The sequence below is a fragment of the Triturus cristatus genome, chromosome 3_1 (genome assembly GCF_964204655.1).
Source record: "Triturus cristatus chromosome 3_1, aTriCri1.1, whole genome shotgun sequence".
Lineage (NCBI taxonomy): Eukaryota > Metazoa > Chordata > Amphibia > Caudata > Salamandridae > Triturus > Triturus cristatus.
Window position 1 is genome coordinate 855,236,172 of NC_140583.1, and position 1,153,433 is coordinate 856,389,604.

The 1,153,433-nt window shown below is 44.8% G+C and overlaps 3 protein-coding genes across 10 annotated transcripts in view; 1 reads left to right on the top strand and 2 right to left on the bottom strand.

Moving 5' to 3' along the window:
* Positions 1 to 91,572: 91,572 nt before the first annotated feature.
* Positions 91,573 to 930,825, bottom strand: MAP3K20 (mitogen-activated protein kinase kinase kinase 20). 6 transcript variants are annotated; one of them, XM_085645276.1, is made up of 20 exons: positions 930,659 to 930,825; positions 818,659 to 818,851; positions 734,374 to 734,461; positions 623,044 to 623,145; positions 568,974 to 569,039; positions 527,383 to 527,411; positions 527,152 to 527,289; positions 452,895 to 452,981; positions 417,519 to 417,593; positions 372,948 to 373,054; positions 310,345 to 310,480; positions 218,607 to 218,651; positions 215,948 to 215,978; positions 215,705 to 215,844; positions 198,654 to 198,716; positions 195,681 to 195,773; positions 156,762 to 156,878; positions 155,817 to 155,891; positions 122,337 to 122,487; positions 91,573 to 93,864 (listed from the first exon to the last, which is right to left on the bottom strand). In XM_085645276.1, exons 2-20 carry the CDS (start codon positions 818,815 to 818,817, stop codon positions 93,146 to 93,148), a joined length of 2,421 nt encoding a protein of 806 aa, XP_085501402.1. In that variant the 5' UTR covers positions 818,818 to 818,851; positions 930,659 to 930,825; the 3' UTR covers positions 91,573 to 93,145. The 6 variants fall into 6 exon arrangements, with proteins under 6 accessions (XP_085501402.1, XP_085501404.1, XP_085501403.1 ...); XM_085645278.1 differs by lacking the exon at positions 930,659 to 930,825 and adding an exon at positions 818,997 to 819,126; XM_085645277.1 differs by lacking the exon at positions 930,659 to 930,825 and adding an exon at positions 818,966 to 819,126.
* On the top strand, positions 824,733 to 871,911 carry LOC146861184 (uncharacterized). Its single transcript, XM_085646214.1, has 3 exons — positions 824,733 to 825,459; positions 869,773 to 871,107; positions 871,716 to 871,911. The coding sequence occupies exons 1-3, from the start codon at positions 824,733 to 824,735 to the stop codon at positions 871,721 to 871,723; spliced, it is 2,070 nt and encodes a 689-aa protein (XP_085502340.1). The 3' UTR covers positions 871,724 to 871,911.
* A 166,461-nt stretch (positions 930,826 to 1,097,286) lies between the features above and the next one.
* Positions 1,097,287 to 1,153,433, bottom strand: part of RAPGEF4 (Rap guanine nucleotide exchange factor 4) — a 1,002,526-nt gene continuing 946,379 nt past the window's right edge. For all 3 annotated transcript variants that reach the window (XM_085645283.1, XM_085645282.1, XM_085645284.1), the window contains one exon: positions 1,097,287 to 1,100,316. In XM_085645283.1, coding sequence (XP_085501409.1) covers positions 1,100,189 to 1,100,316 — 128 coding nt within the window. In that variant the 3' untranslated portion in view covers positions 1,097,287 to 1,100,188. The remainder of the gene's footprint in view (positions 1,100,317 to 1,153,433) is intronic.

The window sequence follows — 1,153,433 nt, forward strand, 5'->3', positions numbered from 1 at the left end:
CAGAATTCAGGACAGACACGTATGTAAATCCTCAGTGATATTGAGTCCGCCGGGATTCTTGGAGTCCAGCTGAAGAATATATCTAGTTTCTAGCTTGCGAAACTTGGACTCCCTATCACCCCCTCTTCTACTTGCAGCGACTGCATCAATTACAAAATACTTTAAGTCCTGATTGTCACTATGATGTATCTCCTTAAAATGCCTAGCCACAGGATAGGTATTGTCCTGATTGGCTATTGCCCGAAGATGCTGCAATATACGTTTGTGCACCGCATGCTTGGTACTTCCCACATATTTAAGTCCACACGGGCACATAAGTACGTATACTGCAAATTCGGTTTTGCAGGTAAGTACTTTGCTAATTTGATGTTCTCTATTGCTAAAAGCATCTTTGTAAGTTTTCATATTGATGCCATGTGTGCAAGATTTACACGTTCTGCATTTGTAAAAGCCACTGTTTGTTTGGAGCCATGTTGTTTTCTCAATTATTTTCAGGGCTAGTATTAACCAGGCTGTCTTTCATAGAAGGCGCCTTGCTGAAAGTAATGGAGACCTTTCGGGGTAGAGGTGGGCCTATGACTGGGTCACTTAAGACCGTGGGCCAATTACGATTGATGATTTTATACAGATCAGAATGCTGTCTACTATAGCCCGTGATGATTCTAAATGGGCTAGGTTGGATAATTGCCTGGTCTACATCTGTTGGGTTGGTTTGTATCTCTGTAAACTCAACCGGCCTGTACGTGTTAAGGAGCTCCTGTCTGATAAATCTCATGGATTTGACTGTGGCACTCTCAATAGTGTGTTCTGTATAACCTCTTTCAAGGAACCTGAGTTTACTGGCCTGTTGTGCCAGTTTCAAATTGTGTTCATTGCTGCACACCCTTCTAAGGCGGACCATCTCCCCATACAGAATACTTGTTATTAAATGTGCTGGGTGAGCGCTACCTGCATGTACGATTGTATTGCCAGAGGTGCTTTTTCTGAATAGCCTGGTCTCCATCTTGTTATTACTAATATACACCTCCGTGTCCATGAATGAAACAGCAGACTGACTCAGAGTTACTGTGAATTGGAGATTTAGCTAATTGACATTATATAGGTAGCAAATGCCTCAGCCTGTTCCCTAGTGCCCCTCCACACTACAAACAGGTCGTCGATGTAATGCAACCAAACAATTACATTCTCATCGAAGATTGATTTAAACTGGACATTAAGGACCAGTTCCTCCCAGCTACCCATATGCACACAGGCGTAGCTTGGGGAAAAACTGGCCCCCATTGCCACGCCCTGCAGTTGTCGGTAAAGCAGATTGTTATACATAAAGATGTTTTTCAAACAGTGCTCCAACATGTGTAATACCATTTCACTGTGATCTTTAAACTGCTCGGGTCTCTGGGATAAATAGTGACGTACTGCACGTAGCCCATCATCATGTTTGATGCTCGTGTAGAGCGATGTGACATCTAAAGCCATCATTCAGTAGGCCTCCTCCCAAGTCACCTGCTGTATCTTAAGTAAAAGATCCCCTGTATCTTGTACATTTGATTTTAAGGATCTCACATACACTTATAAAAAGTAATCAATATATATAGAAGTTCATTCCAACATCCCTCCGCTGGCAGAAATAATGGGCCTACCAGGTGGTTTGTCCATATTTTTGTGAACTTTGGGGATGAAATAAATCAAGGGGGTTACTGGGTTGTCAATCTTAAGGTATTTGTATTCATTCTCTGAAATCATTTGTTTATTCCTCCACCTGGCCAGTTTCTGATAGTACTGTTTGTGTGCTATTTTCATTAAAGCTGGGTTAATACGTTCATAGCATTGTCTATCATTGAGCTGCAAATATGCCTCCTTATCGTAATTTGTACGTGTGAGCAGGACGATATTGCCACTTATCACTTCTCCTGATGATGATATCTTTCTCTTTCCTCAATTTCGCCACAAGTGCATTGTACTCTTGTGATTGTTTATTGTATTTCCATTTTTGATTCTGGATTTGTCTCTGTAGCTTCTTTAGTTGTATTGTTACGTTTTCATGAAAAATGTCTACCATGTCCCAGGGCATTAAGGGGTTAAAGGTTGACAGAGGTTTAAACTGTGTGCTTGGAGCCATTTGTTTAGTATTTTGTGTTTCCATCTCCGCACTGGCGTCCTGCCTATAAAGTGTATCGTAACCTGCCCCTTCAGTTACCCATAGCTCTAGTATTTCATTGGACACGGGTGTGCCCGATGGTGTTAATTCCTCAGTAGTTTCCATGTTGTGAGTTGTTGCATTTTTGTTTGCCTTCAGCATGTGGAATTTACGCAACTTTAATTTTCTCACAGCTTAATAGACATCCAGCCTGGTTGTTGCGTAATCAAAGTTTGTATGTGGTACAAAGGATAAGCCCAATTTCAGTATATTTTCTTCTTCTTTTGTGAGCTATATATATATATATATATGCACTGAAAAACCACAAGCTACAGGGATGTTGTAGTTAGGCTCAAATGTCACTTGTACAAAACCAGTAGATTTCAGCAGCTATAGTTAAGTGAGCTAACTATAACTTATACCTGCAATGTACTGCTTATGACCTTACATATTACATCACTCAGACATGGTCAGTGACAACACTGATGAAATCCCAAATTACATCACTGATGACATCATCAAGTGATTGTGAGTTTTTTCTAAAGGTTTATGAGTGTTAAAGATATATATTAAGGTACTACAAAACTTAAATTACTATACTTTGTGTACTACTAATGATTGATACTATTTCTAGCATATATTGTGTGAACAGCTATGTGACCGTGTGTATCCATGTATGAGTAGATATCTGAGTGGTTGTATAGGTGTGTGAGTGAGGGTGTGAGCAGCTGTATGTGTGAATAAGTAGGTGTGTGAGTACCTGTAGGGGTGAATAAGTGGGTGGGTGAGTACCAGTGTGGGAGTGGTTGTCTGACTGGCTGCATCAGTGAGGGAGTGGTTGTATGAGTAGCTGTATGGGTAAATGAGTGGCTGCATGGGTGAGTGGGTATCTGAGTTACTCTATGAATGAGTGAGTGGTTGTAGGTATATGTTGATGAGTGAGTGGATATATCAGTGGCTGTATGGGTAAATGTGTGATTGGTTGCGTGGGTCTGTCAGTGGATATATGAGTGGATGTATCAGTGACTAAGTGACTGTGTGAGTGGCTGTTTGGATGAGTGACTGTGTAAGTGGCTATATGGGTGACTGAGTGGCTGTTTGAGTGGGTGTTTACTTAACTGATTGGTTGTGTGAGTGGCTGCACTGGAGAGTGAGTGTCTATGTGAGAGGCAGTATGGGTGACTGAATATCCGGATGAGGGGTTGTATAGGTATGTGAGTGGGTGTCAGTGATTGTATGGGTGAGTGAGGGCCTATGCTGAGAGGCTGTATGGGTGTGTGATTGAGTGTCTGAGTGGTTGTATGGGGGAATGAGTAGCTGTATGGATGAATGAGTCAGTGTGTGAGTGGCTATATGGATGAGTGAGTAAGTGTGTGAATACATGTATGGGTAAGTGTAGCTGTTTGAGTGAAGGTATCCATGAGTGAGAGGGTGTGTGAGTAGCTTTATGGATGAGTAAGTGGGTGTGTGAGTGGTTGTATGGGTGTGTAAATGGGTATATGAGAGATTTTGTGGGTGTGTGAGTGGATGTGTTAATTGTTCTGTGGATGAAGTCATTAGTGATGTCATTTGAGATATCATCAGTGATGTTATGAGGGATGTCACTGACCATGTCATGAGTGGTGCAATTTGTGAGGTCATAAGCAGTGCATTGTGGGAGCATAAGTTATAGTCAGTTCAGGCTACTATAAATGTTGAATTTCACTGGTTTTCTAAGAGTGAAATCTGAGTCTAACTATAACATCCATGTAACCTTTGTTTTTTCAGTGAATTTCTAAGGTTTTTTAAAAATTCTATTTCCTAACTATAACATTTCTGTAACTTTTATTTTTTTTCCATTAAATCTCTAAGTTTTTAAATAATATTTCCTAACTATAACATCCCCGTAACCTTTGTTTTTTATTTTTTATTTTATTTCCTAACTGTAACCTGCAACCTTTGAGAGTGGGTGTGTGAGTGGCTGTATAGGTGGGTGAGGGGATATGTGAGTGGCTGTATGGGTCTGTGAGTGGTTTTGTGGGTCTTTGAGTGTCTGTATGGGTATATGAGTGGTAGTTTTGAGGGTGTGATAGTGAGTGTGTGAGTGCATGCATGAGTTGATGAGTGGGTAAGACTGGCTGCATGGGTCTGTCCCTGGGTGTGTGACTGTTGTATGGGTGTTTGAGTGGGAGTGTGAGTAGTTTCATGGGTATATGAGTGGCTATATTAGTCTGTGAGTTACATACTAGAAAGGCTGAGGGGGCAGGGCCAAACAGGCGATGCCTCCAGGTGATTTTGCACTTTTGCATACTCGTAGTCATTTAAAATGAGAACCATGGACTCTGCTCTCAACAGGAGAGGCCAAGAAAGAACCCACTTGTCACAGTCACTATAGATTCCCCTTTGGTAAATTAACAATGCATTCACCTTCACCTAGGATTTCAGATCTTTTTCAACATGGAATTGTCAAGAAAACATACTTCCTTTGCCTTCACCAAGACCAGGAAGTTAGGATAATTTGTCCTTTACAGAAGTGGAGCTTCAACTGGGGCAGCTGCTCTATATTGTTCCTTGTGCGGCTTCATTCAGAAATCTGTGATAACATGAATCCTCCTATAGAGAACCGAGCAAGACTACAAAGAGGTGGAACTTCACCAAACAATGGTACTTCCTCTTATCTAAATGGAGCAGGTGCTTATTCTTTTGAAGAAGCTCTCCTATTTTTCTGTGGCATCTAGAAAGAGTCACCAAAATCAATGGGAAACACATGGGGGCCTTTTGATAAGCTCGCCATCATCCTGAAGAAAGGCGGGAAGACCACTGCATACTACTAAGGTGGACGGGCAGGCCCAATTGGGTGGAGCTTCCAGGTGACTGTACACATTTGAATACCCATAGTCATTTAAAGGGAGAAAGATGGACCCTGCTCTCACCAGGAAAGGCCAAGAAAAAACCCACTTGTCGCAGTCACTACAGATTGTTCTTCGATAGATGAATGATGCATTCACCTTCACCAAGAATTTCAGATCGTGTTTCAATGTGGAACTCAAAAAACACATTTGTTTTGCCATAGCAAAGACCAGGAAGTTAGGATAATTTGTACTTTACAGAAGTGGAGCTTCAACTGGGGCTCCTGCTATGTTTATGTTTGTAAGTGCTTCCCGTTGAGGTTTAATTTCTGTGAAATGAGCCTCAGGGCCTAATTGAGCCTCACCTGTCTGTTTATCCAACAAAAGAGTGAGAGTTTTGCACAAAATTTCTACCCAACTAGAGCGGGTGCTTTTTGTAAAGCTGTCCATCATCCTGACAAAAGTAGGGAAGAACTTTGCATACTAGTAAGATGGATGGGGTGGGGCCAAATGGGCAGAACTTTCACATGATTTGCACATTTGCATACTTGTAGTAATTTAAAGGGAGAACTATAGACTCTGCTCTCACCAGGAGAGGCCAAGAAAGAACTCTCTCATTTTAAAAAAGAGAAGGGGGCCCCCTCCTCAGGCCTATTATCAAAAAGGAAGGGGGGGCCAATCAGCCCCCCTGCCTGGGACGATTTTGGCCCCAGGGACCCCAGCTCCCAGGGCCTGGCAAAGTAAGGCTGGGTGCCATGGTGCCCACTGTTGGGGACTGTCCACAGTCCCTGCTGGTTCCCTGCCTCCAGCATTCAGGAAGCAGCCACACATGCTGCTCCCTGCATGTGGCACCTTGGGAGAGAGCAGAGCCAGCCCAGTGAGATGATGGTCCCCAGTGCCAATAATGACTCCGGAGGGGCAGCGCAGTCCCCCTCCTTTAACTGACATGTACCAGCACCAGGAGGTCATATTTGGCATGGGAGTGGGGCGACATGGCTCCCTCCCACTTTTAGATATTCCATAGGGCCCGGGGAGGTGGCGGGTTCCAATGCCCAGCTGGTCCGCATGGTCCCCCTTTAAATGTTTTGTTTTAGCCCCGGGGAAGTGGTGGTCTACACGGCCGCCTGGTGTTTCCAGGGCTCCCTAGAGGCCATGGAGGGGTCTGCAAGGCCCCCCCTCAAATGCAGTTTTAAAGGTCGGGGGATGTGGCGGTCCCGGGGCTTAATAGAGCCTTAGGAGGAGGGACCCTTGCAACCCCTCCTCTTTTTTAAAAAATACCATATGGGACCAGTCTTACCAGGGCATATGGGATTAAACAAGCACCGGAGACTGTGCTAGTTTTTTTGTGTGTTATTTTTGCTCAATTCGCAAATACTCCACAATTTTCATCAACATTTACAAAAAATGCTTTTTTGACCTGGTGGAGTCCCAGTTGGACCCAGCTACCAAAGCTATGAGGTGAGGATATTCCTACCCTGGACCCTTTTCTTTTTTTTACCTTTTTGTTTGGGACTTGAGTCCCAAAATGGCCATCAATGCTCCTGGTTGAAGTGTTGGCAGCTAATCAGATCTCTCCACGAGATTGAGAGTATTTATGAAGTTGTCGCGACCATAGTTATACAAATTTGGATCTGTTTAAATAGCTCCAAAACTACTGAACGGATTTACACCAAATCACATAATAAGAAAAGTGCTTATCAAGCACTGGCAGTTGATCCTATTATTAGGGAAAGTATCCACTAAAAGACCACAGCTCACATTTAGAAAGGCTAGGTCTCTGAGGCACTTCCTAGCAAAAAGTGAGGTATTCACAACTACACATAGCCCAGCGGTTGACCAATGCTCCAGGTGCTAGGCTTGTGTGAATAGAAAAATATCACTGAACTCCACACACCTTTCCACAAAACACTTGTTAGACTGGGTATGTGTTGTATGCATTATCCTGTACATGCCATAGATGACACAGAAGGAGTACTATCCTCCAGGTACATAAGCATATCCTCCAACATTTACGGGCCATAACAAAATGTAGATAACAACTATCCTGTAGCAAGACACTTTCAGAAAGTTCATGGAGGGGATCCTAAGTTGCTCTCCTACAGCGTGATTTACTGAGTGCTGAAAAGACTAAGAGGGGTGACATACAGAAAGTGCTAAGAAGGCTTGAATCAAGATGTATTCTTAAAATGGATAGCAAAGAACCAATAGGATTGAATATGGATGAAGAATCATGTGTGGATCTATATTCCCCTGTTTTGTATTCCTAGCTGCTATTTCTAGAGACTTTTGAAATGACAATCTGTTTTTAATTATGTGTGTGTGTGCATATATATATACATATATATATATATATGTGTGTGTGTGTGAGAGTGTGTTTTATAGAAACGCAAGCTCAAGTATATTTCAGCATAGGAAGTTTATGCAATGGCATGTGCAGAAGCACCTCGTCTTCTACCTGTACTTTTACAGAGAATAGAGAGTTGCAGTTATAGAGTTGGGTTGACTTCTGGTCTATTTACAAATATAGTGTGATTAGGGACGGTTTCGAACATGACTAGAGGCATGAATAATTGTGTGAAACTCTTTTAGTGTAATTCCCTTTGTATGGGAACACCCACTTGGGTTGAATAGCTACAATTGTGTCCAAAAGACTCATCCCACTTGGGCAGGATTGGGAATAATACCATGTCAGGGCACAAGTCTGCATAACTGGCAGTGGTGCCCATGAGGACAACTGACTGTAATATGGATATTCTGGTATCACCTACTAATTCAATGGAATAGTGCAAATTAACTCATTTAAAGATGGTGACAAGTGTAAGTTACATTTGAAGGAACTTTCCATTATGAGTGACTGGAGTGGTATAAAATAATTTAATTCAATAGACCAATATAATGAATGCATAAATCTGGAAACTAGAGTTATTGCCATGAATACATTGTGTTTTATACATGTTAATGAGCGAATGCTGTTACAAAATGTCTACTAAGCGAGCTTGTCCGTTCTTGATGTTTGTGAAATTGATCACGGAGGGAGGGTTTAAAATTTTGACTTTGAGAGATGGTCGGCGTTGTGACCAAGGTGTTCTGTAACACCGAAATGCGTTGACGCATTTCTTCTGTTTAGATTGAAACTTTATATCAACTGCCCTGGAGTGCTGAGGTGTTCTTCATTGAAAGGAAGCCGTTTTATTGAATTTAATTCACCGCGATGCGTAGCATGGAGTACAAGCACTGCTGGTAGTAAAGCAGCCCAAAGACAACACTCTAAAACCAGGGAATTATAAGTATATATATATATATATATATAAAACTTGTACATTGGTGCTGAACACACCGAGAATCGCCTTTTCCCTGCCTCTCTCGATGGCGGTCCGTGGCGAGGAACCGAACCTCAACAATACACACCAAAGCTGAATTCTTCGGAATATGAAAGTAACAGCTACCACGGACTCTTCAGGCTTTTGAATGCATAGATTTATTTTGCAAAAAAACGTCCCACTCAACGCGTTTCGGGACTTGCTCCCTTGTTCACGAGTTTTTTTGTTTTGACAATAACTTTGGCGCCATTTGACGAATCCTCGTAGAATTTTCAAAATTAGTACGAGCCTCACTTCAGCTGCTGTCTTGAAAGTTTTGAGGTGATCCGTCAAGCGTGGACTGAGAAAAAGGGGGGTCCCAAAACAAGTTTTCCCCAAGTAAATTCCAAAAGGGATTTTAGGCACGACTACAGCCCGAACTGCTGAATGGAATCACACCAAATTTGGCAGAGAGGTAGTGGTTCGCCCAGAAACCGACTTTTTGTGAATTAGTGTAAATCCATTTAGTAGGTTTTGAGATATAAAAAGAAATTCTAATTCATATTTGTAGGAACGTGGATCCTCTGAGGATCTGTCAGTCCCTTTGCTGAAATCTGAATGGCTGTCAACACTTCAACCAGGATGTGTTGGCAGTCTTCTTGGGACTCTGCTTCAGCCAAGTCTCACAAAAAAATGTTTCAAAAAAAGAAAGGGGGGCAGGGTAGGAATACTCTGACCCCCAAACCTTGGCTAAAAAGCACCTTTTTAAATTTTTTGCTGCAGAACCGCACACCCACGGCATGGATTTTTAAAAACCACGCGCGGTCTGCCACGCTTGTTTTCAATAAAGCCCCTGGGTGGGCCAGGACCCAGGTGGATGCCACGTATAGTAAATATAATAGAAGTGTGTGCACATAGCCCCCCTCCAAGGTAATTTTTATGACCCCAGGGACCACCTCCTCCCCAGGGCTACATAAAAATATACATAAACATAAACATATAGGATTTTTTTTAAAGGAAGAGGCTGCACGAATATCCCTCTTAGGGCTTTGAGAAGTCCTATTGACCACCACCTACCCAGGGCTAAATGAACAAAATGAAGGGGCGCCGCGAGGACTCCCGGCTTCGGGGACCACTACCGCCCCAGGGCCGGCCCATGCAGATCAAAGGAGGGGGCCACTGGTCCTCCCTCTTAGAGCCAAATGGACCTGAGGACAGCCACACCCAGAGCTAGCTCCTGCTATGTCCCAGGGTGTCAACCTCTGCCCACAGACATGCGGGCAGGAAAAGAGATGAAAGAATTGCTTCTCTATGGAGAAAGCTGCCTTTCCAGCAGCTCCTTCCATGCAGCAGCAATGTCGGACACCGCAGGAGATGGGGATCCAGCTGGGACCGCAGGCCTTGAGGATTCCCCCCCCCCCCCCATGGTCCCAGGCAAAAGAGAAGAAAGAGACAAAATAAAGGTCAGAAACAGGAAAAATAAAGGTAAGATAAGAGCAGAAAGAGACAAAAAAGGTGGGAACTAGCAGAAAGAGGCAAGATAAAGGTGGGAAATGAGCAGAAAGAGGCAGAATAAAGGTCAGAAAGAAGCAGAATACAGGTCAGAAACTAGCAATAGAGGCAAAATAACAGTCAGCAAAGAGCAGAAAGAGGCAAGATAAAGGTGAGAAACAAGCAGATAGAGGAAAAATAAAGGTCAGAAACAAGTAGAAAGAGGCAAAATAGAGATCAGAAATTAGCAGAAAGAGGCAAAATAGAGATCAGAAATTAACAGAAAGAGGCACAATAGAGATCTGTAACTAGCAGAAAACTAGCAGAAAGAGGCAAAATAAGGATCAGAAATTAGCAGAAAGAGGCAAACTAAAGGTCTTAAATGCATAGAAAGAAGCAAAATAGAGATCAGAAATGAGCAGTAAGAGGCAATACAAAGGTCAAGAATGAGCAGAAAGAGGCAAAATAGAGATCAGAAATGAGCAGTAAGGAAAATTTAAGGTCAGCAATGAGCAGAAAGAGGCATAATCAAGGTCATAAGTGACCAGACAAAAGGCAGAAAATAATCGGAAAATTAGCAGAACCAACTCAGGCACTTTCGCTCTCACTCACAGAGCAACTAAGACACACAGACCCACTAAAACATGCATACACCCAGTGAAACACTCACTCATGCACTCACACACCCACTGAGGCACCCATGTACTCACACACTCACTCTCAAAGGTTGAAGGTTACAGTTATGAAATAAAATAAAATGTAAACTTCGAAATTCCCTGAATAATTCAAAGGTTACAGGGATGTTTAGTTAGGAAATAGAATTTTAAAAAACCTTAGACGTTCACTGAAAAAAAACAATGGTTACATGGACGTTATAGTAAGGAAATAGATTTTTTTTAAACTTAGAAATTCACGTAATAAAATAAAGGTTACAGAGACTTTATAGTTTGGCTCAGATTTCACACGCAAAAAATATAGAAATTCTGCAGTTATAGTTACCTGAGCTACCTATAACTTACACTCCAGCAATGCACTGCTTATGACATCACATATTACATCACTCATGACATGCTCATTGACATCACTGATAAAATCTCAAATGATATCACTGTTGACATCATCCACAAAACAACTCACACACCCAATCACACCCCCATGCAACATCTTATACTCCCTCTCACACACCCACACAATCACTCACATACCCATTCACAAACCCATACAAACACTCATGCATAGAGCCACTGATAACACCTACACACTCACTCATACAGGCACTCACATGACCAGTCACTCACCCATATAAATACTCACAGACCCACTCATGTATTCATACAGATATTAACACATGCACTCAGTCACCTAAACAGTCCCTGAGACAACCACATAGCCTTCCAAAGAGCCTCTCTCACACTCACTTACTCATTTATACAGGGACTCACACACCCACTTACTCACCCTTACAGCCACTCACACACTACTCACTCGCCCATGCACCCACTTATACACCCATTCATGCAACCATACAGCCACACATGTACCCTCATACTCACCCATACAGAGACTCATGCACCTACTCATGCACCCATACAGACACTCATGCACTCTCTCAATCACCATTTACAGCAACTTCCACAGCCACTCACTTGCTCATTAGCCACTCACACAGCCATTAGCTCACACATACAAAAACTCACACAACCGCTTACCCATCTATATAGTCTCTCACATACCCACTCACTCATCCATACACCACTTACACCCCCACTCACTGCCCCATGCAGACACTGACACAGCCACTTATTCACTCTTACAGCTACTCACACACCCAATTATTCACCAAGTCAAACACACACCCACTCACACACAGAGATACACAGCCACACAGACACTAACATAACCTCTGTTTTGAAATAGAATCACTCCGTAGAAGTACACAAAGTAAACTAATTTAACTTTTATGATACCTTAGTGTAAATCTTTAACACACAGAAACCTTTAGAAAACCCTCCCAATCACAGATGACTCACACACGGAGATACACAGCTACACAGACACTCACATAACCTCTGTTTTAAAATAGAATCACTCCGTAGAAGTACACAAAGTAAAGTAATTTAACTTTTATGATACCTTAGTGTATATCTTTAACACGCAGACACCTTTAGAAAACCCTCCCAATCACTGATGATGTTATCAGTGATGTAATAAGTGATATCATTTGAGATGTCATCAGTGATGTCACTGACCATGTCATAAGTGATGAAATATGTAAGGTCATAAGCAGTGCATTGTGGGGACGTAAATTATAGTTAGGTCAGGCAGCTATAATTGCTGAATTTCTATGGTTTTGTGTGTGTGTGAAATACCAACTTAACTATAACGTCTCTGTAACCTTTGTTTTTTTCCATGAAAATGTATATATATATATATATCTGTATAGATATATATATCTATCTATATAGAATTCACAATCCTCACATTCTGGGACAAAGAACGAGCCACTCCAGTTGAGGTTTGATGTTCAATTTATCAGGGCAAAAAGACAACACGTTTCCACCTCCAGCGGTCTTGCTCACGATGCCTCTTTCGTTTGGATATATATATATGCACACACACACACATCCATATACACACACATATATATATATAAAGCCACAGTGGAATCACCTGCTGGAATCAGAAGCACCAATTATAAGTCATATCATACTATATGATATTAGAACTATAGGTAGTGAGTCACAAGTCTGTGGATCATGGTATACTAAATTAAAAGGTTGCCACATCAATGACATTTTGAGTAAACCTGAATTATAGAATTTTTGAAAGAGTTTGACAGGCCAGAAATGACAAAACATGGGAAGTTCTTGTTTTCATAGATTTATAATACTTGGGAGCCTTCAATCCCAATATAAAAACGTGTCTGTAATTTCCTTATTGCAGTTGAGTTGTGATATCTCTTGTCACCATTAATAAGAATATCATGTTATGTTTTGTTATGTTATTTGTTATTTAAAAAGCGCACCATCCCCTACAAGAGTATCCTGGCACTGAGCAAGTGTGTGTGCCTTGACTTGCCTAGGGCAGGTAGTTAATTAAAGAGCTAGGCCTTTCATAATTCAAGATGAAAGAAGAAAGGAGGAGACCCTGATGTGGAGTGGTAGGGCGTTCCATGGATTAAGAGTAATGTACGAGTTCTCCTGTTCTGGTTCTGTGTATGCGAGGAGTGTGTGCGAGTAGGTGTCCTGCTGAGTGTAGGTGTCTGGTTGGTTGGAGGAAGAAGGTGCAGCTGTTCAGGTAGGAGGAGCCTAGATTGTGTAGAGCCATGAACGTGTGTAAGAGGAGTTTTATGAGGATGGGCTGTGAGACCATGTCAAATGCTGCAGAAGATAATGAGGGCTGCCATGTCTCCTTCATCCAGGATCATCCTGATGTAATCTGTGCAACTATGAGTGTTACCAAACTGGGGGTGCACCTAAAGCATCTCAGAAGCAAGTGCGCCTGGGTCATCCACTGCTGGAATTGCCTAAATTGTCACCTATACAGCCCATTAGCAGAACCAATACTGAAAGTCCTGATAGCAAAACTGATCTTAGCTCTAAATTACGGACACATAACCTTCCCTGGCACACTGAACATATATCTCATGATCTCTCAAATTTCATCATACAAAGAAATCTTCCAAGCACCCCGGCAAGCCAGAAGAACAAGGCTGAGATTGGAGCTGGGCCTCAGGAGTCCAGACCTCATGCGACACGGGGACCTAGTAAAATACTACATTAGGACCCAACGGACCCCAGAGATCACACCTAAAGCACAACTTTAATCAATCTTTGAGGAGTAGGGCTCCCCATGGCAATTACAACTTGCGGAGGCCACCAGCAGTTTGAAAATTGAGGCCGACAACTTGCACAACCAGGACCTACTGTTCTCAGCCAGGACAAAAAGAAGCAACTGGGCAGGTTATGAAAACCTCGTTTGAACAGGACATCGAAAGGATTCATGGAATTTTCACCTTTGTGGCACTTGACTCCTCCTATACACTGGGGAAGGCCCAGCCCAATTTTCAGCAAGCTCTCACAGCCCGAGCATGTAGGAAAATCATTTTCACAAGGCTCCTGGCCCTACAAATCATGGACTTTAACCCTGCCCAAGTGAGGCGGGATGAGGCAACATCCTGCTAATTATGCAACTACGGCAGAGAATCCTGGCTCCACCTCTTGTGCTGCTGCCTCAAATGCTCTATTGATCTCCACTATTTGCTAGTTCCTTCATGCCGGCCAATGGCATCAGACTTTGCAGAGAAGCCGCGGACCTGTGTTTCTCCGTCAAGTCACAACAGACCCTTGCTAGGTTGGGAAAAGTCAAATTCGCTTTTTGATCCACACTTCTTAAAGACTCAACCGGGTGATGACGGTCCAGCCTCTGTGTGTCACATGCATTTTTTCTTTTCCCTCTCACGGGCCTAGTGTTAGCTCATGTTGAATATCCCAAAATACTGGCCCTTGCGGTCAGGCGCATTGCAACATGACCACTTCACTTTCTCCTTCTTTTTTGCACTGACCCTAAAGACCTTTCTACACAGAGCAAATGGGTTGCAAGACCAGAACAGACAATACCCACAATGCCCTATCTTTTAAGAATTTTAAAGTTATTAACAATCAGCAGGGTGACAATGGGCTAGTTTCATGTTGTTTTATGTACTTTCTCTTGTTATCTTAAGGCACATCAGCAAAGTTAGTCCGCCCTTGTGGCCTTATAGGCGGCAACAAAAGCACCTCGCACTTTCTTTTCTTTTGCATTACTCCAGCGGCCTTGCTTAGAGCAATCCAGACGTATGAATAGATGAGTCAATATCCTTGATACTCTTTCGTTTGTGAATTTAAATGTTGCTCACAAACTTTGCTTTTCCTTTTAAGAAATATTACAGACTGCGGACATCATTTACAATATTTGACGCATGGCAGTGCTGCCGTGTGTCAAAAGAAAAGGAGAGAATGTGCCGTACCTACAAGATACAGTTCATTCCTGTCCTCTTCCCCTACGCTGGTACACAATGAGCTGCCATGCGCCAACGTAGGCACCCTTACGCCAATGCAGGCACCCTTGCGCCATCGTACAAGAATGTCTGTATTGTAGAAGTGATTGTTTGTGTGCAGGAAGGGACATCTTACTGCACACAATCTCAAGAGGTGTTTTCTTCTTTCACACATAGAAATTGGAAAAACAAGGAGAAATAAAGGTATTTATTCTAGTTGCACCTCTCTTTTGCCTCCCCTGGAGAGGCGTAGGAATCTGACGCATTCCAAGGTTTACAAAACTTTGTAAATCTTGGAATGCGTCAGGTTCCATGAAGGTTATGTGGGAACACCTACAGCATCACCCATGAACCGCACCTTTCGCACAGAGTAATGCATGAAAGAGGCCCTATTTACAAGGCCTTGAAGAGCCACGCAGGGTGGCTTTATGTGCCCTTGTAAATATGGGATGGCACACTGCGCCACCGGTGCGTCAAAAAAAAGTGACCACCGGCTGCGCAATGGGCTTGTAAATAAATAAGGCCCTGCATTTTTTCTACAAGATTCCAAATATTTTTATTATTGTACTTAGGAAATAGCTGTGTTCTGTTGTTTACATGTAATGATTTAAGGTAATCAAACATGCATAAAATTCACTTCAGTATAGGGAATAAAAATAAAATACCCTCTATGGCATGTTAAAGGATATTGCAAGTTACCTTAGTGTGCCAGGACCTTAAGGGCACTCCTCTGCAGCTTGCAATATCCTTCTAATGCATGGCACGGGGTACTTTATCGCATATAAAATCATATCCTTTAGTCTTCAAGCCAGGTATTTGTAGTACATGCATCTTCTGATTCATGGGGGGTCTATGTTACCCCACACACCTTAAGATGACATTACAACACAAACAGCCCACGGTAGCGTTCTCAGAACCTGTTACAGTCAGATATGATATAATTATGAAATTCTTTCAGTACAATTGGCAGTGTAAAATGAAGAAATAAACACTTTTTGAACATTAACTGTAGAGGGATTTGGTATCTCGTCCTACGTGTCCATCAATGTATTGTGACTAATTTAGCAAATATTTTGAACAGAACAGTTTGCTGTTGAGTGTTGCACAATGCCCTCCGAGCCGTCTGAATTACAGGCTCCCAGCTGAAAAGATGTCTCACTCCAATAAACGGCAGAGCGCACTCCCCGGAGGTCTCTTGGAGGGTTGTGATTCCTGGAGATAATGATTCATTGGAGCTGGGGAAGCAGATGACACAAAAGCCAATGGCGGCTTCTCGGCACTGCTCTCTGTGCCAGATCACAATTGTTCTCTGTAGGCTCGGATGGAATGAAGCTGCCAGTCCGGCTGTCTGCCCTTCTTTCTCTATTGTCTCATCTTCTTCGTGTCCATGGTGGATGCAAATAGCTTCACACGCCATACAATTTATCAACTCCAACAAATACAGGGTTCCTGTCCATGTAGCTAGCCAACGTGCAAAAGCATTTTATAAATATTACAGAAAAACTATTTTAACCCCTTCGCTGCTGCGGACATTCCGCTGCAGCGCTGGGGGGGTCAGGGGGGCAGCGCGGCGGGCCTGTGCTCATGACGGAGCCGCTCCGTCATGAGCCACAGTTGAGCTGTGCTCATGACGGAACGGTTCCGTCATGACTCCGCCCATTTGCGTTGTCGCCCCGCACAGGCGGGGAAACAGCGCCGCGCAGGCGGAGCGGCCGCCGACAGGATTGTCATGACGGAACCGTTCCGTCATGAGCACACGGCAACCGTGGCTCATGACGGAACGGTTCCGTCATGAGCAGGGAAGGGGTTAAGTACTCTCTTACATGCAGTTGTAAATTAGCTCCGAAAATTGCAACTCCTTCTCAGTAAAAACGCAAAGTGCCTGTTTTGTAATCTATATGGACTCATTTTAAATGAGGATTCCGATTTTAGATGTTTTTAGGCTAATGCAGGAAGACATGCAGGGGCTTATTTACAAGCCCCTTGCGCCGCCCGTACGTCACATTTCTCCATTTTAAATGTGACACACCTGCGACTCAAGCAGCCACGGCCATGCAGGTAAGAGCAGTGGGGCGGTGGGGCCGGGTGGGGGTGGGTGGATTTCAACATGCCATGACAAGGAAAAATTCATTATTTATTTCATTTTCCCTTGTAATCCCCCCTATCCGGCCCCACAGCAAGCCCGGCTCCAGGAATTTTTATTTGGGTGGGCCAAGGGTGCATTTGGGTGGGCCACTGAGGGCTCGATTTGTCGCATATATGTCTGGACAGGCCTGCTTCAGGGCCCTCCTTTATCTCTTCTTAGTCTTACAAGGCCCAGTAAAACACACTCTTTTCCAAATCTCTTTCTAAATGTTATCACTCTCAAAAAGTGTTTTTTCCATGTAATGTTCCTTTGATGGGAAGAGGAGGTTTCTGAGGTGGGAGTATCGGGCAAGTGACACTTCTCGGGCTCCCTCTGTGCGAGCCTTCAGGGAGAATCCCTCTTCATTACTACCTCTACCTGACCCCGGACTCTGCAACGCACTCCCTTACAGGCTTGATTATCCACTGATCCTCTCCAGTGCACCTTATCTCACAGCTGACCTTGGGCCTCAGCCCCATATCAGGTACCATTGGGCTCCACTTTCATTTTTCCCCGTAAAAACATTAGTAAAATCACCTTCAAACTTAAAACATTTGAATATAGCAGTAAATATAATTAGCATGCACTTTAAAGTATGTTCTACCGTAGCCCTTATTACACGACTGCTAATTAAATAAACAAAAACAGAAAGGCCATGACAGGGCCGGCTTTAGCGCTGAAGCAAAAGTTTGTTTGGGCGCCACACCAATAACCTCTTACTCCGTAAATACCTTTACTACCACCTTCCAACAGTGCCCCTCATCCCTCCATGGCCCCCCCTATTGACCTCCTCCTCGGATTCCCTCACTGCCACCCTCCACTAGTGGCCCTCATCTCTCTGTAGCCCATCCCCATCATGACCTCTCATTTCTCCCTAGCTCCCCCTCCACCCCATGACCTCCTCCTCGGATTCCCTCACTGCCACACACCACAAGTGCTCTTCATCTCCCCATAGCCCCTCCCCCTCATGATCTCCTCCTCGGATTCCCTTACTGCCACTCTCCACCAGTGCCCCTCATCCCTCTGTAGCCCCTCCCCCTCATGACCTCCTCCTCAGACTCCCTCACTACCACCCTCCACCAGTGCCCCTCATCTCTCCCTAGCTCCCCCCTCCACCCCATGACCTCTTCTTCGGATTCCCTCATTGTTACCCTCCAACAGTGCCCCTCATCGCTCCATAGCCCCTCCCACTACCTCCTCCTCAGATTCCCTCACTGCTACCCTCCAACAGTGCCCCTCATCTTTACGTAGCCCCTCTCTCATATGCATTTCATTTGTTGTACAGCGCTACTCATATCAGTGTAGTGTGTGTCAGTACTTTACACCACGCACACATTATACTGAGACAATGAATCATACAAGTATGTAAATCAATCTGCAGGGAATGTCACATAAGCCAATGAGGATTACAAGGTGTAGGAATCACATGTCATCCATACTGGTGGGCAGTATATTTTAAAAGGGTTTGGTCTTGGGAAACACAATCTTAGGATTTAAAGAGTATTCCATGGGGGTCAGCTTTACTGATAAAAATCTATATCAGCCCAAACATACTCATTTTAGCAACATTAGAATAATGAAAGACTGAGGAAGTTCTAACTATAAAAAGCGAAGTTCTAACTATACCATTCATCTTTGTTTGCAGCTCTTTGGTGCCAGTTCATTGGTCACTGTCCTATGTTAGGATTGTAACTTCTGAACTGCAAGTAACACAAGGATCTCTGTGACAAAGGTAGTAACCTACTGAGCTATCCACATAAAATACAGTTCATTTGCATTTAAAAACTACTAACAGACAAATGATCATTAATCACCAGAGTTATCTGGGCATTTTGTATTGTCTTATTGTTGTCCTGCATCGGCCATGATAATGATAAAAACTGTTTAAATGAAGCACACACGAAGTATGTGCCCTGCTGGGCCTGCGCAGATTTTAAAAAGAAAAACAACTAGTAACACATTCTCTTACCTACTCCATTAGTCAAACTTTGTGTCACAGCCTGATCTGATAAGCAGCTGCAGGGGTCAGGAAAGGTGAATAGGAATAAACACACTTCTTTTCTCCTGCACTACATAGAAAAAGAAATATCCACGCACGGGGCAGTAGGCAAAGGTTACCGTTGTCAAAGAAAGGATTTGTCACCTTTCGCCATGTGGAGATGAAGGGGAGAAAAAATAAACAAAGCCTCTTTAACATGTAAATGGTCTTTTAAAGACCTGTGCAGTACTCGGTGCGGCTGCAATAATCTCAAAAACGGTCTGTGTGTGTGTGCGCCCGGGAAGCTGTCTCAGCCCGGGCACACACACACAGACAGCCCTTTGGGCGCAATGCCATTGTGCGCCTGCCTTCAAGCCTCTTACTGCGAGGGCCAAGACTCCTGTTTGGGTGGGCCAGGCTCATGTTTGGGTGGGCCTGGCCCACCTGGCCCACCCGCTAGAACCGGGCCTGCCCCACAGCCTCACCGCTCTTACCTACATGGGCCGCGGCTGGGCACAATGGGCTAGTAAATATGCACTGAAGTTTGTAAAAGACTACTACAGGAGTACTGCTTTATGTACCCCAAAATGCCTTTGGGACTAGGTCCTGAAATATTTTGCAAGCATAACATTTTGAAAAGATAACGGCATTTTCCTTTCAATGGGGCTTATTTACAAGCCCCTTGTGCCACCGGTACGTCACATTTTCCCTAAATAAAAGTGACGAACCGTCGGCGCAAGGGGCCTGTAAATAAGCCCCAATGTTTCTTCATCTTGTGACTGTGGGGTAAAACAGAAACCCTTTTTTGATTTTCCCCCCTCTTTCTCATACGTGCAATGAGGTCTCTTTGAAATTTAAGAGTATAACAGTGTGCCAAATGAAAGTAACACTCTCCGTTTTTCAGGAAAATTCTCAAAACCCTCACGGAATCGTGATGCTATTAGGTCTTATTAATGTTATGGTATGTCAGCGTTTAAACATCACACAACTCGCAGACGTGGACAAATCTTTCAACTCCGTCATCTGGGATTACCTATTTTTCCTTCTCCGTAGACTAAATCTAGGTCCCAGATTCCTTTCCTATGACTGCTATTATATGCTAACTTATCGGAGAGGGTAAGGATTGCAGGTGCAGTATCTGACCAATTCAAAATCCACTGGAGTACCAGGCAGGGGTGTTCGCTCTCCCCATTATTATTCGCACTGGCTATGGGCACATTGGCTGCGTGGGTCAGAATGAATGCCCAGGTGAGGGGCTTTGAGTGGAATGTGGAGATACCTGATAGGATTGCCCTCTATGTGGATGATGTCCTGTTCATCCTTACTGACCTGGAGACCTCAGGGCCACGCATCCTACAAATTATGCATATTTTTGGCAAAACCTACGGGCTCTATATGAATGCCTCGAAAACCATAGTGTTCCCCTTGAATGGCCGTGCAGGGACTGTGGGATGGGCGCCGGTGCTGACGTTAGCTGATAGTGGCTTTAAACTGTCATGGTCCCATAACCTGGCATCAGCACTAACCCGTGTATAAGAGGAGGTGCAAGTCTGTTGGCTACTTTTGCTGTCAATGACGGGCAGGTCAGCAATTTTCAAGATTGTTTTCCTGCCCCTACTCCTGTATCAATTGCAGAACTATCCCTATGCTGTCTCCCCGTTGTGGTTTAGGCAGGTCAATGCCATTTTCGGCGGGTTCTTGTTGGGGCTGCCAGCATTGCCCTCAGACTGTGCTTCCAATCCACGTATTGTGCAGGTATCGCCACCGCTGATGTATACTCATATTATTCTGCTTCTCATCTCTTGATTATAAATGATTGGTGGTATGACCAACAAAGCGACCCAGCGAATGCGTTGAGAAATGGCCAGTGGGTGCTACCTCCCTGCCTGACTACCTGTACTGTGCGAGGTGTCCCTTCCACCGGCAACACAAGTGGTCCTAAACACGTGGGGTCACTCCCTGTGGTGGATGGAATGGTAGGGGTAATTAAGTGAGTAGACACAGCTATGGCAGGGCAATGTGCTAAAACAAGTGACCTGGCTTGTGGGCTTTCAGATGTGGGACACTATTGGAAACTCCACCCTTGGGGATGTGATGCAGGTCAAAGCCTTGAAATCATTTCAAGAGATACTAAATGAATACCAATTGCACCACAGCCAATTCCACCGGTACTTGCAACTCAGCCACGCTCTTACCCTCTACATTAAGGATCCCATGATCCTTCCAGAAATTTAATCCACTGTAAAGTAAGCTCCTTCTGGGAGACCTGAGAACTCACAAAATAGTGAAAATATACCAATCACTTGTCACAAACAGTTCAAACACATTGCCTGCAATCAGAGTGGCTTATGATGCTCATATTGACATGCTAGATGATGATGACTGGACAAAGACCCTGTGGGCGCCGAAAGGCGAATATTTCAGCCCTCCACTGATTGATACAATTAAAATACCTTCACAAAGCTTATTACACCATACATCGCTTGTGGTGCATGGGGGTGATTGATTCCCCGATATGCCTCCGCTGCAGGGCGTATAACGGTACCATCATCCATACAGTGTGCAGCTGCACAGCACTGGATAATTTCTGGCATGGTGTGATGTCTTGCCTTGGAGAGGCACTCTCCTAGGCAATCCCTCTGGACCCAAAGTAGATTCTTCTTCATAGTGCAGATGGCAGATGGGGAAATAGAGATAAACAGCTGCTTTTGTTTCTGGGTCTAACTCTGGCGAAAAGAAATATAGCCAAGGCATGGAAATCTGATGTTCCTCCATCTCTTGGGGTGTGGAAAAAGGAAGTGGACCATTGTATGGGGCTAGAGATTACAGTGTACCAGACTAGGGGGTGCCCCAAAATCTGGCAGAGGCAGGACGGGTTAAACTTACCTTCTGCCGGCAGCCTTCTGCATCGCAACTCGGTGCTGGGACATCCCTGCCCCAGCAGACACTGTGACTACGTGACAGACTCCCTGTCCTAACAGCGCTTTGTTCAGGTAAGGGAGTCTGTGGAGTTTCGCTAACCCGGCTATTCAATACAGCTGGGTTAGAGAAACCTAAGTGTGCATGTGTGTTTTGCAGTCGTGGCCGGCATGCCTCGTGGGTGTGGGGTCATGCGGGGAGGGGGATCATACGGGGGTTATTTTTAATTATATATATTAAAAAAAAACCTTACCTTAGACTGCCCTATCCGGTCCCGCGTCGTCTCTGCTTCTCTGCTCCTTGCAGGAAGCAGGCAGCCTCCCTCCCCTCCACTAAGCCATTCACAATGCTGCAATGGCAGATTGGTGGGAACGGCGACCAGCCAGGCACCTATGGGGAGGCCATTTTCTCCATGTAGGCTGCAGTAGGCAGAGTGCGCAGAGGGCCGACCAAACAGTCAGGGCCCGCAACATTGGACTAGCCACTCCTCCCCTGCTCTGTTGCAGGACCACCCGCCCCCTTCTACTTTCTCGCAGTGCGAGAAGCAGTAACATAAAATGGTATATGGTTTACATATATTCCTTGTTTTGGTTTTACCTCCCTGTCTGTCCTCCTTTGTCCCACTCCCTATTTACATTGTTTTCTTTCTTCCTTTATGACTGACAGTTTTCCACTCTTTTCTCTCATCTATGCTTTTTCTTTACCACTGTCAATGCTCCTGCCTACACCCTAGTGCATCTACTGTTAATTAAGCCCTATAACTTTTATCCTCACCTATCTCCTAATGTCTCTACTACAGCCCATACCACTGTAATTCTACCACTACCTAACCCTACTACCTCCGTCCCAATTGAAAACTTTGTACCAGCCTAGACCCTTGTATTTCTCTTCATATGTTTACTCTTTTGCCACTATACCTCCCTATAGCCTAGTGCTTCTACCACGTATGTTCTAATGCCTCTACTCCTGCCTAGCCTACAATTACTCGATTTCCTGCCTACACCAGTGTACCTCAAACCCTACCTTTGCATCTCTATCCTTGCCATCGCTATCCCTGCCTTAAATTTACTGCGTGTATTCCACCTATACCCCAAACAATCATCCCTCAACCATTGCCTCTAACCAAATACCCTTATTTCTACCTATACCATTTTACTGCTACCTCTACATATACCTTTTCAACAGCACCCCACCAACCTCTGCTACTTCTAACCCTATAAAAAACCCTGGACCTCTATTACGTGTGGTAGTCAGGCTACTAATATGATTTTTTTTCTTCTATGAAAGGAGGCCTCTGAAGTATGGAGGCAGTTTTCTTTTGGTGTGACTTACTCCAACATTTGGAGGTAAAAACGAAATCATCTGATGTTGAAAAGTTGAATGATGGCAGTCTGTGTGTAAAACAAAAGTTTCTCAAGAAGCAAGAAAACGACAAGAGCTGGCATGACCAAGTGCAGAGAACGAAGAGCAAGCAGAGTTGTGTGGGGTGTTGGGTAAAAAAAACAGTACAAAAGGGAGTACTTGTTTTTTTCATCACTTGTGCAAGTGTTGAGAGTGTTTGAGCATGCGCAACTTCTGAAAGACAAGGGCTGTTGGAATAATAGTTCCGTCATGTTACATAAACTTGGGCAGGAAAATTATATATTGAATAATAACCACGTACATAACGATGCTTGTGATTACTCTGATTTTGAAGGTTATAGTAACAGACAAAATGAGAGTATGCTATTCCCAAATGGAAGTGCCTATGAGAACCATTTAAACAGTCCTCAAGAATACATTTTTGACAGCCATTTTTAGGTCTCGGCTGACCCAGCGCTAGGGTGCTGGTCTGGCGAGACCTTTGAGGGCTTCAAAAAATGCTACCGCCGGCACCAGCTTGCAGTGCATGTGCGCGGGCGCGCGCAAGCTGTGGCCGGCGGTAGCATTTTCCCCTCCAGCTTTTTAGCCAGCTTGCTAGAACGCGCAACAAGCGTGTTGTAGCGCGTCATCGCGATCACTTTCACTTTCACAGCGATCGTGATGACTTTCGTGGCCAATGCTTGTTTCCTCCAGTTTCCTCCTTTTTAGTTTTATTTATTCCAGTTCGCGTGTCACCTCTTTCTTCCTTTGCCCATCCAACCTCCATTTTTGTTCTTCCTTTTTCGTTATATCTCCTGCCCCCTTTCCACCTAGTGTGCTTCCTTCCCCTCCCTTGTTCCTCCCCTGCTTCCCGCGTGCACCATGCAGTCCTTCTGCGTCTCACCTCTTTCCCCACATTTCTACCTGCGCCGCCTCTAATCCTATAACCATCCTCCCCACTTTGCTGTCTCTTTCTACATGTGGTCTGTCTCATTTCTCTTATTCTCTGACTGCCTTTGTCCCAGTACCTCCTGATGCACACCACCACACGTCCCTCTCGTAACCTCTCTCTTACACTCCTTCTCTCCTACGTCACTCCCCCTCATTATACCATGCCATTGCACCTACTCCTCTACCCCCATCTCAGCCTACGTCTCACTTCTTCCACGTCATTACTTCCCCAGCCCTACCTTTGCTCCCTCTCACCACCTTTACGCATCTTCAGGTGCACACTCTTAAGTGTGCACACACCCTTTTCATGCCCTGTACTCCCTTTCCTCGTGTCCCCTCTAGAGCAGCACTCTCTTTTAATGTTCTCTCCTCCACTTCCTTCGTTCCCATCACTTCTCTTTGCCACCCATTTCTTACAATATCCCACCGTTGATCCCCCCACTTTCTTTTCTTCCCTTATTATGCTTCCACATTTCATTCTTTCACCTCTTCCCTCTGCGCCTCATGGCCTTCCTCTTCTCCTCTCCACTATTCCCTCGGAATCCTTTTCTCTCCCTTTTCCTATGCTCGCTCCCCCACCCTTCTCCCGCCCTGCATGCCCTTCACTTCTCCAGCCTCCGTCTCATCCTCTCATCCGTATCTCATTGTTTTCGTCTCCACCGTCATCATCTCATCTGTATCTCGTTATCTTCTCCACTCTCGCCTCATTGTCCTTATTTTCTCTCCCTCTGCTTATCCGTCCTCATCGCCTTGCAGCGTCCTTCTACCCCTCTACCTGTGTAAAACCCTTCTCTTCTCCACACCTCTTTTATTCTCTCCCTGCTCGCTTCTAGCACGTTTTCCGTCCCCACCACCACATATTCATCTACTCTTCACCCTCTCCATACTCCCTTCTCAACTCTTTCTGGCCTCACCCTGACCTCGCACCTTATTTCCTTCAGGACAGTCTGGATGCTTCACAGCTCATCTGGCCTCGCTAACCCCCCCCCAAACTCCTCATCTCTTTCTTGCCCCCTCTCCAGCCTCCCTCTCCTCTGGCCTCACTTCCCTCCCTGCCCTCCACATCTCTTTCTTGCCTCCCTCCTCTCCAGCCTCCCTCCCCTCTGGCCTCGCCCCCTCACCATCTCTTTCTTGGCTCTCTCCTCTCCAGTCTCCCTCCCCTCTGGCCTCGCTGCCCCCCCACCCTCCTCATCTCTTTCTTGCCCCCTCTCCAGCCTCCCTCTCCTCTGGCCTCGCTTCCCCATCTCTCTTTCTTGCCCCTCTCCTCTCCAGCCTCCCTCCCCTCTGGCCTCCCGCCCTCCCCATCTCTTTCTTGCCTCCTCTCCAGCCTCCCTCTCCTCTGGCCTCGCTTCCCCATCTCTCTTTCTTGCCCCTCTCCTCTCCAGCCTCCCTCCCCTCTGGCCTCCACCCACCTCATCTCTTTCTTGCCCCCTCTACAGCCTCCCTCTCCTCTGGCCTTGCTTCCCTCCACATCTCTTTCTTGCCTCCCTCTTCTCCAGTCTCCCTCTCCTCTGGCCTCACTACCCCCCCCCACCCTCCTCATCTCTTTCTTGCCCCCTCTCCAGCCTCCCTCTCCTCTGGCCTCGCCTCCCCCCACCCTCCTTATCTATTGCTTGCCCCTCTCTTCTCCAGCCTCCCTCTCCTCTAGTCTCATTCCACTCCCATCTCTTTTTAGTTTCTTTCTTCCACCTACATCCTCACCCTTATCTAAGCCACTCCCCCCTCTTTTCTCCACCTTCCATCCTTTTCTCCTGGTCCTTTTCTCCCACTCTTTATTCTCTCACATCCCCATCTCTTTCCTGCCCCCTCCCCATGCTTCTCTATTTCTATTTTCTTTTCTCTCCTTCCACAGCTTCTGCTCTTTCTGTACTCGTCCCTCCCAATCCTGCCTCATCTTATCACCTTTTAGGTCTCCACCCTCCATCTTCCTCTTTTTCCATCGATGTTCACTTGTCTCCCCCGCCCTTCTATCATCTTTAGATCCCATTTCATCTCCTCTAGTATGCCCCCACTTTCCTTCCCCCTGTCGAGTCCCCTACTAAATCCGACACCTTTCTACTGCTGTCCTCACTTCACTTCCCCTTCACTTTCTCTTCTCTCACAATCTATCCCCACTGAACCTCCTGTTCTCTTTATCTCTCTCTTTGCCTTCCTGGCACACTTCTCACTAATTTTACGTCCCCTTTCCTCTTCTTTCCTCCTTCCATTCTCCTTCCCTACCTCTGCCCTCCCCAATCCCCCCAACCACAACCACACACACACAACCACAACCACAAACACAATAACACAAACACACAACCACACATACCACCACACACAACCACAACTACACACACAACCACAACACACAACCACAACCACACACACAACCACAACAACACACAACCACAACCACACACATAGAACCACACACACAACCACACACTCAGCCACAAACACACACAAAACCACAAACAAACACAACCACAACCACTCACACACACAACCACACACAACCACACACACACACAACCACACACACACACAGCCACAACCACACACACAACCACAACCACAATAACACAAACACACAACCACAACCACACACACACAACCACACACACACAACCACACACACACAACCACCCACAGACAACCACACACACACACACAACACACACACACAACCACAAACAGTTTGTTTGGCTGTCAGCATAAATACGCTGTCACCAAACACGATGAACACCTCGGGAAAGTTGAAACCACTTGCTGTTGCAGAGTGTGTGCTGTACACATTTCAATACCTTGACACAGCGAACTGTTGCAAGGAATGCTTTGAGCCTCGGAGACTGACTGACCTCAGTCTGTGCATTAGTTCACCCCGTCTTGGCACTGCATAAAAACAGGGTGCCCACTGTCCAGCATGAAGTGAGACATTGTGATCAGGGCTGGAGATGCTGTTTAGCAATCTGCTTAGAACACTGTGTTTCATTTAGGGCATTAAACATAAAGGAGCACTGGCAACACTGATAAAATGGATTTCATTTTCAGAAGTGACTAAAACTTTTAAAAAGCCTGCAGTACTGAAACAAGCATTTGCAATGCAATAGGTCTCGGATTTGCAAAAGTTTCAGCTATTGTCATTGTTCATGACAATGCCTTTTTTATCTATTTTATAAAACAAACACATAAATAGCATAGTTTACAATGCCAATAGCTAGTGTTGCATTATTATTATCAATGCCAACTGCTCACACTTTTATAATGCGAGACCTATTGCATTGCAAATGCTTGTTTATTTTTGCTGTCTTGTTATAGGAAGGGCAGTGATGTGGAGGGTTTGCTCAGTTAGAAGGTTTGGTATACAATATTCAGAATGTTTTCTATGTAAAAAGCTCACGAGTAGAATGTTGAGAGATCATCTCTGATGGAGCTTGAATGCATAATGGTTCCTAGGTATGCTTATGCTATGTTCTCTTGGGGGCCTTCAACTGATCTACAGTAAAGTTTGTTATCTTTACTCAGCTGCCTCCTGTTTTGTTCTTTAACAGCTACACAACAATATCCAATATTGCAGTATAGAATTCTGCGAAAATGTCCTCTTGGTAGGCCACGGTAACCTAAAATAGAGATAAAAATGAAAAGTGCTTACAATGCACCATTTGCTACATACTTTTCCAAAAATATCCTGACTTAGTTGCACAACAACTAGATTAAGCCAACGGGTGGCCCAAGTGCTTTACAATGTACCGTTGCTAATAATATTGCTCAATAACTCCATATTTAATTTCTTATACTTTTTCACCAATCTTATGGTATAGTGTGCTGTAACGAAAAACAAATGTACCATTGCAAGGTTCCTTTACATGCTGACCAACTGCCACATTTCGATAGTTTGGTTTGAGACCAGGACGTGTATTGGGAAGAGTTGGGGGCACATTTACAAGGGGCTACCGCCACCAGAACATCACTATTTTTAACCCCATCTCCTTATTTACAAGACAGCGTTAATCCACTTAAAGTGGCTTAGCACCGCCTTGTCAATAATGCACCTATTCACGCAGCACTTATTGTGAAAGGGGTGGGCAATGGGTGTTGCAGTGGGCATTCCACTGCAATACCCATTGCTTTTTGATGCTACCCAAGATTTACAATGCTGGCGTAAATATAGGGCAGTGCCAAAAATAAGACCAGGGAAAACCTGCTCTTAAACTGGCTCACTGGGGAGAAATTATTAATTTCTCCTTGTTTCTCATGTTTCTTTGTGAGCTCATAGAAGTTGCAAATCACCATTAGTAATGGTTTATGTGCAGGAAGGGACACCTTATTGGACATGAACAATCATTCCCTGCAACGCTGGCACCCTTGCACTATTGTGCAAGGGTGCCTGATTTTGGGCTAGGCATCTAAATTTAGTGCCAGTGCTAGGGGAAAGGCAGGGGTGCGCCATATAATTGTAAATACCACACATCTTGCATTTTCAGAATGTCAATCTGGGACCATTGGTGGCACTAGATGCACCTGGATATGCTGTGTATGGGGTAAAGAGGCTGCAATGTTGGAGTAAATTCAATAGTACAAAAAAATTGAAGAAATGTAATTAAAAAGGAAATTGTCCAGGGTAAGGAAGTGTGATAATACAAAAGTTTGAATGCACCCATATCTTTATCTTTATCACAGGAAATTACCTAATATGCTTTTGTCCCTGGTGCCATCACAAACAGTGATATAACTGAAGTAAACAAAAGCATATTAGCAATAAGATTAACTAAATAACTTAAAAATCTACTTTTTTTTATATTCGTTTTATATCAACTGTTGAAGTTAGATCAGACAACACAAAAAAGGGATAGAAACAGCACCATTTGCCCATAACATATACTGTGATGCATTTCTTGCCACAAAGTACAGGAGTGTAACTTAATAACACAACACATCTATATTAGACTACTGGTCTGACAAAGGGCTTGATTTAAATTTGGGCGGTCTGGCAAATTTTGAAATGTCCGTTGGTCCAGTGGAAATTTCAGGCATTCACAGGAACTGCTGTCAAGGGCGGTTCCTACCAATGCACTGTAACTTTGCCAGACGGCTCCATCAAACATGACGGAGCCATTTGGCAAACTGCGATTTTTTTATTTAAAAAAACAAATAACAAAGTGGGATTTTCTATTGAAAATAAAAAAACAATACCCCTCCTTGCTACTGGTGAGGTGGGCATTGAGCACTTTTCGTTGACCCTTACTGCCAAGTTTTTCCTGGTGGTGACAAACATAGAAAAACAACTGTATCAGTGGCCTTCCCCATGGGAGAGGGGGATCAGAACTGGGCTCGGAGCTGCACCTTTCGGTGGGTAACCCAGGGGTTCCGCTATTTGGGTAGTTCTGTGACACCGGATCGGGATTTGTTTCTCCGACAACACCTGACAAAAACTCTGGAGGACTACTGCAGTGATGTGGAGAGGTGGAGGAAACTTCGGCTTTCACTCCTGGGCCGTGCAGCCCTCTACAAAGTAGTCTACTTACCGAAATTTGTATATCTTTTGCAGAACACTCCCTTCCCAGTCTCAGACAATTTCTTTCACAAGATGGATGGTGTCACAAGGGTGCTGCTGTGGGATAGAAGGGTTCTGAAATGTGCCCTCTCGCTATTGACAAGATGCATTTCCCTCCTGATTCTCCGGCTCTATTATTGGCAGTTTTGTTCTAACATGAACCATCCCTGAGTGCCTATCGCACTGCCAGGAAGATGTCACTTCATACACAAAAACAATCATCCCTGTGACATAGGCAACCTTGCACCATGGTGCAAGGGTGTCTGCATCGGCGGATGGCAGCTAATTGTGCGCAAGTGCTGGGGAGAGCAAAGGGATCCGTCATATCATTGTAGATATGACGCATTCCTTTGCTTCGGAATTAACGCAGCCCACGGAGTGAAATGGCTTGCGGCACCACGTTGCATTCATTTCTCGTAAATAAGGTCCTGTGTCTTTACAAACTAGGGATCACATTTATGAGGTTTTGCCGTAGGGCAGGGCTGAAAGCAAAAGAAAAGGGCAGGAATGCGCCCTATCTTTTAGATATGGCACATTCCTGTCCTTTTTCCCTGCGCCGGCGCGCAATGGGTTGCAGTGTGCCAAGGGTGCAAGGGTGCCTGATTTGCCGTAATGATTATTTTTGTGCAGGAAGGGGAACCTTACTGCACAAAGACAATCACAAGAGGCTTTTTCCGTTTTCTATCTGTGCTGCAGCACACATAGAACGAGGAGAAATTAAGATATTCCTCCTCGTTGTGCCTCCCTTACGTCTCCCCTGGGGAGGTGTAAGTTTTTGGCACTGCCTCAGATTTAGGATTTCCCGTAAATATGGGGCAGAGTCAAAAAGCCATGGGTGTTGCTGGGAACGCCCCCAGCAACACCCATTGCACGCCCATTCAATGCAGAAAACCGCGTTAAAAGGTTTGATATTTGCGAGGCAGCATTAAGCAAAAAAAAGTGGCTTAGTGCTGTCTTGTATAACCCCCGCACTTTGCCCACTCTCCAACTTTCCATCATCGCATTCATGCCACCAGCCGTCGAGGCCCCCTTCGGGGTTGGCCTCTGCGAAATATGGAGCAGGCTCCTGCGCCACGGAACAGCACAAAAAGTGACGTTCCAGCAGCGCAAGGGGCCTCATAAATGGGGCACTATCTACCTGACTTTGTAAGGAAGATCCTTCTAAAAGGACGAGCATATTTTTTTTTATTAACAACAATGGCTGCTGGGGCAGACCTAGGACTTCAGGTCATAGAACGTCCACTTCCCTGACACCCCCTCCCGCTCTCCTTCCATGAGGTGCCTCGTGAGAGCGGTGTTACCTTTTGCTTTGTTTCTGTCAGCGTGTAAAGCTGCAGTCAGCCTTGGTGGATGAACGCAGAGCCAAAGAGGAACAGTTTAGCAGCGTCTGCAAAATGAAAAGTTCCGCGTATGAAATATAATGAGCAGGGTTGTCACCTGTCTGTGTTTAGTTCAGAAACGCTACTTTAGTCTAGGTCTATGGGTGTATTGTACAGTGGCTGTGCCCCAGGCGTTTCCGTCTCTTGCCTTACAATGTCTCCATGCACTGACACTTTTCTTGCACCGAGGCTGTGAAGCATTGTCGGTCGCGCTGAAAACAAGAACTTTGCTCATTTGCTGCTTTTCATCTCACCCGCTGTGATATTGTTGGCTCAGCTGTTCCTTACTACCTTCTGGACCTAATATTTTTTGTACCCTTTTTTCATCAAACGATGTGAAATCATGTTTAAGGTTCAAACAGCAACCCTTCCTCTAAAGGTCCTACAGATGCTTACTGTCATCAATCCAACTTTTCTCTTTTCTCTTTTGTATGGGGTATTAAACTTGCCCGCAACATCTCAGCGGTGCTGACGCCCTTCACAGTATTTGGAAGAATGATTGCGCGTCCCTTCTGATAGAACTTCGGAAAAACAGAACTCTGCATTAAATACCACTGAACTAGCTGTTACTCTGGGACAGGATGGTACCATTTTCCTTATCTGTAAATAATTGAAGCGAGGAAACAGGCCTCAGAGTAATGCAATTAGCAGTAAGCGCTTGGAGCATCATTGTGGCTTTGATGTCGGATGACGTGTCTGGATCTGTTCCTGACAGAACACAATTGTAGACTAACTTCTCATTTTCACTCTGTTGACATTCTGCTCTTTGTAAATATTATTTTCATGCTCAAAACTAATTTATTACTGGAAATCTTTTCTATTGAGGACTTTAAAAAACAAGGGGATAGGTCATCTTTTTGCTTACTTTCTTAGAAGGTTAATTGCTGCTGAAAAGTTTTGTATGGCAAGGACTCAGCATATCATGGATGTAGTTTTCGAAAATGGCTGGGCAGTGGAAGTTAGGACATATGTATATATATGACAGACGACGGAAAAGGGCAAATTAAATAAATAAATAACTCCTATCCCGTCATCTGTTGACATCCCCCTGCAGCACCCCACCCAACCGCTCCACCGTGCTTACCTGCACCGGCCGCTGCAGTATATATGTAAGGCACAGTTTTATACAGCGTTGTAGGACATTACCATCTTTTGTGTGATGCCTTCCTAATCTTTGGCTTATCTACTATGCTGGTTTTAGAGCTCTTTGCACTTTACTGCAGCTCACCAGGAAGTTGTGTCTGTGCTTCCCTTTAAAACATGTTGAAATAATCTTAACTATGATTAACACATTAAACTTTCCTGTGTGGCCATAGCACATGGTGTGAAAATATATCCATGGAGTGGAGTTAAATACCACTTGTAGTTTCCGGCGCCTATTGATTCTATCCGCTACAGTGACAAGGAAAACATGACTTCATGTCCACCTGATATAGCCTGACAGAAGCCTCTTGAACTTTGCCATACCGACCTATCAAAATCACCCTTTTTCAGGGTAGGAAAACCTGATTTTACATATTATATGAGTCACTGCTAATGCACAAGGCAGGGTGCATAATATTTAAAAATAAAACATGTGTGACATTACAAATGGCATGATATCCCCAGTGACTGTGCCCAAAACGAGATTGTCACTAGTCAGAGTGTAACCAGCACATAGAAAAAGTTAATGTATAGAATATGCACTTTAATCTATTGTTTTTGACTTGGACCAGCTACTGATGCGAAAGACTTATTTTTATATTTATTACTAATCAAATATAATGGTAAAGTAGGATTATTATTAAATATATTGGAAATGCAACCTTTAGGAAGTTTCCTTTGACCTGCCTGAGCTTACATAAGGCTAATTAGCATTAGCCTCTGCCAGCCTGACTTTGGGGCATATTATCAAGGACAGCGTTAAAAATTATCGCCGGTTTAGCGGCAGAAAAATGCCGCTAAAGCAGCGATAATGGGCTTGATGATATGCCCTTGAGAATTCCAAAAGAAGTCCATGTTCTGGTGTGAACATGGGCTTCTATTGAAATTCTCCAGGGCATATTATCAAGCCCATTATCTCCGCTTTAGCGACAGTTTTCTGCCGCTAAACCAGCTTTAATTTTAACGCCGTCCTTGATAATATGCCCCTTCATCTCTTAATGAGGTATGATATTTCTCCCCGAAACCACACATAGGACACTGTGATTGAAAGATGAACCTGAATGGGCAGAGATGACCATCTGAGATAAGTAAAAGGGTGGGTCCGCCAACTTGCTGGCAGAACTGCGTCAAATCCTGCTCGACAGGTCTGCCTAAGTAACAACTTTGGTACACATGAAAAGTAGGAAACTGGATGCCAGGACAAATCTTTTGCATCCTCTGTCTAGGTGCAGAAGGACCCTGCTTTTGTCCTACTAAAAGTCTGTCTCCTTGTTTGTTGTGGATACAGGGCCTGCTTCTATCTGTATTTTAGGGGTAGATGTGGGAGGACGTTAATCATTTTCCTATGACACAGAATATCCAAGCGCAAATGACAGCCTCGCACCAACAGAGCCCACAATGGCACCATGGTGCAAGGGAGTCCATGTGGTAGGAATGATTGTGTGAAGGAAGGGACACATTCCTGCATAAAAACAATCAAAGGAGGTGTTTCCCTCTTTCTATGTGTGCAGAAGAATGCAGCACACACAGAAAAAGGAAAAAACAAGGAGAAACAAAGTTATTTCTCCTCGTTATGCCTCCCCTAGGGAGGTGCATGGTTTTGACGCATTCCCAGATTTATGCTATGCTGTAAATCTGGGAATGAGTCAAAATCCATGGGCGTTGTGAGGGAACACCCACCTCAACACCCATAACTCGCCTCCCTGACGCAGTGTGAGGCAGTGCAGTGACTTGCGCTATGTTGCCTTACATCATATCTACAAGGCCTCGAAAAACCACGCAGGGTGGCTTTGCATGGACTCATAGATAATGGTCTCAACTCTGCTCCACGAGCGTGTAAAAAAAATGACACTCTGGCGACGCACGGGCTTGTAAATAAGCCCCTTAGTTTTGAACCTCTTGAAATTATATCCTATAACATTGAAGAGTAATCATTCGTTCCCACTTGTAACAATTATCATCATGTGTTTTATTTCATTCTTTGTCATAATTTACATTCTCCAAATTGTATTACACATCCGTGCCCCATATCCCCAGTGCAATACGGACCCCAATTGGTCCTTCATCAGGGGGTTTCCTGTTAAACACAAAAAGAAGGTAATGTAGTCTCGCTGATAATTACATTTACATATTACCGAACTCATTTCCAAATTTCATAAATGCATTTTATAATGTCATAAATCATTTTTAACATTGACAATATTTGATATACCTACAAATGAATTATCAACAAAGCCATAGTGTTTTATGATATATTCTGGTGCCTGGCCTATAGTATTTGCTGGAAAAAAGAAATCACCCAAGCACTTAAAACTGCCTAGGAATAAGAAGTCAACTTCCCAGAGGTTCAATTGTACACACAGCATTTTGGTAAACTTACAAGAATTTTTAAGTTGTATGGCATGTGATAATCAAACCCTCTCTTATGTAATAGTAAGTTACTCTGTATTTTGGTACAGTTACACGGCGCCACAAGACTTTTTTTGTGTTACACAGTGTGTAGGGAACTCTGTTAGAAAGTAATGCTGAGACACTCACCGGGAGCCCAATGTCACCACGCTGCTCATCAGCCTTCCCTGATCATTGCTAACAATCTGTCCTAGTGTAGTAACCCAACTCTATCTGAATAGTGAGGCACTCACCGGGAGCCAAAAAGTCAACAAGCTCATCATCTATGCTAGAAATCTTCGCTTGACCGCCATCCTTAAGAAAGAGAACAATAATGGAAATAGGACTTGACCTAAGGTAAAAATGATGCCACGTTGAGAAGGCTACTAGATAAAGTAGCTTGGCTAATCTGACATTACAACTGATGAAGTCTACAGTTTTGTAAAATTTATTGACTAGAATGCCTAAGTTCAAAAATTATAAATGTATGTTTCTTGAAATAGTTCTACAAATGGTATTAGAAATGGGACATGGAGACCCACAATCAACACAAAAATATGAGTGACTCACAAAAAAACCTAAACCATATTCTAAATGAACGAACGAAATTTGTGAAAATGACCCGAGGTGAAAATAAAAAACATGTCAGACTTCACTAGTGTAAAAGAACTACATGAGTGCACGGATCCCAAATATATGTATTCCCTATGACACCCCCCCAAACATACCTCACACGCACCCCCAGCCCTCAGAGCCCAAGTTTAGTGTGGCCAAAGACTTTCACCACCATGAACACGCCCTGGCACAAGGCATCTTGGGCTAGTTTGCAGTGAAGCAAACAGGAACTGCTAAAATAGTGGGAAGTGTGTCCCCAGCAATGTTCACCACATTGGTAAGAGAGTGCCCAGGAGTCACTCCTACCCAAGAAAATTGTGGCACCTGTTTGAACTCTCCTCAGAACACTTACTGCACCTGCGAAAATGAAGAGGACAAAGCCTGCTGTCTGTGACCTTAGAGGAGCCTTGAAGGATTGGGCCTGCCCGCCTGTACCCAGGAGAAAGAAGTGGACTCCATAAGTCAGTTGATTGACTTCCTGTAGGGCTAACAAGTTACAAGAATCCTTTTCCCTAAGGTGTCAAGGCAAACTAGTGGCAACCGAACCTGGACTGTGCTTTGCCGTTGACCTCGGCCTGGCACCCTGAGAGTCTCAAAGACCGTCCCCTGAGGTCCTGGTGGCCTTAGAAGTGTATTCCTGAGTGCTTGGACACCAGACGAAAGTTTGGAAACTTAGAAAAAATCTACGGGGATCTCTGGGAAAATGCATCTGACTTGTAGTTCCACAACGCCATATTCCCATTCTCCATTGGGACTTGGAAAATTTTCAGCAAGAAATCTCCAAAGCTCTAGTGGTACCAACCTGTTTCAAGTATTCCGCCTTTGGTACCACAGTGGTGGATACAATTTCAACGTTAACCTGCTACAGGATGATTTTTCTTCTCAAAATGTGAGTCCTTATATGTGTTTGAACTTAGCAATTTTTTTTTACTTTATGCCTTACAGGCTATAACCAGGACAATCCACTTGTTCTATTTGACTAGGGCTCCACTGCGATTGGCCAAAAATTGCACCTATGTTCGGGCCTTCCGCTTCCATAGACTATCGTTTCTCCTTTAAATGTTAAAAAAATTATATCTCTGGTTCTTGTTACTGTATTTTTGCCATTTTGGTGGTGTTTTGCTTATTACATTTTCTTTCACTCTATTATTCTAATAGGATTTGGGACTCTTATTACTTGCATTTTGACTTTACTTCTGTTTTGATACTGCAAAAATACTTTAAACATTGCCTTAAATTAAGCCTTATCTGCTCCATGCCATAGCTACCTAGAGGATTGAGCTCAGGTTAATTCAATGACTTTGAGGGGTCAAAAGAGAAACACAAGGCAGCAGAAACAATGTTTACTTACTTGTTCTGCCACCAACTTCAATGCCCACGTACTGCAGGAGGTCGGACTCGCTGCCCAGCGATGCATAAATTGTGGGGTCTCACAGTCCACGCCAGAGGTCTGCTGCACCTTTTACCTGATGCGCTCCCACCTCATCTTCCAGACCTTGAATGGGTAGCCGAGTATCACTAGGCCCCATGTGCCAACATATTCAGCAGGTAATGGCAGACCAGCCACAGGTAAGTGACCAACTCCGAGGAATTCAAAGGCTGAGTATGTTTCCACCCTGGCATGATCCCACCCACAAACAACAATACTACCTGTAACAAAACAACAAATAAACGAACCTCCAATTAAAGAATACACCCAACAGGACATTTAAAAACAAAATAGAACAAATTCACACAAATTTGGACTAAAGGCATACAACAGGAACAGAAGGCACAACACACAAACTCCTCAAACTCCAGAAACACTCCCCAGCACAATCCACACAACACACAACACCACTCCCAAGCACAGACTGGAAAATTGGGACTGATTGTGAAAGTGAAAATTACTTTACAGTTCCTGGTTTGCAGCATGCAGGACTCATTCTATCACTTCCCTTACTGAATTACTTTATTTTCTGGGTGGATGCAGGATGTTTTCAGCCTATGCATTGTTTTTTTCACACTATTGCTCATTGCCTATATTTCACTAGAGGTTTTACAATGAAAAACAATGATGATATTGCACATCCGTGACAGACCGTCATTTTGAATGTAGGTGGCAGAAAAAAGTTTTCTCACTCAATGATGTGCCATAATTTTTTGGATGCGAGAGCTAAATGTTGTCAATTTTTTGTTTTGGGATGTGCAGTTCATGTTCAAATTAACGGTGAATGCAGTGTTCTGTGTGATGGGTGTTGTTGGCCTGTTGCAACTGTTTGCACATGTGTCATATGTGAGTAATTAAGTATACACATGTGTGTGATGGTCTGGCTCATGCATCAAACGATGCATAATGCGCAAATATGGTGGTAGCACGTTGACGCTCTTTCCCATGGGTGCTATGTGTGCTAAGTTGTTGATGTCTAGCATTGCCATTGTATCTGCTGCCACCTGGGAAGCTAGAGGCAATGGAGTCAGTGAAAACAGATCTAAGACTACTCTGAGCAAGGCCAAGTAGCACCATGTAGCACAGTGGAGGCATCATGTTGTAGTCCAAATGCAAAAGTATGCAGCTATTGCCTGCACACACATTGTAATTGAAAGCATGTGTAACAGGTTGAATGACTCTGGGAATAACACCCTGAAACCAGCATGAGTCGAAAAAGTAGTAATGTATCTACAGTTCTCTTTCAGCTCGAGTTGATGATGTCCTTTGTTCAGGTAAAGACAGGAGAAGAGTTTGGCTCTGTTCAGTTGCATGATCATGTCCGCTATGTGAGTACCAGCATGTCTGTCTCTCTCAATTGCTTTGTTGACGTGGCGTATATCATTACAAATGCGCACTACACATCCACTGTAATTTTTTGGCACCACGATTATGGTGAGACCCATGGCACAGGACCGATGGAGCGTTCGATGATGTTATGCTTCAACAGTGTTTCTAGTTCTTTCTCATCGGCTACTTGTAAGTGAAAAGTGACTCTGCTGTGCTTTTGGGCAACAGGGCAAATGTCCTCATTGATATGAAGTTGCACTTTCATTGTCTTGAGTCTTCCTGGCCATGAAACAATGACTGGAACTGATTCCCAATTTCAGATTGAGCACAGAGGTTGTAGTTGAGCGATATCAATCCCATGTCAGCAGCATTGGCAAAACTGAGCAGACATGCACTCAAAGAAGTTCCCTTGAGGACATGAATTGTTGCTTGCACTTACATAGTTTTATGTTGCACGGTTGCTATAAACAAGCCTTGACTCTAATGCTTTAGAAGCAGCCCAACAGTATACCTTTGTGTTTAACGGGATAAGACATAGCACAGGAGATTGGCTATTAAGCTTTGCTACTGGCATGATATTGCTACTCGCCAAAAAAGAAGTGCTTCAACACCCCATCACAAGTGCTATAGAAATGCAAACCTTTTCCCTCTTCTATCCCTTCGCTATCCTTCTCAATCCAAATAACTGACTAACCTATCCACCACTCAAATTACTTTCATATTTCACTATACTAACTCAACACTAATCCTTTATGGGTCCCGGAGCAGCGTGCTACTCACAGAAAAAGCGCTTCAGCTCCTCATCAGGGGTAGTAAGCGCCATCTAAATGCAATTACAATACATGCTAGGGGCAGTATGGATGGGGCTATTCCATTGTTATCATAAGTGTCATTTCCATCCAAGGGCCATATCCCACAAGGTAGTGACAGTGACTTAATTTGTGGCCACCATGACCCTTATTCACGGTGATTGTGGTATGGTAGGTCACCATGCATGCCTTGGTGTGTCTTCCAACATATAACTTACAGTACGGCTATCTAAATGACTCCATATGTACACTATGCAACAAGACGGTTTTGCTAGTGCATAGCAGTGGGTGTACACATGCAACACTGCGGCACTGGTAAAGTGTGAAATGTACATTTTGTATGTGTTAATTAAGGCAAATATCTGGATGTTACATGTGGGTAAGTTATGTTTTTGCAGCATATGTAGACTGTAGTTTTGGAAGTGTGTTCCCATGCACATCCTATGTGGAACACTGTAAACTCATCATAAAAAGTGTAGCCTCTACCATCAGCCACAAGCATGAGGCACAACACTTATTTAGCATCAGGAGAGACACACACAGTTGTTGGCCACTATCTACGTTACCACACCATGGTCATTATGGCTGGCAATGGAGAACTGTCTGCTACAGGTAGCTGGCATGCACACTATTTCACTTGTAACAGATGATGTGCAAGGGTGTTTTGAACACATTGCTGGATAACTACCATGTGTGACAGATATCAGTGGTACAAATGTTGTATGTCAGTAGTTTAGTGTGAGTATGGAATACAAATGCTTACACAGTGTTCGTGCTCTGAAAGTTTATTTATAGACAGATGTAAAATGAGCAATTTTTTAAATTTTCCTTTGACTTTTGAAAATCATTCTTCTGTAAAGAAATTATTTATGATATGGTCCCTCTGCGTTATTGCTGCAACTGATGCTTCAGGTTGCTGAGTCTCCTCATCTCCTTCCTCTCCATCATCTGACAGTTCCTCATCCCCGATGTCATCTGGCCAAGGCACATTGGTCCTGACATTTATATTATGCAAGATACAGCAGACCAAGATGATCTTACAGACCATATGTGAGGATAGAGCAATGTGCCCCAGACACATCAAGGCAGCGGAAGCGTGATTTGTGGACTCCGAATGTCTGCTCAAGGATGGACCTAGTGCGGCACAGGGCATGGTTGTAAGTCCAATGGGCTTCGTTTTGCAGGATCTTTACATGTGTCATTCCCCACTGCATCAGTGCCTAACTTTGGTCTGCTGCAAATAAAGGAGGTGTATTAGTAAAGATTCATGATGAGTGTTAATCCAACATTTATATCCGTTATGGCCTGTTTCCAGCATGATACATTCACCTTGAAAACTGTCATGAACATGATATGACAATGTGTGGCTTACAGGCAAGTTGGAATTGGCAATGGCTCACACTGAGCTACACATACAAGTGTGCTGTCCTCTGTGATACACTTAGTATTTGTCATTCAGCTGAGTGCCAGTACCATGCAGGTGATAATTTGTCACCAATGAGGTTAGTCTCTTTGCCACTAAGTAGGCAAATGCCTCACAATCATCTATTGTGTCAATTTGTGGGTACTATGTCAAATCTTGAACCAATACCTTTCTGACTAGATAACAAGTAGCAGTAGCTGGTGATGTGTCTTCCTTCAGGCATACATATTTTGTAATTGTATTTTAAGCCTATAGTTTTCAATGCGTCAGCCATGTGAAGGATAGTGGGTGTATGTGAATATGTGCCATGGCAGTATACACATGGCAGTGCAAGAAGTCCACTATAGTGTAGTCCACAAGAGTTAGTAGAAGTGTGGTAATGTTGCACTGTACAATGCAACAGGTAAACTGTGTACACTACAGCGCCACACGTCTTCGGGACAGTGTAGACCATATTTTCCACATGATTCAGTGTCCATTGTTTGTGTGTCTGCACAGGCAGATGCAGTGCAGCATATCTCCATGACAGTCACAATATTTTCCTGACAACTGTATTGTTGGCTGTCATGGGGTATGTGCTTTGTGTATGAGGGGGCACCTTGCTGCACAGTCTGGCAACTTGGATGACTGCAGTAGTGGATTTTGCAACAAAAGTTATACATACTGTGCACATTGGATTTGATATGTGTATATGATTTGTGACGTGATGTGATGCAGCGTTGTTGAGGGTGACCAGCATAGTTCATAAATGGCCATATTTCTCAGTTTCACAGATGTGTGATATATCTTCATGCATCTTGCCCATGGGATTGACTTGTGATAGATAGACTTCACACAGTGATTGCTGTGCTTCACTATGTTTTTTGCTGCCTCATTGTACTTATTTCTTCATATATGAGGGTCTTTGCCACAATTACATGCGCGCATCGGTCCTCATGTAGCAATATGGTACGGCTGAGCTAACCTGCATCCAAAGTGATGTGATGGAATGTGTATTACATTTTACATACAGTATATCCATAGTTTTTTAACGTTCACCAATTCACATAATGGTCCTTAATGGCAACACCTGCCGCCACCACGAAGCACATTGCACGTGTGTCAGCATAGTGTCCTGAAAAGGTTGTAATTTTTTAAGGGACAGATTACAGCACCTGCATACGATCTATGAAATTCCCTCCTTCAAAGCATAATGCTGAATGTTGGTTACATAATAGTTGTACATGATCATGAGACGTGTGATTATGTATCCGCTTTTCACCTCCCCTTGGGAGGCACACTACTTGCTCACTGTCACAGGGTCATTTTACATAGGATGTGTGTAAAAGTCTGTGATCTTCATTGGTGTTGGATGGGAAAGGCCACCACAATGTCCATGGTGTACATCCTTAACATTCGGTGAATGAGAGATACACTTTGTTGTGGCCTACAGTACTGCATACCTTTGAGGCCTTACAATGTCATGCAGACACTCTTAGCATTGCCACATTGACATTATTTTGGTATGTGCGCCACCAGAGCATCATGATTGATGATACTCCATCAGGGCATTTGACTTGTACTTGTGGGCCACAGTGGCTTAGCCATTGTCAACATGAGTGACTTTTTGGTAATTTGTTCCACATTTGCCATGTAGTATGGTAGAAGTATATGGTGCCACACCAACAATGTATGCATAGTCTAATTCAACCAATAACTGATTTGCTAATGTTACATGGTTGAGTGCCTTGTGGTCTATTGTGTGCTTGAGGTCTACTTACCGACCAGCAGGCCATTGCCATAGGTCCCATTCTGAAAAAGCTCATTGATGGGGGAATGCTGGAAGACAAAGGAGTCATGTGCACTGCCCAGGTACTTGGCAAGGACGTTGATGAAAAGTCGTAGATGGTTAACAAATGCCTGCACGGTCATGGAATAGGTGTGGTTCCTGTTGCGGTAGATATGGGATGTAGCTGCAGGAAGCACACATTGCACAAGTGTGGAGTCCATTGCCCCCAACACATGTGGGAATCCTGCAATGGCATAAAAGCCTTGCTTGTTGTCCTGTTGTTGCTGCGCTGTGTTGGGGAAGTAGAGGTACTGCTGCATGAGGCTTATGATGACATCTAGAACAGTGGGGAGGAACCTTGAGAAGGATACCTGGGACATTCTTGCCACTCTGGCTGTGGTGGGTTGGAAAGTTCCAGACAAAAGCATGTGCAGAACAGCGAGTAGTTTGACCTCCGGAGGTACGTTGGTGCAGCACTGCGATGTCTGCAGTCTTGGCGCTATCTGGTGCAGGAGGTGGACAATGGACTACCTCTTGAGTCTGTAATGAATAATGACCTCTTCCTCCCTGAGGTCAATGAGGGTTATCCTCTGGGGTATGTCTGCTCCCTTTTTCTGTACTGCCTCTGTGGTGGTGGTGGTCTCCTTGGTGCTCCTAGCTGCAAGAACAATAAATCCATGGCGCAGTTTAGCTTGCCAAAGTGATTTTTTTACAAGTATGCTAGTGTCATTTTTAAGACTACCTTTTCCCTGGCTGTGAAAAATTGAAGCTAATGGGACCTAGCAGCAGTCATGAAAAATTTGCGGCATTTAGGAAACTCCTTGTACACATGGTGGCATCAGTTTTGCAGGTGTTTTTCTGAGGTAATGCCTACCTTGCATAATATTTTAAGTAAATGTCGCTTGACAAACTGGTTTTGGAAAAATTAAGAGCTAGTAGTGGAACGTGATGCTTTTTCAACTTTTTACAACTATGAAAATGTACTTTAGTTATAAGAAATTACCTGGAAGAAATGCAGGTGAAACTTAATTTTAAATAGGCAATAATATTCACCTGACATAAAGCGCTATGCCTTTTTCTAAAGAAAGTATATTAACATCCAGTCAACAAACATTACCTACTCTTCTTTCATATATCTGTACTTCAGCTATTATATAGACTTCAGCAGTTCTCTATGAACACTTATGAAGCAGGAACACAGCAAAAACTACAAATGTTATTTTAACCTTTGCTGCTGAAATATATGTTAAGTTATGTTGTGTCGATTTGTATAGCGCACTAATCACCCTTGAGGGTACCCAGGCACTTGAACAGGTGTGTGGTCCTAAAGTTATTCGAAGAGCCAGGTTTCAATCTTCTTGTGGAACTCCAGAAGTCAGGAAGAGGCCCTGATGCATTGTGGGAGGTCACTCCATATTTTGGGTGTGTGATGTAGACTGAGAGACCACCCGCTCTGCGGTTGAGCGTATGTGTCTGGTAATCTGGTGAATGTGTATACGGCTGTTCATATAGTCTGGGCCAGACTTGTGTTAGGATTTTCATGTGTGTGAGGAGTTTGAATCAGTTGCATTTGTGAATGGGGAGCCAATAGAAATCTAGACATTTTGGCAAAGAATTGAAAATTAACATTCTGGATTTGATGTCTTTTTTGCAGAATTTCAATATTAAAAGATAGCGAAAATAGATTATCAAATTCTAGCTATCATTCAGAGACTTTCTAAATTTTTTCCACTGGTGCATAGAGAGTTAAAGGATCATAGTGAATATATACAAGTTTACTTGCCCCCCTCCTGCTCCACACGGTTCCAAATTAACAACATTTCCTATCAAGTTATGGGGCTCTTTGAAAGGAACTGTTGCTAAGGTACATACTTTGGATCCAGCAGACCTACGTTTTTTAATCTCAGACTCACACTTTATCAAATTATGTGATATTAGCAAAATATTAAGTGCCAGATTCACTTGTGGTGTCCTCATGTGACGCAGTTCCACATAGGGCAGCACAAGTCCTTAAATGGGATTTATAAAGCCACATAAAGGGCAATTTGTGCTGCCTTGCATGACTTTGTAAATAATTGTAATGCAATGCAGCAGCTTGCGTTGAATTGCTTTAACTTTCATTGTTGTAAGCATTTGATGGGTGGAGCATGGGCGTTCCCGTGCATCCACCCATGGAATCTGACACAATCCCAGATTTACCAAAAGCAGTGCACCTGCGATCATGCCAAAAAGGTGTGCCTACCACAGGGAGGTGTAGCGAGGAGAAAAATCTTTACTTCTCCTCGTTGTTTTCTTTCCATGTGTGCTCTGCAGCACACACAGAAAGAGGATGTGACCTGTAAGGATTGTTTTTTTATGCATAAAGATATTCCTTCACGCATAAAAACAATACTTCACATAATGCAGGCATCCTTGTGCTATGGTGCAAGGCTGTCTGTGTTGGAGCTAGGCAACCACAAGTGTGCCAGCACTAGGCGAGAGGTGAATGCTGCCAAATCATTGCAAATATGGCGCAGTTCAGCTCACCCCCTTTAATGCTGCAACTTTTCTAGCTACACTGTGTTGCATAAAATTTTAATAAATATGCCCATGAACATCCTTGTGTCTCAGTTCACCCTGGGCCTAATATGTTGCCATGGCATCATGGATTGGGAGGATGTGGGATGGAACTCCTCTGGACAGTATGCTTTTGGCATTTGATAGTAGGGTACGAGGACTCTTCTCAGGTGTGGTAGTGTCTCTTTTGGGTTGGAAGCCTTAATTTATTGCGCTCCAGGTCCTAGGAAAGATTTCAGTCTGTCATTATTAGACTTGCTTTCCTTCTTTATGCTACATGCTGACAACTTTTTTTTGCTGAGGGACTTACATTTCCTTGGGAAGGATGCAGAAGATAATGAAGTCAATCAGCTGTTATCCAATTTGTGTACAGCTGGATTGATACTAAAGGTGTGTGGTCTGACACTTGTAGCCATCCACAAGCTTGACTTAATATTTAGTAATTCCTATCAGCTTAAGACTCAACCCAGACCACTTACTTGGACTGATCACTATTTGGTCGGATTTTACATTTCCTTGCTTTGGAACCCTATCTCTCGGCATATGCAGACACAACATCTGCCCCGGCATATGCAGACACAACATCTGACATCTGAAATAAATCAACCAGAATAATATAGAGAATTGTTTACAATTTTCCGACTTGGAGAACATCACTCATATAGACCATGCAATCTCAAGATACCATGATCCTCTCACTAATGTCTTGGACACAATTGCCCCACTTAAACTGTTCATAAACTGGCAGGATAAACCTCGGGTTGTGTGGTATAATGAAGAGCTTAGACAGGATAAGCAAAACTATAAAAAAAAAACTTGGTGGACTTGGTGTGTAGTCAAAACTCCCCAGGATAAAGGGGTTTATAAATCTGCCCTCATGACTTATCATAAACATCCAAAGAAGGCACATATGGGTTTTTTGGCTGTTAGTATCCAGAAGTCAAGATACTCTGCTAGAGACATTTTTAAGACCTTGAATGAATTTATAAAACCTGACTCCTGTCTGATATCGGTCCCTGTCTCTGAGAAGAAGTGTGAATCACGTGCCACCTATTTTCAATGATAATATCATTCAAATATATGAGGATGTTGATGTTCAAACAGAGACTTTGGTCAATCAAGTACAGTACCAGTCTCCATCGGCGGTAGCACTAAGTCAACAAGGAAGGTTCGACCCCATTGCCCCGGGAGAGATTCAAGAGCTATTACTTACAATCAAATCGGCGTCCCTGGATGATCTTTGTCCTGCACATATATTTGCCTCCCTGTCCCCTCTACTGGTGCCAAATTTTATGGATTTGTTTAACTTATCCCTGGAAATGGCTAAGGTACCAAAAGCCTGGAAATTGGCCTATGTCACTACTATTTTTATAAAACCTACAATCAATCAATCAATATGAACTTCATTCGGATAAAAACAACATATCCATAAAAGTACAATTAAAAACATGATACAAGAAAAAAGAAGTACGAATATTTCAAACACTTCAGATAATAAAAATTAATCTGAATACATGGTATTGCGGATACGTACCACCATTTTTAAAAAGGAAAAGGATCCAACTCGAAAACATAATTCATCATTGTTAATAGCTAGCACCATCCCATAAGCTACCTTATAATCGGTAACACATTGTGATTTAAAATACGGAATCAGAAATTTTTTAGTGGGGGATAAATAATAAGAACAAAAAAATAAAAAGTGTAACATTGATTGTTTTTGAGTGTTACTACATGGACAAAAAGAAAGATCGAGGTTGGCAGAATAACCAGTGGGGAATGACAACAAGTATTTCATTGTGTCTGTCCTTAGCCTGAAAAATAAGCCCCTTTCCCAGCAACCCACAGGTTGTAAAAGATATTTGGGCATAGCTGGGGTTGCATGCTCAATTTGCATATATCTAGCAACTGAGGTTTTATTACGCTAAGTTGCTAGTCTTGTTTCTTTGTAGGAAACGTAGAGTAATTTTTCCAAGACTTTAATGCTGGTAGAGCTATGGTCTAAAGGGTTTAAGAAAAGATGTTCCAGGTTCAAGCTATTTAAACTTTTACGAACTCCTGCCAACCACGGTATGTCCATCCCTTTGTCACATTTTAAACAATCCAAAATTATCTCCCTAGTCAGTTGTGCGGCCGGATTCTTCCAGATTCTTAGCCAGAACAATGTCGGGCGAGCCTTAATAAAATCTTCTACATAAGATAGATGAAGCTCACTGTGGCTAGCGTATGTGGAGGAAAAGAATGGGGCTCCCAAAATTTTACGGCAGAACCTGTTCTCTTCACACTGAATAGGTGTACTGATGGTGTTCCCCCATACCTCTGCCCCATATGTGGCGGTTGGTGTGCATTGTAGTCTGTAGATTTTAATAATGGAGGACACTGCCTCTATATTTTTTGGCTTGGGTAGCCTAAGAATTATATTAATAGAGTTGATAAATTTCCTTTTACAGTGAACTACATGGTCATTCCATAATCCATTGGATGCAAATACCAACCCAAGGTACGGGAAAGTGCAAGTGCTTAACAATTGATTAGATTGACATTAAAAACGATTTTTTTAAATTAGTACATAAGTCCAAAGTTGCCATAAACTCCACAAGCCATGAACCAAAGCGCGTAAGGCTTTAGGGGTGCGCCCCATTAACACAGCGTCGTCGGCATATAGCAACGCAGGAATCTTGTTTCCATTAATGTTTGGGACGTCTTCGGTTGAAATCAGAAGAGATTTGGTTAAGTCATTAATATATAAAATGAATAGGAGGGGGGCCAAGACGCAACCCTGTCTGACCCCCCTTCCAATTTCAATATCCTTCGATGTCTCACCGTTCCTACCTATGCGCACCCTGGCTTTTAGGTCTCTGTGCAGATATGCCAAGAAGGAGACTAATGGATCGTCAAAACCAAGATTTAAAAGAGTTTGCCACAGCCGTGATCTATTTACAAAATCAAAGGCTGACGTAAGATCCATGAATGCCAGGTACACTGGTGTTTTCTTAGATGTGTTATATTTGCTAATAATCAACAGTGCCAACCTTACTCCTAAACCCCAGCTGAGATAGATGCAAAACCTGGCTTTCCTCAGCCCATGAATTAATCCTGTTGAATATCACCCTACCCAGAATTTTCAGAGTGTTATCGATCAGTGAAATTGGCCTGTATCAACTCGGGTTTGACCGGTCCCCCTTCTTGAAAATTGGGACTATGGTACAATAGGACCATGTGTCGGGAATAGATAAGTTAGTGAGGTTATTAAAAACATTTGTAAGGAGTGGTGCCCAAAAATCAGGTTTACTTTTAATGAGGTCAATCGGGAGACCATCTGGTCCAGGGGCTTTACCCTCCAGACTTTGAGTTATAGCTTCTTCGAACTCGGATAATTCAAACTGAATCCCAATAGTATATGTGTATTCTTTTTTGGGTTCATTAGAAACCGGGACAGCATAAATCTTGCTAAAATGAGCCTCCCAAGATTCGCTGGAAATATTACAGCTAATCGGTGAAGAAATATTACCCACGGATTTCATGTATTTAACAGCCCTCCAAAAATTCTTACCGTTTTTCAATACATTTTCCTGCATAATGTTAGCTCAATGATCATTAATAAGCTCCTCCTTCCTACGTGTAATAGCTTTTTTGTAACTTCTCCTGAGTGATGATACAAGAGAGCTTACTCTAGGTTTACTTACAAGAGCCTTTCTTAATGCTCTGTTAGCCGCGGAGCAATCAGCATTAAACCAGCCAGGATCAGGATTTGTGTTCCTAATCGGTTTAGACAGTATATTTTTAATGCCGGAGCATAGCCCTGAGAAGGCGTCAACTACCTTTGTATTATGTGTGCTAAATATCAGACAGGTATTGACCAAATTCAGATGGGATTTTATCATATTTTCAAATAAGGCGTTATTGTCGATATTACGCCAAACAAGTCTGAGTTTGTCAGTTTTTTTTTTTTTTTTTTTTTTAAACATGTTTTTTATTGCAACATTTTCAGCAACATAACCATCGGGGCAACCGGCACCCCCTACAGTCTCCGATCATATTCTTCGATTCAGTAATGCACACAGCCATTCAGCCCACATCCCCGGGGCCGGGCGGCATATATAGACAGTTAAGCAATGTAACACAACTATCGCCTCACAGCGGTGCCTGGATCATGCCCCATGGGAGCCTCTGCTTTTCTGTCCCAACAGCTACATTCCTCATCCAACTCAATATAGCATTACCCTCCCACCTCAGGGAACTCCCCCCCCCCTCCCATCCCACCCCCCAACTCTGAGTTTGTCAGTTGATGCCGTTAAATCACATGCCCCAAGCGTACGATCATACACTGGGCGGCGTGAGAACCTTAGGATGGTACTAATAGGGTTATGATCTCCTTGTATTGTTGGGATTACTTCAGCCCTTAGTACATGACTTTCTAAGGGAGCGGTTACAAAAATATAATCGATAGTGGAGGTGGAACCTCGGCTTCTGTAAGTTGGAATTATACGTCCAACGGGAAGAGGAACAGCTGCAATCTCCATAACATTCAAGAAGTTATGCGAGCTTAGGAGATTCACTAACTGTTCCCCTCTTTTACTCAGTAATACATTGGTGACAGGCCGATCGGCAGAATGGATGCCCCTTGGGATTTTGGCATTAAAGTCGCCACCTAAACATATGCCCTTAATTTGGGTACCACAATTAGCTGATTGTAATTTTAAAATAAAATTAAACAACAAAGAAATGTTCATATTAGGCACAGTTTTAAAATCATCATTATAAAAATTAATCAAATAAATTGAAGACAGAGTTCTGGAACGGCCGCCTGCCTTAATATTTATCCAAGTTGAGAGACCGCCAGCAGGTCTACCTGATATGGGAATGGGGGACAGAGTGTTAAAACATTCAAAGCCCTCCATATACAACTCCTGAGTTGCCCAAGTCTCTTGGAGCATCACAATGTCCTGACAATTGATTAGTTCTTTCCAGTCTGGTAAATTTAGCTTAGATGCCAGACCGGCTACATTCCAACTCAATATTTTAAGTGTCTGTTCATCTTTCCTTATAGTTAGTGTATCAGGTTTAGTGGCCTGAAAACTTTTTAGGATTGGTACTGAGACTGATGCATCAGTTCTTACTTCATTCATTGCCAAGGTGGGCAGTCAATCTTGACAGTCCAGACCAGATAGTGATGTGAATCTATTAGATGTTGGAATGTGGTTATACAGGTTACAGGGCGGTGTCTCAAATGTGGGTTTATAAAAATAGTCTAAGGGTAGAGCCCATATACTGGTATTATGGCCTGTCTGTTCCATCTGTGATATTAGAATAGTTTTTACCACTGATTGCCTCCGAAAATTAATAATTATACAGTCCCCCTTGATGATTTGGGGGGATGTGCCCAACCAACCCACTCGTCGTACCATAATGTTGTTCTCAATTAGCGAAGGTCTAAATCTCCTATGTTTGGTGAGCCAATCAACGCACTTGCAGCGTAGTTGCTCCCAGGACTCTGTCTGATCTTTTCTTAAAGGAGGGACACCTGCTAAGATCACAACATATGGACACGCCTCAGGAGACAGATTTAATACCACATTGTTGCCCTCAGTGTGATTTATAGGGCTTGGATCAATATCAGCTTCTTGATTGGTCTTAACCAAGCTATCACTATGGGATATATTGGTAGGTACATTAGTGGCAAGTGTCATGTTGTTTATCAAGTTACCTTCGTTAATTTTAGTAATGTGGTCCAGAGGCCTACAGAAATTGATTAACAGACAATTATCCAAATATTTAGAGAATAATCATGTACTAGACCAGGGTTACTCATAGTACGGCCCGCGGGCCGCCAGTGGCCCGGCAAGCCTTCCTCGGCAGCCCGCGGACCTTGCAGACATCCTACATGTGTTTTTAAAAAAAATTAAATAGTGTTAGCAGCCCGGACTCTGAGACTCTGCTCTGTGGGGGCCGGGGGATTCCAGTGATTGTCAAAGTGGAGATGCAGGGGCCTAAGAGGTGAAATACAACAAAGCTTTATTAACATGTAAATGGTCTTTTAAAGACCTGTGAAGTATTTGGGTGCGGGCTGTGTGTGAGTGCTGGGAAGCTGTCTCAGTGTGGCTGTGTGTGTGCACGCTGGGAAGCTGTCTCAGCCCAGGCTGAGGGCTGATCCACACACGGGGGAAATGACAGAGGGTGACGGAGGAAGGGAGAGAGAGGGAGACAGAGGTTGACAGAGGGTGACAGAGAGAGGGAGACAGAGAGGCGCAGTCTGGGGGAGACGGAGGGAGATGGAGGGAGGGGAAGGGAGACAGAGAGAGGCAGAGAGGGAGGCAGAGAGGGAGACAGGGGGAGGGAGACAGGGGGAGGGAGAGGGAGAGAGACAGAGGGAGAGGGAGGGAGAGACAGGGAGATATAGAGGGAGGGAGACAGAGAGAGACAGAGGGAGGGAGACAGAGGGAGGGAGGGAGGGAGACGGAAGGAGACGGAGGGAGACAGAGGGAGACAGAGGGAGGGAGAGAGAGGGAGAGAGACAGAGGGAGAGAGACAGAGGGAGGGAGACAGAGGGAGAGGGAGGGAGACAGGGAGGGAGGCGGAGGGAGGAAGATGGAGGGAGGGAGGGAGATAGAGGGAGAGGGGGTGAGGGAGACGGAGGGAGGGAGGGAGACGGAGGGAGACGGAGAGAGACGGAGAGAGACGGAGGGAGAGGGAGGGAGACAGGGAGGGAGATGGAGGGTCACAGAGAGAGGGAGGGAGACAGGGAGGGAGACGGAGGGTCATAGAGAGAGGGAGGGAGACAGAGGGAGGGAGAGGGAGACAGAGGTAGAGAGACAGAGGGAGAGAGACAGAGGGAGGGGAGGGAGACAGAGAGACAGGGAGGGAGACGGAGGGAGGGAGACAGAGGGAGACAGAAGGAGGGAGGGGGAGGGAGGGAGACGGACAGAGGGAGGAAGACGGAGGGAGGGAGATCGAGGGAGACAGACAGGGAGGGAGGGAGACTGAGGGAGGGGGAGGGAGGGAGGGAGGGGGAAGGAGGGAGACAGGGAGGGAGACGGAGGGAGACAGGGAGGGAGACGGAGGGAGACCGGGAGGGAGACGGAGGGAGACAGAGGGAAGGAGGGAGACAGAGGGAGGAAAGGAGACAGAGGGAGACAGGGAGACGGAGGGAGAGTGGGAGAGGGAGGGAGAGGGAGACAGAGGGAAGGAGACAGAGGGAGGGAGACAGAGAGGGAGAGGGAGACAGAGAGGGAGACAGAGAAGGAGACAGAGGGAGGGCGACAGAGGGAGGAGGGAGGCAGAAGGAGGGCAACGGAGGGAGGGCGACGGAGGGAGGGAGACAGGGGGAGAGACAGGGGGATAGACAGGGGGTAGACAGGGGGATAGACAGGGGGATAGACAGGTGGAGAGACAGGGGGAGAGAGACAGGGGGAGAGAGACAGGGTGAGGGAGAGAGAGGGAAGGAGGGAGGGAGGGAGGGAGGGAGAGAGAGGGAGAGGGAGGGAGGGGGAGAGAGGGAGGGAGAGAGGGAGGAGGGAGGGGGAGATGGAGGGGTAGAGAGAGAGAGATCTGTGTATGCTGGGTCTGGTGGCTCAGTGGACAAAGGCGTCTGCTGCAGGGACCTGTGTTCAACCTCATGGTCACAATTCTTTTGTGCTTTAGCCCCTCCCCCTCCCCCTCTGACCCCGCCCCCACCGGTGCGGTCCTCGGCCGCAAACCGCACTGTAAATTTGGCCCCCGAGAGAAAGTTTGTGAGGACCCATGTACTAGACCCTTCTCAGTCCAGGTTTATAGCAGCCCATAGTACGGAACCAGCTCTCCTGGCTGTCACTGATACCATCATGGTAAGTGTAGATGAAGGCAGATTGGCCATGCTAATTTTATTTGAACTTTCTGCAGCATTCAATATGGTGTCACATACAGTTCTGATTCAAAGACTTTATGCCATCAGGGTGCACACGCAGGCATATGCCTGGCTCAGAGTCCTTCTTGGAAATGGACCCCAAGTGGTCTCTATCCCCTCTTTTAAATGTAGGAATATGATTTATACCAGTGAGTACCTCAGGGATCTTCTTTGAATCCCACACTCTTTAATATCTGCATGACCACTTTGGCAAAGATAGTGGAGCCCTATGGTTTTGAGATCTTGTCGTATGCCGAAGATATCCAATTAGTGATGATATCATTTGGCCAAACCCATGAGGAAGCCCAAGCCAGGTTACTGACTGCGTGCAGAAAGTGGCATATCAGGTGAAATACAACTGTCTTCAACTTAATAGAGGAAAGAGGGACATTCTACTATTTGGCAAAGCTAAACTGATTTGTTTGGCCTCCTGAATTGAGAACTGCCCCTTTCCCAAAAGGTGTGGTAAAAAATCTAGGTACTCTAGTGGATGAAAAGCTTTTTATGACTGATCAAGTCAAGTCCATTTGCAGCTCCTGCTTTGGTATTTTCCCTGGAAAGGTTTTTCCCTGTCTTCCCATTAATTGTAAAAAGTCCAGCGCACAATGTTGTAAGGAGCAACATGAAGAAAAGCAGAAAGGATTTATATTACTTTATTGTGGAAATACGGACAGCACATGGCCACTTCACTAGTCTGTCCCAGCTCTCGCCAACTGCCCAGCAGTCACGGACCACTGGAACAGAGAATAAAAGTTGTGGTTCTTCTTCAGAACCATGCTGAACATAGCACCATCTCCCCCTTAACAAACACAAGGAAAAGTGGCAAACACAAAACAAAAAAACAAAAAAACAAAAAAGGAAATAAAATGGAAAATTAAACTATAAACAACAGAAAAGGATACACTGTAAGAATCAAGCAAAATTGTAAGTAGCAAAACTATATCCTAATGGGAACAAAAACAGAAGATGAAACATTCTAAATTATTAGAACATTGGAATGTTGGGAGCTCCATTGAAAACAATGGAGCGCTCCGGGCTTATAATGGCTGGTATAAGCCCGGAGCACCAACATTCCAATGTGTCTTTGTTCACAGCTCTGGCCGGTATAGCCCGCTACGGCGGGCTATAAGGCTATATTAACATAGTTCCATAACAATTTACAATCTATAAGAACATCAAGCTTCCAAAGGTGATCACTGTAAAAAAACAGCAATCTCCATCAATCTAAAACATATGGACATATTTCCAAGGATTGCTGCTAAGCATTTTTCACACTGCTTAGCGGCAAATTTTTTACCGCTGCCAATCACCAAATCCTAATGCTATGTTTGTGACGTATTTACAATACATCACTACATGGCATTAGGATCAGGTAGCGGCAGGAAAAAATGTCTCTAACACTGGCATCAAGGCGATAGAAAAATACACATTAGCATGGAAAAAGTGCCAGCTGGCCAATTAGCGGCAAAAGAATTCATGCTAGTCAGCCCAACGTCACTTTTCAGGGTCTAGCGGCAAAAAGAGCTAACAAATACATCTCTAAGGAATTTTTTTTTTAAAACACAGGAATGCAGAATGGAGCAGCCAGGACTAAGTTCAGCACAGGCCAACAACCCTCCCGAACCCCCCAACAGCCAGGATGACTAGCCAGAGTCCTAGGGGAAGAAGAAATGCAGATTCTGGGCCTCATTTATGAAAAGTGGCGCATCACTGGGAAAAACAGTGAAGCGTCACTTTTCATTGCGCCATCCTTGCAACTCCATGGATGCGCTGTATTTACAACAATACCGTGCAGCCCTGCGTTCCCCTTGCGCTGGTGCAAATTTCAGATGCCTAGCGCCAGTGCAGTCACCCTTGCACTAAGCGTTGTGGGGATTGATTGGGTATGTGCAGGAAGGTGTCCCTTCCTTGTCTATGGGCCCCTCGGCCACCACCCACGATTCACCGATGCCATTGTAAACCTCATCGCTCCCCAGGCTCTCACATCCAACGATTACATCCTACTCAGAGACCTCAGTTCCCACCTGGAAAACCCCAGCGACCAGAACACAGCATCCCTACTGGAGAACCTCGAGAACATTGAACTCAAGCAGCTAGTCACCGCACCAACACACACAGCCGGGAACATGCTTGTCCCCGTTTTCTCCGCTAGCGGGAACTTCACCTACAGCCACACCACCAAACTCTTCTGGACCGACCACTACTGCCTACATCTCGCTTTTGCTATGCCCACCACATACCACTTCCCTCATCACCCCTGTTGGAGCTGGGACAATGCCACCAAAGAAAGTCTTGTCGATTTCCTCCGCACGACCACTCCACCAACACCAACAGACGTCAACACCGCCGCGTGCAACCTTCACCGATGCATCTCCAACTGGGCCGACACTCTGGCACCCCTCAAGACACCAGGAAAGCAACACTCCAAGAAAGCCAGCTGGCTCACTCCAGCACTCCACAAGTTCAGACGCACTTGCAGATGACTCAAGAAGAGATAGAGGAACAACAAAACTCCGGAAACCCATACAACCTTTAAATCTGCCGTCAATGCACACCACCTTCTCCTCAAACCAACAAAGAAAAGGGCCTTCCAAGACAGAATCAACATCAACGAACACAGCAGCAAAGAACTCTTTGCCATCATCAAGGAGTTCGCCAGGCCCGGCAGCAAGACCACAGACGTCCCACCCTCCGAAGACATTTGCAACAAACTCAGCACCTTCTTCCACCACAAGATCAGGCAAATCTATGACAGCTTCAACACCAATGACCCTGCCACTATGCCTGTCACCACTGCATGCAACCAAGCCGCACCCCAACAGATCGTGCTCAACTAGACTCCGCTCACCACAGATGACACACTCAAGACTATGAAGAACATCCACTCAGGAGCCCCATCGGATCTCTGCCCGTACCACATCTTCCATCCTCCATCGCCCCCTAGCTTCGACGCCCCATCAACTGCTCCATCAAAACTGTCACCTTCCCCGAAGACTGGAAACACATCCACATCAACCCTCTGCTGAAGAAACCGTCTGCCGACGTGACAGACCTCAAGAGTTTCAGACCCATCTCCCTCCTTCCCTTCACAGCCAAGGTCATCGAGAAGGACATCAATGCCCAACTCTCAGGCTTCATAGAAGAGAACCACGTCCTGAACACCTCCCAATCCAGCTTTCGAAGCAACCACAGCACCAAGACTGCACTTCTTGCCGCCACAGACGGCATCCCCTCCCTCCTCCACTGGGGCAAAACCACAGACCTCATCCTACTGGACCTCTCGGCCCCCTTCTACACCGTCCCACTGCACCCTAATCATGAGACTCCATGATGCTGGTGTCTGTGACAAGGCACTGGACTGGATCTACTCCATCCTGAACAACCGAACACAGCAAGTCAGACTACCCCTGTTCCTCTCAAGACCTGCAGAGATCAGCTGCGGCGTGCCCCAGGGCTCTTCCCCAAGCCCAACCCTCTTTAATGTCTACATGGCCCCCCTTGCAGCTATTGTCAGAAGCCACGGATTCAACATCTTCTCCTTCACAGACAACACCCAGCAGATCATCTCCCTCACCAAGCAAATCAGAGCCACCAGAAACTTTCACAATGGCATGAAGGCTGTCCCTACCTGGATGAAAGACAGCTGCCTCAAGCTCAACTATGCCAAGACTAGGACATCCTGTAAATATGGCGATAAAAAAAAGCTGACGTAGCGTCGAAAAATTGACAGCATTAAATATGCCCCAAGGGAGCATATTTAAAGGACTCAACACCGCTGCAGTGTCATTTGAGATGCAAGGTAGGCGTTCCTGCAAAAAAACTCCTGAAAAACACACAACGTGATATTTACAAGAATTTCCTTGTACGTCGCTAAAAAAGATAAACTCCCGCTAAGTGACAATAGCGGCAGTCTCCTGCACATAAATAATCACGCCACACAACGCAGTCACCCTTTCACTATGGTGGGTGCCTGTGCTGGTGCTAGGTAGCTGAAATTAGTGCCAGGACAGGGGCATAATGCAGGGCTGCACCGTATTGTTGTAAATGGAAGACGCAATGAAAAGTGATGCATCACTGTTTTTCCCCAGCAATGCACCACTTTTCATAAATCAGGCTCTGAATCTGCATTTCCTCTTCCCCTCAGACTCTGGCTGGTCATCCTGGCTGCTGGGGGAGGGGTTGGGGGGCTGTTGACCTGTGTTGAACTTGGTGATGGCTGCTCCATTCTGCATTCCTGTGTTTTTATTATTTTTTTCCTTAGAGGTGTATTTGTAAATCTTTTTGCTGCTAGACACTAAAAAGTGACGTTGGGCTGACCAGCGTGAATTTTTCTGCCGCTAATTTACCAGCCGTCACTTTTTTCCCGCGAATGTGTATTTTTCTATCACATTGATGCTAGTGCTAGAGACATTTTTCCCTGCAGCTAGCTGATTCTTAGGCCATGTAGCAATGTATTGTAAATACATTAGCAAACATAGCGCTAGGATTTTGCGATCGGCAGCGGTAAAAACATTGCCGTTAAGCAGTGTGAAAAATGCTTAGCGGCAATCCTTGTAAATATGCATCGTAGTCTCTTAAATATCAGGGACAATTGATAAAACTCCTCCCTTCCCCCATTCCCTCTTGTGAAGACTGAGGAATCAGTGGTGTCAGTGACTGCTCCTTGACAAATACTGGAACACTCTCCCAAGGAACCGTCGCCTCCAATGTAATCCACCAAGAATAACGCTGGAGTCCCCACCACCCTGGTCACTTAAACCCAAATTAATCACTTGTCTCTATGTCTCCTCGGTCCTTCCATGCTTGCTGCCCAGCCACCATTTACTGCCCATGCTCACACTCACAGATGGTGTCTCTTTCACATACTCACCCATCATCTTCACCAGAGCAGCGTTCCCCTTGCTTCACCACTTCCCATACTCCACCAACATAGCAAGGCTAGAAACTTTTACCACCCGCATGGCTGGGAAGAATTTGGAATCTTTCTTTTTCTGGCTGTGTGGCCTCTTGATTTTCACTGCATTGCCAACCCAACACCTTATTTTACTCTGTTTAAAGCATCATGTCTTTCTTTGCTCTTATTTTGGCATTCTCCCACCTTGGAACAAACATCCTCCATACCCAGTACCTTCTTCCCATCCCCAGTCTTGTCCAAGACCCATGCTGGAGACAAATCACAAGAGAAGAAATCTACTTTTAACAAACCAACAGGGAGACCCCATGGAACCATGTGGCTTGTTCACTTAGCTCCATAATGTATCCTGTACTGATTTCAACACTTTCTCCCCAGATGCCAAAGCCACTTTAAGGTTTCTTTCAACATTCTGTTGACCCTTTTCACCATTCAGTTCCCTTGTGGGCTGTAAAGGGCAACAGATAGATGATTGATACCATGACAACTGAAAAACATTTGCATTGCGCTAGACTTCAGTTGCACACCATCATCAGTGGCCAATGCTTGGGGAATTCCTTCTCTTCTGAAGATAGAAAATCAATGACAGCCATAATGTTGGGTTCCCTCATAATCTTGCACTCTACCCATTTAGTAAAAAATAGTCCAACCAAAGCATACATCATTTTTGCTGGCAAATCGTACATGGGTCCCACGAAGTGCATACCCAGTTTTTCCCATGGACCACTAGGAAACTCGACCGGACCAAGGAAGTTTTATAAACTCGCAAGTATTTCTCTGCTTGATTACAACTACTACACCTCCCTACCATTACATCAATTTCATTGTCCATTCAAGGCCACCAGTAAAAATTATGTACTCTTTTCTTTGTGCCTGTCATACCCATGTGTGCCATTCTCAGCAACTGAGCTCTAAGGGTAACTGGGGGAATCAACAGACTACCACGCAGCACCAACTCACCCTCTATGGACAACTCCTTCTTGATCTTATAATACGGCTTCAGATCATCACTCACATTCCTTTCATGGAGGCAACCTCCAATGATACATTTCTATAGCAGGTGTTGCCAAATGTCAAGCATGGCACATTCTTCCCATTCCCCGAAGGATACTGCCACCCCAGCTGTCACAATTCCATCCACCTTCCCAACAACACATTTGATGTCATCATATTCAGAACCACTATCACTGTGGCTGACCAGACATATGGACAGGAAATCTGCCCTCGAGTTCTTTGCCCCGGGAATGTGTTTGACATGGAAGTTAAATTCATACATCCTAGCAAGAAGTCTTACTAATCGAAGATTAGCCTTGTTCAAATTCTTTGCAGACAATAGATAAACTAGGAGTTTATGGTCTGTGATGAGCGGAAATTTCTGTCCCCACAAATATGTCACAAGATGCCTGATTGACCACACACATGCCAGTGCCTCCCCTTCTATGGTGCTGTAGTTGCGCTCTGTCGGGGATAGGCACCTTGAAGCAAATGCCACGGTGCTTTCCTTCTTAACCACCGGGGCATATTATCAAGCACGGTGTTAAAATTATCGCCGCTCTAGCGGCAGAAAACTGCCGCTAAAGCAGCGATTATGGGCTTGATAATATGCCTGTGAGAATTCCAATAGAAGCCCATGTTGACACCAGAACATGGACTTCTATTGGAATTCTCAAGGGCATATTATCAAGCCTATTATCGCCGCTTTAGCTGCAGTTTTCTGCCGCTAAAGCGGAGAAAATTTTAACGCCGTTTCTTGATAATATGTCCCCACCATCTGGGAAAGAAAAGCACCCAACCCAATTCCACTGACATCTACCATCACAATGGGCATGTTATGTTATGTTAAAGCGATTTCTAGAGCGCGCGATTACCCGAAGGTGTCCTGGCGCTAGTTACTTCTCTTGATGCTGGGCCTGGAGCATGGAAAATTATTTGTCAAGAAGCCAGGTCTTTAAACCCTTCCTAAAAATTAACAGATTATTGGCATTACTCAGATGAAATGGAAGCCCATTCCAGAACTTCGCAGCGCACAGGGTGAAGCTTCTGCCCCCCCACTGGGCTTTTTTAGTTGAAGGGGCTACAACCAGTTTTGCTTCTGAAGATCGCAGCGTTCGCATTGGTTTATACCATTGGAATTGCCGTCTGAAATGATCAGGTCCCCATCCTTGCAGTGCTTTAAAAACAATACATAGTGATTTAAACTGCACCCGGTTCCTCACCAGGAGCCAGTGCAGTTTTTTTATTAGGTCTCGTCTGACCCAGCACATGCGCTGGTCTGGCGAGACATTTAGTAGGTGGGTTTAGAAACTGCTACCCACATTTTGGTGTTGGCTACAAGCTTCAGTGCACGATGGCATGCACACGCACAGCTGCTCCCCGCATTCCCCGTCCCTTCTCGCCCAGCCATCTGCCTTTCCTGCGCCAGCCTTCAGCACCATGCCCCTCCCCCCCGCTGCTGCGCGCGCATCCCTAGCGTGCTTTACCGCGTCATCGCGATCACTTTCACTTTCAGAGTGATCGTGATCACTTTCGCTTAAGTCTCATGCATACTCGCGTGTTTTTTTATTTTTATTTCCCACTCCCGGGCACCATTTGGAGCCCAGCAGAAAGGGCGCATTGCAACCTTGACCGCTTACAGTAAATTCATCCGTTTGTGGCCATTAATATATGTTTACGATGACTTTGTGAATCCGTTCCCGTGCTTTTAGCATGTGCTTTTCTGTGACCAGTCATTGTCTTCAAGTGCACGAATCCAATTGTTGTGTGTAATTGAAGTGAAATAGGACTGAAGGTCCCAGAAGGCACTCTTTTGCCAAACGGAGAGGTGCAGCTGCTGAGCTAGGTCAGCACCACGGGCCGGGGAGGTGGGGCACCGCTCAGCCCAGCAATGAGCTGACCCCCCTGTTAAGCTGGGGACTTTAGGCTAGTTTTGTATTTTGTAGTTAACACCACCCGTCATGCTTGGGTTTCTAATGGGGAAGGAGCACTTTGGTCCCAGCAGGCGTATGTCTCTCTTTGGAAAACCGTGACTTACTGACTGAATTCTATTACGACTGTATAGCTGTGGACATGTTATCTTCAGTATAACTATTTTAGCACTGGCGTACGTTAAATTGGCGATAATGTAGTACCTATGTTTTGTGGATAGAGGATTTTATTTATGTATCACCCCTCATACAGAATTCAAGGCGTTTTTATTAAAGACGCGACTCTGTGGCTCTTGGTTGTTTTTCTCACCAAGTTGCACTTCCTTTGTTTTCGAACAGTCTCGCTCTGACTATATGCTGAATAACACTGTGTCTCCAGGCAGGCACCAGTACCGCCTTTTCTGCCATGCTCCGCTCCAGCAGAGCTTGGCATCTCGCTGCGGTTTCCATGACACCACCAGTTTTGCTGAGCACGTGAGCTCAGCTAACCGTGGATCAACGACGCCTTTGTGGTACTTAAAAACATCACAATGCACTTTGAAGCTAAGTTTCTCTGTCGGCAAGACATTATTTCAGCACACCTTTGGTGAATTAATACCTCCACGACGTCTAGATCTTCAAGTAGAACTGCCACACCACTATTTTGCTATTATCAGTTAGAACTAAGTGTCTTTTTTTTCTGAAATGAAATACTTGCAGCCCCCTCCTTAGAGTGATCAGGTTTTGAATACCAAAAACGGTGACCTTTCACAAAAATAAAAGGACAACAATTTTTCATCAACCGAGTGGCACAGATTCACAGCACCTAGAATCACTCAAGAGGCACTAAGAAAATAAATACATTGCAACTTTAAAAAACAAGCATTGGCATAGCCAATAGGTCTTGCTTTTGGGAACTTATAAGTATTTAGTTTTGCAGTACAATATCGTTGGTGCAACAAAATCTGCTGTTGCATGGCTAAGCCTTGTACCTTATAAGTGTTTAGCTATGCAACAGTTGATATTGTTGCACCAACGATATTGTGCTGCATAACTAAATACTTATAAGGTCCCAAAAGCGAGACCTATTGGCAATGCCAATGCTTGTCTCTTTAGAGATTGGGGAAAATTTAGGAGTTCCCGTGAGAAGCCTGGCTGCGGCATTCTGGAGCAACTGAAGTTTGTACAGAAACTTTTGCTGGATGTTCAAATATAAACTGTTACAGTAGTCCAGCCTCGATAAAACCAGGGCCGTGACTACTGTTTTTCGGCAGTCCAACGGGAGAAGACTCACGACCTTCTTCACTGTTCTTAAAATGTACCCTGTTTTTGAGACTACAATATTGACTTGGGCTCCCATGGACAGTTTCTCATCTAACAGAATACCCACATTTTTCACCTTTTTTGAGGGAATGGGGAGTGACCCAAGGGAGGCCGGCCACCAGGAGGGGGTCCAAAAATTAGGGTCATTCCCAAACAGCATCACCTCGGTTTTATCCGAGTTCAGCTTTAAGCAATTACCCGCCATCCATCTTCCAACTTCTTCCATGCAGGACTGGAAGCGGATGTCTATTCCAGTTTCGTGGCCTGGTAATAATGATACCACGATTTGCATGTCATCTGCATAGGAGGTGATCCCGAACCCATAAGCACTAATAACAGGCGCCAGAGACGAAACATATACATTAAAGAGTGTTGGGCTCAGCGATTGAAACTTCCCCAGGGCTACAATCTGGCCTCTGTCAGAGAGAAATGAATTGAGGAGATCCCAGGCTTTGCCCTTTACACCACATTCTCTGAGACGGTCCATCAGAATCCTGTGATGGACCGTGTCAAATGCGGCTGAAAGATCCAATAGGATCAGGGCTTCCCTATCACCCTGATCCACTGCTATTCTGATCTCATCTGTAGCCTTAATAAGGGCAGATTCTGTGCTGTGTTCCTCTCTAAAACCATGTTGGGAGGAATCCGACACTTGGGCTTCCTTCAAGAAAGCACTAAGTTGACCGTTCATCGCCTTTTCATCCATCTTCGCAAGAAGAGGAAGGCGTGAAATCGGCCGAAAATTATTGGGATCATTAGAGTCAAGGCTGGGCTTTTTTAGCAGAGGTAATATAGAAGCCATCTTTTATTGTTTTGGAAAAGGGCCACATTTAAACATAATTTTAAAAATAGATGTGAGAAATAATGCAATTGAGTCAGGGGCCAGTTTAGTAATTTTTAGTGGGCATGGATCCAAAGGCGAGCCTGATTTGACTCCTATAAGGAGTTCCAACGTGTCCTGCACAGTCAGTGGTTTAAATTCCTCCATGGCCTGCGTGGAGAGTATTAAGTGTTCAGGACCTTTCGCCTTGAACAGACCACCCTTATTTGAGTCACTGAAGGCTGAAAATATGTTTGTCACTTTTGTTCGTAAGAAGTTAGCAATCTCCTCGCAGAGGTCAGGGCTAGACTGAATAGTAGAGACCGTTTGGAAAAGCTCACTGGGTGAGTTCACAGCCAATTCAATTTGGGTTGAATAGTATTTCTGTTTAGCCGACAGAACAGCTTGCTTGTAGATTGGCAGGCTACATTTATACAGTGTCTTCTCTGCGTCAAGATAGCCTTTCCTCCAATTGTGTTCTAACCGTTTGCAATAACACTTATGAATTTTTATCTCCTCTGTATACCATGGGGTCGAAGAATGAACTCTTTTCAGTACAATAAGTTTACGAGGAGCCAATACATCACATGCCTGTGTAAGCCATCTGGTATAGGAGGCCGCCGCTTCCTCTACTTCATCATCATCTCTGAATGGATAAAGTGCAGGGGCCTCCACAATAAATTTCTTTAAACCTACAAAGGCTTCACGCTCCTCAACTCCCCACTCAAAGATTTTGCCTTTGCTCCAAAGTTTCCTGAGTGGTTCTGTTTCAAAAGCAAAGTTCTTTATGAACCTGGAGTAGTACTCACAAAGGCCCTGACATGATTTTAGTTGGTCCTTATCTGCAGGCTAAGGACTAGATTTGATTGCATCTACCAAATTTGTTTTTTGGTTTGATGCCTCCTCCAGAGAGAACATGTCCAAGATAATCGACCTCTGGTCCATGAAACTACATTTTTCCTCCTTCACAGTGAACTCTCTGGACTTTTAATGGGCCCAGAACCTCGTCCAAAACCCTCAAGTGTTCCTCTTCACTCTTAGTAAATACAAAGATATCATCCTCATATGGCAATGCTTTCTTACAGTCCCCAAAACTGGAACATTAACTTCTAGAAGACAGATGCAGCTGACTCTAAACAGAATGGTATCCGCAAGTATCTAAATGTGCCAAAGGAGGCATTAAACACAGTTAATGATCTGGAGACCATGCTTAATTCAACCTGTTGGTAAGCTGCCTTTTGAGCAATGCAAGTCATCAGTGATATTGATTGGTGACCTTGAGTCCACTGTAACTCCAATTTTGACTTTGCTAATGCCAATGCCAAAAACAGGGTCACCGCTCTTGGATGATCTTTGACTAGCCCTTACCATTTTGATGGGCAGAAGAACTCTGCTATCCAAATCCTCCACCACTGAGTCAATGTGGCTCCCTGGGATTTTCTCATCCTTGAACGCTAGCATCTGCACATTCTTGCATATCCTCGCAAAACGTCCCACTATTTTACATTTTAAACAAGTTTTACTAACAGCAGAACAGCCTTTTGCATTAGCCTAGTGAGTGCTGGAGCCACACCTGAAGCACACATTGGATATATTAACAGTTTTCCCTCCTTTCCTATTGTCCTTTGTTGCTCTGTATGTTAACTTGGGGTTTGCACTTGCTGCATTTGCTTGTTCGGTCACAACCTGCTCCTTGCCTTTATTCAGTTCTTTGGACGTCTGAATTGACGTTTCTATCCTCCTGACTATTTCCAATGTTTCAAGTAGATTGGGGTTATGACAGCACAATAGTTTCTCTTGAACGCGCTTGTGATAGCAATTGACTACAATTTGGTCCCTAAAATAGTTGCCTAAGTTGCCATCAAACTCACACATAGATGCCACAATTCTTAATTCTGCAAGAAAAGCATCAATGGACTCAAATTGTGACTGTCTCCTAGTGAAAAACCTATTGGCGCTCTACAATTATGCTGGTGTCATCATTAAAATGATTCTTAAGTCTATTGGTAGCTTCAGTGTATGCATCCCACTCTGTGTTGGGAAGTGGAATGACAGTAGGTAGATGATTAAATATGCGTTGCCCTTGTGGGCCTGAACACTCATAAAGTAATGCAAATTTCCTTCTAGCATTGAACTTGTCTCCATCAATGCTATTAAGTAGCTATCAACATTTTTGAACCATTGCTTTCACTTACATTTTATGACTCCGGGCGCTGCTCATAAAAGGCGTAGGGATATTTGCATTCTGCATGTCGAAGAGCTAAATAATAACTTTGCCAGGCACAAGTACCTTATATATCTCAGGTAAAAATATGACCACAGAAGATAAATAAAACAGGTACCAAGCCGGCACTAGTGCAAACACAGGTGAGGGGCTGCCAGCACCAGTAAAAGATCCAAGAGGTGAAGTGCAGCCAGCACCAGTGAAGTGCAGGAAGCCATTGTGATGTGAGAGGCTTACACTTTCACAATGTGTTCACTCCATCACATGTGCGGTGTGTAGATAACTGCCACTAATAAGCGTGCCTGTTGCTGGTAAACAGGCAATCCATGGTGGAACATAAGCGTCCCTGTCGCTGACTCAAACTGCTAAAAATCTGAGCAACTTGCTGTGAAAACGGAATCCGTAAAATCTTGCCAGTCGCCTAACACAAACTCTTCAAAAATGGCCACCAAACTAACCCAGGGAAAAGCCTGCCTGTCGCAGAGAGAGAGAGCAATCAACAGCAGAATATAGTGTGCCTGTCGCTGAACGAAATCGCCACCAGCACCCAGGAGGGCATGCCTATCGCTGACGTGCCAGCGCAGGCTAAACTTTGTTTCCCAAAAGATAGCTGCTGAGCGCGAAGAACGTGGTTTCTATGGTGGTTAGTGCTTGTTTTCTAAATGTGGAGAGGGCACACCCTTGCTCCAGCGAAACTATCACTGGGAGTGAGCAGATAAAAATGTCACAGGGCAATGTCGCTGTGGGGCTCCAGGAATCTGCTGCAGGATTAAGTTCAAATGTGCGCCGCTCACCTGCTCGCCACACAACTTCAAACCTCAAAGTCGTTCGGTAAAGGCAGAGGTCATACTGGTGCCATCCATGCACTACTGGTTACTGTTCCCCTTGTCGCCAAAATGTGCTGTAAGGAGCAACACGAAGAAACAGGGAAAGGATATTGGGGGCATATCATCAAGGGCCGGCAATAACTATCGCAAAGCGCGCTTAGTGTTGCATATTTATCGCTGGCTAACTCTGGAATTTATCGCCCGGTTAGCGTGTTATCAACAACGCGCATCGCCGAGGCGATAAAAATTCCAAAGATAGCTGCCAAATGTGTGATTATCGCTGGAAATCCAGCGATAATCGCACAACGATTGGCGATACGTTGTTGATAGGGCAGGGCAGACTTAGCCATTATATCCACCTTCCATTGGATATAATGGCTATGTCAGCCTGAAAGCAGGCGTAAGGAAAGTAGCGATAACCGAGGTTAGGGCTACTTTTCTTATCGCTCTTCAGGTTAGCGTTCACATTGTTGATAGGGGAAATGTCGGTTAGCGACATTTCTCACGTTGTTTTGGGGAGGAACGCCCACTTTGCATCTCATTAGAGATGCAAAGCTGGGCGTTAAGGGAAAGGGCGCTGCGGCAAGGAATCACGCAATAGCGTGACCTTGCTAATAGTGCGATAAAATTATCGCCGCTTTTGGCCCGAAAACGGACGCTAAAGCGGCGATAATTTTATCTCGGGGCCTTGATGATATGCCCCTAAATTCCGTTATTGTGGGGATACGGATGGCACACAGTCAATCCCGCAGTACCTCCCAGCTCTCAACATCTGCCCGAGTCGTGACGGACCGCTGGAACGGAGAATGAAGGTTCGGGTTCTACTTCAGAACCATTCCGAGCATAACACACACACTTTAATAATGAGTCATTTAGACTCTGCAAATGCGCTCTTGGTTGCCACTAATCAATCATTCATGTCAAGATTGCTGCTGATACAGAATGAGGCGGCCCAACTGGTCTGCCACCTTCCTTCTGACTCCTCTTCAGGGTTGATGTTAAGATCATTACATTGGCTCCCGATTAGGAAGCACTGTATTGCCAATCTTCTTTTGCCATGCCCATAGACCTCTGTAAGGTGAAGGTCCGGCCTATCTCCACACAAGAATCAGGTTCTATCACCTGGCTAAGAACCTTATATTATCCAACACTGCAGTGGCACCCCCCTGTTGCATTTGAACCGATTTGTACTTGTGAAAATTTCACAACCTTTAAAAATTGTTAAAACCACAGTTATTTTATGGTTTTAGACAGCCGGCCCTTTTTTTGGTAAGCGCCTGGGTACTCCTGTGGGGGTGCGGTACTTGAGCTATACAAATGCCATTAACATAGCATCTGATAATGGGATGAATAGGCATGTTTCCTTGAACCTGCAAGATGATGTTCATGATTAATGCGATTAATTTGCATACATTGAAATGTCATGGCTCTTCCCCCCAGAGAACCTTTTAATTTTTATATTCTTTAATCAGGTACCTGGAGACACATCTCCAAGGGATGGAATGGACGGGAAGGAGAGAACAGTGAAGATACCAGTGGTCTCCCTGTTAGGATATGTTGTGTTGTTGCTTTGTAAGGAGGGAGAAGATGGAATGGCAGAGAATGATAACAGTGCATAACCTCCATCCGTGCATTTCTTGGTGGAATTAGAAAATGTGCAGAGAGCATATCATTTGCCAGCACATTTTTCCCACCTATCCATCTTTACTTGTTTCTTCTTATAAATCCAACATGCCAGTGTTGGAATGTACCTTTTCTATTGTCCCAGGTAGGAGCGTGTACCAGATAAGATGTCAGCTAACCACAGGATCTGAGTCCTCAAAGCGACCTCCATGCTTGGTTAGATTTGAAGTGGCTCCTCTGGGTGCTAGCCCCGCAGACTGGCCTGAATGTGGAACAAATACACACAGTAGCCACAATATGTGCTTTTATTTCTTGTCAAGGTGTTAGTCGCCTGTAACTGCTGCAGGAAACCCAGCAACCTGAAGTTGGTTTCACTAATGTGATAAAGGCAATCTGCAGGCCTTTCTTCCCTAGTCGGGGTGCAGGAAGGCAGCATTTGGCAGCTCTCACTTTCATTCAGTTTCAGGGGTCTTTTGCCCCATTAGTAAGTGCTACAGCCAAGCTACTGGGTAAGTACCAGGTGAGTTGATTTAATGATAATTTTAGGCCATTTGTGAGGTTGTAAAGAGGCGTGAGTCATGGCAGAAGTTCAGATAGGGTGACAGGATGGACTGTTCTGTCAGAAGATTTTTTAAGTGGGATTCCTGTCAGGAGCAAAGTGCAAGGAATTTCCTGCTTGCTCCCCAGACCTTCTCTCACTTTTAGCAGGAGAGGGTCCCCTACCTCCTGTTTCAGGCCCAGACTGTCCAAGCCAATCCCTGGGATACTGTATCAAAAAGGTGAGAGGTAAAGCACAGGAACCTAAGCTTAAAGGTAATTCTCAGCATCCAAATAGACACCACTGTCTCAATGAGCTCCTTTGCTGCTGATTGATGACTGGCAGCAGGTAGGATGTATGGTTGTAGGTGTGAATGAAGGCTGGCTGCTCTCTGCAGGGTGCAGGGTACCACTGTACCAGATGCGGCCAAGAAGAAGACTCCAAAGAGTCTCATGATGACCTGCCCTGGGGAAGACAAGCTCACACAGTATGGTGAAGTTCAACGTGGAAGGAAGAACATTGGAGTTAGAAGGTCCTACAGAGAACCATCGAGTCTATCTAGAGGGGCAACTCTCTGCGGCCACAGAAAAGAAAGTCAGACCCCCCTCAGGGTCTCAGGAAATCATTTGTAGTATTTTAGCTAATTTGACCTGTGGCCCTAAATGTTCAAAATTGTGTATGGGATTACTCATTGCACATGGTGAGACTGAATATTGTTGTTGGTATACATCATTGACGAATTACATCGAGTATTCCACAGGCATGGTTATTAATATTTAAACAGTGTTCGGACGGTAAATGCAAGCTTTAACTTCTGCATGGGAAGTCATGCAAGGAGAGAACCCCACCAGGTGCCAGCAGAGTAGGAAATGTATACTCCTTGGAACGCGGTCCCCCGCCCACGGGATTAACTGCGCGGGAAATTCTGTGTTCAATGAGAGAGAGATGAAAAGCAATACAATTTGGAAAGGGAAGCATGAGGAAGTTGAAGAGGTTAAATGTCACTCAATAAACAAGGAAGCCATAAAAATGATTTATATTGGTAAGGTCCATGAAGGAAAACAATGGGACTAAGTGATTAACATTTTCCTGGGCCAGAGGCCTTGCAGTTATATTGTTAGGGCTTGAATGTGGTTACAATTCTGAAAAGTGCACCCCAAGTCTCAGAAGTGGGCATTGTTTTCAATGAAGTAAGATAACAATTCGACTAGTCATGTGCAATGACTTCACCCAGCCCCATAACTTAGGAACGTTGTGGTACTATAATGTACACACTTTAAGAGATTTACACACTTCAAGAGGCCTGTTTAGCTGAGTCTCCGCTACCTACAATGTGCCTTCTGGTGTTTGGCTGCAACTACACTGGAGGCTGCACACTCAGGGGCATATTTATAATAACTGACGCATCCCTGCATATCAGCAGGGATGCGCCAGTTATTTTGCGCCCCAGCTCCGCCATCATGGATGCGCCGCATTTATAATGCGGCGCACCATGGGGCAAAAACGGCACAGATGCGTCACGCATTTGTGCCGTAAAAGTGGCGCATTGCTGGAGTTGCGTCGCAAGCGCGACGAAGCTCCAGCAATGCTCTGGGGGGCCCTATCTGCACAATGCTGCGTCAATCCTTACGCCTGCTTCAAGCAGGCGCAGGGTTTTGACGCAGCATGGGCTCAAAAGTGACTGAGTGAAATCTTGTAGATTTCACTCAGCCACTTTTAGGAGGCGTTCCTGCGCCGGAACGCCCCCACCTGCCCTGGAATGCCTACATGTGGCGCAGGGCTTTACAACGTGACGCATCTCCTAGATGCGTCACGTTGTAAATACCCCGCACCATGGCGCAGGATTTGCGCCGCTGCTGCGTCACAAAAGTGACGCAACGGCGACGTAAATGAGGCGCAAGTCAAACATAAATCTGCCCCTCAGTGTTGAGGTTGCTGATTGCCACCGTGGTCTGAAATTGAGAAACCCCCCTCTCTCCAGTGGACCAAGACTGCGCTGAAACCTATGCGCGCAACAATGGGACTGGGAGCGCTTGCCGTAGGAACAGTCCTCGGCCTACACATATTTGGACTTATTTTGTTCCAAAAATTTTTGAACAGTACTACCCTGTGTCAAAACTGCTTAAAATGCAGAATGTCTTCACTGGGCATTTTTCACCGATTCCAGAGAGAAAACCGGTGTAATTTACAACGTACTATGAGCAGATGGAAAGAGTCAGCAGGAGGGCCGATGGGGGAGGGTCAGGGGTAAGGTGTGAGGTGTGAGGTCAGGGGTATCAGGCAAGATTGGGCTTGGAAAAGGAGCATTGTCTGCTTCTCCTACACTGATGAAGGGGCAGGTAGGGACCAAGCAATGTTGCTGCCCTGCAGCTCCTGCAGCATCTGAAAGGCTCTGGTGTCTCTGGATCCAGAATTATCAGGTCTGGAGTTTGTAGCCTCGATAATTCTGGGCCTGGAGACATTCAGAATTGCAAGCTGTGGAACTTCACTTGGGTTAAATACCATAACATTTAATGAGGGCCTAGGTGGCCTGATGCTGACAGAGTAGCACACAGAATTGAGTGGTTCCGGTTGGAGCTCGTCATCCTCGAGATCCTTGAGTGATTTCCCAAACTGCACCCTAGGGAGCATTGGAGGCTGAGGAAGCTGCGGATGCAGACCAGGAGGTGGCTGAGGTTCAGCAGGAAAAGGAAGTAGAGCCGTCAGATCAGCACACCCTGCAGAAAATTGCAGCTGCTAAGTTTACAGAGAAGCTATAGCCTTGGGGCTGCACCCCTTCCCAGCTGGCACCCCAGAAAGATGGAGGAGCTGTCCATGGGCCTCCAAGGTTAGAGGGACCGGGGGCCGTATTACACATGACTACGCGGCGCCAATTTTCGCTGCGCACCAAAGTATGGGCCCAATGGCATTGCAGAGGATCGGTCTGTAATGCGCTGTGATTTTGGCACAGACTTTGAACTGAGGGGCAGATTTACAAGAACTGGCGCATCTCTGCATATTAGCAGAGATGCGCCAATTCATTTGCGTGACCGAAAAATAGCCTTGCACCACCATGGATGCACTGCATATACAATGCAGCGCACTGTGGCGCAAGGACAGACAGATGCGTGACGGAAAGGCAACGCATTGCCGGAGTCGTGTCGAAAGCACGACGCAACTCCAGCAATGGTCAGGAAAGCCTATTCCGACCATGCTGAGTCACTCCTTACACCTGCATCAAGCTGGCGCAAGGTTTTGACGCAGTGGCCTCGTAAAAGTCACTCACTGAGTCCCTTTTACGAGGCTTCCTTGCGACAGAACGCCCACCCTGCATACATTATACCTGACGCAAGTATAATGTAGCGCAGGGCTTTACAACGTGACGCATCTCCCAAGATGTGTCACATTGTAAATATGTTGCATCGTGGCGCATTGTTTACAATGACGCTGCGTCACAGAAGTAACGCTACGTCAGCGTAAAGTTAGCGCAAGGGCTTGTAAATCTGCCCCTCTGTGTTTATGTGCGTTTGCTTCTGTGCGCATATTGTATTAGCGCACAGACGCAAACGCACATAAACACAAACATACTCTGAGACAATTAGCTCCAGCGCAGTCATCTGTAATACGGCCCTGGGTGTCCAGGTTTGTTGGAACAGTCCCAGTATTTCACCAGCTCTGCCGGCAGATTTTGGACATTTTATTATTTCATGACCTGGTTTTTCTGAGAGGGTCAGACGAAAACAGAGGGATGCACTTTTTTATATGTTCCAAGACAGGACGAGCTAGTAGCTCTTATAAAGTGATTTATTTAACATGCATGAAGCTGGGATACAAATTTGCATTTAATGGTGTCCAGTTGTGCCCTGCTTTCTGTGTTGATGAGCGCTGTCATTTAAGTCAATCAGTGACCTGACCTTCTTCTATGTTTGTTAAATGTCCCGGATTTTTGTTTTTCAAAATCTGGTCTCTCTGACCACAGTACATCTGCTCAATGCAAGTGTGGATAGAGTGGGTTGACCTGGGGACAGAGACTGCAGATTGGAGTGGCATGGGGGGAAAGTGGCCCGAGCTATGTGACCCAGCTCACAGGGCCTAGCAGAGCGCAGGGAGGAAGAGCGCCTGTGTTGCAGTGGGAATACCAATGAAGGCCGGCAGCTGTTTTCCTTAAGCAGCTCGAGGGAGTTGGTGCCTTGAAGCATTGTTGCCTGCTTGAGAGAAGCAGATGTGGTGTCCTCTGATAGCAGTGATAGGAGTGCAGGAGTACATGGGGGCTCACTAGATGATGGGACTGGCATATATATGGGCTAATCCTACTTATGGAAGCCCACATAAAAAAAGACATTGGCGGATTTGTGGTGAGGCCTCGCTGAGCCTCTCTGACACCTGGCTGCAGCACAAGGACTGCAGACTGATTCCAAGAGGGGTGCTGAGTAGCACATTAAACAAGCATGTGCTTTCCAAACTTGTGAACAGAAAGTGACGCACGCCAGACCCAGTTGCTCATGACAAATGAGAGCGATAAGGCCTAGCCTCCCTGGAGGTCCATTTGCGGCGGTCCTGCTCCTCTAGAGACTGGCAACCTAAGTGCAGGAAGCACCATAAAATGTCACCTAGGAAGATGGGGGAAATGGGAAGGGGTGTGGCGCAGCGGCCAGGGCGACTGACGCCGGACGCTAGGGATCATGGTTCGATTCCCGGCACTGGTGGCAGGCCAGCCCAGCACCATGTGACTCTGGGCAATACCTCGCTTAATCTCTCCAACGGCCCCCAGCGCCGGGATGCCTAAGGGTAGCTGTGCGCTTTACAAATTCTGGATTTACATTTACTCTAAGATTAGGGCGATACCCACCCAGGAGCCTTCACCAATCATCAAAGACTTGCAGCTGCCCTCTTTGGAATGACCTGGAAATGCAATTGGATCTGACAATATTTGGCAGCTATATTGGCTACCAGAGATGCATTAGAGACACAAATAGACACACAGTAGATGAACTTATATGAGGAGAACGACACAGATGATATTGCAGACTCTTTGAATGACACAGTAACGTGTTGCGGTACCTCACTTCAATGTTGTTTACAGTGTGTTAGCAAGGTGGGTGGTTGGTTGCCGACTGGGAGCTGCCACTGCAGCATAATTTGTTGGCCACTCCTTCCACCTGAGTATTCGATGCAGATCTAACAAGGGAAACTAATCATAGTTACTATGCTGTTAGCGTTATATATTTAGATAGCGACCATTGCCCACCGGTCTAGAGATGCATGAGTTTGGTATTGTTAATGTTTGCAAACTATTACTGTTATGTGTGCAATTCCTAATGGATCAACCAAGGAAGAATGAACATTTTAGCAGAGAGCAGAGTTGGAATGGATGCCACAATGAATGCAGTTGCTGAACTCACACCATTTTGAGGGAACTGCTACAGGCTATGGGACAACAAAGTAATAAACTAATTACTTGAAATGTTTGGGGCTCAATAGCATGACTAATCAGTGCCATGTGCAGGCATATATAAAGAGGGGGCCAACTTTCTTTCCTGCAGAACAGCCACTTGACCCTTAAAGAAGGTAGGGCACTCCAGAAATGTTGGAGGCCAGATTTACTTTACAGACTAATCAGCATTTGTCTAGAGCAGCATCTCCCAAACTTTGAATCGTGAACCACAAATGAGTCACAAACCGAGGAGCATATGTACAAGCCCCTATCGCCACCACGTCACTTTTTACGATGTTGTGGTGGCAATAAGGGCATTGCCTTAATTACACGGCAGCGTTAAGCCACTTAAAGTGGCTTAACCCTGTCTTATAAATAAGGCCCCTTTTCACGCTATGCTTAGCGTGAAAGGGGTGGGCACTGGGTGTTGTGGTGGGCGTTCCACCACAACACCCATTGATTTTGACGCCACACCCTATTTACAAGGGCAGCGTAAATAGGAGGCAGCGCCAAAATTAAGACCTCACTCCGCCACTTCACTTAAGACTTGGTCTTAAGTTGGCGAAACGAGGAGAAATGCATTATTTCTCCCCGTTTTTGCTTTTTCCTTGTGTGCTACCTTGTGCAGCACACATGGAAAAAGCAAAATGGCATTTAAAGATTGTTTATGTATAGGAACGGGAACCTTCCTGTACATAAACAATCTTTATCCTGCACGCAGACAACCTTGCACTATGGTGCAAGGGTGCCTGTGTTGGTGCTACACTGTTAAGTGTAGCACCAGCAGGGTGAAACGCAAGGCTGCACCATATCGTTGTAAATATAGTGCAGCCTTGCGTTTCTGAAGTGGCGGAGTGAGGCATTAAGCCATGACGGCTAACGCCTCATTCCGCCACTTCCTTGAACATATGCCCCGAGTTTTGGTGGGCTGCGAAAGTCCAGACAAGAAATAAAGATGTCTTTAAATTCGTGCTTCAACGACATAGGTCAAATGTCAGGCTATGTCTTCTGACAAACTGCTGCTTTAACATCGGAATCGGTGTTACAAACTCCTCTCACTTTGCAGTGAGAGAAAGAAAAGTAAAGTGAATTATGTGACAATCTTGCTGCGTACAAGGAGTGTGACAGGAAAGGCTGTAGGATGTAATTTTCTGTAATTCACATCAAAATGTAAACACCTGTAAATTAACTGCACACATTCAGCAGTTGGGAAAGCAAAAATAAAGCACATTTGTTTGTAATTCTGAAGTGTGACAGAGACAAAGATTTAAATAGAATCAAAACAAATCAAGACACTTTACTTGGTGATGAACAAATGATAAATACTCACTGAAACCCGATTTTCACACATTACCGTTTGTGTGCAACATAGTTTTATTAGGAGAACTGTATGTCTGTGCAAATTTAGTGGCCATTTCAATCGAAAATATGAGGTGCAGTCTGTAAATAACAGTGCTCTACCACACAATACTTTATTTACATTAAATATTAGCCCACCTTATGTCCATTAAAGATGGGTGGGTTACAAAAGTTTGTCATACTAAAGATTGGGTCATGGTTCTAAAACGTTGTAAAGCACTGGTCTAGGGGTTCTTATAAGGGTTAGCAATGTTTCCCCCTTGGAAATAATTACCAAGATTAGGGACAAAGAAGGTAGATATGTCACAGTAGGGGTGGAGAATAGATGGGAAGGATTCCTAGCCATTTAGATAGAACATGGATAGCTGATTCATGCAAGCATATGAGTAATTAGAAAGCCTTAATATATAAGAAAATAATTACAGACAGGAAGCATCTTAAGAAGAAAGTATGGTAGAAAAATTGGTTTCCAATTCACAACTTAAACACTTTGAGAATAGTGAGAATTTAGGATGAATATTAGCCTTGCAGGTTAAGGAACAGGTGGGGGTTAAGTTAATTCAGGACATTTTCAATAAATAGTGTGAAAGATGAAGGTTGGGACTTGAGATCTGATATATGATTAGATGATACCAGCTATTAAACCCAAAGTGACTCCTCTTCAAGTTCAAGTGCTGGAAGTTTTCTTTACCCTACAGGATCTAGGTAGGGTTATATCTTGACTTGTATTATGTAATCTATATCCATCCATCAACATTTGATAACATTTTTTCAGTCATACATATGCCAGTATTTCTCAAATTAATAAACTAGTCTGACTCAGTGTTGGCATTTTCAACCTTCCTCTGGGGAAACTTACATTATAATTTTTTTAAAGAAAAGACAAGACCCCATACAGTGCAGCTGCTATCGCCCCGTATTGCTTAGAAGAACAAGTTACTTACCTTTGATAATGCTTTATCTGGTAGATACTCCTAATCTAGCTGCAGATTCCCTAGCTTAGAATTATCCCCAGGCGTCAGACTGGATCCGGGACCAGGGCTCCACATGCTAACGCAGTGGTCACAGTCATGGCTGTGGTGGAATGAGCGCGCAAGCCTTCAAGGGGTTGCTTCTTGATCAATGCATAGCAGATTTTAATACCAAGCACAATCCATCAGGAGATGCTCCATTTCTGCGCTCCGACATACCCCACAAAAAGTTTGTCATTCACCCTGAAACTCTTTTTTTGCGGTCTAGGTAAAACAACAGCGCTCTATTTAGGTCCAGATGGTGAAGTCGCTTCTCTTTCTTGGAGGTATGTGGCAGCGGATACAAAGTAGGCAGGGCGATGGACTGGCCTTCATGAAAGGGAGTGACAATTTTCGGCAGAAAGGAAGCTCTAGTAAGAAGAACCAGATTGTCTGTGTAGATGTTCAGGTAAAGAGGCTTGGATGATAAAGCCTGAAGCTCAGTGACCCTCTGGTATAAGAACAGTGGCTCTGCTACCTCAACACTTATTTATTTTGTTTAGTACCTCTCAGGTCAGACCCTCAACAAATGTTAGATTGGCACAACACTGAAACAAGAAGACAATTCTTTAACAAAATATATTGATATATTGAAATCATATGTTTGAACACTATTAAACCAAACACATATCCTACATACACAACAAACATAAGTGATTATCTACAATAATAATATACAAAGGTGATAGATTGTGATCCCCAGGTTCTGTGCATTACTGGGTTACGCCATTGAGATTAACAGTGACCCTCTGGGCATTGGTTATTGCCACAAGAAAGGCTGTCTTGATTGTAAAGAGCCTAAGAGGACAATTGCGCAATGGACCAAAGTGAGAAATCGTCAGAAAAGTTAAGACCAGATTAAGGTCCCACTGAGGCATGATGAAGGGCGAAGGTGGAAACATGTTGCAAACTTTTCAAAAACCTATTTACAAGAGGGGATTTGAAGAGGGATGGCTGATCAGGCAACCACAGAAAGGCTGAGATGGCTGAAAGATAGTCCTTTAGGGTGCTGACATTGCATGTTTTCGGTGGCAGCAAACAGATCTAACCAAGGCTCTCCCCACTGCTGAAAGAGATCTTGCACCACTAAGGGATGAACACGCCACTCGTGATCCATAAGGCATCTTCGTCCACCCTCGCATACAGAGAACCCGCCAGGTGTTAAACCAACAGGGATTTGCCCTGATGTTCCAGCCATGTCCAGAGATACAGGGCCCCCCGACATAGGGTCTACGACTCCCCCCACCCTGTTTGTTGCAGTACCACCATGGTGGTGGTGTTGTCTGTGAACACCTTCACTAGCCTTCACTTGATGGAGAGCAGAAAGGTTTTTAATGCCAGACAAATTGCCTGGAGCTCCAGTAGGTTGATGTGGAGTATTTATTCTGCCAGAGACAGAGGCCTCTCCCAAATTGCTGCCCCATCCCAGGAGTGACACATCTGTCATCTCTGTCAGATCTGGTTGGGGAAGGCAGAGCAGTCTGCCTCAGGCCCAATCGTGGTCCATTAACCACCACTGCAGATTGTTTGCAGTTTTTTTTTAAATATGGACCATGTTGGAGAGATTCCCCTGATGCTGCGTCCACTGGAACTTCTGGTCCTACTGCAGAGCACGCATGTGTCACAAGCAGGATGCAGGATGCCAGAGGCCATGAGGCCCAGTAGTCTCAGAGTCAGTCTCATTGAAGTCCTTGATAGAGGCTGAATCATCAGTATCATAGCCTTACTATCCTGGACTTGCCGTTTGGGAGGATAGGCCTGAAACTGCATTGTGTTCAGAATAGCTCCAATGAAAGGAAGCATCTGAGAGGGAGTCAGGTGTGACATTTGCACATTGATAGTGCAGCCCAGTGAGTGCAGGTAGTCTGCCATAATCTTGAGGTGGGAGACAGCCTGGGGCGAGTCCGCCATCAACAGCCAATCGTCGAGACATGGGAAGACTGGCACCCCGATATGCACAGATGAGCTGCAACCACCACCATGACCTTGGTGAACACCTGAGAAGTGCTGGTAAGGCCAAAATGAAGCACAGTGAACTGAAAGTGCTCATGGCCCATGGTGACACGCAGGTAATGCCTGTAGGCAGGCAGTACGGGACTGTGGAAGTATGCGTCAAGCAAATCTAACCCTACCATCCAGTCTACCGGGTCCAGAGCAGACAGGACTTGAGCGAACGTGTGCATTTTGAACTTCTCCTTTTTGAGGGAGAAATTGAGAGGGCATGGTTCTAGAATAGGACGAAGGCATCCATACTTCGTGGGCACCAGAAAGTAGGGTGAGTAACAACCTAATTCTGGCATCTCCAGCCTCTATATGGCTCCCTTGGCCAACAGAGCTGTCACTTTCTGATTGGGCAAGGAGAGATTGTCCTCTGTCAACCTGTCACAAGTGGGTGGCATGGATGGAGGGGTAGTCACGAAAGGGAGGGAGTAGCCCCTTCAGACAATCTGAAGAACCCAACGGTCTGATTTTATAGGCCTTCCTGTTCCCCAGGTGAGCTTGTTTCAATCCCAATTCCTGCTGCTCGTGAGTGCAGATCCATACAGCCTAAGGTAGGAAACCTTCTTGATTAGGTGTTCTGAGTTGACACTATGGTAAAAAGAATCACTACAGAGAGACTTTTACTTTCACAGGATTTACTCCCAGAATCCCCTGTCCTAACCCCAACTCTTCTATAGCTGCCACAGTTTGCCTTTGATTATCCTCATGGCTGCTGAATCAAGTTTTGATAACAGAGCATTACATTCTGTTTCTGCATAAGTATCAGGATCTGACAAATGGACTGCTAAGATGTGAATTCCGGCCTGCGCTAGGAATGGCATCCTGTGCAGGATGGATTGGTTGCAGCTCCAACAACTCTCCTTCTGTGTTGGTGGGAGCCACAGAGTGGATGGGAGGGGGGAGTGTGGGCATGTAAAAGGTGGTATAAATGGTTAAAAGGGATGGCCAAAAAGAAAACCAAAAACGTTATTTGTTGTATAAATAGAGTAACAAGGGTGAATGTCAAAATTATTTCAGTCTCTAAAACATGACAATGAGTTGTGAATGGGCTTCTCAATTCTACAAATTTACAATATCTGAAAAATACAGGGGCCATTATTATTATGCTGCAGGAAATATTCACTTCCGTGAGAAAACTAGAAGAAAACGTATAGTTGGATCAAAGAAATTATTGATTCCTTTTTGCCTGCAACTCACAGAGGCACTGCCATTATCCAATAGGGGATACAGGGCTTCCAAATGGTAAAGTATGAGACTGACTCAAATAGCAGGTGGATTATCCCTCATATGAGAATACAGGGAAACTAGTTGACATTGGTCTCTTGCTATGGTCCTGAAGTCAATAACCCTACTGCTTTATTCCAAATGAAAACAACCATAATGATATATCCACAGAATACTTTTTTTAGGGGGTGGGGGGATCTCAATATCACATTATCTCAGTTAGACTGTTTGGAAACTCATACATGTGTCAAATCTGTGAATAGAGAGGTAAACACTCGAGAAGAAGAAAACATGCTTTTAAGAGTCCTTGATTCGTAACCACAGCTCAAATTAATTTTGTGTTAGTCATTTCAGATATAAGGGTGTCATTAATTCATATTAACCCTGCCATTTCTTCTGAATTGCTGTAGCATTATATTTGATGTGAATTTTGCTTGCTTGGAACTCAAAGACTCTCTTCCTGGAGATTCAAAAGCTCTTAATTGGAACAAGCAGAATTCCGAATAGGAAGAGTCATCCTGACATTCTTGAAAAAAGTAGTAAAATTGTTGGGTAGCCATCTTGTGAGAATTCTTTAAAGCAATCCTGTGGGAGATCTGTATTGCAGGGGAACCCACAGAAAGACAGAAACAAAGAAACATTATACATAATCTACTGGTGATATTAGAAGGGGCAATATCTGAAAATTAACCAAATCAGGCCTTTTCAGAAATGTGTACCTTATTCAATTAAGTACAAGCTACTAATGTGGCAAAATATAAACAAGTATATGAAGAAGGTGGTAAGATAAGAAAGCTTCTGACTTGGTGCCCAAAAGATAAAAGAGCGAGGGAGGAAATCATCAACATTTAGCACTCCAAAAATAAGAGCTTTGAAAAAGGACAGGAGAAGGTGGCTTCAGTGCTTAATCTGTTTTTTCTCAGAAGTACATACCAAAATCCTTTACCCCTTTGCTGAGTAGATTGATGCCTAGTTTAAAGGTCTAAGATGTTCCACGTATTAACAGTAAATATCTTGCAGTTTTAGAATCTCCAATAACACAAGAGGAGACCCATAGGAAGGGCCCCGGGACCTGATGAGCTTGGCTCCAAAATGTATAATATATTTTCAGAAGCACTTGCCCTCCATCTTCATAAACTCTATAATTCAATTTGGGAATCAGGAGACAGCCTGAACATTTAAATTACCATTATGCTTTTTTTGATTCCCCATAAGAACCCAAAGCAATGCTGTTTATATAGATCCATTGTGTTCTTGGAGTAAGAGTTAATTACCTTCGGTAACAATATATCTGTAAGAGACATAGGTTAGTTATAGATTCCTTACCTTAGAATTACAGCCAGGCGTCAGGCTGAATCCAGAGAATTATTTCTTAGCAGTACCCCTGTGCGTCAGTAGGTGGCGTCGGTCGACTCCGCGTCCATCGTCGGCATCGTGGTCGCCGGGATGACTCCGCGGTGTCTACTTAGCCGCCGTCCCTGCGCGCGGACGTCAGTTCTGACACGACTTTCCATGCTAGAAGCGCAGAGCCATGCAAGACACTGACCAATGGTGCGCCACAACTAGGACCCTGTAAGGGAGTCCCTATCCCTAGAACTCAGTTCGCAGAGGGGGAGGGTGGATGTAGCGGTAAGGAATCTATAACTAACCTATGTCTCTTACAGATACATCAAAAGAGACAGTTACTTATAGATTCCTTACCTCAGAATAGATAACCCAGCAATACCAACCCTAGTGGGGTGTCCGCGAACCAAGTTCACACCAGAAAATCGTGGCGGACAAAACGGGCAAAATAGCCGTCCCTCTGGACTTGACTGTCCAGACAGTAATGTCTGGTGAACATGTGCATAGATGCCCACGTTGCCGCCTCGCAGATGTCAATGAGCGGGACTCCGCATGACAATGCAGTAGTTCCTGCCGTGGCCCTAGTTAAATGAGCACGCAGCCCCACTGGAGGTTTCTTTTTCTCTAAAGCGTAACAAATCTTTATACAAAGGACAACCCATCGGGAGATGGCACGTTTTTGAACAGCCTGACCTTTCTTGGCACCTACATATCAAATGAAGGGTTGATTGTCCACCCGGAAAGCTTTAGTGCGGTCGAAATAGAAATACAGCACACGTTTTGGGTCTCTCCTTGAAAGGGTGTGGAGGTGGGAAAAAGGTGGGCAGAGTAATAGTTTGTCCTCTGTGAAAAGGAGTAACTACTTTAGGAAGGAACAAGGGTCTCATCCTAAGCACCACTTTGTCCGGATACACAGAGAAGAAAGGGGGGTTAGAAGAAAGAGCCTGAAGCTCACTCACTCTGCGAGCAGATGTGATAGCAACAAGAAAGGCAGTTTTCAGAGTGAGCAGCCTGAGAGGACAGTTGTGAAGAGGCTCGAAGAGAGCGCACATAAGACAAGATTCAAGTCCCACTGGGGCATTATGAAAGGCGATGGAGGAAAAAGATGAATAATACCCTTAATGAATCTTTTTACAATAGGGGACTTGAAGAAAGAAGGCAGATCTGGTAGCCGAAGGAAAGCAGAAATGGCTGCTAGGTAGCCTTTTAGAGTTCCCAGAGCAGAGCCCTGCTGGGCCAAAGAAAGAATGAACAAAAGAACCTCATGGGCACCATACCACAAACTTATTCCATCAACAGAATTAGAGGCTGGTTCCCTTACTGGCGCCGACCACTTTGCTGCTCACAGTTTCAGCTAGCGTCAGTGAACATTTCAAAGCGCCTTTTAAACAAACTGCTATTTGCACACTTGGGGTACTTAATTCAATCCGATTTTAAAATAAGTTTTTTTAACATTTACCTGCATTTTAATTTGAGTGTGCTGCCTTCTGGTTTGGCCCTGCTTTCCACAGAGCCCCTTTCGATCCACCGCAGCTGTGTGCTGTTTGTGTGAAGGAGGCATTTGGCTACACTTCCGCTTTGGGGAGGGTTAGCGTGCTAGTTGCCGCCTTACTCCTGGTCATTAGACCGATGCTGCGATAGACGCGCAGCTGATTAGAGGCTGGTTCCCTTACTCGCGCCGATCACTTTGCTGATCACAGTTCCAGCTAGTGTCAGTGAACATTTCAAAGCGCCTTTTAAAACAATTGCTATTTGCACGCTTGGGGTACTTAATTCACTCAGATTTTAAAATAAGTTTTTTAACATTTACCTGTATTTTAATTTGAGTGTGCTGCGTTCTGGCTTTGGCCCTGCTTTCATGCCCGCTTTCCACAGAGCCGCCTTCCGGTCCACCACAGCTGTGTGCTGTTTGTGTGGGGGAGGCATTTGGCAACACTTCTGCTTTGGGGAGGGTTAGCGCGCTAGTTGCCGCCTTACTCCCGGTCATAAGACCGATGCTGCGACGGACACGCAGCTGATTAGAGGCTGGTTCCCTTACTGGCGCCGACCACTTTGCTGCTCACAGTTCCAGCTAGCGCCAGTGAACATTTCAAAGCGCCTTTTAAACAAACTGCTATTTGCACGCTTGGGGTACTTAATTCACTCCGGTTTTAAAATAAGTTTTTTAACATTTACCTGCATTTTAATTTGAGTGTGCTGCCTTCTGGCTTTGGCCCTGCTTTCATGACTGCTTTCCACAGAGCCACCTTCCGGTTCACCGCAGCAGTGTGCTGTTTGTGTGGAGGAGGCATTTGGCTACACTTCCGCTTTGGGGAGGGTTAGCGCGCAAGTTGCCGCCTTACTCCCGGTCATACTACCGATGCTGCCACAGACACGCAGCGGACGCATGCTGAAGGCACGCCTAAGGCAAGCCCGTCTGCGCCCATCCGCGCCCATCCGGGCCCAGGGGCCAGGAACCCTGGGCAAAAATTGGTTTATTCCATGGAAGAACTCAGGAAATTAAAAAGTATACCCCACACGCTGGCCTCTTCGGACTCTCTGGCAGAAAGGCTCAGTTTAAATAATTTGCTAGTGCACATCGGAGATCCACAGAGGAGCGGTGTGCTGGATGAAAGGGCTAAGGACAAGGGGTTAGAGGTGCCCTTTGGCTTAAAGGCCACTCTGCTGAACACCCGGTCCCTCCAAAAGCACAATTTAGAAGTTTTTACGCTGCTCCAGGAAAAGGAGCTTGATCTCCTCGCATTAACAGAGACATGGTTAGAGGAGACCTCTGGCCCCTATGTAGTGGCCTCCCTCCCCCCAGACTATGACGCCCTGACGTACAACCGGCAGGGGAACAAAAGAGGGGGCGGAGTTGCAGTATTTAGCCGCAGGACACTTATCATCGAGAAAATAGTTGAGGAGAGCCTAGCTGTGGCAGAGGTACTGGGGATTAAGGGCCCGATTACAGAACTAACTTAAGACAAAATCCTAAACTTACTACTTTTGGTAAAGTTAGGATTTTGTCTTAAGTTTGACTTAAGACAAACTTAAGACAGACTTAAGTTAGAATTTTGTCTTAAGTCTGTCTTAAGTTTGTCTTAAGTCTGTCTTAAGTTTGTCTTAAGTCAAACTTAAGACAAAATCCTAACTTTACTACTACTAAATGCCTTCTGTGAATACCAAAAGTAGTAAGTTTAGGATTTTGTCTTAAGTTAGTTCTGTGAATCGGCCCCTAAGATCGGCCTCAAATCATCTTGCCTGACAGTGGTAGTGGTATACCGCCCCCCTCAGCCAACCCCGCTATTTAATGATCTGTTCCACAAAGTGGTTAGTGATCTGTGCTCAAGAGACCAACAGATTCTGGTATTAGGGGATTTTAACTACCATTGGGATCTGATACCAAGAGACTGTGTCTAGTAGGTTTGGAGAAGCTATGACCATGTAGGGGATGCAACAAATCGTGGAGTCCCCCACTCACGAGAATGGTTATACTTTAGACCTTATCTGGACCACGTTATCAGCTAAGTTACATACAGAGTGCAGGACATGTAGTTGGTCAGACCACTATCTGATCAGCTTCGAATTCCCTGTGGGTAGCCGCCCTACACACTTACCCCCAGTGTGGAGGGCGGTACGGAATTGGCACAAGATAGAGGACGCCAAGCTGAGGGACGCACTGAATAAGACAGTACATACGGGATCACAGTCCGGGGATCCGGACCTGGTGTACAAAAAATTCTCATCCGGGTTAAGGACAGCCTTTGATTTGGTGGCTCCTGCTCGAAGGGAAAGGAGAACAAACAGTATGAAGGGTTGCCCATGGTATATGCAAGAACTAAGAGGGGAAAAGCAGGCTCTCATATCATATGACCTAGAATCCCAGGAGACGTATAAGGCAAAACTAGCCCTCTATAAAGCATCAATCATCAGATCCAAATCCGCGTACTAAGAAGTGAGGATTAGAGAGGCTACAGATATTCAGAAAGAAACCTTTAACGTACGCAAGGAGTTGAGTCGCATGATAGAACAAAGGATGGTCGTTAATCAGGCTGACTGTAAAAAGGTACAGAATTTCTTTCTAGCTAAGGTCAAAGACATTATTACAGAAATAGGCAATACCCGTATAACCCCCTGTCCTCTATCAGTGGTGGACTCGCTGGAGTTTAAGGGCGGTTCTCTCTCAACGTTTCCAGCACTTGATTCAAATGGTCTAGCTCATATTGTGGCCAAAGTAAAATCCGGGTCACCAGAAGATCTCTGCCCACCTATGGTGTTTAAAAGGGTCATTCCGGCGGTAGAGCCAGAAGTGTTGTCTTCATTAAATCTCTCCTTGGCTACAAGGAAGGTACCTCAGAAATTTAAGGAAGCTATGGTGATTCCATTGCTGAAAAAATTTGGGGCGGACATCAACAATTTGAAAAACATCCGACCCATTTCCCGACTTCCTTTCCTGGCTAAAGTTCTCGAGCAACATGTGCTTAGAGTTCCCTCGTCCTTCTTGGAAGAGAATCAGCTCTTACATACACGGCAAGCAGGATTTAGGGCCCATAATAGCACTGAGTTGGTGATGCTCTCTGTGCTGGATGACCTGAGGCTCGCAGCTGATGAGAAGAATCCCTCAGCACTGATACTATTAGATCTCTCAGCCGCGTTTGACACGGTGAACCACCGCGGAGTTGTTGGCCTGTGTCCGACGGCTGTGAGTCACCGGGACGGTCCTCCAATAAATTACCTCCTTCCTGGAGCATCAGTCTCAAAAGGTCCAACTAGGAGAATGTAGGTCCAGGCAGGGTGGCTTGCGTTGGGGGGTTCTGCAGGGCTCTGCGTTGTCCCTCCTGTTATTTAATATCTACCTCCAGCCGTTGGTAGAAGCACTGGCAAAATTAGACTGTCAGGTGTTTAATTACGCGGACGACACCCAGTTAACTGTATGAGTTGATAACTCTCCCCAGGCACAGCTCAATGTCTGAAATATCCTCCGGCTCACTATGAACTGGATGGCTTCTAACTCACTTAAGGTAAACCCGGATAAGACAGAGGTGCTTGCTCTCACTACAGGCGCCTCGCCCTGGGGGGGCGGGCTTTCTCAGTTGTGATTCCCCAGATCTGGAACAAGCTACCGGATAGTATGCGCAGGGAAACCACCCTACTTCCGTTCAGGAGGAGACTCAAACCCATCTTGTTTACTGAGGCATTTGGATAAATCCACCTTACTGTCAGCTGAGTATCATCGGGATTAAGGGACTTCCGGGCTCTTGGTCCATTCTGCAAGTGCCTAGAGACCTTTGGTGATTGGCGCTCTACAAATATAATCTAACATAACATAACAGGCATATACCGTTTTTGTGGAGGGATACCTGGCTGCCAAGATGACATTACAGACTTTGAGTAGAAGGTCAAAAGCCGTCAACTGTTGCTACTCAATCTCCACGCAAGGAGGTGGAGGCTGAACAGGTTTGGGTGGAGGACCATCCCCTGCTGCTGCAACAGAAGATCTTCCCGGAGGGGCAGTCTGATCAGAGGATTGATGGCCATGCTCAGGAGCTCGGGGTACCAGACTCTTCATGCCCAGTCCGGAGCCACAAGAATGGCTTGAGCCCAGTCGCACTTGATCTTCTTCAGCACTTGGGGCAGAAGTGGTACAGGCGGAAAGGCGTACAGGAGGCAGCAGTTCCACTCATGATGAAAAGCGTCGCCAAGTGAGTGCCGCCTTGGAAACTTCAATGCGAAGAAGTGCTGACATTGCGCGTTCTCTTTCGGTGGCGAACAGATCTAACCAAGGCTCTCCACACTGCTGAAAGAGACCTTGTTCCACCTCTGAGTGAAAACGCCATTCATGATCCATAAGGCACCAACGTGCCAGGAGTTGAACCACCAGGGTCATGCCATGTACAAAGGCGAAGAGCCTCTTGACATAAGGTCCACAACCCCACCTCCCCTGTTTGTTGCAGTACCACATGGCGGTGGTGTTGTCTGTGAACACCTGTACTACTTTCCCCTTGAGGGAGGGAAGGAATGCTTTCAGTACCATGCGGATCACCCGAAGCTCCAACAGGTTGATATGTAGCCCGGACTCCTGTGGAGACCAGACTCCTCTGATCTCCGCCTCTCTCAGATGGCCACCCCATTCCAGAAGTGATGCATTGGTCACCACTGTTAGTTCTGGTTGGGGAAGGGAGAGGGATCTACCGCTGACCCAATCCTGGTTCTATAACCACCACTGCAGTTGTTGCGCAGTTCCCTCCAAGATCTGGATGTAGTCTGAAAGATTCCCCTGATGCGGTGCCCACTGGAATGTGAGGTCCCACTGCAGAGCGTGCATATGTCACCTGGCATGATTTGCCAGCAGGATGCAGGAGGCCGTGAGGTCCGGCAGCCTCTGGGTCATTCTCACCGAAATCCGGGATAGAGGCTGAAACATCGGTATCATAGCCCGAATATCCCAGACTTGTTGCTCAGGAGGATAGGCCCGAAACTGAACTGTCTCCAGAACGGCTCAGAAGAAAGGGAGCCTCTGAGAGGGAGTCAGGTGTGACTTCAGCTCGTTTATAGTGAACCCCAGCGAGTGTAGTCTGGAGGTAGGAGACAACAGCCTGGGGTGGGCCCGCCTTCAACAGCCAGTCATCGAGATAGGAAAAGACTGGAACCCCTGTTCTGCGCAGATGAGCTGCAACCACCGCCATTACTTTCGTGAACACCTAAGGTAAGGTAAGGTAAGGCCAAAGGGGAGCACGGTGAACTGAAAATGCTCATGGCCTACCGTGAACTGCAGGTAGAGCCTGTGGGCGGGCAGAACGGGAATATGAAAATAGGCACCCTGCAAGTCCAGCACCACCGGTCAGTCTCCAGGGTTGAGGGCAGAAAGAACCTGAGCCAACGTGAGCATTTTGATAGTTGAGGGCCTGGAGGTTTAAGATAGGACGCAGGCCTTTGTCCTTCTTGGGCATCAGAAAGTAGCGGGAGTAGCAACCACAACCTACTTCTGCCGCCGGTACCCTCTCTATTGCTTCTTTGGCCAAAAAAGCAGAGGCTTCCTGGCAGAGAAGCGCTAAATGGCTGTTGCTCGAGAACACTTGAAGCGCTCCACCGCAAGTCTACCTTGTCACCAAAAAGGCGACGGCCATTGAAGGGCATATCCAGTAAGGTTGTCTGGAAATCCCTCGAAAAGCCAGATGTTCTCAACCAGGCGTAGCGCTGAATGGCTACCGACGTGGCAATCGTTCTGCCCAGTGAGTCGGTGGTATCTGCCATCTTCCACTGCTTGGGAGTGAACGGCCCGGGCTTCCCCCGGGCACTGAGGCAGCACTTGTGCAACCGTATTCCATATTGTATGTGAGTATCGGCCCAAGAGGCATGCAGTAGTCACAGACCGCAGTGCGAAGCTGGAGGAAGAGAACATTTGCTTCCCAAGATGATCCAGGTTCTTGGATTCCCTGTCTGGGGGAGCAGAAGGGAATGCGCCCTTGGAGGAGGAGGCCTGGACCACCAAGCACTTGGGGAAGGATGTGAGGAAGACTGGGTCCCCCGGGGCCGGGCGGTGGCAGCGGGCAATCGTCCATTCCACAGGAGCTCCTGTGCTGGGCTTGGACCAGGTGCCCAGAAGGATGTCAGTGAGGGTGCGTTGAAGGGCAAAAGGGGGTCAGAGGAGGTTGCCGCAGGCTGAAGCACCTCTGTTGGGAGTTTAGTCCTGACCGCCACTGAAGGGAGCTCAAGGCCCAAGGCCTTGGCCACCCTTCGTACCACCACAGCGAAGGACGCTCCCTCCTCCATAGCCACGGTAGGGAGAGAAAGCATGTCAAGGTCTGGAGAAGTGTCCAAACCACTGCCGTCACCCAGGTCCTCTCTCAGTCCAGCTCTTCAAGCTGGTCTGCTAAAAGGTCAGATGACCCCTCCCAGACCTCATCACCACACTCTGGGCAATAGGGAACACCAGGGATTAACAAGGAAACAAAAGTACCCTCCGGCATTAGATTCTACATCCGCTCACATCGGTCCAGCTCCGGGTCCATCTCGGGGATGAGGATGGGGACGGCATCCACCAGGGCACAGCTGATGCTGGGGGCATCAGGATCGGTGCCGGGGAAAGTCGAGTAAGATCGACTGGCGTCGGTCCGGATCCAGGCCTGGATCCATGGGGGCCCTCAGGCGCTGGAGCCATCAGTATCGAAGACCCAGGACCCCCAACCGGCTCTGCGGGACCCAAAGGCGGGCCGGTGAAGTCAGGAAGCCCAAAGATATGGTGGAGGGCTTCGTAGAATGTACGAAGTTGGGCAGGGGATGCCCCAGCTCCCGGAAACGGGGGGAGGTGCGGAGTCATCCCGAAATCAGGCACCGGAGACGGAGCCCTAGAGCGACGACGCAATGGGTCCCGCATAAGCCAATCGATGGGGAGAAGGTGAAGAGCGCCGGTGCTTCTTAGACTTCTTCTTGTGCTTCAACTTACCCGCAGACTTCGAGGACTTAGAGTGCGAAGAGGTGTGGGGGCTTCAACACCGGTCTCGAGACCTTCCCCTCGAACGAGACTGGGAGCGACGCGGAGGTGACCACCAGGCCTCCAAGAGCATTCGGGACAGCTCCCGCAAAGACTTAGGATTCATGGCCTGGCAGTTGGAGCACGACTTCGGGTCATGATCACGCTCCAGAAACCAAAGGCACATGAGGTGAGGGTCTGTCACCAACATCAGCCTGTGACAGGCCCCGCAAGGATTGAAGCCGGTTTGATGATGAGACATCCCTCATGCACCAGGAGTCGAAGACTCGAAAAAGAGGTCGACAAAACGTAGAAAAAGTTTAGTCAAAAAGTGACGACAGGGGTAGCTCTCTCCGGATCTGCGCGGAAAAACAAAGAACTGATGTCAGCGCGCAGGGCGGCATCTAAGTAGACACGGGGATGTCATCCCGATGACCACGACGCCGATGACGGACGCAGAGTTGACCGACGCCACCTACTGATGTGCAGGGGTCCTGCTAAGAAAAAATTCTCCGGATCCATTCAGACACCTGGGAATAACTCTAAGATAAAGAATCTATAACTAACTGTCTCATCAGATCATTGATTATAAAATGTTCATGAATATATTAGCAAACTGGTTGGTAGTGGGGCTGGGGCCGGATCAAACTGTTTTTTCCAAGGTTGCAGATTGTCATAATTGATTTTTAGATTTATAAGGGGCATTTGACCTTGTGCCCTGGGATTTTCCATGGTTTATCTTGAAGAGAGTGAGAATCTGTACTATGGTTCACCAGGTCCATTTCCCCATTGTACACTGCCACCTGGACCCAAATGCTTACAAATGGAGTTCTAATGAATAAGGTAAGCATCCAATGCAAGTCAAGACAGAGGTGTTCACTGTTCCAGCTGCCTCTTTGAAAAGAGCAAAATCATCCTATATACAGAGGAAGTGGCCTTGTGCTGGAAGGTGATACATATAATATAGACAGAACCTTTAAAATAATAGCAGAGTTCTTGGTGGTCTATGATTACAAAATCAACACAATTAAGATGGAGTTCTTAAATCTTAGTACTATACCCGGCAAATAATCCTCCAGGGCAATGATTACCACAAATCTAATTAGAATTTTAGTATTTAGAATCACAACAGATTCCTCTAAAGGTCATCAGTTAATTTCTATTCCCCTGATCGGACAGGGTAAGCAACAATTTAAATCTTGGAAACGATACCCACTCACGTTAATTGGCAACATTTATCTCATTAAAAGGACAATCTTACCACAATGCTGGGTTTTTTCATATTATCATCCTGTTTTATCCAAAAGTTTTTCTAAAGAGATAATTACTATTTGCACCAGATACCTACTGGCGGGGAAAAAGGTGGATTGTTTGGAACTAATTATGTTGTACTTTATTATGCGTTGGCACTCTCTGATATTGGGATATATTACTTGGCTGTCTTTTGAGACTTTTTATGGAGATTAATCAAACCAGAATGGGCAGTAGAGATGGACAATAGTTTGATAAAACTTTGTCAGGTCAGTTGGTAATGAAAGGCTTAATATTTACATTTGTCAAGCCAAAATTCTCAAAAGAATTACATTTTGCATCCCTATTACTTACCTCAAGATTTTCAGTATTATCTCCAAATGGAATTGAATCCCTAAATAACAAGGACTGACAATACTCTGTTGAGCCCACGTGACCCCTGTGGAGCTGGCTTTAGCCACATTTGGCAGCCAAAAGGGATCATTGTTATTAGGACAAATAATGAAAGATAGTTCAATCCTTTTCGAAAACCCAATCTGAATATGACCGTCCCCGTAGAGGAACCTTCTTCAAATACTGGCACTTTCGAAACTTCCTTTTGCCCCTCATGAAATACTTCAAACTTAACAAGATTCACTCTGGACTCATCAATATTTGTTTTCTAGAGAAAATCTCAACTCGACATGCCAGCTTGTTGCAAAATAACATAGGACAAGATCCCTTTCTTGAAATTCAAGGCAGAATTTAATATTTTGGAAGCTTCAATTCTGTTAAAAATTGCATACCCTTTTTCGAGAATTCATTGATCCGTGCTCTTTGTATTTCACTTTTTTATATCCAACACTCATTCAAGAGTGGTTCCCTGAAATTGACCTACAGTTAAAACACAACTGGTACATGGAAACATACGTTTATAGATTGTCCCCAATTATTATACTAATGGAAGCAAGTTCAGGTCACACAAAGAGAAAGTACTCATCAAACTTTGGCAATTGGGGTCCAAAAATACTCTGGCTGGTCTACCTCCCAACATTAAATCAATTGGATCTAGCGATGATCATGCAGTCTTTCTCAGATCCCTAGAAGTCTAGAGATTAGTCACTAAACATATAACAAACCAAGACACCTTATTGACTCAAGAGTGGAGCAGTGAGGCGAGGAACATCACAGACTGGGAGATGTATGACTATGTCAGAAACAGCATATCCAGTAAGATGAGCAAAGTATGGAGTCCATTCTTCCACTTCCAATGAATACACTGAGTCAGGCTCCCCGAAAAGGGTAGAAAGACATTAGTAGGACCGGGAGAGACTAGGCTAGGATGATTATACTGGATCAGTTTGAACTGACATTTGATTGTACGCCAATGATGAATCAACATAATGCACTCATTCCGTAGTTTGCTCAATTGATCCAATTTTATACAGAAAGAGAAGAAGGAAAACGAGAAAGGGAAAGGGAAAAAAATGTTATTCCTTTTTGTTTTTCTTCTCTTTCTAGGAATTGCGTTCATAATTTGTGGAGCTCAGTGCCAACTAAATAGCAAATATGTCAATGTGCTTAATTAACTATTATTATACAGACTACTGAGTCATTCATTGTACCCGGTCTCTCTTTTTAACCAAACCCCTTTTTGAAGCAATAGAAATACCAATAAAAATCTGCGCTGTTGTGTTCCCCCCCCCCCCAAAAGAGCAACAAAATGACCCCTTATGACTCACATTTCTGAAACCAGAGCTCCACATAAGTAAAGTGTGAGCTCAGAGCAGACCTGCTCAGTTTCCCCACTTAAGGACAACTCCAGCGCCATTCTAGTGCTTCATGTCTATGATTGGTCTGGTGAAATTTGCCTTTAGAGTGGGGATACAATATGCGTATTGTAGCATGGGCTGCTCGGGATGGTGGAAGCTCATTGGTGTCTCAGGTGGACTTAACGTCCAAGATAACATACTTTGCTAGACCGGATGTAGTAAACACATACATGTACTGCAGTAATTTGACTTGGTTTTATTGGGACAAGATACATTATTTTAGGTAGAAAGTACTACTGCTTGAAGTGCAGATGCGGAGAAAGAGAAGATTTTACACTGGGTTAACCTTTAGATGATAGTAGACGTGATCATTTCTTCTGTTGCAGACAAGTTCTTCATAGTATTTTAAAGTCTTGACAGTGCGGATATGCCCAACGAGACAAGCACCATAACATACCATAATTGAAAGTCCAGCACGATGTTGAGGCAGACTGGTGGTGGGCATTATAGTTGTTGTACACCATTTGTGGTAGTTTTTGCTGTCTGCACCCAGGAAACACTAGTCATTAATATCAGCACTAGGCAGACACTAGGAATTGGTGTGAATACTCCGATAAACAATCTTTAATTTATGTAATCAACAAATACCAGCAATGAATGTCTGTACAAACAAGTCATTATAAGTTGTTGGTTCTTAGTTTCACAAACATCAATCATTCATTTCTGCACTAGGTAAACACCAGTCATTGAGGTCTGTGCTCTCCAAAGACAGGTCATTTGTTTGAAAAACTCTTTCATTTAGTCAACATTCTTCTCTATATTGTAAAACCCTCTCAGCTCAAAAATGAATACCTAAGGGGTGTAGGATGCTTAATTGTTGTTCTATAAGTTGTGTCATTGTAGATGTCATTTTGAGCTTCGTTGATGGACACTACTGTATGCTCCACCGCTATATTGTTTGTTATACTTGTATAACTTAAATGCCAATAAAAAATGTATTAAAAAAAAAAATGAATACCTAATCTCTTTACACCTACAATTTTATACAGTTGCACTGTGGAGTGTCCTCTGTTGACACATGATAAATAATATCAATAAATAGTATGATATATGATAATTAATTTCGAAGTATTTACTCTTTGCTTTCAGTTTATATCCCTGAACGACAATACTGCCTTAAAACCAGCCTCCTTGAAGAAGGCACACCATACAAATGAGAAGGTGAAACTGACAGCACATTCAGGGATCTACCTATCATGTCTGTCATAAATAGGGCCAAAATATACAACGTTTGTTCACCTGAGCTCCCCACTGGTTGAGGCCTGAACATTCTTTTGCCACAACATCCCAGCCTCCAGTACAGAAACTACATATCAGATACAGCACGTTTTCCACAATATTGTGCAAGAGTGGTATTTTCAAATTAAGCACCATAGAGTGAAAAATACACATTATGCAATGTAAGGATGGGATAATAGTTACCACAATACAATGTGGCACATAGGAGTCAGGTGCTGCTTTAAAAATATATTTTAGTAATCTTCCTTTGTAAAAAAAAATAATAATATTAATTTAAAACACAGAGAAATGGGATTCCTCCTAAAACAAAGTTAAGAGGAATCAACTTCCCTATTTCAATATTTGCTCTTAAGTCTTGATGCCACAGTTGCATGACGGAGGCAATTTGAAGTATGATATATTTTCAGATAAATAGAATAAAAACCCATTACCACAGTTCATTCAACATATAAAACGTATTCATACACACTGAAGTCATTCAATGCGAGGCGCTAAAGTGCGCATCCACAATTATCTCCGTCCACGGCCAGCTCCCTTCGCCCTATCTTTATTTGGCTTGCTGCTAGCTGGTTGTCTATGATGTTTTTTAGAATGTTCTACTTTGATCCAACCACCTTCATTAACCTTGCTCTCTTCATCAACTTTTGAGTCACTCTCTGGCTTAAAATTCATTCCAGGTATGTGCCTTGGTGGAAGCTGGCCAGGCTTCTGGGGTTTGTGGTCACTGGTCCTCGGCTGTGAGGGGTTGTGCAAGGTCTGAAAAGGCCTGTACAATTTTCCAGATGGTCTTTGTGTCGGGCTAACACGTGGGCTGCTTCCGCCACTCTTTCTGTCCGTGGGTGATCTGTATGAATTTGTACCGTAGTAATAGCCATTGCTTCGTGTACCAACTGATCTGTCTCGCTCTGAAGGACTATCAGACGCTGTACTGGAAGCACTACTTCCCTTGGAGTTTAGATGTAGTGAAGACATGTTTCGTGACACTAGGAGTTGAGTGGGCGATGCACTCCTGGAATAATTTATCGATGTGATCTGGAAGCTGGTTGGAGCTCGTGTCCGGCGCACAGCTGCAGAATACGAGGCTTGGTCATGGAGGTATGGCATAATGTGAGACAGGTTAGACAGACTGGAGGCACTGGGGGAGTGACGTAAACCACTGGGATGTTGTAATGAGGCCTTTGTTTGCATCTGACGCATTCTCAGTGTGTATATCCATTCACAGTCAACACCTGCAACACAAACAGAAAGATGCAAATAAGTCACAGTATTGGCTACTGGTCCACTTGACAATATGTATGGGCTGATTGTAAAGAGGGGATTGTGGCTATCATTGGCATTACAAAATAATTACTTAATAACCTACAGGCGCTAGGGCGTAATGGTAGGGTGTAAATTTATTGGGTATTAATGAGCACTGAGATGAACAGAAATTGAAAACCATCTTCCTCCCCAATGTTTAACAACCTTCATATTGAAATCTAAATACCCAATGAGACTTCACGATCATTCAATCTTAGGCCTCTCTGCTGAGACACAGATTCACAGGTAACTTGAATGAAATTACCAAATGATTTCACAAAGGCTAGTGAACCTTGAACGACTTGAGGCCAAAATGTCTCAATTATTCCATAAAATCATCAAATAGAAATGTACTAATAACCTTTTATTAAATACATAAAAAAAGAGAATTGGCTGGATTAGAATGCCCCATATAACGTTCAAAACCAAGTTTGCAAATGTTATCTTTCTATTCATAAATATTATCCTTATAAATCTTGTAGGGGCACACTTCAGAGCTAGGCGTACACAATCACAAATATATTGCAGAGCTTGCAACCTAAAATTACAGTAGATCATAAATACAGTTACAGAATATTTTGCTCTGCCATATCACCTTAATTTTTATTTGTGGACTGTCACTCCACAGACAAAAATAAAGCTTCCTTAAATGATATTCTACAAGATTTTAAACTGTGGCTGGATTTTACTCTGTATGCCCTCTAACTGAAGCTTTCTGCACTATCAATTTCATAGATTTAAAAAGAATTATAGTTTAACAGCTTACTTATTAGTGTCTCGGAGACCATGATGCAAACATTTCTAAATCCAAGGTATCCCATCTGCAAGAACCCCTCATTACAAATAAGTTTGCCAGAGAACCGATGGGAGCAGTTAATAAGTGGAAAGCCCAATGTACTACTGCAATGGTTTTATGGTAGCCACTTGTGATTCCCAATTTAAGGCACATACCTTCAAAGAGAAAGCTTTTTCAGACAGACAATTAGGTTTTCAGAATTGTTCTTGTCCATCAAATTTAAAAAAAGGAGCAGCAACTGAATAAAATAATTCTATACTGGAACCCAGTGTTGCTTGTACTTCCACTTCATATACGTAATGGTGGTGCAGCAAATGTCTGTGACCTAGTGCCCTTTATAATTATTGACTTCATCTGCATGAGCCATCACCCTCCAATACTGTTACTCGATACGTGCTATTATATTCTGTAAAGTCTAAAATGTGTCTGTCCGTTCTCTAATTTCGTTTTCAATACATTTACTGTAAGAAAAGTAAGGTTGTAAAGGAAGGAGTAAAATTCACAAGTAGGTCTTGGGATCCCAACCATGCAGTGCTGCATCCCTTTGTGTCACTGTCCTTCACCTGACAAATTCATGCTCACTAAATTCTGGGGGCATGACGTCTAAGGGTTCTAGGGGTACCATGCGGTCAGACGTCACACTACGTGCCCAAAAACATTTGGTCATGTGCAAATGTGCTGGGACTACGTGGGTAAGAGCAAGAGTGCTGGATGCCACACCCTTTGCCCATGGGATTACTATCTCAGGCCACAGACCATGCTCAAAGGGCTGTAGAGACACAGACCAGGACATTTGCTGAATAATAACAATAAAAAAGACAAGACATTAACAGGAAATACTTTGTCAAATGGGACTTATGGTGCTTGTACTCAAGAGTGAATGTTTGCTAAAAGATAAATCATATTTCTCTATAAATCAGACCGAATGATTAGAATGTCAAAACCAAATAAAATATGAAATTCAGAAGTTACACCAAAAATGTCATTACATTATCAGTAGACCATTTTAGGATACCAATCAAGAGACGCAGAAAACAAACGTACACTTCTGCACGTCTGTGTGCTTAAAGCAAACACCTTTTTTATGGAGATTTTTCGACCAGACATTTTATGGAGTTATTGATACAGCATTGCCAAACAACAGACAGGTAACAGCGCTATACATTAGATATAATTAATCTTAGCACAGAAAGACATTATGGGAAATCACAGTAGTAGGCAAAGGACATAGCTTGAGAGCTGTATGGCGACAGAAAATTATGATTAAGAATACATGCACAATACTGAGAATGTTAATGCAACTTGTTATAGACAAACATGGATTTATAAGTGTTAAAAAGCGACAGATGTAAGATTATCGTTAGGGAAGAAAGAGGAGGTGATGGCTTCTGACGGGTTATTGAGAATATATCTGTCTGGTTAAGTACATTTTCTATGAGCTTAGATTTATTAGATTTAAAGATGTGGAGCCCCAGTTTTTGTGAGGTGGGGTAGTTGTGGTGAACGGCATTAATTGTAAGACGAAAAAGGCTTACAGGTATATCGAGCTTCAAGTGTAAGCCATTTTAGAGACTTAAGAGCAGGTGTCCCTCACATTTTTTTGTCCCAGGTATAATTTCAGTTGTGGGGTGGAAGATGGCTTTGAGAGGGGCAAGGTGAATTTTAGATAATCTGGTTACAATGGTGTTCCCACATTCCGTGCCAGATATCATCAATGCCTGTATGCTATTTCTGAGATATTTTGGGGGACTGAAAGTCAGAGCTTCAGTTGAAATCTAGCAGTTCTATTGGTTTTCCTGATGTGGTTATCAACGTTTAGTTGTGTGTCCAACGTGAGGCAAGCAATTTCTCTGATTTTACTATGTTGAGGCAAATGTTAAGGGTCTGGGGTTTATCAAATTATTCTTGTGGGAGAACCACGGAGCTCTGTGGTGATAGTGTAAGATTCTTGGGGCATATTATCAAGCACGGCGTTAAAATTATCGCCGCTTTAGCGGCAGAAAACTGCAGCTAAAGCGGCGATAATGGGCTTGATAATATGACGCAGAGAATTCCTATAGAGGCCCATGTTCACACCAGAACATGGGCTTCTATGGGAATTCTCAAGAGCATATTATCAAGCTCATTATCGCCGCTTTAGCGGCTGTTTTCTGCCGCTAAAGCGGCGATAATTTTAACACTGTTTCTTGATAATATGCCCTCTTGTTTTTTTGCTCATAGAGTTTGAGTTTCATGTGGAGGCTTCTGATATGAGAGTACACATGCTGAGCAGAGTGAAACAATATATGGTTTAATGTTTGTGGGGGCACTCTTACCATGGCTTTACAAATATAAGGCTAGTTGGGATCTAGATACAAGGCATGTTAAACGCAAAACAAAAATCAAAGAAAATAAATCAAAACAAAAATCAAAGAAAATAAATCAAAACAAAAATCAAAGAAAATAAATCTTCAGTGATTAACAAATTAAAAAACCTTGGCTCTTGTAATCGGCAAAGATTGAATCAAAGTTACATTGGTACGCTTCCAAGAAGAACCAACAATCATCAAATGAGAACAGCTCACGACCGCCCATGTGGATGCAGCAGTCCTATATTGACTAGGATAGACAGCTAGATTTCGACGCTACATGCAAATCTTTGCTAATTTGCTAGCACTTTCACCCCAGAAACATAGGTCTTCTTATAATCCATCGCCCCATTTTCCCCATATATTCACTAAAGTAACGATCCCAACTATCTTGGACTTGTTCCCAGGATGCAGACAATCATCGAAACATGGCTTGTTCTTCCTAACATCATTCTATTTTCCCTTTTTTTTAAAAATTGAAATCCACAGCAGCAAGATACATAAAAATATCCATCTCTGATTATTACAAACAATAACCGAGGACATGGTCCTACATGATATAACGTTACATCAAAATAACTTAAAACATGACAAATTTCATATGGCCATAGCACGTTATCCTGCCATTTAATCTCTCAAGGCCCCGAAAACCTATAGCCCCAATTTTCTTTTTCTATGTCCTTTAACAGCATATAGACTATATTCCATATTAAAAATATTGAACAGCTTGGCTCGCCACATTTCGAAAGAAGGAACCTCTTGTTGTAGCCAGAAGGCCGCTATTGATATCCGTGCCACCGCCGTAGCCATAAAAATTAAGTAACGGCATTTATACATTGGTTTCCCCTGGCGCAGTTCTTCCCCAATCCCTAACAACATCATAGATTGAGAAATGTTAACAGGGGCCCCCGTGATCTCTGATAAAAATCTTTCTATGGATCCTACCAAGGAGTTTAGAGCAATACAAGCATGAAAAACATAAAGAATATCTGCACTATCTGCTCCAAACGAAAGCATTTTCCATGAAGCGCTCTGACACCTTCGGGTAAAGTCCGCGCTATATAAAAACGCATAAAATAAATAAATAAATAAATAAAATCATGCTGGCCCCCCGCTTCATCATCTTGGCAGGAGTATGGTACAGATTAAATAGCATTTTATAATGTTGACTTTTTAAATTAGCTGCTATTAGAATCCTCCCAGACAAATCAATCGATTTCTCCAATGAGATTGCAGGGTTTCCCAGCCAGGTTCCCCATTTAGTATTATACTTTTCCAAGTCATCTGTTCTTCCCTCTAACAATATTTTGTATATTAACCCAATATTTCCCTGTCGTCTAATGGTTTCTACAATTTTAAAAGTTGTAGTACAAATTGGATGTTTTCCTAAAAAGTCCCTTAATTGCAAAAACTTAAAAAATTGGGTTATAGCTAAGTGATATTTATCCACCAACTCTAAGAACGAATATAGACTCCCATCCACCTGATACATATCGCCCAGTCAGATAATGCCCTTCTCCCTCCAGATGGTAGCCACATGATCCCAGAAGATCGATGGTAGCAATCCAGTGGCATCCGTAGGTGTATAAACAGAGAGTACAGGAATCTTAAAACTTCTACAAACTGTGTTCCAAACTTTGAACACAGCGTTTAGCACTTTAAAGCAGGTACTTTTAAAATAGCTGCCATCCAATCTCTTAAACAAAAAATTCTTCACAGCAGGGCCCAGATTCATCTGATAGATTGAGGGGGCATCAGCTGCACTGCTAACCTCTTCCCCAGTCAACAAAATACGTGCATTAACCAAAATACAAGCATAATAATAAAAAGCAAAATCAGGTACAGACCACCCTCCTCTTTCTCGAGAGAGGGTCATATATCACGCAGCTCTTCGCGGTTTCCCTGGAGCCCATATATACCTAGCACAGAGTGATTGAAAATATTGAATTTGTTTACCTGATACCTCCAAAGGCACAGCCCTAAAAAAATACATAACCCGAGGCAAAACATTAATCTTCAATACATTGGTTGTGTCTACTAATGACAAATGTAAATTCTCCCACCTCCCAAGTGACCGTTTTACTCCCACAATAATATCGCCCCAATTGACCTCTACAATCTCTTTTACCGAAGTACATATCTTAATACCCAGGTATGTGGCTTCACTAACCACTCTAAAATCGCTACCCATTATTTGACTTGTACATAAGATTTGGGTTTTGGCTGTGTTCAATTTATATCCTGATGCCGCCCCAAATTTCTGCGCTAAATATTCTATTTCAGGTACTGCAAGGCCTGGATTTAAGGTAACGATCGCAATGTCATCGGTGTACGCCAGTACACAAAAATGATCTTGTCGTACAGTAAAGGGTATAATCTTTTTACTCCATTCTAACATAATAATAAAGGGGTTAATATAAAGCGCAAATAAAAGGAGTGAGCATGGGCAACCTTGTTGTGTGCCTCTAGAAATCGCGATAGTCTCAGAAAAGCACCCCATTGAGCATATTTTAGCCGTGGGGAGGTGATATAGGGCCTGTAAAGCTTGAATATGTCCCTGCCCAAACCCCATTTGTTGTAGGCTCCTCCATAAAAAATTCCAAGACACACGATCAAATGCTTTTTCAGCATCGAGTAAGACCAGCCCTAATTCTCTAGCTTCTACCTGTGCTATATCAAAAAGGGTCACTACTCTGCTCACATGATCTACCGTCCCCCTTCCTGGTATAAAACCATGTTGTTTTAAGGATACTAAGGGTGTTATAACTTTTGCCAACCGTGTAGCCAAGATTTTTGCATACATTTTACCATCACAATTAAAAAGGGAAATTGGACGGTAGGACCTGGGTACCTCAGACGGCTTCCCCTTTTTCTTAAAAATACAGATATTGCCCTCAGCCCAGGATCGCGGTATCTCCCCTTTTTGTGCCGTTTGAAACACCTTAAGCATATCAGATTTAACGTCTTGGAAAAAGGTCTTATAAATTTCCAGCGGAAGTTTAACCGGTCCTGCAGCTTTCCCTACGCCAAGAGTACTGATAGCTTGTTCTAATTCCCCTAACGTAATAGGCTCATCTAGCATCTCGGCATCCGCCTGATCCAGTTGGCCCCACAATGAGGCTGGTAGTCCATCAAAGAACACCCATTGTCCTGCCCTGTATACAGTTCTGTATAACAATAAAAAAAAACATTGAGGATTTCCTGAGGGTCAAACACCATAACCCCGGACACATTTTTAATCCCAATTGTTCTTTGTTCAACCTCCTTTATGCCTAATTTGTGGGCTAAACAACGTCCAGTGGCCTCCCCATATTCATGGCACTCTTTTTTATAAGTTTGATATTTTATGGCAATTTCTTTACTCCATTCCAAATTTATTTTAGCCTTACACCAAGCTAAGTTATTCTGTAATGCTGCAGTATTATGTCCTGCAGCTAGTCCGTTAGCCAATTCCTCTTCAGCAGTTTTAAGTTAATTATATAATACCTGCAATGCCAGCTTGGCTAGTTTTTGTTTATAAAACCCATAGCTCTGAGTTTCCCCTCTAAACCCGGCTTTGAATGTATCCCAAGTAACCCCCCAAGACGCAGAGTGCCAATTAATCTGAAAGAACTCCTTTATCCAAGCCTTCATATGCTCAATAAAAATATCATCCAGCAAATGCTTTCTATCAAACGTGAAGCTCTCAGGACTACACACTGCCAAAGTGCCGGGATTTCTGCTACCACTGGCGCAAGATCCGATGTCACCCTTGGATACACACAAATTTTAAGCCCTGTAAATAAAAGCGAGGATAAAAACCAATAACCAAGACTTACAAGCCTATCGTGTGGGTATGAATAGAACGTATATCCTGGGTCTTGCCTATGCAGATTACTCCAGGCATCCATCAACCCGTGGTCAGTTAACAGTTGACATAAGGCCTTGCATACCCTGGGCTCCCTGCCTTTATAGTTCTGTCCACGGTTTTGGAAATCTTCATAAGTCATATTTATATTGAAGTCCCCACAGAGATATAACGGGGTGGGCCATGTAGCAAGCTCGCCATTTAGATATTCCAATTTTGGGGCTTCGTCAAAGTTAGAGCCATATACTGTACATAGGGTAAATGTTACTTCCCCTACCCTACATTCCACAATGGCCCACCGTCCATACGTATCAGCCAGTATACGTCCAGTTGTTTGGATAGAAGGTCTTGCTAAAATCGCCACCCCTCTAATCATATTTGACTGCCGTGAGGTTACTAATACTACATAGCCTAATTCTGACAGTCTTCTGTTTCCCCCATGGAATGTGCGTCTCCTGCAAACACACTACATCAGGCTGGATCACCCGTAGCTCTGTAGCCAGCCTCTGCCTCTTATTATGGTTATTTAACCCACACACATTCAGTGTACATATTCAAAGTCCTATCTTCGCCATATATTCCACATTAGTATTATCGTTTGTTCAGGACCATATATAAATGTTCTCAAGACTCTACTCCTTTCTTTGCTGCTATGGATCATTTTCCTTCCCCCCCACCATCCCCCTTCCTCCCATTACTACCCTTACCCCCATGAACCCCCCCAAACCCCCCACCCTACCCCTACAGTGAGCCTTTAGGACTGCTAGTCCTAGCGATGACATGCTCCCACCACCCAAAAGTGCCTCCCACACCCGTGTAATACCCCATGTGTAGTAGCCGGTCCACAATTTCTCCGATTAAGCACAAAATAGGAAAAGAAAAAACGGAAAAAGAGAAAAACATCTAGCAAACACAAAAACATTCCAAAATTCCTTACTTATTCGCTTCCCCCCTGTGCGTATATGAAATAGTAATGCTCTTTGGGTATAATACATCATAAGCAGAAAAGGATAGTAAACATAAACAGATAGGCTCCGAAAAGACTCTGACAAATACAACTATTAACCCTAATGTGTAGCCCAATGCCCCCTTTGACCAAACTATCTACTTAGTCTCTTTAAGAGATTGCAAATATTCTTTCGCTAAGATCTCAGATGTAAATAACCTGGTATTTTCTTTATAAACAATTTACAGTTTGGCTAGATTAAGTAGAAAAGCTTGGGCCCCCTTAGCTTGAAATGGTACAATAAGTTGGCGAAGTTGCCAGCGCTTTTCTACTGTCTGATGACAGTAATCTGGTCTGACAAAGAACTCCACTACCTTCCCAGCTCTTTTTCTATCAGGCTGTGCCAATTCAAATACAGCTTCACGTGCCAAAAAGTTATTAAGCGAAATCAATATAGCCCTAGGTTTAGTCACTGCTGCAGTTTGAACAGGCTGGGCCCGAATGGTAAAGGGGAAACGATGTGCCCTCTGCACCTCTCTCTGCCAGTCTCATTGGGAGAGTTCAGGGAACGCCGAGGTAAATAGTTCAATAATTAATTTACGTGGAGCCTGTCCTTCCAGGCCCTCTGGAATTTGAAGGACTCTCAAATTATTTCGCCGGGCCCTGTTCTCTAAGTCGGTGAGGTTCCACAGCATGTCATCATTCCCTGTTCGCAGAGTCTCTGTCAGCGTTTTTTGTGCTACTAGCTCATCCTCCAGACATGAAATGCGTGCTTCTGCTTCAGTAATCCTTGTAGTAAACTCTGTACACGTTTTGGCAATGCATCGAACTGAATTTTGCATTTTACGACAGACATTTTGTGTCCTCTGGCTCTCTGCCCGTGTTTCCTCTCTGTGGATCATTATCGTTTGGTATATGAGAGCCAAAGATACATCTTCTGCTGGTTCCGTCGTTCTCCGTGCCAAAGAATCTGTCCTATCTGTCTCATCAGGAGGTCTAATCCCTATATTTACCTCAGGTAAAAAGGAGTTAACTGGGTGCCTAAGATCCTCTGTCAGCACCCTATTCTTACACAATGTCTGAGGGCTGCCCTCCGATGAGTCCCCTCCCGTGTCCTCTGGGGCTGTACTGCTGTGTTCACTCAACTCATCCCTTTGCTGATTCATCTGTATCTTCCCTTTTCCCAGTGCCTCATCACTGGATACATCTGAGTGGTCAGACAATGAAAAGAACTTTTCTACTAAGTCCACCAATTCTGCCTCCTTCATAAAAGGCCCACCACTCTGCTGTTCAGCGCCTTTAACAATACCAGCGCACCCAGCATCGCTTCTTTCCTGAATGTCAGTACTTGCATTAGGAGTTATAGTTATATCAGGCCTCACAGGCATCTCGGGCTCCAGCTCACCATTACTCAATACTGTCCTGGCTGGTGATGCTTCTACAGGTTGTGCCATGCCATTGCCATTGTCCATATCATTATCATTATTATTACCTGGTGTAGGGCTAAAGTCACTCACTGCAGTAGATTGGGTAAGCAGGGGTGTACCAGAACCCTCCTCCACTAACCCCTGCACCCCCAGACAATCACCAACCTCCTCATACCCCAATGTCACAGAGGGTGTTTCCATTTGGGTGGTCTGAGCCTCTTTTTCCTGCCTTTTCCCACCGAGAATAATTAGGGGATAGTTTGCTTACCAAAGCGGTTAATGGTGTCTCTTCCATTTAATACAGGCTTCTTGCCTGCGCCGGTAATGGTGCTGGCGCTGGTACTGGTACTAGTAACGCACTCCCCCTTGGTTGTTTTGCCGCTTACGTTTGAGGCATTCTTGCCGCTTGGTGTCTCAGTGGTCTTTGCTGCAGCGCCGGCATCAGCCTGAAGCCAGGGCTTCCCTCTTCCGCCTTTTTGTGGCATTGTCAGCGTTCTCCTGATTCCTCCTCCCGAGCCTCCAATTCTCTTGCCTGCAACTGTTGCAATCGGGCGTCCCAGTCTCCACTGCCAGCCCCTTGCAGACACAATGTATCCGGTGCGAAGACCGCAGTGACGCGCACACCGAGCCAGGAATGCAGCCGCAGCGAAACCCAGCAAGCCAGTGAGTCACAGCTGCGCTCAGGGCCCGGTCTCGAGCAATATTCAGAGCCCGCCTTTGTCCTCTTGCTTTCTGCTGCGAAACAATCCTCTCACGGGTGTGGGAGCATAGGAGCAGCCAGCTCACTCGTCACCATCTTGCCTCACCCATCATTCTACTTTCCTGTGTCAGATCATTCCACAAGTACACAATTGAAATACATTATTTAATTTTGTTTCATAAATCTGTTTTTCTTAAAATCTGTTTTATTGAGCTTTCTGTACAATTCACATGACGGAAAACAAAACTAACCCCGTATCTTATGGTTTATATGTTGGGCAATCATCAGTAGGATACAATCAACAATGAGATGAATCAAATCTACCAGGATTCTGGCCCATATCCTCCAACCTCGTCAGTAACCCCACACAACAAGTTATACTGTGAACAGCTTATGCACATCAACAAACCACAATGTGATTGTGGGTGTCCCAGGACAGAACGACCCATAAATCTATTTTTGTTGTACTCACTGAAAAGTGGATCCAAAGAAAAGCTTTTTGTCAGCTTCTATCAATTTCCAGATGACCAATTAGGCCATGAAGAACAAGGCGGTGCAATATTCAATTAATTTCAGCACATCACATCTCAGTGAGAGCTGTTCCTGCTCCTGTAATTTGAGGCAGGGTCATGATCACCACACAAAACAAACGATGAAGGGTGTTAGTGTTTTGTCTGCTTAAACTATTCACAGGCTGTGCTTAATGGATTGGTTCTTTCTGATTTTTTCTAGCCTCGGATATGGATGTGATGATAACTCAAAATATGCAACAATAGAGTAGAGATCACGGGTGGCCTCAGATTTCATGACACAGAGGTGATAAATGCTTCAATGCATAGTGCTGAATTCTCAGAAAGCTCTCGCTCTGCAAGCAAATACCTCAAGACCTTCAATGGCAGGGTGTTTTCAGAGGTTTTTTCCTTTAACATGCTTAGATAGCTCATTAAATTGTCAACCTATTTAGGCTGTGCAAAGGCTAGAGCTTCTTGAAAAAGTGAAAGGTCTGGTTTATTTGCCTTCGACCGAGATACAGATGAGCACCTGCTCCATTGCAGTTTGCACTAAGCAGACCCCGCAGCTTTTCATGAATCCTGATTTTACCGCAAAATTCTCCAAGGTGCGCAATGCCCCCAATTTCATGCACAGGTGTCGTAAAAAAGAGCAAAAGTGTTTACATGCCTGCTCCTTCTCCGTAGTGCGGGAGCAGGAAGGTTACGCCTGGACTCCTTCCCACAAAATGCTTGTTTGCTTTTTCACTGCTAAGTGGTCGAGCAACTGGGGGTCTGACATGAACAGCAAGGAGACGTCAGCCGTAGCTCCATGCAATTCCTTGCCTTATACAGGTGTTCTCGCGGCGCAATGAATGTTTTTTAACCCTTTGTCTCAAAACAAAGGGAATGGAACCGTGCATAACACTCTGAGGCGAAGTGGGGGTTGGGGAAGGGGAACCTGCTCCTTACACTAAGATTCGGACATGGAGCCTTGGTCCGGAGTGGAGGAGGCAGGTCATTGATAAGAAACCTTTCACAGAGTCGGGAGACACAAAACTGAGAACGCACCCAGCAAACTTCTATTTTTTAATACTTTCTCATTGCGCCCATAAACGTCGCTCTAGATTCTGACTTTTATTCAAGGAGCCATGCTCTTTGAAGTTCATTGCAAGATCGTTTTTTCCTGCTAAAGGAGCAGTGGGCAATTTAGGATGAGTCAACCTTCATGGTGGGGGAGATAAGGGACAGGGCAGAAAGTACCCAGGAATTGAAACCATCATTATTAGTTTAAATATTCTATGCAAAGTTACAGGCAGAAGTTTTGACTGAAGAAGTAAGGCCAGCAGCATTAATATTCAAGAGTTTCTTCCAGAACAATTTATATTGTGATTTCTACAATATCAAAAGAAGAACAGCACTTCAATATAGGCATATTACGTGGGCGGGAGCTAAGGGGTCTGACACACAATCTTGTAATGTGAATAAAAGATCGAAAGAATGTCCTTTCGCATAAGTGGATCCAATCATCATTTGATTGATTTAAATGGGCAGATACAGGGGCATGGCCAAGACCTGGAGCGCAATGGCCGCTTGAGCTGATCGCTCTGTGAGCCCTTTCCTTCCCCCAGCTATCCGGAATACAAATCCTGACTCCTCGTAGCAGGGAAACACACCCGATTGCGAGCGGAGACTTCTAGACCAAATCCCGCCGCCGCCGACCTACGGAACCCGGAGTTATTAGTCCCGTTTAGCAGTGGGCCTATAAGGGAGGTGGAGCCAGGAGCTCAATTGGACGGTCACACCGCTGAGGGAGGGCCTGCTGTCCCGGAGGGCATCGAGCATACACATCCCTGCGGACGGAAGCCCAGACTAAGAGAGCTCCGGCGGTCCTCCCGAGGCGGTACCTGCCCCAGTTGTGGTGTGCACAGTGCCGATTACGCTCACAGGAGCCAGTGTGCGGTCGCCGGACTGACGGCCGCGCCCGGCGAGAGGCACTCGGCAGCTTTTGACCGGACCCGGGACAGCAGTAGTGAAGCGGAAGCGGGGGGGCCCGGAGGAGTAGCGAAAGCAGTGTGATTCGGCCACTAATCTCCCCCCTGCCCCCTAGCTGACTACTCACAGAGGAGGGCTCCAGTGACCCCCGAAGGGGCCCTGCATACAATGGAGACATGATCCCATCCTACAAAGTATGCTGAGGCCTGGTGACAGGCGGCGAAGGACGGGAGCCCTGAAAAGCTCCAGTACCCCATAAGCCTGCCGGCAAGATTAGAAACCGCCCTGACAATCCGTGCCGCTCCCCGCCTGACAATTGGCTATACAAAAGCTGGGAGAGAGCAGTGTGACGCCAAGGCAGAGTCGTGAGTGCCCTGACTCACCGGCCCTGGCCACCACCCGCGCGCCAGCCTACTTATCCGGGGGAAGGGTGACGGTGTCAATGATCCACATTGCATCTCTGCCCTAACCCAACCGGTGGCAGACAGACAGAGACTTGATCCCGTTGATACGCCGTGTGTGCATACTACCACTATTGGACGCTGAGGCACGCTGTTCGGGGAACTATCGTCAGAACACCACAATGGCGACGGACAAGGGCAGGGCCACTGTCGCGAAGGGACAGAGGGAAGTTCAAACAAACAGACTTGACCACCACCCCCTCCCTAAAGACATGCTCCATAGCCGACAATCAGGGGGTGGCTCCGACGGCGAGCAAGGATGTCATGAAGGTGATCACCACCGGCCAAACTGCGCTGGGGCATAAGATGGACACAATTGCCATTGAGGTCAACCTGATTCGAGCCGATCTCACCAAACTTCATGGGAAAGTCAAACAGGTACAACTCACCACTGCCAGTCTTGTAGACGACGTCGCCCAGCTCCAGGGTCAAATGCAAGACATGCAAACGTTTCGTAAAACCTCTGAACTCAAGCTGGATGATTATAAAGGGCGTTTACGCCGTAATAATCTGCACATCTTAGGTGTGCCGGAGAAAGCTGAGGGACAGGCCCCTGACCTTTTCGTTGAAGACCTTGCTCTGCAGCACCTGAAACCCAAGGGCCTCAGTAAGTTTTTCGTCATAGAAAGGGCGCATACAGTCCCTGGTGGTCGGCCAAAACCGGGAGCCCCCCCACGCCCAATGCTGGCGAGAGTGCTACATTTCCGGGACAGAGATGTGATCCCCTAAAACGCCAGACTGGGAGCCCCACTTCGCGAATGCGGAAATCTCCTTTTTCCCTGACTTCACGCAATGAGTGCAGCGTCAACAGTGATCCTTCACGGCGGTGAAACAGAAACTCAGGGATAAGGGTCTGAAGTACTCTATGTTATTTCCAGCACGTCTTCGGGTGGAAGCTGAGGGGAAAATCTGGTTCTTCGACCAACCGGAGGAGACAGCAGACTGGCTTGAGTGTCATATGGAGCGGACCTCACAAGATCGTAATGCCGGGGGTGAGGCCACCTTACAGAGCCCCGCCTGACGAGGATGACCTGGACAGAGGCCTCCCTCATTCTAGCTAACTATCGGGTTTGGCTGGGCAGGTAACGGGCTGTGGTGGGATGGGGTCCCAGAGAGACGTCTCCCCTTTTCTGACACTGACTTTTGGAACTTTGGTGTGAGACCCAAGTTGGGGACTATTTACTTGTAGCATCGGGGGGGAATACTGGATGCCACATCCTTATATGGGTTTTTTTAGTGCGACAGGCACTTTGCAAGTTTCTTATGGGCAGCAGGGTGGGTGGCTGTTTTGGCCAGGAGGGAAGGGGGAGGCGGGCTGTTGGGTTGGGGGGTTGTATTTATGTGTTGTTATGGTTCACACATCGGTAACTTGTTTCACTTCTATTACAGAGGCAGTAGTCAACAGTAATCTGAGCTGTGAGCGTCATAGGAGACAAAAATGTTAACATTTTGAGCTGGAACATCAATGGGCTTGGGGACAAGATTAAGCGTAGCGTGGTTCTTCAGTGTATCAAGCGGCAGGCCCCAGATATTGTTCTCCTACAGGAGACACACCTGGATGGAAATCTCTGCAAAGCAATGCACGGGGGGGTACAAAATGGTGGCACACGCAGGATTCACATCTGGCTCCAGAGGGGTAGGCATTATGATTAAGAATTCATTCCCACTTGAGGTGGGCTCCGTCTGGACGGATGAGAGAGGCAGATACGCTGGAATTTCGGGTGCATGGGAGGGTCGCACAGCCACGTTCATGTCAATCTATGTACCCCCGGGACAGCAGTGCTCCACCTTTACTGATCTTGGCTCTTTCCTGCTCACAGTACCAGATGGCCTCCTGGTCCTTGGCGGCGATTTTAATGCCGTAGTCTCAGGCACATTAGACCGCTACCTCCCTAGGGAAATAGGACTCTCTGCAAGCTGGCTTCCTTATTTTCTTGACACTATGGGCTTGGTGGATGCCTGAAGGGCTTATCACCCAGACCGGATACAGCACACCTTTCACTCCGGAGCCCACCATAGTCTATGCTGCCTGGATTATTGCCTGGTCCCAGCAGCCCAAGTCACTCACATACACGAAATCAGACACCTAGCCAGGGGTATCTATGATCACTCTCCGGTATGGATACACATAGCACTCAATCAAGCCACGGTTTGTAGGCTGGCTCCTATTAACCCCTGGTACCTTCGGGATCCAAAATTTCTTAAAAACCTCCTCAAGGCCATAGAAGATTACTTCACAGACAACGTAGGGTCAGTATCCTCATACCAGTGCCTATGGGAAGATTTCAAGACCGTAATTCAAAGTCAGGCTCTGTCCTTGATCACAGGGGCGAAGAAAGAAAAACAAAAAGGTAACCTTGACATAGAGGCGGACATTTATCGGCTGGAGGGCGACCTACAACTCAGAGTGACACCGGAAAAGCTCCATCTCCTGAGCCTGAAACAACACGACTACAAAGCCCTGGTTACAGACAAGGCCAAACTCCTGAGCAGGGAATGTCAAGGTAGAGTATACAAATTGGGCGACAGAGCAGGGAAGCTAATAGCATGGTTAGATAAAAAGGACTGGGTGAGCAGATTAGTCCCGGAGCTTACAGACAAAGACAGCACCTCTCACAGAACCCCAAGACATAGTTGATAGATTTGCCACTCATTTCCAAAGGGTATACTCGACAGTGACCCCACACACGGAGGAAGACTCACAGGACCTCCTTTGTGACATCAGACTCCCTTGCCTCTCCTCGGTGGATCGTGACTTTACGGAAAGCGACTTGACCACAGATAAAATTGCGCAAGCAATACGCACATTGAAACTGGGCAAGGCTCTGGGACCAAACGGTATCCCCATCGAGCTACACAAATTACGGCCCGATAAACTCGCACCATACCTGAAATTGATGTTTGAGGAATCTTTAGAGCTTGGGGCTCTACCGAGGGAACAGAGAATCGCCACAGTAGTCACCATACATAAAGAAGGGAAGCGCCGAACTGAGTGTGTCTCTTATAGGCCGATTTCTCTCCTAAACGCCGAACCCAAAATCCTGGACAAACTTCTGGCTGCCCGTCTGCTCAGGGTGATAAGCACCCTGGTGCACCTAGATCAGTCTGGCTTTATGCCGCACAGAAATATGGCCCTGAACTTACGCCGGATTCACGGACTGCTGGGCAGAGCGTCAACCATCCAGGAGTCGGCTGTGATAGTGTCCCTTGATGCAACCATGGCATTCGACACGGTTGAGTGGCCCTACCTTTGGGCAGTACTCACAAAACTGGGATTTGTCCCAAAGTACATACAGTGGGTGCGTCTCCTGTACCGGGAACCTCTGGCTCAGGTAGTGGTAAATAACAAACTGTCAGCCACGTTCCCACTCAGCCGTGGAACCCGTCAGGGCTGCCCACTCTCTCCCCTCCTTTTTGCCCTTGCCCTTGAGCCCACGATCCCTCAGCCTGCTACGCCCAAAATCTCCTTCCACCCCTACGTAGACTCAAGAAAGATATTAAAAGTTGGAAGTCACTTCGCCGCTCCCTCCTGGGCAGAGCAGCCCTTTTAAAATGATGTCCCTGCCCAGATTTCTCTATGCATTGCAAAATGCCCTCGACCCGGTACCTACACAATATTTCAGGGACATAGAGGGTCTCCAGAGAGAATTGCTTAGGGACGGGAAACCTCGTATCGCTCTAAATAAACTGACCCTGAACTGGTATGATGGCGGAATAAGTCTTCCAGACATTAAAAAATATTACTGGGCAGCACACCTGGCCGCCATAAATCATGGCACCCATGGACGAGGCGACGACCCGGGCTCCGCCATGGACAAATGGCTCCTCCCCGGAGGCAATTATAACAGGGCACTCTATTCGCGACCCAAAAAATACGCCTTGACGGGCCCCACCAGGCATTCGGTCCAAATTTGGCACGATGCAACTAACTCTCTTGGCTGGGGATGTAAACTGACGTTGGCGGCCCCCGTTTGGGATTCGGAAAAACTGGGCAGCCTATGGAGATCAAAAGTTTTTGACAGATGGGATCTCATTGGCATTACACAAATTAAAGACATTTGGGGAGAAGGGGGAGTCAAATCCTTCAGCACTACAGGACACTTCAGATAGGTTCAAATTCTACACTCACTCCAGATGCTACTACCTAAAGTGACAATCCCACCTGAAGCCTCACCCTTAGAGGACAGAATCTTAGATGGCCACCTACCTGAAAAGGCGATTTCCCTAAAATACAAAAAACTGATAAACAATATGACCGATCCCCTACTGGCATTGAGGGAGAAATGGACGGGAGACGTGATTGAGTTGGATGACGAAGATTGGCAAGAGGCAGTGTCTTCTCCTAGAGTAGTCGCCATACCGGCACGCCTTAGACTGGTGCAGCTAAAAATCCTTCACCGCGTCTACATCACTGGGCCACGCTTGATCCATATGGGGATAACCGACAAGGGGAATGTAGGAGAGGCTGTGGTCAACTGGGAACCTTTCTACACATTATATGGGAATGTAAGTTTATTAGTTCCTTCTGGTACGAGGTGCACGAGGCAATATTTGCTGTGCTACGCACCCGTCTTTCACCGGAGGTGCAGCGTTGCCTCCTCAACATATAGGAGCTCACAGACTTAAACACTCACCAGGCACAATGGGCCACCCTGGGATTCATGATAGCCAAGAGAAATATTGCACAACTATGGGGAGCTGCTAAACCGCCTTCGCTGGAGGCCTGGGAGAGGGACCTTGACTGGTGTATGTTTAGGGAGAAGACGGTCTATGTAGCCAGGGGATTCCCAAAATGTGGGCACATATTTGGAACCATTGGAATAGATATTGTGGAGAAATGTGTATGCCTCCTGTTTGTCCTGAACCAAATGTCCCCCTTACCCGTGATTTTCCCTTCTTATGTTGCAATGTGATCCTCTTCCTCTGTACGCGTGATTATTTACTCATTATCTGTGTCCTCTGTATTGTTTATTTGAACCGATGCACGTTTCAATAACTAAAGAAATATCAACAAAATAAATGGGCAGATACTATCAGGTATTCAGTACTAGCACGTCTTTAATTTGGGAGGGATAGTTCCAGCAATTGTCAGCAATGCTCCCATGCTTTGAATGGATAGTACAGGCACTCCTCAGCAGTAAACTTGTACTCTGGGACAAGGAGTACCTTCACTTCTGTATTTCCACTTCAAGCGGTGATTAAGTCTCAGGGTGGCACACGAGGATAGAAGCTTACTGGTCGCAGTGGGGGATGCTGAATCTGCCCAGTTATTAAAGTCCCCTAAAATGAAAAGTTTAGAAGCATACAGAACTAGTGGAGTGATGTTTTTGGCAAATTCCAGACCAAATTCTGAAGGATTAGCAGGGGGTGTACACGTGTTGTCTGCTTTGAGACAACAAGATGATGTCAGGTAGCTTTGGTACCTTTTCAGTCCAGAGGGTGCACTCACTCCTGGGCACGGGGGGTATATGGCCCATGGACGTGTGACTTAATTGCATTAACGGGGAACAAGGGGTGCATTGCTCCCTTGCTGTACCACTGTAATGTATGCCTGTGGCACACCGTCAGCAACGTTAGTGTACACAGCTGACTGCTGTGTTGTGGCACTGTACGAGAGTTGGTAACGTATTAATTCCAGATATTTCTCGCAGGCATAGTTTCCTCTTCGTAGTGCTCTAAATAATGGGTGTTTCATTAGCCACCTCTGTGCTTGTTCAGTATACGTAGTAAAACGAGCATTGAGACTACGTGAAACTTACTACAGTATTCTGCAAAGTAAGAACCCTCCTTTGGGAATCAACACGATACAAAACTTGACCCTTATGAGGACAACACAATATCTTTGCAGTTTTTTGAGCAAGTACTTTTTGTAGAGTGGCAGAAGCCGTTGCTAAATGCTAAAATGCACAGAGGGTCATCAAATTTGGCCTTTGACCAAGGAAGAATTGTAGAAGGGTGGGCCCGCCACTGGGGCCTTGTTAGAAATGGGATTTCTGGTTGGCTAGGGCTTGCGCCTAAGCCAGGCAGAAACCGCCACTCTAGTCAGGGCAAGAGAGTTACACGCTGAAGATAACCCCTGCTTACCCCCTTGGTAGCTTGGCACGAGCAGTCAGGCTTATCCAATGTGTAAAGCGTTTGCGCAACACACTCACACAGCAGCGACACACTAGGCACACCATGAAAGAAATTCCACACAAGGTTATGTAAAAATAGCCTTTGTATTATCCATAAAACACATTAGAACACATCACATATGTACACTGTGCCACCTGGCACTGGGTATCACTTTTCAGGGGATTATAAACAGGACAGGGCCAATCGGGCCACTGTGAGAACCATCAGAACAGGTAAGTAGTAAACAACCAGTAATTACTGGTACAGACACTTTGCATAAATCACATTAGGCATAAATCACAGTATGCATAAATCATATTAGCAATGCACCTCAGTAACACTCCCCAGGTGCATACATCACCTTAGGGTCTTGCGCTCTACCAGCACACCAGGTGCTCACAGGCCAACTGGCCTTCCTCAGGGGGCCCGTCTGGGACTTCCCTGCAATGCCCTATGTCCATCAAAAGTCAGGGCTCTAAGAGCACGGGGCCTCCACCGGCCCATGCTCTCATGGGGCGAGGGTGCAACTCACCCTTGTTTCTAATTTGCCAGAAAAGAAATGCCCCCATCGGTGGAGAGACTTCCCTCAGTCCCTTTTCCACCAGAAAAGAACGATGGCCAGTGGTCGGCCACCTGCTACTCCGCGGTGCGGCTGCCTCCGTGTAGGCAAGGAGTGGATTCCCCCCTCCGGTCAGCCCCTCCAGACTCACCCTCACTCCGGGGAGCCTGGGAAGCTTCTCCACGCATCCTTCACTCGCCAGCCACACACACGGGGCTCTTCACTTCCTGGCTCCTTAACCTGCAGGAAGGCTCCTGTCGGGTCTCGCCGGCCGACACCTCGACGTCTCTCTCCTCCGGGCGCTGTCTCCTCGCGCTGCCACACTCTGGCAGCCCACGAGCCTCAGCTTCTCCTCACTGTCCGGGCCACACCTTCAATCAGGCGAAGACTGTGCCTGACTACCGGTGGCTCCGCAGACTCTCCGGTCGATCCGGCCCAGAGTCAGGCTCTCTTGTTTGAAGCTCCGCCCCCCCCCCCCCAGTCAGGCAGCACGGAGAAATCCCCACGTCAGGATTCCTCCTCAGTGGAATTCCGCGATGAAGCGGGCTGCACAGCAGGCTGCGTGTAAAGCGCAAAACTCCTGGCACATTCCTCACGCCTTGGCTCCGATCACATTGGAGGGGGGGCACTGCCCACGCTGCAGGGCACAAAGCGCCCCTCTGTAGATCAGCCAATTCCGCAGGAAAAAGAGCGTTCACCACGCACTTGCACAGGGCAGAGCTGGGCCCAGGCAGGCCACCTCACAGCAGAAATAAAAGTCCTTGGTGCTAGGGACACCCCAGCAGGGCGCAGCCAGGCAGGCCAGCACGCAGGGTCCCCAAGGAAACAGCAGCAGGGTCCCACGGCGGTTCCTCCTGGCAGTTATTATTTTATTTTATTTTAAGTATTTATAGAGCGCGACTGATACCTTGCAGGCTTCCTGGCGCTGGAGAATACTCTGCTGAAGGATAGACCGGAGTAGTTGGCAGGTGGGCAGAATTTAGGGGAATAGCCAGGTCTTGATGCGCTTCCTAAATGGAAGAAGTTGTGAGATCTGGCGTATGTCAATAGGCAGACTGTTCCATAACTTGGCCGCTGCGACCCTGAAGGATCTGCCCCCGGTTCTGGCTTTGTTGAATCTGGGCACCTTTACCAGACGGGCTGATGATGATCGTAGGTCTCTGGTGGGAGTGTACCACAGGAACAAAGCTTGCAGGGGCTGGGCCCGAGTCCATGCAGAGCCTTAAAGACAATGCAGAGGGACTTGAATGCCACACGCTGCTTTAAGGGTAGCCAATGTAGCTCGGCCAGGGCTGCTGTGGCCGAAGACCTTCTCGTCCAGCCAAGAGCCAGCTTGGCGGCGGCAGATTGAATTCTTTGAAGTCGGTCCATCAGCGTGACTGGAGATTCAAGGAGCAGGGAGTTACAATAGTCAATGCGACTGAGTATTGTGCATCTGACTATCGACGCCCGGGCTTGTGCTGGGAGGAGTGGCATGATTTTACGCAGGGAGCGTAGCAGGGCTGTACAGATCCCCACTGTTATTGCTACCTGGGTTTCCGTACTCAGCTTGTTATTGAGCATGGCTCCCAGGTTGCGGACCGAGGAGACTGGCAGAGGTTTATCCCTAGTCTCAGGTGGCCAGAATTCACTCGGAAAGGGGCGGGGTGTGTTGGTGGCCGCACAGAACAGAACCTCTGTTTTGGAGGAGTTGAATTGGAGGGAGTTTCTGTGGAGCCACCCAGCCGTCTCTCTTAAGCAGTCGTGGAAGGTGGTTAAAGGAATGGAGTCTTCTCCTTCCCAAGAGAGAATGAGCTGCGTGTCATCAGCGTAGTTGATCGTTTTTATCCCGAAAGACTTAATTAACGTGATCAACGGGATGAGGTACACGTTAAAAAGAATGGGGCTGATGGAGGAGCCCTGGGGAACTCCCTGAGGCACCGGTGCGAAGGTGGATTGGAATGGGGGGAGGGAGACAGCCTGTCTCCTGTCCCACAGGTAGGAGTGAAACCAGAGCAGCGCTGTGCCATCCACGCCTGCCTCACCTAGTCTCTGCAGCAGCGTGCTGTGGTTGACCGTATCGAATGCGGCAGACAGGTCCAGCAGTATCAGTGCTACTGGCTGGCCCCTGTCTGCACGCATGCGAAGGTCTTCCATGGCTGTCAAGACCGCTGTTTCGGTGCCGTGGGCGGGACGGAATCCGAACTGATGATCGTCTAGAAAGTTGTTCTGTTCTAGATGACAGGAAAGGCAAGAACTGACCCATCGTTCAGCGACTTTCGCCGGAAATGGTAATCGGGAGATGGGTCGGTAGTTAGATAGACAGTCTGGACTCAGGGAGGGTTTTTTTAGGAGTGGGGTGACCAGCGCCTGTTTCCATGAGGTTGGGACATAACCACTGTGCAAGGACTGGTTACATATTTGGCGCATGGTGCCGAAAAGTTCAGTTCCAAAACTTTTCCAAATTTTAGGGGGCAGGGGGTCGAGTGGGGAGCCCGAGGTAATTCCAAGCGCCAGTCTTTCAAACTCGGAGACCGGGATAGGAGGAAATTCCCGTAATCTGGCCATCAGGACGGAGCCTGGAGGCGTCAGGTTTTGAGAACTGGTGCTGGATCCCTGAATGTTAGGTGCTCCCAGAGAAGGGGGTGTTTTCAGGTTTTGAATGATGGTGTTTATTTTGTTGATAAAAAATGCTGCGAGGTTATCACAGAGGGCTTGGGTGGGGGGCTGCGAAGAAGTTACACAGTCTGGATGGGTTAAGTTTTTAAGAATCTGGAAGATACTTTTCGAACTGTTGGTGGCATTGGTGATGGTGGAACAGTAATAGTTAGCCTTATTATGGGCAATGGCAGTTTTGTACGCCCGGAGGTTGTCTTTCCAAAGAGATTTATTGGTGGCAGAATAGCCTTGCCTCCATCTTCTCTCTGCTTGTCTGCAGGCTAGTTTGAGTGCTCTCAATGAGTCGTCGAACCAGGGGGCAGGTGCTCGTCTCTTTGGTTTGCCCTTTTTCTGAGGGACGAGGCGGTCGGAGATGTTGGAAATCCTTGAGCAGAGGGACAGATAGTTGTCCTCTACCGACTGAGCGATGGAGAAGCTGTCTTCCACCTCAAAAACCGGGCCGGTCAGTCTTAGTTTATCCAGAGCTTTCGAATCTCTGAACAAAAGATCGGTGCCGGAGCTGAGTGACGATCTGCTGGCCCTGCTGTCGGCTATGTGAAATTTAATGAGCGCATGGTCGGTCCAGCACATAGGCAGAATGTCGCTCAGGAGTACTAGCTGGGGGGAGGAAAAGATTAAATCGAGCTGGTGCCCTGTGGAGTGTGTAGGCTTATTGACCAGCTGGGAGAGTCCCATACCTTCACAGGAAAGTAGTAGATTGTTAAGAGCGGAGTCTAGGCTGCCGTTGGGCCATAAGTTAAAATCGCCCAAGACGATCAACTTGTTGTGAGAGGTAGCCATATTAGTAAGGGTGGTGAGGAGCGACTGCTGCTGAGTGGAGTTAAAGGCTCCCGGTGGGCGTTAACAAATCACAGCCGTGAAAGTTGTTCCGGAGTGGCAGTCGATTGAGAGTCCAAGTATTTCCGTGCCGGCCACTGGGTCCATATCAAGAGTTTTTACGGTCCAGGAGGCTCTATATATTATACCGACTCCACCACCCCGACCCTTAGGTCTAGGGAGATGCAGGATTTTAAAATCTTGAGGACAGGCCCAATCCAATTCAATATTACAGTCGGAGTGGGTCCAGGTCTCCGTCAGGAATAGAGCATCAAGATGGTGATTATCGATCAACTGGGAGATTTCGTTAGCATGTTTAGGCAAAGACCTGACGTTCAGCAGGCCACCCGACAGTAAACCTTTGCAGGCAAAGTCGTGCAGAGGATAGGCGGTGTCAAAGAAGGACAGATGGCCTTCATGAGCGTGGTCTCTGAGTCGGATTAAAGACTCGCGCGCCAGAGGCGAAGGGCTAGTGTTGGATAGGGGGGCTGGAGCCTCAGGGGTCGCTCCGGGCGCTACCGAGGCGCGGACGAGCGCAGACGAGCTTGCCTTATGCGCGCCTTCGGCGCGCATTCGCCGCGCCCGCTGCGCTCGTCCGCTGCGCTTCCTGCAGGGGCTCATGTTTTATAGTCGATGTCAGTGCGTAGGAAGGGGGCGTGGCCAGCCGCGGTGGGCGTGTCTGGTGGCGACCAGGAAATGGCTGCAGGACGCAATGTGCTCTAAGAGCGAAGCGACAAGCTGTCTGCCGCTAAGCTCAGGAGCAGGTAAGGCCAAGGTTTTTTAAGGGTGCATATGGTTTTAAAATCACACACAATACACAAGTATACAAAGTTTAAAATAGATTAGCGACTACCGGCTTCCGCCTCAGTAGTGTTCTCAGGTTGTCAATGAAGCGCTGGCGCTGTGGCGCGCGATTTATACAAACTGGGCGGAGGGGGCGTGGCCAGCCGCGGTGGGCGTGTCTGGCGGCGACCAGGAAATGGCTGCAGGACGCGATGTGCTCTAAGTGCGTAGCGACAAGCTGTCTGCCGCTAAGCTCAGGAGCAGGTAAGGCCAAGGTTTTTTAAGGGTGCATATGGTTTTAAAATCACACACAATACACAAGTATACAAAGTTTAAAATAGATTAGCGACTACCGGCTTCCGCCTCAGTAGTGTTCTCAGGTTGTCAATGAAGCGCTGGCGCTGTGGCGCGCGATTTATACAAACTGGGCGGAGGGGGCGTGGCCAGCCGCGCTGGGCGTGTCTGGCGGCGACCAGGAAATGGCTGCAGGACGCGATGTGCTCTAAGAGCGAAGCGACAAGCTGTCTGCCGCTAAGCTCAGGAGCAGGTAAGGCAAAGGTTTTTTAAGGGTGCATATGGTTTTAAAATCACACACAATACACAAGTATACAAAGTTTAAAATAGATTAGCGACTACCGGCTTCCGCCTCAGTAGTGTTCTCAGGTTGTCAATCAGTCTGCCGGTCACCAGTTCCAGGTCTGCACATAGCAGCACACATTTTCATGGGGTCACAGCCCCAATATTTATACTAGGTTCAGTCTTTGTTCTACCCTGGCTCAGGGCTTGGGGACCCAGTCAAATCCAGTTCTGGGGGGCACTTAACAAGTGCACAACAGTACCCATTGACAGCGTAGGTCCTGGCCCCAGACACACCATAGGGGGTGGAGCCAGCATTGTGTAGGGTAGGCACAGTCCTATTCAGGCCCAGGTGCTACGCTTCCCACTACTCCAAATGCAGATCAGCCTATTCAGCCTAGCGCTGACTCACCCAGCCCCTCAGGAACCACGGCCCCTCCCCAGCGCCTGTCACTCCTGAGCCAGACATGCAATACACATCAGGCAGGCACAAAGACACATAGCACACAGAAATGCCAACTTCTAAAAGTGGCATTTCTAAAATAGTGATAATAAATCTGCGAACACCATTACGCAGCATTTATTATTACTATTCCAAACATACCAAACTTGACCGCGCTTCTCCTCTCATATCAGGAATTATCACTGAAACACTTATCAGATAATCCCCAATGCATTCCTATGAGAGGGCAGCCTCACAGCAGTGAGAAACCAAAATGGCTGTTTGTCACTACCAGGACATGTCACACAGTTAAGGCACATGTCCTACCTTTTACCTACAATGCACCCTGCCCATAGGGCTAGCTAGGGCCTACCTTAGGGGTGACTGATATGTAGTAAAAGGGGAGTCACAGACGTGGCACCCATTGTATGTGCCACGTCACAGCGGCAGTAAACTGAGCGCGCAGGCCCCCGCAATGTCAGAGGCCTGAGACAGGCTTCAAAGGCTACTTTGGTGGGTGGCGCAAGCAGTGCTGCAAGCCCACCAGTAGCATTTAATTTACTGGCCCTGGGTATCTGAAATACCACTTTACAAGGAACTGACAGGTAAATGAAATACGCCAAACAGGTGTAGACCAATCTTACCATGTTTACCACAGAGAGCACACGCACTTTACACTGGACAGCAATGCTAAATTGCGCAGAGTCGTAATACCCTTAACACCAGGCCACAAAAAAGACTAGGAGAAAGGCAAAAAGTTCAGGGATGGCCCTGCAAAAAGGGCCAAGTCCAACAGGCCTACATTACGATCCTGGGCAGAAGTGGAGGTGAACCAGGGGTGGCACTTTTTGGGATGCCTCATTTTGGATTGGCTGCCCTATGTTAACAGTGCCATGTGCAAAGACACTGCAGTGCTATTGTCATGCACACTCACCTCAGTATAGAAGGGCGTTAAGGAAGCTGCTCATCTCCCTCACACCAGAGGCATTTGGTGCCCTACAGCAGAAGGCTCTGGGATTTGGAACCGCTAGCCGCAGGCAGCACAATGCTACAGAAACCAGGATGACTAGCAACCCTTGGCTATTGTGCTTGGCTTAACCTTTGCTCCAGAATGCTACTACAAAGGAGAATATAGGAAATAAACACTCTCAGACACTTTAAATATGCCTATTCCGAAGTGGAATACTCTGCTAAAACAGTTTCCATTATTAAAGGCTGAAATGGACTGATTATGAGTAAATTAAAGAGCTGCACTAATACCGCAAAATTTTAATTTCTGTGCCTCAAAATTTCCAATTAGTTAAAACTCTAGCATTTATTCAGGTTAGTTATTCTGGGATATATTTAGCAAGCCTCCGATTTTCCAAGTTCCACAGGATTACCTTTGGCAATGGCAATACATTACATCGCTTCGTAGCCATTGTCATATGCTGTGTGACTGCCTGAATTATTGGGAATAAAGTAGGTCAGTACTCTTGAGGAGGCAATCTTCAGGTTCTTCTCTTCCTGAAAAGGAGGACGAAAAAGGTGGGCACTTCTGAAGAGATTTCTACTGTTAGCCGCTGTGGATAAAGGGAGACTGGAAGTTTCTCCAATGCAATATTGTAAAGTGTGTGGAATGCAATTTAGCTGACTTTGCCCAGCATCACATAATTCTGAAGTTGTAGTCTGACTGAGATCAAACATCATTACCTTGTGGAATGCTATTCTTTAGCTGAATTTCCTTGTGAACAGTCCCCTCAAATGAGTCCAGTGTATGAAAAAGATTTGTCTTAACTTTGGTTCCAGAGTTAACAAGAAAGCAAGCTGGATTCCTCAAAGAATCTGTTTCAAACAGATAAAAACTGGTTCACTACTTCCCTCTTTGTTAAGGGTTACTTTTGCCAATGGAGTAAGTGTTCAGAGAGTTTATTCTTTTTTCTAGTTGGATATTCTGAAACCCAGCAAGTGCTGTTTTCTGTTTCACGTTTCCATACAGGCCTCCGAGATTTAAAGAAATATTATCCAATGTATCTCTTAATATACTTTATTTCCTAGTTTTGGGGAGCACATAAATACTGCAGCCCTACGTTGTGTATGATTGTAACATACACATGCGCCCTAGAGGTGGTGCAAGGGTACAGGCCTTCACACAAAGGACATAATAAGCCCACACGTATTTTAAAAAACAAAATGTCATGTGACGCAGAAACATTGGCGGTCAATCAACCCTTTCATGACCACCGATAAGACTACATATCTTCACAATATCGATCACAGCTGCACCAAAAAAAATCTTGTTTGCTTATTAGTCTATTTTTTGCATAATTTATTTGAAATGTGAAAGTTCAAACCATAAATATAGGGAGAACTGTATTTAAAAAATGATTCATGAATAAGTATATCATTGGTGTATCTGAATAGCTGCATCTTTAAAAAAAACTTGCGGCTAAATTTAATATTTTTTTCATGCAACGTAGCAGTGCAAAGAAAGATGCTGTTATGCGTGAAAATGAGGAAGCAGGAAAGCCCATATTTGCTATGTTATGGGGCTGCTTCCGTTATCCTCTGCCTTGGCATTTCTACCTGCCTAACCCCATGCCCACTCCTTTGCACTACAGTACAAATATGTCTGCGTGAGTCTAGAACAGGTTTTACTATTCTCAGACTTTCTTGTAAACTTTTCCGACTTTGTATGTGTGCTGCACAGTGCATCACACATGCAAACTTTGAAAATTGTGGTGAAATAAAACTTTTCCCCAACTTTACGTCTGCCTTGAAAAGGCATACATTCCTGGGGCAAAACCCTGTACGTTTTGCATCAAAAACTGAATGGTTGCATGGGAACGCCCATGTACTATCCATAGCACTTGAAGCAAAGTATCGCATAGCACTACCTTGCCCTACTTTAGGGCTACTTTCCAGAGGAAAATAAGTTTTGCGCTGCAAAATAAATCCTAAATCAACACTCTGTGCTGGTCACTTTTGGTGACTGCTGCGGTGCAAAGAGTTGATAAATCTAGCCTGAGATTCATCTTTTGTCCGGTGACAGTGACTGTTTCCCTTGCCACTTTGCATGTCAGCGATATTTATCGCTAATGACATGCAAAGTAGGGGTGCCCCATGAAAACAACAGGAATTCACTTGCAAACACACCTACCTCCTATCAGCAATACGGCTGTGGGACCCGGTTAGCGACGATGAAAGTCGCGCTAACCGCGGTTATCACAGGTTTTTTACACCTGCTTAACATACTGTGGCGTCTGTATGTGTTACAGTGTTTATAATAACTTGGAAAAGAAACTATGTGATAACACATAAAACCAAGCATTGCTACAAAGAATAAAAGTCCTAATTAGACAATGAATTAAATCAACAAACACACCGAGGCTCGGGGCCATTTGGGCTTTCAAACACTGCACGATGCTAAAAAAGCACACACAGGTACATTCCATCCTGAAGCTTACTTGAGTTGGACCTGCTGTTTTGCTTGCTGTCGGAGATTAACGCTGGTGTCTGAATTGCGAGCTGAACTGACTTGACCGCATCTTGCGCTTTCCGGTTGTTGTGCTCAACAATGTGGACGTGTCTGGTCGTCTTTGGAGATTTGACATCACTCTGTCAACATGAAACGAGAGTGACTTCTGTGCAGGAGACATTGCTTCATACACTATGTGCTGCCGTGAATTAATACTGAAGCTCTAACATGCAAGTCAGTTAAAAAAAACTGCAATTATGCAAGTGCTTATTGGCAATAATATTACTAGCAATCAATTACTTAGGCAACTTTCCATATCTAGAGCAAGCACAGTAGATCTCGCAGTCCGACCCACATTACTTTGAAACGTAAAATAATAATGTCATTTGATGACATTATTTCACAATGTAACATTAGCCAGAGCACCTCAGTACAAACTATAAGTGAACTATTGCAGGTTGTAAACATTATGCAAACAATGCAATATTTTATGCATGATAACAGGCTAGTGAAAATGAATTATCGCGAATAATTCAAATATTAACTTAATGTGCTTATCTTATTATAATGTACCAAACTTCCCATTCTAATATATTACACGGTATTGAAAACCCGAATTTGTAAGAACACCAACTCCATCCACAAGATGGCTACATGCATAGTCCCACTGATGGGAAGTGTTCAAGGCTATGTGAATCAACACCAATTAAGCAGGTCTTTATATGACAGTAAATCTTCCTGTAATTAAAGTTAATATGAGACATATTTCAAAGTTAAAGAACAATTTTCTCAGTAAAGATGACTGACATATAATTTAAGTAAGAACAATCTTAGTGTGTTCCATGATTTTCAGGGATTGGTCACGTTTTGCAGGAAACCTTCATAACAACTGTGCATGATGTAGGGATGACCAAGAATCTCTTGCAATGGGGAGTACAATTATTGTTAGTAATACATGGGCAGAAAACTTCTTGTAAAACTTATGAACTACAAATACATTGTTATATTTATTTAGTGTGGAATAATTGAGGACCAGTGAGTTCAGGAGGTCCTGTTGGAAAATAATGTCTTCAGCCAGGTTCTGAACTCGATCAGGTAAGTTTCTGCGCCCCGATTTAATGAATTCTTTGAATTGCTTATCATAATAATGTCAGACCAATGGTCCAACCAAAAGCAGCCCTCGCAATATGAACTCAGGGGCATAGGTACAAGAACTCAACGCAGCCGTAGCATAATTTTTTTCACGTTACGGCAGATTTTTTTTTAATCGCCATATGTACAATTTGCCGCTAACTGCAGTATGCGGCACCTTTCCGATATAAACATTAATTTTTAAGATCGCCACTTCTGTTAAAGGAACTTAACAAAAAATGAGATGCAAGGTGGGCGTTCCCGTGCAAAAACTGCTGCTAGCCCATCTTCGCAATATTTACAATGAAATTACCATATGAAAAAAACCTAAAATTGTCGCTAAGTCCAGTTAGAGGCAGTTTTTCAAGACAAGAAAATAGCTGGTCTTGCAATTGGTGCAAACACTTGGGGCCTAATTTTAGAAGTTTTGGTGCTGGGCAGCGCTGCAAGGAATGTTGCTGCGCTGTTCTGCAACAAAACAAAAGGGCAGAAATACGCCCCATCAATAAGATAGGTAGTATTCCTGGGCCTCAGTCATGAAAAGTGTTGCATCGCTGTGACAAAACAGCAATCCAACACTTCACTGTGCTCTCTTTGCGATACCATGGATGCGCCGTATTCAATGTACGGTGCTCCATGTCGCAATCAATGCCAGATACGCCTGAAATCCTGACATAACTGGCAGTGCTAAAGTCATGCATTGCTACAGTTGTGTTGCAAGCATGAGGCAAGTTCAGCTATGCATGGGGCCAGCCTATCCTTATAGCACTGCGTCACCCTTACACCTGCCATGAGGCAGGCGTAAGGTTTTGACAAAGTGGTGTCCTAGAATTGTTGCAGTAAAATCTGTGAGACTTCACTGCGCCAATCCTGCAAGGCTTTGTTGCGTGGGAATGCCTACCCTGCATACATCATACCAGACACAGGTATAATGTGGCACAGGGTTTCACAAAGACACGCATATGCCTGCATGCGTCGCTTTGTAAACAGGGTGCAACGTGGTGCAAGATTCAAGCTGCAAGTACACCAAGAAAATGACACACCGGCGGCGTTAATCTGCCGAAAGGGACTCAAGATTAAGCCTCCCTGTCTTTTTCCTCTACGATGGCGCACAATGGCTACAGTGTTATGTGGCATGGCTGTAGTTGAAGTTCACGCTGGCGAAGAAGACGGGTTCGAGTGTGTGTCCAGCTATGGGGGTTAGTGCGGTGACTAGCCGCTTGAGTCCGATATTGGCGAGGATCCCCAGGAGGGGTGTGGTGTTCTGGTCACTGGAGTTGTCCAGGTGGATCTTGATTTCTCCGAGTAGGATGTAGTCGGCGGATGGGAGAGCCTGGGGTGCGATGAGGTCTACAATGGAATCGGTGAATGGGGGTTCATGGCCCAGGGGGCCTGTAGAAGAGGGTGCCATGGAGGGTGGTGTTGGTGTTGATCCGGATCTGGAAGTGGAGGTGTTTCATGGTCGCCGTTGGGTCATTAGAGTGCGTGGTCAGTCAGAGTGTGTTTTTGTAGATGATGGCAATGCCACCTCCTGGATGGTCAGGGTCGTCCTTGCGGGTGATTTTGTAGCCGTCGGGGATGGCGATGGTGATGTCTTGTCTGGAGCAGAGGTTGGTCCGGGTTTAGGTGAGGAAGAGATGTCTGAAGAGGTGGTATCAAGGAGGTCCCAGATTTCTGTGGTGTATTTGTGGAGGGACTGCACATTGAGGATGCTTCAGTTTAACCAGTCGGGTGAGCTGTTGGTCGGCTGGGCGGCAAGAGGCGCTGATGTGGCAGGAGGTGCACTTACAGTTTCGGCAGGTGCAGGATGCAAGGGTATACTGCGGTGATGCTAGATGGCAGGCGGAGTGGCGTCCAGGGTATAGGGCGGGAGGGTGCTGGTGTCATAGCGGTAGAGTGTCTGAGAAGCAGGGTCCCTGGTGCTGGGCACGGTACAGGGGTGGACGAACGCAGACGGCCTTGCCTTTGACTTGCTTTCGGCGCATCAGTGCCATGCCCACTGCACATAGCCGCACAGTGTCCACCATTAGGTAGTGCTGCAGGGGGGGCTGGACAGCTGGGAAATGGGAAAAGCGGGAGTGGACACAGGAGGGGGCGGGGATGCGGGGCAACGAGGGAGAGGATAGGGAAAAAGGAACGGACAAAAGCACCAGAAAAACAAAGCCAAACAAACCAAAGTAAAAAAAGACAAAGGTAGAAAAGCAACAGAGAAGAGCAGAAAGATGAACAGGAACAGCAGAAAAGAGGGAAAGGAGGGCAGTCAAGCTGCAGTGCAGTGACGCTCTACCACTGGACCACCAGGGATGAGGCACAGGTAGGAGTCTGCGGGTGGAAGAGGGACTCGAACACCTCTTCTCCGGGTCAAAGGAACCAGCAGCAGCAGATGGGGACAGCAGCAGCAGCAACCAGATGGCGCAGCACTGTGGGAAGAGGCAGTCCACTAAGGGTTAGTCCCCTGTACAGCCAAAAGCAAACAAACAGGGGGCAAGGAAAGGCAGCACCACGCGGTTGCCTCTTCCGACTAACAATGGCAACCAAATTCCGGGTTCCCCAGTGAGTAACGGCAGATCAAGCTGCATTTCCAAGGGCCTGAGCCAGAACCGGCCCCCGTGCCCCTGCCACCCACTGCCACCAATGGCCGATCTCGGTGACTTGAGCCAGTAAGTGCAGTCGCCTACCAGTCTTGTGGGGTGCCCTTAGTGATGTAGGTCAGTTGCAGCGCTGGGATTGCTCAGGGCACGGTGTGCGTCATCCACAGAACCTAGGCCTGGGCCAGACTCACCCCAGGCCTCCTCCGCTATGAGTCCCACCTTCTCCTCACCTGGATATTGCCACTGGGGCTCAATGCACTGAACTCTCTCCAAATCTGTGACTCAGACAGCAAGAGCCTCAGCCAGGTGGGATTTCACATGCCTGGGTATACCATTCGCCACCAAGTCAGCTGTGGAACCTCCCGATGCAGGTGATGCAACAGGGCCCCCTTAGGCGTGAATTCGCAGCTCTCCCGCCACACAAGTTTGGCGCAGCTCAGGGGCCTCACTGTCCACAGTGTCTGGCCAGCACTACATCCTCCGGCCTGTGATACAGAGAGACGTGGCCCACCATTGGTAATCTCCTCTGTGCACCCGGTGTAGTGGTTGTACCTGGTATGTGATACAGACCTACCTACGTTGGTGCACAGGAGCGCCTCTACCATTCACAGCTCCAAGGTATGCCAGGCGGTCTTCTCACACAGGTCAGCAACGTGTCTCCAGGCGACCTGCCAGACTTCGCCACCAGGTAAGGCCCATCGCCGACGCCTCAATGTCTACCGCCATGGCCCAGCAACTCCACAGCACCTCTGACTCCCACTCCAGGTCAAAGATGCAGGCCCAGCGAGGTCCACGGGCCCCGGGCACTGTCCTCACTTTTAAGGTTCCGGCTGCCATGATGTTCAAACGAGAGCGCTATAAGTGATGCATCACCTTGTTTCATAACTGTAGCCCTGAATCTGCATTTCCTCTTCCCCCGGGACTCTGGCTGGTCATCCTGGCTACTTGGGGTCTTCAGGGGTTGTTGATCTGTGCTGCACTTGGCCCTGGCTGCTCCATTCTGCATTCCATTGGTTTTATTTCCTATTTTTCATTGGAGGTGGACTTATAGGCTATTTTTGCCTCTAGAGGGAAATTAAGTCATGTTGGGCTGACTAACGTGTGTTTTTGTGCCGCTATTAGGCCTTTCGTCACTTTTCACCCGCTAACGTCAACATTTTTATCACCTTTACACTGGTATTAGTGGCGGTTTTCACCAAGGCAAGCTGTTACTATCGCCATGTGTATTGTAAATACATCGCTAACAGGGTGATAAGCAGCGTAAAGAAAACTGGCACTTATTAACGCTAAAGCTAGTTAGTGGCAGTTCTTGTACATATACTCCTCAGATTGACAAAATGAAGAATTTCGTGGTCTCTACAAAACACCCTTTTTTGCAGATCATAATATTCTGCACCTCTGATGAATCCTGCATGTCCTCTTTACCAGTTATTGTTCAGTTACCCCCAGGGTGGATTCCAGATTCACCAGCACATGTCCCATTGCTTACGTGAAGCCTCTGCACAGATATTCATTGAAACACCAAGAACACATAACTGTGCATTTATTGCCACGTTGTCCAGCTTAACTGATCTAGAATCTATTTTTATGAAACTCACCTCCACAATATTCTTGAACATTGCTTTTTTTTCAAAAACATCTTATATACCAGTTCAATTCTCTGGTCTTAATTGTAGCAAAGTCTACTCTACTCCACCACCAAGTTCCATAATATTTCTAGTTGTAAATCTTGGACTTGCGTTCTACCTATTTTCAGCTTCTCCACGTCTGTTACGTGTATTGCAAGTTCATTATGTCTGATTGATATATTGCCTCTTGAAGTCTTACTGAGTGTGCTTATTTTTAGGTCTTTTTAGGACAGCGTTTATTCTTCCTTTCTGCCACAGCGCCAAACTGCCCCCCACAAAAGCTGCCTCAAGATCAGTATTCTAATTTTTGGAATGCAGTCAGCTTCTGTCAGTGTTCAGGGATATGAAGGTGGAATTTCTATAATTTTGCTCTAAAGGTAACACTCTAATCTTGGAGACAAAGCCAGGCCTGGCATCAAGGAAGGGGATCACTGACATAATATTGATCACAACACTATTGTGATACAGAAATATGGTGTCACAAAAATATAGTTTCTCCATACTTATAAAGTTAAATAGAAAAATATAGAAAAAATATATATTGTTTCACACTAATATCATTAAAAAACATACCAACTATAGTATATATATTTATATAGGGGTATATATATATATATTATTATATTAATGTTATATATTAAAATATGTAACATGTAATATTTATTTATTATTTATTTATATACACACATATATATATAGAATCAAATAGTAAATCTTAAATATTTTAATAAATAACATTCATATAATGTAAATTAAATAAATTTAAGTAACATCTGATGCTACATATAATTATATACATATATAAAAATAGACACAAATATATTTGTGTATGTATGCTTATATACACATATATATAATAAAACACTATTATTAATAAAATATATTTTACATGCTATTACATTTTTGTGATTTATGAATGTACTACTATAAAAAGCATATATATATTTATGAATGTATTCATATATACATAAAACAAAATATATTAACAAATCAAATGCAAAATATTAAATAAATTGTCAAATTCAATAAATAGAAAAAAGACATTTACTAAAAATATATATTTGTAATTGTCTAATATATATAAATATATATATATATATATTCACTTAAAAAACCATAGGTTTCACACACGTTATAGTTAGGATTTAGCATTTAAAAAACCTTGCAAATTCACTTAAAAAACCATAGGTTTCACACATGTTATAGTTAGCTGGACATTTCACTCGTAAAAAACCATTGAAATTCCCCCGTTATAGTTAGTTCAGATAACTATAACTCGCGCGCCCGCAATCCACTGCTCATGACGTCACATATTACATAACTCATGACATGGTCAGTGGCATCACTCATGACATCACTGATGACATCATCCTTGTGATAGAGTGGCGGCCGTGCGAGTTATAGTTATCTGAACTAACTATAACGGGGGAATTTCAATGGTTTTTTACGAGTGAAATGTCCAGCTAACTATAACATGTGTGAAACCTATGGTTTTTAAAGTGAATTTGCAAGGTTTTTTAAATGCTAATTCCTAACTATAACGTGTGTGAAACCTATGGTTTTTTAAGTGAATTTGTAAGGTTTTTTAAATGCTAAGTTATGTATGTTTTATTATATTTTTTATATATTTATTTTACAATACGCTACCTATGTATATAGTTATAGATTGACTGTATCCTGTAATATGGAATGGCTCGTTTAAAATGTTTTTTTTTTTTTAAGGTTTTTAACCGTATGCGCACAGTGCGCGCACCGTGCGCGCATCCCGCGATTTTTTGAAAATAAAATAAAATGTTTTTTTCACCCTTCGGGGTCCTTCAGGGACCCCCTGACAAAGGCTAGGGGGTCAGGAACTCTCTACCCTGCCCCCTTTTCACGTTCTCCACCTTTCTTTTTCACTGTCACACACAAAACACACAAAATGGCGGCCGACACTTCCTGATTTCGACCGATTCGAATGTTGACTGACATGTAACCACCAATCAGAATTACGCTCGCGCACGTTATGGTGCGCGCACCGTGCGCGAACGGTGCGCGCTTATAGATATTTATGTACTTTTAACTGCAATTTTCTCAGGAACTACTGAACAGATTGACACCATATATGCAAAAGGCACATGCCTGACCTGAGGACTACCTCTTTGCCAAATTTCAAGTAATTCTGTTCAGCCGTTCAGGCTGTACCTTCGACTAAAGGTCCTATGGGAAAATGCATGGGAAAAACGCGTTGTGGGACCCCCCTTTTTTCTCAGCCCCCGCTTGACGAATCATCCCGAGACTTTCAGGGTAGGAGCTGAGCGGAGCGCCCCATTAGTTTTGAAAGTTTCGCAAGGATTCGTCAACTGGCGCCAAAGTTATTCAAAATAGAATTTTCAGATTTCCTATGGAAACTCGGTCCTAACTATAACTATCTACTGGCGACCGCCAGTAGATAATATATATATTTATATATATATATATATATATATATATATATATATATATATATATATATATATATATATATATATATATATATATATATATATGTCACCAGGAATCGCCTCATCAGTTACGCAGCTTCAATGCGCAGAGACGAACACGGACCCAAAGTAAGTGCTGCAAATCTTTATTCGGACAAAAACTTTTACACAGCCGCCATGACGCGTTTCGGCCTACGGGAGACCTTGATCACATGACGCTGCTGTCAGAAGCCTGACCTTTTAAAGTGCAAGTGCATACATAATTGATGACATCATAACAATGGACATAGAAAACAGCTTGGGAATAGCGCTGTAGGATGAAAAATGACCGTGCAAAATACACAAACAACTATACATCTGTTGTTTAAGATAGTCCTCCTTATATATGTAAAATACGTGATAATTCCTGGATAGGACCACAATCAGGAGTCAAATTTCATACGTAAAAAATTGTTGTTCCCCTACTGTTGAAATTATATGAGGCAACATGCTAGAACCCCAAAAGGCCGAGTAAGGTTTATAGATGTAAAAAGTTAAAAACTTAAACATAAACATCAACATAGACATAAGCGCCAAATAAACGTCACTCCACATATGTAATTTAAATGATAGGAGAAACTGGCTACAGATGTCTATTGCAATAAACTAATGCAAATTAGGGTTGCTCTAAATGTCTGGTTGAATCCAGTGCCAAAAACCCGCATGGTGCCCCAAGGTTAACCCGATTGATCATAAACGTTACCCACACATTGTATCGTCCACTGTACCACATGTCATGATTCAAAAGAACACACGTTAAAAATTCGTGAAAAAACTATAATAAGTGAAAGAGGAAGCAAAAACATATAACAATAAATTATAAAGTATAAAAAAAGAGACAGTTCAACCTGTATAGATATCGGATACATCATAATTCATGTTTCAAGATTCAGGAGAAACCTGTGCCACACAGCATAGTTATTCAACAACAGGAAAACTCATAAAGTAACAGGAACTGACCATGCAACAAAAGTGAAGACTTAGAGCCAAGTGAAGAAGTCCTCGCTAGAGTTCAATCCATTAGGGACCTTGAAGTCTAGCTCCAAGATATACCTAGTCTCTAGCTTTCTAAGTGAGGCTTCCCTATCACCACCCCGTCTAAGTGGAGGCACTGCATCTATGACGAAGTAGCACAGATGTTCCAGGCTGCTGTTATGCTTGTCACTAAAGTGCCTTGCCACCGGGTAAGACGCGTCATGATTGGTGATAGCCATCATGTGCTGGAGTATACGTTTGTGTGCCTGCAACTTGGTGCTCCCAACATATTGCAGGCCACAAGTACACTCCAGCACATAAACTGCAAAGTCTGTCCTGCACGTAAGTTTCCTGTTGATCTTGCAGGGGGTACTGAAGAAGGGAGAGATGTAAGATGTTGTGCTCTTGCCAAGAACACAGGCCTTATATATATATATATATATATATATATATATATATATATATATATATATATATATATATTCACTGAAAAAAACCATAGAAATTGCCCCATTATAGTTAGTTCACCTAACTATAACTCGCGCACCCGTAATGCACTCCTGATGATGTCACATGTTACATCATTCATGACATAGTAAGTGACATCACTGATGACATCACTGATGACATCATCCACATGAATATCTGATGCACCTCCTCACACTCTAATATAACCTTTGATAATCAATTACAATTTTAATTAACCAATTAATTAATAATTAGGTCCATCCAACCCTATACCCCTACAAACCCAGCAGCCTGAAACTAATATATAACTTAAAAAATAATTTGCACAATTTACAAATAATAAATAATACATTGTGAATTGATTGTTAAATACTATTTAATTACCTTCCCTCCCTATACCCCTACAAACCCGTCCACCTGCACCTAAGACATACATTAACAAGTATAACTCACATAATTTACATATTTACTAATGAATTAACTAATTAAAAATAAATTGATAATTAACTGTAAATCAATTATTACATAAAAAACTTCCCACCCTGTAAACCCAATAACCCGCACCTAATATATGACTTACAAAATATAATTATTGCATAATGAGCATATTCATTACTCAATTAAATAATTATAATAAATTGTTAATTTATTGCTAATTAATTATTACTAGCAGGACCTCCGCTATAGGGCCAGGGTGCACATGTGGTGCCCTCCCAAACATCCATGTACTGCGTGCCAGGCACCAAATGGTGCCTGACACACGGTGCATGGATATTTGTAAACATTCCTTTTTCTTTTGCGGCTTGTGCTGCAGTCCTTTTCCAGGCCGCAGCACAAGCCACAATAGAAACAAGCGTGTTTATGACCGCATGCAATACGGTCGAATCCCAGTTGGGCAGTCGGGACCGCTGACACCTTCTGTGCCTGAAACAATGGCTGTTAGACGCACGTCATGAGGCCCTAAGTGCTTAATGTGTAAAAACAAAAAAGTACCTCAGTCCACTTTTTGCTCATAGGGCCACCATGCATCACTGCCAGTACCGCCCACTAATTTGGATTGGCACTGTACAACTTCATAGGATGTTACAACTCTATCATACCTCTGAGTGTACTGGGTCTATTTTACAGCATATGGCAGTTGAATAATGTGTGTAGTCACATATGAAGAATTTTGTCTGATATATTGATAGGAATATGTTTTATATAATTCCACTCGTACAGCTAGGAACATACATTTTTTTCAGAGTTAAAGTTTTATTATTTCACATAGTGCCCATCTACGTAGACTTCAAGGTATTTGAGAAAAACATCTGAAGTTTACAACAATTCTTGATTTCAGAAGGATTGTCTAACATTTTAGGCAGACTTTGATCTCAGGATTTTGGTTTCTTTTTTGTTAAGATTATAACAGTATCACAAACTACTTCTTGAGCTTGCGATAAAGGGCCTTATTATGACTTTGGTGGCCCTCCTGCAGCGCCACCACTGAGCTATCTGCTGGAAGACCGCCAAATTCGTGGTGCACCTACACACTGGATTGCAAGTTAAATCCTGGTCAGGCGGGCATTTGTTAGGCTCATAGGAGGGTGGGTGGTGCTTTGATGGTCTCAGAGCGGTGGGCTGTTAGGCTCATAGGAGAGCCTAACATGAAGCCTGTTGCCATGAGAGTGCTGACTGCATGTTCCTGCATGGTGTGGCATGCATGCCACGCCGTGCACAAACCAGGGTTGCAATCCCATGGACCACAACATTTGTCCCCCCCAGCATGCACCCCCAGGCCCAGAAGTGGCACTGGGCCTTGTTGGGTCCCCTGTGTGCCTCTTTGCCACCTTTTTCATGGCAGGCTCACTGCCCTGAAAGATGCGCGGACAGGTAACTTGTAATATGTTCGAAGGTGCTGCAGCGGCACTGCCAGCATATTGCAGCAACCACTGCACGACCGCCATGGGATCCTGGATCTCCACTCCTAGGGCGGGATGACTTCCCAACCCATAGTATTGCAGGCAGGCCCGCAGTGTGGCGGTGGGTGCACCCCCACTGCGAATACGGCGGTCCGTATGATAAGGCCCAAGGGGTTATGGTGAAATCTCACAGTGTCCTCAGTAAACAGAAGCGAGTGAATGTTATAAGAGTGAGTGGTGCGGTATAGAAAAGGGCAGCTGCACCAGGAAACCCATTATTTTGACTGGAAATGTGACCATGTCATATGCCTTTCTGTTAATGTTACTTCTTTTCACTTTACCATCGTATTTTATTCAGTGAAATAGGACACCACCCACTGGATAAGAGAAAAAGGGGCACTGATAGGGTTAGCACTGATGAACAAGGAAGAGAGTGTTAGCGGACAAGGCTGTGCCAGCTTCTCGGAGATGCAGCAGGTTTATAGCTGCTGCTAATGGGAGGAAGAAGACTGAGGTATCAGTGAGGATGCTGAAGTGGATCTGCCATACACAAGTATGTCAAGGTGCTCAGTGAGGATGCACTGTGTGGAGTTGGTCTGGTGCCACCTGCTTCCACCTTCCTCTGATGCTGTTGCTCATCTTTACTGGCTTCCCATTGGCCCACTGTCACATTTTTACAGTGGTTTGGGTCCTTAAAATAGATGGCAGAATATCGATGGTACCTAATATCATTGTCATAACATTGTGGGAACCATAATATCGAAGTTAAGAATATCAATACTAAGTATATATGTTTTCTTTTTCTAAATAATACTATCAAATTTTGAAATATCTTTAATATTGTGGTTGGAATTTCACTTTTATGTTTTTTATAATGTGCCATTTGTTTTATTGTTTTTAAAAAAAATATTGTTCATTGTTTGAATTTTTTGTTTTGATAGAGTGTTTCCATAATTTGCGTAGTTTATTATTTTAATACATTTGAAATTGTAATGTTTTTCAGGTTGTTTGGTTTTATATTTGTTTTGGCTGGGTATTGTTTTTAATTAATGTTTTTCAACTAAATTTAAAATGATTTTTATACGTTTAATGCTATTTATGTTTCATGATGTTGGGTTCTATATAGGTTTGGATGGGTAGTGGTTTAACGTACAGAAAATTATATTTTTGAAGTTAAAGTTATATATTCATTCTTGTTTACTATTTAAATACATCTTTTGGGTTATGTTTCCAGTTCTTGGGTTTTACAGAGGTTTTGGGTGGTATTTGTATTTTTGGTTATAATGTTTTACTCTTGTATTGTTTTCAATTTGTTTCTGTTTTTTTAAAACACTTGCCTTTTTTAAGGATAACTTTCTTTATTGAGTTTTCAATAGAAACATAGCAATGCACTTTAACAGGTGTACATTCACAAAATGTCTGCATATAAATACAGTTCGAATAGACTCGGTATGTGTCCCCATAGGTTCGGATTGTTGATATAGCCCATCTCTTTTTCTTGGGTTGCTGGTCAATATGTATATAACATATATGTGCAACGAAGACCACAGGTCACATTAAGTTTGTAGTCAAACAAACGATATAGAAGTGCCATAACGGGCCCATTAGTACAGCAGGCACCCCGCTTTGTATACATATGCCCAACGTGACAGTACAGGTTTCATGTTTGTATATTTTCTGGCCTATTAACCTACATGAAAGGGTTCAGAGGATAGTGACTTCTATCAGGTGTCATTCGCAGCACTGCAGTCAGAGCCCTCCCTCAGATATGTCTGCAAGTGGTCCCAGATGTCTGGTGGATGTGAAGTCAAGGGTAGTAACTCATATGTGCTCAATTGATCTTTACAGTATATGAAATCTTCCAGTCATTGCTTAAACCTGAGAGCCCTCCCTCGTCTGCATCTCATCTGCATGCCACCTTCCACTTTGCTAATAATAGCCCCAGTGATATTAACTTCCTGTATGAAACTTCAAGTTTATCAGTATATCCTAGCAATGCCACAACTGGGATGAGATGGATAAGGGTGTCCACCATTCGTGACAGGATGGTGAACACCTCCAACCAGAAGTCTTGTATCACTGCACATTACCATACAAGATGTAGGAAATCTGCCCTGCACTGCCCGCACCTGGCACATCACTCTTCAGGTCGCAGCTTACATCTGTAGTGTCTTGCCAGCGTGTAGTAAATGCGATGCTTGAATTTAAAATGTATGATGCAAAGGCGGCTACTAGCTGTTATCATGCCTGTCTCGTTGCAACAGTAGACCCATTGTTTATCTGTGAGTAGAGTTCCCAACTCTAAATCCCAGCCGGGTTGTGAGCTACCCTGTACCTCAGGACGTTCTGCTTGGGCAGTGCAGTAAAGCAGAGAAACCACATGCAAGGGATTTGTAGTCTGCAATATTACATGTAACATGTTTAGCGTGGGGGGTTCCTGGGGAAAGGTGGGAGTGGCGGCCTTCACATTGTACCTAAGCCGAAGATACAGGAAGATCTTCAGTGTTGTGGGTGCCTCTCCACCCAGTAAGGTCATGCAGTCTTTGAAAACCTCTTTGTGATAAAGATCCCACCAGGTAGTTACCCACCTTTTTGTAACATGTTAATGCAGGATGTTTCATGTGTGAGAGGAGTCCAGGGGTGGGAAAGGAGGGGAGCATCAAAGCCACCTCTCAAAAAGGATTGAGTGAGTGTAGTCCAACGAACCCTAGGTTATTTGCCAACCGGGTTCAAATGAATCAGTTGTGTTTGCAAAGTTTTGAAGAAATGTGGATCTGGAGGGTATGGTATATTAAGGAATAAGTATAGAAGTTTTGGCAAAATTACCATCTTAATTTGAGAAATCTGAACTGCCACTGATAGGAGGCAATGAGATCCAGCGAGTGATGGATCCCGTGAGTGAGACCATTGCAGAGCCATAGTTTGCCCATAGTGTTTTCTCTCTATCTCTGGAGACAACAACTCCCAAGTATTTTATTTTGGAGTCACACCACGCTAGGGATAGTCAGGTAAGAACCTCTAGGTATTACATGTGAGAGGAAAAATCTGGGTCTTGTCCCGGTTGATATTAATACGCGATAGTTCTCCAAAGCGGATGAATTCATGGCGCACCGGGCTTAGACTGATTTGAGGGTCCCGGATGTAGAGGGTGATGTCATTGGCGTACAGCGAAACTAGTAGATGTCGTGTGAGGTACTGAAGTGCATACTCCCTATGGTGTTGTCGAAGTTTCGTGGCAAGGGGTTCTATCGCCAATGCAAAAAGGAGAGGTGACAGAGGGCACCCCTGTCTGATGCCTCGAGAAACGAGGAATGACTGAGAACGGCTACCATTAATCTTCACCTTAGCCTGGGGTTGGCAATACAATAAAGCTATCCAGGAGAGAGAAAGAGGGGGAACTCCATCCGCCGCAGTACCGCAAATAAATAGTCCCATTCCAGAGAATTGAAAGCTTTGGTGGTGTCTAAAAAAACATCCACTGCAGCCAAATCAGGATCTATATCCTGTAGTAACACAAATAGGGTGCGCAGGTTATGAGAGGTTGCTCCTCCTGGTATAAATCTGTATTGGTCAGGCATCATACGTCCATCAGTAAGCTCAGCCGATTGGCCCAGATTTTCGCCAGTATCATCGCATCACAGTCGATCAGTGACAGTGGTCTACAGGCCTCGCATTTAGTGGCAGTCTTTATCGGTTTAAGGAGAGAAATAATCATCGCCTTCCACATAGAGAGTTTTAGCATTAGCCTCCGCATAAACATTTTAAAGGATAGGAACAAGCGCCTTTACATAGCATTTATAAAGGTCTGCTGGTAGTCCATCTGGCCCTGGAGTGCACCCAGACCGCAACTGCATTACGGCTGTCCATATTTCATCTTCCTCAATATCCGCAGCGAGAAATTTTCTCTAAACATCACTGAGCCATCCTAATCCCACATCTTCAAAATAAGATGCCACTGCAGCTGATTGAGTTTTGTGCGTTGTGTAAAGAGAAGGCAAGAAGGATTTGCAGGGACCCATCAGCGCCTTCAACCTCCAAAACATAGTTAAAAAGCCTGATAGTAAGCACTGCCAGAGCTCTCTCTGGTCTTTCGCCCTCACCATACCGACAGGCCCAAAGGTATTTAGTACAGAACAGACACTTGTGCTCTGCTGTAGATTGGTAGTCAGTGATCAAGCCTCTAAGTTTGGCTCTCAAATCGCCATTGGGGGTACTAGCGATCTGGGCCTCAGTCTATTTGATGTCTGCCTCCAAACGCCGGAGTGTGCCTCAAATATCTCGCAGGATACCACCCCCTTTTGCGATGCAAATGCCTCGCACCTTTACGTTGAAAGCTTCCCAGATTACGGTCAGGTTCGGGGCCGAGCCTATATTCCTACGTTTGCATTTTTATTTAAGAAACAATGTGATTCATTATTACAAATGTAAAATTACATTTAAAAAAATTAAATTATTGTGTTAAGCAGAATGTATATGTCATATATTATATTTATGAAATTATTTATGTTAACTGTAAAGACTATATTAGGTTACATTTAGGTTATGTTGTTAAAATATTTTGTAATTTAGTTGATAATAGATATCTGACATTTGTTTGTATTTTATATTCATTTACATACATTTTGTTATACTTTTGTTTTTTGTTAACTTTGGTTAGTTCCGAGTGGGAACAGAAAATGTGGCACCCTGGGGTTCCAGCTTTCCCCAGTGTTGTCTCGTTTGGAGTAGGAGTAGGAAATTTGAACTCCTCCCGTCCCTTCAAGTCCAATGCTTTCCCTTGTGCTGCTAAGTTTAAAGTGGGAATAGTAAATATGACCCCCTAGAGTCTGATGCTTTCCCCAGTGTTGCTTATTTTGGAGTGGGAATAGTAAATCTGAACCCCAATTAGTACGATACCTTCTGCAATGTTGTTTAGTTTGGAGTGGGAATACTAATTTTGATTCCTCTTTCCCCTAAAATATATCTGACATCACACCCCCAAATATATAATGTATTTAAAATGTTAATGTATTGAAAACTTTTATATTTTGTAAATTTATATTAAATTATTTTATAGTTTTAAAACTTTTAATTTATGCTTGAAGATATTTATTCTTTTTTCAGATAAATCAAAGCTCCCAAAAATTATTGATTTTTTTTTCACTTGATCTATATTTTGTAAATTAACATTTCTTTAATGTCGAAACAGGTTTTTGATTAATTATATTTAAATACATAGTTTTTTAAAGAATAACTTCAAAATAAATTCATTGCAATTACATAAAGGTGCGGATTCCGATCCGGTACAAAAAATTCCCGTACGAATCGTATCTGTATTTTTTTACGTATGAATCGTACAAGTCCCGTACTAACGGGCAAGTACAATTTGTACGTGGAAAATACATACGAATGACATCGGGAAAAGTCTACGACAGTCCGAGCGCACAAGTACGATCCGTACCGTCCGTCCGAATATACAAACGCATGTAAAACGCTCCGTCCGAATATACAACCGCATATAAAATGTCCCGTACGGAGCGAACTGTGTACCACCCCTACCCCAGGCACACCTGGGCGAGGGGTACGAGTCGTACGGCCCCCCCAGCCTCCCACCCCTCCCGCGTACATCCGCACCGTACCCCCAGCCCCCCATGTACGCACCGTACCACAGCACCCATACCTGTATGCACCGTACCCCCACCCCCGTATGTACGGTGCGTACCCCCCGTATGTACGGTGCGTACCCCCGTAGGTATGATGCGTACCCCCGTATGTACGGTGCGTACCCTCACCCCCCGTATGTACGGTGCGTACCCCCCGTATGTACGGTGCGTTGGGGGTACGCACCGTACATACGGGGTGGGGGTACGCATCGTTCATACGGGGGTGGGGGTACGCACTGTACATACGGGGGTGGGGGTATGCACCGCACATATGGGGGTACGCACCGTACATAAGGGGGTACGCACCGTATGTGCGGTGCGTACCCCCACCCCCCGTATGTACGGTGCGTACCCCCACCCCCCGTATGTACGGTATGCACCGCACATACGGGGGGTGGGGGTACGCACCGTACATACGGGGGGTGGGGGTACGATGCGTACAGGTATGGGTGCTGGGGTACGGTGCATACATGGGGGGGCTGGGGGTACGGCACGGACATGGGGGGACTGGGGGTACGGTGCGGACGTGTAGGGATGGGGTACGGGGACCCCTTTTTGCCATGCATCATGGCGAATTTAGCTTTTCAGGCACTTTTTGGGTCCCGTAAAAATATTGCCGTGCGAAGTGCTGTGGGTACGAATCGAACTTGCTGGTCCGTAAAACGCTGCCTGACTCCGTGCGAATGTCACGTACGCGGTGTCCCGGATCGGAATTGTGGGTATATTTTAGCCGGTCTGTGCTTTTTACGATTCGTACGGAAATGGTGTTTCTGTATGAATCGTACTTGCGGGTTTGTAAGGTGGTTTTCCCGGGTACGAGTCGGACGGAGAAAACGCTCCGTCCGACGGTTCGTACCCGGGTTTTACCGGATCGGAATGGGCACCAAAATGTTTCTAGAAGCATTGCAACTTTTTAAAAATGGTAATTAATTTTACTTGAATACATTGAATATTGTAAAACTCTATTTCCCTATTTTTACACTGTATTTTGGTTTTCAATATTGTTGTTAATTTGAATGTCAAATTTAAACACAATACTATTGCAATCTATATATTTGCTTTAGATGTTTTTTAACATTGCGTTATTTGTTACCTTAATTTTAAGTATAGGGTTGTTGGTATTATTGTTGGCTATATTTTGACCTCAGTATTAATGCCAGTCGATATTTTTGTGGTCAATATTCAGGATTACAAACATATCCAATTCTTATGAGGTTCATTGTTTGCTCTGACCCAGTGTGGCTTTTGAAGTGTGTCTCTACCATATCATAGGCAAAGAAATGGCAAGGGGTGCACTTGTGCTCTACCATGGCATCTGTCATCTTTGAGCAGACTTACGAATTGGGTGTGGTACAATAAGTGGCATAGCCACGACGCTAGGAATATGTGGCTTGTGGCACATCAAAGTGTAGTGTCCAAGATTATTGGCTAGATCAGTGCTCTCCTGCTGCACTACACCTGTAAATATAATCAAGAGAAGGAGTGAAGAGGTTCAGTAAGTTGTGGACTCGCACTACACCTGTAGCCAGACTTGTTCAAGGCTGCACTAGGGTTTTAATCCATTTTAGATCAGCCACCACAGGACAGTCAAAGCAATTCCGTCTGAGCCCCACACAAACATGACGGGAGAGTCTGGAATATGCAGGATTGGTCACACACAGGTGTTGTAGTGCCAGTTGGGCGTGACATGGACTGGGGTATGGTGTCAGCAAGATGGGACTCAACAGGAGGGCTTGCTTCGGTTTTCATTTTCAAGGAGGAGCAGAAAACAATTTTGATGAATAGATCTTTCCCACAGTAAATCTCCCTAACCTATGAAACCATCCTGGTCGGTCGGTCACCTGGAAACCCAAGGCAGATGAGCAGATTCTCCTCACTGTAACATCCTTATCCCATGAGACCTTCACAGTTGGCCCGCTACCAGGGACACCCAAAAACAGATGAACAGAATATTCTTATAGCAACCGCCCAACACACAGAGAGAACATCATGTTAGGTTGGTCACCAGGAGACTAAGGACTCACTAGAAAACCATGGAAAGAGACTATTCCAGGTAGGAAGAGCCCATGTCATCAGATGGAATGTTTTTGATTCTCAGGACAGGACCTCTCTGCGCCACAGTGGTTTTTGCTGCATATTTATGTTCCGATCAGTGCCAAACTGTTGGACATTCAGCATACTACTGCCAACCCTGCTGTATTGTGCTGCTGTATGTTAACCAATTGATTACCTTGTACAGCACACTGACACCTTTGGAAGTATACAGAAACATGATGGATGGAATTCTTTAACTAATCTAAGTCACTGGCAATTACTCTGGGCCTGTCCAATATTATTTTGCACACCACGGCACCTTAGTTTGGACCCAGCCATATGCAAATCATTCTTGACCCTGCTCCAATGCGAAAAGTTCTGTTCGAAATACCAAGCAAGGTACTTCCTGAACCGGACCTCAAACACCACAGGACCAGTTTCACCATAGTTAGGTCTCATCAGCCAGGTATAGCTTGGTTCCAGTGACACAGTGCGCACAGGACCCACATCTGGGCATAAGCGGCCAACTTAAGGTGACACACGAAGTATATAGAAGAGTGATGGATGAAATTCTTGAATTAATTAATTGGACTGCATACCTGCCCATCGTTACCTCGCCTGGTAGTTCGGCCAGACTATTACATTAGGAGCAGGGTCAAGAATGATTTGCAGAGGGGCGTGGACTAGCGAGCCATCATGGCGGTCGCACTGTAGGCGAGCTCCGCTGAGCCCGTCACTAAAATCCTGTAATTATCCTGCTTCAACAATTTGTGCCGCTGTGGAAATGCTGTGAGGTGGGCTGAGTGCCGCAAGTACTCGGCGGCGGTGTCATCGACCGGACCCGTGCATGCTCCTGCCCCTTCTGTTGTGGTGCGTGGCCGGAGGGCCCTGTGACGAGCCTGAGGCGGTGTGGCGTGACTGGGCCAGGCGCGAAAGGGACTGAAGCCGGGTGCGGCCCTGCCCTGTGGTACCAACATCGAGCCCCGCTGGGGGCCCCTATCTGCGGTGAAGCGGCAAACTGTGCAGTGCTGACATGCTGTTACGGAGGGGGTGAGGTGGCCTGGTGAGACTGCGGAGAAACCTTACCCCTGCATCCCTACTGAGCTCTGCCTCTCTCAGGCTCTGAGGGTCCGTTGCTTCGGTGAGGCTCCTGGCCAGCTGTTCCTGGGTGAGTGTGTGCACCCCGTCCTTGTTGCCCTGCCCCCACTCGGGTGGTTGGATCGGGCCACGGGCGGGAGTTGAGAGGGTGGCGGCGCTAAGTGTGACGCACGTCAAGGAAGACTGTGTGTGTTTCAGCCGGCCTCTGGGCTGGGGTTCTCTGGCGTTTGCCCGGTGGTGGCAATATTGAGCCCTGGCTGTGGGTCCTTGCTTGCAGTGGAGTGGCAGAGGGGGCGATGCTGGTGTGCCGTTGTGGAGGGGCTGAGGAGACCTGGTAGACCTGCGGAGAGCCCTCCCCCGCATCCTTACAGGGATCTACCGCTCTCAGGTCTCGAGGGATCCGTCGCCTCTGTAGGGCTACTGGCCGGCCTATCCTGGGGGCGCGTGTGGACCCCGACCTTGTCGCCCTGCCCCCACATTGGTGGTCAGTTCGGGCCCTGCGAGGGAGGTGAGGGGGTGGTGGCGCTGTGCAGAGACGCATCTTAGGGGTGACTGTGAGCATTGTGGCCGGCGTCTGTGCTGGGGGAACCCGGCATTGTGCTGTATCCTGTACTTTCCCCCCTCCCCCCAACTGTACTGGAGTACTCTCTACGGTCATATCGGGCCGTGTGCGCATTTGGGGAAGTGTGGGTAGCTTTGGGGGCTGCACTGTGGCCCACTCGGCCTTGTGTGGCAGAGCCACCTCCGGTGGGGCTGTGGCCTTCTTCTCCCCACGTGTACTTTCCTCCTCCCGGAGGCCAGGTTGGGCCGCCACTGGAGTGAGTGCGTGGGGGCTCCTGCAACATCCTGTGTGGCCCGGTCGAGGTGGCACAGTTAGTTGACTGGGGGCCTTCTCCTGTGTGTTGGTGACGTGCCCCTCCCACATAGGTATGGACTTGTTGTGGCCTCTTTTCATTTGTGTTGTGCATACTGTGGAGTGGAGGTTTCACCTCAGGTTGGGGTCCTAGCACCATCATGACAAGGGATAAACACACGGGGAGCCGGCTAAGCAAAGCACCATGGACCGCTTTACTGGTGTCTCGGCTGCGGAGCAGGAGGGTGCGCAGGGAGGAGTCCAGGACAATGCTGCCCTTATGGCGGCAATTACGCAGTCCCGAATGGCCCATGAGACCAAAATAAGGGAGGTAGATTCTTAGGTCTTACTCCTTCACCAGGACCTGCACAATGCTACTGAGCGCATTACAGCAGCTGAAAACAGGGTCTCTGGTGTGGAGGACTCGGTCAGTACATTGCAAAAGAAAGTAGCATCATTGGAGACCCTCACTAGGGGCCTGGCATCTCGTATTGAGGATGGGGAAGAGAGGGCATGGAGAAGCAATCTGCGCTTTGTGGGGTTCCCAGATGTCTGTGACGGGGATATGGATCAGTTGTAGACCAAATGGCTAGTCAGTTGGCTTCCCCCAGAATCTATGTCTAATTGCTTTATCATTGAGAGGGTGCATCGGGCCCTCATGCAGAAGCCGCCACCGGGAGCTCGACCACGACCACGACCAGTCATAACGAAAATCCTAAATTTTCATGATCGGGACGCTATCCTGAAACAAACCTGCCTTAAGGAACCATTGCATTTTGACAATGCTCGTATACTTATATTTCCAGACTACACTAGCCTGGTTCAGCAGAATCGCCAATCCTTTATGGCGGCGAAGGCCCTCCTGCGTGACTTGAAGCTGCCGTACGCTCTCCTGTATGCTGCTAAGCTGATGGTGGTTTACCAGTCATGAACAGTGTTTTTTGATTCCCCTGAGGACGTCTTCCAATGGACAGATGATACAGTAAGGGTGCGTTCGAATACATTGCCAAGACTGAAGTCGGACTCGTCAAAGAGTGAATCCACCCGCAAGCCACCTAAACCTAAAGTTAAAGGGAACAGGCACTCAAGATCCGGACGCCGCTCGCAGTCCCATAGTGATGCCAGTAGATCGGCCTCGGTGCCCCGCTCGGGGAAGCAGACCTCGTAACTTCTTCGGGACTTTCCTGGTGGACAAACATACATACATATTTGTGTAGGCTGTCGAAGCATATGAACGGCCTACTATGCCTCATCGGCCTTAGCGGACAGGAGGATAGCCCGGGTTTCATGGGGGGGCTTATGGGGATCCATTGGTGGAGGTGGGCCGGGGGCTCCCGTTAGGGTCATCAAGCCGCCTTCACCGCGACAGATACTTCAGTGGTTTTGAGGTAATGGGGTGGGAGGTTGGGGTTTGTGGGGTAGTTTTTGTTAATTATTTGCAGGTTTTCTAACCGTTCTTCAACTGTTTTTTGCTCTAATTGTTACGTTTTGGGGGATTGTTTTCACTGCACTGTCATATTGCTGCTATGTGCCGCTGTGTACTTACATGCCAAAGCAGGACCTGTTCATTTTGTTAATTGTTTCTCTGGATGTCTGCCCTGTGGTTAGCCCGCGGCCTACTGCCGGGGTTCTTCGGATTGTGAGTTGGAATGTCAGGGGGACGCTGGATAAAGTAAAGAGGGGGCTATCCTTCACCAGGCTAAGCGCTACCAGGCTAATGTTCTTATGCTGCAGGAGACACATTTATTCGGGACCAAGGCCCTTTGCTTATGGAGATATGGGTATTCCCAGGTTTTCCACTCTGGGTTCACAAGGGGTTCCTGCGGGGTGGCTCTTCTCATCCATCGCAGGGTCCCATATGTTCATTCTAAGACGTGGGCAGACACCCAGGGGAGGTATGTCTTTATCCAAGGCTCTATTTATGAGGAACGGGTGGTACTGGGTGGTGTCTACACCCCTCCCCCCCTGTCCTGGACATTTGCTAAACCCATGATGACTTTGTGGACGGATGTTCCGGATGGAGTGACAGCTGTGGGTGGTGACTGGAATGATGTGATGGATGGGGCTCAGGATAGATGGCGACGAGGGGGAACTCCAGCTGCTGGCCAAACAACTAAATTATCCTCCTTGGTGTCGGGTCTGGACTGGGTGGACTCCTGCCGACGACAGCATGCGGAGGAGCAGGGTTATACCTTTTTCTCTGCTGTGCATGAATTGTTTTCACGATTGGACTATGTCTTTGTACCAGCTGCAGTGGCTGGGAGAGTAACGGATGCGGAGATCCTACCCAGGGGTCTGTCGGACCACTCCCCAGTTGCGCTCATGCTACAGTTCGACCCCGCAAGGCCACCTTTTTGTTGGTGTCTCTTCCCCTGGCATCTGCAAGATGACCAGTATAGGGATCATTTGGGACAGGCCATTGATCAATATCTGGATCTTAATGTGGGCTCAGTGGCGACCGCTGCACAGCTGTGGGAAGCGATGAAGTCTACTATTCGGAGAGTGGACATATCTTAGTGCTCCGCAGCACGGCTGTCTAAAAGGAGTCCTTGGTGCGCTCGGAGGCCCACATGTTGGAACTAGAACGACCAGGTAGGAAGAATGGGTGGCCCTGGCGCGTCGACATTTGCTAGTGGAGAGACAAACGCACGCAAATTTATTGCTGGATGAGGCTTGATTGGCATGGTTGGCGTCCTGTAGCAGGATCTATCAATGGGGCGATAAGTCCAGTAAATTGCTCCATCGTTTGTGTCAGGGGGCTGCAAGTTCCTTGGTTCTCCCTGGGCTTTTGGGGCCGGATGGGCGGGCATTGGGTGATCCCTCAGCTTTGGCTGAGAGCTTCGCGCACTACTATGCTGATCTGTATACCCCACGGGAGTCCCTGTCAGAGGACATGGTCCGACGATTTATTTTGGATCTTCCGCCTCGGTCTCTCTCCGATGAGGCTCGGGCAGAATTGGTGGTGGAGGAGGCGCGGGAGCATGGGTGCCTTCCGCGGGACTGGAGACACGCCGAGGTGGTCATGTTCCAAAAGCCGGGCCGTCCTCCGGACCAACACTCTTCATACTGCCCCATTTCGCTGCTAAATATTGAGGCCAAGATTTTGGCCAAGGCCTTGGCCACTCGCCTTCGCTCCCATATCAACTCGCTGGTCCATCCGGACCAGGCGGGCTTCATGCCTCAACGGGCGACACGGCACAATATTTGGCAGGCGCATATTGCTATAGACATGATTCGGAGGCTGGTTGTGCCAGCGGCTCTTCTGTTGGCAGATATGGATAGGGCTTTTGATTCCCTTAGTTGGACGTATCTCTTTGCGCTCTTGGATAATTTGAATTTTAGCCCACGCTTCTTGGCCTACTTAAAACATCTTTATACACATATCACGATGTCGGTTCGGGTTGTGGGAGCTGCCTCCTTCACTTTTGCTATTGGGCGGGGCACCCGTCAGGGATGCCCGCTGTCACCATTTCTTTTTGCCCTCGCGATGGAGACCTTGGTGGCTTGGGTGCGGATTGATGCACAAATGCCGGGCTTCGAATGGGTACAGAGACTATCGGACCGTATCACGCTCTACGCAGACGATGTTCTTTTCTTTTTGACCGACGTCAATAGGACGGGCCCCAGATTTCTGCGTATTATGGAAATATTCGGGGAGACTTCCAGTCTATTCATGAACGCGAGTAAATCCGTGCTGTGGACGCTGTGGCGTCAGGAGGAATTACCTGGGCCTCTGCGGTGCAGATTACCGGGGTCGGTTTGAAAAATCTGGGTCGTTTTCCATCCGATTCATCAGGGGAGTCCTGGGACCGTAATGTTGCATTGTTTTGGGCGCGGGTGCACGATGAATTGAAAACTTGGTCTCATATGCCCCTTTTCCTTCCAGGTCGGTCGGCCATCTTTAAAATGGTCTCATTGCCGTGTTTGCTCTACCAGTTACAGAGTTATCCATTCCCTGTTAGGCCCTCTTGGTTCCGCCCGGTTAATTCGGTTCTGGTACAGTTTCTTTGGGCAGGGGGGCACCCAGAGGGGCGCAACAGATGTGTTTTCAGTCCACATACTGTGGTAGGCAAGTCACCTTAGACGTCCAGTCGTCCTACGTGGCCTCGCAACTCCTGATATTGAACGAATGGTGGTATGGGGATCGCTCTGATCCTGCATGTGCAGTGGAGCGGTGTCAGATGAGATCCTATACCCTACACACGGACTTATACGTGGCTTCTATCCGCAAGACACTGCCATCCGCCACAAGGGTAGTTTTCCAGGTGTGGAGGAACGTCCTGCGCAGGATGGGGTGGTGGGGCAGGCTGACAAGGGAGACTCCCCTTTGGTCCAATGGTAGATTGCCACAATTTGCGGGCTTGAGGGGTTTCTGAGAATGGGATAACATTGGGATCTCTACTTTGGAAAAAGGGAAAATTATTTGTAAGCTGTATGGTTTATACCCTATCCAGAAAGGAGCAAAAAATAAACCAAACTATAAAAACTTAATTATTTAAGAATAAAAAAGATAACAAAATTATATATTTTTCAATTTTATTTCTTTTTGTTGGTTATTGGATCTCTACATTAGGGGACTTTATGCGTGGCACGGTTTTAAAAACTTTCCAGTACCTCCATCATGAATATCAGATGCCGAAAACACAATTTTTCAAATACTTGCAGTTTGGACATGCCATTCTTCCCAGCGTTGCAAAGTAAGAGTCTCTTCCCGAGTTCAGTCCTGTTGAAGCTAAACTGTTTATGGGTGACCTACAAGACCATAAAATCTCCAAGATATTTCAAACACTGGTGACAAATAACCCCACTACATAAGATAGGGGAGGCGGGAGGAGGACCCTGGTCCCCTGGATGAGGAGGACTGGACGGAAGCGCTGGCGTCCCCTCGAGTAGCGGCGATAGCCATGCGCCTTCAGTTGATCCAATTTAATTATCGTCATCGTGTATATTATACTCGCGCAGGCTGTAGAGGGCGGGCTTGATAGAGACCCCGGTATGCCTACGATGGGGCTCTGCGGATGGTACCCTGTTTCACACAATTTGGCAGTGCGCGGTGCTCGAAAGGTTCTGGCGGGGGGTTTTGGCCTTCCTTGCTGAGGTATTGGGGTGGGAGCTCCCTTATTCCCCAAAATTAGTGCTGTTACATATAATGGAGGGGGTGGGGGGAAATATTTATAAGCGCCATCTGATGCTACTGGGCTTTACGCTGGCTAAACGGGAAATTGCTCGTAAGTGGAAGGCTGGGGCTCCACCTTTGCTCTCGGCATGGAAAAATGGTTTGGATTTCAATATGGGTCTGGAGTTTCCTATTTTCCAAGCACGAGGGTGCCTGTTGAAGCATTTTAAGATCTGGAAGAGGTGGGTGACATATCGGGATTTGGACCTAGAGCCTCCTGTTGTGAGGGATGTGGCAGTTGAGGGTTAAATTGGGCAGGAGTTGTGGTTCTGGACCTATAGGGTCCTGCGGATAATGTTCTTTATGTGCGGGCGAATTTGTGTTATTAATTGTGGGGTGCAAAGACAGTGCAGGGGGGGTTGTTTCTTTATTATTTCAGTTTTTGCATAATGTACATGTTAAAAGTCAACGCAATACTTCTTGTGTATCATGTGGCAGCCTGTCTCTGGGTTACAGAGCTCTGCATTGTATTTGACAATTGACATAATAAAAACAGTTGTTAAAAAAAAAAAGAATGATTTGCATATGGCTGGGTCCAAACTGAGGTGGCATGGTGTACAAAATAGCGATGGACTGGGTTGCGGCCACATCTAATTACCGGTGGCTGAGATATTATCTTGTGCCCTAAAGTAACTGTAACTCGCACCCTCGCCAGGCGCAGTCTTGTTTTTATTGATGTAATTTCAAAAGTTGCAGTGATGTTATCAATGAAGTTATAGAACATGCCATGAGTGAAGTAATATGTGGTGTAATTAGCTGTGCATGGCAAGGGCGCAAGTTGTCTTAGGCCACCAGTTATAGTTACTAGAGATAACTATACCTGGTGATCATTTGTGTTTTTTTTTTGTTTGAAATATTACTTTGTCACAGAAATTTTCAACTAACTATAGTGTCACTTTAACCTTTGATTTTTTCCGGTGAATTTCTAGTTTAAAAAAAATGTAAATTACTAGTTTTTTGCCATATGTAAAGTGGATGCACGGCCGGCCTCCCCGACCCTTTACAGGGTGCCAGGCCTTTTTTTATTTTAAGAGAAGGTGGGAATGCGACGCCCCCTCCCTGAACCTTTACAGTTCCAGGGACGTCATCCCCAGGGATTTTTTTATTTTGAGGGAAAGTGGCCATGCAGCCCCTCTCCCAGAGCCTTTAAGACCCCAAGGACCCCATTCCCCTGGACCTTTTTTTGTAAAGAAGGGTGACACGTGGCCCACCTCCCTGAGCTGATACGGGCTACAGGGACCACATCCCCTGGGGCATAATGGGGGTGTCCTGGTACCCACCCGGGGCGGCCACAACAAATAACATTGGGGACTGCGGGGGGAGCCAGAAGGCCCCTGCAGCCCTGCTGGCTGCCTGCATGCAACCATCCTGGGTACATCTGAACCTACATTGCTAACGCCCAGCTCGAGGAACTGTTTTTCAGTTTCAGAGTGAAGGCAGGGTAATAAATTTCTTCTTCCACCCGGCCGGAGAATTTTTCAAACTTCTGCCAGGTGGGAGCATACAAGAATTCTCAGTCCCTGCTCTTACGGGCAGGGAAATGATCTCCCAAGGTGGGCTTCGCAGGACATCACAGTGGAGCCTGCCCCAGGGGATGGGGTCCCCGGGGCCTTAAGAGGCTCCGAGAGGGAGGCTCGGCCCCCCTTATCTTTATAATTTATGTAGGACCCTCAGGGGATGAGGTCACCAGGGCCATGATCAGCTTGGAGAGGGGGGCCAAGAACCTCCTCCCCTTTAATTTTAATGCCGGGCCCAGGGGAATGGGCTCCTTAGGGCAGTGATCGGCTTAGGGGTGTACATCTTCCTCCCTTTGAATATTATTCTGGTCTGTGGGGGAAGGGGTCCCTGGGGTCGCAATGGCCTCGGGAAGGTGCGATCTCCCACGTCCTACCCTTTGCTAAAGTTCATGGGCCCTGAGTGATGGGGTATCCTAGGCCGCAGTCATCCCCATGCACGACCTCCTCCTCTAAAAGAAAAGACATTGACCCCCCCAGGCCCTGATCCACCACAAGGGTCAAATATATATTTTTTTTAAATGGCAACCACCATTCTTCCCCCACGATTCTGCAATTTATCTTTGGCCTTGGGAGGAGGGCCCACAAGGACTAGGGGATTGGGTATCCCTACCATGCCCCCTTTATATCTGTTTTTTACTCATTTTCAAGACATGGGACTAAGTCTCTGAGTCCTGTAATGTTGCAGCTAGCCATTCAGAGCACTCGCAGGATAGAGATGGCCCAAGGGAAGATAAGCCCCCTCGACCAATCAGCAGGGTCTATTTTTTTAAGTTGAGTTTGCAGGACTCTCGTGAGAGTCCCTCAAACTCAACCGTCCAAATATACAATAATTTGTGTACCTTTATTTCTCCTAAACTACTGATCAGATTCACACTGAATCACTAAATAGCACACTTTCTGTACCAAGATCTTGATTCCTACCAAATTTGGTGTAATTACGTTCACCCGTTTGGGCTATACCCCTTTTAAAAAAAGTCTATGAAAAATGCATGGGGAAATTTGGTTTTGAGGAATCCCCTTTTTTGTTGGCCCCCGCTTCACAGATCACCCCTAAACTTACCAGGTAGAAGCTGAGTTGGATTAACATTTTTTGGGACATTTTCTGAAAATTCGTCAAACAGCACCAAAGTTATTAGCAAACCCAAAAATACTATGGAAATGCAGGTCAAACTATACCTACCCAGTGTCGACCACCTCTGGATAATATATAATAAAACCACAGAACCCCCTGCATACATCAAAAGCAGGGTCATGAGGAAGTGGCGGCTCCCGGGGCCTTCATAAGCCGTAGGAGAGGAGGCCCCGTCTTTGTTTTATGGTATGCTCCTGGACCTGGCCCACCCGTGGAGGTAATTAAAAACAAGTTTGGGAGTCCGTGCTTGTTTTTTTAAAATTATTTTTCCTGCGAATCTGCGAATATTGCAAATTTGCAGCAATTTTTTTTAAATGCTGTTTTGCCTTGGCAGGGTTTTATGGGACCCCTGGACCAAATATAAGGGGTCAGGGTATTCCCACCCTGTCCCCTTTTCGTATTTTTTAATGGTTTTTTGTGGGACTTGGCTTAAGGCAAGTCCCACGTTGGCTGTCAACACTTCCTGGTTGAAGTATTGGCAACCACTCACAGCTCTTCATTTCCCTGCACAAGTTTGTAATTATTTGTGAAATCGTCACGGCCACTGATTTCTCTAAAACTACTAAACAAATTTACACCAAATAACTGAAAGTGTGATCTGTAGAACCGCCTCTACCTTTCTGTGAAATTTAGTTTAATTCTGTAAAGCAGTTCGCGCTGCAGGTTCGACTAGAGGTCCTATGGGAATTAATATGGGAAAAAAAGACACACTATGACACTTTATCTAGAACATTTAGTGAAGATATGTCAAACATATAGGCAAGTCAAAAAACACTTTCTCTATGGAAACATGGTCCTAACTATAACTACCTACTGGCAACTGTATGTATTATATATAAATACACATTCACAAAAAAAAAAAAAAGGGTACAGGGACGTTACAGTTAGGTTCAGAATTTACATACAAAACAACAGAAAGTTGTAATAGTTAGAGTTACCTCGAGTAACTATAACTAACCCTAAGATAACTATAACTCGCACCCCCACAGAATCTAGGGTTCCACAGGACTACAATATCACTTTCAAAGGTACTTAAATACAACAGTTAAAGTCTGATAATCGGCTACAAGTGTTTCAAGGGTCCCCCTGTAAGGACTGAACCACTACTAATCCCCACCTCTGGACTTCAATAGACTTTCATAATAGATTGCATTTTCTCCCTCCTGTTTAGATTCTTATCTTTCCTAACAACTTAAAGCCTCACCCGGAGTACCAAGAAACACAATTCACTTCACTAAATGTGTTCTGCAAATTCATTTTTAAAATTGAAGTACTGTGATTTTTTTAGGTATTTTTTTATTTTTATATAGTAATGTGTGGTATATGTGTACACTGGCACATCTATACTAAGTGTATTTTAAAAAGTGAGAAATGCTTAATGTCTTTGCTGAACTTCCTTAAAATAAGTGCAAAAGATGTTGATTGAAGTCGAATAAGACCATAATTAGCCAGTGTCTTTACTTTCCATAATTGGCTTTTTAATCCATGGTAGATGGGCGACCTCAGTGTGTATACTTGTATATTTAAGGCCCTTTACCTTTCTCTGTCTAATTACCCTATCATTGACATGATCTTTCAGTAATGTTGCATGAAGGTAAGGATGGCGGAACTCATCTTCACTACTAGGGGTAAATTCGTCCAGTGGATTTTCAAAAGCATAGGACTATTTCCAGTGGTGCATGGTAAGTTTAGCAGTTGGGTGATGGGTGGACTACACATGCATAGATATGCACTCACTCAAAGCCATGGATTCACAAACGCTCACACACACACCCATTCACAACACTCGCTCAAAACAAATTTATACATTTGTACATACATGCACACAACAAACATTCAAAAACATAAAACGTACCTGCCCTGCAGCAGTCGGACATGAAAGCCTCAAAGGTCAAAGGAGGGTTGGGACTGCTGCCTTCTCTGAGGTTAGCCAATGAGGAAAGGTAGCAGTCCCTCACTCATCACAGAGTGGGATGGGGTCAGTGAGGCTGCTGACCCCACCCGACTCTGTGACGAGGTGTCACTGATTGACACTCAGCCCAGTGCATTGAGTCTGAGGCAATCAGTGATGCTTCCCCTCGTCATGAGGAGGAGGGCCTCAAGGCACTTTTTGCCAGCCTGAGGAAGTCACGCCCACAGAGCTGTGAAATCCTCAGCCTGGCAAAGTTCAGCTCAGGCAGCCAGAATCCTGCACATTTAGCACATGTCTAGTTCCTAGCTGCCTGACCTGAACTAGAACTCTTCTCCGTGGAGTACCAGTAGTCACAAAGAAATAAATTAGCCTTATACTATGAAATCTATAACAAGCTATTCCATATTGCTTTAGAGAGTCTAATCCCATACTGTCTAAGACAGTGATACTCAAAGCATGGCCCGGGGGTCGCTTGCCGCCCACATGACCTTTACATGCAGTCGGCTCCCTGATCAACAGTAGCACTGGGCTGCTGTTAACTCCACTCAACACTAACATTAAAAAGAATTTAAATATACAGGCACACCTTCTTTTAAAAGGTTAACTCTAGTTAAGGAAAGGAAGTAACTAGGTTGTCCTGCACCACCTAACTGTAGGAGCACCTTCATTTTCAAAGCCATCTTGCAGCAAAAGTGTAAAAATATGATAAGGTTTCTTCAAAAGTTCAAAGAGTATATTTCATTAAAATGCATAATCATTTCACCTTAGTATATCAGATTATATCAGTGCATTGAAAAGTATTTTTTGGAGTGAAAGTTTTCAAATATGTATTTAGAAACATACATTCTTCCCCCACACTAACAATGCCAATAGTGAACTAAGAGTTGGTATGTGCACTCTTAGGGTGGCCTCCTATTATAAATGAACAACATTTTAGTTTATTAAATCAAGCAGAGGAGAAAGTTTTCTGCAGAGCACATTCTGAATTCATGCATTTTGAGGTCCTCTTATATGTGATAATAAAAGAAAAAGAAGTGAAATTGAAACAAAACATTTGGCTAGGATCACACAATTTGGTAAAGTGGGGAAGCTGGGATTGATCCCAGGTTTTCTGTTTTCACATTGTGCAATTCAGCCACTAGATGTATATGCTTTGCTTCCACTATACCTACCTTACCACAAGCCTCCCCCACCCAGGCTCGCCAGCCTGCTAGCATCGATGCAACTTGTGGTCAAATTACAGACCGAACTTTGCGACCCTTGGGAAAATGTTTGTGAGTACCCATGGTCTAGAACTTCCATTTTAACATATTGAGAAATCTCTACAGAATAAGGACCTTATTACGAGTTTGGCTTTCCTCCTGTCAGCCCACCACTGCCGCGCTGACAGGAGGACTGCCAAGCACGTAGTGCGCCCGCATGCCGGATTACGAGTGTCCTCCATGGCAGGTTGGCAGTGCTGCGGCGGTGGTCTGTTAGGCTCATAAAAGAGCCTGTGACAGAGCCTGTAGCACGTTCCTTCACAGTGTGGCATGCAACATGTTGTGCATACCATACCTTGCAGGATTAGGGTGCAATTCCGGTGGGGCACAACATGTGCCTCCCTGCATGCACCCCTGGGCTCCGAAGTGGCAGGAGGCCCTGTTATAGCCCCCTTACTTCCATGTCCGTCACCCTTTTCATGGCGGGCTCACTGCCCTGAAAAGGGCAGTGGAAATGAAAGTCGTAATATGCTTGACGGTGCTGCAGCGGCTCTGCCAAAATATTCCTGCCCATTTCCAGACCGCTGGCACAATGGGATCCTTGATTCCGGCAGAGCTGGCCGTCTCATGGCAGTCTGACTGCCACACTCATAATACGGCGGGCAAACAGCCAGTGTGATGGTGGCCTGACCGTCACCACGAGTACGGCAGTTATGTTGACTGCCGTACTCGTAATAAGGCCCTAAATGTCCTCGCTGCATTTCACTATAGGCCTTTGTAGTGCTCTATTAGAATGCTAAAATATCAACAAAGGCTCACTGGGATACATCTGACTCAACAATTTATAGCTTGCCTGAGCTGAAAGTGCTTCTGGAGGTTACCTGCTGTGTAGAGCAATTACACACAATATAGAACAGTTTATGAGAAAACAAATGTAATGTCCATTGATGGTTGGGTGAAGTATAAGCCACGCTATATATTGACCAGGTTGCAACCCCATCAAACCTAAAGTTTGCTGTCTCAGTTAGAGGTGGGGGTACTGCCACGATTCTGATAGCAGGGTTTGAGCTAACTCCACGGTCGGAAACAGAACCCACCAACTTATCTGACACAGGACTGTCTTGTCACTGTGACAGAGGCCCCAATCTAATTAGTGATGGAGCTGCAGGCACAGATTTTCCTTTCAGCGACAGGCATCTCCATAATGTCCACTACGCCGTCTTGTCGACTTCCATAGCTGGGAATATGTCCCTTCTCCCGTTTTCATCCTCTGAAGCTGATTGTGTAATACCTCAAAGCAGAATTTGTAAAAAGCTTCACATCTCTTTGGAAGTCACGAAGCCCGACGATTTGACCTTTTGGAGGGTCCGTTTGGAAGGATGTTGGATGTGGTATGCCCTAGATCAATTAAAACATGGCAGCAATTACCGCTGCATGTGGAGGGGGTGCAGAGTGCAAGCACATGGGTTTGTAAGGAGAGGTACATCAGCTGCCAACGGGTGGTCGTAGGTGGCTCACAAGTGCGTGCCTGTAGGACATATTCTTTACCTATATGTAGTACCCTTACCAATCTGCTTGAAAACAGAATCACTTAATTTACACTGAGGCATGTTTTTCAGAAGAAATCTTTAAAACATGTTTCTATCATTAGCTATGTAATCAAAATGCGTTTCTTACATCATTCTGTAGTCTGGAGCTGGGAACTGACCTCATACATAACAGTGCATTCCACTCTCTGCTTCTCTGAAATTCCCACAATCCACTTCTCCATCACAAAAGGGGGCTGCAAACAAAATGGAAATTATGGTGACTTCCCACAGACTGCAACTTACTGTGCAAAATCAATTTTCCTATTCTCGCTGGTGACACAGACGCTTGCAAACTATTACTGTGTAATGTACAGTGCTCAGAGAGAATTAAGGCAGGAACAGTGGCTTTTGATTGGTTACAATTTTCTCTTTTTTATCATGTAAAATATGCTGCTACTAAATGTGTTTTTCAGCTTAGGATAACAGCTGATTTCGAATTGGTTCCTATTGTAGTTAATAACTGGTTTGAAAAAGTATTAACTTCACATGGGGGTCTCCCTTCATACTAGCATGTTAACTCTGCGTTGCCTGCAATAGAGAAAATATATTCTCTTACTTCTTTAGAAAATTAATCTGAGACAACGCTAGACATGAAATGGTTTCTTTCTATTTACTTGAAGTACCCATACAGGATCAATTTTCATAACAGTTGTGATACATGAACGGAAACCGTTTATTAAAACATGCATTCTTCATAAGATTTAAAAAATCACACATGGAGAAATGACATTCTGAAATGTATTTCAAAAATATTCCCTATTTTATACCTGCTGACATTTTTTACATCTTGAAATTATGTAAATCGAACTCCGAATCTCGAAATGCGCAATGAAATGGGCCTCGTTCCTGAATATTGCGGCAGACACAAAAACAAAAAAAATCTGAAGAAAAACCTATTAGGGCTGGTCTGATGAGCAGAATTTGCCCTTCGTTCAGTCAACGAGAGACTGCATTTATGCGCATCTCCGCGCCCGCGGAAGCCTTCCTGATGGGCATTTTAACTTGCACGCTTGAATTGGTAGCGACACATTTGTGAGGCGTTTATGTGGCGGATGCAAGTTTACCTTTGTCATCTTCAAGACGTCCACATCAGGCCGGCCGGCGTTGAATGTCACTTCCTTTATGTAGGTTATTGCAATTTCGTCTCCGTCCATTTCCATGTACATTTTCCATTTACAGTCCTGGCGTTAAAAGCAAAATGATAGTTTCAAAACAAAAGCCAGGAAAAATCAATTTCCCAAAGAAATCCTGCATGTTAATAGGCATAAATCACTCACGGAAGTCAGGCTATGTGCCACCAACCGATAGTGTGGCTGGGCCTTTGTTTGACGTCATTCCTTTGTATTGGCTGAAGTTTAGAAAACACAAAATAGCCCTCAAGGGGAGTAAGGTCTGACCCACTCCAGCTTGCAGGCTAATCCCAGGCCCGGAAACACCTTGTGCGGGGGGGGGCAGGGCAGCCGCTGCCCCCACCCACTCCTGCACCACAGGGGTACCAGCAAATGCCCCCCCAGCTCTCCTCTCACCTGCTCTGCCCGGAGAAGTCAGTAATTGTGCCGCCACCAGTATCCCCACACCACCATACTAGGCGCTGGTAATAATGGTCTAGGTGTAGAAATTCAATTGGACTTTCATTACTAATGTCCTCTCCTATTAATGGACTTACATCTTTTTTCCTTTCTGGTATGTCATTTCATTTTGAACTTTGTTCAGTCCAGACCCTAAGGGTCAGATGTAAAGAATACTGGTTGCAAAATACTGGTTGCAATTTGTGACCAGTATTTTTGTTACCAGTGTGTTATTTTGCGAACCAACATTGGTACTAATGGGTTGGTTTGCAAAATCACGAATCGTAGTGGGTCGTAATTTGACTTACCGCATGAATATTAATTAGGCAGGTAACAAAACTGCAACCAACTATGATTCCCAACCATCACCAGGGTTAGCAGACCACCAGGTCTGTAAGTGCTTTTAAATAAAGCAATCATTTTTCTTAATGCATCCTGAAGACGTGATACAGAAAAAAAAAAATATATATATATAAGTTTAATTAACATTTTTTAAGCATAGGCAGTGGTCCATGTGACCTCTACGTACTCTTAAAAATGTTTTTGGCAACATTCACAAAGTGGAAGGGCTCCCTTTGGGACCTCACCCATTACCTTCTACAAATGGGTTACCACTACCATTATGTAGTTGCAACCCGAATTTCAATCACAAAATATTAATACATCACATTCTGAATTGGTATTTGAAAGGGACGCTCTAAACATGCTTGTCCCAAATAATGATTCTATATTTAGGTCCCTATTATGATGTCGGTCGGAAAGCCTCCTACTGCAGGCCAGAGGCTTTCTGTCCGAAAACCCTGGTTTGACTTCTGACCACCTAATTACAATGTAGGCGGTCGGAAGTCAAACTGGCCGTTCATTCCGGCTGGCTTCCAACAGGCTCAAGGACCCCTTCGGCCAGTCGGAACAGCAACGTAATCTCTTTAGAATGGCATTTCTGCTGTCGGGATTACGATGCCGGTTCCTTTCCGACATGGAAAGGCACTTGTGAAGCAACTTTGGGAGCCCCTTGCATGGCCCCCTTGCCTCTGCGGACTGACTACGATTGTGGGCCTGGGGAGCACCTATGGTGCCCCCTGTAAACTCCTGCACCCTGTGGCAGGCACCGTGAGAGATTTACATAAACTGCCATTTCTTTATGGGAGCTTGTGCTGCTGCCGGTTTCCGAATGCAGCACAAGCTCCCATAGGGAAATGGGAGTGTGGGACCGCACCATGTGCGGTCGCATTGCAATACCGCGGTTGGGACCGCCGGCCTGAGGTCAGTCCCGATTCCGCGGCGATGTCGGTCAGAGACAACTCCGACCGACATCGTAATCAGGCCCATAGTTGCAAACCCAAATTGCAATTCGGTGATGTGTTACCTAATCTCAATTTGGGTTTGTTACATACCAAAAGGCCTTTTTGCAAATTGTTACTTTTGTAAATGCAAAATGCCTTTGTACATCTGGCCTTGTGTCTCCCTCGTCACGCACCTCCTCTGCACAGAGGTTTAGGGTTGCCTGAGTGGATACGCAGGGGTTCAAACAAGTTTGGCTCTACACTCCTGGATCTGTTTTATTATATGAGTGCCTATGCCTCAGAGGCCATAGCATATCTTTGCCAATGCAATACAGAACAATCTCATACATTCACCCCAGTACAGAGATCTGGGCCTAAATCTATCGTATTTTTGCTCACCATGTCATTCCAGTTTGAACCCAGCCATATGCAAATCAGTCTTGACCCTGTGCCCAATGGGAACAGTCCAGCCCGAACTGCCAGGCCAGGTCCTCCCTGGACTGGAACCAAGCATCCTAGGACCGGTTTCGGAGTTTCACCCCTCATCTGCCAGCATAGATTGACTCCAGTGGCATGGAGAGCACGGGATCCACGTCTGGGCATACCCGTCCAACTCTTGGTGACAAATGCAAAAAGAACAATTGATGGACAGAATGCAGAACAATCTCATACATTCACCCCAGTACAGAGATCTGGGCCTAAGTCCATCGTTTTTTGCTCACCATTCTGAACTGAGGTGGCGAAGTGAGCTAAAGAACGATGATGGATTAAACCCAGCTCTGTGACTGAGGTGAGTGTCTGAAAAGTTTCAGCGCTCCGTCCATCATCTCCTTGTGTTTGCTTTGTTTGCGCTAAGTTGGCAGGGTATGCCCAGACGTGGGTCCCTTACTCACTTTGCCACTGGATTCAAGCTAGCCTGGCTGAAGAGGAGAGTTACCATGAAAACGGTCCCAGGATGCTTGCTTCCGGTTCAGGGAAGACCTGGCTTGGCAGTTCGGGCTGGACTGTTCCCATGAGGCACAGGGTCAAGACTGATTTGCATATAGCTGGGTCTGAACTGATGTGGCGAAGTGAGCTAAAGAGCGATGATGGATTCAACCCAAATCTGTGACTGAGGTGAGTGTCTGAAAAGTTTCAGCGTTCCATCCATCATCTCCTTGTGTTTACATAAAATGCCCTCAGGAAGCAATTGGCATTTCCACTCACCTTTCTCACCCTGGAGCACTTTGGTATTATGGAAGGGGCTGCTTATGGTGGTGTGGTCCTTCCATAATATGAACTATGTTGGGGGTCATTTTGAGCCTGAGCTAAAAAATGGGACATACCCTTATTTGCCTGGGTGTATGACCCTATGAAAATGAGGGAACACTTTACGGCTCCACCTTATAACAAAACGGTGGTGCAGTTAGTGCACCCCCGGAGGCCATCTCTAACTAGAGGGACACAGGGGCTAGAAGACCCTGTCTGTAACTCATGCACTCTCCTTAGTGCAGGCACCAACTATTAGAGTTTGTGCCTGTGCCTGGGACTGTATATTTTTTGTATAATCGGCATTCGGCCAGAGCTGCGCCAGGGGCACCTAGTTAAAGGTGTGAAGCTGCGTAAACAGGGACAGCGCAACCAATATGTAATGCAGGCCCTGGTGTCTTTATAATATCCAATTCAGACTTATCAATGTTTCCTTTCAGCACTTCCTCCCAATTATTCTTTTCAATATAGTTTCTATATCTAAATCAATTATTTACCATCTATGTCCCAACAATCCAAAACATCTAGATACCAAGTGACGTGATATGCCTGCATCAGTATGCCAAAAGGGGTGCAACAGAACATAAGCTGAACAGAGCAGTCATCGCAGTAAATAATGTGTCAAATTGTTAATGGAGTAAAATATCTTTACTCATTTATACAAACGTTATCCTACTTCAAAAGATTCCAAACTCCTTCTTGGACTATGTTATTAAACCTTTGTGAGTATTCAAAAACGTATTTTAATTCTTGAAAGACAGTTCAATGCTTTTTGGAGCTTTATGCAGCTTTTTCATCAGGAAAAGTTCCCTAATATTGTTCAATTTCTTGCAGAGAGGAGCGAGGGAATCACTGGAGTCAAGTGAGAGGGAGACTGCTGTCTGCAGGATCTTAAGACAGACAGCTCTGTGCCCCCTCTAGAGGCTGGCATGCTGCGCCTGGGCCCAGCTCATCCATTCCAAAAGCCAGTCCTGACAGTGAGCATCTTGCACAATGATCATTGTTAAAATCCATGTCTTCATTATGTAGTCTACATTTAAGTTGCCTACCCTAAGAAGAGTGTAACACATAGAAAGTGTGCAGCTAATGTGTTATGGTATGGGAGCTAGTTGGCAAAGGTGAACCTGATACACATTTGCCTGTTCTAGCAAAAACAGTAAATAGGCGTCGGTTGGGCGGGATACAAAAAGGTGAACACACACTCACATAGGTTACCGGCCAGTGGCACAATTTACCATATCAATCCCAAACAAAACATCGGGAACCACACAATAAATTGCTCTTACTAGGGTTGAAATGTCTATTTTTTTAACTGTTTGCTGTCATTTTGTGATTAAAACAATGACGGTTTTGTAATTGGGATAGAGCACTTGGGGAGAAATATGGAGAGGGCAGGCCCTGATGCCCTTTGTCGACGTTCACCAGGAATTTGACCTGGCAGACACAGAATATTTCAAATATAAGCAATTGGGACATGCCCTCCGAAAGCGTATGGTAGAAGGGGAGCAGCTCCCGGGGCGTCCCCTTTAAAAGACAGGCTGCCGGCAGACCCTATGCTGATAAGTGTATGTCTCTCATCTATAAGAAGCTGCTTAATAACTCCCATGACCTGCTGGTGAGGTGAAGAGAGGTGTGGGAGGGAGACCTGGGGGAATGAAGGACGGCGAATGGGCAGATGGAATGCAAAGCCCGAGAGAGGTCGCCATCAGATCCAGTTTCCGCCTGGTGCAATTACGCATTCTTCAAAGATCCTACTATTCCAGGACAGCACTATGTAGGATGGGAAGGGTGGTGGCTTTTTATCGTTGTTCTTTGTGAATGTCCGAAGATTCAAGAGTATTGGGCACAAATAGTCGATGGTTATGACCAAGGTAAACTCACGGTCGGTCCCACTAGACGCCAAGAAGCTCCTCCTAAATATTAGTGGTGTGGAATCATGGTCTAAATTTCAGAACATTTGCTCACACTGGTGGCTGGGGTGGAAAAGCGAAATATAGCAAGGACATGGGGCCGATCGCCGATCCCAAACAAAGCAGTAAGTCACTTTACCCACAGGTACAAATTCAGTTTTTTATTTATGTAATGTTGAAATAGGATATTTCTGCAAGCTTAATGTCCCAGAATCTTTTATTTTTTACTACTCTATCAATGTACACTCATGATACTTATTATGGGTGCTCGCACACATTTTCCCAGGGGCCACAAAGTTTGGTCTGTGATGTGACTGCACGCTGCACTGATACCAGCAGGGTTGTGATCGGGAGTTGTTTTGACCAGGTCATGCGTAGGTAAATTGGAAAGATGTTGCAAAGTTAAGCAGTCAATACTGAGAAAGATCTGCCACCTTGACAGACTGTGGCAAACCTGGGAACGTCCATAAGTCGGAGGTGGTTAGATCTCCGTGATCACTCCTGTTGGTACCGACCCAGTCTATTTTTCAAGTCCTGAGCGCCCTTGCCTGCAAAAGTTCTGAATGCCAAGGTCAGAGCATTGAACTCGATTCTTTTTGGCACCAGAAGCCAATGCATCTGCTTCAGATTCGGCAAGATATGATGACAGAAAGAGAACCTGTCGATCAGAAAGGTGGGAAGACCCAAATAAAGGATGCTTGAGTAATCCAAATGTGTTGTTGCTAAAGCGTAGATGTAGCAGCTTCCCGGCTGATTTTAGCTTCAGGAAGCAGATTGAAGAGATCTGCCTGATCTGGGAGGCAAAAGAGAGCTTGGAGTCAAACCAGTTCCCCAAATTTCTGGCCGAAGAGGCCGGTTCTGGTGGTGGATTCAATTCGGCTGGCCACCAAAGATTAGCGGGGGGACTTCTGGGACCTTAACTTTATCAGTATCCAACTTAAAAATGTCTGAATCCATTCATTTGACTATGCCATTTGAACTGTCTTTAAATTTGTTGAAGGCAGCTTCTGAGTGTTCTCAAAATGTGAACACCAGTTGTATATCTTCTGCATAGGCTACAACCCTCGCTCTCCAGGACTCAACGAGGGTGGCCAGGGGGGCAAGTAGAGGTTGAAGAGCAGAGGGCCAAGCGCAGAGTCCTGAGGTACCCAGCAGACCAGGGGTTTTGAAGAGGAGGAAAAACAGTGGAGGAAAACCTGCTGGGAGTGCTCTTCCAAGATCTATCGTATACAGGACAGGACTGTGCCCTGAAAACCAAAAAGGCTTATCCTATTCAACAAGGTAGAGTGTGTCACTGTATCGAATGCTGCCAATAAATCGAACACCACCACCATAGCAGCAGAGCCGTTGCCCACCGATTCTCTTACAGATTCTGACACTTCCAACAAGGCGGTCTCCATGCTGGATAAGCTGGACTTGGTGTCGTGCAATAGATCGTTTGCCTCAACAAAGTAACAGAGTTGGCGATACTCAGCCTTGTACTAATTACAAGAGACTGGGGCCACCACTCCTGTTGATTTTATGCAGACAACACCATGCATGGGGTTTATCCTACAAAAGAGAATGTAATGTTTTGGGTAGACATTATGGGGCATATCAAACGCTCATGCAACACAGGGAAGCAAGCAAAGTTGCTGCACTGCATGAATGCACAAGGGCCACACGAAGGCTTACTAAATCTGGGCCATGGTAACTAGCACCTTGAAGGATGAGAGACTAGTAGCTACAAGGGAGTCACCACATTCAATACAACACCTCGTATTGGACCCAGTGAGGAGGGAGGGGGCACTAACTGCGTTGGTTCCCCTTCACCTCAGTGCAGCACCTCATGCATGCCATTTATGCAAGGAGAAGGTGAAGTGGATGACTGGGTTTGTGAAGTGTCATGCCTCATAAGCAGGGGCAGATGAGGTAAACTCGAGTGGAAAGTACATGGAAAATTGCTTTGTACACAGTAATTAGCAAAATTATGGAGCTCCTGCCCCTCAAAGTATCTATACACTTGCTTTCAAATCCTGGTGCTCGAACCACTAATATATCATGTACAATGAGAAAACTGGGTGCCATGGAAATCCTGTAACTTGCTTGTAGAACATTAATGGCAACTGTAATTTTAAGTGTAACATGTGATTGCCAGTTGACAATAATTCTTTGATTAGGGAAGATTTAAGCGGGTGCAGTGTTAACAATTGCTTTGCAAAATACGCAGCGTTGTGTATAATTATAGGAGACGGAGAAACAAATGCAAGTGCTTACTTCTAACAATGTGTACGTCCCTTCTGCAAAGCAGCCACCAAATAAATACATAACTTGGTTCCCTCAGCACTCGACTGTTTACAGTGATTGCCCAGCTCGTGTTATTTACTCATTATCTGTGAAGCCGAAGGATGGATTTGGGGATGCATTGTAATGTTCTTTCAGAGCATGTTCTGAAAGTCCGAAACTGAAGTCCATGTTTCTCATGTGACAGACATTGATGATGATTTATACTTTTCGAGTTCATTATCTACCCATTTAGAAAGCCTTTTCGTTAATTAGAAATAATATTTATTTAGCTGTATTTAGGTTGGCATAACTACGCCACAAATTGACATCACTGGGCCTCAGCCTGCTTGCATTGGCATCCATTTTAAAGCTGTTGAAGAAAAGTATTGCTTTTATTTTTCATGATTAAGCTTTCACTTTCACATTTCTAGCTGATGTTTTTCATTTTCAGAAAATAAACAAAATAGATTTCATTTTTATCGTACTGCCGAAGTTGCAAATCAAATGTATTAATTTTTGTTCCTTGAGCAGGAAACTTGTATCAGGAAATGGGCGGCACACATTTCAAGGGCTGTCTGCCCAGGCCACAACTGTGCTTCATTCATTGCTTAGAAGGTGTGTTGGATTTTGTTTGCTTCAATAGTGCATTGTCATTTACCTTGTTTGTAAAGGGTACCCAGTTATTTATTAATAATGTAGGTATCTTCTGATTGTTTCTTATTTCATGTATCACAATTCATCCCGAACGGATTGGTTCATGTTGTGTATCATTGTTAGTACAGCCCTACGATCTCAATTTACACCATGTTGACTGTGAGATCTTTTATTGTCTGAAACCTATAAAATGTGCACTTTCGGGATGTGTGCCAGACTGTTTGCTCTCACTATCAAAGGCAGTCTCCAAGTTTTTATACTGAGACCTTTCGGCACATTTCCTTAGAGGCTGACTTCATGTCGATCCTCTTACTGATTTAAATTTTGAATTTTCTTGAATTAATTAGATTTAGGCTAGTTATTTGCAGAACTACAATTTGGTTTTGACTATTGTGCTAGAAAATTGCCTTATGTTATGACCTCACAAAATTGCATTACTCTGGCTAACTATTTTTGCCTTCTGTAATTAATCTTACATTTTGAATGAACTTTTATGGTTTTGACTTTGACATTTGTCCTGCAAAGGTTTTCTTTATTTGCACAAGCATACCCATCCTTTCAGACTCACACGGTGCAGATTCTGCACATTACCCCTTTTAATTTATTAGTTAAAAGCATTGACAGCATCAGATTAGCTCATCATGTTTATCACTTCAGTAAGCAGTTCAGGATCATAGGTAATGAAAATAAATCTTGCATGACATGGCAAAATATACTCACTACAGTATTAGTATATTTCACAAGAAAAGCTGATGTGTAATTGAAAATGGTGTTGGACAGATGCATTTTTAGCAAGAATGGTTTTAGAGGAATACACAGAGCCAAACAAAATATGACTTATGATAATACAGCTAGTGACCAAATGAGTGGATGATCACCAGCAGAATAAAAGTGTTAGAGAGGCTAGAGACAATGCCGGACTGGGAAACCAGAGCAGTTCTGGCAATTTTGACAGACCAGCCCCTCAGCTGATTTTGTTACTGAGGGCCAATATAGCAGCACCGCTGCAAAACCGGCCTCCAGTAACAACAATGTCCCCCACCACTGCAAAATGCGACCCCACCCTTCCAGCCTCCCGGGAAAACGCCTGATGCCTGCTACGGACAGTCTGGCCCTGGCTAGAGATCTAACTTGCCTGAGGTGAGTCTCAACAACACACTAATCCACCAATTTATAGCGGCAGCTCAACCTTCTTCTTGAATGGCTCCTGCCTCAACTGGGGTAGTACAGGTCAACCTTAAGGTAGAACATGACAGTCCTTTCTCCACCGGGCCATGGTTCATTCCAACGCAATCCAGGATGCATGAGCCGATTTAGCACTGAGAAAGTTATCTACATTCTCAACTGCAATAGCACAAGCAAGAATCATCATTGGGAGACTAAAGAGGAGGGTGCTGGGGGACTGGCACAGATAGGCAAGCATGGCCTATATCTGACAACATGGCAACTTGCTTATGAGACTGAGACCTAGAGACGTTTTCAGAGAACCACAGAATAATCATTGCCAGACAGCATTAAACAGTACTGCATCCCATTGGGAATACACACAAACAGAGCGGGAGCCCCACACAAAGATAGCTGATCAGGCATCACAGGAGGGCCAGGACTGACAGAGGTGCAAAGCACCAGAAAGTGTTGAAGAAAGGAGGCAGGAGAAGGCTGAGGTGAGCCGCTGGCCTGGGGCACAACTAGAGGTAAACATAGAAGGTGGAACACTGGGTGGGGGGCTATAGCAGACCAATGTCTGGCTACAAGTGGGGGAGCATCAAAAAGACTGTGACAGCCCCAATACTCAGAAAATTCTAGAACCACACAGACAGTGCTGCAGAGTGTCCTTGATCAGAATGACGTAAAAGCCAATGCTAGAGAAGTTGGAGGTAAAGTGAGGACCGGGGGTACAACAGGAGGCATCTACAAGTGCTGAACATAGAAAATAGACTGCCTGGCGGCCAGAGTAATTCAAATGGCAACAAATAGACAAGATGAAAAGGGCTGGAATGGCTGTACCAGGCATCGGGCGTTTCCCCGGGAGGCTGGAAGAGGGGGGGCCGGTTTTGTTACTGAGCTCCAGTTTTGCAGCAGTGGTGCAATATTGGCCCCCGGTAACAAAAGCAGCAAGCAAACATAATCCAATTACTTTTGTTTCCAGTCACCAGGGCCAGCCAGTGCTTCACACTTGCACACACACCATTCTCCCAAACTCCATGTAGTGGTCCGGCTCGCTAACAACGCACCGTGCAAGGGTTAGTCCAACAAAATTTCCAGGGCTGCTTTGGGTTCCCAGTCCGACCCTGAAGGTGTCTGAGACAGCCCTAATGCATGGACGGTCAGAACTCTATGGACGTGAGCCACCTAATAGTGGGGAAAAGCTTGTACACCTGATGACAAGGGGAAACCAGTGAGACCTCAAGTAATCGACTTACATTGCTATTATTCATGAGCTAGGCCGCAAATTGCAACTGACTCCAATTGGTGGTTATCGCAAGGATGGTGGATGCAAGGGTCAGCAGACTACCCTGTTTGTATTTTTTTTTTAAAGCACCCTGCTTTCCTTAATGGTAACCTGGAAATTAAACAAAAAACATTTTCTTTTTGTAAAGTTTCTTTTAAAGTGGCCAGTGGCCCCCTGGATCATTGCCTACTACACCTGAAACTTTTTCAATATTCACAAAGGGAAAGGGGTCCAAGAAGACCCCTCCTCTTTTGTAAATGATTGACCACATTGCAAGACATCTAAGTGATCCAGCTTATAGAAGACACTTAAGGATTGACATATATGTTAGGATTATTGTACAATTTGTTGTACGGATTCAGAATACATTAACTTGTGAATCATATTCATAAACTCTTTAGGCTTAAAAACTCTTATGTCCTTATTCTAGTCTGGATACTCTGTGGCTATTTTAATACCAATCTATTTTAATAAATAAATACATTTTTTAAACATGTTCAAGATTTGTTAATTTTAACATTACATGTCATAAAGAAAAAGGGATTGTTATATTCTATGCACAATATCATCCAGAGAGTATTAAACTGTAACTATACTGGTTCATTTTGCTGGTCAGCCTTTACTTGAGAAAGCCATAATTAAAATATGAACACCAATTTTTTACCGCTTAATCAGACTCTGGACCGCTAAGATTGGACCAGCGTTTATTTAGCTCTCTGCCTTATCCTGAGAAAAGTTTACTGTCTGGTCTCGTCCTACGGGTTCATAGTAATGCACTGCATATATACATACATAGGCATTTGCACAAAGAAATACACCTATACATCCACACCCGCACACACATATATATCATGACATGTAAATCTGGATTCCTCAGGTTGAGAGGGGTGCATGCAAGAGATCCAGGGTTTGATTCAACACAGCATGCTTCCTTGAATGGGCTTATGATGTAGATTATGGTATCGGGTGTCACTGCCTGGGACTTCAAGTTCCTTTCAATGGCCTCTCTCTTGAGGAATGGCCTCTCCATCTTCTACAACAAAGACCCTAGTTCTGCCTGAACCATGACTTGTCAAAAAATTAGCAAATCACAAAAGATGTCAAAACATGCAACATAAGCCATCAATTGCCTACAAATTGCTTATCATAATAAACACGTATCTCTATTACTACTCCTCAGCCACCTGGGTATGTACTACTGTTGACCATGCTATTCTGCTTTCTATGCATAAACATCTCAAACCAAGCACTCACACAGATTCCTTCTTATGTATCTGATATATCAATTTCTGTTTCTTGGTCCTCTTTTTGAGGGCTTAACAAGAGCATGCGTTTTGCTATTTTTACATAAACAAGTTATTAGACGCATGTGTGCTAGTTATGGATTACTGTGCCAGATTTTTTCTTATTAGGTCAAGGAAATCAGCTTCATCTACATGGTAAAACACACTTGGGGCCTGATTTAGATCATTGAATGAGGCACTTGAGGTGAAGCGGTGTATTGATTAAGTGTAAACAGCAAGGCGCCCTGGTATGAGATTGGCTTGTTAGGTCTTGCCTAGTTAAAGCAGCCCATGCGCTGCTCTCGCTATTGCGAGAACCTTTTGGAATCGATTCTGCCGACGGCTTTTATGCACGCGTCTGCATGGACAAACATGGCTGCTCTTGCCATTTGTCCATAGCAGACAGCATGCGCGTGCATGTAAGGACAGTGGACAGTCCGCTGCCATCTTGTTAAACACGGCGTGCTTTCACTTTAAACACAGTCTAAAGTGAAAGCACGCCGCCATGTGCACGCTGCACTTTCAATGTTCATCTAGAACGAAACCAAATGTGTTACATGTGCCATCTCTGTTCCAGCACGTAGCTGTATGCTCTCTGTTATTCATCTAGAACGAAACAAAATGTGATACATGTGGTGTCTCTGTTTCTTCCAGCACGCAGCTGTATGCTCTCTGTTATGTGCCGGACTGATTCTAAAGCGAATGGTCGAATACAAATGCACGGTTTTGTTTAGTTCGGGTTGTTTCTAGTTTTCTAACATTCTTTGCGAGCAGAGAGAACCTGCCAATTAAGATGAGCATTGGTATGTTATGACGCTGCTTTTGACTGGGCAAACGTGGTCGCTCGTCGCTTACCGTATGTCTTGTAAAAGACTGGCAATAGTATTGCCTGTAGCTGTGCAGAATGTATGTGACCGGAGAGTCGTAATGTGTTCGCTTGGTTTGTGAGCCCTAGAAGTAATTAAATATTGTATTCCTCAAAGCTTCAAACCAAGCACAAGCAAATCTGTACCGGGGTACCGGTCTGTCAAAGCGCGTATCGGCGCCTTTGCAGGAGGAGTTTGAAAGTGCTATATAAACGCAACACCGACTTCTGATCTACAACAGTTTAACAGATTAACCGTATTGTTTTCCGTAACCTCATACTCTTTTATTTTTCCATCATTGTTAAAAGTGAACACAGGCGTTGTTGAAGCAGTGCAGCTCACAAGCACTGTTGTCTCCTGGTTTAACCCCTCAGGCTTTATGCTGAATCACAGACCCTGTTCACAAGGATTAACACCTTCCTCACTAGTAATCCATGCTGTTTAGCATACACGGTGCTCCAGGCAAAGAAGCACTTCGTAGCAGGAACGCCGTCTATTTTCGTGGCCTTTCCTTGTATTATTGCACCACCTAGTGCTAATGCCCTAACGCTGCTGCCTCACTATGCCTTGTGCAAGTCATGGTCCTGCTGCATCGAACTTTATGCAGGGCTTTAAGTGGGATAAAAAAACTGGGGGGGGGGGGGGTCTCTCAAAGGGGCGTGACCAATATAATTAAGGGCGTGGTTTAAAAACACGTAAGCCAAATGTCTGTGAGTAGTATAGTGTGCCGCTCGACTTGTATTTTGCTGTTTCTGTCATTGCATTCAGATATATGATACAACAAGTAACATCATACCTACAAGTCAGGACTATTGGCTTTGTCAATGGTTGTTAGTTGCATAAGATAAATAAGCAGAAACTGTGGTTTGTATATAATATTGAAAAAGCTTCCACTTAAAGCCCTGGTGACACCATGACAATGTTGCTGCTCATGAATCTCAGAAAGAGAAGGGATTTCCAGAAAGAGAATGACTCTCGTTAAAAGATTTCACTTCCCCTACAACGCTCCCCTGGCATGACGTCATGCTGTAGCTTCTCCACTAGCAGGCGTGAGCAGTGTGAGCAGCGCACATCGATGTGCCTGCTGTCACTGCAGGACCGCCCATGCCAGGGCACAAAACAGAGCCCGATAGAGACCGTTTCGAGGCCTCCTTTAAACAAGCATTGGCATAGCCTATAGATCTCCCTTTGGGACCTTATAAGTATTTAGTTATGCAGCACAATATCCTTACTGCAACAACATTAACTGTTGCATGGCTAAAGACTTATAAGGCGAGACCTATTGGCTATGCCAATGCGTGTTATTTTTTTGCAATACCATAGTTGTGACTGTGGGTAATGTGTGTGTTTGGTTGGAATGGCTGATGATGTATGCAAGTGACATCAAGCATTTGGCAGTTAAAAGTTAAAAGTTAGCAAGTAAGGTATCTAGTTATCAGTCATTTTAGGAAAGAATGTAGGGTTGGAGCTGAGACAGTGCTACACCAACAATTCGTAGACTGAAATTTACTTAGATGTCTTGCAATGTAGTGCAGCATCCAAAGTTTCTGCACGCTATTGTGTGAAAGGGAAAACACAGCGCGGAGCAACATCTACTAAGACTGACCGGAGGTTGGTGTCGTAACCTGCACTGGTGCACAGAGAGGATAACTTGCGCAGCACACCTCCTCCCACCATTGTGCAGAGGTGAATGTGTGCTGCCCAGCGTAGTAAACATACAGGAACTCTACCCTTCCAGTACAAGTTACTATGCATGGACAACTGAAGAAGGGTCAGGCGCATTGATTGTGTACTCTGCACTGCAACACAGATGCAACGCGTTTTAGGGGGAAATCAATGCTCTCCCCTTTTTTGCACCTACCTAAACCAGACATTAGCTTTTGATGCAATGCACGGCGAGGCTACCTCACTTTGCTGTGATCCATCTCCAAGGAAAGTAACACTAAGTCAATTTGTTGCTGTGAAAAGGCTCTCTTTTCAAGCACAAAACACCTTTTGTGCTGTAAGGTAATTCACTGCTGCTGCTTTGCATCACACTAACACAATGCAAAATATTATGAAACCTACGTCAGAAGACTGTGGAGCATCCCAAAGAAGCTGTCCTTCTCCAGTTAGCTATAGGATTCCAGTGTTGATATGTTGTTATGTTAATTACATTTGATATAGCGCGCAAATCACCCATAGACATCTCGGCACGGCAAGACAGAAACAGGATGCATCTCCCAGAAGGGGTTGCTATTGGAAGAGGGAGGCTTTCAATAATTTCCTACATCAGCAATAGTTCGAACAGATACGGATAGGGCAGGGAGCCTGTTCCAACAGACGAGAGTCAGATAGGAGAAGGATCTCCCCCTACATTTTACCAACCAACACACAACAGGCCTTTTCCTTAGATCTTAAACTTCTGGTGGGGGCATATGCTTTAACTCTATGTTGAAGATACCTGGGACCATTTCACTTTAAGGCCTTATAGGTGAGACAGCATTTCTTGAAAAGGCTCCTTTTACACACTGGCAGCCAATGCAGAGCTTTCAATGAAGGGGCCGATGGGGTGCCCGACAGTAGATTAAGTAAGGATAAGTCTGGCTGCCGTATTTTGCACCACCTGTAGTTTAGCAACAAGAGTCTCATTAACTGAAGCCAGTAGAGTATTCCTGTAGTCTAGCCTGCTCGCTACCAGGGCTTGGACTAATGTTCTTCTGGCAGAGATCAGAAGGTAGGGAATATTCAGTGTAGAAGTCGCATATTATGATAGCACGCACCCATGGAAGTCAAAATATGATCTTTCATAGAGAGAGTTTGGTCAGTTTTTATGCCAAGGTTCTTCACAGATAGTTTGGGAGATGGGGCAGATCCTAGTTGAGAGGGCCACCATTCGCTTGACCACAGAGAGACAGTTTTTCCAAACAGCATAATCTTTGTCTTATCTGTGTTCAATTGTAGGTAACTGTCAGTAATCCAACACGAGATAGCTAGCATTCCCTTAGCAAAGCGTTCTTTGGTTAAATCTAGATCAGAATCAAAAGTAATGGTCAGCTGAGTATCGTCAGTGTAAGATTACAAAGCCGAAAGGCTCAATGATCTTGGCAAGGGGTGCCATATTTATATTGAACTAAGTGGGGCTCAAGCATGAACCCTATGGCACCCTCTTGTCCAAGCAATTCTTGCGGAAGGTATAGGAGCCGAGAGTGATTGTTTGGAATCTGTCATCCAAGAAGTTGTATAACCATTTGAGAGCAGTCTCTTGAACACCTATCTCACACAGTCTCTTCCTCAACCTAGAATAGGAAGCCATATCAAAAGCTTCAGAGAGATCCAGAAGCAAAAGCAGGTAAGTGGTTCCTGCTAACCCTGGGCGTAGTTCGCGAAGTAGCGCTACGCGTAGCTACGCAAAGTGCACTTCGCACTATGCGAGCTACGCGTAGCATTTCGCGAACTGCGTAGTACCCTGTTCGCACTGTGCAAGATGCAGTTTTCAATGATTGCACAGTGTGGACAAGCATCCGGCACTGTGCATACAGTGAAAACGGCATCTTGCACAGTGCGAGCTGTAGTTTTTTGCCGCTCGAGTTGATTTTTCCTCGAGCTGCAGCTTTCTCAACGCGGACTGGTAGTTTCTCATCGCGAGCGGTCACAGGCATACGCGACCACTCGCAATGAGAAACCTGACCTCCCCGCGTTGAGAATCTCGCCCGGAGGTTTATTTTCCACGCTCGCGATCGCCAACTTGATGTTGCTGATCGCGAACGAGGAAAAAGTCTCACCGGGATGTCATTTTGCTTGCTCGCGGTCGCCAACTTGACGTTGAGGACCGCGAGCAAGCAAAAAATGACCGCTGCACTACGCTACGCGTGTTTGCACTGTGCTATGTGCAATTCGCGTAGTGCGAAGTAGCGCAAACTTCGCAAACTACGCGAGCGTAGCGTAGTGCTTTGCCCAGGCTTAGTTCCTGCATCCAGTGAGAGTCTCAAAGAATCTGTAACTGCCAATTGGGCTGTTTACGTGCTATGGCCAGGTCTAAAACCAGACCGCGAACAGTCCAGAAGTTGATTCTTTTCAAGATAGGCTGTTAGTTGGCTGTTAATTAGGCTTTCTAACAGTTTACCCAAAAGGGGCAGCAGAGCTATCGAATGGTAATTTGATACAATTATAGTGTCCAGATAAGTACTCATGTCCAGGACACAGAACGGGAAACTGTGTCTATACCATGAGAACATGTGGTGTGGTGTCTCGCACAAGATTTAGAAGGGGCATTAAACGCAGTGAAGATGTTATCAAAAGAAGTCAATAATGTTTATTGGGACTGCCTCAGACTCCGCCTACCAATGTGGAGTCACCAGATTCTATATCGATATCCTGTGCACTCTCCTAAGCATTGACAGAGTTAATGACAGTCACAGCAAATTATATTGGCTATGGTCCACATGGCTCCAGAGCGTACAAGAGATGCCCGTTTTGAGAATGCATATGTCCAAACTGAGGTTATGCACCATTTTTGATATTGTGGCCCCAGAAGGTCAAACAAGAACGAGAAACAAGACAGCTATAATGTCACTTGTTTACTAAACAATGCATGTGTATCACTTTAGGTGTAAACCTCTGTTATTAATCTGTGCAGCCCTTGCTGACCCCAATAATTATGAATGCTGACTTGAAAAAAATGTGGGGATTTTAAAAAGTTCCTTTGTTTCTGAGGGGATTCTGGAGCTGGCTTCCACACTTCCTTTTTACCTCAAAGGGACATCAAAATCACAAAATATTCAAAGAAAGCTCACCATCCTTCCCCCAGCTGTAGGGAAAGACTGGTGTGGATGCTCATGTAGGAGAGTAAGCGCCAACACCACCAGTAACTTTTATCACCCTGAGTGGTAAGGGGCCAGTTCACAAAAACATTTATGAGTAGGGAAGTGATACTACAGACGTACCCTATGCGTGACTTTGTGAATCGCTCTTGGAATGTCCATCTCCCCTTTCACTGCCATTTCAATCCTATTTTATGTGTTTTGGGGACAATTCACAAAGGTATGTAAGAGTCAGGGGTGCAACTAGAGCCAAATTTCGGGGGGGGGCTAATACTTCCAGCAATGTGTCCTTGTATAATGTAACTGGTGCTCATGCAAAATTGCCTCATTACCTTTGGGTGGAGTTCGAGCTGTATAAAACTGCAAAAAAAAACCAAAGCCTAAGGTTACATTTCAGGAAATGCATACTCTGTGGTAGCAAAAGTAATTTGCAACTTTAAGGAATAGGCAGAGTGGAGATGCAGTGGCTCTAGAAGCGGTTGAAAAAACAACAAAGCCTCGTTATCAAGTAAGTGGTCTTCTAAAGACTTATGAAATACTCTGGTGCGGATGTGATAAGACGCCAGACCAGCCAGCCCACTGCAGCTCAAGAACTGTCTGTGAGTGTGTGGGGAAGCTGTCGCAGCCCGGGGTGACACACACAACGAGGGAGTTGAAGCCCTTTGAGCCCTATAGGCATTGCGCACCTGGTAAGAGTACGTATTAGAGTACTACAGGAGCTCTCTTTTACATACTCTGACACACCTTTGTCAATTAGCCCCATAGTACATGTGCCACTCGCCTGCCATGCTCTAATCATCCCGCTGAGCAGGGAAATAAACGTGATAATGCAGTCAATTTATGAAGATATTTTACTAACTACCACAAAAACAAGTATTATTTATTTCAATTATATAAAGTGCTTCAAAAGCAACTCCAGACTCTTATCAAAGCTCTCCGACCTAACCAAAAATGCCTGAGACTAGGCGTTGTTTGCAACTTTGGAAGAAGCTGATGTAGTATAGAGGCCACCTCATGGAACAGCACTTTGCAGGCAGGACTGATCAAACTGAACCAGACCCAGAACAGTGGGGCTCTGTTATGGGAAGGCGGATGACAAGACATTGAGGCCAATTCACAAAGGCATTTATGAGTGAGTAAAGTGCTACCAAAGGAATACTACATCACGTACCCATAAATACCTTTGTGAATTGGTCCCAAAATATTCAACTCCCTACAAGTAAAAGTGCAAAGAGGGCACAGTCCTTTTCAGGTGTACAGCTGTATATGAATATTCACTGAATATTCCCATTCTAGCTGTTTGGGGCCAATTCACAAAGGCAATTATGAGTACGTACCTTTGTGAAGTGGCCCCAAAATGTTCAACTCCCTATGAGTAAAAGGGAAAGAGGGCACAGTTTTCTTTTTGTTGTACTACCTGAATATGAATAGTCGCTGAATATTCCCATTTAAAATGTTTGGGGCCAATTCACAAAGACATTTACGAGTTCAGGACGTAGTGCTAAAAAAGTATTAATTCTGTACTCAAAGTAACTTTGTGAATTGGCCTCATTGAGATTTTACTCCTTGCATTCATGCACGGATACATCGCCAAAGGAAGTTTTAGCTAGCCCAAGGATGTCCCACCTGTAAGGAAATACTGGTGAATAGCTGACAGGTCAAGAGAACATGGGGAAGGCAACCAAAATAGGTATCATGGGCCTAGTTTCCGCTTTAACTTCCTAGAAAGGTTACAAGCAAATTCTAAAACCCAGTTAGAAACTGCCCCAAAGTAGAAAACTCTCCAGTGGTTGTTAATGAAAATGATGTATTTTCATTACAAGGGTCATGGAATTTTTGTTAGTGTAGCACTATAATCTTCATATTAATGTGAAAGTCATACACGAAAATACTGTACACATAGGGGTAGATTCACAAAGGCATGTAAGGGTATGTCAAAGAACACTTCTGCAGTACATTTTTAAGTAACCTTACACACGGTCAGACTGAGGCAAAAAATAGGCCCGGGAACTCAAATAAATGGGGCCCCCATTAGTGAACCGGATAGCTAAAAAAGTGACCCACATTAGCAAATCAGGGCAGTTTTGAACTTGTACAGGGGCATTTTTCCAAATTATGGGAGACTGCATGCATTTGACATTGCTGCAGTCCATGTCTGTGGTCATATAAGGGAAACCAACAGTAAAAACCAGACCTCCAGTTCAAAAAACCACCCCACAAACTCCTACAAAACGGCCCACACACTGATCTGTCTGACCAGCCCATCGGACACTGCCTGACTGCCTGATAGGCCAGTCTAACCCTGCCTTTACATTCCTTTGGCCCCAAAAACATTTAAAATGGGCATATTCATGGAATAAGTATGTTGAATTAGTATGGGTAGAAAGGACTACTGCCCATTTGCACTTTTACTAACAAGGAGTTGTACTTTTTGTGGCCAATCAAAAAGAAATATGTAAAATATTCCCTTAGCACTACTTCCAATTCTCATAAATGCTTTTGTGACTCAGCCCCACAATATGGTATTTTGCAGTGAGATAAACTATAGTGAGGGCACACAGGCCCAATTGAAGACTTACAATTGTGGATCCATGCAGGAGCGGCACGTGCAGGTAAGAGCGGTGTGGTGGGGGATCCAACAGATGACGACGAGGGAAAATTAAATAAATAATTCATTTTCCCTCCTCGTTGTCTGTCAAATTCGCCCCCCCCCCCACCACTCTTACTTGCACGGGCCGCTCCAGGATCCATGATGCTTGTATCCCTCTCAGGTGGCAGGGGAGTAATCTTGGCCTGGCTGATGCTACAGCCTTTTAAAGGGCTGGAAAGCTTGCCCCGAAGCAGTAGATGGCAAGTGTTGCATATACTTGACTCCAACTACATGCAGCTGTGTGTTCTCAAGATATGACACACTTGCCCTCTAGTGCCAGGAAACCAGAATTTTGGCTTTGTATTATCGTGGTATAAGAAACTAACTAGTTACAGATATCATTTTCTCAGTAGATATATGTATGAATGAGCATATACATGTTTTACCAATGTGTTTATTCAGGCCAATATATATGTAAAGCTTACTTCTAGGGCTATGAGCATTTTTGGTGTCACCGGCGCCATCTCGCCTAATTCTCTAAAGTGTAACATTTTCGCCATTCCACAAAACGCAAAACTTTTTTTTTCACGCAAGATGGTTCTTGTATGAAATGTGTTGCCAAGACACATTTTCTCCTCAGAGGAGACATTTTTCTCTCAAACCGGTAAATTTCACAAAACAAAAATTGTGCATACTTTGCAAAACAAATTTTTGCAAATGTTGACCCACCTATAAAGACATATATATGCATACATTATATATATATATGTGCGTATGTATGTGATTATATATATGATATATATGTGAGTGTGTGTGTGTGTGTGTATATATATATATAATGAATATTATAAATAGCTACACAGGAGAAGGATCAGGGCTGCCAGAAGTGCAGTGTCATGACCCCAGAGAGCGCTTTGTCCCACGAGATATTTTTAGCCAGAATGAAAGCCGAGCCCATCTTTCCCCTGAAAACCTCCCTGACAGCCCGGTTTCACGTGCGCAGAAGAAGGTTGCCGGGTCTGGGGCTGCGGATGTTTTAATCTCTGCCGCAAAACAATGTCTCATAATGATGTACAGCACTATTGCTGCACTGATGAAGAATCATACATAATTCAGCACCTTTCACTTGGCATCGCTGTGATATCCTCATTAGTCGTGGCGCACAGTGGCTGTCAGATGGTGTCCATGCGAATGCCGGCATTATATTGTCTTTGAGATGTGCAGCTGCTTCCCTGACACTGCCAGTATATAAAAACATGACGCCAGTTTGTTTTATTTAGTGCTAAACCTTCCAGTTTGTAAAAACAAGGCTGACACAGAGCCTGACATGAGGCAGGGAAAATAATTAGCTCTCATTTTCTCAGCCTCCTATTTCCTTCTCCCTGCTGTGTTCTCTTTCCACTAAACCACCACATGTCAGTCGAAATGGGAGGCAATTAGTGGGCTCATTTCAGTCCCCACAACTGTGCTGAAAAGAAAGTATTTATGATGGCACAATGAACAGCTGAAAGATTAAATAACATTTGCCTTTTGAAAAGAAAATGACTTCTAGCTAAATGGGCAATTTTTGATTATTCTCAAACAAGCTTAGAGTAGTTGGTTTTTAAAATTCAAGAAAGGAAAATGAGTCATTTTTAGGTGAAAGAATCAAATAAAACTTGACACAGTCATGCAAATGGCTGATGTTTTATTGCAAAATATGTAAATTTGTTATACCCTTAACAATGGCGGGCGCCTGAGGTCAGGGCAGATTGCTACTAACTAGACACTAGTCCCGACACGGTTACCTCTAGATTGCCTCATCCCCGGATGCGCGCGGTGGAAGGCTTTTAAGGTTTTCTTGAAGACTGAATTGCATCAAGTCAAATGAAGCATACTTTTAATGACATCACATGACACGCATTTAGCTCCACAAAATGGCTGCGAGCGGTGATTGGCAGACATGTTTATAAAGGTCCTGACATGTTTTCAAGATTACTTGGCATTCGATTTAAATCTTAGGTGACAGTATAGCGCGTTTATTTCACAAAGTATGTTTAATTAACAGCACAAGTCTCAAGGCAGCAGGATGTCAGTTTGGATAGGCGTCCTTTGTTAGTTTTCTTTACATGTGAAGTGTGGAACTGAGGTCTGTCTCAAAGCGCCATCCAGCTAAGGGCCGCGCCTGAGAGCCAATTCAGGTTTTGTTTGCATATTTCATGCACGCATGACATCTTTCCTGCTTGGGACGTGCGCGCTTTACTTGTCAACTAACCTCCTTAATACAAAGCAGTCTACTGGCCTCATATGTGTCACCTTCACAGGGCTGTTTTTTTTCAGGCATCAACACAAAGCAGGACGGGGCGTGTAGTTTTCACTTTTCCCATTATTCACACCGGCTTACACACGCCCCAGCATGCAAGTAGTGTAGAGCGTGTTCTCTTTGCAGTGGCTCAGCGCCCTGTTCTTGAAGGTGTACTGGGCTGGGATAAGCATACTTTCAAAGAGTGATGTGGGATGCAGCTGGGTCCTGAGAACACACGTATACTATGAATGACTTTCCTAATGGATACAGGGATGTTGTTTTAGATCCTGGGTGCACAGATGGAAAAGGCCTGTTGCCTTCTTTGTACTTGTGCTGAGGACCACCCGAGACTGCGAGTTGTCTGCAGGCTATGAAAGGGTGCTGGGCGTGATTGCTTTTTAACTGATGCAACAGGATTTTAAAATGGTGCAGCCTGGCAATGGACATCCAGTGGATTGCCATCATGATGGGGGTGATTTGATCATATTTCTTCAGGTCCTGGATAAAGTGTGCTACCTCGTGTAGGATGCCCTCAATGGGGCCAATGTGGAGTCCGGAGGCTATGGATTAGGATGTTACAGCCACCCTACTCCATAAACTCCTTCTCCACCCCTGGGTTGGAAATGATAATATTTCAATTAGAAACCACCTCCAATCTAACCTGGAAGGGGGCGTTGGTATATCGGCCACCCGGCGAAAAAAAAGATTTTAGTTAGAAACTCATGGAACGGCCAGCCCCTCATATCTTAGCAGCAGATCATTTTCTGCACTTGGGGGACTTTTATTACCATGTAGATAACCAATCCAACCCCAATTCCACTCTTGGCAGAAATGGAATCCCTTGGGCTTTACCAAAAGGTATTACGTCCCACCCATATAGCTGGGCACACCATTGATTTAGTATTCACTGATGCCCCGGACGTAGTGGTTAACCCACCTGTGGCCCAGGTGTGGACTGATCATTTCTCCTTAGAGTTTCTTTTAGCGGGCCAGAAACCTATTCGTGCCCCTCGTGATGCCATGAAACTCACAAGACCTTGGAGAAAGGTGGTTCCCTCCACCCTTTACCCCTCTTGATATAATGGACTATTACGACATTTATCTTGCATTAAAAGCATTTGAGGTCTCATTTATACAGGCCTTAGATACCATTGCTCTGCTGAAATTATGCAAAATAAAAAGGAAAAACCCTCCTGCTCCCTGGTATACAGAATCCCTAAAAAAGGAGAAATCTGCATGTAGAAAACTGGAACGTAAATGGAGAAAATTAGACAAGGGAAAATTTGCTTACAAAACAGCCTTAAGGATCTAAAAAACTGTAATATTGCCAGAAGGACCCATGTAGCAGACAGAATTATTTCTCCTAAGAATTCCCCAAAAGAGCATTTTAAAATCTTAAATGAACTCATGAATCCGAGCATTTGCAGTTCTGTTACACCTGTATCTCAGCTGCACTGTGATAATCTTGCAGTGCACTTCACACAAAAGATTAATATTATCTACAACTCCTTCTCAAATAATGTGATACCAATAACATTAGAACCACCGGAAGTAAAGGTTAATTCTCAATCTCCTAAAATGGAATTTTTCAACCCTGTCAATGCTGACCAAGTACAGGTCCGAAAAAAACAATTAAAACCAGATCCCCGTTGGACCTTTCCCCCTCTAAGTTATTGCCACTCTGATTCCTGTTCTGCTTGCCCCTATTACAGACCTATGTAAAATCTCTCATTACATTTGGTTACCCTACGACTTAAATAGAATACAGCCCGGATCAGACCCATTATAAAAAAATCTATAGCTGATCATATGGGTATGCTAAATTATAGACCAATATCACTACTTCTTTTTATGTCCAAAATCTTAGAGTCACTGGTGACTAATCAACTGGTTTTCTATTTTGAATCCAACTGTCTGTTGAATCCCTTTCAGTCAGGCTTCCGCACTTCTCACAGCACAAACTCAGCATTAATGGAGGTCACCGGTACCATCAAATTTGCTTAGGAAAAGGGGACATCAGCTATGTTAATTCTTTTGGCTCAATCAGCAGCTTTCAATACCATCTCCCATCAAATCTTAACTCAAAGATTGGATTGGGGGAGATTGGTCTGAAATAGGTGGAAAGTTTCTTATCAGAACGCACCCATTCAGTGCAGATGGACGCCTTCACTTCAAAACCTACAGTCCTGGACAAAATGGTGCCTCAGGCTTCAATCTTGAGCCCTACTCTTGTTATTATCTATGTGGCCCCCCCTGGCAAAGCTCATTAGGTCATGTAGTTTTGGTACCATATCCTATGCTGATGGCACTCAATTGGTCATCACTAAGGATTCTAATCCTACACTTACTAAAGTCAGATTTAAGGATTGTATGTTAAAGATCGCTTCATGGACGACTGCAAACTTTCTTCAGCTTAACACAAACAAGACAGAGATCCTTCTATTTGGGAAAGCTCATTCAGATCGGTCTGCAGACTGGTAGACATCAGAACTCGGACTACCACTGACACCTAAAAACTAAGTTAAAAATGTAGGTGTCCTATTTGATAATAATCTTTTTAAGAGCGAGCATGTGAAAAGTATTTCTGGAACATGTTTCGGCCTGATGCGCATGCTTAAGAAGGTTGTTATAATCTCCCTTCAGTTCCTTATCCTCCCAGATGGTACCTTCCTTCCCCCCCCCCCCCTCCTCCCTCCGCTTGGTACAATCGTAATATGGGTTTGGAAGTGCACGTTAGAATGTTGACAGTGAGAACTGAGGAGCGCCAGGCTAGGCACCTTGAGATTTGAATAAACCTTCTTTTACACCAAGGTTTATGTTTTTATTCATTTCTCAACAATTTTGGCGACGAGGATGGGATAGATGGGTTAAAATGCTTCATTCATATTTAATTGCGATAGGAGGTGAAAAATCACCATCACCATCATCATCAGTATCAGCCAGGTCCTCGTAAATTTTCCTTCCTTGCGTGCCCAAATTATGCAATAATATATGTTGTTTCCTGACTTGGGAAAACTTTTCACCTCCTATCGCAATTAAATATGAATGAAGCATTTTAACCAATCTATCCCATGGGATTTCTGGCTCCCCTTCATCGTTCAGGAAAGGAGGCGTTTGATTCATATTAGTAATAGACATTTGCGCACCCAGGTAAATATAGGGCTGAAAGAAAAGTAAGGGACCCCCAGAAAAACAGGATAAGAGATGTATACTACGGTAAGTAGCAACAAATGAAGAGTGATTGCTCTAATGCGAATTAAGTCTTACAGAACAATAAAGTCAAAAACAGGAGGAAAATATGCTCCAGAAAATGGTCTGAAGAGATTTTTTTCTTTTTTTTCCCTTTTTTTTGAAAAGTTACTGCAGGCAAGCTGTGTCTATCAGCGTGAATAGACAAAATTTCCAATTTCTGCGCTATACTATGAAACACCATAAAAAGAGTTCCTCCAAAACATAAGAGGGCGGGGAAAAAAAAAAAACTCAGAGCAAAAATTGTCAATGAGAAGCACAGTTCTGGGAAGCGCTGTAAAGAAGCTTAAGAGCAAAATGAGACAAAACGCTTCCTCAAAAGAAACACCAGCAAACACTGCTCACAAAGTTATTTTAACAGCACAATTTAAGGTGCTACTGAACACTACCTTACTGAGGAGGAAAAGAAGAGAAGCGCGCTCCCACTCCCAAGTTGACTGAAAACACGGAGCTTTTGAAGGATGGAAAGGACGATGACAGAACAGACGCAGCTCCAAAGGACTACGAAATGGATGAGATCACGCGATGGCCAAGAACACTACATTCATGAGGCGAGTTGCGTGAAGAAATGCGCCCCATCGGTGACTGAGAGACACTCCTCCCATGACAGGGAACGCTTCTCACTACCTCGATGACAGGGAAGACGCTGCACCACAGGTCCAACGATGATCACAATCTCCGGAGAAGCAATGCAAATGCTCCGAAGATAGACACTGCCACAGGCAGTGTGACGAGCGAGAGCAGCCGATCCTCCCTACCGCGATGACAGGGGAGACGCTGCACCACAGGTCCGACGCTGATCACAATCTTCAGAGAGGCAAAGCAAATGCTCCGAAGATAGACACTACCTCCAGGCAGTGCGACGTGCGAAAGCAGCCGATCCGGAAGACAGCAGGTTCCAACAGCTCTTCACTCTTTTGAAGTACACGGACCACAGGCTACAGGAAAGCTCCTTCAGATGAAAGGTCGCAAGGCTAGGCACCTTGAGATTTGAATAAACCTTCTTTTACACCAAGGTTTATGTTTTTATTCATTTCTTAACAAAGGTGTTTCAGTGGACCCCTTTGCATGAGAGGAGAACCCTAGTCCACGCTCTGATAGTGAGTCACCTTGACTATGGGAGCGCCCTAATGGTGGGTGTGAATGAAGGCCTCTTTTCCAGACTTCAGGTGGTGCAGAATACAGCAGCACGCCTTATCCACAATCTTCCTCCACGATACCCATTAGAACCCTTCATTGGTTGCCTGTAAAAAAAGCGTGCACTCTTCAAACTTTTTGTTTGGTTTGTAAAACTTTGCATGGAAAGGGACCTTGTTATCTGAAAAACAAACTACAGCCGTATAGCCCAGTTAGCCAGCTTAGATCCCATGATCCACTACTGCTGTGCCTCAAACGTATCCATATGACTAGATTTGGGAGCCAATCCTTCTAATTTCTAGCTCCGTATCACTGGAATTGGCTGCCTTTGTCCATACTTTCTATCCCTGATCTTATTCTCATCAAAACTTCTGAAAATCTGGTGGTTTAATCTTCAAGCTCGATATTGTACTACAAACTGTCCTCCACGGAGATGGCGCGGAGAGAGATTCCCTCGGGATGATTTGTGCGCCTAAGAAATAAATAAAATAAAATAAATAAATAAGATGCAAGAATGCTTGAACAGCCGGTCTGAAGTTGCTTTGTAGAATAAATGGTTTAACTTTCTTCAGAAGAAATAGCAGGTAACAGACTGTCTTTGTTTTTGGGTGAATTTCCAGAAATGTCATATTTATGCATGTGAGTAGCCATGGAAAACTATGACTGTTGAAGTTTTCTAGAAATACTCCAGATGATCCTCATGAAGATCATAAAAGTCAGAAAATTGTTTCAAACTCAAATTCAGACTCAGAGTGAATTTCCATATCACCTACAATATGTGTGAATTGAGCTGTCTGAGTGAAACCCTTACACTTTCTTGAAATTATTTTTCGAAAACAGTTAAAGGCTAGGGAATGTCCCACTTTGTTATTGACTACAGTAAATGTCTACATTCCTCTAGTAGCACCTGAAAAACGTGATGTTAATGAAAAACCTAGCCTCCTGGCAAAGATTGACGATTAATTTGTTTGTGCTAAAACATTAATGAGTGATACTGGACACTTAGTTTTGTACCTATTGTAGCTATTGTTGTATACGAGAGCATCTATGAGAGCATCAGCCCAGGAGGCCTTGACAGTCAACTGCTAATGCAAATTCAAAAAGATCCTATAAATACACTATAACCACTAAGGGATTAGGTTTGGACTTTCATATGGCAAGTTATGTGGTGTTATGCTATGCTAAAGGGCATTTATAAAGCGTGTGTTGTCTTGTCACTATCACATCAAAAAGCGTAGCACAGAAGTCATGAGATTATACATAAGTATCAAAAGACTGCTTAAAAAGCCAGGTCTTTAATATTTTTCTAAACGTTGCCAGTTTTTGATTGAGCAGATCTAAGCTGGAAGAGTAGTCCATTCCCTTGGTGCCAGTGTTGAAAATCTACACCCGCCAGTCCTTAATTTTCAAAATCTAGGCATCACCAAAAGGTTAGCAGTAACTAATGGGAGAGCTCTCCCTGTAACATATCAAAGGAAACCGTCTAGGGCAACTCCCTGGAAGTTAGGCAACATATTTTGAATTTAATACGCTGTCTGATCGGCAGCCAATGAAAGCTCTTAAGGTAATGTGTAATCTCTGTTTTCTATAGGAATTCTGAAAATTAGCCTGGCTGCGGTGTTCTGGATCCGTTGAACTCTTTTTCAATCACAATCTTCGAAGCCAAAATACATATTCTTTTTACATAGTCCAACTTTTCACTGATAGCAGCGACAGTAATAGTCTTCATAGCTTCAAAAGAAATAAAAGGTTGAATCTTCCTAATGGTTCGCAAAATAAAAGGGATAATACAAGGAGATAAACAATGGGAATTTAGTTAGAGTTTGATTAGAATCTAGAGAAAATGTGGCATGAAACTTGGCTGCCACGTGCCTGATGTAATAGGACTTTGTCTTGTCACATTGTTGAAAACTGGTGGTTGACATCAATCACTGTGAAATAGGAAACTAGAAAACAACTGGGCTTTAAGCTCCCGCCAACCCAGAGAGACACATATCCTAAAAATAGGCACGCCTGTGATTTACTGCCTTTTCTTATATATGGATGTAGGCGGTCTTCTTACTAAGCGGAGTCAGTGCTTTTCTCACTGCCTGATTACTGCTGTTGCCAGACCTCAGAGAGCACATTCACTCATTAGTTCCCAAGACCAGACATGCAGTCACTCTCCTCCTTTCTGTTTGCAACATAGGACGACCTAGCATAATCCTAAGCCTCCAGCATTCCCTGGTCCTTTGTGGAGCATTTTCATTGCCAGAAAGACACTTTCAAAGAGAGCCGCCATCCAAAGTCTACAAGGCTATGGAACTGTCAATAGTCCTTGACAATGCACAGCACCTGCAGAAGAGTTCTATGCCCCCGATAAACCCCTACTTCGAGAACCCTTGAGGCAAACCCACTGCTTGTATCAAGTGGGTACTTTTTTCAGCCTCTAGAGGTGCTTTCTACCGCCTGTGTTTTTTTAATTAGCTTGTACCTTCCCTGCTGCTCAGCCAGGATGAGTGCTGGAGTGCTTGGTGATGTAATGGAATGTTTGAGTGTCTGGTGACGTGTAGAGTGTCAGTTGGAGTGTGTGGGCAGAGCAGCAAGGAGGCTGCTCCTGGTGGGGCTATCTGCTATGTACTTACCAGCTATTTAACTGAAACTTACCATCTTAATAACTTGTAACTAAGTCTTAATGAGCCTTCTTCATATCTTCATATCATACTCTAGGGCTACCTGGACTTCCTTCCTATACAACACTGGAAACGATTTGGAGAAAGAACGTGCGTGTTGTGGGAAATTGAGGGAACTGAAGTGAAGAAACTTGAAGCTTGAAGGAAGAGAAACATACTACTAGCCCCACCAGTGTCCTTTATCATCTAGACAGTCTGCAGTCTGGGGCGTTTGACCTTCTTTACATCAATGGACTTGATGAACTGATGACAACAAGCCTACTTGCCTGTTTGCCCTGAAGTGCTAAAACAGATGTAAATACGTATGGGAACACAAGGAGTAGCCTGCATTCTTCTGAATTTTGGAAAATTCATTTGGAGGCACGTTAATGATCGTGTTATTGACTCCAGTCACAGAAGTCAATAGGAGAGACCTAGCAGCATTATAGTCTACTTGTGATCAGCTGAGCTGGATTGGTAGCAACTTAATTTTGTTCCAGTTTATTATCTGATTAAACAGGCCTGGATATTGGTGAAATTGTTTCAATGACCCCCTTTGACTGTGAGACATCGCAGTGATTGTCTTTACATTTACATTCTGCTTTGGGAGGCGGCGTGCGCAGGAGCATGTGCGATTCAGCCAGTGCAGCTTTTGTATTTGAAATTGCCTGCGCGGCCGTGTGGCGTTGCCACCCGAGGCAACGATTGACCCTCGGCAGCATTGGTTAAAGGCAGACTTGGGTCACGTAGCTTCACTGGCTCACCAGTTGTGCGGGTTTGAAATTTTAAAATACGTGCTCCCACCTTCGCGAGCAGAACTGTCAAAGCTGAAGTTGCCTTGGAGGTGCCGCTGTTATGTCATGAAAGGCAGTGGACGCTCTGTGTAGCCAAGCTGAGGTAGCCAGGTGCAAGGTGAGCCATCATCTCTACGTTATTTCCTACCTTGTTGAAGGCGCGTGTGCAACCGCATGTGGAATGTCACAGTTAATTGATTTGCCCAGTTTGTGAAGGCCACTGTCTGATGCTTAGAATACTGACAGGTCTGGAAGTACACTGGGCCCTTTGTTGTAACGCAGCGCATTGATGGACACCACAGAGTGTAAAGACTACAATGCAGAGCAGCGGGACTCTTTTGTTGTGACGCTCTACCATTACGTTTCTGGTTGCCCCACGTAGCAATATTGGATCTGGCTGCAGTGGGATTTACTTACACCTGTGCCCATGTATCATCGTCTTTTAACATTTTCACCACAGGAGTATCAGGGATGCGACAGGAGCGGGTGAGAGGTCACTTACTGGAGACATTAAGTATCACTGCTGGTAACTGTCCTGTTCTTTCAAGAAATGCTGCCATAGTGTTTCTTTTTAGTCATCATGAATTTGCTGCCAATTGTATACTGTTGTAGGCCATGCTTAATTTGATGCCATGGTTTTTTTTTGCCATGTTTTGTCTGAGTGCGTTGTTATGTATGCCATGCTGTTTTATTGATACTATCATTAATTTCTTGCCTAAGTGTGCAATATCATGCTTGTGTGGGGGTCTAGGGTTTTTACCCCTGGTCATTTAAGGTGGGTAACCTGTATTATGTTGAATGCTGTTAAGCTGTAAGGGTCACGTACCCTGGTGTTCGTTACCTGATGTGTATGGTTCTGTCAGGTGTTCAGAGTTTGTACTGTGTTGTAGGGTGAGTACCCTGGTACTGAGTTGTAGGGTCATGTACCCTAGTGCTGTGCTGTGTGGTGTAGGGTCAAGTGCGGTATTGTAGGGTTATGTACCATAGTGCTGTGTTGCAGGGTTGTTTACCCTATTGATGCGTTGTAGGGTTGTGTACACTAGTGCTGCGTTGTAGGGTCTTGTACTCTGAGATGCATTGCCTGAGACTTTAGATCCCATCAGGCAAACCAGTATGTGTGTGCGTTGTAGGGTCATGTCCCCTGAAGTGCATTGTGATGTAAGCAAAGACTTCAGGGACACGAAGGTCGTTTACAGGTAAGCAGGTGTGGATTTATTCAGATATCAGCAAACAGCAACCTCTCTCCAGCTGGCCAGACACATAACTGCCAAGCATGGAATACAGCTTAATAGATAAACACTCTAAGAACACCCTACAGCTTCTAGAGTGATAGAAGGGGAAAGGACACAAAGGAAGGGCTACCAAAACAGACAGATAAGTATTTACAACACATCTTCTCCCTTACAGATGAATTTGGATAAAGATTAGACTAAAAGCTAGAACAAAAATAAATAAAACATGACTAAACTACAACACCAAATATAATGTTCCAGCCACTACTATTAACACAAATAATCATTCAAATACGCAGGAGGTCTGCGAGGTCTAGCATTTCTGGATTCTACAGGCGAAGAACATTCTTGAATGTTGACACTCTGAAAAGCATCACCACCACCCTCCTCCCGCAGAGAACTCGAAGAAGAGGATGGAGTGATGTCACATGGAATAGATAACATATACCCCGAGTTAGACACAGGGTCCAAGTCACCCTTAGTAGAAGTATCACCCACACCAAACTTTTGATACAATGCCACTCTCCTCAGATTCCACCTGTCACCATTATCTAGTACAACGTAATTTTGAAAAGACTCCTTAACCCTATAGGGACCTCTGAAGTTATTGAGTCCCTTAGTTATTCTACCAGGTTTAACTTTCACCAAATCCCCAGGTGAAATAGACACGGTAGATGAAGGAGAACAACTCCCATTTTGAGTGTTGCCACCCCTGTTTTTGATCCAAGAAGGATTCAACTTAGTACCAGGACGTCTACCCCTCATTAATTCAAAAGGAGACTTCCCACTCGAATCATGAGAAGTAGTGCGATATGCCCATACCATATCCTGTACCATTTCGTCAGCAAAACCACCAGATGTGCACGACATTTGAATGATTCCTTTGACAACCCTGTTGGCTCTCTCACAAACCCCATTACTTTGGGGATTGTAAAGAGAAGTACGGTGATGTGTTACACCACAAGAGGATAAAAACGTGCACATACTATGTGAGGTAAGCTGAGTGCCATTATCAGTTATTAAAAAGGAAGGGCACCCCTCCTCATGGAATAAGCCCTTAAGAAATTTAATGGTGCATTCAGTAGTGATATCTCTAACAAAACTTACTGTGAGCCATTTAGAAAACAAATCAACAACTACAATAGCAAAACGTTTTTCTGAAGGAAGCTCGTTCATGGGACCAATAAAATCCAAACAAATACTATGCCATGGTTGTTCAGGAATCGATATGCAACTCTTAACTTGGGCAGCTGCAAGTTTTAATCTTTTTTCACTATCCTTGCACCAGGAACAATTCTCTACCCAAGAAGAAACCTGTGCATCCAATCCTGGCCACCAAAAATCAGCTTTTACTCTACGTTGGGTGAATGTCTGGCCCATATGGCCTTCGTGGGCCAAACTTATTAGCTTAGGTCTCAAGCTAAATGGAGGAATAAACCTGTCTCCCCTCATGAGGATATGGTCACCACAGACTGATAATTCATCAAATACTTTGACATATGGCCTAACAGAGGGTTGGACGCAGCTCTCCCTTCTAACACCCAATTTAACCATGTCCATAACATTCAACAAAACCGTATCTTTAGACATCGCGGAATGCCACTCCTCTCTATCAAATGTACCTTCGCCTAAAGCTAATACATCCTGGACCCATGCAATAGCCACGTCATCTTGGTCTTCAGACTTATCCACATTACACTCCACATCCTTAATACTCAACCTGGACAAACAATCGGCCTGTATATTACGCCAACCTTGAATATAGGAAATATCATACTGGTATTCTTGCAGCTTGGACGCAAGTCTCGCCAACCTAGGAGATCCTTTGCCAGCACCACCTGGAGATAACACTCTTACCAATGGTTTATGATCCGTCATAAGCTTAAATCTAGTACCCCAAAGATACGTCCTGAAGTACTGCACACCCCATGCTGCAGCCAAAGCTTCTTTTTCAATTACCGAGTAATTTTTCTCTGAACTTGACAAAGTGCGTGAGGCAAACGCAATAGTCCTGTCACCATCCGGATACCTTTGCAAAAGAACAGCGCCTAGACCCGTTGCACTTGCGTCAACCATCAGAATAGAAGGGCGTTTTATGTCAAAAGACGCCAACACTTTCGCCCCACACAATTCACTCTTAATGGCGTTAAAGCACTCTGTGTGAGAACTATCCCAAACATACTTAACACCTTTTTTTAAAAGAAGTCTTAATGTCAATGTTTTGTCTGAAAAATTTTCCACAAACTTTGAATAAAATTCAATAAGTCCCATGAAGGAGCGAAGTTGATCCTTATCTACAGGACAAGGCGCTGAACGTATCGCTTCCAACACATTTTTTTTTGGTTTAACGCCTTGTGCTGAGATCTCATACCCTAAATATTCAATTTGTTGCACCAAAAATAAACACTTCTCCTTGCGTAATGTTAGCCCCGCACTCTCAACCCTGTGTAACACCTCTTTTAGAACGTAATTGTGGTCCTCGATGGTTTCACCGAAGATCAAGATATCATCCTGAAAGAAGACTGCCTTCGTAATACCTTTAAACAATTCAGTTACCATCCGTTGAAAAACACTGGCAGCCGAGGTTAATCCAAAAGGAAGCCTAGTGAATTGGAAAGTGCCCTCTGTGGTAATGAATGCAGTCAAATTTTTTGATTCGTCATGTAAGCGAATCTGGTGGTATGCACTTTTAAGATCTAGTTTGGAGAAATATTTTGCACCATTAAGGGTAGAAACCAACTCACCAATATTGGGTAGGGGAAAGGTATCTGCTATGACATTCTTGTTAAGGGATCTAAGGTCCACACAGAACCTAATTTTCCCATCAGATTTCCGGGAAATCACAACCGGAGAAACCCAGGTTGAAGCTTCTACTGGTTCAATAATTCCCCCTAGTTGCATTTCATTAATCAGAGATTTGACTTCATCTCTAACTGTAAGCGGAACTCTTCTGAGTTTGTGTTGGACTGGCAGTGAATTATCCTTTAACAAAATCTTATGTACATAGCCTTTCAATTCCCCTAACTCTTCTCTGAACACCCTGCTTGCTCCCTGAATTATATCCTCAATGGACACCTCATCTACTACCATCACCTGACAAGATGCTCTAGGGTTCACAATGATATGTAGATCATATTGATGAATCCATCCAAGAATAGGGGGCCCGTCCATGGCAACGTAAACTTTGCCTTGGATAGATTTGCCTGAAAAACTAATAGTCGCATCAAAATAACCTAACATGTCAATCCGTTCACCTTGGTATCCTGTGGGACAAATATCACATTGTTTTAGAGGTTTATCTACCCATTCTTCCCTGAACAGTAGTTCGGGAATTATGGTGTACCTCGAACCAGTATCAACCATCAAGGTCACCACATGACCATTAATATCAAATTCCGCCTTTGGGCGTCTTTCACGCATCTCATTGATTACATTGGTATCCGTGTCAGTTTCATTTACAATCAAAATTTTATCATTCTCTCGTCTAATCTCAATATTGTTTTCTTCCACTACCGCTACTCTCGCTTTCCCTTTATATCTGCACATTTTTGAAAAATGTCCCATTTTCCCACACTTTAAACATTCTTTGTTATTCGCAAAACAGAATTTTGCATCAGATGAGTGAGCATTACTCCCACATCTTGAGCAAAATTTTGTTGGAACCTTTACAAATTGACGTTGTCTCTCAGGAAATTTTGATTTCGATTTTAGCGCAGCGATAGATTCATCCTCCCCACATTCGCTCTCAATAAGATTCTTTTCAGACACCTCGGATACTTGTGCTTGAGCACCAGACTTTTGCAATTCCTTCATGCAAATTTCAGACTGTTCCACAACTTTAGCCAAGTCCACGGCAACCTTCAAAGACGGATTCTTGGCTGCCCAGAGTCTCTCCTGGATTTTTTTATTGTTGCACTGAACGATTAGTTGGTCCCGAATCATTTCATCTGCCATAGTCCCAAAGTTACACTTGACAGATAACTCTCTCAAACGAGACACAAAGTCATCAATCGATTCCTCAACACGTTGTTTATTTTTATAGAATTTGTACCTATTCATCACCAAGTTTTCCTCCTTTGAAAATCTAATCTCAAGTCTGGTCATTGCATCTTTGTATACATCTGGAGATGATTGACCACTAGCTTGCAGCGCTTGAGGAAGATACTTAAAAATTCTCTGTGCTTCTTTCCCTAAAGCACTTAACAACAACGCTTTTTTCCTCTTAGCTGGAAATTCTTGACCATCCATGGCATCCAGATAGTTGTCAAACATAACTATCCAATCTTCCCACGGAATTTCAGGCGTGCCAGCTTCCTTTAAAAAGGGTGGTGGGAGTGCAACAGTGACTTGCTGTGCCATATTTACGGCTTACTGTTATTAAATATTATTATTTTTTTTTAAAGTACACACACAACGGTTAAAACCCAACTGTTACTCTTCCAATTCACCACTATAATGGTCACACCTGAGATTTGTTGCCCTTTAAATTACGAGCTGGATTGAGGCCACAGGATGCACTTACTAGCGTAACACCGGTTGCTCCTAAGCGCGTTGCTGTAGTACACAAAATGAGCTCAGGACGTCATGTAACGCACCCTCTAAATTGCGTAGAAGGTAACGATTCCTTTGGCTTTAACACACTAGCGTTACGAGCGCTGAATGTTTACTTCCCGGTATCCAGGCAACCTTCCGCTGGAAGAAACCTTCACGCGAACGCTGACAAGGTTGCGTCTCTACGTAGAGAGACGATGTTGATGCCACGGTATCCAGGCAACCTTGTGAATCGGCGCATGCGTGGAGAAGGGCTTACTGTCGATGACGTGAGCACAACGCTTCTCAGCAACAGGCGAAACCAGCCAAAAACGATGAAAATTACGGAAACATCCTGCGAGGCCACAACAATGTCTCTCAGCACGCTGGATCCAATCCGCTTTTGAAAAGAAATTGCTGCCTGACGATATTCCGAACCACGCTGTAAACACTGTTGAGTCAGGATCCAGCCAGCTACTAAGATCGTCGCCAAATGATGTAAGCAAAGACTTCAGGGACACGAAGGTCGTTTACAGGTAAGCAGGTGTGGATTTATTCAGATATCAGCAAACAGCAACCTCTCTCCAGCTGGCCAGACACATAACTGCCAAGCATGGAATACAGCTTAATAGATAAACACTCTAAGAACACCCTACAGCTTCTAGAGTGATAGAAGGGGAAAGGACACAAAGGAAGGGCTACCAAAACAGACAGATAAGTATTTACAACACATTGCCTGAGACTTGAGGTCCCATCATGTGTACAGTATGAGTGTGTGTTGGAGGGTCGTGTACCCTGAAGTGCATTGCCTGAGACTTTAGCTCCCGTCAGGCATACAGTATATGTGTACATTGTAGGATTGTGTATCCTGGATTGAGTTGCCTGAGGCTTTAGGTCCCGTCAGACATACAGTTATGTGTGTGTGTGAATATATAATTTCTGTCAATAGTTTCCCTAAGGGGAGGGGAAGGGTGTGATTTTAATGTATTTTATGTCTTAGGACTATTGATCTTTTTTTTTCACCTCCAGTCCTTTGCATTAGCAATTTGATAGTTCAATCTGTACTTTCATGTCTCATACTTATGATTTTGGATAATATGTATTTCTTTTGATACTTTATATAATTTATGTCAAAGGTTTCCCTAAGGACAGGCGATGTGTAGTAACTTTAGTCATTGCTATGCACCCTTTCCTTAGTAACACCTTACCTGCTGCTCAGCCATGATGAGTACTGGAGTCATTGGTGATGTAATGGAATGCTGGTGTGCTTGGTGATGTAGTGGAATGCCTGAGTGTCTGATGAGGTGTAAAGTGTCAGTTGGAGTATGTGGGATGAGCAGCAAGGAGGCTGCTCCTGGTGGGGCTATCTGCTATGTACTTGCCAGCTATTTACCTGAAACTTACCATCTTAATAACTTGTAACTAAGTCTTAATAAACCTTCTCCATATAACCTACTATAAGGCTACCTGGACTTCCTTCCCATACAACACAGATCTCCTTTAGCTGATTCAAGGAGGGTGTTAAACCTGCCTCAGATGTTCCCAACAACCAACTTCTGAAGGAGGGAATAGAGTTCCAAGACATTTCTAACTTAGAATGTCAAACCTCTGTTCACAGGCAAAGCTTTTTGTGTACAGCTTGATCTACCCAAAGTTTCAATCCTGCTGAAAGGTCCCTTCTAAGAAGAATTAGTTAACTTTTTAACATCCTTAGTAAAATTATATGAGACACCACGGATTTACGTTATGTGAGTTATTCATATAATTTATTCTAAAATGTGTTTAATCTATTTTTATTTTTGTTTCTACATGTTTTATAATTGAACTTTTAATCATGTCTAATTATTAATGCTTTATTATTTTTAAATCAACCTTAGAGTGGACTGTAAGCTTTTTACCTCTGAATTGCTCACCTCTGAATTGCATTTTAATTGCTGATGCCTGCTTTTTCATCGCCTGTAGCAGAGTAAGGAAATACACTTTTTCTGCAGTACCCTAAGGTGAGCCAAAGTTGCTTCAAGTCAGCTTCCTCGGTTGGTGAACTATTGGAGCTCAGTTCAATTGCTTTAAGCCTGCAGCCACTCTCCACCGCTATTCCGAGGATTTTATTTTCACAAAATACTTGAAAAAAACATGCTACTTAGAGATGTTTCCCGAGTGTAAACACAAGATCCGAACAAGAATTGAGAAAGCATATAGGTCTGGATTTAATACATTAACACAAAGACAGTCATTAATGAATGTTGTTTGCATGTGCTGCAAGCACAAATGCTATTTAACATGCTAAAGCCAGACTTTTGGTTATGCCAATGGCGAGGAACAAATTAGCAAAACGGTTTGATTTCTGTGAAGAATGCATACAACTTATATAGAACTGAATGTGAGAAGCAGTGTTATTATTGACTGTACTTTTTAGATGTAAAATAGTACCACTTGTATTCCAATGAGAGCAGTTCAAAGAAGGTGGAATGATACACAAAACAGCCAATAGCATAAGGTGAGAAAGTGAAAACTCTTCTGGATGGAGCCAAAGCCCACACTATCTCTATTTTAAAGAATTGAAATCCATTGGCCATGCAGACACCTGTGTCATCAATCCAGACCTAAAACGCACTTACTGTGCAATTAGTTTCTCTGTAGGAACAATATCTGCTAAACAGACACAGTTCTAAGTCCTTTAGAGATTCTAGAAAGTACAGCACAGAGGACCTGATATTATAAATGCAGTCCTACATCTCTACAAGCAGGCAGATACCACACCCCACCTCACATCTTCCCATTTCATTTTGACCATTTCTTTCTCACCACACAGTACACACGAGAATAGTCTGTGGTTTTGTTTTAGACTTGAAACCCTCTAATTGTGCTTAGGACTTCATATCTCCTTTTTCAGGCAGAAGTGTGTCCTCCAAACAAGCTTAAAAAAAATAAGGGGCATCAACCTTGCTCAACTAACAAGTTTAGAACGTCCTTTAAAACTTAGCTCTGCATCCGGCTGGCCTTTTTACTCTCTGGACAGTTTTTGCTATGCTACGAAAGGGCTCAAACACCAGGATGGCGCAAAAAACTGCTTACTGTTTAAATACAATCATTTGATTTTGACCAGAATGATCAATTTATATTAAGTAGATTCAAAAATCGCTTAAATTAGCATTTGTTACTCTTCCCTTTTTTTTTTTTTTTACCTCAGGACTAGTTCCAGGTTTTAAGTGATAACCAAAAACAAGCTCCAAATTCACGATTTTTTCTTCATTTTCATCTTGTTCTGCTTCAGGATCCTACGCAGAAAAATATATTAAAAAAAAAAACAACTTTAATAAAGCTAGTTTTAATAATCACAAGATTAAAAATGTGATGCTTAGGAAATGTTTTATGGCTCTTCGGGTATAGCCAGACAACAAGTAATATTCAGATCTGCTAAAAGACAAGCTATAGAAACTTAAAGCAACTTTTTAACGATTATTTTTTTTAATTTTATGTTTGAAATTATACTTTTCTAGGTAACACAAGCAATTGAAAAATACATTACAATTTTAAAATAAAACAATGACATAAATAAATGAGTAAATACAATTTTTATTGATGCTGAAGATCGAATGATTGGTGATAATGAAAAACATGTTTTGTGGGGCTAGTGATACCTCACATATTGTGATTAGTAAAGCGCCTATAGTGTGTCACATGCCACAAGAGATCTTCAGAGAATGTATGAGATTGCTACTGAGGAGTGAGATAAAAATGCCACATAAGGTTCAGATCAATGGCACGCAGGAAGCATGTTAGAATTCAATTCAGGGAGCTGCTCAGTGTGCGGTAGCTAAAATCATAACAAAGCTTCTTTTTAGAAATAATTATGTATCATTGATGAATAGTACAACTCAACACAGTAAGATAATCAAATGATGGATAACAGGCCTTTATAAAGATAAAATGTTTTATTGTCTGCTCGAACTGTAAAATTGAACAGGACATCTGGGCATAGGCATAGACTAGTATGAGAGAAGCAATGGACGATGCATGTGATACAATCAAATAGCAAAATGTACAAAAATGGCAAGACTGTTTATGTCTACTTAGTTTAAAGATGGCAATTTATTTTCAGACATTCATGTGGTGCGCCTTTCTCCTTTTCCTCTTTGGCAAAAGTCTTTGCACATATATAGAGAGAGTATCAGCCTGACTGGGTAAAGTGAATCTTCCCTTTGGGTTACTAAAGGGACTCCTATGACATTAACAGCAGAACTAGTCAATTGTGCATCAGGAAATGCCAGACAATATAAGTCCTTCCTTTCACAGTCTTTGGTCTCTTGGGTGGCATGAGGGCTGACAGTGCAAAACCTGTCCACTGCTTGACCCAGCACATCTCGGAAGCAACAGTCAGACACAGTACATCTGGCAACCAACCAAAAGGACAGGCTTCTGATGTCCAATATCACTGAAAGAAGAGCCATCATCTCCACCTTCTCCATTTGGACTGATGAGAAGCTTGAGCCCCCTGCAGCTTCAACAAGCTTAGCTAAGGGATTTAGGAGTTACAGAAAACAGTTATCAAAACGACTCCTCCAAAAGTAAGTGAGAGTGACATGCAGAGCGTCCAACTGAACCTTGGGTACTTCAGGGTTACTGCAAGAACTCTGCATGTCTCAGGTAAGTCTGATCTAGAAATGAAGCTCCTCTGCAGGGTCTCTCTTGCTGCAGCTACTGGATCTCTTCTTACAAGGAGTCTATATCACGGTAACATAAGATAAAGAACAGCCCTTCTTAAAATGTGACATTCCTCAAGAGCGAATGGCGGATGCAATTGGTTCTCTTTCGTAGGAAATCAGGATTCACCTGGGACTGGACAAAGCATGTTCTTAGACGAGAAGGAGTAGTAGAGGACTAACTGGGTAATGTAACCCTCTGCTTTTTTTCCTACTGCAGCCCGGGCTTTCAGAATCACACCTTTTTGAAGTTTATGGTGAGTCGCTGGATCAATATCGCTACTACCTGATTAGCACGTGGCCAGACAGAACATGCTCTTGCTTTCCCCAAAGAATCGATTTGCCCCTTCCTTAGAAGTTACCCAGAATAGTCTCCTCTTTCAAAGACCAAATAATTATTACAGCATGAAGATCAGTTCTGGGCTCCAACACCCACACGCCATATGAGAACACACTTCCCATTTGCCACAGTTCAGTGTAAAAGGGGATTTGGGGCATCAGAGTGCTCAGGTAGTGGTGGCTCCTCCAAGAAGTCCTTTGTCTCATACTACCAATCTGGTGTGTCTTCAATACACAGCCAGAGCAGAAGGGAGACAACAACAAAAGGGGGGGGGGATTTGGGTACTTTACGACCAAATACAAGGTGCTAAGGGGAAACAAGAACTTCGATCGTTGTCTCCTTCAGCCAGGAAAAGTAGAAAGATGTTCTCATGCAATGACCTAAAAACTTCCTGTCACCACATACACCGTTCCCCTGGTCCAGGAAATATTCAAGGAGATATGCTAGTTGCTGCTTTTTAATAGGAAAATAAGATCAACAGAAGCCACTCCATGCTTTGTCGGAATGATATATGTATTCCTGATATTTGCAATATTGGTTTGTAGTCTGGATAATCCAAGCTAATTTATAAGGAACTGTAATCACATTTTATCCGATTGACATCAATCAACCTTTTCATAATCTCCTACATTAAATAAGGAATTAAAGTTTCTTTGGTGGTGATCAGATTGCTAAATTCAGCATTCACTTTCATACAGTGAATGCCTTCCGTTCACTAACAGGCCATGTTAAAGAATGTTACATGCATACCAGTACACATTTCTCTCCAGTCATCAGTGGCACATACACCAAAAGAAAATTACGTTGCTGAGTCTATTTACTAGACTCCTCCCCTTCCCTCCTTTGTTAAAGTCAGAGTTAGTTTTTTATCACTCTTCTTTCAATAAGTTTATAAACCTCATAACTGAGTGCACTTAATATGTCAAATAAGATTGACGGACTATCGGTTACAATTGCTTTAGAGTACAGCAATTTGCTTTGGTTTCAGCCTAAAAGTAACTTTGTTCCAGTGTACAAGTCATGAGTAATGTGCCAAAATAGAAGGCTCATATAAAAGTGTAAGAGAACACATAGTGTACTTTGAACAACTTTGGATGAAAAGCAAACACACTTACCTTGGTCAACGGTGGAAAGTGAAATAAATTTAAATAATCATGAGTAAGCTTTTCAATTGCTGTCTGTAAAAAAGCATATGACTGTTAGTAAACAATAATAAATCAAATAAATTACTAAATTAATCAGAAAATGAAACAAATATAAATGAAAATAAAGTGGTTTCTTTAAAATATACTTTACATTTCATTTACTGACGATCAGGTAAGTGGCTGGTTTACAAAACATTCAGTTTTCACATTTTATTCTTACATGTAATTGGCAGACAGCATTATTAGACAAAAGTGTATAAATAAACATGGTAAAGTATCAGGAAAAGATTTCTGGATTCCATGTCAACAGAGATATTCTTTAGAATCCCCAGATAATTTGTCTCATTATTTTTACACCATTTAAGTAATTTCATAGTGATATGTAAATGGAACCTAATCCTGCCTAGTGCTTTTTGTGATGACTGTAACATAGTTAATAATTATACAAAAAAACAATATACACTGTGTTAAAAAGTCAGTTAGGATTCTAGAACAACATGAAAGGAAAAACGTTCATTTGAATTTCCAAAAAGTGTATGAAGAAAATCTTAAGTCAATACAGTTTTAAGCCACTATATGAGAAGGCCAGAAAATGCTGATAACAAAATTGATTGATCTGAATTGATTTGAAGATTCAGATGCCTAAACAAGAGCCAAAATGTAATTTCTTTTATATATTACAAACACTGTCAAGAAGAAGTTAGTTAGAAATGTGAAACCAACACAATTTTTATAACTAATAAATACATCTAGATTAACAAATATTTTTAAGAAAACTGATTAGTAAGGTGAAGTTAATGAAAAAACAATGTATAAACAGAGTATGGCTCTGTCAGATGAAGGCTTCGCCTATACATTTGAGGAACATGCTTTACTTGTTATTATATGGGATACATTGAAACAGCCATTAGAGGCAAAATAATCATTGGAAAAGAAAGGGAAAAGAAGAGGGCACAGCAAATTCACCAAAGTATAATGGACCTGGAAGTGCAACATGCAGAATTTTCATGCCTGTATTTCCAGGCTCTTAGAGTTTAAACGATCAGATTCAAATTACTGAGTAATAGTACAAGGCAGGCCTTAAGAATGGTATTCTACATAAGTAACCAATGATCTGGGAAATTGGCTTGAGGGCCATAATGTGAACAGATCTTACATAAAGAATAGCAGTTACTAAGGACTTTAATCATTAGACTCTAGTAGCAAAGCCTTCTGTGAGGGAGGAGAACATGGAAGGATATTAAGGCACTCCCTGGTAACGAGGCTGCGTGCCTGGATTATCTTACTGATGAGTTACAAATGGCCTTCACTTAAAAAATGTCTCTAGATTAGGTTAAAATGAATAATTTTGTAAAACAAGTTGTGGACTCATAATCCAACTGCTTTTGCGGGATAGATTCAGATTTGTCCCGATAAAATATACAGTCTATTGCACACAGGAATTCCGTTGTAGTAATACTGCACCTCTTTTTGTTCATGATGGGGCCATTAACTCTTGCTACCAGCCCGACTTGGAATTAAAGGCACTCAGAATGAGAGAAAAAGGATTGCTATCTCAATAACAAAACTGAAATCAGAACCCTATAAGCCCATTTCACTTTCAAACATAGATAAGAGAGTGTTTGCAAAGATAGTTGCTAACCACCAAGGCTCCACAGTGACCGAGAGTGTCTGCCAATCCCAGCATTGTCTATCTCGGGGAGATTACTAAGATCCACAGTAATGCCTTGATAGTCATGCCTGATTGGTTGCATAACAATGAAAAAATTGCAAATTACCTAACACGAAAGACTTTTGCTTGGTCATCTGGAGGGCTTTTATCACATTTGGTGGGAATCAGCACAACGTTTGTCAGCTTGGTCAGAAGACTGTACGGCACACCTACAGACTGTCTATGTGAATAGGTGTTTGACAGAGGACATACTGTACTAGTGAGGAATCAGACAATTCAGTCTTTTACCCTCATTGGTTATTACCATCTAGATGAAGGGGTTAATACTATGAATTCTAATTAACCTATTACTCCTTTCACAGCTGTCACCGCTCAGGCCTAAATTAAAGTATTACTGCACCACCATGGCACTGCATTAAGAGCACAACATTAGGAAGCATCAAATAAAATTATTATTATATTAAAAATATAGTAAGGAATTCATGAGACTATTTGGCTACAAACTACATTTGAACAAGACCAACCAAAGCAATTTAACGATGTGGCATCTTGAGCCGATCATTTTTATGAATTAACTATGGTAAAGACGGAGGCCCTTCCCTTATATTTAAGCTATCCTGTTTTAGGTTTAAACCTATAATAACTGATAAAACCCCACGAAAGTAAAATAGCCCTCACTAGTGTAAACATATGAATAATTAAAAAAACCTATGCAACCACAAACTAAATGCTGTTCAAAGAAAGAAAAAGGTGAGTTAAATAGTCATTTTTATTTCATTCTAAAGTGGCCAATACATTGTAACTTTGTTATACAAGGCAGCAGCAAGAAAGACTGGGATAGCATTATTCTGTTTGAGTTTTGTTGTTTAGGGATGTCACAAAAATATTGTTTCTTGTTCCTTTGGCTTTTTTAGGTTTGTTGTCTTCAGTCTAAAGATGCAGGGTTTAGAAGCATGTTTTTAGGTCTCATTTAATTATTTTGTAAACTGTAGAGAATCAGGACATATCAAAATCATATGTGATAATTTAGCTATGTTTGATTCTTTAACTGATAGGTAAAATGGCTGGTTTCATAAGAATCTTTCCCAATATGTACCATCACATCTACCCACAGGCAGAAAATGGGTGAAACCCTTTGAAGTACCAGCCCCCTTTTCTTTTGATGGTATGCTGAAAGCATTTTTACAATCTTCAGAGTTAATGAAGAATGCTATTGACTTTGTAGTTCATTCTGGTGCACCGGTTCATTATGTGCGGGAACTAAAACGCAAATATTTCTCATTATGTGCTTTGTGTGGCATCAAAGAGTCTTCCCACCTGTGTCATTTAGATGGTGGTTCTCAGTTCTAGAGGCCATGAATGCTATATTATCCATGTGGAGACCATTTACTGAATTTTTGCTTAGTGATAATGCCAAAAGCAAGAAATGTCGGATCTTTGTTTGCATATTTATAGTGATGTGAAAAAATGTACACTCTACTGCAGTCTTAGATTTTTACAGGAAAACATGACTGCTGTAGTGGGCATAATCAAAACACTAGAGTTTTAAAACACCCTTGTATACCAAGTGTTCAGCATAATTGGTATAGATGTGAAACATCTCTTTGAGAGTAGGCTGGGCAACACTTTTAGTGAGATTGGCACTGAAACATGTTCCATGATAGAATTCTTGCCACTTGGTAAGCAAAAAAATGTCGAGGAGCAATTGAGGAAATGGCTTGCAATGATGCAAAGAAATGTCCCCTCACCATCCCTTGGCATTTGAAGTCAATGAAGCCTCGCTGAGGTACTCTGTACAAGCTCTACATCCCTTCCGTAAAGGGGAATTTTCTCCGGACTTTAAAAAGTACTGCTTCATTCTTGACTGCTTCAATAACTGAAGGCATATGTGCCCAGTTCAATGCATATGTTGCAGAACCTGTCCCAGAGAATCACAATCCTCAGGTGCATAAGTATTGGAAAGCTATGTCTGTGGCCAGAGTTAGCAAATTGTGTACTGGCTGTTTTGGCATTGCCCGCCTCAAGAGTCAATGTTGAGAGGGCCTTTTCACACATAAACGTTTACATGGGAAGCAAAGAGCAAGCGCGCATGACCAAAGACTCACTAAAGAAGTATTGTATGGTGTACTACAATAAGTTTGATTTGTAAACATTTATTTAGACCTCATATATACTGTGCGCACACTGCCTATACACATGCACTATCAATTCAGAACGTAAGCAATAATAAAAGCAAAACATTCCATAAACACTGGAAAAACACTGTTTCTGTGGTTTTTAATAGTGCGAAAATTTGTAACCACTGATAACCACTGTTTTTTAAAGGTATTGAAAACACAGAAAAAAACCCCACCGGAATTAACCAAAAATGGAAATTGAAAACAGGAAAGCCTATTTGTATTTATACTTTACCTCACCATTGTTTGTTGGATTGGATACTACAAGAACCACCAGATGTGTAACTCCCAGGTCAATGTGATGCCAGTTCGATTAGAACACCTCAGAGATGATTAGCACACTGGCAGTGATTCGACTTTTATGACTCTGAGGCTGAAGTGCCTTCCTTTGCTGAACTATGAGGAAGTAATAGAACACACACTTCCCTTTGGTCTTTATTTTTCATTTTACACATACTACTATCTGGCCCGAAGAACACATCTGACCACTTTGCAATTTAATTGCAAAAATCATGTCAGACACTACAGGATTTAATGTAAATCCTACTCTCATTTTTAGGGCTGGTGTTAGGCAAGACATCTTGTTTTTAGTAAACTAACATATATAATAAACTTACTTCAAAGGGCTTTACACCAGTCCTCTTCATAAATTAGTCTGTTGTCGAGTAATTCCCATTTTTCTTCTGCTCACTGCAGCATACAGCATGTGGCAGTGGGTCAGCCCACTTCAGACACTGGCTAACTTCTCTGCAAGTGCAGGCATTCTGTTCTTGCACAATGTGCCACGTTCATAGAAAAAGTGGTCTTTTTAGTACCAGGTAATACTGGCCCAGTGTGTGCCGTTAGATGACACACAATGGTTTTTGTAATAGTTTAACCAATAAAACTATTACAAAACAAAAACGCATTGGCAAATCCAAAATATGGGCATCCAAAGTGAGCCATTTTGGCTTCGCCAATCTATAGCAACAAGCATAGGAATAAAATTGTGATGGTCCACACATGCAACATTTTAGACTATTGGTGAGCACATTGTGGGGCATATTTACAAGGGGATGGTGCAACCGGACCTTCGCCTTTTCCAAATTTCTGGTGGCGCAATGCCCTGCACCATATTTGCAAAGCAGCGTTAGCCACTTTTTGGGGTTTAACGCAGCTTTGTAAATATGGTACTCTTTCACGCAGAGATCTGCGTGGAAGGGGTGTGCAAGTGGTGTTGCTGTGGGCGTTCCACCGCAACACCCATTGCTTTTTGACCCTGCCCCAGATTTACAAGGATGTGTAAATATGAGGCAGCAACAAAAACTAACGCCATGCAATAGCAGAAGTTTGCATGACGCAACAATCTCCTTGTTTTTGCTTTTTGTATGTGTGCTGCAGAATATAGAAAGGGCAAAACACCATTAATGATTGTTTATGTTGCGGAAGAAAAACAATCATTAAATAATGGCGATTTGCTACTTCTATGCGTGCTGTAGAATGCAGCACAAATAGATGTACCAAATAGAAGTAACAACTCGCCATTATTGCCCTTGTGCCACAGTGCAACACAGGCACCCTTGCACTATGGCACAAGGGTGTCTGTGTTGGCGCTAGGCAGCTATTTTTTAGAGTCAGCGCTAGGGAAAAACACAGAGGTGCGTTGTATTGTTGTAAATATGGCGCATCCCTGCATTTTGGAAATGGCGGAGCACGGCACTGTGAAATTTGCTGCAGCGCCACACTCTGCCATTTCCTTGTAAATGTGCCCTGTATACTTGTGGCTAGGTGGATTAATGCATCCACTCCAAGCATATGTGTTTGACCTCAATGACACAAGTTAAAAATCTGTCAGGTCCATTCAGCATTCCATCTGCCCAAGGTAAATAAAATAAGTATCACTGAGTTGGATAACAACAAACATCTACTATATAGTGCCAAAATATCCTGAGGCAGGCTTCTACAACACGTCTAGTGCGAGCACCAGTAGCTCGCAGACTGAACCCAGTTCTGTGAGGCCGAGCTTGGGTGCAGGAGCAACATTCAGGCCACCTCTTTTTAAATAAGCAAGTGTGCAAATGCTGTCTTTTACACGCCTGAAAATAAATCAATGTCTCAGCGCATATTTTTTTTAAACCTTTCTGAAAACCACCTTGAAAAAGTATTGCTTCAATGACTACATACACAGAGATATTATTAAGAGTATCACTACGTTATTTTTTTTAATTCTTATTTCTTCATCCCAGATTTCACTTTCTTTCACTTGCTCTCTTTCCATATTTTTCTTTCTTTCTCTACTCTCCACTTCTTTCTTTCCTTTTCTCCATCTTGTTTGCTCTCCTTCCTGTGTTTCTCTCTTCTCCTTTCCTTGGTTGTTTTTTATCTCTTTTATTATTTTTCCTGCTTGCTCACATACTACTTTTTTTTCTTTGCTTCTTTCTTTCGCATCAGCATTTCTTCTTTCCATTACAACATTTTTCCTATCCACGAGTCCTTTCTTTCATCTCATTCCTGCCTTCTTTCATTCTCTCCATATTATCTCCCCTTGTCTTTGGCTCATCTTTTTTGCATCTTTCATTTTCTCCTCTGTTTCATTCCTTCCCTTACTTTCTCTTTTTAATTTCTTAATTTCATCGCCCTACGTTTCTTCCTTCTTTCCCATTTGTTCTTACTTTTCTTTCATTATCTTCTTCTTCCCTTTCTTCTCTCCTTTTTACATCCTTTCCTTCTTTCTTTTTCTTTACTCCCTTTCTTTTTCTCCTTCCTTCTTTTCATTTTTTCCTTGATTCCTATGTTTCTTCTTTCCTTTCAGTTATTCCAACTTTCTGTTTTCTTCTCCTTTGCTTCCTTCCTTTCTCTTTCTTTCTTTCATCCTCTTTCTTGTTAGCTTCCAAGCTTTCCATTTTCTTCCCTTATTTTCTTCCTTCTTCCCTTTATATATCTATATCTAATACATTAATAAGGCAGTATCTCAGCATGTTATTTTAATTTTTTTTAATCAGAAGTAGATCTCATGATTGAAAAGGTTGGAGATGCCTGCCCGATGAGGCGAACCTGTGCCCTAAAAATAGACGTTATGTTTGTAGTAACAGCATTAATTAGAAGGTACAGATAAAAATGTATAGGGCTACTGTAGGTCGCACAGGAGGCAACATCACCGTGTGGGAAAAGGACTAGTAAACCGTCAGGACTTAGGTAAAATGTTACAAGAAGAAACAATGCCACTAAGTCTCTCCTATGCAACCTTCCCCATTGTAAAGGTGAGTTTGTACTCTGCTTTGGTTTATTATGGAATTGCCCTAGAAAAGTACATGAATTAACTTTGTAACTGGGCAGAGCAAGTAGCTACAGGTTAAGTTGCTTTTGAAAGAATTCCAACTAATGACATGCTTAATTGCTGTAAATTTTGGACGGTGGAAGAAAATACCGGAGGCCATTATACTGCTAAGATTTAGACCTCCCCTTTTTTCAAGGGCACGGCTCCACCTAGAGTCTGCAATGGATGATGAGGGAAGCAAGGAGCCATCCCCACAGCTTTGCATTGCTGACAACAGTGTTTTATGAAACCTGAGCCCCATGATCAGCAGATGCATTTGGAATACAAAAGGACAAGTGGGGAACCTAAGTTCATGACCTTACCGACTCCCCAATTTACAGTTGTGCTCCTAGAGCAGCAGCGGCCCTTCCAGGTAAGAGCGGTGAGCCCGGTTGGGTGGGATTCGACAGACGAGCACGAGGGAAAATTAAATAAATAATTAATTTTCCCTCTTTCCCTCGTGGTTGTCTGTCGAAATCACGCCCCACCCCACCCTACCTCTCTTTCCTGCAGGGGCCGCTCCTGCTAGGATGTTACCGGGGAGGACAAAAAACATAGACATTTCAGACCTGTTTAGTGTTTTGATAAACAGTTTCTGTGCACAGTCTGCTGTTTATATACTGGAGATGTACGTTTTACAAAATAATCTGCTGTTGTATTGGAGATGCTTTCATTAGAATCTGTGCAGTTCTAGTTACCAAATAGTTTGAGTTACTCCCTGTTGTGGCAAAATAGCGCAAGGGTGTTTTTCATGCTGCGTTTGATTACAGATGGACTTCAGTGTGGGACTGTACTGTATTACGTAGACAGCAGTTGTAGGGAAAAGGCGTTAAAGCATCAATTGATCAATTGAACCCTTTGCACAAACATAGCTGCCAAGTTTCCAGGGTTTAAGGATGACTATCTGCTATGTTCCAGATTTATTCGTTGCATTCTGGGATTTGAAGTCCTGGCTATCATTGACAAAAAAAGATTACAAGGTCTAGAACACAAAGAAAACAACTTGAGTAGATCAAACTTGCCAGATGTGTATAATGCTTCTTCAAACAATTTCCTGATTGTATTATTGAGTCAACAAGCCATGATTATGAACAGAGGGAAGAGCAAAAAGGCTTGACACACAAATTAAAAAAGACAAAATGTATGAAAGACACAATTTCACAATCCTTTAATGCACAAGATCTTACTGTGGGCAAGTCTAATCGCACAGCTTTTTCAAACCATTGTCACCCTATACTGTATACTGCCATGGTTGCTTAGACGGCACTCTGACAACTTCTAACTGCAGGGAAGTTGAATGCCAGCGTCTAATATAGTAGTTATGTTGATTGGCGGAATGGATATGGTGGAATTCTGGAATGAAATATTTGGAGAAATCTGAAAACTCTTCAGAAGCCTTTTCAGGCTCTTTCCAAGAGCTCTTTCGTTTGGATTGGTTTTGGTAGATGCATAAAGTTGATCTTTATGAGAGAACTTATCTCAAGGTTCAATACAAATTGTGATGAGCAACATCTCTCCTAGTGTTGAATAATAGAAAGGCAAATTGTGGGAATCTTATTGGCCGAAATTATTTGTCTTTTTTACAAAGCCTGCTACCCAACTGAGAGTAACCTCGGAGGAGGATGCAGCAATCCATTGATGTACCAATGTAATTAAGAATTGTGGGAAAACCTCTCAGCAGAAAAAGTGATATTAATTTTTGGCAACATACAAGTAAGGTTGGAAGGAATGCGAACCACGCTCCTCCTCCTTAAATATTATGGCCGAACTGGCTTGTCTTAATACTTGAAGAAAGAAATAGGGGCAAGATAGATGCATAACTCATCTTTTCCATCCTGGGCGCATTAATGTGTCTTCTTTAAGCCTGAACCATTTCTATGTATCTACTGGTTTTTAACCCATCTTATCTTTCTTCTCTCAGGAATAAGAGTGTCCCTAACAAGTAACCACATAGTTAGAAACTTTAAGAAAGAAGATAAGATTGATCATACATCCACAACTCCCTTAAACCACATGCCACATCTATACTGACTTCGAGCTTAATCTCATTGAAAACATTATCTCTGTACATAAGTGAGCAAATTACGGTGGAGCAGATCCCTCCATGTGTGCATTTGTGTGCAATAAATAAGCATCTCAAATTAAGTGACACAAATATAACTATATCTAACCCTGAAACCTTGCCCGATATTTCAAACACCCTATTCCAAAAGGTGACAAAGTTGGCAGCTCCAAAACAAATGAGGGGACCCACGTCTTTTATCTCAGAAAAGAGTTCAGAACACTTGTAGCTCACATATTAATACACTTTGGAGTAAATTTGTTCACCTAACCAGACATTAGATGCTGGCACTAAACATTGCAGACTTGTGATAATATCATCATTACCTTTAGAACTCCTTCCTTCTGGGAAACCACCTTTAGTAGAGTAGACATCAAGCAGTGGCTTTTGCCAATGAGTATCCGAGTCACTCAGTACTGGATATACTTGTGATAGTTGATGAGTGTTAAACTCCTTTTAGAAACATCCTCTTCCAAAAATTGGTAGTCCCTTCCACCTTTTATGTTGTGCTAACTCTGTGGAAATAAACTGCAACTAGACATAAAACAGGGGGGACTTTACCATTTCTTGATCCCTGGGATTACCGTAATGAGATGTCATCGCCTATGTTTAACTGAGTTCTCTTTAAAACCTGAGAATGTACCGAAGCAATGCAGCTCTTCATTCAATATGGGAAGCTTCTAATTTAGGTGTTAATATTAAGAGGTAATTCACATAAAGTTGGATTTTGCGTTTATGGAGAACATCAGAAAATATGGGAATTTCGACTGCATTTCTCATCCTCTCTGCTGAAAGGCTTGATATAGAGAGTGAATCTCAGGCACAATAACAGATTTACGTATTAGTTACCACAACCATTTTAACCTGTTGCAAACATCTCAAGATCACCAGCAGTCATGGTGGAGGGTTCAAAGAGAGGGACAGATTAGCTCATATGATTTTGTCCGGAATCTGCAGATAATATCTCATAGCCCATAATAATTAACTGTGTAGGCTATGTAAAAGTTTGCAATATTTATGCCTGATAGCAGATCAGAGATATTGCTACCAATCTACTTACCAGAGATTATGCCATAATGATCATGGTGAATAACTCAGGAACCAATCTCTACCAACCTAATCAATATTATTTTAACAAATACTTTTGCCTGGTTGTGACTTGCAACTTTTTCATTCTCCGTATGCTTGTCAACAGCTGAGACAAGCCTTCATAACCAGTTCTCCTCCAGCGGATAAAAAAAAAGTGCTGGATTGTCGCAGACATCATGTCAAACATGGGACTTGTCATGGAGCTCTCTTGAGTATCTGCCACACCTGCCTTGGCTTATTTCTGTCATATTCTTAGAAATAGCCTGGCACTGGCTCCTAAGGTCTAATCCAACGTGTAACCTCCGGTTATAGCTCTTATAACAGAGTACCTCTTCGGAAGCAGCTTGTTATCTCAGCAATATAAAAATATCTTGGTCTTTTGGATGTTGACTTGGTGACTGCTTTCTGACTTTACCTGTGGTATCTCTGCAGTGCTGTAGGATGAATCCCAGCATTTATGGGCGAATGGGAGGCTTGGTTCTTGGAAGACCATTCTTTCCGGGTATGTTAATCTCTAAGAAAATTCTGAATGAGTCTGATCCATAAAAGCAGCCTGGAGTTCTCCAAACCCCTAATTTCACTGCTCTCTAATCACTATTCACCCAACATCAATAGACTATTGCTGCACCCCAGCCCTTGTACCGCAGTGTTCACCTTGTCCTGGTGGAAGCGAGGTTAAGGGATGGAGCACCGTGATTGGTGGCAGATCATGCTGGTCCCTTTACACACAACCATCATAACAGCCACTGTATGCCAAACACACATAATCTAGAAATAGGTCTACAAATTAATTACATTTGAAGAAAAAACAGACAGCCTACAACTCTTCTGGAGGGAACTCCTCAAATGGATTCTTTCACAGAAATACTTTACTGTACATGCACAAAGAAGAAAGAGGCTAACCTTCAGCGCCAAAGTGGAAAAAGAAAGAGTTATACATGACTGTTACATTGTAATAGCACATTTTCTAATGTCACACCTTCAAGAATACTTTGCATGTGTGTATTGTACTTTTATGTCGTTTCTATTTATAGCTTGAGACTTTATTTTGTAATCTTTAATGACAAATGTAGACCATGGACACTTGGAGGAGACTGGCACCGTTTAAAAAGTACATACTTAGATGTGGGAACTAGAAGATTTCTATAAGTGGGATTGTTTAGGACGCTGTACAAAGCAATTTCGTTCATTTTAAGACACCCATTAATTATAAACACCAATGTTGTGGGAAACAGGGCCTAGTCGGCCCAATAGACGGAGAGCCTGTGTTCACTAGTGTTGGTCAATAAATTAGAACTTCTTTCAGGAAACCTAAGCGGTATAGCTCAAAACAAGACTAGTTTCTCCTTGAACACAAAGCTTGCTACCTTCAAAAGCTTGATGGAGCAGCCTTGGCCAAAGAATGCTGAGAAATGGAGTTGCAAGATGAAACAGAATCACCCTATCACCATTTATTTGTCTCATGTTCAAGTCTTCATTTCTATTGTGACCCTAGTAGATAAATACATCATAGAAATTAGCGACTGGTGACCAATCTACTGTAGAGATGAACTGTGGAGGACTGCTCGGATTTGGGTTAGTTAGCACTGCTGCTAATGGAAAGTAAGCCCAAACTTTCAGAAGATAGATAGCTCAACTGGGTAACACATTCCTTCTCACTTAGGTCTATTGACTCCAGTGTGGGGACTGTGCCTGGGTGATCTTCCCCTTTCCAAGCACTTGTTGAAGAATCTTTTCACTGATCAAGAAGTGTGAGCCAGACTTGGAACTCTGGTACTGGGGTTTAATCAAGTACTCAAGGTATAACCTCAAGACTTCACAATGACAAAAATCTAAACACGACAGTGAAAACCCATGTTACTGTGTGGGCACTAGGGAGGTGCAGACACGATATTGGCACATACTTGGTGGCAATCCAAGGGTGGATGTACCCTTGTTTTCCTTAATTGGATAAGTCAGGCCTCCACATGATGTGCTTCATATATGCTACGCACGCATGGGTGGAGATAAACTGGGTTTGCTGTATTGGATATGTCATTAACTCTACATTAGTGCCATTCCCTTTGAAGTAATATCTTCTGTTTAGATTGGGTTTATCTACAGACGATTTTACCATGAATAATCCCCATCATTAGATGAATGAATTACTGACATCATCATTGCAGTTCTTTCTTAACAATTGCCCTTGAAGAAGTCCAATGTCTTAGATGAAACGTGTTGGCTGTTTTCCACTGTATATACATTCCACATCTGATCCAATCTGAATAAAGAGAAGATTTTAACCGCATCTTCAGAAATTGAATTGTACTTCCTGGTTATTAAAATGTACAATTGTTGTGTGGTGCACCGGATGAACTTTGTTTAAGACTTCACAATGACTTTGTCTTGGTGACTTCCCTTCCTAACATTATAAACAGTGGTTTTGTCACTGAAGTGCCTTACATTCCCTTCCACAGCAGAGTATGGACGTTCTCCGTTGACATTCTAGTGTCTGAATGCCTGGCCCTGCTTCTGAGGCTATGGGTTCAAGCTGACAAATGGAGCTTCAGATTTTTTTAACATGCTTACTAGGCCAAACGGGGTCCTAGAGAAACGCTGCTAACTTGTTATGCCAAGGTTTTACATAGGATCTAAATAAGCCCATCTGCACAAAAAGTAGTGTTTCTCTTTTCATTATAATAATATGGGAGGTCCAGGACACCAGGGAAAGTTGAATCCAAGACCCTTATCCTTGACGCTCCTTGTTGCCTTATGAGACGATGATAAAAGATTTGTAGCGTGCACACCTACATTGGAGCAGTGTGTCCCTGCTGCTCGAGTCTTCCAATTGGATGGGACTGGGACCAGAGAATAAGAAGAATCACATGAAGATCCTGCTACGTATTCAATCAATTGTCAGTTGGTCACTATAATGACACAAATCCTAGTAGGATAACAAACATTGTCCTCTCTCCAGGTATTCGACCGCTATACAAAACTTCATAACATAACATAACATTTACAAAGGAAACAACACGTACATAATTTGAGACACCACAGAAATAAGCGGACTGAAGTATGTTTTGCAATATCTACATTTCATGAATTCATATCTGTCAGTGGGCATTGTAATACATTGAACAATAATATATAATTCAGACTTGATGGAAGAACACTCTCAGTAATTGCGAAAAAGCACTTATTTGTCCTACACAATGTTCTATTATTTTTAAATTATATTTCTTATTAAAATAATTGTGTAATTTTCAATAATGCTTAACTGTCCATACATATTTAATGCCTGCTTCCTATGTAGTACCCCTGGTCCTTGGTATCAAGTCTAAATTAACAAAGTGAGTTGCTCATGACAAGTCGTAGTAGAGGGAGCCGCTTCCTGTCAATTAACACTTTTGTTGAATATTTCAATGATCGCTTCAATGTAGTTAAAAGCATTTAGTCTTTCTTATTTGATAATTCCTGTGTAAATATCCTATGTTTCATGCAACTATCAGTCTGTTTCATGATGTTAGGTAACTTATTGAATCCATACAGTCTATAGTTGTTATATGCCAAGTTTGTTCTGAACCCTGTGCCTCCACAACACAGGACCCCAACACTTCAACGAGAGAGTCGCCTTCCACGTACCCAAAAGAAATCTCCGCTCCACCAACCTCGCCCTCGCCGAAACCCCACGCATCCGCAGAGCAAGAACAGGGGGAAAAGCCTTTTTCTACATCACTTCCAAAACCTGGACCAAGCTCCCTATAGACATCAGACGCGCCCCCTCCCTGGACACCTTCAGGAAGGCCCTCAAGACCTGGCTCTTCGACTAAACGGAATTGCTGCTCCCCCCCCTCCCAGCGCCTTGAGACCCTCATGGGCGAGTAGTGCTCCTAAAACCCCCTGATTGATTGATTGATTGATTGATTGAACCCCATTGCATTTCGAGCCACCGGGCAGTTCCTGACAGGAAATTCCTATAAAAGTTCATTACATTTGTCATGCCTGTTTGTGATCCATTTTGCACAATGTTTCTCTCTCAGTGTCAGAAATTACTTTACAAAAGACCAACAGAACGTGTGACACAATTCATCAAAATACAGGAGAGAAATCAAACGTTTGCTACCTTTGGATACTCCTACTTTTCTAGCACATTTCTGACATTTTGGGGATTTACAAATATTCCCAATAATATTCATGGAAAATCACGACAAACTAATTTTCCCAGAGTACTCGCAGTCACAAGCACAAGATTTATGCATGCGGACTTGTGGGTTGTGACTCAGCATTGTGATTGTGTTCTCACAACTACGTTTGTGCATCCTCCTTTATATAAGCTTAAGATCACAAGTAGACTTGCCCATATGGCCATCGTAGGTGGTTTCAAATCGAACCAAGCCAGATGGAACACCACCCAGCCTCACTGCCTCCCAAGTTTAACCCACCATAATATATCATTTCAATACATGTTGGTGGGAGGTTCTTTCTGGTGTTGGAGGTGTATTGTGCAGAAATTGTGGCTCAGGCAAGGAAACAGTTGACTAAAGAATGGCAATGCTGTGCACTGTTCACTAGGCATGGTCGTACACCTGGTTACTGACGTAACTTTTTCAGCCCCAACCAACTTCTCAGGCACGTAGAAATTTACTTTGAAACTTCTTGGCTGCGCATTCCCCTACGTTAAAATGATTTGGGGCAGGTCTTCCCAAGTACAGGGCACAACCCTTTTCGATCTACCTCTTTCAGCCACTAAGAGAGGAAATAGCCTCCAGAAAGTTTAAAAGTTGTTCTTAGACTTATCTGTTCAGCTCCTATTCCACCCGGGATCAGCAGACATCAGCCAACTTCCTGCCTGAGCCATCACACAAACTATACTACAACAGCCAGTCAGACACCTACGATTGACGTTTGATCACTCAACTCTCACAGCTAAGTCCTTTCCATCATCTGAGACATAGTTATTCTTATCCATTTTGTGCTTTTCCATTCCCAACACTTGGAGATGTAATCTAGAGGTTTGAGTTCTTTACAAAAACTCTAAAGTAAACACACAAATATAGACTATCCACACATACGACTTCAAACGCAGGTCTAACTCTCCGGCATAATTCTGCTGGCACTAAATACTATTTTCCACATGTGAGTTAATAATATTTTTAGACGCTAAAAACACGAAGCGACATATGCTATAACTATTTTCAGCAAACATTTATTAAAATAGTGTTATGCTAAATTAACCAGCCAAACACAAACACCAAATTCAAAGCAGAGAATAGAAAAAACTGGCTATAAAGTCTCTATAAAATAAAAGGAACATGTTATAAAGTTAGGGTGATAATACACCGTCCTATCTTTTAACACATTTGTGGTGTCAAAGATATAGTAAAACAGAAACAAAATGTTTAATTAAAGGAATGCATCCTACTTTTAAGTTAAGATACTTTTATGTGCAGTATAATGCCTAGGTGTTATTTAGTAAGGTATATTAAATAATTGCAAGTTTAAATGTTACAACCGACACAGTCCCTAGCAATATCCGAATTAATATTGCTCATTTCACCCAGGCGTCAGGCGGCAGCAGCTGACAGGGGCCTCGCGCGGAGGGGCTGTGAGTCTGAGCACAGCGCCTGCTTTACATATCGAGTCCGTCCAAATGAGAGCGGAGAGTCTGCAGGGGAGAGTGTAGTGGGGGAGAGGCAGGCGCAGCATGGGGCTGGCAGCCTGTGCTAATGCTCTCTGCTGCCTCAGCTTTCATCTTTTAAAAGCTGCTGCATGTCTTCCCTATTCAGAGATCTGAAGTGTAACAACTGCTGGCTGTTCCGCCGACAGTCAGAGATGTCATTATTTTATTTCTGTGCAGACAGGTTTTTTGTCCTTTCCTGGAAATAGAAGCCAGGATGATCACATGCACGGATGAAGAGCGAGCGGGATGCTCTGGGCCCGGTGTCCAGCCCCGAGGAACCGCAGGGCTACTTGGCATCGCATCATTGCACTATTTATTGGGCTGGGCGGAATGGGTGGAGGTGAAGGATCTAGGGTCAGGACAACTGAAGAGGTCCGGAAACACCAAAATACGGGCCCAGCTATCAATAGTGCAGCAGGTGCAGTGGCACCGGGGCCCAGGGGTATGAGGGACCAAATGTATACAAATTACGGGTGTATAACAGTACCTAAAAGGGATTTGAGAGGGCATGTTGCTTACTTTTATTAGGCCCCTGTGAATACTTGCTATGCCACTTCCACCAGATAGGCACAAATAGGGCTGCTGCTCGCAGGCATTAAATGTACATAAGCTTATCTTCGTTCAAGAGGTGGACAACACCTGTTTCAGGATATCCCTTGATAGGATTGCCCCGGCCCTATTGAATCTTATAGTCAGAGGCCCTTCAATGAACAATGTAACAGCTGTTTTCTTATTCAGAAACATAAGACTGGCAAAGCTGCAGAACAAAACACACCGCCATCTTGGACAATTCCATCCGCGTGACCCAGGGCGATAGGAACAGGTGAACAAAATGCCTCCATTTCGATAAATTCTTTTAACACAATGCTCTTGGTTGTCAACAGTTTAAAGCGGCCATCTAGAGCGAGGTACCACAATAAGTTTTACACCCCAATCAGACATCATTAAATAAAGGGACATTCTGGAACCCATATTGTCGTTGATTGTTAATGTGGGTATGAAGACGAGCTTCTTCTTTTCAATGGGAGGCATATTTAAGTAACTGCAGGTGTAACTAACTATACCTTCAAGTGGATGATGTGTCCTTTGGAAACAATGCCCATGTCCTTCAGGTCTATCTCTTCCAGAAGCAGTAGCCTCTTGCCCGTGATGTGGTGTGCTTTAAACAAGCTGGCGTATACGGTCTGCTCAGACGTGGCATCATCTTGGCACACAAGAGGAAACATTAAAGGTTCATTAGTCATAGCAACACTTCCCTCAACCAGTGCCATCACCATATAATACACACTAAGTGCCGAGGTGCTTACCTGTTTTAAGAAGCTGCTGTACCCAAAAGTACTGTGAAAAGATACAAGGACTATAATGTGAATGTTAGAAATAACAGCAGTCCATCCTCATTAAAAATGAAACATTGTAGATTAAATCTTACATTCAATTAACATAATAGTTTGAATTCATAATTCACCACAGATGCAATCTGTCAAAAATACCTAACTAAAAAGCAGTTTTCTAACGAAATTAAGAGCTTACCTATTGTTTATAGAGTTCAAATTTTGAAATGTGTATAGTTTTGAGTCTAGATTCTATGTTTTACTGAAACATCTTTGTGAATGAAAAGAGCAGATTACAAACATCAAATGAAATGAATATCTTTTAGGTTTAGCAGTTGTGATTGGCCTGGTGTTCTGTCATTGATCGAGAGACAGTGCGTGCACCACCACTCAGAGAACACGCTCTATTAAAATGCTATGGGCTTGACTCCCAAGAGTAGTTTTGCACCTTAGTTGAACACAGACATGCAAAAAACCTTCATTTGCAAGTTTATAATCATATTTTCTATTCACAAAACATCAATTTACATTCGTAAATGAATATGCTCACACGTAATCTTAGATCAGTAGAATGTAATATTACATGTGGAAAGGTTTTCTCAAAGGGGCGGCTCGTGGGCATTAAAGGCTAGGGCTGTCTGCAAGGAGGTGCAAAACCACATATCTGCCAGCTTGAGGGTACTCACAAACTTTTTGCAGGCACAGTACAACTCTGGGTATAAATGCAGTTTTACTCCAGTGAGAGTAAAGAAATTTGCGTCTAGGATCGTAATAAGGAAGAAATATCACGAAATTGTTTGAGAAGTAGAGAAAAGTTATACATGTGTAAATGCTGGTGTAATTTACATGTGTGCAAATCAATTTACATGTAAATTCATGCTTTTTTAATGCAAAACATAACTGTACACGTGTAAAATGACGCAGTTTGCATGTACGCTCAAGTAAAGTGCACAAAGGAATTCCAGAATTACTCCTGCGAAACTGTGACGGTAGACATTTCTGAGATATCTTCCTGGACTCTTCTGTGAAGTCCAAAAACGTTACAGAATTTTTCTTTTTGTAAACTAAGTCTATGGAAGTACATTCTAAAATATGTTTTAATGCTAGGCCATATAACTTTATATTGAAGGACAAACAAAATAAGTTCGCTTTAGTAACCAGAACAAGTTCCAATTTGATCAGCTAAATTTTTTTAACCAAAGGCACTAAAACGTGAGTACAGTTTCTTATTGATAGACTCTTTACAAATGTGATATACATGGGAAGGATTACTTTAGAGCCACCATTGAGGAGTGACAGAACCTATAAGGGTCATTCTGCCATTCTGTATTAGAACATTGGAATGTTGAGAGCTCTATTGAAGGAAACGGAATAACTACAAGATTATAAAGGCTGGTATAAGCCCGGAGCTACAACATTCCAATGGTTGTCTTCATCATTCTCCCTTTTTAATTTATAGCATTCTACCCTTAGTGGGTGGAATGTTCTAATAGCCTTATAGCCCTTCTTCCTCGGGCTATACCAGTTGTTAAAGGCCCTCTCCCTCGTTATAGGCCCTTGACGTAGGCTCATGGCCTTTAACAGCCAGTATAGCTCTAGGCAGCGGGGTGTAAGTCTATAGTAAAAGAGAAAATAAAAAGACCTGGGAAGCCTGTCAAGCAGAGCACCATGTTTTATTTATGGGAACCCTCATAGAGATCTGTCTCCAGCTTTTTTCCAGTGTTTATTATTTTAATTACAGGCTAGCACTCCACAGCACCTCACATTCTGTTACTCAGTGTTCTTTTAAATCCACTTTATTAAAGGACATACTAATTTTTTTATTGGCTAGCCATGTAAGCATATGAAAAACACCGTAGTTTTTTTTTACATTTGATAACATTTACTCGAAATGTATGTGGGCCCAACAATCAGGTTTGAAGGGGAACGTATGCATGTCGGTTTAATTCAATTTCTTTATGACAGTGCCGTCGAGCCTTTTCTGGTTGGATATATTTTTTATATTCATTTATTTGTTTTTTATATTGTGTACTCATTTTGTTTTTAATACCAAAAGGGACCAAAACTCCTGAGCACTGAGTGCGGCACTGCTGTCTACTCTGTCCTTTTGGGCTATACTGCTATTTACATTGAAATTCCCTGCAGGGACATGGTGTTCTTTGAAAGCTTCTGCAGGCCCGAGTTTGCTGCATCTTCGTCTGATGTGGAAATTTGACATTTTGCAACGATCAATTAAAAATGTAAGAAAATGGACTAAACAAGAAAAACGGAAAAAACATAAGAGAGCAGAGTTCAAGATAAACAATTCTCGAATTAATTGCATCTTTATTAACGTGCGTTTTAAAATTTGATAAACAATCACATTTATCATTTTATTCTTAGTTACAAAGTGGCAAGAAACATGTCTGATGAATTTATTTTCATACTCCATTTTGGTCTCAAAAGGGCACTAAGGTAGAGAGCATAAATAGATCCTCAAACCAGTCACCAGAAACATATTCCCACCAACACACTAAACATGCTAGCACTGCAACACTCCCGGGCCAGTCTCTCTAGGCCAGGGCCAATTTTCGTTTCCATTTCAATCAAATGCAAAGTGTTATCTGTGCAGATTATCTTGAAAGGGGGTGCTTACCACGTCTTCTTCTGTCCAGGCACAAATATCAAAGGAAGGCAGCAGCTGTGTAAGAAATGTAAATTGATAAGTAAAAGAACAACATGTTCCCTCTAGTCCTAACCCTTCATTTGCATTTTCCTTTAAACAACCCACACCACAATTTCGTCGCGTGAAATGAGAATGACGTTGGCCATCAAGCATGGCACCACACACCCTAATATATATTTCTTTGACTATGACTTCAGCACCATGCATAGACATCTACCAGAAGTGCATAAATAACTTGTCAACAAACTTTGCCTATCCATACACGTTTTTTAAATTCACCTACTCATTAAAATCATAAACAGTTTAGCCTATTAACGATTCAAAACAAACAACATATTTATAGAAAAGCATCGGTGATCGTTTTCAAAATATTTATGATTGTTTTCAAAACATCCATGGTTGTTTTGAAAACAAATCGATTCTAGGAAAAAGCCTTGAGTGACCACATTAGCATAAAAGACCCTCTCTCTCCCCTACAAATTAGAGGAGAATTCCTTCCAAGCTGAGACGGGGGTCCTGCATGCTGAATCTTCGACACGCAGTGGTCTGACATCCCTTGTGGTTTGTCATACTCAATGCAGAGACAGGGTCCTTCGTTTCCAGCCATGAGGTGAGGGGGCTGGTTCTTCCATTGGGGTTTCTTGGCTACACATACACATATCTATACACACATACACCTACACATACAGGTTAGGCTAGGTACATTTTAGGCAAATGACGTAGGGCATGCATTTTTAGGAATATGCAAGTGCTACTGTTTTTATCTGAACTGCTTTTGTTCATCCTATGAGCACTATAGTAGAAATGTATCTACTATTTACTATATTGGTACTAGAAATCTCTTTCGTAGGCTTCTGTCTCCTAATTGTCACAGCACATATGTTTTACACGAGCCTGTCGCTGGACCAATAAATTCTTATTGAAACGTCCTAATCACCATCCTGTCTATTTTCTGAGGGAAAGCAAGCACGAGTGTCTGAGCGAAACGTACTGCGCTGTTTTCCACAATCCCTGAGGAATCAGGGTTGTCATGTTCAGTGGTTGCCAGAAACTACATACACCACTGTAGAATACAGGGGGTGGTAGTGGCACTGAAGCTAGCTGGTCGAACGGCTGGCATATCCTGTGAGGGTGTCAGGAAGCGGTTGGGACACCAAGCCCTCAGTTTAGGTCATCCTAAATGCGCAGGTCCTGGGGGACTCCTAGGAACAACACAACACTATTAACGCTGAAGTGGAGTAGAAATACTTTCTGTGAGTAGCAATTTACTGGTTAATCCAGTGGTTATTGGTTACTAGAATTGGTCTTGTTATCTCAACGAAACCATTCCATGCATTTGTTCTGTCAGTTTCTTTGTGGTAGATTAAACTAGTTGGTGTGATTATTAGTGGGGGCCTTCTGAATGCATGCACATGGCTAGTGGAATGAATAGATGGGCTTGAGAAGATTAGGTATGCTGGGTTGTGGGTTCACTTCAGGGAAGGTTGTAATCTATGAACTGAAGTGTGGGCTATTTGCAGAGATACGATACCAAAGATTAAAGCACACAAACATGCTCAGAGGGAGGTTCATGCAGAAGATGGAATGTAAGGAAAGGATGATTTGAAGTAATGGAAAGAGGGAGCAATCAAAGGTTTCCACTCAAGGTCAATTTTTTATGATGGTTTTAGGAATACAGTTGGAGAAGTCTTTAAGATCGCATGCAATCCGAGGATGCAAAACTATAGAAAGAGATTACCTTCCTTGCATGCGAGATAATGCTACAATAAGTACTTCTGGTAGGCACTAGATAATTGAAAAAGCTGGCATACAATGAAAGGCAGTTAACTATACAACCGATCTAACAAATAGGCAGACTTTGCCTACAGGGTGGCCACAGTTATTTTTAAATCAAAAACACAACAGGCCACCAGATTAGGACCACAAATTGGCAGCTAGCATTGACACAAACAAAAGACTATAATAGCAGGCCTCCTCAATACAAGACCTTTACGCATGTAGATGCTGGGACACAAATCAATTTTATATGAGCAGTTGGTGCTCCTGACCACATGAGCACTCTCAAATCAGGCTTACCTGCTGCATCAACATTTTTGTGCAGAAAACTGCATCCCCACAAGCAAGTGATGGGTAAGAGAGCAACAGAGATGATAGGGATGGTGTAACCTACTAGCAGAGTGGGGTTCATTTAATCTCTGGCTAAAGTATTAATGGAATGGAAGCTAGAGGGCAGCACAGCCGCTGGCTCCCAGAGAACAAATGGTATGAAGAAGGACGTCTTAGGCATAGCTGAAACTTGAATTGAATTCTACTTCATTAAATCGACACCCAAATTAAAACATGGCAGTAATGCTACAGGGAAGATCTAGGTTTCTCTGTGGGTGGCTTTACATGAAAACTACTTTCACTACTTAAAGTTCTCGTAACCCAAGTGCGATGGGCAAGTAACCACAGGACTGGTCGGTCCCTCATGAACCAAAAAATAAACATGTGCAAGGTGAAAACAAACCATAGGCCCCAGGCCTGTGTGACTAACTTCACCACTACACAAAATACATTAAGATGGTCCATCCAACCCAGGCATCTCAGCAAAATCTAGTTGAGTGCTAGACTCTTTGTATTGTGGCATTCTTAGATTTTCAGGCAGGCCAGGATTTGCCACTGTGTCATAATCCAGCTGGGCCAGGATAAGAGACCCCACAACTGAGGCTCACTACTCTCTGAGAATGAAAGCCATGATTTTCATTAGAGTACAAAGCAGAAGAAAGCACATTAACAAGCCTGCCTATGTGACCTACGTGGAACAGATTCAAATTTACGTAGCACTTGGGTATCAACGCAAGACAAAAACTTGAATCGATAGTTCTGAGGCAGTTCCCTAAGTGATTGCACATACATATTAAAGAGGCTAGGAGAAAATGCTGACTGCTGTGGAACACCACTGATTACTGGCTGCTCAGCTGATCTGAAAGAGGGTAAAGACCAACTAAAAGTGATCAGACAGAAATTACCATAACCAGTTGAGAGTCACTCTCGGCAATCCTATCACTGTTAAATGGTCTACTAAGATGGGATGGTTGCTCATGTCAAAAGTAGCAGATAAGTAAAGTTGCACCAAACAAGCATGGAGGCCATTGTTGAGAGTGATTCAGTAGATTGTTTTTCTGGTCGCTTGGATCAGTATTGCATTTTTCAATTAGGGGGCAACAATTATTTTTTTGCAAGACTGGTGGCTTTGATACAGATGTATTTTATAACGAAGACATCAACCTTACTCCGATTTAAAGAAAGATCATTGGTGCTGTAACACTCAATGATATAGCTGTTGTGGTGTCATTTTGTTTTGTTTTTTGTGAATGCCATCTCCATGATTATATAGTCTCCATCAAAGGGATATATTTAAGAGATGTTGTTGGACTCAGGTCGAAACCAGGGGCTCCAAGCCAGGCATGCCTGCACTGCATTAGGCTGATGTTCATTTGTTAAGACGCTGTATCTGCAGCATCTAAGGTACGGTGAATGCCTCCATTAAAGAGAGTTTCTCCTTCAGCTTATATTTCTTATGCTTTTTTTCTAAGGGTGGTGATTAGGGTTTGTAGCAGATCTTCTATTTCTTCCCATTGACACCTGTCATATTTGTTTAAGAGTACTGGGGAATTAGCATTCCTCCAGCTCATAGTGGCATCCACAGAAACTCTTCTACCCCTGAAGCACCAGTGCTTTTATTCTCTTCACCCGCTCCTTGGGTCTTGTAAAGACTCTTTTTCATACAGTATGGACTACCATGGGTTCCGGGAGCATGGCCCTAGACATAGACGTGATCTTGTGGTGCCCCTTTATAGTACCACAACTCTTAAGGTTGCAGATCTCTTTTTTGACCTAATTGTTAAATGTATATGGCTGCTATAAGTCTTTTCTGCATGCAGTTCCCTCTTCTACCGCCATTGTTACTCCATGTTTGAGTGCCACCCCCAGAAAAGCTGAATGGGATGCCAAGGTTTCAGCAGGTGGAGCTGGCCTAATAGTGTTCTAGCTCTGCATAATGAGATCATCATGTATGTGCTCCATGCACCATCCCCTGCCTTGCAGGTATGGTTTTCCTCAGGTGTTTTCCCTTCCTCCTCCAAATCATGATACTGAGGTAAAGATGGGGAACAAGGCTATAGCAACCTCATGAATGCGTGTATTTCTGATTAAAGATTTAGTTAATTTTAGAATTTTGACAGTTGTTTTCAGTTTTACAGTGCATATATGGGTTTTTGATAAGATATTTTGATAATCAAAGGACATTTTAGTACGTCAATTTCAATGTATATAAATCACAGTAAAAAGACATATAGAAACTGATCTTGTATTTTGGAAAAGTGCAAGTATATTCATAGTTTAAGACATAGTGGCACACCAACCCAAAAAATGTCTGATACATAAAGGAGGATTTTAAGGCATAATCATTGTCTGACATAATGCTCCTGTTGGAATGCACACACTGTTCAGAATGGTCTGGGGTAACACTAGTAAAGATATACAAAATCCAGACACTATGTAAAATCATTTTTGCAGGTAGGGGTCCCTAAATCATTCCACAGCCCCTTGTTAGAAACACACATTTTATGTTTGCTGAATTTTGTCACCTATAATATTGATTTACTGAGACTAAAGATTTCGAAATGGAGGACATTTTTCTGATCATTGCTAGTAAAAGAATTGCCGGTGAGGAAAAGGAAACTATGAACAGCCCTTTTTACTGAGGAGGACTGACTTAACACGACAGGAGAATCCCCTGGCCCTGGTGGATACACAACAGGGAATACGTGAATGACAGAGTTTCCACAGGCAATATTGTTCCTCCACTGTTTCAAATGTTTCACAGCCGTAAAGAGATGAATAACAAAAGACCAAGGGTCATGCAAATCCCCATTAATATGTGCCACCAGGATTCAGAAGAGAGTGGCTGGAAGAAACCTTCAACATGGCGTTCATTTCTTTCAAGTCTGTGACAGGATGATAGCATGCAGCCATTTTGTCATCCAAGAAGTCAAAAGAAATTCTGCTTACATGTCTGGCAGACACCTTCTCTACATCTCCAGGATAAAAATTCCCTGGACCGCCTATTAAAAAAGAGAGGCGTGCTCTGTGCTCACAGATGAATGTCCTGGGGTCATTGAAATTCAGAAACTGTATGAAGCTATAATAAATATGACAAACTTATTCCTCTCACAATCTGATCTGTGTGTCAAACAAGAAAGGCGAGGGGTAAAGGTTGGTGATACCAATTTTTTTTGCAAAAGGAGTTTCATTTTATGTCCTGTTCATTTGCACAAAGGACCAGAACTATTGCTTGAGAGTACAGACATCTGGGTTTTAGTAGAGTTCACGTTACACTACAGGAATATCATAAAACAGTCAAAATGACCCTTGCAAAAGTTACAACTACCTGACAGTGATAAATGGTCTTGAAAACGAAGTTAATATCAAATGAAGGTATAATTTCAGAAACAGAGTAAATGTCAAATGAAAGTATGTATAATAACATAATGATTGAATAGATGGGAGACCAATAAAAATAGAATTGAGATACAACGAAGAGTGATGAAGTAATAAAAGAGGAAAGGCTGCACAGTAATGAAAAATTCTCATTATTCTTTCACATGATAAATAAGCATCAAAGGTTCATATTTTATCAAAAGTAAAGAAAATAAGTAATATTATCATAGTCACGATACATCAATCCTTCAATCAATGCAATCAATATTAAAATTTTTCAAATCTAATGTTTTAAATGAAAAGCTGAATCATATTGATACAATGTGAGGATGTCCAAGTAACTGCCAAATTGTGGCCCCTTTTATAGACATTAGATGGGTACGTCAAAGATGTCTACTTCACCGCAGAGCAGGATGATAATGGCCGATGCCGCTTATTGACCAGGGCAGGGATTCCAGCATAAATGTAAATATGATTCAGCTAGAGAGAACTCAGTAATGTCGAATCAGAAAAAGAAATTGGCATCTTACTACACTCTCGGAGAGACTTAAATCAGATGTTGCTGCTTATCAATACAATGTCACAATTTCCGGAGAACCATAAATCCTGACCTCTCACCTGGTTTTCTGTTGTGATTTGTGTGAAACTGGCAACTAGGATATGGCACTGGTCATTTCCACCACCCACCGGCTGCATGGGTACTATCAGCATGTGTAATACACAACTGCACCAAGTGAGCAAAGAGTGGAAGCCCACCTTATGGAAGAGGAGTTCTTGGGGAGGGGGTTGTGATGTAACTCACAACAAAGTTCTTCATAGTGGAGTTACGGATGGTAAGGGGAAGAGGTGTCTAACCACAGTTAGGTTTTTCAAAACAATACTTCCCCGCAGGGACTAAAGGGAGAATGCTGCTGCTTTTGAGGAGGATTACAGGTGGAGTGAATTATATCATTTCAAACAAAGATCAGTTATTGTCATTGCTTCAATTAATTAGCTCAAGTTTTACATTAGGTCTCGCAGCCAATGGGAGAAGAAGGATAGAAGAACACCAAGTACTCTGACACTCTTGTTCGAACCGGTTCTCTATGGAGAATGCAGATAAAACTGTTATGATTAAAATAAATCTTTGTTTGGTGGCCAGGGGGCATATGTATCAAGTTCCGTTTCTGCAATTCTCAAATAGCGATTTTTAGGGCACCGCTATTTGAGTATTGCAAAGCGGGATGTAATAAAAAATTCGCTAATGTTTTGCGATTCCTTGGCATTCCTTAATTGCGATTAGCAAATTGCTAATCGCAATTAACGAAAACCTTCCCATTCATTCCTATGGGCTAGGAGGCCCATAGGAATGAATGGGAAGACATTCTCATTTTGCGATTCGCAATTTGAGAATCGCAAAATGAGAATGCAATTCCAAGGGTGCTAGGGTGTCAAAAGGACACCCTGTTGCACCCCTGAAATATGTATGTATGCACATGTGGCGCACACACATGCCCTAAGGGCATGTCTGTGCGTCACATGGCACTTTGAAAAATGCCAAACAGTGCATTTTTCAATGAAATCGCAAATTAACACCAACTTGAAGTTGGTGGTAAATTGCGATTTCTTACGGCCAAATTGCAATTTTTCTAGGCTTCATACATTGCATTTAAGGAATCGCAATTTGCGATTCCTTAAATGCAATCGCAAAATAGAGAATCACAAATTTTGCGATTCTCTAATTTGCGATGCCCTTTTGGGATGATACATCCCAAAAGGGTTTGATACATATGCCCCCAGGATCGCAGACAAAATAGATGATTCGTTGGTCTTGACACAAGGTAATGCTGTGTTATACGCCATATCCTAAGAAATGTTGTTAAATGTGTTCACTTTTCCCAAAAAGGAAAATTGAAAAGACCTTTCTTAATGTGTCACACATTCAAAGGATGGCACGACCCACGTGCATAGATCAAGCTTTGATGCTGCATAAAAAGCACAGATGAAGTGTAGGGGAAGGAATTTAAAGAATTTTGGCAGTAAAGGCTACACCCCACTGCACCAGTACACAACATAGCGCTAAATCAGCTTACGTGCTAAGACTCCGAGGTTCAACTGCCTGAGAATCCCCTCAGTGACACACAATCATAAAAATACAACAGTCCTTAATCCATTGATCACATATCAAATTATTAGAATCTCAAATGTCCGTGTGTTGTGGTAACATCATGTAATATTCCGTCCATCAAATAGACTCGAACACAGTTGATCGTAAAAGATATTCTACAAACTTCTCAGTATAACGCAATTCATATGAGCCCAGCCAACACGTTTTGTCGCTAAAAGGGACTTCCTCAGGGATCGATTATAGCAAATAACTTGTGCAGTTTATCACCAGCAAAATTTCTCTTAGTAATCAATGTTCAGTGACAAGTTCTCAGAACCTTCAGTCCAGATCTGCGCTCTTTGTTAAGTCGCCGCCAGAATCCACCATGGCAAAAAGAAGCCTTTCTGATTCCAAAATCTCTCCAGTGCTGGTAGCTATCTGTAGCAGAAGCAATGCAGGCTTTGCACCAGACAGCTTTAGTGAATGGATTTCTGGCTTTATGTCAAAACCCCCTACTACTGGTGTAATCTGAGATTAATCTATTTTTGTGTGTCCATTAACCCCTTCGCTGCGGAGGAAATTCCGCCGCAGCGCTGGGGGGTGCGGGGGGGGCAGCGCGGTGGCGCGGTGCTCATGACGGAGCCACTTCTTCATGAGCCACGGTTGGGCTGTGCTCATGACGGAGTGGTTCCGTCATGACTCCGCCCACGGCGCTAATCGCCCGCACAGGCGGGGAATTAGCGCCGCGTGGGCGGCGCGGCCGCCAACGGCCGCAGCATGACGGAACCACTCCGTCATGAGCACACGGCAACCGTGGCTCATGACGGCGTGGTTCCGTCATGAGCACGGAAAGAGTTAAAAGTATGTAGGATTTCGAAAATTGACAATGGAAGGGGCATCACTGGTAAGCTGCAGAACCAGAGACCGGTAGTCTAATCCTGGTTGGCAGCTTCAACTCAAAACCGCTTAATTTACTTGTGCCACAATTCTCATATCTGCTCCAATAGGCAGTGCCTAAAGCAACTTAAAGCCCAGTATTGCTACAATTCAAACCACATACTCAAACTCCAGAGCACATCTGGAAGGAGAAGTTATACCAGGGCCTCTTAGAGACTACTTTGATTTTTGACACGAAGTTCTCCTAATGTGGGAAATCTAAAATATTTTGCTGTGTTATTCATTTGAATGGGTAAACACAATTCAATTACTTTTCCACATTGAGAAATTATTTCAGACCTACCCGATGCCTTTTTATCTGGAGATTGCTCTGCACTTTATCAGAATGTAATGCTATCAGCCTACATTACATATAAAATATTTTAATGGGGATAAACTCTGACAACCTTGGAGTAGTTTGGTTTATTTGTGTGATATATATTCAGAGGTGCTACCTATACACGATGTTCACATCCAGATATGCATGCCTGCATAAGCTAGTCTCAAAACATTCATTCTACAAACACTATCAAATATACTACACATGCCAAAAGGACTAATTAAAATGAACTTAAAATGTGTACTATTCCTGATAATGTCATTGATTTTTTCACTTACAAAACAAAGCATTTCAAGACAATAACAAATAACCTACACTATCTTTTAGCTGTTGACTTTTGTTTAGGTTAAATTTGGGTGCCATGCACATTGCCTAAAATGTGAGCTGCAAAGCTACATACTCCACCAAAGGCAAGTCTCAAAATTCTTGTAAAATGCGGCCACTGGCCAGGAGCGGTGTTCAGTTACTGGAATGGCGCATTCACAGACAAGAAGGCAGGCAATAACTAATACACGGACACACAGTCTCACTCTCTTATTCTCTCCATATAATTCTCGTCTGTCTCATGCTCTTGCCTGTCATCCTAGCCCCTACTCTCTTTTTCTTTTGCCCCACACCGCACCCCTCCTCTTTAATTCTCCCGGGCAGCAGCAGTGAGTGTGGGATTCAGCTGAGTTTCCTCCATGTTATATTCCCCGCTATCCTCGGATGCAGGGGGTGACAGTAGCAGAAGGTGGTGAGAGAGGATTTTTAGGCTCTGGGTTTGCAGATGGTCTCAGCATGGTTCAGGAGTCCAGAGTGGACAGCAGCTAGCTACAGCTAACCGCCTCCTGTGCCATGTTAAGACTGATCACCAACATGGAGATGGCTTTGGAGTCAGCAGAAGACAAGGATATAGAGCTCAATGAGTCAGGGACTTACACGCCTGGGGAAGCTGAACGCTAGAGGAGGTCTGAGATGAGCGAAGGGCAGCCTATTGTGATGTGTCCTCTTCTGCGCAGAGTTCACCATACATGCCCAAGATTGGGTGGATAAGTTGAATGGGTAGCAAGGCAGTTTTTGGTTTGTGAGACGCCAGAGAATGGGCTCGAAGATTCCTGGTACCTAAAACATAAATGCCCATGGTGGTACCCATTGGCACAAATGAAGTACATTTACTACTATTAATCACTGGGTCCCTAGATGGATAACTAAAAGTTTAAAACTTGATACCTTATCCAGTCTGCCTGGCTGAGGTAGATAAATATGTGATGTCCCTTCATGCCACCCTGCTTTAAGCAATTCCTTTACTTTCTGTGGGCCCCTTGAGGGATCATTCTAACATGAGGCACCACCCCAGTCGCAAGACTATTTACACACAAGAAGCAGCTCACGATTCCTCTACAGCCAGGTCTGGGGTCATTGACGGAATTACTTTTTTCCATTGGTGAACAGGAGATGCACTATGCACCTTGAAATAAGATCTGTGTTCCTCACTGGAGATCGTACAATTGAATAAGCCTTACATGTCCTTTAAGAACTTAACCTAAAAGGCTTCACTCAAACTATGATTCCCAAATCTTGCATAAAATTAACCATAAGGTCAGTGAAAACTGTTCCGAATGTGGGAGTGAGTTGGTCTATTTTCTCCACGTCTTGCATGTGCATGTGCATGGGTATTGGTACTTTCTGGACCATTGTCTTACAGATTCTAGCTGAGGTGACGGGTGGACACTGGTATTTCTTTAAAGCTTTGTCTAGTTTGGTGCTTGTCAAGAAATGAGGACAATCCACTACCAGCTTTGTGTCTCCGGGCATTGTGCAAGCAAAGAGACACACAGAGATGTGTTTAACGCCTGCCAAGGGACAGAAGACATCACTGGTGTCTTGACCTTAAAAAATTACTTATGGTGGAAACTAAACCGAGTTATATCTGCTTCGAGCGGTGAGAGGGTGACAAAGAACTAAAATTACTAAACATCGTTTTAAATATGTTAGACTTTCTGTCTGACTATTTGCCACTGAGAGGACTCAATTGATTGGTGAGGCGAAACTCTTTCTGGTGGAACACCTATCGCTATATGTTATCTTAATGAATATATATTATACTTCAGTCGGGGTTTGGAGAGACATTTTTCTTGAACTTTAACATTTACTCAAATATGTCTTAAAACAGATTCCGGATTGGTTGTATCTTTTTAGCTTTGATCTGTGGGCAAGATAGGAATGCTAACTCAAAGTTGGACCCATGTGCAAAGCAACTGATAGGTGTCTGCAGTATTGGGGCCATTCCCGTCTCTGTGACTTTAAATTGTTTAAATTTATGCTTGCACTTTATCACAAAAAGTGAGGAAGAAAGAACTTTTGGTTTGGGTAGCCCCAGTATGACCACGGCTCATTATTGCCTCATACATCTGTTGACTCCTCTGTACCATATTCTCAGGAGGACGCTAAGCTTAATGATAGCTGATGGAGTGAATGGAGCATGGATAGATTTCAAGCTGCTTGAGGGAATTTAGAGATTTCACGCGTATAGTGTCAGCAGCAAAAGGATGTTTGCAATGACCTTCTCAATAGAGAACTTATAGAGTCGGAGATGCAGAATAAGACAACATGGTTGGCATTAGCATTGCGTGTTTTCATCCCTAGGTTTTGCACATCGAATGTTATTTTCTATAGTGTAGTAAGTGTGAGTTTGAGTTCACGTACATTAGTGATATTTTAGGACCTTAGACTTATGTGTTTGAATCTCTATGGCTCCAGCTCCAGTTGGATCAAAAAGTCCCAGGACAATGCATTCACTTTTTGAGTTAAAAAAGGTCTTTCTAGAATCGCATCTGGTTATATAACAGGCTACCATATGACACACAATGTGGTAGCCTACAGTTTGTGGTTCTTTTGGTCTTTTTGGCATTATATTTAGATTGCTCCTGCTGAGGATGTGTTTAAACAATAATGAACTCAGAGAACTCTCCATTTTATACTTCATCTTCTTGATATTAATACAATTGTAAGCATGAGCAAATCTCTTGGAAAAACTCATTTCAGCCAATCAGCTTGATTTGTGTGATATGTTCACACAAAGTCAGGCATAATATTTGGGATCAGGATAAAGATTATAGATCAAGAACATAGGCTAGGAAATAGCCTTTTTAAAAAGTAAGGGTCCATAAATGACTGTCAGTGCTTTAGGTATTTCCAACACTAAATCATGTTTTCCGCAAACACGAGATAGAATAACTTCCTATGTAATCTGGAGTAAGGAAATATAACTTTTTAACTATTAGTGTGTCAAATTTGGAATAATATTCAATGTTTCCTGTGCTACAAGGAGCATCTGGTCCTCATTTGAAAGAAGGAACTCAACATTCAGTACACACTAAGAAACATTTTGCCAAATATATTACCAAACCTGACAATGGGAAACACACAGTATAAGTCTAACTTGTCTATGCAAGAATATGAATATGACATTTAAAACATATCTATAAGTGAACACTACACAGTTGGATACACCTCAAATTCCCCATGACCCTGATCATTTGCCCAGTTAGATGCAGCCCTCAACACGCATACCATACTCCTTTCAACATTCAAAGGGATAGGAGAAGGGTCGGGGAAGGCATACATCACCAGCACATTTATTGTAATACATGTTCAAGCCGTGACATCTCAAGCACAATACACATACATTCTTTCCCCCTCTCCACTGCTGTTGAGTTTTTTGTATTAGCTGTATATGTTCCTTAGGGGTCTCTATTAAGTATGTAACACATGTCATACGCAATAGGGCCAGATGTACAAATCCATTTTGATGTAGCAAACCCTGTGATTTAGTGACTGCAAAATAGTGTCAGGCCATGAACTAAAACCCTTTTGTGAGTCAGAAAAGCCTTCCCACCTAGCAATAAGGGGGTTGGGAATCATTCATAAATGCAAAACTGAGGGGGTGTAAAGGGGGCGACCCTCCTCACTGCGATTCACAATAGTAAGTATCAATGATTTGTGAGCGAAATTCCACTTGCAAACAATTGAGATGTAACTAACACTTCAAAGGGGGTATCAATTGATTTGCAACAGGGATGCTGTCCCTATGGGACAAGGTGCCCTTTGGGCATCATGTCTGGGAGCATGGGGGGAGCAAATAGCGACTTGCTTAATGCATTTTCAGTAGGCAGGTCGTTCTGTGATTCCTGCAAATGGGAATTCTGGGCGTGTTGCAATACAACCTATTGGTACTTAGGTCGCAAAAAGTCAGTGCACAATTTGGATCCCTATTTTTGACCTGTCTGTTAGTAAATTTTGCCCAAATGTCACTAAAAGTCCTCTATCTCATTCTGAAATGGACGCTAGCAATTTAGGAAGATGGTAGGATGTGTTTAATAAAATTGCGCCACACAGTTAAAATCACATGATGTCTGCACTATTCAGAGGCATAGTGCAAGAAAACATAATTTTAGCCCAAATTAGTAATTTGGTTACATTGCTGAACCTTAAAACATCCTACAGCCAATGCTACAGAAATGTCCTCTAAAACTCAAGTGTTAGGACTCAGGACCAAAGACACTTTTGGGCCCACATGGTGTTTGCTGATTTATGAGAATGTTTTATATTGCAGAGTCATAGGATAAATCCTGCCCCTTCTTTTATGTTTAGGTGGACACTCTGCTAAAATGTGCTACTCTTAGGGTGTTTCCTAGCACCGTGGCTAGACATATGTGCACGTAAGGAGAGACAGGACCAGAATCCATCTCTGTTTTTTGTCTACTTTATTAGTTATCACCATTTTATGGTGGGCTACACCACTGGTATATTTCTTTGTTGCTGTAATTTTGCGTGAACACGATAATGACTTGGTCAGGTCTCTGATGCACTCTCATATTTAAAATCACCTACCAGAGTGAATTCTCTCTCAACAGCAGCAACATGAACTCAGAGGAGCAGACATGTCTATACTAGTGGTTAATGGCTAATATTAACGTAGATTTGCTATGTAAGGTGGTCCTCAGCTATAAGCGTACACATATGACCAAGCAGTACCTGCCCACTTAAAGCCCAGGGTATGAACATTTGCTTGTAATTTGTATCTATTCTCTCTTCAAATACCAGCTATGCAGGGAAAAATGACCCCTTTTGATAAAACGCTGTTTGTGTATCATTGATTGGCGAGATGTCTATCGCCCATGTTTATGTTGGATACAAAGAAGTAGACTAATAAAAACACCAACTCCTCATTAAAACTAGTGGTTTGTTGTTAAAAAAGTAAAAAAATAAGCAATCACACAAAATGAGTTACAAATGGCATGCATAAGTGCATCAATTTGTAAGTTTTACAAAGCAGTGTGTTTGTCCATCCTTTTAGAAGCATTAGAGCACTGAATGTTAGTTTGACAAATAATCTGTTTCAGGAAATGATGGAGGAGGATGAGAGTTCAATCGCTAAGGTAAAAATGTAGCATCTTGCTCTTCACTGGTGATCCATAGTAAGCATGCTGTTCATTTGCAATCAAGTTTCGAAAGTTTGATTTTTAAGTGTTTCCACTTGAATGGATTTTCAGGTTTCAGCTGAAGGCACTCCAGAGGCGGGGACGCTGGACTCCCAAGAATCTGTCTCCAGGGTTCCACCACTGGAACATTTGTTGACTGATATAAGTGAGCAGTTGTTGCATATCGATTCATAGTTGGTGTGTTACAAATGAGGTATCTAGTTGGCAGAGGTATACACCCGATCCAAGCAGGGACCACCACTCTGGTCAATGTAAGTGTAGTACTCACTAAAGGTTTACCTGTGCTCATTCTCAGGTAGCTTGGCACAGAGCAGTCAGGCTAAACTAAAGAGACAATGGGCCCTATAATGTTGCGACCCGGAAAAATTCCAACCGGTGGTCGGAGCCTTTCCGGGCTGACATCTCGGTTTAATTTCCGACCGCAGCATTACAATGCTGGCGGTCGGAAATTAAACTGGTTGGTCATAACAGCTGGCTTACGATGCCCGTCGGCCAGTCAGGGGCCGGCCTGTAATCCCCAAGGACTGGCTTTCCGCGTTTGAGATTACGATACTTGGTCAATGGCAACATGTAAAGCATGTCGGAGAGCGAGTATGGGGTTCCTTGGGTGCCTCCACCCTGAGGTGCCTGCCACATGTGTAGGGATGAACACAGACTCCTCTCCTCTGTGGGAGCTTGTGTTACGGACAGTTTACATTCATAACACGAGCTCCCATAGGGGAAAGTGAGTATGCGACCAAACAGTGTTTAGTTGCATCGTGATAAGGCGGTTGGGACCATTGACCTGGGGTCGGTCGGTCCCGTTTCCACTTCCACCCGACATTGTAATCACCCCAATGTGTAAAGTATTTGTGCACATACACACAGTAACACAGTGAAAACACCACAAAAGTACTCAACACCAGTTTAGTAAAATAGCCAATATTTATCTGAGTAAAACAAGCTCAAATTAAAAAAAATCCAAAAAACGCAACTCAAGATATGAATTTTGCAAGATTAAATCAAAATGCAGTGCTTAAAAGTCAATATCTCCACCTGGGGCTATCTGGTCAGGTATGCAGACAGAATATCGAGTTGGAAATGTCGATTTACACAAATATCGAGTTGGAAACATTGTGAGACACAGAAATATCGACAGCAAGAATATTGTCATCAAGAATATCGACTTTAAGGTAAGAAATATTGTTTTTAAAAATTTCAAAGTCATTAATATAATATGCAGAAATATAGTTGTTTAAAATATAAATTTTTTAATTAGTGTTATGTATTTTAGTATGTATTTTAAATGTATGTGATCTATTTTTTGTATAACTATTGTTTTTGATTTTTAATATATGTGTTACATTTTTAGTAGTTATCAATTTTATTTTAATAACATTTTCCGTTTACTAGTTCTGTAGCGGGTTGTGGCTTTATAGGGGAATAGGGTGGGAACTAATGTAATTATAATAAATGAATGATTATTTTTTACTTAGTAATATTTATTTAATTTAGATTTTATAGTGTTAATTGTGGTAAGTAATTTATTATTAATTAATTAATTGCTTGTTAATTAATGCTAATGAATTAATTGGTAATTAATTATGGTAATTGTGTAATTTTTTTAGGAGCGGGTTGTGGGGTTTATAGGGGTAAAGGGTGGAAACTAATGTAATTATCATAAATTAATGATTATTTTGAATGTATTACTATTTATTCAATTTAGATTTTATAGTGCTAATTTTAGGAAGTAATTTATTATTAAGTAATTATTAATTGCTTGTCAATTATTATTAATTCATTAATTGGTAATTATGTTAATTGTGTCATTTTTTTAGGAGCGGGATGTGGCGTTGAAGTATGGCAGTTGTGTCACATCCCACATTTTTGATGTGGGATGTGGGGTTTATAGTGGTAAAGGGTGGAAAGTAAATTATTTTTATTAATTATTACGTAGTTGTTAATTGATATTAATTTACTATTTTAAAATTAACTATGGAAATTGAGTCAGGATTTTTAGGTGTGTGTTGTGGGGTTTATAGGGGTAGAGGGTGGAAAGTTATTTATGTTTAATTAATTAATAATTAATTGAACAATAATATTAATTCATCAATTGGTAAATAATTAGGGTAAATGTTTATTTATTTTGTGTGTGAGTTTTGGTTTCCAAGAAGTAACACTTGGGGGGTAAATACATTTTTATCTGTTTGAAATTGGTTTTTAATTAATAATATTTCTTTAATTGATAGTTAATTATGTTAATTATGGAGGTACAATTTAGATGTTTGTTGTGAATTGTGTGGTGTTACAGGGTAGGAAATAAAAAAAGATTACATTTATGTAATAATGAATGTTTATGTTTATAAATAATTTCTAATTAAAAATAGTTATTTGTAAATTATTTTTACATTTATTTAATATAATATTTCTAGGTATTTGTCGTACCTATTTAACATTATAATATGTTTCTATTTTTTAGATTTTTTAAAATATTTGTATCTATTTTTCATTTAAAAAAAATATTTTGTATTGGTTATATTTTGTTTGTTTTTAATTTTGAACTGACTGAAGTGGGAATAATAATTTTTACCCCTCCGCTATGCAACGCTTTCCCTACTGTTGCACTCACTGAATGGGAATATTAATTTTTATCCCTCCGCTATCCAACACTTTCTTAACTGTTGCCCTCACTGGAGTGGGAATAGTAATTTTTACCCCTCCGCTATCCAACACTTTCCTTACTGTTGCAGTCACTGGAGTGGGAATTGTCATTTTTACCCCTCCACTATCCAACACTTTCCCTACTGTTGCACTCACTGGAGTGGCAATAGCAATCTTTACCCCTCCGCTATCCAACACTTTCCCTACTGTTGCTCTCACTGGGGTGGGAATAGTAATTTTTACCCCTGCACTATCCAACACTTTCCGTACTGTTATACTCACTGGAGTGGGAATAGTAATTGTTACCCCTCTGCTATCCAACACTTTCCCTACTGTTGCCCTCACTGGAGTGGGAATAGTCATTTTTAGCCCTCCGCTAGCCAACCCTTTACCTACTGTTACCCTCACTGGAGTGGGAATAGCATTTTTTACCCCTCCGCTATCCAACACTTTCCCTACTGTTGCTCTCACTGGAGTGGTAATAGTAATTTTTACCCCTCCACTATCCAACACTTTACCTACTGTTGTACTCACTGAAGCAGAAAATGTAAGTTTAAAGACTTTTAAATAGTTTAATGTTTTAATTTATGATATATATATTTATTTGTAAATGTTCATAAATACAGTTATAAAATACATTTAAATTAATAGTTTATTAATTGTTTTAAAGTAATATATATATATACTTTTATACATGTATGTTTAATTTTTTTAATTAAATTTATTTGTTATATTTGTTAAAACGTATATTAAATCTAATTAATTTTTGTAAAGTTAATTCATTGTTTAATATATTTAATATTACTTTTATACATATATTAAAATCGATATTTTGTACAACTATATTTTTTACATCAATATTTTTTTCTCAATATTTTGGTTCTTGACATTATAAACAAAGGATGTTGATATTTTTGACATCGATATTTATAACGAAATATTTGTGTACAGGGATATTTTGTGGTTCGATATTCTATCAGTGACCCATCTGGTCGCGCTTCACTGGGGCAAAACCAAAAGTTCAGTCTGACCATGATGGAGCGCAGGCCAGATACGGAAGTTATGCAGACCCACTGACAGCAACTTGGATGCATCGAAGTTTGGGTGCAATGAGTTGAAATCGGGAGGTGATGCGTCGCTGACGCAGACAATGCATTGGTTTGGAAGTCAGGAATGGTCGCTGATGCATCGATATCAAGAGCACAGTGTGTCGGTTCCAAGGCATCAGAATCGAACCGCTGGGCCGGAGGGAATGCGTCAATGAGAAGCCACAGCGGGCTGGGGGCGTGTCGGAGTCGGGAAAGTGCATCACAGACGTAGGTGAAGCGGTGTCTGAGACTCATGCAGCAGCGGTTCTTTGGAGGCGCTTTGGCAAAATTGAGGCTGCGTTGTAAGTCTAGGTGGTTGTGTCGCAAACTCAGTGAGCGGGCACCACAGCTCCGGTACAGGCAGCAGCGATGTGTCATTATCGCAGGATCCGGTTCCGATGCATTGGTTTCTTGTGTTGCAGCACAAACACTCACTTCCAAGGGCCCACAACTGGATTTAGCACCACTTGGCAGAGCAGGGGCTCACAGCAGAAGCACCCAGTTGCTGGTAGCCAGATGCAGATGCAGGTGAAGTCTTTCATATCCCTGAGACTTCCAACAGGAAGCAAACCCAACATGCACTTGGAGACCCTTTAGAAATGCAGGATGTAGAGAGCAAAGTCCAGTCCTCTCACTCACAGGCAAGAAGCAGCACGCCAACACAGCAAAGCAAGCACCAAAATAGCAGTCCCTCCTGGCAGCACAACAGCTCTGCTTCCTGGCAGAATGTCCTCAGTCCGGAATTGTCCTAAGTATATGGTGTCAGAGGTCCAGTACTTATACCCAGCTGTCATCCTGATGCAGATGTATATTCTAGGGACAGGCAGAGGCACAGAATGGTTAAAGTTAAAAATGCCTATTTCCTAAAAGTGCTGCTATGTTCGCCCTAAGTGGCCAAGGGTATGCCCAGACGTGGGTCCCTTGCTCACTGTGCCACTGGATTCAAGCTAGTCTGACTGATGAGGGGTAATACCCTGAAACTGGTTCCAGGATGCTTGTTATGGGTCCAGGGAGGTCCTGGACTGGCAGTTCGCGCTCGACTGTTCGCAGGGCGAGCAGGGTCAAGACTGATTTGATTACATCTGGGCCACATTAGGATGGCATAGTGAGCAAAAGAACGATAGATTCAACCCAGATCTGTTGAATGGGGATGAGAGGTTGAAAAGTTTCAGCACTCCATCCACGATCTTGTTGTGTTTGCAACTTTCTAAAAGTGTCACTTTAGATCTACATTTTAAAAACCAACTTCACGGAAAGATGTGTTTCTGACCTTTGTGTCCAGTTACACCAAACTCAAATTTTCTATCTGCTCCCAATTGGAAGTTACAGTTATAAAGTGTTACAAGGCAGCTCCAATGGGAACACTGGGAGAGATAGGCCTTGCTGTAGTAAAAAACAAATTCAGCAGTTTTTGTACTACCAGGACATGTAAAACCAAAAACCACATGTCCTACTTTTTCTATACACTGAACCCTGCCCCTGCCCTGCACCTTAGGCGTGTCTTACATGTAATAAAAGGGAAAGTTTGGGCCTGGGAAGTAGTTGAACTTGCCAGGTCAGAATGGCAGTTAAAAACTGCACTCACAGGCTCTGTAGTTACAGGCCTGAGACACGTTTGAAGAGATACTCATGGGGAGGCAAAATCAGTGCTGCAGGACCAATAACAGCATTTGATTTGCAGGTCCTGGGCACATGTAGTGCACTGTACTAGGGACTTATTTAGCAAATCAAATATGCTAATAATGGAGAAACGAAATTCCATTACATTTTAGACACAGAGTAAATGCACTTAAGCAGTGGTCGACAGTGAACAAGTGCCCAGAGTCCTAAAACCAGCAAAAACGAAGTCAAAAACAGAGGGTGAAGAAGGCATACAGTTTGGGGTAACCCCACAGAAAGGACCATTTCCAACACAAACCCCTTCCAGCCTAAAGCCAAGGAAGACTAATCAATACCTTGATGAGATTCCCTGCTTAGGGCGACAGAACATGGACAATGGCCCACTACTGTAGGGCTCTTGCCAGTTCTACACCTCTCTGAACCTAGATGGGTACCTACGTTATACTTTCTGGGCCCTCTGAACTGGCCCATGGGAAGCCCTTCTCCTCATCTGTAAACCTCATCTGTGCAGCACCTAAACTTACTTTGCTCACACATGCATCCCAGTAGGCAGACAGTACCACCATTGCCAACAATGTGATGTGGCCCATTCCACCCTTTGGGTCAGACTTCTGTGCCCAACCCAGGGAAAACTCTGACCACAACAACCAACAGAGGCCACTGACAGTCATCAGTGTCAAGAGCCAGGCCCGAGGCCATCCAGGGCTCTCTGACTTCTGTGGTTTGTCAAAGTGGGGGGCAGTAGCCCCAGGTGCTTTGCAACATTTTTCCACTTCACCTCCCACCAGTTCAGGGGTGTTATCCTGAAACTGGTCCCTCAGTCCGGCGTTTGCACCCTGAGGCTGAACAGGAGAGATGGGTCTGCTCTCCCTCACATTGCTTCTCCATCAGGGGTCCTGTCCCCTCCGCTTTGGAGTGGTACCCCCAGAAAACTGAACTGTCAAGGTGGCTGTGGCAGCCACCCGCCCAGTTCCCCTGACACCGGGGGCATCTTGTTCCACAGAATGCAGTCTATTGGTATCTGGGGACTAACTATAACCCTTCTCTGGGTCACCTCCCCACCCCACTCTAGGGATACCAGGGCCATAGGGCTGAATATGTCCTGCCCGTAGGCTGGAGTCACCCTACGTACTGCTCTGGGAAAAATAGCTTTTCCGCCATCATGGTCAGTCTAGCCTCGGTGTACCCCAGAGCAGTCACTAGGACCCCACTCACTCCCACCTGGTGGAAATGATGACTCTCACCCTCAGGGATCACTAACTCAACCTCTGAGTTCACTTCCCAACTACGGAAGAGTATGGAATGGTCCATGACCTGCTCCTGGGGACTACTTATCCCTAAGGCCACATTGTCCACCCCTGTAGAGGTACCAACAGTGGGTGGTGTCTTAGGACAGACAGGGTCCCCCTGCTTGTGTCTTAGCTGGGAACATTCAAAGCAGCGGTGTTGGAAATGGGGCGCCCTGAGCCACCGCCCACCAGAACCTCCTACCTGTTTCTCAGAAGGTGCATGGGGACCCTTTTTACCTCTTACCCTGGGACCTGTCTGAGTCTCCCTTGACCTCCCCCTCTCTTTGCTGGGGGAACCTGAACCACCCTTCTTGGGGTCACTCCCAGATACCTTCTTGTGGACTCTGGTGCTGATCCAGCAGTCCACCTGTCTAGCAAGCTTCCTAGGATCAGAAAGCCTACTGTCAATTAAGTACTGGTGCAGCTCTGGAAAGCAAAGACTAAACATGTGCTCTTGTGCAATCAAATGATACAGCCCATGATAATCTGTTATCTCATTGTCTTTTACCCAACCATCCAGTGCTCTGCAGAAAGAATCAACACACTCTACCCATGTCTGAGGACCATGTTTCACACTTACCCTAAACTTGTGCCTGTATCTCTCTGGGGTCAGACCATATCTCCTGATTAGGGCCTCCTTCATGGTGGGTTAACTTGTCGTGTCATCTTCCTCTAAGGCCAGTAAGGTGTACCTCCCCTCTACAGTGAAATGCTTCCACAAACTTACTCTCCAATTCCTCTGAGGAATCCTGTACATTTGCAAAGCTATCTCGTAGGCCTGAAACCACCAATCTATGTCATCTCCCACTTCATAATCAGGGACCAGAGTCTTGGGTATGTGCACCTTTCCCCTCTGAGAACACTGAAGATATCTGTGCTGCATTCAGCCCTCTTGGTTTTCAAATCCAGCTCTTTCTAGCTCAACTACTGAGCTAAAAGTATTTTCTTCTCCACCATGACCAATTTATCTTTCACCATTGCAAATTTCTGTTTTTCCACATCCACATTGAGTTTGCCGGTTCCAACTGGAGCTTCCTTTCTTACTACCTGTCCTTCAACTCTGCTGAAGACCGACCTTTAGAGGAAACACTGCTGCCAGATCTGGAGGCAGCTCTTCCATCATTCAGGATGGTCTAATGCGCCACAGGGAATGCTGGCTTCTCCAATCATCCCAGATGCAGACTTTGTTCCATATCCTCCACAACAATATTCCCATCTTCTGGGTGCACAGCTGCATTCCTTACTGCTAACCAGACCCTCTGTGCCTTTTTCAGCTCCTCCTTTTTAGGGAAGCCTTTAAAAGAACATTTGAGCTTCCTGAAGAAATCTTTGAGCTGGGACACCGTGTAGGTTTCCAACTTCTGCTCAAACTCCAGTATTGCTGATGGCTCTCCAGATTGAGACATGGTTAATTTGTCTACACCAATCACTGTATGCAATGCACAAATACAAGCCCTAGCCAATAGTAGAAATGGGGTCTCTGGTTGACAGAGGTAATGCGGACACAGTTTCTTTAGCTTTGCTTGTCCTTTACGCAAAAAGGCTTTATGAACAGCACCTTGTCTTAATTTGTGCATTAACCAAGAGCCTGAAGAGGTCTTTTGGAGCTTGTTTCATGTAGGCAAATTTAGAGAGAATATCCAGGTTGCCTGGTTTTGTAACCTTTACAACCTGGCAATGAGTTTCACAGACAGAGCAGTGTAAGTAAGGCTGTAGTAGTCAATACATGCCATGAAGAGTTCTCTAAAGAGCCCCACCCGGTGATTGGTTTGGATTAGTGGAAGGATCTTCGATTTAGGTAGAATGGCATGTTGGAACCCTTTTTTTTTTATAAACAACATTTAATTGATTTTACATCATGCGCAACACAGAGTACATGCATTATATAATCACAGATAGCAGACAATAAAGGCAACAAGAGACAACATATCATTCACCATTAAGTTTATAGTATGCCCACCACCTCCCCTAAATTTTCCTGCGTTTAAGGGTCATCCCTGGGCTATATAGATGGGCTCCCCTGCCTTGGTGCACCAGTCCATTATCGAACACCATGATGCATTCTGCGATAGTCGGTGGCAAGGGAGACCTCCAGTTTTGACCAATCTCATGTTTAGCCACCACAGTACCAATGCCAAATAAGGTACGCTGCCTAATGAGTCCACCAACATCTTCCAATTTGCCCAACCTGCGAGAGGACTAGTCAATAGGTCTCACTAGAATAGTGGATGATGTTGTGAAAATGGAGGAAGAGTATTTAGCAATAGTCGGAGAGGCACATATCATGTGAAAGAAGTTGCTGTCAGCATTTGCGCTTCTAGGGTGTGCGGAGGTGCAACCATTCCCCAGAGCTGCCACAAGATATAGTATGAACAGTGGTGATATTTTAATTTGATTAGGCGTAGATGAGAGGAGATGACCAGCTCCCTTGAGGCCATCTTGGCATCTCACCAGTTACTGTCATCAAGTTCACAAATTCATTTCTCCCATTTGGCCTGAAGGATTCCAAAAGCATTTTGGGAGTTGGAGACCAGGGATAGGTATACCTGCAAGACACCGCCCGGCCCAGCAGTGCTGAAAGAATTTGGGCTCCTTCCTGCACATAAACAATCAATAGAGACACAGAATGCAGCACACAAGGAAAGAACAAAAAACGAGGAGAAATTAACAATTTCTCCTCATATCGCCAACCATTCTAATGCCTGGTAATCCATGGCGTTAGTTTTTGGTGCTGCCTCAGCCTTGTAGATCTGGGGCAGCATCAAAAAGTAATGAGTGCTGCAGTAGAAGGCCCACAGCAACACCCATTGCATGCCCCTTTGCTGCTGAGGACTGCAGAGGAAAGGGGCATATTTACAAGGCGGCGTTAAGCCACGGTAAGTAGCTGAGCGCCATCTTGTAAACATGGGAAATGGTGCTAAGCCAGCAGAGCATAAAAAAGGGACGCTCTGGTGGCGATAGAGGATTGTAAATATGCCCCTCTGTTTTTAGAATAAATTTATCAACGAAAGAGGAGATTTTCTGATACATGTGGGTGTTTTCTAGTATTTGGTTTGCCATTCAGTGGAGCTCCAAACAGACAAAGGAAATGGAAAACAATTACAAACCAACCAGAAAAACAGTAAAGTTGAGCCTGCAGTACTGCAGTGTGCAACAATGGCAGATAGCTGCTGCTGGTCTGCCAGAACTGCTTGAAATGAGGGTTTGGGTAGACCAAGAAATATGCAGCTATTAGGAGGTTGCTGTTACAAGTCATGCATTACACAGTCTTTGTTTGCACTTTTGTATAATTGCTAGTGCAAACGTTTAGAAAAATATATCAAACTGTAATAATTAAACACAATTCACTTACAACTTTCCAGGTCTTTTTATTCTTTTTTTAACTTTTCTTTGCAAGCTTGACATTAGTATTTTCCAAGCAATAAACTATTTTATTCCAAATTATTATTTAAGTCCATTAACTAAAACAAATTACATTGTGATGGTCAAGCAACCCAGACATAGCATGGGACCTCTTATTAGATATTGCATCAGTGTCGCTCTGGACTTGGTTATGGAGCTATCTGATAAAAACTGCTGTCATTGGTCTTTGTGGTAAACAGAGTGACATGATACAATACAACAACGTTTTTATTGGCTCATTGAATGATCAGTGTTCTGGTTGCAATCCCAACTGTGTGGTGCAACAGTGTGCAGTCTGTATGGGGAGGGCTGCGGAGGATAATGCACTTCGGTTTGGCTGGCATGACTGGCTCTTATGTGGGGCCCCTTAGTGTTCCAGGTCATTTGCATGCATCCCTCCCTACATGACCCCCACAACTTCTGCCCCACCTGCCATTCTTGGTGGCCCTTTGACTTCTGCTCTGTGGGTACTGCCATGATGACTCTGTAGCATTCACCTCCACCTTCGCGTTACAACTGCCTGCTTCCAAGACTGAATATGAGTCACAATAAGGACTGTATCTACTCCAATTCCCTGTCTAAAACTGCATTTTGCACCAGTCAGAGGGTGTAAAAGCTGGTTAAAGACTGGTGAAAAATGTCCATAATCCCTGCAAGACTGTCTGACACTGGTGCAGTTTATGCAATGAAGTCTTCTGGTCCTTTAGTCAAAAGGAATGAATTGGATAATTATGTTGCAGAGACAGACTACCATGAGGGTATCTAGTGAAGTGTGGCCTAGATTGTGCACCTTATAGAGAACATTTTTTGCGGTAGGCATATCTGAAATACGAGGTGCTCTACATGAAACCATGTCATGTCTGACTCTGAATATGGGTGTGGGAGTACAGCTGAAAAACATTACAGCAACCAGGATGTGAGAAGGGCAAGTGGTCAAAATTTGTAACTGGGACAGAATTAGACACATACTTAATTTGAGCCGGTAGTTTCAGGTGCTTGGCACCAGCGCTTATGACAGTCTGCCACATGGTGGCGCTGTCTGCCTAATTTATTGATGAGCACAACAACAACTGTTTATTAATTAATATACATTAACAATGAGTAATAACTGCCACTCAATTCATTCTTATAGCTCTGAGGGCCTGGAATAGTATGCACTGTCACACTTGTTAGAGTGTACTGGTTAGTAGTTACGTTGGTACTGTCATTGGCAGCTCTGGCAAGGGCAATGGATGGTGAAAGCTGCAGTAGCTGCAGTAGCCTTCTGACGAGGGCTCTGGCACTTATATTTTTTACGTATTAAGCAATGATTAGACAGCAAAGAGTGCAGCTATATTTTATATTGCATGTGTGTATCCCATGTTATTATACATATTTGCATTATATGCATTTGCATTGTAGGCACAGAGATTACAATACCCAGAACTGCACCATATATTTGCCTAAGTGTAGTACTCATCACTCTAACCAAATATGCAGTAAACCGTAGATTTCAGTGTTCTACCATGAGAATTTTTTTTAAAAGGTTGGCTAATACACTTTGGGGCTTATTACGATGTCGGTTGGAGTTGCCTCCGACCGACATCTTCTCAGTCTCGGAACCGACCGACCTCCTGTCGGCAGTTCCAACCACCTGATTACGATGCGACCGAACACTGTTGGGTCGCACACTGACTTTTCTCTATGGGAGCTTGTGTTACGCAGGTAAACCGGACGAAATACAGGCTCCTATAGAGAAATGGGTGTGTGCGTAAAACTCTGCACATTGCACGGTTTCACAGGGGGGTACTAGGTACCCCCTCGACCACCAACCGTAGGCCACTGGGGCCACCAAAGTTGCTTTCCGACAGCCTTTCTGTGTCGGAAAGGCCGGCACGGAAAGGCTGTGGGAAACCAACAGCATAATCTTGATGGCAGAAACACCGTCTATAGGGAATTATGGTGCGATTCCGAAAGGCCGGAAGATTTGAGAGCCGGTTGGAACTGCATTGGAATAACCGTCCGGTTTACGTTCCGACCGCTGACATCGTAATCGGCCCCTTTATGTACTTTAAAATGTGATTTAATATTTTCAGTGAAATGCTTAATTACATTTTTACAACCAGCTTGTAATGCTGATCAAAGAGATGTGCATTGTGTGTTACAGTACACTTTACACTGACGAAGTTTGGCAGTAGTCAGGTCTCTGTGGCACATTGCTATTTTCACATGTTTCAAGTGACATCAGGGACATTGGCTGAAAGGACGGTGTCACAGAAACAGTCTAGTTCACTTGAAGGAAAGACAAGGAGGAATGAAACAGTTTGCTGAGTTGGAAACAAATGTGCAAGACAGTGCATCATTCCTCAAAAAATGTAGTTTCTCTGCTTGGAGAGGATTAGCGGAACAACTGACAGCTGTATTAGTGTCAGGCAGAGGTGTTCTGGTATAAAATAAGGATTGATATTGCTAAGGCTATTGCCACTCTACATATTTAGATTGCTCAGCTTTTTTTTTTTTTTACTTCTCTGTTTAGCACTGCAATTGCTTGTGACCTTTTATTAATCTTGACATCGTGCTTCTAGTAGGAATTAGCATTACTGGGCACTTACTGTGTGGAGATTCGTCACACTCTTCGGTCCTTTGCGGGGGGATCCCGTTTAGGAGCAGGGAGAGTGCTGACGGCTGCACGCCACACCTGAGCACCATTTTGGGCTGGTTGGCGTTTCATTGTTTGTCGTCCTGCTTGCGCACTTTAAAAGAAAAGCTCAGTCAGGCGCGCAGTGGACGCGCGCAGCAGGAGCGCCAAAGGTAAGCCGGTCTGTGCCCGTCCGCGTCTGGCCTGCACCCAGCGCCAGACCCCCTGCCAGTCTTGCCTCAGATATCAGGCCCAGAATTTTGTTTTCCAGCAAAAGCCTCCACGATTTTAATCACCAAAATTATAAATGCGACTGTTTTAACCTAGTTCTTTGTCAGGGCTTGAAGGTTACCTGTAAGATCTGTGGCTTTCAATTGCTAGGTTCTTCCAGGCTTCCTAAGTTTATAGACCCCAGCCCAATGACACCTAGAAAAGATGACTCCATTGATTTTATTTGCACATTAATTAATGCCGCTCTCTAGTGAAACATGCGTTTGAAATAGCAGAACTTATTGACACTCACAAATCTGACGTCACGTTTATCACGGAAACCTGGGTTACTGACTCCTCTATGCCTGAACTGCTCATGGCCATGCCACCAGGTTACCTTTTACATAGGCAGGACTGTCCATTAAAAAGAGGAGGGGGACTGGCTGTCATCCACCGTGACAATATCAGGGCCAATTTTACTACCATACAGTCTGGGGACTGTGAAGTCCTATCTTTTAATTTAGAGCTCACAAAAAAACCACACCTTCAGGGGTTCTCTCATCTGCCGCCCTCCAGGCCAGAAAGCTGGCGTTTTAAATTCTATCAGGTCCTTAATTGAGGCTGATATTTGTAATGCCAACTTTACTATCCTGGAGATTTGAATTTTCGTTTAGAGCAGAGGGAAGACAAGGGTACCTCATCCTTATTAGAAATCATGGAGGCAGTAGATCTTAAGCTCCTCAGAACGACCTGCACTCACAAAGCTGGCCCCACACTAGATGCTCTTTTCTCTAACAATAAAGACATTACTAGGCTCAAAGTGCTTCCCCTAACTTGGTCCGATCATGCAGCCAACTTCTTTACGATTAATTGCTCCGCAGTTAACATACCCCAGAGTAAGGGACAAGGCTCAGCCCAATTTAGAGCCTGGCTAACATTGACCCAAACCATCTAAAACAGCTACTAATATCACCCACCAACCCCCCCCCCGGCTGTTGAGAATCCTGAGCGTGCAACAGAAGCATATACTAACTGGCTCAACTCCACCTTTGCCCGAATAGTCCCCATAAAGGAAAAGGGCCAATATAGGTCCTGTCCATCTGCCCCCTGGTTCTCAGAGGCCCTGAGGCGTGAAAAGCAAGGCTGCAGATGCCAAGAGAGGAAATTGAGAACCCAATATAATTCCCACGAGAGAGAAATTTATAAACTCTCACTAACTAAATACAAATTCCTTCTGATAACTGAATAATCAGCATACTTCTCATCATAAATTGAATCGGCTAAAAGCTCAGCCAAAGAACTTTACCAAGTTATTAATAAACTCACCAGACAACCAGAGTACAAAGGAGATTGGGTCAGAAAGTAGATTCTATCTTTAATGCATTTGACCATACTGACAACCATCTTTTTCCCCCAATAATCAAAACAAGGTTTTTTTTAATCATAATATAGATGCGACAATTAACACGTTCGAATCCTTTTCCTTTGTCTCCACTGCGCAAATAAAAGACCTAATACTGATGATCAAATCAGGCTCTCCAGATGATCCTTGCCCGCCGTCAGTCATCAAGTTGGTCCCGGACATCATAGCTGATCACCTTGCAAACATATTTAACAATATGTTTAAGACATGTGTATTTCCTCCACAATGGAAACAGACTTCAATTCTACCCCTTCTAAAAAATACGAATGCAGTTCCAGAAGATCCCGCAAATTAACGGCCAATCTCTAGACTCCCCTTCCCTGCCAAAATAGTGGAAAAAGTGATGAACAACCAACTTAATCAATTTATCAAGGGTTTTAATCTCCTTGACCCCACCCAATTTGGGTTTAGGTCAGAGCCTAGTACAGAGACTGCCCTGATCAAGGCAATGGATGAACTAAAGTTCATCCTCGATGAGGGCGGATCAGCCGCGCTGGTTCTGTTGGACCTGTCTGCGGCATTTGATATGGTGGATCACTCCTTCTTGATCCACCGTTTGAAAGCAAAAGACAATTAAAAACCATGCTCTGCAACTAGTCTCCTCCTTCCTAACAGCCAGGGAAAATGTGATTAACATTGACGCCTTTTCTTCCCAGTCGTTCTGCCTGCCCTGCGGGGTTCCACAGGGATCTTCACTTAGTCCTACCCTTTTTAGGTCTCGCCTGAGCCAGCGCATGCGCTGCTCTGGCGAGACATTTAGTAAGAGCGGCTTTTGGAAGTGCTACCAAAGCAGCCAAGCTGCCACCAGCTTGTGATTACGCGCTTTACTTGTGATGTTAAAAGTAAAGCGCGGGTGCCGCGATTATAGCAAAGGTAAAGAAATAGAAAAACATTTATTTCTTTATTTTACTATAATCGCAGGCACCCGCGCTTTACTTTTAATGTGAAAAGTAAAGCACGGGTGCCGCTATTATAGTAAAAGTAAAGAAACAGAAAAAAAATCTATCTCTTTACTTTTGCTATAATCGCGGCACCCGCGCTTTACTTTTAACATTAAAAGTAAAACGCGGGTCCCGAGATTATAGCTAAAGTAAAGAAATAGATGTTTTTTTCTATTTCTTTACTTTTGCTATAATCGCGGCACCGGCGCTTTACTTTTAACATTACAAGTAAAGCGCAGGTGCCGCGATTATAGCAAAAGTAAAGAAATAGAAAAAAACTTCTATTTCTTTACTTTTGCTTTACTATTTCTTTACTTTCGCTTGCTTTGCCCCTCTTCCACTTCACCCATGGTTGTACTTTATGGAAGCTGAGCGTGGTTCTCTCGCCTGCACTTTAGGGCCTGGTATGGTCTGTACAAGATGGAGCATTACTTGGTTCTCAGAAGTGGGGGCTAGATCATTGTATGTTCCTGGCCCAGTGCATGCTTCTGTTGCCTGTGTTCTTGGGTCTTGCACAATGTTTCACAAGATTGTGCGCACACCAGTTATCCGCCTTGTGCGCAACCCAGTTATCCGCCTTGCGGGTGGTGCTCTATTTTCACAGCAAGCGTATTGACGCCATTGTCTGTGTTCATTGAGACATAAACTCTTCACCAGCCAATAATGCATAGCCAATAGGTCTCACCTTTGGGACCTTATAAGTGTTTAACCATGCAACAGTTATTGTTGTTACCCCAAAGATATTGTGCTGCATAACTAAATACTTATAAGGTCCCAAAAGCGAGACCAATTGGCTATGCCAATGCTTGTTAATGTTTATGTTGCAGATTTAGCTCTTATGCTCCAATCCTTCGGGTTCACTCTAGCATCTTATGCGGACGATATGCAAATTGCACTATCAGACACTAAAAATACATATGACACCACCCTCCGCATTCATAATTGCATGAAATAGATCTCTGATTGGATGAACATGAACTGCCTTAAACTCAATGCCGGGAAGACCAAGGTGATTATACTCAGCAATAACCCCAATTTCTGGTCTGCCCCGTGCTGGCCTGCAGACATGGGACCCCTTCCAGTTCCCGCTAAGAAAGAAAGTCAAAGCCTGCGGGTCACCATTGATGATCACCTACTTTTTGGCAATCAAGCAAATACAGTGGTCTCTTCCTCCTATAATATCTTGAGAATGCTAAACAAAATTCTCATCTTCCTGCCTTTTTCAGTTAGGAAGTCAGTGGTATCCACCTTACTATTGTCAAAAATAGTCTACTGTAATGGTCTCTACATGGGGCTGCAAGCCCAATATTTAAACAAATTGCAGGCCCTCCAGAACTCTGCAGCCAGTCTTCTACTGGACATACCCAGGCATCATTCAGTTTTCGCCGCACTTAAAGACCTCCACTGGTTGAAGGTCAAAAACAGAATTAAGTTTAAGGCCCTCTGTTTGAGCTATAAAGCGATACATGATTCTGGGCCCAACTTTTTGAGAGAAACCTTTAGTTGGTACATTCCAACCAGCAACTTAAGGGCAACAGGCATGGGATGGACAAACCCCATTAGATTTTTTTTTTTAAAAATCAGTTTGCGGTCAGAGCAGGTACATCCTGGAACCTACTGCCACTCATCGGCCCCTTCTTTGTCTCAGTTAAGAAAACTTCTGAAAACCTGGCTTTTCAATCAGTAGGTTCGATTATTTCTGCTCATCGTCTCTCACAGAATTAGCGCCACGACACCTTTGGGTATACGCTGCGCTTTATAAATTGCATAACATAACATAACATGGGGAGAACCAATCAATCAATCATTGCATTTGTAAAGCACACTACTCACCCGTGAGGGTCTCAAGGCGCTGGTGGTGGGGGAATGCTGCCACTGCTCGAAAAGCCAGGTCTTGAGGAGTCTTCTGAAGGTCAGCAGGTCTTGGGTCTGCTGTAGGTGGATGGGAAGGATGTTCCAGGTCTTTGCAGCGAGGTGGGAGAACGATCTGCCGCCGGAGGTTGCTCTTTGGATGCGGGGGACTGTGGCCAGGTCGAGGTCAGCAGAGCGGAGCTGGCAGGTGGGGGTGTAGAAGTTGAGTCGTCCGTTGAGGTACGCTGGTCCGGTGTTATGGAGTGCCTTGTGTGCGTGGGTGAGGAGCTTGAAGGTTATACTCTTGATGACGGGGAGCCAGTGCAGGTCTCTCAGTTGGGGTGTGATGTGGCTGCGGTGAGGGATGTCGAGGATCAGGTGTGCAGAGGCGTTCTGGATTCGTTGAAGCCTTTTCAGGAGTTTGGCCAAGGCTCCTGCGTAGAGGGCGTTTCCGTAGTCCAACCTGCTGCTGACGAGGGCCTTAGTAACCGTTCTTCTCGTTTCGGTGGGGATCCACTTGTAGATCTTGTGGCGCATGCGAAGGGTGTTGAAGCAGGAGGAAGAGACGGCATTGACCTGCTTAGTCATGGAGAGGGTGGAATCGAGGGTGATCCCCAGGTTGCGTGCGTGGTCGGTGGGTGTTGGAGGTGTTCCCAGTGTGGTGGGCCACCAGGAGTTGTCCCAGGCCGAGGGGGTGGATCCGAGGATGAGGACCTCCTACTTGTCCGAGTTCAGCTTCAGTCGGCTGTTCCTCATCCATTCGGCGACGGCCTTCATTCCTTCGTGGAGGTTGGTTTTGGCAGTGTGGGGGTCCTTGGTGAGGGAGAGGATCAGTTGGGTGTCATCGGCATAGGAGATGATGTTGAGGTTGTGCAGACGGGCGACCTGTGCGAGCGGTGCCAAGTAGATGTTGAACAGCGTTGGGCTGAGGGATGAGCCCTGGGGTACGCCGCAGATGATCTCGTTGGCTTCGGAACGGAAGGGGGGGAGGCGGATGGAGAGGAAGGAGGTGGTCCAGTCCAGGCCCTTCTCTTGGATCCCTGCGTCGTGGAGGCGTGTTCGTAGTGTGCGGTGGCAGACCTTGCCGAAGGCGGCTGACAGGTCCCGGAGGATGAGGGCCGCGGTTTCTTCGTTGTCTAGTACGGTTCTGTTGTCATCGGTGGCGGCGATGAGGGCAGTTTCGGTGCTGTGGCTGCTGCGGAAACCGGACTGGGACATGTCCAGGATGTTGTTCTCCTCGAGGTAGCAGGTCAGTTGTTTGTTGACGGTCTTCTCGATGACATTCGCTGGGAACGGGAGCAGGGAGATGGGCCGGAAGTTCTTGAGGTCCTTGGGGTCCGCCATGGGTTTCTTGAGTAGGGCGTTTATCTCGGCGTGCTTCCAGCTCTCTGGGAAGGTTGCTGTCTGGAAGGAGATGTTGATGGCTTTCCGGAGATGGGGTGTGATGGCGGTGCTGGCTTTGTTGAAGATGTGGTGTGGGCAGGGTTCTGACCGGGATCAGGAGTGGATGGTGTTCATGATCTTGATGGTGCCGCCGTCATTGATGTTGGTCCAGGAGAGCAGGCGGTTGATGCGGATGGTGGTCGTGGGGGCGGGTGTCTCAGTGGTTGTCGGGGCGGTTGTGGCGTTGAAGCTGTCGTGGATGTCTGCGATCTTGCGATGAAGGAAGGTGGCGAGCTAGTCGCACAGGTCTTGCGTAGGTGGGATGTCATTGGTGTTGGAGCTGGGGTTGGAGAGTTCCATCACGATGTTGAAGAGCTCTTTGCTGTTGTGTGCGTTGTTATCTAGGCGGTCTTTGAAGGAGGCCCTTTTGGCAGATCTGATGAGGTGATGGTGTCTGTGGGTGGAGTCCTTGTGGGCTGCGTAGCTGTCCGGGGTTCGTTCACGGAGCCAGTTCTTCTCCAGCTTTCGGTAGGTTTGCTTGGAGGCCTGGAGGTCTTCCGTGAACCAGCTGGCTTTCTTGCTAGTGTGGTTTTTGGAGGGTTTCTTCTTGAGCGGGGCGAGGGTGTTGGCGCAGTCATCGATCCACTGTCTGAGGTTGCGGGCGGCGGTGTCGGGGTCGGTGGGGTCGGCAGGTGGGCTCTGGGCAAGGGTGGTGGTTAGCTGGTCTTTGGTGACTTTGCTCCAGCAGCGGCGAGGCATCTGTTGGGTGCGGTGGTGCGTGGTGGGTTTTCGGAAGGTGCAGTGGATGCAGTGATGGTCGATCCAGTGGAGTTCGGTGGTGTGGTTGAAGGAGACATGGGGGCTTGCGGAGAAGATGGGGTCGAGCATGTGGCCGGCGGAGTGGGTGGGTGTTGTGACGAGTTGTCTGAGTCCGAGGTTGGCGAGATTGTCGATCAGGGTAGTGGAGCTGGTGTCGTTGTTGTTCTCGAGGTGGAAGTTCAGGTCCCCAAGGAGGATGTAGTCCATGGAGGCGAGGCCGTCTGTGCTGACGCAGTCGACGATGGAGTCGCTGAACTGTGGTCGGGCCCTGGGGGTCTGTAGACGAGGGTTCCTCTGAGGGTGGTGTTTGAGTCGGTGTGGATCTGAACCAAAGCCCATCACTCAATTAAAACCAAAAAGATAAAGGGCCTTATTACGAGTTTGGCGGTCCATAGGACCTCAGAACCTGTGGTGGCGTCCGACCACCGCCACACTGTGGGTCCGCCAGCAGTATTATGAGTGTGGCTGTCAGACTGCCATAGGTCCGCTGCGACTGCCGGGATCAAGGATCCCACAGAGATTGCACAGCAGTCAGGATCCCTAATATGCTGGCAATGGCGCTGCGGCACCGCCAAGCATATGAGTTGCCTGTCCATTGCCCTTTCATTTGCAGTGAGCCTGCCAAGAAAAAGGTGGCAGAGAGGCAATGCCGCTCCTGGACTTGGGGGTGTATGTGGGGGGGACACATAGTGCCCCTCTGGTTTTGCTCCCCCAGTTCCGGGACGGTGTAGCATGCATGCCACACCATGGACCATGAGAGATCCCTTAGAAATTAGTATTTACCAGAGGGACAGGTCAATTCCTCATTTCTCCACTGAGTTTCACCAGAGATTTCAGCAGCAGGTGAACTAAACAGATCAGTGAAATTCCCACAAATCTCATATTTCCGATGGCCAAAAACTGCTGTTAACAGGCAAATCGAAATTAAGAGGCCAATCCTAATGAGCGCCTATGACCAATCCATAAAGACCCTCATTATGACCCACCTGGAAAATAATTCGGATTTTACCCACTCTTGGTTTACTGATTCAGGAGATATCAGTAACTCCGGAGGTGGGGAGTATTCAGGCCATTACAAGCAGAGCACTGTGGATCCCCTCAGAAATTAGAAATAACTCAAGCAATCTGTAATTCTGGGTCAGATTCTCCTAGCAATTCTGAATTTAGCCCCGGATTTATCACCGGGAGACTTCGGCTGGTGAATCTGTGTGTGAAAATAAACAGATCTGCAGAAACACTGCAGATCTCATCATTCAAATGGGGCAGGTAAGTGCTGTTATTCATTACCAGGCCAAAAGATCACGAGGATTGCCACACTAGCTTGTTTCTGTACTCTTCAACTCAATGAAGAAGTGAAATCCATATCCTAATTCTCTTTTGTGCCAAATGTTTTATTGTTAGAGCAGCTAAACACCCTCCTGCTACTGTTTTGGCTTTTATCTACTATAATGTATCCTAACTGCTTCCAAAACAATCTATAATAAACGCTGGGCCATGGTGGCAGGGGATAAAAACAAGGCCTCATAACTGGACTAAATTTACCTTTTATGTTGTGTTTCATCTGTTTGCCTGGACACACTGCAGGGGGCATCTAGCATGATGAAAACCTGTCATGCTGGGCATGGATTTCATGGAATAGATCATTATCACCTATCACAACAGACCATACTTACTCCAGGGAGTCTGTCTGTGCACCAGATGTGCATGTAAGCAACAAAAAGGCAAAATATAAAATAAGCTTCACTAGCTATTTTGGGTTGCTTTCAGCTGTAGACAGCTGTCTCAAAGAACTTGTGAGAAGATATTATCAAACACAGGTAACTAAACCCTTATTTAGAAAATTCAGTCATTCCAAAGACTGTGGGCCCGATTCACAAAGGTAAACTGAGATGCGAGTGTAACTTTACGACATTTGGTATTCACAAAGGGCATTTACGAGTAGTAGAGTTACACTTTTGTCTCATCTTTGGTTTAACTTAAGACCAAAACTTAAGTTTCACTGAGACAAAAGTCTAAGGGGCAGATTTACAAGCCCCTTGAGACACTTTTGTGCCACCGTTGCATCACTTTTGTGACGCATTGGCTGTGAAACAATGCGCCATGTTGCGACACATTTAGAATGTGAACGTGACCCATCTAGAGAGATGCGTCACATTGTAAAGCCCTGTGCTACATTATACCTGCGTCAGGTATAATGTAAGCAGGGTGGGCGTTCCGACGCAAGAAAGCCGTGCATTGCGCTACTTCTACGATGCCACTGCGTCAAAACCTTACAACTGCTTCAAACCTTAAGCCTGCTTTAAGGCGTAAGGAGTGAGGCAACACAATAGGCATAGGCCTTCCTGAGCATTGCTGGAGTTGCATCGTGTTTGCGACACAACTCCAGCAATGCGTGACCTTTGCGCCAACAGATGCATGAGGCATCCGTAAATCCTTGCGCCATGGTGCGCCACATTGTAAATGCGACACATCCATGGCGCAACGTACTGACACATCTCTGCTATGATGCAGAGATGCATCAGTTTCTTGTAAATCTGCCCCTTAATTTACTACTCGTAAATGCCCTTTGTGAATACAGAAAGTTGTACAGAGACTTTCGTCTTAATTTACCTCTGTGATTCGGGCCCACAGACCGTTGTCATTTACACCCCATAAAGGCAGTAGTTTGATCTGGAACAATGCTTTGCCTCCAAGCACTGTGCAGGTACTGCTCGGCAGGGTAAGAGTCTAGAACCTGGCTGCTCATCAAAAAACTACTGCTACTACACAGGTTGCATTAAGAAACCCTTCTCCATGGACCGCAAACTCCATAGAAATAACCCACAATGCATTTCTCTGTCTTGTCTCACGAGGATTACAGGACGTATAGTGTCATATGGCACTGCACAGCAGGGCTGAAAACAAACTGCTGGCATCAGAGCGATTAGACAAAACCGGGGCTGATTGAAAAATGCGGATGATACATTGAGTATCGAGCAGCCAGAAATACCGATAGCTGTTTCAACCTTCCCTCCACAGACGGCTCGCGTTCACAGGGCTGACGGGCGCCTTTGTTCGTTACTGCACCTGGCACAAAATGTGTCCTCGGCACGCGCCAGTGAAGTGTTCCAGTGGAACGTACCTGTTTGTTATTGCTGGCGGGCCTTCTGCGCCCAGAAGCGCACTACAAACAAGCAGTCAGTAAGCAGCACACATCCGACGCAAACACAACACGTTTACTGTCAAAATGTTTATTGCGAAATGAAGAGTAAAACCAAGAGAAGCTGCTAAAACCTGATTCACGGCAAATGAATTGACTGAATGAGGAAACTAAATAAAATACAGACAACGTTTTAGCATTGGGAAAATGAATTGAACGCCTTACAGTAAGACTGCAACACACAAAAGTGCGCACAAATGTAGTCTGCAAAACACCATACGAGCATGTTAGTTCTGCCAGCGTTTATTTCAATGTTTTGTCAGACGCAAGGATCAAAACATATGTAGTGGAGCTATTCAATTGATAAAAGTGGTCGTGTCCGCGAGAAGGCTTCTTCACCTGCCATGTACCAAATGCCTGTGTAGGAATATTTGGGGCAATAAATGACGTTTGAAAGATATAGACTCAATCTAGGAGGAGAAACGTCTTAATGTAGGAGTACATGGGACAGGATTTGAAGTTCGAAGGAAGCAGGCTCAAAACAGGAAGGAAAAGATGCATGTGTAGGAATACAAGACCGTATAAAGTTTGAAGGGCATAGGGTCGAAATAGAACGGAGAAATATTTGTATAGGAACACACGAGACAATAAATGCAGTATTAGGAACGCAAGCTCAAAACAGCGGGTTTGTGAAGGAATACACCAGACAGTAAATAAAGTTTGATTGGAGTAGGCTCAAAACAGGGAGGGAAAGTGCATGTGTTCGGAATACATGGTACTATAAATAAAGTTTGAAAGGCATAGGGTCAACACAGAAAGGAAAAATATTGCATAAGAACACATGGGGCAATACATGAAGTTTGAAAGTTAAAGATTCAAAACATGAAGAAAACTTAGGGTAACTGTTCCTCTACTTTATAAAATTACTACGACGGATCATTTTCATAGAGAAAAAAGTTTGGATGGTGTTGTGTAACACAAACCAAATTTTCAGGTCATGCTCCCAGGCTTTGAGACAAGTTGTATATATTCCAACATATTCACCTCTTATACCTTCAGCTTGTTTTCTGAGTTTGTTCTCACAAGATTTGACCATCTTCCCTCAATACACCTTGAACCAGTGGGTACAGTTTTCTCAGATATTTTTCTTATTTTCAACATCATACTTTACAAGTTATGAGGGCGGTCTTTCTGGCTTTAGATTTTGCTCAGTACCCTTACCCTTCCAGGGTACGATAGTCTGACTTAGCATCCCTGTGTTCTAACAATTTACAACATATCACCTACATCAGATGATTCTCGCTTTTGCACCAGTGGACCAAGAACTTGTGACTGTGCCTGTGACCCCTGGGGTAATGCAGACTACAACAAACCTCCTAATCAACCATTTAGGGCCTATTTTCATATTTTTAATACAAAAAGTCAATCATTACATTTCACAGAAGAGTCCCAACAATCTTGCTCCATACCAAGTGTCAACACCACAAACTGATCAAATGTGATGCTAATATTGTCGAATTTAGCAATAAAAGGAAAATGCTACTTACCAGTGTGCATCTGTTCTTGGCATGTAGAGCTGCAGAGTTGTACACTATGCATAGATCGCCATCTGGTGTTGTGCTCGGATGCTTGCACTTTGTTGCTGTCTTGGAAGAGTCCTTTGTAGTCACGAGATAGGTGACTCCACCCTTGGACGATAGTGCGCATGAGCATCAACTCCATCCTCAGATTGTTTTTCGCCATGATGGGAAATGATGGAGTCAGTTAGAAGTAAGAGATGTCTATGTGAATTTATCTAATTAAGATAATACTGGAACAGATACAGGTTCTGTGGAGGCAGGTGGGCGTGTACAACTCTGCAGCTCTACATGCCAAGAACAGATGCATACTGGTAAGTAGCATTTTCCGTTCGAGGCATATGAGCTGCAGATTGTACACTATGCATAGACTGTACAGCAGTGTCTCCCCTAGCGGTGGTCACCTGTATCTGTTGCAGTAGTTTGAAAAAGTGTTTTAAGAACAGCTTGGCCTACAGAAGCTTGTTGCTTAGCCTGCACATCAACACAATAGTGTTTGGTGAAGGTGTGTGGTGTAGACCATGTTGCTTCTTTATAGATGTCATCTAAGGGAATGTTCCCTAAGAATGTCATGGAAGCCCCTAGTTTGCGTGTTGAATGCGCACTAGGGGAATTGTCAATGTGCATTTAGCCTTTTGGTAGCATATTTGAATGCATTTTACTATCCACCTCACGATCCCAGCTGTGAAGAGGGGGTTACCTTTATGAGGTGGTGAGAAGGCTACAAACAGTTGTTTTGTCTTTCTAAAGGGCTTAGTCCTGTCAATGTAATAAAGTAGGGCTCTTTTGACGTCTAGTGTGTGAAGAGCTCTCTCTGCTACAGAGTCTGGGTTTTGGAAAAACACTGGTAACTCAACTGATTGGTTAAGATGAAAAGCCGAGATTACTTTGGTAAGGAATTTTGGTATGATGTATTTGTAAGAATGGTTCTTCTATGGTTAAAGCCTGGATCTCACTTACTGAGGGAGGTAATTGCGACAAGGAAAGCTACTTTCCACATGAGGAACTGAAGTTCACATTTATGTAGAGGTTCAAATGGGGGACCCATGAGCCTCGTAAGAACAATGTTTAAATTCCACACCGGAGAGGGTGGCAGTCTGGGAGGAATTATTCTTTTAAGGCCCTCCATAAAGGCTTAAATTGCAGGTACTCTAAATAGTGACAAGTGTTGTCTGTTTTGTAAATAAGCAGCAAGTGCCGCTAGATGTAATCGTATGGATGAATATGCTAGATTACATCTTTGTAAGTGTAGCAAATAGCAAATGATGTCCTGGATTGAAGCATCCAGCGGATCAATTTTATTGTTATTGCAGTAGATGGCAAATCTTTTCCATTTTGCTGCATAGTAAGCTCTAGTAGTAGGGAGTCTGGCTTCCTTAATGATGTTCATACCGTCCGGCAGAAGGTTAAGATAACCAAACTCTAGGACTTCAGGAGACAGATCGCAAGATTCAGTTGGCCTGGATCTGGGTGCCTTATCTCTCCATGGTTCTGTGTCAGCAATGTTGAGGAGAGGCGTCGTTTTTGGTGTGGAACTACTGAGAGTTCCAGTAGTGTTGTGAACCACGGTTGCCGTGCCCATGTGGGAGCTACCAGGATCATCTTGAGAGACTGTTGTCTGAGCTTGCGTACTACTAGGGGAATCAGTGGGAGTGCGGAAAAGCATACGCAAATCTGCCTGACCAGTTCATCCATATCGCATTGCCTTTGGACAACGGGTGTGGAAACCTGGCGGCGAAGTTGGGCATTTTTATCATGCGAGTGTTGTTGTTACCTCGGCCTCTCCCTTTGTTGTTATTCCCCCATTATCCGACTCCAAAATATCCTCTGTTGGGGGATGTCTGCGTGGTGTTTTTATAGGAAGAGGAGGCGGTGTCTGTTCCAATGTTTTTGGATGCTCCTCTATAGAAGGAGCGACAAAAGGAACCATGTATGGATGGAGACTGTAATGCTCCCATGGACTTAGCATTCTCCGTATCCTTTTTTATTTTCTCTAGTGTGGTGTCTACAGCCTTTCCAAAATGTTGTTCCTGATTAAACGGCTGGTTGAGGATAGTTGTTTGTACCTCATGTTTAAAGCCTGAGATGCGTAACCAGGCATGTCGTCTGAGTACCATACTAGTGTTAATGAACCTAGAGGCTGTGTCAGCTGCATCAAGGGCACTCTTGATTGATGCATTGGTTATTAATTTGTCCTCTTGAATTAAATCATTTGCCTGGGTTTTGTATTGGTCAGGTAAATCTTGTAATAGTGTTTCTAGTTGGTCATAGTGAGCCCTATCATACCTAGCAATGCTTGGGTGTTGGCTATGCGCCAGAAATTAGCTGCTTGGGCTGAAACTCTCTTGCCAGAGGCATCTAGCAACTTAGATTCCTTATCCGGAGGTGGTGCATCACCAGAGGTTTGAGAGTTGGCACGTTTCCTAGAGTTAGTTACCACTAGTGAGTCTAAGGGTAGCTGCCCCTTGATGTAGGTGGGATCATCGGGGTCGGATTTCTATTTTTTGTCAATACTGGGATTGAGGATTATAGCTCTCATAGGGTCTTTGAATATGTCGGGGACATGTTTAATTACCCTTTTTAGCATTGGCAGGATTTGGACAGTCTTCTGTGACTGTTCGAAGGTGTCTAGAAGGAAGTTCTCGTCTGCAGAGTCTGAATGCATCTGAACACCGTGGTAGACAGCAGCTCTATTTACAAGCTGACCAAAGCCAATATTGTCATCTGGGGTAGATGGCTTTGTTGGATATGGCTGGGGATCAGGGAGGTCTGGGGGATCTATTGGGTCATCATAATTGTCCCAATCGTCCTGTGGTACGTCCGTGTCGTCATCAGGGTCAGTGAAAGGGTCATTGTTGCCTCCCCCACCCCCTAAATCATCATCATCATCCTGTGGTGGTGGTGAGTGTGGTGGAAGTTTTGAAGGCTGTGGAGGAGAGATAGACTTAGGAGGAAGAACAGGCTCAGGAGGAAGGACAGGCTTAGGAGGAAGAACAGGCTCAGGACGAAGAACAGGAGAAGAGGGTCGTATAGGTGAAGTGGCACAGTCTTTTTTCTTCACAGGCACTGCAGGAGTGTCTGTTGTGTCCAGCTTCTTCTTCTAGTGTGGAACAGCAGCCACATGTCCTGTTTTTGGGTCTATATGGAGTTTTTTCTGTTTCAGATTGACAGGATCCCGTCGAAAAAGTTTTTCCTCCTCGGTAACCGCTTTCGGAGCAGAGTGGGGTTGGGATTTCTGCTCCGAGGCCTTGGGAGGTGGTTTGGGGTCCTTTGGCTTGGCTTTGGCGATGGAAATCTTTTTCGGTTCCGAAGGCTTTGGTTTCGGATCCAATGGTTTTTCTTTCGGCATCGAGGTGGTTGGTACCGACTTCTTTTTGGGAGTAGGCTGTTCTCCCGTCTTCGGTGCCGAAGGCGCCTGCGGGACACTGAGATGCGGCTTGCTCAGTCCCGAGCTACCGGAAGGCTTGTCCCTTATCTTCAGAGCCGGGCCCTGGGGCAGGGTTTCTGAAGTTGGTTTTTGGTTGCGACTGGCGCCAGCAGGCGAAGTCTTGACCAGGGCCTTCTTTTTTTCGGGTGGAGTTCGGGTAGGGCAGTTGTACTCACTCGTTGACCAGGAGTGATGTGGTCGTCTGAGTCGTCTGCTTCAGACACGATTTTCAGGTCCTCAGAATCCTCCTCCAGGACATCGGGGCCTTCATCGAAGATGTCCACATGTGCCGGAGCTGCTCGCTGCGCCATGATGTGTCGTCGGGCCCGGCGATCATGGATAGTCTTCTTGGATCGAAAAGAGGCGCAGGCCTGGCAATTGTTCTCGTCGTGCTCGGGCGAGAGACACAGGTTACAGACTTTGTGATGGTCACTTTGTGGGAATTTCACTCCACACTGGGGGCATTTTTTGAATGGAGTCCTTTCCATGAGCTGTAGGCCCGAACGGCGTCGATAGGCCCAGCAGCCCGACGACTGGAATCGAGTAGCAGAGATGCGCATCGAAGATCACGCAATCGAAAACAATACCGTCGAGTTGTAGATAGTTTGCGTGTCGAAAAGGTTTGGAGAAAAAGGTGCCGAACCGGAGCGCAAAAGTTACATCTGACCCAATGGCGGAAAAAAGCAATCTGAGGATGGAGTCGATGACCATGCGCACTATCGTCCAAGGGAGGAGTCACCTATCTCGTGACTACGATAGACTCTTCAAAGACAACAACAAAGTGCAAGCATCCAAGCCCAACACCAGATGGCGATCTATGCATAGTGTAAAATCTGCGGCTCATATGCCTCGAACATTTTATTTCTGGAACTAGGTAATCATGGAAATGTTTGCTCTAGAGGGATGTTTGTCACAAACATCTTTCACAACCGAGTTTCTAAATTTGATCGCAATGCCTCTGGTACGGAGTAATAAGCCTCCCCTAAGCTACCCATATCTATGGTAAGTTTCTTCTGGGGCCGAATCACAAAAGCATTTATGAGTACGGCAAATAGTAATATAGGAGCATTCTTTTACACAAACTTCCAAGTCTTTGTGAATCGACCCAAAACGTACAACTCCCTATCAGTAAATTTACAAAGAATGCACAGTCCTTTTTATTTGTACTAATTGTATATGAATATTCCCTATATTTGCCCATTTTAAAAGTTTTAGGGTCAATATACAAAGGCATGTACACGAAAGAGTACTACAGGAGTACTTTGTTTAGTACTCCAAAATCCCTCTCTTTTTGTTTCAAATACATTATCATGTTTGCTCTATATAATGTTTCTAAATATCGAATGGGACATCTGTTCTTTAATATGAATTTCCATATGCTAAAACTGTGGAATACAAATTACAGTGCCTTACCACGGTGCTTCAAACGATCGAACAGTGTGAAATCCATTATGACAAGTTGGAGCATTTAAGGTTTTGCACATAACAGTTACTAAACATACAGTACATATAAAGCATTGCATTTCTAAATCGCTCTCCTTCAGCAACACAGTTCATGTGTTATTGTCTGGCGACACTGAGCTGCGGTATAAAGAGAATATTAATGATAACGTTTCCAAATTTGTAACTTGATGTAGCTCTTTGAATTGTTTAATGGGCTAAAATCTAATACTGCAAGGCTTGTGGATGTACCTTTATTATTTAAAAAAAGAACAGGTTTGTATTCTCAGGGCTCAAAAAAATAGAATGCGTCACATGAGATCTCTCATTAAAACTCTGAAAGGTTCCTGATTACAGAGACAGAATTTGCTGTAGGTCTAACTATCCAATTTAATGGGACTATGGCAAGCTGTAGACACAGATTTATAGCAGCTCTTTATTGCAGGCTAAAAATAACTCAAGGTTCAACATTTTTTTTAATTGTCTTATTTATTCTTTTAGGAGTGTGATGGCACAGAGATGAGTGTGCTTTTTTTCTTGTACTGTGAAATTACAATCGATGCACAGGAGTGCTATCTGTCAAAGAAAATACATTTGAAACCAGAGCTGTCTTAAGCTTTGGTGTGGCCTCCAGCAAAATATCATAGTAGTGTCTCCTAATCGATGAATTCTTATTGACCTTGGTAGGATGAAAGGCGGAGTGGATCTGCCAGCATTCAAATTTGAATATTATGTGCTGTGTACAAGTAACCATAAAAGGCACATTAACCCATTAACTTAAATCAATTGCACAAACATATATGTGCTTAGAAACAATAAAACACAGGCAAAAATTATGCAGAGTTGATACTCGAGCCCTGAAGTAACTATAACTTGCGCCACCACAATGTATAGCGCTGTCATCAAAGATGTCAATTCGGATGTCAGCAGTGAAGTAGCAATGATGTCATAGAACATGTCATGAGTGTTGTATAAGCAGTGCATAGCAAGAGCAAGAGTTATAGTTACTTAACTGGTAAATTACAGTGTTGATTTTTAGTTTAAAATGTAATGCTGCAACTGGCATTGCCACCTTACTATAACTGTCACCGTAACCTTTTTTATTTCAGTGCATTTCAAAATTTTTGTTAGCGTAAGTCACTCCAAAATATCTAAAAGGCAGGTGTATTGGTTTTGTCAAGGGGTCATTGCAATGTCTTTCAATAAACATTTAAATAAAGCATTTATAGTCAAAACAATATTAAACAAGTGAGACAATTTTCTTTTACACTCCTCAAGCCACATAATGCAGACATCAGACCAACCACAAAGGATCCATGTATTTCCAAGCTGCAGGGATAAAGCTCCAGCTCTGCGAATGCTTAAAGAAATGAACAACTGTTCCTAAAATCATGTTATATAAAACTCACGAAAAATATAGTAATTGTATAAATTAATTCTGGGGATTGCTGTACTCCCTGCAGCCATCCCAGAAGGGATCAAACATTATTCCCTGCCCGAGCTTGCAGGCAGGGAACAAAACCAATGGCCAAATTTATAGGGGTTGCCTTGCCTTTGCGTCACACAAGGTGATGCCAGGGCATGCCCTTAAGTGCGATGTACTATTCCCTGCAGAGTCACCTTGTGTGGCAATGTACATCTGGAGTAACGCAAAGCAGCGCAACTTGCTGCCTTTCATTCCTCTGCCTTGGGAAGACGTTCTATGGGTGGAGCGTGAGTGTTCCCACGCACTTACCTATGCTTTTTTGCAGATTCCCTGATTTATTAACACTAGAAAACCTGGGAATGCGTCAAAAAGGTACGCCTTGCAAGGGGAAGAGTAAAAAGGAATATATTTCTCCTCGGTTTTTCATCTTTCTACACATGCTCCATTCCTGCACAAAAACAACCCTGGCTGTAATGCAGGCATCCTTTCACCATGGTACAAGTGTGCCTGCATTGGCATTTGGCAGCCACAAGTGCACCCGCATGGAGGGTGAGAAGAAATTTATCATATCTTAGTAGATATGGTGCATTCCTGACCTCTCAATTTGGCACAGCACAACACAGCAGGTTGTCTTCCTGTTTTATGCCAAATATTAGTAAATCTGCCTCCTAATGTTTGTTGAAACCTAGCGGGAGCATTACTGCTCCAAGGTCATAGTAGAGCTCTGGGAGGGGGCTGCATGCCTTCCTCCTCCAAAAAATTGAAAACGGCCCAGGGAGATGAAATGAGACCCCCAGGACCCTCCGGACGCTGGGTCCCCCAAAATTTAAATTAAAAAATCAAACCCTCTGGTGCACCTGGGGCGGGGGGGGTCCAAACCCTATCCATTTTGTTTGACGAAGCCACAGATCTACAGTCTTGTAAAAAAAAAAAGAATACTGGGTCTGGCCAAAGGGGGGTGAGGGGACTCTCTGGGACCCCATCCCACCAAACTTAGAGGGGACAAAGTGTCCCTGCCCTACCCCCCAACTTATGTTCAGGACAGAGGACTGAGTCCCGAGTCATAAAATGGCTGCCAACACATCTCTGTTGATGTGGTGCAGCCAATCAGATCTTATCTCTAGATCTGTCGACTCCAAGGATCCTTCACAGCAGGATTTATACGTAAACTTTGAACCTTCATTTTTCAAAAACATACTGAACAGATTTACACCAAATCACAAAAAGCAAATGTTTCTGGACCAAAACTTAGCTTTCTGACAAATTCGAAGTAATTCCATTTAACCATTTTGTCTGTAGCTGTGTCTAATTTTCGTACAGAAAATTGTATGGGGAAAATGCATTTTGGGACATCCTCTCCCCCACCCATTTCTTTCAGAACCCGCTTGACGGATCACCCGGAAACTTTCCAGTAAGGAACTGAGGTGGGTGAACTTTTTTGGGGAAAGTTTTGTGAAGATTCGTCAAATTGTTTAGCAATCCAAAAATGCTTTTCCTATGGAAACATGGCCATAAGTAGAACTATGACTGCCACTGGGTAAAATATCCAGAAAACAATAAAAAATTGCTTTAACAATGTTTAGAGCAACGGGAGGGTGGTAGGGGAAGCATACAATGTCATCTTTATTACAGTGTGCATATACTGCTGTATTGCATTTGATAGGGAGAGCCATCCCTTCTCCTCTACCCATCCTCACCCTCCAAAAATGGGCCTTACTGGTAACTGCAAAATAGTTCTGCTTCAGAGACTGAAATCATTAGGTCACAGTTGAGCTTTTCAACCTTCATTTTACTATCAACCATTAATAACATATATTGTCTCCTGGTGTGTGGGCCCCCTGGGCTGTATTCTGTGGGTCAGCAACATTTAAGCGCCTATTACGATGTCGGGTGGACGCACCATCTCGGAAACAGGACTGACTGACTCCTGGTTCGCGGTCTTGACCTCCACATTATGAAGTGACCGCACATTGTGTGGTTGCATTCCCACATTTCCCTATGGGAGGATGTGTTACGGCCGTAAAGCGGCCTTAGTACATGCTCCAATAGGGAAATGTGAGGTGGTGTTACTCCCTGCATCCTGTGGCAGGTATCTAGAGGTGCCTGCCACGAGGTGAAGGATTAACAGGGGGGGCACCATAGATGCCCCCTCAGCCACCAAGTGGAGGTCACAAAGGAAAGGGGGCCCAGCTGGGGCCTTCCAAACGCGCTTTCCTACAGGGTTTCCATGTCGGAAAGGCAGTCATGGAAACCTGCCAGAAACCGTGCATCGTAATCAGGACGGCATAAACCGCCATCCATTTGGATTACGGGCTGGTTGCGACTGCTCGACGGGCTCCTTGAGCCCGTCGGAAGCCAGCCGGAATGACCGGCCGGTTTCTGTTCTGAATCAAAATCAGCCGGTCGGAATTGAAACCAGCGTTCACGGTCGTAAGGCCACCGACCTGAGGTCGGAGGCCTTACAACCGACATCGTAATAGGCCCCTTAGTGTAAAAGGAAGGCAGGATTCTGTTAAAAAAACTTCTTGTCTTCCAGAGTATCATATGTTCATTACTCTACTTTATTCTGATGCTACACAGGGTCCAAGTCTTACGGTTTTAAATATAACACACTCCTTTTGTAATGTAGCAATATCTAAACATGCATTGGCAATGCCAGTCAGTCTTGGTTACCTTTTTCTACAAACAAGACCGATTGGCACTGCTAATGCTTGCTTATAGCAGTCTACAATATCTGTCAAGATTGATGCTACATCTTCCACATTTATCCTGCATCAGGTTTTCTAGTGGCTACTATGTGGCACTGAAATGCAGCAAACTGATGCTGTTTAAGAGTTGCTCTGTTTTCTTAGATACAATGCTGCGTTGGGAGCAGAATGGATCTACCAACGACAAAATAAAAAAACGCCTGTGGGAAAATCAAATAGAATTGGAGAAAAGGAAAAAACAAGAGGATTGCAGCTGAGAATGACAAGAAAGTCATCTAATCTTGAGCAAGGATCAGCTCTGTGGAGTATAGTAAGGAATGCTGTCTCCAGAGACACAGCTGGAGCTGTCTGTAGTGAGACTGAAACAAGTATGATGCTTTTGTCACCCACAGTAATGCAGTTTGCATATGTAGGAGCATTTTGGTATCCCAGGTTCTTTAATAGCATTAGGCTTGGACCTGGCCTAATACACCAGCAGTTTCCAAGTGTTTACATACAGGAGCTGCACCCGTGTCAGGAAACAGATTTGGGACAAGAAAAGCAATAATGTGCTTTATTGATTTCTCACACTTTTTAATCTGGCATCAAGACTGATGCAATTGTTGCCATGGCAAACTTTTAAACTCCTTTCTTTGGTTTTAGTTCTATGCAGTTATCTCTGCAATCCATTATCAAAGCCCACCAGTTTACTTTATTTATCTATAATAGAGAACTGACTCTTGTAACAAAGTTCTGGCCAAATTCTGCCAATCGCCGGATGGTGGGATTTTGTTCTCGTGCCAAAATGGTAAGTTGGCCAGTGTGCGTGAAAATTGGGGTCACCTAGTGCGATGTTTCTTCACTAGGGGGACATCTGGTGGGACTGATCACGATCAGAAGACTGCTGCCTGAATACAAATTCTACTTGAGTGGCAGCAAAATCAACTTGAGTGGCGGGACTCTCTGACATGCTGCGTGGTGTCGTTCGAGCTGATTTTTCAGCGCTGAATGTGCTCCTGGCACTAGATCACAGCACAAGCATTGGCAGATCTCTGCGAATCTCGCAGAGTTTTTGGGGAATTCAGCGGAGTCGAAGTCTGCGAGTTCTGCCACCCCTAGTTTTAAACCTTGGTGATTCTAGGCAAATGTGGTGTTGTTAAAAATGTGCCATTTGGCTTCCAAAGTAGACAACGCTACTTAGTAAATACCCAGTTTATGAACGAACTACAGGATTATAATTTGACACACTATGGTATATCTCTACAGAGGTAGAAACAATATCTCTATTGGTCCACATCACAGCAACATGAATTAAAGTGTTTGTTTCAACATTCATTTGCTGTGGATCTTTTTTTCTGTTCAGTATCATCTTGTTAATTTTCTGATGCCACTTTCTAATTTTATGATTATAGGTGCTGTTTATTTTAAATTGCTATTATTTCTAGTACCTCACCTTCAGGAAGCCCATCCTGTAACCAATTAGTTCTAGGCAAGAAGTAACTCCTTCATTCTTTCGGTATTCACTGTATGAGGCTCTGAAATGTGAGAAAATTGATTATTTGTTAGGGTGGATCATTGCCCACCTCAAGGAATAAGGGGCATATCATCAAGTCGGCGCAATAAAATTATCGCCGCTTTAGCGTCCGTTTTCGGGTGAAAAGCGGCAACAATTTTATCGCAGTATGAGCAAGGTCACGCTTTCGCGTGAATCCTTGCCTTAGCGCCATTTTTCCCAACGCCCAGCTATGCATCTCTAATGAGATGCATAGTGGGCGTTCCTTCCCAAAATAACTGGAGAAATGTCGCTAACCGACATTTCTCCAATTAACAAGGGAATCGCTAACCTGCTTAGCGATTGGAAAAGAAGCGCTAACCGTGCTTAACTCAGGTTCCTGTACGCCTGCTTTCAATCTGACTTAGCCATGTAATCTAATAGGAGGTGGATTACATGGCTAAATCCACCCTGCCCTATCAGAAAGGTATCGCCTGTCACAGTGCGATTATCGCTGGATTTCCAGCGATAATCGCACTGTTTTGTAGCTAACGCATGGATTTCTATCGCTTTGGAGATAAGCGTTGCTGATAGCACGCTATCTCCGTGATAGAATCCAGCGATAGTCGGCGATAATTATCCTAGTGCTAAGTGCGCTTAGCGATAATTATCGCCGGTTGTGGCTGATATGCCCCAAGGTCTCTATTTTGCTAAAACAAATTTTATTGGATTTCTGAAGGAAACAAAGCAAGTAACTAAGGAAAAAGGCACATAGAAAAGACAGCATCTAAGTATAATCCGAACCCAGAGTTAGGAATACCAGCTACATTGTTATAAGGTATGTGAGAGAAGAAATTCTTTTACATATAGAGAAAGACATCATGAAATATCATGGTACAAAAATCTGGTCCAGCGCTGCCGATGGCTAAGTCAACAGTGCAGAAATCATATAATGTGCGTAACTATTGAAGAGGCATATCAACAAGCACCCCACCCATCAACCAACGAGTGTGCTCCCAATATCAGACGTTAACAAAAGAGAAAAGAGGGGAAATTCCTATCTGGCCCATAAAGTGCGTCAATGGTCGCAGGTCTCTATTCTTGTTAGGGTCAATAAAGGTTTCAGTAACTTAAACTTGAGCTCAATCCTTGGTAGCTAGGACATAGAGCAGACAAGGTAAACTTAAGAAAATATATAAACATTGCTGTTCTACCCTACTGGTCAGCACAACTTACCTAGCACTGGGAAGTCTCCGGGCAGCCATGCACTCTACAAATATGATAGCAAATGGAGGGGTGCACAGTAAGAAATTTGCACTCCAAATAAGCTTTCAGTGTATATAATCCAAACAAGATGTTTATTCTTTCTGCACTATACCAATACCTAAACCTAAAATATGTACCAAAACAGTTAGAAAGTCAAAAACACAACACAATAAAACTTCCTCTCCAATGTTATAACAATATAGAATGAAATCATTAAAAAATGACACCAAAAAGACAAAAATCCAATAAGGGGAATGCAGATATGAAGTTTTTTAAGTTTTCAATAAAAACAGCACCAAAAAGTCTTAATTGTCTACCTGTCACATTTGCTTGCCCTTGACTGATACATAGGCACAATTTAATGCCGTTTGACTATGGGTCAAACTGAATGTCTGGCGAACGGAGTCATCTCTGTGGGGCAGCAGAGGAATTAATATCCACTCGTCAAATTTAGAAATGACCACCAAGCTGGCAGTTATTTATGAAGCATTGGAAAGAACTGCTGTCACCGCGGTTCCTGGAAATGCTTTTTAAAGATTGCCACATGGCTTTGTCAACATGACGGAGTCGTCTAACAAACATCCTTTTCTTTATTTTCACAAAGAAATTCTCAAAGCAGGATTTTATTTTTGAAAATAAGAAGAATGCCCCCCTTGCCATGGGAGCTATCTCCCATGGAAAGGCCTGAATCAAACGGCATTTTTCTCGTAGTGATGGGCAGTGAAAACTGACATCCATGTCGGTCCATCTAAATTATGTGGGTGGACATAGAGGTTAGCTTCCGATGACCCTTATTCCATTGGGGGTGTAACCTTGGTGGAGATGGAGTAGTTTCTACTATGGTTACACCTATAGTCCATCTGCATCTAATTTTGGTGGGTGGACCATCATCTTGGCAATAAGAATACTCCATCGCAGTTGCAATGGAGAATCCTCACGCCTACATTTAAATAAGTCCATTAGTCTCTATAGTGGAAGTTGAAAATCATCAGCGGGGCAAGACAGCAGGTGTTGACCGAGAAGGGCTCAATGAGACAGAATAGCTGTTGGGTGAGTTCCCTGTGCCGCTGTTGACTTTTGGCAGGAAAGCTCAGAGCGAGAGAAATATAAAATTCTCAGCCAAGGAAGGTTCTTACTTTTTTGGAGCTTGGATTTTTCCACTGGGGCAAGGCTGCAAGCTGTAGGTGAACAGGACTCCATGAGGCCAGACACCCTCTCCACAACGTCCCACTGGAATAGATTCATTACCACAGCAACAGCTCCAAACGGGAGCAACCTGAACCTTTGTGCAACGTGGCAAAGCACCTTCATTGGATTGGCTTAGAAGGTTTGTCCAAATCCTCTGGATGTCTTTAGAGCCAAAAGGTTTCTAATCCCAGGGCCTCAGGAGCACCATTTGGGGGTCAAGACTCACTCCAGCAGAAGCCACCAGCAGGGTCTAGGGCAGCTCCAGCTGGAACAGGTCAGCGGGCTTTTCAAGAAAAAAGAGCTTCTACCAGCTTTTTGTGTCCCTGTAGTTTAACAGAAGCCCATATCTTTCTCCTGTGTGCAAGTAGGGGAAGGTCCAACCTTTCAGGTCTCAATAGAAAGTGCATGGTTCTTCTGTCTTCCTCAGGTCCAGTATTGCTCTTAAGAGGGTGCCAGGTGTGTCACATTTATGTCTGGCACTAGCCTCTGGGGGGGGGGGGGATTGACTCCTGTCCCAACCAATAGGGACAAAAGCTCCAAGGGGTGACCCTTCCGACTTTTGCAGCAGATCCTACTACACACAATCCCACAGTGCCTCTCACTACATAAAGCCAAGATGGCAGAATCTTTCTTCCTCGTCCAGTTCTCCTGTGCCCACCTTAGAAGTGTGCCCAGGGTAATGAGCAACCCCTCCTCTGTGGTCACTCATAATTGGTCCTGGGGCAGCTTCTCTCCCACTTGGTGCCAGAGTAACAATAGTGACAAAAGAGGGGGCTGACCTAGATGCTAGATGCATCTGCCTGTGACAGGACAGGCCTCTTTGAAGTTAATTAAGTTCCTGGACACAACCAAGATGGTCATCCTGCCTGAGTAACAGAAAACCTCCCGACACCAAAGGCATTTGTCTCGGCTCTGAGAGCAAGTCCACACCTCATCAAGTGGCTATTTAGCTCCTTGGTGACATTTGAAAGCTTATGCAAATTGGCTTCTAGAGGCTTCAGACAGGGAAAAGGTGACTTTCTCAAAGCACCTTTTCTAAAATATGTATTGCAAATCTGACTTTACCAGTGAATTGGGTTCATGGTAAAAAAAAAGTTCAAGAATTAACTTTGTAGCTGTTTCCTGCTGAGATAACATTATTAAATGTAATCTTGAATCCCACTGCTTTCCTCTGGACAACAAACCCTGCTACAGTGAAAATAGCTTTTGAGGCATTGTAATTGTAAGGACATGTTTAACATTACACTTTTACATGTGCTATATTTAAATAGGAGGGGTTAGACCTGTCAATAGTGGTTATTTTGAAAGGTTGGATTTAAGGTTGTATAGCTGCAGAGACATGTAATAGAGGTAGAATGCAGTCAGGTTTACACTGACAATGTAGTGAGTGATACAATGGGTTCTGCCGTCCATTAATAACATTTAACTAACAAACCCTGGGTACACTTAGTACCATAAACCAGGAGCTTATAGGTAAGCTAAATATTCTAATTAGGAGTATTGCCAAGTTCAACATGTTTAAGGGGTCAGCGCACATGCCCAAGAGGCTAGTTAGCAGAGTCCTAGTGCCCAGAGTAAAAAAATACAAAAAACAAAAGCCCCAGTCCAAACAAATTGGAGCGATCGTGCAAAAAGAGGTATTTTCCTACATGAACGGTACGATTCATTAAGCCCATGGTCTAGTGATAATCATATCCTCAAACTCCAGTCTTTCTGATAAGACAATCTGACTGGTTTAGAATAACTATCAATGTTGTGTTATTTATATCATTAATCTTACTGTAACCAAAGTCAATGGAAAATGCATATAATACTATGAATGTTAGAGGCTTAGATCCAAAGAGCATTATTTGCTAAACATAACTTTCGCCTACACAGCCAAGCTTCAAGCTATCAAAAGAATTTTGAAAACAATATGATTCACTTTGATAATACATTTTAAGTTTCTCTTGAAGGAACCCCGGTTGCCAATCCAAAGGCTTAGCAAGGAGGAAGCAGTTTAAATCCTCCACATTCCCTGTTGATATGTTGGAGCATTACACCCTATGGTCACCAACGTAACATCTGCTCTATCATGAGGAATTTATAATATAAGGTGATTTTGGTAATTTTAGATAGTGTAGCATCTATTATTATGGGCTTGGGTGTAGAAGCACACATACACTAGTGGACATCAGGGCAGTCAGTTACTCTTACAAAAAGGTGCAATCAGGTAAGAGATGCACGTTACGTTCTTCCTCTAACACTGAATATTAGCTTCCCTTCACAACCCATTTATTAAAAATGGAAGAAAAAGAAATAGAAATGGCCACTTTTCCACTGATAGTAAATGCGGTGGATGATTAAAGAGTGAACACAAAGCAAGTCAAACCTGAAAGCTTGCTTTATCTCTTCAAGAAAAAGGGGTATGGTTCCAAGCATGAGCCACTGGACAAAGTATTGGGTCATAAGGGCTAACTTTTGAATTATGGTAAATCAATGTAAAACCCTCAAGAAGTGTGAGGAACTGCCATACTAACGCCCACCAAAGACTTGTCTAGCTCTGCCACAAGAAGTAACTATCATAGCGTATGCAAAAGCAGTCATAAACATAGGGAGTTACCATAGTCTAGTAGGAATCCAACAAGTGTGGGCCATTGCTAGTAAGGACCAGAGTGATATTCATTAGAGTACTGAGCTGCTGCAAAATTCCCAAAATGCCCATATATATTTTTTAAAAAGGCTGGACGAAAGCCTATATTTGGGAATCCTGTTTTAAATTGGACATACATTTAATAAAATATTAATGTTATTACCATGTTAATTTGTGCAAAAGTGAAGGAAAATTAGTTACAGTATCCCTGGCACACCTACACTAAAGAAGTCCTTTCTACGTTGACATGTGGAAATTGCTACAACATTGGGGCAGGACTGACATTTTTGCCCTGTCACTTTTAAGGATATAAGGCGATTGGAGCCAGCATGTCCGTACTGAACATATTTTGACATCACTTCTTTAAGTTCCACTGCACTGGGAGAGCACGATTAGGTGACATAGGTAAGCAATAGTCTACGGTAAGTGAAGCATGGAAAGGGGGACTACGGACTAAGAGTCCAGAGTTAGAGAAAATACAATTTTAAAGAAAATCCAGACAGGTGCTGATTGCATCAGAAAGTGTGAGGCTAGGTATACAAGGCACTATTAGGAATACATTCTAATGTTATACAATAGGCAACAGAGCACAGCACCAAAAAATATTTTCCTTCTGATCAATTCAGGTCGGACTTGTGTTTTAATGTCCCATGTACAACATAACATATTCCAATCCAAGTAGCACGAAATAAGCAGCATATATTTGTAAATAAGAGTTGACACGACGTTGTTGAAAATCCACAGCCGACACGTGTTTCGTCTTAAGAACGACTTTTTCAAGGCTTAATAAAGTAAGTCCGTAGACAAATGTGTTCTGAGGAGTAACGAAACGTTATTTGTTATTTGTTATTTGACCTACTCTTCTCTAATGTGAATTCAATAAAAATACAAACAGAAGAGCCCATCACATGGTCCAACCACTTTTTGGTACAATTCTCATTATTGTTCGAGAAAGAGATAGGAACTAATAACACCTCTGTTACCAACAGACATCTATGGAGGAAAGTTAACCCTGAATCCTTCATTAGTCATTTTAACCTGCCAATGATGAAAGAAGATTGATCTCTTGACCAAGCAGTCGGGGAGGGGGAAAACATTATGTCCATAGCTCTAGACATCTGTGCCCTAACTAGGACAAACTGCCCTTCAAATAGACATCCTATTGGGAAGTGGTACAAAGAAGAATTAAGAAAATGAAAAAGTGACTGCAAAATGTTGGGGGGTAAGTGTTGCTGCACAAAAAAGCCAGAGGATAGAATGATCTATAAAAATGCATCAAATGTCTATTATAAACAACTAAGAAAGGCAAAGTGACAGTATTTTGTACTAAGACTGGAAGAAAGTAGTAATTCATCCAGGGAGTTGATCAAAATTGTCAAATAATTAGCCCAACCTATTGTGTTGAGTCAAGCAATTAAAGCTTCTGTATCTTTTTGTGAGCACTATCAATATTTTTCAATGATAAAGTCATGTCCATATATTCTACTTTTGGGCTACAACCCCCCTCCGCCCCCTTGAAAAGTAAACAGATGTTTACTACAATACAGTGAGAAGCAACTTCCAAATGGGGTGAGTTTATGGATTCAACAGTTGAAATGGAGGAAAGGACAATGATAATTGTGAGGTATGCATCAAACGTGGACTCTCGTCCTCATTTTGTCTATTCTCTTTTAATTCCCATAATTGCACCGCAGGTAAAACTTCTCCTAAATAAATCACTGGAGTAGGCAGAGTTTCCCACATGCTGGAAACAGGCCTTAGTTGTGCCATTAGCAAAGAAGGAAGGAGTGGATGCCACCACTCTTTCAAACTTTCAGTTCATTTAATTGACACCTTGTCTAGTTAAGGTACTCGAGCAATTAGTCAATGCTCAATTGACTCATTATTTAGAGAACAACAACATCCTAGATCCAGTTCAAACAGGGTTCAGGTCGAAAGATAGCAACTAAACAGCCTAACTAGTGGTGACTGACAGCATTAGGTTATTAGTAGACCAAGGGAAATGGGTAGTATTATTATTATTAGATCTGGCTGCAGCCTTTGTTACTGTGTCTCACCATCATTTACTTCGAAGGCTGCATGAAATTGGTCTACATTCAGCCACCTTGCATTAGTTCTATTATTTTTTAAGCAATAGAACGCAATTGGTACAGCTTCCTCCCTTTAAATCTAGCTCCAAAGATCTACATTGAGGAGTTCCCCAGGGCACCTTGTTGAGTCGCGCTTTGTTTAATGTTTATTTGGCTCCACTGGCCAATATTGTGATGAAAAGAGGATTTGAGATCATTATGTATGCCGGTGACACTCAACTAATTATCGATGATAAGTGTGATTAAACAAGGGATAATCTGGCCAGGTGCCTTTCTGAGGTGACAGAGTGGCCATATCTCCACTGTTAAAATTAAATGCTGATAAATCAGAAATCTTGTTGTTTGAAGGAGCTAAAAAATTTGGACTGATTCATGGTGGCCAGCGAAACCCCAAAAAGAGGTTAAAAATTAGGCTTTCTAATTGATAATTCTCTGTCCCTATAAGAACAAGTAACTAGGGGTCAAGGAACGTGTTTCAGACTGCTACGTATCTTTCGGAAATTGTTGCACTGGATTCCTGTAGCTTGGAGAAGAAACATAATCCAAGCTTTAATCCTGAGTAGGATCGAATATGGAAATGCATTATATGTCAGCATGGCCGATTACTTGTTCTCAAGGCTTTAAACTGTTCAAAATACAGCTGATAAACTCGTTGGCGACATAGGAAGAGGGAGCTCAGCATCTGCCAGCCTGGACTAGCCTCTTTGGCTACCAGTTCGCAAACGAGATAGCTGTGCTACACGCATAGAACATTTCATGGTAATGAATATTGTTAAATAAAGTCAACTTTCACAAACCCACTCAGAATCTCAGATTAGCCAGCAAGGCCTTGATATTCTGTAAAATAATTAAGTAATTCCAGATGGGTAGACACTCTTTTGACTTCTAAGCCGCCACTGATTGGAAAAGACTCCTTCATGTTCTATGCACAGTGTCAGATTTGCTGTTTCCACTTTAGTCTTATTAGCCAGGAACCAGTTATTGACCCAGACTAGTGCCGGGATATCCCTCTGGGGACAAGTTGTCCGCTTTGTAAACACCAAATACAAATGCAAACACCTTCTCCCAGATATTGAGGAGGCTAATTAATCTGTAGTTTGATGGACAGCTTGAATCACCTTTTTTCAAGATGGGTTTACAATAGATCCTTTCCAAGAATTGGGGTACATCTTGGTTTTAGCCATTCACTTGAACAGATGCCAGAAGATTTTTGCCCACCAGTCACTATTGGTTTTAATAATTAATAATTACTGCTGGGGTGTTATCTGGACCGGTAGTGCTACTCAATTTCAAAGATATTATTATGGATTTGATATCTTTAGATGAAAACCAGTTCAGCGTCTGTTCTTCTATTGGGTAAGACTGGTTACAGTGTGGCTTTGCTGGGAACAAATTAGATGATGGACTGAGCATTGAATAAGGCTGTGTACGCACCTCCATAGAGGCGATCCTTTATAGACTTTCCAGATGTGCTATCCAGGTATCCTCATCGACTGAACATGGTAATGCTTCTGGATAGCAATAACTTATATTATTCACCATTTTCCAGATGTGCTTTAGGTCCCCTGACTGTATAACCTCCATAATTTCCTCCCAACGGCTGTAAAAAAAAGTGTCATTATATTGCCTATATTGATTTATTTAAAGGTCCACTTCTTGTTTTGTTGTACCTAATAAGCCTTGGCTATAATCTTTGATGACTGTCCTCAAATGTATTCATTTATGGCATGTTGAGTCATGCCACATGTTGGGTGCTGTCTTCATTGAGGCTTTGATCTTACCCAAGCATTGATCTAGATTAACACGTATACAGGAAAGTATATTTTCCATCAGAGCTTTATACCAAATTATTTTATTTCCCCTCTCCTCTCGATCGGTATCGACACATTCTACAGCTTGAAAATGAGTTATATGTTGAAGAAGTTGGGTATTTAGAAGGGTTTTAAGCCTCTGGGGGTAATTCATGGCCATGGGAATACGTTCACAAGCACAGGGGCTTCCCCACAATTGAGATTGGCCACAAGTGCCAAATGATTGCTCCCTATACACTGTAAAGCACTGAAATTATCCAAGATCCCAAACTGCCAAACAAATAAAGAAATATAATCGACAGGGCAGACATGACAGCTGACTTGGAAAGAGTGGTCAGCAGAAGTATCCTTCTCAAAGTGATTGTTCAGAAAATTCAACTCAAACTTAGCCAACCACTCACATGCAATTGCATCCTCCTTTGAAGAAACACCTGCCTGAAACAAGGCAGCTGCTACATTATATTAGTCCAGCAAGCCCTGCAGTAAATCATCTGTCCAATCTGGAAACAGTCTTACATCAAAATCCCCTCCCATGATCAAGATAGAATTTGGATATTTCAATAAAACATTATTCAATACTAGTTCAAGTTCATCAGCCCATTTACTTAGGTCCCGCAACTGAATTTTTTTGTAGTAACTCAACATGGTGATTACTTAGTATTTCTTCTAGAGAGCCATCTTTTTTTTTAAATCTTTCAAAACCATGAACATTCCAACTAAATATTTTCAGGTTGTGAGAGAAATCCATGTTCTTTGCTTCCTCTACCCAGATGAACCAATCTTAACTGCTCTGATGTCTCAACAGAGGAGTATAGTTATTGTTATGCTCCACTCCAGAATCACTCCTAATATAATCTTAGATCATATCATTAGGGATAACAATTCTCAAATCATTATTGAATAGTTGGTCAGCATTCCCATAAGATTGAAAATATCTAGGGTGAGCTGATTTAATAAATGACTGGGAAGAAATAAATTCTCTCTTCTTTCACCTTCGTGGAAATTTAGTATGGGAGTAATCCTTCTTTCCTTTGTCATGACTAATGCTTGCATTGTTATGCTCAGACCCTAACCCTCGAGTTCATTCTCTGCCTTAAACACAATATTGGCAATTAAAGATGAGATTAAATCTACTTTGTTCAGTTCCTTGCCTTCCTCGCCTAGCTTGAAGCCCATGTAAACAAGATCCCAGAAGATATTTCAGAGAGTGAGGATATTTGTTTAAAAATGTATAATAACTTGGATCGATTCAGGGGTGTCATTTTTGCCCTCTCTTTTCTTTTCTGCATTATGTCAAAAAGTAAGGATTGATATATTGGTTGTGGGATAGAGGCACTATTTGCCATTGCTCCTACTACACTTCACGTGGGATATCAAACTCTGGGGGAACATTAATGTCATAACTTCCTTCTTTCGATAGAGTATTTTTGAGTTTTTCGTTTTTTTCTCCTTTTGAGGGCTATAGTACTAACGGGTGTAGTGCTTTCTGTCAAACTAACTGACTTTGGGGAGGGTTGGGAAGGGGTTGGGCCCTCAACTCTCACGATTCGTCCGATCTCTTTCTCTTCTCCTGGACTGGGGTTACTACTCTCACTCTACTCTTAGTTGGTTTCTTCAGTTTATGGTTTTAAAACCTACATATTAAGGACAGGTTAAAATTTGAGGTATATTTTACACAGCCATACTTATGATATATTTTCTTAACATGCACAGGTTGTCTAGAAATGTACTGTGTTTTGGTAATCATGATCTGTGATAGATCTGAATCTAAGAAGGAACCTAGGGGAGATTCACCTCGTATGTTGGTTTCCTGATATTCTTGATTTTGAGTACGGTCTCGCAGGAGATTTTCCTAAGCGACCCAAATGAGTCTAGGCAGAATCAACAGGTATAACTAGAGTAGACAGACATATATTAACTTTGTGCAATTCAGACCTCATTTCTTTTGAAAAACTGGACTGCAATAACTGGTTAGAGTTAATCACCACCAAGGTTTCTATAATCTATTCTAAGGTTTTTTACATCGGAAGGATGATGTCCAATAGGGATAAGGAAGGAGACAAGTGTATGTTCAATGAAGGAGCTGAGGGTACTTGGCTGCCGCTTCAAATAAAATGTAATTGGATAAACAAGCTGTTCCTAGATGGAGAGTTGGATCTGGGCTTAGTGCTCTTGGCATTTGGTCCATGGAGAAAGAGTCAATGGTATGAGCTGAACAATATAGTCAAGGTGAGGATGAATTAAAAAATGAGAGTGCCTCCAAAGAAGCACCTGATAATTCTTTACCAAATTCTAACTTACATTGGCCCTTGCTGTCCTTGTGGGTTTTCCCTCTCTTCTTCATTTGGCGGGTCTGCCTTAAGCTTGAAGTGCTTGGAGACAAACCTCTGAATTTGATTAGATAGTGGGGAGATATTCTTTTCCACATTGATTGTCCCTTCGTCTTCATTTCCTGCTTCCCTCCCTTTTTTTGTAGATTTCTCTTTACCCTTATTTTTCTTAGCCTTGATATAAAAAAGGGTCAGCCCTCGATTTTAATGATGGAGAAGAGTAGACGATTGGGATAGACATTTTACTTCTTTGCCCCTGAGAGTCTTAAAACGGAGACCCCAAAGCTGTAACTCAGTCCTTGGGAATAACAGACAACCAAGGTAACAGGTGACAAACATAGGCATAATCCATCAGAGGCTTACGGTCCCAGCCCCAAGTGCTTCAGAATACTATTGACTGGGTGCCACAATCAGATCTTTACTGGTCCATTATAGTGAGGGACCTCCAAGATAGGAGGTGCCGCTGATTGAAACTGAAAAAACATCTTTGAACTGCTCCAAAAGTGCTGTACATTAACCCCTTAATCCCAAATACAACAATTAGCCTATGGGGCATTGAGCTACTCTAATAGTGCAGCAAGTCAAATCCTTAATCCCAAAAAATCAATTAGCCTATGAGGCAATTATCAGACGGGGTGCCACTTACCTCCTTCTTTACAGCTCGCCTCCTGTATAACGACTGCTGCTGCCTCCACCCTTCAAAAATGTGATGAGTGTGATCAGTGGACTTCTGTGGCTTCCTCTGCCTTTTTCTTGCCTTTCGTTCGCCCTGCCATACACACTACTCAACTTGGCTTCCAAGTGGGGAAGAACACAGTGGCGTTGGGCTAGTAAACTGTCGACCACTTAGTGGAGTTTTTTTTTATTAAATCTAAAAATACAAAAATTAGCTGACTACCGGTGACTTAGTCCTAGTACTCCCACTTAATCTTGCAGCTCCATTTGAGTGGTTGAGAAGCGGCTCCCAGTTCCAAGATATGGGCTCAGCAGCCTTGGACTAACAAGCAAGCGGACAAAAGCAATGCGTGAGGGATGGGTGGAGATGCGCGAAGATGTCTATATGCTGCAGAGGAGGATCTCCATAGATGCCTGAGAAGGAAATGTTTAAGACTGCGAGTAATGCAGTCTCCCTAAAAGTAGTTTCTATTTGTAGGTAATTGTTTTATGTAGGAGTGTGCATTTAAGTTATTGTTTGGTAAATGAACCTGGGTAGTCAGGGATGTAGTCTGACATCCACAAACCCAAAAATAAAGAAATGCAATCAAATGTAGTTGTTCCATGCAAACCAATGTTTCCATCACTCACAAACCTTTGGTACATTCGTATACATCCCAATATAAGGGATCATTGTGAAATGCTTTAAGGACCAATCATAACAGTATCAAAAAGAACATGAAGAATTAAGAATGATGATAATGTCAAATCCATGATATAATTTGCAATGAGAAAACAAAATTCCATTTTCTTGTGCCCCAATCCTAAACCCCACCACAGCCTTACATTTTACCTAATCCTAACAATAACGATACCTATGACCTTAATTCTATCTCAAACCTTAACCCTAAACCTAACCCTAACTCTACCCTTGTTCTAACTCCAACTCTAAACACCAACCTTTAGATTTACCCTGACTGCACCTTTAATCCTTAACTGAAAGCCAATGTAATGCTTATTTAAAAACACTTACCCTACCTTAATTTGAACTCTTACCCTTTTTAATTATTAATGCATGGCTACTTTAAAAAATATAGAAAATGTGCATTGTTTCAATGTTATTTGTTTTGTTTCCTCATTATTAGTAGAACATTTCTTTTTTTGGCTATCTTTATTATAGTTCATTGCCGTAGGTTGTTTATTTTCACCAACTATCAGTATTTGTAAATCCCAACAGAAGTACATCTCAAAGATATTTCCAAGATTACATTTTTGAAATGTTTACTTAGGATGGAGCTAATAGTTCCCCATTAACACTCTTCACTATCCATTTTTAAGTAAAGGCCAAAAACTGACAACATTTCCCCCCACACCATACACCAGTGTTTCCCAAACTGGGGTCCGAGGACCCCCAGGGGTCCGTGGCTCATTCCCAGGGGGTCCCCAGGCAGCAGTTTTAAAAGCACTGCAAAGTTCCTTGTAAAATTAGCAGTTTTTCGAGCAACTATAAAAGTGTCAAGAAAATGCCAGTGATTAATTTACCTGCTGGAGAGAGATGACTGTTTTGTCCAGTGGCAGCCTTGATTTATCTTATGCGACACAGAGGGTTAATATGCCTACTGCAAAGAACGTGTACAATGCATTTTAAAAAACAGTATTTTATGTGCATAGGTCAGTGGGTTACTGATTTTGTCACAGAGATTCTTTTGTCACTGTGCAATTCATAAGGGACTATCGTAATCTAGCAGTGTCCTATAAACTGTCATCAAAGAGCTGCCTGCAAACTGCATGGTAAAAGTTAGCAACATCTGTTTTATTCCCAGTCTATCATTATCCTGATGCTGCTATGTTCCCACTTCCTGCACATGAACAATTTTGTAATGCCGTTTTGTCACTTCTATGTGTGCTGCCTAATGCAGCACACATGGACGTTACAAAACGTCATTTTTTATTAAAGATTGTTTATGTGCAGGAAGGCCCACCTTCCTGAACATAAACAATCAAAGGTGTTTTGCTTTTTCCATTGGAAAAAGCAAAAACGAGGAGAAATAAGGCATTTCTCCTCATTTTGCAAAGTTAAGACCCGGTTTTTCATGGTCTTAATTTTGGTGCGGTCTCCTATTTAAGCTGACCTTGTAAATAGAGGGCAGCGTCAAAATCAATGGTTGTTGGAGTGAAACGCCCACTGCCCACCTTTTTCACGCTAAGCATTGCACGAAAGGGGGCCTTATTTACAAGGCAGCGTTAAGCCACAATAAGTGGCTTAACGCTGCCTTGTAAATAAGGATAAGCCCCTATTGCCACAGGAACATCGCAAAAAGTGACGTTCCCATGGCAATAGAAACTTGTAAATATGCCCCTAAAATCCTTAGTAATTTGAGTATTTGTTTTGTGTGCACACGTGTTTATTTTTTTCAAATTACTGTTTTAATGTTTGAAATTTAAATCCTACAAATTGCTTGGGGGTCCCCGGCTTCCAGTGGTGACTCAATGGGGGTCCTCAGGAGTCAAAAGTTTGGGAACCACTGCCATACACAATCTGTTTTCTTCATATAGTAATGGCAGTGGGTCAGATTGTGAAAGCACAGTGAAGCCTCTGTTTAAATAGGGTACAATTTTCATATTGTTCTCTTCCCGTTTTCTGGCCATGTTTAAGGTACTGCTAAAGAATTAGAGGAAAAGGCTATACTTGATCCCGAGGGAACCCCAAACTTAAAGTGTCTCACCTTCTGAGATTCTACAGTTTAATTTAGAAGGTTGGGCTATTGAGGTCAAGAGGTTTCAATCAAAATCAATTCAAATCATTTTTTATGTTTAAAAGTTGATGTACTTTCTTCAAAATTAAAGAAATAGGCATACACAATATTTGGCAAACATGTATTTCACAACCAAGAAATTAATTAGAATTTGTCACTTTTACGAGGACAACACATAATTCATTTTATCTTGACCATTATGTCTAAATGTTTGAACTTTCTTAGAGGAACTGTATCATAAATTCAAAACGCCTACTGCAAATGTCAAAAAACTAATTAAGGGAGCCTTGTCTAAAGAATGGCATATCTCAATATAGTTTATTCACTGAATTCGAGCTGGAAAGATAAGCCGTAGCAATCCAGCTTCTGTTCTACAGCATCAGTTCTACAGCTACATTTCTACACCTGAAGATATCTGAGATATACTGGTCTTTGGCCAAGACTCTCTTAACAAGATTCTAACATTTACAATAGGTGTTTGAATTTATGATATATGTTTTCTAAAAAACATAAACGCTCAAAGAATTTGACTTTGTAATCAAGATGAAAACATGTGTGTTGGCCCTGAAGGAGCAACAAATTGTAATTTCTTAGTTATGAAAGGTGTTGGCCAAAAAGTTTTGAATAGCTATTTCTTTAATCATGTTTAAGGTGCAGTTAATCTCACAAACATCCAATTACAAATAATTCATTTGTGTTATTCCTCCCAGACAGTCCATCAAGTTTTAGACTCATCAAAATGCTTTCTCAGTCTGCTGTGTCTATTAAAGTTTATAGTTTATGTGTTCAGTCCCACGTGACAGTTCATCTTTCATGCTTTGAATTTCCAACACTGATGGACCTCGCCATTCTCTTCACAATGACGGCTCATTGCATCTATTTTTGATAGTTAAGTATGCCATTATACCTTCTGTAATAACACCACAACAACTGAACACAGGTTGCGATGCTGTTAATTAGAACTTTTCATAAGCGTGATAAAATGCGTACCTTAAATTCACACAAAACCCTAGTGGTGTTTCAGTGTCTCGGATGTGCTACATGCACAACTACAATCACCGAAATACTTGTTTTCCATAGCAATGCAGATCTGTTTGTGGTACCTGGATAACATCTCAAGTCTTCACTTTGAAGACTGGAAAAGATAGACGGTGATGCGAAAGAAATCTGAAATTAAACTGACTATTGCATTATTGTTTTAACTGGGCATGAGAATATCTGTAACTATTGTATTAAAATCCTTTTACCAAATTTAAATGTACATTTAAGCATTACAGATTCTTCATGACACCTTCAGGTAGTCTTGATCAAGACGGATGGTTTTGCATAAGCAGCACAGCTTCCGGCAACCACTGTACGTAGCAATGGCTGCCTTTGGCAAAGATATTGTTGTACAATAAACAAATGACACGTCTTTATTCTGACTCCAATAAATAGCTAGAAGAAACTGCTTTTACTGTGGCATAAAGGATTCTGGGCCAGATGTACGACTCTTAGATTTTGCGACTCGCAAATTGCGTTGCTTTGCGAGCTCACAATTTACGACTCGCAAAATGCAATTTACAACAGTGTCTCGGCTCGCAAAATGCAATTTACAAGTTTCTCGGACATTGTTAGCGATTCCTAATGGGGTCGCAAATTGCCTGCCTCATTGATATTCATGAGGCAGGTGCTATTTGCCACCCTATTAGGAATGACCAGCATTAACAGGGATGGTGGCCTGCTGGGGTCAGCAGACCACAATGTCTGTAACTGCTTTTTTAATAAAGCAGTTTATTTTTTAAAATGCAGCCTATTTTCCTTAAAGGAAAATGGGCGGAATTTAAGAAAGAAAAATGAACGTTTCTATTTCATTTTTTAAGAGTATGCAGTGGTCTCTGGGACCACAGCCTGCTCTTAAATATATTTTCGCACACACTCACAAAGGAGAAGGGGTCCCGTGAGGACCCCTTCCCATTTGGCTTAGCACCTACTTGAAGTAGGTGGTAAACTGCGAGTGTTTTGCAGCCGCAAATACGGTCGCAAAACAAACATACTTTGGTGTTAGATCCACTATTAGGAAGGGACACCCCTGGCACACCCTTCCTAATAGCGAGTGGCAAACCTTATTTTGCGAGTAGGTAATAGCTTACGAACTCGCAAAATAGGGTTTGTACATGGGGCAGACCAATTATGCAGTCGCAAACGGGCCGATTTCCCGTTTGCGACCGCAAATAACGGTCATACATCTGGCCCTCTATCTCCACCTTCGACAAGCCACCTTTAAGATACAGCTTAGAAAGTACACCGACGGCAATTTTTATGTTTCAAGTAAGAGTGCAAGTTATGATTTATTTATATACTGTTGGGATGGAAACGTCCTCTGCATGGCAAGGGACGTGCCCAACTCTGCTGTTGTCTGGATCCCTAGTGCTAATTTCTGTCATAGGCAAACACATATCATGTGGGTGCACCATGACATAGGCCTGTCTCAAGGATTGCGGTCTTGTTGGCACCCAATGTGCTATCCTCATAGTGGTGGAAGGCTGCTGCCTTCACCAGAAGTTAAGCCACAAAAGTGCAGTGGTGGCGGCATCAGTAGTAGTGAACTGGACCTTTTTACCCTTTGTCACTAGAGTGGGGCCTGCAGGCTTACTCACCTTCTTAAAAGTTCAGCTGCCATATGCTTAACTCACCCTTGGCCTACATCAGGTAGATGTGTAGTGTTGTATAGAGCAGGAGTAACTCTGCATTGGATGTATGTGTGCCTGGTAAGGGTACAGTACAAGCAGTACTGTGCAGTACATGTATGGTTAGGACATGTACTGTGAGTATGTATGCAGAGAGTAGTGCATTATATGAGATGTAGTGCTGTGCAGCGCGTGCGCAGGGACAGCATGTGCTGGGTATTTGTATACTTGCCTGAAGTACAAAACATGAAGGGGAAAGAGTTGTGCAATGCGCAAATAGTGAGTGAGTTTGAAGGGGGCTTGAGTCTGGATTCCTCCCTGGCGCCGTGAGGGCAACGGCATCTTTGCATTTGATTACGGAAGGGCTCCCAAAGCAGGGAGCACTCACCTGCTAACAGACCTTCAGGTCCGCCGTGAGGGCAACGGCTCCATCAAGGACTTCAACTCCCAGGCTCCCCTGACCGGCGCTAGCAGGTGACGTCAGTGGCAGGCGTCACCTGCCTACATCTATGTTGCACGCCTCCCGCAGTGCGGGACGCGTTTGAAGGGGGCTTGAGTCTAGATTCCTCCCTGACGCCGTGAGGGCAACGGCATCTTTGCATTTGATTACGGAAAGGCTCCCAAAGCAGGGAGCACTCACCTGCTAACAGCCCTTCAGGTCCGCCGTGAGGGCAACGGCTCCATCAAGGACTTCAACTCCCAGGCTCCCCTGACCGGCGCTAGCAGGTGACGTCAGTGGCAGGCGTCACCTGCCTACATCTACGCTGCACGCCTCCCGCAGTGCGGGACGCGTTTGAAGGGGGCTTGAGTCTGGATTCCTCCCTGGCGCCGTGAGGGCAACGGCATCTTTGCATTTGATTACGGAAGGGCTCCCAAAGCAGAGAGCACTCACGTGCTAACAGACCTTCAGGTCCGCCGTGAGGGCAACGGCTCCATCAAGGACTTCAACTGCCAGGCTCCCCTGACCGGCGATAGCAGGTGACGTCAGTGGCAGGCGTCACCTGCCTACATCTACGCTGCACGTTTGAAGGGGGCTTGAGTCTGGATTCCTCCCTGGCGCCGTGAGGGCAACGGCATCTTTGCATTTGATTACGGAAGGGCTCCCAAAGCAGGGAGCACTCACCTGCTAACAGACCTTCAGGTCCGCCGTGAGGGCAACGGCTCCATCAAGGACTTCAACTCCCAGGCTCCCCTGACCGGCGCTAGCAGGTGACGTCAGTTGCAGGCATCACCTGCCTACATCTACGCTGCACGCCTCCCGCAGTGCGGGACGCGTTTGAAGGGGGCTTGAGTCTGGATTCCTCCCTGGCGCCGTGAGGGCAACGGCATCTTTGCATTTGATTACGGAAGGGCTCCCAAAGCAGGGGGCACTCACCTGCTAACAGACCTTCAGGTCCGCCATGAGGGCAACGGCTCCATCAAGGACTTCAACTCCCAGGCTCCCCTGACCGGCGCTAGCAGGTGACGTTAGTGGCAGGCGTCACCTGCCTACATCTACGCTGCACGCCTCCCGCAGTGCGGGACGCGTTTGAAGGGGGCTTGAGTCTGGATTCCTCCCTGGCGCCGTGAGGGCAACGGCATCTTTGCATTTGATTACGGAAGGGCTCCCAAAGCAGGGGGCACTCACCTGCTAACAGACCTTCAGGTCCGCCATGAGGGCAACGGCTCCATCAAGGACTTCAACTCCCAGGCTCCCCTGACCGGCGCTAGCAGGTGACGTCAGTGGCAGGCGTCACCTGCCTACATCTACGCTGCTCGCCTCCCGCAGCGCGGGACGCGCGCGGGCAGCGCCCGGGCGAGGCCCGGGCCAAGGGCGGGCCCGTCCTTGCCCATCATCGACAGGAAGAGGCAGGGCTGGGCCGCCCCCCTAACGTTGATCCCGTGCCCGCAAACACAAGGACAATTGGACTCCGTTCACCATCACTTTTAGTAAGCACTTATTTGATATTTACACCGTGACTATAACAGCTTTAGTAGTAAGTGCATAAGGATTGAAGCATACCCATGATTACCTGTTGTTGCATTATTGTAGCATGAACTTGTCGTAAGGTGATTGGATTGGACCCTTTTCTAGGTACAGCTACTGAGGTTTGGACTACAGGAGAATTGAGATTGTGGCCGGAGTGGTCTTGAAGGCATAAGCAATACTGGGTTAATGAGGTGGTGATCAACGGGGGTGTTGAAGACTCACACGGGTATAACGGGAAACCCGGTAGGGGTGTCGTTGAGTGATTGGTGGGAGTATAAGCTGTAATATATTGCCTGGAGATTTGAGGCCAAGTTAGAGATAGTATGGCGGGCACAGTTAGAACACGCTCTACCAAATCTAAGCCAAGGCTACCCACTCCGTTAAAACCGCTCTCACTGGAAGATGGTATATTGCCCCTACAGGCTCAACCCACGGCAATTGACCGCATGTTACAAAAAGCCATTGGGGCAGTCTCTAGCGAAATTGAACGAACAGAGAGACGCCTATCCCTCACCCCATTATTTGAATTATCGACCCCAACACAGGTGATAGATTGTGAGAGGGTGGATATTTCCCCTTCCCGATCTCAAGAGTTTAGTGTCCTGGATCTACCTTGCGCCCAGCAGAACCCTGAGAGGGATACGGGGGATCAAATTACGGGTATATTAATAGAGGCATGCAGGAAAGGCAAAGCCGGACCAATGAAAACCAGATCAAAGAGACCCAAAACTGGCAATGCCCCGCCCCCCACGAAAACTAAATCTGGGGTAAGGAGGGAGGTTGAGCCTAAACAACATGAAATCCCACCCATTTGGATGTCGCAAATAGTGGCTGACCTACAAACACAACTGGAAACTTTTATCGTCAGCCAGAGTAAACCACTTGTAAGTAGACTGGACAAAATAATTAATGAAGTAAAAACCAGGGATAGGGCACATAAGACAGTGACAGATACCACCATTATCACTAATGTCACCGGCTCCAATCGAGTCCCTGTGGCAGAGGGACAAACTAGTAACTCAGAGGAGGGACAAGTACAAGCTATACAGACATCAGTACGAGAGGCTCACACAATGCAGCAGACTAAGCCTACTAGCCAAAAGGGGAAGGATCAGCAAAAAGGAGTGAAAGGACAGGGTTTACGTGCTACATCAAGGGATCAATCAAGCCCCTTGAATATAGTTCAAACAAATCAAGTGACCTGTCAATCGGTGAGTGTGCCCAGGTTAGCACCTACAGTTCCCCTCCCAACGATCAATCTACCCCCAGAGGCGCGCCCATTAGTGGTGATTCTTGCAGGGGTCCCAGAACTTAAGGGTGAACAGAAGGAGTCCCATCAGGAATTAAAAAATAAGATCATACACTGGCTGAGTTGTAATAAACCTTTGCCACAGGGGAAAGATGGGGAGATTCTTTTTGTCAGAAGGGTGAACTGGTTTTGAAATAGGCACAAAGATATTACAGGAAACTGTATTATTATTAATTTCAGGGACAGTAGTGTAGTCAAATATATTCTCAGAGAGGATATAGCAAAATATAGCGGGAACATAAAACCTCTGCCCTTGGATTATTTTTATCCTCGCCAATTTGCCCAAAATGAGGAAACGCGTCACGAGGAAGGATAAAGGGAGATAATCTACACAAATCCTCACACAATTCAGGGATACTATGGAGAAAGGTTGGGGATGTGGGAAGAAGGCTTGGCCAGGTGGGAAAACAGGTTCACTCCCCTCATGTCCCTAGAGGATAATGACGGACTAACCTACTCTCCTGCCACATCACTATACCAAAGAAATGAAGTAAAATGTAAAAATGTGGTGGATGGGATGGATGGACAGTTGAGTACGTCACAGGATGCCTCTCCCCTAGTTAATTGGCAAACGAATAACATAGACCTATTAGTATCATCGAGGGCAGTAGGGAAAGGTAGAGTCTGCTGATCAGTTAATTGTACCTAGTGGAGACATATTATGTCCCAATAGAGTGGTAAGCGAGATAGAGAAAGGCGAAACACCTCAGGGCTATGAGGGAATGAGAGGGGAGTCAAGGGCGCCAGGAGGCTTAGGCGGGGCACAAGACATTATTCAAAGTTCGGGCCAGGCAAGGAAGTTAGAGGGAGGTTTAAATATTATCTCCTGGAATACGGCTGGCTTGGCAAGTAAGTTCCATAACCAGGAGTGGAGGGAAAAGATTGTAAAATTTGAGGTAATAGGCCTCCAGGAAACCTGGGTGACTGATAACAGCTTTTTTCACATACAGGGGTATAAATGTTTTTTTATTCCAGCCCTAAAATCCAGCTCAGGTAGAGCTATGGGGGGCTTGTCCCTTTATGTGGACTTAAGGGTGCAAGGCAAATGGTCAAGAATATTAAGCCCATCCTGCAATGTACAGGTCGTAAGGTTTGTGGGGAAGGGATTTGGACTGATATTATATAATATTTATAATTTGGGAGATGGTAGAGAGGAAAACCACACCCTGGGAGTATTAGACTCCAGATTGAGTGAGGATCATTCATACACAAATGGAGCAATGCACCCATTTAATATAATTATGGGTGATTTAAATATCCATTTATGCCCATTCTTGCTTTCAATTAGCTCAGATTGGTCACGTTGCCCCTCCAAAAAAGACCCACATTTTGCCCATACACCAGAAGGAAGAGACCTGAGCAAGCTCTTGATTAGCCATAATATGGAACACACATTAGACATGATGGCTATGGAAAGCGACGGCACCCTCCCCCCGACCTTTAAAGGGAGAGGGTGTTCGTCAATTATTGATTACTTTTTAGTCTCTAGGCCTCTCAAGCACTGGATTATAGCAGTTGGAATCGAGTGGAGCCCATTTAGCGATCACAATCCCCTAATAATGAAATTACAGTATCAGGTCTCACCCAGGATATGCACAGTGGGGGGCATCATTGAGAGGGCGACAGACCAAGGAAGGCGACTTAAGTGGGCTAAGATTGAGTGTACAGCATTTTATAGAGCCCTGATCGAGCAAGGAAAACAGCCCATTGAAGAATGTCTTGACCCGGTAACCGATGGGCCACAACTATTAAATGCATTTGGGAGGATAACCAGTTTGGTCGATGGGCTTTTAACAACACGAATTTCAAAAAGAACCCTTAATCAACCAAGATGGTTTTATAGGGATTGTTCACGGGCCCTCAGAGAGTTAAAAAGTTGCCTAAAACAGAAGCCCCGGAATACTGACAGGGTAACCCAGTGTAGAGCAAATTACAAGGCTGAGGTTAAAAGAAGAAAATTAGTACTTCAGGGGGAAGTGTGGGCTGATCTAAGGGAGGCAGCTGAAAGAAGGGATCTCTCAAAATTCTGGAGTATAATTAATAAACCCTGTTTTCATGATAGCCGCACTCCGGAGGTTGGCGCAAATATCCTTCTGGAGCAGTGGGTTTCATACTTTAAGAGCTTGTACAATCATGGAAAGGTGATTGTGGCCCCGGAGGAAGGTGCTATCCTGCAGGAACAGTTGGCCGAGTTCACCCTAGCTGAAATATCCGTGGGCATTGAGGGTTTATCTAAAAACAAGGCACCAGGCCCTGACGGGGCACCACCCGATTTGTTCATCAGTAATGTGGCGCTATGGGCACCTATAATGACTAGGGTGATAAATGCAGCAATTAGGTTTGGCCTGCCGCGATCATGGTCAACTGCCATTATTGTCACTATTTTCAAGAAGGGTAACAGGGACAACCCCAGTGTTATCGGCCCATCTCACTGATTGATGTCTCTGTTAAGATTCTGGGAAGGACAATTCTTAATAGATTAATTGAATGGACCGAGGAAAAAAATATCATATCGGACATTCAATATGGATTTAGATCAGGGAGGTCAACCAGTGATCAATGTTTGAATTTATACATGTTAGTCGCCAAGTATACCAAGACAAGTAACAAATCCATCTATTTAGGGTTCATGGACTTGGCGGCTGCCTTTAATCACGTAAATAGGGGCAAATTGTGGCTAATAATGAGTCAACTTGGTATCGACCAGGGCCTTATCACAATTCTTAGGGAATTACACAGGGACACCACAGCTAGGGTACGTTACAACACCGAGGGGGGCCTCACTGAGGCCTTTGTGTGCTCTAGTGGGGTGAGACAGGGGTGCATTCTTGCGCCCTTTTTATTTTCTATTTACATTAACAATTTAGAGAAGACCCTGATTGCTTTAAATACCGATTGCCCGAGAGTCGGTAGGCGTCATATTCCAGTTCTGCTTTATGCAGATGACGCAGTTTTGTTAGCCCGTACCCCGAAAAGTTTACAGATCTTAATTAACGGTTTTGTGAAGTTTATGGGAACTTTAGACCTTTCTGTAAATCTTGGCAAATCATTTGTAATGATGGCAGGTAATAAATCCCGGTCTAAGTTCATACACAAAATTGGGACTCATACATTGGAAAAAGTGCAGACCTTCTCCTATCTAGGGATACTGTTTGATGAGAGGTTAAAATTCACCCCCCTGGTAGAAGAGAGATGAGGGAAACTAATATCATCAAATGGTGCAGTAACTAGTTATGGGCAAAGGTTAGGGCGATGGTCTCCAGAACAAGTAATGAATTTGTACAGCTCTATTTGTTGTTCTAAAGCTCTGTATGGTGCGGAGGTTTGGGGATTTGTAGATATAAAACAACTGCAGCGGGAGGAAAACAAAAGTTTTCGGTCCGTACTAAAAATCCCCCAGAGTACCCCAGCTGTTATTGCCCATAGAGAGCTAGGGAGGCCATATATTGAAGACTTGGCCAAGTATAGACCCATTTTAGCGTGGCTCAATATTTGGACAAATCCGGAAGTCGAGATAAGTAGGCAAATATTGAGTGACTGCTTAGGGAGAGAAAGATGTATGAATATACCTTGGCTCAAGTATGTCAAGACTATTCTGGAGAGCCTGGGCCTTATAGAATTCTTCATTAATCCGTCAGTAATTAGAGCTCAGGATAAACCCAAGTTAAAAAGACTGTTCCTGGCCCAAAGAAATACAAGTAGAATGATGGAAGAAGGGACTAAGGGGACAATGAATGCACATAGCCTCATCAAGATGACTGAGGGAATGGAACCTTATCTCTACCTCATGTACAACGCACAGGACAGATTTTTAATATCCCGTTTTAGGCTCAATCTTTTACCATATTTATTAGCTGATCCATTAGGCTACACTGTTTCGATTGAGCAGAAGGGTGCCTGCGGCTGCGACAATTTGTCTCCACTCCAAGCCAAAGATTTTTAATTGACATTATGAAAAGGGCCAATTTGACTCAAGTTAGACCAGCGCTACTTTTTTTACAAAGGGCAGCTGACCCATTGACTTTGTGTTGTATACTGAATTTTATTAAAGTCGCACTGAGACTAAGATCAACGAGAGGACAGGCTTAAACTGTGATTGCCAAGAGTCTATGTACTTCCGATGTGAATACGTTCTCCTTTTTTTTATCAAGAGCTCTTACGATGCTGATTTAATTGTTTTAAATCATGTATTGTGTATATATGTCCTTTTATGGTGTTTTTAACAACCGAATAAAGAACTATTGAATTGAATTGAATTGAGTGAGTCTGCTGGCAGTGCATGTGCTTTGAAACAACACACCCTGGTTGAAAACAGAAAAGTGTCAGTGCTGAACAGTGTGCAGAAACTGAGTGTGTGCGCTGAATGCATGTGTACACGTGAGGATACAATGCAGAGAGGAAATAGTGATGAACAGGAAGTGGGCTATGAATGTACACTGAGTGAGTGTGCCTAGAATTGTTCAATCTATGGAGGACCCAGTGTTTCATTTTAGGAAGCCCAGGCCTGCTTGATAAAGACATGAGGATGAGAGGAATCCCCCAAGACAGATTTGGGTATTGCTGCATTCCTGTGAGCTGGGTGGGGACACACTGGAGGGAAAAGGAAGAGACTTCCTTCACATTTCCAAAGACTACTCTCTAATTCAGTGATAGATCACAAGGAAGAGGCCTGGATATATCTCAGGAAAGGAGATGGGGCTGATAAGAGAATCATAAAGAGTATGGCTGGGGGTCTGGGATTAACCTTTTGATGCACATATCACTGTGACTGACATCAACGTGTGAACTCTGGTTACTCCTGTGAATTATGTTGTGAACACTCAGCTTCAGAGTCATGCCTGCTTGTCAGATCTCTTTAATGAAGTAAGATGAAAAGGAGTAGTGCCCACTTCTAAAGAAGCAAAACACCAGCTTAAGACTTCAAAGACTCAGACCCTAAATCACATTTAGTGTCTGGAAAAAGACTATACGAAGAGGAGGTTGAGTTCCCAAAAATGTGTCATCTACCAATCAAACACATGGGTTGTGTGAAAAGGGAAAGCTCTGCAACTTTTGACTGTGACCAGGACTGGGGGCCAAGGCCTACTAGTCTTCCTGCTGGGTGAGTGGATATCACACAGGGAAACCAAGACCACCTGCCCTGGAGCACTAGGGTCTGCCTGCTTGCCAAGAAAAGTGTGCTCTGTGAGGAAGAGGAAAGTGTTGGAGGGATTGAGGCCCAGTGGGGAGCCCTACTGTGAGGACTCCCTGTGCAAGGTGTGGGGATTTGGCTGTGCACCGATCAGGGCATATCCCCTGTGCAGGACTGTTTATGTTGACCCCCTTATACCAGGAGAGGGACGCCGTAGACTGTGTCAAGTATCGAGCTCTGTGTGGAGGGCGCTGAGCCCACATGGCCTCATTGCGGTAACCCCGTACGCCAGAGGGGTCACCCAGTGAAGAAGTCTTATAACCATGTGCCAGGACATATGAACGTCTGAGCAACAACTCCATATGCTAGGAGGGGCCACTGTGGTGCGGGCGATTGCACCTGAGGAGTCTACGTTACATCCAGAAGGTGTCACGGTAACCCCATGTTCCCAGGGGGGTTACCGGTACCCCCTCATCAAAGACTTTGGGCCTTAGCCTGGGATTGAAGTGAGGGTTTGACTAGTCTCACCGAAGTATCTGCCCTGACTGACTCCCTTGGACCAGGAGGATGCCAAGCAGAGAGATGCACTCTTGTGGAACTCATGTTGGGAGCCGAAGGACTGAATTCCCCCGCCAGGGAGAACTTGACTTATCGCATTGCAGTGAACTGCTCTGATTGCTGGGGAGAGCAGCCACGACACTCGGGAAAGTGAGCCTGCACCCGCCTGACGCTGCCACTCATAGACCGAGCAGCCTGACTTCTCCGAGCAGCATCAGATCTCACGAGTGCCAGTACTAAGGTCACCCGCTGTAACACTGAAGGCTTCCGTGCTGCAGGAGCTGGTAAGACCTGAACTAGGGCCTTTGGGGCCCTGGGGAATTCAGTGCTAAGGGTGCTTGGGCACCACAGATACTTTTGACAGAAATCCTGAAGAGTCAAAAGGGAACTCTTGAGTACAGCCCAATAGTTTGCATCCACTGATGCGGCCACCAGGGAATGGGGAATAACCCTGAACACATAACATGAAGGAGGGTGGGACAGGGATTTGCCTGACAACTCCTAGAGCCCTGACCTCAAGGGGGATTGTGTTGTTGCATTTGAAGTGTGGATCTCTTTCCATATTTAGAGTTAGAAATAAAATATTACTTGTTCTTATATAAGTATTTGGCTGCACATTGATTTATTGTTCATACTGTGTGCATTTTGAGTTATGAGTCGTGTTTATTCACCTGCATCTACATCCCCTACCCCGAGGGAGCCTTGACTGCCCAACCACAGCTACCACTGAGAGTTAAGCATTCAAGAGCACAAGGGGCTCTTGGCCCAGTTGAGCGGCAGCCATAATAGGTCGGCACCAAGATATTAGGAGCACGGTTGGGCTCAGTAGCCCCTGTATTTTTCTGTGACCCTCTGAAAGAGCTTCTGACACATACAAATACACACACAAACACAAACATACACACAACACACACACAATATTCAGACACATGCACACACAACACAGAGACTGATGCATTTAGGATGCTGAGATTCTGGATGATAGCCCATTTATAACAAAGGCTATCAGCCCACTCTGCTACAATAGCCTTTGCTCTACACTGATAACTACTTTGGAACACAAATGAGTGGAATGTTGAGTATTAAAGTAAAAAAGAACCATGTGTTTTCAATCAGACTCATCACAAATACTATTCCAGACCAATCTTTGTACTCTTATAAAATCTTGCCATCTTTGGAAAATTGTTCAGCACACGTACTGAAGTCACTTTTCACTTGAAAAGTTGGCTACAGTCTTTCCCCATCCTAAGGTTTCAGCCAGGAAACATATGTGATAAAAACCCATGCAAATTAACATCTGGAACCACGTTACATGACCCCAATAAGTCCTCTATACAAGAATTCAATGGCAGTTGATTATTAAATGCATGTAAGTATGTGTGTTAGCATTAATGTGTTGGTTGAGTCATTGAGCAAAATGTACCTTTGGTCACAGATCTGGCAGCCTCTGTCTAAGGCTGACTCCCCAGGGCTGCTCCCACCTTCCTCACAGCGATATGATTAGTTATTCAGATCATGCATGCCCTCTCCAGTGCACTACTATTTACAGCCATCCATGAAACTCATGCAGCAATGCAAGTGGTGAGTCAACTTACAAAGGAAAGCATCCGCTTTATTCAAAAGAAATAGTAGCAGTTGTCAAGCTCAAAGTTGCAAGATTCTTTTGGTCAACTGGTGGACCAAATATCGCAGACCAAGAAAGCTGCAAATATTAAACTAGAAGTAAGCATGCAGTCCTCCATCATGCCTACCACCTGTAACTTGGGACACGTGGTAAAAGGTGGCACTGCATACAATGCATAGTTTTATTGTCGAGAATATAACTTCACATCACATTCCTAGAAGGATATGGGTTTCTCGTTGTGAGCTTATTTATACTCTGTTTTGTCCTTTACCGAATTCCCGATTACTGCACAGTGTAAACTGCATAGATGGTGCACAAAATATGGTGTCCACAATTGCATTTTTCTGATGATCTGTGTCTAGAAAGAAAAAAGTCTAATGAGATTCTGTAGGTTGGTTTAGATACATTTATGAACTGAGCTCTAGCCATGTCTGAAAAAGCAATCTGCCTAAACGTGATCCAGCGTTATATATGATGAATACAGTAGTCACAATGTAGTTTCCTATTCAAGTTTCAAATCAATCAAAAAAAAATCAAAGAAATTGTTGTGTCAACAAATGGAACAGTAACTTCTCACATACAATCGCGAATGTCCTCAACAAAAACGTGTGCATGTTGTCTTTTTTCCCTTGTAAATAGGTTTGCGAACACTAGCGAGAAGGTCAGGCCTCACTGTTCTCAATCACTAACAGCAGTTCACAGAAGAGTACACAGAAGCCTTGACTTTGGGCACTCCTGATCTCATTCGCTGCTATCATCGGACCAGCCAAAATCATTGAACCCGATTGCCATGTTGATTTTCTTCCCTGTTCTGACGGAGGTGGTTTTGGTAGAATTCTGCTTTGCTTGCATGTTTATCTGCATCCCAGAGTGCAGGACTGGGCCCCCGATATTCATAGAGAAGATATTGCCAAAGCCTTTCATCATGGCCTGAAGACTCTCGTTCACGCCATCTACCTCCCCGTTACTGCTGGATGTGATCTGACAAGACATCTCTGAACTTTTTGTCTCCTCTGTCTTAGATTCAAAGAAACACTTCCGAGAGATTCTTGCAGCAACAGGTAAGAAAAGCTATCAAGAGAAGAGGAAAGGACAGGGGTACAAAGGACAGTTAGAATCAATTTCAACCAAAGGAAAGACCAAATAGGGCAGGTAACCAGTAAACCCAAAGTAAAACAATTAGTGAATAAAAACATGAAAGTTAGGATTGCATCAAACATCAAAAAGGGGGCTTTTAAGCACTGCAGAGGAAATATTCATTGTCATCACCATTAGTCCCACTAGATTAGTTCAGGGACACAGTGAAACTTCAAACCCTCTTTCATAAAAGAATAAAACACTCAAAATAGCACTACGAAACATGGGTTAAAACCGTCAAATGTTTATTTCTAAAACCCAAGGTTAGCGCATAAAATAAATTTGGAGTATATGAAGGATGGACTGGTAATTTGTAGTCCATTTCTAAGACGGGCTGTATTGTTCACTCCTTACTGCTGCTATATCTGGTTATGGTTTGAAAATGAATATATACCTCTACAGTGCTTTATAGGATGTCAGATGTGAAAGCGCTTAAAAAGCATGACACATGCACCAATGGCAGTACTAGACCCTCAAAGTTCATCTCTGTGTGCCTGGTCTCTCACCACACACCACATTTATTTCAAACGTCTTGCCAGGTGTCTTTCATTTTTCTTAAATGAGCTACTGATGAATAGAATTCACCTGCTCCTGTTGGAGGTGTTCTGAAGTCAATTGTGATCTTCCCCACTTACCTCGAGATTGTCTTTCCATGCTGTGTTTTTGGACTTACATAGGGGGTCACATTGCAGGGAACTATTCCCTCCCTTTGTCTTCCCCTAACCCTTTCTATTACTTACTCTCCCTACTATTACACGTCCGCACTGTCGTCTTCTACACACTGCACTTTCTACAGCTAAAGTCTGTATTTAAAGACATTGGCAATTGCCTACTCCTCCTTCGAATGAAGAATGGCTGGTAGCAATGATTCAAACAGCATCCCAAGAACGTATTATATATCGACTTCAGACTCAAGGAACTTTTCCAACAAGTTTGGACTCCTTTTCTTCGAGATCCTTAAGTACCTACTTCCCCTCCTCATATCCTTTCTTCACCCTTTACTCTCTTTCATCTGGACAAGGAGTCTACATCTATGTATATATCTCTATACGTCTATATTTATCTATATTTACATTGATCTATATTTATCTTTATATTTATATTTGTATTTATCAATATATTTCTATGTATACTTATATTTGTATTTATTTATTTATTCCTTTATTTATTTATATATTTACGTATTTGTTTTTCCTCTTACTTTTAGTTCCCTATTGATATGTATATATATATTTCCTAATCTATCTGTCTACTTATTTATCTATGAATCTCCAACAGGTATCTTCATATTTTTCAATATACACTTCACTCTATTCATTTTATACTTCATGAATCAATTTTCCCTTTTTAATCTCATACTTATAATTATTCTATTGTTACCTATGTAATGAAATCCATGTATTTATTAACTTATTGTATAATATATAGCTTCCTTTCATAATCCATTCCCTATTTGATATAAGATCCTTAATGTAATTCTTTCTTTCTCTGTTTCTTATAGTAACTTTTATGATAATAATCTTTCATGAGCTTAAAATGTTAGATGATATTCTTATATATTCATGAACTTGTATTTATCATAAATGTTCTTAATAAACAATTAGGAAACGAGAAAAAGAATTCACCTGCTCCTTTTAACAGGAAATCACATTTATTTCTAGTCTCAAGCAAGCCATATCTCTACATATTTTATAAAGTTATGCGATTCTGCAGGACTTTTAAAACTAAAGCAAGCCCTCCAAGTCAATATTAATGATTGACTGGCGATGCTATTCTATTTTTTCCAAAAGGATCTATGATTAATTCATATTTCGCTCCTGATCTGCCTTTCGTAAGAGGCTTTCCCAGATACAGTATGAACAAGAACACATTTGGCTTATTTGGATGTAGACTGGTCATAAGTTAAACAATTAATTTTTTGAAAAACTTGGAAATAATCAGTAACAGCTGCCTGTAATAACAATTTAAATATGGGATAAAAACTTTGTTTATTTCTGTGAAGTAGACAAACTAAATTGGATTATAGGACTATCCCTAATTCTAACATTTCAATAACATTGGAGACATCAGTTTGAGTAGCCTTTCTCTGCAGAAACCCAAATACGTTGTTCTGTTAGTACTTTCAGAAATTCAGGCAGAAGTTCGGGGAATAACATTGAACTGTGGTACTGAGATAACTTATGGAAGAGGATGAGCAGACAAAATATGGGAATGGCCATATGCTCAGTATACTAAGGTGTATGTGTGTGTGAAGAAAAAATATGATTGTGTGTCAGGGCAAAGACACTAAATCCTTGAAGCCTTTATCCCTCCTCATAAAGCTGAGACCCTTTTAATGTCCAAGGAGGTAGAGAAGAAATGATGGGTGGAAAATAACAATTTTAGACAGGACAGTGTAATGTAAGCATGGAAGGACAGCTATCTCAGAACATGCTAACAAGTGTACAAGGTTTTGAATATTGAAGTAGTCATCAGCAACTGATCAGTCCTATATTACCCTGAAAACTCAAACTGAAGCTGTGCTGCTGTGGTGCCTGATCCACGAATAGCTCATATCCTGTGTCCCTGGACCAATAACAGCTCCTGGGGCTGCATTACAGATAGTGCCTGGGAAACAACAGGAGCATTCATCAGTTTTTTGCATCCCAGGAGCACTTCAGCATTACGGAAAGGGATGCTGGAGCTTGTGCGCCTCCTAACCCCCATCTGTAATACAGATACTGCTGGTGCACATACAGCAGCAAGCCTATCTTAAGAGTGTTTCCTCATTTGCATGGGGGTGTGGTCAATGAAAAGGAGGGAAACATTTTGCCACTCCCCTACACTATATTAAGGATGCAGGTGCTGAGAAAAAAAGGACCATCAGGAGGTGCACTAGTTGTGCTCCACAAAGAGGTGGTGCGCAGTCAGTGTGCGCCCTCACAGTAGCCTTCTGGAGGGTAGAAACAGGGGCTCCATGGACCCACTATACACCCCCTGCAGGAGGGTGCAGTCACTCACTGCACCTACTGCAGGTACAACTTTGTCCCCTGTCTTTCGCCTGCACATTGAACGTTTGGGTGGGATCTTCAGGCAGCCTCTCCATCTTTCACTAAAGCGCCACCCCCAAAGGAGTGTGGCTGAAAAAAACACCTTCTTTCTAATACGACCACCTTGTACTGTGTTCTTGGCACAAGTACCAAACACGCTTAGTGTAATGAAGTGGTGGCACGTTCATCATTAAGAGTGCATGAATTGTGCTCTTACACACTGAGGTGCTGAAAGGGTTTTGGCATGTGAAGAAGGCCCTGCTGGAACCAGGAGGCGGAAGAGCAGCAGTAAACAAATGAAGTGCAACATATGTGAAGAGTAGGTTTTCAGTTGCAAAACATTATTGAGTGCCTGAGTGGTAGGTTGTAAATGGCAAAGTGGGCTACAGACAATAATGGCAACAAACGTTGGTGAGAATACTCAGTTATCACCTTGTGGGGAAACAAATAAAAACTCTGGGCTGTTTTTTATTTATGAAGTGTACAAACTTGTTTAATTCACCTTGCTAATCACAAGATAAGGGAGACTATTTAGAGGCAATCTCCGATAAGATGGGGCACTGCAGTAAAACTGCTCCACTATCGGAAACCCTGCACCAAGAGCCCAAGGCAGTTGGGGTTGTCAGTTTAGGTACATCAGACTGTCCCCCCTCTTGGAGTCGAAGGTCTGATGCACATTTTATTTGCGAAAGCCTAGTGGTCCCAAACTTAAAAAATAAAAAATGTACCCCACGCTCTGGAAGAACATGCACAGGGTATAAGGGTCATTAGCTGCTTTTTTAATCACATTGGGCTGAAACAAGGTAGCTTCGGACCAAACTTTCAGTGCCTTCATAGGAGTCAACATGACAGCACAGCATGATGGCATAGCATGATGGCACATAGACTTCTGTAGGGCCATTAGAGATCTCAAAAATATGTTGAGTGGGAGTCTAGTTAGTATGGCAGAGGAAATGACCTCCCTCACCCTGATAGATGGATAGTGGCCCACCTTAGTGTAAATGAGGCACAAAATCTGTACAGAACTATTCGGATAACCTGATCATCAAACAAAAGTTGTCAAATGATATCGGCAAAGTAATCAACTATGATAAGGATGTAAGAAATTGAATTATTTGAGGTGAGTGACCACAACACTTGTCAGGGTGAACCCTAAAGTCACTATATTAACCTGAGCTCAACACCCTGGTAGCTATGGCACAGAAAAGGATGGCTTAATTTAGGGCAATGTGTAAATTATGTATGCAGTACCAAAACAGAAAAAAAGTCAAAATACAAAACAATAAAAATTCACAATCCAAATTAAAAAATAGAGTGAAATGCGATAAATAAAAAGACACAGAAATGACAAAAATTGCATATAAAATATGAATTTTTAACATCTTAAGTAGGAATATTGCCAAGGAGCATAAAGTGCCAATGATGTGGGTTGACCAGGACCTTGGCGCAATTAAGGATGGATGCGATGGAGCGCAGGTGGCTACATTCACCGAGTTCATCCTGTTCAAAGATTTTGCCTTCTAACTTATTCCTTTAAGGCCAAATCAACCACAGGTGAACACTTCTAAAGCCCCCCAGAAACTCTTAGAGAACTTAGAGACTCAGGGTATCAGGCAGAGGCCATTAACAGAACCCAATTCAGGTCCAGTTGCCATTGGTCAGCTGGGCAATTGCAGGAAAGCCTCTTATAGCTTGTTGTAGGTCTGTAGCTTGAACAGGAGGCCAGCATTATGATTAGTGTCCACGACTTTGCACTGGGTACAAGAGGGAGTGAGTCCAGGACTTGAAGGCTCCTCTTAGGTTACAAACACCAGGTCCAATCCTCATCTGTTCTTGCTCAGGTCCAAAAGTGTTCAGAAGTGGGTGCCTGGCGATGCTACATTTATGCCTGGCACCTCCAATACACCCCCAGACTGATGTCTGGTAGAATAAAAGCAGGAATTTCCAGCAACCACAGAGTGGATACACACAAATTGTCTTGGCATCCAGTTTCCGTCCTAACCAGTGCACCCCCATAGTTGTATTCAAACCCAGCATACTTGTCAAGCAAGATTTAACACTGTAATGTCAAAAAGGATGCTCCCTGCCCCCGCCATTCACAACATTTAAAAAATGAAATATATTTTTTTGATTTGCCTTTCTGACAGCTTAGAACTCCCACAAACTCTTCAAAGCATTAGAGGAATTTCTATCCTTAGTTCAGAGCAGGAAACCTTGATATCATCAGTAGTGAACAAAAGCAGAGGATTTGAAACAACACAATTATACAAGTCATACAACCAGAAAATGTACAGTTCTTTGAATGTGCAAAAAAAACCGATGGATTTGGGCCCAGATCTCTGTACTGGGGTGAATGAATGACATTGTTCTGCATTCTGTCCATCAATTGTTCTTTTTGCATTTGTCACCCTGAGTGGGACGGGTATGCCAAGACATGGGTCCTGTGCTCTCCATGCCACTGGAGTCAAGCTATCCTGGCGGATGAGGGGTGAAACCCCAAAACCGGTACTAGGAAGCTTGTTTACAGTCCAAGGAGGAACTGGCCTGGCAGTTCGAGCTGGGCTGTTCCCATGAGGCACAGGGTCAAGACTGATTTGCATATGGCTGGGTTCAAACTGGAATGGCTTGGTGAGCAAAACAACAGTGGATTTGGGCCCAGATCTCTGTACTGGGGTGAATGTAGGACATTGTTCTGCATTCTGTCCATCAATTGTTCTTAAAGTATTATGGATGACATTGCACAAGTAAGTACCGACATACAATGCAGGGCATTGCGTGCAAAAGACAATGTGTTTTAGCTCATACTACTGAACTCAACCCAACATGCATAAGATCATGTTGTCAACACAGGACACATGATGGAAGTGCCTGCACAGAAAACAATCACAAAACATGCCCTAGGTTAAAGAGTTATGTGATAATATCCTATTAAAGGCCCAATTGGTGTCCGGGCTGTGTGAAAAAAGACTACATTTTGAGCTGGTTTAGATACTTAGAACATTTCTGTGGACAAAAGTACAAACTCCTTTATTTAAAAAGTACTGCGAAATGGTGAATTTGGCTACAAAGAGTAAAATTCAAGATGAGGGTCAGCGAAGAAATCTTTAAAAACATTAAAACAAATCCTTTCAATACCTTGAATTGTATGAGGAACAAGTCTTCTATTATCATTTTGTTATAATACAGTTTTAGAAGAGATACAAAACTGAGTTATATGGAGTGAGAATGCCATAAATGAAGCTGAGAGGATGCAATCTAAATGAAACCGAGTCAGGTGTCAACTAAGACAAACTGAATGAAATCTTAAACTATAATTTGTACACAGATACATGCAAGAAGCTAGTGTAATTACTATGTTTTAAAGTTTATCAATTTAGAGGTTTTTATAGGTTCAGAATATATTATTTTCCATGCATGATCGATAAGATTTCATCCTTGTTCATTTATGTAACTATGTCAAAGGATAAAAAAAAAAATTCTAATAAAATATTTAAAAAACATTGAGTAAGTGCCTAGAGTATGAAAGTTACCAACCCAAACAGTCAAGGCTGAGTGAATATAAAATATGTTTCTACAGAGCCACAGTATGTGCATTGATCATAACTGTAATTCCCTACGCCTAAGAACAGATTGGAGTTGTACTTTGAAGCAAGATTAATGTACTGGTTGTTGGTTGTACTACGCTTCTGTCAAATACAAAAAATGTCACAAAAACAAGTGTTATCCACTGTTCCACCAAGTTAGCAGAAAGAAGACATCAAGGTGGCATGTTACCACGACAACTCCTTCTAAGTTGGGTCGAAACAAGGACAGATTGATTTTTTACAGTGCATTGTTAAATAAGGACATTGTATTGTTTTTATTATAGTGGAATGGAAGTACATGTTTAATCAAACTATTGTTATATTTACTTTTCTGTTGAACTTGTCACATTCAAGGTGGAAAATACAAATTATGGGTTGCATTTATCTGTTTGTTTTTGCTTTAAAAGTGTGCTTTGAGGTTTTGGCAGCACATGCTTATTAATCTACAGATGAGTCTGAGTCTGATGCTTAAAGATGGAGTGATCATTAGTCTAAGGATGTCAGTCTTCATTTATTCATGTTTGGGGAGCATAACACTCATGGCATATTTACCTTCAAACGAAAGTAAGCATTGAACTGACTGAAAGGAAATTTGTAATTCTAAACCTAGTCAGCTGCTGAATTTCAGCTTTCATCAAGGTTAGAATTTGCATTCCCAATGGGATTCTACCTTGACCATAATAATTTTGCCACTGATTTATTTTCAAAACATTGAACTTGATTCACAAAGTTTTTTATCTTTGAGTGACTTACACCTGGAAATTTAAGAGTACCTAAATCAAGAGGCGCTCGAGTATACCGTGCACGTTGCTCTGAATATTATTTTCTTTTGATCAAGAATGAATGCATAGAAACACTGCAACTTGAACTGTCCATGACATATTTTTTCTGAAAATCTTTCCATTGTTCTGGACACCTGATTTGGATAATGCCTTAATAATTATAAAATAGTAGAACACATGACTCATCATGATTTATCTGTCCTTATGTTTCTACAAATCACACAATGTGAATGAATTGCTCATGCTTGTAAACCCCAGGACCCTTTTGACAAGAAACTTCTAAATAAGTTCCTAACATGATTTTCATCCCAACCCACACCTCATATCCTCTAATGCAACTATCAAAAAAAAGAAAAAGTGAAAAGAAGGAGGAATTATGAACCACAAACAAATAAAAACTGATTCACTTTTCCTACTACACTGGTTGTCATCGCCATTATTACACTTTGGCTTTTTCGCTACAAAATGCACCCCGTCCCACATCGGGAACTGTTGATTTATCTCACAAACAAACTTTGCTGGAAGATTGTGCCAGACTCATATATGGTAGTCAATGCTGCTGTCCTCAACGGTGTGACGCAAATACATCTCCTGCCTATGTAGGAATAATGACCTTGGTTATACAACCCAAACATAGAACACATAGCAATTTGCAAAGAAAGTTACATCTTCACAAAATGATCCCGTTGAAGAGAGTTAAAAATGCCATAATTTTACAGTGATTCTGACACAGGAAAATTAAAAATGGAGGAAACATCTCAAAAATTGTACGCAATCAAAAATTAGGTGAATATGATGTTATTAGGAATTCATTAAGTGCTTTCTTCTCAAGTACTCCATTTCTACGACATTAAACTATAATGTTAACTTTGTGAAGAAATGGCGACTTAAGTCAGAATATTTGAAAGATGTTAATATGCCCTAATTTTTATATTTATACTAACAATTATTTTAAAGTGGATAATCCATAATGCATTTTTAAGGAATTTCAAGTATAGTTATTTATGTATATTTTTCTCCATTTCTCTTCATTATTTGGAGGTTAACATAATTGAAATTTATGGTAACAATCTGTATGGTCACCATCTTCTCTGGATTTTACAATAAAAAGAAAGAGAAGATCTCATGATAAAAAAACTCCAGACTCCTAGGGAAGAACAGTCCATAAGATAGAAAGAGAGACTTGCATCATCTGCATTTGAGGTGGAAACGAAGATGCTCTTATCTAGCTGGTATTGACAGCTAGTATGATGCTCCATTTCTTTCAAACAATATTATGTCAAGTGGAGATAAGTCACCCATCAAGCTGAAATTTGAGAACTGACGACATAAACCTTGGCACTCTAGTTCTGAGCACTTCATTTTCGTTAAAGCTTTCTTACTTGAGACTGATTTCCCCCATAACTTAGAAAGAAATGGGGGCAAATGACTCCTGTGCATCGACTGTGCATTGAGAAATTGATGACTAGGCCATTGCATACAATTTTCTCTTTATCATTACAGAAACCCACAAAAAAGATCTTTTAAGTCTAGTCAGACCCTCAAGGATTTCGTGATTTCGCGATTTGCCACAAAATCACGAAATCGGCAGTTTTGTAAAAATGCTGCGATTTTTACAAAACTGCCCGCGAAATTTGGATGGTTGGTGGAAGGAGGCCTCTTTTAGGTCTGTGTTGACAGTACAGCTGTCTGCAATGTCAGTATGTGTGGCTTATTGGTTAGGCCTTTGCAGGCATCAGCAGATAAACGTTACAACAATGTGAATACTGCAGCTGGTGAGATGGTACATGCTCTAGTGGCTCAGAAGTACATGCTTCGATATCAGAGATATGTCTTTCTAATGTTTCAGGAGCTGGGGGGCAGGTCTCTTTTTAGCAGATCTCACCGGACCTGCTGGTATGTCGGCCCCCACGTGTCTATTCCTGCACGTCGCCCTCGTGGGAAACAGGGGGCGGCTTCACTCCTAAAAGTAACCTTCCCCCCCATGGTGAATCTCTGGTAAATGCTAGAAAATCGAGATTTCGGACAGCCTGAGCATCCTGTGGGGGAGCAGGCGAAGGAGGTGTGGGGTGGGGCTGATGTGACAGACAGCTTACAAAACCCACAGCGAAGCGGGACCAGCGGTAACTACGGGCTTTTAAATCAAAGACAAACTGCGAGGGACGGAAAGATGTGCAGCGTGGAGGGGGGGTGTAGGGCTGAAAAGGAAGAGTTGAAGGAGCTGCGAATGAGACATGAGGACGAGGATTGGAAAAGGAAGAGAGGGAGAGGGAATAAGAGTGAGGGGACGCGAATGGAGAGGGCTAGAGGATGTAGAGGCGAGGGGAAGAGAGATTGGAGGAGGGGGAAAAGGTGAAGAGACAAGAAGGGGAGAGAAGGGTGAGATGTGAAGGAAGAGTGAAAGAGCTAGAAAGGGGAAGGTTGGAAAGAAATGGAAGGTGTGAGTCAGAGAGGGTGGGAAGGAAGATAGAGATGGCAAAGGAGAGATGGGATAGAAGAATTAGGTGTGTGAAAGCAGGCCAAGGCTAAAGAGGGGAGGGAAGGGAGAGGCCTTTAGGGGGCAGAATAAGGTTGAGCTGGGGAAAAGAGGAGCGGAAGAGATGGGAGAAAAAGGGAGAAAGAGTACAAGATGTAGAGAGCGGTGGGACAGGAGAATAGAGATGCGAGGAAAATGAGTAAAGGTTCCCCGAGCGGAAATAGAGGGGGGGGGGGCGGTGGGAGCTTGAGAGCTGAAGTGGGGGAGAGGGGGCAAAGAGAAGGGAAGAGAAGAGGAGGAGAGGTGGGGAGATGGAATATAAACGAGAGACAAAGATAGAAGAGATGGGTAGACAAAGGAGAAGTGCGGAAAGTGAATGAGCGAGAGAGGCGGGAAGGAATAAGTGAACGATGGGGAGGGAGGGAGCGAAAGATGCGGAGGGAATGGGAGCCAGAAGGTAAAGAGGAGAGGGGAAGAGAACTATGAGGACTCGAGAAAGAGTGAACGGTGTATAGAAGGATGAAAGAGAGAGGAAGAGGAGGGACACCTGAGAGGAGGAATAAAAGGGGTAGAGGGAAAGCTAGAGAGGCGGAGACGTTGGGAGAAGAAGAGAAGTAACCCAAGGAGATGAGAAGAGGGAATAAGAAAGGGCAGATATAAGAGGGGTGAGTTAGAGAGAGACAAGGAGAGGAAGAGAGATCTAGGGGGGAGAGAAGAGAAAATTGCTAGTAGTTCGGAGGTGGAGGTTGGACAAACTGAAAGCAGGAGGGAAAGGCATGAAAGGATGAGCCGTGCACTGAAAAGAACCAAGGCAGAAAATTGGAGTGAAAAAGAGAGAAAAAACAACAAAGAGTACAGAGCGAGTAAGGAGGAAAAAGAATTTTAAAGAGAACGATAAGAAGCACTGGAGTGGGAATTAAAGGGATGAGAAGTGATGGAAGCAAGAACAAAACTGAAAACGAGAAAAGAGAAAGGGGAGGAAGGAAATAAAGAGAAGAGAAAGGGAAGGGGCAATTAAAACAGAGTAAAGGAAGAGGAGCAACAAGGATTGAGAAAAATTATAGAAAAGCAAGAAAACAAAGAGAGAGAAGGTATGAGTCAACGACTGAAATGGAAATTACAGAATTATTGAAAGAAAGGAGAGAGAGAAGGAGAGAAGAGAGAATGAACAAGGGGGCTAACTGGAGAGTGACATTGCGAGTGAGTGGCAAAAGAGGGTGCCTGAGGAAGAGGTGACCTGCCTCTCGGATCCGTAGGCAGCGGTGCCCCAACAGGGGTGCATACATGGCACTAGAACATCCCAGAGATAAATACAGCTCCCTCCCACGAGGTTAGGACTGGCGCTGTGCTTCCGTAGAGCTGCAGACACTTTAAACATGCCTATTTCAAAGTGGAATACTCTGCTAAAACAGCTTCCATTGATTTCAGGCTGAAAATGAATGATTATGGGTAAAATAAAGTGCCACAAAAATGCAGCTAAATTTCCATATTTGTGCAGCTAAATTTCCATATTTGTCCAGCTAAATTTGCTAATCCACGCCGCAATATCCCGGGGGGTCTGTCTAGTGTACCATGCTGTTAAGGGGGTGCTGGCAAATACAATGTTTTCTGTGATAGAATATACAACAGGGATTGTTTAGAAAACATGTCTGTCAATGAAAAAGACCAACTTGATTGTGATAGGGACATGGCATCTATCAGTCAGGCTTGTAATATTGTAGAGGAATCCTAGAGTGAAGAACTTAAAAAACAAAATGACTTTGCAAACAGCATGGGATTGTACCTCAAACGTCTCGAGGTAAGACTTGCCTTTAAAAGTACCACATGCGTAGTACGCCATTTTGCAAATGTAAGTGGTATCCCAATGAACAGAGCAAAAAGTGATCACAAAGTTGCATATTCTGTAGCGTTACATCTGAAAGAAATGGAAGACCTGTGTCCTCAACTAGCCAGCCTCATAGTCCAAGCCCACATACCTACTTAAGCTTGTGCATACCCTCACGTGAGGGGGTGCACTCCAGAAATCCACACAGTATAGCATAACATATGTAAGTGAACAAATTATCCTCTGCATGCTCTTGCTACATATGTCAAAGCTCACATGACATGTAAACCTTCATAAGGCAGCTGGTGTAGGAACAGCTTGCTGGAAGGCCCTCCGATTTCACACAAAAGAAGGTAGTTGTTTTATCTTCTTGTGCAGTACATTTACTTTTTCCATCTTAAAAGGCAAGATTAACACCATCAAAGGACTGTTTAGTCCACTTTTATTTCTCTGAACTCAATGTTTTATTTCTTTCAGAATAAAGTTTATTGTACAATTATTTATCAATTTTTTTATGATTCTGATTCTCTTTCATATATTCTTACTATATCAGTGGCATGGGGTATCAGGGAAGCTGTGCGCAGATGACAGACCCATCATCATGTGACCCAGCATGATTATCTCTGGCTTGAGTTTCTCCCATGAGAGGTGCTGAATCTGGACTTGTACCCCCTTTCTTTATAGAAAGAGATGCTGCTATTTCCCCATCTGCCTCGGTTCAGTGTCACATCCCAAGATGTTCCTGCTGCAGTAGTTGATCTATGTCTGTTGATTAACAGCTGACAGATGTGCCCTGACTTACAATCAGACGGGCGCAGACATAAATACTGCACGCAGGCATACCATCTTTTACGTAGCATTCATACCAATAAGGTGACCGCGACGAAGTCAAGATAGTTGCTTTCTCCATAGAAGTACACGAGAAGAATATTTATTCTTCAGGTAGGGATATCTTATAAATTACCACCAAAAGAATATAAATTAAACAAATAGTACTGTAGTTTTTAATGTCATTCTAGTTCCTTCACTATGTATTACTTTTGACTAGGGGCTTGCATAGTCTTAAAAGTCAATAGGCGCTTTCTATTATTATTTTTTTTAACTTATTTGTAAGTAGTGGCAGCTATTATTTGACACAAACGAATAAAGAGGGAATAATGCCACCGTTTTTGATACCCTGAACTCTCCTCGTCCTCTGACCAAGGGAACTGTGTGGCATTGAACACTAATGTAGAATATCATTTTCGAGTTTATTTTGTTGGACAAATAAAGGCTAAGCTACCTAAAACGTACAAGTGATGAAAGGTAAAAGTACACACTGATGAGGATTGTTGAAGCTTTACACATACATGCTGTAGAATGGGTTGTATGTTAGAACGGGTCCCTCAAATAGAGTTTGGAGCAAGCATGCCTACCCTGTGCTACTCACTGTCCCAGTCAAAGGCATCTATATAACTACACGATGCATTCTGCTAGTTGAACTCTTGCTTCATTTCCTTTGGACCAACTGTACTAATGCACGGATTGGGATCATCTTTTTTTAAAAGAAAGCCCAAACCTGCACCATAGGGTCCCTTTGACATGAAGTCAGCTTGCGCCCTATCACAACCTCAATGGTCCGTCGGCTAGACTGCCGACTTTGGTGCTGGAAACCAGGGTTCGTGCCTCGGGGGCGCGTCCACATCCTGTGATTCTGGGCAAATCACTTAATCTCCCCGTGCCTGAATGTGTAATGTAAGTACGGTGCTCGTGTAAAGCGCTCCAATACCTTCGGGTCGAGTTTGCGCTATATAAATTTGCAAACAAAAAATCACTGAGAGACCTGAGCTTCTCCACACTGGCAAGAGGGATTCACACAGAAATACACAAACCTGTTTGTGGAAACCAATAATGTTTTCCCAGACAAATGAGCAGTGGTGTAAGTGTATTAGTAGAGGTGTTTAAATGCACGATGTGCCTGTGAATGGGAATGAACGCGTCATGTTAAGGTTATGACACATGCCCCCATGCTTCAGTGCAAGATTGTGAATGCAAGCTGCCCGTACGAAGGGGAGGCCGAGAGCCGAGCGCGGCTGGCGTACTCACGGGAGTGTGGGACTGCTCGGTGAGCTTCTGCTCCCACATCTTCAGCCGCCTTTCCCTCTCCTTCAGCTCCTGCTCCTTAAAGCTGAGATCGCGCTCTAACTTCTTTAGCCTCTCTAAGGTCTCCTCGATTTCACACCTGCAGAGACAAAATCGGTGGAAGCAAGTCAGAGATAAATTGCCTACATTTAATATACACGTGTTAATTAAATACAAAAAGTCACACTCTAGTGAGTTGTGCCCCGCCACTCACATAGGCATTTCTTACAACAGCTTCCTCCTAAGTATTTTCTTCATCTTCATGCCCTTGCTCGAGGGAGGAAGAGGGCTAGGCTTAGAGCCACTACTCCTAAACCTCCCACTTAAGAGGGAGGCTAAACACATCACTTTCTTTTCTTTCCCTCTCTGCCTGCATTATAGGGCATCTTCCTACCTTCTGGAAACTGTTTAGTATTTTTGTACATTTTCTTGTTATATCATTTGTGACCAGACTGGTATCCTGGTGCTGAGAGCTTTAATTGTCTACATAGAAGGTAATGGCAGTGAATGATGCACCGGTGCAGGCATTCATTACTTAGGGAACAACCAGGTCTTCCAGGCTTTCCTAAATTTCAACAAGTCCATAAACGTTGTCAGAGTAGGCGGCAACCTGTTCCATAACTGAGCAGCTTTAACTGTAAAGGCTTGTGCACCTTGTCGGGCCTTATAGAACCTATGTTCCTGGATGAGATGAGCAGTAGCTGTGCACAGAGACCTCCGTGGAGCATATCTTTCCAGAATGCGTTGCAGCAGTGCAGGGCCCTTATTCTGGAGGGCCTTAAACACGATACACATAGCCCTGAAATGGATGCTCTGCTCCACGGGAAGCCAACTGAGTCCCCTAAGGGCGTTGGATGCAGAGGATCTTCAGGATCTATTTAGTGTCAATTTGGTTGCAGCTCCATGGAATCTTTGCAGTCTCTTAAGCAAATAGTCAGGGACTCAAAGGAGGAGGGCAATATAATAAACCAATCCGCTGAGTAGAACACTATGCATAATCAAGGCTTAGCATGTGCAGGTAGTACAGGAAACAACTTCCTACGGTCACGAAGAAGTGCAAAGCACCCACCAGCCTCTTTATTAACAAACTTCTCTAGGGCAAGTTGCTCATCAAAGGTGACTCCAAGATTCCGTACTGCATCCGAGGAGCACAGCTCAGTCTCTGTAGCTAGCAACCAAATATTTGGGGGTAGTGACATCAGAATTTTGTTCACTGAGCAGCAGAGGAATTTTGTTTTGTTCCCATTTAGTTTAAGGGAATTTACATTCACCAATCTAACAATATCTACTAAACAGGTCTGAAACATTTCTACAGCATTCTGTTGACTACTGTTAAGTGACAAGATCAGCTGTGTATCATCCGCCTAAGTAATTTAAATTATATTGTGTGTTTTTATTAGAGGGATTAGTGGCTTGATATAGATATTAAACAGCACTGGACTAAGTGCCGAGGCTTGTGGCAATCCGTGTGGGTGCATCTAAAGTCCGAGCAATAAGGGGGTAAAGCCACAGCATGGCAGCAATCTGGAAGCCAGGATTCCATCCACTTCAGAACGGTACCACCAACACCCAAATATGCTAGCCTTGCTAACAGGATGTGGAGTTGACCGTATCGAAGGCAACAGATAAATCAAGCAACATCAGCACTGTAGATTGACCACTACCAATCCTCATTCGATTCTCATCCATAGCAATCAATACAGTAATCTCTGTGCCATGACCAGGTCTGAAGGCAAATTGTTCCTCCTCTCACAGGGAGTGAGACTCCAGATATTGAGATAAAATCCTACTGACATGGCTTTCCAGTATTTTCATTGGGAAGGGGAGGAGAGAAATAGGCCTATAGTTAACCAGAACCACGGGGTCTGCTGCTGGTATGTAAATTGTAATGTGAAACTTCAGTCCCTGTGATTCACTTTACTTTTTGCCACTATGAGCCAGCTCCAGACGTTCCTTGTGCATATGTTTATAGTCATTTGTCAATCTTTTATTTCACAGTGTGTTACCTGGTGTTCTTAGGTAGAGTCCGCTGGGTGGGTTTTTGCTGCTGCTCCCATTTATGCCAAGTGCCTCGGGGCCTGCAAGGCGGGTTCGGTTTGTGACTATTCTGCACTATATGCTCATCAAATCTCGGGCAAATGCTTGCTGTTTGTTTACTGGGGCTGTAGCACATTCTCTGTAGCAAAACAACACCACAGAGAACCCTTGTTAAAAAAATGGGTTATTTGTTGACTGGGGTGTGAGACCTGACGAAGCTGTAACCACAATCATAGTCAGGGCAACGCACAAGTAAACCCCAAATTAACCTGTGTTTAACCCCCTGGTAGCTTGGCACAGAGCAGTCAGACTTAACTTAGAAGCAATGTGTAAAGTATTTGCGCAGCAATCCAAACATTAAAACAATAAAAATACCCACCGATAGATTTTCCACACCAGGTATTTTATAAATAAAACAAAACCAAAAGGACAAAAATTCAATCAATAGAAACAGAGTAATGGGTTTTTACAGAATAAAGAGTAAAATAACACCTAGAAACAGAAAGCGCCAAGTCTATCTGGTCGCACTAGACCAAATTAATGTCAAAAGTTCAGGCTGACCGCAAGGGAGTGCAGGTTAAATACAGTCCCAGATTATTCCCAATGAAGGTTTACCTTCTCAATTTTTGTGCCAAGAGTCCTGTTCTCGTTGGAGAGGGTCGCCAGAAGCAAGAAAAAACGTTGCAGGATGCAGTCAGTGTGGCACAAGGAACAGGCCTGGCGTCATGGACGGATGGACTAGAGCTTCTCGTTCGCAGTCCCCCACAGGCCGACGAGGCTGCTGTGCACAGAAACGGGTTTGCAGCGGCTCATGCTGATTTTCAGTGTGAGTGGCGTGGTTACAGTGCGAAAGAGCCCGTTTGCAGTTGCAAAGAGCCCAAAAGCGGTCCGGGATTTGAGGGGCACCTTTTGGGGGTCAGGAACTCGCTGAAAATGGGTCCAAGAGCTGTTGGGCAGCCTGTTATGTCCCTGAGGCTCAGATCAGGAGGCCATCAGACTAACCCTCTGAGTCACTCTGGGGTCCTGGGTTCAAGCTGGAGTGCAGGTCCAGTTGTACTTCTCCGGGCAAGAGGCAGTAGGCAGCAGATCAGCACAGCAGGGCAGCAGTTCCTGTAGAGAAACAGTCCAGAAGAGTGGCATTCCTTGCAGCAGCACAACAGTCCTTCTTCCAAGCAGAGTATCGACAGCTCCAGAAGTGTACTGAAGAGATGGTGTCTAAGGTCCCTCTTTTATAACCTGGTGCCCGGGTTCTGGAAGGTGGGAGAAGCTTCTAGACAGTGGCTTTGATGTGCATGGAATTCTGTCAATCCAGGGCGGCTTTAGGGTCGTTAGACCCTTTGTGTGGAGACAGGGCACAGACTATTCAGGTGTCAGCACTCAATGATTATCATAAACTCCTTATTATAAAAAAAAGAAACTTCTTTGCCGAACGCATTACTAGCGCGAAGAACTCTTCTAGGGAAATCTTTAAAATAGTGAAGTCTTTTATGAATCCAGTCGCGCCCTCTCACGCTTGTCCCCCCTCACAAAAACTGTGTAACAAAATCTCTGATTTCTTCGAGGAAAATATCGCTCTGATTTGTGCATCCTTCCCAGCAGTACCCTGTCTCTCTGGGATGACAAATGCTCATAAAATTGAGCAGATTCCTAGGCCAGTTTTCTGAGATTTTGCTGAGATCTCCATGGAAGCATCGCTGTAAGAGTTCCAGAAATGCAAATCAGGGTCCACGGGTGACCCATGGCCAGCCAAACTATACAGTTCCCTCGCGGAGTGTCTCAACCCCTACTTAAATACCATCTGGAATACTTCTATTAGACAGGGTGTCTATCCCTCAGCTTGGAAGCACGCTTTTCTTTTTCCAATTTTGAACAAAGCCAATGCCGACCCCGAAGTCACCAGCAACTATAGGCCGATCTCCCTGCTCCCTGCCCCGGCGAAAGTTTTAGGAAATGAGTACACCAGCAATTGGCAGCGTTTATCCAGTCTAATAACCTCCTACATGACTCTCAATCCGGCTTTCGCCCTGGATTTAGTACAGAATCTGTTCTAATTGAAATGGCGGATTCCATAAGCTGGGCTGTGGATGGAGGCGCTAAGGCCATGTTGCTGCTGTTAGATTTATCTACAGCATTCAACACTCTGTCTCATCCCATCTTATTAGACCGCCTGAAGGACATAGGCATCCAGGGTACAGCTGAGAACTGGCTGACATCTTTTTTGCATGGCCGAAACCAACAGGTCCTGACCCACCCCTTCACCTCGCCCGCCAATCCTCTGAAATGGGGGGTACCCCAGGGTTCGGCCCTGAGCCCGATTCTCTTTAATGTTTATTTAACACCCTTGGCGGAGCTTATCACCAAAATGGGGATTAAGGTGACTTCCTACGCTGATGATACTCAGCTGTTGTTTTTTTAGCAGAGTATCAGATTCCATATTCGACCCGCTAAAAGAATGTCTCAATAACATCGCTGACTGGATGAACCTCAATTTCCAAAAAATTTATGCAGACAAGACAGAGGTTTTGTTTAATCAACCGACACCCCTCGTCCAATGTATGGTGGCAATCGGAACTGGGTGATGCTCCCACCCCGAAGGACTCGGTCAAAAATCTGGGTGTGAGGTGGGACAAAGATCTGTCCCTCACGACCCATGTACAATCGGTTTCAGCGGTTTGTTTTGGCAAAATTAAAACCATCAGGAAATTTATAAACCTTCTGCCTGACTCAACCCGCAAAACCATGGTCCCTGCTATAATTACGTCCCAGCTTGATTATGCGGTCGGCCTGTACATGGGTCTGCCGCTTGGGCTGATCCATAGACTCCAGATCATTCAAAATGCGGCAGCCCGACTGGTCTGCGGGGTCCCGCTCCGACGCCGCATCTCTCCGTACCTCTGACAACTGCACTGGCTACAGATAGCCAAGCGGATTGAATTTAAGGCACTGACATTTGTCTTTCGAGCAGACAAAGGGAGAGGGCCTATCTATCTGAGAAGGAGACTCTGCCCCTATCAACAAGACAGACCTCTAAGGTCCAATCACAAACGCTTCCTCTCCACACTGCGCTTTGTGAAAGCAAGAATGGGAGGGAGAACAATCGAAGTGGGTACCACCAAATGTTGGAATAACCTTCCCCCTCACCTATGCATGATGCAGTCTGAACAGGAATTCGGAAGGGCATTGAAGACCTGGCTTTTTAATCGGAATGACTAGTCGGGACACCCCATTTGGGGTAGCTGCACGCTCTACAAATACCTTTTATGATTATTATTCTTATAAGTGAGGCTGGGCCCAGCTCCTCCCTCCCATCCTGCCAGTGATGGCCCAACCAGTCACAACTTAGCTCCCATTGTGTGTGGTTGTGTAGGAGGGATACAAAAAGCCCAATTGCCAACTACACCCAGTCTTGTGAAGACAGGCTAGAGGCACATAAGGGCTAATGGCAGGAAAATGCCAACTTTCTAAAAGTGGCATTTTCAATGTTGTCATTTAAAATCTGACTGTGCCGCAGGTCAGGTTTCCAAATTCCAATTCCAGAGACACCAAACATGAAGAGGGTATTTCTTCCCATTTGGAAATTACATTTATAAAATGTAATGAACCATTGAGTTGGGTAACAATAAACATCTGTTATTCAGCGCCAAGATACCCTTGGGTGAACGTGCACTTTACAAATACACATGTTATAAAGCAACTCCAGTGTTAGCCTATGGGAGAAATAGACCTCACAGTATAGAAAACGAATTTGGGAGTTTGTTACTACCAGGACATGTAAAACTAATAGTACATGTGCAACCTTTTAAATACACAGCACCAAGCCCTATGGGCTACCTGGGAATAACTTAGAGGTGACTAATTTGTAATAAAAGGGGAGTTTAAGGCTTAGCAAAAAGATTTAATGCCAAGTAGATATGGCAGCTTAAAACTGCACAACAAGGCTCTGCAATCGCCGGACTAAGACATGCTTAAAGGGCTACTTTCGTGGGTGGCACAATCAGTGCTGCAGGTCCACTAGTAGCATTTAATTTACGGGTCCTGGGTGCACATAGTATCACTTTACTAGGGACTTATAGGTAAATCAAATATGCCAATTTGGACTAAGCAAATATTACCATGTTTTGAGGTGTGAGCCGGTGCCTTTTAGCACTTGTTAGCAGTAGTAAAGTGCGCAGTCATTATGCCGGCAAAAATGCGATCAGAAAAAAATGGAGGAGGCAGGCAAAAAGTTTGGGGAAGACCATCCCAAGGCTGACAGGTATACTTACAGGCAGGGCAATCAAAGGTTGAGAGCTGGTTTTAGCTGAAAACTGCTTCTGTCTGAACTGCTGTGAACTGGTTTTAGCTTGGCTCCGCTTCTGTCTGTATGCAGTGTATGCAACCCCACACACTGGCTGGTAACCGGTCAGGGTGTTGAGGCACTATTCACTGCTCTTTGATTCCCAGATCATTGCCATTGTAGAAAAGAGATTTTTGTTTAGTTTTACAGGTTTATTATAAGAAGTATCTTACAAATGCCTCATCCCCATATCTGCTCTGGATGTCTGTCTCAACTCACAGATGTGGAACTCAGAGGACCCCAAATCTCCCAAGGCCCTCCAACCTTCTCCAATCCTCATTCCTTACTCCAGGTTCCAAATTACAAGATATCACAAAGGTCTAACATGTTCAAGACTCTCCAGCTCTTCTTCAATTTGTAATAAATCAATCTATGGAGGCAGCTTTCAAGGCGAGAAAGAGTTCTTCTTCATTTAATCAAGGCAGATGGGAGGACGCTGGAGTCCCAGACATGGAACCATAGGACACTGAATGGAGAGGGCACTCTGTTCATAGTCATGATCTTGCTGAGATCTTACATCACATAAGAGAGAACTTGGATTTTCTTAGACTCCCTGAAATAGAGGATCAACAGGGATTCTTTTTGCAATACCTAAATGAACAATCAGATTCTCTTCCTTTGCACATGGTGGTGTGCAATGTTCTGGGCAGTGACTGGAAGGAACTTGATTAACCTGTGTTTCCTCATTCGGTTTTACTCATCCATTTTTCAGATGGATTTCTGTGCATCAGATAAATCGGATTCCTTGATGGCTGAATTAGTTTCATAAGGAACTAGTATCTTGGAGGAAGCATCCCCATCTGATGGAGTGAATAGAAAGGTCAAGTCAGCCGTCAAGCACATTTACTGTGCTTCAAACTTCACTATAAGAGTCAATACATATTTGACATATACAATACAGCCTCTGTTGTGGGATTGTCAGGTGCTAGCTGATAAGATGCAACAAACATGGAGGACTGTTCACAACTACTCTATTTAATGGAACAACCAGGTCAGATTTATTTCTGACATATCATTCAACTGTATACATGAAGTAGTGACTGCCTTCGGTTCAGTTATCTCTGACAACACGTCTGAAGGAGATCTTAGAAGTATGATGCCTCTCCAAAGTACTTTCTATCCTGCCTTCCATAAACAGGATTTAAATCATTTGGTTTCCAGCTGGAGGACCTTGTTTAAAGGTCAGCAGAGGAGGGAAGCCTGAGGATTTCATACTATCCTTCTGTCAGAGGCATGAATTGGGGTTTCATAAAGCCTTTGGTCTACCGGCTTCCTTCAGAGATATGGGTCATGGCCAGGGATGTCCCCTCTCTTAAATGTCACAAGAACACCCAGCTTCGAATGTTCCATCTCCTCCAGCCTCAAAATCATGGTTGTGCAGGCACAGTAGGGGTGGGGTGGGCGGATGGGAAGACTGTCTTTTAAACTATGGTAACGCTTGGACTAATTCAATTTCGGACAGCTGGGTGCTGCAGGTGGTTTACAAAACCAACATGGCATTTCACAAAGTTCGCATCATTGTTTCAAGACAACTTCAACTCCACGTTGCTCCCTAAAACAGTAAGGCTTTATTCAAGAAACATTCAGTCTTTTAGACAAATGCCTTGGCAGGGTACAGACCAGGGCTGGACTTGAAGTGAGCAAATATCTTCTTGGTCCAACAGAAGTTTAACTTTGACAACCTCTCAAACCAGTATTCCTCTGATTGCACCAGGTGACTTTCTAATCTCCCTTAGTCTAAAGGATGCTTATCTTCATACTCCCCTGCATCCTACCTCTCAAAAGTAACTGAGGTTTTGTACACTGGGTCTACATTTTCAATTCTGCATCCTTCCTTTCAGTCCTGAATCATCTCCGAGGGTGTTCACCAAAGAGTTAGCCTTATTGGTGGATATTTTTCATTCCAGATGGTGATAAATCTTTTCTTCCTTTGACAACTGGCGGGTTCCTAATCCTACCTCTTCTTTTTAAAGGGCAGTCAACACTCTTCTACAGGTATGCAGATTGCTCCAGTCACATGGCTTCATTTTGAAACTGGTCAAATCTCATCTCACCTCATCTCAAAAACTGCAATCTGTGCTTTTTTTCTGCCTCAGGACAGCCAGGATAAACTAGTCAGTAGCCTAAAGATCATTCTGTATTGTCCCTATGCTTCAGCCTGTGAAAAGTTAAGGGACACGCCTGCCAGTCTGCTTCTTGTTCTGTGGTCTATGTTACATCTACCCCTATTGAACCACTGGAATCCATCTCTAGAAAACTATGACAAGCAGATCCCTGTAACCCCCTCATTTAGTCTCCAAGCACCTGTTGAAGCTGAATTCTCTTGCTTCTCCTGCTCCTCAAGTGGTACATCTATCCAGCATGTGGGTAAAAGCCAATATTCCTGTGTTAGTATTTTGCAAGTGGTTAGAGGTTGGAATTTCGGTGTTTGAAGTCTCAGGACAAATTATTTTCCAACTCTGACTCTGATTAGGAAGAATTCCATGTAGGGATTCCTAGTAGAATTACCATCATTGGCTAGTATCACCACGTGGAATTCCACCTATTACCAGTTAAACTCCTCAGAATAGAAAATAACTGTACGGACATGGAATTACTATCCAAAATACTGCATCGTAGTTCACATTTCAAGGGGTTTAAGGCTCTCATTTACCTACTCTGAGCAGGTGGTATATGGAGAAGGGGCTTGCCTGTGGGGTTGTTTGAGGATGCTGGTAGGGCAGGGAAACAGAAGAATTGTTTTGACATTGCATGCTTCACTTTGCTGAAGAAAATGTTTTTTAGAGACCAAGGTGAAAGGTTTGGCTGCTATTGTAACCAAAGCCTCGTGCGATTTTACTGCCCAGAATTAACGACCAGTAAATTCTTGCCTTGTGTCCTGGTGCAGGAACACCAGCCCATTGGTGATCAGGCACAACAGAATTTCGTACAGCAATTCCACTACGCTTACTTGTAAGAAGGGCCTATGTCTGCTTGAGCAGTTTTTGTTCACCTGCAACCTTTCTCTGAGCCTGTCGTCAAATTGCAATTTTTCTGTGGATTTTCATGGGTCCTGCTATTCTGGCATGCTTATTTATTTTGTCCAAATGATGGGAAACCCATCAAATACCTCACAAACTGCACTAATGTGTCATTCTGCATTAGGCCTCTGCGTTTATCAGCACAACAATTAGAGGATTCTGGTTCAAGAAAGTGCCCGCACTTCATAAGTAGTTTGTCCTGCCTGCTAGTGAAAGCTTCATTTTTAGATGTACAGAAATTGGCTGCATATACTCTGTTAGGATTGCATAAAGTTGTGTTCCTTCTTACAATAAATGAAGCAGAGGTATTTCAGAATCTTTCGTCTCCATCAAAAGGACTGCTCATTCTGAAAAGCTGGTTTCCAATGGAAACTTTCAGAGAACTTTTCTTGACTTTCCTATACCCCATTATCTCATTGGAAAATAGGAATAAGACGACTGGTACATTCCTTAAGACTCCTTAGGCACTTAACAGGTATTCCACATCCTCTGGCACATGACATTGTGCATTAAAGAAAGAAGGAAACTACCATAGCCACCCTCAGTGTTTCTTATTGCCCAGACTTACTGTCCTGAGCTGGAACATCTAAGATGGGATAGGGGTGACCTGGAGAGTGGCCCTGACTACAGCACCAGAACGGAGGCCTGGCTGATAAAGTGAAAGCCTTCAAAATTCTGACTTAGTTCACTGGGCAGAAGGTGGGAAAGAGAAGGATGAAGTGGGTTTTGGATACAGAAGCTCTTGTCGGATCTACACCCTCATCTCCTCTAACCCCATACATGCACACAAGCATTTCCTATAGCCTGAATACAAAAAGAGAGAATTACAATTACCTGCTAGCAAAAACTGATAAAATATTTTAATATAACGTTTTACAGAATGGCAAGGTTTGGGGTGAAGCAAGTGCCCACGGAGACCCCCTTCTTTTGGAGATAGAATGTATCTATGCAACATATAGTTATGCTGTAAAGCTATTTGTGGCAATTCCATGTTCTAATGAGCAAGTAGAGTTCTAACATTTTGAATTTGTGCTAAAAGTGTAGCACAACTGAATGCCATCTTCATGGAATAGAAGTGGAAAACTGAAAGCATTATCAACTGAGGATACTGTAGTAAATGAGGAAATTAGAGAGGTTCATTACAAATAAGTCTCCCAAAATGACTGCCAGAAAAAGAGCCCAAATATAGATCAAATATCACCCAAATGTAGCCCAAGAATAGCCCAATGACAGAAGTGTGCAAAACACTTATTTGTTTTGTTTTCTTGCAGTTTTATATAGCGCAGACTTGACCCAAAGTTATTGAAGTGCTTTACATGAGGATCAGTTACATTGCACAAGGACACATTAATTTTGCTTTAAGGTATGGAGAGACTAAATTATTGGCCCAGAATCACAGGATGTCGGGCTGATGCTGAAACTCGAACCTGGTTTCCCAGTGGCAAAGTCTGCTGCTCCGGCCATAATGCCACATCCTGTCCCTTAAGTGCAACATATAATCAAGTGATCAACAGAATAAAAAAAAAAAGCAAATTATTAAGTGCTTTGTCACTATTTTAGTACTCAGACAATATGTCCTCATTTTAGCTGTTTAGAGCACTAACCATAATTTCTATGGGAATAAGACCTTCTCATGGAGGAGGGTGCAGAGGCAAAAAGTTGACCACGCTGGCCAGGCGGGAGGGGCAGTGGCAGCACAACGGATCATGGAGGGCAAGGGCCCATAAATCAATCATGCAGTACAGGCAAGAGAGGCTGTAACAATATAAAAGACCATTGATGGCAGAACGAGGAGGCAGTGGCAGTACAACCATACATGCCAACAGATCTGATTCAGGCTGGAGACTCCCTGTGTTTTTAAGCCCAAAAGGACTTCTATTTTATCTGTATCCTGCCTAAAATCTCCTCTTTTTCAATGTAAGTCAATGGGAAAATCGATTCCCCAGGTTTCTTTTTTTCAAAATCTCCCTTTAACCAAGTTCAAAATGTTGACAAATAGGGTACATTGGATCACGGAGGGCAGGAGGAATCGGGCAGGGCCATGCACATGGACAACAGAGACCAGAGGGGAAAGAGGTAAGGGCAGCAAGCTGACCATACCGGACAGACTGGTGAGACAGTTGCAGCATAACAGATCATGAGGGCAGGAGGGAGGGGGCAGGGCCACCACAACGGATCGACGAAGCAGAAGAGAGGGGATAGGGGTCTGCACATGGAACACGGAGGACAGGGGGCAAGGGGGCAGGAACAGCAAGCTGGCCATGGAGGGCAGGTGGGAGGGGGACTATAATGGCAAAAACACAGACAACGGACGAAAGGTGTGAGGGGGTCAAGGGCAGCAAGCTGACCACACAGGGCAGATGGGAGGGGCTGGGGCAGCACAGAAGACCATGCATGGCAAGTGGGAGGGTTAGTGGAAGCACAACAGCCATAGTGGGCAAGAGGGAGAGAGCAGGGGCCTGCACAAAGGATCATGGAGGACAGAAGGGAAGGGTAGGGACTAGACACAGACAAAAGAGGGCAGGGGCTTCACAATAGACCACGCATGGAAGGCAGGAGGAGCAGTTGGAGAACAACTGCGCATGGAGGGCAGAAGCGAGTGGCAACAAAATGGACCATGGAGGAGAGGAGGGAGGGGATAGGGGCATGGAATTTAGACAGGCAGGGAAAAGGTGGCAGGCAGGCAGCAGTCTAGCTAGGCAGCCAGGCTAGGCAGGTGGGAGGGACAGTGGCAGCTCAAAAGAACACTCAGAGTAGATAGGACAGAGGCAGGTCCAAGGAATATGGTGGGCAAAAAGGAGGGAGCAGGGGCTTTCACACAGACATCGGAGGGCAGGGAGAAGGAGAGTAGGGGCAGCAAGTTAAGCACAGAATCTAAGCAGCAGGACAGAGATAGAGTATAGAATTGTATATGACATCAAGTTAAATGGAGGTCAGTGCCAGGACATCAGACCTTGGAGGGCAGGAGAGAGGGGGCTGGTGCATGGACTCAAGACAACAGAGGGTAGGGAGAAGGTGGATGCGGCAGCAAGCTAACTGCTTAGGTCAGATGGCAAGGGCAGTGGCAGAACAACGGCCATACATGGCTCTAATGAGAGAGCAGGACCATAGACTTGGACAATGGATGGCAAAGGGGGGCAGGAGCAGCAAGCTTGGATGGGGGCAGCACAATGCCCCACCGTGCATTGCGATGGGCATCTTACATATTGTTTTTAAAAAACGTAGAAATTCACTGAAAAAACATAGGTTACACGGACGTTATAGTCAGGAAATCACAATTTTAAAAATCTTAGAAATTCACTGAAAAACACAAAGGTCACAGGGACATTATAGTTAGGCTCAGATATCACTCACACAAAACCAGTGAAAATCAGCAGTTATAGTTACGTGAGCGGTAACTTACGCCTAAGCAGTGCACTGCTTATGACCTCACATATTACATCACTCTTGACATGATCAGTGACATCACTCATAAAGTCACTAATGACATCTCAAATGACATCACCCACGAACAACTCACACACCCCCTCACACCCCATACAACCTCCCACTAACACACCCACACAACCACTAACATACCCATTAACAGACCCATACAAGTGCTTACACAACCACTAACTCATCCATAGAGCCACTCACACATACAGCCACTCACACAGCCACACACTCACCCATACAGGGGAAGGCACCAGCGTCTCCACAGCCTACCATGAACCTGCTCCTCATCCCACCCATTTTTTAGGGAGAGGCCACCCCAATCTTTCAAGCCACAACTTGCCCTGCCAAGAAATTCACTTGTTGAGTAAAGGGTTATCCTTCGTCCCAGCAGTACGGAGAAATGTGTTTGACTTACTAATGGACCTCGCAAAGTTTTTCAGATATATCAGATTGCATCAGTTTATTGCAAATAGTCCTGAGACCCCCAATACACACTGGTCTCCATTTCGCCCACCTTCCACATTCCATCCCCGAGCACAACTATGCCGCCAGTGTTTTTACATTTGAAAACTTGGTTTTGCAGGAAGTCATGTAAATAGAACAGGACTTCGAATATATCCCTTACAAAGTACCGCTAAGTGAAAAGAGAGTATGTATACTTTAAAATCCAATAGGGACTTAGTTATCAAGCCAGTGGATAAAGGGGGCGGAATAAGGATCATGAATGCAGATGATTACTGTAAAGAAATAGCAAGAAAACTTTCTAATGCAGACCACTACTGTCAGCTACACTAAGACCCCTACCGGATATCCATACCCAAATCACCTATGTACCTAAAAGGACCTTAGAGCAGGGAATCATCACTAGGGGAGAACACCAATTGCTGAATAACACCCACCCACGGTCGCCCGCATTTTATGTCCTCCCCAAAATACATAAGCACTCAAAAAATCCACCAGGCAGACTGATAGTGTCTGGTTGCTGGTCTGCCCTTGAACCGGTAGGGAAATACATTGATGCTGTGATCAAAGAGTTTGCCCCACTTACTAGCACATTTATCCAGGACAGTATGGACTTGATTGGCCAACTTGAGGATCTAGACTTTGACCCTTCCACGGACCTTTGGGTGGGACTAGATATCGAATCTTTAGACACTAATATCCCACAGGCTGAGGACATACAAGTCATCTAAAACTTGCTTGATACCAGACCATAATCCACACGCATACCTACTGACTTTGTCATGGAATTGCAACAAATTGCTTAACAACATAGCTATTTTTCATATAAAGAAGGGGGTCTCCATGGATGCTTACTTCGCCCCAAACTTTGCCATTCTGTATGTGAATGAAATGGGAAAAAACAACATCATTTCAACAGAAAAATCCGTTCCAGAACCAAATCATGTTTGGGTGACGTTACATAGATCACATTCTGCTTAGTTGGAAAGGTGATGAGATGTCACTTGCTTGTATTGTAAACTAGCTTAACACAAACTAAACCCACCTAAAATTTGACTTTGAGGCTAAAACCAATGATCACCCCTTTCTAGACCTTTCTTTACAAGTCCAAGATGGTAAATTTGGTACATTGAGTTTTCGTGAACCAAGAGAACATGATACTTTGCTTCTGTACTCCAGCAACCAGCCTAGAGGACTCAGGAAAGGCCTGTCATAAGGTCAATTTTTGTGCATCTGCAGAAATTGTAAATTAAAAAAAGATTACTTACGGGAGACATCTATACTAAAAAAAACTGGCATCCTGCGGCTATCCGCGTTGGTTGGTCTCACCCGCACTCAAACATGCATGGTACTGCCCCAGGTAAACGCTTCTCACACCCAAGTCTAAAACAGAGAATTAACAGATACCTTTGTGTCTATTGTATGCCCTCCTAGCAATAAGACTACAAAATATTCTATAAAATTGGAACATACTGTGAGCTGAACCGACTTTCTCTGAACAACCTTTATTTTAGTGAAAGAGGGGTAGTAATCTCGGCGACCATCTATCCCATGCCATTACTTGGACACCTAAAACCAAGACCAACCAATGCATCACAGCTGCATGGGGTCACCCCCCGTAATAGGCCACTTGAAATGTCAAAATTGCTTTGTGTGTGCGCAAACCTTCAATACCAAAACATTTGACACATGTACTATTACATACATCTTGAGACAATTGTCGCTGTGCGAATGTGATTTATGCTATCAAATGCCCGTGCAACTTAATCTACATCAGACAAGCTACCCAGATGGTGAAGATGTGGATTACACAGAATAGAAGCAGTATTACATGTCCCTTTGATCTCACACTTTAAAGCCCATAACCACACAGAAAATGATTTTGTATGGCATGTGATTGACCAACAAACCAAACCAGTGTGCAGCTGTGACCTCTCACAGATTCTTTTATGCTGTGAATGTCACTGGATCTCCGACAGCAATTCGGTAGACCAATGGGCTTAATACTTTGGATGAGTGGAACAGTATAGTTTCCATCTGAGCTCATTTATCTCTTGATTTGGCCTTTTCCTGTGCCCAACCTTCATTCTGTCATCCCCCCCGCTCACATTCTGTTAAACGAAAAACATTTGAGCCCCATGGGGCCCATATGTATCTTTTAATTAGTTTTGCTTTTTATGTACATTGTTCTGTTTAGTGTATATTTTTGGGGGGTAAAGGGCCATCCAATTTTGGCCATTATAACTTACTAGATGGTAAGCTGACATGGGTTTCTGTGAATATTCTGTCTTAATTTTTTTTCATTCTTGAGATCATCCCCCAGGGGCACTGGATGTTGGGCTTTTGCTTATCTTGTGCTCATTCTCAAGCCCTCAGGGCCCCTTTGTGACCTAATGATTTTCTTTTTTATTACGGAAATCTTACAATACCTCCAGGGATCAAATATGGAGACCACCATAGTTTATTGGATCCATGGGGCCAACACAGAATTTTTGTTTACTATGTGGAGCCACAGAGTCTGTTGTTATGCAAAAATGTTTCCTTTGTTTACATTTTAAAAATAGGATCTATTCATCTTCATTGATTATCCATTAATTCTGCTTGGTGTCCAGGGATTTTACTTGAGTCCGCCACAATTTATGAAGATCTCTTGCATTGCTTAATTGTTGATGCAAATATTTTTTCTGTGAAACTCAGCCAATCAGACCACTTAAATCTATAGATACTGAAAAGGATGATGAGAGACTATTGTACCTAGATCAATCAAATGTGTTTTTTTTAAATATTTTATTCACGTATCTTCCACAGATCTGTGCACGCGAATAATTCACAAAAGAATTCCCATATTCGTGTACAAAAGATCAGCTATTATAATCCTGCATGCGATCTTTAAGAAAATCAGGTATTTGAAGAAACACTGAATGGATTTACAGCAAACCACAACAAATGCCTAATGTTTGTAAAGCAGTCAATACTCCTTATGGAAGCAAAAATGCCTATTACTTTGCTCCCCTTGACAGGTGTGCTTGAAATTTAACATGAATCTGAGCTGGATAAATGTGGCAATAGTGATTCTCAAGACGTAGTTTAGTTATACTTTACTTAGGAATGGCACCTTTCGTAATAACGTTGTTATAATTTGACAATTTTACACTAAAGGTGCTAGCAGATTGATTCGTCCAGCTCAGGTTTTCTGCTTCAAAATGATTATAGATTGAAAAGAGGGAAAGTTGTTTTGGGCAATCCAAGACTAGCATTTTGGAATATTGCATTAGTTATCTCTCAGAACTGCTTGTAAATCCTACGGCTTTTAAATCTATATATCTAACAAAGTGTGGTGCAAATATGCTATTTGCCCCATTTTTAGAAAAGATCTTTTAGGAACTTTGTCATACTTCCTTGGAAAGAGGAGTGATTGATGGCCATGTTCACTCACAAGATGTAATGTTGGGCTTGGTTGTTTTTTTTGCCCGACTTGACTTTTGGCTTTGGGTATGGTCCTGCTCATCTACCCTGCTAGCCTTCATTTTTGCACAGACGTGTCAGATTGGCTAGGGTGGTGCATATATGGCTGGAGCCACAGTTTGCCACCAACTTTATAGTTTAGCATCCCTTTGCCCTGGAAGTCAGAAGCCTAGAGAAATGATCAGGTGCTGTACCGTATTCAAAAGGCTGTACCATTCATGTTTCTGATAAATAAATATTATGATCTTTAGCGATTCGCCCAGATGTAGTTGTAGACTTGTGCACTTCAAAATCCTTAATGAGGACATCACAATATTTACCAGCATGAATGTCAGCTACCTAAAGGTTAAACCCACTGTTGAGGCCATTTTTAATCATAACAATAATGTATAAAATCCATGTTATAAACTGAACCTTTCGCATGTGCTTGAAATATCAAGTGATATAATTACCCAATTAATAGTGTCATTATATCGACTTCAGACAGTTGAAAGGCTCAGTCGGCCCTGCCAGTTGATGAACCCGTGACCTCGATGTCTCAGAACAGATGCCCAGCTCCCGGAGCCATTATTTTCTCACCTGCGACAATTATGATTCATTTAACAATTCAGTACTTGCACCCAGAGCTGGCAGTTCTACGGGAGTCCGAAGCAATGAATAATCGGGCTATCTCACTTTCCCAATCCTGGTAAATCAAACTATATTAGTCTGTCTTTCTAGTTCAACAAACATTGCTGCACATTTTCGAGGTACGAACCCTCGTGATGCCACTGATCTCTGGAGAGATGTTGTTAGTTATCTCCCCTCCCCCCTCCCCCCAGATATGAGCTGCTGCGCACAGTATGCCGGGCACAGCAACGGCGCGTGCTTGATGTTCTTGGCCCTATTATGGGTTTCTTATCCAATCACAATGGATACTGTCTGCCTGGGATCCGCGCCTTGAGCGCGACAGCTTGAGGCTTAAATCCTTATCTCCGAAACAATGGCGTCGAATGCGCAAAAGGTGCTCTCTCTGGCAGGAGTGGAGAGAAGATGCTAGAAACTGTATAAAAACAGTTAGTTGTTTGTCAGCGATTGTTGTTGTACATTTCACTGCGTCAAGCACTGAATGCTGCTACCTGGGGGCGAGGACATTTAACAAAGGGCTTTATGGACTATCTACAATTAGTTTTGTTCTACTCCCTGCTGAAAAACATCGTTATCTTTTTATATTTGCTTCTGTCAAACAATATGGCGGCTGAAAAGAGAAAAAACAGGTCACAAAACGACACCATATCAGGTCGTGTTTCAAATATAGTGCACTTTGCCCCGAAGAAGCAACATAATCCGCAAAACGGCGCGGTATTGAACACCGGATCAATATTTATTGAAGGAGCCAACATGAATTCTGTGTTCGCAGTCTTTAAAGACAGCTGTTGTTAATGAGGACACTGTGGGTACATGTTTTCTGAAAATTGGCTGAACACATGAATAACGTGTACCAGAGCTTCAGCGTTTTCTTTCAAATCAAACAGTATTGGGGGTGGAGGGGAGGAGAGGGGTGGGAGAGACAGGTGGGGCTGGTGCCCCCTCGTAATAGCCCTCCCCCTACCCCTCCAATTGTCCCCACCCCTGGCCAACAGCTGCAGCAGGGAAAACAGACGCTACCCCCTCAGCCTGGGAGCAGGGGTGTTGCTTCTCTACATTTTACGTTTTACTTTCCTTGCATTCCCCGACTATTTTCGCTTTTTCGAAGATGTGTTTTTGAAGTGTATCACTCATGTGTACTGTGAAAGGAGCTCTCTCTGCATAGCTGTGGATTTAGCTTTGTGAGTGGGTGTTTATAAAGTTCCACGATTGAGAGCTATGGAGTTCAGTCCAAAGGCAGAGCGAATTTCTCACAGTGCCCGTCAGAGGGTATCTTAAGGTGTTCGGAATACATGCTCTATCAATCTTTGGCCTCTCTGCAAAGCGCACAGAGGAATGGCCAGGAGTGACATTTGTAAGTTTGATTCTATAGGAAAGTGTGTGAAGAGGGTACACAGTTGTTGAAATACTGACAGGGTGAAAGACAAACAAAATACAACGCTTACAGGTGAGTGGGTGTGTTGTGTGGGGGAAGTAAAGGGAAGGAGTTGCAAAGAAGTACATGCAGAAGTTAAGATATACAGATTGAGTATTGCAGAAAGGTACTGGAAATAAAAGGTGTAAATATCTAACAAAGAGACTGCAGAAGAAAGACGTGTGAAGAGTGTGAAAGTGATTGAAACACTGTGAAGACACTACCTCTTCCAGGCCTTAGTAATGTTTAATCCACAGTCTGCATGAAATGTTTAAATGACTGGGTGTCTGTGTGGTCTGTGTCTTGGACCTGGCCCTCTCTGCAGGGTCACCCCCAAACTTTTTGCCTTCACTCCTCCTATTTATATTGAATTTGTTTGAACTGACCTAAGAACCCTGTGCAGTTTACTACAGCTTACCAGTGTTAAAGTGCTTGTGCTCCCTCCTTAAAACATGGTCGAATTGGCTTATACCCAATTGCCATATTTAATTTTCTTGTAAGTCCCTAGTAGAGTGGCACTACATGTGACCAGGGTCTGTAAATTAAATGCAACTAATGGGTTTGCAGCACTGCTTGTGCCACCCACCTAAGCAGCCCTTTAAACATGTCTCAGGACTGCCAATGTATAACCTGTGGGTGCAGTGTTAAACTGCCATTTCGACCTGACAAAATAAATCTTTTGCCAGCCCCAAATTTTCCTTTTTAATACACATTAGTCACCCCTACAGTAGATCCTGGACAGCCCGGAGGGCAGGGTGCAATGTATTTTCAAAAGTAGGGCATGTACTTTTATGCTTTACACGTTATGGTAGTGAAAAATTCATACATTCGTTTTTCACTACTGAAGGCCTAATTATAGGATAACATTGGAGTTGGCATATTACATTTTTTAAGTGCAATTTCAAAATGGTAAGGGATAACCAGTTCATGTTTGGTGTCTCTGAAAATTTAATTTTAAATGCTAAATTATATTGAAATTGGATTTTAAATTACAATTCTGAAAAAATTACCTTTAGAACGTTATATTTATATACATTTAGAACGTTGGCATTTTTCGACTTAGCCATTTGGTGCCTGCAGCATTTCTCTGGGTCACATTACTGGGCGTGGGTGATGGTTGGGCTTTAAGTATTTCTCCTAAACAGTCATGCACCATGGGAGCTTAGATGTGACTGGATGGGCCATCAACAGCAGAATGACGGGAAGGGAGGGAGAAGCTGGGCACAGCCCCACGTACACTTGAATAGGCTGTCTCCTTTCTTCACACAAAGGGCCTGGAAACCCTGCATTGTCACTTCAGCCAGATTGGAGCCAGGGTAGCGGAGGTAGAGAATTCCATGCACTTCAAAGACACTCTCCTACCCTCCAGAATGAGGACACCACAGAATAAATACCAGACCTCAGACACCACCACTTCATTACACTTCTGAAACTGTGGATACTCTGCCAGGAAGAAGGGCTGCTATGCTGCTGAAAGGACTGCCACTCTGTTGGACAGCTGTTCTGAAGGAACTGTAGCCCTGCTGTGTTGCCATGCTACATGCTGCACTCTTTCCTGGCTCAGAAGCACTGGGCCTGCATCTCTTGAACGCAGAACCCAGAGCAAATTGGCTGGCCTCCTGATCTGAAGCCTCAGGGACATAGCAGGCTTCCAACAACCTTGCACCTGCTCCTGAACTCTACCATCTGTGAGTTTACCCTGCCAAGTGGTGCCACCCAAGTCCTGGACCCTTGGAAGTGTGCCTAAGGTGCTTGCCAGTCTCTGTAGATCAAGCAAAACCAACGCATTTCCTCTGCTGTGCGGCACAACTCCGAGCAAAACTGACACATCCCCACCACTGCGAGGTTTGGACCCATCGGAAAGACCCGCATCGCCACTGCAGTCCTCGGAATAGACGCATAGCCCGGATTCGCGCCACATCCTGGTCAGCAGGACTTCTTATCACAAGCTTTTGCTGAAGAGACTCTGATGACAGTGCAGGATCTCGGGCAACAACCTGGACACATCTCGGAACCGATGCATCCCTTCGGCTGTGCAAAGCATCTTTAATGCGGATCCTCGCAACACTCCGCAAACTGCATTTTAAGGTAATTTGTTCAGGGGGCCTAACTGGGTCATTGTAGCTGGCCCATGCTTCATCGCAGTTGGCTTGAATTTGTGACTTTGTACCGGGCGCGACCAGATATCCACAGTTAGCACTTTGTGCTTTTTGATGCCACTTTCACTAAAGCCTTTAAATATCCATATCGCCAGTTCTATTGATTGTATTTTTGTTGTTTTGGTCTTGGTTTATTATTAAATTAGGTTCTATTTTTCTACCATGGTGTGGGATTATTTTTTTTTGTGGTGTCTTCACTGCTTTTCTGTTTATAGTGTTGCCCAAATACCTTACACATTGCCTGTTAGCTTGGCCTGACTGTTCTGGGCCAAGCTACCAGAAGGTTGAGAACAGGTTAATTTTGGGTTGCCTGTGCATTACCCTGGCAAGGACTGCGGTTGCTGCTTGACCAGGGATCACACCCCAGTCAACCAACAGTCCAATTTCATATATGTTTTATATATACTTATATATATTCATAAAAAAAACTAAGATTACAGGACCATTATAGTTAGAAAATCGAATTAAGAAAACCTTAGAAATTCACTGAGAAAAACAAAGGTTACAGGGACATTATAGTTAGGCTCAGATTTCACAGACCTTTATTTTTTTAGTGAATTTATTTCTAATGTTTTGTAAATTCTATTTCCTAACTAAAACGTTGTAGTAACCTTTGTTTTTTTCAGTGAATATCTACGCTTTTTGTGCTACTTCCTAACTATAATGTCCCTGTAACCATTTTTTTTAGTGAAATTCTAGGGATTTTTTTAATGTAAAGTATAGTTTAATTACCATATATTAATCCAACTGCCACCACTCATGGCCCCAATCGTCCACAGGGGGAGTTGGCCACAAGACCTGGCTGCGGCAAGGTCTTGTGGCCAACACCCTCAAGGTAGCCAACCCTTGGGCCCCTTCCCAGGGCTGGTTTTGGTCCCGGTGACTCCTTCCCTCTGGGACTGGTGCATTGTTAGGTGGAGGGGGACACAGGGCCCCCATCCCCAGGCTGGTTTTGGACCCAAGGACCTCAACCCGGGCCTGGCAGATTTTGTGGGTGAGGGAGGCATGTCTCCTACTCGCCTGGGCCAATTTTGGCACAGACAACCCCATCCCATGGGTCAACCCACCATATTTATGGGGGAGGGGGCATGCAACCCCCCTTCCTGAACCGATTTTGGCCCTGAGGACCACATCTCCCAGGGCCCAGCTATACTGTAAACAGGGAGGGTGCACACAGCCCCCTCCCTGGGCCGGTTTTGGCCCCGGGGACCCCACCCTAGAGGCCAAGCACCTTTTGTAAATGGAGAGGAGGGCATGCAGGCCCCCTACCCAGGACAATTTCGGCCCTGGGGATACCATCCAATGGGGTCAGGCCAATTAGTACATTGGGAGGGGGCAAACAGCCCCCCTCCCCAGCTGATTTTGGCCCCGGGGACCCCAATCCCCGGGGACCCCATTCCCCGGGGCCTGGGTGCTGCTTTAAGAGAGGCAGGGGGGCAGGCAGCCAGCATTGCTCCTGCCTGCAGGGAGGAGCTAAAATGCTGCTCCCTCAGGGCGGGAGCAATATTCAGATCTGTTTCCCTGCCCGCATCACTGAAGGCAGGGAAGTGTAGTGCTACCTGTTAGCTAAAGTGGAGTTGGGTTGTAGATTTCCCCTCGACCATCACCTACCCAGCCGGACCTTGGGCAGACTTTCCTTCGTCTCTCTGTCGTTTTCTCCCCCTTCCCTTTTTCCCTTCCCCCTACCCTTCTACGCTCCACTTTTCTCGTCTTCCTATGCTCTTTAAAATGTTTTGCTTTTTAACCGAGACTTTGCTATTTGGCCTTGGCCCGGTGGAGCTACCTGATAGCTAAAGAGGAGATGGGCCGTGGACTTCCCCCTAGGCCGTCACCTACCCAGCCGGACTTGGGGCAGATTTCCTTTCATGTCGCCGTCGTTTCTCCCCCTACCCTTTCACCCTACCCTTCTACGCTCCATTTATCTCATTTCCTATGCTCTTTAAATGTTTTACTAGTAACATATGTAACCTGTTAACTGATGTAATTTTGTAACTTTGTGGTTCTTCATGTAAAGCGCTCTGATACCTCCAGGTCTAGCCAGCGCTATATAAAACTCAATAAAGAAATAAATAAAACTCCACCAAAGATTGTCAGCTGTAGTGCTCAATAGTTGGAAGTGTATGTGTGCTTGGCTTTGTGAGTGATACAAATTGCCTTACAAATTAGTTCTAGCTTTAATGTGAAACCACTGGAGCCTTAAAAGCACAGACGAGATGTGATCAATTTTTATTTGCATTAAGAGACAAAGTGAGCTGCAAAATCTAGCATAATTCAAAGGGAGAGAGTTGGGGTTTATTTAGGAAGGCTTGACAGGACTGAGTTATCTATAGTCCGTCTTGAAAGAACAAGAGCTTGTTCTAAGATCTCAAGTTCTTGAGCATTCTAAGTTGATAGCACCTAATCCTAACCATGGCATTAATTTGGGATTCGAGGTCGAGTTTGTTATGGAGGACAAACCCAACAATTTAGCATTGTATATTATCGTGGGGTTGCAGCCCAGGGTGTTAATCCATGATTGCACAGATAGTTTTAACTTCTTGGGAGAGATTAGATGGCACTCCCATTTTTTGTTTAATTTAGGTGATGGGTATTCAACCAATTTTGAATTTGGAGAGCATCTAAGATTTTTGAGTAGAGAGGTTTCATTAGGAGAGGAAATCTTGCGGAATAATTGAGTGCTACCAGCATACTGTTGATGCGGTTACCTTGATTTCCTAAGGATGGATCCAAGTATTTCCACATAGGGATTGCACTACGTAGGAGGCAGAATGGAATAGTGTGGCGCTCCATATTGTAAGATAACAGACAAATTGAGAGTTTCCATTTTAATAAATTGTGATTTGTTTGATAAGAAGGGGGCAAAGCAGTTCAAAACTACCCTGTTGATACCCATTTGATCTTTCATGGTGTTGATCAGACTGGAAAGATTGAAAGTACTGAAGGCAGCAGAAAAATATAAAACCACAAGGGGGGCAAGAATTAAAGGGGTCGAGAAAGCGGAGAACATCACTGGCGATCTTTAAGACAGTAGTCTTCATGCTACAACCCTGTCGAAACCTCGATTGAAATTCATGCACGATTTAGTTATCTATGATCTGTTGAGATGGCTGAGAAAATATGCCATTTTTAATCTTCTTCGCTAAGATTTGCTGATATATGGTGGAAGTTGATAAGATTACTATCATGTGCTGGGGGTCTCTTCAAAAGTTGTGAGATGTGGTCAATTTTAAGGTAGGCTAGGATAAATCGACTAAATACTTCCAGTAGGGTAGAATCAATTGAGTGAATTCCTTAGCAATGCTATCAGGAACAGATTCAGTGAATTGACTTGAAGTTTTCACATTGGCAATAGTATTAGGTAGCTCATTCTCTGAGACCTCAGAAAAAAATAGAACAATTCAGTTGAGCCTTGCTGTTCAGGGTGTTTTCGATTTGGAGATCAGATGGTGGTAGTACAGAGTGTTCAATGCATTTGACTTTCTCACTCTGGATTTCTGAAAACGCTTCACATCTGGATTAAGGTCATCAACAGGGAAGACTGATAGGGCATTTTTGGCATATTAGAGAGCCCCGGAAATCATGAAAACAGGAGAAAAATATTTGGTAATTCCAGGTCCACATAGGTATCCCACAGTCAGGGGATAATAAAATCATATTAGCCAGATTTAGGTGCTGGGAAACAAACAGAAATGGAGACGTGGCCCCCAGTATCCCTGTACCTAAACTGTGAAAAGTCACAATAAGAGCCTATTTAGCATTAGCCAAAGGGTGACCAATGTAGGCACAGAAGGGCTGAATCTAGGCCGGGTTTTCAGAATAATCACTGATTATGTAAAAGATTTCCATTTAGATTAATAGTATAAACACTTCTCATGTGTTAAAATAGTAAAATCTGGCAAGGAATCCTATATGACTCACAAAACAAGTGTGGCAATATGAATCTTGTACCAAAAAAGGCAGCTTTAGGAGAACATCAATTTCTAAAGACCCACAAGGAGACATGGGGGAATTAGTTCCTATTCATCAAGGTTTGTGGGTAATGGCTCGATGGTTTACAGATATTCTAAATTACTTCAAATGTAAATCTGCCCTGTCACTATTCTTGGATTCCTTTCCTAAAGTCCAAAAATGAGTATGTGCTTGGTAGTGAACAGGATGCCTTATGAGTCCCAGATATGCTAATAGGAACAGGAAAAGGAATATCCCTAAAGAAAAAACAAATTTTCCTTAGGCATGGAAATATGTTTCTTTTATCTAAGGAAGCAAGTGGCCTGCCTATTCCCAAGTTGAAGACGCACCTTCAGAAGTAAGGAATGTGACAAGAAAAAATATATGCAGCAGAAATTGAAGAGTTCAAGGTAATTGTATCTGATCTCTAAGGACCTACAAGTGACAGAGATCTACGAGAAGAAGACAAGTGTTACATTAAGTTAAAGGGGATGCTTTTCTGTTGCCCAGGAGGATAATGCTACGAAGAGAGCCGGAAGGAGGTTAATCATTACAGCTTTTCTGTACCCTCTGCATAGACCCTGTTCATACCTGTTCATCATACTGAAGAAGTGAAGCATGGTGATTGAACTTCACAGACCCACAGATCCCTTGGTGTACCAAGAGGGGAAGTCTAATCTCCAAAATGAGACATTTTGTGCACCAAAGATGATCTCCTATTAAACAGAGAGCAGGATGATTGTTGTCCACACAACACGGCTTCTTCCTTGCTTGGTTTCTGATCTAGCATTATCTGGAATCATTACACTGCTTATAAATAACACTTATGGGCATCTTCCAGGAGCTTGATAGTAGACGTAAATAAATATATAAAACAAATATAGTTTCACAGAGTGGTAGTAAAAGGTTCTTGAAAACATGGTACTGGAGGGAATACATTTACATTCATACAGAGCACTACAAAAAGTCTTTTGATGGTCTGCTGATTAAAGCAGGTCCAATTCTATTGAGGAAAGGTTCAATAATGCAGCAGAGGTTGCATTGAAAGTCGACACGTGTTTCGTCTTAGAAAACTTTTTCAAGGCTGTAAGTTCAATGAATACATACATCAGTATATATCATTATTCCAATAGAAAAGGTGCACATTGTGCTACCCCCATCATGCTTTCATGGCATGATAGTTATATTACAGGAAGCATCAAGTCACCAATCCAGACCAATAGAGTACAAAACGACCAGAGCTACAGTTGATAGATCGTAGTAAGGTCAAAAAACATGTTGTGAGAATCACCAAAATATGTGCACAAGTACAGAAAACGTAATTGAAGTAGAAAAATGTCGATATATACATGCATAATAGTCACATAAGAGAAAGGCAGAGAATTTGAATGCTTGCGCCAACTAGTACAGTTAGTTTACATTTAAAGAGATAGTGAAAGTCAAAATGTTTTCAGAAGTGTGTAGGCAAATTCTTTCTTAGTTCTTGTTCTGCCAGAATAAATTAGCTAAATTTCCTTCTCGACATCTAACGATGAACAGTCCATGTCTGAAGAGCACCTGATATCTACATACAGTGTTCTCTCTAAGTCCCTACGCCCAACTATTTTTTTCAAGTTAGGTTTTTTAGGGCTTAACGCATTGCTTTTTCCTCTCTCTTTGGTTTATCCTTATTTGAAATTACTATGCTTCTTTTGTTCTTGACCATATCTTGAAATTTCTACGGCAACAGTGTACCCTTCATCATTATGATGTTTCAATTTCCTCCTCTGTCTTTTACCTCTCAAAATCTGGCAAAGTATATACTAGAAAAATGCCCTGCCATATTAATACATGACTATAGGAGCATTCATGAATACTAATACAAGTAATGAGTCATCAGTATCTAAGAATTTCCATGCTTACCACCAAATAATCATGTTTCCAAATCTTATACCAACTGCAAGACATATCATGATTGATTGTAACCAAAGTCTGAAACTGAAACTAATGGAAGCACATTGGTTTGATTAGCTCCATACTCTTGCTCCAAGGGCTAAATAACTCACTTTATTTGGTATACCCGACATTCTTATAAAGCTTGCTTAGGCAATAGACTGGCATAATAAAAGTCATAAAAATATTGGTACGTATCAGGTATTTGGGACTGAATTAAACTTGAGACTGATTTTCTTTAATTAACCAATATGGGGATGTTATTAAAGAAGTCACCTTCAGATTTTAAAAGGATTGCAGTGTGCATGACTGGTTTGCTTCATGGAGGAAAGACCAACAGTTTCCCCATAAGAAGCGCAATGAATGAGCATACTATCTTTCCAATTATGTTGTTCATTTAAGGTCTTTAATAATCTGTGGTGTGTGTAACTCTACATGGTCCTCTTTTAATCACTTCAAACTTTGTATAATTGCATAAGTGATGGAGGCCGCTGTCCAGAAGTTTTGAATTCTGTGAAAATTGTAAAATGCATTATGTCATTGACTTTTGAGAGGGAAACAGTTGAACTAGTATGCGGAAATAATGTGGCTGCAATAGTGGAAACAAGTTATAAATCAATATTATTGGGAGTGGCACAATAATACAGAATTTTAATACCAATCAGCAACTATATTGACTTATCCATATCATTTACCACGATATCATCAAGGTAAGAAAGCATAGGGAAGAGTAAAGTTTCTATTCTTAATTCCACCTCTAAGTATCTTAAATATATATCATAGCATCATCAAGGTACGTGGATAACTTCCCTATGAATATGTACACCTTGATGATATAGTAGTAGTTGATATTGTGGAGTTAATATTTTCATATGTTTCACCTTGATATAATGACATGCACCCTTTGACTGGGACTCAGAAATTAGCTTTAATGTACCTAAACAAATATTTTCATAAATATATTCTCAACCATATCAGGAACTATTTATATTTTGCTAACTCAGTGAGAAAGCGTTACACTAACAAAAGTGCTGAGTTTATAATATGTGGTACTGAAACATTAAATTAGATTTTTCTGTACAGCAATGGCCCTGTCACACTGCAAGTGCTCTGAACCTAGTTAGCACTGCCTGTGAATAGCAACTGTTTTCTCATGTTGCATTTGTCTCCAGTGTCTCTTTTTTTGCATTATTGTACATAAAGGACGCTTGCTGGGAGTTCAGATGGGAATTACAATATCTGCCCTTAGACAGTATTCTTTAGATTATCTCCTTCCTGCTTGCTTCATAAATGCTTTTCATCCTCAACATGCTAGCTTCAGCGAGAGCAAAATACATATGGATATATTTTTAGCCCTTTCTAATTTAGCTGGGATTGGGCTTGCCATTCCGTTTGCCCAAAAGCACAGAGATTGCAAGAATTAGCCTTCTCTACAGTCTACCTTGTCCATCAAGTTTACAAAAGGTTCTTGCAGCTTTCCCGGGGTACTCCAGAGCCTTTACTGCACAGTGGAAGAATTTGAAATGCTACAGTTTCATGTGTATGCACATACATCCTTCTATCCTGAAATATTTTCTGAGGATTGAAATGTGTTGAAATTGAGTTACTGGTTAAGGGAGGTGAAAGCCCCACTCAGGCCCCAACCACAATCCTTGCCTGGGTAAACCACAAAAGTCACTAAATTAACCTGTGCTTAACTCTCTGGTGGCTTGGCACAAAATCACTCAGGCTTAGCTTACGGGCAATGGGCAAAATAATTATGCAGCACTCAAACAGTAATAAAGTGAAAACAAAACAGAAGAAAAATCCCAAACCAATTTAGAGAAATTGAGTACATTTCAATAAATAGAAGAATAGCAGAATAACAACAATCTAAAGAGTAGAACAGGAGCTATGCAATTACAAGGTTTCGGTAAGTTTAGCTCCTAAAAGCACAAAGTGCCACTCACGGTCATCTGGGTGTGCTAGACCTGGGGAAAGTCACAAGTTCAGGCCAACCGCAATGGGACCAGGCTAGTCCAGTTGAAAAAGTTACCTTCTCAAGGTCCAGCGAGAAGAGTTCTGTTCACGGTGGAGGAGGCTGGGAGGAGCAGGGAGAGCATCATGGATGGTTGTCGGTGCAGTGCCAAGGCTGCTGCTTATAGAGGGTCGCTTCATGTTTGAGCGTGGAGGCCATGAGTATAGGCATTACCACGAGCCAGTGAAGTCTGCTGTTACAACCCCCCGGACCACGCACACTGCGGCTGCTTCATTGAGGTTGGTTAGCCTGTTTCCTCTGCTGCGCCGTGTGGATCGTGGCAGCCGTGATCATTGGCGCTGCTGCGGGCCTTGGAGGTCTGCTGCGCCCCCCAAGCCAGCGTTCTCATGATCGCCTTTCTTCCTCTGAGCCCAAGCTGCCCCTGGTGTCTTGAGGTTTGACTGCAGGGCTCGCTGGCGTAGTGGACCGGGCTACTGAGGCGGTTGCACGTCCTCTACCTCTTCTCTCCTTCGATGACAACGAGCCATCCTTTGGGCTTTGTGCCTTTCCCTAGGAACTTCGGCTGAGTTTCTGTAGGGTGAGTGATGGTGGCCTGCTCGCTTAGCTGGTGAGGACGCACCAACCTTGCCTCTTGCTGCTACGGTCACACTTGGGTCGCTCGCAATTGCTGGAGCCCCCCTCCCAAAAGCAGACCCGGAGCCTCGCTCCGTATGGAGTATCGGGCCACTTGTCTGATGTGCCGCTCCTCCCTTCCTGTGACCCCTTTTCATGCTCACGCTCGAAGGTTACGAGTTGAGCTTGGTGTCCATTGCCCTTGCCTCCTCTGGGCTTTGGCCCTGTCCCTGGGTCCTTGGCGTGCCGCCCTTTGACGCTGACTCATGTCTTGTCCCCTCTCCCTATCGCTTTTGTCCTTGCGCCCTTCGGCCTGCACAGGGGGGGTCGACCTGCTCTTTTTGTGGCCACCTCATCCCCCGGTGTGCTTCTGCTTTGTTTCAGATGGATTGCGCTCTCCCGGCACGTGGAGGTACTGGTCTCAGTGCTTATTCAGCGATTTTCGTCTGTTTGTATGTGGGCTACCCTCCACTGATTTTCCCCACGAAGCCCTTTCTAACCCCTGACTGAGTAGGGATGTTCACAAAACTCTCCTAATACCAATCCCTTTAAAAACAGAGATAGGACTGCCTCTATCACTTTTGTGTTTGTACCGTGAACCCCCCTCCATTTTGTGTACCCCTCTTCTTCCACTTTCACTGGTGGTTTCCACAAGATGTTCTCCTTATTACTACAGTTGTCATGGTCACAAGTCACTCCCAACATCTATTTCTAAGGTAACGGAAGTTGGAATGTGTTTTTGCTACTAAGACTAAGGACTATCATTGGGGACAATAAAAATAATAAAAATAAAAAAAACAACAAAAAAAGCCTCTGGAATTGGTTGTGATGCTGTATATTTGATGTTGATGTTTTCATATGTTAACAGTTTTTTTAGCATTATCCCATTGCCAATTTTGTGTTCCCTTGGTCTTACATTGGCTATTTTATAATCTGACGTTTCCTTTCTCCCATTACCTGTAGTGATCTCTCCACATGTTTGATTTACTCCTTTGTCCACAACCTCACCCTTACTGTGTCTTGCCTCTGCATCCTTCCCGTTGCCTCTCTACATCATTCTCCCTTATGATCTCCCCCTATTGCATACCTCTCTAGACCGTCTTAATCTCCCAAACACTTAATACGATTTCTGTCCGTTCCGCTCTCTAACCCTGCTGCACCGTTAGCAGGAAAACACGTCCTAATAACCCCTTCCCCCTCCTATATTCCTCTTACCTCTATCACCCCCTCTTTCTCTCCCGTCATCACTGTTAGAAATGGGATTTCTGGTTGGCTAAGGCTTGCGCCAAAGTCAGGCAGAAACCACCACTCTAGTCAGGGCAAGGAAGTTACACGCCAAAGATAACCCCTGCTCACCCCCTTGGTAGCTTGGCACGAGCAGACAGGCTTATCCCTGAGGCAATGTGTAAAGCGTTTGCGCGCGCACCCAGCAACAGCACCCAAGGCCCACCACAAAGGAAACTCCACACAAGGTATTATATAAAAATAACCTTTGTATTATACACAACACATCAGATAAAAACACACACTTTACAATGTGCCAACAGGCACGGGCAGAATTTACAAGGGATTATATGTACAGGGGACAGGGCCACATGGACCACTGTCCGAAATTAGCACTCTTAGAAATTAGCACATAGGATATGAAATACTGTAGTACAAAATAACATATATAGCACACAACCAGTAACTACTGGTCACAGGTAAGTACCACCTACGCAACCCTAGCCACCTTAGGAAAATACTGCGCAGGGAATCAGGACCTCACTAGTACCACCTGTACTAGGAGAAAACAAACAACCACCTAAGTATCACAATACCTGTAGGGGTCTAAGCACATAAACACATGATGCATAACATTCAGAGGTGTAAAACAAAGGAAAACACAGGATGCATAAAATAACACATTCAGGAGGTGTAAGAACAAGGCACATGACGCATAAAAACACATTCAGAGGTGCAGGTTAGGAACAATAGCGCAAAACTCACATGAGCCACCACTGTGGCAGTCCCTAGGCCAACTGGCCTTGTCGGGGCTAGGACGCCCGGCGTCCAACAAAGTCAGGGGCAAGACTGCGCAGGAGGCGCAGTCCAAAACTCAGAGTCAGGGCAAGACTGCGCACGCAGTCAGGGCAAAGCGCAAAGTCACTGCGCACAACCTACACGTTGCAGCTGCCCACGAAGTGCTGGGCAGCTGTGGCACTGAACTTGGGCACCACTGTGCCTGTACATCAATTGTGGCATACGCTGGAGCCCCTCTGGGCTCTGAACTACTATGCCCCTTGGGAGCCTCGTGGGCTCGAGAAAAAGGATGTGCCCAAAAACGTTGGAGCGGCCCGCTGCCTTCCGGGGCCGCTCTGATCGCAAAGAAAGGTGCCCCCAGACGTTGGAGTCCCCCGGGACTCTAAGCAACACTGTCCCCAACTTGGGAGCGACCTCGCGCTTCCAAACAAATATGCCCCCGCAGGTGGAGCCTCACTCGGGCTCTAGAACCAATGGAGCTGCCGAACAGGGGTACCTTACAGGGCTCTGGGCCGGGCTAGTGCCCTCGTACGTCTACAACTATCACTGCCCCCACCGGAGAACGGGGGCAGAGTCAGCCACCACGAGGAGTCCCACTCACCTGGGACTCCCGCGCTGTCTTCCGCTCGGTCTTCTCTGGCGCCGGCTTTCACCGGGTCGGGCAGCCACGTCGCGCTGCCTCGCTCCCTTTGCTGGCGGCTTGTAGGGCGTCTACCAGAGCGGGGTAGGCTCCCGCCTGGCTTCTCTGGGGCTGCGGGACTTCCTTCGTCGCCGGGGAAGCGCGGGGTGGCCTCCCGTCCGCTTCCCTTCCTTACGACGGCTTCTTCCGGGAGGCCCTGATCATGTGGGCCACACCCCCTCCCACTGGACCAATCCCAGCGCGGCAGGGGGATGACGCGGCCGGGACTCCGGCGGTGATTTTCTCTACGGCGGTAATGAGGGGTGGGCTCCCTCAATCAAAACGGCAATAAGCGGGGTGGGCACCCGCGCCAGAAATAATGAATTATGCGGGGTGGGGACCCGCCGATGTCCACGGCAATGTCCCTGGCAGGGTGGGCACCTGCCAGGGGACTTTCAGGATCGGGAAAGACGGGGCAAACGCCGGGTGGGCACCGGCTTTCAAAAATGAAGCGCTCCTGAGCGCTAAAGGCAAGAGTAAAAGCGCTCTAGAAGTGCTGGGGTCCAGAATAAAGCGCTCCTAGCGCTATGAAGCAAATGAAAGCGCTCCCAGGCGCTTAGGGATAAAAACCAGGTCCAGAACAAAGTCTTCAGAGGTGGGGGGTCAGGACTGGGCCCAGGGCCCAGCTCACAGGGCCCTCCAGCAGGGAGGCAGTCCCCAGTGGCGGTCTCTCCTGGCGCCCAGCAGCAGCAGCCCCCCCTCAGGTAAGATCCTGGCAGAGAACAGTTTCTGTGGGGACACAGCCCCATTTTTATACACTAAAACCCTTTGTTCTTGGTTCAGGGTGAGGGGGAAAACCAGTCGCAGCTGGTTGGGGAGCACCCTTGATGTGCTCAGCCCCTCACTCTATTCACTGGTAGGGCTAGGGTCGTCAGTCGCACCACAGGGGGCGGAGCCAGCATTGTGTGGGGAAAACCCTGCCCTATTCAGGACCCAGGTGTACTCCTCCCACCCATCTAGCTGCTGATCTCCCCATTCACCACTGGGTGACTCATCCTGACTCTGGGGAATCCCTAGCCCGTCACATGACATGACCAGCCAATCACGCGACAAGGCACACATTTCACACTGCACACCGAAGTGCCCACTTCTAGAAGTGGCACTTCCACACTAGGTACATGCACGCCGCACACATCATCGCGCAGCATTCAATCCCACGAGTCCGCACATACCAAACTCGGGCCTGCACACCCCACGCATCAGGAACTACTAGGGACACATACATTCCCCATGCATTCCTATGGGAGAGCAGGCCTATCTCACCACATGCACTCAGAGTGCGCACGCACTTTACCCTGGGACACAGGGAAAGTGCGCAGAAACCAAAAATCACCACACCAAGTCACCAGTAAAAAGCAAAAAGTTCAGGGGTGAACCTGCCAGAAGGGCCAAGTCCAACAATCACCATATCTCTCTCTACCCCTCTCCTCCTACATAATCTCCCCATCTTACTTCAACCTCCGTCACCTCACTCCTTGTTATCCTATATAATATCTCCTTTCCTCCCCTCCCTCTCTCCTTCCCCCCACTCCTCCAACCAGTTTGTCCATCATGTCCCACCTTAGCCCCACCCCGCGCTCTGCACCAACCTCACTCTCTCACCCCTTAGCACCCTCCTCACCAGGCATGGCCCAAACTCTTGGTCCATTCCCTACCCCCCCAATCTCTTAAAAAATGTCAAGAAAAAGTTTAAACATAAAATACTAATAAGGCATCCCGAAACCCTAATAGTGGATAACTATGTTCCCCATAAAAAACAACTAAATTATCTACTCTAAACACCCCTCCAAATGGAAGAGCACATTCCTACGCCTTCTCCCAATCACTAAATCTAACAATATCCCCTACGGTTCCTTCCCCCCCAAACTCACCACCTAGCCCATCCCATTACACCCCCTTCTTACCCTACCCCCCCGGAATTTACCCCCTGACCTTAATGTTAATGTTGCCTCTCTACTAACCCCTTACACCTACTCTGCCCCCCTTATCACCTCCCCCTCCCTGTTAACTGTCCCAACTCTCTCCATGCCCGTCCCTCCCGCACACTGCCAGATACCCCCTCACTCCACCCCCCAGGCCTACCACACTCCCACCGCCACAGCACTCCACTTGCCATCCCCACTTGCCAACCCTATCTGAACAACTGTCCTTCACCCCTATCAACTCCGAACTTGTGCACCCTCCCCCCCTGCCTCAACTATAAATAACCAGTCCTCCCCCACTCCCCTCCCTCCACTGTCTGCCAGATCCTGCTACCCCACAGGTCTCCCACCCTCTCCGAACAACAGACCTCCACCCCTGATCAACTCAGAACTCTCCCACCCCCTCCCCTGGCCCCAACTACCTCTAGAACCTCCCAGTCCCCCTCCACTCCCCTCCCCCTCCGACGGCTGGTATTCCCCTCCCTCCCCCCCACAAACCTCCCTCTCGCACTCAACTACAACACCTCTTTTGCCCCCCTCCAGACTTGTCTCCCTCCTCAAATGCTAAACCTCCTCCTCCAGCCAACTTTGAGCATACCTCACCCCCCTGCTGACTCTAATACAGCCCACCTCACTCTTTTAACCCAGACACTGTGCAGCATTGATTGCAATATCTCCTCCCTCCTATCCAAATTAGTCCGACTTAGAGAGCATTTTACTAACTTCAAATCCTCCAAACCGATAACCCGCCCCTCTTGGCCCAATTCGCCACGCTCTGGCCCCCCAAAAGTCATTCATCTCAAACTCTGGAAAACCACACTACATCACAATCGCTCACAGAGACCTCTTCGCACCTCGAATGACTACTCCATCTCCAACCTCTCCGACATCTGCAATTCCTACCCTCCTAAGGCCTCACACAAGGATGTGGCCTTTCCTCAGTCTAACATCCCTGTTATTATTGGGACTAGCAGAACTCTCCCCTCTCCCTCCTCGGCCAGACCGCCCGCAACTTACCGCCATCCACTCATGCCCCCCCATCCAATAACTAACTCCAAGCCCCTGACTTGCATGCTTGTGAATTGCCGCTCGGTAGTTCAACATGCGACTGAAACATCCGAAACCATCCTTAGTGAAGATATAGACGTCGCCTTCCTAACCGAAACTTGGCTCAATGATCATTCAACACCCATCCTCGACTTACTCTCCCCTCCCGGTTACTCTATCCTCAGAAAAGACAGACCTAAGAGAATAGGAGGTGGTCTAGCAATAATCTTTAAAAACGAACTCCAGCTCTCCCTAGCCAAAAACTTAGACTGTGAAACATTTGATTACCTTGGAGCAGAACTTAAAATTCAAAGCGCCCCCCCAATACGACTACATAACATCTACCACCCTCTAGGTGAACCTCTTCCCTTCGCTGAGGAACTATCTGACTTTCTTTCACAATCGTCACTTTCGAACTCTAAAAATATCTTCCTAGGAGACTTGAACCTTCACTGGAACATGCCTGACAACCCTACTATCAAACTTCTCAATAACCTCCTTAAGTTAAGTGACCTCAAACACCTCTGCCTTTCCCCAACACATTCTAAAGGGGCTACTCTTGACGCCATCATTACTAACAGTAATCTGGCATCCCTATCCAACATCATCCCTATCGACCACCTCATATTATTCCTGATCTCACCCTTAGCCCAGCCGGCCCCTTCCAAAAGCAACAAAACCACAATTTTATCCAGACACCTTAATCGTATTCCCCAAGGTGTTCTGGAGACCAAACTCCAAGCACAACTCAGTCGCACACCTCCCTCTCTCAATACAAACGACCTCACTGAACATTACAATAAATCGGTCTCCGAGGTCCTTGATCAACTTGCTCCACCCAGACCAAAAACTCCTTCCTTCCAAATCTTGGTTTAACTCTGACCTCAATAATGAAAGACGAGTACTCAGACTGACAGAGAGAACCTGGAGACAACACCCTTCCCCCTCCAATCTTGTCCTCCTTCGAACCGCTAGATCCGTGTACAAGAAGCACATTGTCTCCGAAAAGGCTTCCTTCTTCTGATCACAGCTCTCCCGGGCCAAAAACAGACCCCGAGAACTATTCAACATTATTAGAAATCAAACCTCCCCTGCCCCCCCCCTTCCCCCCCCCCATCATGTCGGCCACCACTATCAAATGCGAAGAAATTGCCAACTTTGTCTCTGAAAACATTGCCAAAATTGACCAATCCTTCACTCTAACTCATATCCCCCAACCCCCTCTGTTCCCCCGATACTTGTTCAACTCCCCCCTTTCTGATCACACTCCCAGTGTCCTCCCCATCCCCACTTTCCTCAACCCCTCCTGAATTTCCCCGTGTCAACACTCAGATCAAAAACAACACCTCCTGGCTGAAGTTTCACTCTGTTTCCGAACTAGAAGTCTTGAACTTCCTGCCCAAATTAAAACCATCCTCCCACACTAAAGACCCCCTACCATCCTCCCTCGTCCAAGACCTAAAAACACGTCATTGTCCCATATTGGACCAATATCATCAACTCCTCCCTTTCCTCGGGGTGCGTCCCGGTCTCCCTCCAACTCGGACAAATCACGCCCATTCTAAAAAACCCTAAGGCCGACTCGAACGGCCCCAACAACCTCAGTCCTATCTCAAACCTCCCCATTCTCTCTAAAGCCCTTGAAAAATGTGCCCTCCAGCAATTGGATAAGCACATTGACACTTACAACCTACTCAACCCCCTACAATCCGGCTTCCGTAAAGGCTGCAGCACAGAAACTGCATTGCTAAATATAGTTGATGACATCCACCTGGCCCTAGACAATGGCGAGACCTGCTTACTCATTCTCCTTGACCTCTCTGCGGCATTTGACACAGTTAATCATTCAACCCTACTCAACACACTTAAATCTCGGTTTGGCCTTAATGGCACCGTCCTCAACTGGTTCAACTCCTACTTCCAACACAGAACCCAAAAAGTAAAAATCCAAAACTGCCTATCTAGCCCCACCCCGGTCTCCCTCAGTGTCCCCCAAGTATCTATCCTCTCTCCTGCTCTCTTCAACCTATTCATGGAATCCCTTACCCTCATTCTCAAACAAGTCGGTATTAACTATCACCTTTATGCAGATGACACCCAACTGTACTATAAAATTAAATCCCACACTGATGTGCTACACCTCAACACCGCTCAGTCCAATATCCAATCCTGGTTCTATTCCAACCATCTCAAACTTAATCCTAATAATATTGAAATCATTCTTTTCTCTCCTAAAAACAACCGTCTCCCCATCCTAACATGGTTCAATGCCCTAAACTGTCAGCTCTCCCTCTCCGAATCAGTAAAATCGCTCGGCATCACCTTCGACAGTAAGTTTACGCTCAACTCCCATATAAAAAACTCGGCAAAAGGAGCACTTTTTACGCTCCAACATCTCAAAAAAATCAAACCCTTTATTCCAGCGGAAGATTTCAAATAGTCGTGCAAGCCCTAGTCCTTTCGAAAATTGACTATGGTAATGCCCTTCTCTCCGGTTCTCCAAAAGCTCATCTGGCCCCCCTCAAATCTGTTCTAAACCTGGTGGCTAGGCTTACTACGGACTGCAAACATTATGACCACATCTCGCCTGCTCTAAAGTCCCTTAAAAGGCTTCCTATTGAAGGCAGATCCTCCTATAAATTAGCCTGCGTTACGCACAAAGCCCTCCATCAAAAGTCCCCGCTCTATCTTTCAAACAAACTCAAAAAAGCTGGCAGTGCACGACTGATGAGAAGCACTAACTCTCTCCTCCTCGTCCCCCCTCTGCTAAAAAAGAAAGCCCACATTCTCGCTCCTTCTCTGGTAGGGCCCCCAGCATCTGAAATGCCCTCCCCAAAGACCTACGACTTAACCTTTCATACGTCAGTTTAAAGAAAGACCTTAAAATGCCCCTGCTCCACAAATATTGGAGTCCATAATCATTCTATTTCCATACCTGACGTTCAATCTCTTCCTTTCTGAATCCCCTACCTTCCCCCCTCTCTCTCACCTCTCCTGTACTCTACCAACACCTGCCCCACACCTACACCATACCCCTCGTCAACACTTGTGTTCCCCTCCTTTTCACCTCCCTCCTAACATTTTGTCCACCCCTCCTTCTCCACACTCGCCTAACCCTTCCTTTTTGACAAAAATTAGCCTAGCTCCTTTTTACTGTTCATTAATTTTGAATTTTCCCATTCTTATGTTGTAATGTAAATAGCTTCATCCTTTCACTTTGTATCCTAATCAAGATATGTTACTCATTTTGTTCTCTTAGTCTACCATATCTTAATGTTTCATTTCGCTATTATTTGTTTTGTAATCCATGTCCTATCGTCATTCCAATGTAAAGCGCTCTGATACCCCAGGGTGAAGCCAGCGCTATATAAAACCTTTAAAATAAAATAAATAAAAATAAAAGCAGGCCGGGCATCATGGACGGTCATCTCTGTAGTGCAAAGATCATTCACATTGGCGGTCATTGCGGGATGTAGTTGCTGTAGAAAAAAGTGCATCTCTTGTGTTGCTGGTCTTGGGTGATAGTCGCAATAGCGCAAAAAGTCAGGTTCACCAGAGCGCTATGTTGACGGCTGTCGCAGATGGAAGAGTGCTGGTACAAACTGGCCTGTTTGGGTTCACGAAGAGTCCAAAACCACAGGAATTTGTAAAGAGGAGTGCACCCTGATCCCAGCAAAGGGCCAAGAACCTGAGAAAGCACATCTTGGGGTCAGGGACTCACTCTAGAGGCCAACAGTGCTTAGGTAGGTCAGTTGCAGTTCCAGGCAGGTCCAGTACAAGCAGGTCAGCTGGGCAGTTGCAGGGAGACTTCTGGAGCTTGTTGTGTCCAGCTAACTGACCTTTGGAGTCACACAAGTAGCCTGGGGTGAAGGGAACATATCCAGTCTTCCTTCTCTGGGCTCAGGCGTCAAGCCTCCGACAGTCCTCTGGGGAACAAGTCAGGCCTCAAGCAGGAGGGCAGTCCTCTGGGGAACAAGGCAGTCCTTCCTCTTGTAACGTCTTCAGGTCCAGGAGCGTACTAAACAGTGGCACCAGAGGCCACAAACCTATACCTGGTGCCAGCCTTTGAAGTTGGGGAATCTCTGTATTACCCCCACATTTGTTTTTGGAAAGTTCTTACATTCCCCTGTCAAGGTTCCCAAAAGGGGGGGATAACAAACAACTAGTTTAAGGTTCCTTTGTGTGTACTAGAGGCACGCTTTTTTAAATGAAAGTGGTGGTGGGCGAAGCTCTGCCCACATCCATCCAGGCAAGATGGCCTATCCTGCCCACACACAGTACCTTTTGATTCATTGTCTGGCAGCAATACACAAATCCCAGAAGCAAAACAATTCTCAGTCATGTGACCAAGGATACTGGCAGAAGGCACAGATGGTTAGTACAAGAGCATGCCAACCTTCTGAACGGTAAACTTATGAAAGGTTTGGGCCCAAACGCACACTGGAAAGTACCACAGTTAGTTTTTATGCAAAAAAAGGTTTCTAGTGGCACTAGAAACCTTTTTTGCTTAAAAAAAAAGCTTCTGATCGTGGCATTTTCAGAATTGTGACTTAAAATCCGAACTTCACGAATAAAGAATTTTAAATTAGAATTCATTTGAGTCTAAACAGCATATTTCTACCTGCTCCCAATCAAAAGTTATTACTTATTAAATGTAAAAAGGTAAGGGAGGTTTAGGTCTAGCAAAAGGTTTATTATGACAGGTCGAAATGGCAGTTTAAAACAGCACAACAGGCTGCAGTGGCATGAGACATGTTTTAAAAGGATACTTTAGCGGGTGCCACAATGAGTGCTGTACTAGTAGCATTTAATTTACAAGACCTGGGTACATCCAATACTGTTTACTAAGGACGTGCAAGTAAATTAAATGTGCCGATGTTATCCTGTTTTAGGTTGCGAGCACATGCTCTTTTGCACTGGTTAGCAGTGGTTAAGTGTGCATAGTACTAAAGCCTGCAAAACCACAATTAACAAGCAGGAGGAGTGAAAGCAAAACAGTTTGGGAGAATACCACACCAAGGATGTCAGGACTAACAGTTGACATTACACTTAGGGACTTCAGCGTGGGTTCTCTGAAGAAGCTTGAGAAAATCTGTAATCTTTGTTTTGCATATTTTTCTGTCTGCTTGTAAAACCGTCATACCCTTCCGATTTGAAGTCTCATTTATAAGGAATGGTTATAGGATTAAACTACTAGCAGAAGAGGCAGACGAAATTAAAAGAAAAATGGAAGCTAAAGAGTAAAGTTGCAGCCAACTCTGTGCAAGACTGGGAGTAAGTAGCGAACCAGGCAGAAAAGACCTGCAGGTAGGCATTCAAACCCGAAACATTTAGAGATTAGTCCTTAAACCTTATTTTCTTTTCAAATATGTTATATACAGTTCACTAATGAATGTGGAGGTCAGGGGGTCCAACACCTTCGTCCTACGGGGGTCCCCTTTCCTACAAAGCGGAAGCAGGCACAAACACCCATGCTCGGAGACTGCAAGAGACCTGCAACTCAACTTGAGATGCAAAAACGAGAATTTGGACTGGGTGGAGAAACAGGAGAAGTATTTCGTAAAGGGTAAAGTCAAGAGAAACTGAGTTGATATGAAATGAACTGAATTGAATGACTTTTATAAAGTGCACCATACATTGAGGCCTCTCTAGGTACTGGAGAGGGAGAAGTAAAAACCTAAGATTGTAGGAAAAGACCCCAGAGGAAATGTGCTACATCTAGGTGAGGCATGTGGACTAATTTTCTATAGAGGATGGGAAGGGTCTGTTGCTACTCAATTGATTAACATCACTAAAAATTGGAGAGGGTATGCAGATTAAATTCTCTTCCCAAGGGATACGTTTATGTGGAACTCAAGAAAATCTGAAGCCCGCATCCTTATATAGGATGAGAGAGAAGACGGATACTAACCAAACAAAAAAAAGAGCATAAATAAGGAACTTGGTACTTCACAGGGTCTTTTCCATCTATTGGGCCGCTCTTCACAGGCTCCTGAGCATTACGACTAAGCATCAAATATTGAAAAAACACAGGATTCCCGTTCCTTTCTTTGACTCACATTTTTCAACTTCTACAACACAGACTTTGGCCATTGGCTTGAGGTGGCAAAAGTTGCCACAACTTTAATGCGGAAAAGGAACGGACACAGGAGTAGTAACTATTCATAGATTGGAAGAAAATCTGTCTTTGGCACATAGATAAGACTTGGAAAGAGGGCAGTACACTCAAAGGGGATCAAGTAAGTAATTTGCACAAATATATAATGAAACATATATATGGATCTTATGGTTCTTACAACTAAAATACTGACTGTACAGACCTATGTTCTGTGTAGCTTCAACTACATAGGAATGTTGGTGAACCACAGAAACGTACTAGGTGCTGTGACATTTACAATAAGATTGAACCCTCGAGAAGCAGTCTTGAAACCTCTCGAGAATTAAAGGAACAAATAGTAACAGTAAAAGCAAGGGATAACACGTTTATAACATAAAGAAGAATTACTACAGAGAAGAGAACTGTGATGGATTAAAGAGTTTAAACACCCCCTACAATTATTCCATATATTAGCTTCAGTTTTGATCATGAAACCCGCAAGGCACAGAGCTGTTTTAAAGCAGCCCACTGCTCGGGCTTAGTGCCCTGCAGGCTAGTTAATCCTGCTGTGCAAAATCAAACTGAAAATTCTATATATCACACTGTAATGGAAAATGCTTATTTTAGGTGTGAGGCGCTCATAGTTCTGTCTACTGCACTGTTAGGAACGCAAAAAGAATAACAAAAGGTTATGAAAAAAATAAATACAGTGCTTTCTGCACTGTCTGATTTAAAGAGTGCGTGATCTTCAGTAGGAGTCAAAAACAAATATTAGCACTAAAATGTTCTAAAGCATGGTTTGCTTCAGAACTGATCACAATATGCACATGCTTTTAAGCCTGAGCATCCATGAAGTTCAACTTGAGCCGCTATGCCAGAGCTTTCATAGCTAAAATAACTGATGCTTCTCTAATAAGATAGGGGCACTGGATAGTGCTTATATTTATTCATTTGGGGCAACTTCCACCACACTTTACTAGTTTCTAGCCGCAGTGAGAAAGAAAATGAAAACAGAGCCAGTGGCAGCAACGTAGCAGGACTTTGTGTGTGTGTGTGTGTGTGGGGGGGGGGGGGGGGGTTCTTGCTTGAGCAGGGTACAGGGGTTGGGGGGGGGTAGATGGCAGAGGCTACACAATTATAAAACTACCATTAGTGTTTTACGGGTATGCAATTTCCAGACAGACAGACATAAAAAACAGTAAAGTGTAAATACGAGTCCGGATCAGAATGAAGAAGAAAGCTCCATTTCAGGTCGGGCTCGAATGACTCGAGGGAGGCCGCATCTCTGCAATCTGAAGGGAGGGACTTCCAATTTGTAGAAGATGTGGTTCTTGTATACTTTTTTGGGGTAAACAAGTCGGACAGGTATTTAGGGGAGTTTATTGCGGGTAGTTTTCCAGATTGTGGGGCGTCGTGAACCCCTCACTTTAGCAGCTACAGCGGGGTCGGGCTGCAGTTCTTGGTGGGCGCCTTCAGCCTGCAAATGAGCAAACAAAGGCTCATAATGAACGTGAAATAAATGACAGGATAAAAGGATGGATGAATGAGTTAAAAATGGATGGATGAGTGAAAAAAATGGATGAATGCGTGAAAGGGAGAGTGGATAGATGGATGGATGAATGGATGGATGGATGAGTGGATGGATGGATGATGAGAGAAAGATTGGATGGATGGGGTTATGAGTGAAAGGATGAATGAGTGAAAGGGTAAATGAATGAATTGATGAGTGGATGGATGGGTGGATGGATGAGTAAATGGCTGGATAGAGGAGTGAAAGGGTGTATGGTTGAATAAGAGGGAGAATGGATGGAAGAGTGAAAGAGTGGAAGGATGATGGATGGGTAAGTGAAAGGGTGGATGGATGGATGAGTGACAGTGGGTTGATATATTTTATGCATAGGTTTAGAGATGGATGGGCGGACGGCTGATACGACGGACAGAATGGTGAAAGACTGAATGATGGATGAAAGAATAAATAGATGTATGACAGAATGTAAAGGTGAAATGGTGAAATGGTGGATAAATGTTCTGGATACAGTAGAAACGAAAATGTGTCTTTTTGACAATTTCTTGTACATGATCAGAGAATGAAAGTTCACTCTCAAATTTGTTGCTATCTTAATGGAAAGGTCGGGAGGTTCCAATTCCAATGGCTAACTAAATGGCAGTTCAGATGGATTTTCTACCACAAATCAGTGGCGGCTCCTCGCAGTGGCGGAGGAGCATCACCCCACTGCCTGACTCAGAGCCAGCAAATGTATATTAAAACAATGTTCTTGCATCATTTTAATTTATGTTTGCCAGCTGTTGGGATGGGCGATGCCAAGGTATGGGAGGGGGAAGGAGGAGTGCTAGTCCACTCCACTCCCTAAGTGCGCATATGTGTTTTGGCCAGAAATCTCAGGCCGACCAAAACACATATGCACACGTAGGTTTTCTTCAGCCCAGCTGAATTGAGCAGCCAGGTTGGAGAAACCCCACGAACTGCCTGGTCTGAGCAGGGTGTCTTTTCTGCCTGCTCGGACCAGTCCCTTCGCTGCTGAGGTGGGTATTGGACAGGGAGTCTGTCCCAGGGGCTGCTGAGACCAGCAGCCAGGAAGAGGCGAGGCGCTGAGGGGATGCGACACTGGAGCGGCCGGCAGCAAAAGGTACGTTTTCTTTTTTTTATATTCAAATGCCCCCAAACACCCTCCGCGCAATGCCACTCATCCCACCATCCTTCGTGTATGGTGGCCGCCGATGCCACAAGTATTAGATGTGAGAAGATACTATTCAGCATCTGGAAGAGGCATACTGTAGACTCCCTTTCCAAATTCTGAGTGGGTATGATATACATCAGTGTTTTGTGACCGAAATACAGTAGCAAAGCACTAAAATTTACCAAAACCTTAAGGGATGTGAAGCCATTAGCACAAGGGGAGAGGTCTCCTGAAAGTCATTCCCCTGTTTGAATTAAACAAACAATGGTCACTGAAGAATTAGCAGCAGTCCCTGGGACACCTGCCAATTCTCAACAAACCAAAAAACTGCTTTTCTTTTTAAGTGCAGCTCCGTTTTCTTCACGGAGAACCGACTGCTTTTAGCAATTAAAGACATGGTGGTGATGGCCTCTAATCACAGTTAGTCACATTTTGCGGCCTACCTCATTAATATTCATGAGACAGGTCGGATTGCGACCCACTACGATTTATAATTTTACTAGCCAACCTAATGCTGCACATAAAAAAATACAAATGAGAAATGGTTCATGCAGCACACTTCCCACAGATAATTACATTTACAACAGTGATTTTTGAGCTGATACACTTCAAAGAATGCACACAAAAGTACACAAGAGAGAGCTGCATGACTGGGTGCTTTGCTGAGCAGAAGTTAATTGCCAGCACATATACCGCAGCCCTCATCCTCCTGGACCTCTCCGCCGCCTTCGAGACCGTCTGCCACCGCACACTACGCTCACGCTTCCACGCCATAGGGATCCGAGACAAAGCCCTGGAATGGACCACCTCCTTCCTCTCCGGCAGAACTCAGAGCGTCCGCCTCCCCCCATTCCGATCCGAAGCCTCCAAGATCATCTGTGGCGTACCCCAGGGATCCTCCCTCAGCCTGACACTGTTCAACATTTACATGGCCCCGCTCGCACACGTCGCCCGAGAGCACGACCTCAACATAATCTCCTACGCCGACAACACTCAACTGATCCTCTCAACGACCCCATCACCGCCAAAGCCAACCTCCATGAAGGAATGAAGGCCGTCGCTGACTGGATGAAGATCAGCCGACTGAAGCTGAACATGGACAAAATGGAGGTCCTCATCCTCGGCCCAACCCTTCAGCCTGGGACGAATCCTGGTGGCAGACGGCATTGGGGGCAGCCAAGAAGAACAGTCACCCAGGCCCTCGTCAGCAGCAGACTCGACTACGGAAACGCCCTCTACGCAGAAGCCCCGACCAAGCTCTTCAAACGACTGCAACGCATCCAAAATGCCTCGGCACGACTGATCCTCGACTTACCACGCCACGGCCACATCACCCCACACCTGAGAAACCTGCACTGGCTGCCCGTCAACAAGAGGATATCCTTCAAGCTCCTCATCCACGCACACATGGCACTCCACAAGACAGGCCCAGCCTACCTCAACAAACGACTTTCCTTCTACATCCCCAACCGCCATCTCCGCTCCGCCGACCTCGCACTCGCCACCGTCCCGTGCATCCGAAGAACAACCACCGGAGGGAGATCCTTCTCCCACCTCGCCGCCAAGACCTGGAACACCCTCCCCCTGAGCCTGCGACAGACCCAAGACCTGCTGACCTTCAGGAGGCTGCTCAAGAACTGGCTGTTCGATCAGTAGCGCCCCCCCCCCTCCCAGCACCTTGAGACCCTCACAGGTATGTAGTGCGCTCTACAAATGTTTGATTGATTGATATACCCAGTTAGGGTCTTCACATACAGGCTGGTCCCGTTGAAAGTCTACCTCCCCCATCAGTCGTAGAGAGACACTCATGCTGGCTCTCCTGTTTCTGACAATACATTTCCTGGCAGTTCCAAGATATGCCTGACTCCATACTTCCTGTCGTCTGTTAAACCTGCAAACAACATCTCAGAAAACACAACAAACGCATAGATCAGCGAGTTCGGATTCTTGTCTCCAGAATTAGAATGATGATCAACACCATCTTGGTAAGTCTGGAAGCCCCTAATTCCGGACCCAGTCTGACTCCCTTTCACTCTAGATTCTTTCATTCAAACACAACATTTCGTGCATGCGTTCCTGCATACAACGGTACACACAAATACACACTCATGCAAACATGCACGTGACGTCCACCACACAACACCACATGGCAACTCCCAGATATAATAAAGGGCTGCATACATTTTGAGAAATGACAGGAGTGTGTCAAATTCCATACCTAGAGTCTATGAACTGTCTCTAAAAGTTACAGCTTTAAGGAATTGAGGCATTATTACCGTTTAAAAAAAAAAAAACATTCTCAGCCCCACAGTGCTTGGGAAATGTTAGAAGACCATGAAGTAGTGGAAATGTAATAATTTCCCCTCTTCAGTACTGCATGTAAAACTTGCAAGCTTTATGGGCAATTTCTTTGAAAAAGTATGTTGGAAGAATCATTGCTCCGCCTCATTTTTATTGCTTCTGGAGGGAGAGCCTCTTTCCTCTGGGCCTCCTTTAGGGGCCAGGCTTAACTTTTTAACATTTTTTTCTGCGCTGGTAAATTGCCTAGAAACAATAAAAAAGGATTTGTAGAGCATTGCGTATCACCTTTGAGGGTATACAGGTGCGTGGGGATGCTGCTGCTGAGATGAGTTAGTTGAAGAGCAAGGTTTTCATGTCCTTCTTGAACACCTGAAGGGTGGGGGATGTACGGAGGTGGAGAAGGCGCAGCCACCGCTTCTGCTTCTGTGGATGCCCGGGTGTGGGTCAGGAAGAGGGATAAAGAACGATGTTTGCAGGTAGGTTGATGAAAGTTCACCCTGTGGTTGGGGTAGGCTGGGCCCATGTTGTGAAGGGCTTTGTAGGCGTGGGTGAGCAGTTTGAAGTGGCACCGTTTGCTGAAGGGGAGCCAGTGTAGGGGTTTGAGGTGGGGGAGATATGGGTCTGCCTTGGGAGGTCGAGGACGAGCCTGGCTGCTGCCTTTTGGATGGTCTGGAGTCTGTTTAGTAGTTGAGCAGTGATTCGCACGTAGAGGAAGTTGTCGTAGTCAAGGTGGCTGGTGATGAGGGCTTGGGTGACAGTGCATCTAGTGTCAGAGGGGAGCCATTTGAAGATTTGTCTGAGCAGGCGCAGGGTGAGAAAGCTTTCTCATCGAGAGCATGCTGTTTAGTATTATTTCGAGGTTTCTTGCATGCTCTGTTAGTGTGGGTGCGGGCCGAGCTTCGTTGGCAACCAAGAGTGATCACACAGGGAGTTGCTGCTCCCGAAGCTGAGCATTTCTGTGTTGTCTGTGTTGAGTTTGAGGAATCTACTATACATCCAGCCTGCAACGTTGACCATGCACCTGTGAAAATTAGAATTGGTGTTATCTGGATTTGAGGAGAGTGAGAGGATGAGCTGACTGTCGTCAGCGTAGAAGATTATGTTTATTGTGTGGGATCTGATCAGGGTGGATAGGGGTGCCATGTAAGTGTTGAAAAGTGTAGTACATAGAGAGGAACCTTGTGGGACGCCGCGATTATGTTTTGGGTGGATGCTTTGGGTTTGACTGGAGAGGAATGAAGAGACCCATTCAAATGCTTTACCTTTGATTCCCATTTGGTGGAGACTGTGCAGAAGGGTGTGGTGGGACACAGTGTCAAACACTGCAGAGATATCGAGGAGGATAAGGGCTGCGGTCTAGAATGGCAGCTAGACAAATGTTCTGCTCAGAGGATTGTGATTTGCATATTACCAGTTATCATTAAGAGGCACAACTGTGATATGTGATAGGTTGGCAATAAAAGGGAGAGTGAAAAGCACTTGTGCTTTGCAGACCAGTCCATTGTGGGAATGCACGCATGGAAAGCCCTATAGGTCTCCTAAAAAGCACAGACCATGGTGGTTGGAGTCTTCTCCAGTCGCGTGAGCAACTATGGCTGCTTGGGACATGGGCGTATTGAAGCAGGGCCTGGTCACCATCCGCTCCCCACTGACACTTATATTCATCAATTTTACCCAAGGTCTAAAAGAGGATACATTTATAGAATGGCTGCAAAAGGATGGGAGATTTGTTTGATCTGGAGGGTCATAATTCAGGTTAAGGATGGTTTTCGGGCCCTGGAAAGAGCGAGATTCCACCACTGTCAGATTCACCACTCGGTCACCCACCCAAGATAACATTAGAGGCCAATCGTCTCTTGCTACCACTGAATAATAAATCATCACTCTATCTGGAGAAAAATGCACGCTTTTGGAGATTTACAAATTCCTCACATATGGACAGTAACACAAGAAAACCATTGGTCAAAAAGGGAGGGGGAATTGGGTAGAAAGTTTGACACACGAGAGTAGAATACAGTATTTCAGGGAGTTAAAATAAGAGAGGGCAGTGTAGCAGTAAGGAAACTAATTAAAGTGGCCTCCTGTTGGTATTATAACCCTGAAGCAAATCAGTGTCTGGAATACTACAAGATCTAGGGATTGTTGGAGGCGCTGTGGGAACACAAGATCTCTGATGCACCTGCTCTGGCACTGCCTTAAACTCACCAAGAATTGTGATGAGGTTTTAAACGGTAATGTAACTATCTTCAATATACGGTTTGAAGATGCCAGCATACCTAAACCTTGGAGTGAGCATAGTCTCTCTAACCCACTTCGATCCTCAAGGGATAAACTCATGACAATTCTCCTGTTTGCAGCTAAGCATGGGGGCCTTGGGCACCAACAAAATACCAGACCGCGGACAATGGTAGTACAAGGTATGGGAACTCATGGGCTTGGAAAAAATCTCGATGACATGAACAAAGAGGAAAACATTTTGAGAAAACACTGAAAAACATTCCTGGATCTACTCTCCACTGAATTTAGAGAACTAACCAGATTCCGAAATTGCCAGGTGCTGAGACTGACAATCTCAGGGAAGAAAAGGAGACTGCATTGACGGCCTGGACCTGAAGGAGTATACTGTCTACTCGAGACCTCTGACTTTCCAGAGCTATGTGTGGTGGGAGGAGAAATAGGATGGGGGCTAACGGGGCTGAAACGTACTCATTTATTTAGCCCTGCAGGCAAGTTGGCTGTACGCAGAGATGTTGTGTTATTTCACACTATAAAACCAATAAAACAAAAGTGGTAGGCATGGAGTCACGTTTGCCTGGTCACGCTAGTGGATGGCACAATAGTGCTTTAGTTCATAGGTGGCATTTAATTTCGCATGTCGTTGGTGTATTTGGGGCACAATATGCCATGGCCTTATAGGAAAGTTAAATATGCCACTTGGGAGTTGGCCAATTTAAACTTGGTTCAGGGGTCAGAGCACATGCAATGGAGGCTAGTTAGCAGTGGCCCAGTTCAAAGAGTAAGAAAAAACAGAGCATTAGTCAACAAAAAAATGTGGGTGACCATGCAAAAATACGCACTTTCTCACAGTATACATACTAAAATAAGGAGAATGACAGTCTCATTCTTACTAAAGTATTGCAACGTGAACTTATTTAAGTACTAATTAGCCACCATTTTCTAAAATTGCTCTTCAGTGTACTTGCTGCTCTCTCGTTTGTAATCAGAAGATGGTGCAGGTTAGTTAGCTCTGCTCAAACACAGTACGACTGACACAGTTGCGTTGCTTCTTTGCTGAGTCAGTGCTATTTATACATACACCGTGTGACCTGGCTCAAAAACATTGCCGTGTGCTCACTTTTTCCACAGATACAATAACATCCCCGCTGAAAATTGTATTTTCAAGTCACTTTTGCTAAGAAAAAAAATACATGGAATAAATGTGGCCAGCTGCTCCCGACTTCTTAGCGGCATCTCTCGTTGTTTGTTTAGTTGGCTGTCTTTTCTTTTACTTCAGCAGCTGCAGACACTGGCTTGTGATATGCCGCTTCGCTTGGATGGAGTCCAAGGCAGCTTAATATAGACCGCAGGGAGAAATCTCTGGTAATTGTCACCCGCAATGCGAATTTCCTTGCGGTAATGTTGCATTCTCCAACCAACTGCAATATGCTGCGACGTAGATGAGAACTGAACAAGGAGGCCTCGGGGTAAAAAGTTCAGTAGTTTGTGAGATGGAAAACCGCAGCTCTAAATAGGATACAGGTTGCAATACTGCCAGTAGGTGTTCACTTCTGTAATACATCTGCTACATAGCATTGAAACCACCCATTATTTGGGCAGACAGGCAGAATAAAACCCGAAAACAGCAACCAACTCTGGCCCAAAACTGTTCAGTCCGTGGCATTTTGGTTCTTTATCTTTATTTTATCCGACACATTCTCCTACCGTCAAAGGGGCCGTGTGATATGTTTTAATGTGTGGCACCTTGAGTCAATCATGTTCTTTTAGTCAACATTACATTGCAATTTGGGACAACACTGCATGCAAAACACTGCTGGCTAAAAAAGAAAACAGGCTTGCATGATTGGGCCACTTCACAACTTGAGGTATCTGATCAAATAGTGTAAAATGCGACACAAAAAAGTAAAACGCTTCTGAATTATTGAACTAAAGAAAAAAAAAAGGATTTTTAAGATAAAGTTAGTGTTTGACGAGTACTTTTCATAGTGTGTCAGCTGCTCCTAAAGAACATTTCAATCATGTGTCAGCCAGGAATGGGTTGTAGCTGTGCTCAAAGTGGTGGAAGTCCGATCACCTTTCACCCTGTCACCTCCACATAACTTCTAGATCATTCCCAACTAGTATGATCACTACTTCTAGGGCATTTATTTTTCATAAACTGCTGAGACATTTTTGGATGAAGCGGCAGTTTGCTTCCGCCACTCCTTTCTCAATCCCCCTAGAAACCTTTGCTCCTTCCTGTTTCATGGTCCATCTTTGGAGTAGGCAATTTGCAGGTGTTACAGCACAAGCATGGTAAAACTTAATTCTTATGCGCGTACTCCCTTGCTACTCTAACCATACTGGGTCCTTTACGATTAGACAATCAGCAGCATTTCCACTTAGCACAGAGGCAATGATCCTCTGACAAATCTTTCTCTGCTGATAGAAAGGGTGGACATTAGGGTGGCCAAACACCTTGTTAGCTGTCCACTGAGGACCATTAGTTGACAGTCAAGAAATACTTCACTGCCAGTTCAGTGTCCATGAAGGTGGCAACTTATGCAGCATACATGCCAATGTTGCTGGTGAAGGACTTTGAGTATCCTTCCTCTGCCATCCAGGAGGGTTTGGATTGTTCTGGAACAGGAGGCAAAATTGATGACAGACATGTCTTTGGATGTCATCACATCTTCGGCAGCAGCGGCTGATGCTCCTATCTAGGCACGTAGAAATTTCTGGATGCAAGACTGTAAAACTGAAGTTTCAAAGAAGGCATCCTTCTTTAAGATACCCTTTGAGGGGGAAGATGCTTTTTAAAGATCAACTGGATGCTATCATCACAAAGTCCTTCAAGAAAAGGAAGCACAATCTTCCATATAAGCTGGAACAGGGATGCAAAGGATTTGGTTAGGAAGGATTTAAAAGGATACGTTTCTAGGAGGAGAAGATTTAAAACCAAGAAATCCTGTAACAAGGAGGATTCGAGGAAGCATACTGGATCAAGCAAAAACTGTATTTGACTAGTATTCTCTTCCAATTCTGGGAAGTCCTGTTGCTAAATTGAGCTAATCAACATGCCCTCAAACCCGGGCACCATACCTACGTTGATCTTCAAAGATCCTGTAAGGAGAGTAGGTTTGTAGTCTGGAGTTCAGGCTCTTGTGGAAAAGAAGGCAATTGTAGAGATTCTTGTAACAGAGAGGGACAAAACAGTCTATTCCATATTTTTCTGGTGCACAAGGCAAATGGAGATAACAGGGCAGTTCTAAACCTAAGACAAGTGAACCATTGAGTGAAGATCATCCATTTCAAAATGCTCTCTTTGCAGCAAGTTTTTCCTTTAGTGTCAGAAGGCGACTTCATGGCCACTATAGACCTTCAGGAAGCCTAACTTCACATCCCCATTTAGAGATGTCACCAAAGATTTATGCGATTCGCAGTCAGTGTGTTGCACTTCCAGTTTCAGGTGCTGTCCTTTTGTCTCAATTCAGCACCCAGGGTCATTACCAAAGTGCTGGCTCCGGTGGTGGGACTGCTGCATCAGGAGGGCATTTCAATTGTTCCATACCTGGATGACTGTCTGGCTCTTCCTCTGTGGAGACCACAATTGCTCATGTCACAACAGTACTGGTAGAGCTAGATCTTCATGGATTTCTAGTTAATCAGAAGTAGTCCATCTGATCCATGCTCTGGACTAGACTTTTATTGATGCATGGTTTCTAACCGGCGTAGGATTGGTTTCGGTGACAGAGAAAAGGATTGACAAAATTCTGTCACATTTGTCGGAAGTGATGGTGCGGGGCAATCCAACGGCTGTGGCCTGGATGAAAATGCAGGGCGATCTTACAGCAACCATTTGTCTAGTGCCCTGGTCCGGGTTCTTTTTGAGCTGGACAGTGAGACACATTCTGGCGCACTAGAACATGATACCTCAGGACTTTACCTTAAGAATTCCTATGACAGCTGTCATGAGAGAGGAGCTTTCTTGGTGAATAAAGTCTTCAAACATTAGGAGAGGAATCGGCTTGACATCCCAAATGCCAATTATCTTGACAACCGATGCCAGCTCAATCAATCAGGGAATTGTAAGCGCGCTACTCACCCGTGAGGGTCTCAAGGCGCTGAGGGGTGGGTCCGCAGATCTGTTTAGCCAAAGAGCCAGGTCTTGAGGGTCTCACTGAAGGTGTTCAGGGAGGTGGCGCGTCTGATGTCTGCCGGTAGCTCATTCCAGGTCTTCACAGCAATGTGAGAGAAGGATCTTCCGCCTGCTCTGGCTCTGTGGATGCGCGGCAGCCAGTGCGAGGTTGGAAGATTGGAGGTTTCTTTTGGGTACGTGGAAGTTGATTTTGTCATTGAGATATTTGGGTCCGTTGTTGTGTAGGCATTTGTAGGCGTGAGTGAGGATTTTGAAAGTGACTCTTTTCTCCACGGGAGCCAGTGGCGACTTCGTAGGTGTTGGCTGATGTGTTTGTGTCGGGGGATGCAGAGGACGAGTCTGGCAGCGGTGTTATGTATTGTCTGGAGTTTGCGGAGTAGAGATTTGTTGATGCCGGCGTAGAGTGCATTTCCATAGTCCAGTCTGCTGGTGATGAGTGCGTGGGTGACTGTCTTCTTTGACTCAGGGGGGATCCACTTGAAGGTCTTGCGGAGGGTGTTGAAGCAGCTGGAGGTGATGGCATTGACCTGTCGATTCATGGTGAGTGATGAGTCGAGTTCGATGCCGAGGTTCTTGGGTTGGTCTGAGGGGGTAGGTGGGCTTCCGAGGGCGGTCGGCCACCAGGTGCTGTCCCATGCAGAAGGGGTGGTACAGAGGATGAGGACTTCTGTCTTCTCTGCGTTGAGCTTCAGACAGCCATTGGTCATCCAGACAGCAACGTCTTGCATTCCTTTCAGGAAGTTGAGTTTGGCAGTGGTGGGGTCTTTGGTGAGGGAGAGGATGAGCTGGGTAGGATACGATGTTGAGGCAGTGTTGTCGGACAATGGCTCCGAGGGGGGCCATGTGGATGTTCAAGAGGGTGGAGCTCAGGGATGAACCCTGTGGGACTCCGCAGGTGATTTTCGTGGGGTCGGAGAGGAAGGGTGGGAGTCTGATCCTTTGGCTTCTTCCGGTGAGGAATGATCGGATCCAGTCCAGGGCTGTTCCTTGTATGCCTGCGTCGTGTAGTCTGGCGACTAGTGTGTGGTGGGAGATGGTGTCGAAGGCCGAAGATAGGTCGAGTAAGATGAGGGCTGCGGAGTGGCCTTGGTCTAGGAGGGTGTGAATGTCATCTATGGCGGCGAGTAGGGCAGTCTCTGTGCTGTGGTTGCTTCAGAATCTGAATTGGGGCGGGTCAAGGATGGCGTTCTCTTCAATGAATCGTGTCAGTTTCCTGTTGACTGTTTTCTCTGCAACTTTGGCTGCGAAGGGGAGGAGCTAGATGGGCCGATAGTTCTTGAGGTCGGTGGGGTCAGCTGTGGGCTTCTTGAGCAGGGGTCTGACTTCTGCGCGCTTCCAGTCATCTGGAAAGGTGCTTATTTTGAAGGTGGTGTTGATGGTGTGTTGTAGTTCGGGTGCAATGGCGGCTGCGGCTCTTTGGTAGATGTGAGGGGGGCAGGGGTTGGTGGGGGACCCCGAGTGAATGCTTTTCATGGTCGAGGTGGTGTCTTCGGCCGGATGGTGAGCCTGGATTGGATCACAGTAGGTGCAGGGCCTTTGGTCAAGGGTACAGACGTTAAGGTCCTCCAACTGGAGGGAAATGGAGGTTATTTATTGAGCACTGATTGCATTTGGTCATCTTTTGGTGGGCAAGAGCATTCTTGTACGGACAAAAACCGCAACTGCATTTGAGGGGACTCGAGTCAACTAAAACCAGATGTGGTGGGGGAGAGAGGGGTTTTCTACAATTTAAATTTAGGGTGTGTCTGTGAGTCATGATGGATTCATTTTGTGATTAACTATGCTGAAAACATACTCAGAGTAATAAAATTACTGTCAATAAATGAAGCATTAGCCATCTCTTTCGCAGTAGTCGCCTCTTCCATACTCATGCCTCTCATATTGCAACCATGTCAGTTAAAGAGCTCATAATCTACTGTACTCTCTCGGAACTCCAAAATAGGCAGACGTTTCTGCACTAATTCACTCCAATAAGTGCCGACTGTGGCAGAGCTGTGTCCATGATCTTTTTCAGGAACCCCTTTTTTATCTTCATTGACCCTCTGTTTTACCTTTGATTTCTAAGAGCACCAATCAGAGAGGTGACTCCCATGACTATCTTCAAACAACAGTGAGCATTTTGCCTTGGGACATTCCATTTCTATCTCTTCAACCGGACAAATAAATTATTGGGAGGTAGATGAGGGAGAGGTTCCCTGCATACCTTTATTTACAGGAATTTTCACTCAGAAAAAGCTCTCCATGTATTAAGGTTTATAGGTTGAGCAGTGCACTGAGATACTGTAACAAACAATGTGGGCCCTGAGCTGGTAGAGCTCTATTGTTTACTCTCTCTGTTATCTATTGTTAAACTACCTTACATATGGCTGTATTTTCATACTAAGTTCTCAATAATACCCTCCATATCCAAAGGTTTCTGTTTCAATGCAATGTTGTGTTAGGATATGTTATGTTTGGATATCTTGTAGAGCGCGCAGCTGCCCCAGCAAAGGGGCATCCCGGCGCTAAAAGCAGTAATAGCAGCTAACAGCAATGAACCCAACATGACGAGAGAAAGAAAAAAGACCAGTGGGCCATTAAGAGCCATAGAGGCAGACAGAATGGCGTGGACTACAAAAAACCTAAAGAGAAGGGAAAAGATGTGCCTTCAGTGCTTTCCGAAATGCCAGATAGTTATCCATACTCTGAATATATACAGGAAGGCCATTCCAAAGCTTAGCTGCCAGTGTGCGAAAGGCGGGCCCACCGGCACGAACCCTCCTGACACGGGGGACAACTACCAGGTGTTGACCTACTGAGCGGAGATGATGAGTGGGAGTGTAGGCGGAAAGTAGGCCCGCTAAGATGCCAGGGGCAGGGGAATTCAGGTTCCTAAACGCAAAGCAGAGAGACTTGAACTCCACCCGTCTCGCCACCGGTAGCCAATGTAGCCGACGGATGGCACTGGAGGTGGGGCAGCGTCTAGGCATGCCAAGAAGAGTTCTGGCGGCTACATTCGGACCCTCTGCAGTCTCGAATTCTCCGTCTTGTTAGCCCCCAGGCAATCATCTTCTCATTTAGTATATCAAGTTTGTTTTCCATTCCCCTAATTCACAACAGGGCCATGATTGTCATATTGGCCCTCGGGAGAGATGGGTTAGGTTCTGGTCTGCTTGTGTAGCTTTTGTTAAAACTTCTAGGCATAACTTTAAAAAAATGTACCCTACTTCCACTTTTCTAGGAATTACTAAAGATTTAATGGGAAGGTTTTTACTGTGTTTTTTTTTTTTTTATTCCCTTATCTCTCCTTTCAGGTCTGGCCTAGCGACAGCATTGGTAGTCTCAGAAGCCTCTAAAAAATTAATGAATACAAAATGTCTACATATACGAATACTAAGGAAGGCTTTTGATAGGCTTTCTTAATCCATTGGTCTGTTTAACTGTCATTCACATTTTGCTTCCACTCTCCAGGGGAAACTAGGGTGGAGAACGGACCAGCGCCAGACCTGGCAATTGGCTAAAGTATGGGTGTAAGCTGAACTAAAATGTTTACACAGAGTCGAACACCATTTACTATTTGGCTGCTGCTGATGTCTATGGCTTGTTTGCGGCTAATGTATTGTCAAAAAGGGTGCACACAGTTGTCTTGTTGGTAGGCGATGATGGGGAGAAAAAAGGAAAATGATTGGGTGGAGAGGACTGGGAGAGAAACGGCTTGTGGTCTCTGAAAATAGTGCAGCAGTTGAGACAATAGGCAGGAGTGTCAGGGCTCAAAGCACAGACCCTTGTAAAAATAAAAAGATGTGAGAGAAAGAGACTCCCTGATCTAGCTGCCTGACCCCTTCTTGAGCACCTTCTGGCATTGTTATCGAACACAAGGGTCACTTAGGGTGTGAGTGCACAATACCTGCCCCCCATGAGATAAGTTAGAAGAAAAATAATAACAAAAGGCAAACCCTATCCCACTTACTGTATCCTTCCCTACCTCCGTCCACTGAATATGCTGTGGGCACAAGGCCTGCAGACCCTTTCCTTTTTTCCTGAGTGTGAGTGATTTATAAGAAATCATGGTGGGAGCCAGACGGTCTAAAAGTAGAATGTCCCCACTGAAAGGGGCTCATTTATAGTATGTACCAACAATAAGGTAAACACACATACAAAACCTAAAAGAGTGGGTAAAACTCCCTAATGATGTTGGGAAGAAGTCCCCTAAGACAATGGTATCTTCAACATAGAAAGGCTACCAAATTTACAGGAGACTGAAAGAGCCCAAGAACAGAATTGATGCAGAACTGTCTCCGCTCTTTATACAGCTGCATGAGGAGTCAAACAAGTGAAAACAAAAATGCCAGGTCCTAAGTATGAAAGATACTCAGGAGAAACTATAATAACAAATTAGTCACAAAAGGGACAGAGTCAGGTCTTATGCCCCAATCACTCTGCCTCCTCCATATCTATTCCCCCAGATCACTAAATCACAGAAAAAAGAAAGCGAGGAGGATCATTTGAACATGATGATTTCCATGCTGGCCAATGGGGCTGAGGGTGCAGCTGTTGTAACATCCTGTAATGAATGAGTGTCTGTGGGATGACAGTAACTGGAGCACAAGGATGTAACACATAAGTGAGTGCTGTGATTGACTGCATAACAACCAGGTTGGAGGCTGACTCCACCTCTGTAGATCAGTCTAGAACATGTGCACGTTCTGCCCCCATGTGTAGGAATTGTTGATAGCTAAGTCCTATGATCACTCTCGAAAGCTTAAGACAAACTGCACGGCTGCTATCTACTCTTTCTCCACCCAAGTGATGTCAAGGGTCCATGCTCTTCCACACTTCTCCCTCGAAGGGACTACCCAGCAGCCAGTCAAAGTTATGGTCCACATTCTCCGGACCCCTTTGAGTTAATGAGCATAAAGAAACAACTCCCCAACATTCTAGAAACTCCAACTCGATTTTGACAGGAAATGTAGTGTGTGCATGAGGCATTCAGATCTAATTGGCCAGGTATGAATCAATTATTGTGATTCATATTGCCACGTGAAGTGAAGGAAAGACTAGTGGAAAATGCACCATGGCCAAGATTGGCCCATGAGAATGATGAGGAGTTGAATGCAGCAAAGGATGCAAAGTCAAATTGCATTGTGTGCTGTAGCCAAGAAGGATTGTTTTAAAAATACCTCAGAGACAGAAGAGGAAGGTTCTGGGGTACTCATGTGAACTTTTGAGTCATTCTTAAAAAGCAAATCCAGTTATGTTGCCCCCTGATTTAATAGAAACACATTCACAGGTTCCATCCACACAGTGTCACAGGGGCCAACAATGTGGGATTCATCAAATTGGGACTGTAAATGTGATGGAGAAACTACAGAAAAAGCAAACCTGTAACCAATAAAACCAGTGGAAGAGGAAGGCATCTGCCCTATAATAGCAGGTTTGATTCTGCAAGGGGTTTTAGTACCGCTTGTTAATAGATGTAGTAGGCTGATTTTCCCGATTAGGGATGGGTGAGGAATTCCACTCCGCTGGCAGAGTTTTGCCCACTCCGCGTAGAGCGCTGAGCTCCAAAAAACTCAGCGAAGTGGTGTGGAGTTTTTCGTCTTGCATAGCTCACCAACATTAAGTTGGTGAGAGCGAGCGAGGAAAATCATATGCTAGACCACCTCCCAGTGAGAGTTCTCAATGAGGGCAGTTACGGCAGGTCACTACCACTCGAGTTGAGAAACCTGCCACTCATTTTGAGGAAGCTGCCGCTTGAGTAGAACATCATTTCGAGTGACAGAAAGAAGTAGTGGCCACTTCCATTGTGCATGGTGCCATTTGTGCCAATTTTACACTGCAGGACAAACTCCAGGAGCTATAAATCAGCACGAGTAGCGCGACTTACCGCACTCCACCACTTGCGGAAATCCGCAGAGCGTGGCAGAGTTTTTTCGGCCCTTTGCGGAGTTCCGCATAGCAGAACTTCGCCCAGGTCTAGTTCTGATACGCAAGGCAGGGAAAGCCGATGAGTACAGGGTCGTACAAGACATTAGGGCTAAAAATAATGTAGGGATCCTGTTTTCCTGTGGTCCTAAACAACTACCATTCTCTCCTGCATCCAAAATCAAACAGGCACTGAATTCTGCTCCCACCTTAGAGCGGTCTAATTTATGGATCTAAGGGAGTGAGCAGATAAGATGAGTCAAATAGTAGACATACCTGAGTTGGATGATGACTGACAATCTGGGATGAACAAGAGGAGAATGGTCCACTGCACAGAAATAAAAATGAGAATCATCAATATGAGCAGTTCTACTGCAAAGCTGTGGATGGGGAGAGCTGGGGGGATCTCTGTAACAAAGTCCAAACTGAGTATACTGCTATGTAATACTTTGGGGGGTGGGGGGTGGGGGTTGTTGCCTTACTTTGGTGCATGGGGCAGTTGGTTTGTTGTTGGTTTGTTATTGCACTGTTTGGCCATCCTGTTGGACTACATAATTTAAAATAAAGATGCTAAAAAAAATACATAGAATCTTTTACTCTGTACTTTCATGAACATCTCAAAATATTGCGTTGAGTTCTCTGTTAACTGCTGCTGCACCTCACTGTGATGCACCATCTCTCTAGAGCTAGACTGTGTTGGTATCAAATACTGTCACTGCCTGCCTCCCACATTAGTTTCATCTGCTGCCCAGGCTTTGGCTCTGCCTTTCTAGTGCCCACTAGTGAGGCTGGAGACCCGAATGACTGTTTTAACCACTGCCCATGTTATCAAGCCACATACTGATTTGACTGATCCACCCCTCAACAAATGTGACTGAGCTTATTCTGTAGATAGATCATGATGAAATACTTTAGTTTCTGTTTACCCTGTTTGTATTGTATAGCAAACAGTGGAAAGCTATAACTAACCCACTGTGAAATCTGCCCAAGTAGCAAAACTTATTGCTCTCACTTGAGCTTGTGTCCTAGCCGAAGAAAAGGCTTTTACTGTGTACAGAGACTCAAATTATGTATTTGGAGTAACACATTAATTTGGGCTCCTTTGTGTGCATAGGGGTTTCATGAACTCGAAAGGCACCCCTATAAAAATGGATCATATGTTCTAAATTCTTTTAATGCTTTACAAGTGCTACATAAGGTAGCAGTGGCGAAGCACACTGCCCACTAGCACCCTCATGACGATTCAGCTGCTAAGAATGCTGCATTGTCTAACACTGCTTATGTTGCTATGAATGTCGTGAACTGATTTATTTCCTTCTCCCACTCTAAAAGACTCATCTCAATTGCAGGAGCAAGCCACCAAAAATGATTAACAAGATTGGATCAAGCAACAATGTGAAAGAGACCATGAGAGGGTATAGAAAGACAACACTGGGCTCGTGGTTGCACCAACATTTCTACTCCCCAACCTCATCAGGTTGTATCATGGAGCAGCCTATGTTAGCAGAGATGGCATGATATGTGCCACTGCAACCCACAGGAATGTGCCCTTCTTTTCTTCCATAGCTCACAGTTATTGCCAATCCTGTGCCACATGCTTGTCATACAATGTCAGAAATGGAGTCAAGACAACCCCCACTTCTCCCCCGCCCCTTCTTGCACAACCAGATTGATTTAATTCAGGTGCTCAAATGTGCAAACTACTTCACTGTTCTTGAACTGCTGTGCCATGTTTTCAGGATGGGTGGAAGGGTAGCCCTTTGGCTGTGGACATACTGTTACAGTTGCTAAAAGGTTACTCCACGATTTATCCCCAGATTCCAGGTGCCAAGTTTAATCAGTAGTGATTGTGTCTGTGGTGGTGCAGGCAGTTGTAAAGCCACAGGGATCGGGCAGCATTTCTATTGTGTTTATTATCTCAAGAATGTAGGTAAAGTAGAAAGAAATAATGAGACCATGCAGAACAAGATAGCTAAGATGTGCTTGGAGACAGTTAAAATGGCCCGATGCTTTACCAAGCTCTGTAATCCTTGAGAACGATCCCTTCCCAAAATAAAAAACAGTTCCCATCAACATCCCATTTCTTCTGCCAAATTAGACTTATAGTGGTTATGCAGTTCTACAATATTCCAGAATGCGTATACAGTTTATGTAAAATTTCCATTCTCAGGTGTGTGCTACCTTACCTGAGTAACCAATCAAGGCCTGCCATTCTGTCTCGTCTGGCAACTGGATCTACGTTCAGGTTTTCCAGAGAAAGAGTGCACTGCAGCCTTGTTGGCGAAGACCCTATGATTTCCTGCTTAGCACCAACATTGCTATCAAATGTCATGGTCTGGTTACCTGGACTGTTCATCTCACAGGCTGCTCCACCTAGAGACAATGGTGCTCCTTCAGCTGCTTTAGGGCCTTTAGGCTTTAGGGACTTTAGGACCTGGCCCTGGCCCTGTGCAATGCTGCCCCACAGCTTCTCATTGCTACTGCCTCCATTGGAGGTAAGCAGCCTACCTCTCCTGGATACTGGATCCCTTATTGAGTCTTGCATGCTAACTTCCTTGCGGATTTGAGCATCTGCTTCATGGTAGGGTACATCCTGTCCACAGAATGGGGAATTATTCCAGGACTTGACTGTATTGCACCTTCCTTCGCTACTAGGGTAACTCCTACGTGTTGCTGCTGGAAATGTACAGACAGACCATTAACTCTTGTTCCTGATGGGTTTGCACACACATACCTGTGAATGTGGGAGACAGCATTGAACGGATTGCCCATCAGTTTTATTGACACTTGCCTTCATCTTTTCAACATTGGGTATAGGCTGCCAGAGTGCACTGGTGTCTCTCCCTTTTCTTTCCCAGACACTGAAAAGTTCAAAAACCCTTTCAACTGTAACATGCCAGATGTGACTCATCTTGCAATGACTGAGCAAGGATTCATTTTGGAGAACTGCGGAGCAAATGCTTCTGGTACTTTTGCTGGCCAGAGCAAATGTGATTTAACCTCCTTTTGAATACAGTCTCCATGGACAGTTATTTAGCACATGCCACCCCCAAGAAGGTCATGCATATTTCATCTGTGGGTTGCAAGCCTACCCATGGCTGCCCTTAGAATGGGCAGGGAATTGTTATACAGGATACAATGTACTAGCAGCAAGACACTTTGAACATCACCGCTAGAATGAAACAGAGCAAAGCTGGCTGTTTTAACTACCTCTAGGTTCTTCACCGTTTTAATACACATGTAAAGAATTCCTGTTGCTTTAGATGAAATAAAAAGAAATGCAGAAATATTAGAAGAGATAGCAAATTTGTTCACAATAAACTTGGAATTAGAGCATTGCAATAGTCCAGACGGCTGATCACTAGTGCATGTACTAGGGTCTTCCGCACCGAAAGTGGGAGTAATGGAAAGACTCTGCGCAACAGACCTATCATATGAAAGCAGATGCCACTGGTAGCCACTACCTGATCTTTCATAGTAAGAGTCTGGTCCAGGCGAACGCCCTGATTTTTAACTATCGATTTAGGGGCAGTGATGTCTTCTTGGCATCAAGCCGATGCCTGTCGTGGGCACACTGACAGGGGGGGGTGGGGGTGGAGAGGGTGGAGGGTTGGGGTATTAGGGAGGAAGCGCGGGAAGTACGGATTTCTCCTGATATGTACACCGAGGATTGAGTCCTTTATTTTTCCCTGTTGTTGGTTTCATTGCGCTGATGGAAAAATTTAATAAAAATGTTTAAAAAAAAAAAAAAAAAAGCCGATGCCTGTGACATATTTTGCTAACCTACATGTAGCACTGATAGATAAGCAAAGAACAGATGAAGGACCAATAGGGTAAGAATTTAAAGAATCCCTCGAGAGAACCATTCACACGGGAAATGTTAAAAAGAGCAAGCAAATCACAATTTTCTATAATTGTACTGGCCAGTTTTAAGAATGCCGCAGTTAATGATAACTACATGATAAACTCAAACATATCTTCTGTTGCTCCACAATACATCTACTAATGTGCATTTTTACAAACATTTAAAGAATTATTTAGCAAATATTCCTATCATGAAGTCCCATTTTCTGAACTTTACAATATGCCTACCTCCACTCTGCCTTGTTGTGTAAAAAGGAATTACATTCTTGTGGGAGTCTGCTGTCACTTAACATTGATTCCAGGTTTGCAATAATCTGCTTGAAAGATGGCCTTTTCTGGAAAAGAGAAGACCAGACATTGTTAATGAAATCAAAAATGTCAGAAAGGGGTCAATGCAGTCATACAGTAACAGGAATCGTCACAGTAGAGAGACTTGATTTCTCAATCATACCTAAAACATAATCTGTTAGTTGAGATGATGCGATGCACATACAATTCCCTGTTTCATAAAACTGTGTGTGTGTGTGTGTGTGTGTATGTTTGCATATCGTATTTCTAAAGCATAGAGATGTGCTTGGTCAAAGACAAGCATAAAGTTAACGAGTAATAGGAGTTCATACCATTATTAAAATTCCTTCTCACAAGTCTATTCTTTCCTTATGACTCATGGCCAGACGTGTTATTTTTAGTACATCTGCACAGTTAATTGAGGAACCCTCATGGCTTATATTACATAAGCAATCCTATTTATTGAAGGTGGGCTATGCACCGCACCACTGTGAGGGTCGCTCTCATACTCTTCTTGTACAAAGGTGATGATGAGGTCTCCTGGTCCTCCTACACTCAGTGGTAGATCTCTCAGAAACCTCCTGGGACATTCACTTTACCAGATGTGGAACGGTAAAATGCTGGTCAAACATGGGAGTTGTTCTTCCTCAAGGTATAAGCACAACAATACCAAATTGACATTTGGTGCCATAGTTCTGAGGCGGCGGTCCTCATTTGCATCAGCCCCCCCCCCCCCCCCCCCAAGAGCTGAGGCTGACAGTCTTGCAGATGCAACTGAGTTGACAATGATCTAAACCTCCCACTACAGAGTAACTAGCCTCTGCCCTGCAGGAGAGTGGACACGAGTAGTCCTATTTGGAGACACCCTTGGATGCAAGTCTCTAGCTTTACATACTTAACAAGAGAAGCTCTTGGGGTGCACACATTTTCTCAGGGACTAACCTTTCATGATTCTTGTCCTGTGTACTAGTTTGTTCTGGGGAACAGAACGTCATAACACGCCATCTTTCCCTAGATCTCATACACAAGTTTATTATTACACTTGAGCACCTCATGAGCCGGTAATTCAACCTTGAATTTTACCGTTAATATCAATCTGACAATCCTGTAGTATAATGGACTGTCAACCGTGCCCCACTCCTGAACTCTGGTCATCTATATTTACCATCACCTAACTACCGGGGGCACTGTACATAATCAGATAGTGTGTCGTGCACCACATTATACTTATGCCCTACACCTACTTCTTCCTCTGACTGTTCGTCACATACCCCCTCTCTATGTGGCAATTCCATTGAAATATGTAACTTTATTTCAAGTTAACGAGGGCACACACACGCATACGTTCACCGCGCATGCGCTTAGAACCAGTGGCTGAGACTGCGCATACTTGGTGGCTCTCAACACGATCAGAGAAGACGTCTCTTTTATAATTGACATGATACCTCACATTTATTCATGATCCACTACTCTGTTGGATTTCCAGCTCTATATATTATTTTGAACCATATGTACAATTATATTTCTTTATGGAGGGAGATGAGAGTACACGTAGAGACACACATTTTACGCATGCGCGATTATCGCCTGTCCAGGCTTCGCGCATGCGTACTACTGAAAGACACTCGTACACACACCTGGTCTAGATTGTCATCGGATACGGGTACCGCCTTGATGAAATTCACCGGGACTACATAAGGAGCCGGTAACAAGACGCGGTTCCATTCCAGACAGGAGGACGTTTGGGGTAGGTTCGAGAGAGGCCACACCAGAGCAAAACTGTAAGTAGCACCGCATTTGAGGCTGAATTTTAGGGCACAAGCCTGTGACTTTACCAACTGTTAGACCACAGTGTCTATACCTATCAATATACCAATACTCACTGGGGCTTTCATTTATTCCTCTCGCAGCATTAGAAGGTGTGAATGCTCGTCCCCTAGTCTATGGAGCAACTTATTCCTTACACTTAGGTGAGTGTTATGGTTTGTACATGTGGGGTTTCTTCAGTTTAGCTCAGCGATACAATTGGGGGCAGAGTGGCAATCACCCCCCTCTTAATCGCTGCTGAGCATCCACGTGTATAAACAGTATAGAGTGCTCTGGATATTACCGCACCTTTTACAGGAGACACTTGGGATAGTGGGTGACTCCGTTCGGCGGTGGGAGGCAACCCACACTAGGATGCGTCCTGTGGTTGGCCACCCATTTGCTGACCGTTTGAGACCCCACATCCCAGTCACTCGTGAGGTGGGCTCATGTTTCCTGCATATCGCTACCGTGTACTCATTTTGTGTTCAGTTTAAGGTTAGATTTGGGGCAAAAGTACCCCCATAAAAGCCTTGATATTTCGTTTTGTTTCTTTTCTTTTCTTTTTCTTATGTTTACCTAGGCTTATATCCAGGAGCGACCTTAAATCTGACAGAACAGATAGCAAGGCCATCTTGACCTTGCATGCCCGGATATACACTGTGGGTACTATCCCCCATCTCACTCTCTTATACACTTCACTTTTTAGTTGGTCCTGCGGAAGCGCCACGGATCCGGTTGGACCGCAGGGGCGCGAAACATGTCGACCACATTGACCACATTGTAGCTACCAGTTGGGACATTAAGCCCACTAAGGTAACACCCAACCTACGGTTTTTATAGCCTGTCAAGGGTGCCACCCCCTCTTTTTTATTAAACATATATTTTTTGAGCACCCTTAGACAATTTTAACATATCACGTTAGACTCATCACTGCACCACCATTATCACACACCCGCATGCACCAGACGGCGTTTTCTCTAAAAAGATCTCCGCTAAAGTGACCCTTCGGGGGACCCGTAGGGCATTGCAGCGCCGGCCCAACGAGGAGCAAAACACCCGATGATGAAGCATGACACCTCCCGGGGTGTGTGAGGGTAACAAGAGAAATTAAGCTCTGCTTCCCCTTCCAATCTGTGGGTCTCATATATCCTAGTACACTCCTTATATACGTGTCTCCACGTTTCTTTTCCTGTATTTTACTGGAACAGTGTCTCCTGTTTGATTTACATAGACGATACACGGAGCACAGACACTGGACCATAACAAGCTCCTGGTCCCCCCCTTCTCTTTTCTTATATAGGAGAGTGGACACAGCCTAATTGAGCAGCATTGGTCAAGGATTCAGGAGAATGCACTAGTTTTAAATAAGTGCACATTTTGTGAGCCTTCTGTGGAACCGCCGGATATGGTGTTCCTCCTATTTTAAAATCAGAAAGAGGAATTAAGTATATCCTTTTGAAAAGTGCAATTTTTATTGATGGGATCTCACACAAAACAGAGGCATTCACACAAATGTAAAATCATAAGATGGAAATAAATACACATTCTTCCTTCGTGTTTCTTTTAATTATAGCATTGCTACACAAATTATAGTTGCAGCAATTAAAAACTTCATTTTAAATGTTAAGTGCGGAAAACATGCAGAACAATACAGCAGCTATTCCCAGGACAGATTTCAAGTGCCTCCTGCAGTCTAAAAACAGAACCTCTGTTTATTTCACAGGTTAAAAAAATACAAAAAGTATCTGAACTGCTGTCATCTACAATTACTGTTTTCCTTCTTAATTGGGAAAATATTCAAAAGAGATTGAAAGGATGCAGACTCCCTCCCCAGATTATTGCTGCCTGTATGAAAGGAGCCACTTTACTGACAATGAACATTTTACTATCTCGTGGAGGCTGTGATTCTTTTTGGTGCATATTCCTCCCTCGGGGATCTTCCTAATTTCATTACAAAATCTGTAAACGTCACAAAACATACTGGGTTGACGTTTGCGTACAATACTCACACACCAGGGTTGGACTGGTCTATATTTTATTTTTATTTTATTTTAAAGGTTTTATATAGTGCTGGCTGGACTCAAGGGTATCAGAGCGCTTTACAAGGATCACATGAGTAGATATAAACATAGCAAAAACATACAATGAGGTAGCATACAAGTCCAATTAAAACCATAGGTAACAGCTCCATTTATACGATCTGGTTACAACAAATTGCGATATTCAACAGCAAGTCAAAAGAAGAGAGGTAGTCTTGGAGAAGAGGGAATAGAGAAGAGGGGGGCAGGATGTAAGAATGGTGAGAGGCTGTGAGGGGGGAGGTAAGGAAAAATCAAGTGTATCAGCCTGTGAAGGGGATTAGTGAGATAGTGGGAAAAGAAAAGAAAGAAGTGAAAATAAGCGGATGGAGAAAGGGCATCAGGAGAACAGAAGGAGGGACACTTTAAAGTAGGAAACCGGCTTGGGATATGAGCCCAGAGAAGGGGTTAAGGACCCCAGAATTTGCGAAGTAGGTGTAGTTTGAGGTCTTTTTTGAAACTGAAGTAGGAGGGGTTGCAGCGAAGATCTTTAGGGAGTGCATTCCAGATGGTAGACGCATTTCCGGAGAAGGAGTGTGATTGAGTGGATTTCTTGTTTAACAGAGGAGGGACAAGAACGAGTTTGTTTGAGCTCCTCAGTGTTCGAGAGCAGCCCGCTTTGAGGAGTTTATCTGCGAGGTACAGCGGGGTGTGTTGATGCAGGGCTTTGTGCGTAATGCGGGCGGTCTTATAGGTAGATCTGCCTACAATGGGAAGCCAATTGAGGGCTTTAAGGGTAGGGGAGATGTGATTGAACCGTTTGAGGTCGGTAATAAACCTAGCAGCGAGGTTAAGAACAGATTTGATTGGGGCTAAGTGGATTTTAGTTGTTCCAAAGAGAATGGCGTTACCATAGTCGATTTTAGACAGGACTAGTGATTGGACAGCTGATCTAAAGTCATCAGCAGGAATGAAGGGTTTTAGTTTCTTGAGGTGATAGAGAGTGAAGAGAGCGCTTTTGGCCGAGTTTTTCATGTGGGAGATAAGAGAAAGTTTCTGTCAATGTTAATTCCAAGGGATTTAACTGCATTGGATAAGGTGAGAGAGCAGTTGAGAGCTGTAAGGTCCGAGATCCAGGATTGGATGGGGAGCGAGCTGTTTTTAGGGGGGAAAGAATGATTTCAGTTTTTGTGGGTTGAGGTGGTTGTAGTGGAACCAGGATTGGATCTTAGTCAAGGCGTCATTGCGGTGTAGCACGTCAGAGCGGGATTGAATCTTATGATAAAGTTGAGTGTCATCGGTGTAGAGGTGATACTTGATTCCCGCATGCTTAAGAATAAGGGTGAGGGGTTCCATAAAGAGGTTGATAAGAGAGGGAGAGAGAATAGAGCCCTGGGGGACACCCAGCGAGACAGGCACTGGTTTAGAAAGGCAGTCGTGAATTTTAATTTGCTGGGTTCTGTGATGGAAAAAGGAGGAGAACCATTTGAGAACTGAACCATTGAGGCAATAACGATCTTTAAGAGTGTTAAGTAAAGTAGAGTGGTTCACGGTATCGAAAGCAGAAGAGAGATCAAGGAGAATGAGAAGGGAGGATTCGCCCTTGTCGAGGGAGTGATGGATGTCATCAATTATATTGAGCATGGCCGTTTTCGTTTTACAGCCCTTTCTGAAACCTGATTGCAAAGAGTCCAATAGATTGAATGTGTAGATGTGTGTGTCTAATTGGGGCAGGGCTTTAGAGAGAAGAGGAAGGTTAGAGATAGGCCAAAGATTATTTAGGTCATTAGGGTCAGCAGCAGGATTTTTGAGGATGGGAGTGATTTGTCCAAGTTGGAGGGAAACAGGGACACACCCCGTGGCAAAGGAGGAGTTGATGATAGATGTCCAAAAAGGTGCAATGATATGTTTTAAATCTTGGACAAAGTTGGCAAGGAGAGGGTCTCTGGTGTGAGAGGATGGTTTAAGTCTGGCAATGATGTTGAGGACTTCAAGCTCAGTAACTGGATGGAAGTGATGCCAGGAAGCATTGTTTTTTTTCTCAAGTTTGGTGGGGTCAGATTCAGGAAGAGAAACGACTAGAGGCAGAGATGAAGGGTCACGGGGAAGAGTTATGAGGGCCGGAGAATTGGAGGAAAAATCTTGGGGGGTAGAGTGCAATGTGGAAGGGGAGTTAAGACAAATGAGTGATCGATTTTGGAGATTTATTCAGAGAAGTAGTTAGCAATTTCCTCACATCTCTCAATAGAGGCCGTCACTTTTGGGGGGGGGGGGGCAGGGGTGGTTTGGTTTTTAATAATGCTGAATAGTTCCCTGGGTCTATTTTTAGCTCGGTCCAGTTGTGAGCGGAAGAAGGCAGCCTTAGTATTAAGGATATGCTTTTTGTAATTGAACTTGGCGGATCTGAGGAGGGTGAGATTTGGGGGGGAAGGCTTTTGTCTCCAGATGCGTTCAGTCGACCTAAGTGCGTGCCTCTCGTTGTTGAGATCCGTATTAAACCAGGATTTGGAGGATGTGTTTCTCTGAAGTTTAAGTTTGTATGGAGCAATTTGGTCAAGGACAACCATGATGGATTTATAGTGAGGTCATTAGCATTTTGGGAAAGAGGAGGAAGTTGAAGTTGCGCTTTGACTTTAGTCTCAAGTTCATCCAGGGAAATAAGATGGAAATTTCTAGTCAATTTCTTCTTTTTGATGATTTTGGGGGGAGGGGGTAGCATCGTGTTAGAGATCGTGAAAAGGATAAAGTGATGGTCAGACCAGTCAATGGGTACGATGGAGGAAAGGGAGGCCAAATCAGTACTTGTAATGATAGCATCCAGAGTGGCTCCTTTTGTGTGTGTAGGCGAATGGCAGAGTTGTTTCAAGTCATTAATATCAAGTAGATCCGTAAGGAGGTTAACCATAGGATCATCCTTTTTGTTCCAATGAAGGTTAAAGTCCCCAAGGAAGAGGTTTTTAGAATTGGAAAGCGAGGATTGAGAAAGAAGGTAGGATAATTCTTCTACAAAGGGAAGTGAGTCACTAGGGGGGTGGTAGATATTGTGAAACATGCACTCGAAGTTCCGCTCCGAAGTATTCGAAAGTAGAATGATCGGCGCTCTGCAACAAGTGAGAGTTGGAGTTCGTTTTTATAGATTATGGCAAGACCACCTCCAATTCTGCCAGGTCTATCTTTTCTGAGGATGGAGTAGCCAGGGAGAAAAAGCAGGTCCAGAATGGAAGAAGAGTGATCATTGAGCCAAGTTTCAGTTAGAAATGCGATGTCAATGGTTTCACTAAGGATAGTTTCCGATATTTCAATCGCATGACAAGCAGCAGAGCGGCAGTTAACCAGCATGCAGGAAAGGGGTGTAAGCACGGATAGTGGTCAATTGCGGAGGCAGCCTGGGAGAAGCTGGGGAGGTTGGCATTCTGTTAGTCCCAAGCATCGCAGGGATGGATGCGTGGGGGACAGGAGGGTCTGTGAACAGAGTTATGGGAGAAAAAGTGACCGAGGACACAGAGTTCAGGAGAGGGGAGATGACTTGGGGCGTGGAATGTACTGTCTGTATCGTTACTGAGGGGGGTAGATTTCTGTTGTTGGTGGAATGAGGTTTTGGTTTGGACAGAGCCCAGGGAAATAGAATGGTTGGGGCGGTTAAGTGCGGAGAGGGAATTGATGTCTTTCTTGAGTGATGTGAGTTCAAACAACAGGTTAGCGAGATGGAGTTTTATGTTAAAAAGTGTATGTGTTACAAGAGAGATAGGAATGGGGGCAGGGAGTTTGGGGGGGAGAGGAGAGAGTTCCGAAATAGTCAGGGCGGGAGGTCTGGGGTGAGGGTGGGTGGGAGCCAAGGTGGGGGTGGAGAGGGGTGTTCCGGTAGATGGACAAAGGGAGGGGAGGGAGGAGACAAAGGAGATTCACTGGAGCCAGTTGAGAGTCAAGGGGAGGTAAGGGTGGATGTGGAGAGTAAGTAGGGCAGACGTCCTGGTTAAGGGGGGAGGATAGTTAGGAGAGGAAGGAATTGGAGTCAGAAGTTGGGCCAAGGGGAGATCAACTTTAGGGAGTCGGGAGGAAGGAGAAGATGAAAGGGGGAATTAGAGTGAGGAGGCAACAACTCAAGAGGAGGAGGGAAAATTAGAGGGGCAGGGGGGGCTGTAGGGGACTCGTAAGGAGGGACGGTAATTGACATGGGAGGGAAATAGTGCTTCTGGCCTCCGGAGACATCTAAGGCAGTTGCAGTGTCAGTGAGAGGAGGGATGGAAGTAGGAGAGAGAGAGGGAGGGAGGTCCATCTGTGATTGGGAGGCTGGAGGGTTGGAGGGAGATTTCGACAGAAGATAAGATAAGGTGCTGTAATGGTCTTCAAAGATGGTGAGGTGTTTTTCAGAGGCTTGAATGAGGATGTTACCAGATTTGAAAATAGAGATGTCAATTTCGCCTTGAAAAGCAGGGGGAGGTGGTTGAGAAATGTACTTTTCCATTTGGAGGGGCGTTTGGAGTAGAAGATTTAGTTGGTTTTTATCGTGGAGGTGAGACTGAGGTAGTTATCCACGAATAAGGTTTCTTGGTGACGTATTAATAATTTGTGCTTAAAATTCTTCTTCGCATTTTTAGAGAGGTTAGGGGGGTAAAGGATGGTCCAAGAATTGGGGCCATGTCTAGTAATGGTTGAATCTGGTGTCACAAGGGGGTGATTGCAGGGAGGCATGTTAATCTTCTAGAAAGGTCATGGGGGAGGGAAGAATAGTGAGGGAGGGAAAAAGGAATGGGGCATAGAGAGGAGGGGGAGAGAGCCAAGGGGGAACAGGGGAAAGCCAGGGACTCGAGTAAGCCACCGGGGATAGCCGAGTTATGAAGGTGCACGGTGGGGGAGACGTTTTGAGGGAATGTAAAGGGGGCAGATGGGGGTGGATCAAGAATGGTGATTAGCAAACTAAGAAGAACCATAAGGCAAGTGTCATGATCATGGACAGGACGGAGCTGACCGCGAGCCGAGGGAGAAACTCGCGGAAACTACAACTCCCGTCATGCGTAGCGGTTCCGGGTAACCCCACGTGATCGTGAGCGTGGCAGGTTTAAAGCCGGAACTAAGCAGGGAGGTGGCGCCAATGATTCGCTTCAGAAACCCGATGCAGACCAACGGCCCCTGACCCGCTTCCAAGACCTCTGCCGCGCGTTCTGTTCAACGGACGACCCGGCTCGCCAGAATCACCGACCCTCGCTTCCTGAAGCATAGAACAGCTTGTGTTCCTAGTTCTACGCTCTCCACCTCCGGAAAACGCCCTCCTCTCCGCGGGCGCACCTCGTCAGCCTAGGTGAGAGCTTTGTCCTTGTCCCGTGTCCAACTGGACCTCGGAGGTTCCGGAACCCGCTCCGGTTTACTCCGCAACATACGGAGGGGTAACAAGTGCCCTCCGTTCTCCGGCAGGAGCGTTTGTTGTCTCAACCCTCAACAGGAGGCACCCCTCCGGACCGCTACCATGGCGCTCCTCGACCCCAAGGATTCCTGGGTCTTGAGTGGCAGCGCCGCCAGTGGTTAGAGGGGGCTCCTACCCGCTCTGTTTTACCCGCACTACTTTCCTTACCAGGCATACTCCCTATAGGCGCTCCTCGACCCCTAGGATTCCCGGGTCTGGAGTAGAAGCGCCTACGAAGGGACTCCAACAACACCTTCTTGGCCCTCACAGCCTGAGCGCCGGCACGAGGGCGGAGACCCTCCCCGTCCCTCGAGACCAAGCCCTCGACCAGAACTCTGAATCCAGCTACGCCCAACCAGGGGAGAGTAACAACCAGGCAGGTACACAAGGGACACCGGGGGGGGGGAGACCTAGCGCCTCTGGGAGAAAAGGAGTGGCATCTAAATCTTCTCTCCTTGTCTTCTTTAAGGTGTCCATCCCTGCTGCCTCTCCCCGTCCCTCGCCCACCTGTCTCCCGAGCCCGAGGGTCATTTAAGCAATCCGGGCTGGGGACGGATGGGAGGGGGAACCCTCTAACACGTCAGCGTCATCCCGAGGAGAGGACCAAGTGAGCGCCACGACAGAATCATTGGCCCACGGATTTTCCTCCTCCTGATAATGCTGAAATAGAGATGGCCACGTTAGACGACGTGGTCGCCGCTCTGGCCTTAGTCCAGGTGGAGTTGGCCTCCTCTCGGGCGGAAACGGCAGCGTTGCATGCCCGTTTTGACCGCCTTCAGAGAAACCCCTTTGATGCGGGAAACACGCACCCTTTACCCACGCCCCAAGTGGTGGTAGAGATGCCAGCACACGTGCCCTTGGCTCCCCCTGAGCGTTATCACGGGGAAGTACAGAAGGTGCAAGTGTTCTTGACCCAGGTACTTCTGCACTTTCAATGCAAGCCTAAACTTTTCCTAACCAACCAAGCAAGGGTAGCCTTCCTCATCTCCTACCTGGCCGGGGACGCAGCACAATGGGCTGTTCCGATAGTCCGGAGGGATGACGCCCTCTTGTACGACTGGGACTCCTTTCGAATGGAGTTCAAAAAGACCTTTGATCGCCGGGCCGACACCTACTCCGCCGACGGCGACCTCCTAGACCTCCGGCAAGGCAACACCGGGTTCCTCTGCTACGTCAACGCCTTTCGATGCCTGGTGGCCGAAACAGACTGGCCCGAATCCAAGCAAGCCGCGATCTTCTACCGAGGGCTTACGGAAGAACTGAAGGACGTGATCGCCCAAATCGACCCCCAACCCCGCACCTGCGTGGCCATGATCGAATTGGCCTCCCGCTTGGAATATCGGATGAGGGAACGTAAAGGGGATCACAGGCGCAAGGAAAAACCCCTTGCATCGTACGACACTCCCCGTACCTCCGAACCCGGTACGACTCGCCCCGAGCCCATGGACATAGGGACGGTGAGAGCATCCCTGACCCTCAGCGAGCGAGACCATCGTCGCAAGCAGGGCCTCTGCCTCTATTGCGGCAAGAAAGGTCACTTCCTCCGTGAATGTCCCGTACGTCCCAAGACCGGACGCCTTCGCCCCAACCAAGCGGCCGCCCTTACCAATGACGAAACGCCGGGAAACCCCAGGGCTTGAAGGTTCAGGAGGGGACCACTTCAAGCCACCTGACGATCCCTTCTACAGAATCCGACGTTACCAACGAGCCTAACCACTTTTTTGTATCCTTGTACGTGGAGGTGAACCACGTTCCCCGTTTAGTTCGCGCCATGGTCGACTCCGGAGCCACCGGTTGTTTCATCGACAGAACCGAAGCCGAAAGGCTGGAAATACCGCTGATGCTCAAGAACCAACCTGAACTCGTTTATGCGGTGGACGGCAAAGAGTTGGACGCAGGTCCCATTACGCATCAAACCCCTTCTCTATGGGTTACCATAGGGGAAGACCACGGCGAGTGGCTCTCCTGCAACGTCATACATGTTCCACGCTGCAACCTCATCTTGGGGCTGCCCTGGTTGAGAACGCATGAACCCCTCATAAAGTGGGCAACCAACTCGATATGGTTCAACTCCGCCTTCTGTAGCCGACAGTGCAAGACGTCGAGAGGGCGCCTGGATACCAACGTCACACCCCCTCAACGTGTGGCCACGGCCGCCGAAAAAGACACCACTCTTCCACACTGGTACTCCCCATACTCGGACGTCTTCGACAAACAACGAGCCGAAGAATTACCTCCCCATCGGCAATATGATTGCCGCATCGACCTGATACCGGGGGCTACCATCCCATGCAGCAGAATCTACGCCCTCACGGGCCCAGAAACCCAACACCTCCGTGACTACCTGGACGAATTCCTGAAACTGGGCTTCATCCGACCATCCAGATCCCCAGCGGCGTCCCCCCTCTTCTTTAACCCGAAGACCAACGGCGAACTCCGCTGTTGCATAGACTATCGTGCCCTCAATGCGCTGACCGTGAAGAATCAATACCCACTTCCACTGATTCCGGTGCTCCTGGAACAGGTACGGGGAGCGAACATTTACACCAAATTGGACCTCCGAGGAGCATACCACCTAGTGCGCATACGAAGTGGGGATGAATGGAAGACAGCCTTCAAAACCCGGTTCGGCCTATATGAATACCTGGTCATGGCCTTCGGGCTCTGTAACGCCCCGGCTGCCTTCCAGTTCTTCCTCAACGAGGTGCTAAGAGACTTCTTGGATAAGTACGTCGTGGTGTATATTGACGACATCCTTGTATTTTCGTCCAACCTACATGACCATATACACCACGTGACGTCGGTTCTACAAGCCCTGAAAGACCATCGACTATTCTGTAAACTCACGAAATGCGAGTTCCATTTAACATCGGTGGAATTTCTTGGCGTGATGTTGACCCCTGCAGGGCAGGTGATGACCCATCGCAAAGTTCAAGCCGTAGCGGAGTGGCCCCAGCCAAGGTCGGTGAAAGAGGTCCAAAGCTTTCTCGGCTTCTCGAACTTCTACCGTAGATTCATCCACCATTTCTCCCAGTTGGTAACCCCCCTCACCCGATTGACGTGAAAAGGGGTTCCCTTCGTCTGGTCTCCTGAGGCCCAATCGGCGTTTGAACAGCTCAAGGAAGCCTTCACCTCCGCTCCCGTCTTACGCCATGCTCAACCCGACCTCCCATTTATCGTAGAAGCGGATGCCTCCGACGTAGCGGTCGGCGCTATCCTGTCCCAGCGACAACCCGACACGGGACGGCTGCACCCGGTCGCCTTCATGTCACGGAAGCTATGCCCGGCCGAACTGAACTACACCATCTCCGAAAAGGAATTACTCGCAATACGAAAAGCGTTCCTTGAGTGGCGGCACTGGTTGCTGGGCGCGCAACATGAGGTGACGGTGTTCACTGATCACCGCAATCTTCAGTTCCTCCGTTCTGCACGTCATCTCACGCCCCGTCAAAAAAGATGGATGCTCTTTTTTGCGGAGTACCACTTTCTCGTTACCTTTCGGCCAGGCGCACAAAACCGGAAGGCGGACGCATTGTCTCGGCAGGAAGTCCCTAACCTCATGGCCGAGACCCCCGACCAACCGATTTTGTCACCAGAACAAGTGGTGGGTAGTCTGAAGACCGAGTCGTTTCTGCAGAACATCAGGAAAGGGATACAAACGTTTGCCTGGGCGCCATGGTTGAAGCGACACAAAGAATGGCGCCTCTACGATGGCCTTCCCATGTGTGGCTCTCGCGTATTGCTCCCTACTCTTCGGCTTCGCAAAATCATCTTTGAATGGTGCCATGACGCACCCTGTGCCGGTCACATGGGAGGGGCCAAAACACTGGAGCTAGTGTTAAGACAATGCTGGTGGCCGTCTGTTCGCCCCGATATCCTGACCTGGGTACGAAAATGCGCTGTCTGCGCCCAAATGAAGGCTGACCATCGCAAACCGCAAGGCCTCCTGATGCCTCTTCCGACCCCGAAGTATCCGTGGGAGAACATCTCCATTGACTTCGTTGTAGGCCTGCCCACAGACCAAGGCTGTACGGCCATAGTCGTCGTCATCGACTACCTCACTAAAATGGGACATTTTATAGCATGCAAGCAAGTGCCCTCAGCCGGAGCTCTGGCTAAGCTACTGTTGGCCCACGTGGTCAGGCTACACGGCCTTCCCCTGGGAATAATATCAGACAGGGGATCGCAATTCACCGCCCGTTTTTGGAGCGTCTGGTGTGAGGAACTGGGCATTCACTCCGCTTTGTCCACCAGTTTCCATCCCCAAACGGACGGCCAAACGGAGAGACTGAACCAAACCCTGAAGCAGTATCTACGCTGTTACGTGGATCAGGCTGAGGACTCATGGGTGGACTGGCTCTGGGTAGCGGAGATAGCGTACAACAACTCTAGGCACTCCTCCACGCACCATTCCCCATTTTTTCTTGCTTCAGGGCACCACCCCCGTTTTCTCCCGTTCCTTCTCCCGAGGGCACGTAGCAACCTTCCCGAGGTACAAGACAGAATCAAAACCATCCACGCATCCCTCAAACTAGCTAGGGACAACCTGCGCTTAGCCAAAACGCGGTACAAGGCCCAGGCTGATAAGCATCGTCGAGCCCCTCCAGAATACAAAAAGGGGGATAGGGTGTGGTTGTCCACCAGACACATACGATTCAAGAAACCCAGTGCTTTCACACCAAAATACATCGGTCCATATCCGGTGGTGCGCCAGGTGAACCCCGTGGCCGTGCAACTGCGGCTGCCCAACCACCTGCGCATACACCCCGTGTTTCACGTCTCCCTGCTGAAACCTTCTTTTTGTCCGGTCCGCAAGGCCCCTGACCCTGTCTGGGTACACCATGAACAGGAATACGTGGTGAAGAAGATCCTCGATTCGAAACTGATCAGGGGCAAGCTGTGGTACCTCCTGTCATTGACTGGGTATGGTCCGGAGGAGAACTCTTGGGAACCCGCGACGGCGGTGCACGCGAATCGCCTAGTGGCGGCCTTCCACCGCCGCTGTCCCGACAAACCCGGCCCCTCTCACGTAGGTGGATGCGGTGGGAAGGGGGATGTGCTGTCATGATCATGGACAGGACGGAGCGGACCGCGAGCCGAGGGAGAAACTCGCGGAAACTACAACTCCCGCCATGCGTAGCGGTTCCGAGTAACCCCACGTGATCGTGAGCGCGGCAGGTTTAAAGCCGGAACTAAGCAGGGAGGTGGCGCCAATGATTCGCTTCAGAAACCCGATGCAGACCAACGGCCCCTGACCCGCTTCCAAGACCTCTGCCGCGCGTTCTGTTCAATGGACGACCCGGCTCGCCAGAATCACCGACCCTCGCTTCCTGAAGCATAGAACAGCTTGTGTTCCTAGTTCTACGCTCTCCACCTCCGGAAAACGCCCTCCTCTCCGCGGGCGCACCTCGTCAGCCTAAGTGAGAGCTTTGTCCTTGTCCCGTGTCCAACCGGACCTCGGAGGTTCCGGAACCCGCTCCGGTTTACTCCGCAACATACGGAGGGGTAACAAGTGCCCTTCGTTCTCCGGCAGGAGCGTTTGTTGTCTCAACCCTCAACAGGAGGCACCCCTCCGGATCGCTACCACGGCGCTCCTCGACCCCAAGGATTCCTGGGTCTTGAGTGGCAGCGCCGCCAGTGGTTAGAGTGGGCTCCTACCCGCTCTGTTTTACCCGCACTACTTTCCTTACCAGGCATACTCCCTATAGGCGCTCCTCGACCCCTAGGATTCCCGGGTCTGGAGTAGAAGCGCCTACGAAGGGACTCCAACAACACCTTCTTGGCCCTCACGGCCTGAGCGCCGGCACGAGGGCGGAGACCCTCCCCGTCCCTCGAGACCAAGCCCTCGACCAGAACTCTGAATCCAGCTACGCCCAACCAGGGGAGAGTAACAACCAGGCAGGTACACAAGGGACACCGGGGGGGGGGGGGGGGGACCTAGCGCCTCTGGGAGAAAAGGAGTGGCATCTAAATCTTCTCTCCTTGTCTTCTTTCAGGTGTCCATCCCTGCTGCTTCTCCCCGTCCCTCGCCCACCTGTCTCCCGAGCCCGAGAGTCATTTAAGCAATCCGGGCTGGGGACGGATGGGAGGGGGAACCCTCTAACACGTCAGCGTCATCCCGAGGAGAGGACCAAGTGAGCGCCACGACAGCAAGAGAGAATGAGGGGGCGAAAAACCAGTTAAAAGTCAGGACGAAAGAGTGAGAAGAGATAAGGAGGCAAAAGAAAGATTAGGAAAAGACTACAGGCATTAACAGTTCAGTGGAGCACAGAGAGGTGAAGGTGCGCTGTGAAGTTGCGTGTGTTTTCAAGCTAATGGAAGTGTATTGTACTGGATTGTCGAGTCGCATGTAAAGATACATTCAGTACCTTAAAGAATCGAAAGGAGGCAGATCCGTTAGGAAGCATATAAGGCCTAACATTGAATTACCATAAACCTTCAAACATATGGTTAATTTCCATCTGCATAACATGAAACATTCAGTGCAATAAAGAATCAAAATGAGGTAGATCAGTAAGAGTGCATATAGATCATTAGATTAAAAGGAACAAGCAGGAGCTCACGTTACATTACAATTACAAGACACATTCAGACATAAGGTTAATAATGTCCTGCCTCAGCTTAGGCTAGATTACAGGAAATGTTCAATGCATACAGAAACGACATACGGTAGATCCGTAAGGGTGCATGTAGAGCATAGGATTAATAATATCCTGCAGCTGTCCAGGCTAAATTACAAGGGAGACGATCAGTCCTAAAAGACGTAATAGGGATAAAACATCACCTCCTGTCAAAAATATTAGATAGAAAGAAGATATAAAAATCACCTCAAATTAATGTGATGTAGGATAGTAGGTTGGCTGCCTTAAATCAGTTTGGTTTTTCATGCAGGTGGTCCAACTCCCAAAATGGGGGAGAATATTTGAGTTGCTTTGATGAGCGCCACAGGCCACAAGCTCGAGGACAAGCTGCTATTGAAAGCCTAGTATCAACCTTACCAAAAGAGATTGGGTGGGAATCAGTACCAGCTGATACTATTTATGTTTCGGAGATAATTTACAAGGAAATCAGTCAGATTGGTATAGTCTTAAGTAAGGGCTCCATTCCAAAATGGCCGCCCTTGGAGTACAGAGGAGGAAGACCTTTTTCTATTTCTTGTACTGCCAAAGCCTCAGGTCCAAGGAAAGGGACGTCGTCTCTGGGCATGAGGAAGGGGGACAAAATGGCGAGCCAAACAACCAAAACAAAAACAAAATGGGCGCCAAGAGTGAGGACCACCCCCCAGACAGGGTCCCAAAAACAAGCCAAGGTCAGCGAGTCCACCGTCACTGGACTGTTAAAAGCTGCTTCTCAAAGTGTGCTAGTCGCATCAACAGGCAGGCCAAAATCGTAAGGGCTCAAACTGCTGGTTCAACCCAAAAAATCAGGAGTCCCCCGATCTGGGCAGAGGAGGCAGCAGCAGAGGGGTAATGCTGAGGACACAAGCGTCTCAAAGGACTCTGAGTGTGTTACCCCCGTCAGACCTCATCAGGGACTGCCAAGAGCCTCTCCATCACGCAGCACCAAGCCTCATATCCTTTGAGCATGGTAATGCCATTCAGGCTCAGATTGCACAGAATCAGACCGCTCAAAATTACACACAAATTCAAATTCACACCGGTTAGGAGCGGGCCGACATGCCGCACTCAGTCGCGACTCAACGGCAACCAGGTAACAGACCAAGCAAGGAGTCACTCCAAGAGCGTGGCGCCATCTGACCCACCCTCAAAGGCAGCGTCTCAGCCCCCCTCCAATAACCGGTACACCTGGGACACTGAAAGCGCCAGCTGGATATGCAGATCACGGAGCCCGGAGTGAAGTTATGTTTGTGGCGTTCAGACCGCCTGACTGGGGCCAACTGCCACTGGCTCAGGCATGGAGCGAAGGCCCGTGGCATCTGCACCAGCGATGTCCCGTGAGGGCCTATAGGGAAATCATGCAGGCTGGTCTGACAGATCAGTATGTGTGCCCTTTTTTAGCAGTTGTGGGCCTGTTTTATGGTCAGGTGGGCCAGTTTTTCCTGATATCACTACTTGTTGGTCATTTACATCACTATTGGGGGACACTTTTATTTTGGTGCCCGGGCCTATTTTTTGTCCCAGTTCGACCCTGCCACACATTCTGAACTTGTTGTAAGTAAGGGAGTTGGGCAGAACATGGCAATCAACTGGTGGGGTATGACAGCTACCCACTGTACAAAAACATTGATGCTTTGTGTTTGCATGTTGGTGTACTTGGGTCATTTAACGTGTGGTATTGGATGGGGGAGGGAGAGGGTTGTAGGGAGCCATCGTGCCACTGCAGCAAAAAATGGCCAAGTAACAGTCTCGCCCTATGGCAGGGTGCAGCTTAGGGGACAAGTAAATGGTAGGCTAACTTGCAAAAACACAAAAAATATATCAGTTGTTACTCATCATAATCAGGAGTGCAAAGTGCAGGAGCGGAAAAAATGGTTAACTGGCAACCACACGATGGCCAATGTAACCTAATTTGGCTTAAATTGAAGAAAGTAGGCGTGTGCTTACGCTTTAAGGGAACTCGTACACTTGGAAGACAGCAAGGCACTTTCTCCCAAGATCTTAATAACCTCTGTCCTCAAACACAGCTGTCTGCCGACCCCTAGGATGTCTTCTTGTTGCTGACATCGGATCTAGCTTTTCCATTGAACGAAACATTGCACAATCATTACCTGGCATATTATTATCTGTGCTATGTACGTAGACGATCTCTAATATACGGGGACACGCACACAAACATGAATTGATGACCTGCAGCAGATCAAACCCTGTGAAAATATTTAAAATAAAATAAGCATTGGCAAGCTTTGCCAGTATTTTGGAAATTCTTGTTTTGTTTTGTCAGGCTTTTGCAAAACTTTATTGTTTCAGAAAACTGACAAGAGTTTGGAAATGAAATAAAACCAATAGACTAATTTTTTTTTTTTTTTTTTTTGAGAACTTTTATTAACCATAGTTGCATCGATTGGCAATGTACAATTCTGCGACAGAACACCAGGTCAGCTATGTTCGGGTACATACAGTCAAATGTTTAAACACAGCCGTTTAGCCGACAACCCGGAGGTCCGGCGGCGGAGCTCAGTTGTACCTAGATAGAGGATTCAGGTGTGTACATTGCGTGTAAGCGAATCGGTGGTGTTTTTCTGATATGTGTCGCGTTGTTTCTCAGCTAAAGCGCATTGTCCGCGTGTGAGGGGGGCGCTTCGTATCCGCCCGCTGCGCATCATTGTCAGCTAGCTCCTGGGCTCGCAGAAGGATGTGTGCTGGGTGCTGGGTTGTCCGTCAAGCGCCCTGATTTGTGGACATCGGAGTCCCGGTGGCCCGCGTGTAGCGTGGGGTGAAGCGCGTCAAGGAGGTTGCAGCGTAGTTCGCAAGGGTGCGCGTGGCGGCCGTTGCTATAATGGAACACATGTTTTGCTAGGGAGCGTAGTCAGTCGCCGAGTTGTGCCCCGGGTGTGCAACGTAAACTTTAGGGATCAAGGTCAGGGTCGAGAACTCGGGTAGTGGCCAGAAGTAGAAGGGTGAGGGGGGGGGGGGGAAAAAAGGAGATCCGCGTGCAGCAATGTGTGAGGAGAGAGGGGCTGTCCAGCAGGGCGTAGCCGGTCGCCCGGGGAGCGCGTCGAGTGGCCGATCGTGAGGGAGGGGAGAGGGGGGGGGGGAGGAGAAGAGGGGGGGGGGGGGGTCATCATTGTGCGTGCCCTCCCAGGTAGCAGCGGCAGTAAGTCCCGCGCGTGCGCCAGAGCACAGCGCAAGAAGTATCTGTCAGTAGTAGCCTGTCGCGCGGTATGTGAGATGTGTCAGGGGAATATGCAGGTCGAGGGGGCCAGGAGCTAACCGCACCGGGGTCTCAGACATGTTGCCAGCGATCTAGTAGTGTATCAGTGTCCGCCTAGTGTTTAGGTTATCCCACGGGTTCGGCAGGCCGTCTGAAAGGTGGCGAGGAGGTCATCCCAAAGGTGAGCGATGGGGTACTGCCTGAGTCCCGCAGTTTCCTCACGGAGGAGCACTGCGCTTTCCGCCTGCGCCCAGTTGACGAAGGATGCCCTCCAGTGCCTGATGTGCGGAGGGGCCGTCGCCTTCCAGTGCTTGGTGAGCAAGCGTTTGGCTGTAACAAGTCCCATGTCCCAAAAGCGCGCCTGTACTCTGTTCGCTTTTGTGCGCTTGTACAGGCCCAAGAGACACGCTTCCCACGTGCGTGGCAGTCGTCCATCCGCGCCGCGCTCGATCAGTGACAGCACGTCGCTCCAATACGTCTGCACGTCAGCGCAGTGCCAGAGCATGTGCAAAAGGTCCGCTCCTGGTGACAAGCACCGCGGGCAGGCGGCATCCGTGCGCAGGAAATATTGATTGATCTTCTCCGGGGTGAGATACGCTCGCTGCAATATGTAATATTGTATGAGCTTGAAGCGGGGGTTGCGTGGAACGTTAACCGGGCTGGCCAGTATCATCGCCCATTCTTTATCTGTCCAGTCTCTGCCCCTGTCCGTCGCCCAGCGTTCTCTTAATGTCGAGGTGGTCAGTCGTGAGTGTGCGAGGAGTGCCTGCACCAGCCAGTGTATGACGTGTGCGCCACTGCCCATAATATGCAGATATTGGATGAAGGTATGCGTCGGCAGCTCCGTCGTCATGTCGCCCCAAGAGGCCGAGAGCGTCTGCATGAGGGAGGCATGCAGGAGAAACTGCCCTGCCGGGAGCGCCGTGCCGTCCGTCAGGGCAGCAAACGTCAGCAAGTCGCCGTCTTCATACAGGTCACCTAGCGTATCTACACCTGCCTGTTCCCACCCTGCCAAATGGGCCTCCGTGAGGGGTCCCGTCGGGCTAGGCATGCCCAGTAGTGGTAACTCCGGAGCGTACGGCGTGGTCGCGCGGGTGAGGCGAAGGCACCTCTGGAAACACCTGCGCGCCACCGCCAGGTAAATCTGGGAGGGGCAGGGCGCACGAGTCAGCGGATGGAACAGCGTGTGGACTTGCGTCCGCGTCCAAGCAACCGCGTGTGAGGCAGTGTCCTCTAGCTGCTTGCCACTCAGCCACCCCGCCACCCATTGCATCTGCGCTGCAAGATAATATAGCTCCAGATTGGGGACCGCTAGTCCCCCAGAGTCAGCAGGCATGTACAGTTTGGCCAGTGCTACCCGCGGCCTTCCCTTGTTCCAGATGAGGGTGCGCAGCAATACCTCCAGGTCGCGGAATATTCTGACGGGCACATACAAGGGCAGGTTTGCAAAGTAGTACAAGAGGCGGGGCAGCACTATCATTTTGGTCAGTGCTACCCTGCTAGGCACGCTGAGGGGCAGGGTGTTCCAGTAGCTAACCTGCGTGCGCACGGATGTGATTGCTCTGAGGAGATTCCCATCTAGGACGTCCGTCGGGGACCTGTAGATCCGTATCCCCAGGTAGCGGAAGGTGGTGGGGTACCACCGCAGCCTGTCTCCTCCCAGTCGGACGTCGCACTCAGGTGTCTCCGAGCCAAAGGGGTAGGCTCCCGACTTGGCCCAGTTAACCCTCAGGCCCGACAGTGCTTCGAAGGTGCGGAAAACGTCAGCGAGGGAAGCAGGGATGGCGGTCATGTCTCTGACGTATAGCAGCAGATCATCTGCATATAGGGACACCGTGTGTAGGCCGTCCGGCAATGGGATTCCCCATTCCAGTCCGTGCGCTCGGAGCGTCGCAGCCAGGGGTTCCATTGCCAGTGCAAATAGCAACGGCGACAACGGGCAACCCTGGCGGGTGCCTCTGCGGACTCGGATGGCGGCCGAGAGGATGCGACCCGTGCGGACCCGGACGGTCGGCTCACTGTAAAGCAGGGCGATCATGGCGTTATAGCCGCCCCCCAATTGGTATTTCTCCGCAACCGCCCTTAGGTATGGCCACTCGACGGAGTCGAAGGCTTTCTCCAAGTCCAGTATCAGGCATCCCGCCCTGGGCCACTGCCGCGTGGCGTATTCCTGTACCCGGAAGAGCCTGCGGATGTTGTGGGAGGTATGGCGTGTGGGGACGAACCCATTTTGGTCCCGGTGTACAAGAGTGGGTACGTGAGGGGCCAGCCTCCTAGCCAGTGCAGAAGCAAGAATCTTATAGTCTGTGTTTAGAAGAGCCAGTGGGCGGTAAGAGCCCACCCGCGTGCCGTCCCTGTCCGGCTTAAGTATAGAGACCAGCGTGGCTTCGTTCAATGTTGGGGGCAGGGCAGCGCCCTCCGCCGCCGCCGCGTACATGCGCAGGAGCTCCGGGATTAAGATATCCGAGCCAGCCTTGTAGAATTCAGCCGGTAGCCCGTCCGGGCCCGGAGTTTTCCCGTTGGAGAGCTGAAAGATGGCCTCTCTAAGCTCGTCCGCCTCCAGTGGAGCGCCGAGTTCGTCTTGCTGAGCGATAGTCAATTGCGGCATCGGCAGAGGGGAGAGATAGTCTGCAATAGCAGCGTAGGGAACCGCGAGCCGGGAGCGGTACAATGCGGTATAGTGGGCAGTAAAAGTGTCATGGATGCCAGCTTGCGTGTACTCCAGTTCCCCACCCTCGCCCAGTATGGCCGTTACCGGCTTGGAGCGGGTATCCCGGGAAATCAGCCACGCTAGAAGCTTGCCTGGCCTGTCACCAAGGCGGTGAGTCCTCGCCGAGTGTGCCGCGTAGTTGACATGGCGAAGTCGCTCCAGGAGGCGTGTATGTTCCGAGCGGGCGTCCTGTAGCGGGCCCTCGTCTCCCTCCGCCGCCTCCTCCTCCCGCGTAAGTAAACTCGTTTCCAGCCTAGTGAGATCTCCCTCTAGTTGGTGTCTGATCTGCCCCTGGGTGCGCAGACAGTGACCCCGTATCACAGCTTTGAAGGCATCCCACTCCACCCTCGAGTCCGTTGCTGTGCCAGTGTTGTCCTCGAAGTACTGCGCAGTACGCTCGAGTAGGGCAGCGCGAAAAGCCGCATCTAGTAGCAGCGCTGGCTGCAGGCGCCATGTGGGGACAGGGGGGTGTGGGTGGGCCCAGGCTACGGACATGAAGTGCGGATTGTGGTCTGAGTGTGTGCGGCCCATGTATTGCGCGTCCGTCACATGAGGTAGGAGGTCTGTGGATACCATGAAGCGGTCTAGGCGGACGTACAGGTCGTGAGCGCCAGAGTAATAGGAGTACGACCGCGTCCCCGGATTGCGCTGTCGCCAGACATCGTGTAAGTCCCATTGCGCAGCCCACTCCAGCAACGCCTTCGTGGCTCCCCTGGTAGGGGCGTTCGCGGGGGGCGGGAAGGAGCGATCCAGCGTGGTGTCTAAGGTGCAATTATAGTCGCCCCCTATAATCCACGAAGTGTCATGCCAGGGCGCCATAGTCGTTGATAGCCGCGCCAGGAAGCCTGCTTGTTCGATGTTGGGGGAGTAAAGGGACATCAATGTGATAGGATGGCCATCTAGCCTGCCTCGCGCGGCCGTGTATCTGCCCTCGCTGTCTATCGCAATGTCTGTGGCCTCCCACGGGGTCCCCGGGCGGATCCATATCAGTGTTCCACGCGCGAATGAGGAGTATTCCGTGGCGTAGAGTTGTCCCCGCCATCTACGGTGTAGTGTCCGCACCTCAGCGCCGTTCAGATGCGTCTCCTGAAGCAGCGCTACGTTAATCTTGTGCCGCTTTAGGTACGAATAAATATGGTAGCGCCTAGCCGGTGTGTGCATCCCCCTGACATTCCAGGTGCATATTTGGGTACTAGCCATTACTGTCCTGTGTGTGGGGGTCTCCCTCCGCCCCCAAGAGCGCATCCCCCCATCTCAAGGGCCCCCCGGGGCCAGCAGCCCGCACCCGCTGCGTAGCTACAGCTAGTGATGTGCATGCAGTGTCGTGATCTCCAACAGGGTGAGGGAAGAGGGAAGAAAGGGTGCATAGAAAGTCGAAACATGGCAACTAAATAAAGAGAGATGAGAACTTGTAGAATACCAAAAGGTCGGCTGCACAACAGGTCGCCGTCCAAACACTCAAGCGAGTTTACGAACTAGACAGTCTCGGGGGGTGGGTGAAGTATCTTCTGAACAACAACGGAAGCAATGTAGGTTCGGAAGCGCCTCGCATGCCTCCCAGGCGTTGTGTACATGTTGCTGCCGGTCGGCGGGCGTCCGATGGCCATAGTTCACGGCCGCAGCAGCTGTGCGCCCAGCCATCATGTCAGCGGGGGGCTGGGATGCCCACGGAGAGGGGGGGGGGAAGGGGGAGGGCGCGGGCACTCTCCCCCCCACGACCCCCCAATAGTAACAAGCCGAGCATGCGGCAGTAAAAGGTGTCTCTGCATGAGTGTGAATCAGGTGTGTAGGCCGTGCGGCCATAAGTAGAAATTGTACTTACAGTGTCCGGCCCCACAGGCGGGCCCCCCCTCAGCGCCGTCAGCGTAGGTGCCTAGGCCTTTCAAGCAAGTTCAGGTCCGTAAGGGGCCATCTCGTAGGGATTCGGGAGGTCGGCAATGTACGTCAGGTGGCATCACATTTCCGGGGCACCTCAGCCAAAGAGGTCCACTGTTTGCGGTGTGACCTCCGGGGGTCCTCCAGATTCCTGTGTGTCCGGGATGCCGTAGATTGCCTCGTCGTCCGTTGAGTGGGCCGTCGGGCTGGCGTCCGGCCGAGCCAACGACGCCGGAGAGTTGCTAATCTCCGCCACCCTGCGCAGGGCGTCCCGCTGCTCCTGATGAACAAGGTCCGCTGGCGGGGAGTGGCTCGGTGTCCCGCCGGTTGGCGGCGGTGTGGGCGACCCGCGGTGGCGTCGTCGTCTTGGTCCCCTCGGTCTTTCCATCGCGCCTGTTCCCGTCGTCCGTCGCGGCGCGGCTGGCATTCCGCCATCAAGCCAGGCCTCCGCGTCTTCGGGACTCGTGAAGAAATGGGTTTTGTCGTGTGCCACCACTCGCAGTTTGGCTGGGAAGAGCAGCGAGTACTGGAGGGCCGCTTCACGCAGCCGTCGTTTGATGGGCAGGAAAGAGTGTCTTTGCCGCTGTACTCGCGCCGTGTAGTCCGGGAAAAACATCACTGTCGCGTTGTCAATGGTAATGTCCCCTAGGTTTCTGGCCCCCCGCAGGATGGCTTCGCGGTCCCTGTAGTTGAGGACTCGGAGGAGAAACGGCCGAGGGTTAGAGCCCGGAGGTGGCGGTTTCGCGGGGACGCGATGGGCCCTTTCCACCACGAAGTGCGGGGAGAGCGTGTTGTCCGGTAATAGGTCCCGTAGCCAGTCCTCGACCTTGCGGACAGGATTCGCCCCTTCCCATCGCTCCGGGATGCCCACCAGGCGGATGTTGTTCCTTCGTGCCCTGCCTTCCGCGTCCTCAGCCCTTCCCTCTAGTAGTTCCACCCGGTGTAGAAGGTCGCTCATCCCGGCTTCTGCTCGTTTCGTCGCTGGCTCGACCTCTGCCATGGCGTCTTCCAGCGCGGTGGTGCGCGTTTGCAGCTTTTTGTGGTCGGCTCTGAGGTGCGTCAGGTCAATTGCCACACTGTCTATGCGGGTCTCCAGGGAGGCGCGCGTCTGCTGTAGCGATTCCTCCATCCTCTCCATGGCCGCCAGGACACTGTCCAGTTTCGCCGTCACATGGTCCGTATCCATCGCAGGCCTCGTTGGCTCGTGGCGCCTCTTCTCCGCCGTCAACCCCGGTCCGGAGCGGGTTCGCGCCCCTCTAGGCATGGAGCCAGCAGCGCGCGGAAGGCGACCCCCCTGTCGTCGTGGGGTAGGGGGGTGCTGCTCCGTTGATGCCCTGCTTCAGCGGGATGGGGGCGGCTCACCTCGCCGTGTCTCACCGTCTCAGCCAGCCAGGCCGTGTCGCCCTCGCCGCGTGTTCAGGGGCTCAGCCAGTGGGGGGCTCAGTCGCAGCCGAGTCAGCTCTCAGTGTCCCCCTTCTAGTCCGCGGGGCGCCCCTGAGTCCTTCTTCCCGCGTCGGCTCGTATCGTAGCACGTGGCGCAGGGGTCGCGTTGCGTGTGTGCGCCAAGGAGGCCCAGGTCTGCGCTCCCCCAGCGGTTCCAGGGCTCCGTGGGTGGTGACAGCGTGTGTTGGCACCGTCTTTTCCGTGGCGTCACAGGGGGGTCCCCAGGTGAGTTCAAGCGTGGCCTCCCCGTCGCCAGTCCGCCCTCGTCGCAGTCGTGGGCCGCCGCTCGGCGTCGCGGTAGCTCCTCCTCAGACCGCAGCCTCGGGCCTGAGGGACAGGGCAGCGCCCCGGTCTCGCGTAGTCGCGAGCCGCGGCCGCGCGTCCTGTAGAGCGGTCACGGCCTCGTCCGTGGGGCCGGTGCGGTGTTCCACCGCCGATTCGCCTCAAACTTGGCCAGGTGGCGGAGAAAGCTCCGTGGAGGGCCCGCCGACCAAATCCGCAACGTTCAGGATTGTTGCAGCGGAGAAGCGGCCCGGGGCAGGAGGGCTCGATCGGGAGCTCTACCCGGGCACGTCCGCTTCCATCGCGTGCTTAGCCACGCCCCCCATAAAACCAATAGACTAATGATGCTGTATTTAAAATGAAGTGAAGGGTTGACCTTTGATAAAATCTCGAATAGGTTGGAGAAAAATTTGAATTACACAACCACAGACTAATGGACGAGGTGTGGCTGAAAACCTCTATAAGTAACATTGTCCTACACATAATTTTAGTAAAATCAAAAGGCCTTGATTAACACAGACCTAAAAAAAGCCAATTGTTGTGCTATTGGCTGTCAGCCTCTTGCCTTTGTATAAAAGGGAGAGACAAAGCAGGGAAGAAGGAAAAAGAGAGAAGGCAATAAAGAAGGAAAGACATAAGAAAGAAGGATGGCAAGAAAGAAGGTAAGAAAGAAGGAAGGAAAGAAAGACTGAACGAAAGAACACAAGAAAGACAATGCAATAAAGAAGGGAGGCAAGAAAGAAGGATGGAAAGAAGGCAAGAAAGAAAAAGGATGGAAGGACAAACAGAAAGAAGGAAGGAAAGAAGGATTGAAAGACAGAAAGCAAGAAAGAAGGAATGAAAGCAGGAGAGGAATAAAGAGACAATGAAAGAAAGATAGAAAAAAGAAAGAAGGCAAGAAAAAAGAAAGGAAGATAGAAAGAGAAAGCCAGCAAAAACGAAGTAAGAGAGAAAGACAAGAGAGATGTAAGTAAAGAAGGGAAGAATGAAATAAGGAAGGCTAGAAAAAAGAATGAAAGCAAGAAAGAAGGAATGAAAACAAGAAAGAAGGAATGAGAGCAAGAAAGAAGGAAAGAAAGAAAGAAAGAAGAATGGAGGAAAGAATGAAAACACAAGAAAGAAGAAAAGACAAGCAAGAAGGAAGGAAAGAAAGACTGAAATAAAAAGGAAAGAAAGCAAGAAGGACTGATAGAATGAAATAAAAATGGAAAGAAGGAATGAAAGAATAAAAGAGAGCAAGAAAGAAGGAAAAAGGAATGAAAGAAAAAAGGAAAGCAGGGAAGAAGGAATAAAATAAAAATAAAAGCAGGAAAGAAGGAATGAGAGAAAGAAAAAAGGAAATAGAGAAAGAGGGAATGAAAGAATGGAAGAAAAAAGTAAAGAAGGGATGAAACAAAAGAAAGAATTCAAAAATGAATAAAAGAAAGACAGATAAGGAAAGAGGAATGAATAAAAAAAGAACAAAAGAAAGAAAGAAAGAAGGAAGGAAGGAAGGAAAGATAAAACAAAAAAGAACGAAGAAGAAAAGAAATAAACAAGCAAAGAAAGAAGGCAATAATATTTTTTACAAGTGCTGCAAATTAAAAACAATAAAGATTTTCTTTCTGGGCAAAGTTTATTAAAGAACCATTGGTGAAACTGATCCTAGGATAAGTATGTTCTGAATAATTCTCCACTTATGAAGTCACATTTATAATATTGAAACATTCAATAACTTAATACAGAACAGTTTCAAGTGGAAGAAATCTGTTACCCTGTGCAAAACCAGGATTCAAACAGTAAACAAGGGGCACTCCAAAAAGAATCTATAACAGCATTGGCAGCTGATAAAGCACGGAATGTGGCCTGTGCTCAAATCTGGTATAGCATCCTGCTGTCACGTCAGACGCTAAACACAAAGGCAACATCAAAGTATTAAATTAAAAATACACCCTGGTACAGAAGGGAACTAGGTTGTGTGAGGATGTGTTCTTCGAGAAAAAGCAAAATGCAGTCCCTCAAAGTGAAGTTATCCAGTAGCTGAAGGGGCCTGACTCTCTGCCCCATGCTGTATGCTGTGGTGGGCGGAAGCAAAATACAAATGACACAGGCTAATGAATGAAGAAAGCTGGCTGTAAGCCCCTTTAAATAAGTATATTGGAAATATTACTTTTTTATTTTTTTAATCAAAAGGTCTTGGCTAATGCCAGGCCTATAAAATGCAGGTTCTAGCCCCGCATCTGCCGCCAGCTTATTTCGTCATTGTCTTTTGACAGGTTTAGCCCCGTGTCTGCCGTCAGATTTGCCAGGTGACACTACTATTTGCAGTTTCTGTGGGTTTAGTGGGACAGGGACCTTTTATTTTATTTTATTTATTTCCTACTCGGACTTCAGCCTTAACCTTCCTTCATTTCCAGCCGCTGCTGCCACTGCAGTCCCTCCCGCGCTCTCTCTCCCGATCACACTTCCCGCCTCCAAGCTGCCCTGCCCTCTCTGACCTCTACTTAATGGGACCCTGCATCGCCGATCTCCCACCACTATGACTCAGCTGCCCTCCTCACACTCAACCCCGGAAGGAACAACAACTGCCATCTGTCCACACCGAACACCACCCACCGCCAGTTATCCGGCCACAACTGCCGCCAGACATTCACCACCACCCCTGCTGTAAACACCGCTGATGCCCTGAGGTGCATACTCCTCAATTTGTGCTCCCTGCACAGACACACCATAGAGATCTGGAACCTCCATGACACCCTCTCACCAGATGTCGCCTTCTTTACAGAAACCTGGACCAACGCCTCCTCCACCGCCGCCATCGCCATCCCAGATGAATACAAGATCCAAAGAAAGGACAGCCCGACCACCCAGGAGCAGCACTCACAATCGTACACAAAAGCTCCCTCCGCCTCTCCACCTCGAGCGACACCTTCCCCACTGCCGAACACCTGCACTTCCAGATCCAGACAAGCCCCAGAACCACACTTCACGGCACCCTCGCCAACAGACCCCTCGCCCTCGCACCCCATTCGCCACCACAATCTCCGACTTCATCGCACCCCAAGCAATCACTTTTATAGACTACATACTCATCGGAGACCTCAACTTCCACCTCGAGACCCCAGTGACCCCAATGCCACCTCCCTCCTGGGTAACCTCACCAACATCGGACTGAGACAGCTCATCACCACGCCTACCCATAAGGCAGGAAACACCCTCGACCCCATCTTCGCCGGAGGAAACAACATCCAGTTCAGCCACAACACTCAACCCCTGTGGACGGACCACCACTGTGTGCACTTCTTCGTCAACAAACCCAAGTCTCCCACACCGGCCAGCACCCTCCGTGAAAGAACTGGAGCAAAGTCACTGGGGATCAGCTCAACTCCACCTTCAACTGCGACACCCCCACCACCTCGACTGACGCAAACATCGCAGCCAGGGAACTGCACAAATGGACCATCAACTGTGCAGACTAACTTGCACCCCTATGCGGCTCCGACAGACAGCGCCCCAGGAAGGCCACCTGGTCCACGACGACCTCAAGGAAGCCAGACGCTTATGCAGACACCTCAAGACAAAACGCCTGAGGACCACACCACCTACAGGACCGCCATGACAGAATACCACCAACGCATAAGAACCACCAAACTGATTTTCATCCAAAACAGAATCCTCGCCAACTCCAGCAACTCCAAGGAGCTCTTCGACCTCATCCAGGAATTCACCAGGCCCCCAGCGAAACCACGGACATCACCCAATCCCAGGACCTCTGCCACAAGCTCGGATCTTACTTCAATCTAAAAATCAGGGGCCTCTATGACAACTTCAACAACCAGACACTGAACTCCGCAGCCACCCCTCCACCGGCAACACCAGCCACCCCACCATCTCCACCTGGACACTGACCACGAACGAAGAGACCACCTCAACCATGAAAGGCATCCACTCGGGGCCCTTACTGACCCCTGCTCACCACACATCTACCACAGAGCCACCACCACCATTGTGCCAGAACTACGATGCACCATCAATAGCACCTTCAAGACCAGCACCTTCCCCGACTGGAGACATGCTGAAGCCAGACTCCTCCTCAGGAAGCCCTCAGCAGATCCCACTGACCTCAAGAACTACCGGCCCATCTCACTCCTCCATTTTGCGGCAAAAGGCGCAAACGCACACCAACAAGGTTCACTGAAGACAACTCTGTCCTTGACCCCTCATCCCAGATTCCGCAGCAACCACAGCACCAAGACTGCCCTACTCGCTGCTACAGAGGACATCCGCTCCCTCCTCGACCAAGGACACACCGAGGCGCTGATCTTGCTCGACCTCTCAGCAGCATTTGACACCGTCTCCCACCACACACTCGCCGCCAGACCCCACAACACTGGCATTCAAGGAACCGCCCTAAACTGGATCCGCTCTTTCCTCACTGGCAGAACCCAAAGAATCAGACTGCCACCCTTCATCTCCAAATCCATGGAAATCAACTGCGGAGTACCCCAAGGATCATCGCTCAGCCCAACCCTCTTCAACATCTACATGGCCCCCCTTTCCGCCATCGTCAGACAGCATGGCCTCAGCAAAGTATCCTACGCAGATGACACCCAGCTCATCCTCTCCCTCACCAAAGACCCCACCATCACCAGACTCAACTTCCAGGAAGGAATGAAGGACGTTGCATCCTGGATGAGAAAGAGCTGCCTAAAGCTAAACTCTGAGAAGACAGAAGACCGCATCCTCGGAACCTCCCCGTTAGCTTGGAACAACACCTGGTGGCCCGCCTCCCTCGGCAGCCCCCACAGACCACGCTCAAAACCTCTTCACCGTACTCAAGTCCTCCCTTTCCATGAACCGACAGGTTAACGCCGTCACCTCTAGCTGTTTCAACACCCTCCGCAAGACTTTCAAATGGATCCCCCCCGAATCAAGGAAGTACGTCACCCATGCACTCATAACCAGCAGACTGGACTACGGAAATGCCCTCTACACCGGGATCAACAAGTCTCTACTCCACAAGCTTCAGACAATACAGAACACTGCAGCCAGGCTCGTCCTCGGCATCCCATGACACGAACATATCACCCAACACCTACGGGACCTCCACTGCCTCCCCGTCGCGAAGAGAGTCACTTTCAAGATACTCAACCATGCCTACAAATGCCTCCACAACACTGGACCCCAATACATCTCCGAGAGAATCACCTTCCACGTACCCAAAAGAAACCTCTGATCAACCAACCTCACCCTCGCCGAAACCCCGCGCATCCACAGAGCCAGAACAGGAGGAAGAGCCTTGTCCTACATCGCAACCAAGACCTGGAATGAGCTCCGGATCGACATCAGACGTGCCCCCCTCCCTGAACATCTTCAGAAAGACACTTAAAACCTGGCTTTTTCGGCTGAACAGAGCAGCTCAACTCCCTTCCCCCTCCCTCCAGCACCTTGAGACCCTCGTGGGTGAGTAGTGCGCTTACAATCCCCTGATTGATTGATTGATTGATGGTTTTTGGACCTGGCAAGATTTTCAAGAATTCAAATTTGAAAGGTTTGGAAAAGGTGAATGGTACATATATTTATCATTACCTGGGCTTAAACGGACCCTGACTTTTGACTAGAACCTTGCCGCAGATTTAGAGTTTGGTACTTTCGAAGGTCCACTATAAATCAGCGATGTTTCCACCTCCTCTAACTCACAGTTCCCCTGCTCAAATTTAATTTAGGAGAAGCACCATGTGTACACCATCAGAACTGTTGGCTCAACTAATGTAAACCTGTGACCTGGTTGTCCATCTGCCAAAGAGTTGTCAGGTCACAGTGATGGTCAGGCCACACTCTGTATGGCACGCTGACCATCACTAATTTCCCAGGCTGTGTCCAGTATGCGAGGCAAGGCTGAAATAGGCAGGACATTTGTACAATGGCCTCCACGTGCAGGGAGAAAATTGATATTTGGACTTCATAAATATTTTGTATGGAAAAACAAGCTCCTGCTTTGGGAGTTTATTTTCTCAAAGCAAAAACGTTTGCAGAGTGGACACTTTAAACATGGTTAGACACAAGGGCAACAGGAATATTCAAAGTGTTTTTATGGGAACCCGTTCTTTGACAATATCTCAGAATAGGTCTCGAAGGTAACCTCTTGAATATCCAAAGATACTGAAGTAGATGCCTCACTCACTTATCGTGACATGCTTCATCATTGGCGCCTATGCACACCCTGGTAGGATGATACCACCAGGGCGGACTCAACCAAGATTTTGCATTGGGAGTTCTTAAATTATATTAAATCTGACTGGATAAGCAGGGATCCAGGTGAAATTTGTGCTGTTAAATATACCAACAGGTATACCCAAAGGGTTCCTTTATTCATCGTGTACATGGGGTGTATTGTTTGAATATAATCGTTCAATTAAACCTTCATCCTATCAGGGTGTAGATAGGCGCCGATGATGAAACATGTCACAATAAGTGAGTAAGGCATCTAACTCCAAAATCTTTGGATATTCGAGAGGTTAATTTTGAGACCTATTCTGACAAATTGTCAATGAAAAGACTTCCTTAAAAACACTGAATATTCCAGTTGCCCTTTGTGTCTAACTATTTTAATCAGGAGTTTACAGCTGGTCTGATTTTCTCCCGCTCCCCTATTTGTGGTACACTTTAAACATAGTGCCCACTACAGTACTGTGAAGGATGCCTCCATTGGAGCAACTCCCTTTACAGCACAAACATCCCTGCCACGCAGGCGTGGAACTCTCAATAGTACTGACGGTACGTTGCCAGGGTGAAATAACCCGGAATATCTAAAAAAAAAAAAGGATCACTGCACTAACAAATGCAGGGGGTCCAAAGCCTTAATAATACATTTGCAAGAAAAAATGTAAAGCAATTATTGACACGTTCATAGTAGTATAGTTTCAAAGGTACACTATGGAATGGCAGCTTAACATGAATGATGCTCAACATGACTTTCACAACAACTTTTAAAGTTAGGCCTATTGAGGCTGAGCATCTCTGTGGATTTTTGCACTACTGAAATATTCTATTCCTATCCACATGCTAACCACTCTCACGTTGGGTAGTCTTCTCAGGGTAGAAAGTGTCAATGTCAGGAGACTTGAAATTACCTTGGAATAAAAATGTGGGAGGACATCAAATCTACAATTTCATCCCCGTACGTCTGTGGAAGCACAAGGGTGTATTTAACCCCAATAGCGTGACATTAGGCAAGTAACACCACCAAACATTAATTATTCACTACAGACTGCAAAGAGGTAAACAAGCTGAAAGATAAACATGCTGATGGCTCATTTAGCTTTGACCAACAACAAAAAGATATCCCTGCAGAAATTAAAATACTCTTACTAGGCAGCTGCTGCACCTTCCATTGAACCGTACGGCATGTATTTTGGTGCCCTAGTATAATGGCCCAACTTACTTTCCTATGTATTGCACTGTGCTAGCCAAGAACTTACTCAAACCATTTCCTTAAGGGTTCGGAGTGCTTACAATCTCAGTCGCCCTAAATAAGTATTCTGTAGGCAAAACCAATATGATCTGCAATGGCTTGTTTGATTGCTCTAAATAATCCTAAAACGTCACTTTTGTAGTAGAGGCTTGAGAATGGCTCTTAAACATACCTATGATGACACATTGTGTACAATGAGGTTTCTATGGATGTCATCATGACCCAATAAGCAACGATGACTTGGTAGAGACACAGCCTCGTGGAGGCACTGTCCAGGTATGGGATATTCTATTTCAATCTTAATGCGGGTGGCATAAGCAGAATCACATATGTTGGACTAGTTTCTCTGAAGATAACTAATTTAGAAGTAATAATGAAGCCAGCCTGGGAATTTTTTGACGTTTTCTGTTTAATAAGACCTTTCTGATTAGTTACAAGCTTCAGGCACTGAGATTATAAAAATAACAAAATTGTTTCTAAAACAGTCACTTGAAGGCACTGTACATCTTTGATTTATCCCATTATGTTTTGAACTTGTTGGTGGTTAGACAAGCTTGTTTGGGTACTTTCCCAAATGTTTAATTGCATGGGTGTGTCTAATGACCTTATACTCTCAGATTTATGAGTGTCTGCCCGGGAACTAAGGATCTCTGTGTATCACTGTGCTTACATTAACTAAAAGAATAGGTAATCTTTCTTTACCTTGGTCTTTGGTGGAAAAATGTTGTACTTCTTTTGCGTCTGTACATCCAGGACTAGCTTTCAGCATAGAGGAGTCATAAAAATGTTTAACTCTAAAATAGTCCTAAATCTGCTCACATTGGCATCTGGCATGTAAGAGTTGTGACTAGTGTTTGAACTGTTCCAATAAGAACACATATTCATTTGTAATGGTTTTAACTGTACAGTTTTATTTAATTACAGTAAAATAAAACTGAACTGAAAATTATAGCCCTATGGCTAAAGGACATCTTGTCAAAAATTACTAACCAGGATTATGTGGGGTTGTCAAAGGCTGATGCGGGCATATTATTAAGAAAGCTCTAGAAATTATTTATTTTTGTAAAGGTTCCGGCACTTCCTTCTCTGTTTCAATTATAATAAAGCATTTGGTTGGGTTGGCTGAGAGTATCTGTAAGAAATTGGGTTGCTAGTTTAAGTGGAGTAAAACCCTACTTGAGAGGCAACCACAATTCTTGTTTGGGTGAAACACAAGAAACCCCAAATTAACCTGTGTTTAACTTTCTTATAACTTGGCACAAAGGAGTCAGGCTAAACTTAGAGGCAATGTTTAATGAATGTATGCAGCACTTCAGACAGTAGCAAAGTGAAAACGCAATACAAGAAAAACAGTAAAATGTAATAAATTATTTGAGACCACAATAATTCAATCAGTAGAACTGGAGATATGTAATTTTAAAGATTTAAGTGAAAACAGAGCTTACAAGAACAAAGTGGCAACTGTGGGTATCTTATCATGCCGGACCATGACAAAGTCACTAGTAAATGTTGACCACGATGCTGGTTTGACGAGCGCTGAGAGATCCCATCTTGAGGATGCATTGTGTAGCGGCGATTCCGAGGAAGTTGCGGTACAGTGATGTGGAGTCCTCCGTCGCCATTTAGTAGGACATCGACAAGGGGCTTGCAATGAAGAGTTCTGTATCGAGGATGCGTTGTGCTGTGGGGGTTCTGAAGAAACTACAGGGCTGTAATGTAGTATTCTGCATCGTTGTCGAGGATGCCATCAACATGGGACTGGGGACATGAAGACCTGCGTTGAGGATGTGTTGCGCAGTTGTGGTTCCAAAGACATGGGAGCTGCGATGCGAGGTCCAGCACCGGGGAAGCAGCAGTTCCGATGTGCCTACATTAAGATGCATCAAACTGCATCTGTTCTGGTTACAGGACCACAGCTGAGCTGGCAGAGTACCTTCAGGTGCAATTTCAAAGAGTCCAAGTACTGGATTTAATGTGGGTGATGCCTTTTTTGTCCCTGGGTCTCTGATCAGGATGCCAGTCACCTAGCCCTTGGAGTCACTCTGGTGATCCTGAGCTGAGGATGCAGGTCAGTCCTCCAACTCAGGCAGCAGAACTAGCAGGGCAGCAGACTAGCAGTCCGTCTTGCAGAGCAGCACAGCAGTCTTTCTGAATCTAACACAGGTCCAGAGGTGTGCTGAAGAGTTGGGTCTCAGTGTACAATATTTATCCCCGGTGCCCTCTTTGAAGTAGGAGAGCGTTCTAGAGGTTTCCACCCCCAGAGGTATCTGGAATTTCTTGACTCAGTGACCTGGCCCCAGCTTGTCTGGAGTCAAAAAAGGGCAGTTTCAAAATCCGTTGTGAGTGTGCTGAGGCAGAGCCTTTGTGAAGTGTGAGTTTGGTAGGCAACAGCTCTACCCCTCATCAAGTCAGAGATGGCCCATCCTGCCAAACACCTATTCCCCCTTTGCCTCACTATCTGTGAGCAGTACACAAAGACCGACTGACAGCTACACCTAGACATGTGACCAAGGTTACAGGCTGCAGGAACCAAAGGGTTAGGTCAAGAAAATGCCCACTTTCTAAAAGTAAATGCAAAAAGAACAATTGATGGACAGAATACAGAACAATGTCATACATTGACCCTAGTACAGAGATCTGGGCCGAAATCCATCTTTTTTGCTCACCATGCCATTCAAGTTTGGACCCAGCCATAGGCAAATCAGTCTTGACCCTGCGCCCAATGGGAACAGTCCAGCCCGAACTGCCAGGTGAGGTCCTCCGTGGACTAGAAACAAGAATCCTAGGACCGGTTTCGGGCTTTCAGCCCTCATCAGCCAGGATAGCTTGAGTCCAGTGGCGTGGGTCTCATGCTCACTGTGCCACTGGAATCAAGCTATCCTGGCTGAAGAGGGGTGAAACCCCAAAACCAGTCCCAGGATGCTTGTTTCCGGTCCATGGAGGACCTGGCTTGGCAGTTCGGGCTGGACTGTTCCCATGAGGCACAGGGTCAAGACTGATTTGCATATGCCCAGGTCTAAACTGGGGTGGCATGGTGAGCAAAAGAAAGATGGATTTAACCCAGATCTCTTGACTGGGCATGAATGTTTTGATATGTTCTGCATTACGTACATCAATTGTGTGTCTTTCACTTTCTAAAACTAGCATTTTCTGAATTATCCGACTTTATCATAAAAAAGGGTTTTAAATTACAACAGCATAGACACCAAACTCTATGTTTCCATTTTCTCCCATTTAAAAGTTACCACCTATTAAATGTAAGAAGGAAACCCAATGTTATCCTATGGGAGGGGTAGGCCTCACAGTAGTGTAAAACATATTTAGGAGTTTTTCACTACCAGGACATATACAACTTAAAAGTACACATCCAACGATTCAAATACACTGCACCCTGCCCTCTGGGTTGTGTAGGGCCTACCTTAAGGGCGACAAATGTATAAGAAGGGAGGTTTGGGCCTGGCATGAGGTTTATCTTGCCAGGTCAAAATGACAGTTTAAACCTGGACACATACGCTACAATGGCAGGCATGAGACATGTTTAAAGGGCTACTTAAGTGGGTGCCCTGATAAGTGCTGCAAGCCCAGTAGTCACATTTAATTTACAGGCCACTTTACTATGAATTTACAAGTATATTAAATGTGCCAACTGGGTGTAGGCTAATGTTAACATGTTTAAAGGAGAGAGCACAAGCACTTTAGCGCATGGTCAGCAAAAACAGGAAGATGGAAGGCAAAAGGTTGGGAGAAAACCACAAAAAGGATGTCAGCTCCAACAGTATCACTCTCTGGTCTTGAAACAATTTGGGTTTAGTCAGTATAACACAGTTTATCTTAGCAAATGTTTCCTGGGTGATCCTCCTTGTGCATGGGTACCCCACAAGTGCACCCTCCCCCCCCCGAGGGCCCGCAACGGGCCTCCAAAGCACATTCCCGCCAGCATTTCCATGGAAAGGCCTTGTCAACCCGGCATCATAATATGGATGGCGGTGCCTGGAAGGCACCACTGCCATGTTATGCCCCAGCTCAACCCGGCCGGAAATTGTAGCGATTGCCGACCGGCGGAAAAGCGGTCCGCCGCGGTACCCCTCGCTATGATAATATGGAGGGGGTTAATCATGTTGGGATGGCGGGCGGATCACCACCGCCGGCCCCAGTGGCGATCCGCCCGCCATTATAATCACCCCCTAGATTTGTACCCTCCAATTTCAAATTTATCCACATTATATAATATTTAAAAAAATGTTTTTTACATTTTGCTTCTTTATTTATAGACACTTTATTAATCTGTTCATATTATTTAATGTTCTGAGTAGTGTTGTACCCCTTCAGTAGGTTTTGCGTACACCCGGGGTCTGTGAATCACAGTTTAAGAACTTGTTTTTCCCAGCATGGGATAGGCGAACAGTACCCAATATTGAGCAATACATCATTGAATACTTGACTGCCCAGCCCTGGCCTACTAATTAGACAAGATCTAATGTGATGGCTATGTATTGACAAAAATGGTGATATGAAAAGAGGTTGGTTGTAATGCTAACCTATATAATATTGTTGAATACATGTACATAATGACTATAAAGACATGTAACTATATAATGGAAAAGAAATGCGAAGGAAAGCAACCCAGACAAGATTTGGTGCAAGTTGGAGCATAGGACCGTAAAGATTCCTCTTCATAAATGATGGCTCCCAGCATCCTAAAATGTCTGTTTCCTGTCCATTCCCAAGGTATTCAACGCCTTTGCTACTGAGATTGGGAGGTAAGAGGCTACAGGGTGATGGCGTTTCCCTCATAGTTCACATCTGTTCAGAAAAACCCAGACCTTTCAAAGGACATTGTGAAAACTAACTTTGCAAATTCGGTCTGAATTCTGCTTATCGTTCCCAGGCATTGGTATACAACTGGTATACTGCTGCAATTATAAAACTGTAAATAACACTTCCTGATCACAGAATCAGAAATATTTCACTGATCCCAAATCTCACACAGGATAACAAAAGTTTTGGGAAAGATCGTATTTTATTTTCTTGACATTACATAAAAGACCTGGAAGACATTCGGTAAATACTGTTAAAACCTCTAGTTTAGTGTCATGAGAAGAATATGTATTAACTCTGCTGTAGACACAGGATGTAGGCAGGGTAGACTAAATTATGCGGCAAAAAAAGGCGAATTATGCAGCGGCATGCAGCACATTTTTTATTATAGTATTACTTCATCATTTTGTGCGTTTTACACATGATAACACTGTCTGTGCAAAAATGTCACCTCCTAAGTATTCGTTTCCCAACCAAATGCAGCAATAAACAAAAGAGATGACCAGTCAACCATTGTGAAGGGCCTTCCAAAGGAGGGAACCCATGTTGCCAAGTTTTAGTAACTAATGGCCCATTTGAGTTTGAAACAAATTTTTTATTTATTAAAATTTGCAGATTAAGCAGCAGATAATGAATTATGCGGCAAATGTAGCCCATTCATAATCATGTATAAAATGCAGTGCCGCAGAATTCCATATCTCCAGTGGCCTTGGGTTTAGGCACACATGTCTAGGAACCTCAGACTTGTGCTGAAAGAACTGCATAAAAGTGGGAGATATGTTTCATTTAAGAAAGGTGCAAAGCTTTTGGAAAGAGGTGTAAGCTTAAATCAAGATAAACACGTGTCACATGTTTCCCTGGAGTCAACTGATAATTCTATTTGGAGCCTATATCGACAACCTATTAGTCTAATGGAGCTTAAACACTAGTAGACAAATAAAGCTTTTGCTTTTTGCTTACCGGGAAACTGCTTTACTAAAATCACCTGTGGTGCAATACAGTTTAGATTAGTCACACAATGGAGAAAAGAACCATAAGTATTGACAACAGTTACAATACTATTTGGCAATCTCAAATTTCCCCCATGCCTGTCTCCTCATTCAGGTGTTTACTCACTGTGTAACACACAAATAAAATGTACTTGAAAGAAATAATCCTCACCCATGCCATGGGTGGCAGTCTTTCTTCTATTTTGACTCTTTTATTTGGTCCTAGCCCTCCTCCTTACTATGTCACATGCTTTTTTCTTGTTTGTATCAGTACACGTATATGCTGGTGTGCCAGGTAAGTATTTGCGGGTTCCCAGGTGTTTTCCTTTCCTTTGTTGGTTTTTATTTCCTGGTGAGATTTTTCTTTTACTGTTCGTATGTGAGGGATGCCTTTGAGTGTTCCAGGACCTCCCACACATCATGTGCCTTTGCTGAGCAGAGTCGGTGATGTTTTTGGTGGGGGTAAAAATGAGTGCTCATTCCTCTGCCCTTTGAAGACTAATTGAGTGGCTTATGGTCTGGCATGAGTGTAGGTCTCGTAAAGGTAATGGAAGGAATGTGCGGTGGTTTTCACCTGCTTCATCATAACAGTTCCAAGCAATCCATGATGCTTGTCTGTCACCTTACTTACGGGAAGTCGGCAAAGTGTAGGAACATGTCACATGGAAAGTATGCGGAGAAGTAACATTATGTTGAGTTTGACCCAATTTCAGATCCTAGTGTCTTTATATAGTCTACATTATTGGGTGGGAGAACCTTTGGGTGGACTAAGCAACTTGAGTCTTACCCTCTTCTATTACCATCAGCTGTTACCCTGCTGTGATCCAGTTGTTATGCCAGACAAAGAGGTATCTGTTTAAAACAAGCCTACAAAGCTGGTGGGCTCTTTTCTTTGATCTATCCTCAGGTCCAGAATGTTGGGGCATGGTTAGTGGATGCCTTGCTTCTCTCATGGTATAAAGGCTTGCTGTATGCTTTTCTCCAGATAACAGTCTTTCCACATGTGGTGGGAAAGATTCAAAGGGAGAGTATGTCCTTGATCCTGATGACGTCTCACTGGCCAAAGCGCTTGTGGTTTCCCTTTCTGCTCCTGTTCGTGGTGTGCCCTCCGCTCTTCATGTTCCCTTTTCGTTCCTCAGTCCTGGTTGATCTTAACTGCTTGGAGGTTTTACATTCTGTGTTCTTGCAGTTTGGGTGAGCGACAGAAATTTACCTATTCATATGCATCACCAAGAAACTGAATATTTAAGAAAATCAGCAACATTGTCTCACTACTCCCACTTAGCAGCTTGGTGTTGTTTGACATCTGTTCACCTTTGAATGTGATCCCTTTATCACTTTGGATTTTATGAGGGATGGGTTGCTTGGGGTTCGACTCCAGGAAAGAGAGGACAATATCCTGTTCATGTTTCTATGAGATCCTTGGGATGGTCAGGAGAAGGCACTGCACACTCCTGATGTTAGACTGCACTGCTTTAATTACAAACTCTGAGGGCCTGTTTGGTAATTTAGGCCTTGCAGAGAGGAGTAAGAAGGCTTCTTCTGATACTATTAGCCAGTGGATCTGGTTGGCTATTATCATATCTTACAAGGTGTTGGGGGTTCTTCTCCCTTACTCAAGGTATAGCACTTTCTATGCTGAGAGGAGGGGGTCCCTTTGGTTGAATTGTGAAGGGCTGTATTCTGGTGCCCCTGTCTTCATCCCGTCTCTCTGGTGGGATTGTTCCTTAAAGAGGGTCGGGTTATGCTTGTAACATCCTCAAAGAGTAAGGACTGGGAAGAGCAAGAGAGATGAGGAGATAATGGTCCGTTTACTTACCAGTAATCTTCATTACTCCAAGTTTGGGTTTTACTTGAAATATATAGCACACTTTTTAAGTAGGAAAGCTTCAGTTCCCAAGATATATCTTTCGTCTTCAATCTTTTACAAAAAAATACATACCAATAGCTATTAAGGGCCTATGTTTGGTGATGAGCTGTGGGTGTGCAATGAGCACACCCCATGGTTAGGGTCCTCTTCTGTTCTGCGGAGGAGCTTTCAAAAAAGATTCTGACCGACCACTTAGCAGACTTGGACCTACAGGAAAGCGAGCCCAATTCAATGTCCATAACCAATATGTGCAATATGAAGCCAGGTATAGTTGGGCACGCTTAACCTATGTATGCAGATAAATGAAGACAAATTGTTTTTGACATGGTTTTAAGGAAAATGGGGGAAATCAAAAATAAAAGTAGACAGAAGAATGATATCTTTATTCTCACTCTCTTTCTCCTTAACGCCCTTCTTGCAGTATTTCAGCATGGATGGATTTTGACCTGTTTATACCACTCGTGTGAAACAGCTTTCTCCAAATAATAACAGTAGACCCTATTCACACATGGTTTTCAGCATAACCTATTATTTATGTCCGCAAAATTCCTCGTTTATGCCTGCCAGGAATTCACTAAAAGATTCCTAGCAGGTGTAAATGCATTTACTACTAAAATTTGTCTGCCATGAGTGCATATAAACCTGCAAGGGGTAGGATCTGCAGTTACAATGTAAATTTTGTGAATGCCCACAAATATGTACATTTGTGACATTCAAAAAATCTGATGCACACCTTCCCACATTGCAAATTGTCAGAAATGTAATCCATCCATAGGCCAGAGTAACTACCTTTCCAGGATACGACATTGAACTGATTACTCCCAGGCCTAGTGAGGGTTTAGCCTAGGGGAAGGGTTTGCTCCACATGGAAAAATTATTTCAACTTGAGAAAACAAATGTGCATTTGTAAGACAGGCTCCAACTCTCGTGCTGAAATCTATGCTATGTATTTTTCTGCAGGAGAACAAATGGAACCTGCGGAAGATGTCACATGAAATTTTCAATAGTACACCTAGAAATCTGCGAGGAGTAGCTTTCTACGCATACTTTTGGAAATAATGGTGAATTTGAAAAAAATTAAAAGTAAAAGTATTTTCAGTTGGAGATGTAAATTTGTGCCTGTGTTTTTACTTTTTGCCCAAAGAAACGCCTAATGTATTTTATGCCTTACCTTGGCTTCTCCTCCCTACTACTCACTGCTGGAGTGAGTCAAGGATCACACTCTTTTGTTTGGGTTTACCCACTCTGAGGGTTGGAGAACTGTTTTGTTGTCACTACCAATCCTTAGGACCTGCGCATGGTTTGGACGACATAAACCAAGGGCTTGGTGCCAAGACTGATTCTGGATACTCCCGCAGGATATGTTGGCCTATAGCCCAGTTAGCTCACAGTGCCACCGTAAGCCCCCCTAATCTACCAGGCAGTGAATAGTTTCTGGTAAGCTCTGAACATGACAACCCTGATCCCTTTGAGATTGTAGAAACAGTTAAGCACCTTTTGCTCAGTCACTCGTGCTCACTTATTCTCAGAGTAGCCGCTGCCCCTGCAGGTAAGAGCGGTGGGCGGGGTTGGTGATTCGACAGTCGACCACAAGGGAAAATTAAATAAATAAATAATTTTCTCTCGTTGTCTATCGAAATACCCCACCACCACTACCCGGCCCCACCGCTCTTAACTGCACGGGCTGCGGCTGTATCAGAGAAATATACAGAAAATACACAGTGGGACGTTTTCAATAACATTTATTGAACCAACGTTATTCTTGCATTAAAAACATGTGTTGCAATGATTAGTAGACAGAAGCAGATAAACGTGATTACAAGCACCAAGAGAGTAAATAGTAGATATAGTTCTACCATGGTGCTAAACAAATGTATGTATGCAGGCATATAAACAAGGCAGTAATCTAGTGTACTCTTACTATGCGGACCCTACTCTAAGTGTACCTAGACTGTGTGTACGTGTACAGCCAAGAATAACCCCGAGGGACGATCCAGCCCCATTAACTGATGGGATAAAATGAAGGACCCCGTCTTGGGCACGAACTGGACACCCCTCGCAAGATGCCAGACCGCTGCCTGGTGATCTCTCAGCATACAAGGAGCCAGTCAGTCGGAAGTACCTCCTATACTAATCTATCAGGAGGCTCATTTTTATAATAGAAAGCAGCCTTGAGATGTACGCATAGATTAGTGATATTATGGAAATATAGATAGCCCTGTTGCCCCGTGGTTGAAGATAGTGATGACATTTGTACATAATGCAAAACGAGACCTTGTACATGATGTTCAGAACGTTGAGGTAATGTTGTGCGAAGCTAGATGTAAAAACAAGTTTAGTTTCAAAGAAACTAATCCAACATTGTTGTGCGTGCAAATGTGTGCCAGAGGTCACAGCTGGAAATGTGATTTGTGAGGACAATGTAAGAAATAAGCTGCTTCGCTACACTAACTCAGAAATATGTACCAGAAAGATAGTGCCTTGAGACCCTCACGCGTGAGTAGTGCACTTACAAACCCCTGATTGATTGATTGATTGATTGATTGATTGATTGATTGAAAGAACATAACACTTTGGCTTTAGCCAAGACCTCTATGCAGAGGATTACAAAGCTCACACTATCCTTTTACGTTCCCTCTCTGAGTTCTATACTTACTTTCTAAAATTACACACTGGGTGACACGTTAATATCTAACACTGAATATGTTTAAAAAATGGATAGACCATTTTTGACTCCTCAAAGGCCATTCTATGGATCTATATTCCAGTGGAAAACAACACCATTGTCCCTTTTATAACTCTCCAAACCCTTCATTCAAACTGCAGTAAATCCTTGGGGTGCCTTCCGATCCACAAATCATCAAACCCTCATATGACATTAGACGTTACAAGGTTTTCATAGCCGATCAGTTCGGCAATATCACCTCACAACATGCTTGCTTTCACCTTGTCATTATATGTTTCAATAGCCACTAACGATAACATTACATGAATCTGTAAAGTGCATATTCACCTTTAAGGGCATCCTGGCACTGAATACCCGACATTTATTGTTTCCTAAACCTGTGGCCATGTGGTCAACCACAGGTTCCTGGAATGGATGCAGTAGTCCACTGAGCCACCAGATCTGGTCAATCTCTTTGGTCCAGGTTTGTGCCTGTTAACATGATCATCTGTCATAGGCTGCACTCCCTGAGACTGTGAAACCTGGTCAACCTACGCCCTCATCATATAATTATTTTTAAAACAAGGTTGCGGGATGGTCATTGCTACTTTGAACGCTATAATAAGCATTGAACTGTAAAGTCACCATGATCTATTTCTCTGTACAAAGCTTCTCTAGTGTAGCCGGCCGATCAGGCCTTGGCCATGTGGCACCCGGAAAGACACACACGCACACTGTGGTTTTTGTGTCAGCAAAGGCCTTGAGTGACCGTCTACCTGTTCGTTTCTTACCTCTGGCTGAGCCTAGCCCTGGGCATGAGAAAGCGGATACTTTGTATTGTAGAGGTCAGGTGGCACTCTACACCCAGGTATATTATGAATGTGGCCAGTTTGGAATCTATACTTGTAAAGCAATTGGTCGCACAAGCGAACACCGAGGAAATGAAAACAAAATATGTGTATGGACAGAACAAACATTCCATGAATGAATACGTGGTCAATACATCTGTTACGGTAGTAAACTTCACCAGTTTTAATAAGGCAAGCTGAGCTTTGCAATGTCAAAAATCAAACAATACATGTATATATTTTCTTCGTGGCAAAATATGTCTATATTTGATTATTTAGAGGTTTAGGAAAATAGATATCCGCTGTTTGTTGTTACGAAATTATATTAAAAATTCAGAAAAGTTTTTTCCAATTAAATATATAATCTCGGTTTAAATTGCAGTTCTAATCATCATAAATTAACCTAAAGTTCAAAAGCTCACTTTGCATATCATTGGATTCCGCTCTCATGGCACAGTTTGGACAATTCATTCACAGAAATAAAATATTTGAAAAGTACCTTTGAATCTGCTTCCCAGCACAGACGCATCAGTTGTGCAAAACTTGCAGGACAGCTGCTTGGAATGGTTAATCTCTGCCAAAACACATAACAGCCCAGTTAATGTTTTAGCTCATTCTCACTCTAAAACAATGCATTCGGTATGTTTTGAAGTTATGCATTTGAAAGATTCGATATCCTATCGGAAAGCTGAATGACGTCCGGCCGAGTGTAAAGCAGTGATTCCAAATTTGCTTAAAAGGGAAACCTTCATTGATTCTGCTTGTATCGGCTCTCTCTCTGTGCCACCCTCCGTTCCACCTCTTCACTGAGAAGGCGGTAGCAGATCAGACGCATAAACTATAAACTATGCTCAGAACAGACATCTTTCTTTAATATCACTGATTTCCTTCATGTTTAGTTCCCCTTTTAACTACTATACAGCTCAAAGATTGTCAAAGCATTGCAGCTTACCAGTGAAGGATTTCTGCTAATGTAATCAGTTTTATGTTTACCCAGCATATGAACTACAGATTTCTGTTTAGTGGTAGCAGGCGCAACTGTGCATAGGCATGCCCTGCACTCTGCAACGTTTTAAACATAGACCAAGTGACCTTGTTTTGGTGACAAGCTGTCACTATGCAGAGTGAAGGCCATTAGTAAAGAGTGCAAAAATATATATATATTATTCCGCCACTGACTAGGCATCCTGAATTAGCCATATTATGTGATAAGCATAAAGAAAGAATGAGATCATGTAGTCCGTCTTCTGACACCATGATGTTCCGCAATATTTTTCAAAACGCTAAATCTTCTGTGCATGGCTGTCATTTAATTTCCTCTGAGATGTTTTCCCCTTTTCCCACCTCATTACAATGAAACACCAACGAGAACAGACCAGCCATACAAACATTTTGCTGTATTTGGGAATGTTTACCATCATTTTATTACATTAATCAGGTGCCATTTTCTTTCTTCTCCAAGTCCTTTTCTCAATTTCTGTGAAAGCCTTGTAGAAGCAGGCAGTGGCGTAGCACAGGCAGTGCGGGGGGCCGCCAAGCTCCAGGGGGACCCCTCAGCCCAGAGAGCTCTTGATTAAGTCCAAAGCGGGCCCCTCCACGTACCTTGCAGGGGGGGGGCTCAAGTTTCTTACGCCAGTGGAAGCAGAAGCTCTTTTTGTTTTTCAGTTTCTGGGCCCATGCAGTTCTTACATTGACTAAGACACTTCACTTAGATTCTATACTTCACCCACAGAGGCATTGTCCTCAGATTGACCTTTCTTCATTGTCGTGAGGGGTGACAAATCAGGGTGTATAACTGCTAGCCACCCAATGAGGACCATTAATTAGAAGCCAACTCACAAATTAGAGATCAGGTTTAAGTGCACTACTCTCAGAACCATGCTATTGAAATAGAGTCTTGCAATTGGAACACCTAACCTTCTAAAGAAAGTCAATCTAACAAGAATTATACAAACCAGTGGCTACACAGAATAAGAGCAAAAGAACCTGATGTTCTGAAAGTAATCTAATAATCTTCCTATCATGCATTTGGAAATCAACATAAGCGCAGTTTCTGCAGAAAGAACATTAAGACATATTAAAAGACTCAGACAATTTTAGATATTTTGATTGTTGTTTTCAAGATCCAAAATAAAATCATGTAAGTACCATTATAAGTAGTTCAGTAATGAGTCTTACAGCTCATCGTATAAAACCACATATTTAGTCAAAGTGAATCTATTTCTAAATATAAGAATCCATAAAGAGGATGGTTAAGATTAGGTTTTCCTTCCACAAACAAAGGCAGAAGGATGGTTCAAAATAGTTCTCTTAGCATGGGCAACGGAATCAAGTTAGAGTCCACTAAGGAAAAGTCCATGGGCATTGGGAATAGAGCAATAATCAGGAAAGTTTAGGTCTGGTCTCTCACCAAACAGCTAAACATCCTCCAGTAGGCAAGGTTAATCAGCAATCGGACAAAGGCAAGGAGCATGTAAAGATAGTCCGGCAGGCAATCGGCAAAGGAGGAAAGAGGAAATGAAGGGGTCCCTCCTCCTTGGAAAGTCACTTTATATACCCCAAATAATTCATCTGAGACATAAGAAGTCACCATACAATGTTTTGATCATCATATGATCTAATAGGAATGCAGTTCCTGGTGTATATGAAAAGTAGTGACTAAAAAAGATCAGGTAGGGTACAAATTCTGTGTGTCCATGGTAATGAATATTCTGGGTCCTGGCACTGTATAGATGCTTTGATTCATTAGCTTTCCATATTGGTCCTGATGAATTGCCGCTGATCATTAATTTGACAACGATAAGAGAAGAAACATGTTGACCTTTCACTAAATCAGCCACCAGAGATCACTGTGTCCGCCAGTTGCACCCATATTTTTAACCAGACAGGTGGACACACAGAATAAAAAGTCTTTAGTCTTGTACTCTACCTGATCTTTTTTAGTCACTTACCATTTTTCATCAACATCAGCACACATCTACACCTAGGGCCCTACACAGGCACTTCACAAAAGGCCTTGGATAAAAGATCTCCGCTAAAGGGTGCCCACTGAGAATTGCAGTGCCATCTCGATGAGGAGCAAAGGCCCTATGATGAAGCATGACACCCTGTAAGGGTGCGTGAGGGCTCTAATTCCCAAAAGGGAACCCCCCCACCTTGGCTCTCTATACTATTCGACTTGTTAGGACTTCTCTATAGGTTACTTGTCTCCCCCTTCCTCTTTCCTACAGGAACTGCATACCTATTAGATTACTAGTATTAGTTTGGAGCATGTATGCTGGACCTTAATGTGCTCTTGGTTCCTCCCCCTTGTTGTAATTGCTGACCATCGTGTGACCATTCTTCCGTTCACCATGTAGAAAATTGATACTTCAACATATTTCCCCCATGTTGCTCATGAAAAACGACTGTCCATTCCATCCTCACATGCTAGTTGACAAAGAGCTTCTTTACTTTGTTGCTCTCCATGGGTTATGTTGAGAGGTCAAGTTCCTACAATGAAGTACTGGAAAAGTGTCTTATTGATTAAAGAATGTTGCATATGCATAACAGATAAAGCAACATTTCAGGAAACATAACAAAAGTCCATTACACCAAGCTACGAAATAATGCAGCCTAAAGAAAAAGGCAATTCAATGCATTTTAAAGTTAGCCTTTCTTATTTTAGTTAAATAGACTCCTAATTAGGTTTAAGCATAATGAAATAAATCAAGTATATCATATATGGAAATATTTGTAACGTTGTTAGTGATTACCAACATTTTAAAATTACCTATGTACAAACTATTCCTAAAAATAATTAAAATTAAATAGTTTTAGGAAATATAAGACCCTAATAATGTCTAGCACTTATACTGAAAGCTTCAGTCAAATACCACATTGCATATATCGTTTGCACCACTTTTCATTTTGTTATGGTGCATTACAATGAAGACATTATTCAGTCAAAATATCGAGTTAGAAATGTCGACTTACACTAATATCGAGTTTCAAATATTGTGACAAAGAAATATCGACAGCAAGAATATTGTGGTGAAGAATATCAACTTTAAGGTAAGAGATATGGATTTTTTAATTAGTGTTATGTATTTTAGTATATATTTCAAATGTATGTGATATATTCTTTTTGTATAAGTATTGCTTATGTTTTTTAATATATGTGTTACATTTTTAGTAGTTATTAATTTTATTTTGATTACATTTGTGTTTTTAGTTCCATAGTAGGTTGTGGATTTATAGGGGAATAGGGTGGGAAGTAATTTAATTATAATGAATTAATTAATATGTTTTATTTATTGATATTTATTTAATTGAGATCTTTTGATGTGAATTATGTTTGTAATTTTTGGGGGTACATTTTTGGTGGGGGTTGTGGGGTTTATAGTGGTAAAGGGTGGAAAGTAATTTATTTATAATTAATTAATAAATAGTTGTTAATTAATATGAATTAATTATGGTAATTGTGTAATTAACTGTAGGTGCGGGTTGTGGGGTTTATGGGGTAAAGGGTGGAAAGTAATTCATTTTTATTTAATAATTAGTTGGTAATTAATATTAATTAATTGACAAATAAATACGGCGATAATAAATATATTTAAAAAAAGACAATTAAATATGGAAATTGCCTAAATAATTTTAGTTGTGGATCGTGGGTTTAGGGGTAAGCGGGAAGTAATTTATTTTTAATTAATTAATAATTAGTTGAGAATTAATATTAATTGATAATTACTTGGGGAAATTGTTTAATTATTTTTTTGTTGTGTGGGTTTTGGGTTTATATGGGTGAAGGGTGGGGAGTACATAAATTTTACTTACTTAATAATTAGTTGTTGAATACTATTAGTTATTTAATTGGTTTACTTTTAATTGTGTAATACATTTTTTACAGTTTAATTTAGGTGTGGATTGTGGGGTTCTTGGTGTAAAGCTGGGAAGTTAATTTAATTTTATGTGTTTAATTAGTTTTTTAATTAATATTTGTTTAATTGAAAAATAATTATCTTAATTATGCAAATAATGTATTTTAATTTTAGATGTGGGTTGTGAGTTGTGTGGTGTTATAGGGTAGGAAGTAAATAGACTAAATTTCTGTAATAATTAACGTTAATGATAATTATTCTTTTACTTTTTTAATATAATATTTGCAGGTATTTGTGATATGTATTTAAGTTTATAATACGTTTTTTTTCATTTTTTTATATTAATTTTTCTTTTTATTAAATATTTTTTATTTTGATGAGGATATTTTGCTTGTTTTTGATTTTGTACTGACTAGAGTGAGAATAGTAAATTTTACCACTCCGTAATCCAACATTTTCCCTACTGTTGCACTCACTGGAGTGGGAATAGTACAGTTTATCCCTCAGCTATCCAACACTTTTCCTACTGTTGCACTCACTGGAGTGGGAATAGTAATTTTTACCCCTGTACTATCCAACACTTTCCCTACTGTTGCCTTCATTGAAGTGGGAATAGGAATTGTCACCCCTCCGCTATCCAACACTTTCCCTACTGTTGCACTGACTGGGGTGGGAATAATAAACTTGTATCCCTCCGCTATCCAACAATTTCCATAGTGTTGCACTCACTGTAGTGGGAATAGTAATTATTACCCCTCCACTATCCAACACTTTCCCTACTATTGCACGCATTGGAGTGGAAATAGTAATTTTTATGTCTCCGCTATCCAACACTTTACCTACTTATATTTAATGTTATAATTATAAAATACATTAAAATTATTAGTTTAATAATTTTTTAAGTAAATATATATATAATCATATTTTTATGTTAAAATGTAAATGAATTCAAATTTATTTTTTATTTAATTTTATTCTTTAATATATTTAATATGAATAATTTATTTTATAGATATAAAAAACAATATTTGTACAACTATATTTATAACATCTATATTTATTTTCGATATTTTTGTACTTACCATTATAAATATGGGATGTCGATATTTTTTACATCTATATTTATAACTTGATATTCTGGTATGGGGATATTTTAGTTTTCGATATTCTGTCAGTGAACCAATAAACATGTTAAGTTCATTATTTTATTAATCCTGCAATTTCTACATATCTAAGCACACTTTTACGGTGCTGGTACTTAAACTTTTCTCGGATTCAGTGTTGTTTTTTTAAACATGTGCAAAGTGCACATTAGAGTTTCGATGTTATAATCAGTTTTTGTGTTGTGTAAAGAATAATCAGCTTTTACGCTGTAACAGCCTTGCCAAAGTATTTAAGGTAGAAACATGTGACTTCCCCCCACCCCCCAAACTGGGGCCCTCAGGGCCACTTCCACTTGTGTCACCTATATTACCATCACAATCAAAACTCCAGCAAATTTGGTTGAGAAGCTGTCTGTCTCAGGCAAACAGCACCATACCAAGATCAAAATGTCATCAGAATGGAAATGAGGAAATGCAGGAAAAGAGGACCAGAAGGCAAGCTTTGTTAGTCTAGGCGCCCAGGATTTCAAACAAAATCCAGTGAGCATTCCATCATCATCAGAATTGTTTGTGGAAAAAACTGAAGATGTAGCTCTTCCAAGAGCACTATCTCCTCACAGTCTAGGTTCTAACCTTCCCCTTGCCTTTCTGTTAACATTCTAAAGGTTTCTGCCATCTCTCACCTTTCGGTTCAGCACTCCAACTATGGTGCCGATTCCGATCCGTTAATAAAATTCCCCGTTCGAATCGTATCCAGATTTTTTTACGTACGAATCGTACAAGTCCCGCACAAACTGGCAAATACGATTCGTATGTTAAAAAATCCATACGAATCGCATTGTGAAAATTCCCCGACACGCACTCGGGTCGGAAAAAGTGTCCGACACGTCCCTGGACAGTTTTACGTACGAATCGGTAAACTGAAGTCCGAGCGCGCAAGTATGATCCGTCCCGTCCGTCCGTCCGAATGCACAACCATATGGAAAAAACACTGTACGGAGCGAACGCCCATGGCAACCATGGAGACGTCCAAACATGTGCCCGCATACGCGCCGAACACCCCCCCAACCCACCCCCCCAAGTACGTGCCGTACCCCCAGCCCATCCATGTGCGCGCCGTACCCCCAGCCCCCCCATGTACGCGCCGTACCCCCAGCCCCCCATGTACACGCCGTACCACCAGCCCCCCATGTATGCGCCGTACCCCCAGCCCCCCCATGTACGCGCAGTACCCCCACCCCACCCCGTAGGTACGGAGCGTACCCCCACCCCCGTAGGTAGGGGTGGGGGTCTGCACCGTACCTACGGGGGTGGGGGTACGCTCCGTACCTACGGGGGTGGGGGTACGCTCCGTACCTACGATGTACGGGGGGCTGGGGGTACGGTGCGGACATGTAGGGATGGGGGTACGGTGCGTACCGGGCCCCCTTTTCATCGTGCATCGCGGCGTACTTAGCTTTTCCGGCACTTTTTGGGTCCCGTGAAAATGTTGCCGTGCGAAGTGCTGTGGGTACGAATCGTACTTGCTGATCCGTAAAACGCTGCCTGACTCCGTGCGAATGTCGCGTACGCGGTGTCCCGGATCCGATTTGTGGTTATCTTTTAGCCGGTCGGTGTTTTTTACGATTCGTACGGAAATGGTGATTCCGTACGAATCGTACTTGCGGGTTTGTAAGGTGTTTTTCCCGGGGACGAGTCGGACGGAGAAAACGCTCCGTCCGACGGTTCGTACCCGGGTTTTACAGGATCGGAATCGGCACCTATGTGTTTATATACACACAGACACAAAAACACCCCTCCGCCCCATACACACACACATGCAAGCACTGCATAATAAACTTCACAGACATTTGCTCATTTGCCTCTCTTGATATCCTGGCACCAAAATTCATGAACACCTGAAAGTCATTTTTATTAGTACATCATTATATTTTCAGCAATCATACACTAATGAAATATGGTTCCCTGGATTGAAAGAGGGCAAACATATTTTCTAAATTTCTGCTTACTAGGAATAGCAGATTGCTGAAGTTCTGGGAGGTTCAATGACAATTATAATTAAATTTAGAGCAAACTGTGAAGGCGCTTGTTATCGATACCCACATAACTATGATATTTTCAAAAACATAAAGCAACCAAAACTCAAAACCAACAAGATCTTTGTTACTAAAGTGTGAGATGAAAAACAAAAAGCGAATATGTGTATACATCAATCGAGAGAGAGAGAATGTTAAATTGGGTTTTCATAAGCAGATATTTTACAGAATGCGCCCTTCCTATGGTAGCATGAAATACAGAGGAGAAAGGAAAATAGGCATTCTCTGTTTACATTGATTCAAACAAAGAAACAAGCAGATTTGTTTTCGAAAAGCAAATGACAGTGGTGGGACTCTGCACAGAGGAGGACACACGTACACCAATGACGTTGATCCTTACAATGAGAGCAGCAAATGAAACCTATCTTACACAAATAAGAACATTTACTGCGTCCATGCACCATTCTGGTTGATTTGGATAGTGAGTAGGTATGAACGAAAGATGGACTACAGCGACATGTAAAGTTCTGCTGGTACACGTTTCATATCACGTGTTTTATACAAATTGTGGGTGGTCCTGTGTTTTTCATAAAGCAATTTCCACTTGGCAAATTGCACATTCAAAACAGTGTACAAAGCGGAGCACTGTGTGGTAATACTATTCGTAAATTTAGTTACAACACAATATCAACCAACTCGAAATCAAATGCAAAAGAAGGCATCATAATGCTGTCAACAGTGCTTCCCCAGGGCGGTTCTTTGAGCCCAATTTTTCCAGGTACTTAAAAGGAGAATGTAAGAGCTCAAATGCTCAACAGCACTGTCTGGGTTCTCACAAGACGGGAAAGCTCCGAGGTGCTTCATCACTGCAAGATGCCTGTGCTACAGCAGAGCTATTCCATGGAACTGAGGCAAGAAACCCATGTTGAAGAAACCCAAAACATAAACTTATAGAATCCTGCTTCTCTCTTTTCCTATGTTCTTTTTGATGTATTGTTGGATTTATTTTGGTTGTATGCTCCGGGTAGTGCTCATATAACCTTAAGTAATTTGTTCAAGCGTATCAACATTCTGCAAAATAGGGGGGAGGAGCCAAGATGGCGACCGGAGCAGTCGCTTGAGCGCCCGGCTCCGTCGGCCCTTGGCCTCGGACTATCATCCTGATTCCTATCCTTGCCGATTTTCGAGGTGTAACGTGTGCGACGACGCGCTGACTGCGCCGCCGCTTTCCCGAAGTCTTAGCCCGCCCGGATGCCGGAGTTTTTGGTGCCTTTGTTCCCCGCCCTGGACCCTTGCTCTACTGTGGCCTCGGCCGGCCCCCTGGAAGTGTCGCAGTCACCGGACCCGCTGGTGCAAATCTGAGCCCGAGGTCCCGATCCCGCCTCACGCCACGTACGGTCGCCAGAAGAGCCGGGAGTGAGACGCCCGGACACCTCCTGTACCCTGCACCTGACGGGCTGGAGCTAGAGGGTAAGCCCCGGTGTGGCGGGTCTCCTACCCCGCTCTGTGGACCAAGCTGTGGAAGGCTGCAGACCCCCTTCTTCTATGGTCTAGTCGGCTGCAAAGAGAGCCCGAGGGAGGGGAAGAGACTGCTGGCTTTCACCTGTTGCGGCGCAGACCTGTTGGGAATTGCCTCCTTGTCACGATCCCCCCCCTGGCCACGGTACCGTTCAACGGTAAAACATGGCGCTGATTGCCTGCTCGCTGCTGGGGGGTGATGCTCCGGTCTCGCCCGCTGCCTGCTTCGCCCTCCCTCTACCAGACTCCAGCTCCCCAGTGCCGTCCCGGATTGCTGCCGTTGTGGGGACGCAGCTTCCGCTGACATACGGCTCCGTTCTGGCTGCCCTGCGGGACTTTCGTCTGCAATTGTGTGTCGGCTTGCAAACGCTGAGTGAGCGGTTCGACTCTACACTGTCTGCTGCGGGCCGTGAGCGCCCCGTTTGTGATCAACAAGACGTGAGTCTGCCAGTGCTGTGGTCTTCCTGCGGGGAAGCAACGACTGGGTATAACGGTGCTACACTGGTGTCTGCATCTGGCTTTCCCGGCGCTCAGGATCAATCGCTCTCCTGCTCAATGGCAGATACTTTGTTTCCCCGGTCATTGCAGCCTGCTTTGTTGTTGCCTGCCTCACCGTGCCCGCAGGAGTTTCCAGCTGAACTACACCTGGCGACCTCGAGGAACCGTTCACGGTGGCCTACGGCTCCTTTTATGTGGAACTCATGTACTTTACAAGCCAGGTCTGGATTTTATATGGTGTGCAAGGGGACCTCAATAGATGATCGGCGGCCATTTTGTGACTCTACTTCTCCATCTTCTCCCAAGTGGCCATATTGTCTTTGTCTGTTCGGGATGCGGGGCATTCACGAGGGGGCGGGTCTAATCGTACGCCCGCGATCGGGCCAGGGCTAGATTACTTTCTATCATCATGGCTTCACGGCCGGGCTGGACTGGGACTGGAATTGTCTACTTATGTTGTGCGCACTCGTCGCGATCTGTCTGCCTTCATTTCCGTGGTGTTACATGCTATCTTCACACGACCGCCTTTGGGTGTAGTGGGGTTTCAGTGTGTGGAGGCTTGGTTGGCCGGTGGTGTCGGGCGCTCCTGAGGATACGTGGGCTCCTCCCCGCTTCCTTTCTTCTTTCTTCTCTTAGTTTCTTTACTCTATTCCTACTTTCTCTCTCGTCTATATTTCGGGTTCATTGGGCGACAGGCACTATGCTGGGGGGGGGGTAGGCCATAGCCTCCGCATTGGTGTAGGGTGGGGGGGTAATTTACTGTTTCTTTTAGTTCTATGGGCCTCTTTCTTTTATGTCTCTGCGCTATACTTGTTTCGATTCGGGGTCCGGGTGTGGGGTGGATTGAGTGGGGGCGGCTTTTAGGGGGTGCGTATTTACTACTGTGATGATCCTGTTATCTAATTGCATCGCCTTACTGTATGAGATTTTCTATGGCTGTTTTAATGATGCTGCTGCTCTCCAGTGTATGAAGCCGACTTGCGGACTCGAATCTCCTTGTTTCTATCCTTTACTGACTTTTTTCTCGATAAAAATTTTTTTTTGAAAACCTTAAAATTAACCTTCACTTCTCCTTCCCCCGGTGTCAAGGATCCCTCCAGTGTATGAATCCTGAATCGTTGCTCATCTTGACCTTGACGCACAGGGGATGTATTGTTTGTCTCTGTGCTCAACCGTACTGTGGCCGGCCTGATGGTTGTAGGCCCGTATTTGTTCTTTTACTATGCACAAATAAAGGTTTTTAAAAAAAAAAAAAAAAAAAAAAACATTCTGCAAAATAAAAAAATGCAATATTGTATTAAGAATGCCAGAGCATTCCAACCTATAGGAACCTGTATTGGTTAGGCGTAACACCTACCAAAAGGAGCACTTGTACATAGTGCTATGGGTTTTGTAACGAGTGGCGGTGGGTGACATTTGAAAGTGGTGAGACGTAAAACACTTGGGTGCCAATTACGATCCTGTAAAAACCGGGTACGAACCGTCGGACAGAGCATATTCTTCGTCCGACGCGTACCCGGTCGTCAAAATATACAAACATGGAATAACGATTCGCACGGGAACACCATTTCCGTACGAATCGTAAAAAACACCGACCGAACAAAATAAACATACAAATGCGATCCGGGAAAGCGCCGACCTGACGTCGGGACGCTCGCAGCCTGCCATTCACGAACCAGGAATTACGATTCGCACCGACGTCATCCCGCACGGTGAATATTTTCCGGCTGCCAAAAACTGCCGGGAAATCAGGACGACGCGAACAAGGACCACCAGTACGCGACGGACAGACAGGACGACGCGAACAAGGAGGACCAGTACGCGACGGACACACAGGACGACGCGAACAAGGAGGACCAGTACGCGACGGACACACAGGACGACGCGAACAAGGAGGACCAGTACGCGACGGACACACAGGACGACGCGAACAAGGAGGACCCGTACACGACGGACAGACATGGACCCGAACCTGCGTGTCATCCCGGCCCTCATAGCACTCGACCTCCTCTACAGGTTCCGACGCAGACGCCGCAGAAGGTCAGAACAACTAAGGGAGGGGGGAAAGTGGGGTGGGGGGGGTGGCAGGACCAGGGCAGGTCACAAACCCCCCACCAAAGTCACACAGCACACATGCCCTGGACATACCTGACTCCCAGGCCCTGGTCACTACGAGGGGGTGGGGGCGTGTCCAGCTAAGCCAGCGACCGCCACAACGGAAGTCCGTCACGACGCGAACCAGCAACACAACCAGACATGTACGTCCCGTACCCACGCCTGAAGAGCGTGGGTACGAGTCGTACCACGCCCACACCCACGTCACCCCAACAATGGCGGGACGGCTCGTACCCACGTGGCAAAGGCCTGGGTACGGGCCGCACAAGCATCACATAGCGTGGGGACGGATATGTACGGACCCTACCCCCACCCCGTATGCATGGAGCGTACCCCCACCCCAACAGTGTAAGTACGACACGTACCCCCACCTCGAATGCATGGAGCGTACCCCCACCCCAACAGTGTAAGTACGACACGTACCCTCACCTCGAATGCATGGAGCGTACCTCCACCCCAACAGTGTAAGTACGACACGTACCCTCACCTCGAATGCATGGAGCGTACCCCCACCCCAACAGTGTAAGTACGACCCCTACCCTCACCCGCGTACGTATGGAGCGTACCCCCACCCCAACAGTGTAAGTACGACACGTACCCTCACCTCGAATGCATGGAGCGTACCCCCACCCCAACAGTGTAAGTACGACACGTACCCCCACCTCGAATGCATGGAACGTACCCCCACCCCAACAGTGTAAGTACGACACGTACCCCCACCTCGAATGCATGGAGCGTACCCCCACCCCAACAGTGTAAGTACGACACGTACCCTCACCCGCGTACGTATGGAGCGTACCCCCACCCCAACAGTGTAAGTACGACACGTACCCTCACCTCGAATGCATGGAGCGTACCCCCACCCCAACAGTGTAAGTACGACACGTACCCCCACCTCGAATGCATGGAGCGTACCCCCACCCCAACAGTGTAAGTACGACATGTACCCTCACCTCGAATGCATGGAGCGTACCCCCACCCCAACAGTGTAAGTACGACACGTACCCCCGCCTCGAATGCATGGAGCGTACCCCCACCCCAACAGTGTAAGTACGACACGTACCCCCACCTCGAATGCATGGAGCGTACCCCCACCCCAACAGTGTAAGTACGACCCGTACCCACACCCGCGTACGTATGGAGCGTACCCCCACCCCAACAGTGTAAGTACGACCCGTACCCTCACCTCGAATGCATGGAGCGTACCCCCACCCCAACAGTGTAAGTACGACCCCTACCCTCACCCGCGTACGTATGGAGCGTACCCCCACCCCAACAGTGTAAGTACGACCCCTACCCTCACCCGCGTACGTATGGAGCGTACCCCCACCCCAACAGTGTAAGTACGACACGTACCCTCACCTCGAATGCATGGAGCGTACCCCCACCCCAACAGTGTAAGTACGACACGTACAGGGGTGGGGGTACGACTGGAACGTACTGGGGTGTAGGTACACGGGGGTACGACACGTACAGGGGTGGGGGTAGGACTCGAACGTACTGGGGTGTAGGTACACGGTGGTATGACACGTACAGGGGTGGGGGTACGACTGGAACGTACTGGGGTGTAGGTACACGGGGGTACGACACGTACAGGGGTGGGGGTAGGACTCGAATGTACTGGGGTGTAGGTACACGGGGGTACAACACGTACAGGGGTGGGGGTACGACTGGAACGTACTGGGGTGTAGGTACACGGGGGTACGACACGTACAGGGGTGGGGGTAGGACTGGAACGTACTGGGGTGTAGGTACACAGGGGTACGACACGTACAGGGGTGGGGGTACGACACGTACAGGGGTGGGGGTACGACTGGAACGTACTGGGGTGTAGGTACACGGGGGTACGACACGTACAGGGGTGGGGGTAGGACTCGAACGTACTGGGGTGTAGGTACACGGGGGTACGACACGTACAGGGGTGGGGGTAGGACTCGAACATACTGGGGTGTAGGTACACGGGGGTACGACACGTACAGGGGTGGGGGTACGACTGGAACGTACTAGGGTGTAGGTACACGGGGGTACGACACGTACAGGGGTGGGGGTAGGACTGGAACGTACTGGGGTGTAGGTACACGGGGGTACGACATGTACAGGGGTGGGGGTACGACACGTACAGGGGTGGGGGTACGACTGGAACGTACTGGGGTGTAGGTACACGGGGGTACGACACGTACAGGGGTGGGGGTAGGACTCGAACGTACTGGGGTGTAGGTACACGGTGGTACGACACGTACAGGGGTGGGGGTACGACTGGAACGTACTGGGGTGTACATAGACGGTGGTACGACACGTACAGGGGTGGGGGTAGGACTCGAACGTACTGGGGTGTAGGTACACGGGGGTACGACACGTACAGGGGTGGGGGTAGGACTCGAACGTACTGGGGTGTAGGTACACGGTGGTACGACACGTACAGGGGTGGGGGTACGACTGGAACGTACTGGGGTGTAGGTACACGGGGGTACGACACATACAGGGGTGGGGGTACGACTGGAACGTACTGGGGTGTACATACACGGGTGGGGGTTCGACACGTACACGGGTGTACATACAGGGGGGGGTGTACATTCACGGGGAGTACGACTCGAACGTATGGGTGCTGGGGGGAGTGTTGGGCGCGTATGCGGGCACATGTCTCCATGGTTGCAATGGGAGTTCGGTGCGGGCGGTGTTTTTACCATACGGTTGTGAGATCGGATGCACGGGTGGAATCGTGATTCCTCGGTCGGACTTCACTTTTCACGTTTGTACGGTAAATCGTCCGAGGACGTGTCGGACACATTTTCCGACCCGAGGACGTGTGGGAAATCATTCCCGATGCGGTTCGTATGGACTTTTTACCATGCGAATCGTGATTGCCAGTTCGTACGGCACTTGTACGATTCGTACGGTAAAAAGACCGGATACGAGTCGCACGGGGAATTTTTTTACCGGATCGTAATTGGCACCTTGTTGTACTGTACTGTGGCAAGCGAGTGTAGAGAGCGAGCCCGAACCACCTACAGTTTTTAGGGGGTTCTCCCCCCGAGAAAATTTGGAAAAAAGAGTGGGCAAATGGTGCATTTTCAAGCAAATTTGTGAAAGCAGGAAGATTAATCAAGCAATTGTGAATCTGTTCTAACAAAGACAATGACTGGCAAAACTGTCAGTCTAATCGGATGCATATCAGACGGCGGCCTACCATGTGTTCTGTTCATCTGTGCCACTGTGTGCTATTCTTTCTCAAGACTAATGTGCCCCCATTACTAATTGACAGGAGAAGCTGTTTTCTTGTCACACTCAAGAGCGCCACGAGAAGACTGGAGCCTGTGAAATGTGAAACATTGCATCATAATCTTAACGTAAATGCCATCAACCACCAAAGGCTAAAAATACGAAAAACAAAAAAGGCCACACCAGCCTTCTATCCTTCAAGGGTCGGTAAACTGAGGGTCATTAATTTGGCAAATAGAAACACCTATTATTTGCCCACTTAAAAAAAAGTATTCCCATTACATGGAATTTACAAGAAAACACATTTCTGAGCCCCAGATGAAAGAGTGCATGCAGATTCACGCTGAGATAGAAATGATTGTTTTAAGTGTACCAGCTGCTGTGTTAGAAGTAATTTGAGACTTTGCTTATTAAAATCTAAGGCAAGTTGTCTGAGAAACTGCACAAAATATACTTTATTATCCATTTTGTAACCCATACTAGTACGTTTTCTTGCAATATACGAAACACTCATCACGATCTACTGTCAGTAACAAAACATTAGAGGCAGAAGTGATGCACTGGGACGCGAGGAAGGAAAACTTCAGAAACCTCAGACTGCTTTTTGTTCCCTATGCGTGTTTTCCAACTGCTCGTAAGAAAGTGTCACTCCACGAGCCACACGTGGTTACATATGTCACTCATGGGCACACAGAGCATAGGTAAGCGGGTCTCACATGAGCCATGCTGTACTCACGACTCGGTATAGCACCTGAACATCTCTGTAACTGTTGCTGCTGTGCCCACTGCTCCCTTTCTCCCGAGCTGCGCTTCCTTTACTGATCAACATAACCTAATGAGCATGCCAGTTCTAGAGTTCACTTTGGTTTCTGATTCCAATTATAATACGTAAACTGCCCGCAACTTTATTACCTCATGCTGCGGTTCAAATTGGTTTATGCTTTAAAAGGTGCAATGCAGAAATGGCCCGCGGCTCCTTTATGCACGTGCCGCGTTTCAAGTTGTATTTACTGATTTATGAACCAGCCTGAGCAAACCCTTCAGAATGATGCTCACTACCCCACATGATTGCTTTTTCACACATGTTGGGCTGTATTTAGTTCACGGCGCACTATTTGAGCAGCCCCGGCCACGGTGTGTCTCCCCATTTGTCATTATTAGACTGTTGGTACAGTTCTCCCTTTGAGGCAAACACATTCCTCATGTACCCTTACGCCCATCCTGCGCTTTTAAAACTATCAACCCTCGCACTTTTAGCACTGGGAAGTGTGCAGTTTGCGTGCTACATAGCCAGTACCACTGCCCGCTGGCTAAGTACGCCGGTATAGATATCTTTCCATTCTTACACATATCAGTGAGCAGTCATAGTCAGCATTCCGTTACCTTGGACGTTATAATTTCCGTACACTAAGAGCGGCACATACTATGTATCCTGCACTCCTTAGAGTCTGTACTACTCTTCATAGGCATATTAGACACACATAGGCAGCGAGCCTTTTCAGTTAACATCACAACTACTCAACATGGGCTATTTCACCCAGGCAACCATGACTCTCTGGCCATCGCTATACATGGCGAGGTCTTCCACCCTATATGTGTAAACCTCCTCATCAAACTTAATTTTAACTTTTCATTTGTTCATGACCGAGTCTGAACACTACGAGCACTCGTGCCTTTCTTCGACCTGTTTTTGTCCTCTCTTCAGTACATGACATGCTGCAGCCAGGCTGGTTTTTGTTTCCACCTGACCATTTACTGTTGCCTGAGTGTGCCAGTACCAAGGAGCCTTGCCAATGGATTCAGCCATCTAATTAGTCGTGGCTGGTGGATCATGGCAGTCGCGGGTAGGGGACTCACGGGTAGGGGTCACAGGTGGGGGTGTTATAATAATAAATAAATAAACTTACCTTACCGGGCGGGTCCTGAGTCCCGAGCCGCCTCAGCTTCTGGCAGTGGCGGGGTCCCAACAGGAAGCAGCCACAGGCAGCCTCCCTCCTTCCCCTTCCCTAAACCAATCACAATGCTGCAATGGCAGCGTTGTGATTGGTGAGGCGCAACGGAGAGCACCCCAGCTGGGCCGTTTTCTGTATGTAGGCTGCATGCAGCAGCCTACATAGAGAAAAACTGAGAGTGCGCATGACTGGGTTGGTCGGCCGTTGGGGCTGACCAAACAGTCAGTACCCACAACAGTGGGTAAGCCACTCCCCCGCGCCCTCAAGAAGGACCACCCACCCGCACGCCCCAACCAGGTACTCCAGGCACTTTTGCTTTATCGCAGTGCAAGAAGCAGAAACATAAAATGGTAGTTTTACGATTTTACGTTTCTGCTTCTCGCACTGCGAGAAAGCAGTGGGGCGATGACCCCACACCCCTATGGAGGAGCCGCCACTGTTTGTAACACACTTCAGGAATGGACAATACAAGTTACTATCTTTGTATCTCATTTAATGCACAATATTCAAGAGTCTGGCCCATGTTTAGGCCAACAGAATCAACATTCGGAATCAGTGAACTAGGAGCAGGTAGAAGCCTTCATCCACGGACAAAGATTCACGTTATCTGTCCCCAACATGCCGTTTCACTTTTGTGGTCACAGAAAAACCACCCATGCTTACGTCTAAAAACAAATTTGGGCCTGGAGCACATTCCATACAATTACAATAGTAATTCCAATTTGTTGCAGGTATAGCTAGATTGATGGGTAGGTTCCCTGGGGAGGGCTTGGGTGGGTTTGAGGAGGGTTAGGGGGTGCGCTAGAGGAATAGGGGTTAGGATGAGAGGTACACAAAGAAAGGAGAAACTAGTTGTACTAAAGCAAGCTTCATGTAAACCTAAGGAATTGGGATAGGCTATTCATGTAGAGTTTGGGTCATCTGACATGGTGTACCTAGTAGCCAAGGCCCTAAAACTGTTGAGTTGAAACTTAAGGGGTTACATTCTAGCATCAAATAGCAAAAAGGGTTATATAAAACCAGGATGTGCATATTTTTTAAGCCGTAAAACTGAGAGGACCAAGCACTTTTAATGGAGGAGTTCAACTGTATAACTAATTCCCAGCTAGACACGTCAGACTCGTGACATTGAGGTAGACTGAAATAAACCAGGCTATCCATTCAGTCTTTAGCCTATTCCTTGGGTTGGTGTATTTCTGAAGACTTGTAAAACCTTATGTTAAAGAATACACTTTTTTCTCTTCACCTCATAAACAGTATTCCGGGATTCTCTTTCTTGGCCCCTGCATTCTGGTTAAGCAAATGTAATATAACTCTTCATACCACCACTGTTTCAGACCATTGTCATGTTTCTCTCATACTGCCTTTATTGATGCTATTCCACCAGACTAAAGATACACTTGGACCATTTGCATCTCTGAATATTAAGAGCAAAAATATTAAACTGCCAGGATATCTGCATACCGTATTGGCTACTGGAATACAATGAAGCACATTTTATAAAAGTCCGCATAGATTTACTATTTTTAATTCCACATTGATATACTGTCAAAGACTAGCACTAGAGTACATTTGTGGAGTTAAGTATAGCAAACCTCTACTAACTTTAGCATTATCCTAGTAGTCGATATTTTGGCCATTATATTATGGCAGGGGGATATTTGAATCTAGATATTCTAGTAATAAACCCTTGGGTCTTTATGAAGGTTCTTCTTGGAGATGCTGGCTTTAAAGCTCATCCAAAAACAGGCATTTTGAATGAGATATTATCAGTATTCTGCTTCTCCATGTCGGATACTGTGAAAGAAGATATACAAAAAGTCATAGTTGCTTATTCTGAGCATAAGATCAAGGCTGTTAGCCAGCATAAGTAACATGTGATGGATCACCTCTGACAACTTGACAATAGACATGCTATCCTTATTTTTCAAAATGCCACAGAGGAACACAAAATGCATTTAAATCTGTGAGAAGTCACAGCTCCGAACCTTTGCGGCTGCTCAGGCTTTCATACTCACCCTGGACCAACAACTTACCAGATTTGGATCTGATAAAAAGGCTGGTCATATACTTGCACTGATGACTAGGGAAAATTGGGGTCATACCAAAATCAAAGTTGTGAGAAATGCAGGTAGAGTAACCTTGCAAGAACCTACCCTGATTTTGAAAGTACCTTAAGATTTTTACGTAGAGCTAGTCTTCGAATCTGCACAGATGGCTAATAGCTCCACCCAAAACAAATTGCTAGAAAGTTTGACTATTAGATGTGCAGGAGAGTGCTTCTCTGAAATCAGACTTTAAGACATTTGAAATGCTTTGAGGTATACAACAAAGGGTAAAGTGGAAGACCCAGATGGACTACCTGGATAAGTGTTTTGGCCAAGGTCCTAGATCCTAAGCTCTTAATTTCTTAATAGTCTTACAGAAACTTCTTTTGTCTTTCGATGGGATGAGTGTCCTTATCTTGGACAAGGATAAAATACCTATATTTAGAAAAAAGGTAAACCCACTTCTGATTGCTGCTCTGATGGCCCAAACGCTATACTGTATGTTGATGCAAAGATTTATGCAAAGTTATTGACTTCCTGCTTCGCTGAGCAAATTCAATGACTGGTTACTCCATGTTCACATGGCTTTGTCCAGGTTGAAGAAACCATCTTGTGTATCAATCTTGGAGTTTTTCTGCTTGACTTGGTCAACGTTTTACAGGAAAAGAAGTCAATTATCACCATTATCGCTGAAAGGCATTTGGCAGCTTTTAGTTGTCTTGTTTTGGGAAATGATGCAAATAATGAATATAGGGACTAGATTTATCAAATGGGCACAAGTAATGTATCAAAATCTTTGGCCATGAATGTGTACCAATGGGCTAAATTCTAATTAGCTTCATATTTGTAGGGAAACTTGAAAAGGCTGCCTTCTATCCTCATCACTATATGTGATATGTATAGAGACGTTTCTCCGGAAACTTCATTCATGTGACAGAATTCCTCCTAATAGGTCTGAACAAATAACAAGAAAGGTTACAGCATGTGCGAACAACACTGCTATCTAAACCTTTAATCCAGCTCAAGACATCCTAGTCATCGAAAGACTTGCTGAAGATTAGATTCTGAAAAGATTTGAATACATGAGGTGCACAACCCGCAGATGGGCAATTCAATAATAATGTTAAATTGTTGGCTGTCACTTTGACAAACGAGCACTAACATACCAAGAAACTCAATTATGGCCATCTGTTGGCTGACTGATGACAAAATCTGTGGATCTCTCTCATTGGCTGGGTTAACATTGTTAAAATGGTTATGTCACCCCTGTTTCTGAACCTTTTGAATGCCCGGCCCATTTTCATCCTGGCATCTTTTTTTAAGTGACTTGATTCCTCAGATTCCACTTTAATTTGGTCTCACAAGAAAACCTTGTATAGCGCACTGCTTTCGCTATGGTCCCGTAAATAGAGGAGGGTGGTACCTATCGACCTTTAGGCTATGCTTTTGGACACAAGTCCTAAAAAACATATGTACTTAAACCAAAGCACGCTCAATTGTTTTTTCTGCTTTAATATAATCTACTCTTCACTTTGCAAATCAAGTGGTATTTGTGTATTCAAGGAAGGTGAGTTAGAATTCTTCTCTCATTGTACCAGGTTCTTAACCGATAATATCAGACAAGCAGCAACATCTCTTTGACATGGGGAATCGGCTCTCCTAACCCTTGCTCCATGCCATCCTTCACAATGGTAAATGTTGCATCTGGGCCAAATTCCAAATAAGGCTGTCTAACTTACAACGCCCTCATTCCACATTGTATTTTACAAGTAATTTGCGAGTCTTGAGGGTGCATGTATATCCCTTAACAATAAAGCTGCATTAGCAGTATAATGAATATAAAAAAACACTAACCAACCTATTTCTACGTATTCCAGTTATAAGGCCAAAATTCCTGTCGGATCCCACCTGGGAATTGAAAACACATCTGCTTTTGCTACATCTTTTCCTACACTTCAATTGCCACACCCCCTGCTAATAATACAAACCTTCTCCCGTGAACACTCCTATGCATGTACAGTTATGAATATTTTTACTGTTTCTTTTCAAAATTGTGTGGAAAAGAGAACTGAAGATTTATCTTGCCAAGAAATGTTGCATTTGTCATTTTCTAACTTTTGACGCGCAATTATTGTTTAGGCAGAAACAAACGCATCCCTCGTCTTTGCAATGCACTTTTTTTGGAAGAGCACGCGGATTAAAATGTAAATTGTATACCACTGAACAACCGTGTCCTTTCATTTCTTGTCATATGTTTTAAGCTGGTTGAGAATGTTCTGTACGTGGCTCTGATGAGTCTACAAAAGTGAGTGTATAATCTCCCATCGTCCCCACGTTCAAGACTTTTGCATTGTTTTATGTGCTTGAAAACTGTAATTACACTACTGCAGCTGTACAGGATGTGTCTACATGGTATTTATTAATACAGCAGCGTGTGCTTAAAAAACACATGAACTACAGTTAGCAAAAGAGCAAACGCGTCCCTTGCTCTTGTGTTAAAAAATAGAAATACTGATGGGGTTCTTGGGAAAACAAGAAACACAGTAAAGATACGTGTTTAAAAAAAATTAAAAAAGGAACGTGTAAATATTTTAAATAGTAGTGCACTCAGTGGTCTTAACCTTTTGACTTCTGTGCCCCCCCTTAATTATTAGTGGAATCAGGAGATCCCCACGGAATCATTAATGGAATTAAGGGACCCTCACTGAGCCCTTGTTAGAATCCCTGGCTAAACATTTTCGATGATTTGAAGCACAAAACAATACACAAAATTACGGAAGCATTCATCAAACAATTAAACAAGTGATTAAATATTTAGTTTAATTAAAAACAATTTTTTTAAAACATTTGAATTTTAATTAGAAGATTGGCGCTTTTCTAAATTCAACTGAAGTCATCAATCGTCCATGCTACATTTTGCATGATGCACTTGCACTGCTCCTACAATTTCAACCTGAGGATACCAACTTCATTTTTAGCATCTGATTTTAAATTTCTTTACATTTACAGAACCTTTTCAAATTTTCGATTGTTCTTTTTTATTTATATCCACTTTTTCAAATGTTAATAATATTTAACCTTCTAAGCAGTTGCAGACCCCAGAGTGGGTGTTTGGGAACCCCAGGAATGTATGTCCTTATTCCAAATCTCTTGCAGGTATGGTAAGGGGGACATCCTTATATAGGGAGTCTGTCGTCAATTGCGGAATGCCGGTTTTATGCCAAAACAATTCCCTTTCAGGCATAGAGTGATGCGTAAAAAGAAGCAGAGAACTTTGGGTAGTTCTCAAGTCTAGGTGGAAAGCAGCTTCAGTAAAGAGCATTCTCAACACCAGCGACACTAAGTTTGCTCACCTTAAATGTCTGTTTTTCTATCAGTCTTTAAGCGTAGGATTAGGACAGTGCCATCCACGCTGAGATAGAAAGGGACAAAGTCTTTTACCATTTCTACAGCAAAGTTTTTAAGCATAGGATTAGCACAGTGCTATCCTTGCCACGCTGTAAAATGGCCAAAGCCTTTTACCACTCTAGGCACAGTATTACAGCTTTGTATTGGTAAATACTATCCAAGCCAACCTGAAATGAATAAAAGCAACCCCTGACATGTGTTTCGCTCTCATTAGAGCTCTTCAGAGAGGTACAGCTTTGTCCAGACACAATGGAGCACCCAGTATAAGTCAAAACAATTCCCTTTCAGACATAGAGTGACGCATAAATTATGCAAAAAAGAAGCAGAGAACTCTGGGTAGTTCTCAAGTTTAGGTGGAAAGCAGCTCCAGTATAAAGCACTCTCAACACCAGCGGCACTAAGTTTGCTCACCTCAAATATCTGCTTTTCTATCAATTTGAGGTGAGCAAACTTAGAGGTTCACTGGTGTTGAGAGTGCGCTACACTGGAGATGCTTTCTATCTAAACTTGAGAACTACCCAGAGCCGATGTCAAGACTTACACCTGGTTCTCCAGCTTAGAAGCCGGCGCCTCTGGCCATTAGGCCACATCCTCTCCCCACTTCCTGCTTAGTAGTTGGCTCTGTTTTAGGCAGTGTTACAGGTGTAATGTGCTGGTGCAAGCTGCCTCCTGACGAGAGCCCTGGCACTTATTTTTGTACAAATTAACCACTGATTTCTACAGAGCACCAAGCATAATCTGCACGATGATGACTTGGTATATGCATATTGCACACATTCATTTACTGTTTCTCTGATGAGCCTGATTACAAAAAGAAATGCTTTCCAAAGACATCGCCCTGCCAACAAGTAACAGAGCATGTTTAGTCATCATGCACCGTTTAGAATGCCTCACGGGGTGGATTTTGCCTGCACATTTGAGCTGAGCAGTCTGCATAAAGTTGAATGCAGATTCATGAACAGCAGGTGCTGTCATCTATTCTAATGCACGCTAAGAGTGCTCAACCAGTACTTCTATTTCCTACCTAAGTGCAAACTGATGTGTGTCTCCCCCTTTATTTCCGCACAGAAATCCAATGTAGTATGTGAAAGAATATGTAAGTTACGAATTGAAGTATATACGAATGCCTTAGCATGCATGTGCACTTGGCCCTGAAGAAAGCCGTTCTGACCGCGGGTGGTAATGTTGTTATCGCTGAAACATGTTGACCATTTTAAAGGATGTGAGAGGTCACTAGCTCCATGCCAGACATCCACCACTCTTTTTAACCTTGTTTAAGGGTACCATTATTAAATAATACACTACTGGCAACCCAGAAGACAATTTTAGTTCACCCCCTCATCTGCTTTGACAAAAAGAAACACTCTGGGGAAAAAAACAGCAACACTGTAGTCAGCACTGGGTGCTTTGATTGGAAAGCCAATGATGAACCATGCCAAATAGGCTGTTGGGTAAGGGATTTTTTTTAAAAAACGAAAGGCGTTTTTTCACTCTGTGTGAGGGACAATCTGAAGGAGTTTGGTAGCTTTGCTCACTCCACTTTGTTTATGAATAATATTTAACCCTCTAATCTTTCTGGGGAGAGGATGTAGCCTTACAGCTAGAGCGGTCGACATTGAAGCTGGGGAACCGGGTTCAAGTCTCAGCAGGGACGCTTAACTTGCTGCAATTCTGGGCAAATCACTTATTCTCCCTACGCCTAATTAAAAAAAAATGTATGTGTCCATCTGTAACAAAATTGGTGCTCATGTAAAGCGCTCTGATACCTGATATCTCCGGGTTGAGTTAGCACTATATAAAGCTCTAAAAAAGGAAGAAAAAATAATCAGTTGCAGACGCCCAGAGATTTTTAGGATAAAGACTCGTACCCGAAATTCGTTTGAATTAGATTTACTGTATAGAAATCGGTCTTTTTTGACTATCCAGAAAGTCTGGTATGGATCTAGCCCCCTGAACCTACGTTGGAGTCCTTGATTTATTTTTATTTTTCCCACATTCCGGACCATCAGAATTTCAGTTAAACTGCTGTTCGTCATAATATGAGCATGATAAACCACTGTATAACTTTTATAAGTGTGCTTAATTAACAGCTATATATCATCAGTGTTACAAAATAACTCTGCAGTTTGTGTTCACAGCAAGAGATTAGCCTGGGGCCTCAAGACCATGTTAAACCTCGTTGTTTGGGAAAACCCTCTATTTTTACATGCCTATTTTAGTCTCTGGTTGTGTGTAATTTTTGGTTTTAAACTTGATGAATCGATTAATCTCATACCTCTTAGCTGGCATGTTTGGAAATAAAATACACTATCGAGTCTCCAAAAAACACTACAAATGAGGAAAGCTTTCCTTCAAGTTTCCAAAGACAGCAGGCTTTTATTGTCGCTGATAAAAGCTATTTACTTGCAGAGACAGGATTGGAACTGGGCTCTGGGTAGCCAAGCACCATCCGGCCAACAACCCAGCCATTATGTGTAAATTGCAACGCCAGTCATGCAATAATCAGAATTTTTCACGAGTTTCTTTTTGGTAGACCCTAAATTTGCTATTGATAAAGTGTGCTAACCAGAACTTTCCATCTGGAAACGTAGAACCACCAGCAAATTAGAACAAATGTAGCATATACCCAGTTGTAGACCAAACAAATTGTTGAAAATAAAAAATCATATATCAATTTGTAAAATGCACATTCACCATGAGTAGTTTCTCAGCGTTGACATAAACTGTTTATTGTTATCCTCACCAATGTGGTCATTTGCCGGCCACGTTTACAAAGACATGCAATGAGACTGACAAGCACATTCCAAAGCATTTCTAGGTTCCCATGTGATGTTGAGGTGCCATCAGATATCAACCATGCCTCTAGTTGTTGAGATTTGATTTGGCAGGGATAAGAAACACATTCTGATGATAGAAGCGTCAGCTAACTACTGCACTGATGTGAGTGGTGAAGGAAAGACCTCAGCTGATCCTAAAAAGAGGGATTTCATTCAAGAAGAGGTTACCTCTAACCAGAAAACTGAGTCCCAGAGCTTACTGGGGCCCCAAACTACAAACAACTCCACAGTACCCCAAAAAGAGTTTCAGCCTCTCCAAACCTTTTACTCCTTGCAGGGTAACCTGAGGATGTAGTGATGGGATCCGGTAGGGAAAATGCTGAAGAACACTACCAACACACATTTATGTATGGTACACTAAATGCCTGAGGCAGGCATGGTGACCCAGTGAAGACAGCTTTTGGTGCAGTTAGTCGGCACACGTATATATTATTATCAGAGGGGCTATTATCAGAGCTCTAATATGATGAGAATGCTGCCATGATTTTTGTCCTCAGTGCACAGCACCAAAATGTACAACTGGATTTTTTTCCCACAGGGCCAGCAGGTTTCTGAATCATATTCTCCCTTGGACAAGAAGACATTAAAAAAAATTCCACACCATGGATGACGGCAGGCTGATAGAAATTCCTCTGGCTTTACCATTCACCCACCAATGTTTTAACTGGGCCTGCCATGTCTGCGCACAAGCAAAGCTAAACATTAAAAGGATATGCACAATGGCTCCACAATTTCTGTTCTTTGCCAGCCAAAGAAAAAAAGATACACCTACCAGCAACTGTCACATACTGGAGCGGCAACATTACACTAGGAGTATTATTTAGCCCCTCTCCTCTTAGCAATCCACAATTGGTTCAATGCGGCCTGGTTGGACCCCACCTACCAGTTGGAACTATCCCTCCTAGCCTTTCCTCAAATTTTGGCCCTGCTGCATGGCTCGCCGCTGCCCAACTCCACACCCCTGGATGACCAAGACGGCTCTTGTAGTTTGGAGGGCAGTCTTACTCCACACCCGCTTGGACACCAAACTCATGCAACAAACATCTCTTTGGTACGGAACCTGGTTGAGGGATGTGGCAGCACTGCAGTGCTGTGTGAGGTGGGACCTCATTGGGATTGCACAGCTGGGATGTTTGGTCGGGGACACACATGCTGTTTTTTCAGGAGCTCCAGACCACATACACGCTGGCCTATATGGAGTTCTATAGATACCACCAAATGTGACATGCTCTTTGGTCTCACGCCCTGCAGACCGCCTCCTTCCCGAATTTCAGCCCATTGGACACTAAGCTCCTGATGGGTGATCTGTGCAAAGGTGGGATTTCCCAAATTTATCATACTTTGATTGTCAACACCACAGGCACTCTGGACCATGCAAGAACCTGATAGGAGAACTGGCTTAGTCACCTTGAGGACGACGATTGGCAGTATGCGCTGATGGCACCCAGAGTTATTACAATTTCTTTCAAACTGCGGTTGATCCAAACATACTAACTCTACCGTGCTTATCTCTCCCCGGCTAGATTACACCGAGCAGGAATCCTCCCCAAGTATACTTGCCCCCGCTGTGGAGATGCTCCTGACAATTTCTATCACATGGTCTGGAGGTGCCCCAAGATTCAAAAGTTCTGGTCTGCATTGGGTGGAGAACTGACTGAGGTGTTGGGGTGGGAGGTTAACCTATCCCCTCTAATGCTCTTATAGGGTGTCCTTGATGGCTCTGAGGGCATGATAGCTCATCGGTCCTTCATGGGAACAGCCCTTAGGGTTGCCAAGCATGACATTGCAACCCCCTGGAAATCCCCTACCCCCGCCCTCTCGCAATGGTGCAGGGGTTGGACTGGTACGCTACAAGAAAAAACGGTTTACGAGGCCAGGGGCTGCCCCCTGAAGCACGTTCGAGTTTGCCGGAAATGACTGGGCCAATTAGCCTAATGTCCCAACTAGTGACAGGAGTGCTGCTGTTGTTTTTCAAAAGAAACAATTGATGGACGGGATGCTGGACAATGTAAACATTCACCCCCAGCCACAAGGATCTGGGTTAAATCCATCATTCTTTTGCTCACCACACCACCCCCATTCGGACCTAGCCATATGCAAATCAGTCATGACCCTTTTCCTTGTGGGAACAGTCCAGCCTGTACTGCCAAGCCAGGTCCTTCCTGGACAGGAAACAAGCATCCTGGGACGGACGTGGGTCCTGTGCTCTCCATGCCACTGGAGTCAAGCTATCCTGGCTGATGAGGGTTGAAACCCCGAAACCGGTCCTAGGATGCTGGTTTCCAGTCCAGGGAGGACCTGGCTTGGCATTTCGAGCTGGACTGTTCCCATTGGGTGCAGGGTCAAGACTAATTTGCATATGGCTGGGTTCAAACTGGACTAGCATGGGGAGCAAAAAATGATGGATTTAGGGCCAGATCTCTGTACTGGGGTGAATGTATGACATTATTCTGCATTCTGTCCATCAATTGTTCTTTTTGCATTTGTCACCCCGAGTGGGACGGATATGCCCAGACGTGGGTACCATGCTCTCCATGCCACTGGAGTCAAGCTATCCTTGCTGATGAGGGGTGAAACCCCGAAACCGGTTCTAGGATGCTTGTTTCCAGTCCAGGGAGGACCTGGCCTGGCAGTTCAGGATGGACTGTTCCCATTGGGCGCGTGGGTCAAGACTGATTTGCATATGGCTGGGTTCAAACTGGAGTGGCCTGCGGAGCAAAAAAACGATGGATTTAGGCCCAGATCTCTGTACTGCGGTGAATTTACGACATTGTTCTGCATTCTGTCCATCATTTGTTCTTTTTTGCATTTGTCATCCTGAGAGGAATGGGTATGCACAGATGTGAGTCCTGTGCTCTCCATGCCACTGGAGTCAAGCTATCCTGGCAGATGAGGGGTGAAAACCCGAAACCGGTCCTAGGATGCTTGTTTCCAGTACAGGGAGGACCTGGCCTGGAAGTTCGGGCTGGACTGGTCCTATGGGGCGCAGGGTGAAGACTGATTTGCATATGGTTGGGTTCAAACTGGAATGGCATGGGGAGCTAAAAAAAACATGGATTTAGGCCCAGATCACTGTACTGGGGTGAAAGTATGACATTGTTCTGCATTCTGTTTATCAATTGTTCTTTTTGTTGTTATTTTACACCATTTTATTGTGTCATCTGAATGCCAATGCCTTGATCGAAAGCTGTATGCCTTTCTCGGACAAGCCACTTGTGAGTGGTGTTTCTCTCTATGCAAAAATCAATAAAACGTGTTTATAAAAAAAAAACACTAGGAATCCCATTTGTGAAACAGGTTTGCAACATGCTGGATAATATTGTTTTACTATTAGTTCATAAGGAACTATTTCATTCACATGACCAAGTTATATCCTTTTGTACTTTTGACTCTCAAAAGTTAGTGATACAAAGCAGTCAAGGCTCTGCTAACTTTCAAATTTACCTTTTCAAGTGTTTTATTGCTTATGGTCCATGGCTATATAAACTGATAAATACATATCTTGTTCCCTGCTAATCTCTGATATTTTCTACCCAATAATACTCTATTTATGAATGTGTCAAGCACAGGATTCTATTTCACATCTCTTATGGGGATTTCCTAGCTAGGCGTCATAGGTCACACCCATTTTAGACCCCCCCCCCCACCTTTTTCATACCAGTGAAAGCATGCACCCTACCAGGCCACATGGTAACTGTGAAGGTGCACACATTTGCTGACAGAATTTCTACTATCAGTAACAGAAAAGTGTGAATTTTCTGCCTGAGTGTTCCTTTAATGACATGGATTCCATGATGTATACAGGCTGTTTAATGAAAAATGTTTGCCACCTCGGAGGTGTGCAATACATTTTGTAGATTGTTCTTGACCGCATTGGCACAGTAAGGAAAACCACCAAAATGGCGGATGGAAAATCCACTGCTCAAACTCTGTATCAGGAATTTCCTGACTGTAAATTGAGCGTGGGTTCTTAGGTCAATCTTAGGCATGGGCAAACAGGCTTCTAGGATATTAAGATCACAGAATACCTTATTTCAGTTAAATGGTTGTTAAATGATTCCATCAGTATTGTGGGACAGGAGCATGTGTCATAATCTCAGCTTCGGGCAGTATGTTGACAAAGGCCTGCTTCTCCAAGCGAAGGCCTACTTCGGAAGGACTGGCATTGCAAGTAGGACCGGGAGAGTGCAGAAATGGGGTGAGTACGGAAGCTACTTCAACTATACGGTGCAAACAGGATACCATCCTGACCAGAGGAATCCACCTAGAGGAATGATTCTCTAACTGATCTAACTCCTGACGTTTGGAATTTATGATTTCAGCCTCTGCTATTTTTTGTGATCACTTGTGACAGTATCAAACTATTTATGTTTATTATTTCGAAAGACCTTACTCCAATTGCCCATTGTGTCACATTGTGTGTAATGTAACGTTCTGTGATGTCACTGTGTGGAAGAGCGTCTTATGTCACTTAATCTGCATCTTTGCTTTTGAAGACACAATTCCACTGTGAAAAGGTCCTGATTCCAGGGCATTATAATATTGTTGCAAAGTGCATGAAAGGTGAGGATGCAGATTTTTAAAAATTGGATAAGAGCACAGCCAAGGGCTGCGTACCATAACACATTAAAACGCACGACATGGAAACACTTCCCAGATTGACTCAAACATTTCCAATCACATACTCATATGATATGAAGTGCTATGCATGTGGATAAGTGACTCCACATAAGGTAGCAAGAGCTATGCAAATGCCATAATACGATCCAATAGAGTACAGACCAGGCTAGGATAATCAGCAGCCTGAACTGCTTAAGTGAGGCACTCTTGTATTTTTGTGAGAACCATTCTATGGGGCCGATTAAAAAAAGCATTTATGAATATGAGAATTAGTACTACAGGATTACTCTTTTACATACTCGTACACATTTCTTTGAATCAGCCCCGAAACGTCCAACTCTCTATAGTAAACGTGCACATAGCCACAGTCCTTTCTATTTCTGCAAATTGTATATGAATATTCCCAGAATTAACTCCTTTTTTATGCTTTGTTCTAATTCACAAAGGCACGTACGAGTATGAACATGAGTATTACAGAGTACTACTTCACATACTCCAAAATGCGTTTGTGAATAGGCCTCTATACTTTTCGAGCCTGCATAAATAATGCGTTAGAGCCTTTTATTTATAAATGGCAAGTTTGTTGAGCAATTTTATTCTAGTGAAAAATGCTTGTTGATGTTTCTCATTCTAATCTTGTTCCTAAGCACGGAAATGTTTAAAATAATGTGCAATCCTGATGTCCTCTACCTGGTAGCAAATAACTTTACAATTATAAACAAACCAAAAAGAGAGCTGAAGGTACATTCTCTTTTTACAAAGGGTACTGCGAATTGCATTTATGAGAAAACATTTTCTTGCATTTATCAGGAAACATTTCCTTGCAATTTCAGACCTAATCAAAAGCTCATTTCATTCTCAGTAGCTTATTACCAGCATCTGGAACAGTGGGTCTTCTACGTTTGAATGTTTTTCCATAAACAGTGTACAATATTGAGTACAATAGTGAAACAAGGTTATTAATATCTTCAACAGAGTACTATCCTGACATCTGCTGTCTTCTTGGAATAATTATCACACTTTGAAAAATACACATTTTTGTGTACAGTGGTGAATTACAATCCAAATGGAGCAGTGGCAAGCAAAGTATGTGAGTCTTTGTGACTTCTCTTCTTAGTCCCTATTGTTCATGTCTCCGGGGTTCACTAGCCCACTTTCAGAACTCAGAATTATATGTGTTTTATGGCATGCCAATGAAGCCTGGAGGGTCAGAGAAAGAGTGGACTCTACTTTCAGACTGGGGGAAATAAACGCCATTGGTACTTGAGGCAACTCATTGTCATATAGCCCTAAGACTCTTTCACATCTTTTTCAATGACTGATTCATAAAGCTTTCAGTCATGTAAAATCATTAATTATGTGCCGCCGTTTTTAATAGTTGCAGCTCATTTTTGATAGTTGCTTAGGAAAGTCAAGCAAATAGAAAAAGTGTTTGGATCCATCACATTTCCAATATTCTCTCCTCAATGGACCTTGATTTCACCAGTTCGAATCAGTTTCTGGACTCATATTCTACAACTTACAAACATTAAAAACAAAAGGGTGCCTTTAAATTACTACATTCAAAAGAAATCAGTTGTCTTCTATTGTGCAAGCATCCAGGGTTTTGTATACACAGGTGACAGCTTCTAAGCATGCATGGAATGGGCTCTCCAACATACCTCTTGGAATTAACTTTAATGCATGATAATATGTATAGTTTTCTTTAGCGGAAATGCCCGGAAAGTGAATCTATTTCTAGCCAGCCATCGTATGAGCAGGTTGCATAGTGATTGTGATTCACTTACAGAATACCATACCTCACAAACGTAAATCCTATAATTCTAAATATTTTGTGAGTCAATGCTGGATTAAAAAAGCAGGCATTGATGTAGAAAAAATTGCATGCCATCACAATCATTATGGACTTCTTTCTTCCATATTCTAAATAGATTTGTCAGTGGAAGTTGGTAGAATCCTAACTTTACATACAAACCTCTTATTTTAGGACATCTACTAAAGGCCCACAGATAATTTGACATTGATATAGCCTATGGTTATCTTTTTTTCTCTTGTATCTGGGTGTCCGTTAGTGCAACTAAAATCATTAAATATGTAATCCATTACAATGATTAACTCCTATCGCTACATAATCCAATCAGTGTTATTTCCCGAAATGTGTGAGAGATGGATAAATGATATATAGATTGGTTAACGTTCCTCTTGGATGAAAGCTTATAAGAAATGATGATCCTTCTGATCCCTACAAAACTTTAAATAAATGTAAGAATTTTCCTTCTAGTCTCAAATATGCAGTATATGTGTTACAAAATGATAACTCATTTATGTGAAAGGTTCTCTCATCAAAAATGTTATATCGGACAGGGCATATCGTGAGTTGAGTTTGTTTGGCTGTACTCATGCATGTGGATGGCAGGTAGGTCAGAAAACCCCCAGAAATTTACTCAGGACTGGGGGAGGTGCAGTGTTTAAACTCCATTATTTCCTTGGTGGGGATCCAATGTAGTACAAGGCAAATATATTCTTATCACTTTCTCCCAACCATAAATGAGGCAGGTGAATGTCCCGACTCTGCATGCTTTGGAGGTGGGAGAGCTCCATGTTTGTAGCTGATATTACTGTAAGTGGCCTTGCTATCATGCTTGGTGGTAAAAAAAACACAAACTCTGATAAGTGAAGGAGGTGAAAGAACACTTTCCTGGTCGCAACTTTGACTTGGTGAGCAGATAATAGGATGCTAACCAAAATAACAGGTAAACATTGCACACCTCCTGGAATGGCATTGGCGAGATAATGCGAATGGAAGAAGTGAGGATCTCAAGGCCATGAATAGAACAATTAATTTCTGGGCACACATACAAAGCCAGTATAGCTGGACACATGCTATAATTTGTCACTTGACAACAAATCCAGGATCCCTTTCTTCTTCATTCATAGATTGATCTGGGTGATATTCAAATACAGATGATGGTTGAAATGTTGGAATTTCAGAATGTTGGCTAGAAGAGACATGCTTGGGATAAGAGGATTGATTTATAATCCTGAAGATCTCAATAGCTAATTGGATTAGTATCAGAAATAATGGATTCCAATTTGACTTGCTGTGTGCAGTTGTTAAGAAAACATAAGATCCAGGGACAGAGAAGCCAACTCCTCAATTCCAGCAAACAATGCAGGCAACCAACCCCTCAATTCCAGCAAACAATGCAGGCAATTAATCAGTCCTACAATGTCTATGAGTTCAAATACAGCTGACAGGTCCATTAAGATATGCACATAGCTTGGCTTTGCTCACTAATACAAACTCATCCCTGATGATGAACAAAGTGGTTTTGACAAGTGGAGTGATTGGAAGCTTTACTTAAGGTCATCCAGCAGATAGTAGGCTTGCCGGTCTTTAGAGGGTTGAGAGCATTCCATGGTTTCCTCATCCTTCCCAAAGCAAGGCAGACCAATGAAGGGTCTGTAGTTGGTCAAAATTCAGAGCTTGGGATTTGGACCATTTTTAAAGTGGATAGTTTGTCATTTGTTTGAGATTTTAGAGATTTTGCTAAGGCAGAGGGATGTGTTACTGAAGGTGATAATAAGGGGGACACAGAAGCAAACCACAGGAGGTGCTTCTTCATAATGGTTTACTTTTACTTAGCTTTAATGTACAAGATGAACGGGGGGATAAACTAACCCCGAAATTCTGATATGTTTTCTCTACCTTCAAATTACCTGCCCTTAAAGAAAAATTGTTTATGGTGGCTTTTTGGTTCCGAAAACTATATAATTAGTTTGCTCAATATCCACAACATAGAATTCTTTTTTTTAACTAGATCTATTGGGGACGTGTTGGACAGTGAATCCTTTTTAATTTCTATACATTGGACAGTTGAAAGTCTTCTTTCACTCAGAATGATGTTTTTAGAGAGTAATGTACTAAAACACTGAGGGTCTCCAATTGAGAATGGCGTTTGAAAGATAATGCTTTATATCTAGTTTACAACTGTACTGGCAGATGATAACTTTTCTAGTACTTTCACAGCAGAGTGCATGTACTCTTTCTTAGCTTCCAGTGTTTCACATACTAACTGTCATACATTTGCATCACATAGACATTAACTGAGACTATGTGTAGTTGCACCACTAAAACAGTGTAGACCTTTGATAAATGTGGCTCCATTTTTAGATACAATGAGAGTGGTTAACAAACCACACATCTTTAACAAGTGTTGATGGGTGATCATCTTTATAATGTGACTGGGAATGAGACAACAGTCCACAGAGACTCTGTGAGTACAAAATGGTAAACAGGTTTCACATCATATGATTTAGTAAAATACTAAAATATTACTATTCCGCTCCTCTCCCAAGTTTGACCATGGCATATAAATTCACCGTGTGTACCCCACCTAAATTCTTGGTCAATTTTGAGGATATTTATATGGATACCACAAAACTAGAGAATTAAGGCATGTTTACGTCCTGTGTGTTTAGTGATTCATTAATAATTCTTGACTCTGAATTGCCCCAATTTAAATGGGCTAACTAAAATGTTTTAACAGAACATGATTTGAGTATCTATCAATTTTAAGAGAGATTGAAATGATATCTTCAATATTTAGTGCTTTGGCCAATCAAACAAATGTTTTTACTAATTGCCAAGTGGCCGCAAATAACGTTTTGCCTAATGTAATATATGCAGGAACTAATTAACTTGTTATTGTGATGTCTCTGTGTCAGAAACAAGAAGTAAATATACTGGCTTATCATCAGGGCTCTTTAAATACATAGTTGTTTCTATACTCAATGCTTCTGAACAGTATGAATGATAAAGGAGGCCAATACTTTTATTTATTGAGCTAAATATGTTAGCTTAAAAGAATATCAGTACATGTGGAATAAAATCTAATAAGGTGCGCATTTTGAAAAATACGTATGCACTGTGCAAAGATCTACAACCAGGTTCTGCAGATCCTGCTAATTGAAAGGTTCACAATCTCATGAGAAAAAAGAGAACACTGGAGACAGGAAAGGCGTTTACTGTACACTGCTAAAGTACTTTAGAAAAGGAAGGTCTCTGCGTGAGTTAGCTAGCAGCAATCTCTCAATCCAGCCAATACAAGTGATAAGTTCATCTTTAATGTAGTGTTCAACATACTGCAGGGAGCTAAACTGTAATTTTCTTTATTTTTCTCCCTTTTTACATTTGAAATGCTCATCTAAGAGACTGCTTCTTGTACAGGAGTGGCTCATGCTGGGAGAGTTAAGTGGAAGTATCTGAAGGTCTCTTACAGAAATATTGTCTCCTGGCCAGTATAAAGGTGTCCAAAATGCGGGAGATGTGGTTAAACCGCTCCTCTGTCTTGGACGCAAGGGCTTCTTTCATCACTAAGAACAAACCCCTAGGTTACATTATTGAGAATGAGAAGCTAGTACAGTAGTTCTACAATTTTTGATCTCCAGCGTCACAACGTGAAGCCGCAACAATTAGATGTAAAGGGTCCATTCATGAGGGATAACACCACTTTGACCCTTTGTGCTAACTCCTACTGGTAATCTTCCCATAAGCGTGAACTTACTCTCCAATTGAAGAAGATGAATAGGTCTTTACAATCCCCCAATACAGTATTCATATCTATCCACTGCCTCTAAACCTAATAGAAAAGTGTCTTACCTCATTTTTTTCCACTACAAGCCAAGCGACTTGTAATCCTTCCAAGCCTTTAAAGGGAACTTCTCTTGTGAGCATCTCCCAAAGTACCTGGAACAATAACATATTCAAGATATAGTCATTAAAAACTATAATGCCACACATACACCTTTTCATATAATCAGATATAACGTGTTGCAGACCTGCCGTATGAGTACACATTTCACAAAATGAGGCAAATAGTATTTATTATTTATCTTTTCCAAACAAACGCACATTGGTAAACAAAGTTTGCGCTCATCTGGAAATCAATGCTCATTCATTAGGATGGCAACATGAACTTTTCTGGATAAAATGATGAGCCCAGGAAATAGACCAACATAAAGTGTGTTGGAAATATCTTCACTAAATAATGAACTGCTATTTTGCACCAGTACCTTAATGTAATGAATTAATGTATTCTGCTTACCAAGGGTTGTTCTACGTCTCTCATGATTTTAGTGTAATTTATATTTTTAAGGTTAAAAACAGTTAATGTATTCTATCACTAATATATTCTAAACATCAGCTAATGTATTCTACTTACCGAGGCTTGTTCTAAGTCTTTTATGATTTTATGTATATTTTTAAGTGTTAAAAACAGTGGCAGAGGTGGTAGAGTTTTGATTTACCCTTGAAATGCCTAATTGTCTTGGTACTAGGGTGCAACCTCTAGTATTCTGCATAAACACCACGTGTTTCACCCTATTGACTAATCACGTCTACTGTGCAGCAGTCACCACTTTAACTCTTTGTATTCAAAGTATTTCATGTGGTTCACCCAATAATTGCCTCAATAACTAGACAGGCATCCATATATGGTATAGAGCTAGAGTCAAAATCTATGAAAGTTTAAGAATATAGTGCTGGAACACTAAAGGTGTCACTAAACATAAAGCTTTCTTTAAAGAACACTAAGAAAGGAAGCACTTTACATGGTTATACAAGGTGAGTATTTTTACAGGTGATTCTGAAATGGAAGTTGTAGATCAACAGCATTAAACTGAATATAAATCTGTGGAAATTAGTGAACATTATAAGAAGAAGTTCAACTGAGGTTCAGCAGTTCAGCAGAATATTAGATCAGTGCTAGCATACCTGGATTTCAGGGATAAGGCAGACTGAAGATAGACCCATTTACCATGAAAACAATTACTGCTAGTCAATTCTCATTCTGTTTATCCCACCAGAAAAAAATGATTCCAACTCAAGTACACAAACATTTTTTATCTTGTCACTCCAAGAAACATCCGCTGTAAAGGGCCAAACTATTTATTAATGGATGCAAAGAAACCTGACAAACAATTTTGCAGACTACTGTAACACTTCTTATTATCTATAGCAAACATACATCATCACAACTATTTTAACACACAACAAATAATGTCTAATTGTTTTCAGAATGAATATATTGAACATAAAACGTAAGGATCCTTTAACCTTTTACATCTCTTTCCCTAAATTATATTTGACACCTGTAATAAGCAATAAAGTTTTTAGACAATAAATGGTCATCAGTGGTGTGAACTCTAAAGTGAGTGAGGTCTAGGGGCAGTATTTAGAGTTGGGCAGACGGGATACTCTGTCAAAATATGACAGATAACTTGCTGCTGTAAAGCAAATGTATAGGCTACAATGCATTTTTATTATGGCCGACAGGACATTTGTCACATCTGTGGTGAAGTACCTCATCTGCCAACTCTAAATAAGGCCATAAGTTCGAATTATGACAATGTTGTTCTGTCCTAATTTGTGAAAGGATGAAGGTTTTGCTCAGCAAGAGATTCTATCAAGCAGATCTCCATTTTTCAGTAACATTTAAAGAATCGAAAAATCTAGTATTATCTAAAATGGAAAATCTTTTCAAATAAAACATTGATTTCAATATATAAGCATATATCCGCTTTTGAAGCATCCAGCAACAATAAGATTGGTTTAATATTAAATTAATGATAAACCTTTATCCTGGTTACAATTTTCCCTCTTCTAATTGAAGGTCCTTATATAGTTCAGTATACAATTTTAAAATGCATTTTAGGAAACAACTTCCTGTCACTGTTTACTTCCTTTGTGTCTTGAAAGTAAGCTATGTCTTCCCTATTAGTGTGTATCTCTTCCTGGAATTAACTGTTGTCATCTACTGTATTAATAAATAACTTCACCATTTCTAAACATATACTGCTATATGCTACTAGCTCACTGTAATAGCTATGCATACACACTAGTAAACTGCATGTAAAGCTCTGATATGTATATGTGCTATGGATGTGTCATCCGTTCTATTGACGTCACTGTTGTAAATTGTCTTCTATAATACCAAAACCATTGCACAGCCCTTGCACAGATATTTACAATCTGTACATAGGTAGCTTCCAAACTATATGTTCAACATTAAATTGTTTAATGGCTAATGTCACATACCTAATATATTAATGCCCACTCCACGCCTTACAATGTTTCAGAATTTTTTTTTTTTTTAAAACCAAACCATTTTACAAGCTCTTTATATACTCACGAAAGATGTTGCATTATAAGACCTTGATTACAAGTTAAGGGCTAAATTACGGGTTTTGTGATAATTATCACATCCTCTCAGTTTTCCCTTTATAGCTTCCAGCCGGTCGTACAAGCTGGAATTTATCAGTGGAAAAGGCTCACATAAAAGTCAAAACGTAAAGTCAAACACACCAGCTAGTGCATGTTTTTTAGTAGTACACCTAAAATACATCACTTGAGCTGATGAACCAAGGGTAAGTATTGATATATAAATATATATATATATATATATATATAAATATATTTACATTTTAATGCTCTACTTTTAATTATAATTGTCTTCATTTTGAAATTGTCACAGTTTCTTACTAAATGTTGTTAGAGTCATTTTTCAGGACATGTCTTCCCTTGTTTAACTTTCAAGAAGCTTTAACAACTGTCCCAAAAGCTCAGGCGCAATCTTTAAAGAAGATGAGGCAAATTGTTTTATTTATTACCTTTTGTAAATTAAATGTTTTCATACTTTCAAGGTGGCTGCCACGTTGCATAAAGTATTGTTGTGTGACGCAACACTGCAGCCCTCTTGAAAGTATAAAATGTTTCGAATGTTGTTTTCATAATTGCAAGTCGGCCACCCAGTTGCCTTACATCATGCTGAGTAATGCAGTGAGGCCGTCTTGAAAATATACTAAATATAAGAAATAAACTTTGATGATGAGCAGTCACTAGTATTGGCTTTGCTATTGCCAGTTCATTTGTAATAGCATCTGGTAGTGTGAAAGCCAATAGTGGCAGTGGCATGCAGAGGGGCAGTGGGAGAGTATCCGTGGAAGAGAGTAAGTAGGAGTGAAGCCTGGAGAAATGGGGAGCTAGGAGGCACAAGTGCTGCAGGACCACTTTCAGGGCAAAGCCGAGCCAACCCTCTGGCACCTGGTGCATTGGATAAAGGTCAAGTGCATCTGAAGCCGCCGTAAGAAGCACAAGAAAGTTCTAAGGGACAACATCCAAGGTATCACCAAGCCTTTTCTCTGGTGTATAGTGCTCTGCATGAAGGTCAAGTGCATCTCCATCCTCACTACTCACAAGGATGGTGGGAAGGGACAGGTGGCGTGAGGAGGATTCGGGAAAGTAGGGGAAGAAAGTGAGTGTACTTGCAGTCAAGGAATGAACAGGGCATGGACTCAAATGAAGAGCTAAATAAGAAAAAAGGGGAGAGTATGTGGCCTAACAGCTAGGGCGGTCGATCTCAAATCTGGGGAACCAGATTCGAGTCCTGGCAATGAGGCTCAACATCCTGTGATTCTAGGCAAATCACTCAATCTCCCCATGCCTAACAAAAATTAATGTGAACTGGTGCTCATGTAAAGCGTTTTGATACCTGATACATTCGGCTCAAGTTAGCGCTATATAAAATGCCGGAAAAAAAATAGAAATTAAACAATGACACACCACTCATAAAGCTAAAAGCCTGTGTACCTCCATTTATGAGACCGCAACTAGTTTGGACTACAACAAATATGGGGGCACCTAAAATACAGGAGGCTACATCTCCCTGTAATCTCACCTTTCAGTCACACAAAGCTTTTTCAAGATATATACTCTCTTGCATCCTCAAAAAAGCCTATTAGAAAACAACAGTCACTAAGAAGATATTTGGCTAGCTTCTTGTACTTGAGTTAGAGCAAGAGTTACATACAGATGAAAGATTTACCACTGAACGAGACTTGAGGAATGCTAACACCGGTGAATAATGTTTTATAGCAAGAATTATTGATTGAATGAAGACTTCGCTACTGAGAGGAGAGAGCATTCATGAAAGCACTCAAGGTGGATTTTTTTTATATATCTGAACATGGACACAAGGTTTAAGGCATTAAACTCTACAGAATTGGGAATTCCAAGTGAGTTTACTGCCAGAAAAACCAACCACACATAGTATCATCCCATCAGGTTAACTGAGCAGATTTACTGTACAGCAACAATGAATTCCCATGCAAATTTACTGTGGGGTAAATGCTCCCCATAACCATGCAACTTGCAAATGGGATCTTAATGAGCAGTCTTCCGCGAATGTGAACACGACCCTCTCCCCGCAACTCAGCACCGTGTCTGCGTCTCAGTATCTCTTTGCTCCCGTCCCTGTGCAAGATGCATTTGTGGACACACTTCTTGCAGCGATATAAAAGCTCTTAGGTATGCAAACAGTCCTTACCCGTGTGTTTCAAAATGCACCCAGAGCATGTGGTATGTGTTCCTTGCAGCACGGTGAGCCTGATTACGATCTTGGCGGATGGGATACTCAGTCACAAACGTGACGGATATCCTATCCGCTATATTACAAGTTCTTTAGGATATAATTGAACTGTAATTTGATGGATGGGATATCTGTCACATTTGTGACAGAGTAACCCTGTCCGCCAAGATCGTAATATAGCCCTTTGTTTCTTAAATTTCATCTAGGATATAGAGCTATCTGTTAGTTATCATGTTGTGGAAAATGAGACACACTGTCGCAGATTCCCTACCTGCACTAGTTGGACTTATCTTCTACATGTGCCTTGATGTAGGCTGCTAAATAACTTTTGAGCACCCCAGTGGTACGCTAAATAGGTCGACAAGACTGGATAGTTGCCCTGCAAAATGTTTTTTGTTACTTGTTATTCAGGATATGGAATCCTGCCTCTTTATAAACTGTGAAGCAAACTATTACTCTTACCCAGAAATTCACAACAGGTATAATTGATTGTACTACTAAATATCGACCCCTAGAATATTGTGGTTCAAGAAAATCGAGAACAGATTATTGAGGGACAAAATATTGAAAGGTAAATGCATATAGGGAAGAGCAGATTTACTATTCTTAACTCCACATCTTCATACCTTGAATATATATGTACTGCATAGGTGCATATATGTGGAGCTAGGTATAGAAAATATAGACTTACATACCCTTTGCCATTTCTTTTTCTCAACATTTTCTCCTCTAAATTGTGTCCCATTGCTATTCTGGGATCAATATTTCGGGTGCACACTATATAAGTAGGAAACCATGTTCAGAGCAAGCGATCAATCGCAACATAATAAGCATTTTTCCAAATTAGCTTTAATTGCGCCTTTCTCAATGGGCTGATTAAGAGGATAAGTATTACACAGTTACTTATATGTGTCAAGTGTTCTTAAAGCAATATATTTTCTGCCAACAACTGTAGATTAAATTGTCAGACTGCGATCCACCAATAAACAACCTTAAGTAAATTTAAAAACGTTTTATTTATTTTTTCCACTGGAAATTTCCATCCCATATACTTCATTAAGAAGAAAACGTGTTGGGGGGCGTGGCCAAGCCGGCTACCATGGCGGCTGCAGCTTGCTAGGGCTCTACGATCGGGCCGGACAACTGACCGACTCCAGGCGTTGCTCCCGCATGAAAACGCAACCCTGGGTGTCGGAACGACCCTGGCATCTACTGCTTTGAGGAGGCGAGGCACTGAGGGGGAGAAGAGCAACAGCGGCGTGGTAAAGCTCCGGATCGGGACTTGGTATCGCAAGATGGCGGCGGGCGGTCCCGGAGGTGCGCGATAGTGCGCCCGGAGGACGGCTGGAACATGGCTATAGCCGGCAAGCTCCCCTGTGAACCCCCATTAAGGCGACAACGGCACATGAACGACGCTGATGGGTGGCGAAGCTCCGGAGGCTGCTGGAGAGAGCAAACGTCCCCCTACCTGCATTGGCGCGAAGAGAATGGGCGGCCATTACACCAGCAACGCGCACCCCACGCAGTAACCAGCTCCACGGGTGGGAAGACGAGGCAGAGCGGGCGAGAGACGACGCATTCCCTGTGGGGCGCCTGGAAGCTGCGACATCCGCGGTGAGTGCGGAGCTGCGGGGGGAGCCCTGGTGTGTCTTGATGCTGGGTCGGGACGCCTGACCATAAGATGGCGCCCGACGGGACATCGTTGTAACAGAGCCTGGAGCCCGTAACGGAGGGCAGGGAAAGCCGGCATCAGTGGAGAGTGGCCTGCGCTCTCCCCTTATCAAGCCTGGGACGCCCCACCCTGCAGGAAGGCTCACATATGGATGGCACCCAGAATCAGACATTAATAAAGGGTCCTACGAGGACAGCCCCCTGGCGATCTATTGAAGGGTGCCGAGTGGCGGAGTGTCTACCAGACCTGCGGCGGCCCGTTTCGAGGGGAGACACGAGGTGGGACGATACCTCTCATGTGCTCTGATCACTAATCCCTGAGGTCGACGGACGGCGGCCTCCTCGTGGCTCACAGGCGGGGGAAGAATAGCGGAGTGTCTCCTGGACCTGAGGCGGCCTGTGGCAGAGAGCAGAAGTATCCGACGGGGGCGCAGATCACTGGTGAGGGCAGGACCAACAACGAGGCGACCCCCTTGTCTCCTTGGGAGAGAGGGAACCCGCGTCCTTGGCAGACGGGCACGACGCGCTGAAGTCAGAGACGTTTTAATGCATGGGCAAAGTGGGCTCTGGCCCAGGGCCCCAGCCTTTCAGGGGGCCCCCTGACAGAGTCAGCTCCGTTCTCCAGAGTTTTGTCCCAATGACCTTGAATATTTCTTAAACAGATTGTTTTAAATACTGTTTTCCTTTAATTTATTTTTTAAGTACCTGATGTGTAAGAGTCTAGTACAGCCATTTTGCAGAGAAATGTTGTGTTTATGTTTCATGCAATATACATTAAAAAAGTTTCTTTTAGTTCAAAACAAGGACTAACATATAAGAAATGGGAGGGTGTCACAGAGATTATTTGCAGTAATATTGGTGAGCTGCTGCTGTGTTACAATATTGAAAACACACACCACTATCCCTGAATATTAGATGTAAACATATGTAGGGCCTTATTTATGAGAAGTGATGCATCGCGGTGTTTAAACAGGGAAGCATCACTTCTTAGTGCGCCCTCTTTGCGACATGATGGATGCGTCATATTTACTGTATGACGCATCATGTCGCAAGGAGTTACAGATACGTCAGTATTTCTGACATATCTATAGGTGCAAAAGTGATGCATTGGTTGGGTGTGCCTGAAAATAGACGCAACTCCAGCAATATATCCTTTCACATGGGTCAAACCCTATGTGAAAGGGTCTGCATCAGTCTTACGCCTGCTGTGAGGCAGGTGTAAGATATTGACGCAATGGCGTCACAGAAACGGCGCACTGAGTTCTCATAGATTTCAAAGCGCCACTTCTACGAGGCTTTTTGCAGGCGAACACCCACCCTGCATACATTTTACCTTGCGCAGGTATAATGTGGTGCAGGGCTTTACAAAGTGACGCATCTGCCTAGATGTGTCACTTTGTAAACAGGGCTCAACATGGCACATTTTTAACGCTGCTGGTGCGTCTCAAAAAGTGACGCACTGGCGGCATAAAAGTGAAGCAAGGCCTCATAAATAAGGCCCTTAGAATTTGGACGAGTGTTCCTTTGCACTATCAGGGACCTAATGAAATGAAATAGTGTATTTAATAAAGCACGCAGCTACTCAGACTTGAGTGTCCTGGCGCGTGACAGTGAGAGGAAAACATGCGTAAAAGACCCATTAGTTATTAAAAAGCCAGGTTTTTAAGTTCTTCCTAAAAGAGAGTAGGTCTGTGGTTAGTCTCAGAGACTCAGGGAGTCTATTCCACAATTTTGCACCTAGAAAGCCGAGGGATATGCCTCCAGAGCGGTCACGGCATATTTTTGGCAGGTTGGCATTGGAAGCTCTGAGGGGTCTAGATTTTGTGTAGCGATTAATGCGCTTATTTAGGTAGCCGGCTCCTAAGCTGTGGAACGCTTTAAAGAAGAACGTCATCGCTTTGAAGTCGATCCGTTCTTTTACGCTGAGCCAGTGTAGAGACTTAAGAATAGGGGTCATACTAGATCTGGGTTTAGGTCTCAGGATGGCTCTGGCCGCTGCGTTTTGTACCACTGTGGTAAATAAAATCTTCTTTACCGGACTGAATTTCATACGGAATCTTAAAATAAAGTAAAATAGCTCAAAATAACAAGAGGCAGAATCCGTGGTATAAGAGGTTTTCTAAATGGGCTTTATTCCATCAAAAATGGCCGACTCGAGTCGCGGCCTTCAGGTTCCGTCACCACGAGGGTTCAGGAAGTGAAGTACAATACTTTATTGACAGACATGCATTTTTATAATAAGTACATTACAATGAAACGAATGTAGAAGGCGTAACATTTGATAAGAAAAGTGACATAACAGGTACGTAATCGAAACTAGGCGTAATAAGGAATAAAAGAAACATGATTGGTTAGGATTATCAGACATAGGTGGATCTATAAGATAATACTTGGCATAGATGCGCGCGCAGCAGCATGACGTGTGAGTGACGTGCAACTAGGGGGTGAAGGGACTTGACATTTAGCTCTACATGTGGAGACGAGAAGTCTGGGGGGTCAAGTCAACCTAATCCCAAATCATATCTAACATCCTATGTTTAAAGAACTATGTTATCCACAAGGAAGGACTCTCGGACAGAATCTAGTCTATACTGACTGTGTGCGTGCACAAACGTCTAAGTGTCTATATGAGATGCGAGGGGCAGAAAACTTTCCATGGCAACAGGGCTATGAATCATTTGCAGGAGGACGGAAAGGCTGAGTCCTTTGCTTGTGAGCTAAAGGAAATGTTTACCTAAATCACTAGACAGGAATGCATCGGCTGAAGAGCAAGATAGATAATTCGAAGGTGAAATACAGCTTCTTGGCAGGCAGGCGAAAACTGGCCGAGGCAGGCACCGTTAGCTGCACAGGGAGTAGGACAAAGTTCATGGATACAGATGCGAGCTCAAGCTGAAGCTGTCAGAGACAGAGAGCAGGGAAAGGCTTTGAGGACAGAATCGGGCCTACTTGCCTGAACTGTAAAAATGGAGTAACTTAGCCATATAAAGTCGGTGGCCTTTCATACTTAGGAATCGAATATCCAGTCCATTGATGGCGGATCTGACAGAGAACATGTCGACGGTAGACACACATATATTTGCGTTCTTAGAAACTGGAACTGGAGGGAACATACATGTACTTGTAACATGCATATAGAACCGTTGGGGTCCAAGATAGGGGACATAACTGATCAGGAAAATCCACATTTCCACATTCCCTCCTTGTCCCCTACTTGCCCTTCAAGAGATATCAATCTTCATCATTCCATCGATTTGCTCATGGAGCATCATTTCTTCTTCCTTCTTCTTCCGGTATTTTGAACGAGAACTGTGATATGGAATGCATGATGTGGCACACAGACCACAAATCGCTGGTCCACATTGCAGGCATAAACAACAACTGAAGAGCATAAGAAGGCCAATACCTAGGAAGGATAGAACTCTCCATCCCCAGGCTGATATCACACTCCAAAACCACCCGGACCACGTCCAAGTGCCTGGATTTTCGTGTATCTGGCTTACAATCTTATGAAGGCGTGTTATAGCTTTATATACAGATGGCGAATTTTCTGGTATGAATATGCAGCAGCTGGATCCGATGACCCTGCAAGCTCCGCCCCTATCGGCCAGGATGACATCAAGGACAAGACGATTCTGGAGAACAACAATTCTCATCACTAATTGTTCCTCTGTCAGATTGCCTAGGGCGGCTATAGTCTCGTTTACTACAGCTTCAAGAGTCTTGGTGAGTCTGCGTATCAGCTTACTATTTGATATGGTACCTATATAGGGAAAGATACCTTTATTGAAATCTACATACTTGTCCCATGCCGTCTCAGTATAATCGACAACTGGGAGATCTCTACGCTCTCTTTTGTGTACTAAATGAACATTTCGATAATAATCAGGGGGAGCTAGGAAAACAGGTGGCAGAAGGAATGCTATGTAACAGGTACCATCCCAATCTAGAGGCAGACGCATATATGCAGTCTGACCACATATAAAGTAAGAATGGCGAGAAGCTCTAAATGAAGATTTACCTTGATCACTATATTCTACTGTAGTAACGCATTGGCTATGGCCCATGTGTATGGAACCAACTTTTCTCACACATAATTCACCCTTAACTGGAAATACTGACATAGTGGGCAGAATTAGTTCAACTTCGGTTTTGACATTCAAAATCATAAGATTAGGCGTAAAATTACCTAATTTATACACTTCATTTTCTAAATCAGTTCCTGTTCTACTGGGGTGACCCTCCTTATTAGGGTGACAGACTTTGAATAAAACTAGATTCAGATTTCCCCATATCCAATGTTGTTGATAAACTGCTGTGTCTGGGTCTATGGAATTTAATAAACTAAACCATGCTCCACAGGAGCCATTGTGTGTGAACGGATGTGGAAAGAAAGGCAGAACTCCTTTGTTATTCTGATAGGGAGGGAGTCGGCCACACACCCAACAATTGGTGGCATTACTAGTCTGATGGGAATGATGTAACATACTAATGAAGGTGTTGTTGCGCAGCGCAAGTCTATAGGACAACTCATGTGGGGGTAATTCACTAAAAGAATGTTCATCAGTTATATTGAAAGCACGTTTAGAAACAGGATAATACATATGCAACAATATACTTGCAGTAACTATTAAAAAACTCAAGGAAAACAAAATTAATAAAGTCACAATACAGTGGCTACGCAGTAATTTACAATAAGCATGTCGTTTCATTATGATTCTGGACTCTACATCATTCAGACCTAAGGGATACATGTCGGGACAGATTCAACCGTTTCACCTTGGAGAGGACTTAAACAATCAAATCGTCCGACAGTTTGGATCTGGACCTGAGTTTCTGCTTATAGAATTCGGTGCTACTGGCCTCAGCCAAAGGTAGCTTTGAGTCAATGGGGGAAGACACACGGGGAGTACTGTTTGTGTCAGGAGGAAGTCCATGAAATTTCTTGATATGGCTGGAATGCACCCAGCCTTTTCTCCCTTCGATCTTCACAGCTGTTCTGGTCGTCAGCAGGACCAACTTAGGAAGCCTCCACCTTGGCTCCAGTTGGGTTTTCCGATCAAAATTCCTGACGAGAACATAATCGCCGGGAATTACATCATGAGGTTTCACCTCGGTGTTGTCGGGAAAAGCTGCGACCACCTGTGAACGACAAGATTGTAGTGCAGACATCAAGGAAGCCAGGTAATCTGTCAGCATATTACAGTCAACATCAGTTATTTTACGGGGTATAGGCGTCCCCCACATATTCGGTGGTCTACCAAAGATCACCTCATAAGGGGATAGCCCTGTTCGAGAGTGTGCTACCATTCTCATGAAAAATAGCGCAACTGGTAAGGCTACTATCCAGTCCACACCTTTTTCCTGACATATTTTAGACAATCTGATTTTTAAAAGTTGATTATGTCGTTCCACGAGACCTGCTGCCTCGGGGTGTCGGACACAGTGGAATTTCCACTGATATCCCAACAAAAGTGAGACATGTTTCATTAATTCGGATGAGAAAGGCTGGCCGTTATCTGAATATACAACACGTGGTAAACCGTACCGTGGGAAGAATTCTCGAACTAGCTGCTTGGCAGTAGTCGGGGCAGTGTAATCTGATACGGGATACGCCTCTGTCCAACGGGAGAGAGCGCAGACAACTACGAGAACATATTTGAATCCTCGACAACGTTCCATCTGAATATAATCCATCTGGAGGACTTCAAAAGGATGGTCAGGAGGCTGAAATCCACCCTGCTCTACGGGAACACCCTTTCCTGGATTAAACTGACAACATATCATACAGGTACGAACTTTTTGTTTAGCTGCTGCTCGTAAATGTTTGTTGAACCAAATGTGCTGAATGCTGTCTAGCATAGCCTTCTCTCCTAAATGTGCTGGACTGTGAACTGTAGCTATAATGGCTTGAACCATGGAATCAGGGAGAAACCATACAGATTTCTCCTTCGTCATCCATCCTTGATCTGTCTGGATCCCTCCTAGTTCAGTCCACTTCTTTATTTCTTCTGCTGTGGCATGTGTCTGTATGTCAATTACGTCAAGCGCGGGATCCTTAATTGTCATACACTGTGTTGGTGTCTGAACTATTGGCTTTGTCATGTCTAATGTGCGATTCTGAGCAGTCTGTTTAGCTGTTCTGTCAGCTAAATCATTGCCTTGAGAAATGGTATCAGTAACCTTCGTGTGTGCTTTACATTTCATAATCGATATAGCAGTGGGTAGATGTATTGCGTCTAACAAAGCATGAATGAGGGGTCCGTGCTGAATGTGGGCACCATGGGAAGTTAAATAACCTCTCTCTCGCCACAGCACGCCGAAGTCGTGTACAACTCCGAATGCATAACGTGAATCAGTGTATACATTAACTTTCTTATTTGTGGCTTGAATACAGGCTTGCGTTAGAGCAATAAGTTCTGCTGCTTGGGCTGACAAAGTATCTATACAATTTGTCTCAATAACTTTAGTGTCTGTTGTGACTGCATACGCGGCCACTAAATCTCCTGTACTTGTTCTCATGCACGATCCGTCTACATACAACGTCAGGTCTGGATCTAACAATGGAACGTCTGTCAAGTCTTGTCTAGGTTTCGTCTTTATTTCAATGATTTCAACACAATCATGAGCTAGTGGGTCTGTTCCAATTACAGGTAATAGTGTAGCAGGATTCAATGTATTACACCGTCGGATCTCTATGTGTGGTTGAAACAATGTCAGTTCATAACCGGTAAGTCTTGCTATGGTCAAGTGTTGTGTTTGTGTTCGGTTCACAAGAACCTCTACTGCATGTGGTACTTGTACTGTCAATGGATGTCCTAACACTATGGCATCGCTTTGTCTGATTGCTAAAGCTGTCGCTGCCACTGATTTCAGGCATGCAGGCAAAGCCTGAGCTACGGGATCTAATGTACTGGAAAAATAAGCACATGGCTTGCGTGATCCTGCTTGATCCTGAGTGAGTACTGACAAGGCAGTACCTTCGCGTTCTGTAACAAAGAGTGTAAAATGTTTGCTATAACATGGTGTTGCTAAAACAGGTGCTTGACATAAAGCTTCCTTTAGGCTTTCAAAAGCTTGTGTATGTTCCTGAGTCCAAGGGAGAACAGTCGATGTGGCTGCCTCCTGTGTGGTTAACTGAATGAGTGGTTTTGCTAGAAATGCGTACTGAGGGATCCACTGCCTACAATATGAAGTGAGGCCTATGAAAGCCCGCACCTCCTTTTGTGTCTGGGGTATTGACATGTTAGCAATTAACTGGATGCGATCTGGTGTAAGCTGCCTTCCCTCCTTGGACAGCGAGTGACCAAGATAAATAACTCGCTGGACACAGAATTGCAGCTTAGAAGGAGACACCTTGTGCCCCTTGTCGGCTAGAAAATGTAAAACTGTCAGAGAAGCTTTTTCACATTCTGGCTCGCTTCTCGCTGTGATCAGCAGATCATCGACATATTGAAGCAGTGCAGTATTGACTGGCATGTGGATACTGTCAAGTTCTCGTTTCAGTGCTTGGCTGTAGATGCTGGGGCTTTCTGTGAATCCTTGGGGAGCGCGTGAGAATTTAAAACTGCGCCCATTTAAACTGAATCCGAACAAGTATTGGCTTTCCGGATCTATTGGGACGCTGAAAAAGGCATTCTTGAGATCGATTACAGTAAAGAATGTTGCTTCGGAATCAATTGCTGTCAACAATGATGATATATCAGGGACCACAGGGAATTGTGGTACAATGCACTTGTTTAGTTCACGCAAATCAATAACCAATCGGTACACTGGTGGGGCAGTAGGATCAGTTCGTTTAAGAATCGGAATTATCGGTGAATTACATACATTGGAGTCTGTTTCTACAACTACTCCCTGGGCAATCAGCTCATCAATGATTTTCAGCAAAGCCACTACAGCATCATGCGGTAACTTGTATTGTCGCATTCGTGGTAGTACCACTCCTGCTTTCAGTGTGACTCGATAGGGTGTAATGTTCATGCAGCCAACATCCGTAGGGCCTTGTGCCCATAGATGTACTGGTAAAGTCTGTAGTCGGGGATCCATGTCTCTAGACACATAGTGACCTTTAAAATCACGCAAAAACAACCTTACTCCTTCCGGAGAACAACATATTATGGCTCCTAGTGCTTTCAGAGTTTTAATTCCTAACAGATTTTCTGGGCATGATTTAGTAAGCAATAAATCTGTAGTTCGTGTCAAAGGTCCTATCGTAAGTGGTAGAGGCTGTGATACTTCATTAACAATAGGTTTTCCTGAAAAACCAAGGGAAACATTTTGAGAGCCTGAGAGGGGTGCCCCTGGAACTTCACTACGTTTTATGGTTGTTCGACTTGCCCCTGTATCGAGTAAGAATTTTCTATCTTGACCTAATAATTCACTATGTACATAAGGTCCTTCTTGATCTACAGGAATCTCGATAAGCGGTAAGTCAACTTCCCTCTCTAGGCTTGTTCATGCGTAACGCTGATACTCAGGATATTCATACTGTGCAGTCTGATACATTTGTCGTGTTGTGGTTTGTGTGGCAGTAGCAGGCAACGGTGGTGCAGCTGGCACAAACTGTATGGGTTGCTGTGAGGCTGGCATGGACTGTTGTTGAACTGGCATGGACTGTCCATGCTGCATAGCTCCTTGTTCATTCTGATCTTGTCTAACTAATCGTGGTCTCTCCTTTGCAATACCTGTAGCTATATTACGTTTCAGGACTGGACAATCGTGTACATAATGGCCCAGTTGTTTACAGTAATTGCAGGTTCCCTTTACAGGAACTGCAGAATCACCAGAATGTGTCACACCCTTTTTGTGACCATCTGCTGGTACTGTCTGAGAAACTAGCATTTTCATTTTTGTATCCTTCATGCGTCTATGCTCGTGTTCTTGTTCATCCCTAATTCTATTGTGATGATACTGTAACATTTGTAGCATTTGCGACGGAGTGTTACTTTGCCAGGTACTCTCGAATTTCAATATTCTATTCTTTACTGGAGGCAATGCATTTTCCACTAATTTTGTCACAAATAAATGTGGATATGAGTCACTACTTGCTTTTATACCACTATTTATACCAAAACATTTTTCAAATCGAGCATAATAATCGCTTGTGTCTTCATCTTGCTTTTGTTTGCAGGCTGTGATTGCACCCCAATCTTCCTTTTTTGTAGTTAATAAACGTGGCAGTACCTGTACTAGTAAACCTGGTAACAGTTTAACTTTATCCCCGAGCCCTGAACCTGCAGTTCGGCCCCTTTCTTCCTCTGCTAATGCTGTCCAGTCTATCTTTTGGTCACCCACTTCCCACTCTTTTTCTTTCAGTTTTTCATAAATGCCAGCAGGCAAAAGCACCTTTAATATCGTCATAATATCAGGAAAGGTGTACTCTCCCATCAGTAACATGTCTTTAATTTCTCGGTGGAAACCCGCTGGGTCTTTGTCATGACTAGGTACTACTTTTTTCATTTCTAATAATTCCATTTTTGATATGGGTGTGTAAACAAATACACGGTGAAACTCATTGTCTTCGCCTTTTATTGGGTGCACTTCTCGTAGGGGATTTTGTCTATCCATATAGTACGGCGCTCTTTCTCTGCGGGGCAGCGAGAGAGAATCCGGACTTACAAAAAGGACATACTGCTTACGTGACACTAATATCTCTTTAATTAGCTTGTTACTAGAACCTCTCCATCTGTTCGTGAGTAGTTCCGTTAATATATCAGGTAAAGGACCAGGGTCAGCATGTTGGCTCTTATATAATATGAGGAGTTGCTGAATCATATAGATTCCAGCTAAACGTTGTTCATCTGTACTGAGATTAAAAAACGTGTGTGCTACGGTCTCATCACCGTATTTTTCAGGACTGTCAATCCAGTGAACGGCTGATCTGGCTAATTCTTGCTCATCCATGGAATCGAGGAGGTGGTAACCCCTTCGTTCTCGTAGTATTTTATCTGCGGCTTGAAACGAATGTTCAGGAGACTTCAGATTTATTACAGGCGTCGCATACGTTCTGCTATTATTTGGACATACAGAGTGTATGGGATCAGAAAAACATCTAGTATTTTCACAGGATCTTCCTCTACTTTCATGATGCACTCTGCATCCCAGGTTCCCGCTACGGGCCACCTTTGACTTTCCGGCAATCCCTTGGTATAATCTACCCATAGATCAAGAAACAATATGGCATCTAAGCCATGCTTATGGTACATAAAATGCCCTGGAGTGTCCCTAGGAGGAATAGGAACTGCTTCTTCAAGCACCCCTTTTCTGGTAGTAATCTGTCTTAACTTCGAGAAGAGCGGCATATTGACAACTGATCTGATACTTACTCTTGAACTTACTTAATACGAAAAACACAATAATGAACAGTGAACAATGAACAATCATTCATACCACAATATGCAAGACATTTAAACACTTTAAATATTGAACATTAAATATTTTAACAATGACCGACAATGATGACAGTCTGCCTAACTAATCACCACGCTGAATTCTTGACAGTAACTGAATACTTCGGAATACTTGATATACTGCTAAACAGTACATATACACTGCTAAACAGTGCAGACCGGATTTGTGTACCCAAATCCGTCTTGACCGGCACAACCTATGTGCGCGTCAACACGCCTCCCCGGCGATGGTACTCACCGAGTAGCTCCTTGAAACGGAAGGCCTCAGAGAATGGACAGGACTCGATGACTGCGGACAGCGGACCCTCTGGACATCGGGATTTCGAGAAACCTGGTGGGCCTCTGTATACCTCGGATCTTGCTCTCTCAGCTAGGCTCTGGTCGGGATACTTCGCACTTCTCACCGCCTCGTCTGGGTTGATCGCAGCCTCAGTCGCCCCCGCTTGACCGGAGGGAGCTTACAGGAAATCCTGCTGGTACGCGTTTATGGTCCGTCCAGCTGTGGCAGGAGACCGGGCCTGCAACGCACCGCCGGCGCGTGAGATGAGAAAGTGTCCCTGTTCGGGCGCCATTCTGTGGTAAATAAAATCTTCTTTACCGGACTGAATTTCATACGGAATCTTAAAATAAAGTAAAATAGCTCAAAATAACAAGAGGCAGAATCCGTGGTATAAGAGGTTTTCTAAATGGGCTTTATTCCATCAAAAATGGCCGACTCGAGTCGCGGCCTTCAGGTTCCGTCACCACGAGGGTTCAGGAAGTGAAGTACAATACTTTATTGACAGACATGCATTTTTATAATAAGTACATTACAATGAAACGAATGTAGAAGGCGTAACATTTGATAAGAAAAGTGACATAACAGGTACGTAATCGAAACTAGGCGTAATAAGGAATAAAAGAAACATGATTGGTTAGGATTATCAGACATAGGTGGATCTATAAGATAATACTTGGCATAGATGCGCGCGCAGCAGCATGACGTGTGAGTGACGTGCAACTAGGGGGTGAAGGGACTTGACATTTAGCTCTACATGTGGAGACGAGAAGTCTGGGGGGTCAAGTCAACCTAATCCCAAATCATATCTAACATCCTATGTTTAAAGAACTATGTTATCCACAAGGAAGGACTCTCGGACAGAATCTAGTCTATACTGACTGTGTGCGTGCACAAACGTCTAAGTGTCTATATGAGATGCGAGGGGCAGAAAACTTTCCATGGCAACAGGGCTATGAATCATTTGCAGGAGGACGGAAAGGCTGAGTCCTTTGCTTGTGAGCTAAAGGAAATGTTTACCTAAATCACTAGACAGGAATGCATCGGCTGAAGAGCAAGATAGATAATTCGAAGGTGAAATACAGCTTCTTGGCAGGCAGGCGAAAACTGGCCGAGGCAGGCACCGTTAGCTGCACAGGGAGTAGGACAAAGTTCATGGATACAGATGCGAGCTCAAGCTGAAGCTGTCAGAGACAGAGAGCAGGGAAAGGCTTTGAGGACAGAATCGGGCCTACTTGCCTGAACTGTAAAAATGGAGTAACTTAGCCATATAAAGTCGGTGGCCTTTCATACTTAGGAATCGAATATCCAGTCCATTGATGGCGGATCTGACAGAGAACATGTCGACGGTAGACACACATATATTTGCGTTCTTAGAAACTGGAACTGGAGGGAACATACATGTACTTGTAACATGCATATAGAACCGTTGGGGTCCAAGATAGGGGACATAACTGATCAGGAAAATCCACATTTCCACACCACTTGTAGGCGCTGGATAAGGGATTTGGGAAGACCGAGGTACAAGCTGTTGACGTAGTCAAGCTTTGATGTCACAGAGCCTGCACCATGATCTTTCTGCTCTCAAGCGGTGACGGTGGCAGGAATTTTTTCAGCATCCGGAGTATGCCAAAGCAAGCGCCAGTTAGATTTACGAATTGAAAGCGCATGGAGAGTGTCTTATCTACGACAATTCCTAAGTTTTTGACTTTCTCCTTTTCCAAGGGCGGGGGCGGCAGATCTTCTGGCCACCAATAGCTCCAGTCAGGCATTTCTGGACTACCAAAGAAAACAACTTCAGGTTTGTCAGGATTGCACATCAGCTGATTGATCTTAAGCCAGTTAAAAACCTTTGTGAGGCAAGACCTAATCATTGCCACTTCAAAGTCGGTTCCTTTTTCACATGTAAAAATCAGCTGAGTGTCATCACCATAGGAAACAATTTTGGCGCCCTCTTCCTCTAACAGAGATGCAAGGGGGGATAGATATATATTAAAAAGGGTAGGACTGAGACTGGAGCCCTGAGGGACACCTACATTCATGGCCAGAACCGGGGATGAGAAAGGAAGGAGCCAGATGTCCTGAGATCTATTTACCAGGAAGGATGACATCCATGTTAAGGTGGTCCCCCCAGGCCGATGTTAGCAAGTTTCTCCAGGAGCCTCTCATGTGGGACCGTATCGAAGGCCGCCGACAGATAGAGCAGTATCAGAACAGCCTTGCCTCCCAGGTCCAGCTTACCCTTGAGAAATTCAGTCACTTCCAGCAGAGCGGACTCCGTACTGTAGTTAGCCCTAAAACCGGAATGGAACTCATGAAGAAGCTTCCCATCTTCAATGTGTTTTTGGAGGGCTTTGTTTACATGCTTATCTAATACTTTGGAGAGGCGGAAGAAGGGAGATTGGCCTGTAGTTGGCAGGGTCAGTCGGTTTGGCATTAGCCTTTTTTTTATCAGTGGAAGAATCTTAGCATTCTTCCATAATTTCGGCATGTTGCCTGAGCAGAGGGAAACATTGAAGAGCTGGTTTACCACGGGGTTTATGGAGGGAGCTAATAGGTTCCGGATATTCGCCGGACATGGGTTGGTAGGAGAGCTAGACTTAATGCTTTGGAGAAGGGTCAGTTACCCTTCAAGCTGAAAACTCAGGGAAGCTAGTAAAGATGGAGGATCCAAGAGGTGAAATTTGCTATTAGAACTAAGGTATGAGGTCAGTTCTTCTTCTGAGATGTTAGTGATGGCTTGTTGAGTCACGGAGCTCTTTTTTGAAAGAATTGAGCAATTTGCTTAAACCATTTTTCCGTGCATGGCCCTTCCTTTGTGCCGACTTTCGGGGTGGTAAAGGATTGAACTATGCTAAGGATATCCTTACTCTTATTTTGTGCATTTTCTATCTTGGTTTGACAAAAGTGTTTTCTCGGCTGCCTTCACGAGAATGTAATGAGCTTTTATGGTGTCTTTATACACCTTCCTGTCCTCAGGTAGATTAGATTCACGCCATTTCTGTTACATTTTTCTACAATTTCTTTTGCTAGATCTAAGGGAATCGTTAAACCATGGAGCTGGTGGGGCGACCTCTTTGAGGAGCAGGAAACAATCGGAACCACTGCACCAATGTTGGTTCAGAGCCATGAATCTATTGAGCCAGACAACTCCTGTGAGGAATGACCGAGGGCGTCTCCTAACATCAGGATGGATATTTTATGGAACGTCCTGCAATTAGGGACCCTCTACCCCGCGTTAGCCTGAGGGGCTGTGGTAGAGTTGGGAATGACAAATTTTAATTAGGAGGTGGTCAGACCAGGTAATGGGAAGAGGTAGGCTTACTGATATGTCAAAGTTGTGAAAGATTTGGTCTAGGGTATGGCCCTTCTCATGGGTGGCCGAAGAAATAGATGGAAACATGTTGCACGTCTGCAGCGTCGTCAACAAGGAAATTGTTTGAGGGTCTTTTCCATTGTCCATATGTATATTGAAATCTCCCAGAATAAGGCAGTTGTTGTATTTTAAGGTCAGGGAGGTGGTGGCTGTGTTAAGTGTAGTAACTAGGGGGCATATTATCAAGCCAGGCGATACAATTATCGCCGCTTTAGCGGCAGAAAACTGCCGCTAAAACAGTGATAATGGGCTTGATAATATGCTCTATGGAATTCCAATTGAAGCCCATGTTAGACGCCCTTCACATTTAACATGGGCTTCAATTGGAATTCCATAGAGCATATTAACAAGCCCATTATTGCCGTTTAAGCGGCAGTTATCTGCCGCTAAAGCAGCGATAATTTTATCGCCTGGCTTGATAATATGCCCCCAAATTTCAAATTGCACCGGGAGGTCTGTAAATCAGAAAACCAGCTATGCTATGATGGGGGATAAGGTACAGCGGAAGCCTAAGGACTCTGTGCTCTTGATGTTTTCCATCGGAATGGGAGAGCAGTCTAGTTTTTTATTTTAAATTATGGCGACACCTCCCCCCTTCCTACTCGGTTGGTCCCTCCTAAGGATTTTATAACCCGTAGGGATGGCCAAGGTGATGGTAGGGTTGGAGGCTTCAGACAGCCAGGTCTCAGTGAGAAATAAAAGATCAGGCTGTTCGTCTAAAAGTAAGTCATAAATGTGTGGTTCATGCTTTTGCATAGAGCGACCATTTAAAAGGGTGGACTTCAAGTCCTCTGTTTTCTTATTGTTTTTACACTTATTGTTCTGTGGAGGATCTATTGTGCGAGTTTCCTGGGCTGAAGGAGAGACCAGTTGCACTTATTACATCAAAAGTCTACCTCCAAGCTCGGATCAGCCACTGTACACTGACATAATGGTAGCCACCTAAGGCTAAGCAGTTTTTCCCTATTTTAATATAGTTGAAGAAACTCACCTGAAGGGAACTGGGCAGCATGGCCGGCGCCGGACGCTGACGGGCGCAGACGGGCTTGCCTTTGGCGCCCCCTTGGGGCGCCAGCTGCACGCATCTGCTGCGCGCGTCCGTTTGCATCGGAAATATATAGGCTAATGCCTATGATGCAAACTGGATCGGTAACGCAGCTTACGAAGCGGAAACTGAGTGGGCGGAAGTGAGGAGCCCGATAGTAGCCCCTGCCCTCCGCACATTCGGCGTATCAGCCGCAGTGGACCAGGACTGGAGGAAAAGCGAGATGCGAATCGGAGTAGCTAAGGAGGTGTAGGCAAGCAGAATCAAGTAAAGTGCAAGTGCACATAGGTAGGAGAAATTGTTAAAAAGCACAGATATTAAAAGCCTATAGGCAGGGCAGGAAACACTAAATCCTACCATTGTCAGCTGCACGTGTCCGTTTACATTGGGAATATATAGGCTAATACCTATGATGCAAACTGGATCGCTAACGCAGCTGAGGAAGCGGAAACTGCGTGGGAAACAGGGGCTCAAATTGGATCATAAATTCAAAGCTGTTCTGAACAGGGGCCCCCAAAATATGTTTGGCCCAGGGCCCCCAAAATCCTTAAGATGTCCCTGGCTGAAGTACCCCGATCACAGCAATGGGGAAGCCCCGGGGCACCCAACAGACGACGGTTCCCGAGACGGCCCCAGAGAAGATGCCCAGAGCCCGGACATGGGTGGGCGCGGTGGAAACACAGCCTGACTCCTCGGTCTCCGTCAAGTTGGACCAGGTTCTGCCCGCCATTGAGCATTCCAGAGTCTCAATGGAGGAACGACTCGGGACGCTAGCGACGGACGTCAGCCTTATCCGTGACGACCATCGGAAACTGGTGGATAGAGTGAAGGACGGAGTGAAGAAAATGGAGGACATACAGCCAACGCTCGACAAGCACCAGCAGACTCTCCAGGAGGTGCTGCATCGCCTGACCATCATGGAGGAACGTGCATACGATTTAGAAGGGCACTCAAGATGCTGCAACATACGCGTAATAGGGCTACCCGAAGGAATTGAAGGCACGGACCCCCTGCAATACTTGGAGACCTGGGTGAAATCCTTCACTCCGGAAAAGGATCGCTCCGCATTCTTCTCTATGGAAAGAGCCCACAGGGTCCCGGCCCGCAGACCGCTCCCAGGGGCGCCCCCAAGGCCGCTGTTAGCAAAGTTCCTCCACTTCCGGGACAGAGACGCAGTATTACGCGCGGCACGAGTGGCGGGCACCCTGCGGTTCGACAACCAGCACATTATGGTGTTCCCAGACTATGCAAGAGCAGTTCAACAACAGCGGGCCTCCTTTCTGAATGTAAAACGCCGGCTGCGTGAGAACAATATCCAATACTCCTTGCTTTTCCCAGCTCGCCTCAGGGTGGTCCACGCCGATTCCACTGTGTTTTTCACTAATGCCGCGGAAGCTCAAGATTGGGCGGACCCGCATTGCACACGACAATCTAGAGCGGAGATCGCAAGAGACCCACACCCTAAGCCTTCACGATCCGGAAAGCGATCACAGCGGCGCCCACGAGGTGGAGTGAGTGGCAGAGCTCGAGCACGCACCCAGGACTCTCCTGACCTAGAGCAAATAGTGAAAGAACGGAGGGAGGCCCTACAAGCGGTGATCGACTTGCAAGCATCCCCCCTGCCGGACGACATTGACCGGCCACCGCATATCTTTACCTCAGAGGGGGAGAATGACAGTGACGAAACAGTGTCGGGGGAGGACTCCGTGACGCCCCCCATGGTCACTCCGCAGACGGCGGACCTCATTCTGGATGAACAATCTGGCTCCCGAGCGAAATGAGAGGGGACTTCTGAAACTAACATCGAACTAAGTACACTTTTTCCACCACCTGCCGAACTTCGACTTCAGTCTCGTTACTTGCTACAGCAGGAGTAACGTCCATTTTCCCTACTAATGGCCCGATTCGTTTCTGGCCCAGTACGCATGCACCGCCGCCCCCTTCTTATATTATTGTACCCCCCTTAATTGGGTAAACAGGTTTGGACGCATCGTCCTCGGCGATGGGCCCTAGGCATTGGGAATGTGCCCCGACCCCGTTTGTTCAGTTGCTTGTCCTAGTTCAACACTTTTCCCGCCCCCCACATGGAATGATACGGATCCAGACATCCCCTACTTATGACTACACAGCGTCGGGGGAAACAGACACCCTTAGCCAGCTAGCGCGACCGAGATTTGTGCACCTCAATAGGCGTAGCCCCCGCGCATGGCGAGCAGGCGCAAAGACATGACACCTCATACACCACACACTGATTTTACCATCCTCACCCTAAATGTTAGGGGGCTTCACACTCCGCGCAAACGATATGCGGTGTACTCCTATGCAAAGCGTCACAACACCCCGATAGTCTTTTTACAAGAGACGCATCTCATTGCGAAAGAGGTCGGGAAACTACAGTCAAAATGGAGGGGTCTCATATGCGCCACAACCTATTCTGCGTATGCACGAGGGGCGTTGATCTGGGTGCGACCAGGAACTCCCTTCCAGGAGCTGCGGAGGGTGGTCGACAAAGAAGCTAGATATGCGCTGCTGGAGGGTCTGTTGGACGGGCAGGTAGTGCTTCTCTGTAGCATTTACGCCCCTAATGTAGAACAAGACAAGTTTTGGGACCATCTCACAGGGGTCCTTGCCCCATTTGCTTCCATACCATGGGTTCTGGGAGGAGACTATAACTGCACGCTCGACTTGAACCTTGACCGCTCACACCCTCCTCCACCGCACTCCCCTGCGCATAAGCAAACTGATAGATTCCGGGCTTGGATTACACACTGGTCGCTCACCGATGCTTGGCGAATGCGCCACCCGCTGGTCCGATTGTATTCCTTTCACTCCATACCACACAATTTGCGCGTCCGTCTTGACCGCTTTTTATGCTCGGCGACTATATTGCCCAAGATTACCCACACGGACTACTTGGGCAGGATCATATCCGATCACGATGCTCACATTCTCCAGTTACACTGGCGGCCCCCACACCCGCCGGTCCCCACGTGGCGCTTGCCGCGGGACTGTCTATCGGACCAAGTCTTTCGGCACGATCAGGAGAGTAGCATCCAAGACTATTTCACACGCAATTCGGGTACAGCGTCATCCAAGTTGGTGGAATGGGATGCGTTTGAGGTGGTGGCCCGGGGAGAGTGCTTGAAGAAAATAACGGGAGTTAAACGCGTACTTGAACAGGCTCTCACCACTGTGGAGCACCGCTTGGCGACCCTCACCAAACGGGATGTCACATCCGAAGGGGAGACGCGGCGTATAGCCGAGGCAAAAACTGCCTATCGAGCTGCCTCCGCGGATTTACGAAAGTACAAGTTCCGATCATACGCTACACGGATGCATAGAGAGAGAGACAAGACGGGCACTCTACTGGCGTGGCTGGCCAGGCAGGACATGAACGTCAAGCCCATTACCGAGATACTGGACCCTGGGGGGGTGTTAGTGCGTTCCCAGGCGGGGATTCTTGGGGCTTTTCGTGACTACTATGCAGAAACATATAGCGACCCCGCCTCTACCCCGCAAACTGTAGTGGATCGATTTCTCGATCCTCTACCTATCACAACAATCACGAGGACAGAGAGGGAGGCTTTAGACGCCGTAATAGTCTCGGCAGATGTGACACGGGCCCTGCATGCCCTGTCCCGAAATAAGGCTCCGGGACTGGATGGGTTCCCCTTAGAATATTACACGACATTCGCGGTGCACCTAGTCCCTCGATTGGTAGAGGTGTTCGCGGCAGCGCTAAAGAAGGGAGAACTGCCGAAATCCATGCGAGAATCCGTGATTGTGACGTTCCTGAAACCACATAGGGACCCACAGCAAATGGCCTCCTATCGCCCCATATCGCTGTTGTCCGCCGATTGCAAACTCCTCGGGAAGACACTGGCGGATAGATAAGTACAAATCATACGCTCCCTGGTCCACCCGGATCAGTGCGGATTTATACCCGGCAGATGCACGTCCCAGAACATACGTCGGGTCTTCCACATTCAGGATCAGGTAAGGGGGATATACCCTCAAGCGGCCTGTCTCATTCTAGATCTTGAGAAGGCCTTCGATTCCCTCACATGGCAGTTTTTGTTTTCGGTACTGCAGCGAGCAGGCATTGGGCCCACCCTCCTGGCTTATACGCGCCTACTGTACACCGGGCTGACCTCGTGGGTACGCCTAGGCCGGTACATATCGACGGAGTTTGCGGTTCAGAGGGGCACGCGACAGGGCTGCCCGTTATCCCCTTTGCTTTTTGCTCTGGCGGTGAAGCCTCTCGCCATACGACTCCGGCTGGAAGGGGAAAGCTGGGGCATCCCGATAGCAGGCACAATGCATAGTGTTTCCTTATACGCTGATGACTTGCTGATTTATGTGCGGGACATTACGGACGACCTGACCCCCCTCTGGGGAAACTTTGACGGAATTTACCGCGGCCTCGGGACTACGGGTGAATTGGGATAAATCCACGATATATCCGCTGCAGCCGGAACTGCCCCCACAGGAGGTTCGCCTGGGGGCTCAGCGGGTGCCCTGGAGCGCGGAGGCCCCCCGATACCTCGGGATCCGTCTTTACCACTCCTCCGCAGATATGTTCGAGGGTAACCACAGCAGGGCATTGGCGAATATTAGGGCCACGGTCGGATTTTGGAAGAGCCTTCCATTGGCTCCAATTGGGAGAGTGGCATTGGCCAAAATGATCATGGTTCCAAGATTGCTGTATTTCTTTACCAATCTGCCAGTAATTCCGCCCAGAGCCTTTTTTCGGGACCTAGACTCCCTCCTCAGTGCGCTCATTTGGGGGTCCGCCAGACACAGAATAGCCCTGACCAAACTGCAGCTGCCCACCACACAGGGTGGCTTGGGAGCCCCCTCATTCGAGGCCTACTTCTTGGCAGCACAACTGCAATGGCTGTCTCATTGGACGGCAGACAGGTATAATGTGGAAACTCATACCGTCGCAGGACGGATATCGGTTCCGGAGATCCGTCGCCTGCTCCTCCCTGGCACTAAACCAAAACGCACATACCCTCTACAGGTGTCAGTGGCACGCAGGTGCATGCTACGAATACACCGCATGTCTCCGGGGACTCCGTTGTACTCCCCTCTACTCACTCTGGTGGGATGGCCCAAACAGGAACACTACTACACAAATAGCGCGCTTCGCATATGGACATCGTGTGGCTTAACGGAGGTAGAGTCCCTTTTCGAGGACGGGCAACTAAGACCGTTCCATAGCCTGGTGGAGGAGTATGAACTTCCCCCAGGACAATTCCTGCTTCACCGCCAACTCCTAGATAGCTACCGACCGTAACAGGACCTAATCAAAGGGGAACCGCACACACATCCAGTTATCCACACGATTCTACACATGGGAGCAGGACGCCATCTAACTACATGGCTTTATAAAGCCATACGGGAACTGACTAATAAGTCACTGGAGACCCTTCGAGCCACCTGGGAGGCTGAAATCGGGCGGGTGCTCCATGAGGGGGAGTGGGAGAGAGCTCTGAAGTATCCTAAGAAGGTCTATAGAAACGCATGCTTTAAAAACATTCAATATTACATCCTGCACAGGGCCTAACACCTGCACGCCTCCAACGATTCTACCCTGACACTCAGTTCCTATGCCCCAGATGTCATGAGCGGAATGCAGACTTCCGACATATGTTTTGGAATTGCTCCGTCATTAATATTTTCTGGCACCACATTCACACTACTTTGGGTACCCTCACTGGGCTAACTTGTATGAACACTTTGGAGGCCAGTGCCATAGGCATCTTTCGCGCAGGTAAGCAGCACAGGGTGCAGACTCGCTTCCTCTCCCTTGCGGTGCTCTTGGCCAAACGCAGCATCGCCATGCATTGGCGTTCCCCCACCGGTCCACCGTTGGTGGCGTGGGTGGAAGCCACACACAAATGGGCGGCGGCGGAGGAGGAGACATTGCGGGAAGAGGAGGTGAAAGGAACCGCAAGCACCCTATATCAATGGAATGGGCCATGTTATTATATCAGTTTAGGCAGCTCTCCCCGGGAGCAGACCCAACAGACGGCCCATCTACATCGTCAGTCCCGCACACACAGTCACCGACCCTACCCAACTGATTTTTCGGAATCCCGACCACGCGAGCTCATAACAAGCCCTAGCATCTGGTATACTATCACATTCTCGGTCGAACCAACTAGGATAGGCAAACATGAGTCACAGAGGTGCCTTGCCCACACGACGCTGCATACCCTCACTAGTGTAAATGGATATGTTCTTCCATGCCCGTCCCCTAGTTTATGCCTGTGTTACACCCCAGTTCCTATGCCATATCTGGAACCCGAGACAACAGGGTCTAAACATTATGATATCTCTGTACATTGTTTATGCTCCCCGATGACGAATCATCAATATATACAGTTGCTATGTACCATTACCGGATGTATAATCTGATATGACTATTTGAAAGTTATGTATGATGCACAATGCGTGAAATATGAAAATGGCAATAAAAATAAGTTTTAAAAAAAAGAAAATGTGTTGTTTAATTAACAATAAACTACCCTCTGCAGTTCCCACAGATACTATAGTAAATCCTAGCGCACCTTTTCATTTCACAGTCCAGACCATTTGTGTGCATGATAAAGGGGTTTGTGGTGCTTTAGATTATATATGCCATTCAAACTTTCTTCTTTTTCCCATAAGTCACAATAACATCCTGTTGAAAATGGCCCTTTTGCAGGGTTATCCCCAAACCTTTTGCTTCTTCCTCCTATTTTTTCCTGACCTGTGGTTGTTGGCTTAAGGACTCTGGGGACTTTACCACTGCAGATCAGTCTTAAAGTGCATATGCTCTCTGTGTAAATTGTTACTGTATTGGTTATACATGATTGGCATTTTTGATTTACCAGTAGATCCCTAGTAAAGTGCACTGAGTGGGCCAGGTCTTGTAAATCAAATGCTACTAATGGACTTGTAGCACTGATTGTGCCACCGACATGATTAGCCCTGAAAAGATGTCTCAGGCCTGCCACCGCGGTGCCTTCGCGCAGTTTCTTAATGGCCATGTCGACTTGGCAAGTGCACCCACTTGCCAGGCCCTAACCTTCCCTTTTCTTACATATAAGGCACTCCTACGGTAGGCCCAAGGTACACCCCTGGGCAGGGTGCAGTGTATGTGAAAGGTAGGACATGTACTGGTGTATGTAACATGTACTAATAGCGAAATACTGCCAATTGTGTTTTTCACTAAGGCTATCTTGCCCCATAGGATAGAATAGGGAATGCTTTGTAACATTTTACAAGCATATCTTCCCATAGGGATAAGATAGAAAAATGGAATTTGGTATCCCTGAACTCAGGATTTAATAACACATCGTTTAGTAAGATAGTTTTTACATTATGTGTTTGAAAATACCACTTTTAGAAAGTGGCTATTTTCTTATTCAACCATCATGTGTGCCTCTGCCTGTTTGTGGATTGACTGTCTGGCTTTGGAGTGACAGGGGCTACGGCGGTGCAGTGGCTCCAGGAATCTGGATGAGTCAGAAATAGGCTGAATAGGCCTGGTCTGCATTTGGAGTGGTGGGAGGAGTAGTGAATAGGGTTGTGCATGCCTTCCACAATGCTGGATCCGCCCCCTGTGATGTGTCTGGAGCCAAGGCTCACATTGACACTGTATGTTGTTGTGCACGTGCAGAGTGCCCCCCCAGAACTGGTTGGAACTGGGCTCAAACCCCTTGCACAAAGAGAAAAAAGACATTTTGGGAGTATAAGTATCAGATCCAAAACCCCAGACTTTAGATCATTTCTGGAATTCAAGAGGAACTTTTGCCAAGAAAAAGAGCTGGAGTGACTGAGGAGAAGTACTGCCCGTGCTGTGTGTCTGGGGTTGGCATGCTTGAAGGAGATCTCCAAGGTCCTGAAGTGTGCTGGCCTCTGGTTCTGAAGTCTCAGGGAAACAAAGAATTCACCCCCAGCTCCCCTGAACTCTGCTGCTGTGAGTTCTAGCCTGCCAAGAGGTGCCTGTGCCAGTTTTGGGCCTCTGGTAGTTGTTGCTGCTGTTTGGGAGCTGGAAGAAAGAAGAAACATGAAGAAATGCTAAAATTGATGCATCGCTCTTCTTACGGCTGTTTTCTCGACGCATCTCCACGGTGCGGGAAGAATCGCTGTGCCGCTGCGTAAACTGTTGCAGCGCCTGTCGCCGCTGCAAGAATCAACGCATTGAGGGATCACGGCTGAAGAGGACCGATGCAGCGCCGCTCAACGCCGCCATATCCATCGCCGACGCATCTGGATTTCCATGCATCATACCTGTGCGGCACTCTTTCCCGACGCATCACCTGCGAACCGGAACCATCACAAAGAATCAACGCATCACTACCCATACAGACCTGGTTTGACACAACTCGTCCTCTGCGTGTCGCAGAATTCTCGCATCGCCTCCCCAAGGACTCAGGAGTGTCGCATCTCTTTGTTTTCTGACTCTGCGGCTGTTTGGCTTTTGGAACTTTGACGCATCTACAGGTACTTTGGTGAAAAGTCACGCATCCATAGTTTTCTATGGTACAAGTTCTTGAAACCTTTTGAAAGTCATATTTTTTAATTGTGTATGTTGTATTTTTGTCATTTTGGTGTTGTTTAGTTTAGATAAAGATACTTTATTTTTCTAAACTGGTGTGGTGTCATTTTGAGATTTTTTCACTGTGTTACTGTGAGTGTTGGTACAAATACTTTACATATTGCCTTTGGGAAAAGCCTGTCTGCTCGTGCCAAGCTACCGAGGAGGTAAGCAGGGGTTGTCTAAAGTGTGTATCCCTCTTACCCTGACTAAAAGAAAGGGTCCCTATTTGGACAAAGGTACCTACCTCTGCCAACTAGAGTCCCCCATTTCTAACACATCCCAAGCTATCAAAGTGCAAATAAATGTTATCCAATATATGTTTTTATACATGAAGAAAGCCCTAGAATGGAGCGTCAGCCCAAGCTTATTAATCATGTACTGTAAACGAAATATTAAAAAATGAAAGCATCACCAAAACTTATGTCCCCATGTACTGCTTGCTCCAAGAAGGGGTACCAGGTACAGAGGCCATTAGCCCCTTAATTCGTTTAGCATGTAGTGGAGGCCGGAATGTTATATATCATTAAAAGTTCTCCGCTCTTCCTGTGTGATTGGAAAAAGTTCCCCTCTCCCATGTCCGATCCCAGGATTAACAATTGTGTTTTGTAGAATGGGAAGAATTAGTTGTGGCGTAAGAGAAGATCTTTCTCCACTGGGGGAAGAAATGACAGCAGATTTTTTAAAGAGCTTTTACGCATAGCCCTCCCCTTGTGTGTAATTGTATGACATGTCCAAGTCTTCACGAAAGAAGCAGGCATCAGTAGATCATGCTGAAGATTGTCAGTTTGGTCCAGGACGGGGGCAGCTGAGCACTTGAGGATGGCGAGGTGATGCTGCTGCCCGAGGAACTTAAGACATTCTGAAGGGACGAATAGCTCCACAGAGTTGTGGTGGGAGCTGCTGAACCACCTGTGAAAGTCTCCATGAAAAATCGCGTCAGTAAATCGGAAGAGTACAAAATGAGTCACCAATTAAGGTGAACAGGAAGCCTTGGCTGATAAGCAAAGATTATCTGACTATCCAATCTAGGTCGTCTAGGTGAGAAAAAAAGAGACAAGACTTTTTCCTTACCTTTGTCAGGATATATAAAAAAAAGATGTTTAACAGTCCACGATATCACAGTCAATGTTTTCAAAGTGCTGCTGTGTCTTTTAGTCTTTTATTAGAGAAAGATAGTTTTTTCCCCCTAAACTCCTAATTAATGCCTGATCTAGGAACTGTTCCAAATGTGATCTATGAAGAGCAGGGATAATTATTTTCTATAATGTTGAATAAATTTGGCTAGGTTTCTACAAATAGATGTGGTTTCATTCCACTGTCTCCCGCTGGGACATTACACAGAATCTTCTGATTACAAGAAGAAAGCTTGCTCACCTTCCATCCTCTTTCAACTCTAAGACGTTAACTATGTACTAACAAGATGCGCACATACAGTGCAGTGTACGTAAAGGCGGTCTTTATTCTCTCCCTGATGGGGCTTGATGCAGAGGTATATTTAGCATCTCATCTATGATGAACCTTTGAACAATAAGTGTTTGTCTGAACTGTCTCTTGACACACATCATGCATGAAAGAGACAGTAATGAACTATTTTTGTAACCTCTACTAAATGCACAAGGCCCGACTATAAGAAGCATCGCCCAACACTGCTAATGATTAAACAAATATTTGAATACAAAGGGCATTCACAGAGCTAGGCCTGTACTCAATCATAAAATACGTACATTATTCAAATGCATGTTATTGTTTGAGCCTATTCACAAACTGCAATCTGTTGTACGTTTAGTTCTACTACAATAGTAGTAACTAAACTACGTGCATAGGTCTACACCTCTGCCTCTCCTGTCTTTTATGTGCAGAGATCTCCACCTCGACGGCAGAGATCCGTGAACATGTAAGTATATGTGTTAGCAGTAAATGTGAGAGAGACGGGAGACTGACTGGAAAGAGGTGGAATATGTATTAGTAAAGGGGAATGGGTTTGTAAGGAGAAGAGAGGGGAGAGCTAGAGAGGGATTTAGGGAGGGACGTGCACCCACCAACAAAAAAAGTAAGACAACTGCTGTTCACAAACTTCGCTTCAAAAATTACTTTAGCAAAAAAAGGTGCCAATAAAGGTAGTAAACGAACTTCAGGTCAGAACTGGAGTAAGTCCAGCACCACACATGGCCAATCGCTGGTACTGCAGGTCCCTTGCATAGAAGAGAATAGAGGTAGGGACTTAAAATCGAACTCCCTAGGAAATATTGCTAAAATAAATAAATTAATTAAAACTTTTACAAATCTATAAAAATTCTTTCTAATGTTAAAAAGGTCTATTTAAATTATAAATATTTTACTTTTAAAATGCTTAGTTACCCTTTTAAATGTAGAAAAAAATGTAAAGTTATTTTTAAATAAATAGCTAAACAAATTAAAATTAGTTTCATACATAATTTTAAGTAACTTTTAATACATGACAACTAAACCTAAAAGTTTACTTTAGGTTGATTTTTGTAACTGAATCCTTAAAAAAGAATTTTATTTGAATTAAGTGTACTTAATTGACTATTTATTTCAAAAGTAAGTTAACAGTACTGTAGCATTTTTAAATTTGTTCAACTTTTAACATAAATATATAAATGTAATTAACATTTAACACAATTTTTCAAAATACATTTTTAAGGTAAACAAACTATACAACTTTTCCATATATGTTACTAAAGAGAGATCTCAGCCCCAACTGCAGATGTTTCATCAAATATGTTCGTAAAGCCACTACTAGTAGAACCATTATGGATGAATATGGTGGTTTGACTGACTTCATCTCGTGTTTTAGTGGGCGGAGACATGTAAGTCTACAATTCGGAATAACTTACTCTCATAAGTGGGGAATAGCCAAAAGTGGTAAAGTTAATCAATAAGTGTATGAGTAAATTAACATGTGGATTTACTCATGTGCAAATTTAATTTTGTGAGCAGACCGATTTTGCTGCTATTTTACCAACGCACGAGTATTGTAGATGGTCGGTATGCATGGATCTACATATCAGCTAAAAAAAAACAATACTCTGTTTAAGGCAGACTGTCTCTGCCTCGTGCACACTGAAGGACATTGCAGTCCTCAAGTCTTGCCATAAATAAAGATGCCTTTCCAAGCTAGGAGCTAGATTTGCAACAAAAATGATGGAGTTAAGGGACATTGGAGCTCTATGATAACAGCTGCATTTTATGCAACGTGGCAGCATCATTTGCTAAATGTTGTTTGAAGTCTTCAGGTATCAATAATGATTGGGATTTTGCTCTACATATGAACACAAGTCCTTTTTCATTCTCTTGCAGACAGCTTCAAAAATGTGTACTTAGATTATACTCCTTTCTTGACTCGTTGTTTGGTGTTGGCGTGGGGAAGAGGCACTGGAATTGGGCGAATCAGCACCTCATGACTCTTCCAACACCAAGATGGCTCCTAATGCAAAGTTGCACTGATGTCAACGAGGAGCTGGTTAACCTTGCCGCCAAACAAATGAAACAGCCGGGGCATTTTGTAAAGCAAGGAAGACTGCAAGCTAGCATGAGCAAGGTGAGCATGATCAGGCGCTAGGGGCTCCAACCATGCAGATTACACTGTATATTGGGGAGCTGTCCATCCCCAAAAAGTATGTGTGGGAAGAGAGGGTACAGGCAGACCAGTGCAGGCTGCAAAGGGAAGGCCTGCACTTAAATCACCATCATTATTTGAATTGGTAGGAAGAAAGTTTGAAGTGGACAGCTACAATTTTATCATTTTAGCTTAAAAGATGGGACTATCCTTCTTTAAGTGGGAGTGTTCACTAGTATGGAGTATACCAGTGTACCGCGCCATCGGACCAATTCTGTGATTCTGGTGTTAAGCAAAGAAAGGCTCCAAACTTTATATGGAACCTATACTTAATGTTTGAGAAAAAACAGATGTTTAAAACATCAATAGTAGTTCCTGTTTTCGACCATGCCCATGACAAGAAAAGTGTAGACATGAATAGGGAGGACAATTTGTGTCTGGCAAGAAGATGCTACTAGAGCTGTCCTGGCAGTGCTAACAAGTCACTTGCTTGCCACTCATTTAATCTGCAGTGTGCCGCATCCCTCATAGTTAGTTCCTCTAAACTAGGTGACCATTATGGAATGCTGTAGTCCATAGTGTATTACTGTTTCACTATTCTAAAATGGCCAACGCTTTGGTTCCAAATGTATAGGGCCATGATGTAACTTTAGAACAACAGCAAACTATGTACAATACCTCTGCATGACGCACAATTGCCCCTATGGTTAGTTTGGTTATTGCATGCACATGCCTTCAGTGATTAGTATGGGTTTTTTTTCTACCTGCATTCTTTTAATTTATCTTGCATATGTTGTTGAGTTTGTGTGTGTTTTATTGTAGTTGTGTCAGAAGGTGAATACAAGAATGACTCAGTGGATGAATGAATTGATGCATGACTACAAAGAGGAGTGACTCAGTTCATGTATGATGGCTTACTGGGGTGCCTAAAACCATCAATCACACAAAGAATGTTCGTTCTCAATCCAGAACTATTGGCAACACCAATGGCTGTTACATTGCATGGTGAGGAGAGTATGGTGCAAGCTCTAGGGCTAAAAAATAAATAAAAATAAATGGCCTTGCACAGACAAAGGTTTGAATTGGCATATTTATTTATTAACTTAGTTCTCATTAAATCTTGCCTACGATGTTTCGACTTTGTATCTGTGCTCTTTGTGATTATATCAACAGTGATCATGTTATTGTGTTTGATGCAGAATGTTCCTTCTAGAGAGTATGCCACACAGATATGCTCTTTTCTTTTGCCTTCAACAAATTCTGCTAAGACACCGTTTTCAAAATAAATAAAATATTGAGACTTTTAGAGACTTGTTTTTAAGTGGTTGATATAATAAGATTTCAAATTCCAGTATGCTCTCCCATGGCTACTTTGAACACTAATGTGAGTAACTGAGCTATGATTTTCCATAAAAGCACAACACCTACTAAGCATATCCACAAGACTTCACACATGAGACATGGTTTCCCAATTGAAAGAGAGCGCTGACCTAGGCTTCAGAGATCTGGAGGTACTAAGAAATAGACGGCTGACTTAATGCATCTAGTAGCTTCTGCACCAATGGTTGTGAATATAATTGGTTGGCAAATTGTATGGTTGCATTGGTCTTATTGCTTATGCTTCTAGTTAGCACCGTTCCCTTCGCCCACCGCAGCACCTTTGTTGGTCCCTTGGTTAAGAGATCATCAATGCTCAGCCCCAGTTTCAATCCTACCTTGTTTGAAGGTGCTTATTTTACATGTTTTCTTCTCCCTCAATCAACTACTGGTCACACGATTCCCCGGATACCAGGAAGGTTGCTGGTATCTCTCATTTTTCTTGCACCAATACTTGCAATGGAGGCCAGGTAAGCATGGTTCCTGTTATTTGTTTCGTAGTACATGCAACATTTAAGATTTATTGTTGCTCTGTCATACCCTCTGTCTGACTTGGCATTCTCTGTATGATCATCCCCAAACATTTTGCCTTCACCCACCTGTTTTCTTAATCCATTTGTATTGACTTTTAAGACTTTGTGCACTTAACCACTGCTAAAGTGCTCTCTCCTTTAAACATGGTAAAATTGGCTTACACCCAATTGCTGTGTTTAATTTACTTGTAAGTTCCCAGTAAAGTGGTACTGCACATACCCAAGGCTGGTAAATTAAGTGTTACTAATGGGGCTGCAGCACTTACTGTGCAACCCATTTAAGTAGCGCTTTGAAGCTTGTCTGAAACCTGCCATTGCAGCCTGTGTGTACAGTTCTAAACTGCCATTTTGACCAGGCAAAATAAACCTGTTACCAGGCCTAACCTTCCTTTTTAATACATTTAAGTCACCTTGAGGGTAGGCACTAAATAGCTCATATAGCAGGGTGTGTTGTATTTAAAAAGTCGGCGTGTACTTTAAGTTTTACATGTCCTGGTAGTAAAAAAACTCTCAAATTCGCTTTTCACTATTGCAAGACCTACCTCTCTCATAGGATAAAACAGGGTTACCTTGTTACAGTTCATAAGTGATGACTTTTGGTTGGGAGCCAGGTAGGAATGTCTTGTTTTGTGTCTAAGGAAATGTCATTTAAAACCCTTTTTAATGTTAAAAGTCAGATTTTAAGTCACAATTCTGCAAGTGCCACATTTCGAAAGCTGGTACCTCTTGTCCTAGCCATTTGTTGCTTGAAGCCTGTTTCCTGGGGCACATGACTAAGTGTAGTTGGCACTTGGTCTTTGTGTATTCCTACCAGACAGTATCACAATAGAGGATCTGGATGCTCGCAGGATGGGCCATCATCACTTCATGGGGAGAGGTGGGTGCAGAGCTGTCACCTATCACACTTGTACTTCAAAGGGACCGGCCCAGTTCACACGATAAGGACTTCGCACAAGCTTATTGTGCTCCCAGACAGACTAGGACCCGGGCAAGGAGGTAGTAATTTCCAGTCACCTCAGTAGGGGGAAATCTCCAGAAGCTTCTCCCACTTCAAAGGGGGGGAGGGGCAGGAATAAAATTGAATCCTCAGACCCACTCTTCAGTGCACTCCTGGACCTGCAGATTCTACAGAAGAAGGACTGCCCTGCTGCCGGTGGACTACCCTGCTGCCAGACGCCTGCTCTGCTGTCTGAGAAGGAATACTGGACCTGCACCTTTCATCCTAGGCTGATGTGACCACAAGGGGCAGCTTATTTACCTCCTATTCTAAAATTCAGGGACACAACATGCACCTGAGGCCTCTCTGCAACTGAGCAGCTGACCTGCTGCAAATGGGCCTACCTGGACTTGCAACTAGACCTGCTTGAGCCCTGCTGGCCTCTGTTGGAGTTCCTGATCCCCAAGAGGTGCCTCCCAGGCCCTAGAACCTTTGTGTGCATTTGAGATCCTCCTTGAAGAAAATAAAAAATCTAAAGTTTTGGTCTCTTTGCGACCATGAACGGGCCAGTTCACACCAAGATCTTGCCACCCGCACCGACCGCCAAAGCGAAGGTTTAGTGAGCCCGATATTTTGCCCTACGGTGTGCTCCCAAAGATGACCGGCAATGCGAGATCTGCATTTTGAGCTACAGCATCGACAGCCTGCACTGACCACTAATACGCACCTCCAACAACGACCGTTTGCGATGACTCACAGGATCGTCGTGTTACAGTGATGACTGTCCGCGACACCCAGCCTTATCTTTGCGTGACATCGATGACCATCCATGACACTCTCCCTGTTCCTCATGGCCTCCTCCACTGCAAACTGTACACTTTGAGCTGGACTTCAGAAGTTAACTTTTTCAGAGGGTTAAGCTGGTGCCTACATCCGGCCTGTGCTCAATTGCGGCAGTCGGCCAGAGCTAGTGAATTTTACACAGTCTCGGAACAGAGGAGTTGATTCTTCATATAGGGGACTATTTTGTGTAAACCCTGCCTTCTGACACAACTCCCTTCCCTCATAAGTTCTGTAGGTACATTTGTCACTCTTCCTAGGTCCTGGTTGGTTAAGAGTGACTATCTGGGATGGAGTTGGAGAAGAAAACTCACCCCTTGAAATGCCTTGGCCTCTGCTTCCAGAACATGGATATTTTGAGGGGGAAAGCTTGGCATGGTGGCCTTACATATCATTAGGATTTGCTTCAAACCCTACTGGAGCACATGGCCATTATTTGCTAAGAGGAAACAGTTTTCAGGTGCACTGTCTGCTGGTTTGCACCCAATCCCTTCATTTCCAACCTTGCCCCAAACCGAAGGGACATGCAGAGTCAAGAAAATGTGTGGTATAATTGTAATACCACTATTTCCTGCAATCCAGTGGAAAGGTACAGCAGTCTTGCCTATCAGCATCTTCCAAAAAGAGCTCCAAACATTTTTCATGGACATAATTGCGAGGCATGTGTTAGTTTGTGGTGCAACTGTCAACTGATGAGTGATAATGTCATTGAGTGAATTTGTGATGGTGTGTTTGAATTCTTGTTGTGGTTGTGTGATGTGTAAGTGTGGTAGTGTGTGTGTGAGATGGGTCATGCATTTGATACTGTGCATGTGGTGTGAGTGGGATGTGTGTGTGAGAGAAAGAAAGAGAGACAGAGAGAGAGAGAGAAAGAGAAAGAGAGAGAGGGAGAGATAGATCTCCATGGAAAACCTAATGCTTGCTACACTGCTTTCAACTATTTAGCTCACCTAAGTAGTGCTGCTCACTGAAAATTCGGGTGTGCAAGTAACAAATCCTATTATAAAATAAGCAGACGTGAAACTGTACAGAGAAAAAGTATGGTAGCCTAACCTGAAGTGCTGAACTTTAAGGCAAAGGGAGCCTTTAAATACTGGTTTACTATGGCTAGTGGACTGATGAGAGCAGTCCTTACAAAGGAAGAGGATGGACCACCTGACCACTGGAGGGATATAAACATAACCAAGGTTACATGTACACAAATAAAGTGGGAGGAGTTTGGATATGGGAGGCATGGTCAGTAAGGGCACTGTTTATAATTTATGATGCAGGTGCAGTGACTTCCTGGTACAGGCCCCTCATAACAATAAGCTAGGCCAAGCAGACACAACAGCATACATGAGGTGTATCAAGCAATGCAAAGCAGTGGGCCTAACAGCTCTATGCCTGACAGCTTAGAGAAGGACTAGGCGGGGCTGCCCGGTTTCTTCAGCCACACTCAGGTTTAAGAAGAGGCTATTCCTGCTACAGCCTGAGTGAGTCCTGTATCTCTATAATGGAGTTGGTGGTGGGGGCAGGAGGCTGCATCCCTGTTTCCCTCACACAAGTGGGTCTAACTGCGATGGGTGCTGGACCCACAATTTAAGGTGCATGGGTATGGCTCCAGATCACCGTCACACCCATGCTGGAAGCGGCAGGGTTATTTCAAACAATGCTCTCCTTGCCAGGCATAGCCCCATCCAGACCTCAGCATATTTACCAAAATGAAGATAAGGCTGAGCTGCACCACAATGCTAGGATGGAAGTTCACCATCAAGGAGGCACACGGGGAGGAGCACTAGGCCTTTACGTAGAGGGCGGTGGAAGTGATGTGATAAGGGGAAGGTTTGATGGAGGAAGGTCTTAAGGAGAGACTACCATCAATGAGCGACTCTCGACGAATGAGGGGTCCTCGTCAAGGTGGCTGAGGCCTGAGTGCCGACTCACTCGCTTATATCGGCAACTGCTTTCTCAACATGGACCTCACGTTACTTCCAATGAAGGCTGAATTTGCATAAATTGCAAGACAGATATTCCCAACAAACCTCAATAGGCAATGCAGTGCATCCATCTAGCGAAACAAGAGTATGTGGCAGCTACTTCCTGCCCAGATGTGAATATCTTGGAATATATAATTCAAAAGATATATTTCAGTCATTTGGTGCCTCTATGCAAGAAATGTAAAAATAGAGGTGCATGAACAAGGCAACCTTCTGAAGTGTGGCAGCAAGGCACAGATCATGTTTCCACCCTAAACGCATTTATTACTGCTTGGTACTTAGCAAAGGGTAAACTGACTAGAGTCCAAGGGTTTCAGATCTATCATTGAGCCCCTAGTCCTACGAGACACGGCCCTTGAATACTACACTTTCACTTAATCATTTGACCACTCTGGCTAGAATAAAACGTCAGCCCAGCGTGGTGGCTCCCGCCCGCGGATAGTAAGCAATAACCTGCCACAAGCGTAAGTTGGGTCCAATTAACATAAGGCATTCAGATCGCACAGACAAGAACACAGAAAGGAAAAAAAACGGAATAATGCAAGGACTGATTTTGCAAACAGAACGGGGTTTTGTAGCACCATGCCCATTTGCATTTGAAAAGCTTGCGGCCCTTGATATCAGCACTTCAGCTCTCGGGTGCAGTGCCGAGCAGTGAAAAGGGCATGTTTGAAGATCCGTCTGGCTCAAAGGTCGCGGCAAACTATTGCGTTTTACAAGAAGGCTGTTCAGGATCTGTTTAGCCGGATAAAAACGATTTCAGTTAAAAAAGCATTTCTTTTTATGGCCTGGGGTTCCTTGGAAGGGTAGTCGGGCTGTAAATGTCCGAGCGGGAAAATGATAACGCCCAATTGACTCTACAGTAAATGTGTCGCACCCACTGAACCGGTCCCAAAAAATCACTCCTCTCTCCTTGTCCTCCGCGTTAGAACCATCATTCCTCATTTTAGTACGTTTCAAGCTGTGTGAGTGCTTAAAAATGCATGAACGTCTGGGTTTGGATGTGACAGAATAAATATCAATACACCAGATGAAACGGCTCAGCGGATTGGCACAGACCTTGAGAGCATTTCACTTCCAGGTCATTGCTCAACATGTAGAGGAGGCCGGGAGTGGCCAAAAAGGCATCACCGACCTAATTGCCAATTGACTAGCTACATGAAAGCAGTCAGTCAGCACCGCTATAATGTTTTATCTGTGGAAAAAAAGGCCTACATTACAACCCTCATTAGGCATGTCAATTATTTCATCTTCTATTTCTCCACTTAGCACGCAAATTAAATTAAGGAGATGTATTTGTCGACCTTCCTACGAAAAAAAGAAGAAAAAACGAGATCTAGTTTGGAACGGGGAAACGTAGAATCTTAAAAAAGAAAAAGATATGGATGTTAACCGTAAATCCTTCCCTCATTTCAGTCTCTACTTGTCGGAACTTAAACCATAACCACGAGGTCACAGCGTTTTCCTTCAACATAGAGCTGTATTGAAAAACATGCAAACCAGCAGCACAAAAGCACTACCCTCGGTACGGCAGGCCCCATACTCCCACCCCCGGACAACTCACCTAGGCCCACTGTGTTCTGCCATGAATGGGAATAAAATGTGCCTTGAATTCTTACAACTCTTGTTCTGCTTAACACATTGCTTTGGGCTCAGGTGTAAGTTTTGATTTGAGTGTATATTAGAAGGCACTTTGAACCAAAGCACTTTTGACACCAAGCAAGCGAAGAAAGTGATTATGACCATCCCCGGAACGGTTCTCTAGTCTCCTCCATTGAAGCATCTACCCATTCATCATTTAATCCTTCCATACATCCGCCTTTATCCACCATTTCACCTTCTGTCATCCATTCATTCTTTCATCTCTCATTAAGTCTTTTACCATTCTGTCCATCCGTCCGCCCATCCATATCAAAACCAATCCATCCAGATCCAAACCTATCCATCAATCCATCCATCCACTTTTTCACTCACTAACTCATCCATCCATCGATCCACCTTTTCCCTCACCCATCTATCCAACCATCCTTTCACTCATCCATCCATCCTCCATTTTATTCATCCATCCACCTTTTCACTCAACCGCCCACCCTTTCACACAACCACCCACTCAACCCATTAATTTACTCCTTCAGTCATCCATCCAACCTTTCACTCACTCCTTTATCCATCCAATCTTTCTTTCTTCATCCATCCATCTACCCTTTCACTCATCCATCCATTCAGGCATCCGTTAATGTATCCACCCTCTCTTTCACACATCCATCCATTTATTTCACTCATCCATCTATCCTTACATCATTTTACTCCTTCATCAATTCATCCATCTATCCTTTCACTTATTTCACGTTAATTATGAGGCTTTGTCTGCCCAGTTGCAGATGGAAGACACCCATCGAGAACTGCTCCCCCGGTATAGCTGCTAAAGCGAGGGGTTCACGCTGCCCCTGGTATATTATGAGACTGCTGTACCTAGCATCTAGCAAATACTTCTATTTAATTTAATTCAGTCCCTACCTGAAGACTACGGGCCTAATAAAGACTTTAGTGGATGGCGTATGTAACGTCGCCATGGCAGTGTACTTTCCTGCAGGGGTACTCTGCCTGCCAAATTTAGAGGTGTCAGGACCAGCGGACATCACTTGCATTTCCACTTGATGTCAACATTTTGTTTATTATCATAAACAACATCCAAAAGCGAGATTTTGTTTTTGAAAATAAAAAAAACAATGACCCCCCTCGCAACGGGAGTTCCTTTCTTTGGGGTGGGGGTATTTTTGCAGTTTTCACTGCCCCTTACAGCCAGTAAAAACTTGCAATTTGTTTGCCAACTCTAAGATGGACGGGTGGTCAAATGGCAAAACCTCAGATGGTCTTTACTCTGTCGGGCCATCGGAGGTGTGTGTCAGCACTGAAGACAGAGTAGTCTTCACCATCGACATACGGAAGGTCCGCCCGACGCTAAATGAGGAGGGAGGACCTTCAGTCTGGTGGACCGGGTACTCCGTCGCTGTTGCTATGTAGTACCCACTCGCCCAAACTTTACATTGGGCCCAGTATTTTTCCAATTTCGAGCTTGATGCAGAAACTCTGAGGCTGACACCGACAAGGTCTGCATCGCCATTGTAGAGGTTTGTAAGCTTTCTAACTGGTAGGAAATAAATATCCTACACGAACTCTGAAGAGAGAGCAAGCAAACCAAGCTGACCTCTCTCTTTCAATGAAGGGCTGATGAATCACCCACATTGAAAAGCATGTTGGTAACTATTTACATGTTGACCACAAATATATTATTTACTGTTAAGTTCATACAGAAGTAAAAGCCATCCTGCTCCCGAGTAGTCTCATCATATTGCAGTCAATTCCGTGACATGCCCATGTACCTACCATACTCATTCAACGCCAGCGAACACCAGCATGCCTCATCACATATCAGCCAGTGCAGTATGTGGCTGGGAACCTCCACCATATGCCAGTCAGTACCATCATGCCTCCCAGGTGGTCCTCCAAAGGCCAGTGAATGCTATGATGAACCTCAGGCATCTCTTCATATGTCTGTCAATTCTATGATGTACTTGAGGTATTGCTGCATGCCATTGAATGCCATTCGCATCTATTTATTTTACATATTTGATTTGGCGCCAACTTGCATCCAATGAGCAGCAGAACATGCTGGACATTTTTATAATAGCAGGAGCTTCTCACATATGAGGTATTGTATGTAGTGCTGCATGTGCGGGGTTTGGAACCAGCTTACAGAAACCAGAATGTGAAGGGGACTAAAACATGGAATTGGGGTGGTCCTAAACAACACAGTGCACAGTTTTTACATTAGAGCGGTTTACAATTGCAGGCACAGGGAGACAAAGTGATTTCCAAGATGACACAATTTTGGGTCACGTAACAAATCCATGATTAGCACTCTGGCCTCCAAGGTGTAAGGCAAACAGCTAAGACACTAGATAAGACCAACTCTTTCATATGCCATAGCTAATCTGCCATATGCCAGTTAATGCGATGATGAGTGACAAGTATTCTCCCGTACACATATAAACAAGACCATGTGTCATGGAGCTCCATTACACACACAGACACACATTGTTTCAGAGCACCACCGCCCCATCACACAAAAAAACACAAACCTATTCACTCGCATTTCCAGGCTAATCCCTTTTAGCTCACTACCAGTTGGCACGCGTCTAGTGAAGTGCATCTATCCTATCGTGTCAGAGTTAAGTGGAAGGAGGCCATATAGGGATGTGCTTCCATGAATGCTAGGAAACCAGTGTCTCCTGAGCCTCCATGAGATCCCAGCACTGGGACCCCCTGATTGGTCCATGAGACAGAGCTAATACTCTGTTTCTTGGAAGCCCCGGCAGGCACAGGTCCACAAAAGCAGGGCAGGGAACCAGTAAGCGGTCTGGGGCTGCAGGTGAACTTCACGTCATCCAATAAGGCCAATCAGCTGTATGTCAAGCGCAGTCAATGAGGGGATAAAGTCAAGGCTTGCAGATGGCCTTGCTAGTGCTGGAGGTGAGTACATTTAGGCCCAGATTTACTAAGCCTTTGCGTTGCCATTGCATCACACAAGGCAACGCAAGGCAAGGGCTTAAGTGATAGTTACTAAGTCCACGCAAAGCCACCTTGCATGGCGGTGTGTGGCTTAGTAAATCCATAGTAACAAATCGGTGCCTTGCATTACTCTACGTTGGGAAGGTGTTCCAAGGATGGATTTTGGGCATTCCCAAGCATCCAGGCATGGATTTTGATGCATTCCCAGATTTATTAAGGATAGTAAATCTTGGAATGCATTAAAATGCTATGTCATCCCAACAGAAGCATAACGGAAAGAAATAGATGTTTTTTCCTTGTTACTTCCTGTTTCTACATTTTCTGCATTCTGCAGCAAATGTAGAAAGAGGAAAATGCTGAGGATTGTTTTTGTGCAAGAAGCTGCCCCTTCCTGCACAAAACCAATCCTGCCTGTAACGGAGGCATGCTGTCACCATGGCACAAGGGTGCCTGTGTTGGTGCCAGGCAACAGGCAGCAGTCAGTGCACCATCACAGAGAGAGAGCAGGAATGCGCCATATCTTAGTAAAAATAGAGTGTTTCTGCTCTCTCCTTTTGAAGCAATGCGGCAAGTTGTCTTGCTTCATTGCGTTGCATCAAATGTTAGTAAATCTGGGCCTAAGTGTCTCCAACACTAGAAACTCTGATGCTGCTATCCTTCGGCCCACCCTTACATGCACTTCATGTGCATGGATGAAGACTGGTAACTCACTGAGCTCTCTAACCATACATGTGCCTTATGCACATCAGAGCCAGTAACTAAGCTGATCACTTGAGCACTGTGTAGGCCATACCATACTACCTCGCAGTGGCACATGGCGAGAATGGTAGGGCACCCTTCCACATGCCCCTTTCTCGGACTAACCCATTAATACTTTATCCAAACAATAGCCAAACCTTTGAATACATTGTCAAAATACCTCTTAGGACTTGCTGCTTCCAATCTGTTGGGTCTGCCAAAACAATTATTGAGTATAAACATATTTGTAGCAAACCAATATACACTTTTCCTCTACCACCACAGCATATCATGGGTGGTCTTTTTCGTCGTATCTTTTTCATACCGAATACATTCTGTAGCTTTTACTGCAAATCTCTGTGCACTTTCGCAAAAAGGCCACAACTAATATAAAAATATTTTTATATACTTTATGGTCAGAGGGTTTAGCCTGTTTACTTATACTCATTGTCCAGGATCAAAATACCCCCTGCTCTTTAAATAGGCCTGCACCATTTCTGCATACCGGAATGGATCAGTCAGTAGCGGTAAGGAGGAGACTGAAAAGCCCACAACTCATTGTTACCTAGTACACATTCTGGTTATGCTTCCTGCCTTTATCAGATAAGAAACAAAGAAGAAGGACACTTCCCTTAGCGAATTATCAACTTCTTTACTGAAGGAGCTAACATTTCCAGGTACCGTAGGGAACAATGGTAAGCAAAGATGGACAAGAAGGGGAATGTGGGGCATTACCATAGCTGGAAAACCTTATTAAAATATTCTAGCATCTTAGCAAAAAACATGTCAGGTTCTCACTGCATAGGCCCTCATTTCTGTGGTTGTTGGGCTGGTGGGCAGGACGGTCAACGGCGCATGCCTGGAGACATGGTGTGTTCGCAGCCTGCAGTGTTCCAGTGTGACGTGAGATGTCAATGGTTGTGGCAGCTGTTGAGGATCACACAGTTAGGTGAGATGGGTAGGCATTTAGCCACCTGTATCAAAGGAAGATGGCGGGACAGGACTGTGCTCACTGTGGCAAGAGGTCTTGGCCATTCACTATCCAAAATGGCATCAACAGTTGTTTTCATGAGGCAATGTATTTCTGTTCACTTTTCAGCTGAAGCACCCAGCATAAACAGGGGTATGGTGCCTCTTTAGTTCCAAGCATGTGCTTGTGGCTGGTGTCACTTCTACATAATTTTTCACCCAGCCTATATTGTGCACTCATGAGGTTTTTCCACCAATCACCTGGGCTTTGTGCCTTTGACTCTTGACTTGAATGATCCAGCTACATCCTTTGTTTCAGGTCTTCTTGTTCCTTTAATAACGACCAGAGGTCCGGTACGTTCACCAACCATCCTGTATCAGCCAGTCATTCATATACATACAAGTATGTAGATATAGTTACATTACACGTTCTATAGGGGGCAGTATTTGAACCTTTATCATTTTGGACGTTTTTTGACAAACCAGCATTAGACTTTCCTACTGCTGGCTTCATGCACACTGATTCAATGCTGGGGAGTTTTGTGAAGATCTATCAAGGGAGCAAAAAGTTAAAGGGGGCACCAAAAGTGCAAAACCCATTGTTAATTTCCACAGGAAAATGTTTGTTGGATCTTCAGATAAAGTCGCTCAATGTGTTTTCAGCAAACTTGGATGAGGAGTAGCGAAATGGGATTTGTATAGCTCAAGGAACTGGCCGTAGTTCCAGGATGCCATTTTAAATCACCGCAAGAGTTCTTGAGTCTGTATTGAAGGCAGGCAGTCCACCGAAGCTTTGGAGGCACAAAAGCTTTAGGATGAGACGTCTGTGGCGCAGTTTCGACCGAGAACAGCAAACAGGCCACCAGGGCTGGTGCCAAGTCACCTGCTCTGTCTCGGTCTTCTGCTTTCACGGCTCTTCAGTGTCCTTCTTCTTCGTAGGTCGTCAGGATCTTGGGACCACGTTGACCCACTTGAGCTCGGGGTAGGTGACTCGGGTGCAGCGGCGCTTTCCAGAGTCTGGTTTTTGCAGTCATGGAACCTCACAGCTCAGTCCTTGGTACCTGCAAGATGCAGGGGAACAGCTTTGCTGTTCTACAGGAGTTCCTGAGCCTTTGGGGAAGTACTGGTAGTCCTCCCAGGCTTTAGAGGATCAGTAGCTTGCAGAGCAAGACTACTTTGGCACAATTGTTTAGAATAGGCAAACAGGCCAGAAGGGGAATAGGCAAACAGGTCAGCAGGGCTAGTGCCAAGTCAGTTGCTTATTCTACAGTTCTTGCTTTCACTGCTCTTTGGCCCTTCTTCTTTCGCTGATCAGCAGGATATGCTCTCCTGGTGCCAATGCTCCCCTAAATACTGAATTTAGGGGCATTAGGGGAGTACAGGATAGTAGCCAATGGGCCACTTATACCTGGGGTTGCTACGTCCCAAATGACCACTTTATGGCGGAAGTGGTCATAATCCTGTCCCTGAGATCCTAAATTTGGCATCACCAAGCTGGTCACTTCTGAAAAGTTGTATCCACTTCAGGTAGCCCAGTTCAGGGGTGCTGCTCGCCTGAGGGAGGGCACCTGTTTTGGCTACCTACTTTTCCCACCTGTCCGAGTGCCAGAGGGCTCTGGACAAATGGGGTCAGTTTCCTCTCCTGCAAGAGAAGCCAGATTTGCATACCAAAGGCAGTGGGCCTTATGAAAGCTCCCCAGCCCTGGAAAGCTAATCCGCAGGTCATTCTGTGGGTGGGGGCACAAAGCACACCCTGCTTGAGCAGGCTTGGCTTATGGCCCCTGAAGACAAAGGCACTCACCCTCGGGGGTCAGCAACCCATCTCTGGTGGCGGGCTGGCGAAAACCAGTCAGCACACCAGTGGCTGGGAGGGTGTCAGGGGGCACCTCTTGGGTACCCTCTGGGTGCAGGTGTTAATAAATCTGTACAAATACGAGTAGAGCGTAAATGATTTTATTTATCACAGCCATATATACGCCACTCGACCTTCATTTTAATGAGGCAGGGAACCTATCTGAATAAAGGTCTCTTATTGGATTCCCTTACCTTTTTTAATCACTGCACTCACCACATTTACTCACTTTGGGCCCCTCACCCCCACTACACCATACGGCGTGGAACAAAAGATCTCCGCCAAAGAGCCCCGCATTGGGTGCCCGTCGGGTATTGCAGCGCCGACCCGACGAGGAGCAGGCCCAATGATGAAGCATGACACCTAGCTGGCTGGGTGTGTGAGGGCCCTAGTTCCAAACAAGGGAATTCCCCTATCCCCTTGTAATATCAGTTGGACTACTTCCGTAGTAATAGTCACTTTGGCTCTCTTACCTGCTCACGACTCTCTTTAGGAACTACATACTTTCTTGTTTTGGTTAATAAATCTGACACTGGTATCAGTGTGGGTTTATTAATACGAGATGTTTGATACTGAACATCCCTATTCTCAGTGAAGCCATCATGTAGCTGGGGAGCTTGTTTTCACAAGGGTCCAGCACATGCATTTAACATGGCTCCCCTGATCACTTGTACTATCATTAATGGAACTGACCAGTATGGGGGCATATCTCCTCACACAGTTATGCCCTCCCATGTTGTATAGTGCACCCTGCCTAAGGGCAGTGAGGCACACAGGCTGTGTGCCATGTCCTCTTTTTCCTTTTGTCTGCACCAAGACACGCAGCCTGCAGTGGCAGTTTACATGGGATTGGCGAGGGATCCTTTAGGGCAGCACAATTTGTGCAGCAGCCATTGAGGACCTTCTTTAGTACCTCAGGCCCTAGGTACCGGGAGCACAATTTACTAGGGACTTACAGAGAGCACCAAAGGTATCGCCAAATAGGGTAAATAATTGCACAGTTTTAGGAAAGAGATCTGCCACTATGGACCTGGCTAGCAGGAACGCAGTGCACTTCCAGTCGAAATCACATCAAATACCAGGCAAAAAGTGAGGAGCGACCAGGTCAAAAAGGGCACTTTCCTACACTTCCTAATAAGGCCTAGGTGAAATTTGCAGTTTTCTTAGTGGAAAGTACATGAAATGCAATTCAAGCAGTTTGCGCTATTGGCATCTATTTTGACACATTTTATATTAAAAAAGCCCACAATTGCATGAACACGAACAACAGCCTGTTCTGTTCACCTTGCTCCCAAGCTCCAGTGATAAGATTATTACCAGAACAAAATCTCTGTCACATGACATGGCATAATGGGGTTATCTGAAGCATTTCGTGTAACACGCTTTTAGAAATTGGGTTTGCTGGTTGACTAAGGTGTGAGCCCTGGTCAAGCAGTAACCATAATCCTAGTCAGGGTAAGCACAAGCAAACCCCAAATTAACCTGTGCTCAACCCCCTGGTAGCTTGGCACAGAGTAGTCAGGCTTAACTTAGAGGCAATGTGTAAAGTATTTGTGCAACACTTCAAACAGTAAAACACCAGGTTAGAAAAATAGAGCGAAAAGTATTTTATTTATTAAGTTTTATATAGCGCAAACAGGATTCTTTCAGGTATTAGAGCAATGTACATCATGGAGGCAAACAGATAAGAGTATACAAGTTACCCTTTCAGGAATCGGAGCGCTGTACATCAGGAAAGGTATACAGATAAGAGTATACAAGTGCGGGAGAACAAGAAAGTGAGTATAAGGACAAAGGTTGATGTTTGTAGAGTCTGGATTCGGAATGGTCATACAAATAATAGGAAGTGTGTCATCATAGAAAATAACGAAGGGTATGGAGTGGGACCAAATAGTCTTGTGGGAGGGTGGGCCACGGAAGGAAAAGGTCTGGGAAAGGTTGCATCATCATTGGGGAAGGAATCTGTTCATTAATAGTTGTGTTACTCTTTGTTTGAAAAGAGCAGTTGAGGGGTTGGATCTGGTCTCGGGAGCAAATGAGTTCTTAATTTTGGAGTCAATTCCAGAGAAGGAATGCTTGTAGGTTTTTTTTTTTTTTTATTTGTAGAGCTTCAGTAGAAGAGAGCCTGTGCTTCTTGAAGGTCTATTCTCACTTGATAGGACAAGTTTCTTGGCCAAGTAGGTAGGAGCGTTGTGGCAAAGAGCATTATGAGTCAAGCAAGCAATTTTTAGAATGATCTTTGCCTCAAAGGGTAGCCAGCTCAGCGCTTTGAGGTCTGGGGTGATGTGATTGCTTTTTTTAGAGCCTGTGATGAGTCGAGCTGCCACATTAAAGATTGCCTTCAGATGTGCCAGTTTTGCTTTTGATAGACTCACAAGGGTAGCAGTACCGTAATCCAGTTTAGAGATTACAAGCGCTTGAACTGCTCTCCTATTATATCTGCAGTCGGAATAAAAGGTTTTAATTTGCTTGGTGCTTGCAGTTTGTAATTGGCGCCTGTGGTAGAGGCGCTGATGTGATCCTGCATAGAAAGGTGATTGTCCAGAATTACTCCTAGAGATTTTGCTGAGGTTATGATGTGTGGGGTACAGTTCAAAGCTGTTAGATAAGTTATTCTTTGATGTCAGGAGGGTGGTTGGGTGGACAGATTAAGAGAAATTCAGTTATGAGGGCATTTAGTTTGAGGCAGTTATGAGTCAAATTCAATAAATAAAACAAGACCCAAATTACAAAAATACAATAACTAGAAATGGAGCTGTTAATTTTTAAAGAATAAACTATGTTGTAACTGCAGCTATCTGGTCAAGCTGGACCAGATAAAAGTCAAAAGTTCAGGCAAACCGCGATGGAGCACGAGTCGGATACAGTCCCAGGTTAGTCCTGCTGAAGGTTTACTGTCTCAGGTTTTTGTGCCAAAAGTCCCGTTCGCATTGGAGAGGGTCACAGGAAGCAAGGGGTGTGTTGCAGGTGGTGGTTGGTGTGGCGTGAGGAGCAGGGCAGGCATCGAGAATGGGCGAGCTGGTGCTTTGCGTTGGTCGAACAATGCTTGCTGTGAGAAGAGACGGGTTGATGGCAGCTCGAGCTGAATTTCGGTGATGTGAGATTTCAAAGAGATGCCTTTGAAGTGCATAGATGTCCTCCCTTCCTTCCCGGCTCCAGACTCCCAACAGGGGAGGTATGCAGCCCTTTGTGTGGCTGGACACAGGCTTTTGACGTGTAAGCAAGGCTGTACCCAGAAGTGTACTGAAGTGGTGGGCCCTGAAATCCTTCTTTTATACAGAGTTGTGCCTTTGAAGTTGGGAGAAGCTTCTAGGGGCATGCATTAGAAGTGCATAAATGCCCGGTATTCCTGGTCCTGGCTTCAGACTCACTACAGACGGGGTATGCAGCCCTTTGTTGGGAGACAGGACATAGCCTATTCAGGTGTAAGTGAGGCAGATGTGAGGGGTCAGCTCCTCCCTCCCATCCAGCCAATGATGGTCAATGCAGTCGCACCTAAGCTCCCGTTATGTGTGGCTGTCTAGGAGGAAAATAGAAAGCCCAACTGCCAACTATACCCAGTGATGCCAACTTTCTAAAAGTGTCATTTTCAGAACTGTAATCAAACTTCACCATAAATTGGGATTTTAAATTAGGATTCCAGAGACAACAAGCATGAACTAGTTATCTCTTTCCATTTGATAATTACACTTATAAAATGTAATAAAGCAACTCCAATGTTGTCTTATGAGAGAGTTAGGCCTTGCAGTAGTGAGAAACAAATTCAAATGTTTTGCACTACTAGGACAAGTAAAACTTAAATGTATATGTCCTACCTTTTAAATACGGTGCACCCTGCCCTCTGGGCTGTCTAGGTCCTACCCTAGGGGTGACTTATATGCTATAAAAAGGCAAGGTCTGGGCCTAGCAAAATGTTTATTGTGACAAGTAAACATGACAGTTTAAAACTGCACACACAGGCTATGCAAAGGCAGGCCTGAGACGTGTTTAAAGGGCTACTTAATTGGGTGGCAAAGTCAGTGCTGCAGGTCCTGGGCTTACTGTGTCACTGGAATCAAGCTATCCTGGCTGAAGAGGGGTGAAACCCCGAAACCGGTCCTAGGATGCTTGTTTCCGGTCCAGGGAGGACCTGGCTTGGCAGTTCGGGCTGGACTGTTCCCATGAGGCACAGGGTCAAGATTGATTTGTATATGACCAGGTCTAAACTAGGGTGGTATGGTGAGCAAAAGAATGATGGATTTAACACAGATCTCTTGACTGGGGGGGGTGGGGGATGTTTTGATTTGTTCTGCATTCCGTCCATCAATTGTGTGTCTTTTGCAGGCCCACTAGTAGCATTTAATTTACAGTCTCTGGGCACATGTAATGCAATGTACTAGAGACATATCAGCAAATTAAATATACCACTTGGGTATAATACAAATCTACCATGTTTTAAGCAGAGAGCACCAGCACTTTAGCACTGGTTAGCAGTGGTAAAGTGCACAGAGTCCTAAAGCCAACAAAAACAAATGCAGCAAAAAGGGTAGGAGGAAGGAAGTAAGTTTGTAGATGACCTTGCAGAAAGGTCCATGTCTAAAACATGCTTAATGTCAAATGTTGGAAATCACATGAGAATAACACGCAAATGGACTGTTAACATTACCATATGTCGAATGGGTTGGCTCTTTTTCAGGTATGTTCCCTGATAAATTTTGTTATGTTTGGCCTGCCTAAGTATTCAACCAGGAGAACCACCCAACCTTGAATATCTGCATACTGGGTTTAGTCCACAAAGGGTCCAAATGCAGGGCTGGCTGAAACCTAAGGGAACAGGGGTGGGAGCAAGCCTTTTGCCCCACTCCTCATCTGTGTGGCCTAAGGCCAGGGCAAGTACACAGGATTAGGTGCAAAGCCTGGCAGAAGGCTCCCTAAATGAGGAGTTTCTAGTTAGGGGAGGCTTAGAGAAATCATTTCCCCACCAAAGAAATAAAATCCTAACTTCAGATACTCATTACTGTTGACTCAAGATAAAACCGATCTTCATGTGCAAGTGTTGATGAAAGCCAATTCAATTTATCTGTGTAGGATATAAAATGATGGCATTTCAATGGTCTGTTTTCACATGTAACATACACAGGCGGCCGGCACGGTACGTGGGTGATGGGGCGGTGGAGGGGAGACTGGGGAGTAGCAGGTGTAAAAGAAAAATGAAAAAACGTACCTTCTTGCCGTTTCCTTGTCACCCCTCTCCTCTACAGTCCTTCGCTCCGGCCTAGAAAGTACGCACAGGCAGCCTGCCCGTAGCCAATAACAACGCTGCAATGCAGCGTTGTGATTGGTCTGAGCGCCTTGGTTCTCCTCTCAGACAGCAGTGGGAGTCTGGGCATGTTCTTCACCCAGGCTACAATAAAGCTTGGGTGGAGAACATGCAAAATGAGCAAAAGTTTTTGGCCGGCTCGAGACGGCTCCTGCAGCTGGAGTAGTAAACCTTAATGTGGGATTATTCTTATTATCTTATAAATCTATATACCAAGATTCTGGGATTTGCCTGATAGAATGCTTTATGAGCAATGAACAAAGTTGTAAAATGGCGCCTTTATTTTACTGGAAGCCAGTAAAGGTTATAACGCAAATCACAATGCAACATTTATGAAATACTGGAGTTTTTTGATCTGTCAATAGGGCATGTTGTTACGAAGGTAGTTGACATAATGTGAATAGGTAGGTAAAAAGTCAATGACCATCTGAAAGCAAAGAATCTTGAGTTAGACTTATTTGGGCTATCTAACAAAATCATTGTAAAGTTTGAACATCTCTTGTGTACCACCTCTATAGAGGCAGAAAACTTGGTGGCAAGATGGCGGCTGGTCAGTCAGCCGAGTGAGCAGGTCTACTGGGCTCTCCTGACAGCGTTCCCTGCTAATGCTCTCCAGTCAGTAGCAATAGCAAAAACCGCCAGCGAAGCACTGGAATGATTTGGCGGCTGATCTTATCTCTGCAGACAGACCCTCGACCTCCGTACAGCCCTCTCAGGCTGCTCCGTGCTCTTCATTCGAGGAATCCGGTGCTGTGGTCAATTCCGACTGCTATGGCTCCAAAAGCTCCAGCCAAGACTGTTAAACCCCGCCAGGCTATAGGTGGTACCAGCGTCGTTAGTCCGGCAAAAGCTGCTAAGAAGCTACCGGCAAACAACAATCCGAAGGAGCCTACCCCTAAGCCTGCCCGGATAAAACATGACGTCCACCCACTCTTCAAGCCTCAGAGCCTCAAACAGGACTCTAAAGCATTAAACCCGCAGGAATTTACCGATTTTGGCTCTGGAACGGTGAATGCACTATCCACGCCGACAGTCAAGGCTAGCGCCGGACCGACTCTACCCCCGGCTGAGGAGGCTGTAAGCGGTGAGCCAGGTCGGTGCAGCGCCGAGAGCAGCAAATGCATTCTGGGTCCTGTAGTCATATCGGCGGATTGTGCACTAGAGGAGAGTGGCCGTAATAACATCTGCACTACAGTCAATCAAGCTGGAGCCACTTTCTCTGCTGTTGACCCAGTAACTTCGGGATCTGAATCTATAAAGGAGTTGGAATTGGGCGATAAATTTTATTCAATGTCCGACCCCTCAACATCTTCCGAAGATCGCAGCCAGAATAAAAAACTGCTTGAAGACGACAGTGACAGCATCTCCTCTCTTGAGGATGAAAATCAACTGGAAGAAATGGTGGAGATGACACCCTCTGAACCAGACACAATCCGCAAAGCAAAGGTACATGGTTATCTGGGGGGTCTCCCTGTCGATAATATACAGGAGTCACTAGCTTGGGACTACTCCTTTACTAGTAATGCTGCAGATATAATCATTGAGCAAGGTAACATCCTAGGTCTCGCTGGGGAGCAGGAGGCACCTAAGGAAGTCACCCTTCATGCTATTTACCAGCTCATCACGGCACATAGGGCAGAGACTAGGGCAGAAAGCTTAAGGGCACAGAGCGCCTGTCGCAAATAACAGAACTCAATTAAAAGAGTGGCTAAAACTTGTGCCGACATCGCAGCTAGAACCTGTGAGGTCGAGGAACGGGTTTCAAAACTTGAGGATGAACTGAGTACACAGAGAGGGGTCACGGAGGGCCTGAAAAGTCAGAGGGAGGACATCACTTGGAAACTCACCGAATTAGAAAATCGAATGAGAAGGAATAACCTTCGCGTTCTCGGGATTCCGGAGGGTCTCGAGACATCAGATGTGCGCCAGTTCGTGGTAGAGTTATTCAACGAAGCATTTCCGGACCTAAAGAACTGGGACTGGAATTCCGAAATATCAAGAGCCCATCGCTTCCCTTTTAAGCTGCGACAGCAGCCAAATCAAGTTAATGTGTTACCCCGGGCTATACTGATCTCTTTCAACAACTTCCTGGCTCGGGAAGCAGTATATAATGCAGCTAGACCTAATCGGAAGAGAAAGGGAAAGGGTCAAGAATTTTTTGTCAGGCCAGATTTCTGCCAGGCTACAGTTGAGCGAAGGTGGCAGCTTCGTTCATTAATGCCATTGTTTCAGGCGAAAGGTGCTCAAGTATTTTTGCTTAACCCGGCTAAACTGAAAATATTGCATCAAGGAAAACAATCTTTTTTTCTATCAGAAATCCAGGCCAAAGAATTTCTGAATACACTATAATTATTTGTTGTGTTCTGGATTGCTCTACTTTCTGGTACAATAATCATGAGACCTTAGATTGTTAATTTTGTTAACTCTTCTCTTTCTATTTGGACTAGTCCAGATTATTCATGTTATGATTATGTGCTGGTGGTTATCTAATTTTCTTCTTTTTCTGGGGATGTCTACAGGGGGGCCCTTCTGCTCCACATCACTTGGGACCTACAGGTCCTGTTGCCGCATTTAAGGGGCTGGGGGTGGAACTTGGGGGGGGAGGCAGGGAGGGTAAAGCCCAGGGTGGCGCGGGGAGGGGAAGGGAGAGGGGGGAGGGGGGGGGGGTGGAGGTGGGGAGAAAAACGTAATTTTTTTTTGCTCAGTTTAAATGTTGCTTGCTTGATATTTTCGGCAGGCACAGTACAGCTAGGGGGGGGGTAAGGCTTATCTACAGATCTTCTATCTGAATGCTGAACTTAGCAGGAACATTATTCAGATCTACGTCAAGCCTATAAATAGGGAGGGGAAAGAAAAGAGAAAAAATAAACCATATCAGAATGAATCTATTATATCGAGGGGAGTAACAATAATAAGTTATGACTAGCCCTTATCTTCGCATAGCCACTATCAATATATGTGGGCTTAATGATAAGAATAAGAGAAGAAGGGCAAAGGAAGACTTTAAACTCTTCAGGGCAGATTTGCTATGTCTACAAGAGACGCACATCTCCAACAAAGACTGTAATTTGTTAGATACTCTGGGGTTTAAGAGACTCGCGCACATTACTCAGGATTGCAGGACAAAAGGAGTCGCTGTACTATCCAGCAATAATAGGTTGATCTGTGATCATAAAAGTGTGGATAAACTGGGCAGATGGACTCTTATGGTCATTAAATGTGGATCGGGCCACCTCACGCTGGGCTCAGTTTATTCTTCAGTATTAGATGATCCCTCAGTGTTGAGATTCTTATCTAGCGAGCTCCCGTCCTGGCCAGAGCCCTACATACTTTGCGGTGACTTAAATATTAATGGGTCTAAAAATACTGGTGGCATTGGCACTAGTGATCGTAAACCACAAGTGCGTAGGGCATTAAATGACTTAATAACCGGTTTGGGGCTTGTAGATGTTTGGCCTAAATTAAGGGGTATGGATCCGGGCTTTAGTTACTATTCAGCCCCGCACCAAAAATGTGCCAGGCTGGACTATTTCCTGGTTTCACCATCTTTAGTAAAGGATGCAAAAATCGAATTACTACCCAGGGTCCTATCCGTTCACAACCCCCTGATCTTCGAATTCTTCATTGATGGTATGACAAATAAAAATAAAAAATGGTCATTTGAAAGGGCTATACTCTTAGATGAAGATTACAGAAATTTTATGAGAAGCAGAATTGAGGAATTTTTTTGCATTAATAGGGGTACGGCATCTCCAGGAGTAGTTTGGGATACTTTTAAGGCCTGGATAAGAGGGGAAACTATTAGTTACAGCGCAGGCAAAAGGAAGAGATATAATGATCAGGTGAAGATTCACTATTCGAAACTTGCCCAACTCGAGACGGAATTAATAGTAAAAATAAGAGATAAAATTGAACTTACTGAAACTCTGGATTTAATTCTAGTAACCAAGTCTACTCTAAATGACCTCTATCTAAATAAATTGGCAGGTCTATATCTAGCTAAGCAGCAAGACTGCTATGAATATAGTGAATCTGTTGGTCGATTACTTGCAATCAGGACCAGACAACAAAGCTCTGCCCGACATATAAATCAAATAAAAAATCTGAATGGCATTTTAATCACAGATGAGGACGAGATTAGAGATTCTTTCAAAGATTTCTATCAGGCATTATATGCTGCAGACACGATACCTGACGAAGATTGGGACCCTATGTTCCTGCCTAAAGTAAAATTGGCAGATGAGGATGCGTCTCACCTAGAAGTAGAATTCTCAGATGAAGAACTACAGAAGGCATTATATGATTTACCATCATCTAAAGCCTCAGGCATCGATGCTATACCTTTAGAATTCTACAAAACTTTCTTCAAGGAGGTAAGGGCGGAGCTCCTTGATCTTTTCAATTCTATTAAGGGAGGAGACACACCACCAGCCACTTGGGGTTCGGCAAACATCGTCATCTTCCTAAAGAAGGATAAGGACCCGTTAAATATGGGCTCTTATAGACCTATAACCCTTTTAAATAGCGACGCTAAGCTATATTCCAAGATTCTTGCCTCTCGCCTTAACAGAGTCATGCCGCGATTGGTCTCCCAATGGCAGCATGGATTCATACAGGCGAGGGGGACAGAGGACCATATAAGGAGACTTATTACAATGCTTGATGCCTCTGATGCTTTAAAACTTCCATTAGCAGTGGCCTTCCTAGATGCCGAAAAGGCATTTGATCGTGTCTCTTGGAATTACTTATGGAAATGCCTCAAAGCTAACAACCTAGGAGAAGGCTTCATCGGGGCAATGCAGGCTCTTTACTATAAACCGTCAGCACAGGTACAGATTATGGGTGCCTCCTCCAAAACTTTCCCAATAGAGCGCGGGACAAGACAAGGATGTCCATCTTCGCCCTTGCTATATGCACTCTATATGGATCCTTTTCTCAAGCTCTTAGAGGCCTCAGAGAATATCTCCCCCTTCAGACTAAATCATATGGATATTAAAATCCTGGCATATGCCGATGACGTCGCTGTCGTTACGTCGGATTTATCTACCGCTTTGCCTGAAGTCGAAATGCTGGCCGAGAAGCTCGGCCGAATCTCTGGTTACAGGCTTAACAGAGACAAAACCCAGGTTATTGTTAATAAATTTATGACTTCTTCAGATGATAGAATAGTGGAGGAGGCGGTGTATCTCGGTATCCGAGTCAGGGCTAAAACTGAGGAGATAGTAGAGGCAAACCTAACCCCTATAATACATAAAACTAAGAAAGACATGGTTAGATGGGATAATCTGAAATTATCTATTATTGGCAGATGTAATGTGATAAAAATGGTAGTTCTACCTAAATTACTCTATATCTTTCGTACAATACCCCTGGAAATACACAATATTTGGTTTCAACAGATTGAGCGAGAGATAGCGAGATTTATCTGGTCCTATAAAAAAATGCGTCGTGCAAATAGTTTTTTATCATTACCAGTTGAAAGAGGTGGTCTCGGACTGCCAAACCTCAGATTATATTATTTGGCGGCCTCACTTAAATATTACTGGCCCTTGTTTCGATCTGCTGAAAATTGCATTATGTCATTAAATGCATTGCCCACTGTATATGAGATGCTAATGGGTCCGGGAGTGCGCGGTTGCTTTCTAAAAATGTATGAGCCCAGTTATTACAAAAGAACCCGTTTCAAGACTCTGATTACAGCATTCCAAAACTGGACTAGGGTCAGGAAAAAACTAGGCATGGGCAGGTTTAGTCGATACACCCCATTTTTCAATAACAGTCAGGTCCCTGAATCATTGTTGGATGGTTATTTCGACCGGTGGCTAAGGGCCGGTGTTCGCAATATAGCAGACCTGCTTGATGGAGATCAATTGGCCACATTCGAAATAATTAAAAATAGGTTTAACCTGTCCAATAGTGAATTCTTTAAGTTCCTACAAATTAGGGACTTTATTACTAAGAAAACTGGGGGTACAACTGGGCTTACTGTGATCCCGCTGTTAGAAGCCCTTACTGGCAGGGATCCTCTTACAATCTCGAAGCTATATGGGATACTCCGGGAAGGGTTACCTGACGATATTGAAAAGCATTCCAATAAATGGCAGGAAAGGCTCGATGTCACTGACTCATGCCTTGAAAATGCTATCATTTTAGCTAATACTGTCTTGTTCACTGCTAACCTTCGCGCTCAATGTTTTAAAACATTTTTTGACCTCTATATCTCTCCTGCCAAAATTTTCAAATGGGGCGGGCTGGAGGGTATCCACTGTTTTAGATGTAAAACTCTGGGTGCAGACCTGGTACATATTTTTTCTACATGTCCAGAGCTTGATAAACTTAGATTGGAGATCACCACGTTTTTGCAACATGTTTTGAATAGGAGGGTATTGCTATCCCCCCAACTTATGCTACTCGGGGTATCAGTCCTAGAGGATAAGGACAAGGAGTTCCTGTTTATCGGGATGTCTATACTCAGATTATGCATCGCTTCCTCGTGGCTCGACCCAAAACCTCCTACATTTGGGCAATGGAAAATGCGTCTGCTACATGTTTTTCATTTGGAGAATGCCCTCTATGCTCATAAGGGGAAGAGAGGGAAACTTAAGGGATTAAAGATCTGGAGACCAATCAGAGATTGGGTGGATGATCTAAGCAATTAAAAGTATTTTTCTTTTTTCTCCCTTTGCTCTTTTTTTTTTTTCTTCTTGTTTTTTTTCTTTCTCTTTCTTTTTTTTTTTCTCAAATTATCGATGAATTTGCTTAAAATTTACTCCTGAATTGTGCTCATTATATACCCCTATTCTGCACGTGCCTGCATTTCAAGCAATGTTGTGTTTCAGCTTTTTGTTTAATAAAAAAAAAAAAAAAAAAAAAAGAGGCAGAAAACTTTCAGGTGAGATGTTAAGTAGGACATCACTGACATAAATTACCATGGCCTCAGTCATCTTTGTATCGGTTTTAAGAAATTCGCTTAGACATTTTTTTTTCTTCATTCAGCGACTCACAGATTGCTTCTAGGGCACTCTAAAATTGAGACTAAAGAGCCAAGAAGATCCTGAAATCCATCTGGAGGTTTACCTGAGTTTCATAGGCATTTGTGTAAAATTACACCAAGTAAAAGTTACACCTAATAGTATTAAAAGTTCACAGATGTATGCCATCGTATAGCATTTTTTAAGAAAGCCCTACAGAAAAACACACAATAGGATCAGGTACCATACAAAGAAAATTAAAATCTGGCATACGTTGCCGAAAGTCCAGGGCTTTTAAAATAGGTAATAAATATCTGCAACTAAAAGGTTCAAAATACTTACAAAAATGGGTAAAATGCATCAGTGTCTAAAGGGAGGTACCATCACAAGCGCACACAAGAATCAATTTAGGGTCATACTGTCCCGAGGGGAAACAAACATTGCATCTGATAGAGCCCAGCTGGAACCTGGTCAAGGGTGATATTTCACAAACATTATTAACCTGTGGGAGATAAGGTTCAGTATCCCGTGTCTTAAGCATAATATAAACTCTCAAAGATGGTTTCCAAAGTTCCTTCGCCTTTCTAGCCAGCAAATGTAAATCTTTAAAAACTCCTTCCTAACTAAATCAGCAATTCTTTTAATCAACAGATATGGGGATAAAAACAGCTCTGGCCTTCCCAAACATTCAGCGGTGCTCCTAATATAACTTATGACCAACAAACATTCCGGTGATTTTCACCGATGACCGAATTTACAAAAAAGGATATAGTTTTATTGAGACCAAATGTAGTAGGGACCTAATGGTCTTGACCATCAAGACAGCACAACTACTCTCACAAGAACAACTATCAGAAATTTCTACTTTAGAACCAGATATCAAAACTAACCAAACAATCATGGACGCAAAGACCTTATTATCCAAAGTAGAAAAAGAGATTGCAGAATTCAAGTATTTTACTATAAATCAAAAAGAGTCAAAATTTGAAAAATATAAAAATAACTTTTCACTAGAAACAACATACCCTTACCTACAGGAGGAGTTTTATTCCCATCCTTATTCGCGAAGATACCTATCAGACTTCCAAGGAAAATCTAGGAATAAATGTACTTCTTTTTCTGACACATCATCGTCCTCAGGTGGAGAAACTGACGCAATAGAAGGTAATCAACAGCAAGACCACCGAACTAACAACCAGCAACAGCAATCGGGGTCTTTTTTAGGAAGAGGCCAACAAAGGCCACGAGAACGAAACAGGTACGAAAACCAACCGTGGGAAATGACAACCAGGCGTCAATATTTCAAAACATAGTTCCATCTCCCATTTTCAACTTATACTACACTGTTTGGTCCTCATTCAGACCAGGGTTGTGTATAAAAAAAAATAGGTAGTTCTTGAAATACACTCCCCAACCTTGTTGGTCTTGTTTTTCCTTTTTTTCCTTTTGTTTTTCACTTGTATATTCTTTCAATTTTGTGTGGAACCCTAAACTCATAATATATTTTTTCACAGCACAAATTGGTTGTCTATTCAATGTTTAGTATTGTCTAAACTACATGTAATATATATCATGTATGTGTTGTTATAAGCTGTGGTCTATGGAAATTGATGAATAGACTATAATGCAAATTAATAAGATTGCATAAATCAAAAAATTTGGATTTTGAATTTCTTCTGAAACTAAAGAGAAAAATAAATTAGCTTCTTTTCAATCACAATGAGTGTCACGTGCGATTTGAATAAGTAATTTGTTGATTTTGTATCAGTACTGGCATGTGTGTTGTTGTTAGCTTAACCTGATATAACTTAGTCATGAGATGTTGTGCCCAAGATCACATGTCAAACAGTAAGGAAAGAACTCCCTGTTAAAGTCAGTGTGTGTATTTCACCAAATTGCGATCCAGAGGGGAAGTGATTCATGGTTAATACAATCTTCCATAAAACTCAGGCCCAATTAATATGTAAAAAGAAATGGGGACTGCCTGGTCCTATCCCAAGTAATCGCCTACAAAAGTGATTCTGTTCCTGTTGTAAACTTGGGCAGTCCCGATACACCCATACAGATGCCCTAAAGGTTACATATAATCAGTAAGCACTCAAGTTTATATGCATCCATTAAGGGCAGGATCGGTTTGCTACCAACTCTACATGCTAACCTAAAAATGACCCCCACACAGGTATAAAAGCATGAACAACGCTTCGATAAATATGGCAACTAACGGCCCTAGACTTAAAAGCTGTCCCCAGTCAGGAGAACTGCCTTATATTTTGCCCCTTTATTAAAATGGGCCCAGTTTTGCATTGGGGTTTACCACACATCTGTTCCTGTTGTAAACTTGGGCAGTCCTGATACCCCCATAAAGATGCCCCAAAGGTTATAATCGGTAAGCACAAAAGTTTATACACCTCCAGTAACAGCAGGATTGCTTTGCTTACGACTCTAGATTTTATCCCAAAAACGGCCCCCACAGAAGTATTAAAGCGTGAACAACGCTTCAATAAACATGGCAACCAACTGCCTCTAGAATCAAAAGTTACCCCCAGGTAAGAGAGCTCATTAACTCGCCTAATAATTTGCCCCTTTATTAACATGGGCCCAGTTTTGCGGTGGGGATTACCACACACCATATAATGTGTCTTAGATATAGTAACTTCTAGATTCAGATCATCCATATATTTAAAAAAGGCATCAATAAGAACACGTAAACCATTTGGTGTTTCTAAATGCAAAACCGCGTCATAGGCATAAAGGAAAGCCGGCATGTACTTAGCTTTCACTTTCGCAAAATCCTTCCCCTGTGAAACCAACAAAGACTACAGCCCATTAATGTATAAAATAATTAAATAGGGGCTAAAACGCATCCTGGCAAACACCCCTAAAAAGGTTCAAGGATTCGGTACGCTCACCCTCCATACCATATCTAGCTGATGCACTGACCCCCTCCTGCAATGCCTGTAAAAATTCTACTATCGGGTGAGGCAAACCTGGTTTAGATAAAATACTGTAGAGTTTAGAACGATTTACCCGATCAATAAAAGCATGATATAATGATCCCTTTTTAGCAATGGTATATTTCCCTAGCAAAAGATGAAAATTCAGACAAGTCCTTCACGAGAACCATACTGCAAAAAAACTGAGGATTATATTTTCTTGGGCCCAACCCTCAATTCTATGTAGAATAATACGCCCCACAATCTTAACCGTTGAATCCAGCATAGAAATCGTTAAGTAACACCGGGGATCCTTCCTGTTGCCTTTCTTAAAAACAGGTACTATACAAGCCGTTTGTCGTTAGGCAGGTATTTTCTGGGAGACAACAGGATTAAGAAAACTAGTTATGATGGTTGCCCACAGGGAGATATTCACTTTGTAGAGGTCCATCGGTACCCCATATGGACTATACGCCTTGTTAGATGGACTATTTTCAATGGTCACTAAAATTTCATCAAGGTGAAATCTAATCTCCAAGGGGAAATGAAGAACAGTAACCATCTAATCCTTGCCCAAATTTTCCCTGAAGTAGTAAATTCACCTGAAATGATCTCACCAGCATTCAGGAGTGTATTGGCCCCTAACCCGTCTGTAGTTACATTACTGTAATTCCCTTTATTTAGGATGTTCCAAAATCTCAGTATCCTTCACTCTACATGCCTGCACAAGATTCTGCCACATTTCTGCCACCAATATCTTATTCCTAGGTCTGCAGTTAAGTGCTAGGCATAACATTTTATTTGCAGCGCTACACGAGCTGTTAAACCATCCTGGATGGGGACTCCTTACAAATTTGCTGCTGCCATTAATAAGATCCCTAACAGAGTTACTCAGTTCCCAAAGGCTAATCAAATTTCAAATGGAGGGGGGTATCTGCCAGTAGGCAATCCATAATCAGCCCCCAGTTGGATCCAATGAGAGCGGTCAGCAGAAACGGAATATGAGCTCTTTGCCAACTAACCCTAAACCCATAATCCTTTATGCCCAAATCTGTTGGCCCTCAGAATTTGTGACGTCGGCTACAGCTAGGCACATCAAGTGCAAGTTCTATATCACTATTCTCATGTTCCTTAACTCCTCCAGCGAAAACCCCATCCCACAAAACTGGGAGTCTGCATGAATAAATCATCCACCTTCTTAATAACATGAAGTAATCCAATATTTAAAAGGGCCTCTAAAAGTTTCATCCTTTTGCAATCAGCAGCCTGGGTGTACAAATGGTTGTCCTTTACCGTAAATGGATCTTGCAAAGTGGTATTTGTTCCTATTTTGTCATTAAAATCTCCGCCTACTATGGCATGAAATTAATTTGACAACATAACATAACATGTGTATTTGTAAAGCACACTTATCACCCGTAGGTCTCAAGGCGCTGAATAAAAGATGTTTATTGGCTGATCTTTGTTTTAAGGAAGTCAAGTCAGAAAATAGAGCATCAATCTGGCAACCTAACTCACAAACTGGATTATAAAATTATTGACAAACAAATTAAACTTATTACTCAAGATAATCCATACAATTAATATTCCCTGATGGTTGCATACAACTTGAACACTCTTATACACTTTTGAAATATGAATCTTAGTCATCGGCCCCCCATGCTCTATGCCCAGGCAAAGCAATAGCAGGGACAGTCAAACTCTCATAAACGTCCCATATGATGTTTGCCAAAATCCAAGTTTCTTGCTTTATCACTATATCAAAATTAGAAATATATTCTAAATAATCCTGGTCATGAAGCTTAGAGTGATAGTCTGCAACATTCCAATACACAAGATGGAACAAAGAGTCTACCTTGTTAGGGATGTCCAAGGGCAGAGAACTTACAGCACCAGTATCTGATGTAGCTGGGGTCTCACAGTCCTCTGGTGATTTACAATTAGGTGAAAAGAAATTGAAAAAAAAGAATTTATAAAGCGCTCTAATACTCGGAGGTGTCTAGGTGCTAGTCCACTAAAGCAAAGAGATAGCCTACCTGATGGGAGGGGGGATATGTCCAGGGCCTGAGTGTATTGATTAAAGAGCCATGTTTTTAATGCATTGCTGAAGGCAAGACAATCAGTCTTCATTTTGAGATTGAGGGGCATGGAGTTCTACAACCAAGCTGTGCCACCCAAAGTTGATCTCTTAAATTTACGAAATACCAGGTTGTAGCAGAGGCTGGTCAAAGAGGTCTAGCTGGGGTGTAACGTTGGAACTTTTGCTTGGCATTTTGTGGACCAATATTGTACAAGGCCCTGAAGGTAATACAAAGTGCCTTGAAGTTGATGCACTTTCTAACAGGAAGCCTATGAAGTTGCGCTAAGGCTTGTGATACAGATTTGTGTTTCGAAATGCTAAGAAGAAGAATGTAGCTTGTTTAGGAATCTCTTCTGGAGACTTGTGGTCAATCAGTGTTGGTGATGGTCAATCAGTGTTTTCTAAGCCCGAAAGGTCAGAGAACTCTATTGCTGGTCACAAGAGGTGGACAGCCTTCAGCCACCCTGGCATTAAACAGGAATCGCTGTGGTGTAGGCTACACCCTAGATTGTAAATGTTTGTAGAAGTACCCCAGTGGTACCAAGTTATTGCCATTGGTCATCTGTCTTCGTCAGTTATTGGAAAAGATCGCATGAAAAGCTATCCCTGGGTAACGGCAATTAATTTTATTATCTTTGTATGGTGTCGTGTGTATGTCAGTAGGGGCTTTCTAAAAGAATGCTATACGATGATGTAATTCTGAATTTTTAATATTATTATGTGTAACTTTTATTAACTTATGTGATTTTTGTGTGAATTTTATGAGAAGACTGTTCTTTTATGACTATTTTTAATAACTGGATAAAGATGATACTGACTGAGTACACAAAACAGTTAAAAACACACATTATACATAACAATAAGAACTCGCTGTTATAAATTAAATGTAGGTTGCAAGGTAAAGATTAATTGTATTATCAATTAATATAAATGGAACACTTGCTCACCATACAAAGAATTAAATCTGTTATTCTTTACAAAAAATGTTTCTATTCTGGCCTAATAAATAACATATGTAATGAGTGAACACACCAAAAAATAAATATGTAATTATAAATGTTATTACTCCATCTCCTTAAACATTAAAGACATTTTTAGTGATGGATTAAGGATCAGGCAGTCACTCCCCCATTAAAAGTGGTGAGGGCAAGGCCACCATCTGTAAGTGGCACCTCTCACAGCCAACTTATAACAATAATAATAATATATTTCAGGGTGTAAGTGGATGAATGTAAGGGCAGGCTACATAGGTTAACCTCTTGAGCTGAAAGTAATTTTCCTCATCCATCGTGAGAAAGTAATTGTTGTTTATATGTATACGCCTCTATATAGCTAAGCAGCAGGCGTTTCTCACACATTCTCTAAATCTCTGCTCCTTGAAATTTAAAAGTGGACTCTCAAGTCACTTCTAAGTGCAAAATGCAGAGGCAGTCTGAGTGAATGAAATTTATGTTAATGTTTTCCCAGGTGAATTTCTTCGCCACGGGGGAAAACACTACATTTCTAGTTTGGTTCCTTGATAAATAGTAATCACAGATCCCTATGGAATATTTTCTGAAAAATTGGACAATAAAGTCCTTTACCCTGTTCCTTGCCTCTAAGTGTTTCATAGCCCACAAGTAGAAATTACAAGCAAAGCTTAGTGTTATGAAAGATCCAGCATGACTTCAGCTGCTCTAGTACTTCAGACTTAAGTTTTTTTGCAGAATCCAAGGTTTACACTGAAGTATTTTTTCACACATAAACTTTTCACAGTTTAGTATAGATGTTAATAGATCCGCTATCAAGTGTTCCACTAATTGTCAAAGAAAGAACAGTGGCTGAAATTCTGCATTTCGGTCTTGGGTTGAATGCTGGGTTAAAATTAATTAATTGACTTCAACAGTTAATGCTGTTGTGTCTTTAACTCATCACATGCATTCTTTTAAATACTATCATTGTCATTGAGCATAAGAATGACTTAAGATGAAGCATTTTGTCTGCCTACAAAGTAAGTGCCAGGTCCTGCACCTACCGTCTTACCCCAGATGTAAGACTGTGAAGCAGCATAATTTTGATCCCATCCTGAGATAAGATAATATATAAATGTTGTGCTTAAAAGTGACTAATAGAAGCTGAACTACTTATTCATTAATTTTATAAATGAAATCTAAGGAGCCCATTACGATGGCAGGCGGACAAAGTCCGCCCGCCACCGTAACGGTAAATGGGACTGACCATCAGGGGTGCGGCGGTCCCGCTGTGCCCATTAGGAAGCAACCGCCACCCTGGCGGTCGCATTCCGCATATTTAACATTGTGGGGGGCGGTGCTGTAAGCAGCACCCGCCACAATGTTAGAAATGCATGTTGTGCATTTGCATGCACAACATGACAGGCACCGCGCAGTGCCTGCCACCTTGTGTATGCCAATGAGGGGGTACCATAGGTACCCTCAAGTGCAGCCCCCCATCCCCCTCGGGGGACTGTAACAGGCGCTCAAAGCAATCTCCGCCAGTCTTTCCATGGCGGCATCGCCACCATGGAAAGGCCTTTCTGAATGCCCATGATAATATAGATGGCGGTGCCTGCAAGGCACCGCCACCATATTGTCTCCCTTTTCTGCCCGGTCGGCAATCTGACCGGCGGAAAAGCGGCGGAGGGACTTTCCATCCGCCACGGTACCCCCCGCCATGCTAATTTGGCGGGGGTAAGTGGCAGGCAGGGAGTTATCGTGGGCGGATCGCCACCGTCGGTCAGGCGGTGGCGATCCACCCGTGATCATAATGACCCCCTAAGTTCCTGATATGATTTACTTTGGTACTATTGTGATGAAAAACCAATGTGCAACTAATGTTTAGAATTTATGTGTAACACAACATTATATTCACTTGAGTGTATTTTTAATTAATATTTCTAACCAGTCTTTTGCATTGTTTATGTGTTAAGAAACTTCATTTGTTATGTATTTACAATTGTGCATGTATCTGTAATCAAGTGCACTGTTCATTGCTAAAGTTGACCGAAATCTTGAGGCTCATGTATAATTTCAGTGCGAATGCACGTTGCAGTCTAACATTTGATTTGTGTTTAACCTTCAGTGTGGAATGTTTTTGTTAGCATTTTGTTTCCACTGCAGGTGTGGACAAAGTCTCATTACTTACCATAGAAGGTTCTTGCTTTCAATAGATAGCAAGGTATGAGAAGATTAAGTTTGCCAAGGAGAAACGTGGTAATGCGCTAAGAGTCGAGTTCTCAATGAAGAGAAGAATGGGCAAGGACAAATTAAGCTGTAACTTATCGATGTGGGAATGGTGGTGAAAGTATCCAATCCATGGTGGGATGGTGGTAATGTACTGGAAAAGAGTCGTGTGGGATTGTCTACCTTGGATACAACTACTATTTTATGCTGTAACTTAGTGAGGAGAGGAGAGGCATCTTAGGAATTTATGGGGTATAGACCTCTGCTTCTGCTTTGAGTGGCTTCATGCTACTTTACTCATGGTTGGAGGGCTCTACGGTAGATTCTGACAGCCTTTTCTAATTTCAATGCTTATGCAAACTATTAGTTTAGGGTTTCTCCTTTTTAAGGCAGTGTAGGGAAAGATATTGTGCTCATGCTTACTTTTGAGAACCCTTTTATGAAATTTAACTCTCAATTCTTTTTCCTGATTACTCAAACTAGTTGTTTGCCTTTTGTTATATAGGTAAATCTCTTTAGAAGATTTGGACACATTATATTCGTTCTGTATTTCTAAAGCCTTTTTTTTTAGAACGGTTTATGTGAACCTATTTTTGAAATTATAATTAAATCCTACTAATCTCATTTCGGTTGTGGGCTGGATTATTGAGTGACCCAATTGGTTACTTTGTACTCAAAACAAAATTTGTGATTCTCTTCTCCCCCTCACCTCTCACGCAGCTATAAAGATCCTTGGGTTGAGGATAATTGTCTAGATGGACCCAAGCTCTCTCAACTGTGTCTTAAGTGTCACAAGGGAGATTCTCGTCATCATATGCATCTGGGCTGCAGTGCAGGGTCACTGTTGTGATTAGTTCTTTGGTTTGCAGCAAGCTCAATAGTCGCAGTGTTGACTTCTCGAATGCACGCAAGTATTGACTCTACAAGCCTTCCACCAAGAAACTACAAATCCCATCATTACTACTTACCATCCAGAGAGCTTGCTCCAGAGTCATGAAACCCTCCCCCCATCCAGGGTAGGTACGCCTTTGAGACAAACAACCCCTTGCCTTATAACAACTTTTGCACTGTTAAGAGCTCCACTCTCTTTCATCCCGCTACTGCAACCAACCATATTGCTCGATTCTTGGTTTTTACTAGCTACTTCTGTGGACCTGCTCTTGCATTCTGATTTAAGCTCAGGTTATGAACCAGCTGATTAGTTGAACTATTTTCCACTTATTTAATTCACTTGCCTTTGGTGTCTGAATTGACAGCTTTTTTTTTGCTAACATGGTTTGTGTCCAGGACCAATTTATGAGTAATTGATATTTTTTAACTTATTTTTTTTCTGTTTATGAGGGGGGTATTATTTGCTTTCAGATTGTTAGCTACTGTAATCCATCTTCGGTCTGTGCTTGCTATTTTATTGAGCACTGTTAAAACAAAGAGTCATTGCTGTAGACCTACTAGTGCTCCACTGCTAGTTCCCATATACAAACAATTAAGGTTAAAATGGGGCTGCATATTGCGACAACCTCATTAATATGCATGAGGCATGCAATTTGCGACCCCATTGGTAATCGCAAACAGTGTTTCACACACTGTTGTGAATTCCAAATAGCGAGTCCCAAATTGCAAGTCGTAGATGTGTTTCAATTTGAGACTCGCTAATTGGCGGGTCGCACATCTGGCCCTAAATGCCCAATATAATTTCTACAGTCAGCTTTAAACATAAGCTTTACAATCTTTATTCACCGTGCATATCGCAAACACAACCAGCAAACTGCAGGCCCGGCAACAATCTTGAGGAAATGCACAGGCGACTAAAACAATAGTAAACCTATGAAGCTCTATTTCAGTACGACCTGTGTTCTCTACCCCTGCAATTCTATGGAACGCGATCCCGACAACTCGATACTGACTATCGACAACTGACAGCTGCTTCACTGAACTGTTCTTATCTCTTGGGTCTCTCTGTAATTCAGTGTCTTATCTGTAGTTTTTAGCTGCAACATTCATTCCCTTTTTAAATTAATAATTGTTTTTTATGACATTATGCTGCTATCTGGTTTTAAAACATGTAGTCCTATTCTACTTTGGTTGTTTTAATCTTTGTATACGTATGGTATGTATGCCTTGCTTTTATGATTATATTTTTAATCAAATAAAGTATCACTCTCTACAGTCAGTCAGGAGGAATACGGGTGAGAGGTGCTTCTGTATGTCTCAGTGAAACTTGTATTCCAAGAGGAAGGACTAAGCATAGTGTCACCATCAGCTCTCTTCACCACTGTGGTGTGTGTGCTTACTCAGTGTTCCTGAGAACATGTCCTAAGTGCATGTCTTTGATCACATACAGCGCTCCACTGCCTTTTGGCTAGGTCTGCACTATAGAAATACCATATATATGCATACATACATACAGACAAGCATACAGAGGGGCAACTGTATATCTTTTCCTGCACTCCACAGGTCAGCAACTCGTAGAAATGAGCTAAATGGGCTACATGGGACACCCACTTTTTTTCAGTGGAGGCCCAAATAAGATTGGAGTTGAGACATTACTACACATGTAGATCGTGAGATTGCTGACTCTTGTGCACGATTGGGCCTGCGCTCTGCCAAGAATGTTGTTGATATTTGTATAAAACCGCAAAATACATTGACTGACGGCCAAAGCCAGAGTAAATTTTATTTATCTTTCTGAATAGAATATGGCAATTTTCTCTCAAAAGTAAAAAGCAATATTCTGGATAAAACTGAGAACGCTTAACCATATTTAGTAATAGTTTCTCCTTCATCAATTCTAATCAAATGTATTAAGACTTAATACATAGTGAGCATTAAAGTAAAAAAGACATACAAGTTAGCACTACAACTCGTTAAAAACACAATTGCTCTAAGGAAGGATCTGGTTGGAGTATTAATTGCACCCAATAAAAAAGCAGGAACCCCAGGGTGAGGTATTTACCAGGTCCCGAAAAGTGCCGCCTAATTAGGCTCATGTTCAATTTGCATAAATTCCTTAGCGGAAATTATGGGAAATGCCAGCCCAACCGAGGATGCATTTTGCACTAAAAAAGCACAAACTTGCATGTGACGTGTGAAGCCACTCGTGTTCAGTTTCACAGGACACAGCATAATTTGAAGTGCTGGATATTATGTGAGATTAAACAGGCCTATACAAAATTTTGCCCAGTCCTACACCTAGCCAAGAAATGAAGAATAACAGGCAGATGGAGTATTTACTGCACCAAGTATTGCACGGTTTCCTCTTTTTCAGGCATTTTCCTTGAAAAAGTTTCTAATGTTTGACCAGCTAAGATTTAACATGGGAAAATTGTGGGTCTGTAGTAATTACCAAATGCAATATATTGCACAGACAATAATTAACACAAGATTCGGGGATTCAATCCCAGAGGAAGAGGTGTGGCGCCGCAGCCAGGGTGAGTGGAAGAAGTGTGGTGCCGCGGCCAGGGCGACTGCCTCTGGAATCTGGGGATCACGGTTCGATCCCCGGCGCCGGTGGCAGATCAGCCTAGCACCATGTGACTCTGGGCAATAGCTTGCTTAATCTTCCCGACGTCACCTAGAGACCCTTACGGGTGATGTGGATTATATATAGAGAAGACTACTGTAAGCAGAGGGATAATAATTTATCTCTAAAGTTATAATCAGGACTATGTAATTTGAAACTTTTAACTAAAACACATAAAACAATGTATGACAACCTGATACAATTTATTGACTAATACACAGAAGAAAGATTGCTACAGCAAATGCTACCAATGGACTAGTTGAGTGAAACAGAAGATCAAATTCCATCTTAATCGATCTTGCAGCATTCTCTATTAATACCTGGCGTAAGAACAATATGCCCTATTTCCTAAATTTATGAGGTTTCTATCGTCACAGTTATGTGGGGGTAAAATATGCCGCTGGTTCAATTTGGCGGCTGTATTTAATTTCTGTTGTGCAGTGAAGTAGTAAACCGAGAGTAAGACCAAGGTCAAAAATAATTTTCCACATTTTTCCAATTCAAAAAGCTCAAGTGAGAAAATCCAACTGACCCACAACTGCATGTGGTCCGCCGTAAGTTGGTGGTTCTCTGTGCTGTCGCTTCCAACATTTTACAGGGCTTGAAAAACTTTGTCAAAATAAACCTGAAGGCTCTTGATAAACTGGGCTCCAGGTGGCTGGAAAACTGGCAGGTGCCCCCAGTCACCTGAGGACACCTGCAATAAAAATCTACAAGTGCCACAGGGTATTTTAAGTAATCATGATTTGAGGCCAACTCGTTGGCCAGAACATCAAGCATTGTCCGGTGGGAATTATGATTCTATGTTTTCATTTTTTTAAATGGGTATTGGCAGTTTTCCTTTTACCTGTCCTTCTTGACATATTCACGACAGGTTCCCAGTGACCCTGTTCATTTTTGGAACAGGTTTCTGTGGTGTTCCTTACTAGTAGCCCAGGCTAGTAACAGGGTCAAGTCCACATATGATTCCAGTACACCCTGTTATTGGGAATCTTAGATAGGCCTCCAATTTAATCTAGAATTTCAATTTATCAAAATAACTAATTCCAAAAGCACCAATCTCGATCAAATCCAAACAGCCTGCCCACAGCAAGAACAGACCTCAATATAACTAGGGTCAGAGCTCAGGTGGGTGACTGGCTCTGACCATCAAGCAAACCGTTTCCAGCAGAAGAATTCAAGTTGAAGATCTGAGAGCTGTCCATGTGTTTCAATAGTGATTACTTAATTGTGTCTCGTTTCAGGTTGCACAAAAAAGTGGTTGTTTAGGATTATTTAGGAAAAAACAAAAAATATGCTTTTATAGGAAAAGTATCGACACCATCTTAAAAGATTGTCCACACAGCACACCTACTTTCACTGCAAGATTATAAAACTCAAGCCCTTAGGCTGTATAACCCCCCCAGACACTAAAAGGAAAAAATCAAACACTGGAGGGTTTCTTCCCTGGAAAAAAAGCTCTTTTGAATCTAAGGAAATCGCCCAGAGAAGCCAAATATTATACTTAAAAAGACAAAGGCAATCACCATGTGTTTGTAAAAGCAGGAACTAAGCCCTTCTAAAGATTTCTGCACTCAAAGAGTGTGGGACGTTTTCCCAGATGAAGAAGAAATTCACATCTTCGAGACAGAGGAGAGGTGATCCCTAATCGCTCCGATCCTCATCCTGCTCTTTATACAACTAAGCACTCACTGGCAATTGCAAGAACTAGGCTTTATTCTGGAACCACCATGCCTGAAATAATTACAAACACCAGGTTCATATTTCAGGACAAATGAGAGTTATGTTTGTTATGTTTCAACTGGCTTTCAGCCCAATGTGGTTGTCTTTGACACAAGGCTATGGAAATAAATACATTTTACGTCTTAGCCCCATAATTGAGCATATAACTCATTCACTACCACTATTAACTTACAAAATGCTAGTTATTCAATCTAATACAGAGCTCTGTGGAAAGGTAGTATCCTGACTCAGACACAACCATTCCTGCAACAGTTGGAGCAGAGGAGTGGTAATTTCAAGCTATCTTTTTAAGAGGTCTGAGACCACAGATGATGTCAACATGTAGGCCTGCACAAAACGGGGGATCTTCCTGTAGTAGGTGGGATTTCTTACAGTCATAATTGAAAGCCTTTCCAGCTCTAAATGAACCGTCTTGTATTTAACCCAAACTACCTTAGTAGGGTCCCTGCACTATCCGTAGTGATTCCTGTGGTCACTTACACACAGACTCAGCCGCCGCCCATGCAGGTAAGAGTGGATGGGGTGGGATGGGGTGGGGGGAGTGGGTTCGACAGACGAGCACGAGGGAAAATTAAATAAACAATTAATTTCCCCTCTTTGTCGTCTGTGGAAATCCCCCCCACCCCGCCCCACCGCTCTTACCTGCACAGGCCGCGGCTACACAGACTACTGGATGGACTAAGTGGGAATCCACAGCTGGCTTACTACTAATGGATTCAATTCAATCACTTGCGATATTTTAAACAAGGATCCTCTTTATTACATTTCCCCATAAATGTTTCTGCTTGCAACATATAATTTGTTGCCACTTTTTTACTGAAGCTAAATATTTGAAACTTTGCTGACATATGGTCACATAAATGCTGCTGATAATGCTACAAAAATGTGACCTTATAATCATGTTGAAAATACAAACTGTGCTTACTTTATGGACCTTGAACACGTGCTGTGAAAAAAAACAACTTAATCGAAGATCAATAACTTCTACTTGGTAAACACAGGTTTATATGACTTACCACACCATAGGAATATGTGTCACATGTCTCAGACACTGGAAGACTCTGAATAACTTCAGGGGCCATCCATGGGAAGGTCCCCACTAAAGACATGTGTGTGGTGTGTGAGTGGAACCTCGAAGCACCGAAATCACAGATCTGAAAAAAGAGACGTAAGGAGAGAATGTTCTGAATCCCTTATGTAAAATATCAATTGCTAAACTGTCTATATATGTATTAAATGAATCCTACCTTTAACACGCCATCGGATGTTATAACAACTGGTAATTGAGAAACAAAAACAGAAAGAGTCGTGTTACATACATGGTGATATCAAACCATACTTTCCACAAACTAAGCAAACAGAAGTGTTAATTTACAGTTCTTCAGAGAACAAAAACAGTTATCTAAGACATCTAACAACATGGCAATCAGTGTAAGTATTATTATAGAACGAAGTACACACTAATCTTGGAAGGATTTAAAAAGTTTAACATGCGGCACCGTCTCATAGTTATCTCATCACAGTGGCGTAATGATAATTGAGGGGGCCCCCCTGCAAGGTACGTGGAGGAGCCCCCTCTGGACTCTATCACAAGCCCCCTGTCCGAAGTGCAGTGCTGAGGGGGCCCCCTGGAGCTTGGGGCCCCCCCGCACTGAGGGGGATGCGGGGGCCTGTGTTACGCCCCTGTCTCATCATCCAGTTCTTCACCACAGTCCTTACAGAACTGAGGCTTGTCGGCCACATCGACAGGTCCTACTCCGACCAACCCAACACTGCCAAGTCTTATAATGCCCTACTCTACGCCACTCCCGAATGATGTAAATGGCCGTAAAAAAAGGTCCTGTGTAACACCCTTCTTGACATTGTAAACATTCCAGAGACATGTATCTCGGGCCAGAGTCTTCCTCCGTAAGTGTGGTGGGGCTTCTTGGGCTTGGATCTGCTGGTGCTACCTTAAGCCTGGTCTTGGGCTCACCTTAAGGAAATGTGAACACACCTGATGCCGGAAAGGGCGTTAGGTACAGTTGCTGATTAGGAGACAAGCGCTAGTTGCAGCTGTTGAGTAGGAGACCCTCTTTTTCGTGCTACTGCAAGTCTCATTGCTCCAGGACTGTGGTGGAATCCGATCGTGGGCCCACTCGTAGGGCACTGGACTGACCCACAGCCGCAGCCTGTCACAGGACCTGCTCTTGCGCCCTGAAATGGAGGGACAGAAACAGTTCTGAGGCTGCAGAACCATAGTAATTATTATTATTATTAGTAATTGATTTTTATAGAGCGCATGGCTACCCTGCGGCATCCCCGCGCTATCTGAGATAAATAAAGCACAGACACAAGAGGTGGCAATCTTAAGGCAGTCTCTGGAAAAGCCACGTCTTCAGCTGTTCCCGGAAGGATAGATGGTGAGTAGATGCACGCAGCTGAGCTGGAAGAGTATTCCATAATTTAGCTGCGTTATAAGAAAACATACGACCCCCTGATCCTGCTCTCTTGATTTTTTTCCGCCTAGAGTGACAGATGCAACCCCATGTGCAGTACGTATAAGCACTCAGACTGCTGAGGTTGAGTGGCAGCTTGTTAGATGAAATGGTCTAAGGGCACAATTTAGGTGAGTTCTTACTGCTTTCCATGTTTTACTGTGTGATTTTGCCCTTGATCACTGGAGTCTTTAATTGGGAACACAGGAAGGAAGAATATGAGGACTACATCACCCATAGTTGTCCCTACAGGATAGATTTATGAGGTTAAAGATGTGCTGTTGTCGTAGGCATTGAGATTCCTAGAGGGGAGAGGGGAAATCTCAATTCTGTAAGTACTGGAACAACGAAAAGAGATTTAAAGCATTGAAAATTATCTGCACGTAATGCTTACTTAATATTTTTTTTCTTTAAAAGACAGACATAATATTCTAAAAGAAAAAGGTCCACATTGCCATACAGTAGCATTCAAACTTTTTTTCAGATATTTTTTCTCTATATTACTATTCCTGGTTGTAAAGGAAAGAAAAACTAGAAAATGCTTTCTCTATATTACTATTCCTGGTTGTAAAGGAAAGAAAAACTAGAAAATGCTTTCTCTATATTACTATTCCTGGTTGTAAAGGAAAGGAAAACTAGAAAATGCACAATGGGGTGGTTCACAGAAGCAGTTGTATGCTAATATATGATATGAATGGTTTTTATAGAGAGCAGCAAATGCCAAAAGACATCAAGGCACTAAGGTGGCAATGATAAAGGGTCCACCCACGAGTAGTGAAAAAACTGTCTTGCAAAATAAACTATCGAGTGAAAAGCCAGGTCTTTAATCCTTTCCTGAAGGGGGCGTGAGCTCTAATGCTGGTCAAATGACTTGACAGCATAGTCTTGCTGCCGCGGCTGACAAGGCTCTCCTCCCCTATTCTTTTTCGAAAATCTGGGCGCTGTCACCAAATTGAGGTGAGCAGAGCGAAGAGTCCTACCGGGGACGTAACTATGAAACATAGCCCGAAGTCCTGCCGGACAGCTCAGATACATGGCCTTTTGCACTAAGCAGACAGATCTGAACATACTATGTTTCCTTGTGTGCAGCCAGTGGAGGGGTTGCAGCCGATAGTTCACTGACTGCCGCTTGGGAATGACCGAGGGTTGGTATCTACCTTTAGGCCATTACAGTTATCGATTCTAGACATGACTAGTGCCAAAGCCACTTGTTTCTGTGCAGCAAGGGGAGTGAAAGGAAACACGTTCCTTAACATCCCAATCAACTAGAAACACGTTGTTACTACAAGATTGACCGGTTGGTCTAAGGACAGGTGACCTGTAAGCCACACATGAACAGTTTACAACTATGCATGCTAGCTATTATCATGTCCTTTGTGTATTTATGGCCATTCCAAAATTGCCTACCTTGTGCATGAAGTGGGGTATGCACACATATAAACAATTTCCGTGTACACTGCTCACTCGTGCCAATTTCCATAACTTTCTGGGTGCTTATGCTTTGCTCACATCATGAGTGTGTCAGAATATGGAAAGCATTTTTTCACATATTCTTTCATTCTACTCTTTCTTATACCCACACAATGAACGCTTCACACTTTAATGAAAGTCTAATTTAAAGAGCAGCTAAGCATGGGAAATACATTGCTAAATGCATTACAATAATAGAAAAACGAAAGCTGGGTGTGCACTATGTCCACACGCCAGTTCCATGAGGGCTTCCAGGGAATGGCCACTGGTTCAGAAACAAACAGTTGCCTGCTTTATGTTGACGACCTTTAGCCGCCTATGCAAGAGTAATCTACAGGTGTGCATTTATGAAGTACATTTGTGAAATAGGTGAACAATGGGTTGGTAAAAGTTGCGACATGTCCAAGGCAAAAATCATTCTTCAAATTGGGCAAAGTTGCGCGAGGCAGCCCTCAAATACAGAAGGGCAATGTTCTAAGTCAGGACCCCATTTTGACCCGAAAATGGAAATCACATTTTAAGATCTTCGTGACATGTATCATCACCCACACGTTTGATCTACTGTATGCAGGGCACAATGCGGGGATACACGCGGGTACACAGCGTCCACCCACCAGTGGCGTAACGAAACTCGAGGGGGCCCCCAGCAAAGTACATGGAGGGCCCCCCTTCCGGCTCACTCAGGAGCTCTCAGGCCCGCATACTTTGCTGAGGAGGCCCCCCGGAGCTCGGGGCCCCCCCGCACAGCGGGGTCTGCGGGGGCCTTTGTTACGCCCCTGCCACCCACTCTTTTCACAGGGTGGACGCCGTCTCCCCTGCAAAGAAGTCGGGCCTCACAGAAATATGTTGAACATCTCCGAGTGTAATTTTGAAACACCGGGAAACGTTCATCAGCTCCTGCACGTTGTCTGCTTTCGATTCCCAGCAGCAACGTGCAGACTTTTTTTTCCCACCTCCAGCTGGACAACGATAAAGACAGAAGTTAAGGGGCCATCAGGCCTCCTTGTGATCGAGTATGGGACTGGAGGTACTTAAGAGATGCATGCTTTTTACTTTGTTGTATATACATGCATGCACTGTAAGATTGTGAGATGGATTGGTCTGTCTCAGTATTTACACAAATAACAATATAAATAGCACTATTTTATTCCTTTTATAGCGCTACTCACCCAATGCAGAGTGTCAGAGCATTTTACATAACATGAACATTATTCATTCCAAATAAATCATGTGTGTGTGTAAATTAATGTACAAGATGTGTTACATAAGACAGCTAGGGTTACAAGGTGTAGGATTCAAATACACTTCATAGCTCACGGTGGTCTACTAGAAGGATTACAATTAACTGCAAGTAACAAAATGATCTCTGTGTTCATAGCAGTAATCCACTTACCTATACATAGAATAAACATTTGTGATCTGCATGTTACATGATATACTTTGCAGGAGACATTTAAAAAAAGAACATTTTATTGCATTATCGATTGGCATATGCTATAACATGCACATATCAGAGCATCACTTCCATTGAGGTCATTTCCTGTGAAGCCACATGGAATGTCACGCGTCGTCATGTCGTGCTTTGATAGGGCTCGTTATGATGTGACTTGCATACTGCCTGACTTGGTCAGTCCACCCACTTCTCTTTTTTTTATGACGTGTGCCCTGACTGTATGGCATACTCTGAAATCATATGGAACGGCTCTACTTTGAAATGTAAATTTAAAGGCGCTCTTGGGAGGTGTAGGCGATGGCCAGTACCACAAACTGTTAGTGTAGGGGTGTTGACAGCGCGAGTGATTTCGTTGCAGGGGATGAAAGATAGAGGTGAGAGAGAGTAGCTGTCAAGAGCGAATGAGATAAGCGGTGGCGCTCGCGCGGACGACCAGTTCATTATTTCACACTCTAAAAGCACTCTCCCCATCTCTCTAATCGAGCGCCAGCAGAGAGGGGTCGCTGTTCCAAGTAAATTTCAGAGTAAAAAGCCGATTCTAAACAGTAAATGGAGACAGTGCTACCCCTGCCTGGCAGCTGTTCCCGAGATCGCTCCTTTAGATGTAAAGAATCCGCTGTTCTTGTTTTGTATTTGTGGATTTAAGTAGTGTAAGCAGGGCCAGACCACGAACAGAACCAAACAGAGACTCGCACAGACACAAAACGCATACGATTCACATTGGGAAACACCAATGCAGATATCAAAACACAAAAAAGGCACAACAAAGATCATGTTTAGTGGAATGGCGGTCTGGCTTCTATTTTATTGTTCCTCGCTGGTTTACGAGGGAAATTTTCAAAAGTCAATGGGCCACAAAGGATTTTGGTTACCACTAATAAATGTCTTTTGGTGGTAACACTCACTTACCTTCTGCAAAGTGGATTTGTGGCGGTGGTATTACGCCATAAGAACGATTGTGTATTTAAGCAGAAGGACGACAGTACAGGTGCAGCATTCACATATGTGATTCTTTGTGAATCGCAAATAGGAAATTGCAATTCCTCATGTACAACAAGCATTTGCAATGCAATAGGTCTCGCATTATTAACGTTTGAGCTATTGGTGTATCATTATTTAGCAATGCCAATAGCTCAAAGTTTAATAATGCGAGACTTATTGCATTGCAAATGCTTGACTTTCCATGCTTCAAGGTTGACATGTATCGGCCCTACACAAAACAGGCGCACTCTTTTAGATTCCATGCAAAATAGAAAGGAGTGGGTGGAATGGATGAATATTTTGCCCTGGCCAATGGTCATTTAAACAAGAAAAATATAAAGATTAGATTCAATAAAAATGACAGTGTCAAACAAGCGATATAAATCTTGGCAATCTACACAGGATGCATTCAGCAATGTAAGATTATATCACATGGAAGTAACTCTGAAACTCTCTAAAGCTAGCCGCAGCCCTGAAATAAAATAAAATGACCTCAGTGCACATCTGGTAATTCCTTCCAAAGAGCAAAAAAAAAAAGCAAAAGCTCTATAACAATATAAACAAGCATTTGAAGTGTTCTGACGGGGCAGTGGGAGAGTGGAAGCAGCCTCGCCGTGGGAGTGGTGTGGGAGGCAGGAGAAAGTCAGGACGCGGAGGAGGGGAGACTGCTTGCTAGAAGAACATGCACACTCATGGAGCACGTTAACAAGGACGTTGCCTGACTTCCACAGTTGGGGTCCTCTATGTTAATGCCTACAATGCAGAAGAGAATATAATGTGCGCTCCGTCTAGCCTGAAAATCAGACATTATTCGAAGAGACTAGAACCACCAGCCGTACAAAGTCATTTTTGCACGATGCGTCGCGTCTCAGCAGGTAACCTTTGAAATCTAGGAGTGAGAAGGGATTACAAACAACCCAAGCCATCAAATTCACACAAACTAACCCTCAAGAAATACATCACCAAGAGAACACAAGTCGATAATTCTGCACATCGCCACTTGCAAATCCGCGATTGAGCTTTTATTTTGGAGAGATCTGCAAAGATTTCCAATTACAGAAACAATTAAGAGACAGATTCAGGAGATGAGCGAGGGGAGGGGATCTCTTTGTCTCAGGTAAATCCAGTATAGCTAAGTTTTGTGATCTTTTGCAAGACAAGGGGCTACAGACCCCGCCATCAATGCAGAGATGGGAGACCTGGTGAGAGCGCAATATGATAGAAGAGATTTCACCTCTGCTAACAACCAACGCGCACAAGCGACACCTGCAGGAGACCAATCAAGCACGACCCTGGTGCCGGAAGACAATGCTTCCATGCAGGATGAACCCGCGCCTGCCTCGATAGAAGGCAGGGCCCTCTACCCCACACCTCCTAGTTAATGACAACCCGCTGCTGCCTGCTGCTTGCACCCAAAGCACACAAGTCTGGACTGACATCAAAGGGGAGTGTAGAGTAAACTTAGGCATCCTCTTCACCCGACTCTCCCACCACCCCTCCCCCCAATTCCCCGACAAACACTTTCGAGGTAAAGAAGTAGCTTTAGAAATAAAGGAAAATCAAAGGTAGACGACTGGAAACATTTCACCTTTAGTAAGGCGCCCTATTAACACAACAAACTGAGATTGTTTTAAAGGTGAAAAAAGTAATAACATTGTGAACCCGGTGTGGTAAAATCCTGAGGACTGCAACGCTAGGCGCGAGACCTAATGAGTCACTACCATCATTCGCTTACCACAATCCCATCCTTAACTATCGCCTACCCAACAACTTCCCCTTCACTGTTTTCAGTACATATTGTATACTTAGCCAAAAACTTCTGGTGCATGGCAAAGTTTTGTATTGACCAATGGGATGGAGTCAGGAGGAGAGATCGCCTGTCCATTAGACGTACCCACAGGAGAGTCTTAGGATGTGGATAATGCTTTCATCACTGAAAGGCTCTTTAGGCTGTGGGATGAAGGAAAAGACTTCTTCAAATGTGTGCTTCCAAGAGTTGAATCAAGGTGGCCAACAATGGACTCCACAGTTGTGTGACATTGCTGATATGCTGCTCCTTAACAACTCTGGGTTCTAGTTTCTGGGAACACAGTGGAAATAACTCCGGGGCGAGAGAAAATATACAGCCTCCATGTGTCACTAAAAGACACTCAGAGAAAGTGCATAGACACACCTAGAAGAAAGGCATATTACCAAGATGGCTTCTGGAACAACTGAGAAGGTTTCATCGCTAGATGAATTTTGTTTCAATGTCCCTTAAGCTAAGTAGGCCCGTGTTTTGTTTTTACTTCTCCTACAGTTTTTGTCCTATTATTCTTAGGCCCCTTGATAATCTGGCCCGGGGCCTGGTCCAACAATGAGAGTCACAAGAATGGAAGGGAAGACATGGCACCTAGCACAGCAAGTGCCTTATTTAAATAATGATTCTTCCCATTTGGAACTTCCAATTTGTAATCTATGGTAATAAAATCTAATGTAATAGAACTACATAGTTTTTGGATTGTAGTGCTCGGACACCCAGCTGGTCCAGTTTGTGCTATGTAAAGCCCCAAAAATAAATTAAACAAATAAAACTTCAGCTGTACATACTAGTAAAGAGAGATGGTGCAGAAGATACACGTTTGCGCTCACTGACCACAAGATGGCGCATGTAAGCAACAGTGGAAACACTGTTGGAGATGCAACAGGATTCATGCATGCACGGGGCCTCATTCTCGTGGAGGGGTGTTGCCAGACACCCGCTGCCAGAAAAAAACCGTTTGTAAACTAAATGCACATAGTAACAGGCAAAATAGACAAGAGTCAGTGTTTCCTAAAGACCTCTATTCTCTGTTGTCGTGACCCTAACGCTGCCTTTCTTTTTCAGAACGCTTGTAAGATCGCACAGGCACTTTTATTTGAACACCCAGTCCGTGTTACTTTTAAATAGATACACAGCCAATGACGGAGCGCGAAATGATGGGGCCCCCCTACTAATGTTCCCCTGAGACTCACATATTGCACAAATACTCATAGGTCTTGGGCTGAAAGAGCCCCCTCCACCATAACGCATACATTAATTTCAGGGGGGCGCATTTATGCCCTTGATCCAAGTCTCCGCGGCGGTCACGATACACATTCAAGAGCAGTCTCGGTGCGCTTTATGAATGTCTAGTACGTCATGAACCGACCACTGTTCTTTTTAGAGAGGGCTGTAGTCCCTTGAAGTCCGTACCGTCCAGTTAAATTTCTCTGCGGCCGTAGACAGTAATCCCTCGCGCTTGAAAATATCTTAAATATTCCAGTGCTTGCGAGAAAACCCCCCATATTTCACACTTTCTTTCCCCGCGCTCTCAGCGCCCTTTTCCATTCCTAACCGATAAATACACAGCATTCTCCAGCTTCCAACGTTCATCAGCGCAGACTGCCCTTTGAAAGTGTAGTTAATTCTCTCTCCCCATGCCTCTCACACATTATTTGCACAACCTGTTCTCTGTCACGTCAGCATTTTTCTGCCGTCGTTCCTGAACTCGCGCTGCACAACCTAGTGTGGGGCTTTCGCAGAGCTTTATCTCAAACTGAGTTGCTGATGTGACTGCGGACTGTTTATTCCTTGGCTGCTGAACAATGGATTGTTAAAAACCCTTAAAGCACCTTGCATTTGTGAGTGTTAATGATGTATTTTGGGGAAGCGTGTAAGATTTTTTCTTTTCACTGGACCGCCCTTTAAAATGGCGCTAATGGCGCTGCTGTGCGCCTCTACCTGCTATGTGGTGAACAAAGTCAGAACCCCCCACACCCCTGCTCTGACACACGCCATTAGGCTTCCTTTCGAGGTCTCGCGGCCCAGTCTCCCTGCTGTGTGGGCATGGGTGGACTCCTGCCCCTCACCCCTTACTGTGGCACCGTCCCTTGGAGCCTGGTCTGATCGATGGACCGCTCCTTCACTCAGGATTACCCCGCCTCGCTGCACAGCAGACCAATAAGCTGCCGCGCGCGCTGCCAAGGCCGGTCTCTGAAATCATTTTGAGTTAACCACTCACAATATTCCAAACACAAGCTAGTGGTGAACTGCTACGATGCACTGATATAGTGCACACAGGTGAACTGTGGCACCACTGACCCTACAACTTTTATCATCTGAAAAGTGAGTGTGATCTTCAAACTGAACTGTGTTAACGTGATGTAACCACGAGAAAGGCAGCATACAGTGACTTGAGGAAATTTATATTGATTGTATCCGAGATAAATGAATTACTACTCACAGCCACCAGGGTGATGCAAGAGCCTGAAAGACATGATGAGGAGGCACTAAGACACATCTCCTAGCTTCACAGCCGCAGGGGACATGCACAAAACACGGCCACGAGTGGTGCGTGCGCGTGCCACAGCCAAGCATGTGATTTCAAGTATCACGCCCGTGTCTGGGCACGATCATTGCTCCTCCCACGGCCTATTGGTGTCTATTACGTGCTTGGTCCGCGTAATAGACACCAATAGGCCGTGGGAGGAGCAATGTGCCCGCCTTTGGCCAATAGCATGCAGTCTTTCATTAAAAGACGCACGCTAAGGCCAATGGGGTAGCTGAAAAGGAAACGCACACGTACAAGCGTGTGCGATTCCTAGGTCAGCTTAGATTCCCCGTTTTTCACCTACAAAATGTCTCGCACTGCGCGAGCACTGCTGCGCAGTGCACCGCTATGCGCGAGACCTAAAAAAGTACAAGTTAGTAATAGCAATTCCTAATGGGGGGGCAACAGACCTATCTCATGAATATATTATTGAGGTACGTCACAATTTGCAAACGATTAGGAATTGCAGCCATCAAAGGGATGGTGGTCTGTTGGGGACCTTCATATTTGTCATTACGTTTTAACAAAGCAATCTTTTTTTAAATACAGTCTATTTTCCTGAAAAGAAAACAGGATATGTTTGAAAAAATTCAATCAAACGTTAAGTTACAATTTTTTGAGAGTAGGCAGTGGTCCCTTGGACCACTGCTTGCTCTTAAAAAACATTTGTTTCAAAATTCAGAAAGTGGAAGGGGTCCCGTCCCATTTGTGAATGGTTACCACCACCCTTGAGGTGTCAGTAAAAAAATGAATGTTTTGCAACAGTAATTTAGCAGCAAAATATTCATACATAGCACTGCAATTCTGTATTTGGAAGGGACGCCTTAAACACACCCTTTCCAAATAGGGAATTGCTAAATACAAATTGTGATTCGGACACATGCTACCGAATCGCAATTTGTGCTCTATACAAATGGAAAAGCATTTTTGCGGTTGGTAACAGCCCTATTCTGCAATTCGGGCTGTTTCTGACTGCAAAAATGCTTTTGTACGTATGTCTCCTAGTCACTAATGGTTTGGATGTGAAAAACCCAAGAGCAACTTAAAAGCAAATATACTTAGTGAGGGATTCCTTTTTTGTGCAAGGGGGTGTTACTGCTCGTTACAATAGTGTATTTTGGAGCACATGTTAATAAGTATCCAGCTAGACGTGGAGTGTGTGTTATTGTCCTGAAATATGCGCTTGGACGAGGATCCCGACTGGTTAAAAAATACCACAATTTTTCCCAGCACAAAATATGTCAGGTAAAACCTGTCCAGATTTGTACGGCAAAATCACACAAAATAAGCTGTACACTAGAGAAGGGGAAAATGTGTTATTACCATGTTAACATTCATTCTAAAGTGCAGAACTCAGAATACCAAATCTGGTAAATACAGTCTTTCCCCCTCACATAGGTGGCCCTCATAATGAGCCCCACTGTAGTTCAGATTTGCTATTTTCTGAAATACCAGAAAAGTTTAATAGGCACACTAAGCTTATATTTGGATTTACATGAGTACCATGAAACCTTGACATATTGCTGCCTTCTCATCAACACTTTCCTGTACCCCACCAAGAGTGTCACTGAGGTCAAGAAAAGTAAATTGTATTAACTTACATTTCAGCAGCTATTCAAAAGAAGCTGACATCTGGCTCTCTTTGAAAAAATATTAATTTGCAAGACAAAAACTCAAAAGCCTCTTTATGGTTAATTTTCACAGACAGCCTCTTCAAGTTTGTCTAGGGATATGCACCCCGAGTTCCAGTGCTAGTGCATACAACACAAAAATAGAACACAACCTCAACACATGAACACTTTGAAACACACTAATACAACACACCAGCTTAATAATCAGAACAAAATAAAATGCTACAATTGCAGAACTGATACCAAAACTGCTATGAAACGCAAACACAGAAACAACATACCCATACAAAACAATAATACACCGAATAACAAACAATTTTACAACAAAGTAATTTACTGTGATGTTGTACTTTGTGTTATTCTTGTGTCCTGTCATTGTGATGTGCTTCTTTCTTGATAACTTTTGGTGTTGTGTTCTTATGTGACACATTGTTTTGCTACATTTATGATGTTTTTACTTGTGACTGAAAAAAAATCTTCTGACTGCACAAAATCCAAACAATACTATAAATATTTATAAAAAATACTTCATTTATTATTATATATAAAGTACACAATTCTGATAGTTTTAAAGTTAAAAAATCATAAAACTAAGAATAAATACTATTTTTATGAACGATGTCCCTCTAACAAAACACTCACAGAGGAATACATTGAATACAAAACAGATCGTGTATGACAATATCAATAAAGAACATGCAATCTTAGAATCCATCTGAGCGTTCCTTACACATCAACCTGTGACCTTGGACGTGTTGACACAGAGTTTTGGTAGATGCTTTTGATTCACACTACCTTCATCAGGACTCAACATACTACATACATATTTGAATATCCATTAAAAATGAACGTGAAGAATGTATTCTTTAAACTGTCTTTTTCCTATTAAGAATCTACTGAAGTTGGTGTCATTTGACACCCAGACCAACTATTCAAGAGAACTCTATTTTACTTTTTTCTCTTCAGTCACTTTTTCCAAACACGTAAATGTGAACTTTATGCAGCCAGGACTTTCCTCAAAATCAATGACACCAGTTGAAAACTTTAAATCAGTCTTATAGACTAACATGCAAAAATGCAGGCTGCTTCAAATATGATAACTCTTCTATTCTTTATGGTATGTGGTACCAGGGCTCTTGGGCGGTGGAACCGATGGTGCCGCCATGTAGGGGTGGGCGGAATTTGCGAAATTCACTTTCGCAAATTATCGTGAAAATGTTAAAAATCTCCGCAAACACGCGGAAATATCGCGAAGATGCGGAAGTTTTTTTCCCGCCCATTCGCGGTATTTTCAGTGTGGTCGCGGCTCGCCAACTTACCCATGCGGTTGCTCACGGGCGCGGCCATCTTGTTTTCACTTGTCTCGCGGTGCATGATCACGAGAAGAAAGACGTGATCGCGCGACGAATGACGTTACTGCGGGCGCGAACTGTCGCGAGACAGCGCAAATGGCTACCAACAATCCAACATCTCGTGGAGAACGCGACCGGATCGGGAAAACTTGTCCCCGAACGCGGGGATTCAGGTAAGGCGATCGCGCGCACGCGAGAATGTATTATTTTACAGCGTGAGCAAGCCAACATTTTCTGGTAAATTGCGGATTGCGGAAATTTTGACATTTTCGCGCTCTCCACGGAACGCGAAAATGTCAAATTATCGCAATTTCCGCGAGCAGAACGGAATTTTAGCCCAGGCCTACCGCCATGGGCACTGACTTCAGTTTTTGCCTACTTTTACAGTCCCCATTTGGCCTTCCTTCAGCCCCATGGTGCTTCACCAACATTATGAGGGAGAGAAAGGGGTATACGCATGCCTTTACCAATAGGACAATATTCTGTTTATGTCCTAGTGTCAATCTCAATTATTATACAAAAGCCTCAAGATAAGTCTGGGGTTCATAGTGAATGCAGAGAAATTGATCCTCATCCCTTCACACTCTCTAGAGGTTTTTAGGGTTCACAATAGGTACGGTCAACATGGTTCTGCTTCAGGCTACAACTCTAAAAAGAGCTTGCAAGGCTATTAGATCGACTATCCTATTCAAATCAAATCAAATCAAAAATAACTTTTTACGGTTATTATGCTGAGGATAACCATAAAAGTACAGTTTAAAACACATTTACAATATATATAGAAAATGATAAAAAGAAGAAGTCAACCTTAATTAAAATAAGTTATACAAATTTCATACATGAATTGATTTCCTTGATTTAAGAACATTTTTTAAAACAGCGGAAACAGATGCAACAGTAAATATATTGTCTAATTTCTTAATGGCCAGAAATGCAGGGCGACATTGCCTAAGTTCCATACTCTTTAATATTGGTACTATCCATCTTCTCCTCGGTATTGAGTAGAACTTACAGAAGAACAAAATGTGTATGTCTGATTGACTAGACATATCATCACATGGACATTTATAAAGTTGTCTTGTCCAGTCATTCATCTTGGGGAAGCTTAGAAATCTAAATAAAATATTTAACCTGAATCGTGTTAGTAAAAACCTTTCAAAGTCCTTCATGTATATCTTAACATACGGTTGGGTGTTAAAAGTAGTCATTATTAGATGATGAGCCACCACGGTAGTTTTTGTCATCTCACAGATAGTTCTACAATCACTCAGGTATGTCATACAAAGATTTTTAAGCTGTTTCCTTGAGACATTACACATCAATGGAGGATCGCTAAAATACTCCTGGTGGTCAATTTCTATAAGAAACATCTTTACATAATGCAGCCACTTAATCTTACTAGCATTATTAATATTCATTGCATCCTTCAAAATGGAATGATTAAAAACACACTCTTCAGTAGTCCATACCCTGTGCCACAGCAGAACCGGTTGTACCTTAATCACATCTTCTAGATACGACTGTCCGAGTTCAGCGTGACATATAAATGTGGAGACACTATCTGGGACTGATAAGAGATATCTCAGGAAACAATTTTCTGCAACCTGTAATGATTTCACATTCGTATATCCCCATATCCCTGCGCCATAGGTCGCAATAGCTACACAGGTGGCTCTATATACACACAGAAGTTCCCCAATCGGTCTTCTACCCATTTTTCGACTAAAATTAGTCAATGCCATTAAGAAATTACAAAACAAGAATCTTCTTGTTTTTACCGCATTTGTCCAAGTACTAGACTGGTCGAACAAAATTCCTAAATAGGGAAATGTAGGTGTAAAATCAAGGGGTTTAGAGTTAATGAACATTACCTTTTTCTTTTTATTAGCCCCAGGGCCAGAATTCATGCAAAACGTCTTCGTACAATTGATTCCCAAATCCAGACTTGTCATGAAATGGGAGAAGGATGTTACCATCCTCTGCATGGCAACGGGCGTCAGGGCCATCAATACCGCGTCATCCGCGTATAGGAGTGCCGGAAAAGATCTATTAGCTACCTTAGGCATGTCCCTGCAATCCCTCAGCAAGGTTCTTTCTAAATCATTAATATAAATTGTAAACAAGAATGGGGCAAGGACACATCTTTGCCGCACTCCTCTTGCAATTCCAAAAGCCCTTGTACAATCCCCATTCTTTCCAAATCTGACTTTAGCCCTTGCTCCAGAATAAAGCTCCCTAAGAAAAAAAATTATATTTTCATCCACCCCTAAATTTTCCATAATTAGCCATAACTTAGTATGGGTAACACAATCAAAAGCTGACGTTAAGTCAACAAAAGTTAAAAATAAGCGACCTCCCTTGGGTCTGGTATATTTTTCTAGTAGAATGTGTAGATTGAGGCCCTGGTCAATAGTGCCAAGACCCTTCCAAAAACCATATTGTAGATCACTAATAATTTGATGTTCGTCCGCCCAAGATTGTAATCTATTTAAAATCACTCGTCCAATGATCTTAATTGTTGAGTCTAATAATGAAATGGGGCGATAGCACGAGCAATTTGTTCTATCCCCCTTTTTAAATATAGGTACAATAATAGACTCATACCATAATTCTAACAGTCCACTCGAGCAGCATGCATTAGCCAATTGCGTAAGGAGTGGACCCCATAACACCACATTGTTTTTTAACAGATCAACCGGCACCCCAACCGGGCCCGGTGCCTTACCCCCCGTGCTGGTTTTAATGCCCATGTTGATTTTATTCAAGGTGATATCCAACTCCACTCTCTTAAAACTATGTGGAGGCTCGGGATCTGTTGCATTCTCTAATGTTAGCTGCTCTAGTGCGGGCGAAACACTATATAAATCTGTATAGTGTGATACCCATTCATTCTCCGTTATGGCTATCTCTATTGTTGCTTTTGTTTTATCATTAAGAAAAGGAGCATTAACCACTTTCCAAAAAGCTACAGTATCTCTTTTCAGTGAAGCCTCACACAAGGAATTCCATGCCTCTTTTTTCATTTCGTCTCTTCTTTTCTTAAGTGTCTTCTTATAATTATTTCTCAAATCCCTTATTAAAATCTGGTCTTTTTCAGGGGCATTTAAAGCATGTTTCAGGTTAGAATAAGCCTTAGTGCATGCTGTATCAAACCAACTAACTGAGTCTTCTCTATGTTTGTTGGTTTCTATCCACAAGCTTCCCTTGATGTAAGAGGCAATAACTGCAACATTTTTGATAATTTCAGAGTTATTTGAGTTTTCATCCAGGCAAGCATAGATACTTGCTTCACATTTATTAACTAAACTAAAAAGGAACTCATCTGATATCACCGTTATCCATTTTAGGGAATACCCATTTTGTCTATTCAAGGCAATATTATTTACCAACTGTAAAAAAATGTCAACACTTAGGGAAATGATCGCTTAAAGCAATATCAAGAGTATTAAAATTCCTAACTTGTGTTGCATATCTAGAGGATATCATTATAAAATCAATTATTGAAGAAGCACCTCTACCATTGAATGTGGGATAGAAAGAGGTCTCTGGTTGACAGAGTCTATTAGCATAGCCCATATCACAAGAAAACATTATTTCATTAATTAGATCCCCACATACAGTGTGCTCAAAATGTGATAAGCTAATCTCACTGTCCAACATTATACCGCATGACCCTAGCTCCCCTCTTTTACATAATGAACAATTAAAATGCCCTCCCCAGATAACAATGACTTCTTTATTTTTCCAGCCTAATAAACTTTTAACATCTGTATTCAATGCTCTTAATATGTCTTCAATTGCATCAGAAGGGACAGTATTATAAAAATTTATGATAACCAAGCAAAGGACTTTATCTAAATTTATCCTGACCGTATGATAGTGTTAGACCTGTCTGCTTCTGGGAAGACTCTAACCACCATGATTTATTTTTTGTTGTCCCCCTTAGCCTCCCAGGGTTTCTATTTTTATTTTTACATGTGTCCATCAGGAGTTTTCAATGCTGTCAGGGGGCTAGGTGCTCCTTGGCGATGACGCCATTTTTCCCTCATAACCTGTGAGGCCTAGTCAGGCCCCTTGAAAATCTAGGGACATCCAGAAACCTAAAATGGTGGCCACCAACTGCCATAACGGACACTACTGGAAAACAGGCCATAGGCTAACATAGGGAATTTTCGAGAAGCAACCAGTGACTTCTGCAGGTCCCAGGCCACCCTATAAAAGGCCAGTGACCAGCAGCCATTTTGTGCATTTCTTGGAATGACCAGTGTGGAGAGAGGCGACTGGAGGAGGAGGATTGTGCACCAGTTGTGACAAGATCGACCTGCGGGGCCGGCTGTCGCTTTACTGGGAAGTGCCCCCACCTTGGCTGACCAAACCCCACTGTTTCAGCAATCATCTTCAAGTTATCAGAGACTCTGCGACGAGTCTGTTAAGGACTGACATCCCTGAAGTGTGGCTACCAGGGATCTGTTCGACCCATCCTGAAGGTCGTGGGTATTGAGTACAATTGAGACCCAGCCCAAGCTAACTGACCCTAGATTCAGGGGGTAACAGACAAAGATACGCGTGACTGCAGCGCCCCAGTTCAACACCCTCCCCTGTGGGTGAAAGCGGCAGAACCAGCTGACGTCCCTACCTGGAAGCGATGCTGCCGCCGAGAGCATTTCCTGACGTGAGGGCATCGGAAGAGGGAGAGCCCATCTGTCTTGCCTCGTCATTTGAAGAGCTCCGTTGAGGCGCCGGAAGAGGCGGGAAGCGAAGCAGAGCCCAGCTGATCGCCTGCGAGGTGGTGAGGAACGCCGTCGCATCGGACGAGGTGCGCAGAGCCGGAACCGGCAAGAAGGACCCAGCGCGTCGAAAGAGGCGGGCGCTAGGCGGAGTCAGGAGAGGCCGGTCGCGTCATCGGAGGTGCGTCAAGGCAAAGCTCCAGCCAGCGGTAACATCGAAGAGGCAGAAGCGCCGCATCGGTCACCTCTGTGAAGCGCCTCGGTCTGAGGTAGGCTTCTCTGACACGCCTCGACATCTGCGGGAAGACTTCCCTGGCACCGCGTGACCCGGGCAACACCAGCTGCATTGACCAGAGCCTAAAAGTAAGCCGGGTAGAGAGGGAGCGGGAGGCGGAAGCATCGGGTGTCTAAAGACATCAAAGCGGGGGATTTCAAAACAAGGCAATTGACTTGAAAGCCGCCAGAACTACATACGAGGAACTGAGTTACAGAACTGCCCAGACCACTTAAAATCTATCTCCTAACTAGATAAGAGGGGGAGAGCGGTGTGCAGGGAAAATTACAAGGCTCACTAGTAAAAACCCTTATAGCCTGTTATTAATTGAGGAAGTAGAACCTCCACCAGTAAGGTGCAGCCTGTGAATTGACCAGGGGGGAACCTTGTTGATTCTGCTTTGTCTTCTTTTAGCCACATGGCTGGGGGTTTATGCTGAGAAGATCCACCCCTGTGGTAGAGGTCTGTTGAGTTGAGAAGAAGGCTAAGAGCGGAGGGGTAATGTACCTGCTTAAGAGTGGTTAAATAACATATTGAAACTGTAGAGTGCAATCTCCTATCTGTAACCTCATAGTGGAGTAGTGTATTGTACCATAGACAGCCACTTATCACAAATGTAATGTACCTTTGAATCTCATATATTGACCGGGAAAAGTATTGAATGTGATTTGAAATGTATGAGAACTGTATAAATTAATTATACACGGCTTTTATTCTAAACAAGAACAAGAAAGTATATTATTTTTATAAAAGGTAACGGTATTTTTCCAAACAGAGGTGTTGTGTCTTTATTTTAGTGGTTCATCACTGTGTTACTGTGGGTAAGACTTGTAAGTACTTAGCCAACGCCTTGAGCTGTAGACCACTACTGTGCCAGGCTACCATATGTGGGCTTGGGTAATCTAGGTCCAACATAATTGGTGTTTCAGCGGTGGGATAGCGGATTTGTACTTACACTTACTTATTAGTAACGCAGTGCCAACCACGAGACCCCACCTGGAGTTTTCTCCCTGCGGCCCTCCTAATTTACATTTTTGGTTTTTCTAAATTGACTTCTGGCGGTGGGTGGAGGTTGACCTCAGGTCACTCTGTGGATTTCTCCTGTGTAGCATTTTATACTTCGAATAAAAATGGAGATAAATGTGGAAGAGCTAGACAATTATACTGTGCCTCAATTGAAGGAATGGTGTCAGCAGCAGGGGGTGTTTTTCAAGAAAGGCGCCAGGAAAGTTGAGCTGCTGACCAGTATTCGGGCATGGGTAGAGGCTCATTCCGGGGAGGAGGTAGATCCTGAAGAGAGTGACAAGGACACTGTCCTGGAGACCACAACACTGTACCAGGCGGGAGGGGAGAACCTTGTAACAGGTCCTAGAACACCTTCTAGAGTGGGCAGTAGTGTGTCAGAGAGGGGCCTGACCGACGCCGAGTTAGAAGACAGGAGGGAGGAGAGGAGGATGAGAATAGAACTAGCCAGGATGGACATGGTGAGGGAGGAAAAGAAGTTGGAGCATGAGCGGACCATCAAAGAGATGGATTTGCAAGCCCTGACTTTACGTACCCCCAAACCAGAGAATGGTGGCAGCGATAACCAAACCAACACCAGAGAACCTAGACCGTACCTACCAAAAGACATTATGGTTTGTTATGTACCCAGTGACGACATTGCTAAATGGCTAGCCGCCTACGAGGTTTCGCTGAGGGCCCATGGGATTCTGGAAGTCCACTGGGGAGGTGGGTTATACAAATACATGCCCCCCACTGGCAGGGATACTTTGTTGGCCCTTGACCAGAGTGAACAGACCTACTATCCGGCTATGAAATCAGCGCTGCTCAAGAAGTTTGGGTTGACCCCTGAGAAATATAGACAAAAGTTCCGGGGCAGCTACAAGCTGGGCACACAAAACTGGGTAGATTTCTTGGACAACTCCAGGAAGGCCCTGGAGGGTTGGGTAAGAGGCAGCGAAGTAGGGGACTATGAGGGACTATATGACCTCATACTCAAGGAACACCTACTCGAGAAGTGTCTTCCCGAACTAAGACAGCATTTGGTGGACAGCAAGCTGACCAGCCCCAGGAAGCTTGCTGAGGAGGCGGACATCTGGGTTAATACCCGGGTGTCGACTAAGGGGACTGGAGGGAATTCCCAGAAGCAAGGACAGGGCGCCCCCCAGAAGAAAGAGGGAGGGGAAACTAAGAGGGAGTTCTCAAAAGGGCCACAAAATACTTCGCAAGGAAGGGGCAGAGGATTCATCCCCAAGAGTAACCCCCCTCGCAACCCTACCCCTGGCCAAAGCCAGCAGCCAAGGGTTGTTCATTGCTTTGAGTGTGGTGGTGTGGGACACTATAAAGGAGATGTGAGATGCCCAAAAAGACCACCCCCTCCCACTGGAGGAAAAGCCCCGGGAATCACTAGTGTAGTGCTCGGGGAGGAGATGCCTTTGGTTAATGGAGGGGAGCGGGCGGGTGTCACTTTAGTGTCCCTGGGAGATAAGGAGATGGTTCCCAAGACCCAGCTGCCCTCTAATACCATTAAGTATGAGCAGTGGGTCACCATCAATGGCCGTAGAGGGGAGGCTCTGAGAGACACAGGAGCCAGCATGACTATGGTAAGGAGTCAGCTGGTGTCTCCAGAGCAGGTCATCCCAGATGTACTCCATCCCGCCGTAATGGCTGACGGCAGATTGGGCCACTACCCTGTGGCTGAGATTCCCTTTGAGTGGGGAGGGGTTGCAGGTCCACTTCGAGTTGCCGTAAGCCCTGCCGTGCCTGTTGACTGCCTGTTGGGGAATGATATGGAGCACAATGCTTGGAGGAGGGTGGAGTACCAGACTCACTCTGCGATGCTGGGACCCCCCGACTGGACTTGTGTCAGCACAAGGTCAGCGACTGCCCGAAGGGGAAGTTTGCTTACGCTGGAGCCTGGAACAATGGCCCAGCCAGCTGCCAGAGAGGAGAAGGACGGGAGGCCGGAGGACCCTGCCTCGACATCTCCACCTCGTGAGACAGACGGGCCACCTGAGGAGGTGGATCTGGAGTCCACAGGGGAGAATGTTGCTTCCCTGGAAAACCTACCCATCCCTACTGAATGGCATGTGGAGGGAGGTCCTTCCAGGGAAGAGTTCTGCAAAGCTCAGAAAGAGTGTCCTACTCTCGAGGGGCTGCGGCAACAAGCCAAAGCCCAGGCAGCAGGAAACATTGCAGGGAGCTACCAGATTTACTGGGAGGATGGACTCCTCTACAGTGAGCCCAAGGCACCTGGACATGGATCATCCAGGGCCTTGGTGGTCCCTCAATGCTTTAGAGCCTTTCTTTTGGAACTGGCTCATGAGATACCATTGGCAGGACACCTAGGACAGGACAAGACCTTTGCCCGGCTTGTCCCCCACTTCTACTGGCCTCGAATGAAAGTGGCGTCTGATACATATTGTCGGACGTGTGTGTCCTGCCAAGCTAGTGGGAAAACAGGAGTGAAGCTTAAAGCTCCCCTGGAACCACTACCTGACGTTAGCACCCCCTTTGAGAGGGTGGGCATCGACATTGTAGGGCCATTGGATCCACCAACTTCAGCTGGTCACCGGTTCATACTGGTATTGGTGGATCATGCCACACGGTACCCAGAGGCAATACCTCTGAGGACCATCACTGCACCTGCAGTGGCAAGGGCCCTGATGGGGATCTTCACCCGAGTGGGTTTCCCCAAGGAGGTTGTGTCCGACAGGGGGACTAACTTCCTTTCAGCATACATGCGGGCTATGTGGAAGGAGTGCGGCGTTACCTATCGGTTCACCACTCCTTATCATCCACAAACCAATGGTCTTGTGGAAAGGTTTAACAAAACCTTGAAAGGTATGATACGGAGTCTACCTGAGAGCCTGCGGAGGAAATGGGACGTCCTCCTACCCTGTCTCTTGTTTTCCTACAGGGAGGTGCCACAGAAGGGAGTGGGCTTCAGCCCCTTCGAACTTTTGTACGGGCACCCTGTACGGGGACCTCTCAGCCTGGTGAAAGACGGATGGGAACAGACTCCCAGGAAGCTTCCCCAGGACGTGGTGAGTTACATGCTGGCCTTCCGGAGCCAAATGGCTAAGTTGTGGAAGCAAGCTTCAGACAACTTGGAGGCCAGCCAAGCAGTTATGAAAGAGTGGTATGACCACAACGCTCACCCAGTGGAACTGGAGCCTGGACAGAAAGTGTGGGTGATGGAACCTGGAGAGCTAAACGCCCTCCAGGACCGTTGGACAGGCCCCTTTGAGGTTTTGGAGAAAAAGGGGAAGTCCACCTATTTGGTGGATCTTAAGACCCCGAGGCAGCCCCACAGGGTGCTGCATGCCAATCGCCTCAAGCCACATCATGAGAGGCCCGAGGTTGTCTTAATGATGGTAACCGATGGAGCAGAGGAAGAAGAAAGTGAACCTCTCCCTGATCTTCTCTCGTCCCAAGAAAAGGATGGGTCGGTGGAGGGAGTTATTCTCTCGCCATCCCTAACTCCTGAACAGCGGAGTGATTGCCGCCAGATCCTGGAGCAATTTTCTTCTCTGTTCTCCCTTGTCCCGGGTAGGACCCACCTGTGTACCCATGACGTGGACACAGGAGACAGCCCACCTGTGAAGTCTAAAATCTACCGGCTGTCGGACAAGGTAAAGGCCAGCATCAAGAGTGAAGTCGCCAAGATGCTGGAGCTGGGAGTGATTGAACCTTCTGGAAGCCCTTGGTCTAGCCCGGTGGTTTTGGTACCAAAAGCTGCCCCACCAGGCACCACACCTGAATTGAGATTCTGTGTGGACTACCGAGGCTTGAACTCAGTGACCAAAACTGATGCACATCCTATCCCACGGGCGGATGAGCTGATTGACCGGCTGGGAGCTGCTCAATACTTAAGTACCTTTGACCTAACTTCAGGGTACTGGCAGATTTCCCTTACCGAGGAGGCGAAGGAAAGGTCAGCCTTCTCTACACCTGAGGGACACTACCAATTTCGGGTGATGCCCTTTGGGCTCAAGAATGCCCCTGCCACTTTTCAGCGGTTGGTGAACAGGGTCCTTTCTGGAATGGAAGCTTTTTCTGCTGCATACCTGGACGACGTTGCTGTCTTCAGTAGCAGCTGGGAGGACCATTTGCAGCATCTGCAAGCTGTTCTGCATGCCCTGCAACAGGCTGGATTGACAATCAAGGCCAGCAAGTGTCAGATCGGACAGGGGTCGGTGGTGTACTTAGGTCACTTGGTGGGCAGAGGGACGGTGCAGCCCCTCCAGGCAAAGATTGAGGCTATCATCGCCTGGGAGCCCCCCAAGACTCAAACAGACGTCCGAGCCTTCCTGGGCCTCACTGGATACTACCGTCGCTTCGTGAAGGGGTATGGCACTATCGTGGCCCCCCTCACGGAGCTTACTTCCCAGAAGCAACCCCGACGGGTAGTCTGGACGGAGGCTTGCCAGCGAGCCTTCATGACCTTGAAACAAGCATTGTGTTCCGCTCCCATTCTCAAGGCCCCTGATTTTGCTAGAGAATTCATTGTCCAAACAGAGGCGTCAGAACATGGCATTGGGGCAGTGTTATCGCAGCTAAATGATGAGGGCCTGGATCAACCCGTGGTCTTCCTGTCCAGGAGACTACTCCCCAGGGAAAGGAGGTGGAGTACAATTGAGCGAGAAGCCTTTGCGGTGGTTTGGGCTCTGAAGAAGCTGCGACCATACCTGTTTGGTTCGCACTTCCTAGTTCAGACTGACCATCGCCCCCTTCGTTGGCTGATGCAAATGAAGGGGGAGAATCCCAAGTTGCTAAGGTGGTCCATCTCCCTACAGGGAATGGACTTCAGGGTGGAACACCGACCTGGGGCGGACCATGCCAACGCAGATGGTCTATCCAGGTATTTCCGCCTTAGTGATGAGGACTCCCAAGGGGTTGGGTAGTTCTCCCCACTTTCAGCTGGGGGGGACGCGTGTTAGACCTGTCTGCTTCTGGGAAGACTCTAACCACCATGATTTATTTTTTGTTGTCCCCCTTAGCCTCCCAGGGTTTCTATTTTTATTTTTACATGTGTCCATCAGGAGTTTTCAATGCTGTCAGGGGGCTAGGTGCTCCTTGGCGATGACGCCATTTTTCCCTCATAACCTGTGAGGCCTAGTCAGGCCCCTTGAAAATCTAGGGACATCCAGAAACCTAAAATGGTGGCCACCAACTGCCATAACGGACACTACTGGAAAACAGGCCATAGGCTAACATAGGGAATTTTCGAGAAGCAACCAGTGACTTCTGCAGGTCCCAGGCCACCCTATAAAAGGCCAGTGACCAGCAGCCATTTTGTGCATTTCTTGGAATGACCAGTGTGGAGAGAGGCGACTGGAGGAGGAGGATTGTGCACCAGTTGTGACAAGATCGACCTGCGGGGCCGGCTGTCGCTTTACTGGGAAGTGCCCCCACCTTGGCTGACCAAACCCCACTGTTTCAGCAATCATCTTCAAGTTATCAGAGACTCTGCGACGAGTCTGTTAAGGACTGACATCCCTGAAGTGTGGCTACCAGGGATCTGTTCGACCCATCCTGAAGGTCGTGGGTATTGAGTACAATTGAGACCCAGCCCAAGCTAACTGACCCTAGATTCAGGGGGTAACAGACAAAGATACGCGTGACTGCAGCGCCCCAGTTCAACACCCTCCCCTGTGGGTGAAAGCGGCAGAACCAGCTGACGTCCCTACCTGGAAGCGACGCTGCCGCCGAGAGCATTTCCTGACGTGAGGGCATCGGAAGAGGGAGAGCCCATCTGTCTTGCCTCGTCATTTGAAGAGCTCCGTTGAGGCGCCGGAAGAGGCGGGAAGCGAAGCAGAGCCCAGCTGATCGCCTGCGAGGTGGTGAGGAACGCCGTCGCATCGGACGAGGTGCGCAGAGCCGGAACCGGCAAGAAGGACCCAGCGCGTCGAAAGAGGCGGGCGCTAGGCGGAGTCAGGAGAGGCCGGTCGCGTCATCGGAGGTGCGTCAAGGCAAAGCTCCAGCCAGCGGTAACATCGAAGAGGCAGAAGCGCCGCATCGGTCACCTCTGTGAAGCGCCTCGGTCTGAGGTAGGCTTCTCTGACACGCCTCGACATCTGCGGGAAGACTTCCCTGGCACCGCGTGACCCGGGCAACACCAGCTGCATTGACCAGAGCCTAAAAGTAAGCCGGGTAGAGAGGGAGCGGGAGGCGGAAGCATCGGGTGTCTAAAGACATCAAAGCGGGGGATTTCAAAACAAGGCAATTGACTTGAAAGCCGCCAGAACTACATACGAGGAACTGAGTTACAGAACTGCCCAGACCACTTAAAATCTATCTCCTAACTAGATAAGAGGGGGAGAGCGGTGTGCAGGGAAAATTACAAGGCTCACTAGTAAAAACCCTTATAGCCTGTTATTAATTGAGGAAGTAGAACCTCCACCAGTAAGGTGCAGCCTGTGAATTGACCAGGGGGGAACCTTGTTGATTCTGCTTTGTCTTCTTTTAGCCACATGGCTGGGGGTTTATGCTGAGAAGATCCACCCCTGTGGTAGAGGTCTGTTGAGTTGAGAAGAAGGCTAAGAGCGGAGGGGTAATGTACCTGCTTAAGAGTGGTTAAATAACATATTGAAACTGTAGAGTGCAATCTCCTATCTGTAACCTCATAGTGGAGTAGTGTATTGTACCATAGACAGCCACTTATCACAAATGTAATGTACCTTTGAATCTCATATATTGACCGGGAAAAGTATTGAATGTGATTTGAAATCTATGAGAACTGTATAAATTAATTATACACGGCTTTTATTCTAAACAAGAACAAGAAAGTATATTATTTTTATAAAAGGTAACGGTATTTTTCCAAACAGAGGTGTTGTGTCTTTATTTTAGTGGTTCATCACTGTGTTACTGTGGGTAAGACTTGTAAGTACTTAGCCAACGCCTTGAGCTGTAGACCACTACTGTGCCAGGCTACCATATGTGGGCTTGGGTAATCTAGGTCCAACAGATAGTATCTAGTGTTATGAACTGTTTCTATTTTTTCAATTTTTAGATAATTAGATATATAAGTACAAAGTCCCCCTTTTGCCCTTCCAGATCTGGAGCCTATCGCTGATGTGTGTACAGTCTTAAAACCACACAAATGGTGAGCCTCTTCCGCCCAAGTTTCTTGTAGACTTAAAATGTCATACCCATTTACAAAAACAGGCTACAATTGATTGGACACCTTCGTTTTTAACCCGGCCACGTTCCAAAACATGATCGCCCATTTACTCTCTTTGATGGCACTATCTACCTGACTATTACATCCAAGGGCATCACTAGATCTGATGTTATTTTCAATGTGGATGTTAGCTGCAAAACTATTATCCCCCAATTCCCTGCTAGCTTCTGGATCTAATGTCCAGATTCCGACACGGGGGTCAGGATAAAAACAACTAGGTCCGTCTATGAGTTGGCCATTATGTACAGATGTATTCTGTGAGTTAGAAGTATCATTAACCATAGCGTTCCCTGTACTCAGTCAATCCACTCCTTCAAGCCCATAGAGCCTGTCGAAGCGATTAAAGTTCGGGATGTTGAATTGATTATTATGCAACATCATTGAGTCCCCTCGCTGTTCCTCAAAAGAATACAAATTTGATTTACGGGCGGTAGGAGGAGGATAAAAATAACTTAAGTTAAAGGTTTGTATATTACTTGCCCCCCTTCGGTGGTGCCCATCACAAATAAATTCAACTGCCCGTCTTTCTCTGAAATTAATAATAATACAGTGACCGGCTAAATCCTTTGGTCTGTGTCCCACCCAACCTACTCTACGGACAAACAAAATTTCACTATAAGTGTAGGAAGGGAGGGGTCTATTATTATTTAGCCAAAAAATAACCTTATTTTTTAATTCGGTATATGTTTCTATACTGCCTTTATCCAATTCGGGGACCCCGACCATCATAAAAACATATGGGAAGGAATCCGGGGGTAAATCAATTAGTGTAAAGGAACTCTTGGTTTTTACATTATTTGTTGTTTTATTTGCTGTACTTGAGGATTTTTGGGCCAATCTCGATTCACTTGGTTCCTGTTCCTGCCCCCCTCCCACTTGTTGTCCCCCTCTTCCTTGCATCACTGCATCACTGTAGGTACTTATACCAGCTTGCCTATTCCCACACAATGAAACAGAAGGTGTATTGGGTACAGTTGGAATGGGCGCCCGGGGGGTAATAGTTAAGGGATCACAGATTATATTATTATCCCCTGAACTCGGGTTGGGTGGCCCCCCAACAGGCTTTTTCAAGGAGTCAAGATTTATTGCAATAGACTGTTCAAATTTTATCAGTCTTTCATCGATAGATTTCAATCTCGCCAGCAGCAGTAGCATAGAGGACTTGATGAGTTGTTCCATCTTTTCCATAAATCCCAATTCAAATCTGGGTGAAGAACAACCTGCAGGCACCGTCGGCAAATCCCTTAATGAAGGATTATTTGTCGAGGGGAGAGCAATATCCAATAAAACTGGAAACTCACAATCCACATTTTTAGTTGATCTAGGCGTTTTTGTTTTCATCAGACAATTTCCTTTATGTGAGCCCCCTCCTCTCTTCCTCTTAGCAATAGAACCTGTAATTTGTTTTAGGGATGGGGGTTTGGGTTTAGGTGCTGACCTTGTGGAAGTACGTGTGACTATTCCACTAGTTATACCAGTCAAGGCGGAATCATCAGTTAAGATAATAGGGCTAACGTCTTTTGTCGCAGATAGAGTCGACGTTACCTGTGGCGGAACATCATTACTTTCTACCACATCATTGGGATGAAGATTAACGACTTTTTGTTGTTCAGGAGAATTTACCGACATTAGCCCTCCCAGGGATGAATGCTTAGTGTACATAGGATCCAATGAAAGTCGACGTTCAGTTAAAGCTACCTCTTGTACCAGTACTGATGTAGCCCTAGTTATAAATTGGTCTAACGTACCAACGACCTCCCGCTAGTCACAGCTTTCTTCCTCTTCCCTTCTTTTGCAGCCTATCCTATTCAATTCAGGCAATATTTTGTGGTCCGTTACACTATAGTGCTTTGCAAAGGATAAGGCAAGGGCCCTTCGGAAGGTTTATGGTATAGAGACTGGATACCTCTACATCAGGAAACAAAGGAGTAACTAGTTTGGTGGTTAGAGAATTTAGATGCCTGGTACAGCTGGTCAATCTTTGGATGTTCGCCAGAATTCATTCTGAAATCGGATGCAAGTTTAACTGGTTAGGGTGCATGCAATGGGTGTACAGAGAACTGGCAGATTATGGTAAAACTCAGAAAGATAGCATCATTTAACTCATTTGGAATTAACAGCAGGTCTTTATCCTCTCTGGAGTTTCAGACATTGTTTACAAGGCAGAGCAGTATTATTGTGAATAGTCTATGTTGGTGCGGAGGCTTATATAAATCCCTTAGGAGGCTCATGATCCTTGGATCTTTCAGATTTAGCCAAACATATTTGGATTTTGTGGCTTAGAACTCAAAATCAGTTTGTGGGCAGAGTAATTGCCTGCAAAGGCGAATGTATCTGCAGACTGGAATTCAAGAATTTTGAGGGATTACAGTGAGTGAAGACTGAACAAGGTTTGTTTCAGAGAATTACCTTGGTTTTGGGGTCCTCTGAAGGTAGACCCTTATTGCGAGCAGACTGAGATTTAAATTGAACAAGTATTATGGTTGGATACCAGATCCAGGAGGTCTAGCAGAAAATGCATTCATTCAGAATTGAAAGGGAACAAAGGGTTATGAATTTCTACCCTTCGCAATAACTCAGAGAGTCCTTCAAAAAAGTGAGACAAAAGAGATGCTCATTTATATTGATTACCCCATTTTGGACTTCTCAAGCATGGTTTCCAATGATTTTTTAACTCGTTTGTGACATTCCACGTTTCTTCTTCCTGCTATGGAGGCTCTAGTAAAAGACGTAGATGGAGAGGAACATCCTCTGGTACAGTCAGGGATTTTGAACTATCTTGCATGGATAGTATCGAATCTTAGCAGATGTCATGGTCCAGGAACCCATAACTGTTGTATAAATATTTGTAGAATTTGGTTACCTAGGTGCATGATAAGGAACGTGTATCCTGTTGAAGGTCCTATAATTGAAGTAGATATCTTCCTGGTAGATCAGTTTGTAAGGTCCCTTAGTTATACAGCTTTTATCTACTACAGATCAGCAGTCTCTGCGTGTTACAACCTGCATAATGGCAAAAGTGTAGGGTATTATGTTTTTGTTTGCAGAGTCCACAAGAGCATCAGATTAGGAAGACCTCCTAGACCAAGATAGGAAACCCTGTGAGATGTTAATTTGGTTCTTGTCCTTATTTACTAGACGGCCAGCTAAAAGATATTTAGATTAGAAACAATTTACTATGAAACTAGCCTCTTTTTTATGTCTAACCTTTTGTCATAGATCTTCAGATATTTAGGCATTAAAGGTAACAGGTGCTATGACCCTTTTGGGATAACTTTATACAAGAGTTGATTGATGCGAGAAATTGTATGTAGTGGATTGCATGAGAATAAGTGGTGATGACCAATTTTTGATTTCCTTTCTAAAAGCTTTTTAAGCAGTTAGCACATTAACAATCGAATGATGGGTGAAATGTTCCATGCAGCAGACTGGTGTTATTTTGCAAAAGGTTTACGCTCATTCTTTTTGGCTACTCAAACCTTCTTGAGAGGTGGCAGTCTAGAAGATATTATGAGAACAGATTGGTCTAATGCCAATACAATAACTCTTCTCTTCCTTATGGCATGTGCTACCAGAGCCAGCTCTAGGACAGTGCGACCAGTGCCACTGCACTGGCTGCTGACTTCAGGAGAGGGGGGGGGCATATTTGCAAGTATATTACGGCTTTAAAAGCACATGCTTCCACATTTCTTTCCTCCAGGATTTTTCAGGCAATAATAAAAATGTCAAGATAACTCTGGTGAATAATGTTCTTTCTGGAGAAAGATCGGAGTTTTGTCTGTAATATGCCTGCTGCAAAGAACGTGTACAATGCTGATCACGAAGTACATATTATGTAAATAATATGTGGGTTACTGCTTTTGTTAGAGAATCTTTTTTATTTGCAGTTTATAAGTTAAAATCATAATACAGAACAGTGAGCTATTAACTGTCCTCAAAGAGCTGCATGCAAACTGCAAGCGTAGATTAGAGCGCTATGATTTGTCCCCAGTCTTTCATTATCCTAATTGCAAAAGGTTTAATTTGGGAAGAAATCAATTCTTATTTTTAAAGAGAACCCCCAACCATGGATTTACATTTTAAATTCTGAATGTGTGCTTCTCCAGACCAGAAACTCTTTCAATATACTGCCTACCAGTATGGATGACATGTGACTCCTACACATTGTAGTCCTCCATAACATGTAACATTTCCTATACACTGATTGTCTGTGAGTGTGTGTGATGTAAAGTGCTCAGACACCACACACTGGTATGAATAATGCCATAAAACTAATTTAATGCATCTGAGAGAGAGAGCGGTTATGGAGACTTGAGGGGCACTGTTAAAAGGTGGTAGTGAGGGTGTCCGTGGCGGAGAGTGTCATTGGAGGAGCCAAGAAACATTGTCTTCCTGGGCGCCACCAGCACTAAAGCCGGCCCTCTGTGCTACAACAATACCTCTTCTACTATTCACAAACATGAAGTTTTTAACTGGTGGCTCGTCTTGAAAGGCAGCATTGTTTTTAAAGAAAACCATGGTCATCTTTAAAACATTCTCATGTGGTGAACAATATCTTGACACAGCTAAGTCGTCCTATTTGATGATCAATTTCTTCTTGACAAGAAAAGTAGAAGAAATTTTGAATACATAGAGAACTGAAATAGGGAGAAGTAATTTAATGTGATTAGTCCACAAAGTCAAATTTGAAAAAATAAATAATTTAGCAATAAAGAATTTTAAAAAACGTTTTGAGAGTTGCTTTAGGTAATCTATGGACATTGGCTCTACAAAGTATCAACATGGTAGAGACGGTTTTATAATTTACACTTCCTTTTAATTATTGGGGGATGTATTGGCATATGGTGGGTTCTGCCCTGATGAAGGTGAAGTGAATTAGCAGAAGCCACTGAAATGCTGCATCAACATTTAAAAGATCAATCTTTGATGAAGATCAAATTCAACAGTCACTTGCCTACAGTAACAATATGATACTCACTCTTCCTGCTGATTCTTCACCTTACCACTATCTTTCTAGATGCCAGACAGGTTTGGATACCTTTACCCAGTTGTCGTCTGAAGGAAGGCCAGAAGGGTAACAAATGTCCACTTCTGGTAAAGTAGCAAGCCCACTTATATTTTGTAAATCATAATTTAAGCCAACATCAGTATTAAATGGGGGAGGAGATTTTCAGCCTTGGAGTCATCATCTTCTATATAGCCATAAACCCTATTAATCATGACAATGGAGTGGAGTTTGACTCAAATAATTCTTGAATCCAGGTAAATCATCGGGTGCTAGGACAGGCCCTGCCAGGGGTATGTCATCAATGCATGTTTTCCTTCCTTTTGAACCACTCAAACAAGAGGGGAGCCATCCAACCCCAAGCTCACTTTTTTATAAATTATGCCATGGTGTCCAGGAAAGCGGCCATGTTCCCAGTGTGAACCTTTGGTGAAAAATCTACTCTGCAGGACTACTGCATATCCTACTGAGGGATTTGGGCCCAACTGTTGATGAGGAACTTGTTCCCCACTTGAATCGAGCTGGACATGTAACGCAATGCTAGATTTGTGATTTTGTCTAGGAAATTGCGCTCATGAAAACTGCTACTATCTGCAGGAATAGAATTCTTATGTGAGTCTTCTGATAAACTAATTGTTATTTTGTAAACTGCTTTAAAACCATGACACTTTTCTTCAAATTGCTTCCTTACAGAAGTAACTGTTGTTAAATAAAGTGCTTAAATGCAAATTTGAGTCTTGTTTACACTATACAAAACTGAACATAAATATATACATACATACATGAATAAATAATTTTTTCTGACTTTGAAGGCTTCAAAGGTAATGCCGTAGATGGTTCTGAGTAGGTGTCTATGAAGGCAGTGCAGGCAGAGCTGACTGAACGGGTGACAGTCCCTTGGCAGGCTTCGATTTTTTCTTCTTGCAGGCCAAGACCTAAGCTTCTGGAAATCTGAAGTCAGAAGGCATTGGGATCAGACCCACCTGAGTCACCAAGATTTCAGGATTGGGTGACTCTTTTGGTTTAGCCCAAGGGCATCACAGTCACCTTGAACAAGTTCAGCACAGCCAGACGGAAGCCCTTGATCTGTGCCTGGTCAGCTGAAGGAGTTAGAAATTGCTTTCTCATCTTTTTAAACATTGTTTTCTCTCTCATGATAGGAAAAAGTAGAACATCAGGGAACAGCATCAAGACTCCGAATGTTCTCACGAGTATTACCATTTCCTCGAGGAAGAAGAGGATTTACACTTTTGTGCTTCTTATGTGAATATCTTTTTGGAGATTGTTCACGGTCAGGAGACTTACCTTAAGGTGAAGAGGAACAATTTGGTATATGCCTGCAGGCCTGGCTAAACATTGTTTGGTCTCCCGCTCACTGGTGGCTTTAGGGTACATCGAAGCACAGCAGTGCATGCAATTACACTGTGCTCACAGTCCCAAAAGGGCATTTTCTTGCAGCACCTGCAAAATAGTTTAAACCCTGAAATCTTATGACGAGGCATTTGATTTAGTAGCTGTCTAAATGCTGAAGAATTTTGTCAATGAGGCACCAAGAGTGATCCACAATTGTGCTGATGAGATGCAGAAAAAGAGGAACTGATTCCAGCGTGCTACTTGGCATCTGATATACTCCAACAATCTCACATTCAGCGGGCAGATGGCACCAAGCTCAGCATGATTCCACCAGGAGATCTATTGCTGATTAAACGTTTCCTGATGCCTGGAAGTGTATTCATAAGGTGAGGAATCTTCAGGAAGATTATCAATAATACCAAATGAAACTTCATAACTATGCCTAAAAACACCCAAATCCTCTCACTGTCCAAAGGAGATCGCTGCAGTATTTGGGCCTACGGTTGGTCGACACCCATGGTACCATATCAACCCTGTGCTTTTCTGAAAACTAGACACAGGGGAATCCTTGATGGTATGACTTGTGCAGAATCCAGGATGATTTTTTCCCCAGAATGCCCTGCAAATGTCATAACAATGCCGAAAAGGATCCAATTTCCTCACATTTTTCATGGAGGTGGCTACAGTATTACATTCATGGATTGGTCAGTGCCAGGGGAACGTTCCACCATTTCTGAAGACTAATCCCCCAGGGAGCCCAGGATGGTATGACTTTTCTTGTCTAGAATATCCTATAATTGCAAAGTATGGGTGAAAGAATTCAATTTCTTAATTGGTGTGACAACAATTCTAGGTCCTACTTTTCTACAATCCTATACTTCATCTGATGAAAACGGTACCTCACAATTGCAGGTGGGCTTATAGTACCATACATAAACAGTTTTAAACGTGGACAGTGTGAAATCAATGTTCATGTAATCTTCACATGGGTACAGTTTTGATCCATTTGTATAATTTATCTTTTTTTACTTTTTCCCCCTGGTGGTCTGGTGGGCTTTCTGTACCTTTGGGTAGACATACTGGTTGCAATAGCCTCAATCTGCTCCCTAGTGGGAACAGTAGGAATCTTTGGGTTTGAAACATATGGAAGCCACCTAATGTTAGTACAAGCTAGCCCCCCCATTTCACATCTATTTTAAAACATCTTGGTGGTTTAGTGGACTTTTTGCAACCTTAGGGACAGCTTGGGGTGTTTAACTTCAATCTGCACACCCCAACGTGAGAAAAAGCCCATTAGACCACCAGGGGAGAAAATGTGAGAAAATGAATGGGAAGTAGTACTTGCCAGTCACCACGCACCACTCAGCACCTGGCACAAGAAGGTTTTTTCTGCCTTTGGGGGGTGCAGATTGAAGGGTTTGCTTCCAATTTTCCATCCCCTAATATTGGGAGCCAAAAATGAAAATCAATGGAAATGGTGTGGGGCACCAACCCGTCTTGACACAGAGCCTCACCCTGGGGAACTAGATTCTAGTTTCTCTGCCCTACGTATTTTACCCCTCTCTACTGGCCCATATGTCAAAGCTAAGCACAAAGAAATAAAACATTTCCTCTCACTTGTAAAGGAGGGTAGATGCAGTATTTGAGCAGCTCGGGCTCCTGGAGGTCAGAAAGCCTATTTTGGGCTATGGAACAGGAGGGCAGCTCAATGCCAAAACGGGACACCCCCCTTTAAAAAAAAACATTTTCCCTTGCATCTCGTTGGCTTTTTGTCCCAGTGAGGTGGGAAGAAACCGCCCCAATCTGCTCCCCAGGTGGGCAGAAAGACTGTATGATGCATGGGGGTAGAGGAGGCCAGCCTAATTCTAGAATGGGTTTGCCCTCTGTTCCAATTCCGTTTCCTGTCACCAAACACTGATGTCTAGTGAGCTTTCTGCCCTCTGGAGTTGGGTAGATTAGGGTTCCCCTCCACCCTCCAATTTGCTGTCACAGAAATTCTGTCTAGGGGATGTGATGGCGGGGCATTTAGATGCGAGGACGACATGGCCACCTCACAAATTCCTTTTAATAGAAGAATATGTCCCTATGTGTCCTGTGGCCTTTCTGGCCCCTGGTTTGGGCAGTTTGGGAGGGAAACCCCCAATCTGGCCTCTTGCTTAAAAAAATACAATCCATGTGCCTATTGATGCTCTCTGCACCCCTGCCTTGGGTGGAAGATTAGGGTAAATCCCCCGAACTACCCAACAGCAAATGTAGAACAACTGTGGGATTTTGGTGTTCAGTTGTGTTGTGATTTATTACTTGATTAGTGCATCCTCCCTATTGATGTCCTCTGCCTTGCTGCTCAGCCATCGCTGATGTAATTGGAATGTTTGGAGTGTTTGAGTTGGAGAGAGATTCAGTTGGAATGGATGGGCTGAGCAGCAAGGAGGCTGCTCCTGGTGGGGCCTAATATGGATCTAACTTGTTTCCTGTAACCAACTAACAAGGAAGTAAACTTGATGAATAAATCTACTATCCTGTTTTACATCACTCAGCCTACGTAATATTCTTCCTTGTAACAAGTTGCTCACCTCCTTCAGCCTTGTTTATTGTGTTGTGCTGTGTAAACTGCCCTGTGTACTTTGTTTAGCCTTCAAGCCTCACTCCCTATTTCGTTCCTCAGCCCACAATCGTTCTACTCTCTACAGCCTTTAGTAACTTGATAACTGTGCTTTGAAGCACCATGATTAATGTTTCAAGCACCCAAATTTGAACTTGACTTGCGGATGACACATTAAATTCAGTTTCCGATTCACTTTGGAAAACTTTGCTCAAGCCTATTTTATACTCTCAAAATAACCCCAAATGTTCTTACCTTCAAAGTCATTTTGTTGCACCTCAGAAGTTACAAAAGCACTGTTAAAGCCAATAGATCTTGCCTATTCTAGCGCTACTGGCTTTGTCAATGTCTTTTAGCCACGTTGTATAGCAGCAAAGATACTGTGCAGCATGGCTGAAAGTTAAGAGAAAAAGCGCTATGACATGGCTAGAGCTGACAGGGTCATGGCGCTTTTTTTGGCAGGTGGCACGCGGCAAGCAACACAATGCAGAAGGGGAACAAGGAAAGCAACACTATGCAGGAGGGAGTTGGGAGGGATGGGGCAAGCAACCCGGGAGGAGGTGGGAGAGACGGAGCAAGAAACACAATATGGGAGGGGCGGAAGGAAAAAAGAGAAGCAACACATTGCATTGGGAGAGAAGCATGCAAGCAAAAACGACGGGTAAAACAATAATGATTGGCAAGCAATGACAATACGGCAAGCAACTAAAAGAAATAAAATACCTCTCAAAGTGCAATCCATAGAAAGACACACACTGAAGAAAAAAGCAGTACTTTGGACAAGCTCCAGGGGAGGGACAAACACATGAAGAGGAGCTGACATGCGCTGAACAAAGAGAAGTAAGAAAATGAGAGTGATAATGAACCAACCAATAGTAAGCAATGGGTAGGCAGTAAGCTAACCAAATGTGTCACATTGGACGGCACATGCTCTGTCTCAGATAAGTCCTAAAAATGGTTGGTCTATCTGCTTAACTTCACTCTGGTACAGTCAATCAACATGGCTGATGGGTAAAGAATGCAGTTGCCGCTTTATTAACTGACAATCCATAGTGAAATAAAACTTATTTGTGACGTGCAATTACAAACCTACTGGGACTGTAAATGTCAACTTACATGACTGCAATGATCTATATACAGATATCCTCTAAGTACCATTCACCTGATACAACTGCACCACAACACAACTGTATACTACTTTACAGGAGGACCAGCCATGGTCAAACTAGGGAATCAAACGCAGTTCTGACAAAAATGCTCAATCTAGCCCCGCTCCCTTTGTCGTTTTGCACTGTCTCTCTCCATCTATTCTCCTTCTCTTCTTCTCTTCTCTCTCTGAATGATTTATCTCTATCTTCCTCCTCCCTCCTTCTCTTTCTCTCTCTCTTGAAGCCTTCCATGCCTGCTGCAATTAACTTCAGGAAGTGACAGAGGCCCCAGGGAAGGCCCTAGGCTTCTGCAAATGGCCACCAAGGGCTCTAGCCCACTAGAGAAATGCCTGTCCTGCCCTGGGACCAGCTGCTTAACACTTTTTACTGATGTGTCTGCTACCTTGCATCCAATCAAACTCTGCAATAGCTGAGGTTTTGATAATAATTCATGGCTCATGTACACCCATGACTTCAACTGGTTAATACATGACTATGTACATCCATGATTAACGTATGACCAATCAGAACAAGGTTCAAGTCTAAAGCTTTGAGCCAAGATTTCAAACGAGGCAGACTCACATGGAGAATGTTTTTGTTTTATATTTTGCAGGTTTCACCACAATGGAACTATTGAAAACAGACTGAGTATTGATCAAGGGACCTGTAAAAAGATATTCAAGGGAATTAAAATGAACTTCATGTAGTGATGGATTTACATAGTCAGTTTAGGCAGGGTATACAAAATACATCCCCCTCTGGTCAGAAAAGCAGATGACTACTTCAGCAGTGAGCGGGGTGGGGGGGCATGTGGTTTTTACATTCATTTAGTTATTTAGATTCTTTGCAGCATGGTCATGATAAGCAACATGTTGTTGGAAAAAACTTCAGATTAAGTACAGGAGAATGATACTATTTCAGGTTTAAGATACAAGAAAAAGGGTGATAGCATGTGACATTTTGGCAAGATGGAAGCAGTTTAAGAGATCATGGCTAGCCTCTGTCAGTTTGCCGTAGATGGGTTTAGCAATGCTATGCCCAGTACGTATTCAGGGTGGGTGGGAGTGATCCACGTTGAAAGCAACAGTTCAAAAGAAGATGGTTAGTGTTTTTAAGAGCCGTTGTTTTTTGTAAATGTGAAAGAAATACAATGCAAGGAACTCTAACCAGCAAAATTGAAAATTCTATTATAGTCACTGCGATTTATATAGTGCATGGTTGCTCAACGGGCCTCCCCGCGCTAGTAACAACCTCTGCTTTGCACAATTGCATAGCTAAAATAGGACTAGAATAGATGGGTTTTCAGATTTTTCCTAAAGTGTGCTGATTTGTCCAATCTCAGATGTGCTGGTAGGACATTCCACAGGTTAGGCGCCAGGTATACGAACAAACTCCCACCACAACTCGTTCTTTTAATCCTAGGAACCAGCAGTAGATTGTGGCCATCTGACCTCAATGTTCTTTTCGGCCTGTAAAGGGTCAGTTGGCTCTGTATGAGCTTGGGGCCTCTTGTGTTGACGGCTCGATGAACAAGACACAGGGTTTTGAGCTGAATTCTTTTTTGTATTGGCAGCTAGTGCAAAGCCGCCAATGCTGGTGTCGCTGATTTTTGCCTAGGGATTTTATAAAGAGTCCGGGCCACAGCATTCTGTGTCACCTGTAGTCGATTGATGACGTATTTTGGACTCCCTAAGTAGAGGGAGTTACCATAATTCATGCGTGAGATGATTAATCCCTGTACCACCACTCTATGGAGTGCGGCAGGGATCTTAGCAGCTTCTTCAGGGTTTGGAGCAATTCAAAGCAACATACAAATGAATCATCTGCTGAGCAAGTTCGCCAAACACATTTGTAAAGTGCATACAAAATATACAAAACAACAGGATAGTTGTTTCTGCAAAATATCTCAGGAGCTATTAAGGGTGGTCTCTTTTCGAGTAAAGCTAGACTGAGAAAGCAACAGTACCCTTGGACACACCCAGAGTTGAGGTTCCAGATGCCCGGCCATTTTAATAATTACAGGCTGGATTATGAGTGGTGCGGAGTTAGGTGTGGGAATACAGAATGGCTGAAAACAACGATTCTGGCTAGTATCCCCACATCTAAATTTGGCCGTTCTGCAGAGTGTTCCCTGGATAAATTGTGGTCCCAGAATCACTGGGTCCAAATCTGCAAGTAGCGTCCCCATTCCTGGGAGAAATTCACTCTGCGTAGGCGAGGAGGCTGGCAGCGGACAGAAGAGGCTGAGGACTGGTAAGGAGAAACATTTTGAGGTTCTAAGTGCCATAATTGGGTCAGATGGGTGCACCTGCAACTCAACTGGCACATGTTTTTACCAGCTGAAATTTTCAGCGAGTACAAATTGATCTAGTCTTACTGCATATGTGAAATCTGGGTGCAGGTACACCAGGCTAGTTGTAATTGGGCAGAACAATAGCCTTCTCTGGGATGCTGCTCTGCCCTACTCCTAATTAGGAGCTGCAGCTGAGCATGCCTACTTCAGAGTTATTTGCTGTGCCTCCATCGTTACCTCTCTACCCTCTCACTTGCTACCTCTTCCCACAATGCATCTCACCACTCTTGTTTCAATCTCACTTTCCTGCATCTCTCCCCATCTACTTTAACTTTGTCACGCTCAGCTCTCTCTTTACCTCACCTCTCTTTCTTTCAGTCCTTCTTTCTTTCACTCCTTCCCTCTGTAACTCATCCCTCTCCGCCTCTCTCTGACCTCTATTTGTACTTTACATTACTCCCCACCTCGAATCTATTTGACTATCTAATTTCTCTCTGTTACACCTCTATCCCTCTTGTAACTTACCTCTCAATTTACCTGACTTCGCCTCATTCTATTTCAGCCACGTTTCCTCTACCTCATCTCTCTCACCACCTCACACTCTCATTTTTCTTTGCATCGCCTTCACTATTTTAACTCACCCTTTCCATCCCTCCTCACAACTTATATGTCTTTTTTCCTACATTTCTCTATGCGACCTCTCTGTCTCTGCCTCTCTCTACCTCTGCACCAGCCTCATCCCTCTCTCTTCCTTGTCTTTGTTGCTGTACTTTACCTCTTTTTTATACACCTAATCTCTTTCTACCCTTCACTCTCTCCATTTTTCGCTCTTTTTTACTACTCTCGTAAACATGATCTGTCTTTCTATACCTTTTCTTTTTTAACCCTTTCTCACTACCTAGCTTCTCTCTACCTTGCATATTTTTATACATCACTCACTACCACACCTCCTTACCTAGCCACCTCGGCCTCACGCTACTTCCTGTTTTGGTGTACCCCATACCTCTCTCTGGCTTATCTCTTCCTTACCCTATCTCTGTCTCTCTCTACCTCACTCACTCTGAAGCCTTATCTATCTCTCTTCCACTTTTTATCTTCCTCTTCATACTTCTGCATATCTTTCTTTCTGGCTGCCTCCCCTTTCTTCCTTTACCTTATGTCTCATCGCACTTCACCTGTCTATCTCTACTCTATCGTTATGTCCCTTCTCACTCTACTTCACCTCTATCTATCTATCTATCTGTCCCTTCTCTCTCTACTTCACCTCCATCTATTGTTCTCTTCACCTCTTTTTCCTTTTCCTGTCTCCTCTCTCCTCATTTATCTTATTGTCTAGCAAGGGAGGTGTGCACATAGAAACAGGAAAGGAGGACAAATGCAGAGGAAGAAAATTAGGGAGAAAATCCCATTTCACCTGGTAAAATTGTAAAACTTCTGAGTAGTGCTTTGAATTTTATTGCTGTAGCAAGAATGGCAGTTCTAAATGGAAATTAATGTGTGATTTTGAATACCCATAATTTTCTATTTATTATTTATTTATTTGTTTCCAACTGAACAATTAGCACAATCCAGTTATTGCATGATACGTCTGTGATGATTATACATCTTTGATAAGAAGCAAGTCCCTTGATAACATAGCCACATTCCCTTCCCTCTGAAAACAAGCACCACCCTCATTTTCACGTGTCCGTCATGTGGATGTTTGTGAGATGTGAAAACTACCTTGTGAGTCCGTTCGTGATGTTGCCTACATCAGTCCTCAACTCGACCCAACCATGGGAGTTCCTTGTGTTGTAGTCGATAATGACTGTATCTTCTCCATGGGTCCCAGATACTGTGAAATTTTTGGGGACATCCCCTGCTGTGGTACGTTCGGCCACCATATATAAGTCCATTCCCCTAGTCCATTCCTGTATGGTGGGCCGTTCTGCCCCCCCATCTCCGCGCTATATCCCTTTTAGCAACTACCAAACCCAATGAGATGAAGGTTAGTTGTGCTCTAGTGACATCTACGTCAGTTGGTATCCCCAGTAGCACAAAACGGGGCTCTATGGGCAGCATCAACCCTTGGACTTCTCCCAGTAGCTTAAGTAACTGCGTCCAATACAATTGTATCTCGGGGCAGTCCCAGACCGTATGGAAAAAGTCGCTGTTATCCCCAGAGCAAGTCAGACAGGAATGTGAGTCAACCCGCCGCATTCTGTGTAGCCGATCTCGATCATATAATATGTGCGATGTAGTATCTTAAGTTGAATCAAGCGAAGCCTTGACTTTATGGCTACCTCTCTAGTGTGCATTAGCGCTGCCTCCCAGTCTTTATCCTCCTGGGATCCCACCTCCCTCTCCCAACATGCTCTAAGCCCCACTAGTCCATCCGGAATATTATTGTTGATAGTTTTATAAGTAAAGGAGACCGCCTGGTGGGTTATTCCTCTTGCAGTCGCCTACCTTCCAGAGGAGCATATTCCGGGAGTTGGCCACTCGCAATAGTCTCTTTCTGCCAAGCATGGCGCAGTTTTGCATACTTGAGAAATTGTGAATCAGCCAGTTCATAATTCTGTTTGACCTTTGCCCACTTCTTGAGTTCACCGTTTTCTGTGACATGCCCTACTGTGGAGATCCCTAGGAGATCCCAAGTCCCAGCCTTTGAGCTTTTCGAGCGCTTTGAACCATGCCCCCTCCCAGAGCGGCGTGCTCCTTGTGACCCGAGGTGTCCAGCCCATACTTTTAGTTGCCCTTGACCATGCCCGACAAAGTCACTCGAGTGGCGGGTAGCAGTTGGGAGCTCCCTTTCCCTCCTATAGAGTAGGTGGGTGTGAGGCATCATCTCTGTCCGTTCGAGGCGGTACGTGGGATGGCGTCTACTCTTATGTATCCATTCATTTATGGGTATCAAGTGAGAGGCCCAATTGAATACCCATAATTAAGCTACAGTTTTTAGTACTATGAGCATAGGTCTTATTTCCAAATTATGCACCAGTTCACTAGACATTCACTAATTGCTAATACAGTGAGAGAAACAGTTCGATTAAACACATATTTCAACATAGAATGTGGGCCAAATATAATATGTATACACACTACAGGTGCAAAAAGGAATAAAAGGCTTTATAAGGGCGTCTTGGAATTTTCTTTAGATAATGTTTGGATGCTGGACGTTAGGCAGGTTGAACTTTCGGCTTGCCTGCATGCTGAAAATGTCACATATAATTAAGTATTGACTGGAATCACGGGGGAGAAAATAGCTGATAAATTCAGGGTTGTTATGAGCAGGTGCCCTCAAATATGTCCTGCCTGGAGCCCCAAAAAATCCTTAAGATGGCACTGCATTTCGTTTAAATGAATCAAAGTCCACAGAACTTGGCAGCGAGACATAGTGTAGAAATTAAGAATTTGATGCGTATTTGCAAACAGACAAAACAAGAGATAGGCAATTACTATGTACAATAAATAAGCCAACATTACTGGATGTCTAAAAGTACATTACCACGTGGGTACTTTTTGCAATGAAATCGACTACTCTGAAACAAAGTATACGAGGGTTACTTACCGTTTCTAGACTTGAGATCTCTGTGGATGACACGAATTGGGGCTTCCATGTGTAAATAGTGCATCCCTGTAGGAGAAAAAGAAAAGGTTTTCATAGGAAATATATTTCTATATCATTAATACTTTTCTATGTGAGCATTCACTATCCTACTTACTGAGTGCAAGGGGATTAACACATTCACTACCTCACATTTGCTTTTCTGCGATGCATTCATTCTTCACCCCTTTATAAGGTATGAAGAAACTAAACACATGGTCTAGGATTCACCACAAATCAGTGTTGTAATGTTGTAATGTCTGTAATGTAATGTTGGCATGTCAGTCTAAAATCCATGCTGACTTGGATGCATTTCAATGCACACAGGTGACTTCAAGATGTCAGAACTTTCCTGGGGCATTTCCAATACTGTGAAACGCGATGGCAGTTAGTGGGATATTAACAAGACAAAATGGGAAGGAAATTTAGGGAACATCCTACGATCTTCTGTTTATCAAGTGACTGTCCTCGTTCATTCACCTTCACACTCTTAAAATGGCACCATATAGCACTTTATTGTACTCTGTTCCTACAGTCACAGAATATGCTCCTGATTTTACCCCCTGATAAATACTGAGTCCACCACCCTATGCTGGAGCAGAGTTTTCTGTTGAAAATTTATCGAGTTTTAAGCTCCAGTTTTGTCTATATGTTATGACTAAAATTATTAATTTATAATTACTAATTATTAGGTTTGTCCTGACTAATCAACATTACTAATGAGAGAAACTACATGTGGGAATGCATTTATGTTGCTTAGTAATAACGTGCGGGTCCTATTAAATGAATGTCGCAAAGTGCTATTTGTTTAAAGCACAAACGTTTTTTAAAAGAATGTGTACTAATGCTTTATTGCGTTGCAAAAGGCTAGATAACTACATACACATAAGGGTATTAGTGGGGATTAACACTGTTTAATCATTATGCTGTGGTAACGATGTTTTGTGTTTCTTTTAATTAAGATGGTCTGTTTTGGCCTAAAACAAGATGGCTGCCATTTACAGCCTGCACTCGAGTGATTGAATTTTGACGAGAGGCCTTGCTGAACAGGGTCGAGAGTCACCTGACCATAGCTTTTGCCTGCTTAGAAAATCTTCTGTGAGGACAGCAGCTCTGGGAACGATTCCAGCTGGCCTTGGACAAGGATAAAGCACAATGAACATTGTCCAGTCTGCGGTGGCTCTGCTAAGATATCAAGGAAGAACATTTACGAAAGTAACATTTGCAAACTCGAGTTTCCTTCTTCCGTCTTTTTATTTTTGTGATTTTTCCTGAGCGGAGGTTTTCTAAATGTAACCGAGAGACTTCCTTTCCTGTTCGCTCTGCTCAGTGGCTCATCGGATATCTAATTTTTGTTTGTAACTTTTGTTCGCAACATACTCTATAAATATGTTAGACTAGAGAGGGTCCAGGTTGTCATTCGTTCGTTTGTTCATTCATTCTTTCCTGATGGTCATCGCGTTTGGACGTTACCCATGCTGAGGACGGCAGCTCGAGAGACTTTACCGAGAGATCTGTCCTGACCCTTTTAGCTAGAATAGGTAACTATGAGAATGATAATTTCGCTAATGATTGACTTTCCATTTGAATTAATTTAGATAAACAAGCATTGTTTGAATTTCAGTGTCGGGTGTTTATTCTTTGTCAATTATTGAGTTCCAAATGTATTTCCCATGTTTTAAATCATGACTCAGGACAGTAATTTTATGGTCTCATTGACCTCATTGTAGATGCAGATTGGTTTAGGTTTTTTTCTCCTATATTCAGTGTGGATAGAGTAATAGCGTGAATTTAGTGTGATGGGCCCTAGCGTATGATGTATGTATGTGCGCGTGACTGTAGATTTACTCTGTCCGTGGAAGCAGGGAGATTTTATATGTGCCGATCTGCAGCAGTTTCCTGGTAGCAGTATGATGGTTTGATTATTGTCTTGATCAGATTAGATTGCTTGTACATTGGCTTTTGATTCATTGATTATTGATTTATGTTGGTATATGTACTAATACTATATGTTGAAGTCGTCGTATTGAGTTTTATGTAGTGCTTCTGGAACTTGGGAGCTGGTGACAGTTCCGTAGTAGGGCAGAGGGAAGTGAGTGCTGCTCTCGGGAAAAACGGGATTGTTGGAATTACCTGTATGTATGCAGGAAAAACGTGTGACAATTGAAGTTGCGCGTCACATTGTCTGGGTTCGGAATCAGTGACATCGTCGTGTGTTACTATTAGGGACATATTTCGGTATAAAAGGAGTGCGTATGGTAGCGAAGGTTATCTGTGAAACTCTGGTCTTAAGTCCCAGGGATCCGTAAGGTTTGCCGTTAAAGCTTATCGCGGGAGGAGTAATAGATATTCTCTGAGTTTGTCTGAAGGACTGGGCAGAGGTAAGTGCTGCTTGGTTAACGTGTGTTATAATTCTGTAGTGGGACAGATTGTTCGCTGTTCTCGGGAAAGGCAGGATTCTGTGTGCATGTGCTACATTTTCTGGTGTGAAAGTGCGTGAATGTATGAGCATTTAGTTGATTGTAAGACTCTTTGGAGCAGTCCTAGAGGAAACAGTTAATGGATGCATGTTAGAAGGGCAGAGTAGAGGGATGTGCTACTGTGTCAACGAAAGTAATAATTCCGTAGTGGAGCAGAGGTAAGCGCTGTTCTAGGAAGAAGCGGGATTCTTGTGTGAATTTTCTTTACTATTCTGTGGTTAGCGAAACAGACAATGGAGATGTTTATATGTTGTAACTAATAGATTTTGTAGAATTTGAAACGAAGTCTACTGAGAAGGCTTTGTAAAGGAGGGGTAGACAAGTGACAGGAGACAGGAGCAGAAGCGACTGCAGCGACTGCTGACGTCATACAGACCGCGCTCTGATTGGGTAGTGGATCAGAACAGTGCTCGCGCTAGGATTGGTGCGTTGGTGTGAGCCGCGCAGGGATTGGAAGGAGTCACCCTGTGACGTAGACGCTCCAGGATTGGTGCGTTGGTGTGAGTCGCGCTGTTATTGGACAAAAGATCCGCAACTGTACGGATGGGACTAGAGAATACTGGTAAACGTTAAAATGTATTACCAACCGGAGGAAAAGAAGAAAAAATCCTTGTTCGGTAAAATAAAAAGGTGGTTCGACAAGGATAAAAATGTAATAACCAGAGAGGGTGAATTGCTACCTCCGACGAAAACTCCTGCATCCTTTATGGTTGCGAAATATGGGTATCATACCTGTATATGGTTGGAGAACTGGGCTAAGTATACTAAGGACGATGGTGTCTTAGCATTCCCGGAACATGGTTCATTTAATTTGGCCGTGTTAAGAAATTTACGGGAGAAAATTATGTGTCTAGAGCCTAGACCAAGGCCGACACAGTCTGAGGCGTTGGTAGAATGGGAAGATGAGGTGCATGAGCGAGAAAAGCAGAGCAGTGGAGGCAACTATAGGTACTTTTTTGGGAGGAAATATGATCGTGAAACTCATCATGATCGAATGAGGAGATGGCGAGATGCTAGTATGTCAGAAGGATTATATCCTATGAGGACAGTTGATGAGAAGGAAGAGAGGAAGGCTACAGAAAGGGTGCCTAATGCAGAAGAGAGAAGGTATGGAGCTAATGATTATGAGGATGAGGTCTTGGATGACATGATTTACAAGAGACCACCGCCGTATAGACCAGAACCAGAAGAGAGTACGCCAGCTGTTACTCCCGTAAGAGATACTTTGCGGATTATTAAAACTGAGGTTGTGACACCTGATTTGAAAAGTGGTAGCTCTTTCACGGAAAGGGAGAGAGAGAGAGAGCGAGAGAGAGAGAATCGAGTCAGTGACGAGAAAACGAGAGAGTTAGCCAGAACCACATCTGAGCTGACTGAGAAAATACGAGAGCTGACGAAAAATCTTGAAGCAGTTACGGTACCTGTAACGATTGGTCCGGTTGTGCCTATTTTTGATAAACAAAGAATGGGTGAAAATAGTTTGACAGTTCCTTATGTTGGAAATGGTTTGGTTGGTACTTGCATTTTGGAGGAATCAGGAACAAGAACAGGAGGAAATAATTTGAGACAGTTGAGACATAATGTCTGTAGTGGAGGATTAGATGTGCAGCCTAATTCAGGATTGAATACTGGTTGTTTGGGAGGAACGATTTTGGAACCACAAAGGATGACAGAACAAGTGAGTACAGTGAAGAAATCTACTGAAATAACAGCTGAGGATTTGAATGATTGGTTGAAGGTTCTTCAAAGGAGAGATAAAGATTCACAGGCAATTGATGTAGCCAGGTTACGCATAGAATTGGAGGAGCTTATTGCAGGGACAATTCCTACAGATATACTCAAAAACCATCATGATGGAGAGTTATTATTTATGTGTAAAAGCATCACCTGGAGGGCTAAGAGTACACATGACAGGTTAAGAGCAATAGCGAGTGAACAAGGAGTTGATATAGATAAGGTGAAGGCTTTGCAGAAGTCTTATAGGATGGATTTTACGGACAAAGATATTGAGAATCTGAATGGTGCTGGTAGAACAGGACAGATTAAGGAAATGATTGCCTTATTGCGAAAATGGAGTGATGTAGAAAAGTGGAAGGATAGATGGTACAAGAAAAGAGAAGATTCAGTGGACAGGACTTACTCAACTTTTCCCATGAGAGAAAAGGAAAAAATAGTGGATGCTTATCCTATGAGAGAGATTCCTGGAGGTGGATATGTACATGTCCCATGGACTAGACAGGATATTTTATCATTTACGAATGATTTCCCTCGATTGAGAGAAAAGCCCGTCGAGTGGTATAGGCAGGTAGACAGGTTTGTGAAATTGTCAAAAGTGCTGTGGATTGACCTGAATAGTCTGTTTGATATAATTGTTCCAGCAGACTTGTGGGCAGAGTGTAAGATAGTTGTAGATTGGCCTGCTAAGGAGTATCCAAGAGATCCGAAAACAGGAGCACCAGATTCAGAGGTTATGAAAAAATATGATCAGGTAATTGTGTTCCTGAAAAATAAAGTACCCCCGAAAGAGACAGACTGGGTTAAGATAGATCGAACACATCAGGAAGCAAAAGAATCAGTTCATGCTTTTTACGAAAGGCTAATACTGGCTTTCAAACAGTTCAGTGGAGATGAACACCTGGGTGATAAGGATTTGAGTCATTTTGTATACAGATTTGTATATGGTTTGAGACCTGAAATCAGTGAGAGAATACGTGAGCATACAGTGGATTGGTGAAATCTTGAGACATGCAAAATACTTCAGTGATGAGATTGAAGCCAAACAGAGAAAGCTGAAAGAAAAGGCAATGTGGGCACAGGTGAAAGTTGCTGAGAGACAAGAAGCACAGTTGGTGGAACAGGCAAATAATCCAGGAAATAGGCCAAGATATGCGGGAAAAGGAAAGGGGAATTTAGAGGAGGCCAAAAAGAAATTCGAAAATATTGAAAAGGGTCTGAGAAAGGTGACCGATGACAGGATCAAAATTATCAGAGGAATGAGAGCCCCAATGACCCAGAGAGAAGTGAGGATGTTTCTGGGGATGGTGGGTTATTGTAGTCAGTGGATAAGTAATTTCTCCCTGATAGCAAAGCCACTGATTAAGTTGACCAAGAGTGAGGTGAGAGACCCATTGGAACTGGATGGAGAACAAATGGCAGCATTTGAAGAGTTGAAGAGCAGAATGTGTGAAGCCCCTGCTTTGGGAATGCCAGACTATGAGAAAGAGTTTGAGTTGTACTGCAGTGAGAGAAATGGTGGTGCACTTTCAGTGTTAATTCAGAAGCATGGACAATTGAGAAGGCCGATTGCGTACTTCTCATCGACACTTGACCCCGTAGCTGTGGGTTTGCCAGGTTGTCTGAAAGCAGTAGCTGCTACATGCAGAAGCTTGGAACAGAGTGAGGGTATAATAATGGGATATCCTGTAAGGGTATTCGTACCTCATGATGTGGCAATTCTTTTGACAAGAAGCAGGACTCAGTACATGTCACATAGTAGGCTGACTAAATATGAGAAAATCATTCTGGGAGCATCAAATGTGACTCTTGAGAGATGTGTGAATGTGAATCCAGCGACACTTTTACCAGATGCTGAAAATGTGAATGTTGGAGATGATGTTGATCATGATTGTTTGGATGTGCTTGATTACTGCACAAAACCAAGACCAGACATAAGAGATTTGCCATTGCCTGAGAGTGATCATGTGTTGTTTGTGGATGGATCATGTTTGAGGACTGATGATGGTGTACTAAGTGCAGCATATGCAGTGTGCAAAGTTTCAGAAGTTATGGAAGCTTCGCCTTTGAATGGAGTGAGATCTGCTCAAGTGGCTGAATTAGTGGCATTGACGAAAGCTTGCAAAATTGGGAAGAATCTGAGAGTGACTGTGATGACTGATAGTCAGTACGGATTTGGAGTCGTTCATGACTTTGGCCAGCTATGGCTACAGAGAGGTTTCTTGACGTCGAGTGGGACTCCAATAAAGAATGCTGAGTGATTGGAAAGTTGCTTGAGGCGATACAGCTGCCTAAAGAACTAGCAGTTGTGAAGTGTGCTGCTCATGGACAAGGAGATGATTTTGTTACTCTTGGTAATAGATTTGCCAATGACAGCACAGTATTGTGCGAAAACAAATCAATCGATCAATAGGGCACGAGAAAAGGAAATGTCTTTTTGTTCTGTGATGTTTACTAATGTCCTAGAAACGTGGGATGAAGTGAAACAGTTGCAGGATGAGGCAGGAGATGAGGAAATGAGAGATTGGATCAAGGCAGGTTGTGCCCCAAGAGAGACTGATCATGTTTGGATCTATAGAGATGGTAGACCAGTCATGCCTAACTCTATGCTGTCGACAATGGCAAGAATGTATCATGGCCAGGAACATCTGGGGAGGGATGCGATGATCAGGTCTTTTAAACAAACCTGGTACAATGCAAAGTTCAGGTTGATTGCAGAGAGCATCTGTCAAAGATGTTTGATTTGTCAACAGTTCAATACTGGGAAAAAGCGAGTGGTGAGTCTAGGAACAATAGGCAGAGAGGGAGGTCCTTTTACCAGAATGCAAATAGATTTCATTGAGATGCCCCAAGTGAACAAATTAAGGTATGTTCTAGTGGTAGTCTGTTTGTTCTCAAGATGGGTGGAGGCCTATCCGACTAGGAGAAATGATGGAATAACAGTTGCAAAGTTACTGTTAAGAGAGTTGATTCCTAGGTACGGGTTCCCAGTGACAATTGAGTCTGATAGAGGTGGACACTTCTATAATGAGCTCATGGGTTTGATTTGTGAAGCATTGAGCATACAGCAGAAGCTTCATTGTGCATACAGACCAGAGGCTTCTGGAATCGTTGAACAGATGAATGGCACAATAAAGAACCGAATTGGTAAGATGTGTTTAGCCACTGGAATGAAATGGCCTGATGTCTTGCCTCTAGTGTTGATGACAATTAGGTCTACTCCAGATAGAACCACAGGTTTGAGTCCGCACGAAATCTTAATGGGACGTACGATGAGACATGCTTTCGTGCCTGTCAACAAGTTGATGACAATAACTGATGACATGATTTTGGATTACTGTAAAGGCCTGGCTGACGCAGTTCATTCTGTGTTTCACCAGGTTGGAGGAGACGCTACCACACTTGAGAAGAGGCAAGCCCATGATCTGAGTCCAGGGGACTGGGTGAGGATTAAGGTGCACAGAAGAAGAAATTGCTTGGTTCCAAGGTGGGGAAGGCCAAGACAAGTTATTCTGACTACGACAACTGCAGTAAAGTGTGCCGGTGTGAAAAACTGGGTGCATGCTAGTCATACTCTGAGAGTTCCAAATCCAAAAGAAGGGACTGGTAAGGAGTATTTTGAAGAGTCAGATTCTAGTGATGATGCAGAAACTGAACCAGTGAGAAGAAGGAAGAATCCTGAAAGGGGTGAAGAAGAAAGAGAGTCAGGTGATTCTTTCTTTCCAAGAGAAGCTTCAAGAGAAACATTGAGAGTTTCAGAGGAGAGATCAGATTCTGTAAGAGTGCCTGAAGTTCCAACAAGCAGTCGGGAGGAAAGAAGAGAAAAAGGCAGTTCCACAGTGACTACAACTGAATCAGATGAAGAGGTTGAGAATCCACTTGAGATTACACCTGAAGAAGCAGGGTCAGAAGAAGTTAGAGAGGAACAGATTGCGGAAGACCCCCGAGGAGGTGTAGGGAACATTCCTGATAAGTTAGGTGAAGGGACAAGTAGACAGCAAGAAGATTGCGAGTCGGAGACCCGAGGAGGGACAGAAATAGGGAAATCTCAATCAGTAGTGGAAAAGACTGTGGAGCGAAAGAAAATTGTTGAAGAACAAGAGGCAATTGAGACAGAATCAGATGAGAGTGAGAATGAGAAATCAGAGGGTCGAGTTCTGAGAAAGAGAACCTGGATTGGAGAGAGAAATAATAAAGAAGTGAGACCAAAAAGGGTTGTGAGAGGAGATCTTTGGCCTAACAGGATAAAGAGGCTAAGATACAGATTGACACGAGCAAATTCATCGAAAGCTGAACAAGTGAACGAGGTGTCGAGTCAGAATCAAGCAAAGGGTGAAAAACAAAAGGCTACAAAAGAACCAGAGGAGATCAAGAGAATCAGAAAACCTAACCAGAAGAATAGGTCACCGGAATGGACGTACGTGGCACTGTCTGAAGGTGAAGAGGCAGAAAGTCAAGGAAATCCAGAGGGGGCCATACGTAAAGGAGAAAACTGTTGGAATCCTGAAAGTTATCTTGACTGACATTGGAGAAGAGTCAGATGCTCAGGATGTTGTTGATGATCTGATACAATTTGATGTTGCTGAAGAAGAAGTGAAAAGTGATGAAAATCCAAATTGAGTGAACTAAAGAAGTCACTTGGAAAAGTGAAAGAAGAAAATCTGAAATTAGCTGTTTGAAATAATCTAGTGCTCTAGTGTTTCAGTAGTGGAGTAGAAGAGGCTAAGTAAAAAGACACTGCCAAAGTAGTAAAATGGCTAACACAGAAAATAATCAAAGTAGATGTGCCTTCTTGAAAAGATGGTGTAGAATGTGCTGCTGCTGTACTGGATTATTAATGCTATTATGGGGTGTATTAGCTTTATTAGTTACTTTTAGAGTTACAATAGGTACTTTTGGAATACATACTGAGAATGTGACCGATGTAGAAAAGAGTTCACAAAAGGTAGTTCCAACTAGAATTAGTAACATTTACATACATAAAGATAGGTCGATTAATGATTTTTCTAGCAATGTTTTTTCAAAGTTATTGTACGAATACGTAAAGACAATGGAAGTTAGGGATTGCTACGTCTGTATGCAATTACCTGCATCCGTTTCAGAGGGTGTTACTTATCACCATTTACCAGCTACGTATGGAATTTCATGTAGTGTGCTAAGTAGTGTTTTTTATTTGTTAGGGAAAATAGATTATGAGATGTCTAACAAGGATAACATTTTTGGGCAATTGCCTATGAACAAAAAGCTGAATCCAGCTAAAGTAGCTAACATTTTTGGTGAGATTTTTATTGAGAAAGAAGAATTAACATTAGATTACATTTTTAAGAACAGTTTAACTTGCAGTTTGAAAGAAGAAGAGAAGGCTTTCCTAAACATGGTAGAGGAAAGGAGAATGAGCATGCATGAAAAGGCAGGGAAATATAAAGTGAGTGAGACAATTTGGGACATTGAGATGGGAAAGGAATTGAGGAATGGGGCTAGTCCAACTTTAGCTTTAGATGCACCACAGAAGGGTAAGCTATGCATTACTAGAAAGAAATCCCAATACGATACATATTTTGTTGGGACTAGTGAGTGTTATGATACATTCTTCATTGCAACAGGATGGGGTTTTAAAGGTGGAGAGGATCCAGTTTTCCCAGGAGTGTATTATGTTTGTGGGAACAAGGCTTATTAGAAAGTTGCCTGACCATTGGTATGGCACGTGTTATGTGGGCCTGGTTTTTCCAAAGATTTTTCATATAGATAGAATAGAAGATGTAGAACATATTAATTTACTAACACGTTTTAAGTGAGAAACTTGGTCGGAAATAGTTGGTGATATATTTGGAGCTTTAATTCCAGCAGTGGGAATTTCTTTAAATGCATATGGGATTCGGAAACTGTCAACAGTGGTGGATCGCTTATCGACAAGTACCGCTGGAGGGTTTCTTTTGGTAAATACGGAGATGATTGCCGTACGTGCCATGTCTATGCAAAATCGACTTGCCCTTGATATTCTATTGGCCAAGGAGGGTGGAGTCTGTGGAATGCTGAAAGTTCAACATTGTTGCACTTACATTCCTGACGAAAGCAAAGACCTGAAAGTCTATATCAAAAATATTACTGATTTGCATGAAGAATTAGTACCACTGGAAGCTGCAAGTATCTGGACTAAAATAGCTAATAAGATAGTTGCTGTTAAGAGTTTTATTGCTACAATAGGTAGTACCATTATTGGTAAAATTTTATTTCCATTGACTTGCATAATTGTTGCTTTATTGTTACTAAGATTGGGGTGTTTGTGTTGTAAAAACAGGGGAGGGAAAAAGAGAATAACTAGAGAAAATGAAGAAAAGAAACGAAAAAGGCCAAGGAGAGACCCACAAGAAATAGAATTAGAAGAGATGAGGGAGAGTGTTTACTTGGAGACAAAGAGGGATGATGTGAGGGAGTCTGGTGTTTAATGTTGTGTTATAAAAGACATTTTCAATTTCTCCTAAAAATTGGGTCTTAAATTTGTTTTTTGGGTTGGTTTTTGTGGTGATAAGATATCACCAAAGGGGGGATTGCTGGAGCAGAGTTTTCTGTTGAAAATTTATCGAGTTTTAAGCTCCAGTTTTGTCTATATGTTATGACTAAAATTATTAATTTATAATTACTAATTATTAGGTTTGTCCTGACTAATCAACATTACTAATGAGAGAAACTACATGTGGGAATGCATTTATGTTGCTTAGTAATAACGTGCGGGTCCTATTAAATGAATGTCGCAAAGTGCTATTTGTTTAAAGCACAAACGTTTTTTAAAAGAATGTGTACTAATGCTTTATTGCGTTGCAAACGGCTAGATAACTACATACACATAAGGGTATTAGTGGGGATTAACACTGTTTAATCATTATGCTGTGGTAACGATGTTTTGTGTTTCTTTTAATTAAGATGGTCTGTTTTGGCCTAAAACAAGATGGCTGCCATTTACAGCCTGCACTCGAGTGATTGAATTTTGACGAGAGGCCTTGCTGAACATGGTCGAGAGTCACCTGACCATAGCTTTTGCCTGCTTAGAAAATCTTCTGTGAGGACAGCAGCTCTGGGAACGATTCCAGCTGGCCTTGGACAAGGATAAAGCACAATGAACATTGTCCAGTCTGCGGTGGCTCTGCTAAGATATCAAGGAAGAACATTTACGAAAGTAACATTTGCAAACTCGAGTTTCCTTCTTCCGTCTTTTTATTTTTGTGATTTTTCCTGAGCGGAGGTTTTCTAAATGTAACCGAGAGACTTCCTTTCCTGTTCGCTCTGCTCAGTGGCTCATCGGATATCCAATTTTTGTTTGTAACTTTTGTTCGCAACATACTCTATAAATATGTTAGACTAGAGAGGGTCCAGGTTGTCATTCGTTCGTTTGTTCATTCATTCTTTCCTGATGGTCATCGCGTTTGGACGTTACCCATGCTGAGGACGGCAGCTCGAGAGACTTTACTGAGAGATCTGTCCTGACCCTTTTAGCTAGAATAGGTAACTATGAGAATGATAATTTCGCTAATGATTGACTTTCCATTTGAATTAATTTAGATAAACAAGCATTGTTTGAATTTCAGTGTCGGGTGTTTATTCTTTGTCAATTATTGAGTTCCAAATGTATTTCCCATGTTTTAAATCATGACTCAGGACAGTAATTTTATGGTCTCATTGACCTCATTGTAGATGCAGATTGGTTTAGGTTTTTTTCTCCTATATTCAGTGTGGATAGAGTAATAGCGTGAATTTAGTGTGATGGGCCCTAGCGTATGATGTATGTATGTGCGCGTGACTGTAGATTTACTCTGTCCGTGGAAGCAGGGAGATTTTATATGTGCCGATCTGCAGCAATTTGAAATTTTTGCTCCTGATTTTACCCCCTGATAAATACTGAGTCCACCACCCTACACAATTCACGACATTTGTTTAGGTTTTGGATTTTACATCATGATAAGGTAAATCATCGGGGGCGTGGCTAGATTGGGACCTCCGTTTACATCTTCAGGTAAAGAGCTGCGCTTTATCGAAGGAAGTTACTGCAGCACTGTTTTCCTTTCACAGCCATGTAAGACAAAGCAGCCTCAACCATTACAAGAAGTGCCTAATTCGAGGAACTGGATCAGTGGACCCGCTAAAACCTGTTTCTTAGGAGCCCTCCCTAGGTGCTGCCCAATGCCAGTTTTGCCAAATAGGAAGTCTGCCTAGTCTTGAGCCCACTGCATGCCTCTTTCTTCCTGTTCACTGTACTTCCTGTTCTTATACTCATTCTTGAGTGTTGTTTTTTTATCCCTGATTTCTCCCTTTGTCACTGTTTTTCTATAAAAAATTAGACGCAGTCCACAAAGATGAGGGCCAGTGTATTGCAAGCACAAATTAAGCAATGCTGACAAGCTGAAGGTAAGCTCACACACACTATGATGGATGCTAATCAGCGACAAAGGGTTGGCTCTTCCGGTCTGGCAGGCTCAGGCAAGTTGGAGCACTCTTGTTGGGACACTTCATGTTGTCCCTTTCTCCGGCTGATTACTGGGAAAAGATTTCAATGTGAAAGCAGAGAAGCGAGATTGGCAACTAAATTATAGCTTGCAGTGCAGTGCTGGATTAAACTCTGTGGAGGCCCCTAGGCAGTCAACATTTCAGGGCCCACCTCGCAAATTATCTCTTAATACGTTTTTAATTTTACCAACCAACAATTTTAGTAAACCAATTTTATTACACAAAACGGAACATTAAAAATTATTAATGTTATTAAACAGAAATTACATTTTTTAAATTTTAATAAACCAACAACGCTTTAAATATTCACTTTCCTCAATTTGTTTGTGTTGAAATCTTGGAAGTCTACCTTTTGCAAGACGTTGTATACAGTGGCCATAATGGCAAGTGAGTTCAGTCGTTATTGTGGCATTGAAGATCGATGACAATTTTTCAGTCTTTTTAACTTCGAAAAGGTTCGATCACCAGTAGTGTTCCTGATCATGATACACCTATATAAATATATAAATTCTTAACACTGTCATAACATTTGAGACCGTTGATTGCACCATATTTTCAAAAATGAATTTGTACGATTGAGATGCTGGCGGGCCTCTAATAGGTGTCAAAATAAATCCGTCTGGCCTCATCCTGAAAGTGTGATCATCTGACCACACTACCCCAGCACTCATTGCGAGACTTTCAGTGGCTGCTGACAAGGCAGCAAACACTGTTCAGGGCTTTCTGCATTATGAATAACGCCGTGCATGGGGGAGGACTCAATGGTTAATTTGTTGTTTTTTTTAAACTGAGTGCCAATGCCCAAAGTTCTGCTCAGAAGCCCGCGGCTGGATCAATTGAAAGTCAGTGTGGCAAATAGCAAGGCTGGGTAGTCTTGAAACCACCTCAGACCTCTTTAATCCACTATCAGATATGTCTTGCCCTCTGTCTCACTCCTCTGTGTTCCTGTTTTTTCCCCTTTGCAGTGGTTTCTCCTCATGCTCCTTCTTCTGCTTTCCCCCTTGTGAGTTTTTCCCTCTCCTGCTCTCGGTAAATGTTTGATGCGGAAAAATAAGTTACGGTCCCCATAAATGAGTGGCAGTGGCCCCCACCGGCTCATATCAAGAACTGGAAGGAGTAACATGATACACCAGAGGTACAAGGTGACCAGGCGCCCAAGATAGGTCTCTCTGGAGTTTCTTAACCCTTACCCTGAAAAAGGAGAGCAGACCAGGGGAATATGTCTCCACTTCTAGTTCTCTGCTGTAGACCTCCTCGCCTTCCGCCTCTCACTGGAAGATGTCTGCCACTCGGGAAAAGACTGAACTCCTGCGTGCTCATGAAGGCATCTGACACCAGCACATGCTGAGAAGCTCAGAGAACTCTTGCCTGATTCATCTTCTTTCTGATGCTGAACACACACTTGCTCCCATGGAACAAAATCTTTGTTGATTACATTTCCTCACAACAGCACCCATTTTTACCACTTTAAAGCCACTGCCCAGCGATGTTAAGTGCTAAACAAATACTATATAAATTAAAAACATGATCTAGGAAGGCACGCTAGAGCTGTCACATATGTTTTCTATAACATCTGATTTAGACATTTAAAAATGAAGAAAAATGTGAAATAGCGTCATTATTTCTTTTTTTATCCATATGGAAAATATTTTCATGGGGAATCCCTTTTCTCTCACTTCTTGACAACAGGTTATTCTGCGCTGCACACTTACTCCTGCCCCTTTGAGATTGAGGTCTCTTTTATGAGGTGCATAAAAAATGCCAAAGTGTTTCTGGACATGAAACTTCCGACACTGCTCCGCCCAGAGAGTGCACAAGTTTCCCATCCCGAGAATCCTCCCCGACACCCTCCCAACATCCTCCTGACCCACAAAGGCCACTCCACAGATATTTACCACCTGCTTAGCGCAGATGGTAAATGTCTGCCTTAAACTCCCCGGAACAGGCACAAATAAAAGATGCAATGGGAGGTCTGGGAAGTTATTCTTCATTTTAGGGGGCCTTTAACTCATAATTGCTTTGAATTCGTAGCTCTGTTCCCCCGAGCTAATTAATAAGAACAACTAATGGGACCTGAGTATGCAAACTGGGGTAACAACTGTTGGTATGTTGGTGATTACCCACGAAGTTATGACTTGATGGGTCTTCTATAAACTGCGAATGGCCACCCTCATGCTCCTCCTCCAGCGGGGGATGAGGGAGGGCTGTAGCTACAGCTACCTTGTCAGTCAATGCCAGTGGTGTGGGGGGGCTGAGCTCTAGGGGGCCCCTCCGCCACTGTGCAGGGGTGAGAGCCAGGGCTAGACTGGCCGTAGCAGGCATTGGGCATTTTCCCTGGAGGCTAGAAGGATGGGGGCCGGTTATGTAGCTGTGGGGGGCGGTTTTGTTACTGTGGGTCTGTTTTGCAGCAGTGCTACAATATTGCCCCCCCAGTAACAAAAGCAGCAGTGCTTCAGACTTGTACCCCCACCCCTTTGTGTTCCCAGTCCGGACACTGGTCTAGTTGTTGTTGTGCCAGCCACTCCCTGAGGGTTGACTTACACCCCAGTCCACACCCATCCAACACAGGCGTCACAGGACATGTGGCCAGTTCTACCAAGTACAATGCGGTGTCTGTGTCATTACTAATACTACATGGGGGCCTAGGGCCCCACGGTATTACATTGGCGACGAGCGGGTTGGACCCGTGTCTGCAGCCGCCTTGATGGTGGTTGAGGGGGAGAGAGCAGCCCATGTCGAGGGCACCCGTGCTAGCATGCGTAGGTAGCGCCTGATTGCCCGCAAGGCAGGTGAGGAGCCCATGAGGTGAAGGAGGTGCTACAGAAGGGTGGTGTGCCACGTCCGGCACATGGACCCTGAAGATAGAGAGGAGCGGGAGCCCTCCCCGCATCTGAAGTGCCTGCACAGTCGTCAGGCATGAGGTGAGCCTGAAGAGGTGCATAGGAGTGGGCAGAGTGGTGTGAAGAGCCCGTGTGGGGTGAAAGGAGACTCCCCCAGAAACCCGCAGTGAGGCAGACCCCCACCTGCACCTGTGAGGGGACAGAAATAAGAGTGCGGCGGGGGAAGAGTTGAGGCTGATGGCGCCAGCAGGTTACTGGCCTGCCGACCCTCCTGCAAGAGGCCTTCCCCGTTCCTGGAGTGCAGCCTGCCAGCCCATTGTACATACCTAATGTTACCCCTATGAAGTGGCAAGAAGGGGCAGTCGGTGTGAGGTGACGGAAAGTCCGGAGCAGATGATATGACCATTCCCCATTATCACTCACCTCTGCTGTAGGCAGCGTGGGACCAGTGGTGCCCCGCCGTCCGTGTGGGCTGCTGACTGGTGGTGCGATGCTCCAACAACACAGGCACTGGGCCTGCACCGGTTGTCGGTGTTCCAAGCCGCAGAAAAAGAAGTGGGAGCATGATGTCCTCCAGCGATCGCCTGGCACCCAAGGGGCTCACCTGGGGGTAAAGGCGCCATGCTCCATTGGTGTTGCTGGAAGGAGGAGAAGACTGTACCGTGACATAGGGGCCATGGGCCAATGGGGTCAGGAGAAGCTGCAGCAGCATGCTGGAAGTGGCCGCGATGCCTGGAAGTCCGCTGCTGCAGTGCACTGAGGCCTGGGGAGGTTGAGGTGCGAGAAGGTTGTTGGCAGCTCAGTGGGCCTCAAACCGAGTAAAGGGAGGCTGAGTCAGCCATGCTCTCTGGTGTTCTGCGTCGGCCCGTGTGGAGGCGAGACGGCCCAGAGCATCAGGGCTCGCCCCAGGACTTGGAGAGTGCTGTGTATCCCCAGTGACTACAGCACGAGGCCTGCAGTGTTGGGAAGCAGCCGGGGCCCTGGAAGAAAGCTGCAGTGCCACCTACTGGCCATGGATGGTTACAGCACCAATAACGATTTGGGAAAAAGGGGGTGGTGATGGACAGAGTTTCTGAATGATGCAGAATACTCTTACCAAGTCAAGAGATCACGGTTTTAATCCATCACCGTTTTTTAGCTCACTGCACCATCCCAGCTCAGAACCTGGCTACATGCAAATTAGTCTGTACCTGTCCCAGTGCATGATGGGAACAGGGCAAACCAAACTACCAAGCCAATTCTTATAATGGGAAGGAAACAAGCTTCCGGGGACCGGTTTCTGGCATCACAGCCTTCGTCGGCCCGGCTTGCCTGAATCCTGATGGTGCAATGAGCAAGGGACTCACGTCTGAGCATACCCTCCCACACTGAGTGTGGATAAAATCGATTTGGGAAAAAGGGGGTGGTGATGGACAGAGTTTCTGAATGATGCAGAATACTCTTACCAAGTCAAGAGATCATGGTTTTAATCCATCACCGTTTTTTAGCTCACTGCACCATCCCAGCTCAGAACCTGGCTACATGCAAATTAGTCTGTACCTGTCCCAGTGCATGATGGGAACAGGGCAAACCAAACTACCAAGCCAATTCTTATACTGGGAAGGAAACAAGCTTCCGGGGACCGGTTTCTGGCATCACAGCCTTCGTCGGCCCGGCTTGCCTGAATCCTGATGGTGCATTGAGCAAGGGACTCACGTCTGAGCATACCCTCCCACACTGAGTGTGGATAAAATCGATTTGGGAAAAAGGGGGTGGTGATGGACAGAGTTTCTGAATGATGCAGAATACTCTTACCAAGTCAAGAGATCATGGTTTTAATCCATCACCGTTTTTTAGCTCACTGCACCATCCCAGCTCAGAACCTGGCTACATGCAAATTAGTCTGTACCTGTCCCAGTGCATGATGGGAACAGGGCAAACCAAACTACCAAGCCAATTCTTATACTGGGAAGGAAACAAGCTTCCGGGGACCGGTTTCTGGCATCACAGCCTTCGTCGGCCCGGCTTGCCTGAATCCTGATGGTGCAATGAGCAAGGGACTCACGTCTGAGCATACCCTCCCACACTGAGTGTGGATAAAATCGATTTGGGAAAAAGGGGGTGGTGATGGACAGAGTTTCTGAATGATGCAGAATACTCTTACCAAGTCAAGAGATCATGGTTTTAATGCATCACCGTTTTTTAGCTCACTGCACCATCCCAGCTCAGAACCTGGCTACATGCAAATTAGTCTGTACCTGTCCCAGTGCATGATGGGAACAGGGCAAACCAAACTACCAAGCCAATTCTTATACTGGGAAGGAAACAAGCTTCCGGGGACCGGTTTCTGGCATCACAGCCTTCGTCGGCCCGGCTTGCCTGAATCCTGATGGTGCAATGAGCAAGGGACTCACGTCTGAGCATACCCTCCCACACTGAGTGTGGATAAAATCGATTTGGGAAAAAGGGGGTGGTGATGGACAGAGTTTCTGAATGATGCAGAATACTCTTACCAAGTCAAGAGATCATGGTTTTAATCCATCACCGTTTTTTAGCTCACTGCACCATCCCAGCTCAGAACCTGGCTACATGCAAATTAGTCTGTACCTGTCCCAGTGCATGATGGGAACAGGGCAAACCAAACTACCAAGTCAATTCTTATACTGGGAAGGAAACAAGCTTCCGGGGACCGGTTTCTGGCATCACAGCCTTCGTCGGCCCGGCTTGCCTGAATCCTGATGGTGCAATGAGCAAGGGACTCACGTCTGAGCATACCCTCCCACACTGAGTGTGGATAAAATCGATTTGGGAAAAAGGGGGTGGTGATGGACAGAGTTTCTGAATGATGCAGAATACTCTTACCAAGTCAAGAGATCATGGTTTTAATCCATCACCGTTTTTTAGCTCACTGCACCATCCCAGCTCAGAACCTGGCTACATGCAAATTAGTCTGTACCTGTCCCAGTGCATGATGGGAACAGGGCAAACCAAACTACCAAGCCAATTCTTATACTGGGAAGGAAACAAGCTTCCGGGGACCGGTTTCTGGCATCACAGCCTTCGTCGGCCCGGCTTGCCTGAATCCTGATGGTGCAATGAGCAAGGGACTCACGCCTGAGCATACCCTCCCACACTGAGTGTGGATAAAATCGATTTGGGAAAAAGGGGGTGGTGATGGACAGAGTTTCTGAATGATGCAGAATACTCTTACCAAGTCAAGAGATCATGGTTTTAATCCATCACCGTTTTTTACAGCAGCAATAACAACACAGTAGGAGACCCTACAAATGCAGCCAGAGATGGGTGTCTGTCCCCATAAACGCAGCCAGGGATGGGTGTTTGTCCCAAGAGATGGTGCAAGGTGCATTTGGACAGTTGGCAGAGGGAAATCAGTAGCAAAGAAATTCCCTGGGAGAAAAAGACTGTGTGCGCAATAGTAAACACGCTCCAAGGCAAGGTGGAAGCATGGGAGCGTAAGGCGCCAGTGGAGAGTGCCCAAGATGAGAAAGAAAGGGCAGGAGAGTGTGAGGTGAGAAGGATACACCTCTCAGTCCCTGCAAGTGGAAGAAGTGGGTGTGCAAGCTGCCTCAAGGAGGAATACTCTCTGATGAAGGACCAAGATTGCAAGGAGAGAACTGTGCCAAAGGTAGTACCCTAGACACTGACAGTAAGGGCTGGAGCCCAAGAGTGAGAGGTCAGGGACAAGATGACCTGTCAGAGGTCAGGAAGATGACCTGTCAGAGGTCAGGGAGAAGATGACCTACCAGAGGACAGAGAAAACGACCTGCCAGAGGTCAGTGAAGAGGTGACCTGAGAGAGGTCAGAGAAGCGATGACCTGAGAAAGGTCCGAGAAGATGACCAAGGGGATGTTAGTGAAGAGGCCCATGGAGAGGTTAGTGAAAATGACCAAGGAGAGGTCAATGAAGATGACGGAGGCGAGGTCAGTGAAGATGACCGAGAAGAGGTCAATGAAGATGACGGACGAGAGGTCAGTGAAGATGACCAAGGTGAGGTCTGATAACATTGAACTGAAGCCAAAGTATGAAAGCCTACGAGAGGTCAAGAAAGGAAGAAGGTCGCGATGACAGGTCTGGTCACCGAACAAAGATAAAGAATTGTCTTACGGGTAGGACAGGGGCAGAGAGACCTGTGTGAAGTGCACGTCACATGGAGAGACCTGGTCAGAGAAGAAGGGCAAGACCAAATGGACTAGACCACATCGCAAAGTGAAAGAACTAGGAAGAGGAAATCGCGTGGCACGAGGCCACTGCAGAAGTTCCAAGAAGAAGAGAAAAGAAGAGAGGAGTGTGTGATCAGACAACTCGCACACTGCAAGATAGAGGATGACTGAGTGCAAGAACATCAGGAGTGAAGCACAGTACCTAAGGTAACATCGGTGGCACCATGAGAGGCTAGCTGTCCAGAAGTCTTCGATAACACCAAGCAAACCTGGCGACTGCAGATGTGAGCAAGCTGGACCATTTGTGACATCCTCCTTTGGGGTCGCACGGAAACTGGATTGTGAGACTGCTCGAACGTCCTGAGTGACCTTGGGCATGGGGTCTAGAAGAGGATATGACCACTCCACACCGGACCGTGGCAATCCAGGGGCAAAGGCCTCAGGGATGGCCGGTGAGAGCGAGTCCAGACACAAGAGATGAGTCTACAGCTGCTCCTCTGCAGGTTCCCAGGAAGACAAACATATTGGGTCATAAGCTGGTTCTTCCAAGACCATTCTATGAATGCCGGTGCACCAGAGTCTGAATGGCAGGAGTAATCCTATCAGGAAACAACTACCCGCCTCCTCCATAAACCTAGAGGGTGGCATTGGAGTGACACAGTGAAGTACACCCAGTCCAGTGGAAGCCTGGTGAAGAGGGCCTACGGGACATCCAGTGAGAGGGGAACACCTGGGAGAGGGGCATCCTGGTGAGAGAGGGATGTTTGTAACTACTCCACCGTTGTGTAGCAAGAGGCAATGCTGCTTCTGAGAAGATGCAACAACAAGACTGATTTGTGAAAGTGTAACATTTACCAGATTCACTATCACTCCACCTGCACCATCACAGAAAACTGTACATATAGAGACTGTGGTGTCAACTTTCACGCAGGGAGTCCAAGGAGGACCAGACCGGCAGGTCAACACAGAACTGTGCCAAACAGAACTGGAGATCCTAGCTTCAGTTGTACCATTGTCTTGTTCTGCAGGCAGCTGAATAGACTCAGTGAAAGTTTCTGTTATTGTTTTATTCACTCCCACAGGTCTGGACTTTGTTGTCCCCATTTGAATAAAGTTTGGGAGGGATGTAGTGGCCTGCTGGTCACTGATCTAGTTGTTGTTGTGGCAGCCTCTCCCTGAGAGCTGGCTTACACCCCACCCCACACCCATCCAACACAGGCATCACAGGACATTTGACCCTGCTAATAAAAGGGGCCGGACACACGTGCCCTTGGCCAGTTCTACCAAGTACCATGCGGTGTTGGTGTCATTACTAATAGTACATTGGGGCCTAGGGCCCCACAGTATTACAGGTGGAAGCCCTGGCCTGAGAGCCCCTGACTGGGTCTGGGGGAGGGGCACTTTATACACTTTGCAGGGGGGAGGGAGGTGGGTCAAGTTTTGTTGCACCACTGGTCCAAGCCGCTAACCTCAGACTGTGGAAGAGTCGCCTCACTAGAGGATCCTGTGAAACTGCAGGCCCCACTCTCAGGCGTAAATGCCTGCGGGGCCTCATTTTATGGTTCATGAGCTGATGACACTATTGCACATCTAGATGGCACTTCTACCGCACTCAAGTTGAACACAGAACAGGTGCACAAAATGTGTGGTGATTGAAACCCAACAGTCTACCATACTTTGTAATAAAACCTGCGCAACAAACCATGAAGTGATTGAATTTCAATCTTTACATGCAAAACTTTTTAATATTATTATTACGTCTAGATATGTTTATTATAAACGCTAAACACTGGCTTAATATCAAAGTTCAAACCACGTCGAAGCTAGTTGCATCTTCAGCAAGATGATACAATTAACGATGAGTGAACACGCCTCTTCACTGAACCGAGACAATCACTTGGACTGTTATATTCCATCACAAACGTGAGCAGAAAAGTCCCATACCGGTGCTCTTAAAGTTCCTGTCCCGACACCATTTAGTAAAGTTGTTGTTTTCTTTTTTTAAGGTGGGGGAAGTGGAGAGAGAGGTGACAAAAAGGGCAATAGAGTATTGAATAGAGTCTAGACTGTTCAGCACATAATTTTCGCGTTCCAAACGTCACATCCGGGTCGCAATCGCGGGATTCCCAGGCACAGTCCAGTGCTCGGGCGCTACTCTCGTTACTTCGTCGGTGATTGGGGCCCGTGCGCGTGGCGCACCCCTGATTTTCATGAGTCACATTTATGGTCCGTGAAAGCTGCGCCGCTTGTCTTTCTCTGGTTCGAATGTAACCACTGGGCGGCGGTAGAGAGATTTTATTCAGCCAAAGACACTTTGTTTCGCAGATAAAGTGGAAAGTGTATTTTTAAACCCGTGGCTTCAGCAGAGCATTACTATAGATGTGAGATGCTCTGTTATACGGGCGTTATTAAATATCGAAATAAAGCGAACGGCCGAGCATAACTATATATTACATGTTTATAAATGTGATTAGCCTTGTTATTAATGATTTAACGAAGTGAACTGTTGCAAATACAACTGAAAATCAAAGACCCCTACGGGCTGTCTTGTCGGACCCAAAGGAAGGACGCTCATGGCTCTAGGGCTTCGATCCAGCCCATGACGTCAGGACGAGTTGCTTCCATCTATGTTGCTCTGATGCAAATCACTATCAGATGTGTTAGTCCAACTGGTTCAATGGACATGACGTAGGTGGTTACTGATATAGGCACTGGGTAAACTGAGGCATCTGCCCACCTTCCTTTTGAAAGGGCAGAGCACTTAGGTTTCCGAGGTCCATGCCCAGTCCAGGTTTTTTACATTCTGGGACTTGAAGTCCTATGTAACCCATTTTAAAATGTGTTCGACAAGTTTCAGAGTCTCTTCCTCGTATGTTTCCATGGTGAGCACCTGCTGGAACCTCCTGGTGAGAGGGTGATCGGTACTCTTGAAGTGTGTCTGTGGAGTGCTGCAGCTGAAGCACCAAACTTTGAACAGCAAGGTAAGAAGTTAGGTGGACCAAAGAAATGGGTAGAACGAGTAAAGATAGAAAGGTGAGCGCAAAGGGAGAGCAACTGCACCCACAAAGTGCCTGCCACCACAAAGTGCCTGCCAGGTGGGTTACTGGATGAACGAGTCTTCGGAAAATGCCTAATTTTGCCCCTCCTTGGCAACAGAGGCGAGTCCGAACATCCAACTTGCCTTTTGGTGCAAGGGTGACGGCCAACATACCAAGCTTGCAGGGGTGCAGGATGCAGCAGCACAGCAAAACCATCAGATCCACTGCTCTTGGAATCCCAGCCAAGAAACGTGTTGGTGCCAGCTGAGGCTATCATAAACAGCCTCTCTTGACAGGTTCCTCCTCATGAAAGACGATTCCTTGGTGACCTGCTTGCAGCGGGCCTCCCAAGAACCTCTAGTGACCTGACTGCAGCAGCTGCTGAGGGGTCTTTCTAGTTGGCCAACAAATAAAGTATAAGAGGACCTTCTCTGAGAGCCTCTTTACAGGCTGTGCCCGTCTTGGGTGACTCTCTGCTTTTTAGATAATACTTAGGTCATGGAAGTTTCTTGTCCTGGGGCAAGATGATAAAGTGAAGGAGATGCAGATGAGGCAGACCATGTAGAGCCAGAGTTACCTTCAAGAGGCCAGCCTTACAAGTGTTATCGATGGCTGAAACATATAGGACACGTGGTTGTCAAACGAAATCCTAGGACTGGAATAGGATGTCTTAAGCATTAAGAGTTCACGTGGACGGAACAGAAGGTCTGCATGACGAAATGATGCCATAGTGCATGAACACACAGAAAAATAACCTACAATAGCATCTTGATGCAATCTCCAGCTGAAGTGTGGGAACATATCTTACATTATTCCCAAAATGTTAAGTCTGGCATCTCTGTTGCACTGCACATATTACCCAAAGCCCAGATGGGTAGAGAGCGTTTGAATATAAGTGTCCTGACTGCATGAAGCAATGTGACAACTATGTCCAGGCCCCCTTTTCACATTGATCCAGACCAATACTGTTTGGCAATCAGGAAGAGTAGATAAGCACACGCCTAAAGAAATGACAGCTCACTTATGGAAAAGGGGGGCTTTAAGTGAAGGTTACAGAATATGTAGCTCATACTACCCTTGTCTTCCTGCCTCCTTGAATCCTTCAGCCCAAGTCTGGGAACTAAATCAAACAACGTCAGAAAACACAGGACTGGTTGATCAGTCTGTGCAGTATCAAACCCTCACAGGCCATGAAATCACACTCAACCAAAGGTTAGGTCATGTGAGATAATTCAAATCAATGCAATGAAGAAGTACGAGTTTCAGAAAAGCAGATAAGAGTTGTTCTTGGGGAAATGGAATGTGTCCTAAACTCTAAGGGGCATATTTACGAGCCCCTTAGATTCACTCTTGCACCACGCAATGAGGTGCAAGAGCAACGCAAATGAAAAATGAGATATATGAAGCCATGCAAACCCTCCTTGCGTGGCCCTGAGTGGCTTCATAAATCTTGAGTAATGCAACGCAGCGCAAATCGTTGCGTTGCATTACTCTGTGCCAGAAAGGCGTTTCCATGGGCGTTGCATTGGTGTTCCTACGCAGGGTCCATGGATTTTGACACATTCTCAGATTTAACAGAACTGGTAGACCTGGGAATGCACCAAAAATCTACGCCTCCCCGGTGTGGCATAGTCCTCGTTTTTACCTCTTTCAATGTGTGCTGCATTCTGCCAAAAACCGGGACATTTATTTAAAATGAAGATATCTGTTGGGTCTCTGGGACAGTCCACCGAAAACCAGGACTGTCTCTGGAAAACCAGGACCTCTGGTCACCCTATATTTCAGTGAGTGGGAGCAATAACCAAGAGATGGACTGTATAGTTTGACATTGGACAAAAGTTTTTCACTGGATAACAATATTTAAGAAAATATAAGAGATCAATCAAAATCTTTCTTCTGAGCCCAATAATAGAGGCTTCCCTAACTTAGGTAGTTTGGGAATGATATTGTTTATTCTTTCACTGAGTTTTAACTGGGGTTTCAACTATAAAAAATAAAGAAGAGTAAGAGAAAAAATAAAGGAAGGCACTTCTGCATTAGAAAGTGTGCACTCCTAATGTGGTCACATGGCAGAGCACAGTGAAATAAAACAGAATGAATTTGGAAAAAAACGTTCACTTTCAGATTGACAAGAAGCATAGTGGCAAAATGGTAGTTGGTAACATGAACTAATTCCATTTTCCAGAAATAAAATGTTTCTCAATTATCTTGGAAACTACTTAGATAGCAATACAAACTTATTTCAATGAAGCTGTACACCCTCACTCAAATCTATTTGTGCAACTGGAGTAGAAATAATATTAGCCTTTAAGCTTTATATAAGGAAGATTAAATAGCATCAGATGAAGTAGATGTGTTGTGATCAGCTAGACATTTTCCACTCTATATGAGAAAGAAATCCCGGAAATTGATGTAAAATGTATGGAATAACCAGCCCTTGAGAACTTCATGAAGGAAACGCTGGGGACCAGAATGGATTATCTTTGGAATTTAACCTGATCTTACTTAATATACCAATCCAAATCACTGGACAAATCTGCCATGGAATCAACACGAGTAAAACACCTTCAAATAATGATGTGAAAGCAGTATATCATGGACTTTCAAACTATGAAACAATTATGTTACAAATCATATCAACCCATTTCCTTGCTCAATACAGACTCTAAAATATTTTAATCAAGAGGAGATTAAACAGGGTAAGAAACCACTGATATCACCTACACAGAAAGGATTTTTAACCAATAGTGGCATCACTGGTTTCCTGCTAAAACCATCTTTAAAAGAAGACTGCATTTCACATCATCCATCTGCACAGGAAATGGCATCACTAGTTTCCCAGCCAAAACTATATTTAAAAGATGAAGTGTAGTTCATTTCTCATCAACCATTTGCACAGGAAGTGACATCACTAGATTTGCCAACGTCCACCTGCACAGAAAGTGACATCACTGCATCTCTGATCACTCCTCCGCACAGGAAGTCACATCACTAGTTTCCCACTAAAATCATCTTTAAAAGAAGAAGTCAAGCAAGGGGACTTAATTTCATATCATCTATATGAACAGGAGGTGACATCAATGTATTCACCATCATCCATCTGTACTGAAAGTGATATCACTGGTTTCCAGCTAAAACTACCTATAAAAAGAAAAAGCCAAGTAGCAAGACTTAATTTCCCATCATCCGTCTGCACAAAAGTGACATCACTTCCTGTCCGCATCCTACTTCAGTCCGCTCTTTAGGGCATCCAATTGCCCAGGCGTCCCCAGCAAAGGGAGGACACAGATGGATATTTGCTATTTGGGCCTGTTAGGATCAGGTAGGGCTTTGGTTAGAATCCCTCTTCCACTGGAACTTGCAAGGTAAGGTAAAATCATATGCCTCACACAGCACCTCATACTGCCAATCCCCATGATCATACTCAGATCTAGACCACACAATCACATACTATCTGTACAAAACGTACACCCATCCCCGTCCACATCCCACTGACTACCACGCACCCTCAGACTACAGAACTCGCCATCCATCTCATCCTCATTAACACTTTCTCTGAAGTACTCAACATACTAGACGTTACAAGCCTCAGCACCTATCAAAAGATTGATTCCTTATTCATGGCATAAACATGGTTCACCCAGATATCCTAGATATCCTTCTTCCCACAGGCTACAGAATCCATCATGTCGACTCCGTGCATACGAAAGGAGGAGGCCTCACTGCCAATCTCTTGCATAAGTCCTCCTAGTCCTGCATCCCAGGCAAATCATTAATACTAAACTGCCTGAAGCTGCTGACAAGCCATTTCCCACTCTCTGCAACTCATACCACCACCTTCCATCTCATCTACAGGCCTCTTGGGAAGAAGAAGGACTTAACTGATGAATTCTCTGTTCTCCTTACCACCTTGTTGTTAGAAATGGGGGGCTCTAGTTGGCAAGGGTTTGCACCTTTGGCCAAGTAGGGACCCTTCTTCCTAGTCAGAGTAAGGGGGATACACTTCTAATATAACCCCTGCTCAACCCCTTGGTAGCTTGGCACAAGCTGACAGGCTTATCTCAGAGACAGTGTGTAAAGCATTTGTGAGCACATACAGTAATACAGTGAAAACACTACAAATGGACACCACACCAGTTGAGAAAAATAAGTAATCTTTATCTAAACCAAACTACACCAAAACGACAAAAATCCACAATACAGTAATAAAGATATGACTTTTAAATGATCAAAAATAGTTCTCTTCAAAGCAAATTGTAGATGCAACACTTTTCACACAACGTACCTTGGATGCGTCACGCACACAAACAAAAACTGTCGTAGGGAAGGTGTTGCATCGGTTCCTTATGCCCAGGGAAGGTGATGCATCAGTTCCTTACTTCAGGGGAGGTGATGCGTCGGTGCCTTAGTGCCACGCGGGGGCGGTGATGCGTCGGTTCCTTAATGAAGGAGAGGTGATGCATCGCTTTTTTACTGTGCAAAAAGGTGATGCGTCGGTTTCTTACTGCGTCCCCAGTGTTTTTGCCGGTGTGGTGCCCAGATGAGATGCATGAGGATCAGGGATGCGTCGGTTCTTGATGCAGCGGCGACGACACTGCGTGGCTCTCTCCAGCCGCGGTCCCACGATGCGTTGGTTCTTACAGCCATACAGCAGGGCCTGAGGCAGGATCGGTGCGACAATCTCGACGTGTGGCGGTTTCTTCGACGATGCGTCGGATACAAAAACGGATGTGTCGCGCTTCTCGAAGTAGCATTACTTTTCCAGCTCCCAGCGGCAAACAGCCTCCAGAGGTCCAAAACAGCAGCAGACAACTCTTAACAGATCAGAACTCCCAGCAAGGAAGTTCAGGGGAGCTGGTGGTGAAGTCTTTGTGTGCCTGAGACTTCAGAACAGGAGGCAAGCTCTTCTTTCAACCCCTTGGAGATCTTCTTCAAGCAGGGGACACAGCACTCAGCAAAGTCCTTTCTCCTTTCCTTGGCAGAAACAGCCACTTCATGCCAACCCCAGACGCACACAGCAAAGGGGCAGTACTTCTCCTCAGTTTATCCAGCTCTTCTCCTTGGCAAAGGTATGTCTTGATTCCCAGAATGATCTAAAGGTCTGGTGTCTGGGCCCCATCTTTTTATACAGTAAATATCTTTGTTCTCTGTAGGCAGCGAGTGTCTGTGCCCAGCCAAACCAGTTGTGTCCTCACTGGTGCAGCTTCCTGGCAGGAGGTGGAGATAGCATTGTGGAAGGCAGACCAGGCCCATTCAGGTGAAAGGAAATCCCCCCATACTGTAAATGCATCCCAGGTCTATTCCGTCCAGCCCTTGACTCATCAAGACTCTCTGGAGCCAAGGCACCTCCCCAGCCCCTGTCACTCTACAGCCAGACAGTCAATACACACCCTAGCAGAGGCACACTGGATGGTTAGGCAAGAAAATACCTAAGGCCCGATTCACAGAACTAACTTAAGACAAAATCCTAAACTTACTACTTTTGGTATTCACAGAAGTTAGGATTTTGTCTTAAGTTTGTCTTAAGACAAACTTAAGACAGACTTAAGACAGACTTAAGACAGACTTAAGACAAACTTAAGACAGACTTAAGACAAACTTAAGACAGACTTAAGACAGACTTAAGACAGACTTAAGTTAGGATTTTGTCTTAAGTTTGTCTTAAGTCTGTCTTAAGTCTGTCTTAAGTCTGTCTTAAGTTTGTCTTAAGTTTGTCTTAAGTCTGTCTTAAGTCTGTTTTAAGTTTGTCTTAAGACAAAATCCTAACTTCTGTGAATACCAAAAGTAGTAAGTTTAGGATTTTGTCTTAAGTTAATTCTGTGAATCGGGCCCATTCTTTCTAAAAGTGGTATTTTCAAACCCGGAATGTAAAAATCCCCCTCACTAAAAGATGCATCGTAACATTCTGCGTTCAGGCATATCAAACTTTATTTTCCTATCTTGTTCCCATGGGCAGTAATACTCATAAGATGTTATGAGCAAACCCCCCATTCTATCCTATGGGGAAAGATAGCATTACAATAGTGAAAAATGAAATTGCCAGTAATCCACTATCAGGACATGCCACACACATCAGGGCATGTCCTAACTTTCACATACACTGCACCCTGCCCACAGGGGTACCTTGAGCCTACCTTAGAGGTGACTAACATGTAAGAAAAGGGAAGGTTAGGGCCTGGCAAGTGGGTGCACCTGCTAGGTCAACAAGGCAGTATTAGACTGCACATAGGGACTGCAATGGCAGGCCTAAGTTACATTTTACAGGCTGCTTATGTGGGTGGTACAATCAGTACTGCAGGCCCACTAGCAGCATTTGACTTACAGGCCCTGGGCACACATAGTGCACTGTACTAGGGACTGACTAGTAAGTAAAATATGCCAATCATAGAATCACCAATCCATAACAGTAATTTACAAAGGGAGCACTTGCACTTTGGCTCTGAACAGCAGTGGCAAAGTGCCCAAAGCATCTAGACTAGCAAAAACGACGTCCAACACACAGCAAAACCTCAGGAGACAAAGGCAAAAAATATAGGGGTAACCCACGCCAATGTAGCAAATGCTAACATTTGTCCATCTGATATATCCACACCACCCTTTTTGTGTGATTTCAACTTCCCAGACAACAACAGCTTAAACAAAAAACAAGAGAGGCCATCTTTAACCTCACTGATACACGCAACATGATCCAGCATGTCACACAACCAGTATATTCCAAAGGCTACATCCTGTACACTGTCTTCTCAGCATCAGCAGCAATCCATTGAAAGCCACCCATACCCCTTGACTAGACATACCACTTTGCCATCCCAACCTCCCTGCTCAACGCCCTCCCAAACAAACCAAGGTGAACACAGCAGAAAAGACCAAACCTTCAGATCCTTCAAAGGCTTCTCCATAGACAATTAAGTGTTTGAACTCATCCATCTGAGCTCCACATTTGAACACCATTCGACACAACATCAACACTTGTTTGGAAAACTATATGAATATCTATTTCTCAAATAAAACATGCAAGTGCAAGCCATAGCCTGCAGCACCCTGGTACTCTAAAGACCTCGCTTCTAATGAACAATCCATCTGTGGATTAAGGAAAAAAAATGGAAGAAAAACAGAATTCCTGATAACCTCATAGTCCAGAAGTCCTCTGCACAACACAAGGACATTTCATCATATCAGTCAAGGCAAAGTACTATACCAAGATTATCAATTGAGCCATCAATTTAAGCAGAATGATTTTCAAGAAAATCAAGTACCATATGACCTGCCCTGCCAAACCCACCTATTCCTCACGCCACAAAAAAGTGCAATGCCAACAACTTTTCTTTGGCGAAAAAATACTAAAGATCCAACAGCACATCGACAACACCAATTCTATGTCAGGATCGGAGGCGAGGATTATGCTTATCTTTCGTCTTTATTGATCTCCAGCAGCAATGTGAAACCAAAATATAACAACTACTTTTCTCATGAGTCAAAGGGAAAAAAAAACAACAGTCTAACCAAAAAGTGTCAATCAAATCCGTCAAAGTCCTTTCTCTATTTTCATGCCCCCTTTCTTCGCTGCTCCAGCAGCAAAAAAAAAGTGTTTTTTCCTAGACTCCATATTGGGGAGAGAGTTTAATTTAAATTTGTGATTTTTATTGGAATTTGTTTATGGTAAACTTATTATAATTGTGTAGGAGGAGCGTTTACAGTGCTCCTTTCACAATGTATCTTGAAATGTTGACTGTTTGGCGGAGTAGTGCAGAAATTGGTCTTCCAACCACCAGAAGGCTCTGTGCATATTAGTTGAACTTACGGCCCATGCACATTCTTTCTGTGTACATGAGAGGTTCAGGTTGAATCTGTTGGCTTCAACTCATTTTGAGGCAATGAAGCTCGAGTCCCCTTATGGAAGATAAATTAGCAATTAACTCTGCTTGCCCGTGGAGTCTGATGCCCCGTTAGGGTTGGTAGAAAATGACTTGTTTTTCACAGGGTTATTTTTCCAATCACATGCCCTCGCCCAGGGTCTGTGTATTTGGAGGCTTGCAAAGACACTGACCCGAGGAGCTGCCCAGGGAATATTAAAGGACGTGGTATCTTGAGTTAGTCACTACAAACCTTTTTTAAGGTTTATAAAGAAATGCTGATCGCCTAGCCTTTTAAGTCAAAGCCCTCATTATGCAAAGCTCCAGAGAGCCGGAGATGGAGGAGGAATGTTTCTCCTGAGGAGATGAGTTTTTTGTAGCAGTGGAGACTTCAATTTATAAAGCAGTGGCCAGTGTTATGGCCCCTATAGAGAACAAGTTACCAATATTAGGGAAAAAATGAAAATAACCTTTTGTCTATCATGAAGAGTTGCCTTTTCCCTCACCAAAAACAACTTTAAAAGAGCAATCAGGGTAAGTAATTAGTAAAAAACTGGTGTTAAGAGAAAGCACGAACAGGGAGTCGGTTTGGATGCATTTATGACATTAAAACAGTCACTCCTGTCACAGGATAAATAAGGGACAGATCTTTCATTGAGAATTCAAGGTAGTTTAACTGAAGGGCTTTCTTTCCTAGATGCCCCAGTGGTATTTGGGGGTGATGATTCTCCAGGAGATTCTGATGGGGACGCAGGACATGCTAGACCATGGCGTCCTATCTCTGTGATTCCTTCTGAGTGTGTGGTTCCTACTAATGATAATCAAGCCCTCATTTCTGATATGCTATATCCTGATGATATTCTTAATTTCTGCTCCTTCAATTGGACTCCAGGGGAAAAAGTTGCCACTATTGTAGCTGGTCGACTTCATAAGCATTAGATAAGGAGGTGAGTAGTCGACTTAGGACTGAGTATACCCATCCGTCGTTGGATCGTAAAGTGGCGCAAACGCCGGAGGTTGATGCACGTATGGCCACCTTCGTAGCTAAATGTATTGGTGTCCCAAGGAAAGGTATAGGCTGCTCATGGTGGTCGTGTCAAGATAAGTTACTGGATATTTCTAGGCCACTGACTAAGATTCTTGATATGGCAGAGGAGGCGAAAGAGACAAGCTCCTTGATTTCCCCAGAGATTCTGCCTGGTTGGGTCCAAAGAGCAATAACGTTCCTGAGTAATGCAAATTGTGCTCTGTCCATGGAGCGACGTCCTTCACTTCTTATTAAGGTTCACAGTAAGCTAGGTGATTTGTTTGGAGATCCCTTTATCAAAGAGCTGGGAAATTGTATGGTCATATTTACTTCCAGGTGTCTATGAAAAGGATCTTTAACCCAAAGGTTTTTGCAGGGGTTGGCCGTGGAGGTGGGCACATGCCCAGCCGTTTTTCCCATCAAGCTCTCTCCAGAGGTCAAGGTGCTACCAGAGGACAATGGCAAGATTCAACCATATTGGGAGGTTTCTTCCCTTCAAGAGTCTCTCACAGACTTAGAGGCGGAAGAGGGCATTTTCGCAGAGGAAACGTTGGTTCCTCTACCACAGGTTAGTGTTCGACCTTCTTCCCATATAAGGGTAGAGGGCAGACTGGCATATTTTGTACACAATTGGTGGTTTCTAACGACAGATGCATGAGTTCTACAGAGTGTCCACAGTTTTCACATAGATATCCTAGGGTAGTCCTGGTAGCCCCACTCTTTTTTTTCTCAACAGTAGGCTACCACCGACAAAGCTGTGTTGAATGCTCGTCAGGTTGGTGTTTGAAATTTGCTGAAACTTTTTTTAATTATTTTAAATCTTACCTGTCATTTGTGTTTTTAATTGTTGACTGCCATTTGCACAGAACGGACTTTGTCATCTTGCACCTTTAATATCGCTGCTTATTCATTCCACACGCCGTTTCATTACGGGGCCGGAAGGGGGAATCAGTTACAGGTCACCGCCATTTTGATAGCTAGCGGTTAGCGTTACAGTTGTGGTAAAGCTATCGGCATAAACTTCATGTTGACGCGAACGCGCAGCGGTCACGCGCAACGGATGCGCCGTCTCCGTGCTAAGTCCAGGCATAGGGCCATTTCCCCTGGTCCTTTTATATCCACCGCTAGAGGTTATTCTAGGGAGGAATTACTGAGCTGGGACCCGAAAGGGGGTAAGGCCAGTTGCACAAGGGTAAACCCTGACTGCATTAGGGGATTGCTGGCTGAGCACTGTCACAAATGTCACAACACATGGAGAATTCCGGTAGTACAAAGGGCAATACTTTCGGGGGCAGGATAAGCTCAACTGATCATGAGCCTCTGAAATGTCTTCTCCTTAATGCTAGGTCCTTAACTAAGCATAGTGTAGAATGTGCCCTGTTCATTGAAGATTATAATATTAAATTAGCCTTCATAACGGAATCCTGGACTAATGAAACGTCAGGCCCTGATCTTGTTAATGCCATTCCCTCCGGCTTTTTATGTTTCACACTTGACAGACCCACCAAAAGAGGTGGTGGACTGGAAGTGATATATCATGAATCTTTGAAGCCTTCCTTTGTTAAGGCCTCCAACCTGGCTTGTGAGGCATTGTCCATCAACATGCAAACATCAGACCATGACACATTCAATGCCATTCTTCTCTATCGACCCCCTGGGTCTGAGAATGGTTTCTTAGATTCTATTGGTACACTCCTGGAGGAAGGGTTGTGTAACAAGTCTCTTACGGTGAAAGAATTGCAACAGCCAATTTCTCTGTTGAAAGGCTTCGGTTTCATCATAAATGAGAAAAAATCCATTCTGGTCCCTTTGCAAAACGTTACCTTCTTAAGTTTAATGACAGACTCAATACTCAGCCTTCCAGTCAGGAAGATGAAGAACATCAAGCAAGAGTTATGCAAAGCTCTGGCAAAGCACAAATCTTCTATACAACAACTTGCGCGAATAGTTGGTCTTCTGTCGTCTTTAGTTCAGGCCATTTATCAGGGTCATCTCCATTACAAGGCTATTCAATGCCTGAAAGCATGTCATCTCAGGAAGGGTCTCACGTATTCTCAGAAGGCAAAAGAGGAGAGGATCTGGTGGTTAGCCAACATGGAAGCGTGGAATGGACAAGCCACATTTGGGTCCAGACCGGATCTTGCAATAGAGTCCAAGAGTCCAAAACCAGCAGAGAAGGCTGGTGTGTTCATTGTGGTGAGGTTTTCACATGAGGAGCATCGTTTTCTGCAGAGAGGCCACTTCATATCAACTGCCTGAAGCTTTGAGCACTTCAATGCCGGACCAAGGACAGGATTCAGTTAACATTAGTTTTGAAGGTGGACAATGTGGCTGCGGTGTGCTACATAAATCATTTAGGGGGAACATGTTCCAGAGTGCCAGCAGATCTAGTCAGAACCTTCTGAGAGTTCAGCCTGGAAAGTAATATTTTGGTAACAGTGGAGCATCTACCAGGGAAGAACAACTTAGTGGAAGTTTGCTTGCCTCAACATTTTCACGATGCAAGTGCGTGGCAGCTCCATGAGAACATTTTCAGGCAGTTGATGGAATGGTGGAGTCCATTTATGATAGATCTTTTTGCACCCCGAGTGGAACATCAATTGCCCAGATATGATAGTTGGAAACCAGACCCAAGTGCCAAAGTAACAGATGCTTTTCAACAGGATTGGTCAGTTCAGAGGGGTTCAGTGGAAGTAGTGTTGGTAACCCTGACTTGGATGCCTCAAGTGTGGTATCTAGTTTTGATGGAACTTTCTTAGGTTTCTCTAATTCTTCTACCCCATTGCCCAGACCTTCTCTGAAATCCTTAGGGGCATCTTCACCATCTGGTAGTGGAAGGCACTCCCTGCCTAACAGCCTGGAGGATTACAGGGAGCAATGGAAAATACCTGGCTTATTGTAACAGGTTCAAACTCTCCTTTCCAAATATGGGCAAAGTAAACTGTCAAGAGGTATAGGTCGATTTGGTCAAGATGGGTACATTGGTGTTTGGGGGGGGAACGCTGATCCCATGGTTTCACATGCTGTTAGTATACTGAACTTACTTGCTAGTGTGACTGCTCAGGGTTTGGCTTACAGGTCAGTAAATACCTTCCATTCAGCAATACGGGGGGGGGGGGGGTCATATTCTCATTGATGGTCATCCTGTGGGTGAACATCCATTGGTGAGAAAATTGCTCATGGTATTTGATTTACATTGCCGCCAGAGCCCAGATATTCATCTCTTTGGGGTATGACTAAAGTTCTGAACCTTTTCCCTACATGGCAAGCCAATAAGTATCTATTGAGAAAACAATTGTTAGTGACGTTGGCAATGTTACTGTGTCTGGTTTCTTGCAGATGAGTCATGGATGTCACTGCATTAGAAGTAACAGGTAGGATGTTTAACCCAGACAGGGTTACATTTAATATTTATAGAAGAACAAAGTGCAATCCAAGGGTGGTGTCCTACCTAGCATTTAGGAATTCCCCAAAGTTGACTGTTGAAAAGTGCAGAAAAGCTTATGAACACATGACTGCAGAACTTCGTCCAGTGGGCGAGAAGCAAATTTTAATTTCTATATGTAAACCTCATAAGGCAGTCTCATCTCTAACTATAGCCAGGTGGTTATGCGGAAGGCGGGTATTGATACAGGAGTTTATGAGTCACATTCAGTCAGCGGAACTAAGGCCTCTAAACCTTTTTCTTCAGAAGCTAGACTGGAAGATATACTTTATGCGGCCGATTAGTCTGCGGACTCTACGTTCAAAAGGTTTTATTTCAAACTAGTGAATGATGTAACCTCATTGGTGGTAAATAAGCTTTAAACTAGCATACTCCTTACATCCAGTCTTGACATAGAATGAACATTTGTCCAGCTATCATAACGGAAAGATTCACTTCTCTTAAGGACTCTCACGTGAGGATTACCCCTCCCAATGATCGTTGATGATCTACCCACTCATAGGGTTCAATAAGTAGAATGTGATTCTGTTTTTTGAGTAAGTATTGAACATTTTCATATTCTGTCAGTTGTATTCCATTTGATTAGTTTAAATGGGATGGTGAGAATTGTTGGTGATTCATTTTTGTTTTGTTTAACTTAAGGTTATTGGACATTTAAAACTATTTTGTATGAAGTTTCATTTTTCATGTTATTTTTTCATAAGATCTTATTCATCTGAGAAGGAGTAAATTGGACAAATGGTGTGGGACCTGTCACAGGACGAAAGAGGGGGAATAAAAACAGAGAAGGAACTGTGATGGATTTGATTGATGATGATTGGTTGGACTGTTTATTTCCCCTTAGACTCATGAGAAAAGTAGGTGTTATATTCTGGTTTCACAATCCTGCTGGAGCCAAGCAAAGAAGAAAGATAAGCATAATACTTGCCTCCGAGTCCTTAACAGTAAGAAAACTTTCTGTTAGAATAGCTAGGAACATTTACATTCTACTTCATCTCTTATGCCCACCCATTCCCATAGAATCCTGCCATAGTCAGCTTTCAGAGCCTTATCTCTTGCAGAATTTGCAACATACACAACTCCCTCAAAGCCACGTCTTTTGGAGATTATCTCTTACTCTCATCCTTCATCAAGGCTTTCTCTGGGGCTGCTCTCTAATTCATACTCACCACGTCAATACTTCCCTCACTCAATGCATCTTTCCAGAAGCTGTCAAGACAGGTCAAATCCTCCTACTGCTAAAGAAACCTACACTACACCCTGATGGCCTCACAAACTACCAGCCCGTCACTCACCTAACATTAATTGGCAAGATCATTGAAAAAGCAGTCAGTCTGTTTTCAACTCCAAGAACACAACAGTGCTAACCATCCCCTTCATGACTACCAGTCTGGCTTCAAATCACACTGCAGCACAGAGACCACTACCTTACATATTGTAGCTGAAGCCCTCTTTACCTCAAATGAAGATCACCCCTGCTTCCTGATATTGCTAGACCTCTCAGGTGCTTTTAACACAGCCAAGGATCTCACCCTGATACACACCCTGGAATCTCAAATTAGATTTACCATCAATGTCAATGACTGATTGTCCTATTTACACAACCAACACAGGTATTTTCACATGTTCACCTCCTGGTCCCAAAAGAGCACTATCACCTGCAAAGTCCTCCAGGGTTCCATACTGTCTCCTGTAATCTTCAACCTTTACATGGAGCAGCATAGTGCTCTAGTCACAGATAACACCATTACAGTTCACCAATATATTGATTATCATAACTCTACTTGAAAGGCTCCTCTGCTTCAGACATCCAGTGCCCACCACACTGCTGGCACATCATCCAGACCTTGTTGTCTAGCACCTACTGGAAGCTCCCCAACCCAAAAAAAACAACATTTCTGTTATTTGCCAAGAATGACAAAAAAGAAATAGTGCAAAGTTGGTACAATGACATGAACCTAGATGGCTTCGAACCTCACCTTTCCTTGAATGCCAAGTCACATGGATTCACCTTGGAAACCAACCTCACCCTCGAGGAACACAATTCCAAAAGACAGCCTTCCAGAAATTGTCTTCGGAACTGCTCTTCTCTCACAGAACTGCTGTACTTTCACATGTGGATGGTGGTAATGCCCTGCTCCATGACCTCACAGATCCCACACTAGAATACATGCCGAAGCACAACCAGGGTCTGTAGAAAAAAAATCACATCACCCCCATTCTGATGGAACTTCATTTGCTCCTTTTGCCAGCATGCACCATCTTCAAAGCCAACAGCATCATTTACAAAGCCATCCGAACCAGCATTCCTGCTTTTCTTGCAGCCAAGCTCACCATCTTTGGAGGTTCCTGCAGCTATGACACCATCAGACTGAAGACTAATGAGTGTAAAACAAAATAATGACAGCAGACCTTTTTCATCTATGCACCTAAAATTTGTAACAACATCCCTGTGTCCTTCAGCACCACCTGAAAACTGCGCCAATTTTGGAAAAAGTTGAAGACTCTTTAAAAAGCACTACATCCAAATTAATTAACCATCCACAAGCATCTACCTCATCTATCGCCCGTTGACTTTATGCTTGCCTTTGACCCTGTAGGGCATTTTGCTGCCTTTTGGCTTGGTGAGCGCTATAGAAATACCATATGCATACATACAAACACAGACATCTGTTCAAGCTTACAATTATTTGGTTGGTATGAACGATATGCCAATTACGCATAGGAAGGGCCACTGTAATTAAGCAGCATGGGCGGACCAAATTATGCTGCAGGGTGTATAAATTATGCAGCAAGAAAAGGCAAATCATGTAGTTTAATATGGCAGATAGGGGGATGTTCTCATTTCAATAGTTTGTCATTTTTCAAATTATTAACACTTTCTGGGCAAAGGTTTCACTTAATTAGAACCAGTTTAACACTCGAAAACATTAATAAGCAAAAAGAATGGTGACCAGTCAACCTTTGCACAGTCCCCCCGCCGAACACTCCTCGTCAACACATGTGGCAGAGGTTTTAGTAACTTTAGATTCATTTAAGAGAGAAACAAAAAGTTTTTTTTAACATCTATAGAATATCAGCATATTATGAAGCATGTAACAAATGGGACATATCAATAATTATGCAGAAAACGCTTTGCTGTAAAATCGCATAACTCCAGTGGCCTGTGTATAGGCTATATTTAGCTATCACTTTACACACCATTAAAGTGTTTGAGAGATTAGAAAAAATGTGTGGCAGATTCTGAAATCTGGCTTTCTGAATAGGTTGATCAACGCAGTCAATAAGTTGAAAAGTGACCCAAGAGTTAGACACACCAACAACAACACACTGTATAAGTAAATAAAAGTTTGTAGAGGTAATAGGGGGCATTTTCGTTCCCTGATTTTATTACATAGTATATAGAAATAGAAGCGCAAGAATAAGAGAGAATATGGAAATAAAACCATTTTATCTTGGCTAAGGAAAATTGGCTTATACCGCAAGGACATGACAATATTAATTGATAAGCCTCATAGATCTATTAATATGTATGATGAGGTCATATGAAGATATTGAGATGTTTCTGGATGGGCAGGAAAGAATGAATGTTCTGGATGTTGATATTCATTGTAGTCTAAGTTTAATTAGCCATCCCACCAAACTGCAAACTGTAAAGAAACACAGATGTTGGCTAATGGATATGATTACTTTTGACTTTTAGAGACATCATGCAAACAAAAGTCTACATTACATAAAGTAAATTTCTTACTAGAAACGACATCACCCTAAGCTAATACTAAGCAATCAGGAAGTTCCAAATAAATATCTACAATATAGTGTGGAATTCTAGAAGAGCAAAGATAGTGTGAAAAAAACTAATAGTTAAAAATGAGCAGTTAGGCTTTGCCGGACGTACAGTTGTAGCCAATAAATTTAAAGTATACCAAAGCATTAATATCTCAGGATCAGGCAAAGGATCCCAATATATCTATATATATTGGTAGATTTATTTTTTATTGTTTTTATGATTGTTTTTATTGGCATTCTGTTGATACAACGATAAGGTCAGTATATCAACAACAAGTATAGCAAACATACACATTGAGAAAGAAAAAGGAGGAAGGAGATAAAGAAGGGGAAGAAGAATCCAGGGTAAGTATAAAGAGTTGTTACCATATGTACATGATTCAATGTAAACAACATACGTTGGCAGGTATAAATATGAGAAATCTGTTGACAAAGTTTCGGGGGAGTCAATGATTAGCCTGCATATTACAATGCAGGGCTCCTTATTGACAGGTTATATGGACACCTCGGATAAGCAAGGACTCTGAATCCTGTTGACAAAGCCATGATGTAAACGGTACCCACATATTTTTGGGTCGGGATCTAAGAGGCATGAGTTCCCAAAAAGTGGAGAGTTGCTCCTGGTAGAATGTGACATCATGCAGCCATGCCTTGATCTTAGGGGCAGGTCGTCTGTCCCAATGCGTGGCCACTCTGAGTTTAGCCAGTAGGAGCAGCATGGCTGTGAGGAGACGATATGTAGGTGGAGTATCCTTAACATAACCCGAGGCCCACCAAGGGAGGGCAAGGTATCAATTGACCAGTACTCATTTGGATATGGGCACACACCTCCTCCCAGAAAGATGCAATTTTCGGGCACTGCCAAGCAAGGCGAAGAAAGGAAGACTGTATGGCCCCACAGCGCAGACAACGAGTCAGGGACTAACTCCATTTGAAACAATTGTAAGGGAGTGCAATATATTCAATGTAAAATTGTGAAATGGATTAAACATAATCAATAATTTGGAGCCTGGTGCTCTAGCTGTCTACAGGAAAAAAAGCCACTGTGCATCTGTAAGGGCCGGGCCAGTGTCTGCTCTCCACTGCTTTAGAGCTTTAGGAACAGTTATCGGAGAGCACCACTGCATGGAATTTTAGAGGTGTTCCAGTTCTGGGAGGGTCGGAGGTGGGGTAGGAAATTTGTTGTGTAGCAAACAGCACGATGCACACATCTGATAATAAAGGAGGGTTTCAAGAAACACAATAGGTGGGGCCGACGTAACCTGTAGTGACAAGAGGAACTGTCCATCTGGGTACAAGTCTGAAAACTCTTTTATCTAGTGTTTGTGTGCGCGTGTAATGGTTCCTTTATCTATAAGTGGTGGTATCTGGGGATTGTTGGCAGGTGGGATAAAAGGGGCATAAAGTAGCGTGTGTTTCACTCTTTTCCGCAGTCCTCCCAGGCCCATTGGAGATTTTCCATAGTGTTTATTTCCCTCCCAGGATTCTTACAGGGTTGGTTTAGTGCCATATTCAAGGGTGCGACGCGGTCCGCCTCAATGGCCATGTGTGGTTGATAAGGCGTGGGGTATAACCAAAAATGTAAATATTGGGCTTGGACACAATAAGCATATAGTGTCAAATCTCGGGCACCCATTCCTCCTTGTGTCAGTGGGAGAGTAAGGAGTTCCCAGGATATTCTTGGTTGTTTACCCACCCATATTATATTCATCATACAGGATCTTAGCTGTTTAAAAAATTGAGATGTGAGTGGAAGCGGAATATTGACAAACAGCTAAAGGAGTTTAGGGAGGACGATCATTTTCGTTAGGCAATTCAGCCCACCAGGGACAGGGATAGTTTGGACCAAATAACTGCGCTCTCCTCCAGCCATGTTACAGGCCGGCAATAGTTTGTATTCCACAATTTCTCCTTGTTGTGACTAAGCCATATTCCCAAATATTTAACTGGGCTGTCCGCCCATTTTAATGGGAATTCAGTTGGAAATTGTTGTGTGTGTTCAGCAAGGAGAAATAATAAAGATTTGGCCCAATTTATTTGTATACCTGAAAAACCACCAAATCGGATCACTTCTCTTGTCAGTGGTGCTATGTGCGCCTCCAGATCACAGGCATAAAGTGTGATGTCTGCGTACATTGAAATTACCACCCTCTAGAAGAAAAACCAATGCCCCTGTTTGCATGATGTTGCCTTAGTCTTGCCGCCAGCAGTTCTGTCATGATGGCAAATAGGAGCGGTGATAATGGGCATCCTTGACGTGTGTCCCATGATATCGGGAGGGGATTGGAAATTAGCCTGTTCAACAGCACCTGTGCGGTAGGAAGTATGTAGAGTAGGCGTATTTGTTTAATAAAGGTAGGGCTGAACCCGAGCCTAGCCAGGAGAGGAAAGAGGTATGCCCATTCCAACAAATCAAATGCCTTAGTGGTGTTGAGCAAGGCAGCTATCACAGAAACATGGGGGGGGGGGCAAGGTAATGTATTACTGCAAATAACATGCATAGATTGTGGGAAGTTGAATGGCCTGGAATGAACCCAGACTGATCGGGGCATACTATCATGGGTAATAGTGGTTGTAGCCTATTTGCCAGTATCTTGGCATATATTTTGTTATCAACATTGATTAATGAAAGGGGTTGATAGGAATAACAGAGGTTCGCAGGTTTCCCTGGTTTGAGAAATGTTATGATCGCAGCTTTCCATAAGGAGGACAGCAGGCCTCCTGATCTCAAAGAATCCTGATACATAGCAAGGAGATGTGGGGCTAATGAGGAGGCAAATTCCTAGTAAAAGGTGGTGGTAAGCCCATCTAAACCTGGTGCCTTATCTCCTGGTAGGCCTTGTATGACCTGCACGATCTCTTCAGTAGTGATGGGTTCATCGAGATAAGCTTGGTGCACCTGATTCAGCCAAAGCAGCTGCACAGTATCAAAATAGTCATTTAATTTGGTCTTGTCTGGCGTCGGAGTTGCGGAGTATAAGTGGTAATAGAAAGATGACATAATATCTAGCATTGCCATCAGGGTGTGAATTGGGTTAAATTCAGCATCAAGCACTTCAGGAATAAAGGCAGAGTATCTAGGAGGTCGTAATAGCGTGGCGAGTGTTTTACCCAGATGGTCACCCTCCCCATGCCGTCTAGCCAACGTGTACCGATTTAATAATCGGGTTTCGCAGTGCGCTCCATTCAGAAACTCTGTAAGTTTGTCTCTAACATGGGTCAGCACATTGGGGTCATTTGTGTGGACCCAGTCAAGATTCTCCCTATAGCTCTCAGCACTCCAGCTTGTTTTGCGATGCAAGTGCCCCATACCACTACTTTGAATACCTCCCATACTATAGATGACAACTCTACTGAGTCTGTATTGTACGTAAAATACTCTATTATTTATTTTTGAATTTCCTCCCTACACACCACATCCAACAACCAATCGGGTGGAAGCCACCAGGTAAAAGCACAGGGAGGTTTCTGTGGGATCTGCAAGCTCAACTTGTCCGGGGCGTGATCTGAAAAGGTTTGTGGTAGGTGAGACACTGATGTGAGCCATGTCTGGACATCTTTGGATACCAACTAAAAGTCTAAGCTAGGCCAGGTGTTATGAAAAGCCAAAATACAGTTGCCCTTCCCTGTGTGCGGATGTGTCTTTCTCCAGGGGACCACTAAATAATTGTCATGAGTAAGTGCCCACAGCAACAGCGTGGCCTGTGGGTGTAAGCTTTTAGAGGCTCCAGACTGACCTAATTGATCGACCATTAATGTGTTAAAGTCATCCCGCCATAGGATAGTGTTTGTACCGAGATTTGCGATTTTAGCCCATAGCTGAGTAAAGAAATCAGGGTCATCCTTATTTGGTCTGTAAACCACAGCTAATGTCACCGGTCTCCCATGCAGGGATACCACCAATATAATACACTTGCCTTCAGGGTCTACTATGGAACGGGACGTGAGCCATGGAAGCCCCTTGGTTATTAACACTGCAACACCTACCATAACTCGAATAAGTGGATGAGTATAATTCCCCCGACCGGCAAGCAACACGTTCTGGAGGCTAGTAGGTCACGTAGGTGCGTCTCTTGAAGAAAGCATATGTCCACCATGTGTCTTTTAAGGTAGGTGTGGAACAATAGCAACTTTCTATAATCACTGAGCCAACGTATTTACCATATGATGCTTGTTATGTTAGCCATATTATGTGCCAGGTAGTGACATGTTGGTACCCTGCAGGTGTCAGGGCGCACTCAGCCAATTATAGGCCACTATGGATGCAGATATAGCTGTAGCATGGTATGAGCAAAAAGGGCAATAATAGGGACATAAAGAAAAAAACAACAATACTGTAGTATAACTTAGACTCCACTCAACTTCCCAATCAAGCCGTAAACTACCCCAAAACACAGACCCAAGCCAATCCCCTCCCACACCACCCCCCAATCAGGTTGTGACATATTACTCACCCCCCCAAACCTGAACCAATTTGCCGTCTAAAAACACAGGCTGGGTGGCCAAGCTATTGATTCAGGGGCGACCTTGTATGACATAGTAGCATTCTTATTTACACAGCAGAGAGGAACGTAAAACAGTGGAAGCAACGAGCCCAGAAGTCTGTTATGTATACTGCGGTGGGGTGTGCTTTCGAGGTGGATCTCCTCCCCCAATGCCCTCCAAAGACGCCTATGGTTATGTGTGCTCAACGCAGTGGTCGTTTAGTCATTGTCGCACAGCTGGGCCCCCTCAGATGAGCAAGGTGAGGTCGTCGGGGATCGCCAAGTCTTGCTTATATGTTTGGCGAATTTTAGGGCAGCTTTGGCCTCAGTGAAAAAGTATGTTTTTCCCTCAAAAGAGACCCGCAACTTTGCTGGGTATTTAAGGGCATATGGTACTCCAGCTTGTAGGAGAATTTTCTTGGCAGGTAAAAAGTCCTAATGGGCCGCCTGTACTGCCAATGTGAAGTCTGGATAGAATGATATGTTATTATCTTATTCTTGTATCACCTCCTGCTCACGAGCCAGCCTCGGGATCACATCACGGTCCAGATAGTTCAGCAGGCAGGCAACGATGGGACAAGCCGGAGCGCCCACTGGTGGTCTGGGACCAACGGAGCGATGGGCCCGCTCCCCAATGAAAACAGCTGATTGATCAGAGCCAAAGAGTTCACGCAGTAGGGTCTCAACGTAGTCCTCCATCTTCGAGATAGCTGCAGTTTCCAGAATGTCTGTTATGCGGAGATTGTTACATCTGAAGAGGGCTTCCAGGTCTTCACACTTGACTTTAATAATGTCAAGCATTTTGTCCATTTACAATAAATGTTCTTTTGATTCTGTTTGTAGATCACTGGGGCATGGAAGACGGCAACAGAACAAGTTGTTCCTGAAACTCAGAGAGTCAAGACGCCCGTCCCCCGATGGAGGCGAATTCCCCCCGTTTTTAAGTTGTAGACACAGTCGCATCTACAATACGTAAGTGTCCGAATATGCTCACTTAAGAAGAAGGGTAAGTGCACTACTTGCCCCAGCACGTATTCTAAATTCAACGTGCGTGCCTTGGTCCTGAAGACAGCTGATAGACCCGATTGGGCACAGACGGGCTAAAACATGTCGACCACTCACATACAGGTGCGATAGAACAGTAACCCTTCTAGCATCGCACCACCATGTTATTTTTAACCTTTGCCCCATCTACGAAAGAATAAACACTGGGTCAATAGATGTAGGCAACTTTAGCTTCACTGCACTTTACTTTCACTTTTCCTAATCACTACTGGCAATACCAGTTGGCCCTCCTCCAGGTGGAGGAAAGCATAACTAAGACCCAATGATGATGCTTTTCAAGTAACCATTCCTGTGGAGAGCCAAGATATACCGCACCAACGGTAAATCTGTGAATTAGGATTTTTTAAGACGATCCGGAACCCTGACCCTGGTAATACACAGGACAAGGGATGCATTCTCCCTTGATTATATCGTACATGGCCTGGAAACCGAATGAATCATAACTTCTCTCTCCCTCTTTGTTGATTATGAGACTGTAGATCATCTGCATCAGAAACCCTGTTTCTAGATGGTCCAACCTTGTTTCGTGTTATCGACTCATTGTTTAACGTGGTCCATGCGGCTTGTAAGGAGATTCAGTTAAGAATCAATAGTTTTTATGCTGGATTTGACATACATGAGTATTGTGTGAAGTTCATCGTCTCGTCCGGCGCTCCCTTTTTGCTGTGTCATGCTGGGTTCAGGATCATGGCCGTGCTCACCCTTGCATGTTGGGCTTCAAAGGAGATCTTAAGTTGTTCTTTTGTCATCGCAACCCGGCCCGCAGCCCCCGCAGGAGAGTTCACAGTGTTCAGTGCTGCCCAGCAGGGTCCACACAGCCAGGCAGCACAGGCCCGCCACGCCCCCCAACAATCGCTGCAAAAAGCGATGGTAGGCCTGGCTGCGACTCCTTTATCACAGGTACCAGGGGTGAGCTGCCAGCCACCCAAGAGATATAAATCGGGTACAGATGGTATTTTGTTGCTGTGTCCTTGGTTACCGGTGTCAGGCGCTCCTAGGTCCGTCAAATGTTAACAGGATTTTGTGCTTGGCCGGCAGAGCCCTCTCAATGACCGACCATCTTGCTGCCTGGTGAGACCACGCCCTCCAAGCTATATATAAAGCCAAATTTAATATGGGATTGCTGAAAGGTTTCTTTATGCAAATATGCTGTTCAATTGAAAGTGTTACCAACATATCATAACAATGGTAGGAAATAAATAATCAACCAGATACAGCATTTGGGGATTTGGTCATCTTGAACTCACTTACTTTAAAACAATGGGTGAATGGTGGCATACATGTGAGTAGACAAAAACATCGCTTTTTAGTGCTCTATTTGAATTGTCTATTAACCTGGTTACCGCTATCAGTATTGTTCTTATCAAATTTTGATAGACTCTCCTTCCAAATAATGACACCTGATGACATGGGGATTTGTTTACTAAAGATTGTTTTTTCAATAACCAACTGCAAGACTCGTTCATTGTTTTGCCTTACATTTCTTTTGACCTGTTCTGGTTTTGAGGAACCACCCTTATAAATTAGATTTATTTAGCTTTAAACAATTTGACACTCTTTCATTTAAGGAAAGAAACAAGAAGACGAAAACCTGCACCTTTCTTTTCCTAAACTACGTCCAAATTGAAGATGTAAGTAACGACTTCTGAATGCCTCTGGCAATTATATTACAATCCTATTTTCATTATCTGCCCTTCAAGGAAAAGCTGAAAGGCCCATGTATATGTTAGCACTCTACTAGAATCCTAGTAGCCAAGAACACTCAAAAGAAAATATTTAAAACTTAAAGGAAATAAATCGAGTATGCCTCCATTTCCCGACCTGTGCAATGCCCTAGAATCATATTTGTCATTAAAGTGTTTCATGTCACAGAGCTGTTTGCAAAGGGAAAATAGCCAATACATTGTGCTGCTTTCCACCTTCTATCTATTTTTGTAACATATTTCTTCAAATTTGATTGCCACCATTCTAAACTTAAATTTGCCTCCCCTCTCCCCTGATTAAAAAATTTGGTCCAGGGTTCTACCCTCCCTTCTGTATGACTTGGAACAGCTCCTTATCTTTGGGAATGATTTCCAAAGCTGTGAAAGAAGTAGTGGTGCTTCAACGTTTAAAAAAAGCAGGGCTGTATCACCGGGTGCCCACTACCTATCACTGCATCCGTTAGCTTCCTAGGGTATCTAAACCTGTGGAAAGTCACGTTACTGTGCCATTCTTCACTTTCTTGAAGGCATCTGGTAGTCTAGGTGACAATGAGGAGGCCCTGTAGCTTAACAACAATACTGAATCAGTTTTAATAGCAGAGTTGCATGGTTTTCTTATGCCAGCTGATGACAGCCACTACCCTGGTTTTAGCACCATGTGGCACTATCAACCACGACCTACGTCATGCCAGGCTTGAGTAAACTAAGACTGAAGGCCGGGGTGTTAGCTGGCTCCACCCATTCCTCTTTGATCTCACTCAGCATATCTCTATTCCATCAGTTTCATGGATGGTTCACCCTCTCATCTCTTTAGTGTGGCCATGACAAGGTCCTGCTCACTATTCACAGCTCATAAATATCTCTGTAAAGCCCCTGTAGGAATCATCCGCTCCTGTGGTCTTTTTCATGAATGCAGATAACACTCCGATAACTCTTAAATCGGAGCGCATTACAGAATCAGTGTCATCGTTTTAACCAGTGGATCTTAAGTTTGAAAAAACTGAGGTCATAGTGACAGGAAATGGAGCCAACCTCCGACCTTCTAGCAACAAGCCCCGCGTAAATGCAGGTACCTGTTAGCGTAGTTAGGAACCTCAGTTTTAATTATGCCATCAACTGTTGGCCCAGCCTTCTGCAGTTTGTCCAACAACGGCATAAGTTAATTTCCTGCCTAATGCATGCGGGCCTGCACATGGCAGTATTTTCCATAATAGATTTCCAGCCAGACTATGTCAATGTGTCTACCAGAGGCTTGACATTCATCTCCAAAACAGCAGAAATCTTACTCGACATGTGACTCCCCTCATGAAGAAACGTCAATCCTATCCTATTATGCTAGGGAGCTTTTAAGGTACCTTTTATGGTTCATACATCTATTTGTGGGCGTGCCACATGTATTTATCTAAGTGCCTAGCCTAGTATGCCCATTTACAGGCCTAGTATTCCTCTAATCAATGCATGCGCCTTGTTTTAGAAACAAGAGCTCGATAGCAGGACTCTCAGGTTTGGCCTTGATCCTCTACAATGCCTTCCAAAACATCTGCTGCACATGCCTGCATTTTTCAAATTAGGGAAACATTTAGTTCCTGACTTTTCTCTAGCATCTAGCCAAGCACTTTGAACAGGGTTTTAGTTCGGTTTTCGCTTTCACTGCACAAAATTATCCTATGTGCTGACTATGAACATTATGAAATCAAGATAAAATAACTAGATGAAGGAAGATGGAACCCTCAATACATTGCCGAGTAATTCCAGGGTGGGCAATGCATCCCACAATAGATGATAAAATGTGCTAGAGATAAGGATTATATTTTAGGGGGTGGTTTGAAATGTGGGAGAAAATGTCCAAAACCAATGCAGGCTATTAGGGTGTCAATACGTCAAACTGCAAGATTTTTAAACTCCTTCCCTAATGTGATTAGTTGAAAGATGCCAGAATTTGAAGATTGCGTAAATTAACCCAAAACTTCCAAGAAGGAGCGAGCAAAGTGATATGGCCTGTTATACAACTTGGAAGGCGAGACAGTGGCTCCACACTGGAAGATCTGCAACAAATGTGCGCCAATTGTAGAGTTGCCAATAATTTTGGCAGGTATATAGTAATTCACTACATTATTAGATCCACCCTGGCCCACTTGAGGAAAATATTTTCTTTATGATAAACCTACTTTCTTTATGATAAAGCAGAGATACTGGTCTTCAGAAATTGACAAACTCCATAACTGTGGAATGTCCTAAATGTAAACAAGCTAATATAAATGATGTACACATTTGTGAAATATTCACTGCTGCATGGATTCTATGAATACATATGTAGGAATTGTCATACTGTCATGTAAACACCAGAACAGGTGATGGGACAGTCTATTCTATCTGGAGCGACCCTTGACCCTGGTCTGGCTGGTCGCTCCCTACGCCGCGCAGCTCCACCTGACTGCGCCGGCTCCCCGTGCCTGCTGCTGCTGAGTGCTCGGGTGATCGAGGCCCCCCTGGGCTGCTGTCCTGACTTCTGGTACCTGCCCTGACTGTGTGGTATTACTGTCTTTGTATTTGGTTGAACTGCTCTTGCAGTACTGTCTGCCTTGCTACTGTTTTGTTTGTCCACTCGCTGCCCTTCTCCTCTGACCCGCTTTTCGCCGTCCCTTCTACCGCCGCTGCCTCCCTTGCGGCCCCACCCCCTTCCCTTCTGTTCCCTTGCCTCTCCCGCCGCTGCCTCCCCTGTGGCCCTGCCCCCGCTCCCATACGCTGCTTCAACCCTCCTCCCAGCTGCTCCTCCCTCCCACCTCCCTATTTATGGCGGCCGCTGTGCGGCCATGCCGCTGGCGTGCCAGAGGCAAGCCCGTCTACACCCGTCCGCGCCTGGACCACGCCCAGCGCCAGAACCCCTTACCCCCGCAAACGCCACGACGCCAGACTCCGATACGACGCCAGCACCCTCCATGCACTCAATGCCGGCCGAGACCGCAGCTGCTTCCAGGCCTCCACGAAACGCACCCACGGACCTTTCACCTGCCGCACCTGCAGCTTCATGTGCGACAGAGCCACCAAACCACCAAGGACCGGACCCAACCACCTCCACTGCATACTCTTAAACACGCGCTCTGCACGCAAACACGCCGTCGAGCTCTGGGACATACTCGACACCTCCACCCCATACGTGGCCTTCCTGACCGAGACCTAGTGGAACGACTCCTCGGCCCCCCACATCGCCATAGCCGTCCCGGACGGCTACAAGATCGCCCGCAGAGACCGCACCAACGAAACTGGAGGAGGAATAGCCATTATACACAAGTCCAGCCTCAAGGTCTCCACCTACTCAGACGACACCATCAGTGCCGCCAAACACCTGCACTTCCGGATCCACACTGACCCCAACACCACCCTCAGAGGAACACTAGTCTACAGACCCCCAGGACCCCGACCACGGTTCAGCGACTCCATCGCTGACCTCGTCAGCACCCACGTACTCACCTCCATGGACTACATCCTCCTTGGGGACCTGAACTTCCACCTCGAGAACAACAACGACGCCAACTCCACCACCCTGATCGACAACCTCGCCAACCTCGGCCTCAGACAACTCGTCACCACTCCCACCCACGCCGCCGGCCACACGCTTGACCCCATCTTCTCCACAAGCACCCACGTCTCCTTCGACCGCACCACCGAACTTCACTGGATGGATCACCGCTGCATCCATTTTACCGACAAGAAGCCCACCACGCACCACCACACCCAACAGCTGCCCCGACGCTGCTGGAACAAAATCATCGAAGACCAGCTAGCCACCACCCTCGCCCAGACCCCACCCACCGACCCCACCAACCCGGACGCCACCGCCCGCAGCCTCAGACAGTGGATCAACGACTGCGCCAACACCCTCGCCCCGCTCAAGAAACCCTCCAACAGCCGCTTCAGCAAGAAAGCCAACTGGTTCACCAAAGAATTCCAGACTTCCAAATGAGCCTGCCGGAAAATGGAGAAGAAATGGCTCCACGAAAGAACACCGGACAGCCACGCAGCCCACAAGGACACACCCGCAGACATCACCATCTCATCAGATTAGCCAAGAGATCCCCCTTCAAAGCCCGCCTGGACAACAACGCACACAACAGCAAAGCGCTCTTCAGCATCGTGAAAGAACTCTCCAACCCCAGCGCCAACGACATCCCGCCCTCACAAGAACTGTGAGACTCGCTGGCCACCTTCTTCCACTGCAAGATCGCTGACATCTACGACAGCTTCAACACCACCACGACCACCCTGACATCGTCAGACCCCACCCCCCCTTCGAACACCACCCGCATCAACCGCCTGACCTCCTGGACCAACGTCAACAACGACGAAACACGCAAGACCATGAACTTCATCCACTCAGGATCACCATCAGACCCCTGCCCACACCACATAGTCAACAAAGCAGACGCAGCCATCGTACACCAACTACGGAAAGTAATCAACATCTCCTTCGAGACAGCTTCGTTCCCAGAAAGCTGGAAACACGCCAAAATCAAAGCCCTTCTCAAGAAGCCTAAAGCGGACCTCAAGGACCTCAAGAATTTCCGGCCCATCTCCCTGCTCCCGTTCCCGGCAAAGGTCATCGAGAAAATCATCAACACGCAACTGACCCGCTACCTCAAGTACAACGACATCCTAGATCCATCCCAATCCGGATTCCGAAAAAACCACAGCACCGAGACAACCCTCATCGCCGCCACAGACGACATCAGGATCCAACTAGACAACGGCGAAACATCAGCCCTCATCCTCCTGGACCTGTCAGCCGCCTTCGTCACGGTCTGCCACCGCACACTAAAGACATGCCTCCAAGAAGCCGGAATCCAAGAGAAGGCCCTGGACTGGACCATATCCTTCCTCTCTGGCAGAACCCAAAGCGTCCGCCTCCCCCCCTTCCGCTCCGAAGCCACCGACATCTCTCCGGCGTACCCCAGGGCTCAGCCCGACGCTGTTCAACGTCTTCATGGCCCCCCTCGCTCACGTAGCACGACCTTAACACCATCTCCTATGCCGACGACACCCAGCTCATCCTCTCCCTCACCAAGGACCCGCACACCACCAAAACTAACCTCCACGAGGGAATGAAGGCCGTCGCCGAATGGATGAGAGGCAGCCAACTGAAGCTGAACTCGGACAAGACGGAAGTCCTCATCCTCGGATCCACACCCTCAGCCTGAGACGACTCCTGGTGGCCGACCACACTGGGAACAGCAACGACACCCACCGACCACGCACGCAACCTTGGAATCATCCTCGACTCCTCCCTCTCCATGTCGAAACAGGTCAACGCCGTCTCCTCCTCCTGCTACAACACCCTCCGCATGCTCCGCAGGATCTACCAGTGGATCCCCACCGAGACAAGAAAAACTGTGACACAGGCCCTCGTCAGCAGCAGGTTAGACTACGGCAACGCACTCTATGCAGGAATCCCGGCCAAACACCTGCAACGGCTGCAACGCATCCAAAACGCCTCCGCCCGACTGATCCTCAACATCCCCCACCGCAGCCACATCACCACCCACCTAAGAGACCTGCACTGGATCCCCGTCGACAAGAGGATCACCTTCAAGATGCTCACCCACGCGCACAAAGCACTCCACAACACCGGACCAGCCTACCTCAAAAGCAGACTCAGCTTCTACACCCCCACCCGCCAGCCCTGCTCCGCCAGCCTCTCCCTCGCCGCCATCCCCCGCATCCAACGAACGACCTCCGGCGGCAGATCCTTCTCTTTCCTCGCCGCCAACACATGGAACACCCTCCCCACCCGCCTACGACAGACCCAAGACCTGCTCACCTTCAGAAGACTCCTCAAGACCTGGCTCTTCGAGCAGTAGCGGCACCCCCCGCCCCCCCCAGCGCCTTGTGACCCTCACGGGTAAGTAGCGCGCTTTATGAGTACAATGATTGATTGATTGATTGATTGATTGATTGGCATGCAGAATAATGGTGAGATGTGGTATAAATCAGTGATGGCTTTTTGAACCAGTCACGGGTAGAAGCTAGTGAGTTTAAGCACAGACAGTTATGAAAAAGGACACAGTGAGACAAATTGATCAGTAAAATAGCTTTACTGTGAAAATTCCTAAGATTTTGCCATCAACCATTAAATCATAAGAGCTCTGCATTCAGCAATTAGGGCGGTAGCATAAGATATCCCATATGTATACATAAATAGTTATCAACATGCCTGATACATTAAAAAGAAAACTCAGAAAGACCTGGGAAGCAGACATAGGACCCTTGGGGGATGTAGAGTGGAGTGGAGGGAGGCACTCACTGTGCCCAGGAAAATAGCGATAGCGACACAATTTCATCTCATAAAATGTAAATAATTGCACCGAAGGTACTATGCAGGAGAAAAACTCTGGCACATTCAGCGTGTTTTGTCACCTCTGTGCCTCAGATGGCAAACATAAATCAGCAAATTATTATACACGGTCTGGTAGCGGTTTCTTGATGAGGGTGGGAAAGCATCGTCCCTCCCCCGCCAGCTTTGAGCCACACTAAACGTTATAAATAAAATGGCAATGAAATGATTTGCCATTTTAGTTTTCATTATGGAGTGCCGCAGCCGCCAGCCTGCCCCCGAGCAGAGAGAAATAGGGTCTGTCGTCTGTTGCCGATTGTCAGCAGAGGACTGGAGCAGTGGCTTCACGTGACGCTTCAAAGTGCCTATGTCACTTTGGCCGGCTGTCTTGCACCGGCAAGAGTGACATGCGCACTTTGAAGCTCTCCACCCAGCTGTCTTACACAGCTAGGTGGAAACCAAGCACAGGCCTCCAGGGCCTGAAGGAGCGTCGAGCCAGCCCGCTCTATCAAATCCTGGTGCTGCTTTCATGAGGATTAACAGCATGAGAGCAGAATCTGGATTGCTTAGGGAAGTTAGGTCTTCGAATCATGGTCAGAGCCAGAGACTGCAGAGGACACAGAGGACGCAGCCCGGGTAAGTAACATTTAAAAAAAACTAAAAAAATGTCACTGTAATGCATGCCAGTGATTTATTGTTTTTTTTATGGTGCATGTGTGTTTTATTTATGTATTTTGGGAAGTAGTGGGGCACTATGTTCGCCCCACCACTTTCAAAGGATACCAGCCACCCCTAATTTTCACACAAGCAGTGAAAAGATATGCTGTATTACTGATCTGTAAGCCCCAATAACAATAAACATTTATAAAAGAAAGGAACTACCCTAGGCTTTCCCTGTTGTCTATTCTAGCCTCACCCCCCAAAAAAGGACTTTGATTTAGAGATGCAAAGGCACTGATTGTGGCCGCAATATGTTGTGCAACTTTTGTCAGTTTATCCATGATTTACACTGCTAGCATGCATGTAGCTACCTAACAAGGGGTGAAAAAGGATTCCAGCTCACTGACCCCAATGGAAGGTGGAATAACAAATCGAATTACAATATTTACCGAAAGCACCGTCAAGTGGTGCTGTTTCCCAATTTAGCAATTAAGTATAGCAAAGTTATATAGTACATAGAGTGCCATTTTTGGAAGAATCATACCATTTGCAGAAATGTTAAAACTCTTCTCCTTCCACAAATTATTTTGCACTACAGCACATTCCATACATCCAAGACACTACCTCGCCTGGTTCTAGAAGAAACATTGTCTCCACTAAAAAGCATGCATCAAAACTGGAATTTGGAAGACTGTCTCCATAGCCTAAACCGAACCAGTTTGCAATGACTGATGCTTCAAATAACTGCCTTTCTCTGAGGCTAAGAAATCCAGCCTCAACAGCAAAAACATTTGAGCACCTGAGATTTTTTTTACTTACAAAGACCTCTGTTTCTTATTCCTAGAAGAATGCCTCTAAGAACAACCATTTCTGAACACACTCTTCTGAAGGCACCCAAGGCTAGGATTTTCAAACCCAGTTGGTCTCACCTTTGGCTACATCTGTCGACCAGGCCATGATTTGATCAATGTCCATCTCTTCACTGCGCGTGCTATTGATGTAGTCATAGAGAGAGCCTCCTGCGGCGTATTCTGTAAAAAAGCACATTCCGCTCTTTAAAATGGAGTCAGGGTTTAAATAACATGGCACTTCTGAGTCAGGTGAACATGTGTGATGTTTTCAATACAACGGTTAAAACTCCAGCAGGAAAAGACATATTGCTATTGCCTACCGTGACACAAAACAACCCAGATGAAGTGATGGCAAACTAAAAGGCTTTTTTTTCAAACAGGTTTATGACAATGTGGTGTACTTTCAAGAAACTCAAAATTTCGGAAAAATCACCAACACGCTTTCCTTATATTTCAGAAGCAGTGTAGATGATGGGCCAACACTTTCACATGCATTCAAAATAAGGAACTCTTCAGGTAATTTTCAACTGAATAAAGACATAACACAAATTCCTTTCACTTAGTTTGGAGTGTAAAAAGCAGAACATTAATTAACATTACAACACAAAATACACAAGTCATTAAAAAAAAAATCAAAATGTATCTAGGGGAGTTGGAAAATATGAGAATGAAGAAAAAAACAATAAGTAAAACGTAATCCTTTCAGCAACAGTGAAAAAATATTGAAATAAATTTCAGATGAATGGATATTCATCTGCAAACTTTTTCATAAGCGGCTAATGTGCGTATCTTATTCAGAACATTGATCAAAGTGTAAAAGCACAGATTTTTAAAAAGTCAGCAAAACCTGAGATGTACATTGTATTGCTGCTTATGGATAATGATCATGTGTTTATCAAAGCACCAATCAAAGACATGGGATTTCTGATGGTATATAAATTAAAACAATAGTTTATAACATGCAACTTCTGTGGAAGTCAATATAGGAAAGACTTGTCCACATCAGAAAGCAGACTCGAGAACAGCACAGGTCATCCAAGTGCCCATTAAAAAATGAAATAAACTAGATCTTTTCAATCACAATGAGTGTCATGTGTGGTTTGAGGAAGTAAATTGTTTATAAAATGTTGATTCAGTACTGGCATGCATGTTGTTGATAGTTTATAGATTGGCCTAGCCTTACTGATTACGGACTAGAACCCTCGGTGGTTGATCATGCACTTGGTGCAGCATAAGTAAAAGCTAAGCGCAATTTATATGTACATTTTTCACAATCATAACAAACTCAAACAGCATAGGCATGCAATGCAGCACAGCACTAAAGTCCTAGCCCAGCGAGAAAAAAGAAAATCTCGCTCACATCGTTTAAACAAAGGTACCGCTGACACATCAGTAAAGTTTCTTCTCGGAACGCAAAGAACTATGTGTTAACTCTATGGTTGCACCTTTTAAACCAAAAATATCAGAAAAGAGCTTGCTGAATCAAGGATATCTGCGTGCCTTGCTTGGATATAGATGTGGGGCGAAACCCAACCAAGGCTTCGGGGGCCCTGATGTCGTTTTGTGAGTTGCGCCAGCGCAGAAGAGATCTGTGCCCTTCAATTTGGCGTCTTCCACACACACATTTACTTGAAAAACCTCGAAGGTAATGTATGTTAGGTACTGCTCATTGTGTTTCTGAGCTCTGCGGTTAGCAAACAATGCGCTAACTGGGGGAAGTTAATTTATGCGCTGAAGACTCCAGAAAGAAGCGCACATCAATATACGACCCTTGAGGCTCCAAACGATTAGTTCTCTATCAGGCCTGTGATTCTCATGAATGACAAGAAAGGATCACAGGATATCATCATACTCCTTCCAAACACTTGAAAAGCACTAGGCTTTGCAAGCAGGCGTGCAGAGGTTTGGAGAATTATTAGCTGTGGGCTCATGAGTCCCCATCCCGCAATCCAACTGCTCCTGGGTCACCCGAGGACATTTGCTGGGCTGAGCAGGACTGGGTAGGAGGGAGGCAAGCCACACTTTGGGCCGCACTGTGGAGATTTTCCAGGTGTGGCAAGGGCACCATGCTGGGGGTACCTGCTGTCCTTGCTCTTCCGGTACCAGATGGCTCTTGCATGTCACCACTGCCTTGCACTGGGCGGCCCTTGGTGAGCTGTAGAGTGGAGCTGCGAAGCGGCCTGTGACGCCAGTGATGCTGCTGGTGAGGGGCCTCTTTGCGTCAGCCCTGGGGCTCCTGAGAAGAGGAGGGTTGTGGCTGTCATAGGGGGCTCTGCTGCTAGTTCAGGGTGGGACCACAGTTGCTTGCACTCTTTGGAGGCACCACGTCCTGATTTGGATCACTTAAACCACTAGACCGCTAACCTATGGTCTTGTTTTCTCGAGAGAGAAATATAAGAATATGCCAGTAGGCATGATGAAGGAAAAAATGGCCTCAAGTGTATCTAAGCTGGTTATCCAATTGAGCTCTCCTCTAGGTTGTGTACCATCCTCTTCTCTGTCCATCCTTGGTCTTTGTACACTCTAGCCTCTCCTGAGATTTTTGTTTTGGCTCCTTCCAATCCCCTGTTGTACAAGGAAGACAGAAAACGAACTACCCTCCATGAATATATTCCATCAGTTGGTCTGGAATGCATGGACGGCGAGGAACCCTGCGCAGGACTGGAAGTGACTTCAAGACAGGAGGTGGTTGTCACCCAGCAAGGTGCACACATGTCAGAATGCCGGCATCAGGCTGCTCTTGGCCTTCCTTGGGCTGTAGTATCTTGAAATGCCTTTCTAGCTTAAAGCCCAAAAATTGTAATGTAAAGAAACCTTAAAGTGGTTTTACAGTGAATTTGATCTCAGGTACAGTGCTCCATTTGGGTACAGTTCGAGCAATATAAAACTGCAAATAGACACAGAGAGAACAAGCACGTGCAATCCACATAATACTTCACTCACCCAAATATCACTGGGACTTCAAAACATTGTCCAAGAGCATATTATTCCACATATGGTATTTATAGCAATACTGTGTATATTTGATAAATACGTCGGCTCAGGCTCACTAATCTATTGGCGAATGTTAGGATATAAATCTAAACTTTAAACACTTGGAACGCTTTACAGATAATGCTGCCAGCAGATGTCTCAAAATATAAGCTCAAATCTGTCAACAGATGGAATATACAGTAATACCACCTGCTAATATGAATCTTGCCCTCCATCCGGGCCGTCCAAACAAATACAGTACTGAACAATGTTCAAGGGACCTGTAAGAGTGCGAGTCTTATACGTAAATATGTAGCCTTGAGATACATAACAATATTTGGTTTCTAATTCTATATATGTTTTCTATAAAAGTGAACATTTGCTCTCTGTGCCAGCAACCTAAGCGCCAACCACTAGATTTGTTGTAAGAAAAACATCTCAGTTTGGTGAGGGCTTATACAGCATTGACTCTTGAAGATGTCCATTTGTTTCAGCATTGTGTGATTACATATTAATTGAATATACATTAAACAACCAAATATGTTATATCTTCAGAAAAGAAACATAAATAAATAAAGCCTAGCTGAATGAGTGACAAAAATCAGGGACTGTTAGGAGTTGTTTTTCGCAGGTGTAAATTTTCAAATACGTGGATCTATTTAAAAATGTTTGAGTCCACATTTAAACACGCTTTCCGTTGAGGTCCTGAGCACAAGTTGAGTGAAGCACTTTTGGACTTAGACTGCGCTCAATTGTGAGTGGACTATTGTTCAACAACTACATTCATTTTACTGGCCAGCAAAAAAGCCATTCAAATCACCGTGGGAATGGAGGGCAACGCAGTCTGGCCCCATTCCCTGCCCCCCACCCAAACATCTTCCAATGCAGATACAATGCTCCACTCTGACAAGAAATGCCCTCATCTTCCTTCCCCCACCCTCCCACCTACCCCAAACCTCCCACGGACAAGCCGCCCCTGCTGACATATACTATCCAATTGGAGAGGGTGGTAAACACGAGTGTTAGTTCCCACAGAGAAGGGAAGTCCATGCACAATTCCGCCTGCTAAAGCCAGGTCCACAGATATTGCCCATTGTGTGGGGACTAACTTGGAACTGCACGGTACTGGTCAGGTGTTAACACGCGATACCAGTGTTTAAGGCGGACAAGTTACCACCCCATCACTATCATGCAACCAGTATTCTGAGACCACAGTGGAATGTGCTACTCTTAAAGATGACTGTCATACTTATGGGGTCTGTAGTGTAAGAAAAGTAAAGTAGACATAAATAGTGACCCTTGGACAGGTCCTGCAACATTAATGATTCACTTAGCTCCTGCAGACTAGCAACCGCAGCGACCCGTTGCCTTTGAGGTGATGCCTAAGTTCTTCTGCAATATTTCAATGTTTTTAAATAAAAGGGAAAATGAATGAGTGCACAAGGTCCTTTGGAAATGATGAGCTGAGGAATTTGAATCTACGCTGTTATATCTCACAATTGTTGTCTGTGTGTTTGTATTTTGTAATTTGCTATTAAGCGTGTTGGGTCCTGCTCCGACTAAAAATATGTTTAACCTTTGTAATTAGAGGACTGGTACCTTTTTACTTTTCTAGTGGCTAGTTTTTATTGTGATAATTTTTACTTAGCAAACAACAAAATAAAAATAACTATTACAATGCTACTGCTAGACAGCTAATAATAATATTAATAATAGTTATAAATTTCACAGTTTATCCATCAGCAAGTAATGATGTTTTGACACATGAGCACTGAGCTGTCACTTCACTCTGTTGTTGCACCTTGATATTTATAATTTTTATTGCAATATAAAAAGTATTGATTGCACTTTATTGATATTCGGCAAATTCTGTTTCACCTGGTGATGAGCACACATTGACCTGTAATGGACTTCAGTCTTTTCCACAATCCACCTATAAAATACCTAATTGGTGAGTCTTACTACATAAGAATTTGCTTTAAAAAGCCCCTCCCCCGTTGTTACATGTACTATTATTTCCCAGGACCATAGGGCTATTGGGATTGCCCTTGTTGATTTTCTTCAAGATGGACAGAGGCATCTTGGCGTTATGTTAGAAGGAGCCTCTGTCTGAAGGTTGCATGGTCAAGCTTCATGTGGTACTTTCACCTCACCAAAGTTATGTGGTCGACCTAGATAAAGTGGTCTCACTAGTGATGAGATTTCTTTGCCTCCAATTGATACCTTCCTAGCATCTAGGACTTCATCCTGGAAGGAAGTGGGCCAGTCATCAGCATGCTACTGTTGTGATGGTAAAACTCACGAAACTGTATTGCACTTGCTTTTATTTCACCCTTATGATAAATGTTTGTGAAGGTGGTGGCTGGTTCCACTCTTTCACATTGAAGTGAAATGCACAGTAGGTACACCTTGTCTCTTCCTATGGTGTAGGGAGAACAAGATGAATCAGAACACTAGGACTCTAATGTAGGTGTTCACAGTCAGAAATCCTTGAAAGAATGTTAAATAAATGGGGAGAACCTCAAACTGATTGGAGTATTGTTACCTTGTGGTTCTCATATCACAGAATAGCATATGTATGCCGAAGTTAAAGGTGCAAAGGGTGGATACTCTTTCGGTTGGTATGGGTCTCAAGCAATTTTACAACAAGGGGGAAGAGACGTTTAGACGGTATTGCCCACATTTGAGGGCAATAACTGCTGTGAATTACCCTAGCCACAATTATGGGCCTGAGTTGCAGGCAAGGGCCTATAATGAAAAAAGGGAAATTAAAAGTGGTTATTCCCCGCAGGTAAGGGCCATATGGCTATTAGCAGCCCCGCCTTCCCCAAGGGTGAATTCGGCTCCTTTGGACGAGAGGATAAATGGCTCCTCAGTACCACTGCAGCAATCCAGTAATGCCTCTTTTTAAGAAAGTGCTTTCTGTGTGGCGCTGTGCTGGCCCTCCCCCTTCTTTCGCTCAGAGGAAAAAAAGTTATAAAATCACAAAGCTTAGAAAGTTACTGAGTTACATTGTCTTTTAAATAACCATATGATGGATGTTTGCTAGACTGTGCAAAGCTCGTAGAGTTTCTTTCACATGAGAGTCAAACTGAATTCTTAGTCACAACGCTTTGATATTGATTTTCTAATGGGAGGACTCGTATTTCAAGAGAATAATTGGAAATTTAACTAATCGATAAAAACTGTCATTTATGTACTGGTCCAACTCAGGATAATATGCATATATTAGTAATCTGTCCAGCATTGCTCCTTAATTAAATATTATTGTGGAAATCAATGTTTGTTAAACAAGAAATCGGTACAGTAACAACGTGAACAATGAAAACAAAGAATGCAATTTCACTGTTGTATTATCCTGATTTCATTCATATTCGCCAGCATTTCTAACAGTCATTGATTATTATACATGTTTTAACATGTTCTGTGTCTTATTGAATAAATAAATGGAAAATAAAAAAAGTGAAGCATTTTGTCCCTCCATTTCTGTGATGTGCATGTAGATTGAGAAATGGATGCCTTGAATGTCATGAAGGACAATTAACTTGAATCATATTATTTTTTAAGAACTTTTATAAAATATAACCCCAGAAATACCATCAGCTGGCCGACCCAGTTGGGAGAACCCCCAAACCCTAAAACTGCTATCAAAAACCTGGGAATCTGGCTAGACAAAAGTCTAAGTATGGAGACCCAAGCAAAGAAACTTTCAGGCAAATGCTTCGGATTACTTTGTATGCTCCGAAAAATCCTCCCTATCATACCTGAACAATCCTGCAGAACTGTGGTCTAAGCACTAATTATGTCACAGCTGGATTAAGGGAACTCTTTGTATCTTGGCGCACCCAAATACGTCATTAATCGGCTGCAAGTAGTACAGAATGCCGCAGCAAGGACTTTTCTCCAAATTCCGAGACAGCAGTCAGCCAGGGCATCCCTGAAGACATTACACTGGCTCCCAGTCCAGGCTAGGATCATATTTAAGGCAGTATGTATCACCCACAGAGCCATGAATGATATAGGACCTGCCTTAATAAAAAATCTGGTTGCTCACTATATACAAAGCAGGGACCTAAGATCCTCAGCAGATCTTCTCATGCAACAGGGCAGAATAAAAAGAGCAAGTTGGGGAGGGAGATCTTTCATGCACCTGGTTCCCAAAATTTGGAACACATTGCCCAGGGATGTACACATGTTAACCAACGAACTAGCTTTCAGGAAGTGACTCAAAACATGGCTCTTTCCTTAAACTTCCGCCTTAGGTTGTCAGGTCAGGATCACTGTTATGTTTTTCCTAGCGCTGGGAAGCCCATGGGCAGCTACGCTCTCTACACATCCATAAACAAAAACATAACTTTTTTTTTAAAGAAAGTTTTTATGTCTGTTTTATGTTGTTTAACAGTCTGTGTTTGTTATGTGTGTAACAATGTTATATTTTGTTTGCATGGTTCTTTTTGTAATTACTTTACCAGTAATACATTTGAACTTGACATGCCCTATGCAAGCAGAATCCAGGCAAAAAAACAGAAAAACTGAAAATATGTGCAGCAAGGCGAATGAGGGTATCATAACGTGTCAGACAACCCTTTTACTCAGGCTAGTATTGCAACTTGATTAGTTACCCTTTTAAGCTTGTTGCAGTGAAATCCCTATCTCCCAAAATCAATCTGAAAACGTCGAATAACTATTTTAGAGTTTTTAACGGATCCTTAACATGCCCAAGATCCCCACTTCTTGTGTATTTTACCATGTCAAACTATTTGGTTGTATGTCACGATTTCGACTAAGATTTCAAATTAGCATTATTTTAATTCTCTATTTTGGATTAGTTAATAAAGCAATAAATACATTTACAAAAAGGTGGGGGTATGGGGAGCTTTACTCCTCATTAAAAAAAGACTATTTAATGGGGGTAAATCTAAAGACACACAATTGATGGACGGAATACAGAACAAATCAAAACATTCACCCCTAGTCAAGAGATCTGGGCTAAATCCATCATTCTTTTGCTCACCATGCCACCCAGTTTAGACCTGGGCATATGCAAATCAGTCTTGACCCTGTGCCTCATGGAAACAGTCCATCCCGGACTGCCAAGCCAGGTCCTCCCTGGACCGGAAACAAGCATCCTGGGACCGGTTTCGGGGTTTCACCCCTCTTCAGCCAGGATAGCTTGATTCCAATGGCACAGTGAGCCCAGGACCCACGTCTGGGCATACCTGGCGCACTTGGGGTGAGAAAGCAAAAGACACACAATTGATGGACGGAATGAAGAATAAATCAAAACATTCACCCCCAGTCAACCCCGAAACCGGTCCTAGGATGCTTGTTTCCAGTCCAGGGAGGACCTGGCTTGGCAGTTCAGGCTGGACTGTTCCCATGAGGCACAGGGTCAAGAATGATTTGCTTATGGGTGGGGTTCAAACTGGAATGGCATGGTGAGCAAAAAAACGATGGATTTAGGCCCAGATTTCTGTACTGGGGTGAATGTATGACATTGTTCTGCATTCTGTCCATCAACTGTTGTTTTTGCATTTGTCACCCCGAGTGAGACGGGTATGCCCAGACGTGGGTCCCGTGCTCTCCATGCCACTGGAATCAAGCTATCCTGGCTGAAGAGGGGTGAAACCCCGAAACCGGTCCTAGGATGCTTGTTTCCAGTCCAGGGAGGACCTGGCTTGGCAGTTCGGGTTGGACTGTTCCCATGAGGCACAGGGTCAGGACGGATTTGCATATGGCTGGGTTCAAACTGGGATGGCATGGTGAGCAAAAAAACGATGGATTTAGGCCAAGATCTCTGTACTGGGGTGAATGTATGACATTGTTCTGCATTCTGTCCATCAACTGTTGTTTTTGCATTTGGGGGTACATCTACCCATGTTCTCCTTTTTATATATCTAATGTTTTTTTGTTTCTATTTTTTTATTTTAACAGATGGGTTAACCCCTTCCAAGTCTCACATTTTCATAAATATGTACATAAACATATATTTATGGATGTATATATAAATAAGCGACAGATTAAAGCAGCAACTCAATTCTCATGTGGAAAAAATATCCAAGATAATGACAGATCGGGAGGATCAAATGGAAATGGGGAAAGTGGGAAAACCCTAAAAAATGTGTTCTTCCAACTGGAAGAAGTCTTGAAAAAAGAAATAACAAAAGGATGGGAAATAATAACGATGGAAAAATATTTGGAAGTAGACAGAATACCGAGAGGTCTGAGGATATTCACTCTACCGAATCATCCCGATACAAGACCGGAAATACTGGAGGAATGGGGGAGAAACAACATGTTATGCTCTCGTAACATGATGGAGATAATCATTACATATGACAAAAAAGACCTGAAGGATTTGCATAAAACAATTGAAACTTTGGAAAAAGAAATACAATCTTTTAAAAAACAAGAGGAAAGCGGACGTTACAGAGTGGAAATGGAATTAATACTGGAAAAATATGAAAAAGAAATTGAGGAAAGAAAACAAAGAACTTTTCGGAGAGATGAAAGAGACTACCAAACTGGAACGATCTTCACCTTTGCCAAGCGATTTATACAATTAAGAAAACAATTGAAAACAAATCCTGCCAAACAAAACGACTCAGGCACTACTGTATGTGAATCTGATATAGAATTAAGCGAAGGAGAAAATCAACCTGTTCCGGAAAAAACATCTTTTTTAGACGAAATGAGACTGATGTACATAGATCAGAGGCCAGGCAAAAATCGAGGAAGGGGAAGAGGTCAGACACAAAATCGAGGACGTGGACGTGGGAGAGGCAAACCAACAGAGTCATCAATCACAGAAAAACAAGGAGAAGCCTCAGGAAACACAAATCAATACCGATTGCGCAGCAAATCAAAGAAATAAACAACAAATACAATTTAGAAACAAAAAACAACCTAACTGTTAATTTGTCGAACACTATACTTACAAAAAAATAGTGTCAGCTACTCAATAAAGGCCTGACCTTTTGCCCAGAAACCCACCATGACATAGTGGAGACCAAAATTGAAACATATAAATGTATTCATAAATTAAAACTGGCTAAGCACTTTGCAATATTCCGAAGGGTCTGACATCAATAGAAACAAGCAATGGAACGAACCCACCACCCAGTATTGTAATAGATCAAATACTTGAAATGAAAACAGTATATGATCCAACACACGACTTAGGGGATGAAGAACTACAAGAATCAGAGATCATAGAAGGATTAGGTTTTGAAACGTCTGGAAGAGAAAAATCATCTTTCAAACCAAAATCCAAATTTTGTCCTATTCTAACACAAGGCAACAAAATCGACCTCTATTATGACCTTGTAATATCAGACTTAGAAAATCTACCAAACAACAAAGAAAGAAAAGTGAAAACCTAACAAAAACAGAGCGGGAAGCACTGCAAGAACTAATGGAGAACGAAAATCTCGAAATAAAACCAGCCGATAAAGGTGACAACATCGTGGTTATGGAAAAAATACAATATAAAAAGGAAGCCTTAAGACAATTGAACGAGGCTAAACACTACAAAAAACTAAAAACAAATCCCATAAACCACCTGACAATTGAATTACAACTTAAATTGAAAACATGGTTAGAGAATGGTCGACTATCTGCTGATGAAGTAAAATATCTAACAAAGGACAATCCCACAATCCCAACGATATATTTTCTACCGAAAATTCACAAAACCCTAATAGATCCACCAGGAAGACCAATAATATCTAGCTGGGACAGTCTCTATGAACCTCTCTCAAAATATGTTGTCTCTTTTTTGACACCCATGGTCACTACATTAAGCTCCTACATCAAAGACATAGGTGAATTCTTAAGGATTTTAAATGAAACCCACTGGCAAGAAGACTATCTGCTAGCAACAATAGATGTAGTGTCACTCTATACATCAATCAATCATGACACAGGACTTAAAGCCCTGAAATACTTTCTAGGACAAAGGGACATCAAATATCTTGAACATTCCAAAATGATTTTGGAGATGGTGGAAATATGTTTACGGAACAATATATTTATATTTGACCAACAAATGCATTGCCAAATGTGTGGCACCGCCATGGGCGTTTCGTTTTCACCGAGCTACGCGAACCTCACCATGGGATGGTGGGAGAAATCAACTGCATGGAGTGATGACATGGAGATGTATACAGAAAAAATTGTATTGTGGCTCAGATTTATAGACAATCTTTTTATTATCTGGAGTGGGACATCAGGGGAGTTCAAAAAATATGTAAGGATGTTAAACACTAATAAGGATGGCCTACAATTCACACATAACTCAAACAAAACAAAAATCCAGGTCCTTGATATTGAAGTATATCAGGAAGATGGCCAATTAAAAACCACGACATATCGTAAACCCACGGCCACAAACAGTTTGCTCCATGGTACTTGCTTTCATCCAAAACCACTGATTAAGAGCATACCCTAAGGGGAATTTTTACGTATGAAACGCAATTGCTCAGACGAAAAGGAACTAAAACAAAAAATGGATGAAGCAACTAAAAAATTCCTAGAAAGAGGCTACAAACCAATAGATGTAAGATTGGGAAGAACGAAGACAGAACAGATTCCAAGAGAAGCCACTTTACAAATAAAGCCTGAACAAAAAAATGAAACACCGGACATAAGATTGATTCTGTCTTACAGCAAAGAAAATCATGCCATTTCAGAAATAATGAATAAACACTGGCATATATTGCTGAGAGATCCGGACATAAGGAAAATTCTCAAATATAAGCCAAGTATAACTTACAAAAAAGCACCATCAATCCAAGACAAAATTGTGCATAGTCATTTCACAAGAATAAAAAAGAAAAACTGGCTCACGGATCGTCAAAAAGGTTTCAAGAAATGCGAAAAATGTAAAGCTTGTAAAATTGGAGCAAATAAGAAAAAAATCATGGATCCAAAAGGAAACAAATATACAATAAAAGAAAATATCAACTGTGAAAGCACATACACTGTGTATATGTTGGAATGCAATTGCGGAAGTAGATATATTGGAAACACAATATGTCAATTAAAAAAGAGAATATTGGAACACATCCGCGCAACCCAAAATGATGATCAAACATATGCCATGACAAAACATATGAAATTACATCAAGAATATGGATGGCAACAAATGAAATACTGGGGACTCGCAACAATCCCCATAAATGAAAGAGGAGGTGACAGAACTAAAAAACTAAGACAATTGGAATCAAAAATGATAATCAGATTTCAAACTAAACAGCCGAAAGGATTGAACGGTGATGAAGAACTCCATGTACATTTGTAAATAACCTGCTTGTGAAAAAAGAGAAAAATGTTCAAACCATCAAACACTCAAAGTTTTCTTAGAAAAAATCATGCACTTAGTTGATAACAATGTACGAAATGCAGTTTTATGAGGCTTAAAATCATATAATTTACTGTAATAGGGCACTTAGCCATTACTAAATATAAACAAATATATACAGATGATGTATATAAAAAAAGAAAATGGTTCACTACTATGGAATTGTAAATATGAACACCGAATGTACTGTAAATAGAGTCACTTTCACTATTTGAACCAAATTTCCCATAATGCACCATAATGGCTGTACGGGCAGTTGTGTATATATAGACATTACTTGTGGAACACAGCTAACCGTGAGCAAGACCAGAGTGGTCGAAACAAGTTGGTTTGGTTAAGGAACTTGATGGTGTCTAGCTGTTTTGAAACTGGAGTAAAAAGCTCTTGACATCTACATCCTGGAGTGCGAGTATTTCTTTTTTGGTGACAAAATATATATATATATATATATAACTATTTTGTACTAACAAAAGGAAGGCAGGACTTTCATGATGCGAAGGGAAGCTTTTTGAATTCTTGGGCGCTGAGGAAGGCAAATATACGCCGAAATGCATTCGCCACAACATGCAATAAAGAGCTTCTTCGAATTTCCCCTGTGTGGCCTCTGCTCTTTGCCCGTGAAGGAGTGTATCGGATATAAATTTCATGTCAGCCAGAGACGTGATTCAGAGGGTCCCGCTCCACAAGAGGCCCGGACTTTACTGGCTCTGTTTTTGGCAGTTTTGGGTTTTCCGAGTAATCGGATGGTCTGGACCCGCTTCCATGCTTGGGAAGAGAGAAGGGCGGTCGCGAGGTATTCTACCTCACACAGGGCGGCTTGCATTGCCAGTCTGTCCCCGCCTAATGGATTCCTGAACACTGAAGCTGGAGCGTTTGGGGACTCGAGGAGGCGCCTTTTTGCACATCAAATCTAACAAGAACAATTGGTTTTACTTCGCACAATACCCTGCATTCTGCGCAACCACTTGGCAGAATTACCCCCATCCATCACCTACCTGGAAGCATTACACTGCATTCTGGGCTGTGCAGTCCATAAGAGATCCGAGGACTGGCAACAGGTGAGCTGTGACTTGTGGGGGCGGAGCTTACTTGTACTAACAAAAGGAAGGCAGGACTTTCATGATGCGAAGGGAAGCTTTTTGAATTCTTGGGTGCTGAGGAAGGCAAATATACGCCGAAATGCATTCGCCACAACATGCAATAAAGAGCTTCTTCGAATTTCCCCTGTGTGGCCTCTGCTCTTTGCCCGTGAAGGAGTGTATCGGATATAAATTTCAAGTCAGCCAGAGACGTGATTCAGAGGGTCCCGCTCCACAAGAGGCCCGGACTTTACTGGCTCTGTTTTTGGCAGTTTTGGGTTTTCCGAGTAATCGGATGGTCTGGACCCGCTTCCATGCTTGGGAAGAGAGAAGGGCGGTCGCGAGGTATTCTACCTCACACAGGGCGGCTTGCATTGCCAGTCTGTCCCCGCCTAATGGATTCCTGAACACTGAAGCTGGAGCGTTTGGGGACTCGAGGAGGCGCCTTTTTGCACATCAAATCTAACAAGAACAATTGGTTTTACTTCGCACAATACCCTGCATTCTGCGCAACCACTTGGCAGAATTACCCCCATCCATCACCTACCTGGAAGCATTACACTGCATTCTGGGCTGTGCAGTCCATAAGAGATCCGAGGACTGGCAACAGGTGAGCTGTGACTTGTGGGGGCGGAGCTTACTTGTACTAACAAAAGGAAGGCAGGACTTTCATGATGCGAAGGGAAGCTTTTTGAATTCTTGGGCGCTGAGGAAGGCAAATATACGCCGAAATGCATTCGCCACAACATGCAATAAAGAGCTTCTTCGAATTTCCCCTGTGTGGCCTCTGCTCTTTGCCCGTGAAGGAGTGTATCGGATATAAATTTCATGTCAGCCAGAGACGTGATTCAGAGGGTCCCGCTCCACAAGAGGCCCGGACTTTACTGGCTCTGTTTTTGGCAGTTTTGGGTTTTCCGAGTAATCGGATGGTCTGGACCCGCTTCCATGCTTGGGAAGAGAGAAGGGCGGTCGCGAGGTATTCTACCTCACACAGGGCGGCTTGCATTGCCAGTCTGTCCCCGCCTAATGGATTCCTGAACACTGAAGCTGGAGCGTTTGGGGACTCGAGGAGGCGCCTTTTTGCACATCAAATCTAACAAGAACAATTGGTTTTACTTCGCACAATACCCTGCATTCTGCGCAACCACTTGGCAGAATTACCCCCATCCATCACCTACCTGGAAGCATTACACTGCATTCTGGGCTGTGCAGTCCATAAGAGATCCGAGGACTGGCAACAGGTGAGCTGTGACTTGTGGGGGCGGAGCTTACTTGTACTAACAAAAGGAAGGCAGGACTTTCATGATGCGAAGGGAAGCTTTTTGAATTCTTGGGCGCTGAGGAAGGCAAATATACGCCGAAATGCATTCGCCACAACATGCAATAAAGAGCTTCTTCGAATTTCCCCTGTGTGGCCTCTGCTCTTTGCCCGTGAAGGAGTGTATCGGATATAAATTTCATGTCAGCCAGAGACGTGATTCAGAGGGTCCCGCTCCACAAGAGGCCCGGACTTTACTGGCTCTGTTTTTGGCAGTTTTGGGTTTTCCGAGTAATCGGATGGTCTGGACCCGCTTCCATGCTTGGGAAGAGAGAAGGGCGGTCGCGAGGTATTCTACCTCACACAGGGCGGCTTGCATTGCCAGTCTGTCCCCGCCTAATGGATTCCTGAACACTGAAGCTGGAGCGTTTGGGGACTCGAGGAGGCGCCTTTTTGCACATCAAATCTAACAAGAACAATTGGTTTTACTTCGCACAATACCCTGCATTCTGCGCAACCACTTGGCAGAATTACCCCCATCCATCACCTACCTGGAAGCATTACACTGCATTCTGGGCTGTGCAGTCCATAAGAGATCCGAGGACTGGCAACAGGTGAGCTGTGACTTGTGGGGGCGGAGCTTACTTGTACTAACAAAAGGAAGGCAGGACTTTCATGATGCGAAGGGAAGCTTTTTGAATTCTTGGGCGCTGAGGAAGGCAAATATACGCCGAAATGCATTCGCCACAACATGCAATAAAGAGCTTCTTCGAATTTCCCCTGTGTGGCCTCTGCTCTTTGCCCGTGAAGGAGTGTATCGGATATAAATTTCATGTCAGCCAGAGACGTGATTCAGAGGGTCCCGCTCCACAAGAGGCCCGGACTTTACTGGCTCTGTTTTTGGCAGTTTTGGGTTTTCCGAGTAATCGGATGGTCTGGACCCGCTTCCATGCTTGGGAAGAGAGAAGGGCGGTCGCGAGGTATTCTACCTCACACAGGGCGGCTTGCATTGCCAGTCTGTCCCCGCCTAATGGATTCCTGAACACTGAAGCTGGAGCGTTTGGGGACTCGAGGAGGCGCCTTTTTGCACATCAAATCTAACAAGAACAATTGGTTTTACTTCGCACAATACCCTGCATTCTGCGCAACCACTTGGCAGAATTACCCCCATCCATCACCTACCTGGAAGCATTACACTGCATTCTGGGCTGTGCAGTCCATAAGAGATCCGAGGACTGGCAACAGGTGAGCTGTGACTTGTGGGGGCGGAGCTTACTTGTACTAACAAAAGGAAGGCAGGACTTTCATGATGCGAAGGGAAGCTTTTTGAATTCTTGGGCGCTGAGGAAGGCAAATATACGCCGAAATGCATTCGCCACAACATGCAATAAAGAGCTTCTTCGAATTTCCCCTGTGTGGCCTCTGCTCTTTGCCCGTGAAGGAGTGTATCGGATATAAATTTCATGTCAGCCAGAGACGTGATTCAGAGGGTCCCGCTCCACAAGAGGCCCGGACTTTACTGGCTCTGTTTTTGGCAGTTTTGGGTTTTCCGAGTAATCGGATGGTCTGGACCCGCTTCCATGCTTGGGAAGAGAGAAGGGCGGTCGCGAGGTATTCTACCTCACACAGGGCGGCTTGCATTGCCAGTCTGTCCCCGCCTAATGGATTCCTGAACACTGAAGCTGGAGCGTTTGGGGACTCGAGGAGGCGCCTTTTTGCACATCAAATCTAACAAGAACAATTGGTTTTACTTCGCACAATACCCTGCATTCTGCGCAACCACTTGGCAGAATTACCCCCATCCATCACCTACCTGGAAGCATTACACTGCATTCTGGGCTGTGCAGTCCATAAGAGATCCGAGGACTGGCAACAGGTGAGCTGTGACTTGTGGGGGCGGAGCTTACTTGTACTAACAAAAGGAAGGCAGGACTTTCATGATGCGAAGGGAAGCTTTTTGAATTCTTGGGCGCTGAGGAAGGCAAATATACGCCGAAATGCATTCGCCACAACATGCAATAAAGAGCTTCTTCGAATTTCCCCTGTGTGGCCTCTGCTCTTTGCCCGTGAAGGAGTGTATCGGATATAAATTTCATGTCAGCCAGAGACGTGATTCAGAGGGTCCCGCTCCACAAGAGGCCCGGACTTTACTGGCTCTGTTTTTGGCAGTTTTGGGTTTTCCGAGTAATCGGATGGTCTGGACCCGCTTCCATGCTTGGGAAGAGAGAAGGGCGGTCGCGAGGTATTCTACCTCACACAGGGCGGCTTGCATTGCCAGTCTGTCCCCGCCTAATGGATTCCTGAACACTGAAGCTGGAGCGTTTGGGGACTCGAGGAGGCGCCTTTTTGCACATCAAATCTAACAAGAACAATTGGTTTTACTTCGCACAATACCCTGCATTCTGCGCAACCACTTGGCAGAATTACCCCCATCCATCACCTACCTGGAAGCATTACACTGCATTCTGGGCTGTGCAGTCCATAAGAGATCCGAGGACTGGCAACAGGTGAGCTGTGACTTGTGGGGGCGGAGCTTACTTGTACTAACAAAAGGAAGGCAGGACTTTCATGATGCGAAGGGAAGCTTTTTGAATTCTTGGGCGCTGAGGAAGGCAAATATACGCCGAAATGCATTCGCCACAACATGCAATAAAGAGCTTCTTCGAATTTCCCCTGTGTGGCCTCTGCTCTTTGCCCGTGAAGGAGTGTATCGGATATATATATATATATATATATATATTCACTGAAAAAACCATAGGTTTCATACACGTTATAGTTAGGAATTAGCATTTAAAAAACCTTGCAAATTCACTTAAAAAACCATAGGTTTCACACATGTTATAGTTAGGTGGATATTTCACTCGTAAAAAACCAATAAAATTCCCTTGTTATAGTTAGTTCAGATAACTATATCTCGCGCGCCCGCAATGCACTGCTGATGACGTCACATATTACATCACTCATGACATGGTCAGTGACATCACTCATGACATCACAGATGACATCATCCTTGTGATAGAGTGGCGGTCACGCGAGTTATAGTTATCTGAACTAACGGGGGGAATTTCATTGGTTTTTTACGAGTGAAATATCCACCTAACTATAACATGTGTGAAACCTATGGTTTTTTAAGTGAATTTGCAAGGTTTTTTAAATGCTAATTCCTAACTATAACGTGTATGAAACCTATGGTTTTTTCAGTGAATTTGTACGTTTTTTTAAATGCTAAGTTATGTATGTATTATTTTTTTTTATATATTTATTTTACAATAAACTCCGTATTAAAATTTATTTATTTACGCGCACCCCCGCAATTTTCTTTTAAAAAAATTAAAAAAATGTTTTCTGCCTTCGGGGTCCGCCAGTAGATAATATATATATATATATATATATATATATATATATATATATATATATATATATATATATATATATATATATATATATATATATATATATATATATATATATATGTATATATGTATATTACCTACTGGCGGTCGCCAGTAGGTAGTTATAGTTAGGACCCCTTTTCCATAGGAAAACCTCAACATTCTATTTTGAATAACTTTGGCGCCGGTCGATGAATCCTCGCGAATTTCTCAAAATAGGTGGGGCGCTACACTCCGCTCCTACCCTGAAAGTCTCGGGGGGATTCGTCAAGCGGGGGCTGAGATAAAAGGGGGGTCCCAAAACGCGTTTTTCCCATGCATTTTTCCATAGGACCTTTAGAACGAGCTACAGCCCGAACGGCTGAACAGAATTACTAGAAATTTGGCAGAGAGGTAGTCCCTAGGTCAAGGAAGTGCCTTTTGTAGGTTTGGTGTAAATCTGTTCAGTAGATTCTGAGAAAATAGCCTTTAAATCAATATATATATCTGAGCCCGCTTACGGTACGCTTACCGTACGCTTACCGTAAGCGTACGGTGGCGTGCGCGAGCGCGATTCTGATTGGCTCTTAGATCTTAGTAAACATTCGAATCGGCCGAAACCAGGAAGCGGCGTCCGCCATTTTGTCTCTCGCATTGAGAGTTATTTCTCAAACTTGATGCCCAAAAACATGTTACGGGGCATTTTTGACAACTCCCTCCCACACAGTCATGTTGAGGGAGTCCCCAAACATCCCCCAAGAGCAAAAACGGTTTTATTTTTTTTTCGGCAATTTCGCCGAGTACGCTTACCGTACGCTTACCGTAAAAAAAAACAAAAAAAAAAACACTATCCACACTTACCCCACCCCCTGTGCTTTTGGTGGCCGGAGGCCACCAAATGTACAGGGCTTATTAATAGGTAAAAAAAACAAAATTTTGGCAACATGAAATTATAAAATCGAAATAAAAAAAACACTATCCACATTGACCCCACCCCCTGTGCTTTTGGTGGCCGAAGGCCACCAAATGTACAGGGCTTATTAAAGTTGATAAAAACCGTGCACGGAACGAACTGCGTTAAGTGGGCGCGCACGCCTCGAATGGCGTAAAGTAACTTAGCATTTAAAAAACCGTACAAATTCACTGAAAAAACCATAGGTTTCACACACGTTATAGTTAGGAATTAGCATTTAAAAAACCTTGCAAATTCACTGAAAAAACCATAGGTTTCACACATGTTATAGTTAGCGGAAATTTTACTGATAAAAAACCAGTGAAATTGCCCCGTTATAGTTAGTGCTGGCAACTATAACTCACGCGACCGCAATCTTCTGCTGATGACATATGTGTCTTTATGAAAAAAACATATTTGTAATATATGTATAGCTAAAAATGTATGGAAGAAGACATGGGCAAATAAGTGTCTAAATACAGTATTAGCATCAGCAGAGGATTGCGGTCGCGTGAGTTATAGTTGCCAGCACTAACTATAACGGGGCAATTTCACTGGTTTTTTATCAGTAAAATTTCCGCTAACTATAACATGTGTGAAACCTATGGTTTTTTCAGTGAATATATATATATATATTATCTACTGGCAGTCGCCAGTAGATAGTTATAGTTAGGACTGTGTTTCCATAGGAAATCTCAAAATTCTATTTTGAATAACTTTGGGGCCGGTTGACGAATCTTCGCAAAATTATTAAAACTAATGGGGCGCTCCATTCAGCTCCTACCCTGAAAGTCTCGGGGGGATTCGTCAAGCGGGGGCCCAGAAAAAAGGGGGGGTCCCAAAACGCGTTTTCCCCATGCATTTTCCCATAGGACCTTTAGTCAAAGGTACAGCCCGAACCGCTGAACAGAATTACTTGAAATTTGTCAGAGAGGTAGTCATCAGGTCAGGGATGTGCCTTTTGCATATATGGAGTCAATCTGTTCAGTAGTTCCTGAGAAAATTACAGTTAAAAGCACATACATATCTATAGCCGTGCACCGTGCACGCACCCTAACGTGCGCGAGCGTAATTCTGATTGGTTGTTACATGTCTGTCAACGTTCGAATCGGTCGAAATCAGGAAGTGTCGGCCTCCATTTTGTTTGTTTTCAGTGCGAGAGTGGAAAAGGAAGGTGGCGAACGTGAAAAGGGGGCAGGGTAGAGTGTTCCTGACCCCCTTGCCTTTGTTAGGGGGTCCCTGAAGGACCCCGAAGGCAGAAAAAAAATTTAAATTTTTTTTTTTTTAAATCGCGGGGGTTTATTGAAAAATAAATATATAAAAAAAATAATAATACATACATAACTTCGCATTTAAAAAAACGTACAAATTCACAAGGATAATGTCATCAGTGATGTCAAGAGTGATGCCACTGACCATGTCATGAGTGATGTAATATGTGACATCATGAGCAGAGGATTGCGGGCGCGCGAGTTATAGTTATCTGAACTAACTATAACGGGGGAATTTCATTGGTTTTTTACGAGTGAAATATCCACCTAACTATAACATGTGTAAAACCTATGGTTTTTTAAGTGATATATAATATATATATATATATATATATACACACATATATATGTGTATATCCACACATACACAGCATTACATTTTGCACATATATATAAAATTATGTGTGTGTGTGTTGTAAATCTAACTGAAACACTGTCTACGGCTCTAATGCTCATACTGACATACCACAGCTGAGGATTCAGAGCTTGGTGTCCATACAAATAGAACACCCGGTCCTTGATATTTTGAACAGCCTTGATCAGAAAGTTTTCAAGAAGATGAGGATTATAAATCAATACTTTAGGACCAAAGATAATGAGGTGGGTTTTGGTCCTCTGAAACAGAGTTTAAATGTTTTAGATGAATAATGCATTTTTGGATGGCAACGAGTGAGACCCTACTTTCCACTTTTCATGACCTCTGAATAAAATCATATCAGCTTCCAATTATGCCATCTTGTTCAATTTCTTCAAACAGTGTCTTGAGTTATACACATAGGTACAGATTTCATTCACCACAAAAGGTTGTAAAATATGTTATCAGAAAAAAGTGTCCTTTACTTTGAAATTCTCTTCTGACACCATTAAAAGCACTCTCCTGGTATCCCACCTTTATACTGACTCCAAAATATCATGCTAACAAAATATCATAGACAATATATTGAGGACCACAATATCGACACAGTAGCTATATACTGGTAAGTAGATGTTTGCTTTATTTAAATCTAGGTATATGTACCTTTATGATTTATATATATCTTCAAGGCATGTAGACGTGGAGTTAAGAATAGGTGATCTATACTTACTATATGCACTTATCTTCTTGATATTTTGGTGCTCGATATTTTTGTTGAAATAGTTTGACAACACAATATTTCTGTAGTTGATATTTCACAATGCAAACTCTCACCTTGATTTTACCATCTTAGATTATTCTGTGTAGATTTTAATCTGCTTTGCAATTAGCTCTACTTAAAAAGGCATACCATTTATAAAGACTCTTGTTAACTTGTATAGGGAAATTCGGTTCTATTTCAACATGCCTGAATTAACAGAGTTAAGAAAAAGTAATCATACAAAAGTTAAAACAAATTGTGGCTGGCACAATGTCTTTAAAGGAGCAGCAGCAGCATACCATCATCACAAACGCACACACGTGGTTCTAGTAAGTACCTGTTAAAGGAATTGCTGCCTAGAAAAAAAGACGAGTGAAAGGTTTCTCGTATGACATCTGAGCTGTACTGTAAAGTCAGAGGTTTTAACACTGTGTACCTGCTCGCTACAGTCCACACCCATCAGTGCCAGCAGTAACAATAGTTAAGATAGTCTTATTTCTGCTGTAATCCACATTCAGGAATAATTTGAGAATTACTTTGCTCAAGTGCCCTTTTAGATTAAAAGGTTCGCAAAAAGTGAGAAAAGGAAAAACTGAGAAACAAATATTTGACAATTATAAGTCTGAACAAACTAAACAGTTAAAACATTGTTTGAAGAAAAATGCAAAGAGTTAGAGTTAGGGTTACAGATAGGATGGAGTTAGGAATAGAGTCACAGTTAGGGGTAGCATAAGAAAAGGTACTTCAGCTAAGGTTAGGAAAGGGATTGTTTAGAGGTTAGAGCTAATGTAGAGAATCAGATTGTTCAACTATGGGGATAGAGTATACATTGAAGATATAAGCATAAACTGAGCTACAATAAATTCAAACCAATCTAGCTCCTAATAATTGACATTTTTTTCTGTGAGGAATCTCAGACTTACCCTAGGTAGCTTGGCAAAAGCAGCAAAGCCTTCCTCAGAAAAGGTTTCATGTAGTAGATGAACAGCAACACTAACATAACTTTACAATTAAGAAATGAATAAATCAAAATTTTCAAACCAATTTAAAGAGAGAATAAATTGATAATTGAAACGATACCAAACTGAATAAACTCAGATTCATGGATCAGAAGTTAGTAAGGTATCAACAACTATGCCAAAGGAAACAATAAGAACCAAAGCCTAATTTAAGTCAATGGAGCGCAGCTGACTAGAATCGAGGCATTCTATGACCAGTGGTGAACTGAGGGAGGAGAATACAGGCTGTTGATTCACAGTAGTCAAGAGTTATTGAGAACAATGACTTTTAAGTTTATCAGTGGGCCACCATTCTTCAAAGATAAAGAGGTGCAAAAAACTATTGGAGTTCTGAGACACAAAAGGGATAACTAGAGGGAAGGGATTAAGCCACCACTTCAGATTAGTCAAACCTTAAAACAGAAATGGGACAACCTCAGAAATTACATTTTTGCATTGCCACCCAGTCCCACTTCACAGAGGTTCTGTGAGAGCCTTTTGTCAATACCAGCAGACAAGTCTAAAAGTATAAGGAAATTATGCCAATATTTGTGCTGCAAGTAGAGGTCACTCCATGCTGAGACTAATACAGACTCCATTGAGTGTGCTGGCCAGAAGCTAGATTGTTAACACAGCCGTCACGTCTAAATAATGGGAGAGCTGCTCATAAACAACGTTATTCATAATCTTGGATAAGAAATGTGAAAAAGAAATTGATCTGCAATTGTAAGGAATAGAAGTTTTGGTTAATTTTTTATTCAATGCAGGAATAACAAACGCATGTTTCCATTCAGTAGTATATGGTCAACTTGTAACTATCTATTGATATTGTTAGTTAAAGTGTCGCTACTCGTTTCTCTAAGTGAATTGTTTTCATCCATTAAGGATCTATAGGGGAGCCTGTTATGGTTTTTAAGAGTTGCTTTAAGGCCATACAGACATTCCCAAGCTCAAATTTGCTTAGACTACATTGTCCATGAGTATTTAAGAGCTTGTATATAGTTGGGATTCCACCTGTCTAGTGGCCCTAATTTTTTTAATCTTTGCTTGAAAGAAGCACGATAGCTGGTCACAAAACGTTTGGGTTGGCAGGATATTGCCCAATTCACAATTTGGTGAGGAGAGTTCTTTTACTATATTAAAAACTTTGTTTATTATTCGAGGGTAAAAAGTGGACCTTTCCTTTCCTTTTAAACAGCTGTTTTAAAGATTTTTGAGCTGTTCTATATGAATCCTTTAAATACGTGATTTTTTCCCCAGGTGCTATTTTTTTTTGCAGTTTCTTTAACCGATTAAGTCTGTCATTAAAACAGAATTCAATGAGTTTGTAATGTCATGTCTGAACAGCCTTTTTGGGGCAATGTTACCAAATATGTTAGAATTCCATTTATTACATTTACTAGACTTCTGAATAATATCACCACCCAGTTGAACAAGCTGAATCGGATAGGGCACTATCCAAAAAGGTATTAGTAACTTTTGACCATATACGGCCAGAATAGGGGAATCTCTTCAAATTGTGCTTATTATAAAATAGAATATAATAGTGATCAGAGCCTGGGATAAGAATTGCTTTCTCCACAGAAACTGTCTGACAAGATAATACAATTATGTCTAGAGTGCAACATGCTTTACGGGTTGCACATATTACCAACTGATGAAGTCGGAAACTAAGCATCCATCTATGTACTTGACCGCTCATGAATCTTCGTAGCCTTTGATCCACAAACTGATAGCTTCTAATAGTAGAAACGTAGCACCTGCAATACATATGGTGAGAGGAATTTGAAAAGTAATGTGGATAAGGAAGAATCCAAACCCAGTGGTCTGTATATGTGTCTATGAAATGGAGTCCATCTTGGATATACCTATGTCTATTAATAATATTGCATATTGGAGAAGGAGAAGAACTAAGCAGGGAAACTATCACAGCACATTAAAAAATACCTACCAGCCCACCTCCCATCCTGCCGTCGTGATCAACATGAATTATACTGTAACCACAAGGAATGGCAACAGCTAGGTCAGGTTCTGAGCATTCCTTGTGCAATGTTTCAAGACAAAAGCGGAGGGTAAGACACGTAAGGTTAAATGTGCACAAAGCTGCCATAGACTCCGTGCATGTGTGTGTGGAGGGTGGAATGATTGAGGTATTGAGGTATGGGTTTGGGTATGAAGGCATTGGAAGAACCAATCCTTCAACCAGCAGTTACTGAAAGCCAATGCATACCTATGAATCAGATCAGATCCCAACTGTGGATGCACCATGTAAATATCCCTTTGAGAAAGCAGCACGTGCGTGGGGGGGAGAGGGGCACCACTTCTGCAATGAGAAATCACTTCCTGCAGGTGTGCTCCATTGATATGGCCCAATTATTTTCACATACTTTTTCTCTTTCAGGCGGGACGTTGCAGTGTAGCATTTGCACCAACTATCTTTCTTAATAGATTCTCGAAGGGCCTGTTATATTATCCCTGGAGTTAATGGTTTTAGAAACATTCAATGATTTCACGTTTCCAGGCGCACTGTTTTGGGATCTGTATTATTCATACAAGTGGGATTGCTTTTACAATTATATGTGCAATATCTATAGCACAATGATTTCAAACGGAAGCTTGACTGATGGATGAGAAAATGAAAACGTGCTACCTGGAGCTGTTTGAATGCTAGATGTGACATTTCTGACCCACACATTGAGTAACTTCATCTTACTAAGTGTTTAGCAGCAATTATCTCACTTCTTCCAGAGCACTAATAAAAATGAGGTCAAACTGACTGATACAAATCTTTTATTGTTATATTTTAAGTTTCACCTCTCCTCATTGTTCCTCGAGTGAACTTCCAATATCACGAATTGGATAATTTGATGCGTTTATCTAATTTACAGGCATTTATTTAATTCCTTTTTATTCAAAATGCCATTATTCTGCTCAAAGGTTTTTTTCTTGGGCTAATCACCCACATAACCTTCTGTTGGCACACTCATTTATATAAATATCCAATGTAATACAATGCAATTCCAAGGAAAGGCATATGCTGCCCTCGTGTCTCTTCCGACAATTAAGAAGGGTTTCGGCTTGTCAATCAAACCTCAATGGGACAGAAGCACAGGGCGATGAACAGGCCTCAGAGAGCTAGGCATGAGAAAGGCATTTAATTCTATACAGGCTGTTTCGGCAAGCCTTTCTGCAGGGGCGACTCCTCCACTATGGCGGAGGATTTTGAGATGCTTAATAAATAATTCTTGATTTACCAGGGAGGGGTAATGCTTGAAATGACACCCAACTTTGCTAGAAGGTGAACATATGTTGGCTGATGTTTTCCCTTGCGGATATCCTTACAGTGATCTCCATACAGATGCCAGCTAAATCATACACACTATGAAATGCTATGTTTACATTAAATAAATATGCCACATCACAAATCTCTCAAACTTGCTCAATAACCCTGTACCAAGCTTTGGTAAAATTCCAAGTTAAATTTTCCAAGTAAAATGCTTAATTTAGCAAATAAAAATATCTAGGGTCTGATAAAAACTGGCATGAGAAGTTGGAAAATCTAAACACTAAATACGTCTATCAATGGGTGGAATTTTCACCCTTACCCGATTCGTCAGTGCTACCCAATGATCACACAGTTCTTAGTTTAGCTGTTTTATATATGACAGTGGAGTCTACATAACAGCTAATCATTTAGCTTCAAGTGGTTTTTAGAATTGAATCACTATATTTAACAGGTGTTTACCTCTAATTGATAAAGACTAGTAGAAAGTGAAACAACCTTAAACGCATGACAACAGGATCCTCCACACACATTTTTGACTTTTAGGCGGCAAAATGTTTGTATTCATCATTCACCCATCTGTAGCCACAGTTCCCCAAAAACGGTACTGAGCAGCACATGCAATACAATTGTATACTAAACATTTGCAGGTTAAGTGCTGTTAACAATTTCATATACTATTCTAACTAACAACGATCTAGTTAGCACTCTCCAGGTTTATTGACAAACCTGTACATCTACAATTTCTCTCCTCTGCAAAAACGTATACTGAACCTCATATACCTCAAATTAGACAACATTTTCCACTGTGTCCCATCATTCACAGTAATTGTGAATTTGTTATGAAGTACAGCTGACTCCTCTCCGCTGGAAGTCACTGGGATTTCATAGGGGGTGTGACCACCCTGTCTATGCAGGAGCCTTTGAGCTGTCAGAAACTGTAGCACCTTAGTATCTTAAAATCTCACATTGCCAGGGACTAAAGAGAGGAAGTAAAGCATGTTCAAGTTCCAATACACACTCCATACAAATAACCTGATCGATGGGCTGAACTCTTATTGATCACTGACACTTGGCTTCCAGAACTAATGACCATGCACAACTGAATATGACGCTAGGCCAGGAAAACATACTGGAGAAAAACAAGGCACTATTAAGCAGCAAGGTGAATGGAGACAGGAGGTGGGATAAGACATGTGAATAACCATTTTCTATAAATTAGACTTCTGAATTTTTCAACATTTCTAACGTTATTCAGATTGCTTTCTAATATGGTTGAAAATGTGCACACTGTTAGCAATAAACAGGGATAGCACCTACAGGATTTGGGAGCTCCAGTTCCGGACTCATTGTGAAGTCATTAGTCCATAAAGTAATGTCCACTGACCATTGCTTACTAGTTTGAAATCTTAACATCAGGCTAGATGTGCCTCGCGAACAAAAGGCTGAAAGTTATTTCAGTATCATAGACATGTTCGCTCACTCTCAGCGTGTCTCCTTACCCACCCACAATTGTGGTCACAACCGCAGATCAGCTGCCAGAAATGGAATTCTTTCATGAAAATTGCATCCTGGCAAGTGGCTTGGATTCACTGCAAGGCAGAACTTTTGTTGAACCTTACATAAACCCTGGTGGCAGGAGATATATCAAAGCAACCAAGCCCTGCTTATCATTTCTAAAGAGACAACTGAAATCTAACAGCACAACACCTTTTTGGTGCTTGTGAGAGGCTAGAACAGAATTTGGTGTCAATATGTTATTTATTTCTAACCTAACCACTTTAAACTTGTTTTTAAAGGGATTATTACTAACGATTCACAAATAACTTGTTTCTTCCCATGATCCCCTTTGCATCCCAAGTGCTTAGATCAACTAAATCAACTGTTAAAACCTGATTGTTAAGTACATTGTTCTAAGGTTCAACAATGTGTGATGCCAGGAAGGAGAAATGGTCATGTTTCTAGAGAAATGGACATCTGAAAGTAAAATCCCTATTCAGATTAGTTAAATTGGGGATTAAGAAGGAGGATTATATTGGTTGCTGTTAACAAAGCAAACTTTAGTGGGACAATCCAACCCGCACCCGACCCTCATGTAGAGCTCACTCTTGGTGGGTCCTGGGTGTGCCCTGGAAAGTTTCTCAAGTGAAATGTCTACAATAATCTCACATATAATACATGTTTCACAGTAGGAAGGGTTAGTAACCAATAGCCTTATTATTTTGCAAGAGAAACCAGATCTTGTGCACGCACCTGGGATGTTTAGACCAATGACTTGATTTTTGGCTTTAGCAACAATGAATGAGAAGTAGGTCTGAGATCCAATCTAGATGGAGTATTCTTGCCATGTGCAAAAGGTGATCTTACAGAATGACTCACATTCATTGGCCAGCTTTTTATAAAAGTTGTAGGCAGTGAGATTCTTCATATATGACTGACTGTGAAAAAAAGATTTTAGTTATCTATAAGATGAAGGACAGGAAAACCAAAGTAAGTTCACAGATTACTGTAGAAGTTAGACTGTATGCACTGTTAGCGTCAATGAGGTTCACTCAGCTCAGCGCAGAGCCAAGCGCCTCATTTTTTTGTATTTGAGGTGTCTAAAGTTCAAACATATAAATTAGAATTTCGCCAAGGTAAAACATGAAATGCAGACAACACTTGTAACTTGTTCTGCCTAAAGTTAATGCATTGGCTCATAGAGATTCCAAGATATATGTTTATACTTTAGATACCTTAAACTAAAAAAAATCAGCCGCTTGGCTCTGCACTTAAGGTATTCATGATACGGACCCCATTGGCACCTCCTTGGGAGAGCTGTCGGTGAAAAGCCTGCAGACTCAACAAAAGAGCAGAAACAGGTTCACATTTGAATGCCTCACTCTAACAGTGGATCAGCATATTGTCAAAGAGTGCAGCATTCTGATTGGCTGCTAACTGGTCAAAATCAACCGAAGTGTACATATAGTTCTGGCACAACATGTACTTTTGGAAAGGGGCCCTTCTCTGCCTACATGCACCTAAAATATTCTTGTGGAACTGTATGGAAAGACATGTAACATATGTCTGAGGGACGTCCCTGCTCCTACTTGCAACTGATTTTGAAGTTAGGATAGCTTCTGCACACCCTGAAATTTGTGATGGCACTGCACCAGTGCCAGTGAAAGAAGGTAAGTTGGGGGCAACAGCAAGGAAAGTCTTTTTAGGGAGGCTGAGGCAGATGGCAAGTACTTCTACTGCCTTTCTAGGTCAACCCGTTCTTCTCTGAAAACAAAGGTATGGCTTCTTCACAGTGGCAATATCGGCAACCAGAAGTTGCACAAAGAGATCTACATTGACAGGTTGGCTCTTATAGGCCACAACTTGAATGACGCAGTACTGCAGCCATTAAGAACCAATTACCACCATACACCAACTAGGCGATCTTAAATAAAAGAAATGGGTTGACAATACTTGCAAGGCCACTATTAATCAATCAATCAGGATTTATAGAGTGTGGCTAATCAACCGTGAGGGTATCCAGGCGCTATTGAAAAGCAACCCATGAAAGTGCTTAAGAGAGGACATTTTGTACAAGTTAAGGGCCCGATACACATGGAATATACTATGAGTTACCCTCAGAGTTCTCCTGGCTTGTTCTCGGATTCAGCAATAAGTCAGGAGTGCTCCTAGAACAAGTAAGACCTGCTTTCAGCAAAATATTGATGAAATGAGCCTTAGAGTCTGTAGGGACAGTAAAAGGAGCACACATATATGCACCTGAAGTTCATAAACGTAGAGTGGAAAGTAAAAACTGATTACGAAAAAATGAATCCTCCATTTTTGGGCTGCATTGCTTTTAAGAAACCGAATTGGTTAGCAAATGTATACTGTTTTAATGGGTTTAAATTAGCTTTGAGATAAGATATAAGCATTGGAAGGACACAATCGAGTGCTTAAAAAGATGATAAAACATTAAGACATGAAGCTAAACAATGATAAAATTACCAAAGTAAACCAACACAGAAACAGTCTTTAAGAGAGCATTAGTGTAATCCTCCCAGAGCACATGCTGCTAAAAATACCCCAGCTGCATAGCGTTTCCACATGTACTGTTCGCAGCCCAACATTCCTGGTATTTACAAGGACTGGAACATTTAAGAACCTTCTGAAGTGTCTATACTTGATGGCATCTTCATGTGAGACCAGGAGTCCACCAGAAATAAAGTGAACATTTGCAAAAAAGAAAATGCATTAAGTGGAAATATTATTTCATTTGTTTGTAGGGGGTAACGCCATCAAGAATGGTTCAGGGCACATTCGCTAATAATTATTTAAGAAACCACCTATTTACTAATTATGAGTGTCAGATAGAGCATCAGAAATCACAGCCGAAAAGGTGATGGGCCCACTTTTCTGTCAAAGGAGATCTTCTGTCGGCCACTCCTCCCCTCCACTGCTTCCTAGCTGCAATAACACAAGTGCTTAATTTGAAAGGGTGGTTTCCGGTACTTGGCACCTGCACTTATTTGTCAACACCAGCACTTATGACTGCTGCCACATGGTGGCGCTGTTTGTGTAATTTAGAGATATGCTGAACAGCAGTTGTTTATTATTTCAGTATACATGTAAAACAACAAATACCTGCTGCACAGGTAATTCTTATAGCTTGGGGAGTCAAACAGTCTGAATTGTCACACATATAACAGTCTGATGGTTAGTAGTTGTGTAGGTACCGTCACTGGCAGCGCTGGGAGTGGAAAAGGGTGGTGAAAGCTACCATGGCCTCCTGACGAGGACCCTAGCACTTATTTTTTTGTTACAAATTAAGCACTATCTAACACTTATGTCGTTGTAGTCTGAGTTCAGAACAACTAAAGTACTGCGTATAAGTGAAAGCCTTTTTTGGCATGTCGATTTGTTTCGTCTGCTACTGCCAATATCCTGGCTAGTGTTATCACTACAGTAATCTACTACTGACATATTTTAGTAGCCGACTTTGGATCCGTTCCCTGCTATATTTGTAAATCATTTGTATGCTGTTGTGATGGTGTTTAGTCATAAACACAATTTATACACCTTTTACAGTTTCTGATCAATATTTCGTCATGCATGTTTGAAATGTGTTTAAAAAACCTATCAATAGTGCGCTCCTTTTTTGGTTCATTCATATAATTTCAATGAATATTATCTGCTTAAACACTAAAAGCCTGTCTACTTTAAAAAATCTTTCTGAGAGTACAACATGTCTGCTGTTCTCCACCTGACCCGGGGCGCCACCTTTGTGAGGCTGTGCTAGTGTTTAATGTCAGTCTGGGAGTATCTTTGTGAGGGGGGTGTATTCGTGCTTAGAATGAGCCAAGTTTTAGGACAGATAATTGGTGAGCCCATATGGCCTGGTACTCCCCGAGTCCCCTATTTATCTTTTGTACCCGCAGCCCTTGTACGGATGGGGTTTCCTTCCCTCCTTCAAGGCAATTAATAAGACCACACCAACTTTACTTTTTTGATTAGGGGGAGTAACCCCCCGGCCGTATTTATTACAAAATTAAAAAATAATATTTATTCACATTACGTACAATTACACAGAAAGCCCGGATACATTGTTAGACAGATGATGTAACGTGGCTAACCTTAAACGCTAATACACACGACACTCCTACCGTAAATCTAACAATGCATATATTCACTTTCTGAGTGTCCTCTCTAGAGCCTATGGCAAGGTCAATGACTGGCAGCCTATAGATCCCAGCAAACTACCATTTACTCTGCTGGATTAGGCTTGCGCATGCGCAAGGGGTACAGCTTATCGGACGGATATTCTCCTGTGGAAATATGGATTTTTCTGGTCAGTTATGTCCCCTATCTTGGACCCCAACGGTTCTATGTGCATGTCACAAGTACATGTATGTTCCCTCCAGTTCCAGTTATTAAGACGCAAATACATGTGCGTCCACCGTCAACATGTCCTCTGTCAAATCCGCCATGAATAGGCCGGATATTCCATTCCTAAGTACGAAAGGCCACCGCCTTTATATGGTTCACTTATGCCATTTTACAGTCCAGGCAAGTAGGCCCTGATTCTGTCGTCAAACTCTTCTTGCCTTCTGCCTCTGAAAGCTCCAGTCTGAGCCTGCATCTGTGACCATGAACTTTGTCTCATTCTCTGCGCGGCTCACGAAGCCTGACATCAGCCTATTCTCTGCCAAGAACTGTATTTCACCTTCGAGTTATCTGCTTCCCCCTCAGCCGATGCATTCCTGCCTAGTAGTTTAAGTAAACATTCTTCCAGCTACCAAGCAAAGGGCCCGGCTTCTCTGCCCTTATGCAAGTAATTCATAGTCCTGTTACTATGGAAGATCCCTGCCCTCGCTTTCAGTGTAGACACTTAGACGCTTGTACACGCACGCACAGTCAGTATAGAATATATTCTGTCCGAGAGTCCTTCTTTATGGATAACATAGTTCTTTAAACATAGGATGTTAGATATGATTTGGGATTAGGTTGACTTGACCCCCCAGACTTCTTGTCTCCACATGTAGAGCTAAATGTCAAGTCCCCTTCACCCCCTAGTTGCACGTCAATCACACGTCATACTGCTGCGCACGCATCTATGCCAAGTATTATCTTATAGATCCACCTATATATGACATCATAACCAATTATGTTCCTTTTCACTCCTTATTACACCCATTTTTTGGTTACGCAGATAGATCGTCATTTTCCTTATCAATTGTTACGCCTATTGCATTCGCCTCATTGTAATGTATGATCTATAAAAGTCATTTCATGTCAATAATGTATGTACTTCACTTCCTGAACCTCCGTGGTGATGGAACTTGGAGCAACCGATTATAATCGTTCATTGGAATAAAGCCCATTCCGAACCTCTAATACCACGGATTCTGCCTCTCATTTTACTGAGCTGTTTTATTATGTTTCTGTATCAAATTCAGTCCCGGTAAAGGAAAATTATTTACCACATGAATGGCGCCCGAACAGGGACACTTTCTCATCTCACGCGCCGGCGGTGAGTTGCAGGCCCGGTCTCCTGCCACAGCTGGACGGACAATAACGCGTACCAGCAGGATTTCCTGTATCTCCCTCCGGTCAAGCGGGGGCGACTGAGACTGCGATCAACACCCAGACGAGGCGGTGAGAAGTGCGAAGTATCCCGACCAGAGCCTAGCTGAGAGAGCAAGATCCGAGGTATACAGAGACCCACCAGTTCAAAGTCAAGCCCAGTGTCCGACGAGTCGAGTCGAGTCCAGTCCGTTTCAAGTTCAAGTTACCGAGGCCTTCCGTTTCCGAAGCTACCCGGTGAGTACCATTGCTGGGGAGGCATTTCTGACGTGCACATAGGTTGTGCCGGTCAAGACGGGTTTGGGTACACAAATCCGGTCTGCACTGTTTTAGCAGTGTATCTGTACTGTTTAGCAGTATATCAAGTATTCCGAAGTATCTAGTTATTGTCAAGAATTAAGCTTGGTGATTAGTTATGCAGACGATCATCATTGTTGGTTATTTTAAAGGTTAAAAATGTTTTAATGTTTAATGTTCAATGTGTTAAACGTCCTGCATATTGTGGTATGAATGGTTGTTCATTACTGTGCTTTTGTATTAAGTGTGTTCAAGATTAAGTATCGGATCAGTTGTCAATATGCCGCTCTTTTCGAAATTAAGACAGATCACTACTAGAAAAGGGGTTCTCGAAGAAGCCGTCCCTATTCCTCCTAGGGACACTCCAGGGCACTTCATGTATCACAAACATGGCTTAGACGCTATATTATTTCTTGATTTATGGGTAGACTACACCAAGGGATTACCAGAAAGTCAGAGGTGGCCCGCAGCGGGAACCTGGGATGCAGAGTGCATCATGAAAGTCGAGGAAGAGTTATGGAAAAGGAAAGTCAGACAGTCACAGAAAGACGCCGTTGAGTTATGGCGTAAAGAATCTCATAGACGAACAGAAAAAGCACGTAGACAGGAAGAAAGGAATAAAGAAAGTTCAAATAAAGTTCGAGAAAATCTATTAATTGAGGAAGGTATCCGAGTGAAATCAGAACAAGTAGACAGACAAAGAAACGCCCTTATGAATGGTATGTATCCCCTTCTGGCCGAAGGATTACCTAAGGCTACTCCAGAGATACCGAAAGACTTGCCACCCCCATTGTTCCCAATAAAGGTACATCCTAAGGGGCATCCTAGAACAGCAGAAGACGTTTTTCTTTCCTCATATTTAGATGACGCTGCTCCCGAATATGCTAATTCCGCCCCGCATAGACCGCATACCAGGGAGGTCCAACGCCAAGATCCAGCACCCGTATCCCTACAGCAACAAATCGAGTCACAAGTTCTGGCAAGCACATCTGTTTCTGCATCCGCTCCTACAGCTACTTCTATAGCTGTGTCCACACCTGTAGTTGCTGTGTCACGTTCGACGAATCCTTTCACACCCGACACCCCAGATGGGGCCACGGGAGGTGCTACCAATATCTTTTCTACGCCGCCCAGAATAAATAAACTTACTTTTCAAGAATCAGCACATTCACGTACACCCAAACTCATAAGTGCCCGTACGCTGAAGGAACTTCTTATAGATTGCAGATATGACCCTGTGCCCGGTAAAGAGGACGAAATGACCCTGGCATCATTGCGTATCAGACGAGCCGCAGTGTATTTAGGAAAGTTACCAGGAATGACTGCGCATCTAGATAAAATATATCATTTTGTCCAAACAGGGCGAGATCCAGAATGTATTAACAGAGCTATGGAATACCAGAAAGTAGAGATACAGGGGGAACTGTTACGTTTCCTCATAAACTGTGTGATCAGAAATCAAGACCGACCGGGGGTAGACCCGGAAGCAATGCAAATTCTTACAAGATGGAGCCAGAATATATCAGAAGGGAGACATGATAAACAAAATTGTATAATAGCCATGTGCCGTAAGATCCGTAAAGAAATAGAGCGCCTACACGAAGAGAGATTAGAGGTAGACGAGTTCGAACAAAGCGAGGAAGAAGGGTCAGGACTTCCCACAGGACAGTCAGACACCATAGCCTATGTAGGTAGAAGAAGATCTTGTAATAATAATAGACGTCTTACTGACTCAATACGTCCGATATGTCCAGATAATAACAGGAATTTCCAAATACCTATAATTAATATAAGGTCTAACGAGCATTCGTTCCAAACAGCTGACAAACTACTCCGAGAACGAAGGGGTTATCATTTTCTCGATTCTATGGATGAACAAGATTTAGCCAGGGCAGCTGTCCATTGGGTGGACAGTCCCGGAAAATATAGTGATGATACAGTAGTACGCACATTCTTGAATCTTACCCCAGATGAACAGAGGTTAGCTGGGATTTATATGATTCAACAACTCATTATACTATATCGAAGTCAGCATTCGGACCCTGGTCCCTTACCTGACATACTGACTGAATTGCTTATGAATAAATGGAGAGGTGCAGGTACTAAATTAATTAAAGAAATTCTAGAATCAAGAAAGCAGTATATTCTTTTTGTATGCGCAGAGCATGTCTCATTGCCCGTCAAAGAAAGAACAACGTATCACATGGATAGACAGAATCCCTTACGAGAAGTGCACCCAATAAAAGGCGAGGACAACGAGTTCAAACGCGTATTTGTATATACGCCCATATCGAAAATAGAATTGTTACAAATGAAGAAAGTGGTACCCAGTCATGACAAAGATCCAGCGGGTTTTCACCGAGAAATTAAAGACATGTTACTCATGGGAGAGTATACCTATCCCGACATTATGACAATATTAAAGGTATTGATGCCTGCTGGCATTTATGAGAAACTCAAGGAAAAAGAGTGGGAGGTAGGAGACCAAAAGATAGAATGGTCAGTGTTAGAAGCAGAAGAAAAGGCCCGAACTGCAGGAGCAGGACTTGGGGATAAAACTAAAGCACTGCCAGGTTTATTAGTACAGGTACTACCACGTTTATTAACTACAAAAAAGGAAGATTGGGGTACAATTTCAGCCTGTAAACAGAAGCAAGATGAAGACACTAGTGATTACTATGCCCGATTTGAAAAATGTTTTGGTATAAATAGTGGCATAAAAGCAAGTAGCGAATCATACCCACATCTGTTTGTAACAAAATTAGTAGAAAATGCCCTGCCACCAGTAAAGAATAGAGTATTAAAATTCGAGAGTACCTGGCAAGGTAACACTCCATCACAAATGTTACAAATGTTACAGTACCATCATAATAGAATTAGAGAGGAACAAGAACATGAACACAGACGCATGAAAGACACGAAAATGAAAATGTTAGTTTCCCAGACAGTTCCAGCTGAAGGACATAAAAAGGGTATGACACATTCCGATTCAGCAGGACCTGTAAAAGGGACATGCAATTATTGTAAAAAGCCAGGTCATTATGTACACGATTGTCCAGTTTTAAAACATAATATCGCCATAGGTAAAACACAAGAAAGACCACGGCCATTTAGACAAGAGCAGAATGAACAAGGAGCTCTGCAGCATGCCCAGGCCATGCCAGCCGCACAACAGCCAATACAGTTTGTGCCAGCTGCACCACCGTTGCCTGTTGCTGCCACACAGACAACAACACGACAAATGTATCAGACCGCACAGTATGAATATCCTGAGTATCAGCGTTACGCATGAACTAGCCTAGAGAGGGAAGTTGACTTACCCCTTATCGAGATACCTGTAGATCAAGAAGGACCTTATGTACACAGTGAATTATTAGGTCAAGATAGAAAATTTTTACTCGATACAGGGGCAAGTCGAACAACTATAAAACGTAGTGAAGTTCCAGGGGCACCCCTCTCAGGCTCACAAAATATTTCCCTTGGTTTTTCAGGAAAACCTATTGTTAATGAAGTGTCACAACCTCTGCCACTTACGATAGGACCTCTGACCCGAACTACAGATTTATTGCTTACTAAATCATGTCCAGAAAACCTGTTAGGAATAAAAACATTAAAAGCTCTAGGAGCTATAATATGTTGTTCTCCGGAAGGAGTAAGATTGTTTTTACGCGATTTTAAAGGTCACTATGTATCTAGAGACATGGATCCCCGACTGCAGACTTTACCTACACGTCTATGGGCACAAGGCCCTACTGATGTTGGTTGCATGAATATTACACCATATAGAGTCACATTAAAGGCAGGAGTGGTGCTACCACGAATGCGACAATACAAGTTACCACCAGATGCTGTAGTGGCTTTACTACAAATCATTGACGAGCTTATTGCCCAAGGAGTAGTTGTAGAAACAGACTCGAATGTATGTAATTCACCGATAATTCCGATTCTTAAACGAACAGATCCTAAGGCCCCGCCAGTATATCGATTGGTTATTGATCTGCGCGAGTTAAACAAGTGCATTGTGCCACAATTTCCTGTGGTCCCAGATATCTCGTCATTACTGACAGCCATTGATTCCGAAGCAACCTTCTTTACTGTAATTGATCTCAAGAATGCCTTTTTTAGCGTCCCAATAGATCCGGAAAGCCAATATTTGTTCGGATTTAGTTTAAATGGACGTAGCTTTAAATTCTCACGCGCACCTCAAGGATTTACAGAAAGCCCCAGCATCTATAGCCAAGCACTGAAACGAGAACTCGATAGTATCCACATGCCAGTTAACACTGCCCTGCTTCAATATGTCGATGATCTACTGATCACCGCAAGAAGCGAACCGGAATGTGAAAAAGCATCACTGACAGTTTTACAATTTCTAGCCGAAAAGGGGCACAAGGTGTCCCCTTCTAAGCTGCAATTCTGTGTCCAGCGAGTTGTTTATCTTGGACACTCGCTGTCCAAGGAGGGAAGGCAGCTTACACCCGACCGCATTCAATTAATAGCTAACATGCCAATACCCAAGACACAAAAGGAGGTACGGGCTTTCATAGGCCTCACTTCATATTGTAGGCAGTGGATCCCTCAGTATGCATTTCTAGCAAAACCACTCATTCAGTTAACCACACAGGAGGCAGCCACATCGACTGTTCTCCCTTGGACTCAGGAACATACACAAGCTTTTGAAAGCCTAAAGAAAGCTTTATGTCAAGCACCTGTTTTAGCAACACCATGTTACAGAAAACAGTTTACACTCTTTGTTACAGAACGCGAAGGTACTGCTTTGTCAGTACTCACACAGGAACAAGCAGGAGCACACAAACCATGTGCTTATTTTTCTAGTACATTAGATCCAGTAGCTCAGGCTTTGCCTGCATGCCTGAAATCAGTAGCAGCGACAGCTTTAGCAATCAGACAAAGCGATGCCATAGTGTTAGGGTTTTAGGAGACAAGGGTACCCCGATATGTGAACCTGGGGTGATAATGAAGAGTTAAGAACAATGGTTCAAGGATGGCCCAAAAGGGTCCAATAGAAAAGGTGACCCAGGCAGGGTCACTTGTTTTTTAAGATAAGTGAAATCAATTCCGTAGGGAGCAGGAGACAAAGTACGTAAAGGGTCATGTAGGTCAAAAGATAGCAGGTATTTATTTAAACAAAGTCAATTTTAGAATGCTCACAAAATAAGAAAAGCGTGGTGTGAAATAGTGATAGTAGTTTTAAAAAGACATCGCATTGACAACAATATAGTAGTTGAATTCCATAATTGATCTTTACAAGTTATAAAGAATTCATGTTGTGGGGTGGTCGACGGCGTTTCGAACCCAATTATTGGGGTTCATCTTCAGGACAGTCTAGAGACATGGATCCCCGACTGCAGACTTTACCTACACGTCTATGGGCACAAGGCCCTACTGATGTTGGTTGCATGAATATTACACCATATAGAGTCACATTAAAGGCAGGAGTGGTGCTACCACGAATGCGACAATACAAGTTACCACCAGATGCTGTAGTGGCTTTACTACAAATCATTGACGAGCTTATTGCCCAAGGAGTAGTTGTAGAAACAGACTCGAATGTATGTAATTCACCGATAATTCCGATTCTTAAACGAACAGATCCTAAGGCCCCGCCAGTATATCGATTGGTTATTGATCTGCGCGAGTTAAACAAGTGCATTGTGCCACAATTTCCTGTGGTCCCAGATATCTCGTCATTACTGACAGCCATTGATTCCGAAGCAACCTTCTTTACTGTAATTGATCTCAAGAATGCCTTTTTTAGCGTCCCAATAGATCCGGAAAGCCAATATTTGTTCGGATTTAGTTTAAATGGACGTAGCTTTAAATTCTCACGCGCACCTCAAGGATTTACAGAAAGCCCCAGCATCTATAGCCAAGCACTGAAACGAGAACTCGATAGTATCCACATGCCAGTTAACACTGCCCTGCTTCAATATGTCGATGATCTACTGATCACCGCAAGAAGCGAACCGGAATGTGAAAAAGCATCACTGACAGTTTTACAATTTCTAGCCGAAAAGGGGCACAAGGTGTCCCCTTCTAAGCTGCAATTCTGTGTCCAGCGAGTTGTTTATCTTGGACACTCGCTGTCCAAGGAGGGAAGGCAGCTTACACCCGACCGCATTCAATTAATAGCTAACATGCCAATACCCAAGACACAAAAGGAGGTACGGGCTTTCATAGGCCTCACTTCATATTGTAGGCAGTGGATCCCTCAGTATGCATTTCTAGCAAAACCACTCATTCAGTTAACCACACAGGAGGCAGCCACATCGACTGTTCTCCCTTGGACTCAGGAACATACACAAGCTTTTGAAAGCCTAAAGAAAGCTTTATGTCAAGCACCTGTTTTAGCAACACCATGTTACAGAAAACAGTTTACACTCTTTGTTACAGAACGCGAAGGTACTGCTTTGTCAGTACTCACACAGGAACAAGCAGGAGCACACAAACCATGTGCTTATTTTTCTAGTACATTAGATCCAGTAGCTCAGGCTTTGCCTGCATGCCTGAAATCAGTAGCAGCGACAGCTTTAGCAATCAGACAAAGCGATGCCATAGTGTTAGGACATCCATTGACAGTTCAAGTACCACACACAGTAGAGGTCCTTGTAAATAGAACGCAAACACAACACTTGACTATAGCGCGACTTACAGGGTATGAACTTACATTGTTTCAGCCACATATAGAAATCAGACGCTGTAACACATTGAATCCTGCCACACTTTTGCCAGTAACCGGAACAGACCCACTAGCTCATGACTGTATTGAAGTTATTACTATAACGACAAAACCCAGACAAGACTTGACAGATGTCCCATTGTCAGATCCAGACCTGACGTTGTATGTAGATGGTTCATGTATGAGAACAAGTACAGGAGAGTTAGTGGCTGCTTACGCAGTCACAACAGATACTGAAGTCATTGAAACTAATCGTATAAATACTTTGTCAGCTCAAGCCGCAGAGCTCATCGCTCTGACACAAGCCTGTATTCAAGCCACAAATAAAAAAGTCAACATATACACTGATTCACGTTATGCATTCGGAGTTGTACATGACTTCGGCGTGCTGTGGCGAGAGAGAGGTTATTTAACTTCCCACGGTGCCCACATTCAGCACGGACCCCTCATTCATGCCTTATTAGATGCAATACATCTACCCACTGCAATATCAATTATGAAATGTAAGGCTCATACGAAGGTTACTGATATCATTTCCCAAGGCAATGATCTAGCCGACAGAACAGCTAAACAGACCGCTCAAACCCAAACCCCCGACATGACAAAGACAATAGTCCCGACACCGACACATTGTATGACAGTTAAAGATCCTACCCTTGATGTAATTGACATACAGACACATGCTACACCAGACGAAATAAAGAAATGGACTGAATTAGGAGGGATCCAAACGGACCAAGGATGGATGATGAAGGAAAAGTCTGTATGGTTCCTTCCTGATTCAATGGTCCAAGTTATAATTAACACTATACATAGTCCAGCGCATCTAGGAGAAAAAGCTATGCTAGACAGCATTCAACACATTTGGTTCAATAAACATTTACGAGCAGCAGCCAAACAAAAGGTCCGTACCTGTATGATCTGTTGCCAGTTCAACCCAGGAAAAAGCGTTCCCGTAGAACAGGGTGGATTTCATCCTCCTGACCAACCTTTTGAAGTCCTCCAGATGGATTATATCCAGATGGAACGATGTCGAGGATTCAAATATGTTCTCGTAGTTGTCTGCGCTCTGTCCCGTTGGACGGAGGCATACCCGGTTTCAGATTACACTGCCCCGACTACTGCCAAACAGTTGGTTCGAGAATTCTTCCCACGATACGGTTTACCACGTGTTGTCTACTCAGATAACGGCCAGCCATTCTCATCCGAATTAATGAAACATGTTTCACTTCTGCTAGGATATCAGTGGAAATTCCACTGTGTTCGACACCCCGAGGCAGCAGGTCTCGTAGAAAGACATAATCAGATACTGAAAATCAGACTGTCCAAAATATGCAGAGAGAAAGGTGTCGACTGGATAGTAGCATTACCAGTTGCACTCTTTTACATGAGAATGGTAGCACACTCTCGAACAGGGCTATCCCCGTATGAGGTGATCTTCGGCAGACCACCAAATATGTGGGGGACGCCCATACCACGAAAAATAACTGATATTGACTGTAATATGCTGACAGATTACTTGGCTTCCTTGATGTCTGCACTACAATCTTGTCGTTCACAGGTTGCTGCAGCATTTCCCGACAACACTGAGGTGAAACCCCATGACGTAGTTCCGGGTGATTTCGTGTTTGTGAAAAATTTCGACCGAAAGACTCAGCTGGAGCCCAGGTGGAAGACACCCAAGTTGGTCCTGCTGACCACAAGAACAGCCGTGAAGATCGAGGGCCGCAAGGGCTGGATTCATTCAAGTCATATCAAGAAATTTCATGGACAATCCTCGGATATAGACATTGTGCCCTGCACTCCCTCACAGACTGATTCAAAACTTCCTTTGGTAGAAAAGACTGAAACCGAACTCTACAAAGTTAAATTGAGGCCTAGAACGTCAGACGATTTGATTGTTTAAGTCCTCTCCTAGGTGAAGCGGTTGAATCTGTCTCTGACATGTATCCTCTAGACCTGAATCATGGACAGTCGCGAAAAATGATGAAACGACAGGCGTATTGTAAATCACTGCGTAGCCATTGCATAGTGACATTAATAATCTTGTTTTTCTTGAGTCTTTTAATAATTACTGCAAGTATATTGTTGCACATATATTACCCTATTTCTAAACATGTTTATAATGTTACTGCTGAACATTCTTTTAGTGACTTACCCCCGCATGAATTGTCTTATAGACTTGCGCTGCGCAATAACACTTTCATTAGTATGTTACATCATTCCCATCAGACTAGTAATGCCACTAACTGTTGGGTGTGTGGCCGACTCCCTCCCTATCAGAATTATGAAGGAGTCCTGCCTTTCTTTCCGCATCCGTTTACACATAATGGATCCTGTGGAGCATGGTTTAGTTTAATCAATTCCATAGACTCAGACACAGCAGTTTACCAAGATCATTGGGTATGGGGAAATCTGAACCTAGTTTTACTCAAGGTCTGCTACCCTGACAAGGAGGGTCGCCCCAAGAGAACAGGAACTGATCTAGAAAATGAAGTATATGGATTAGGTAATTTTACACCTAATCTCATGATTCTAAAAGTCGTATCCGAAGTTGAACTAGTCTTGCCCACCATGTCAGTATTCCCAGCGAAGGGTGAATTATGTGTAAGAAAGGTTGGTTCCATACATATGGGCCATAGTAAATGCACTACTATAGTAGAATTCAGTGATCAAGGCAAATCTTCATTTAGAGCTTATCGCCACTCCTACTTTATATGTGGCCAGACTGCATATATGCGTCTACCTCTCGACTGGGATGGTACCTGCTACATTGCATTCCTTTTGCCACCTGTTTTCCTAGCTCCTCCTGATTATTACAGAAATATTCATTTAGTACACAACAGAGAGCGGAGAGATCTCCCAATTGTCGATTACACTGAAACAGCATGGGAAAAATACACAGATTTCAATAAAGGTATCTTTCCTTATATAGGTACTGTTACTAATAGTAAACTGATACGTAGATTAACTAGAACCCTTGAAGCAGTAGTGAATGAGACTATTTCCGCCTTAGGCAATTTAACAGAAGAGCAGTCTGCTATGCGGATTGTTGTGCTTCAAAATCGTCTTGTTCTTGACGTCATCCTGGCTGATAGGGGCGGAGCTTGTAGGGTCATCGGATCAAGCTGCTGCGTATTCATACCAGAAAATTCGCCATCTGTATATAAAGCCATCACTCGCCTTCATAAGATTGTAAACCAGATACACCAGAACCCAGGCACTTGGACTTGGTCCAGTTGGTTTTGGAGTGTGATATCGGCCTGGGGATGGAGAGTTTTATCCTTCCTAGGTATTGGCCTTCTCATACTATTCAGTTGCTGTTTATGTCTGCAATGTGGACCAGCGATTTGTGGTCTGTGTACCACATCGTGTATTCCACCACCAAGATTTCGTTCGTCCTGGAAGAAGAAAGAAGAACAAATGATGCTATATGAACAGATCAATGGATTAATGAAGATTGATATCTCTTGACGGGCAAGTAGGGGACAAGGAGGGAATGTGGAAATATGGATTTTTCTGGTCAGTTATGTCCCCTATCTTGGACCCCAACGGTTCTATGTGCATGTCACAAGTACATGTATGTTCCCTCCAGTTCCAGTTATGAAGACGCAAATACATGTGCGTCCACCGTCAACATGTCCTCTGTCAAATCCGCCATGAATAGGCCGGATATTCCATTCCTAAGTACGAAAGGCCACCGCCTTTATATGGTTCACTTATGCCATTTTACAGTCCAGGCAAGTAGGCCCTGATTCTGTCGTCAAACTCTTCTTGCCTTCTGCCTCTGAAAGCTCCAGTCTGAGCCTGCATCTGTGACCATGAACTTTGTCTCATTCTCTGCGCGGCTCACGAAGCCTGACATCAGCCTATTCTCTGCCAAGAACTGTATTTCACCTTCGAGTTATCTGCTTCCCCCTCAGCCGATGCATTCCTGCCTAGTAGTTTAAGTAAACATTCTTCCAGCTACCAAGCAAAGGGCCCGGCTTCTCTGCCCTTATGCAAGTAATTCATAGTCCTGTTACTATGGAAGATCCCTGCCCTCGCTTTCAGTGTAGACACTTAGACGCTTGTACACGCACGCACAGTCAGTATAGAATATATTCTGTCCGAGAGTCCTTCTTTATGGATAACATAGTTCTTTAAACATAGGATGTTAGATATGATTTGGGATTAGGTTGACTTGACCCCCCAGACTTCTTGTCTCCACATGTAGAGCTAAATGTCAAGTCCCCTTCACCCCCTAGTTGCACGTCAATCACACGTCATACTGCTGCGCACGCATCTATGCCAAGTATTATCTTATAGATCCACCTATATATGACATCATAACCAATTATGTTCCTTTTCACTCCTTATTACACCCATTTTTTGGTTACGCAGATAGATCGTCATTTTCCTTATCAATTGTTACGCCTATTGCATTCGCCTCATTGTAATGTATGATCTATAAAAGTCATTTCATGTCAATAATGTATGTACTTCACTTCCTGAACCTCCGTGGTGATGGAACTTGGAGCAACCGATTATAATCGTTCATTGGAATAAAGCCCATTCCGAACCTCTAATACCACGGATTCTGCCTCTCATTTTACTGAGCTGTTTTATTATGTTTCTGTATCAAATTCAGTCCCGGTAAAGGAAAATTATTTACCACACTCCCCCGGGCCCCCCCTACGCCCTGTGCCTTAAACTCCATAAACGGGGGCTGCAAAATTCTGCATACTTGCGCCCTGATGCGCATGCGCGTGCGAGGGTGGCCACAGGCCCACTGGGAAGAGTGTCTCCCCCGGCCCCCGCACCCCGACAGCCTACCTACCGGCTGTCACTGCCCCTGGAGGTACATGGTTCTGACCGCTAAGGACCGAAGACTATGATTACCAATCATGACCTTACCGCCTGACCGGAGACACACTCAACTAAATACGACATTATTGCCCGAAACAAAAATTCATGTACTGAGATTTTAATAAATGTTACACATTTCAGCTACCTAGACTCTGCATTAAAAAAATCCTGTACTGACATAATTACAAATATCGACACTTTTATTACGAATTCACCAAATCATCAGATTTACATTCAATCATCTGTCCTGAAATACCTGCAATGAAAATTAAAAGAACAAAGCCAATAGATTACTGAAAAACATATTTAAAAATGCCTGCCTTAGGGGATGGTGGGTGGGGAAAACAAATTACGGGCCGCTGGTGGCCCGGCCCGGGTGCTGTGCCTGCGGGGAGCAAAGAACAAGAGATTGTTCTGCTCCCCGCACCCCCCTTTTAAGGGGCGGCACAGGCCAGGCCGGACTAAAACGGTCATACCCCCAAAGTTGGGCACCCTAGTGAACCGGAAGCACTTCCCTCTGTACACCACCTATGGGACCCTCACAGGAGGTGGGAGTGCTCCCACCTCCTCCTAGCCCCCGGCGACCGGTGCGACCGCCATAATGGCGGCGTCCGCTATTCTAGCGCTCGGCCTTGCCCAGTGTTTCAGTCAAGAAAAAAATTTGCTATGCTTTAATGGAAACCTCCTCCTGTCCGCCTGCCTTCTACTTAAAGTGTGCATAGTGTATGCTATAAACCAGTGGAATGAGGATAACACACCTAGGAGTAACCATAGGACTTACTGTCCATAAGGTGGAAGGCTCTCCCTTCTACAGGGCTCAAGAACACAAACGCATGGTGGTCAAATGATTGTAGACTACATCCCCCATATAACAAATAGTACCTACACAGTCCCTCGGAGGTTGACTATGGCCAGGTGATTTGCTAAGTTCTTTGTTTTTCGGTGGGTATTGCTACTCATTTTTTGTTGCCGGTGGTGGGCCGGTTCTTCTCATCCCTCAATTTGCTGGTCTCTAAGCTGCTACTTGACATCCAGTGCCATTCCACTTGGTCTTCAGGGTATCTAGAGCCCTGTCTACACCGTCCACTGTATCTTGTTCAATATCAATGCATATATTATAGTTAGAATTACATTTTGTGTTAAAATACAAGCAGATCTGCCATTCCACACTACATTGTGTTATACTTCATCTCTAAAGTAAAATCTATAAATGTTAAGCCTACTCTACGAACAAAACAAGTCTAAGATACTAACCAATCGATAATTAAATGACCCATTTAAGACACATTAATTGACAAGTTATTTCTTTAAAGAACAATTTAGCACATTTCCAATTTCATGTCACCAAATGTCTTCTAAGAACTACAAAGTAAGTACTTTTACTCAAAGTTGTCCAGGAAGTAAAAATCTGCATCATATGACTCTTATGACACAGCCCATTAAACCGGTAGTAAACAAATAATACAAAGTGCAAAAATACACAAATGTTACTATACATTCATTTAGGGTGCAAAATGGGGACACTTTGTTTTATAGCAGTTACTTTATGTTTCACACTTACAATCATGCAGATCAGGCGGACCTGAAGAAACTGTCCTAAATGTGGCAGATGGTACGATTTTGTGACTGAGATGGTAACCAAGGCTCAGATTGCAAGTGAGTGCTCTGGGAAGATAGGTGGTGGGCGTCAGCATATGCACTTAAAGTTTGTGCTTAGGACAGGACGCTAGAAACTGCAGGTGGGAGAGCAGAATGATTAAATGGTCACTTATGCTACAGTAGTTTTAAATATGCTACAATTCACACAAAGTACAGCCCTTATCTGTGGGACAGATGATGTAGACAAAGCCTCTCTGATTTTCAGTTATCTTTTCTCATGAAAAAACATCATCTCCTACACTTTACACTCTCAAGACATAGTAAATCAGACTTTAGAAGTGCCACCTTAAGAAAAAGCACCTTTCTTGCTTACGTTTACTTGTTGTATAGAATCCAGTCAGGGTGTTAACTGCTGTCCTGGTGAGACACACACTAGCAGCAAATTTGGTATATATTCTATGAAAAGGTAGAACACATTAATGCTTTCCAAACACAGCACATATTCAGGAAATCTCGGATTCAGGCCCTTTTGATGAAAAGTGGCTAAATAAAGTAACTCCGATAATATTGTTGTCTGATGACCAAATGATGACTGGAAATGTAATGCAGGGTGACCCATGACAATATATGCAACATGCACCACACAGCTTCTTCATCATAGCAAGCATGATCTCTTACCTTTGAGAGGGTGTCAGTTGAGACAGAAACACTAGATGCAGTGTATAAGTTCATCACTTTAGATCCCCAACAAGTGAGGCTGGGGTAGCAGTGGCCCAAGACTTATGTAATAGAAAGAATGAAATCCAGCAATCATAACTGAAGACTTTCCTCAAGTTATATCCTCTTTCTCTTTCCAGGTTGTTTACCAATTCCAATACAAGGGTCAGTCCATCAAACATTTACTTGAAGTAAATGTCCTTTTATTGCAGAATGTCAAGCTTTTAGAGGCTGGATGATGTCAGTGACAATGAAGATTTTGTTTTGTTATTTAGGCATTCCTCCAAGAACAGATGGCATTTGTCCCATCCAATGTGTTCAATACGTACTAGATGCACATTGATGTTGTGGAAAGCCCTAGTAGTGCTCAAGATGTTTTGGTAATTATCTTCAAATTTATGGATAATGGGTGGATTGTCACGGGAACAGACACATTTCGTGACCTAACGAATGTCACGCTTTTCCTCACCTATTGCACCTTTTTCGTTAGCCTTCAATGGATTGCTGGTAAAAACAAGAAGCTCAGTGGCCATCCATCTCATATTTCATGTGGCAAGCTATTTGACATTGGAAAACTTAATCTGCTTATGCATTTAGGCCATTCATAGTGCCTTCAATTGTTGATGATCAATTAATGTTTAATTAAGTGTATGATCTACAGCAATTCCATGGAAGTGCATTGAGACCTGTTCAATGATGAGATGGTCTGGGGGGGGGCGTGGCCAAGAGGTCCGATATGGCGGACGCTTCCTAGACGAGCTCCGTGGGCTCGATCATAATCCTACAAATATCCTTGTCACTGGTGGTGAAATAGCCTTCTCCAACCCTCTCACAGCCTGCCGGAACTGGTGAGGAGCAGCCGGTAGCCCGTATAGGGAAGTTTGCTGGTGCTGATCCGGAGATTGGCCCTCTACCGTTGTTCGTGTCTGTGCGGCTGCCGCTCGGGGCTTGCGTGCGCCGGAGGCCTGGTGCTGTCCCCTGGAGCTCGTGAGAAGAAGAGAGGGGCTCCCAATGGCCCGGGCCGCCTTGATTCATCCTCGTAGCGGCTGAGGTCAGCTGATTTGGCGCCTGCGTTGTTCCACACCCTGGAGACCTGCCGAGGCCCAACCGGGATGGGTGTGATCTCCCGGGCTGGCAGACATTTTGGAGCGTCCTTGACCACGTAGCGGTCCGCGGCTGAGGGTCGGCGCATCGAGGGCCTGGTTGTGATCAGTGTTGTACCCCCTCACGTACTTCTGCTTCCGTGCCCTGACGGAGCACGAGTGGGTCGCTGGATGCTGCCTGGCCCCAGCGGTGAACTTCAGACTCCGGTGACCCCTGAGCGACACGGTGGTAAGTGCCTTGGGCTCCCTGGGGTCGTCGGAAGCGTGAGGGCTGTTGATGTGGGCCGCCTGAGACTGCTGCTGTGAGATTGGGGCTCCCCATCCACAAGAATATTATCCCAGGGCCCTCAGCTGTTCCCGGCAACCTCTCTCCTCGCCATTACAGGCTGGGCGTAGTTGACCGTGTGCGCCAGGGGCTGCGGCGGGGCGGTGGCCCGAGCCTGTGGTGTTGTGCCCATCCAGGGATCCTGGTTTGGGCTGCGAAGTGGGCTTGACGGCCTGGCTGTGGTTTTTGCTGTAAGTGATCCCTCTATAAGTGGACAAGTGGGGCCCTTTCCCCAGATCTGGCGGAGGCTGTCCCGTGAGGGGCCCGTACAACGGACAGGCGAATGAGTGACACTCATTAGGCTTGTCTTCCCACCAAATCAACACAGGAGAAAGCAGTGGACGCCCCGTTCGCGTATTGACCAGAGCCATGGGTCTGGGGCAGAATTTCCCTGGCATTGCTGCATTCATCCCTGCTGGGCCCTCACCCACTTGACATCCTCACAAAGACCAGGGATAAAGTATCGAAGCAGAGCACCCTGGATAGATATGCGGGGCCGGGGGCTCACGCGCCTGAAATGTCGAGCCAGGCTCATGCCGGGCCAGATAATGCTGCTTTGATGGTGTGATAACCCAGTCCCGTGAGGCGCTTGAGGCCAAAATTGGAGCGATAGGATCGGACATCGCCCTTATCCGTCAGGATCTGCGTAAAGCGGTGGATAGGATCACCGAGGCAGAAACTCGCATCTCCACCGTGGAAGATACCACAACGTCCCTCTAGGCACGGGTGACCTCCCTGGAATCCATCACGAAGGGGGTGGCGATCAGGGCGGAAGATGCAGAGGGCTGGGCTCGGAGAAACATTCTTCGCTTTGTAGGCTTTCCGGAGGGCTGCAAGGGCAACAACATGGAACAGTTCCTTGCGAAGTGGATCGCGAGCTGGATCACCCAGACGTCAATGTTGCAGTGCTTCATAATTGAACGTGCACACCGTGCCCTCATGCAAAAACCACCATCTGGGGCCCGTCCGCGGCCCATTATTGCGAGACTATTGAATTTTCATGATCGCGATGCCATCCTTTCACAGGCAAGGTTGGCCGGCAAACTCCACTTCGACTCTCACCACATCCTAATATTTCCGGACTATACACGCATGGTACAACAATAACGCCAATCCTTCACTGTTGCTAAAGCCTAGTGTGGGACCTTAAAATCCAATATGCGCTACTTTTCCCGGCCAGATTGAGAGTCATATACAAGTCACGCACCCATTTTTTTGATACTCCAGAGGAGGTCTTCGCCTGGATGGATGAGAGACAGAGACATAGGCCCCATACTCCGCCGCAATTCAACTCTGAGCCATCGTCCGGAGAAACTGCGCGACAGGCAGTCAGGCCTAATGTAAAGCCTACTCAGAGGTCACGCTCGAGAATCTGCTCTAAATCACGGAGTGCTTCTACATCACGGATAGAGGCGACTCAGCGAACTCCGTAGTCGACTTGACCCAAGGTTGGAAAACTTTCATTATAATGGTTGCAGTGCTAAGGACATCTGCTGTGTCACGGGCCCAAGGGAGGCCTAACCCCCTATAACTCTTTTCTCAGAGCGTTCGACTCGCTGGGATGGATTTATCCGTTTAAATTTCGGTCCACGCCTTATTTCCATTTCCTATATTAAACTTCTTTACACTGACCTCTCGGCCTCGGTCAGAATCGCTGGTGCTGTGTCCGATCCCTTCCCTATAGGTCCTGGTACTCGACAAGGTTGCCCCCTATCCCCATATTTATTTGCCTTAGCTATGGAATCATTAGCCGCCTCGGTTCGTATTGACACACAGGCTATGGGCTTTGAGTGGCCGGGAGGGCTCTCGGATCGGATTGCTCTCTATGCGGACGACGTTCTGTTTTTTCTTATGGATCCCCACCGGTCCGGTCCACGTATTCTCCGCATCATGCAGATCTTCGGCCAGCACACCGGCTTATATATGAACGCCAAGAAATCTGTCCTTTGGCCTGTGCGTGGGGGCTCGGATATGGGCACCTGGATGGCGGAGGTGACGTGGCTACGACCGGTCTGAAATATCTCGGCGTCTATATTTCGGATTCACCATCGATATCATGGGATAAAAATATCGCCCCTGTTTGGATGCGCACACAGGCAGAGATGGAGGCGTGGTCGCGGATGCCCCTATCTATACTGGGCAGGTCCGCAATCTTTAAAATGGTGTCCCTTCCTCGTCTCCTGTACCAATTACAGAAACACCCTTTTCAGATAGCACCTTCCTGGTTCCAACAGCTAAATTCCCGGCTGAGCCGCTTTTTGTGGCAAGACCAGACCACTAGGGTGTCCCTCAGAACGTGCTTCCAGTCAACCTTTTGTGGGGGAATAGCGACTCCTGATCTCCAATCGTACCACGCGGAATCCCACCTTTTGGTTTTGAACGATTGGTGGTACGGAATTAGCAACGACCCGGCCTATTGAGTGGAGAAATGGCTGATGGGGGATATGTTGCCACACAGACTGCTCTACACGCTGAAAGAGCAGCACAAGCTGCCGCCAGCTACTTGGGTTGTGTTCGGTGTGTGGAAGGACTCACTGCACCGGGTGGGATGGTTGCGGCGGTTGACAAGGGAGACCCCACTCTTGCAGAGCGACCTAATGCTACAAGTGACTGCGTTAGTTGGATTTAAACAATGGGACGCCATTGGTATATCCATGCTGAGCAACGTTATGCGTGGCACTACAATGAAATCTTTTCAGGACCTCAGGCATGAATATGACATGCCGCATGCTCAGTTCCACAAATACCTGCAATTAAGACATACCTTAACTCCATATATCTCACACCTAGACTCCCTTCCCGATTTCAATCCGATCGTGGCGAAAGTTTTTATGCGGGACTTGGGTGGTCACAAAACCGCAAAGATATACCAAACCTTAGTGACAAATCTCTCCACATCTTCAGATCCCCTCCGGGATAAATGGCAGACAGATTTAGGCCCCCTGGAGAGTGATGACTGGCGAGAAGCCCTGGAATCCCCGAGACACATGGCAATTGCCTCCCGTCTCAGGCTCATTCAATTTAAGTACCTGCACCGCACATATTTTACTAGATATAGGCTTTGGAGGGCAGGGATGATAGGTTCCCCCATGTGCCTCAGCTGTAACAGAGAGAAGGGTACATTACTACACACAACCTGGAGCTGTGAAGCCTGGGGCCGGTTCTGGAGAGGGTTCATTAGCTGTCTTTTTGAAGTACTAGGATGGGCTGTACCTCATTCCCCTAGGCTAATTCTCTTGCATATTACGGATGAGATAGGGGGCAACATCTACAAAAGACATTTACTGTTCTTGGGTCTCACCCTAGCTAAAAGGGATATTGCCCGGGCGTGGAAGGTTCCGGCCCCACCCAAATTGAGCACTTGGAGGGCTGGTCTCGATTGGTGCATGGGCCAGGAGCAGCCTATTTTTAAAGCGAGAGGGTGCCCTCAGAGGCACTATAACATTTGGAAACGTTGGGCAGTTTTTAAGGGTCTTGAACTGGAGCCAACTCCTCCTCACCCTGTGGGCGTTGAAACCATATATACCTGAAGTATGTCATTAGGCGTGCAGGGCATAACTGGAGTTTTGTTTTACAGTATGTGACACAGTGTGTTAAAAGGTTTGGGGCTGTCGTTTTTGGTCCTGAATGGGTTATGTTTTTGTTTTATAATTCTTATATAATAGTCACCTGCTCGCTATTCAATATGTGGAAGATTATATGTATTCACTGCTTTGTATTATGTACAAATTCTATATCAGCTGACTTAATAAAAAGAGTTAAAAAAAAAAAAAGATGAGATGGTCTCCCGCAAATTTGTATTTACAGCTCAGGCTGTTTCAGGAAGCATGTACAGGAAGCATGTACATATTCACAAGGCAAACCATTTCCTAAAGAAGTATATAGTTTAAATGGTCAGGTCTGGATATTGTGCCTTGATGAATCTCTGCTGTATCATGTCTCTGATTGCAATGAAAATTCACTTCACCGCTTAAGTATTAGCTGCAGTTTCTCCAGCACAGCTGATGCACCTTTTCTCACTTCCTTGACATCTGTGTTGATTATGTACTATTTTAACTCTTTTAGACAGCCGATTTGAGACATATTGCTTCATATAATAGATGTGTGTGTTAATGCTCCAATTATTTTGCACGCTAACATTTGCAGGAACTCTGTACTGCACACAGCAGTTTTGTCTGAGAAGAATGCTGCTGTGTGGTTCCTATAAACCTATATAGGATCTGCGCATTTAGACAAAATACACTGTAGGATTGCTGTTCCGACTAAATCTAGGCAGCTCACATGGTATGTTATCCTGTATACCAGCTAGCTCACAGTGCCACTAGAAACCCCTCTTACCAAGGAGTGAATAGTTCTTGGCAACTATCGAACATGACAACCCTGATCCCTCAGGATCGTGCAAACAATGGAATACTTTTCGCTCAGTCACTCGTGCTCACTTTGTCTCAGGGAGATGCACAGAATAAACGGTGGGGACGTTTTCAATAAACATTTATTGAACCAGCGTCATTCTAGTGTAAAATAGGTGTGCTGAAACAACCATTAGACAGCAGATATAAATGATTATAAGCACTAACAGAGTAAAAGGATGGTGTATTTCTACCATCATGCTAAAGCAATGAATATTGGCAAGTATATAAAATACATGACAGTAGAATGTGTACTCCTACAATGTGACCCTAACTAGATGTACCTAGCATGTTTGTGGGTGTAAAAGCCAAGAATCCCTCTAGGATAAAGTCAACTGCATTACCTGAATGAGAGACTGTGGGACGCCCGTCTTGATCCCGGGATGGACACCCCGCAAGGGATGTCAGACCACTGGAGTGTCTGCGTGCAGGAACCTCAGCGTCTTGCGTCAGTGTGTCGACATGGGAGTCCTTTTCTCCTCTGACTACCTCTGCAAGATATGGTGTTTATATACCTAAAGTGGTACACTCAGGGGTCCTACCTTGCTAGTAGTGTATTGGAAGGGGAGGATATAGGAAAAAGGTTAAGTTGCTACCTGGCCTATTTTGGGGGACCTATATGAAACATAATGCGTTCCACAACACTTCTTTGGAGACATTTTACAAAATTAAATTTTTCATGCTGCCTATATGACCCTGGTGTCAGTAGCGGCTTGAAAAGGTTTGAAATGCATATCACATCCTCCATTCCACCTCATTTCACAGAAACTTTGAAGAAGTAAAAACTATATTATTTTTATACCCAGGTGTCGGTTTGTCAAACACTTTTCATGCTGGGCCAACATTTTTAAAGAGAACCATCACATTTTTCCCATAAAGGTCAATGATCATTGATTTCAGTGTCCTGCTGACTATATGAGGTCATGGTATGTCCCAATTTCCTTCAGAAACTGTCTAAAGGGTGTTAATGTCAAACCATTAATCTCCTAAAGCAATCTCTCCTGCACTGATTATGGTTCAAAACATCAGCCACAACAATACCTTTCACTGTCATTAACAAATTCAGGTGATAAAATATATATATGCACAAATACAGAGTGAATATAACACAACCAACCAGTGCTGTAAAGCGAGACTGGCTGGGTTTGCCAATGATTGTTCATTTTGACAATAAGACCATTATTCCTAGCTCTGTTATTTCATTGAAATGTTGGCCTTATTCATTATGTATTCACTTGATAGAAGTGAATGTCTGTACAATGTCACAACGGCCTCCCACTTCCTTCCTACCACTGTATACACATCGGGATTAAGATTGTTGAGTCTCTCCTCAATTGATTTATGGGTAAATCCCTGCAGGATTTTGTTGACCTTTAATGGATTGAGTGTAATCCGTATTTTTTCATGGCTCATCTTTGTCTTAGCCTTTTATGTCAAATTCTTTGAGTTCACACAAAAATGTGGAAGACACCCAAACTAATATTTATTCATCCATGTTGTACTGGGTAGGCATACTTGGCAACTCAAATTCAACCTAAGTGATGCCAACTTTAAAATAAAGATAAACGAGTAACTATATTATAGCTAAACCGGTGACATAAGCATCAGAATGTATTATTGTAATATATATTTGTAGAGCACACTCACAATGAGCTTCTTGGTGGTAAAGAATAAAAATCAACACAGCACAGAGACAATTAAAAACATTACATGATAAACAACACGCGACCTGATTTAGAGTTTGGCAGATGGGTTACTTAGCTCGTCCGCCTTATTACAAGCGCATTATATGTTATGGTGCAGGTAATAATACAGTCAGAGAGATGGGCGAGCCAACAAATTAACACTGCGAGTCGAGACACAACTGAGCCAAGAATCTGGCTCTGCTCTTTGAGCCTGTGCGCGAGTCGAGCCCTGAAAATGTTTACTATGTAAATCATGCAACAAACATTGCGCATAATGTGATAAAATATCTACATAATTAAAAAAAGTGTATTTCTCTAACATGTGGAAGCTTTGACATTAATACGTCACATTATAGCACTGCCCTGAGGAGTACTTATTAAAAGTGTTTTAACTTAGAAACATTCCTGCCCTGTCCCCAAACTGGTGACAGTGCCATTAGTGAACTAAGAGGCAAGACAGTTGTCATGTGAATCGTGTAAGTAGCCCTGATCATCATCATCGAGCAATATTATAGTCTATTAAATCAAACACAACAGGTTTTTGCACAGCCAGTGTTCTGCACTCACATATATGAAAGCAGGATCAGATTGGCATCAGAAATAGGTCCAGGCGCAGCAAAAACAGTAGCTTCAATTTGAGTGTTTCCCGTTTCATGAGACCCTGCTTGGATAACATCAGGGGACTTTCTTAACACCAGCAGCCTGCACCCCACTGGTACATCTCCCTTATTCTGCGGGCATTTGAAATCATAGGCATGCCCCATGCAGCTTAGACTCCAGCGCCTAGGTAAGGGGCGGAGAGATGATGAATGAGGGATGGAACCAGTGCCTAATTTGAGCCGCTGGTTGCTGGTGGGGGTACCAGCACTTATGTTTGGGGACTGACTTATTTTTCTGCATCAGGCATTTGCTACGAGCAAAAGACACATATGGGATATACGGAGGAAGAGAAAGACAGAAAAGCGTCACAAAGGGAGAAGCCAGAAAGCTGGAAGAGTGAGCTGAAGGGGCAGGGAGTGGCTGTAAATGGATTAAAGAGATCTGAGATGGATTTTGGATTACCTGCCTCAGTATTCTGTGCTTGCACATTTAATTGCGGCAACCGGGTGTTTCAGGGGAGAGCTTTTTTTAATTTACAAATGGAGCACTGGATGGAACACATGTTTTATATTGGTTTATTCTTCTGTCTGGTTGAAAAGGCATGGGTTATTAGTGTATGTGTGGCCTAAGCGGGAAGTGATTTAGTGCCCGTGCGCGTGATGAATAGCGGAATGCACACCCCCTGATCCCATGATTGTATAGTTGTACTTGTTGCTGGAGTGGAATGAAGCAGAGAGAGGGGTTGTTGCACGTCGACTACCATTCTTGATTTGTGCAGCTGTGGCATTGGCTGTGAGTCTATGCTGAGTGCCTTGAAGGCAGAACATCTCACCACAGGGAGTCAGCAAAGTGCTTGGAGCACTGGTGTGATGGGGTCTATAGTGGAAGGTGTAAGAAATGTTTTTCTGTGGAATCTTTTAATCATTTGCACTTTTTAGAGTACAAATTGTGAGGTCAAACAATCAATCAATCAGCTGCTTCCTGAACTCCCTCAAAGATGGTGAGGTGCGCAGGTGCAGGTCGTTTCAGGATTTGACGGCGAGGTAGGAGAAGGTCCGGATACTGCATCGGCTGCGAAAGTTGCGTGGGATGTGGACTAAGGCGAGGGTGGCGGAGCAGAGATCTCTGGTCGGTTGGTAGAAGGTCAGGTGGTTGTTGATGTAGGTGGGAATGGTTTTGTGTTGTGTTTATGTTAATGCTTTGTTTCTACCTCTTTATGCATTTTTCTGCAGTTTTTATATTTATTTTATGAGTCTTATATAGCGCAAACTTGACCCAAATCTGGTATCAGGGCACTTTACATAGCATCAGTTGCGTTACATGAGGACACATTCATTTTTTGTTAGGCACAGGGAGATTAAGTGATTTGTCCAGAATCACAGGATGTTCAGCGTCATTGCCGAGATTCGAACCCAGTTCCCCAGATTCGAGGTGGACAGCCCTATCCTTTAAGCCAACTCTTCTCCTCTCCTGTAGTACAAACTCAACCTTAAGGTATTGGAGCGCATCACAATAGCTCCAGTTACTTTACTCTACATCACAAGATGTTGAGCCGATGCAGAGAGGCAAACCTAATTCCCCAGATCCAAAGTTGGCACCTCTTGCCCTAACGCTAACGCTAAATCTTGGGAACAGCAGAGGACGGCAGGCAGAAGCCACATGAAAGCTCAGCTCGTTATGGGCTCGAGGTTCCAACACTAACTCGAGCTGAGACAGAGGCAGACTTCAGGCTTGCGCTTTCAGTGGCTCGCCCACCACTATGCGGGCAAGATTTCCGTTATGTTTGTGACAGTGTAACTCAAAATCAGGCCCCAATGTTTCGAATTTTTTAAGTTTTTGAAAATGAAGTTTTATCTGCAGGCATAGAGAGAAGCAAATCCCTAGACAAGCTGCCACAACAGAAAAAGAACTGGCTCCAGTCTGTGCTTTACAAGTGGATGGAATTTGAGGCAGCGCAGAGCGAGCTGATTTAAAAAAAGCCAATTCAAGGAAAGTGAATTTAGCTATGATTAAGTTGAAGGCTTGGGTGTATACAGCTTTGATTATGTTATTAAGTGCTTTGAATTGTACTCTCTCATGGCTTTGCTGCCATACCACACGTCCACTGAATTTTAGACAAGCTATCCACTTAATGGTTATCTCGCAAGCCAGCCATTTTAATACCCATAGCTTTATAGTGCCTAATGCTAATAGGTATAGTGATTTTGTATGTGTGTATGTAGTGGACATTTTAGAAGAAAATGTCTCTGTGCAAAAGGAGTGAATAATTCATAATATATCAGATCACTCTAAAAACTAATCCATTCAATATCTCAAAGAGAGTTTATGAACGAGTGTCAATGCTGAGAGGCGAGTTTATTCAACTGAATTACATACACTGAGCTGTAGTGCAACCAAAGTCTGACACACAAACTCTAAGCACAGATAAAAATTCCCTTTCCTAGCAATCAAAATGCACCCAGCAGTTTGTTTCTCAAGCAATGAAGCAGATGCGCATTCATCAAACATGTAACTCCCACCTATTACAATTAATAACCTTAGCAAAACAGCGTATTCTTCCCACTGCAGGTGCAACCTTGAGAAACAGTTGCCAACAAGAACATCATATCTCACTCCCTAGTCTTCCGATGCCACCAGCAGCTGAGTTCTTCAAAGTACCATTTTAATTGTTGATCACTGAGGTGTATGCGTGAGTTGGTGTTGTAGCACTCTGCTCTTGTGATTAATACACAATGGAGTTGGTTTACTTTCATCAATTTGTCCTGCGCGCTCACATGAGCGCATTAACCCAGAGTCTAAAAGAAATGTCTAACTCCTGGGAATATGTGAAGCTGTAGGTACCTTGTAATCTAGACCTCCATGAATTCTACCTTCAGAGGAAGAAATATACAGGTGTACATTTCATTATGCTAAAAATCTATTAAGCAAGAGTAAATCCAATTTATACTTTTTTTTCTTTACAAGGAAAATATTTTTCTCCAAGGAGAAACCCCTAACCAATTTTGGAGTGTTCCTTTCCTTTATCACCTTAGAGAGGGATTTACTCCTGTCTTTGTCAAGAGTACATTTCTGATTTTTTTCACGGTTGCGAGAGCATAGGGCCGGATGCATCAAAGGGTTTTACCCATTCTGTTTCTATGGGAAAATGTGTTCATGCATATGGCCCATAGTGAGTAGTTTTTCAATACTCAAAATTCTGAAAGGACCTGTCACTGCACATTCTACACCAGTGTGAGTAGATGCACTTAACTGAAAAGCTTCACATAAATACTTTTACAAACGCAAAACGTTTGTAAATCGCAAAAATAGTTCTGATCTCGAAAAAGTGCCATTTGCATGTGTAAAATAAACACACACGTGCAAAATAAATGTGAAACTGGTCATCATGCAATATTTTTCCCACTCTCCATTTCAAGGTTCTCCGTTCCCAATCATTGCACGTCCATTTTGGCTTCTTCGAGCAGCTCCCGTTCTACCTCTTCTGAACGGATGACTTCACAGTGAAAACAAGACATAAACATGATCCTTCTGAGAATATGGTCCTTAAAGAATTTCTTTACTAATCTTCCCTATTAGGCCAACAATGTTTAAGCAATCAATTTGATAATTCCATTGTATAATTTATGTTTTCTACATTACTCTGGTACACGCTCCTTTCACACCCGCAAAGCTGACAGTACAAGTACTGTTGATATACCCTTATGGAGACATGATCCCATTTTACACTCCTCATGGCCTTCCAACTTACAAGTTGTCAAAGCCTCCATACATTCTCAACAATCCTCCTTTTCAGGGCCCACCCTCTGACCAAAATAAACCTACAGTAAAGACAGGCACACAATTTAATATATCTCTTTATCATGAATGAAAAAAAATAGAATACTCAGTCGACAAGCACAACCCATTCTTCTGTAATTTCTACCACTGGGCAGACTTTCTATACATTTTATTTAATTGCGTATTTCTATATAGCTTCTCAGGAAAAGACATAGGGCCTGATTCACAAGGGTAAACTTACACTTTTGTGTAAGTTTATGATTATTTGCTATTTACAAACGGATTTATGAGTAGTTTCTTTACGAGTGCAGAGTCTCTGCACGTAAAAAGAGAGGTCTTTTTATGTGCAGAGACTCCAAACTCGTAAAGACAGTACATGTAAATCCCTTCGTGAGTAGCAAAAAAATGGTATACTTACAACAAAGTGTAAGTTTACCTTTGTAAATCAGGCCCATATTTTTTAAGCCATAAAATATGTAGGACGTTGAATTACGTAAGCGTGCAGACAGATAGGCCTTTCCTAATGCAATAAGTCAAAAATATATTTTTGTACTGAACATTCAATTTTTCTTTTTTCCACAAATGAATCAGGTGGTCATCTTCAGAATAGAACTGTGTAAAAGTATTACACCATTTTACCCCACAGCCCCATGAGTCCTGCACCCAACCCCATGCTGTAACAGGATTTTGGGACTGCATGCACGTAGATATTCCTGACAAAAAAAGAAATACAAAACAGTCATAGCCTGTTTGCCAGTTTCAATGTCCACTCACTGTCAAGAGACTATGTCAGAGCTGCTTAAAACACCCTTTACTAACTATTGGTGGAAAACAGCATTACATTCAGGATTCCCTGCACCGTACACCAAGCTTTTCCGATCTAAGGTCCTTTGAATATTACATATTGAATTACCAAACAGAAAGTTGTCGGAGATCAACCACAGGCTACCAAAATAAATACAGACTGCCCAATTACAAAACAGCATAAACAATTATATATGCACTTATAAAACTCCTTTATTGCAACAAATGTATAAGTCTAAGGGGTATATTCACAAGAATGTGTGCTAAATATCACCACAAAATGCTAACGCAACTTCACACATCGAAGCCTATCGCGGGAAAATAACCCTGTGTCGACGTGGAATTCACAACACGGCGATACCATGCGATAGTCCGCCGAAAACACGGCCAATGTCCGCGATACAACCACCGCGATGGAGATAAAAGCACGAACCCCAACGCGTAAAAAGACGCGATGTGCCCAAAAGCGATAAGAAAACAGTGACAACCAGAGAGAGGCCAGCAATACCCACGCGTAATGCGGGAAAAAGCACAAGAACAGCAAATGGAAAATGCCACTAAAAAACTACATCAACTGCGGACTACCACGGATGCACCCTGACCGACTGCAGAGGACAACTTGAACCCCACACTCCCCACGGAGGAACACCCAGGAATACAGGGCCCATGGAAGGTCAATGAGAAGAGGGAGAGGAAGACGGGGTATAGTCGCCAGGAAAACCCGATCATCGCCACGGATGAGCCAGAACACCACCACCAACTGTACATCACCTCCAACGTGTCATTGGCAACAAAGAGGCAAAGATGGCACACCACCTCGGACCATGTGAATGCCGTTGGATGGCAGACGAGGACAATGGAAGAGCACAAGAGGCTCTGGACTGATGTTAATGGCAAAACCAATCAGAAACTTGCTGCCAACTCGAAAGCAGCACTGCACCCCGGAGGAGGGGGGCCAGCAGAACACCAGGAGCTGAATGACATGGAGAAGATGGTGGCCACAGTCACCAGTCGGGAGACGGTGACAGGAGTCGGGGATCCGGACACTGTCCAACATGACCCGACACCACATCAACAGGGTGCGCACCGACCAGGGAGTGGGTGGACAGGGGGAGATAGGCACAATGGCACACATGCACAATTAAGCAGAGCACACTGCACACCCACAATGACTCAGGATCATGTCCCTGATCCCACGGGAACACTTCAGCACACACACAAACACCAAGAAGTCCCACGTACACCATGTGCCCAAAGGGGCACCCACCCAACACATCACCAAACACAGAACCAACATATGCACACGTGCTAAACACAGCAAACATGCATATACGTCAGCCACACTGGCAATACAAGAGACACCACATGACGAGTAGCATGGCTGCAGTCCAATCACCATGACAATGTACACGGCACGACACTGAGGTGGCTGAGTGCAGACCACAACCGGAAAGGAGCAGGTCACACTCGGACACAACCACCTGCACAAACAACCCCTGACGTCAATGACACATCTGCGGACAAACCATGCCCAAGAGTCACAACTCGAAAAAGAGCACAAGTTACCCAAGTCTGCAACATCTCAGCACCGTGGCAGCACAGAACTGACAGGCACACCGCATGAAAGGGACAAGTGGCAGACAAATTAGAGCCACAGGAGCGAATCTCCCACCGTGCAGCATATGCACATAAGTATAAGTGGACCTCGACATTGACAACATCCCGGTACAAACAGCAACACCTTCACAACAGAACACAGGACACAACTGGTGCCGCAAATGTGCACAACATGGCAAATCACATCTGGCACAGCAGGAAACTGTGACATGACAATGTACAAGTACAACCTGTAACCTGCAAATATGTTTTATTCACACATGCTGTGATGTTGGACATTTTGTACCGTCCCATGATTGCCAGGGACGGCCACAATGTGACGTGCTCATGAGAAGAAATTGTCAATGATGTTGTTCCTACGGGCCATTCCTGCCGCAGCTGCAGTGGGATGTGGGCCACCTGCCCCATCGTCATCATCATCGTCCGGTACTTCTGGAACTGGGATCCATGGGGCATTGGTGCGTACACAGATGTTGTGCAACACACAACATGCAACGATCATCTTGCACACGATGTCCGGACTCTACAGGAGCTTTCCACCTGTGCCATCCAGGCACCTGAAACAAGACTTCAACACGCCAAATGTGCGTTCACCGATGCCCCTGTTGCGTATGTGGGCCGCATTGTACTGCCTCTGGGCGGGTGTGATTGGGTCTCGGAGGGGTGTCATCATCCAAGGACAGAGTGAATATCCTTGATCACCTGTGACAGTGCAGGGAGAAAAGAGTCAATACTTGGTTCGGCAGGATGTGATGGCAGGCCCACTAATCCAGTGATGCCTGTGCTGGCTGAGTGTGGGGTGAGTGTAAGCCAGCCCTCAGTAGCTGGTGCTGGCAACAACTCCAATATTCATCAGGCACCCAGAAATGCAATGTCAGAAGAACAAGGGGGGATGACTTGAGTCGCACAGGGCTAGTGGCCCCGGATGCACAGCGGCCAACACGGGCCCACCGCCACGGGACGCTGACCTGCGGGAGACTGGGGTAGGGTCATGAGGGCAGAGAAGGGTCTCGTGTGTGTTATAGGTGTCTTCCGTGGAGTGACTCGGGGAAGAATGGGAGGTCTACCCCCAGGGCATGATGCAGAGGGCCCATGCCAGCTGTGTCCGGCAACATGGCGGATATGAATGCCACAGATTCATGCCAGACACCGAGTCCTTACCTGCCCGTTGCTGATGACAACCCCCAGGCCACAGGCTCAGACACCAACGATGTTCCGCCGGAGGTTGACGGTCACTCACGGCGCACAGGGTTAGTGGCACCAGTGCTGTTAGGGGAAGCCGCCTGCAATGAGGCGTGTCCTATGGTGTGGACTCCTCCACATCTTACCCAAGACACTGTTCCACATGTGTGACCTACTGGACCGCAGTGTAGGCCTAAGGCAGCAGTCAGCATGGGCCATTCACCGAGTGTCGCCGGCTTAGGTTGGATGGCCCCACCGGCCTGCGTAGTTCAGGTTCAGCGGCACTACGTGTTGCTGGCTTGCATTGAACAGGGTTAGTCGCACCACGTGTCGCCGGCTTGTGTTGAACAGGATTAGTGGCACCATGTGTCGCCGGCTTGCGTTGAACAGGGTTAGTGGCACCACGTGTCACAGGCCTGCGATATGGAATTATGCCTGACTGATCGAAGGGTGTTTGGTGCTGTAGCCGCTGCCACGTTCTTGGGTTCACTGCAATTCAGGACTCAGGACACAGTTCCACATGTGGGACCTAGTGGGCCAAAGGGGATGCCGGTGGAGTATGTCAATGAGAAAGGAGTAATGTGGGCCAGCGTCGTGGGCGCCAACGATGGTCTGCGGAGGATGCAGAGGTCACGGGACTGGTGCTTGGAGCTTGCACCGGCACATGGTGGGCTCTCTTTGACACACAACGGTGTCGACCGCTGAGCAGTGCGGCCTTGGAGCGCTGGGGTGGGAAGGCCTGGTCTGGGTATCAGCGTCCTGGGGTGCAGCAGGCGCACAGGATCGCAGGCCCCGCTGCTCACAGCGTCGGCCTTGAGGCGGACCACAAGGCGCCGCCCTGTCAGTGACATTGGCCTTTCCGGGAGACAACCACGCTCTGCGCCATGGGGTTTTCTGTCCACACCCCTGCGCAGCCCTGGCGTACTCAGGGCCAACCCACTAACGGTCACGCACACAAGGGGGATGCAGGGAGCGACATTTCCACTATCTGACCCACGGCCTGGGGTGACATGGTTGCTTCCACTGTTCACTACCTTCCAGTCACCAGCAGTTGTGGTCTTCATGGACATATCAGTGGTTTGCATACCCATATCTGTCCTGCACATCCATGCCTCACTTGTCGTTGTGTACATTCCCATTCACGGGTCACTTGCATCGTTCGCACATGGCTGCATTCCGCATCGCCACACGTTCAGCTGTTGTGTGGCTGTGGTGCCATGATATAGCTGTATTGTGTGCAGGGGTAGCCCAGGATCACCATAGAGTAGTGTTTTCGTGTCTGGTAGGTGGTCATGTTGATTGACATGTTGTATGTGGTTTGTTCACGTGGTCATTCCCACATTTGTGCATTGTGTGATGGTGGCTTTGAGGTGTGTGGTGTGTTGAATTGGCACTTACCAACGAGCAGTCAAGTTCCATATGTGCCATCCTGGAAGCGCTGGTTGATGATGGACTGTCGGAAGCTGTAGGAATCGTGCACACTGCAGGGGTAGTTTGCGACAACATTGGTGAACATTCCCCGGTGGTCCACTATTGCCTGCACATTGATGGAATGCGTGTGCTTTCTGTTGCGGTAGTGGTGTGCAGTATCCGCAGGGGGCACAAGTGGGACATGTGTGCAGTCTATTGCCCCCAACACTGCCGGGAATCCAGCTATGGCGTAGAAGCCTTGCTTGATCTACTGCTGTTCCTGCGCAGTGTGGGGGAAGTGAAGGTATTGTGGTATGAAGCTGATGATGGCGTCCAGGACAGGTGTGATGAACTTTGATAGGGCTGGCTGTGAGACCCCTCCGACTCTGGCAGTTGTTGGCTGGAAGGTACAAGAGGCCAACAGGTGCAGCACATCCAGCAGCTTTGTCTGCGGAGGAATGTTGGTTCTCCGCTGTGTTGGGACCGTCAACCTGTGGTTGATGTGGGTCATGATGCGGATGATGGTTGACCTTTTGAGCCTGTAGTGGGCAATGACTTCCTCGGGCGTTAGGCCTGTGAGAGTGGTGCGTTTTCGGTAGGTCCGTTGTCTTACTCTGCGCTGCCTCTGTGGTGGTCCGGGGGGGGCGGGTCCGGGTCCTGGAGGTGGTGGCGGTCCTGGTGGTGGTGGTGGTGGTGGGTGGTGTGGCCCTGTTGGGGCTCCAAGCTGCATGATGAGTAGCTCCATGGCGTCGTTTGTTCTTCGGGTGTGGCTGTGTGCGAGACTCAATGCCTACTGCAGGTAGTCATCCGGCTTTACACTTGCAGGAGGCAGGTGTTAAATACCTGCTGCTACCACGGCTTATCGTGTGGTTTTGACTCGCATCGCGGATCTGTCAGTTCGTTGTGAAAGTGGTGTTGTGGTTTTTTCATATGTTTTTGCACGGGAACGCCTACTCTGCATCTCATTAGGGTTAGTTGGTGGTGTCCACCGTGGAGATACATTTTGGGGCAGTTTTCGCGGGAATACTGGTGTTGTCTGCAGTTTGCACCAGCTTGTGAATAGGGTGTTAAATCTATCTCCCCTTTTGATGCGTTAAGGTGGAGATAAATCAGAGATAAGTCCTTGTGAATATCCCCCTAAGAGCAGAAACACACAAAAGTCCGGGAGAGAACAGAACAGAAGGAAAAGGTGAAGAGACAAAAATGTTTCTTAAGTAACCATTCAGAGACCTAAAGAGGAAGAAACAAACCCTATAAGTGTCAGTGAGGAAGGCTGTGTAAGAAGTGTACAGGAGCAAGAAAAAGCCGCTACAACTCGCAATATTTTTCTGATCCATTGGTCCTCTGCTTTACATTTTGAGATACGTGTTAGAATGGGGACACAAACTAGTTAAACTCACCTTTGACGTAAATCAGGTGCCAGTGGCAGCCTCACTTTCCAGTCTGGTGGTACTGAAAGTGCACCTATTCTTTCTTGTGAAGTTCATTAATTTTAACGGGGTGGCACTAAGCTACATGAAGGATCCATACATATGATCGTGATTGTGAATTTTGAGAATAGTATATAAAGTATAGCTAAAGATGGCAGCTGCACTGAGCAACACGATGCTGTGTCCTCCTGGTGTATTTCTTTAGCATCCTGGTGGATTTGAGTAGCATCTTAATATATGTGTACACTACCTCTTATAGGAGGGCACATTGAGTGTCATTTCATTAAATGCCCCTTGTAATTTTTGGTCCATACCCTAATATTATTGTCAGGATCAAGGAATCGTTAAGCAACTGTGTCAAATCTCAAGGCATAATTATAACAGCCAATTTTTCCCATGATGCAAACAGTATCAAATAGGCAATACTTCTCCTCTTACCCACATATTCTCCCTAGTTTTCCGGTAGGCACAAATGTGATTTGCTTTTGCAAAGGAATAACGCCCCAGAGTAACTGTGAAAGACACTGAAGTACAGAAATATGAGTTTCCATTAGTATTGACATTGAAAAATGATGAATTTAGGGCAAAATATTTGAAAAAAGTGCTGCTTAATGTATTGTTTCGTCCAGCCCTATTGTGGCAATCTAGAGTGAGTATTGAAACGCATACTGACAAGGGAATCAGCCCTGTCAAGTACCACACATCTGAAATGCGAAGTCACATATATTAGCACATTCTCAGCTCAGCCAGTCAAGTGCTGCAGCCCGGAGAGTGTTGGCTGCTTAATTATAATAACCTGCAGGAGAGTCGAGTGAGGCAGACAGCGTGCATGAGGCAGACAGCGTGCATGCTGCAGCTCGCCAGACTTGGGAGCTGGCTGAGCTCACAGCAAAAAATTAAGAAGTGCGCATTGCCATGAGGGGCAAAATTATTCATTTGTCAGTGGGATTAATGTAATGCTAAGTAATCTGCACACTGTGCACACACGACACAGCACTCACAATGCGTACAGTGCCTAGACTCGCTGCAAAAAAGTAAGTATGCCGCCCTAGCCCTAAAGTCAAGTGAGGGGCATAATCATTCAGTTGCTGGTGGGATTGCGGGGTATAAATGCAGCGCTTAAAGTTCCAAATGTGCACACACACACACAATGTCGCACTCAACGCATGCAGCACCGGCCACAGAAATACTAGTGCTCTTTGCTGCAGCAAACAGACAGCACACTGAACCTGTCTGCGGTGCAGGACATGCATGGAGCCTGCTAATAATTTAGAGCATGATGAAAGGAGCGGTGGTCGGACCCAAAGCTGTGACTTTTCTAGAAGGTCGAAACCTTTATATTCGTTCAAAGGGTCTGATTTCGATCTCGTTCGGAAGGCATACCGACTGACTTGGTTCCGGAATGCTTTCTGTATGACTCAGATCGGGGGAGTCCGACTGACCGAGTACGATGCATCCATATTTTTAATTTTTTTGGAGAGTTTTATATAGCACAAACTTGACCCGAATCGGGTATCAGAGTGCTTTACATAGCACCAGTTACGTTACATGAGGACACACATGCGTTTTTGTTAGGCACGGGGAGATTAAGTGATTTGCCCAGAATCACAGGATGTACAGCGTCATTGCCGAGATTTGAACCCAGTTCCTCAGATTCGAGGTCGACTGCCCTAGCGTTAGGCCAACTCCTCTCCCGTATGGATACAGATCCGATTTGGTCAGACTCCCATTGACTTCAATGGAAGCCTGTGTTCCGAACAAGAACATAGGCTCCCATTGAAGAAAAGGGTGGTTGGGGTAAATAGTGAACTCTGTGGCAAACACCCCATGGTGCATGTCAAACTGTGCATGGTTGGGAAGAGGGGACCCATGCGAACCCCCACAGGTCCGATTCGGAGGGCTCCGGGTAAAGGGAGGCCTGCTATGGGCCCCGAAAGACAAATTCAGGCAGCTGTTTCATTCCAGCCAAACAGAATCGGAAAGGTTGTCCGAATCGGTAATCGTACTCGCTCGCTGCTCGGAAACCGAGTCCATAGAGCTGCACGAATCGCCTCCGGAAAGGCTTGTCCTGTCCGAATGCCTTTCGGAACCAATTCGGTCAGCCCTAACGGTTTCTGGGCATCGTACTTGGTCGTTCAGAAGTGTGTCCAAATCGGTCAGAAACAAGGGCTCCTGATTGGATTCGGCAAACCCGAATCCGATTCGGAGCCCTCCGACTGATATCGGAATCGGGCCCAAAGTGTGTACCACCTCTGTCTCTGCAAGGCCAGCACCAGCCAAGTCTCGTGTTTTTGCAGAGAGATTGCGGCTTTTAAATTACACAAAATAATGCGCAAAAGACAAAATAAACACACTTCTAGTTTTGTCTAGAACTACATAAAGTGCCTCAGCCTCACTCTCCTGAGACTTGCCCAATGCCTGGAGCAGGCTCCTGCGGCTCAAGCGAGTCCGAGCCCGCTGACTATTAATTTATGTCATGATTAGGCTGGCTGAACCTGTGTTGTCAGGGCCTCCACTGCGCCGTCTAATTGTTAATTGTTGCACTAATCAAGGGTAAAACAAGAATACCATTGATTTGCACTTTCAAATGTCTTTGCTGTTTAACGTACTTTGTGAAGTGTGTCCTTCACAGTTTGTCACATGTTAGAATACACCTGGTAAGAAATGAGATCACAGAGCCGTTTGTTCTAATTCTTATGCCATATCCTGGTTCCGGATTTGGGCGCAAAGTGTGTTGGTCCTGTATTATTTACTACATTTCTGCAGAGTCTAATCACATTAAAGAATACTCAGCCTTGGTCTACAGTCCAGCATACCCCATACCAGAGCATGCAGCCCTTCTTCAGAGCCCAGGATATCCAACATCAGAACATTCAGACCTTATCCAGATCATGTTATCAAGTCTCAATCACATTTACTGTTATCCCAGAAATGAACACTCTGCCCTTCTCTATTGTGCCAGTTATCGAAAGACTGAACTCTCACCCCTTATCCAGGCCGTGATATCACACAACAGAACGATCACTCCTTCTTCAGGGCCTCTTATCCTGTGCTTTACGTCTTTCTGGCTTTTTCCAACCACTCCCACAATATTAGTGTATTCATTGTAAATGCATGGTTTGGTTAGTTTATTGCTTACATTTGTTACGTAGCTTGATGCTTTGATAAAGGTTGATACAGTATTAATACCTCACATGTACATTTAGGCGACTGCTTATAAGAAATCCACACATTTCATTTTTACACCTTACATCACATTTCACAGGCCTGCTTCTTTCATACTTATGTAGGGAAATCGTACACAAGTCAGATACACAGGCATCTCGACAGAACAGATCTTCAGGCTTCCGAGGGGGCATCAAATCTACAAACAGTCTGAGTAAAGGTCACTCACTGGCGCTATTTGTTGCTTTCTCAGCCAAGGCATGACTAAGCAAATACAGAAACTGACCTCACTTATTGCACTAATAAAACAATTATTAGATTACTCCTACAGACAGATATACATAGGGCATGGAATACTCAGCCACATGATCTGCGCTACAGACACATCTCAGCCCTTGCTCCTGGCGTGCCATTAGCTGCACTGTCCGGAACAACAAACCTCGGCTGCAAGCACACATAGACACTGTCCATGAGGTGTTGTAAGCTGCACTGTCCGGAGCAACAAACCTCAGCTACAAGCACACATAGGCACAGTCCATGAGGTGCTGTAAGCTGCACTGTCCGGAGTAACAAACATTGGTTACAAGCACACATAGGCACTGTCCATGTGGGGTCATAAGCTGCACTGTCCGGAGCAACAAACCTCAGCTACAAGTGCATATACCTCAAACACTGTCCATGAGGTGTTGTGAGCTGCACTGTCCGAAGCATCAAACCTCAGCTACAAGCACACATAGACACTGTCCTTGGGGTGCCATAAACTGCACTGTTCGGAGCAACAAACCTGGTTACAAGCACACATAGGCACTGTCAATGTGGTGTCGTAAACTGCACTGTCTGGAACAACAAACGTCAGCTACAAGTACACAGAAATTCAGACACTGTTCATGTGGTGTCATAAGCTGCACTGTCTGGAGCAACAAACCTCAGCTACATGAACACATACCTCAAACACTTTCCATGAGGTGTAATTCGCTGCACTGTTCGGGGCAACAAACCTTGGCTACAAGCCCACATACCTCAGACACTGTCCATGAGGGGTCATTCGCTGCACTGTCCAGAACAACCCTCAGCTACAAGCACACATACCTCAAACACTGTCCATGAGGTGTAATTCGCTGCACTGTTCGGAGCAACAAACCTGGGCTACAAGCACACATACATCAGACACTGTCCATGAGAGGTCATTCACAGCACTGTCCGGAACAACAATCCTCAGCTACAAGCACACATACCTCAGACACTGTCCGTGTCATATCGGTTAGTGCCCTTCAATCTCTAGTGCTTTGCTGCAGTTTCAAGATCTTAGAGTTTTTTGTTGATCAAATGGGTGTCGTTTCTAATATTTACGTTTCACTCGTCTTCATTGCTTGATTTTTGCTCGGGAGAAAATGTCACTCATAGTCGTTGAATTTCACTCATAATTACACTGAAATTAAGAAAATGTCCCACATAAGCAATCTGCACTGTAAAAAAGAAAATGATAATTACGCGCTGTAATTTGTATTTTTCCGTGCTGAGGCAGTTTTGTGGGGCTGGGCTGGGTAGCACGAGGAGTGGTGGACACTCTCCTAAGTGCGCATGAATGTTTAGCCGGCCGTACCGGGCCGGCCAAACAGTCAGGCACACTTTGCATGTTCTCCACCCAGGCTGCATTACAGACTGGGTGGAGAGCATGCCCAGGCTCTCAATCCCCATCTGAGCGCCGAACAATAACAACGCTGCATTGCAGCATTTTGATTGGCTTATGGGAGCCTGGGGTGCTTCCTGCTGGAACAGAAGCCAGGAAGAGGACGGAGAGAACGGAAGAGAGGTGTCGGCCGGCCAAGTGGCCAGCCAGCAGGTAAGTTTTATTTATTTTTTACCCCACCCCACTACTGCTTCCCAGGAGGAGCCGCCAATGTGTTCCATGCCTACTGAAAACCTACACAACTTGTATCCCTGCACTCAAGCTAACCAATTACATACAAATCTGGTCTCACGTTCTACACTGAAAGGACCTGTGCGACGAGACTTGAAGATTACTGCTATCTTTTTCTAAATACCATGAAAAAGAGGCCTGTGTTTTGCAGCACCTTTTAGCTAGCTGTTGTGAATAAGCAAAATGAGCCCCCCACAATCAATTGATTTGGGTGCACAATTCGAAAAGACATCTTTTTCTCTGACTCCTTTTGGTTCACGTTTGAAAGAAGGCCCAGCTCATCATAACCAGTGATTCTACACATGTGTGGAACAATATCCGCATGAAAACCTATACCTACGTGATACTGTTAAACTGAGCACATTCATATCACCTCCCTGATTAGTATTCCCACATTTATATTTATATGTCTAAAACGCACAACAAAGTATGACCAATGTTCTTACAATAAATGATTTAAAGATTCTTGCGAGAGTGTGATGTGAGTGAGTCTGTGGATGTAAGGCGCTCAGTCAGGGACTGGGAGCGTCAGGCTTTTCTCCACCCTGCTGTGCAGCACAGCTCGGGTGAAGACGCCTAAGTGTGCATGTCAGTTTGGCCAGCCTAAGATGGCCAGCCAAACTGACATGCGCACTTAAGTGCACCTACCACTCCTTCTCCCAGTCCAAGTCCCTGCCCAGTTAACATGGCCCCTTCCCGCTCTATGCTCACGTCGGCTGCCAGACAGCGAAAAATAAAATAATAATAAAGTTGCTTTATTATCACTTTATTTTTCGTTTTCGGGGTTTTTGCAGGAGGGCGACGCTCTTCCGCCATTGCGGAGGAGCCACCGCTGGCGAGAGAGATCATTGAATGTAATCCTCATACTTTACCCCATGTACAATAGCCATGCTGCTGCGCACTTCTGGCTGGCTAGGCCACACCCAAAAGGTGACTGGTTTATCAGGAGGGTTGTTCCCAATAAAACTAATGTGGAGATGTTGGTGTACATACATTGGTTAGGTTATAAGTACATGCTTCTCACTAAGAGTATACACCTGGGTGTCCAATGCACTATCTGTTGGATTCTGTCCCAGGGAGCCAGCGGGCATACATTCAGGAATATAAGGTCCTAGCATGTTGCAGATGCTTGCTGTTGGAGCTGCCATCTTCCTTCTCTGCACTGTACTTAGTAGTCTCATATCTACCTTCAAAGCTGCAGCTGTCAAGGGCCCCTCCCAAGGCTTACCTTCTCCTTGGTGGGGTGTTCCTGCAGAGGCGACAAGAACCACCACCCCGTTTCCCGCCGTGCCCTAGTCGGGGTTGAGCACCGCTTAGGACAAGGGGGTACCCGGGGTAGAAGCCAGAGAGGCGCGGGTCCGGAGGACGCTGGACACCAGGCTGGTAGGGAAAGAAGGGAACACGATTACGTCCCTGTCCGCTCCTTCTCTTCCCTCCTCTGTGTCGTGCCCACCCACTAACCACTGGGTTACCTGGTGCGATGTTGTGAGACCCTCCTCAAAAGTCTGGCTTCCAGTTCGCTGGTTCTGGACTACCGTGGCCGCAAAGTCTTGTAGCTCACCGATGGTGACAACCCCAAAAACAAAGAAACAAAACCAGCGCTCCTGCGCAAATAATAAAGGTCCCTGGCGTACCTGTCCGGTACTATCCTGTCAGGGAAGGTGAGAGGCCAAAATCAAGAGAACAAAACCAGCGCTCCTGCGCAAATAATAAGGGTCCCTGGCGTACCTGTCCGGTACTCTCCTGTTCAGGGAAAGAGTGCAGCCAAAATCAAGGAAATAAAACCAGCGCTCCTGCGCAAATAATAATGCTAGGTGAGTATCCCGCTCCACTGCACACTCCTTGGTCTGCAGTGGGATGACTGACTTAAGAAGTGTTGGAATGGCAGAGTCAGACGTCCACCTACCTTCGGTGCGTCCTCTGCTACTGCTGTGCCTGTCCCTCTCGAAGTCCGCAGCAGCGTCCTTCTTCGGTGGTAGATCAGGAGCTCGTGAGCGGCGTCTTCTCCTTCCGCGGCTGAGGCGAGAATTCAAAGCGCTAAGCAGCCGGAGTTCCCGGCTGTTATGCGCGACCAACCGAAAGTGAGGATTTCGGCCTTCCGTTGTGGTCCCGCAAACACTAGACCACTAACCTCTCCTCCACGGAAGCGGGCGGATCGGAATCATGACAGCACCCACCACTAAACAGAACCCCCCCCACCTGGCAGCCGGAGGATCACACCGAGGTGGCAGGCCGAGGACAGCCAGGATGACCCAAGAGGAAGGCCCGAACCAACCGGGAGGCGTGGCGGACATGCGACAATGGCTCCCACGACCTCTCCTCAGGACCATAACCCTTCCAGTCCACCAGGTAGAAGAGCCGGTGGTGGAGGAGCGGAGGCCACACAATCAGGATGGGTAGCTCGCAGGAGGGAAACGTGGAAAACAGGATGGCATTTCATGTGCGGGGGCAGAGCCAACTACATGGCCACACGGTTGATCACCTTAGCAATGGCATATGGACCCACGAACCGGGGCTACAGTTTCTTGGGACCGTGTGCATTGATGTGCTGGAGCGACACCCACACCCTGTCACCCACCTTGAACTGCGGCTCGACCTGTCTACGTCTGTCCGCGAACAGTTTGTACGATTCCTTAGCCTTGGCGAGTTCAAACCTGGCCTGCTGCCAGAGATCACGAAGGAACCCATGGTATTCTTGCACTGTGGGCAGAGGACTGGCAACAGGATCCTCCCAAGGGGCCGTTCGGGGATGTCGCCCATGGAGACAAAAGAACGGGGACATGCCGATAGCGGAATGTCTACTGTTATTATAGGCGTATTCCACCAGCCAAAGGACCTCCGACCATTCGTGCTCGACGGACAGGAGTAGACATCGGAGGTACTGCTCCATGGTCTGGTTGGTTCTTTCCGCCTGTCCATCAGTTTGAGGGTGGTACGCCGTGGATAAGCGCACCTCCATGCACAGGAGGCGACAAACCTCGTTCCAGAACTTGGACACGAACTGGGAGCCTCTGTCCGTGATGATTACCGAAGGAATGCCATGTAAGCGTATCACGTTACGCAGAACGATCCCTGCCAAGGCGGCCGCCGAGGGTAGCTTTTCCAATGGGACAAAGTGGGCCATCTTGGAGAGATGGTCCACAATGGTGAGGATGGTGGTACAACCTGTCTTGGTTCTGGGTAGGTCTACCACGAAGTCCATGGATATGGTATGCCAGGGGTACGGAGGCACAGGGATAGGATGCAACAGCTCCACCGTGGGTTGAGACGACCCTTTTCCCTGAGCGCAGACGGCACAGCGTGCGATGTAAGCATGTACATCTGTGTCTAGGGTAGGCCACCAGAAGTGTCTTGCCAACAAGTCCTTCGTCTTCTGACGACCAGGGTGACTGGATAGAGGGTGATCATGGCACATGTACAGGGCCTGTTGCTGAAGGTGAGGTAGAGGCAAGTAGTACCGGTCTCCCTGGTATATGTACCCATCCTTAGCGGTGAGCCCTTGAAGTTCCCCCATCCACAACGAGGCGGCCTTCTGTTGTAGGTCGTCCCGCAGTCGGGTTAAGAAGCCAGAAGACAGGATGGTTCCCAGAAAACAGCGGTTCGGGATGATTGGTGCTGGCACGTCAGCAGGCGAGGTCTCCTCGTTTTCCGTGAGTCGTGACAGGGCGTCAGCCTTGGCGTTGTTCTTGCCAGGTCGGTACTGGATGTGAAAATCATATTCGTTAAAGAATAAGGTCCACCGCAGCTGCCGAGCGGTCAGGGCCCTGGCTGAACGAAGGAACTGGAGGTTCCTATGGTCCATATATATGGTTACGGTATGTCTCGCGTCCTTGAGGTGGTGGCGCCATTCCTCGAAGGCGGCCTTTATGGCCAGCAATTCCCGGTCGGAAACCGTGTAGTTCCGCTCTGCCGGCTGTAGTTTTCTCGAGTAGAACGCCACAGGGTGCAGCAAGCCCGTGTTGGCATCCCTTTGGGACAGTACCCCCCCCAGGGCATCTTGGGAGGCGTCGGCTTCTACAATAAAAGGCCGTTCTGGGTTTGGGTGTAGCAAGATGGGGGCCGTAGTGAACCGAGTCTTCAAGGCTCGGAAGGCACGTTCGGCGTCGTGGTCCCACTCAAAGCGGACCCCTTTTCGCAGAAGACGAGTGATGGGAGTGACGATCCGAGAAAACCCATCGATGAAGTGACGATAGTAATTCGCAAACCCCAGGAATCGTTGTACCTGCTTCACAGACGTGGGGGAGGACCACTGTAGTATAGCTGCCGTCTTCTTGGTATCCATGGTAACCCCCTCAGGGATGATGACGTGACCCAGGAATTCAACAGCGGTGGTGTGAAAGACGCTTTTTTCCAACTTAACGTACAACCCATGGTGTAGCAGTTGCTGTAAGACGGAGCGCACGTGTTGGATATGTTCCTCGCGTGTTTTGGAGAATATCAATATGTCGTCGATATAGACGACACAGAACCGGTCGATGAAGTCCCTCAATACTTCATCAATGAAATACTGGAAGACCGCCGGGGCGTTGCAGAGTCCGAAAGGCATGACCTGGTATTCGTACAGTCCGTATCTGGTCCGAAACGCGGTCTTCCACTCGTCTCCCTTTCGGACTCTGACGAGATGGTAGGCCCCTCGAAGATCCAGCTTGGTGAATATGTTGGCGGTTTTCACTTGGTCCAGTAAGTTCGTGATCAGTGGCAACGGGTATCTGTTTTTTACCGTGATGGCATTCATCGCTCTAAAGTCGATGCACGTTCTTAAATCTCCTTCCTTCTTTGCCACGAAAAAGAGGGGAGAAGACACCGGTGATCTGGTGTGGCGGATGAACCCATTACGTAAATACTCGTCCAGATACATACGAAGGTGTTCATTTTCTTTTTCTGTGAGCGAGTATATGCGGCTACAGGGCAGCTTAGAGCCCGGAATCAGGTCTATTCTGCAGTCGAAGCTGCGATGCGGAGGTAAGGTATTCGCCCCTTGTTTGTCGAACACCGCGGCCAGGTCCAGGTACGCCTCAGGCACCGTCCCATGCACGGTCAAGACAGTGTTGGTAAGGGGCAACACGTGCGCCCGGATACAAGAGGTGCCGGAGATACACGGTCGGGGGTAACATCGAGACGTGCAACCCTCTGAATCCAAGTACATCACCCTGGTCGCCCAGTCAATTCGTGGATTATGGGCCGCCAACCATGGAAGTCCCAGTATCAGGCGGAACTGCGGTGCGTCTATGGCATCAAAGGTGATGGATTCCGTATGGCGATTCTGGAACGTCATCTCGAGGAGTTCGGTCGAGAAACGGATGAGCCCTGACGTCAGATCAGTCCCATCCACCGCCTTCACGGCCTCCGGCGTCTTCTTTGGTACCACTGCCATTCCTAGGCTAGCCATATAGTGGTTGTCGATAAAATTGCCTGTGGCTCCGGAATCGATAAGGGCTGTCACCTGCCATACCTGTCCCGTCTGTGTCTGTAGGGTAACTTCTACCCCGAAATGATGGCAACCGACGCCGCTTCCCGGGGTTGGTATCCGGATGGATGACAAACCCAGTAGCCGGACCCCACCGTTTACTGGGTTTCTTCGTTTCCCGACCAGTCTCCTCTGGAAATAGGAAGCGCAAAGGGTCTCCTCGGTCGCGGTTTTGTGGGTTTAACAGGGCACTCCTTCACGAAGTGGCCGCTTTTGCCACAATACAGGCATTGGTTCTGTCGCCGTCTTTTCTCTCGTTCCTCCTTGGTCAATGCTCCCCGAATCCCTCCAATCTGCATAGGTTCGGGTGAGTCAGGGTTGGGTCCCGCTATGTCCGGGTTCTTTTCCGTCTGTGGCACCACTCGGGGATCTCCGCCTCTGTGTCGATCGGTCTTCCGTTCCTGTAACCGGAAGTTCAGTTTAACAACCAGATCGATAAACGGTCCAATGTCGTCCGGTGGGTCTGGGATAGAAGGTCTTTCATGTCGTCCCGTAATCCCCTATAGAAGACCGACACCTTCTTGGACTCAGGCCACTGGGCTTCGATAATCAGTCTGTTGAAAGTGGTGATGTAATGTAACAAGTCCGTGGTTCCCTGTTTCAATCCGAGCAGCTCGTTATCCGCGGCCTGTACGAAGGTGTGGCGGGCGAACATCCGTCGCATGGTGTCCTTGAAGGCTGGTAAGTGGTACAAAACCGGGTCGTCATTCTCCACCAAAGGTATGGACCACAGGGAGGCATCACCTCCCAGATAAGAGAGGATAAAGGCATCGTCTGGGAAGGCGGTAGAACGGGCCATGAAATGCAGCTGGCACTGGTGCATGAAAACGCTGTACTTCGTGCTGTCGCCAGAAAAACGCTCTGGGGGGGCCAGTTGCACGGTATGCGGGGCTATCACATGGATGGAGGTGTCTTGCGTGGGAGTCGATGGAGAACCACCGGGTTGAAAGGTGGCGGGTCTCAACAGGCCTTCTCGCAGCACCCAAGGCCCTGTTCCGGTATCTGCAACCTGCGTCTGCAATGCGGTTATGTCCTGGCGCAGGCTGCGGTTTTCCGCTTGCATAGTGGCCAAGATGGTCGCAATGTCTTGAAGGGTGATCTCAGGGTCACCCATGTCGCCCGGGCAGGAGGAAGTACTTAGGCTTTGAATTCTGTCAAGGGCCCCTCCCAAGGCTTACCTTCTCCTTGGTGGGGTGTTCCTGCAGAGGCGACAAGAACCACCACCCCGTTTCCCGCCGTGCCCTAGTTGGGGTTGAGCACCGCTTAGGACAAGGGGGTACCCGGGGTAGAAGCCAGAGAGGCGCGGGTCCGGAGGACGCTGGACACCAGGCTGGTAGGGAAAGAAGGGAACACGATTACGTCCCTGTCCGCTCCTTCTCTTCCCTCCTCTGTGTCGTGCCCACCCACTAACCACTGGGTTACCTGGTGCGATGTTGTGAGACCCTCCTCAAAAGTCTGGCTTCCAGTTCGCTGGTTCTGGACTACCGTGGCCGCAAAGTCTTGTAGCTCACCGATGGTGACAACCCCAAAAACAAAGAAATAAAACCAGCGCTCCTGCGCAAATAATAAAGGTCCCTGGCGTACCTGTCCGGTACTATCCTGTCACGGAAGGTGAGAGGCCAAAATCAAGGGAACAAAACCAGCGCTCCTGCGCAAATAATAAGGGTCCCTGGCGTACCTGTCCGGTACTCTCCTGTTCAGGGAAAGAGTGCAGCCAAAATCAAGGAAATAAAACCAGCGCTCCTGCGCAAATAATAATGCTAGGTGAGTATCCCGCTCCACTGCACACTCCTTGGTCTGCAGTGGGATGACTGACTTAAGAAGTGTTGGAATGGCAGAGTCAGACGTCCACCTACCTTCGGTGCGTCCTCTGCTACTGCTGTGCCTGTCCCTCTCGAAGTCCGCAGCAGCGTCCTTCTTCGGTGGTAGATCAGGAGCTCGTGAGCGGCGTCTTCTCCTTCCGCGGCTGAGGCGAGAATTCAAAGCGCTAAGCAGCCGGAGTTCCCGGCTGTTATGCGCGACCAACAGGAAGTGAGGATTTCGGCCTTCCGTTGTGGTCCCGCAAACACTAGACCGCTAACCTCTCCTCCACGGAAGCGGGCGGATCGGAATCATGACAGCAGCACTCTTTACTATTTTTGCTGATGGATAAATCTTGTAATAGTTTCTTTAGACCAAAATCATATTGAAGATTGCGTAGGACCTAGCAGCTCAGTTCGGGAAAGTTTCTGGTGGTGTTGAATATGCCATCTTGTGTCGCAGGTTTCTTTTTCTTTTTCATGTTGACATAATTTTGCATTGCTTTAAGAATTTCAGGAAGTAGCCATGATCTGAAGCCACCCGGTCTTTTGAAGAAAAGAGAGTGGGTTGTTGTGCCAGGCAGTGAGCCGCATGTATGCAGGCACAGAGTGGTGGATTGCACCCAACCTTATGTTGGGTGGCCAATAGTGCCAAGCAGTCATGTGGTGCCACTCTAAGTTGATGACCTGCAGATGCAACTCATGCACAGGTGCCCTCAGTAACCAGACGTGGGTAGAGATGGTCACTGTGTCGTCAGTCTTCAGCTCATGTTACCTGCCCCAGTAAATTTATGATGGCGGCCAGGAGACAACTATGAGTCTGAGCTGCCTCCATGTTATGCGATTAAGTGGCAGGCGCTACAATGGACACTCATCTGACCGAAAGGATGGGGTGCGTGGGAGAAGATGTATCTGCAGTCTAGGGCCCCAGCTAATTTCATGTAGGTCAAAAGGTAGGGCAGACAGACGCATGGTGAGGTGGGCTTTCCCTACCAGGTTTTAGTAGCTGATGGAATTAGCCTTTTGGTCACTTATTCCAGTTCAGACAGGGTCTGTGGGAGCAGCTCCACACGAACTCAAGCTCTGCTGCTGATTTATGTAGTAGAAGGCAGCTGTGACTCATGCCCTGAACAAACCTAAATTGCGGGAAGGGGAAGTATAAGGGGTAAAAACAGAGGCGGGCCAGGAATAGCCTGTGTGTGTGAAAAAAACAGGCAGGTTCTTGGGGCATGAGGCTAGGTATTTGCAAATTTCACCAGTCTTTGACTAGGCAAGTTGAGGCATAAGGGTTCCATCAGCTTCTCTTGACAAAATGCACTCAGTTTCTATAAGGACATACAAGGTGGTTTGGCCTACTTAGGTGGAATTGAGGTGCAACAGGACATTTTGGTACGGCGCTTAATGTTTGTTTAAAGACCATATTTCAGCCCCTAAAGGTCCCTATTTTAGGGTGAGGGCTGACTGAAGTGGCAGAGCCCCACCAGGGGCCCGGGAGTACACAGTGGCATTAAAAAATATTAAACGATCATCGGCACACACATTGGGCCTGATTACGTGTTTGGCGAATGGGTTACTCCATCACAAACATGACGGATAGCCTGTTTGCCGTATTACAAGTTCCATTATGTTTCATTGGATATAATGGAACTCATAATACGGCAGACGGGATATCCGTCACGTTTGTGATGGAGTAGCCCATCCACCAACCTCTTGATCAGGCCCTAAGTGAGGAAAGGCATGTTTTACATGAAGTCACACACTAATGAGTCAGGACAATGACTACAGTAATCGGGACATGACTGGGGAACCAGAAGTCGCCCTGGAAAAAAATAGTCAAGCCAGCCCCGCTTCCTTCGCCTGGACGCGCAATCTCTCTCTTTCCATTTGTCATTATCTCTCCATCTTTTCTCTCTCTCTCCATCCTCTCTGATCACTTTCTCGCTACCATCCCCCTCCTTCACTCCCTCTCTTCCTCTCTCCCTCTTTCCTGAAGCCTCCCCATGCCTGCTGAAATTAATTAACCTGAGCTGGGGCAGTGACTGAGACACCAGCAGGGGTCCTGGGCTTCCAGGGGCTCTAGCCTACTAGAGACACGCCCAGTGAAATAAAAGGCCGATCCAGCCCTGACAGTAATCGTGCATCAACAGAGGACCAACTTAGGTAGCAGGATTGACTAAATTATGAGGAAGTGAAAGGAAAATGATGTGGCATCATGTGCCATGTTTTGTGGCAGCAATGCCTCACTATTATGCCTTTTTAACACATTGATACGAAAGTCACGCTAAGATTCTACAAAGTAATAAGGTTTCCTATAAAAGTAAACTATACACATTCACCATATCCATACGAAAATGTCAGTCACGTCTAATTCCAAGAGTAACACAACTTGTGTATGAATAAAACAAGCCAACATAAGCGCACGTCTTGCAATAAACGGTGTGCTTCTTTTATCCTGCCTATCCCTGTTCTATTTTAGAACTGGACTTCACTAGTAGCGTGGCTATGAGTCCACGTGATGGGCCTGTTTAAAGGTCGTCTCGTTAAGAAAAGCTGTACAGAACATGACTGCACATTATTCACACCATGTTCGAATTTTCAACCAGTACCTTTTATTATCCTGCAGACGAAACAATTTTCCAGTTTCATTTACTGGGGACATCAATGCTATTTACCCAAAAGACACACCTCACTACCACGAGTTTAATACCTCAGTAAAGCAACTGGCAACTAAAAGGTTTCCAGCTAACGTTTGAAAAGTGTCTATTCCTAAATGGCATCATTTGAGTCTCTTTACTCTTAGAAACTCTTAGAAAACTTTTGATCAATTTAAACTAGACGAAAGTATTCTTTTTGTTGAAATCTGCAAATTCTGCAGCAGATTGTGGAATGCATAAGTGTGTTAAATCTATATTTACAGAGAAAATGCAGTGGTTACCTAAACAAGTAATTACAGTGGCTTTGGCCATGGCTTTCTTTGTGTTTATTTTATGTTTACTTCAAACTGAAATAGGACATCAACATTTACGAAAGCATGTAGATAAAATGAGTGAAGCCATACAATGCTTATTTTGGTTTTACTGAGATGTTGTGCCAGGATTTAAGAGTCATTCGTGAACCAACGCTTCCATATATTTCCTGAGACGTAAAATATATTTAATGACATAATGCCACATCTTTAGTGCATAGATGAACAGAGTTTGTAAGCTAGTGTAGTTTTGGCATACTTTGGAGCTTTAGAAGTCAAACATTGTAGACATAAATTTACAAAGCCCAGGCTGAGACAGTTCAGCATCTACCCATCTGAGGTTTTCTCCCATAATTAGAGCAGCGGTTCTAACCGTGGGCCCCTGACACCTACTTATGGGGTGCCTAAATGTTTAGTAAATTAAACAGACCTCACAAATTGACATAGGTTAAAAATCAAAATGTAAAACTGAAAATGATAAAACACTTCTGTATATGTGAAGCGATTTGAAATTGGTGGCTAAACATAAAGGCGTTTTCTTTAGCTTGACTTGGTGGGGAAGCACAAGTACTGCACACTGAATCTAGTAGGGATGACTGGTGCTCTACATAGAAGCGCTGTAAGAGCAACAAAAAAGAGAGCATTAGGAGTAAAGAAAGACAAAGCACTCTGCTATACTGGTGTCTAGATAAAATATAGGGGAAAAAGGACTGTGTGGACAAAATATTGTCTCAAGGATATCGAGGACAAACAGGTTGTGGAGGTCAGTTTCTATGGGTAAAAAAGGTTTTACTGTATATAACGCCACATATCTGACCTTGACAAAATATATATATCTTCAAGGTATATAGATGTGGAGATAGGACTTATTTGCTTACCTACTTGCACCTATATTTTGGTCCTCAATGTTTTTGACACAATATTCGATCCACACGATATTTTTGTTTTTCCGATATTCTGTCAGTGATCAACTAGAGTCTAACACACAGTTCTTCAAACTGTGGGGCGCGCCCCTCTGGGGGGGCGTGGATGGGTTCCCAGGGGGGCGCGAAGGCCTCTGCAAGCACATGTAAATGAAGACGCCTAGAAGTGCAGCGATGTTTATTTGCTGCATTTCCAGGCTGTCTTCATTTACTCCAAAGCTGGGGGCTCGGCTAGGCAGAGTCTGGAGTCTTATTAAGACTCCAGCACGCCCCGGTTTTTCACAGGTCTTTAAAGACCATTTGCATACCTTTGGAAACTGGTTACTGAGGCTGTATTTCTTTTTCCATTACTCCCTGGGGCCCGACTCTGCCTATACCTCCTGACATTTGTATTTTACATATACTGCTGTAGTGTGAAAATGTATTTCATGAAAATTAATATAAATAAGGGTTGCCAATAGAAAAAATGCCAGCCATGTATGTTTAAAGAGCCTGCAAAGACCTTGCTTTGACACTAAATAGGGTCTTAAATAAAAAAGTATGTATTCATTTGTAATTTGACTTTGTCTGTTCCTTTTATTTTCAGTCATGAAACATTCAGGCAGCCCTAGAACACATTTAAAAGTGCTTTATATTTGCTTTTCGAAGAATGCACAGATAAGTGCTGAAAATAGGGCTTTAGGTGACTGTTTATTTTTGTACCGTCTGCAACATCAAAATAATGAGCTGGGAACCCTAATCATAAAACTGGAAGTTTGTTGCAGGATCAGCACATTATTTATTTCCTTCACTCTCGATTCCCTGATTTAATTCCATAGTAGCAATAGTTTAACTTATATCTGAAACCCTACGCCCCGTCAATAACATGCTGATTAACTTCAAGTGTCTGGGAATTCACCCTGCATTCAGACAACTCACTCCTCATTCTCACCCTTCACTTTCACACTCACCCTGCACTCACAGCGCATAGTTATGGTTTTCCCGCATTTGCCACACAATCCATCATCTTCTGTATAATTTGCAGATTGAAAAATGCAGCAACACATGTTACCTCACAGTGGAAGGCCCTTTCTAAATGTTGACTGGTCACCTTTCTGTTGCTTACTGCTATATGTGGGTGTTAATGTGGTACTTATGAGGGGCAATAAAGGCCAGGACAATGTTAACAAGTGTAAAAATAGCAAAATAGTGCAGTAATGCTATCACAAAATATGCAGCATAATTTGCCTTTGCTTGCTGCAGGATTTAGTCAACCATGCCGCATAATTTGGTCTTCTCCTGCCGCATAATTCCAATGGCCCTGTATATAGTGCTATGAGGTCCCAGCCTGTGGCAGAAAGCACTGTGAATATGTAAGTCATTATTTTAAAACAGTATTTACATACTCTAAGCTAGGCAGCGGCAACATGATGCAGTGATTGAGATTAAACAAGTTCTTACAAAACATACTTTTTAGTAATAAGTAATCAAACTGTATCAAATGCAGACATTTTTGTAAGTGTCTCCACTAGTCAAGATCCCAGCTGATAACTCCTTTACATTACATCTTAAAAAGAATAGATCTTTGCCACCATAAAGCTTTAAGCAGATCCACTGGAATTATTCAGCAGAAGAGGACAACATTATGCGGCAGGTTTGACTAAATTATGCAGCAAGAAAAGGTAAATTATGCGTCACAATGCGCCACATTTTGTGGTTAGCATTACTTCATTATTTTGTCATTTTAACTCACGGTAACACTGTCAGGGGAAATATTTCACCTCATTAGTACCAGTGTAGCACCCAAATACAGCAGTAAGCAACCACAAGATTACCAGTCAATCTTTGCAAAGGGCCTTCCACTGCTCCGGAACACTTTGTCACGCTTTAAGTAACTTTTGTTCCGTTTGAGCTAGAATCAAGTTTTTTTTGTTGAAATCTGCAGATTATGTAGCAAATGCAATACACTGATAATTATGTGGAAAACGCTGCTGCAGAAACTCATAATTCCATGGTTTCTTTTTTAACTTTCTGCACTACCACCCGCACTTCAATTTCAGGCAGAGGCATCTCAAAGTCAGTATTAACCATTCAGGGGCAGTTTTTTTGTGAAGGCTGAGTCCATGGGGTGGCAGGTAGAAGGCCAGCTGGGTTGCAATCAGATGCAGAGCCCTAATCCTCTCAATCCCTGGGGGCCTCACAGTAATGGTCTAGGAGACAGAGGAAAGGAGCGAGATTCATAGATATTGTCAAAGAGAAGGCCCAGAATAGGGAGCACTGTATGCAGACTCATTTTTATGTTTACAAAAGGCCAGAGACCGCTTCTTCAGCGAGATACCCCAAAGAAGGGAACAATATAAGTTTTTTTGTTTTTTTAAAAGAGACATTCATTAGTGAAGCTGGTACTGCTGCCAAGTGTGTAAGTGGCCACTGCTGGTTATCATAAAGGAGCAGATGCAGCAGGACTGGGGCCCACTGCATCACAATTATGACCGTCTACCTTTAAAAAAAAGGGGCATCAGAGCTTATTGTCATTTCAAGCATTAGGACAGAGGTGATGATCCATCATGGAGGGGAAGAGGTAAAAAAGGCAAAGGAGATAGCCTGCTACTCAGGACTGCAGTTATCATTAATGCAGCAGGTATAGTTGCATTGGGGTCAAAGAGTGTGAGGGGCTCACAACACCCCAATTATGGGGTGCAGTTTGTTTGGGATATCTGTTTTTGTTTGATGCATTTGCTGTTTTATAAGTCTCATATTTGGTGCAGTTCATAAGCTATAGAAAAAGTATTCCTGAAATCATCTCATAAGCCCCGCTCCCTGCAGTTTTGGAGGGGGGCCTGACCTCAAAACATTTTGCTTAGGGGGGGCTCAGAGTAAAAACGTTTGAAGACCTCTGGTCTAACATATGCATTCTGTTTTAGAAATAAAACCACATTTTAAAAAGCTAAAACATTCCAATCAAAATGTAAATATTGATTATTCAATTTTTTTGGTTTGTGAATTCAAATAAAACGTTTCATAATTTGGGTATTTGTTTAATGCATACTTGTTTATGTGTTTTTGTTTATTGCTTTGAGGTTTAAATCATAGAAACTGCTTAGACCAAGATCTTGAACTTCCAATAGTAACTAAATGGGGTTCACAGAAGTCAAAAGGTCAAAATCTGCTGGTTTAGAGTATAAGTCCTATTTTAGGGGTTCGCACGGAATCCAATGTGTACTACAAGACACCTGCAGTAGTCGTAGGTTGCACAAAAGTGCGCATGAAGAATTTCCACCAGGTGGAAATTCTATGTGACTGAATGATGGACAAGGGTGCATTAGCTCATATATTTTTTTTCTTCACCAGGAATATATTTTTCCTGAAGGCGAACCCACGATACCACAGTGACAACTGAGCGTATCTTCTCTCCTTTCCTTCTGTAGAAAGGCACGTGTACCTCATTCTGATAGGAGCAAATTTACATGTAGTTTCATACTGGAATCTCCGTATACAAGCTTCAAATGTGCCGGTGTTCACATACTCCTGCAGGTTGCCCCCGCCAGGAGGCCTGTATTTGCTACCTTGACTGTAAATGTTCAAATGTGCCAAGGTGGACACTGCATGTAAAAGTCAATCAACGTGGAATGTTCATCATGATATGGATATGAATGCAGGGCAGGCTGGCTTCAAATTTTGACAAATGGCTTAAAGAACTTTCACGTTTATCTGGTTTATCTGCGAGTACTCGTACAGTCTAGGGGGCTTATTTACAAGCCCCTTGCACCACCCGTACGTCACTTTTTCATGTTAAAAATGACGCAAAAGTGGCGCAAGGGACTTGTAAATAGGCCCCTAGGTTTTTTCTTGCACGTTGATACTTTAGTCCTGAATTTCTAAAGAGATAAACAGCAGACAAGTGCAGACTGCGAATACAAAGTACAAGGACCTCGGAAACTTAGATCTCTGGGGCGAGCGCAAAGATATTAGGGAAATAGATGGATCCATTACACATAACTATAATTGTGACTGCAGAAACATGAAATGACACTTGAGATCTTGACAACCAATCAATTAACTGAACAGAATGTGGTCTGGAGGCCGGCGGGGTACGAATCAGGCATCAAGCGCTCAGGACTGGACTGCAAAGCCGAAGCAGCGGTGGAACATGATGTCCTTTCAGTCCCCACACTGCAGCCGGTGAGATAGCTCAGTGAGCAAGGAAGGTTTTGAGGCTTCTCCCCGAGATTTTTTACTTCTTTTTAATTGTGGAGAAAAGCTGTTTTTTACAGCACATTTTTCATGATACACTGCCTTTTCCCTCAATTTCCTTTTCCTATCCCACCTTTTTTTACTTCGCGCTCATCCTTTTTCTTAATCTATCTCTTCTTTTTTCTCAAAATACATCTCTAATTTATCACCCCTCCTATCTTCAGCGCCCTCCTTCTATCACCCACTCCTTCTTCTCGGTTTCTCACTTCCATCTTCACCCACCCCATTTTTTCTCTCCTCAGTTCCCTTTCCTTAACATTTCCTCGCTTTCTTCTTTCGTTTCCTGCGCCAATCCTCTCTCCATTTTACCTTCTTTCTCGCATCCTTGCTCTTCCACCTTCCTTTAACCACCCACCCCTTTTCACACTACATTCTCTTCTCTTTTCATCCTCACTTCTCCTCCTTGGAAATAACCTATGCGTAATGCCAGCACGCTGATGGAGGGTGGGCGAAGGAGGCAGCAACTCCTGCTTTGACCTACTCGTCTACAATGTGTGATCACAGGGTATAACACCCTCCCTTTCTTGGGTTTAGTATAAGTAGTCTAAACTTTTAATAGAATCCGATGTGAAAAAAAACATTAATATCAGTTGGCAGTGGTAGTCTTAATGACAGGATTTTTTGGCGTGCAGGTATTTCCTGTTACTAGCCAGAGGTACTTAAAAAGGATTGGTCCTAAAGAAAGGCACAGACCGACTGCGCCCTGAGTGGACGCCAGAAACACGTAGACCTAATTAGATGTAGCATACTAATAGCCCAAATCCATCTCTACTAACCTAATCCAGTCAAGATAGCCACAAGCTACATGACATTAGGAATACCGAAAACTGTTATAACTTTTCCTGGCACTAGGTGATTTTCTCTCTCTCTAAAACAACACAAAAAACAGTTGCTCCCATAATGTTGGTTGTAACCCACTTGAGCCCATGACACTTCGTGAGTGGGAATGCCCGATGGTGAAGCATGCTACAATTGTGAGGATGCATACTTTTGAAATCCCAGTGGCATATCTATCTCAAATCGGGGTTGACATATCTAGGAAGCCCTAGTCTTCTTTATTGTGTGTTTAGTAACATAGAGTGGAATAGCCGCCAGAGCCGGAGTTGGGATCACACAACTCCTGCTGTGGGTTTGAGTGCCCATGGTCAAATGGGTGCAGGATTGGAAATTAAGATCAAAATAAAAAATAAAAAAATTAGATTCACTGAAAAAAACGTTAAAAAGTGAAATAAGGTTCATGCAAATAGTAGGGGTGGGTGGAAAATTCTTCTCTGCTGGTAGAGTTAGTGTAGTTTTGCCCACTCCACATTACGTGTGTATCTCGGAGTTCTGGCAAAATTTTGCCAAGCATCACGTGGCGGACCTTTTTCTCTCGTGCGGCTCGCCAACGTTACGTTGGCAAGGGTAAGAGAGAATTTGCGTCCCCTAGCGTGATTTTCGGATACTAGACTGCCTCCCGGCGAGATTTTCACAACGTAGACAGTCGCGGCAGGCTTCAATTGTTTGCATTGAGAAAGCTGCTGGCAGAAAGAAGCAGCACGGAACAAGCTTGGGGGCTAAAAATCAGCACGAGCTGCGTGAAATGCCAAATTCTGCCTGCTCGCAGAACTCCACAGAATCTTTTTAGATAACTCTGAAGAATTCCGCTGAGTAACACACAGCGAGCTTCACCCACCCGTAGCTTATACATATAAAACCAGTGAAATTCACAAGTTATGGGTATCAACACACATAGCAAATGCCATAAATCATGTCATTCACCATGCTCAGTGCCGGACTAGGAGCCAAAACCGGCCCTGGCAAAGTGCTCGGCTGCCCCCTCCCGGGGGTAAGGGGTGCGACCGAGCTGTTTGCCAGGGCCAGTTTCGGGCTTTTTTGTTACAGGGCCGATATTGCAGCTATGCTGCAAAAACGACCCTGAAACAAAAACGGCCCCTAGGGACCCGAAACCGGCCCCCACCCTAGCGGCCCACCGGGGAAACGCCCGGTGCCCGCTATGGCCAGTCTGGCCCTGACCATGCTCATTTCACCAATTTGCAAGAGGCACAGATACAAAGACAGCTATGAAGAATGACAATGTGACTTATAGCAAGTGCTGTCTGTTGATAACCATAACTAGAAAAGTTCAGTGTTTTTTAAGCATTTGAGTCAGTGCCATAACTTACTTTTAACTGTGTTATTTCAGTGAAAAAACCTTTATATTGTAAGAGGTTTTTGGTAATCTATGTTTATTCATTGGTCTGTTCAAGGGTCATTCACATTTTGCAACTGCCCACCACAGCCAATAGCATGGGGCAATGGGTTAGCCTACTTCAACCATCTATTCTCTTTACTGTGGGTGGCAGAATCTTGTTTGTGCACATGCGCACATCTGCCAAGGCTACTAGGCCAATTACATTGTTTTTAAAATGTATTATTTGCAATGGTTAATTTTTAGTGAATGTTTTTTACAAAAATTCATGCCACCTTTAGACAATGGCAGTTGTACTTTTATTACTTTAGCACTTTTAGTGACGATTGAGGAAAAATAAAAAAACAAGTATTGGCAAAGCCAATAGGTCTGGCGCTGGCCGCTAGCCTTTTTCACTTTGGCAATTCTTTTTTTTCTTTGCCATGGTTTGTGCAAAACCTTATTGGTGAGGAGGCTGCTGAGCCATCATCTGTTTATTTATTTAAGCGTTTTTATATAGCACAAACTTTACCCGAAGGTGTCAGAGCGCTTTACAAAAGAACCAGTTACATTACATCTTCAGAGTACATGAATTACATAAAAGATACAAAACAGATAAACTCTAAACCCACATAAGAATGGTAGTAAGTACATACGTCTACTACAGATACAAGTGGTTAGAGTTACATATATACAAGTTAAAAATTCCCTCAAGATTACATTTTAAGAAAAGTTGTAGCAATTATGGTTGGACAAATATATATTACATATTAACAGAGCATGAACTTCTCGCCATTGCTGGGGTTTTTGCCTTCTGGTTGCTGTTGCACTCACGGGCAGTGTTCTAGGGCCTGGAGGGATCACAAGCTGGTGATAGCAGTAGGGGTAGAAGACCGGGCGGTGATGGGAGAAGGCATTGTTCTGGACCCAGGGGCTGTTATTGAGCTCGTGCTGGGTGCCAACTATAGGAAGTGTGTAGCTTGGCACTGTAGGGCATGAAGACTCCATAGCCGGTGTAGTGGAGTTTGTAAATGGAAGAAATGTAGCCATTGGTTCAGTGCTGTGGGAGAGACCCCTGGAGTAGTGGGAGCCGGCCAGTCTGCACTGCACCCTGAAGTGACCCCCTGAGCGGGGTCGTCTTCCACAAAATACATCACCGCTGTGGGTGTAATCAGAGTGGCCCCCACGATCAAAGGGAGGCTGCCAACTTAGTTCTGGTGTTATGGGCTGTAGCCAGGAGGTATTGAGGGTGATGGAGCAGGGAAGGGGGGCCGGTCGACCAATCCACAGGTCCCCCTACAGCAGCAGCAAAAGAAATAGGCACCAGCCCCTTGAAACTCACCGCCGCAGCCGCGGGTAGAAGAGGACAATCCAAGTGCTCTGGGCAAGGCCAAATATCCGCAATTCAGCCGCTGGTGCCACTGTATATGTGGAAAGTCGTGGGGGATTGTCTCTCAGGTCTATGGACCCCCCTAATTATTCTGCCAGGAAGGGGGCACCTCCCCCGCAACAAAATACTGCTGCGGCTGCCGGTGCAGTCAGGACAGCCTCGCGATTAGAGTGGGGCTGCCATCTTGACTCCGTCACGAGTGTCAGAGCCGGGATAATTAGTGGTCCCCTGGCTCTTCATTTCACTCCCGGGTGTCTTTACTCACACCGCCGGTGTCTCAGATATATCGGCACACCTCTTCCTTGGAAGCGGGGAGGCATTGGCTGCTGGGTGAGGGCAAGGAGATCGCGGGCAGTGAGGAGCTCCGTCGTAACCCAGAACGGGAAATATCCCATTCCCCCAGAAAATATTTGAAGGAAGGAAAGAAATGTTTTGTGGCTTCAAAAAAACACGCATTGCCATAGTAGTCCCCGGCACTTTAGGGGACAACCTTGTGTGTGGAAGTGCTCCTTTTGAAAGAGCAGCATGCTGTAATTCAAAACTGAAATCAGTGATTGGGTGAAGTATGGTAACTCACTGCCCCTTGATGAATGCTGAAGTAGCTAGAAGAAATATGTGTGAATAACACAACCACAGACTAATGGATGAAGTCCAGCTGAAAACCCCCATAAGTAACTATGTTACACATACAATTGTAGTAAAAACAAAAGATCTTGGCGAACACCAGACCTCAAAAAGCCAATCGTTCTGGCGTTGGCTGCAGCTTTTTGCCTTTGATAATGATTTTTGTATATTTTTGTAAAACATTCTTACAAATAGTTAGAGAGGCTTATAAAGATCAATTGATAGAGAGGCTTTCAAAGACTGACAGATAGAGAGGCTTGCATAGGCAGATAGATAGAGAGGCTTGCAAAGGCAGACAGAGAGGCTTCCAAAGACAGACAGAAGGCATGTAAAGACAGACAGATAGAGAGGCTTGCAAAGACAGACAGATTGAGGGGCTTACATTGATAGTATTGCAAAGATAGATAGATAGATAGATAGATAGATAGATAGATAGATAGATAGATAGATAGATAGATAGATAGATAGATAGATAGATAGATAGATAGATAGATAGATAGATAGATAGATAGATAGATAGATAGATAGATAGAGCATGTCATTGGAATAAATGGCAGAGCTAACATTGGTGATAGTTAAATATCTATATAAGCAGGACACTGAGAGCACAGAAAAATGTGTTTACATGTATAACAGCATACAAGAGCACTGAAAAAAATTAGAAAACCATACAAGTAGGACATACAGAGTAAATTGATTTTCCTGCTGTTCCACAATTGTATAGCTATCTAGTGAAGACGCTTGAGGAACAATCACATTGACAAAGTTACAAACACACAAGGTCACTGGAGACATTGTCTTGTTGTCCTTTACACAGTTGCAGTGTAGGAGACGCACTATACATTTACCCCACAAGGTAGCACTTACTAATTAGAAAGTACTCCTCTTGCGTAGAGGTGTTACACAAAATGGTGAAAACCTGTAGCTCTCAATTAAAATACATACCAGAATGACACACAGAAGTTCAGGTAGAAATGCACTTCATTGAGTGCATACTAAAACAAGCCTTTGCAATGCAATAGGTCTCGCTTTCACGGGAGTTTGAGCTATTGGCATTGTAAATGACAATTTTTTTTTTTTATATGTATTGGGGTTTTAAAACATAAATAAAAGGCATTGTCATTTACAATACTAATAGCTTAAACTCTCGCAAATGCGAGTCCTATTGCATTGCAATAAAGGGCCTTCTCGACGCTTGTTAGATTGAAAATATCAGAGGAAGTGACCGGCCTGCAACGTCTTCAAAGTAGTGATAAACAGTACAGTGAAGAAGACGTGCAAGTGTTGTAAATTACACAGACACAAAGTGTGAAGTGAGAGTTACATATGATCAGAGCTATAAACACTAACAAAGCGCTCCAACACCTTTCGCTCTGTGATTACACTGTCGCAGCTCAGGAGGAAGAGCGGATGGGGGGGCAATTTCCTGCTGTCTGTGATATGAGTGTGCAGTGTGTCATTGCGTAATGTCATTGCTATCTTTGGCCTAATAAAAAACACTCCAGCTGTAGTAGGGCCCTAGCTTCACCTCCTGGTGCAGCGCAGGCTGTGCTTTTTGGTAGGCATGGAAGGAGGGAGGGATGGTCTCTGCTGCAGCTCCGGCCTCGTACAGTGCCCCCGCTATTACCAGTGAGAGAGAGGCGCTGAGGTGGTGGTATTGGTGGTGGTGGTATTGGTGGTGGTGGTATTGGTGGTGGTGATATTGGTGGTGGCGGTATTGGTATTGGTGGTGGTATTGGTATTGATGGAGGTGGTACTGGTATTGTTGGTGGTGATAATAATATTGATGGTGGTGGTAATGGTAGTGGTGTTATTGGTGGTGGTGGTAATGGTATTGTTGGTGGTGGTATTGGTGGTGGTATTGGTGGTGGTGGTATTGGTATTGGTGGTGGTATTGGTACTGGATGTGGTATTGGTACTGGATGTGGTGGTATTTGTGGCGGTATTGGTATTGGTGGTGGTGGTATTGGTATTGGGGGTATTGGTGGTGGTATGGGTGGTGGTGGTATTGGTGGTGGTGGTATTGGTGGCATTGGTGTTGGAATTGGTGGTGGTGGTATTGGTGGTCGTATTGGTGGTGGTGGTGGTATTGGTGTTGGTATTGGTGGTGGTGATATTGGTAGTGGTGGTATTGGTGGTGGTGGTGGTATTGGCAGTGGTGGTGGTATTGGTGGTGGTATTGGCGGTGGTGGTGGTATTGATGGTGGTGGTATTGGTGGTGGTGGTGTTGGAGGTGGTGGTATTGGTGGTGGTGGTGTTGTTAATAAAACAGGCTTTTGAAAACAACCCATCAGGTGGCTTTAGTGCAGATGACATGTAACGCAGATGTGCTGTTGTCAGTTTCAGCCCATTAGCACAGGATTATGTGCTACCTGGAATTCACATGACTTAATTCGCTAATCATTTCTAAATCTAGTTTACTTGGGGGATTGAAACAGACACAAGATAATGCCGGGTTAAAGTGACTGAAAGCAGGCACCCGTGTTATGGGGGCAGTCGTGCTGCTGAAAAAACCATAAGCGATTTCAGCTGAAGCAGCGCATGTCTGGCCTGCAGTAAGAGAAACTCAATAAAGTAAATAGTGCTTACAGACTAAATAACAGGTCCCCTGTAAAAACTGAAGTAAAAGGGCCAGTAGCCATGGGAGGGTACAAATGAAGACAAGGCTGTACTAAGGTGGGACTAACAAGCCTATTAACAAATCCGAAGGCAGCATTTACGAAAGACAATGACACAAGCAATGAAAAATATGGTAGGAGAGTGGGCGTGGGCGTGGCTTCTCTCTCATGCTCTACTACAGCAGTTTCGCAGAGCGAGCAGCGCATGTGCGCTGCCACTAGGCTCCACCTAAAAAAGGAAAGATTCATGAATAAAAGTTTTAAATGGACACATTCTGGTATGTTGTGAAATCATAGTCAGATAAACAAAGGCCACTCCAAAAGGAATTTACAACACCATTAGAAGGAGGTAGGAACTGATAAAGCTGGAAATGGACTTGTGATCAACATTGAAGAGCTGGTAGAAAGCGTCCTGTTATCACATCAGACTCGAACACTAAGGCAACACCAAAGTAATAAACCAAAAAATAAAACTCTGGCACTGAACTTTGCGTGGGGAGTGCTCCTTGTGAAAGAGCTTAATGTAGTCACTCAAAGTGAAGTTCTCCAGTGGCTGGAGTAGGTTGACCCTTGCCCCATGCTGCATGCTATAGTGGGAGGAAGCAAAATGTGAAGGACACACCAACAGACCAATGAGGGAAGACAGCTAGCTGAAAGCCACTTTAAATCAGTATATCAAACATATTTTGTAGAAAACAAAAGGTCTTGACTACTCCAGACTTGAACACATAGCAGGACTACCAAGGCTAGACCTAACAGCTTTGCCAGGGATTGATTTTAATGAGCTCTGCAAGTAGCTCAAGCAAGACACCACATTATTAAGAAAATGTTGCATGGCCTGAGGGCAACATTAAAACTTATACATGATCGCCAAGGTCTTTTTTAACTCAAGAGGAACTAGCTGCAAATGATAACAGCCAATGAGGCCCCTTCAAAACCAACCTCTATGACCCCAGCCTCCCATAGGTCTGCCCAGCATGTTCTACATCCAATCAGCCCTTGTGTGTCATCTAACCATAAGCAGAGCAATCACCCCAATGCCTTGTCATCAGACTTTGTAACAGATGATACTTATTTTAGGTTCAATTATTTGATGTCATACATTGTACAAATAGTTGTTTTGCAATCAATTGTAATATTAACACCCGTTGTCTGGCACAGAGGCATATGGTCGCTTCCTGTACTCACCGTTTGGCTGAGTTTCACCTTTATTTCCTTTTGTTTCCTTGTTGAATGCATCTTTAATGCGAGGTGCTTTCATCCATGAAGTCTGCCTGCTGCTGCCTGCAGTATGCTTTCGCATTACACTGGTGGGCAGATGGCACGGCAGACACATGCAAACACTGTCTCTCATTTGGCGGTAACTTCCCTTCCTCCAAAAATAATACAACTAATATATTGTTTAACCGTGTTTGCTAGAAGCGAGCTTTCGAGTTTCACGGAAAATTAATTAGTGGTAGTGATAAGACTCTTATCCGTCGGCAGGGATGACTGCTACAGAACTCATCCGCTGCTGTGCTACCAGCACAAAGTCCAAGCCTTGATGCACCTGCCTGTTCCTGAGGCCTTCCATTTGGACGCAGGCCTCAATACCACGGGTTCAGTATCAGGCGCCTGAAGAGGCCCTTCTAGGAATAGAAACTAGTCTCCACTTCACAGTGGCAGCACAAAAATAGCTATCAACAATATCCTTCGAAATATAAGGTATTGTTTGTAGTGTTTGGATGTAAGATGTGTTCTCTGACAAGTGGTCAACTGGGATAAATCATCCCTTGTCCCACTGCCCGGCTCCCAAACATGCCAGTCCAGTGAGGGCCTCAGATGCATGCCCAGAGTGTTCACTTATTTGGGGGTGCGAGGGTCTACAGAATCCGAGACCTGCTGGGAACTCAATGTAGTTCCCCTCGAACGCAAGATGAAGGGGCATATGGCTTGCGTGGGCACGCCCCTGTTGAATATACTGGGGCACATCGCTCTCCTCAAAATGATAGCACTCACTCAACTGTTATATATTCTACAGAATTACCCACATAGGATTCCACAGCAGTGGTTTTCGAAACTGCAGGTGCTTATTAACGCCTATGTCTGGGGAACTCCCCACCCCCTATCCCAACAGTTGCCCATAAAAAAGTGCACACAGGCGCCATACGATGGAGGTTTTGGGGCAGTGGATGTCCAGCTTTATTGTTGGGAGGAGCAGCTGAATCAATTAACAAATGGCTTTTCGAGGACTGTGATGACCCAGTGATCTGCCTGGAGCTGCCTGGTTTCTCGGGATCCGCCCTCTGGTCATGGCTCAATGGCACAGAGACCCCACAGCACCTGCCTCACGTTATGATGCTTCCCATTGACTGCTGACACAGGGTTTCGAAATGGATGGGATGGACCAGAAGATCACTAGGGAAACACCATTGTGGTTGGGGTCAAAGCTAAAGACATCCACAAAGTTACAAAGGTTTCAGAAGTGGGGGAAGCTTGGCATGTCCAAGCTGGATGATGTCTGGTCCCATGGTCACATGCTCTGCTTCACACAATCAAGTACTGAATACAGAGTGACTCTAAGGGCTAGTCTTTTGTACCCAGCATCTGGACTTTGCAACTGTGAGTCCTACCCTGCCAAGTGATGCCACCCCAGTGCTGGACCCTTGGAAGAGGTCCTTAAGGTTCTCTGCCAGCCCATCTGTGGACCAAGCAGAACTAGCACATCTCCTCTGCTTTGCGGTGCAACACCAAGCACAAATGATGCATTGTCTCGCTGCGTGGACATTCCCGGCTCCAGGATCTCTTATAGCCCTCACAGCCCACAGCCTCATCAGAACCGATGCAGCGCGATACATCCCTGACACTGGCCCTTGCTTCACAAGCTCCATTGTCAAAGGAGTCCTCTACAACGATGCAGGACCTCACATCGCAGCCTCACATCTCCCAGGAACCAACACTACATGATGCGTCTCCAACCTGGACCTCGCATCGGCTCAGGACCTCACACGCTAGTCTCCCCCGCTATAACAAAACTAGCTGGGGTGGCAGGAGTTTTCGCCACTGCACCACCAAGGCATGGAACAGCCTTCCCTTCCATATTAGGAACTCAACAGAGCTTCTTCCCTTTAGGAAGGGATTAAAAACTTGGCTATTCACCTAAATGGTCATCTTAGCCAATTGCCACAGTTTCCTCTTTTCGGTAGGTAGCGCACAGCGCCAGGACACCCCAGGGTAACAGAGCGCTTTAAAAATCTCAGTAACATAACATAACAATGCTCCGTAACCAGTGTTGTTCAGCAGATCTACCTGGGTCCCTGTAGCTGGCCCGTGCTATATTGCGGTTGGCCTAAACTTAAGACTTTGTCCCAGTAGGTCTTGACCACATATTCACAGTTGAAACACTGTGCTTTTAGGTGCTATTTTCACTGAAATCTTTAAACGTGCATATCTCCAGTTCTGCTGATTGGAGTGTTGTCATTTTGGTCTTGCTTTATGTATTAAAATCTATTCTATTTTTCTAATATGGAGTGGGATTTTTCTTGTGTTCATGTTAATACTGTTTGAAGTGTTGAATAAATAATTTACACATTGCCTCTAAGTTAAGCTTTACTGTTCTGTGCCAAGCTACCAGAGTGTTGATCACATGCTAATTTGGGGTTTGCTTGTGACTTCACCCTGACAAGGATTGTGGTTGCTGCCTGAGAAGGGTTTCAACATCCCTCAACCCGTAACCAAATTTCTTTCAGGCCCAGACTCACTTTACAACTTCAATCCACTGGAACGTAAACTCACCATGGGGGAAAATGGGGAGAAGGGCATTTTGTGCTTGTATAAGGTGCTAAAAACACGCCAGACCCGGTGACAGCCCTGCGGGAACGATGGGAGCAGACTTTGGGAAGATGGAGGAGGAGGACTAGGTCAAGGAAAAAATGGAGGCCAAACAATTGGTGATCCCTGTTAGATTGCAGCTGATCCAATTTAAATACTTCCACCAAATCTATTACAAGCCAGATAGGTTATGAAAAAAGGGGAGGGAGGTAGACCCAGAGTGCTTCCAGTGCAGGGAAGCATGGGGTACTTGGTTCCACACACTATGGAAATACCATGTCATCGCTCCCTTCTGGTCCTGAATCCTCCATACACTAGACGAGGTGGCGGGCTACCCAGTGGGAGGTCAGGTCAGCGCAAATTGGTGGCCATTGGTTGTGGGCTGGCTAAGCATGTGATAGTAAGACACTGGAGATCAAGGGTGCCCCTGCCCCCCCCCACACATTTAGGGAATGGCTACAAGGTATGGACAAATGCTCGATAGCTGTAGAGGTGTTGTACAAATCCAGAGGCTGTCCAAACAAACACGCCACACAATATTAGGCACATGGAGAGAGAATTTTCAGGTCTCCTGACCGAATGCATAGATGGGCTTTAGGGTGAATGTTTTTGCACCTGTAGAGATGTCTTAAAGGGGTTTTGGTGGGGTGTGGGTGTCCAGGGGACTGTGTGGTGCTAATAAAATAATGTATATGTCTGGTTTAATGTTTGTGTCGGAGCCTTTATGTGTTGTTGTTCAACTTGGCCCTTTTTGCAGGGTTATCCTCAAACTTTTTGCATCTTTCTCCTATTTTTTCCTGACCTGTTGTTGTTGGTTTTAGGACTCTGGGCACTTTACCACTGCTAATCAGTGCTAAAGTGCGTAAGCTCTCTGTGTAAATTGTGAACATGATTTGTTATCCATGACTGGCATATTTGATTTACTGGTAAGCCCCTAGCAAAGTGTACTGAGTGTGCCAGGGCCTGTAAATCAAATGCAACTAGTGCGCCTGCAGCACTGATTTTGCCACCCATATGAGCAGCTCTGAAAAGGTAACTCAGACCTGCCAATGCAGTGGCTGTGTGCAGTTTGTTAGCTGCCATGTCAACCTGGCAAGTGCACCCACTTGCCAGACCCTAATCTTCCCTTCTTTTCTTACATATTAGTCACCCCTAAGGTAGGCCCAAGGTACGCCTGTGGGCAGGGTGCAGTGTATGTGAAAGGTAAGACATGCCCTGGATTTAACCCAGATCTCTTGACTGGGGGAGAATGTCTGCATTGTCAGCATTCCGTCCATCATTTGTTTGTTGTAACGCTTTTCGCCCTAAGTGGGATGGGTATTCCCAGACGTGGGACCCGTGCTCGCTACGCCACTGGAGTCAAGCTATCCTGGCTGATGACGGCTGATAGCCAGAAACCGGTCCTAGGATGCTTGATTCCGGTCCAGGGAAGACATGGCTTGGCAGTTCGGGCTGGACTGTTCCCATGAGGCACAGGGTCAAGACTGATTTGCATATGGCCATGTCTGAACTGGGGTGGCGTAGTGGGCAAAAGAACGATGGATTTAACCCAGATCTCTTGACTGGGGGAGAATGTCTGCATTGTCAGCATTCCGTCCATCATTTGTTTGTTGTAACGCTTTTCGCCCTAAGTGGGATGGGTTTTCCCAGACGTGGGACCCGTGCTCGCTACGCCACTTGAGTCAAGCTATCCTGGCTGATGACGGCTGATAGCCAGAAACCGGTCCTAGGATGCTTGATTCCGGTCCAGGGAAGACATGGCTTGGCAGTTCGGGCTGGACTGTTCCCATGAGGCACAGGGTCAAGACTGAATTGCATATGGCCATGTCTGAACTGGGGTGGCGTAGTGGGCAAAAGAACGATGGATTTAACCCAGATCTCTTGACTGGGGGAGAATGTCTGCATTGTCAGCATTCCGTCCATCATTTGTTTGTTGTAACGCTTTTCGCCCTAAGTGGGATGGGTATTCCCAGACGTGGGACCCATGCTCGCTACGCCACTGGAGTCAAGCTATCCTGGCTGATGACGGCTGATAGCCAGAAACCGGTCCTAGGATGCTTGATTCCGGTCCAGGGAAGACATGGCTTGGCAGTTCGGGCTGGACTGTTCCCATGAGGCACAGGGTCAAGACTGATTTGCATATGGCCATGTCTGAACTGGGGTGGCGTAGTGGGCAAAAGAACGATGGATTTAACCCAGATCTCTTGACTGGGGGAGAATGTCTGCATTGTCAGCATTCCGTCCATCATTTGTTTGTTGTAACGCTTTTCGCCCTAAGTGGGATGGGTATTCCCAGACGTGGGACCCGTGCTCGCTACGCCACTGGAGTCAAGCTATCCTGGCTGATGACGGCTGATAGCCAGAAACCGGTCCTAGGATGCTTGATTCCGGTCCAGGGAAGAAATGGCTTGGCAGTTCGGGCTGGACTGTTCCCATGAGGCACAGGGTCAAGACTGATTTGCATATGGCCATGTCTGAACTGGGGTGGCGTAGTGGGCAAAAGAACGATGGATTTAACCCAGATCTCTTGACTGGGGGAGAATGTCTGCATTGTCAGCATTCCGTCCATCATTTGTTTGTTGTAACGCTTTTCGCCCTAAGTGGGATGGGTATTCCCAGACGTGGGACCCGTGCTCGCTACGCCACTGGAGTCAAGCTATCCTGGCTGATGACGGCTGATAGCCAGAAACCGGTCCTAGGATGCTTGATTCCGGTCCAGGGAAGACATGGCTTGGCAGTTCGGGCTGGACTGTTCCCATGAGGCACAGGGTCAAGACTGATTTGCATATGGCCATGTCTGAACTGGGGTGGCGTAGTGGGCAAAAGAACGATGGATTTAACCCAGATCTCTTGACTGGGGGAGAATGTCTGCATTGTCAGCATTCCGTCCATCATTTGTTTGTTGTAACGCTTTTCGCCCTAAGTGGGATGGGTATTCCCAGACGTGGGACCCGTGCTCGCTACGCCACTGGAGTCAAGCTATCCTGGCTGATGACGGCTGATAGCCAGAAACCGGTCCTAGGATGCTTGATTCCGGTCCAGGGAAGACATGGCTTGGCAGTTCGGGCTGGACTGTTCCCATGAGGCACAGGGTCAAGACTGATTTGCATATGGCCATGTCTGAACTGGGGTGGCGTAGTGGGCAAAAGAACGATGGATTTAACCCAGATCTCTTGACTGGGGGAGAATGTCTGCATTGTTACCATTCCGTCCATCATTTGTTTGTTGTAACGCTTTTCGCCCTAAGTGGGATGGGTATTCCCAGACGTGGGACCCGTGCTCGCTACGCCACTGGAGTCAAGCTATCCTGACTGATGACGGCTGATAGCCAGAAACCGGTCCTAGGATGCTTGATTCCGGTCCAGGGAAGACATGGCTTGGCAGTTCGGGCTGGACTGTTCCCATGAGGCACAGGGTCAAGACTGATTTGCATATGGCCATGTCTGAACTGGGGTGGCGTAGTGGGCAAAAGAACAATGGATTTAACCCAGATCTCTTGACTGGGGGAGAATGTCTGCATTGTCAGCATTCCGTCCATCATTTGTTTGTTGTAACGCTTTTCGCCCTAAGTGGGATGGGTATTCCCAGACGTGGGACCCGTGCTCGCTACGCCACTGGAGTCAAGCTATCCTGGCTGATGACGGCTGATAGCCAGAAACCGGTCCTAGGATGCTTGATTCCGGTCCAGGGAAGACATGGCTTGGCAGTTCGGGCTGGACTGTTCCCATGAGGCACAGGGTCAAGACTGATTTGCATATGGCCATGTCTGAACTGGGGTGGCGTAGTGGGCAAAAGAACGATGGATTTAACCCAGATCTCTTGACTGGGGGAGAATGTCTGCATTGTCAGCATTCCGTCCATCATTTGTTTGTTGTAACGCTTTTCGCCCTAAGTGGGATGGGTATTCCCAGACGTGGGACCCGTGCTCGCTACGCCACTGGAGTCAAGCTATCCTGGCTGATGACGGCTGATAGCCAGAAACCGGTCCTAGGATGCTTGATTCCGGTCCAGGGAAGACATGGCTTGGCAGTTCGGGCTGGACTGTTCCCATGAGGCACAGGGTCAAGACTGATTTGCATATGGCCATGTCTGAACTGGGGTGGCGTAGTGGGCAAAAGAACGATGGATTTAACCCAGATCTCTTGACTGGGGGAGAATGTCTGCATTGTCAGCATTCCGTCCATCATTTGTTTGTTGTAACGCTTTTCGCCCTAAGTGGGATGGGTATTCCCAGACGTGGGACCCGTGCTCGCTACGCCACTGGAGTCAAGCTATCCTGGCTGATGACGGCTGATAGCCAGAAACCGGTCCTAGGATGCTTGATTCCGGTCCAGGGAAGACATGGCTTGGCAGTTCAGGCTGGACTGTTCCCATGAGGCACAGGGTCAAGACTGATTTGCACATGGCCATGTCTGAACTGGGGTGGCGTAGTGGGCAAAAGAACGATGGATTTAACCCAGATCTCTTGACTGGGGGAGAATGTCTGCATTGTCAGCATTCCGTCCATCATTTGTTTGTTGTAACGCTTTTCGCCCTAAGTGGGATGGGTATTCCCAGACGTGGGACCCGTGCTCGCTACGCCACTGGAGTCAAGCTATCCTGGCTGATGACGGCTGATAGCCAGAAACCGGTCCTAGGATGCTTGATTCCGGTCCAGGGAAGACATGGCTTGGCAGTTCGGGCTGGACTGTTCCCATGAGGCACAGGGTCAAGACTGATTTGCATATGGCCATGTCTGAACTGGGGTGGCGTAGTGGGCAAAAGAACGATGGATTTAACCCAGATCTCTTGACTGGGGGAGAATGTCTGCATTGTCAGCATTCCGTCCATCATTTGTTTGTTGTAACGCTTTTCGCCCTAAGTGGGATGGGTATTCCCAGACGTGGGACCCGTGCTCGCTACGCCACTGGAGTCAAGCTATCCTGGCTGATGACGGCTGATAGCCAGAAACCGGTCCTAGGATGCTTGATTCCGGTCCAGGGAAGACATGGCTTGGCAGTTCGGGCTGGACTGTTCCCATGAGGCACAGGGTCAAGACTGATTTGCATATGGCCATGTCTGAACTGGGGTGGCGTAGTGGGCAAAAGAACGATGGATTTAACCCAGATCTCTTGACTGGGGGAGAATGTCTGCATTGTCAGCATTCCGTCCATCATTTGTTTGTTGTAACGCTTTTCGCCCTAAGTGGGATGGGTATTCCCAGACGTGGGACCCGTGCTCCCTACGCCACTGGAGTCAAGCTATCCGGGCTGATGACGGCTGATAGCCAGAAACCGGTCCTAGGATGCTTGATTCCGGTCCAGGGAAGACATGGCTTGGCAGTTCGGGCTGGACTGTTCCCATGAGGCACAGGGTCAAGACTGATTTGCATATGGCCATGTCTGAACTGGGGTGGCGTAGTGGGCAAAAGAACGATGGATTTAACCCAGATCTCTTGACTGGGGGAGAATGTCTGCATTGTCAGCATTCCGTCCATCATTTGTTTGTTGTAATGCTGATGTGCATGGCATGTCCTGATAGTGAAATACTGCCAATTTTGTTTTTCACTATTCTAAGGCTATCTGTTCCCATAGGATAGAATGGGGAGTTTGCTTATAACATCTTATAAGCATAACTGCCCCTGGGAACCAGATAGGAAAATAAAGTTAAGTATGTCTGAACTCAGAATGTTAAAATGCATGTTTTAGTAAGGGTGATTTTTACATTCTGTATTTGAAAATACCACTTTTAGAAAGTCTTGCTTAGCCATACAGTGTGCCTCTGCTAGGATGTGTATTGACTGTCTGGCTTTGGAGTGACAGGGGCTGGGGATGTGCAGAGGTTCCAGAGAGTTCGGGGGAGTCAGTGCTATGCTGAATAGGCCTGGTCTGCATTTGGGGTGGTAGGAGGAGTAGCACCTGCACCTGAATAGGGCTTTGCCTGCCTTCCACAATGATGGCTCCGCCCCCCTGTGGTGTTTCTGGAGCCAGGGCTTACACTGCAATGGAGGTTGTTGTGCACTTGAAAAGTGCCCCCCATAGCTGGTTTTGACTGAGCACAGGGCTCCTCTGCACAAAGAGAACAAAGACATTTTATTTTGGGTTATAAGTATTAGACCTAAAACCACTGAATTTTGGGATACTTCTGGAATCAAGAGGAACCTTTGCCAAGGAGGAGAGCTGGAGAAACTGAGGAGAGGTACTGCCCTGGCTGTGTGTCTGGGGTTTGCCTGCAGTTGCTGTTTCTGCCAAGGAAAGGAGAAGGACTTTGCTGTGTGCTGTGTCCCTTGCTTAAGGAAAGTCTCCAAGGGCTTGAGCCGAGCTTGCCTTCTGTTTTGAAGTCTCAGGAACACAAAGATTTCAGCCCCATCTCCCCTGAATTTTCTTGCTGGGAGTTCTGATCTGTCAAGATGTGCCTGTGACTGTGTGGGGCTTCTGGAGTTTGTTTCAGCTGCTGGGAGCTGGAAATCAACGCAACAACAAGAAAATCCAGAGACTGTCCAAACAATCACACCACACGATATTAGGCACATGGAGAGAGAATTTTCAGGTCTCCTGACCGAATGCATAGATGGGCTTTAGGGCGAATGTTTTTGCACCTGTTGAGATGCCTTAAAGGGGTTTTGGTGGGGTGCGGGTGTCCAGGGAACTGTGTGGTGCTAAGAAAATAATGTACATGTATGGTTTAATCTTTGTGTCGGAGCCTTTATGTGCTGTTGTTGGACTTGGCCCTTTTTGCAGGGTTATCCTCAAACTTTTTGCATCTTTCTCCTATTTTTTCCTGACCTGTTGTTGTTGGTTTTAGGACTCTGGGCACTTTATCACTGCTAATCAGTGCTAAAGTGCATAAGCTCTCTGTGTAAATTGTGAACATGATTTGTTATCAATGATTGGCATATTTGATTTACTTGTAAGCCCCTAGCAAAGTGTACTGAGTGTGCCAGGGCCTGTACATCAAATGCTACTAGTGGACCTGCAGCACTGATTTTGCCACCCATGTGGAGTTTGTTAACTGCCATGTCGATCTGGCAAGTGCACCCACTTGCCAGACCCTAATCTTCCCTTCTTTTCTTACATATTAATCTCCCCTAAGGTAGGCCCAAGGTACGCCTGTGGGCAGGGTGCAGTGTATGTGAAAGGTAAGACATGCCCTGATGTGCATGGCATGTCCTGAAATACTGCCAATTGTGTTTTTCACTATTTTAAGGCTATCTGTTTCCATTGGATAGAATGGGGAGTTTGCTTATAACATCTTATAAGCATAACTGCCCCTGGGAACCAAATAGGAAAATAAAGTTAAGTATGTCTGAACTCAGAATGTTAAAATGCATGTTTTAGTGAGGGTGATTTTTACATTCTGTATTTGAAAATACCACTTTTAGAAAGTAGGTATTTTCTTGCTTAGCCATACAGTGTGCCTCTGCTAGGATGTGTATTGACTGTCTGGCTTTGGAGTGACAGGGGCTGGGGATGTGCAGAGGTTCCAGAGAGTCCGGGTGAGTCAGTGCTATGCTGAATAGGCCTGGTCTGCATTTGGAGTGGTAGGAGGAGTAGTACCTGCACCTGAATAGGGCTGTGCCTGCCTTCCACAGTGATGGCTCCGCCCCCCTGTGGTGTTTCTGGAGCCAGGGCTTACACTGCAATGGAGGTTGTTGTGCACTTGCAAAGTGGACCCCATAACTGGTTTTGACTGAGCACAGGGCTTCTCTGCACAAAGAGAACAAAGACATTTTGGGTTATAAGTATTAGACCTAAAACCCCTGAATTTTAGGATACTTCTGGAATCAAGAGGAACCTTTGCCAAGGAGAAGAGCTCGGCAGGGTAATCTATCTATGTAGGGGAAATGAGAGTCATTTTGCCACGAGGTAGACACAAAACGTACCGATTTTTCCCCAAGAGGTACTCCTGGTCATGGGTTCGAGATATTTCTTTTCCCAGGAACCTAAGTTCCCTCCTCTCAACCTCAATTTGTAATGTCAAGGGGATAATCTTAAACCTCATCATTCTACAAGCTTTAATAAGACTTTCTCCCACCCCTTTTGCCCATGTTAGATCACTCTTCAGTATCTCATTTCTGCACCATTGCAAAACTTTATGATCATCACCTGATCCCTGGCGCTGCCAAAATCCTACTAGGGCCAAGCATGCTGTTATACTCCATGAGGTGATACCTGTTTCTAGCCTCACTGCCTGCACCATTGAGGACTTGGGCAGTGATAATAGATTTTTCAGGGGTTTTCCCTCCTCAGCGTCCCATCCGTTTTTACCACTCAAGTATAATAGTTCGGCTCCATAAAGGAATTGAGGTGAGACCATGGCTGTATAAGCTTTTTGAACCGGTCTATCCGACTTTTCCCCATATACTCCGTTAAATCTTTTTAGACCACTAACCGAGGCTGATGTCCTTAATTTTAATGCTTCAAGATGGGTAACCCAGTTCAGATTTTCCTGAAAAACCACATGCCCAGGTACCTGTATTCGTCAACTATTTCCAACTTTGTGGAGCCCAAAAACCTTTTTTCTCTTCTTCCAAAACTTAAAATCTTTGTTTTATCCATGTTCAGTACAAGTTTTTTAAGCCCACAGTATTCATTAAAACTATTCAACTTTCTTTGTAGCCCAATCTCAGTTTGGTCTATTATTACCAATTCATCCGCATATAATAGACATGATATATGTCTCCCATCTACCTTTGGACTGGCCCCTCTTTCATTACCTAGGACCGAGGGTAGGTCTGCAATGAATAGGGAAAAAAGTAGAGGGGCCAAGACACACCCATGTCGCGGCCCATTACCAATTTGGATTTTCTGGGATAGACTCCCCTCTATGTCTAAGATTATCTGCGCCCAGTTAGAAGTGTGTAGTACTTGTATTAATCTCAATAAATCTCTTGGGATGTCATAACCGATCAGCGTCTCCCACAGTGTCTCACGGTCCACTAAATTGAATGATGCGGGAAGTCTACGAAGCAGCAGTACAAACTTTCCCTCTGCTCAATGGACTTCAGCGCAATAGACCAGAGCGCAAAGCAGTGGTCGACCGTTGAATGTCCCTCCTTTAATCGACCCTGCTCCGAAGGTACAACCTGAGTTACTTCTGTCATCTCCTTAAATCTCTCCAAGATTATTTTGGCGAAAACTTTTTCGCCTATATCTAAAAGATTAATTAATCTGTAATTCTTCGGGGTCTCTATGTCTCCTTTTTTGTGGATGAGTCTTATAATTGCCCCTCTCCAGTTTTCTGGTATGCCTGTGTTAAGAATCCCCAGGAACATTTTTGAAATGCCCACCATTCTGGCCTGTTTTTTAGGATCACTGTGGGAAGATTATCTGGGCCAGCAGCTTGAGTCAGATTTAAGTTAGATATATTTTTTTAACATTGCTGGAGGAGAAATGATCCTTAATTTCCTCGCTCTCTCCTGGCCATAATTTTAAGTTTGATCTCTCTGTTTCTTTCCAGTTTCCATAAATTTCCCCCAGGTATGTAACCCAATCGTCTTCTGGTACCACACAGTTCAAGCAACCCAAATATTTACCCGAGCTTTCTTGGACTAACTTCCAGAAGCCTTTCATATCTTTTGATTCTATCGCTGTTAGCAATTTAACCCAGCAACTCTCTTTCTAGGATCTTTTCGTATTCCTTACAATCATTTTATAAATTCTCCTTTGTTTCTGGAGTTTGTGGAACAATTCTACATTATACTTTGCCCTAAGTCTTCTTTCCCGTTGTCTGATACTTGCTTTAGCTTTACTACATTCTTCGTCAAACCATTTCCTCTCTTTACTTTGTGATCGGTTTTTCCTCCCACACCCTGGTGTACTATATTTGATTTTTTCTCTTAAGCATTCCACCAGTTGACTGATAGTATTTTCAAACCAAGTATTATCATATGTATTCGGGATATTTTCCACCAGGAGCGTCTTCTGAACAGCTGCTAATTTTTCGATAGATTCCTCAGATATACGGGTTGTGAGACGCCTTGGGTAATCAACATGGACCTGTGTCTCTTTGTTTTTTCTTTTTCCCAAATACTTCTGTCCTCAAAGGGTAATGATCACTACCTTCCACACTTACCACCTCAAAGAGCTTGATTAGATCAAAATTCCAGGCATGTAAAAACACATAGTCTATTGGGCAGGGTTGCTGGCCTAGCTTAAAGGTACGCTTTGCTGGTCTAGTTGCGTCCAATCTGCAATTCACACAGACCATGCCCATAGCGTCCAGCATTTGACCAAGAGCCAGGTCTTGTGCTGACATTACCCCCCTCATGAATATAGCATCCTTTATTTTATTGGAAGCCAACAATTCCATGCACCATGAGTCGATCCTACGTGGGTTTAACTTGTGGTTGAAATCGCCCAGCACAAACAATACATCTTTCTGAAAATTGTCAGATAAAGATAACAAATCCTCTTTTAGTTTTTTCATTTCAACCTTACAATCATTCTCTTCCCCCCTCTGGATGAATATTTACAATAACTATACCTTCAAATCGAGGGTCAGGATTTACTAACAGCACTCTGCATCCTATTGCCCATTTGCATTTTACATCCAAAAGTACCACCTTTCTGGCAATCTTAGTTGAGACCAACGTCAATTGCCCTCCTGAGGTTCTACCAAAACGTTTCCTTCTTGCGACTTTCATTTGTCACTATTCTATTATATCCATTTATGTTCCAGGATAATATGGCCAGGCTGTGCGACGACCCAGACTCCTAATCAATCTCACTTAGGAACCCGCCTCCCTCATATGCTGGGGATGCTAGGGCTCTATATCTATTTCCGACTAGTGACCCTTCTTCATCTCTCTCTATGTCCCTGCACTTTATAGTGATTTCAAGGTCATCCGTTTTATCCCAGCAAGCATCGATCATCCTAACCTGCCTTTGGCCCAGCCCTGCATGGTTTATAAGGAATGGTCTCTCATGCTTATTATGTTCTTGCAATTCTATCCTTTTTACTAGTCTGATACCTTCCTTATGTGGCTCTTGTTCCGCTTTTATTAATGCTGTCTTAACTAGCCCAGAGTAAAGTAGAACCTTAGTTACTTCGGTTCCCTTGTTATTTAAAGTAAAACCTACTTCTCTAAGACCCTCTGTGCCAATATTCCATAAGCTTGCACATTTGGATAGGGAGAAAAGCAGTTCTGAACGATTTAATGGATTTAATTTCCTCACTTTTTTTCCCCTGGCCAATCGCCTCAAAGAATACCCACAGCCCCTGTCTACCTTTTGACTCTGACTCTTGGGGGCCCCCGTTTTGATCGTAATCCCTTCTACCATGATGATTTGACTCCTTACCTTTCCCCATATGGTCTCTCATGTTTCTAGTGTCTCCTTGCATTCTCATCTCCATCCTCCTTTCCTTATCACCCTCTTCTTTTTCCCTCCGGTCTTTGTTTGTACTATTTTTCCTCCTCCTAGGTTTTCCTGTACCTTTTTTCCTCCTTTCTCCGACTTCTGGATTACTAGTTTCCTTTCCTAAGTTGTTTTTCTTTATCGGGGCTACCTCACGTTCTTTCTAACGCTCTTTTGCTCTTCTTCCATTACTTCCTTCCATATCCCCTGCTGAAATGAAGCTTGGCCCTTTCTAGATTTTTACTTTCGCCTCTTTGGGCAAGGGATGCGCTGTTTAAAACTCCTCCTTTCCCCCTGTGTTTTTATAATCATTGTATACCGTGAAATATAAACACTATGCTCTTCATTCTGCAATGTGGCCTCCATCAGCGCGCCTTCCTGCCAGGACCTAACCCCCTCTTGGTGGTCCCCGCCAACTGGTCTAACTATGGAGGGCATTAAATCTTTAATTTATTTCAGCTCCACTATCATGATATTAAACTGATCCCTTTGTGATTTTACGACTTCATTATTCATTACCGATACCTATAGCAAACCTTGCAAGGTTTTTTGCAGAATTAACATTGCATCCAGCATTGAGGCGCTGGAAGTTAATGTTACCTCAAGGTTAAACAGAGAGGGTCCTGAAATATCATTTTCTTTGTCCTGAGAATTTTCAGCACCCTCCTTCTCGTCCGAATATCCTTTTCTAAGATGATTTTTAATCTGTCCCTCATCGTCTGTTTCCAACTCCTCGTTTTCTCCCTTTATCTCTATCTCTTGGACACTCAAAGAGGAAGAGAGTCTCGGTGATGAGGACAGCCTCGCGTCCAGTGATAATCCAGAGAGATTAAAGCGGGTTTGATTTGGTGAGACTTGCTACGGGAACTCCAGGAATACCAAATTAGCTGGAGTTAACTGATTCTCGCCCACACTATGTTCTTTTTCTATCAGTCACTTCCCTTTAACGTGCTTTCCCACAAAATCTTTGATTGATTTTGTTACCGAGGATCCACCTTTTACCCCCCCCACAGCCTACTTTGCTGCGGGGTTGTGTTCGGGGGTTGTTTTTTCCTCTGTAGTCCTTTTTTGCGTACAGTGGTGTCACCATTGGCACTTTTTACATTTCCATTCTCTTTCTCTTTCAGGTTTATGTCCATATCCTTACCTCCCGTTTCGTTGTGATCGGGTTTTTAGTTTTTTTTGTCCTTTACATACTTTTGTTTTGCCAAGTGCCATCACCTTTTTAGATCCTTTTACGCTTTGCTTTACTGTAGGTAAACCCCCAACAGTTCTCTTCTCCTACCCTTTTGGTTTCCCAGCAGACTTCCAAGCAAACTTCAAATACAGTCCCTTTTTCGTGCCTGGAGCTCCTTCCAACACCATTAATTGATTTGCCACAGCCCCCCTACCCTGCACTTACCTCTGTTCCACGGCTGCACACATAAAGCTCTGCTGCTCCTCCTATTACCACTCAATAGACAGCTGGGGGAACAACCTTTACAACGCAACTTTTACAACGCACTACACTTACAACACATTTTTTACAACGCAACATCCACTACAACGCATTCCATTACATCGCATGACACTACAACGCATTTTTAAAAACTACCTTTACAACGCATTCCATTACATCGCATACTACCTTTACAACGCATACCATTTCAACGCATAATATTACATTAAAACCCCTACACTATCCAACACTTACCCTACTGTTGCACCCCCTGGAGTTAGAATAGTAATTTTTACCCCTATACTATCCAACACTTACCCTACTGTTGCACCCCCTGGAGTTAGAATAGTAATTTTTACCCCTATACTATCCAACACTTACCCTACTGTTGCACCCCCTGGAGTTAGAATAGTAATTTGTACCCCTATACTATCCAACACTTACCCTACTGTTGCACCCCCTGGAGTTAGAATAGTAATTTTTACCCCTATACTATCCAACACTTACCCTACTGTTGCACCCCCTGGAGTTAGAATAGTAATTTTTACCCCTATACTATCCAACACTTACCCTACTGTTGCACCGCCTGGAGTAAGAATAGTAATTTTTACCCCTATACTATCCAACACTTACCCTACTGTTGCACCCCCTGGAGTAAGAATAGTAATTTTTACCCCTATACTATCCAACACTTACCCTACTGTTGCACCCCCTGGAGTAAGAATAGTAATTTTTACCTCTATACTATCCAACACTTACCCTACTGTTGCACCCCCTGGAGTTAGAATAGTAATTTGTACCCCTATACTATCCAACACTTACCCTACTGTTGCACCCCCTGGAGTAAGAATAGTAATTTTTACCCCTATACTATCCAACACTTACCCTACTGTTGCACCCCCTGGAGTAAGAATAGTAATTTTTACCCCTATACTATCCAACACTTACCCTACTGTTGCACCCCCTGGAGTAAGAATAGTAATTTTTACCCCTATACTATCCAACACTTACCCTACTGTTGCACCCCCTGGAGTAAGAATAGTAATTTTTACCTCTATACTATCCAACACTTACCCTACTGTTGCACCCCCTGGAGTTAGAATAGTAATTTGTACCCCTATACTATCCAACACTTACCCTACTGTTGCACCCCCTGGAGTAAGAATAGTAATTTTTACCCCTATACTATCTAACACTTACCCTACTGTTGCACCCCCTGGAGTAAGAATAGTAATTTTTACCCCTATACTATCCAACACTTACCCTACTGTTGCACCCCCTGGAGTAAGAATAGTAATTTTTACCTCTATACTATCCAACACTTACCCTACTGTTGCACCCCCTGGAGTTAGAATAGTAATTTTTACCCCTATACTATCCAACACTTACCCTACTGTTGCACCCCCTGGAGTAAGAATAGTAATTTTTACCCCTATACTATCCAACACTTACCCTACTGTTGCACCCCCTGGAGTAAGAATAGTAATTTTTACCCCTATACTATCCAATACTTACCTTAAATGCAATTTAATATTATGCGTTGTAATGGTATGCGTTGTAAAGGTAGTATGCGATGTAATGGAATGCATTGTAAAGGTAGGTTTTAAAAATGCGTTGTAGTGTCATGCGATGTAATGGAATGCGTTGTAGTGGATGTTGCGTTGTAAAAAATGCGTTGTAAGTGCATGCGTTGTAAAAGTGTGCGTTGTAACGTCATACATCCGACAGCTGGGCTCCAGGTGAAGCTCAGCACACTGCACTGAGAGCTGTCGACCGTCGGGGGCCCCTAAGAGACGAGCCCTGACTCAGTCCGTGTACTGCCCAATTGCTTTTCCCAGGGAGGCTAGACCTATGAGCTCGGTGTTCACATAAGCCTTCTCCAGGCTTTTCCAATGCGCCTTCTCCTGGCGTTCCGATGCGCCTTCTCATGGTGTTCCTCGTTCTTCCTCGTCGGCGGTGTCACGTGATCCTGCATGGTATGGCATAGCGCGATACTGAGCTGAGCAGAGCGTAGCGTAGCCGGGAACAGAGGCAAGTCTTGAGTCCAGATTTTTCCACTCGAAATCCCCTATTCCATATTCTACCATCTTTTCTGAACAGGTGGTACATGTTAATGTGGGCCAGTACGTGGGGTGGGAAATGAGCAATGGGAGTAGGGAAGGCAAGGGAAAATATTTATTATATTAGCAGGGGGAAGCATTGTTAATTTCTTTCCATCTGACTTGCAATCAAGCCCTTGTCAATTTTTATCAAATGCTTGTATGTTTTTGTATATACTATTTTTTATGTCAGTTGCTATCGCATAAACATTAGATCCACTCACCTGTAACAATACAGTAGTTTGGGGGTTCAAGCACTGCTCCATAAAACTGAATGATGTTTCTGTGACTGAGCATGCTCAGTATCTCCGCCTACAGATGGAAAAAATCATAATTATATGACTGGTTTGAAAAATTAAATAAGTAGTTTAATTAGGCTGCAATGTTATAGACTCTAGTACATGATTGTGATGAATATATAGCTCTAGTATATTTGAAACAGAACATAATCAAGCAAAGAGTCAGAAACATTCCCAGCGTTCAAAGAAAGGTCAAAGGTGCGGAAATTGAAAGATATTTGTGTCAAACAATGTAAGTCTGTCGACCCTCAAAAAACATGGTAACAATAGTACATGTAAGTATAAGCACAAGCTTATCAATTCATTTCAATCTAGTCTTTTGTGTTAAATTCATTAAAAACTTAACAAAGGTAAAAAAAGGAACACTATCAATCCTTAAAGCACATCACATCACATCAAAATATAAAACCGTGTAAAAAATAAATTTCAAGAGTTGGAAATCTCTTAATGTTTATAGGACCATTTTATAAAACTCGTCTGTTTTTCTATCAGTTTTTAACCATAAGGTTAACATAGTGCCACCCACACCAATTTTTTCACACACATGCAGCAATAATTACCAATTAAAAGTGACAAAGCATTTTGCCATTTACAGAAAGGTCTTTAAGCACAAAATTAGCTAGTGCCATCCAAGCTGAACTGAAAAAAGACAACAGCCTTTAAACACTCCAGGCAGAGTATTACATTTTTGGATTGGTAAAATACCGTCCAAGACAACCTGGAATGAATGAAAGCAACAGCTGATAGATGTGTTCCTCTATAATTTGAGCTTAGCAGACAGGTATAGCTTTGTTCGGACACAAGGGAGAACCAGTTAAGTCAAGACAATACCCTTTCGGTCTTAGAGTACGACATATATTGTGCCAAAAGGGAATCAGGGAACTCTGAGTGTGTTGAGGTCAGTGAGACTGCTGACCCCACCCCACCCCGCTTTGTAACTCTGTGTCATGATTGGCACTTGGCCCTGGACACATCAGGGTGTAAACATGAAGCAGTCAGGTCAGAAGCAATCAGTGTGCCATGCAAAAGACTGAAGGGGTCACGCCTACAGGGCTGTGAAATCCTCAGCCTGGCAAAGTTTAGCTGAGGCAGCCAGGCACCTGCGCATTTAGCACATGTCTAGCTCCTGGCTGCCTGACCTGAACAAGAAGACTGTCTGTCAGGCAGACCTTTGCTCAGCCAGACAAATGCTCTTCTTGTCAGGGGAAAAGGTGGGGCTGTGCGTCCCCTTCACCCGTACAGAAGGACCGCTGCTGTCTGTGTCAAAACAAAAATAACAACCCACTTTGACAGAAACTATAGCACTTTCCATAAGATATATTTGCCGGAGATCCGCATTCTTTGAATTTACAGCTCTACTTGTGAGTTACTTCAAAGAGTGTGGATCTATAAATTAACCGCCATGGGTAAGAACATTTATAGGGGCATTTACTACTGTAAACAGCCACCAAAATAAAGACAGTAAATCTATCTAACTCTGTGTAATAACTGTACACGTTTGACCGGCTAGATTGACATTATAATCACAAGGATTGAACAGCACTCCTGCATGCATTTCTAGTTCAGTGCTAAAGGGAAAGGAACTGAAAGTGGCAATCCATTATCGTAGAGGTATTTTTTTCTGATTTTATTTGTGAGATTACTGCTATTCTGCACTCACATCAGATAACTGGAGCCTGATTTAAAATATTTAAACAATTCGGCCACATTTGAGTGCTCCCGAGCTAGGCTGGAGACTGCCCCACCCTGATATTGACAATAACAGGGGCATCTCTATGAGGAAGTGTTTCCAAATGTAAGACCCTGAGGGTTCCCTGAAAAATAAGGAGTTGCCAAGGGAATTGATAATTCCTGTCCTGATTCCAATGGATATTCCTAATCCCCCCCCAACCTCCACCCCACAGCCCTATGGGGTATTCCACACGTAGATCTATCCAGACAGAAGACAACAGGTCGGCAGAGTTAACTTGGAGCTCATAATTCTGATGGGAGCAGTGGGTCCTGTTGCAAGCACTGTTTGTGTCCTGTACAAGCACCTTTACAGTACTAACAGCAAAAACACTCCTGTGCATAAGTTCACTACCAAACACACAGCAAACCTTTGCAACCTCTGCCGTGAGTTAAAGGGTGGCAGTAGGGATCTGTAGCACTCTTCTTACAAATTTCCACCCCACGCTTACCTGATTAAGAGGTAGGCAGGGTGTGGATTAGGCCAGAAAGACCACCACCATCACAGAAGCGGGCCACCGTGTTAAATTAGGCAACAATATTCATCAGGTGTTTCTGAGAATGGCAGTCAGGGTGGGCGGAAGGCTAGGGGATGGTGGAGGACTCCTCTGGGAATTCAAGACAGCAATGATGTGTAATGTAAAGAATGTAATTATAAAATGTAGCAACTTCATGCTAGTCCTCTCGGAATACAGTTTTACTGTAGTGCCACTGTTACCTCTTCAGACCACATACAGTGAATGAAGTGTGATCCAACAGGGACAATTGTTTACATACAAAAACTCCAAGAACTCATCGTTTCTAAAGGTGGCAATTGTCGGAGGTAGGGGCATTATGGGGAAAGAGGAATGGAGTCCTGGAATTCTTCTAAATTCTCAGGGCCTGTGGATACAGCAGGGTGCCTCCTATTGCCTCATGTATTACCTCAGGACATGGGACATTAGAATGGGCTATGGGCCCCCAGAGACTGCCTATGGCACAGCCATGATGCTTGCTTGATTACAATCTTATTGACCACAAACAATCTTCCATGGGGTCTGTCGCTGAGTCTTCACTCTACAGGAAATAGTAATTTGGATATCACGGATTTCTTGCAGCAGCATTGTTGTGTGTTCAATATAGGTACCCTAATATAGGCTTGGTTAATATCATACCCCTTCACCTACATTACCTCCCCTACACTACACTGTAACAAGCCTTTCAGGATTGAACCTTTACCTAGTTCTAGTCCTGGGCGCAGAAGGAGGGATTCCCTGACAATAGTGTTCTATGACTTCATCATTAGACTGACACAGTATGAATGAATATTCATCAGGGTTCTTGGAAACCAGGCTGGGGCTATATCCACCTGCATAATCGCAACGTACAAGGTTCCTCTCATACGTCATCCTCAAACCCAACAATGGCTAATACAAAAAACAAGGAACAAAGGAACCCTAGATACTTTTCTGTATAAATACAGCACCTCTTGCTAGTATTAGTTAGAGGGAACCAAGACTTCCAGGCCGACACACTGACCAGAGATGCTGAGGCTCCTGCATGCAGATGCTCCAGCTGACAGTGGTCTAAACATCCCCTGCGGACAGGCTAACATTCTCGGTGGGGTGCTCGGAATCAGTCTGCCACCAAACCCACAGTTTATGTTATCCGAACGAGCAGATTCTGTATAGGAATATATAGGAACTACACGACAGCATAATTAAATGTAAGGGTATGAAGCTTATCAGTATCACAAACACACAGGGACACAGAAAACCAGATTTGGTAGAGCTGGCAGAGCTGAGAATTAACAAAGTTTGCATGCCGGAAATTAAATGAATTACAGTCGCCAATTCATAATTATAGGGGGAGTCATACACTGAGGCACACTGTAACATTTACATTTCACGAGATAAGGTGTTCGGCCATAAATTGGTGGAGTTCCTTCTCCAACAAACTGGCATTTCCTATTTTCTCAATAACCCACTCAACAAAGCTCTTTTTTTATTTAAACGAAGTCTGAGCAGACTCTACCACTGGAAACCTTGGACCCATCAGTCAAAGGACCTCCGGGAAACAGTGTTGAGGCTCCAAGCTGTTTAAGGACAGGGCCAGATCAACTAATTATCCTTGCCTGGCTGCCCTCGGCATAGAAAATAAACAATGACGCAGGCACACAGGAAAAAACCTCTCTGCTTGTCAGGGTCGTTCTTACTAGGTTTTTCACAAAAATCCCCCAATTTGGGGGTTTGCTATTGGAAACCAAAACAAAATGCTGATGCTAAGGCTGTGCCAACGCAAAGCTTTCGTTACAGAGATGCCCACCAGGAAGGTAAGGATCTATAAATAGGGCAAGCTATTATCTGCTGGCTGAGAGAGCTTGAGGACCTTCCACCCTAAAAGAATGATCCCCCCTAATCCACTTCAGAGACTCCCAATATAGTCAAACCTTACACTCCAAAGACCAGTTTATGTAAACCGCAGAAGGCCAACAATAAGAGAACAGTACAGTACAACATTCAGCATACTTCTTTTTGATGATGTGTGGGTTAGCAAACATATATATCAAAACATATGATACAGTGTTGCATTATTTTATATAAAGTGCACAACAGGCTCACTCGAGCAACACTACAACTACGGAGTCCAGAATGCCCTGCTAAGCGGCCACGCCCACTAGGGACGGATTTCCTGTTTTATAAATGAAGTACACTGACTGTTGTGGCATCTACCATTCACGAGACAGCCTTTGAAGAAGTGCGAAGCACGAAGCGCGTCAGGCTTGTGACCAGAAGCATGCTGTGTGGTGTATCAAGTTCGTCATTTGCAGCCTCCATTAAACCATTCCTTAAGCACAACTTACCAGTGTGAAGGCTCTTCCGTAGGGGGACTCTTTGCGGCTTGATGTTTACGGCTTACCCAGCCGTGGAGGAGCACCGCTGCTTTACGCGGACCTGAGGCAACGCCAACCGGCGTGTGCAGAAGTCGTGACTGGAGCTGGATATGGGGGCACTGAGGTGCAGAGGGGAACTTTGAGCACAGCACAGAAACCCACTGTTGGTTTTATTTGAACTTTTATTTGGGGAAAGTGCACAACAGGCTCACTCGAGCAACACTACAACTACGGAGTCCAGAATGCCCTGCTAAGCGGCCACGCCCACTAGGGACGGATTTCCTGTTTTATAAATGAAGTACACTGACTGTTGTGGCATCTACCATTCACGAGACAGCCTTTGAAGAAGTGTGAAGCACGAAACGCGTCAGGCTTGTGACCAGAAGCATGCTGTGTGGTGTATCAAGTTCGTCATTTGCAGCCTCCATTAAACCATTCCTTAAGCACAACTTACCAGTGTGAAGGCTCTTCCGTAGGGGGACTCTTTGCGGCTTGATATATATATATATATATATATATATATATATATATATATATATATTACCTATTGGCGGTCGCCAGTAGGTAGTTATAGTTAGGACCCTGTTTCCATAGGAAATCCGCAACATTCTATTTGGAATAACTTTGGCGCCGGTCGACGAATCTTCGCGAAATTTTCAAAACTAATGGGGCGCTCCGCTCCGCTCCTACCCTGAAAGTCTCGGGGGGATTCGTCAAGCGGGGGCTGAGAAAAAAGGGGGGTCCCAAAACGCGTTTTCCCCATGCATTTTTCCATAGGACCTTTAGACACAGCTACAGCCCGAACGGCTGAACAGAATTACTTGTAATTTGGCAGAGAGGTAGTCCGCAGGTCAAGGAAGTGCCTTTTGTAGGTCTGGTGTAAATCTGTTCAGTAGTTCCTGAGAAAATAGCATTTAAATCAATATATATATCTGTAAGCGCGCTCCGTGCGCTTACCGTGCGCTTACGGTAAGCTTACCATACGCGTACGGTGCCGTGCGCGAGCGCGATTCTGATTGGTTGTTAGATCAAAGTAAACATTCGAATCGGTCAAAACCAGGAAGTGTTGGCCGCCATTTTCTGTCTGTCGCACTGAAAAAAAAAGGTTGATAACATGAAAAGGGGGCAACGAAGAGAGTTGCAGACCCCCTAGCGTTCGTCAGGGGGTTCACGAAGGACCAAAAAGTATGAAAAATAAATTTAATAATTTTTCTAAAAAATCGCGGGGTGCGCGTACGGTAAGCTTACCGTACGCGTACGGTAAAAAAAAAATAAAAAAAAATAACAAAATTAACAATCACATTTAATATATAAATCTAAGGAACCCCAAGGGAGAAAAAAACAATTGATATTTTGAAAAAAATGGCGAGGCGTGCACGGTACGAAATGCGCAACGTGGGCGCTCCGTGCGCGAAGCGCACCGAGCGCCCACAGCGCGCGCACGGTGTGCGAAGCGCACCGTGCGCGCAAAAATTAAAAATAAATACATAACTTAGCATTTAAAAAACCGTACAAATTCACTGAAAAAACCATAGGTTTCACACACGTTATAGTTAGGAATTAGCATTTAAAAAACCTTGCAAATTCACTGAAAAAACCATAGGTTTCATACATGTTATAGTTAGCTGTACATTTCACTCGTAAAAAACCAATGAAATTCCACGTTATAGTTAGTGCAGGCAACTATAACTCACGTGACCGCAATCCTCTGTTGATGCTAATACTGTATCTTTAGCTATACATATATTACAAATATTTATTTTTCATAAAGACACATATGTCATCAGTGATGTAATATCTGACATCATCAGCAGAGGATTGCGGTCGCGTGAGTTATAGTTGCCTGCACTAACTATAACGTGGAATTTCATTGGTTTTTTACGAGTGAAATGTACAGCTAACTATAACATGTATGAAACCTATGGTTTTTTCAGTGAATTTGCAAGGTTTTTTAAATGCTAATTCCTAACTATAACGTGTGTGAAACCTATGGTTTTTTCAGTGAATATATATATATATATATTGCCGTCATTACTTAAGAGGCAACCCTAGAGGACTCCAACTTCCAGCATGCTGTGCGCCTGGCAGGATGAACGCGAGAGGTTTGACACACCCTTGAGATGGAGGAGGGGCAAGTAATCACCTGACAGGGAGTGGTCATTTCAACATCTTCGTTTGACCCCCAAGGACAATAAGGAGCCCATGAAACCGGCACTGAAGAAAGCCAATCAAGGCTGAAACGCGTCTGCCAAAAGCGTTTCATGGACCTGTGCCACCGCGCGCAAGAAATTCAATAAAGCCGTTTTCTGTACCCCGGAGCTGTGTCGTGCTTTCTATCGACTTGGAGAGAGCATTTGGTTCATATATATATATATATTCACTGAAAAAACCATAGGTTTCACACATGTTATAGTTAGCGGAAATTTTACTGATAAAAAACCAGTGAAATTCCCCCGTTATAGTTAGCGCAGGCAACTATAACTCACGCGACCGCAATCCTCTGCTGATGCTAATACTGTATTTAGACACTTATTTGCCCATGTCTTCTTCCATACATTTTTAGCTATACATATATTACAAATATTTTTTTTTCATAAAGACACATATGTCATCAGCAGAAGATTGCAGTCGCGTGAGTTATAGTTGCCTGCGCTAACTATAACGGGGGAATTTCACTGGTTTTTTATCAGTAAAATTTCCGCTAACTATAACATGTGTGAAACCTATGGTTTTTTCAGTGAATTTGCAAGGTTTTTTAAATGCTAATTCCTAACTATAACGTGTGTGAAACCTATGGTTTTTTCAGTGAATTAGTACGGTTTTTTAAATGCTAAGTTTTTTTCCCTTATAATAAGCCCTGTACATTTGGTGGCCTTCGGCCACCAAAAGCACAGGGGGTGGGGTAAGTGTGGATAGTGTTTTTTGCCCTTAACATAAGCCCTGTGCTTTTGGTGGCCTTCGCCCACCAAAAGCACAGGGGGTGGGGTAAGTGTGGATAGTGTTTTTTTTATTTTTATTTTTTTACCGTACGCTTACGGTAAGCGTACGGTAAGCGTACCCCGCGAAATTGCCGAAAAAAAAATAAAACCGTTTTTGCACTTGGGGGATGGTTGGGGACTCCCTCAACATGACTATGTGGGAGGGAGTTGTCAAAACAGCCCCTTTACATGTTTTTGGGCTTGATATTTTAAAAATCACTCTCAGTGCGAGAGACAAAATGGCGGCCGCCGCTTCCTGGTTTCGGCCGATTCGAATGTTTACTAAGATCTAAGAGCCAATCAGAATCGCGCTCGCGCACGCCACCGTACGCTTACCGTAAGCGTACGGTAAGCGTACCGTAAGCTGGCTCAGATATATATATTGATTTAAAGGCTATTTTCTCAGAATCTACTGAACAGATTTACACCAAACCTACAAAAGGCACTTCCTTGACCTAGGGACTACCTCTCTGCCAAATTTTGAGTAATTCTGTTCAGCCGTTCGGGCTGTAGCTCGTTCTAAAGGTCCTATGGAAAAATGCATGGGAAAAACGCGTTTTGGGACCCCCCTTTTATCTCAGCCCCCGCTTGACGGATCCCCCCGAGACTTTCAGGGTAGGAGCGGAGCGTAGCGCCCCACCTATTTTGAAAAATTTGCGAGGATTCGTCGACCGGCGCCAAAGTTATTCAAAATAGAATGTTGAGGTTTTCCTATGGAAACGTGGTCCTAACTATAACTACCTACTGGCTATCGCCAGTAGGTAATAATATATATATATATATATATATATATATATATATATATATATATATATATATATATATATATATATATATATATATATATATATATATATATCAACAAAGTTTGCCTCACAAAGGAGCCCACAAAGGTAAGTAGCGCTCTTCAATTTTAATAGAGGCTGCAGCATGGAAGGACAGGGCGCTTCAAGCAGTGTCCTTAAAGCCGACGTGTTTCGGGCTCCCGCCCTTTTTCCATAGGCTTAATTACTGCAGACGTGCACATCACAAGGTGCACCTCTTTTTCACGGAGATCCAGCCCCAGTGAGCATGGCCGCTAGCACGGCCTCCTGGACTCTGTAGTGACACCTTAGTTTTACTCCAGTGAGTTGTGTACACTCTGAAGTTTTTGTCCACAATTAAAACCACAGTGGGTCACCTCAAACGTCCATCTTAAAACCAGCTGCATCTCGCTGCCTCATATTCCAGCACCTGTTCTGTAATGGTCTACGCCGGTTGGCGTGTTCCCAGATCCGCCCAAATGCAGCAGGGCATCCCTCACGGCTCGGCGAGCCGTTTTACATCCATCAACAAAGTTTGCCTCACGAAGGAGCCCACACAGGTAAGTAGCGCTCTTCAATTTTAATAGAGGCTGCAGCATGGAAGGACAGGGCGCTTCAAGCAGTGTCCTTAAAGCCGACGCGTTTCAGGCTCCCGCCCTTTTTCCATAGGCTTAATTACTGCAGACGTGCACATCACTAGGTGCACCTCTTTTTCACGGAGATCCAGCCCCAGTGAGCATGGCCGCTAGCACGGCCTCCTGGACTCTGTAGTGACACCTTAGTTTTACTCCAGTGAGTTGCGTACACTCTGAAGTTTTTGTCCACAATTAAAACCACAGTGGGTCACCTCAAACGTCCATCTTAAAACCAGCTGCATCTCGCTGCTTCATATTCCAGCACCTGTTCTGTAATGGTCTACGCCGGTTGGCGTGTTCCCAGATCCGCCCAAATGCAGCAGGGCATCCCTCACGGCTCAGCGAGCCGTTTTACATGCATCAACAAAGTTTGCCTTTAGCACCCATCGCGACCCCAGAATGTTGTTTGTACCACGTATTGTTATGCATGAGAACAAAAGTAAAAGTTTCAGCTATAATACTGGGCAGACATATTCAATACATCATTTTATGAATTGCAATACTAAGTACATAGTGTATTGCATCATCTGCCAATGCAATTTAATTTATGTTGGAAGCACTATTAGACCGCTCAAAGAGCAGATACAGGAACATATTAGAGCCATTCGCAATAATAACAGGGATTAACCATTAGCAGCACACTACAACACTATACATAAGGATTCAGAGGTTCTAGGAATTAGATTCCATGGGATCGCAATAATAACTGACGACCCTAGAGGAGGTGATAAAACATTGGCGCTTAGGAAATTAGAAGCAAAATGGTTGATCAAATTACGGACTGTCGATTTGGGTCTGAACGTCGATAGGGAGCTCCATTTTTTTCTGAAAAATTGATCTCTACCAACTCTGTCTGTAATAATGCTTATTTTGTTTTACCATTTTCTGGTCACGGTTCTTTATGTTCCTTTATAAGATGTTTTTGATAACTCTGTTTAAAATAATGTTTACCCTGTTGTATCAATGATGTCATCTGTGTCTCCACAAATATTGCATTTCATTAGCTTTTACCCCTTGGTAGGCTTATTGATGCTTAACTGTATTGATTATTTGATGTTTAATATAATTATTAGGATATTTAAGACATCGTATAATACATGCAATTTGATGTACGATTATATTTTCCATCACACATTGGGCTATATACCTGACGAGGACCCATTGACCTTTATGAAAACAAATTGTGGTACTAACACTTTGGTATTTATGGCTGTTTGTGACTCTCTTTAGACATTTGCATGTTTTTCTCTCTTTCCTCTCTGTAATTTGCTATTTTCTGTATTTTTAACTGATGATCATATAGGCTATAGTAGCCGGATGTTTTTATTCCGTATTTATTTAGTATAGGAATATTAAATTGTTTGGGTTTTGATTTAGGGAATCATTTGGCAGCAAGAAATATAACAGTGTATGCTGTATATGGGCAGCGGACAAGTTTTCAAATGATATATCCTACATTAGTTGAGGTGCCACATGAGATTTATTGTCGTTATGGTATATCATTTAATTTGCTCGAACTATTAGAGCAATGCGCTGTCAGCGTGTGACGTATTAACTAAGACTTACAATTTCTAGTGACCATCTAATGAATGCGTATCTACAAAGGTGAATTTTCATATCCCATTTGAGTTTTGGGATGTGTTTATATAGATTCATTTCAAAACGATCTGCTTTTCAGTGTTTGAGATAGTATACTTATATCTTGCAAAGGATAGTAAACGATTCCAACATGGCGGTCGCACTTCTGGGCAATTTGAAGTCCAGCCCGTATTGCGTTACGATTAGGATCAGGGGACCTTAACCTGATAACACGTGACAGGAAGGTTCGTGACTTTATCTCTGACATGGGAGTCCCGCGCTTTTTCACTTGCTAGTGAGACAGTGCAGAGTGCGGGCATATATCCTCTCACTCGGATACAGGTGAGAAGGGTAGCGGTTTACTAGTATTGATATGCAAGATTCATTTGAGTGTATTGCTGTCCATGGGAAGCGTGTTTATTTTCCTTCTTTTCCCGTTTTGGCAAAATTTTAGGCAGTGGGTGCACTCGTATCAAGGAGTTAGCACGCCACGAGGTGAAGAACAAGACTGGAGTTTTTCTCCTCATCATACTGGAACACAAACCGTATTGACTGATACTGGTACGTGCATCTTTAGAGGGGGGTAACATTAAACCTAACTACCAACATCGTATTGTCACGCCATATTGGATAACATTAGAATACAATTAGATATATGTGTAATTTGTTATGTGGTAATGAGCCATTACACTGCTATTCTTGTATCACTATATTTGGACGTAGTTAGATTTATGCTATTATTTTACAAACTTCTATATTGGGGTATGACAACGGGGCTTAAATTTCCATTTACGCTCCCAAGATACAAGGTGTTTTATCTAGTTGGATACATGTGTGGTTGATTCCACAGTAGTGTTACCGCTATATATGGGGCACTATATCATGATCAAGTATATATATCTTGAATAGAGAGGTACAGTTTCAAACAGTGTGTGAACCCCATGTGGAATCTGATAGCATTGACATTATGCAGGATTGTGATTATTGTTTCTCTCCTCTATATTTTGTATTCAAACTTTTAGAGACTTATGCTTTGATAGCATTCATTCCACAATTTTGTTGATCTGTTTTCTTAATAGATTTTATGATGTGTTTCGAATAAGAGGGACTTTGGATATATTGGACGTCTTGCTTTTGAATTTCTACAGATCACCATAACTACCATGAATACAACCATCATGCAATTTGTGGTGGGTTGTCATTTTGGTTGCACTTTTGACAGCTAGTTAATTGCAGCTATATAACTCAGGAGCCATATATTGAGCTTTTCCTTTTCTTTCTTTATTCGTATTATTTACGCTTGCACTGTTGGATATAGAACAATATGTCACAGTGGTTGGTACATTTGTCTACTTCATGATTTCATCTTTTCTCTGAATCTAACGTTATTACTATGTTGATCACTGGCGTCTTGGTATCTATTGGCACATTGATGTTCTGTCACCACCAGTGTGGGTGTGCACCCATTTCTTTGTACTCTTGTTCTTAATATTTATATGGTTTTTTAAGTGTGTGTTTTAAGTTTGATACATGTAGTGAATATATTTATCTTTCCAGCCTTGAAAAAGTCTTTTGTAAGACGAAACACGTGTCGGCTGGTTTGTGTATTGGAGTGCTCAATAATAAAGATGACAAGCAACTGAATTTGAAGGGGTTTCGGTTTTGTTATCTAACAGGATAATCAACCAATGGAACTGGTTTTCCTCATCGTTTCTTCTGACATGCATATGTGACTTGGATACAGCGAGTATTTCACACTAATGTAGAACTGAAAATTTATATTACTTAGGGTGTGCCAATTAAGCCTTTTTTGTGATTTTCAATTTGTGTATGTCTTGTGCATACGGATGATGTCTCTAGGTAGTAGACATTAGTATTAGCTTTGAGCACCCCAATCCAACTGTTGTTTGTTGGCACTGATACGCCTTGACTCTATTTCATTTTACTTGAAACCTGTGTTCAATTTGGTGTGCCGTTTTTGCTTTGCAAGGAACACTACTACCTAACGAATGAGTGGACTTGGCGGGTGCTTGTTCCTATTAGAAAGTTTCTGGACCATAAATCCTCCAGAGCAGGATGCATGCTGCAGAGAGAAAGGGGAACAGGCTATACAATTCACTGAGGGAACTTTGGTCGAATACCACATATGGCGTTCATGGCCTACTCCCCCAGTTAGGGCAGAAGGATTATTACCACAACAGATCATAGTAATGTGAGCAGGGACACCCATGTCAGCACTTGCACTGGGGCACCATACCCTGTGCCTTAAACAGAGCCTCTCAGGAGTCCTAAATTCCAACAGTAAGACCTTTATTGGATGCACGCTCACTAGCGCCCCCAGAAGGTTGAATCACTTGCACTGTTGCCCCAGGCACAGCCTGTCAAGGGTGCAAGACAATTTAATACCTCGAATTAAAGATGGAACGGAGAGTATGAAGCCGATACCTTTAACAATGAGCTGTTTGCACAGACCACACGTGCGGTAGTTCTCTGACCTGTAGTGAGCCATCCAGCACGGCCTCGAATTACCTGGTAACAGGTAACTCAATACTGCCATTCGTGTGGCACTGACGAAAAGCAGCTCTGAGCGTCTTCCTCGTACTGTGGGAATCCTCTTCGTTCTCTCCCAACGCCCCCCCTCCCTGCCTTGCAATGTGCGTGGTCCTTTCCTGTGTTATTAAATGACACTTCCTGGCCCAGTGCTTGTTTGCCTTTTTTGCCACTCTGTTTATTCAAACCTGCACTTCTGCAGTTTCCCAGCCAACCCCTCAATGTCCCTGATCTGAGGATGTTAAGTGTAATCTTAGATGTCATTTTCTAACCCACAACAGAGTTTGTTACTAGTGCTTAATTTGCAAATGAATTGGTGCCGGGGCTCAACGTTTTGCTAAGAAGCCCACGACAGGCATGAATGTCGGCGTGCTGACTAGGAAAGGCTGCGTAGTCTCGATTCCACTTCATGCCTTTTTAATCCACCCCAAGACACTCCCTGTCCCTTTATCCCACTCTTGCACGTTCCTTCTCATGCCCGCTTTCTCCGTTCGTCGCGGTTTTCTGCCTTCCTTCCCCCTTGTGTGCTTGACTCTCTCTTGCTCTGTGTTAACGTCTGATGAGGAGAAATTAGCGCAGATCTCCAAAAATAAATGCTGGTGGGTCCAACCTGCAACCACCGGCACAAATGAAGCACTGCGTATTACAAGAAAACACCAATCCCATGAAATGTACTACACGGGGTGCTTGTGCACAGCGACTCGAAGCACTGTTGGTGAGTTCTGTTCAACGCCAGACCAGTAAGGCATGGCTTACTCTTTCGATATGCTTTAGAGCAGACACAATACCCGCTCCAAGGAGTGGACTCTGCTAACATTCATCACATTTAAACCTCGCCAGGCCTGCGAACAGTGTACTTAATGCTAGGGGTTATCTGGGAAAAGGCAAAAATGGCACAACAGTTTTATAAACTGTCTGCCGCACTTAATATATCAGTGCACAGCAAAGGGAATCTTTTCACGGACGCATGTGATTCTCAGCCTAAAGCTCTCTCAGAAAATGTGTGTTTATTTGTAAACGGAACTGTGAAAGACAACAAACACGATCACTGTTCGCTTTACGCAAAGATTGAGCCAGGCCGCACTTGTAATATAAAAACCTGATGTGTACAGAAATATATGTCAACCGACAATGAATGAATCGATCCTCTAATGGTATGTTGCATGTCACAGCAAGTGAGACTTTGGCGGATGTTTAACCCCCCAAAAAAATTAAATGACAGGGAAGCAAGCGATTGTCACTCTTCGGGGTAAGAAGAGGTGAGCTGTGGTAACTAACTAGAGAGCTTGTATACTGTAACCTAGCAACCTTGTGCCAGCCTGAGCACGGAACTCTGTTATGTCACCTGGAGTTTGGTGCTCAGGTGAGAGAATGTGTCATTAATTAAAGTATAGTCATTTACTCCAGGAAGCTTCTGACTGCAAGAACGATGGGATCTCAAATAAAGTTACTTAAACTGGCAGTCTAACAGCTTCCTGATTCATCATTACACAATTTACTTCGATTGCCACATAAACCGTTCGACAAAGTGTGCAGTTTAACCACTCTGTCAGCTGATATTTAAAATAATGCTATTATAAAAATAGTAATATCTTGACCCATGAAGGTACATACATAACATCTTAGTATGCTAAATTTCAGCAGCGAAAACCATTTTTGTCATCAACAGCTCCAATATATGGTCATGGATGTCGATTCATCAAAATACAAGGAGTAGCAGAAGTGACATCACACACCCTTTGACCTTATTGACATCAAAGGAAGTGACATCTGACCTTTGACCCTTAATCTTTCCCGGAAATAGTCACTTGACCTTAAACTTGCATCATATCACAATAACTGACATCACTGAAGTTACATGGTAACTGTTATTAATATAAAAAATACAACACAAATATCTATTTGGGGTACACCTATATTTGGGTGCTGAAATAATATTTGAAAGTGGTGGGGTGTAATACAACACTTGTCTAAATTGTACTGCGCAAAGTTAATGAACCAGAGTTCTTTTGAATGGGTTCAGATGTAATGGGTTCTCCCCACAAGAAAAGTTTGAAAAAATAGGACAAATAGCGTATTTGAAAGCAAACTTTTCACATAAATCTGCTAAAATGCCATGAGCTATGAAAGGGCACTCGCTAAATATATATGTCCTTTTATGGTTTGCAAGCCAAGGAATCCTGCAGTTCCAAAGGGGATGAACCCCTATTTTTTAACACAAGCTATGTATGTCCCCTTATGCCAACAATAAACTTAAATATGCCAGAGCTAGCATTTTGCCATGAGTGCCCCTTATAGGTCATGGGTGCCCCTTTATGCAAACAATGATACAGCAAATTCTGCTATTTAATGTTATCCAGGCCCCATGGGTGACCATAATGTCAAAATATACCTCTAGTATGATAAACCCACCATTTTTTCATGTTTGCACCCTTCTATATGCCAAGAATCACCTCGAGCCTGCTAGCACCAGCATTTTGCCATGGCTGTCCCATACCAAGAATTGTCTCCAGTATTCCTGTCTCAGCCTTTAGCCATGGATGTCCCATTTATTAAGTATTAGCTCTAATACGCCAGATCCCTGTCTGTTAATAATGGCCTCTTGTCAGCAAAGACCAGTATTTTGCCAAGGCCAAAAGCAGACTTGCAAGCATAACACCACAGTCTCACTCATGCTGATTTACACTCACTCACACTCATTCTCACCTACTGACTCTTAATCAGTCTCACTCACTGGTACTCATTCATTCCCACTCTCTTGCACTCAATCTTACACTCACACATTGTCACTCATTCTTAAACAGATTCAGTGTACATTTACTCACTCACCCTGACTTGCACTCACTCTTACTCTCACTCCATCAGTCTCACTCACCGTGAATCACTCATACTCATGTACTCACATTTATATCATTTATTGCCACTCCTATCCCTGACTGTCACTTTCATTCATCCATGCTCACATACGCACACGCTTACACATAAACACTCCCTCTCTCACACAAACACACTCTCACCCGCAAGCTCATACGCAACCTGCAGTTAAAAAAAATGTTTCTTACCTAATGCTCCAGTGTTTATTAGACTAATAGTGAATATTGTACCATTATTCTCTGTTAGTGTAAATAAAAATGAGCTAAAAACAAGAAAGGTGAACCCGCCTTTTGTTCTTGGCACTGATTTTGCCCCCGTGAAGCCAACAGTCGCAAAGGCAGTGCCAGGGGTCGCAGGGAGCATGTCTGAGATCGCATGTCTGTGGTCTGAACAACGTCATAATTGAAAGCAGTAGCACTTTAACCACAGCCTCTCTGGTCAAGACAGGCAGACATCTCTCACAGGGTCAGACTGGCCTATTGGGCAGTCATGCAGTGCTCGACGGGCTGGGCTGGCTGGTCAGTGTGTGGGCCGGTTTTCTGGCTGCTAGTAGACATTATCATGGTCTGCTGGGCCGCCTTTTACTGTTAATTTTCCGATACAAATAAAATCATTGCCTGTAAAAATCTAAAACTAATGCAGTCTTCCATACCCCGCAAACTCGTATGCAGCTTGTCTTTACAAGTTCCAAACTGCCCCCATTTACATACATTGGCCACTTTTCATTTATCTAACTCACTAACGGGGGCACTTTTATTTTAGTGCCCGGGCCTAGTATAAGTTTCAGAAACACTCAGCATTTCATCCTGTGAAGAACTGTGCTGCGTGATGCACGTGAAGTGCAAATATTCTGGCTTCATTCTGGGGTGAAAGGTTCAGATAAAAGGTAACGGGGTGTATTTGTACCTGACATACTTAAGAAGCGTCAACTCCCCGAAGTGCTGACCTTATCAGCACTGAACTGTGCTCAGACCGGATGTAAACTGTGCAATGTTTCAGAGAGATTAGCAAAGAATAGGAAACGTACAGTAGCTCACTGGTAACTTCATGGAATGAGTAATTGGCTAGCAACAGCCAGCGTTATGCCCTATGCGGTGTAAACAGTGGCATTCCGGATTATATGAATGGTCCTCATGTGCGTCATCAAGGCTGAGAATAATATTTAGCCAAACTCTTTGCAGTGCAACTGATGCATCTGTATGCAATGCAAAACCATGCAGTCACTGCTGTCATCCAATCAGTGCAGTCCTTACACAACATGGAAACAATGTGAAATGTTACCAGTAGACACAATATTTACAGTGAAAGTGCTGCTAAAACCCCGGGATACCTGCCAGATGACAAGACACCTGTACAGGCAAACCCCTCAAAGTGCGTACTCAGAGGTAAGAGCAGCGCTTAATTTGTGCCAGTGTTTGCAGGTAGTGGGCACCGGAAATCGTGACTCATTTTTCATCAGTGGAGTTTGCCTTGTAGCAAGAGCGCGAAAGGCTGAAAAAGGACGAAGGAAGCGTAGTGTCCCATCTCTTTACCACTATTTCTCACAGGTACTACAGGGCACACATTAGCTATTTCAGTTTATTCTGACACACACCTGGTTGCCCAGATGCTTCCTAGCCAATCTTTCAATGAGTCAGCATTCTGATCACCCAGCAGAACATCTGAATTTAAATTTGGAATGCAGAACTTAAGACCATAACAATATGAGTCCACATCACTACTTAACAGCAAGCAAGTACACAACAGAAAGAGAGGAAAAAGTGTCAAAGGGAGAAAGGTGGACTAAAAAGGTACCTGCAAGAGTGGGAAAAAGAGACAGGAAGTGTAGGGTGGAAAAGAAAGAGACATGAGGTGGAGTCTAGACTACGTGACCTTGGAATTCAATAACCAGAATACTCGTCGAAGCCTGCACGGCTTCTAAGAAAAACTTTGAGTGCCTGCAATTACTTTTTTTTTAACATAAATGTAGCATTGCCCATGACAATGCTCACAGGCACCTTCAAGAGAAGGACAAAGGCTACTTCATAACCATCCATTTACAGAAGCACTTTACAATTACTCGTTTTCTCTTTTTTAATGAGCGCACCTCTTCTTAGAACCATGGGCTCATCATCTCGCCCACTTGGTTCACATTATATTTTTATCTTGACATATTCAATGTCTGAGAATGAATTCCACTGACATGTTTGCCCATAGCCAATTTTATAGAGCACTCCCTCCCAAATTAACCCACTCCCTTTCACCACTTTTTAATAGGACAACATTTTATGTCGTGGACAACATCAGGCATAAAGGTCAAAAAGATCTCTGAGGAAGAACCCTTGAATAGGGTCTGCTGAGAATTGCAGCGCAGGTCTAGCGAGGAGCACAGTCCAAAGATGAAGCATGTCACTGAGGTGGGTGAAGACTTGTGTATCCTAAATCAGATGCCCCCAATGACTGTATACACTAAAGTTTGGGTGGCATGTTACAGGAGAATGGCACTCTCAAAGATATCCACAGAAAATATTAATATATTCAAAATGACATGCGATGCTAAAGAGGTAGGGAAGACCACCCTATTCCCTGACATGCGATCACAAACCACATGAAATTGTACACAATGATCCCCTGCACACGCTCAAAGTGTATAGTCAAATGGCAGTAATATAAATCAACAGTCATCTACTTTGTTTCTGTTATTTTATTATTTTCTTTCTTCAGTAGATGCACTTTTAGCTCATTGAATCTTTTGCAGCCTTAGCCAACACATGTTTCGTCACCTTTAAGGGAAATCATTCCCTGACTTCTTCAGGGCTAATGTAATTCCTTCTAGAGTCCTTTTCTTCTGTGATAATTCCGACCCGAAAGTCATCCAAACATTATCTCCCAATTTCCAGAATTCGTATTATATATTCGGGTTGTCGTCTTAATGTAAGCCTCAGAATACGGAGAAAGCTTTATCCTTGTGCCTGATCTGGCGCATTTAATATTCCATGAGATACCACAGTCCGCGAGTACGCTGAGGTGAAAAACCAACTGATAAGACGGGGCGTTGTAAGGGAGAAATGGTAAAGTAAACGAAGGTTAGTGAAGTAAATGCTGCTGAGCGGTGAGTGGAAGGTAAGCATATAGCAGGAGCTATATTTCCATAATAACAAAGATCAATATATAAAAACCAAAGCTGGGAGAGCAGGGTGGAGGAAGCAATATACAACTCTGCATCAGGCTAGGGGAAGTATGAAGGGGGTAAAATCACTGGGGATAGAGCAAAAACACACGAACCTGGTGTGCTAAAAAATAAAATGAAAACCTAGTTCCCTGAGTACAAGCTTCGTCAGCAAATGCTCTTGAGTGGCACTAACACAAGAATGGGGAGAAATGTCATTGAATTAACAGCAGAGCAGAACGATAGGCAATAGAGTCCCTCCATTATAAGCAAGGGGCTGAGCCAAAGCTTTCTGTAGCTGGCACCTAAAAAGGACAGGGAAAGCCTACACAGGGATGATAGTATGTCATGTTTGAACTTCAAAGCATTCCACTAACAGCATTGTAAAACAGGCGTAGGCAAAGACAATAGACCTTGCTAATTTACAAGTGAAAATAAATGTTTGCTGATTGACAGCCTTGTGTGAGTGATTGTGTGGATGGGCAAGTTAGTAAAGGGGATAATATGTCAACAGCTGGATTGAAGCGTGACTGAGTGCATGTATTAGTTTAGGGTGTTCAAAAACAGAAGAATGGCTGAATAAGTGAAAGCATTGATGGATGAGTGGAAGAAAGTATTGAACGAGCATTACACCAAGGAACCATTGTTCCAAGAGGAATATATGTCGATACACCGCAATGGAAAACAACGCATACTTTTACCACAAAGTTATTAGTTCGCAAGTACCATTACAACGCAATTTTTTTTCTACGCATACCATTAGATAGCAAGTTCCTGGAAATGCTTTTAAAATGTCATTACAACGGATTCCTTTGCCCCGCATACTTTTTCCACGCGTTTTTTGTATTAGAAACACTCCTACAATATGCTAAATTCTTTATCCAAATACACTACCCTACACAACACAAACTCAACAACACTACCCTAATCCCTCAAACAGTGCTCCCACCACGACACTACCCCTTCCCCAGACCTGTCCCTACACACAAACACTACCCTGCATGATCCCCCCGACACTACCATAAACCCTAAATCACTACCCTACACTAATCAAACACCACTACACTACCCTAAACACTAAAACACTACCCCCTGCACAACCTTCCCCCACTCCCCAGTCCTGTCTCTACACTCTAACACTACCTGCACGACCCACCTGACACTACCCTAAAACACTACCCTACACTACACAAACACCACAACACTACCCTAATACCTAAAACACTACCCCCTGCACGACCTTCCGCCAGACCTGTCCCTACACTCTAACAATACCCTGCACGACCCACTTGACTTGACACTACCCTAAACCATAAAACACTACCCTACACAAACACCACAACACTACCCTAAACCCTAAAACACTACCCCCTGCACGACCTTCCCCCAGACCTGTCCCTACACTCTAACAATACCCTGCACGACCCACTTGACTTGACACTACCCTAAACCCTAAAACACTACCCTACACAAACACCACAACACTACCCTAAACCCTAAAACACTACCCCCTGCACGGCCTTCCCCACCCCCAGTCCTGTTCCTACACTCTAACACTACCTGCACGACCCACCTGACACTACCCTAAACCCTAAAACACTACCCTACACTACACAAACACCACAACACTACCCTAAAACACTACCCCTGCAGGACCCTCCCTCTTCCCCCAATCCGCTCCCTACACTCCAACACTACCCTGCATGAAAGCCCGACACTACCCTAAACCCTAAAACACTACCCTACACTACACAAACACCACAACACTACCCTAATCCCTAAAACACTACCCCCTGCACAACCCTCCCCCGACCCCCACTCCTGTCCCTACAAACAAACACTACCCTGCACGACCCACGACACTACCCTAAACCCAAAAAAACTACTCCTCAAACACAACACTACCCTTAATCCTAAAAGACTACCACCTGCACGACCCACCCCTACCCTAAATCCTTTAAAACTACACAGCCCCTCTTACCTCTCTCTCCTCGTGGTTCCTCTATTCTCCTTCCAGCGTCGTCAGAGGGGTGGTGCTCGGTGCACGTCGTTGTGTGGAAACGGAAGAGTCTCAGTTTCCTCACAACGATGTGGATCGCATTACAACGCTTGTGTTCTAACAGCGCATGCGATGTAATAACATGCGTAGTAAAGGCTATGCGTTGTTACAGCGCATGCGTTATTACTCTTGCGTTGTAATGGTATGCGGAGTAAAAGTCACGTACTAATGGCTGTTTACCTTCCAAGAGTACCAACAGAATGTCAAGAATTACCACCATTATACCAGTGCAAGTGTTATTCAGCAGTGGGCAAAATTGTTCCAAGAATGCCCACCAAATGTCTGGAGCTGCCAGCGTTATGCATGTTTTGATGTGCCCCATCAGTAAATATTCCTTAATGCATGTTCAAATTTGCAACATAACTCATTAATACTAAGTGTATGTTTAGAATTTCCTGCATACTCAGTAATTCCTAATGCTTGCTTAGTCTGCACCACCACTCATTCACCTTGAATGATTGTTCAGATTTGCATCGACAACTCTTGAGCGCCAGGCCATATTTCCACCATTATGTAAATGTTTGTCTGTACAGGCACATTTGCACCATCACTCATTAATTCTAGCATACGTTCAGAGTTGTACAATGACTCAGTAATCAATACTGAATGTTAAAACTTTCACCATCACTCACTAATCCTCAAAACATACACACGTCTGCCCTATCATTCAGTAACCCTGCAAGAATCAAACTGCAAACATTTCAACAAAAACTAAAGGTTTGCTACATATTACAATAAGCCATGGTCATAGGTAAGTGGCATTGGGGTTTTTAGAGTTTGGCTTATGCGTGATACCTGCCAAAACCTGGTGGTCACCTACCTATTTAGAGTGCATTTATGACTGTAAACTCTAAATAGGGTGCCTATCGTACATTCGCCAAACTCAAAATAAACCCTATACACTTCACTGTGACATTACACAGATCACCATCCTTCCCCAATAGTGACTTAATTCAACTTCTCCTTCCTCTTAATGCAGCCAGCAGGACAGGGAGCAGAGTCTCAGGCTGTTTCTACGTTTCTAAGTTAGTAGAAAGAGGGTTGTACCTCAGGCAGGTACAAGCGATCCCTCAGAAGTCAACAGAAATGGTGTGTCATCATCAGCCACCCACGCTCACCTTACTAAGCAAGGAGGTCACAGAGATTCACTTCTACACACTTCTTAGATGCTTGTCTTCTGCAGCAGAAGAGGTCAGTGGTGCACGGAGAGCGTGAGAGAAGCTTAGTGTGAGGCTTTGCAGTTGCTACATTCCACTACACGACATGCACAAGTGGCATGTAGACATACACATGTCCCGAAATGTCACAGGACTCTCACAAGACTTACAATGGTTGCAGCCATCTTGGATTCATGGAGTATAAATTCGTCACGAGTCAGAGTGTACTTTTCAACACAATCAAGATACTTAGTTGCTGCAACTGGACCTTTGTTGCCAAAGAAGTGGACCTCATCACACCATCTGCTGGGGTTATCATAGACTTATTGGATCCAGAGAAGTATCCTGGGATAATGCTAATAATCAATAACCATACATTATATTATAGCAGATGGATTTGTTATATTGAGAATCAGCTAGCAGATGTCCCTCTAAAATCAACAGATGGATGTAGCTTTACTATCAACTACCAGATGGCAGGTGCAGCCAACAGCTTCACCCAACCCATCTCAAGAAAAATAGTAATGTACTTTCTTTTTCTTCTCATGTTGTTAGTTGGTAAAGGCACCCTTGACCCAAGAAGTTAACCTTGCGTGGTAAATAAGTTGTGTTCAATATTCTGCATTCAGTACTATCATAAAAGCATTTAATACATGATCATCCAATTCTTCAAAGAGGAGGGCTATTCTGACCACCAGGGAAATCATGAAGCATAGAGGGCAGGTATGCTGAGAAACGTAGACCTGAAGGTCCAACAGATGCTGTGTTCAGAGGCGTGGGTTGAGCTTCATGTCATATGTATAAACATGCACTGCTGTGCCCTTTACAGCGTGCACATGTGCATACAAGTAAGTGTGAATGCTCAAAGAGGCACTAAGCTGACCAATATCTGCAATAACTCTTGCCCAGTCATAGCATGCAGGACATAGGTAAATTAATAACACTTTTAAAATGAAATTAAATGTAGGGAATTCGAGAGGGATTGGTAGATGTGAGTAGGAAAAGAGTGCCGGAAGAATTGGAGTTTCATAAACCCATAATCTTTTGCAAGAAATCTGTATTCCCACAATGGATTCATTTTCTTTATTAGATCATAGAAAACCCGTTTCTGTTTGCTACACCAGGCTGTATGTGTAAATTGTTATTCGCGTTTTAGAACATGGCGGCGTTTTAGAAGATCCATCAACCCTATCATTGTAAGGCTCTCACTATTAGGACCAAAGTTCTTTTGTGCCAATCACCATCTCTCAAGAAGAGGAAGGTGTATGCTACCTTCCACCTCAATTCACTTGCCCCTCGTCTGGTAGTTATGAAAGGATTAAGAATTATTGAATAACTTCTGTATAGACTGAGATCTGAAATCGTTGTGCAAAGAAAAACGTAATTTTTAATCATTTGGTGGCTTTAAAATTCAAATTCGTATAGAACGATGCACGAGAAGCTGAACGCCAACCACCATTGTGAAATGACTTCAGATTATAGCGAATCTGAAGCAGAATGTATGATATCCACAGAAGAATAAAAAAGCAACAATATTGTTTTGTATTTTAAAAGTGACTGTTAGTGGATCGATACTCGATATGCGATCAACGGATTGCGACACTTTTCCCCACAGCTCTGTATGCTGATCACACGGCAGTGCTATCTTCTTCCCTTCCGTTGCCATTTACCTCATAACAGAAGTATTTAAAGATGCAAAAGCACTGGGCACTGGGCACTGGCAGGGCGGCTCATGTTTCCAAGGCCACCTTCTACCTGACAACCTGCATTGCAGTCTAGTTAATACTTTAGATGGGCATCATTTTCACCAACCAGCAGAAATGTATAGCTGGACACCACTCCTGTGGGTACTTACAAAGTGTCAAAGGCACTTCAAGCGAGCAGTGCCTAAAGGGGGCTGACCCGTGCCCACTATCCGTTTATCCGGTGCTGATAGAGTGTTATATTGTATTTATTTGGATGATTGCTTATTCCTTTTGCATTTCTCCCTTGTATGCATAACTTACCTGTTGTTTGTACACTGCTCTGACGGGTCATGTCCGCGCTTTATAAAACTTTAAATAAATGAATAAATGTGTGTGACAAGAGAGCAGCCAGGCAGCTTATGTTGTCAGTAGCCCACGTTGAAAATAAATAACATGCTTACAGTACGAGGTTAGTGGGACAGTACCTGTGATTGAATGTGCACAATAGTATCATGGGTTGGTGCTTCTGATGCTGGGGACATGGCTGGAAACTACCCACTGAGTACTGAGTGAACAATACATAAATGGGCTTCTTTTCTTGGACATTTGTACTTGCTAGGACACATTTGTTTTGAATCATACTCTCCTTACTAAGGGGTGGCTTGGGTAATGCATTCCATGCCTTGACCCTTCAGTGTAGGCACACGTGAACCGGTCACAGTGTGTCTGATGCTACCATGTTTAAATTTCATTTGTATAGCACTTACTAACCCTGACGAGGCGTTGTGTATATATTTTACGTACACAGATCCAGAATGGATTAACCTGGTGTGCCTGAGAACAGAGAATGGCTTGACTGGTGGCATACGTTTATTGATGCTCGCCTGAACTGCAGCCACCTGTTGGCAACTTTGGGACATTCATGATATCAATGGCAAGCAAAGAGAACTTCAAGATAATATTTGTGAAACTAAGATTTATTTCAAGTGTAGATAATTAGTAGACGTAAAAATAAAACTGCTCCTTCGATTACACATATGAAAAGACTCCATGAATGTTGTAGAGTTGGTGCAGGGGCTGGTGTATGGTATTTTAAGTGGGGTTGTATAGAGCGCTGTAGAGTAGGTACATGAAAGAGAACACAATAGAGGGGTAGCTATGGTGCACTTTATTGGAGGTCACAAACAGCCAACTCCTCAGCTCCTGTAACAGCTGCCAGCTGCAAGCCTTACTCTTTCTGAGACAACCAACCCCCAGTCCCTCCTAACTAGCTTCAACCGTCTAAAACTTTTAGCAGCCTGAGAAAACACACTTAAAGCAGTAGCCTTTAATATTTCCATTTTGGGTTTATTAAATGCATTGTCCTATTGTTCTCCCGAAACAAAATGTCCATGTTTGCTCAGGAGCGCTCAGAGCTGAGCAGCCGTTGTGGCCCCTCAATTCACAAACCTCAAACCAAACAGTATCCACACAGTCCCAGGTAAGACTTAAGTTCACCCTTATGTGGAGGGGCAAGAACTTTTCCATGGTTTGTAACAAACCATTCTTGAGTTTAGATCCAAGTTCTGAAATATTGTGTCCTGTTTTGTCATCTTCCGGAGGCAGAAATGTACATTTCTGTAGAAGATGATGTGTCCTCCTGCTCTGCAAAGTATCAAGAACATTCTTCAAAATATTGTTATTCCACAGTTCGGGGAAGCACAGGGATGTGATCCTGGAAGGCTGCCACCAATTCCATGCTTCCAAAAATTAAAAAATAAGTTTCTGAAAAATTGAAGGATCAGGTGTCAATCTGAACTTCATCCTGAGATATGTATCATATCGAGTGACAACGTTGTTAGATTCCAACTTTCAAGCTTCACAAAAAGTCCGATGCTCTCATGAATCTGGAAATAAAGTGGAAAAATGTTTTGCCACATCCAATATAGTTAACGTATCTTGTATTGTAAGCAGATGACACGGCACTAAAATTTGTTATTAAATGATAGGAAATGTGTGACAATATGAATGAGCCTGATTTATTTGAATACAAATCACAGATGAAACTCACTCAGCAACATCCACGGCACAGCTGCTATCGCACCAACCTTAGTCATTTCTGTCGTCACTCAATATAAATAGTTTTTAAACTAAGTGGCACTGTCCCCTATTATAGCTCAGTTCTCTAAGAAAGTCCGTGTACCACGCCTAATTATTTGCAATGGAAATCCTGTACTTAAACACAAGACATAGCACTGGTTGACAGGCAACTTTGAAATGCAGTGCAGTCACAGCTTCTGTATTCACCTTTGTCGAAAGGAAATCTCTCAATGACAAAACTCCAATGGAAGAAACAGCACGAGGATGCTCGAGTCCTCAAAATGCAGCCAGTGAGGGCAGACTGCCTGGCATGCGGTGGAAGCCTTGATGCTCATCGCTAGGCACAAGCGAAAAATCAGATGTCCCTCAGTCTGCCTGGTACGATAGACACGGCAGAATGGGTTCAATGGCCGATTGAGGGGGCTAGAGAAGATACTGGTAACCAAAAAAGTAACACAGAAACAATGCTGATTACATTATAAGTACTATATTGAACACATAAATCAACACCTCAGCGCCCCTACTGGCTGCCAGCAATCAGAACACAGAACCTATATAACAACAGCTACTGAAACGAGAAATGTGTACCCAGGACTGTAAGCAGTCTACATATAACACCGAAAGCACACTTCAAACTACAACTCTAGGTGTGTATATAGGAGTATTTAAAGTATGTTTATTTATCAGTGGGGTATGTGACGTAGTGTGTACATAGCTACTCATGGGTTGGAATGCTACCCAAGCAATTGGCAGTGGTAGGACAATTTTGCAAGCAATCCTCCCACTACGTTGTATGCGATTCATTGCCACTTATTCCTCATGTCTAGCACTCACTGCACTATGGATCCCATTCCCTATGCAGGGTGTGTCTTCGGTGCTGACCTACATTTCCAACAACGTAAGTAGGCTAATAGCCTGAGCTTCTGTATGCTGAAAGGCAGTGAGGGCGAGTGCTTGAGAGTTTCGCAAGGAGATCCTAAATATTATTATATAACAACAAACTATAGTCAATAAGTGACTCCTGGTCCCTCGTATCCAGGAAGATTGACTACACACTTGATTAAAGACACATACAGATGGCTATGTGCCACAATCTGGTCTCCTTTGTATTTAACCCTGACACAGTCGAGCAGAGTACAGGACATTTTACTGGCTGTCGGGCGGTAATGATTCAAAATCGATATATTTATAAAAATGTTGACCACAATCTTGCACATAGCCAGGTCTCAGAGTCCGTATACCTTTCTAATTTTTATTACAACAATGTAAACTATCCCAATAGTCCCTTGATGCAGCGAATAGGGCCTAGTCTTTTACCATTAATCTTCCTTTGATGGATCTTCTTATCCGCACTGAGGGCTGAGGAGAATTAGAATTTCATCAATCAATATCAATTAACAGTGTAACCCATTTGGCTACACAATAAGGACCAGGAATTCGTAACTATAGTTAAGAAGGTTTATTACACGATAACAATCAAGTTCAAGTACCCAATGCTTAGTAGTATGCTATAGAGATACAGAATAACAACGGGAAAGCCCAACCTCCAGAAGAAATTGAGGCGTACGAATATCAGGCAAACAAGAAGTTCAGTAACAGCAATGCAGAAGAGTAATACAATAATTTGAAGTTCAGAGAAGAATCCCAGGTTTTCTTGTCTATACATTAGTAAATCTAAATCTCTTTAATCAGAGACCAAGCTAGGAGGATGGTTCTTAGAATCTTGAAGAATCTCAAAAATCAGGGACATTCAATAAAGTAAATGTGAACAAGGCAAGGACAAATTAAATAGGAAGGTGTCAGTTTTCAGAAGCTCGGTCAAGAGTCTTCTAGGGTCAGGGTGATAAGTGTTGGCCTAAGCCGCACTCAGCAAAGAATCAAAAGGAAACATTGAGGTCAAAACCTCTCAGGATCCAAAGGAAAAATGTAGTAAAAGGCCAAGACAAGTTCTGAAAGCATTCTGGGGTCGTTCTGAAAGAGATCTGATCTCAGTCGGTGGGAAACTAAGTTATAACACACGAGTCTTATGGGCAATACCCCTCTGTACGCATCACCATGGGTCCAGTGTCCTCTTCGTTTCTCACGTTGCAGACTGAAACACTTGCAAAGAATCCCACACTGACATGGGAACAACACTGTCTTCTCATACACAGGTTAGGTTGCAACATTGCTGAATAGGCCTTTCAGTTAACACTCTGGCTCTCTATGTTCTTTCGCCAAGGTCTTATTCTCAGCTCTCTCCCTCTATCACCAGTACAGTAATGTATCTATTCTCAAACTGTACTATTCTCAAACTAACAATGCATGTGAATACCTGCAAGAAATGTCATGTTAGCAGAAAGTGGAAAACAATATTTTATGCAGCACAGCAAGCAGGCCTACTAAGGACAACTTCAAGTATTAACTTAATGGACCCATTTAATATGTATGTGCACATTTAAATGCCAATGAATATAAGTCTCTAGTTACATGAGATCCATATTACATATGGCATACAGTGAAATCTTAGATGTATATGTGTCAATATGTCTAGAAACTACATGTTAATGCAATATTTAAACCATTAGTGTGCACATTACATAAAACTAATTTGTTTTAACATAAATGAGATTACATAACGTGAGGATGGTTTGCGTTTGTACTCAAACATCTACATAGTTAATGTCAATTAGTGTATTAAGGCACACATCGTGTTACTCGAATTCACTTTATAGTGAGTACATGTCTACTAAATAAGGATGGTTTATTCAGCAAGACTTCAAGGAATTTCTCTATTGGTATGATTAAAGCACACAATATGAGTAAATTCACTACTCCTACAGTAAATTCACTTTTAGAAATAATGTCAAGTGCAACACTTGTTTCAATATAGGTAGATCACATAAGAAACGTGTGATAAGCGCACATTCATGTCATGTATCTGTTATGAAATTGTGAGCATGTGTGACATGTAAAGGATGAGCAAATGTGCACTGCACCACCCTCTATATCTGGGCTAAAAGGCTGTAGATCAACATTTATTCTGTTTGCTCCAGGACTGGAAGGTACCTATCATAGTGAAAAATCTAAGGGGCCCACTCAGCTACCATCGGATACACAAATAAAAGAAAATAAAGGCTGTTAGGTTCACAGGAGGCATTATGATGGTCTAAAAATCTCACAACCCTTAATGGTCTCCAAAATTCTGGCATGGCTATGGTCCCTTAGTAGGACGTATAGCCTGATACCTATATATGTGGCTATGTGCAAGGTCTGTGATAGTCTCAGTCCCTGAGAGAAACTCTAAATGTACCCATTCTTACTCACTCTAGCTGGTGGCCCTATAGTTATCACTTGCCAGACATCACTCACTTACTGTCTCACCAGGAGGTTTGAGGGTCTTAGCTCTGAGGGCATCCCTCCTTCCCCAACCATATTTCTGGCTGCAGTGAGGCTGGGGAACCTAACAGGCTTTAGAGAATCACCCTACTGGCTGGTGGCTCTAGCCAGTTAGTTTTTTCTCATCCCCGACTCGTGTCTTTGAGGTTCCCGTCCCATACTCAGGAGAGGCCCCTATCAGGCTATGGCCCTTAAGTAGTATCAGCCCTTGCACACCCAAAGGTGCAAGGGCAAACCCCAGGGTACATGTGGTGCAAAATGCAGGTGGTGGAGAATGTAGGTCTTGGGGAGTATAGGGTAATAAAGCTTAGGATGTTACTTGTGAGTGTTGTAGGAAGTACATATGAAGGCAATATACAGATATAGTGATGAAAGGTGCAGTTGGTATTGTAGGTTGTAAAGTGTAGGTTATCTTGTATTTGAAGCAACATATATACAGTGGTGTAGAGATTAGGTTGCAGGTTGTGTACTTGATAGTGTTGATAAGATTGCCTGGGGTATAGGTTGTGTAGGATTTAGGTGGTTGAGAATGTAGGTGGTTGTGTGTGGTGCATGTTGCATAGGTTTTGGTGTATAGGGTAGGTGGCATACACATGGTGAAGGTGAAATACACAGAAGAATTGTAGGGTGCATGTGAAGAAGGAAAAGAATGTAGGTTGGGGACTGTAACAAGTAGTTGTGTAGATTGTAGCTGGTGGTGTGGATTGTAGGGAAGATACAAGATGAGTGTAGATGAAATGGGTGACAATGTGAGGTTAAAAGCTGTCAGTTATCGTAAATGGTTTGGTTCATGTAAGTAGTGTGTGGGTTAGAGTATAGATGATGTAAGTGGCAGCAACTCTCCGTCCCCAGCCTTCGACTAGCCGCAGAACTTGTGTGGGACCTGGGAGATATGAGAGATACAACACATCATTGGCTTGAGCCAGCCTAATGCTGTGCTGTCTAGCCTCTTGATCTATCTCCTGGAGCCTCCTCTTCAGATAAGGTCCTCAAAAAGGTATTATTTCCTGCCACTCACTCAACTCCCTTGTGGGCAGAGCACTGATGCCCCTCACCACTAGCTTACTCTACTCTGTGGCTCTTCACAAAACTGACAGACTTTTCCTACTTAAAAGCACTCAATTCAAACATGGCCATTGCTCCTCTACATGCAGGAAACAGATGCATGTTGTGGTGTGACGTGTAGCATTTTGAATGCAGGGTAGAGTCGCTGCAAGGGTCGGGGCCGGTAGTGGTGACGGTGGGTGAAGGTGATGATGTTATGCGATTAGGGTGTAAATGATGGTTCACGCAGAAGGTGTTTAGGTGAAGATGGTGGTATGGGTTTAGAGTATAGGTCTGGGATGTAAATGGTTTTGTACCCGATGATGATGGTGTGGTATAGTTCATGTAGGTTTAGTCTGTAGGCGTAAGCTAGTTGTGTTAAGTAGGTGAACGTTTTCAGTTGGTAGTGCAAGGCTTATCACACTCTAAACACTGTCCCCAAGCTCTCCTCCAGATTTAACACAATTATATTGGTACAACCACTGCGCCTTGCTGACACCAAAAAGCACTGCAGCATATTGCACAGCAATGAAGGCACTATTTTGCAGAGGCTCAAACTATGAAGTGAACTATAACATCCTGACCATGTCTCACTCTTCCAACACCACCACAATCATTATCTTCTAGTGGGATTAAAATCAAATTACTCCAAGACCAAAAAGAAAGCAGGCCAGTGGCCTTGATCACTATTTGGGGCAGGGTGGGGGTTTGGCTTCAAAATGGTTCGTGAATGAATCAGTATCAAGTTGATATCACTACATGAAAATCAACTAAACTGAGGGCAGATTGTATGATTCTGCTGCATTAGTAGGGCCTTCCTTCTTTATGTTGCCTACACATTTCAAAAAGAGGGTACCTGGGTGAGAGGCCAGATTTTGGCCAGGGGTCCAAGATTTGATTGGAGGAGCAATGCAGTACCAAAATGAGCATGCCTGAGTGATTACAAATGACGATGGAATTTGTAATCACAGGAAAGACATCTATCAAAAAGTAGTGGCCGTCTGGTCCGTCCTAATTTGAGTGCATAGGGCCTCTCTGAGCTAAAATTGGGACTGGTGTCCAGTCCCACGTGTGCTTTCCTGGCATATTTAGGTGTAGATCATCATCAGTTAAACTCTAATGAGGACCATTAATAATGCATCATACAATCACAAGCATCACACGTGCTCCCCTGAATCTTGTCAGCCTCTCCATCACAATAAGGGTCCTTAATATTGAACCTTTCATCTATTGCGAAAGTACAAATAACACAAATGGTGTGCTGCTCTGGGGGTACCTGCACATACCTCTGACTCGTTACTATAAGCCTTTCTGTCAGTATTCGATGTAAGCAACAATGCATAGGAAATTATACTCCACCATCACCACGCAGCACAATCTGGTTCTATGAGCTATTGCATTGCATAAAAACAGGTACAAATTTGGAGCTCTAGTTTGAAATTCTGAACGGTAAAGTTTGATCTGCCATACACTTCTAGTGGCAGTACATTGTGTAACCAGATGAACAAATCGAAAAATGCCAGGTCAGGTTCTAGTCCGCCTACAGGAGAGTTTTCAAAGTTTTGCCGGTGAACATGATATGGTACATCGGCAAACGTTCTAGAGTGCGAGCTTTTCTTTGTGCTTTACCAGGGAGTGTTTTTTGGAATTATATGATACATATATTAGTATGTGGCAAATGCCCTGCATGGGCTAGAAGTGAAGGATAAAATACACCGAAATACCAGTGATGCAAGATATGAATAGCTCCAGAAACTTTAGAATTTTGTAGCTACATTACACATGGGGTTCATAACCACAGTTTGCACCATGTGCACCATGTGCAGCCACACTAGATGAACCCAGTGTAATCAAGCCGTGCACCCCACTTAAAAAAGCATAGATAGCACAGCATGACCTGAAAATGCGAGTTAGTGCACATGCCGGACAGAAACATTGACTGGTGGTTCACACACTGCTCTGTGTTCCTTTTCAAGGGTTGGATCAAAAATATAACTTATAATGTTGCTGACATGTAATGCCCAAGAAAATCTGTTGTGGTAACTTAGAATTATTTACAACTCAACACAAAATATGTTTTTCAGGACTGCAGTTCTCTGTCCTGAAACTGGCATAATTACACCAAAATGCCCTACTGCCACTTGATATAATTATACTATACATTATTTGGCAGTAGTGCATCTTAACAGCATCTTAAACATGATGTAATCTAATTAATTATGACTACATCTGCACACACCAAGTATGGCATTCCACTACCCACTTATTAACTTTTAGGTACAAACACCTAGGTACTTGAGTTCATTCGGTTGAGTAGTGTATAACTTATGTATGATCATGACTGGTACCTACAGTTCGACGTTTAGCATGCTGGACCTTTCAGTGATGTTCAGTGACTTGCACCCTGTCCAAGTAGGGGCCCTAACTCTAGTCAGGCTAAGGGAGTCACACAGCTAAGATATCCCCTGATTATCCCCTTGGTAGCTTGGAACGAGCAGACAGGTTTATCTCAGAGGCAATGTGTAAAGCATTGTACATAAACATACAGTAACACAATGAAAATATTACAAAAGGAGTCCACAGCAGTTTCGAAAAATAACCAATCTTCATCTTAATCACACTAGACCAAACAACAAAAATTCAACATAAACAAGTAAAGATATCAATTTTCAAAGTTTAAATCAGTTCAGTCCATTGAAATTTATGGACGTTTTACTTTTACCACAAAGTAACTTGGATGCATCAAAATTCAAAGAAGAAACAGGCACAGGGGAGGGGATGAAACCAGAAGAGCAAATCGATGCTTCGGTTCCTTACTCCCAGGGGAGGTTATGCATCGATTCCTTACAGCCAGGGGAGGTGATGCGTCAGTTCGTTATTGCTATGCAGGGAAGGTGATGCGTCGATCTCCGAACACGCGGCCTCAATTCCTTACTACTAGGCAGCCTCAATGAAGAAATCGGCATCCAGGGGCGATACATCACAAATCCGGACGCAGTGACAATTTTCACAGCGGGGAAGCGGGCGCTGCATCGAAGTTGGAGCGCTGTGTCACCGACTTCGGTGATGTGGTGCTTGAAACTCATGCTGCGGCAGTTCTTCTGACGTGCTGCGACAGAAAGCTGGGGCCTGTGGTGAAAGCCATGGTCCAAACGCCCATCGTGAACCACGCTCCAGTGGAGCCACCGGCGATGCGTCGAAGTTTGTAGCGATGCGTTGATAAAAACTTACCCTGGGAGTTGATGTGTGGATTTTCTGCTTCAGTTCACCATTCCACTTTTAAGGGCCAAATCACTGGATTTGTCACCACTTGGCAAGTCAGGACTCCCAGAAGAAGAGCCCAGACACTGGTAGGTGAAGTGTTTGATGGCTCTAAGACTTTTCAACAGGGTCACGCACACACCAGCCCTTGGAGAACCTTGGAAGCAGGATATAAAAAGAAAAGTCCAGTCCTTTCACTCCCGGGACAGAAGCAGCAAGCAGCAGGCCAGCACAACAAAGCAACAGGCAGAGTGGCAGTCCCTACTGAAGTATCCAGCTCTTCTTCCTGTCAGAATGTTCTCAGTCCAGAAGTGTTCTGATTTGAGAGTGTCAAAGGTCCAATACGTATACCCCCTTCTGCCTTTGAAGTAGGTAAGCTTCAAAGGAAAGTCTTTGTAGTGGATAAGACCCTGCCTTTTCCTGACCTGGCTCCAGACACAGTACAGGGGGTTGGAGACAGCTTTGTGAGGACAGTCAAAATCATATTCAGGTGTCAGTGACAACACCACCCATAATTCTAGCTCAGGAAGGCCAATCAGCCTGGTGATAGCCCATCAGGATATGTAAAGCACACATCAGCTCCATTTGTGTGACTGTCAAGGGTGAATGTACAAGAGCACCACTGTCATCCTAATGCAGACATGGATTCTACAGACAGGCAAAGGCACAGAATGGTTATGCAAGAAAATGCCCACTTTCTAAAAGTGGCATTTTTAAACATGCAATTTTATAAACCAACTTCACCAAAAGATGCTCTTTTAAATTGTGAGTTCAAAAACCCCAAACTCCAAATCTCTATCTGCCCCCAATAGGAAATTACATGGGAAATATATTTCAAGGCAATCCCCATGCTACTCTCTGGGAGAGATAGCCATTGCAAAAGTGAAAAACTAAATTAGCAGTATTACACTATTAGGACATATAAAACACACTAGTACATGTCCTACCTTTTGAATACACTGCACTTATCCCATGGAGCTGCCTTGTGCCTACTTTAGGGGTGACTTACTTGTAATAACAGGGAAGGTTTGGGCCTGGCAAGTGGGTGCACTTGCCAGGTCGAAATGGCAGTTTAGAAATGCACACACACACACTGCAGCGGCAGGTCTGAGTAATGTTTGAAGGGCTACTAATGTGAGTGGCACAATCAGTGCTGCAAGCCCACTAATAGCATTTAATTTACAGGCCATGGACACACCTGGTGCATTTTAATGGGACTTACAAGTAAATCAGATATGGCAATCATGGATAAGCCAATCCCCCAATGCAATTTAGACAGAGAACACTTGCACTTTACTAATGGTCAGCAGTAGTAAAGTGCCCAGAGTCCTCAAACCTTCAAAAATGAAAGGCAGAAAATTACAGGAGGAAAGCACAGCGAGATCTGGGCAGTTATTTCCCCCGTCCACTTTATACGGGAAAGGGCCTCCTGACAAACTAACAACTGGATCTTTGAGACTTCTGGCAGGGAGCCAAGTTTTGTAGAGTAGGCTGTGCAGCTCCCACCCATTCAAATAAGAAGCTGCAACCACCAAGCCGAGTCCTGCCAGTCTCCAAATAGCCAATCCCCCACGAGGATCATCTGCGCTGCGCAGTAGTACAGGAGAAGATCTGGAGCACCCAACCTGCCCTCGTATAACGGTACCGAGCACTTGGCATGTGCAACTCTGGGGTCTTCCCAACATCGTAGACCCTTGTCTCCATGGATTGCACATCTGCAAAGAAGGTCAGTGGGGGCACGTAAGGTTGATTTTGTAACACATAGAAGAAGCGGGAAACACAAGCATCTTATATATGGCTACTAGGTCTAGGGGTTTGAGCAGAAGATGTGTTCAGGAGTTCAAGTCGCTATGCACTCACCGCAAAGTCAGGGCTATTTTCATGTCCCAAGCCATTTGTGAGTTAGGCTCTATGGTAATGTCCAAATATCAGAATGGACCTTGAGTGACTCGCAGTCTGGCCTCTGGCAGCGGGGAGGGGACTGGTTCAGATAACTGAATGTATTGAGATTTCCCCCAGTTATCCCACTGCCCTGCGGCATCTCTATTGATATTTAAGCAAGGGATGGAGGTGTGCGGGGATTGAATTTATAATAATAAATCATCCATGCAAAGTCCCAGCTTATCCTAACGATCAGCCGCCCACTGGAAGCCCTGCAGCTGTGCATCCATTCTGACCCAGGCCATTAATGGTTCTATCAATGGGGTGCAGAGGAGGGGCAAGAGGGGGCTGGCCTGCCTTGTGCCGTATCAGGAACTCGGCCAACATCATTCCGTTCACCCGTACCAGCATGAACGGGGTGTTGTGAAGCACTCTGAATAACGTTAGAAGCTGCGGGCCATTATTCATGCGGCTCAAGACATAGAAAAGGCAGGGCCAATTAACTGTGTTGAACGTTTTTTCATTGTCAACCAACAGCAGACCCGCCGGGGCTCCGCAGTCAGTTCAAGATGGGATATGGAGACCTGAAGCCGACTGACACAGTTTTGGATGCCCTGGCTTTGCATAAAGCCGTCCTGGTCTTCGTGGACTAATGATGCAATGACACCAAGTAATCTAGTCGCATCATTTTCGCCAACAGCTTGCACTCTGCACTGAGGATAGAGATAGGTCTGTAAGAGGAGCAGAGTTTAGGCTGTTTGACTGACTTAGGTAAAGTGGTGAGAGTGGCCAACCTAAGGTCTACGGTTAATTAACTCATCCGCACGATCTCCGAGAAAAGGTTCAAGAGGTGCGGGGATAGGAGGGTGGAGAACATCTTCAAAAATTTGGCAGGGAAGCAGTTTGGTCCCGGTGCTTTACTGGAAGGCGAGGCAACAATATTAGCCTGTAATTCCTTAAGGGTCAGTCAGGCACCCAAGTCCACCCATTGTGTGGGAGAAACTGCCTAAATGGGGATGTCCTGATCTACCAGGCAACATTGCATGAGGGTGGGCAGGGATCTATAGCCGTATAGGGTTTAGTAGTAATTTGTGAAATGTTTGACTATTTCTGCCACAGTGTAGACTAGTTGACACTCCAGGGTCCGAATGGCTGGGACCACTCATGTCCCTGTTTCTGGGATACCAAGTAAATCAGTTTACTGGCTTTTTGCCTTCTTCATATAGTCGCATTTCGTGATGGCCCTGGCAGTAATCACAGTATTTAGGAACTTGCGCCTAAGTGTTTTGGTGAGTTCTGCAAGGTGCTGTGACCGCCCTGGGGTATTAGAATCAGTAGAGAGTTCCAGGTCAAGTATCTGAGTGGGAAACAACCTTTACAACGCAGTCATTACATCGCACTACATTTACAATGCAGTCATTACTTCGCAACATCCTTTACAACACATGTCACTACAACGCAGCCATTACATTGCATGTCACTACAACGCATGACACTACAACGCATGTCACTACAACACAGGCATTACATCGCATGTCATTACAACGCATACCATTACAACGCATAGTACCCCTACACTATCCAACACTTACCCTACTGTTGCACCCCCTGGAGTTAGGATAGTACATTTTACCCCTACACTATCGAACACTTCCGCAGTTCCCGGTCAACACAATCCCAAGCTGTATCTCCACTAGTGCGTGACCTGAGAGGCCTTGCACTAGTGGACGTGGGCAGGATGTGGATGCCGGAGACCATATACAGCGAGTCTATGGGCATAATGAAATAATCCGGCCTAGAATGACTCTTGTGCACAGCTGTACAGTGAGTATACACTTTCTCACCCGGATGTCATTTATGCCACACATCTTCCAGACTCAATCAATCAATCAAGTAGCATGTTATAGCATGGCTCATCACCCTGAGGAGTTTCCAGGCACTGTGCTGCAGGTATCAGTTGAAGAGCCAGGTTTTGAGTCCCTTCCTGAAGGGGGTCAGCGAGGACGAAGTGTGGAGGTGGAGGGGGAGAGAATTCCAGGCTTTGATGGCGAGGTGAGAGAACGAGGGTCTTCCTATGTGGTTGAAGCAGATACATGGTATCTGAGTGAGGGTGAGGTGTGCAGAGTGGAGGTTTTTGGTTGGTTGGTGGAAGGTCTAGCAGAGGTTCATGTAGTGTGGCCCTTGGTTGTGGAGCGCTTTGTAGGTGTGGGTCCAGAGCTTTAACTGACATCTCATCTTGAAAGGGAGCCAGTAGAGGTGTTTTAGGTGCTAGGGTGATGTGGGATGTGTGCCCTCTTGGGCAGGTTGAGGATCAGTCTGGCTGCTGCATTCTAGATTGTCTGGTGTCTTTTTATGAGTTTAAATGAGGTGCCGACATAAAGTGCGTTGCTATAGTCCAGCCTGCTGGTGATAAGGGCCTTCATCACAGATTTCCTGGTGCTGATGGGGAGCCATCTGAAGTTATTGTGCAGCATGTGGATCGTGTGGAAGCAGGCTGTGGTGACAACACTGCCCTGATGTTTTATGGAGAGTTCACTGTCCAGTATGATGTCCAGGTTGCGGGTGTGGTCTTTCATTGTGGGGGTAGGTACTAGCTAGGCTGGCCATCAGGAGTCGTTCCAGAGGGCGGTGTGTCTGACGAAGATCAGGACTTCCATCTTGTCCGTTTTGAGTTTCAGGCAGTTAACTCTCATCCATATTGTGACGTTCTTCATGCAGTTGTGGACTGTGGTCTCCAACAGGGTGGAGTTCGCTGAAATTGAGAGGACATGCTTAGTGTTATCGGCATAGGAAATGAAGTTGATGACATGTGAACTGACGATGTCTGCGACTGGTGTCATGTAGATGTTGAAGAGGGTAGGGATGAGGGACGCAAAAGGTGTGCTTAGGTTGCAAAGTGTGGGGAGGGAGGCAGGCTCCCTGGGTGCATCCCGTACAAAAGGATGCCATCCATCTTAGCACATAGTCTGTGATTCTTTTCTGGTGAAGTCAATAGATAAGTGTGTGGTGGGAGGCGGTGTCGAAAGCTGCGGAGAAGACCAGGATGATGAGGGCGGTAGATTCTCCTTTGTCAAGTAGGGCTCGGATATTGCCTGTTGCTGCGATCAGGGCTGTCTCAGTGCTGGGGTTGGCTCTGAAAACCGATTGGGATGGGTCCAGCAGTTTGTTTCTTTCCAGATGATCTGTGAGTTCACGGTTGATGGCCTTCTCCAGGACTTTGGTGGGGAACGGGATGAGGGAGACAGGAGGGTAATCATGGAGCTCTCTTGGATCTGCCTAAGGTTTCTTGAAGAGGGGTCTAGCCACCAAATATTTCCATGTGTGGGGAAAGGTGGCTGTCATCAAGGAGGCCTTGAGGATGGTGGTGAGCTGGCGACTGATCTCGTTGTTTCCTAGGTTGAAGAGTCGATGGGGGCACAGGCCGGTGGGTGGTCCTGAGTGGATGGAGTTCATCAGAGTAGCAGTTGTTGTGTGTGCTAAGTTGTTCCCAAGTGGTGAGCGGATGGTAGATGGTTGTGGTTGATGGGTTGAACAGGGTGTCGGAGGGTTGATGATAGAAGTTTGGGTAGATGGTTGCTATCTTATGGCAGAAGTGGTTGGCGAGGGAGTTGCAGAGTTCTTGTGATGAGGGATCGCATTTTCTGTGGCTGAAGGGCAGGTGAATTTTCTGAAGAAGTATTCCTTGGCTTGGTTGGCACTGGTTTAGCATGTCAGGGCCTGCTTTTTTGCATCTTTGAGCTGGTAGTGGTAGTTTGGATGTGAAGATGGGGTGTAACATGTCCTGCTCTGTGTGGGGGCGGTGACAATCTGGTTGAGGCCGATATTGTCTAGTCTTTCCAGGAGGTCAGTGGTGTTGGTGTCGGTAGAGTCGTCCAGGTGGAAGTTGAGGTCTTCCAGGAAGATGTAGTGTTCGGATTGGACAGCGAGCGGGAGGTGAATTTAGCGATGGTGTGGCTGAGGCGTTATGTGAGGGTGCGTTTGATGGTGGTTTTGGCATAGGCATGAAGCTGAAAGTTCATGTGTTCCATGGTCGGCGTGGGGTCATTGTTGATGATGATGCAGGTGATTGCTTCCTTTATTAAAATGGAAATGCCACCCATGTCTGTTGGTGAAGTCTTGGTGTTTCATCTTGTAGCGACTGGGAGTTGCTGTAGCGATATCAGGGGCAGATGTGGGAGTGAGCCAAGTCTCCGTGATGAAGGTCATGTCGGGGCGATGGTGGAGATGGTGTCCTAGATTTTGGTGGCGTGTTTGCAGAGGGATCTTGTGTTTAATCAGGAGGCAGTTGAGTTGACCGGTGGGGTGTCGGCCTCCGGGGTTGGCATGGCGTTGTTAAATGGGGTGTAGATTGGTGATAGGGTGGCATTGAAACAGCAGTGGATGCAGGTGAATGCTCTTGCTGTGGAGCGCGGTGATGCAAGCCAGCAGTTATTGTTGCGTGCGGGGTCCAGGGCATGGAGCTCTGTGGCGGAGTACCTGTGGGAGTGCTGAGGGCCACGGATCCTGGCACTGGGCGCAGTCCAGGCACAGACGAGTGCAGATGGGCTTGCCTTTGGCATGCCTTAGCAAATGGGCAACCTCAAAGAGTTTGTCCATTTGCAAAGCGCGAGAGTCATCGCGAAAGGGGCTAGTGAGATAGTATTGAGGGGAATCTTATTGAAGCCCACTCCCACAGGAGTGACTCGGGCAGGGGTTGAAGGAGAGCATCTGATATCACCTGCAATGTGCTGTTGATCGGGTTTGGGAGTGCACAGACATTGCCCAGGATCCACAGCCTGGCCTCCAAGGTGCCTCCCAGAAGCACAAAGCGCCCCAGGGAGTTTTACTGGGATTTAATGATAGTTATTAAGCATGTTTTGTATATGAAGATCACTACCCGCCTGGTTCCTCTAGTGAACCTGGAGTGGAAATCCCTGTTATAGCCTCATTGTCCTATGAAATAGCAATTCAACCCCGTCAGGGACGTTTGTTGCAGGAAAAGGACAGGTGGTGTCAGCCATTTCACGGACTGGAGCACCACCCCCTCTTAATATAATAGAGGAGCCCGTTGACGTTCCAGGTTAGAGCCGCGAGTTGCGGTCACATGGTAGAGTTGGCAGAAAGGTCAGTGGGTCCGAAGAGCCACCACAGGGGGACGGTCCTTCTCCTACCTCGCCGCCAAGACATGGAACTCCCTCCCGACCCACCTCCGCCTGACCCAGGACCACCTCGCCTTCAGGAAACAACTCAAGACCTGGCTGTTCGAGCAGTAGCAGACCCCCCTCCCCTAGCGCCTTGAGACCCTCTGGGTGAGTAGTGCGCTATATAAATGCCTTGATTGATTGATTGGGTATGGGCCGATCATGAGACAGATGTGGTATCCTCATATGCCTGTGAATGTGAAAACAAACAATAACTGGAGAACTGAATCACCCCCACTCCCAACTACCACCCCCGCCAGACACATCCCACCGGAAGTATCTGTGGACCCAACAACACCCACTGAAGGACCCAGTTAAACAAAGCATTTGAACATGGGGTAGCACCTATTTAGTCAACCGTTAATGCCATGAACCGGTGACTGGGGAGGCCCGTGTCTCGAGAAGGACACCTGCTTTCCATCAGTGTTCATTGAAGACTATATCCCAGAGACATCACAAACTCCAAACTGTGGTCTGGTCTTCTCCTTGAGGCCTTGTCTCAGGGGTCACTAGCCCTGCTGTATACCTGCCCCTGCAGGGTGTCAATCCAGTCACCCCCGGGGCCACCACTGCCCAGGCCTTGAGGGGGGGGTGCTCCTCGACCCACTCCCAGGCCTTGTCCGTGATCAAAGAATATCACCTTGTCCTGAAATAGCACATTCAGTTTGGCTAGGAAAAGGAGTATGTATTTCAGGTCCATGGACCGCAGCTTCTGCTTCACCTGCTCCAAGGATTTCCGTTGGACCTGGGTTGTATTAATTCAGTATAGACTGGGAAGATGATGATCCTTGAGGACTCGTAAAAGGGGGTCGCCCCTGTGTGTAGGACCAAGTTGCTGCTCCGGTAACTAAGGAACCGGACGATGATGGCAGAATGGGGACCCGGGAAGTGGTCGTTGGGCAAGCACCTGCTGAGGCCACTCAGTGAGGAAGCATGTGGATAGCTGGTTGGTTGGTGAAAAGCCCCAGGAGACAGTTTTCTGGGAATTCTCCGGGTTAGTTCTCTCAGTGCCCTCAGGGAAGCCCACAAACTGCAGGTTATTTCAACTGAAGCAGACTTCTCCTGCAGCTTCTATCTTCACCATCTCAGAGCTGGTTGCCTGCAACTTTGTTACAGTGTCTTCAAGAGACGTGATGTGACTGTCCACCTCTGCAACCCGGCCTATCATATTACATATGTCTGGCCAGAGGAGCGAGACATTGGTCCCACTTTGCAATTTTGGCCTTGAGTGCAAGTCTCAATTCCTGAATGGCCAACAGGAGGGCTACATTGTTGACGGATGGTCCTGGTGCTGTTGCTTACAAAGGTGTAGTGCCTGCTCCAAGGGTTCCTCACTGAGTAAGAAAAGCTTGGTGTATTTGTTGAATTTGCTTTGCCTGGGGGCGGGTAAATTCTTTGCCACATTTGGATGCACTACCAGACTGGGCACGCCAGACCCTCACTAGGAGGTGACATGAATGGCTCCAAGTCTCTACAGCGAGGGCCCGGTCATTGCCGTCTAGTTGTGGCCCCCCACACACCAGCTGAAGGCCTGCCAGACCCTCACTTAGAGGTGGCAGTAGTGGCACCTAGTCTCTACATCCAAAGTTTCACTACCTTAGTCCAAACGAGTCCTCCACAGAGTGTCTGAAAGAATGGCCTCCGTCGTTCACGACAGTCTCTAAGATCGAGGCACAATCTGCACCCCCATTGACCCCGCATGCCGCGCCAAGCCAGAATCCAACGGTCAGACAGTCAGACACTAACCCCTGGGAAAAAATGTGATTGGGGACACTGCATGCCCCTGGATCACTGGGGGTCTCTGTATGTAGTCCTGCCACTGCAAGAGAAAGGTGGAAAGGGGCGATTAACCGGGGAAGAGGTGAGAGATGGGATGGCCCCTGTTGGCCCACACTACAGCTGCGTGAAAGCCTGTGCCTACAGCATCGCACGCAGGACCCAGTTCTGCTCCTGCCCAGTCATGCCCACCGGCCTGGCCGGCGCCGTCGGATGCAACAGAACCATCTGCAAGAAACTGCTCACATCTCTGCGGCTCACAGGGGGCTCACCTCTTTGTCACAACATACCAGTCCTGTCCCAGAACTAGAACATAACCGCCATCCTAGAGACTGTTCAATGTCCCTTGTAGCAGCGCGCGTCCCACTACACAAGGAGAGACTCAGATGGCTTTTGGGCACCGGATGGGAACAGGTTTATTGAAGGATTAATGACGCAGGTCAGAAGCACACTCAAAATGCGTCCGCCATCTTCCTGCTCTCGAACTCTGTATTTTTGCTGTACTTTCATGGGTGCATACATTTCCTATGAATTTCATATCAGTATATATTATATTATAATAACACAGCATTTTCTTTTTTGAATCAAGTTCCTACGGTCTTCATAATATTCAAAGAGTACAAAACATAACAATAGTAACAAAAATAATAATAACTACGTATTTCGATTTTAGGACACGTAATACAATTTGTCCAAGTAGTGGGCAAATTAAATAGATTTCATATGTGATGTATTTGCGGCTTCTTGTTTTGCGACAAAGTGTCACAGATAGCGAGCTGAGGGATCTAACCAAGTAGCACCGATATGGAAGAGATAAGGAAATGGAAAAGAATGAATGTTATCTAGTGCACAAAATATGGTGACAATAAAAGCTTTGGAGAACAGCCAGTTTTCAAATGTTAGAGAAACCGTAACGAGGAAATTACTGTTAGTGCGAGGTGGAAGGATTATTATACAACGAGGAATATTCGACCACACCACAGCAAGCAGACTAGGCCTGTGGGGTGCATTTTGACCGCTCCATATATGAATACATAAACTAACAAGTCAATGTCCCGAAATATGCACTGTTGTAGATGTATATATTTTAGAATTTAGATGAAAGAAAACATCTTTCGAGTGCTGCATGCCCAAAGATCATTAATCAATTCCATGTGACCACCTCACAATTTGTGAAAGGCCTAGCATTGCTTTGACAGAATACTCTTGATTTATTTTCGCTACACACTATAATGATTTTCAGAAGCTTGCAAATGAATAGCTTTTAAGATGGGACTACAGACTTTTTACATAGTTTTCGGGTTGTACAGATATGATTTTAGTGTCAAATTTACCCAAGGTAAGCAGCTGAATTTGCTCCATATTAATCTGACACTAACTGTCATTACATACTCTGCCAACATTAAATTACTTCATCGGTAAATGACCTCTGCTGAATGGAATCTAGATTCACTGGCCAGGAAGGTCGACTCTGCACCATCCACAAACTGCCTATGAAAGCCACGCTTTAGACTTCCTGGCCTGAAATAACCATTTCTGGAAGGATACAGTCAGAAAATGCCCAGTGGGACAAAATGCGGCAGTGCACACAGATGTTCATGACTGCTTGACTATGATACTACCTTAAAACAAATGCATGGAATTGTTTCGTAGGAAGCATTTTGCTATTATTGGACTCAAACGCTGATTTTGATTATTTTAAATTTCAGTCTGGCTACTAGTCTTACCGGGTTTACAACCACATTTTGATAAGCATATGTGAGCGTAAGGTGAGGGTGTAATTATCTTAGTGACATATTTCCAGCACATGAAGATGTTCTCGTATATGGTGCCTGGCATGAGCTCCGGTGTTGTTCTTCTGGCATACAGAGATGGATTTTCACACTTTGAAAACATTTCACATTCACTGCCATGAGGGAAGCAACACGGGGGTAAGCAACACGAAGGGTGCGGAAGCAACATGGGGGAAGCGGTGTACCAGCAACACAGGGGATGAACGTGGGGGCGGAAGCAAAATTAGTTGAAGCAAAATGGGGTGCGTGAATGGGGGAAGCAGCACAAGGGCACATGTGAGGGGATCCAAAGGGCAAAAGACAGCAATGTGGATCTGGTGGGGGAAGCACAGGGGCGAGAAGACAGCACAGGGGAATGGGGAGGAGCACAGGAGCGAGAGAGGAACATGGAGTGTGGCGGAAGGGAGAGAGAGCAGGAAAAGAGATGTACTCTTGCAGCGCTTAAGGCAAATAAAACAACACCTGAAAAAGAGAGCAATGGAAGGACAAAGTAATGTGTCCATGAACCAGCAGGGGAGGGACAAATGCATGAAGAGGAAGGAAAGCCCACACAAACGACGAATCAGAAGCAAGTGAATGAGAGTGGCAAAAAGGACAACTAATGTTAAGCAACAGGCAGGCTCTAAGTCCATTTTACTGTCTATGGGTGAAACCTAAGAAGCAGGGATGAAAAAGAACCTTTAAAAGCGAGATAAGGAGACAAGAAGTGTAGGGTAGTGAAAGACTCATGAGGGATGGCCTCAAAACTGCATAGTCTTAATACTTGGCAACTCTAACATTCAGCAGTGTTGGCAGCAGTATTCTAAACATAATTTTGGGCTCCTGCATTTGTTATTACATTGTGTTTTTTCCTTACAAATTGAACACTGGATGTAGAATAGTCTATAAGTGGACACTCCATTCCACATTAGTATACCCCTGAATAAAACTGATATCTTTACAACTAGATTAAGGGTCCAAAGTAACAATGAAGTGTTGCTGAATTTAAATTGGCACACGGCCTCATGTGTTGATCAACAATGATATACATACGTGAAGCACGTAGTTAGAACGGAAGGGTTACTTGTCACCTCTCATTGTGCTCGAATCAATGCATGAAATATGACTCCAAGAAATTGTTCCTTGTCGTTAAAAATGCTTTCAAACAGAAAGACAATATTCCTAATATATTTACAACTGTTTACTAAATGCTTAATAAAGTTGTGTTACATGATGACAAAATTACTGCAAAGTTGTTGCAACCCACGGCTGTGGATCATTTGCAGAGCATATACGCAACACAATTTATATACAATCATTTCCATTTCCGTTATTTTGAGGTGTGCTACAATCCCTTGTGGAATGAATAGGTAACATTTAAAATGGTGTTTGTTGTACCACAAAGAAGTGTGAGCAGCACTCATGGCTGCGGACTGCCCAGAAAAGGTCCAACAGGAACACCAGGCCCAGACCTAAATCCCAGGTTAGGTTCATCAAGCTTGAAAGGGCTCACAGGGTGAGATGGAGGGTGAGCCGTGTCCTCGCTCAGAACCCTTTCAGACTCTGCAGCTCGTGTAATTAGGGAAAGCACTTCCTTTCACTCCAGGTGTTACAAAACTGCTGCATTTCCTATTTCAAAGGAACCCTCTGATTTGGGTCAGATCTCTGCCTTCATCTTTTATGTTCCACAAGATGAGAGGTGGCGGTGGGAGGGAAGCTGTTAAAATGTAAAAGACTGCAGCTTTTGTTTTAAAGATTGAACTCGTGCTATTGAAGGGCCCTGCCATCCGGCTTTTGTTCCCTCCTTATCACCGCTCCACGGTGAGCGGCCTGAACACCGCCGAAATGCCAGCGTGAGACGGGGCTGAAATCCAACGGGAGACCCGTCGTCTTCTATTTTTACTCGTGGTGCCTTTTAATGTCTGCTGCTCATGCACGCGCCCGCTTTGAGGCAGCCACGAGCCCGGCCTCGTTCAAACGCCGAGACACTGAACTCTCCCCCACTGAACTTATTTATACAGCTGTACACTGTAAAGTTTAAAAATCATTGTTTACAGTATGTATGCGGTCATATTTTTAGCAAGAAAACGGTGTGATTAGTTAGCCAAGATATTGCTGTAAAAAAGGGCCAAAAATAAGTTAAAGTGGCTTCGGAGATTAGCGTGTCTTCCAACATTTACAAATTGAGGCCCTCTCTATTCTGTGTTTCAAAAGATGAAAGTGTGGCGCCCATATGAAAGCAATAATTCAACCGGAAGTACAAGTGCACTGCGCCCTTGAAGCTTTGTATATTTTAATCTATTCAAGACTGTCGAAAACATCACTTTAAAACACGTATTGCTGAATAAAAGAATAAACTAAAATAAAATAGAGACGTTTTAAGAAGTCACAGCAACATAACTTAATAAAACAAGCACTCGCAAAGCCAATAGTTCTTGCCTTATTGAGATCTACTGGCATTGTTGGAGAGGAGTGGCGCGGGGCAGACTGTAGTGGCACTGAGTGGAGTGGTGTGACATTAAGTTAAGTGGAGCGGAGTGGCGTGGAGTGGAGTGGATTGGGATTGAGTGAAGTGACGTGGAGTGGCATTAAGTGGAGTGGCAATGAGTGGAGTGACATGGAGTGGAGTGAAGTGGCATTAAGTGGGGTGGCGTGGCACTGAGTTGAGTAGAGTGACGTGGAGTGGCATGGAGTGGAGTGGAGGGGAGTGACATTGAGTGAGTGTTATTGAGTGGAGTGGTGTGGGGTGGCAATGAGTTCAGTGGCATTGAGTCGAGTGGCATTGAGTGGAGTGAACTGGAGTCATGTGGCATGGAGTGGCATTGAGTGAAGTGGCGGTGAGTGGGGTAGCAATCAGTGGAGTAGAGTACAGTGGAGTGGCATGGAGGAGTTTTGTGGAGTGGAGTGGTACTGAGTAGAATGGTATTGAGTGGAGTGGAGTTCAGTGGTGTGGAGTGCCATTGAGTGGAGTGAAGAGGAGTGGCATGGGGTGGAGTGGCATGGAGTGGCATAGCGTGGTGTGAAGTGGTACTGAGTGGAGTGAAGTAGGGTGGCATTGAGTGAAGTGGAGTGGCACTAACTAGAGTGGAATAGAGTGACGTGGAATGGAGTGGAGCAGAGTTGCACTGAGTGGAGCAGAGTAGCGTTTTTTGTAGTGGCATTCAGTGGACTGTGGTGGCGTGGAGTAGCATGGCGTTGAGTGGCATTGAGTGGATTAGAGAGGCATTGAGTGCTGTGGCATTGAGGAAAGTGGAGGGCATGGAGTGGCATTAAGTGTAGACGAGTGGAGTGAGTGGCACTGATCAGAGTGGCATTGAGTGGAGTGGAGTGAAGTGGCACTGAGTGTAGTGGAGTCGCATTGAGTGAAGTGGAGTGGCACTGAGTGGAGTGGCACTGAGTAGAGAGAAGTGGAATCGAGTGGAGTGACATGGAGCAGAGTGGATGGAGAGGAGTGCAGTGGCATTGAATGGAGTATCACTGAGTGGAGTGACGTGGAGTGGCATTGAGTGGAGTGAAATGGAGTGGTTTGAAGTAGCATCAAGTGGCATTAAGTGGAGTGCAGTGGTAGTTAGCGGAGTGGCATTGAGTGTAGTGGAATGAAATTGAGTGTAGCGGAGTAGCACTGAGTGGAGTGGCACTGAGAGGTGGAGTGACAATGAGTGGAGTGGACTGGAACTGAGCGCAGTGGAGTAGAATGGAGTGGCATGGTGTAGCATGGATTGGAGTGGCATTGAGTGGAGTGGCACTGAGTGGAGGTAAGTGACCTTGAGTGGCGTTGAGTGGCATTGAGTGGAGTGGCATTGAGTGGAGTTGCATTGAGTCGAGTGTACGGCAGAGGCATGGAAAGTTGCCCAAGTTGCCACTGAATTGCCCTATAACACTTCAAAGCCTAGTGCTATATAAATGCAATTATAAGCCGATATGTTACCATTACTCTCAACCTATAATCTATACAAATATCTGATGCCTTTGGCCCGATGCGGGAGCTTGTTACTATGTACACTGCTTCTGCGAGGACTGGTTTGTTTACAAATTAATGTTGTTTGAGATGGGAGGGGCTAGTGGACTAGGGAGCAACATATGTCATATTGGTTGGACAGCAGTGTTGTGGAGGTAGACATTGGGGTGGGGTGTGGGAGGGGAAGAAGATGAATTAATCAATGCTTGGTCCTTGCTCAAGAGAAAAAACGAAGTGCCGCCTGGCACATGCTTGCCAATCAGGAGGCAGCAAAGAAGAGTGACAGTGATGCTAACAAATGGTAAGCAATGGGCAGGCTCCAATCCCCTTATAGTTAACAATATCTCTCGCAGCAGCAACAGCGCATGCACTGTCAGCAGGCGAGGCCCAGGACAGCATGCCTCCTTGAGATGCCCAGTAAGAAGGAGATGGAATAAGTTTCCAGGCCATGAATAGAGGGCAAAAGAATGCAAGGTTAGGCAAAATATCATACATTTGGCAAAAAGTGAGCCAGAACTCTTTTCAAAACAAACTTTTGCTTTCCGAGAGCTTCAGGGTGACCAGATTTCGAAAACCAAAAACCGAGACATTCCACAAACACAGAACCAGGACTACAGCTTTGCATCAGCCAAGGGGAACAGAATGCCTTAATTGAGCTCACCCAAATAGAAACCATATACAATGAAGCAAGAAGGGGTAACTGAATGCAACTTTTACAAGCAATATCATGTGAATGAACTAAATTGCTTTCTGATAGGGCAGTGGCTCTTAACCTGTGGCCCGGAGACCCCTGGGAGTCCACAAAGTAAATAAAGAAGCAAAATGTACATTTTTCAATTTTTAAACGTCCTGTAAATGTGAAGGAATTTGAAATCAGAGGCTACAAATTAAGTTGGCATTCTCATATTGGTTTGTGGGACATTCCAAATCCATTAAACAAACTATAGTATGGACGATGGGTTGCCTTACATTAAATTAAAAAAATCTCCAACATTCCCTTTAAAATTACAATTGTGATTTTGTTGTTGATTTAAAAAAAAAAAAATTTAATCATTTGTGTAGTGTCTTCTGGTTCAAATCATCATAATTGCTTAAGTTAGGGTCTTCGGCTTCTAGTGATGACTCAGTGGGTTCCCACGATTCCAATAATTATTCAGCGGGGGTTCACGGATTCCAACAATGATTAATTGGGGGTCCACAGAAGTTAAAAGGTTAAAAACCCCTGTGCTCGGGGACTCTTAACTAATCCTGCATTAGAGCACATGGGAACTTGCTTCCCTCAGTATTCAGTGGAGCCTCTATGAAAACCGAGGCATGTGCTACATTTACAGAAAGATGGTGAAAAACTGATCACTGTCCCAGCAAATCCGGGATGCCAGGTCATCATACTCAAATTCTGATGTTTACCCAAAAGTTTTTATTTACAGTACACTCGAAAGCCACGATACTAAATTATCATTTTACTAACCCTACTCATTTTAGAAGTGTTGCATGTAAATCACTGATTACAGTCGGCTCTGTTCATTTTCTTGAGATCCAAGGCTGAATTTCGAATTTCTCCTAAATATATAGATGGTGTCCTAGCAACAGTATGACCAGAGCCTGGATTAGCATGGAAAGTCCTGCTTTTTTAAGGGCTGTTCTGGTGTTTTGTCAAAAGGAACACGTCCTGTTTTTTGGGAAAAGGCCAGTCGAAATCATACATTAATCACAGTGTGGTGCAGGGTCACATTTCCACCGACCCTCTTCTCAGTCCAGGAACCGAAGTTTAATTGTGGAGAAGTGTGGCTCAATGGTTAGAGCGGCAGACCCTGATGCAGAGGTCTGGCCCAGGACCAGGGTTCAATTCCTGCCTTGGTGGGTCTTGGGCTCAGTTTCCTCGGACATGTTAATTCCCGCCTTGGTGCCTATTCCTAATCATGGGTCCCACTCTGCAACTCTGGGCAATAGCTTGCTTAATCTCCACAACAGCGCTGGGATGCCTGGCTTCACCTTGGAGGTGCCCAGGAGTGGACATTTCACAGGGAAAAGCCAGGAAGGGTTCCACAGCGGTATGAGTACAGCGCCAGGAAACCCTGGTCCGGGGTATAAGTGCTCTATACAAGTACAAATTAATTTCAATTGTTAAAAGATGTGCCTGCTGTGCTGTCTCACCTCACTCACGCAATACAGTAGGATTTAATGAGGGGTGAATCAATGTCCCAAGGCCTGGATCTCCTGTAGCCTCCCCCTGGACGTCATCACAGATGGGAAAGGAAGCATTTACTTTTCTTCTTATAGTTGGGATCATATTCCTATAATAAATGTATTTATTGTGTTGCTAAAACATTTGGCGCCATTTGCCAACTCTCGATGAAACTTTCAAAATAAGTGCTACATTCTGTCTAGTTTGTGCATGAAAAGATTCAGGGTAAGACGACAAGAGGGGACAGAGGTAAATGGCGGTACCAAAACATGTTTTCCCTATTAATTTTTCCATTTAAACTTCAGACACACCTACATCCCAAACCGCTGAACGGATTCACACCATATCTGGCATAAATCTAGATCTTGGACTAGAAAGAATGCCCTTTGTGTTTTGGTGTAATTCCGTTCAGGATTAGTGGAGAAATTGGGATTTTAAAAAATGGTATATCAGGCCTCTAGGCTTCCGCTGAGCCAACGGATCTCCTGGTGAGATCTGATTGGTTGCAGCTATCTTAGGACTCAGGTTTCAAAACATTTTGCCACAAGTTTACGGTAGATGCGAAAATCTGTGACAAAATATAAAAAACAAGCACAGACTCTCCCGGAGCCAACATGTATACAAAAGAAGATGAGGGTCACTTGGCCCCAGCCCTAGCCTAAAAAGGCCCAGGGGACCCATCACTGGGGCCAAATAATTAAATACAGAGAGGGAGTGCACAGCCCCCCTCCCAGAGCCTGCTTGCCCTGGGGCCGGCTCAGTGACTGTGTCTTGGGGAGTCATACCAGTCCAAGCATTCCAAGGCATTGTGTAAAGGAGGATAATCTAGGGATGGGTGCTTCTTTGAAGATGACCAGGGCCCAGCATTGACTCTGGAAGCTACTAGCCCTGGAAGAGATGACACATACCATAACTAACTATCAGAAGGAATTCATTTATACTTGCCAACCCATGTTAGAGAAAGTAGTAAAGGGAGAAACTGCACCGTCAGGGCTGACACGTCTAAGAGCTTTAAATTTGTTTGTATAATTTTGTTCTAGTATCCTACGACAAGATAACTGTCCAATCCAAAGTTATTACCAAGCAAGGGAGGAGTATGGTGTGCTATGTGAAATCCAAAACATGTAAATAAAAATGCCAGCGCTCTCTGCACAGCCGCCATAGTTTGTCAAGGGACAAACTGAAGAAAGAGGATTTGTGGGCAGGAGGAAAGACCCTTTCTACAGTGGGTCTTTCTTCTGTTTCATTTTAGAAGGTAGGTGGAACGAAGGGTAGTCTTTGAGAGGGGAGGGCCTGGTAAGGACTGGAGTGAGGAAGTAGACAAAGAGATAATTTGGGTTACACAATACAAAACCTTTGTTTTTTACATCACAGATATTTTCTGTATTAATTTATGCGATGTAACAGTCACTTCCTAAAACATTTACCATACTTTTGAGGTATAAAACCAACCTTCAACGTCTGATCCTGCAAACTTGATACTTTCGCAAGTGTTTGAGGCATGTGATATCGCAACAAACAAAAATTGTCTGGCGTTTCTAACCACGCTCTAATCACACTTAATCCCTAACACTTCTCTTCCTTGGATACAGAAGAAACATTTACCAGAATGATTGAAACTGAGACCAAAGTAATTGCACAGAGCTAAAGACACGCCTGTCTGTTAACACATTTTCCACAGAGCATGTTTAAAATACACATCACGTGACAAGTACATCTGACAATGCTTTTTTCTGCAGTTATAAAACTATGGGCCAGATGTAGGTAAATTCAATTTTGCGAGTCCTTCATAGCGATATCTACCGAATCGCTATTAAGGACTCGCAAAATTGAATGTAGGTAGGAATTGTAAAAATATTTGCGATTCCTTGTTATTCCTTAACTGCGAATCGCAAATTGAGATTCGCAATAACAGAATCCCATCACGTTCATTCCAATGGGCCAAGAGGCCCATAGGAATGAATAGGATTTGCGCCCGCAATTTGCAAGTCACCAAGAGGCACTCGCAAATTGCGGGTGCAATTTCAAGGGTGCAAGGGTTCCAAAAGGACACCCTATTGCACCCCTGAAAATGTGCATGTGTGCACATGTGGCACACATACATGCCCTAAGGCATGTACGTGCACCACATGGCACTTTGTAAAAAGCCAAAAAGTGCTTTTTGAAATGAAATCGCAAAATACCACCAACTTGAAGTTGGTGGTATTTTGCAATTCCTTAAGGCAAATTCGCAATTTTCTAAGCCTACAAGCATAGCATTTAGGGAATCGCAAATTGCGATTCTCTAAATTCTTGCACAAAATAAGGAATCGCAATTTTGCGATTCCTTATTTTGCGAGTAGGTTTCAACTTACCTACATTGCTCGCAGCCAAATAGCGATCGCAAACGCTGAAATTCTGCGAATTTCAGCGTTTGCGCTTGCAATTTGGCTTTCTACATCTGTCCCTATATGTTAAAAGGGTGGTCATCCTCTAGCCTTTGTGGTTTTTTTCTGATGTGAAGAGGAAAAGGTAAATAAGGGTACGTCCATCATCCTTTTTAAATGCACTTTTGTTCATGGGGACATGAAAACATTGCTTTATATGTCCATATTATTTATTTATTTTTACAAAGTTTTATATTGCGCAAACTTGACCCGGTATCGGGTATCAGAGCGCTTTACATAGCAGCAGTTGCGTTACATGAGGACACATTAATTTTTTGCTAGGCACGAGGAGATTAAGTGATTTGCCCAGAATCACAGGATGTTCAGCGTCATTGCCGAGTCTCGAACCCGGTTCCCCAGATTCGAGGTCGACCGCCCTAGCCGTTAGGCCAACTCTTCTCCCCATTTTAAATTAATTTATTTGTTTATTAATTTTAAATTAAATTGTTAACTGAAAAGCAAAACACTAACACCTTAGAAATGCATAGCACCAGATTTTAACTAAGATGAAACTGTATAAATTAATATCTAAACAAATAAAAATGGCTCTTAACATCAATCGGAAAAATGTAAGGGTAAGGAGAGACCATTGCTGTAGAGTGATTTCAAGCAATGATAATATTTATCTGTCTTGCAATAAAACATTAATTAACTCAATGTATGTCTCACACCATTAATGCAATGGCTTGATACAATTGAAATAATGCAAACTATTATTGTGCCCCAATCCGTGAAGGACGCAAATCGAGCTTCAATATATCTGTGGCCATATTACATACAGTGTGCACGATGCGCATGTGGCGTAAACAGAGATAATGCACCCTAAGTGTAATATGGTCCCTGCAGAAGAAGCCCGTGCAGGTAAGAGCGGTGGGACGGTGGTGCGGGGAGGGCGGAATTCGACAGACGATGACTAGGGAAGATTATATAATACATTTTCCCTTATCGTCTGTCGAATCCCCCTGCCCGCCCCACCCCGCCCCACCGATCTTACTTGTACCGGCCGCTCCTGGGTCCCTGGACTGAAATAGTTAGTTTGAAATGACATAGAATAGTTTCAACTGTTGGTTCCTGCTGGTTTAAACAGCAAATAATTTATTCAACCTCGAATCATGAGATAACAGGCACCCGCATTTTGTTTAAAGAGAATTCGTTATTATACTGAATTTATATAGCGCTTTACATCCCTGTGCATGCTCCAAAAACGCTCGTAGATGGGTTGCCAGTTATGCTAAGGTGAAGTGCTTTTTTGGAGATTATTTTGTGAATACTCGCTGGAATTCAATATCATCCTTGATAAGATGAAGTATAAAAAAGTGTTAGCAGTTTTGGAAATATTTAATCTTCATATGTTTTCTTTATCAGAAAGGTGGTAAAAGAGCTGTAAAATTAAAATCATGTTCCCTCTCGTTAGGGTTATATTTTGTGATTTTCTTACAAGGTGTATCTGGGTAGGCTCTGCATATGGCAGCTTGTAACGTGTTTCCAAGTACGCCTGTTACTCCTACTTGGTTTTTCTTGTATCCTCGAGTAATTTTGAGACTTCAAGTTATTGAGGAAACAGTAGAATGAGGAGGATGGGAAGTTACTGTGTGTACCATGTTTAGTAACTGTCCTTCCTTGTTTCTACTTTGGAGATGCCAATGGGGCCAGAATAGGCAGTCAGTCAGAATAGGCAGTCAGTCGATCTAGTCTTAAGGTCTATCCAGCGGTCCTCAACGGCCAAGGGAGTTAGTTGCAGCACACCTTGCATTGTCCTCTCTGTGTTTTTTCTCAAGCCTCCTCTTCTTTTCTAGTTGACAGTAGGTTCCACGTTCAGTACTAAGGGCCATATGTAGGTAGCATACAAGTTACCACTTCTTAAATACCGAACTTTACCGATTCGGTATTTAAGAAGTGGTAACTCGTATGTAGGTAATCATTCTGTAAATATTACCGAATCAGAGAAATTCGGTAATTACCGAATCGGTATTTACCGATTCGGTAATGAGGCATACCTTCCCATTGATTCCTATGGGCCTGGAGGCCCATAGGAATCAATGGGAAGGTATGCCTCATCACCGAATCGGTAAATACCGATTCGGTAATGGGGGGAGCACATTCAAGGGTGGCAGGGTGTCACATTGACACCCTGTTGCACCCCTGATTCCTGCATGTGTGCACATGTGGCGCACATACATGCCCTAAGGGCATGTATGTCTGCCACATGGCACTGTTAGTCCAGCAAAATATTGCTTTTTGCAATGAATTCGGTATTTAGCACCAACATATATTTGGTGCTAAATACCGAATTATTTTCCCTACACATCACTCATTTGAGTGTCACCTACATCTCATTTCAGGATTCGGTATTTACCGAATCGGTAAAATTACCGATTCGGTAATTTTACCGATTCGGTAAATTACCGAATCCTGAAATGTTCCCCCTACATAGCACAAGCCTAAATACCGGTCGGTAACGGGATATTTACCGAAAATCGTCCGTTACCGACCGGTATTAGGCTACCTACATATGGCCCTAAATCTAGTTAAGGAGCAGATCTTTCATAGCATTTGCATACAGCACAGGCATTCTACTCTCCCTCTGTTTGCACCATGATGGACCACAATGGCTTAGTCCATTTCAGTTATAACCCTGATCTCTATTTGGGGAATACCAGTCTTTGGGCAGGCCTAGGATAATTAGGGCCTCTTCTGCTGTGAACAGGTCTTCCCCGATATCCATCACTGTAGATTCTGTCCCTCGCTAATATCTCAAGACAGAGTGATGCAACTTGGTAGTTTATAGTGCATAGCACAGATGTGGATTGGAACCTAACACATGGCTAGCAGATAATTTAGCAGAGCAGAAAACTCAAGTGCAAATTATTTGTCTATAGTGGATGGGCCTCTTGATTCTTCTAATGAGAATTTTAATACAACGCAAAAAGTAAAAGTAGTAAAGTGTGCTGCTGCTAAAAGTTACTATGTCAGATCATGCTTAGAAGAGCACTTGTCACCAAGTCAAGCCTGTATGCACAGCATCTTTTGGCAGCGCTTCATCTGTTCTTTGGGTAGCTGTGGTAATAATTAACGTTAATTGCTTCCACTGGGGCATTCAGATAGGGAGTTGGCAAAATTCCTCAACTTGAATATTAAATGAATGACAAGGAATCCGGATAAAAATAAAAGCATCTCGCATCTTGCAACCACATGAACTTTGCAGAAAGGAACCTGTTGAGTGACTTATGCAAATGCTCTGTAAACAAGCTTCCGCTGCTAACTTCTGGATAATAAATGAAATATGAAACTATCAGACTGAGCCAGCAGGAAGATTATGCAGATCATTCTACTGCAGAGGTAAGCCCCTTGGAAAAGAGTCCCAATGAACACCAAAGTACCTAGCAAGAAAGACCATTCTAAATAGATAATGCTAACAAAGGGGAAGAGAGCACGCAAGCCAGGTGGCATCTGGGTAATAACAATGATAATGATACACCAACTTGAGAGGAAGAAGGCGTGTATGCCAAAAGAGAAAAGAGTGCAAGTGTGTCCCAATGGCAAGAGGGATAGTTTGTTGAAGGACTGCTCAGATGCTCTAAGGTGCTTGCAACCTGTGCTGTAGGCAATTACATGAATTGTGTCTGCATTGTGAAGTGGACTTAGGAAGGCAAGCTATCTTTGATGTGCCAAGGAGAGGATGAGTAAAAATCTGTAGGAAACACTAGAATGATCTGAGATGTCTCAGAGGTGTGTGTGTAGAAATGTCAGATGTCTAACCTTCCTTCTAGCTCACAGATGGGATGACTGAGCAGTAAGAGCTTCAGAAGCCACCAATCCTCTTGTGAAATGCCCCCCAATCACCAACTTCTGTCTGTCTCCCTTCCATTCACCGCTGCATGGCCCTCAGGTGCCGCATGCTGAAATCATTCAAAATGCAAGTCTCTACTTTCCCCCTCCTCTGATCCTACTACCTCACCAACGTCTATCCACTTCCCTCCCGACAGCCTATCCTTCACAAGACATTTCTGCAACCCTTTTGAACCTCACTGCCAACGCCATAGCAGCACAACCCAAAGTAACAAACATATGAAAAACATATGAAAAATACATCCAATTATTCCCATACCACACCACCAACCCACTAATCAGTTCTCTAGTACTTAGAAGAGTAGATTATTGTAAAAACAAGACCTGGCTCTTCAACCAATGGCAGCAGCATCCCTCCCCCCAGCGCCTTGAAACCCTCACGGGTATGTAGTGCGCTTTACAAATTATTGATTGATTGATTGGGCCTATTGCACTACTCCTTCCTGGCACTGCACAAGGAACTTAACTTTGTTACCAGGACATTGCACCGCTCCCTTTCAACACAAATCTAGGTAACTTTCTGCTAAAACAGGATTCTCTAAAAGTTGTTGAATATTATTTTCAAATTGGATAATGGAGTTGCAGTGTAACTGATCATGCATCAAAAATCAACATCATTACAAAGAACTGCTTGGAGTTACCCACACCAACTGCACACTATGCTATGTACAAACTCTGTACTTATGTACGGCATTTCTGCTCAAAATGTCACGCTGCTGGTGACTAGCAAATCTGCAAAGAATTAAAAGTGCATCTCCACGGCAGAATACATGACACACTGGCGAAGGCTTATAGACCACTACAAATGTTTAATAAATCATTAAGAGACAAAATCTAGGTAGCAATGTGTCCCACGATACACAAACAGGTTATGTTGGGGTTTTGATTTAGAAAAAAGATAAAAAAGTATGTCTTTAATGATGTCAGAAGAACGTTCTGAGACACCCAAGAAATTTAGAAGACATTTTATAGATATGTAGGAGAGCCCGTCCTAATACATGAACACCCTGCAACTGCACAGAGAGACATGTTCAGCCCAAATAGCCTGACATCACATCAACATCTTCTCATTGCATCACAAAAGAACTAAAAACATGGAAAAATAAATGTTTTTCTAACATTTCTGGAAAGCAATGTTCTGCCAAATACACGATGTGGATTGATAATGCAATAGGTCTTGCCTTTCATTAAGTTAAAGCCATTTGCTTTGCTATACAATACCATTAGCAAAGCAAATGGCTTTAACTTAATCAAAGGCAAGACCTATTGCATTTTTAATGCTTGTTTTGTTTTGCTGCCTGCATTCCACGTATTACACAATAGCACATGCTGTGGCACACATAAGATTTTTTTGTATTGTAATTGCATTTATATAGCGCTTACTACCCCTAACAGACACTGGGGGAGTTGCAAAGATAGACGTTAACAATTGAAAGAAGGTGGTTCTGGCATTTTGCAAACGGGAAATGAACAATGAGAAGAGTGATACTGTTCCGCTAGTATCACTGAATCGACATCCATCTGTGCGAAGCTGATAGCGCTAACGAAAACTTAGAGTCTGGGAGCCACGCGGACACCATTCATCTTTAAAAATACGTAACTAATGCATCACTCGCCACACTGGGAACCCATGGCGCCAACATGAGGTCCCATGGGGCAGGCACCATGGTGGTTGCGGGCGTGCAGTCTCTGAACCTCAAAGGTTTAAAATGCATATATCTCAACTAAACCCGATCTACGCAGGAGAAACAGAAATCCACACTGCATGAGCCATTCCTACCATGAAAGGAAATATTAGGAACATCTCACGTCCACCTTAAATGATTGCTGATCTGAGCTCTGAAATGCCACTAGGAGTTTACATTGGTACGCAACAAGTAAACCAGTCACATTTACTTCTTTCACGCTCAGCAAAAATTCGAGGAAGTTTTACCCGTTTTTTGGGGACCTTCTGCCCATCATAGACGCTTTTTTTTTCTTCCCAGAGTAATCGCTGTCAAAGGTCAGAACTGAAGCATAGCCATGTTCTGCCTCTAGAGGAAGGAGCAGAGAACGGCCATCACCAACCACAGACTTTTGTGAAGTTTTACCCTACTCTCTGATGCACTGTTCTCGCCTCGGCATTCACTGCCCTGTAACATTACTGCTTTGTAATAAGCAGAGACCATGATGGCCTTTGGGACAATACAGCGGCATCTGCTTCAACATTTTTCAGACTGAGATGTCACCAAGTGCTGATGCACACGTCTAGAGTGCATCCCATTGGTGAGGCTGGTGCTTACGTGCAAACCATAGCAGTAAATGCACCAAGATTAAAAACAGCATGTTTATCACGCCTCGCAGCAGATGTTCTCTGGTTTCACTCCTACGCAAGCAGACTGTGTAGATGTTTAGTTCTAAGCTGTGGCAGCGTTTCTTACACATTCGCACAAATGCACGATAATGCCTGGTCTTTAATTCAAACAATGCTACGCTTAATATTGGTTGGTAGACCAATAAAACTTATAACGGGATACTACGAAAAACATTTTTTCACGAGGGCTAGTCTCTACACCTTCCCCGCAGGGTGGAGTACTGTACTGTACAGTTTAGCGAGTCAGCGGGCACGAGCATAACCTGACATAAAGGTCACATGCACACGCTGATCTGCAACAATGACATACAGTCTACTGCATGCGCAGGTAACATTCTGAATTCTTCATTTTGTCTTTTCCTGTGGCGACGCAGTGAAGTAGACAACATAATAGCCACGTTTTAATAAGTTTAAGCAAACAAGACAGGTGGGTTGGGGACCCAATATAGTGATATAGTACACAAGTTCTCAAATGTGTGGCCTCGTAGGAAACCATGCCTACTACAACTTGGCAACACTGGACTGCTATGGGGCGATTATAACATGCTAGTCGAAGTAATCGCGCTGTCGAAAATGTATACCAAGGTGCTGAGCAAGGCTGTAGGTGGCACCGAAACTAATCAAGGAACCTCGTCTCCTGGGTAACGCGCACCCACCAACTCTTGGACTTAACGAGACGACTTGCGACACGTTGTGCTATCTGGACGTGAACAAAGGGGAGCGCTTGTCGAGGCTGTGCTCGATCCCATGAGAGGTAAACAAGTAGGCAGCACATCCTCCTGCTGCAGGCAGTGTTCAGGATACACAGCCTGTCACACATCAAGACGATACCAAGGGGCCTAGAGATGCGCCCCCTGGAGTCAGACGACAGGAGAGGGAGCAGGGGTAGAATGAAGAGACAGAGGGCAGGGGTAGTGTCAGAGCAGAGGAACACATTAAAGGAAGCTCGGAGGTACGTAGCAGTACGAACAAGAAAGGAAAGGGACAGTCTACCAGGGCAGAGTGGTGTTGGGGGTGCAGGTGGCATTAGGCTAGATAGGGGGCCAGTGGCAGAGTGAAAAGCTGAAGAGACTTAAGGCCAGCAGGATGGCACGGGAGGTGGGAGGTTTACAGAGCCCAGCCGCAGCCCTGGACAAGCATTCGCTGGGTTCATTGGGAAGGTGTCCCCGCAGACCCCCTGCGGACAGAAATACCTCGGTGTCTCTGTTCCAGGTACTCCGCGGCTTCCAGGAGAACTAACAGGGAGTTCTACTCCATGCCTTTCACCAGGGAGGCCATGGTAATGTGAACACACTGTGACTCGAGAGTCCGAGGGAGAATGTTGACAGATCAGGAGGCGCACTCTCATTGGTCGCTCGCGATGGTAACGATGTAGAAGTCCAAGCTTAGCAACATAGCGTGTGACTCCACCTCTCCTTTTGCAAAATGGCTGGATTCCTCCTGTATGTTAAACAGGCGGAGATTACCAATTGGTGGATTTAATGATTGTATAATTGCTGGGATTTTTCAATCTAAAACTCCGTACACGTGAGCGAAGCTGGGCTGCTCTATTGCATGAGAAGGTGTGGACATGTTGAACTTGAACTTACTAGGAGGAAACGAGAAAAGTGGTTAATATGTTACATAAACACGCTTGGGGAAGCCAGCTTTGAGAGATAGGGTGAGTTGATGATGCAGCAGAATTCCACATTTTGCGAGGGTGGGGGGCTGAAGCAGGAGAGGCTGTCCGAGCGGCCATTACAACCGTGTGGACGGGGCTCAAATGAAAAAAAAAGTGCTTACTGTCCTTTAAAGGAAAGAGTGTAAATCCGCTGGTAAAAGATCCAATCTTGGGCGGGGCCAAACGCGGACAGGGTGGTAACCAGGAGGGACTAAAAAGCCTCCTGAACAATCAGTACACCCCGTTTAGCATAATTGGTGATGTCACATGACGCACACCAATGAAAATTACGGCCGGAATCAAAAGTGAACTTCGCAAACCGTATCGATTCCAAAAGCCTTGCATGGCGATGCAGCGCATGCGCGCTGCTAACGCCAGCCGAGACCTAAAAAGCACTACCTTTGTATAGTAATACATGGCTTTCAATCAAGCTCTTCCCTCAGTTCCAGCGTGATCATAGACACTACTGAATGAGATCACAGAGTGCAAGCCTTCTTCAATTCCTGGCATGAAAATTCAAAGATAAGCAAGGGCTGTATACATCCTCTACCACTCTGAGCGAGTGCTCTTAAAAGGGCACATTGCCTTCATATAAAACGTGCTGGGCCTGCATGCGTAAACATAGCATAAAATGGTTACATGCTTGGATTATGAATTTATGATCCATTCTTATATAAAATAAACACATTTCACTATCACATTACAAGGTCTGTAAATCTGCTTTGAATGAACACCGTTTTCCTTATTTTCAAGAAGCAGATGCAGTTTTACTTCTACAAAAATACCTTTTGGTTTCACACTACACGAAATGTCTCCTACCTACAATAAATTAAGTTCAGATTCCATACAGGCCATGGAAAAGTGAGGTGGTTAGCAGTGAATCTGCCAGCCCATATCATTTTATGCGCACACGGCTTTAAAAATAAATGTTTAGTATTCCAAATTTTGCAATACAAAAACAGTCATTTAATTCCAAACGGTTTTCCACAAAGAAATGCAAATCTTATAAGTACAAAACTACCATATAACAAAGAGCAATAACCTGATGGCTGTTCAGTTCGCAACTAGAGAGTTCCACCTCCAATCAGGTCGTATGCATGGATATGAGAGACACAAGTCCAGTCAATCTACTGCTCCGACCTTGTCTACAAGGCAAACATGCCATTAAAATATAGTTTCTTCACAAATATGGCCACGCTGAAAACAGTTTCTTTACAAAAATGGCCACGCTGAAAATAACAGGCAGATAATAGAGAAGGATTTCGCACTTTGGGAAGAAACAGAAACAACTTTGTCCATACTCAGAAGGTTAGCATCCAGAGGTTAGAGGACAGAGGACTCATTGACACATGTGCCTCAGAAAATGGGACCTCCACAGAGATCTACGCATACCAGGATGTTTCACTGATCTCCCCGAAAAGCACCTTAGACTCTAGACTGCGTCATGAGGTCATGAAAATGATGGACAATATCTACATGACAGAGGAAGGAGGGGCACACTCCAGAGCTGACACATGACTGAGAGTTCTTTCACAGCATGCTCAGGAACCCCGGATGTTGGTGGACAACGTATTTGGAGGTGTTCCACACCCTTTTCATTGACATGGGCTGGACACACAAAAGACAGGCCTGTGTACACGCACAAAAAAGGGAGAGTTCAGTGCTTCTGTGACACAAAACGATCCCATATCATGTTTGTCAAATGGAAAAGGAACCAAAGAAAGGCAAAGCATTGGACGTGACTAAGAAAGTTAAGATCAAAACATCCCGGGCCTCAGAATTGTTCATAAAAAGAAGATCAAACAACTGGGAAAAGTGAGAAAATATCAGGACATGAAGCTCCCCAATAAGGCAACATCATCACTGCCATAGTTGGCATTATGACAAACCAGAAGGAAGCCAAATGTTTTTCAAAGTTCCATTCAAGGGCCACTTTAAAAATGAAGTTTGACGACCCCAGGAGTTGGCCACCTGTTTTTTTAGGTCTGGCAGAAGAACTGGAAGTACTAATCCAAATAACAGCTAAAGGTCACTGTCTTTCAGGGCCTGACTGGCCATAGCGGGCACCGGGCGTTTCCCCAGGATGCTGAAAGTGTGGTGGCCAGTTTTGCAGCATTGGAAGATGGTTTTGTTACTGGGGGCAATGTTGGCCCTCAGTAACAAAAGCAGCAGTGCTTCACACTTGCAAACCCCCGGGGGATGGTCTGACAAATTTGCCAGGGCTGCTTCGGGTTCCTAGTCCAGCCCTGCTGTCCATATATAACCATTACAGCTCACCGCAAGTTGAAACCCCTACTTTAGGTCAATAAACAGCATACCCTGGCTGCAAGAAACAATCTTATCCACAATGAAAAAAACATTTCCACTCATTTGCTCAAGCAATATGCAGATACAATAGGAAGGCATCTTGAAAATCAATGGTGCCAGTCAGCCAAGAAAAGAAGGTAGAATGAATGAAGTATGGCGGCAACCTGCTAGAAACAGGACAAGGTTTTCATAACTCTTTTGCATTTTATTTCTTTAATTACTGTAATAGGCACAGGCTTTCTCATTATGCTACCAAGTAGAAAGAGCTGTTGAGAGCACCAGGCACTGAAAAATTGCATTAATCTGTTCTGATTCGCTGATATGATAATAATCGCACAACTCCTAGAGACGGGCAAGCGATCAGTGTGTTACAGACGGTAATGTGTCTGTAATAGCAGGGAAATGTAACGACGTAGGCAAGAAGAGAGTCAGGTTAGCTCTTCGGGGCCTGCGAGACTCGAGGGCGCCAGTGCAATCCTTTGACAAGAGTCCCCACTGTCCCAGGAACCACTGAAACCAGATGCTGCTGTGAGCTCACTGAGTTAAGAAGTACTTTCTCTTCAGGCTTTGACTTTCAGTGAGTAGTGAGGTTGAGTAATCAAGGATCACTCTTCAAGGACGGTGTAAGATGAAACATCTATGACAGCTATCCCAGAATCCTCTGCGGATTTAGGAAATCTCACAAAGAAACTCCAAATCTCGGAGGAAAAATAAAGGAGTAATTTCCAGCTTTCTCTTTGAATCAGTCTCCGAGAATCAAACCCAGACCACATCCCAGGGTAAACCTCCAATGCTCCACGTGGCTACCCCTGGGGAGTCAAAGTCCCAAAGGCAGTAACTTGTTTCGTCCACTAGAGTCCAGTATTACTGGGGGCCCCGGGTCATCATTGATAAACAACAACACCCATTTACGATACTGCTTAGTGAATGAAAACTGTCCCAGGACTCCTGGTGTAGCCTCACCAGTGGCATTCTCCTTCCTGAACTTTGCTAACTTTGCTTCCCCAAGCAGCACTTGAAATGCTTCCTTAACAGAAAGACATATGTTAGTGGTGGCCGTGTCGCTGACAGCAGAGGAGCCCAGGCCCAGCCTTTGGCAAAACGGTAGGTCTCGTTTATAGAAAGTGTTGCATTGCTGCGCGAAAACAGCGATGCAACACTTTTCAGTGCACCCTCCCTACGACACCATGGAGGTGCTGTATTCACTGAGCGGCGCTCCATGTTGCAAGGATTTACAAATACGTCAGTATTTCTGATGTATCTGCAGTCACAGTCATGACGCATTGCTGGAGTGTGTCGCAAAAGTGACGCAACTCCAGCAATGGTTCATCACACATGGGCAAGACCCATGTTAAAGGCGCCTGCGTCAGTCTTACGCCTGCTGTGAGGCAGGCGTAAGATTTTGATGCAGTGGCGTAGTAAAATCTCATAGATTTCACTGCGCCACTTCTACAACCCTTTTTTGCGTCGGAACGCCCACACTGGATACATTATACCTGACACAGGTATATTGTAGCGCATTTGCTTAGATGCATCACTTTGTAAATATGGCGCAACGTTGCACATTTTCTGCATCGCCGCAGCATCAGAAAAAGTGATGCAAAAGCGGCGCAAAGGGTTCATAAATAAGCCACGGTGTATTTAGCGTGCTATTTGCTGAGTTTCGGCAATTTGATTACATTTTGGACCGCAGCTCAGAATCTTACTTCGCTAGTTCCCGGTGGAGCGTAGTGAAACATCTACCCAGCACATGGCGGAACCTGATCTCGCAGCAAAGGCAGTTGTTTGGTTTGTCCCAGCTTCATTCAGAGGGGGCAGACAAAGTAGAAAGGATTGGATTTCCAGCATAATGACCTACTTGACAGACTCAACTATTTATAAATGGACCGATCTGCGCATGTCAGACTTTATGTGAAGGCTGTATTATTGGAGAACTAAAAGTATGGAAGAAAGGTGCCTTTCTGAGCTGAAAATGGAAGCACCCCCTGTAAGGGAAAAGCTGCTGCCCGAGCTCTTAAAATAGCAGAACTGAGAGTAGTTGTGCTTGAACACTGATTCTATCAGCAGGCTAGAATACTATTTAGAGGCATAGAATGGAATGTCAAACTGACGCACAAAATGGTTGAATGTCTTGTCTGAGAATGTCCCTGAAAGGAGTCTGTGAACTAGGACTATTAACGACTCTAGGCCAAAACGCGTCAATCAAACATGAAGGTTCTCAGTGTCTATAAACTACAAATAAAGCAAAGATCACGTCTATTTTTACTTGTGGTGTTCATTACATGATGTTTTACTCTACCCGTTTCCTCATTTTACCACTGACGGTTATTTGCATTTCCTGAGCTTGTAACCCAGATTTAGCGTTACAGCTCGCTTTCCTTTCTGGTCCAAGATTTGCAGGCGGTATCGCATGACCCATACGTGCAAGGGGAGTGCACGGCCAGTGTGACAGAACAGGGCCTATATGGTTGCTAATGGTGACTTTGCTTTTCAGCGACCTGGCTTGCTTCCTATTCGTGCCTGTTGCCTAAGTTATCCTCCCTCCACTTTGTCCAGTGCCGGGAGACCCTGTTGGGTAGCTGCGTGCTTTAAAAATGTATAAATAAATAAATAATAAATGGTGCAAGTCCAAATTCTTATGCTTACAGGCTGAACAACCTTTAAACTTTATTTATTGTTTTCCCAAAAAATAAAATAAAATAAAGACAGTACAATACAAAAAACAAAAACAGACTTAAGTTACACAACTTGGTTACATGTGATCATTCTGATTCATATCGGGAACACATGCTGAATAACCTTATATTATATTGTAAACTTTGGTTTGATTGGACAACCTTAGTATTTTTTTTCAAGTGGAAAAAGCAGGTTTATCTCACGCATGCCAACGTTTTAAACCTGTAAAGTCGAAGATCTTGAACACACAATCGGGGAAATGTATTTTCGCCATTGACTTCTGTCAAGTCAGAGGCAATTGTAGGTGTGAGACAGCTAAAATAAAGCCAATGTCCCCTTAAAAAAATCGGGAACTTCCCCACTGGTTTGTTGGCATGTATGTAATATCTGCAGACAGCTCAAATACAATGCAGCAACAATAACAAGTAATGTAGATGGGAATGGAGTTAATGAAAAAACATAAGGTAGAAATAATCTAATGTGCATCAGTTTCACCTGAAATCACACCATATGGCATCCAGAAAAACAGATCACACTTCTACTGTCAATTGAGCACATTCAATAGCACCATCAAATAGGGCATTGCCAGCATAGTCTGTCCAATCTACAGTGTCCAAAGCTGAAGCCCAATTCTTAAATCAACCGAAGGACTTCATTGCATTATTTTCTCAAAGCGGCCTCTGTTACTACAGTACTACAGACAGGTTAACTATTCAATAAAGACAAGAAATATAAAAACTTCAGATTCCTGATGGCGGAAATGCGACTGCCACAACTGACAGAGGAAGACAGAGATAATATCGAACTAGATATAATGACAGAAGAAATAGTGGGTGCCATTCAGGATATACAGGCAGGGAAAGTATCAAGACCTAGCGGTCTGCCTGTGGAGCTCTTCAAATGTACAGCAAACAACGTGGCCCCATATTTTTTAGCTGTGTTTAACGAAGCGAGAGAGCGAGGGTGTCTGACGCTTGATCAGCGGACGGCAACTATTGTGGTAATCCCCAAAGCAGGTAAACCAGCGGACCAGTGTAGTTTGTACCGGCCGATATCTCTGTTAAATCTAGAGGTTAAAATATTGGCCAAGGTCCTGATGAATAGACTTCTGGTGCCTATTACCACCCTGATACACCCAGACCAATCGGGCTTCATGCCCCACCGAAGTACCAGACTCAATCTCCGTCGGTTGTATGGGGTGATGCATTTGGTAAAGGCCAACCCAGGGGTGGAAGCAGCGCTGCTGTCGCTGGACGTCCGTATGGCGTTTGATAGTATAGAGTGGCACTATCTATTCGAAGTCCTGAGGCAGTTTGGTTTCGGCCCTCAATTCCATTCATGCATCAAACTGCTGTATACGCAGCCCCTGGCCAGAGTTCGAGTTAATAGTTCGGTGTCCCACTCTTTTGCTATCCGGAAGAGCACGAGACAAGGGGGCCCTTTATCACCGATCTTATTTGCACTGGCGCTCGAACCACTCGCGGCTTGGGTCTGACGGGAACCGGTAATATCGGGCATATGCGGAGGAGATCATAGGGAAGAGAGGATATCATTATATGCGAACGACGTTCTCTTATATGCAACGAGACCACGGTTCACAATCAACTGGCTGCTTCAGATTTTTAAGCTTTTTGAAGGATGCTCTGAATACCAGATCAACTGGGATAAGTCGCTCCTATATATGTTGTCAAGTGGGCCACCCCTATTATTGGGAGCAGACTCCAAGCTACAGATTAAAGATAGTTTTAAATATCTGGGCATAGAGATAGGGAAAACAGACTCAGAGTTTTTGGCGGGGAACCTAAAGCTGCAGTTGGAATGTTTAAGGAGAGATGTAACCCACTGGAGGATGCTACCGATATCCCTTATGGGTAGAGCAGTCCTCCTCAAAATGATGTCCCTGCCGCGATTACTATACATCATACAAAATACCCCTTGCCCAATACCAGACAAATTCTTTAAAGGTGTGGATAGCGAGCTGAGAACGTTGCTGTGGGATGGCGGGGGTGCATGGATAGCTCTGGCCAAACAATAGAAGGGGGTATATGAGGGAGGTTTGGCCATCCCAGATCTTCAAAAGTACAACTGGGCCTCGCACCTAATGGTCATTAATAATTGGGCATTTGCAGATAGGAATGACCCGGCGTATAGGGTGGATCATTGGGCTATGGGGACCAACGGCTACTTGGGGGCACTGAACGGGAAACATACCCCCACATATTCAGATAGTATTGACAGTGTGGTCAAAGATCAATAGATTTTTGGGTTGGACCAACCGGCTAACAGAGCAGACTCCCTTGTGGAACAGCGAAATGCTCCGGGAAGTGGGTAGACTGCAGGGCTTCCCGAAATGGAAATTAATAGATATTGTACGCCTAGGAGACGTGTGGAAAAGGCAAGCTGTGATTAGGTTTTCAGAGCTACAGAAAGAATATCAATTGGCGCCCACAGAACACTACAGATATCTGCAACTGAAGCATGGGCTGAGAAGGTACCTCAAAGATGGAGATCAGATCTCTGAATATAGTCCACTAGAGGACAGGTTACTATTAGAACCCATTCCGGAGAAGGCTCTGTCATGCACATACAAGCAGATAATAAATAATTCCCCAGACCTACTCATAAAGCTGCGGGAGGCCTGGGAATCCAATATGGGCCTGTTAGAAGATGATGATTGGGTGGAGGCGGTGCAGAGTCCTAGGGAGGTGGCGATCTGGGCACGATTCAGACTGGTCCAACTGAGAATCCTGCATATGTCATGTTATACCAGCACACTCATGTCCAAGCTGGGACATATACTAACAGAGGATAGTCAGAGGGGGTGCACTCAGAGGGGTACATTCTTTCATATCCTGTGGGAATGCCCAATAATACAGAAATATTGGAGGAAGGTGACTCAGATTATGTCTGAAGTGTTTGAGCAAGAAGTCCCCGTGGACGCCAGGTGGCACGTACTATGCTTCTCCGGGGAACAGAAGTGGCCCAAATATCATAGAATTTGAATACAGGTGGCGGCAATGGTGGCAAAAAGGAATGTTGCAGGGGCATGGGGGCAATTCAACCGCCGAAAGTGTCACATTGGAAGAGAGATATGGACTGGTGCTGCGCAGCCCCAAAAATGGGAGAAAGTCTGGCAGCGATGGGAAGATTTTAGGGAGAATGGGGGGATATCTGGTAGTTAGGAGGGGAGGGGGTGGTGGGTGGCTGGGGTCATCCAGGAAGAATTCAATTGTGTAATGATTATTACCGCATGTCCATAAGCCGCAAGTTGTGAACTTCGACAAGAAACTTGCATTATAACTTGTGCCTATGCAATGTATATGGATGCTGACATTTGTTTAATAAAAGGAAGTTTAAAAAAAAACTTCAGATTTGGCTGTGGATAATAATAATACAGGAGCAGTATCTTTTTTAAACTTTGAAGGGCTAGAAGGTAAGTAAGTGAGTGGATAAGATCAGCAGTGGGTGAAGTGTGCTGTCGGATGTTCTTAGTGTCATTATCAGGTAATAAATGTGACCAGACCTCAAGCAGGAGCACAAGCAGTTCTATTCTTCAAGATGGAGTACTGAAAACTGACACCAGAAGTAACCAGGGCATTGTAAGCATACAGTGGATCCTTTCGTTATGCAGTACTTGCAAAATTGCCTTGCATGTAGGCCACACATTTGTGTCATTTGTGTGTAGGTAAGTGATGATATCTGAGCAGACTCCAAGATATACAGAAATCATGACTGTGCAGGTAGGATCACTCTGAAATTAGATATATGCATGCTTTAACGTCACAGCTTCTCTGCAATGCACAAAAGGACACTTTACTTATTCTTTTAAGTCTTTGGGACCATGTAGTACAAGTACTTGGAGCAATGTACTACACATGTGCACGCGAACGGGGTGATCTTGCATGCACTAAACAGTCCCAACTGAGCCAATTTTATAATGCATTTTATATATTTACTTCTGTATACAGCGTGCAAACAACTGAAGGTTTCTTGGTGCTGATACAGGATTTATTTTTGTCTGTTAAGATCCACCACCTGATACAACATACATTGAGAAAATGCTGGTGTTTTATGGGTCTAGTTTCCTAATATGAACATACAATATGAAAGCAATAAAATTAAAAGGCACTGGCATTTCCAGATTTTAATGAACAATTAGATTAAGAGGAAGAATATTAAAATGAGCTGTTCCACTTATTTGTTTCTATTAAAAAAGACACATTTACATATGAATGAATCTACACATGTGAATTTACTCGTACACTTTCAGTACATTTACTACTTTGGGCTATTTACCATTTCAGAGTGGAAATTTACTAGAAAGTTAGACTTACATGTCTCCACCTTGAGCCTAATGTACAAGTGTAAAGTTACAATTAACAACTTTTCAAAAGTAGGTGGAGTTCTCCACTACAGGGGCAGAGAAGTCCCTATGCTGGAATCCATGAAAATTAAGGAAAAATTATTAAACTTTAATAAAAACAAAATTGTACAAATACTGTATTTTAGGTTAAATATTAATGTAAGTTATTTCTATGTATTTACTTTAAATGTAGACTAAAATAAAAAAAATCCTACAGCACTATTAACTTCATTCTTCATTAAATATGTAATTAACATAAATATATTATATATATAAATATATATATATATATATATTTATATATATATGTATACACATATATATATAAAACTGTAAAGAAATCATTTGTTTTAACGTTATATCCTAAGGGGTTCTATTTTAAGCTCCTTTCCACTTTATTTTCTATGGAGTGTTGTTGCAGTACCAGCAGCTGACCAGGTGTGGTGCATGACTTACTCCAGGTCTGCATTGGAGTGCATTTGCTATTGTTCTCAGTTCTTTTTGGCTGTAGTAATGTTAGAAGTGAGGGTTTGTAAATAGCATAGGACTTAGGCTAGATGTATGTACAACTGATCCTAAAATATGTATTTTTGCAAGCAGTGTGGTAATTTGCAAAGCGATCTATGTGGTAAGAGGTTGTTTTGCAACTTACAAGTTCATAGTGGCTTGCAATTTGATTTATTTCATGAATATTAATGAGATAGGTCGTAATTTGTGACCCACTAGGAATCGCTGACATCACAGGGATGGAGGACTGCTGGGGTCAGCAGACCACCAAGTTTCTGATTGCTTTTTAATAAAGCAACGTTGTTTTTTTTTAGGTAGCCAGTTTTCCTTAAAGTAAAACAGGATGAATTTAAAAATAAAAAATGAAATGTTTCACTTTTATTTTTAACAGTTACCGATTCACAAGTTGGGTTTGATACATTAGAAAGGGCCTTTTGACATTCAGAAATGGCTTGATTCTGTGGATTGGGCCATTTGCAACTGCAAAAAGGCTCCAGCCCACAGTCTGTCTGTCCCTCCCTAAACCCCCCTTAGGTCTCCCTACACCCCTACTTATGCCTTTCTAAACCCCTACCATTTAGTATAAGCATTCCACATTTTCCTGCCACTCCCCTGGTTCCTCCCACATTTACACTAAGTAATATACTTAAATGTGTGAGAATCTCACTATTGAAAAAAATAAGTGAGGTGGAGATTTCCATTCGTAGGTTTGTGAAATGCATTTTGTAGCAAGTAAGTAGTAGGACCGTAGTACTACGTAATGTACAACAAAGTGCAGTTTGTTGATCAAGCCCATTATTTTCATAGTTTTTCAGTAACTAATTCAACTCCACCATCTTCTCTTAGGGAGCACAGTCACCACCACCTCTCACAATGGCCTACAATTTGCCATCCATACATTAAAGATACCATCCAGTTTTGAGGAAAAAACTGTTTTCTTTACTCAGATATACACTGCCAAACCTCAGCAACAATAGTCATTCTAAAATGCTGCCTTTTTGAATATGTTACCTTGGGCCTTGATATCTATTGTGACATCATTCATCACTTGGCCCATTTAATCTTCTGTCATGCAGCGAGGTTACGTCTCAGTGAAAAGTTTCTATACCATGAGTGTGCGGAGAAGGTCTCTGAGCTGCTACATACCGATAACTGCTGGAGAAAGAGCAAGATCTGAGAACAAGATGGACCAAGCGTCAGAACTCTGATTTTTGCTGACTGCAATTTTCTGAAGAGATCAGCAATGGAATAAATTGCCTAACGGAGCTCATTACAAAAGGAATTTGACAATGTATCCAGTAAGCGGATGAATCGTGGGAAGTCGAGGTCAGGAGTTTCCCACACTGCGCATCCACTTAGAATAGCCTTGTGCTGCTCAGCCACTTACTGAACTGTACTACACCCTTGGGACCAGAAAGTTCTCCAGAGAGGCTCAAAGGCGAACAATTCTGTGCCGTGCATCAATTTTCTACAACACCAAATCCAAATGTCATAAGTGTATCAATGCCTTAAACTCGAAGAGGAAAGAAGATGTTTTTTTAAAAATACTCACTAATTTTCCTTTTTTTTTACATTGATTGAATTTACACCTACTACAAAAAGCTCAGCCAGTGACTGCACAGGTAAAGAGTGTGTGAGAACATTCTGGCCAGTGTGTTCATGTCATGCCTGTTAAGGAAAGAAATCCCAGCCCAGGTTACTGCATTCGGGCATACCAAGGTGCATTAGGAAACGCATGAGAACAGATACGGTTATTCAGAAATCCACCATCTTAGAGTGGTCTGCATCATACCGCTGAAGCGACATTGATTGTGAACTGTTCCATAGCATCATTAACTATAGATGAGCAGGGCATTTGAGAATGCAAAGCAGCCCTGGTAATTCTATTGCACCGGTTGTGGGGGGGGGGGATGCTAGAGTGAAGCACTGCTGCTGCTTTTGTTACAGGGGAGGGATATTGCAGCACTGCTGTAAAACCGGCCCCCCAGTAACAAAAACGCCCCCACCGCCCCAAAACCAGCAAAACCAGCCCCCACCCTTCCAGCCCACAGGGAAAGCACCCGATGCGGCCACTCCCCCTGTAGATGAGTCCCGGAGTTCAACTGCAAAATGGATAAAATTCAGCTGCCCGTAGTATATGCTGAGGGGGGGGGGGGGGGTCTGGCCAAGGACTGGCAGAAAGATAAACCAGGGGACTGAAGATTATATTATATTACACTACATTCTCTGGGGTCAGCCTAAGTGGAGGGGGGGGGGCATGTGAAAGGACATTATAAGACCGAGTGTAGCCACTATGTCATGGCCCCTAGTGCAAAGATGAAATGACACCCCACCAGCTGCGGTTTGAATGATAAAATACAGCAATAATGAGGGTTTAGAGGGCCCCTCAGGCCTTTTGGCGCTGGTGCCACTGCAGCTGCTGCACCAATGGAAGCTGCGCACCTGATTATAAAGCCGTCTGTGGTACATGCTCTGGGCAGCCAAGTCCTGGAGCAATCCACCCAGAGGTGAGACAGATCAACCCGTATTAATAGGCATTATCCAGTCATTCTTTGCATAACTAGAAAGGGTTGGAACAGGCCTGACTGGTCAGCATTCCAACACTTACTGGACGGGAGTACAGAAGCCTGAGGAATCGAGACTTGTGTGGCGAGTGTGATAGCCAGTCGTGCGGGTTACACTTCATTCCAGTTGCACTTTTGACACCACGCACGGCCAATTTTCTGATACATTTTTATTCAGGTGAGCTTTAAATGAACTAAGAGGTACAGTAGTAGGAGACCTTATTAGTCTTTGTGGCGGTAGCATTGTTTATACAGAAATGCTTATCATAAGGACACTTTTTACCCCAGAAGTCTTCAAACATCTGCACATACCTACATTAGTTACAATTTCAACTCTGGTAGGATGCAAGCTAAATAGTGAAGTGAAACTCCATTTGCACATATTAATTTAGGAGAAGTTTAAATCAATGAAATGATATTAGAAGTGGTATAGCTTCTCTGGAAGACGTGTAACTTTATTAAATAAACTAAAAGATTGATACAAACCTACTAGGATATAATGAAATGCTTTCAGGACTTCTATTCAAAACTATACATTCCTCAGGTCATCTCCACTATGGGAGTCTGTAAGAAATATTTGGAAGATATAAGTCTCCCCACCATAGATAACAGAGAAAATCAAGCCCTTAACAAAGTTATAGACGTCTCAGAAATAAACTTGGCAATCAAGTCCTTTAAAGGAGATAAAGCACCAGTCACCGATGGTCTCCCAGACAGCTTTAAAGAGACATTTCAAAACTCACTGATGACATATATGGGTAATCTATATAGACGTTACGAAGAAACTGGGATGATAAAAAGGACAACCTCTAAGGCAACAATAGCAGTCATCCATAAAGTTGATAAAGACCCTATTGAAACAAACAAAATATCATGTTTTTGTGGTACGTGGAACGCAAGATTTAAGCTAAAGTTCTTGCAATGAGACTGGAGAAGACATTACCAAAACTAATTCATAATTTACAGACTGACGTTGTCAAGAGCAGTCATAACATTTGGCTCAATTAGCATGTTTTTAAAAGAGCTAAGACCCTGGTGACCCCGGCGACGGCAATGGCTTTCGATACTGAAAAAATCTTTGATAAAGTCTCATGAACCATCCTACGATCCTACGATCACCCTTAAAGTTTAATTTGGGTAAAAACATAGAACAGATGGTTTTCGCCCTCTATACCCAGCCCTCGGCCTGCAAAAAGATCAATGGTTATTTAATAGTATATTGTTATCTCAGGGTCCCAGACAAGGTTGCCCGCTACCACCTTTAGTTGTTGTACTTGCAATGGGACCTCTTTTAGCCACAATAAGAGTCAACAACGTGATAGAAGGCATCCCACTCTTACCTAATAAATATAAAATCGCTGCATATGCAGATGATGTCCTGATATTCACTGAAAAATTCGCTCTGCCATTCCAGTAATTCTAAATTCTATTGACAATTAAGTGAAAATCTCAGGATACTCTATAAACATGGATAAGACAAAAAAACGTTCCACTTCCAATCTAAACACATTAAATATTTAGGTCAGCAATTTAAAAGAAACATTTCTGACACCAAAGTACACCCTGAGCAAACAGCACCCTCAAAAATCAGGAATCTCATTAATGCACGCCCCCCAAAAATTCATAACATGGTGGGAAAAAATTAAGTCCATTAAAATGAGGCTCGCTACTCAAATCAATGTCATTACCTTTATGCTCCCAATACAACTGTCTACAAATTTCTATAACACTCCAGACAAATTAATTTCTGACTTTATATTAAAAAAAAATAAAAAAGCGAGAATATCACTACATCATAACTCTGATTCAATTTAATTACTGTATTACTATTGAAAGTCTCCACCCAACCATGTTCCATCGAAATTACACAAAATATTAAATAAAAACAATCACACTAATAGACTTATCACAACGTCACTAAAAAAATAGAACAAACCTAGTTTTCTGCTTAATACTCAGCCACCTAGTGAAAATAATGTGGCCAGAAATTTGGGGGATCAGTTACCAAAGACAAGATATCTCCCATACTGACTCAATGCAAAATATGGACTTCACACAGATCATTCTGGACCCCCAAAAAACTATTTAAATTAGGTCTACTCACCTCAGATAAATGTTGGAACTGCAATAAAGCAACTGGTACTCTAGCTCATATGTTGCTTGACTGCTCTATGTTAAAACCCTTAAGAGCAGAAATTGAGAGCACCATTAATAAGATCTTCCACACAAGTCTCTCCATTAACGTTATTAAATATCCCTGGGCCCTTGATCCATCATGCTACTTCCTTCATTAAATAAACATGACCTACACCCCACTGATCTCCTCCTAAAAATAGAAATCAAAAATATATTCTGCGATTGGAAATCATACCAAAACTTTTCAATACATGATGGGCATGGGTCTGCTTTACTATAAGTGCAAAGCAAACACAAGGAGATGATGGACAGAGCCCTGAAACCTTTCAGACACTCACCCCCAGTCACAGATCTGGGTTGAATCCATCATTGTTCTTTATCTCACTTCGCCACCTCAGTTCAGACCCACTTGTATGTAAATTAGTCTTGACCCTGTGCCTCATGGGAACAGTCCAGCCCGAACTGAGAAGCCAGATCTTCCCTGAACTGGAAACAAGCATCCTGGGATCGGTTTCGGGGTAACACCCCTCATCAGCCAGGCTAGCTTAAATCCTGTGGCAAGGGACACATGTCTGGGCATACCCTGCCAATTTAGGGCAAACAAAGCAAACACTATGAGATGATGGACTGAGCCCTAAAACTTTTGAGACACGCACCACAGTCACAGATATGGGTTGAATTCATCCTCATTCTTTAGCTCACTTCGCCACCTCAGTTCAGACCCAGCTATATGCAACTCAGTCTTGACCCTGTGCCTCATTGGAACAGTCCAGCCCGAACTGTGAAGCCAGGTCTTCCCTGAATCAGAAACAGGCATTCTGGGACCGGTTTCGGGGTAACACCCCTCATCAGCCAGGCTAGCTTGACTCCAGTGGCAAAGTGAGCAAAGGACCCATACTGGGCATACCCTGCTAACTTAGGGCAAACTAAGCAAACACAAGGAAATGATGGACGGAGCGCTGAATCTTTTCAGACACTCACCCCCAGTCACAGATCTGGGTTGAATCTGGGTTGAATTTCCATGCCACTGGAGTCAAGCTGGGGAGGACCAGGCCTGGCAGTTTGGGCTGGACCGTTCCCATTGGGTGCAGGGTTAAGACTGATTTGCATACGGCTGGGTCCAAACTGGAATGGCATGGTGAGCAAAAAAACAATGGATTAAGGGCCAGATCTCTGCACTGGAGTGAATGTATGACAATGTTCTGCATTCTGTCCATCAATTGTTCTTTTTGCATTTGTCACCAAGAGTGGGACGGGTATGCCCAAATGTGGGTCCCATGCTCTCAATGCCACTGGAGTCAAGCTATCCTGGCTGATATGGGGTGAAACCCCGAAACCGGTCCTAGGATGCTTCCTTCCAGTCCAGGGAGGTCCTGGCCTGGCAGTTCGGGCTGGACTGTTCCCATTGGGTGCAGGGTCAAGACTGATTTGTATATGGCTGGGGCCAAACTGGAATGGCATGGTGAGCAAAAAAACAATGGATTTAGGCCCAGATCGCTGTACTGGGGTGAATGTATGACACTGTTCTGTCCATCAATTGTTCATTTTACTATAAGTGCAGACAATCTGAATTTAACAAACCCTTTAAGCCACAGGAGGATAATACCCACGTAAAGACTGTTAGCTAAATCAGACATTGCTCTATGGGTTCCCCTAATACTACTACAACCATCTTCAAAGAAGACGGCTGTTTCTACCCACCCTCACTACTATGGCGCATTCCCTCCTTCTCCCTTTGCTTCACCTGTCTCTCTCTCTCTCTCCCATTCTCCTATCCTCTCCTATGTAGAATACATAACAATCAACAAAGCCGATAACCCTCTTTAGTTAATCTGTCCTATATTGTCATAAATTGATGCAAATAGATGAAACTCATTTATTTTTAAGGATTGTAATACTGTATTTTTTTTTGTACTGTATCCTTTACTCTTTCTTTCCTAAAAATACAACGAGAAGTGGCGTACTGATTACATATTATGGGGGTAAGGAGAAATTGGCACCATTTCTTTTCACATAATTATGCGTTATTTCAGCAACTTAAACGTAATTACACAAAATGCAAGCTTGTCATTTAGCGCTATATTTTACCATGTAATGTGACATGTTCGTTTTGATGCAAAAATGCTTTTCGAACTAAAGAAAATGTGCAAAAAAAAAAGCAATAAGCACCACGAACAAACAGCCAGTGAACTGTTCTTCGCACGTGTTCATAGTACATTTTTAAAGCAAATAGCACATTCGCAGTACATTTTTACAGCAAATTTTTCATAATTATGTGCAGAGTACAGTAATTAGAGAAAATGATTTAAAAAATCACCAAAGTGTATTTAATTGTTTTAAAGAAATGGTCAAGAAATAATAGAAGAGCCTGATGTGCTGTGTTCACAAATCTGGGAGGTGCCGATTGCACATCAGCTGGTTTTCACATGGGGTGTAGTTTTGTACAAATAGGTCACATTGCAGATTTTTCCATTTTTGGTGGGAGGAATGGTGGCAAAAACGAATTAGGCAGGCTGCAGTTTGCAGCATCGTGTGAATGCTGGGATAGTGGCATCCAAGGCACAACAAACCACCATCTGGGTCTCTGCTTTTCCCAAATGGGAAGCATACTTTTATTTAGGGGTGGGCGGAATTTGCGAAATCCACTTTCGCAAATTATCGCGAAAATGTTAAAAATTATTGCAAACACGCGGAAATATCGCGGAGATGCGGAAGTTTTTTTCCCGCATGTTCGCGAGATTTTCTGCATGGTTGCGGCTCGCCAACTTACCCATGTGGCTGCTCGCGGGCGCGGCCATCTTGTTTTCAGATTTCTCGCGGTGCATGATCGCGAGAAGAAAGACGTGATCGCGCGACGCATGACGTCACTGCGGGCGCGAACTGTCGCAAGACAGCGCAAATTGCTAAAAACAATACAACATCTCATGGAGAACGCGACCGGATCAAGAAAACTTGCCGGCGAACGCAGGGATTCAGGTAAGGCGATCGCGCGCACGCACGAGAATGTATTATTTTACAGCGCGAGCAAGAAACAAATTATCGCCAAGCTGCGGAATGCGGAAATTTTGACATTTTCGCGCTCTCCGCGGAACGCAAAAATGTCAAATTATCGCAATTTCCGCGAACGGAACAAAATTTTCGCCCAGGCCTACTTTTATTAAAGCATGTGTTCAATAAAGATATTGTTGGATGGTGCTTGGAGACACATTGGGGAGGGAGCGTGCAGGGATCTGCTGGACAAATGCCAGTTCTCACCCAAAGCCACCCATAATGATTTCAAAGGAAAAACTATCTCCTGGGAAGAGCTCTCCCTTTGCAAACCAGTTTCCAGCCCACCTTGAGAAGAGGCATCTTTTCAATGGCTTGCAACTACAATTGAGGTCATAAACCACTGATACATTCCTTTACAAATTCAAAAGGAGGGGTGGGTGGTCCTTCCACGTCCCTTGATATTGGTGATTTAGAAAGGATCACTAAACTCCGTTTAAATGGTGGAAAGACTTTCATGACTCACAAAAGGGGTTGTGTACAGTATGAAAATGTGTTTTGCGGTTGCAAAGCCTGATACACAGGTTTTCTGACTGCAAAGATGTTTGTACACATGGCCACAAGTACCCTAAGCCTCCACATATATTGAGTGGGCAGTATAGACCTTCACAATCTGCTGGGATGAACAGCAGGTGGAGGCACACATAAACACAATATAATTTTCAAGGAATTAGAGATCTCAGACAAAGCATTAAATGTGAGGCCCTAATACAGTTAAAATAGCTGAAAGGAGAGAGATTTGTGTGATATAGATGCGAAGTGACACAAAGGCTGTCACAGATACAGGCCAGAACACAGCATTCCTTCCTGTTAATCTAGCTTAAACGCTACCTGTTTTTCTGAGTTTTGTAATGCCAGTAATTCCCCCAGGGCAACCAGTACAGGGTGAGAGGGCATTATGGGCACAGTTCGCTGGATTCGCTGCATTTGTGAGTGGCGCGTTCTGGGCCCCTGGTCACCAGACATTTGAGGCATACAGAGGCAGATTCGTATGTCCTCCCGAATCACCAACATCACTCCTTTTGTGGCAGGAATAGCTAAATCTACTGAGTCCTTCTTAGTTTCTGGTGTTCATTTTTTTTTTTAATGTATTTTTATTAACTTTTCCAATCTAAACAGTGTAGGCAATATTAATAACATAGTAATGTGTTCATCATAAAATGATGCCTGCTGTGTCCCCCACTAACCCCACCCCCTCCCATCTACCCCAGTCACCGGTGCGCCTTAAAATATATACAGTATAAACAACTACACCACTTCCTTGGAGCAGCTCAACAACATCAATGAACAGGGACAGTACAGTATCGTAGGCATTGATATCATACACATTAACTGCCGCTAGTGGCCTGTAGCTAGTTGGTCAATCTGTGCAAGTGTGGGAGCTGGGACCCCTCGCTCTTCTTCTAGTGAGCCCCCTTCTGAATTTACATCTGTCAACTTAGTTTCTAGTGTTCATGACCAATGTAACAAGAGGACACCTCAAGGTCCACGGTGGCTCATAGGTCATGGGCAGCAGTCAAGAAGGAGATGCAGGGCACTGGCTAGCATCCTCCAGGCTCTCAGATGTTTTGCCCTGTCACAGAGGCTTCAGGCAGTAGTGCATAAAGGCAACTTGGTGGAAAAATCGAACGTCTATTTGTGGCTTGTACCCACCCAAGCTACATGACCTTCAAATACATACATGCATAGTGCCATTGCATACCAACGTTTGTCTCCCTTGACCCACCCAACAATCGATAAAAGACAAACTACTGTATCTTACTGCGCCACTCGTTCATGCTGATGCCATCATGAGCCAAAGGCTGTCCTCAGAAAGTAAATCAATGTGAATAAATCTACATGTGGCAAACATAAAACATGCTGTAAACACATAGCTAGCATTAAAATACCTGAATGCAAATAAAAACAGCATTTGTTTCAGATCACTATAATGCTTTCAGTACATGTATTGGATTGCAATGCATTCATTGTCAGGCCCACATTGGCCATAGAGGTGCCTGAGGGTTTCGTATAATGGCGATGAAGAATCACTGCAGGTGATTGTGACTGGGGCAGCAGACCCAAGGCCTGTGTGCGACTGCCTATGCACTTATTGTGTACCTTCACATTCTGATATTTCTACCTCGTGGGATCTGTGCGCTGCAACGTCCTATGGGCAATCCCACCTCCAAGAGCTCATCTTTGGGAACGTGTGGGATGTAAGAGAATACTTACTGTCCTACTCAGCACATTCAAGTAAATTAGTACACTGTTGTAAATATGTATATATCATATCTGGTGTAAATATGTGTGTATCTTTATATATCATATCTGCATGCTCAAGTGACTGTAAAACCATATCTATAATAAAAGTGCATATGTCTTCGACAGGGTCATCCTTACAACTGGCTCAATTATTTCATACCCTGTTTTTCTTTTTAGACTTCATGTTAACTACTGCTTCTATGCACTGGCAGTGCTACTAATGTATAATCCATCAAATCAAACTGATATGTTTGCTAAAATCTGATAAAAAGTAAAATAAGTGAGTGCAGTGGGATATTGGCCCTGGTGGCAAGTGGAAGTGGTGGTACTGTGGGTACTGATCTTGCTAAGGAAAAGGAGCGCAACACTTTCAGTGTGTGGTGGCTGTGACACTGGCAGTGACTTAGATGGTACTGTGATTGGATCCCCTGACATTGCTAGCGAGTCTGAGAATGCTGCTGTGGCACTGGAAATCACTGGGGGTGCTGGCCCTGCTGGGTAATGAAAGACCCTCCTTTTTGTGTGGAAATGGGGCCCTATTAGTGGAACTGAAAGTCTGTGAGTGACACCGTCAGCAGGGATGATGTCATAGGAGGGGAATATTGTGGCTGGATGAAAAGACCTACTGCAATGCACACTCTGTGAGACCACAGGTATGATGAGCTGCAATCACAGCTGCTAATTGGACGTCCATATTTGATAGTGCGCAGACCTGGCTCCAAAGAGGACCGGAGCACTGTACAGACAACAGTTTATTGTAGCAGGAGTGTCACAATATTAATTTTATTTTCGGAGTTTTATATAGCACAAACTCGACCGACTGAGACATTTTTTTTTTTATTAGGCACTGGGAGATTAAGTGATTTGCCAAGTACCACAGGATGCCAAGCGTCGTTGCTGAGACTCGAACCGAGTTTCCCAGATTCGAGGTCCACCGCCCTAGCCATTAGGCCACATCCTCTATGTTCACTTTACATTGAAGAGTAGAGAGCGAGTGGTGTGGTTGGGATGTGATGAAGGTTGGTAGCTTTTTACTTAATTCCATTATACAATTACACATACCCGCAGGTACAGAGAGATGAAGCTGTTATTAGGGTGTAACGCAACCAAGTTCCAAATTCAGCAACTAAGGCACTTTTTATAATTGTGTTCACTAGAATTGATGTTCAGAATATTTTGGGGACAGAGAGCTAAAATCCAAAACCTGCACACCTTCTGTGACATTTTAAACTTTACTATTTATTAGACATTTTGCGGTTTTCCATGGGAATTTCTGCTTTGTGAAGAGACTGCTGCAATTGTGAAATCTCTAAGCACTCGCAATAACGCGTGTCACCATTATCCAATGCTTTAGTCCTCCATTTGACATCCTTAGAAGGATGAAAGGCTGAGTTTGCCTTTCGGGGAATTGAATGGTGACATTCAGATCACCCCATCTGTTGACCTGAAGTGGGGAGCGTTGAATTCAAAAAGCCATCATGGGAGTGAACTTTCAGCATTACCTATCCTGGAAGAAAAGTGTCGCATGCTTGTAATGCTGCCGAGCAGCAGGTGAACTGTTGTGCGCCTACTTTCTCTGTCACTTGCCAGGCCCAATATCCTCAGGAGGTTCTGAAAGCTCCTCTACGTTAGCCAATCACAGAGCGTGACTCTGCTGTAAGCAGACTGGAACGCTCCAGCAGCGTTCTTCAGAAACCTGTGCATGCCCCATGCTGACAGAGGGACAAAGTTACTGCATTACCAGGGAGCGGGTGACCTCATTGGCTGACTCTCTTAACTGCTGTCTGGGAGGTCTTAACATGAGGATGTCGAAAGGATACCCAAAGCATGCTTCATGTATCTATTTTTATTTGTGAGCTCTGCTGTGAAAAGAAAAACAGTTGTGCATGGTGGCTAGAAACGTCGCTGTGGGCGACACGTGGTTTACTGCAGTCTGCGCTGCTCACAGAACGTCTATATGGAAAAACACAATACAACTTTGCATTTCGACTTCATCTGAAAGAGCGCATTGAAACCTTTACCACAATAGCAGTTGTTCCAAGCATGGGCACCCAGTTCTGAGGGGCACGGGGACTCGGACGCTACAAATATTTTTAGCTCTGCTTTTAGGAGGGCAATCACCGCTTCATGGGAATTATCACGTCACGCGAGTGCGGCATAAGGAACTTGAAAGCGCACCAAAGCTTTGCTTTGGAACAGAGGCACTATAGCGTAGTTTCTTTTGTGATAGCAAGTACAATCCTAGGGAGATCCCATTGTGATGAACAGTACGATTTTTAGCAGCCCCATTAGTTGATCCTTGTAGACGACACACTAGGCCGACTGCTCAGCTTCCGCAGAATCTGTGCAACATATGTTTTTAACAATCAGTGCATAGCAAGCCATTTAATTTACTTAAAACGCCTTTAGAATAAAGTTGCTAGCAAATTATTGGTCTCAAACACTTTGGTTTTGTTAAATGTAGTTGTTATACTATCTATAGGTTTGTAGATCATTCTTGTCAATCAATTCAGATGTCTCAACACTGAAGTCAGGAACACCTGCCAGCCTCATAAAAAAGGTTTTGAATGCGACAGGCTGTGCACCTTGCGTCATGCCCAGTAGTGCAGTGACTGTTCAGAGGGGGAGTGTGCGAACTGAAGGGTCCGCAACAGAGACAGCAATGGGATTTCAGACGGGGCACAGAGTAGGGGAGTGAGCGGAAGTGTTAATGGAATTCTGTAATTCTAAAGCGTTTCCGCATAATTATGGATTTGACGCATTTGCTAAAAAACCCATAATCTGCTGCATAATCTGCAGATTTAAGAAAAAGTGTTTCTATCTCTAATGGATCAAAAGTTACTAAAATTTGCCTTTTCTTACCACATAATTTTAGTCAACCCGCTGCATAGTTTTGGTCCTCCCCTGCCACATAATTCCAGTGGCCATGGCTGAAGGGGAAGGAGCAGAGAGAGGGCAGTCAGCGAGTGTTCAGGGGCTGCAAGGAGCACATGGGGCGCTGTTAGTGAAGAAGTGCCAGAGAGCAGAGAAAGTGGTGTATGAGCATGGGGGTGAGGAGTGAGCAGTGCAGTGGCAGTGAATTGTCAATAAAATTAATGGCGTGGTCCAATCTGAAAAAAAAGAAAATTGCATACATAATACAAGCGGAGTCTGCCGCACTACCTTCCACCTGCAATTGGTTATTATTTTTGTGCACCCAGCTCTCATGATTCTAAGTCTAGAGTTCGTCAAAGCGCTGTACAAGATAATGATAGCCACAGCGTCAACAACGTAAGTCTTATTTTTATAGCCAATGCAAACGTCACAAACATCTCAAGCAGGGTCTTCTCGTGGTCGCACTCCAGGAACAAGACATTAAAAGTAAAACAAGCCTTTGAAAACGAGATCATCTTTTAGTTCTGGGAGAAACACAATGATTGTGCTGACTTTGAAATGTGCCCAGGAAACAGACACTGCATTTTATTAGCTTTACAAACTCACAAAATAAAAGCCTTACCTCTTTTTCTATTTTGAGAAGCTTCTTCACGGCCACCTCCTTGTCCTGTGACATCCATCGTGCGCGGTACACGCTGCCGAAGCTCCCTCCGCCGCAGTTTTCGAAAAACTGCAAGTCGTCAAATTTAATTTGCACAAATGAAGCACTGAGAGACGACATCTCATAATGACAAAATGCTGCACGCCGCCCAAGCCTGTGAAAACAGGAAAAACAAAACAAAGTCTAGTTCCGGCACTTTCTGTGACACGCCACGTGCTCCGCTTCACATCGGAACCCCTCCGAGTCCCACAACGCAGCCCAAGAGTACCGCGTGATGACGCCAGTCGCAGAACACTCACGCCGGTTCCCCAAAGTGTGCGAGCAATGGCTGCTGTGTGCCGTGAGAGGACAGGCGAGGTGAGTTCCCAGATTTACAATGACTCGGCGGTGGCTGGGGCCTGTCCCGCGCAGCGCTCGCGTGTCCCCATGTGAGGCAGTGACAGAGTGCAGGCGCGCGCTTTCAACTCGCTGCTTGCGTAGCAGTTCTGGAATCTGAACTATGCAGCCTTTCCATGTTGTGATCCCTCCAGAAAAGTATAAATGGCCTACGCAAATGACCCCGCTGGCACAGGCTGCGCGTTAACCCTTCACAGGACGGTATCTAGGAGTATGTGGTACGCACTCCTCACAGTTACTAGCAATAGCCTAAAAATCATAAAGATTAGAGTTTCCTTCTGAAAACAAACATTTCAAAGCCCTGCTGTCAAATCACTCACGGCTACAGATCTACAAAGCTAAGAATATCTGGCAGAACTACACAGCATAAAAAAGTGCATGTCCCTGTGCTGTGGCTATAGATACACATAACACATTTGTTAACAGAGCTCTGTAAAGCAGCACTCATGCATGCAGTATGTGCCATAAGAATGTTATAAAAATATAGGCATGGTCAGTTGATAAAAACAAGAATGTGCGTGTTTTTTACTCCTCAAAAACACTTTTCCAAATAATTGAAAAATGTGTTCGTTAATGCAGCGAAATTGGGAAACCCTGCACACCAATGTACTCTGCACCACCATACTGCAGACTACTATACTCTAACATGAAACACTCTACTGTACGCCACTGTACTCTACGCCACTCTACATCACTTTACTTTGCATCACTCTACACCAATGCACTCTACACCACTGCACTCTATGATACTCTACTCTTCATAACTGCACTCTCTGCCACTGACCTCTCTGTCACTCTACTCTGTGCCACTCTACTCTGCACTGCCCTACTCTATACCAGACTACTGCACTCTACGCCAATGCACTCTACACCATCATATTCTACACGACTACCCTCTACGCAACTCTAATCAACTGTGCACTACCACACTCTATGACACTGCACTTTACACAACTAGACTCTACGCCTTTCTACTCTATGCCAGTGCACTCTACTCAACTCTACTCTGCACCACTGCACTCTTCACCACTGTACTCTACACCATTCTATGCCAATGAACTCTACACATATTCACTCTATGCCACTGCACTCTATGACATTACTCTGCAAGACTACACTCTCCGCCACTATAATCTATGCTACAACACTCTATTCCACTGCACTGTACTCTGCACCACTCAACTCTACGCCACTCTACTGCAATCTACGCCAATGCACTGTACCCTGCACCATTGCACTCTACGCCACTTCACTCCACTTTGAAAAATCTACTCTACGTCACTGCACTCTACACCACTATACTCCACTCTGCGCCACTCCACTCTATGCCGTTGCAACCTACTCTGCACCACTCTACTCTATGTCACTGCACTATACGCCAATGGACTCTATACCACTTTACTCAAAGCCAATGCACTCTATTGGCAATCTACTATCCACCACTGTACTTTACACCACATCACTATAGTCCACTCAGCAACACTCTACTCTACAACACTCCACTCCACAATACTCCTCTATGACACTCTACTCCATTAAACTCTATGCCACTCCACCCTACAACACTCTACTTACCTCTATGACACTACTCCACTCTACGAAGCTCTAGGCAACTCCCTTTAGGCCACTCCATGCCACTCTACTCCATTCAATTCTACGACACACTACACCACGCTACTTCACTGCACCACTCTATGCCACTCCACTCTGACACTCTATGCCACTCCCCTCTACTCTACACCACTTGACTCTATAATACTGTACTCTACTCTATACCATTCCACTCTCCTACACTACTCCACTCAATGCCACTCCACTCTACAACAAACTACTCCACTCTACGTCACTCTTCTCTACAACACTCTACTCCACTCAGCGCAACACCCTTATTCCACTCCACTGTGCTATACACCACTCCATAACACTCTATACCACTTCACAACACTCTACTCCACTCTGACATTCTATTCCACTCTACGCCACTGTACTCCTCTCTACGCCCTTCCACTCTATGACACTCTGCTCCCTCCACAACCCTCCACAACACTCACCACTCCACTCTATGCCACTCTATGACACTCCACTTCACGCCACTCAACTGTACTCTACACCACTCTATGCCACTCCACGCCACTCTACGACTCTCTACGCCACTATACAATATTCCGCCCTACTCCACTTTACAACACTCCACTCCACTCTCCTTTACCCCACTAACTTTTAGCAATGCTGAATAGCAGCCACACTGGTGTACAACATGGCTAAAACATATTGGCATAGCTAATAGCTCTTGCATTGTCAAGACCTATTGGCTTTGCCAATGCATTCTAGAGTAGCAAACCTTCGCCACCCACCTAGCTTTAATGGACATAAAATGGCTAATTCTTTAATGTAACTAAAGTACCGTGTGGTAGCGCACTTACAGACAGCACATTTTCCATTCAAATGGCCATTACATTTGCACAGACAGACAGTTTTACCTATAAAAATATATTGAACGCAATGATAATGTGTGGAATCAGATTTCAATTAATATTTATCATTTGTGCATCACCAAAACAAGTTTTTTGATTTTTTTTTATCCTATTAAAATCTTTGTTTCCATCACACTTCAGAACTACAAAACAATGTGCTTAATTTTTCCTTCCTAACTTGTGAATGCATGCAGTTTATTTTCAAATATTTATATTTTGTTGTGTTACAAAAAATGACATCCTCCAGCCTTTCATTTCACACTCCCTGTACCTCAGCATGACTGTCATATAATTCACTTTACTTTTCTTTCTCTGTCTGCTAAGTGAGAGTAGTTTGTGAACACCAATCCCTATGTTAAAAAAATAAGCAGCAATTTGTCAGAAGACATAGCCAGACATTTCACCCTCTGCGTTTGAAGCGAACCAGGTGTGACACGATAAGCATAGAATATAAAGCCATCTTTAGAGCTTCAACTTTCTCGGCCCACCAAAAATCTTCTCTCGACCCACCAGTGGGTTGCGACCCACCAGGGGGTTGCAACCCACAGTTTGGAAAACACTGCCATAATCTTTTTCAGAAAAAAACCTTCTTTGAATCTTAAAAAGAATGCATCTTTGTAAAATACATCACCTCCACAATTATGGTTACTCCTCCAGATTTCTTCAACATGTACTTAAAAGAACCCGCCTTGGCAGTCACTGTCCTGATACTGCTACAGGGGGGCCCCAGGGGGAGCGGAGAAACAGTCTCCCCCTGGGGCTGTTCGCCCGAATGGAACGGGCCACGCTAGGGACGTCAGGGAAGGCGCGCGCGCGCGTAATTAGTCAGTCAGGTGCGCGAAGATTAGGGAAGCGCGAGCGTAGGGGAAAGGAAGAAACGAAGTGAAGTCAGAGCTGAGGAAAAGGTTTTCCCTGAGGAAAAACGGACCGGAATCGACGTGGAGAAGCAGGAGAGGCATGGAGGATGACGAGCAAGTGAGGGCAGCAGTGGACTTATTGAAGAAGGCAGGGAGAGAAGACCTGCTGTCAGCTGAGGCGAGGGCTGCGTCTGCGCCCAGGGGAAGGACAATGAGGCGTCGTGCTGCAAGCGGAGTGCAGAGGGCAATAGCGGCCTGCTTGCCTCAGCAGGCTGGTGGAACACGAAGAGCCACGCGCCTCAAGAGCGGAGGTGCACATGGCAGTGAGGACAGAGGTATGGCAAAACGCCTTGCACAGCGCTCGGTGATAGCAATGCCTCAGGGAGTTTTAGAGGGGGCCATAGCAGGGCGGGAGGTTAGCATGAATGGGGCCCCATTGGCAATGTTTAGGGGGCTCATTTCCAGAAGAGGTAGAGTGAGGGGCAGGAGGGGTGGGGGGAGGGGTACTGCCCCATGCCTCCTCAGCTGGGAGCAGCAAGGTAGCGTTGGGAAGGTGGGAACGAAGGACCAACAGGTTAGTGATATGACAGAACCTCTGGGTATGATTTTGCACACTAGGGGGGAACAAGGTTTTCCGTTGGTGGATTATTCTTCAGACACGGGGAGTGACAGGGACCAAGAAGAGGTTGTGGGCATGTTGCGGCCAGCGCAGAAAAGGAATAGGCAAAGGCTTAGTGGGGGTACTGGTAGCAGGGGAAAAAGGTTACAGCAAGTGAGGGGTGAAGGTTTTGGTATAGGGGAGGAAGGTGTGGATTTTGTGGCGCAGGTGGTGAGTCCAGTGCAAATCAGGATGAATGGGTATATGGCGTAGACCAGCTGGGTGGGAGTTCGTGGCAGGGCGATAATTGGCCCTCTCATAGGTCAGAGCCTGACATGGAGGAAAGTATTTTTCCGGAGCCTAGGTTACCACCAGGTCAAATAGCGCCAGGGGATTTAGCAGAGATAGGGTGTGATGAAGGGCAGTGGGTGTGGGTGCCACACTCAGGGCAAAGAGGCGAGGCGCAGGAGAGGGAGGCTGCTAGAACATTACCATTTGCGAGAGTACCAGTTGCGGAGCAGCCTACCAGCGGGAAGAGCGCCCAGAGGTCAAAAGCTGCTTCTGGGCGGACTGTAGCTCAAGGCGAGCAGCGGTCTCGACAAGTGCCACAGGTAGTGGTGGCTAGCGATTTAGCGCCTCAGCAAGAGAAGTTCAGTGCGGATTTTTCACAAAGACGCAGAGCTCAAGCGCAGATTTGTGTTCAAGATTTTTTGATGGAGGGATAGGAGATGGAGCCCTGCCTAGCAGTAGTAGACAAAATGTGGGGTATGGAGAAGAGAGTGGGGATGAAGAGGTGATTTGGGATGAAGGTAGAGATGAAAATAGTACAGTTCTGCAGCAAATCCGAACGGAAAAAGGGGTAGGGGAGGGAGGGAAGGGGTCAACTGCCTATGTTTCTACCTTACAGAAGTCACGTGCGGACCTGCCAGTTGAAGAGTCTCAAAAGAAAAGACGTCGAGCGAGTGTGCCAGTGGGCATGAGGGACAGAGCAGAACATCTTCCTAGAGGTACGACACCATGGTGGGAGGTGTGGGCCCCATCGGTTACACATTTAGACTTACCACAGGTGAGGGATATACACAGCGGCTCGAGTCAGCCACAGGTAATGTCGAGTAAGGTTGGGGGGAAGAGGCTTCAGTTGTTGACAAAGCAAGGACAAAGTAGGGAGTACGACGGTGCAGAGGACAGAGGGGGACATGACGCAGGAAGTGGGTAAGGTAGCTAAACATTTACCTTACATGGGTTTAGCGATGCCCCTGGGTACACATTTATCTTTAAAGACGAAACAAAAAAATTTGGGACCATGAGTTTGTCGACATCTTTAAATTACTACACAGGGAGGTCCAGGCAAAAGAAGGTTCCAAAGAAGAAGAGTGGGAGCTGGCGAGGCGTTTAACACAGCTGGTGGGCAGAGAGGGCCCGAGCAGGGATGGGGGGCCAGGGGTAGAGAGGCACCATTACAATTTATGACAAAAGGCGGCTACGCCAGTTAATTTGGAGGCGATGATACCATGGTTAGAAGCATATCATGATAAGACAGCGGCTAGCACATTGTTTTGGTTTTTTTTGGAGGGTTTCAAGATTAGTTATCAAGGGCCCAGAGAAGGTCGGTGGGCAGATAATTTGAAATCCGCAACGGATTTCCCTCACATAGTCCGAGCTAAGCTGTCTGAAGAAGTGTCATTGGGCAGAGTAGCCGGCCCTTTCGAGATGTGTCACTTGCCAAATTTGATCATTTCGCCTATTGGGGTCATCCCTAAAAAGGCAGCTGGAGAATTTCGAATGATCCAGCACCTGTCTTGGCCAGAAGGCTATTCTATTAATGATTTTATCGCCCCAGCAGACACGGCTGTGTCTTACACGTCAGTTGATGAGGCCCTGAAGCAGGTGAATTTTGTAGGTGAAGGTGCGCAGATCGCTAAGTGTGATATCAAGTCGGCGTTTAGGCTCCTCCCAATTCATCCAACCGACTTTGAATTGTTGGGAATGTATTTTGAGGGGCAATATTATGTTGACAAAGTGTTACCTATGGGGTGTGCGGTGTCGTGCGCCCTCTTTGAGCGATTTAGCACCTTCCTGCACTGGGTTTTTTCGCAGAGTTACCAGCAAGGAGCTTCCTGTCACTATTTGGATGATTTCCTTTTCATGGGTCAGGCAGGTACTAGGCAGTGCCAGGCGGCTTTGGATGTTTTTTGTAAATTGATGAAGGAGCTGGGAGTGCCATTGGCGCCGGACAAAACAGTAGAGCCACAGACCTGTTCAACATTTCTTGGCATTGAAATAGACACAGTAGCACAAATAGCCAGGCTGCCAGCAGAAAAAGTACGGGAAATTCGAGACTGTGTGAAGGAAACATTGAAAAAAACTAAATTGGAGCTTAGGCAGGTAGAGCGCCTACTGGGCTATTTGACGTTCGCTTGCAGAGTAGTAAGGGCAGGTAGGGCGTTTTGTCGGGCCTTAGGCATGGCGCTGTCGGGAGCCTGGCGGCCACATCATAGAGTCCGCATATCCAAAATGGTGAAGGAAGATTTGAGAATATGGTTGGTTTTCTTGGAGGATTTCCATGGAGTGCCGTTACAATTAATTGAAGACCGTTTCATCTGGCAAGTACAGATATATTCGGACGTGGCTGGTTCCAAAGGTTTTGGTATCTTTTGGGACGGTCGGTGGTGTTCGGAGCAGTGGCCAGCGCACTGGATGACACAAGGGTGCAGCATCGCCTTTCTAGAACTTTTTCCGGTTTTGGTAGCGCTGGTCACATGGGGCAAAGAGCTTCAAAATAGATCTGTGTTGTTTAATATTGATAATATGTCTGTGGTGAATCTACTCAATCACCAAAAGCCAAAGATGTGAGAGTGTTACGCTTGTTACGGGAGTTTATGTTCGTGAGTTTACAATGGAATATTATGTTCAGAGTCAAACACATACCAGGGGTAAATAACTGCATTGCTGATGCCCTTTCCCGAATTGACAATTGAAAGGCTTGTGGAAAACTCAGTAGCGGACTCCACAAGGAAATCTTACAGACAAGCGTGGTTACAATTTATGAGTTATGTACAATGTAACAGCAAGGGGTGGAAGAAGCAACAGTTTACTTACATTATATTACACTTTGTTCTATGGCTGGCGAAACAAGGATTGTCATCTAATACCATAGCGGGTAAACTGGCTGGGGTATCCTTTTTTGGACAGTTACACTGGGGCTTTGACCCTGTTGACGGCATTCTGGTGCGAAGAATGTTGAAAGGTTTGAGCAAAAAGAGGGTAACAAGGCGGCTGCCTAGAGCCCCCATTTCTTTTCAGCTGCTGCAGAGCGCTCATGAGACAGCATTGTTCAGGCTGGCAATGATTTGGCTCTTTTTCGGAGCGTTTCGAGTGTCAGAGATATTGGGGAGAAGAGGGAAAGGAGGCATACGTTATGACGAAGTGATTTGCGAACAGCAGAGGCTTCGGATTTGGTTACGAAGTTCAAAAACTGACCAATTGGGGAGGAGTTTTTGGGTTTTTCTGAATAAAAGTGGCCTGGGGGAGTGTTGCCCAGTTTTAGAGTGGGAGGGGTTTCAGGACAAATCCACTACCACCACAGCAGCTTATATTTTCGTGCATAAGTCAGGCCACCATGTTACTAGTATACAGCTGTTGGGGGAGCTGAGGAAGGTTTTGTTGTTAGTGGGAGAATCACCTTCAGAGTATGCGACTCATTCATTCAGAATAGGAGCAGCGACGGACGCTGCGAAGTTGGGGTTAGGGTGGGATGCCATTCAGAGAATAGGCAGGTGGAAATCCAGGTGTTGTACACGGTATGTACGCAAGTAGAGTTAGTAAATGTTGGAAAGGCATGCTAATTTCTTTTTATTTGATATTAGGTGATATCCGCACTTTGTCTGGGAAATGCCACGTATGGATCATCGGACATTCATTTGTCAAATTGGCAGGCCTCTTCGCTGTAAGACAGAGTTATGGTTACAGCCTCGGCCTCCCAAGTGCAGGACATGAGTTGCTTTGGCATGGAAAAGGCGGCATGAAATGGGAGGACCTGTTCCCAACTCTCAGAAGATTGAGGTATGATAGACGGCCGCCAAACTTGCTGTTGATACATTTAGGAGAGAATGATCTCGTATCGCTTTCAGGTCTTACGCTATTAAAAAACATGAAATTAGATCTAGCAGTGATCAAGGACAACTGGTTGGGAACGACAGTTGTATGGACTGAATTTGTTTATCGGCAACATTGGAGGCAAGCGAGAGACCAAGTGGCAATGGACAGAGCACGCAAAAAGCTGAATAAAGAAATGAAAAACTATTGTGCGGGAATGGGCATAAGGTATCTGTCACACGGAAACATCACCAGTAAAGAGGGACAGTTATTTAGAGCAGATGGGGTTCATTTGTCAGAATTAGGCCTGGCATATTACATTTTGGAAATCAGGGATTGTTTGTCAATGGAATTGGCCGTTGACCTGTGGTGCAACAGCAACGATCGCTGAAGGGAGGTTACGGCTGCAATGGTTGGTGGGGACAGGAAAACGCTTCGGTTTTCCTGGGTGGCAAGGTTTGGGGTGGGTAAGGCAGGAGCGGTCTTACCGGCATCCCAGGAAGACGGGTAGGAAAAAGGGGAAGAAAAGAATGACAAGGTAAAGGTAACACAGAGAGGTTTGAAGGTTGGTTTAAAGTTTTGAAATGGGGAAATGTGATTTTAGAAATGGTTTTGGCTTAGTATTCTAAATTGTAAAGAGAAATAAATAAATAAATCGCCGAGTTATTTGAGAGTTTACCTGTTCTAAATAAAGTGGCCTTTCTACTATTCAAAGATGTGTGTGGGTCAGTTTGTTTTGGGCGAAGTGAAATGGCTTACAACATTTTTTTTATAAATCAGTAATTACGTGTGAGATGTTGCCTAACAACCGGTGTGCATGGTTTTTGGCCAGCGATTGCACTTTCACTAGCCTTGCGCCAGGGCAAAGAAGGGAAGATTTCCTCATAACGTCCGAACTACGGTGGGTATCCCAGGGGGCGGAAGCTGGTCAAGTATTCAGAATACTTGAGGAACAGCTAGGTAACTCATGAAGTATGTTCTGGCCTGCAATGCATCGCTGTGATGTCTGTTGTGGCAGGGACATCTTTCCTATCTGTTCAACCTATTCATATGTGAAGCAAATGTGCAGGTATTTACTATCTGGCTCTTCATCTCCAGAGGGAGGGTATAAATAATCAAACAACTTGTGGGGACTTTACATGCCGCTTGGAAACAGTAAGAATGCTCTGCAGGGACTTGACCCGTCCTCTTCCTCCCTGCTACAGTGGGAAATAAACCTTAACTTCATTTCGACACTGCGCTGAGAGGGGAAAATACTTTGTGGGATCTTACTGCCCATACAAAGTACAAAAATAATGGGTGCGGCCTATCTACTGCACCTTTGCTATTGACTACATGGTGATATTGAGTGACAAACAACAAGTGTCAAGGACTTTTCTGTCAGAGGGGTGGTATTCCACTTATCCTGCTTTTAAGGACTTTTCTGCCAGAGGGGTGGTATTCCACTTATCCTACTCCTGTTCAACTACCTCGACGTGAATAGGTCGCCGATGATGAAGCATGCCACCCATAGTGGGTGAGGCGACCAATGCAATTCTTTCAGGATTCTTGCAAGTAGTGTAGGGTAAGTGGAATACCACACCTCTGGCAGAAAAGACCTTATCACTTGTGTGTCATTTGTTTCTAGGGAGGACTGTGTATAGGATTAAAAAACTCTGTAGCTCTCCCAATGTGTGTGGGTGGATACTGAGTAGCAACCTATAATATTGCGTCCTCTGGAGGCTTTGCTTTGCCTCCCTGTCATACACATACCTTTATTTTTCCATCTTTACTTCATCCTACCTTTAATTCCTCAACTATCCTTCGGATTGAGAAGTCCTTGACAGTGTCCTCATTATTCTGTCCTGCTTTCAGTTCCTCGATTAACCCTCACTGTAAACATTACTGTAACCATTTCTTAAATGTTATTTATTAATTTAAATATTTGTATTAGATTTTTCTTTGGAATAACACATATACAAAACATCTCGTTTATCAACAATGCTACATGGGATTCAATTTACAATCGTGTAGCAGTTCACGCCCAATATTCTATTAAGTTCCTCAACTACCGTAGACCAATATGAGGTTATTACGGAGAAGGACCATATTGTGTGCATAAATGACCAACTCTTGTCTCCACATCTTAGACAGGTATCTTTGCCCTACCAAATCTATGTAGATGGGCCCTGTCATAGGATACCCTGTGTAGGACCTTAAATTGGATTCATCGTATGTGGGACTTGATCACCACCTCCCTTGGGTGCATCAGTTTCATCAGGGTGTCTGGGACGGTGTTAAGGATCGTCTTATACGTCCAGGAGACCACTTTACCAACTATTTCACCTTGGAGGAGCCTTCCTTCCAGTGTAGCATATTCAGGGAGGTCCTCTACTACTACCTTTTCTGCCTGCCAGGCGTGTTTTATTTGCAAATATTTAAAATATCGTGTGTTATGTAGTTGGTATTCCCATTGTAGGGAATTACAGGGACTCAATGCGCCCTCCTCTATGAGGTCACCTATCTTAGAGATTTCGAGTGTACCCCATTGCCTAAAACCCTTCAGCTTCCTAAATTACTTTAAACTTGTCCCCACCCATGTCAACCTCTTGTCCCACTTCGTCATCCTCTCTACCCCTTTCCAGGCAATGATGGTCATCTGGGTCGCTGTCAGTAGGTTCTTTGACCCCTTTCTCCCGCATAAGTAATGTAAGTATGAGTGAGCCTGGAACTGGATCCTCTCCAGCACATATGTTGGGTGATCTCTGGGCATATACCTCCAGCCGTTAACCACTATTAAGTGTGCTGCCCAATAGTATGCCCAGACACTGAGGAGGGAAATGCCCCTATTATATTGATTACTCTGCAATGTCTCCAGTGCCACTCTAGAGGCACCCCCATTCCATAACAGCTATTGACTTCATTGTCTATTCTGGAAAACACGTCTTCTGGGATCTTATTGTAGGTATTTTGGAGTATGTACAGGAGTTTCAAGAGTGTAACCATTTTATATATGGCCGCCCACCCTAGCAGTATCAGAGGCAGTGTCCTTCACCTTTCAACTGGCCCATGGGAATCCGCAATTACCCTCTGAATTATATGGTCCAAGCTAACTTCTTTATTGGAGGTCAAATAGACACCCAGATATTTAAATCCTTGCTTGTCCATTGGCAATTTCCCAGGGCAGTCTCGTTCAACAAAGGGGCCTCTCGCCGGGTAAAAGCTAGTCTTGTCCCAGTTGATGCTGTAACCCACATGAGCTCCATAGTTTTTAAATATCTAGAAGATAGCAGGTAACTTCTCATTCAGCTTGGTGACATATAGAAGGATATTGTTGGACTTGGACCTTTTTGCAGGGTCATCCCTAAACTTTTTGCCTTTCTCCTAGCCTTTTCTCGGACATGGTGTTGGTGGTTTTAGGCCTCTGGACACTTTAGCACTGCTGTCCAGTGTAAAGTGTGTGCACTCTCTGTGTTACATTTGATAAGATTGGTCTACACCTGTTTGGCATACTTAATTTACCTGTCAGTCCCTTATAAAGTGGTATCTCATATAACCAGGGCTGGTGAATTAAATGCTGCTGGTGGGCTTGCAGCGCTGATTGCGCCACCCAACAAAGCAGCCTTGCAAACCTATCTCAGGCCTCTACCATTGCAGGGCCTGTGTGCGCAGTGTCACTGCCACTGTGACGTGGCACCTAAAGTGGGTGCCATGTCCATGACCCCCCTTTTCCTGCATGTCAGTCACCCCTAAGGTAGGCCCTAGCTAGCCCTATGGGCAGGGTGCATTGTAGGTAAAAGATAGGACATGTACCTTAAGTGTGGGACACGTCCTGGTAGTGACAAACAGCCATTTTGGTTTCTCACTACTGTAGGGCTGCCCTCGCATAGGAATGCATTGGGGATTCCCTGATAAGTGTTTCAGTGGTAATTCCTGATATGAGAGGAGCAGCGTGGTCAAGTTTAGTATATTTGGAATGGTCATAATAAATGCTGTGCAATAGACTGCGCAGATTTATTATAACTATTTTAGAAATACCACTTTTAGAAGTTGGCATTTCTGTGTGCTATGTGTCTGCCTGCCTGATGTGAACTGCATGTCTGGCTTCTGAGTGACAGGGGCTGGGAGGTGTGTGTGACTCCAGGAGGGGCAGGATGAGTCAGCACTAGGCTGAATGGGATATCTGCATTGGGAGTAGTGGGAGGAGTAATCCCCTGACGCTGAATAAATCTTTGCCTAGCCTGGACAATGCTGGCTCCGCCCCCTGTGGTGTGTCTGATCACCTAGCCCCCACCTGACAAACGGGAAGAGGAGCTTGGTAAACAAAGTGCTCCTATTCCCCCCTGAACCAGTTGCATCTGGTTCCCCCAAACCCTGTGCTGCAAAGAAAATCTGGGTATAAGTAAAGGGGCTGTGACCTCATGAATTTGTACTGGTTCCTGAACTTGCTGTGGCGTGCTGCTGCTAGGGCCCAGGAGGAACCGCCATGAGGGCTTGCCTCCCTGGGCCCAGCCCTGCCCCTTCATCTCTAAGGACTTTTTGTTGCTTCTAGCACCTCGTGAGGCTATACTTGATTTGCCCAGAAGAGGAGAGCATGGGCTTCGCAGCACAGAGCTGAAGCCCCTTTAAGAGGGAATCCTGGCGTGGGGGATTCCTCCCCCTGTGCTGCTTGAGAAGCGGGAGCTCACCCCGCATTGCAGTGATTTCAACTGGCGGGAGCCCACCCCGCTTTATGATTATTTAAAATAGCAGGTGCCCACCCCGCATTATGGTGCCTTTTGAGCGGGTGCCCACCCCGCTTTATGCTTTATTTTTCGAGCGGGTGCCCACCCCACATTGCAGCCGAGAAACTGAGCCGCGGGCCAAGCTACCAAGGGGGTGAGCGGGGGTTATCTTCAGCGTGTAACTCCCTTGCCCTGACTAGAGTGGTGGATTCTGCCTGGCTTAGGCGCAAGCCCTAGCCAACCAGAAATCCCATTTCTAAAAGATATCAACTATGTATAATGATATCTGTTCGTCACTTGATTCCCCCTCCCTTGTGCGAAATCCAGATAGGTCCGGGTGTGTTTTAATTATGCAGGCTAGGGGTTCTAGCACAAGAGTAAATAAAAGGGACGATAAGGGGCACCCCTGTCTTGTGCCCCTCTCTATGGGCAATGTAGTTGGTAGCTCACCATTCACCCTGACTCTTGCAACAGAGGTTTTGTAAAGAAGATCGATCTAAGCAATACATTTGGGACCCAATCCAAACTTTACCAAGACCTGTTTTAGGAAAGGCCAATGGACGACATCAAATGCCTTTTCGGCATCTAGTGACATGATTATGTGGGATTACATTTTATTTTAAATTCAATTTAATTACAAGCAAATTCTTAAATAGTAACCTCTACGTAATCCTACATTTCATTACATTTTTTAAATTAATTAAAATAACGTATCTAATTTTAACATCCCGCTAGAATGTTCTTGCAATAATCATTTTTTAAAGAGTTTTTGAAAGGCGCTTCACACAGCATGAATTCTAACTGAGCGCAACAGAAGGAAGAAACAGCAAACCATTTAAAGGAATCCAATATGTCTGCTGGTAAACCATGAAAAAAGTCCATAATTTTGCTATATGTGGAAACCTTTAATAATTAAATAATTATCTTGTTTCATCGGAGTTATCTTGTGAAATTACATTAGATGAAGAAGCTTTAGAATAAGTCTAGAAGGAATTGGAATGGTCTTAGCCATCTGAACGAAAAAGGACAGAAAATGGAAGTCATTGTGAAGTTTAGTGAATGAATGAATGAATGAATATTAGTCTTCTAAAGCCCAAACTTAGCCCAGAGGCGTCAAGGTGCTGCAGGAGGAGCTGTCAGACAGACATAGAAGTAAGGCTCAGACTGATGTACCTGTAAAGAGCCAGGTCTTCAGAGCTTTGCGGAAGAGAGTGAGACACTTGTCCAGAAATATCAGCAGGGAGGGAATTCCAGAGCCTAGCAGCGGCGATGGAGAAGGCTCTGCCTCCCCATCTGGCTCTCTTAAACCTGGGGACTGCCAGCAGATTTTTACTGGCTGATCTAAGCTGTTTAGTGGGAATATAGCGCCGGAAAAGCCCTTTAAAACCATCTGAGCCTAGGTCATAGAAGACCGTGTGAGTAAGACAAAGAGTCTTGAACAGAATTCTTTGGTTTGAAGGGAGCCAATGCAGCTTGCTGAGAGAAACCAAGACTGAGCGGTATTTAGGGAGATCCATCACCAGCCTGGCTGCTGCATTCTGCACCAGCTGCAAACGACGAACAAGGCCCTTGTTGATGCCCAAATAGAAGGCATTACAGAACTAAGGCCTGCTTTCTGGAGGCGAACAAAAGGAAATGGGAGATTTTCCTGAGAATCCTAATAACCCTAAAGCAGGTGGACACCGTTCTATAAATCTGAGGGCTCAGAGAGAGAGAATTGTCCACTATGACCCCTAGATTTTTTCCATGGGATACAGCGCAAGGACAAGAAAAAAGCGTATCTGGCCACCTATCATTGGACCAGACATTCTGTTGGTTTCCAAAGATCAGGACCTCTGTTTTTTCCCCATTGAGTTTAAGATAATTCTCAACCGTTCAAGAGAAGACTGCCTGCATACAGTTTTTGAAATTAGTGGCAGATTCCCTAATGCTGTGGGTAATAGACACCATGATTTGCGTGTCATCGGCATAGGACAACACCTCCAATCCAAAGGATCTGACAACCCTGTCCAGTGGGGCGACATAAATATTGAAAAGGGTCGGGCTCAGGGAGGAGCCCTGAGGGACTCCACATAACAGATGGTTAGGAGCCGAGTGAAATTGACCCATTTTCACTATTTGTGCCTGATCACTAAGGAAGGAGGTAAGTAGCTTGAGGGCCGGCCCTCAACCCCTATCTCCCTGAGCCGTTCCACCAGTCTCATGGGAGATAGAGTATCAAAGACTGCGGTAAGGTCAAGAAGAATCAACAGCGTGGTGTGCCCTGCATCAACCTGAACACGAATATTATTGAATTCTGAGGTTAGCGCTGTCTCCGTGCTGTGATCACTTCTAAAACCGTGCTGCAAACTATCAAGTAGCTGGTGCTCCCCTAAATAGGAGCTGAGGTGAGAGTTCAGATGTTTCTCCAGAATTTAACTGGAATTGGTAACAGGGAAATGGAGAAATAGTTCTTTAGTTCAGCCGGATTCAGAGGGGGTTTTTTTAAAAAGAGGTTTGACCACCGCAGTCTTCCAAGGGATGGGGTACTGCCCCACTAAGATAGCTACATTAAGTACTGAAGTAAGGTGGGGAACAATAGCCTTCCTTCCTATTTTCAAGATCCTCAAAGGGCATGACTCCATCGGGGAGGCAGATGTAATTACCCCTAACAGGAGGTCCATAAGCTCTGGAGACAGGGGGAGGGTGGGGGGGGGGAAAGTAACTTAGGTACCTCCGCCGGGGTTATGGACTTGTTAAGATGGAGGTGTGAGGGTGTTGGGAGGGACTGATAGGGGGATCTCAGCATTAAAAGTTTCCAACGAGGAATACATATCCATAATTATTGAACGGAAAAAATCTGCCATTCTGTCACAGAGCTCCTGGGAGAAGTCTGTCAAATTAGGGACTGAGGGGGAGGAGAGCGAATTAATAACATTAAAAAGTTCTCTGGGAGATCTAAGGGATTCTGTGACCTTTGTGTAAAATGATACTTTTTCCTCGATAATGGCAGCTTTATATTCCCTCAGGCATTGTTTATGTAACTCTCTTCCCGCAGGGTTAAGGTCTTAATGCCAGATCCTTTTCAGCTTGTGAAAGGATTGCCTCAATCTTCTCAGTCTACCAGAGAACCAAGGGGCAGAGGGCTTTTTTCTTGCCGCATAATGCTCCTTAAAGGGAGCTATGGTGTCCATGGCTACTAAAAGCCAATTGGAGAAGTCAATAGCTGCCAAATTAGCATCTGAGTGAAGTGGGCCATGATGGTTATCAAGTATGTTAAGAAGAGCCTCTTTACTAATACGACTAAGATTTCACTTCTTCTCCATTCCCTTTTTATTTAGTGAGACTGTACATGGTACCAGGATCTGGAGATTCAAAGGGATGGCATAATGGTCTGACCAGGAGAGAGGTATAGGCTCTCTTACCGTGATCCAGGAGTCATTAGAAAATATGCCATCTAATATATGTCCCGCTACATGGGGCTCCTGACCAATTGTGGCAGACCACAACAACCCGAAGTTTCCAAGAAAGTTTGAGTATCGTTACATAGAGTTTTACCAAGGTGGAAATTAAAGTCACCCAAAAGGGTAAGATTAGGACTTGCCAGGTACGGTTCTATGAGGTTGCTAAAATCCTGGCTAAACGATGACCTTGGTCCAGGTTGGCGGTAAGTCACAACACCAGTGAAGCTTTCGGTCGGATGGAATTTTATTAAGAAGTATAAAGCCTGATACGGATCTAGAGATGTAGTGAGTGGGTCGGTGTAACAGGTATAGACATCCTTATAAAGAATGACCAGACCCTCACCCATTCTGCTTACCCTGTCAAATCTAGCTAGGACATAACCAGAGGGAATTGCCTCCACAAGATCAGGACCGGAGCAATCTCTAGCCCATGTCTCAGTAATAAACACCCAATCCGGCTAGCGAAGTGAGACAAAGTCCCTGAAAGCAACCTTATTCTTAATAAGGGATCTCGCATCAATGAGAAAACCCAAGAATGCGTGGTCTACCGGAATACACTCTCCGTAGGAATCACCAGACACCTCTTGAAGAGACTATAGACAATACAAAACTCAGCTGCAAGACTCACTGTCGACCTTCCCAGACAGATCCACATCAGACCCACCTCAAGAAGCTACATTGGCTCCTGAACAGAAAAGATGTCAGATCAAGATGTTGACCCACACATACAAGGCCCTGCACAATGAGGGACCAGTGTACATTAACGAACACATGACCTTCCACCAACCAACCAGACACCTAAGTTCTGCCTCCCTCTTCCTCACAGACACCCCTCAATCTGCCAAGCCAACAGCAGAGGGCGCTCCTTCTCACACCTGGCAGCAAAAGCCTGGAACAGCCTACTCCAGCTCCTCAGGACTGACCCAATGCTCCAGTAATCCAGGAAAGGACCCAAGACTTGGATGTTAGAACAAACAGAGCACCATGAAGCAGCTAGCATTCCCAGTGACTCCATACCCTCATGGGTCATTTTCCTTTACAAGTATTGATTGGTTGAGTCTTCTATCACATCTTTTGAGTTTGAGCAGATTAACCATTAGTAGATTGCTGGAGGTTTACCTCAGAGTCTGTGAGATTACTACAGATGAAGGACTCTTTTTGAGGATGATGAAATGTGATCATAGAGAGATCAGTGGGCTAACCATAGTATTTTAAAATGTGATCTCTCTTGGACAAGGAGCCAATGATGACAGGTGTGACTTGGTCATTACATTTACTCCTAAATGTGAAATGAGGAGCAGCATAATTCTGAACCTTTGTATTTCAGATAGAGACGTCTGTGGGAGGTCAAACCTGTAAAACGCTGTTGGATTATTCTAAACATGGTAAGAATACTTCTAGAGTTAAGTTCATCAGGTACCAACAGTAGAGGGTGTATTAAGTTAAGAAGCTGAAGGTGATGGAACACATTTCTGTTGACAGCATTCACTTGATGGAAGGGTTCCGTGTCAAAAAGACTTCAAAATTGTAGACCTTGGCAGCTGGATTAGACGGAAACCCATGGACGCAAGAGAGTTATAGGATACATTTACAGTACCCATGAGGATGGTCTCAGTTCTTTGGCTGTTGAGAAAAACGGCTGATTTATTGCTTTACAGAATGGACTAGCTAAAGGCAGCACATTACTTGTGAAGCAATGTTATATTACAATTTAAGGTGTTTCTGTGAGTCATCGGAAAATATTTGATACCTGCGACTTTGAGTAGCAAGTATAGTGGATAGCACCATGACATTGAAGTGGCTAAGTGACAATAAAATTAGTTTTGGACCCCAAATGAGAGGGTGGTGATTCAAAGAAGAATATTCCCACCTTGACATGGTGAAAATGATCATCAAAGAAGGATTTAAACTAGGCAGCATGATTCTATCGATTACACTACAGACAGTTGATCAATCAAGTAGTATTTTGTGAAACATGCTGCCCAATGATGTTGACAGTCTGGTTAGTCCTGGCCCCTTGATATACGTCTGTAAAAAAACAATTTCCAGCGATTTCACCTTTAATTGGTGTTTTTGCATGAATAGAGAAGTAATTTAGCTTGGGTAGAGATTGCTAATAACAATTTTTCTTTTTTTTTCAAATTGCTGGTATGTTGCAGTGATGATGTAATATTTCAGGAACCATGATATGTATATACTTAATTTTGGTGTTGAAACATAGATTTTGGGGTCAATTAGTCTTACAGAGAAAGAAAATAACTCCTCAGAGAGACCCTTTCACCATTTTCCAAAATAGCAGCTCTATAATTATGAGTTTTAGACATCATATTGATAATTTATTTTAATGTTTTTGTTTTAGGTTTTCAGTTGATTCAAATTTGTAAACATGAGCGAAGCAAGTGGTAGCAGAGGATCTTTACCTCCTGACAGAGTGTTGCTAACTACACAATCCGGGACTCCTTCAACAAAGAAAAAAGTGTTATATGCCAAACTAACAAACTAATCCGAAAAAAGCTAACATCAACTGCGGCTAGACAGAAGAGCGTTTGAGATGCTGCAGAAATACAGCAAGACGAAGTTCACAAAAGATTGAAACTGATGGGTGAAGGGGATCAAATATTTTATCACTGTAACAAGTGCTACAAGTTGTATACAATGAAAAAGAAGCCTGGAAACAATTTGTCAAAAAATAGCAGAAGCCAGTGAATTACAACAAGAATTCGGGTCTTCTGAGAAAGCGAATACAATAAAACCGAATGCCCATCCACTTAGAAGATCGATGGCTACAACATGTCCACCTCCAACAACCGATCAGAAAGCAGAGAATCTTCAATGTGCTATAGGAACCCAGGGATGGAACTCGCTCCCAGCTGAAATTAGACTAGAAGCAAACTATATGAACTTCAGGAAGCATTTGAAAACGTGGCTGTTTACACAAGCTTACAGCCAATAATCCGTGCAGTTGCTGCTTTCTTCACCCTAGCGCCAAGAAGCCTATGGTGAACGAGTGCTCTATAAATTGGTTATAACATAACATAGCTGTGGTTTAGCCATAACAAGGGTCAAAGGGATTGACGAAACAGCAAAGTACAGAGTATGTGAGTCACAAAGGGCAAACATGATTTTATCTCCAGTTAGCTTCTTCCAAGATAAATTTTTCAGCCGAGTAGAATGTATTTGCAGCAGATTTGTATGCCCATCCGAACTTCATGCAAGCATACTTTCGAAAATATGAACGTACAATGAGCTCCCAGCAGCAACGTAACCACCAGCCTTCAGCTAAGTTTGCACTCTTTAAAAAAGCAAATTAAGTTTTAAAGCCACTCTTGAATGCTGGCTACAGGTTTACACACAGTGAGAGAGAAATAATGGTCAAAATTGATGAAACTGTATTGATCCATAATAATTACATTTTTCTGGTGAGAATGTACAATGACATGTACAATGACAGAATTTGTTTCTGTCAGTGTAACAAAAAGAATGAGTGACTTACGGTGATCTCAGCTGATTTGACTCCTGAAGTTCTTGTTGCTAAAATAAGATCACAGGATGCAGTAAAATCAGCAGAAACCATTTTAAGAAACGTCCTGAAAGATTTAGATTTTGGACTTAATGACAAATTTTGTGATGCCCCAGAGCTCTGCAAATCTTTGGAATACAACTGGAGACTGTCCAGATCGGACCCCGATAAGTCAGCATACAAAACAGAACTTAGGAGCTATAATTATGCAATTAAGAAGGCCAAAAGGGCGTATTTTGCACAACCAATAAATGAGAACGCCAACTCTGTAAAAGAGCTATACAAAATATTACGAGAATTATGCAAACCGACCTGTATGTCCCAAACCCTGCATCCTTCAGCAGAATGCTGTGAAATGATCAGTGAATTTTTTACAGATAAAATATGCACAATTTACTCGTTATTTAGCATCACCACCCCAGCAAATTCCATCAACTAGGAAAGTAGGGACCCTCATCCCGACGCCCCCGTACGTCTAGGTAGTTTTGCCCACTTTACAGAAAACAAGGTTTCCAAGGCACTGGGGGAAGTTAAATCGGGATCCTCTCTCAATCCCTGCCCACATTTCATTTTTTCACAGATCATACCCACCCTGGACCCATACATCACGCAGCTATTCAACCAATCTCTGGAGACAGCAGCTTTCCCAGAGATTTGGAAACATGCCATAGTGACTCCCTTGCTGAAGAAGGCGGGCTCAGATGTAAATAACCCAGCTAATTACTGGCCAACCTCTCAACTCCATTATCTCTCCAAAGTATTGGAGAAGTTAGTCAATAGACAATTGTCCAACTATCTAGAGTCCAACGAATTACTGGACCCCTCTCAAACGGGCTTCAGGGCCACCAGCAGTACAGAGGCAACTCTCCTGGCTGTCCTAGATAATGTAAAATCACTGCTGGACCAGGGAAAGGCAGTAGCCTTGATCCTGTTAGACCTGATGGCGGCCTTCAACACGGTCTCCCACCAGCTTTTATTGGAAAATCTGCACTAAAAAGGGATACATGCAAAAGCCCTTCAATGTCTCAGTTCATTTTTGAGCAACAGAACACAAACCGTGCAAATGAGTGCCTTCTCCTCAACTCCTAAAAATCTCAGTTGTGGTGTCCCGCAGGGAGCATCCCTGAGCCCTACTCTATTTAATGCCTATGTCATCCTTGGCAAAAATTGGCATGAAATGGGGCTTTGGGATCTGTTCCTATGCGGATGACACGCAACTGACAATAGCCATCAGAGACAGGCCCGAGGACACTAGGGCTAAACTCAACAACTGCCTCGCTGAAATGGCAACCTGGATGTCAGAACACTGCTGAAAGTTCAACGCTGAGAAATCTGAAATCCTGCTTCTTGGCGGAACCAACCATATCTGGGATGCGTCATGGTGGCCCCACTCGTTGGGTAATGCCCCAGCACCCAAGCGGTGTGCAAAAATTTTGAGTGTCATCATTGATAACACCCTATCAATGCAGGACCACATGCAGACCCTGTGTAGTAGAAGCTTCGCTACACTGAAGCTTTTAAAAAGGCTCTTCACCTGGATCCCACTGGAAAGCAGGAGAACACATGTCCTGCTTGTCAGTAGGCTGTATTATGGAAACGCACTTTTCGTTGGCATGCCAGACTACCTTTTCAAACATCTGCAAGTGATACAAAATGCAGCGGCCAAACTGGTGTGCAATTAGGGCAGATACAACTAAGCAACTGATTTATTGAGGCAACTTCACTGGCTGCCCATGCGTCAAAGAGCAAGATTTAAGCTTTTAGGACATGCACACAGAGCACTCTATCATACCGGCCCTAGGATTCTTCGGAATAGAATTAAATTCTACACCCCTTCCAGGTGCCTAAGGTCACGCCTTCAGGCGCTAGCTGAGACTAAAAGGATCAGTAAGAGTAGGGCAGGTGGACGCACCTTTTCGTACCTCGCAGCTCTGCACTGGCACAAGCTTCCGCTGGAATTACGGCTGATCGAGGATTACATGGCGCTCAGGAAGAATCTTAAAACCCACTTATTCCCCAAGGACTGATGTCACCGATCTCAATAGCCCAGCCTAATTCACCACCCTCCCGCTACACTAGCACCGTGATATCCCCATGGGATGAATGTTGCGCTTTATAAATATATAAATATATAAATATAAATACATGCTGATAGGGAAGGTGATTAGGAGCTTCACATGAAGAATGTGTAGTCACTGATTAATGTGTTTCGCAAATTCAATTGCATAAACTACCTGAGATGCGGGTCCTGGAATTTGTAAAAAGGGAAGAAGCTAGAGGTGTTAAAACCATATCTCTCCAGAAAATGCACCCAAAGACATTCTGTGGTAAAAGACAGAGAGGGAAAGTTTAACGCTGTAGCTCCAGATAGGACACTGGAACAGACGATCCAGAGATCACAGAAAAGCTACAAGGGAATTGTTGGTCAAACACGTACAAGTGAATATGTTGCTCAATGGCAGCTAATTTACCATGAAGTCCTTTCAATGTGCAATGCTTTCAGAGAGATGACAAATTAAAAATTAATGGACCATTGTGAAACATGTCCTCACCACGAATTTGGTGGAACAGAGCGGAACGTTTTAATAAACATGTTAACAGTCTTCTTCATTTTAAGCAGCAGCAAGGTAACCCCTTTGAAATGACTGAGCCTGTGTGACTAAACAACTTCGTGACCAAACAATATTTGAATAACAATAAAAAGACACATCTATTAGATGTCCTGGAACATGGATCAAAACTATATACAGAAATCAAGCAGGAGGGATTTGTTTTTAAATAGAAAAAGCTATTGAACATAATCACTAAAGCTAAACTTCCACACTTTTAATGCGATAGTAAAAGTTGCGTCCAACCAGCCACTACAACACATGTTACAAAAAAACAACTTTTGAAAGCACATAGAGAGATGGATGTAGCAAAAGAAAGGGGTGAATTTATTAAGGACATTCTGTTGCCTGATCTTCTTCCAATAAATGCCTTACTTGATAGAGATGCTGCAATCAAACCAGTGAAGCACAAACTCATACAAGAGCTCGAAAAAAAAACTTTAACCCAAAGAATTTCAATTTGAAAAGGTGTCCTCATTGAAAACTGCTGTTGTTGTGGACTATATGTCACAATTACAAATGGTCAAGATTTCATTCATGCAAAACTTTGGAGAGGTTGTTAAGACTGATATCAAAATCAGTGTGCACCTTGCAAGAACTTCACATTGTCTTTGACAGTTATCTTGAACTATCTGTCAAAGAATGTGAGAGAATCAGACAAACGTCTACAAGTGGGGCAGTTGACCTTGCCTGCATCAAAAATTTGACACCTGTGCAACTTGATAAATTCTGGTCATCAACTTTGAACAAGATGAACTTGGAGATCTTAACTCGCCAAAACATTGCTGATGCTTCAGTGAACACTGAATTTCCAATTATTGCAAGTGGAATGATTGTCAATGAGGAGTTGGTGCCTGCAGAGATATATTCAAAAGGTACGGGCTATATTGTTTAAGAACCTAGCAGTAAATTGGAGGAAGCTGATCTTCGTGTTGTGCCACATGTTGAATGGACTGTTCAAAATGGTTCCAATCAAGTCATTGTACTGTCAAAAGGCACAGATGTTATTACTGTGCTCCACCAATTTGTTGCAATGTTCATAAGTCAAGGATTGTCAGAGTTATGATACATTATGAAACAGGCGAGAAAAGACACTTAATCCCGCTTCATATTCTGTAGAAGAAACTTGACCCAAAGATGCCCAGTGTTCTTATCAAGGCACATATCCTTACGGGTGATGACAGTATGAGCAAAACTGGAACAAAGCTTGAAGCTTTAACTGCTGATCCTGTGAAGTTTCTAAAAGGATTTGCTGAGACAGAAGAATGTGACTTTAAAGACGTATAAAAATACCTTGTGCGTGTAGAAAACGAGTTCTGAATATCACACATTTGACGATCTCGGTACAGTGAGTTCAAGAGATCAGTAACTTTCCACCGATGTCATATTCTGTGTGTGGACACATTAAAAGAGCATTTTACTTGATCAGAAGATGTGTAAATGTTTTGGATTATGCATATGTAGAGAAAGATCCCTGTGAATTTGGTTGGGAAAATATTGATGGGTTGCTAAAACCTATGAAATTTCTAAACCCTCTACCCACAGAACATACACGTACATATACTTCTAAAACCTGCACTACACAAAGATGTCCCAGTCAATATTCTCTTCTCAGATGTTCAACATTCTGCACATGTACCACGAGTGATTGCCAAAACAAAAAAATAAAGTGAACTATGAAAATGTGTCTAATACAGAAGTGATAAACATTATTTTTTTTCACAATCCGAACATAAACATTGTTTGGTGTAGACATAAAAGGATAAAAAGCATTATTATTTGGTTTGTTTCTATATGTCTCTTCTTCCTCTATTATAGCTACCATTTTGGAAAATGGCGAAAGGGTTGCTTTGAGGAGTTATTTTCTGTCCCTATAAGACTACTTGGCCCCCAAAACTTAGTTTTGATACCAAAATGAAGTATAAATGTCTCATGGTTCCTGAAATATTACATCATCACTGCAACACAGCTGCCATCTTTAAAATTCAGCCCAGATCAGCAATGCTTACCCAAGCTAAATGACTTCTCTAATGATCCAAAAACATAAATCAAAAATGAAAGTCTATGGAGAACAATATTTTTACTGAGGTATATCAGGGGGCCGGGATTAAATAGTATTACAGCGCAGACATGAACATTGTTTCTGGCAGAAAGGAGTTCCTTTCTACTGGTACAATGTGTGGTTTCACTTCCATGATGAGGGCTACAACCACACTGGTGGACTTTAATCTAAATGACATTATTCCTTAGGAGTATGTAAAGTATTTTTGGAAACAATTGCATTGGGGGTCTTAGCTATACAGGGCAGATCTGAGATAGGTTTGTAGTTAGAGGTGACCACTAGGTCCGAAACAGTTTTCCTATTGTTTCGTTACAACGGGCACAGTTCGCCCTGCATTGCATCGCCTTCACATCTGTCCAGTACAACCACGTAAACCTGTAGAGGATGAAAATAAGTCTCTCCGAAACTGTTCTTTCTGAGCATTCAGCGACAGTGCACTAGGAAAGGGTGCAGCAGGTTACTTACTAGGGCTCTTACAGTCTACTTGAGGATGCTCTGGCCAAATAGGCAAATAATTCGTTCTTTTGGCTAAACTTGATTTTTCAAGAACCCTGCCATCATTTCAATAAGCTCAAATAAACTTTACATATAAAATGTCCTCTTTTATTTACTGAATGTGCACCACTGTTATTCCTATTTAGTGCATACCCTTTGTAGCAAAGATGCAACATCATTGTGAGCTATGAAACTGACAGTACTATTGACTCCTAGGCAACGCCACGTGGTAACACACCGAAAGAAGATATAATGTAGTGGGGGTCATGTACAGATGAACCTATGGCTGTCTACGCATATACAGGCATAAATCTAGGGGTTCCTTATGTGGAAGGATTGGTAGGCCCATACACCATGAGTTTCTACCGAGACCTCACAAGGCAAGCACACCGTGGGTTCGGCAGTGTGTGGGTTCAAACTACTGAATACACTGTGGGCAGTGGCCTTAAAGGGGTTAAATACAAGTTAAGGTTCGCACTTAGCAATTGTCTAGCCCTTTCACATTAGCAAAACAAAACATTGTTTCAATTTTGAAACCTCTTCAATAAATTATATATATGTGTTTTAAGGAAAATGCCGACGTCAAAGTCTCTTTCCGCGATAATTATGCAGGGGTTCACCCTGCTTCCCTTGTAGCAAAATAAAGTATTTCCCAAACGGACTTTCAAGACGTCAGACAGGAAACATGTTCAACAGCTTGCAAGCCTCATGGGTGGAAAGTATGCATGTACGAATAGCTTAGGATTTCAGGAATGCACCCATACAAAGCGATGCACTTACGAGAAGCTGCAGAGCTCTGAGTGTGAAGCTAGAGTAGGCCACAGAAAATACTAGTTTATGGGCAAGAGCCTTGTGCAGAATGCTTCAGAGTCTGTGTGAATAGTCTGAAATAAAAGCCACCGAAAACAAATCCCCTCTGGTTTCTATGGGCATTATTTATGTTTCTACACAAGTATTACTTACAGAATTAATCAGAGATCTCTCCAAGGACTAAAGATTTTTTTTTCTAAGCAAGAGGGGCAGTGAGGTCTAGTTTCTGTCCCAGTGCTACCATTTATAGTCATATGGACTCCGCCGTGCCAGCTGCCTGTCCACCTCTGCCTCCGCGCGCAGTCCTGCGCTTCTTCCAAGCGTTCACTTGGAAAGGCCTCAGTTTAATCCCATTCTAATTTGTCCGGTGAAACACTGACAATTGTACTCTTCAGTCGTCTGTGTTGAAAACAGACTTTTGGGAAAAGGATTTCCATTGCTTTGTTTAGGACAGGCACGGTGCCAACAGACTTGCACCTATAAAGGGGCACTTAAACTTTGGCGTGTTCTCACATCACAGAGCTTGCCAGATTCCCTTATTTAGAAAGAAAGATTCCTTCCCCCACCATTTATTTTTAAACCAAAATCTGCCTATTTTCTTTCAGGTTCCAACTCTAATGCTTTATGTATCGAGAAACATGGTTATTATTCACAAAAAAGCACCGGTACATTTTAGTCATGGTTCAGCATACACAACCCCAACAAAAAGTAAAATTCGCCAGTGCATGCACAACGTACTCCATTGCTCACGCCTCTGCAGTATTTTGCCCTTTGTAGATAGCTTTATTTTTTATTTTTTAGGCTATTGGTTAATGGGCATGTGTAGGCGCATAAGCTATGGTATGCATTTTACGCTGTGCATCGTAACTGACGAATTTCCTTTTTTTCCGGTTTGTGTATGCAAAACTAACATTTTCCTATATGATTTTTAGAGAATGTTATGGGTTTTTATGACGTACCGCATTCGCCTGCCTTGTACCTATTCTGCGCTTAAAACCGCCTTCAATCAGGGTCTACGGCAAATCCTTTTCAGCCCTGTGAAGTGTAGGGCTTGCATGGTATTGCACTGGGCTTAGTTTGCTAATTTTCATTAAAATTCAATAAACAAAACCAAAGTTATTAGTGAATTATACTTTTGTTGTCCCCATTAATCTTTGTCCTGCACTGATGAATCTGCTCAAAACCAGACATACCCAGCAGACAAACACACCTGCTAAATGCCTGCTCAAATTTCATGCAGATCCATTCAATGATGCCACATTTATTAGCAAGTGAACACTTCTTTAATACCCTCCTATAAATCAGCCCCCCTTGATGAACCTGCATGAAACATAGGAAAACATGTGTAGGCTAAACATGCTCTGTGCAGACCAACCAAACAGTGCTGAAGTCCTCCTCTATCCCACAAATAGGATCTGCACAAAACCTAAAATACCTGGATAAGATGTCCAATGCTAAAAGCCTGCCACATTCAATGCAGCTTCCTCAAACAGCACTAAAGTTGTAAGGAAATTGAAAATTTATACCGCCCCTTATAGCTTTGCCCATCCCGGGATGGATTGGTACAAAACCTACCTAAAACAATCCTCTACGCTTCTGCCAAATTTCACGCAGATTCATCACATAGTGTCAATGTTATGAACAAATTAACACAATTGTGGCCTCTTTTTAACTGCCTCTTCCCCCCCTAAAGCATCTGCACAAATTTGAAACTAATAAGTAGGCTAAACACGCTCTGCCACATTTTGTAGAGATCCATCAAACTATGCCAATGTTGTCACAAATTCAATAATCTTTTGATTCCCCCTTTAAATCTGATCCCTACACTACTTCTTGTTGAATTAGCAGAACACTTGAAATACCTGCACTGGGTGTAGTTTGCTAAGTGCATGCCACGTTTTTATGCAGATTCATTGAGCCCCCAAAACACTTGACATCTCAATAGAAAACTATTACTTCCAAGCTTCTGACACATTGTGTGCAGCTTCATCATATATTGCCAAATGTACATGCTTGTGGGCATGCTAATTAACTCTACTTACTTAGTAGCTAAAGAAAAAAGTTGTGGGTATAATATGAGAAGACTTCAACACCTAAAAAAAGCACTAAGTCTCAAAAGTGGCATATCCATGCTGATTTGATCATAAAATAACGTGTTATAAGTACATAAAATTGTCTTTAAAAAATCTTTCGTTGAATGGACATTTTAGTGACAGTGTATAACTCAAAAACCATTGAAATATACAAGTTATGGTAAACCTTTTTTTTTTTAAATATTTTTATTGAAATTCTTGTGTCAGAGTTACAATTTGACAATAACATAGGTTGGCTAACAGAAGATAAGAATACAAAATAACATGGAGAAAATAATTTACGGAATGCAGAAATCGACCATTACTCAAAGTAAAAGCTCCAAATTCTATTAAACTTCCTAATCCAGCCTATTCGCTGTGCATATCGCATTTCACTCTTTCTAACATTCCTAATTTTTTGAAGCCAGGCATTAAAAAGAGGAACTTGAATTGACTTCCAGTTCTGAAGCACCAATGACCTTGCAACTGCCATTGCAATAAATAATAGTTTAACCATCTGTTCTTTCAAGCCAAGATCAGAATCGTATCCGTACAATACTAATTTAACATTATAAGTAATCAGGATCCCACAGTACTTTTGCAAATATTCGAATACCTCATTCCAAAAAGGCACAATTTTAACACAGTAAGCTGTAATGTGGGACCAGTTAGCTGGAGTATATTGCTGGCATCTAAAACAGGTGGCAGTAGTATTCACGAACATTTTAGCAATGGCAGCAGGAGTACGATAAAGAAGCCATTTACTGAAGAATAGCATTCTTCTCCAATTAGATCCTCGAAGAACACTAAAATTCAGCTTATTTATAATTTTCCAAGTATTAATAGTAAGTACGTGATTCTCCTGTTCTTGCCATTTTTTAATTGCTTTTTGGCTAAGATCATCCTGAGTATATTGGACTAAACAACGTTTCCATGCCCCTGGCTTCCTCATCCTAGAAGTCATAAACAAATCGTCCCATAACTGATTAGAGGAACCAATACTTGTTGGCTCCACTTGTACCTACATTTTAAAGATCGAAACATACGAAGCAAATAACATGAAATTCCCTGGAATAATAAGCTGCATCTCTCCAGGTAACAACCATGTCCCCTCCCTTAAAAAATCTGACAAAGAGTGAAATCCCAGACGTGCCCATTGTAGAGCAATATCTACGCCAATTTTCATTCCCAAAAAAATAAGAGTATTTCCTAAGGGGGTGCTAATATTAAATTGCGGGAGAGAATATCTTTTAAGAAAAACATCACGACGCTTAAAAAACCAAAGCATCGTCTTGTATCGAGTAAGTTTCGGTAATTTGGGAATATGTAACGGAGACGGGATCTGGACCTCGTGACAGATTCTGTCAAAAAGGAAATTAATAAACACAGTTGGGGTCTGCATTCCAGATTTGAACCGCTCTAGATATTGAGCGAAGTATGCACTATAATAATCTTTAACATTGGGTACGGCTAAGCCTCCCAATTCAGTATCGGCATAAAGAGTCCGCATTGCTATCCTGGGAGATTTTTTTGCCTATATAAAACCTGAGAATAATGATTCCACTTTTGAAAAAAACCACTGGGCAAAAAACAAGGAATGGCAGAAAATAAAAAATTAAATAACGGAAGAATAGACATTTTTATAAGTGCCACCCGCCCCAAGATAGAAAATGGCAGCGAGTCCCATCTACTAAACAAGGATTGAACCTTGCGTAGAAGAGGATCAAAATTCAGCATAACTAAATCGGAAACCAAAGTAGAATACATAACTCCTAAGTACCTCTTCGGTCTTGAATTGATACAGCCAAATAAATCAGCGTGTAACTCAACCTCACCCCCACCACAAACTAGTATTTCCGTTTTTTTTTTATTAATACGATAACCACAAAGATGTTCGAATTCTTCGAAAAGCTGAAGAGCAGCAGTTTGAGTTTGAATATCCGACTTAATCAGTAGCAGAATATCATCGGCATATAGTTTGATTTTTGCCATGGAAGGGATAGGAGGAGAAATATTCACAGATTCACGAATGGCTGTAGCTAATGGTTCAATAAAAAAAGCAAAAAGGATAGGGGACAAGGGGCAACCTTGCCTGGTGCCCCGTTGAACCGATACTTTGCCAACCATCACTGAATTAATAATTATATTGGCTTTGGCACCCGTGTACAAATTCTGAATTAAACTAATAATCTGTGGAGGAATTCCAAAGTGCTTTAAAATAACAAATAAAGTTGTCCATACCACCAAATCAAAGGCTTTTTCCGCGTCTAATAATAGAATTAAAGCAGAAATTTTATTTGTCTGAAAATAATCTAAGGCCTCAGTAAAAAAATGTGTATTAGTAGCTAATTGTCGGCCTGCCACAAAACCATTCTGATCTAGATGAATAAGATCCTTTGCAATGTGATTGAAACGTACTGATAGTAATTTAGTAAGGATCTTATAATCAGTATTAAGTAATGTGATAGGCCTATATGAGTTGGGATCTTTAGGATCTTTACCTTTTTTAGGGAAACTAACAACTGTGCCCTCCCCGAAGGAATCTGGAACTTGCCCACCCACTAAAATATAATTAACTAATTGTAATAATAAATCAGAAAAGGCGCATAAGAAAACCTTAAAAAATTCAGCGGGTAGGCCATCCGGGCCACAAGCCTTACCAATTGGAAGGTTCTTCACCACTAATTCTAATTCTGACTTTGAAAATAATCGGATCATTGCTCCACTGTCTGCCTGAGATAGAGAAGGCATATCATATCTTGCTAAAAAATGTAAGAGCCTAGAATGATCTATCTCCTGATGATAACTGTATATCTGTTTATAGTGAGAGAGCATTATAGTGCCAATAACATCAGGCTGTGATGTATCTATCAGAGTGGTAGGAGACTTCAGAGTACGAATTAAGTTTGCGGCAGCTTGCTCCTTAGCCTGCCACGCGAGGAGTTTACCAGAGAAATTACTCTCCTCATAACTCCTCTGAGATTGTATGAGAAATTGCTGTTCACTCTGTGTAGCGAAAAGCATACCGAGTTCACGTTTAGCCTCGTTTAATTTTTTTTGGGCAGTGCTAGAAAAGTTAAATTGTCGGAGCCGAGTAAGCGAGCAAATTCTTTGATAGAGTAAGGTCCTAGCTTGTTTAATAGTGCGCCATTCTTCTGCGTCTTTACCAATGATGATACCACGAATAAAGGCTTTTAATGAGTCCCAAATAATATGCAGTGGAGCCGTATATGAATTACGGGCAATAAATTCGACAATTTACGATTTTAAAAAAGAAACCCAATTACTATCTTGTAGGTACATTTTATTAAATATCGGAACAGTCAGGAAGGATTGGTCACCGGCTGCTGCCCAGTTTTTTATCCACTATGAGTGAAAAACAGCTGGCAGAAATAGTATCCGCGCCTTGCTGGAGGCTTGACAGATGTCTGCAATGGCCTCATCTTACTCTAGGATATTTAATATTGTAAATGTTGTTAATTCTTACAACATTGATGGACTGGCACTTCCTTTTTGCACTGTGATGGGGATCAAACATTATTTGCCTCACATGTAACTGTAAGAGTATGTGCCTTATCTGTTTTTAATGCATATCGACAAGCATTTGTTTAAAACTTTAACCGTGCTTGTCTATATTTTTTTTTAATGTATTATCATATTTTCAGGTTTTTAGGAGCTTAAACACTGTAAGTATGCAGACAGCATGTGAACCAGAGACTTAAGCGGGTTAGTGCCATGTGGCCAGCGTGGGAGGGAGATATAGGTTTAATACAGGGCCACGGGACTAGTCTAGGGGGGGAGCACTGGGGTGGAGGGAAGGGCACTTGGGTGGAGGGAAGGGCTGGGTGGTGGGCGAAAATGGAAAATGGAGGTTCTTGTGGTTTGTGATGTAAAATATGTTGGCAAGAAGCTATTCTTAATAATTAATGTCTATTGGAGGGGTTAGAGTGATCTCTTTTAATGTTAATGGACTGAATAATAGGAAGAAAATTCGCACTATCGAGCTATGGATTAAAACCGAGCGCCCAGCAGTTGTGATGCTACAAGAAACCCATATTTCTCTGCATAATATTAACTCTTTTCCTGTGTTTAAAACTTGGTCTTCATATCGTGGGTTCTCATGTGCTCAAGAATCTCAAAAGGGAGTTGCGCTTTTCATTAATCGTAATTTAGATGCAGAAATTATCCAGTTTGAAGACGGGGGGGCAGGGCGGTGGTGCTGGGCTACTTGTGTAATAAAAGACAGGAATAGGCCGATTACCTTTGTTAGTTATTATGCCCCAGTGGAAGATCGTGCCCCCAACTATGAAGAGTTATTTCAATCGCTACTATTGGTCAGGGGAGATATAGTTATAGGCGGGGATTTTAATATTCTTATGGATATAAAGCTAGATTCTACTGGTCTCTTAAAGAAACAATCTAAACCAAAGTCATTGAGGTCAATTATGAAGAATTCCGCCTTACTTGATCTTTGCGACCCATGGCGATTAAAATTCCCACAAAAACAAGAATTCACTTATTGGTCGGGAAGACACAGATCTTCCTCTCGTATTGATTTTTTTTTGGCCTCTACCTTATTAAAATTTTCTTATCAGAAATTTTTGCATAATGGCTTTTCAGACCACGCAATGCTGGTAATTGAGTTTAAAGTAGGGGAAGAAATTAGGCCTCCTAAGAGATGGATATTTAATAAAAAGTTATGGTAAACCGTGCAAAATATCTCTACCAATGCACTGCTCATGGCATTACACATGATGTCACATATTGTCGAACCCCGTTCAGAGGGCCACATGGAAAGCATAAGCTATTGGTTCCAACTGTGGGGTCTGAGGCCTTTTACTCCTGATGTCATGAGGCCCTACCTACTGTGGGTCCTGAGGAACTGGGATAAGTACCCCTTTAGCACGTGGCTCTTAGTGATAGCACGAGTCGAGCAGTCCAAGGCTTCTCATGGGGGAGGTAGATACATGGGTGTGAACAAAGGCTCACAACTCAAAATACGTGCAGCAGCAGCATTACATGATTGTCTAGTCAAAGACTTGCTTTTATATTCCTATACTAACACAAAGTAAAATATGGCATTCACAAACAATACACATAGTCCCCTGAAGTCGAGGCTCTGTGTTTTAACAGGCAGGTTTCTGATTCCCTCTCCCCTCTCACTAGCAATAATTCCCCATTCACTATAGGCGACATTAAGTTTAAGACCCACTAGTAGCCCGAACCTCAGGAGTCCCACTCTGACTCTTATTAAAGTCAAAAGTGTTCCAGTGCTGAAATGCTGACCCAGGGTCATCGGGCCAGTAAATCAGCCTTACCCATACCAGCAGGACCTGCTCAACCGGAATCTCTGATTGCACTCCCATCATAAGTGCTGAAGCTCCATTGAGTTCTTCACATATGGCACTGAAGAGGCAGCGTTTGGGTGTCCTGGAGCTCCTCACATGCGGTCTTGCGGAGGCAGCAGCCAGGGTGTCCTCGATGCTTCTCTGATGCTGGTAAGTTTCCTGGGGGCATATTAACAACAACTCTCGATAATTATTGCAGAACGCGCTCAGCGCGTTTTTAATTATCTCCATCTATCGCCGGATTACATCGCCCTGTGAGCAGCAACGCTTTTCTCACATGCGTTGTAAAGTCCTGCGATAGCCGACGATAAGCATCATTAGCGTACGTAATCCAGCTATATGGGAACCGCGCTAATGAAATGCTTGGTAATGCTTGGGAGATGTGGACTTAACCTTCCAATGCACCTCCCATTCATAGTATGGTTAAGTCAGATTATTAGCAGGAGTTAAATACCTGCGAAAAAGGGGGCTTAGCGCTACTTTTGACACCGGTGCAGCGTTGTAAATAATGCGAAGCTGTGGTAGCGAGGGTTTGTCATATAGTATTTCTAAGGTACGCCCACTTTGCATGTCATTAGCGATGTCTATCGCTGACATGCAAAGTGGGGGAAAAAACGGCTGTTATTGCAAGGAAACTCGCGCTACTGCACGGTAGTGAGTCCTTGTAAATTGTGCGATAATAAAATCGCTACTTTTTCGGCGCTATTTGCCGAAAAACCGGCGATACATCTCTTGATAATATGCCCCCTGGTATCTTCCCCACAAGTGCTTTGGCAAGGAAGTGCAACACTCCTTATGCTGATCCTCAGTCAGGGTATGGGTCTGCATAGATCACCACAGAGGCCTCCTCCTCATGTCGACAGTTACGACCAGACCCCACTCCTTAGCTCGTCGCATTGGCTCCCCTTGCCATACGGGATCCCGATCCTCACTCTGTACATGGATACAGCCCGATCGTCAATGCAGCAGGCTTCACAGCAGTTCACCTCTGATAAAGGGTTACCAACTTCACTCAACACAAGGGCGATGGCCTGCTTGGTATGGCAGCAGCCTTCACAGCAGCTCCACCTGGGATACTGGGTCGTTGACTTCAAACCTGCACATGGGCAGCAACCAGATCAATGCAGCAAAGTTCATGACTGACTTCACGGCGGCTCTTTCCTAGCATACAGGGTTCGCCATCTTCTAGCTGCACATGGGCAACAACCTGATCGGTGCAGCAGCTGTCTCCTCACACCTTGCTACAGGGATGCAATCACCAGGATCCTCCACTGGACCTCGCTCCCTCCAATGTCCTCCTCTTCCTTACAGGGCACAACAGAGTTCATGAAAGTGACTCGAGGTGACCTCTGTCTGAATCAAAGAGCACCCTTCGTTGTGTACTGAAGAGCCTGGCTCTCCCTTCCTCTAGTGTTTCCCACCAAGCTCACAGAAATGAAGAAATTCACATATCTGTATGGGTTGTTTACTCTACTTTTCCAAATTCCTCCAATTAGGACTGGATCTCCTAAAATGGAACTCTAATTCTTCCATGTATTGTACCATTCACAGACACATGTACACCGAGCACATGTATACACCATGCATACACTGCTTAGCACATCTCCCCTGTACTGTACCATTCACAGGCACACATACACCCAGCACATGTATTTAACACACACATTTCCTCAGCACTGCAACATTCCTGAATGGTAACATTCACAGGCACACATACATTATATAACACACCCGCATAGCGCAGCACTACTCACCAAACCTAAGTAGGCCAAGGGTGAGTTAAGCACACAGGAGCAGAACTTTACATGAGTGAGCCTGTCGGCCTCTCTCCAGTGACACAGGTTGTTAGGTTTGCAAAACCCATTATCGTTATGCACCCGTTATATACTATATTAGGTTAGCAGTGTGCGGCTTAATAGAAATCATTCATATTCCCTGTGTGCAACCCGCTGAGTTATCCATGTAATGTGCAAGCTTCAGTTAGCGAATGTGACTCCATTTTGTATTCCGTTAAAACTTCTCTAGCTGTGTTCGAACTAGGCCTCATGACTCGTATTGCTTGCCTCAGCAAAACCTCGTGTTCAGTGATTATTTTCCTTAGCTGCTCAAGGTTGGATTCTGTCTCACTAATGAATAGGCCATCTTGCCCTTGCATACCTACCTTTGTGTGTAACTCTGCTCCCACGTTAGGAGACGCCGAGCTCCAGCGCGGCAACCTTTAGCCCATGATAACATGTACCCATCAAGCAGGTGGTAGCTCATCTCTCTGTGCCCCCTTTTGTTCATGTTGGGCCTGAGCCGGTAACTTTCCACAGTGGGCGTGGTTGGGGGTTCTTGGAGGAATGATTATGCATTGCAGACCGTTGGGGAGCCGCTCCCCTCGGCAGACATCTTAGGGTGCAGGTCAGATTGGACTCCTCTGCAGAATATTACTAATAAAACATTGGTTTGTATTTTCTAATGTCTGCCCGACTCTTCATTCGTTTGGAAGGCGATTAGGTGGTTGTAAATAACCCGGGTGGCCCCTAAGGGCCACTTCCTTCAAGGTAAAAAGACCTGTTCACTCCTACTGATCACTACACTATAAGCAGCCACCACAGCACTCGTGCTGCTTAACTCCTCGCAGAGGCAGTACCTTTCACCACTATGAGGGGAGTATTTTGGGAGTCCTTCCAGGACCAAAAAGATAATGATCTGTGAGACAGTCCAATATCATGATACATGATCTGTGTTCACCCATGCAAACAAAAATCAGCATTAGGTATCCAGACATCGTTACAGTTGGGGTACCCAGGGCAGGGGTGCAAGTCCATCACCATACGAGAGACTTTTCCTTTCCAACACATAAAAGATCACAAATTACATCACCAATAGATCACAGATTGCATCACAAATGCCATCATAGTTTACATCATTGATGGCACCACTAAATGATTGTTCATTTGCACATCTGTGATATGACGGTGGCAATATACCTCTCTTTATTTATTTTTCTATTGACAGGACATTGGGATGTTGAAAGTTGCACTTCAGCCTTCCAACTACAAATAATGTGTGCCAGGGCATATATTGATAATGTAATTACGGAAGTCACCATTTTTTATATTCACACAAACACACACACACGAAAACACACACAGAAGACATAAAAATGGCATCAATGATTAGATCAACTGATGACATTAAAAATTGCTTCTGCATTGACGTAAATGAGGACATCACTGAAGCCACAAATTATTATTATGCATAACTATTTGCTACCCATTGCAAACAGTATTTTTTAGCTCCTTATCTGTTGCGAGAATATCTATATATTGGTAATGGTAAAGTAGCCTTCCAAATATTAGTAAAGCCAAAAAGGATATTTATTAGTATTGTGTGCAATTGCAGCGGCCTTTATCTGTATATACAAATTGCATTAAAAATAAAGATATCACTGCGGACATTCCCTTATATTATTACCTAATTCAGGGTTTATGGCATCAGTGAAACTACAAATGATTGCTGTTTTCCACTGTGGGAAAACAGCACTGCTTCTAAAGTAATCTTGAGGTTCTGTAATTCTCGAGTCTGACTCCATTTTGTTCTGTGCCACCATTTTGTGTTGCCCTCTCGTAGTCCTGTGAAGGTAGCCTGGCGAATAAAGTGGCCTGGCCTTCTTAGTTCATGTATACATTAACTAGGTTTCTTTTTGACTCTGAAATGAACTGTAAGAAACTGACCTCTGCACCTGAAACTGACCCCGCAAAGCCAATTTCCCTGATCGATCTTTGTCTGAGATTGCCAATCAATGTTCAGGACATCGTTATCTTTTAGTTTCCTTGCACATGCCTTATCTTGTTCAGCATCTGTTACCGTTTCTTTTTTTATGTTTCTTCATTACATGGGTTATGCTTTCAATTATAGGTTTGTCCGGCTTGTGGAGATTGAATTTGGGACATTCCTAATAATTAACTTTTGGGTTGGGATACTGTAAATTGAGTTTTTGTTATGTGACACTTTGTTTAAAAATGTACCTTATTGGCTATAATTTTGTGCAGTGGGTGTACATTTATAATGTGAATATTGGGTAAAAAAAGAGACGTCTCGCCTTAGTAAAATGAGCAGTCTCCTGAGAATTTACACCGTGATGTATTTCTAGGATCACTGTTACTAGCTGCAGCTAATAAACTTGGTCTCTGATGCCATCCAGAAGTATTCCGTGTCTCTGTATACCAAGACAGGTGAACTCGAAGATCTTAGGCGTGCCCCTGACGCCGCTGGGTTAAACCCCGGTTCTTCAACTGGGGCCCAATGTGGGGCGACTTCAGCGGTACTGGTCCAAGCCCGAAGATTGTGAGGAGCCCCGTGAGGAAATTCTGGAGGACGGCCGCCACTTCATCGACCCCTGCATGTCGACATGGACCGAAGGTTTTTTTCTGCGAGGCTTCCCCTTTCCGACGGCTGCGAAGGACTGCTGCCCTGACTGTCGCCCTGTCTTGGACCCTCTTGTGATGATTTGTAAGGCGAGACGTTAGACGGTCTTCTGGTGGCGTGACAGACATTTTGGTTAAGTATAAGTGGGTCGCTCCCACGACTTTGTTTTGTTTCTTGGCTTTGATTCGGCCATTGCAATAGTCGAAGCCGGGGGGTTCGTATATTTGCGAGTGTATAATTTTTGATAACCCCTTGAAGTTTGAAGCAAGACTAGTGAGCTAAAAGATGCCTGGTTTTAGCAAATGGTTTTGTTGTAGTTGTAATAGGGATTCCCGATTGGAGGACTCGTGTCCGATACCTCCGGTTGGAACTCCAACTTATGAGCTCTATTCAAAGCATGGTGTAGGTCTCATTACCTTTAATGAAGTATGGGTCTGTTATACAAGGAAAGATGGTGTTTTACGATGGCCCCAACATGGTAGTTTTGAATCAGATGTTTTAGATAACCTAGAAGTTGCACTATTTAAGAAGAAAGCCCAGCCGGCGATGTTTGACTCTTTCCGCCTTTGGCGTAAGGAAGCCAAACAGCGAGAAATTAAGCAAGCTAAGAGAGATAGGAAGGAAAGGAATTTATCGGTAATGCAAGCTGCTAGGCAGTTTAAGGAAGATGAAGAAGATCGTGCGATTGAAGTGTCAGATAGACAACATTGCATGGCCATTGACAAATGTTACCCGGCTTTGCCACCTCCCCTTTCAAATGTGACTGTAGACCCTGAAAAGGATCCTTTGATGTCACATTTACTGAGATTACCACCCCCTTATGTGCAGGGTGCTACTGCACCTCCGTTACCTCCTGTTGTTGCACCCCTTGTTGTCGTTCAACCCCCTGTTGTAGTTCAGCCACCCGTTGCTTCACAGGTGGTTCTTCCTCCCCCGGCGCAGCCCCCTCCAGGGCCGCCAGCCTTGCCACCAGCCTTGCCTCAAACTTCTTTGCCTTACACTCCTTTATCCTCGACTTCTCTTATTTCTGTCCCTACGTCTCTGTCACCTCAAAAAACTTTGTCAGCTGTCCTCATGTCAACTTCTTCTCCTTCTGCTCGGCAACGAATGACTGAGACTGTCACTAGTCTTTTGTCTCCTTTCTTTGGGTCACTGAATATGACCCCTGTTTCTGAACGTAAGCAGAGACGTAGTCAGCTCCCTGGTCCCGAAGAGCGGGCAGTGTTAGATCTCCTTGCTCGTAGATGGGTTTCGAATACCTCCAAGTACAGTCCACAAGTGGTTATGGATATCTTCCTACAGTGGGAGGCACCAAAACAAAGGTATGTTTTTGATGTCATGTGTACCTTCCTTTGTCAGGAGTGGGAAGATAATGAGTTGGGTTCAATTCCACTGGAATTGCTTAATGTTCAGTCTGAATTTGCTAAAGGGACGATAGTGGGTTCCGATGTTGAGGAAGCGGTAGAGACACTACTCACTTTTAGGTCTAGACTTCCACCTCAGTCATTGTTCGAACCTGACCCTTCTATTAGGAGAAAAGTGAAGCAGTATCCTATGAGGGAGGTTCCCCCTGTATGGAGAGAGGCAGTTGTGGCTGATGCCGCTCATGGTATTGCGGCTGCACCAGCTCATTTTCAGCGAGTGTGGGTGCATGTCCCTTGGAAGAGAGCTGAGGTCCTGGCTCTTAAGCAGACTTTGCCTGACCCCCGTAAAAATCCTGCTGGTTATTATAAGGAGTTGTCTCAGACAGTTGATGCGTGTGTTATGAATTTAGCTGACATAGATATGTTGATGGATAATGTAGTTCCTCAACCTTTGTGGGCGAAGATCCGTCACGAGGATCACGCGCCAGAGTTAGGAGATACGTGGGTTAATATTACTGCTGCAGATGGTCGGCAGGTAGGAGGTGCCAAACCTGAACCCTTAGTTGCAGAACTACCTGGTAGGATTATTATTAATTTAATGAAAACTATGATGCCTCCTCTGCGGGTGAATTGGGACAAGTTAGCAGCATGCAAACAAAAGAAAGACGAGAGTGTGTCTGATTTCTTCACTAGGTTTGAGGAAACATTCATTGATCATAGTGGTCAGGACATGAATACAGAAGGTGGTCAGAGGTTGTTTGTAGATAAGTTTGTTTTTAATTTACTTCCTGAACTTTCTAATAAGTTAAAGGACTCTGAGAGTTCATGGGCTGTTTCTTCTTCGGCTCAGATATTGGCTACTGCACAATACTATGAGAATAGAGATAAAGATGAGAAGGATAAAGTAGAGAAGAAGACTAGAGAATTAATAACGAAAGTTCTTCTGCAGCAGGCTTATCCTCCTCGCCCTAATCAGCGTCAGTTTCAGCGACCTTCCCAGTTTCAGCAACCCCCACAGTTTCAGAAACTGTTGCAGAAGCCTGAGTCTTTTGCTTCGCGACTCCCGCTAGGCCCTAATCAGTGTGCTTATTGTAAAGAAGAAGGTCACTTCAAGAATAGTTGCCCGATCTTGCTACAGCGTGCGAATGGTATGTCTGGTCTGAGAGGTCGTGGTGGTTTCCAACAAGTACCTAGGGGTAGGGGAAGTGGTACGTTTCCCCAGAATGAACGTTCCTTTTCCCCTCATAATTCTATGAATTATTTTGACCGACAGAATGTTCCGACCGTCCAGTCCGCTCAGTACTACACTGATGATTATTATGTTGGAAGTGAGAGTGCTGGTTTTAATGATAGTTAGGACAGCCATGGACAAAGGGAGGGAGTAGTGTCAGTTCCAGTAGACCAGATTGGACCTTATGTTGAGGTGATTACATCAGGTGTGGCAGAACCTTTTCTTTTGGATACTGGTGCAGCAAAGAGTTCTATCATGCACTCTAAACTCCCCGGCGCACCTTTGTATGGCTTGACCAATGTTTCAGTAGGATTTTCTGGCGCCACAGTTCGTAATCCGGTTTCTTGTCCTTTGTCCCTTTCTATTGGTCCTTGTGAATTGGAGCTTCCCCTATTCTAACGACGGGCTGTGGCGAGAATCTGTTGGGTTTGGACTTGTTGAAAAGATTGCATGCGACATTACATTGTTCTCCTTCGGGAGTACATCTTACGGTGGGTAAGAAAGTGATTTCCCCGATGTATCTGTCTAAGGATCGCCTTCCACTGGAACTGCGTTCTCTCCCTGATACACTTTGGGCTACAGGTCCCAATGATGTTGGTCCCTTGCAGATTCCACCCAATGTTGTTACCCTTAAGTTGAATGCTAAATTACCTCGCATTCCCCAGTACAAAATTTCCAGTGATGGCGAAAGAGCTCTTTTAGCGATTATCTATGATTTGGTTGAGAAAGGTGTGGTTGAAGAAACGAGAGGTAATGTGTGCAACAGTCCTGTTCTGCCTGTCCTTAAGCGTACTGACTCTTCTCAGCCACCTGTGTATCGGTTTGTGATCGACCTTCGAGAGGTCAATAAGATCGTTGTGCCACAGTTTCCTGTTGTCCCGGACATTACTGCTTTATTGACTATGATCCCTGCCTCAGCTGCTTGGTTTTCTGTTATTGATCTGAAGAACGCTTTCTTCAGTATTCCAATTGCTGAGGAAAGTAGGGATATTTTTGGCTTCTCTTTAGGAGGCCGCAGTTTCCGGTATAAGCGCGCTCCTCAAGGTTATTGTGAGAGTCCCTCCATTTACAGTCAGGCTTTGAAAACTCAGCTTGATACTCTTGCATTGCCTTCTGGTGTTACTCTTATCCAGTATGTTGATGATCTGTTGGTTGCTGCTGATGATGAAGAGATTTGTAAAGAAGTTACTCTTTCTTTGTTGCGACACCTGTCTGACCTTCATCATAAAGTGTCACCTTCGAAGTTGCAGTATTGCCGCCAAGAAGTGACCTACTTAGGTCATCTCTTGTCGAAGGAGGGAAGGCGATTGACCCCAGAGCGTATTCAAGCGATTGCCCAAATGACTGTGCCATGCACACAGAGAGAGGTGCGTGCCTTCTTAGGTATCACCTCGTATTGTAGACAGTGGATTCCGAATTTTTCTTTGCTAGCGAAACCTTTGTTGGCACTTACTCTTAAGGACACACCACACCCTCTTCCTTGGTCTGACGAATGTCAGAAGAGTTTTTCCGAATTGCGTGATGCATTGTGTTCTGCTCCGGTGTTGGGTACCCCCGACTACAGTAAACCTTTTACACTTTATGTACACGAGAGAGAAGGTTGTGCGTTGTCAGTGTTGACGCAACAATTTGGAGACAAGCAGCGCCCATGTGCGTATTTTTCAGCTACTTTAGATCCGGTAGCTAGGGCGTTGCCTAGTTGTCTAAGAGCTACAGCGTCAGCGGCTGTTTCTATCCGACAGTCTGCTGGTTTGGTATTGGATAATACATTGATTGTGACGGTCCCACATGCAATGGATACCCTATTGAATAGAACGAAGACTCAACATTTTACCAGTGCGCGATTGTCAGGTTATGAGTTGACGCTTTTGGCTAGCCATGTGCACATCAAGCGGTGCAACACATTGAATCCAGCTACATTGTTGCCGATTTTTGTAGAGATAGATGCTCAGGAACAGCATGACTGTTTTCTCCGGACAGAGGAGGAAACGAAGGGTAGAGTTGATCTGAAAGATACTCCTCTTTCGAATCCTGATGGTACCCTATGGGTAGATGGTTCGTGCTTTAAGCTTCCGAATGGAGAGACGACAGCAGCATATGCTGTCACAACTTTGCACACGATTGTTGAAACAGCACGTATTGCACAGAATTCACCGCAAGCAGCGGAGTTGATAGCATTGACTAGAGCGTGTGTGTTGTCAAAAGGAAAGAGAGTGAATGTTTATACTGATAGCCAATACGCATTTGGCGTGGCTCACAGTTTTGGTCGCTTGTGGAAAGAGAGAGGATTTCTTACTTCCCATGGTACGAAAATTCAGCATGGACAATTAGTGAGTGAACTTCTTGAATCACTTACTTTGCCGACCCAAATTGCGATAGTGAAGTGTAGTGCGCATAAGAAGGTTACGGATGATGTGGGTCAAGGGAATGCGTTTGCAGATGAAGTAGCGAGAGAAACGGCGAAAGATGTGACGAGTCGGATGTATGTTGCAGGTCCTGCCAGATGGGTTGTGGAAGGAGGAATGTGTGAAGATACAACAGAAAGTGTGAAGATGATTCAGGCAGAAACTACTGAGAAAGAATTGAGTATGTGGAGAGAGAGTACGGGAATGTTGGATTCAACAGGCTGTTGGGTTGAGTTGTCAGAGCACCAGCGATGGTTGTTGCCGGATGCATATGTGCTTCCGGTGGTTACTATGGCTAATGGGTTGGCTCACATTAGTTCAAAAGGGATATGTAAGTTGTTGGCTCCGGTATGGCAGAATGGTGGAATTCCTAAGTGTGCTGAGAATTTGGTTAAACACTGCATGATTTGGTTGATGCATAATCCTGGAAAGGGAACCCCAACTCCAGCGGGTCATTTTGCTCCTCCAACGTATCCGTTCGAGGTGCTGCAGATAGACTATATTCATATGGAAAGATGCAATAACTTGAAGTATGTCCTTGTGGTTGTTTGTGCCTTTTCCAGATGGATAGAGGCCTACCCCCTAAAGGATAATACTGCCTTGTCTACAGCCAAGGTTTTGCTTAAAGAATTCTTTCCCAGATATGGCTTGCCGAGGATGGTATGGAGTGATAATGGAAGTGAATTCGTGGGTCAGATTATGAAGAAAGTATGTGCGGGTCTGGGTATTAAACAGAAATTTCGCGCTGCGAATCACCCCCAGTCAGCAGGCCTGGTCGAGTGCTATAATGGCACTCTGAAGCTGAAGTTGGCCAAGGTGCAAGCGAGCTCTGGTCTTACATGGCCCGATGCCTTACCATTGGAACTTTTGTCCACGAGAACGACAGTACATTCTCGCGTGGGACTTAGCCCATACGAGATTGTTTTTGGACGCCCGGCGAATGTCTGGGGTGTGCCGAGGCCTAAGAAGTACAGTGATATCGAGTACCCTATGTTGGTTGACTACTTACATGATTTGACTGCTAAATTGCGTGTTCTTCACCAACAGGTCCATGACACTTTGCCTTCAGTTTCTGTAGACGCAGGCCACACGATTCAACCTGGCGACTGGGTTCTAACCAAGAATTTCCAGAGGTCAAAGAACTTGGAACCAAGATGGACCGGTCCATACCAAATCCTGTTATCAACTCGGACTGCTATTAAGGTGTTCGGCAAGAAAAACTGGGTACATGGTACCCATTGTAAGAAGATACCTTTGCCCTTACCGTACGATAAGTGGGTCCGGGAAGGTGTTGCTGATTCCGAGAGTGAAAGGGTTCCGAGATTTGTACCTTTTAGCGATGCACATCTGGAATGGACTCAGTCAGAACGTGCGGATGATAAAGTCTTGCAAGAAGCTGTGCCGCCGTGTTTGAGACTTGATACTACGCACCCAGAGACACTCTGTCAGGATCAAACTGTGCCTGGTAAAGAACGCTACAACTTAAGGTCTAAAAAGGACAAATAAAATTTGAATTTTTTTGTGAATTACACTCTTTCAGACAAGAGACTCTTTTTCTTTTTCGAACCACCATCCAGGTTCAGCTGCAGGGTCGCGGTATAAGAACTTAAGGGGTGGCCCGCGTATTGACGAAAGGTCTGCGGTTCTAGGGACGTCTAGGACGCCTGGACGCACACTTGAGTGAAGAAGGAAAATTGCCGCGAGCAGCACGTTAGAGGATGGAGTCTGTTGTAACTGAAAGAGATGTTGAGAGAATAGATCTTAAGACAAGATTTTGTACATTGATACATAGCAAATGTTTTATAATATTGTGCTTTTTGATGTTTTTAAGTATCACATTAGCTTGTGTGGGTTGGACTGTCTATGCTACACAACAGACATCTGCACCCACCTCCCAACCTATGCTTTCTTTCACTACTGTTTCTTTGCACCAGTTTTATACGTTGCCTGAACATGAACAGACAAGGAGATCAGAATTTGTCAACAACTTGTTTATACAGTTGTTGCATCAGCATCAGTTAGTAGTAAATACCACTAATTGTTGGGTTTGTGGTCTTATGCCTCATACGACAGATAAAGGTATGCCATATTTGGTTTTGCCTTTTTCTTTTAATGGGTCTGTGTGGGCTTTTCAGACCATGTTTATCTATGCAAATGAGGTACGCCCCTTACGTTTCCTTAAAGATAACTCGAGCAATAGTGCCTTAATAAGGGGAATAGTAGCTATGATCCGAGATATTGATGCATATAATGCTATCCCTAATGATGAGGTGCAGGCTTACGTTGGTTGGAACGTGACTGGATATAGTACCAGTTTGACAGAGAAGGAGAGGCGAAAAAGGTCTCCCCCTATTTGGATTGTACCCCACCGAGGCCACTTTTGTTTTCAAGGTAATGGTCGGAATCCGAAAGCTCAGCTAGGTAAGAGTGTGTGTACTCAAACCTATGTCTATTCATCTCGGACTTCTCCACCGTTTGTGCCAGCTAAAGGCACATATTTTGTTTGTCATGACAGAGCCTACACATGGTTGCCACCTGATTTTTCAGGAACGTGTTATGTGGCATTTCTACTTCCCCCTACATACACTACTGCTTCAGACTATCATAGAACGAGATATGGTAGAGGTGTCTTCAATAAGGAAGATACCACAGCACATGAAGTAGGAGATTTCTTCAAGGGCTTCTTGCCCTTTTGGGGTCCTATGATCAATAGTAGGCATATTCGACAGCTTGTCCGCGTTGTTGAAGCTACTATTAATGAGACAGCAGGTGCTCTTAGTAATGTTACAGCTGAGCTTCAAGCGGACCGCCTTATGACTTTGCAGAACCATATGGTATTAGACATCATACTTGCAGATCGAGGAGGAGTATGTAAATTGATTGGATCCAGTTGCTGTGTTTACATACCAGATAATGCCCCTACAGTGTACCAAACCATCTCTAGGTTGTATAAAATCTCTGAGTCTATCCATGTAGACGAAGGAGACTGGTCATTGACGGGATGGTTTTGGGGACTGCTGTCCAAATGGGGATGGAAGATTTTGACATTCCTTGGTATGGTTTTAACCATCCTTTTCTCTTGTTGTCTTTGCATCCAGTGTGGTCCCACCATTTGTAGTCTTTGTGCTACTATGTGTGTTCGGAGACCTGTCCCGTGAGAAGTAGAGAATAATAAGATGATGCTACAGCAACACCTTGATGACCTAATGAATATCGACATAGACCTAGATTCAGATTAACATGAGTCTTAGGTTATTGCCTACGTAATGGCAAAAGGAGGGTCTGAGGTTCTGTAATTCTCGAGTCTGACTCCATTTTGTTCTGTGCCACCATTTTGTGTTGCCCTCACGTAGGCCTGTGAAGGTAGCCTGGCGAATAAAGTGGCCTGGCCTTCTTAGTTCATGTATACATTAACTAGGTTTCTTTTTGACTCTGAAATGAACTGTAAGAAACTGGCCTCTGCACCTGAAACTGACCCCGCAAAGCCAATTTCCCTGATCGATCTTTGTCTGAGATTGCCAATCAATGTTCAGGACATCGTTAACTTTTAGTTTCCTTGCACATGCCTTATCTTGTTCAGCATCTGTTACCGTTTCTTTTTTTATGTTTCTTCATTACATGGGTTATGCTTTCAATTATAGGTTTGTCCGGCTTGTGGAGATTGAATTTGGGACATTCCTAATAATTAACTTTTGGGTTGGGATACTGTAAATTGAGTTTTTGTTATGTGACACTTTGTTTAAAAATGTACCTTATTGGCTATAATTTTGTGCAGTGGGTGTACATTTATAATGTGAATATTGGGTAAAAAAGGAGACGTCTCGCCTTAGTAAAATGAGCAGTCTCCTGAGAATTTACACCGTGATGTATTTCTAGGATCACTGTTACTAGCTGCAGCTAATAAACTTGGTCTCTGATGCCATCCAGAAGTATTCCGTGTCTCTGTATACCAAGACAGGTGAACTCGAAGATCTTAGGCGTGCCCCTGACGCCGCTGGGTTAAACCCCGGTTCTTCAACTGGGGCCCAATGTGGGGCGACTTCAGCGGTACTGGTCCAAGCCCGAAGATTGTGAGGAGCCCCGTGAGGAAATTCTTGAGGACGGCCGCCACTTCATCGACCCCTGCATGTCGACATGGACCGAAGGTTTTTTTCTGCGAGGCTTCCCCTTTCCGACGGCTGCGAAGGACTGCTGCCCTGACTGTCGCCCTGTCTTGGACCCTCTTGTGATGATTTGTAAGGCGAGACGTTAGACGGTCTTCTGGTGGCGTGACAGACATTTTGGTTAAGTATAAGTGGGTCGCTCCCACGACTTTGTTTTGTTTCTTGGCTTTGATTCGGCCATTGCAATAGTCGAAGCCGGGGGGTTCGTATATTTGCGAGTGTATAATTTTTGATAACCCCTTGAAGTTTGAAGCAAGACTAGTGAGCTAAAAGATGCCTGGTTTTAGCAAATGGTTTTGTTGTAGTTGTAATAGGGATTCCCGATTGGAGGACTCGTGTCCGATACCTCCGGTTGGAACTCCAACTTATGAGCTCTATTCAAAGCATGGTGTAGGTCCCATTACCTTTAATGAAGTATGGGTCTGTTATACAAGGAAAGATGGTGTTTTACGATGGCCCCAACATGGTAGTTTTGAATCAGATGTTTTAGATAACCTAGAAGTTGCACTATTTAAGAAGAAAGCCCAGCCGGCGATGTTTGACTCTTTCCGCCTTTGGCGTAAGGAAGCCAAACAGCGAGAAATTAAGCAAGCTAAGAGAGATAGGAAGGAAAGGAATTTATCGGTAATGCAAGCTGCTAGGCAGTTTAAGGAAGATGAAGAAGATCGTGCGATTGAAGTGTCAGATAGACAACATTGCATGGCCATTGACAAATGTTACCCGGCTTTGCCACCTCCCCTTTCAAATGTGACTGTAGACCCTGAAAAGGATCCTTTGATGTCACATTTACTGAGATTACCACCCCCTTATGTGCAGGGTGCTACTGCACCTCCGTTACCTCCTGTTGTTGCACCCCTTGTTGTCGTTCAACCCCCTGTTGTAGTTCAGCCACCCGTTGCTTCACAGGTGGTTCTTCCTCCCCCGGCGCAGCCCCCTCCAGGGCCGCCAGCCTTGCCACCAGCCTTGCCTCAAACTTCTTTGCCTTACACTCCTTTATCCTCGACTTCTCTTATTTCTGTCCCTACGTCTCTGTCACCTCAAAAAACTTTGTCAGCTGTCCTCATGTCAACTTCTTCTCCTTCTGCTCGGCAACGAATGACTGAGACTGTCACTAGTCTTTTGTCTCCTTTCTTTGGGTCACTGAATATGACCCCTGTTTCTGAACGTAAGCAGAGACGTAGTCAGCTCCCTGGTCCCGAAGAGCGGGCAGTGTTAGATCTCCTTGCTCGTAGATGGGTTTCGAATACCTCCAAGTACAGTCCACAAGTGGTTATGGATATCTTCCTACAGTGGGAGGCACCAAAACAAAGGTATGTTTTTGATGTCATGTGTACCTGCCTTTGTCAGGAGTGGGAAGATAATGAGTTGGGTTCAATTCCACTGGAATTGCTTAATGTTCAGTCTGAATTTGCTAAAGGGACGATAGTGGGTTCCGATGTTGAGGAAGCGGTAGAGACACTACTCACTTTTAGGTCTAGACTTCCACCTCAGTCATTGTTCGAACCTGACCCTTCTATTAGGAGAAAAGTGAAGCAGTATCCTATGAGGGAGGTTCCCCCTGTATGGAGAGAGGCAGTTGTGGCTGATGCCGCTCATGGTATTGCGGCTGCACCAGCTCATTTTCAGCGAGTGTGGGTGCATGTCCCTTGGAAGAGAGCTGAGGTCCTGGCTCTTAAGCAGACTTTGCCTGACCCCCGTAAAAATCCTGCTGGTTATTATAAGGAGTTGTCTCAGACAGTTGATGCGTGTGTTATGAATTTAGCTGACATAGATATGTTGATGGATAATGTAGTTCCTCAACCTTTGTGGGCGAAGATCCGTCACGAGGATCACGCGCCAGAGTTAGGAGATACGTGGGTTAATATTACTGCTGCAGATGGTCGGCAGGTAGGAGGTGCCAAACCTGAACCCTTAGTTGCAGAACTACCTGGTAGGATTATTATTAATTTAATGAAAACTATGATGCCTCCTCTGCGGGTGAATTGGGACAAGTTAGCAGCATGCAAACAAAAGAAAGACGAGAGTGTGTCTGATTTCTTCACTAGGTTTGAGGAAACATTCATTGATCATAGTGGTCAGGACATGAATACAGAAGGTGGTCAGAGGTTGTTTGTAGATAAGTTTGTTTTTAATTTACTTCCTGAACTTTCTAATAAGTTAAAGGACTCTGAGAGTTCATGGGCTGTTTCTTCTTCGGCTCAGATATTGGCTACTGCACAATACTATGAGAATAGAGATAAAGATGAGAAGGATAAAGTAGAGAAGAAGACTAGAGAATTAATAACGAAAGTTCTTCTGCAGCAGGCTTATCCTCCTCGCCCTAATCAGCGTCAGTTTCAGCGACCTTCCCAGTTTCAGCAACCCCCACAGTTTCAGAAACTGTTGCAGAAGCCTGAGTCTTTTGCTTCGCGACTCCCGCTAGGCCCTAATCAGTGTGCTTATTGTAAAGAAGAAGGTCACTTCAAGAATAGTTGCCCGATCTTGCTACAGCGTGCGAATGGTATGTCTGGTCTGAGAGGTCGTGGTGGTTTCCAACAAGTACCTAGGGGTAGGGGAAGTGGTACGTTTCCCCAGAATGAACGTTCCTTTTCCCCTCATAATTCTATGAATTATTTTGACCGACAGAATGTTCCGACCGTCCAGTCCGCTCAGTACTACACTGATGATTATTATGTTGGAAGTGAGAGTGCTGGTTTTAATGATAGTTAGGACAGCCATGGACAAAGGGAGGGAGTAGTGTCAGTTCCAGTAGACCAGATTGGACCTTATGTTGAGGTGATTACATCAGGTGTGGCAGAACCTTTTCTTTTGGATACTGGTGCAGCAAAGAGTTCTATCATGCACTCTAAACTCCCCGGCGCACCTTTGTATGGCTTGACCAATGTTTCAGTAGGATTTTCTGGCGCCACAGTTCGTAATCCGGTTTCTTGTCCTTTGTCCCTTTCTATTGGTCCTTGTGAATTGGAGCTTCCCCTATTCTAACGACGGGCTGTGGCGAGAATCTGTTGGGTTTGGACTTGTTGAAAAGATTGCATGCGACATTACATTGTTCTCCTTCGGGAGTACATCTTACGGTGGGTAAGAAAGTGATTTCCCCGATGTATCTGTCTAAGGATCGCCTTCCACTGGAACTGCGTTCTCTCCCTGATACACTTTGGGCTACAGGTCCCAATGATGTTGGTCCCTTGCAGATTCCACCCAATGTTGTTACCCTTAAGTTGAATGCTAAATTACCTCGCATTCCCCAGTACAAAATTTCCAGTGATGGCGAAAGAGCTCTTTTAGCGATTATCTATGATTTGGTTGAGAAAGGTGTGGTTGAAGAAACGAGAGGTAATGTGTGCAACAGTCCTGTTCTGCCTGTCCTTAAGCGTACTGACTCTTCTCAGCCACCTGTGTATCGGTTTGTGATCGACCTTCGAGAGGTCAATAAGATCGTTGTGCCACAGTTTCCTGTTGTCCCGGACATTACTGCTTTATTGACTATGATCCCTGCCTCAGCTGCTTGGTTTTCTGTTATTGATCTGAAGAACGCTTTCTTCAGTATTCCAATTGCTGAGGAAAGTAGGGATATTTTTGGCTTCTCTTTAGGAGGCCGCAGTTTCCGGTTTAAGCGCGCTCCTCAAGGTTATTGTGAGAGTCCCTCCATTTACAGTCAGGCTTTGAAAACTCAGCTTGATACTCTTGCATTGCCATCTGGTGTTACTCTTATCCAGTATGTTGATGATCTGTTGGTTGCTGCTGATGATGAAGAGATTTGTAAAGAAGTTACTCTTTCTTTGTTGCGACACCTGTCTGACCTTCATCATAAAGTGTCACCTTCGAAGTTGCAGTATTGCCGCCAAGAAGTGACCTACTTAGGTCATCTCTTGTCGAAGGAGGGAAGGTGATTGACCCCAGAGCGTATTCAAGCGATTGCCCAAATGACTATGCCATGCACACAGAGAGAGGTGCGTGCCTTCTTAGGTATCACCTCGTATTGTAGACAGTGGATTCCGAATTTTTCTTTGCTAGCGAAACCTTTGTTGGCACTTACTCTTAAGGACACACCACACCCTCTTCCTTGGTCTGACGAATGTCAGAAGAGTTTTTCCGAATTGCGTGATGCATTGTGTTCTGCTCCGGTGTTGGGTACCCCCGACTACAGTAAACCTTTTACACTTTATGTACACGAGAGAGAAGGTTGTGCGTTGTCAGTGTTGACGCAACAATTTGGAGACAAGCAGCGCCCATGTGCGTATTTTTCAGCTACTTTAGATCCGGTAGCTAGGGCGTTGCCTAGTTGTCTAAGAGCTACAGCGGCAGCGGCTGTTTCTATCCGACAGTCTGCTGGTTTGGTATTGGATAATACATTGATTGTGACGGTCCCACATGCAGTGGATACCCTATTGAATAGAACGAAGACTCAACATTTTACCAGTGCGCGATTGTCAGGTTATGAGTTGACGCTTTTGGCTAGCCATGTGCACATCAAGCGGTGCAACACATTGAATCCAGCTACATTGTTGCCGATTTTTGTAGAGACAGATGCTCAGGAACAGCATGACTGTTTTCTCCGGACAGAGGAGGAAACGAAGGGTAGAGTTGATCTGAAAGATACTCCTCTTTCGAATCCTGATGGTACCCTATGGGTAGATGGTTCGTGCTTTAAGCTTCCGAATGGAGAGACGACAGCAGCATATGCTGTCACAACTTTGCACACGATTGTTGAAACAGCACGTATTGCACAGAATTCAGCGCAAGCAGCGGAGTTGATAGCATTGACTAGAGCGTGTGTGTTGTCAAAAGGAAAGAGAGTGAATGTTTATACTGATAGCCAATACGCATTTGGCGTGGCTCACAGTTTTGGTCGCTTGTGGAAAGAGAGAGGATTTCTTACTTCCCATGGTACGAAAATTCAGCATGGACAATTAGTGAGTGAACTTCTTGAATCACTTACTTTGCCGACCCAAATTGCGATAGTGAAGTGTAGTGCGCATAAGAAGGTTACGGATGATGTGGGTCAAGGGAATGCGTTTGCAGATGAAGTAGCGAGAGAAACGGCGAAAGATGTGACGAGTCGGATGTATGTTGCAGGTCCTGCCAGATGGGTTGTGGAAGGAGGAATGTGTGAAGATACAACAGAAAGTGTGAAGATGATTCAGGCAGAAACTACTGAGAAAGAATTGAGTATGTGGAGAGAGAGTACGGGAATGTTGGATTCAACAGGCTGTTGGGTTGAGTTGTCAGAGCACCAGCGATGGTTGTTGCCGGATGCATATGTGCTTCCGGTGGTTACTATGGCTCATGGGTTGGCTCACATTAGTTCAAAAGGGATATGTAAGTTGTTGGCTCCGGTATGGCAGAATGGTGGAATTCCTAAGTGTGCTGAGAATTTGGTTAAACACTGCATGATTTGCTTGATGCATAATCCTGGAAAGGGAACCCCAACTCCAGCGGGTCATTTTGCTCCTCCAACGTATCCGTTCGAGGTGCTGCAGATAGACTATATTCATATGGAAAGATGCAATAACTTGAAGTATGTCCTTGTGGTTGTTTGTGCCTTTTCCAGATGGATAGAGGCCTACCCCCTAAAGGATAATACTGCCTTGTCTACAGCCAAGGTTTTGCTTAAAGAATTCTTTCCCAGATATGGCTTGCCGAGGATGGTATGGAGTGATAATGGAAGTGAATTCGTGGGTCAGATTATGAAGAAAGTATGTGCGGGTCTGGGTATTAAACAGAAATTTCGCGCTGCGAATCACCCCCAGTCAGCAGGCCTGGTCGAGTGCTATAATGGCACTCTGAAGCTGAAGTTGGCCAAGGTGCAAGCGAGCTCTGGTCTTACATGGCCCGATGCCTTACCATTGGAACTTTTGTCCACGAGAACGACAGTACATTCTCGCGTGGGACTTAGCCCATACGAGATTGTTTTTGGACGCCCGGCGAATGTCTGGGGTGTGCCGAGGCCTAAGAAGTACAGTGATATCGAGTACCCTATGTTGGTTGACTACTTACATGATTTGACTGCTAAATTGCGTGTTCTTCACCAACAGGTCCATGACACTTTGCCTTCAGTTTCTGTAGACGCAGGCCACACGATTCAACCTGGCGACTGGGTTCTAACCAAGAATTTCCAGAGGTCAAAGAACTTGGAACCAAGATGGACCGGTCCATACCAAATCCTGTTATCAACTCGGACTGCTATTAAGGTGTTCGGCAAGAAAAACTGGGTACATGGTACCCATTGTAAGAAGATACCTTTGCCCTTACCGTACGATAAGTGGGTCCGGGAAGGTGTTGCTGATTCCGAGAGTGAAAGGGTTCCGAGATTTGTACCTTTTAGCGATGCACATCTGGAATGGACTCAGTCAGAACGTGCGGATGATAAAGTCTTGCAAGAAGCTGTGCCGCCGTGTTTGAGACTTGATACTACGCACCCAGAGACACTCTGTCAGGATCAAACTGTGCCTGGTAAAGAACGCTACAACTTAAGGTCTAAAAAGGACAAATAAAATTTGAATTTTTTTGTGAATTACACTCTTTCAGACAAGAGACTCTTTTTCTTTTTCGAACCACCATCCAGGTTCAGCTGCAGGGTCGCGGTATAAGAACTTAAGGGGTGGCCCGCGTATTGACGAAAGGTCTGCGGTTCTAGGGACGTCTAGGACGCCTGGACGCACACTTGAGTGAAGAAGGAAAATTGCCGCGAGCAGCACGTTAGAGGATGGAGTCTGTTGTAACTGAAAGAGATGTTGAGAGAATAGATCTTAAGACAAGATTTTGTACATTGATACATAGCAAATGTTTTATAATATTGTGCTTTTTGATGTTTTTAAGTATCACATTAGCTTGTGTGGGTTGGACTGTCTATGCTACACAACAGACATCTGCACCCACCTCCCAACCTATGCTTTCTTTCACTACTGTTTCTTTGCACCAGTTTTATACGTTGCCTGAACATGAACAGACAAGGAGATCAGAATTTGTCAACAACTTGTTTATACAGTTGTTGCATCAGCATCAGTTAGTAGTAAATACCACTAATTGTTGGGTTTGTGGTCTTATGCCTCATACGACAGATAAAGGTATGCCATATTTGGTTTTGCCTTTTTCTTTTAATGGGTCTGTGTGGGCTTTTCAGACCATGTTTATCTATGCAAATGAGGTACGCCCCTTACGTTTCCTTAAAGATAACTCGAGCAATAGTGCCTTAATAAGGGGAATAGTAGCTATGATCCGAGATATTGATGCATATAATGCTATCCCTAATGATGAGGTGCAGGCTTACGTTGGTTGGAACGTGACTGGATATAGTACCAGTTTGACAGAGAAGGAGAGGCGAAAAAGGTCTCCCCCTATTTGGATTGTACCCCACCGAGGCCACTTTTGTTTTCAAGGTAATGGTCGGAATCCGAAAGCTCAGCTAGGTAAGAGTGTGTGTACTCAAACCTATGTCTATTCATCTCGGACTTCTCCACCGTTTGTGCCAGCTAAAGGCACATATTTTGTTTGTCATGACAGAGCCTACACATGGTTGCCACCTGATTTTTCAGGAACGTGTTATGTGGCATTTCTACTTCCCCCTACATACACTACTGCTTCAGACTATCATAGAACGAGATATGGTAGAGGTGTCTTCAATAAGGAAGATACCACAGCACATGAAGTAGGAGATTTCTTCAAGGGCTTCTTGCCCTTTTGGGGTCCTATGATCAATAGTAGGCATATTCGACAGCTTGTCCGCGTTGTTGAAGCTACTATTAATGAGACAGCAGGTGCTCTTAGTAATGTTACAGCTGAGCTTCAAGCGAACCGCCTTATGACTTTGCAGAACCGTATGGTATTAGACATCATACTTGCAGATCGAGGAGGAGTATGTAAATTGATTGGATCCAGTTGCTGTGTTTACATACCAGATAATGCCCCTACAGTGTACCAAACCATCTCTAGGTTGTATAAAATCTCTGAGTCTATCCATGTAGACGAAGGAGACTGGTCATTGACGGGATGGTTTTGGGGACTGCTGTCCAAATGGGGATGGAAGATTTTGACATTCCTTGGTATGGTTTTAACCATCCTTTTCTCTTGTTGTCTTTGCATCCAGTGTGGTCCCACCATTTGTAGTCTTTGTGCTACTATGTGTGTTCGGAGACCTGTCCCGTGAGAAGTAGAGAATAATAAGATGATGCTACAGCAACACCTTGATGACCTAATGAATATTGACATAGACCTAGATTCAGATTAACATGAGTCTTAGGTTATTGCCTACGTAATGGCAAAAGGAGGGTCTGAGGTTCTGTAATTCTCGAGTCTGACTCCATTTTGTTCTGTGCCACCATTTTGTGTTGCCCTCACGTAGGCCTGTGAAGGTAGCCTGGCGAATAAAGTGGCCTGGCCTTCTTAGTTCATGTATACATTAACTAGGTTTCTTTTTGACTCTGAAATGAACTGTAAGAAACTGGCCTCTGCACCTGAAACTGACCCCGCAAAGCCAATTTCCCTGATCGATCTTTGTCTGAGATTGCCAATCAATGTTCAGGACATCGTTAACTTTTAGTTTCCTTGCACATGCCTTATCTTGTTCAGCATCTGTTACCGTTTCTTTTTTTATGTTTCTTCATTACATGGGTTATGCTTTCAATTATAGGTTTGTCCGGCTTGTGGAGATTGAATTTGGGACATTCCTAATAATTAACTTTTGGGTTGGGATACTGTAAATTGAGTTTTTGTTATGTGACACTTTGTTTAAAAATGTACCTTATTGGCTATAATTTTGTGCAGTGGGTGTACATTTATAATGTGAATATTGGGTAAAAAAGGAGACGTCTCGCCTTAGTAAAATGAGCAGTCTCCTGAGAATTTACACCGTGATGTATTTCTAGGATCACTGTTACTAGCTGCAGCTAATAAACTTGGTCTCTGATGCCATCCAGAAGTATTCCGTGTCTCTGTATACCAAGACAGGTGAACTCGAAGATCTTAGGCGTGCCCCTGACGCCGCTGGGTTAAACCCCGGTTCTTCAACTGGGGCCCAATGTGGGGCGACTTCAGCGGTACTGGTCCAAGCCCGAAGATTGTGAGGAGCCCCGTGAGGAAATTCTTGAGGACGGCCGCCACTTCATCGACCCCTGCATGTCGACATGGACCGAAGGTTTTTTTCTGCGAGGCTTCCCCTTTCCGACGGCTGCGAAGGACTGCTGCCCTGACTGTCGCCCTGTCTTGGACCCTCTTGTGATGATTTGTAAGGCGAGACGTTAGACGGTCTTCTGGTGGCGTGACAGACATTTTGGTTAAGTATAAGTGGGTCGCTCCCACGACTTTGTTTTGTTTCTTGGCTTTGATTCGGCCATTGCAATAGTCGAAGCCGGGGGGTTCGTATATTTGCGAGTGTATAATTTTTGATAACCCCTTGAAGTTTGAAGCAAGACTAGTGAGCTAAAAGATGCCTGGTTTTAGCAAATGGTTTTGTTGTAGTTGTAATAGGGATTCCCGATTGGAGGACTCGTGTTCGATACCTCCGGTTGGAACTCCAACTTATGAGCTCTATTCAAAGCATGGTGTAGGTCCCATTACCTTTAATGAAGTATGGGTCTGTTATACAAGGAAAGATGGTGTTTTACGATGGCCCCAACATGGTAGTTTTGAATCAGATGTTTTAGATAACCTAGAAGTTGCACTATTTAAGAAGAAAGCCCAGCCGGCGATGTTTGACTCTTTCCGCCTTTGGCGTAAGGAAGCCAAACAGCGAGAAATTAAGCAAGCTAAGAGAGATAGGAAGGAAAGGAATTTATCGGTAATGCAAGCTGCTAGGCAGTTTAAGGAAGATGAAGAAGATCGTGCGATTGAAGTGTCAGATAGACAACATTGCATGGCCATTGACAAATGTTACCCGGCTTTGCCACCTCCCCTTTCAAATGTGACTGTAGACCCTGAAAAGGATCCTTTGATGTCACATTTACTGAGATTACCACCCCCTTATGTGCAGGGTGCTACTGCACCTCCGTTACCTCCTGTTGTTGCACCCCTTGTTGTCGTTCAACCCCCTGTTGTAGTTCAGCCACCCGTTGCTTCACAGGTGGTTCTTCCTCCCCCGGCGCAGCCCCCTCCAGGGCCGCCAGCCTTGCCACCAGCCTTGCCTCAAACTTCTTTGCCTTACACTCCTTTATCCTCGACTTCTCTTATTTCTGTCCCTACGTCTCTGTCACCTCAAAAAACTTTGTCAGCTGTCCTCATGTCAACTTCTTCTCCTTCTGCTCGGCAACGAATGACTGAGACTGTCACTAGTCTTTTGTCTCCTTTCTTTGGGTCACTGAATATGACCCCTGTTTCTGAACGTAAGCAGAGACGTAGTCAGCTCCCTGGTCCCGAAGAGCGGGCAGTGTTAGATCTCCTTGCTCGTAGATGGGTTTCGAATACCTCCAAGTACAGTCCACAAGTGGTTATGGATATCTTCCTACAGTGGGAGGCACCAAAACAAAGGTATGTTTTTGATGTCATGTGTACCTGCCTTTGTCAGGAGTGGGAAGATAATGAGTTGGGTTCAATTCCACTGGAATTGCTTAATGTTCAGTCTGAATTTGCTAAAGGGACGATAGTGGGTTCCGATGTTGAGGAAGCGGTAGAGACACTACTCACTTTTAGGTCTAGACTTCCACCTCAGTCATTGTTCGAACCTGACCCTTCTATTAGGAGAAAAGTGAAGCAGTATCCTATGAGGGAGGTTCCCCCTGTATGGAGAGAGGCAGTTGTGGCTGATGCCGCTCATGGTATTGCGGCTGCACCAGCTCATTTTCAGCGAGTGTGGGTGCATGTCCCTTGGAAGAGAGCTGAGGTCCTGGCTCTTAAGCAGACTTTGCCTGACCCCCGTAAAAATCCTGCTGGTTATTATAAGGAGTTGTCTCAGACAGTTGATGCGTGTGTTATGAATTTAGCTGACATAGATATGTTGATGGATAATGTAGTTCCTCAACCTTTGTGGGCGAAGATCCGTCACGAGGATCACGCGCCAGAGTTAGGAGATACGTGGGTTAATATTACTGCTGCAGATGGTCGGCAGGTAGGAGGTGCCAAACCTGAACCCTTAGTTGCAGAACTACCTGGTAGGATTATTATTAATTTAATGAAAACTATGATGCCTCCTCTGCGGGTGAATTGGGACAAGTTAGCAGCATGCAAACAAAAGAAAGACGAGAGTGTGTCTGATTTCTTCACTAGGTTTGAGGAAACATTCATTGATCATAGTGGTCAGGACATGAATACAGAAGGTGGTCAGAGGTTGTTTGTAGATAAGTTTGTTTTTAATTTACTTCCTGAACTTTCTAATAAGTTAAAGGACTCTGAGAGTTCATGGGCTGTTTCTTCTTCGGCTCAGATATTGGCTACTGCACAATACTATGAGAATAGAGATAAAGATGAGAAGGATAAAGTAGAGAAGAAGACTAGAGAATTAATAACGAAAGTTCTTCTGCAGCAGGCTTATCCTCCTCGCCCTAATCAGCGTCAGTTTCAGCGACCTTCCCAGTTTCAGCAACCCCCACAGTTTCAGAAACTGTTGCAGAAGCCTGAGTCTTTTGCTTCGCGACTCCCGCTAGGCCCTAATCAGTGTGCTTATTGTAAAGAAGAAGGTCACTTCAAGAATAGTTGCCCGATCTTGCTACAGCGTGCGAATGGTATGTCTGGTCTGAGAGGTCGTGGTGGTTTCCAACAAGTACCTAGGGGTAGGGGAAGTGGTACGTTTCCCCAGAATGAACGTTCCTTTTCCCCTCATAATTCTATGAATTATTTTGACCGACAGAATGTTCCGACCGTCCAGTCCGCTCAGTACTACACTGATGATTATTATGTTGGAAGTGAGAGTGCTGGTTTTAATGATAGTTAGGACAGCCATGGACAAAGGGAGGGAGTAGTGTCAGTTCCAGTAGACCAGATTGGACCTTATGTTGAGGTGATTACATCAGGTGTGGCAGAACCTTTTCTTTTGGATACTGGTGCAGCAAAGAGTTCTATCATGCACTCTAAACTCCCCGGCGCACCTTTGTATGGCTTGACCAATGTTTCAGTAGGATTTTCTGGCACCACAGTTCGTAATCCGGTTTCTTGTCCTTTGTCCCTTTCTATTGGTCCTTGTGAATTGGAGCTTCCCCTATTCTAACGACGGGCTGTGGCGAGAATCTGTTGGGTTTGGACTTGTTGAAAAGATTGCATGCGACATTACATTGTTCTCCTTCGGGAGTACATCTTACGGTGGGTAAGAAAGTGATTTCCCCGATGTATCTGTCTAAGGATCGCCTTCCACTGGAACTGCGTTCTCTCCCTGATACACTTTGGGCTACAGGTCCCAATGATGTTGGTCCCTTGCAGATTCCACCCAATGTTGTTACCCTTAAGTTGAATGCTAAATTACCTCGCATTCCCCAGTACAAAATTTCCAGTGATGGCGAAAGAGCTCTTTTAGCGATTATCTATGATTTGGTTGAGAAAGGTGTGGTTGAAGAAACGAGAGGTAATGTGTGCAACAGTCCTGTTCTGCCTGTCCTTAAGCGTACTGACTCTTCTCAGCCACCTGTGTATCGGTTTGTGATCGACCTTCGAGAGGTCAATAAGATCGTTGTGCCACAGTTTCCTGTTGTCCCGGACATTACTGCTTTATTGACTATGATCCCTGCCTCAGCTGCTTGGTTTTCTGTTATTGATCTGAAGAACGCTTTCTTCAGTATTCCAATTGCTGAGGAAAGTAGGGATATTTTTGGCTTCTTTTTAGGAGGCCGCAGTTTCCGGTTTAAGCGCGCTCCTCAAGGTTATTGTGAGAGTCCCTCCATTTACAGTCAGGCTTTGAAAACTCAGCTTGATACTCTTGCATTGCCTTCTGGTGTTACTCTTATCCAGTATGTTGATGATCTGTTGGTTGCTGCTGATGATGAAGAGATTTGTAAAGAAGTTACTCTTTCTTTGTTGCGACACCTGTCTGACCTTCATCATAAAGTGTCACCTTCGAAGTTGCAGTATTGCCGCCAAGAAGTGACCTACTTAGGTCATCTCTTGTCGAAGGAGGGAAGGTGATTGACCCCAGAGCGTATTCAAGCGATTGCCCAAATGACTGTGCCATGCACACAGAGAGAGGTGCGTGCCTTCTTAGGTATCACCTCGTATTGTAGACAGTGGATTCCGAATTTTTCTTTGCTAGCGAAACCTTTGTTGGCACTTACTCTTAAGGACACACCACACCCTCTTCCTTGGTCTGACGAATGTCAGAAGAGTTTTTCCGAATTGCGTGATGCATTGTGTTCTGCTCCGGTGTTGGGTACCCCCGACTACAGTAAACCTTTTACACTTTATGTACACGAGAGAGAAGGTTGTGCGTTGTCAGTGTTGACGCAACAATTTGGAGACAAGCAGCACCCATGTGCGTATTTTTCAGCTACTTTAGATCCGGTAGCTAGGGCGTTGCCTAGTTGTCTAAGAGCTACAGCGGCAGCGGCTGTTTCTATCCGACAGTCTGCTGGTTTGGTATTGGATAATACATTGATTGTGACGGTCCCACATGCAGTGGATACCCTATTGAATAGAACGAAGACTCAACATTTTACCAGTGCGCGATTGTCAGGTTATGAGTTGACGCTTTTGGCTAGCCATGTGCACATCAAGCGGTGCAACACATTGAATCCAGCTACATTGTTGCCGATTTTTGTAGAGACAGATGCTCAGGAACAGCATGACTGTTTTCTCCGGACAGAGGAGGAAACGAAGGGTAGAGTTGATCTGAAAGATACTCCTCTTTCGAATCCTGATGGTACCCTATGGGTAGATGGTTCGTGCTTTAAGCTTCCGAATGGAGAGACGACAGCAGCATATGCTGTCACAACTTTGCACACGATTGTTGAAACAGCACGTATTGCACAGAATTCAGCGCAAGCAGCGGAGTTGATAGCATTGACTAGAGCGTGTGTGTTGTCAAAAGGAAAGAGAGTGAATGTTTATACTGATAGCCAATACGCATTTGGCGTGGCTCACAGTTTTGGTCGCTTGTGGAAAGAGAGAGGATTTCTTACTTCCCATGGTACGAAAATTCAGCATGGACAATTAGTGAGTGAACTTCTTGAATCACTTACTTTGCCGACCCAAATTGCGATAGTGAAGTGTAGTGCGCATAAGAAGGTTACGGATGATGTGGGTCAAGGGAATGCGTTTGCAGATGAAGTAGCGAGAGAAACGGCGAAAGATGTGACGAGTCGGATGTATGTTGCAGGTCCTGCCAGATGGGTTGTGGAAGGAGGAATGTGTGAAGATACAACAGAAAGTGTGAAGATGATTCAGGCAGAAACTACTGAGAAAGAATTGAGTATGTGGAGAGAGAGTACGGGAATGTTGGATTCAACAGGCTGTTGGGTTGAGTTGTCAGAGCACCAGCGATGGTTGTTGCCGGATGCATATGTGCTTCCGGTGGTTACTATGGCTCATGGGTTGGCTCACATTAGTTCAAAAGGGATATGTAAGTTGTTGGCTCCGGTATGGCAGAATGGTGGAATTCCTAAGTGTGCTGAGAATTTGGTTAAACACTGCATGATTTGCTTGATGCATAATCCTGGAAAGGGAACCCCAACTCCAGCGGGTCATTTTGCTCCTCCAACGTATCCGTTCGAGGTGCTGCAGATAGACTATATTCATATGGAAAGATGCAATAACTTGAAGTATGTCCTTGTGGTTGTTTGTGCCTTTTCCAGATGGATAGAGGCCTACCCCCTAAAGGATAATACTGCCTTGTCTACAGCCAAGGTTTTGCTTAAAGAATTCTTTCCCAGATATGGCTTGCCGAGGATGGTATGGAGTGATAATGGAAGTGAATTCGTGGGTCAGATTATGAAGAAAGTATGTGCGGGTCTGGGTATTAAACAGAAATTTCGCGCTGCGAATCACCCCCAGTCAGCAGGCCTGGTCGAGTGCTATAATGGCACTCTGAAGCTGAAGTTGGCCAAGGTGCAAGCGAGCTCTGGTCTTACATGGCCCGATGCCTTACCATTGGAACTTTTGTCCACGAGAACGACAGTACATTCTCGCGTGGGACTTAGCCCATACGAGATTGTTTTTGGACGCCCGGCGAATGTCTGGGGTGTGCCGAGGCCTAAGAAGTACAGTGATATCGAGTACCCTATGTTGGTTGACTACTTACATGATTTGACTGCTAAATTGCGTGTTCTTCACCAACAGGTCCATGACACTTTGCCTTCAGTTTCTGTAGACGCAGGCCACACGATTCAACCTGGCGACTGGGTTCTAACCAAGAATTTCCAGAGGTCAAAGAACTTGGAACCAAGATGGACCGGTCCATACCAAATCCTGTTATCAACTCGGACTGCTATTAAGGTGTTCGGCAAGAAAAACTGGGTACATGGTACCCATTGTAAGAAGATACCTTTGCCCTTACCGTACGATAAGTGGGTCCGGGAAGGTGTTGCTGATTCCGAGAGTGAAAGGGTTCCGAGATTTGTACCTTTTAGCGATGCACATCTGGAATGGACTCAGTCAGAACGTGCGGATGATAAAGTCTTGCAAGAAGCTGTGCCGCCGTGTTTGAGACTTGATACTACGCACCCAGAGACACTCTGTCAGGATCAAACTGTGCCTGGTAAAGAACGCTACAACTTAAGGTCTAAAAAGGACAAATAAAATTTGAATTTTTTTGTGAATTACACTCTTTCAGACAAGAGACTCTTTTTCTTTTTCGAACCACCATCCAGGTTCAGCTGCAGGGTCGCGGTATAAGAACTTAAGGGGTGGCCCGCGTATTGACGAAAGGTCTGCGGTTCTAGGGACGTCTAGGACGCCTGGACGCACACTTGAGTGAAGAAGGAAAATTGCCGCGAGCAGCACGTTAGAGGATGGAGTCTGTTGTAACTGAAAGAGATGTTGAGAGAATAGATCTTAAGACAAGATTTTGTACATTGATACATAGCAAATGTTTTATAATATTGTGCTTTTTGATGTTTTTAAGTATCACATTAGCTTGTGTGGGTTGGACTGTCTATGCTACACAACAGACATCTGCACCCACCTCCCAACCTATGCTTTCTTTCACTACTGTTTCTTTGCACCAGTTTTATACGTTGCCTGAACATGAACAGACAAGGAGATCAGAATTTGTCAACAACTTGTTTATACAGTTGTTGCATCAGCATCAGTTAGTAGTAAATACCACTAATTGTTGGGTTTGTGGTCTTATGCCTCATACGACAGATAAAGGTATGCCATATTTGGTTTTGCCTTTTTCTTTTAATGGGTCTGTGTGGGCTTTTCAGACCATGTTTATCTATGCAAATGAGGTACGCCCCTTACGTTCCCTTAAAGATAACTCGAGCAATAGTGCCTTAATAAGGGGAATAGTAGCTATGATCCGAGATATTGATGCATATAATGCTATCCCTAATGATGAGGTGCAGGCTTACGTTGGTTGGAACGTGACTGGATATAGTACCAGTTTGACAGAGAAGGAGAGGCGAAAAAGGTCTCCCCCTATTTGGATTGTACCCCACCGAGGCCACTTTTGTTTTCAAGGTAATGGTCGGAATCCGAAAGCTCAGCTAGGTAAGAGTGTGTGTACTCAAACCTATGTCTATTCATCTCGGACTTCTCCACCGTTTGTGCCAGCTAAAGGCACATATTTTGTTTGTCATGACAGAGCCTACACATGGTTGCCACCTGATTTTTCAGGAACGTGTTATGTGGCATTTCTACTTCCCCCTACATACACTACTGCTTCAGACTATCATAGAACGAGATATGGTAGAGGTGTCTTCAATAAGGAAGATACCACAGCACATGAAGTAGGAGATTTCTTCAAGGGCTTCTTGCCCTTTTGGGGTCCTATGATCAATAGTAGGCATATTCGACAGCTTGTCCGCGTTGTTGAAGCTACTATTAATGAGACAGCAGGTGCTCTTAGTAATGTTACAGCTGAGCTTCAAGCGGACCGCCTTATGACTTTGCAGAACAGTATGGTATTAGACATCATACTTGCAGATCGAGGAGGAGTATGTAAATTGATTGGATCCAGTTGCTGTGTTTACATACCAGATAATGCCCCTACAGTGTACCAAACCATCTCTAGGTTGTATAAAATCTCTGAGTCTATCCATGTAGACGAAGGAGACTGGTCATTGACGGGATGGTTTTGGGGACTGCTGTCCAAATGGGGATGGAAGATTTTGACATTCCTTGGTATGGTTTTAACCATCCTTTTCTCTTGTTGTCTTTGCATCCAGTGTGGTCCCACCATTTGTAGTCTTTGTGCTACTATGTGTGTTCGGAGACCTGTCCCGTGAGAAGTAGAGAATAATAAGATGATGCTACAGCAACACCTTGATGACCTAATGAATATCGACATAGACCTAGATTCAGATTAACATGAGTCTTAGGTTATTGCCTACGTAATGGCAAAAGGAGGGTCTGAGGTTCTGTAATTCTCGAGTCTGACTCCATTTTGTTCTGTGCCACCATTTTGTGTTGCCCTCACGTAGGCCTGTGAAGGTAGCCTGGCGAATAAAGTGGCCTGGCCTTCTTAGTTCATGTATACATTAACTAGGTTTCTTTTTGACTCTGAAATGAACTGTAAGAAACTGACCTCTGCACCTGAAACTGACCCCGCAAAGCCAATTTCCCTGATCGATCTTTGTCTGAGATTGCCAATCAATGTTCAGGACATCGTTAACTTTTAGTTTCCTTGCACATGCCTTATCTTGTTCAGCATCTGTTACCGTTTCTTTTTTTATGTTTCTTCATTACATGGGTTATGCTTTCAATTATAGGTTTGTCCGGCTTGTGGAGATTGAATTTGGGACATTCCTAATAATTAACTTTTGGGTTGGGATACTGTAAATTGAGTTTTTGTTATGTGACACTTTGTTTAAAAATGTACCTTATTGGCTAGAATTTTGTGCAGTGGGTGTACATTTACAATGTGAATATTGGGTATAAAAGGAGACGTCGCGCCTTAGTAAAATGAGCAGTCTTCTGAGAATTTACACCGTGATGTATTTCTAGGATCACTGTTACTAGCTGCAGCTAATAAACTTGGTCTCTGATGCCATCCAGAAGTATTCCGTGTCTCTGTATACCAAGACAGGTGAACTCGAAGATCTTAGGCGTACCCCTGACGTCGCTGGGTTAAACCTCGGTTCTTCAATCTGTTGGAGAAACACCTGCTTGTTTAAGGTGTTACTGTAATTTTTCTCTGTACCGTTAATTATGGGATCCAATATTACTAGTGAGTGACACTGTAGCATCCTTTATTACTTATGCAGACAGATGTAATCAGAAATGGGATGGCCCAATGACATACTTGGTGGTATTACAGTCCTCATCAGCGGTCACATCACCGCTGACTTCACTGAAACCACACACTATAGCTCTATTCCACATTTATTTAGTGGTATGTTTCTGTACGTAGGCTCATCCGTATGTTGCAGGCTCGACTGTATGTTGAAACTGGTACTGAAGTCTTTCAACCACAACTAACACTGGTACTGAAGTCTTTCAACCACAACTAACATACATGTATAGGAGGGCATGTGCTACGTGCACGTGCAACCAAAGCACCCTTAATTTTCTATGTATTCTTTGCAGGAACACCTACTTGATGACAGTATTATTTCACTTTTACAACTGGTTTTAAAGTGATGACTGATGCCATGGGCTCTCGAGGGAGACACGATTCTGTGTGACCTTTGGCTGACTAAGCAGGAAATAGGTTCCACAACTGTAGTGTCCACTCATCCTTCTACTCACAAGGCCAGAGACCCAGCCAAAGTTGGCAACAGTTGCACCCAGCTACTTACCATTTTGATCAGTTGATGGTAATTGTAGTAGTGCAGGGACATCTTGGAGGAGGTGGCGGCAGTGGCTGTGTCATTGTTCGCAGATTCACGTTCAGTCCTCTACACACCTTGCTTTCCTGCAGAACTTTCTACCAAGGTACTTTTTTGTCGAAATATCATGGTCTTCCTCAGCGTGATCCGATTACCTTCTTAGCCGCAGGCTTCCATTCTTTCAGGGGAAACTGAAACCGTGGAGCTGAAGTTTGACCTGTTGAAGTGGGACTTTGGCCCAGACGACAATGTAGTAGGTCCACAGAAAGAAGAAGCTGGGACAGATGGTCTGTTAGGTTTGCAAGCTGGTGGTCCTCAAAGAGACCCAGAGAGCCTGCTGATATCAGAAAAAACAAGGATACAGAATTCTGGTCTTGGCCAGAACAGAACGTCTGTTGCCTATAAAGAAGAATTACGGTATGGTGAACTATGTGGGAACAAGACGTTGGCTGAATGAAACTTTTCTGATTAAGAGGCACAATGGCTACCAAGTTACAGATGGAGGAAAGTCAGATGAAATGTTATCCCTGTGAGAGGGTTAAATATGTAATACCCTCTGTTCAAGTGAGTTGCACTACAAAAACACATATATACATGCATAGTCTTGAGAACAGGAGGCATGTTATATCTATTGGTCAGTACTCCTTAGAAGAAAAAACCCTGAGCTGCAGGGTTCCAATGGGCTCCACATTAAGCCCGACCCTTGTTAATGTCTAATCTCCTTTAATAATTCTTTTTGACTCTTTTGGTATCGTGTCTACATCATATGCTGACGATACCCATTTGATCTTGTCATTAGAGAAGAGCTCTTTTGGCTCTAAGCTCAATTTTAAAAACTGTTTTCTAAATATCGTCCATGATCAATGTATTTTCTCCTCAGCTGGAGTTGCATGACAATATTTCACCCCCTCCTCCTCCAGTTAAAGTGGATCACAATCTAGATGTTACATTTGATTGCTCACTTTCCTTTCATTCTCAAGTCGTATCCGTGTCTGGTACCTGCTTCCCAATAATGAGATTTTTTGAATACCCTCCTCTGACAGCAAGAAAAATAGTAGTTCTAGCACGTATTACTTTAAGATTGGACTACTGCAACAGTTTGTATTTAGGAATTACTAAACACCTATTACATAAGCTTCAAGTGGTTCAAAATGCTGCAGTCAGATTAGTTCTGAAACTTCCTCACAATGGTTCAGTCTCGCAGTGACTTAGGAAGCTGCACTGGCTTCCAGGCCTCAAACTGATTTTTTAAAAAGATTCCGACCTTGTTCTTCAGAGCGTTCCACCGTTTGGATCCTAGATATCTCTCCGATCATTTTAAACATTACAAGTCGTCAAGAACTTTAAGATAGTCTTACGCGAATCTGTTAGCCATCCAGTTTTAATGCGTAAAACAAAAGGAGGCAAATCTTTCTCCTTATTGGGGTCCACAATTTGGAATCAGCTCCCTGTTCTACTTAGATTCATAAACAGTGAAACGGAATTCAGGAAACATCTTAAAACATGACTTTTTTCTTTATCTGATGACTCCGGCAGACGTCTGACCGACTGATTCCAATGTTCATTTTTCTGTTAGCGGGCCCATAATGTTACATCCTTCTTTGTAGGTGTTGGTCAACTACCATTTGTGAGTTAGCACCAGGATGCCAAGCTCCGAGTGGCAGTGTGCTTTATAAATACTTCCTATCATATCATACATAGTAGGGCTTTCATTCAGTCTTCTTTATCCAGTGGAGGACGATAAATTGAACAGGGAGGGGGAGGTGGGTGAGGCACACACGCACACATATACACTCACTCACACCCATGCATTCACACGTGCACACACACACGCATGCACACACACACACATTCATAAACATATTCATACCTACATGAACGCACCAAATAATTGAATACATTAAGTTAGCAGCTGCAGAACCTCTGGAGGGAAGCCTCAGAGGTTCCAGGAGGGTTGGGATTGCAGTCTTCTCTCATTGGCTGACATGAGAGGAGGTGGCAGTCCCTACCTTGTCACAGAGTGAGATAGGCACAGTGAAAGTCGCATGTGTAGCCTATTGCACCTGCTCATGCTTGTTTGCATCTTGACTTCAATTTAAAGATAGTGTAACGTAGCATAATAGAAGTAACAATAGAGGAACTTTGAACTACTCTGTTGAATAATGTGGAAACAGAAGACATGGGGGTAAGGTGGTCTGATTTGGCTATACGTACCTCTCAGGAGTCTGTCCCTACAGTATTTGTAACAGTGGCGTAACGAAAGTTGAGGGGGCCTCCTGCAAGGTACACGGAGGGACCCCGCTCCGGATTTAATCAGGAGCTCTCAGGCCTGACTACAGTGCTGAGGGGGCCCCCTGCTGCTCGGGGCCCCCCCTGCACCGCTGGAGATGCGGGGGCCTGTGTTACACCCCTGAGAAGTAAAATAACTTAGAAATATCATCATCATCAAGGGTTTTGACTCTCAGACTCCATCTCTAAAGACAGTAAAATTGAAGCAATGATATGTCAGACTCTGGCTTCAATGGGGATTTGCCAATGAAGGAATGAGCGCGAGAAATTAACCACAGCCACAACGTTTTTGGAGATTTGAAGATTTTGATTGGTATCTAAACCTAGAGAATTGGCTGAAACGAAATACAAGTCTTTGAATATGTCCCTTGGGATCTAAACCAAGAGAGGTGGAAATGGCGGGGGGGGGTGGGGGGAGGTGCCTGTTTCACCAGAAATGGCAGTGAGGTTAATGATACAACTCTTTCTTACTGGTATCAGGGAGCAACATTCATGAGAAGCAAGGATAAAAGACCCAGAGCACCTAAGCGGTCAATGCAGGAACTCAACGGTGCCCTGAAAGCCAGAATAGGAGGCCTAAATCAGTAGCAGGGTGGGGAGAGGGGTAATTAAAAGTACCTAACTGAGCCTATGATTCAGTCTCAAAGCGTGCTACTAAGTGACTCAGACAGTTCATTAAAACAACAGCTTGGCATGTCCAAGACCAATGGTCATCTTGATAAAAACTACCCCAATCAGAAAGAAGAGGAAAAACGAGAATTCAGCCCTGTACAACTCCCTAGAAGAGGGACAGCAGCTTTGAAATTTCACAGGCACAACTATCTGATGTTTACCATGAGTACCAGACAGGCACGTTAACATATAGTCTACTGCCCATGCATGAGATTGTGGACTAACATGAGGCATGCTGCCAAATATCTACAAATTACCATTAAAATGAGCTTATTACCTCAATAAGAAGGCACAATGCCTGATGAACAATAAAAATCATGATTTTAAAATTCAGTTCTCTGAAGACTGTCCTATTGCAGTTTAGAAATAGATCAGAACACTTCAATTACACAACTTTATTGAGTAAGAGACAAAAGTGGCTCACTTTTCAAGCAAGGTGGCCCTCTTTGAACATTCGGGCTGGTCATTGCCTTTAGCGATGGTGGTTTGCAGACGTCTGCACCTTTTCCTCCTATGATACAGAACATACAGGGGACTACATACAGAGATACCAGAAGGAAGAGACCAAAACAGTGGCAATGGGCAATTTAAATTTGAGAGTGAATACATTTGATAAGTAAAGTAGGAAATGTACAGTTCATCTATGTGGTGTTTCATATGAATAATCGTAAATTTATACTCTATGATAGGACTCCTACTGATGAATGGATTTCGATTTCAAGTAACCTCTAAGTCTTACTCAAACATGTTTTATTTGGTCATTGATTACCTTCAAATTTGGTATTATTCCGCATTAAGGTGCATAAATGAACCCCTTTTTGTCAGAACTAGGCAGTATCCACTAGCAGCAAACAGAAAGAATTTGTCCTAAGGTAAAGGCAGTATTATAAATGTAATTGATTTATGGGCAGAAGCCATTTACAAAATGAGTTTGAGTATGCGCAGTGTTTAGTCAGATTATCAGGGCTGTGCCCTCTCCTTGCAAATGTGTGAAGGTTGCTCTGTGTGGACCGGAGGCTTCCATGCGATAGCAGACCGGCATCAGAGGCCGATTGTGAGACAGCAATTTTCCTCTCTTCCACTTAGCTCCTAATAATGACTGGGCAGGTAGTCAGGTGCAAGGGTTTGCATCACACTTATGACTGCAAGGTGTGTGAAAATTGGGCCGGCATCTCTTATGAATGTTATTCTCCCTGTCTCCATTGCTGATGTTCATTTGACAAGCCAATGGTGGAGATGGGTGCCTTAATATAAAACCCACGAAGTACAGGTTTTAGCAAGTGCTCAGAATGGAAAGGGAAGCCTTTAGCTAATTCTGCAACTAGTCTCCCTGTCCCCGATTCCAGCTTTCAACTTTGGACAGGTGTTCTTTGGAGAGGGCATGCCGTCTGTCCAGGTTTTACACCAAGTTCTTAAGCCTGTGCAAACCACCACAATTCAGAGTCACGTTTTGGAACAGGGAAAGTTTCCTGTCCCCAGAAGCCGATAGATATAGCCTTCAGATGTCCTCAGAAGCTGATACATACAGCCTTCAGACATGCTCAGTGGTATGTGGGCACAAGGTGTCACCTCCTTTGGCCACGCCATACATCCAATCACCTTAGTGGCAAAGCCCAAAGAGCACAGCTTTCAACCTCGCCCAGAGGACTTTGAGAGAAGAGCATTGCCTATGTACATACCGTGCCCCTACTGCCTCTTCCCCAAGATATCATGGGGCATTACTTTCAACTGTGCCTAGTGAGGTCTAGGCAGGGGGCATGAAAACAAGTCCTACATTGTCAGAAGACAGCTGAAGATGGATGGTAAAGCAAGTTGAACATCTGTCATCTCTTGAAAAAGGAGGATATTGGAGACTTTGAAGATGGAAAGCAGGCATCCAAACATAGACTTAAAATGGGTTTCCACAAGGGTGCCAAAAGTAGCGCCTCTGATGCTGGCATGCTGGGACAACATATAAACAGATATGTGCATGGGAGAACTCATCTCATCCTTCTATCATTTAGATGCCAGCCAATACTCCAGCATCATGTCCAAGAAAGGAATTCCCTAATCAATATCAAGGAAAAAGGTTACCTCTTAAAGCCCTTTTGACACGAGGTATCCTCATAGGCAGTTAACTTCCAACTTACGTGTAGCATGCCAGCCATTCCAGCAGTAGGCACATTCGCCCTGGCAACAGTGAATATAATCGCACTTGACTTTGTTGTTGTCCTGAGGAGACCTTTACTCACAGGCCAAAACCCAACGACACCTGATCACAGAAGCACAACAGCATACTCATAAGAACATAAGGGAGATACAACTGAAGGATATTACATGACCTCTTTTTTTGGATGCTCAAGCAATTTCAGGATTGGTTGCCATGCGACCAATAGGTTGGACCACACATTGAAATAGAAAGGTGGACACCTTGGCATCAAATGACTAAGGCTAGAGTGTATTTGGACTTTTTATAACCAGATGAATTTGTTTGATTGATTTAATAAACATTTTCAATAATGTATTATAAAACATGCCGCGTACATATGATATGTATAGATGCTAAAACGCGTTGATGGATGCATGGGAAGGGGTGTCTGAAGCATTAACATAAGTAATACTTTTGGTTGAATACACTGCATGATCAATAAGATGGTATCATTAATGACTGAATAATTTAGCAATGTGTCCTGATGGAGAAACCCTCTTTTCTGCTGTGGTAGCCTAAACCTTAGCATAAAAATGTGCATTGATGATTCGACCTCAGCGCAGAAAATGTAACAAATTTGATTCCACCCAGTTTCCTTCATGCCTGATCTAAAATACAAGAAATGAATAAACTAAATCAAAGCTTTTGATAAAAGGTTAGTGGAATGGCATTAGTATTTCTGTACCTGATCATGAACATATGAATCAATAGTCAGCCAGACATGTACTTTTTTCCCATTTCATATTCCATGCGGTATCTCCCGGAACCAAGTATACTATATATGTCCCCGGTGTCTACTCTGCAACAATTTACTTTTATCTATTGCTCTTTCATGTAACTTTTCATCATTTCTCTCCCATCCCTGCCTGTCTCGTGTCTCCACACTGACGACTATTTGCCCAGCAGGTCGGATACTTAGCTGGAGATCTATTCACCCCTCATTAAGGTTTGAGGTGACACATTTCTTTGATATTGGAGCTTCATATTGAAAATCAAGGTATGCCACTCTTTATAGTCATTTCTGGGTGGAGGTTGGAATTACATCAATATTTCTAGTGTAGCAGCTTGTGTCCACGCCTCTGGATAGATACAAGAGGTCCATTTGGGGCCTTTAAGATTTACACTATATTAGAGTATAAGTATCCGATACAAATACTCTCTGTACCCTTTACAGTCATCATCTCGGTAGATGATTGAATACTTCAACAGGAGTACATGGTAAATATGATGTGCTACGGAAGTTTGTTCAAAGGTGTCAGAGCCACGCCAGTTCCTTAAAAAAAAAACTTTGATGCTATATGTGGGGGGCAGTTGCTATGGGGATAGCGTCAGCTAGGGGGCGTGCGCCATGTTTCCAAAAGAGTGGTTTGGGTAATTTTAGTTCTGTGTACTTCTTTGGCAACCCGGCAATCCTGGCATTAGAGAACCAACCTTTAGTGCATGGCCTGCAAAGGCAGTTAGCAATTGTTCTATCCATCCGAACTCTCACTCGCCCAGTTTGATCCTTGCGAGAGGAAAAAAACACTCAACCATTCATCCATGCACACCGTCACCCATTCATTCACCTTTGTATGCACTGACTCATCCACAAAACACAGACACACACAGACACACACGCACACACACACAGACACACACACTCATTTGTCAATAATAAAGACCTTTCGATTATATATAAAAAAGGCAGGCCTGTTTTACTACCCTTGCTCTCTTAAAAAGAACATGCCCATGCAGTTGGACCTTGTGTTCTTAATCAGGTCAGAATGTCTCCTAAAATATATCTCAAAGGAAACAGGCCGAGTTGGCTTCAGAACAGTTAAGTTCTTTTCAGTACATGTTTATCCTTTAAACTTGGCTTTCCCTTGCATTTATACTGCTGTAAGGGTTATGCAGATCATCCTGAGCGTTTAGTCGAATTAAATGTTCTGATAACTAGGTCATATTAATTATAAAATGTTTTCAGCCAAAGTTAAACAATGTAAGCAAATGAACCACGGTAAGAGATACAGTGACAACGTACGAACTCTCACTCAAAATATTTGTTAGTTGTGGCTTTATGAACCGAAGCCAACATCACACCCCTGCACTGCAGGCAACTGAGCACTGAAAGGGGTCAACGAAGGAAAAGATGATCTTGTTTCAGTTAAAAGAATGCAGATGATAAATTAAGAACTACAATTTTGTTCAGATGTGAGCCCCTGTGTGGTCATCTAGGATGAGGGTTGGCAGTGGCTTTAAAACTACAACACAAGAATACTTTAACGAGGTAAAAAAGAGGTGGAACTAAACTCAGAAGATACAAACTACTGAGACACGGCAGAGAAGAGACGGAGGATACCATAAAGCAGATATGATTCTGTAGCTATAAGCTGCCGTGTGGACCACACTGAAAATACCTGGTGGTAGGCAATGCTCATCACTACCACCACAACAACTGAAAGGTTTATGCGGAATACAGAAGTAAAAACAAGGAGAAATAAAGATATCTCTCCTGGTTATAGCAGCCTCAGGCATGTACACCATTCTGGTGCAAACCCATGTTTACTGACTAATAAATTTGGCATTGCGTCAGAATACATGGGGATGCACAGGAAGGCCCACAGTCCACCCATGTAACGCCTCCCCAATGTGAGGTAATACAAGACAGTGTTATGCGCTGCATTACTTTTTTTTTTTTTTTTTACAAAGCTATGGAAAGACACACAAATTGGGCTTTAGTTAGCTTAGTTAATACCGAAATAGATTTTGTAACCATGCTGCGTCAAAAAAGTGAAGCAACTCTGACGCAAAAACGTAGTAAGTGTGGGCCCTGGTGTCAAACCAGTGTCACTTGGATGTCACTACAAAGGGGCTGGGGCAAATTTAAATCAGGGCCCCATGCTTATTTTTATGGTTCCTAGGGCAGGACAAAATCTTCAATAGAAGCAAAATTCCTTGGCACCTTATTTTATATCTCACACTCATTAGTCTCAAGTCCACACATGAACGTATGGCTCAACAGGTTAAGTTTTTATCATTTAACATTTTATTTATTTATTGATTCATCTGTGCATATTACTCCTTCATATTAGCATAGACCTTTTTCTTATGTATCGTATGCGGTCGGTGCAAACCACTTGGAGATCCTGTTTCAATCATAGACATGCTGCTCCAGAGAGATAAGCAATTCAAAGAAGCTCTAACTGAATTGCCCACTATCTGTTCGAGACGTATGGTTCTTGTGAGAAAGAATTTGGGAAACAAAGATACATGGATCATTGGATAATCTCCAGAGCCCTCATTTCTTGCCAGTCCTTAGTACTCCTATCGTGCTCTGGAGCCTATCTATGAACCTTGCGCTGGCCATCCATTGACTTAATTCCTGCATCTCCTATGGTCAAATGAAATAAAGTGAGGTCTTGAATTGTGGTATTCCTGAGAAAGGCGTTTCCTGCCTAAACGCGCATTGAAGATAATTAACTTAAGCCACAATAGTGAGAGAAACAAATTGCTAACCATTGTACTAGCGATAAGCCATGATAGGATATAAAAATGTATGTTTTTTCCATTATTTTGGAATCTAGATGAAAGAAGAAATGTTAAACGCTGATATATGGTACAAACATGCTGTAAATGCTCAAGACCTATGCTATTATAGCTTTGTCACAATAATTTGGTGCTAATTGTTTAAGTGGGCGCGTGTATAGATGAATAGTGGTATGGATGCACAAAGTATGTGATATGAATGCGATTGAATTCAGGTGTTAAACAGTATCAATGAGTTTTTCATGTTGACCTGAATTGTGAATACATAGGAAAAAGGTCTATGCTAATATGAATGAGTTACATGCACCGATAAATCAATCAATAAATAAAATGTTAAACAAATGATAAAAACATATGTTGAGGCGTACATTCATGTGAGACTAATGAGCTGCGAGATATAAAATAAGGTTGTCAGGGAATTGTGTTTCTATTGAGACTACAAGGGGCTGTTCCATAAATCATTCTCTTCCCTCCTTCAGGACCTTTCAACAAGCATCGAGCCACAGACACACTTCAGTAAGTGGACATGTAAAGAACATCTTGCTCATCCAACACTATTACTGCAGTACCACCGGATGACCAGTGGATAGAGTTCTACTGGAACCTCTTTTTGGTTTTCCAAACATCTGGAGAATTTCAAGCAGGCATTGACCTAAAAAGCAAAATCATTTATTTAAGACTGTGCTTTCTTAATCAAAGCCCTGTGCACACACTTTCCTTAAAAAAAACTCTTTGGTTTCATGTGGCAGGTCTCTAAGTTCCATGTGTAGCACTACCCTTCCAGTTGCAAACAGCAGCTAGAGTATTTGTGAAAATGATGGCATCGTTGGCATGGAACTTGCCCTAAGAGAAAATAATGGCTTGCCCCTTTTCAGGTAAATTACCTATCCGCTATCTTTCATTTAAAAAAAATGTATAGGTTATAAAGAAACCGTAAAAACAGCTAGATTCTGATAATGTTCTGTTCAACCAAGACATGTCATCTCTGGTGCATAGTAGCCTCTGACCTTCAAGTTTGTAGCCTTTAAAATATATGTAGTTTTGATATCCCTCTGGGGATTCTGAGGTCCAAGCTGCAGTCTTTTGCTTTTGACGCATATTTCCGTCAGTGAACAAAAGAGCATTTAAGGGCACAGGAGTTATCCCTGTCTCTTGTTTCAAGCTGCAACTAAGCACCCTTTCCATTCCAGATCATGGGCAGCCAGGCTCTTTGTACTGTCAATTCAATTATCTCTCCTAAACACCCTCCCTCCCCAATGATGACAGTTGATCCAGAGTCACTTGTTCAAAAGTCTTCCTTGGGCTCCATTGACTTCTCTGGTCTTGACAACAGACACAAATCAGCTTGGACGGGCCACTTCTCCAAGGCCCCTTAACAACAGGACGCATGGTCTTAGTTTTGCCTAATTCCTTGGCTAGTTCTCTTGACAACTCAAAGTATCTAGCTGATCTGTTAGGCAAGAGGAGTCACCCTCGGCTGTTCATCAATCTAGTCCACATCTTTACAACTCAAATAAATTCAAAATTTTCAATACAGTTACAATAGATTTAAATAAGATCAGTACACCCCCAGTCTATCCAGTGTTTCAGGCTACATCAGCAATAATTTTCTCTTTGATAAAAATTGAAGATCTCTTGGAAAACTGTGTCAATATTGGTACAACAAACAGCACTGTTAAAGGACGTAATAGAGAAGTCTGGATCTACGTCTAACATAATGAATTCTTTGCTAAAGTTACAACAGCCTGTAAGCAATATGGAGAATTACATTGCCAATTTGTCTTGTTTGTTCGAGGTTCTATATTCTCTTCAGCTTCTCCACGGCAAATTGAGTCATAGCCCATTTATCATTTCTGCAATTCCACAACCTCATTCAATGGATTGTGGTGCTATTGTATATTTGGTTACCCACGCACGTCCGATCGATGCTACAGATAGCGACTCAATGTATATAACAGAACCTAAGTTCATTTCATGGTCCGAGCCATCTAACGAAATGATGAAGACTGAATAGTAAGAAGTTTTATCAAACTCCATTGTAAGCAATTCAGTATCGGTGGTTCCTATCCAGGAGTCCAATGCTGGGGATTTTCAGACATATATCAGTAAATGCCAGCTGAAAAAAAGTGAGGAAACCGAATAAAAAAGTAAAAGGATGGGTCTCAGGCTCTTCCTAATCATTCGGCTTCATTGCAATCAGACAGCACTGCAATTTATTCCAATTATTTGTCAAAAGGCATGCCCAGTAGACTACCAGCTTTGGAGCTATCGAAATTGAATCAGGCACCCCATAAAGCTTAACGGACGTATCTTCTAGTCCAGTTTGAACAATAACCAGTAATACTTTGCTCCCCGCCAAACAAGGAAGACCCTTCTTCTCTAACAAGTACCTTACCTCAGAATTCATTGTCAAGTTCAGGATCTTCATTTTGAAGGCTCAAATCTTGTCACAGCAATTGCGGAGAAGTTTGCCATACTTGCTTATGCCCTCTCCAAGAATACAAACTCCCAGTATCCTCCAATTAAAGTCAAATATACAGCAACATCTCAAGGAAGTCCAATGTCACGTACGGGGCTTACTAATAGAATTTCAGAATTTAAATTCACCAACTGCCCCTTTGGTGAAGCATTAAGCTCTCGTCTCAAATAATGGAACGGGGAAATTGTGCCAATCTCACAAAATATAAGTTCCCAGGATCTCTGCCTTTGATAACCTTGTTCTTGACTTTATAGGAAATTATGTTTCAGAAGGTCACTTTGAGGTCTTAAATTGGCAGAATATTCTGGATATTTTATCACAGTTTCAAAACACCAATGATTTATCCTCTTCAGACCTTTTGAAAATTAGGTTCATCCACAGCCCCACTGCCTATGTGGAAGCAACCCATACAACCTGGATCCGCAGAAGCAATTGCGGAAAATATTTGGGCTAGGAAATCGGATGTAGCTGACTGGGGCACAATTCTTATTCTTACAGGCATAAACCCTCTCAATCTCATTCAACCAATACTAACTAGAAAACTGATGTAAAAAATTCAACAAAATATAACAATCTGTTTATTAGTATGAGTAAGAGCCTGGAGCAAGATTAACAGGCCAGTTGTCAATTTCACCTGCCCAATATCCAACCACTCGGCCTTTAGTAGAATGTACTGAGCCACAATGAAATAGTATTGCAAGCTGACATCCATCTGCTGCTATGTTCTTTGAAAGTTGATGGCAATTGACTGCCACATAGAATCTAGTGGCAGTAACTTGATAACATTCCTTTCTACACCTCATATAATTTGTTTACAAGAGCCCTGGAAGCCGACACATTTTTGTAAAATATCTCTCACATCATGTTTTAGCTCTTTGGGGCATCCAAGCGGAGGTCTTTTTATGCTAATAGACAACAGCATCAAGCTTATTTCTTAGGTGTTATAATTGGGCACACAAAGGGCAAACAACCTTGAATTCTGAATGTACATTTCCCTCCAATGTGTCTAAGAAAGAAATCCCTGATGCTGCCAGTGCTAGAAGAACTCAAAACATATTCTAGAATAATATGAATCACACCCAGTAATCATCACAGGTGACTTTAATGACAACCTTTCTTTTCACTATTTAAAAAGATCTATATCCCACAAGTTACCGGGCGCAGCTTTTAATGTTCCATCTCTTCAATTGCCAGATTGGTTTAAAAAATGAAAAACATGCAGTAGTTCCATAACTAAACTATTATATGAGCTCGATTTTTGTTCGTTAAATGGCAAATTGCATGCAGACCAACCAGCCCAATCATCATTTATTTCTGGGAATTTAAAAAGTATAACTAACTATACAGTTATTTATTTTTCAAATTTTTCAATGTGTTTAGACTTTAAAATCACACCACGGGCAGAAAGTGACCACAACCCACAAAAAACCTTATTTAGTTGGTAATATGATGTTTGGTCCTCAGCAATAAGTCTTAACAATGCCTTTATAATCCGGATAAACCAAACTACCCTCACATGGTATTTGTCAGCTAATTAAAAAAAATCCTCATTAAAGTATCAGGATTTCGTCATCTCATGACTGAATAAGAAAGTATGGAGGGCATATCCTCCACTCAACTGAATTTAGGACTGGAAACAATATTTTAACTCAGTGTTTACTTATATATCATCCATTCCTAATTCTTTTTCCAGATCTTGACTTCATCAATAAACCAGAGTTACATCCGTAAATTCGGAAAAGAGAGCTGATTGTCGCCACTTGAGAAAACTTCTATACATATCTTCTTCACTTGACAATGACAAACTGATCACGGAGGGAAAAAACGTGATATACACATTATAAGACCTACGAATAAATCCCCAAGAAGCTGCATGGTCCCAACTGTTTGAGCCTCACAATCAAAGGACTTATAATCAATTTGGAGGATAGTTGGGCAGGGAACAGATCTCTCAGCACGGTCTCTGACTTTCTATTCCATTAAAAACATGGCTCACCCAAATCAATAGCAAGTAATGCACGGGAAAGGTCTATTATTCCAAATTATGAATAAGGTGGTCTGGAGGTGACAATGGAGGACATATTTTCCCTGATAAAAAAAAACTCCAGATCCTCAAGAGTGACCGGGACTAATGGAATTCCAATTAACATTCTAAAATCGGATCTGGAGCTTTGGAGTCAATTACTTTTGACTTTATTTACTGACATACGTCAAACAGGTCAAATTCTGTCTTACTGGCAGGTATCTATTATTCCTCAACTTCACAAAAAAATTTACATTGACGACCCGAGAAAATATTGTCTAATTGCATTACTGGACATGGAAGGGAAATTATTTAATACATTTCTATTCAAATATTTGTTTGACTGGGCTATTGATAGCAATTTGTTACCATTTAACCAAACCAGATTTCGGCCTGGTTGTTCCACATTAGATAAAACGGTGGCATTAAATCTTTTAGTTCATAACACCTTAACAAACAAGATGCCCTTATTTGTCTGCTACCTTGAGCATTCCTCTACTGTTGATAAAGTAACTTGGTATACACTCAACAACTGAGGAATCAACCAATCCTTGCTCCAGTTCTTGAGGGCATTACATGACAACTCTTCACTACAAGTTAAACTTTCAGAGGGAACCCTTTATTAACGGATTAAAACTTCTAATGGGCTTAAGCGAGGTTACACTTTGGCACCTTTACTTTTTTCATTGTATGATATATTTTTAATAATCCGAAGGGGTTACCCTTCAAGCTTGGTGGAAAATGCATCTCATATTCAGTTTATGCAGATCCCATTATCATCCTCTCCTTAACTCAAGCTGCTTTACAGTCTCATTTACAAAAGCTACCATAATTTAACGAAAATAATGAGCTAAAGGTCAACTTGGTAAAAACAAAAGTTATGTTGTTTGAGAATTCAACATGGTCTTACAGATGGAAAATCAACAACAATATCATTAAACAAGTAACCAAATATGTCTCTCTTTGGGTGATGGTGGACCACAAATTAGCATGGACCGACCACATTACAATAAAGGAAACCAGGTCTATAGCATGCTTTTTAAAGAACATAATTAGATGAAGAAAAACTATTATATTATAAACTTTTAACAAGCATTGTTTTTTTGGCGCTATAAAAGATTGGTACCCTGGCCAGATAATTTGTATAACAATAATGTAAATATATGTTTTTTTATTGACAGTGAAATTTTAACGATGAATACAAATTATTTTACTGCATGTGCTTTTATGATTTTTTGTAAGAAATCGAATAAAGCTTAATGAATTGAATTGAAATAAAGTTAAAAAGGCCAACAGCAATATTCATTCCAGAAAAAGATTCCCAAAAATCTATGGATGCCAAGCAATCGACAGGGTGCTCTGAGTTTTGAATATCAAATTAATACCAACCCTTTTAAATGCATCTATAATATTTAACAGCAATGCAAATATGGCCCTAGATATGAAAGGGATCAGATCCTTACTAAATCTTCAGTCTTCCACACTGCATTGCAAATTGCCCCTCAAGCTTTTGCTTCCCTCCCTATCGGCTCTCCATGATGGGGCCCTGTTGAATTATCTCTCTGACTGTGCCTCTGCAAAAGAAAAATCTATAAAAATGTAATAATTAATGAGTTAACAAGCGTTAGAAAAGTTTCAGAAAGATTCAGCTTTATGCAGGTTGTTGACCTTCTCAAAATTAATAATTTACCTCTTTATGGAGATTTTAACCATCCCTAGTCTCAAGCACAAAGTCCTAATTAAGGAAGGCTTAAGGGCTAAAAGTTAATTTGAGGACAATGGAAGGGATTATATGCATGCCCTCACATTATTAAGATTTGGGTGGAACAGAAAGCAAGTCAAAGGTTAGCACTGCAAGTATTGCAATGCAAAGGTCTGATTGTGAATTGACGCGTGAAAGTGCGTAAGGAATGCAAAGGAGCACCAGGATACATACAATTGATACATGTCTGCGTGTATTGGTGAACATTTCTTCAACCATGTCCGTTTGCCCCTGAGTCACCACTACAGTCTATGGTCCTCCACGCATTTCAGGATATTGTGTACTGCTCGACAGTCATTGAACAGCATTTCTTATACAAATAAATAATGAAGAAATTAGCAAAACAATATGCAGCAATGCGAATAAACTGCTAGGCAAGCTACATGTACTGGCAAATTTCAATGAGCTATGCCTTATGGCTGATAAATAAATATGAGCGGGCACAAACAGAGTTATTTCTAAAGTTAGAAACTGAGAGTAGGCTGGGACATGACAGCTGACGCTCAATAAGGCCAAGTGCAAAGACCTACATCAAGGATGTGTAATCAGAGCTCATCAAACAAATCACGCCTCCTGGAAGCAACACTTCTTATAAGCAGAGCAAGATGAATGCTGGGTACACTGGGAGAGGTTCAAGCAGCAGAAAAGGGAAGGCTCGCTAACCGCGACACTTATTACTAAGTTCTATCTGGATAAATGAGTATTGTTCTGAAGGGTTATCTCCAGAATAAAGGCAGACCACAAGAAGTCCAATGGCAGGCAACCAAAATGGTCGAGCGTTTAAACTGCAAGTTATGAGAATAGGAAGTCAAGAATCAAAACATGCATGCTCAGTAGGTAGGGTGTGGGAGAGGTGGTGTATGAGAGAGACATGAAAATTGATGAAGGGCTTGAAGAGTATAAGAGGCAGACACTAGTGAGTAAAAGAGTAGTCCTAGAACCACGTGAGACTGGAGGAGGTTTACTCAAGAGTTACCAAAGTATTTTTCAGCATTGAAAAAAGAACTATAGAGCAGGCAAGGGAAGTAACAGTACTGACACAGAATAGACTGATATGAGAAGAAATAGGAACTGCGGATCCTTGAGTAGGCGGGGGGAAAAGAAGGGTCAACACAGGATTTAATCAGCTCTCAAGTTCATTTTTAAATTTTTTGGCCATTAAGAAAGCTGCATTGTTCACAGGCGGCAAACAAGAAAAGAAACAAACAGTAGAACAGTCGACTGTAAAAGAAGATCTATCCATCTCCCGGCATGTCTTTTATTCATATTGTCTGGAGCCAGGATTGACCCCTCAAAAATGACTGGATCGTAGGATGATTGTACAAATCAAAGACAGAATCTACAGACCCAAAGAACCATTCACTCAAGTGGATCTCAAACCTAGGTTAGAATCGAGGGCCTTCTTCAGAGTTTGGTAGACAGGATAACCACCACAGTTTGAGCTCCATCCACCAAACCCTAAATAAGGGAATAAGATGGCCCTGTTCAGCAAATATTCGTACACAATTAGTCCAAATAGAAAGGACTGTGCCCTTTGTTGAACTTTTCTAACAGGGAGTTGGATGTTTCAAGATGGAGTCACAAAGGCATTTACGAGTACGTAATAGTGTGCTCCTCTTGTTCTCTTTTATGTACTCTTACCAGCATTTGTGATTTAGTCGCTTTGAGTCTTAAAACATGTAATGCCAAATTTAACTAAAAATAAACAAATGTAGGGTATGAGGGGAAGGACACTGGGAATGAAAGGAAGCCAGCGACCAAGAAAGAAGATTCAGTCATATTAATTCAACCACAATGCTGCCTGCTGTGGGAACTAATCTGCTGCACATTCCTATATCACGTAAAGGTGAAAGTGGTGGCCACGCCTCTCAATGGAGAATGAAAGATGCATAACTGACCTTCGGGTGTCTCTAAGAATCTCATATCTTTCCAACTTCCAGCTATTATTTGTAGTGAGTTGCGGCCGGCATGACTCGTGGGTGTGGGGGGCGGGGTTGTGCGGGGAGGGGGGGTCGTGGGGAAGGTCTCGCGGGGGTGTTTAATTAACAGAAATAAACTTACCTTGAGGCCGGTTCCCACATCTTTTTGGCTCCTGCTCTCCTGCTCCGACAGGAACAGGGAGCAGGCAGCCAGGCTCCCTTCCCTAACCCAATCACAACGCTGCAGGTAGCATTGTGATTGGTCGGGACAGCGCCCATCCAGGAGCTTATGGGGTGGGCATACTCTCCATGCAAGTACTGCAGCCTGAATGGAGAAGGGCAAAGTGCGCATGCCTGGTTTGGGCGGCCCGAAAGGACCGACCAAACAGTTTATGCGCACTCAAGAGTGATCACACCACTTTTCCCCTGCCCTGCTCAGAGAGCAGAGCAGCCCCGCCCGCTCGCCCGCAACGCAAACATAAAATGGTAATAACTAAAAGTTATCACCATTTTATGTTTCTGCTTCTTGCACTGCGAGAAAGCAGTGGGTCAACGCTCCTCCGCCATAGCGGAGGAGCCGACCCTGTTTGTATTGCTGTTGCTCTGTTGTGGATTCAGTTTTGTCTCCCAAAGGGGACCAAAATGAACGCTATGCTTTAGAAATTATTTCAACATAAAACACCAGAAAAATACAACACCACTTAATAAATCAGATATTGCATCTCTACGAATAAACTTTCAAGTGTCTGGGGGCTCAGTGGACTAATGCATCCACTCCAAAAAACATGTTTGACCTCATGGTCACTGGTTCAAATCCTAGTGAGTCCCCCACTCAGACTTTCATTCCTTCAAGGTCGATAAAATGAATGCCATTGAATTGAATAACAATAAACATGTTTTATTTAGAGTCAAGATGCCCTGAGGGGTGAACGTGTGCTTTACAAATATACACATTATGGGGCTGATTATGATGACGTGACGATCGCCGCCGGCGGTGACGACCGTTACGCCATCGTAACGTGAATTACCCACCGCCATATTATGATGGAGGTGGGTATCGCAGAGAACGGAAAGTCCGTCCGCCGGTCAGCAATCGTTATGTTTGCGGGCCGTGCGGAACTGGGGCCCAAATATGGTGGCAGTGCCTAGCATGCACAGCCATGCATATTAGGATGTTGAGATTTCAAGGCCTTTCCATGGCGGCGATGCCGCCATGTAAAAGCTGGTGGGGATTTGCTTTGGGGGACCCTTGCGGGCACCCGGAGGGTTGGGGTGGTGCACTTACATGTCCATGCACAAGGTGACAGGCACCGCGCGGTGCCTGCCACTTTGTGCATGGAAATGCACAACATGGCATTTTACCATTGCATAGCAATGTTAAAATGCCAGATGCGACCGCCGCGGTGGCGGTCGCATCATGATCAGGGGTGAGGGACCGCCGCATGGCAAGCGGGCGGTCCCGTTCCCGCGTCATCCTAATAGGCCCCTTTGTTATAAGAAAATTACACATAACTAACCTAATATTGTCTCTTATTATAAATGTTTAAACAGCAGCGTTATTCAAAGCGGTAATTTTATATATAAGTTCTATCGATTTTCTTTTTTGTAGATTGATGGTAAAAATGAACCATTCTGTGACTTCGACTAAAGTAATGTGCACTTCTCAGGTGCAACGCAGATGTGTAATGTCTGTCAATCTACAATGACATTTCCGGTCTGCAATTTTGTGAGGATTGCTTGCATCAGTGTTTTGGAAGTTTATATTTACATCACCTTGTTACAAACTAGCAGTGTCACTGTGTCTAGAGAATACAATGATGCAAATACGATAAGCAGCACTAGGTACCTTCCAACGTTTGAAGGAATGGGAACAAAGTTCAACATCCCAGTATAAACAACAGCAGTGTGCCTTGAAGGCTGGGTGTTGCTCTAGATAGAATTTCATGCCTCGCTCTCCAGGAAGTTGGAGGTTTTCATGCTTGTATGATAAGGCATTTTTCAGCATTGTGTAACTGCTGATAAATGCACAGTAATTATGGGCAGATTTACCAAGACTCTGCCTGCTGCAAAGTCTGCAGAGGGACACAATTAGGATAAAGTATTGGTAGAATATTTACTTTTGCACTGCGAAAATGCTTTTGCACTCCAATTTGCGTGAATGGGTTTTGCGTCAACAACAATACCTTTTTAAGGTAGGCGCAATGTTGGAGAATTAGTTTTATTTATCCTAACGCGTCACACACTGCCTGTGGGCTGCACTGTAAAGCATGCATCCAATGCGTGAAATATATGAAGTTTTTTCTAGGCGTATGATTTTTGGACTGGAAAGGTACCCTTACAGTACAAAACCTACGCTAGACATCACTGCAGTATGGCGCAAAGGTGGGTGGGTGGTGCTAGGCAACCTATTGGCTGTTGCACTGCACTGTGATATAATTTAGTACATCTGCTCCTTAGAGGTTTGCAATGTATTTTCACTATCAAAGTTTTGTGAATTTCCCAATGTATGGTTTCATGAGATTTGTGTAGATTCCCAGTTTGTTTATCTTTGTCTTTGCAAGGTTTCTCCATACATTTCAAGTATTCGCCATGGTAAAACCCAGCCAAGGGCCCAATTACAAGTCAGCAGGTATTTAATGTATGCAGTAATTATCGGATGCGTTAAATACCTCAAACGTCATTACATTTCCGCATGTCAAACCTGCTGAAATTTAAGGGAGAAAAAGCAAACTGTATTTACCGTATCATGGAAATTTTGTAGCGTTAAGCACCAAAATCTGCGCGTTATTCCCCAAAAACTCATAGTAGGTGCTATTTATCGAACCCAATAAATAACATACTCTGTGATATCATAAATGATCAAGTGTGATAAATTGCCCCTATACTCGTAATCAGGGCCCAAGATGGAAAGACTTTCACTCTCTAATATTTCAATTTGTAGAGTTTTTTAAGCACAATACCAAACGTCTGCAGTATTTTTCACTCCCACATTTACATTTTGCATCAAAGTATGTCACAAAAGTCATTCTTTTTTTTTAAACCAATGGGCAAAGAATAACACTTTGCAACTTTCTGAAATAGCAAGGTTTTCCATAAAACTTCAGGCAAAGTGTGGTGCTTCCATAGTTTCTGCCTCCACAGCAAGCTTACCTTTGTCTGAGGATTACCCTCAACAGCAGGGCAGCGGCTTTTCTTGTCACTCGGCTGATTTGAATCTGCTTGTTAACCATTGTAAGCTGCTTTTGTGCGAAAAGATTTATTGACTATGCCAAGGTTTTTTAATTGAATGTTGAATTTTGCCGGAACGTGGCGCAGTTGCTGCCGCATTAGTAACTTCAAAGGGGACAACCCGCTGTGAATCCTGCGGCGGAGTTGTGTGTGGCCTGGAGGTCATTCTCTCATATACAAGTTGCAGAAGATCACACGGGCTTCACCGGTTGTCACAGAGTTATTAAATGGTCACAGCAAATTATATTTTAAGGGGAGTGTTAGCGAAAACACTTTTTTCAAATGTGATTAAAATATTTGGTTGGAGTTGAAGACGGGCGTAGGAAAGTTCATCTTTTTTTCTGGTGGCCACATTTTTTCAGACTGGATTTATTGGTGTATTTGACTATGAGCCCTGAGAGTCTGGTAGCAAAAGTGCAGGCCACACCCCTTCAATGGAGCATGAAAGCTGCAGAACTGACCTTCAGGCATCATTTAGAAACTCATCTCTATCCAGCTGCCAAATGTTCTTTATTCCTGTTGTTATTTCTGGTTTGGGGTTATTCTTGCCACACCGAGATTGTAAAATCATTGTAACATAACAGAACACTTGAAAAATGCAACTCCACTTTCAAAATTGGATATTGTATCTATATGAACAAACCTGACTATGCCAGAAAAATTCTAAAAGTCACACATTAGTTAATGTTGCCTCTTATTATAACTATTTATTTTGGAGCCTGTGAAATAAGTTCTGAAACATCACTGTTAAATAAAACTGTGGTTTTATATGTAAGTTCAATAGCTTTTTTGTTGTTATTGTAAATTGATGGTAAAAATCTTGTTCCATAAAAAGTGTGAGAGACTCCAAAGTCTGAATCCTGCGGTGAATCATGCGGTGAATCTGCAGCTGAGTTGTATGCGGCTTGGTTGTTAGTCTCTGACCCACAGCAACTTGCAGAATTCATGACAGAAGAGTAGAAGGACTTAACCGGATGCCACAAAGTTCTTAAATGTTCACAGAAGATTTCCTTTTTGTGGGGCCCTATATGTTATCAAAAACGCTGTGTAGATATTCTTGTTTCAAATGTGATCAGCATACCTGTTTCGAGTTAGGATGGACGTAGGAAAGCGCATCTTTTTGCCTGGTAGTATTGTTTCAGACTGGATGTTCTGTTATATTGGACCATGAGCACTAAGATGCTGTTAAATGCCTCCTAGTGCACGTGCGCTGCTCTTTGACGCATGGCAAGGGTTGAATTCTAATTCGCACACACCTGTCTTATCGTAAGGCACAGTTTTGTGGCACAAAATGCGAAAGTGGTGTAAAAGTCAGATGTCACCTGGGGCTCGTATACCACCCACGTGCGCCTTCCAAAGCATGTCTTGCACACTTCCATTGAAGGCCTCCATTTCTATAGCCAAAGCGGCAGCCAGCACATGTCAAAGTGAAGCATTTTTGAAATGTGGAAACACCTACTGTCTACAAAGGGTAAAGCCCCCAGAAGTAGTGCCTTGAAGCTGATAAGGCTTCTTTGCATAGTGTGCAAATAGTGATATGAAATTAGCATCACTCTACAGTAACAGTTCTCAAATGTAATCTCGCAGTATAGACGTCAGTAACTCTTTCCCATTGCCAAGGTCTGTTTAAAAATACAAAGTCATATTTCCATACATTGCCATTGGTAAGGATTAGGAAAACCATCCTCATAATGCTTTCATATTTATCAAAAATCAGAATCGTTGGTGAGCATGGGGCTTTGATAAATATGCAACAAAGCTGGTGGCCATCTCTGCCTGAGCATGCACAGTCGACTTGCTGGTTCTGGTCGGTTCCCTCTCTTTTAGAGGCAGGCATTAAATGTTGCTGCTAATCTGATCACTTGAAGTAGCTCAAAAGGATGAAGGCGTAGAGAGCCTGCCTGTAATCTCTGGCAGAAATCAAAGGGATGTTATTAACAGGACATCCACCACAGGTTACCTAGGAACGTGAGAGGACAGGAGGGCACATGTAGGCAAAAAGAACCTGACAGGAACACTGATGGTGGATTGTCTACTCTAAACAGGCTTCCTAGGTTAGTTTGCCATTGAAGAAGGCATGTCCTACAGCCTGGCATCATATATTTAGGTGGTCTGGACCAAGCCCTATTAAAGGTTGCGGGGTCCTCCACACTCTTGTCCTGCGGTCCTGACGTTTTAAAAAGACCACAAAAGATGTATTCTGGGACTCTTGCTATAATAATAACCAGTTGGCATTATAAGACAGATCCATAGAAACTTCTGTGCACATCTGATTTGCAAAAGAACATGAACCTATTACTGTGTGTGTCTGAAGAGAGGATTGAGGTTTGGCCTGCTTCCCCCTCTGACTCAAACTTTGGAAGTGCTTCTCATGGGTCAGACCAGATGGTCTCCTGTAGTCCCAGGGCGACAAAGGACAAGGACGACTCTGTAAAGAAGAACCAGCAGAGCAATGGGAAGAGGGCTAGAGTCCTGGCTGAAAAAAGTTGGTTAGGTTGGACCCTACTGTTTATCCATGCCCTGGTAGTTTGGAATGTTTTACCTTGCAGTTTGACAACTTTGGGAGTGACAATGTGGATGATATTTAGGAACTTGGGATTTGGGAGCACTAAAATTAATCCACCTGTCTCTGACCTCCTAACCTATGGAGGCCTGGTAGCAGTTTTTAGTTTTTGATAACTGTTTTTGGTGCAAGAGACTTTTTAATCCCCATTGTTCCTGTTCACGTTTTTCAACATTTTCTTCAAAAATTCATGCCATAGGTGGATTTGACTTTTATACACCAGTTCAAGAGCCTGGCTCCGAATAAAAGGATACTGTCAAAAAAATTCCCCATACAGAGAGACACACGACAAGGGTGCCTACTATCGTCAATGCCTTTTTTCCTGGCGATAGAGGCCCTCACTGAGTGGATCCAGGTAGATGCCCAGGTATGGGGCTAGAAATGTGGTGATTCCTGGGAAGATCGAATATCACTATATGTGGACGATATCCTACTATATGTTGCAAACTCACGAGTTATTCATGGAAAGGCTTAGAGACATTTTATGAGTATTTGGGCCCCTTTCGGGTCTGGGAATTATTTGGGACAAATCACTGATTTTCCCCATAGGACGCTGGAGGGTTGAGGGACCTTCTGTTGCCTCCGCAGGTGGCTCCGCACCACTTTAAATACTTAGGCATCTGGGTGTCCAAATAGGAATGAACACACTACAAACTTTAACCTGGCCCCACTTCTTAAGGGGTTGGAAAATGAGATTCAGCACTGGAGATTGGTGCCATTATCCCTTCTTGGGAGGGCACCAATCCTTAAAATGATCACTCTTCCCAGATTTACCTACATTTCACAGAACAGCCAGTATGCAATTCCAGACACTTTTTTCCGAGCTGTAAGTAGGCTGCTGCGATTCCTGCTGTGGTGAAACGGCTTCAAAGGTATCTCTCTCCTCACTCTCCAAAGATCGGTATTCAAGGGTGGCATTGCGTTGGCCGATATCTGCAAATACTACAACGCAGTAGAGATCCAGATAGTGAATGGGCGGGTATTTACTCCATTAGACAATCCAGCATTCCAGGAGGATAGAGAGAAACTTGGGCCGAAAGGATACTTACGTGTGCTGGGGATGGGGTAAGAGACTCATTCCTATAACCCCCCTGTGGGTAGGGACACAACTAGGCCCAGTGACAGCACTACTGGGCTTTAAGCAGTGGGGCATAATTGGCCTCTCCATGTTAGATGATGTGTGGGATGCAAATGAAATGGTGCTGCTTGAATATTTGAAAACGCAATACGCGCTGCATCCAATGCAGATTTTCAAACATTTGCAACTACGACATGCCTTAAAATCGACAGTCCCATAAGGGAGGAAACAAAAGAGAAGCCACCGGGGAAACCTGACTCCTCAAGGGGCATACGACATCCAAAGCCATATCCCTTACATATGCAAGGCCAATGAGGAACACACTGGTTGACCTGTCCTGACTACCATCCCACTGGCAAAACGATGTGGAGGAGCTGACTGTCTGGAGGGATGCAGTTTCCCAGGGAAGGAGCCATAAATGCTAGCTTTCACTTTTTCCAGCTGAAAATCGGGCATAGGATCTATTATACCCGAACACTGTGGACAGCGAGTAACTTGCATGGGAATGTCCTAAACTTGCCTTGTTTTGGAATGGGGAGACCAGATCAAATAGCAAATGGCTAACACAGAGGGATGCTTTGTGGGACCTAACACACCTTTTGTGATTGGAAATAGGGCCCCTCAGAGACACTGCCCAGCTAACCGAGCATTTGTGGACCAATAGTACCAAAGTCAACGACTGTCATGTACCAGTGGGTAGGATGGGTGGGGTGGGGGGGGGGTGAGTAGGGTATCAGATTTCCCCACTATGGCGGTACAGATTTTAATTGAAACTGTTTCTAAGCTATTACATTAAAAGAACAATCCAAATGTTCTCGAAAAAAGATGAATTCCTCCTGACTTCCTTATCCGATGTTTGACATTTTGGTCTTCTTTTACTCATATATTTTTCTTTTACTACATTAGTATAGGTACTTTACTAACTGGTTTCCTGACGTCAATGTATTTTGGTGCTGCTTAAATACTTTATAGACGTTTGACTGAGGAAGAGCCTATTGCTTTGTGCTGTAGTCCAGATCAGTGGCGTCACTAGGGTTGGTGTCACCCGGTGCGGGTAACTCATGGTGTCACCCCCTCACGACTTACCGCATGGACCTTCTCCGCTCCGAGTCCGCTAGCCTACAAGCCCTAGATTAGATTATATCTACTTGCAAACAGTCACCAGTATACAACGGATCAATTCTGTGTGTATAAAGAGCATGTGGAGAGTTATTTGAAAGTAAGAGCGATGTCTGGATGTATGTGCAAACCCTCAAATTCCAACAGGCCAGGTTTTAACACAAGTACTTCTAGGCCCGATTATCCACTTTTCTACCATCCCTCTCCTCTGCACCATATCTCACAGCTGAACTTGGGCCCCAGCCCCATATCAGCCCCATCCAGCTCTACTTTCATTATTCCCGTAAAAAACATTAGCAAAATCACCTTCAAACTTAAAACATTAAATATAGCAGTAAATATAATTAGAACGCACTTTAAAATATGTTCCACAGTTGCCCTAATGACCTGATTGCTAATTAAATAAAAACAGAAAGGCAATGACAGGGCCGGTTTTATCGCTAGTATGAAATTCCGTCTACAGGGAATGTCACATGAGCCAATGAGGATTACAAGATGTAGGAATCACATGGCATCCATACTGGTGGGCAGTAAATTTAAAGAGGGTTTGGGCTGGGGAAGCACAAACTCAGGATTTAAAGCATACCGTAGTGGTTGGGGCTTGGCTTTACTAATAAAAATGTATATCGGCCCAAACTCTTTCTAGCAACATTAAAATAATGAAAGACTGGGGAATTTCTAACTTTATAGTAACACAAAAAAAGTGAAGTTCTAACTATACCATTCATGTTTGTCTGCAGGTCTTTGATGACAGTTCATAGCCACTGTCCTATGTTAGGATTGTAACTTTCGAACTGCAAGTAACACAAGAATCTCTGTGACAAAGGCAGTAACCCACTGAGCTATCCAAATAAAATACAGTTTATCTGCATTTCAAAACTACCAACAGGCAAAGGACTGCTCTCCAGCAGGATCATTAATCACCAGTTCTCTGGACATGTTTTATTGTTGCCTTGCATCCATGGCCATGATAATGATGTGCCTTGCCGGGCTCTGTAAGGCCTTTGTTCACAGCAACAGCTGTGAACAAACATTGGACTATTGATGCTCAGGGCTTCTACGAGCCAAAAGAAGCTCGGAGCACTCCATTGTCTTCAATGGAGCGCTTGCCATTCCAATGTTCTAATAGCCTGTACAAGACTTAAGCCACGGAACAGTTGGGTATACACCTTTCTTTACATCAAGTGGTCAGTGGTTTTCGGGCCGTATTGCCTTAAATGTTCTTACCCAAATAACTGACTGATTTTAAAAATAATGTATGTCCCCTGCTTATTTCTCCTTTCCCAAACTTGTAAACTTTGACCGAAAAAAGTTTAAATTTAGAACGATATAGTTTGTATAGGTGTAAACCACCAGAACTTTGCAGGCGTAACTTTCTGTTGTTCCTTTTACTGTTCTTTCTTCATGGCTCTGGTCCGCACTAAACTGCACACACAGATTAAATACTTGGCATTGGCAGTAAGTCAATAACTATGCATTCTCCAATTACTATTATGACAGTATAGCAATATTTACTGATGAAATATGATTAAATAGCTGAGGCCTCATAAATACATCCTACCAATGAGGAAAACAATGAACATTAACGGAAACCAATGAGTAATTTATCCTCCCAAAAAAACTAAACATTTTTGGCAAATCAAAACATACCACTGAGTCATAAAAATAAAAAATAAATTATAAGATGCTCCCACAGATCTGTTGATGTTAACAGATGTCTCCGCGTTAATCATAGCCAAACACGTCTTTTTCCTCCATATGGTTTCCTTCTTATACTGGTATCCACCTCGACCCTGAATTCATATTACACTACGGTTATACTGATCTATTTCTGGTGTTCAGAGTGCTTTTAGACCTGGAGAGAGCAGAAGTAAATTACAGATGGCAGCCAAGAGTGGAACAGAAGAGGGAAGAAAAGAAAGAAAATACTGGCAGCTAGGAGGGGCTGTAGGAAAATTGGACTACGGCCCAGTACTTAATTTGTGGGCAACAACACTCATTTCAAGGGACAAGGTCTTATTTTAAGAAGCAAAAGAGGAAAGGGAGGAAGAAGAAGGAAGAGAAAGGGTGACAAATGGAGAACACAGGAATGAAAAAGAACTTAAGACATAAGACAAATGGGGGATACTAAAGAAATGAAAGTAAAGAAGGGAAGAGCTAAAGATGGAGCGCTTGAGTAAGGGAAGTAGAAGTCAGGAGAGTGGCAGAAGCTCTAAAAAGCAGGAACCATTGTAAAGCTTGGGGAACAGGACATCAGAGAGTTGAAAGGAAAAGAATAGATGTAAAGATGGCGAGAGCTGGACAGGGAATAGAGGAGGAAGAATCAAAGGAAAAATAGGAAGTTGTCTGGAAGCACAGAAAGTCGAGTGAAAGCTAAGATGGAGTGACTGAGAGGGAAAGAAGACAGAGAAACGATGAGGAAATAAGGAACGGGAGGAAAAGAATGCATGCAAACCTAGAGAGACTTGGAGACTGGCGACAGGGTTTGAACAGAAGTAAAAATGAAGAGAACAGAAGGGGACCCGGGAGGCAGCAATGGCGGTAAAAATGAAGAAAGTGTCAACAAAGGCACAGGCAAGAATGGAAGTAAAGGTGGGGAAGAGGTGGTGTGTGGGCAAAGGAGAGAAATGTAAGTAAAGAACAGGAGAGCTGGGAGAGGGAGATATAGAGAAAGTACAGAAAGAATGGGAATGAAGTAGAGCAGAGCATCACTTTAGGAAGGAGCTCCCAGGCGAGCAGAGCTGTTGCCATCAGCATTCTTCCCCCAGCCACAGTTCTCACAGGGCCAAGGCAATGGGCCAGGGCCTCTACCCCGGTCCCCCAGGAGTTCCTGATGTAAGGCTGCCTCAGGGGCCCTCCAACAAGGGAAGTTAGGCCCCCAGCAGTCAAACAGTCCTCACAGTGCATCTCACCACACAGGGTGCCCCGGGTCCAACGCGCAGGCACTCTGGATCAGGGCACCTCACTCTGCAGCCCAGACTTGGGCATCATCGGGAGCACGGGCCCCGCTTAAGTCTTCACAGGGGGACACCACAGTCACCACTGCATCCCCCAATGACCTAGCTCACAGCAGCTGGCGTCGGGGGGAAGGGGGTTTGGGGGGAAGTAATGTGCTCCCGTCCGCACTCACCGCATTCAGCTGCCTTTGCCTCTTGTTGGGCAGGCTGGGCGGGTCCCTTTGATCCCGAGCACAGCATTCACTGCCATGCAGCTCCGACGGTCGGGGGCCTCAGGTATGTTCACGTCCTCCGCCACGCCAAGACCCAGCACAGCAGGGCAATTCTACCCGACAGGGGCACAACAGAGGCACCGGCGGGCAGGCAGAGCAAGGCAAGAACAGCACCTGGTTTGAGTCTCCCAGGCCTCAGCTCGTAGGTACAGGCGCGCTGCACCTCTCTAGTGACGATGTGACGTCACTGCCGAGGCGCGCAGACGCAGCGGAGGAGGAGACAGTGCGCGCTGCGCACAGGCACCTCCTGCTGAATAGAAGGTTAGGTTGCGACGCGTGACGCGTCGTTGCGTTTCTGGACTGACTGGTTTCAATTTTGCACGGTTGCACCACACCACACCGACCGGATCGGCCCTTTGGTGTCACCCCCCGTGAGTGTGTCACCCGGTGCGGTCCGCACCCCCCGCACCCTCCTAGTGACGCCACTGGTCCAGATGTAAGCCCACGTTTTCCCTTTGAAACTGTATGTGCCTAACATGATACTATTAACTCTGCGGGAGTTTATGCCTTTCCAAATGTTTGCTAAGGGTAAACTTCAGCTGTGCTTGATAACAAAGAACAGTGCTTAAACAGGGTCGGAAATATGCTTGCACTGTACTCAACCAGTATGTATGTGAAAATACCAGTCATTGAGACATGGCAAGTTCTTGGACTATCAATTTTTGGACTGTAACTAAACGTCAGTTACATGTTATCTCGAGCCCCAGTCCTGGGACAGGGCTACATGTCTTCAGGACAGTGTACCACGAATTAACCTCAGACTCCTGCATGCAATTAACAATAATCTGGTATTTACTTCACCCGGTAAACAGCAATTTTGCAGGCTTGGAAATAAACACTTACAATGAATTTTGCACATTGGAATATGGCATATGCTGCAAGGTGTTTGTGGTTTTTTTAGCACCAATTACAGCATGTTGCACCTTTCTCTGGCCTTTTTCCTTGTACAAACATCACCAGGCCCTTTCTTGCAAAATAAATTCCTTGTAAATTAAGGCATTGTATTAATTGCTGCAGAATCCTGGTTCACACACACTCTTGCCAGTACATGGCTCGGAATGGCCTTGCACCTTAGATTGAGCACCAAACTGTAAGCGGTGTAGGTAAAGCCCTGTGCCAACTCTCAGCCGTAGTCTGGCAAATTATTAAGCATGCACCAGCATAACTTAGGTTGGATTTCTACAGTTAGAATACTGGAATGTTGAGAGCTCCATTGAACATAATGATGTAGGTACGGTAAGGTCCCCAAAGGGCTGGTATAAACCTTCTGCTCCAGAATGTTTGTCTTTCTGCTTCTTCTTTTTAAATCATAACATTCTATCCACAGTGGACGAAATGTTCTAATAGCCTTTAAAGCCCTTCTGCTTCAGGCTATAATGGCTGTTATAGACCCTCATCCTTGTCTGTGGCCCAGTTCTATAACTTAACTAATGTTCAGGGCCTTTAACAACTGTTATTGTGCTTAATTATTATGATGTATTTTATTAGCCATGAATAGAACATGAAAAACGGTAACTGGTATTAATATAAATAAAGCAAACATTTTTTTTTCTATTCACTAAGGGCCTTATTACGAGTTTGGCGGTCTTCGGCTGGGGCCGCCAACGCCGCAGTCCCAGGAAGAGCACCAAGCCTGTGGTGCACCCGCCCACCGGATTATCAGTTTAATCCACGGCGGGTGGGCAGTGCTGCCGTGGTCTCACAGTGGCGCTATGTTACGCTCATAGGAGGGCCTAAAAAGCATACTGCTGTCGTAATAGAGACTGCAGCACGTTCCTGCACGGTGTGGCATGCACCATGTCATGCATGCTACACCGTGCAGTAACAAAGGTGCAATTCCAGGGAGGTACAACTTGTGCTTACCCACATGCACCCCGTTGCCAGATTCAGCTGGGGGCCCTTTTAGGGCCACCTTACCTGCCTTTTCCCCACCCATTTCATGGCAGGGTCCCCGCCATGAAATGAGCGGTGAAAATGCAGGTTGTAATATATTTGGTGGTGCCAGCATATTCAGGTCGTTTGAAGAATGCTGCCGCAGCGGGATCCTTGGTCCAGGTGTAGGCAGTGGTCTTGTGGTAGTCCCACCGGCACACTCGTAATAGGGCGGATGCGTGGTGGTAGTCTGACCCCCACAGCGAGTTTGGCGGTCCCAGGATTGCCGTACTCGTAATAAGGCCCTAAGTTCCTCATTGTGCTGACATTCAAATTAAAGTGACAAATTGCTTTGAGCAGTGTTTTGGGAAACTGGTGGTTGAAATTGCACAGAGTTGTTTAAAAAAATATCACGAACCTACCATATAAGCTCCCATAGATGCTTCGCACTAGGATCCTAAAAAATGTCCTAATGCAGACATTTTATTTACTATTTTGGTCAGGGAAAACTAATACATTTGCATCTTTGGAGAGGGGGATGGTGCAGGGGGAAGTCACGTACCTTATCTTATTTCTATCCTGAGGTTGGTTGCTGTCTCTACTTAGGAGCCATGGCTTAGAAGTTCAGACCGGACTATTCATTTTACACAACCAAAAGTGAGCTGAATATGGTTGGTCCTTGTTCCACCTTGGTCCGGATGTAGTGGCACACTCAGAACAAAAGCTGAGATGAAATGTGTCCCTGAGCAATTTGAAGGAGTGGAAATAATGTAAACATGTCACTCATTCCGTTTTGCTCTTACCAGGGAGTTGCCCTAGATGCAATAGGAATGCCCACAGACAGAGGCCCCACAAGACTGAAACGTGCCTGGGGTTGCTTGTGTTCATATAAAGAGGAAGTGTGGCTTAGCAGCTTGAGCTAGACTGTCTCTACAGTTGTGGGCTCTGGGATTAATGCTACACTTGGAAATAAATTGATGACATGGAAAGCACAAGTAACTAACTACCCGGTGGTCGAGATCATTATTTACGAACTTCGTTACTATTCTTCAGACATGTCAGGATTTGTTCTTTTGCTTGGAGAAGTAGAACTTGCTACTGCTTTCTGTCCACTTATTTCACATTTATAGCTGACAACATCCAATTGAGAAAATACAGCTCATTGTTGTCAAAATCGCGCTAAATAGAACATTATACATAACACTGAGTGACTGACTAAGGAGTGAGATGTGAGATGTGCACACACTCAAAGACTGAATCCAGAGCAACTGTTTTGTATAAAAAGATTTTTAAGTACTTAGTTGCACATAAGTAACAATTTTCAAAGTAGTAATACTTTTAAAAAATGTAGTAGGAATAGTTTTGCAAGGCAGTAGAAATGCTTTACAGTAATCAAAATATTTTAGGGATATCAATTTAGAACAATCGAACTTTGCAAAGGGATGAGAAATGCAATGTAATCTTAGGGGAGGTAAACAGTGTTAAGCATTAATAGGTAAGTGCCCGACTTACTATTCCAGTCTTCGAGGATTTAGACCAACACGGGGCAGGGTTAAGTGTAAGGTAGGTACCGCACCACCAGCGGCACTGGGGCGGCCAGGTGCAGAGGTCACTGAGACCAATTTTAGTCAATGGAGACTGGGAGCACCCGAAAAGGTGCGGAATTCAGTATCTACTCCGCGGAAGTTGATACCGGCAATGCTATTTACCCTCGCGGTCGGCAGAGAGCAATGTGGATGAATAGGATTCAGTAAACCACCAACATCATTACCATCGAAGTCATCACAGCAGTCGGCAGTTAGCAAGTTACTGTAGATCGAATGGAGGCACCGACAACTCAACAGTCGAGGGGATGGACATATGCATGGGATAGAGGAGTTCTGCCTTCGTCGGTCTGCACCCAAACACACAGTCTGCAATGGCAGTGTGCATGTGTTTAGTGAGGGTCTCTGGGGTGGCACAGTACATGCTGCAGCCCTTAGTGACCCTCTCTGGTCGCAAATCCCTTGGTACCACTGGTATCCTTTACATGGGATTAATATGCGGGCCAGAGATGTGCCAATTGTGAAAACAAAGGTACAGTTTTGGGAAAGAACACAAACACTGGAAACCTGATTCGCAGAGACCCAGTGCACACCCAGTGAATGTGCATTAGATATCTGACCAAAAGTGGGCTGTAGCCATGCATAAAGGGGCCCTTTCCTACAGTAAATTCACCATAATATATGCACAGAGGGTAGACCTGATGAGCATTGGTATCACGCTTCACTTGCCAAAGTGATATTATGTCATAAATCTAGCTCAGTTTGTGTGTGATACATTCTATTACATCCATTGTGTGCAGTCTGTTGCTCTGATGCCCACCCCGCTATTGTGTGGAGAAATAAATGGCCTATCTCAGCTAAGGTAATTGGAATTAAAAGAGGACTTGTTCACCAGGCTGCACTGGGAGGTACACTGTGGAGACAAGAACTCCTTCATAAGGCATTTGGGCCACCAGGTCAGGCCATTTTCACGGCAGCAGTCCCATCACTCGAAAATCCTATTCCATACAAGCTCGCTCTGGTGAAGAAAATACAAAGCTGTAGCCAGACGTCAAACAGAGGACGCAGGAAGTAATTGTGATACCAGTAACGAATGGAGTGCATCAGAAACATTGCTAGCTTATCAAAAGTCATTCCGAAATGTCTCTCCCCATTGCCAGAATAGGCTTTCCTATTACTGAGGAAGAAAAAACGATTTCAAATTAAGCGCACATATGAGCTGTCGCCTGAGCCATATACATGTTAAGTGAACACAGTTTTTGAAATTTACCTGGATGTGGGCAAGGAACCCATTGACACAGTTTTTGGTAAATAGCAGAGACTGTGTCACACTTACAGTAATAGCAGAGGGTGATAACGCAAGATTTCAAAAATCATAATGCATGATACATTTACTAATTTAAGACACAAAAAGCTGAAAGTGTACCTTGCACACATTAGACACAATGACGCTTGAAACTGAGACAAGTGTAGTAGAAGCACCATAAAAGCGGGTGTCGAAATGAAAGATGAAGAAAATATATACAAAACAATACTAATACATATAAATGAGTTCCACTAATGAGAATACGTATGAAAATGTTGTTTATTGGCATTTGTTAATGTAATAATGTGCTAATAATAAAGTGGCACATGTGTTTTTATTGCTTTCCATTAGAATGCACCATGTAGAAAAGTCGGTGAAAAACTGTAAAAATACTGGTTAGGAAACTTGAAATTTAAACTGATAATACTAGGGTTTCTATAGTTTATAAACAGTTAAAAAAACATTTATAAGAATTTAGAAAATGATATGCTCATGTGAAAGTTGAAAACAATTGTGGTAGCTATTTTTAGCCTTAGTCATTTTCATATAAAAATACTTGATGGAAGTTCTACTTTATTTCAAATATAAAATTATTTTTATTGCATTATATTTGAGATAGGTTTAGAGTTTATTTCATTTAAAATTATTATGCCAACATGAGGCCTTTGTCAAATGTGCTGTTTCTCTACTGCTGACTTATTCCTTGGCCTACTTCCATGGATTCTCTTGCAACTAGTAAAATGTTGCCTTATTTGTTTAGTACGTGTGTAACATTCAGCATTCCTAAATGTTTCCTCAACATTCACAGTAAATTGCTCCTCTACAAACTGATACTTTGTATTCTTTTTCACCGTTGTTAGGTCTATGTGGACTTTAAATCTCTCGCTTCTCATGACTAGAATGGGAAACCATCTTGTAGTTGTAAATGACCTAGGTGACATTATGTGAATCTGAGCACATGACAATCTTCCGATAGTGGCGTGATGCTACATCACTAGGTCTCCTACAGAAATATATAAAAGAAGAAACCTCAAAGGAGGGGCTACGCTAGTTGATTTTTGCTTCTTGATGCGCGCCCTTCTGATTTTTCCTACTTGAGACCAGAACACAATGCTGATCGTTTTTTGATGATTTTGAAACCTATCCTCTTTTACTTTTGGACTGCTTTGCAAATGTTGGTAGCTGATGGACTGGAACCCTTCTTTGCTGAACCATTACGTTTTCCTTATTTCTTTTGTCCGATACTAGTGGACTAGCATTAGTGGGCTTTATATCTGAAGCTTTCCCCCTTTTTCTTTATTATAATGAGCTGTTAGATAAATAAACTATCCTTCTGCCTTTGATGGTAGTGGGACTCTGTAACTCTGAAAATTGATTTATACGATAATCATTCTTTGAAGCTTGGCCTAAATGTTTGCTATTATATTGCAAACTGTGATAATTTTAACTGGATTACTTAAAAGACTGTTTTTTTTCATGCATTTGGATTCTCTAATACAATAATCAATTTAATTTAATATCTGTCTGAGTCTGTTGTTGAGTCTTGTTGGTTCTTCCATTGAAACTGTGTTATTGTCCAATGTTTTAAATGCATTGCAAAGAGAATCAGCAAGCTTTTCCGGGATATCAAGTTCTGCTTCTTTTATTCTGAGTGGCCATAGCAGAATTTTTTGTTTGCATTATTCTAGTCCTACTTAACTTCTTGAGATGGTTGGGTCATCCTATTGCAATTCTTTATTTTTACAACATGATTTTGAGAGTGGTGTACTTAGACCTGATTTCAAATTTGGAAGTTATATGTCAATTTATGGTCCTCATTGGACAGCTAACATGGTGTTTGGTCACTCTAATTTCCACCCCTCCGATCAGCGGAGAAAGATTAATCAGATGATCATTGCCTCTGTGGTAAATAAAAAATTTGCAGGTTGTCTAATTGTAAAAGGCCCAGCACAGTTAGAGTAGGAAGGCGAGTAAGCGTACAGTACCTTTTTTACCATGCTTGCGCTGCAACAAGTGTCTGTACCAAAGCCGGACTGAGAAGCCCGTAATCAGCCCTGCCAAAACTATTCAAGCCAGCCCCACGTTGGTTCATGTTAGTGAATAGAGTGAGCTAGACTGTCTCTGTGGGTTGTATGTGGGTGTGTAATGCATACATGCCAAGAGACCTGATTCAGGTGGGAGGCTCCCAGTTTTTTAAGCAAAAATTTTGATTCTTTTGGCTGTATCCCATCCGAAATTGCCTCTGCTTCAATAGACGTAAATGGGAGAAATATATTCTCCCTATTAGTTATTTTTAAATCTCTCACTTTCCTCGTCTAAAATGTTGGCATGTATGGTAACGGGTCTATATGGTGGAAATTAAAACACATTTGTTCAAACATTTTAGCTGAACACTTTCAGGATAGGATCATAGCAACCCTTCAAGGCCTAAGAACGGATCCCTCTCGACCTTGCAGCCCTCCAGGGAAATGCCAGAGTGAATAAGTGGCAGGTCCAGCCCTGCTCTGCACCATTTCGCTGAAGTCTGAGAAAATAATTATTAACAAAGGATTGGAAGGGCAGAGAGAAATTACGGTTCAGCACACACTCTTCCCTACAAATAATACTAAACCATGAAGTGTGCAGTTCAGGGGTAAGAGTCTGAAGTACCACACTCAGTGTCTAGGCCTGTGGACGTCATATAAAGCATCTTCTTGTTGAAGCACAATCCCTAACCCACTAAATGGAGGCATGATTCGTCACTGGGCATAACTCCTTGTTGGGCTGGCACTGCAAAGCCCAACGTGCCCTGAAAGAGGCTTTTGCCAGATATCTTATTATGATGTCTCAATGTCTATAATCGTAACACTTAGTCTACCCCAAAATACGTGTAAGGAAAGAAGGTGTGAGACTAGTCTAGGTAGTAGTGATTAAAATTAACTAAATGTCCTGTGCTGACTTAATTTATTTATGGGGCCTCTATTAGTGATTAAAAACAACTGAAATAGCTAGGCTAATAATGCTCCTTTTATTCCCAAATCGGTGGTCAACATGTTCTTTCCCTAATTATGTCCTAACCTGGATTAATAGCAATTCATCAGGACCTATAACGTAACCTAAGCTACTTGTGGTGGGTATTCAGTTGTACATACTGATGTGCCCCCACCTGTGATTGACCAGAAGTCAGTGCCAGAAAACAGGTATGTTTTAATGTAACTTACAGCACTCATTACTCATTTGGATATGTAGTTCAGAAGTACAAATGTCCCTAATTGTGAAGTAATCGGGCTCCTTGGGACTTCGTGGAATGCAAACTACCCAATGGTTATCTGCCCCAGCAGTAGCTGTCGTGTTAAGCCTACCCTCTGCCACGATCCCGGAAATCAGCAAGAAGGTGCTTCATATGACCTCCACAGGCCTAGCAACTGAATGTGGTAGCCAGACCCTTACACTGGAACTGCACACTTCATGGTTGAGGAAATAAACATATTGTTAAATATATTTACCATGTAAGGGTCAGCTGCTTTTGGGAACACTGAGGTCCCGATCACATACTATTGAAGTTCTCAATGGTATTGCTGCATCTGGAAGTAATGTTACCACATTTCCGGTAATTCTAGGTCCCAGGAATGCCATACTGGGATTTACCGGATGTGGAGGAACCTGACTGGCCAAAGAAACAGTTTGAAAAAGTTGCATAAGACTTTGACCGCAGCAGTCTACTGATTATGGAGACTCAAATACCGCCGTTAGTAACTACAGTCCACCTATCCAAACATTAGGCGGGCGACTATTATCAGCATGAGAGTATCGTGAAAAAAACGGCCTAGTGTTGAAACTATAAGGAGCTTCATTTTAAACTCTACAGCAACGCATTTTGTTTCTGAATGCTAAAGTGATTAGTTAAAGGTGGCTAGAGGATCCTGAGTAAGAAGAGTCACTCTGAAGCACTTCAAATTGATTAAATTCCAATATATGGTTCCAGACGCAATACCGTAAGACGCAGGAATATTCTACACCCACTTCGGTATTACAGTGTGCTCTGATCACTGAAACCTGAAGATGTGCAGGCTATACAATGTATTCCCCTTCCTGGTACCAAAGTAAGGAGGTAGCCAGAGTCTATAGTGTAGACCCCGCATTCTTAAGTCTATGCTTCATTATTAGAAGAGAGACCAGAATGGCGGTGAACTGAGATGCAACCCAGAATGAAGTATCCAATAATTCTTGTTGCTTCTAGTGATAATACACAAGATTGCGGACTGCCAATTCTTTGAACTGTGAATTGCCCAAGATAATAAATGATTTGTGCCCTGATGAACAGACAGCACATTCTTTTGATAAACTGATGATTAGAATAGTAGTGAAGCTGACATGGGAAAGCAAGCTTGAATCATCTGTTTATTCTAACAAAGCCACATGGCATGACTTGGAAGGGGTATGGTTTATTAGAATATTTGAATGTTGGAAGCTCCATTGAAAACAATGGAGTAGCTCCGTGCTTATAATGGCTGGTATAAGCCTAGAGCTCCAACATTCCAATGCTTCTTTGTGGCTGTGAACAAAGGCTTCAGGGAGCCTGAGGGGATTTCGATCCCTGCGCTCCCTGAAGCCTTTGTTTAATTTGTTAGAACATTCTGCCCTCTAGTGGCGAATGTTCTAATAGCCTTATAACCCTTCATAGCAGGGCTATACCAGCTATTAAAGTCCCGTTCCCTTGTTAAAGTCCCTTGCCTTCGACTCGGGCTTTTAATACGGGAGCGGGCCTTTAATAGCCGGTATAGCCCGCTACGGCGGGCTATAAGGCTATATTATTACTCTGATCTTCTTGTTGTATACCAGTAACTTGAAGACTTCTGATTACTGCCAGTAAATATTGGTTCTTAACAACCTCTTCCATCAACAACCACATACACACGTTCTCCTGGAACATTGACGGATCTTTGCACTCAGATGGTAACCTGTAATTATAAGTATGACTGTACTTTTCCTACTTGAAAACTACTACCATGCTGTTACTTTGAAACTTTTGGCTGCCATGCATAGGATTGAGCCTATGAGAGTTCGCAATGACAGATATTCAGCTTCTCACAGTCAATTTTCTTTTGTGTTATGCAGAAGTAAATCTGAATTTGAAAGACAGTTAAGGAAGTTACTTAAAAGTCCAATGGGAAATAACAATTATGGTTTTACAAAGACCCCAAAAATCCAATTTAGAATGAAAATTATTATTCATGATCAATAGGAGAGGCTGAGACTAGCATTATGTTTCCCAAATCTAATGAAATTATCACATTTTGCCTCCCTTGTTTGGTATGCAAAGGACTTGATCTTACTATCTAGAAAACCTACTGGATTGCAGAGTCTCCTAACAAGCTTAAGATGCATAATCAGGTCAATGTCTTACTAACAAACAAATCTAATATAATGCTTATTTTCACAAAAAAAAGTACCAACATTTTCCAGGTGGATTGGTAATTTCAAACTTTAGGTTTTGAAAGACTACATCTGTGCATTTCATTTGAGACTACATTTTGTTGGCAACAATATTTAACAAACATCTAGGAAACTGAAAGATACCAAGCTCCCACTGTGCAATACTGACTGAAACGATTTGTTACAATATATAGGGGCATCCCTTGGGGACGATTTGCACTTAAGGAAAATAAATCATATCATAATGACTTACTAATTTGCTGTCTTTCTTGTCAGTTCAAACCATGTCCTCTGAACCAATTATCTTTGTAGGCTGTGCAGCAATTTACTCATCAAAGAAACATTCGACTTGACAACCCCCTCTTCATTAGCAGATAAATTAGCACTACTTTATTTAATATGTGTTAGATCTGACATCCTTTGGGTGGTATCCCCATAGACTTTTTGCCTTCACCCCCGTTTCTTATGAACTTCTCTTTGTTGTCAGTAGAACTCTGTGCACTTTACCCCTGCTAACCAGTGGTAAAGCACTTGTGCTCTCTCCCTTAAACATTGTAAAAGTGGCATACACGGCACATTAAATTTGCTTATAAGTTTCTATTAAATGTTACAACATGTACCCAGGGCCTGTAAATTAAATGCTACTACGCGACTGCAGCACTCATTGCGCAATCCACTAAAGTAGCACTGCAAAACGTGCCTCAGGCCTGCCACTGCACCCTGCAGTGTGGTTTAAACTGCCATTTTGACCTGACAAAATAAACCTTTTGCCAGGACTAAACCTTTCTTTTTAATACTTATAAGTCATCCCTAAGGTAGGCCCTAACTACTCATAGAACAGGGTGCATGATATTTAAAAAGTAGGACACGTGTTAATGTTTCACATATCCTGACAGTGAAAAAAATCCTAAAGTCATTTTTTACTGTTGTAAGGCTATCTCTACCATACCTGACTTGCCTTATTACTCTTAATAACACTGAGTTGCCTTATTACCCTTAATAAGTGATAACTTCAATTTGGAAACAGATAGAAACATGCTTCTTCCACTCAATTGAGTTTAACTTAAACCCCTCTTCAATGGTAAAGTCAGACTTTAAATTGCTGTTCTGAAAACACCACTTTTAGAAATGTGCAATTTTTCTGCCTAAACCAAGTGTGCCTTTCTTCCACATCAAGAATCACATGACAGTCAATGGTTCCCCAGTGGTGTTTTGTGTATTTCTACCAGACATTGGGACAAAAGGGCCTTTTGGTGTGGGGCAGGGTGTTCCTCTCCTGAGCAGGATGTCATGGGTGTATTAAGCCTTCCTGAGCTTGAAAGGTATTCTTAGGGATTGCCTACCCCGTCCTCACGCTAATGACAAAATGCAGCTCACGCCAAGGCTTGCCTCCCCTTTGTTACCTAGCCAGTTTGGCGTCAAACTGAGGAAAAGGAGAAGGTTAGACAAATGGGATATGTAGCATATTCAAAATTTCTCATCAGAACACATCTGGACTTGTAGAAGATTCAGGACTGCATTACTGTCTGAAGAAGGAAGACTGGACCTGCTTGCCTTGATCGTAGGCTCCCCAGAAGTGACTACAAGGCTCAGTTGGCTGGCCGTCCTGTTTGAGCTACAGGGACACTTCAAGATCCCAAAGGCCTCTCCTTCAACTGCCCATCTGACCAGCATCAACTGGACCTCCTTGAGCCCTGCTGCCGTCCTCTGCTGGAGGTGGGCCTCCAGGTCCTAGACCCTTGGCTGGCATCAGAGAGTACTGCTCCTGCCCCAAAACTACAAAACTTGAGTTCCTGGTGAGGATTCAGAGATTTTTGGGCTCTTTCCTATCGTTAATGGGCTCCTCATGTCACCTGACCACCATTCACGACACCTGCAGTTGCGAATCTCCAGCGACGGCCTGATCTTCGCGTACGCTCCAAGAACCAGCACCAAAAAGCAACCGCCCACGACACCCGACATGCTCTTCACAATGACAACAGTCTCCTTGCATCGACTGCCAAAGCAAAGCTCCACTGCAGCTCCATACATAGAACTGGACTCAGAGAAGGTAAAACCATACACTGAGATGAACCTAGACCCTTTTTCCGACCCATGCTCCACAGCGGTCAGCCTGAATTTGTGACTTTGACCCAGACTAGCACCAGATAACCACAGATGGCACTTTCTGCTTTTTGGCGCTATTTTCACTAGAAGATATTTTTTAAATTATAACTCTGGTTCTACTGATTGGAGTTTTGTCATTGTGGTGTGATTTTAGTTATTAAAATAATTTCTATTTTTCTTAATTGGTTTGGGATTTTTCTTGAGTTGTGTTTTCACTTTAGGACTGATTGAGCGCTGCACAAACACTTTACACATTGCCCCCAAGTTGAAAGTCTGGCTACATTTGTGCCAAGCTACCAGAGAGTTAAACACAGGTTTATTTAGTGACTTGTGTGGCACACCCTGACAAGGATTGTCGCAACTAATAACTCAATTTCTCACAATATGCAAATGGACTACCACTTGAGACAAATCAGAAAATAGGCAAGTGGACTTTCTAAGAGTACTTTGTGAAAAGATCACCAAAATACCAGCTGTGATCCCAAGACTAATCGCTTCTCCTAAATAAAAAATAAAGAAACATTCTTCCAAAAAAATATTAAAAACAACCAATTGTTTACAGAATTAAGAAAGAAATGGAAGTCAACTTAGAGTGTATTCTACTATTTATATTATATGTTAAGATAATCATACTTAAACTTCAACTTAATGGCTTCAAAACAAAAGTAATTAATATTTCGGCTTCTAGGCTCCCCTGTTTTTTTGCAGTTTCAGGGTTGGTACTATATCAGCACATGAAATGATCTCAAATGGTGTTTTTTGTTACAGATTGAAAACAATGTATTACAGTTGAGCCTTTGCCTTTTTTTGATGATGAAAGAAAACAAATATTGATGACTGATATGTAGCAAGGCAGGTTGCAAAATACTCAATGGAATCCATGGTGTAAGTTAAAGGTTTTTAAAAGGAATGGTTATATTTATGCCCTTGGGTGTTCCGACATGTAAAGACTATTTCCTCATAGTGCAACTAAAGCTTCTTCTGTTTTTATTAGGTGCAGGAGTACTCAGTTATTATTCAACTAAATTAGGTCTGTAAGTGGTTATCTGATACTATAAACCACGCCCCAAATTAATGATAGTTTATGTATTCAAGGATTGAGCTCTACCATAATTATATGGGAGGCATATGTGTAGGGATTTTCTTTTATTGATACATACTCGCACGCATGGTATTGTAAATAAAACCCTTTTTCATTGTACCTGACATTAATGTTGCTTAAAATGCAACTGCAGATTTGTACATTTGTATTCTAACTTCATCATATTTTTAATTGTGTTGTATCTGAAATATATTGTAATTAATGATATCATCGATACAATAAAAATGTATGTTAGTTCCTATCTGGGTGAACAGTTGTTATCTTTCAGATATTCTCAGCAACTATCATCTCACAAACCTAACTTCTGACCGTATCAACCAATTTGCCATTTGAATTGTTCCAGACAATGACTTCTAAATAGAACATGGACAGATCCCAGTCACCCATAATCCAATTAATCCAATCTATGAAGGGAAGACATTTCTGTGTACATTTTCCCTTGCCCATTACCAAGCTTTACTCAAGAAGATCTACTCTCTTTTTACATTTTGGCATAGAAATAACTTCAGCTGTGTCAGTAGCCTGATAAAAGCACAGACAAATACATTTAAAAAAAATACATACATCTAAACATGTACTGGTGGACTCTGCGTCTGCCCTCTTAGGCTATTGGTCTGATCAAATGTCATTCACATTTCCAATCCAACCACCAGCGCACACAGCATGGGGTAATGAGGGTAATGGGTCAGCCCCCTCTAGTTATTGGTACTCTTGGACTGTGAGTGATGGCATTTTGCCTGAGCACATGCACACATCCACCTTAAAATATGTGTGTCCTTGGTTAGGCAGTGATTCAGTTTTGACTGCTTTATAAATTATACTAATAAGATGTGTGGCTTGTTTAAAAAAAACTTCAGTAATAAGAGTGATGCATCAATTAATGTTTTTTAATTTACATGTTTATTGCAAGTATAAGGCCGAGACACAATTAAGTCATGGCATATTTTGATTTTGATTTTTGTGACATGTTTCAAATAAACAGTAAACAAGTTAACCTGTGCATCATTTTAACATGGCCAGACCTATTGGCTTTACCAGTCCTTGTGTTTTTTGTATTCATCCTAGTGTTGTTAAAGCTGTGTTTTAAATGTACAGTCACTCAAAGCCATTAGTATCTTTTGTCTGTTCACATTAGAATTTCCTGTGTTGTGCATTAAAACTAAAAAGGGTTTATTTGCATGTTCAAAGTATGCAGCATTTACGCGACTTTCAAAATTTATGGAAGAAAATGATTTAATGTCAGACGAACAGTACGATTTCAGGCCAGGCAGAGGCACATGGTCAGTCATTTTATCCATCTGGGATGATCTAAAACTCACAGTCGACAAGAGTGGAATCAACTCCCTACTGCTTCTCAACCTTTCAGCGCCATTTAAAGCTGTCCAATACCACACGCTACTACAAAGACTCCATCATCTCAGAATACATGAAAATGCTCTAAAGTCGACTGCCTCTTACTTCAGACACAGAGTATGGTTTCCTACCATCTTTCACATCCGATCCTCACACCCAATAATGTGGAGTCCCTCAGGGGTCCATCATATCTCCTCCATTATTCAACATTTACCTAACCCACTGTCCAGATCTGATTAAATCATTCAACCTCACCTGTTACAACTATGCCGATGACACACAGATCCTTCAAATATTTATGGCCCAGAAGACCTCTACATCTCAAAACTTGATGACTGAATTTGCAGCATAAATAGAAGGATGATGAGTAACCACCTAAGGGGCATATTATCAAGGACGGTGTTAAAAGTATTGCCGCTTCAGCGGCGATAATGGGCTTGATAATATGCCGCAGAGAATTCCAATAGAAGCCCTAGTACACACCAGAACATGGGCTTCTATTGGAATTCGCGGCGGCATATTATCAAGCCCATTATCGCCGCTTTTAGCGGCAGTTTCCTGCCACTAAAGTGGCAATAATTTTAACGCTGTGCTCAATAATATGCCCCTAAATCTCTAAACCACAAAGACAGAGGTCATGACGAGCAGACCATGGCAAAAAAAACAGCCTACCGCCATATGGCCCAAGGAGCTTGAGGTCTCTCCAACAACATCAAGAGAAATCAAAAACCTAGAGGTAATCATGGATTCAGACCTATCTTTGATACCACATGTCAACAAAGTAACAAAGAATGTCTCCTACACAATAAGACATTGTGGTGCATGCCCTCACACCTTGAATACCAAAAACAAAAACTACAAGCTATCTTGACACTCATAATATCAAAGTTTGACTATGCCATCAGCCTATTCCTTGGTGACCCAGTTTCATCAAACGAAAAACACAACAAATCCAAAATGCTGCTGCAAAACTCCTCTCTGCCTTCACCCAAGAGAACACATGACTCCAATCCTGCAATCTTTCTGCTGTCCACAAAGCCTCCTAAGGGAAGGAGTACTATATCTACATGTTCTATTCAAGCAATACTAACAAAACAGGACACTATGCTCCCGACTTGCAGCACGGATCATCATACCACATTACTATAAGAAATTCTTAGGAGGCACTGCTTTCTCAGGACAAGCTGCCAATCTCAGAAACTCGCTACCAGCCAAGATTCAACGAATTGAGGAGCATATACACTTCAGAAGACAGTTGAATACAAGGCTATTTCCAAGACAGCTACATCATCCCATAACCCAGGGAGAGAACATAGAATGCACCTTCGAGTACGACTACAGTTTACAGTCCACAGATATGAAACAGTCCATCCAGCACGCTATTTTCTACATCCACGTGAGTTATGGAGATCTGATCTATGGCTAGTCTGGGCAATACATAGTAATGCCAATTCATATATACTCCTTCTGGCTAACTCCTATACTAATACAATACTGTCAGCAGCCAATTGTGGTGCATACGGGCTGCAAAATTTCCCTTATATTGCTTAATCCTCTTACACTTGAATGAGACATGTCTTCTACAGGTGTGGTCAGTTACCCAGTACTGTGCCGTCCCATAAACCACCTGAACAGGCATGGAACAACTGAAGAGATATGTCACATACTACAGAGCAATCGTAGAACTCTCATCTAGACGACCACTGCAGGTCACAACTACCGACATACTATGGACTCTTCTTTACATCTGACCATGACAATTAGATATGGGGCGATAGTACGAAAGTCCAGCCCATTAGATCTTCCACCATATCGCTCTCCAACCTATGCCTGCTCAGGACCCTGAACTTTAAAATAAAAATAAAATATCTGGAGTTGGACAACCCAGTGCAGTAACCAGATAAGTGGACTATGGTCATGAGAAATACCTTAAACTGACCTGCAGAGCTGCTCAAACCTGCCAGTTCTCAAAAACCATAAGCTGCGTGTCCATCTCACATGTTTTGCTGAGCGCTACGTCCCATTACACAATAACCGCTCGTCAATGGTTATCATGCATGACATGGAACAACTTCCCACATAGGATCCAAAAAAAAAGACAACATCTTTCCAACCACACACACTACTTAGCTTAGCATGCTGCCCATGCAGGCAAGCACTTAAGTGCTGCTCATAGGGGTATTAAGCGCTATTTAAAATTTGCAATACATGTCTCTGAGAGGAACCACTTGTACTGCTGTTTTAATGTTATATATGACGGTTATTTATTTTTTAATTTAAAGTTTCTATTGCAAGTGCACAGCCCTCAGGGTTATGTAGCTGTAAGTTTTCTTTTTTTAGTTTCAGTTTTATGTTTGTGACGCGTTTTTGGTATTAAAAATTGCATCAACTTGCCAAATCCATACGTACTTGCTTTGGTAATGCGTGATTACACTTGAACGACATTGGTAGCGCACATTTGAAATTCATACAGTGTGAAACAAAATATCTAAATATATCTGATATGGTTCAGAAGCGGTCACTAGGTGTTAAGTAATTTTCAACAAGCCGGCATGCTTTTGGGCTTGTATCACTTGCACGTCAGAGACGGGGCCCCCTCTCCACGCTTTACAGGATACTTTCATTTCTCGTGTTTCATCGCCCTCCGGAGACTTTTAAAGCAAACGCATTGCACAGCCCTTGACGTCGCGAGCTCACTTTTGCACCTCGTTGCGGCGCTGGTGCTAACGCGTGAGGGAATGTGCCCGGGAACTGGCAGCCAGGGCCAGCCTGCGCTGGGTACACGGAGAGTAATCTCACAACAAAACACAATCAGTCGGAGGGAAACTTTCTTGGTATATTGTTTCCTGGAATCAATCAAGAGAATTCCGAAAAAGCGGACTCAGCAATACAATAACTAATGACATAAAGACAGGTTTTCCGGTTTCTCACGTGCAGATAGAGTACAGCCTGTTGCGGAATATAGTTCATCTACGTGAATTTTTATTGTTGCGCAAACACCAGTTGGGCGCATGGATGTTTCACTTTCCGTTAAGGCCCCTCTGCGCCCATTCAGCCCGTCCGCACTGACGGCTGGGCGCCTTGTATGGATGCAGGACAGCAGCCAACTGCACACAGCGCCTTGACTCCTGGGGTGCCCTAGAGGCGCACTCGCACAGTGTGAGGAAACCTGTGGAACCCGGGTAGCGGTGGCTGCACATGTTTAGGGGGCGGAGGCGTCCTGAACACGCGGGCAGCCTCGCCGGCCAGAAACTCAGAAGTCCCACCGGGCGAGGGCGGCGCATCTTACCTGCTCCTCCTCAGCCGGGTCCCGGGGCTGGGCACCGAGCTCAGCGGGCAGAGGGCGCGGGCACGGCGGGCGCGGTGTGAGCCTGTGCGCGCCGAGGTCCGAGACTCACGGCCCGAAAGCTGCACGGCTGTGCTTCCGGTCTCAAGTTCACCACATTCTTCCTGGTTGACTGTATCCCAATAAACCAGAGACAGAAATAGCACCACCTACCACACGCTGCGGAGTACTTCACGAAGCAGGCTGGCCGAACTCACCACACCTGCCAGGATAGCGGGGGTTAAATGAGAAATTAAATGAGAAGCGTGCAAAGTAGGGAGTGAACCGCATACTGACAGGTGACCCCAATGCTATAGCGAGGGACATACTGTGCACAAGCGTGGGGCATTCTGAGACTAGACAGGGAAATATTAATAAGATGATTGCCACCCCAAAATGACGGGCATTTCATGGCAGGTGAAGGTCATTTTGTGCCTGTTAAAGGGCATGCCGTAAGCAATCGAGGGCATACGCAATCGTCGTAATTATCAATAGTGCAGCAGGTACAGTGGCACCGGGGCCCACTGCACCCAGGTTATGGTTATATGATATCCATGCAGGGGTTAGGCCGTCCCAATTCTCTTGCTTACGGAATGGGTTCATGGCGCCCTTGCTACGCCACCAAGTGTAGAGTGAGTTGCTTGCCCAGCCCTTCTATACCCACGCTGTAGTGCGTAGAGGGCCGCACCTTGCGCAAATAAGAGGCCTTCCATGGCAAGAGGGGGGATCGCCAAAGTTTGGAGGGGCCCTGTCCAGTAGCAAGTCATGTGAGCCTCTTCACAAAGGCCAGATGCAGTGTGAGGCTCGCGGAACACCCAATCTATGGAAACATACCTTGCACGACCAGTCTTCACATGCTTTAAGCATGCATAGACCCCAGTCAGTGCCAGGCACCCTGGGTTTCCACCCAGGAACCCTGAAAAGGGAGTACACGTCTTAAAAGGGCAAGGGGTGCTTGGTATAATAGAATCAGGTCGACTTTATTGTTTCAGCCTAAAATATAGGCCATACGTCAGACATCACAAAATTCCACTTTAAAATTACACGAAAGCAGCACATAAACATAATTACATCATCATACACATAAGAAATGTGAAAAATGCTACAGCCCCCCCTTCCAGAAGTCTGCTCATTATTCAAAAGTGAAAACCTGATTCCTAATTTACAATTAGATTTTAAAGTGCTAATATTTGACTCAGTTGCATAACAGACTGCCCAAAACGCGGGCATCCTAACCCACCGACTGCAAATAGAAAAAAAATCATGATCGATGCTTTGTCAGGTAAAAACTTTTCTCAGGGGCACTTAACATAAACACAAAAATACAGTGCCAATAAAGTGCAGGAGCTATTGAAATCATGCAATATTAATCATCATACGCGGAGTAGTGAGTAGTAATAATGTGTAAATACTAGTTCCACGAAAGGACCCATCACATAAACACAGACAACAAGATACAAATAAACCGTACTAGCTGCCAATTTTTGTGAACTAAAGTGCAATATCATATTCGAAAGGACGATAACTGTAGTTTTTTGACCATGTTCCTACTATTGGCAGAGTCTAGGGGTCTAGCGGCCTTCCACGCTTCACATATATATGAAGGAACCTGATTAAAAATAACGCAAGCAGAGGGCCAAGACGTCCTAGCAGCATCAGATGTTGTGAATAAGAAAAAGGGGGGCGGAGATAATGTCTTATAATTTTCACGGTAAGGGAGCAAGGCAACATAAAATGTGTGGCAGATTCATCACTCACAGCTACAGATGGGCGGGCTACTTTCTCCATTCTTCCAGGTGCTGTTAAACAGTTTCACTGGTAAGGTTCCTGTTCTAAATCTAACCTAAAGAGCTCTTTTTTATTTCTGGGTAGGGCTTGTGTAGATACGGTTCAAATGCAGAAAGAGGTTTAAAAACTTGAATCGTGCAGCCATTTTCCCTTTCAGGTGGGTAATGATATAGTCACAAAACTACTGTTATTCCAGCTGCCCACTAGCTGAAGTCAGACTCTGTGGACTGAACCAAAACTCTGAGCAAGTTATGGAGTTCCGGCTAGATAGGGGTAACAAGGCAGCTTGGCTGGCGCATGCTGCGTATGACCACAGTTCATACAGGATTTTCTAATATTTGCTCGATTCCAGCTTGGTCCATATTCCTGTCCAATATAAGAAGGGTGGGAGAGATGCATGCTGCTCATCAGAATTAAGGCCCAACTCAAGCCTGAGGGCATCCTTGGGGTTTCCTGGGCCAAGATGAAGGAACAACGTAAAAAAAGTTCTCCGATCTTAGCACGCCTTTGGCTTGCTGTGGTAGTATAATAGATAGCGTTCAACGGTGTCACTTTCTTACCAGAAGTGGTATCACATCATTCCTCTTTAATGGGAACGGATCTATTTTACAGTCATAGTTGAAGTACCAATTACGCTGAGAATACAGGTGCATATTACCCAGTGGCGGTCGCCACTGGTAAGCTCTAGTTAGGTCAGCTGTTCAATAGGAAAAGTGTTTTTATGTTGCTAACAACTTTGGCACTGTTTGACGAATCTCTACAAAACTTTCCAAAAAGGTGCTACTTTTTGACTAGTTTGTGCATAGAACGTTTTGGGGTGATCAATCAAGCGTGGCCTGGAAAAAAGTGGGTCCCAAAATGCAAAATCCCCATGCATTTTTCATAGACTCCTTTAAAAAGGGCTTCAGCAAAAACTCCTGAATGGAATTACACCAAATATGGAGGAAGCTAGATCTTGGTCCACAGATTGTGCTTTTTGTGATTTGGTGTAAATCCGGTCAGTAGATTTTGAAAAATTAGCATTGAAAATAATTGTATAACAGGAAAGTTTAAAATAAAAGCGCTCTGATTGGCCCATGGAGTGTTTGTTTACCTGGGCCATCTTGCTCCCATGGAAGTCAGACTCCTGCAGAAGAAGGCACTCTGGCTGCCAGCAACATGAAAAAAATATTGCTGGCAGCCATTACAGGACTCAGGAACTTAGTCCCCTCTCCTGAACATGTTAGAAAAAAATAATAAATTCCTTGGGATTCCTTGGCCACATAGGCCCCATGCAGGAGACCCAGAGGACCCCCCACCCTACCCCCTCGGGCCAAAAAACAAAAACAAATAGACAAAAATTACTGCAAATCCGTGCAATTCGAAAAATAAAATGGCGGCTGGGGCTACATTGTTCAATCATAGCCTCCGGGGAGTCCACCCCCAGGGCTGTATTCAATAACGGGAGTGGGGGCCGAAATCAAGAAAAAGGGGGAGGGGGCACACTGCGCCCCTCCCCAAGCAATTAAAGGCAAGATCGAGCCACAATTTGCATAGATGGGTGCAAATTGTGGCTCCCTGGGGCCTGCACGGCCACCCTCCAGAGCCTCCAGAAGCCATGGGGACCCCCTCCTTGAGCACTGATTTCTTTAATAAAGGGGAGGGAGCCTGCACATCCCCCTCCCCAAGCCATCCAAGCCATTTTAGTCCCTTGGGAGCCCACCCCTTGGGCAGACATGTTAAAAAAAGGCTGGAGGGCCACACAACACCCCCCCTCCCACCCGAGCCTTTAAAAGGCCCTTTGGACCCCATCCCCTACGGGCGCTATTTAAAATTTAAGGGGAGGTTGGCAGTGCAGCCTCCATTCCTGAGCCTTTTGTGGCCCCAGGGATTATAGGTGAGGGAGTGGAGTGACGCCTGACAATACTCCATGCAGACCTGAAATGAAAGTCAGCTGTCCCAGATGCAAACCCGCCATCTTCATCTCACAATACAGGGGGACACAGCCTCCTCCTCCTTAGTCTCCTCAGGCCAGAGCAGGACTGACTATCGCCTCACAGGAGTTAGTGATGGGGCACATGCCTCAAAGGCTAGTACAAATTGGAGCTTATGGCATGCTCTGTCAAGCGAGAGACGCACAGTAGCAAGTGTCGAACAGTCCATGCCAGATCACGGGCACACGCTGCCAAGTCTGTGGCATGCAACGCCAGGTGATGACTGTTTCTTTCACAAATAGGAGCATTCTGTGCCAGTTAATGGGCATAGCCTACGGGAGGGTCGTGCCACTTCAAACAGAGGACCTGCTGTGTCAGTGAGGGGGGTCGGTGCCAGAGCCCAGTTTGCCTGCAGTCCTCACCTCCTCGCATAACAGAATCAAGAACCGAAACCCGCCCACTCCAAGGGGTTGGTTGGCCCTGTGAAAAGGATGTATGCAGCTGCTGTGCCACCGCATGGTTTTGTACTTGTCATTGGAATATGCAACCCATTTCCTCAAAAAGTTTACACAAAATCCATCTCTACAAGGTCCCGGTTTCTGGTGCACACACAACGTCACCGAATCCCCCTGAAGCCTCCCGTTTTGCAAAAAGAGACTGAAAAACATATTCTTAGAAGCAATGGCATGCCAGCCGGGCATTCCCAGCCTCCATGACCAATCTCCTTCCAGCAGGGCATACCGTCCATACATCGAGTGCAAACTGTACTAGTGACTTCTACACTCCAAAAGGCGAGCTTTGTCAATTCTCTGGACAGGGCACCACAAAACACAACTGAACTAAACAAGTGAGGTGCGTGCCAGGAACCAATGAAGAGCATGGTATGCACAAGCGAGAGGCATGCCATGGGCAAGTGTGTGACATGCATTGCCAGGTTAGGATCATACTGTATCAAGGGGATGTATATTGTGCAAGGTTGGAGTCATGCCACCCACACATGAAGGGCAATCCATGTAAAGTGATGGCCATGCTGTGCAATGTTGACGTAATGTCTGCCTTGAAAACACTCTTCCAAAAACGGCATTGATCCAATTATGGAATCATGGGTGGGTTAGGATGGGGTTGGGGGGGGGGGGTTAGGGGTGCAATATCAATACTTTTCAGAAGAGAAACCCACACTAACCATCAATCCTTGAAAATACTTAAGTACACAAAGGATTCACTAAAAGTGTACATATACCTTATTTTATGAAGAGAACAAACTACCGATTTTAAAGAAAATAATCAACAACTCTGTTGGGGCGGAGAAGTCCTCTGCATGGTAATGGTCGTGCCCCTCTGCCCTGAGTGCCCAATTGTACTAATATCTGGATCCCTAAAGTTGATTTTTGTTGTCATAGGCAAATAAAGATCAGGTGTGTGAACCATGACATAAGCCTGTCTCACAGGTGGAATTCTTGTTGCAATGAGAGGGGTGCCCAAAGCACTACCCTCATAGTGGTGGAAGGCATCTGCCTTCACCAAGAGTGAAGCAGCAGGAGTGGCTTGGTGGCAGAATACCGTGTAGTGCAGTGCCGGCTGGTGAAGTCTGAAAGTGGTAAGGTGCAAAAAAAAGTCATTTTTCTGAGGGAGAGCAAAAGTAATAAAGGGGAGGGAGGCCTACCCCAGAGAATATTTTTTAATGGAGTAAATGTTCGTGCCTTTTACGGTGTATTGTGAAACTAGCTCAAGTCAAAATAGCATCATATTTCATTACCAATGTATGGGTTGGATTTGTTCTCTCTGTGACATAAACCATGTTCTTGCAATATCCAGTCCTTCTTCCATTTCGGCCCATGCCAAATACTAGAAACTAAACCAAGTCTAAGAACCCTTGAGGTCCACTGGGAGGACCCTCCGTGCCCAGTCAGTGGTTCCCTCTTGGTAGCCTGCGCACAATGTACATGTGCAGAGTTCTTAGGTCTGTGTGCAAGTAGTCAGCTCATTGAGGCCAAGATTTTGTTTTTGCATTTCGGGACTTGTAGTCCTAATATTTTTGGCATTGGATAATTAGGACTACAGATTCCAGAATGCTTTTCGGAGCATCCTGAAATTGCTGGCCGGAAAAGCCATTGTGGCCAAACGGGCTAGGGCTGTCGATCTCAAATCTGGGGAACGGGGTTCGAGTCTCTGTATTGATGCTCAACATCCTGTGATTCTGGGCAAATCACTTAATCTCCCCGTGCCTAACAAAAATGAATGTGTCCTTGTGTAACGTAACTGGTGCTCATGTAAAGCGCTCTGATACCTTCATGTCAAGTTCGCGCTATACAAAACTCTGGAATCCCCCCCCAAACAACATGGTACAGGAAAAAGAGAGAGAACTGAACTGATATGCGCAGTGTATTTATTAGAGGTCAGGGGTAGACCTTACCTTGAAATCTCTGGAGAGCTGTCGTGGAGCAGGTGTATCTGGGGGTGCTGTTTTCCTGGGCCCGCTGTATTTCTCTGAACGAAGTGACGACAGACTAAATGTCCATTCTCTCTGTTGAGACTGGCCTGCAATGTCACCATATTCCGTGGATTCAGTATATCAAAAGTACCCTAGTTGAACTGAATAATCCACAACTGTTCTCTAACCCTGAACAAATCACTAACCTAGATGTGGTGCGGGTCAGGGAGGCTTTTCGAATTGAAGCTCATAAATCAAGATGTAATAGTATGATGGCTAAAAAATTTGGGGAGCATTATGTTATGCTTAAATCTCTGAGCAATATAGAAATGTACCTGACTGTAGATTTGCCTATGGATTTGTTTCCTCAACTGCTAATAGGATGGCATAGACCGTCAGAACTGCCTATTTGTTCTTGTGATATGGCTAGTGCAATTGATACTTTGCCAATAGTTTTTATATGCCACAAGAATGTATCCCTTCAACAGAAGTATAACCCCCTCTTTTTCTAAATTAGGATTCTAAACAAGTTTGACCACCTTTACTCTATTTGCAATTTTTATCTAATGCTAAGGATTGTTTTCATGTAGTACAGTTTTTAGCTGGGATTTTTTAATTCTGAGATGTGCTACGTTTGTTCGTATTGTATGAATGCGTTCATTGTGAATTTTATATTTTTAAGTACTTTTATGATTTACTGTTTTTAAAATGAAGAACACATTTTTGACTTGACTTGTGTTAGACTTGGAATCTTTGTCGTGGTTTCCCCTGACTTTTTGCCTCTACCTCCTGTATTTTTGATGTGCTTGATTTTGGTTTTGCTGGTTTAGATGCTTTGGGCACTTTGTCACTGCTGATCAGTGTCAAAGTGCAAGTGCGCCCTGTGTAAATTGTTATTACAATTGGTTCTCCCAGATTGGCATATTTGATTTACTGGTAAGTCTCTAGTAAAGTGCACTGAGTGTGCCAGGGCCTGTAAATCAAATGCTACTATTGGGCCTGCAGCACTGATTGTGCCACCGACCTAAGTAGCCCTGCAAATGTAACTCAGACCTGCCCCTGCAGTGTCTGCACACAGTTTTGAACTGCCATATCGATCTGGCAAGTACACCCACTTGCCAGGCCCTAACCTTCCCTTTTCTTACATGTAAGACACCCCTCAGGTAGGCTCAAGATACCACCCTGGGCAGTGTGCAGTGTATGTGAAAGGTACGACATGTACTGGTGTGTGAGACATGTCCTGATGGTAAAATACTGCCAATTTCGTTTTTCACTATTGTAAGGCTATAGTTTGTAACATCTTACAAGTATAACTTCCCATTTGGACACAATAGAGAGATGAAGTTTAGGCTCTCTGAACTCAGAATTTAATAACACATATTTGAGTGAAGATGGTTTTTAAATTGTGTGGTTGAAAAGGCCACTTTTAGAAAGTACAATACCTAAACTGGGCAATGGGCCCTTAATTAGTCAGTAAGTCTGGGCCACTACAAATACTACTAAAATACCAAAACGCCAATGCTGACTCTGAAACTCCGCACCTCAATTTTTGGGCATGGTCACTTTATCTAATAACAGTGATACTTTATAATCTCGTCTTCTTTTTTTCTTTGCAATAATTTAAACACAATAGTCATAAACACAATATACATTGAAATACACAAAACATATAGGGGCAGATTTACAAGCCCTTTGCGACACTTTTGCACTGCAGTCACGTCACTTTTTCTGATGCAGCGGTGGCGTAAACAATGCACCACGTTTAGGCCCATTTACAACGTGATGCAGCTAGGAAGATGCATCACCTTGTAAAGCTCTGCGCCACATTATACCTGCGTCAGGTATAATGTATGCAGGGTAGCGTTCCCACTTGGGAAAGCCTTGTAGAAGTGATACAGCGAAAACTACAAAAATTTCACTACGCCACTTCTAGGACACCACTGTGTCGTGACGCAGTGTTTTATGAATAGGCCTCCCCATGCATAGCTGTAATTGCGTTGTGCTTGTGACACGACTCCAGCAATGCCTGACTTTTGCGCCGACAGATGCGTCATGGTGCGTCGTATTGTAAATATGGCGCATCCATGGAGGCGCAATGTTTTCACACGCAGGCGCAGGGAAACTGACGCATCTATACAGATGTGTCAGTTTCTTGTAAATGAGCCCCATACTGTATCCATCTCCAGATTATATCACATTGTCACCCACCCCACACAACACAAAACAATTAAAAAAACAAAAATACAAATCATTACAAAACCACATACATTTAGAAATCAAATACAGTTACAAACAATCTTAACAAAACCAATATTCATTACTAAATCCAACAGTTCTGAATTTTGCAGCCCAAGTGGAAATATTTTTTTGTTTTGTACAACTTCTAACCAATCATTCCTCATAAATGGGCATACTCAACCACACAGTGCCAAGCTGATTAGAAACGAGGGAGTGGCCCTGTAGTTCATCAATGTTATCCACTGGTGTTCCACCACTCACTACTCTCATGCACTTTCAGTTGAGAATGCGTTAACGCGTTTCAAACCAATCAACATTGGAAGGTTCTCAACTTCTCATACATAAATCTCTGAAATAGGTAGGGTGGGCAGAATCATAAAAACAATTGTCAACATCATCAATCATCCTAATGTAACTCATAGCTGTTGCATCCATAAGCCAAAAACCTTTACTGTATATGCCTCTTGATGCTCCAAATCAACCTGCGAATCACCAAACAGAAGCCGTATGTTAACTCACCATCTTTGATCTTGTTCTAATCACTCGAACATGTAGTTCCCATCTGGGAGCTACTTACTGGAAATATTTGAATTTGTATTTTCTATCAGAGGTTTAAACAAATGGATCCATTCCCAGATGATCTGAAATGCATAAATGGATCATATTCACTTCCATTCAAAGTGAAATTCAAGTATTTCCAGTAAGAAGTACCCAGATGGGAACTACTTGTAAGGCACTGTTTGTCTGGGGGTCCATGTGACTCCGTGCCTGACGCCGCGCACCTCGCGGTCAGGGCTGTACTTTGGATTTATTGCTGTCACAACATCATAATATCCCCAGGTGGAGCTATTTGTTTTCTACAAGCTTTATTTTGGAAATAACTGTTTTCAAGTGCTGTTTTACTTCATGCATGTTGGACTTTTGTTGTTTTGGTCTTGTTAAGTTTAGATAAAGATACTTTATTTTTCTAAACTGGTGTGTGTCCCTTTGTGATGTTTTCACTATGTTACTGTGTGTCTTCAATACAGATACTTTACACATTGCCTTTGGGATAAGTCTGTCTGCCCGTGCCAAGCTACCAAGGTGGTGAGCAGGCATTATCTAAAGTGTGTATCACTCTTACCCTGACTAGAAGCAAGGGTCCCTACTTTGAGAAAGGTACATATCTCTGCCAATTAGAGACCCCAGTTTTAACAACTTGTCTGGCCTGCAATGTGACTGTGAACCCCTCGCTCTTGGGGAGGGCACCTCTCCGAGCTGGGAGAACCAGATTGGGAACTCACCTCACTGTAACATCTTAATCGTTCTTAGGGTATCAGATGGCGCTTCTCTGAGACACGCTGTGACATAGTGCAAGTTCCTCAACACCCCCTGCCCAGCACAAGTACCGCACAGGCAGGTGCAATACACAGTTCCCTTATTCCCAAATTTCTACTACCTTGTGCGCAATGGCGTTAATGGCACTGGGCACGCAGAGAAATGAGAGCAAGGGAAAATGTCCAATCACTGCATGGGTTTATAATAAAGCCAAACATTAATTGGCCATCTCTGTGAATCTAGCCTGAGCCTCACACCCCTGTGCTGCCTCATGTTCAGTGCAAGACTAGAGGCCTATCATGGCTCCTGACCCAATCGAGACTTTGTTCTCTTGCTGTCTATGTTTAAAACAGTAGGAGAGCAGCACCAAGATTGGCTCAAGCAGGAATACTCAGCACCTCTTTGAAGACCTGGTGAGCTGCGGCTGTGATCCTCCCCCGGCTGTCTCACTAATTACAGGTAGGGAGATGCAGTCTCTCAAGTATGCAAGTCAACCTGGAAAGTGAAAGGTACCCGTCTAACCCAAAATGTACACTTCTCTGCAGTGAGTGACCCGTGTGAGCCTGCAAAACCCCACCCCAGCCCTAACTCAGGAAGTACCTACTCAAGACTGTAACAAAGTACTGCCTCTGAGCGACCAAAATAAAGACATTTTCTCTTCACAATGAATGCGGGGGTTGGTGGCCAACTAATATGGGTTGGAAAATGCCGTTTATGCTCCCATAGAGGAACCGCCCCATGTGTAGAGGTCAGGGGAAGTTAACCCGGTCCTTTTTAACCTGGAGTGAGGCCTACAGGTTCACACACTTTTTAAAGTTCCACTGCTGTGTGCTTAACACTCCCTTGGTAACAGCAGAATAGTGTGAAGTGCTGCACAGCGCTGAAATTGTGTATCTGTGCTGGGTGTATGTGTGCCTAGGAGGAGTCCATAAAGGGACAATGCATTACTGAGTACTGTGTGCATGGTGTATGCATGTGCTGGAAGTACATGTGCCCAAGAATGGCACAGTACCTGAAGGACGTAGTGCTGTGCAGTAAGAGCAGGGTAAGTGCATGTGCTTGGTGTATGTGTATCTGGGAGTGGTACAATACCTGAGGAGTGCAGTACGTGCAGGAGGAGTGCATGTGCTGGGTTTATGTGTGCCTGTGAGTGGTACAGTACATAAAAGACACTATGCTGGGCAATGCACACATGTTAAATGCAAGTGCTTGATGTATATGTGCCTCTGAACGGTACAGTACATGATGGTTACAGTACTGGACAGTGTGTGTATACTGTATACATGCACTGGGTGTATGTGTACCTGTGGATGGTACAATACATGAGGGTCCTTGTTGGATCTGGCAATTTTTGCAGAGTAATCCCCAAACTCTTGCCTTCCTCCTGTATTTTTCTGACCTTCTTTTTGTTGGCTTTAGGATTCTGGGCACTTTACCAATGCTGACCAGTGCTAAAGTGCATATCCTCTCTCCCTAAAACGTAATGGTAATTGGTTTCTCCATGATTGGCATATTTGATCTACTAGTAAGTCCTTTGTACACTGCACCAAGTGTGCCCAGGTCTGTACGGAAAATGCTACTAGTGGACCTGTAGCACTGACTGTTCCACCCACATTAGTAGCCCTGCAAACATGTCTCAGGTCAACCACTGCAGTGTCTGTGTGTGCAGTTTTAAACTGCCATTTCGACCTGGCAAGGACACCAACTTGCCAGGCCCAAACCTTCTCTTTTATTACATGTAAGGCACGTCTAAGGTAGGCCCAAAGGTATCCCCATGGGCAAGGTGGGGTGTATTTAAAAGGTAGGACATGTACTGTTGTGTTTTACATGTCCTGGCAGTGAAATACTGCTAATTTTGTTTTTCACTAGAGCAAGGCTAATCTTTCCCATAGGTTAGCTTTGGAGCTGCCTTATAATATTTTGTAAGTGCATCTTCTAATTGAGAGCTGATAGAAAATTAGAGTTTGGTGTCTCCGGACTCACAATTTAAAAATACATCTTTTAGTGAAAGTGTTTTTTTTAAATTGCATGTCTGAAAATGCCACGTTTAGAAGATTGCATTTTCTTACCTTAAACATTCTGTGCCTCAGCTTGTCAGGATGACAGTGGAGCTGTTTGTGCATTCACTCTAGACAGTCATACAAAGGGAGCTTAAGGGTGCCCTGCATATCCTGATGGCCCAACACCAGGCTGATGGGTCTTCCTGAGCTAGAGTGGTGGGAGCAATTGACACTGACACCTAATAAGGCTGTGCCTGTCCTCATACAAAGAAGTGTAGAGTGTGTCTGGAGCCAGGGCAGGGAAGAGCAGGGTCTTATGCACTACAAAGACTTTCCTTTGAAGTTTGCCTACCTCAAAGGCTGCAATGGGTATAAGTACTGGACCTCTGACACTATATACTCAGAACACCTCTGGGTTGAGGACATTCTGCCAGGAAGAAGAGCTGGATAGCTGTCAGAAGGGACTGCCACTTTGCTGTTTGCTTTACTGTGTTGGCCTGCTGCTTCTGTCCTGGGAGTTAAAGGACTGGACTTTGCTTTCTACATCCTGCTTCCAAGGTTGTCCAAGGGCTTGGGTTGAGCTTGTCTCCTGTTAGGAAGTCTCAAGGCCATCAACGACTTCACCTGCAATCACTGGGCCCCCCTGCTGAGGAGGCCTACTTGCCAAGTGGTGCCAATTCCAGTTCCTGGGGCTTTGGAAGTGAGTTTGGGGTGCTACTAAGAAGAAACCAAGGTATTGACGCAGATCGACTTCAGAACCGGTGTCTGTCTGCAACTCTGATGCCGTGCCACTGCCTGCACCGGAGTCGTGGTACCCCTTAACGCACCAGCTAAAACTTGCACCACAGGATCCGACGACGACGCAGCACCTCCGAAGCTCTGCCACTACATGAGTCTCGAGCAACGCACCACCGAAGTCTGTGGTGCACCGCTCTGAATCCGACGCCTGTGTCCTGGTCTGACATTGACGCCACGGAAAGCGATGCCTCTCAGCTTGATTCTTGATACCTCATCAACACTGCTCCACACTAAGGAACCAAGGTACTGCCCCGGCAGCCGCAGAGTCACCTCCCCTGTAGCAGTAAAGAACCGACGCATCACCTCCCCTACCTGGCACTAAGGAACTGACGTATCACATCCCCTGCAACAGTAAGGAACTAACGCCACACCTGCCTTTGCGATGCATCAGCTCCTCTGTGTTTTGCTTTGTCTTTGTTTTTCCCGACACCGCCAGGTTACCGAAACCCTTACATCTGTTTAACACTACCCACTCCTAAAACCGAAAATTATAATTACCATCCTTTATCACTACCCACCCCTAAACCACAACGGCTGGGGCCTGTTACTCCTGAAAGCCTAGCCTACTATGGATTCTGTGCAACTGGGCCAAGTACCCCTTCTTCACTTGACTCTCAGTGGTAGACGTGGTTGAGCAGTCCAAGGCTCCCATGGGGGAGGGCGAGTGTGGATACAGATTAGTGAACATGAGCACACAACTCAAAATGTGCTCAACAGCAGCAATAAATCATTGTCAAGCCAAATATTCACTTTTATGAAACTAGAGAAGTATTTTATTTTCTACTGCTAACCACGCAGAGGAAGAATATGACATTCACAAACAATTACACAATCCTCCCCTGAGGTCAGGGCTCCAGTGTCTCTCTGCTAATTCCCAGTCCCACTCCTCCAATCTTTGTTATTCCCCATTCACAACTGGTAACATCTAGGTTATGGCCCACTAGTAATAAGAGTCTCACAAGAGTCCAGTTCAACTCTGATTTAAAGTCTCAAGTGATCCATCACACATGCGCTCGAGTTAGCAGCAAATTTCGCCAGAACCGTCATGCCCGAATCAAGTCTTACCCACTCTAGCAGAAGTGAAGCATTCAGAGTTCTGGAGTGCATCTCTGGAGTGCGCCCCATCAGAGGGTGCTCGTAGCAGCTACCGTCCAAGTCAGGTGAGTCGGCGGGCGTGGACTCAGCGGCTGCACTCAGTGGGCGCAGGCTCTATCCCTTGCGGTTGCACTACTGAAGCAAGCTGAGGTTTTCTACAGCTTCTCCTGCAGGGTTAGTGTTCATAAGCTACCAATAGGGGGAATGGCTAGACGAGTCTGGTCTTTGTCCCACTTGGTGACAGTGCTCGTCAGTCATCCAATGAGTTTGAACCTTGTTGCTTCAGGAGACCTACAGGTCATTATCTCTTGCTCTCCATGGGCTCCGACCCAGTCAACATGACAAAGTTATCAACAGCAGCCTTTCCTGGCATACAGTGTTGCTGCACAGCTGCCTCACATGGCTTCGACCCTTACTGCACAGCAGCCTTTCACAACTGCAGCCCCTGCCTGCATACGGGGAAACCGTACCAATGCCGCATTGCAATCTTAACATAGCTATCTTCGCAGTAGCCCTCTCCTGAGATACGGGGGGCGCCCACTATGGTCCTGCACATGGGCAATGACTCGCTCGTGCATCAGCTGTTTCCTCACACCTCACACAGGGTGTGCATTCAACAGGGCTCCCCACTGGACCTTGCTCCCTCCAATGCTCTCCTCTTCCTTTCAGGGCACACTGATCTTGGCAAGCAGACAGGCGCTGGTACTTTAGGCTCCAGGACAGGTGGTCTTGGATTCCCTGGATGATGTTCCCTCACCCAGAAGGGAAACTAGAAGACCTTGGCCCCCAGCCCTGGTCAGAAAAAGTCTTGCAGAGCTTCCCCTCCTCACACAGCCTATTTGGCTGCTTGGCAGATGACAACTTTTAGAGTCTCAGCCTCCCTTTCTGATAATCCAATTCCAGACCCTTAATGTGATTACGGGCCTGAGTCTTGGACATTTTATGTTGGAGTTTGGCTTCTTTTGAAGTGCATGCCCCTCTGTTCACGCTTCCTCTTGAAAAGCAGTCTGTCACAGCAGGGATGTCTCTTAAGCTGATAGCTCCCCATCACAGGCCATGGGAGTGACTAGAGTTCACTCCTGGATGTCAGTCACAGTGATATGTGCATCAAAAAGTTAGTCCAGGATCCCAGCCCTACTATTTATGATTCTCTTATCAGCCCCATTACCTTCCAGAGATGTGCTCAGACCACTTCCTTGTGAAATCCCTCTGAATCAAAGAGCACCCTTTGAAGGGTACAGGGGTGTCCCACCCAGCTTACAGGAATGCAGCAATCCACAAACCTGTCAGGGGGCTCTCTGTACCTCCGCATTTCACCATGCAGGCCTCGTCTCCCAACATGGAATAGAGGGCTGTTAGAAATGTTTTTTTTGGTTGTCTGGGGTATGCACTTAAGCCAGGCAGAACCCACCACTCTAGTAGGGGTAAGTAAGTTACAAACCTAAGATAACCTCTGCTCACATCCTTGGTAGCTTGGTACAGAGCAGTTAGGCTTTCCCTAGAGGCAATGTGTAAAGTATTTCTACACACACACACACACACACGTGCGTGCACCTACACACACACTTCACACCAGTTTAGAAAAATAGCCAATATTTATCTGAATTAAACAAGACCAAAATGACAAAGATCCAACATACACAAATCAAGATATTACTTTATAAAGATTAAATCAAGTATAGCTCTTAGAAATCAAACATAACTCCAACTGGGACTATTTGGTCGTGGTGGACATCGATGACTCCACAAAGTCAGTCCGACCTATAAGGGCAATTGTAGTGTTTAGGAGTGGTAGTGGCAAAGGGTACTAAGGTTAATTTTAGGGTTTAGGGAGGGTAGTGGTAAAGGGGGATAAGGGTAAAATTAGGGTTTGGCGACGGGTAGTGGTAAAGGGTGGTAAGGGTCATTTTAGGGGGTGGGTAGTGGTATAACGCTAAAATTTCCCTCATCCAGGGCCGGACTGATTGAAAGCATAGCTGCAAAATCGGCCCTGTAACAAAATCGGCCGAATACCGGCCCTCGCAAAGAGCTTGGCGGCACCCCCAAGCCCGGGGGGCCAGCCGAGCACTTTGCCAGGGCCGGTTTTGGTTCCCAGTCCGACCCTGCCCTCATCACCCTTTACCACTACCCACTCCTAAACACTACAATTACCCTTACCACCCTATACTACTACCCACACCAAAACCCTAAAATTACCCTTACCACTCTATACCAGAACCCACCCCTAAAGCCTTACCCTTACCACCCCTTACCACTACCCACTCGTAAAACCTAAAATTACACTTACTATCCTTTACCACTACCCATCCCTAAATGCTATAACCATAGCATGCTTATTACAGAAGAACTTTAGTTCAAGGCTTAATTACGAGTCGCTTGGACTATGGAAATGCTGTACTGGTAGCAGCCAACAAGACTTGGTCATCTAAACTTAGGTAGTGCTAGCAGCAGTTTCTACATTGGGTTGAGGGTGCGCCCCCCTGTTTGTATTGCTGCCCGTAGTTTTACTTTACTGAGTTAATTTTGATATATTTTTTTTAGCCAAGCGTGCGCGGAATGGCTCTGGCAAAGTGCTTCCCTTTATTACTACTGCAGCGGGCGAATGTGACGTGGGGCGTGACTGGGAGCTTTGATGATTGACAGGCTCCTTGGGGTGAAGGACCCATGTTGGGTTGGACAGGTGCCTTGGTCATCTAGCTCGACATGGGCACTTAAGCACACCCTCGCCTACCAGTGCACAATGAGCTCGGGGATTACTGCCACAACCCCCAATTCATGTAGGTAGCATTGGCAGCGGCTAACTGAGCCAATCATTGCACTGCTCTCATGCTGTTTGCTAACCTAAACAGCAAGGGAGCAATGCCTAGATTGGCTCAGGCGTCGCAGAGGTTGACACTGAGGGCTGAGCTGCCTTTGCATGCTTTCAATCAGTGTATTTGCACAGTGACCCAAAGCCGGTGCCATCCTTCTGCATCGCTGACATCCTGCACCAGTTGCAGGCAGGCGGAGACGAGACCAATGGCTGTTGTGTTCTCCGGCTCCCGTCGTCCATGTGACGGGACTGCGACCGCCGGGAGGTTACGACTAAGGGCCTACAATTATAAAGATGACGCAGAGACAGGGTGAATGTTAGACTGGGTCTGCCGCCGTAGCCTCAGTGGCGTACGTGCGCGCGCGACCTTCTTTTATTGGCTAACCACCACGTGACCTGACGCGTACGCATCAGGCGTATCGCGTCATGGTCACGACATTACATTCCTCCCAACAAGCATGAAAACCAAAATTACTTACAACATTCCGGACTTTGGGCTCCCCGCCCGGTGCTCACTTTTATCACAACTATTCCAAAACTCAAAACAACACATGAAACAGTCTTACGTGAGGTAGTCCTTGAGACGACAGGAGGGCTCAGGATTATTCCGCAGGCGGTATTGCGACGCACCCCGGCCTTTGGAGTCTCCGTTGTCTCCACACAGCTTCTCGAAGGGAGTCACATCCTCGCGAGACTGTCGTCCTGGACTCATTGCTGTATCATGCAACTCTCTTTGCGGAGATGACCGGGGAAAGTCAGTTTCTCCAGGGCCCTCCGTGGCCGATTCAACTTCTCCACTTCGAGTGTCCACATCTTCCACCCGATCTTCCACACGCCTTGGGCTACAGGTGTCGCCCCCCTGGTCAGGACCTGCTTCTCCTCGCAGCGGGTGATACCTTTTGAAATATGACACGTTTCTGGTTATTCTCTCTCTCCCACGAGTGGCCGTAACACAAGTTCCCTTGACGGACTCCACCGTCCAAGGTTACTTCTCAAAGTTCAAACGGAATTTGCTCCCCTGGGCTTGGTTCTTGAGCAGTACGGTGTCCCCTCAGAGGATGTTGGGTAGGGCGGCTCTTCGCCTGGTACTGACATGAGCGTGTGCTTTTCGTCGCCGGGCGTCAATGGCACTGTCCTCAGGAGTGTCTGGTCACCACTCCGGATGATGAGGAATCGTGTCGGTGACTATTCTTCCCATTAGATGTGCGGGAGCCACCCCGGTGGTCGTGTGAGGTGTCTGGCGATAACTCCGTAGAAAAGTGAATATGGCCAATTCTACGGATTGAGCCTTGTCATGTGCAATGCGCATCACTTTATTGAGTGTCCGCATGAATCTTTCAGCCTCCCCATTCGCTTGCGGCCAGCGAGGGGTAATCCGGCGATGATGTATACCCAGCGCTTGCAGGTATGAAGCAAATTCTTGACTCTGGAAAGGGGATCCATTGTCAGTTCTTATTTCCTTCACGAGTCCATGGGCAGCCATGATTTTCTCGCGTTTTGGTATGACTTCAGTCGCACTGAGTGCCGACAGTATCTCCACTTCAGGATACTTCGAGTGATCGTCAATGGCTACCAAGGTATGGCGTCCGTCTGGAAGGCTACCAAAATCTACACTCACTCGGGACCAAGGGACCCTCGGCCGAGGTTCCACGATGACAGGGGCAGGTCGGGGGGCCTCCCCAGTGACCTGGCACGATGGGCAAGCCCGGACAGTGGCCTCAACCAGGTCATCCATTAGTGGGAACCAAACTTTTGTGCGAAGCCTCGATTTTGTTTTCACCATGCCTTGATGTCCTACATGGGCAAGGTCCACCACCCTCTGTGTTAGCGATGTGCGAATTACTAGCCGGTGTCCTCGTAGCAGGCACCCTGTGTCATCCTCGGTGAGCTCGTCCCGAACATGGTACAAGCTGTCCATTATTCGTTGTGCCGTGGTTGTCAAACTCTTCCACTCCTCCTTCGCTTTGTGCCAGCTACTTCTCCGGATAGCTCCCTTGGCACGCTGCAGACACTCATCCTGGCCTGTGGCTTCCCCTAGACTGGCCATGGAGGTGGGTATGGGACATGATCGAGCAGTGACACACCTAACATACTCCTCAGTGTCAGCGGCCTCCTCCATTTCCTGAGCTGTAGCTTTTCGAGGATGGTGGGCCAGGTAGTCGGCCGGATTCTTGGATCCGGGCTGGTACTCTATTTTACAGTTATAGTTCTGGAGTTGCAGCATCCGCTTTTCAATCCATGGCGGCAGCTTAGTTGAGGTCCCTGAGAAAAGCGCTACCAGCGGCTTGTGGTCTGTTGCTACTACAAACGGTTTTCCATACAAGTACAAATGAAAATGGTGGCACCCCCAGTGAATCGCGATGGCTTCCTTTTCTATTTGTGAGTACCTTTGTTCCGTCGCGGTCAGGATCTGCTAGCGAATGCCACGGGAGCCCACTCTTCTTGAGTGTTCCTTCTTTGTAAGAGGACAGCTCCGAGCCCGACCGGACCAGCATCCACGGCATAGGAACTCGCATTTCTCTCGGTGAAGAGTGAGGCTGGCATCCCGTATCCGGCGTAGCACTTGACACAGTTGTTCATTGTGTTCCTGAATGGTTTTGGCATGGATCATAATGTCATCGCTGACATTGATTTTTCCCGGGGCGCCTGTAATCAGCTCTTGTATCACATTTTGGAATACCTCTGCGGCACTGGACACTCCAAAACTTAACCTAGTGTATCTCCGGAGTCCCACATGTGTGGAAAAAGTTGTGATATTGCGGGAGGCTTCGTCCAATACTAGTTGGTGATATCCGGACCTGAGGTCCAATTTTGAAAACCAACATGCTCCAGCCATTTCCCCGATGAGATCATCTATCGCGGGAGTGATGTGGCGTTCCCGCTTGATCGCGACGTTCGGAAGTCGCATGTCGAGGCAGATTCTCACCGTGCCCGGCTGTTTGGGCTTCTGGGCGACTACGATGGGGGATACCCACGGAGTGGGGCCGGACACCTTTTCAATTATCCCTGCTGCTTCTAGCTTCTTGAGTTCCTCTTCTACCAGCGGCCTCAGGTGAAACGCTATCCGCCGGTGTCGTAGGGCAACCGGCTGGACCGTTGGGTCGATGTGGAGGTGGATTTCTTTCCCTCGGAATTTCCCGATCACCCGGAAGACCTCCTCGAACTCGCCCAGGATGTTCTGCAGGGATTCCTGGTGTACTCCGAAGGCAAATGTCACGACCCCCAGGTCCTTGGCCGCTCGGCATCCCAGTAGCATCCCCTGGCCGTCTTCGGTGACGTAGACGTTGGTGGTAACCGACTGCGTGCAGTGGGAAATGACCGTCCGGAACCGTCCACGTATTTTCAACGGGGCTTCCTGGCCATACACAAATACTGTTATCGTTGAGGGGTGTAGAGCCGGCTTCGGGTGCATCGTGCTGTGTAGGGTTGCGGCCATGATATTAATGGTGGCCCCAGTGTCCACAACTGCGGTGACCTCCTGCGACCCTACTCGATATTGCATTGTGGTAGGCGTCTTGCTTTGTGGGTGGCGGTGCCAATCATGTGGATTTTGTGCACCACTCTCTCTTCCTCCTCATCATCATCCATGTCGCTGGGTCCTGGATCCTCTTCCTTGAAGGTGTTCGCCGCTTGGCGGGGCTTGGCGGGGCCTGCGGTACTTTTTTGACCGGCATACCTTTTCGAAATGATTGAATCTTCCGCATCCCGAGCATCTTTTGCCTTTCGCAGGGCACTCTGCTGCTGCGTGCGGCGATCCCCCACAGTATCCACACGACTTTGGCTGTCCCGGGGATGAGGTTCCCGCTCCTTTCTTTCCCCACCTCTGTGTGGGTCTGGCTGATACCGCATTTACAGGTTCAGTCTTCACTGGCGCTTGAAGAACTGCTTCAATGTGCGCCGCCCGCGCATTCGACAGTTCTTTAGTCCGACCCATTGTCAGGATCTCCGCCAACAGCTTCCCAGACTCTTCTAGCATGCGCTATCGCAGTTTGGCTGATGCGCAACCCTGGATGATCTGCCTCTGATTTCTTCCGTCTCATCCCGGAACCCGCACGTGGCTGCAAGGTTCTTCAGGCCGGCGTGATACGTGTCGAGCGAATCCTCCGGAAGCTGGCGCGCTTGCCGGAAGATGAACCTCTCATAATCGCGGTTGGCCATCGGTTCGAAGTGTTCATTAAGGGCGGCTATCAGTGTTAGGTGTGTTTTGGGAGTGGCCTCTGCTAGCGTCTTGACAATGTTGTGAATGTCTTTTCCCCCCAGGTGTATGATCATTGCCCTTTTCTGGTCCCTGTGGACTTTGGTGGCTTCGAAAAATATGCGCAGCCGATCTTCCCAGTCCTTCCACTTGGCCGCAATCGAAGACGGTGACCCTTCTACTATGAAAGGTTCTATTGGCGGTATCGTGGCCATGGCTGTTACGCAGCGCTGTGCGTGGTCCTCCCTGGCCTCTGCGTGTGTGTGTGTCCTGCTTGACATGCCTCTAGCCCTTGTGGGTATTCCTCCCTCACCGTGTCTGCCCCTGACAGATGGGCCACTCTCCTGAGGAAAGTTGTGAAATGCTGGGCCACTGTGCTCTGATGTGAGTTTATCCTAGCTTTTTAACAGTTGGGGCCACAAGCACTCATACACAGGTACTTACAGGGTGTTCCAGGGGTTGCCTCTCCTTCTGCAGTACAATTGGCAGCACTTGTAAGGCTCACTCGCGTTGGGGCATTACACCCAGCCTTCTTCCAGGCCTGGACCACGTGGTGGCAGCTCAGCGATTCGCGCGCTTCATGCGCGAAGCCTGCAGCGTCTCCGTCGGGCAGCGCGACCGTACCGCGCACCAGGCACGCCACGAAAGGCACGAGAATCCGCCTTCCGCGCTGCGCTAGGGCAAGAGCACCGCGAGCCACGAACAGCACTCGCGGCCGCCACACCAGCACACCACGCGTCGGCAAGGGCACGTCCGCCCTCGTCGCCAGTTTATGTTGTGTTCTCCGGCTCCCGTCGTCCGTGTGACGGGACTGCGACCGCCGGGAGGTCGTGACTAAGGGTGACGCGGAGACAGGGTGAATGTTAGACTGGGTCTGCCGCCGTAGCCTCAGTGGCGTACGTGCATGCGCGACCTTCTTTTATTGGCTAACCACCACGTGACCTGACGCGTACGCATCAGGCGTATCGCGTCATGGTCACGACATTACAAATGGCCTACAGCAGGGCTCTCACACCTGCAGGCCTCCTCCCCTACAGTCCTTGACTGTCTCGCTCTCCACCTACCACCAGCCCCCGGGCTGTGGCTTTCCTGAGGGGTGCTACACCATGGGCTGTGTAGCACAGCCTGCCCCGGTCAGCAAAGACCTCAAGATCGGCATCGACCGTATCCTGTCTGCAGAGTTTGACCTAAAAGGGAGAGAAAGCAACACTCTGAGAGGTAAGCCCAGCCCCCTCCCCCCTCCCCCTCCCCCAAGCCTCACGATGTAGACTAGTGGCACTCGATATAGTGATAGACAACCAACAGAAAACGCATCTGTTAAAAAAGCATGGCACACCCTTCTTTGCATGATGCTTCCTATGCATGGTATCTCTTTCCCCTCTCACAATATAAGTTATAACCTAACGTCTTCCATTCTGTAATACATCAACTGGTTGGTAAAGAGTGCACGCACTGAATATTAAACAATTAGCGCCTACCCACATTAAGAGATCATTTATGCGGAGTCTTTAAAATGTTTAATTAATAGAGGCTGTCCGCTGCATAGCAACGCGCAGCTCACGTGGCCAAGAGTCACTGGTAATGACATGGAGTCGCTCGTTAACCTAGTTCTCCTTATGACTTGGCTCCCTCGGTCATTTCCCCACACTTCCTCCCTCCTCCCTCCTCTACCTGTCTGCCTCTACCTCCCTCCTCCACCTGTCTGCCTCTTGCTCTGCCTTGGGGATTTTGTCATACATACCCTTTTGCTTTGCATCCTTTTTAATTGCACCGAGCCTGTCTGATGAGAAGCCTTTTGCACATGAAATTCCTGTTATCAAAACGAGTCTAGTTCGGTACAGGAAAGAAACAGTGACATGCGCAACTAAAAGTATATTTGTGTTTAGAGAGTCCTTTGGTTTTGGAAGATTAAAATGCGCAGCCACATTTCTTTTCTCTGATTTTGAAAAGTAGAAGGAAAGGGTCTGCGTCTGTACTGCAAATATCTTCCCCCGTCTGGTCAGAGTACATCGCTGTTGAAATATGGCACAAGCGTAAACAGTGATTAGCCAACACTGTCATTTCTGCATTATGCCAAAGCCCCCTTTCTGCACATGCCGAAGGAGCGGGCCCTTGTCCCCAGGAGAGCAATACTGGAATCAGGTGTTCAAATGTAAGTCCACAAACCAGAAATAGGCCAATTTTATGCCCCTAGACAAACTCATGTTCACTGGGGGTCCAAGTGTCAAGGATCTGCACAAAAATGTGAACAATGCTCAGGCTATTCCGACAAAGGGGCCCACGCAGTCGTATATGCACTTAGTGGGCAACAAGCATCAAAATCGTAAATTGCGAATACCTAATTGCGAATTCCTGAGAATCACAATTATGTAATCACAATTTACAATACATGAAACTCAAAAGAGTTTCAGATAGCGATTCCTAGGGGGTCGCAATCGCTCTAACTCATTAATATGAATGAAGTAGACCCCTATTTGTTACCCACTAAGAATCGCAAAAATCACGAGGATGGTGGCTGGCAGAGGTCAGCAGACCACCATGTCGTGATTGCTTTTAATTAAAGCAATTTTTTTTGTTGTAAACCAGCCCATTTTCCTTAAAGGAAAACGAGATGCTTTACTAAAAGTAAAATGAAAAGTTTTCTTTTCATTTTTTAAGACCAGGCAGTGGTCAGCCGGACCACTGCCTGCTCTTAAAATGCTTTTACACCCTTTCACAAAGGGGAAGGGGTCCCTTGGGGACACCTTACCATTTGCGAATGGGTTACCACCTACTTGAAGTAAGTGATAATATGTGAATGTTTTGCGACCGCATTCACGGTCACAAAACATTCATGCATCCCGTTAGGATTCGGTTTTTGGAAGGGATGCCCTAAACACGCCTCTTCCAAATACCGAATTGCAAACCCATTTTGCGATTCGGTTACAGGTTACCGAATCGCAAATTGGGGGTTTCTGCATCTGAAAAGCATATTTTGCATTTGCAAATCGGCCCGTTTGCAAAGGCAAAAATGCTTGATGCATGTGCCCCATTGTCTCCTTCAGGAACTGACGTGATACTTTGCAGTGTATAGAAAATTGCGCTGTTTATAGGACCTTAAATTGTATTAAACTAACTGATATTTTAGCATATGGTACAGGTATGAAAGCAGCAAAATAAAAACATACGTGCTGCTAAAGCTCATGAGACCCCCTCTTCGGCAGAAGTGCAAGATGTAATTACTGGGCACCTTTGAACCTTCCATTGAATGGATTGACGTCATTGGGTGAATGTGTGGTAGAGGCAGTAAAAATGAAAAGCCAACAGTGATTCAATTTCTATTACTGTTGGCTTTTCAATTTTCATTCGTGTCATAGTGCAAACATGCTGTGTATGTTCTGTACTGTGTAATGTTGCTCTAATCAAACACACAACATGTATTCGCCCCCTTAACACGGAGCTTTGCCTATTCACTGCATGTTTGAAGGTCTGCATCAGGTACTTGTGCTTCTCGTTATTTGGATATTTCTCTAGAGCTGTCCTTGCTTTCTCAAATATGTTTGAAAATGCACTATTTGCCCTCTCTTTTTTCAAAATTTTATCAGGGGGAGAACCCTCACAAGCCCCCCTTATGGCGGTCAAGCACTCATCCAGTTTAGAACGTTTAAGCGCACCATTTTCAAATGTCACCAGCCGCCACTGCTGTCAATGATCATCAGATTAGTGTCAATGATGTTACAGAAGTCAGTCCAAGAGTTTACAATGATTTTGGAGGTGTCAGAACTCGAGAACAGCAGGTTGAAAATAACTCTCACCTGTTCAGGCACAGAGTGAACATATTTCCTAGTGAAAATGTCAGACTGGTCTGTGGAGGCTACAATGGCAGGACAATGTGAGGGTCTTCCAGTTCACACAGATGTGTAACCAAATCTGGGGTTTATCAGGTGCTTCCATGATGATATAGCAAGTGACCATGGAAGGAACCAAGGGCCAAATTTACCAGTTTGTCACGCAGCGCTTTGCAGCAGCCGCAAAGTCGGTGCTGCAAGAGAAGGCGAGCTCCATATTTACCGAACTATAGCACTCTCCTCCCCTCTCTCTAACACCGGCACAGAAATGTGTGGCTTTGAGCCATGAACACACCTTTGCACCATAGTGCAATAGTTTCTCCATGAGTCTAGCATAGGTTTTGTACTGGAAGGATCCACTTCCAGTTTAAAATACTATGCTTAGAATAACTTTAAACATTTTCTCACTTTGTATGTGTGCTGTACAGTGCAGCACACCTTCACTCGGAAAATAAAAGACAAAAAAAGCACTTCTCCTTCCTAGCGCCCATCTGAAATGGCCGCTATTTTCTGATGCTAAACCTGGTCTCCTGTTTTTTAAGTAAATAGGGCTTAGCAACAGAAACCTTGGGTGGTTACATGGGAACGCCCATGCACCACCCATTGTACACCCCCTTGGAGCTAAGTAATGCTAAGCAGTGCTATGTGCTTCTTTGCTTTACTTTCAAGTGTAAAATAGGTTTCGTGCTGGAAAGTAAATAGGTGAAAAAGATTTAGCGTCATTTCGCTTCACTTTTGTGATGCAAACATGGTGTTAAATCTTAGTAAATAGACTCCAAGCATCTTACAACTCTATTGGCTGAATGGTTTCCCGTGTCACGTCATTCACTCATTGTCCTAGTCTGTTTTGTTTTTACCCTCTATTCGTTTTCCTCTGAGGTGTAGAGTTACATGGACTTCCCGTTATCTCCTTCAGGATACCTTGCTCAATCATTGAGTCAACCACAGGAGTAATTCCAGCAATAGTATCTGGAGATAAATTATATTGTGGGATTCTTGGGAACTCTGTATTTGGTTTAACTGTAATTCGGACTGGGTCAACACCTTTGATCAGTCTGATGTCTTTACCTTTAAAATCCCAGACTTCAGGAAACACTGTGTCTCTCAATTCAATGGGCAAATCTTCACCTGTCAAGACAGGATACAGCCCCACATCTGATTTCTGTTGGGCAAGCTTAAAAACAACATCCTCATCATTGGTGTGAAATTCAATTCCTCTGGGTGTGCAATAAATTGAACAATTTAATTTACTTAGTAGATCATTTTTAAGCAAATTCACTGTACTTGTGACACACACCACAAATCGATGTCGATCCTCGAAGGACCCTATTCTAACTGGTTCTGAAATTAGGGTAGACAATTTTTTATTGGTAACTCCTTTAACTTGGATACTTTCTCAAGAGCTGGTAGGTTAGAAACCTCTGCTGTTCTTACAGTAGAGCAGGTAGCAACAGTGTCGACAAGGAATAAGACAGGATTCCCTTTTTTTTAAAATGTATTTTTATTTTAGCCACAAGGTACATTCTTAATCACATAAAACATATGTCCATTATTTATATTCCTTCCTTACAGTCTTATAAGTTGAGTCACTTATTACTGATATACAATCTAGAGCATTATTACTATCATGGTAGGACCATTAAACAAAAACAAATATATAATAAAAGTCCAGCATAAGACAGATACAATAAGAAAAACAGAGATGAACAGTTGACAATAAAACTCACAAATATACATATATTTACAAGATATCAGGACTAACCAATTCCTGTCTTATTTACGGGCTCCACATATCCTCTTTTAAACCAATTGGTCATAGGTCCCTAAATCCTACGTCCTTTCTCTCTTGCATGCCAACCCTTGTTATTATATAGGGCCGTTTCCTGTACATGAATATTTAATAGCCAGTAAAGCCAAGCAGTATATGACGAGGGTTCTGCTTCTTTCCACACCGTAGCTATCATTAGCCTGACTACTGCGGGTGTAATAAACAAAAAATCCCTGTGGGTTGTAGATAGCTCAGCTCGGTTATCAAATCCAAATAACATCAAAGGTGGGGTAATAGTAATCACTTGATTAGTTGTTTCTTGCCAGAATTTCTCAATTCCCTTTTTTAATGAGCTAAGGGAATTACATGAAAAGAACATGTCTCTACTATCAGCGGGGCCTTGGCGACATATTGGACATTCGTCCGATTCTCGTTTCCCCCACTTAAAAAGCTTGGCAGGAGTATAGTACAGATTGAAAAGAGTTTTATAGTGTTGTGCCTTTAAATTAGCCGCCAAGAAAATATTTCTCCCCAATTCCAAGGACATTTCTAAATCTATCTCTGCATCCCCTATTTTCTCTGCCCATCGCGTCTCTGTTTTTCCTAGATCATCTGGTACAGTTTCCATCAGTATGTTGTAAAAATCCCCAATCCGGGGCGCCCCCCTGATGTATTTTATCCAATGTAGGTATGGATCCTAGGTTAAATGATCCCCTTTCCAGATTTTTGAGGCACCCCTTCACTTGAATATACTTACAAAAGTCCTTTTATCAATTCCAAATTCCTCAACTAAATCCGGAAAGGGAATTATCTGTGCTTCATATTTATATACACATGCAGCCTGTTGTATACCTGCCTGCTCCCAATCCCTAGCCATACCATCCATTATTTCTGCTGGAAACAATGATGACCCCCATAACGGGGTATATCTATTGAGTTTGGGAATTTTCAGGATCTTACTGACTTTGACCCAAACCGATCTAGCTGCTTTTATGCATTTAAAGCAAGTATTCTTATAGTAACTCGGCTCCCATTGCCTAAAAAAACAGCCCTATTGCATCCTTTCCTATGGCTAACTGATATATAGAAGGCAAACCATCCTCTCTACCCATCCTATCCTCTACCAACAGGGTGCCCATCTGTTGCAAAAAAGCTGCCCAGTAGTAAAAAAGCAGGTTCGGGCGGCCCAACCACCCCTCTCCCGCGGGAGGGTTAATATTCTCAGAGCCGTCTTATTTTACGATAATTCCATATAAAGTTTGAGAAAATAGCATTCATTTTCTGCATTATATTAGGCGAAAGTTCAAGGGGAATGGAACGAAATAAGTACAGAATTCTGAGAAAGATCTTCATTTTTAAGACATTGACCCTACCAACTATAGTTAGATGTATTTTGTCTATTCGCCGAAGCTCAGTACTGATATCCTTGAGTATAGGGTCGAGATTATTTGCCCATAATTTATCTAATTTAAATCCTATCCTTACCCCCAGATACATGGCGGAATCAGTCTGTCGCTGGTCTTGAAGTATACACTGTCTTGAGCAGATTATCTGGGTCTTACCCTTGTTAAATCGGTAGCCTGACTTGCTCCCAAATTCCTCTGCCATGCTTTCAATCTCCTTAATTGCCACCTCTGGCCTAGATGTAACCATGGCAATATCGTCCGCATAGGCCAAAACTTTAGTCTCATAACCATTAGCTCAATATGGTTCAATCACGGTATTTAAGATTAACTAATTAATAAAGGGATTTATATATAAAGCAAAGAGGATTGGGGAGCATGGGCAGCTCTGCCTAGTACCCCGTGCTACCTGAATTGGATCAGAAGTATTCCCCATCACTTGCAGCCTTGCTGTTGGTTTATAATACATCTCCCGAATGGCAGTAATCTGCCGCGGGCCGAACCCTCTTACAGCCAAAATTTCACACCGATATTGCCAGTTCACCTGCTCCAAAGCCTTTTCGGCATCCAAAAGGATCACAGCCAAACCATCTCCTTTAACTTCTGCTATGTCTATCAAAGAGATCACCCGTCGGATATGATCTGTAGTACCCCTACCGGGTATAAAGCCATGCTGCCATGGTGAAATCAATTTGGCTATGATCCCCTGGAGTCGATTGGCTAAGACCTTTGAGTAAATGTTTGCATCAGAATTTATTACCGATATAGGCCGGTATGATCCTGGTAGCTCAGGTGGTTTCCCCATCACTTGCAGCCTTGCTGTTGGTTTATAATACATCGCCCGAATGGCAGTAATCAGCCGCGGGCCGAACCCTCTTACTGCCAAAATTTCACACAGATATTGCCAGGTCACCCGGTCCAAAGCCTTTTCGGCATCCAAGAGGATAACAGCCAAACCATCTCCTTTAACTTCTGCTATGTCGATCAAAGAGATCACCCGTCGGATATGATCTGTAGTACCCCTACCAGGTATAAAGCCATGCTGCCATGGCGAAACCAATTTGGCTATGATCCCCAGGAATCGATTGGCTAAGACCTTTGAGTACATTTTTGCGTCAGAATTTATTACCGATATAGGCCGGTATGATCCTGGTAGCTCAGGTGGTTTCCCCTTTTTAGGAAATATTCCCATATCTGTGTCCTGACATGATTTGGGGGGTATCCCACAATATTGCACATCTAAAAACAGATCTTGTAATATTGGAGTCAAGCTTGACTGAAGTGCCTTATATATTTCACCTGGAATTTTATCAGGGCCAGATGCTTTCCCCGAGGATATGGCGTTTAGAGCTATCATTGTTTCTTCCAATGAGACTTCCCCTTCTAGTTCAGAGCATATCTCTGCCTCAAGTCTACTAGATCCTAAATAGTTCCTCGTATTTCCTAGATGTACAGCATCACTGGGATCCAATTGATATAATTTCCTGTAAAATTGTTCTAACACCTCCGTAATCTTTGCCGAGGTGTTTTCCAATTGCCCATCAGGGTTCATAATTTCAGCTATATTATTCTGTGAAACCCGCTGCCTGATCCTAAGGGCCAAAAGTCTGCCAGCCATCTCCCCATATTCATACCTTTCTCTCTTTGATGTGTCTGGTATACCTGGGCAACTTGTACCTGAAACAGACTATTAATTTCTGCTTTAGCTATTGCTGTCTCTTTCCTAACCTCACTCAGTCTCTCTAATTTCCCCAGATCTAACAATTTAATATGTTCTGTCTCCAGATTTGCCAATTTAGTCATAAGAGCGGTAATTTGATCTTTGCGCAGCTTGCGCCGCTGGCCAACATAGCTTATCACGTGTCCCCTAAGGGTGGCTTTAAATGAGTCCCACACAATCACGCGGGAAGCACTATAATGATTGGAATCAAAAAATTCCCTGGGCCAGTCATTAATAAACTTTAAGAAATCGTCATCAACTAACAGTTTCTTAGCGAAGGTCCATGGACGAGATTTCCCTCCGCTGCCCTGGTATGTTATTCCCAACAGGAGAGGATTATGGTCTGAAAAGATTTGAGGGATTTTAGTGATTTCCGCCTCCCCAAGGATCCGAGCAGAAACCAAAAGAAATCCAGGCGCACACTCTTTTGATGTGGGAATGAAAAATACGTATACCCTGGATCTTTACCATTCTTGGCTGCCCACACATCCACTAATCCATGGCTAGACTTGAGCGTATTTATTACCCGATTAACCTTTGGCTTCCTCCCAGTGTACCTTACGCCTACCTTCCGTGAAATCCTGAGATGGATGTTAAAATCTCCAATGGGGTTGACCATGTAACTAGCTCCACCTCCAGCTCTTCCCAAATTTCAGGGTCATCCTGATTTGAGGCATAGATAGTCCAGATTGCCAGCCCCGTATTTAATGAGACAATTTCCCATCGGCCCCATTTGTCTGCCAAGGTACGTTTACTAATTCCCACTCGATGTTTAATAAAAATCGCCACTCCTCTTATAATGGACGTCTGTGAAGAACAAACAGCCAAGTCATAGCCATTTATCTGAAGGACAGCCCGATTACTCCATGGAATATGGGTTTCCTGCAAGCAGATAACTTCTGGACTGAAATATCACAACATTTCATAAATCTTTTCTCTTTTAGCCCTATCATTAAGCCCTGCCACATTAACTGTGCAAATCTTTAGTTTATCCATACCCTACACCTCGAGGTACCCAGCTAGCCTGATCTATACTCATTTTACTGAATATTTGTTTCCTCATCACATTCTCTATGCACCTTGTCTGGCTTTTTCTCCCCTTCACCCCCCTCCCCACCTGCCCCCCACCACCCCAACCTATCCTCCCTCCTTCCCCTCCCACCCCCTCCCCCTGGAAGCAGCTAGACCAATGGTCTAGTTGGCGATGGGGCAGCGCTACACCACGGACCATGACACCCCCCCATATACCTCTTTGTCACAGTATCTAACATTATTACATCATAGCATTAGGTTACCTCCTTCCCCCCATGTATACTTATGTTATCTCCAACCCCGAGCAATCCTACTTCCTCCCCTTGAACTCCTCCCAAAATTATTTTGGCTTGACTTCTGATGAAAAATAGCGAGTGCTATCCCCAATTACAATTTTTAACTTTGCCGGATTCATAATGCCTGTGCTCCTATTGCTTGAAACGGGCTTATCATCTGTCTTAGTCTCCAACACCTCTCTACAGGTACATGGCAAAAGTCAGGGCGTGTAAAAAACTCTACATGTTCCATCTTACGCTTATGATCTGGCCTGGCCTTTTCAAAAATAATTTCCCGGAGAAGAAAATTCCCGAAAAAAACAAGTACCGCTCGGGGTCTGTCATCTCCAGCTGGCGGCTGTTTAACAGTCATGGGCACCCAATGCGCCCTTTGGATTTCATGGGCCCAGTTCCAGCCTACTACCTCGGGAAAAGCTTTAGCTAAGAGATCAATCATATAGAGACGGACATCTGTGCCCCCTTTATCCTCCGGAGTACCTAAAAATTGAAGATTATTTCTCTGTTGACGATTTTCTTGTTCTTCCAGTTTCCACTGAACGTCTGTAAACCTAGCCTCATGTGATGCAGACTACACCTGTATTGACACCATGTCTGCCTCATATTCCCAGTTCTTGTTTCATGTCCCGTTCTGCGATTCGAGATCTCAGTACATACTTTCACTATTTTCCGGACTGAACCCTGTACTTTTCGTATGGCTGCTTGAGATCTTCTGCTGTCTTGTCGGGCCTCTTCCCGGTGAGCCATGCCTGATTGTAGTATCGCGTCCAACGTTGCGGTGGGGATTTCTTCCATATCAGGGACTTCTACCACCACTAATTCATTTACCGGTGAGTAATCCCAATTTAGCTCTTGCTCTCCTGGGTTAGCATGTGCTGAAGGATTACCCACCCTTTGAGCCATCCGTAACGTTACGACGGAGTTCCCTCCACTGGTGTCTTGCGGGCTCTTGTTTTCCGCTTCGCTGGCGCTAGTCATGGAGAAGGAGCGATCCACTGATTCTGTGTCATCTGACAGCGCATACAAATAGTCAGTTGATTCAATATCAGTCTCCTTCTCTCCATAGATCTTCTGTGCAAAGTGTTTAGCCCGTGCGTGAGATGTGCCCACAATCTTCGCGCCTTTAGTTAGACCTTTGTTTCCTTGTATGGGGCCCACCGACCCTTTACCAGTGCGAGAATGTTGAGTTATGGGGAGTTCTGACTGGCTGATCCGTTTGGGCACGATACTCTCTGTAGAGACCCTTTTATCACTTCCCTGGGTGTTCCGATTTTCATCCTGCTGCCCCTTATCCCCAGCATTCTCCCTGCCATCATCTACCCCCTCACTGGAGATCCTGATATCCATACTTGGGCCCCCTGTCATACTTGCTTCCATTTTATCCCCCCAAGTCTCAGGAGGCTCCATCAGGGCTGATTTGGCTAACTCCACCAAGTCAGGCACACCAAATGTACTGGACACTGTGGGGCGAATCAGAACATCTCCCAAACCTTTCTCCTTTACCTTTGGAGTTGTTTTACTCGTTGCCCTTCCACACTGCTGAGCATCCAAGAGAGTGCCCGTCACACCCAGCCCCTTCTCAGTCTCTAGTATCGAGTCCACCGTATCCTCTTTATCGTTTGAGACCACCTTCTCTATGCACTTCTCAGGCCTCTTTGTTCCCGCAAACAGCTCCGCAATTGTTGACCCAGACTGCCGCTTCTGAGTCACCGTTTCACCTGTAAGGTCCTTCTGGGTCATATTCTGACCACGGCGTCCAGTTAGTCGGGTCACTCCTGCTCCTGCAGCTCCTGCACCCGGTTCTGCTGCCTAAGTTACCACTGCCGCGGCCCCTTGGAGCGGACCGTCTGCAGTGGCATTTTTCGTCGTGGTCTTGGCACGCGTTGATGGGGGTGCTTTCGGGGCCATTCCTCCCCGACTCAGATCGACCTGTTCCCGCACCTGTACTTGCTCCGAATAACAACAGTCTGAGCACAGCTCTGTCTGTGCTTCGATTATTTCCAAAGTTGTTGCCAAATTGTAAGCGCTACAATATATCTTTTCCCGAAAGGTTTCCAATAGCAGGTTCAGCAGGACCAAGGTCATCTTTAGTTAATGCATCTGACAATGACATCGAAAGGGGTGTGCAGGGCCGCGGCGTTCCTGCTGCTGCGACACCCTAGCCAAACCTGTCGCCCATCTTGCTTCCACTCCCGGTTGCCAGCTCGCAGCGCCTCAGGTTCTCCTAATTGCCTGGAATAAGACAGGATTCCCATCCACTTCTTCATCCACAAAGGGACCACTTTGGTCTAGCTTTAAGGCTGCTCCAAGCATGCAGTCCTCCTCCCCCCTCAGGCTCCATCATGCTAGCGGGTCCTGTTCATTGTTGTCCAATTGGATCAAATACTGCTGTGCTGCATTGTGATTCTGGAAAGAATTTCTATTCATTTGCTGATTTTGATTTGCATTGTATTTTTGTGTCTGAACATCCTGTTGTGGCATGGAAACTTGGGACAGTTGATTTTCTGTGATATATTAGAATTCTGCATTCTCTGTCCTTGCATCTGTTGAGTCTGTCCAATGTTATTCCCTTGAGACTGTGCATATTCCACATTCTGCATCTGATTTCTTACATTATTCAAAACACACTTACACTCGTGTCTCCAATCTCCACATTTTATGCAAGCAACACATCAACACCTGTTCTAGGATTTACAGGATTACCCCGACCTCTACCTTGGGAAGGAAAATTCTCCTGTTGAAAACCAATAACACCCTGCATCGCCGAAGCTTGATTATAACCTCTCTGTACCTGTACTTATTGTCAAAACTCATATAATTTTGACCCTTCTGCATCCTTTTTATCTGGGCAATCATTAGTTTTTCCTTAAGCTTCTTGTGCATCATCTCAATCTCATCACCAAAATATTTTGCATTTCGCAAAATCTCATCTATTAGTCTGCTTTGCCAGCAAAGTAATTGCTGTTTGATTATGTTAGAAATCTCCGGTCACAAACCGAACACAAACCTGTAAATAAAATTTCCCAAATCTTTATCTGTCACATTGTCCAATCCACTATACTGTTTGAAAGCCTGCACTAATCTCTTGTAAAAGGCATGTCCTAATTCTTTCAATTCTTGGGTTGTCCTGTCATTCTGTACGCAATCAATCTCTTAAGGGGAAATCTTAGTCTTCATGTGGTTTATTACCTGCTGGTATTTCCTCAATACCACTGGAGATGGTGCTCCTGTTCTGGTTCGGACTCAGGTCATTTCACTGTAACCTTACATTCAGCCCTCAAATCCCCTGGAACAACAATCTCAAACAGAGTATCCAAATCAATCCACAAAACTTTTGCAATCTTCACAAATCGTTCAATTTGTCTATACCGTTCCACTGGCTTTTCTCTCAGTTTTGGGAAATTGTTTGTAAATGACAAAATATCTTGTCTTGTCCATGGTATATGTACATAACCTCATCCAGGAACTTCTCTCATAGCAAAAATGTATACTTCTCCTACACTATCATCAAAAACCTCAGGTAATGAGAGCAGTCCAATTCACTTTGTTTCCTTCTTTTTCAACCATGTACCTTCCCATTTTTCTCGTTCCTCCTATTTTCTGATTAATATCATTAGCTCTTTTATCTGCAATTTCTTTCCTGGTGCTCTCATGTTCTCAAATTCTTTGTCAGTAAAGTATAACCTGTAAGATGTTTGTAACATCTTTGAATTTCGAATATCCAGACCATATTTCTAAGCCAATTCTACCAATCTCCAATGCGCCATTTTTGCTCATTGTGTAATGTCTTTACAGAGAAACAGTTCCTCCTCCTGGTAGATATCTAATCTTGAAGGGCTAAATGTTCCCTGAATCATTTCTTCTAATTCCACTTTTAATCGGCTCACATCCATGGGTGCTCTAATTTCCTGAACTGAATTTTTAACTAAACTTAAACCTGTAATAAAATCTGAAGTAGCTGATGAACTAAAAACTTAAGTTTGCAGTGGAACTGAACTCATAGCTGAAACTGGAACTGAAGCAGGAACTATTGCTGAATTCTGATTATTCCGGGTACTATATCCTTTAAGCCATTCTTTAAATTGAGGAGTAAACCCTGATTGCTCTCTCATGTATTATTTAAATTTAAGCCTCCATCATTCAAACTTGCACTCATTTCAGGTTGCACATTTAGTACGGATGTATCGGGAACTGAAATACCTATTGGCACAGTCATGTCAGAAGCATGATAATTCAATTCAGGAGGTCCACTCGGTTTTGGACAATAAAAAGGTGGAAACCTCTGCACCATTCTTTGTGTTGGATCAAATTATGTCTGATTTGGTACAACATTTATAGCTGCAGCATTATTAATTTGAATTGGAATCATAGGTGTATGAGGAGGTGATCTTGCTGTCAGGTCTGAAGTACTTTCAGGTTCTGTATTTGATCCAGTAGGTACAGTCAAATTATGGCCAGTATATACCTGTAACCCAGACTTGTAAAGGGGTACAACAGGTCCAATGGTAACGGGAACAGTGAAAGTGTCTGGAGTACTTGAATCAATCAGGTTCACAGGAGCTGACATTTCTGTTTCTCCCACTCACAGGAGAAATAAGCATAGATTCCTTTGGCACTTCAGGCATTATAGGAGCATCAGGCTTCTCAGCGGTACTAGTATATGTTAAGTCTATACTCTGTGTCTCTGTGAACAATTCATCAATAAATCATTCAAATGTTCGTCATCTATGTCGCTCTCTTCTCCTACTTTCCCTGAATCAATTTTGTCTGTCTCTAGATGCTTCTTTTCTCTCTTCTCTTTCCCCTGGCATCTTTCTCAACCCCTGGCACCAGATACAATTGTGTTCTGTGTACTACATCAGCTTTCCACATTTTCTGTTGAGCATCTCATCTAGCTTCTGCGTAATGGTCCATAGCCCTCCTATCCCTTCCATGGTATTTCTCTTTGTCTTTCCAATCAGCAATATGCTCCCAGGTAACCAAAGCCTCAATAACAGTGGCTCCAACAGGATCTTTCATTTAGTACATTATTTTCTGTAAATTTTCTAAAATCCTCACATTAAATGTTCCATAATGAGGGAACTGTAAAGTCTCATCTTTCTCAGTAAGTTTATGCCAAAACTGTAATCCTTTCATCAAGACAGAATATCCTGGCGTACCCTCATGTTGTGCTTCTATCTTTGCTTTGCAGATATGGTCTCAGCTTTCTTTACTAATTTTTGCACTGACTTGAAAAATTTCATTTTTATTCAATTCTGTAGTCCCAAATGATTTCTTTAAATCCAGAAAATATTATTCTCCCAGAATAACTTGTTTGGAAACCTCAACTAATGGCAGCGCAACTCTTATGACATAGCCAACCAATCCCAGCGAGACCTTAAACCAACCGACCAGCCGCGGTCTATGCAGGTAACAGCGGTGGGACATGGGGCCATGTGAGGAGGGATTAATTCTTTATTAAATTTTCCCTCGGCATCGTTCCTCGAAATCCCACCTCACCTGCCCCACCGCTGTTACCTGCACAGACTGACCAATCAGCGCAGCACACTGTGATACCACTATCTCTCCTCACATTATTACTAGCAAAAGGTTTGTATAGAACCAATACAATACTTTACATGTGGATGTAATATGTTTCAATGTAGAAAAAGATACTTTGTATTTAGGATCAACACTTAGCACAATACAGTGAGAGACCAATGCAATCCTATGGGCGGAAAGGTTGGTGAGTAACCTACAGGTAAATAAATGGTTCAGTCTCCGGGGTTCTTCATCACTGGACAAGGGTTTGACTAAGGTAGGTACCGCACCACCAGCTGCACCGGGGCGGCCAGGTGCAGATGTCACTGGGCCCAATGTTATCGTATGGAGGCTGGGGCACCTCTAGGAGGCACTGGTTGCAGGTAAATACCTGGGGTTCAGTGACACAGGCCCTGGGGGTTGAGGTCAGCACTGGAGGGGCCACCAAAGAGCACAGAGACTGCACCACAAGCGGCATAGGGGCAGCCGGGTGCAAAGTGCAAAGGAGGCATCGGGTGCCCTGTAGTAACCAACGGACATCCTCGGTTGAACAAAATGGCTGCAGGTTTGAACCAGAATGTTGGCTGAAGGAATCTCACAACTGGAAAGGTTAGTTGGATAGTGCGGGATGCCAGGGCACCATCAGCTTGACATTCCTAGGTCTGAGGGCTGCGGGTGCAGGGGTATCTTTAGGCATCGGTTTTACCTCACTGATTCCGGTTGCTACCGGGGGGACCCTTCAGGATGGGGCTGCAGGCGTCGTTGGGGAAGTTCAGGAGAGGTCGTCCAATACTGGATTCCCAGGTCAGGATCACCACAGGAGAGTCACTGGGTTGGTGGGCCACCTGCACTCGGTTTTCCAGTTGGTTTAAGGGCAATCGCACACCTGGTGAATGAAGGTAGACAATGTAAGATGGTAGGTAGGTTCAACCTGGTTAACCCTCCTGAGTATGAGGGTTGAATGTGCCAAGACTTGCGTTATCCCTTCTAGTGGAAACGTCCCCAGGATGCACTAACAAAATGACTTCAAATAACTTTCGGACGACTATTCTGTATGTTCTCTTCAATGAGTTTATTCAAATCATTTAGTCTTCAACAATGATTATTTCCATCATGTTTTTTCATATGGTATGCCCTATGCATTTCGGGCCTTGCCCTTCTTCAGGGGTCTTATTTTACTTCCTATCCACTACTCCATGGTTTATCGTGGAAGATATATAGTTTCCAAATTCAACAGTATGAAGCGGTTTGAAGTTACGTGGCTCATTGTGTCGCATAATTTGTGTGTTGGACACAAAGTGAACCCGAGTTTGAAGAGAAGATTTGCCTCCGTTTTTGTGCACTCGGGCCATGGGCAACGGGTGCAGAGTGTTGCAGGGGTCGTGGATACGCCTGGATCCGAAGTCCTGAGGTTAGGTTCTCGCTGGAAAAATCCAGTGTCCCTGGGAGAAAAGAGTCTTTGTTGAAGACAGCACAGGTTCCCGGGGTTCTTGAAGGTTGCTGGTTGGGGGCCTCACCGGTTTCTTGGAGCAGGGTTGCTGGAGGAAGTCATAGTCTTCTTCACTGCTGCATGACTCATCGGTCCTTCTTCTTTGTAGGTAGTCGAATCTGAGGATCAAGGTTCAGGGGGGTCCCTAAACACTGAATTTAGGGGCATTACAAGGAATGACAAATGGTAGCTAATGGACTACTTGCCTTTAGGGTGACTACACCCTTATAACGTCCCCTCCCTTTTGGGAGGGGGCATCCCTCTAACCTGATTGGGTAGAATCCTTCATTCAAGATGGAGGATTTCCTATGGAGGGGGTCATCTCTATCTAGGGCTCCTTTGGGGGTGGTCCTGGTAGAGAGGAGACATACCTCTCCTGACTACCAATTTTCCGCCGACATTGCCACTAAAGGTGGGGCTTGGTCAAGGGGTGGGCATCTCCACTAACTGGAGAGGTCCTGGTTAGCATATCAAAGGGCAGGAAGCCTTTGAGGCTCACCGCCCTGAATACTGTTCCTGCTTGGGGATTGGTGTGAAGCACCTCCAACCCAAGTAGCCTTTGTCCCTGAACCACGGGAGCACACAGGCTCCCACCTCAGGGGGTCAGAAACATGTCTGTGTGTGGCAGGCTGGTGCAGACCAGACAGCTAGACACGGGGGAGTTTGTCATTTTTCAGGAGGCATCTCTAAGATGCCCACTGAGTTCATTTTGTAATAAATCCAACACTGGAATCAGTGTGGGTTTATTATGCTGTGGAGTTTGACATCAAGCTCTTTAGCATTAATTAAAACCATCATGGAGCTGTGGAGTTGGTAATGACAAACTCCCAACCCATGCACTCAATGTGGCTCCACTGCACTTACAATGTCTGTGAATATACACATACACTGTAGGGGCAGATTTCTCATGCAGCTGTGCCCTCACCTGTGTTATAGTGCACCCTACCTTAGGGCTGTGAGGCCTGCTAGCGGGGTGACTTACCTATGCCGCATGCAGTGGTTGGATGGCATAGCACACAGGGATGTGTGCCATGTCGACTCGTAGATTTTGTCTGCACCAAAACCCCCAGTCTGCAATGACAGTGTGTATGTGTTTGGTGAGGGGTCCCTAAGGGTGGCACAATACATGCTACAGCCCCTAGAGACCCTCTCTGGTCACAAGGGACTTACATGTGAACCAGAGGTGTGCCAATTGTGGAAACAAAGGTACAGTTTTGGGAAAGAACACATGCCCTAGGAACCTGATTGGTAGGGACCAAAGGCACACTCAGTCAAAGTGCATCAGAAATCTGGCAAAATGTGGGGGCGGGGGTTACTTCAACAGAACCCCCTCCCCCTGATCAAAAGAAATCCTACAAACAAGAAGACCCAACCTCCTGAAGGGGTTAAGTCGGACTAGAATTATGTGGACCATAAGCTCCGCAACAGCAACACAGACCAAAAGAAGTAATACTTGATGTTCTTTAAAAGCTCAATGATTCTCCCTAGAACACGTTTAACCAATTTTTTTAATAGCACAGTTTAAATGGAAGAACAAAAAGACTCAATAATAGACTCAAACAGATGAAATTGATTTGGTTATCGTATTAAAGATTTAAAATCCATAGCAATAAACAATCTATTGAGAATTTCAGTTAAGAATATCAGAGCTTGCATTAAAGCGCCAAACATTGGGCCAAGGTTTTATCGGATGGTTATTATAAAATCAGTTTAGAAAGTTACAGAGTCCCACTACCAGTAAAGGCAGAAGGATAGCCATTAAGGGTGAGTCCATTAGCATAGAACAAAAGAAATAATGGAAAATGAAATTGAAATGGTTCAGCAAAAAAAGTTTCTGTCCATCAGCAACCTACTGTAGCAGTAGGAAAGCAGCCCAAAAGTAAGATGATAATTCTTAGTAATCATCAAAAATCAATCAGCATTGCGTCCAGGTCTCAGAGTAGGAAAATCCGAATGGTGTTGAGCGTTGCTCCTTCTTTTGAGGTTTCTTCTTTTATAAAGTCTCTTACAAAGGCCCAGTGATGTAGCATCACACCAGCATCGAAAGACTGTCATATGCTCGGATTCACATAATGCCATCTAGGACACTCGCAACAGTAGGATGCTCTTTGTTGGAAAGGCGTTCGCCGGAGGGGGGTTCGATACACGTCTTGCCCTCCCCTTTGACCCACCTCTCCCAAGTAAGCCGAACCAGGCGCGCACACCCTGAGATGCACTACGAACAGAGTGACACCACACGTATTCTTTGTAGGACGATAGGTTCTTTTATCGATGATTTCAAGGGATCTTTATGATCCAAAAGGCAAGTAGTACAGCAGTGGCACAACGTACCACAAATCAGTCGTGGGGAACGGGGGTAGCGGGACAGTCTTTCAAGATAGTGTCTCTGCGAAATACCCTGCGGAAGCTCACAATCCTCGAGCTGGAGGGTGTCGTATCTCTGGGCGATCTCTTACCGAGTCGTCCTCAAGGGGAGCGCCGCGAGTCTCTCAGCAGGCACAGGTGGTCGGAGTTCGGGAGCCGCGATTCCGTCAGCAGGGCTCAGATGGTTCAATAGCTGGGGGCCGCGAGTCACTCAGCAGGCCTAGGTGGTTCAGTGTTCGGGAGCCGCGACCTCGTCAGCAGGGCTCAGATGGTTCAATAGCTGGGGGCCGCGAGTCACTCAGCAGGCCCAGGTGACTTCAGCGTTCAGGAGCCGCGACAGCGTCAGCAGGCTCAGATGGTTCCAGGTCTTCTCTGTCCTTGTTTCTCCGGCACCCCTTGTTATACTCCGCTGGTTCTTTGAAGTCCGGAGTGCTCGCAGAGGGGGGACTGTGGTGACGGAGGGGGTTCGGCGGGATTTCCTGCCGCTCACTTCTTTGGTCTTTTCAGGTGGGTCTGGGAGGGACCCCAGACGCTCGGTAGGGGAGACTCCTGCTCCCCAGGGGCCTGGTGGCCGATTGAGTCCTCCCGGGGAAGGCGACCCGAGGTGTGACTGGGCTGGCGCCTCTGGGTCTGGCTCGAGGGTTCCCGCTCCCTCGGTTGGGCATGCGTGGTAGGGTGTTGAGTCTGTCAGGCCTCTGGCCGGCCCGTGGATCGGGGGTGGCTGGGGCGGCCGGAGTCGGAGATGTCGTGTCTTGAGGGTGGTTGCAGGTTGGCTGGATGATGGAGAGGGCAATGCCGTGAGGCCGGTCTCACACGCGTCCCCCCCAGCTGAAAGGCGTGGAGAACTACCCATCCACTGGGGGGTTCTCCTCGCCAAAGCGGAAGAACCGGGACAGGCCGTCGGCGTTGGCATGATCCGTCCCGGGGCGATGTTCGACAGTGAAATCCATCCCTTGGAGAGAGATGGACCATCGTAGTAGCTTGGGGTTCTCCCCCCTCATCCGCATTAGCCACTGCAAGGGCCGGTGGTCCGTCTGTACTCGAAAATGGGTTCCGAACAAGTAGGGCCGCAGTTTCTTGAGGGCCCAGACTACGGCAAAGGTCTCTCGCTCTATAGTACTCCAACGCTGCTCTCTCGGCAGTAGCCTTCGGCTGATGAAGGCTATGGGCTGATCAATGCCCTTGTCGTCGAACTGCGAGAGCACGGCCCCGATGCCGTGTTCGGATGCGTCGGTCTGGACCACAAACTCTTGGGAGTAGTCGGGGGCCTTGAGTACGGGAGCGGTGCACATGGCGGTTTTCAAGGCGTCGAACGCCTGCTGGCACGGGGTGGTCCACTGCACCTTCTGCGGAAGCTTTTTGGAGGTCAACTCTGTGAGGGGCCCTGCGATACTACCATAATTTTTAATGAACCTCCGGTAGTACCCCGTAAGGCCCAGGAAGGCCCGAACCTCTGTCTGCGTGGTGGGGGGCTCCCAGGACTTGATGGCGTCGATCTTCGGCTGGAGAGGGGCGACCTGGCCGCTGCCCACCTGATGCCCCAGGTAGACCACGGAGCCTTGCCCGAGCTGGCATTTGCTGGCCTTCACGGTTAGTCCGGCTTGGCGCAGGGCCATTAGTACTTGTCGGAGGTGCTGGAGATGCTCGTGCCATTGAGAGCTGAATACAGCGATGTCGTCAAGGTACGCTGCGCTGAACTCCTCGAGTCCGGCCAGGACCTTGTTCACCAACCGCTGGAACGTGGTTGGGGCGTTTCTCATCCCGAACGGCATGACCCTGAAGCGGTAGTGGCCATCTGGCGTAGAGAAGGCAGAGCGCTCTTTCGCTCCTTCCGTGAGAGCAATCTGCCAGTATCCGCAGGTCAGGTCGAAAGTGCTGAGGAACCGGGCGGCCCCCAGGCGGTCGATGAGCTCGTCGGCTCGGGGAATAGGGTGAGCGTCTGCGCGGGTGACCGCATTGAGCCCCCGATAGTCCACACAGAATCTTAGTTCGGGGGCGACCCCCGGGGAAGCCGCCTTCGGGACCAGAACCACTGGGCTGGCCCAGGGGCTGTCGGAGGGTTCGATTACTCCCAGGGTGAGCATCTTCTGTACCTCGGTCTTGATGCAGGTGCGGACCCGGTCAGGCACCCGGTAGGCTCGGTGTCTCACAGGCGGGCTGTCGCCGGTGTCCACGTCGTGGACACACCAGTCGGTAACCCTTGGAATGAGAGAGAAGAGGTCTGCGAATTGTCTGAGCAGCTGGCGGCAGTCGTCGGCCTGCTGGGGAGTGAGGGTGGTCGACAGTTTCACTCCCTCCACGGAACCGTCCAGGTCTTTCGTGCACAGGAGATCGGGCAGGGGTTCGGTGTCTTCTTCCGCCCCATCATCAGTGGCCAGTAGCAAACTTAATTCCGTCCTTACAAAGTGGGTCTTGAGACGGTTCACGTGGAGGACCCGGAGGGGGTTCCGTGGGGACTGCACGTCGACCAGATACGTGACCTGGCTCTTCCGCTCGACCACCTTGAAGGGACCAGTCCATTTGTCTTGTAGGGCGCAGGGTTCCACCGGAGCCATGACCCAAACCTGCTGGCCCGGCTGGAACTCGACCAGGGTTGCGTTCTGGTCATACCAGCGCTTCATTTCTTCTTGGCTGGCCTCGAGGTTAGCCTCTGTAAGTTCTCTAAACTTCCTCGTCTGGTTGCGGAGCGCCAGGATGTAGCGGAACACATCAGGGGGTGTCCCCCGGGGGCTCGTCTCCCAGCCCTCTTTGACCAGGCTCAGGGGCCCTCGGACGGGATGTCCGTACAGCAGTTCGAAGGGGCTGAACCCCAGAGACTTTTGGGGGACTTCTCGGTATGCGAACAGGAGGCAAGGGAGGAGGACGTCCCATTTCCGGCGCAGGGGCTCTTCGAGGCCCAGGATCATTCCCTTCAGGGTTCGGTTGAAGCGTTCCACTAGGCCGTTGCCCTGGGGGTGGTAGGGGGTCGTGAACTTATACGTGACTCCGCACTGCTGCCACAGGGACTTCATGTAGCGGGATATAAAGTTAGTGCCGCGATCACTCACAACCTCACGGGGAAATCCGACACGGGAGAAGATCCACATGAGAGCCCGGCCCACCACGGGAGCCGTCACGGTGCGGAGGGGGATGGCCTCGGGGTAGCGGGTGGCATGGTCCACCAGGACAAGGATGAATCTGTGGCCCTGGGCGGTCTTCGGATCCAGGGGTCCCACGATGTCGATGCCGACGCGCTCGAATGGGGTACTCACAACGGGGAACGGTTGTAAGGGAGCTTTGCGTTTTCCGCCACTCTTCCCACTGCCCTGGCACGTGAGGCAGGACTTGCAGTGTGCTTCTACATTCGCTCGCATCTTGGGCCAATAGAAGTGGGTCACCAATCGCTGGTATGTCTTGTCTTGGCCTAAGTGTCCTGCCAATGGTACATCGTGGGCCAGGCCCAGGAGGAGGCTCCGGAACCGCAGGGGTACCACCAGTACTCGTGCTGCGCCTAGCTCGGCGGACTTTTGCTCGCTGTATAGGAGGCCATTGTCCCAATAGACCCAATGGGTTCCGGTTCGGTCACCGGCGGCCTGGGCTTCGGCTTGTTGTCTAAGTCCCTCGAGGGAGGGGCAGGTGGTCTGTTCCTGGCAGAACTCTTCGCGGGAGGGCCCCCCTTCGCAGCGCCACTGGGCCAACTCGGGCAGTTCTTCGAGTTCCGTCGGGGCCTCTGGGGCGGAAGGTTCCGATCCTTCCCCTGGGTTAGTGTCTCCTTCTCCCTCGGAAGGAGGGTTGTCTGCTTCTGGGAGGGGGTCCCGGCTCTCGGGGATAGTGTTCGGTAAGAGGGCTTCACCGCCCTTGGAGGGAGGCACTCGGGCGGTCATGGAGCGCGTGGTGGCGCAGACCCATTCTGATAGGCCCATCATCTCCAGGTGGGCTCTTCGTTCTACTTGCCCCCACGGGGAACTCTCCAGGTCGTTGCCCAGGAGGCAGTCTACGGGCTGCGATGTCCGGACCGCTACCTTCAGTTCTCCGGAGACCTCTCCCCACTCGAAGGGCACCAGCGCCATCTGGCAGAGGCTCTCAGAATTGTCGGAGGATACGACCGGACAGAGGGCCCCGGTTAGGATCTGGTCTTCTGAAATTAGGCTGCGGTGGACCGCGGTGACACTCGCCCCGGTGTCGCGAAGGCCCTCGACTCGGTGGCCGTTGATGGTCACCCGCTGTCGGTATTTTTCTGTGTTGGCGGGCAAGGGTGTCCCGGGGACCATTTCTCGATCACCAAGGGAGACCAGGGCCATGGCCGCCGGTTCCCATTCCTCGGAGTCTTCCATCTCTTCCCCCAGAGCCACGGAGGCCATCTGCCGGGCCGTGGGGTTGGTCGTTGTGGTTCGCTGATACTGGGGACACTGTGGGTCATTGGCGTAGTGTCCGGGCTGCTGGGAGCGGAAGCAGGTGATCCTAGCTCGTGGACCTGGTCGTCCTGGGGCTCCGGTGCTTGCTGGGGACTGTGCCGAACCCGCTGCTGGTGGGCTGCTGGGGGGGCTGGTTGAGGACCCCCCGGGGAAGTCTCTGGGTCGGCCGTGGTTCCCTCCGCCCCTCTGGCGGGGGGGACCCTGACTGTGGCGGCCGTAGTCCCCCACGGGGCCCCGGGTGGCCCGGGTGTTCACCCAACGATCAGCCTCAGCGGCCAGCTTCCGAGGGTCGGTGAGTTTACTGTCCAGGAGATGCTGGCGCAGTTCTATAAAGCAATTGGCCGCTAAATGTTCCCAGGCAATCAGATCGCACAGTTCTTCGAAGGTGGAGACCTTGCTGCCCTTGATCCACCCGTCCAAGGCTCGGCTGTAAAAGTTCACGTATTCTACCCACGTGGTGCCCGGTATCTTCTTGCAATCTCGGAACCGTTGTCGGTACATTTCGGGGGTGAGTCCGTACCGGCCCACGAGGGCTTCCTTCATGTGGCTGTAGGAGTTCATGACCGTGGAGGGCAGATCTAGCAGAGTGTCTCTTCCTTCGCTTAAGAACCGGCCCCATAGGCCAGCCCCCCAATCCTTTTGCGGGACTCGGTGAGAGGTCATGGCGACTTCGTAGGCCTTAAACCACTGCTGGATATCATCGTTCTTATAATACTCCTTTACCACATCCTTGGGGATGTGAACTTTGGTTTCCCCGGTGGGAGCGGACGGTGGATTCCCGGGTGGCTGTGACTTTTCGTTTCTAGCCCGCCACTCAATCTCCTTCAGGCCGCGTTCATGTTCTAGCTGGAGTTTCTTTTCGTCGTGCTCCCTTTGGAGTCTCTTCTCTTCGAGTTCCCCTTGTAGCCGTAACTGCTCGACGGCTAACTTCTTCTCTGCCAGTTTTATCTCTCCCTCGATTTTTAGTTTTGCCAGTTCAAGTTCGTGGTTTCGGCTTCTCTCTCGGTCCGCTAGTTCCTCGGGGGACAGGTTCCCCTCTGGCCCGTTGTTTCTTGCCGGGATGCTTGGTGGTTCATGGGTAGAATCCCCTTCCGTTTGGGTCGGGGGCGCCCCCGTCTCGACCCAGGCTTTCAGTACTTTCTGGAAGTCTTCCTTTGTGCTTAGTCCGGTGGTAGCGATGCCAAGGTCTTTGCAAAACTGTTTTAATTCTCTATGCGTGTAATAGTCCAATTGATCCTCTCGGAACGGTGAGCTTACTTCGGTACCTGCGGCACCCAGGGAGGTTTCTCCTTCCATCTCTGTTTGGTAGTGCGTCAGTCGTTCACTGCACGCTCTCTTTCGGTGTCGGCTCGGATCCCGTCGTCTGCCACCAAATGTTGGAAAGGCGTTCGCCGGAGGGGGGTTCGATACACGTCTTGCCCTCCCCTTTGACCCACCTCTCCCAAGTAAGCCGAACCAGGCGCGCACACCCTGAGATGCACTACGAACAGAGTGACACCACACGTATTCTTTGTAGGACGATAGGTTCTTTTATCGATGATTTCAAGGGATCTTTATGATCCAAAAGGCAAGTAGTACAGCAGTGGCACAACGTACCACAAATCAGTCGTGGGGAACCGGGGTAGCGGGACAGTCTTTCAAGATAGTGTCTCTGCGAAATACCCTGCGGAAGCTCACAATCCTCGAGCTGGAGGGTGTCGTATCTCTGGGCGATCTCTTACCGAGTCGTCCTCAAGGGGAGCGCCGCGAGTCTCTCAGCAGGCACAGGTGGTCGGAGTTCGGGAGCCGCGATTCCGTCAGCAGGGCTCAGATGGTTCAATAGCTGGGGGCCGCGAGTCACTCAGCAGGCCTAGGTGGTTCAGTGTTCGGGAGCCGCGACCTCGTCAGCAGAGCTCAGATGGTTCAATAGCTGGGGGCCGCGAGTCACTCAGCAGGCCTAGGTGGTCAGTGTTCGGGAGCCGCGACCTCGTCCGCAGGGCTCAGATGGTTCAATAGCAAGAGGCCGCGAGTCACTCAGCAGGCCCAGGTGACTTCAGCGTTCAGGAGCCGCGACAGCGTCAGCAGGCTCAGATGGTTCCAGGTCTTCTCTGTCCTTGTTTCTCCGGCACCCCTTGTTATACTCCGCTGGTTCTTTGAAGTCCGGAGTGCTCGCAGAGGGGGGACTGGGGTGACGGAGGGGGTTCGGCGGGATTTCCTGCCGCTCACTTCTTTGGTCTTTTCAGGTGGGTCTGGGAGGGACCCCAGACGCTCGGTAGGGGAGGCGCCTGCTCCCCAGGGGCCTGGTGGCCGATTGAGTCCTCCCGGGGAAGGCGACCCGAGGTGTGACTGGGCTGGCGCCTCTGGGTCTGGCTCGAGGGTTCCCGCTCCCTCGGTTGGGCATGCGTGGTAGGGTGTTGAGTCTGTCAGGCCTCTGGCCGGCCCGTGGATCGGGGGTGGCTGGGGCGGCCGGAGTCGGAGATGTCGTGTCTTGAGGGTGGTTGCAGGTTGGCTGGATGATGGAGAGGGCAACGCCGTGAGGCCGGTCTCACACTCTTCCATGCTGGTCATGAGAAACGAAAGATTCAAAAGTCTATATAAACTTAACATTGGTGGAAAAGTAATACAAAGTATCAGTCTATCGTAGCAGGTGAAATCCTGTTCCCACAGGAATAATTCACAGGGAACGCTGAAGAAACATTTTGAATGTTAAAAGTTACACATGTATTGAACAAATAAAGCAACATTTCACGAGTTGTAAAAGGACCATTGTATTAGGTCAAAGGAAAAATCAGCATTAAAGAAAAAGCATTTTTGAAAAAACATTTAAATTGGCATTACCCATTTCAAATTAAAGAAACTCTAAATCAATATCAAATATTATGTCACCAGACAGTATTATATGGAAATAGCTAACGTTAGGAGTACCCTACTACCACAATTAAATTTTCTAAATTTGCACTACAATATTGGTTTTTTACTTTTCATAAACTATAGAATCGCCAGTATTATTATGCAAAATTTCAAGATCGTACCAAGTTTCTACACATTTTTGCACCAACTTTTCTAAATGGTGCATTCTAACAGAAGGCATTAGAAACACTAGGCCACTTTATTGATAGAACAATTTTCATCAGTCAGTGGTAATAAACAACATGTTCATAAGTAATTGTCATTAGTGCTACTTGTTAATATGTATTAGTATTACTTTGTATGTATGTTTTCTTCATCTTACATTTTAAAGAACGCTTTTACAGTGCTTCTACTACACTTGTCTCAGTTTCATGTGTCACTGTGTCTTAAGTGTGCAAAGTGTACTTTCAGCTTTTTGTGTCTTTAATCAGTAAATGTGTAGTGTATTATGATTTTCGAAATCTTACATCATCAGTAGCACTGTAAAACATGTCTTCAGGCCTGCCACTGCAGGTGAAGTTTTAAACTGCCATTTAGACCAGGCAAAAGAACCATTTTGTCAGGTATAAAACCTCATTTTTAATGCTTACAAGTCACCCCTAAGGTAGGCCTTAAAAGCCGATGGGGAGGGAGCATGGTATTTAACATATAGGGCATGTATATTTAATATTTTTTATGTCCTGGCAGTGAAAAACCTACAAAATTATTTTTCACTCTTTCAGGGCTGGCTCTCCCATAGTTTAACACAGGTTTTCACTATTACCTTTAATAAATGCATAATTCAGTTTGGAAATGGCTTGAAAAATTGTTCAATGACTCATTTTAATAGTATTTTTAAAATCCAACTTAATGGTCAAGTCGGATTTTATGTTACTATTTTTGAAATTACACTTTTAGAAAGTTGTCATTTTTCTTCCTAAAACCAAAAGGCTTTCCTATAAGTGTCCAACTGTCACCGGACCCCTGATTTCCCCCTGTGGTGAGATTTGTATTGCTCCCAAACAGTGGCGATTCGACATCCAGAAAAGTTTCCAAGGCCAAGCGTAGAGGGCTTCCTTGGAACTGATGCCGAGCAGCATCCCATCGATATTGAGGCTTTCCTGGGCACAGACGTCACCCACTTGAAGATTTCCTGCCTTCGTCTACAACCGCCCCAGATCCATGCTTTTCAGCAACCCACCATTGTCAAACTCCGCTTCCAATCCTGCTTGAAATTTGCCCCGCTGACATCTTGCCAATGACCACTTTCTCTCCATAAAGGTTTCTAAGTCAGAGGGTTAACTTTCCACTAGGGTGAATCTGGTCCAGGTATCCGACTCGCACTTCCTTGCGGCAGGCCTTAAGTTTTGAATTTGACCCAGTCTAGCACAACCAGATGACCACAGTTGGCGGTTTGTGCTTATTGGCGCTATTTTTAATTCAAGCTCTACAAACTCATATCTATGGTTCTTCTTAATGCATCTTTGTTCCTTTGATGCCATTTTTGTTTATTAGTTTGTTAATATTCCTATTTTTCTAAATTGGTTTAGAATTTTACTTGTGTTGATTGTTTACTTTACTACTGTTTGAGTACTGCATAAATACATTATACATTGCCTCTAAGTTAAGCCTGGCTGCTTTGTGCTAAAGTACCAGAGGGTTAAGTATAGATTTCTCTAGTGATGTTAGTGGTTCACCTAGACAAGGATTGTAATTATCATTTGAGGTTTCACCCTCCTCAACTAATACGCTCATGTCTTACAGAGATCCTTGTAGGATTTGTGAGGCAACGTTTAGTTCTGTTTTTTTAAACTCATTTTTATTATATTTTACAGATAATGGAAAATGCATCCAAAACACATCATTACAACATCAATCTTATTCATTAAATATAAGCATAGTATACAAAGCATAGCATTAGGATTTGTAGAGTACATTGGAACATTGACCCTTTTTAATGCTGTAGACCATACATTAGAAATCATGGAGAATCGTGCAACCAGGGTTTGGTTGCTTATTTTCAGCTATTGAAGGACCAATGCAACAGACAAAAAAGAAAGGTAACATTTATTTAATTTATTTCTATAACGAGAAAAATACATTTAGCTGGTTATGAAAAGGCTCTAAGGGAGAAGGGGACTAAATCATGCAGTGTGCTATAACTTCAGTAACAGAATAAGTGTGGTTGTTGGGAGGGGGTGTGAGTGATGTAGAGTTGTACTATGATGTCTCGGCAATAGAGGGTGTAAACTCTATCCGAGGACAAACAGGGGAGAATTACAGCCGGGCCTATGCGACAATGGACTGCGTGGTGGAAGCAAGATGACATGTCAGTGGGAGGACTATAGGTAGATGTTCAGCCGTGGGTGTAAGGGCGGCACCCACTGAGCGGCCACTGTCCCTGCTCAAGTGGGCAAGTTGTCATCCCTTGCTTTGCTGTCCGAAGGCTGTCCAGCATTTGTCCCAATCTCTACCTATTGGATAGTTGTGAAGGCCTTTGGTTCCTCCCAATGAAGGGCTTTGCTCTCTGCCTGGGCCCATTGTAGAACCTCCTGGTGCCAAGGCATAACCAAGGGCGTTGTTGTGGACTTTGATAACGAAATAACGCTTTTAGTCCAAGAAGAGGCTCAAATTTTAAGTTCGGGACACAGCTTTGCAGTTCTTCAGTCGGTTAAATAAACCCCAAGCACATGCTTCCCGGGAGTGTAGGCATACCAGTGCCGGTTGCTCAAACTTGTGTAACATTCTCCCAAATAATTGTTGGGGATTGGCAACTCTCCATCATGTGGTATAAGTGCATAGTGTGAGCAGGAGGGCATGGCTTCAGGAACCATTTTGTTTATCTTTGCAGGGTAAAGATATGCTCTATGGAGAAAAAAAATAATCAGGTTAAATTTTGTATTTTGAGAGACTGTGCATCGGTATGCAAATATCTTAGCCCACTCTTTCGTCGTAGACCAGCATCCTAAATTCTCCTAAATACAGCTTCCCAAGTATCCCACAACTGATGCAATGGAGTGTGCACACTTAACTCAGCAGTGCTCTATATATCTAGCTGATGCATTGCCTCCCAGACCACCTCGTGTATAATGTTTGTGTGGGTAAGTGAGTCTCTGGTTGTGAATCTTAGATCGCCCACTTAGTTCTGAGCATGTGGAGGATTAGGCTGTGTGTAAGGTATTGTCCTTCGTGTAATTCGAACTGGTCTCGGAGTGATTGGAAGAGTAACGGTTGTCCATCCTGGAAAATGTCTCCCAAGGTTTACACGCTGGCCCTTTCCCCCTGCACCAGGCTCCTCTTATTGAGGAGCCATTGCTCCAGTAAAGGTATATCTAAAACATAGGGGGCCAGACATTTCGTAAGCAGTGGGATGCAGTCCAAACAGCGGTGTACCACCAGAACCAGCTGTGGTGAACCCCAGAAGTACCAAGGGGCCTATTATTAAGACAGGCGATAAAATTATCGCCACTTTAGCGGCAGAAAACTGCCGCTAAAACGGTGATAATGGGCTTGATAATATGCTCTATGGAATTCCAATTGAAGCCCATGTTGGACGTCCTTCACATCTAACATGGGCTTCAATTGGAATTCCATAGAGCATATTATCAAGCCTATTATTGCCGTTTTGGCGGCACTTATCTGCCGCTAAAGTGGCGATAATTTTATCGCCTGGCTTGATAATATGCCCCCATGTTACAAACTTCAGGCAAGTGCATAGGCAGGTTGGTTGTGCTTGTCTTATCCAAGTCTATCCCTGACAGCCAGTAGCTTGTTTCTGTCCATGTCTAGATGTAGTACCAGTAGACTATTCTCTGAGATGTTCCTATTGAGATGATCTGTGGGCATTCTGTCGTGCCCAGTCACACTTTGAAGGAACCAGTTAAGGAAAACTGGATGGACTTTGAAGAAGGGATTATGGTAGGCCCACAAGGAGCCAGAGCTGTGGTGCCAGGCTCTTTCAGCCCCTAAGCACCGGATTTCCTTAAATTATCCTGAGTACATCCCTAAATTTGGTTTCCATTGTTTCTCTAAAACATTCATCCTCTTACCGATGTCAAAGGTACCACTTTCACCAAGTGCAGGAGTCTTTCTCTTGGATGAGTTAAGTCTGACTGAGGGCCTTACACTTGCAGTTGGTGCTCTAGAAAGGCTAAGGCTGAGGAACAGGGGGAGGCCAGAGAGTTTGAAAGGGAGAAGTTGACATTTGTTCACCAGTAACAAGAAGAAAGGGGGCAGGACAGAGTTAGAAAGAACTGGTCTGAGATAAAAAGGGAGAGAGAGAGGAGAGAGAGATGAGAAGGAAAGGGAGAAGGAAATACAGGAAAAAGAAAAAGAAAGAACTGGAGAGAGAGGGAGGATAGTCTAAGAGAAAGAGACACACCGGATGGCAGCAGAGATAAATATATCTGGGAAAGGCAATCACCCCTTTAACTGTGCAACTTACTTTAGACATTCCATTTCGTCCAGAACTGTAATTTAATTAAAAATCATTATTTCAGCAACTCATGTCACTTGTTGGACTAGCACAGTTAAGGACTTCTGAAAGGCCAGAGTGGCTGAGGAGGGTCTAGTTGCATACCGGGCGTCATCACGACCTCTAATTCTGCAGTAGCAACATCAGGATATGTGCTGTGACTTTTTGTTTGTGCTCGTCATATGGGTGAAAGTCATAGTTTTAATCGAATATTGACCAGGTGGCAGTGAACTGTGTGGATTCCATGAAGGTGTTTCATTATTACCTCACCAAATATAATCATCCTTGCAAGGATGGAAGCCTTGGTCAACCACATCAGAATTGAAATCTGTGAACAGGATATTGCTCAAATGAATGCATAGCATGTTAAATAACTCTCATGTGCTATGCTGCTTGAATTCGGAGGTTGTAGGCTCCATGTGGACCTTTGCAGATGGCAAATTCACTTGCTGCCTTATTGTATTATAATGTTAACTCCTGACGTGCTGCTTGCACATAGACTACAGTAGCAGGAACCTTAACCAGATGAGTTATTTCACCAGCATTCAAAACTGTGACCTGCAAATACTTCCACAGCTCTCTGCAGCCAGCACATTCATCGGTTGAAGCCAGTGTTTAAATTGTAAAAAACCCAAGTGCTTGGCTACCCAACAATTTTCTTTAGAGCCTCTTGTCAGTGCTACCAAATGTCACAGTTGCTCAGTAACAAGATCTTGATCCCACGTCAAGCCCCTTTCTTCCACCACCCTGCACTTCTCGTCTCATTATCTCACACTTGCAGGTTCTCCTTCATCTCCATGGTTCTGTCCATTGTCAGTGTTTTCCTTTCTTTCTCGTTCTCCTCCATGCTTCCATTTCTGCTTTTCTTCCGCTTGCTTTGGGTCATAGGGTCATGATGTAAAATAAGGCCTGGTCCCGAAAAATGAGTGCTGGCGGCCCCCACCTGTTACTACTAGCACTCATTAGGCACCGACTAACAGGGGCTGTTGGGTGAATAATGGTGTGCACAAACAAATCATTATATTTAATAAATAGGAAAGAGAGCCTGTGTCGAGGAATGCAGTTCACTGAACTATGTATTCACGGTGTGCTTTGAAGCATTCTTTCGTTTACACTGCCTTTTCACGTTTTCGTCTTAATCTGAGGGCTCCAAAAGAAAAACCTTTGCCCATTGCAGTCCAGCTGAAGACAATCAAAACTCGGAAAATATTCATGTGAAAAGAAATTGTTTGCTGAACAAATAAGGCCTTTTCAGATATTTAAGAGAGCAGCTCCCAAATAAAGCTGGGATTGTGACCTCGAAGCCTGATCCAAGATAAGGAGTTGAGAAGTGTTTGCTCGCTTCCTCCCGGGTCCTGTGATAAGTACCCTAGCTTCTTCTTCTCCTAGGCTCGTACTGACGCTGTATGGCGCCTCAGAACAGGGAACACCCGAGGTGAATGGAAAGCTGAATGTTAGAAATGGGAGTCTCTAGTTGGCAGAGGTAGGTACCTTTGACCAAATAGGGACCCCTGCTTATAGTCAGGGTAAGGGGGAAACACACTGTAGATAACCCCTGTTCACCCCCTTGGTAGCTTGGCACGAGCAGACAGGCTTATCCCAAAGGCAATGTGTAAAGTATTTGTACCAACACTCACAGTAACACAGTGAAAACACCACAAATGAACACCACACCAGATTAGAAAATAAAATATCTTTATCTAAACTAAACAAGACCAAAACGACAAAATCCAACATATAGATACCCAGCAGAATGTCTTTAAAAAGGTTGTTGCAAAAATAAGCTTGTAGATGGTAAATGCGACACTTTACTCTCAAAGTACCTTGGATGCGTAACGCATAACAAACAAAAGATTTGCAGTGAAGGCGAAGCGTCGATTCTTCCTGTGCTCCGGTTACGATGCGACAAGATGGCGTCCGAAGCGTTGCGACGATCTGGTGCGATGCAACAAAATAGCGTATTTGGTGCAATGCGACAATGTGGAGGCGATGCGTGCACGCCCAACGGTCGTGCCGTGAAATCGGTGGTTTCCTTAGCCGCGACAGGTCCTGGACACGCTTCTCCGGTGTTGCGACGGCGATCAGCGGTGGTGGCAGCACGCTTCCTCAGCGATGCGATGGGCTCTGCCACACGCTTCTACGATGATGTGGCGGGGAACAGCGGCAGCGGCGGCACGTTTCCTCGGCGATGCGACAGCGGCTGCTGCGGCGGCGACACGCTTCTCCCTCATTGCGACGCGCTTCCAGCTCCCAACAGCAAGGGTCTCACACACAGTTACAAGCACTTCCTGGCAGGTCAGAACTCCCAGCAAGAAAGTTCAGGGAAGCCGGGGGTGAAGTCCTTTTGTTCCTGGGACTTCAAGAACAGGAGGCAAGCTCTTCTCAGGCCCTTGGAGACTTTTCTTCATATGGACACAGCACACAGCAAAGTCCTTCTTCAAGCAGGGTACACAGCACACAGAAAAGTCCCTTTGTCCTCTCCTCAGTAGAAGCAGCAAACTGCAGGCCAGCCCCTGACACACAGCAAGGGCAGTACTTCTCCTCAGTCTCTTCAGCTGTCCTCTTTGGCAACAGGTTCCTCTTGATCACAAAGTAGTCTGACTTACAGGAGTTTCTGCTCTCATATTTATACCCCAAAAGTCTTAGTTCTCTATGTGTGAGGGGTCCTAGACCCAGTCCAAACCAGTTCTGGGTGCACTCTGCCAGTGCACAACTTTTTCCTTTGTCAGTGTGGGCACAGCCCTATTCATGCCCAGGTGCTACTCCTCCAACCACTCCAAATGCAGATTGGCCTATTCAGCCTAGTGCCTACTCACCTAGACTCCTGGTGCCACCCCAAACCCTGCCACTCTCAAACCAGACAGTCAATCCACAAACAGGCAGAGGCACAGAGAAAGGTTGAACAAGAAAATAGCCACTTTCTAAAAGTGCTTTTTTAAACACAGAATTTAAAAAACCATCCTTCCTAAAAGATGTGTTATTAAATTCTGAGTTCAGGGATACCAAACTCCAAGTTTCTATCTCACTCCTATGGGAAGATATGCTGGTAACATGTTACACCTCATTCTGCATTCTGTCCTATGGGCAAGATAGCCTTTCAAGAGTGAAAAATGAAATTGGCAGTATTTCACTATCAGGACATGTTACACACACTAGTACATGTCCTACCTTTTACATTTACTTCACCTTGCCCAGGGGGGTACCTTGGGCCTACCATTGGGGTGTCCTATGTGTAAGAAAAGGGAAGGGTAAGGCCTGGCAAGTGGGTACACTGGCCAGGTAGACATGGCAGTTAATAAACTGCTCACAGGCACTGCAGTGGCAGGCCTGAGACCTCTTTTCAGCGCTACTCATGTGGGTGGCACAATCAGTGCTGCAAGCCCACTAGTAATTTGTGTTACCAGACCTGGCACACTCAGTGCACTTTACTAGGGACCTACTGATAAAACAAATATACCAATCATGGATAACCAATCACAATAACAATTTACACAGGGAGCTCTTGCACTTTGGCACTGATCAGCAGTGGCAAAGTGCCCAGAGCATCTAAACCAGCAAAAACGAAATCCAACACAGTGTCAAAAATACAGAGGGTAGAGGCAAAAAGTCAGGGGAAACCACGCCAAGGATGACTAACACCGAACAGCTGAGCTGCACAGTGCACGGAACATGGAATAACCTGGCAGCACTGTGTGCACTCCCCTATGCAGTGCCCAGAGTCTGAACTGGAGCCTGCACATTGGCTCAGGAGAGCTCCTGCTGATACAGGGGGCTGGGTCCAGGGCTCAGCTTTCAGTCTACAGCCTCTAACCCCACCTGTTTAAGTCTTGTCATTTGGTGCAGTGAGGCTTCCTGGCACCACCCTGTGATGTGAGAAAGGACAGGGTGTCGTGGCTCTAGGCCCTGACTGAAACATAGACCTTGATGCAGCAGGCAATGACACCCAGGCTTTTCCAGGCTGATGACCTCATAGGCCTCAGGGCTGCGAGATCCTCAGCCTAGCAAATAGTGATTGATGGCAGCTTGCCTGACCATAGCTGCGCATGTGCATGAGCGCAGAAAGCCTGGAGAAGGAGCTAATGAGTGATTTTGTTCTAAATGCAATGGAGAGAGGCGGACAGATTTACTAGCAAAGATTTGAATTCTACTTTTTAAATGTAAGAAAACAAGGAAGAAATCATTGAGGATGAAGCCCTGGTGTCATAATCAACGAGCTGCCATTGTGTGAGCCTCAAGTATTCCTGCCAAGAGGGATACAGGTGCTTAAAGGACTATGTTTGAGAGGAAATATCTCATACCCATGGAGATTTTCCCTGGTACCAATTGCACAAACATTAGCCAATGAGGACAGCATGCAGTACCTGATTGACTGTGTTGAAGTTGAGGTCAATGCAAGTCCGTTCACGATCGAAGTAGTAGTAAAAGAAAAGCACGGTGCTGGATGCCATGATTAATGTAGTGGTAAAATAGAAGCAAGGTGCTGCATGTCTTATTGGCAGTGATTTGATTGTTCCTGGTTTAGCACTAGGACAAGAAGACTACATGGCTTGGTACATTGTCACTTAAGCTGACAAGGACACAGGCTGAACAGCAGTCTCAGTAAGGAACTGGTACCACTCTAGGTTTACACACACACGGGAAGGTTAGTAAACGGATAATGGCAGACTCTGGAAAGGCACAGTTCATGGTGTCCATCGCCCCTGCTTCAGAGGGAGTGGAGGATGAGGTATTCAGGTCTTGAAATCTAGATCAGTGCCAGAGCTGCTGTGCTTGTTAGGTGCTAAAGGACCTTCCCTAGAGGAATTCTGCCAGGCACAGATGGAGTGCTTTAGACTTGTGGGGCTTTGGATTGAAGCCAGGAACAGGTCAGCAAATGAGTTGTTATAAGGCATTATGTTGGCTGAGTGAATTGATTGTTATACAGTGAGCCTGTGAATTCTGAACCAGGTGCTAGCTAAAGGCAAGTAGTTCCCACAGTGCAGAGGAACTTCCAGTTGTCACTGGCCCATGAAGGGCCTATAGCAGGACACTTGGGCATAAGGAAGAGCCAGGATATGTTGAATTCTTTTATCCACTAGCAAGGGATATGGTGAGATACAGCGAGGTTCTCTAGAGCCTGTCCTACATGCCAACTGAGTGGTAACTTAGGAAGTGAAACCAATGCGCCATTAATGCAACTATCAGTAGTAGATGTTCCATTCGAGCAGGTTAGCACTGATATTGTTGATTAGTTTGGCCCCCTCTGTGTCAGGCAATTATATGTTGGTTGTGCTGGACCATTCTACTTGGTATCCACTGGTGTTATGTCTGAGGGCAAGACTGCTAGGGTAGTAGGCAGGGCCCTCATAAGCATCTTTCTTTTCAAGAGCTGGGTATCCTAAGACTGTGATTTTTGACTAGTTAACAAACTTTGGGGCATATTATCAAGAAACAGCGTTAAAATTATCGCCGCTTTAGCGGCAGAAAACTGTGCCGGTGCCGTGATACCACACAGAAATGTAAGGGAAATGAGTTTTTAGCTAAATTAGAGGTTTGCAGGCAATTCTGGTTAGGAAAACACTGGGGTAGCCACGCAAGACATATCTCCCTGGACTCCCCTGGCTGTCTAGTTTTCAGAAATGTCTGGGTTAGGTAGGTTTCTCTAGATGGCCGCCGAGTCCGGTACCAAAAACACAGGTGCCCACCCCATCAAAACCAGGTTGTCTTGTGATAGGTAATTTTGAAGTCTCCACAATAGGTTTTGGGACTTTTCCTGCCATGGTTACATGGCCCACCCACACAAGCGAGGTACAATTTTTATCGGGAGACCTAGAGGAACACTGGGTCGTAGGAAATTTGTGCCAGCCCAGTGATCTCACAACTTTTCCACACAGAAATGTGTGAAAATTTTGATTTGTTTGGCTAAATTTTAGGTTTGCAGGGGATTCTGGGTGGGAAAACTTTGGGAGATCCACACAAGCCATACCTCCCTGGACTCGCCTGGCTGGGTGGTAGGAAATTTGTGTCAGCCCGATGATCCTACAACGTTTCCACACAGAAATATGTGAAATTTGAGATTTATCAGCTAAATTTGAGGTTTGCAGGGGATTCTGGGTAGGAAAATGTTGGGGGATCCATGCAAGCCAAAAACTCTCTGGACTCCCCTGTCTATCTAGTTTTCAGAAATGTGTGTGTTAGGTAGGTTTCCCTAGATGTCCGCTGACCCCGGGATCAAAAACTCAGGCGACTTACTTGAAAAACCAGGTTGTGTTCTGATAGATAATTTTGATGTCTCCACAATACGTTTTGGGCCCTTTCCTGCCGCAGGTACTTGGCCCACCCACAAAAGTGAGGTACCATTTTTATCAGGAGACCTGGAGGAACACTGGGTCGTAGGAAATTTGTGCCAGCCCAGTGATCTCACAACTTTTCCACACAGAAATGTGTGAACATTTTGATTTGTTTGGCTAAATTTTAGGTTTGCAGGGGATTCTGGGTGGGAAAACTTTGGGAGATCCACACAAGCCATACCTCCCTGGACTCGCCTGGCTGTCTAGTTTTCAGATATGTCTGGGTTAAATAGGTTTCCCTAGATGGCCACCGAGCCTGGGACAAAAAACACAGGTGACTCCTTTGCAAAACCAGGTTGTTTTGTGATAGATAATTTTGATGTCTCCACAATTGGTTTTGGGCCCTTCCCTGCTGCGGTTACTTGACCCACCCACACAAGTGAGGTGCAATTTTTATCAGGAGACTTGTTGAAATGCTGGTTGGTAGGAAACTTGTGGTTTCCTTCTGAATCTGGAAAATTATGGCACATTAATGCAAGGAAAATGTGACTCTTCTGCTGCCACCCCTGTTTGGACGGTAGATGGGCTGCCCCCATGGGTGGGTGCCATGATGGATTGGTTCCGTCATGTGCACACGCCCACCGTGGCTCATGATGGAACCGTTCCTTCATGAACATGGAAAGGGTTAATGTAATGTTATGTATATGTACGATTATGTGTTCATTTGTGTGTTGATCCTAGGTATGAGGACCGAGAGTACAAGTTATTGAGCTTGTTCCTAATTTAATGAATAAACCATGATTGGTGATAAATGGATGCATATACCGGTGACTAATTTGAGTATTCACTGTATTACATTTGTTGGTAGAAAAATTTGTTCCCACAGTATACCATTTTTTCTGTTTTGCTTCTTCGCTTCCCAGGTATAGTGGGGTTATTTGGGTACACCTCTATAGTATGATACTACTGCTGTCTTTCCATGCTGCACATTTCCAGAGGATTTCTATGCTGCCAGGAGGAACTACCAATTTGGACTACTTTGTTTGTTGTGCTGATCTGCTTGCCTACTTGGCTGCGAGAGAGACTGTCACTTTGCTGAGAAAACAAACTAGTGTGCTGGCCTGCTGCCTGCCTCCCTGCTTTGGTGCCCTCAGATTAGGACCCAATTGGAGGCCAAAACATAGGAGGATAAGGACTGGCCAAACAGAGAGGAGACACCCACAGAACCTCCGTCTGGTCATTATTAAACTTCAAATCATTAGAGTGAAGCCAAGAGGATACCACCAACATACAGTGATAGAATGCTTCAAATGCCCCTGTCCTGTCCAAGGCAATGCACATTTCAGTGTCATCCTCATAATTCATACAAGTGGCACCAAACAACCTAATTAAAGTAGCCAATGGATGTATATAAGTATTAAACAGTGTGGGGCTAAGTGCAAACCCTTAAGGAACCCCTTGACCCAGTGCTCTAAAAGATAACATAAAAGGAGTGAAATAGACATCATGGTGCCTATCCTCTAAATAAGATTTGAACTATTGGTAGGCTGTTTCTCCAATTTTGAGCTCCCTAGTCTTAGCAAGGGGAATTGGGTGAAAAACTGTATTGAATGCTGCAGACAAATCCAAAAGAACTAAGGCTACTGGATCTGCCTGATCAGCTAACAGCCTCAGGTGATCTAAATATGCCAGAGAGGCAGTTTCAGTACTGTGGGCCAGACGGAAGCCTGGCTATAATGGCTGGAGGATATAGTGGTATTCCAGAAAGTCAGAAAACAAAGAGTTGACATACTTTTCCAGGATTTAACCACAAAGGGAAGAAGTGAGATGGGACAGAAACTGGAAGGAACAGTTTGATATGCATTCAGCTTTTTCAGCAGAGGGACATTCAATGCCCGTTTCCACTCTGTTGATATCCAAGCACTGATTAAATAATGATTGCAGACTTCCAACAGAGGCTGTACAAGAGCCGACTTTGCCTTGTCCCAAAAATTAGGGGGCTAGGATCCAGGGTAGAGCCTGACCTGATAGTAACTGTAATAGATGTAAATTGTTCTTGAGAGTCTCATCGAGAGAAGGACAGAGCTATGTCACAGACAAATAAAGCCACTCCTGACTTAGATCCAGTGGACCACCAAGACAGCACAGCCATTTCCCACTGAGTCGTTTCCTTCCTGATGCACAGGCGGTGGGTGTCCAGGGAGATGTGATGAACCTAAGGCAGTGCTTAACCTTGAGAGATTGTCTACCGGCTAGGCCCGAGTCCTGGATCGTGGAACGGGACCTAAGGGAGCACCCTTCTCCTACCTTCTCTATCGAGTGCGCGGAGGCATTAATACCTCCTTGTGCAGCAGCCCAAACAGCGGCCATCCTCTCAGGTGCATTTACGGTGGCAACTGCAGTGTTTCTCCCATACACCCAGGGAACCCCTCAACTCGCCCACTGGGGTGAACAGTCAGCACCTGCAGGAATCACATGAGTTCTTCCCTGAAGGCCTGAAGGGCTCGAGAGCCCACCTGACAACCAGTCTCCCCCAGGACAATGTGCCATGCATTTTCTCCTGCTTCCAACTGGTTCCCCCTTAATGCACTGCTGCTGGGTGGGCAATGAGTGTTCCAGATATAGAGGGTCAGACACATGGCCCCTACTGTCACAGCTCCTGTCTGCCCCACTTCTGTCAGTGATGGACACTGGGTCTGTTTTCTCTGCCCTGCTGATGGAGACCTCTCAGAGCACCCTGCATACTGAGGCTTGATGTCTGTGACTACCCTTGCCTTCTGCGATATATGGCCAAGCACTGGTGGCCCAGCATCTCTTAGTGACTTTCAGGACTAGGACCATCATATGTCTGTGGGTCCTATGCTGCCACTCCTTTGCCTCACTGCACCAAAGTGGGCCCACTAACTCTCCCAGTAGGAACATGAACACTGGGGAAACCTCTCAGCAACTGCTCTTTATGGAGGTAGTTGGGGGAGCAAAACAACAGCCCCCTACCCTTCTGGCGTAGGAGGTTACCCTGGAGTCCACCCTCAAAGAGATTTCCACAGTGGGCTCAAGACTTCTTACCATGGACTCGAAGATAAATGACTTGATGCAGGACATGAAGACTTTAAAAGTAGACACAGGGGTGGTCTATGCTAAAGTTGATGGACTTGATCAGTGGTTGACTTTGGCGTAAGACACTGTAGAGCTGATGTAAGCACTATCTCTGGGGTATGCTACCTCAGGTGGTGGACCTTGAGGACTGGTCAAGATGAAACAACATCCAACTCTTTGGCTTCCATAAAAAATTGAGCACCCGGATGTTAAGGACTCTCTGCTTCATCTCATACCGAGACTAACTGTGCTTTTGTTCTCGCCCTCCTTAGAATTACAGAGGGCACACAGGATTCGGTCCCCCATCCCGCCTCCTAGCGAAAATGCCAGGCTGCAATCTATCATTGGTTGCTTCCTTCACCATGCTCAAGTCTGTCAGTTACTCCTGGAGTCACATCTACATGGACCTTATGACCTCGATGGCCACAAGATCTACATTGTAGGGGACTTTTCACCAGACACCAACACCAAGCAGAGGGCCTTCCTTACTCTGTGACTGCAGCTTAAAAAGTGAGACATTAAATACGGCCTGATGGAACCCCTCAGAATGTGGATAGCAATAGATGGTCGATCCAAAGACCACAAGGACCCTGTAGACTTCCTGGCTGACTTCTCCAGCATAAACATGGACATGTTGGGCCCGATTCACGGAACTAACTTAAGACAAAATCCTAAACTTACTACCATTTATTCATTTTGGTATTCAAAGAAGGCACTTACTCATTTTGGTATTCACAGAAAGCACTTACTCATTGATGAGTAAGTGCCTTCTGTGAATACCAAAATGAGTAAGTGCCTTCTGTGAATACCAAAATGGTAGTAAGTTTAGGATTTTGTCTTAAGTTAGTTCTGTGAATCGGGCCCGGAGTCACCACCCTCATTACAGAGGACCAAATCCTTGTCTCACCTCCTGGCTGCTGAGAACAGCTAAGGCAATACGCATGACCGCTCCTTTCGGAGGCAATCTGACAGAGACAAAGTGATTAAGGAAGTGGAGGAGCTCCTCCAGGCTTTGCCTTTGGTCCCTTCTTGGTCCCTGCTGATGGCAGTATCCCATGTCTCCATCTTCTACTGACAATGCAACACCTGTGACCATCCGAACAGATGAGTATAGGAGACCCATGAAACTGCTGTTGTTACTGTTATTGTTGTACCTCTTATGACCACTGTTGAATCCGTGTTAATGTCAAATGTCTGTTCTACACCTCGTTTCCTTTGGGATGCTTATGCCAACACCATCACTGATTCCCCCACTTAATCTGCTTTAGTGAAGGGTACACCCACTATCTTCAGAAGCAAAGTTCTCTGATGTTTCCTCAGATTTAAGTATCCTTTGCCTGATACCCCCGGTGCCTTGCGGGGAGGTTTGAGTGCCTATCATGGGCATGCTACTTAGCCACGGATTCTGTGACTATTCATGCCATTTACTGGTGCAGTACACCATCCCCTGCCTGCTCCTTCACATCCACCCTCCTTCTGTGCTCCTGTCGTGCCTCCGACCTGCATCAATGCCTATTCCTCCTTCTTACCCCGCACTGGGCTGGTCTTATCAGACATATTGCTTGCACCCCTGGGGGCTCCCTCTGTGTCCTCCCCCATCAGGCGCGCTGTGCCCTCACCGAATCTTACAGTCCTCTTGAAGGGCAATGTCTTTATTATTTACTTCACTAGCCGTAGCCTGTTTTGTGCAGTGGATTGAGAAGATAGTAGCCTCCCGGGGCTGCTCTGACTATCCCCATTCCCTTTTTTTTAGAAGTGCAAACCCGCTATGTACACATGTCACAGCTCTAGCAGGTAATCGTATGCCTTTTACACCCCCTCTTACCCTTTGTCAGCCTTCTGGTACCTTCCACTGAATCATCACTAAGGTCCCTAAGGTCTCTGACCTCAATTTCCCCATGCATCTCCCCTCCCCTTTCTCTCCTCCTTCCCTTCTTCCATCTGCATGACTCCGTCTGCTCTTCCTCCTTGCCTACCCTGTTTGACCTACCTGGGTTGTCATTGAGATAAGCACTTTACGGACCGTGTCCACTATGCCCCCCAACTCCACCTGTACCTCCAGTCAGCTGACCCTCGATTGGGTGCATTACCCTCTCAGTGGCCTACTCCATGGCACTCAACACGCTCTCTGTCTTCACTTTCAATGTAAACAGCCTCACAAACTATGTCAAACTGAAGACGTTCTTGACTAACTTAGCTGATATAGCCCTCATTCAATAGACATATCTAACCCAATGGAAAGTGGCAAACTTAAAAGAGACTGGCTGGGTGGGAAAAGTCATATGCAACTGTTGCAGCCCTCCTCCCCTGGTCAGAAGCCTTCCTCTGACATCAATGCTAAGACATGCTAGTTAGCCATTCTCCTACATGAATTTCTCCTGTGCATGGTTCTGGGCACCTGGTTGGATGACGAGGGACTATATGGCTTTGCAAAGCTCAGGCTCAGTACCCATGTGGTGTGCATAGGATCCATCTATGCCCCTTACAAGAACAAAGTCAGATTCTTAGTGCATCTGAATCAGATCCTGACTAAACTCTACACACAGCACATAATCATGGGAGGTGATTGGAATTTAACTACTGATGCAATCATGGTCTGCACCGGACTCCTTGACACACAAAACATTAGGGACAGAGCACTCCCCAGGGGCATCCTAGATGACAGAGGGTTGCTAGACAGATGGCACCTTTTATCCCATTTGGAAAATGATTAAAGCTTGTTTCCAGCATTTCACAGCAAGCAATCATGACTCAACTACTTCCTGAGCTCTCACACCATTACAGACTGTACCGTCATGGAGGTTAGTATCACTGATCATACCCCTGTCAGCCTACCGTAGACTGGAATATTGGTAAACCCACGAGAAAACCCTGGTGCCTCAACATTGCCCTTTACAAGCTGCCCATGTGAAAAGATGCCGCTGAAGGCGGATATGACCACTTATCTCCAAGGGCTCAGTTCACTGGGCCACCATTCTTGGGGGTTGGCTGAGACCACTTTGCGTGGTGAACATATGAAAGATGCGGCATTGGCCAATAAAAAGGGGGCGTAACAAGAGGACACCCTAGAACAAAAATATGGCACACACATTTAAAATAAGGCCAACAGCTAAAAAACATAGGTTTTTTTAGAAAATGCCAAAATGGTTCTCAGCAACCTGTACACATTTAAGGCTTAACACATGCTCTAATACCTCATGGCTCATCACTACGAGCATGAGGAAAAGGAAAGACTGCTTTTGGCTGCCAAACTTAGACAGCAGGAGTTGTTGATAACCATCCCCACGGTTAAGAACGAGAAGGGCCACAAAGTCAGAGACATGTAGTCCTTTGCAAATGCTTTCACCAGATACTAAATGGTTTCCGATGAGGATCAAATGGAGTCTTTCTTGGACACTCTGCATCTTGTCCACCTCAACGATGATGGCAGGGCACTGTTGGAGGGCAGGGTCACGAAGGAGGAGATCACGTCAGGTATTTTCAAACTTTCTTATAACAAAACACTGGGGAGGACGGCTTCCCGGGAGAATGTTATAGTAAGATCAAACTGGACATGGTTGAACAGCTGTTACGAGGTCTTCCACAAGGCCTATCACCAGGCCTATCTCTCCTCCCTCTCCAAGAAGGCGACAATTGCCATCCTCCCAAAACTGGGAAAAGACCCATTTCTTTGCAGCAGCTATCATCCAATCTCTCTCTTGAATAGGGATATAAAGATCCTGGCCAACATCCTGGCAACATGCCTCAAACAGGTCATACCAAGCTTAATGCATCACACACAAGTGGGATTCGTACCATGCAGGACTTTTCATCACAAGTGGGATTCGTCCCATGTAGGACTTTTCATAACCACCTTTGCACTCTGTCCCACCTCCTTTGGCTGACCAAGGATTCAGCTAGGATCTCACTGGCCTTATTTCTCAACGCTGAGAAGGTGCTCTACCACATTGAATTGAGTTAAATGTTTCATACACTATGGAAACTGAGACTGGGAGATGATTTCATCTCTAAGGTAAGATGGCTGTATCATAACCATATGATGCAAGATAACTGTGGGGGTTTCCTTTTGGAGCCTTTTCCAATAATAGGGGTATTCGCCAAGTTTGCCCCCTGCCCCCATTGCTCTTCTTACTAGCGATGGAATACCTGCAGGGGCCATCCGAATCTCCCCCCAGATTATAGGTGTGGCTACACCCATTGGCCGCACTAAAACATTGCTCTATGCAGATGACATTTTGATGACCTTCACCGAACCAGAGAGAGGTTCCTCCCGCACAACAGCATGCTCTGCCATCTCAGGCTATGGAATCAACTGGGACAAATGTGAAGCATTGCCTATGTCATGTATTACCACAAAGGCAGCCATCGAGGGGGTACCCATTTAAATGGAAGAACGAGTGCCTTAAATATCTAGGGTGATATCCCGAAACCGGTACCAGGATGCTTGTTTCCAGCCCAGGGAGGACCTGGCCTGGCAGTTCGGGCTAGACTGTTCCCCTGAGGAACAGGGTCAAGACTGATTTGCTTATGGCTGGGTCCAAACTGGCGTGGCGTGGCGTGGTGAGCAAAGAAATTATGTATTAAACCAAATCTGCGACTGTGGGTGAATATTTGATTTGTTCAGTATTTTGTCTATCAACTGTTCTTTTTGCTTTTGTCAAACTAAGTGGGAAGGGTCCTGTGCTCACTGTGCCACTGAATTCAAGCAATCCTGGCTTAAGAGGGGCGATACCCTGAAACTGGTCCCAGGATGCTAGTTTCTGGTCCAGGGAAGACCTGGCCTTGCAGTTCGGGCTGGAATGTTCCCAGGAGGAGAAGAGTCAAGACTGATTTGCCTATTGCTGGGTCTAATCTGGAACGGAATGGTGAGCAAAAAAAATATGGATTTAGGCCCTGATCGCTGTACTGGAGGTGAATGTTTGACATTGTTCCGCATTTCATTCATCAATTGTTCTTTTTGCTGGCACCACATGGCTAAGGCAAAAAAAGGCAAAAAATGCTAACTTTGTAAAAGTGCCATTTTCAGAATTGCTATTTAAAATCCAATTACTCCATACGTTAGAATTTTAAATTAGGATTCCAGAGACACCAAACATGAACCAGTTATCAAAATGTAATAAGGCAATTCCAATGTTATCCTATGGGAGAGATAGGCCTTGCCATGTCACTCCCAGGACATGTAAAACTTAAAAGTTCATTACCAACTTTTTAAATACGATGCAGCCTACGATTGGGGCTGTCCAGGGCCTACCTTAGGGTTGACGTATATGTATTAAAAAGGAGGGTTGGGGCCTGGCAAAAGGTTTCTTTTGCTAGGTCGACATGGCAGGTTAAATGGCATACAGGCTCTGGAATGGAAGGCCTGAGACATGTTTCAAGAGATACTTAAGTGGTTGGCACAATCCGTGCTGCGGGCCCACTTGTAGCAATTATTTTACAGGCCCAGGGCACATGTAGTGCACTTTACTAGGGACTTATAAGTAAATAAACCTTGCCAATTGGGTATAAGACAAAGTTCCTGGGCCATATTCTCATGGAGCTATCTCTGATTTAACGGCACTTTAGCGCAGCCAAAGTCGTGAGAAACTTACCTCCCCATTCACAAGCCGGTGCAAACAGCCTACAGCACCACTTTTCCGGAGTTCGCATCCGTAACAAACATCGCCACGGATGACCCCAGCAACTATCGCTAATGAGATGCAGAGTAGGCGTTCCCGAGCAAAAAGCTATGACAACACCACTCCACAACATTCTCAACAACCAGCCAGATCTGCGATAGGAACACAAAACAGGCGATAAGGCGCGTTAGCAGCAGGAAATTAACACCTGCTCAGATATAGTGCAAAGTCTGGCCACAACCTGCACCAGACAAGGGAGCACAGCCCATACCCACACATGAAGAACAACAGATTCCCCGAGCAACTGAACATGCAGCACGGACATCCAAGAGGGCCACAACACCCACCGACACCACACCCAGGCCCACAACAACCCCCCGGCAAACCCCAACCCGGACAAAGAAACTGCACACCAACACCACGAATCTCAAAACAAATATTTTGCCTGATGTCGCACAAGCAGGAAAATCAACATACATGCGTGGCCAAAAAATGGAGAATCAGTTATACAGCAATGCAATCACCAACATAAAAAACCATTCAAACAAAAGCCAAAACAACCATTCGGATGAGTCCTAGAGTGTCCTCACTGGACAATCTGTAGGACCTAGCCTGGGAGACAAAATCCAAGAGAAGAAGGTGTACCATGCACCCAACAAAGGAAAGAGAGAGGGAGAGAGGGAGGGAGGGAGGGAGAGAACAAGAAAGAGAGACGGAGTGAGATTGCACAAGCAGCGCAAGGCCTCTCGGGCACCTGGTTTCACATGCCAACATGTGTGTGTGTATCACAATCCATACACTCTGAGGCCAAGGCCTTGTCCCAATCTCAGCGCCAAAGCCACATCACATTCCAAAAATGCAAGTAGTAGTCAGACAAACATCAGGGATGAAAGCTCTATTGTTCTAATGCAGAAGGCGGGAGGATACCTGCACCTCTGATCTTGGTCCAGAACGCGGCTGGAACACCCTGAGAGAGATGCCATGGCAGATGGGGACGACTCCCACACCACGCATTGCGCAAATAAACTATCCAACTTATCCACACCCCACACACAGAAGCCCCTGCCTGAGGTACCGCCGCATGAAATGTCCTTGACACCCACAGAAACAGCAACCCATTCTCCCCAACGTTGCACACACATTCAAATCATTGCTCAGAGCTGTGGCATATCCTCCACACAACTGCCGCAGTTCAGAAGAGTGCCGGTTCCACGAGTCGCATAAACACAATGGCAGGCCATCCCCGGCACATGCACAACCCCCATCAAGTGGAACAGTACCGTGCACGTATGCCTCATTTACTGGGCGCATTGCCACTGGCAGTGCTGTGGGTCATTTACCGGCTGAGCTTCTGCCTTGCCTACATCACCTGCATCCAGCCCTGGTTCCACTGCCGAACATGCACATTCGAGTGCCCCATGGATGTCTGCCTATCCAACACAACCGTAGATGAATTGGACTATGACTTCTGTCCGCGCCCTCTGTTGGATCACGAACAGGAGTGTAACCAAGACAGCCGTGCATGGGATGCCTTGACATACTGCGTATGTATCGGCAGTTGTGCATGGGAGATTGCACAATTCCTCGTGTGCATGACCACATCGAGCCGCTCCCCTATTGAGCTGTGTTGCGAATTGGTGAAACGGCGTGGGCTGAGCACACCTACCTGAACCAGTTAATGGATTGGCTCACCCTGGTGTTCCTTGAACACGACAACGACGTACTATTGGAACACATTGCACATGAAGCTGCATGTGCATTCATGGACGAGTAACTAGGTTCCTGCAGCCACATCGGATTGTCACCCACAGCACAGGTCCCAACAACTTGTGGCATCGTGGGCAATGCTTACATATCCCACCACAACAGAGGACATGTCTGCCTTCGTCAGGACTCTGGATGCATGTGCATGGAACTACACGTGTGTACACGCACCTGTGCAAGGTGATGCAGGTCCATGGTCAGAGCAACACAGCGTCGTCTGGCAACGTTGCCAATTCAGACACACTGCTGGGGGGAGAGTACACACATGTCAATGTAGCATGACATGTGAACCTGTCGGACCCTTTCACCTGATCACTGTCAGCAGAGCAGACAATATGCGCACTCCGGTGGCAGAGCACTATGCAGATCCCATGGGCAGCGAATCGTGCCCCCTCACACGGGGCAATGGGCAGACGCCAAATACATGACTCATCCAGCAAGGCAAGGTGGGCTGAGTAACCCTGGGCAGCCAACTACGCTACGCTCGCGTAGTTTGGGTAGTTTGTGCTACTTCGTGCTAAGCGAATTGCACGTAGCACAGTGCAAAAACATGTAGCGTAGTTGGCATGTTTTGCTCGCTCGCGGTCCTCAACGTCAAGTTGGCGACCTCGAGCGAGCAAAATGACATCCCGGCGAGACTTTTTCCTCGTTCGCGATCAGCAACATCAAGTTGGCGATCACGAGCGTGGAAAATAAACCTCCCGGCGAGATTCTCAACGCGGGGAGGTCAGGTTTCTCATTGCGAGTGGTCGCGTATGCTCGCGACTGCTCGCGATGAGAAACTACCAGTCCGCGTTGAGAAAGCTGCCGCTCGAATAAAAATCTACTCGAGCGGCAGAAAACGACAGCGCGCACTGTGCGAGATGCCGTTTTCAATGATTGCACAGTGCGGACAAGCATCTGGCACTGTGCAAGTATCCCGAACAGCGCACTACGCAGTTCGTGTAGCGCTACGCATATCTCGCGTAGTGCGAAGTGCACTTCGCGTAGCTACGCGTAGTGCTACAAAGCAAACTACACCCAGGGTTAGGGCTGAGACCATTGCCATCCGTGATGATTGTTGTTAATTTTTGCCTCACCATTTTTTGAACCTCGACATGTTCCCATGCTGCGTGTAAGTGTCTTAAGCATGTCCCTGCCTGTTGTGGCAGTTGCCTCGTCCGTACTGACACACACATGCCAATAAAGTCTATGCCACTCCACTGGTGTCTAACTGTGATGTGTGTTGATTAGATTGTCCACTCCTGTGCCACAAAGAGCATCCTCCCTACACAGGGAGGAACTGACTGACGCATGTGCAATGTGGGTGGCTCCCTTTTGCAAGCTCCACCGCTGTGAGCCAGACATTGTTTTGGGATAGGTGCTGGTCGACCTGTGCACTTACCTGACTTCAGCAATGTGAGTATGGTGTCCAACCTCTGACCATGTGGAGCAATGTCATATATCATAACAGAATGTGTCCACACCGATGTGTGTGAGTAGGTATGCGACGTGACGTTCTGTTGTCACATGTGATGTAGGACACCACTCCTGGCCTGCTACTGATTCGGTCATTCCTACACACAACCCTATTCAATACATGGACGTGTGGCTACGTTGGGGGGTTGTGAGATTGTTGCTGATGTGCAATGGGGACACAGCTAGTACTCACCTTCACAGTCATTCAATTGGCCATGTGTCTCAGGGATACACATGCAAATAGATGTCAGTTACCAGGGTGTGCCTTCATGTGCAATCATTGTCCCTACATCCAGCCATACTTCTATACGTGAGTGAACATAGTCATGACAGATCTGTGTGATTTAGAATGTTTTATTCACATTCAGGTGATTGACGGAGCTGGAGCTGTACATGGCCATCCAAGCCCACATTACATGGAAGCCCAATGGTGGGCCAACCAGAGTCCTTTGGGGATTAAAAAGTGATTAGGAAGAGAGGGAGTGCAGTCCGCAGCAGGATTGCTGTGTAATTGTCCAGCAGTGAAGATATGGCAGTCCATTTCGGGGTCCGGGTGAATGTCGCAGAGTGTTCCGTAGGTCAGTGGGAGGTATTGTCCCAGGGCATGATGCATAGGGCAGAACCAGGCAGGGACTGGCCATATGGCGGTGCTGGATTGATCCTACTGCCTCCCTCCTCACATGGTAATTACCATCCCCATCTTACTCCCCTGATACAGGTTCTGTGTCCGGTGTGTGTGGTGGGGTAATGGCTGCATCACTGTGTGCCACTGACATATCAGACTGCAAAGGTGATGGGGCAGCATCACTGTGTGCCACTGACAGATCAGGGGTCGGAGTTGTGTGTGTTGATGTTCCCGCTTCAGTCATCTGGGACAGGCTCGTGGCAGCAATGATTGAAGATTTGCAGATGTTTACATTCAGACTGCATGCCAATGTACATTGTGACTGTTTTGGTGGAGCTGGCTATTTGATGGCAGTCAGTGTGTTTTTTGACTACATGACGGATGTGTGGTAGTACGCGTACATTATCATCACACAGTGTCAGGCAATGCCAGATGTGAGTGGACAGTTACTACGTATGTGCAGAACCTGTTGTGAGCCCTGTCCTGTGGTGTTGGTGTTGCACTTTGTACCACATCGCTGTCATTGCTGATGTTCTGTGATTGCTATGTGTGTGTGCTGCATTGTGGGGCAGTTGCCTCTGCAGCTCTGATTTCGTGTAACCTTCTCCCTTTGAGGCGGGTTGCCTTTGAATTGTATGCTTTTCGGGGGCTGAATTGTTTTTGACTTGGGTCATATGTGCTCTCGGACAGATTTTGTGACCTGGTGCATTGTTCGTCTGCTGCGTGTATTGTACGGTATGGGTTGTGGGTGCACGTTGATTTGCTCCTTTATGGATGTGATCCGCACTGGGCCACCTCCATGTCGATTCGTGGGCCATCTCATGTTTTTTGGCTGCTTCCATGCTATCGGGCATGCATTGTTACTTGCTTAGTCAGTGCGGGTCACAGAGCCGCTGCTTTGCTGGATTCAGCACATGTGCATGGGTTGGTTGTGATATTGGTGATAGGGAGGGGGGCCCCTTTGTGCCTATTGTGAACGGGTGCCTACTTGGTGTTTCTATGTGTACTGCAGTGTGCCAAGGCTATCAGGGACATGTTCCACGATCAATGTGGGTGTGCAGTGTGCTACACATAATTGTGTATGTGTGCCATTGTGCCCATCTCCCCGTCCCCCCAGTCCCTGCTCGTTACTCACCCTGTTGCTTTTGGGTCAGGTCGTATCGAGCTGTGTCCAGGCCCCCAAATCCTGCCACCGTCTCCACACTGCTGACTGTGGCCACCATTTGATTCAGGTCATCCAGCTCCTCCTGTGTCGCTGGACTCCCACCTCCAGTCGCCGTTGCTGCCTTCCTGTTGGCGGCGAGTTTCTGTTTGGTTTGGCTGTGCACTTCATGCCAGCGCCTCTTGCCCTCCTCTAGTGACCTCCTCGCCACTCCGACTGCACTGACGTTGGTGACGATGGCAAGCCATATTTCTGTTTGGGTTGCCAGTGCTGCAGTGGAGGTGCCGAACAGTTGTTGATGGTGTTCTATCACCTCCGTGACGATGATCCGGTCTTCCTGCGGACTGAACCCCATCTTCCTCTTCTCCTTGCCCGTCCCCGAACATGGGGTTCTTGGCTGGTCCTCCGTGGGGCTTGTGGAGTTCGGCTTCTCCTCTGCACTCGGTCCGGATGCATCCATGGTGCTATGCAGTTTGAATTGGTTTTGGTGTTTTTTTTCTTTTTTTTATAGTGAATTTTCACGCCAGACGTGTGGGATTTGCAGGCCTGTGGATGGTTTTCGCTGATTTTTGTACCGCGATTGGCCTCATTGCATGATTTTTTGCATTTGCGTTTTGCATTTTTGTAGCTTGGCGTTAATTTTAACGCTGACATTTGACACGTTATCTGGTGACTATCGAATGCTACCGCCGCGTTGTGAATACTTCGTTGGCACGGCATAATTTTCCTGCAATAGGCTGCGATGTTGAGAGTTGCGTTAAGCTACTCTTGCGGTAGTTATCATACGTTCTTGTGAATATACCCCCCAATGTTTTAAGCAGAGAGCACATGCACCTTCGCACTGGTTAGCAGAGGTAAAGTGCACAGAATCCTAAAGCCAGCAAAAACAGGAGTTCTGAAGGCAAAAAGGTAGATGGAGCCCACACCAAAGATGCCAGGTGCAACAAAGTGTATAGCAGGAAAGGTGAAACAGGACAAGATACCAAAGTCAGTGTAAATTTAAATCCTCCTGAAAGGGTTTATAATTTAGAGATACAGATTGAAGGGGATATACTGCACATTATTAAAGCAGTCTTCTGCCCTCATGTATTTGAGAATTAGGACATCATACTAGCTGAAGAGGACTGGGCTCCAGTCGGTATTAGAGAAGGGCCTCAGGGAATGGAAGTAAATAGGATAGCCTTTCCTCCTATACTACCAAAAGATATCAGGGACATTTACACCAGTGAATTGGCTGTTAGACAGGCTCGGCCTTATACGGAAAAAAGTGGGGTGTGATAAAATCCTATTCCCTATGTTATTCCCCTAAGCACTGAACCTCAAGCGCAGGCTCAATACCCTTTAAAGCCAGAAGCAAAGTGTGGTAAAAAAGCAATATTTGATCAATTGCAATATCAGGGCATAATAGCGCTTTGTCTTTCACCAATTAACACACCCCTCTTTTCTGTCTTTTAGCGAGTTGGATCTTTAGGATATTTTTAGATTATAGGAATTTAAACTCACATACGTGAACATGCACAGTGCAAAATGCGCAGACCACAGGTTTAATGATGAACTTTGTGTGTAAAAAAAACCAAACGACCCTGGACATCTCCAATGGGAATTTTAATTAGAATATAGCACCTAAAAGCGAGTATCTAATTGTCTTTAGTTTCGGTGAGGTACAGTCCTCTTTTCAACGCTTGCCTATGGGCTATAAGAACAGTCCTGGCTTATTCTCAACACGAATCATGGAGATCTAACAACTAGATCCAGGGATATTATCATACATTGATGATATCTATCACACCAATGAGGACTTGGATGTACACCTAAAATAGAGTGGATAGAATTGTTACGTTATTAACATCACATGGTTACCAGATTCACTTTAAAAAAACATCAAAGAATGCCTACTGTATGGTAAACTTCCTCAGATACTAGTTATCAAGTGAGGGCAGGGGTTTGGATTCTTATTTCCTTCAGAAGTGTGCTAGCTTGTAACCTCCTGATACACTGAAGAAGTTGCAATCCCTACTGGGATTCCTTAACTCTGGATGAACTTACTTGCCTCACTATGTTGGGTGAGTGAAACTCTTGTATGAATATATTTTTCCTACATTTTCAGCAAAACACTGGATGAATAAACACACTGATCTCATGCATACTCTGCAAGCCGACATGCTAGAGACAAAATATTTACAAACTAGGGACAGTAAGACCAACCTTGTGACTGAATCATCATTAGGTGATACCAATGTGACCTATAATGAGGGACAAACTGTTCCTATAGCACACACGTCTCAATTGCATTCTCCAGCTGAAGCACATTTTGCTTCAATTGAAAAAGTGCTTGCAGCTGTGCAGACAGCTATTTTGAAGGAGCGCCCTTTGGCTTAGGGAAAACTCATGATTGTGGTTTCCCCCGAACTGGCACCAGATGCAGCCACTAAGGCAAACATTCCTAATGCTCGTGCTCTACCCCTGAGACGGGTGCAATGGGCGTCTTCCTTAAGTGTAGTGGATGTAAAGTTTCAGTATGATCACATTCTTCATACACAAGCTTTTCTCCAGTATGAACAGAATGTTGCTCCAGTTCCAAAGGTCATACCCATTGAGTCTTATCAGAGTGTATTCTATACAGATGGCTCTGCTGAACCAGTGGTAGGAGCCAGATATAAGTACTATACAGCATGCACGGGAGTGCACAGTCTAGTGAAAGATGGTAAATTCTGTCCACAGTGCACCTCACTGTGATTCTAGTCAACAGCATTGTGCAACAGGCAGAACTTTATGCCCTAGTACTTGCATTACAGAAGCCTCACCCTTTAGTTCCCACACTCATGGTGTATGATTCATCATTCTGTGTGCAAGGGTACAATGTTGACTTCCACTTGAAAGGATTCAAAAATTCAAATTGAACACCAATTAAAAATAAACATCTCTGGGGAAAGGTTGTAGCTTTAAAAGGCAATCTTCCATTGGTCCATGCAAGGCACACTCTGGGCCATCACCATGATGGATTTCACACAAAAAGGAACTGTGCAGCTGACTTGTCCACCAAAGGCTGAAATTCAGACTGTCAGAGTAGCCGCCTTAACCAGATCTCAGACGAAGATCGATGCAGATATCTTAACAGCCATACATGCAACCAAACAAGGTAGCAAGCCTCCTACTGCCTTTCCTCCTAAATATCTATTTTCTCTTTATTCCGACAACACTCCTGTGGTTACTCTACCAGGTGGGGGAGACAGAATAATTCCTAATAAATTGTCCAAACTAGACGTAATCAGGGTAGCACATCAGAGACTGGCATATGATCATGTTCGGGTTAAAACAACCGCAGCAATACTACAGTAATGCTACTGGTAGCCTTGTTTGTATAAATAGACAAGAGAATATGTTAAGCAATGTGATATTTGTCTACAGATCATACCATCTAAAGTTAAGAGACCCTTGCCAACTTTCGTCACATTCTCCAACATCCCCTAAAGGGTGATTTAGTTGGACCATATAGATCAAAAAATTCTGTCAACCAGTATAAGTATATATTGATAGCAATTGATTCATGTTTTCAATTCTTATAGGTGTGGGCACAGAGAAATCTAAGTACTTCAGCAGTCATAAAGGTTTTGCAGTGTCTGGTAGTGATAGAAGCAGTTCATTTGTTTCATTCAGATAATGGTCCTGTGTTCACCTCTAGGTCTTACAGTAATGTTATGTTTGCTCTGAGAGTTTGTCTGCAGTTCAGCAATCGATTTTGAACTGAGTTCAACGGATTCATTGAGTGTGCTAACAGCATGATTAATCATGCTTTGACTTCTAGGGTACTAAGTGCAGCCCTAGTTGGTACTATATTTAGTAGCAGTACAGAGGTCATTTAAATAACTTACCTAGATTAGTATTGGGCGGACGTACTTCATCCGAGGTTCTCTTTGGAGTTCCTGGGTACATGCCTGGCCTAGAAATCCAAGAAGGTGGTGGATGAAGAAATGTTTGACCTGGAAAAGCCTTTGAATGTCTTACAGAGTATCCAAGAAGCCATAGACAAGCTGTCTAATGTGAACCTCTCTGAAGCCGCCACCTGTGAAGAGAAGGTTGTAACCGCTGCTGACGGGTAGGTTCCGAAAGTAGGGGATCTAGTTCATGAAAAGATTCACAATAAGCATGTTTTTGAACCATCCTACAGACTACAGGTTACCATCTTTGGGGTAAAAGGTAAACAAACTGTCATCCTGCCTCCTTTGGTTAAAAGAGAAACAGTCAGGTGTCCATCAGCCATGTGAAAAAGCACTATGTGGCCAATTTTGTGCAGCCGACCATCACAGACAGCAAGAAGGATTAGCCTCTCCCTACTGTGAATCAAGTACCCTATGAAGAGAGCAGTAACATCACTAGCTTGAGTTCCCAGCCAGGGATATTTGAACATACTGCATCTCTAAGTTTACACAGAGCAATAAATGATATAGGCGAGTCTGATGCTGCCATGACTACAGTTCCAAATGTGACACACAACTCCATAGCTGACGATGAGATTCTACCTGAGCTAACGTCAATTGAGATGATGCCTTTTGGAGAAGCAGCTCTTTGTGAGAATGATTCTGAACTTTGCACAGTAGACTTTTCATCACACTCCAAAGACACGCTATGCCATAGATTTCTTCTTGCTTATCATTGGTTTTGTGACACATACTTGATTCCACCTTCGTCCTACGTTTGGATCACTCTAGGAACATTTCTCTTTATTATGTGGCTATCACCGATGATCGTTGTCTTACTGCCACTGAATGGACATTTAAGTCCCTTAAAGAACAATTGCTCAATCTATGGTTTGTAAAGTGAAACACATATTTCATCCCACAGAGCTGGAAGAGATCTACATGCTACAAACATCACAGCTTATCCTCTGCCCGAGCGCATAGTTTGGCTAAAGATTACTTATCAAAGTATGGGACCTACTGAGACATTACAATTACCCTGATTCTATTTCAGAAAACTGGTATAAAGAGACTGTAAAATGAATGATGTCTGATTTACAAGCGTATGCCACTTTGAAGATCTTTATGTGAATGCATTGAATTATAAAGAGATTTATTATTTTCATCATTATGCACACTATTGCATGCAAACATACATAGAAATAGTTACCCTACAATACACCTATAATTATACACAATGAGAGCATTATGAAACTGCCCCTCTCAATTGTCACCCAAATTTCTTGAAGAAATGTCCTTACTTCCAGAGAGAGGACAGGTCACCCTCAGCTTTCTATTTTTTACAAAGTTCACAACAACTTCATAAAAATGTAATCATGACTAACAAACTAATATATATACAAAAGTAGCCATTGAAAATTTGACTATCCAGGGATATGACTATTGGAAAGAAAATGTTGATAAGGAAAGCATTTGGGGAACAAAATCTTGGCTAATTCAAGGCACAGAGGCCTTAATTTGAGCATGCATATTACCTGAAGAAACAATTTTTCTGAAAAAACAATCCAGCAGACTACATGTTTAGAGTCTGCAACCATGAAATACGTAAAAAAAAAATACCAAAAGTTAGCTTAACTTTATTCAACAATTGGCAATCACAAATGAGCATTTCAAGTTCTGATATAAATTAAATGATCCAGAAGGGAACATTTAATTCTTCTCAGTTCCCTCCTGAAGGTTTAGCCTTATGGCTCTATGATTCAGATACATGCATGTGTTGTTTTCTTTCTGACACCCCTGGTCCTAAAGCAAATTGACTCGATCTGCAATAAAGCACACACACACTGTAGTTACCACATATAGTGGGGACAGCCTATGCCAGTGCTGAGCACATTACAGTCTTTCGGCTGTGGAAGAACATTGATATTCAATCAAAGAAAACATGGATTTTTCTGATTTTCTGTGATATTGAAAAGAATGAAATAGGATTGTTTCTAACCACCACGGTGCCCCTGAATCCTGTTAGTAACACTAAAGCATTGACACCACTTCAACTTTGTACTGGGTGGGGTTCTGCGGGCTACAAAAATCTGTCTTTCACATTCAAGCATTGGTGAATTGAACTAAGTTTTCTCATGTCAACCGTGGATATGAAAAAAAAAACCTTGTAGAGCTAAGCCAAAGTATTCAATTGCTATCTATAGACACACTACTCTGTAAAGTGATGCTGGAGACAGGCTCCTTCTTCAGTCATCACTGCAAAATGTATTACTGTTCATTAATCCTGTGCGTTGATACAAAACGTGAAGGATACTTCAAATAGGCAACAAATGAAAAGGGATGACCCAATGCCCATTCTGTGTATTTGTGTGTGCTTATGACATGAGCTCTGACACTGAGGTAAATCTGTCTCTACTCAAACCCAATAAGAGAAGGGTGTAAGGAAATTAAATAAAGTGACAGGGAGTTTTAGGCAAGCTTGCACACCGTAGTGGGGCAGAATAAGAACAAAGAATCCGTAAATCAAACCAGAAAGACATTTTAAACAGAATGATATCAATGTATGCAATTGTTCAGCATGGGGGAAAGAAATGTCTGTGTAGGTATGATTTACTGTTATGTTGTTTGGCCCTCTTAAGGTTTTTCTTTAAAAAGACTTTAGTTTTAAAGCAGAGCGTATTGGTATATTATCTTTTTTGATGTTGTGCATGCTTGTCATAAAGCATTTCTCTAGATAATATGTACTTGTGTGCGTCTTCTGAACATTTGAGTGACATTTTCAAGCAGCAAAACCTGTGAAATGGCACCCCTGGCACTGTATAATTATTCAGTTTTCTTTGACATCAAACTTTGTACAAAAATAACTACTGGCTTAGTAAATTCTATCTCGTTTCACAAAGAGAACAGATCCTCCCTACAAAGACAGATTTGAGAACTTTAATCCTCCTGTACAGACAAGAAATACCAGAAACACACACAGTCTGCTACACGCCTTTCATTAGGAGAAGAATGAAATACCTCAGAAGCAATGTGATGCTATTTGTGGCCACCAACGTGTCAATGGTAAACGCAGGTCTTAAATAAAATGAGCACTCTCTATAAAACAGTGAAAGTGGCTCAACCAGTTGGAAGTCTTTGAATATGGCCATTAGGTACTGTTTACAAGCATTCTAAGTTTAGTGAAAGCGTGAAGCAGAAAGGGACATAGGCGTACCCTTGTAATACAAACATGCCCAAACACATTTTTATTTACATATTGGAAAGTACCTTATAGGATTATTGCTGTCATCATGAGTCATCATCAAGCACAGACTATTCAACCGACTCTTTATAGGAAATTTATACCAAAAGTCATGAGAACTTTACATGCATTGTGTGACGACCATGGACAATCAATGAAACCTTGCTCTTTAGCAGGCTGGACAAATAATATAGCCTTATAGTCCGTCGTAGCGGGCTATACCGGCTATTAAAGGCCCGCTACCGAGTTAAAGGCCCGAGCCGAAGGCGAGGGACTTTAACAAGGTAACGGGACTTTAATAGCCGGTATAGCCCTGCTACGAAGGGCTATAAGGCTATTAGAACATTCTGCCACTAGAGGGCAGAATGTTCTAACAAATAAAACAAAGGCCTCTCGAAGCTCGAGGGGATTTAAATCCCCTCGAGCTCTGAGAGACCTTTGTAAGACATTGGAATGTTGCTCTGCGGGCCTTTACCGGCCCGTAGAAGCATGGAGCACTCCATTGTCCACAATAGAGCTCCCAACATTCCAATGTTCTAATATAGCCTTATAGCCCGCCGTAGCGGGCTATACCGGCTGTTAAAGGCCCGCTGCAGCGTTAAAGGCCCGAGCCGAAGGCGAGGGACTTTAACAAAGCAGAGGGACTTTAAAAGCCGGTATAGCTCTGCTACGAAGGGCTATAAGGCTATTAGAACATTCTGCCACTAGAGGGCAGAATGTTCTAACAAAACAAATCCCCTCAGGCTCCCTGCAGTCTTTGTTCACAGCCAGAGCTGTGAACAAAGACACATTGGAATGTTGGTGCCCCGGGCTTATACCAGCCATTATAAGCCCGGAGCACTCCATTGTCCACAATAGAGCTCCCAACATTCCAATGTTCTAATAGTTATTAATCCACTCATGTGAGTGCAATAATGCTAACATATGAAAGTGTGTGAATGTTAAGTGTGGCAGGTCAAAATGAAAAGGAAGATAGAATTACTGCCAAATAAAGCACCCCTAATTTGTATACAAGAAGTGCTAGAGAAGCAATACATGTTTGCACTCTAAGACGTATTTACCGCAACTGTGAGGAACTGTGAAAGCACTTCAGTGGCCTGCAGCATGTTCAGTACAAAGATATAACCTATTCTTCCTTTTTGCACCATTGTTCTGTATTGTCACAGTTTTAATTTTACCTAAATATTTAAACAAGGGCCAAAAAACATTCAAGTTGGTGATTTTAAATTGCAGAGACTTAACATAGTATGATATGCTACTAAATTAATTAAGATAATTTACAGGGGAAAACAATAAGTAGGATGTATAGCATTTATATGCCGTTTTTATAGCAGTTGTTAAAATATTGCCTCCTATTTTGTAGAACAGATATTTCTAAATTGTCTTTTAATGAATGTTGGTATATTTTTTTAGAAAATCGATTAGCAACCAAAAAAAATAAAACAAAATATACCAAGTTGAGATGTATTAACTTGCAATTGGTCTGTGCTTGAAGCTGTTCCTTTCTCAGTAGAAATTAAAAGCCTTCCTTTTCAGCTAGTCTGGTACATTGTTACAGTATTAGGTCTAAACCGTTAATCCCCTATTCCCCAAATTCTTTTACCACAGAAATGGTAAAACAATTCCACCTGGAAAATGTTAAAGTTGTGTGGCCTCCAGTGTTACTGGAAATTGTTAGTGAATTAAGAAAGATCTATCACTTGAGGCATAATTTTCATATGTGTGTATATTATGATTCAACCTACCTAGATCCAAGATGGACGCAGAAATAGACCATATCACTATACATTGCAAGGCAGGGAAGATCGCAGAAATGTTAGCTTTGCAAGATCTAAGTGGTTCAATTCACACAATGGAAGGCACAGTTGAAATCAAGACTGTCAAGTGGCATATTCTTACAAGAGAAAGTCAACTGAAACAATCACTCATTTTCTTTGGCTGCGAGAGGTACAGCTGAAAGAAATTCCTTTGGGCAATTCTGATGTAAATATTCTCCATATACAAAGAAAAGGGGCGACCCGGTGTCCCTCGGAACCTGGGTATAAAGTTTATCAAGAAAATTGGTTCTGTAGGGTGCTTAAAGAGTTATTTCATATACGCACAAAGTATCGCAAAACCAAAACTATTCATAAGACATGGATATCGCCCATGCCTATACCCATGTGTACATTGATCGGAAATAATCACGAAAACACATTGAATGCATATCCACTTTGCATTTTATCTGAATTAATTCATTCAAATATATTCATTTTACAAAGATTAAAAAGTGCGACTCTTTGCAATGTGTGAAGTATATGGTGCTCAAGTGACATATGTGCTCAAGTGGAAAAACAATTTGTGCAGTATATACAGGGTGGTTCAGGATTTATATACAGGGGACAGGACAAGGTTATTTAGTGGCCAGCCTCATAACCATGAGCGCTGGTTGCTATTAATGCTCCTTTTGTTATGCAGGGCCATGGTTGGTCTGGGCTTAGGTATATCGTCGACGTTTCAACCCACGAGGTGCTCCTTTCGGTAGTCACTACGGGTCTTCATCAGGACTGTGTGTGGGGGTGGAGGGGTGTATATATTGCAGCCTAACGATGAAAGGTAAATAATTGTCAGGCGTGTGGATTGCTTTTGGAGGCGATATGCAAAGAAGGGTGACTGAGGTGGACCACTCACCCAGGCTGGACAAAAGTTCTGGCTGCAAGTGTCCCTAAGTGGCACCTGTCTGGAAATTCCGTCAGCAAGCGAATGGCTGTAAATAAAATGAAATGATGCGCGGTACATCAGTGGGTGTAGTATTCAAGGTGAGTTAGCCTAGGTGAAGCGTAAGGCGATGCGCATGAAACACCCGTCATGTACTGCGCTGTGGCTAATCATCAACAGAGAGAATGCGATGTGTGCAGCGCTGTGGGGTACAGTGTAATGGATGACCTGTCAGTAAAGCTTCATAGCGTGACCCTGCGCAATCTTAAAGCGTAAGGGATCAGCGTGAGGTGATGCGCATGGAACACATGTCATGCAGTGCGCTGTGGCTAATCGTTAACCGAAACCATAGGTGTGAGCAGTGCGGTGAGGCCCAGTATAATTAAAGGTATCCTGCGTGAAGGATAAGGCCTGTCATCAGAGTCAGTGATGTTTGAAAGCAACTTCCCCGGGAAGGAGAAATACCGAGTTGTCGAGTGGAACGGGTAAGGGTGGAGCGGTAGTGGTACAGAACACCGTTGACTACGTGGACGAGATTGAACAACAGCTGGGAGTTAAGGAAAGCTATCTCCTTACACCTTGTGATCCCACGGGCGAAATCAGATTACTTATTGAGAAACTGACGGAAGAAGGAGCCAAGGAAGGTTTTTTGAGTATACCTGAGAAAGAGTTCTTGAACAACAAAGAACCAAGGTCTCCCACAATATATACTCTCCCGAAGGTACATAAACGCCTAGAGAAACCACCCGGGCAACCGATTGTTTCCGGTTGTGGTTCTGTCCTCGAACCACTCAACAAGTTCATTGACCATTTTCTACAACCCTGGGTGACGGAGACGAAATCATATGTGAGCGATACGATGCATATTATCCAGCTCCTGGAGGGTCAAGCATTTGACTCCAAAAGCCAGCTACTAGTAACACTTGACGTCTCTTCTCTTTATACATCCATACCCCAGGCTAAGGCCCTTGAGGTGGTAAGGATTACCTTGGATAAACGCCCAAGACCGCACTGGATTCCAACAGAACCATGCTGGAAATTGCCATGAAGAAAAACTACTTCATATTTAAAAAACAATATTATTTCCAATGCAAAGGCGTTGCGATGGGGGCTACTTATGCCCCAAGCCTGGCTAATGTCTTCATGGACAGCTATGAGGAGGAACACCTTTACAGTGACGATAACCCGTTCATTGACTCCATAGCAGTTTGGAAACGCTATATCGATGATGTGGTGATGATCTGGACCGGCACTGAAGAAGAACACAGAAACTTTGAACACTGGTTGAATGGCAGGTCACATAATTTCCAGTTTACCATGAACTTCAGTGATGAGGCCATCGATTTCCTTGACCTGACGTTTCAAGTGGACGAGGGTCTCCTATACTGTGACCTTTATCGCAAACCAAAGGAAAGGAATACACTACTCAAATATGAGTCTAATCATCCCCGCAATCTGAGAGACAACTTGCCTTATGGGAAATATTTGCGACTGAGGAGGAATTGTTCATGCAGAGACGACTTCTTCAGAGAGGCTGATTGCCTCACCAAACGACTAAAGAATCGTGGATACCCCACAGGCCTGCTGAAGCGAGCAAAGAAGCAAGCATGGTACTGTCCTAGGGAGTAACTACTATAGCCCAAGGAGAAAAAGACTGGAACAGAAAGCATTGTGTGTGTCACTACGTTCAACTCTAAAAACAATGACATAAGGAAGATCATAGGGGGCGTGGCCAACTGCCGGGCATGGAGGACGTGATCTGAAAGAGCTCCGTCCCATACCCTGACAAATAGCGAATTATCCTGACCTGCCTGGACCTGCACGGTTTGGACACCTACCTTTCGCCAGCGGAGTACCCCTGGGAGCGATGGCTGTGTTTTAGGCTCTGTAGGCTCGGCAGACCTTGCCAATGTGAGCGGCATCGTTGTGGGGATAAAAGCACTGTATACAGAGGACAATAACTCCTGAAGCGGACGATTGTGTGCCCGAGCTGGCGGGTGATGGTGATGACCGCGACAATGAAACCAAGATGGCGGATGTGATCGGCAGTCTACCGGACCAGCGCAAACACCGGTGAGTGCGGAAGACGCTGTGGTGGCTGCCGGAGGATTGTGGACACCGCTAACATTACAGCGCGTGTGGGCTGCGGGCGCCCCCCTCCTAACGGTGGAAAATCCTGGCGATCCTGCTGTGGGCTTGTGGGGAGGGGCATTCTGTGTGGCCCATGTGGAGATTCATCTGCCCCTCAGCGGGATGCCACCGAAGTCCCCGCTGCCTGCAGAAGACATAGCTGGTGTGGAGACGCCCTGTGGTGACCTGCACATGTTACATCTACCTCTGGGCATGAGGTCTGCTGTTGCTGCTGAAGAAGGAGTGCTGTATTGAAGTTGGAGCCACTGCTGGGTGCTGTCCCCCCCTGCCCCATAGTTGATGACCACACGCACTGACTGGGGTACAGTTTCCTTTCTGCTGACTGCCCTGGCTGTGGTGGAGTGCCCTAGAACAAGCTGGGAATGCGTTGTTGCCACCACCACTGGGACTGATTTATTGTTTGTTGGCTGTGTGATGAACTAGCATTCCTGACGGTGTTCACAGGGAGTATGAGATCGGTGTATGACCGGGTGTGTGTGACCGTGCCCCACGGATACCAACATAGTCTATCCGCACCTTGGACCGGAACCTCCCTGTGCACATATACTTGCTAAGTGAAGTGCCCTGGTTAGCCCCCCCCAAGTCAACATACTGGAGCAGAGACGGACGGGCAGACGCCATGGCACTATGGGACGCGCCAAAAACAAACAAGCGGAAGCGACCGCGGGCAACGATATGCAACGTACATTTGGCAGTGACCCTCCAACGCTTCAGACAATGATGTGATACCTCCCACCGGGATGGATCCGCATGATGCTAAGCTGGACTTAATCCTGAAGGAGATACGCGACTCGCGAAAGGCACTGGATGAGCGAATGGGAACAATGTCCACCAACCTCAGTTTACTACAAGCGGACCACAAAAAGCTTGCTGACAAGGTCAAATCGAATAAATTGGCATTGGATGATCTCATACCCCAACAGACCATGCACTCCACCTACCTCGAACATTTCCAACGACAACCGAGGGGCTTGCAGGACAGAGTGGATGATGCGGAAGGGAGATCCCGCCGTAATAATGTCCGCATACTTGGAATTCCGGAGCGCAGCGAGGGGACCAACCCCATACAGTTTGTAGAAGACTGGCTGAGAGATCATGTGGTGAAGGAGGGCCTTTACAGTGTGGAACGGGCGCATCGAGTGCCTCCTAGACCTCCTCGACCGGGTGCACCACCTCGCCCGCTGATAGCACGCATACTACACTACAAGGATCGCGACACGATTCTGCGAGCCGCTAGAGAGAATGCACCCATACATTTTGAGAATAGGACAATTTCGCTCTACCCAGATTTTACACCGGCATTCCAAAAAGCTAGAGCAACTTTTCAAGGCATCAAAAAGAGCCTACGTGCACGCAACTCAAAGTATGCACTACTTTATCCAGCTCGACTGAAGGTTGTCTACGGACAAAAGTTGATCTTCTTTGAAAGCCCAGAGGAGGTGGCAAACTGGCTCGAAATAATTTTTACACCGGAGTCTTCACAGGCCTCGCTTCCGTCGGGACAATCACAACGTGCCTCCTCACTACGAACAGCTGGACTACGGGGGTCAGGACATGGTAATAATGTGAACATTGTAGACGCTGGCCCGACCGCGGAACAGATTACGAACAGCCAGACAGATGCACTCCTGACGGCGGCGGCGTTGGCTGTTCATGATGCTCGGACTGCGGGGACTTCGGTGCCCTCATCGGATGTGGCCACGATGCGATCAGAGTCTGAGGCTAGCATAACGTTGTTCCCCTCGATCACAGCTCAAATTGCCAGAGACTTCTAATGATGTGTTCTGTGATGATCGGGAGTGGTAATGTATACAGATGCTATGCAATTTATACTACTGTTGGTGGCCACTTTAGCAGGTCTAGTGTACCTGAACTGTATAGGGTAATGTGCTAACATAACCAGAGCATGCGCACAGGAACACTGTGATGTTTATATGTACTGTCGCGGCGCTAGCCTTCACCCCCTAGGCGATTGCGATGTGGCATTTATTGTTCATAGTCCATGTTGGACTTTTGTTTCAAGTTTGGTCCTCTGAGGTTCTATGGGGGAACCTAGTATTGGGGAGTTTTTATGTTGACGTATACTCGGCTCGTGCACAGCTCATGTCTGGAGAGACTTGGGCTCAACATGTCACATCGCAAATACGCTATCTGCAACAAAATGACATTACATCATAAATACACCTACTGTACCTGGAATGTGAGGGGCATGGGCTCAATTCATAAAAGACACCGTGTCCTGGCAGAACTAAATAGACGGAAAGTGGCTATAGCTTACCTGCAAGAAACTCACCTTAATGCTGCTGAGGCGACCAAGTTGCAGAAGAAATGGAGGGGGCAACTGTTCGCCACGACATACTCATCTTTTGCAAGGGGGGCTGCAGTGTGGGTACGAAATAATGTCCCTTTCAGGCTACTAGAGCAGAAAATAGACCCCCATGGCAGATATGTGTTACTTCATGGCTTGTTGGATGGGGCTCATATGGTTATGGGCTGTATATATGCACCAAACACTGACCAGGATAGGTATTTAGCCACACTAGGTGCAGCCCTGACGGGATGGGCTGAATATCCCTGGTGTTGGGAGGCGACTTCAATGCTGTGTTGGGCGTTAACCTAGACAGGTCTCACCCCCCACTCCACGCTACAGAAAGCAAAAAGCAAGCCGAGGCGCTTAAGGGATGGACAGAAGGGTGGGAAATACATGACGCATGGTGGGCAAAACATCCAGTGCACAGAGAATATTCCTTTTATTCACCACCACACAGACTGCACACTCAGATAGATAGATTCCTGTGTTCCGGCACCCTGTTGAGCTCCGTTACTTCTGTGCTCCATATGGGCAAAACCCTGTCGGATCATAACCCGGTGGAACTAACGATCCAGTGGGGCAAGATTCCGACTCCGATACCGACCTGGAAACTACAGCCAGCGTTGCTGGAGGATCAGTTCTTCCGCCATGCCCTCTCGGAGGTGATTGCCCATTATTTTTCGGAGAACACAGGGTCTGCTAGCACTCACCAGATGGAGTGGGATGCCTTTAAAACGGTTATCAGGGTCATGGCAATTAGCACTAAAACAGGAGTTAGACTTGCCCTGATAGACAAGCTTGCTGATCTTGAGGGTAAATTGGCTGCGTTGGAGGGGGAAGCTGCAGGGACAAACGAACAATTAACGCAGCTGCGGGAGGCTAACATACAATACACAGAGCTCCTTGAGGAGCTGTGTGTTATTGATCACCGTCTGTACACACAGAAACAACACACACAGGCAGACAGGTTGGGGCCGCTGCTAGCAAGACTGGTTCGGAACGCTCTCCCGCCCGCTCCTATATTGGAAATCCGAGACAGTGAGGATGTTGTAGTTAACACGCAAATAGACATCAACACTGCGTTTAGGGACTACTATGAGCACCTCTATGGCCCCCTAGCTGGACATACTGATACTGACTTCGAACCCTTCTTTGATGGATTATGCTTACCACAGCTCACACAACAGCAGCATGACGACTTAGCGCAACCGATAACAGGGGTGGAAATCCATCAGGCGATTAAAGCTCTACCACGTAATAAAACCCCCGGGAATGATGGCCTGCCGGTTGAATTTTATGCGGTATATGCCGACTTGTTGATTCCTTGTTTACAATGCATATATCGCGAGTCATTAGAGGGAACTGGACTCCCAGCTACTACGCTACAGGCACTGGTGGTTTCCTTACTGAAGCCTGGGAGGGATGGATTGATCATTTCAAGTTATAGACCTTTATCACTTCTTAACACGGACTATAAAATCCTGAGTAAATTGCTGGCCAACCGCCTCTGTCAGTTTATCACCAAACTAATACACACTGATCAATGTGGGTTTGTACCTGGTAGGAACACGGCACTTAACATCAGACGTCTACACCAACTTATGTTGGGCACACTTGGTACGGGAACTAAGGAAGGTTGCATATCACTTGATCTGCGGCAGGCTTTTGACTTCTTGCGTTGGGATTATATGGTCTATACCCTTGCACAGTTTAGTATCCCTGCTGAATGTATTGCATGGGTGCGCTTACTATACACGAACCCCACTGCACGAGCGCGCACGGGTCAACATATATCGAGGCAATATACGGTCGCTCGGGGTACCCGACAGGGGTGCCCCTTGTCACCGTTGTTGTTTATACTAGCACTGGAACCGCTTCTGCACAGGCTTCGTTTATTGGCCAGTTGCAAAGGGATAACGCGAGGTCTAGCAACTCACACTGTCTCAGCAAACGCAGATGATCTCATTCTTTATATTAAAGATATGGATGCAGACCCACATCCAATGCCCTCGATCTTCGCGTCCTTCCGAGAACTCTCGGGCCTGGCTATTAATGCTGCCAAGTCGTATGCCTATTTCTTTGATAACTCTACGAGGAGCGGTCACTTTACATTTGGCCCCTGGACCTTCCACATAGCGCCCAATACTTTTAAATATCTCGGCATACAGATCTACCGTGAGGCCACGGATCTCCTGGATGGCAACTTAACGCGCGCGATTACTGCTCTCAAATCTCAGATCCAGTTCTGGATTTCGCTGCCCCTAAAATGGTGTTGCTGCCGAGGCTAAATTATTTTACTAATCTACCTATACTTGTACCCTCAAGAATTTTTAAAATATTGAACTCTTCATTGGTGGAGCTAATCTGGGGCACGGGCGCAGACGTATTGGACTGGCGAAATTACAGTTACCCACGAAACTAGGGGGGATGGGAATACCAGACTTGCGCGCATATTGCTACGCTAGTCAACTGCAGTGGCTGGCATATTGGCTTGCAGGACGTAATCTACACAAATTGGATATGTCTTTGCAGGATAGGGACAACGGGGTCATCCACAAGCTCTTACTGCTTCAGGCCTTCCTACCGGCATCGACACCCCACCTGCTACGGATAGCTATTACTTACTGTAGGAGCGCAGTGAAGTACACTAGGCGGACACCTCCGTATGCTCCCACTATTCTGCTACTAGGTTTCACCACGCGTGCGGGACTGGTCACTACCCGTGCTTTACAGGTATGGGCTGATGCAGGCATTGCCACGGTAGGGGATTTCTTTTCTAAAGGTGTATTAATGACACATGCCACGTTTGCACGCGTCCATGGCACACCCAATACACTGTTCCTATTACATGCACATATCTCCAGATATATACGCACTACATGGTCACCAGAGGGTACCGAACCAGCCACGAACACGCTTCTTACCATGCAATACCTGATGGGCAATGGGGCACGCCTGACAAAATGGTTGACTCACGGGATTCGGACTGAAATGGCAATCTCATGCGACCATTACGTGATAAGTGGGAGGAAGATGTGGGCCGTGCATTTACAGACAAGGAATGGGATACTGTACTAGGGCACCCCCAAAAAGGTGTCTCATAACCCTAAATTCAATTAATGGTACTTCACAGAGCTTATTTAACCCCACGTAGATTGCGTGTTATATTTTCGGGGGCGAGCGATGCCTGTCCACGCTGCTCCGCGCCCAGCGCGGGGCTCATACACATGGTATGGGACTGCCCTAGACTGGGGCACTACTGGTAGACAGTATGCAAAATACTGACTGATATAGCCCCGGTGCGTCATAACGACACACTAGAATATTGTATATTGGGACTGGGGCCCCGCGGGAAGAAGGGTAGTCCCATTTGTCGATTCGCTAATCTTGCGATCCTTCTGGCTAAAAGAGCCATAACTACATGGTGGAAAGCAGCGAGGGCTCCGTCCCTGCAGGATTGTCATGCGGAGGTGATAAAATGGGGTAAGGCGGAGGAAGCTGAATTACAAAGAGAAGAGTATAGAGGCCTACGGAAAATACCGATATCGCTGAGCTGGAATGCAATCATGGAAGAGTATGCAACGATAGATATATTATCCTATTAGGGGGTTGCGACACCATCTGCTGTGGTCACGGACCAACGATAACAGGCAACATAAGCCCCTTACAGAGTCAATAGGTTCTATTACCTATTACCTATTATTGCAGGAATACACAGTACATCCAGGTCAGCCTGTGGAACCAAGATACACTCATGTTTCAGATCTAGACATGTGAAACTGCTCGTATAGACACTTGTTGCTGAGCTTGTGGGGGGAGGGAGGGTTGGGTAAGTTTTGTTTTGTATGGAATAGATGTGACAGGTCATGTTAGACTTGATTAATCATGACATATTACGTTGGTCTTTTGATTTAGGCGAAACTGTTGGGCATTACCCGCAATGGACTGCCGTGGGAGACTTCTTCAATGATTTACGACTTTATGCAATGTCAAGCAGAGTATCTCATTGACTTATTGCAATGTGTTATGTACTCCTTTAATTTGAGTGTCAGCATATGTAACTAAACAATGCACTGACGTGTTGATGTATCGCTCTACAATGACTGGTTGTTTGCTGTGAAAATCAATAAAAACACATTTTAAAAAAAAGGAAGATCATAAAGAAATACTGGAATCTGGCAGCGGTTGACCTGAAAACCACTGAACATCCCCTGTTTGCATTTAAGAGGGGTAGGAATATCAGAAATAATGTGGTCAAGGCCTACCTTGAACCACCAAAGCCACCTGATTTGAGGAGTCAATTGGGTCTCCCTCCTATCACAGGACACCACAAATGCGGCTCATGCAAAGCTTGCCCACTCACCATCGAAGGGGCCACATTTGCACACAACAACCAAATACACAAACTGTCAGGGTTCACCAACTGCAACAGCACCAATGTTGTGTACATAATCCTTTGTCCGTGCAATATACCTTATGTAGGACAAACCACACAGAAGGTGAAAGCACGCATCCCACAGCACATGAGCAGGATCAGATGCAAACTGCAAGGAGCGCCCCTAGTGGAACACTTTACCACACACAACCATTCCCCAGAGAGTATCCGATGGAGGGTTCTTGAGAAAGTCTACCCCCATCCTAGGGGTGGTTCAATAACAGCAACATTAAATTTGAAAGAATGCAGATGGATCCACTCTCTTAACTCCATGTTACCTGGCCTGAATGAAAATGAGGAAATAGCGAGACAGATGGGGCAGTTGTAAGAGGGTCACATTCTGTTTTGCCAAAACAGATTGGCCACTATTTGACATTTATCTATACTCTTCACGTTGGGAACTACTCATGCAGAATTGCCTAATAGAACTTGTTTGTTTTTCAATTCTTGTTAAATTAACACGCAACTTTGACAGCCATGTGAGAAGTTGGCCTGATGTATGATGTCACTAGTTCTAGTGTACACCTTATATCAGTCCAAATACCCTTATGGTGATTGGTTGTAAAGTCAACCTTATAGACCAGCTATCCTAGTGGTAGCATGGACAAGAGCAGTCTTAGGCTAAACTCTGAATGGCATGTGAAGCCAGCTGTGATACCATATATAATCCCTTGAATACCAAATGAAAGGACACCACAACAGATATATATAAAATAAAGTGTATTTATTCTAGTCAAACCCTCAGCACTCTTTATGAGATTAGAGGTAAGTACAACACAGTCTTATTTAAGCATACATTAAGTCACACAGGTAAGTAATACAGTTAGGCCCTAGGGGCCACGCAAACCATATACTAAGTAAGTGGTATAAGGACCACTGTCACGGAAATAGAATAGGCCTAGGCCTAGGGAATCGCTGGGGCTACACTACACTAGCGTTAGTTAGGAAGTGGGAGGCCCACGGGATTCGTGTGCAGAGTGGAAACACTCACGCGTAATGCGTAAAAGTCACTAGCAATAGTACAGTTTAGAAAACGATAGATTTAGGACACTTCCGGAGTAGCTAGGAAGTTGAGACTGGAAAACTAGACACTAGGATAGTCACTATCCTGATGAGCACCGGAGTACCCAAGTTACCTAGCCCACAGGCTGCGGGTGCATAGGGGTGAAGATGCGTCGGTTTTCGTCGTCGACTCCTATGGATGCCTGAAGAAAGATGCTGACAGGCAGTCAGTGAAGAGTGTCCGGTGGATCCCAAGGCTGGGATCAAGAAGAGAGGAGACCTGCAAGCAGAAGGGACAGAGTCAAGGTCACTAGCCAGTGACCACGTGGAACCAGGAAGGAACCAGGCGATGTCGTGAAGATTGCAGGTGAAGGTGAAGCTTGTCGCTGCAGCCAGGAGGACCAGGAAGCGTCGAGGACGACCAGGACCAGGAGGCGAGCTGTCCCACGAAGGCTCTTGCTGTCGGCGGCGTCGAAGTTGGACTAGGACTCACCAAGCCTTGGCAAGCTGAACCCACGAAGAACGGAGGACTTGCTTCTGGTGCAGACCAGGAAGGTCTGGGGTGCTTCTTCTTTGCAGAGAAGCGGGAGCCAGTCTGGAGGAGCCAAACCAGCGCGGAAGATTTCAGGGTGCGTCGTCACAAAGGCCACCAGCCAGCGGGCAAGCAACCGGACAGACGCGGCAAGCAGGAAAATGCAGAAGAGCCCCACGCAGGACTCGTGGAGTGTGGGGGGGCTGATCTTCGGTGCAGATGGTGCTTGGGGTTGGGGCTTCTCAATCCCCGGTGCACAACTTCGAGGGTGCCTCAGAAGCTGCGCTTTAAGTTACTAGCCACTTTTCCCAGGTAGCCGGTCCCACGTCGCTCGTCGCCTCCACGGATCTCAGCTTTGCTGTGGATGTGGATCAGGGTCGGAGAAGTCTGGAAGTCAAGGCTCTGGTCGGGCTCTGCAGTCGGTTCCTCGTAGAACGTGAGCAAAGCAAAGGGTAGTCTCTTGATGGTGCCTGTTTGCACAGGGTAGCCACTCCTTGGCCACAAGGGAGATTCTTCAGTCTTCTTCTTTCGTCGAATGTCGAAGGTCCAGAGTTTTTGTTCAAGTTGCAGGTTCAGGATAATCTAAAGTCTTGAGGCCCAACTCCCACTCTTATACTAATCTAGGGGGCTGGGATACCTGCTAGGTCACGCCTTATGGGTGGGACCTGGGAGGGGGTGGTTACACCCACTTCCCTTTGTCCAGTTTCGCGCCAGAGCTGGGGCTGGAGTGCCCCAGCGCCGGTTTGAACTGGACTATGCAAGGAACACCTTGTCTCATTCCTTTCAGCCCACCCTGCCCCAATACACTAAAGGCTGTCTGGGGAGGTGCTAGCACCTCCCCAAGCAGGAAACCTATTGTCTAGGCCTCCCTGGCTGGGATCACTCCCAGCTCCAGGAGGTCAGACTTGTGTCGTGGCAGCAGCATCCATTTTGTGATGCTGAGGCTTTGGTTAGAGTTAAACAGCAAAGTAGGATTTTAACATGTCTCTCCCTCTAGAAGGGAGGAATAATATCCTCATCACCAAAAATGGTATGGGGGTATTATTCCAAAGTGTTAGACACCTTACACAACATGTTTTGATAAAGCCAAACCATAGTTACCACAACCGTTTAAGATTATAAGGCACTTTAAGAGTATATGGTAGGCTATATCATAGAACAGCTATAAGGACTTGGTTCCGAAAGCTGCAGACAGGCTCAGCTCAGGCTAGAGCACCATCTCACATGTTACCAAGCACTCTGCCTCCAGGATTGTTAAGGCCTGCCATAGGAGTGACTGATAGGTACACATGTGTCTATATAAAAGGGTAGATATAGGCATACTATATCTAAGCAAGGGGTGATTACACGACCTTGCCCCAGCTGAGTGATCAGCCAGTTGTGTCTGATTGGAAGGCCAGACCAGGGGTGGCATAATACATGCTGCAGCCCCTGGGAGGCCTAGGGTACACCTATGCCCTGGGTACCTAGGGTACACTGTACAGGGTCCAATAAGGTGATCCTTACCAATTGGTTATGTACCTAGGGTACATGGAGTCCATTTTAAAGAGAGAGCAGACAGCCTGAGACCCTGAATGGCAGGATCTCAGGCCAACTAAGTCGAAAAACCAGCTAGACACTAGGCAAAAAGTTGGGGGTAACCATAGTCAGATATCCACCTTCCTACACAACCCCCCCCCCCAAACGTAAGGAGATAAGGCTGGCCTTGACAAGGTAAGCCTCTATTGCCTAAGTGGCCATATAAGGAAGAACCAGCACTGGCATGGTTACCCCCTGTCTCATGGTCCACTAAGCAATCCCTCACCCTAAAGGTATCATAGGGTCTCCACCATAGGGAATCACTACCTTTGGTGTGTCTTTGCAAAGTAAAAGGCTGGTGTTGAGATGGAGTACTGAAGTGAGTGTCCTCAAAGTGAGGCCTCAGCTTCCTCCAATCATCCTCCACCATAGATGCCTTTCTTTCTTTCACTGAGTTGCACTGTGCTCTCAGGGTCAGCCTCTGGCTACCTAAAGCTGGAGGCTGGGTCCCTTTTGTGGGCTTACTGGAGGGACAGGTCAGGTTTGGGGCCCTAAGGTCCCAGGTTTGCCTGTGCCCAACAGAATCCCTCTGGGGGAGGTCCCTAACTACCTGTAAAGGGGATCCCTCAGGAATGTTTTTACCCATCACCTGGCTAGGGCTACTAGCCAGGCAATCCTCATTCTTTTGATGGGGGGGTTCTTGTGGACAGGGGCCCTCTTGGGGTCCACTGGCCTCCCTGACCTCTGTAGCCCTGGGCTGACTGAGGCAGGGTAGAGAGAGGCAGGCTACCTGCACCAGACTGGGTCCCACCTTGGAAGGGGCCACTGACATCAGAGGCTCTGCCAGGCCAGGCCTGGCTACCTCTGGGGCAGTTCCTTCACAAGGGGTGAGGTCAGATCCCTGAGGAGGCTGACCTTTTCCTAATGTCTGGGGAGAGGGAGACTTTTCTTCCTCCCCACTACTCTCTGTTTGTGTGGAGTGATCCATAGTTTCAGGCTTCACTACACCTATGTCAGTCTGAGTATGGGCTGAGACCATTACAGCCTTGCCAACCTTTTCAGGGAGGCACTCAGTTTGGGTTTGAGCTGTGACTGTCACAGCTCTGCCAATCTCTACAGGGAAGTCTGTCTTTGCCTGGGCTGTGGCTACCACTGCCCTTCCAACCTTTTCAGGGAGGAAATCTACTTGGACAGGGGTTGTGGCTGGCACAACCCCACTACCCTTTTTTGAAAGGCCTACCATTTTAGAATGGGTGTCTTGTTCAACTCCAGCCCAAGCTGAGAGTTCCAAGTCATTCCCCAGTAAGCAGTCCACAGGCAAGGTTGGAGACACTGCCACCCTTTTAGGGCCAGTGACCCCTCCCCAGCTGAGACATACCTCTGCCATGGGATGACTGTTCTGTTTGCCATCAATGTTAGTTACCTGGTATGAGAAACCAGGCAAAAGCTGCTCAGAGGGAACTAGCCTATGGGCCACCATAGTGATGCTAGCTCCAGTGTCTCTGTAGGCCTCAGCTTTTCTACCATTGATGTAGGGTTCCTGTCTGTACCTACCCAAAGTGTAGGGACAGGCAGTGAAGTTGGCAAACCCCATGCCACCATCACAGACAAGAGTAGCTGCTGTAGGGGAATTGGCTAAGCCAGGATCCCCCTGTGTTCCCCAAGAAAACCCAACCAAATTTTGGGGGGCACTCCCACCACCTGGGGGATTACTGCTGACAGTAATAGGTGGTGTGACAGGAGTAGTTGGAGGGACAGTTTTGTTTTTAGCCCTTGGGCAACTGCTGTCAGTTTTCCAATGCCCAGGAGTTTTACACTCATGGCAGTAAGGCTTTTTAACTGTGGTAGAGGAGGGAGCTTGGGACACACCACCCTGTGTGGAGTTTTGGGGCCCTGAGGAAGATTTCTCTTTTGCTTTATCCCCACCCTTCTCTTGAGGCTTGGTGGTATCTTTCTTTTGGTCACCACCCTGATTTTTAGGCCTAATCCTGGTCCTGACCCATTTATCTGCCCTCTTTCCCAATTCTTGGGGAGAGGTCAAATCTGAGTCTACCAGGTGTTGATGGAGAAGCTGGTTCTGACAATTACTAAGGATCTGCTCCCTCATAATCAAGTTGTACAATCCTGTATAGTCCTGCACCTTGCTGCCAGTTAACCAACCTTCCAAAGCCTTAGTGGCACAATCCACAAAATCAGACCAGTCCTGTGTCTGTGTCTTCTGGGTGTCTCTGAACAACAACCTATATTGCTCAGTGGTTAAGCCAAACCCATCTATCAGAGCACTCTTCAGGACTTTGTAATTGTTAGCATCCTCATCACTGACTGTGAGGAGCTTGTCTCTACCTTTGTCAGAAAAGGAGAGCCACAAGATAGCTGCCCACTGACTCTGGGGTACCTGCTGTACTTTGCAGGCCCTCTCCAAAGCAGTCATCCACTTGTGGATGTCATCCCCATTCTGATATGGGGGGACTATCTTGCTTAGGTTTCTATGGTCATAAGACCTATCCCTATCTCTAGGAATGTTGCTGCCACCAGTGGGTTCTGACCCACACAATTTTTGCTCTCTAGCCAGAGCAAGCTTCTCCTTGGCAAGGGCAAGTTCTTCCCTCTGAATCCTCAGATTAGCTTCCCTCATTCTGGCTTCATGTTCCTTTCTCTCAGGGGAAGTCATTCCCCTGTGAGAGGAAACACTAGAGATGCTAGAGACATGGGAGTGGATGGATTCCCTTGAAGGGGATCTGTCCTTCCTGCTTCTCTGTGTAAGCCTACTTGGGGGTCTGTATGGGGGGACCCCATGCAAACTCCCATGTAAGCTTAGGTTAGCCTGGCTAAGTCTTCCTACTTGGCCCTGGCTGTCTACCTCTCCATCTGAAGCCCCATCTGACTCCTCTGTGGTGGGTAGACCCTCCTCTGTACCTAGGGTACCTGCCTGAGATGCCCTAAGAGTATCATACTCCTCTAGGAGTTGTCTTAACTGAAGGAGGGTAGGGTTTGCACCCTGTTTTATTCCTCTGGAGGTACACAAGTGTCTCATCTCCTGGAATGTTAAGGTATCATATCTAGAGGGGGTCTTTTGCAGACCTGACCCTCCTGAGAGAGCATCTACTTGATCTCCTCTCAGAGACATGATCTAGTGAGGGTGTGGTGTGTGCACCTACCTACACTAGTTGTTTCTACTAAACCTCTCTAGTAGTTGTAGTCAGGGTGTGTTACTCCCTTCAACCTACAACTACTAAGTCCAGTAGGACTTAAGTATTATAATCTATGTTATATGTACCTAGACAATATCTGTGTGATCTTTCAATTTAGTATCTCAAGATTACAATGGTATTACAACAGCAAGCTCAGATCCCAACCGCTGCTTACCAATGTGAGAAGTTGGCCTGATGTATGATGTCACTAGTTCTAGTGTACACCTTATATCAGTCCAAATACCCTTATGGTGATTGGTTGTAAAGTCAACCTTATAGACCAGCTATCCTAGTGGTAGCATGGACAAGAGCAGTCTTAGGCTAAACTCTGAATGGCATGTGAAGCCAGCTGTGATACCATATATAATTCCTTGAATACCAAATGAAAGGACACCACAACAGATATATATAAAATAAAGTGTATTTATTCTAGTCAAACCCTCAGCACTCTTTATGAGATTAGAGGTAAGTACAACACAGTCTTATTTAAGCATACATTAAGTCACACAGGTAAGTAATACAGTTAGGCCCTAGGGGCCACGCAAACCATATACTAAGTAAGTGGTATAAGGACCACTGTCACGGAAATAGAATAGGCCTAGGCCTAGGGAATCGCTGGGGCTACACTACACTAGCGTTAGTTAGGAAGTGGGAGGCCCACGGGATTCGTGTGCAGAGTGGAAACACTCACGCGTAATGCGTAAAAGTCACTAGCAATAGTACAGTTTAGAAAACGATAGATTTAGGACACTTCCGGAGTAGCTAGGAAGTTGAGACTGGAAAACTAGACACTAGGATAGTCACTATCCTGATGAGCACCGGAGTACCCAAGTTACCTAGCCCACAGGCTGCGGGTGCATAGGGGTGAAGATGCGTCGGTTTTCGTCATCGACTCCTATGGATGCCTGAAGAAAGATGCTGACAGGCAGTCAGTGAAGAGTGTCCGGTGGATCCCAAGGCTGGGATCAAGAAGAGAGGAGACCTGCAAGCAGAAGGGACAGAGTCAAGGTCACTAGCCAGTGACCACGTGGAACCAGGAAGGAACCAGGCGATGTCGTGAAGATTGCAGGTGAAGGTGAAGTTTGTCACTGCAGCCAGGAGGACCAGGAAGCGTCGAGGATGACCAGGACCAGGAGGCGAGCTGTCCCACAAAGGCTCTTGCTGTCGGCGGCGTCGAAGTTGGACTAGGACTCACCAAGCCTTGGCAAGCTGAACCCACGAAGAACGGAGGACTTGCTTCTGGTGCAGACCAGGAAGGTCTGGGGTGCTTCTTCTTTGCAGAGAAGCGGGAGCCAGTCTGGAGGAGCCAAACCAGTGCAGAAGATTTCAGGGTGCGTCGTCACAAAGGCCACCAGCCAGCGGGCAAGCAACCGGACAGACGCGGCAAGCAGGAAAATGCAGAAGGGCCCCACGCAGGACTCGTGGAGTGTGGGGGGGCTGATCTTCGGTGCAGATGGTGCTTGGGGTTGGGGCTTCTCAATCGCCGGTGCACAACTTCGAGGGTGCCTCAGAAGCTGCGCTTTAAGTTACTAGCCACTTTTCCCAGGTAGCCGGTCCCACGCCGCTCGTCGCCTCCACGGATCTCAGCTTTGCTGTGGATGTGGATCAGGGTCGGAGAAGTCTGGAAGTCAAGGCTCTGGTCAGGCTCTGCAGTCGGTTCCTCGTAGAACGTGAGCAAAGCAAAGGGTAGTCTCTTGATGGTGCCTGTTTGCACAGGGTAGCCACTCCTTGGCCACACGGGAGATTGTTCAGTCTTCTTCTTTCGTCGAATGTCGAAGGTCCAGAGTTTCTGTTCAAGTTGCAGGTTCAGGATAATCTAAAGTCTTGAGGCCCAACTCCCACTCTTATACTAATCTGGGGGGCTGGGATACCTGCTAGGTCACGCCTTATGGGTGGGACCTGGGAGGGGGTGGTTACACCCACTTCCCTTTGTCCAGTTTCGCGCCAGAGCTGGGGCTGGAGTGCCCCAGCGCCGGTTTGAACTGGACTATGCAAGGAACACCTTGTGTGCCCCAGGCATGTCTCATTCCTTTCAGCCCACCCTGCCCCAATACACTAAAGGCTGTCTTGGGAGGTGCTAGCACCTCCCCAAGCAGGAAACCTATTGTCCAGGCCTCCCTGGCTGGGATCACTCCCAGCTGCAGGAGGTCAGACTTGTGTCGTGGCAGCAGCATCCATTTTGTGATGCTGAGGCTTTGGTTAGAGTTAAACAGCAAAGTAGGATTTTAACATGTCTCTCCCTCTAGAAGGGAGGAATAATATCCTCATCACCAAAAATGGTATGGGGGTATTATTCCAAAGTGTTAGACTCCTTACTCGACATATTTTGATAAAGCCAAACCATAGTTACCATAACCGTTTAAGATTATAAGGCACTTTAAGAGTATATGGTAGGCTATATCATAGAACAGCTATAAGGACTTGGTTCCGAAAGCTGCAGACAGGCTCAGCTCAGGCTAGAGCACCATCTCACATGTTACCAAGCACTCTGCCTCCAGGATTGTTAAGGCCTGCCATAGGAGTGACTGATAGGTACACATGTGTCTATATAAAAGGGTAGATATAGGCATACTATATCTAAGCAAGGGGTGATTACACGACCTTGCCCCAGCTGAGTGATCAGCCAGTTGTGTCTGATTGGAAGGCCAGACCAGGGGTGGCATAATACATGCTGCAGCCCCTGGGAGGCCTAGGGTACACCTATGCCCTGGGTACCTAGGGTACACTGTACAGGGTCCAATAAGGTGATCCTTACCAATTGGTTATGTACCTAGGGTACATGGAGTCCATTTTAAAGAGAGAGCAGACAGCCTGAGACCCTGAATGGCAGGATCTCAGGCCAACTAAGTCGAAAAACCAGCTAGACACTAGGCAAAAAGTTGGGGGTAACCATAGTCAGATATCCACCTTCCTACAAGCCATTTGCACAAGCAACATCGATGTTATATATGTTGCCACGTATTTACATGCTCCGTATGTGTTTACACAATGACCACACATAATTGTATTTCTGTCTTCCCCTTTACTCCCATGGTCTAGGCGCATGTTTAAATGTCGATATTACTATTACAATGTTTCAAGGTATCCTTAATACTAATCATCATTATTACAGCATGGTGCACTGATGATGGCTTGCAATGAAACAATTTGCCAATAATTTTCACCCAAGTGTGATTCTCTTTGTACATTCCACACTAGTTATTCAACCTTACAGCCCTGGCAACATCATTTGGGCACACCAATCTCACTTTCAATCGATCTCCATGGTTGCTTAGCAACCTGGTCACGCCGAACGTAACAGCAGCGCACACACTGCCCGCTACGCCGTACTTAACCCCTTCAGCGCTGCGCGGATTTCCCCGCGGTGCTGAAGGGTTCGAGCGCGGGCGGGGCCATGACGGAACGGTTCCGTCATGAGCACAGCTCAACCGATGCTCATGACGGAATCGTTCCGTCATGAGCATGGAAGGGGTTAAGGTAGCCTAGCGGCTCCAAGACATTAGGATTCACCGCCTGAGCTGCAGCAGGACTGACACCTGCTCCGCCGTTGCCGATTCACCCCGCCTTCCGACTTAGACTTCAGGTGAGCCACCGTGCCGCACTCACCTTGTTAGTGCGTTTTCTCCACAGAGAGGGAAGGGTTGCTTGCATGGAGATACGCGCATTGCCTAATTCTTCAGATTAATTAGCACCGGCTTCACCGCCAATCCCTTGCCCGTTCCACTCGACAACTCAGTATTTCTCCTTCCCGGGAAGGTGCTTTCAAACATCACCGACTCTGATGACAGGCCTTATCCACGCAGGATACCTTTAATTATACTGGGCCTCACCGCGCTGCTCACACCTATGCTTTCGGTTAACGATTAGCCACAGCGCATTGCATGACATGTGTTCCATGCGCATCACCTCACGCTGATCCCTTACGCTTTACGATTGTGTAGGGTCACGCTACGAAGCTTTACTGACAGGTCATTCATTACACTGTACCCCATCGCGCTGCACACATCGCATTCTCTCTGTTGATGATTAGCCACAGCGCAGTACATGACGGGTGTTTCATGCGCATTGCCTTACGCTTCACCTAGGCTAACTCACCTTGAATACTACACCCACTGATGTACCGCGCATCATTTCATTTTATTTACAGTCATTCGCTTGCTGACGGAATTTCCAGATAGGTGCCACTTAGGGACACTTACAGCCAGAACTTTTGTCCAGACTGGGTGAGTGGTCCACCTTAGTCTCCCCTCTTTGCATATCGCCTCCATAAGCAATCCACACGCCTGACAATTATTTACCTTTAATTCTTTGGCTGATATATATTCAACCCCCCACCCCCACACACAGTCCTGATGAAGACCCGTAGTGAGTACCGAAAGGAACACCTCGTGGGTTGAAACGTCGACGATATACCTAGGCCCAGACCAACCACGGCCCTGCATAACAAAAGGAGCATTAATAGCAACCAGGGCTCATGGTTATGAGGCTGGCCACTAAATAACCTTGTCCTGTCCCCTGTATTTAAATCCTGAACCACCCTGTATATACTGCACAAATTGTTTTTCCACTTGAGCACATATGTCACTTGAGCACCATATATTTCACCCATTGCAAAGAGTCACACTTTTTAATCTTTGTAAAATGAATATATTTGAATTAATTAATTCAGATAAAATGCAAAGTGGATATGCATTCAAGGTAAATATTCTCCAAGCATTTTATCATTTCTCTTGGGTAACAATTTCCGAGCTGTCATGCAGAAAATTGGGAATTTTCTTAGGGCAGCACGCAAAATTAGAAGTGCGAAACTTGTCCACAAGGATCCATCTTTAAAGGACTTAGAAGCAAAGATCCAAAAGACAATTCTACAGAATTTGTTGACTCAGGACAACCAGTGACTTCAAAAAGTAAAATGAGCATTGACATAAAATTGAGCTCAAGACAACCCTCTTTCAATTGTGACACTCTTTTTTTCTTCTCTCTCAATGCCTCCTTTTTTCTGTGTCCTTGTTAAACCTTAGTGCATCATCCAAAGGCAAAAGAAATGGTCCTGGATAAGAAAAGATCTGAAAGAGATCAGGGACATTGACAGTAAAAAAGACAGGACTTTAATTATACTAATATCCAAAGATGCTTAGAAGAGCGTGAGGTTTACTCACTTCAAAGTTGCATATTCCTCAAAACCCAATACTGAATATCCTTGGCTGTCAACATACGTTAAATTTTTCTTTTGTTGACTTTGCAATGACAAGTTTTAATTTTGTGTGCAAAGATCTAAATGACCAATTGTATAATTCAAAGAAAAGCAAAGTCTTGCTCATTAATCTAATTAGAAAATATAATTATTTCAATGCTCTGGAAAAATGGGCAATTGCTAGAAATGATTATTAAATATTTTCACTAAAACCCACCTACGAAATTGGGAAAAAATCAAACAAGGGTCAACTTTAATTTTTACAAGAACTGATTGTATGTGATAAAAAATATATCCTGCTACATAAAATAGGATAATAGAGTTCATTTTAATCATTACTTGTTGCTTGATCCAAGGCAAGTCTCCAGAATATTATCTTAATGTCTGAAAAAATGGGGGGCGTGGCCAAGATGGCGGCGAGGTGAGACGCATCTCTCTGTCTCTCCCTCGCGTGCCCGTGAACAGCGCCGAAACGGGACCGATTCCTTCTGCCGTTTTCGGCACACAGCACCGCCAGCGACGCCCGAGAGCGAGGCGCGCCTGCCGGTACCCCGCAAACGCTCCCGTGAGCGGTGGTGCTCTTCCGGCGGCGGAGGACGTCGACGGCCGATCGCGGCCTAGCGACGAGCGTCACAGCCCCGGCCTCTAGTGCAGAGGAACCGGCGAGGGTGAGCGGCTCCCGTGGCAGTTTTGGCGGCGGCCGGGTGGACCCGGGGCCGCATCCTAGCGGGCACAGCGACAGGACGTCCGCGACGGAAGCACGGACTCGAAGGACGTGGGGCGGGTGGCACACAGGAAGGCCCGTGGCCTAGTGGGGCACGGCGCGGTGCCGGCCTGGATTGCCGAGGAGACTGCTGTGGCGCCCATGGACGGAGGCAGAGGCCGTGCACCCACACTGGAGCGGGGGGCCTGACTGGCTGGTGGACGCCCGCACATGACAGCGGTGTGCAGCCTGGAGGTGGGAGCACCGGCCACGAAGAGCCCACAGTCGAGAGTGGCGACTCCGGGGTGACTCCAGGCCCCCAGAGGTGAGAAGGCCTACTGCCCGCACTTCCCAGAGGCGGCGAGGGCGGCCCACGACAGGCGAGCCCCGGGCGCGAGGAGGTACCGGGAGGCGCCTGGCAGGCAGGAGACGGAGCGGACAGGCCCCTCGGACACGGCTGCGTGACTGGGGCAGGAGAGGGCTGCTGCCTCATCGCCCCACAATCGGTGGGGGAGATCCCCAGGAAGCGGAGAGCGGTAGCAGACGATACTTGTCCCCCCTCGGTAGCTGCACAGGTGGGAGGAGCAGAGGCCCACGGAGCCGCGGAGAACAGACCCCGAGGACCTGCCTGGCCAGTGTACGGCCCGCTTCCTGGTGCCCCACCTAGAGAGACGCCCGAACGATGGCGACACTGAGGGGTAAAGGCAAGGACAAGGCCCAGGGCAAGTCGCTGCAGGAGCTGTTTGCCAAGACCCAAGGGGGGGCGATGGCGGCGGCTCCCTAAACTCGGACGACCGCGTCTGACGCGATGCAGTCGAAGGGGTCCGGGGACGACGGAGCGGAACCAATCACCAAGGCATTCCTACTGTCGCTGTTCGCGGAACAGAAGGAGGAACTCAAAGGCATGCGGCAGGAACTTGCGGCGGAGCTACGGGAGGTACAGAGGGACCTGGACGGTCTGGGTGAGAGAGTGCAAGCGGTAGAGGACAGAGCGGATGCACAAGACACGGAGCTCTCCCTGGTCCACCAGGATCTTCTACGGCTCCACGACCAGCAGGTGGACATTCAAACCCACCTGGAAGACCTGGAGAATCGGTGGAGGCGGCACAACATCCGGGGAGTGAAAAGGGACGCCGAGGCGGGGGACATCTTCACCTTCACGCAAGAGCTTTTCAACCAGATCCTGGGGAGGCCGGCCGCCACGGCGCTCGTTCTGGACAGGGCCCATCGGGTGGGCCCCCCGTGCCCGGACAATGCCCTCCCCGCCGACATTTTGGTCTGCGTCCAGGACTACACCACTAAGGAGGAGATCCTCCGTAAGGCCAGAACACAACACCCCATCACTTTTCAGGGTCACCTCCCGGTGCTCTATCAAGATCTGTCCGCCCTGACCCTGCAAAAACACAGAACCTTTCGCCCTGTCACGGATGCCCTCCGTCGCCGGGACATTAAATACTCCTGGGGCCATCCGTTTCGTCTCATCTTCCGGCATGAGGACCGTCTGTACTAGCTTCGATCCCTGACGGAGGCGTGCAAGCTGCTGGACATTGACTGCCCGAAGGAGGAGGGGGACGGACAGGCAACGAGCTCACAGAGAGTCAGCGGTCCAGGCACAGGCTGGAGCCAACTGAAGCAGCGACGCAGGGGTGCTGGACGTCAGAGGCCGCCCCCCGAGGAGATCGCCCAGGGACGTCAGGATGCCATATCCTCGGTGGCAGAATCGTTGGCTCAGCAGGGCGAGGTCCCTTGAGGGTGACTACCTGAGGGAAGTGATAATGTCGCTCCTTTTTCATCTATCATGCCTCTAAGTTTGTGGGGGCCATGCTGGCGGACACGAGGGCGGATGGCCGGGGAGGGGGGACACTTCGGTACGCCACGTTACCCCCTTTGACTTTGGACATCCTGATCTTCCTTGGAAGATGGACTTTTGGTGCGCTTAATGTTGTTGGGGAGGGGGAGGGGGGACCTACGGGGTTAGTTGGGGTTTTCTGCTTTTCTATTTCCTTCTTTTTTTTTTCTTCTCTTCCGGTGTCAGGTTCGGGGGGCGGTGGTTGGATGTCTGGGGAGCGCTCTGGCTGTCACAGGGATGCACATCACAAGCTGGCGTTCGCTGATCGGTGGGAATGCCTCCAATAACACTTAAGATCCTTACGCTCAATGTCCGGGGCCTGAACAATCCAATTAAACGTCGATCCATAATCTCCCTTCTTGCACAATCAGGGGCGGAGATGTGCCTGCTCCAAGAAACGCATTTACTCATGAAAGACACGCACCGGCTGCAGTCCAGGTCATTCCCCATACAGTTCTTTTCTTGTGACTCCACGAAACGGGCGGGGGTGGCGATACTTCTCGCACCGAGGTTTAAGGGGCTTTCAATGTGTAAAGTGGCAGAGATTAAGGGCAGGCTGTTGGTTTACCAATTCCACATGGGAGACTACTCATTCACAGCGGGCACGATTTACGCACCCAACGACAGACTGGAACAATTCCTCCATACGGCACTGACGGAATTGTCGGCCTCCCCGGACCGGAGGTTGTTACTCGGGGTGACCTAAACCTGGTCTTCGACAACGTGATGGACCGGTCGGCCCACCGCATGGGGCAGGTAGGCGCTCTATCCCAGACGGGTCACACGGCGCTGCAGGACTTAGATATGGTGGATCTCTGGCGATTATACAACCCCGCGGCCCGGGAGTATACAGACACTTCGGGAGCGCATGGTACATATGCGCGCCTGGACTATTTTCTGGCCACCCGGGCGCTCGTTCGGGAGACCTCGGAGGTGGAGATCTTGGCGGCGTCCCTCTCCGATCATGCGGCGGTGGTTATGACGCTGACGCTCCCACCCATGGGTGGGAGGAAGCGCCAGTGGTGGTTGCGGGATGCACTCCTGCTTCGCCCCGTGGTGGTCAAAAAGCTACAAGGGGTCATTGAAGAATACCTTCGATTTAATGACAATGGAGCCACAGCCCTCCCCACGTGTTGGCTTGCTCTGAAGGCGGTGGTCCGGGGTGCCATTATAGCCCTCTCCACGGCGGAAAACAAAGAAAGGCAGGCGAAACGAGCGGAGTTATCAAAGAAAGTCAGGGAACTAGAACGTATGCATAGCCGTACGGGGGCTCCGAGGGTCTGGCGGCTGTTAAAAACGCAGAGAGCACAGCTGGAAGCACTAGACCGCGACAGGGCAGAGTATGGAGCACTACGCCTCCGGCATAGCTACTATGTGGGAGGCGATAAATGTGGTAGCCTTTTGGCCCGCTGCCTGAGGGAGCGCAGACAGAGAGAGGGCGTCAAGGCGATAGAGGACTCCCACGGGGTCCTGCATACAGATGACGGGGAGATTGCAGCGACGTTTTGGGATTTTTACGCCCGGCTCTATGACGAGCAGCCCCTAGATGGTGGTGGGCTCGACGCGTATTTGGAACAAGCGCGGGTGGAAGGCCTTTCACCACCCCAGGCTGAGCTGCTGGAAGTGCCGATTCGGCCGGAGGAGGTGATCTCGGCCATCTCGAGGCTCAAGGTGGGCTATTCCCCGGGCCCGGACGGCTTCACGGCCACGTTCTATAAGCAATTTTGCTCATTGTTTACCCCCATACTCACGCAACTCTTCAATTCGTTTGACACGCTCGGGGAGATGCCCCCTTCTTTGCTGGATGCTGCAATAGTGGTGATCCCCAAACCCGGGAAAGACAGCAAACAGTGCGGTTCCTACCGACCGATCTCCCTCCTCAACGTGGACCTCAAGCTGTACACGGGGATCTTGGCGGCCCGCATTGCGCCCCACTTGCCGAACCTCATAGACCCGGATCAGGCGGGCTTTATCCCAGGCCGCCAAACGAGCGACCACACAAAGCGGGTACTGCATCTCATTGAGAAAGCCTCCCGCTTCCCTGCCGACTACGCCCTCTTGGCGGTGGATGCCGAGAAGGCCTTTGACCGGGTGCACTGGCCCTATCTCGAAGCGGTCCTGCACCGGTTCGGCCTACAGGACAAAATGAGGGCACGAATACTCAATTGCTACCGCGATCTCCACGCCTCGGTCCGCGTTAATGGCCACACGTCGGCGCCCTTTGGGATCTTCCGGGGCACTAGGCAGGGTTGCCCCCTTTCCCCGTTGCTCTTCGCAATGTATATGGAACCCCTAGCACAGCACATACGCCAAAACGGGCGGATAACCGGCATCCGGTTCGGGGGGGACACCCATACGATTTGCCTTTATGCCGATGATGTCCTTTTGACCTTCAGAGAGCCCTTGACGTCCCTGGGAGCGATCTTGGAGGAACTCGCCGTGTTCGGGGACGTATCAGGCTTCAAAGTTAATATTGCTAAATCAGTGGCGCTCTCCCTCTCTCTCGCACCGGGTGCGGTGGCGGAACTACGCGCAAAATATCCGGTCCCCTGGACAACGGGGCCAGTCCCCTACCTCGGGGTGCAGCTGACTCCCACGATCCCGGGCATCCGGACCCTGAATTATGACTGTCTTTCCTCCGCCATTAAAACTGATCTCCATCGCTGGCGCCGTCTGCCGATCTCGTGGCTTGGGGGGGTGGCGGCTATCAAAATGACGATACTGCCTAAGATTCTGTACATGTTCCACACGCTCCCCATATACCCACCGAAGGGCTGGATCAAACGGGTCCAATCCGAACTAGCACAATTCATTTGGCAGGGCAGGAAGCCGCGCCTCAAACGCCAGATTAGTTCGCTCCCGCCGGACCACGGGGGCATTGGCGTCCCGGACCTATTGCTCTACTTCCAAGCCGCTCAGCTACGATACCTGGCAGAATGGATGAGGCCCGCATTCGAAAAGCATTGGCTGTTCCAGGACCAAGCGGTGGCGGGGAAGCCCCTGGCCGCGATCCCGTTTCTTCGACGGGACCAGCGGCCGCCCAATCTGTGTGCCTCGTGGGTGACCCAGGCAATGGTGCGGATCTGGGACCTGACCGGTGAGAGACAGGAGCTGACGTCCTTCCCCTCGCCTCTTACCCCTCTGTTCGGCAATCCCGACTTCCCGCCGGGGCTCTCGGAGTCCACTTTCCCGGGTTGGCGTTACTCCGGCTGCAGAGCACTGGGGGTCCTGTATAATGACGGCAGGTTTATCCCCCTAGCACAGTTGGCAGCTGACTATGGAATTCCGGCCGCGGACCTGATCGGGTACCTGCAGGTTAAACACTGGGCTACACAGCCGCGGGAGAAACGCGCAGCGCAACGCCGGCTCACACCGTTCGAACGCTGGCTGATCACCTGCCACACAGACAAAAAACTGACATCGGATCTGTACAAGATGCTCCTTTCGACACACTATCACTCATATCATGCGGGGAGGGCACGATGGGAGAGGGACCTAGGAAGGGACCTACTAGCGAAGGAATGGGAGGGATGTTGCTATAGGGCCCGTCACACGGCTACACACACAGGGCTCACCGAGACGTTCACTAAACTGGTGACTTACTGGTATTACACACCGGAACGCCTACACCGCATGGATAGCTCACACAACGCGGACTGCTGGAGGGGGTGCGGTCAACTGGGCACTTTAGCGCACATTCTTTGGGATTGCCCCTTGTTATCCTCCTATTGGCGACAAATTCTGGATGAGGTGGACAGATATTTTGACACAGAGCTGCCCAGATTCCCTGCATACATCATCCTGGGGGTCCCCAATGCCATTACCTACCCCTTGAAGTCCCACCGGGGGAAAAAGATAGCCCTGGCGCTAGGGGCGGCCACACAGTGCCTTCTGGCTTGTTGGAAAACACCTCGCATACCCACACATCTAGAATGGCTGCACCGCCTCTGGCATATCTTGGGGATGGAACGTATCTCTCTGACATTGGCGGGAAAAGGCGCTTCTTTCCCGGAATTGTGGCAGCCGTTCAGGTCCCTTCTATCCCAGGACTTCAGGGAGCTGACGTGCCCCCGATACCTACGCCTCCTACGGCTTAGCACAGATCCAGAGGATGGGGAGTCCGCATAGCCGCCCTGCTTAGACACTTGCCCGGAGGCGGCTCGGTACACTCTCCTTTCTGGTCCCTTTGATCCCGAGACAGGGTCTCCTTTCCTTTCTTTCTTTTTCTTTCTTTCTCTCCTCTGACTATCTTGATAACGGGAAGGGGAGGGGGGTGGGGAGTGACGGCGGGAGGGAGGTTTCTGGGGGGTTTGGGTTCAGGGGGGGGAAATGATAGCAACTGATGGGACTAGCGAGCACCTCCTCGGCTTCCCACCCAACTGTTGGTGGTGGAGGCGAGCTCAGCTGATTCTGCTCCCGCTGAGGCCGGGAATGTGTAATTGCTTGACGCTATTTTTTTCTTTTGTTGAAAACCTTTAATAAAAGATTTAAACCTAATGTCTGAAAAAATGTAATGCTGTACTCACTCTTTATGATCTAGGAGACATACCTACAGAAGATTATGATGCAATTTCACATTTAAACAAAAAGAGGGTGAGAGCACACTGCTTCACATCCCAGCACTCAGTTTGTCCCAATGCATCATGGTAAATGCAGTGCATGATAACACTTACTTCAGTGAGAGTCTTTAGTTTTTCACCTTTGTTGGTTTAGCCAGTGCTATGTTTCTCTAGACACATGTTTCAGGATTGTTGTCCTTCTTCAGTAGAGAGCAACACATTCTTTTCGAGGTGCTGGAAATTCTACCCAAAGTGTTCTCAGGTCTCTGTACCACTCACTGGGTGCAGGTGCATCAGCAAGAGCTTGTTAGCTCATTAGCTCATTAGCTCATTAGCTCAAGGGAGCCTTTTCATACAGGAGGAGGGTGGGATCAGACTGCTTCACATGCAAGCACTCAGTTTACCCCAATGCATCATGATAAATGCAGTGCATAATTACTTCAGTGACAGTCTTAAGCGTATCACCCTTGTTGGTGAAGCCAGACTGAAGACTGTGAAAAGCTTTGTGAGCATCCCCAAATTTCACCTGTTACTCTCCCCTAAAGAAGGACAACAATCCTGAAACGTGTCCAGAGATGCACAGCACTAGCTGCACCAACAATTGTGAATACTAAAGAATTTCAACTGAAGTGAGTGTTATCATGCACTGTATTTACCACAATGCATCTGGGCTAATTATGTGCTGGTATGCCAAGCAGTGTTCTCCCTCCTCCCTTGGTGATTGGCCCCTTTCCTGAGTTATCGAGCCGACAAGCTCTGGGATGCACCTGTGCTCTGTGAGTGGTAATAAACCTGAGAAGAATGTAAGCAGCATTGTCAGCACCCCCAAATTTCACTTGTTACTCTCTGCTGATGAAGGACAATGACCCTGAAACACGTGGCAGTGTGCTTCCTCCTCCTTTGGTAGTTTCTTATTTATTTTGCCTTTTGCTGAAAAAAAAAAAGATTACCGAAAATTAACTATTTCTATCAAGTGAGTGTTGTTCATTTAATGGAAGAATGACAGCAGACAGGCCCAGTAACGTAGGTATCAATGATGCTGGTGGTGAGCTAAAACTCAGACTCAGATGTGGAAGGGAACGCTGGGCCTCCTGCTGTGTACTGGTCACCACTACACCTTCCAGCTCCACCTTACATCTTCAACCTTTTTCCTCAGAAGGCCAGGGCTAATGCTACTGAATGCTGGAGTTGTTGAATACTAAAGCTTAGCACACACAAGTAGATGATGGACGGAGTGCTGAAATTTTTCAAACACTCACCCCCAGTCACAGATTTGGGTTGAATCCATCATCGTTCTTTAGCTCACTTCGCCACCCCAGTCTAGCCACAGCTATATGCAAATTAGTCTTGATCCTGTGCCTCATGAGTACAGTCCAGCCCGAACTGCCAAGCTGTCAAGAATTCCTGTCATGCGAGGGGAGGAAAACGGTAACCAGCGAAAACGGACTACATCTCCCAGGATGCTTAGCAGTTTAGAGGTTATGTAAACAGGAGAGCTGTTACATAACTCAAGGAAAACACGCCCTTATGTAAACAGGAGAGCTGTTACATAACTCAAGGAAAACACGCCCTTATGTAAACAGGAGAGCTGTTACATAACTCAAGGAAAACACGCCCTATAAAGGGAGGAACCGGGAGGTACAACGCTGTCGGATATTGTGTTTACACCGACGTACCTGCTTAGTGAAGAGCAGTGTTCCGGAGTGGTGCTCCAGTAAGGCAAGAACGGAGGTAGGTCGAGTCGTTACTCCCTGGGCCGTGTCTTGCCCCATCGTCACCTGTGAAGGACCCGGAAGCTCTACCGGATAACCATTGAGCTTCGCTTTTTGACTCGGCTGAGTCAAAGCGCAGTGGCGCTTTTGCTGGTTGGAGTCGTAACTCCCAGCCCGACCAGAGATACAGGGACTGCCAGCTGTAATGCACACCAGGAGGTGTTTGCCGCGTTACAGACTCGGAAGTCCACGGGATCGATCGAGCGGCTGCTCTCGGTTCAGTCTTCTTTGCTTGTGATTGGGGTATCGGTGACGCATCACCAGGAGGTGACTCCGCGTCCCGGTGCAGTCTGAGGAAGAGGTTGAGCGGCTGCTCCCTTCAGGTAGAGACCCCGGCTGGGTGTTTCCCTGACTCCTCGATTCACCCCAACACTCTTCGTGCCCCTCACAGCCTACCGATTGGCATTGTCGGCCATTTCATTTCTGCCCTCTGTTGGCATACGCCGGGATCGGCGTATATGCAGAGGACGGTTAGGACCATCCGTGCTGTGGGCTGGTAACGTACTTAGCCTGGAGGATTCCAGTGACTATAACCTTTGTTTATTCCTTGTATTATTTTTGCCTTCATTAAAATAACTAAACCTTCACAAGTGGTTGCGTTCTCATTATCGTGTCTGTTAAACGATCCTGAGACGTTCAGGGCGTTACAAAATATCCGACCTTAATAACACTAACTGTCTCCCGGTCGATAACAGACATGGCAACACTTGATGATGTGCTGGCTGCTTTAGCGACCGTGCAAATTGAATTGGCTGCCTCCAGGCAAGAAACAGCCGATGTAAAAGCCAGACTGGATGCTATCCAATTGGACCCGCTCACGCCCAGCACCTCCCTCACGAACCAGACCCCTGCGGTAGTAGTGGAAATGCCGGTAGCCGTCCCCTTGGCAACACCAGAGAGGTACAGTGGGGATCCTAACACAGTGCAGGTATTCCTCACACAAGTGGCGCTACATTTATCGTGCAAACCAAGGGCGTTCCCCACGAGTCAGGCTCGTGTGGCTTTCCTTATATCCTATTTGGCTGGAAACGCGGCACAATGGGCCGTACCTCTGGTGAGCAGGGACGACCCCATCTTATGTGATTGGGGTGCTTTTCACGAGGAATTCCTGAAGGTCTTCGACAGAAGGGCTGACTCGTACACGGCGGACCGTGAAATGCTTGAGTTGAGACAGGGATCCAACGACCTGGTGCAGTATCTCAACGCGTTCCGAAGGCTGGTTGCGGAAACCAAGTGGCCTGTTGCTAAACAGACGGCGCTCTTCCATCACGGGCTGTGCGATGAGCTCAAGGACGCCGTGGCTCATATTGACCCACAACCCAAGACATGTGAGGGCCTTATCAACCTGGTATTACGGCTGGAACATAGGCTAAGTGAAAGAAAGGGGGATCATGGGAGAAAAGGAAAATCCCTTCCATCCTATGTGACAGTGGGAAGTCCTGAAACTGCCACCGCATCCAAGGGAGAACCCATGGACATCGGCGCAATACGAGCGAGCCTCACAGCCACGGAGAAAGAGTCACGCCGTAAACAAGGATTGTGCCTATATTGTGGCAAAAAAGGCCACTACGTACGTGAATGCCCTGCCAAACCGAAGACGTCACGTTATCGGGCCAACCGGTCGGTAACAGCCGTGGTGGACGTACTGGCGGAAAACTAGAGGACTCCCAGACCAAAGAAGGGGCATCTCGGAGTCACTCATCCATCCCTTCACTTTCCAACTCGGTCACTAAGGGACAACGACACCTGTTTCTCACGGTGCACGTGGGAGTGCATGACCAGTGGATACCCGTAGTGGCCATGGTGGATTCAGGGGCCACTGGCATGTTTATGGACCACAACGAGGCATGCAGGCTAGGGCTAGTGCTTCTTCCCAAAGCTGTACCCGAAGACGTCTATGCTGTAGACGGAAGGCGATTGGTGACGGGGCCCATTGGGCAGCACACGGGGGTCCTTCCGATGAGATGTGGGAGGAACCATTTGGAACAAATCGATTTTAACATCATCCGAGCGCCCCAATATGGCGTCATATTGGGATTGCCGTGGCTACAGAAACACAACCCCTCTGTGGATTGGCCAACACATCGCATCGAACTGACGTCACCGTATTGCATCCTGCATTGTGGAATAAGAACGGAATCCCTTGACGCAGATGAGAGCGGGAGTCAGACGGTGGCTACAGCGGCAGAAAAAGATGTGGCTCTCCCCCAGGCTTATCACAGTTTTGAGGATGTATTTGATGAGGTGAAGGCGGAAGTGCTACCACCACATAGACAGTTTGACTGCCAGATCGACCTGGTGCCAGGGGCCAGCGTTCCCAGCGGCAGGCGGTATGCCCTGACGGAGCCTGAAAACGTGCATCTCCGGGGGTACCTGGATAAACTCCTCAAGCTAGGATTCATCCGCCCGTCCAAGTCTCCGGCCGCCTCGCCACTCTTCTTCATCCCGAAGGCTAATGGGGAGCTGAGAGCCTGTGTGGACTTTAGGGCATTGAATGCGATAACCGTAAAGAATCGGTACCCCTTGCCTCTCATCAGTGTACTTCTGGAACAGGTCAAGAAAGCTCGTATCTACACCAAGTTGGATTTGAAAGGGGCATACCATCTGGTGCGCATGAGGGACGGAGACGAGTGGAAGACCGCCTTTAAGACCAGGTTCGGCCTTTTTGAGTACCTCGTCATGCCGTTCGGTCTGTGCAACGCCCCGGCAGCCTTTCAGTACTTTTTGAATGAGGTATTCAGAGAGGAGTTGGATATCTACGTGGTCGTATATATCGACGACATCCTCATCTATTCGTCCAGTGTGGAGGAGCACGTACACCACGTCAAAGCTGTGCTCCAAAAGCTGAGGGAAAACATGCTGTTTTGTAAACTCAGCAAGTGTGACTTCCACGTCACATCCGTGGAATTCCTCGGAGTGATGCTGAGTCCAGAGGGACAGGAGATGGCAGAACGAAAGATCAAGGCGGTGAAAGAATGGCCGGTGCCCCAAAGCGTGAAGGACGTCCAAAGTTTCATTGGCTTCGCCAACTTTTACAGGCGGTTTATAGATGGATTTTCAGGATTGGTGGCCCCAATCACACAGCTACTGAGGAAGTCCAAGGAGTTTGTCTGGTCCCCTGAAGCGAACACAGCCTTTGAGGCCCTGAAAAGCGCCTTTGGTAAGGCGCCGGTGTTGGCTCACCCCGATCCGGATCTCCCCTACGTGGTGGAAGCGGACGCATCGGATGTGGCGCTGGGGGCTATCTTGTCCCAACGCAACCACGACACAGGGGTGCTTCATCCCGTTGCGTACATGTCCCGCAAACTCAACGACGCCGAACGCAACTACCATATTGCGGAGAAGGAGCTTCTCGCAATCAAGGACGCCTTCACCGAATGGAGGCATTGGTTGATGGGGGCAAGACATGTGGTATCGGTGTACACGGACCATCGGAACCTACAGTTCATGACGGCCACAAGACACCTTTCCCCCAGACAGCTGCGGTGGATGATCTTCTTTGCGGGGTTCAACTTCCGCATCACATATCGGCCGGGGACGGAAAACCGGAAGGCGGACGCCCTGTCCCGTCAATCTGCAGTTAAGGAACCATTGCCTGCGACCGAGCATTCCATCATTTCCCCGAGGATGGTATTGGGGGTTATCCAACCGGATACTTTCCTGAGGGGAATAAAGAGAGGGATCAGGTCATTCGCATGGCGGAGGTGGCTCCTCAGTCACAGAGAATGGCAGCTGAAGGACGGGATACCCCTGAAGGGCAGGTGCCTATTGATACCCACGCCTCGGCTAAGGAAACAAGCATTCATCTGGTGCCATGACTCTCCATGCGCAGGTCATTTGGGCTTTGAAAAAATGGTGGCTAGCATGGGACGGCATTTCTGGTGGCCAACCATGAGAGTGGATGTCAGGAGGTGGGGACAGGAGTGTCCTACGTGTGCTACCATGAAGGCCGACCATGGCCGAACCCAAGGGCTCTTACATCCACTTCCGACCCCGGATAGACCATGGGATAGCATATCACTGGACTTCGTGGTGGGCCTACCGGTAGACCAGGGGATGACGGCAATACTGGTGGTGGTGGATTACTTGACGAAAATGGGGCACTTCATCCCCTGCAAGAGAGTCCCTACGGCCGGGAAATTGGCGTCACTACTCCTAAAGAATGTGGTACGACTGCATGGATTACCTGGGGTGATCGTGTCGGACCGGGGGTCGCAGTTTACTGCGCAATTCTGGAAGACTTGGTGCACTGCGCTGCATGTTAAGACCGCCCTGTCCACCAGCTACCACCCTCAAACGGACGGCCAAACCGAGCGCCTGAACCAAACGCTCAAACAGTACCTGCGATGTTTTGTGGACCAGGGCAGGGAAGAATGGGTCGACTTGCTATGGGTTGCAGAGATAGCCTATAACAACGCCACTCACAGCTCCACACAGTCATCTCCGTTCTATAGCAACTATGGCCAACATCCCAGGTTCTTGCCATTTCTACATCCGTTCAGAGAGGACAGGATTCCCGCCACAGCGGACAGGGTGGCACACATAAAAGACACGTTGATGCACTCAAGGGCTGTCCTAATAGAGGCCAAGAGAAGATACAAGGCTGCGGCAGACAGGAAGAGAAGGCCCGGGCCATTGTACCGCACTGGAGACTACGTCTGGATATCCACAAGAAACATGAGGTTTCGAAAGAACAGTGTGTTCCATCCCAAGTACATGGGCCCCTATCGAATTACCAAGTGTATGGGTCCCGTGAACGTGAAGGTGTGCTTGCCCCAGTCATTGCGGATACACCCTGTCTTTCATGTATCATTGCTCAAACCAGCACCCTCCAAGCCGTCTGGGACACCTAGGCCAGTATGCGTGGAGTCGGAGGTGGAGTATGAAGTGTCGCGCATACGGGCGTCCAAATGGCGCAGGGGGAAGCTGTGGTACCTGGTTGCGTGGAAAGGCTATGGCCCGGAGGAGCAGTCATGGGAACCGGCTGAAGGGGTTCATGCTCCGCGCTTGGTCTCCTTGTTCCATCGGCGTTTTCCTGCCAGCGCTGGACCCGTGGGGAGCCGCTGAGAGGGAGGATGTACTGTCAAGAATTCCTGTCATGCGAGGGGAGGAAAACGGTAACCAGCGAAAACGGACTACATCTCCCAGGATGCTTAGCGGTTGAGAGGTTATGTAAACAGGAGAGCTGTTACACAACTCAAGGAAAACACGCCCTTATGTAAACAGGAGAGCTGTTACATAACTCAAGGAAAACACGCCCTTCTGTAAACAGGAGAGCTGTTACATAACTCAAGGAAAACACGCCCTATAAAGGGAGGAACCGGGAGGTACAACGCTGTCAGATATTGTGTTTACACCGACGTACCTGCTTAGTGAAGAGCAGTGTTCCGGAGTGGTGCTCCAGTAAGGCAAGAACGGAGGTAGGTCGAGTCGTTACTCCCTGGGCCGTGTCTTGCCCCATCGTCACCTGTGAAGGACCCGGAAGCTCTACCGGATAACCATTGAGCTTCGCTTTTTGACTCGGCTGAGTCAAAGCGCAGTGGCGCTTTTGCTGGTTGGAGTCGTAACTCCCAGCCCGACCAGAGATATAGGGACTGCCAGCTGTAACGCACACCAGGAGGTGTTTGCCGCGTTACAGACTCGGAAGTCCACGGGATCGATCGAGCGGCTGCTCTCGGTTCAGTCTTCTTTGCTTGTGATTGGGGTATCGGTGACGCATCACCAGGAGGTGACTCCGCGTCCCGGTGCAGTCTGAGGAAGAGGTTGAGCGGCTGCTCCCTTCAGGTAGAGACCCCGGCTGGGTGTTTCCCTGACTCCTCGATTCACCCCAACACTCTTCGTGCCCCTCACAGCCTACCGATTGGCATTGTCGGCCATTTCATTTCTGCCCTCTGTTGGCATATGCCGGGATCGGCGTATATGCAGAGGACGGTTAGGACCATCCGTGCTGTGGGCTGGTAACGTACTTAGCCTGGAGGATTCCAGTGACTATAACCTTTGTTTATTCCTTGTATTATTTTTGCCTTCATTAAAATAACTAAACCTTCACAAGTGGTTGCGTTCTCATTATCGTGTCTGTTAAACGATCCTGAGACATTCAGGGCGTTACACAAGCCATGTCTTCCCTGGACCAGAAACAAGCATCCTGGGACCGGTTTCGGGGTAACACCCCTCATCAGCCAGGCTAGCTTGAATTCAGTAGCAAAGTGAGCAAGGGACCCACGTCTGGGCATACCCTGCCAACTTAGGGCGAACAAAGCAAACACAAGGAGATGATGGACGGAGTGCTGATACTTTTCAAACACTCACACCCAGTCACAGATCTGGGTTAAATCCATCATCGTTCTTTAGCTCACTTTGCCACCCCAGTTCAGACACAGCTATATGCAAATCAGTCTTGATCCTGTGCCTCATGGGTACAGTCCAGCCCGAACTACCAAGTCATGCCTTCCCTGGACCGGAAACAAGCATCCTGGGACCTCTTTCAGGGTAACACCCCTCATCAGCCAGGCTAGCTTGAATCCAGTGGCAAAGTGAGCAAGGACTCACGTCTATAGTTATAGCATATAGCTGGGTCTGAACTGAGGTGGCGAAGTGAGCTAAAGAACGATCATGGATTCAACCCAGATCTGTGACTGGGGGTGAGTGTCTGAAAAGTTTCAGCGCTCTGTCCATCAACTCCTTGTGTTTGCTGAATACTAACACTTGCCACCTCATGCTTCTTCATTCACTAAGCTATACTCCCTGAACCTTTCCCCCTTTTCTGCCTTTCTCATTCTTCCTGTGGGTAAAAGATTTATGATGGAAAATAGGTTCAAGTTACCAAAACGGTGCCGGTGGGCCCTACCTGCTACCACCACTTAAATTAAGCAGTTTGTGAAAGAGATGGAGCAGAACAGGGCCATATCCACTTATATATTGTTCAGTAACTCTCTTGACTTGTGCAGGAGCACTTTAGGTTGCCTTGTGCAAGACACACTCCCTTGCACCAAAGTGCAAGAATGTGTGAGTGGTCTCAAACATAAGTTTTGTACTAGAAGGGTACCCCTCTATTACAAAAGCCTATGCTTAGGCATAGTTTAACACTTTTCCCGCTTTATGTGTGTGTTGTACAGTGCAGCACTCATGCAAAGTTGGAAAACGTTTAAGAAAAAAAACATTTCTCAAACTTTATATTTTTTGGTGCAAAGTCGTGTCTACCTTTTTTAGTAGATAGATCTTTGCATAATGCCCCTTTTACCATTCTAGTAGAGACATTATTGAAAACTATAAGTTAAATATTATCCACTTATGAAATCATAGTCAAATGAGAATTGTGATTCTCCTAATATTATGACCAGAGAATCTGGATTTCATTAAAGACACGGAGGGTAACATTATGCATATTTCTTTTAATGCCACTTCAAGCAGCCATTTGGAAGTAATACATCATAAAGTAAAGATCTAGAATAGAATTTTCATGTTGTACAATAGCCATGCGCTTATATTGATCTGTCTCTTTTAAATGTGAGGGAATAAGTCTTTACTGTAATCAAACAGTTAAACTTTTCTTCTTAATGTAACTTATAGGTTCCAAACGAGAGAGTATAGCTGAACACCGCAAAGGTGTTTGGGAGAATAGTAGACTGACTTGAATCTCCAGAAGCAAGCTCTTACGGCTGCATCCCTGCAGAAGTGCCATCGAAGCGGAGTTATCTGAAAAAGAGAAAAGATTAGTGATCCGCTCTTAATATATCTAAATAAAAACAAATACATAAAATTCATTAATATTGTTTAGTAATTACCAATTATATCTAAAAGCTTATTATTCACTTCCGGGAGGGAAGGGTTGGGATAATGTTACCCTCCGCGTCTTTAATGAAATCCAGATTCTCTGGTCATAATATTAGGAGAATCACAATTTCATTACAAGACTGGAGGCTACCATTATGCATGTTGGTAGTCATGTAAAACTACATCAGACATGTGTTCAATAGGTTTACAATAGTGTTTCGCAAATGTGAGGGAATTGGACCAGTCAGGGGCTTTAAGGATATCCTCTAGTTTACCCCCTTTCCAAAAGGAGTTGCTAGCCACAGCGTCCCTTAATGAGTATGCTTGAAATCTTTTAAGGTCTATGCCAGCTAATTGCATTGCCAATTTAAACCATCTAGCGATATAGGTAGAAGTAATGGGTTTGAAGGTTTTAACAAAGGAAATAAATAGGTTTTTTTTTTTTTTTTTTTTTTCCAAAACCTTTATTGACACAAAGGAACAATACAGGCAGTATCGATCTCCCAGTACGAGGGCGCAGCTCCTCACGCAAGCAGTTGAGGGCGCTCTTACACAGCCATTTAGCCGACATCCCAGGGGACCGGCGGCGTTGCACCGATCTGCGCTGAAAGTAGCCCCCAGCAAGGTCCCTACGCCGGCCAGAGCCGTATCTACCCCCATACCCTAGAGGAGCGAGCGCGTGTTGAGCAGGAGCTCCCACGCGCCAGCCTCATTTCGCCAATCTGCCATAACCCCGGTATGTTCCAACCTTATCACTACCCCCCCCGCCCACCCCACCCACCACACACGCACTGTCTTCTCCCATGCCTCTGCCGTATTCTCCCGCATCCATCACCGCGCCATCTCGGCGTGCCCAGTCCAAGTATCCTCCCTCCGTCGATCCACATTTATCCTGGCAGCACACACACCCCAACGTGGGCCGTTCACGAAACCAACCCAGTCCAACTAGAGACTTATCTATCCGCACACTCCGCATGCAGCCCCCTCTACCACCCTGTGTAAAGGGGGGCCTCCAAGGCGCACTTCCGCGGTATTCTGATCATGTCCAGGGTCCCCCACCGCTGTTGCGTGCCCACAGGGTTCCACATTCTGTGTCCCCCCCTGACTATCCAACTCAGGGTCCCCAGGTGTCAGCGTCGTTCTGTACAGCCCCCAGAAATCCTTGGGACGGCTTTTAGGTGATAGCAGTTCACTATATATCTCCGCCTGCGTGCTGCAATACAGCATGTTACAGGCCCATCGCTTTTTAGTAGGTAGTGGTCCTCTCATCCAGCACAACGCCACAACCCTCCTGGCTATCAACAGTGCTATATCCGCCAGGCGGCGCAATGCCGGCGGGAGGGGTCTGGAATACCCCAGCAGCGCCAGAGCTGGACTAGGGAGAATCTCCACCTCTAGTATCTTACTGAGCTCTCGGAAGACCTCCGCCCAGTACCTGGCGACCCCCGGACAGTACCAGGCCATGTGCATGAAATCCGCCACAGGGTAGTGGCAGCGCTCACACTCCGCAGATTGGCGCAGTCCGTACCTATGCAATCGTTTCGGGGTATAATATACACGCTGCAAGAATTTAAAATGCACCAATCTGTGTCGGCCATTCAAGGATATCTTCTTGGTGCTGGCGCAGCAGTATTTCCACACCTCGTCTGTGATCTCCATATTAAGATCCGTCCGCCATGCCGTTCTCACCGCGTCGCACCGGTGCGCCACACTCTGGTCCCCCAGTCTTTTGAGTGTAGTGACCAGCTTGGCTGACGCCGTGGTCTTTATTACATAAGTGAGTTCCAGGACCTCCGGAGGCTCTGCCATATCCGGCCCCAAGAGGGCCGAGAGCGCACCGCGCACCCTATGGAACTGAAAACGCTGTAGAGGCGTGGGGGCCGGCGACACCGATCCAATCTGGTCCCACGTCTTGGCCACTCCGTCTACGAACAGATCCGCCATCCGCGAAATGCCCAGCTTATTCAGCGCCCGAGTCACACCCTTTTCTCTCAGCGGGGGGAGCCACACCGCCCACTCCACCGGCAGTAACGGGGAGTACAAGATCTCGCAGCCCGAGCCTTCGCCAACTCCCGCCAAGCATGATTCGTGGCCTTAAGGGAGTCTAAGCTTCCCACCCGACGATCTACCGGCTGAAAGGCGACAGCCGGTAAAGGAAGCGGGTCCGCGAACAATTTCTCTAGGATAACATGGGGAACCCCCGGGTCAGCATGGATCCACGTATGCAGGTGCGCCGCCTGCGCAATTCTGTAGTACCTCTTCAGGTCCGGGGCCCCCAGCCCCTCCAATTCGTACGGCAGCGTCAACACCTCCCATCGGACCCTGGGCTGCTTGCCACCCCAGGCCAGGGTAACAAGCGTTTGGTTTAGCTGCTTGAAAAAAGCCCTAGACAGCACGACCGGGATATTATTAAACGGGAAGAGGAACCTCGGTAGGACCACCATTTTCATGATAGCTATTCTGCCCAACAATGTCAGGGGGAGCCGATTCCACTTCTCCACATCCTCGACTAACTTGGTGTACGCCACTCCGTAGTTTTCCCGGAGGAGCACCTCCGGGTCCCTGTGCAGCTGAATCCCCAAGTACCGTACCGAATCCGTTGTCCACTGCAGGGGGTATTCCAGTTGGAACGGCAGCGTCGCCGGCGATAACGGGAACGCCACCGACTTGCTCCAGTTCACCTTAAGGCCAGACAGCGCCCCGAACCTGACCACCTCCCTAAGAATGGAGGGGAGATTCACCTCCGGGTCCCTCACATACAGCAGGGTGTCGTCGGCATAGGTCGAAATGCCAATCTTATAAGTGGGAAAGCTGATGCCCTCATACCTATGGTATTCCCTAATGGCGCAGGCCAACGGCTCCGCCACCAGGGCATATAGGAGAGGGGAAAGGGGGCAACCCTGTCTGGTGCCCCTGCCTATGTCAAAGGCGTCCGTGACTCGATCTCCGATCCGCAGCCTAGCGGTGGGGCGGTAGTACAAAGCACCCAGCATCTGTAGAAAGGGTTCACCCATCCCGTACTTGCGCAGTACCCGCACCATGAATGGCCACTCTACAGAGTCAAATGCCTTTTCCATGTCCAGAAAGAGCGCCAAGGTCTTACATTCCGGGCGTACATGTTGCATGGCACCCAACACCGTACGGATATTATATGTGAGGTTTCTTGATGGGATAAAGCCCGCCTGCTCCGGGGCCACCAGTTCCGGCACCAGTAGCGCCAGGCGCGTGGCTAAGACCTTAGCATACAGCTTGGCGTCCACGTTAAGCAATGAGAGCGGCCGGTAGGACCCGCACATGTTAGGGGGTCTCCCAGGTTTCAGAACAGTAACCAATAGAGCCTCTCTCATGGTATCCGGCATACACCCCTCCTGGCATATCTCATCAAAGAGCGTGATCAGGTGCGGGAGGAGCACGTCCTTGAAGGCCTTATAGAAGGCCACTGTCAACCCGTTAGCGCCCGGTGCACTGCCCGACCTCATGCCCCCCAGTGCCTCCAGAATCTCATCCTGTTGTATGGGCAACATCAGGAACTCCCTCTGCGAGTTAGACAAGAAGGGCATTTTAATGTAGCTGAGGTAGTCATCTATTTCCTCCTCCATCTGCGCTGACTTACAGGAATAGAGGTCGGCATAGTACTCTCTGAATTCCGCCACGATCTCCTCTTGGTCAGTGATCACTGCGCCCGCGGGGGTCATCAGCTCCTCTACTACCAGAGGCTGTCTGCTATTACGCAATATCTTCGCCAGCAACGAGCCCGGGCGCTCACCTTCCCCATATGTACGGGCAGTTGCATACTTGCCCATGTGCTGCACCTCTCTGTCTGCTTCGCTATTGTAGTCCGCGACCAACTCGCAAATCCTCGCTTCAACCCCGTCAGCCGGGGACCGAAGTAGTTGCTCTTCGAGCTGCGTTAACTGCGTTTCTATGGTCCGCATACGCTGTCGGATGCACTTAAGGACACCAGAGTGTTTGGCCATTGCCATGCCGCGTATGTATGCTTTGAATGAGTCCCATATCGTGTGGAAACTCTGTACCGAGCCCAGATTCTTATCGAAGAAAGATTCTATGTCGTCCGCCAGCTCTCCCCGGAAGGCCTCGTCTAGCAACGAGTAGGGTGGGAGTCGCCAGGTGAACGGCGGGATGCGCCTGACCAGGGAGTCTAGTATCAGCAGGAGAGGGGAGTGGTCCGAAAGCGTACGCTGGAGGACTATGCACTCCTTAACCGCCGCGAGTAGGGAACGCGACAGCAACCAATAGTCGATTCTAGTGTGCACATCATGGTGTGCCGAATAGTGCGTGTATCCACCCTTCCCCGTGTGTCCGTGCCTCCAGGCGTCGACCAGATCAAGTCTAGTCATCTCCGCCTGCTTGCACAAGGCAGCAGCTGCCGGGCGCCTCACCGACCCCGACGAGCGGTCCACTGACGGGTTGAATATGAAGTTGAAGTCACCCCCCCACACCATTCTCGCATGTTTGTACTGTCTACACAGTGCAGCCAGCGTGGCGTAGAACCCTGGGTTGTCGAAATTTGGACCGTACACGTTAACGACCACCAGGTCATGACCCTTCCCTGTGCACCTAGCAATTAAATAGCGCCCGTGCGGATCAGCCTCAAGCTCCGTCAGTTTCAATTTGGAGTTCGGGTTTACCCACGTGACCACTCCTCGGGAGTGCGTTGTAAAGCCGGCCGTCACGCTAGTGCCTGCCAAGCCTCGTGCCGAAAGCATTTTACTCCTTGGGGGAAGGTGTGTTTCCTGTATTAGAGCTAGGTCAATGTGGTGCCTGTGGAAATAGTTCAGCACTTTCCGGAGCTTACGGAAGTCGTTTAGTCCCCGAACGTTCCACGTCAGTGCTCTTAGAGTGCTAGTATTGCTTTCACCATTCACCACTCTAGGGTCTGCCATCGTAACATCCTCACTCCATTCGCACCCCCAGGAGAAGTTTTACGCAGGACGCCACTGTCTGGGCGATACCGGGTAACCACATCCAAGACGTCAAAAACTGACCAAAACACAGGCTTCGCAGTGCGTCGTGCTCCCAACCACCCCACATTCCAAAACCCCCACCCAACTGCACCCCGCCCCCACCCACAGCCGACCTCCCCCAACCTGGCCAGACAGGACCCCAATCCCTCACCCCACCCCTCAAAACCACACGCATCCCACGTTGACATTTCCCAAATCAGTCCCAACAGGGACCTCGTAGAGCAGCAGCGTGGGGGCAGAGACTACCAGGCACCCAACACTCCCAACTAGGTTGCACCTCCGGTTAGTAATGTACCCTCCCCGCCCTGCCCTCATGTACCACCCTACGTGGGCCGCCCCACCTCCGCCGCCACTGGGTCAAAAAGGGGGAGGGAACCCTAACCACTCCCCCGTGGGACCGGGCCTGACGCCCTATGTAACAAGTCCGCTGCCCCCAATGGGCCCCTGGAACCCGCCAACCCCCCACCCGGGCAAACTCAGGACCATTTCTGATAAGCAAACATCACACAGCACCCCTGGGGGGGGGGGGGGCTCAATGTATTTTCCACCAGTTATTACTAGGTCTCTGGGCTCCCAGAGCGCCCACTAGTCCATTATATCAGAAAAGAAAAGTCTCACCAAAGAGCAGCAGCGTAGTCCCTATGTGCGGCCGCACCAGTCCCAGCGAATCGGGCAGTTCCAATGCCCCATCCAGTGCCTGGGCATCAAACACCCCCTGCCCAGTAAGCAAGATCAACCCGCCCCTTCGTACACCAAGTCCGACCGTGCGCCTTTGGCTAGTCCTGCTCCTCCAGGCGCGACGCCTCCTCCGTAGTGTCCTTTTGGCTCCGCGGGCTGCTCCGCTGTTCCCTTGACCAGTCCTTCAAAGATCGCTGCAGCTCCTTTGGATCTGTAAAGAAGTGGGAACGGCCCTGCCTGTTGATCCGCAGTCTCGCTGGGTATAGCATCGCATAGTCCAGACCTAGTTCTCGGAGTTGTTTTTTATATGGAGCAAATTGCCTTCGCTCTTCCTGCACCCTGGCTGTGAAGTCGGGAAAAATGGATATGTCCATACCTTCGAATTGGAGCTTGCCCTTTTCCCTGGCCACCCGCAGGGCCGCATCTCGGTCTCTGTAATTCAACAACTTTGCAATTATGGGCCTCGCCGGTGCCCCCAGTTTTAGGCGAGGGCCTAGCGAGCGGTGCGCCCTTTCAACCACAAACATGGGGGAGAACACATCCTCCCCTAACAGGGTTCGCAGGAGCTTCTCCACGAATAGTTCCATCCTTCCGGTTTGCGTCGTCTCTGCAACCCCCGTGATGCGGATGTTCGATCTCCTCGAGCGGGCCTCCAAATCTTCTGCCTTGTTCTGGATGACTTGGAGCAGCCTGCTGATTTGCTTCCTATCCGCGTCCCACTCCGTTTGCGCGTCCTCTACGTGTGATACTCTCTTCTCCGCCATGTCCAGGCGCTCCGAGTTCTTGTCCACCCGCTCCGACATGCGGTCGATTCGGTAGGTGAGCGCGTCCAGTTTGGCATCGATAGCCGTCAGACTGCCCTGTAGGCCCTTCTCCATCGCCACCAGCATGTCTCTGAGGTCCGCTCCCGCGGCTCCCCCCGTGGCAGAGCCACCCGCCGTAGTCTCCGGCACCTCCGCGGCAGGTCCTTTCGCCCTGCGGGGGTCAAAGGATAGTTTGGGTTGCGTCTTGTCGCCTTTTCCCATGGCTGCGGTCCGAATCCGACGTGCCCCCAGACCAGGGCACCCCCGACAGGTCTCAGCAGCACCCCGGACGGCCTCCGGTCCACCGCCTCAGCAGCCCCGCAATTAGGCCTCACCTCCGGGTCCCCGCCAGCGCCGTCAGGGGTGTCGCCTGTAGTCGGCTGGTCCCGTCAGCATCAGTGCCCACAACGCCAGTGAGCGTACCAGCCTCTGGCTCGCCGTTTCACCCCCGGGCCGCGCCTCTCCTCTACACCCAGGCCGGTCCCCACAGGTCGTCGGCCACCTGCGCACCGTCTATCCAGGCAGGGGCATGCCCGCTATGGCTACTCCGGGCACTCCGTGCCACCCAGGGCACCCTCCGTCTCCGCCAGCAGGTATCCCCCGGGAAGGGGGGGGAGGGGGGAGGATGGGTTCACACCACCGCAGCACCTCAGTGGCCCCGTATCCAGCACCACCTCCGGTTGACCCGTAACACACTCAGCGGTGAAGCAAGCACGCGGGCACAACCATCTCACACTTCGGAAGGCCCCCGGGGCCGCACGCGCGTCGCAGGTGCCCCAGGGCTCTCCAGCGAATCCCTCGTCAAGGCACTACGCCGTCCACTGCCAGGGGCCAAGGCGCCACTTGCCTCATATGATCAGCTCCCAGGTCGGATCTCCCAGGCGCCCGAGTTGGCTCTGCCACGCCGTTCCTAGGTCGCCCGCCACTGCTCGTGCCAGGGCCACAGCAGCCAGTGTCGCCGGGGCAGCTCAGTCTTCCTGAGCCGACCGCTCCGTGATAACTTCGCCCGGCAAGGTGTCCGGGAGCAGGTCCGGCCAAGCGGGATCACTTTCGCTTTCCTCGCCGCACGTCGCGCCACGCACGGCGGGTACGTCCCCAAGGCAGGCCGGGGATGCCGGCCCTGTCAGGCAGTCGCAGCTCCGGTCCCCACCGCAGCTCTCACGGCCCCTCTACCAGTCGGCAGGGTCCCGCGGGTTGCCCCGCACAGTGGAGGGAGGATTCCCTCGCATTCCCGGCCAGGCGGCGCAGCGCGTAAGGATCATTGGACGGATCTACGAGGGCTAAGGCGAGGAGCTCCGCTCTCACGCGTCCGCCATTGCCGCCGGCTAGCTCCGCCCCCAAGGAAATAAATAGTTGGTTGACACCAGTAGTGCGATGACCACTCATTCTTGCATCATATTCTTTCATACAACGTATCATATATAATTTTTTGCATGCAAGTAATCTTGTGTTTTGGTCCTATTAATAATCTGAAATGTGACACCAAAGGCGTCGTAAATTCAATTAGTTATTTCCAGTGCCTTAACGTCTGATACTCTCCGGTAAGAGATTAGGCATAGGAGAGATGCTAGTTTCTAGCAATCTGTTATTGGGCCAGTTAGAGAAAAGGTCAAGTAATAACTTGACGTCCCAAAGTGTTTCGGATTTAGGTATAGGGGATCTTTTTAGACTAATACGTTTCATGATTCTGCATCTTATGGTATTTTTTCCTATAGTTCTCCCATTTAATAGAGCATGACCTGCTGATATAGCTGACCTGCAGCAGTTAATTGATCTGTAGGTAAGCCCCTTTTCAAATTGTTCCACAAGGATGTTTGCTACATGTACGATAGGAGCCTCCACAGGATCCAGGTTCCTTTCCAGGCACCAAAGAACCCCTGTTCTCCCTATGCCGTTGTATCCATAGTGTGTTCCAGGGGCACAAGCAAGATTCTCGGAGGAGTGTTGAAGCCTATCTCGAAAGGTTAGTGATTTCATGAGATCCCCTGACACTTTCCAGGCAAGAAGGTTCAAAGTCCCGCTCTGGACTAGAGGATGTTCCCAACCGTCTATGTCTCTTAACAGGCCTCGTGAAGCTGGGAGTAGAAAGGGTGTTTAGCGGGCTAATTCCAAGGTTGTCTGAAACCATGGTTGGGATGGCCAGAAGGGTGTTATTAGAATTATCGAACATTGTTTCTGGAGTACTCATTGGATCATCATGAAGTGGGAAAGGAGAATCCCCGGATCGTTTTCCATGGTTGGAGAAAGTCATTGACTGCCAGAGCAGTCGGGTCTGGCATCCAGCTGAAATAGTTCTGAAGCTGGAGGGTCAATCTGCTTGCAAAGAGATCTACTTCTAGAGGGCCCCATAACTGATCTAGGATTCTGAAAACGTTCACATCGAGCTTCCAGTCGTTGTGGTCTACGAGCAATCTGGAGTTCCAATCAGCACAAACATTGTTTTTTTCCAGGCAGGTATTCTGCTTTTAGAGTTATTTTGTGTTCCTGACAGAAGATCCATAGGTTTTTTTTCTAAATTGGATAGATCTGGTGATTTTGTGCCCCTAGGCGATTTATGTATGCTACAGCTGACATGTTGTCCATTTCTAGAATGACCAATCTGCCCTGAAGGGACTGTTTGAAACTCATCAGGGAATTGAGCCTTGCAGTTAATTCCAGGAAGTTTATGTGGTGTGTTGTGAGAAAGTGCCATCTTTCTTGCATGGTATGCCCCCACTTCTTGCTGAATTGCTGAATGTACTTTGACTGAGTGTGCCCTGGACTCCTGCCAATTAGGTGCCCAGGGCCTATGTTCCTTCCCTAAAACACAAAACACAAATTGGCAAACCCTGGCCACATGTCAGCCCCTGGTAAATGGTACCCTAGGTACCCAGGGCCTTGTGACCAGGGAAGGCCTCTAAGGGCTGCAGCACTCATTGTGCCACCCTTAGAGGCCCTGTACCCTTACACACACACACTGCCCTTGCAGGCTGAGTGTCTGGGTACAAGACAAAACAAAAAGTCAACATGGCACACATCCCTGTGTGCCATGCCCACCACCTACACTGCCATGGCATACATCAGCCACCCCTCTAGCAGGGTGCCTATGCCAATGGTGTGGGCACAGGAGCAGGAGCCCTGTTCCCCTACAGTACCCAGGTCCATTCCTGGGTACTGTAAGTGCAGTGCTGCCATTTAAGAGTATATGGTGCTGTGAGTTCGTCAAACATGAACTCCGCAGCACCATAATGGCAACACTGAAGACTGAGAAGTTTGGTATCAAACTTCTCAGCACATTAAACCCACACTGATGCCAGTGTGGGATTTAATCTACCAAGCACCCCAGAGGGAATCTTAGAGATGCCCCCTGAAACCTAACCTACAATCCACGTCTGTTCTGAGGCTGCCTAGGCTGCCACACAGCAGACATGTTGCTGGACCCCTAGGTAGGAGAGCCCCTGCTCTCCTGGGTCTGCAACAATGCACATCCTGGGCGAGGTGCTAAATCTCCTCCCCCAGGATGGGCAGGGGGAAGCTTCAAAGGCATGCCGCCTCTGTGAGCTTCCCCAGGCCACTGCAACCCCCCACTCTGGCGGGAAGCTTGGCCAGAAACCCCAAATAAGGACAGGGGATGTGCCAGTCTGCCAACTCCACCCCTCAGGTGGGGGAGGCGAGGTGAAACACATCTCCGGGCTCTCGCCAACTTGAAGATGGGAAGCCCTGCCCAATCAGGACTAGGCTACTGCCCCCCTCCCACAGGAGAGAGGCAGGATAGGGGGTGCACCCACCCCAGGACAGGGACCCATTGGTCCCTGCCCTTCACCTACCTGTAACGCCCCTAAATCTAGTATTTAGGGGCACCCTGAACCTTCCTTCCCCAGATTCCAGATTCCAAAATCTGAAGAAGATCTAGAAGAAAGAAGACCTGCCCTGCTGCTGCTAAGAAGAGGAAGACACCAACTGCTTTGGCCCCAGCCCTACCGGCCTGTCGACCCTTGAACCTGCTCTTGCTCCAACCCGGCATCTCTTGTGGCTAGCAACCTCACAAACCACGGAGGACCTGGCTACCTTTTGACTCTCAACCCCTGGGACTCCCATGAGTAGAGGCTCTACTCAAAATCTACTTCTAATCCCTGGCAGCAGCCCGGAACCGCGAACCCTTCACACTCTGCAGCCGCCAAGCCTGGCCTGTGCCGGAGTGAACAAAGACCATGAGGACGACCCCACGGCGACTGTGACCCCGAGTCCGGCACCCAAGGACCTCCCTCAACACTCCTGAAGAAGCCTGCAGCCTCAGAACCAGGTGCCCCCCACCAACCACGATCAACAGAGGGTAAGATTTCCCGACACCAAAGGCACCCCTAGACCCGGCACCCCGCGGCCCCCTGTGCCCAATCCCGGGGTACCTACCTATCCTCCAACTACCCAACTTACCTCTTGAAGTGGTGGTGGCACCTGAAGAATCTTCGTCCCCGAGATTGCAGTCTTTTTCTAAACCGGAGATTTCCCATTGAAATCAATTGAGCGCCCGAAGGCTCAAAAGCACCCTGCACCCAGCCACCCGAGTGGCCCTGGCAGTGCAACCTCTACACCTATCTACTTCCCCACTTGCCCTGAGTAAGTGACCAGGAGCCCAGCTCCCACAGCCGCGTGGCCTGCTAGTCAGCAGCCACCAATCAAGGCCCCCCTACCTCTCATAGGATAACATTGGGCCTAACTCTCTCTGCACCCTGGAAGACCCCTGAGTCTATGCCCAGAACCTTAACTCTGCCAGTCGAGTACTTACCATTAAACCGATAACTCAATTTTCTTCATAGGGTAACATTGACTGGCTTTTCCTGAAATTTCTTTTAAGTGTGGACTTTTCAAAACTTAAAATATTCACCAAAAATCAGCCGAGTAACGAAAACGAAAACACTCACCTGCTCTTAGGTGAGCTCCCAGTGCTGGATCTTGGTGCCCAGCACTGACTCTGAAAAATACTTACAACTGTACTTACCAGTAACCCAATTTTCTCCCATAGGAAATCATTGACTGTTTTTCTGTGAAATTTCTTGTGTCAATTTCTGCAAACTTTAAATATTCTTTAAAAATCGTATAGTTTCTGAAAACGTAATTACTTACCTGTTTTGGATAAAGGTCCCAGTACTGAGTCTAGGCACCCAGTACTGGATTACAAAAGTAACGAGAACATACTAGACCTGCAACTTAAATTTTCTGCCATTGACTGTTTTCTATAAAATATTTTCTGTCAACTTTTAGAATAGCAAAATATTGTCTAAAATCATCACAGTAATTAAGTCGACTTTTATCACTTGATTCCAAGTATTGACCCATGACTGAATCTAGGATCCAGTCCTGGAATTCCAAAAGTAATCCTAAAAGTAATCTGTGGCAAATAACTTGAAACTACCATTGAACTCAATGCATTATTGTGTTTAGAATTGTGTTGCCTATAGCAACCACTTGTAACTTTCTACAAAAGTCAATTGCATATTGCAAAAGTATTTATATAAAGCATCTCATTCTGAGAAAGTATATTTTAATACCTATTGTTGGTTTCAAAATAAAACAAGCATATATTATTTATAATAAACCATTGGCCTAGAGTTCAGTTATTGAGTGTGTGAGACCATTTCCTGGCTGAGTGTGTGCAACAAATGCATTACACTGTCCTCTGATACTGCCTTACTGCTCGACCAAGCTACCACTTTAGAGAGTAAGGTTATATCTAACTTTAGCCTCTGCCAAACCTCTGGGCACTGTGGACTCTGTACACCCTGTACCTATTTGGGAACAGTATATACAGAGCCACTTTCTCACATTGGTGGATCAGCGGTGGGATACAAACTTGCATTTGTTGGACTACTTGGTTACCATCTGATCACACAACCGAACTCTTAAAATTGCCTTTAGAATTCTGATTGGTCTTTTCCAAAAATACTAAAAGTCTTGCTAGGACCCTACTTAAGTCCCATTAGAATTTTAGAAAAATAAAAGTCACTATAGTCAGGGTAGAGGATTAGAACTGTCAGGTTAGAATGCCTCAAACAAACCCAGCTATTAGTGAAAATAATAACACGGACCTGGTGGAGGAGCTCGACCTCACACCTTACTTGCACTTGTCTTTCAAGGAATTGAGGTCCCTATGCAAACTTAAAAATATACCAATGGGCCTGCATAGGGCTCCAGGAGCTCTTGGCTGAGTATGCTTAGGACCACCCATCTGAACATGGTGATGGCCAGTCAGATGAGGAAGGGGAAGAAGAGGAGGTGGATAATAACCTCCCCCCCCCCACACTATTTCCCAGGGAGGAGAGGGCACCCATACCCTTCAATCCAAGAATTAGCATCTAGGGACCTAGAGATCACACAGGTGACTCTTGTACCAGAGAGATCACTGGGGCACCCCCCATTGAAGAGGACCGCCTTGTAATGCTGGCCAAAAGATTAGAGTTAGAGTCCAGGCTCCTGGCTCTAGAAAAAGAAAGGAGAGAGATGGGTTTAGCACCCATCAATGGTGGCAGCAATAATAAAAACAAGGATAGGGAGGAAACTTCTGACCTTAAAATCCCCAAAGGGATTGTCCCTAAATTTGAGGAAGGTGATGATATCACCAAATGGTTCACAGCCTTTGAGAGGGCTTGTGACATCAGAAAAGTAAAGAAACCTCTCTGGGGGGCACTCCTGTGGGAACTGTTCTCTGGTAACTGCAGAGACAGGCTTCTGACCCACTCTGGGCCTGAAGCAGGATCCTATGACCTCATGAAGAAAGCTCTGATTGAGGGATTTGGATTCACTACTGAGGAGTATAGAATTAGATTCAGGGGGGCTCACAAAACCCAGACCCAGTCCTGGATTGACTTTGTAGACTTCTTAGTAAAGACACTGGATGGTTGGTTAGCTGGACATGGTGTGCAGGATTTTACTGGATTGTACAATTTATGCATGAAGGAACATATATTAAGTAACTGCACAAATGAAAAGTTGCATCAGCATTTGGTAGACCTAGGTCCCATTTCTCCCCAAGAATTGGGAAAGAAGGCAGACCACTGGGTCAAGACTAGGGTGACAAGGACAACCACTGGGGGTGACCTGAAGAAAGTGGTCACAAAGCCTCCCAGGGAAAAGGTGGTGAGAATCCCCAAAATAAAAAGTGTGAGTCTTCCAAAGGGCCCCAAAAACCTGTTCAGGTGGGTGGGACCCAAACTACTCCCTATGTGCCTCAACCCTATAGGGGGAAGAACTTTGATCCCTTAAAGGCCTGGTGTAATAACTGTAAGAGGTCAGGACACCTAACTGTAGATACACCTTGCCCCCACAACAAAGCCCCTAAGGCACCCAGTACAACTACTCCTGGGGCAGCAAGTATACAGATGGGATCAGAAGTGTACCCTGAGCAAATCTGGGAACACACTGAAGCAAGCCTAGTCTCCCTGGGAGAAGTGGAGTTTGCCACTGTAGCTGTGTGGCCACCCAACTTAAAGAAATATTTACAGTACCCCTGGGTGAATGGAACTAGGGTAGAAGCTCTGAGGGATACAGGTGCCAGTGTCACTATGGTGAAAGACACACTGGTTTCCCCTGAGCAATATTTGATTGGGAAGTCTTACCCAGTCACCAACGCTGACAGTGTCCCCACTAGTCATCCCATGGCCATGGTGACATTAGGCTGGTGGGGGTTACTGGCCTGAAACAGGTAGTGGTCTCTCCAAAGTTGCCAGCTGCATGTCTGCTTGGAAATGATCTGGAAACCTCAGCCTGTGCTGAGGTTGAGCTAAAGGCCCAAGCAGCCATGCTGAGCATCCCTGAGTTGGTGTGTGTGCAAACAAGAGCACAGAGCAAGAGGAAGGGTGAAAAGTAGGTCTGGAGCATGAAATAATGTCCCAACCAACCAAGCAAAAAGGTAAGAATACTGGGGAACCGCAAAACATTCAGGACCCCTATCCACAGGGAGAGGATTTGGATACACCAGAGGGAACTGAGTCCATGGAGCTGGACCCTTACCAGGTTGAACACTTGGGCCCAGGAGGACCCTCTAGGGAAGAGCTGTGGCAGGGTCAGCGAGACTGTCCCACTCTTGAAAGCCTGAGGCAGCAAGCTGTTTCAGAAGCAAAGGGAGATGTCAGTGGTACCCACAGAGCTTATTGGGAAGAGGGATTACTGTATGCTGAGGCAAGAAACCCCACTCCTGGAGCCACCAGGAGGGTGGTAGTGCCACAGAAATACAGGGAGTTCCTCCTAACTTTGGCTCATGACATCCCCCTAGCTGGACATCTGGGGCAATCCAAAACTTGGGAAAGGCTAGTGAGTCACTTTTACTGGCCCCAGATGCACCAAAAGGTGAAGGAGTTTGTCATCTCCTGTGCTACCTGTCAAGCCAGTGGCAAGACAGGTGGCCACCCAAAGGCCCCCCTCATCCCACTACCAGTGGTGGGGGTACCCTTTGAAAGGGTAGGAGTGGACATTGTGGGTCCACTTGAACATCCCACAGCCTCAGGGAACAAATGTATTCTAGTAGTAGTGGATCATGCTACTAGGTACCCTGAAGCAATTCCACTTAGGACTACTACAGCTCCTGCAGTAGCCAAGGCCCTCCTGGGTGTCTTTACCAGGGTAGGGTTTCCTAAGGAGGTGGTTTCAGACAGAGGTTCCAACTTCATGTCTGCTTACCTGACACACATGTGGAAGGAGTGTGGAGTGCAGTACAAGTTTACTACACCCTACCACCCACAAACAAATGGCCTTATTGAGAGATTCAACAAGACATTGAAAGGTATGATCATGGGTCTCCCTGAAAAACTCAAAAGGAGATGGGATGTCCTGTTACCATGCCTGCTTTTCGCTTACAGGGAAGTACCACAGAAGGGCGTAGGTTTCTCACCATTTGAACTTCTGTTTGGTCATCCTGTAAGGGGACCACTTTGTCTTGTAAAAGAGGGCTGGGAGAGGCCTCTTCAAGAGCCCAAACAAGACATAGTGGACTATGTGCTTGGCCTAAGGTCCAGAATGGCTGAGTACATGGAAAAAGCATCCAAGAACCTTGAGGCCAGCCAGGAGCTCCCGAAGCACTGGTATGACCAAAAGGCTGCACTGGTTGAATTTCAACCTGGCAACAGGTGTGGGTTTTGGAGCAAGTGGCACCAAGGGCCCTCCAAGATAAATGGAGTGGCCCTTACCCTATCCTAGGAAGAAGGAGTGAGGTAACCTATTTAGTTGACCTGAGCACTAGCAGGACCCCCAAAAGGGTTATCCATGTGAACCACCTTAATCTCTACAATGACAGGGCTGACATCACTATGCTGATGGTGACTGATGAGGAACAGGAAGCAGAGAGTGAACCTCTCCCTAACCTCCTCTCCTACAGCCCACAAGATGGGTCAGTAGATGGTGTGATCTTTTCAGACACCCTCTCTGCCCAACAGCAGACTGACTGCAAGCAAGTCTTGCAACAGTATGCTAGCCTCTTTACCCTGACCCCTGGTCTGACAAACTGGTGTACCCATGATGTGGACACTGATGACAGTGCACCTGTCAAGAACAAAATCTATCGATAGTCAGACCAAGTCAAGGAAAGCATCAAAGCTGAGGTCAGCAAGATGCTGGAGTTAAGGGTCATCGAACCCTCTGAGAGCCCCTGGGCTAGCCCAGTGGTTCTGGTCCCCAAACCTCATCAACAAGGTGAAAAGAGAGAGATGAGGTTCTGTGTGGACTATTGAGGGCTCAACTCTGTCACCAAGACAGATGCTCACCCTATTCCAAGAGCAGATGAGCTGATAGATAAATTAGGGGCAGCCCAATTCCTCAGTACCTTTGACTTAACTGCAGGGTACTGGCAGATTGGCATGGCCCCAGGAGCAAAAGAAAAGACAGCATTCTCCACCCCTGATGGGCATTATCAGTTTACTGTAATGCCCTTTGAGCTAAAGAATGCCCCTGCCAACTTCCAGAGGTTGGTGAACCATGTCCTGGCTGGGCTGGAATCCTTTAGTGCAGCTTATCTCGATCATATTGCTGTCTTTAGCTCTACCTGGCAGGATCACCTGATCCATCTTGGGAAGGTTTTAGAGGCTCTGCAAAATGCAGGTCTCACTATCAAGGCATCCAAATGCCAGATAGGGCAGGGCACTGTGGTGTACTTGGGCCACCTTGTAGGTGGAGGCCAAGTACAACCCTTACAACCCAAGATCCAGGCCATCATGGACTGGATAGCTCCACCAACCGAGACCCAAGTCAGGGCATTCCTTGGCTTGACTGGGTACTACAGGAGGTTTGTGAAGGAATATGGGTCCATTGTGACCTCCCCTCACTGAACTAACCTCCAAGAAGATGCCCAAAAAGGTTAACTGGACAGTTATTTGCCAAAAGGCTTTTGACACCCTGAAAGAAGCAATGTGCTCAGCACCAATTCTAAAAGCTCCAGATTATGCCAAGCAGTTCATAGTGCAGACTGATGCCTCTGAGCTAGGGATAGGAGCGGTCCTATCCCAGACCAATGATGAAGGCCAAGACCAACCTGTTGCTTTTATAAGCAGGAGGCTACTCCCCAGAGAGCAGCGTTGGAGTGCCATTGAGAGGGAGGCCTTTGCTGTGGTTTGATCCCTGAAGAAGTTGAGGCCATACTTGTTTGTTACTCAGTTCCTGGTTCAAACTGACCACAGACCTCTCAGATGGCTAATGCAGATGAAAGGGGAAAATCCAAAACTACTAAGGTGGTCCATCTCCCTACAGGGAATGGACTTTGAAGTGGAACACAGGCCAGAGACTGCCCATGCCAATGCAGATGGACTTTCCAGGTTCTTCGGCTCAGAAAATGAAGACTCCATAGGGCAAGGTTAGTCTCAGCACCTTTCGTTTGGGGGGGGGGGATGTGTGAGAAAGGGCCATCTTTCTTGCATGGTATGCCCCCCCTTTTTGCTGAATATACTTTGACTGAGTGTGCCCTGGACTCCTGCCAATTAGGTGCCCAGGGCCTATGTTCCTTCCCTAAAACACAAAACACAAATTGGCAAATCCTGGCCACATGTCAGCCCCTGGTAAATGGTACCCTAGGTACCCAGGGCCTTGTGACCAGGGAAGGCCTCTAAGGGCTACAGCACTCATTGTGCCACCATTAGAGGCCCTGTACCCTTACACACACACACTGCCCTTGCAGGCTGAGTGTCTGGGTACAAGACAAAACAAAGAGTCGACATGGCACACATCCCTGTGTGTCATTCCCACCACCTACACTGCCATGGCATACATCAGCCACCCCTCTAGCTGGGTGCCCTATGCCAATGGTGTGGGCACAGGAGCAGGAGCCCTGTGCTCCTACAGTACCCAGGTCAATTCCTGGGCACGGTAAGTGCAGTGCTGCCATTTAAGAGTACATGGTGCTGGGAGCTCGTCAAACACGAACTCCACAGCACCATAATGACAACACTGAAGACTGAGAAGTTTGGTATCAAACTTCTCAGCACATTAAACCCACACTGATGCCAGTGTGGGATTTAATGTACCAAGCACCCCAGAGGGCATCTTAGAGATGTCCCCTGAAACCTAACCTACAATCCACGTCTGTTCTGAGGCTGCCTAGGCTGTCACACAGCAGACATGTTTCTGGACCCCTGGGTAGGAGTGCCCCTGCTCTCCTGGGTCTGCAACAATGCACATCCTGGGTGAGGTGCTAAATCTCCTCCCCCAGGATGGGCAGGGGGAAGCTTCAAAGGCATGCCGCCTCTGTGAGCTTCCCCAGGCCACTGCAACCCCCCACTCTGGCGGGAAGCTTGGCCGGAAACCCCAAATAAGGACAGGGGATGTGCCAGCCTGCCAACCCCACCCCTCAGGTGGGGGAGGCGGGGTGAAGCAAATCTCTGGGCTCTCGCCATCTTGAAGATGAGAAGCCCTGCCCAATCAGGACTAGGCTACTGCCCTCCTCCCACAGGAGAGAGGCAGGATAGGGGGTGTACCCACCCCAGGACAGGGATCCATTGGTCCCTGCCCTTCACCTACCTGTAACGCCCCTAAATCTAGTATTTAGGGGCACCCTGAACCTTCCTCCCCCAGATTCCAGATTCCGAAATCCGAAGAAGAGCTAGAAGAAAGAAGACCTGCCCTGCAGCTGCTAAGAAGAGGAAGACCCCAACTGCTTTGGCCCCAGCCCTACCGGCCTGTTGACCCTTGAACCTGCTCCTGCTCCAACCCGGCATCTCTTGTGGCCAGCAACCTCACATACCCCGGAGGACCTGGCTACCATTTGACACTCAATCCCTGGGACTCCCATGAGTAGAGGCTCTACTCAAAATCTACTTCTAATCCCTGGCAGCAACCCGGAACTGCGAACCCTTCAGACTCTGCACCCGCCAAGCCTGGCCTGTGCCGGAGTGAACAAAGACCACGAGGACGGCCCCACGGCGACTGTGACCCAGAGTCTGGCACCCAAGGACCTGCCTCGACACTCCTGAAGAAGCCTGCAGCCTCAGAACCAGGTGCCCCCCCCAACCGCGATCAACAGAGGCTAAGATTTCCCGACACCAAAAGGCACCCCTGCACCCGGTGCCCCGCGGCCCCCCGTGCCCAATCCCGGGGTACCTACCTATCCTCCAACTACCCAACTTACCTCTCGAAGTGGTGGTGGCACCTGAAGAATCTTCCTCCCCGAGCTGGCAGTCTTTTTCTAAACCGGAGATTTCCCATTGAAATCAATTGCGCGCCCGAAGGCTCAAAAGCACCCTGCACCCAGCCGCCCGAGTGGCCCTGGCAGTGCAACCTCTACACCTATCTACTTCCCCACTTGCCCTGAGTAAGTGACCAGGAGCCCAGCTCCCACAGCCGCGTGGCCTGCTAGTCAGCAGCCACCAACCAAGGCCCCCCTACCTCTCATAGGATAACATTGGGCCTAACTCTCTCTGCACCCTGGGAGACCCCTGAGTCTATGCCCATAACCTTAACTCTGCCAGTCGAGTACTTACCTTTAAACTGATAACTCAATTTTCTTCATAGGGTAAAATTGACTGGCTTTTCCTGAAATTTCTTTCAAGTGTGGACTTTTCAAAACTTAAAATATTCACCAAAAATCAGCCGAGTAACAAAAACGAAAATACTCACCTGCTCTTAGGTGAGCTCCCAGTGCTGGATCTTGGTGCCCAGCACTGACTCTGAAAAATACTTACAACTGTACTTACCAGTAACCCAATTTTCTCCCATAGGAAATCATTGACTGTTTTTCTGTGAAATTTCTTGTGTCAATTTCTGCAAACTTTAAATATTCTTTACAAATCGTATAGTTTCTGAAAACGTAATTACTTACCTGTTTTGGATAAAGGTCCCAGTACTGAGTCTAGGCACCCAGTACTGGATTACAAAAGTAATGAGAACATACTATACCTGCAACTTGAATTTTCTGCTATAGGGAATCATTGACTGTTTTCTATGAAATATTTTCTGTCAACTTTTAAAATAGCAAAATACTGTCTAAAAATCATCACAATAATTAAGTCGACTTTTATCACTTGATTCCAAGTATTGACCCAGGACTGAATCTAGGATCCAGTCCTGGAATTCCAAAAGTAATCCTAAAAGTAATTTGTGGCAAATAACTTGAAACTACCATTGAACTCAATGCATTATTGTGTTTAGAATTGTGTTGCCTATAGCAACCACTTGTAACTTTCTACAAAAGTCAATTGCATATTGCAAAAGTATTTATATAAAGCATCTCATTCTGAGAAAGTATATTTTAATACCTATTGTTGGTTCTAAAATAAAACAAGCATATATTTTTTATATATAAACCATTGGCCTAGAGTTCAGTTATTGAGTGTGTGAGACCATTTGCTGGCTGAGTGTGTGCAACAAATGCTTTACACTGTCCTCTGATACTGCCCTACTGCTCGACCAAGCTACCACTTTAGAAAGTAAGGTTATATCAAACTTTAGCCTCTGCCAAACCTCTGGGGACTGTGGACACTGTACACCCTGTACCTATTTGGGAACAGTATATACAGAGCCACTTGCTCACATGTGTACTCTCCATATAGGACCATAAGCCTCCCGTGTTCTGATTCTGAAAGCAAGCACCCCAGCCATAAACGCGCACGTCTGATTCCAAGACGAATTCCGTGCAGTTCCAAAAATGGCTTTCCCGTTCCAAGCATCCAGGCTTTCTAGTCACCAGGTCAGTCCTGTCTTGGCTTCCAGTTCTAAGGATATTTGATCTCCGTACCATAGGCCAGTTTGAAGGGCTCTGGCCTTTACAATTTGGAGGGCCCAATAGTGTAAAGGACCCGGGAAAATAGCTTGGATAAAGGATCAGAGGAGGCCCAGGTGTCTGGCTATTTATCTTGAGGTTCAGAGATCTTGTTTCAGGACGTGCAGGATCTCTTTTCGAAATTTGGTTATCTTTTTTGGTGGGAGATCTAGAATGTGTCATAATGGATTTTTCTCTATTTATAATGAATCCTACACTCTCTATCGAGTTTACAGTAGTATTCAGTATTTGGGAATGATTTTGAGACATGAGGAGAATGTCGTCGAGGTAAATATTAAGACAGATTCCTCTTTCCCTTGGAAAAAAGCAAAAGTCCTCATTACCTTGGTGAAGCACCAGGGGGCAGAGGAGAGACAGAAAGGGAGAGGTTGAAATTGGTATAGATGGTTGTTCCAGGTGAATTGGAGGAAAGGTTGGGACTCTAACGCCATCCAAATCATGAAGCAGGCGTCTTTTAAGTCTAGTTTCACCAGCCAGTCTTTTTCTAGAAGCATGTCTCTGAGGAGGTGGATACCCTCCATTTTGAAGTGTCTCTAAATGAGAGATTTGTTCAGATCTCTCAGGTTTATGATAGGCCTCCAACCTTTGGGTTTTTTTCTTTACAAGGAATATATTGCTTAGGAAGTTCATACATTCCCGGGGTACTTCTACAATTGCTCCCTTCTCCAATATGGAATTCACTTATTCCGCCACAATTCTCTGTTGTTCTTTTGTCAAGTTTAACACTCTTGGGGGTGTATGTTGTGTTGGTGTCTCTAAAAAATCTATTTTGAAGCCCTGTATGGTTTGTAAAATCCAAGGGTCCTGGGTGATTTGCTCCCAAGTGTGAAAGATGTGTTTCAGTTGACCCCCCACTTTTCCCGCTGAAAAGGAAGGATGAGGTGAATTGGTACTTACTTGGGAGGTTGGTGGAGCTTTGACCTCTAGCTCTGAAACCTTTAGAATGGTGGGAACTTCCTCTCTGTGGGTAGAATGAAGAGGAGGAGTTTGCCTGGTAGGGGCATCCAAAACCTCGTCTAAAAAAGGGACTTTGGTAAGGGCGGCCGGCAGATCGACCTCTTTTGCCGGCCCTGGTAAAAACACTAGGGTTAAAGACTCTGCGCATATTACTTTGAGCCTTATCTAGCGCAGTAAAGGTTACCACATATTTCCCCAGGCTTTTAATCATGTCCTCCCCGAAGAGGAGTCCTTTGGGGTTAACCGGAGGCTCCTTATCAGACATGTCGCTAAGTTTGGGGTCTATCTTGGTCAGGACGACCCTTCTCCTCTCGGCATTAATTGCGGCATTTGCATTTCCCAGAAGGATCAGGGTCCTTTGGCTCCATCCTCTCAGTAACTCAAGGTTTAAAGGGGTGACATTAATGTGGCTTTCTTCGGTTAGATCGATAATTCTATGAAGAGGGCCTAGTATGTCAAGCATGCGGTCCTGGCATGTCTTTAGGGACCTCTCCATGACCTTTGTTGGGTCTCTGTCCAGCTTAAGCAAGAATTTAATAAGCTCTGGGTCCAAGTTAGGTGTGAAACATATCTTGTCTTGGACCATAGGTCTGGGGCATTCTGCCCTTAAAATGTCTTGCGTCTCTCTTTCCAGGGAAACTAAAGACTAACATGTAATTTACAATATCTTGTGGAGAATTCCTGGGGCCTTTCTCCCACTGATCCTTTACAAGACTGAGAGGTCCCCTGACAAAGTATTAAAATAGAATCTTTTAAGGGGCTGTATCCCACTCTCGTCTGTGGCACCTCACGGTAGGGATACAACAGGCATGGCCCCATGCCTTAAGGACTTAGAGAGCCCCATTATCATGCCTTTAGGGGTCTTTTTGAATGTCTCAACAAGCCAATTGGTCTTGGGATGGTAAGGTGTGGAGAACTTGTAGGTAACCTTTAGAGCTGACATTCATGGTGTTGTATTCCCATATACTTTTTTCCTTAATGCCTCAATTTATGCTGAGCTCGTTTTTGTTATGAGAAAAACAGAGTACCTCTGTCACCATAAATCAACTTTTCAACTTTTCAGAAGCAGATTTTTATTTTCTACTAATTGTATTTGCTGTACAGATATTGCATTTCATATTCTTACATCAAGACCTATTGATTCTGTGCAACTGTGATTACAAAAAAACAAAGATATTTCAGAGGACTTAACAATAAACAAGTGACAAATAAGCACAACGTCATATACTTAGACAATCTTCACATAAAAGACAACATCAATTCTGTATACTAGACACAAAGGATCTCCTCATACTATTTTAAACAACTATGTGTAGAATGTTATACATATAGGAAAAAGTCCTACGTTGTTCACATAGAGTTCCAGGGACTCATATTCTTCTAGTCCTCTCAGGATAATAATCTATTAAGGTGCCAAGGAGAGGTAGCCTACAGGTTTTTGGAAACTGAGTTTGCAACACTATTTAGAATTCGTTTCAAGTGTTGTCGGAGAGTTGACGTCTTTCTGTTTCCTTAATTCTTTAAGGCTTGCCTCATCAAAAAACCAACGCGTTTCGACCTTCAGCGTGGCACTTATTGTCGAAGGTCTTCATCAGGGTGGACAAGAATTATATAGAGGACTGGCGGTATCTAATTGTATAAAGAAGACCATATTACTTAATCAGAATTATGAAAAATTTGACAAAATATTTACAGGCGTAGTGACTCATTAAAATCAAGGGTATTCCTACGTACCACAAACGTATTTGCAGATGTAAGATTCCTGGTACTTGTAGCTCCAAGTGGAAATCTTTTAAGCTAGAGCAAAGGAAAGCATCTAGTCAATATTGTTGTAGCCTCACCGAGACTTAAAATGCTGTCTTTTGTTTGGAAAAGCAAAATAAATGAGAGGGGGGGGAAAGCTTTAAAGGAGGATATCTATATTTCTATCTCCTCAACGGCATTGTGAACTAGAGAGATAACGGACGGGCGGAAAAAGGTTTATATGTGGCTACAAGTGCTCCGACCGGTCCTCTCTTCGCAAGTGATTTGAAAAAATGGCACTGATAATATTGGGGCAGTGACAGTGCAACATGCCATGTTCCTAGTGACGGGGTGGGCGTGCGAGCGTCAAGGGGTAGTGCAAGCCTCACCATTTTAAGGTTCCTTAGTGACACAGGGTCTTATAATTGGTAAAGGACACCCAAGTTGTGAGGAGATCGGGATCGGAAGTGTCCGAGTAAGCCATATGCACCCGGTGCATGGAAACGTATCTCGAAGGGTTTTAAATCTTACCTAATTCAGCCGAAACGCGAGCGTCCGTATTCTTTGCCAGCTCGCTTGCCTCAAAAATGGGGCGACGCAAGAGGATTGGGCGGTGGGTCGATCAATCTGCTACTACCACTCGATTCCAACGCTCTTCCATGAATGCAGCGTACTCGTATTCGCACGAGAAGTGAGCTGTCTATTTACAGGTTTTACGTATGTTGACGTAACTGGGGGCGTGGGAGGGGCGTGTATCATCGGCTTAGAGGCACATTCATAACAAGCCTGTCTCAGCTGTGATTTACGGAAACTTTATTGAAACAGCTGTGAGGCACTCTGATGGCAGGGATTGCTCTGCTGAAGGGCAATAAACTTTATTGAAACCGATTATCTGTGCCAGGGCTTTCAAGTCTAATCTCGAGCCGGCGTGGACCCGGTATCGTATTCTAATCAGCATGCACAGGGGACTGTTTTTTAATACATGCAAGAAGGAATAATTAGCAGCTAAGCTCAAACTGGCGCAGACAAGGTTATTTTTTACACACTCTGAAAGGGCACGCTAAAATAACGGGTGCGGATTCTTAGTTGGTGAACTCATGTCAAAAGGACATATCATTATCTACTATGGCTTTTTGACCTAAAGTCTGATAATTACAGAGCTCTGTTGAAATTCATAGTCCTAAAACTATACACTTTCCCCGCACATTTGGAACAGGTCAATCAAACTGTTTTTCGTAGTACTAGTTACATGGTAGGTACCGAGTACAATTAGAATATAAATGGCATCATTCCACGTTATCATATGGTTGTTTTAAAAAAAAAAAACAAAAAAAAACTCTTCTTTCCAACAAGTTTTCAGATACAAATATACATTTTTACTGAAAAATAAATAGCATTTTCTGTTATACTAAGAGCAGCCTGTAAGTGAAAGCTCTTATTATAGGGGCTACAAAGAGTTGTTCTTTCAATATCTTCACCATTCCTTATATAGTGGTCAGATAAAAAAAAAATGGTGCAAATTAACGTAAGGGAGGAATGAAAGAAGAGCTATAGAGTGACCAGTTTAGATCCAATGGTTCAGTTTGCTAAGTTTGTTCAATCCATTGTCAATTGTATTCAGATACATAATGGTTTTAGCCTCAAATTTGGAGAGGAGACCATCAACGTTGGCTCCATACACATGTTTAAGTATAGTCCATTTTATGTCTTTAGGGCTGTGTTGATGTTCAAGACAATGCGTTACCATTGGTGCATTTATGATCTTGCATTTAATTCTTGAACGATGTTGGGTCATTCTTGTCTTGATGGCTAGAGTTGTTTTTCCAACATACGCCAAGGGTGCATGGACACAGAGCGCAGTAGATCACGTTATGCGTGTTGCAATTCGTAAAGGTTTGATGTTTTACAAATTTGTTTCCATATCGAAAAATGTCTCCCTCGATGGTACTCTGGCAGGATGAACAATTACCACACCTCCGATGACCCTTGATTGGTGGTAGGGATAACATCGTACGGATTGATTGGGCGGTACTCTTCCTTTCTGTATTTGCATGTACTAGTTTATCCTTTTTACTTCGGTTTTTCTTGAGTGCGAAGATAGGAAGATGTTTTAGTGGTTCTAAAGATTTTACAGTTGACCAATTTCTTCGGACTATTTTCTTCATCTCACTAGTGCGTCCCGAAAATGTAGTGACGCAAACCAAGGGTAAGTCCTCTCCTCGTTCTTTAGGTACCAGTAAATATTCTCTGGGAATATACCAGGCTCTCTTCATAGCCCTCTTCAATAGTTTTTTTGGGTACTGTCTCTCCACCAATTTCAACATCAGGGCATTGGCGTTTTCAAAATTATCCTCCTTTTTCATGCAATTACGTCTTATCCGTAAGAACTGACTAAAGGGCAAATTTTCCCGTAGGTTTCTCTGATGGAAACTCGAAAAATGGAGTGTAGTATTTTTATCTGTCTTCTTCTTATACAAAGTTGTATAAAGGCACCCAGCTTCATGTCTTATTAAAAGGTCCAGAAAGTTCATCTGGCTTTTGTCATAATTTACAGTGAATTGGATATCTCTATTCCTGTTGTTAATCCAATTTACAAAGTCCAGCAGTTGGTCCTTGTTACCTTGCCACAGCATGAACACGTCATCAATATAACGGTACCACATTTTGATGTGGCCGTCATATGGATTGTTGCTGTGGACCCACATGTCTTCAAACAGTGCCATAAACATAATGGCCATTTCAGGAGCAAATGGACAACCCATTGCGACTCCTTTGATTTGCACAAATTGGGCTCCATTAAATGTGAAAAAATTGTATTTTAAACAGATTTCCGCCAATTTTCGTATAAAAGATGTAGGGACATTGTGGGGACGTTCTCGCTTGTCTAGGAAGAATTTGATTGCTTCCAGCCCTTGTTCCTGTGGAATGTTCGTATAAAGACTAACGATATCAAGCGTTACTAGATATTCCTCTTGTTCATCAAAGGGATGTCCTTCCAGTAAAGTAATCGCTTGCATCTTGTCTTTTATGTAGCTCACAGTATCTCTCACCAGAGGTTTTAAGAAGGTATCAACATACTTAGCTGGTCTGGAGTATGGAGTTCACTCCCGAGATGATTGGTGGACCTAAACCTGTGACGTTGTCCTGGCCCAGTGTGACCAGATATCCATTAGTGGTGTTTTGTGCCTTTTGACACTATTTTTGCCTAAAACTTTAAAAATGCATCACTCTGGCTCTACTTATTGGATTTTTGTTGCTTTGGTGTCATTATAGATATTCAAATGAACTTTATTGTTCTAGGTTGGTTTGGGATTTTTCTTTTGTTTTCATCTTATTACTGTTTGAGTGCTGCATAAATACATTACATATTGCTTCTTAAGCCAACAAAAAGGACCCTGGAACTCTACGTGAACAACGGAGGACTTTTTCCTATATGTATAACATTCTACACATAGTTGTTTAAAATAGTATGAGGAGATCCTTTGTGTCTAGTATACAGAATGCTTTTTTGCCACCAAGCTACCAGAGGTTAAGCACAGCTTTATTTAGTGACTTGTGATTCACACTGACAAGGATTGCATTTATTATTTGAGTGGGGCTCTCATCCATCTCAACTAATAACCCAATTTCATACAGAACCCCTCACTCATCCCACATGGACTTTATGCTGACATGAAGATTGCCCTCTGGTCAGACACTATCTCCTTGAGAATACCCACTCAGGTAAATCTCTTCATCATTGCCCTAGCCACCAGGGTTGCAGTTACCTTGTTCCGGGGTATTGGGTGGCCTGGTTCATCAACACCAGGATAAACCTGTTCTTTAAGGTTATCTTAGGGTCAAGGAGGCCGACAATGTCTACCCCTACCCTTTCAAGGGGAGGTCCCTACAATGGAGAAAATCTGAAGGGCAGTCTTGTGCTTCGGCTCCTGACATTCTACTGGTCTGATAAGTCACATAAGGCCAGCAGAATGCCTTTACCTTGATCCTCAATAGAAGTGAGTGACCAGGTGGTCAAAAGTTCTGGCCTGGTCCAGATGTGTGACCAAGGGGAAGTCATGCGCAAGCTTTAATAGGAGGTTCAATATTACTGGGGAACCACCAGCACTCAGGCCCTTGTACCTTAGGCATGCTAGACAGGAGGCCATTCTCCAATAAATATGGCGATTACCAGAGTGTCACTATCTTCCTGGGCTTCAGCCTGCTATCAAAGCCGCTTGAGAGTAGGGCACTCTCTTTATGCCTTGTAGAATTCTGGATGGGATGGACCTTCTGCAGCTTTTAACCTGGTCAGCTCAGTCAAGCCTCCTAGGCTAGATATCTCCTTTCCTGTAGTTACCAGGTCCTCCCCCTCAGGGTCGGATTCTAGGGCTGGATTCCTATGACCCCTGCCCCCTCTCTTTTTGGTGGGTACCTGGGCTACTGTTTCAGGCTCCAGGTCCTTTTGACTCTCCTGACGGGCTTCCACAGACTTTGGTCATTAGCACCCATTCATGCAATCCCAGCATTCAGCATGGGCACAAAGCTGTACCCCCTTCCAGATAGTATGCTTAAGGTCGTTCCCAAGCAATAAGTCCACAGGCATGACTGACCTCACAGCTATTTTAAGAGAACCCAAGAATCCACCCACTCCAGAGAAACCATTGCCACAGAATGATGGCTGACCTGGTTGTCAGCAGTCACGACTTCTTGGAGCACATTTTGAGTGATCTGCTCTGCAGACACTAGCTGACATGCTGGCTCCTGTGTCTTGCAGAACCTCCACCCTCCTCCCATTGATGGAAGCCCGCTGCCAGCACTTTTTAGTATTGTCAGACATGTGGGCCATTGGCTCCATCTCTTTGTCACCCATGGACACGAGGGTAACCTCTGTCCACTTCACAATGCTCAATCAGGCAACTTCCTCCCCTAGCACTACACTAGCAATTCCCACTGTCTGCCCACCTGTGGGGGCTTCTTTGGACATAATGAGTTTCTTTTATTATGCTGAGTAATAACTTTGGGCCTGGTGATATGTCACCATGGGCTCATTCCCACCAGGCTCCCCTTCTTTTGCTCAGAATTGGAATGGGACACACCCTTTACCTTAAACCTCTTTTAAGGCCCTGTAGAGAACTCCTTTGCGTTATCCTTGCACCCCTTCCTTGTGCGTGTAGGGACCAGAAACGCCTTTATTGTAGCCTCCCCAGTTACCTTTTTGGACACTGATGTTGAGCCAAAGATCTGCTTTTTTCCCAAGCTGGATACGTTGCACCTCTAAACTATCAGGTGCTCAAGGGGACGCACAGGACCACATAAGCCAGCAATTAAAAATATATATACATAGGGAGTGTCATCCCGAAATGCGTAGAGTAATTGTTTTGCTTATTTGCTCTCATTAAATGACCGTTTTTGAAGCTCATTGGTGTCCGTGGTTGCTGGGGATTCGAGGAAGGAGGAATTACAGCGTTGTTGGAATATATATATATATATATATATATATATATATATATATATATATATATATATATATATATATATATATATATATATATATAATCTACTGGCAGTCGCCAGTAGATAGTTATAGTTACAACCTAGTTTCCATAGGAAATCTCAAAATTCTATTTTGAATACCTTTAGAACCGGTGGACGAATCCTCGCGAAATTTTCAAAACAAATGGGGCGCTCCGTTCAGCTCCTACCCTGAAAGTCTCGGGGTGATTCGTCAAGCGGGGGCCGAGAAAAAGGGGGGGTCCCAAAACACGTTTTCCCCATGCATTTTTCCATAGGACCTTTAGTCGCAGCTACAGCCCGAACGGCTGAACAGAATTACGTGAAATTTGGCAGAGAGGTAGCCATAAGGTCTGGTGTAAATGTGTTCAGTATTTCCTGAGAAAATAGCATTTAAAAGCATATCAATATCTATACGCGCGCACTGTGCGCGCACCCTGCCGTGCGCGAGCGCAATTCTGATTGGTTGTTAGATGTCGGTAAACATTCGAATCGGTCGAAACCAGGAAGTGTCGGCCGCCATTTTGTCTCTCGCAGTCTGAGGGGGTGAAAAAAAAGGTGGAGAACGTGAAAAGGGGGCAGAGTGGACAGTTCCTGACCCCCTAGCCTTCGTCAGGGGGTCACAGAAGGACCCCAAAGGGAAAAAAACCCATTTTTTTTAAATCGCAAGGTGCACGCAACGCGCGCGCACGGCACGCACTGCAAACCGTGGGTGCTTGGTGCGCGAAGCGCACCGAGCGCCCACAGTGCGCGCACGGTGCGCGCACGGTGAAAAACCTGAAAAATAAATAAATTAATAAATACATAACTTAGCATTTAAAAAACCGTACAAATTCACTGAAAAAACCATAGGTTTCACACAAGTTATAGTTACGAATTAGCATTTAAAAAACCTTGCAAATTCACTTAAAAAACCATAGGTTTCACACATGTTATAGTTAGCTGGACATTTCACTCGTAAAAAACCAATGAAATTCCCCCGTTATAGTTAGTGCAGGCAACTATAACTCACGCGACCGCAATCCTCTGCTGATGACGTCAGATATTACATCACTGATGACATATGTGTCTTTATGAAAAATAAATATTTGTAATATATGTATAGCTAAAGATTAATGGAAGAAGACATGGGTAAATAAGTGTCTAAATACAGTGATGTAATATCTGACGTCATCAGCAGAGGATTGCGGTCGCGTGAGTTATAGTTGCCTGCACTAACTATAACGGGGGAATTTCATTGGTTTTTTACGAGTGAAATGTCCAGCTAACTATAACATGTGTGAAACCTATGGTTTTTTAAGTGAATATATATATATATATATATATATATATATATATATAATCGCTACCAAATTGCACCAGAAGCCAAGGCACTCATAGGCGGGTGCTGTAACGCGGTGGTGCCCGCGTTTAAATCCACGCTACCAACGATGTCCACGCTCACGGACAAAGCACAGCACTCCGGGAGGATTCCGTATATCAGTTTATTCAGCAACAAGCAAAAAGACAGACGCGTTTCAGGGTATCCTTCGTCAGTGTCTAATTACGTTAGCCCCGCGAGAGCGATTTTGAAATCAAAAGACTCATGACGTCACTTCCTCCCCCCTCTGGCCAATGCAATACAGTCTATCGCATGGCGGCCATCTTAGCAGGGTGAAGATAACGTACCAGCCTATAGAGTTATACACAATTTCTGATATTACTCTCGACAGTTAAGAGTTGCATCAACATCATTTAAACATAATAATTACTGTTCATGATTGAAAGCAAATATTAATCAATTAGTGCATGTCATTAAGCAATTGTGTGACAGAGAGAGCTACACATCTTAAACAATTAAGCCGTGGATCGGCATGTATATTGTAGCAAGTCTCATAATGTACATTCTGAACCTCAATGCATTTAAATAATTCATTCAATGGTTCAAACAATAAAGCCGTGAATCGGCCTAAACTTCTTATAGTGAGGAAATCCGCTGAAATCCATGAGACTAAATTCCCAACACATGTAAAAAAAGAGTCAAAATATTCTTAACGGAAACCTATAAAGGGGACAGCAAAACGTCCTTACCCCTTATATTTCCTGAGTTACAAGTGTAGAACGGCAAAGAGAGGAAGAGAATACAGTTACGTCCACAGAGTCTACCAAATTACCTCCCCAGGTGCACAGCTAATTCCTCTCCGCTATTTAACCCAAAGGGTGTCTTGGTGTGCAAATCGATAATGTAGCGGGACTCAAGTCTCCGCAGCCGTTGCACTCTATCTCCACCTCTTGGATTGATATATACACAGTCTAAACCAAAATACTGTAGTAGTTCCCTGTTACTATTGTGTTTGAGGGCGAAATGTCTAGCTACAGGGTAATTACTGTCTTTGTTCATGATTGCGCGTTGGTGTTCCAAAATGCGCATCTTTACACTGTGAATAGTGCTGCCGATGTATTTAAGTCCACAGGGACACAATAAACAGTAAACTACATGTGTGGTAGTGCAAGTGATAAATTTATCTATGGGTTTGGGTTTTTTTATCCCATCGATTGTGTAGCTCAAAGTTCTTTTGCTGTTACAGCAAGCTTTGCACTTCCCACAAGGGAAAAAACCTTTCATTTCTCTCAGAACGCCTTTTGGTTGACTGATAGGTGGTAAGTAGCTCTGAACTAGTTTATCCCTCAAAGACCGTGATTTTCGGAAGGTGATCAGTGGCACTGTTGGGATTTCCTTCCCCATTACGGAATCGGTTTGCAATATATGCCAATTCCTTTTCATTATATTCCTCAAGATGTTTGCATCATCCGAGAAAGTTGTTATCATCCGCAATTTGCTACCTTCAAAATTACTTCTTTTTGCGCTGTTTGGTTGGGTATCATTAGGGGTCAACAAGTCCTTCCTTTTAATCTTATTGACTCTCACTAATGCTGTGTTTAGAACTTCCTGACTGTAGCCCCTATTAAGGAATCTTGTAAAACAGTTAGCTGCAGCAGATACAAAATCATTTTCTCTGGTACAGTTTCTTTTGAGCCGGAGAAGTTCCCCATAGGGTATGCTATTTATCAGCTTGGGCGGGTGGTTGCTACTACCGTGTAAGATTGAATTACCGGCAGTTGGTTTTCGATATAGATCTGTACCGAGATTACCATCCCTCACCTGCACCTTTAGATCAAGATAATTAACTTCAGTAGTGCTAATCTCATGTGTGAACCCAAGGTTAAGATTATTGTTATTAAGTTCAGAGATGAAATTTTCAGCTTGTTCAATTGAACCCCTCCAGATTAAAAAGAGATCGTCAATATAACGATACCACACAACTATGTGTTCTGCCCATTTCTCTCTTTCATCACTAAGGGCCACCTGCTCCTCCCACCAGCCTACGAAAAGATTCGCATAGCTGGGGGCGAAGCAGGTGCCCATAGCTGTACCAGAGATTTGTTTAAATAACTGCCCCTGAAATAAGAAGATGTTGTTATGGAGGCAAAATTCAATGAATTCTAACAACATACTGCTGTGCTCTGCAAACTTAAGGGGCCTTTTATTCAGGAAGTATTGCATTGCCATTATACCCTGATGATGATCTATACAGGTGTATAGGCTAGTAATGTCCATAGCAATTAGTTTGAAGTTAGGTTCCCAATGCATGTCCATCAAATGAAGAATACAGTCTTTGGTGTCCTTAACGTATGACTTCAGTTGTATCACAAAAGGATGGAGAAAACTGTCTATATAAATGGACATATTCTCTGCTAAGCTGCCCTGTGAAGAGACTATCGGTCTCCCAGGTGGGTCAGTTTTATCTTTGTGTATCTTCGGTAATTGATAGAACGTGGGTGTAATAGGTTCATTGTTCCTTAAAAAGAGAAATTCATTGATGTCAAGCAAACCCAAGTTGTGCCATTTAGTAATCATTGCATGATACTTCGTAATACTGGTTTGATACACATCTTTGTTAGTCCTTTCATAGAACTTAGTGTCGTTCAACTGACGATAAGATTCTCGACAGTATTGTTCTCTGGTAAGTAACACCACGTTACCCCCTTTGTCCGAAGGTTTACAAATTATATTGTCATCCATTGCCAGGTTTTTAAGGATCACTTCTTGTTCTTGGGTTAGGTTCCTCTGTTGTTTTGGTGGGTTTGAGGAAGCATTGATTCTGAATTTCTGAAGATCGTGAAGCACGGCATCAGAGAATGAGTCTATAGCGTCGTATGGCATTTGGGGATTGAAAATGGAAGGGGGCTTAAAAGTGGTTGAGGGTGTTTCTTGGTCTATTCCTGCCCGATGTGCTCTCCGGGCCAGATCCTCATTTTCAGTAGTTGTAATCGATTCTTCAGCCCGTAATTCTTCCAGTAATTCGATTGTATCCAAATCTTGAGCTGTTAAGACATCTGTTACTTTGTGCCTAGATTTGTGCTTCAATTTTCTTGCTTCAGTTATGGTAGGTTTCATTTTGAAAAACTTCTGTAACTTAATTTTCCGGACAAATTTGAACAAGTCAATGCGCGTCTGCGTGTATTCCAGGCGGTTGCTTGGGCAGAATGATAATCCTAATTTTAGGGCTGCCTCCTCAGCTTGGCTCAATACACGTGGCGTGAGGTTAATGATGGTTAGATCATTGCTTTCTTTCACCATCGTTTTCCCCTGTTGCTGCGCTTCGCTCGGGATGCGCCCCTGCCTCTTCCTCTGCTTCGTGCGCCACCAGCCACCTCTCCTTGTCCTTCTGCGTTTTCTGGAGGCTTGCTCTTTCCGCCCCTCAGCCATGTCTGCCGTATCAGATCGAATTCCAAGTGAAAAGGATTTTTCGTGTTGCCACTCTGTGGGGCAGTTGTGTCTTCACCAGATAATTCACTTTCAGTGATCTCAGATTCTGAGGTTTCTATTCTTTCAGGCGGTATTGGAGATCTCTTTTTATAGATGGCTTTACGTGGTTCGTCAAATTTTCTTGAGAAGGTTAGAATTCTTCCTTGGGCGTAGTCCCGTTCGTCACGTTCAAATTTGTCCTGCTTCCTTTGTCGTATCTTCAGTTCATACCTTTGTAGGCGTTTCTTCATCTCTTCCTTCAATTCATCCTGTTTACTTTTATCGTCATCCTTGGCGATTTCTTTCTCAAGATTCGCAATTTCCACCAGTGCCTTCTCTCTGTCACTCCATGCGAATTTTACTAAGATTGCGAGCATGCCTTTGCATGACGCTGCTGTGTATTCAGCCCATTCTTCAAGGAGGCAGGGATCCGGGTTTTCATAAGCGGGCACTGTGTAAATTCTCAGGCCCCTAGGCACTCTGTCGACATCCATGTAGCTCTGGAGGGAGGTGGCTTCCCACCATTTTCTTACTTCTCTTTCATGGAGCCTTTCGAGTTTGGTGGGAGGAGCAGGTGGCCCTTAGTGATGAAAGAGAGAAATGGGCAGAACACATAGTTGTGTGGTATCGTTATATTGACGATCTCTTTTTAATCTGGAGGGGTTCAATTGAACAAGCTGAAAATTTCATCTCTGAACTTAATAACAATAATCTTAACCTTGGGTTCACACATGAGATTAGCACTACTGAAGTTAATTATCTTGATCTAAAGGTGCAGGTGAGGGATGGTAATCTCGGTACAGATCTATATCGAAAACCAACTGCCGGTAATTCAATCTTACATGGTAGTAGCAACCACCCGCCCAAGCTGATAAATAGCATACCCTATGGGGAACTTCTCCGGCTCAAAAGAAACTGTACCAGAGAAAATGATTTTGTATCTGCTGCAGCTAACTGTTTTACAAGATTCCTTAATAGGGGCTACAGTCAGGAAGTTCTAAACACAGCATTAGTGAGAGTCAATAAGATTAAAAGGAAGGACTTGTTGACCCCTAATGATACCCAACCAAACAGCGCAAAAAGAAGTAATTTTGAAGGTAGCAAATTGCGGATGATAACAACTTTCTCGGATGATGCAAACATCTTGAGCAATATAATGAAAAGGAATTGGCATATATTGCAAACCGATTCCGTAATGGGGAAGGAAATCCCAACAGTGCCACTGATCACCTTCCGAAAATCACGGTCTTTGAGGGATAAACTAGTTCAGAGCTACTTACCACCTATCAGTCAACCAAAAGGCGTTCTGAGAGAAATGAAAGGTTTTTTCCCTTGTGGGAAGTGCAAAGCTTGCTGTAACAGCAAAAGAACTTTGAGCTACACAATCGATGGGATAAAAAAAACCAAACCCATAGATAAATTTATCACTTGCACTACCACACATGTAGTTTACTGTTTATTGTGTCCCTGTGGACTTAAATACATCGGCAGCACTATTCACAGTGTAAAGATGCGCATTTTGGAACACCAACGCGCAATCATGAACAAAGACAGTAATTACCCTGTAGCTAGACATTTCGCCCTCAAACACAATAGTAACAGGGAACTACTACAGTATTTTGGTTTAGACTGTGTATATATCAATCCAAGAGGTGGAGATAGAGTGCAACGGCTGCGGAGACTTGAGTCCCGCTACATTATCGATTTGCACACCAAGACACCCTTTGGGTTAAATAGCGGAGAGGAATTAGCTGTGCACCTGGGGAGGTAATTTGGTAGACTCTGTGGACGTAACTGTATTCTCTTCCTCTCTTTGCCGTTCTACACTTGTAACTCAGGAAATATAAGGGGTAAGGACGTTTTGCTGTCCCCTTTATAGGTTTCCGTTAAGAATACTTTGACTCTTTTTTTACATGTGTTGGGAATTTAGTCTCATGGATTTCAGCGGATTTCCTCACTATAAGAAGTTTAGGCCGATTCACGGCTTTATTGTTTGAACCATTGAATGAATTATTTAAATGCATTGAGGTTCAGAATGTACATTATGAGACTTGCTACAATATACATGCCGATCCACGGCTTAATTGTTTAAGATGTGTAGCTCTCTCTGTCACACAATTGCTTAATGACATGCACTAATTGATTAATATTTGCTTTCAATCATGAACAGTAATTATTATGTTTAAATGATGTTGATGCAACTCTTAACTGTCGAGAGTAATATCAGAAATTGTGTATAACTCTATAGGCTGGTACGTTATCTTCACCCTGCTAAGATGGCCGCCATGCGATAGACTGTATTGCATTGGCCAGAGGGGGGAGGAAGTGACGTCATGAGTCTTTTGATTTCAAAATCGCTCTCGCGGGGCTAACGTAATTAGACACTGACGAAGGATACCCTGAAACGCGTCTGTCTTTTTGCTTGTTTCTGAATAAACTGATATACGGAATCCTCCCGGAGTGCTGTGCTTTGTCCGTGAGCGTGGACATCGTTGGTAGCGTGGATATATATATATATATATATATATATATAAAATATGTATTTTTTTCCTTTTCTTAATTTAAATATCACATTTTAATTTTTTCATTTTTGGAGTGTACCCATCCAACCCCCCGCTTTTTAATGTACTCCTAACCCTCCTTTACCACCACCCAGTCCTAAACTCTAAAATTACCCTTACCATCCCCAAACCCTAAAACTACCCTTTCCATTACCAACCTCTAACATGATCCTAATGAACAAGTTACTTACCTTCTGTAACGCCTTATCTGGTAGAGGCTATATCTAGCTGCAGATTCTTTACCTTTGAATTTCCCAGGCGTCTGATTGGATCTGGAAGATTTTTTGTGAGCAGTAACCCTGCACGCCGGTATGGGCATCAATTGCCTCTGTGTGCATCGTTGGCAGTGTCCACCTCATAAGTGGCATCCTCTTCACCTATACAGGCATCACCTCAGCACACTGACATCAGTTACTTTTCGCGACTTTCCCCATCAGAAGGGTGGAGCCATGAAGAACACTGACACTGGTGTGAATAAACTAGAGCCCTGAAAGGGATCAGCCCTCATCATGAGGCTGGATGGGCCGCTAATGAATCTGTGGCTAGATATAGTCTCTACCAGATAAGGGGTTACCGAAGGTAAATAACTTGTTCATCTGATAGAGACTTCTAGCTGCAGATTCCTTACCTTTGAAAAGATACCCAAGCAACACCATCTCCAGAGGTTGGTCTGCGGATCAATTTTCTCACAAGGAAGCCCTGCAGGATCGAACAGGCGAAGTTCCAATCCCTACAAATCTCACTGTCCAGGCAGTAGTGTTTGGTAAACACAGACATGCCCACGCTGCTGGCAGGCAGATTTCCAGAACTGGAACTCCGAGTGCTAATGCAGTGGTCGCAGCTTCAGCTCTGGTGTAATGAGCTTGCAAGCCTTCAGGAGATTGCTTCTTGGCCAGTGTATAGAAGGATTTAGATGCAGAGCATCACCAAGTGAGAGATGGTTCACTTCTGCACCACTCACCCCTTCTTCGCACCAACATACACCACAAAGATTTGGTCACTCAGCGGAACTCACATGTGCGGTCAAGGCAGACCACCAACACTCTTTTTGGGCCCAGACGGTAGAGTCACGCCTCTTCTTTAGAGGGCTGAGGAGGAGTAGGCAGTGTGATAGACTGGCCTACGTGAAATGGAGTGACCACTTAAGGTAAAATAAACAGAAACAAAATCGAGCTGACGATGATGGGAAATAATCCTAACCGTATTAGTGTGATGATTCTCCGTGCACACTCTATTTATCCCTTTCTCACTTCATCAAACTTTATTGTGGTGCTGCTCCATCCGTTGCACTGCGCCTAACAGTGCCTTTGAATTGAACGAAAATGATCAGGTCAGGCGTACCAGTTCACGGTGGATGTGCGCACTTTTTCAATGAAACATAGAGTTCCTTATCCAAATTCACAATGAATTTTATATGCAATGAATACGGCTTATATACATACTTGTGCGTAATTAAATCATATTTTATTTTCTGCTTTGCTTTAAACAACAAAAATCCATCAATTATTCGTCATGTGTTTCACAACCCAATGCATTTCGGGTCTACCTGGACACTTCTTCAGGGGACTAAAAAGCAAATCGAATAAACAAGAGTCTAATCAGTCCAATATTCTAAGTGTTATGCAAACTGCAATTTCATGATATACATAATATACCATACAAATAACCTGATTATACATTGCATTCATTTTCGTGAAAATACACAGACCTCTAAATAAAGAAAACATAATTAAACATTACTGAGACTTCAGAAACTATACATGAGTTTATGATGCTCACAAATAGTCAAAAAATCAAAGTACTTGTGAAATGTTCATCAATATACTAATCTGGAAATCTATCGTGGTTGAATGACTGTGTACTTCCTACATATCCCTTAATACTACCATTGATAGGTTTACTCAAATATAGTAATGACTTTTAACTCAGATCGAATTACCAATAAAACTGACCAACTGCAAAGAATCTTCGAAAAGAAGTAGTATGTATGCGCGTCTGAGTGAGACTCGCACTGCTCGTAACGGCTCCCATAAACAAGGCTGCAAACGTGATTCAAATTGAAGACACTTACTGCCTCTGCCTTTTTTCGTATAGCGGAGTGGAACTTATTCGTCACATTATTTATAGACTGCTGTTAAGGTCCGTGACGGCTCCAAATCTAACAATAAATGTCGCAGCTACACGATTAATGTTTAAAAATCCTAACCCACATACAACATTAAGCTAGCCGGAATGCTTAGGACTTTCTCTTCTCTTCTCCCTCCCTCCCCTATAAAAAGTCTGGGTATGTGGTTGGAGAGTTCTCTAACAATGGAAGCCAAGGCCAATAGACTGCCCACATCCTGCTTTGCTATGTTAAGAACCTTACAGAAAGTCTTAGACTTACTTCCCTCACAATCCAGGAGAATTGTGGTCTAGGCACTCGTTCTTTCATGCCAGGACTACAGTGACTCCTTGTATATGAGATCCTCAAAGTCAGTCATCAAGAGACTTCAGGTGGCCCAAAATACCACAGCAAGACCTATCTACAAGATACCCAATCATTCCTCTGTGAAAAGTGCCTTGGACTCCCTACACTGGCTTCCAGTAGAGGAAAGGATAACATTTAAGGTGGTCTACATGGTCCACAGGAGTGTCAATCATAGGGGACCTTCCCTGATAAGTGTGTTTCTATCAGTCTATATCCCCAATTGGAGTTTACGATCTTCTAATGTTTGTCTCCTGAGGGTGCTGCATGTTCACAGAGCCAGATGGCCCCCAAATTATGGAATTCTTTGCCAAGGGAATTAAGAATAGAACCTAAGGGGACTAAGTTTAGAAAAATTATCAAAACATGGCTTTATCCTAATTAGTTTTAGTCAAGCTCTAGCTCTCGACGATTAAGGATGCGTACTTGACTCACTCAGTGCTGGGATGCCTCAGAGTAGCCATGTGCTCTAAAAATCTGCATAAGATATTATAAGGTATAAAGGAGACCCTTGTGTGAAGCACCACTTTGTCAGGATAGACTGAGAGGTAAGGTGGCCTAGATGTTGCAGCTCACTCACTCTATGGGCAGATATAACTGCCACCAGAAAGACTGTTTTAAGTGTAAGAAACCTGAGGGGACAGTTGTGGAGAGGCCCGAAAGGAGCATACATAAAAAAAGTGAGAACTAAATTAAGGTCCCACTGAAGCATAATGAATGGTGAAAGGGGAAAGAGGTGGATGAGACCCTTTAAAAACCTATGTACAATAGGGGATTTAAACAAAGAGGGTTGGTCAGGCAGCTGCAAGAAGGCAAACCGAACAGAGATATATTCTTTAAGGGTGCCCAGAGCAGAGCCTTGCTGGGCAAGGGAAAGAATAAAGAACAAGACTTCAGAAAGGGGACAGAAAGAGGATCAGTGGATTGTTCTGCACACCATGTCACAAATTGTTTCTAACAGAAGGTGTATACAATCTTGGTTCAGGGCCGCCTGACCACCAAAATTACATTATAGACTTTGGGAGGAAAGTCAAAAGCTGTCAACTGCTGTCGCTCAATCTTCACTCAAGGAGGTGGAGAGTCGACACCATCTTTTCCTCAAGCCCCCACGTCTCCTTCAGCCATGTCTCCGAACCCACCTGGACCGACCACCACTGCATCCACTTCACCTTCCGGAAACCCGTCGCACATCACAGCACTCTACAGATCCCCCGTCACTGCTGGGGCAAAGTCACCAAAGTACAACTACAGACAAACCTCGCACTCAACCCACTGACCAACCCCTCCAACCCCAACGATGGTGCGCGCACCCTCAGACGATGGATGGACGACTGCGCCAACACCTTAGCCCCGCTGAAAAATAAACCCTCAAAGACACCAGCAAGAGAGCCAACTGGTTCACCCTAGTGTCAAAGCGCACCTGCCGGAAGTTGGAGAACATATGGCACAGCGAGAAGTCGCCGGGCAGCCGCACAGCCCACAAAGATGCCATCCGCAACCACCACCACCTCATAAGGACCGCCAAGAGGACCTCCTTCAAAGACCGCCTCGACAACAACGCACACAACAGTAAGGAACTCTTCAACGTTGTGAAGGAACTCTCCAACCCCAGCTCCAACGCCAACGACATCCCGCCATCGCAAGCTATGTGCGACTCCCTCACCACCTTCTTCCACCGCAAGATCGCCGACATCCACAACAGCTTCAACCCCCGGACGACCCTAACAGGCCCCAACACGCCGGACCCACCCTACCCCACCGACCACGACCCCCTGACAACCTGGGCCAACGTAAGCATCGAAGACACAATCAAGACCATGGGCACAATTCACTCCGGCTCGCCGTCTGACCCTTTTCCACACCACATCTTCAACAAAGCCGGCAGCTCCATCGCACCCCATCTGCGCAACATCATCAACCTCTCCTTCGATACCGCAAACTTCCCTGAGAGCTGGAAACACGCTGAGATCAACGCCCTACTGAAGAAACCCAAGGCGGACCTGAGAGAAGTCAAAAACCTCCGGCCCATCTCCCTGCTTCCGTTCCCAGCTAAGGTCATCGAGAAGATAGTCAACATCCAGCTCACCCGCTACCTCGAAGACAACAGCATCCTGGACCCCTCCCAGTCAGGATTCCGCAGCACCCACAGCACCGAGACCGTCCTCACCGCCGCCACAGACGACATCAGGATCCTACTGGACAACGGCGAGATGGCGGCCCTCATCCTTCTGGACCTCTCCGCCGCCTTCGACACCGTCTGCCACCGCACACTATGCACACGACTCCACGACGCAGGGATCCGAGGCAAGGCCCTGGACTGGACCTCCTCCTTCCTCTCCGGCAGAACCCAGAGTGTCTGCCTCCCCCCGTTCCGATCCAAAGCCTCCGAGGTCATCTGCGGCGTCCCGCAGGGATCCCCCCTCAGCCTGACGCTGTTCAACGTCTACATGACGCCTCTTGCACACATCGCCCGACATCACAACCTCAACATAATCTCCTACGCCGACGCCACGCCACTGATCCTCTCCCTCACCAAGGACCCCCTCACCGCCAAATCCAACCTCCACCAGGGAATGAAGGCCGTCGTCGACTGGATGTAGAATAGCCGCCTTAAGCTGAACACAGGCAAGACGGAGATCCTCATCCTCTGGCCCAACCCCTCAGCATGGGACGACTCCTGGTGGCCCGCATCGCTGGGGACACCCCCCCGCACCTACCAACCACGCACGCAACCTGGGAGTCATCCTGGACTCAAAACTCACCATGACCAAACAAGTCAACGCTGTCTCCTCCACCTGCTTCAACACCCTCCGTATGCTCTGCAAGAGCTACAGATGGATCCCGACAGACACAAGGGAAACAGTCACCCAGGCCCTAGTCAGCAGCAGACTCGACTACGGAAACGCCCTCTACACCAGAGCCCTGACCAACCTCATCAACAGACTGCAAAGAATCCAGAATCCCTCTGCACGCCTGATCCTCGATGTCCCGCGCCACGACCACATCACCCCCCACCTGAGGAACCTGCACTGGCTCCCCGTCGACAAAAGAATCTCCTTCAAGCTCCTGATCCACGCAAACAAGGCACTCCACAAGACCGGCCCAGTCTATCTCAACAGTCGACTCTCCTTCTACGTACCCAACAGGAATCTCCGCTCCGCAGACCTCTCCCTGGCTACCGTCCCACGCATCCGTAGAACCACAGCCGGAGGCAGATCCTTCTCCCACCACGCCGCCAAGACATGGAACACCCTCCCCCTCAACCTACGACAAACCGAAGACCTTCTAACCTTCAGGAGACGACTCAAGACCTGGCTGTTCGATCAGTAGCAACAGCACCCCCCCGACTCCCCTCCCTCAGCGCCTTGAAACCCTTGCGGGTAAGTAGTACGCTTTACAAATTATTTGACTGATTGATTGATTAACAGGTTCAAGTGGAGGACCCTCACCGGCTGTTTCGAGAGAAGACCCTCCCGAGGGGGAAGCATGATCGCAGGATCAATTGCCATGCTCAATAGCTCAAGACACCAAACTCTCTGTGCCTAGTACGGAGCCACAAGGATAACTTGGTCTCTGTCGATCCTGATTTTCTTGAGAACTCTGGGCAGCAGTGTTATGGGCGGAAAGGCGTACAGGAGGCCTGTGCTCCAGTCAAGACAAAAAGTACCTCCGAGCGAGAGCCGCCGTGGAAACTCCAACGGGCAAAACTGCTGACATTGCACGTTCTTGACGCAGGCGATCAGATATAAGTAAAAGTTCCCCACTGCTGGAAGAGGCCTTGCGCCACCTACGTTTGGAGACACCATTTGTGATCCTTTAGGCGTCGACGGCCGAGTTTGTCCACCCTGGTGTCCAGGGATATGCCCTGTTGTTCCAACCATGTCTAGAGATGCAGGGCCTTTTGACAAAGAGTCCACGACCCCACCCCTCCCTGTTTGTTGCAGTACCACATGGCAGTGATGTTGTCTGTTAACACCTGCACTAGCCTTCCCTTGATGGATGGTAGAAATGCTTTCAACGCCAGTCGCATTGCACGGAGCTTCAGCAGGTTGATGTGGAGTCTGGATTCCACAGGAGACCAGAGTCCTGTGATCTCACTACCATCAGCTCTGGTTGAGGAAGGGAGAGGGACCTGCTGCTGACCCAATCGTGGTTTTTAAGCCACCACTACAGGTCCTTTGCAGTTTCCTCCGAGATCTGGACCATGTCGGACATCTTCCCTTGATGCTGTGCTCATTGAAATTTCAAGCCCCACTGCAGAGCCCACATATGCCATCGACCATGTGTCAAAAGCAGGATGCAGTAGGTTATGAGTTCCAAGTGCCTCAGTGTCTGCCTCCCTGAAATCCAGGATAGTGGCTGAAATATCAGTATCATAGCCTGAATATCCTCGACCGTTTCGGAGGATATGCCTGAATTAAAAGTGCTCATGGCCTACCGTAAACTGCAGATATCGTCAGCAGACAGGCAGGACGGGAATGAGGAAATAGGCGTTCTGCAAGTACAATGCTACCATTCAGTCTTCGGGGTCCAGCAGACAAGACCTGAGCTAGCATGAGCATTTTGAATTTCTTCTTCTTGATGAATAAGTTGAGGGCCCATAGATCTCGGATAGGATGAAGGCCCTTGTCCTTTTTGGGGACCAGAAAATAGCGGGAATAGCAACCATAACCTGCAGCTGCCGGGGGAGAGGTGGACGGACCAGACTACTGGCTACTTAATCCACGAAGTCTGTGTGCATCGCATCTTAGTCCACACAGAGGCTGGGAAGCATGGGTGACTTAGTGGTTGAGAGGAAATTGGTGCAGTCGGAAACCCCTTTCGTAGTCAGTCACGAATGGAGCGAAAGGCAGAATGGCGATGACGTGGGGCTGTCAAGAGTCCTAAGGATTTGGCCGTAGCCCACAAGTCCTTAAAGCGCTCCAGCACCAGATCTGCTTTATTTCCAAAGAGACAGGTGCCATCAAAGGACATGTACATAAGAAGGGAAGCTTCGACATTCCCCAAAAAGTCAGTCACCCTTAAGCATACATGCCACCTCAGGCCACCGTCGATGAAACCACTCTGCTCAGTAAGTCGGTTGTGTTCAGTCCACAGTGAATTGTGAACTTTGCAGTGTCTCTCCCATTGGCAACAGCCTGGGAGAGGATGGCCCTTGCCTCCTTCGGGACCTGTGCCAGCACTTGTGCAACCGTCTCCAACAGAGTGTGGGAAAAACAGCCCAAAAGGCATGCAGTGTTCTCAAACCGCAATGTTAGGCTGGTGGAAGAAAACATCTTCTTCTCCAAAGAGTCCAGCCTGCCCAGGAGAGCTGTAGGAAATGCACCCTGGGAAGTTGAGGCTTGGACCAGCAAGATCTCTGGAGTAGAGTGTTGGGTGAGGAAGTTTGGAACCCCGGGGTGGGGCGGTGGGCAATCGTCCTATTTAAAGGAGCCCCTGTAAGGGGGGAAGGGTTCGGATGAGGAGACTACCGGTTGCAGCACCTATGTCAAGATGTTGGTCTTGACTGCCACTGAGGGCAACTGAAGGTCAAGGACCTCAGCTGCCTTACACACCACCACCATTGCATATGAGGCTCTCTCCTACGTAGCCATGGCAGGGGGAGAAAGCATACCAGTTTCTGGAGAAGTATCCAGTCCACTGACTTCTCCCTGTTCCTCACACCAGTCCAAATTAGGTTCCTCTACGTATGGCTGGTATACTTCAGTGTCCAGCGATCCCTCCCATTCCTTCCTGAGTCCTAGCCCATGGGACTAGGGCTCACGCTCTGATCTAGAAAGCAAAGGCCTTGCCTGCATCTGAGGCAGCATCGGGTGATGCCCATTCACCTCCATGTCGGATTTGGGAATCACAATGGGGATGGTGCCACCTGTGGGCACCGGTGGCACCGGGAGCATTGTCATTTGAACCATCGCTGAGAAAGGTCGAGATGGTATGACCGGCGCCAGTCCGGATCCAGGAATGGATCCCTGGGGGCGCAACGGAGCTGGGGCATGCGCTGCCAGCGCAGAACCAGATGGGGGCCCCCTCCTAGCCTAAGGGGCCCGAAGATGAAGCGTATGGACTCATAAAACCCTTTTAGTTAGGTTGGGGTCGCTCCTGAATAATCAGAGAGAAAATGAAGTTGTCCCAGTGCAGGCTCTGGGGAACCAGGCCCTGAATGCCGATGCTCCCTAGTTGCATCAGCCGACGGACAAGGAGAAGTCGAAGGATGCTTCGACTTCTTGCTCTCCTTCTTGTGTATCTTAATTGAATGACAAGAGGACTTGAAGTGGGACGATGATGACTTCGGGCTCCGTGACGATCCCGGGACCTTCCCCTCAACCGGAACTCCGATTTTTATGGAGTCGCATGCCAGGCCACCATGAGCTTCAGGGACTGCTCCCTCAAAGCCTTCCGGTTTTTGACCCGGCAATTGGAGCAAGCCTTTGTGTAGTGGTCGCCCTCGAGACACCACAGACAGAAAAGGTGCTGGTCCGTCACTGACATCGCCCGCTACCACACTAGGAGGAAGCCTCAAAAACTCTCGGCAAAAGGTTGAAAAATCCTAGTAAAAAAATTACTGAGGAGTAGCTCTTCTCTCTGATCAGTGCTGGCTGGTGCGGAAAGAAAAGAACAGACGTAAGGGCCTCAGTTTAGCCACACCAGTGTCAGTGTTATTCATGGCTTTCACTTCTGGTTTACAAAGTCGTGAAAAGTAACTGATGTCAGCGCACCGAGGTGGCGCCTATATGGGTGCCGCGGACATCACTTCTAGTTGAGGATTATTTAGAAGACTTAGTACTTTTATTGAAATATGAAAAAATATTAAACAAATTAGGTAAGGTAGATATTCAATGTATTTTTTGTCTTTGTCTCCCGTCTCTATATGTTATTGATACTTGCTGTCTTTTATATTTACATATGCCTTGTGTATTTATTAGAGACATCACTTTTAGTGATTTAGTTTGGATACACTTCTGTGTGCTCTGAATGTTAGCTTATTTAAATAAATTATTTATTGAAAATAATTTACCTGCTGGTTAAAAAGCAGTATCTTACTGAAAAACAATGCTAGTGTCATTATTTGAGATCTTTTGTAAGTTAGTAAAAGTTTTGCAAACATCAAATCCCGCATACCATTTTTATTACCATCTTACAGCAAATAAAATATAAAATGTGGCTGAGTATTTCAAACAAAAATGTTATGGATGTTTAATTCTTACATACAAAAATAGAAAAAGTAAAATATATAGGATTAAAAAAAAGCCTTCGCTCTAAAGATAGCCCCGACTTAATGTGCACTACCTAAAGGTTTGCTTTCTCTCGGTCACGTTACAATGTAGAAAAACCATATTTAAACAAATTTCCACAAGAGTAATATAATTGGTTGGGATCAACAGGATCTATATCAGGAAATTTGCATATACTACACCATTAACATTTTACAATAAGAGTAAACTTCATGTATATAATTTTGTTGATGACTTTCCAAGGCAAGTGGCTCTAACACTGTGTCAAAGTGAAAAAAGAGGGTGACTACTCTAAATTGACATTTCTATATGTTGATAAGTGAGGGAAGTCCACAAGCAAATGAGTGTGCATATTCTTGAACTTTGCACTCTTTCAAATGTAATTTTGCCAATGATGCCACAATGGCTCTCTAAAGCAAATGTGACATTAAACAAAATGACATTCTGGAATCCAGGATTTGGTAAAGGGATCCACATTTTTTTCATCTGATGACCCATAAAGGCATTTTAACAGCCATAGCTCATAATGGGTCTACATTATAGATACAATGTCAAGTTTAATGTTACAGAAACATGAGGTTCCTTTAATGAAACCAGAATGTAGAGTCCCATTTTCACGGTTGTGTTTCTGAACCTTGGTGTTTGAATTCTTGACATACTTTTTTAATACAAAATAATTCGAAAAATAGGTGGAGATTTTGAATTCCGACTACAGTTCTTCATGTTGATCCTTCACAGGGTTAGATAGCATAGTCATTATGTAATTTCGCTTACATGAACAAATGGTACTCTTTAACGAATGTAGCCCAACATGCTTCTGCAAATGTCACTGAATTACCTACATTTGGCAAGAAGCTGTCTCTCTTCGAGCTCTTACCCTTTTCATATGAAAAATTATTGTTCCTTTATTAAAAGGTTTCTCTAGTAAGTCCATTCTAGGCAATTTTTGTTCAAGGATCCCTGAATCTAAAATGTTTAAATGTAAGTTCTGTTTTAAAAAAAGATGCTGTAAAACTCTCTATAGCAAGTATTTAAGTTAGCACTATTTGCCAGTGTATTTGCACAGTGTAGCAGCTTTCTGGCACATGCATCAACAAAGACTTTTGCGATTCCTTAATTGCTATTTTTAAGGAATCGCAATTAAGGAATTGCAAAAGCCTATGCCTGTAGGAATCGCTATAAAAATAGCGATTCCTACACATTCCTTAATTGCGACTCGCAAATTGCGAGTGGCAATTAAGGAATGCCGTCCCAATCATTCCTATGGGCCTCCAGGCCCATAGGAATGAATTGGAGATTGCATGAGCAAATTGCGAGTACCAGTAGGTACTCGCAAATTGCTCATGCAATTTCAAGGGTGTCTAAATGACACCCTATTGCACCCCTGAAATTGATCTGTGCACATATGTTGCACACACACATGCTCTAAGGGCATGTGTGTGCGCAACATGAAACTTTGAAAAATGCACAAAAGTGCATTTTTCAAAGTTTTTGCAAATTACCATGAAGTTCAACTTCATGGTAATTTGCTCCCCCTATTAGCGAAATCGCAATTTTTTTTAACTTTAATGCATTGCATTTAAGGAAACTCAATTTGGGATTCCTTAAATGCAATAGCAATTTAAGGAATCGCTATTTAGAGATTCCTTAAATTGCGATTTTTGCATTTGGGATGATGCATCCCAAATGCAAAAATACCGGTCGCAAAGGGGCAGATTCTGCTAATCTGCCCGTTTGCGACCAGGTTTCTCGTTGATGCATGTGGCCCTTTATGTTATGTTATCTAATAAAGAAAAAATGTAAATGTCCCTGCCCTTTTCCTCTATTCACAGAGCTATCAATTTATCTGGAAAGGGGTGATTTCGGCTCTAGCAGAGATTGTTATAGGCCTTTATTAACTACAGGACTCAAATAAAGCAACATTATAACAAGACTAGAATTTGTAATTACTTTTTCAAGATGTAGTATTTAGCATTTATATTCTATGACTTTGCATGCTGAGAAACACAAAATAAATATGACAGCAGAGTTAACCAGCTGCTCATAATTCAGCTTACAATTCATAAAGACAATAATACTTTGGTATTCCAGTAATACATTTATTCATTGTACCTATGGTTATTTACAGACGACACACTGAGTTCCTGAAACAACATAGATATCATATGGTACATACAAAGAAAACGCATCCATTAGTCAAAAGACTGATAACTGTACTCAAATTACATGCTAAATTAAATAAATACAATAAATTATTTGGCACAATATCTATAATATAATCAAATAAATACAGGACCTGATTCACAAAGGGCCTCAGCACTCGTGGCGCAGGCCCCGGTTTCGTGGGGGTGTCTCCACACTCGGGACGGAATCTTCGCAGTAAGAATTCTCATTGTGAAGAATTTGCCCCGAGTGCCGAGACTCCCCCATGACCGTGGAGCCTCCGCCATAAGTGTGAAGGTCCTTTGTGACTCATGCTCACAGTCTTTATGACATGAATCCAGGTAGACCTTTGTATTTACATGTATTTCAAAGTGCAGAGCAAATCATAAAAATGACCATAGATTGCGTCTTGCTCATGAGTTCCCTTCATTTATGGACATGTCTTGCTTAGAGCTCCCTCTACTATTGGTGGACAAAATAACTTCTGTGCAGAAGGTAAGAGAGCAAAGGTGGCAATATGAATCTCCTCACCCTCTCCAGCATGGGGTCCTACGACATGCCACAGCATTCCACCGCACTTCACATTCTTATTTTCCTACTGTCAGTATTAGCCAGAGTCCTCCTTGCTCCATGATTCAGTTTTATTCTCAAGATGTTTTCACCTAAGGGCCTTTTTTGTACTGTCATGAGTGCTGAGTTTCAGGGCATCATCTTCGACCTTGACACCTACTACAAAAGCTTATTTTCCAAATTCACATGTAACTGTCATCCACTTCCAACACTTTCTCATACTTGCTTCATTGCATGTTATGGGTACCTAGCTTCCATCAGAACACTGTGCCCCCTTTACCAATGGTCTGGAAAGGTATTGCTTGGGAGATATCTCTTGGGCCATTCTTTGTTTACCAATATTTAGTAACCCTGTGGCTAAAATTTGGTTTGGCCTTGCAGCATTGCAGAATTGCGTTGCCCAATGTGTGGCTGAAGTATGGAAAGATGAGAGTTGTGATCCTATGTAAATGATATTCATTAAGAGAACAACCACACAAGAGATTGGAAAGGAGCACTTAGCAAGTAAAGACAGTACTTTCAGTGAGATACTTTTTATAATGAACCTCACGACCCATCACCGTACCATACTGGGTCCTGAGTCAGTGGGGTCCTGCTCCTTGGAGAAAAGCATCCACAATACTGGCATGCAGGGACATACTGGGGCATGACGTGACCACTTGATCTGGGGCGGAGCGTGTGTGCACTTTACCACCTTTGCAATCTTTTTTTAAATAATTCTAATGTCTAGCACTTTAAGGAATGCTAGTGAAGATGTGTGGAGGACAGAGAAACTCTTAGAATCAGTCATCACTATCAGAAAGCTACTTTGAGAAATCTGAAGTGTAGAAACTATAAAAGAAAGTGTTATGAAAAAGTGTGATTGCTCAAGCAAATGCTCTTTCATTCGGGTTCCTATGCACTTTATGCATGTTTGTTACAAATATCGGCTTCCTTAATACTACTGGTTAGAAGATACAAATTATTTATAAGAGACTGTTCTTGAATGACATTTAAAAACACACATTCTCTGTTGTTCAGTATCTCAGGTAATGCCCCAGTACTGACCCTGTAGTCTGAATATCTCTTTAGTGGTATTTAATACACAAGGAAAACACTGGAAGTGTAAACTAAAAAGTTGATGTCAATCCCTCCATGGGAAAGGAATGTCCAGGAAGCATATTTTCAGTATCCTTTACTATTCAGTGATTTTTCTGCTCTGTAAGCGCCACTGAAAATAGGTAAATATGGTAAATAGTGTAAAATCAGCTAAAACACATTTTAAAAATGACTGCTCTGACAACGCATGAGTCAACACGTGTGTTTCAAGTAATAATTAACACCATTATTTGGTATTTATGATAAGTTGAATACAACCTACATTCCTACGGATGCAAAAATGAGGGCAGCAGTATGGAATAAAGACTTTACGTGAAAGGTCAGTCTTAGTTTAGGTATGTTATTTCTTGGACTGAAGCTTTGAAACAATTTAATAAAATTGTGGAAGGGAATGCTTTGGACATGATGTACCAAGTTACAGTGATAGGCTTACTGGGCTAGATTGGTATGACACAAACAATATAAATCAGTGATCTATTGCAAGTTTAGGAGATATAAATGACGTTCATGTAGGGAAGTCTTTGTAAATCCATGTCAGACAGACGATTGCAAAATAAGATGCTTGTGTCTTATGCCTAGTAGATAGCCTGGTTTAGACATGCCACAGTAGGGATCTACCAGACACAAAAGAGGTATTTGTAATATCGCGCAGGTTTGAAATCCCTGGCTGTGTAGGCATGGACATTCACAAAGATGTCCTGGGGTGCTAGGTCAGGATTAAGAGGATCTTCTGATTTTAGTATGAGAAACTCTTGCCTGAGAAAGTCCATGTGCTACTCTTCTGAAACATACTGAGCAGCATGAGGTGGATGGTCGGTGGGGAAAATAGGCCACCACTTTTATACTTCTGCAGATCAGCAGTAAATAAGGCGCACTTGGAAAATTCATATCTGGTGGCGTGAAATAATTTTTATCTCTTGCATTTCCCACTGCCAAAACACATAATAATCTGCTTAGAATATGTTATGTATGTGTATTATTGGAAACATTGTTCTATCTCATTTCGTGCACCTATTTTTAAATAATTCTTGAAACGAAATTGAACATTTAACAATGGTACCCCTCACAGTGACAGCTGCATAGAGAAGTAGTGTACCACAACATTTCTTGAGCAGAAAATAAACTTTTAGTTAAATTTGATGTTCTGGTCTAAGTGCGTCGTGGCTCTAGTCGGTGAGACAGCTGTGATAATGTTCTCTGGTTATCAATCACATTTAGGTGTCGCACGTAATTCCGGACATCCTGGTGGTTCTTGCTACCCTGTGTTGCATCTAGATCTGAAGAAAAAGAAACAATTGAGGAACAAACAAAACAACATATTTTATTTCAAGAAATCAGTTTTAGAGAATGAAAGCTACACATTTCCAGGTGGTCCATAGATAACAAGACTAGGTAGTAAAGGTTTGAATAAACTGGGCAAAGCTGAGGCATTGAGGTACCTTTGGAAAGGAGAAATACAAATAAATTAATGAATTTACACTAAACCTTTGTTGTCATAATTTAACATATTGTCCTTCACTTTAAAGCCTTCTCATTTCCAGTCTTCTGAAAGAGGCACAGTTGCAGGAGTGAGAGGCACTTATAATCTTTTTTCCTGCTGTAAATAGATCATGTATTTCAAAGATGGTGTTAGAACACAAACCTTAACTCTTGTGGTTCATTCTCATTTGTTGAGCGGTAAGGAAGAGACCTGCCATTCTTGGGGTGGTCTTCCTCCAAATGTTTTGCCTGCTTACCTCCTGTTTTTTCTGATTCTTTTTGTTGGCCTTAGGGCCCTGGGCACTTTACCACTGCTGACTGGTGCTAAAGTACATTTGCTTCTCGACTAAACATGGCAACATTGTTGTATGCACAATTGGCATTTTTAATTTACCTGTTAGTCTCTTGTAAAGTGGTGTACCATATACACATGGCCTGTAACCTAAATGCTACTAGTGGGATTGTAGCACTGATTGCGCCATCTACACAAGTAGTCTTTCAAACCAGTTTCAGGCCTGCCATTACAGGGCCTGTGTGGCATTTTATTGCCACTTCGACTTCGTATTTAAAACTACTTGCCAAGTCTTACATTCCCATTTATTACACATATGTCACCCCTTAGGTAGGCCCTAGGTAGCACATAGGGCAGGGTGTTGTATAAGTAAAAGGTAGGACATGTACTTTTTATGTTTTTTTGATGACCTGGTAGTGACAAACAGCTACATTCATTTTAAACTATTGTTAGGCCTGCTCCTCTCATAGGTTAGCATTGGGAATTCCTTAAAACACTTTTAAGCTGTAATTCCTGATATAAAATGAGTAGCTACATCATGTTTTATATAGTTGGAATGATAATGATAAATCCTCTTTGATTGTAAAGTTGGAATTAACATCACTATTTAGAAATGCCACTTTTGGGAAGTGGGCATTTCTCTGCTTTTATTGCTCTGAGTGCTTTGTAGCCTGTCTCCAATACACGTCTGGGGTGGGAGACAGCTACACTTTGTGCATTCCCGCTATACAGCTGCGAACACAGGAAGGGTAGGTATGATAGAGAACTCATGTGCATTCTGATAGCTATTCCTGGTATCTTGCTTCCCCGCACAAAGGGCTGATTACCCCCTACTGACAGCCTGGAGCCAAAGCTTATAGAGCACTAAACTTAGTGACAAAGACAGCTGCTCATCTCATCACCGGACTGATGAGCTTATTGACATGTTAGGGGCTGCCAAGTACTTAGCTACCTTTGATCTTACATCAGGACACTGGCAGATCTAACAGAAGGTGCCAAGGAGAAGTCAGCCTTCTCCACTCCAGAGGGACGCTATCAGTTTAGAGTAAGGCCCTTTGCATTCAAGAATGCCCCTGCCACCTTCATGAGGTTGGTGAACCAGGTCCTATCTGGTATGGAGGCCTGCTCAGCTGCCTATCTGGAAGACATAGCTGTCTACAGTAGCAGCTGGAAGGACAACTCTTTAACATCCAGGAAGTACTTCAGGCTCTACAACAGGCAGGCATGACTATCAAGGCCAGTAAGTGCCAAATAGGATGGAGGTTTGTGGTGTACCTGGGACTCCTGATGGGCAGGGGTAAGGTGCAGCCCTCCAGACCGTGATAGTGACTATCATGGCCTGGGAGCCCCCCTCTCCAAAAACGGAACATTCTCTGTCCTCATTGGGTACTACAGGAGGTTTGTCAAGGGATATGGCACCATTGTTGCACCCTTGACATAGCTGACTTCTAAGAAGCAGTCCAGAAATGTTATTTGGACAAAGGCATGCCAAAAAGCATTTGACCCCCTTAAGCAGGCCATGTGCACAGCTCCTGTGCTCAAAACACCTGACTTCTCCAAGGAGTTTATTGTGCAAATAGATGCCTCAGAAGATGGTGTAGGGGCAGTAGTACTTTCACAGCTAAATGAAGAGGGCCTAGACCAACCTGTAGCCTTCATCTCCAGGAGATTACTCCCCGGGGAAAAATAGTGCTATAGAAAGAGAAGCTTTTGCTAAGGTCTGGGCATTGAAGAAGTTGAGGTCATACCCGTTTGGCACTCACTTTCTGATTCAGACTGACCACAGGCCCCTCAGGTATCTCATGCAAATGATGGGTGAAAATCCCAAACTGCCGAGGTGGTCCATTTCCGTGCAGGGTATGGACTTCAGGGTGGAACACAGACTGGGGGTATACCATGCCAATGTTGATGGTCTATTCAGGTTTTTCCGCCTTAGTGAACTCCCCAGAGGTTGGGTACATATCCCCACTTTCAGCGCGGGGAGCACGTGTTAGACCTGTCATCCTTACGGCGGTCTTCCCCCAAAACTTTTGCCTGCTTACCTCCTGTTTTTGCTGATTCTTTGTATTGGCTGTAAGACTCTGAGCACCTTACCACTGCTGACCAGAGCTAAAGCTGATGTGCTTCTCCCCAAAACATGGTGAAATTGGTGAATACACAATTGGCATATTTTATTTACTTGTAAGTCCCTTGTAAAATGGTATACCGTATACCAAGGGCCTGTAACATAAATGCCACTAGTCAGATTGCAGCACTGATTGTGCCACCCACACAAGTAGCCTTTCAAACCTTGCTCAGGCCTGCCACTGCAGAGCCTGTGTGTGCAGTTTACTGCTACTTCGATATGGCATTTAAAACTACTTGACAAGCCTTAAACTCCTCTTTTATTACACATACATCACCCTAAAGCTAGGCCCTTGGTCGCCCATAAGGCAGGGTGCTGTGTAAGTAAAAGGTAGGACATGTACTGTATTCATGTCCTAGTAGTGAAAAACACCCAAATTCATTTTTCACTACTGTGAGGCCTAGCCCTCTCATAGGTCAGCATTGGGAGTTCCTTAAAACTTACTTTTAAGCTGTAATTCCTGATCAGAAAGCAGTAACTGCATTATTGTTTATGTCTTTGGAATGATAAATCCTCTCAAATGGTAAAGCTGAATTTAACATTACTATTTTAGAAATGCCACTTTTACAAAGTTGGCATTTCTCTGCTCTCACTGGTCTGTGTGCCTTGCAGCCTATCGCTAATACACGCCTGGGGTGGGTGACAGCTACACTTTGTGCATTCTCTGTAGACACAAATAGAGGAAGGGTAGGTATGACAGAGAGAACTCATCTCATTTATCTACATTCTAATAACTCTTCCTGAGCAGGAAGAGACGGGTGGAGCTCACACTTACACCTGAATAAGCATTGTCCTGTTTCCCACACAAAGGGCTGATTACCCCTAATTGATAGTCTGGAGCCAGGGCTCGGAAGTAAGGACCTGTGTGTATTTCAAATATCTTTCTTTGAAGTCACCCTCACTTCAAAGACACAACTGGGTATATGTACTACTTGATCTGTGAAGAACTCTGCCAGGAGTAAAGACTGCTGTGCTCCAAAGATTGCCACTCTGCTTCTGCTTTGCTGTACTGCTCAGCTGGCTTAATTGCCTGCACTGATCGGAACTGATGGATCGAGTTTTCAATGTCGACTCTTCCTCCATTTAAGTTACTTTTTCAGCACGACGTGCATGAGTCCTGTAGCCGATCTGCCCTCCATTGCGGTTGAGTTGAGTTGAGCTGAGTGCTATAGAAAGAGAAGCTTTTGCTATGGTCTGGGCATTGAAGAAATTGAGGTCATACCCGTTTGGCACTAACTTTCTGATTCAGACTGACCACAGGCCCCTCAGGTAGCTCATGCAAATGATGGGTGAAAATCCCAAACTGCCGAGGTGGTCCATTTCCGTGCAGGGTATGGACTTCAGGGTGGAACACAAACTGGGGGTATACCATGCCAATGTTGATGGTCTATTTAGGTTTTTCCACCTTAGTGAAGTCCCCAGAGGTTGGGTACATATCCCTACTTTCAGCGCGGGGGGCACGTGTTAGACCTGTCATCCTTAGGGTGGTCTTCCCCCAAACCTTTTGCCTGCTTACTTCCTGTTTTTGCTGATTCTTTGTATTGGCTGTAAGACTCTGAGCACCTTACCACTGCTGACCAGAGCTAAAGCTGATGTGCTTCTCCCCAAAACATGGTGAAATTGGTGAATACACAATTGGCATATTTTATTTCCTTGTAAGTCCCTTGTAAAATGGTATACCGTATACCAAGGGCCTGTAACATAAATGCCACTAGTCAGATTGCAGCACTGATTGTGCCACCCACACAAGTAGCCTTTCAAACCTTGCTCAGGCTTACCACTGCAGGGCCTGTGTGTGCAGTTTACTGCTACTTCGATATGACATTTACAACTACTTGACAAGCCTTAAACTCCCCTTTTATTACACATACATCACCCTAAAGTTAGGCCCTTGGTAGCCCATAAGGCAGGGAGGTGTGTAAGTAAAAGGTAGGACATGTACTGTTAAGTTATTCATGTCCTAGTAGGGAAAAACACCCAAATTCGTTTTTCACTACTGTGAGGATTAGCCCTCTCCTAGGTCAGCATTGGGAGTTCCTTAAAAAATACTTTAAAGCTGTAATTCCTGATCAGAAAGCAGTAACTGCATCATTGTTTATGTCTTTGGAATGATAATGATAACTCCTCTTAAATGGTAAAGCTGAATTTAACATTACTATTTTAGAAATGCCACTTTTACAAAGTTGGCATTACTCTGCTCTCACTGGTCTGTGTGCCTTGCAGCCTATCGCTAATACACGCATGGGGTGGGTGACAGCTACACTTTGTGCATTCTCTGTAGACACAAATAGAGGAAGGGTAGGTATGACAGAGAAAACTCATCTCATTTATCTACATTCTAATAACTCTTCCTAGGCAGGAAGAGAGGGGTGGAGCTCACACTTACACCTGAATAAGCATTGTCCTGTTTCCCACACAAAGGGCTGATTACCCCTAATTGATAGTCTGGAGCCAGGGCTTGGAAGTAAGGACCTGTGTGTATTTCAAAGACGTTTCTTTGAAGTCACCCCCACTTCAAAGACACAACTGAGTATATGTACTAGTTGATCTGTGAAGAACTCTGCCAGGAGTAAAGACTGCTGTGCTCCAAAGATTGCCACTCTGCTTGACTGCTGCTTTGGAAGAACTGCTTTTCTGCTTTGCTGTGCTGCTCAGCTGGCTCCATCGCCTGCACTGATCGGAACTGATGGATCGAGTTTTCAATGTCGACTCTTCCTCCATTCAAGTTACTTTTTCAGCACGAAGTGCATGAGTCCTGTAGCGGATCTGCCCTCCATTGCGGTTGGCCTTAACTTTGGATTTAATCCGGTAAAGTGTGAGCTCAAGTAAGCCCTAAGCGCTATTTGCTTCTGTGCATTACATTTTGATTTAATCTTTAAAATGTCATAACTCCAGATCTACTTGTATTTTTGTCATTTTCAACTTGTTTTACTCATAAAAATATAATCTATTTTTCTAACCCAGTGTAGTGTATTTATGTGGTGTTTTCATTGTGTTACTGTGTGTGAGTTGCACAAATACTTTACACATTGCCTCTTTAGATAAGCCTATCGGGTAGGACAAATGATTTGTACACAAGTATTCAATACATAAAAGGCATTTAAAAAAACACACCAAGCAAAATCACTTAGATAAGCAGTAAATGGTATTCTTTACTTTTCAAAATATATTCGATAGGCTGTCGTGTGACATAATACACAAACAACGAAAACTACATAGGGCTCAAGTGTATAGTAAGTGACCTATTGTGATGAGTGCCGATTGTGCTATACAAAGGTGACATGGATGACATATGAATACACATGGGGGGAAAAAAACCTTTTATAGTCAGGTCCAAAGTACAAACATAACCCTCCGACAGGGATTGCGATTTCCTGTTCAATTCAGGGGGATTGTGTGGACTTAATAATGACTCTATCGTCGACGTTTCGACCCTAGGTATAGGAGCGTATTCAAGGGCATCCCGGGCGGGACTTCTTCAGGACAAGGGGTGGGGAGGACAGCCGCCGGTTATGGATCCTAATGATTCGGAATCCAACTGGAACCTGTAGGTGTCAGCCGACACCTATGACTCACGCTGGTAGGTCATGGTCTAGATGGACAATGATGAAGGGCCACGGTAAGTTGTGGTCTTAATTATTGCTAACTTCACCAGCCGGTTGAAGTTGATTAAAGAGATAGCCGCCGAGGCGATCCACGACTTAACGTGGCCCTTCATCATTGTCCATCTAGACCACGACCTACCAGCGTGATTGCAACACATGCTCCACCAGACACTTCTGCAACAGCTGAGGCATCACTGAACCAGTTTCACAGTACCTTTGGCTGTGCAAAGTGGCCTCTGAGCATAGACTGCAATGCATTTTTCCATATGACCTTTAGTCGAAGGTACAGCCCGAACGGCTGAACAGAATTACTTCAAATTTGGCAGAGAGGTAGTCCTCAGGTCAGGGAAGTGCCTTTTGCAGGTCTGGTGTAAATCTGTACAATATTTCCTGAGAAAATAGCATTTAAAACCATATAAATATCTATACGCGCGCACCGTGCGCGCACGGTGACGTGCGCAAGCCTAATTCTGATTGGTTGTTAGATGTCAGTAAACATTCGAATCGGTCGAAATCAGGAAGTGTCGGCCGCCATTTTGTCTCTCGCAGTCTGAGGCAGTGAAAAACAAAGGTGGAGAATGTGAACAGGGGGCAGGGTAGGGAGTTCCTGACCCTCTAGCCTTTGTCAGGGGGTCACAGTAGGACCCCGAAGGGCCTAAAAAAGTTTTAAATTTTTTTAAAAAAATCATGGGGTGCGTGAACCGAGCGCGCACGGCACGAACAGCGTAGCGTGGGCGCGCGGTGCGCAAAGCGCACCGCATGCCCACTGCGTGCGCGCGCGCACGGTACGCGCAGCGCACCATGCGCGCACCGTGCACGCACGGAAAAAAACCTTAAAATAAAAAAATGAATAACTTAGCATTTAAAAAACCATACAAATTCACTTAAAAAACCATAGGTTTCACACACGTTATAGTTAGAAATTAGCATTTAAAACACCTTGCAAATTCACTTAATAAAACATAGGTTTCACACAGGTTATAGTTAGGTGGACATTTCCCTCGTAAAAAACCAATGAAATTCCCCCGTTATAGTTAGTTCAGATAACTATAACTCGCGCAACCGTCACTCTATCACAAGGATGATGTCATCAGTGATGTCATGAGTGATGCCACTGACCATGTCATGAGTGATGTAATATGTGACGTCATGAGCAGTGGATTGCGGGCGCGCGAGTTATAGTTATCTGAATTAACTATAACGGGGGAATTTCATTGTTTTTTTACGAGGGAAATGTCCACCTAACTATAACCTGTGTGAAACCTATGGTTTTTTAAGTAAATTTGCAAGGTTTTTAAATGCTAATTCCTAACTATAACGTGTGTGAAACCTATGGTTTTTTAAGTGATATATATATATATATATATATATATATATATATATATATATATATATATATATATATATATATATATATATATATATATATGTATATATATATGACATAACCTACTGGCGGTCACCAGTAGGTAGTTATAGTTAGGACCTAGTTTCCCTCGGAAAAGCTTTTTTTGTTTTCCCAATAACTTTGGTGCCGGTTGACGAACCTTCATGAAATTTTCAAAACTAGAGGCCCGCTCTGGTCAGCTCCTGTCTTTGAAAGTTTCAGGGTGATTCACCAAGTGGGGCCCGAGAAAAAAGGGGGTCCCAAAATACCGCCATGTTATTTTCCATAGGAAACTTTAGACAGAGCTCTCAGACCGAACTGCTGAAAGGAATTACACCAAATTTGGCAAAAAAGTAGGTCTTGGTTCAGAAAGAGTGGTTTTTCTTAAATGGTGTAAATCCGTTCAGTAGTTCCTGAGAAATTAAAGAAAGAAAAAGTTTCGATATCTAGGGCATTGGTGGGTTCGTGAACCCTCCCGGGCACGAGCTTCACTGTGATTGGCTGCCAACGCTCCAAACCAGGAAGTGTTGCCAGCCATCTTGTGACTCAGTAGAACCGAGTCACAAGAAAACAGTGAAACACAGTGTAAAAACAAGAAAAGGGGGCAGGGTAGAAACACCCTGACCCCCTAGGCCTGCTCAGGGGATCCTACAAGGACGCCCAGGGCAAAAAAAAGCATTTTTTATTTATAATTTCGGCAGAAATCGCTATGGGGTCGCGAATCCTGCTGAAATTATTTTTAAAAAATGAAGCGCGGGCTAGCACGCTTCGTTTAAAAAAAGCCCCGGGGTGGGCCAGGTCCCGGGGGCACTGTAAATTCATTAGCGAGGGCCGCTGGCACCGCTGGAAGTACACGTGCCAGGCTACGTTTACCGGGCAGAACCGGCGGTTCTTAGAAGGGGGCATGTTCCGGCAGAGGCTTTGGAAAGCAGTGCAGAGCGCACTTTACTTCCATTCACGGAGCTGATTTGATTGGGCGCAGGCACACCTTGCCACGCTGGACTGGGCGCTACACAGATGCTCGACGACAGGGAGAGCTACTGGTTCGCTTTGAGGAGCTGTATTCTTTGTTGAAATGCCTAGGACCCAGTATCAGGGCTGCAGAACTAGTGCCCTTCGCAGGGGCAGCTTCTGTGGAGGCACGGACACGACGGATGAAGGACTAGGGGCTCACCCGCTCATTCTGGCGGGCGGCTGGGTGCGCCTTGGGTGCTGCATCAGGAGACGCTCCGGATAACAGCAGCAGCCGTCCAGTGCCAGCGAGAGTGCGCGGGATTTCAGCTCCCCAGGGCATGAGATGCAAAGGGAAAAGCTTTGGGCTGATGGCATTCGGGGATGGAGGTGAAGGAGTCCTGGTAAGCGGCGGGGATGGAATATAAACCATATAGTTGGCCCCCAGTAACCCTCAGGATTCAAGGGAACTTAATCCCCCAACTTACAACGTGCTAGGGGGCACATTTGCACAGTGAAGCAGGGAGGGGGTGGGGCCTGATATAAGAAGTTAGCAATCCTGCTGTGTGGGACTTACTGGTGGTAATAAAAGGGATAGTTGGATCCCAAGGTTGACGTTGGAGGCTAACTACTCCTCCTGTTACCTCCAGTAAATACCACACAGTGGGATTGCTAAGAGGTGTTTCGGAGGCCACGCTCACCTTTCTCCAGCACTCTGGAAACGCAACTGGTATGTTATAGATAGAAATTAGCATTTAAAAAACCTTTGAAATTCACTGAAAATTCCATAGGTTTCAGGGACGTTATAGTTAGAAATTAGCATTTAAAAAACCATTGAAATTCACTGAAAAAAACATAGGTTTCAGGCACGTTATAGTTAGAAATTAGCATTTAAAAAACCTTAGAAATTCATTGAAAAAACCATAGGTTTCAGGGACGTTATAGTTAGTTGGACATTTCACTCATACAAAACCAGAGAAATTCCACCGTTATAGTTAGTTCAGCTAACTATAACTCGCGCCCCCGCAATGCACTGCTGATGACGTCACATATTACATCATTCATTACATGGTCAGTGACATCACTGATGACATCACTGATGACATCTCAAATGGCATCATCCACGTGAAAATCTGATGCACCTCCTCACATTCTAATATAACCTTTGATACACCAACTGTAAAATACAGACTACCATTTTCGAAATCATCGACACACCAATACCAGTTACTACATACACACTCACTGATTCCTAGGTCTACACACACATCCACTCATTCACCCATACAGTCACTAATACATGCAGTCACTCATTAATACAACACTATCATATGCACTCATACACCTATACAGACACTCACACACCACCACTCATCCAGGCACTCACACACCTAGTCAGTCATGCACAGAATCAATCACACTTCCATTTACTGACCTATACAGTTATACACACACCACATCACTTATTCAAACAGAAACAAACGCATACTTACTCTCTTATACAATCACTGATACAAGTACACACTCACCCATACAGCCACTCTCACAATCACTGACTGTCACGTATAGTCATTTATATACTCCAACTCTCACATACACTGCCTTTTACATATGTAGTTACTTGGACATGTACCACTGAGACATACATTCACTCACCAACACACCCATACACACACTCACCCACCCATATAGCGGTTTCCACATGCACTCTTGAACCCATACACCCAGTGAATCAACCACTCACACATCTATGCACAGAGTAACACACCTCCCACCCACCCACTCAGGCACACATACAAATACTCAGGCAACCAATTGATAACCCATATAGACACTCATGTAGCTACTGAACAACCCTTGCAGCAGCTTATACAATAACTAGGGGTGGGCTGAATTTGTGAAATTCACTTTCGCAAATTATCGCGAAAATGTTAAAAATCTCCGCAAACACGCGGAAATATCGCGAAGATACGGAAGTTTTTTTCCTGCCCGTTCGCGGTATTTTCTGCATGGTCGCGGCTCGCCAACTTACCCATGTGGTTGCTCGCGGGCGCGGCCATCTTGTTTTCAGTTGTCTCGCGGTGCATGATCGCGAGAAGACTTCACTGCGGGAGCGAACTGTCGCGAGACAGCGCAAAGGGCTACCAACAATCCAACATCTCATGGAGAACGCGACCGGATCGGGAAAACTTGTCGGCGAACGCGGGGATTCAGTTAAGGCGATCGCGCGCACGCGAGAATGTATTATTTTACAGCGCGAGCAAGAAACAAATTATCGCTAAGCTGCGGAATGCGGAAATGTTGACATTTTCGTGCTTTCCGCGGAACGCGAAAATGTCAAATTATCGCAATTTCTGCGACCGGAATGAAATTTTAGCCCAGGCCTAACAATAACAGACAGACTGATACAGACATTCACAGTTTAGTCACTAACCCATGCATTCAGTAAGACACATGTAATCGCTCACTTAAACAGTCAGTCACGCACCTACTAAATCCTCCATCCAGACACTTATACTCCCACTCATTCTTCAATACACCTTGGCATATATAATACATATTTAAACTTTAAAGAAACACAGTTACTGGATGATGTCATCAGTGATGTCTTCAGTGATGTTATTTGAGATGTCATCATTGATGTCATCAGTGATGTCACTGACCATGTCATGAATTATGTAATATGTGACGTCATCAGCAGTGCATTGCGGGGTCGCGAGTTATAGTTAGCTGAACAGTGAAATGTCCAACTAACTATAACATCCCTGAAACCTATGTTTTTTTCAGTGAATATGTATATATATAAAGTTTTTGTGAAAACTACAAAATATATATATATATTCACTGAAAAACCTAAAGGTTACAGAGATGTTATAGTTAGCAAATAGAATTTAAAAAACCATAGACATGAACTGAAAAAAAACAAAGGTTACAGGATCGTTATAGTTAGGGGCAGATTTTACTCGTACAAAACCAGAGAAATTCAGCCTTTATAGCATTGCTTATGACCTCACACATTACATCACTCATGACATGGTCAGTGACCCATCTTTTATTTTTACAATAAAATAAAAGGAGAGGGGGCCAGTCTGATTTGAACACAGCGTTTATTTCTTTTTTTTACGTTTACGAAATGGGGCTGCATGGTCCCCTCCAGAGGGCAATTTTGGGCCCGGGGACCCCATTCCCCGGGGCCAGGCCTTTATTAAATTTTTTATAAAAGTGGAGGGGGCCGTGTAGCCCCCCCCTCCCCAGGCCAATTTTGGCCCCAGCGGATGGGGGTCTTTAATAAGTTTGTTAAAGGGGAGGGGGCCAAGCGGCCATTCTCCCGCCGGGCCATTTTCAGCCCTGGGAACTCCATACCCCGGGGCCAGACCACCTTGTTGGGGACCATGGGGCAGACTAAAGGCCCTTGTGGTCCTGGCTGACTTCCGCCTCCTTCGGGAGTCGGCATTGCTTTTACACGCAGGGAGCTGCTGACTTGCAGCTCCCTGTGTGTTAAAAGCAAAGTACTAAGCTTTCAGCAAGCAAGAGCAAAATGCTCACTCTTTCTGAATGCGGAGCACTTGTTTGCAATGGCATGGCCGGAGCTGTGCTCCCGCCAAACCATAGCAAACTGCAATGTCCTGGGGGAGGACACCCCAGGACATTGCTGGAGCAGGACCTGAGGAGTGGTGGTCCCCAGGGCTAACTAGAGCTCAAGGAGGGGGCAGTGTACCCCCTTCCTTCAGTAGGGATTACCCTAGGGAGGTGGCGGTCCCTGGGGCCCAGAATGGCCCGGGAGGGGGGCCATCCAGCCCTCTCCCATTGTTTACATGTAGAGTTTGGCCCCGGGGAGGTGGTGGTCCCCAGGGACAGGGGTTCGTGAGGCCCCCCCATATCAAAATGTTAAAGCCACGTGGAGGTGGTGGTTCCCGGTGAAGTGGGGGTCCCCGGGGCTGCGAGGGAGGCCATAGGGACCTCTGCATTAACTCATAAACAGCCCCACCCGGAATAGTAAGGTAGGTAATGAAGATTAATTTTGCGAAACTTGATTCTGTCACGAGGGACCTTGCATTGATTTTAATCAAACTACAACTCCCAGAAGTCTATGGGAATTGTTATTCACAGGAAATTACATAAAAGCAGTTGTAACAGTAGAGCCCCCTACCGTGAGAAAGGCCGTGCTGGCTGAAACGCGTCGGTGTGACAGACTGACTCTGTAATAAAAATACACATTACAAGATTCCAGAGTACGACGTGTTTTGTGTGAAAAATTGACCCTGTCCATTGGTTCAGCCCAACATCTGCACCCGCTGCTGCACGCTCCGACAGGAACCACATTGAGGAAAATTTAATTGATGTCGGAAGCGACCGACTGAGAGGACGCCGTGAAACGCCAAGCTCACAGGGTTGAGTGCTGGAGGACAGAGCAGAGAGCCCTGACCGTACAGGAGTCTCCCCAAACTGTGAGTCACTTGCATTAAGGTGAAATCGTGTGCACTAATCTCTCTGTCAAAGCGACTTGATTACGGTGTAAAAAACAGAGACCGGCATTGCTACAAAACAGCATAGCGATCCACCACTCTCTGACCGCAAAGGGAGAATCTTGTTCAGATCGCATTCAAACAGACTTAGCCAAAGCGATACGCAAGCAATTAAAAATAACGTTATACTTCACCTTACTACAGAAACTCGTGTCCTTTGATCTGATCGGTGGGATGGAAGCACGCAAAGCTAAACGCGTGCAGAAAATGGCAACAATGTTCCAAGCGGGCAGTCAGGAGGGAGGATCAGCCACAACTAAAACTGCATCTCCAAATGGATCAAACACCACGCTGAAGCAATTATTTTTTCAAGTGAAAAGACAATACAAGAAAGAAATAAGTAAGAGTTGGGAAATTTTGGCATTACAAAAATATCTCGAAGTCGACAGAGTCCCACGTGGTCTTAGGATTTTTACTATGCCTACGCATCCGGACACACGTACGGATATATTAGAAGAGTGAGGCGCCAACAACATGGAATGTAGTAAAAATATGATGAGGATCCTTATTAAATATGCGGAAATGGACCTAAAAGATATATACACAGCCATCAAAGATCTAGAGGCCAAAATCAATCAATGTGACAAAGATGAAATAGTGAAATTACATAAAGAAATGGAAGATCGATTAGAAAAATATGAGGATGAAATTCAACAACGGAAATAAAGAAAATACACCAGGGACGAAACGGATTATAAACAAGGGCAGATACTAACCTTTGCAAAACGCTTTGACGCAATTAAAAATAAACTATGCCACAAAAATATCAAAACCAGGAGGTGAAACAGGCAGTGAATCAGATATAAGCAGTAGCGAAAACGACGCAACAACTAGAAAAACCACACCAAACACTTTCTTTTTTAGAGGGAATGCGCCTTGTCAACCTGTATCAGAATCTATCATGGAATCAAGGTCAGGGTCAAGGCAGAGGCAGAGGGTTTGGAAGAGGCAATACAAAGTCTTTAGAAGCTCCAGGAAAACCCGAAGATCCAAGTATAAGAAGGCAGTATCCCTTGAGGAGTCGAACAAAGAGAAACTGACTGAAGATGACCTTATCATTAATCTATCAGACTACACCCCAACACCAATGGAATGCCAGATACTAAATAGAGGTCTTTCATTTAGACCGGAAAGACACTTCAACTATACGGATACAAAAATTGACATATACAAATACGTACGCAGGTTGAAACTTACAAAAGTACATGCTGGTAAATCACCTCACAACAATCAAAAAACGATTTCCCAAGGGAGCAATAATGAACAGATGGACAACAAAGACATGGAGCTAACTATAGAGGAGATTCCACACCTAAAGAACCTCTATGATTTAGCCAATGAAGCACAGGAGAATGAAACTACCGAGCTTGAAATGCTCCAAGACCTTGAAATGGATACTAAACAACATAAAAGCAGTGGCCTCAAGAGCAAATCTCGCTACTGCCCACAACTATCTCCTGGTAACAAAATTGATTCTTTCTCAGAAGCAGTAATGAATGAGATTGACAAAATGGAAAAAGTTAGAAATAAAAAAACAAAGAGAAAACATGTCAATAAAAGTAAATCAAGCAATTCAAACTTTGGCAAACAATACAAAAATAATTATAAAGCCCGCGGACAAGGGCAGAAACATAGTAATCCAGAACATAAGCGATAACAAAAAAGAGGCCCATCGTCAACTGCATGGTTCTGAAAAGTATCAGAAACTATCATACAATCCTATTAATAAAATGATCCAGGATACAAAAAGCAATCTAGACAACTGGCACAAACACAAACTAATTAGTGATGAAGAGCGACTATTCCTACTCAAATAAAATCCCAAAATTCCAACCGTATACTTTCTATCTAAGATTCACAAAACACTCATTAACCCTCCCGACAGACCGATAGTGTCATCGTGTGATTCATTATATGAAAACATCTCATCTTATGTAGATCACTACTTGGCCCCCATTGTCCAAAATCTAAATTCTTACATCCAGGACACAGGAGTTTTCTTGCGCATACTCTCCAACACAGCATGGAATCCATCATACATTATGATAACAATCGACGTGGTGTCTCTGTACACTTCGATTGATCACACAATAGGTCTACATGCCTGTGCGCACTTTCTAAAACAGCGCAACATTAGCGAATTAGAACACTCCGCAATGTTATTGTCAATGATACAAATGTGTTTGACTAACAATATCTTCTTCTTTGACCAAGAGTTATGCCACCAACTGTGTGGCTGTGCTATGGGCATTTCCTTCTCCCCAAACTATGCTAACATCACTATGGGTTGGTGGGAGAAGGAAATAGCCTGAGGTCCAAAAACAACAAGGCCCTAGAAAAGATCATACTATGGACACGCTATATAGATGATCTGTTCCTAATTTGGAATGGCAAATAGGAGGAATTTATGGAATACTTCAACTCCCTTAAATGACAATGATATTGGACTATCGTTCACATGTTCTGTAAGCTGGCACAAAATAGACTTTTTAGACACTACAGTGTATATTGAGGATGGGCAAATACATACTACCCTTTACAGGAAGAAAACGGCTACAAACAGTATTCTTCATGCGGAGAGCTTTCATCCTAAGCCTCTTTTGAGGAGCATCCCATTCGGAGACTTAATCCAGATGTGCTGCAATTGCTCCAAAGACGATGAAGCGAAAAAAGAAATTACCAAATGTGTTGAAAGACTCAAAAAGAGAGGATACAGGGAAAGAGACCTAAAAAAAAACCTAAAGAAAATCGAAAATATTTCACGTACAGAAATTCTGGTAAAAAAAGCCAAAAACAAAAGGGAAGAAGAGGACAATCCAAATCAAGCATTCAGACAAGCAGCCCCGAGGCTCATACTAACATACAGCAAAGAGGCACATAAAATCCGACAAAGCATTTAAAGGTATTGGCCACTACTTCTACAAGATCAAGATATTGCGAATATAATTGGGGAAAGACCATTAATCACCTATAGGAAAGCATCATCACTTAAGGATACAATAGTAAAAAGCCATTTTCAAACAAAATCAAAAGAAAGGAATTGGTTGTAAAAACAACAGACCGGCTTTAAGAGATGTAACAGCTGTAGAGCTTGCAAAATTGGGACCAACAAAAATGAGATAAGGGATCCAGAGGGAAGAGTCATGCAAATCAAACAAAGAATAACATGTACAACCCAATACGTAGTCTATGTAAAACTACACATCACAAGATTCCAGAGTGCGATGTCTTTTGTGTGAAAAATATATATATATATATATATATATAAATAAACACCACTTCTGAATTCCAATATATATCAATGAAAAAAACAAAGGTTACAGGGACGTTATTGTTAGGCTCAGGTTTCACTTGTACAAAACCAGTGAAATTCAGTAGTTATAATTACCTGAGCTAACTACAAATCATGCACCCGCAATGTACTGCATATGACTTCATGTATTACATCACTCATGACACGGTCAGGGACATCATTATTGACATCTCAAATGACATTACTGATGACATCATCTAAGGAGTGTAAGTATTCTGTAAACCTTTCATAGACTTGAAGATATATATTAAGCTACATAATTCGTTAAATTACTAGTCTTACTGTACTACTAATGAGTGATAATGTTTCTAACATTTGTCATCTGAGTGGCTTTGTGACTGTATTAATGTGTGAGTGGGTGTTTGAGTGGCTCTATGGATGTGTGAGTGGGTGTGTGAATGGCTTTATGGATCTGCCAGTGGGTGTTTGAGTGGCTGTATAGGTCTGTCAGTGGATATATGAGTGGCTGTTGGGCCTGTAAATGGGTTTGTAAGTGGTTTTCTGGGTGTTTGAGTAACTGCATGAGTGGTTGTATGGGTGTGTGAGTGGGTGTGCGAGTAGGTGTCTGAGTAGATTTTTAAAAAAAATTTATAGTAACATTTATTTGCATTTTCAACTGTAAACACTACATTTTGCAGAATAGGTACATTACATAATATAAGACACATTTTTGGAATCAGCATTTATACAAAAAGAGTGTGTCGGACCCCAAGTTACATTCCACTGGCATCACCCGACGATGTGTATTCCTAGCAGTAGTGTCTGCAACATTACATAACAGTTAATAAAACTTTGGCAGAAATTAAACAATACCCACTAACCTCCTCCCCTTCCTTCAGATCCTTACCAATTCAGTCTTTTTGTGACTACCTGTAGTCCAATATGAGGTACCGTTATTCAGGTGTCGGTGTGTGTCTGCCTGGGTTTCCCCTGGAGTTAGTCCCATGAGTACCATCCATAGGTGTGTGAGTAGATATGTGGGTGTGTGAGTGGTTGTACGGGTGTGTGAGTGGGTGTTACACCTGGCATCTTTTGATGAGATTTCCCCTGTCTTTTGCTTCTGACCTCCTGTTTTTGACTGTGTGCTGCATTTGCTTTTGCTGGTTTTAGGAATCTCGCCACTTTCACTGCTGACTAGTGCTAAAGTGAAAGTGCTCCCTGTGTAAAATGTATTAGTGATTGGTTTATCCATGATTGGCATATTTGATTTACTAGTAAGTCCCTGGTAAAGTGCACCAGGTGTGCCCAGAGCCTGCAAATCAAATGCTACAAGTGGGCCTGCAGCACTGATTGTGCCACCCACAAGTGGCCCTGCAAACTTGTCTCAGACCTGCCACTGCAGTGTCTATGTGCGCAGTTTTAAACTGCCATTTCAACCTGGCAAGTGCACCCACTTGCCAAGGCCAAACTTTCCCTTCTTCTACATATAAGTCACCCCTAAGGTAGGCTCAAGGCAGCCCCATGGGCTTGGTGCAGTGTATTTAAAAGGTAGGACATGTACTGGTGTGTTTTACATATCCTAATAGTGAAATACTAATTTCATTTTTCACTATTGCAAGACCTATTTCTCTAATGGGGTAACATGGTGATTGCCTTGAAATATCTTTTAAGTGGAAATTCCCATTGGAACAGATAGAGATTTGGATTTTGGGGGTTTAAAAATACATCTTTTGGTAAAGTGGGTTTTTAAATTGCGGGTTTGAAAATGCCACTTTTAGAAAGTGGGCATTGTCTTGCTTAACTATTCTGTGCTACTGCCTTTCTGTAGAATATATGTCTGGGTTGGATGACATTTGTGCTCTTGTGCATTCAATCTAGACAGTCACACAAAGAGAGCTGAGGTGTGCCTCATGCATCCTGATGGCCCATCACCAGGCTGATGGGCCTTCCTGAGCTAGAATGGTGGGAGTTGTTATCACTGATTCCTGAATAGGGCTGTGCCTGTCCTCACACAAAGCTGTCTCCATCCCAATGTAGTGTGTCTGGAGCCAGGCCAGGGAAGAGCAGGGTCTTGTGCACTACAAAGACTTTCCTTTGAAGTTTGCCTACTTCAAAGGCAGAAAGGGGTATACATTTTGGACCTCTGACACTCCAAAATCAGAACACTTCTGGACCTGGGACATTCTGCCAGGAAGAAGAGCTGGAGAAGCTGTCAGGAGAGACTGCCACTTTGCTGTTTGCTTTGCTGTGTTGGCCTGCTGCTTCATTGCTTCTGTCCTGGGAGTGAAATGACTGGACTTTGCTTTCTGTATCCTGCTTCCAAGGTTCTCCAAGGACTTGAGTTGAGCTTGCCTCCTGTTTAGAAGTCTGAGGACCATCAAAGACTTCACCTGCCAGTGCCTGGGCTATTCTGCTGAGAGTCCTGACTTGCCAGGTGGTGCCAAATCCAATACCTGGGCCCTTGGAAGTGTAACTTGGTGATCTTAAGGAGAAAATCCATGCATCGACTCCCAGCTCCTGTTTAACTGATGCACTGCTGTAAAAGATTGACGCATCGCCAATGCCTGACCCGAAGTGTGGTCAACGCTCAACGCATCGACCATGGCTTTTACCGTAGGGCCCAGCTTGCCATCATAGAGTGTCAGAAAAATTGCTGCAGTGTGAGTTTCGAGCACCGTGTCAACAACGTCTGTGGCACCTGCTCTGACTCTGAAGCAGCACCTGCTTAGCAGCCGTGAAATCAATGCAGCACCTGCTTTGCAGCTGCAAAATCGACACTGTGCCTCCTTTGACATTGTAGCACCAATGCAGCATGTCTGGATTCTCGACACATCGTCCCTGGGTGCCAATTCTTCATCGACACCGCATTGCTGTAAGCAACCGAGGCCGCGTGTCTGGAAAATGACACATCACCTCCTCTGCCAGCAAGGAATGGATGCATTACCTTCCCTGCTTAGCAATAAGGAACCGATGCATCACCCCCCCTGCATAACAAAGAACCAAGGCGTCTCTTTGCTTTTCTGTCACTTCACTTCCCCTGCGCCTTGCACCATTGCTGATTTTTGATGGAGCTAAGGTACTTTGTTCTAAACAAACGCATCCATTCGTTTCTATGGACTAAAGTGATATTTTGACTTGTGTATGATGGATTTTTGCCATTTTGGTATTGTTTTACTCAGATACATATTGGCTATTTTTCTAAACTTGTGAAGTGTTTTCATTGTGTTACTGTGTGTGTACAAATACTTGACACAGTGCCTCTGAGATAAGCCTGAATGTTCGTGCCAAGCTACCAAAGGGGGGTGGAGCAGGGGTTATCTTAGCTGTGCGACTCCCTAACCCTGATCAGAGTAAGGGTCCCTACTTGGATAGGGCCAACTAGAAACCCCATTTTAGGCTTGGCTTTTTTAGCCGGTCACCCCCAGACGTTTTGCTTTTTGACCTCCTTTTTTTACCCTGTTTTTGATGGATATAGGAACCTGGGCACTTTACCACTGCTAAAGAAGCAAGAAGCAAGAAAACCTGTTTCCAATGCCGTCAGCGGCTCCGCTGTGATGTAGCAATCTGCACCGAGGCCTGGGGCACAACTCGTGAAGTGCACGACGCACCGCCTGGCCTGCACCGCAGCTCTGAGGTCCTGCGACGCCTGCCGACGCCAGTGCTCGCACGACTCCTTCATCGCCAGCGCCTGCATCCTGTTATCACAGCACTGATAATTCCCGAGGGTGACTCCACAAACTTGCCGACTTTGCATCGCCTCACCAGAACCGACGCCTCACCACAGACGCAACCGACTTCCCCTGTCCTGGATCAAACATGTTGCCTCCTCGCTGACACAATGCCTCGCCTCCCCCAAGGCAGCCAGGGAGCCGGCCTTGACCTTGGCACCGACGCCATGCATCATCATAAACTTCGCTATCCAAAGGGGCTGTTTGTTTGGAGGTCCGTGTGACTCCATGCCAGATGCAGTGCACCTGGCAGTCGGCGCCATACTTTGGATTTATTGCTGTCACGACATCGCAATAGCCCCAGGTGGCGCTATTTCTTTTCTACAGGCTTTATTTTGTAAATAACTGTGTTGAAGTGCTATTTAACTACATGTATGTTGGATTTTTGTCGTTTTGGGCTTGTTGAGATCTGATAAAGATACTTTATTTTTCTAAACTGGTCTGGTGTCCATTTGTGGTGTTATTACTGTATTACTCTGTGTGGTGAGTACAAATCCTTTACACGTGGCCTTTGGGATAAGTCTGTCTGCTCGAGCCAAGCTACCAAGGGGGTGAGCAAGGTTTATCTAAAAGTGTGTATACCCCTTACCCTGACTAGAAGCAAGGGTCCCTATTTGGACAAAGGTGCATACCTCTGCCAACTAGAGACCCCCATTTCTAACAGCTCATTTCTAACAGTGCGTATGTGATGGGCTGTATGGGTGTGTGAGTGGTTGCGCTGGTTTGTTAGTGGTTGTGCAGGTCTACACCACTACACTGTATGCAACTACACTATATGCTGTTACACTCTACATCACTCCACTGTACAACATTCCACTGTATGCCACTCCAGTCCACACTACTCCACTGTACACCACTTAACTATATGCTATTCCACTCTACACCACTCCCCTCTATGCTATTCCACTGTATGCCACTCCACTATACTCTACTCCACTTTACGTCACTCCAGTATGATCTCTTCCACTCTATATAACTTCACGCTACCAAACTCTACCACTCTCTATGCCACTCTACTACACTCTACTCCACTCAATCCCCATACACTCCACAGTCCAAATTTGTACTCGACTCTATGTCCGTGCCCTCTATTGTAAAACACTCCACTCTATGACAGTTTCCGTGCCCTCTATTGTAAAACACTCCACTCTATGGCAGTTTCCAACACAGTACAATTCTGCACTCCACTTTACTGTATGAGATGCTACTCCAATTTATAACAGTTTACTCGACTCTACACTATGTCACTTCAGCGTACGCCACTCCACTCTACGCTAGTCCACTATACCATACTCCACTGTACACAACTCCACTCTACGCTTTTCCATTCCATGCCACTCCACTCTTCTACACAACACTGTAGGGTATTCAACTGTGCGCTTTTCCACTGTATGCTACTCCACTGTATGCCATCCCACTCTATGCCGCACCACTGTACAACACTCTCTTCCACTCTATATAACCACTCCCTAAACGTCTACTACACTTTATGGCACTCTACGCCAGTCAACTCCACTCTATCCCCATACACGCCACAGTCCAACTCTATACTCCCCTCTATGCCTATACACTCATTATACAACACTATTCCACTATACAACACTTTTCTATACTCAATGACACAGCACTCTACTCTACTCTACGTGACCCAGTCCAATTTGTAGCAGTTTACTACCTAACCTTCACTACGCCACTCCACTCCACCCCACCCCACTCCACTCCCATCCATGACACGTCAATACACTCTATTATACTTTATTCCACACTACGTTACGGTACTCCACTAAACTCTACTCCACTGGACGACACTTTACCTCACTCTACGCTACTGTACAACAATTCACTATACGCCACTCCACTGTTAGATACACTACTGTATTCTATACAACTCCACTGTACTACACTGTCTGCCTCTTTCCAACACTATACTACTATCTATACCCCTACACTCCACTGAACAACATCGTAATTTACTGTATGTCATTGTACAACACTCTACTCCACTCTATGCCGCTCTATGGTACTCTAGTCCACTATACAACACTGTACACAGCTCTTTGTATGCCACTGCACCACAGTTTACTCCACTCTACTCTATGACAGTACTACACTTTACAGCATGACTCCACTGTATGTCACTCTACTCTACGCTACTCTATGCTATTGTACTCTATAACACTGTATGCCAATCCACTCTACCACACTCTACAACACTGTACAGTACTTCACACCACTTCACTCTATATACCTCAACTAGACTGTATGCAATCTACTCTACTGTAGCCTACAACACTTTCCAACAGTGTAGGATATGCCACTACACTCTACTGTACAACACAGTACTTCAATTTATGACAATTTGCTCAACTGTAAGCTACGCCACTCCACTCTACCGCACTCCATGCAACTATAATCAATGACACGCCACTCCACTCTATGACACTTTACTACACTCTACGCTACCCTACTCCAGTGTACTCTACTTTACTATACTACACTATACTACACTTTATCCCACTGTACACCACTGTACCATTCTCTGTTCTATGCCGGGCCACTGAACTCCACTGTGAGCAACTCCACACTACAACACTGCACTCCACTCTATGCCATTCTACTCCACTCTATGCCCATCCACTCTATGGCACTGTGCTACATTGTACGACACTTGACACACCACACCACACCAGCCACTCCTCCCTATGAGACGTCACTCCACTACATGACACTGCACTGCACTCTACGACACTCTCCACCACTGACTCTACGGTACTCCACTCAATGATACTCCTCCTTAAGATACTCTACTTCATCCTTCTCCACCTAAAGCACTCTACTCTATGACAGTTTTCAAGACCCTACTCTACTATACGACATGCCCGTCCACTGTGCAACTTGCCGCTCCACTCTATGATACTTGCCTCCACTATATGAGCAAACATGTCACTACGCTATATCGTACTTTACTACACTGTATGATATGCCACTCCACTCTACTCTACTCCACTCTACAATACTCCATTCCATGACATCACTGTACTGTACGACACTCCACATAAGAACACCCAACTCGACAACAATGGATTCTACGATTTGAAACACATATTTATTAAAAATGTAAAAAACAAAGGTTAAAGCTTAGCTATAGTTAGGGAAACTTTTTTCCCTATGCAAACCAAACTTAAACTACTCAAACTTTAAAGATTCTAAAGTTATAATTATAGCATTAATTTACAATGTATCCACCACCTTCAAATTATTACAAGTAGCACACCTTGTTACACATTCTTTTCAGCTCACTAACCAGACAATTCTAAGACTTTTCTCTTGGCTATGCCACTTTAGAACCTCACCTCCCCATCAGCCCTGGGTATGGGGTGGTCATTTACCCCCCTAAAACCTTGTGTGTCACTTTTTCTAATTCTGAGACTTAGGTGACTAGAACCCTGTAATGGCCATTGTCACTAAAAGTTTAAGTAAGTGCAAGCAAATCTGATTTTTAAAACAGGGGCAGCTCCTCCAAGTGGGTGGAGGAGCGTCGCCCCACTGCTTTCTCGCAGTGCGAGAAGCAGAAACATAAAATGGTATTTATACCATTTTACGTTTCTGCTTCTTGCACTGGGAGAAAGCAGAAGAAGGGTTTGGTTGGGGGCGGGTGGGCGTGTCCGTGAGGAGTGGCTAGCCCAATGTTATGGGCACCGACTGTTTGGTCGGCCCCAGGGCCAACTAAACCAGTCATGAGCACTCTCCCATTTTCTCCATTTAGGCTGCATGCAGCCTGCATATAGAAAACATCCTCCCCATAGACGCCTGTATGGACGGCGTCCTACCCAATCACAACGCTGCGATTGCAGCATTGTGATTGGCTTAGGGGAGGAGAGGGAGGCTGCCTGCTTCTGCTTCCTGTGAGCAGAGAGAGAGCAGGAGATGCGACGTTGGACCGGAGGCGACGGTACTTTTCTTTTTTTTTTATGTTATTGAATTAACCCACCCTCCCCGTGCGACCCCCCGCCCGCCACCCGCAGATAAAGGCATAAAAATCTCTGCCAGAGCAATATGGAAATATATATAATATATTTGAAAGGTGTTTTTAAACATATTATCCTCGGAGGATGTACGGGGCCAGAAAATCTGCAATTTAATGGACAATCAAAAAATGAAAAAAGTCACTGGCACATTACCCATTCGAAGTTAGCCCGATACCCTTTTGTAACTCTTATCTCAAAAACTACTGAATGAATTTACTGAAAACCACTCAAAGGCACAATTTAGATTGATGTTTATTTCGAGCTGTGGTGTAATACTGTTAAAACGGAAAACACGTCTGAAAATTCTCTCCCCAGAAAAATGTACATAAAACTTGAAAGCTGAAATATAGCTGGACTAAGCATGTGTCGAATTACATTCAAATTAATCAAATGGCACCTTAGCAAAAACTACAGTATTGAAGACACTGTAATATATGCGTTCAGATACATATAATGGGTTCTAACAATAGCCTCTGGTAAGTAGCAGAAGATTAACAATGGGGGTAGCATAGAGCAGCAAGCACTCAAAGGAAAAAGAGGAATTTCAGTTATCAATGCTCCAATTCTCTGACAAAACTATTAGGCCAGTTTTAGTTGAAAGATTTTGAATCCTAATTTTATTCAAGCAGTTCAGCATGGCTTGGATTCACATTCTGCAAAAAGGAAGGCCAGGTGAATTTGTAAACCTTTTATAAATTATGCCAGAGTATAAGAGGATAAAGACACAGTGGCGGCTCGCATAGGGCGTGCTGTGGGGCGGGGGGTAGTAAACTCGGACATACAACTGAACGGAGAAACGTAATAATTACTTTCCTCCATTCCGTCGTATGTCCAAGTTTACTCCCGCCCCCACCCTGCCCCTCCTCCGCACCACCGCCCCGCAGCACGCCCTATCCAACGCCACTGGACTCAAAGCTTTGTTAAGTGGTTGTCCAAACAAAATGGACACCATCTTTTCTCCAGGGCAATGGGTTAGCATGGAATATCCAGCAATTGACCCTCTGACAAACACTGGCTTATCTGCTAGACTCGCTAAATAATTATAAAGGTCCCTATGAAAATCCAATATGAATTTTCAGTTAATACGAATACACCTGCTAAACACACATCAGCATATCACACTCAAAACATCTCAATCCACCTTAGACATTGGTAAGCCGTGCAACTGCTCATTATTTGTGTTGACTTTATTGTAAACTTAGCAAAAACCAAAGGAAATGATGGACGGAGTGTTGAACATTGCAAGCACTCACCCCCAGTCAACCGATCTGGGTTTAATCCATCACCGTTCTTTAGCCCACTCTGCCACCCCAGTTCAGACATGGCCATATGCAAATCAGTCTGACCCTGTGCCTCATGGGAACAGTCCAGCCCGAACTGCCAAGCCATGTCTTCCCTGGACCGGAAAAAAGCTTCCTAGGACCGGTTTCTGGCATTTCAGCCGTCTTCAGCCAGGCTTGCTTGAATCCAGTGGCAAAGTGAGCAAGGGACTCACGTCTGAGCATACCCTGCCAACTTATGGCGAACAAAGCAAAAACCAAAGGAAATGATGGACGGAGTGTTGAACATTGCAAGCACTCACCCCCAGTCAACCGATCTGGGTTTAATCCATCACCGTTCTTTAGCCCACTCTGCCACCCCAGTTCAGACATGGCCATATGCAAATCAGTCTGACCCTGTGCCTCATGGGAACAGTCCAGCCCGAACTGCCAAGCCATGTCTTCCCTGGACCGGAAAAAAGCTTCCTAGGACCGGTTTCTGGCATTTCAGCCGTCTTCAGCCAGGCTTGCTTGAATCCAGTGGCAAAGTGAGCAAGGGACTCACGTCTGAGCATACCCTGCCAACTTATGGCGAACAAAGCAAAAACCAAAGGAAATGATGGACGGAGTGTTGAACATTGCAAGCACTCACCCCCAGTCAACCGATCTGGGTTTAATCCATCACCGTTCTTTAGCCCACTCTGCCACCCCAGTTCAGACATGGCCATATGCAAATCAGTCTGACCCTGTGCCTCATGGGAACAGTCCAGCCCGATCTGCCAAGCCATGTCTTCCCTGGACCGGAAAAAAGCTTCCTAGGACCGGTTTCTGGCATTTCAGCCGTCTTCAGCCAGGCTTGCTTGAATCCAGTGGCAAAGTGAGCAAGGGACTCACGTCTGAGCATACCCTGCCAACTTATGGCGAACAAAGCAAAAACCAAAGGAAATGATGGACGGAGTGTTGAACATTGCAAGCACTCACCCCCAGTCAACCGATCTGGGTTTAATCCATCACCGTTCTTTAGCCCACTCTGCCACCCCAGTTCAGACATGGCCATATGCAAATCAGTCTGACCCTGTGCCTCATGGGAACAGTCCAGCCCGAACTGCCAAGCCATGTCTTCCCTGGACCGGAAAAAAGCTTCCTAGGACCGGTTTCTGGCATTTCAGCCGTCTTCAGCCAGGCTTGCTTGAATCCAGTGGCAAAATGAGCAAGGGACTCACGTCTGAGCATACCCTGCCAAACTGGAACGGCATGGTGAGCAAAAAACGATGGATTTAGGCCCAGATCTCTGTACTGGGGTGAATGTATGACATTGTTCTGCATTCTGTCCATCAATTGTTGTTTTTGCATTTGTCACCCCGAGTGGGAAGGGTATGCCCAGACGTGGGTCCCTTGCTCTCCATGCCACTGGAATCAAGCTATCCTGGCTGAAGAGGGGTGAAACCCCGAAACCGGTCCTAGGATGCTTGTTTCCAGTCCAGTGAGGACCTGGCTTGGCAGTTCGGGCTGGACTGTTCCCATGAGGCACAGGGTCAAGACTGATTTGCATATGGCTGGGTTCAAACTGGAACGGCATGGTGAGCAAAAAAACGATGGATTTAGGCCCAGATCTCTGTACTGGGGTGAATGTATGACATTGTTCTGCATTCTGTCCATCAATTGTTGTTTTTGCATTTGTCACCCCGAGTGGGAAGGGTATGCCCAGACGTGGGTCCCTTGTTCTCCATGCCACTGGAATCAAGCTATCCTGGCTGAAGAGGGGTGAAACCCCGAAACCGGTCCTAGGATGCTTGTTTCCAGTCCAGTGAGGACCTGGCTTGGCAGTTCGGGCTGGACTGTTCCCATGAGGCACAGGGTCAAGACTGATTTTCATATGGCTGGGTTCAAACTGGAACGGCATGGTGAGCAAAAAAACGATGGATTTAGGCCCAGATCTCTGTACTGGGGTGAATGTATGACATTGTTCTGCATTCTGTCCATCAATTGTTGTTTTTGCATTTGTCACCCCGAGTGGGAAGGGTATGCCCAGACGTGGGTCCCTTGCTCTCCATGCCACTGGAATCAAGCTATCCTGGCTGAAGAGGGGTGAAACCCCGAAACCGGTCCTAGGATGCTTGTTTCCAGTCCAGTGAGGACCTGGCTTGGCAGTTCGGGCTGGACTGTTCCCATGAGGCACAGGGTCAAGACTGATTTGCATATGGCTGGGTTCAAACTGGAACGGCATGGTGAGCAAAAAAACAATGGATTTAGGCCCAGATCTCTGTACTGGGGTGAATGTATGACATTGTTCTGCATTCTGTCCATCAATTGTTGTTTTTGCATTTGTCACCCCGAGTGGGAAGGGTATGCCCAGACGTGGGTCCCTTGCTCTCCATGCCACTGGAATCAAGCTATCCTGGCTGAAGAGGGGTGAAACCCCGAAACCGGTCCTAGGATGCTTGTTTCCAGTCCAGGGAGGACCTGGCTTGGCAGTTCGGGCTGGAATGTTCCCATGAGGCACAGGGTCAAGACTGATTTGCATATGGCTGGGTTCAAACTGGAACGGCATGGTGAGCAAAAAAACTATGGATTTAGGCCCAGATCTCTGTACTGGGGTGAATGTATGACATTGTTCTGCATTCTGTCCATCAATTGTTGTTTTTGCATTTGTCACCCCGAGTGGGAAGGGTATGCCCAGACGTGGGTCCCTTGCTCTCCATGCCACTGGAATCAAGCTATCCTGGCTGAAGAGGGGTGAAACCCCGAAACCGGTCCTAGGATGCTTGTTTCCAGTCCAGTGAGGACCTGGCTTGGCAGTTCGGGCTGGACTGTTCCCATGAGGCACAGGGTCAAGACTGATTTGCATATGGCTGGGTTCAAACTGGAACGGCATGGTGAGCAAAAAAACGATGGATTTAGGCCCAGATCTCTGTACTGGGGTGAATGTATGACATTGTTCTGCATTCTGTCCATCAATTGTTGTTTTTGCATTTGTCACCCCGAGTGGGAAGGGTATGCCCAGACGTGGGTCCCTTGCTCTCCATGCCACTGGAATCAAGCTATCCTGGCTGAAGAGGGGTGAAACCACGAAACCGGTCCTAGGATGCTTGTTTCCAGTCCAGTGAGGACCTGGCTTGGCAGTTCGGGCTGGACTGTTCCCATGAGGCACAGGGTCAAGACTGATTTGCATATGGCTGGGTTCAAACTGTAACGGCATGGTGAGCAAAAAAACGATGGATTTAGGCCCAGATCTCTGTACTGGGGTGAATGTATGACATTGTTCTGCATTCTGTCCATCAATTGTTGTTTTTGCATTTGTCACCACGAGTGGGAAGGGTATGCCCAGACGTGGGTCCCTTGCTCTCCATGCCACTGGAATCAAGCTATCCTGGCTGAAGAGGGGCGAAACCCCGAAACCGGTCCTAGGATGCTTGTTTCCAGTCCAGTGAGGACCTCGCTTGGCAGTTCGGGCTGGACTGTTCCCATGAGGCACAGGGTCAAGACTGATTTGCATATGGCTGGGTTCAAACTGGAACGGCATGGTGAGCAAAAAAACGATGGATTTAGGCCCAGATCTCTGTACTGGGGTGAATGTATGACATTGTTCTGCATTCTGTCCATCAATTGTTGTTTTTGCATTTGTCACCCCGAGTGGGAAGGGTATGCCCAGACGTGGGTCCCTTGCTCTCCATGCCACTGGAATCAAGCTATCCTGGCTGAAGAGGGGTGAAACCCCGAAAACGGTCCTAGGATGCTTGTTTCCAGTCCAGTGAGGACCTGGCTTGGCAGTTCGGGCTGGACTGTTCCCATGAGGCACAGGGTCAAGACTGATTTGCATATGGCTGGGTTCAAACTGGAACGGCATGGTGAGCAAAAAAACGATGGATTTAGGCCCAGATCTCTGTACTGGGGTGAATGTATGACATTGTTCTGCATTCTGTTCATCAATTGTTGTTTTTGCATTTGTCACCCCGAGTGGGAAGGGTATGCCCAGACGTGGGTCCCTTGCTCTCCATGCCACTGGAATCAAGCTATCCTGGCTGAAGAGGGGTGAAACCCCGAAACCGGTCCTAGGATGCTTGTTTCCAGTCCAGTGAGGACCTGGCTTGGCAGTTCGGGCTGGACTGTTCCCATGAGGCACAGGGTCAAGACTGATTTGCATATGGCTGGGTTCAAACTGGAACGGCATGGTGAGCAAAAAAACGATGGATTTAGGCCCAGATCTCTGTACTGGGGTGAATATATGACATTGGTCTGCATTCTGTCCATCAATTGTTGTTTTTGCATTTGTCACCCCGAGTGGGAAGGGTATGCCCAGACGTGGGTCCCTTGCTCTCCATGCCACTGGAATCAAGCTATCCTGGCTGAAGAGGGGTGAAACCCCGAAACCGGTCCTAGGATGCTTGTTTCCAGTCCAGTGAGGACCTGGCTTGGCAGTTCGGGCTGGACTGTTCCCATGAGGCACAGGGTCAAGACTGATTTGCATATGGCTGGGTTCAAACTGGAACGGCATGGTGAGCAAAAAAACGATGCATTTAGGCCCAGATCTCTGTACTGGGGTGAATGTATGACATTGTTCTGCATTCTGTCCATCAATTGTTGTTTTTGCATTTGTCACCCCGAGTGGGAAGGGTATGCCCAGACGTGGGTCCCTTGCTCTCCATGCCACTGGAATCAAGCTATCCTGGCTGAAGAGGGGTGAAACCCCGAAACCGGTCCTAGGATGCTTGTTTCCAGTCCAGTGAGGACCTGGCTTGGCAGTTCGGGCTGGACTGTTCCCATGAGGCACAGGGTCAAGACTGATTTGCATATGGCTGGGTTCAAACTGGAACAGCATGGTGAGCAAAAAAACGATGGATTTAAGCCCAGATCTCTGTACTGGGGTGAATGTATGACATTGTTCTGCATTCTGTCCATCAATTGTTGTTTTTGCATTTGTCACCCCGAGTGGGAAGGGTATGCCCAGACGTGGGTCCCTTGCTCTCCATGCCACTGGAATCAAGCTATCCTGGCTGAAGAGGGGTGAAACCCCGAAACCGGTCCTAGGATGCTTGTTTCCAGTCCAGTGAGGACCTGGCTTGGCAGTTCGGGCTGGACTGTTCCCATGAGGCACAGGGTCAAGACTGATTTGCATATGGCTGGGTTCAAACTGGAACGGCATGGTGAGCAAAAAAACGATGGATTTAGGCCCAGATCTCTGTACTGGGGTGAATGTATGACATTGTTCTGCATTCTGTCCATCAATTGTTGTTTTTGCATTTGTCACCCCGAGTGGGAAGGGTATGCCCAGACGTGGGTCCCTTGCTCTCCATGCCACTGGAATCAAGCTATCCTGGCTGAAGAGGGGTGAAACCCCGAAACCGGTCCTAGGATGCTTGTTTCCAGTCCAGTGAGGACCTGGCTTGGCAGTTCGGGCTGGACTGTTCCCATGAGGCACAGGGTCAAGACTGATTTGCATATGGCTGGGTTCAAACTGGAACGGCATGGTGAGCAAAAAAACGATGGATTTAGGCCCAGATCTCTGTACTGGGTTGAATGTATGACATTGTTCTGCATTCTGTCCATCAATTGTTGTTTTTGCATTTGTCACCCCGAGTGGGAAGGGTATGCCCAGACGTGGGTCCCTTGCTCTCCATGCCACTGGAATCAAGCTATCCTGGCTGAAGAGGGGTGAAACCCCGAAACCGGTCCTAGGATGCTTGTTTCCAGTCCAGTGAGGACCTGGCTTGGCAGTTCGGGCTGGACTGTTCCCATGAGGCACAGGGTCAAGACTGATTTGCATATGGCTGGGTTCAAACTGGAACGGCATGGTGAGCAAAAAAACGATGGATTTAGGCCCAGATCTCTGTACTGGGGTGAATTTATGACATTGTTCTGCATTCTGTCCATCAATTGTTGTTTTTGCATTTGTCACCCCGAGTGGGAAGGGTATGCCCAGACGTGGGTCCCTTGTTCTCCATGCCACTGGAATCAAGCTATCCTGGCTGAAGAGGGGTGAAACCCCGAAACCGGTCCTAGGATGCTTGTTTCCAGTCCAGTGAGGACCTGGCTTGGCAGTTCGGGCTGGACTGTTCCCATGAGGCACAGGGTCAAGACTGATTTTCATATGGCTGGGTTCAAACTGGAACGGCATGGTGAGCAAAAAAACGATGGATTTAGGCCCAGATCTCTGTACTGGGGTGAATGTATGACATTGTTCTGCATTCTGTTCATCAATTGTTGTTTTTGCATTTGTCACCCCGAGTGGGAAGGGTATGCCCAGACGTGGGTCCCTTGCTCTCCATGCCACTGGAATCAAGCTATCCTGGCTGAAGAGGGGTGAAACCCCGAAACCGGTCCTAGGATGCTTGTTTCCAGTCCAGTGAGGACCTGGCTTGGCAGTTCGGGCTGGACTGTTCCCATGAGGCACAGGGTCAAGACTGATTTGCATATGGCTGGGTTCAAACTGGAACGGCATGGTGAGCAAAAAAACGATGGATTTAGGCCCAGATCTCTGTACTGGGGTGAATATATGACATTGGTCTGCATTCTGTCCATCAATTGTTGTTTTTGCATTTGTCACCCCGAGTGGGAAGGGTATGCCCAGACGTGGGTCCCTTGCTCTCCATGCCACTGGAATCAAGCTATCCTGGCTGAAGAGGGGTGAAACCCCGAAACCGGTCCTAGGATGCTTGTTTCCAGTCCAGTGAGGACCTGGCTTGGCAGTTCGGGCTGGACTGTTCCCATGAGGCACAGGGTCAAGACTGATTTGCATATGGCTGGGTTCAAACTGGAACGGCATGGTGAGCAAAAAAACGATGCATTTAGGCCCAGATCTCTGTACTGGGGTGAATGTATGACATTGTTCTGCATTCTGTCCATCAATTGTTGTTTTTGCATTTGTCACCCCGAGTGGGAAGGGTATGCCCAGACGTGGGTCCCTTGCTCTCCATGCCACTGGAATCAAGCTATCCTGGCTGAAGAGGGGTGAAACCCCGAAACCGGTCCTAGGATGCTTGTTTCCAGTCCAGTGAGGACCTGGCTTGGCAGTTCGGGCTGGACTGTTCCCATGAGGCACAGGGTCAAGACTGATTTGCATATGGCTGGGTTCAAACTGGAACAGCATGGTGAGCAAAAAAACGATGGATTTAAGCCCAGATCTCTGTACTGGGGTGAATGTATGACATTGTTCTGCATTCTGTCCATCAATTGTTGTTTTTGCATTTGTCACCCCGAGTGGGAAGGGTATGCCCAGACGTGGGTCCCTTGCTCTCCATGCCACTGGAATCAAGCTATCCTGGCTGAAGAGGGGTGAAACCCCGAAACCGGTCCTAGGATGCTTGTTTCCAGTCCAGTGAGGACCTGGCTTGGCAGTTCGGGCTGGACTGTTCCCATGAGGCACAGGGTCAAGACTGATTTGCATATGGCTGGGTTCAAACTGGAACGGCATGGTGAGCAAAAAAACGATGGATTTAGGCCCAGATCTCTGTACTGGGGTGAATGTATGACATTGTTCTGCATTCTGTCCATCAATTGTTGTTTTTGCATTTGTCACCCCGAGTGGGAAGGGTATGCCCAGACGTGGGTCCCTTGCTCTCCATGCCACTGGAATCAAGCTATCCTGGCTGAAGAGGGGTGAAACCCCGAAACCGGTCCTAGGATGCTTGTTTCCAGTCCAGTGAGGACCTGGCTTGGCAGTTCGGGCTGGACTGTTCCCATGAGGCACAGGGTCAAGACTGATTTGCATATGGCTGGGTTCAAACTGGAACGGCATGGTGAGCAAAAAAACGATGGATTTAGGCCCAGATCTCTGTACTGGGTTGAATGTATGACATTGTTCTGCATTCTGTCCATCAATTGTTGTTTTTGCATTTGTCACCCCGAGTGGGAAGGGTATGCCCAGACGTGGGTCCCTTGCTCTCCATGCCACTGGAATCAAGCTATCCTGGCTGAAGAGGGGTGAAACCCCGAAACCGGTCCTAGGATGCTTGTTTCCAGTCCAGTGAGGACCTGGCTTGGCAGTTCGGGCTGGACTGTTCCCATGAGGCACAGGGTCAAGACTGATTTGCATATGGCTGGGTTCAAACTGGAACGGCATGGTGAGCAAAAAAACGATGGATTTAGGCCCAGATCTCTGTACTGGGGTGAATTTATGACATTGTTCTGCATTCTGTCCATCAATTGTTGTTTTTGCATTTGTCACCCCGAGTGGGAAGGGTATGCCCAGACGTGGGTCCCTTGCTCTCCATGCCACTGGAATCAAGCTATCCTGGCTGAAGAGGGGTGAAACCTCGAAACCGGTCCTAGGATGCTTGTTTCCAGTCCAGTGAGGACCTGGCTTGGCAGTTCGGGCTGGACTGTTCCCATGAGGCACAGGGTCAAGACTGATTTGCATATGGCTGGGTTCAAACTGGAACGGCATGGTGAGCAAAAAAACGATGGATTTAGGCCCAGATCTCTGTACTGGGGTGAATGTATGACATTGTTCTGCATTCTGTCCATCAATTGTTGTTTTTGCATTTGTCACCCCGAGTGGGAAGGGTATGCCCAGACGTGGGTCCCTTGCTCTCCATGCCACTGGAATCAAGCTATCCTGGCTGAAGAGGGGTGAAACCCCGAAAACGGTCCTAGGATGCTTGTTTCCAGTCCAGTGAGGACCTGGCTTGGCAGTTCGGGCTGGACTGTTCCCATGAGGCACAGGGTCAAGACTGATTTGCATATGGCTGGGTTCAAACTGGAACGGCATGGTGAGCAAAAAAACGATGGATTTAGGCCCAGATCTCTGTACTGGGGTGAATGTATGACATTGTTCTGCATTCTGTCCATCAATTGTTGTTTTTGCATTTGTCACCCCGAGTGGGAAGGGTATGCCCAGACGTGGGTCCCTTGCTCTCCATGCCACTGGAATCAAGCTATCCTGACTGAAGAGGGGTGAAACCCCGAAACCGGTCCTAGGATGCTTGTTTCCAGTCCAGTGAGGACCTGGCTTGGCAGTTCGGGCTGGACTGTTCCCATGAGGCACAGAGTCAAGACTGATTTGCATATGGCTGGGTTCAAACTGGAACGGCATGGTGAGCAAAAAAACGATGGATTTAGGCCCAGATCTCTGTACTGGGGTGAATGTATGACATTGTTCTGCATTCTGTCCATCAATTGTTGTTTTTGCATTTGTCACCCCAAGTGGGAAGGGTATGCCCAGACGTGGGTCCCTTGCTCTCCATGCCACTGGAATCAAGCTATCCTGGCTGAAGAGGGGTGAAACCCCGAAACCGGTCCTAGGATGCTTGTTTCCAGTCCAGTGAGGACCTGGCTTGGCAGTTCGGGCTGGACTGTTCCCATGAGGCACAGGGTCAAGACTGATTTGCATATGGCTGGGTTCAAACTGGAACGGCATGGTGAGCAAAAAAACGATGGATTTAGGCCCAGATCTCTGTACTGGGGTGAATTTATGACATTGTTCTGCATTCTGTCCATCAATTGTTGTTTTTGCATTTGTCACCCCGAGTGGGAAGGGTATGCCCAGACGTGGGTCCCTTGCTCTCCATGCCACTGGAATCAAGCTATCCTGGCTGAGGAGGGGTGAAACCCCGAAACCGGTCCTAGGATGCTTGTTTCCAGTCCAGTGAGGACCTGGCTTGGCAGTTCGGGCTGGACTGTTCCCATGAGGCACAGGGTCAAGACTGATTTGCATATGGCTGGGTTCAAACTGGAACGGCATGGTGAGCAAAAAAACGATGGATTTAGGCCCAGATCTCTGTACTGGGGTGAATGTATGACATTGTTCTGCATTCTGTCCATCAATTGTTGTTTTTGCATTTGTCACCCCGAGTGGGAAGGGTATGCCCAGACGTGGGTCCCTTGCTCTCCATGCCACTGGAATCAAGCTATCCTGGCTGAAGAGGGGTGAAACCCCGAAACCGGTCCTAGGATGCTTGTTTCCAGTCCAGTGAGGACCTGGCTTGGCAGTTCGGGCTGGACTGTTCCCATGAGGCACAGGGTCAAGACTGATTTGCATATGGCTGGGTTCAAACTGGAACGGCATGGTGAGCAAAAAAACGATGGGTTTAGGCCCAGATCTCTGTACTGGGGTGAATGTATGACATTGTTCTGCATTCTGTCCATCAATTGTTGTTTTTGCATTTGTCACCACGAGTGGGAAGGGTATGCCCAGACGTGGGTCCCTTGCTCTCCATGCCACTGGAATCAAGCTATCCTGGCTGAAGAGGGGTGAAACCTCGAAACCGGTCCTAGGATGCTTGTTTCCAGTCCAGTGAGGACCTGGCTTGGCAGTTCGGGCTGGACTGTTCCCATGAGGCACAGGGTCAAGACTGATTTGCATATGGCTGGGTTCAAACTGGAACGGCATGGTGAGCAAAAAAACGATGGATTTAGGCCCAGATCTCTGTACTGGGGTGAATGTATGACATTGTTCTGCATTCTGTCCATCAATTGTTGTTTTTGCATTTGTCACCCCGAGTGGGAAGGGTATGCCCAGACGTGGGTCCCTTGCTCTCCATGCCACTGGAATCAAGCTATCCTGGCTGAAGAGGGGTGAAACCCCGAAAACGGTCCTAGGATGCTTGTTTCCAGTCCAGTGAGGACCTGGCTTGGCAGTTCGGGCTGGACTGTTCCCATGAGGCACAGGGTCAAGACTGATTTGCATATGGCTGGGTTCAAACTGGAACGGCATGGTGAGCAAAAAAACGATGGATTTAGGCCCAGATCTCTGTACTGGGGTGAATGTATGACATTGTTCTGCATTCTGTCCATCAATTGTTGTTTTTGCATTTGTCACCCCGAGTGGGAAGGGTATGCCCAGACGTGGGTCCCTTGCTCTCCATGCCACTGGAATCAAGCTATCCTGGCTGAAGAGGGGTGAAACCCCGAAACCGGTCCTAGGATGCTTGTTTCCAGTCCAGTGAGGACCTGGCTTGGCAGTTCGGGCTGGACTGTTCCCATGAGGCACAGGGTCAAGACTGATTTGCATATGGCTGGGTTCAAACTGGAACGGCATGGTGAGCAAAAAAACGATGGATTTAGGCCCAGATCTCTGTACTGGGGTGAATGTATGACATTGTTCTGCATTCTGTCCATCAATTGTTGTTTTTGCATTTGTCACCCCGAGTGGGAAGGGTATGCCCAGACGTGGGTCCCTTGCTCTCCATGCCACTGGAATCAAGCTATCCTGGCTGAAGAGGGGTGAAACCCCGAAACCGGTCCTAGGATGCTTGTTTCCAGTCCAGTGAGGACCTGGCTTGGCAGTTCGGGCTGGACTGTTCCCATGAGGCACAGGGTCAAGACTGATTTGCATATGGCTGGGTTCAAACTGGAACGGCATGGTGAGCAAAAAAACGATGGATTTAGGCCCAGATCTCTGTACTGGGGTGAATGTATGACATTGTTCTGCATTCTGTCCATCAATTGTTGTTTTGCATTTGTCACCCCGAGTGGGAAGGGTATGCCCAGACGTGGGTCCCTTGCTCTCCATGCCACTGGAATCAAGCTATCCTGGCTGAAGAGGGGTGAAACCCCGAAACCGGTCCTAGGATGCTTGTTTCCAGTCCAGTGAGGACCTGGCTTGGCAGTTCGGGCTGGACTGTTCCCATGAGGCATAGGGTCAAGACTGATTTGCATATGGCTGGGTTCAAACTGGAACGGCATGGTGAGCAAAAAAACGATGGATTTAGGCCCAGATCTCTGTACTGGGTTGAATGTATGACATTGTTCTGCATTCTGTCCATCAATTGTTGTTTTTGCATTTGTCACACCGAGTGGGAAGGGTATGCCCAGACGTGGGTCCCTTGCTCTCCATGCCACTGGAATCAAGCTATCCTGGCTGAAGAGGGGTGAAACCCCGAAACCGGTCCTAGGATGCTTGTTTCCAGTCCAGTGAGGACCTGGCTTGGCAGTTCGGGCTGGACTGTTCCCATGAGGCACAGGGTCAAGACTGATTTGCATATGGCTGGGTTCAAACTGGAACGGCATGGTGAGCAAAAAAACGATGGATTTAGGCCCAGATCTCTGTACTGGGGTGAATTTATGACATTGTTCTGCATTCTGTCCATCAATTGTTGTTTTTGCATTTGTCACCCCGAGTGGGAAGGGTATGCCCAGACGTGGGTCCCTTGCTCTCCATGCCACTGGAATCAAGCTATCCTGGCTGAAGAGGGGTGAAACCCCGAAACCGGTCCTAGGATGCTTGTTTCCAGTCCAGTGAGGACCTGGTTTGGCAGTTCGGGCTGGACTGTTCCCATGAGGCACAGGGTCAAGACTGATTTGCATATGGCTGGGTTCAAACTGGAACGGCATGGTGAGCAAAAAAACGATGGATTTAGGCCCAGATCTCTGTACTGGGGTGAATGTATGACATTGTTCTGCATTCTGTCCATCAATTGTTGTTTTTTATTGTAAACTTACCATCTGATAAAACTGTTGCTTTTCTTTTCCTTGAGATCCTCTAGAGACCCTTGGTGAAGTATCTGATGATGCAGAAGAACGGTGACCCTGTCTCTTTCCATTTCCTACCCCATTTCTCTGTGATCCATCCCTTTGGCTGATGTGTGTTTGTCTGAACCCATTGGTGAAGAGTGGATAGGAAGGTTGGGATCTTGACAGATCCGTAAACTTTCACTAACGCTTGAGAAAAATTAAGACCCCAGCTATGCATGTATAAACAATCCAAATTTAAGCAACAAAACGTAATCATGAGAAACAGTTTCAACTTCATGAATCCAAATAAGGACAACAATATCTCATTCAGAAATAAAGGGCCTCAATGCAACAATGGACCACCCAAAACAATAGAGCTGTAGGTTCAGAACTCTGGCATATTGAAGTTATTAATTATGAGCGACCAGAAAAATATAACTTGAAAAGTGTGTAGCACCAGTGATTCAAACGGAGACCACAGCAGAAGCGATGATAGAATGATCCACTATGTCCACAGCACACAGTGGTCCTCAAGAACGAGAATAGAACAAAACGTTCTCTGCTACAAAAGCAAAAAGAATTCTCCACAACAGAGAACATCTATGCAAATTCCATCAGTTTCTCTACCACACCTCACATGCAAATGATCATATGAAAATCTGTTTATTTACAGCATGGACTAAAAGCCTAATTACGAGTTATGCGTCGTGGGAGCGGACCGCCATGCCAGCGACCCGCTCCTGCATGCGAAACATGTGTGCCCACCGCCCGCCAGATTACGTGTCTGGTGGGCTTTTTTTGGCAGTCCCACGGCGGTGCCTCTGAAAATGGGCACTGCACATAGGAATGCCCAAAAAAGTTCCTGCACAGCAGGACTATAAAGTCAATGCCGTGCAGGAACTGGGGTGCATGCACACAGGGGGGCACATGTTGTGCCCACCTGCATGCATCTCCATGGAAATGGCCAACATGGAGCATGTAAGGCCCCCTTTGATTCAGGACTGCCAGCCTTTTCGTGGAGTAAAGACCTCCATGACACCACTGGCGGTTCTGAAACTCTTAATATGCATGGTGCTGCTGCAGCAGAACCACCAGCATATTATTGAGGCCCTGACAGCCGAACCCACCACCAGGGAACGGCGGCTCCCAGGTGGCTGCGGTGGTGCAATGGCGGCCTGACTGCCAAATTTGCGATATGGCTGGACTGCCACCGCCGCCCCTGCGAGTCTGGCAGTCCTCAGACCGCCAGACTCGTAATTAGGCCTTAAGTATTCATTCAGGTACCATATCAGCCCTGCACACATTTTCAACAATTCTGCTTTTAAGAAAACAGACCTAGACAGCCTATTTCAAGTCAAACTGTGTAATTTAAAAAAGTTATGAATGATTGCACCCATTCTCTAGTCCCAGCAAATGCTTCATTGAAACAAGGCGTCTTTCTCTGTCCATTAAACAACAAGACAGAAATCCTTGAATTTAAAGAAAACATGCCTGGACAATGAAAAAAAACATGGATGTCGGACCAATATCTAACTTGCCATGCTTTACTGACAATGGGACAGAATTCCCCTTTTTTAAAGAACCTAGATCTGGACTGTGAAAAAATCATCAATGACCAATATCTAAGGTGCCATACCTGGGTAAAATAACTGAGACAATAGTTACTAAAAAAACCACAAGAATCCATCATTAAATTCAGCCTAGTCTGGTCCAACCAATCGTCAGGTTTAAGACTAAAATGCATCATGGAGACAGCCATCATCATTGTACTGGAGGAGACTTTGCATGGAATGGACAATGATGAAGCCTGCCTTTTAGTACCACTGGACATCTTAATCACCTTTAACAGTTTTGATTTCAAGACTCTGATAGGTATCCCTTCCAAGTGGCTGGGGCTCAGCGAAACCCCGCTACATGGATTTACCCTCTACAGTGCAAGAAGAAATGAATGTGTGCAAATAGGAAGCAAGAGATCTCCCATTCTTCATAAGTCCTTTGGACTGCAACAAGGATCGGTTCTCCCCCTAAACTGACATAACTATTGACCACTATACACATGAGACCCATAGCGTGTTGTCTCTGGGGACCCTAAGAATTTAAAATCTCTACAGGACAATCTGGAAAACAGAGTAGCCCAGTTTCCACAAAAGCTAAGCCTAGCAAATACCAAATTCATACTGGTGGATTTTAAAAAGGGCCAACATTTGTTGAAATAGCGAATGCTCTGGGAATCACATCTACACTGAAGCCTGGAGCAAACAGACACTCACCTGAATCTTCATGAGAATATTTGACCAGCAGAAAAAAAGTGCATTTTTGCAATTGAAACGTTTTCAGTCTCACGTAGACAGTGTGAATATTGTTTAAGGGGTCTGACCTAATCAACAAGTCCCCCTTTAAGGTCTGTCCTTCATATAATAATAACAATAATAATAATACATGTTAAAAACGTGTTTTTTTATTGAGTTTTAACCTGGTTCATGTGCTACCCAATTAAGGGGGGATGTAATTTATCGAGCTTAAAAGGATGAAAACCCAACGGGGTCTTGAACTGAAGACCACACCAGATGACAGCAGCAGGCGCTTGACTCACTGAGACATCTTGCAGGCTCACCTAGTTGCTACATTAGTAACAGGTGCCGAATAGAGCATACACGTCACACCAACACTGATTGATCGTTAACGGCTTTCGAAGCTACAATGATCTTTAAAAGGTGATTCATTGTTACAAAACTATAAATCCCCAGCAACCAGGATAACTACATACCCAATGAGAGTGACAGACACAACACAGGAGCAAGGAAAGCCTAAAATGAATACAGGCTAAAACAGCAAACCTTGCCTGGTCATGCCATGCCCCAGGGGGTGGAGAGTGACACCGGAGAATGTAAAGACTCCTTCAATGCCCCCTTCAAAAGGTCCTGTTAATCCATCTTTTCAAACCTTTATTCACCCCAACTGCTAACGCTATTTCTTCAGAGATACTCTGAGGTTATTTCATTCTTCCCTCTTCCCCTATTAAATGCATTATCATTATGTTTAAAATGCGTTCTGATGCTTCCAAAAATTAAATACATCAACTCATAAAATGTACTGTTCATTTTGGTTTGTATTTTTATCAAATCAAAAATGTGGTGATTAAACTAAATGTCTATTGTTTCATTTTAACCAGAATTTAGTATTTTTCAATTAGGTGCCAAAGAGAATGTAATATTTATAGTGACTGGGATCCGACATTACAAAGAAATGGAAGTCATCTACATTAAATATACGTTTTGTTCAATTTTGCATCCAGTGCCAACTACAGGTAAAAAGTACCCAAAATTGCCTTTAAACAGAATATATTAATGATTTGTAACAGCAACTCAACTCAGAACAACTTTATTCGATCTAGTTAAAAAGCATAGATCATAAATGTACACACATTGATTTGTAACCTCAATTATGGTCTCAAACCATAAGCACTTCTGAAGTTAGAGTAATAATTGATTTGCAAAGGGAAAGATGCCCCAGGGGCAGAAGATGAGGGTAGTATAGTTCCTCTTCCCGTGGCACTCATGCTACATGGCCTTCAGTCATGTGGGCAGTGGTGCATAGGGCCAAACTGAAAGATTTCTTCAGACTTTAATCCACAAACGTCATAGACCAAAAAAGAAGGCAAAAGCTACAACAGGCAACATCCGTTTACATTGACCAATCATTGTTGATTAGCTATTTGTAACTAGGACTTGCCACTGGTCTCCATGGTACACAACAGAACTGAAAGCCATCAAAACCGCTACTTTGTGCCAAATTTAAATAGCCTACTTCAGGTTACAAATTCGCCCTCAGGATGTAGTTATGTTGCAGCAAAACCAAAGGGGATGATGGACGGAGTGTTGAACAATGCAAGCACTCACCCCCAGGCAACTGATCTGGGTTTAATCCATCATCGTTCTTTAGCTCACTCCGCCACCCCAGTTCAGACATGGCCATATGCAAATCAGTCTAACCCTGTGCCTCATGGGAACAGTCCAGCCCGAACTGCCAAGCCATTTCTTCCCTGGACCGGAAACAAGCATCCCGGGACCGGTTTCTGGCTAATCAGCCGTCATCAGTCAGGCTAGCTTGAATCCAGGGGCAAAGTGAGCAAGGGACCCATGTCTGGGCATACCCTGCCAATTTAGGGCGAACAAAGCAAAACCAAAGGGGATGATGGACGGAGTGTTGAACATTGCAAGTACTCACCCCCAGTCAACTGATCTGGGTTTAATCCATCATCATTCTTTAGCTCACTCCGCCACCCCAGTTCAGACATGGCCATATGCAAATCAGTCTGACCCTGTGCTTCATGGGAACAGTCCAGCCCGAACTGCCAAGCCATGTCTTCCCTGGACAGGAAACAAGCATCCTGGGACCGGTATCTGGCTAATCAGCTGTCATCAGCCAGGCTAGCTTGAATCCAGTGGCAAAGTGATTCGCCAGAAACCGGTCGCAGACAGGAGTTTATAAAACTTGTTGTCCATATACAACATGTCTCCACCGCCAGCACCCTGCTTGATCACCTGTAGGGGGCACTCACAGCCGTGTCATCTTTAGGATGTGTTGCCAGGTACTGCACAGATCCCCAGGAAAAGCAACAGACAGACTCAAGAGGAGCCACCAAGACCCCCAGCAGGACAAAGGGGAACAAATTAGCAAAAGTCTAGAGCAGCGATAACGAGGGTAGGAGAACCCAAATTCAGTCAAGAGAAACAGCTGCCCTGCAAGAGGGCATGTTGATCACCCACCTCCAAGCAGAGTGACAGTAACAGACAGGAAAGGTCTCCAGAAGCCTGCAGGCTCCACAATGAATCACAAAACAGGCGTAGGCCCTACCTCCAGAGCACAGCATCGGGCCCTGCTGCCCCCTAGTCCAGCACTTCAGTAGGTACCAACATGGGAAAGGTCAGCAGCCATATATCGGAGCCCCGGCAGTCCCTGGGGCAGCAGGAAAACAAACAAATAGCCCTGGGGATACAGGAGGACCCGACCCCCCAATGAGGCACTGTGGTGTGTGCAGGGTCTAGTTCAAAAGCACAAGGCTTCATTGCCCCAGCTCAGCCTTCCATACACCAATAAGGAGGGGGCCAGCAGTAATGCACCAGAGCTCAGGGTCCCCAGGAGCAATGAGGCGTGAGGGGCTTCCCCCAACAAGAAAAGCGTAGGGGGCACATGGCTCGCAGAGAAGAAGTCATCAAGTGGCCACAGGCAGATTTCAGAGTGGCACACATGAGATCGGCGGGGCCACAGGTCTCTGACCGTGTGGCAACTGCCGTAGAGCACAAAGCGGGGTCACGGGGCTGCGAGGGCAAGTTCACAGGCTTCTGCAGAGCTCCCAGCAAAGAGGGACATCTGACATCTCCCCTGCAGCAATTCACCGCTGCAGGCACTCACAAAGCAGTCTCCGCCAATAGATCCCACGAGTTGACAACCTGTTTACTACCTTTAATTAAACTGCCTTTATCCTTGAACAACTGTAACTTTGTGCGTTATGTAACTACCAGATAATTTGTAACTTTTAATCTTCTATTAACCTTTTGTAACAATCTATGTTCTTAAGTAACAACCTATGTTCTTATTGTGAAGTGCTCTAGCACGTTTAGGTAACGTCCACACTATCTAATAAATAAATAAATGTAGGAGAAATATCCTTACTCCTATGTGACAGTGGTATAGAAAGTTCAGCGGTAAGGCACACATACCATATAGATGGCTTTAAAAAGCAGAAAGTCACATTGTAAAGTAATCCCTTTGTTATGAAGAGCGCCTTCTGGTACGTGTGGAAGGTGTGATTTTGGGTGTGTCACCTCAGTACTCAAAATACAGGCACTCCATGAGTCAGGTTTGACATTCGAAAGCAATATCTTCCACTGAATGCTTCAGACACTTGAGATTTGAGATATTTTATTGGCTTTTGCTTTATGTCCCTCAGGAGCGTTGTTTCCATGATTGAAGGTATGCTTCGGGGGCAGGTGGGACTCAACGGAATAGCTAAGAAGAATCACTGTTGGATTAGAGGTCTAGAATGATGCTAGTGAAATGACCGAATAGCACATACTTGAGTTTTCAAGATATTCAGTGGTGTAGCAAGGATGCAGTTAGCCCTAATACATGAATGGCAAATAGACCTCTTACCAAGCTCTGCCCCATATGGGTATGGAAAGACAGATAATTGGATCATTGCCGGCAACCTTTTTTGCTGCTGCGTTCTGTCATGTGGAATTTGCTTAGTCACTCGGTGAAAAGGCATTAGCACGTGATGAACACTAGGGCACTTAATAGGAGTTGTGGTATTCAGCGGTGGCCGGCACAGGTAAACGCGGTGAGGTGAGGCGAAGTGGGAGAGGGTGAAGTTGACAGACGACAGAATAGGTATAATAAAATATATAAATAAATAATGCCCTATTCCGTCGTCTGTCGGCTTCCCCTCCTGCCACGCCCTGCCCACCTCACCACGCTTACCTGTGCTGGCTGCCACTGGAGGTATTGGAAATTCCTCAAATCGCAGAGTGGCAGAAGATTTCATTGTAAAAGACCATTTTTTCTAAGCTGTGCAAAGCAAAAGAGAAGCCTGTGTATAAACTATAATATCTCATATCTGGTTGCCTAGGGTTTTGACAGCCTAAATTGGTACTGGCTTTGATGGGCATCATATTTTGCTTCGGTATTATTCCTTTAGGACTCACCTTGGTACTTTAAAAATGCTATGTCTTTTCTTCCCTCTCTCTTTTTTTTGGTCAGGCATGCAGGGGAATCAGAATATCTTTATTCGTTTGGAATACCCAACTCTTAAATGGCTCCCTTGCTGCGGCGCTTTATTGTTGCTCTTGGGAGTGACAAAGGTCTATTGTGATCAGATTGTAAAATAAATCATGCTAATGTTCTTGCTGTGAATAGCACGGATCTCTGAAATATGCCATTCACGAAGAAAGTGCAAGCCAGGTATGCCTGCTTCAAACCTGTTTAAACGACACATGTGCCCCCAATCTGTCCGATTTAATTCAATCAGGTTATCATTCATACAGAGCAGGGCACGCTTTAGTGCTGTCAATCATTTTCATCAAAACATTCAGTTTTTATTCAGTCAATCTTTATGTTTTATCCTTTGACTGCAGTGGGATATAACAGTCTCGTGCACCTGATTTTCTACAATAACCACTTCAAAAATATGCAGCCACGTTTTCAGTGACCTGGCCTTTCAATTATAAGTGAACTTACCCCCATGATTAATCCCTGGAAATGTCCCTTTTTTAAATTGACACCCAGGGGCTTGTGTTTGTTGAAATAACTATATGTTCTGGGTGTTCAGTCTGAATGTGGTATGTATTACATGAACCGTTTTTCAAAATTACCATTATAATGACTTGATGTCACCAATGTACATGCATATTACTTTTGGAGGGCTAAAGGAGAGGATACTCAACATATTGTCACAGAATCAGAATTGGTGTGTCCCTTCTGTTGTCGTGTATGACCAGAAACATAAACACCAATCCAAGATGGCTGAGAACCATAGAAGTGGAAGTTCAACATTGGAAGTTATTCCACAAGGAATGTTCTAATACACAATGGCAGCTTCTGACAGTTATCTTTTAACAAATTCAGAACGGAAACTGTAAATCTTCTGACAACTGAGGCATTCACTGGGTAGAGTCAGAACTTGTCTGCTGGTGATCACTTCCACGAGCGGTTGAGAATTCGGATTTGTTGACAACTCTGCGCTTGCTTGCCTGAACTTTTTTCCTGTTCGCTTGTGGTATCCTTCATTCATTGGGCTTCTGTTTACCTATCGTTTTGCGATGAAAACTGTCAAGCCACCAGGTGAAATCTGGTGCTGGGGTAGAATTTTAACATGTTTTTGCATAACATTTGGTTCACCTAGCATTTTTTACAAACCTAAGTGCCTTTTTGTGAAAAAAGACTTTTAAACGTGCAATTCATAAATAAGGTTCAATCAGTACTTTTATAATTATCATAATAGAGTCTAAAGAGAATAAACGAGCACCAAGTCTTTTCTCAGCCACTCAAATATTATACAGATTAAGCTTATTTGGAAAATGAAATATTGTCAGTTGTTTGAATTCATTTTTCGCCAATGGCAGCCCAATAATTTACTGATAGTTCTCCAACTCACACACATCAAAATTTTGAGATACACGCGATCATAATGAACAAGAATGCCGTAGATTCACAGGTAGGGACAGCATAGGTAGCTGTGACAGTATTAAGCAGCTCACCACAAAAAGGTAGGGGCAGACGTAGAAGGAAGCACTAATGATAGAAGAGCCCACACCATCATCAAAGTTCCCCATGTCCCATAACATTTGCTCAACTCAAATAAGATGGGTGGGGATGACAATAAGCTACAAATCTCAAACCTGGAATGTAAATGGCCTTAGATCTAAAAATAGACAGAGACTGGTGATGAAATACCTGGATGACTCCAAATCACAGGTTATTATTTTGCAAGAAACCCACCTAATGGCAAGGGAAAATAGGGATCGCCGTGCTAAACTAAGATGGGTCGAAAGCTATGCAGTATACGATCAAACAGAATACTGCAAGGGTGTCGCAATACTCATCAGGAGGGGGGTCAGGGGTTGAGCTAATTTCCTCCAAAACGGATAGCTCAGGTAGGTGGGTTTTAGTAACTCTCAAATGCTCTGCTACAGAGTTTGCCTGTGCTGGTTTTTATGGTCCAAATGTGGACAATCCCCAGTATTTTGTGAATTTACAACTGATACTTGTAGGGGTAACCACTCCTATAATAATAGAGGGCGATTTTAATACCCTATTAGACCCTAAACTGGACAGGTCTACTAGCAGGAGGGGAACCCAAGCCCAAGCACCAAAGACTAGAAAGGCCCTCAAGCATATGATACATGAAATGGGACTGGTCGACACTTGGAGTTTTAATGAGGGAAAAGCGAGGTTACACTTTCCATAGCAAAAAGTAAAATCATTTCTCTAGATTGGATTATTTGCTAGTGGACAGAGTGTGGCTGGGAAATTAAAAGAGGTCCGCATATCACCAGGTCATATTTCTGACCACGCTGTTGTTAGTGTTACACTGACAGGAATTAGAGCAAGGCATAATGCGAGATGGACATTGGAAAGATCTATCCTATTAGACCCACATGTTTCCATCCTTTTGAAAAAAACAACTATAGAGTTATTCCAGGATAATCCCCATTCAGCCTCCATTGGAGTTGGATAGGGCAGAGCGGAGAAAATTGGAGGAAACAATCAGGACGCTAGAAGTCAAGTTGCAGCAAGTGACAGCGAACGCACAGAGCAGAGATTAGGTCTTGAAACAGTTGGAGGAAGCACGAGTAAATTATAAAATCAACTTAAAGACAACATGTAGAGAGAGGTGGGCTATGGGATGCATCCAGCATTTTGAGTATGGTGAGAAGGCTGGAGCACTGTTAGCATGGAAGTCAAGGGCCGAGAGGGCGCAAAACCACACTGGGGAGCTGGTCATCAACCCCCAAGGTGACATCACGAACAAGGATGAGGAAATACAGGCCAGCTTAGTCTCACTCTTTTCTGAACTATATGTGGAAGAAGAGTGCCCTGATGAAGAGAGCCGAAAGCAATGGCTAAACAGTGTCGGTCTCCGCACTCTAACAACAGAGGATAGGAAGAGTATGGATGCCCCAATTACAGAAGGGGAAATAAGAGAGCAGCTCTTGCATATGAGAAATGGAAAGACAGCAGGCCCAGATTCATTACCGGCTGAGGTATATAAGCTAATAACAGATGAAATAGTTCCAGAAATACAGTCTCTCTTTAATTCAGTCTATACAGGGGAAGAACCGATCCCGAATTCTTGGACAGAGGCCACAATTACTTTGATCCTAAAACCCGCAAAGAACCCGAGGAAGGCTGATTCATATCGGCCAATCTCCTTGTTGAAGGTAGATCATAAAATTTACACGGGCATTTTGGCCGGGAGATTGGCAAAGGTAGCCCCCCAACTGATACATATCGACCAGAAAGATTTTGTCGCGAAAAGACAAATTCATGAACTTACATTGTCGTTAATCGGGACTATAGACCTAGCAGTCGCACGTTCAATTCCCCTGGCAGTGATCACTGTAGACGCCGCCAAGGCTTTCAAACGTGTCAGTTGAGTATTTCTGTGGGCAGTTCTGGGATCAATGGGCTTCAGTACTGACTCTGTTATGGCACTCCGAATATGGGTGCCCTAAGGCTAAAATCCTCCTAAAAGGTTCCCTGATGAAGAGTTTTAATATCTACAGAGGGACGAGGCAGGGCTGCCCCCTGTTGCTCCTCCTCTTCGACATATATATCGAACCTCTGGCGCAAATTATGAGGAATGACGATCAGATTGCCCCCATCCATCTAATTCCCGCCCGCAGTCAAACTGCTTTTTAATGCCGATGATTTGATAATCTACACCTCTGAAGCGGCTCATACACTACCTAGGGTGGGACAACTGACAAAAGAGTATGGGGCATTATCCGGATCCTTTGTGAATCTATTGAAGACGGAGGTAATGTGCTGGAATGTGGAGGACTGGGGAGTCTGCACAGAGATGAAATATCTAGGGATAGTTATAGTTGAAAAACTGATGAGATCCCATTGCGTAATTTGAAGAGGGTGGCCAAGGAGGTTGATAGGTCATTATCTAGGTGGAAGAACTTACCTTTAGCTATCTATGGGAGGGTCAACTTAGTAAAAATGTCTATTCTTGCGAAGCTGACATATCTATTCAACTGCATCCCTCTCAAATTCCCCTAGGAAGAAATTAACAAAATACAGGGAAAAATAACTAGTTTTATTTGGGCATCTCGTGGGGTACGGCTTTCCAGGAAAAAGTTAAGACGTAGTCTCAAGAAGGCTGGGTTAGCCTTGCCGGACCTTAGGCTCTATTGCATGGCATTCCACTTTAAAAACTTCCGTATGCTTATGGGGGAGCCCAATTGTTCCACCTGGGGCTTACTATTGGGGGAAATGATTAAAGAGTTTGGTCCAGTAGCCTTCCAGTATAAATTCGGAGCCCAAACTTTCTTTAAAAAAGTAAGGATAAAGGTCCTAAAAACTGCATTGAGTCTTTGGTGTGGAGTAAAGAAGTCACTAACCATTAGATATTTTTCAGAATTTGCTCCGATCTGGGAATCACCAGGGACGCTTGAATGCTTGAAGGATGCTCTGAGTCTTCCCTTAAAGCAAGCAGGGATATCTAAGTAGGGAGACCTGATATCAACAGTAGGCGTGCAACCCTGGGAGGTACTGAGCGCAAAGACGGGCAATATATTGTCTAGGTTTAAGTACATGCAGCTTACATCTTGGTTCTCAACTGTAAACATTGACTAGATCCTGTTCCCCCTCACCCCAAGGGGTGGTTAGGTGCAGTTAAGTGGACCAGTAATATGGACATTAAATACAGTTCACGACGGTCAAGAGAAATTTTGGGAGGATTTTTTCAAGTGGGCGGTTAGCACCTATGATAACACCCTGGGCGGTTGGAAACATCCATACACAGTCCTATGATTACACCAGGTCATGGACCTGGGGGGTGGTCTACTGCCCCCGGATACGACCAGACCTTGAGAGGTTCAGGGGGAGTAAATGCAAAGGACCATGAGACAGACTGAGGGTGCAAAACAAAATTCCAAGAGTTGCAGTCGCCCTGGTGAAATGAGGACAAAAAAAAAAAAAGAAAGTTACGCATGCTATTCTTCACATATCCTTACTCATTAGCAGGTTAGATGACCCTTTAAGCAATCATTGCTGGGACTGCAGTAAACCTAAAAATGAGGTGGCCTGACCATTCATTTTATATTTAGATTTTAAGTCCTCCAAGGTGTTAGCTCGTGGTCCATTCGGATAGCAACATTGTAGATGGTGGTTGCTTTTTCCCTAACAGGAAGGCAGGGCCTGAGGCAACTGCAGGATTTTTAAAATGGGTTACTGACATGACAAGAATAGCATTGTTATGAACTCAGAAATTTATGGGAGGGGGACTTGTCACTTTTTACCCCCTCACACACAATTGAGGCTCTGGGCATGCACAGCAGTGCTATCTCTCAGACTGCACAGATATTAGACGTGCTGAATTTATATAGCAAAATAATCTATCTCTAGGCACACAGATATTACAAGTGTTAGCTTTCAGAGATGAGAATGACACCTCAGGTTTCACAAACCTTACAGGCTCCGACCTGATGTAGCAGAGTTACTCTTACATGGACACAGCAAAAAAGGATTTGATTTCAAATAGCAGAGTTAAGTCTCTGGTCACAGAGATTTACAGGTCTTTGGTTCACATGGCAAAGATATCACTCAAGTGACACAATACCAAGAGACTTTTTATGAGTTTGGCGGTCCAACCGCCGTAGGACTGCGTCCGCCAGCAGTCCACGACGTAGGCGGTCCAAAGACCACCGAATTACAAGTTAACCATGGGGCTGACGGTATGGAGGTGGGGATCTTACAGAGGTGGTGAGTATTTTTCACAAATACATCGATGCCTGTGGCTGCATCACATATGCATGACATATGTGGAAAAACACCATATACCCAAACCGGGGTTCAGCCTATACGTGTGCAGTCCTGGCAAGGGATATATGGTATGAAAAATACTCCCCTGTACATCGACGGACACAGGTCGTAATCCTTGGGGTGAAGATCCTGCTTTGAAGGTGGACCTGGAGAAAGGGATCCACGTCAGAATATGCCTGGAAGAAGAAGAAAAGGGTGAGCACACACCCCAAGTCCTTCTTCACCGCTACCTTGAAGCAAGCGTTCGGACTGCCGCAGTCCGCTCGTGGATCAGGCAACTCGTAATACAGACAGCGGTGCAGCTCCCCTTTACTACCCTATAGCAGTTGCCTTTCCCTGACCATGAACCCGGCGGTCGGCCGTCTGCTGGCAGTCTCGCTGGTCCAGCGGTGATATTCGCAAAGCCGATCTGCAAAATCGTAATACGCCGGTCAGACCGCTGAGCTCACCGCAATCAGACTGCCGGTACGGCAGGCCACAGGACCTCCAAACTCGTATTAAGGCTCTCAGTGAATAAACTTGGAAAGAGACAAAGGAACTATCATTCTAGCAATATCTTATTCACAGGATTCATCTTTGGAAAGCATAGCAATCCATTAGTTGGCAATAATGTACAAAGTGCAGGCCTCAGACAGCAGGCCTATTTGACTTGTCACACAAACCTAGGCCCTAGTTATCAGAGCTACATCTAGGATTACTTTAAGACAACTATATATCATGTTTCCCAAAGCTTACAGGTTCATGCCTCACACAGCAGACGTAAGAACTGTCAAGTAATGCTAGAACATACAGGTATTGACTATAGTGCTGTCTTTCGGTGTACACAGATCTTATAAATGTTTCTTTACTGAGAACAGCAACCCCTCAGTTCAGAAATATGAAAGTGGTTCAGAAGCAATATTTCTTGATATGGAGAGTATTAAAAAGTTTGATGGTAGAGTTTTCCCTCATGTGAAGAAGTTGTTACAGAGTTAGGTCTCTACATGTGAAATGTAAACTATATGTCTCGGCTCCACCTGACTCTCATGAAAAGACCTGCAACACTTCTTTAAAGAATGTTTGGAAAAGACTTGTGCTTTTTCCTGGATTTTCACTGCTTTGATTATTTTGCTAAGGTTTGTTCTTGAATTTTCCTTGTTTTGATGCTCTTGCAGTGCTAGTGACTTTTCCATATATGGACTTTGCTTCCTTGAAATTGGTTTCTGTCATGATATTCTATACTTGCACCTCTAAGGTTTAATCGCTGAATGTTTGACACAAAACCGTTGCTTGTCACTCTGAAAATTAGCTTTTATTTTGCACTGGGTGCGCTATGCCAACGAATTTTGTGCAATAAATAGTTGAAAGGTTTTAAGATACTTTAAGTTTTATCCTGGCTCTTAGGAAATATTTTAATTAAAACAGTGATTTTTTTGTTGCCCTGCCTTGAGTTTTTGTACCCCTTCACTCATCCTATAGTCTGTTTTCACTATTTACTAGACAGTTATGTTGCCCATTATGTAATCATCCTAACTGTTGGTCAGTAGTCTAGTTGTTTAAATGTTGACCGATGACACATTAATTAAAGCAGAATAATGCTTGACTGCTCACTTAAGTGCTGGATAGATCACACAAACCTGCTGCTTGTCACTGTTTGCTGTTACTTTTTGCTGTGTGTACTTTTACTACGAATTTTGTGCAGCTGTTAGTTTGAAATCTGGATAAAATACATTAGGTATTCTAAGTTTGAATCTGGCTCTCTGGAAATTTAAAAGGAAAACAGTTGTTTTTCATTGATCTGTCATTTGTTTCTGTTCCGTTACACTCACCCTTCAGTCTGTTTTCACTGTTTACTCAGTGGCCATCTTGCTTGTTACACACTTAGGATAGCTGTTAGTTGGCAGTCCAGCTGTTTATGTGCCAGCCGACAACACCCTATTTAAGCCAGGAGTTGCTGTGCCAAAGGTGTGCTAAAGGCAAGGCTGTTTGCAAAATGATGTACCCAACAGCCAGGTTTGCTACCCAACAAGACCCCCAGTGTCAAATATGGCTCACTTAACTTACTCTCCTCAACAACCTTTAGTGCTTTGTTCCAGCAACGTTTTGCTCAACTGTAACACAATTTCAGCATTAAAAATGAAAGCCCTGCTTTCCGCTTTCTCATCACAAGGTGCCCTTTGCCCCATTTACTTGGCCGCATTTTTCGGCAAGTTTCCCCTCTTGCGGAGAGAATGATTGCGCATGAGCAGAAAATTGATACACTGTATATTAAATGAAGAACACATCTTCACAAAACGATGTGGTTTTTTGGTGGTTTAACGAAATGTGCTGTTTTGGCGCAATGATTCCGTACCCGGCGCAGGACATACCAAGTACAATATTTCTGATCTGAAATTCCCAACTAGATCTTGGAGGTCTTTAAATTGCTCCCCCCACCTTGCTGCCACAAAAGAGGGAATCTATCAATGGCGATTAGGAGGAAAAAGTGTGATAAGAAAGCGGGACAATGAGCCACGTTTTTATTGCGTTTTTACCCCAACTTCTAAACTAGAGCTGCGCCTTTTTTTAACCGCAGATTTCTACACACTAAGGGGCATATCAACAAGCAGGCGATAAAAAAATTATCACCGCTTTTGCGGCCGTTTTCGGCCGAAAATCGGCGATAATTTTATCGCCTAATCAGCAAGGTCACGCTAACGCGTGAAACCTTGCTTTAGCGTCAGGATTCCTAACGCCCAGCTTTGCATCTCTAATGAGATGCAAAGTGGGCGTTCCTGACCTGGCATGACAGGAGAAATGTCGCTAAGCGACATTTCTCCTATCAGCAAGCCTAACGCTAT

Coding starts and splice junctions, on each gene's coding strand:
- LOC146861184 (XM_085646214.1), top strand. CDS start 824,733: ATGTGTCACTTGCCAAATTTGATCATTTCGCCTATTGGGGTCATCCCT. Junction 825,460..869,772: donor TTGCAGAGTAGTAAGGGCAG/GTAGGGCGTTTT, acceptor TTTCTTTGCTAG/CGAAACCTTTGTTGGCACTT.
- MAP3K20 (XM_085645276.1), bottom strand. CDS start 818,817: ATGTCGTCTCTCAGTGCTTCATTTGTGCAAATTAAATTTGACGACTTG. Junction 734,462..818,658: donor TTCTCAAAATAGAAAAAGAG/GTAAGGCTTTTA, acceptor TTCCATCTGTAG/GCGGAGATACTGAGCATGCT. Junction 218,652..310,344: donor CCGAGCAGTCCCACACTCCC/GTGAGTACGCCA, acceptor TTTCTTACACAG/CTGCTGCCTTCCTTTGATAT.